At 32.2% G+C, this 1,153,433-nt stretch overlaps 1 protein-coding gene and 2 long non-coding RNA genes across 9 annotated transcripts; 2 read left to right on the top strand and 1 right to left on the bottom strand.

Moving 5' to 3' along the window:
* Positions 1 to 211,436: 211,436 nt before the first annotated feature.
* Positions 211,437 to 244,583, top strand: LOC118184751 (uncharacterized). Its single transcript, XR_004757479.2, has 3 exons — positions 211,437 to 211,552; positions 219,674 to 219,773; positions 244,476 to 244,583. It is a non-coding gene; the product is annotated as an uncharacterized LOC118184751 (long non-coding RNA).
* A 117,661-nt stretch (positions 244,584 to 362,244) lies between these two features.
* On the bottom strand, positions 362,245 to 874,396 carry LOC118184750 (somatostatin receptor type 2-like). Of its 7 annotated transcripts, none has more exons than XM_085810824.1 (5): positions 873,428 to 873,810; positions 796,075 to 796,201; positions 602,608 to 602,699; positions 484,364 to 484,472; positions 362,245 to 365,183 (listed from the first exon to the last, which is right to left on the bottom strand). In XM_085810824.1, the coding sequence occupies exon 5, from the start codon at positions 363,748 to 363,750 to the stop codon at positions 362,485 to 362,487; it is 1,266 nt and encodes a 421-aa protein (XP_085666950.1). In that variant the 5' UTR covers positions 363,751 to 365,183; positions 484,364 to 484,472; positions 602,608 to 602,699; positions 796,075 to 796,201; positions 873,428 to 873,810; the 3' UTR covers positions 362,245 to 362,484. The 7 variants fall into 7 exon arrangements, 6 of the variants coding, with proteins under 6 accessions (XP_085666950.1, XP_085666951.1, XP_085666953.1 ...); XM_085810825.1 differs by lacking the exon at positions 796,075 to 796,201 and adding an exon at positions 637,891 to 637,985; XM_085810827.1 differs by lacking the exon at positions 796,075 to 796,201 and adding an exon at positions 522,709 to 522,758.
* On the top strand, positions 609,808 to 657,941 carry LOC146998499 (uncharacterized). Its single transcript, XR_015039467.1, has 4 exons — positions 609,808 to 610,111; positions 644,203 to 644,312; positions 654,441 to 654,786; positions 657,630 to 657,941. It is a non-coding gene; the product is annotated as an uncharacterized LOC146998499 (long non-coding RNA).
* Positions 874,397 to 1,153,433: the final 279,037 nt, after the last annotated feature.

Here is a 1,153,433-nt window from a genome sequence, read left to right as displayed (position 1 = left end):
CGCGGTTAGGTTAGTTACGTTTAGACAGCCTCTTAGGTAGTCACTTGTTATTATTCATTTTTAGTTTCTTATTTTTATTTTACCGCCGGGTCGGCGTAGTTTGTGAGCGTCAAGAGCACGCATCTCTAATTTCTAAAGTTGAATAAAAAGGGATTTAAACCCTTCTCAAGACTTTGTGTACATTCCAGTTCGTAGCAGTCACCACTATTGTTGCGTGCAGGTTGGGGCCACACAACATTACATTGGCGCCCGAACACTTGTCGAACTGAAATGGCCGAAAACTGGATGGAAGCCTCGGGACAAGTCCAAAAACAAGAAATGGCAAGCCAATTGGAAGGATTTGGATACCTGGTCCAGACGATGAGAGCGTCAATCAAGCCAAACGTCAATTTCGACGGAAAAAATTCGGTGGCGATATTTCTAGAAGGCCTCGAAAATCACTTCCAGCTCTACCCTGTGCCTGAAAGACAAAATGTTGCCATCGCCACATCTGCACTAAGAGGACAGACCTCGCTATGGTGGAAGAATATAGGCAAATTTTTATTAGGGAAATTCGGAGGCCAGACATATACATTTGAAAATTTCAAAAAATCGTTATTAAAGGCCTTCCCCATAGTGAAAGATCCAGCAAAGCTAGAAACCGAACTGTATAGTTTTTATTAACGTGATATCGAAGAGTTGACGGACTTTATTCTGCGAAAAATTAAACTGACGGATATGCTGTATGGGAAGAAACCCCACGCGAAGATTATTGAAATAATCTTACCAAGATTGCTACCTGCTGTTCAAGATTACTTCGAAATTAGAAACCCAAGCACATTGCAGGAACTCTTCGAATTGGCGGTGAAGTTTCAAAATCGCAGAATAGCGGAAAAAGCTAGAGGGGCATCGTATTCTCAAAGTATCCGAAGGCAATCTTCAAATGAGCAGACCAGAAATGCAAACCGCTCTTATGGGGAAAAGAGCTATCAAGCTAACTCATCGAAGCTGGCCCAAAAAGGTGAAGGCCCAAAAAGGAAATTTGAAAACAACCGTCCACGTACCCAGAAGGCAGAAGTTGAAAGGAAAGCTTTAAACGAGTAGAGGGGCTGTAAAAGCGAGGGTCCAGACTCCGGAAGTTTAAAAAAAACTGTCAAGAAGATACTTAAATACGGTGATCGTAAAAAACTCACAATCACCAATTATACAAGTCTTGGTTGGCGAGGTACCAGTAGAAGCCCTCATCGATACAGAAGCAGAAGGTAATTTTATGAGTAATATTTTTTTAAGAAGAATTTTAATAGGTTATGATTATTTAAAAATAAAAACACAGAAATCATAGCAGCGCAAGGACAAACTTGTCAATGTATTGGAAAATTATCTTTAAAAATACAGGTTCAAAACGAAAGCCTTAAAGTATTAATTTTTGTAGTAAAAAACTTGCAAAGTCCACTTATTTTAGGTATGGAGTTTTTAAAAGCCGCGAAAGCCAAACTCAATTTTCAGGAAAGTTCTATTGTGCTGGAGATGGATCGGAGGGTGGTGGAACCAGTGGAACAACCGCAAGTCGACCTTAGCCATTTGAATGACCATGAAAGCCAAGCCATCCAGCAAGTGGTGAGTACTTTTTCAAACTTGTTTTCAGAACGGCCTGGTAGTTATCAAATTATTACGCATGATATTCAGTTAATTGCCGACAAACCTGTAGGACTAAACCTTACCGCTATGATAAACAGAAAGAACAAATCGTGGAAGAACATATTCAGGAAATGTTAAAGAACCAGATAATAACGCCCATAAATAGTGAGTACGCGAGTCCAGTCATACTATGTAGGAAAAAGGACGAGTTTCCTCCTTCGGATAAAAGGGCTTGGAGGTTTGCTATCGATTACACGAAACTTAATAGTGTTACTAAATTCCCAGTTTACCCTTTGCCGGTTATAGAGGAAATTATTAGAAAGATTAAGTCTACGAGATACATGACTACGTTGGACTTAACGCCTGGCTACTATCAAATAGCTGAGACCCGAAGACATACATAAAACCGCGTTTATAACAAAATCGGGCACTTATGCAATTTTACGCATGCTCTTTGGGTTGTGTGGGGCCCCGTCAACATTCTAGAGAGCTATGGACATTGTTCTAAAGCCTGTCCTAGGAAAATCGACTTTAATCTATCTCGATGATATAATTATAACGAGTAGTACGTTGGAACAACATATTAAAGACCTAGAAGAAGTTTTTAAATTATTAAAAGAGGTCGGTCTTACAATTAACGCCTCAAAATGCAAGTTCGCAACTAAAAAACGTAAATATCTGGGTTATAAAATTTCGCAAAAGTGTATAGAAACTCAAGATTCAAAAATAAAAGCCATCAAGGATTTCCCACCTCCCAACACTGCCAAGAAACTTTCTTCTTTCGTTGGGTTATGTTCTTATTATCGGTCATTCATAAAAGATTTTGCTAATATTGTTGAACCCTTGTTAGTAATTAAAAGAAAGAAAAGTAAATTCCCGTGGACTCCAGAAGCAAATACCGCATTTGAAAGGTTAAAAGAAGCGCTCATCAATGCCCCTGTTTTGAAATTCCCAGAGGGGGACGAAAACCTGGAAATTGCAGCAGATGCGTCGGACTATGCTGTGGGTGCGGTTCTTGTGCAAAATAGCCATCTTTTGGCATATTTTAGTAAAACATTGAATCATACACAAAGGAATTATACAGCTACACAGAGAGAAACATTAGCCGTATTAATGGCTGTACACAAATTTCGAGTTTATTTCGGCAAAGCGCCAGTAACAGTCTTTTCGGATCATGCGGCTGTTGGTAGACTTTACTCGGGAAAAAAACCTAACTCCCAGGTTAATAAGATTGGCTTTAAAACTTCAAGAATATAATCTCATAATTAAATATAAACCGGGTAAGGAAAACAACGTAGCTGACGCACTTTCTCGTAGAAAACTGGACGATGAAGGAAATGAACTCAAATGCGCTGCGTTGTCTTCAAAAAATTTTAGGTTCTAGAGAAACAATTATTGCTGAATTCCCACTGATCCTGAATTTGGAAATATCTATGCATATTTGAAAGACCCCGAAAGCTTTGAGCACACAGATATCGATGCGATAAGAAATAGAGCAGAAAACTATGAAATAATAGATAATTTATTATTTTATACGAAAACAACAAACGAAAATCTCGAGTACAAACTAGTCATCCCAGCCTCGCTTCGATTAAGCATTTTGAAGGAATTACACGACGCGGAAACAGCGGGTCATTTAGGGGTCAGAAAGACTTTAAAAAGGGTACGCGAGGCAGTATATTTCCGCAATTATACAAAATAGTAACGGCGTATGTCAGGTCCTGCAATCAATGTCAGTTAATAAATGATATTAATTACAGCCCGGCCGGGTACTTAAATAGCATTCGCGCTACATTTCCGAATGAAATTTTAGGCATAGATCTTCTTGGTCCTTTCCCCCAGAGTGAGTTAAATAAAAATCGTTTTCTTTTAATAATTGTAGATCATTTTTCAAAATGGACAGAAATTGTTCCACTAAAACGCGCATCAGCCAAAACAGTCGCAGATGCATTCTTACACAGATACATTTTAAAATACGGTGCACCGATAAAAGTCATTAGCGATAACGGTATACAATTCGTTAGCTAAATATTTGAAACATTTGCACTGGACTTGGCATACGCCATATCAAAATGGTTCCGTATAGACCACAGGCAAACATCGCAGAAAGAGTTAATAAAAATATTGTAAAAGTAATTCGATGTTATGTTAGCACACATCACAAGCGCTGGGATGGCTACATAAATGAGTTAGCTTATGCTTTAAGAACGGCAAATCACGATACTACGGGAAAAACTTCAGCAGAATTATTTTTAGGACGGAAGTTAATTACGCCATTAGATAAATTATTCTTTGTGCAACAAAGAGAGGAAGAATTTAAACAAAAAGATGTGCAAAAACTCATTGACCAGGTTAGTTACGTTTAGAGAGCCTCTTAGGCAGTCACTTGTTATTATTCTTTTTAGTTTCTTATTGTTATTTTACCGCCGGGTCGGCGTAGTTTGTGAGTGTCAAGAGCACGCATCTGTAATTTCTAAAGTTGAATAAAAAGGGATTTAAACCCTTCTCAAGACTTTGTGTACTTTCCAGTTCATAGCAGTCACCACTATTGTTGCGTGCAGGTTGGGGCCACACAACATTACACATTTGAGGCCTCTAAGGCACCGCCTTTGGACTTGAGGAGTGTTGAAATAATGTCTGTAGATATCTGGGTACTGAGATAGTAGAAAATCAAAAATAGTGTTTCAAAAAAGAAAATAAACGAGTCAAAACTCTAATAGAATTTTAGAATAACTTGTATAAAATTTGTGCTTGCCGGCCTGTGGATCTCTATACTGTCTTCCTTTGGCCTTTCATAACGAGAGTGTAGGACCACTAAGGCTACCAATAGCCAAGAAGGTCAGAAACATTAATAAATGAGAAAATTCTGATGCTTCTATTCAGCTAGAAATTCAGAAGATCATGGAGCAACATGCTAAAATATACGTATTTAAGCTACCATGATTTCACATGTATCAGTGCACTGTATGTTCAGAAGACCTTTGTAGAAAATTGAAAATGTGTGCCCGTTCTGCTTTGTACTGCTTGATATGACTGTACTGAAGCGAAGATTTGATAGTAAAAGATTTCTGTCTCGAATAATCAGATGAAATGTGGATAAAAGACTTTGATCCAGTTCTGAAATCTCCATCAATCAAATGAATAATATATACATGATTCTCACGACCCTAAAATATTTGTAAACACAATCATGGATTAAAAAAAATACTGATTTTTATCTGACATTGTTATGTCACTGCGAAAAATGTAATTGGAGCTACGAAAACGTTTGACTGCAGCATAACATTGACAGCGGTTACAAAGATTGTGCTAAAGATTGCACAAAAACCACTTTTTGTTGAGGGTCGTTTAAAGACGAACATTTTGAGCACTAATGCGAGCCCGTACAGGGGAGAATTATGATAAATCAGCTGACCAGGAACGAATGACATATTTTACTTTGTGTAAAACTTCCGAATAATTCAATATCATTTCAAATACGTTCCAAATTCTATACAGCCCCAGTGCGAACTGCGTCTTTCCTTACGGAAAGAGGTTTCATCAGCGCTTATCGAAGCCATTCCAAAACTGAAACAAAGTTCTACTCTGCAAGCAAGAGCAAATCTCTCAAAACATAAGCCTACATAGGTCTGTGAGGAGACGCACCCTGAAATAAAGGAAAATCAATTAGAAAACTTTATTTTTAATTGGCCTTCGCATTTATTTTTTGTTCTGTCCCTTGACCATTACCTGCAATATGGAATAACATTACTATTAAATTTAATCGCACAAACGTTATTTTCCGTTTTTCATTTCGTGTGTTACTTTGATTATTAACGGTCTGTTTGAAATTGATTAAAATATTACACACTTAATGTAACTTAAGAAATTAAATTGTTGTTTAAAAACAGAAACTGTTTGGGGCATGATTTCTGTTTCAGAATGCAGCCTTATTTTAAAAGTAAAACTACTCTTTGCTGCAAGCGAGTCGCATTTGTTACTGCTCATAAGCCACTGTTTGGCCATACCTGATATATGAAGACGTTTGCTAAAACTGCTATTAACAAATTCACTACTTCAAAAACTATACAATGAATTGCTCAGATTTTAGGAAAATTCGAAGCCACAGTTGGGCTACACCTGTTGTATAAGGACTTTTGCTATTTTTAAAACTGCGAGTAACATATTCAAAACGATCTATTGCTTCAAAAACTATAAAATGGATTTTTCATATTAGAAGGAAACATTCAAAGATATGGCTAAGGAGAGGGAAGGTTTCATGAAGCCATTTATTTCATGAAAACCGGATTTATTTTACTTTACACACAAAGAAAACCACGAAAACACATGGAGTCAGGCTATTCTCCTGGACTTTAATCCTGGTCGAGCTACAAATGTTTAACGACTTCAGCTTTCACTTGCTGTTTGGCTTAAAAAGAAAAAAAAATCTGACAGCTTTCAGATTTTATATTACCCCCAAACGGACGTTATTAAGGTTTTGTGTGTTACCTTTAGTTATTGAATATAATGGTATTCGCACTTAAATCATAAAATTCAATTCAACAGCAGTATCTCATACTATTTAAAAAGAGAGCATATCTTTAGAATTTACGATACCAAGTATCGCGCGCTGCAGCTAAATTTTTTTTTTCTTTTTTTGTACAGCGTTGCCATTACCCGCTTTGAAATAGTTCAGTTTGTTAATCAAAAATTCATCAGAGTTTCACAAAATATGAAATAGATAATAAAATAAATTCCAGATTTGGGCTACCAGATGCTCATATTTAAGTGGAAGACTACGTTATTTAGAATTTGATGTTTCTACGTACCGTTGTTTTTCACAATGCGAGAAACATACATACATTCATGCAGATTCTTCATTATTTAAATTTCTCTAAATATAATGCTGAGCTCTAATATTTGGTGGCAACAATCTGAAATGTGAAACGCTTTTTAAGTGAGCCAACACAAAATGCCAAAACGAAGTTAATAGCCATTTTAGGCAAATAAAGCCCTTTAGGCTAATAATGAGGATTAAATCTTGTACCAATTTACAAATTGTAATCTTAGCATATCTCTCTTTTTTAATTTTACAAAGGTAATATTATTTTTTAATTTTACAAAATTAATAATAGTCAGAAGATAATATTCTTTTTTTAACATATTTCTAAATTTAAGTTAAAATATTCAGTATGATTAATTTAGTTTTAAGGGTTGTTAACAATAATAGACAAACGAAATACTTGAATGACATTTTTAAGTATTTTATAAAATGTCACATATATTTTTTTTAATTAAAGAACATTTAAATTAATTCAGATAAATTTCTTTGATAAAGATAAATTCTCCTTTGATGTGTTAGAGAACAATCTAGATTTTCAGACTGCAAGTTAGTTCTTTTTTTTTTTAAACGAAATTTAGCAGAATTTTCATGCTAAATTAGTGATGCGTTACAGATTGTATTTTATTGAATATTTCAATCATTAAATACTAATTTTGACAGCATAAGCAAGAAATACATTTATATCGCCCGTAAATGGGAAATTAATAATGAGAATTGCTATTACAAAGCAAGCAGTTTCGGAATCAATTTTAAATTTAATTTTAACTAACACAGGCTAAAAGTTCTCTCTTGATAGCAATAATTTTAAACGAAGTACTCTTCTACAACTTCAAGTTTTACCTGAACATGAAATATTAAGATAATTTACATCTGTAAGTAACATATTTTTATAATATTCTTCTGTTATCGTATTTATTTTTTTAGCAGCTGAAAACATGTATTTGCATTATTAGAATACTTGTTAGCTTAATACATATATTTTGTTTACATATATTCCGTATTTGTGTAATTGATTTTTCTCAAATTTGCTTAATTACCAATATATAACCTTTTAGAAATTGTAAACCGTTGTAACATCTGATAAAATATATTATTAGACACTGAATAAAAGTGCGAGAAAGCTTTAGAAATGCACTAATCTTTCCACAAAAAAAGGTTTCAAAAAGCGCCGTGGTAATTTATTGCAGAAATTCAATTTCTCGTTAACTATGAACAGTGCTAAGCTCTGTGAAAATTCCTGAAATTTAATGAGACATTTTGATTCCTATAGCGTGTGTTTCAAATGCGAATTTATGTGACATTTGCTATTCGACAAACGTTTTTTTCTTGTATATTAATAACAACCCTAGTAAAATTTTCCAATTTTCCTTTGAATACACTTGTTTTGCAGCTTTAATAAATGTCATGTTTTCCTTTGAATATTCGGGAGTTAATACACGAAACACTAACAAGCAGAAATATACTTACATCGGAAACGTTTCCGTAATAAGAGTTTGAGCATTAATAACAAAGGAATTATTTTAACTATTTCATTTCATATTTCATTCAGACGAAAAAAAAACATTAACAGAAATGCGAATAAATAATACATAAAAAAAGAACAGTTTAAGAACAAACGGGAATAAGATTGATTTCTTTGGAATGAAAGGTCCATATAAGCATTGTTTATGTGCAATTTTAATGAATATCTGAACTATAATATAAAAATGGGCGGCCTATTTGAATAAAATTAATTGAAAATTTTGAAATTTCGTTAAAAGTAATAATGTATTATAATTACTATAAAACATTTAAAATTAGTTGTACAACGATTTATAAAATTCGTTTTCCATCTATTTAAATATCATTAGCCCAAATCCATTAAGCATACTATTTTTGTATATTTTTCATCATAATCACGTGATCATGGGCAGCCTTGTTTTAAAAAATGATGCAAACTTTTAATAATTAGTATTGCGTTAATTGAATTTGACTATTAAGTCTCTACTTTAAGAGTCCTATACAGTAAATGCACTGAATAATTTAGCTTCGAAATATTTCGTTCCGTCTTTTTTTTTTTTTTCCAGGAAACCGTATAAAAACAGAAAATACTACAAAAAATGATTTAGAGGAACTTTTATAACAAGATCTCTGTCTATCAAATGTTAATGGGTTTTATAACTTTTTTTTTGCAATTAAAATTTCGTACTGGAGTCAATAATATAAGGTTTAAAATAAGAGTTTGAATTAAAGCATTCAATATACTGCCCTTTTGCTCTGTTAAGCTGATATCGGGCTCATTTTAAAACTTTTTCACATCGTTAATGCTTAGTATGAGTGTATTATAAAGATGGTTAAGAAAGGCAAAGACATTAAATGTAATAACTTAGAAGATAAGATGATAGACTCAGCTTAACAAGTAAAGGAAACAAGATCAGCATTCAATATTTATAACTCCGCCGTTTTCCATGCGAATGAAGGAAAATATATATGCTAAATTATGACCTGTTAAGTAATGCTAAATTATGACCTGTTAAGTGCATCATGATGGCGGCTATTAGCAGAAATTACTACAAACCAAACAATCCGTATCTGCAACACCTGCAGTTGCTCGCCTTCTTACTCCAAAGCATTTATCTCCTAAATGGGCATCCCGCACAAGAAAGTAAGAAAAAGATCTTGGTTTAGTGTCACTGGTGTATATGAGGTCTATAAACCAAATCATAAACCTCAGCCTATGCGCTTCATAGTCACCTTGAGGGATGGAGATCATAGTTCACGACACGGAGGAGGAAATGTGGTGCTCGTAAAATGGTATGAGTTATGAATATCATAGAATTCCTTGCGCTTCATGGAGTCCAGGTGAATCTGCAATTAACTAGAGGCGGTAAGATGTTGAGTTATATAGAGTTAAATAAATATTCATTGTAAATTCGTGACTAAGATAGATAAAATAAATTCTAAAATGTCAAATGAAATTTTAATGATGTAAATATATAACATCATCCAGTTAATGATATGCATTGAAAATTTAAAATTTCAGTACAAATCAAAACAAAAAAAAATATGTAATAATATTGTAAGTGATAAATAAAGTTTTATTTTTATTAACTCATTATTTTATATTTTTTATCTTTCTCTCATTTCTACTTTCGCCGACAACTACTGTAGAGCAGATTAGTTAATCTGTATGAGACTAGAGTTCTTGAAGTCAACTTGAAGATCTTTTGCCAGCGACCGCCGAGCTTTCTCCGTAGTATTTAACCTAAGCTCAGATTACTTGGATTGGCTTAGTGTTTAATAAACAGTATTTGCTCGCTTCATTAGACGGCCTGAGCCTTAGACTAGGATTTTACTAGCTGAATTGCATAATTTAAATAACTTAGATTCATTTTTAGCCTAAATTTCGCCAGCAGATGTGACTAACTTTGAAATACAGGAATTATATGGTTTGTTAAGTTCTAATAAAAATATTATTTTAAACATTCTTCTGAGTTATAATAGCTTTTCCAATTGGAAATGAAGAGAAAATAGTTAATCTAATCGTATAAAAACACTTCCAATTATTATCATAACATAATTTAATACTAACTTACAAATGCAGTGGGTTAAATATTGTTGCTTGCATACGGATTCGTAATAGACTGAATGCACACAGAATTGATGATAGCTTGATAAAATTTATTTTATCAAAAGAAACGTTTCATAGTTCTGGAAATTTCCACGACAACACTTCTACACAGTATCAGAGAGTCCAATCAGCAATTGTATTTCAATATACTAAGATTTTTAGACACAATGAAATGGAAAGCGTATCTAAAAGGCGAAACTAAGAAGGAGAAATCTCAATACTTCATAGTCGACAATGAACTAACAACTGATAGCAGACGCTCTCTCCAGTCTTACACAGTTTTTAACCGGCCTCCAAGAAATCTCTAGTGCTTCTAGAAATTTCTGGAAGGCAAGGAGGGCCGGATACGGTTACAGCTACATATAGAATCAATTACAGTAATTCAATTGCAGTACACATTGCGGTGATGCAGTGACTGGATCAAAATAAATGTCGCCAAATAATCTTAGTTTGTGGACTTTTGGCAATATCTCGCCAAATTTGGTGACAAAAGTTTGTCACCAAAACAGTCGCCAGCTTGGCGATATCTACCTAAACTGGCGAGATAGATATATACTCAATGTTAAATAGACTCGCAACAGCATTTCTATATTTCGAAAAATAGCACCTCTTTAGATTTTCATGTCATATTTTTGTCACCAGCTACATGTAGCCTGTTTTGGCAGTATCTTGCCAATCTAGCGAGACAGACGTTTATTCACTGTTCAGTAGACTCGCTCCTGTATTTGTACTTTACCAGCAAAGTATCGCCTCTTTAGATTTTCATTTACATTATACAAAGTACTTTAATTTCACTAAAATTATTTACTTAGCTATACTGAAATAAGTTGTGCTTGTTATATTCCAGTTTTTATGACGGTTGACATAAATTCTTTCTGTATTAACTTGAGGGAGAAAACGAAAAACCGCCTTCTAGTTTCTCTGATTGCCATTCTTCTTCCCATAGTAGCTTTTGTAGATATTTAACATTTAATTTAAAATGAGATTTGGACTAAGGCAGGGCAAACGTTTTGCTTAATCATAAGTGATTGCCGATTTTGCTGTTTAATCCTGTAACAACAGAGCTACAATATAGTGGACTTTGACTTGTAACGAATTAGGTTGTCCCTTAAGAGGAGAAGTATTCAAGATTAAATGGCCTTAAGTGATTATTAACCTCCTCCAGCTAACGAGTGGTATATTAATAGTTCGGATCCCTGCTAAAGCAAGGCTGGATTTTCATATTTCTACTATCGAAGAATCTAATAGCTTCTAGAAAGTTGTGTTAAGTTCTAAATAATATTTTTCTACTAAATGCTTTCGAGGAGAATCATTACAAGCAAATTCTGAGAGATATTATGAAATTACAGTCATTCACATATAAAACAGAATTGAAAACAAATTCGTGTGCATATATTTATTTGATTTATATTTTTTTTCGTAAGAAAGCAAGCATTATAAACTGATACTGTGTTTAACACAGAGCACTGCGATAAAACAGTGTAGTGAATAAAATCTTAAAATTCCGTTGTCACCCTATAAGGTATTTCTACGCCTTCTTGGCGTGCCTCCGTGGTGTAGTGGTATGCATGCTGGGCACGTAATCCAAAGGTCCGTGGTTCGATTGCCGAAGGTGTTGCTATTTTTCATCTTGAATGCTCCCAAAAATACCTAATGTCTCTACAAACCTTCATCTTCAAAATTCTACAGAGGCTGGAAACATATTTTGTAGCAAAGAGATATGAATAGTTTTTTATCTCATTATATATGAAAAACTACCAAATATTAAAATGATTTTCTTCATAAAAATAACACATACCAATATCAGAAACAATTCAAATACATAACATTTTTGGTACTGAAACTACTTTAAAAAATCTATTATTATCGGCTTCAACGAGCATCGGTTGTCAAATATTTTTGCTATGGAACTGCAAATTTTGTTGATAATAAACGGTCAGTTTAAAGAAAAAGCGAATACATAGATTTGGTGCAGCAAATTCATTCTATTATATAAGTAACCGTAGTCACATGATATCAAGGTCAATTTGTACGCATAACTATGCAATTACATGGGGCACTGATTATGTCAAACATTGCTTTATTATGACATAAATTATCAATTTATGTTATGATAAATTAACAATTGTTTGAACGAGGTATGTAATAAAAATGTAATAATATACATAATACTTATCTCCGAAATGCAATTTTCACTTAAACATGGCAAGAATAGAAAATAATGAATTCTTAACTACGCGTCATTGAAAGACAACGTTTACCAGATATGCATATTAAGATATTAATAATCAGTTTAATATTTTATGTAATATAGTTTATTTAAAATGAAATATCATAAGGATTTCATAATTTCATACTTTATGTCTCAGTTGTAGTCAAGCATTGCTCATTCTTATAAACAGAATCAAGTTTTAGAGTGTACTAGCTCAAACAACAGGTAAAATTGTATTATATCAGCCATATGCCTTTTAATATTTATAGGTTTCTATATCTTTTAGCCATTCTCTTTTCATTATGCTTTCGTTTATACTTTGTCATAAAATTTAAAACTTCATGTGTAAACGTAAGATAAGTCTACTAGTCTACACTACATCTTAACTTTGTGTCTTTACTGAATTTTACGGATAAATTCAGCTTTTATTTAGGGTCATACAACATTTTCTGCCTCGTTTTGTTCTTTCCTAGACTAACGGTTTATGTAAAAGTAACGCTTTATTTCAACGGTAAAAGCAATAAATGAAATGCCTTATGATTTAATAATACAACGTATGATTTACGTTGTATTATGAACGTCAGTCAAGTAAATCCTTGACTGTTTTTCAGAGTTACAATGTGCCGTGAAACATGAATTATGTTTCAAATGTCTCGATATTTAAAATTGTTTCTTTTCACCGTTCACTTTGTGAGAATGGAATTTATTTTATGGCGATAAAATGGCCTTTTTTCTTATTTAAATAAAATCTAGCAGAAAGCTGTTATAATGTCAAATATGGCGTATGCATTTTTAGCTAAAGTTTAATAGATGAAACTGTAAATTTTCTTTTAAGTCTTGATCTGTAAATTTTATCTTAAGTCTTGATCAACATTCTATTAGTTTATGCTGAAGTTATTGTATGGGACTGAACTCAAATTTTCTGAAAATTGGAAGCATCTTCCGTACCATTTTGTAAACCGTATGCTTATTTTTGAAAAATGATCTAATAATTTCAGGGCCCACCAGCAGCCGAGCGGTAAAGACGCTGAACACTGGCAGTTGGATCCGTGGTCCGAATCCCACGAATGGGCTGGCTGCATGGGAGGTTTCGTGTTTTTCTTCATGTGTAACGTATATACGAGCCAGTTTCCCTTAGAAAGTTTTCCACGAAGGCCTCCCTCCCTTTAGGCAGATAGCCCTCGTGTGTTTTGCCATAATTGAATATAATCCAATCCATAATTTCAGATCAGTAGCTTTTGAATTGTACATTTCAAATTTTTATAAATTGATTAGAAGTTTCGATTTTTAACGATATAAGATGTAAAAGATTTTAAAATTTTCGATTTTGTACAAAGTTTGGATAAAAAGTAGCAGAAACTCATTTGCAGTTCTAAAACGGACTTTATTTCCATACTTAACACATAACATTTACAGCCCCTCAATATAGCCGTCTACAGTGTCAACCAGCTTCTACCGAGCTACGTACGCCATCAACCGAAATAAAAACGTCTGCTTCTGATACATCTACATCAAACACATCTACTTCTGTTGGTGTTCACAAGGACTGCCGAAAGCACGGATAACTTTGTCTTTACTGTTGTAATGAATGCAGTGGTAGCTCGTTGGTAGTTGTTTTATTTTCGCAAAGCAATCGTAGTCACATGATGTTATATCCTATTAGTATGACGGTTATTATAACAAAACCTGCCATTACAATCCGTCGCAACAAAATTAAGACAACGCTCGCATAAACCTGATTATTGTCATGAAATGTGATGCAATTTGTTATCAACAAATGAGGCGTTTTCGCTTGAATTCTGGACGCAGACGATGTCTCAACTAATGAAACTCCTCCTTCCTCATAACAATATGTGATGTCATAATGCTAACATTGTTTTGCAATTTTATGACAGAATGCTATGACAGAAAGAACGGCGGTTTTTTTAATAATTTTTTTTGCTTTTAATGCAAATAAAGTAATTGAATTTAAATAACAGAGAAAAAAATTAACAATCATCTCACAACCAATTATATTCAAAGATATTAAATTATTTAATGTCTTTTGCAATCCGCTAAAGCAAATAAAAAATATAAGTAATAAAATTTACGTAAGTGTACTAATATTTTACAAAAACGAAAGGCAGAAAGTCTAAAAAATGCAACTGATGCATTTGACTTTAAATTAGTAGTATCATAGATGAGTAGAGTAGAAATTTTGGAAGTTTCAGAGGACCGAAGTAATTTTTGATAAAAGAGGGAAGCAAATTTGCTGAAAAGCTAAATGTAAGTACATGCAACTTTATACGTGCAAAAATATGTGCAAGGCGAAAAGGAGAGCTGCGAGAACCCATCCATCAAAAACAAGTGTTGACAATAGTCTGTCCTCACCTGTACATGATATATTAGGCCTTTCTGAGCAGGAAATATGAATACTTAATGATTTGCCATCTTCAGGATTCGAACCATGTATCTTTTAAGACAAGCTATCTTTTCTAATCATTTCCATCATAAGAGCGCATTTGAGCTAAACAATTCATTACAATATAACACTTTAATTTTTTAATGAAAAAAAATAGGTTAATTGATAGTGAATATGATTGATAGACATTTTGTGACATGGGGGACATTAATATATATTTAAACGCCGCCTTCAATTTAGTGATTGGTTCTTTTAAACTGCTATCATAATTATCAAATTCGAAGTTCATTATTCTTCTTAGAAATTATGGTAATTTTCAGCAATTATCACTTTGGAAGCATTCACTATATACATTTTAACTTTTGCAGTCACTAACCCTAATCCTAAATTAATATTTGCAATTTTCTACAAAAAATGTGACACATACTGCATTGCTTTTATGAGTTATGAAGCATAAAATCATTGCATTGTTCTTAAATAATTGGAATAGCTGAACTATAGTTTAGATAAAGAACTTCAAATGTTTCCTTTCAACTGCCTGTCAGTTCGAACAACGATATTTGCTGCAAACGATTGAGCAGGAAATGTTCGGTGTCATGCTTTATGCCTTGACTTCGCTTCCTTTAATGTAGCGTAACCAAGGCAACAGTGACATTTACTCGAAAAGCGTTTCCTAGTTTCTAAACTGAGACAACGAAAGAGAATTTCTTCTCCTCCGGTCTGCTGGTGAGACGTAGTGTCCTCGTTAGAGACTTGGCATCTGATAAGCTCCAAGTAACTGTTTAACAAACAGCTACAATTTCCTCTGACCTGACAATCACGAATGATATGTATCATTATTATTTGACAGTGATAGGTTCTATATTTAATAAATCCTCTATTGCTTTCAATAGCACAGACCAAGGTTGAAATTATTGACATAAAATCCTTTATTTAATCTGGCTGAATTTTTCATCTAACATTTGACGACTAGAGTTTTAAAAAATGCGTGAAAATGAAAGGTCTTGTAGTTTTTACTAAAAACGATTGCTATGGGTTTTTATTCAATCACAGCGCTTCCGTATTTGTCTGATTAGTTATTTCACAGAAAATTCAACGATATCTGTTTTTAAATAGTAGTCGATTAATTAAATTAGAAAGATTTTCGTTTAGTAAATGATGCTTTGTTTTATTTTTTTAGCTCATAAGTTATTTTCATAGTTATGTTCATGTATTTTCATAGTTATTTTCATGTAAATAGTTTTATTTTTGTAATTATATCTCTGTAAATGTGCTAACCGTAAAATATGTAATGTTTTGTTTCGGATAACCAGTTAATTTTGCTTTAATTATTTTCTACCTCTTTTATATTTCCGTCGATTTTCACCCGAATGCAATTAGGCAGGATTTAATACCATGAGCAAATACTATTTAACTGGCTGCCATCGGCAGCAAGTATTGTTTTACTTTGTATCTTTCGTTCCCAGCAGCTTTCCAGCTTTTGATGTCAGCCATGCTTTTGTCAATGAATTCCTCTCATATTGGCAGACGGACGTCTTGGCTGTCTGAAATTTTTTCAAATTTCTGAAACAAGGCTTCGTCTATTTTTTAAATATAAAAGCTAAAATTATGTAAATTAGTCAATTTTCTTCGTTTCTCTTTACACATATGCATTATTGCGATTTTAAAAAGCAGGATATTTTCTCAATTCAAGAATGAAAATTACGTGAGCTTACGCTAGAATCTCCGTTTCCAGGCTGTGATAAGTTTTATTCGTAATGCGTTTGCTTTCTGTCAATTTTCTTAATCTTATATATAATATATATTCTTTTCTAATTTTGATCTATTCGGTTTATTCAAATTTCATTTTACTAATCTAATTTTGCTAAAATCTTATTTTGGAATTAGGGTATATCAATAAAATTTTATGAGCATAAAAAATATAATTTGAAATAATTATGACGAAATTAACATGCTATTTATTTGTCATTTAAATGTTTGCGTTTAATTATTTTGCAATGAAATCGGAATTAGAAGAATTACAGGTTACTGCAAAAGAAAAGACTAGGTTTAAAATATAATTAAGTTTTTTTATTTTGTATTAATATTGATGTCAAAAATTTTACTTTAATGGACACCAAGTTAAGCTGTACGTTTATTTATATTTTTAAAATTTAAGTGAAAGGATTTGAAACTTATAAGCTGAAATGCATTTCAGAAAAGACATGCTTGTGTATGTAGTATAGCACCACATTATTAGTTGCTGTTATGCAATCATATATATGCACGGTGATTCGCTACCAGACCGACAAACGTGCAGGGTGTGTAGGGGGTACAGAAACGACTCGAAATCGCATAGAAATGGAGGGTCGCAGACAAAAAGAACAGAAGCAGCAACACATTAATCGGACAAAAATATTTTATTGAAACTTTGTACTACAACAGGTGTTCGAAATTACGACTAGGAGACATCAGGCAGGCTTGGAAACGTCGCTGCATGGAATTCCTTACGTTCTGGAAAATTCCTCCCCACAGTCTTGAGGTAGATGGCGCTGAACGGAAAGTTGCGTGAACAGCGTCCTACTGGAAGTCGTCATTTGCTATCCGTTTCCCGAGGTAGTAGGATAAACGTGTATTCAGACAACGAACTGATTCACATGCTGATCATGTATGGAGTGGCGAATTATAAAGGGCAAAACGCCATTCAGCGGTTGTACTAGGAAAGTTACTCGAAGAGGCATGCGGCCCACCAGCGGCCGAGCGGTAAAGACGCTGAACACTGGTAGTTCGGTCCGAGGTTCGAATCCCGCGAACGGGCTGGCTGCATGGGCGTTTTCGTGGTTTTCCCCATGTGTAACGTGTATACGAGCCAGTTTCCCTTAGAAAGTCCTCCACGAAAGGCATCCCTCCCCCTAGGCAGATAGCCCTAGTGTGCTTTGCCATAATTAAAAACACCAAACACCAAACGAAGAGGCATGCTCCACATCACACTACCGTCGCAAGAGTGAACAGAAGGTTACGTAAGACTGGTTGTTTAACAAGAGCTACAATGAATCGACAGCGAACGACGAGGACACCTGACAATGAGGAGGCGGTCTTACGTTTGAAGACAATTAAAGTACATATTCGAGCGATAGCCCAACAAATGAGTTTACCTCAATCCATTGTCTGGAGGGTACTTGCAGGAAGCCTGATGAGCGCATAGCATCTTCATCACGTCTAATTAGAGTCTGAGGATTATCCACTCCGGAGGAAGTTTGCTACATGGTTCCTGCAACAGAGCGCTACAGACAGCGCATTTGCTGATTCCGTATTGTTCACGGATGAAGTATACCTCACACGTGAGGGAGCCTTCAACCAGCATAACGCCCATGTGTGGGCTTCGGAGAACCCTCATCATTTTTGTGTCAATGTTTGGGCCAGCGTTCTGAGACACCACCTCACTGGAACGTAACTTCTGGCCATTTCTTTCAATGGTAGGACATACCTAATATTCTTGCAACAAGTCTGCCTGAACTTCTCGATGCAGCACCTGCTCCTTCATCGTTGCGCCGCTCCATGTGGTACCAGGAACGGTACCACATGGAGTACCGTTCTTTGACGGGTCTTCTCCACATTACACAAATGACGTCCGCCGACACCTCGACGTAACCATAGGACAGCGATGGGTACGTCGTGGTGGCCTTTTTTATTGGCCTCCGAGATGACCGTACCTATCATGCACGGCGTTTTTCATCTGGGTTCATATGAAGAGATTGGTGTACAAGACACCCGTTCTATCAACCTTGTCGCTCGAATATCTGTAATTGTCGGGAGGATACGTGGCATTCCAGAAATCTTCCAGAACGTAAGGAATAAGGCAGACAACTTGTGGTCGCAATTTCGAACACCTGTTTTAGTAAAACCTTTCACTAAAAGGTTTTCTATATCATTAATATGTTTTTGTGCCTGTTCTTTTTCTCTGCTTTTTTGCACCATAGCTTGCAACTACGGCATTTACGACATGTGATTCCGAGTCGTCTGTACCTCCTACATAAACTGCAACTTTTTCGGTCCGTAGCGAATCACCCTGTATATATATATTATATATATATATATATTATATATATATATATATTATATATATATATATATATATATATATATATAAACAAGAGTTTACAAATTTAATTAACATCTCCTGATTTTATGCATATATAATGTTTCATTTTTATCATTCTTACTTCTGCATTTATAAAATGTTATGTTTTTTGTTACGAATGGTAATAACTTTGCTTTTTATTTTTCTCGCATCACGTGCGAAAAACAAGTATATTGTTCCTACATGCGTATAGATATACATGAATACAGTATCGAAATGTAATGGAACAATGAATAAAGGATTTAAGAGTCAACAGAAAAATGTTTATCCTCATAATTCCCTTCATTGGTATTTGCAAGAAGAATACGTTTTATCAGCGAAAATGGAAATTTGTCTTACAAAGCACGAAATAAAATTTATAGCTGAGTGAGATATTGTTTACTGCTGAGAGTTAAAAGCATATTTGCGTTTACGAATTTTGCATAAATGAATTACTTAGAATGGAGAAAAATCGTTTGTACTTCTGCAGCTGATATAATGCTCATTAGACAACCAGTATTGAAATATTAAAAAATGATAAGAAATAATTTGGTATTTTGCTAATAAGCCCTAAAGACTACATGAAAACAGATCATTCATTACCTATAAATTGAAAGTATCGCCAGAAATATAGATATCTAGTTATTAAAAACAAGCATTTATTTTCTTCTCTGAAGTTAAGTGCTAGGACATATGTACACCTTGCACACACACCAAAAAGAAAGGAGGTACTGTTCTATCTCCCATTCTACTGGACGGATTGACGAAATTTAACTAGCGTTTTTCATGTCTCGGAAGCGTTTATATATACCATTGTTCTAACACAGTGTTTTTGATGCAATATCGGACTTTTTCTGAATTAGCATACCGACGTTTTTTCATATTTCGATTCTACTCCTCAAATAACGCCTTAATACTAAATTTTATACTTGGTGAGACACTTTCCGGGAAATTTTAAAATTTTTCTTGGCGCACTTTTTTTAGTTTGCGCTAGGACTAACTCCCTTGGGGTACGTCTTTAGTTTATGCAATCAATTGTCCTTTCCCTGTGCAGGAGAGTAATAAAAAGTGCATCGTTTGTTCTTTCAAATAATTTTAACAAAGTGCTTAAATCATAATTGGCGTTATTATCTCTTGTAACAAATATGACAAATTTCAAAACCCTCCAGTATATAAATACACGTATATCGTTAGAAAATTTGAATACAAAATTCTGCGTTTTGACAGATGTGCCTAGAAATGCATCTACTTTAAGATGATAGCAAAACTTTTATAAGTTATAATTCAAAATTCTTTCGAAAACTTTATAAACATTACTAAAATATCAATTTTTAAAAACAAATCCGAAAATAGCTTCGAACTTTATTTGGACTGAACTTAAATTTCGGATTATGAAAAGAGGAGTGAGTTGAAAAAGAGACATTAATAAATATGTGCAAATTAAAAGAAAGATATTAATAAATATATACCCAATTCAGTCAATATTGACGAGCTAAAACTTTGAGATCTAATTTTTTTCAAAATTGAGATCTAAGTTTTTTTAAGAAAAAGTCCAAATTTATGTTAGAGCAATGTTATATATAAATATAATCTATATCCTAAGTCGCGTTTCTTATGATTTGAGTCGTAAAATCGAAATATAGAAAAAAATTAGACATGCCATTTCAGAAAATGCCAAAATTTGTGTAAATAAAATCTATGTTAGAACAATACTATATGTAAATATAATCTGTATCCTAAGTCGTGCTTTGGAGACATGAAAAACGCACATTAAAGTTCGTCAACCGGCCCAGTAGAACTAGAGCTATAGGAACTGTGCCACTTTTTTTTTGTGCACGTTGTACGGTTGCTTAAATGATAAAATTGCATAATTACGAAAGACGCATATTTCTCTTTTAAATTATAAACACATGCGTTATTATTTGTAAATAAATGCACAGGTCTATTGTTTAAAACTAGAAGATATATCAAATTGTAAAAAATTCAGCATTTACTTCTCTGATATGAAATTTAATTTGCCCGTTTTTGAGATAATAATATTCTTTTTAAAAGAATGCTGATGAAAACCAGTCTTTTAAGAGAAAAGTATTTTCTCTCCTAGAGAAAAAATATTTAATTTCTATCTAAACTCCAATATTCGCTTAAAAAGAGCATAATATATTCCGAACCCACTCTTAAATACGAGTTTTACTTCTGCTGTAAAAAGGCAGTAATCTATTTGCTTTCTTTCATTGCAAGTTTCAGAAATTAGAAAAAAAGGAAATGGAAAACAAGTATTTAAAACTGTAGTCTTTGAGAAAAATTCCAACAATGGAAGTTACTGGACTATGTCCTTAAGCACTGGGCTCTCGAAATTTGTGTTTTACTGCTCAAGTAAACTTTCTTTGTTTTCTACTCTTCTTTGTTTGCTTTCTGGTACTCTAAAACATTCCCTATCCATTGTTTTAAGGTCTTTTAGAGAAAATTTGAGAAGATAGCTTCATGATTTAAATATTAATAATATACTGTTACATGGAGCATTCGTTTGCGTATAATACTTCTAAATTCAACTAGAAATATAATTGTTTAAGTTATGAAGAATAATTGTGGCTATATTGTGCACGTTTTCAGTAGCAAATCACACACCATCATGTAAAGATCAAAGTTCTGTTAAAATTTCGAAATTTATTCTCCCAACATAGTATTGATAACAATGAAGTGAAGGTTTTGTTTCCGATATAGAACATAATTGAGTTTAGCTTTGAGTTTTTATGTCATGGTTATACATATTTAATTGCATAGATAACAATATTACGTTTCTGTAAATTGCCATCTTCTGCAAAGGAGACATTTTGCATTAAATGTAATATCTGTGTGACTTACGTTTTTTAGTGTTAAGCTCTCAAAAAACTGATATGTAGCCAAATTCCTAACCATTCCATTTATTTCATTAATCTGGAACGAATTATTGTAGCCCAATATCTTTCTCAAAACTTTGGAATTTAAAATGTCCTCTTTGAAGTCTCATCGTGATGTCTTATTGTTCAATTAATTTGTTTGCGTCCTTTACTAAGTGTTTCCATGTAGGACTTTTCGTAGGATTTGTTCTTTTCGTAATCCTACATATGCGGTAATGCCCCTATATTTGTTGATTTAGTGTCCGATATTTTACTTATCCGGAGTTCAGAGCAGCAGAGAAAGAAAAGGGTAAGTTTCACACGTTGTAAATTTCGAAATGCAAAAGCAAATAGCATAAATGCTTTATATTTCTAGCATAAACTCGTTTCAAACACTTGAAAGACACAAAGGAAATTATAAATGTGTCTGAAATTGAATACAAAGTCTTAGCAAGGACATAACTTATTTTTATCTAAACACAAAGTTTGAACATAAATGCGCTTCTTGTGCTTAATAAAACAACCACAACTTGTGGCGATTAAACTAAAGTAACTATTAAATTCAAACTTAAAACATTACCTAGTAGTCTGAGACTGCGCAATTTAACTTAAATCTAAGCTGGCTCAGAACATTTTAAACAACGTATCATCATAAATGTCGGCAGCGACAACGCAAAGCTGAAGAATTATGAACTTATCAGAGCTGAGAGTACTCGCGACGTGGCCTCAAGAGGCAGAAGCACACTCCGCCTTACAAGCGGAAAAAAAAAATAAAACAGCTTAAATACTCTCTAACTCATTTAAATTTCTTATAACGAAACGGAAAGTCATAGTAAATGCTTAGATTATAAATAAGTCGATAATTTAAATTAGTTTTACATTATAACCATATTAACTTAAAACGGGAAATAGAAATATTCTCCACAGAAACGTATGCGTGTTTTGGTGCTGCGTGAAAGCCTTTTGCACCTGAGCTCATACCCTAGACTAATATTTATTAAATATGTTAAAAGCTACCTTGTCTATTAGTAGTCGAAGAGTACTTGTTTGATCTTGATTCACGTATAAGAAATTATAAAGTTTCTCATGCGAACTTTCGTTTTGCAATTCGTAAGTCTTCCAACTAACGACTAGAAGGTACCTAATTCGGATCACAGAGAGGGCACTGGCGGATTTCCTGGTTTTGCAAAATCTAATGTTTTTACGATGAAGGTCGAATCCCAATGTCGTGAACGATAATTCGTTAAAAACTGAACGTTTCGCCTGATTCTTGGGCTCTCTCCAGTACCCTTCAAGTGGAGGAGGAAGAGAATAATGAATTATCATATTTTTTCTCATAATGGTGTAAGGGATCCTACGTCCAACTAGCACATAGAAATCCTTAGTTCTAATTCCGTCGAAGACGTTGCTGATCTTCGGGACTTCCAGATTCCGAGATAATTATTGTTTTTATAGCAATAGTCATACTAATTTTTAAACATATTTAAAGTTGATTTTATCTTTCTCATATTCTTGACGGAAGTAAATCTATTTTCTGTTTGCCGCAATAACGGCCCCGACGCATTAGTGATATTTAAAACTACCAGTGTGCTATTGCTCTAAAAAAGCAAATAACTTTTATTTTTATATTCCCTTGAAACAATATTGTATATTGTATCCTATATAGAATTGCAATTATTCCTTTCTCACTCATTGTTCGATGATTAATTTCAAATATTAGAATTCCATATTTTCTTATATACGAGGAAGAATATACCCGAGAGTACATTATATTTCATATTACTTTATGTAGTAGTAAAATACATAATGTATTAAGTTAGCAAAATAACATTGTAATGTTTTCTTGCATAGTTTATCAACTGAACTACAGCTATATGTGTTATACGGAAATTATCCTTCATACAGCGTTCGCTACGATTCAACATACCCAGAATAAATCCTGAAATATATTACTTTCAGAAACAATGCTATTACTTTACGTTTTCTGTAAATAATATGCGGGCGTGATTTTTGTATCCAATAAAACATAGTTATCTATTAAAATTTGTATAAACTTTAATGTCCTTCTTAGTTTCATGCAAACTATAGTAGTAAGAGCAACAACATGTTTTGTGAGTCTACTTACGTATGGGCCTCGTATTTTATACATAACTTGCGATGCTGTGTTATATTTGTCTTCAGGTTGCATCACCCATTCGTTTTAAGCTTGAAGATATTAGCGACGTATTGTTTTACGCTCAGTGAATGAGGAATTCAAAGATCTATTATTTCTGGATGAGAGTTTAAAGTTTTAGGATCATACTTCTGTCCCTATATTTGATTATAGGTTTGGACTTGCGCAGACTGTTAATATTTACGCGGAACAAAATCCTTTTTAATTTTTTTATTCGATGCTTTTTTGCCGTGCGGTGCCTAGTTCAGAACTTCGCGTAATATTCCAAAAATGAAAGTTACATATATGTGTGATAAAATGTAAACGACAATCTTTAAATAATTCATCTTTTCCTCAATCCTGACTTTTATAAATTATTTTCGAAAAAATGTATTCGTATCATAATCAGTGAATATTAATTTTAATAAAAGTATTTTTTGTTTTGTTTATTGTAATATTGTACTACAACTGGTAGGAAGTACTGCATTCGAAAGTTGTATACATCGGATTCCCTAAAAAACTTAAATTAAATTACTGACGAACTACGCTGCCTTCGTACACGACTTTTACAAGTCATGCAATGTTTTAAAAAAAACTTTATTCTCTAAAGCTATGAATTTCTTATGCTCCATAAATTTTATTAAATTTGACATTCAGAAACTAATGTCTTAGAAGTATATGTTAATCTAAGTGATACGTTACTAAACTCAAAATGAAGCGAGTTTTGAATAACAGCGGCGGTGTAGTTTAGTGTTTCAAACAATGGCATACTAACAATACGATTCGACATAATTTAATTGTAAAAAAAGCAAATAGCGTCTTTCTTACATCTAGGGATTTAAGTGATAACGGCGTATTAATATATAGTACCTGTCTTAAACTGCTTTATTTTTTCGTAAAATTAATTTAAGCATAAAATGCGATTAAAATATTTGGCTCTTGGAGTAAATGATGTGAAATCGCTATCTTGCTATTTCAAGTATAAAGTCAAATTTAAAATCATCTCTATTCTACATTCCGCTCAAACTCTTCTTCCTTTGATCTTCCTTTAATCCCCGAGTTTCATTTCTAAGCTCAATGACTTCCCCTCTTAAACGTCCGTGTAGCTGTTCACATTCTGCTGACTAAGATCCATGTGATTGTGTTTGAAGGGTTTATTCCTTCTTTTTACATTTTTTTTATAGGAAGGAAAGACTTAAATCAGAGATCTCCTTACAGTTTGTTATTATAAAATATTTAAGACTCCTTATTGAAGCCAGTAATTTTGTAAATATTTTCGATGATGCATATTTTTTCCTAAGATTATTTTAACGAAATTAAAAGCCTTAGATAACCACATAGGCTGATTAGATCATACTTAGAAAAAATATATTCTATAGAAGAAGAAGAAATATAAGTAAATATTTGAAATATGGTTTAGTAAAATATAAAATCTTTATTAATCATATTTCATTTGCAGAAAAGAAAATTATTTTGTAATAATTTTATTGATTACATAAGTGATCATTTTGATTTAGTTACGTTTAAAATGAAATAGACACAGCTATTCGGGCAAAGGATGATTGAATTATTCACAGAAAAGTGAAATTAATCCAAGAATGATACGTTAGTTTATACCAAGGTCCGTAAGTTCATACTCCAAAGAATTTGAGATAATGCCGCACACGTTCTTGCAAGCAGTAAGGTTCCATTAAATTATTGATATTGGTTTGAGTGGAGCAAATTTACTATTAGTCCTGAGAATTTCTCTTTAGAATTATCGTCATTTTGAGGTTATACAGTATTATTACTACAGCATACGCTAGACACAAAGAATCGGCGAAGCCATGGCGTATCAAAGTTTTTGTTTTTGTGTGAATCTAACTTGGAAAGTCGATGATATTCAAAGGTGTAAATTCCTTTTAGAACCATTTTCATTTCTCAGGAAAAGAAATCTCCCGGTCTAACTTCCGCAGTATTTTAACTGTCGGGAGAACAGTTTCAATGTGCCGGTCTAACTGTTGGTAGAACACTTTCATAGATATGGTTCTTGAAGGAAGAAACGTAGCAAACTAAAATCATAGCTTAGTCAACTGAGCTAGAAAACTTTGCTTAATTATTTTATCTAATTTACTATCTCTTTCAGTTAAAAAATATCCCGTATAGAAACCTAGAGTAGGTCTAAAGCTTTAGAGCACTACTCAGTACTGATTTCCAACTGTATACGTCAGGTGACATCACATAGAATAGTGATAGAAAGTTCGATGAGTTTAAACACCACTTCTTCAAATGAAAGTAGCGGTTACCAAACGTTCTGACTACAGGAGCCGTTTTTAAAATCAATATCTATGGCAAATCACCTTAGAACTAATCTACATCTTTCTAGTTAACAGTGTTTACAAGTCAGCAAGAGGGTAGGAATAGGGGGATAGGTAGTAACGGGATGTAAAGTAAGCAGATACCTAAACAACTGCAGAGCCCATTCAATGCAATTATTTTTAAACTTTCAAATTTACCATGAAATCTGTTTATTCTTAACTACATCCAATGTCCATGATATTTTCAAAACGTTGCTATTCAAAAACGATTATTTCAATGATTATTCCATTATTCATATTCGAAGTTCAATAAAGGAGATTGCTGAGAGCAATGTAAAGAATGTTGAGAGTGTAAAAAATGTAAAAATTGTTGTATAAGATGTAAATTGTATATAAGATGTAAATTGTATATAAGATTATTGTATAAGATGATAAGAATGTAAAGATTGCTGCATTGATTGAGAATGTAAAGATAATAAAAGCAGAAGTCAAAGGGGAAGCATCCATGATTGCTGAAATATAAAGAATTGCTTAGAGCTATGTTGAGAGCAATATGAAGAAGGTTCATATAATAAATACAGTTCATTCAACATATTCACTCCTTGTTTATTATCCGTTACAGAAACAGTTTCAATTTAATATTACTAACCTGTAGTGCAACTATAGCACGCTTCAGTGCATACTAGGTCTAAATTAAAACATAACATTAAATAGCAAACAAACGTTTAATGAGAACATACGTGATTGCATATTTTGGTTTAGTTCCTTATTTTAGGATTAGCTAATATTAATTATAATTGCAGCCGATTGGCTGGTTTAAGAAGAATTCTGCTTCAATAATAATAATAATTTTACAATACTAATTTTACTTTCTCTGAAAAGATTTTGAATTCATCTTGTAAAACCAGCCAAAACTCTCGTAGACTGATCTGAAAACGTGATTTTTAGTTTGTTGTAAGATGTCACGTCTTTAGAAATTTTGTATTCTGCAGAATTTACCCTCAGTGAAAACCACTGAGCACATGAAACCCCTTTTAAGTCATCAAGCATCTTTACTTGAATTGGAGGAAATTTATCCTCAAGAGTTAAAATTATGCTCCAAATTACTCAAAATTACTCATATGCTCATTCATGCTTATGAGTCTTTTAAAGCCTCAAAATGCATTTGATTTCTTTTGTATTTCAGCTTAAATGTTTTACATTAGTTTCATTTAAGAAGCTTTTGGTAAAAACGAAGCATTCGATACCATTCGTTTCCATTGCCTCCAATCAATACGCAAGCCTTTTTCTAGTAGAAAATGTTTTGAAATTTGCATAAAAAACCATGCCATTTTTTTCTTTGCACTCATTTTGCCATTTGACAAAAATGCCGGTTCATTTCGCTCATTTTGTCAAAAATGCCGGCCAAATATCCAAGTTTTATCTCCAATGGCCAAATATCCAAGTTTATTATAACCAAATAGCTTTATCTGGTTGCGGTAAATTCGCAAGTTACTTGTTAATCTAAGATTAAAAATTTATGTGAATGTTCAAAAAGAGTACCTCAGGATGTGGAACATTTTATGTTTTCATTCCCTACATTTGATTGCCCTAGATTACTCTTGTAGAACAATTTGATTGCCCTAGACTACGCTTGTAGAACAATTTGAGTGACTTGGCCAGCGAACTTATCAGTTTTCGTGGAGTTCAGACTACTGTTCTCTGCTTTTGTTCGTTTTATTTATACATGCAACTTTTAACGTTTTAGTTAACTTACTTCCGTAAGACCCGTGTTGTACATCTGTGGTGCACGTGTATGTTTTCAAATAAAAAAATATCCTCGTTTGCACACCCAGGCTTTATCATTTAAAATTATCGTCAGTAGAAAGCTATGGTCAATCTTACCTTTGCCCGCAGTTGTGTTACACATCTAAACGCTTTTTCTGGAGACAATTCCTTACTTCAGGCAGCAGCAGAAACGACTCATGGAGGCTTTTCATATTTTCATGAATTGGTTTCAAGAGACTGCTTTTATCTTTAACAATGCGGAATGCATTTTTACTTATCATTGACTTTGGGGCATCCATGCATACATCTTGTCAGGACTAAGTGCTCTATGCATACTCTTGGCAAACATAAAGGTGACAGTATCAAGGTCCTGATCTCGAACAGTGAGCTAAATGCAGCTATGTTCTTGTAAGTGCTAGAAGAACTACAACGTAAGAAGGGTGTAAAAGACCCTTTTATTTAAATCACTATTTACAGCAACTCTCAGCTCGGGAGTGAAAACAGAAAAATAATGACCCCGCTTGGGTCTAAACTGAACAATCAAACAATTTAAAGTAAAGCTTAAGTAGAATTTCAAATAGTCGCAGTTCTCAGAGCTTAAACGCGAGATTGGCATATCTATGGTGCGTAGCAAGCCTTAGCTAAGTACTAACGCACTTAAATCATTTCAATAAGTATTAGAGTAATAGCTCTATGTCGTAAGAATTTAAATACTAACTAATCTTACGAACGTCCACCGAGCCGAAGTTGTCTAAGACTAAAAGCTCTCTCACCCTTGAGAAGTTTCTTACTAACCTTTAAATACAAAACTTGGCTCCAACACAAATTAGCATAAAGCTGAACCGCGCGCTCATTCTGAAGGGAAGTTGAAATAAGAGTTTACAGGAAAAGGTAACTTAAAATAAAAAGAAATTTGATTAGTTTAAATTAAAACCTTACATACTTCCCGCCAGAATCGACAAAAGGTGAACTATACTGGTTCAAACGGACCTGATTGAAACTTTGCGATTCTAAAAAAAAACTAAAACTTAACTTCTCCTAACCTAGGCCAATCTTTTACAGAAAATAAAATTTCCTACAATTTACAGACGAATGAACTGGACTTTACATACATCTTCATCTGTTTTGAGTTTATCTCTTTCGCACACTCCTTCCAGCAAAATCTGGAAGGAAAGATACTGTAGTAAAACATAATAACAATAAGTGCTGGGTAACAAAGACTTCTTTTCCTACCCTGTAACTTCACACACATAAACATTCAAGCAAAAATGTAATTTTTTTCCAATGCTCTCTACCGGTGTTGGATGAAGAGCGAACCGCAATTGCGAGTGTTTTTGTACGGGGGTGTTCGAATCTACCACTTACGTTCAACTTAACATTAGTTAGAATTTAACATAGCAAGACCTCAGAAGACACCCTATAAACAGCTAAACCTGAACTAGCTTCAAGTCAAACACTTTATGTGTATTTGGTGGAGAGTCTACTATTAACTTGCATACTATTGCTTTTAGCGCACATTTTTTTATGCATACTATTCCTAGTTTACATAAAATTTGCTTCATTCCAAAATTAACTTTGCACCTAACATTCATTGATACAATAAATCTATTTTGTTACAACATTTCATAAAACTTTTAACAATTTCATAAAAAAGTCACAGGATACAATAAATGCGTTAAATTTCTAAGTTTACAGCAAGTGCTTCCATATTCTTTTCAAAGTTCTTTTCTTAACATCGCATTCTACTGTGACAATAGTCCAGACTAAATTGTGTTTAACTTCTACCGACTTTTAATTTTAAAAATAAGTCTTTCGACAAAACATTATAATACAAAAACATTTAGCAAACATTTTCACAGCAATTCATTGTTTTTATAAAACTAATATCTTCGCAATACTTCATAGTCTATCTTAGAAATATTAAGCAATTTTAAATTTGTGAAATATATATATAATTTAAACCAAAACAACTTTCAATATAAGTAATCGTTTATCGCCCACTTGGCGTAAAAGTCAACCTCGCTTGAGGTAAAATGAGATTCTGCAACTTGCAGTAATACCTGGAAATTAACTAAACGTTATCATGAGAAATGCTACCTATCTTTTGTTGTAGTCGTCCATTTGTTTGTTTACCCAGTCACGTAAGGTTGTGAAGAGCTCCGCTTGGTTTAACTTCCCCCTTGACCTTACAATCGGCTGCACCAGAAGTATTACATGCATACCCATCATGTTAATCGACTTCGTGAGCTCAGTTCCTTTTTACATACACATCTTATATGTTAGTAAATTGTGCATTTTTTGCTTTAAAATGATTGAATTATGTTGTGCTTATCGTTCGGTTAAGGTTTTTATGCCTTTTGTTAATCTGCATGCAATAGTTGTAGAATTATCAACAATTTAAAATCTTTGCAAGTGCGGATACCTAATTTTTTTATCATATCAGCCGTATTTGCTTACATATGAAACTTAGCAGGATAGTGAATTAAGACAGTTTCAGCCTGTTCACTCTCTTTTTGCCGAATGGAAACAAAAGTAAATTTTCAGTCTTGTGCAGCGAAAAATATACTTTCTTGCCCGCTGGCCTAATTGCTTGTTTTTTGATCAGAACTCTAATTTTAATTGAAATTTCTTTTAAAAAATTGTTTTTACTGTGTTTAATGTTTCAAACTTTTATATATTTTTAAATTTTTAATAAAGCTATTTTGAAGTTTTATGTATTTTTATCTTGCTGCGAACTGAGAACTGAATTAATTCAATAGAAAATGTATCTCTAGACATCAGATTTAATCTAAATTAAGGAAATAATTTCATGAAATTGAAGAACAATATCCTATTTTAAGCTGCATATAGTTGATATTCGAAATTTTAATGCTGAACACATATTCCTCAGTTTCATGTATACAGATTTTATAAAATAGTTCTATATCCATTATGGGAACAAATTTTTGCCACAAGTATTGCGCAAAACGCTATGTCTCCTGCTCCGCTGAAATTAATTTCAATGGATGCTGAACGCTGAAAGTACGGTGAACTTATTTTGATAAACGAAATCTCTCATTGTAATAAATTTTTTGCAGCATATATAAATTCTTCGAAGGTCAAATAAGTAAAAGAATTACAATGTTTGTAAATGTATATTCATATACAAGAATATTCGGCGAGCCAAAGTTTGTAAATGTACATTCAATATACATTTACAAACTTTGGCTCGCCGCATATTTAGCGTGACCTCATGGCACGCTGAATACACAGAAAGTCCTCTTGAAGGGTTGGTGGTAGGGAAGATGATTGGGAGACCCTATAATCTGTCATCGCCAACAACGTCCCAACAACAAAAGATTAACTATGTACCCGATATTAGTAATTTATCGTTTGGTTATGAAAAGTAAATGCGACAGAAACCAAAACTGCTTCATATAAATGTGGATATAACAATGCACATGCCTCTTTTAGGCTTGAAAAATAAAGCTCAATTACTTTTGGTGAAATACTAAAATAACTGGCTTGGGGAATATTTGTGATTTTTTTAATCGTAATGAGCGATACTGAGAATGTTTTCTTGACACAGTGCTATAATCATTAGAGGTATACACTATTTTGAACTAATCTGCTGAAAGCAATTATATAAATATTTAAAATAATTAAATTTCTGTTTTTATGTTAAATACATGATTGCCGTCATTCTGTTCAAAGATCAAATTCTCTATATGTTAACACATTAACAATTATGACATAACCGAGATGTTTACGTCAAGCTTTGTTTTTCGTACGAGGCTAAAATTTCTAGCTACTGAATTGAAGATTACATTCTTTAAAACAACGGAAAACTTGTCTGCTTGCGAAGTTAATTTTCTCTGAAATGATTCCTCGGATATGTCAAATCCGCGCGAATTTCAGAATTATTTGGATTTCATTTTTCTTTTTTTGCTTCTTTTATTAACACCGTATACTATCTTAGCTATGATGACAGTATACAAAGGTTACAGAATCATTTTAGAATCCGCTTCTAATGATGAGTCGTTTCATCAAGCAATTAAAAATTTTGAATTAAATATATTTTAGTGATCTCGCTTGTTGTAAAGAAAATGACACAGATGCTGAAACAGAAGAGGAACCGTTAGTATCTAAAAAGGAATATTTTAATTGTAAGAAAACAAAAAGACAAGACAAAATGAAAGATAAAACTACCTTATCTTTTCAAAGGATATTTCTTAAACATGTTTCTAAAAACATTCTAATATAAAGCAAAGAGAATAAGAGAAGAAAAGAGAAATGCAACAAAGAAATCGCCAAATGAAAGAACTATGTCTTCCAATTAATGGTGGGAGTCGCCAAGTACCTTGATTTTTATGTAAGAGAGCACTAATGTCTTGAAACCGACTTTGAAAACAGATAACAGAGAACTGTTATAAGCACGCCAGAGTTTTAATAAACGATACATTAAAAGGAGATGAAGAAATAAAATCTTCTGCAACTAAAATGAAGTTTGAGAAATTTAACGATTGAAAAGATATTGATGAAAAACCAAAATTAGCTGTACAATTGCGTCATTTAATTTCTACAACCGTTATGAAGAGTTCAAAGAACGAAATTTTGTGTAAGCATTACAGACAATCAATTATTAATGAGTTTTTATATAAGTAAAATATTGTGAAAATAAGTGTTTGTATCTTTCTAGTTATATTTATATTACATTTGTTAAATTCCATTGATATTTTAAAAAATACTTTTATTAATGCTTAATATGATCAAAATAGTCGTGGACAAACGTGGTCACATAAAGAGGTGCCTAGTGGAATTATAAAATAAAGTTTCTTTTATTTTATTTATAACATACCTTTTTATTTATCTTTATGTTTCAATTAAAGAAAATGGTTTCTGCTGTCTGACACCCAACTTAAGTTGCCGTGTCCATACTTATACGCATGTGCCGCATGTTGCCGTGTCCATACTTATACGCATCAGCGGCACATGCGCATGTGCCGCTGATGGGTTAAAAAATAAGCAATTATATCGACTTAGTAACTTTGAATCAATTATCAGAAACATAATTATAACTCTTATAAAACTAAATAAACTGATTTATAAACTCTTATAAAACTAAATAAACTGATTTATTTAGTTTTATAAGAGTACACAGCAAGCAAAATTCGTACTTAAACTAGAAGATTTCTCTATTGTTTTATGCATAATATAAATATTCTAATATAATTCGCTGCAAAACCACAATGGAATGTACTTTTAAAGAAGTATTTGACAATGACCACCCATTATATGTGAATGCATTTTATACTTTAAACGCATTAGGCCTCAAAATGTAAATAAATTCAATCTAAGGTCGAATTTTACTATTTAAAAAATTTTACAAATGTGCTTGATAAGCATTTTAAAAAATTTCCACCTGAAAATTTATTGTTTCGTTTGTTGCAGAGATGATATAATTACTTTTCTAACATAGTAATAAAAGGTAAATCCATTAATCTTTATTGCTTCGATAAGACCTTAAGAAGGAGGTAATTATAAAGCAGTTCATTTTTATCGATTATTATTTACACATACATGTTATTTCTTTACAGTTACATTTTATACCATACCGTATTTGTTTTAAAATACAACACTTTGGTATACATCAGTTTACATGTTGAAACTATTCCGCAAGAGATGTAGCCGATTTTCCATAGCTTGAGATAAAACTAGTAAATATATTTTTGTTCTGTGCAGATTCAGAAGATAAGTGAAAACTTATTGTAATAAGTTTTAAAGAATTATTAAGCAACGGATATAAGAAGGATGTAATTTTCATAAACTCCATATAAAGAAATAGATATATGTATCATTTTATATTCGAGAGAACTGGGGTATTTAATTTTACACATGAGTTTCAAATGGAAAATATATTATCAACCCTTTGAACTATATTTATTATTCCTGTTTCTAGATAGTGAAAGTCTAGCAGCTGAAAAAAACTCATTTAGCAAATCAAGTAGTTAATTTTAATGAATAATACTTTTCCTTCTGTGCAGATTCAGAAGATAAGTGAAAACATATTGTAATAAGTTTTAAAGAATTATTAAGCAACGGATATAAGAAGGATGTAATTTTCATAAAATCCATATAAAGAAATAGATATATGTATCATTTTATATTCGAGAGAACTGGGGTATTTAATTTTACACATGAGTTTCAAATGGAAAATATATTATCAACCCTTTGAACTATATTTATTATTCCTGTTTCTAGATAGTGAAAGTCTAGTAGCTGAAAAAAACTCATTTAGCAAATCAAGTAGTCAATTTTAATGAATAATACTTTTCCTGTGTTCGCCAGACTCTTTAATTATTTCAGCATCGAAACAACTTAAGAAAGAATCACAATTAATTTCGGCTAAGAGAAGTTTTATATAGAGGCGGATGATACTAAGTTCTTCTTATTTCTCATCTCTTTTTTCAGGAAAAATGTCGGAAGACAAATAGCTGAAGTGAGCACCCTCTTTGCTTATAGCCACGAAGCTTAAGTACGATGACACTGGAAAAGAAAGAACCTCCTTTTATTGTTGTCGTTTTTCTTTGTTTGGCTATCGGGCGATCGTTAAGAAAGTTTCTTTTTTTCTCATCCTCGAGAAAATGGACGCTCGGGTGCAGGGAAGATAAATGACCACTGCCTGAAAAACACCAGAATGACAGATAAGAAAACTCCGTGACTCTCCATGGGCAACAGAAGTGACCGATCATACGGTTTTGGATAAAACTCTTCAATTTAATGATTTGCTTGTTTATTTGAGAAGCACAAGAGTTTACTTACACTGAAAGTTCTGTCTGTAAAATCCCTTACCAGACAGCAGATGCTAAGACAGATGCAGAAATAGAAGCTATTCTTTTAAAGCTCAGAAAATGTTGCAAACATGTGTTATTATGAAAAAATGATAGTATTTATGATTTATCTGGAAGTTCATTCAAAATAATTCGTCTCTTTGGAAAAGTTTCTTATTACTTTTATTTCTTTTAATACAGTATATTTTAAAATCCTTTTCGTTAACGATTTTAATATTTAATATATAAAGAAAGTAGCTATATTTTGTAATAAAATTTAAAACATTTTAACCAGAACAGAATACGAAACATATTAAGCTTTCTACTTAAAATGCCCTCCAAACAACACGTTCGTTGTATAATGTTTATTCTAACACTCAAAATTATTATTTCGATAAATTCCTTCTTTTCTTCAAAGACAAAGGTGTACTTTTCAGTTATATCTTGCGATATGCCATTTATAACATTTAATTATATTTTTTATAAAATTATAAGGTATTTTCTCCCTCCTTCCAGCATCCTTCTTGGTGTAATGGTTAGCACACTCGGCACGTGTTCAAGAGGTCCTGGCCACGGCATTGATCATTTTTCATGTCTCCTGCCTTCAAAATAACCTAATGACTCTATTGTGTAGCCCGAACTAAAGGTGGTGGATGATGATTCGGCAGCACGATGATCTGGCGAATGGGTCCCCTAATCCCCAGTCTCCCTTTAAAAGGGAGGGGGTCATAGTAGCTCCCTCCTTCCAGCATGTCTTCTAGGTGTAACGGTTGGCACATTCGGCGCGTATTCCAGAGGAGTGTCTCGTGCTCGTAGTCGAGTCTCGGAGAGAACATTACTGATTTGTCACGTCTCCAGCTTCAAAAAAACCTAATGTCTCTACAAAATAACTTCACTATAACAAGCTCATAAATGTGTAGCTGCTGTTTAGTAAAACATATGCTGTTTAGTAAAACATATGCTGTTTAGTAAAACGCTTTGAAAAATGCACGCCCATTTCATGTGTAACACCCTCTTAAATTTGCATCGATCCTGTAATCAATAATTTATATTAACTTCAGTAATATTACAAGTGGTCGTTCAATGGTTGTCTTTTTCATATTGTAATACATGCAAGGGTATGTAATGAACTGAATGTACGCAGAATTGATGATAGCTTGATAAAATTTGTTTTCCCAAACATAATAATATACAGTTCTGGAACCTTTCACACACCTTCACCTCTTCTCAATATGGTAGAGCATATTCAGTAGTTACCAGGTCAAACTCTTAAGAATATTAAACACAATGTAATACACAATCTAAGCATGATACCTTGCGCAATGCAAAAGCGCATCTAAAGAGCGAAGCCCTCCCTGACATCTCTCGGTACTCCGAACTCATCTCTGAAATAACATAGAGAACTGATGCTCTGTCCGGTCTTACATAATTTTCCCTTGGTTGCCGAGAAATTCACTCCTTTCTCGAAATTATTGGAAGACATATATAGCTGTAGCTACATATAAGGACCACTTACAATCGTTCAATTACTGTAGCAATTTATGTTTATTCAAGGACAAGACAAAAATGTCTCCGAATGGTTGCTGAGCTTGTTGACATTTAGCGATTTCTCGACAAATTTGGTGACAAAAATTAGTCGCTAAAACCATCACCAGCTTGGCGCTATCTCGCAAACTTGGCGAGAAAACCATTTACTTCAATGTTAAATGAACTTGCCCCTGTATCTTTTTTTTCGGGAAAGCCTAGTTTTTTGAGACAACATGTTACATTATACAGGAGATATTACAATTTTACGTATAATTTCAGTAAATGTACTTACGAAATTCATAAGAATATGAACATTTCATTATAATCGTGTAACAAGGTTTTGAAATTTTTGCCGAAAAACCTATTGTTAGAATATCAAAGTTAACATGTCACAAAAGAAAAAGACATTACTTTTATGATTCGTTTTTGGAGTTTTACGCCACTAATTCGAATAATTATTTCTAACTAAGCTGAAGATTTATGATGAAATTATTGGAATGAATATCTAGAAAATCTGTTTAAAATTAAAAATGTGTTCTCAACCTGTGTAATTAAGATACATTTTGCTTTAAAATTCATTGCTCTTCTAAAAATTCTCTCATGTTATTTTGCCAAACCCTGTGCATAATTATTATTAAAACGATACCTGGGAAGCAGCATAATTAACAATTTTCTACACTCCCTTTAATAACATTGAATGTAATTCTTTTAAACGAAATGAAGTTAAAATCTTCAGCGAAGGTTTAACAGAAACTTTAGAAAATCTAATTTTCTAAAAATATATTAACAGTTTGTGCTTAAATTCTTTACGATTCTAATAGAACGTACTTTGTTTAATGATATTGAAGATAATGTGACGATACGTATCCGCACTGATATTTTTCCTGCTGTTGCAATAGTAGGCTTGCTGGTTCCACACTATTTTATATTTTTGTTATACTAAGCATGGTAGTTTACAATTTTGCATCCAACATTGTTCTATCACTTCCAATCTGGAAATTTAGATTTTGTTATTGTATTAGTTTTGAAATTATTACCTCATTACGTGTGAATAATATGCATTCTCTGTTGATATTATTTGAAGAAAAATCAGATAGTTTCTGTTTGGCTGTAAAAGTACTACGCATTCTGATTTTAGAATTAGTTGCAATGTGAAAATATCTTAATACGAAATCTCAGTTGAACGCAATAAACATCTACGTAAGTTGTATCTTGAACCTGAAAAACCCTTTTATTTGACTGTTAGAATACAACAGCATACATTCTACAAAAGGAATATGTAAAATACTATAATCCGGAGAGGAGTGCTTCGTATAGAACTGGAAGCAGAGTTACATCCAGAACGAATCCTCTGATGTCCATTAAGCTCAAAAATATTTTAAAAGGACTTTATAATGTTTGCCGATTGAATATGTCTTCAGTTTTTGAAAGATCAAATGTTCTGACTTTCAATTAAGACTCACGTGCCCTAATGCAATAAAGACACAGATTACTATAGTCTTCGTTCATGGGATATTCTTGCCATCAATCATATCAATCCCTTTTTCAAATGCAGTAAACATGATATATCTCAATTTATCTTTAAGCAAATCTTCTGTTTTCTTTACTCTCAATATTCTGCATATATTCCAAACTAGTTTTAAAGTACATGGACTTGTTGGTATAGTTGGTATTATTTCTGTTTTAAGTAAAGTTGTAAGTACCACCAAAGACAATACACCATATAGTTATAGGTTTCATGTTCTGTATACACTGCTAAAGCTATAACGCTCTTTTGTGTCCACTAACATATTCGTTCCAGTCCAAATTAAAAATTATGTATCTATATTGACATGAGTGTATAGAAGTAGTTGGCAAATTTTAGTGATAACTGCCATCCTGTCATTTTGTGATATTTTTAACATTCTATGATTACTGAAAAGCAGGGGTTTTAATATTCATTCAGGTTGGGTGATTTGTCATGGGGGCATTATTGGTAATGCACATGTAATGGCATGAGAGGTGCAAATGCACCTCTCATGCCATTACAACTATCAGTTCCGTTCCCATATGTTAAGCTCTTCATTACAGCTTATTCATACTATATAGCAAGACATAACGGAATCAACAAATAAGCAAATTTGTGGCCTACAGATATATCTTCTGTTTCACATATTGGAACTGTTTGTCCAGATTAATGATCAACATTCTAAATTCTTTAAGAATATAAATTTAAAATTAGAAGATTTTTAGAGTAATCACCTTAGATCTCTTTGCGGTTTTACACAGAATGTTTTTATATATAATTTCACTTCTCTCATTATTATTTTAACTTTATGAGATCTATTTAATGTTCCATATGCATGTGTGTTTATATATATGTGATAATTTAATGCGTAGGAGGAATCCGGGTACTTTAACAGCTTGCAGTTTTGTGGTGGTTGGCACTACTAGGAGGTGTTGTAATGTGACAATCCATCCAAATATCTATCTAGAAATCCTTAATTAATCTACATGTTCCCAATATTTACTGGCTTGAATTCTCAGTGATCGTACATTGCGAATTAAACTATAGTAACAAGAATAATTAAATATTTGACTTACCCAATAACCCACATGCATGAGACTTGCGGAGACACATTTGTTTTCTAATCTCACACTTATTTTATCAAAACACATTTTCTGGATTAAATATGGAGCATTTATCACACACACATAAAATATCAAAATATCATAACTTAGAACACAAAATGTGGGAACCTAAAACTGGAACAGTAGGCGAATGCCGAAAACGTGACTATTGAGATAAATCACAATCCTGTCTCATCGAACATATATGCAGTCGAAATCTTCTAATATTAATTTCGTGCAATGTCCTAATCTTTGTTGTATACGTGCACGATCTTTTTTTACACTCACGTTTCATTAACACACTTATCATCACGTGGTGACACATCTCTGGTAATGCACATTCTGGAGTTGAACACCTGTTGATAATCTGCTTGAGATGTTATAGGGCGTTACCGTGGCAGATGGATTTTTAAGCTGAGCATTTTCATCTAAATATATTGCGATCTTTTAGTTCTGCTTCCTTTTATGCAAAAATACGACGACACTTCATGTGAAAATATACAGGAATGATGAAACTCCATTAGCGCGATATGCAGGAACACAAACCCGCACAACGTGCAGCGTCGCTGATTGCCAAGCGACAGCGGGAAGGACACGGGCGAAGAAGGGAAGAAATCTTGAATCTTGAATCGTCAGTTTCATTTTTAGTTCCAATTACTAAAGAGTTTTTACTAATACTTCAGGTAGGCCATTGGCCGCTCATAAACTTTTTATTTAAATCAAGGGTGCACGAGCACCGCACCCGAAGGCGAAAATGATCTAAGTGACAAGTCATCAGGGAATGCAGTACGTTGAGCTAAGTCCAAAATCATCTTTTATGCAGATTAAACTTGAACTAAGTCTATGCAGAAATGCTTGAGTAGGTGCTAGGAGCAATGCATGATTTGACTAACTGAGAGTTCCTAACTGAACAGAAAGTCCAAATCACGTGATTGATCGTCGCAATATCATTGGTCTGAATTTGCATTTGCATAAGATCACATTAATCGAAGATAATAACTAATTTTTTCAAATATTATATACAAAATTGGTAACAGTTCATCTGTAGGAGTAAAGTAAAACTCGAATTAATTAGCACAAGTTGAATTTAGCATGAAGGGAAGAAACTAGTCTGACTAGTGCTTATATACACACATGCAGTTCCGCGATTAAGATTAAAAATGTGATGATGGCAAACTGCGTGGTGTGAGAAATTATTATTCTCACAAGTCATCATGTTCGGGGATGGATATTTTGGTGCGCTTCAGCTTGAAGTTTGCGTAGTTATATGGAGGCATAAGCCCAAACTTTCAAATTTAGCCATTTCATAAAATAATTTTACTCCATTATAAATCACATCAGATGATTTTGCGGGCAAAGAATTTATCCAATCATATTTGAATATGATAATTTTTAAGTACACTGATTTTAAATTTAAGACGTAGGCATCTTGGAATGAAAAACGAAGCAGCGCGAAGACGTCAAAAAGGTAGAAGCTGGGTAAAAAAAAATGACGTAATTAACTTGCGAGCGGTATTTGTAACGAAACAGATGCAATTGTAGAGACAAGCTATGATTGGTTAATTTTAGTTTTAGTTACCTCTTTCAAGCAGTGTTATATAACATGGAAAGAAATCGAATTTGCGAAAATAGATGAATTTAGGAGGAGAGCAAGAAATCTGGAATAGGTAATTTTGAGGTCGCCAGTAATTTTTAAAGCAGTCATCGTATTTTGTTATATCTTACACACACACACAAATATATATATATATATATATATATGTAAGATATAACAGCATATATTTATATATATATATATCCACTGGTATGTAGAATCTTGTGTTCAGTGCAGTGTAGCCAGTCTGCCTAATGAAACCAACCAATCAATCTGAGGGCAGCGTGAATTAACTCTGATATTTTTTCATATTTTATATTTTGCAGTGGTAAGGCACTGTTTTACCCTCTTATCAAAGGCATGATTGACACAAAACATAGTTTAATATTTTTTTCCATTTAAATTTCCAAGGGCGGGTGGGCACTAATCGTTATAGACGTCGGCCACTACAATGGCCAAGGCATTCGCCACTTTATTAGGTGAGCCACCGTTGCGTCCTTGGAAAGACAATTAACATCCATGACTTCTCTGGAATTCGAACACGGACCCTTCGGTACGACAGTTACAGTCACTACCCATTTTTGTGTCTGGGCGGCCGACACAGATAAATATAACACAATTTAATTTAACCCCTACCGATTAGAGGGAAAGTATGTATCTTAAAAATTGTCGATACATTTTGACTTGTGTATTTGTGACAAAAGCATAACTGGTGCTATCTAAAAATCAGAGCATTAGGCGGCCACCATGCTGAAGCCGCTCTACTTGAATGATAGCAGAATCCCTGGATTTAATCGTTCATTATCGAGATATGCAGAGGCTACTTACCAATTTGGATAGCACGATACTGGATGCGGCCTTTAAAACAAAAGTAACTTGCTTGACCAAAAACAACTAAATGGATTTTAGATTTGACCTGCGATGATGGAGCTTTTCAGCAAACATCTTTATTTGCTTTGGATTTTAATTTACATTTAAAGATCTTGCGCATGATTTACATTTGTAAAACATTCTAGATCTAGCGAATATTTATGTCATTAATTTAAAGGAAGATAATATAATATTAAGTTGACTGCCAGTAGAACAAAAGACAGTGTAACAGTGTCAAAAAGAATTACGACTGTACATGAAAACATCTAAATGTAGATAAGATTTATTAAGATTGAAACAAAAGTTGGAAGCGCACTCATAATTCGGAATACAGAAATAAATACTTAAACGGATTACATTTCTAAGTGCATTCATTATTAGAAATTCCGAACACATTAATAACTTAAATTAAAATCATACGCAACAATTTGTTTTGGTAAGTTAAAATTAAGAATTTGTATCTTAACGTTGAAAAAGGAAAAAACATAAATGTAAGATGTTAAACGTTCGTTATTATTCCACACATTTCAATTGATGAATAATATACACATAATTTCCATAATGATTCAGATTATTTTAATAGGGTAATTCATTTTGAGTGTTGTGCACTTTCCCCACTTAATGAAGTAGAGAATTTTACTGTGGAACATGTCATAGAAGTAACATATGAATACATTGAAAATCTAATATGTAGTAGAAGTTCAGAAACTGAAGAAAACTGAGGACGTAAGCATTGTTAGACACTAGTATGTATGTAAAAGAGAAGCATTGCTTGTATTTATTAAGAATTGCATATATATCTCCAACGCTCTGTCGAACGCTAAATTCTACTCCTGTGCCAAAAAATGAGTTCTGTAAGCAGCGCTGGCTGATTTTATGGGATTTAAAGAGACAGCATGTTAAATTTAAGAGACAGGCACATTAACTCTACAGTGTTATGTAAACAAGAAGAACATCCTGCAGATTATTCAGATTTCTTTTACGAATAGATAAAGTTATTAATATATGTGCTCCATAAAACCAATGTCATTGCGTGACCCAAGTTTCAAAAATCGAATCTTAACTTTAATGCATACATATATTTGAACATTTTAGAAGAAATGCTTTTGACAATAGAAAGCAATAATTGCGTAATTGTCTTTAAAATCTTTAATATGTTTCACTTAATGTTGTCATCTTACCTGGGCATACTACAAAAATTGGTGCGTAACCATTAAGTTCATTCGAAATCTTATGAGTCTGTAAAGTACAATATACGAGCATCTCATATAGACGGAGCTTCCTTAAAATAATAATCCTTAGAACTAGAAAAGCAATTTTTATAGTATTTGAAACAAAAAGTGAAATAGAAATAACTCAGCCTGAAAAGTCTTTTAAGTTTATTGGATTATGGGAAACACATGAAGACTATCTGCTTAAGGGAGAGACGCCTGCGTGGGGGACTTTCTAGGGAAATTAGCTTGTATCCACCACACGCATGGGAAAAAGCGCCCACAGAACCAGCTTGCTTCCATGCAGTCGAATTCAGGTTAATCCAACTTTGTTCAGCAACTTTACCGCTCGGCCCACGGTGGGCCTATTTATGAAGTGAATAAAGATAATAAAATACAAGATTTAAGGTAGCAGTTTGTTTTGTACACTTATGTGTTAAAAGTTTGTTTTATTTATTTCAGAGGAGGAGGTAATGGGCATCATAAATATATGTGCTCTGAAGTTCATATTTATAAATAAAAATACATTCATATGTTTTTTGTGTCGTCACTTTTGCTAAAATCAATTACTATGCAAAAACACGTGATCATCTTACACGAAATGGTTTATGGTATGGTACCCAATAAGCACAACTATTTGTGCTGCGCGAAATCATAATGAAACTTTCAACATGCGGACTGAAGTTTATTATTGCTTAGGTTTTGGCTAGGATAACGTACAAGGCTTTGTAATTTTGGTCATAGTCTTCACTATTAGATGGTTTTTAGGGATTATATTAAAACTGGAAAAACAACTTTTTGTATTGCAAATTCGAAAACTAATCTTACATTTTACAATTTCTGCATTCAAAATGACTGTTTACTTTTCTCATTCATTTACACAAAATTTTAAATTGTAATTAGCTTTATTAAAGTTAAATATACTAAATGTTGAATAATGTTTACGAGGTAATTAAAAATGGCTACACATCTGTAAAACTGATTAACTGGAAGAGTTGAATTTAATTAACTAGACTTCGCTTGTTCGTGGACTAAGGTAACATAAATTTCTGATCGAAAATTTATTTTCACATTAATACGTGAAAAGAAAATCAGCGTAGTAAAAGTTATGCTTGTTTAAAGTGAGTTTTAGATAATAATACGATGGATTTCATGTTAAAAGGAAATGAATTTTATGGCCAGATTTTTACAAGTAATTAAGATTTAGTGCCACATCATCTTTTGCTCATAACGTTCCAAATGCGCGAACTCTTTACTTAATATTTCCATTTTATTGCAGTTTCAGAGTTTTGCCCATGCAGCCATAAAATTATATTATCTAAGATATAAGCGAAAAGCCAAAATTTATTTATTGTTTTATAAAGAAAGTATAAGGAAGTATTTAAACTTTTCTTTTACTTTTAATGCTCTCCGTGTATTTAATTGTTCGCAAAATAATAAAATTTGTCTGTTTGTTTTGATGCGTATTTAAGTGACGTTGGTAATCACGATGGAAACAAGTATGGCGGTCTGTCTCGAAGAGGTAAAAATAAAACAATGTGCTTTGGTTTACAAGAGTTAGATGTATTTCTGAATGACCTTTAAACGTTTAATTGAGGTGCCTTACTAAAATTTTCATTTGTGAGACATGCCCATTCTCCATCCAGCACGTAATGTGCAACTTCTAGATAATTTAAATGAGTGATACTTAAAGCATGGATTGCGATCCCCATCAGGGTAGTAAAAATTTATAGTGGGGTCGCAGTGTGTATAAAAGTTCTAAAAATTCGGAACTGTTAGCATATAACTGTGGGTATCCAGCTTTGACTGGAATCATGAAGATATTTTTGGAAGCCGTTTACATTTTTATGGAGTCGCTCTATCATAAATTTTGAATACCATGATCCAGGCGAATCCGAATCTTCAGCAAACTGGATTAGCCTAAAAGAAGAAGAAGTATTTCAAGAGTAAAACATAGTAAAAACTGCTTGCTTTTATTGTGTATTATTATTTTATTATTAGGACATGCGTCTATAATTGCTAGCAACCTTAGTTAGAAATCCATTCATGAAATATACAGTTTGTTACAGGTTTAGCAGTAAATAAACCAAACTTGACCTTTCTTTTTGTTAAAGGAATAAAAAACTTAATATGTGCTTGCTTTCGTGGTGTAAGCGGTCAGCTTTTCTAGCTAGCAAGTAAAAATTCCATGTTTCTCTATCCTGGCATTTATCAATTTTTCTCAAAACCTAATCATCTTCAGAGAGGTATCTGGGGTACAGTCAAATTTGTAAGCAGTTTTTTTCGGAAAGGGGAGATCTATCTATCTATAGTTTGAGTGAAATTCGTCAATGGAAAGTCAGAGCTGTTTTTATGTGCATTCTTTTAAATAATTTAACTAATATTTTTGTTCTCCATACATTTAGTTCGAATTTCGCTATAGCTGTCAGTTTGAAAATTTTACTGAGATACAATATTCATCAGAAGTCGATCTGTCTGTTATTTTATGTGGTGAATGAAATGAGTGATTTTTGTGGTCGTTGTTACAGTCAATGCTTGTATCATAGTATTTAGGCTTTGGCAGCTTATGAAATCAAGGTCTTCTCTACGAAAAGATGCTTTACATTCGAGCCATTTCCAGGAGCTCCACCTATAAACAATTTTCACGGAATGTGACCTTCCGGAATGTTTCTATCTTACTTTGATTGACTCTGCTTGTCAGAACATTTAGCATTACCTCGTTCCCATCCACCCATAGTTTTTCTTATCAAAAACGTATTTTCAACGATGGTTGGTCGCAAATGATATTCGTTTTCTGGCAGAAGAAACTGGAAGAGATTAAATTTACAAATGCATTAATTTTTCCCATCATATGCGAACTGAGAGTGTCACCTCAAATTAATACATTTCTTAAGCAATGCTTATTATGTGAAGAATATTTTGAGTTTAAATTCAGTTCTAAAATATTTCAGTGACAAAAACCTCTAACTAATGATACAATATTCATCAGAAGTCGATCTGTCTGTTATTTGATGTGGTGAATGAAATGAGTGATTTTTGTGGTCGTTGTTACAGTCAATGCTTGTATCATAGGATTTAGGCTTTGGCAGCTTATGAAATCAAGGTCTTCTCTACGAAAAGATGCTTTACATTCGAGCCATTTCCAGGAGCTCCACCTATAAACAATTTTCACGGAATGTGACCTTCCGGAATGTTTCTATCTTACTTTGATTGACTCTGCTTGTCAGAACATTTAGCATTACCTCGTTAACATACACCCATAGTTTTTCTTATCAAAAACGTATTTTCAAGATGGTTGGTCGCAAATGATATTCGTTTTCTGGCAGAAGAAACTGGAAGAGATTAAATTTACAAATGCATTAATTTTTCCCATCATATGCGAACTGAGAGTGTCACCTCAAATTAATACATTTCTTAAGCAATGCTTATTATGTGAAGAATATTTTGAGTTTAAATTCAGTTCTAAAATATTTCAGTGACAAAAACCTCTAACTAATGATATTAACAGAAAACTTTCATAAAATGAGATATACAATTTGGTTTCTTTTTTATCATGCAATTTTCAGCAAGAAAACAATTTTACATTAAAAAACGCATGATACAGTTTTTATATATAATCATATTTTTTTAATATGATTCTGCTTCCTTTATCCCCTGTTGCTTCCGTCCAAGCATTACTTAACTGAAGGCCTCTTAAGAAAGTATCATGAAAAGAACTGTCATGCGGGAGTGCAGATATTAGCTGCTAAGTTAAGAGAGCGTTACTGGATCATTTCGTCGAAACGTAATATAAGATCTTGCGTAAGTCGATGTGTAGTATGTAGGAGATTTACCGATAAGGCTTTATCTACCCCTCCGATATAGTTACCCCTTGACAGAATAAGAGATTCGGCAGTCTTTGAAACAACTGGAGTCGATCTTTGTGGACCTTTACTTCTGAAACCAAATAGTAAAGCTTGGATCGTCTTGTTCACCTGCGCTGTATACCGGGCAATTCACCTGGAGCGTGTCACCTCTCTGAGTACCGAAACGTCTCTACAGACTCTGAGACGGTTCATTGCCAGACGAGGCCGTCCTGCGACAATGTATTCAGATAACGGAACCAATTTTACCGGAGCAGACAATGCTCTGAGATGCCTGGATTGGAGAAAAATCACAGAAAACGAGTGTTTTCCAATAAAATGGAAATTCAACCCCCCTACGGCTGCGTGGTGGGAGGATGGTGGTAGCGCTTAGTTCGTTCCACCAAGACTCTTCTCGTGCGAATTCTAGGGAGATCGTCGGTGAATTTCGAGGAGTTACTGACCGCCCTGTATGATGTTGAATCCACATTAAACAACCGTCCTTTAACATACATCTATGATTATTCGGAAGAGCTCGTACCTCTGACACCTTCCCTGTTTTTGCAAGACTTTAAACAAGTGGGGTACCAGATCTGGATTACATCGATTCCCAGAAACTGAATGTGCGTGTAAATTACTGCAATACTTTGAGACAAGAACTGAGAAGTCGCTTCCGCAAGGAATATCTGGCTCAACTAGTGGAGAAGGCGACCGCTTCATGTCAAAACCTAAAGGTGGGGGATGTTGTCCTCATAGAAGTAGACAATAAAAAACGTGTAATGTGGCCAATGGGCAAAATTGTAAAAATATTCAGTAGCAGAGATAGGGCTACCAGGGTGGTACAGGTAAAAACAAGCAGTGGATATTTGGTAAGACCAATCAAAAAACTGTATCCACTAGAAGTTTCAACTACCAGTGATCCTGTGCTAACTCTGGCAACTGAAAAAAGATCTAGATACGGTAGAGTCTTAAAACCAAGGACATGCTCTTAGGCATAATGTACAATATAGACGTTTTGGACTTATATCCTCTTTTCTTTAGCAATGACTTTAATTAAAAGTTTACTCCTTATTGATCTCATTTTAGTATGATCTGTCATATATATTGTATGTTAACCGAGTTTCTTTTATGTGTTTTCTAAACTAATACATAGTACTGTTTTGTTTTATTCGTAATGTTAGAAAATTTTGTGCAATGTCTGATTTTAAGAAAATCAGGGTGGGAGGATGTTGTACCTCTCATCATACAGCGAGGATAAGTCTGGCAACAGCTGCAGGAAGAAAAACTTGGCAGTGCTGGAATGGCAACAGCGGATGATATTCTATAGATTTTAAATTTTTGATTTTGAGTCGATGTTTCCTCTGCGATACTAATGCGTTAAAACATTTGAGTTTTGGGTGAATGAAATGAATCCGCTGTCCCGCTGCGGATATTAGTAAAATATATTTAGAAAATTAGCTGCGTTGGAAAGGATGAAACCTTGTGTTTGAATTTGCGGTATTTTTCCTCCTAAAGTTGCGTCGAATTCAGAATATTATGCCAGGCTTATTCACGCTGGTGCAGATAAGTTCAAATTTTGTTTATTGTGTTTATAGTATATAACTTGCAAATATATGAATAGAATTCTATAAAATAAACATTTAAAACTCTGGAATGGTGTTTTAAAATTTTAGATGTAGAGTATTCACATTGCTATGTCGGAGCCAGTGGCAGTCAGGTGTAAAGTAAAATTGTTTTATTCCACGACATAACATTCGCTAACGTGTTTACTAATACATATACGTATACGTATTGGCATAGAAATGTGTATTGCTGGCTTTCGGTATTGATTGAAACTGTGGAAGGATCTAGAATATAATTTGGAAATTTCATAACTTCCCCGCCTTTCGTCTCCAAAGGTTTAGTTACTGCTCCCCGATGACCATCCTGACCGTGTACGTTTTGCACAGTGGTTCTGCAAGAAAATGCTCGTGAAGTTAATTTCCCAGCTTATGTGCTGTTCACGAATGAGGCCACATTCAATTGATATGGTGTATTTAATCCCCATAATCAGCATTTGTGGGCTTAAGAAGACCCCCACGGTGTGTAGCACCACGCGGCACAAAAACGTTTCAAAATTAATGTGTGGGCGGGTCTGGTCGGTGACTGTTTAGTCGGGTCGTACCATTGACCATTCAGGTTGAATGTCGCGAATTATCTGATCTTTTTGGAGGAGGTCCTTCCCGGCTTGCCTGACGATCCATCAAATGCGAAGCCCATCTTGGAATGCCTGTCCATTTTGAACTGGATTTTCGTAGACATTTGAACAGATCATTTTCGCATCGAAGGATTGGGCCTGGTGATTCACTTCCCTGGGCCCCACGCTCAACGAATTTATCGAGCCTTGATTTCGTTTTTCTGGGGAGCCATAAAAAGTGTCATGTATCACGATCATGTTGTGTCTGAAATGGATTTCGTGGCAAGACTCGCTTGCGCATTGCTACAATCAAAGAAACTCCCGGTGTGTTTTAACATCCCCGGCAATCAATCGTCTGTCGATGTCAGGCATGTTTGGCGTCTGACGGTGCACACTTCGAGCATCTGTTGTGACATTCAAGCTATCGTACACCATTTGCATCCATGCCCACTAAATGTTTAAAATTAATCACTCTTTTGTTTCCTTTCCCATCTTCTACCTCTGCTGCCACTTACCCGTGACATTTCCGGACATGGGTTCCTATGCAATTCTTAATCCTTATGATTTGCCCCACCTTCCCAAGAAGTCTGTCACGCAATTTACGGGACACCCTGTATATGTGCCATATTCATCGATTTTAGAGTTATTAGGTGCAGAAAAAATATATAATTTAAAAAGGTATTCGATAAGAACGCAAAAAATAAAGAGAAGCACAAATAATTTATACATATAATGCAAAAATGAAAAAAGTCCTGCGATAATGTAATATATTTTTTTTCCCACTGCCGAACAATTAGCCGGCTTAAGCTTGGCCACTGCTACGCTCGGATGTGATGATCACTCTATTGTGGAAGCACCTGATACGTGGCCCACACAGATTCAACATTGTCGTCTGAATCTCTAGTCATCCAACCTAAAGCGCCAGTCTAGGCACCACATTGATAACGTTGCGCGAAATTGCGCAATAATCGCGGGTTACAGCGACACTTGGAACTTGGAAGGTGGGCCACCGTTAACTTTGCTTAACATTAAATTTATGGCTTAATTTGTCTGTAGAGGAAATCTTGGTACAGTGTAAAGCATCTTTAAAAATGAGAGAAATTTCATATTATCATCAGCTTATTGTTATTAAGAATGCCTAATCCAGGTTTTTTTAATCGCGCAAATGTGAGAATGATATTGAAGTATATGTTGATTTTGAAAACTTTTCCTGAGCAGGAGAGCAAAAGTAAGGTAATCGATTACTTTTTGAAAGGCATTTGGGATACTTTATTGAAAAAATAATTTTTGTATTGCTTTGTTAAAACTTTTCCTGTTAAAATCTAATTGTTTTATTAAAGCCTTTTTGATTACTTAAGCTTACCTAAGCTTAGGTAATCAAAAAGCTTAGGTACCTTTGATTACCTAAGCTTTGATACTTTAGATATTACCTAAGCTTTCTTCCTTACAAGAAGTAATACATTTTTGATAAAAATGTTATAAATTTTTATTATTTAGACTGTTGTCAAATATTCTGGTTGAATGTATGATTATTTGGCCAAACTTGGTGTTTAAAAATGCTCTGTTTTGGTGGGATATATGTTGAAACTGAACAATTATCCTTATTGTTCACTATGTTATGATTGCTATAACAAGCTCCTACAAAAATGTCAAAAATTTACAGATTTTGCGCTAAACAATGATTCAGCTTAGCATCAAACAGCTGCAAAAGTTGGGTTTTATGAAATTCTGTGCGCTTTCTCTTCCAAAATGAGAATAAATTTCTATTTCATTTAAAGTATTAACAAATTACTTCAATAGGTGCTTTTGCCAAGATACAGGGCGCGCCAGAAATAATGTACAGTTTGGAAACGGCAATAAATAAAATACAAAGCAAGATTGAGAAAGAAATCTTTTATACCTCAGACGTACATAATATGTCATTTTCATCCAGTAAGTGCTCAAGAGTACATCAGCTAACTGACCACCGTCAATATCGTTGCAGTTTCCAAGAAATTTTGCAATGATCTGCTGACCATGTCTCGTGGAATCGCCGTGAATCCTTGCGCAATTGCTGCCATGAGTGTTGCAAACTCTTGGACGGTAAAAATTATCAAGCAATTCACATTAGCGCTGTGACGTTACTATCACTGTAACATCGCCTTCTTCAAAGAAATAAGGATCCCACACACCGAAATCACCTAAAGCTCATCAAATCATAACTTTCAGACTATGGAGGGTCGCTAGTGCACTTTTCGGTGATTACAGTCAGATCAATATCTAAAGTTCTGTTTGTTGACCATCTCCCATAAATGAAATTGACTTATTGATGATCAGTACCGCTGTTATGGAAATGCTCTGCGGAATATCCTGACACAAAGATTTACGGATTGGATAGTCCCTATGATTTAACTTCTCAATGACTATCATTTTGTACGGACGAATTTGTTAAAATTCTGCGAATACTACGAGCAGACATGTTTAATGCAGCTGCATGTTTGCGTACACATCGCTTGGGAGACTGTTGTATGGAAACTCTGGCAGCTGCCATATCTTCCGGTCTTGTTTAACTTCTAGGACGGCCAGGATTCTTTTCCTTTTAAAGCCAAACTTGTTCGTCTAAAATCTGAAACCCAAAGACGAATTGTTTGTGCAGCCGAAACCGGGTCATGACGCTCGAACTCAAAGCACATTCAGAAGGCTTGTGGTGTGGTTATCACGGATTCGCTGTTCGTGACAAACTCTTCAAAATCAAAAGCACGATGCTCTCCGCCATGACTGTAACTTAAATGACATGCGCAAACAAATCAAAAGAGACGGCTCACTGCTGTACATCTACTATGAGCGAGGGAACGGTTCTGCTACACCAGAACGTTCTTTCTGCTGCACTCTTTACAATGTAAACTAGTTCAATTTTGCGGGATCCCGTAACTTTGCCGAACGTTATTGATCTCTTAACTCCTCTGATATTCCTGCAAATTCATCGGAACTCAGAATGAAATACCCGTTTAATCTTCATCAAAAGCACGTTTGTCTGTTTTTACACCATTTTGTTAGTGATAAATACGGCAGAACATTAGAGTGACTAACGTTTAACTCATTTTTTGTTTGCCATCAGCAATTTGTTCAAGCATTAGTTTCTTTCATAATTGGAAACCGCAATACATATGTTTCAATCGAATAGCTTTTTTTTTTTTTTTTTTTTGTTTTGTTAAACTGTGCAGTATATTTTTATTCGTCTTTAAAGACAACAAATGGTGCCATATATGGTTAATTTGTTTAAAAAACGTGTTATATCAGTGCTTCATAGGAAAGGGCCGCTGCGCAGAAAAAAGGTCAAGATAAATGGGCAAATAAATTAGGGTCTTTAATTTCCTTGACAGTTTTCACCAGCGAAATTGATTTTTGCTTTATGTAATTTTATAATTACTTTTTAGCTTCAAATCTAGCGAACGCGCCCATTTAACAGCGCGCCAAATCTAGCGTATGCGCTGGTTTCAGATTGCGTAAGTTTATATAGTTCTATAATTCTTAAGACGCCTTTGAAATACTAGTTTAATTTTTAAATCATTTTTTGATTTTCAATCCTTTTTTGACATCCTATGGATTTAACAATTTGGGAATCGCACATGATGAAAAGTCGGCAATAGAATTTTGGGTAAAGTGCAGAATTACTCACTGCTTGACGCGTTTTAGGTATCCATGTGCACATCGACCTATTTTCACTTTAAAAAAAATCCCAGAATTGCACAAAAATGGCACTGCGTACCCCCTTGACTTTATGTATGTACACATCGACCTATTTTCATTTAAAAAGTAAAATAAAATTGACAAAAATCCAATTTTTTTCACCCTTGTAAAAAGCGGCAAACAAATAAGAGTGATTCTGCCCTCCTGAATTCCGATTCTGAATATTTTCAAAGAAAAGGCATCATTCATTATAGAAAATTACGTTTGAACAACCAACGAGATGAAATTATGCTTTAGCGATAAGTCGGTAGCGAAATAGCGATGCAGACATCCATTCAGTTATGTTTAGCAATTTTTATATAAATTTTAATAATAATCTGAAATAGTTATTTACTCTTATGCTTCCATTCAGGCATGTTTAGCCTTTTTATATAAATCATAATAATAAAAAAGTATTATATGAAATTAACCTTTCATCTAACTTAAAACATCAATCTTAGATAGTTATTTACTATTATATTTCCTTTCTTGCCGCAATTATTAGGGTTCCCGCAATTATTTTTGGCAGCATTGGCATCAACAATAGTTTGGCGATTTTTTACGGCCCTCGAAACCTAATAGTACCTTTTTTACTTCCTTGTACGAAGTAAAAAGGATGTATTGTAATCGCGAAAAGTTTCAGGCAGCATATTTCAACGAAAATATCCCATTTTGACCTCTTTCAAATGCAATTTAACGATGTATTTCCGTGATAGCTGTATATAAGGACAGAATAAAACACTCTTTTGCTCGAAAAAAATTATAAAACTGCTTTAAAATGAATTCTGAAGAGAATGTTTCGTGGCGTCTGTTCGAACGTATGTACGTATCTCGCATAACTCAAAAACGAGTAGCCTCAGAACCTTGAAATTTTGTATATAGGACTGCTATAACATGTAGATGTGCACCTCGTATTTTGGTTGCAATCGGCAGCTCTAAACGTATATAAATATATATATCCACTCTGTTACCCGGCTCAGTGATCTCAGTTTCTTTACTCTTATATGTTTGTAAATTGTACATTTTTTGCTTTAAATATGATTGAATTATGTTGTTCTTATCTTCCGGTTAAGGTTTTTATGCCTTTAGCAAATCTATATGCAATATTTTTAGAATTATGAACAATTTTAAAATTGTTTAAGTGCCGCTAAGACTAATAATGTTTTTGATGGCGGCCATTGCTCTTGTTTACATTTGAAACAGCAGGATAGCGGATTTGTTGCCAATCTAGAGAAACTTAGCTTCGAAACAACAAAGATAACGCCTTAATTTATTAAATTATTCTTAATCCTTTCTGGAATTTTTTCGAGGAAATAAGCGTTTAAGATTTACTTCGTAATTTTTAATACAGATAATTTGAGTTTTTATGTATTTTGCCTTGTCGCGAAGTGAAAACTGAATTAATTGAATGAGAAATACTCAATCGTCTGTGAAAAACTGTTTCTTTTGTTTTGTTTGCTTAATTTATTTTATACATCGTTCTAGCTTTGTTATAGTATTTGAATAGAACATGTGGCAACGATTAGATAATCCTTTAAATGATATAAATTTTTTGCATTCTGAGTTATAATATGAACGAAATATAATACTGTTAAGTAAACCTAGCGCCAGAGTGTCGCTATGGTAAACAAAGTGAATTTTAAAGAATGCATTTATTCTATTGTGGTTTATGCGCTGTCGGCGAAGTAAGTTTAATTCAATGTAATAAGTTTAAATGAAATGCAAGAAAAAATACGTATAATTTAATATTCCGTACAAGAAAGTCATGTGGTGTACACATCAGATTTTTTAATTCAAATAATATGTAGAGGTTTTTTGTACTTTATCTCTTTTGAAGTTATTAATGTGATCTTTAAGTGCCTCAGCATCGACACAGGAAAAGATTTATTAAATTTGGTTTAGATATTTAATATGTTTATAGTTGTTTCAGTAGAAATGGTAGAAACGATTTCAAGATAACAGTAATATAGCTAGAGAAATTTTTTATTATGACTGTGTATGCATTGTATTAATAACTGTGCTATTAATTGAATTATAACTGTAATTGTAGTAATACCTATAATGGTATTAATAACTGTGCCAGTTTTCTTTTAATTATTTAGAACTGCTGCGTTATTCAAAATATAATTTTCCAAGCTACGTTTTCATGTTGTGAGAAACTATTTTCAATATTTGCTTCTTCAGTTACTTAGCTAATATTGGGTTTTCCAGTCATATCACTCCATATTAAGGATTCCCAATGGAGTTGGTTTTGACGTTCTGAGATCAATAAAGCATCAGTAATGACCTGGGGTGGATAGCCACATATTCAACGGCAGTGAATCAGCATGGTCAAGATCCCATTGATTACAATCCCATTGATTACACGTGTATGCTAAGTTTTGGATTTTGAAAGTCATGCGAGAAAAATATCCCAAAATAAAAATTGTTACCGAACCAGCATCATTGCCTTTTCTCTCTTCAGTCAAGACAATACATTACTAGAAAAACAAGAAAAAGGCTGAACATTTCTGAATGAGGTGATTTAAAACTACAGAATTTTATACCAAATATTAAAACATTGTATCAGGACACCAAGCAGCATCCATCACATTAATTAAATTAAAAATTTAGCGCAAATAAAATCTGCAATTTTGTTTCTGAAGACTTCTTTATATTTGAGAAATTAAAAATAAAAATAATACAAAAATAATAAAATATAAAATATGATAAACCGTTTCTCAAAATGTTTGCTCGTAATTTTAATTTAATTTTTTATCATTGTTTCACTGTAACATTTAATTGTAACACAAAACACTAAAATCTGCATCCTAGATAAGTACTTTTATTAACTGCAGTACAAGTAAAGAGGAATTAAATTTTAAACGACGAAGTTTTATTTCACTAAGCGAAGAATCGGTAAAACTCATAAACATAAGTAGTAAACTAATTTCAATGTTTTCTCCGCGAATTACCGAATAACATAGTTTATTGATAATTAACATAATAACATCTATATGCAAAAGTACACGAAGAATTAATAGCAAGGCCGTTCTCTTCCCTTATACGACGGAAATTTGCTCAGCTAAGCTGAGTAACATAGACGTGTCGGAGAAGTAAATATCTTAATGTTTGATGCTCAGTTTATCGCTGAGGTAATTAAACTACAATATAAAATGGAAAACTTAATTTCCATTTTACATTGTAGACATCATAAATTTATAAACGCAGCCTTGTAGCAGGCACAAAGTGTAAACAACTGATAGTACACATTAGCATTTAGTTGTCATCTGGAGATATTTTGAGTGACACAGTAGTAGAGATATCTAGAGTTTACATCCAGATAGTGGACTGAACGCCGCTTGTATACGAATATTCTCGTAAAGTCTGTGAATTCGATGTCTGTTATCTAATAATGTTGCAATGTAGTGGCTGTACATGTCATGGTGTAAAGGGTAATACTAATCTATTAGTTTTAAGGATATTACTATTAACCAAAAATTTTAAACCAAAAATATCAAGAAATTGCAACTATGTTAGCAGTTTTGTGCCTCTTAGTGGTAATCTATTGATTGGGCTCTACAGAGGCAATATTTTATTCCATGAAATATAGCAATCTGCTGTTTTTCCATAAAAACGAGACGATCATATCCTGCTATAAACGAGAATGTAATAAAACGTTCAGAGACATAAATGATATCTGCTTCAGATACCGAAGCCATTTCTGGTTTAGATAATTTATCTCTGCTTTTACAAAAGAAGCAGTTATTAGGAAAATTTACAATAAATTTTATGTTTAGGAGTTAAAAACAATTAAATAATTTAAAGGATTACTTACTAAACTAAAAATGTATACACATCATAAAAGAGGTAAATAACTTTATAAATGACACCCAAAAAATTAAAATGCATGTAGCCGTACGTTTGTTAATGCGTTAATATGGAACACTGATATTCCTTGTGAACAAGCGGATTTGCATTAAATCATTATTACAGCTCAAAAATTGCATCTTCTTGAGTTGAATTTTGAAACAGATTGTGCTATTGAATAAGTTTTAATGTATTCTACAACATCGAATTACTTTTCTTGAACCATTTTCTTGCAATAATAACATGCTTTAACTATTATTATGTTCTATCTGCGTGTTTTCATGCTATCAACTGCAATTCATTATGAATGTAGATTGACTTTTTTTTCATACACTTGCTTTTATTTACCAATATATTTCAAACCACAAATTAAACTTTTTACTGTACAGTTCTGTTATCGGGACCGGATTCAGAAATGTATGAATGTATGCACATATATGTGTATATGTATACCTACACATACATTCATGCTTACAAATATATACATACTTACATAAACATATAAATCCATCCAAACATGTATACATACATACATTCCTGGATCCGGTCCTGATAACAGAACAGTACCCTTTCAACGTTAAAAAGTAATTAAATGTAAATTCAATAATTTTTAAAGTATTAAACAACTATCTCCATTTTCGTTAGTAGAAATAACAACTTAAACGCAGCCATTCGATATTTTCTCTCTCTTTCCGCATGCCTTCGTGGTGTAACTGGAAGCATACTCCACGCGTATTTGAGAGGTGTAGGGTTCTAGTCCCGGCGAAGCCAGTGCATATTTTTAAAGCCTCTTGCTTCAAACAAACTTCACGACTCATCACAGGTTTAAGAAAACTTCTTTCAGCTGTCATATGTAACTTATGCTAAAATTCTCTAAAAGTGGGACGGATAACTAAGACATACAATTAGCTATTTCAGCACTTATATTTTTATTTAATAACATATTTTAAGTCTTTTATTTTAATTACTAACAGTTATTTCCCACTTATGTTTAAGGGGAAAACTGATTTTAGTAATTAAAGAACTTAAATTAATAAAATAATGACCTTCATTTTTTATTTGTATCATAAAATTATTATTCTATATAAATGGAACTTGCATCATAAATTAATAAACTGAAAAATATGTATCCATGTTTTTAGCAAAATAAAATTTTGAAGAAAACAATTATTGGTTAGTCATAAGTAACTATACTTTAATAATAAAGTTATATTTACTCTGAATAATTTACCCTCGCTTGGCATTGTTTTTAAAACTTCTTTTGTTCTCTAATACATTCTATTCTCCCTGTATTTCGAAGATCTTGCAAATTTTACAAAGTATGTATGTTTGACAAATTCTACGAATATATATGCACAAGTGGAAAACTTTACATTTTCAATTGCTTTTGCATAAGGAATGATATCGGACTTTTAGTTAATTCCAAAAAATTCGCAATGTTCCGACATTCTCTCCAGAATGTCGGAACATTCTGGATAGCTCTGTTTTATTAACACAATTAATGCAATAAAATCTAAATTAAATGTTAAAACTTAATTGAAGGACGGATATTTTAAAATTACACTTCAAATATTGTAAAGACTTGATTCTTATCAATTTCGACCATTTTTTAAATTTGCGCGTGCTGGTAAAAATTTACGAATATATATAGGAACGTAATTCAAAATAATTATGCTCATTCGCACTTACACAAAAAGGAGAAAACGATGCAAAGAATGCAATGCAAAGAATACATCCAGGTTGCTTATATTTTTTGATTTAAACTTTGCAAAGTAATCGTAAAGCAGGCGCATAGACATGTGATGTTAATGCAAAGCATTTATGCAAAACCGTTGCAAAATACTACATGATTTCAATTTCCATAATAATTCCAAACTGGCGTTAGACATGCTAACACAAAACGTTTTTAATGCATGAGAAAAATTTCCTTGAAAACGCATTACATTGCAACACTTATTAACCATCTGACACAGAACAAGTGACTAATATTTATTTAACATATCCTGCAACTGGAATAAACGGAAGAATAAAGTTAGTAGACAATGCCTAACGAGTAAAAATTGCCGTCTGAACCTAATAACTTAAAACACAATTACAACAGCAGGTATTAAAACATTTATTATCGCTGTAAAATTTCTGTGTCACGTGAACTTACATCTATGAATAATTTGTGTTTGCAAATGAAACTGATGGAAATCGTCTTTGAGTTCAGAAATTGAAAGTTTTCATTATTTCCTCGAGAATGAATCAGTCATTGTTTAATACCTCAAAAAGAAGTGTTATTCCTTTCAAAATGCGTTTTTCATGTAGATGGAAACATAGAAATTGATGCCTCTTCATTTGCGAGAACGTGTCTTCTTTAGACACCGATGAAATGCAAACAATAGTGTGAAAGTTGTGTTGAGATATTTGTGGCAATGTCAAATGAAGAGCTTTAAAGAACAGCGCATTTATGTTCCTTTTAATTTTATACTGGAAATTTGGCTACAGAATTTTGCGAAATGTTGAAAACAACATTCGGGGGTCCACTGAGTCATAAAAGACACTGGAGAGGTATTCGAGCTTCAAAAACAATCTAGTTGTGATAAATTATCTTCATTCTGGCTGCTCTTCGGCAGTAGTATTGACGAAAAAAAATTGCTGAACTCAAAGCTTGCGGATAGGGCAGTGACAGATTCAGCTTCCAGGGATCTCTTACATCTTCTATAGGATGCAGTTGGCAGTAAGTGGCCAGAAAAAAGGACTTCTGGAAATTGAAGTCTGCTGTACGACAAAGCTCCGTTTTAAGCCAAGTCCCCCATCCCTATCTACAACATCATGCAGCTTTCTGATGGGAGAACCACGAGAGTTATCATTCCCAGCTCTCGTAATACATGATCTCTGATATTTTAGATTTTTCTCGCTTACCATCTTGAAAACTCCTTCAAAACGGAACATTTTCCTGGACATAAAATACATTAAAATAAACATGATGTTGCTGACGCCATCAGCAGAATGACTACCTTTTGAGTTATTAATTCCTTTAGCTTTCGAATGAATTCAGACATTTCCATGTGACATTTAATTATGATGGAATTACACCATAGCAAGCTTCAGTCCATCATATGGCACCGCTATTTTGAACAGTTTGCTAATATTTTATGCTTTTATTTTGAATTTCTTGGAATTATTATTATATGAAGTCTGTCATAAATTTCGGAAAGATATTAGTTCATGTGTGAAATTGGTATCTGAAATGGATATTACTATGTCATAGTTTTTATGTGTTTGATTTTTTTAATGTTTTTTTTAAAAAAAGATAAGCGTTAGGATTTTAATCTGCAATCCACAGTCTTCTTATTTAGCAGGTTTTTTTTCTCTTTTTCCTCGGAATATTAACTCGTGAAAAATAAATACAATTTATTAAATATATAGACTTACTTCAACTCAAAAACTATGATTTACATAAAAATTGCTTTAAATTGCTTTTTAGCAACAATATAAAAGTATTGTTAAACTACAACGAAAGAGCACACACTTAATTAAAAATATTATTTTTTGAACGGCCTGACATGCCTAAAAGCTTCAGTCCTCCTGACAAGCGCATTTGTCTCTTAGCAAAATAATTGTGAAATAAACTCAAGAACACCATCCCATCTCTGTTCTCTTGATGTGAGACTCGAGATTCACGAGAGTTAATATGCTAGGGTTTAGTTTCAAGGTATCTTTTAGCTTCTAAACTTATTAATTTTAATAAAATTTAGCACAGCTTCGGGTGGACTGTCTGAAACATGCATTGCAGTATTTAGCGTACAAATCTTTTAATGTCACTTATGCGTGTTACTGAAAATTTTTTAAATAAGCATAAACCTTTTAATTACGAAGTTGAAGAAATGGAGTTTGTAATTAAAACACTTTCGATGAGGTTTTATATAAATAAAAAAAAATAATTCTCCTTTAGTATACAACTCTATGTGCCCGTGTAAAGGAATTAATATGATGGTTTAACATGTGAAAGAAACTGTAGCTTAACAGGAAAAATAATTCATTTAATAGAACAATAATTAATATAAATTGCTAGTTTTTAATTTGCTTGCAGAAAACATCTAAACGCATCTCCTGGGGGGGGGGAAAGGAAGAATATATAAGCAAGAAAGAATATCGAATTGCTTATTAAATATTTTAAATCATTATCCAAGAACGTTGCTTTCTGTTGATAAAGGTGAAATAATAATTTAAAATCCAAATTGTATAGAGACGTTTTATTAAAAAACGTGTTAACGTCCAATATCTTTTAATGATTTTTATTAGTGTATTCGTCTTCAATTGAAGGGAATTTCTACGAATGAAAAGAAAGAAAACAAAAAGTATTTGTTAATTTATTTTCAATTTACGAGTTAAATCTATGTATTTTTAAGGAATATCACGGAGTCTAAAATTAGAAATGTAATTTTACCCGAGGCTGACTGCGAATGAAAGAATCTTTTGTAACAAAGAACCCAAACAAATAGAAAATGTTAATTTTTCGCAAGAAGAAAATTACATGTTCATAATTAATACTTTAAAGCTAACATACAAAAGAATTTCAAATGCATTTATTTATCACAGCAAAGCACTGGGGTGTCAGTACAGCATTTATTTATGTTTTCGATTTTAATTATTTAACATAGATATCTCTATTCGTTTTTTAACTTTTATATGTACTGCAGTTTAATTTCATAGAAAAAGTGCATAAGATAGCGAAAAGATGAAAACTTGAAAAGTCAGTTTTTGGGTGGGAAAAATATGTTTTTGGAAACCCTTTCCATTTTTTAGTTCATAAATTATTTCTTCCTTCTTTCCACGTGCCTTCCTGATAAAACTGTGAGCACGTCTAGGTCCGGATCGTGAATTCCGAGACTAGGGCATTCTTTTTCAGGTCTTCTACTTCGAAAACATAAGGACCCTTCAATCCCATTCTTTCAATTAAATAGTAACATAATTCAATAATCAACATTTAATTACAAAATTAAGACATTTTTTTGAAAATATATATCAATTTTCAGGAAATTTTTGTTTATAATGTTTCATATACGTTTTTCACATTGTTCAAGCATTAAACTCAGTTAATGCTTGAACAATGCTTCAGTAGGTCAGTAAAAAGTTAAATGCAACTTTTAGACATCTACCTAACCAGCGGCTGAGCGGTAAAGTCCCTGAACGCTAGTAATTCGGCCCGAGATCGAAAACACGCCGAACGGGCTAGCTGCATAATCATTTTCGAGGTTTTCCTCACGTGTAACGTATTAATTCGAGTCAGTTTTCTTTAGAAAGTTCACCGTGAAGGTATCCCTCCTTTCCGTATACTGCCTTAGAGCGGAGCACGCAAAGAATAATAATAATAATAACTTCTCGTCGTCGAGATGACATTCGGCTTAAGGCTGCGTTGCTTAACGGATTAATTAAAAGAAACAAGCTACCGGCAGACACACATTTTCTGATTCAAGCGAAGCAGGTAACATTATGTTAAATCTTTTAAATATTACACGGTGTACAAGTACATACTTCATTAGATTATTACATTCTTTGTTCGCTGTGATAATTTCTAGCATTGCAGATTACGAAGGTGTTTTAGTATTATAATGCTGAATTAACAGCAGAAATTTTAATAAATACTCGTACATAAAATAACAGAAAAAATACTAACATTATTTGGATTTTTCATTTCATAAGCGTCAATTCATTTGAATGAGAAGAAAGAAGAAAACAAACCATTCTGAATAATATTATAATGGATATCATAATGATAGAAAATTCCATGACAGTATGAATATGGTTTTTCTACTCAGAGTTTTAAAACTGTATTCTTAGTGTGCGTGGATCAGAATGCATTAGTCCCATATTATTAGAAAATAATTTAAGGTGATTTTCCTCTATATTAAGAAATTATATTTTAAGAGAATCCTTAAGCTAACTCAGCAGACATAATTGTAGTGTTTCTGAGTAAAATATTTATCTGGCAATAAATTTTGTTGAAGCGATACTTTCATTACATTCAATATTTTAAGAATTATTATTAATTTCATGACTTTTTTATGATGAGTGGTAATTTTATGTATTCGTTTTAAACTTCAGAATTCCAGTAAGTACGGTTTCTTCATAAATTTGAATTATCTTTTAATATAGACAAATATAGGCACGCATGTTTGGTTTCATTAGATCTGGAAGCAAAATACTGGGATCATGATAAAAAAAATAAATAAGAAATACACCTCTTTTGCAAAAAAATCGAAACACCATGAAGGAAGTATTTGTTTTTGATGAAATTGAATATGTGTATAGCCCCTACAGAGATAATAAAATGATTAAAAAAATCAATGTCATAGTACCTGTTCACGGCTCACAATCACCCATTGAGTGTTCAAATTAGTACTTGGTCGAACCGCCCCTGGCGGCAATGTATGCTTGAATTCATCGAGGCAGTGGTAGAAGTTCCTAATGTCATCCTGCGACACATTATTCCAGGCATTCATCAGGTGTCGCTCCAGATATGCGATATTTTGTGGTGCCTGAATCTGGCGGCCTGCCATGCCCCAGACATGCTCAATTGCTGAAAGGTCTCGTGACCTTGCTATCCAAGGAAGAGTATCAACCGCACGGAGACAGTCCAGAAATATGCGAGAGGTATGTGACTTGGCATTATCTTGTTGGAAAATGGCCCCAGGATGACGTGTCATGCAACCGGCCGCTGATTCGTACGACTGATTTGTTTAATAACTTTTATACGTAATATTTTAAAACTCCAAAAATTTTAACATATTTTAAATTCCAAACAATGAAACCTAATTTTGCGTTTAACTGTTCAGATCAGTCGATTTCGTATACTATCTGGTCGTTAACTACATTTATTTCCTTCATTTCTGGCAGTGGCGTAAAATCGAGAAAATTTAAATTTAAATTTTTCTTTCGTACGTTTGCTATTATTAAAGTTTTTAATTAGGAAAATTAATATGAAATTCGTACAATTACGTTGCGAAACGTAAATCCTCGTGAAAAGTCTCCATTTACTTGCCATATATATTATTAGGAGTCATTTAGTAGAGAAATATATGGCGTTTCTTGGCGCAAAATCTATTTGGAAATTTTTTTGCAAATATTTGTTGTGGATCTTTAGAAATTGGTCTGCATTCATCATATAGAACGTGGGAACTCGATGAAAATGTCGAACTTCATGCATTTATATTATATGAACATGCACAAATGATGGAACGATTCTTGAGGTATCATTTGAAAATATATCTTTCAGAAATTCTTCAGAATCTATGATTGCATACGGCTGAAAACTATGTAGTTGGAGAAGAAAGGATTTCCATTTCATCCCCTCCTTTTTTTCTCCCAACTACTCAAGGTGACATTTTATTCATAGAGGAATGTTTTTTGAAAAGGACAAATTATAAAAATATTTCCAAAATAAACCACGTACTACTACAACGAAAACAAATGAATAAGAAACATTCCAGTCATAGAAGTCTTATTGCAGTTACAGAAGTTCAGTAAATTTAGCAATGAATACAAAAAGCATGCAACAAAATAATTAATTTGTGTTTGTTCTAAAAATAAATTAATCGTTTATTTCCCAGATCTTAAGTTGAGGTGCTTAGTAATTAAAATATTGCTGTAATATTACTTAACTTACTGCACATTTTAATTCTAATTAAGGAATTTTTAGATTAGTTTCAATTTATTTGTTATAGTTTTGGATAACTGTAATAAATACTTTGAAGCTGATAGAGACAATAGAAAAGCCTACTCTTTACAATAGAGATGTCTTCTTTTTGTAAGACAATACTTTTTTTTTTTTTTTTTTTTTTGTAAATTTTGTTTCTCGGATTGCATTTGTTATGCCCTTTATTAGAATGTACGCAAAAGCCTAAGCTGCTCATTGTTTGATTTCTGTAATTTTCCACACTTAATCAAATTACTCTAATCCAATTTCTTCTTACTGACTCCTAATATTTAATTACTTCTTACATAATTTAATTACTTCTTACAGAATTTAATTCAATTACTGTAATTGCTGTTATAAAAAATTTTGCGAAATTATGTTCTAAGCAGTTTGTAAGTTTAATTTATGAATTTATGGTAATAAGAAGCCATATTAAATTTTGATTATTCTCTCTTATGAACAGAAAATAAAGCATGTTTTCGTAAGAAAAATATTTATCTTTTTTTATTTATTTCCATTTTTCCTCTTTAGACCTCTTTCTAAGATACCTGAATTTTTTTTTTTTTTTTTTTTTTCCCAATAGTTATATTTTATTTGGTTCCTGATCCTACCAATATTTTAAGTTATTTCTCTTTTCCTGAAATTTGTAAATTCTACATTTGTATAAGAGAAAAAACAGAACCAAGAAACTAGATCTTGATTTTTCGCTGTTTGTGTGTACTGGGGTTTTTGCTGGTTGATCACTGGCGTTATCTCACCAGTGATTACGTTTAATTGAAATCTGCGAATCATTTAATTTCAGTTCTGAAACGCCAAAACATATAAATGAAATTCAAAGTGATATTTAGATTAGGAGCAGTTTAAGGGAAGAATTAGTTTGAGAATCAGTGTTTTTAAATGGGTGCTATTTATTTAAATATAGCCTTTGCTTTGTTTTATAAAAAAGATATAAAATTCGCAATTTTTAATTTTCTAAATTTTATATATTGTGTATCAAATTGGAAATTAAATAACATTCTAGCTTACGACAGTGTTAATCTTTATTTTACATTTAAACTGCCGCTGAGTAAATATTACAGAAAAGTATCGCGCCAGAGACTGATTAAGATCATAACGATATTTTTAGTTATTTATTACATTAGCTATTTATTACATTATTTAGCCAATATTAATCAGGACAGCTCCAAAGGACAGTCGTCGAAGATCTACTATACACTCGCTGGAACAATCAGCGACACAGCCTATAACGGTGGAGACAGCTTCTCTGCAAAACACCAGAGTACAGCTCCCGACTCTGCTTGGTCGTTCTCGGAACTCCACGTATTCTCGAGACTCTCCACGCTACAATTTGCGATGAAATCGACGACACACAGAGAACAGCTCCCGACTCTTCGGTTCAGTCGTTCCCGGAGTCGTCAGTTCAACACACTCTGCATGCACTAACCGAGATACACGAAGAGACTCTTTCGATGCATTCGACGATCCACTCGGCACCCGCTGCCCAGCTGTCAAACTCGATCGACTCCGTACGGACTGACTAACTCGAGACACTGACACGAGACTAACTATCTTGCCCTCTAGACGAGGCACTAACCCACTGCGGACCAGTAGGGTTTATATAGCTTTCGGCTTGTGTCCGAGAACATTCTGGGCTAAACCGGTAAGAATTCGTTCCAGAAGGTTCTCCATCCGTCCATGGCATATCGCCAATTCTGTTGCCAAATATCGCCAAATGGGCGATTTCTTGCCAAATGTGGCAACCCTACCTTCCTTTCCCATTTTATGGCAACCCTAAACCTGCTTTGGGAAGCTATCGCACGGCACCTGGACATTTCGTAACAGTATTGTTGAAATGCAATGTTAATGCAAAGAACTAGTAGTTCAGGTTTTGTTTGTCAAAATGGTTTGTATAAGAATTTATTTCTTGTAAATTCTATTAGCATTTTATTACTCCTCAGGGTGTAAATAATGCCTTAGTCTAGGAAAGAATTAGTACAAGCAAGCAATGTAACTTTCAAACATGCTATGAGAAAATGTAATGTACTTTATAAAACTGAGACACTTTTTTTTTTTTTTCTGAAGAGGAATGCTGCTGAATAATTGGCTTTCCCTGGATTCAAAGCATTTCTTTCCATCTGATAAATGTTTGCAAGCTGAAACAATATTTACCTTAGAATAATGATTTATTCTCAGTGCATTTAGAAAAAATTCAGAGAGGATAATTGATATTTACGTTAAAATAAATGTGGTTTGCAAAAAAGTTTCTTTTGTTGAACAATTTAGAGATGTTAGGTCTATTCAAAGTGTTAATTTTTTTAGGTTGCCGAATGTGGCAACTCTGCCCTCATTTGCCATTTCATAGTAACCGTAAAACTGCTTTGCGTGGAAGCTATCTTACCGCGCCTGGACATTTCGTAACAATATGTCAAAGTTCTGCTCTGCTAGTGCTTGTTTGCTTTATACTGCCTTGTTGTGTAAAGGTTTGCTCCGTTGGTGACTCCAAGGTTTGTCTTGAATTGTATATTGTAGAACAAAGGCAGTCTTTGTGTGGATAAATTTCTGTCGCAGTCTAAGCGAAGCTTGTAGCCCTTGATAATAATATATTAAATTGTTTAAATTTTTAGCAATTTGAAAAAGTTTGTGTTTAAGCCAGTTCCAGATGACCTTGTATTCTTATGTTGTTTATTTTTATTTACACAAGAGGTGAGGTCAAATGAATTTAAAGTTTCCTTATTTCTGCGTCGGTTTCTTTTCGATAGTTTAGAAGTTCTTGTGGTGATAAAGTACCTCATAAGATCTATGTAACACCTTACATGATAATTGAGCTAGCTAATTTTGTTAAGATTCACAATCGGCGTTACAAATTATTCAGAAGTATTGGTACGCTTGGATTAGCATGTTAATTTATGTAACTACACTATTTCAAATGTTTATATTATTATTAGCTAAATATATTCAAAACGTGTTAGCGTTTTTCACTAGCTAACACGAAAAAGCCTTATATATATATCCTTCTTCCCCGCTCTACATGGTGACGCGGTGTTGCATTTATAAATGTTGAAATAACCTTTAGCCGTAGTAGTGATATTCGCACTGGATATTTGTGATATTTCTGATCACATAGCCAAATATATTCGATAACAGTGTGCATTTATTTAATTCTACAATCGACTTTCATCATGTCATTCACTTAATTTGATTCTTTGCAGATATTTTCCGCAATAAATATGATAGAAATCCAGGTCTGACCAAAATGAGCCACTTTCTCAGAAAACTGGAATAGTAAAACTAGCTGAAATACAAACTGTAGCTTAGGTATACTACGGGTAGGGGGGAGTACTTTCTTGGAAACATTAATATGTGATTTGATGTCGTTAAGAAACATAGCGAGAGTACATAATGAATGGTGCAGTATTCGTATACACTGTGTAGTGCATTGTGAAATCAAAGTCTGGCTTTTTGAAGGGACTGAATGCTACAATATACTAAAATTCAGGAAATGGAATCTAAGTAGTATAATACCTAATGTATTAATCATTCTGAACCTCAGAGTTTTCGAATTTATTTGCTATCTGTACATTTTCGTTTTTTGCATTAACATAAAGGTAAGCAATGCACACCTGCCTTTCTCAGTTGGTCTGTTTATGATCCATATACTTAAAGTCAAACTATTATGATTAATGTTTTAACAAGCATACATTTTACTCCCGAAAGTTTAAGCTCACAAATTCAGCTTGACGTTTATCACAAATATTCGCAATTAAACATTTGCAAGAACTTTCCATTAAATCGAAATAATCCTCTCAGATTTCAAGAAAGTACTAAAGGTGCGTAGCCTATAGAACTATAAAATGCTAAAACCTCTAGTTTTGTTGCTCTCAAATGCTACAAATAATTTGCAGAATTTGATAGAATGTGGAAAGAGTTCTTTAGAAATTAAAAATTCTGTGTTTGTTTCTATAGAAATAAAATATTTATGACAATGGATCAAATACTGAAATAATATTGATCTTTCTCTTTCAGTTTTCTAACCCGCTCATGAAAACTTCCAAGGAATGCAACGAATTTTATGGTATTTATGATATCTTAATTACTTTTTTTGCATATGGAAATTAAATTTATTCAGCTGCTCTCAAACGTAAGTCAAATACGCTAAACCCAGTATTCATTCTTCATCTTCCAGCCAGGTACAAATTTTTATATTTATTTAAAACAAAAGTGTACTTTGAGCTCATTTGTTACCTCTGATAGTGTGACAAACACATTTCGTCTTGAAAGTTTCTCAGCATTTGAATCAAATGATGACTTGCATATATTTAGATACACAGCTTCCTGAAAAGTCAAATATTTAATGTCCTTGCTAAAAAAATCGCATTCTCAATTACGAGTTTTTAAAACCAGGAATAATTCACTTTAGTAGTTCATGTTTCGTGCAGATCACTATTTTGAAAAAGGATCTACTAAGAATTTTGTCATTTTGTCTTAGGAAAGAAATATGTTGTTAGCGTAAATAAATTTATGCATATAGTGTTTTGTGTTATGTCGCGAATTTCAATTATTAATATGTGTTTTAAATTATTGCTATTCTAACATTTTTATTTGTATTCATGTGTATTTTAATTTGGAAAAAAAGTATTCTTAAGCTGTTAAGGTTCTATTTAACTCATTATTCTTGAGTAGGAATTGTAACAAAGGCGAGAGACGGTTGCAATAGCCATCTGGTTTATGGCCTTTTTACTAACAGTGGGGGCAGTAGGGTGTGTGTTGTCGCCTTTTAGCTAATGCGTGTGAAACGCAATCGGCTTCCTTTCGCTTTGTTATAGTTTCAATTTTGTTACTTCAAGACAGTGGGGGTGTAGTAAGCTTAGGTAATTGGATTCTCGTAAAATTTATTTTCCGCTTGTTAGTTGGGGATCTACTTTTTTCTCACGTTATGTGTACAGATGTTTTTCGGATTGCATTGTCAGATTTTCTGGTGTTTGATTCGTCATGGGTGTGTCATTTTCTCAAGTTAGATAACGTAAAATTCCGGGATCCGTAAGATTCGATTTTATGATTTTTTGAAAGATTATGAACTCACTGAGGCGAAGAAACCGAGATTTCCTGGGTGCTTGCACCAGGCTAAAAGTTATTCTGATTCAGATTTTTGAGCGAAAAGGAAAAGGAGAAGCAGAAAGTTTTGCGGGGCTCCCCATTTGCGGGGCGAGCGATTTGTACCAGCGGGCTGCGGTGATGGCTGTAGCGGAGTCTGATTTGAGTGAATTTTGAGCAGCCGCGATGTGAAAGAGAAAGAAAGATCGTGGGGCGCTTTGCTCTGCTGCGGGCTTCCTGAGCAAGAGGGACTGGGTACCGTTTTTCTTTGCTCTAGAGAATGCATTCTTTTCTGCGGGATATTTAAAAGTTTTGTGCGAGATGCAAGGAACATTTTCCTGCGTGCTGTATGGAGGAATGTGCGCGAGCTGCAAAGAGCATTTTTACTGAGAGCTGATTACTTCTTTAGTGCGAGATGTATAGAGAAAAATCTACCAAGAAAATTTAGCACAGATTTTCTCTCTTCACCTGAATCGCCGGTTAATCTCCAAGAGCCTTTTTCCGAAATATTCAGCATAAAATGTTGCCTCGCCGCTTCGATGATGCACGTGATTGTGCTAAAAACTGGTGTATATTCAGCTACCTGTTATTGAATTGAAATAAAGATCCTTCTGAATTGGACTATTGGTTCCCACCTAATGGACAGATAAAAGATCCTTCTAAATGGGACTATTGGTTTCCACCTAATGGACAGATAAAGCGATTCCTAGCTGTTTGAAGAGAGAAGAGTCTGAATAGTGATTCCTAATGATTTTTAGACGCTTCAGAAAGGGTTGTCACAGAAAGAAAAATGGGCTTGGCTCATTTCCCTGTGGACTGGACACTAAGGATCCTGCTATCAGGAAAAACTGTTTTCCATCTGTGAGTGAAATTTTTAAGTATATTTTCTCTCTCTCTCTCTCTTAGTTTTCCCGAATGCAGAACAGTTAATAATGATTTAGCTACCTGTATATTGTTATTGCTTATATAAATTAAATATTGCAGTTAGTAAAAATGAGAAGTTATATATAATTTTAAGTGAATGCCAGTTTTAGGAGGATTAAAATTTATTTCATCTACTGAATTTTGTGAGCTAGAAAAACGTTACTTTCTAATAATTAATGAGAACCTGTTATTTGGAGGATTAAATTTAGATACACCTACTTAATTTGAAAAAAAAAATGTTAACTTTTAATTGTTGAAAGCTGTATTTTTGTGTAACAGATGCGATATTTTCATAGTAAAAATATGTGGTAGGGGATACTGATCAGTTATCCATTATTTAATTAAAATAGTCAAGAATTTAATAAATGTGTGTTTAAAATTTAATTGCATTTGTGTATTTATGTGGTGTATTATTTACTGTGGTCTGTCATGTCCCTCCATTTGTATGAGCCGGGAAGCTTTTAAGAAACATGGAGTTTAAATTGTTATGTCTGAAAATTTTGTTGGTGTTTTAATACCTTATTCCTTTATAACTTAAACTTAACTGACTGACTGTGGTGCGGGATAAATTAACCAAAAAAAACAACTCAAAATCAAATAATTCACATTCAAAATCTAATTCATAATATTCATATATCATATCGACATTCTTATAGACATTCGTATAGTGGTAATACAATTTAACTTTTAGATTTGCGTTGTGAGTAACCTATGCAAAGGAAAAATCAATAACCCCAAATTCAGTTAAACTCCATGTTTCTTAAAAGCCTCCCGGCTCAAACAAATGGAGGGACATGACAGACCACAGTAAAATATACACAACTTAAATACACAAATGCAATTAAATTTTAAACACACATTTATTAAATTCTTGACTATTTTAATTAAATAATGGATAACTGATCAGTATCCCCTACCACATATTTTTACTATGAAAATATCGCATCTGTTACACAAAAATACAGCTTTCAACAATTAAAAGTTAACATTTTTTTTTTCAAATTAAGTAGGTGTATCTAAATTTAATCCTCCAAATAACAGGTTCTCATTAATTATTAGAAAGTAACGTTTTTCTAGCTCACAAAATTCAGTAGATGAAATAAATTTTAATCCTCCTAAAACTGGCATTCACTTAAAATTATATATAACTTCTCATTTTTACTAACTGCAATATTTAATTTATATAAGCGATAACAATATACAGGTAGCTAAATCATTATTAACTGTTCTGCATTCGGGAAAACTAAGAGAGAGAGAGAGAGAAAATATACTTAAAAATTTCACTCACAGATGGAAAACAGTTTTTCCTGATAGCAGGATCCTTAGTGTCCAATCCACATGGAAATGAGCCAAGCCCATTTTTCTTTCTGTGACAACCCTTTCTGAAGCGTCTAAAAATCATTAGGAATCACTATTCAGACTCTTCTCTCTTCAAACAGCTAGGAATCGCTTTATCTGTCCATTAGGTGGAAACCAATAGTCCCATTTAGAAGGATCTTTTATCTGTCCATTAGGTGGGAACCAATAGTCCAATTCAGAAGGATCTTTATTTCAATTCAATAACAGGTAGCTGAATATACACCAGTTTTTAGCACAATCACGTGCATCATCGAAGCGGCGAGGCAACATTTTATGCTGAATATTTCGGAAAAAGGCTCTTGGAGATTAACCGGCGATTCAGGTGAAGAGAGAAAATCTGTGCTAAATTTTCTTGGTAGATTTTTCTCTATACATCTCGCACTAAAGAAGTAATCAGCTCTCAGTAAAAATGCAAAAATGCTCTTTGCAGCTCGCGCACATTCCTCCATACAGCACGCAGGAAAATGTTCCTTGCATCTCGCACAAAACTTTTAAATATCCCGGAGAAAAGAATGCATTCTCTAGAGCAAAGAAAAACGGTACCCAGTCCCTCTTGCTCAGGAAGCCCGCAGCAAAGCAAAGCGCCCCACGATCTTTCTTTCTCCTTCACATCGCGGCTGCCCAAAATTCACTCAAATCAGACTCCGCTACAGCCATTACAGCAGCCCGCTGGTACAAATCGCTGTAGCATATAATTTTTAAGAATTTCTTATTTGATGAATTTGTAGGATATAAATTCATAAAATAAGCAGACATGCAATACCTGCCTTAATGATTTATATTTGACAGATTTAGTTCAAAACAGAAATTTCACGTCCCGTTAATTTACTACTCAAACCTAGCGCCTGAATTCCGTTAGTTTGTTAGAGGAGTAAGGCTAAAACTTCAGTTAGCGATTGCTTTGCATAATAACTTTTAAATTTTCATTAATAAACATCGCCGTTAATTACTGGCATGTTGATTTAACAATTATACATTTCTCAGCTGAGGATTATGCTTTATCTTAAAAGAAAAGTTAAAATGAAATTTTCTAATAAATCGGAAAATGCTGTATAATATTACTGTTAGAATGCATAACTATTTTTCAACTCAGGTTTTCACTAATCCTGTTAAAGTGCTTTCATTTTAAAGTGCCTCTGAAATGCAATTTTGATTTAATATCTTGGCTCCCGCATTTTCGATCTCACTGCATCATTCTAATAAGCCTATCGTTTCTTGTTTATTTTTTCGTAGCTGTGAAGTACATTCATTAAGCGAATTTGTGTTCAAGCATATAGAAATTCCCTACCATATTTTTATCTCTTTTAAACTTTTGAAATATATGCCTTCATTTTATTAATATATGGCATTTAATTTTTTACAAAGAAACAGGCATTCGAAAATTTATCTGCCCGTTCTATGAGTGAAGATGTATGTTTTTTATATATATGTAATTTCCAAAGGTTGGCATTGATTGTTAATGCTTAGTTTTTTGTATTAATGTCATGGCATAAAATACAATACTGTTACGAATTTTATACACAGATAAATTATTTTAGTGCCGTCATTTGTGAAATTGTATTTTGCTGCGAAAAGTAAAAACACTGGGGGCAAGCCCATTTCAAATTGAGTAAATTGATATTTCCGCAATTTGGTGAGATATCGTCAAACTGAAAACGGTTTTCACAACGTATTTTGTCTCCAAATTTGGAAAGAAATCGCCAAAAGTCGCCAAGCAAACTTGGCGATCATTTGAAGACATTTTGGTCCGGTCCCTGTATCACTGTAATAGGTTGTTTAGCTGCTTTTGTTGCGAGTTGTTAGTTCACCATGAACTGAGATATCTCTGGTTAGCTTTCGCTTTAGATGTGCTTTAAATTGCGTTGTGTTTAACGTTATTAGTAGTCTCAAATGTAAATACTGATTATACTCTGTGATACTGTGAACACCTGTATGGCTATTTCTGTGAAAAATTCCAGAACTTTTAAGAGTATCTTTAGAAAAAATAAATTTTATTAATCTAGCATCGGAACCGTGTGCATTCAAGCAGTTATGAGCCCCGTACGACAGCAACAATACATTATCATTACGATTAATGTTATCATCATCATCATCATTATTATTATTATTATTATTATTATTATTATTGTGATCTCTTCTTAATAAAATTCTATTAACTATTCAACGGTGTAGTATCTTTGCTCTTATACAGTCTGCCAATGATGTCCATAGGCAAGCATTTACACATGACAGCATTGGAACTTCTGAAAAATAATTTCTAGTTAGGTCAATGGGGTAATCTATTTAGAGCTAAAGATCGAGAAATAGTTGACTTTTTGAATTTACTTTTAAGATATTATGAGTTCTTGTAACAAGCAGAATAATTCTCTTTATTTAATTTTTTTCATTCGCTTTCATTATTCGATTTACCATTATAAATATAATTTAGATTTATTGGATTTTAGTATTAAATATGGAAAGTTTTTCGCGAACTGAAGTGTATCTTGTAAAGTGAGCAAAATAGATATTTAGTTTATACAACTATATAAGAAAAAGAAATGAAATGATTTATATTCTTATAAACGAACATTTATTTAATTTTTTCTTGGGATGCGCATCTGATTTATTACTTACCTTTAAGTAAAGCTATATATGGTTGGCTCAAAATAGGGTAGTTAGCTCTCATTCGCATACTATACGTAAAATTTAGACGTTTCTCAAGTTCAAACGGTCAGTTAACCGTGAAAAATGTTTTATCCACACTTTAATTGGTGTCCCATCTTTCTCATTCAATCCGTTAGAGAAAAATGTTCCTAAATTGTTCTATATGTTTTCCTCAGTAAATTTTTCTTCAACTTTATTAAGCCTAAATTTATTTCCGGTAGATTCTTCGTCATTTATTGGAACGTCATTCTGTTGATTACTTCATGTAAGGTTTCATCATTACTTCCACTTTAGCTTCCGGTGTACCAATCTATTGTAGAGAATAACAGTGAAGACTATAAAAAATCTTTTGGACTCAGTTCTTGTCTTCACATGAATAAAGTTCTGTTGGAACATCTGATGAATATCTTCATTTAGGAATGAATGTAAATACTGATTATACTCTGTGATACTGTGAACACCTGTATGGCTATTTCTGTGAAAAATTCCAGAACTTTTAAGAGTATCTTTTGAAAAAATAAATTTTATTAATCTAGCATCGGAACCGTGTGCATTCAAGCAGTTATGAGCCCCGTACGACAGCAACAATACATTATCATTACGATTAATGTTATCATCATCATCATCATCATCATCATCATTATTATTATTATTATTATTATTATTATTGTGATCTCTTCTTAATAAAATTCTATTAACTATTCAACGGTGTAGTATCTTTGCTCTTATACAGTCTGCCAATGATGTCCATAGGCAAGCATTTACACATGACAGCATTGGAACTTCTGAAAAATAATTTCTAGTTAGGTCAATGGGGTAATCTATTTAGTATTTCTAATAATATCTCAATATTATTTTTATTTACGTCAAGATGATGTCTGTCTCAGATTTTGCTCCTAGAGAAAGCTAAATAGCTACTTTATTCTTGAAAATTTTTTTCAGCATAAAAAAAAAAAAAAAAAACATTACAATGTCATTCGCTTCTAAATAGTTACATATTTTTATTTGTTTCTCAGCTTTGCATAGAGAATGCCTGTGGCACCATTTTAATTCTCTGGGATTTGCAGGTATAAATGGTTGTTTAAACGAAATATAACTTTCAGGAGAGTTTCTAAGCTCACCTGCTTTGGAGTCCTTATAGGCATATTAGGTAGGTATAGGTGTTTTTCTCTTCTAGCTGATGCAAAATGTTACTACATGATATATGTTCCACTCTTTAGAATGTCAAAATATAATCTTTTCTCTCCTTTGTAAAACACAAAATTAATATTTCTGCATTTCTTTCGTTAGCGATAAAATTACTAATGCAAGTATTTCGTAAAACCGAAATACTATTCTGATATATAAGATGTAACACAAAAAATATCATATACAATTAACTTTAAAATACCGCCAGGCTTTTGCATGTATTCAGTTACAAGTGCACGTTTGCGTTTATCGTGTAGTTACTCGATTATTATCCAAACACTCAGCGTTTATCGTGTAGTTACTCGATTATTATCCAAACACTCAGCGTTTATCGTGTAGTTGCTTGATTATTATCCAAACACCCAGCGATTCCTTGGGGCTGTAAATTGCCAGAGGGATTTAATCACATTTTATACTTGATAGTAGAAAACAGGAAAATTGCAGTCACTATAGTATCTTCAGATATGCGAATCATGAAAATGAAAATAAAATTCACATTAAAGTGAAAGAAAAATGGAACTATTAACTATTTAATTGAAGTTATCTTATATTTTTATACATATATATGTTTATATCATATTTATCAATACATTACTCATACTGTTATTGTATACGTATTTGGCTGAATTTATTATAAAATTCCTTTGACTGAATATTTTTCCAGTTATTTAAATTAAGAGCTTAGATTTTCTCGTACTTCTAAAATATTAAAACTAACTTTTAGATAGTTAAGAAGTATGAATCTCTGTAAAACTTGTTGGTATGTGATCATTATATACGATATTCCTACTCAGGATCTCATGTAAATGGACTAACATGTTAAGTGGGCCAATAAACCAGAATCGACTGTATATAAAATACACAAATGACAGAAATATTGCGTAAAATCGAATGGAAGAAGATATTCTGTAACATTCGGCATATTTGTGGTTCTTGATAACACATTACAGATGTCCACTCATCCATCTCCATGCTAATGGATACTCCAAAACAGCGCATACCGTTCTGCAAATTTATAAGAATAATGAGAAAATTTAGAAGATGGAAAGAATGCTGACTTGTTTAAGGATCAAAAACAACAATGACAGATATTATTTAAAAAACTACATATTTCGTTTCCTTGCAAAATTATATTTATTGGAGCCATCATTATTCATGTTTTCGACGTTCATAAACATTTGTAGTCTTCAAGGGAAGTGAAGTCTAAAATAATATTTTAAGCATCGAAAACACACAAATATAACATATTGTTACGAATTTGGTATTTGAAAAGCTAATATTAGTTCAATTATAAATTAATTGGTTTTATTTCTCGCGCAGTGCAGCGCGTGACGAATATTAAAAGAAAGCTAAGCCGGAAAATTGAAAATACAAGAGCGCGTGCATTAAATAAATAAATATCTCTTTTTGATTTCGAGAAAGTACTGGAAAATTCTAGCGCGTGATTTTAAAATCTTATAAAAGGAGGAAAACATCTCAGTTTGTAGTAGTTGCTTAGTTTGTTGTTATTTAGAAAACTGCTCTTGTTGATTGTAGCGAATTCGCGGATTAGCGTTCTTTAGCTGTTTTGAATTACGTTCTATTGGACATTTGAGTAGTTAAAAGATAACTACTGTGAGATATTGTAATACTGCATGATAATTTAAGAAAATTTAAGCATTTTTGTTGTGATAATAATAAATTTTTGTTCATTTTTCATCGGACTTGTGCATTCATTTCATAACGAACCCGTACGCACGCAACAATTTAATACAATAATAAACAACATGAACAATAAATGCAATACATAAAACAAATTAAATGCTATCAAATTCAAATCAAATACTAAATGCAAATCAAATACTAAATACAAATCAAATCAAAGACACATTTAAAAACAAAATGGACCATGGTCTTATACTATTTACAATTATTTACATTATGTACTATGGCCATAGTAATGTGCTAACCTGTCGTAATGAACGACTTTAGGTTTAGAATCCGAACGACGACGTCATTCATGTTCAGCACTGTATATGGACCATACGAAGGTGACTGTAATTTAGGACTCAGTCCTTTTCGTTGAATTGGGTTCCACAACCACACCTTGTCTCCTTTGTTGGATCTCTGTCTAGTAGCTCTTGTGTCGCATCTGGTCTTCATTTTCTCCGTCGCCAAGTTGACTCGCTTTCGTGCAGAACGGTGCATCCCCTCAAACCGGGCCTGGGCATCTTGGATGTGTTCCTCAGGCGATGAAGGCGCATCCGTAGGGCGACTAAACAGGCGGTCACAAGGCAGACGAAGGTCTCGACCGAAGAGCTTCTGGGATGGAGAATAGCTGGTAGTCTTGAGTTTCTTTTCGACCCTGGTATGATTTCGGCAGCTTCCCGAGCTCGATCTTTCGGACAAGGCGTCGACATTTCCAGGCGAGGATCCCTTTTGAGGATTGATAGTCATGCCATCAGATGCTGAAAGCAGCTTATTGTTTTTGAAATCTAAGGAAAAATTGTATTTCCTTAAAAAGTCCAATCCGAGTATGCATGGATCTGTAATATCCGCCACATATGCCGTGTGATGGTAGAAGGCACTTCCAAACGTGATGTTTACGTTTAACTTCCCAGTTATGTCGATCTTGTCACCAGACGCAGTCTGAAGGGTAACACAGGATGGCGTCCAAATAAGTTTATCTTTAAACTGTTCAGCTAAATCTTTCCTAATGATGGTAACATTAGCTCCTGTGTCAATGATCATATTGCAAGGAACTCCATCGATATTCCCATTGATGGACAGTCCGTTATTGTTGCCACTCACTATAGAGATCTTAAGCGCTTTAAAACAGGGTTTTTCATTATCTGGCAACCTCCGTTCCTTGATATGGTCATTAATTTGTTTCCTGCGTCGTTGCTCAGAAATTGTCTCAATTTTCGTACCCTGGGGTGTTCTGCAATTCTTTCGTACGTGGCCTTCAGCTCCACAGTTCCAGCACTTTGGTTTCTTGTCAGTCCTTTTCCTCCCCGTGGCATTTAATTGTCTGCTTAAATCGTATGCCTTATTTTCCGTGCTCTGGGGAGTTCTGCAGTTCCTTCGTAGGTGGCCTTCAACACCGAAATTCCAGCACTTTAGAGTCGGTTTCGTTTCACCACTATTCCGTCTTAAAGCATTCACTGGTCTTGTCAACTCATCCGTTTTATTATCCGTGCCCTGGGGTGTTCTGCAATGCCGTCGTAGGTGACCTTCAGAACCACATCTCCAACATCTTACAGCCACTTTGTTCTCACTGCTACTCCGTATCAAAGCATCGACTTGTCTGGATAAATCATCTAAACGAGCCATCAATTGGTCCCCTGGGTCGTGGACTCGCACAGCTCTGACTGGGTAGCGATCTCTAAGAGTTGCCTGCTGGGCTGCCTCCAATTTCACGGCGTACAACAGAGCGCTTTTTACATCCTTTACATCTGCCATTCGTAGGGCCTTCTGTATTTCGGGATCCCGGATGCCATCGATGAAATATTGCAGGGACAGGATTTCCCTTGTTTCTGTCGGGCACTCCGAAAAGGCGTGATGTGACAGCCTTTCAACATCCGTGGCGAGCTCCTGAAGTGATTCGGTGGGTTTCTGTTGACGGGATTTTAATTGAAGCCTGCTGTAGTCTTTTAAACATTTCTCGCCAAAGCGCAGCTCCAAGGCGCCGGACAGAGCTTCGAAATCTAACCTTTTGTTTTCGGGAAGAGTATGAAGAATATCCGCTGCGTCGGCTCTTAAAGAAGCGGCGAGATGACAGGCCTTAGCTTGGGAATCCCATCCATTTGCATCCGCAACGATAGAAAACTGGGTCTTGTACACTTGCCAGGATGTCTTCCCATCATATGTGGATTGCTTCAGAAATGGACGAGCAGGCATTGGTAAGAATTTAAAATCATCACTCTTGCTCCCTGCCGTCGCAACGAATTTCTTTAGAGTTTCCATTCCTTTGGCAACTGCAGAAACTCTCTCATCAATTTGTTGTTCGATTTGGTGTTGGACGGCACAAACTCTTCCTTCAATTCGTTCCTCCACAGCCGAAACTCTCCCTTCTATATGTTCTTTTACAGAAGAAACTTTTTTTTCTATTTCTTCTTTCACCGAAGAAACTCTTTCTTCAATTTGATCTTTTACGAAAGAAACTTTTTCTTCAATTTGTCCAACTTTATTTTCAACTGTGTCAATTCTGCCTTCCATAGCTTCAAATTTATTTTCTATTATGCAGGTAATTTCTCTTTTCATTTCTTCTTGACATGCTTCAATCTTTTCTTGACCAGCTTGAACGGCTTTCATTTCGTCCTTAACGGATTCCTGGCCCAATTTCATTTCTTCTTTAAATGAGGCAAAGGCTGATATTAACTGCCTTAATTGCTCTTCCATCGCTCTTGTTATTGGCATTCAAACCCCACTCCTGACACCAAAAATTGTTGCGTGCGTACGGGTTCGTTATGAAATTAATGCACAAGTCCGATGAAAAATGAACAAAAATTTATTATTTTCACAACAAAAATGCTTAAATTTTCTTAAATTATCATGCAGTATTACAATATCTCACAGTAGTTATCTTTTAACTACTCAAATGTCCAATAGAACGTAATTCAAAACAGCTAAAGAACGCTAATCCGCGAATTCGCTACAATCAACAAGAGCAGTTTTCTAAATAACAACAAACTAAGCAACTACTACAAACTGAGATGTTTTCCTCCTTTTATAAGATTTTAAAATCACGCGCTAGAATTTTCCAGTACTTTCTCGAAATCAAAAAGAGATATTTATTTATTTAATGCACGCGCTCTTGTATTTTCAATTTTCCGGCTTAGCTTTCTTTTAATATTCGTCACGCGCTGCACTGCGCGAGAAATAAAACCAATTAATTTATAATTGAACTAATATTACCTTTTAAATACCAAATTCGTAACAATATATATATTTGTCGCCCATTCAGTCAATTAATTCAAATATGGTTTGCAATAAATGATCAGAAACTATTTGATTTTATTCAAAGAAAAAGGCATCAAGAGCTACATTTTCTACTTATTTTCTGTTGGTGTTGTAACTTTTCTCACTTGCTCGAAATCAGAGCAAGCCCACGAAATTCATCGTGGCAGGGATTCAAGATTGAGCCTGACGTTGGCAAGAGCCTTGGGCACCATTACAAGCAACATTATTACGTTGCTCATTTGCACTCCCAATTCAAAAGAACAACACTCCTGAAGGATGCGTCCGAGAGTCTCCCTCCCTCTCTTCGGCTACTACTATCCTCTCGACCGTCGCATATTCAGAGAGCTTCCATGCTGCACAGACACTTTACATTTATAAATATGCATTTAAGGGGTTCAAAGCCGGCCCTTCGGTACGGTAGTCAAAGTCACTAACCACTATCCCGGTTGGACAAACTGGATGGATAGAAATTTTTTATCGTAGTCTGCTTTCTTGACGAGTGTCGTTTCTTCGCTGCTAGTTCATGCCATCTTTGCAGCATCATTATGTCGAATCATTTAGCTTCATCTTGTTATTCAGTCTATTTAATTGCAGTTTCTAGTACTCGGTAGTAATGTACTCGTCCTGCGATAGCTTCGTTTTGGCGCGTCGAAAATGTCATGTGGCGGTTACAGTGAAGGGGACAGAGAACTACCTTAATATCACCATATTGAAGTTTTTCTACATCAGGATTCACTGTAGCATTAACTGACAACAAAACCGGTTTTCTTGGTAAAATATTTGTTTCAAAAGCGTCTCTGTCAAAGGAATGGCTTCCTTATATAACGAATCTGAAAATTTCACTGTTCATCAATGAACTACAGTATCTATGGAATGAAAGTGTTTTAACGGCTGCAGGATTTTTGGAATTTTCTATAACTACAAGGTCCATTTTGAGGTTTCCTGCGGCGTTACTGCATGCTGTAACTGTCAGTAACTGTGTTTCGTCTCTTAAGTTTCTAAGACAAAGGCTGTGGTTTCCACTCTGACTCAAGTCCTTGACTAGGTAAGAATTTGCATTTAAGTTCCTGGATCATCACATCATCACAGTTAAATATCTGATCATCCGTTAGGCTTTCAGTTTCAGGTGATTTCAGAAATGCTTTCTTGAATGTTTCCATTTCTTCACAATTCGATGGCTATTGTTCACCGTAAACACTTAAATGGTGGATGCTGTATTATTTCTTTCGTCGAGCCAATCGACACTTGTTATGAAGTCTGTATCCTCTTCATTGAAATCATTACAAAAAGTCATCTATTTTTCTGTAAAATTGTGCCTGAAATGAGCCCATTTTTAATACCTGAACTATGTAAACCAAACATAAATAGCCAGCACTTACTTTTTCAGAATCACATTTGTTCCGCAGTCTTTCTTTTAATGCGCACTCTGTAACTTTTGATGTATACATTTATTTTATATCTATTCCGCTCCTTTTCCTGCTACGGTTACCCGTATAAGGTTTAAGTCGTCAACTACCTTCTGCATTTTCTCTCCCTTGCCCAGTCTCTTTATGTTCTATGGATGCAACAATTTTCTTTCGTTTTGTCACCATTCTTACTGTACTTTCGTAAATTTAAGTTTAAACACCACAGCGCTTGTCAAATTAGACATGCCACACACAGACACCTGAGATTGAACAGCAACAGATGATAAACCGATCCGCATACACTAATAGACTTCACCGCTCTCAGTGATAAACATGAAAAAAGAACAAAAAAAAAAAAAAAAAAAAAAAAAAAAAAAAAAAAGCGTTCGCAACTTCTAATTTCTTAAATCTTTTTTGTTTCAGCAGTGTGTCGATTAACACGGAATGTAGGATTAACAAGACACGACACTACTGTGCTACAAATTAAAATATTCGAAACTAGAGAAAATGAGTTCAAGCTCAAACCCAAAAATACTTTAAATTTTGAAGAAAATTCGAATAATGATAAAGTAAGACAGAAGAGAAACACTCCTCAAATAAATCATAAAATTGAAGTAACAACCTGTGTTAGGCATAGATTTTTAGCATAGCAACTCTATTGCTTCCGAGGGAGATCAAAGTACATCTTCATCAGAAACAAAGAAATGTGCAACTGAAAAACCAAGTTCCAAACATATTTATAACCTAAGGAAGTCGAAAGACACGAAAGAGTAGCGCCATCTGTTAGAAATATTTATATAGTGTGTTAACTTGTTTTATAGTAACAAGAAGTAGTATAGGTATAGTTAATAGTAGAGGAACTAATGTAGTTAACTTGGTTTTTTTTTCAGTTGCGGATTTTTTTACTCCTGAAATCGATAGAGTTTCTATGCTAAAAATCTACGCCTAGCATAAGTTTTGCTTTACTTTTATGACTAATAAAGTAGTAATCTAGTTCTAAGAGGACATGTAAAAAGTTAATGTTCTATTAAAATATGCAGAGGGTGGTTTACATTTTTAAAGCGATTTAGGGGCCGTTTAATTAATCTTTAAAATGTAAAGAGTGTAAGGATTTAAGACTTTTGATTGTAGAATCACATTATGTTCCCCCCGCTGAAGACTAAGGTACCAGTTGATAGCAACTGGTACCTTAGTCTCTCTCTTGATAGCAGATGCAGTTTATCTTGATCTCTTGATATGATCTCTTGATGTGATATGATCTCTTGATCTTGATATGATCTTGATCTCTTGATGTGATATGATCTCTTGATCTTGATATGATCTTGATCTCTTGATGCAGTTTATCTTGATCTCTTGATAGCAGTTTATCTGTGGCATTGCGTTATTCTTGCTGTTAGGTTTGTCACGCCGATATTAGATGGGAGCCAGTTAGCTCACTTTCTGTCTGTGTAGCCTGTGGGCTTGTAAGGATCCTAAGTTTTACTAACGTTTATTTTATTTTAAAACTTTTCTGTCTTTCTTATTTTCCACTTCCAGCCAGAATTAAATGCTTTAACTTGTTTATGCAAATTGTACTTGCTAACGCCCAAGTATTTAAGTTGGTGCTTTTTGCCAAGAGTTAGAGAGAGAGAGGAAGCGAGCCGCTTGCCACTGCATTCTTACAAGATTTCAATCTGTTGCTGCTTGCCTTTAAGGCCAGAAGTTAAGTCCTTATGATATTTGTAAACGTATTGTAGTTTCAGCAGTTTGGCGTACTACATACGTACCCTATTAAAAAGGTCAGTCTTAGTGTTAGGCATTTGTATATTAATTCAAAGTTAGATTTTAGTTATAGTTAGTAGTTTTGGTCAGTAGTTTTATATTTTTACGTTCAGACAACAAGTGGTTCGTCTCTGTATCCCCAAGTACGGGAGCACCTGTAAAGTAACAAAGAACAAAGGATTCAGTATACCTGTTAAAAATTTTATCAACTTTGTACTATTAAAATTTTTTGATCATTAAATAGATAAGTGAAAGTTCACTTACCTTCTAAATAGGGCTGCCCTGAACTGTCTTCTTTCCTTCTTGTCGGTATCCGTCTCTATAATGAACTTCGATTCACTGCGCAACACAGCTATAAACTTTTTAAGAAATTTTAATTCGTATGAAAGATATCTACAAAATATTTACAAGTTATAATGATTACAAGCATAATTTATACGGAGACGGTCTATCGTTATACATCTGTTAGACGCGTCAGCCGTTCAACTGACTACTTTTTGTCACTTTCGCCAGAGGGCGTTCGTGGAAGTAAAGTTCTAGTAAGCAAACGCGACACTCCCACCTTGAGGTCCAGTATCAGCAGAGGATGGACCTCAACTGACCTGTAGTTCAAGTCTTTTGAGATTTCGTCATACGTCGAATTCTGTACCTCACTAGCATATCCGACTCAGGTGTAAAGTTGAGTTCAAGAGGTATGAGGTTCTTAGTAGGTCTTATAATCTCCCCTTGTGCAGTTTTCAGTTTCACTAATCTAATGTGTCCGTCGTGGGATGGAAAAATTTCCACGATTCTAGCTAAGGGCCAGTTTATCCTTTTTTCGTTGTTGGACACAATTACAAGATCACCAACTTTCACAGAAGATGGTTCGCGGATGAATTTTGAGCTTTGTTTTAGTTGCCCTAAATATTCTGATCGAAATCTTTTTCGTAAATCTTTTCTCAATTTGGCTCTGTAAAGGTATCTTTTATTGATGGATTTAGAATCCAAAAGATCAAATTCAGGAACTCCAGTCTCTGGAATTTCTGTTAGAAACATTGCTGGGGTGAGAGCTCTTAAATCCTTTACGTCTTCTGACAAATACGTGAGAGGACGGTTGTTCATAATGCTCTCGCAGTCACAAATAATTGTCAACAATTCTTCGTAGTTCAGAGAAGATTTTCCTAGTACCTTTCGAAGAATTCTCTTTAGTACTCCAATTAATCTTTCCCACCATCCTCCCCACCATGGCGAGGAAGGGGGTATAAATTTCCATTCAATTTTCTTAACTGTTGCGTTTTCTAAGATAGAATTCCAATTTATGGTCTTAAACAAATTATTTGATCCAACAAAATTGGTTCCATTGTCAGAGTATACAGTGACAGGTCTACCCCTTCGAGCGATGAATCGCCTGAACGCGTGCAGGAAACTTTCAGTTGATAGAGATGAGACTAGCTCTAAGTGAACTGCTCTATATATTGCGCAAGTAAAAATGACGATCCATGTTTTTGGCCTCCTTTTAAAATTAAGGGACCCGTCAGATCAACACCAATAATCTCAAAAATTAAAGCACCTCTTATTCTGTCTTCAGGTAGTGGCGCTTGAGGAATCTTATATGAATCAGAGTCGAACCTTCGACATCGTACACAGTTTTGGATAAACCTTGCGTACGGTCTTCCTACTCTTTATGATCCAATATTTTTCACGCAAAGCGCACATAACGAATTGTACTCCAGCGTGACTTAGCCTTTCATGTTCAGATTTGATCAGTTTTAATACTAATGGATGTGCTGAGGGAAGTAAAACTGGGTAACGAAAGTCAGCATCATCGTCTCTCTGAAAGATACGTGTCTTCACTTTTATAAGGCCATTGCAGTCCATGATAGGTTCTAGAGCACGTATTCTTTTATCTTTCAATCCTTCGAAAGATTCTCGTTGGATGAGTCGGAAAACCACTGTTTCAGCTCCTTTTAGTTCTTCGACTGAAATTCTCCGATGAGTTCTTTCAGATGGTGGTGTTGTAGCATTTTTAATGAATCTAAAGATCCAAGATACGACCTTTATGATCTTTTCGAATTTTGAAATATTGTCAAAAAGTTTAAATTTATCTGTATTCGTGTTATTGCTGGCTGAAACCACAGTTCGTTTTCTCTCTCCATTTACTATATCGAAGTCAGGATGTTCTCCATCTGCAATAGGCCACTCTTCTGGAGGTCGATAAATCCAATCTGGTCCTTTCCACCATTCGGATTTCCTCAATTCTTTTGCAGAGCTACCGCGTGATGGCAAATCCGAAGGATTAAACTTTCCGGGAATGTGATGCCAGTGATCTGGGTTACTCAATTTTCGAATCTCATTTACTCGATTGGCTACAAAAGTGGACCAATTCTCTTTCTGTTTTATCCAAAAGAGGGTATTTTTGGAATCCGTCCAGTAAAAAACTGGAACCTCTTTTAGTTTCAAGTCTTCTCTTATTGTATGAGAGAGCCTAGCTCCAATAGTGCAAGCGAGTACCTCTAGTCGAGGTATGATGTGTGCTTTTAGCGGAGCAGCTCTCGCTTTAGATTGTATCAATTGACAAGTGACTCCACTCTCACCGCTGTGTCTATGAAAAATGCAGGTCGCATACGCGTCCTTGCTTGCGTCCGAAAATACATGCAGAGTGGTACTTTCGTCTATTTTGGGAAGCAATCTAGGAATTTTGATGTCTTTCAAATATTTTAACTGAGATGACCATGTGAAAAATTTCCTTGCTAGATCTTTCGGCAGATTAGTATCCCAGTTAATTTTATGTTTCCAGCACTCTTGCAGAATCAGTTTAGGCATGAGAGTAACTGGACTAGTAAACCCAATTGGGTCAAAGATTTTACTCAATTCGGAAAGAACAGATCTTTTGCTCAATACAGGGTTTTCTTCATATTTTACGTGACAAGACAAAGTATCGTCAACTTCATAATCTTTGTCAGAAAGGTTTAGAATTGAAGTTTCATTTTTAAGTCTATTATGTTTCCAACCTCTTAGGTCAAATTTTGCAGTAGCCATTATTTCTCTAGATCCTTTGATAAATGAGTTTAATTCTTCAATTGATTCCACGCTCGCTACGCAGTTATCCACATACATGGCTTTCTTTAGCTTTGAAGCTATTTCCTGATGTTGTTTTGGTACATTTTCCAAATGGTAGTTAATCGTGGCAGCGAGTAAAAAGGTGCTGGCGTTTACGCCGAATACAACCCTTCGGTGCCGATATGTAGTCATTTTTCAGGCTGTCCTTTCTCCCACCATAGGAAGCGGAGAAAATCTCGATCCGCTGGATTCACACCTATCTGAAGAAATGCTCTTTTTATATCCGAAATTACTCCATACTTCCCCTCTCGAAATTTTGTCAAAATTTTGGGGATCAATTCAAGATAATTAGGACCCTTTTCCAGGCAGTCGTTCAGAGATACCGAATTTTTCTCCTTTGCAGATGCGTCGAACACTGGTCGAATTTTGGTAGTCGAATTTTCCCGAAACACTGCTCTATGTGGCAGATAATGCCCTTTGATCTTTTCTGCCTCCGAAATGTCGACAGGTTCAATTATTCCCTCTTCTACCCAATCCTTTAAAACAGTTTCGTAGGCTTCTAAGGAATTCTTAGTCTGAAGGGTTTTCACGCAAGACTTCAGACGCTTTTCTGCAACGATTCTATTATCTGGCAACTGAGTATGAATTTGAAACCATGGAAGTGACACCTGATATCTTCTAGCGTCATCTCTTTCTAAAGTACGGATAAAATAATTTTCTGTAACCTTTTCTATTTCTTGTTTTGTTTGCGAAAGAGCTGGTTCAGTTATTCCGATAGAATCAAGAGACCACAAGTCACAAATTTTTCTGTCACTAATGTGTAGTGATAAAAGAATTTCATTAAAATTCTTTCCCTTTACCTTCGTTCTCCCTAATATAGTCCAACCAAGGTGTGTATTCATCGCTACTAAACTCTCCGTTACGTGTTTTACTTCCCCTGTAAAAAGTTTTCCGACATAATCTGCTCCTACAAGCACGTGTATTTCGTTAGGGTGTTTTTCAAATAACCAAGAATTCTCATTAGTTACATCACTGGGAAAAATTTTGTAACCTCTTAGTTTCTTTAAGCATTCCCTATCCTCCAATTTTGGAATATGTGAACATATGGTTTTTTGGCTCAAAACTTCCATTTCGCATGTAAATCCTGTTTCTGGATTATTTAACTTAATCAGATACTTGTGATTTTCCCTTTTTTCTATTCCTCCAAAAAGCCCATGAGTCACACTTTCCTGACCTAAAGATTTTAGTTTTAATTTCTCCGCAAGAAATGTGCTGATATATGATCTGCTACTTCCGGTATCCAGAATTATTCGTATAAAATTGCTTTCACCATCTCCGTAAACATTGGCAATTAAAGTTTGCAAGATTACACTTTCATAGGATGAATTATTCGTTAAGGCCTTATTTTCAATTTGTTCTTCCTTAATTTCTCCGTTTTCGTTTTTAAAACACATTATAGTGGCATGTCGTTGTTTACATAATTCACACCTTATTCTAGAAGTGCAATTAAAACTAAGATGCCGTGGGTGTAAACAGCGATAACAGATCCCTTTCGCTTTGCATTTCTCCCTTTTTTTCTCAGTAGACCATAAAGATGCTTGTTTACACGTTATAGACTCGTGATCAGAAGAGTCGCAGAAAACACATGGTGTTTGTCCCCCCCCCGCAAACTTGCGTTCGTCAACTCCGAAGCTGTGTGTTTCACAATAGGTCTGGTTTCACTCAGTTTGTTATGCTTTTGCGCGCCGCCTTTGGCTGGACCGTCTGGAATGTACGTTCCCGCGCAACTAACTGTTCAGAAAGAAATTCCACTAGGTGATTCAAATCGTAATTTGATTTTCGAACTGTTTTATTATACTCCAAAACCAAATCTGCGGGCAATGTTTTAAGCAAAATAGGTGTTAATAAAGCTCCATATGTTTCTGAGGTCATATTTAATGATTCAAGACATCGAATATGTTTCTGTATATAATTGAATAACTTACGGAAATTTTGAATGTCATTACAATCTTTTAGAGGTCTTATTTTCAGTAATTTATCTATATGGGCGTTTATCAGTACATCTTTATTTCCAAATCTTTCTGTGAGGAGTTTAACTGAAGTTTCGTAATTTTCTTCTGTTAAATCGAAACCGTCAATGGTGTTATAAGCAGTACCTCCCAAAAAGGATTTCAAATAATTAAATTTGCTTATAGCGTCAAGAGTTTTATTTTGGTGTATGGCTGATGAAAAAGTGTTCCAAAATGTCAGCCATTCGCAGCTCTCGCCATAAAACTTCGGAATCGTAAGTTTAGGAAGCTTCACATTATGACTTTCGATTTTAACGTTTTCTATAATACTTTCACTTAACTGTTCAGTGCTTCGTAACACATTAAATTTTTGTTGTTCTATACTAATTTCTTTCAATTTTTTGTTAGCTTTGTATTTAAATGTAGTTATTCTTTCACGATATTCGTCAACACCGTTTAATTCCTGGTCAAGATAATTTATGTCTATTAATTTTTCTATATCGGCATCTATTTCTTTTAACTCGTTCGATTTTTCATTTAAGAGTTCTAAGGAAATTTCTAGTTCCTCTGCATTCACTTCTGTTTTTGGTAATTCAGTTTCGATTCGGCCAATTAATTTTGTAACGGCAGCCCTTATGTGGCCGCGTTTCCTTTTCAATGTATCGATGAATTCCGTCATTATTTAATATTCAACAATTCAACAAGTATCAGCAATTCACTAATTATTTATGCTTATGTATTATCTATATAACTGATATCAATTTAGACAGTTTCAATAGTTAGGAAAACAGCAGTTACTGGCAGTCCCTGTTCGGGCGCCATGTTAAAAAATTTTATCAACTTTGTACTATTAAAATTTTTTGATCATTAAATAGATAAGTGAAAGTTCACTTACCTTCTAAATAGGGCTGCCCTGAACTGCCTTCTTTCCTTCTTGTCGGTATCCGTCTCTATAATGAACTTCGATTCACTGCGCAACACAGCTATAAACTTTTTAAGAAATTTTAATTCGTATGAAAGATATCTACAAAATATTTACAAGTTATAATGATTACAAGCATAATTTATACGGAGACGGTCTATCGTTATACATCTGTTAGACGCGTCAGCCGTTCAACTGACTACTTTTTGTCCCTTTCGCCAGAGGACGTTCGTGGAAGTAAAGTTCTAGTAAGCAAACGCGACAATACCCTTCCTGCATGTGTCGTCTATTCCACACAATCTGGAACATAGCTTTAGTAAGCTCTCTGTTCTTATTCAGGATACGTTATATTTCCGAAGCAAGTTAAAAGATATACAAGTCCTGTCTGGTTAACTTACGATTTACATAGTAAAGTTAAATTCATTACTTTTGATTTATGCCAAAAATGCTGGCTGGTTGTGTAAGCATGAGCAGTGTCTTCTGTTAATTTATCCAAGTTAATAATTCGCATAAGTCTTCTAGAGTTCTAACCTAGTGTATGTTACTAAAGGAGTTGAGAATCTATAAGAGTATATTTTTAAGTTTCGATCTGATAGCATATTTTTGGAATATAAGTCTCCATGGTGATTTCCAAGAAAGGAAAGCTTTTCGTAAAACTTCTAGAGATATTGATGTCATTCCACTACCTTTGCTTTCCAGAATTTTTAAGGAATGGAGACATACCTTTCGAGGTATGACGTATTGCTTTGTCCTGACGAAGTTTCAAGTTCTAAAATTCATCGAGATAAAGAAATGGAATTTCTTCTTAAATATGAGACGTAAAACTTTCTCGTAGGGCCGTACTTTGTTTTTCTAATAGTTATTTTTATTTAAGAAATAGCTGTCCTTTACTTCTTCATTTTTCTACCAGAATGTGTTTTCAGTTTTACGCTTTACGCAGATTAAGGCAGAAGCTACTTGTTCAGCTGAGGTCTGAACTAGATCGGTTAGAGAGAGAGAGACAGTATGTTCTGTCTTTCAGTCAAGTTATTGTTACGAGTTAAAGCTTGCTATTTAACGGCCGTGCTTATTACGTGCATGTTAGTATACGTCTTTTTTTAGCATAGAGCCAACTACGCCTTAAACAACTCTGTGTAGCTTAGGTTATTTAATATATATGGGAATAGTTTAATGTTTTACATTTTTTATTTTAAGCTCAAGACAAAAGTGTTAGCTTCTTTTACGTACAAGAACCGTCTGTAAATAACCTGAGTTTAAATAAAAGGGTATTTTAACCCTTCCTTCGGAGTTCCTTGCTTCGAGGACATAGCGAATAATCCCTACTCAGTTCTGCTAGGTTCTAGCAGTTAAAGAACTTTATTTTGGATAGAATGCTGCAGGGACAGGGACAGGGAAAAGTGGACGGAGCACCAGAACTTCGTCAGTGACTTTTACAGGTGTTGCTACGCCGCACTACTGTACCCCTCTGGGCTTTTAGTTGGCCCGCATCGGATGCTAGCCTACCAAGACATTTACATAGTAATTTTACATCAATACTAGACTTACGTATTGAATATACAATTATTAATAAGAGATTGACCTATTAACAAAAGTTGGATTATGGCAGATTAATATAACATAATTACTTCGAACATACATACAAACTTTCATTTTACATTGCACTTCATACAAACAATATATTTACATTAGTATATCTAGTTATATCGAATTACAACAAACATCTTTTTAAGAAACTAATTGGGGAAGAATTTTTTTGTAGAATGCTGCAGCTTATTGAATTCGTAAAACCTGTGTCTCTCGGGAAACATACAATGTAGACTTTAATCCATATTTTACCATTGTCCTATATACAGGCCAATGCATATTTGATGGCTGTACAAAAAAAGTAATAATGTTTAATCTATTTCTTTCACATTGTATTATTGCTAGAAAGCTGCTTGTAATATTAGCTATTTCCTTTTACGTTTTTACTTTTACGAACCTGTTTTTTAAAAACATACAAAAAGGAATAATTTTGGTTTTTTGCACTTTATTTTTTTAACATATTAAAAAAAAGAAAAAAAAAGTAAAATAAAAAAGTGTGGATTTATTTTAAATAAAATAGGTCTCCATTGATAAAAAATCCATTGATAAAAAATCCGAAAGAAAAATATATTATAGATACTTATTTTGATTGCTTTTTTAGAGCTTCCTGTATATAAGACAATAGTAAAATCCACTAATGTAGAGCGTTAAAACACCGCTTTGAACTGAAGTGGTTACGTCCGTCTCATCCCCTCGGTGTAAAATGTAGCGATCAATTATTTCTTGTCCTGCGTCCCCTTTTGTAAAAAGTTATATTTAGCATCTGAAAGGCGTTTCACAGGTTTGATTTGTATAAAAGAAATTTACTTTTGTGAATGATTATTTTGTGAGGTATATTTAATTTACGCATCCAAAATGAGTCGAAAATTTCTAACAGCTGAAGAAATTTTGAAATATTTTATGACATTAGATGATGAAGATACCGAGTCGGAAATGGTAATAATACCACCTGATCCAGATGCAGTAAGTGACAATGAAGAAATAGACGATGACTGCACTTAAGACTAAACACAGCCAAGCTATTTGTGACGAAAACGCAGCAGGAACTATAGAAACAGCAGGAACTATGGAAATTTTAGTAGGAAATAAAGATGATGAAAATGTGTGCCAAAACATGAAAGATTGCGCTCCTAAATATTCACGTGTTTCAGAAATATCTTCTCAAGATTCCAGTCAGTCTCTAACTGATTTTGTTTCTGGAAAATCTCCTACAGAACTCTTTGAGTATGACAGACTGAAGCTGTTATTGAGAGTAACAGATACTCTGGGCAGAAAAATAATCATAATTTTTTACTGACAACATAAAAGAATTCAAGCAATTCTTAGGTATACTTTTTGTAGTGGCTACCACATTTTGCTACGTGAAAAGGTGTACTGGGAAAACGTGCCAGACAGAGGAACTATACTATTTAGTCGACCACTGCCACGAAATAAGGCATTTTGAAGTCAAGAGGTATATTAATTTCATTGACTATAGCACCATTGATTCCGATTGCTATTTACAAAATACGTTCAATTTATGATTTAATGAATGATGCTTTACAACAATTAGGTGTATTTTCCGAACATCTAAGCACTGATGAAAGAAGGCCGAGCTATTTCGGTCGACATGGTTGTAAAATGTGTATGAAAGAAAAAAATCTATAGAAATATCTTGATTTTCTAGAATATCGACAGGCTATAACAGTCTGCTATTTGGGAATATCAATACCTAGGAACATTCAAGTCAGAATAGTAGGTGCGCAGCAGAGATATCCGGACTTCTTGAAAATGCAACATGATCATGTGATTGTCAGAAACCCTGAGGACGTTAACGTTGTTGTCAAATAAAAAATTATATTAGGAAACCGACAACTATTTGTAAAAAATATAATATTGGCTAATGTTCGAGTTCTTTTTTATCATTCCATTCAAAAGAATGTGACCGAAAGAAAATAATGTAACTTCATAGCATTGGATTTGACCGTCGTCTTGTATATAGGACAGCATGTAGACTCAAAGAAAATAAATGTTTTGAATGTTTTTTTTTATTTTATTATCTTTTTTTATCTATTTAGAAAACAAAATTAGAAATTTCAAACAAAAATTTTAATTTCTTCGCTAGTTGGTAAAATATGGGTTAAAAGGACTATTGAAGAATTACCTTCTAGCTTCATGAAATAAAACAGAAATCAGAAAGTATAACATTTCAAGTAATTTAAAGCTCTTCTAATTGGCAGAAGAAGTCTCTACAAAAGAAACAAAATGTATAATTTATCTTTCTGTTCATTTTAATATGAAAGTCATACTTCATTCAAAGTTCAAAATTAATAAAAAGTTGTAGAATTAAAGTAATTTGTTTTAAACAATACTTTGCAAGTATAGAATGAGCAATAAATTTTCAGTAAACTACAGATTTTAGTAATTAACTTTTAATAATTTTAATGGCACACGGAAAGCATTCGGACCTTACTGGAGATTATAAATCACAGATAGTAATATTAGGGTATTTTACTTTTCAGTTGTCATCAATGTTATATTTTTTGAATCACCATATATAAGGGTTTTATCGAAAACGGGCCTTTGAAGTCTTAAAATAATTAAAGTAAGCATTTGTCTAAACGTAATTTAACATCCACGAAATTATTTCAGTTTCTGTTAGCTTTTATTCTTAATACGTTGCATAAGCATAATTATTTACAAAAGTGCTATTTGAAATATTGCAGCATGATTTTGGTATTGCTAATTGTACTGCAAGAGCTGAAGGAAAAGAACATGAAGCTTGCAATTAAATTTCAACACGGCATTCAGTTTTCATTCAAGCTCTTTAATTATGAATCACATACTTTTCTGAGTCAAATTTAAGGCTCATTTAAACAATATGCTTTTTTCCCTGAAGAATCCCTTAAACTTGGAGATTTTCTTCCGCCTTTTGAAAGCGTTGTATGACAATTATATACTTCTTGCAGATTCCTATAGTTTTAATTGAGACATGGAAAGGGGATTTTTATAATGCAAGGCATAAGCCAAAAGGGATTTTAGTTGCCCAATTAAACAACAGGTCGATCTTACTTTAGTCTGTGATTTCAGCTTTTCCCGGGTTACCGAAATTCGTTAATTACGGATATCCCATGGGATGGAAGGCTGTGGAAAGGAAAGATGCTTTTCTTCTGACTTGAGTAGTCCGAATGATTTCCCTGGAGGTGATCAAAAGAACTCGTTACCACGAGCATAGTTTCCGATGAAATAGGAGGAAGAGGAACTGTAATCGACCACCTCTGAAATATAAGATTGTTTCGGAATAATGAGACAACGAAAGGTATCTTGGTTACATTTAATGAGGAAACTTCAATGAAATGCAATTTTTACTACTGATTACACGTCAGTATTCTCTAATCACGAGTTTTGTTGTTTTTAATTTTCATGCAAATTACTGAAGCCTGGGAATTTATCACTTAAATGCCTACATTAACGAATAATTTGTAAACAAGCGCTTCGGCTATATTTCGATTTTGCGATTTGCTTCAAATCTCTGGCCCTTTGCTATTCTGCTGGGTAGAGGTGTATCTTATTACTAGTAAAGTAAGTTAAAAAGAATCCTAAAACGAGATTGTAGGAGTATTTAGGTGCCTAAAAGCGTGATACTTCAACTATGACTTTACGGGGATTCAAAACATGGACCTGCCGATTGCCAAGCGGATGTGTTACTAATTACATCATGACTGCATGTGTGGATGTGTTACCAAGCAGATGTGTTACTACTTACACCAATGGGTGCAATATAGATAGCAAACGTTTATTATAAAATAACAGAAATATCTCTGAAATATTGTTTTAGTTTTAGACACTAGTAGTTTAGAACTTCAATTAACTTCAGCTAGTTCGTAGATAAACTAAGAAATACGACACATTTTCGGGAAGTATATCTCCCAAAAATTTATAATCATATTCAGTTTTCAAAATTTTCATTTATCGTAAATGATTAAACATGATTATTATATAATGAGATACAATTACGTTAAACTGGAAAATGAAAAAAAGGAATAAACATTTTACATTGTAGTAGACCAGTGATTCTCAACCACTGTAACGGGGCACTTTTGTGTGGTGCCGCCAAATTTCAGAAATGTTTATAGTAAAAATTATAATTGGTTTAATCATAGTAAACGGTATACATGAGAATTGGCCAAATTCGGTTTTTAAGACATTAACTGTGCTATCCAAGCCGTTTTGGGTGTCGAAGACTTTTGTACTTGAATTAAAGAAGAGAGAAAGAAGTAATTTCGATTTCTAATAATAGAGAAGTAAATTAAAAATATTCGGAAGAAACAATTAATTCATTTTGGATCAACATTAGATACGATTATCCCATGATGGCAAAAAAAGCTTTAAAAATATGATAACAGTTTTCTACATCTTATTTGTGTGTATAAGGTATTTTTAATGCTTTCCTAGCGTGCTATCGTGGTGTAGTGGCTCTGCACACTGGGCCAGTGTTCCAAAGGTCCGTGGTTTGATTCCCGGCGAAGGCGGTTTCTAATTTTTCAACCTCTCTTGCTTCCAAAATATGCCTAATGTATCTACAGTGGCGCCCGAACTACAAGGGTGTTGGATGAGGATTCTCCACACCCAGGATTTGGCGATCGGGCCCCCTAAAAACCCCAGTCGCCTTTTAAAAAGGAGAGTATATAAGGTATTTCTCCCGCTTTCCTAGTGTGCCTTCGTGATGTAGTGGTCAGCACACTGAGCCGGTATTTCAGAGGTCCGTGGTTCGATTCCCGGCGAAGGCGATTGCTAAATTTTCATCTAGCCTGCTTCCTAAAAAAATCCTTATGTTTCTACATGTGAATTCGGATTTTCAGTATTAACCAACCAAAAAAAGATCGAGACTGTTAAATGTAGAAGACGATTTGAGAGTAGCATTGTCATTTTTACGACCAAATAATAAATGATATTATGAAAAACATCAAGCTTCTCATTAAAAGTATTCTTATTATTAACTTGTAATTAATCCCTTAATAAAAATACTGCTGGTTTTGTAGTATATATTATTTTATTTTACATTCAAAATTATTATCATAAATTATTTTATCAGGTTCAATGTTTCTTCTAACCTTCTTCGGAAACATACAATGACCTGACTAGAACAGAGAGCTTACTAAAGCTATGTTCACTAATTGTAGTAAGTAGACAGGATACAGACGAAGGGTATACAAAACCCTTTATTTTTTTTTCTTTATATACAATGACTTCCGTACTTCGGAATACAATGACCCTCCACTCGGGGTCTAACTTAAAAGATATCAAAATAAAACTAAACTCTAATTTAACTTTAGAATAAGATTGGCCTTATAATAACAGGAAGCGTATGTAGCACAGAGACTGTGAACACTACAATACGTTTAATTTATCAAGAGGATTAAAACCTCTGGCCTGGAAGGCAAAGTAGCAACTGCGTAACTTCTAAGGTAAGCGGCCTGCTTCGAACTCACGGCTTCCTCTCTTCTGCTTGGCAAAAAGGCCACACTTAAATACTTGGCGTTCGCCAGACAACTTTGCATAAACTCCTTCACGCTTATAATTCTGGCCGGAAGTAGAAAATAAGAAGTGATAGTAAAGATTTAAAATAAAATAAACGTTAGTAAAACTTAAGATCCTTACAATTTTACATAGTGTATTATAGGTAAATAAACTACTTCTAAACTTATCTTTTTCTTTGTATACCCCCAAATTTTGAAATCGTTAAAAGTGTGCCGCAACAAAAAAAGTTCGAGAATTACTGCAGTAGACAAATAAGAAAGCAAGAGCAATCAAAGAACGTATCTAAGTTTGGCTAAATGTGGCTTTAAAGAAAAGAAATTCGAAAGCAAATTTATTTAGCAGCAGAGGAAAAAAAACTTTTCAATTTATCTTGTTGCGAAATACTCTTCAATTTCTAATGATCATGAGAATGTAAGTTTAATGCACAATGGAAAGTTAAGAGTTATCCCTGTTTGGACATTCATTCTGCTTATAATTACATAATGGAGCGTATTACACAGAAATTTAATTTCAAGAAATCATTTTACCTTATTAATAATGTTAAAACCTCTCTCGTATATAAATTCTTAAGGAATGCATAGACTTTCTTGAATATATCTTCTAATATACACAGCCAAAACTTAAAGGATTAAAAATCTATCATTAAGTAACACAACACTTGATTTTAGAGGGAAAAACTGATCGTTGAATTGTACAATTTCTTTTGTTTATTTGTAATGATTCCAGTAACTGCTTCGGAAAAACTTTGAAATGATTTTTCTCAGTTAATGAATTAGATATCCGCGAAGCTTTGATCATCCATAACTTGTCCACATTTTGGTCATCAATTCTTTTTATTTCTCTGTACAAAGTGAAGGAAATATTGCAATCGTGAAATTCCCCGATATTATATTTTAACGAAAATATCCCTCTTGACCGCTCTCCAATCTATTTGCACAATGTTTTTGCTTGACATATGTAAGTACGAACAGAATAAAAAACTCTTTTTCCCAAAACGTATTGTAAAATGGATTTAAAACGGTTTCAGAAGAGCTTTTTTTCATGATGCCTGTACGTACGTACGTATCTCGAATAATTCAAAAGCAAGCAGCGTCAGAACGTTAAAATTTTGTATATCTAATTGCTATAACATATAGCTATGAACTTCCTTTAGTGGTAGCAATTTCGGCCGCAGCGAAAGTATAGTATGATAATGCACTAAATAAGTTTCTGCACCAAGTTCACTGTCTTTCTGGCGAGTGGGACCAAAAATAAACTTTTAGTTTGCTGCACCGAAAAATCTGTCATCCTACCCGTTGACTTCTGTTTGCGTAAAAACTCTCATTTTAATTGCCAAAACAAACATTTTGGCTGTTTTTAACTGCATTTGCCGTTTTATGTTTTTCTGCATTTTACAAATTTTAATGAAGATGTTTTGAGTTGTTGCATATATTTACGTACCGTGAAGTGAGAACAGAATTGATTTAATGAGAAATATATCTCTAGTGAAATTCGAAGAAATATGCTTAAATGCAGCATAATATGTTTACAATTTAATAGGCCGTACAAGGAAATCCTGTGGGGCCCACATGAGATTTGTTTAATCAGTGTTTATACAATTACTTCTTTTATTTAAGTCCGATTTGTATTTCTTATAAAATAAGATATCTTGTGCTTCTATTCGTTTCATTGTAATATGTGCCAATGTCTCAAATTTTATTCATTCTTTCTTTCTTATATCAAAAATCTCTAGATCCTTCCTTTCCTGACATTATCGAAGAAAGTGCACTGTGTATTTAAAATACTGATTCTCTCTCGATTAAATTTTACTTTTATTTCACCAATTTTTCTTAAAAGCTTGTTCGTTTTTCAATGTTTGAAAATGATTAATGTGAGAAAATGCTCCAGTTATAATGATATTTAATTGTCGAAGATGCATTTGTTGAAGAATATACTAGGTATGCTAAGAAGTGTCTAGCAAAATCATGAGATGTATAAAAACTTTCCAAGTGAGAATTTGTCAAAAATCCTTGCAAAACAGCAGCTTTTCTTCAAGAAAGGAACTGAATATTGTGTTATCACATAAGAAACTCTCCTTTCGAAATCTGTAAAGAAACGTAACACTAAAAAGAACTGGAAACAAATGTATGAGGAAATGAGAAAAATATTCAAGTGCTCTTGGAAACATACCACTGGAGGTTGCACTTAATCCCTCGGGGAATGATATTCTAAAGTTATCAAATTAGACTGTACACAAGCTATTACGTATTTCTCCTGCCTTCTTAGCATCCCTTCCTAGTGTAGTGGTCAGCACGCTGGTCGCGTATTCGAGAGGTCCGTGGTTCGATTCCCGGAGAAAGTATTGCTTATTTTTCATCTCTCCTGCTTTAAAAAAATACCTAATGTCTCTACAGCAGTGCCCGAACTAAAAGGGTAGTGGATAATGATTCTCCACACCCAGCATTTGGCGATTGGGTTCCTAAAAAAACATCTATGTCGTCCTTTAATAAAGGGGGAATATATAAGGTATTTCTCCCGCCTTCGTAGTGTAGTGGTCAGCACGCTGGAGGCGTATTACAGAGGTCCATGGTTCGATTTCCGGTAAAGGCGTTGCTCATTTTCCATCTCTTCTGCTTTAAAAAATACGTAATGTCTCTACAAAGCATCTGGTTCATAAAATTCAGGTAATGTTTAAAAGTCATTTAATGCTTTAATTGCGCAGTTGAAAAATATTCATCTGAAGATCCTGATTCATTTCTTACGAAAATTAATCTTTTCTACAGTTCAGATGGCAACTAGTAAACTAATAAGAATAGATAAAAAGGATGCCTGTAAATTGATTTCGTTAACAACTATTTATTATAGTTAGATAGAAATGAAAGTTATTAGGTTTAGGAATCATCATCCTAAAAGTGAACAAGATATGCAAAATTAATTTAGAAGTCAAACAACCAAAATCAGAGTTATATTTTCAAATTTTCATAGGACTTGCAGCTTCTCGTATCTTATCTCGTTCATTTGCGCTTTTGTAGCTGAGAATGATGGTTCGTTAAAACCATCGAAATTACTCCTATGAAAATTTGAAAATACATTCTTAGACAAAGAAAAAAAAAAAAAAAAAAACGACGCACCGAGAAGATATGAAGCAAATTGGACACAAATTGATATGCATACAGGTTTCGACGGAAAATGCAAAATTTTACATTTTGGCTGCCAATGAATGAACGGTTGTCGCTACAGCGCATCTGATCTGCGCAACTGGCAGGATATTTAAGAGGAGAAATTACGATTCCAGGTGATAAATTCTTCAGGAATTTCATTCCGTGTACTCTGGTAGACAATAACTATGGCTCGCATACAGGTGCGCGAACGATATGCGCAGATGTTAGAATTTGAGAGAGGTCGTGTAGTTGGACTCAAAGAAGCCGGTTGGTCTTATCGGCGAATAGCTCGACATTTGAGCAGGAGCGATGCTACTATTAAACTATGTTGGCAGAAATGGGTGAACCATGGCCGCACATAGCGTCAAGAAGGAAGCGGTAGGCCTAGAGAAGCGACAGAACGTGAAGACCTAGCAATCGTCAGATCAGTACTCACAGCCCCAGATGCATCATTATCATCGATTGTACGTGCAACTAGTGCTTCAGTGATCGCAAGGATCATTCATAGATAGCTCACAGAAAGGCGGCTGAGGTCACGGCACACTTTGCGCCGACTACCGTTGACCTCTGTACAAAGTCAATCTCGTTTGGACTGGTGTCGGGCTCATTCGCACTGGAATGTCACTGACTGGAGTAGAATAGTCTTCAGTGATGAGTCCCGCTTTGAACTGAGCCCCGATGACCAGCGAAGGACGCCCCGGACGGCGGTGTCATACCAACCTGACTGTCTTCCGGCAGACAGGCCGACAACCAGGAGTGATGGTCTGGGGTGCCATTTCATTTCATACTAGGACCCCTTTGGTTGTCATCCGTCGCAACCTCACAGCACAGCAGTACGTCGACGAAGTTCTAAGGCCCGTTGTGTTGCCCTTCATGTCACGCCACCCTGGGCTTATATTTCAGCAGGATAATGCCGGCCCCCACACCGCACATTTTTCTACTGCTTGCCTTAGTGCTTGCCGAACATTACCTTGGCCAGCAAAGTCGCATCCGCAACCTCTATCAATCCATGCCAAGCCGAATAACTGCTTGCAAAGGGTGAGAGGTGGACAAATGCGTTACTGACCGTTTTTTCATTTTGTGAAGCTCTATCACTTCAATAAATCATCCAATTTTTCTCAAACTGCAATTATTTGTTTTTCTGTACATGTAAATCACTTCTACCGATTTTCGTCCCATTTGGATAAATCCTTCTTGGTGCGTCTTTTTTTTTTTTTTTTTTTTTTTTTTCAAAGTGTGTATATAACTCTGATTTTTGTTCTTTGACTTCTAAACTAATATTTGTTGGGCGTATTATTTTATCTTAATTAAGATATGCAATCATTATATCAATAAATAGGGTAGTTAGATTAAAATTTATATTCTGTAGTCATCTAGTCATCTCTTTAAACAAATCTTGTCACCAGATTGCCACTTTTAAAAAAATATGATACATAAGATATCGGATGACAACACATCAAAACATGTGCATGATTCCTGGTCATACCATTTATTCAAAGCGAAGAAAATGATTGCAGATGATAGAATTAATGAGAAGGAAAAGATTCATATTAGCTGCTCTGCAACTCACTTTGAGTGGAAGAGTTTTGACCGAAAGTTATACTGGAAATTATATTGCAAATTAAAAAAAAATAATAATGACGGAAAGAGAAAACTACCAGTACTAATTCTCCCGTTGGAAATTTTCAACATTTAAGCATGAAATCACAGTAAAGCAATTGAAGATGTTTAACTTTTCCTTTCCGTATAATATTTTATAAAGCATAAAACAATACTTATGAAACAAAATTAGTGAATGCTAATGTTAGTCAGTAATATTTTGTTCCAAGGCAATTAATGTAAAATTATCAAATTTAAACTAAAGCTCAGTTTTCTGAGCTGCATTTGAAACCCTATACAAAAGCAAAAACCTATTAGAATGTTTGCTATTGTACGATAATTCATGATATACCTGTGATAAATCATGACAATTCAAAGTTTACACGGATCGCTACAGTGATTCCCAAATGAATTTAAATACATTTTAGATAAGCAAGCTATCTCACATGCATTCGACTGGGATCAGAAAATCTTTTCAAACAATTTATTTTATTTAATATTTATGAATTTAATTATTCATCTGTTTAAAATGGTATTCGGAGACTTTTGTAAAGGAAACAGTTATTTATTTACGTTACACTCGAGGAAGCAAACTTTTGGCAAAATCTCAAAAATAGGTATTTATTAGATAGTTTTCGTTTTGGTGCTTTCATTTATTGAGTAAAGAACTTTATATGTAAATGTCCCAAAAATGTTTTTACCCCACAGACAAAACTGTTAGATGACATTATATAGATATTAAATGAAATCGTAATCCCAACCACCTAACTTTTATCGTGTAGGAATCCAAATATACTTGAATATTCACTGGGTCATAATTAGTATTTTCTAGTATAAATTCTTTCTATTCATGAATCTGATAGATGTCATAATGGAGTGAGAAATCCTTCGCCTGATTTGCGATCAAGATATTAGCTTCTTAAAATGATTCACTTACATTATCATGCCTTCTTTCCTTTTAAAAGTACACTCTTTAGCAAAAAAAACGAAGCACCATGAAGGAAGTTGTTGTTTTTGCTGAAATTGAATATGTATATAGCTCATATACAGATAATAAAATAATTAAAAAATCAAGGTCCTAGCACCTGTTCACAGCTCACAATCACCCATTGAGTGTTCAAATTAGTAGTTGGTCGACAATTCCCTTGCGGCAATGCATGCTTGAATTCGTCGAGGTAAGGAGTGGTAGAAGTTCCTAATGTCATCCTGCGACATATTCTGCCAGGCATTCATCAGTTGTCGCTCCAGATCTGAGATATTTTGTGGTGCCCGAATCTGGGCCTACCATGTTCCAGACATGCTCTATTGGTGAAAGGTCTGGTGACCTTGCTGGCCAAGAAAGAGTATCAACCGCACGGAGAGAGTCCAGAAATATGCGAGCGGTATGTACCCTGGCATTATCTTGTTGGAAAATGGCCCTAGGATGACGTGCCATGAAGGGTAATGCAATCGGCCGCAGGATTGTATCAACATATCGTTGAGCCTTTAAAGATGTTCGGAGGATGACTAAAGATGACCTGATGTCATAAGAAATATCGCCCACAGCATCACACCAGGAGTTATGGCTGTATGCCTTTGTAAAACAAAAGCTGATTCAGACCGCAGACCTCGTCCTCTCCAGTGGTGGTCATCTGCTTCAAGTGTGAAGTGGGATGCATCGCTGAACACTACTGAGGCCAGTCTGATGGCAGGCATGATGATCGGCTGCGACACCACTCCAGACGACTCAGCCGATGTTGTGGGGTCAAAGGCAAACGTCTTAAAGGCCTCTGTGAGCGTAACTCCGCCTCAGACAAGCGCCGTGAGATGGTGGACGGTACCACGGGAGGTATAGACGTGGCTGAAGTGCGTTGAATAGTCGACAATGATACCGTTGGGACGGTTTGGGCCTGGTGAACAATCATACTATCTTGCCTCGCATTTGTGCTCCTTGGTCTAACAGAGCCTTCATTTCGTCGGCAATTTCTCTGTAGCAAACATTTCTGCCAACATCTATGCACAGCTCTGTCTGTACGCTGCAAGTGGCGGTCTATTGCTTGGTATGACCACCCAGCTTCACGCAACCCTACAACGCGATCACGTTTGAAGTCGTAGTTGTCTGCAAGGTCTTCGATATCGTCATTATGGCGTCTTTAGGTGTTTCTTTACGGAATTACAATGGCAGCAAAAAAAAAAAGGAATATTTTTTCCGCCTCTGTTACCGATTTCATACTTTGCGAATTGCGCACTAGAAATGCGAGCTATGATCGCAATTCCTGATTATTTGCCTTGAAGCTTTCATCATTTGCATGTTCGATCAAAATATTTTCGCATACCAAATTTCGTCTCGATCACAAAAGTTTTTCTTGGTGCTTCGATTTTTTCTGCAAAACAGTGTATATCTCATTCCAGAACTTAAATAATCAATATTACAACTAAAAGGAAAAAAAAAAGAATTAAATTCTAAACACGAAAAACTGAAAATGCTTCTGGAAAAGACATAGAAACTTGATTTATCTTGAGTCCTTGTTAAATTTTAAGAACTTAACGTTTGGTAACTTAGCAATTTGAATTCAAATATTTAAAATGTTTTTTCTTGACGCTGTAGTCTAAAAATGTCCATTATCAAAACGGCATTTAATATTAAAAATTAAATCACACGTACGACAATGTCCCCAAACGGCTGTAAATCTTGCATGGGTAGCAAATGAAAATTACATGTCTTGTCTAGTTGTATATTTAAAAGAAATCCTGCAAAAAATTAAGTAAGCAGATTATTTGTCAAGTATTATTACCTCTGTTTTCTCTTCAAATTTCTTGCAATACTCAAAGAAAGTGAAAAATAATTTTCTCAGAGGAGCCATTTCCGAATTCCCAAGCAGAGCTTAGGAATACTTCCAAAAAACTAATAAGCAAATTAGAGGAAAGAAAATTATGAATGCTGAATTCAGAGAATCACTGTGCTAAAATTTCAATTATTTTTATGCAAATTAGACGAATTCATAAAACGTTTGTGTAGTTTCTAAATTTAAAACAACTGTTACGATTTACATACCGCTATTTTATTAATTAATTACTTTTCATGAAGTAAGTAAATAAGTTTTGTATATTTATGCTTTCTGAAAAAATTCGCTAAGCAAGGATTCCTTTTTTAAATTGAAAATAGTCTAAACAATCAGCTACATTTCAAAAAATGAGTCCTAGAAATATAAGGAGAGTTGGTAATGAAACATTTATTAGAATACTTCTATATTAAAAGCGGGAATATTATCTATAATAAAATAATGAAATTCAAATCATTAAATAATTAGCTAATTAACTACAGAAAAGGCTCTTAATTTTCTATAAATCTATTGTCGAAAAGAGATTAAAATACTTTTCGCAGACTACGTCAGATTAATTCTGAAGAGGGGGATCTACACTAAGTACCCTTAATAATTGCAGCATTCTTCCGTCGCATTTCCCATCAATTATGAGACTGAAATTTCAGCCAAGGAAACATATTGCGCGAACCTTAGTTACTTTCAAGAAAGGCATTTAGAATGCAGTGCTAAACATGCGAAAAGGCTATCAATTGAAAAGATTTGACGCAATCAAAGATTCTGTCCGACTTTAGCTTAGGCGGAAAATACAAATATTCTGATATTTGTCAAAATTGCAATTTGATATATTTTCCTCTTTAATGCAGTTTTATGAAGCAGCTCTTTAATGCAGGAAATAATCAGATTTAAACATATTATTAAAAATGCAATTTATAAATAAAATTCTGGTAGGTACCTTTTTGTCCCTGACATGCGATGAAGTGAACGTGACATATTATTGTTCTTATCTTCCAAACTATGCATAAAGTATCAGAACTGCCTCCCAATTTCCTAGTACCCAGCTTTTTTGTTATTGCTTTTTTTTTTACTTTGCTACTATAATTATTTAAGATATACGAAGCAAACGTGCATGATCAAATTATAAATGGTATTCATCTTTGAAATCACTTGTTCATTATATGTTTATATTTCGATTTTTATAGGTTTGTTTCATCTTTACTTATTGTTTTTTTTCCTTTTTGCATATTTTATTTCACCTGCCTTTAGTAATCTTTGCTTAATATTCAAATATACATATATACATAAATGAATAAATAAAAAGCAAAAGCAAATTCACTTGCGCGCTAAAAGCAGACGCAAGTGATGGTAATAATGAATAATAAAATTAAAATATATTATACATTTGAAATCTAATTCAATTAATTCAAGGTGTTTCCTTTTACAAATTACTCATTTTTACAAACTACTTTTAATGTTATAAGTTTTTTCATTATTTTTAGTCCAAAGGGGCAATTTGTCCAGAAGGACTATTAATGTCGCTTTGGCATTTTTCCTTGAATCTCTGAAAGCGTTATTTCACTTTTCAAATTGTTGCCACCAAATATTATCGCTCTGTATTACATTTGAAGATATTAAATGATGAAGAATCGGCAAAAATATATGTATGTTTCTCGCATTGTGATAAAACGACGGTACGTAGAGCCATAAAATTTTGAATAACATAATTCTCCTGCGAATATAGGCATCTGAAAGCCCAAATTTGGAATTTGGAATTTATTTTATTATTGATTTCATATTTTGTAAAGCATTCAAGAATTTTTTATTAACAAACTCAAGAATTTCAAAGCCAGCATTGGCGACATTGTACAGAAAAACACTTTTGTCTCCAGCGCTGTGGTGTTGTTGGCCGTGATCGTATCAAAGTAACGATACTAAGAGTATCAAATGCGAATTACTTCCGCGTAAAATAGTTAAACTAAAATTTAGTGGTTAGTACATTGCATGATCTTTAATAATAAGAATAAAATGACTTACCCAATAAGGCATGCATGAGTCAGTAGCTCTCTTTTAAATATACATTTATTAAATCACAAAACAAACTTTTCTTGATTAGCCTAGATTATATACGTTACAAAAAAAACTACATTCATGAATGCCTTTCGGCATGTCCTACTCGTTAGTCCTACGGGACTCTCACAGCGTTCATTTCTTACGGTATACTGTAATTCCTAATCCTAAAGCATCGATGGCACATTACTTATCAGCATCTTGCAAGAAGCTTAATTAATAGGCGGTGCAATTATTCGCGAGAGAAGATTTCTTGTAGATAGGCTTGAATTTGGCGCACATGGTCGTCACTTCGAAAAATCCAGTTATCAGGATATACACGTGAATCACAGCACAAGAACCATTTTACCTCGCAGCATAACCAGTAAAGTTTACCTGAGTTCTTATTGCTCATTTATGCAGCTTTCTCCGTACAAGAACATATTTTCTCCTCCATCTTATGCAAAGGAATATCAGCTCAATTACATGATGTTTTACAGTGGACGATGGCGATAGCTGTGTGTGGTCCGAAGGCCCCCACACTCGTTAACACGACGACAGGCAGAAAAAGAAAGACAAAACCAGTCCTTCCAGTTTTTATGCACTGCGACGCACGTGGTAGAGGGTGATAACGATTCAAGAATCGATAATGCCACCGTGTTCACTGTGAGAATTCTGTGTTCTCACATTCCCTGCGACCGAAGAAAAAATTTGTCCGATCACTGGACAAATGAAATCCCTCTCTGCTGGACACACTTGAACTTTCGTCTTCATTACATACACACTTCACACCAATCTTTACATCACTTGTAAAGGCACTGCACTTTATCATTTCGTTGGCACTATATAAACATTCCACATTACATGCACACAGTTGAGCTCTCGTATGCAGTATACACACATAATTCACATTAATTTTTCACATTGCTTGAAAAAAAAACACAGCACTTTAAACACTTTGTGATACACATTTTTTTTTTACATTCCTAAATTAGTATTATTCTTTTACGTACTCATTATTCTTTTACATACCTTCAATTTGATTCAGCAGTAAGACAAGGAGATTTGCACCACACTCTTTCTTTTTTAATCTGCTACCTAGTAATCAATGATACCCTGCATAGTACAATTCAATTCTTCTGGTATCTGGACCAGCCAACTCTACCAAAATTCGTGCAATTAGCGCTTTATTACACTAAATTGACCCGTACCACACATGATTATCATTCATTATCTAGCTTGTACACATGCTACATTCTTATCATAATCACAACTTCTTTACACTTTTTTTTTTTTTAGTCCAAAGGGATTTGAGTCCCGAAGGACTATTACTTTCGTTTTGGCATTTTGCGTCGGACTCCTATAAATGTCGGTTCACTTTTAAAACTGTTGCCACAAAATGTTAGAATCCTGCATTATACTGAAGAAATTAAATAATGAAAAATCTGCATAAATGTCTGTATATTTCTCGTATTGTGATAAAACACCGGTATCTAGAGACATCCAATTTTGAATGACGAAATCCTACTGCGAATATGGGCATCTGAAATCCCAAATTTGGAATTTGTTTTATTATAGATTTTATATTTTGTAAAACTTTAACGAATTTTTGATTTACAAACTCAATGCTTTAAAAGCAAGAAATGGCAACGTTATATAGAAAAAAAAATACTTTTATCTCCAGCTCGCGAGACTGTGTATATCGGAAATTCTAAAGATATGCTTAATTTAACATTATTTTGCGATATTGCTCTTGAACTGAATTTTATGGTTTAAGTGCAAAGAACATGATATTTAATAAATAAAGGTAACACTCAAAACTTTAAAAAAACGCCCCTTTGGACGTAATTTAAAATCTGAAAAATTTCAGATTTTTTTTTTTTTTTTTTTTTTTTTTTTTTTTTTTTTTTTTTTTGATTTGCTGATCTACAATTTACAATTGTGTTACACTCCTAATTCTCATTTTGTGTTGAATCTATTCTTGAAGGCTTTTGTAAAAACAATTTACTTACGTGAACTTTAGTGGTTTTATTCTCTAATTGTATTATATAATTATCATTTCGTAGCTTTTTAATGATCTCATATGGCCCCTTGTATTTTGGATATAGCACCCTTCGATCAGTAAATTCCTGCATAAAAACTTTATCCCCTGATTTCAATTCTAGAATTTTTCTCCCTTTCAAATATTTTTTTGCACAATTAAAGTATTCATCCTCATTTACTTTTACTTGTTGCTTATCTCTACTCAATTGTTCCTTTAGTCTTTTGGAATATTCCTGGAAATCTTCTGCTAATTTAAGAGGATCATTGCTATCTATGGGAGTATTTATTGTTCTACCAAAAAATAGTTCTGCTGGTGAAAATTGAGTTACAGAATGTCTACAGTTTAAACATCAGTATTTTTTGTGGCCATTCAAGTATTTTGTTTGATATTGCTGCAATTGATTCTTTCATTACCCTGTGAACTCTTTCAATCAACCCATTGGACTGTGGATAATAAATTGAACTTTTTCTGTGTTCTATTTTAAGCGATTTTAAAAATTGATTAAATTCTGTGGAACGAAAATAGGAACCGTTATCTGATAACAAAATTTTTGGAATGCCAAATCTAGCAAAATAATCATTTAAAGATTTTATGATGGATTGAGAAGTACAGTTGTTTAACAGAAATGTTTCCAAATATCTTGAATAATGATCAATGATAGTGAGTACATAAAACTTATTATCTATGGATCTTGGCAGTTTACCAACTATGTCTATAGCTATCATCTCTCCAGGAGCAAGATCTTTCTTAGGAATTAGACGTGGCAGAGTATTGTGAGGTCTAAACTTATTTTGTAAGCAATCTGAACAATTTTCTACAAAACTTTTAGTATCGCTGTACATACCTTTCCAATAATACTTTGCCATTATTTTTTTACTTTGCCTTTTGAATACCAAAGTGAGGCGCATGAACTGTCTATAATACATCTTTAATTAATGCCTTAGGAATTAGATTTTTATTCTGGATACTTCTGTCTTTCTTTCTAACATTTACAGGTTTTAATTTTATCATTACTACATCTATATGACTATCAATAAAATATTGTTCTACACTTTCTTTGTGGTTATCCTGTAATTTTTTTTATAATTGATTTTATGTCTGGATCACTTTGCTGTTTACTAAGTATGTTTTGAATAGACAAATTATCATTGGTCCTAAATATATTTACATTGTTTACCACTACATCCTCTGAAACTCTTGACAAGTAATCTGCAAATTTTGTTGCTCTCTAGGTTTTTCAAATTGTTTTTCTTCGACTTTATATACCTTACCAATCTTTTCATCCTTTCTTAGAATAATTGTGGAATTGGAATTGTTTTCAATTATGGTGAATATATATTGCCTGTCACTTATCTCACGAATTGAATCAGTCATACCTATCTTGCCCACTTTTCGCCTATCTGGTGAGAACATTATTTGCTTTTCTTTCTACATATTAATTGGAATGCTTAACTTTACTATCTCTGCTGTATTTGGCGCAATTCTGGTATTTAATACTACTCCTAAATTACCCGACTCCTCTGGTCTACTATTCTTGTCTACATTTTTTTTCATTAATGTTAGTACAATTTTTTCTTTTGTCCAGAAGATCAAAATATGTGTTATCAATGATTAACTGACTTTTATCTGCATCTATAAGTATCTTATTTTTTGAATGAAATCATACCCTAAAGGCATTTGATAATTTGTGTTCCCATTATGTTGTGTAAAAAAAATTGGTTGGCAAGCCATTTATTTCCTAAACGAAATTTTAAGTTTACAGCAGATAAATATGGGATAGTGGCTTTATTTAACGTATGCATTCTTACAGATCTGCTTAAGTAATGAATCTTTGTATAATTTTTTATTACCTGCAAGGTGACTGGCAGTATTAAGCTTAAATTTGCCCCTGTATCGAGTAATGCTTCTACCACAAAGTCGCCAAATATGCTCATTCTAAAGTTATTTTGCGATATTGCTCTTGAACTGAATTTTATGGTTTAAGTGCGAAGAACATGATATTTAATAAATAACGCTAACACACAAAATGTTTTAAAAAAACGCCCTTTTGGACGAAATGTAAAATCTGAAACCTTTCATATTTTTTTTATAATATTTTTTTTTTTTTTTTTATAATTCTTGAACGCGTCGAACATTTTTTTTTCTTTTTTCTCTCTTCCTTACGCTTCAACTCGGCTTCTAGAGCTTTTTCAAATCTCAGGTATGTGCCAAGTATAAGTTCAGAGTTTACACATGGCGAAATAGAAAATGTGTTAAAATAAATACGGCTTTGGATGATTCCTGATGCATCAACTTCTTGTACATAAACTGATGAATTTTGCGAATGACATCTCGACATTTATGATAGAGAATGTTTTATTACGAATTTTGTGTTTCCTGAGATTTTTGAAATTATTGTTTTCTAATACTGTACGGTCTCCCTATTATCGGTCGCACATACATCCCCCTCAAAGAAAAAAAAAACTAATTTACTCTAGAAATTTCTACTACTACTGCTTTTCGGTTTGTTTTCCTTTAAAACACTTTCTGCGTATCGTTACCGAAAGAATCACAGGTTTCAGAACTGCAAATACTGCAAAAATTAAAGCATTCCGTTATTGCGATCTTCAATTGTTACTTAAAACTTCACCTGTTACTCTTACTAATAGGTATTTGTTCCTAGTTGTGTTGAAATAGTTCAATTATTTGCATTCCCATGCAGTGCATATCTTTCTATGGCGCTTTATTAGAAAACTGTCAGGTAAAATATAGAAAATAGCTTTCAGCGTTATTTGAATTTACAGAGCATGTATGTAAAGATGCGAACCACGATCGGGGAGAGCTTTACTAACTTAAAGTACATTTTATTTAACAATGGTATGAGATAATTTAATTTCGAATAACTGATGTGATTCTCTTTGAATGCTCGGGGAGAGCTTTACTAATTTATAGTACTTTTTATTTAACAATGATGAGAGATAATTTAATTTCGAATAACTGATGTGATTCTCTTTAAACGCCGCATATATTATCACTGTTTTTAATACTAATCAAAATGCACTTTTTCTTTTCGTACATTTCGAGTGTAATTTAATTATTAAAAGTTTTTTGTCAGATATTTAGTAAAGATCCATTGTGATTATCATATGAAATCATTTTATTATTTTAGGTATGTAAAGATAAAAATTATGTACGGATTTCGAAGGGCTCTAATAACGGCTATCTTCTACATCGTCAAATTTCTAACCAAATGCTGTTCTTGATAAGAAATTATAATTTAATAATTTATTCTCCGTATTATCCCCCACTCAGTCTTGATAAAGTCGATAAATGGGATTCAGCTATATGTGAAACTAACTTTTTAATTTTTAAAATTTTCACTTATAAATTTTTTATTTGCTTTTTTCTCCTTGAAGTTAATTTAAGGCTGTTCAGAGAAACAAAGCAAATTTAAAGGATTATCATGATCATTAAGATTATATGTGTTATACAAACATATATATATATAACATGATTTGGAATTACAGACATTTACATTATGGGGAGAGATTCTTTCGTGGAGGACTTTTGAAAGGACGCTAAGCTCAGATCCACGTTACATATCTGGAAAACCATTAAATCTCCCATGCAGGCTGTCCGTTTGTTGGAATTCGAAGTCGGGTCGAACTAAAAATGTATAATCAGTTACCGCTTGGCCTCTGATAGGCCATCTGTCTAAAGGGAGGGATGATGGCTTTCTAGGGGGAAATCGCTAGCTTTCATGTTAAACATGATGAAATCTAATACCTAAATACAAGAAAAACGTAAATTAAGCGGCGTTAACCGCTTGCCTCTAGCGGGGACGATTCAGCAGTGGTGCAATCGTAGTGTATAAAAGAAATTTCAGTAAATAAGATCAATATAATTTACTTCACATGTTACAAAGATTAACAACGAGAACACTGCAGAAGGAAAATATGGCAAAGTGAAATTTCAACAGTAATAAGCGCAAAATTAAATGCGTGAATGTTTCATTTCTGTAGCCAGATGCTATCAGTAACAGAAGCATCCTTCCCCATTCTGCCCTCTATAACTACTTAAGAAAATATCATTTTTTACTTGTAAAAAACAAATTGAGTGAAGTACTGTTAATATTACACAAAGAATATGTATACATTAGTCACTGAAAAACATTTCGAGATTTAATTATTTCTATTTTCATTTTCTCACTTGAAATGTTTATTAAATGCCAAGTTATGCAATTAAGATTCGAAAAAAAATATTTGTGATTAAATGGCGAAAATTATTCGAATTTTTAATACGGAGTTTTTTAAGGTGTTTTTGCGTTTGACTTACACTCTGGTTCTGAAATACAAAGAAATAAATCACATTTCTTCGAATAATTCGGGTATGCAAGTCAAACTAATTAGTCAAAAAGTAAATTTAATGGAATTTTTCCCGTCAATTTTACTTTTAATTTATTTCTGCTACATATAAGGAAATTCTTTTTTTCCATTGTAATGTTATTTATTCAATGAATTTTGATTAATATTTTTTTTCTATTATGGACACATTTTGATACACCGGAGGAAAATGTTTTTCCTGGCATTTCATTTAATTAAAGATTTTCGTCATCTAACATTATTATTATATTTTTTTTTTGTACATACTAAACAAGCATCACTTCATTTGGAAGTTTTATTTAATTTTTATCTTAAGAATGAAAAGTTTGAATTATCTCTTCTCTACATATAATAAAAGAAAGAGTCTTTCGTTCGCGCTGCACGAAATTTAATAGACCCACGGCTACGAAATTTGGTACATATGTGCACCTAGACAAAAGCTAGTGCACCTCGAAGCGAGTTTTTCGAAATTCGAATTCGAATTTTTTTTTATTTTATGTTTTGTGACGAAATCGCGTCATTTTGAGACATAATGGGCTATAGGAAAGCGAGATTTTACTCTACACACTCCATTTTTACATCGTCACGAAACGTAGGCACTTAGCTATTTTACGAACTTAAAATAAATTTCGTGTTTTAATAAATCGATTAAATACGAATTTATTTAACAAAGCGAGCTTAACGCCTTTTCAACGGGATTTTTTCTAAAAAAGTTTATTTTTAAAAATGTACAGTTTATTTTTCTTTGATTTTTGGACACGTTAAACTTTCAATACTTGTGACTGCTTTTACAAACAAAAATTTTGTAAAAATGATAATATTTTGTATTTTTAAAAAAATTTAAATGAGTTTCCGAGTACACTTCTCACATCTCACATCTTTAAAAATGTAATTTTGGCAATAATTTTCCTGTCTTATTGTTGTTGACAGATTTTTGATAAAATAGCATCATTTTGAATAGTTTCATTCTTTTAGAAATATGGGTTTGGCAACAATTTTCAATACTATTTCTTTTGTCACTGTTTTTAAGAGATTGGCATATTTTATTGTAATTTATATATATACATATATATATATATATATATATATATAATACAGTTTATTGATTTTTTTTATAAAGTTGTCCTGTTGTTTATCAATTGAAATACTTACAAATATTTGAAACTCTTTTTACGAGAAAAGGAGAACTTCAGCTTTAATTCAGAATTTAAAGAACAAAAGTTGCCGAAGTATTTATTTAAGGACTCTCAAGAACGCAGTCAAACCGTAATCATAGGGAATTTTCCCTGCCTGCATAGAATTTCTTGTCAATCAAATATTGTGTCTTATATTTTGACTCCTCTTTTTACCTTTTCCCATTCCAATGGTATTCCATTTTAAAAATTGATTTCCTTAATTTGATTGTTGTTTATGATGATATATTTTTGAGGCGATTTGAAATTTTAACACCCAAAATGGCATCTATTATAAGAACTTGAAATTCTGAAGAGGTAAAAACCAAACTTTCATTTAAGAGAAGAGTTATTAAAATTATTAATTAGCCAATTTTCTGCGACTTTTTAGTTTAAACTATTCAAAGACTAAAAACTAAAAGAATTTTATTAACTATTTCATGGCGTTTATCACTATGAACAAAACTTTGCAACCGTTTTAAAGCTCGTGATAATCTATGGAGGAGCTCAAATTTTACACATACGTCTATTGTGGGTGACAATATAAATTATCGCAACATTTTGCGGCAAACTGTCTATATCATCACATATAACTGTCTATACCATTTCACATAAAAGTATTATTGGAAGTAAAAGAAAGATTATTCATTGTTCAAGAATGATTTTTTGTTAAGTAATTGAATTGGATAGTGTGTCCTTGAGGACAAAATGTAGTTGTTATATAAATTATTATTTAAAACTTATAAAAATAATTAATAAACCAAAATGAGAAAAATTATTTATCCAAAGTAAATTTATCAAAGCGTCCCACGCTTTTGTTATTCGTGATATGAAAGTGTATCTGAATTTTGTAAGAATGCTGATTTTTGCTGAATTATTTAATCTCTTGTTTCCATTAAATTATATGGTACTTTTTTTGTTCTTTTTTTGTATCATTAATGATTTTGTAAGTTTCAAATAGAAACTTATAAAGCCTACTTTATAAAAATAATATTTATGATATAAAACATATGTATAGTTCACGTTTTCGTCAGGAGATATAAAATGTTGGCTTTAAAAAATAGTTTGATTTTAAAAAGGCTCATGATTTGTGTATATGTGTGCAAGGTTCTGCTATGCATTGATGCTTAAACTCTATGTCCTTCAGATCTTACTAGACCGACAAGGGAGCTATCGCTCTTATCTGAATTAAGGTGATGATGTCTTAGGAATGTTACCATAAGATTTATTTACTCTTTTAACTTTACAGAAGATACTACTTGCGTTACAGAAAATAACTTCGCTACTTCCAACTATTTAAAATAACGTAATATGACGTTAAATTCAAGTAAAACAAGTAACGTTGCCTGAAACTATGCAGAAAATAGTCTTATTAGCCTGGCTCAATAATCAACGGTGCGCTTCTACTAACGGAAATGCATTTGGTAACTTAGGAAAACTTTGAGATCCTTTTTGTGTTTCGCCAAATTGCATACCTGAAATATGGTATCTAACCGACTGATCTTCCGTGTCGGTAAACTGCTTACAGAAAATATTATTGATCACCGTATACGGAACCTAAGATAGAGCATTTCCATAGATAGAGCTTTATCTCAAGCTCCATAAGATCCTTGATCCATAAGATAGAGCTTGGGGAGTTAGCGGTAGTGGGAGAATAATGTCTCCTACTACCGCTAATTCCTCAAGTTTGTAAAGCGAAGACTAGGTGGTGGAATTTCGCGTACCCCGCCGTTACACAGGCCAAGGCGAACTGGCTTTCCATCTGCCAGAACCAGATTTCCGGATTCGCTCTTTAGAAAGAGGAGCCTACATTGCTCAACGTGCCTATTTTCCATTGGCTTGATCCGTGTTGTTGGTTTTCATTTTAAAAAAGAATTCTTGATGATATAATGTCTCTTCAAGCTTCGTTATTCCTCGATGAATTACGATTAACGAATTTCAGTCCACATACGTACTCTGAAACTGGGTCATCAGTTTAGAATTTTATATTATGTCTATATTAGACTAATTGTTAAAATTTAAAAGTAAAATGCAACATTATTAAACATAAATTAAAATGCAGCATTATTCATATTAAAGTCAGAATTTATTTACACAAGTTGCTTATGCCTCCGTGAAAAATGTTACAGCATTTCCAGAAACGAAACAACAGGAGCTGTAAACAGCGTACCTCCAAGCATCAAGTCGAGATTATTAGTGAATCCCAGCGTCACACCGCTTCTCTTCCTCTCCAACTGCTCACAATCTGTCCTCCTTAGTTTTATCCAAGAAGCGCCTTTTCGGAATATAGTGCAGTGATCGCTACAGCTTGAATTTAATAAAATGCACAAATAATGTATGTCAATTAAGCTCTCTCACTTGCGGATATTAGAGAGCAGAAAGTTAATATTAATAAATTAAAGTAATTCTTAACAAGTAGACTACATTATGAATAGTTTAACCGCGCATTCCTTCCAAATCTAAGAGCCCGATTTAACTTCGGCTGGCAAAAGGGTTAATGCTGTAATACTAACATAGCAGAACAGGCTAGAGAAACGTACAACAGTGAGCATCGCTGTCGAACGATCCATCTCAGACTGTCGAGAAGCTTTAAATATGTTTGTTCATTTCCGTCCCGATGAAAGCTACCGAAAAGAAGCATTGATAGTACGAAACCAAATCGTAAGAAAATGGGTTAATTAACATAAATTCCATAATAGAGTTGGGCATAATTCAGTTCGATGTAATTGATTAATAACTGACTTAAAATGTAATTTTAAATAACAGTAAATTAATTATACTGAAATTGCAATTACTTTGTAATATATCTACTTATATTTGCAATTGCAAAGTAACTGCGGCTAAAATTAAATTGTAATTTTAAGAGCAATTAACGTAACTACGACGTAATTGTAATTTGAAATAATTCAGTCAAAATAAATTTGCTATTATGCATCGGGTAAATGTATAATTATAATTATGAATTAATTGCAATGTAATTGGAATTGCAATTAAATCAAATACAATGAAATTGTAGTATAAATCGTATACTACAATGAAATTTTAATTGGAGTTGATTCGGTTACAATGTAATTGCAACCGAATAAACACTTAGATAGTCGGTTTTTTGCTCTCACTCTCCTTCAACTTAAAGTTGTATTGATGGATATACTTGTTGAAGTGGTAGAGTTAGATGCAGATGCAGAATTTGCATTAATAAAAAATTTGGGTCAGCTTCGGTAATTTTATCAGTAGATTTTTTATTTTTCCATCGATTTTTTCAAGTTTCGCTTTCAAAATTTTCATTTGGACTTGTCCCGAATCTGGAATAACTAAAGAAAATACTGAATGTGATATTTTAAAATAGGTACTTACAAATCTTTGTTCTTACCTATAGATTTTCAGTCGGCGATATTATGCTCTGTCAAATTACTCATACAAACGCTAGCCCGCAATAAATATGCGTGACTCACAATCTCACATACATAAGCACAAACCGACTCGACTGTCTGCCGCTTTTCGACTAAATGAGTAATGATGGTATATGGCCGTTGGACTAGTGCTAGACACGGACGACTGACATGACATAATAATGCAGTCGCGCCGCTGTTGCCAATTGGAATTTAGTTGGGAATTCCTATCTTTTTGGAGAAAACGTCCGAGAACAACATTTGCGGATTAAAATTATTCGCATTATGATCTTATTGAAGCCGAGCCAAGAACAAGACCTTCTCTCAGTCCGAGGCCCTGGGCCTAGGTTCATGCCTTAAAATGTCTCTGCGTTTAGGTGCAATGAAACGTAAATAAATATTTCTGTTTATGTATTTTTTTAAGAGTGTGTGCTGTATTGAATAATAAACCGAATCGCAATCAATGCTATCAGAAGAAAATTTTAGTACACATAGCTATTAAGCAGGATTGTAATGGATCAGGGTCGTTTATCTATCAGTTAAAACGAAACAAGGATTCAGTCGGATAATACTATGAAAATTATTTTACCCCTGTTATGGGTTCCTTTGTTGAAATGGGAAGACTAAGCAAAATTTTCGTGATTAATATTCTGCGTAATATAAAAAACAAATGAACAGTACCTTCATCAAATCTTTCACAAAGGCATCTCTATACATAGCTGTAAAACCTGTGTTTGCTTTCACTTAATCAAATAATTCAAACTCATGTGCTGCTCGTGAAGATCATAAACACACATATCTTTTTTTAAAGTTGTAGAGACATTTGGTATTTTTTGGAAGCAGGCAAGATGAAAAATTAACAAAGCCTTCGCCGGGAATCGACCAGCGGACCACTGGAATAGGGGCCCAGTGTGCAGACGACCACACCACGAAGGCACGCCAAGAAGGTGGGAGAAATATCTTATATACTCCCCCTTTTAAAGGGCGACTGGGGTTTTTAGGGGACGCAATCGCCAAATCTGGGTGCGAAGAATCATCATCCAGCACCCTTTTAGTTCGGCAACCACTGTAGAGACATTAGACATTTTATTTGGAAGCAGGGAAGATGAAAAATGAGGAAACGCCTTTCCCTGGAATCGAACAACAGATCTCTGGAATACCGACCCAGAATACAGATCACCACACCACGAAGGCACGCTAGGAAGGCGGGAGAAATACCTTATAAAGTTACGCGCAGTTATTTCAATATAAAGCAGTCGAAATGAATTCTTGTAAATTCCGCTTTAGTAACTATATTACTTTTGGATGTTTATTAAAAATACGTGTAGTATATAGCAAAGGATTGGTTATAATATATGTAGCTATTAGAAAGTACAATACATGCAGAAATCAAGCAGGATGTTTCCGCAGGAAAAATACCAATAATATTTCTTAGCATCGATGAGAACAATCGATAATCATCTCAGTTTTGAAGCCGTTTTCCGGAAATTTGTTCAACAAAAAGAAATGGACACTTGTTAAGTTCCTAATGACGTATTTCGCATTATTTGGAACCTAAATAGATCGAAGGAAATTTTTATACGCACAATTTTGATTAAAAACGAGCATAGTTTAAGAGATATGTCGTCACGTGTTATTTGTTTAATTTAAAATTAAAGAAAACTTTTCTTGTTAGAGCACGGCTGCATCTAACATCCAATACAGCAACTTGCATCTATGAATTTGGCTATATGTGGTTTACAGGCTTCATATTTATCGAACATGTTATATCAATTTACACATAACTGGCCCACAGTCATGGCTAAGTCCGCAATTTAAATCATTTAAAATTTAGAAGACTGTAAAATTTAGAAAATTACAAAAATAAGCAACGATTTCATTCATCTGGACAAAGGTCAAGGCAGCTGGATAATTCTGGGTCTACAATCCTGGATCTGAAATGACTGCATTTGTCCGTTTCTAATCCGTATACGAATAAATTTTTAATAAGTACACAACATCTAAGCGCGCTTAAAGCTCTGTTTTTTTCATGTTTTAGAAATAAATTCAAAAGTTATTCAGAAACTTTTGTTTGCCTGGAAAGTATTACACTCAGAAATAAAAGATTTCCCATGTAGAGAAATGTTCTTAGAATCATAAAAATCAAATCTTACTGAATTCGGAGCAATAGAAGGAGTAATTAATAATGATATGTACTTCATGTTGAAGCAACTTTTAGACAATCAGGCAGAAAAACTATGTCTCCCTCCCACACACATTTAAAGTTAATAAGCTCAAGGCTCAGTGATTTTTCAATCAAGTAGAATATAATTTCTCATAATAATTTTGAAACTAGAGCAAAAGTATAATTCTGCGCTAAACCGGGAGCAGAGAAAATATAACAGAAGCAGTAATAAACGTAATAGTTTCAATGATTATTTTGAAAACACTCGTAATAAATAATAATTTAGTGTTGTGTTATGACAGCAAATAAAATCCTCGATCGAATATTCTGAAGTAAATGTCAACTAATCTAGTAAAACAAAACTTAGAGTTAATAATTTCGAAAGAATTTGTTGTGTAAAACTGTAACATTGTTAAAATTTTAAAAGGCATTTGAAATTAATTTGACAACACGAGAATAAAAGTTTCCATTTTCTATTCTAACAGCTTACACAGTTTGACAAGACTGTTAAAAGAAACATATTCTTACAATTGCAGAAATGTTTTTCAAAAACTCATCATTAAAGAGGATGCAGTATGGAATTACAATATTGCTATAATGTATTATGACCGTAAATTTATTCAGATAAACGCATTTTATTATATTGCAATGCAATCTGCGAATGTATTCAATGCATGCAACAACATTTCTTAATAACAAATAAGCTACAACTTTAACGGGCATATATTTAAAAACTATGATTTGAAAGATTAAATAACTAAAAATTATTTATTGCTGGTTATATATATTTATAATTAAATTTTTAAATCAAAAAGGAAATTAAATTTGTCAGAAAATAATTTTATATTTAAAAACATTAACTTATGTCACTTCTGTGCAGTAATTACATACACTCTTTACTAGTAAATTCTTTTGATTTCTGCCATATTTGAGTAGGGTATTGGAATTTTTTTTTAAATTTTAATTGAATTTAAATTTACATAAATTTCAAATTTTAATTTGCATAAGTTTTCAGCAAATGATTTAGATTCTGGGATTATTTAACTTACTTTTTTTATTATTTTAAATTATATACATACGTTTGCGTGTTCTAAGATATCAATATGTGAATCAGATAACTTCACCATTGGCTCCTCCCATTATCTTTTTTAACTTTGCCATTTCTCGGAAACCTATTTTTATATGCAAATATATGCTTTCATGAAGTGCTGCCGAAAGTTTCTTCCAAGCTGTACATTCTTAGTGTTATGTACTGCAAATAAGTTGTATCTAATACCACTGAAAACAATATTTTCAATACCTCCCTATATTTTGGTTTTAATAATTTTTGATTTAATTCATAGTGCATTTTGTTCTATGTACTCTGAATCATTGTAAAGTTCCTTATAGAATGTACTATGAATGTAATATAATGCATTATGAATCACTGCACAGTTCGTTATACAATGAAATATAGGTAATGGAAGAATTTCATAAAAGACTACACAATAATTAACCCTTTCACCGTCCTCTCCTGTCAGCGAAAATTCTGTTTTTCGTAGCGTGTATTGTTGTTTTCTCTGTACATCATAACTTTCCATACATGACTTTCGTAGTGGCTGAATGTCAACGAATATTAAGTAAAATTAAAAGGAAATAAAGCATAATAAAAAAAATAATAATATCTCTGCTTATTTCTAACGACAGGATAATGTGATAACATCTGATCCAGGCGGTCCACTCCTCCCATTTTGTTGTTGTAATCTTTTACAATTACTGGTTATTTTACAGTTCTTTTCCGTATTCCAACATCAATCATCGAGTTAATATGGACTGAATTCATCAAACGTATATTCTTCTTGTCTTTCGAATTCACAACCTCATTTTTTTTCTCTTTTTCTGCTGAGTAGACGTTGAAGCCATCTCTCACTGTAGAAGAACGCTTGAGATGCATTACGGCCGGACCTTAAATCGTCCACCGCCGCTTTTTCAAATGTCAAAAAATTAAAAATACGTATTTATGTAGTACTAAATTCGAGTTACAAAATATATTAGTTGATGGTATTGCATTTTCCAATTTTCTATTTAAAGAATTCTATTTAAAATTGCCAAATTTATTTCACTTGCGCTAAAGCTTCATCTTTCGAAGCATGAATGGTAAAAGAACTATATGAAATTCTGAATGAGTTTGAATTTATACGCAAGTGTCAGTTTTAGACAGATGATGGTAAATACTAATATTTATTTACGTGGTAAGAAAGAATAGTCATTTTCAGAGTTAGTTGTTTACGGGATGTGGCAGTCATGAAAAGTATCAGGGAATTTACTCTGAACAGAAACTTCTCGTACTTTGACTTCCAAGTAAAAAATTGTCATGCCATTAAATATACAAAATATTACTTAAGTTTTAACAAGTTATAAAATATTTTGTCCAGTTTTGAAAAGGGGCTGTTATAATGAGTGTTTTAGGGTTATGCAGAAAATAAAATTTTATTATGTCTATTATTAATAGGTACTATTTTGCCTAATAGATTTGAAATTAGGACACCTGCAGTAAAATATTTTAATACTATACTGGATAATAAAATACTCAATGTTCTAAAAGTTTCCATTTGTGAAATAAGTTTAAAGAAAGAATAAAAAATGTAAAAAATAAAAATAAAATACAAAAAGGCCTTGACATATTTAAAAAGGTTTTGACATAAGAAAATGCTTATAGCTTCTCAGAAATATATGCTTGGAAATTCGACTTTCGAATTTTGATCACGTTAGAGTTTTATGTCTAAACATTATTACTTCTCATCTTTTTTATGGATACTTAACTAAATATTTTTCAGAAATGTGATGTGCACTTCGAGTTTACTATCATATCGTTGTGAAGGTTAAGGAAGAAAATTCTTAATCGTTATTTTACGATATTTCTTTTCACAAGCATTAGTGTGTACAACATTTCCAAGATTGGTTATAAATGGATATAAATACATAAGGAGATAAATCCGTGGAATGGATTTGGTATTTCTTCTGTTAAGTAATTTCGGAAATAAGCTAATGTTAGACTTTATGTGATTTATTCTTTATGACATTTCTGTCTTCGCGTTTAATTACGGATTCGAAATAAGTACTTGAATTAGCTTTCACATTTATAGGGGTAAAACACATTGAATTTTGGGGATAAATATTTGTGAAACGATATTTTTAATGTAAAAGATATTTTGCAGTTCATCCAGAGTAATTTATTCGTGACACATATAACACGTAAAAATCGACTTTAAAATGTATTAAAAAGCGTATAGCCATGTTAAAAAAACTTCATAATAAATACAGTTCGCATAAAAAGGAGTATATTTCAAGTATGCAGCTTTCATTATTTCTAGTGATGAAATTTGTAAAAAGATTTAAATTATTTATTTCCTAAATGTTTTTGAAGAGGTTGTTTACATTTGTCAAACCATTTGTACCTAACTGATTTCTTACACAACTTTTTTCAATAGGAAGAAAAGTATTATTAATTATCCGTTATTTAAAATAAAGCGATGCCATTTATATTCCTCAATACAAAAAGTAAAAAAGACAATTGCACACTTCCTGTTCATATCAATAAAAATCTGATGTGTACACCACATGACTTTCCTGTACGGAATATTAAATTATACGCATATTTACTTGCATTTCTTTTAAACGTCTTTCCTCGAATTTCATTACAGATATATTTCTCATTCAATAAATTCAGTTCTCACTCAGCGGCAAGGCAAAAGTACATAAAAACTCAAAATAGTTTCATTAAAAATTGAAAGACATAGAAAATCATAAATCATAATTTCCATTAAATTTCTTATCGTAGCCATCCAACTATTACCTCCGATTAAGGTTTAAGTAATAATTATCGTATCACATTAGATCAGAAATTTAAAAAAAGTGGTTAATACCAACTTTCTTCAGAGTTATAGAAATTTTGAATAGAAGTGTTTTATTCTGTACGAGATTTTGACTAACTAATTGATTTCTTCTTGTATTCAACAACAAAGTATTCAACTTTGTTGCAAATATTTTTTATACTAAGGAGCTGAGTTTGTATGGTATTTAGAATTTATCTTTTGGAGATATTGGGAAGTTTCAAACATGAAGGATAAATGTGATCGAATTATATTTTATTGACACTGCAATTATATCATCCATGTATCTCTATATGTTAGAGTAATATGAACATTGTACTTCAGATAACTGTTGTTGAAAATGAAATTCTTTGGTGAAAAGGTATACATTACAGGTCACTGAACTTTAGCTGGTTCCCATCGGGATTCCGTTTATTTGTTTAAAAAAAAGCATTATTTCCCTAAGATAGTAACCGTGAAAAATTTAATATTTTGTGCTTTGCTGAACTATAACACACTTATTTTATTTATTTATTATTATATAATTTATTATTTTATTATTTTAATTTGATCACAGCACACATTTCTCTTAAAGAGCTGAATTTTTATTAAATCAGATACAAATTAATATAATTGAGTTTCCTCGAGTGGCGAGACATTTGTTTTTATAACACCGAGTATTCTGATTAAATATGGGGAAAGGTATATATATTAAGTTTTTGCAGAGATGCAATGCAAAGCTTTCAGATTGCTCAGTTTTTAATCCGAAGTTCGTTAAATTCGCGCAAAATGTATGCATATTGATTTTTTTTTTTTTTTTTTTTTTTTTGTAAAAAAGTTGACGTCGATCTTTTTCAGGACCCAGAAAAGAATTGTACAAAGTTTGGTGACGATATCTATTGTATTGACTGAGTGTATCGTGAACACGTAAACAAATAGACAAACAGACAATTCTTCTTTATATATATTTGCATATCTCTAAAACATATTACTAACTGAGCATTCTTGAAAAAAAAGGTGGGAAAGACAAAAATATTAAAAAAAATAAATACCAATTTGATTAAACCAGTTGAAAAAATTTGAATTTTCTCCGAGAGGTTACAAAAGACAGCCAGGGTTAAAACTATATTAATTATAATTATTCAAAGAGAAAATAAGAGGGAAAGTTTGGTTGATTATGGCAAAGTACACGAGGGCAACCTCGCCTAATGGAAAGGATGTCTTCGTGGAGGACTTTCTGAGGGAACCTGGCTCGTATGCATGTTACACATGGGGAAAACCATGAAAACATCATTGCAGTCAGCTCGTTTGCTAGGATTCGAACCCCGGACCAAACTACCAGTATTCCGCGACTTTACCACTCCGCTGATGAACCTGATAAAGGGAAAGAAAAATATTTTTAGATTTCATTCAATTTTCCTCAAGAACAAAATAATTGGAAATTTATTTACTTTTAACTATACTTTTCGTTGCTGGATTTAATTCTCATAAATGAATACTTGATGTAATGCTAATATTTTATTCACTGATACAGATTTTCAGATTCAGTTCTTTATTTATTATAGTCTAGCAGAGTTTATAGTTCTTCTTCACTGTTTCATACAACATATACAGGTGTAATTTAACTTGCAACCTTTTCAAGAAATACTGAAAATTTTAAAAGGACATTAAAATAACATAATTTATGTGTACACGAATGATTTTACGTTGAATGTTAGTAAATTTAATTTAACACTTGATATTATTCTTTCCTTTAAACACTGTCTGGTAGCTGCATTTTATTGCATAAAATTTTAATGGAAATTCGCGAAAGTTTTTTTCCTTTTATCTGAGCAGCTTATGACCCATGCAGTTTCATTTCATTTTTCCAGTCCGAGACAGACAAAATAAAATTTATTCTAATTTAAAATTCAATTAAACTTTTTCGGCGGGTTTGGAATTAGAATTTTGGGAAATATTTTAAGGCATTTCCACTTTACAGAAATCACTCATCGCAAAATCCTAATTTTTGTTTATATAGCATCTTAAATTGATTTGGTACTAGTTATGAAAGTAAATCTCAAAGTTTCAGGTAACTGAAAATTTAATATAAAGAATAAAAATAAAAGCATAAACTTCAATCGGAAACCACGCAGCATATTATTAAAATATATACAGAATTTAATCTTTCAGAATTGGAACTGGAACTTCAGGCACAAAAAATGACTATGCAAATCACGAAACAGTTGTTTCGTTCCAGAAAAGTTTTATAAATAGTAAATACTTAATATACTTCTCTTGCCTGCCAGTTCTATTTTTAAGTTCAATAAGGTTTACATGTTTCTCTGTATCATAATCATTTTGAAAAGAATCATTTTGATTCTTATATTACTATTTATCATTACCATACTTTACGTTTAATTCTACTCGTATTTCGAAAGCTTGAGAATTTTACTCAACCACTTTAGTTAGAGTTGCACAATTTTTTTAGTCCAAAGGGATTTGAGTCCCGAAGGACTATTACTTTCGTTTTGGCATTTTGCGTCGGACTCCTATAAATGTCGGTTCACTTTTCAAACTGTTGCCACAAAATGTTAGAGTCCTGCATTATATTTGAAGAAATTAAATAATGAAAAACCTGCATAAATGTATGTATATTTCTCGCATTGTGATAAAACAACGGTATCTAGAGCCATATAATTTTGAATGACGTAATCCTACTGAGAATATGGGCATCTGAAATCCCAAATTTGAAATTTGGAATTTGTTTTATTATCGATTTTCTATTTTGTAAAACTTCAACGAATTTTTCAGTAACAAATTGAACGATTTAAAAGCGAGCAATGGCAACACTCTACGGGGGAAAAAAACCTTTTTATCTCTAGCGCGTCGAACAGTGTATAGGAAATTCTAAAGATATACTTATTTTAAAATTATTTTGCGACATTGCTATTGAAATAATTTTTATGGTTTAAGTGCAAACACAAAATGTTGAAAACACGCACCTTTGGACGTAATTTAAAATCTGAAACATTTCAGGTTTTTTTCCTTTCTTTTTTTTTTAATTATTCAATTATTCTGCTAGTGTATTTTATTAGAAAATAATACGCAGATTGTTTCCTTTATTGTTTAATTCAAAAGCGTCTTTTAAAATTTAAGCACAATAAGATAAACTTCACTAATTTTATAATATATTTACAGAATGGGGGACGGTAATAGAGGGGACTTTCAATACTTTATATTGAAAATGGCATACTTCATATTGAATGCAGTAAAAGAGACATACACTAGATTCATATATAAAATACAATTTAATAAAGGGCAGTTTCTACTGAACGAGTATCTAAGACATTAAGAGCAGAAAATAAAAAGATAATCTAGTAAAGAACTATTTCTACTGAATATTTAAGACTTTTCAGCCAGGAAAAGACAGCGGGAGTAATTATCATACAGCTGTATATGTTGTTCAATCTCCTTTATGACACAAAATGTTTGAAAGAAGTTTTGAAATTTCTTGGTAATTTGAAATCATACTTGTTTGTGTGGTGTTGCCACTAACATCGAGATTCCTCCATATAAGAATTTAACATTATAAAGAAACATGTTCTATTCAAAACGACATATTTTTATTTTGTTTGCTTCAAGTATTTACTTCTATAAAGAAGTTCTTAGCTTCTTTGGAGTCTTATTAATGAATTACATTATTCATGAATCTATAGTTAATGAAATCATATGCATTTATAAAAGCAAATAAGGAAGTTATATAGAAAGAGCATTAAGGATTTTTCAAGTTCAGTTATTGTTAATCTTATTTATTTAAATCGGCTTTTCCATACCAATGAGAAATACAGTTAGACTGCTGAATGTCAAGAAATGCTGGAATCTCATTTGTTATAAAATATTTTGCCTTTGCTTTTTGAAAAACTTCAGTAAAGGTTTTTTCAACGGACAGAGCGAAAATAAGAAAGACATTTTAAAACTGGTTACACAATTCACTTCCTTCAGAAGGAAATGCAATGTGATAAAGTTGTTGCCCGAAAGAAATGTTGCAGCTCTTTATACTTCACTTGAACTATACCATATACTGTTGATGGATTGAAAGATATATTGCGATATAGATAACAATAGGTAAAAGCCGAACAAGCGCTCGCTAAGAAATACGAAAGCCCTTCATATACAATCAATCAAAGAAGACCTGAAATCTCTCTAGAAAATTCAGTGTGCGCACACGGAATTTATTTCTCCAATCTTTCTTAAGAAAATCAATTTTAAATATTGAAGCGAATCTACTGCTTTGTCTTTACACATTGCTTGCATGTCATTGCTGCGTAAATTTGCATACTACTGTTAGAATTCCATGTAGAAATCAAATTTAATTTGAAATCTATAAGCACAATTTTCGAATTTTAATGTGCAATCGAAAGATAACTTTAGAAAAACAATCGCAATTAAACGTAAATATTTAATAAGGTATTTCCTTTGCTGCGTTCAAGTATGCATAAATACACCTATAACAATAATATGCAGAGAAAGTAGGTATTTTTGAAGCAGAAGAGATGAAAAATGAGCAATGCGCTAACCGGAAATCGAACCACGGACCTCTCGAACTAGCGGAGAGCGTGCTGACCATTACACCACGAAGGCATGCTAAGAAGGCGGGAGAAATACCTTATAAATAGTTACAGAATAAAACGGTACTCCAATACCTATGTGAGAAAGTTGTAAAAGCAGCATGTTTAATATGTACATAAATTCAGAGATTTCACTTTTTCTAGTTCAGCACATATACCCTTGCAGAAGGGATTACCCTCCGAAATTCCAGAAGGAAATTACCCTGTTGAAAGTCTTTCCGAGTTTGAGACATAAATCATACTTTTGCCTATTTATATCACTGAGTAGCATTAATTTATATAATTTATCTTAATTCAGATAACAAAATGCTAACATGAGCCGTTGATGTTTGCTCTTCCTTGACATAAACGAAAATTTTAAAATGTGAACTTAACTAAAGTTTAATACTTACAACTTTAAAACTATACTTACAACTACTATACTTACAACTTTAAAACAAAAAACGCTGTAATTATAAAGTCATGTTATTAAACATTTCTTTGAAAGAATTTTCGTTAGGATTTCATTAAAATTTTGCAGCTAGTCTTTTCGTGGCAGGCCCTTTTTTATCCTTTTTAAAGTATTTGTGATTTTCCATCGGCTGATGCCCTTTTTTCTTTATAATAATGAAAAGATAAATTTTGATTATTAAAAAGAAAAAACGGCAAAGTTTCTGCTATACAGCTAATAGTGCTTGTTATTGCAGGACGCAAAGAAAAAGGAAACGCTTCAAAATCAACAGGAGACTTCTCGAAAGGTTTTTCTGTTCCTAAATTGTGCTTAAAAACGAAAAAAAAAAAACTGTCTAAAAAGTCTTTACTTAAATATGGAATCTCATTAACTTATTTAGGAAAGAAAATTATACTTTCTTTACTGATTTTCTGGAATATATTACAAATAAAATATTCGTATGTTACTCTTTTTACCTGTGACTCGTAACCTTTGCTGATTCTCTTACATAAAACTTATTAAATATTGAAAGGTTGAAAATGTTTCATTGGTTACAATAAAAAATTGAAAAATCTTAAAACATTGATCTGTTAATTCGAGGTATCCCATTATTATATTCACTTATGTATTTGCTGAATTTTAAAACAGGAATTCTATTCTTATCCTTATTTTCGTACCATTTCTTTTGATTTGCATTATAAAAGCCTTAAAAGTATTACTAATAGTGGTATTGCACAGATATTGCACAGATGCATTGTTACGACTAAAAGGAAATCATTTTAAGGTGTTTATTCTTCAATTCACTAGCTTCGTGTGCTGGCAAATTAAAGAGTATTGCTACTTGAGAGAATAAGTGCACAAATCTTCTTTATTTAGTTACGATGAAATAATTTCACAGCATGTTTTTCTTGCAATTGACTTTTCAGATCTGAAAAACCTTATTTTAGGTATGACATTTTATATTCCTATCTAGAAATTCTGGTGGCCTATCCCAACTGCTTATTTTAAAACTGTCTTACATGTTACACTGAACTTTTCCCCTCGATATCAGATCGCATTTTCCTTTTTCAGTCTGATTTTTTAATATTTTTGAATAATTAAATATTATTTCTCAAGTTTAAAACTTTATGATAAACACTTGAGAGTAAAACAAGGAATTTTGAGATAAAATAAATATATGAATCTAGCCTGCAGGAATACAAAAGTAAATTTAACTAGTGCCTATGTAATGCTATTCATAAAGAAAAAACTGTTAATCTGAAAAATAAAGGTTTATAATTAAATTATATCTTTATGCAGACGAAAATCATAAAATATATACTTCAAGAAATGAAATAATGTTTATCAAATTACGAGCGTATTATTCTTATTATTCTTCCCTTTTCCTTTACTCAACATGCAATATGAAATGCAATGTAGATGAATTAAAGTGTTCTACTGAAATGAAAATTTTTAAAATGTATATAAAAACATTTACCAAACATTGTTTTGAGTAGTGAAAAATCCCTAATAGCATGTTTTGAATAGTGAAAACTCTCTAATAGCATTTAAACTAGCAAAAAATTAGTCATCTTGTTCTTGAAACTCAGCGTACAGTGTTTATTTGTTTGCAAATTAAGTCTCGTTTTGTGCCTTTCAAAGCAAAGCGTTTTCTATAATTATGCGCGTAATCCGATACTTTTGAAAATACTCTATAGGCTGGTTTTAAATTGTGTATTGTGTTATATCAGGGAAATGAGAATGTACAGTTTTAATATTCTATAGATGTGCATTTTACTTTATCTCTTGTGAGATTACTCAGGATAGTTAAATATTTAAAAATAATTATGTTTACTATAATTACTTTTAAATATTTAATTACCACGCGTAGTCTCAATAATATTAATAATCTCACAAATAAATATTACTCAGTAGAAGTCCTTCTACCTCATTTAAACACGAGAGAAACTGCATTCTGTCAGAAAAACGGAAAGTAAGAAGTAACAGTGTAGATTCTGACATAAAATAAATCGTTAATTTAAATAAATGTTGTACGACTACAAAACACTAAAATAAAATTGCCTATAAAGTAATTTTGCTTGATTGGATTAGAGGTTTTACGAAGTTTAAATACAATCATTCCTTGTCCATCACGATGGTAATGTTTCTTCTCACAGCTGCTGGAACCTAATTTTTAAAGTGATTATAGAAAATGTGCTTTATGATGCTTTTAGAATTAACTGTGGTAATACACTCACTTCCAAAAGTTAAGCACGGAGAGGAAAATGCTAATTTCCGGAAGCCGATCAGAATTGAAGAGAATGCAATTCGCTACAGCGGTAGATGGAAGTATGCAAATATCTTAGGTAACAGCCAATCGCGCTTTCATGTCAAGATATAAGCAAAAAGGGCAGTCTTATAAGGAGCCAGCTTTATGAAGGGTTACAGAAGTTTATTGTAAGTGCTGACAGAACTTTCGTACAATTTGTTTTCAAGACATACGTGTTTCTATGACTTCCAGATGACGAATGGAAGATGCTGAGCGGTGGCGTGCTGTAGGGCGCATAGAAGCAGGGCAGTCGATCACACATGTTGCTCTTTTCTTCGGCTTTCATCATTCTGTTATTCCACGTTTATGGAAACAATTCCAAACCACACAGATAGTTGTCCAAAGGCCCGTAGCCGGTCGCCCAAGGGTTAAAACTCCTGCGGAAGATCGATATATTGCTATTGTAGACAAGCGGAATCGCAGAGCGACCTCCACACCTGTGACATCTATGGTTACAACGTCCATTGGTAAGGCTATATCTGCAGCTACTGTACACCGAAGATTACATATGAGTGGACTGTACGCCCGGGTACCTCGAGTTTGTGTTCCTCTATTCGTCCAATCAAGAGGGGCCCGATTACAGAGGTGCCGGGAACATGTCAATTGGAATGTGTCTGACTGGGGCAATGTCATGTTTACTGATGAGTCAAGATTTGCTCTGGAGCCAGATTAAAAGTGTATAAGGACATGGCGTAAACAAAGAACACGCAATCACGCATTCCGAAGCGGAATCATTATGCTGTGGGCAGGGATTTCATTAGGATACCGCACCGACCTGCACATCTTTAAACGGGGTTCTTTGACGGCTGTTCGGTATCCAGATGAAGTCCTAGAACCCATTGTGAGATTATACGCTGCAGCAGTTGGCCCTACTTTTGTTTTAATGGACGATAACGCACGTCCCCATAGAGCTGACATCGTCGATGACTACCTGGAGAGTGAAGGGATTGCGCGTATGGAGTGGCCAGCATATTCGCCCGACCTTATCCTATTGAAAATCTTTGGGATGCTCTCAGCCGTGCTGTATTTTCACGTTTCCCACCGCCAGCCATTCGTATTGAGCTGGAAACTGGTCTACAAGAAGAATGGTGATTGCTTAATTCTGCGGTGGTTGACCACCTAATTGAAAGCATGGTCACAAGGTGTAAACTTTGTATACAGGTGAGGGTGGATCACATACCCTATTAGTATCCTTTTTCTCATTTTATGCTATTTATTTTCACTTTATACATAATTCTGTTTAAGTCTGCAGTATGTCATTATCTGATAACATACAGAAATTTAATATTGTTTTCATTTTTGTATATAATTATTAATTGTGTTTTATGCATACATATATATGCTACTTTCCTGCCGAATTTTGTGTCAATCAAAGCAGTATTTGTTGATTTTTTTTTTTTTTTTTTTTTTTTTTTTTTTTTACATCCTCGTGCTTAACTTTTGGAAGTGAGTGTAAATTCGGGCCTGCAACATGATAAAACCTCTAGCTTTATTAACAACGCTTTTGATGTATTTTTTAAATAGCTTATTTCTAAGATAGGATGGCATTATATATTTTCAAGCCAAATTTCTGTTTAAAATCTGTTAAGTGTTCAAACTACTGGCCAGTTTAAAAGATACAAATTGCTACTAAACGCTGTTATTGGGCACGATATGGCCTATGCACTTCGTTTGTTCGTCAGTATTTAAGCGCATTATCTCTGTTATTTAAAGGAAAATGTCACATGCAGATAGTTCAAGAAAGTATCCGCGACAGGTCTGCAAAGTTCATAAGTCTTCGTATTAAATTAGCTCGTTTCTTTCTCATATTTACGCCCCTAAAAACAATCTGCGTCTTAGAATGTGGCTAATTTTGACTAACCACTAATTATGTCGATGTCATTAATTTTTCCAAAATAACAATTTAAATAGTACATAACATTATTTGTTGATAGTCTATCATTATAATATGTTTGCTAAATATATTTGAATTTTTTATTTTAAATGAAATTTATATGCTTACTATAAGCGAAAATCCGTTTTCCAATGATAGTGGTACTGATACAGAAAGAGGCATTTTAAAATGGATAAGAGCTTTACGATAGAATAAATAGAAATATAAATTTACCCTTTTCTCTACCTAACACGTAATGGAAAAACAGAAATACAGTACTGTTGCAGTTTAAACGACTGAAAATAATAAAGAAGTTTTGAAAATCTCTCCGACCAAAATGTTTGTTTTGCACAATATGTTCGAGATAAATCCCGTTAATATTAATCAGAAATATATTATCTCATATGTATGTGGAATATATATTCTTTTTTGTTATAAAACAAATCTTTTTTGTAAAGGTACAATTTGATTTTATTACGTTTTAATAACAAAATAAAGACTTTCATTCCTCAATGAGGTGAATGTATAAAACGTAGTTGCTTTACAGAAATGAGAAGTATTCATTTGAAATAAGAAAAGAGTGAGTGCCCCTAGAAATATTAGTTTTCATAATTTGTGAATTTATTTATTATCATTTCAGTTTAAATCATTGCGTATTCATGAAGAGAGTTTGGCTGCTTTGATAATTCACATAGACTATAATATTAAAACATTTAGGGTAGGACGTTAGAGAATACTAAATGCAAAAGCAAGGAGTGTTACTAAGATAATTCCTAGATATTTGCTTTTAAAAATAAGAACAAAAAGTGGAAGTACTTTTTTATAATGCGTTTTGAAACAGGTATTTCATTAGTTTAAATCGTGGAAAAGGAAACGAGTACATATATAGCTAATACCTTTGGGTAAGTTTAAGAAAGTAGAGTCTAATTTATATTTTTATTTGGGTTTCTTTGTCTGCGCTTTAAATAATAAGTCATCTTCACCTTCAAGCGTAGTTTTCACAAAGAGGTTCTTCTAGTTTTGAATTTCAAAGATTAGTTTAAAAAGTCACGGTTTATGCTGCGCATTAAAAAATAACTATAGTAGTTGTACTAGATAATTTAGAAAGAATCAGTAAATATGAAGTTTTCGACGGCAGAAGGCGAAATTTATGAAAACGCGTGGCACCAATGAAATCGATGTTATGATGGATTAAAAAAAGAAGACAGCAAGAAGTTGCTAATCTATTTCTAGGGAAAATGCTTTAGAGATGAACTAACTGAAATTCATGATGGAATTGATCACAAATCATTTTCTCTTTCAGAAACGCTTAATTTTAATAGTTTAAAGACTATAATAAACAGAAAGAATCCTTTTTCGTATATGGAAATTTTAACACTTGCGCAAATGTTGAAGTCTAACAGTTTACTATTTAATCCTACCACTTACTTGCGTTCCTTTGGTCCTAAATTTCTTTTATAAGCCAAATTTTAAGGTAAAGAAAAATAAATTTGTCTGATAGAATAAATTAGTGATAGTAGGCAAACAGGCATTTCAAAACCCTATTGATGAAAATATTAATATGTGCTATGAGGATAGGCAAAAGGTTTGCTTGGAAATCACGTTCATAATTTCTTACGGTATCATATTTGTCTGAAAGCATTAAACTGCACCAATGTAGTTTGCCAAATTGCATACACATTAAATTTAAATTAGGCGAATTTAATTAAATTTAATTAAAATTAGGCGAAATTTAATTAATTAACACTTAATTAAAACTAGGTGAAATTTGACCTGAAATGGATATTAATTTAAAAATTCTGATGTGGATATCACTTTATTTTCTTTACAAACAAGTTGATAATCTTTCTATCTTTACCATCACGAAGTGCTTTTGAATCAAAACTTCTTACGATTTCCAAAATTTTTAACTCACCATAGAAAGGAAATGTATATAACTGAAATGTCATCGTCGTCTATTTTGGAAAGAATTAATTTGCATTCTTCTTGAGTGATTAATTATTATAAAAATAAATTACACAAAAGCAAAGCAATTTAAAAGGTATTAAAGGATAAAAATCCAGTATTTTGGAAACTGCTAATTTCGTGAAATTATAAATATTTGGTAAAAATATTAAATGACGATTTAATAATATTTAAACAAACAAATTCCCAATGATTATTGTCACAAATTTCTTTTGAAATAAACTTGTGAATAATTAATAAAGTAATATTAAATGTGTTAGTTAGTCTTGGAAATATAAGATAAAAATAAGAAAAATTTATTTTGAAAAAAATACATTCGAAGTGAAACCTCATGTATTAGTTATTTCCGTGAGAACATTTCTGACCGTGACACACTTGTAAGGAGCATAATTAACGACAGTACTTAGAATCACTGATAGTTTTGTTAAACGACAACAATTGGCAATATCTAGAGTTTGCGGTTAATTGTTTTGAAATAAAATGTCACTGTTTAGCCAGTTGATATACATGTAGTAAATTTTACACAAGTATGAATTTTTCAAAAGTTTGAAAGGTTTTACAAGACAAAATCAGCCAGTAGCTTATCTCCTATCCAAGCTTTCTTATCTAATCCTATATAATCATTATATCTTACCTGTTCATTTGCGCGTTTGTAACTGAGGATGATGGTTCGGTAAAACCATTGAAACTAGTCCTGTGAAGATTTGGAAATAAAACGTGTATTTTTGTTGTTTGACTTCTAAATTAATGAAGGCACTATCAGATAGTTCAAAGATTTTAATTAGATACTATCTTTAGAAGCGAGAACTGCAAACAAAATTACAAAACAAAATTTATGTAAATTTTACAAAACTGTCCTAAACAAAATGTTTTATTTATTAGAATAAGGAAGATTAATTTACAGTAGAACTGCCCACTGTCCACTTGATGACGTTCGAGTGAAGTATTGCTCGAGAATGTTAGTGTGCGATAGGCATTGAGAGGTATGGGAGTTTTTCAGCTTTATTTGAGAAATGACAATCTCTGATGCCCATCGACAATCTCTGATACCGACACGTAGATAAAGACGGATTTTTATGAGTATTTTTTATATCGCATTCGATGTTTCAGACTTGCCCTGAGTGAGTTCATCGTCTAACCACTTATAGAATCTAGACCTTGATTACGTCTCAAAATTTAACTTAATAACCGATTTGTAATTTTTTCACTCCAATTAAGACCATAACAATTTTAAATAAAACCAAGCAAGGACATTTAATTTGCCCAAGGAATCAACAAAAGAATGTTTTTCCTGAACATTTATTATTAGAATTATTTTTAAAAGGCTGTAGCTTAGATATTAACTTTTCTACGTAGTATGCAGTAACTGTATTCGAAAACTTTATTTAGTAAGATGCGTCTGAAATTATTCACTGTATTTAATTAAATGGCTCTAACAGGATACGTTAATTAACTCTGCTTCTAACGTATAGCTTACGCTCTAGAAAATGCAATATTTCCAAGATGTTAGTCCCTTTTAAATCGTAATTACCTTTATATCAGTGCATTTAACTCCTACTATCTTCGAATTCTCATTTCCTTTGAATCATTTTAAAGATATATTTTGCAAAAGCTATAAATACTATAAAATTTGCTACTATTTGCCATTTTGAAACTGTTCACTTAAGGAAAATCGTTATTAATATTAATAAACTGTCTCGCGTTTCCAGAATGGAGATCTTTAGAGATGACAAGGAGAATTCATTACATATGAAGCTAGAAATGCATTATTAATATTCATATTTGGAGAGTATGTCCCACGAAGTGCTCTTAAGGTCAGTAAACGATTTTAAGGTAACGACTATTCGAAACTATCTATCTGGAATTTTCATTGAAGCATTTCTGGAAATGATTGTTAATAAATATTCTCAGAAAGAGAATGACTTTTAGTTATTAAATCTGAAAGTGTATTGAAGTATGGAAGCAACATTTTCTAGCGTAAAAATCGTGCAAATTGGTCTAGAAGCGTACGATTTAATTTGGCAATAGAGGTGAATTTTAGTTATCTGTATTGACTGCGACCCATGAATAATTCGGGTAATCCCAGACTCCGGATAACTGGATTGCTAGTTTTTCACTAAGTGACGTCCTTATTTTTATTACCTTTCAAGTAATTATTGTAATGCAAGTAATAATCATTTGACTGAATAAAACAGAGAATTACATATAATGCTATAAATTTAATCTTATAATAAAATAGAAAATTGAAACGCAATGTGACATAAGCAATAAATCTAAAATATTTCATACAAAAACAAATCTAAAATATCAGAATGAAACTGAGTGCAATTATGTTCATGTTATGCAAACAGACTTGATTTCATGGAGAAGTAAACATAACGTCATAACATTTGTAAAATCTGATTTTTGATAATGATAACTTTTATGATTAAGCAATAGTTTATGACTGACTAAAGAATAACTAGCCTATATGAAACATGTAATTACTTTTACGTCTACATTCATAGACCACATATTCTCTGAGCTTGTTTACTACTATATATAACTTACGTTATGTTTTTAAAATCATAATCTTTTTCCAAATTATACGAAATTATGATTCTTATTGAGAGATTAGGCAGACTCGTGGTAATTACTGTTTCTAAAGATCCTTTCTTGGATAGATGAGTATAATACAAAAAAATGAACCTAACGACAAAATAGTAATTTACCATTCGATTCTTATTTAAAGCAGTTAAAAATATAGAAATAGTAGATGTATTCTTAAATGTCTGTTTACATTATCATAATTTAACAGTAATTTACTATAATAAATTACACAGTAGGAGGAGGTGATGTGTATATAGGAAGTTGTCTTCAAAGTTTCAGCGAAGGTTCGAAGATTCATGTATGGGACATTTCATGATTCCCTTAGATTTAGCAGTTCGGAATATTAGTTTGATGACATATCATACGAACAATTAGGTTCGAAATCTCTTGAGCATGAGACCCGAAATCAGAATGGAAATACTTCAAGAAATATACTCTCTTTTTAATTTGCAGTAGACGGAATCATTTTATCTCAAATAAAGCTTATTATACTTAAATGATAATCCAGCAAGACATCAAGAGAAAGAGTAAGCTCATAATTCTTTAACCCTCCTTCAAATGCATTTTATAACTACTCGAACCACAGTTTCTTCTAGAGTTGCAGTAGATGGGTTCACTTCATTACACACCAAGGTTAACAATCAGGAAATGCAGTACACATTACAAAAAGCTAAGTACTGCTAGTTGTTTAAGTTTCGCTTTCGATATGATTGACTATATACTAAATTCACTGCTTCTTTAGCAACACTCCATCACACACCATGTTTTAACAGTTAGGTAATGTAGTCAGAATATCCATTACATGAACTGAAGAGTTCCTGTTAGTCGAGATCTTTTTTCATATATAAGTCACCTTGCGCAGAACCGTATCAGAGACTGATTCATCTCAATTTGCGGAAGGCTATCATACCATCATATGACAAACTGATATAATTTCATATCCGTCAAGTTATTTGTACCAAGCATCGAAGTTGGTCTGCTGTATCTGGCTTCTGACTTGCCTTTAGTTTCCTTGGACATCTATAACTCCAAGAAATCATTAAGCTCAGTTTTATCATATCAGTACGAAAAGATCAGTCAGACAACCCCGTAACTCTAATTTTTTTTTTCCTAAGCCCATTTTACGTTTTACAATCGGTTTTCAGCAATTTTTTCCCACTTTATGCCATTTCTTACGTAATCACAGACACTGAAAAACTTACTTTCTGTTTTTATGTAGACAGTCATATCACAGACATCTTGCCCATTTTCCTTCTTTTAAACATGTCTCAAAAAGCATGCATTGACTAACTAATGAACTGTCACCTTATCATAGTCTCATTCTAATGAACGTTGTAAAGTCATGATACCTCAAAGACTTTGCAAGCAAATTGGATGAAGCTTGATGATAATACTTATTATACCTCTTGTGACTTTAGAGACACGAAATATTTTACAGAATATTTGATTTTTTGACATCAACATAAAATCTCCTAAATTCGGACACACAAATTAAATGTAAAAAGATTTTTCAGCAGTGAGTTATGTTTGGCCTGTTTGGCCGCCTGTATTGGTTTAACTAATCTTGCTCTCGTCTTCTCAGCTTTCAATATAAAGAATATCTGAATAGGTTGAGAAATGAAAAATGGGAATCAGTAACAATCCCTTTGGTATTATATATTTTAAAAACGAATACAGGGGTACCTTGGTAAACATAATATAGGAATTAGGTGGATTGGTGCAGAGGCAGAATTGAATTTATATATGAACGAAATAATAATTCATATCATGAGGAAAACGGAGAAATTTCTTTCAGCAGAAGAAAAATTAGTTATAAATGTCAAGTTGCCAGTTATAATTATCTGATTAGAAACGTAAAGAAGAGTTTTATGGTTGAAAATGTCTTTAAAAGCGCGAAACGTTACGAGAGGTTCTTTCAAATCGCATTTGGAAAATTTAAAGGGTTAGCGTTTTCAGAGACCTAGTCAATGCAATGGCGTCGATAAATCCGGAATGGCATAATGAAATAATAAAATATATAATATTAGATGTCTTGAAATTGAATATTTCTGATAATGGGGAACTTAAACATGATATAGACTATTCAGGCTGTAGCTTTCTAGATGATGCTTTCCACATAAAATTACTGTTGTAATGAGACATTTAAGGCAGAATATCCCCTTGGTTCTGGATGGCATAAATATTGCGATTGTGAGAAAGATATTTAGTCTATTTCCTACTCTAGTTGAGCGTTTCTGTAATAAATTCCTGGAGCTCAAATTTTTCCGAGGCCTGGAAAATCTCTGAAAATGTACAGAGGTGGAAAACAAATATTGTCCTATCAGTATTTTAAAAGCGCTCAGAAAGGTGTTGGACAAATTGATTATGAACCATTTAATAAAAATAATCCTTTCTCAGGAAGTCGATCCCACTCGATCGATCAACGAAGGATGCTTTCTGCGGTATTATGAAATTTATAGAAGGTAACAGAGAATGTGATCGCAAATAGGGCATCTAATTATTCTGTTTCTGCCTCTCTGCAGTATCCTGCATGGAGTAAATATCACTTTGGATCTCTATGAATTAATTGTAAACTAAATCATAGAAAGCAATATTGCTCTTGGAATGGAGTTTAAAGATAATTATTTAAAGGTACAGAGTTTCTGAATACCCGCAAGGATCCAGCAACGCCACGCTTTTCTGCAATAATATTATTCATAAATTATTGAATTTTATCGGAAAAGTCAAAGTTTATTTGTTACGCGAGTGACTTACTTCTTCTGATCTAGAAAACCATCCGGGAAAAAAATTAGAATGAATGTCACAGCGAATATGAATTACTAGAATTGAGATCAAAGGAACAATTATTTATGAACATTCAAACACTAAGCGCGCAGATGTTCCCAAAGGAGGCAAGGAGATGAGAGTATCAAAATAAAAAACACGGAAATGTGTCTTTACAGTTCAAGTCTTGCCTTTCATTTCCCGAAGTACTTTCCTTCGGTTTCTTAGGTTTCTCGGGGTATTAATCGTACGAGAACAGTCCTGAACACTTTCGAGAAATTCAGATCAAAAGCGACTAATAGTAGTAATACCATATTCCTCGTTTATTAAAGAAATTTCTTGCCAAAATATTTGCTTTTCAAAGCACTACATTTTTATATAATTATAAAGCAGTTATAATATCAGGTTCAGTGTTCCGCCTTACTTGCTTGGGGAACATTCATGAACCTGACTCAGAACAGGGAGCTTACTAAAGCTATGTTCAATAAATGTGGGAAGTAGACAAGATACACAGGAAGGGTATACGAAACCCTTTATTTTTCACTCTTTACAATGATTTCCGTACTTCGGAATACAGAGACCCACCACTTGTGGTCTGAACGTAAAAATATAAAAATATTAACTAAACTTTGGAATAATAAACAAGGGCCTACGTGGAAGATTGGCCGTATATTAACAGGAAGCCGTATGTAGTACAGAGAACTGTTAACACTACAATACGTTTCAAATTATTAAGAAGATTAAACCTCTGGCCTGGAAGGCAACCAGCAACCGAGTAAAGCTGCTAAGGCAAGCGGCCTGCTTCGACTAACTCTTTCCTCTCTCTCGCTTGGCAAAAAGCCACAACTTAAATACTTGGCGTTCGCCAGACAAATTTGCATAAATAAGTTAAAGCTTTTAATTCTGGCCGGAAGTAGAAAATAAGAAGTGATAGTAAAGATTTAAAATAAAAATAAACGTTAGTAAAACTTAAGATCCTTACATACTTCCCGCCAGAGTTAATTAGTTTGAAACTGAGGTCTAAAACGACCTTGTTGAAAACTTTTAGCTCTAGAATCTAACGCGAGGCCAATCTTTTACAAACATTTCTCACTAGAAACTAGAAATTTAAAAAAAAATTGTTTTTACATTATCATCTCCATGGACAATCACTTTTCATCTGTACTGCATCTAAACAGGAGCTTTTAGTTCAAATCTGGTTCCTTCCAGAGATCTGGAAGGAAAACTAGTTTAATGAAATGTTACACAATTAAATGGCAAGTAACATTAATATTTATATTTCTCTTAACATTCTTATTTCACTTTTATTATTATAATTTTCACTTTTATCATAACTTTATTTTAATTATCTCTCCCCGTGCTCTCTGACATGTGTTGTAAAAGAAAACACAAAACACGAATATGTTTATGTTACGTGTTCAACACTGCCTCTTACAATCAAAACACTAACGTGTTAAAATTCAACATAACAAGACCACGTAACACACCCTATCTTCAACTCTAAACCCTGAGGTACTATTCTGAAAGTGGCTAACTCTGAAGTGTAGCGTCAAAGAGCCTAACTACATTCATTCAACCTTTAACACATATTCACAATACTTTTCTCTTTTTTTTTTTTTTTTCAGTCACACGAATAAGTTTAAAATTTTTGGCATTACTTTCACTTTTACCATATCACAGTATTTCTTAACATTTAAAATAACAGTTCACATTGTATATAAGAACATATTAACATGCCGTTAATTTTACGCATTTTAAAACATACATTAGTAGTACATTGTTAAATTCTATTTTTTTTCCAAGCAAGTGCCAATTCTTCTACATTGAAATACTACATTTCAAAAGTCTTTCAGACTAAAACTTCTTTCTTGCCAGAATGTTTTAAATAAAATTTATACAATAACTTTTACAATATTCAAGTATTTACACATTCCTATTATACATCAACTTTAGTTTTACTCGCGAGTAATTGAAAAACATAATTCCAAAATAGGTAACAACTCATTTCTCGCCTTTTTGGCGATAAAGGTAGACCTCACATGAGTCTTGAAATCTGCCACTTCAGTAACAATGAAAGATTAACTTAAGTTTGCAAAGTAACATAAAATTTTACTTATCTTTGTGATATTCAGGCATTCTTTTGTCAGCCCAGTCCTGGAAGGTAGCGAAGATTCTAGTTTGATTTATCCTCCTTCTTGTGCGGGCTCGCCCTTCAGTTTCTTGCTCTAGAAGCTTTCTTTTCCCTCTTCGGTCACCCTTGAATACCTTCTTTTTCGCCTCTGCCTGTGGTCCTGGCCATTGATGGCCGCTGGTCTTGGCGGAACCGGGACACTTCTCTCTCGTTCCTGCTTGGATCTCGTTGCTGGCCGTTCAAATTTTCCTTGTATCTTTTCCTCCGCCGCTGGTGGGCCTTCCGCAGTTCGGCGACATTTGGTGCGTATAGTTCTGTCCGATGAGTAGATCTTCCGTTTGGGAGCCGAGTTATAGTTGCCGTTATTTCTCCTGGCTTTCTTTGCATTCGTCGTACTTCTTCCTTCTTCATTCTGGGGGTGGTCGTGAGCTCTCTTTTCTGGACGGTGGAACGGCTTCTTTTTCTTGTTACCTTCAATTTTCCAACGGGGAAACTTTCTTTTCAATTGCTCCTGCCTCCTAATGGCTTTCTCTTGTACTTGTCGTTGTTCCACCTCTGGAGCTTGTGCCTACCGTACCTGCCGTGCCGGATCCTCCAAAAGATCTTTGAATATTTGCATTTTATTACGATCATAGTATGGTTTTATTTGATCGATGTTTGCGGAGCATGTTTCACTATTCCTGGCTTTTAACACCACTACAGCCTGAGTTATTTTTTCTATGACATATGGTCCTTCAAATCGTCGAAAACATTTGGCGGTTTTATCTTTTGGTGCTGAAGAAAGTGAATGCTTAATTTTTAATACTTCATCTCCTACTTTATAAGTTACTCCCCGTCGTTTCATGTCATAATAGAGCTTCTGTTTTCTTTGTGCTACTTCAGTGTTCTTTTTTGCTTCTTTAATTAATTTTTCTATATCACGCATTTTAAATTCTTGGGCTCTTTGTTGAACATAAAATAATTTATCTAACGGCGTTATAATCCTTCTGCGTAAAAATAACTCAGCAGGAGTTTTGCCCGATGTATCATGTTTTGCGGTCCTAAGGGCAAATTCATTGACATAGTTATCCCAGCTTTTATGAAACTTTTTAACATACCTACGGATAATTTTCACTATATTTCTATTGACCCGTTCCGCTATATTTGATTGCGGCCGATACGGGACCATTTTAAAATGACGTATGCCCAGTTTTTGGCACATGTCTTCAAACATATTACTTACAAATTGAGGACCATTATCCGATATAACTTTTAGGGGCGCCCCGTATTTTAAAATATATTTATTTAAAATAGAATCAGTAACTAATTTCGCGGAGGCTCGTTTTAAGGGAACAATTTCGGTCCACTTACTAAAATGATCAACCATAACAAGGAGATACCGACTTTTATTTAACTGACTTTTTGGGAAAGGGCCCAATAAATCGATGCCAATTATTTCATTTGGAAATTCGGATTTAATACTATTTAGAAACCCGGCCGGGCGGAAATTAATATAATTAACTGCTTGACATGTTGGGCAGGACTGGACATACGCCCTTGTTAACTTTTGCAGTTCAGGAAAATAGACTGCCTCGCGTACGCGTTGGATAGTTTTTCGAATACCAGCATGAGAAGCTAAAGGGCTGTCATTTAACTTATGCAGGATATTTAATCTAAGACTAGCTGGGATAACAGGTCGAAATTCATTGTTCGAATTTGTAGTTTTTGTATAAAATAATAGACCATCTATTAGTTCGTAATGGGCCGCCCTATTTCTTATCGCCACAATATCTTGGTGGCTAAAATTTTGAGGATCCTTTAAATACTCATAAATGCTTCCAAACTCAGGATCCTTACCCAGTTCGGTTATTACAGTTTTCGGGAATTTATTGTACATATTGTGAGCATTGCCACCTTTACAGTATTATATTCTTCATCTATTTTTATTCCGGGTAGGGCATCTGCTACGATATTTTCCTTTCCGGGGGTATGCTTGATTACCAGATTATATTCTTGCAGCTTTAGTGCCCATCTTATTAACCTTGGGGATAAGTTTTTCCCTGAGTACAATCTAGTTACCGCCGCATGATCAGAATACACTGTTATTGGCGCCTTTCCAAAATAGACTCGGAACTTTTGCACTGCTAACAGAACAGCAAGTGCCTCTCTCTCGGTCGCGGAATAATTTCTTTGTGTTTGATTTAAAGTTCGACTAAAAAATGCCACGGGCTGCTGATTTTGCGAAAGTACCGCTCCTACCGCATAATCCGAAGCATTCGCTGAAATTTCTAAATTCTGATCCTTTTCAGGAAATTTCAACACAGGGGCTTACGTTAATGCTTGCTTTAATTTTTCGAAAGCACTATTGACTTCGGCCGTCCACGAGAATCTTGCCTTTTCCCTTCTTAATTTTAACAATGGTTCAGCAATAGCTGCAAAATATTATATAAAGGACCTATAATATTAACAAAGTCCTAGAAAAGAAGAGAGCTTCTTAGCCGTATTTGGAGGCGGATACTTTTGTACAGCGATTATTTTTGATTCGTCTGTCTCTATTCCTTTCTGAGATATTTTGTAACCTAAGTATTTTAATTCAGGGGCTGCAAATTTGCACTTTTCGACATTAACTTTTAGACCGGCCTCATTTAATAAAGAAAACACCTGTCTTAAATCCTGTACATGTTGGTCCAGATTATCACTAGTAATAATGATATCGTCTAAATAGATAAATGTGGACTTTCCAAGAACAGGCCTTAACACAATGTCCATACATCGCTGAAATGTTGCCGGTGTCCCTGAAAGGCCAAACGGCATACGCAGGAATGCATAAGTGCCAGACTTGGTTATAAAAGTAGTCTTAGGCATGTCCTACGGTCTAACCCCTATTTGAAAATAACCAGTCGTTAAGTCTAAACTCGTCATGTATTTGGTCGACGTTATGTTCCTTAGAATTTCTTCAATAATAGGTAACGGACATACCGCATATTTAGTTATGGAGTTTAATTTACGATAGTCAATCGCGAAACGCCACCTTTTTGGATATGTTAATGGGTAGTCATTGTTTTTCGTACATAAAACCACCGGGCTACAATAACTACTTGAGATGGGCGTTATGATCTTTTTACGTAGCATATCGCTAATGTGCCATTCTATAATTTTTTCTTCATTCTTATCATACCGGTATACTTTGTGGCGAACTGGCATTGAATCTCCGGTGTCAATACTATGGTTAGTAACTTGAGTAAATCCTGGAATCTCACTAAATAACGAAGCAAATTCACTTACCACTTGTCGGATTCTTTGTTGCTCTTCCTTAGGCAGCTGATCAAGGTTTAACATTGGCGGTTCCGATTTTTCTTCTCGAACTGGTTTCATCGTCAGCTTAAGGGACGCTTTATTAAAATCCAGCGTTGCTTCTGCCTCTGAAAGAAAATCTATTCCTAAGATGATATGTGCTTGCAGATTCTTTACTATAAAAAACATAACCTTTACTTGTTCGTCCTTGATACGGACGTATAGCGGTAATTTACCTATGCACTTACATCTTTCTCCTTGCGCAGCTAACACTGTCGTATTATCCGAATTATATATGCGATATTTACGAAAATACTTCCTAAAAATCTTCTTCCACACAGGAACACTGCGCGCCTGTATCCAGGAGTGCGGTGGCTGGGATATTATTCACCAACACTTCAATCTTTGGAAGAGTCAAATTCTTCACCATTACTGTATTTAACTTGAAGGAAGAGGGGTTTTCTTTGCCCTCAGATTTCCGCACCCTCCCATCAGCAGAAATCCGTTTTAGTTTAAATCTTTTTTAATTTCCATGCTTTCCTTCTTTTTCCACTGCCCTTGAGACTTTTTTCCTGGATTGCTATTGAACTGTCGACGTTCGCCGGCTGTTTTTGGATGCTCGGGTTTCCTTGCCCACTGATTCGCTTGCTTCCGTAGCCGTGTGCTTGACTTTGCTGTGGTCTTGGCTCACCAAATTGGTTTCGTTTTTCATACTGGCGTCTTCTTTCAATGTCCGCCGTTCTTCTACTTTCAAACGGGATTGCTAGCTCAAATAATTTTTCCAGTGCAGTCGGATTCCTTAATTCAATAAAGTCTTGTACTTGGGGAAGTAACCTCGGCAAAATCACTTGAATTATCTCAGGATCCGGACGGTTTCGATACAAGAGTTTGAAGACATGAATTTTTCTTAAAATAAAGCTTGAGAGATTTTCGATTCTTTGCTGATATATGCTGAAAAGTTCCGTTTCTAATTTAGCACGATCCCTTACGACAGGGAAGGCTTTTACTAGGGCAGTCTTGAAATTTTCGTAAGTATAGGTGGGACTTCCTGCTTGACCCAAGAGACTTCTGCCTGTACATTTGAACCAGTTAAGCGCTTGGCCCCTCAAAGCGCTGGTAGCTAAGGTAACTTTCTGAAACTCGTGCACGGGTAGAGCATGAAGTGGTCATCTAGTTTTTCCAAAAAACTGGTAACCGGTGAGTTTCCATTAAATGTTGCTTCTGGTTTCATCGCTGCGCGCATGGTCTGGACGATGTAACCAAATCCTTCCAGGGCGGCAGCTGGCATTTCTGGATTCTGAGCCGCTTCTGCAGGCAGCACAGGTTCTTCTTGAAACTCGACCATGGTTATTCTTCTTCGTTGGGCGCCACTATCAGGTTCAGTGTTCCGCCTTACTTGCTTGGGGAACATTCATGAACCTGACTCGGAACAGGGAGCTTACTAAAGCTATGTTCAATAAATGTGGGAAGTAGACAAGATACACAGGAAGGGTATACGAAACCCTTTATTTTTCACTCTTTACAATGATTTCCGTACTTCGGAATACAGAGACCCACCACTTGTGGTCTGAACGTAAAAATATAAAAATATTAACTAAACTCTAACTTAACTTTGGAATAATAAACAAGGGCTTACGTGGAAGATTGGCCGTATGTAGTACAGATGTATATAGTATATAGGCCGTATGTAGTACATACGGCTTACAGGAAGCCGTATGTAGTACAGATGTATATAGTATATAGGCCGTATGTAGTACATACGGCTTACAGGAAGCCGTATGTAGTACATACGGCTTACAGGAAGCCGTATGTAGTACAGAGAACTGTTAACACTACAATACGTTTCAAATTATTAAGAGGATTAAACCTCTGGCCTGGAAGGCAACCAGCAACCGAGTAAAATTGCTAAGGCAAGCGGCCTGCTTCGACTAACTGCTTCCTCTCTCTCGCTTGGCAAACAGCCACAACTTAAGTACTTGGCGTTCGCCAGACAAATTTGCATAAATAAATTAAAGCTTTTAATTCTGGCCGGAAGTAGAAAATAAGAAGTGATAGTAAAAATTTAAAATAAAAATAAACGTTAGTAAAACTTAAGATCCTTACAATAAGTCCAAATGTTACATATGGAGTAGGTGCCTAGGGTGAGAAAACACCATAGTTAATTAGAAAGTTGAATACAATCCTAAGATTGAATTGTTTGATAATTGATTGATTAGATTGTTTAATAATTGATTAATTGGATTGTTTGATAATTGATTTATGAACTTGTTTAATAAATAACTTCCAAGACTGAATTGTTTTATCATCCAAGTTTGAATCCAAGATTGGATTGTTTAATATAATTCAATCTTGTTGTTAAAATAAATCCAGATAGCGAACTACCACTAGTTCTTAATTTTTATATATTTTTGAATTTGACCTTCGTATTGCATTTGTTCTCTGTCTTCGTATGCATATTCGTTTTGAAGCAGATCATCATCATCACTCAAATATTTTGATAAAGAATCCAGCAGCTATTACCGGTCTCTTCCGCATTAATGCCCTTCACCAAAGCTTTTCAATAATTTCAAAGAATACTTTAACTCTTTCGCATCGAGAGAGGGCAAAATCTCAATTCCCCAAACATCAAAAACGCCCGTATCTAAGAATTTCTCCTGGAATGCTTTTCCTTTTCCCATGACAAGTTGAATACTACAGCGCTAACAATAGCCTTACTTAAGTAAAGCGAGAACTTCTTTCTTCGACGCTTTGGCACTGTGTGAAGTTTGCCCTTGGGACGGGATTGCAACTTCGGGCATCAAAAGCTAAACACTGACAGTAAACAAAGGAAAGGAAGGAACAAAGGAAACAAGGAAGCTACTTTTAGTAGCTTCAAAAGAATGATTGACATGAGATTTAACAACACCTGGAAGCAATGAGTAATGCAGTAACGTGATGGGGGAAAGCACTGAGTAGGAAATTATTAAGGCGTTTCGGGCGTCCAGACGATGTCTGAATGTTTGGGCGTTTGGGGCGACTTCGATGCGAAAGAGTTAATCACAATGCATACAGAACTTTGAAAATAATTAAAAACATTAGTCTTCATCTCAGCATAAGGTTTTTGCAAAAAGCTTTCATTCTGTTCGTCCTTGAGTCATGAACGTTTTCATTTTATCCATCCTCTGCTTGTTCATAATTGAAACGTTTTAAAAGATTTGTGACCATAATCTCATTTTTGCGTAGTAATTGTAATAATTTTTGCTGCACTTAGTGTGAAATGTAATTGCACGTTTATATCGACATTTAACTGTTTCATTTTCTATTTTCCCTTTCTTTTTGAGCTTCAAAATTAAAACTTTGAAGCTATTCCATCTGCTAGCAGTGATCTTTTAGCTGTATTCTTTATTTAATGTTTAGTTTAATTTCTTGGCCAGATAACATCATCCCGCCTGCTCTCATGGTTTTAATGCAAATTTAAATGCGTAGTAATTTTATTTCTTGTTGCTCATAAAAGAATCGTCATAATTAAATTTGCAGCGTTAAGCAAATTTCTTAAGTATCGAATACATCTGCATTTAAATGTAAAAGCAACTTCAATTCATCCAATCTTATAAAACGATTTTAATAATGGAGAAAATGAATAAAATCCAATTCAATAAAGGAAATAATCACTAAACTATAGCTACTAAAACAATTTTAGAAATATACTAATAGTTTTCATAAAAAAAGCCAAAAATATTAAGTAAATAATAATTACCGTAAATAGAATAAACGAAATTTTAGAAACGTATTGGTAGTCTTAGTATAAAAAAGATAAAAAGTGAAATAAACAATAAGTACCGTAAATATGACAAAAATAGCGTAAATACAAGTTCAGCTGTGAACAAGAAGTTGGAAGCATAACTGAGGAGACGAAACGAGAAGTATTGCAGAAATCTGTGCCAAGTGTTATAAGAGATAATATTAAAATGATAATTCAATTCTTAAATATTTTTAGACAGACTGATTTTTAAAACTTTTTAATGAATCTTCTTTGTCACATTATAAGGATTATGTTTATTTTTCTAACAGTTAAATTTTGAGTTAAAGTTCCTTTCCTATCGCTTCTTAATTTCAACTTATACCTTCCAGAACGTATTTTTAGAATCGCGTGTGAATGCAAATTTAAGCAGTGGTATTTAACCTCGAAGTTCTACTGTCTTAGCTAGAGAGAATTAGTGATTCTGGTTAGCACACGTCTGCCTTTTTAGGCTACTCTTTCAAAAGCTATTGTTACGCTCGGACGACTTTAGGCCCTTGATAGCTTCGCAGTTAATTAGCGTTAAGGGGCCAACTCTGTTAGAAGTTTCATAGCTTCGGCTGTATCCTTTTGGTTAAGATTAGTTAAGTTTAGTTCTTAGTCTCTTAAGTTTAAGCCCGAGTGTCTGCTTTATTGTACAACTCCAAGAAGTTCTGTTTTTCCTTATTGGTATAATAAAGGGTTATTTCACCCTTCTTACTTGCTGTTTTCTATCCCACGAACTCAAGAGATTATTCGCTTACTAGTTCTTCACATAAACTGTAACTTAAAAGTACATAGTACAGAACCTTACAACATTTAATGAAAAAAAAGGAAATATTAATTTAATTCCTGGTAATCATAATTCGGTAAGTTATTTGTATATTTTTAATTATCTAAGAAAAGTATAATTGCCTATAAAATGGCTGTAGGGTACAATGGATGTAATTAGGTGTTTAAAAATTGTTAATTTATTTTCTTTCCAAAAATAACTTTTTTCCATCTATTAAAGAAGGCAAAATAAAGGACAAATGTGTTGTTATCACTATGATGATGCAACAAACTTGAAAAACAAATACGGAAAGGAAAGCAGATTCAATCAGAAGTTTCTTTCAAAGAATAACTTTTTCTTTCTTAAGGTAGAAATATATGATCTATTTATAAAGATAAGTCACTTTCAGATCAAACACAGCTCGTTAGCATTTTTCTGGAGAACCCTAAGGAAGAATGGAATTCTAAGGAGAATGGAAGAATTCTAAGGAGAATGAATGCTTGGGAGGAATATTTTTTACGCTTAACATAAGATTTATGGCTGCATTGATAAAATCTCAGCACACATACAAAAGTATTGTATTTGTAAATGTTCAAGTCACAGCTACTCCTATTTCGATCTGATAACTGAACCTAAAAATCTCGCTTCAAGCAAAACATCCCTTTCTTAAATTGTGTCAGCTGAATGCGAAATGTACTCTTGTTTACCTTTAAAATAAATATATTTTTCTTCAAAAGAGACTATATATGTAGACAGTTGGATATATTTCTCATTTTAAAAGGAAATACAGAACTTATTTACGAAACGCTGGATGTGAAATCGAGTTGGCATTTATTTCTTATTTTGATCGTAATAGAGAGTACATCAGCGGACTTCGAGAATTTGACTGAATGTGATTTTATGGGATTTTTCTCGACGACAGTATTTGAACTTTTTTTGTTTACTGCACCTGAAATTGGTATCTTTGTTGTATTTCAGTAGCATGAGAGTTTGCCTTTTTTAACATTGGTAGGAAATAGAGCCATTTACATATGAATAAAAGTCAGAGAAAATATATTCATTTTATGAGCATTTTAAACGAAGCACAGTTTAGTCAAAAAACTTTATTTAATGTTCTTAAACTTAATATATATATTATTATGGGTTCGTATGAAAACAAAATAGTCCATTTTTGAAAAATACTGAAAGATGTAAGATTCAGTCTTTTTAAATTCGAATAAAATGCAGGAGAAGACAAAAACATTGTGCTCAATACGATTTCCAAAACAAAGCCTTTTAACCAAAAATGAACTTTATTTTTATGGAAAACATATGCTATGTATGTGTATAGTTAGTAAATGTATGAAGACTTTGTAGATTACAACCGACTCAGTGAAAAGGATTAAGCGCAGTCGCAGCAGCTGGAATACGTTTTATACACGATAAAACTATTTTGATAGGCACATCGCTAAATTGGAGCTATACATATATATATATATTAATACATATATACATATATATATAAAGATATAATAATAAACAAAAAACTAATAGAATAAAAAAGACTTGAAAATTCTTTGGTCTTTTTCTAATGAGCAACGGGAAAAAGTTCAACAAAGCAACGTTTCTCCATTATATCTGAATGATTATAAATTCAGAATATAAATAAAAATTAAGAGCAAAATAAAACATTCAATTAATTTAAAATAATGTAAAGACAAAGCTTGTGTAATGTTAATAATGAATGCAATAAAACAAATTATAGCCTACAGAATTTAAACACTGTAAAAGAAGAATTTTCGAAATTAGAAACCAGTTAAGCAACTGGCCAAATCAAAAGGAATTAGCTAAATTAATATTTTTCAAAACTGATGAAGTATTATAACAAATTCAAAGTAATTTTTAAAGTCAAGATGTAAAGAAAAGAAAGTATTTTTTTTTTTAGAATGGTAGGCTATTAATCTAAATTTAAATGTTTCAACACATAATGTGAAACATTTCAACACACAATAAGTTTAAAATTAAGAAAACTAATTAATTTAAAAATAAATTGTAATGAGGATTCTTTTCAGAGGTAAACGACTAGGAAAAACTGTAACAAATATTCAGATTCCATTCACATAGTGTTGATCTATTAAATTATATAAGCTATACTAATATTTTTTCAAACTTGTCTAATTTATGAAATCGCAAAACTGCTGCCACAAAACAAAAGCATTAATTTTTTAGAGTGGAAACCAAAAGAAAAGAAGCTAAGTTACTTTTGCTCAGAATTTAAGGCTGTTAACATAAAATGCAAAATATTTCCTAAGGCAAAAGACCTAAAATTTGAAAAAGAATAAATTTAATTAGTTACGTAATGCACGAAAGGAAATAACATTTAAAACATGTGATAAAGATGTTCATTTGTTGGAGTTCGTGCATTCCATATACTGGAAAAAAAACTTACGAGGGCATTTCGAAAAGTAAAGATACAATGGCTCGCATTCCTTAAAAAAAAACATTTATTTAGAAAACGTCAGTTACATCTTATTAACTGGATTATTTGTTACTTTTCGATATAATCACTCCCGTTATCCAAACATTTGTTAAGTCGGTGACCAAGCTTTTGTATCTCACAGTCATAGCAGGTTGCCGCCTGTTGGAACCCAGCGCGCACACAATTTCCTGTACCCTAACTTGACAGTCACAACTTCATAAAGAGTTGTCTTTGACACTTCCGGTATGATCTGATGCAATTCTTTCAACTTGAAACGTCTATTCGCATGAATTGCTTCCTCTGTTCTCTGAAGAAGGGCATCAGAGATCGCAGATGGCCGACCTCTTCTTTGTTCGTCATGAACATCGGTCCTACCTTCAGAGAAATGACGACACCATTTCGTTGCATTTTATCGATTCATAATGTTCCCATAAACAGAAACAATTTCTCTGGGAATATCCTCTTGTCGCTGACCTGATGAAGAAAACGTATGACGGAGCGCACTTCGCATTTGGCGGGATTCTGAATCGGCGCAGCCATTTTAAACACGACCTACTCCAACCAGAATCAACGTTGAAATGCCGAACGACCGCGAGGAGAAAGCTAACAATTCAAGGTTAACACCTGTATTGCCAACTTGCTCACCAAAACTTTTCTTTTCCTCTGGCGTACGGTTTATCTTTAATTTTCGAAATGCCCATGACGTTTTGAATGAATTGAATAACAATATGGAAGTTTCAGAAATAAAGAATTTTAAGTGTTTGTAAAAATTAAATTAGTCTTAAAATTAACACTTTTAAGCTAAAAGTAATTTGCATGTAATGGGAAGTAAAACTTTAAGAAAACGAAAAAGGCGATTAGCAATGAATTCTATTCATCTATTTAATGTACAGTAGGACTGTAATAGGAATAGCCATTTGTTAGTAACAAAGGTAAAGGGAGTAGTTACATATTTACATGGATATTTATGATTGTTACCCCTTCAGCAAATACTTCCGAATGTAGGTTAAGTATTATCTATCATAAGTAAAAAGAAAAATTAAAATGACATATGAGAAATTTATGGAAGACAGGAATAAAACTGCAGCATTTCCTAATTTTAGTGCAATTACCTATTGAAATAAATCCCAGTTTAAAATAATATACTACAGTGCTTCAAAAAAATGTTTTAGTTTCGTTTCCAAAATCTTGACTTTCAAAACTTAATTAGTTTTAATGATACATTTCCTTAGTAGTTTTGAAAAATATTAATTTAGCTAATTGCTTCTAATTTGATCTAATAAGTTTATGTGGTTCGTAATTTCGAAAGCTTTTTTATACTGATTTATTTTTATAGAGTACTTTTTATTTTCTGTCAGGTCGGACCAGATTCGATGTTGAAAAGGTTTTTTAAAATGCCTTTTTTATTGCTTAAACTTTTATCTTTATTGCGTATTTCAGACGTGTAAGTGAGACACCAGTGGCTGTAGTCACCGTTCATAGCAAACAAGCAAAAGTAAGCTGAAATCACAGAGGGGCGCTGTGCAGAATACCCTCATCATAGGAAAACGCCAAGTACATTTACAGTGATACAGGGTGCATTCGACCTGTGATCTCACATGTAGTAGAATTATTTTCAGTGGAGAGTCACGCAACTGATCGTCGTCCGCCACATAAGCCAAGCCAACAGCCAGGAATTATGGTACAGGGTGCCATTTTACTGATAGCCGGACACACTATGATGTCATTCCTTGACAATCTCACAGCGCAGCAGTACGTCGACGAAATCCTATGCTCCGTAGTGTTGCACATCCTATTACGGACTCCTGCCCTTTTAGTAAGAATTCCATGTGTCTGAATTCAAATAAGAGACGGACCACCGCAGCCGAGCGGTTAAGTCGTAGGTACATGCTAGTAGTGCTGTCCGGGGCTCGAATGCCAGTGATCAGGCTGGCTGAATGGGCATTTGCGCATTTTTCCCCATGTGTAACATAGTATATACGAGCCAGTTTCCCTTAGAAAGTCCTCTCTGAACGGATCCCTTCCCTTAAGCAGATATCTGTCGACCTAATTAAATAAAACAAACCCAAACCAAATAATCGACACTTTTGAAAACAAATACTTCTTTACTCAGGATGAATAATGTTGCTCTTCTACAGTAGAACCGCCTACTTGGCGATGAAAATAAAGCAAAAACAGGATTAAAAACGCTTCAGTAACAGAGCAGTCCGCCATCACTTTTCAATAGCTCCCTGAAACTGAAAGTAAAATATCGTTATTGAAATTTAGGTGAGCGCTGCGCATGCTTGTACTAGGCCAAGTCGGAAATGACATTTACATAACTTCTGTTACATCCTTTCCCCAGGATGAAGAGATTCATCAGAATTAAAAGTTTAACAGAATTAAATAACTTAATAACTAAAATATAATTAACTAAAATATCTTCCTGAACTTCTAAGGGTCTAAGTAGTTACACTTGTCGTCGCTTTAACGTTCTAGTTGTAACCTTCTAAATGCAAGTACGTGCACTACAGTCTCGTCCCGCGCGAGTTTCTACAACATCTCCGAGTCTCCGCATATAGCAAAGTAACCTTTTATCTTCTTGTAGAAACATTAGGTATTTTTGGAAGCAGAAAAGATGAAAAATGAGCAAACGCCTTCGCTGGAATCGCCATCCATAGCTATAACTCGCTTCACAACTGTTAGGCTAATGGAATTAAAATAGCATTACCAGATCAAGTGTAACCCTCTTCATTATTTACGAATTCTGTAGAGTCTTTACCGATTGTGATAGGTATAAGGACACCGCAAGTTCATGAATGCTTACATAAAATGCTACCTCACATCTGCCTTTTCGAAATGGAAAAGCTATGTTCATCTTATTACTTTTGAACTTAATTACCATAAAGGTATTAATTTCTGGGTAATTATCATAAAGATATTAACTTCCTGGCATGTTATTTTTTTGTGCTTACGGATACAGCGGACAAAATTCACTCACACTACTTTAGTTATTTTATCTGGAATGTTTGATCAGCAAAAGGAATAATTTGAATATCATAAGCACGTACGTATTTAATATTTACAAAATATGTAGACTCTAATCAAATTTCCTCCGATACTTTTAATTATTCCCCTCCGTGATAAACTCATTCTCTAAATATTCTTTCTACTTTTGATTTAATAATACGTAAGTAAAGGAAGAAAGAATGCATTGTTATTAGTAGTAACAATCAAAGTTTTAAGAAACATTCACATTATAAAAAAGTGTATATTATACAATTAGCAATATTAACGTATAAATAAGCGTATTTGGAACACTATTGCCCAGGTAAACTCTCGCTTTTGTGTACATATTCATATTCGCATACGTTGCAAATTCACAACATTTCTCTCAATACTTTTTAAATAAATGAATTATTTGATTTCATTTATAACCTGAATTTAATAATTTTGCTAACATAAATTACCTAAATTTGAAATTCCCGCTGACAAATAAGGGATGTAACTGCACAAATTTCAGTTGAAGAAGAAAAGAGAAAAAAAAATGGAACAATTCTGAACTATCGTCTACGCTTCCTGAAATCTCCACTCTTTTCACCCAAAACTTCAAAACAAATTTTCAGTTAAGACACAATAACGCGCCGAACAAATACTAATTCAGAAGTCAAACAATGGTAAAACCATCGAAACTAGTCCTGTGAAAATTTTGAAAATATAAAGCTGATTTTTGTTGTTTGACTTCTGAATTAGTAAATTTTCAGTTGCGGATATCATGCTGGTCATTCAACTTCTCAATTCAATAATTTTCTCTTTCACTTCAAGAAAATCTTTTGATGAGTTTTCAGGAAAAGGACATATTCAGTAAAAAGGCACTGGTAATTAAGTACTTTAGAAAGCTGAGACTAGTTTTACCAAGCTGCTCAAAACAATAATCTGAAGTCGCCATTCGCTATTCTGGTGCAAGTTTTTTTTAAATTTTTATTCGCACTAAATATTGTTGAATTGGTACTTTTAAACTGTAGATAAATTTATTATTAAGTCTTTCTTGATGAATACTTCAGAAGTGGTCTCTACGACGACCAATTCTGAAAATTTGCAGTATTTGGGAACAATTAAATGAGAACATTGTACACCAGTCGCTAGGCGCATTCTCTAAGGCGACAGAATCTCTAACATCCTAGATGATCAAAATTAAATGGAACCCTAACTAGTTGTCTTGAATAAGATTTATTGTCAATATTATAAAAACAATGCATCAAAAGGTCCTAATATTACTTCTTATTAATATCACTTATTCTTGCTTCTGCTCTGTGTACAGCGATTTGAAATTCCCTGCATGCATTACTCAGCAGCTTTGAGTTTATTTATTTATATCATCAAAACCAAATCAATTTCATGCTTACGAATCCCTTATCTTAACTGAAACTTACTGATTATATGTCAATTTCGATACCTTTAATGTTTCCTTTATACACTAAAATTATCTTCAGTTTCATCCATTAACTTGAGAGGGCCATTATTTACAAGTCTCTGACTGATGGCTTTTAATACCCCACTCTAAAAGCTCCACACATCCCTGCAGATTTCATTCAGTCTAAAATAAGATTTTTCACCCTTTATTCTGCAGTGATACATTAGCTGTTATCTTAATTTTTCTTTCACTAAAATGCTTGGTATGAGATGATCTTAGGTAATATTTTTATCTGACATTCATAATTAAAAATCAATTAGCGAATATGGTATATCGGGAACTGAGACCAGAACAAATTACAAGCGTTCTGTGATCATTGTCATTCGGTTTATCTGCGGATGCTTTGTGTTTCAAAATTCAATATTAAGTTCTTGAAAACAAAGAATAAATCACACTGTGACGTATTGTAAATAAAGGTCATTTAAGTATCAAGAAGGAAATTTTTAAGAAAACATTTCCCACTTAAATTAGATTCCATGCGGAATGTTTGCGTACCAAATGCAGTTGACATTCCTCAATTAATTTACTTGGTATGCATAACTATCCCAAAGTTAAATGAGAGTGTTCCAAAGTTAAGTGACAAGAAAATGTGCTTATCAACATTCGCATAAATAGGGGCCCAGTTTTTCGTATGAATGCATATGAATTCGTTTCCGCTGACCATGAAAAACGCTTTGGTTGTCCGTAAAAGTTGTCAGAAATTTGTACAAGAAGCCTAAGCAAATGTCACCGGTGCTAAATCACATTGTTTGGCAGGTATTTTTGATTTGTCGAAATTTTCGACTACAAAATACGAAGTATCATGAGTTTATTTAAAAAGGACTAATACTTAAAGCCACACTTGTTTCGAAGAAATATGTGTAATACATAAAGAATACAGTTTTCATATACATCAATACAAAATGTAATTAAAATAAATGTGCTTCTTGAAAAGGGGTTATTTCGTTGTCGATGGTTTCGTAAAACTTTCCTAATTCTTCTTAACGGCTTAACTGATAATTATACAGCGGAGAAGTAAAAGTAAAATTATCAAACTTCTTTATTCTTTTTCTTGGTTATTAAAGAACAGAATATTGTATCTAAACGTACATAGACTCTGTATCTAAGCGTACATAGCAATCGCATTATCTGCGAACACAAATATAACTTAAATGCAAATTTTGAAGAAAGGTGCGAAGTTTTTGAATAGTTAGCAAAAATGTTTATGCTTTCGCTGAAATTATTTCTATACATCTTATTATAATGGATAGGCAGAGTAGTATTTTTTATCGTGATTTTCTGAATTACTAACAGTTTCAAATCCAAATTTAATTACAATCATAAATATGTAAAATAAGTACGAAGTAAGTAAAAATGAATCAAGGAGCAATTTAACTTCGAGATTGTGTTAGTCGAGGTATTACTGTATTGAATGTTCTTGTTTATTTATTTTCAAATGTTTACTTTTTTATTTCTTTTATTTATTATTTTTATTATTCTTCTTTCTATTTTTAATAAAAAATAAGAAGATATGCTTTTAAACATAAACAAATGCTCCAATTTGCTGTTTCCTAAATTGCTTTAACCATTTATGTCATTTTACGATCATCTCTTTCATTATTTTCCACATCATATTTTTCGCTTATAAACACACATAAAGAATTGTAAATATTGTAACACATATACTGGAGTGAAAAAGAGGCGTAGAATTACTGTGTAAAAGCTAACTATACTGTAACAAACAAACATGCAATGATGAAAGAGCAAGAGCTATAAAGAATCCTGGAATTAATTATCTTTGAGAAAAATCGCGGAGAAAAGAAGTCGGCTTTGCAGTTCAACAGCAGCTTCGGTAGATGAGATTTATGAAGCTTGGCTGTGTATTGTAAACGATTTTGTTGCAAATATGTGTAAATATTTAAATTCATTTTAAATGTAACCTTGTTTTTCTGTATTGTTGTAATATCGTGTATTCGTTTTACTTATTCATTTGTTGAACTTCGAATAATATCTTTAGGGTTTGTTCTCTGATTAATCGGATTTGTGGCCATACGTTTTCTATATAAGTGTATATTTCTGGTGTAAAATAGTAGATCGTTTAATTATGAGTTCTACAATGGTTAAATTGTAAAAACCTTTAAAATATTGAAGGGCTTGACTGAGAATAAATTCATCGTGAGGCTGGGAACAGTTGGCTATTTTTCATTAAATTGGCTACTTTTTGGAGGATCTGGAAAAACAGGTTTGCGAAGCTAAACCACCGATACAGAAACCCGCGTTGCCAGGAACTTATGCTAAGTTATGTAAATAAAGTCTGAGAGTTTCGAGAGAGAGTAGTGAATCAGTTATGGATTTAACGGTCCAAAGAGTGGGGTTAAGGTATTTTCGATTTAGAGTTTGCTCTGTCAGAAATTTTGAAGAAAGGTGCGAAGTTTTTGAATAGTTAGCAAAAATGTTTATGCTTTCGCTGAAATTATTTCTATACATCTTATTATAATGGATAGGCAGAGTAGTATTTTTTATCGTGATTTTCTGAATTACTAACAGTTTCAAATCCAAATTTAATTACAATCATAAATATGTAAAATAAGTACGAAGTAAGTAAAAATGAATCAAGGAGCAATTTAACTTCGAGATTGTGTTAGTCGAGGTATTACTGTATTGAATGTTCTTGTTTATTTATTTTCAAATGTTTACTTTTTTATTTCTTTTATTTATTATTTTTATTATTCTTCTTTCTATTTTTAATAAAAAATAAGAAGATATGCTTTTAAACATAAACAAATGCTCCAATTTGCTGTTTCCTAAATTGCTTTAACCATTTATGTCATTTTACGATCATCTCTTTCATTATTTTCCACATCATATTTTTCGCTTATAAACACACATAAAGAATTGTAAATATTGTAACACATATACTGGAGTGAAAAAGAGGCGTAGAATTACTGTGTAAAAGCTAACTATACTGTAACAAACAAACATGCAATGATGAAAGAGCAAGAGCTATAAAGAATCCTGGAATTAATTATCTTTGAGAAAAATCGCGGAGAAAAGAAGTCGGCTTTGCAGTTCAACAGCAGCTTCGGTAGATGAGATTTATGAAGCTTGGCTGTGTATTGTAAACGATTTTGTTGCAAATATGTGTAAATATTTAAATTCATTTTAAATGTAACCTTGTTTTTCTGTATTGTTGTAATATCGTGTATTCGTTTTACTTATTCATTTGTTGAACTTCGAATAATATCTTTAGGGTTTGTTCTCTGATTAATCGGATTTGTGGCCATACGTTTTCTATATAAGTGTATATTTCTGGTGTAAAATAGTAGATCGTTTAATTATGAGTTCTACAATGGTTAAATTGTAAAAACCTTTAAAATATTGAAGGGCTTGACTGAGAATAAATTCATCGTGAGGCTGGGAACAGTTGGCTATTTTTCATTAAATTGGCTACTTTTTGGAGGATCTGGAAAAACAGGTTTGCGAAGCTAAACCACCGATACAGAAACCCGCGTTGCCAGGAACTTATGCTAAGTTATGTAAATAAAGTCTGAGAGTTTCGAGAGAGAGTAGTGAATCAGTTATGGATTTAACGGTCCAAAGAGTGGGGTTAAGGTATTTTCGATTTAGAGTTTGCTCTGTCAGAAGTTTGAAGAATTTACGATATTTCTGATGCGCTAAGGAAGATTTGCCCAATGTCTGCGTTCTCCTTGAGTTACATATTATGCAATGTGTTGTAGGGTTTATATTTATTTTAACTAACATTTATTTTAAGCTATCTTTCCTGTTAAGACTTTACTTTCCCCTGGAACTGCCAATGCCAGAGTATGTAAATTTTAGTAGAACGCGCAGAGTATTCAAAATTTTAGCAGAAGTATTTTGAGTTAAATAGAAGAGAAGCGAGTTTGTAGGTGTGCTTTCTTGATTCACGAGCGTGAAGGTTGCTAGGTAGAAATTTAAGAACCGCGCGTTTCGGCCTGTGAGCCTACTTCGGCAGTTAGTTGAATCTTTCAACTTCTTATTCAGAAAGTTTGCTGAAATCTCAACTGTATCTTAGAACGCGGTTAAGTTAGTCACGTTTATAGAGCCTCGTAGGTAGTGACCTCTTTATTTATTCATCCTGTTATTTATTTTTAGTTGTACTTTCTGATTTTTATTTAACCGACGGGTCGGCGTAGTTTGTGAGCGTCAAGTGAACGCATCTGTAACTTCTAAAGTGGAATAAAAAGGGAGTTAAACCCTTCTTAAGAGTTTGTGTAATTTCCAGTTCATAGCAATCACTACTAGTGTTGCGGGCAAGTTGGGGCCAAGCAACACCACATTGGCGCCCGAACACTTTTCGAACTGAAATGGCCGAAAACTGGATGGAAGCTCCTGTACAAGTCCAACAACAAGAAATGGGGAACCAATTAGAAGGATTTGGATACCTGGTCCAGACGATGAAAGCATCACTCAAGCCAAACGTCAATTTCGACGGAGAAAATTCGGTGGCGATATTTATAGAAGGCCTAGAAAATCATTTTCAGCTATACCTTGTGCCTGAAAGACAAAAAGTTGCCATTGCCACGTCTGCACTAAGAGGGCAGGCCTCGCTATGGTGGAAGAATATAGCCAAATTTGTATTAGGGGAATTCGGAGGCCAAACATATACCTTTGAAAATTTCAAAAAATCATTATTAAAGGCCTTCCCCATAGTGAAATACCGAGCAAAGAAGCCGAACTGTATAGTTTTTATCAACAAAATATAGAAGAGTTGACGGACTTTATTCTGCGAAAAATTAAACTGACGGATATGCTGTATGGGAAGAAACCCGACGCGGAGATTATTGGAATAATCTTACCAAGATTGCTACCTGCTGTTCAAGATTACTTCGAAATTGGAAACCCAAGCATTTTGCAGGAACTCTTCGAGTTGGCGGTCAAGTTCCAAAATCGCAGAATAGCGGAAAAAGCTAGAGGGGCATCGTATTCTCAAGGTCTCCGAAGGCAAGCCTCAAATGAACAGACCGGAAACACAAATCGCTTTTATGGGAGAAAACGCTATCAAGCTAACTCATCGAAGCTCGAAGTTCAAGGCCCAAAATGGAAGTTTGAAAACAACCGTCCGCGTACCCAGAAGGCAGAAGTTGAAAGGAAAACTTTAAACGAGTAGAGGGTCCAGAAATGCGAGGGCCCAGACCCCGGAAGTTTCGAAAAACCCTCAAGAAGATACGTAAATACGGTCATGGTAAGGAACTCACAATTACCGATTATACAAGTCCTGGTTGGCGATGTACCAGTAGAAGTCCTCCTCATCGATACAGGGGCAGACGGTAACTTTATGAGTGATAAATTTTTTAAGAAGAATTTTAATAGGTTACGATAATTAAAAAAAAAAACACAGAAATCATAGCAGCGCAAGGACAAACTTGTCAATGTATTGGGAAATTATCATTACAAATACAGGTAAAAAATTAAAGCCTTAAAGTATGAATTTTTTGTGGTAAAAAATTTGCAAGTCCACTTATTTTAGGCATGAAGTTTTTAAAGGCCGCGAAGGCCAAACTGAATTTTCAGGAAAATTCTATTATGCTGGAAATGCATCGGAGGGTGGTGGAGCCAGTGGAACAACCACAAGTCGACCTTAGCCATTTGAATGACCATGAAAGCCAAGCCATCCAGCAAGTGCTGAGTACTTTTTCGAACTTGTTTTCAGAACGGCCTGGTAATTGTCAAATTGTTACGCATGATATACAGTTAACTGCCGACAAACCCTGTAGGACTAAACCTTACCGCTATGATAAACAGAAAGAGCAAATCATCGAAGAACACATTCAGGAAATGTTGAAGAACCAGATAATAACGCCCATAAATAGTGAGTACGCGAGTCCAGTCGTACTATGTAGGAAAGAGAATGAGTTCCCTCCTTCGGATAAAAGGGCTTGGAGGTTTGCTATCGATTACAGAAAGCTTAATAGTGTTACTAAGTTCCCAGTTTACCCTTTGCCGGTTATAGAGGAAATTATTATAAAGAATAAGTCTACGAGATACATGACTACGTTGGACTTAACGTCTGGTTACTATCAAATAGCTATGAGACCCGAAGACATACATAAAAGCGCGTTTATCACAAAATCGGGCACTTATGCATTTTTACGCATGACCTTTGTGTTGTGTGGGGCCCCGTCAACATTATAGAGAGCTATGGACATTGTTCCCAAGCCTGTCCTAGAAAAATCGACTTTAATCTATCTAGATGATATAATTATAACGAGTAGTACGTTGGAAGAACATATTAAAGACTTAGAAGAGGTTTTTAAATTATTAAAAGAGGCCGGTCTTACAATTAACGCATCAAAATGCAAGTTCGCGTCTAAAGAACTCTAATGCCTGGGTTATAAAATTTCGCAAAAGGGTATAGAAACTCAGGATTCAAAAATAAAAGCCATCAAGAATTTCCCACCTCCCAACACTGCCAAGAAACTTTCTTCTTTCCTTGGGTTATGTTCTTATTATCGGTCTTTCATAAAAGATTTTGCGAATATTGTTGAACCCTTGTTAGTAATTAAAAGAAAGAAAAGTAAATTTACGTGGACAGCAGAAGCATATACTGCATTTGAAAGGTTAAAAGAAGCACTCATCATTGCCCCTGTTTTGAAATTCCCGGAAGGAGACGAAAACCTGGAAATTGCAGGAGATGCGTCGGACTATGCCTTAGGTGCGGTTCTCATGCAAAATGGCCATCCTTTGGCATTTTTTAGTAAAACTTAAACTCTACCCAAAGGAACTATACAGCTACAAAGAGGGAAACATTAGCCGTATTAATGGCTGTACACAAATTTCGAGTTTATTTCGGCAAAGCGCCAGTAACAGTCTTTTCGGATCATGCGGCTGTTGGTAGACTTTACTCGGGGAAAAACCTAACGCCCAGGTTAATAAGATGGGCTTAAAAACTTCAAGAGTATAACCTAGTAATTAAATATAAACCGGGTAAGGAAAACAATGTTGCTGACGCACTATCTCGTATAAAACTGGACGATGAAGGCAATGATCTCAAATGCGCTGTGTTGACTTCAAAAATTTTAGATTCTAGAGAAACAATTATTGCTGAATTGAAAGCTGATCCTGAATTTGGAAGTATCTATGCGTATTTGAAAGACCCCGAAAGCTTTGAACACACAGATATCGATTCAATAAGAAGTAGAGCAGAAAACTATGAAATAATAGATAATTTATTATTTTATACGAAAACAACAAACGAAAATTTCGAATATAAGCCAGTTATCCCAGCCTCGCTTTGATTAAGCATTTTGAGGGAATTACACGACGCGAAAACAGGGGTTCATTTAGGGGTCAGAAAGACTTTAAAAAGGGTACGCGAGGCGGTATATTTCCCGCAATTATACAAAATAATAACTGCGTATGTCAGGTTCTGCAATCAATGTCAGTTAATAAATGATATTAATTACAGCCCGGCCGGGTACTTAAATAGCATTCGCGCTACATTTCCGAATGAAATTCTAGGCATAGATCTTCTTGGTCCTTTTCCTCAGAGTGAGTTAAATAAAAATCGTTTTCTTTTAGTAATTGTAGGTCATTTTTCAAAATGGACAGAAATTGTTCCACTTAAACGCGCGTCAGCCAAAACAGTCGCAGATGCAATCTTACACAGATACATTTTAAAATACGGTGAACCGATAAAAGTCATTAGCGATAACGGTAAACAATTCGTTAGCCAAATATTTGAAAACATTTGCACTGGACATGGCATACGCCATATCAAAATGGTTCCGTATAGACCACAGGCAAACATCGCAGAAAGAGTTAATAAAATATTGTAAAAATAATTCGAAGTTATGTTAGCACACATCACAAGCGCTGGGATGGCTACATAAATGAGTTAGCTTATGCTTTAAGAACGGCAAATCACAATACTACGGGAAAAACCCCAGCAGAATTATTTTTAGGCAGAAAGTTAATTACGCCTTTAGATAAATTATTCTTTGTGCAACAAAGAGAGCAAGAGTTTAAACAGAAAGATGTGCAAAAACTGATTGATCAGGCGCTTAAAAGCTCGGATACGGCAAGAAATAAGCAAAAAACATATTATGATAGAAAACGCCGTGAAGCAGATTTTAAAGTTGGGGATAAAATATTGAAGCGGAAATTTTCTTAAATTTCTTTCTAAAATAAATTATTCTTTGTGCAACAAAGAGAGCAAGTGTTCAAGCAAAAAGATGTACAGAAACGCATTGACCAGGCGGTTAAAAGTTCGGATACGGCAAGAAATAGACAGAAATTGTACTATGATCGGAACGCCGTGAAGCAGATTTTAAAGTTGGGGATAAAGTGTTAAAGCGGTAATTTTCTTTATCAAGTGCCCCAGACAATTTTACTGCAAAGTTAGCTCCAAAATTTGAAGGCCCCTATGTAATTCAGGAAATCAAGGAAGTCGTATTGTACCTTAAGAACGAGAGAGGGGAAATCTGTAAAGCAAGTCTCGACCAGTTGAAAAAATATTATAATCAAAATGGTTTTGAATTCCTTAAAAGTTTCTTGCAGGACTCAAGCGCAAAAGAAGTGGAAGGTCCAGAAGTAACGTCACCCGCTCCACCACCCAAGAGGCAGAGAACAGAAGAGGAATCTAGCCCTTCTACAAGTTATGCTACTGTCCCGAAAAGAAGAAAGGAAAATGTTCAGACTCCAGCATTTTAGAAATACAAGAAATCAACGCCACCGTGTAAAGAATCTTTGGTAAAGAGGAAAAGACCAGTTACAACGTCCCGCAGTAGAAATTCTGCGTCGAGGAAAACCACTTCTAGGGCCAGATAGTCAGGAGCAAACAAGGCCGCCGTTCACTCGAACAAAAAGACAGCAGGAGGAACGAAAAGACCAACACCAACAGAAGAAATTCAAGCACGATTCCAGACCGGAGGCCGCCAAGACCAGCCGTCCAGGGTCAAACGGAAAAGACAGGAACCCGATGACTACCACTCCAAAAGGCCGGCGTACAGAGGGCGGAAAAGAAAAATCACCATGGACGAAACTCGAAGAACCCAAAGAAGACGATTGACTTCTATGAATTCCATAACGTGGGAGCAGTTCTGCCAAAAGAGGATGTCGGAGTTCCAATCATCGGAAACTTAAAGATAAGTTAAAATCTTCTATTTTTTTCTTTTTTTCCGAAATGTTATGCGTAAATACGAAGTTCTATGTTTTGACGGAAGTCAAATTGTCTCGGTTGAGACTTAGTTTTGTTTTACTTTATTTAGCTAAGGCAAAAGTATTATTTTCTTTAAGTATAAAATCTAAGAACAAGCAGTTTCTGTTGGTCGAAAGACCAACCAAAATTTGGCCAAAGATAAAAATAACTTCGTATTTTTGTATTAATGAGAAATTTAGTTTCAGTGCCGCCAGCTTGGCGATAAAAGCGTAAAGTAAAAATTTTATTTTTATCTTATTCATTTTATGGTAAATTGTAAAAATCATATGTATTAGAATCTTGTAAATATCCGTAAATACTTGAAAGTTATGTAAAAGTAGAATTTAGACTAGAAGCATAAAATTTTAGATGCTAAAAGTAAATACTCGAAAGAAATGAATTCAAATTTAAGCATTAAACTGTAGATAAAATCATGCTTTAGAGCGAAATCCTGCATGTCTAAAGATGAATGAGGGGGAATTTAGAATGAATGTGTTTTGTAGGGTTCTCTACCTACACTTGAATTTTAAGAATGTTAAACATAGCTCATCGAGTTTCAGTATGTCGATCAAGGTGTGTCTATTTGGTCGTTGAATTCTAACAAATCATTGTGGTTAGGGGAAGTGTTGCAATACTAAAACACGAATATTCCCGTTTGACACCACACATGGTGGAGAACCAGGGTAAAGTTAAATTCATGTTTGAATACTTGAATGAATGTGAATTAAGCAGTAAGTAAGGAAAATAAAACGATCAAAAACGAAAACTTTATTCAGTTTAAGAAAGTGTAAATCATAATGTATTTAGAAGATACTGATACTTATTCCTTCCAGATGCTGAAAGGAAGAGAAGAGATCGAGTGCTGAAGACCAGGAAAGGTTCCTGTAAGAAGAGATGGTAAAATTATGTACCTACAGAAATTTATTCTAATTTTTGAGAAACAGTTTGTATTATGTAAACGAGGCTCTTCAGTTTTAGTTCAGAATGTGGAAACTTTTCAACAGGTCGTTTCTAGGACATGCTTCCAAGTTTACCAAAGAGTGGGGTTAAGGTATTTTCCGTTTAGAGTTTGCTCTGTCAGAAGTTTGAAGAATTTACGATATTTCTGATGCGCTAAGGAGGATTTGCCCAATGTCTGCGTTCTCCTTGAGTTGCATATTATGCATTATGCAATGTGTTGTAGGGTTTATATTTATTTTAACTAACATTTATTTTAAGTTTAAGCTATCTTTCCTGTCAAGCCTTTACTTTCCCCTGAAATTGCCAATGCCAGAGTATGTAAATTTTAGTAGAACGCGCAGAGTATTCAAAATTTTAGCAGCAGTATTTTGAGCTAAATAGAAGAGAAACGAGTTTGTAGGTGTGCTTTCTTGATTCACGAGCGTGAAGGTTGCTAGGTAGAAATTTAAGAACTGCGCGTTTCGGCCTGTGAGCCTACTTCGGCAGTTAGTTGAATCTTTCAACTTCTTATTCAGAAAGTTTGCTGAAATCTCAGCTGTATCTTAGAACGCGGTTAAGTTAGTCACGTTTATAGAGCCTCGTAGGTAGTGATCTCTTTATTTATTCAGCCTGTTATTTATTTTCAGTTGTACTTTCTGATTTTTATTCAACCGCCGGGTCGGCGTAGTTTGTGAGCGTCAAGTGAACGCGTCTGTAACTCCTAAAGTGGAATAAAAAGTGAGTTAAACCCTTTTTAAGAGTTTGTGTAATTTCCAGTTCATAGCAGTCACTACTACTGTTGCGGGCAGGTTGGGGGCCACGCAACACCACAGTGTCTTAAAATTTTATTACAAATCATCAATTTCTATTTCATTAAAAGATATATCGAACTTCTTAATAGCAGTAAAATATTTTCTGCTTCATTGTTTCAAACTTCAGGACTAAATTCTTACATTATACAGATTATATAGATTGAATTTTAAATATTTTTAAGAATTTATCTGTCAAATCGGTACTTTTCCGTTTCGGCGACGCAAATCATGCCAAGCAGACTTTATTGGCGACAACATACAGTACACATAAAAAATGTTAACAAATGTTAGTGCTATGGATTTTTTTAAAATTTTTTATTTGAACATTTTAATATCGTTTAAAATTTTGTAAAAAAACAATAAAAAAAGACAATACATTTGTAAAAAGACATTAATTTAAGAATGTACTATGCTTTCATGGTCGACAACCTGATTCGCCGGTTCATATCACGTGACCCTAATGATCTCATTTCGCGTAAACTACGCTACAAAAATCTAATTAAGTTATTATCTACATTAATTTCAAGTTAAATCATAATTCGGAATACAAGTGTAAATGCAAGAATTATTTCAATTCGTACGAATAGCTTATTAAGAAATTATGTAAAACCGCAGTGCTTTACTTCGCTACTGCATTCTTATTAGATACGATGAATTTAACTTTTAACTTTGCTTTTTCTATATTTTCGCTTTCAGGTGAGCGGTGCGATTACATCCTAATTAACTTAATTTCCACGAATGGCCTTAGGGCATAAAAATGATTTATCTGGGTAAAACTTCTGTGTAATTGTATGCCAGTATGAAAGAAACAATCAATGTGATAAGAAATGGTTGCGATTTGTTTTGAAAATGAGGTGTAATACCAGCGAGGATATTCCGTTTGGCATCAGTTGCACCATTATTGGCGACTTTATCGCCTGCGCCGGCAAAACGGAAAAGTGCCGTCAAATCATTTTAAATATATTTCGGTTCTTGTAAGCAGTGTTGCTTTCTGAAATTCTTTTAGCAAAGGAAATATTTATCCCTGCATTTATAAAATAATGAATCTCTGAACAAAGGAAATAATTATTTAATATTTCAAAATCGCGATTTTCTAGAGGTTTTTGTCAATTAGGTTTAGCGACAAAATTGAGCCGTCCTTTAAAATAAAATAGCTTGCTGGAGTTATATAAGAGAAATTACTTTCTCGCCAGCAAAATGTATCAAACATAATATAATTTTAATCAGGTAACAGTAGGTACTTCGGTAAACTTAATGATGCTAACCTAAGCAGCAACATTGACGCTGGCTGTAATATATTAAAAGAAAAATGAGTAGAATACTGGTATTATAAACAAGAAATCGAAAACAAATTTAAGCACAAGAATAGTTTTCCCTTTGTAAAAACTTAAAATATAATATTGTTCGTGAAATATGTACTTTCGAATGTGTCCCTTTATGTGCATTTTAAAAGATGTTTTTTTTTTAAGTACACGTGATGCATTAATCTTCCTATTTAAGTTAATGTAGCAAAATATTTGAAATGTACTTTTCCTAGTCTTAACATTTAAAGATCTTTTCATTTCAAAGGCAACCCTGAAGTTAAGAAAAAACTTGAATCTTGAACTTATTGTTAGGCAAATTGCTGCAACTGTGAGTTAAATATCCCGTCTCAGTATTTGAATACACTGCATTAGTGAATAACTAAAATAAGTAACTTCAGCAGAGCATTCTAATTGGTTACTCGGAAAAAAAAAAAAAGAGATCAATGCAGAAAAGAAAAACTAAAAGCTCTGTAGCAGTTAAAACTAATGGGATGTCTTTTGTTGCAGAATTCTGTTTTGCGCACGGCAGCTGATAAAAAAAATATAGGCTTGTTTTTTCCCTCAGAGCTGTATTTTTTCAGACATATATATATATATATATATATGTGTGTGTGTGTGTGTGTTCGTTCGTATTGTTAATAAATCTGATTTTAACATATTATACTATTTTAACTGTATCCATAATGACGAATGTATAAAATTTAACTCTTGAGTTTATTTTCGAAATCCATTAATTCAGGGAAATTCCTAATGCCTGCCTTCCGTAGATTATAAGGCAAGGCGTATTAGAAGTATTAAAAACAACATACAATATTAAATAATTGTTAGTAATAAGTAGAATTGCATTGTATTTTATAAAACACTCTTTTTAATAATTAAAAATGGGATTATTTTTAGCATTTAAACATACAAATAAATTCATAAAAATTTTAAGTTACTTATATAATTGCTAATCAATTCTAACACTTTACCAACAGCTATAAAGTGCCACCGTTTGATGTGCAGTGCTTATGAATGTAGTCTTTTTACCGAATATTGTATAATTTCTTTTTTATATAATTTAAAAAGATTACTAATTTAATTATAAAAATGTGTTTTCTCTAAAACAATGAAAAAAATTAAATTAAAAAAAAATGCTATTAGTCTCTCTCTTCTGTATCATTTTATGTCCGTATAACGTTTTTGTATTTTCTCCCGGATTTTTTTACTTCTATCAGTTTTGTATTCCGTTTGCGTCTGGATCATTATTCAAATACAATAATGTTGCCACCACATGTTATCGCCATAAATAGTTTTTTAAGAAATAATTTAGCGAATATATATAAAAAAATACGTATGGCAGTGCTTAACACTCTAATTGCAATTCTAAAGATATATTGTTTTTAAAAATACAGTGATTTTGCTGCTGATATTTATGTAAGCGATTAAGTGCGAAAAAAGCGATGTTTAATAAATAATGTTGAAAAAGATAAAAAGTTAATATTAAAAAGACAAATTTTACGCAGATCACTTTACTAAGAAAATTGAACATAGATATGATGAACTGAGAAACGACTAAAGGAAAATTAATGGCAGCAATTAAAGCTGCATTGAGAATACTAAATAAATTCTGTTTAAAAAAAACTATGATTTTTTGTTGAATTTTATGTGGCTTATGTGCAAAGAAAGTAACGTTTCATAATACAGTTTTATAAAAGGAGTTGTGTAGAAAGTTTAGAAAAGTGAACACTGATAGGGTCAGCCAATAATAAACTGAAAATAGGACTGGACACACTTGACACTACGCCGAGAATTCTAAAAATATCTAATTATAAATATTTTGTCATTTTATTGTTGAGCTTTATGTAGCAGGAGTGCGAAGAAAGCAATGTTTGATAATGAATTTAAAAAAAAAAAGTTGTGTTAAGAGGAACGAGTCTAGGAGCAGCATGGTAAACAGCGACCCCAAAGAAAGTATAAAATATCTTTAATATCTCAACAAACCCTCTGGTGCGAAATCAAAATCTGAATCGCTTCAGTGCGACAGTTCTTCTTTTTTTATATATATATACATATTCACCAAATGTTACTTCACATTTTCAGTGTTGAGCGCGGGTTACTGTACAATATTGGGTTAGTATAATATTAATAAAAAGCCGATTGCTATACTTCCTAAACCAAAGGCAAAACAAAAATTAATATACAATAAGGCAAAAGTATTTCATCCAACATCACATATTGGTAATTTGAACTATTTTATTGGACTTCTTTGTATCTTGACCACTAATTATTATCTGAACATTTACGGACTTAAAACACATCTCCCGCTCCTGAGATTTCGTTCTCCATTTATTGTATGATCAAAGTAAATCCATGTCTGTCAGTTACTGGCAGAAGGCTGATGGGTCTGTTATGAAAACGATTTGCTGCATCGTGGACTTTTTGGAGAAAGGAATGTCATTAAATGGATGCCATGCCTTCCTGTTTGAAGACATGTGTTGTTATTATTATCAAGCTGATGCAGATGGCGTTGCTAAGTACAAGCACAATTTAGTTTTATTTATCACGTGTCTGCCGTTTTGGTGACGAGAGAAGATGATTTTCTTTTTCGCTGTTACTCGAACGTATTTTTTTTGACTGAAAACAAAAGACGCTTTTTTATGCAGTTCACTGCTAATTAGTGTTAATTCGCATCGCATCGTCATGATTTCACCCGGAGACCCTATGGTTATGAAACGAATAATAATTATTATTGCAAAATTTTGATTTCGTGTGCTATAACGCTACTGAACGCCTCAAACGCCCTTTTTTTAGTACTTTGGATTGTAAACTGGTTTGCAACCCTTCGCTTGGAATCTTATGATTTGATTCTTGCGACGAACATTTGGATGGACAATATGTGTTTTTAGTAATAATGAAATAATTACATATTTGACCACTAATTATTATTTCTGCTGTTTCAATTAAGGGTAGGTAATTTTTATCTTTTTCATAATGGATATACAATTGTGGAGTCATTAGGATACTTTCAAGCTGGAGACATGAAAAATGATCAATGTCCTGCTCGAGACTCGAACCTAGACGTTTCGAATGCGCGCCGAGTGTGCTACCGTTACACCACGAAGGCATGCAGAGGCAGAAAATACATTACATACTTCTACTTTTAAAGCGCGACTGGGGATTAGAAGACTCAGTCGCTAAATCCTGGTAAAGAATTATCATCCACCACTATTTTAATTCGGGCCACTGTAGATACATTAGGTTAGTTTGATGATGGAGACATGAAAATTGAACAATGCCCTCCCCGGGATTCTAACCTGAATCTATCGAATACGCGCCGATTGGGCTACCGTTACACCCCGAACGTATACAGAAAGGAGAGAGAAGGTAGCTAATAAAATCAATATTAATAAAGAAACAAGCTGCTAAAGGGAATTTAAATAAATTGAAAGATAAATTTAACTCGGACAATGCAACGCAGATGAGACAAAAATCGAAATTGTCAGAAAGAATTTGAATAATTTAAGGGCAAACGTTTCTCGTATATTTGATAATATTTATGTAACCTGTGAGCAAAGTAAAGTTGCTACCTATGTCGAAGAATATCAAACAGTTCAAAACATAAGTGATGATCTCTACTTGGATTTAGAACGAAAGCATTCTCGCCTTGTTAACGTTAGTTCAGGTAGTTTTAAGCCTGATATTTAAGAAGTAAAATTGCGGAACCGTTAGTGAAAATTTAGATCCGTGGCTTACATTTAGCGACACGTTTAAGGCCAGAGTACACAATAATATTAAATTATCAATAATATTAAATAATATTAAATTATCAGATGCTCAAAGGCTTCAGTATCTTAAGAGCTCTTGTAAGGCTGAAGCTCTAAAAATAATTCAAATTCTATTTCAGATTCAAATTACAAACTGCTTGGGATTTGCTCTAAGATAGATTTTCGAATAAGCGAAAACAGCTGAATATATTAATCAAGAAGCTCCTTGCGCAACCAAATATTGCTGATTCAGCGGACGCTATTTTAAATCACTTTGACGTCCTTCTCTAAGTGTTCTAGAACAAAAAGGTTGAAGGTTTTGGTGATACATTGATAACCCATTTTGTAGAAAATCTGGAGAGTACACACATTTGGTATGAGAGACAATTAAATGGCGATCAACTGGGGATATTAAATGAATTACTTACCTTGTTATAAGAACGTGCTAAGAAACTTCACAACAGTAAAACTAATTTTAACGAAAGGAAGATAAATTCGAAAGTCTTATAGTTGGTATTAGAAACTAATATAAACTATCCTTATTGCAAGAAAAATCGTTACTTTTATAAGTGTTATCAATTGGTTAATACGCCTGCTCACAACAGATTTGATTTGATGAAATTTAGTAAACATTGTTTCAACTGTTTATCTATTATGCATAATGTTAAGATTTATAAAAGCTTGAGTAGATGCAAAACATGTCATAATAATCCTCATTCATATTGCATTTTGCGAAACCTCGAGATACTGTTTTACCTGCTATTAGTAATAATTAAAATACTTTTTCTGTTCATGCAAGTGTGTTGACTTCTCGAAGCAAGACAGAAAATACTATCCCAGATAATGTTTCTAATAATTTAAATCAGATAAACTCTAATTTTGTAAATAGTCGAACTATAACCAAACAGGTTTTGTTATGCATTGCTGTAATCAGAATTCGTGACGCAGTAGGTAATTTCGTGGAATGTGGAGCCTTGTTGGATTCTGGGTTTCAGGCAAACTTTATTACTCAGAGTTGTCTATTGAAAGCTCGTCTGGATAAAAAAATGGCAAGGATTCAGATATCTTGCCTAGGATCAGCCGAATCTTAAACATATGGAGAACTAGAGATTATTTTCTCCTCCAGTTTTGATTCAGAAACTGCCTTCACAATTGCTGTTTTTGTTATGGACAAGGTTTGTGGAAACGTACTGCGTGTATCATTATCAGCAAATATCGTCAGCGTTTTCAACCATTTAATCTTAGCAGACACTTTATCAATTTGCTCCAGTAAGTATTCTTCTAAGAGTTCATCTTTTCATGTCAATTATTCTTTTGGTTGAACCAATTAAAAGAAACCAAAAACTTCCAACAGCTTTTCATTCGAAACTAGGTTGAACCATTTCAGGAACAGCATTATTTAATTCTTTTGTGAACTGTTGCAGTTAAGAAATTTTGATTCTCGAAAGTCTCTGAAACAGTCTCTCTGAAATCGTCTTTTGTAATCCAAAGCAAGGTATGAAGAACATTTTAAAAACTCTCATAACAGAGACAGTGCAGTTAGATATGTTGTAAGATTACCATTCAAAACATTGCCATCAGAACTACTGAATCCAATGGAATTGGTGTTGAAGAGGTGTTTACATTTAGAAAATAGGTTGGTTAACAAACCTGAACTGTATAAAGTATACAAGGAATTTCTTGATGAATATTTGCATTTTCGATGCATGGAAATCATATCTGTTTCTAACCTGTCCCTCCAGTGGTTTATTACTTTCAATACCACCAGTTTTTAAAACAATAAATACTAGTACTAAATTAAGAGTTGTGTTTGATGCATCCGCAGAAACATTCAGCGGATACTTACGTAATAACCTGCTGCATGTAGGCCCTAAAATGCAGTATTTCCAACTTCGCTGAAACTGATGATAATTCTTTCCTTTGCAAATTTTTATCTTAATCAAAATTGTGACGTATCATTGCTTATTGTTTAAGATTTAGTAACAATTGTTTGAAAAGCGCTTTTAAGACAACAGGATTTATTTTTAATGCAGAACTTACCAATGCTAGTTGTATGATAGTAAGAATGTTAGAGTATTCTGAACTTCTGACGAAGTATCAAGCGTAAGGTGACGAAGTATCAAGCGTGAAAACGAACAACTGGGGAATTCGATCCTCAAGTCCATTCTTTGATGAGAAAGGAATTATTCGTTTTGGAAGGAATTTAAACATTTTGGAAATCAAAGCACTCCCATGCTTATTCCTAAAAAACATTTTATTCCTAAGTTATCACTAGGCATTATCACGAAACGTATTTGCATACACCTCCTTCATCTTTGTTTTCTATAGTAATTCGCAATTTATGGATTGTCACCGTTCGATCTGAAATAAAAAAATCCTTAAAAATTGTGTTGTTTGCTGTAGACATCATGGCCACGTAGCAATACAAGTAATGACTCATCTTCCATTGTCTAGAATTACAGCTTCGCGAGATTCTTCTCGAGCTGGGATGGATTTTGCCTTCCCATTTATTATAAACATAGAGCAGACAGTGAACATAGAGATTTCAAGTTTTATGTTTGCATCTTTGTTTGCTTTACCACGAAAGCAGTTCATCTTGATGTCGTCGAAGGTCTTTCGTCTAAAGCGCGGTTCACACTTAAAATACTCAGATTCTCTAGCGGAGCTAACCGGTGCACGGAACACGAATCTAACTTAGCTCGTTCACACTTACTGGAAGCGTTCACTAGAGACAGACATTAAGCGGGCAGAAAATCGCGCACGCTTTCATTTTACATTTCGTAGCTGACGATATTTCGCTTTGGATTTTCCAGCGGTACTGCGAATTTTGAGTTAAAATGCTAAGACGAAACGTATTGTGAGCAAAAAGCAACGAAAAAATGTTGTGTTGTGTAATTATTTTTCTTGCAACATATATATTGTAGGAGACATAATTTTATCAATTGTAATAAATGAATATTAAAAGTTCAAAAGCCTTGTCCCAAACTGTTACAAGGCAAAATTATGAAATGCTTTAACTGACATATTTCGTTAACTAGAAAGCAATTAAAAACAATTTCTACGGCTTAGTTCAAAACAATAAATTAAAATTATGAAGATAATTATCATTACTTGATAAATATTAATAAAAATATCAATAATAAATAATAACCTTCATTAATTTTCTGGGTTGAGTAAGTGAGCATGGCAAAAAAGGATTAAAATTTTACACTTTCCAAAATTTGGTAATTTAATATTAAAGTTTCATATCATCAAAAATTACTTAGAAAAATCATATCAAAAATAAAAACATGTTTTATTAACAGTACCTTTATTCCAAAAGATTAGTGAGTGATCTCGAGTATATGAAGTCTATGTGATTCATTTTATTATATGAGTTAATAAACAGTGTCATTCTTTTTATGATGAGAAAAGTTTAGACGAAAAAATACTACATTAATGCATTTATCTATGCCATGCTTTTACCAGTTTTAATTCCGTAGGCAATTTTATTATACAATTAAATATATTAACTGAGATCTTTGATATCAATAATTATAAAACTTTTTTGGGAAAATCATAGTAAAATAAAAACATGTTTTATTATCAAGGTATGCTACCAGTATTTTTATTCCAAAAGATTAGCGAGTGCTTTCCAGTTTATATAGTTGGTGTGATTTATTTTATTATACGAGTTAATAAACAGTATTATCCTCTTTATTATGAGAAACGTTTAGAAGAAAATATTATATTAATGCTTTTATCTATGCTTTGCTTTCAATTCCATAGCAAATTTTATAATACAATTAAATGTATTACTTGAGATCTCTGATATCAGTAATTCAATTAATTCTCCGGATTCAAAATCTGAACACTAAAATGGTACTAAATAGAAAGAAAATTATTTACTATTACGTCATTATGTTGTACTATGAAAAATTCGCATGAATGACAATCTGCAATCATTATTCATGCGCATTCTTTTTGTAATCTTTCAGTCAGCTGTCCCATGTAATGGAATGCTGCTGGATTTCGGCAACCAGATTGCACTCTTCACTCAAATCGTCAGCCATGTTTGTTTATTTTAACTTAGCGTGCCGCTACTGCTGCTGCTGATTTTAAATATTTTCTTTCGTGATTGGTTGGCCCCATGTGCCGACTAGCTGCGTTTTGCGTTTATTTTTCAACTGGGTCTGTAGTCACAAAAACTGATTTTTTCTAGCTTATCGGCTGTGTCGTTTGCGTCGCATGTGTCCGTTAGCTTCGATATGCCCCAGTGTGAACGGCGCTTTGCGTTGAAGCACAAAAAAGATTTAATCCAGGAGAGGAAAACCAAGGGAAATATTTAGTGACTATGGGGCGAACTCCAAGAAAAGAAATACGCAAGGTCTTCTTGTTATGTCAGAAATATGAACATTTCCATTCTTTTTTGTCATCACAAATCGTGAAATGGAATTTTATCCCACCAGCCGCATCATATTTAGGAGAACATTGGAATCTTTAGTAAAATCTAAGAAATATGATCTTCGAAAGTCACTGAGAGCAATGATTTTGACTTATCCTGAATTCACAATCTTGATAACACAGGTTGAGGACTATATGAACTCCAGGCATTTGTATCCACAAGCCATAATTTGTTTTCTCGCTGTTATAATGGAATTTTTTATTGAGAATAAAAAACGCATTTTCAGGTCATGATTTTAATATTGTTTAAGACGGCTAGTTCTGTTATCTTTTTATTTCAAAAGATTTTGGATAATGTTGCATGTTTCTTTGGAAAAAAAGTATTCGTCTTCCTTGGAATTTGGAGTGCTCTAATCTGTCTTGAAAGCGGCTTTTTCGAAGGGATCGTTTTCAGAAAAATCTTCTAAAAAATGAATCTATTAAATCTTTCAAAAACAACAATGTTGCATCAATTGATCTGTTTGTGAAATTTAAGATGCTGTTTGGTATGGTAATTTGAATTGGTTTCAAAGATTTTCCTATAGAAATTTTGTAGGAAATTCCATAGAAATATTAAGTGTTGCTGCAGAATTCTCTCCCACTCTTAAATTAGCTTCTATTACTTTTCGTTCATATATAAACTTTGCTTCGCGCAATCTAAATATGCTCTTGTTCTTTCTTTTTCTCAAGGAGTTTTTTCAGCTTTTTTCTGAGTGCTTTGGTTCTGTTTCTTGAGGAACATCGTTTTGTTGTCTTAAGTTTGGCTATTCAATTGCTTCATTTTAATTATTTCACTGAAGGTCTATTTCTTTAGCGTTTGCACTTCTGATATTTTCATGTATCTTCTGGATGAAGGTGTCGAAGAGCTGAATAAATATTTTGCTGTTATTACCGATAATTCTAAACCACTGAGTATTACTGATATCGATTTCTTAGTTGATTTTAAAGCTAATATATTCATAGTAAGGCAGAGATACTTCCTATGCCTTTTCGAAAACTTTCCAATTAAAGATGCTACTGCTATTATGATAAGACGAAAGAGTGATATCTAGTCATCCTCTGCCTGAAGCTTCGTGTTTGTGTGCGTGTGTGTATATATAGATAGTTAGCAGAAATGAAGTTCTCCAATAGATGACCTTTGTTGTTGCGTTGGTATCAATGTATTCGGTTATGATTATTTAAGTCCCACACTATTATTTTTTGAATCGATGCGAAATTCTATGTTAAGACATATAATTTTGCAAGTTCAAACTGAGGTCTTCTGTTATACAACGTTATCAGAATTTGATAATGTTGAGTAAGCAAATGGTGACTATGTATCTTTTCTCTTTTATTAGGAATTGATTGTTTTTTATTGATGCAAATGACAGCAGGTTTGAAGAATATAATGACGTCTTCTATATACATGACAAACATTTATTTAAACTATGAAGACGTTGAACAGCAGAGTAGAAAAATGATATTACACAGCGCTTTGCACTTCTCGCTTACACGCAATACTCACCATTGACTTTGGCTAACTACGTAGAAAAGTATTACGCAGCAGAGAACTTACTTATCATGCGCATGCGCTAGGGAAATCAACGGCGGTTGCCAACATACCCCCTTTCGACGTTGATTCTCCTATTCCTGAAAAGTAAAACAAAATACATATTAAACAGTATTCAATCCTACAATTGTACAATAGTTTTGTTGTTTAACGGGAGTCAGGGGTTTGGTTAACACATCAGCTCCCATTCCACTGGTATGTACTGCACATCTAATTCACCGAGTTCATATACTTCACGCACAAAATGATGGTGAATGTCTATGTGCTTTGTACGGGAGTGAAACACCGAGTTCTTCGTAATTTTCTGAGCTCCTTGATTGTCGCAATATATTGTTGTTGGGTGTTCTATGTTGTAACCCAGCTCCTTCAGGAAATCACGTAGGTAGACGGTTTCTTTGGCGGCCTCAGACAAAGCCATATATTCCGCCTCCGTTGAAGATAGAGCTACACTGCGTTGTTTTTGCGATTCCCAGGATATGGCTGAACCAGTTAATATATACACAAAACCTGTGTAGGATTTTCTATCATCGACATTTGATGCCCAATATGCATCCACAAAGGCGATGAGTGGTTTTCCTGTTTTCGTATAAATTAGTCCTCGATCTTGTGTTCCCTTTAGATATCGAAGTATTCTTTTCGCAGCATGCCAATGTTCTTTTCCCGGATTGATGTTAAATTGACTTAATAAATTCACGGCGTATGTGATATCTGGCCTAGTAGCCATAGAAAGGTACATTAGTGATCCGATCAGATTTCTAAATGGAACATTTTTCATGTCAGCGATTTCATTTTTGCTTTTAGGACTCATCTCTTTTGATATTTTTTGTTCTTATCTATAGGTGAAGACACGGATTTAGCATTTTGCATATTATACCGACTTAAAATATCATCAACGTATTTCTTTTGAGAAATTTTAATTGAGTTCTCATTTTGGAAAAATTCTATGCCTAAGCAATAAAGTAATTTCCCCAAGTCTTTCATTTTGAAAGCAGTAGCTAAACTATCGCAAGTTGTTTCATACGTTTGCTTAGAATCGGTAAAAACGATAAGATCGTCTACATAAACAATTATAATAGTTTCACTTTTAGGCGTCTTTTTAATATAAACTCAATTATTTGAATTAAGAGATTTAAATTTCATAGATTTTAATTTTTCATCCAACTTTTTGTACCACTGACGTCCTGACTGTTTATGACCGTATAATGTTCTCTTTAAAAGACATACTTTATCTGAATTAGTTTTATCGCGAAAACCTTTGGAAATTTCCTTGTAGATTTCTTCATCTAAATTTCCATTTACATAGGCCATTACAAAATCTAATTGGTAACCTTTGAGATCGTGTTCTACAGCGTAGGCTAAAACTGTTCTTATGGAACTTAATCTAGCAACAGAGGAAAAGTTTTCAGTGAAATCGTGGCCAGGAATTTGAGCGCACCCTTTAGCAACTAGCCTAGCTTTGTATTTTTCAATAGTGCCGTCGTGATTATATTTTAATTTAAGAACTCATTTACTACCAATAACTTTCTTGTTTCAGGTCTTTTTACTAATTCCCAAGCCTTTTCCTGAACAAGCGAGTTATATTCTAACAGCATGGCATTATGCCAATTTTCAGCATATGGTCCATTTAATGCTTCTTGCACCGTAGGATTAATGCTTGCTTCAACAACATTTTGAATTTGTTCATTTTTATTTACAACTGTATAGTGATATTCCTTTTTAGGCTTTCCTGGCAAACCTGTTTTTATTTTCTTGGATCGACCAGGCCCCCTTTTAATCAGGATAGGAAGCATTGATAGCTATCTAAATCACTTACGGTTTCCTTTTCAGATTCAGAGTCAATTGGCGACTCGCTGATGTCCAGAGGTGGTGATTCATCACAACATATTTTATTTATAATTTTTTCCTCCGGAGCGAAAGGCAGATTTATTTCTTACTCTGAGTCATAACTACAGCAGTTTTCAAACTTATTAATAAATTTTACATCTCTGCTTATTATCACTTTACGTGCCTAAGGATCCCAAAGTCTATACGCTTTTCATTCATCAGAATATCCAATAAAAATACATTCTTTAGATCGAATATCAAATTTTCCTATTTCTGGCCTTTTATTTAGCGAAAATGTTTTTTGGCCAAAGGTTCAGAAGTGAGAGACAGCTGGTACTCTGCCAAACATCACTTCGTAAGGTGTTTTTATTTCGTTTTTTAAACCTCGCGTTGGGCAGCGATTTCGGATGTAAGGAGCTGTATTGACGGCTTCGGACCAGAATTTCAGAGGCAGATTGGATTGCAATAACAAACATCGTGCCATTGAAACTAAAGTGCGATTTAATCTTTCGACGACGCCATTCTGAGGTAGCGTGTAAGTAGTGCTCATTTCGTGTTTTATTACCGCATCATTAAGAAATTTATTAAAATCTTTCCCTAAATATTCTAGCCCGTTATCGCTTCGCAGGATTCTGATTTTAGATTTAAGTTATTTTCAAAAGATGCTTTAGAATTTCTGAAAGCTTCATTGACCTCATCCTTAGATTTCAGAAAATAAACACGAACATATCGAGATTTATCATCGATAAATGTTGCGAAATAAAATGATCTACCTATTGATTCTGTTCTCATGGAACCACACAAATCAGAATGAATTAGATACAACAATTCAGTACTTCTATATTCAGATTCTTTGGGAAGGGGTGTTGCGGTTTGTTTTCCCTGAATGCATACCTTGCAAGAAGAAAGAGAGTCATTTTGAGAAAAAGAAAGACCTCTAACCATGTTATTTATTTGAAGCTTTTTAAGATCATTTTCATTTTCTTTAAATCATTTTCATTTAAATGGCCAAATCTTATATGTCACTGATCTGTTTCTTTAGCAATTGATACAGATTCAAATATTGGCATGACAAAATAAAAATCATTTTCGCGTTTAGCTAAAAGTACTGTTTCGTTATTAGAATTGATTATTTTGACACATTTTTCTTTGAAAATTACTGAAAGATTATTTTTCAGTTACTTTAGACACTGAGATTAAATTATTTTTCAAATCAGGTACACACAATACATTTTTGAGTTTGATATTTTCAGTTTTAGAACTTATGCGAACTTTAAATTTCACAGTTCCTTTTCCAAAAGCTTTAACTATTTTATCAGCAGCTAATTTAACATAAGTATCACCTACCTCATGAATTTCTTGAAACTGTTCCTTGCTGTTACACATATGCGATATTGCACCACTATCCATACAAAAATTGTCTTTAGAATTACTATTAGTGCATGCAACGGCTTTTTCTAGCTGGTCCCTTCGATTCGTAAATAGAATGCAATTTACTCCACAGTTCGTGAGATGTTACACAATTCTTTACTTGTGGAAGTTTACTGGGTAAGATGGATAGGATTATATCCGCTCGTGCCTTTTGGTCAGTAGTTTTCCATTTAGCAAATTCTTCATCACCAGGTTCTGGTTTCGGAATTTTCCCAGCTACGCAGTCCCAATGATCATTTTTAATCAGTATTGCTTTCTTTTGCAACTTCCACGTATCAAAGTTGTCCTTGTTTAGCTTTTCAATTGATACTGTATTTGTCGTGGTCATTTTCATTTCAGTCAACGCAGCTTGGCTTGCCGAAAGAATTTAACAATGGTGGTTGGACTGCAGAGTTAAGCACTATCTGGGCCCATAACCTATGAAGAATAAAATGACGTCTTCTGTATACATGACAAACATTTATTTAAACTATGAAGACGTTGAACAGCAGAGTAGAAACATGATATCACACAGCGCTTTGCACTTCTCGCTTACATGCAATACTCACCATTGACTTTGGGTAACTACGTAGAAAAGTATTACGCAGCAGAGAACTTGTTTATCATGCGCATGCTCTAGGGGAATCAATGGCGGTTGCCAACAAGGTTAGACTAAGCTTTTTTATAGTCCATGGTCCAAGGAAAATCTTCTGATTTCTAAAATAATGCCAAGTAAAATATTGTAATAATAGCAAATAAAGCATGGCAAAGTTCTGAAATTTTCAAACATATTCGCAGAAGACATAGCGGAAAGAACTAAATATATCAAAATACTGCAAGATGAATAACACCGCATGCTTGAATTTTCAGATTTAAAAGTTTGAAATGCACATTTTGTACAGCAATGTAAAATGGTTTATGAAAGAGAGGACGTAAAAATATCACAGCAACCAGGACAAAAACTTTTCTTAAATTGAACCTTTTGGATATAATTATACTTCATTTCTTAAATTAGTCCGCTAGCTTCTTTTCGATAAAATGTTGATATTTTCTGCATGTTAGAAGTTTTGCTTTTGTGACTTTATGTTGTTTAATATAGTTTTAGCGGAATCACAATAGAATCAGTTTTTCTATCTATTACACGGATACTGTTTCTGCGAAAATCTTAATGGTGTTTATTTTTAAATCCTAATGTAAATTTTATAAAATCTCCTAAAGCCCATTATAAATAAGAATCAGCTTCCAAATGTTTTACTACAGGTTGTGGACAAAACTACTAGCGAACTAACACCTAAAGAACATAAATAACCTGAATGGAAATAAAACGCAATATTTGATAAGAGAATACCAAACTTCTGCTCATATTAATTGATTCCAAAATTTGGCACTCGATACATATAATTGTTACATAGAAAAATGTCTGAAATTTCATTAAGAAAAGTATAAGCGTAGTTACACTTATTTAGGAAAATTAGAATTATTTTAGTATATATTTTGTTCATTTATTCGTTGAGTTAATAGTTTATTTTATTAATAATTTGTTTACTAAATTATTGATCGGAAAACCAATGCTTCAAAGCTATTTTTGTTTGTTAAATTTAATCGGAAAATTCGTGAAAATAAGGAAATAATTTGTATGTAAAAGAATCAGGAAGGCTAGCGAAGCGAAATATTGCTATGTCATACTATTGTCGAAGTATGGGATGGAAGTGGAAAGTTCTAGAAGCTTCTGCATTATCTTTCGTTTGCCAGGGGGAATGGAGTACATGATGATTTTCAGAGAAGCTTAAGGGTTAATGTGAGGTTACGAAAACAGGTCAAGAGGTTTTGACAGTGGTACCAAAGAATATGTATAGACTTTCTTTGGTGGTACTTGTTCACCTTTGGCTACTGGTTTTGACTGATTGCGCTTGTGCAGAGGGTTGCTTTTGGTCGATTTTGCGGAATAGTGACTTTAGTCGTGTTTGAGGAGGTGCGAAATTCTGGATTATCTGGTATCCTGCTTTTTGTGTGATCGCGCGTAGGATTTTCGTTTGTAAGTCACTTTTTCCTCGACTATCGTTGGTGTTAGACTTTGTGCTCAACTGGTCTTTGAGTAAGATTTTCTACCATGTTTCCAGATTGTGAGTATCATTGGATCTTTAGAAGAGCTACTCTTATCCCCGATTGTTCTGAGTTAATGACTTCAGTTATATTGCGCGTCTACGTTTTTTTTTTCATCGGAAGAATTGAGTCACTTTCTGGGCAGACTTGTTGGAGCAAAGAGGTATTATGATGGCGCTGACGAGACCAATTACCCTTAAGTGATCTCGTGAAGAAAAATAAGTGACATGGATATGAGTGCGTTTTATTAGCTAGGTAAGCTTGTAGGTGAGCTCGTGAAAAATATTTAGTATTCGTTTAATTCCACGTGAAATCCAGTCTTCATTTACCATGAAGTGGCTGTATCTTCATATGAGATTTTCTCTTCTTGCTGCAAGCTGCTGAGTTATATAGTTATACCTCGTCAATTGGGTCTTTGCTTCCACGTGTAAACCAGACTTTGTTAGCAATGGAGAGGTTAGTTCGTCATGTAGGATTTTCATATCTTTCTACATCCTGTGGACATGTGTGGTTACGCCTCGAAAATCTCGGCTATGATTTCAGTGCTGCCTTTAAGGTGAAATACGACAATATGAAGAATGTGAGATCCATGGACTGTCAGCAATCTTTTCGTCTTTTCCGTGTTATCGCTTTTTTCCTGCTTCGAGCAACTGCTGCGAACTGCTTTCTTAGATAAGTCAAAATTATTTTTTTTTCCTTTTCTTGTTCTTATGCTTAGTGTAGTGTTTCTTGAACTGTCTTAATTAGCGCGAAAATCTGAGTAAAGTTAAACTTAATAAACTAAAGTGAAAACAAAAGATAGGGCCTGAATTGTATAAAGCAGTTTGAATTTTCTCTTCGCTGTTTTTTGCTGAAGTGAATAAATAATGAAATAACTTAGTGTATAGTCTTTAATTGAAATATCGGTAAATGATAGATTACTTTTTGGAATTTAAATTTAATTCAAGTGGTAATGACTTATTAAAAATATAATGTTATGTATTATAATGAAACAATATTAAATTTTGGGGTACCCCTGCCTTGGTCATGAATAATAATAAATTTTCCAATATGTGTAAATTTTGCTGAATTTTGCATATCATTAATTAACTCATAAATGCAAATTTTATGGCTAATGTTAATGCTAAAAAGCTAAATGCAAATTTTATGGGAGGTGATTAATTACCAGATTATGTACTAATAACAATGGTATGTAATACATATGCGTATTTCAGATTTTAGTTAATGAATATGTACTTCTACTAAGCCCTAATGTGAATAAATGAGATTTATTAGGAAAATGCTTTATGTACTATTTGTATTTATTTACTCTGATCATTTACGTGCTCGGTCACGGAATAGGATAAGAACACAACGCGACGATTTTCATAGCTACGATCATAAAAAGGTCTAAATTAGAAACTAGAAAATATGTTTCTGTATGGTTAGATAATCTTCTAACATTTGAGTTTATTTTAAAAGGTCAGTATCGTGGAGGTACATTACTTCGATACTATACGCGCTACTGAAGATAATGTACTAAAATTTACACAATATCTGTTCCTAATGTACATTCTTTACTTGATTTCTTCATAAAAAAACTATTAATGTGTGTAAAGACATTAGCTTATTTTGAAGCAGAAAATATAAAAAATGAGCAATGCCCTCGCCGGGACTGGGACCTCTCGAATAAGCTCCGAGTGTGCTAACTATTACACCACGAAGGCATGCTAAGGAGGCGAGAGAAATGCATTATATGTGTTGCAATGTAATAAACATGAACAATGAAATAACGCTTCTTGATATCTAACCACATAGTTTGAAAATAACATCAGCTATTATTCATATTTGTAATTTCTACTAACGTTCATATTTTGCATGCTCATGTTTCAGCTTCATTCAGTATCTTACGGCACAAATTCTGCCAACCCACGTTAGTAAAATGATATGGGTAGCTATTTGATGCCAAAGATGTAGTAATATAATGCATAAATGTGCATATACAGGTCATCTTTATTGCATATCCAAATAATAATCTGTAATGCGATTGGGATCACATCTGGAAAACAGTCTGGAAATGTCGGGAACTTAGCACATATGTATCTTAAGTACTTCGACAAAAAATATTTGTAGGAAAATTGCGTCTAGATAACATACTAAGCATAAATGATATTAAGACATTATTCTTTTCTCATTGATATCTTTTCTTCTAGACTGAGGACTCTAAGATGCATTTTTTTTATGTGGTGTTAATAACGAAAAAGACCGAGATACAAGAGATGAACGAATTATCCAGCGCTCAAAAATACTTTTCCAGCATTTATTTTTAAACCTGTGGACAATTTAAAAACTTTAAGACAGGTTCAAAAAGAGCGAGAAAATAAATAGAAAAAGAGGCAGAAAGAAGTGATTTTGTTTTAACTACATTTAAATAAAAAGTAAATGAAAAAAATATATATATTCAGTTACCTTTCAGGTTGCCTTTACGCAGGGAAAGGTTAATAGTTTCTCAAGACGTTATGCGCAATTTCCTACTATTATTCATTTCAGTCTCTGTTAATAAAGTTTTTGATCTGCTTTTAAGAGTTAATCTTTTGTCTTTTTCATTTGCTGTAAGGAAGACTTCTGACATATATAAAATATGATTATTTTGGGATACATTTCAGATAGCATCTTAAAATAACTTCGCTAGGGGTAAATGGTCTGTCTGTTAACATTCGTAAATTTTGTTTAAATACAATTCTCGATTTAAAAATAGAATCAAAGGAAATAACTTTTCGAATTTTATAAAGAATGAAAATTTTTATTTTTCATTTTATAATTTTAAACTTAATTGATAAAGTTGAAGAGTTCATTGAAAGTAACGAAATATATATTTATCAAAAATCTGAGAAATTAATTTATTTCTGTGCTTAGGTAGGCAGAAAACGTAAAATGCTAAATAATCTGATCACGAAAAGAATGTGAGAATTTATTTAATTTAATTAACAGTTATTTTTATTTTGAAGCAACCTTTAATATTACGCTCGCTGTCAACCCACGCTTTCTTGCCAAAATGTAAATGAATTAGCGCTCATATATCTAAATGAGGTAGAAAAAATTATTATTTAAGGGAAGGTTTTGAAAGGTGAATTCAGAGCGAATCAGCTGCCTGTCTGAAGTTCACGTTGATATCTTTGATTTACTATATATTATATTTCTGTGGCGATGAGCGATTCTAGCCATTAAGCTTGTTTATGCCGAATTTTACGATTCAAAGCCTGCCTGTTAAATAACCTGTGAAAAGCCGTTAGGCTAACTAAAAGCTGTTCTATTTAAAGTTACTAGTTACTTTTTGAGTTAAGCAAAGAATTTTGGCTTTTGTAAGTACAAGTCGTGCTATATTGAGTTAATAAAGGGTTCCTTACACCATTTCTCTAGACTTTGTGGTACTTAAAATTCCATGCACGATCTGTTAACGTCTAGTTATGCTCGCTAAGCATACGTGATCTTATAAGAAAAAAGACTGATTCATTAGCTCTTAGCATATATTATATTAAATGATATTTGCTTAGAATGCAATCAGGGATGAAATCTATTATTTATGTTCTCCATATATGAGATTTCTTTCGCATCTTAATAATCTAAAAAGATTATGCATTGAAGATCTATATTCATTCCATCTTGACTAATGGAAATCTCATCACGCTGTTGAATACTAGGTCAGAAGTAATTTTGAGTGAATGTTATTCACATAAAACTACATTTGGGAATGCTAAAAGTGTTCGAGTTATGTAGAGAAATCAGAATAGATCAAAATTAACAATTCATATGCTAATTTAAGCAACGAATGCATTTATGAGAACTGTTGTAAAAGTAAAAATAATACGATTACCTAAATTAAATTATATTACGATTTCAGGAGAGATTAGCTTGAAATTTTGAATCATTATAAGAATATCATTAACAGAAACGAGAAATAAAATGATACCGAGAAATTCCATTATTTGAAATCTGTTTTAAGGGGAGCTGCATTAAATCTAATTAGGGATTTCTTTTAATGGATGACAACTGTTATAAGAATATAGAATTCCACTTGAAATATTCTGTAGGAATGAAATATTCAGAAATCGGATAATAGATTGTTACACTTTATAAAGGAAAAGAATTCCTTGGACGTTCAGTAATTTAAAGGTATGTTGATGTATCATAAATAAATGCAAGACTGTTTTAGCAGATTTAAATGTAGGCAAAGGAGGCTGCTATTTGTTATTATATCTAGGTTTTATTAAAATAGGAATAAACTATATATGCTTACAGTAGCATCATCAAAGAAATCGTCTACTGAGTATATCCCGGAATGTGTTGTGTTTTTCTAAATATACATTGTAGTGAAAAATATCTAATACTACTCTTTATGAAATATCTAAACATATAGTTTATATAATTTAGAAACATGTCTACAGTGATTTAGATAAAATTCTAAATTATCTAAACTATATACCGTTCTATTGGCCGGTGTTCCTTCAAAACCATTTATCGTCATTTTATGGGCTGGAAATCCCAAACTCCCAATTATTTGCATTTGAAGAGAATATTTATAAGTGAATATATAGTTGGAAATCGAGATTTCAGGGACAAAATATTAGATCTCATGAATATCGCATTTCGAGGAAATCAATATCAACCAGAAAAATCGCTATATAAAAATCGCTATATATATAAATCAACCAGAAAACTTCGCTATGATATAGAATAGGTGGGAAGAGAGTTTTTTTAATGAAAGCAGACTTCGTTTGAAATGTTAATGACAAACAATGTAGTTCTCCTCTGCTGAATCTGTTGATTGATTGAGCTGTATAAAAAAAACATAAGTTGAATAAATTGTTAGACATTGTAGAAAGAAAATACAGATATTCTAACTGAAGAAAATTAATTCCTATCTTTACAATTAGACAGCTTATTTTTTTAAAAAAATAAGTAAGAAATATAAACCCCACATTTACGGAGTGATTGTTTTCTAAATGAATATAGTTCAGGCATGCTCTGCATTAAATTTTTAGAAAAACATACATTTTGAAATAAAGTTGACTACTAAGTGATATACATTTATTTGATGAAGACACATATTCCAAATTTAAACAACGTTGATTTAAAAAAACGCGTAGGTGCACCATAAATTAGCTCTTACGATCACAAATAGCAATACTGAGTTGTTTCAATAGAGAGGAGCAGAAAATAAACAAAAAATGAAAATAAAAGAAGTATGAAGCCAAATTATCTTTTAAGGGAAACTTATTTTTCTCAGATAATTTTTCTAATTCCAAACTATTATTACTACACTTAACTATAACTTTATAATTTGTTTCGAAATCTGGTTTCTTTTATGGTAAAAACATAGGCTTCGACTGTTTACCTTATTGTTTCACCACTGATCGAACTGATTACCACTGATCACCACTGACCATTGACCCACTGATCGAACTACCTTATTTGCCGGCGTATAAGGCACACTTTTTTCTTTGAAAATAGGTCTGAATAACGGAGTGCGTCTGATACGTCGGCACTCAGTATCTCAGTTTTTGATTACATTTATTTCTGTTTGTGAACGGTTCAAAGCTTCATGAGATGCTCTGAAAACAGAGACAGTGGTTAAATCATTTAAGAAGTGTGACATTAGTAATGCACTGGATGGTACAGAGCACAATTTTTTGTGTGAGGACTCAGTTGCTGATTTAGAAGAAGTTTCGAGTTACTCTCAATTTACCTGTGGAGATGAGTGTCTGGATTTTGGCGAAAAGGATTAAAAGGTATTCTTTCCCAGATAGATTTGGTATTTGCAGAAAGTAATTAGTTTGTATTTGTATTACTTTATATTTAATATGCGGTTAATTGATTATAATGATCAGTAATAAAATGTTATCCTTCAAAAATGTGTATGAAGAAGTAGGTGCGTCCTACACCCAGGCAAATACGGTATATGGTAAACCCAAGTGCTTTATTGCTCTTTTATGTCACAATAATTTTTGATAATTCATGCAAGGTTAAGTGGGAATGATTTCTTACGGCCTGAGTCATAGGCTCCACAGAAATGTTTGTTTAGAAGTTTTTTGATATTGACACCAGCTCTCTCCATTTCATAATGTCTTATTTTAAATGCTCTATGAGCCGCTGCAAACTATATCCTTAATGTACACGGATTAATTCTGCCGAAAACTCTGATTGTAATATCCCGTTTTGAGATTTGCCCTGTCCACAACGTTCGATATGGTGTTTATCACTTGATATTTGTAAATAATTAAACACATTAATTGCTCTGATGAACTCACTATTGATACTAATCCCATTGCTGTACACTTCATTGTTCCAAGAGTTTCGTCGTTGCAGCTTCATCTATGATGTAAGAAAAATCAGTTTTGCATTTTAACAGTGGATGCTCTAGCAACAGAAAAGGCGATGAAAAAATGAAAGAGCCTACAGGACAATAGAATAAAAGTTCTTTAAGATGTAGGATCTTCAGTGTTTGACAACATGTCCATGAAATGATCTCTAATTGAAGAAAACTGTGAACCGACCATTCTTCTCAACTAAAGAAACATTAAAACGAACAAAATAATCATTGACTGCGATGACATATTGTAACTAATTATATGTACCATCAAAAATTTTGAGTTATTTATACAAAATTATTTCCAAATATGCTAACAGGAAAAATTATCGTACCCTAGTCTCCTGTCAATTTTACCTACAAGACTTGTAGAGATCACATTCGTCACTTTGTTATGAATTAAAACAGTGTCTCTCCGCAGAGGAAAAAAAAAAAAACTAAAGGATTAGATTTATCTCTAGAATGCTAATAAGATTTACTGGTTATCTCTCCTAGTGGATTTGTAATTTCTTCCATGGTTAGGAATTGAAATGTGGTAGCAGTAGTATTTGTATTTAATAAACAGGAAAAAAAAAGACAGAGTTTTTTTTTTTTTTTTTTTTTTTTTTTTTTTTTTTTTTTTTAGGGGTAAAATGTATTAATGTTTTTTCTAAATATTTCCAAATTCCATTTAAATCTGCTACAAATTTGCTTTTTTCTGAATATGTGTCATCAAGGACAAAATTATTCACATAAGGAAACACGGAAACTTTGATAATACATTTTGTGTCGTGCCATTCGGGAAGAAAAAATGAGTAATATTACACAAATATATTCCAATAGGTGATGTTTAGTGCTTTAAATTATGATAAATGTATTAAACGTAAACATGCAACGCATAGAATATTTCTTATAATAATTATTAAAAGCAAACCGTGTATGAAATAAATAACGCAATGTTAAGAGTAAAAATATTGTGAATAAAAGAAGAGAAAAATATATTCTATTAAGTTAATTATGACTGCAAACTATAAAGAATGGAGCGTAATCGTTTTCCTTAATGTCTAACACCATAATAATGTATATGAAGATATACAGGTATACACATGTAAGGATTTTATTATGGAAATTCTTCTCGCATTTACTAACCATGAAATGGGTTCATTAATAAAGGGTATCTTAAATGAAAACTTGCTAATGTTTACAATATGTTACCCTCGAGAGAAGAAGGAGAAAAAGGGTATGATTCCAAATACTATCCTAAAAGGTTTATTACTATTTATTTTAAATTAAGGCTGTTAGAAAAAGCAAATAATAAGGCTTTTCATTACATTGATCCTACTAGAGACAGTGGTTTTCTAAAGCATTTATTGACAAACATTTTCTAAATATCAGTTTTCTTAATGCCAGTTATAAGCTCATAAATTTTGGAACTCGCATTAATGTAATCTTTGAAATATCTTTCAAAAAGGGTTTTCAGTAAGTAATTCAGTTAGCCAACTTATTTGAAGGTTAAGTTAAGCGTATATTTAAAATTTATAGAATATATAATTAGAATTTATGTTTATGTTACGTTGCTTACAATTTGCATTTTGCTGAATTCTTTGCAGTTATCCGATAACATGCTGCTAAAAGCATATTGAATCCAGCCATTTAATTATGATTCTAAAGACGATGCATGCTGTTCATTTTATGTTGAATATCATTCGCGGTGGGCCTCCACGCTAATTATATGCATAAAGCGCTTCTGTATGGTCTAAATTTCCCAAGAGTATTCATTGTAAGTGCTTACTGGCCTAATTACAGATAGCGAGCTTATTACCATAAACACCCCTGCTTATTATTTTGAAAGGTCATTTTATAAGCAGCAGAATAATATCTGAAAACGCTATTCAACAGGAATAATCACATTCCACTTTAATTAGATGATTGTTTCTCGAAACTCTTACTAATTATGTGAACTTATAATATTAAACTGGTGCTGATGCGTTTTTACTGTGGAAATCAACCTTCTATATACTGTCTGAATATATTACATATAAGGCTGCTGTGTTTTAAAAGCTGGTTTCATAACACCTGTAATTCTGTTAATATTAAGTCGATGAATAAGTTCATTCTGTTAACGTATTTGCAAGAACAAACTAAAAAATACTCAGAATTTCTGTTGGCCTGTTTTTATAAATATCCTAGTATCATCCAGAACGAAAATTAAGCTATATTGGTTTTACTAGAGATAAAACTTTTATTGGTATTAGAATACAAACATAAAGTACAACTTCTGATTCAACAATTTTCATCGTTTACGCTTAAAAAGGCGTTAAGAACTTTTGTCATGTCTGAAACAAAAGAAGAAAATCAAAAAGACTTAGTTAAGTAATAAATCAAGACTCCAATACAAGTCAACAGAAAATAAACGAAGAAAATTCAGTTGTTGAAGCTGTAATAGTAATGGCTATTGCTGAGATAATTTTTCTTGTTAAAATTGTATAAAACATAAGAGATTGTTTACATTAAAAAACACTGAAATTTAAAGGATTTTATCCTACTAGCGAATTTTTTATAATGTGATACAAGACGAGTTTGGAAAAGATTCAGCAGAAAAAAGGTGAAAGAGCAATATGGAGACACTTAGGTTGCATGGTTTGACAAAACATGCAATCTGACAAACTCTTTTCCAGTTTAATTACGATAATTACATAACGCCATTGACTACTAGCATGGTTTGGAATAAAAAACAAATAACATACTTTTTCTAGAAAGAGTGTAGGGACATTAGGTTTGTTTGTTGCTGGGAAACATGAAAAATGAGCAATGCCCACGATTCACGGACCTCTCGAATACGCGTCGAGTCTATACCCCGAAGGCCTGCTAAGGAGGCAGGAGAAATACCCTATATACTCCCCCTTTTAAAGGGTGACTGGGGATTAGAGTGCCTAATCGCCAAAGCCTAGTGGTAGAGAATCATCATCCACCACCCTATTAGAACGGGATAAAGTTCACAGAAGGCGTGTCTTGTGCTTACAGAACCAGGCAAATTTATCTCGTAAATCAAAAAGTAAGAGAATTGGAATTAAAACTAAGTTTGTAAGTTAGTTTTAACTGCAAGTTCGCCTGAAAGGCTACACAGAACAGACAACTCGCAAATTGGCTCAAAACCTAATGTTGATGTGACAAACCTAATGGCGGGAATAAGGCAGCGCTGGAAATAAATTGCTGTCAAGACAATCAAGTAGCAATCGTGGATTTCAGCAGCTAGAACATTTTCTGATTCTACCATCTGAAATCTTTCTTTAAATACTTTTCATACTTTCCCACATTATTTGAATACGCGCGAACTGTAATTTAGCATTGTGCCAGAAAAATTGAACGCAAGAGAAAAGCTAATTAACATAAAATAACTGGCTAGTAAAACTAAATGCATAATCTACAATATACTACAGTCTATTATCGATTCAATACTACTATTTGAAATGTCATACTGTATATCGGCGTTCCATTAAAATCTCAGTAAAATTCATTCGTTAGAGTAAGCAATGCAATTTTTCGATTATCTGTATTTTCTGTATATTAACTAACACAGATGTTCGGAAGTTTATTATGAACTAAATATTTAAATAGTTTTGGGGGGGGATAAATATTTACTAGAGAACAGTTGGAGCAGTACATTGGAGGTGATTTATTGCGATATCTTAACGAGGTAAAATTGCAAGTATAATTTATAACCTGACAAATACAATGACTCTTGCTAGGATTGCTTTATTAAAACTTACGCTTAGTGTGAATGACTTCAGTAATCTTGAAGGAACTCAAATCTTTAAAGTGTATAATGCCTACATAGCTAGTTGACTATGAGAAAGGACAAACGTTAAGTCAGTTGCAGCTTGAAATTAGTTCAAAGTCACAAACGATATAGTTCGCAAAGAATTAAGTAGGCAATGCAAATAGAATTTTGTCAATTTGTTGCTTGCGAGCAGAAGGCGATAATGTATTAAATCGTTTTCTTTATTTAGATAAATATGTGTTCGGTTTAAGTGAAACATTATTTATAAAAATCAATCAACATTTAAATAGACACGAGGAAATACAATAAGGTTTTTAGAAAACAATTATAACGGCTTAGATTCTAATTTTTGTAGAAGAATATAATTTACAAATATATTCTGGTTTTAAAATTTTTGGTGAGACAGCCAACTCTCATTAAAATGTCTTATTTCATGCAAATAACTTTGACTAGTTATATTATCATGCTAATTGTATGAATTAATTTCTCTCAGAATGAATTGACCTTTATTAAAAATTAGCACAATGGATTGTACTATGTAAAAATAAACGATATCGCTTACATATTTAGACGAACAAAAAAGTGAGACAAATGAGAGTGAATTTCTGTTATCTGATCTCTGCTTTGGGAATATTTCACTCTTATTAATTTTTGCTGAAACTTGAAGAAAATATATTGAAACCTTTTGTGTCGAAATGTTTATTTAATGTTGCTGTAGAAAAGGACAGTGAAAAGAAAAAAAAAATCTTTTCCTGTTGTTTTAATGAAGAATGTTATTATTGATGGAGTACAGATTGCGCAGAAGAAAGCTAGAAAATCACTTTCTGATTCAATCACAGAGGACATAACAATACATAAATGCATAAAATTTTAGCAATAATTTTATTGTTTATTTTCTAATACTCTGGCCAAAATATTTTATAAACACTATAACTAAAGAATCTTGTGATTTACTACTAACTATTAATTAAATGTCAGCCATTCCGTATGCATTTTAAGCTTTCCCTCGTATACGAGGGCGATCAAATATTTTATTGAAGGAAAATAATATCTAGACAGATTTAAATGCTTCATACAGCGTTATAAATCTATTTGAGTCATAATGTTATCTTATGTAGCAAAATATGGTATAAGATACTGTTTATCTTATACCATATTTTGCTACATAATAATATAAAGAGCCTACCGCTCTATTCTCTATGTATAGTGTAATAAAACATTTGTTGTGTAGAGTAGTGGTGCTTAAATTATCATGTTCCAAAATTTGATAAAAATACTAATTTTAATCTTACTTTCAAAGCAACACTTTGACAATCAGGTACAGCGGCAAACTCTTTTACTTAGGTTTGATTAGATAACACAATTTAAAATTCTAACTATGCTATCATAGACAAATAACCAAATAGTTATTGTTGCTGTTCTTGCTTTTCCTCCGGATTCTGACAAAATCAGACAAGGTCCAAAAGAAAGTCGAACAAAAGTTGGTTCTAAGAAAGTCGAGTAGAAGGAGGGGATTGGTTTAAATATCCTCCCTAGAGAAATCCAAACAGACCAAAATCATGAGTCAAAAAAGTCATATGGAGGAGGGAATATGCAGCTCCGAAGACAGAAGCACAGAAAGGTACAAGACTGTCTTAGTTTCTTCACTGCCTGGTTTTAGCTGGACATCTTCGAATGGCCTTCACACATGAGAATACATATTTCACAATAACATACGAGTAATGGACTTTGGCAGATGTATGCATAATGTTCGTGAATAATAGAAGTTTACAGTCCCTACCGACGAAAAGTAAGCTTTGATACGAGTATCAAAGCGAGTACATAATACAGTGGTCGCAGCCAAGTCCTTACGTATTATAAGATCGAAAGTTTATACTCTCGCATCAGTCTCTGACATCATACACCAGTTATCAAACTTAAACCATTTTCAATTGATTATTATTCATGGAATCTTAAATTTGATATTTTACTGTTCCCCACAACATGGCGTAGATATTAACAACATACTTCATCATAGCTGGAAGCCAATATTGTACGACGCTAGGTTCAGGTTCTGGATTCTTTGGCAGTTTTGATAAACGGATTAATAGCTAGTCATACATAAACATAGAGCAGCTATATTCCCATATTCGCTGATAGATCGAAAACAACTAGTCATATTGGAAAATTATTTATTACTGAGAAGCGTATGGAACTGAGAAATGATTGAATGAAGCCTACTCTGTATTCACAAGTATATTGTGTTGCCGTGCTGTGCGTTGTGCTCATTATTTTATACCTTATCTTTAGTGAGGAGAAAACTGTTGTTTATGCCGACTTGCAAAATCTCTCGAAAGCTTTAAAAACAATTTCAAATACCCAAAATCCTAAAATTTAGCGAAATATGAGGGTTTTCGAAGCAACGCATATTAAAGAGCGTAATAAACCGTCCATAGCACAACATGTCATACTGAGAGTTTTACACTAGATACTCTATTTCAGTTTTCAAAGCTATATTAGACTCCCAAACTAAAATCCCTCAGGAAATCAATTCTGCATAATAGTAATGCATTTGTTACATTTCATAAGGAAATAAAAATTTGCAACGTGATGATACAACAGCATCAATTTACCACAATCATATTTTTCCTCTTCAGAAGAAAAAAAAAACACGGATCATTAAAATCATATTAGCAAATTCTCTAATCTAAACGTAAGAAAAAAATCTTTCATCTTGTTTTGATGGAGCTGTGACTAATTAAGTATTATACACATTTTTAAAACAGTGATTCAGCCTGTTTCAAAATCAGACTACAGAAAGTACACTGATTCTTTTCCCTATCATTTCCTTGAAAAAATTCACTAATACACTTTTATTAATAATACCAGTGATCAAATTTAATGTGACATTATTCTGTGGAGTTTATTTTAGTCAACTAATTATATTTATGCTTATTGTTTCTGCTAGCTAAGTAATAGAATGTATGCCTTCTTTTACTTAACCTTAACCTTGACATGAATGCAAATTGAGTTTAAACAACGAGTGAATTAGCGTTTTAGAAAAGCACTTGTGGTAATTGCTAGTATAGCTCTTTTATTTGATATACCCATTTAAGCGGCCTGGGTATTTGTTGAATGAGCTTTGATATTAAAGGAGAATTCTCATCCAATGGGATAAGAATTCTCCTTTCCAGAATCGTAGTGATAAGGGAGATTTTTGCTTCGAGATTTCTTGCTTTATATATTAGAATTCCTGAATTTTGCAAGTGGCAGTAGCTGGCAGTAATTATATTTTATTTGAATTGTATAACATTTAGTTTTAAAATTCGCATAATTAAATGTTAGTTTCTGTTAGAATTATCGATATTCAGTTCAAAATACGAAATTTCGTTGTTGCAAGAGATTGCAAAACAATTTTAATCAGGTAATTAATAAAGTTTACGGCGGACTGTTCATTAAGTATATGCTTTGTATGTAGATATTGTGTATGGCTGTTATCAGCATCGAAAAAGCTTTTTTAAGAATCATTTCAGTTATTTTCGGATATATTTTCTGGACCTTCTCTATGCATAATTAATACATTATCTATATGAATAATCATACATGTATACGTCAAGTAAAGGCAGTAACCATTGTGGAAGAGCACTTAAGTGATATTTCTCTTATCAAGCCCATTTAATATGGATATACGGATGAAAGAAGCAAAAGAGTTGGTAAAATAAATAAGAAGGCTAAAATAGGAGCAATAAGGCATATAGGTTACTCTAAGCATATGAAAGAGACCATGGTTTCACATTAAACGAGTCTTGGCTTTTCAGTGCCTACAGTGTTTGTTAGCTGATTTATTAATATTAATTAAACTGATATCTGATTTATTAATATTAAATCCTTTTATGATTGGTTTTTAAGGAAAGAAATTTTCATGTAGAAACTTGAGCTATCTTCTTTCCGACTTGGTTTTTGTTCTTGCCTTTTATCATTTTTATGACCACACTTCTTGGTTTATAAATTTTATTTGATCTCTTGATAAAACTGTAAGTAAACCAGTCATTGGAAAACTGATCTTTTTTAAATTTCAAAGCATAGTTTTAAGACCTTTGCTTAAATGTTGATAAATCTCTTGTTTCGGAGTTTATTTAACTTTTAGCACCATAATTACATTGTGTAGTTATACGATGGCGCAAATGTAAGCAAATTCATAATGTATTTGCATTGATGAAATTAATTTAATGATAATTTTGATGTAAAGCTGTATTATGTCACACAGAAGAAATTATATACAGTAATTCGAAGGGAAAATATACGAAAATCATTTATTGTATTTTTAAAATCAATAACGTTTTGTTAAAATATAGGAAATTTTATGCATTCAATACAATAAAAAAATAAAATGCAAGAACGCAATTTAAAAAATAAGAGAAAAGCAAAAGTAGGAAAATAAGAAACAGGGTGAATATTTTTGAACGAGAGGATATAAAAATTAAATTAAGGAATTTTGGATCTAATAATAAAAGGATTGCATCAACACATGAAGAGCAGCCATCACAATAATTTTAATCGAAATTTAATGTAATAAGAAATAAAATGTAATAAGAATCAGTGTTTTTTTTCCCCTAAAATCTAGGGCACATTTGCAAAATTCAAAGCAACAATACAAAAATTACTTAAACATAAATCTAATAAAGCAATTTTAAAAGCTTTTGTCGGCTAATTTAGACTAAAAATGCTCATTAAATCAGATAAATGAGACGGATCTCTTGAAATTGACAGACAAGAAGATTCTTTTTAGGCATAAACATTTTATTTCAATTATTTGCAACAAACCGCTTCATTACAAATTCATTTCTTTCAAAACATTTTTTAACTACTGTTCTAATCACAGTCTCGCGATAAACCGAGGCGTTGCTACTCTTTTTTAATTAAAGTATTAACTGAGGTAATTTACTTACCATAAGTTGCGCAATAGCTTTTGTTCATATCCTTAAACAAACTTTTATCATTAAATTGTTATCATGTGTAATTTTATCATGTGTAACTATTTGTATTATGATTAAGTTGTAAACTGCATATTATTGAAAAACATGTATGGAATTCGACGTAAAAAAGCATTCCTTGAAAACGGGTCGATGCAGAAAAATGGCTACGAATTCCTGACATATCGTCTTCAAGAAAGTATACTTTCATGTAAAATGAAAGAAATGAAAGAAAATGAAAGTAAAATGAAAGAAATACAATATATTGTTGCGTGCGTACGGGTTCGTTATGAAATGAATACACAAGTCCGATGAAAAATGAACAAAACTTTATTATTATCACAACAAAAATGCTTAAATTTTCTCAAATTATCATGCAGTATTACAATATCTCACAGTAGTTATCTTTTAACTACTCAAATGTCCAATAGAACGTAATTCAAAACAGCTAAAGAACGCTAATCCGCGAATTCGCTACAATCAACAAGAGCAGTTTTCTTAACAACAACAAACTAAGCAACTGAGACGTTTTCCTCCTTTTATAAGATTTTAAAATCACGCGCTAGATTTTTCCAGTACTTTCTCGAAATCAAAAAGAGACATTTATTTATTTAATGCACGCGCTCTTGTATTTTCAATTTACCGGCTTAGCTTTCTTTTAATATTCGTCACGCGCTGCACTGCGCCAGAAATAAAACCATTTAATTTATAATTGAACTAACATTAGCTTTTTAAATACCAAATTCGTAACACTGCCCCCTGCCCAAGGACTGAACGTCCCGGGCAGTACAATCCCTGGACAGGAAGCTAAACTTACAACGGTGGCATAAATGCAACTGAGGCATAAACATTACATTACAATATCAAACAACATGAACAATAAATGCAATAACTAACTTAAATCAGATGCTATCAAATACTAAATATAAAACAAATACTAAATACAAATCAAATACTAAATGCAAATCAAATACTAAATACAAATCAAATACACATTTAAAAATAAAAAGGACCATGGTCTTATACTATTTACAATTATTTACATTACGTACTATGGCCGTAGTAATGAGCTAACCTAACCTGTCGTAGAGAACGACTTTAGGATCAGAGTTCGAAGACTTACGGATCCGAACTACGAGGTCATTCAGCCTGTTTAGGACTGTGTGGTGACCATCCCAAGGTGACTGTGACTTCGGCCTGAGTCCTTTTCGTTGAATCGGGTTCCACAACCACACCTTGTCTCCTTTGTTGGATCTATGTCCAGTAACTCTCGTGTTGTATCTGGTCTTCACTTTCTCCGTGACCAAGTTCACTCGTTTTCGTACGGAACGGTGCATCACTTCAAAACGGCCCTGGACATCTTGGATGTGTTCCTCAGGAGATGAAGGCGCATCCGTTTGGCGATCAAACAGGCGGTAACAAGGCAGACGAAGGTCTCAACCGAAGAGCATCAAGAATGGAGAATAGCTGGTAGTCTTGCGTTTCTTTTCAACCCTAGTATGATTTCGGCAGCTTCCCGAGCTGGATCTTTCGGACAAGGCGTCTACATTTCCATGCGAGGATCCCTTTTGAGGATGGATAGTCATGCCATCAGATGCTGAAAGCAGTTTGTTGTTTTTCAAGTCTAAGGGAAAATTGTATTTCCTTAAAAAGTACAATCCGACTATGCATGGATCTGTGATATCCGCAAAAAGGCGTGTGATGGGAGGCGGCACTTCCAAACGTGATGCTTACGTTTAACTTCCCAATTATGTCGATCTTATCACCAGACGCAGTCTGAAGGGTAACACAGGATGGCGTCCAAATAAGTTTATCTTTAAACTGTTCAGCTAAATCTTTCCTAATGATGGTACCATTAGCTCCTGTGTCAATGGTCATATTGCAAGGAACTCCATCGATATTCCCATTAATGGACATTCCGTTACTGTTGCCACTCACTGTATAAATTTTAAGCGCTTTAAAACAAGGTTTTTCATTATCTGGCAACCTCCGTTCCTCGATATGGTCACTAATTTATTTACTGCGTCGTTGCTGAGAAATGGTCTTATTTTCCGTACCTCGGGGTTTTCTGCAGTTTCTTCGTATGTGACCTTCAACTCCACAGTTCCAGCACTTTAGAATTAGTTTCTTTTCACTTCTCGTCCATCTCAAACCACTGACTTGTCCAGTAAAATCATCTGCTTTATATTCCGTACCCTGGGATGTTCTGCAATTCTGTTTAGATGACCTTCACTACCACATCTCCAACACCTTAAAGCCACTTTCTTCTCGCTCCTATTCCATATCAAAGCGTCGACTTGTCTCGCTAAATCATCTAAACGAGCCATCAGTTGATCTATGTTGTGTAGAGAATTTCTGATCGCGTTATAAAACTAGGTGAATGATTTTCTGATTTATGGAAATCTTAATTTTATTTGATTCTGAATTATTTATTTTTAATGCTTTCATTTTTCATTTATTTTCATGCTTCATTCCCAGATGCTTCTGGGAATATTATTTAGTTTAAAAGAATATTATTTATTTTTCTTTATTTGCAATTTTTGTACAAGCTTTGATTCATTGTGAAAAGAAGCAGGGAAAGGGAGGCAATTTTTGCTAAGTCAGGATTTCGCGCGCTTTGTCCTTTAGAATGTTCTAGAAGGAATTTCATTGTGCAGTTGACCTTAGGACAGGAAGTACGTGACAGAAGGGCGAGAGGTTGCCACTTGACTTTCGATGTAAGTCATTCAGGTTTTGGCGAGTGAGGGTCCGGTTGTTGGCTAAGTGAAGAAGGGCGCGCATGCGCGATCGCCCTTATTTCCGCATTCAGGGGTTGAAAACGCAAATTTTGCCAAAATTAAGGGGGCGATAATTGAAGCCATAGTGGGAGCCCGCGTTTGTGAAGGAGACGAAGAAAATTCGAGTTTGAATCACTTACTTGCTTGTTGAACTTACTTTTGGACGTTACTCTTGAAACTTGCTTGAAAGCGATAGACAAGATGTAATTTACGAAGAGAGATGTTTCCCGGCGGGGAGCGGCAAATATGCTCCCCGGCCGCGTTTTGGCTAAGAGGCGAAATTGATAAGTGTACGAAATCTGCTGAGAGATTTAAAGACTTTTGGACGTTACTTTTTTCCCGACTTTGGACTAGTTTTGTTGAAGGATTTAAGACTTTTTGCCGGACTTCCAAGGCTGAAGGATTTGTTAAGTTTCTGTGGATGAATAAGTGGTGAGTCAGGCGGATCACGGCGGACACTATCCGGCCGTCGCCTTGCTGTCGAAAAGAAAAAAAATGATCCAGCGAGTATTAATTTCCAAAATTATTGGCCAAGTTCCATCCCGGCCAACGTGAGATTTTATACTCGCCATCCTGACTGCGAGCTTGAAGATTCTGCTCGGGTGCTGGTTCGAGGGCTTGTTTTCTGCAAGGCTGTGCGACCTGCGGCCAGTGACACCGAAAAGCGTGAGACTCCTTAGACGCCTGTGTTCCCCTTACGGAATGAATTTCCAGAAATTATGGTGGGACTTATAATCCTTTGAATTTTCTCCCAGAATGCAAGGCCAGCCCAATACCTTTCCGGGTGCGTTTCATGTCGTCAAAATCACAGATCAGTGCCTTATCAATTTTCCTTAGAACTTTTGGAAATTAGAACTTTACCTAAAATTGAATCTTAAATTCAGTCTACTGAAAATGAATTGCTTCCTTTTTCCCCTTCTAAATTACCGAGACAAACCTTAAGGTTTTTATATGAATTAAGGTGCAATAATTTAAGTTGTTTGTGTAATCTTCCTTAGAACAGATGTGAATTGCAAATAATATGTTTTCCTTGCACTGCCTCGAACTTCATGGCGTACAACAGAGCGCTTTTCAGATCTTTAACATCCGCCATTCGCAGTGCTTTCTGTATTTCAGGGTCCTGGATGCCATCGATGAAATATTGCAGGGACAGGATTTCCCTTGTTTCTGTCAGGCACTCCGTAAAGGCGAGGTGGGACAGCCTTTCAACATCTGTGGCGAGTTCCTGGAGTGATTCGGTGGGTTTCTGTTGACGGGATTTTAATTGAAGCCTGCTGTAGTCTTTTAAACATTTCTCCCCGAAGCGCAGCTCCAAGGCGCCGGACAGAGCTTCGAAATCTAACCTTTTGTTTTCGGGAAGAGTCTGAAGGATCGACTCTTAAAGAAGCGGCGAGACGACAGGCCTTAGCTTCGGAATCCCATCCATTCGCATCCGCAACGATAGAAAATTGTGCTTTATACACCTGCCAAGAGGTCTTCCCATAATATGTAGATAACTTCAGAGAGGAACGAGCAGGCATGGGTAGAAATTTAAAGACATCACTATTGTTCCCTGCCGTCGCTACGAATTTCTTTAAAATATCCACTTCTTTGGCTACTGCAGAAACCCTATCATCAATTTGTTGTTCGATTTGATGTTGGACGGCACAAACTCTTCCTTCAATTTGTTCCTCCACAGCAGAAACTCTCCCTTCTATTTGTTCTTTAACGGAGGAGACTCTTTCTTCAATTTCTCCAACCTTACTTTCGACAGAGTCTATTCTATCTTCTATAGCCTCGAATTTGTTTTCTATTACGCAGGTAATTTCTCTTTTCATTTCCTCTTGACCTGCTTTCATCTCGTCTTTAATAGATTTCATCTCGTCTTTAACGGATTCTTGTCCCGCTTTCATTTCTTCCTGTCCCGCTTCAATCATTTCCTGATTAGATTTTATCTCCTCTTTCATTTCTTCTTGACCTGTTTTCATTTCCTCTTTAAATGCAGCAAAGGCTGATATCAGCTGAGCTGTCTTAACTGTGTGCTTATCGCTCTTGTGATTGGCATTCAAATCCCACTTCTGATACCAAAAATTGTTGCGTGCGTACGGGTTCGTCATGAAATGAATGCACGAGTCCGATGAAAAATGAACAAAAATTTATTATTATCACAACAAAAATGCTTAAATTTTCTCGAATTATCATGCAGTATTACAATATCTCACAGTAGTTATCTTTTAACTACTCAAATGTCCAATAGAACGTAATTCAAAACAGCTAAAGAACGCTAATCCGCGAATTCGCTACAATCAACAAGAGCAATTTTCTAAACAACAACAAACTAAGCAACTACTACAAATTGAGATGTTTTCCTCCTTTATTAGATTTTAAAATCACGCGCTAGAATTTTCCAGTACTTTCTCGAAATCAAAAAGAGATATTTATTTATTTATTGCACGCGCTCTTGTATTTTCAATTTTCCGGCTTAGCTTTTACTTTCCTTTAACTGCGCGAGAAATAAAACCATTTAATTTATAATTGAACTAACATTAGCTTTTTAAATACCAACTTCGTAACAATATTATGAATTTTACACTCGGGCATTTGATCTACAACAAGCTTAGCCAAGAAACGAATATTAAAATTTTCTAACTTCTATATACTTTTATGAATAGCAAAATTACATTTACTATAAAGCAAGTAAATCTGCATTACTGAGCAAAAGCAAATTCAAACCTTCTTTATACCCAATTTATTTTACTCACATTATTAGAGTACTCAAAGCACAAGAACTCTAGATGAAAACTAAAACCAACTTAACATACTTAAAAGGCTTATTTTAATTAACAAGTTGTTTTTAGGTTAAATATGTACTATACTCCTACACTTTTTTATCAGGTCTACTAGAAATGTAAATTAGACGGATTTTAAGTAACGAGTGAAAATGCGGTGTGTTGGCTTCGTTAAGTACCTCTTTCTCTTTTATTAATAATTGTGCTTCGAAATCGTGCTTACTACTACTAATTTGCTGCAATTAGTAGTAGTTTGTATTAGTAGTAGATGCTTGTATAATTTTCTTTAGCTTGTTGCGTTTCCAGACACTCAAGGAACAATGTTTAAATTGTTATACTTTTAGTTGTAAACTACAGATTGTAGTACCAATAAACGTTTCGTTTGATTTTATTTTTGTGGCATTAAGTTAGTATTTTGGAAATTATGTTAAAGACTTCTTCTGTATGGAAATCGATTGTAACCTACGAAGCTTAAAAAAGTAAGTATTTTAAAGTGTAGATTAGGTTTGCCTTAACCTAGTGAATACAACATAAGTAATTAAGATTAAATGTGTATCGTGATTTTGAAAAATTCGCTCTACGTTCTTAAAAGAAATAGCTATCGAACAAAGCACACAATTTTCGAAAAATGTTTAAACAAATAAAACTTATTGAAGAAATTATTGGTATATTTTGAACAATAGTTATATATACATATATATCTAAACTAATTCAAACAAAAATATGATATATACTAAAGAATTTGAAAGCATACATTTAGAAAGATAAGAAAACTAACTTCCTAGTAATAAGAAAAATCCTTTTTAATTTAACATGTAGAAATGAATTTTATAAATTCCAGGAGGAAATATTTTTAAAATATTGTTTCTTTCGAATACGAACTTATACCACACATGCATACATAGGTACTAAAGTGAAATTTGTTATCTTTCTTATTAGCGACTCATTCAAGCAGTGCCGCACTAACTTTAATAAATCTGGTTCCCTGAGCCCCGAAGGAGCTTCGTCACCGGATCGAATCTAATTAAAGTGTTGACACTGTTGAATCCTGGCTCTTAGCATGAGAGTAATCTTTGTGTTAGCGTCTATTAATGTCTCTTGAGGATCACAAAGTTCCACGTGCCGCTTCTCTTGACCTGCAAGATTTCTTAATTAGACAATTTGCATAAGACAGTCGTTTTAGATTTGTTCAAATAGTTTGGGATGAGGAAAAGGCGATTTCTAGAGATCCATACAGTTACAAACATTACACCGCAGAATTTTCCTTTAATCTGCGAAGTAATTTCAGGGAGTGAAGGGACATAATTATATCGCTTCTATTATTTCAAGTTAAGGAAATTTTATGAAGTTTAATATAACTAGGTCTAATTTCGAAGATAAATTTCATTTCTATATTTTAGGTGAAGTTCTTTATTGATTATTAAAAATGATATGATAAGTACCGAACCAAATAAAAACTATCATTCAGTGATAAGAATTATGGTGTAAAAATGCATTTTAAACTAATTAAACAAACTAAAATATTCTAAAATATACTTACCTGTAATTCTCTTCACGGGAAGAATCAGCTAATTGTTAATGCTTACTGGGATTTCATCTTAAAATATCATAGTATTATGTGTATATTTAAAGATAATTTCAAGGCAAATTAATACAAAACGATTTTTTCTGCGTGTATTGTTTCTTGAAGAGCGTAGAGAAATTTTTATTAGAATAAATGGCCAAACCAGGTTAATAAGCAATTCTTATCAACATCGCTAGGTTATTTATTCTTATACTATGATATTTTAAGATACCTTTAGATTTTTTCTAAATTTCAAATAATACCGTTACTCATTAATATTTCTGTAATGTTAATTATTTTCTTTAGATCGATGCTTATGAATATACACCTATTAAGCCAAAATTTCTGTATAAAGCCATATAGACCCATCTCTTTGTTGAACAAACCATACAGCAGATTTAATCAGAAAAGAAGTTAATTCTGATGTGGCATCTGTAAAAGCATATGGGATCTTGAAATGGTCACTATTTAAATGAAATAGAAGTGACCTGATCGCATTCTTTTACAACAAATTCTCAAGTTCAGTTTCAGTTTCATGGTTGTAAAACATACTTTGATTAAATAAAGGTTCATTTTAAATTGTATGCATATATTAATGCATGTGTAATCCTGATTTTATAGTTATCGAAAATTAATTATACAGAAGCTAGAACTGCATGTAAAAAAGTATGAAAAAAGTTATTAAACCAAAACTAAAGGTAATGCATTTATTGAAGCAAAAATGGTGACATAACAAGCTCATTCAGTTTTCGTTATTTCTATTTTTATTCTCATAAGTTTAATTGAATGAGTATGCGTGTTTGTGTAATACCAATTAATTTAGTTTCGTGCTTTCTGAGTTACATGTCGGTGCTAGTTTATCGATTTTATCCTTTTCAGAACTTGCTTGAAATGGTAACTAATGCATTTCGGGGGGAGAGAGGGAAAAAGAGGGAGAAATCACTTTAATTTCTAGTAAAAGCCAGTACGTCAATTACTTTACTATAAGCCATTTCCTTAAAAAAGCCCTTTCGTTAAAATAATTTAAATTTTTCTTCAAGTGAACCGGTTATATAAATAAATTAGTCATCGGTAATCAAAGCTCCCTTTTCTGTTTCAAAAAATGTTAAAAAGCTAGAACAAGCGCAATAAAAAGAAAAACCTTCATTTTATTCTTTATTTTTCTCCCTATAAAATTTACTAGTTGATTACATGAGTGATACACTACTAATCAATTACCAGTAGCAAAAACGTAAGCTATATGAAGGCTTAAAATAACTTCCACTGGAATTCACTTCTTCTGTATTGTTTATTCGATGATTTTTAATTCCATTCTAAACTTGTATTCATCAAATTATTATTCTCAGTAAATTACGGACACCGTTAGGTATTGTTTTCGGAGCTGGAGGCGTAAAAATTGAGAAATTCCTTCACCGAGATTCGATCTTCAGACCTTCGGATTGTTGGCTGCATATGTTTCAAATTACATCGCGAAGACACACAGTAAGGAGAAAGAAAATATCTTGCAAAGTTGATTATAACATCAATAGGGAAACAAATATCACTTGAGGGTTTCCAAACGCTTTCAAATACTAAAGAAGAAATGCGTGTTAAAATGAAAATCGAAATCGTAATAGTGGAGAATAAAAGAAAGAAAAGAGGTAGTGAAGAATAAAAATTGTATTTTTCAAATAAATGAGATTATCGTTCTAAGGGAACTTAATGCAGTATTGCAGAACGAGATTTTTTTATGCTTAAAAATATTACGTGTATCTTTCTCTCTTCTTCAACATAATTTTCTTCACCACATGACCAGTCTTCTTTGACAATTGTTGAAATAAAATAATTTTTGACGTCAGGAAACTTAACAAGATCTACATTTAATTTCTGTCGCTAAAACAGATAGCGGAAACAGCATTATTAAATTCCCGTTCCTTGATTTTGCTTTGAGTGAAGGATACTTTTTATTTAATTCTTTTCGTATTTTCAAAGTTTTAAATGAAAATAAAATTTGAAACATCGGAAAACAAACTTAAGTAAAAAAAGCGCTATATTAAATACATCATCAGGTTTTAGGCATTAGGGAGCATAATTAAACTTTCATCATCGGTCTGCTCTTTCAACGAAATAGATCAATAAAAAATATAAAAACAAAACTTTATTAAAGCATTAAATGGCATATATCTACACAGTAGTGATTGAAACTATTTATTCCTAATTTTTCTTACGCATTTGTGGATTTGGAGTTATTAACGACAACACTTGATGAAGAATGGAGACAATTTATTACCCGGTATTACTAAGGGCAGCTCCAAAAGCACGTTTATAGTCGTCTAAAAGCTACGACAAACACGCTGAAACATTCAGCAACACAAGCTTCAGGCTATAACGGTGATGACAGCTTCACGGAAAAGACCCGGGACTACAGCTCCCGACTCAGGTCGGTCATTCTCGGAACGCAACGTACTCTCCACGCTACAACTGGCGATGCACTCGACGATTGGCTCAACGATGCACCAACTCAACAGTAGACTGAAGGTAACTCAACAGACTACGAGACACTCGATAGAATCGCGATCAACTAAGAGACTGACGATCAACTCGCTAGACTAGACAGTGACTTACTCTCGGCGTACTAGCAGGGTTTATATAACTTTTGGCTTGCGTTCGAGAACATTTTGGGCCAAACCAGTAAGAATTCGTTCCAGAAGGTTCTCTATCCGTCTATGGTATATCGCCAAATGGGACATTTCGAGCCAAATATGGCAACTTGCAATCCCTTTCCATTTTCTAGCAAACCTAAAACCGCTTTGCGGGGGTAGCTATGTTACCGCGGCTAGGCATTTCTTAGCAATATTTATAATTTTCTTTATTTCATATTATTCAAAAAAATTTTATTTTTAAAGACAAACTATTAATGTATGAAATTATCAAAAAGGCTGTATGAATTCCAAATTTCGATTAAGGTAGTTATAAATTTTGGTTATATATATACATACTTATAAATCTCTTTAGTTCTTGTTATTGAATTAAAATGTTTTTAAGACAAAATATTTCACAATATGATGAACGTTTATAATATAATGAATAACAAGTTAAGGAATATACTTTTTTTTTTTTTTTTTTTTTTTTTTTTGCGTATTTGTTACGCTTATCAAGAGGCAGCTCTAGAGAAGCCTTGCCATTGTGAAAGAGATGGTTATTATTATATTCATGGTGTTATACTGCGTGAAATTCATAATAAAATACATTCAATAGAAATAAAAACATTATGGCTTTTGTCTAACCATGTAAGTAGGGAAAAAAAAAACGTTTCCTCTAGAAAAGGAAAAACTAAAATACATCTTTAAATTTTCCATGATACGGAAAAATATTTTTAAAGCGAAACATGCTAAAAGTTTATAGAGAAGTTAAATGCGGTAGAAATAAATTAATTTATCAAAATAATTTTTTGAAGATTCAAAATTAGACATATTTAATCTACATATTTTATGTTTCCAATTGAACTAATATAATACTATATTTTCGAAGTCAAATATTTACATTTACTATAACAACTATGTTATTCTTGTAGTGTGTGTGTGTGTATGATTATGGCAAAGCCTCGAGGGCTATCTGCCTAAGGGGAGGGATGCCTTTGTGGAGGATGTACTAAGGGAAACTGGCTCGTATACACGTTACACATGGGGAAAACCACGAAAACGCCCATGCAGCCAGCCCGTTCGCGGGATTCGAACCTCGGGCCGAACTACCAGCGTTCAGCAACGTTACCGCTTGGCCGCTGGTGGGCCGTTATTCTTGTAAAGATTTTATTAAGCAAAATGTTGTTTTAGGAAAATAATAAGCTGAAAAATTTGCTATTTACTTATTGAATCGTTTACTTATTTGGAAACACTATTGAAACATCTAACATTAAAATTCAATTCAGTGTTTAAATTACAATGAAAAATTATGCACAAAAAAAATTAATGAATCTTAATTTCTAAATAGTTATATTCAGTTTTATTGAGCAATTCAGCTGAAGTAAAAAAACCCTTTTAACGATAATTATGCAGTAGCTGTGAACTTATAAAGAAATATACCTGTACTATTATAATAAGAAATTAAAGCTTGTACTAAATGTTTGCAAGTACTTTTATTCTTGACCTATTTCCATGCTGTTACTAACACTGAGAACAGAGATCACTCAATTATTACATTTTGTACCTTTTCTGATAAAAGTAGCCTGCTTTAAAAAAAAAATTAAACATCATTTCAAAGTAATAGACAGCAATTGCAAAATAAAATGATGTACATAAACTCCCAGATAGTATTGACAATCAGAAATATTTTTATTGAATATGGTCTTTTTTATGTATTTGAAAGAGAAATTACAAATTACAATGCTTAATATTAATTTATTTGCTTTCACTTTGTTTCGTTAAATTATCGCAACAAAGGCAGTCGCTATGTACCTAAGAGTATGGATACATTCGCAAAGAGCATGTTAAGAAAAACTGACTCAAAATCACGTTACACACAAAGAAAACTCCAAAAACGATAATGAAACGACAACGTTACCGGAATTGGAATAGTTGAAATACCAATGAATAAATGTTTTACATTTGTTTCCATTTTTGTTTTCTTTGGTGTGTATGTGTGTAGCATAATAATGCTAAATTGAGTCATTTAAAGGGCATATTTAAGAGGAATTAGCAAATCCCGTTCATTTGAGAACTCCATCCATTACAACACTTACCTGCAAAATTTTATCAAAAAAAAAAAAAGTATTTGATGCTCATAAGAGAGAATTACGATCTGCCACTTCACAGCATTTTCCGAAAGAAAACTTCAAAGCCATTCAATAGACGACATTTGTTTGAAAGACAGTTTCTTCGGTGATATGTCGCAACTGAAGTTGTAAATTTTCTCACATGCGTTTAAGTTGGGATTTCAGATAAAATCTCTGTGAATCGTTTCTTTAGCAAACTGTTTATGTAATCATAACATTAAAGAAAAATATAGAAGTTTATATAAAGCTATTAATAAGGCAAATAGACGCTAAGTCAGTACCTTTGTAATATCATAGGTATTTAAAGTATTACTTAGATAACTGTTAAGATTCCGCTCCAGTCGGCAGGTCCGAGACCATCCTGGGCGACTGTCCGGTTACCCCCCCCCACACACTTTTCCCTTACGAACAACTTTTCGACAGAATTTAAGAGTTCCATATATATTGATTGCTTCGTGCCCCAGAGACACTATATCATTATTATTGACGTGCCCGCCCTAAATCACTACACGGAAAGGAGAGATGCCCCTCTATAGGACTAAAGGAAACTGGCTCGTATAACAACGTAAACACATGGGGAAAACTACGAAAATGCCATGCAGCCAGCCCGTTTGCGGGCTCCGAACCTTGGACTGAACTATCAATGTTCAGGGAATTTACCACTCGGCTGCTTGGTAGGCCAGAAACACCATACACTTACAAAACTCAGTTCATTTTCCGGGATTCGAACACGCCACCTTTTTTATTGTAGTCAGTATCAGTATTCAATATGCCGCCTGGGCGGCGCAGTTTATTTATAGTATATTGCTAGCAAAGCAATATACATTATAAAGAATTAAATGGAATACTTCCGGAAAAAAATATTTTCGGGTGAAAGCTTATCTTTATCAAAATTATAATTTCCTTTCTCAATTAATAAACAATATTTGTTACGTAATGCCGTCAATAAACTTCGGAAGATATCCCCGAGATAGTTTTATGAATAACTTTATTGAATGAACACGAGACTATTAATGCTTTAATGACGCGAGTTTTATGTATCCTTTTTTTTTTTTTTTTTTTTTTTTTTTGTGGATGGCATCAGTTTTCGGCGTTGCCATGCACGTTCTGATCCGTGTTTGCTTAGTGATAGAAGTATTCTATGGATTTAATGTTGATATGAATTGAATTGAGTTATATATTGTATTTTTTGTTCTGTTTATTGAATAATATCCTAGTTCCTGCTTTGGAAACTGTAAAAATACTGATGTCAAGTATTAATAAAGTTGTTTATTCGTCAAGAAGCATGTGCAGAATCCAAGTAGATAAGATTTATTTCTTTTTCTATATATATTGAAATTGCAAACAAATATTCTAATAGTAGACTCACTGCGTCTAATTATTATTAAGGTTTATACACGTATATTAAGAACCTGTGCTGAACAACCGTTGACGGGTAGTCTCGGCGTAGTTCTGATATTTTTTGGTATTTTCGTTACAATATTCTTCATTCACAACTTTCGGGCTTTCTCCTATCATTTCTTTTCATGGTTCTTGAAACATCTGAAATCGCTTCGTAATAACCAGAGTTATAAATGGAAAGAAGTAAAAAGATAATAATTATGAAAACAGAATTGATCATCTTTAGTGGCACAGTTGCACAGCAATTCCCATTTTTTTCCAATAAATGTTAAATTAACTTCAAGTTTCGTTTTTGAAATTCCATGTATTAATGATGGAGTAGGTTTTTCAATAAGTTTATGTTATTCTTCTTATCTGCAAGCGAACCTTAAATGATTAAAAAAATGCACATAATAGTTTCTATAAAGGTCGCAAAATTTTTAAATTTACTACATTGCGGTTTTTTCCAACTTGAATAAATTTAATTTTAATCCATATTAAAAATTTGACTCAACAATTGCCGAATTTGTAAGACGTCTTATGGATCATATTTCTACCTGGGTTCCGATCTTGGCAAGCGAAATAGCTACTTCGATGTTTTCGTGTTTTTTGAGATGTGCAGTGCAAATAAAAGCCACGTCTCTTTAAAAATTCTCCATGGAGACACCCTTTCCGTGGACAGCCTTCCTATGCTTTCACATACTCCAATAGGCAATCAGATTAAAATTTAAAGCTGTATATAAATACAGAGCAGTAAAATGAAGCGACTGAAATTTACTTAGCGTTAATTTAGAGTATCAAATTGCGTACTTCTTTTTAATATTAGTTGTCAACAAAGAAGCTAAATCTAATTTTGTAAGCATAGTAAAATATAACCCAGAAAAAAGTAACCACTTAATGTGAAAGACGTACTTTTATTGCTCCTCAGGATTTCCGAAAGATAGCAAATTAAACCTACATTCACTTATGTAAAATAATTATTAATTTAAATTATCTCAGACGTATATAATAATTTAATTCAAAACATGCTAATTATTGAAAAGCTGGAATTTAAGTTCTAAAGTGGCAATAAAAAAGAAAATTAACTGTAAACGCCTGCTTCGAGTTCAAAGACGAATTTTGCTGCGAGTTATAAGGGGTTACCAAACTATTCGTTACAATGCTGTTTTCTCTCTTGCCGGATTTCCACCCTGAATTTGTTTATTCTGACCTTTATAGATTACAAGAATAGTCTTGCAAATTACTCCAATTCTCATTTTGATCGTTTATTGCTCTTGTCTGTTCTACCACATCCTTCTGTAAGACAACCGGTACAGATTCTATAGTAGTATGGACACTGATGTAAATTCATTCTCATTTGTGTTGTATATGGAAGGTAGTAGGATTCATGATAAAGTTGTTTTTGCTTATGTTATTTTTGAGGATGATATTGAAATTTAGTGTCACCAATTTCGCATTAGAAATGAATGTACTGTATGTATTTCTGAGTTTCTGTGTATTAATTTTGCAATCAAGTGGATAATTAGCCAGGATGGACGTGGTTCCAGCTACTTAATCTGTACGGATTCACTCTCTTCCCTGGAATCTCTTAAAAATACCTCTTTATGTAATGATATTATTGTTAATATAAAGCAGTTTATCGGAGAGCTGGAGAAGTAGGGTATTTCAGTGTTTTTTATATTTGTCCGTGGTCATTCAGGTAATTATGGAAACGAGAGAGCTGATTGGCTAGCTAAGAATGCAACTAAAAATGATATTAATGTTGATGTAAATATTCCAAAATCTTATTTAAAAAAAAACATTCAAAGCTAAAATGACTGAAGGGTGGAACTGTGATTATATCTCTTCTGATAAGGGATCTGTTACAAAACATTCTTCCCAACTATTTTTGAAAGACTGAAAAGTAAGAACTTGTTGCTTAAATTTGAAATTACGCTATTTTTGTCTGGACATGGTAAGTTTAATGTTCATCTTGAACGATTTAAGCTGGCATCTTCCAATTTGTGTAATTGCAGTCTTAGCGTTCAGCAAAGTGTTTTCCACCTGCTTTTTGACTGCCCATTGCTTGATAAAGCAAGAAATCTATTGAAATGTAGATTAAAATTCGTTGGAATTCATTGGCCGCCGAAATGTTATGATTTTGTATCTTCGGCCTACCGAGCTTTCAACGATTTTGTTTACTTTTATTTTAAACATAGTTAATGATTTCTTTATACATTTTTATACTTTTGTATTTACTTTTTTTTTAATCTTTGTGTATGATTTCATTGTATTGTCGAAAACTGATGATATTACTTACAATTTTGCCTTTTTTACTTACGATTTGTACGTCTCGTGTGATACTTTGCGGTGCACGAGGATTTCTTTTTCTTTAAATAAAAAAATTAAAAAAACTGGCAATAAGAAAGGTGATATGCCATCAGCTTTCTTTATTTCGCTCCTGCTAATTCACGTTTTCGTCCCCCCCCCCTCATTTCAAGTCTTTCCTCATTCAAGTCTCATTTGAAGTGTCTGAGTGGCATTAAAAGGCAACAAGCAAAAAGTTTCAGATGGTTAGAAAAATAATAAGAAAATTACGAATGAAATCGGAATATCTTGGGAACATTTAGATTTATAAAATTTCGTTAGTACCGTATTTTCTCATGTATTTCTCTCCATCGTCTGAAAACCGAGAGGAGAAAATTATGCGAGTTATATAATTTCCGAGGTTTACGGTTATAGGAAGAACATAACAAACGAGAAGTAGTCACGGATAAATTACTGGTAATATTTACAATATATTTCTCTTTAAAAAACTTACTTTCCACTAAGAATACATAGTAATATTAACATTACAATATCTGAAAAAGATTGAGTCGATATCTAACGGTAGTTCAGCCTAACACGCGCGTGCCCCAGGGACATCTAGGGGTGACTGAGTCAAGACCGCAATTTTGAAGAGAGACACCGGAGGAGCGAAGGGGGTGAACTAAAGACCCGTATTTCGAAGGATCAAACACTTCAGCAGTAGGTAAGGCTAATCAGAGCTCAATTAAAAATAATAAAATTAAGGTCTAATCTACTATTTGGAAAATTTCTTAACCGTGACAATATCTGCCATAGCTGGTTGGTTAAAGAAAAATATGAGTAAAATAATTTTCAGATAATAAATGCAACGAAACATAAAATAATGAAGTGTTAATGCTAATTAAAGTGCAAATAATAATTAAATGCATGAATAAAAATAAAAACAATCAAGAGAATACAATTTACCAGTAAACTAGCCTGTGAGGAAATAAACTATGTGCAAATAATGAAAAAAACAATTACATAAATATTTTTAAAAATTTCAGTACAATAAGATTAGGGGTAAAAGTACGTCAAGGAATATGATAAGTATTGTGGTGTAATGGCCGAAACTGCTACGCAAAATCCCGGTTGTGATACAGGGTTGAAATGAGTTTCTAACTCAAGTTCTAACAATAACACGATTTTAATAAAATAAAAACATTAACAGTTGCGGTTCATGGCGATGTGGGATTTGGATTAAATTTAGTCCCGTAATTTCAGAACTTTGTTAAACGGGGAAGATTATTTAACAGTACGCACTATTAACAGTACGCACGAGGAGTAATAGTTCTAGAGGATCAAAAATGCCCATAGCTCCAGCAGAAAGGTCCTAAAAACCACCTTCCTTTCTCGCTTCCCAAACTTTGGAAATATATATACTTTACAGTACAGTTTACTTACCCTGAGCAAATCCCAAGTTTTTAAAGATTGCTAGAAATGTTTTGCATTCACATATGCGGTTAGATTATGTTACTTGAATATGGAAATCACACGACGAGTATTGGTCTAGGAGAGAGAATCCCTTCATGGAGGACTTTTTAAGGAAGGGGACAAGGAGGAAACCACAAAAAACAGCCATTGAACCCGTGCTCCATTCGTCTGGAGTGTTACTTGGGTCGTACTCCCAGCATTCAGCATTCTTAACCACTCATCCATTGATGAGATTCCTATATTAGAACGTATAGCTGCTGCAAAGGTTTCAGGCATAACCCTGAATGAAATCAGATAGACTTTGTACATTGGGTTGACAGGACGATTTTCCCACCGCCATCGCATATTTTATCATGAGAAACTCCAAGAAGTAAATCCAAAATTTCTTTTAATTTACCATTTGAGGATTTTAGTTTTTTAATGATTTTTGTTAATTTTTAATAAAACGAAAAATATTGTGAAAGTGTAAATTTTCTTGACATCATAGTGTTCAATCTTAGAATACTGTTCAAACAATCTAAAGCAAAATCAAATAGTTTACCACTGTTCTAACGTAACTGTAATGAAATAAATATGTTTATTTCCAGAAATAATCGTAATTATCCAAAATTACAGTAGCAAAAATTCCATAAAATACTTAACGAAAACTACGTTTCAAATCCGTTTTGGTAAATATCGGATGTTATTACTAAGACTCAAACAATTTCTTATTTTATAGAAGGATTAAAAGCAAAATTCCGTTAATGATTAAATGTTGCTTACATTTTCACTTTAATTGCACGAATTAATGTGATAATGTCTACTTCTGGAACTGTAAACAGTTAATCTAATGAGAAAAACAGTCTCGTATTTACGTTATGTGCGAAACCTACAAAACCGTCCACATTGAGAGACGACCCTTCGTAAGCGGTTAGTGCTCAGCAGAATTACCCTCTGAACCTTTGATTGGCACTCAACTGAAATAATGGAAACCTGCAATAGAAATAAAAAAACAAGGTCAAGGGTTTTACGATTGCAAGTACTCAGCAGTATATATATAAATAAAGATTAAATAAAATGTTTCCGAACAGAAATTCTTCCGGCAAAAGCCACAATACATTACTGTTTATTTTAACTCTCATTGCTTTTTGATCAACTTTAAGATATTTTGAATTATTATTGGAAATTTATTCAACTCTGTAAAATAATTAATACTTAATTACAATCAAGAAGAAAGAGAAACTGTACTGTGCAAAAGAGAAATTTTGCTTTATTCAAGAGTACAAATATCCTTCTAGGTTTCCGCTCCATTCTTCATTATAACTTGAAAAGCATAGATGTTTATGTTTAATAAAAGCAATCTCTTTAAACCAGTGATTCAAAGAATATAAAAACAACGCGTTGTACAGCAAAATGAAAAGAGAATGATTTTTGCATTAACGGCAAATCAGATGTCTGTTGCACCGAATTTAGAATGCTCATAAGTTTAATGTATTTTTTACTACATCTATTATTGAGGAAATAAATATGAAACTACTGAGGAAATAAATTTTCTGAAAGAGAAAATTCAAGAGATTTATGATTTCTAAATAGAAATGTGGACAACTAAAAATCTAAGCGTTTTAAAGGCTAAAAATAACAAAGCATTAGAAACTAATTCATCAACTAAAAATTTTAACGGGTATAATAGTACTGTAGAAAATCCAAACCGTCGGGTGAAAATCTTTAATCATGATTCTATAATTAAGATTTTTTTTTACAAGGTCAAGCAATAATACTGTTAGGGTTTTGTATTTATTCAGCTATTTTTAATAGAATCTGTAATTAAAATTGTTTTATTTCCCCATGCAATGCAGCACGAGACTTGTTCGAAAAGGAAGCTACGCCGGAAAAATTAAAATACAACAGCACGCGCATTTAACATTTTAATAAATAGATATCTCATAACTGTACTCTTGCTATCCAGAAAAACCGAGAAAATACGAGAATGTTTTCATGCATTTAAAAAGCTTATAAAAGCTGGAGGAAAACATCTCAATTGCGTTGTTTTAGAAAACTTTTGTTGTTTACTGTATCGAATCAATGGCGAGATCGAATTAACTTTAGGAAATCTCTTTTTCTCTATGTTTCTCAGAGTTTTGAATTCTATTCAATGTTTTAGTAGTTTAAAAATAATACCACTGTGAGATATTATGATATTGTACGAATACCTCTGAGAAAATTTTATTATTTTCATTTATTTGTTCTGATAAGAATAAATTTTATTCACTTTTCATCGTACTTACGCTTCATTTTATTACGAACCCGTAAGCACGCAACAATACTTTACGCATTTCATTTTTCCGCATGTTGATTTTCTCAAGGTAACATTCATCTTTCCAAATTACCTTTTAACTAGAGTCACACTTGAGGCTCCAGTAGTAATTATAATGTTTTGTATGTTCCGTTTTCTTTAATATATGTTACACATAAATTTTATGTCATCATGGAACTAACTAAAGCATTTAATATAAATAACTATTAAGTTTTAGTTTAAGCCTTAAAAACAAGAACATCTATTCACTCAAGTTTTTGAAAAGCCATTTAAGTAAACATTAACATTCATTATACAGTTAAACTTATTGTACAAAATGTCCTTTACTAATTGAGAATAGTTCTGCCAATTATGTTTCCTAAGGAATTTTAACATGAAATGTGGATGAATTTTTAAATGAAACAGGAATTCTATTTAATTGTATTTATTTAGATTATAGAATGTCAATATTTTCTAATCTGTCTAAACTAAAATTACATTAAAAAGTCATGCTTTAAATTTCTCATTATCTAATTTATTAGATAAACAGCAAAAACCCGATTCTTCTTTACTGGAGTATTCCAGATATTGCTTCACTAGGCCTAATGTGATGAGTAATACACTTTTCGTCACTATCAATAAAACGTTAATTAATAGCAACTTGTTTAGCTGATATCATGTGTTTTCTCAAAATCCTTTTCCGCTACATTGACAATTCTTCGGTAGTCTTCCCGAAATGAAAAATGCATAGACATTTTACATGTTAAGATGTCTATGAGAAGTTTGATGCAGATAATAATGTTTATCCTTTTCAAGTCTACACAAAACACTCATTTATGCTTTGATACTTAAGATCGTTTTGCATTAAATATATTGAATGATCTGATATTTGCATACTGATATCGTTATAGTTTGGAACTAAGTCTAATTTACTGTCATTGCATAAATGAGCATATTTTAAACTGAAATTAAAAATATTGTGCTATCTCCCCATTCTGGTTGCTAATATGTTCATGTAATATTTCAGAAACTAAAGATGTCGCGGAAAACCCAATATCATTTCTGAACCAGGCTTTAATATGTATCTAATGATTACAATAAGAAATGGTTTCCACTAATGGAACCAAACACTATTCCAACCACTGGAAAAATATTTATGGCTAGTGCAACAAATTTGCCACATTGACCAGGAATGCTAAGCATAATTCGATAAATAACATTTGGAACAGAATTCTAAATAATCAGCTAAACCTTGCATGAGAAATTTGTGCGAAATATTAAATTTACATAAAATGTATTCATTTTCATAACCTATAAAACGAAAACAAAATATAAAAACCAATGACAAACATAGTTCTCATTCCAAAATTCTGATTATGTCTTAGAATGGGGAAATCTAATATTACGACAATATATTTAGAGAAACTGGATGTTAATGTTTTGCAAAATGCCGAGTTTTAGCAGTGGCAATAATTCAAGTATTATTTTAGACACATTAAAATATGTGACTGTCAAAGAATTTTGTTAAAATATCCTTTGAGGAATTTAGATTTTATGATTAGTCATTCAAATTAGATAACAATAATTAAAGCTTAAGTAGGGGACTAAGAATTCTTGCAATTGCTTTGGGAAAACCGTAATGACACATTAAAATGAGCACAATATTATTTTTAGTATAGAAAAATAGTTAAAACAAAAAAAAAAAAAAAAGAGATTTAGGCACTAATGTAATGTTAGATATGATCCCGAAAGTTTAATCCGCAGTGAACCAAAGAAAATAAACAATGAGTTTCGCAGAAGTAAGATGTCACTGAACAAAGTGTTACTCCAGCCTAGTAAAAATAGCCGCTTGAGGACTGCATTTATGGAATTATTAGTCCTCTCAGAAGAAATACATCTGAGATTCAATTTAAACAGAAACTCGGCATATGACTTAAAAATAAATCGATCCTACATTTTTCTTTAATTGAAATTTGAAGTGATTATAATGTATTGTTTGCTTTGTTTTAGTTAACGAAAAAGCTGCAATAAAAGTCATCTTCCCTGCATCAACTGGAGTATCTGCATCAGCGTACACCGCTTTAAGGACTATCGGAAGAAAGTTGACTAGGTGGGTAAGACTTCTATGTCTTGCTCAGAAATAATTTATCAGACATGGAAAAGTACTGTAATAATAAGCTGAAACTGGTTTTTTTTTTTTTTTTTTTTTTTTTTTTTTGTTTTGTTTTTTATGAAACTCCATCTTAGTAACTGAATTGTTTCAACAGTAAAATAATTCAGGAATGCATATCGAATTCTGGCTGCTGTAGAATAGGACTATGCATGCTCCAAACAGGCTGCTATCCGATTTTCTATTTTGAATAAATATATGTTAGGTACGTAAAAACATTTATTGAAGTAGAAGAGTTTTTGACATACAGTAAATATACACATCTGTCTTTTGGCATGCATTAAATATAGGCGTCTGTCAGTGTCTCTTAGTTTATTTTACTTGCTGAATAAAAACTTAAATTTAATCCGCATGCTTCAAAGAATTAGCAGACTTCAGTGGTTCATTGCACTGGAAACAGGTTTTCATTTTTTTTTTACTTCATTGAAATTTTAAAATCCTGAGTACGGGTCAGTGTCAGGAAAATCTTTGTCTATGTACCACAATAAATTTCGTGCGATTGATCTGACGTTACTGTCAAGAAAGTTAGATAAGTCACAAGAACAAAAATTATGTTATCTAAACAAAATTATTTACTTAAACTGTGATTTTCATAATATCTTTGAGTTTTTTAATTGAACGGAATATTCGAATATTCTAATTTAAATAAATATTTCTTGAAATTTTTAACTAATCTGAGCAATTTTATATCCAAATCTTGTAAACTAACAGTTTAGAACTATTATTCTATGTAAAACATATAGTCATGAGGTATCTTGAAGCAAGAGATGTGAGAAAATGTGCAATGCCTTCTTCGGCAATCGAACCCAGGACCTCTCGTATAATCGTCGAGTATGCTCTGAATTGCACCACGATAGCATGCCAAAAGGAAGAGGAAAATGTGTTATATACTCCTCCTTTTTTAAAGGGCGACTAGAGATTAGGGTACCCATTCGCCAAATTCTAGTGGTGACGAATTATCATCCACCACCCTTTAGTTCAGACGCCATTTGACAACCTATTGCCAACATTCAAATGCTAATAATTTATCTAAGATAGACGAAAAATATTCAGAAGAGAGCAAGACATTCCTTATTTCCGTTTTGAAAATATTTCTAGAAGCCAATATTTTATGCGCCATTGAGTTCTATTCTTTATAGAAATTTAAGTTCTACAGTTTATTCAAGCATTCGGGAGCTTATAATACACTGGTGTGCAAACATTAAGGACGAAGTCGAAAAATTAGCATATCAGCTGAACGAAGAGGCAGAGCGGACAGAAAGACCAATCAGGAGATTAAGTAAGGTGATGTACGGTAGCACATGCGCAGATATGAAGGTAGACGTAATGGGGGAGTGTCTGAGTAGTATAAAGCATGTTGTCGGTGTAAGATCAGTATTTCTGGCAAAGAGATTGCACGCCGTATAGCAGTTAAAATCACACCGAGTTGCTGCCTCAGCGAGAAATGGCGAATAAACAATCTGTTAGACGACATCTGGATGCTTTTACCCGAGGTCGAATCATTGGGAAGTTGGAGGAAGGCCGCAGTGTGACAAGTGTGGCTGCAGAGTTCGGAATTGCTCACAGCATCTTTTCACGACTTTGGAGACAATTTCAAACTACAGGAACAGCTATCCGGGGTTTAGTAGTGGCCGTCCACGAGGAACCACACCCGCAGATGACCGGTATATTGCCTTACAGGCCAGAAGAAACAGACGGCAGACAGCGGGAGAAATCGCGAGACACACGATACAGGCGACTGGACGACCGATATCGCGTTTTACCGTGGCCAGAAGACTGCACGGTGGTGGTCTGTTTGCACGACGCCCTGTACGGTGTGTACCTCTAACGCCTGCCCATCGGAGAAGGCGTTCTCTGTGGTGCCGGGAACACCTGAATTGGAGAGACAATGAATGTGGACGAGTACTCTTTACAGATGAGAGCAGATTCAGTCTGAGTAGCGATTCTCATCGCATACTCATCTGGAGAGAGCGGGGAAGCCGCAATCATCTCTCGAACATCATTGAAAGGGACAGGTATGGAGGTGGCGGTGTTCTCGTTTGGGGAGGCATCATGCTTGGTAGTCGTACAGATCTTCACATCTTTGACGCAGGTTCAGTCAACGGGACCCGTTATTGTAACGAGATTCTTCTTCCATATGTGCGTCTTTTTAGAGGCGCTATGGGTCCGCAGTTCCTTTTCATGGACGACAATGCACCATGTTATCGCACAGTAGCTGCCGAACAGCTCTTAGAGAGTGAGGATATTGAACGTATGGATTGGCCGGCACGATCTCCGGGTCTCAATCCCATCGAGCATGTATAGGATTTTCTAGGCAGACGCTTGGCAGCTCGTACCTTACCACCAGTAACGATTCCGGAGCTTCGATTGGCGCTGCAAGACGAATGGGCAGCAATGCCTCATCAACTCATTGACACCCTCATTCCTAGCATGGGCAGACGCTGTGAAACCTGCCTAGCAGTCAGGGGAGATCATATCCCCTATTAAAGACCGGATGTTTCTTGCTGGACACCCATCACAGGGATGTTTCAGCCTTCAGTCGCATTGCGCTCCATGCTACTTTTTCAATAAAGCTTCTTTTTATCCCTCTGATTTCTCTTTTAGTAAGTGTTGCTTACATTACTCATGTCCTTACGTATTGGGGATCTTACGGTATTAAATGTGTTGATTTGGAAAGCTTTTGTACAAAGTTATATTGAAAAAAACGTCTCGTCCTTAATTTTTGCACACCAGTGTAAATAGCGTCACATTTTATTCTGAGAAAGAGTTTTGCTAGTTTATCTAACAAATTGTTTCTTAGAGGTATATATATATATATATAAAATTAGAAACTATAGAAATATATATATATACATACATACATATATATGTATATGGCAGTGGGCGCATATATATATGTATATATATATGTGCTTACTGCTTTACTTTCTGTGGTAATACTTGATTACTCTTTTCACAGTCTGAATAATAAATCTTAAGTCTCGAAATTGAGCACTTTCATAAAACAGCGTTGAACGATTTCCATTTTCTCGGTCATGTTTCCGATTTTTCTTCATTGAAAAAATAACAAACTTTCCGAGATTTAATGCTACAACTATTTATTTTGTGTAGTTTCCAGTCTATATAGGAGTCTATACATCACCTTAAAGAAAGTCATTTCGTAAAGCGTCTGAAAATTAGCCGTCTGATGTACACACAAAAAAAAAAAAAGGTGCATTCATAAAACAAGGTTTTATTTATTATTTATGATTGTACGCTAATACATAATCCATAAACTGAAGTATAAAAGAGTTTTAAACACTCCTGACATTAACTAAAAATACTTTTAAATAGTGTTTGAAATTTATTAATTATGGATATTTTAATTAAAAACTAAAATTAAAACTGTGTAATTAAAATTAAAAACTTTAAATTTGTGATTCCTTTGATAATTCGTCACCATGCTCTTATCGTAAAAAATGTCAGCAGAAAAACTACGTCATTAAGTGGAATATTAAATTTATTTTTTAACACACTGAATCCTTTAATATATTAAAATTTACAAGAATGTATTTGAAACCGAGGAAAAAACATTTTACTAAAGAAGACAAAAATGAAAGATGGGAATTTAACTCTCCCGTTTAATCATGAAGATGACAAATGATACGACAGTTTCATTACAAATATCATGATAAGTCACCACTTTAGACTTAATTTATTTTACATGCTTTGGGATAATACGGGCCCGCCATAACGTAGACGCTTTAATAACTAAAAATAATGATAACTATTTTTTCATTCAAGAAAGCACTGAATTCTTTTACCTTATAAGATATTTCTACTGCTTTCTTCGCGTGCCTTCGTTGTATATCGGTCAGCACACTCGGGCATATCGAGAGGTCCGTGGATAGAGTCCCGACGAGGACCTTGATCATTTTTCAATAATCATAATATTTTCTATTTTATTAAATGGGGTATTTATTTCACTAAATTTTTATTTTCGTACATAAAAGGTTTGGAAACGAGTACTTCAAAGTTATTGTTCATTCTTAACTGAGAAAAAAGGGTAATGGAATGAAAAATGTTGAAGGAACCATGGACATATTTTTGTAAATTGTAAAGATAAGAGGATCCAAATTACTTTCGTCGCGCCTTTTTTCCCCTTTCCTCCTCCTTCCATTCTCGTTTCTTCTAAAACAGTTATCTTTGCTTTTGACCTTGCTTTCATGGGAGTGTATGTATTTGTCCTTGACGAAATTTTGGGTTTGGCGAAGAGGATACTCTCAGATGTCGCGAGGTTTTGGCGTACTCAAATTCCGTTTTGGCTTTCATTTGATATTGGGTGGGGCGAGTTTTGCTCGGACAGATACATAAGCAAAAAGCGTAATTTGCTTGTGAAAGTGGGGAGCGAAATTTTGGGATTTTGGCAACCAGGCCGTTTATTTCGTGCCGCAGAAAATTTTGAAAAACAAGGTACTTCTGTTTTGGGCTTTGTGCTGGTAGAAACTCATCTACAATGCTGGAACAGCGTTTTCCAAGCAGAAGCATTAGCCATAACATCGATATTGAATAATCTCTAGCTCCACCCTCTCATTTCATCACTATTTACTCAGACAGTATGTCCACTCTTCTGGCAGTCTTAAATCATAACTACGCCTCTCTACTCATTGTCAAGATACAACATCTTCTGCAAAGCAATGACCATAAGCACATACAACTAGTATGGGTCAGAGCATACGCAGGTCTGATAGGCAATGAAACAGCCGACAAACTTGCCAAAGAGGCAAGTATCAACATAAAATCAGAGGAAATCAATATTCCGGCACCTCCCTCTGACTTGAAGAAGGAGCTGCTTCAAAAAGCTAACATAAAATGGCAACAGCAATGGGACTTTAGTAATACCGGGAGACGTAAATACGATTTCTTCCCGAAAGTTAACCTTCAAAGATAGGACAATTCAACGAACTAAACTTTGAACCCTAGACTACATAAACATGCACAATACAAAGCAGCAACCTCATAAACATGTAATCCATTCAATACACTCTTTTTGTATTTTGTATTCTTATACTGTTATTCCGTTAGTATTTAAAATTATGGTTTTTAATTAATTTAATTGCTATGCGTACTTACCAATTCCCTATACCCTGTCAAATTATCTTTCTGTGTACAAGTGCCTTGAGCCTACGAATCTCATGTAACTATTGTCCTATTCCGCAAAATGCAATCTTTTAATAATATCCAATAAAAGGCCTGTGGCCCATGTGGTTTATGTAAAAAATGCTAGCGCGGCAGTGAACTCACTCACTTCGCCCTTAGCTGGAGCATAGGATGTTTGAATTTTAGTTTAGTGGATTTTGTTATTCGTTCTGTTATTTCAGTTGTGTTTAAAGTTATGGTATGTGTGAATAAAGATTATGTTTAAGGATAAGGAGTCATGTCAATTCAAGGATATACACCAAGCACATAACCACCACGCCACCATAAAATGGTGACCCGGCGTCAACGACCATAAAATGGCGATCCGGCTACTCGCATGAATCTTATACTGATTGTTCATTCAAGAGCTTGGTTCCAGATCTTTTGTGTTTTTTCCCTTCAGCCGTTGACATGGAGGAAACAGCAGCCGTCAAGATTCCAATTTACAATTGATTGACCCGGCATACTGGTTTGCTATGTGTGAAGCAACTTTTGCTTTAGCCGCACCCAAGCCTATTACATATTCGAATTTAATTATTTATTAAATTTAACTACTGCTATGCTCATTTGCCGCCGGAAATTGCCTCGTTAATTAGAGATATCATTTTCCGGGAACCTACAGATGCTTCTTACGAAGACCTCAAAGCTGCTATTACGGAACGCCGTGGTGCAAGCAGTATGAGTGAAATACGGAAATTACTCACCGGCGAGCAACTTGGAGATATAAAGCCATCAGAACTTCTACGAGTAATGACTAGGTGGGCTGAAAAATACAATGTGCCTGACTCTTTGTTACTGGTATTATTCATGCACCAGATGCCGCCAAATGTTCAGTCTATTCTAGCGTCGGTTGAGCCGCTCGATTCATCGAAAGCTGCCAGTATTGCAGATAGAATATTGCAGCACTGCAGATATAATTCATATATATGTATTTCTTTTTGTACGTACAATTTTAAAGTATATCTGTTATTTGAATGTGCATATTTTAAATTGGAAATTTACAGCCAGCCCTTTTTGTGTCGTGACTGTGTCACTGGGGGGGGGAATACTCTGTGGCAATCTGACGTTCGACTGCGTGCGCATCCAATCCACGTCATGTGGTTTATGTAAAAACTGCTAGCGCGGCAGTGAACTCACTCACTTCGCTCTTAGCTGGAGCATAGGATGTTTGAATTTTAGTTTAGTGGTTTTTGTTATTCGTTCTGTTATTTCAGTTGTATTTGAAGTTATGGTGTGTGTGAATAAAGGTTATGTAAGGGTAAGGAGTCAAATCAATTCAAGGATATACACCAAGCACATAACCACCATGCCACCGTAGGCCCAAAGCTTGGTACCGGTATTTCCATGGAGGGTGCAGTTCTTCAGTTAGTTAGTATATGGTGGCTGTAAATTGTTGTCGATGACATTGTCATGGTGTCATATGTACTTGTTACTGTAACAGTAACTGCAGTTACTTTTCAGAGGAAATCACTTTTTCTTGGTGTTACCAAGCAGGGAGCGTCCCTAGCGGGAAGTGGGTCTTCATTGGAAACGATGTATCAGGTAGCTAATAGTAGTTTTTTTATTGGCTCCTGTGTCGTAATAAGACAAAACATGTGATAACTTTGTAAAGATTGGATACACGTCGGCAAAGTTTCACAGTTCTGAAATGCTTCATGACTTTTTCTGATGAAGCAGAGTGCGGTGAATTCCGAAATCGAAGGAGAAATAGAGCATGGTCTATAACTGGTTAGCTGCCTGTCTACCTGTTGGATGCTGGCCTGACCATCGAGATTAATTCTAAACGTTAAGTAGCTCTTTGACGCCAATGGATGACTTTCTGGTATTGAGGTTATTCAAAGCTGGGATAAAGTGAGGTTCCTGCTACAATCTTGGAGGACTCTAATTTTTGGCTGAAAAACAAAAAAATGGGTAATTACATTTTTTCCTTTCCTTTTCTTTATTTTGTAGGAAAGACCCTCAAGGACTCTTTTATTAGCTCATATATGGTTATACATTTATTCGAAAACTGATTTTGTCTTTTTTGCTAAAACAAAAGTGTGAGAATAATAGTTAACTAACTAAAATGCGCGAGATAGTTTACACGCTCCTGGTTTACATTTTAAGCATGATTAATTTCTCTACTAATATTAATGTGTTCTGTATTTCGCACTTGTTATAAGTAGTATTTAGAAAAGAGTATGTAAAAAAAATAACTTGCATTCCATTTATTGACCTGAATAAATTTCTATGTAAGGCTAAGAATATCGTTACTAGATTATCCTTTTTTGCCTGCTTCGGCTGGGGTTTTGATCGCCTCTTTCTCCCGGGAGACTAAGATAATGTCTGTGTTTATCTAAAATACGAAAAGTTTATTTGCTTTAGGTTAATTAGTGATATGTTAAAACGCAATTCTTGCTTATTTCTGTAATTCTAGTTTATTTCTGTAAAAGGTAACGGTCGTATGGAAATTGTAAATTTATTTTTCTTTATGTGTAGGCTTAAGATGTTAAAAAAAATATTGTAAACAAGAATTTGTTGTCTATCAGACACTTAACACTCAATTAAGTGCCATTTATCCGGCGGGTTCTGGGTAACAAAAATTTAAACCTAACGCAATCCTAACTATTTGACGGCCTGTCTTAGAGGTATAACTAAGGTAGAATTTCTCTATCATTACGTCATTCTGTAGTGTCCGTAATCAAGCGTCATCACAAGGGATGTTTTTGAATTTGCGCTCTATCTTTTTCAGTGTAGAGTTAGCATTTTGATATGTATCAGTGCTTAAACATAAAGCGCAACGAGAGACTTATAAATAGTACTGAATTTGATATTTGCATATTTGCAATAATGTTTCCATGAATTCAACTTCGGCTCTGCCGATAAAGAATTTGCCTTTTTGCTCTTGCTGCTTCTCTTTTTTCCGGGGGGGGCGATAATAGTGAATGACACTGAGGTCGTGGTAGATCTTAAGTCATCATTTCAAGGCTCTCACTTTACGTTTATCTATGGCTAGTGTACTTGTTCAACATGAGATTTTGCTTACTGCAGTATACATTTTCTTTTTAAGAACATTCTCACAAATCGAACTTATATCATTAGTAACTATACCACGCGCTACATTGAGTTCTGCCATACTCAATGGTTCTTAAGTCACAAGTGATGACCTATTTACATGAGAAGCAATATAATCTCTAAATTTTCTGTAAGTGATTTTAAATTTATTTTTGATAGTATATTGCTGCTCTACTGCTAATGTGAGCACATTAAAGCAGTAGTTGCTTATCAACTTAATGTCACTTACCTTTCGATGTTTCATGATAAAGATTATTCTGTTTGTTGTCAAGATAATATGCGGTAGCCCATAACAATGAAGCCTGCCCTTCTTCTCTACTTTTCTAAGTCTGTGAAGCATTATAAAGGTAGAGGAATTAAACGCACTTTATCATCTGGTAAACACAAGAGTATACGTGCTACATTGCGGTTCCCTTCTTGATGTAAATTTTGTTTCGTACGTGAGGGATCGCTGCAGCCCAAATGTGTCTCCGAGGAATTTCGTGACGAAGAAATATACTTAGTCGTTATGATTACGTTGTTGTTTCCTCTATTCATTTGCATAACAACAGTAAATGTTTCTTTGTAAAGACTGCTGCCAAATTTCGGGTACACTGAAAGATAGTCATGCGATTAAATACAGAAAGTACGAGGCGTATTCGGAAACTAAGTACCGTTATGAAAAAAAAATAGTAAAACAATTTTTTCGAATCCAGTTTTATTTTTACATGAAAATACATGTCTTAAACTATTTTTCAACATAGTTTCCGCCAATGATCAAACACTTGTCATAGCGGGTGACCAGCTTTTGTATACCATCGTCAAAGAAACTTCCCGCCAGTTTTTTTCCTGTCATCGTCAGATCCAAAGCGCTTGCCACCAAGCTCGCGCTTCATGCGCAGGAACAAGTGATAGTCGGACGGCGGCAAGTTCGGGCTGTACGGCGGGTGATCGAACTGCTCCCAATGAAACTGTCGAATTAACGATTGAGTGACACCAGCAGTATGGGCTGAACATTGTCATGGAGCAACACAATTCCTTTACTGAGCATTCCTCTTCGTTTGTTTTAAATGGCACGCCTTAGTTTTGTTAAAGTCTCACAATATCGTGCCGCATTAATGGTTTCACCTCTGGGAAGAAATTCAGTAAGCAAAACGTCTTTCCTATCCTAGAAGACAGTGCACATGATTTTTTTGTGATGACATTGTTACTTTGAACTTTTGTTTTTTCGGAGAATGAGTGTGTCTCCACTCCATCGATTGTTGTTTCGATTCTGATGTGAAATGACACACCCAAGTTTCATCACCTGTCAGAATTTGGTTTACTCGTAAAATGTTTTCTCCCTCATCACTGTACCGCGTGAGAAATGTTGGGGCACTACCAAGTCCCTTTGTTTTGTGAACATCAGTGAACATTTTTGAACCCATCGGGAACACAGTTTCCGATAATTCAAGCGGTCAGACACAATTTCGAACAAAACAGTATGTGAAATTTGTGGAAATGCCTATGAAAGAGTTGTCATTGTGAAGCGTCTGTTCTCATGAATTGCTTCATCAACTTTCCTTACCAAATCATTGGTGACAACAGAAAGCCGGCGTGGACATTTGTTCGACATGCATTAAACATTCTTACCCACTTTCTCAACATTCCATCACTTATCGCGTATTCACCGTAAACTTCTGTCACTTGACGATAAATTTCGGCCGGTTTAACATTCCTCGCGTTCAAAAATTTAATCACGGCACGAATCTCACAGTCAGCGGGAGAACTGATTGTCTTAAACATTTTGAATGTGCACAGCAAACTGAAAACACAACATAGAGCAACCAAAATGGCGACAATTGAAAGTCAGTGAACAAGAAAGACTAGTGCGCATGCACGGGACGCCTACCACAGCGCTGCGACGGCGCTAGAATGAAACGGTACTTAGTTTCCGAATACGCTACGTAATTGCGTAAACCTTATGAAATTAATAAGCAATTGAATAAACCCTATGAAATAAAATGCTTTCTGTGATGAGCTTAATGCGCAACAATGAATGTAAAGCAATTCCTTCCTGTCATAGTCGGTGGTGACTAATGGATACATCGTACAACTTGCAATGAAAAATCCGCAATGCAGTGATGTTTTCTGCAGCTGTGTTTAGTGGATCTTGGGTTGTACATGGCCAACTGTTGCGGAACATCTGGTAACTTACGTGGCCAAATTATGTAATCTGCTTTTCCCACAGTTGGGACAACAAACAAAATTACTGACATACTTTGTGTTAGAATAGTAAATGTGATAAATGCGCCTAATCTTTATGCTTTGCTCAAGGTTTTCAGATGATAGCTTTCATTGCACCTAATGAACAGCTATCTTAGTCGACCTTGTGGCTTTAAAAGTCTCGAGTTTTCTGACATTTATTTCTGATGTTAGGTATATTTTAATTTACTCAGGAGAATGCTAACTATTGCTAGACGTTAATAGCAACAAATGTTCACATAGATTTTACGTAGGGGCTGGCCTCTTCATTATGATTTTCTGTTTGGTAAATATGACGTTCCCTTCTCCAGCCACTGGTTATTCTGCTGCTGGAGACAATTCAGGATAGTACGATAAAAGTTAATGGAGCAACAGCATTTCGCCAAATTATTTACAGGTTTCGTTCTGCTTACTATTATGCTAGAGCCAGACAAATCTCCAGGAGCCTCACCAACGCATACCATGCATCGAGCCAACACAAAACCACCCACATGAATGGACAGTGCAACTATCTAGTATCTGCACGCTGTTCTGCCCTTCCTCGAACCCGAAAACCAACTTTGATTATAGGAGTTTTATTTCAAAGCTTTCGCAATTTTTACATATCAGCCTCAGGTTTATTTAGAAGAACTTCGCTTTTTAAATTTGTGAATAGTTACAATGTGCAGCTTTTATATGAAACGCATCAAAATTATTTTCAGAATGATAACGATGGCCTCGCTACTACTGCTACTTAGTTTTTTTTTTTGTATTATGAATACTTTTTTATGCAATTTCAATTTTATAAGGAAAATATTACATTTAAATCATTGCATATTGGTTAGTATTATATTTTAAAAATAATGCAAAGAAAAATATTATATAGCAATATTTTTTTCCCGAACAGTAGGTATTATTTTGCCTTTTTCTCGACATTGGCAATTCCGAAAGTCGGATGTGGTGGCCGTTTTACTGTGGAGGCACACAATAGGCAGCCACCGTTACCTCCTATGAAGGGACGGGAAGTTACAACCATGTGTTCTCTGGGATTCGAACCCGAACCTTCGGAATCGTAGTCGACTTCCCTAACCACTGTATCATCTGGTCGGCTTATATAGCAATATGCATTCGTTAATGTAGAATTTTAGAGAAAATAATGAAAAATATTATAATTCATTTCTATGGACGACAAATTTTATTTTACACATAGAAAATAATTTTGCATGAATTTTGAAATTTTTTAGACTTACTGTGAAGAAGATTTATGTAGCCACGAGGAACTGATGCTGTATTGCATCAGTTCCTCATCATTGTAGCTCGCTCATCAATTTACATCAAAAGGCAGATGCCTACTGCTCAAATAATCTCTTATTCCACATAAGCAAAAGTCGACTGAGATTAGAATTCTTTTGAGATGATGAGTGGGGAAGGGGTCCTGTCCTTTGATGAACTGATAAATAAAAATGTTGAATAAAATGCATACCAAACACAACCATTTTATGAAAAAAGAAAACTCTGTGTCAATGCAGTTACTTCAGTCCTCTTGCCAGATGTAGATAAAGTATTGCTGGTTCATCCTTTTTGACTGGAAAGTGTGAGACTGGTAACTTAGTACTCAGTTCGTGAAGAGAAATTTCTCGCGCAGTGATGAATTATTCCACAAATTCATTTGCATATTGTCCAATATGTGGTTTTATGCAAGAAAGGAGACAATCAGTTTTACATGGCTTATTATAATTTTCAAGATTTCTTGCGCAGTATTAGAATTGAATATGTTGCTTTAAGGATTTTTGCAGCTGCTTAAATGTCGGAAGAAATGGTTATTTTAGAGAGATTGTTTGAGAAAGACCAAATATTTCACCGCAATTGATTTCGTTTAATATTCTGAGGTTTAGGACAACTCTTCTACATATAAATTTCATTTGATGACTGCAGAGTAACGGAGACGCCTCTAACTTGATTATCCGTTTTTGATCCATTTCAAAATATTTCATAACATTCTGAAGTTTTAATGTTAATGTGAAAATTTTAATATGGATTTCAGATGATCAATAAGTATTGCAGATTAATTAATGTTATATTTTTAAAGCAGTATAAATAAATGATTACATATTAATATACATTAATCAATGCGTTATTTTAGAAAAGATACGGAAAAACTCCTAATTCATTTTTACGAATGAAAATTCATATTTTTTCCATATCAAATAATTTCTAATTTGTTTTTGTTCATCTTCCCATTGATAGAGATTGATGATTTCTTCCTCTTGTCTTTGGAGGGTTCAATATTTTTTGCTTCTTCTGTTATATTAAGTCAAAGAGTTGGAATTTCTAATAAAACACGAATTGCAGCAGTAGATGCTGTACGAAAACTGTCTACTTTTGGAATACAAATGTGTTTACGCTTGAAGTTTTTTATTCTTAAAAGATCCAGATTGTTGTTCCGAAAGAATCTAATCTCTCGATTACAGTTTTACATAAGAATTTTTTAGATTCACATTTTAAATGCCATGCATAACATAATAATCTCTGAGAATACTTGACTATTTATTAGTCCAAAGTTCGTTAGCCCAGAAGGACTATTAATTTCGTTTTATCATTTTGCGTTGGGTTCACTGTAAATATCGGTTCACTATTCAAATTGTTGCCACCAAATATTAGAGTCCTGTTTTATACTTAAAGAAATTAAATAATGAAGAATTTGCATAAATGTACGTCTGTTTCTCGCATTATGATAAAACAACGGTACCTAGAGCCATCATATTTTGAATAATGTAATCTTCCACAGAATATGGGCATCTGAAAGCCCGAATTTGGAATATGAAATGTGTTTTATTATCCATTTCATATTTTGTAACACTTTAACGAATTTTTGATTAAGAAGCTCAACGATTTCAAGGCGAGTAATGGCAATACTGCACGGAAAAAAAAAACATTTCTGTCTCCTACGTGCGAGACTGTGTATCGGAAATTCTAAAGATATGCTCATGCGCCACTGCTTCTGAATTGAATTTTATGGTTTAAATGCGCAGAACATGATATTTAATAAATAAAGGTAACACACAAAACGTTAAAAAATGCCTCTTTGGGCGTAATGTAAAATCTGAAATCTTTCCGATTTTTTTTTTCAACATTGCTGCCTTCTTTTTAGTTGCGAAAACTGAGGAATTCTATTTGGCATTTTATCAAATGCGACGCCAAGAAATCTTTTCGAACATATGAATTCCTTTATCATTGATATTAATAGCAGACCTTCATGTCAGTTTTATATGACTAGAGACGACTCAGAGAACTGAAGATGAGCTCCTAACACGTGTTTACAGCATTAAGAATTTGAGCGCGATAGCTGCTTTTGTTGCGCCAGTATTTGCCTTTCTTACTTGGGGGCAGTAAATCCCTTGTTTACCGATAGCAATGCGGATGGTACTCACAAAAGTAGTAAGCGAGTAAGGAGTAAGCCTTTCAGTGGCGTTTAGTATACGACAGCGGTCTAAACTCGTTGTATAAGGTCCAAATTTCTGATATAAAAGCAGCTGACAGGCCGGAATCTGTATAACAAACTGAAAAGCCTATATTTCAATAAAATATTTTTATTTAAAGTACTTTATTAAATATTATTTCAAACATAAATAAACAGTATTGATAACAATAACGCAAAAGAAACATTCAGATGTATGTTTATTTACTAACGGAAATCTGCCCACCAGCGGACGAGCGGTAAAATCGCTCGAAACCGGTAGTTCCGACCTGGCGTGGGGCCAGTCGGCTGGAAACTGACAGTACGTGTGCTCATGCAATACGATCGCAAGGCTGCCAGCTACAAATTTATACTTAAGCTTTAATATATTACTTTATTATTGTGAATTAATTTTATTAGATAAATTATTTCACCATGCATGAATTTAAGATACACTTATCAGGGTCAATGTTCCTTCTAACCTTCTTCGGGAACATACAAGGACCTGACTCGGAACAGAGAGCTTACTAAAGCTATGTTCACTAATTGTGGTAAGTAGACAGGATACAGACGAAGGGTATACAGAACCCTTTATTTTTGTCTATATACAATAACTTCCGTACTTCGGAATACACTGACCCGCTACTTGGGGTCTAACGTAAAAGTATAAAAATAAAACTAAACTCTAATTTAACTTTAGAATAATAAACGTGGAAGATTGGCCTTATAATAACAGGAAGCGTATGTAGTACAGAGACTGTGAACACTACAATACGTTTAAATTTATCAAGAGGATTAAAACCTCTGGCCTGGAAGGCAAACAGCAACTGCGTAACTTCTAAGGTAAGCGGCCTGCTTTGACTCACTGCTTCCTCTCTCTCGCTTGGCAAAAAGCCACAACTTAAATACTTGGCGTTCGCCAGACAACTTTGCATAAAAACCTTCACGCTTATAATTCTGGCCGGAAGTAGAAAATAAGAAGTGATAGTAAAGATTTAAAATAAAATAAACGTTAGTAAAACTTAAGATCCTTACACACTGAAATATTATAAAATAGACAAATGTAGCACAAATTAATGATGGAGTAGTAGACAATTCCCGAATTCGCATACACATAAATTTCAGTAGCACATGCTTGTAATCTGCACAAATCTGCAAAGCATCGCACGATCTGGTAACACTGCCTTCCACACAAAAAAGTAATTCTAAAGTAAAAATACGCATTCCACTTAACTCAATTTAAGGTTAGCATTCTTGATTTATGTCCGGGGCAGGGTTAGAAATGTGATTGGAAAGAAATGTATTTGTGTCATTCAAAGAGCAGTAGTCTTCGAATAACATTATAATTTTGTCATAGTTTAAATAACAAAAGGGTTTTTGAAGGCAAGACGTAGGAAAAATATTAACAAAAATGCTTTCATAGTAATCTTTTAAGTCTCAGACACTAACGCAGATAAAAGCAGCATGTCCTTTAGAGGGTTAATAAATAAAACGTGAAAGCACGTTTGCTGATTTTCAGACACATGACTACGGAGTCTGAAAAGTTCATCTATAATGCACACTCACTTTTTTGCTTATTTTTGATGCCGTGAATGAAGCTTGAATGACGTTATGTTCAAAATAACAAAGCAAAGCATACTTTTGTGATGCTTGATTCTTTTATTATTATTTCTTATAAATTTTTCTTAAATATAATATGTAACTAAATTAATTTAATTCATTTACTTCAAAATATTGCTCTTTAAACTCTGACCCTTTAAATAAATACTGTTGTTTTACTAATGAGAGCATTATTTGATTTATTCGAATGGAGAAGAGATCTAGTACACTTAAAATTTTTTAAAATGTAGCTTTAACTGTCTTGCTAAAGTTCCAGACTATCGCATTTTAATAGAAAACTCAAGTATCTTATAGTATAATAAATGATTATTCTAGAGCATTTAACAAAATACCACAGATACCAGAAATCACTTTGGGTGGAATGGAGTTAATGGTATCTGAAGTAAAATCCAAACTAGGGCTCATTTTTAATTTCGGATTAAATTTTCAGGATTTTACCATATGAATTTATTCATTTCTAAATTTATTTAATTATCTTAATTGTGAACATGGATCACGATGTAATGCTTTTTCTCGTTGTACCTATAAGGGTCACAGAATATAAGCCACCATCTTCCGTAACATAAATTACTTTTTACAAAGCTTGAGATAAAGCATCTAGCTTCGCTTAAGAACAAACAAAATGATCATTAAAGGAAGAAACAAAATATTAAATAAACAAACAACAAAATTATAAAACTCCATCTTCATTTTAATCCAGCACTCGCAAATGTTGGATCAGCTGTATTAAGGAAAATATTAACTTAGCAAATTTTTTAATTTTATTCTGAACAAATGTTGTCTACTAGAAGTAGACTCTTGATTGCTTAAACATTTTATTAACTCGACCTCTGATACCAATATATCTGTAAGTGGTTTCATGGTATTCATATCTGTGATGATGAGACAGTATTTAGTAGAAAGTGTTTAATAAATATCTCTTTCTTCAAAATGATAGCATTCTCGAATTTTCGATAATAAACTCTGAACGTGTTTTTTTATGACTGCTCTTTTGCAGTCCCTTTCACTGAATTCTTAACCATTTATAGTAAGTTTGATTGAAAAACGAAATCACGGTGTGTTACAAAAGCAGTGATGATTCTCTTTCTAAGATCGAATCTTAATTACCAAAATTAAAGCAGCATTATAGATCCGAAACTGAGATTATCTAGATGAAGGGTTCTATACTTTAAATAGACACAAAGCTTTTAAATAAAAGAACCAGTATTTATATCTTTCATACTTATTTTATGTATATAGGGTGGTCATAAAATACAATCCTGGGCCAAACCATACAAAGAAAACCATCCTTCGGAATTAAAAGAAAAAGAACAAAATTTGTAAACAAATTGAAGTTTCTTCGCATTAAAATAAGTCGAACACTCAACTCACATTCAAGATGTTACGAGAATATTAAAAACTTCAAATATAGCCATCTCCATAATTTGGACTTAAATTCTCTTATCCAGAAGCTACTGTTCAGGACTATGATAGCATAGAAAAAATTGTTAATTATGGAGCTGCAGTGAACATGGCATACAATGAACATTCCAATGACAGAGAAGATGCAAGAGCGCAGTGCGATTTAACTACAATTTCTCTTTAACAGAAAATAATGTATCCGGACTTGTTCTAACGCTGCAATATGCATACTCTTCAGAGTACAACTTTTATACCATGTATTGGGAATAGAAGTGTTTAAAACATTACAGCTTAGGAATTGAGCATTCTTATAGGCATAAAAAACGATCAATATAACTTTGAATTCCCAACTTTCTCCTATTTTCGACAATCTGCAAACTCACATAAATCAGAATTTTCTTTAAATAGCCTATAAATATCAGTACATACTCAATAAAATTTACAAATGGATAAAAAAAAAAAAAAAAAAAGAAAAAAAGAAAAGAAAAGAAAAAAAGAAAGGGGAGGAGAAAAAGGAACCAGATTGTATTTTTCATAAAACCGAAATTTAAAAAATACTTTGGGAAGGACTCCTGTGCCCAGAAAATATAGTTTTTCAAGCAGGAATTTTAGCATTTGAAAGGGCAAAAGACGATTAATAATAGATACAGTCAACTCACATTTCAACAAAATTCTCTTTTTCCGCTAGTAGTGTAATATAGTCGGATTTTAGGTCCAACAATATTGACAGATTGATTCGAAACTGAACAAATATTAAATTAAATTAATCTAGCACGAAAAGTACCAAATGGTAATGGTGGCTTTTCGATACATATGGATAATCAGGCATTTAGCAGAAACAAAATCTAAAGTAAGCATAAAAATAAGTGCTAGCCAATTTAAGTTTTGTCACCGTAATTACAAAGTAGTTGCTTTGTGTTTTAGCTTCCGGGACCGTGCTCATGGAAACGATCGAGTAAATGATAAACACAAGAAAAAATAACGCAGATTAACCATTAATAAGCAAATTTATTAAAGCTCATGACTATTATTGTTAAGTAATAATTTATTTCACAGTTTTATAATTATTTCCGAATTATTTTTCAACTTATAAATTCAATTTCTAATTACTAATCAATCATTTTTCTGCTTACAAATTTAATTCCTAATTATTACTGAATTATTTCCTACTTATAATTTCAATTTCTGGTTAACAAAAATTAAGTTAAACAGTGAATAAATTCCTAATTGAGAGAAACACTTTTTTCATATGTTATAAGATAGGGAAAAACAGTTAAACTAATTCTGCTGTTCAGTAAAGTTCAAGATTTTCTGGAATATTTCAAATCACAATTCATTTGATCGCTAGTAACATGCTACTAGGATATTTTCTTAATTTTCTTTTTGTTACGCAAGAATTAAAAAAAAACACAAGTTTTCTGACTGCAGGCAATTTTGAAGGGAAACTGAGCTCCTGCATTGCAACTGGAAACGTTGATCGTGATAAAGGCAAATTACTGGAACCGAAAGTTCACCTGAAAGTCATGCACGGCAGCAAAGCTCCTGGCCGAAATACTTGATGACCTGTCCATTCAACACGAGGATTCCGTTCACAACACCTGGTACACGCCAAGCCGGAAGAAAAATGTGGATGCTAATTCTCACTGTAAAATATAATTATATTTTATCAAACGGCTGCAGGGAAATCACATATCCAGGATTTACAGTCGAGCCATATATTATTTTACAGGATGAGACAGATCTTACATCAGAGTCCTGGAGCAACCTTTTCCTTCTCACGAAGTCAAGCATGACCAAGCATAAAAATAAGTGCTAGCCAATTTAAGTTTTGTCACACACGACAATAGTCGGCAATAATCTAGAAAGTTGGAAAAATAGGCGACGCAGATATTTGATTTAACAATCTTTCACCAACTCTCCAGAACGAAACTGACATTTCTTTTAGGTAATTAACTTGTGGGGTTTATATTTATTTTAACTAACATTTATTTTAAGTTTAAACTATCTATCCTGTCAAGCCTTACTTTCCCCTGGAACTGCCAATGCCAGAGTATGTAAATTTTAGTAGAACGCGCAAGGATTCAAATTATCAGCGAAAGTATTCTGAGTTAAATAGAAAGGAAACGAGTTCGAGATGTGCTGTTCTTACTTCACGAGCGCGGAGGTAGTTAGCCAGAAATTGAAGAACCCCGCGTTTCGGCCTGTGTGCTTGCCTCGGAGAATTGTTAATCGTTCAACGTGATATTCAAAGTTTGCTGAATTAGCAGCGGTATTGTAAAACGCGGTGAGGTTAGTTACGTTTAGAGAGCCTCGTAGTTAGAGTCTTGTTATTATTTTCTTTTCAGGTTCTTATTTTTATTTTACCGCCGGGTCGGCGTAGTTTGTGAGCGTCAAGAGCACGTAATTGTAATTTCTTAAGTTGAATAAAAAGGGACTTAAAGCCTTAGAAAGACTCTGTCTATTTTCCAGTTTCAACAGTCACCTCTTGGTTGCGTGCAGGGTGGAGGCGCGCAAATACAAACTGAAGACCCTTTCGGCCGATGGCATAGAAGGCTTTCCCATGTCGACTCCGCTAGTGCAACAAGGCAAGAAAAACAAATCAACCTTAGTGGACGAACTCTCAAAGAAAAGTCAAGTGTGCAGTTCCTAACTCTTTTCAAAATCATTCAAAATTCTCGACACCATAATTTTCAAGTATCCTCCCTTTAAGAACTAATCTTCCACCCTTTCGCCAAATTACAAAAAACAGCCTATCTGCGCAAGCGCAGACAGTCAAGAACCGGAACCAGACTGGATCCCCTCTTTCGCCAAACAAGTCGTAAGATAAACATTAAACCTCGAACCCTCGTCACGTACTCTTGTCACCTCCTCGCCGAAGAACGTCTATGTAAAGAGGGAAAGGTTCCTTAGACGTAATGTAAACCAGTTGCTATTACGCCGCTGGAAATCGGAGGGAAGAATCGCGAAGGGATTTAGCGATGGAACGCGACGGAAGAGAATTTCCCCCACCGCGACGTATACAGGAAATTGAGGAACGCGTGTTAAGAAGAAACGCTCTTCGACAAAACGTTTCTTTTTTGATTTTTAGCGATAATTTAAAATCGGATTTCCTTTTTTTTTTTTTTTTTTTTTTCAAAATTACTAATCTATTAATTAATTTACTTGCGTGAGAAAAAAATCTTCTTTTCCTTTAAAGTTTAAAGAAATTTTAAACAATATTCGTTTTATGAACTCTTGATAAATGTTACCTTCGAGCTTTGGCGACAAATATTTTGCGCATTTTGATGTTTCTCTTTACGTTGGGACGGAGCCACTCCTTTTGGGGAGAAGTTTCACTTCTTAACCAAACATATTCTTTGTCCTAGCAATCGAGACCAAGGAATTCTTTCTCGAATGTTCGATTCGAGCTTCAAACCTTTAAAAGAGAATGACAAAGCAGAATTACTGTCTTTTCCTGAATTTTTCACAAAAATTGGAAACTTTTTCGTTTAAATTAAATAAAAAGAAAAACACCATTGAAGCATTCGTTATTCCCAAAACGCAAAATTTAGATAACAAAAGATTAATACCTTAAATTAATAATCCAAGGAATTAAATTAAGCTCTGATTTTTCTTAAATAAAAAATGTAATTAACTGAAAATTTTCTCAATATCATCAACACAACATCAGCGAACTTCAAACGCCTTTCTCCAATAGCATAAATTTCTCATCGCTTCCAAAACACAGCCAAATCAAAATTTCGCTTTCTAGGAATTTATTTTAACTAACAAGTTCAAGATTAATTTTAAACTTTCCTATAAGTCTTCATTCCCCTAATTGTGAATGCCAGAATATTTAAATTTCTGAGCCGGCGTGAAGGAATGTAAATTCCGCTTGGAGGAAAAAATTAAATACCGGGTTCCAGAAGGAAAGTTAGAGAGAGTTATGCTATTACCGTCACCTCTGTAGCATGAGCGTCTACTCCCGGAGTTATTGCTGGTTTACCTGGCATAACAGCATTTTACTGAGCCCTGTAGCTGAATATCTGAGCCCTGTAGCTAAATTTCTAATACTTGTGAACATCTTCGAATTTTTAGTTTAGTTCTGTGATTTCAGTTACCGCTCAAGAGAGGCGTGGTGTGTTTAGCGTCCAGTTGACGAATTGTAAATTTGAATGAGTTTAATAAAGGGTTTTTTTAACCCTTCTCCTGTGTAGTTCCTACAATCACTTGCTACACGTATAGTTGGCACTTAGAAGATAAGCATGTGGACCCTACAACATGACTGCAACGTACAATGCACATCCAGGGCACGTGCAAGATATTGGGGCACATACTGGGAACTAAGGAAACGAAGGTGCTGACGTCCTTGCCAAAGATGCAGCTACTAATCCTTATTCAAAGTTATGAACTTAAAATGGCCAGAGTCATAACTAAAAAAAATTTCATACAAGAAAATGTCAGAAGGAATGGAATTCTGTTCCCCAAGGCAGGACAACATACTAACTAATCAACTTAATAAACAGAAAACTATGTCTCGGCAAACCCCTTTAAATCAATTTATATGCGTTCCCCACATTTCTGCGCTAAAAATAATCCCTTCTCCACTTATTACTAGAACAGTATGTCTTTCTGAGACAAATATGTTTTCAGCAAAAGCGGACTACCTCATACCCATTACGTCATACCCCAAAAGCGAACTCTTACCATAACGGTTAACTCTTTGAAGACAAAACCGGGCCAGACGGGCTTTTAATCAGACGGCCACAATCGCCCCAAAACTCGAAATTCCGATGCTGTTCTCTTCCCTCCCCTTAGGTATGCAGTAGCTGGTGAAATTTCCACAAATGCATTGTAATAGTTTATTGCAAACAGCTTGCCCTGAAGAATTTATTTTTCGTTTCTTACCTTTATCTGTTAAAAATAGAAAGGATTTCCTTTGAAATCTTCACTCTTCTTTGCGTGCTAATGGATGGAGTAGAGAGAAAACTCTCGAAAACCATTTCAAGCGGTTCGGTAGTTTAACAAACAAGTTAGCGAAGGCTTTGGTTTTCAAAGAATTAACATAAGCAAATCCTTAGCGTTAGACCAACTACACACGACTCTTCTATCGAAACTATAAGTAACCCAACATTTGATTACAAAATCAACAATATTGTTCAATGTATTTCGAGCAAAAGCAAGATATTCCTGAGCAATAGTTGTTATGAAAAATTTATATTGTATTTTTCCGCTGCTTCCAGCATGCTTTCGTTGTGTAACGGTAGCGCGTATTTGAGAGGTCCAGGTTCGATTCCGCCGAAGGCATTGCACATTTCTCATGTCTTCTGCTTAAAAAAAATTAACCTAGGAATGGCTCCCGAAATAAAAGGTGGTAAATAATAATTTGCATTACCAAGATTTGACTATTGGGTCCCCTAATCCCCAGTCGTTCTGAAAAGGGTAGTACGTAAGGTTTCATTCAAACTCTTTCTGTGCTTGTATTTTCTCCTTCTTTAGATCATGCGTTCATAGTGTAACGGTAGCACACTTGGCACGCATTAAAGAGGTCCACATCCGAGGCCCGGCGAGGGCATTGCACATTTTTCATGTTCCTTGCTTCATAAAAACCTAGCCTTTTTAGAATGCATATGTTTCCAAATACTCAACGGCTGAAATATTTTTTTAAGTTAGCACGGAGCTTCTGTAGATGAAATTCGAACCTCGGGGTGATACTTGTATTCCCATATGGTAATGTACTTGTGTCTCGTATGGTAATTTCTATCCTCTCCTGTTACAGAATGCATCGAAGATTTATCCGATGAGGCCATACGCAGTTGTGAGAATTTCAGGAAGAATACATCTCCACCTTTCCAGAAGCTGTATTATATCACCGAATCACAAGGCGAAATGTTCGGTGTTACGAAAGAGTGCGCGAATGTTATGAGCTACACAGGACTGGAAATAGGCAGTATACCATAACTTTATCAATGGTTTTACAGATGTATTTTCACCTCACTTCGTGTGCAGCTCTATCCCACGTTTGATGGACAACACCCTGAAGGACGAATTTGAGGGACTGTAATCTCTTACATATCTTATTTAAATCTCAAGGATTCGACTTGCTAGTATTATAAGTGTCCTCTTCCACACAAACACTTACAAAGATAAAAGCGTCCCGCAAATTCGAGCCAAGGTCTAATGATATTGCAGCTGGCTTTACTAAACACTATACGGATCAGGCGGGGGCAATATTTGCAGAAGAGGTTTAAACACGTAGGATGTCAGCGGGTGAAAGGTACCCTCAGGCCAAGGAAGGCCACTCAGTGCACGGACTGTGCTATTCTACACAATCACACAAGCGCTTACACTTTCACCACTCAGCAGAAAATATCGGCTTCTTAGGATATTTTTCTGACTCATTGATGTATTGCATGAGAGCTGACGGAGGACGGACCTATTGACGGCTTCTCTTATTTTGTGAACCATTAAATTTAAGTTGGCTCATTGTTAAGGGTATTTGCTGCAATGTACATTTGAGAGCTTGTGTGAGGCAGAATATGCCAGACTGAACTAGTATTTTTTCTAATAACAGATTGTGAACAGTTACAGTGTAACCCAGTCCATTAATCTATACAAGGTCAGATGTGGTGGTCTCTTTATTGTGGAGGAACCTAATAGGGGGTCACGATGGCCTTCTATGAAGGGACGGACAGTTAAAACCATGCCTTCTCCGGGATTTGAACCCAGGCCCTTCGGTATCGGAGTCAGGCTGCCCTAAACACTATACCGTCTGGGTGTCACTGAACTAGTATTAAGATACTGGAAAGTTACGTCGACGGAATTCTGTAGCCTTTTCTTGTATTCATGCTGCCCTGTCTGTCGGACTGTTTCCTTAGGACGGCTGTTTCTTGAGGTTATAAAATTTTCTAACGCAGCAGCTGTCGCTACGGTTTTCTGCGCTATAAAACAATTCTTTTGTGACCGTCTTTATTGCCTCCTCTTTTTCCTATTGAACACCTTCGGACATGACCAGGCTGATTCCATTCTTTAATAAACGTGTCTGATGTGGTTGCACACTTACACTGAATCTGGTGAGCCAATCCTCCAAAAAATCTTAGACAACTGCATGCGCCCATGACATACCGCATTTTTATGTGCATCGATGCTCGAGCAAACCTTATCCCATTATTAATCTCTACATGTAATAAAAGAAAAAGCATGCGTGTCTTCCGTTCGTAACAGACCCAGGGCTACAAAATGTGGTATATAGGTGCATCTAGACAAGAGCCAGTGCACCTCGAAGCGAGATTTTCAAAGTTCGAATCAGATTTTTTTAAATTTTATCTTTTCGATTTTATCGCATCATTTTGAATAGTTTCATTATTTTAGAAATGTGGTTTGGGCAACAGTTTTTCATTCAATTGTATTTTTGGCTGCTGACTTTTGAAAATCAGCACTTTTGGCACTTAGAAATAGAAATAGAGGGTGATAATTCTGTGCATTTTTTAAATTTAATGTTTCTCTTGAATACTGGACGTTTGTTGAGAGAAGGCAATGATAATTTGGTCAATTCATTTATTAGGATAGTTAATATTTGTATTAAGGGATATTGCTTATTTCATTGTCATTTTGTTATATATATAATATATATATATATATATATATATATATATATATATTTTAAATTTGTAGGGTATTTTTTGATGAAGTTGTTCTGCAGACTAAAATTCTACTCAGTTTTTAAATTTAACGTTTGGTGTCCCTTTCAGGCATTTTCCCGGTACATCTGAAAGCCAGAAGAAGGCTGGCAGAGTAGCTGCTAGTCTGTAATATTTCCAGGTCATTTTTGTGCAAATAAATAATGTTATTGACTCTTTTGTTGTGTGTTTCTCTTGTTGTCTTTTTGTCATTGTTCTTGATAAGTTTTGTCATAATTCCATACGCTTTCTAGGTACATGGTTTTTTTTAATTTTATTGACTGTTTAAATAATTAAAAAATCTCCTTTAGTTATAAAATAATTTAATGAATAACTGCATATCGTTTACAATTACGTCTAATGTTTCTTTTGTTCTAATGCTAATGAAATGTTCTATATATTCACTAAGAATTTGTAAAAAATTTGGAAAACCGAATTTGCGATCCATTTCTCTGGGATCCAACTCGGATCAAATTAATAATCTTCAGCCATCGTGACTACTGGGCTGCTAGTGACGAACGAAAGTAATGTAAAGTTCACTACGGAAATGCTGGATGATTATGTCCTTAAATGCATAAAATCTCTCTCGCTCGCTCTCTCTTTCTCTCTCTCTATAGATATATATATACCGACTTTCAAAAATAAGAAAATGTTTCTATCTAGTCAATTAGCTCCAGAAAAAATGGAGATAATTGAATGAATTTTTTTGGTTGATATAATATTGAAACAAAATTATATATAGCATTCAAGGTACACACGCATTATCATACATAAGGTTCATCGACGCTGGCAATTTCAAAAGGGAGGTTGCAAGATCGAACGAAAGACACGCTAATAGAGGGTATAATCTTTACACATTTCTTGTATAGATGAGAGACCATATATATCCGTTTGGTTTCTTAATGAAACGTCCAGACCATTAGAACTGTCTCCAGTACAGTGGAGATGCTCACTCAATTAAGGTATCCGATCTCGTACAAAAGACGATTTTCGGTCAAAATTTCGATTTTTACTTTATTACATTATCTTAAAGAATGCATTTTTACCTATCAAATGCAAGTTTTTACTTGTTGATAGGTTAATTAGAACTGAAACAGTTGAGGAAACCAAACTTAACTCTACAACATAAAGGAAATGATAACAGTCAAATGATGAATTTTCGTCTACTTATATTTACTCCATACATAAAAATGATTAGCACACAATAATTGTATGTCTTCGAGTGTTTAATTATATGCCTTCGAGTATTCTGTTAGCCAACTGGTACTTGAAAAGAATCAAAAGGCTATACTGATAAAACTAATACTTGAATCTTCGACATAATTATCCCTAAAAAAGAAATGAAAATCCGGCTTTCACGAAGAAAAAAATTACAATATCTGATAAACATAAAAATGATTAGAAATTAATCTCCTTTGTTAATACAGTTTGAGTGGTAGGAAAATTTTTAAAAATAATAATGCTTTAATGAGATTAACGGAAAACTCATTTATATCGAGACTTTAATATAGTATATTTTTGAAAAATAAATTAGTACCTTTGAAAAAAGCAATAATACTTCTTCCAAAATATCAGACAAAAGTAAAATTAATAGAAAAAATAAAACTTGGTACGTTTAGGTAGATAATTTAAATTCATAAGATAAATTAAAATTGAAAGACAAAAAAGGCTGTAATTAAAAAAATCTAATAAAGGGTTTAGACAGAAATTCGAAACTTTCCTTGAAAAGAAATTAATGACAGGATTTATTTCTAAGACTCAAACTTACGAAACTTTTCTTTCATGTAATATAATATTTTTGTCTTGATTTTCTCATTTCATTTGATCATTTATCTGCAATCGTCGGTAGAAACTTTTATCATTATATAACTATTTCTTTTAACTTATTCTAAAACAACTGTGCTTTCTGATTAGGTAGTGGAAACCATTCAACGGCTACTGCATAGAAAAAAGATGCCGTCTCTGAGAATTCATAATTAAAATTTTGTTACGTAACAAAAAATGCTAATTGAGCTCACTCGTTTCATTGCCTAAAAATCGGAATACGACCACAATACTTCCCAGCCAGTGAAAAATGTAAACGAAGGTTCAAACAATTACTTTGCACCATCCTCATGATGCTAAATTCGAGAAACCATTCAAGAGACATTTAATTGATGGAAATCATTTGGATTATTCCTAATTCCACCAGGAGCATTTTCAGGTAAATTACCTTCGATGACGGTTTAGTTGTGAACTCTTTGAATGCACATTTCTGGCAAGCGAATATACCAGAAAACCAATAAACGGAATTCAGAAACTGCAGTCGTTATAAAATGTCTTCTCAGCAGACGGATTCTTCCTGTAAATATATATATATATATATATGAAACTGGAACCCCTGCAATCTGGAGTAAAACACGTTATTAGTACTCTTCAAAACGTTTTAAGAGGAAATTCTCAAATTGCAGAAATTCTTCTTGAAAATGTCCTGTACTAAACAATTGCAATAAATGAATGAATCTGCTGCAAGTCTAGCAAAACTGTACTTATTTCTGTCCATGAGTGAAGAAGAGAAATGTATTTTCTATTTCTTTCCTCTAGCACGCATATAAATACACTGATGTTGAGACGATGGTACTGTGTAGGATGCGGAAATTTTAAGTACACATCCACATTCTTCAAACCACACTATCATCTTGATACACGGTGTATATTTTTAGGATAAAGAGCTGAAAATAGTGGGTGCGCTTGGTCTTTCAAAATCCATCAGTAATACTTGACAGCTATGTAAACTTTAAACGCGTTTTCAGATGGATTTCATCTATCAAAAAGCTCACCCGTGCACTGCTGTGCTTTGTTCAGGCTGCAAGACAGTCTGGAATATTCCGTATTCCTCAGGTAAAAGTTTCAGAAATGAAAAAGTCAGTAGGATGTTACTTTGCACTGCGCAATACCACTCTGACTTGTGTACTGTTCACGTTTTATGCGCTAACATCATTGAAATCAGCGTTTGGAATGGATGTTCGTTAGCAGTTCCAAACTAAATAATAAACCTAAAGATATTTTACATAAATAGTAGAATTAATTGAAATGTTGTGCTTCATTGCAATTTAAGTGAGAGCTGCTTTAGGTTTTTAAACGCAATTTTTTAACACGGTGTAGAGACATTAGGTTAACTGGAAAAGCCGGAGAGATGAAAAATGAGCAAATCGCCTTCACCAGAATAATGAAATGCACTGAAATGCTTATAAAGCGCCTGCAAACAATTATGAGTGTATATTGCCTTTTGTAGATTTTTCAAAATATGTGACAGCGTTAAACTGAACAAAGCGAAAAAAACCTCATTTCAAAAATATATTGAAAAATATTTTCTTTGCGAAAAATACGTATGGATGTAACGTTTTAATACTTAAAAGTAGCTTCCTCAAATGTAAGTATTGTTCGCTGTAAACTACCATTTTAAGTGTAGAGTTGTAAATAATGTTAACATAGACAGCAATAGGAAAACAAATGCAAAACATCATATGAGTTCGTTCTCGGTTGTAGTGCCGCTACTACTTAGTATTATTACGAAATTTGTTTCCACAGAGAAGAATGTGCAAATTTGATGACACAGAATTTATGAGAATTCTTTGTATAAATTTGAAACAGACCGAAATAAAAAGAAATATATTAAGCTGGAGGATATTTTTCATTTATGTGTGCTTTCTTTTATAGAATATAATATATCATTTCATTTAAATTTGCCTTTAATAAAAGACGAAATCATATGGTTTTCAACTATCGCTCACTAAATTTACTAATATATAATCATAACTTAATTGAAGAAACATTTTAGCCAATCCTAAGCGTTAAAAATTTCAAAATATATAATTAAATATATGTTGATCAAGAATTTCGGATGACGTTTTAAATACTAATTTAAAAATAAATATGTTAATTTCAAGAAAATGAATTTCGAATGGTCTTGAGAAATTTAAATAATACTCTTGTATATTTCTATATATAAGAAAGAAAGCAAAATTATCATCTACATAATATGAAGCTACAATCTTTCGCATATAAATTAACAAATTTAAATAGGTTATTTGTTTCAGACTGCAATAGAACATTAATAAAAGTACTGCAAAAATGCGCATACTAGTTGCTCTTGTGTTTAATTGGTACCAAGATTTTCTGACTATTTATAGACTTTCGAGTAATCCAACACAGTGGTGTTTAATACATAAAAATAATTTGTTAGGAAATAGACAAACTCAATTGCAGAAAGAACTTCTAACTATGCTTATGACCTGTAATCCTTGATTGAGGTAAAGTGAAAGCAACTGGGAAATTTATACACATAAAAATAACATTATATTTCAAACAAATTAAACTTCAGCTCATGTTTTATTTTCTGGTAATCCTTCATGCGTTTCTTCAATAATTCATTCCATTTTGGCAAAAATATCATGTTCATCCGAAGGCGTTTTTGCGAATGGTGATCATACTAGTCCTCCTGAATCATTTACTTCTTTGTTCTCGGTCTCTGATCCTCGTCGATTTTTGCTGCCCTTCAGTGTTTTCTCGGTGGAAAGAACTATACTTGGACAAATAAAGAACGACAGCTAGCTTCCACTATCTCGGCAGACATTCTTCTGCTTTTCATGGTTGCAGGATCTTCTTAATTTTCACCTCAATTCGTTTTCAAGCGTTTATTTGCACCATCGATTTCGATATTGCCCCACTTGTTTCAACACGGTTGTGTTCTTTCTGGCATTGTTGTTTCCTGAACCTTTCGCCTTTTATCGTCCTTTTCTTCAAGGTAACTTGGTCTTTTACTCGAATGTTTGTGACATCAGCTAATATTCTGCTGTTTTCGTTGAAGCTTTGTTACCTTCTTTGATCTTTACGGGATCTTTTGAAGATCTCTTTCTGCTCTGTAGCTTGAAAGATCTGTTTTTTCTATTCTATATAGACTAAACTAGATCCTACAATGAACCTGGCGAATTCTCGCACAGACGTGAATGAAATAACAGCACAGAAGAAGGATGAAAATAAAACTTTATTAATTTCAACTAATAATAGAAATACGATCATTGTGTTTTACAATAACACCGTCAACTTGTGAAACTTAAACGTAGAATATAACTTAATTCAAATTCTAATTGGAATAGTGCTGGGTTAGCACACTAAAGTATGGCTGACTTATGTTCACTCAACAAAACCTAACAGACGTGACAATTTTCTGAAATGGCCAAAGGGCTTACTAGCGTAACAGCAAGATAGCAACGAAGCATGCTCTAGCTAGCGAAAACACGCTTTGAATAAACTCAGCGATTCACACGTTTAAATAGTCACTCAATTTTTAAATTTACATCCTGACAAGGAAATGTGATGTTATGTTGAGAGATTCAGCAAAGGTATTAAACTTAAAATAATTTGTTATGCAAAATAACGGAAACCTTACGAGATTTCCTTTCTGAAGTTATTTCCAGTATCAGATTTTCCCTTTCTTTACTTCGCTGAGAAACTTTCTTTTGTTTTGCGTGCTTTTCACATTTTTAGATGTCTAACAGCTGTACCCATCATCCTATCTACTTGCTCTGCAAAATTTGACTGTGGTCGAGAAGGAATCATATTAAAACATTTTATGTTAACACCGGCGCCACTTTCCTTAGAAACGTGACTTACCAAATGCGGACTGTTACTGGAAATTAATTATATTTGTACTCCTAATTTTAATATTAATTTATTCTGAAACGAATATGCAACAATTTTCGCAGATGCCCTTCGGTGAGGTACCAAATTTCTGCTCGCTTTAAGAAAAGAAAAATAGCTTAAGACAAAATGCCCAAAGGAAACAGGCCCCGAACAAAGAGTCCACGACAAAACTGCTCGTGACAACATAGACCACGAAAAAATAGCCTAACCAAAAAAAGCTTCTGAATTCTGACCCGCGAATAGATTTTAAATTGTTTATTATCTAAATATCTGCAGTCAATAGGAAAAGGGCGCCTCGACCTATGCATAAATCAAGAATTATATCTTGAGCGAAAATTCATTAAAAAATCTCATAATGATACCAGACAACTTCCTTGTATGACGTATTAAAATATACACATTCTTTGCTGCACTACATTTTTAACTTATTTCATCGAATTATTCAAGTTTAATTCGAGGTAAATGGGAAATTCCGTCAAGGAAAATATAAAAAAATTGGAAATTTTGAAATTAAATATCTCGGTGAATTTTTCAAGTACACGAGTCAAACTTCTTGTACATTTATTTTTTCATGACGAGCATAAAAGATTTCCTGGAAAAATGCATTAAATGTTAGACATTTAAAGAAACTTTTGTAACACATCAATGAACTTTTATAAGTTTTAAATCAACACTGATTCCCTTCTTAACAAGTTGAAAGATCAAAATTCATGAACTGAGAGATACGTAACTGAAAATCATACTAGTAGAACAATAAGAAGAGAAAAGTTCAGATCATTATGGCATGCATACCTTTAACGCAGTTTTGAGAAGATAAGTAAAGTAATTAAACTAGAAATGCAAGTATAGTAATTAAGCAGATAATTACACAGCCATAGTAATTAAACTGGTACTTACCCATACATTATTACTATAATGTAATGCATTATAGTAATAATGTATGGGTAATTAATTATAGTAATAATGTATGGGTATTACTATAATGTTAAGCATGTAATTACAGAGGGAGTATAGTAATGAAATAGCTAATTACACAGGCAGCATAGTAATTAAACAGGTAATAATAGTCATTACACAGTCAAGTATAGTAATTAAACTGGATAGGCCGTGTTACCATGGCCTATCACAATGTTTGACCGATTAAAGTATACATAAAAGCAGAATAAATCATTGCTACTGAATTGAAAAAAACGAAAACTTGATAGTAACGTGATTACAAGACTTACAAATTACAGGATGATGCTTAAATACATATATAAATATAAAAGACTTATAAAGAACTATACGCTGAACTTCAGACTGCAAACAGACCAGGATTCCATGGTACCTCATCTTAATAAAATTGGAATCCTTTCATCTAGTGCATGCCAGATTTGCAATTCGGACATTATAAATGCAGAGTATCTTCTTATATACCAGAGTTGGCCAAACTTCATGTCAGTAAGAGCTGCACGTTTGAATTCAGGAATGTTTGAGAGCCGCATCTAGATTTTCTAAAAGCCACAAGTTCATATTTACATCAATATAGAAGTAGTGGAGGGGGTTTTAAATAGAAAGAAATCCCTGATAACTTTGTAAAAAGAGTCTTAACTAATTAATTACTTCTTTTTGGACACTGAATAGTTTTAGTTTACCCTATTTCATACATATATTTTATATGCACGAGCCGCACAAATTGCCTGCGAGAGCCATATCAGGCTCTCGAGCCGCAGTTTGGCCACCCCTGTTATATACCCTGAAATAGTCTCAGAAACGGGGTGAGGTAAATAAACTATACTGAAAGGCCAGAGCTTTCATGAACTCCTTGTAAAGACTACATCTCTTATGTTCCTTTCCTTGCTGTTTAATGTTTTGTAACTTTTTACTTTTATTCCTTTGTTTATTCTGTTTCTACTTAATGTTCGTTCTTTTATATTATATATCATTGTTCTTGTGTGATACTTTAGGTGTTTTATATGTTTGGATTGGTCTTCCCAATAAAGCCTTATGTAACAACAGCAATTATGCGCTATTAAAGTGCAGCAAAGTAATAATTATGCAATTAAGATAATACGTTCAATGCTGTCTAGTGCGCGCATTATGATATTACATATGATTCAATGCTGTCTAGTGCGCGCATTATGATATTACAAATTGCCTGCGAGAGCCATATCAGGCTCGCGAGCCGCACTTTGGCCACCCCTGTTATATACGCTGCGCGCATTATGATATTACTCAGGTTAATCGTACTTATATCGCACTGATCGAGATGCATTAACTGGAATTCAGTTCAACACATTAAATGCTAAAATTCTATGATGAATAGAATTCAAGTGCAAACTTGGAGGTCAGAAAACCTATTAACATAGATATTGCTATGTCCAATATTAAATGAATTAAATAAAGCAAATACAATGAAATACGCGTACAAATTGATTTAGGAACATTTTTAACGGAATGTATAAAAATCAACATCTATTTGAATATATATATATGATACGATGTTCAATAAGAAATAAAGATTTAAATACATATTAGCGTCCTAAGTCTAGTGGACTTATTCTGGAAGCATTCCGGAGTTCAAAACTGTTTTGTTGCAAGAGCAAGATCGACTGCCATGGAGACTCCTCAACTGCCTTCTAGTATGGAGACTCCTCAACTGGTTTCTATCCAGTATGTCGTCACGCTTCACGACGTGTCTGACATATTAGACTCATTTTTAATTTGACATCACACACAGATTTTGGAGAACTCTACATTATGAGTTTTACTAACAGTCGTGCTTACACATAATGACTTTAGCGATTGGTACATCTCCTTCTCTTTTCTAAATATACTCATACCAAATTTTAAGAAAATTTATCCATTAAGTTTTCATAAATTCGACATTTTGTGCAAATCCTCTTAAGCTTGCACACGAGTGTATAAGCCATATTGAAGGTTTTAAAATATTGAGATGAAAGCTAATTTGAAATTTATTAGCATTAAGTGTAAAATTTTATCACTGGTGAAAGTAACACCTAGGTGTCTTTCATGATATTTGGTCTCTTTTCAAATCTTAAGACAATCTAAAATACATCTTTAAGAAGCTTGTATATACATCATCAGTACATTGAGTTAAATTAGCAAATCCTATGTAGGTCAACACAAGGCTGGAAGACGTTGCTAAAAGAAAAAGCCGAAAAGGATTTATATCAGTAAAATGAAAAATTATTAATTTATTATTATTGTGTTCTTCAAAATCTTCCTAGACGTAATTATGCCACAAGGAGAGTGTTAATATCATTTATTTCTTTGGCATTAGACGTCGCTTAAGCCAAATGAGAAATGCTGAGGTCATCACTACCGAATGATGATAGGATTAGTGTGATGACATATGTTTACGAAAACGCAACGCTCAGCTAAATGATAATACTGTTGAAAGTGATGCAAAATCCAGAGAATATCATTTCCGGATACAGAAAGAATTAATTAGATTTTGTGAAATAAGCTCGTTTAATCCAAACCAAAAGACTTATATCATAGTGCCTGGATTAAAATATTTCGTAATAAACATGTGGTTATTCAGAGCATGAATAGGTAGGCAAAATCGTTATGGAATTGTTTACACTGGTTATGTATATTGCAGCAAGCTTAAGGAGCTGAATGTTTTCTTTATGGGTGGGTGATTTAAGAAAGTCTTTCTTTCAGTATCCTGACTTTTTTACAATGCTCTGAGTACAAAATTTTCTATGCATAGCCAATTGTTTTCCTCTCTCCCAAGAACTACTTCTGCATGAATTTTAGCAGTTCAAAGAATAACCTTTTTCGATTTCTATCACCTCTGAATTTTCAGAAGTTACCAGAGTTTTCAGAGATTAACTGTTTCAGCTAGTAAATAAATCTATCAAGAATAAAAATGTCTTTAGACATAATATGGATTTTTTGAAGTGTTTTCTGGTTTTTTATTTAATTATATATCATTACGGAATAATATGTTTACTGATCTCTTGAAGGGCACACTGTTTCACCATCGTTTAACATTTTCTATGGCTTCAGGAGATCTTGAATCTTTTGAAAATGTGAAATCAGAGAAGACATCAGAAACATAAGTCCTCGAACATGCCAGTTTTCAATTAGAGTTACTACTAACAAAAGCTTTCTTAGTTTAACTGCAATAGAGCTATTCACACTCTGTAGCTGTAAGCCCCCTTGTTTTTTTTTTTTTTTTTCAAATTTCTTTGGCTTTGCACACAAAGGCTTTTCACTTACAGAGAGTTACATGGAAGGTCCCTATTTAAATATCAAGAAGACAGTTCATGAGAGATATGCGCTTACAGATGTGTATAAAAATGTTTAATATTGATAAAAACAAGAGTTTGAACATGATGCAATTTCCTTAAATTCTTATAATATTTTTATTAACATAATGAAATCATTACGCATTCGTTCTGGATAAGTCATATTACTTAACTTTGGTATTGTTCTTTTTTTTCCTGTCTTCTGAATTTCTTTTCAGAGCAAGGGTACTCCGGTATAAAACTTAAGCTGCATCAATTTAAACTATCGGAATTCATTTTAAAACTAGCCAAGGCACTTGAGTTAAAATGTAGATAGGGAATCAGATTTACTATATACCCTGTCCACTAAAGTTCTTTCCTGCCCTTTATTTTCGCAACCGTAGACATGTAATCTTTGGTCGTAGACTTTGTAATTTGAACTAAATAATGTTTTAGATGATGCAACGAATTCACGTTTTTCTATTTATAATTTAAAAAATTTCATTTTTTACAAAGAGTGAAATTTAACTTTTTTATACGTTCTTTCTGTACCTATACTTATGTTTAGGAAAAATTAAAAAGAAATATGAATAAAACACAAACTACGTGGCTAACAATAAAAATTTACGGATGTATTTGTCATTCATTGAATATCGGATATCACATTGAGAGAGCATTGATCAGCATAGGTTTTTTTTTTTTCTCCTAAAAGGTCTTATTCACTGAATCGTACAGAATTCGTGTCTAGAAAAACACTGTAGGGCGCACAGCTAGCTCGCAATTAAATTTGCTTAATTAGAAATGAAAACTATTTATGGATTAATGCCTTTATTATAGGATTGAAAATTATTATTAGACTAAAATATTATTATTAATTAATAGATTGAAAGATTTTGACTGTAACCCTTAAATACATGAACTTCTATTTTTAAAGTCAAAAATATATTAGAACTGAAATCAAAAAAGCTAGGAAAAAATAATTAAGAAAATCTAAGCTAAAGTTTTATTCCAATTTTTGAAATATATTATTAACTTTTAAAAAAATATGATAGGCAAATGTGTAATAACAATTTTATGTAATAATACATACCTTATAAACTTGTTCAAACAATTTTAAAACTTAAAATACATCAAAATAACAACAAACACAAAATCAAAAATTCGTAAACACAAATAATATCTACACCCTACACATCAACTCACACAATAAATACTGTTACCCCTCAGTTGGCGTCACGACACTGAAACTTTCAAAACTATACGTAAACAGTATGCAACCAATTGGTTACTTTATGAAGTAAGCTAAAATTTGAGTTTTGATTTGGTTTACATGACTAAATATGAGTATGTTGCAAAATGGCACCTACATGCATTTAATGGCTAAAGTATATATCTTCATGAAAATATTAATAACTTACTCTTAGATTTTGAAAGCTTATAAATTATTTATGTAAAAATTCTTTCGACACATCAAATTGTAAATTAAAGATACTTCTCAGTCATGAAAGCAATCTCATTCAATGGCATTTAAAGGGGAAAGATAAATTTCGAATTATTCTAATTTATTTATTAACCCGCCCCTCATGACTAAATATGAGTCATGTAATTTTAGTCATGTAAAATATTCAATGAAATTTGAATATTCTCTATAATGAGTACAAAATTTTCGCAAATATAAATACCGGGATTACAGAGTATAAAAAGGTTACAAAATTGATTTCTTTATCATCAAAAAATGCCGAAACATGAATCCTTACGCAATTTAAAACGATTTTGGAATTTGCAGTTTATGTTTACGACAAAGAGTTACGAAACTAAAAGCTGAATAAGACTTTTATGGACACGGTATATAATCATACACACGCTACTAAATCTTTTTTCTCTTCATTGCTAGACGATCCTTTTGTGTTGTCGTAAGATACTTAAGAAGAATTTCTCAGGGTAGAAAGTACATAAATAAAGAAAATCAGATCTGTGTCCATACATTTATATATCTGATGCTATGACGCTATTGCAGACCTTGGCGTCTATGATGGAGGGTCAACAGCAGTCTTTTTAACAGATACTACGAGTACAAGGCACTAGCCACCAATCAACAGCAAATGGTTCGGGTCGATATGGGAACATCCAAGCTGTACTGCACGTGCTGAAGAGTGGAAGTAGAAGTGGCTTGCGGCTACGCCACTGCTTATCGGCGGATGCGTCCATCCACGCGTGCTGATGTCTCTCTTGCTGCACCGGTACCTCTCAAGCGTGCTATATTTTCTTCTTCCAACCACTGCTGATTCTCTGTGGACTTCCCAGGTGTTTGTTAGCTAAGATTTGTCATAGGGATCAACCATTAGTTTATATATATCACAGGTTGAGAATTATTATGATGCAGTAAATTATGCTTATAGTACTTTTATTAAGGTCTTAAGTTTTACGCTACTAACTGTGATAAATATCACACATCACATTTTTTGCATACTTAAGCATATATGTGCACTTACCTTTTTTTAATAATTACGGAAGAACTGCTTACATACAGATGTCTTCGTTTTGAATTACTAAATATTGCCCTCGGATGTTGTCACACGGCTGAGATCTGGGGAACACAGGGGCAAAGCATGACGGAATTGGCGCCTCAGCATGCGATTCCCACCAAAAGATGTGTGTAAGACATCTTTCACACATGGGATGGAAAACGATTTTGTATGCTTTATCAGCCAGACTAAAGATGAGGCGATACTCTAACATATCAGCGCACAGCGAACCCGTCACACTGACAGTCTGAATAGCAGGATCACGTGTTTCCTCGAAAAAAAGAGTTGATCACAATTGATGTGATAAATCCACATCATATCGTGACAAACACCTGGATGCGAGGATAGAAAAGGCATCAAGTCATGAACGGGCGGATTCCCTCTCTCAATACAGCTCATTTCATACACGATTCTCGTATCACATTTTGCTGCCCACCGCATTATGTTGGACCATTCGTTTTTGCTTTCAATAAAACTTTATGTCACTTCAAGCGTGTGTGTCAATTTTTATCTCTCTACCTACATTATTCTCTGAATTATTGAATTTTTCAAATATTAAAGGACCCTGTGTATAACTATATAAACTTATTGTATACAGGTTTATAAGCTAACATATATATATTCAGTATCTGTAAAACGCAAATTTTTGATTCGCCTTTTCAAAATCAATATAAAATAAATAATTATGTTATGAGCAAGTAAACCCATCCTCGTCCAAATGTGATATGATGCAGATTTTGCAGTCAGAATATGAGAATTATGTGGCATGCAGAAAGCACCACTGACTATTAATATTTTCTCATAAAAATTAATAAAATTAATTTCTTTATAAATAAATTGCAGATGCTGTAATATTGAATTCACAGCAACTGTTAATGCAGAAGTGTGCAAATATCTCATATATATACGAAATGTACCGGCGCAGTGAGATAGCTTCCCCGAAAGTAGTTTTAGGGCAGGGTTGCCTCATTTGGCGAGAAATCGCTCATTTGGCGATATATCATGGACGGATGGAGAACCTTCTGGAGCGAATTCTTACCGGTTTAACCCAGAATATTCTCAAACACAAGCCAAAAGCTATATAAACCCTGCTGGTCCGCAGTCAATTAGTGTGTGTGTGCCTTGTCTAGTGAGCTGAGAGTCAGTCATTGAGTGAGTGTCTCGAAGTCTAGCGCCGAGGTGTCGTCGAGTGCATCGAGAGAGTTTTTTAGTGTATCGCAAATTAGTGCATCGTCAAGTTTTGTCTTAGACTGTGCTGAGTCGAGAGCTATACTCTTGTGTATCGTCGAGTGCATCGCTTGGAGAGTCTTGAGAGTACGTGGAGTTCCGAGAACAACCAAGCAGAGTTGGGAGCTGTACTCGGGTGCTTTGCAGTGAAGCTGTCACCACCGTTATTGTCTGACAGTGTGAAGGCTGTGTCGCTGATCGTGTCAGCGTGTTTATAACAGTTCGACGACTGTAAAAGTGATTTTGGAGCTATCTGATTAATATTGGTAAATAAAGTGTGTTTCGATACTTCATCAAGTGTCGTCGTTATTCACTCCAAATCTACAAACCCCGTACGAACGTGAAGGAAGAAACTTACATAACAACTGGTGTCAGAAGTGAGATTTTCGAGTGAATGTCAGTGACCTGCCTGCAGAGGAAAGCCGTGGCGGAGGAAACGAAGACTTTGATGGACTTTTTAGCCAAGATAAAAGCCGGACAGGAAGAGATCAAAGCCGAAATGAAAGAGATGAAAACCGGAAAGGAAATATTGCGTCACCCGTGAAGAATTGCTTGCTATCGTAAAGGCCATAGAACATTTCCATCTTTATGGCAGAAAATTTTTATTTCGGACCGAAGGACAAATAGCCAGATGGATTCAAAGACTTCAGGAATATGACTTTAAGATAAAACATTGTAAAGGCTCCTCCCACGGAACTGCAGATGCTTTAGTCAGGAAGCCTTGTCCTGCACACTTGCTGCCATTGTTCAAGAGCCGCGGCTAAGTTCGGGTTCGCGAATCCAAATATCCGGCAAGTAACATCTTTAACATCAACTGATCCAGATCCGTGGAGTGATGAAAAAGTTAGAAAAGACCAATCAGCGGATCCTGACATTAGGCCAATAATAGAACTGAAGGAATCATCCAGTACAAAGTACAAGTGGCAGGAGATTTCCATTTTCAGCCCTGCAACTAAAAGGTACTGGGCTCTCTGGGATTCACTCCATTTCCGAAATGGAGTCTTATATCCACTATGGGCAGCGTCGTCGGGACTAATAAGATATGGCAGCTGCTGCTTCCTCGAAACCGAATAACTGATGTCCTGAAGGAAATACACTGCAGCTCAACAGGAGCGCATTTCGGCTGTATGATGACACTAAACAAGGTCCGAAAGCTCTTCTTCTGGAGTTCGGCGAGAAAAGATGTTGAGAAGTGGTGCCGATCTTGTGATGCTTGCGCAGCCAGGAAAGTACCGAAGGGACGTAGCCGAGGAAGGCTGCAGCGATACAATGTAGGAGCGCCTTTCGAATGAATTGCCCTCGACATACTTGGACCTTTTCCTCGGACAACGGAGGGCAAAAAATACATCCTCGTTGTCATGGATTACTTTACGAAGTGGCCCGAAGCTTACCCAGTTCCAGATCAAGAGGCTGTCATAACAGCTGAAGTTCTGTAAAGCTGCTTTCACATGCAACGCTCCTTCGCACAGCTGCCGTTAGCAAGAGGAGAAAAATGAGACATGAAAGAGTTTCGTCTTTCATGTCTCTTTTTTCTCCTCTTCGTTCAGAAGGACCCGTTCAGAAGATTACCGTCTTACTTCCCTTTATACCTAAGCCTCTGTGAACAATCGCGTCTCCGAATTGGCCAATTTCTAATACTCTTTACACATTTTTAACGTTGCTTACTGTTGTTAATTTTTTAATCAGTACTTTCGCAACTGGTACCTGAACTTCCGTAATGGTTCCTGAAAAATATATGCTTTTTAACTATTATTATTATTACTTTATAAGCTGTTATTTACCACTCTTGGTGCTTGTCGCTATGGTTAAAAGATGGTCATGGGTTTTTAAATTGCTTCCCGATAAGATATAGAACTCAAACTTTGTACATACACTACTTGTAGATGTGGTGTCACGCTTTTGATTTTTAGAAGATTAGATTTTTTTCAAATTTAAAGTTGAAACGATTTTTTGAAAATATTAACAAATAAACTGAGAATCTCCGAATATTATAGTTTGCACCATACGACACAGTGAAGGGGGGGAAATGAAATGAAATTTTTAACGTAATGTTTTTTAAAAAATATTCTTGGAGAATTTTTGAAAATCGTTCATATTTTTAGACTTTTTAGACCCATTAATTTTAAAATTTCATATATAAATATATGAATATATCGGTTACAAACTTCCGACATTTTCACAGCTTATAAAACAAACTTTTCGCATTTAAAAATAAAAAGATTAAGGAAATTAATTGGATGATTTTTTTTTTTTACTTTTTTAAAAGATATGCAGTGAAGCAGAATGGGAAATGTTGGTTCTTCTTGGGCATCAATTCGAAACATAGGTTACAAAGTAATAATCTCATTATACCACACTATTTTTACGACATTACTATATAAGTTGTTATTGTTGCTAGTTAGTTCAGCGTGAGATCGAAGATATTTCTGAGTTAACTTCTCTTAAGATGAGCTTTGCATTGCGTTGTGTTTTACATTCTTATTATATTGAAGCATAACTACTGATTATACTTAGTGATATTCTAAACACTTGTACGAGTATTTTTGTGGAAAATTCTAGAACTTTGAAGTGTTTCTATTCATAAAATAAATTTAATTAAGCTATCATCGGATTTGACTACAATGACAATCATTTAAGAATTATTATCAATCTATTACGAACCCGTATACACGCAACAATATTATAATTAATTAATGTATTAAAATTGTTTTGAACGTATTTTACAAAACAAAAACAGGTAAAGAAAAATTCTGCTTCCGTCTTATGATTTTTTTGCAATTTTTCTGGTCAGATAAGGTTTTAAAAAAAAAGTTTTGTAATTTATGTTTATATTTGCCAATTCAATAAATAGCACTAGGTTTGATATATATATATATGTGTGTATTGAAATTCAGTAATAAAATTTTAAAGAAATTTTAAATGATTTAATGTCTATTTAGAGAGTTTGTACTCTATAAACTACAAATGCAAACTGAGAAACCTTTTTCATTTTTTCGATAAATCCTTTTACTTAAAGTCCTAAAACATATACAGGTATGGACTAAATTATTTATTATTTTTACTGCTTATTTAAAATTATATACTTTATAGAAACAAGGATGGGTTTTGCAAAATACTGAAAAGAAAAATTGTTTGAAATGAAAACATGACTGAGATCATATTTGTTGTAAAGATTTTACATAAAAGTGTATATTTATCTTTTTCTCAGAAACTATTTCATTAATTGCAAAATCATTCTTTGAAGTTATTAAGAACACTCTAATAAATACAATAAAAAACTGGGGGAAAACATTGGAAGTTGTAGAAGAAAGACATTTTAATTGTAAAATGTTTCTTCAAAAATTTAAATTAAAAAAAATACTAGCAAAAACCTTTCTTCAGCTTAAAATTATTTTGTCTTACAAAACCATTTAATAATATTCATAAAAAGTAGATGAAAATGCTTAAATAAAAAATAAAAAAAATAATTCAAAAGGTACCGAATCCTTCGTCGCGTTGAAGCCGATATGCACTTGTCTTAACTTTAGATTTAATTTGAACGATATTTCTGGAATGCCCAGCATCAGATAACTTTGTCTGTATTTGTCTATAATTTCCGTATCCTGTACAGTTCTATCTAATTTTGGGGTGGGGGATGCTATCACATCCCCAGACATCTATCAGCGCGATTGTTTCGCTGACAGTTCACCGAGCAGTAACTCAAATTAAGTGAACCGCGCAATCGCGCAGTATAAAACGGGAAATCTCCCCATTTGCCCTTCTCCTGAGAGGTAGGAGCATTCTAGCAAATTCTACCTCCATTCGGGGAAGCAATTAATGCTTGTTTGCCATGTGAATGGGACACGTTGGATAAGCCGGTTTTCCCCACCGGTCAAATCTGCTCTTGGGAACGGGGCTTTACAGAATTCGGTTTCCAGATTTGGAACCCCTCTTCAGATTTATTCCGACCAAGGCAGGAACTTTATTTCGGCTGTGTTCAAGAAACTCTGCGACTTGTTGGAAATCAAGAAAACGCAGACGACCCCGTTACATCCGTAGTCTGATGGCATGGTGGAGATGTTTAACCGTACAATCTTTAACCACCTCTCGCTCATGGTTTTCAAAAACCAAGAAGACTGGGATCGCAATTTGCTTCTGTTCCTGCTTGCTTACCGTAGTGCCGTCCACGAAAGTACCGACTATTCTCCATCACAGATGCTCTTCGGTCGCGATCTCCGTCTGCCAAGTGACCTGCTCTTCGGCCGTCCTTCGGAAGTACATTCCTCGCCTGAGAAGTACGTGCAGGACCTCCAGGCCCGGTTGGAAACAGTACATAGGTTTGCTCGAGAGCGGATCAACATCTCGACGGAGAAGATGAAGAAGAGATACGACGCAAGAGTCACCGAACATCAATTTTAGGAAAACGACAAGGTTTGGCTGTGTAATCCAAGTCTTCATAAGGGCGTTTCTCCCAAACTGCAGTCGCATTGGGAGGGTCCCTATACAGTCATCAACAAATTGAACGACGTTGTGATACGGATCCGTAAAGTCCCCAATTCAAAACCCAAGGTCGTTCATTATGATACATTAGCCCCATACTATGGCCATAGTACTTAGTGCTTCTCAGTCTTGTGCATGGTACCCATAATTCTTGTTCATGAGTTTTCTTACCTAGTTTCTATGTAAAGTTTGTATGTAGTGTAAATGTTTGTTTCTTTAGTTATGTTATTTGTTTGTTTTAATACCTTTTGTTTTTTCCCTCAGGGGAAGTTATTGGCTTATTAAACTGTGGTTGAGTGCGAAAATTAGAAAAGGCAATTTATCTTTGATAAAATTTATTTGCAAAAGCCAATAGAAAAAACTTCCCAGGAGTTTGGTACCTTCTCGTGGTCTGAGGGCTCCTCCTCCTAAGGGCGAAGTCGATATCCAAACTCCAAAAAATTCGATCGGGGAAACCCCAGGATCCGATTGAATCAGATGAAAAATGGATAAAGATGTTCAGACAGTGGCTGTTCCTCAGAATGAACTGATAAAGGAAGCTAGATCACTTATTAGTGATATTGAAACTTGTTTGGAAGAGCCAACTAGAGTAACAGTTCTTCTAAGAAAGAAAGTTTTTAAAGAGCAAGAAGCGCTATTTAATTTTATAGTTTCTCAAGCGTTGGAAATAGAAAATTGAAAAGGAAGATTGGATATGGTTCAAAAACCACAAATAGTTGAAAAGTCATTTGCGGGTATTATTAGAAAACAATAAATAAAGACAAAAATTATATCAAAGAAAGATAAAGTTAAGACGAAAGACGAACATTTTGGTCTGATTTACCCTGAAGTGAGAGGAGTGTCTTCAGAGGAAGTAAGAATGAAAGTAGTTGAAGCTATTGATCCTGTAAAATTGAAAATAGGAATTAAAAATGTCAGAAAAATAAATAATGGGGGAATTGTCATTGAATGTTTAAATCATGAAGAAATTGATAAACTAGAAGAGGAAATCAAAACAAATGTTTTGTTAAAAGAGGATATTGAAGTCAGGGCTCCGATTAAGAAAAATCCTAAAATTATATATAATATTGATGTGGAAGTTGGAAAAGAGGAAGTACAAGAAGCTGTTATTAAAGAGATTTTTATATTTGAAGATGGTGGTTTTAATCCATTATTTCAAATAAAAGAAAATAATAATAAGGTTCATTGGGTAGTTGAAATTCATCCTCAGAAATTAAAAAAAAATGTTATAAATCAAGGAAAGATTCATTTTAATTGATTTCGCATAAATTTTAAAGAATATTTGAATGTAGTAAGATGCTACAAATTTCAGGAATTTGGGCATTTCCACAAAAGATGTACTAAAGATCTAATATGTGCTAACTGTGTACAAAAAGGACATAATCACTGCGACTGTAAAAACAGCCGAGTGTGTATAAATTGTACTAATGCGAATAGTAAGCATAAAATGGGCTTAGACGTGCGGCATTATAGCTTTCATAAAGATTGTTCATATTTGAAGAGACAATTTCATCTACTAATCAGAAGGACAAATTATGGTTTATAGTTCCTCAACAAAAATTAGAGGAGTTCAAATAAATCTTTACCATGCTCGTGCTGCAATGTCACAACTCCAACAAAGAACATTAGAACAAAATTATTCATTTGCTTTGGTACAAGATCCGTATCATATTAAAAATAAAGTTAAGTGTTTTTCATCTCAATGTAGACTTTATTTCACTGATAATGATATTCCGTTAGCAGAAATTGTTATATTTGACAAAAGTTTTGTGATTGAAATTTTAATTTCGAATACATTGGTTGTTTTGAAAATAAATTTCAGAGATCAAGGTTTTTATGTTGATTTCTGCTTATTGTCCTCCTATGGCAGACTTGATTTTCTGTTTGAATGATATTTCAAGAGTTTTGAATAAAGACTTTTGTAATGATTTTGTAATAGGTGCAGATTTTAATGCTAAAAGTGAAGTCTGGGGTGATCAAGAGGAAGATTCTAGAGGAAAACAAGTTCTGAAATTTATTAATTCACACGGGATTTGTATCTTGAACAATCCAGATTCTCCTCCTACTTTTGAAGGAGCAAGTGGTTCTTCTTGGATTGATCTTACTCTTGCGCATACTTCCATTAACATTGATTAGAAAGTTATTACAGATATTTCTTGTAGTGATAATAACTATATTGAAATTGATATTGGTGAGAAGGTCTATTTTCCTATGACAAGAAAGAGGTATTCACTGAATAATTTAAATTGAATTGATTTTAAAAAAGATGCTTTGGCTCTCTTGTTGCAATATAGTAAATTAAAGATTGATGAAAAAATTTTGGAAGAAATAGTTGACAAATTTACTGAAAATATTGTAAGTATTTGTGAAAAGAATAAAATTAAAAAGAAGGTTAAAGTAAAAGTGTCTTCAGTTTGGTGGGCTAAGAAATTGGATCTTTTGAGGTCTAGGTTAAGGATTGCAAGAAGAAAATTCCTTCGTGCCTTTAATTTGGAAGATAGATTGTTTTTGGAGGATAAATATTAGAGGTTAAGAGGAATTTATAAGAGAGAAATTAATATTGCCAAAAATCAATCGTGGGATGATTTTTGTATGAAAACTAATTTGGAACAACCTTATCGTATTCCATATAAAATTACTATGGGAAAGTATAAATCTGCACTTACTTTGAGTCGGTTAAGAAAAGATGCGTTTTAATTGAATAAAAAAATTGTGAAAGTAATCGCAACTGATGACGTTTCGCTGTTTCAGCTGAATCAGGTCTTTATGCATTCAGTAACTAAACATCAGTAGAAAACTAATTCCACGTATAATAGTTTACATAATTTTATGTACTTAACTATTAAAAGTTATTAATTTCTTGTATGCCACTCAACGGGGATAATGGTTAGCCGACGCTGACTGCAGTACCGAATGACACGGGTTTGAATCCTGGAGAAGGCGTAGATATTTGTAAATATATAGTGTCTGTGCGGCATAGAGGAACTCTAAATATGGGACAAGCTAGTCTTCTCGAGATAGTCCTAAAAGTTCTGTCGAGAGATAAATGGCGGGAGAAACAAAAAAAAAAAAAAGGGTATTCGGACCCTTTCCCGCGGAGAGTTCTTCATCAAAATTGGGGGGGGGGGAACTGAGCGAAGTTGTACTGTCAGCTGTATGGGGTTCAAGGCTCTTGCCAATGACAAGCACAATCTTACATGCCTTGCCACGATGGATTTAGTTGGCTCATTTTAATGTTAATATCAGACAAATGAGATAAGTCACAACAACAGAAATCTCTTTTATGAAGTTTTATTGTCAGATTTTCATTAAAATTTATTCTGAAACATTACGAAAGGGAAGATCAGTAAGTGAAAGAAGTCAATTAGTTATTTAATTAAAATCAGTTATTGAATTTTAAAAAAAATAACTTTTTCTAAATAAATATCAAATTAACAAATTTAAAAAAAAATATTTTATAATTTCATAATTAAGTAAATAATTTTAATATAAGTAACACTATGCAGTTACTCATTTTCTCTTTTCTAATTTGTTTAGAATATATATTTTTCATGTAAAATTGCCAGTACAACTTCATAAAAGACATTAATTTAATAAGGACTTCTAATAGTTAAGTACATAAATTTAAAATTCCGTCAACTGTTTTTTATGTTGCATTCATTTTCTAGTTATTTTCAGTTTAGGAAAGTTTAAAATTTCCTTTTTGCTTTTACAGCAAAAAAAATTATTAATTAATTCACAAAATGAAAAACAGAAGTAAAAATATCCTTCACTCCTTCTTGCGCACACAATTCATTTTAGAAGTATATACTTACAATTTTTAAAACTGAAAATGACATATCTGCGAAGTTATCAATATGTGATGATTTTTAGGTGCTTTAATTTTTATCATGATATTTTTATGGCTTTTTGAACCGCTTTATTTCGATGACGATGATTCATGTAACGATGTCTTAGAACTGCCATGTTTTCTCCGTGCTTTATTTTTACTCGCGATTTTTTGCCCAATGATGTTTTAGAACTGCCCTGTTTCTTCCGTGCTTTATTTTCTCTCGCCATGCATTGTATAATACTGTTTTAGTCTTGCGTTTTATTCTCCGTGAGGCTGTCTTTTGCGATGTATATAACGCGGTGTTTTTCCCTGTAACCGTGTGAATGAGACATCTTTACTCGCATGATGATAGCTTTGCAAGTTGGAGGAGATTTCAATTTTGAATTCAGATTTCCAGATAGATTGAATTTAGTTACAAATGTTAAACATTACAGCACACCATTATTGATTACTCAGTATTTGAATGTAATTGCATTGAATCCTCTCAATAAGCGACCGTGTCACTTTGTAGAATTTTGCTGTAATTGCCATAAGTACAGTATTATTTCGTACGTTGGCATTTTTCCAGTTTATTTTTCTTTATACTATATATTTATCTTGTCAGTGCATTGCTTTTGTATACAGTACTACTGATGTTTATATTCATCTTTAATTGAATTGTTGGTGCAACAGTTTCCATATACTGCATTATTTGATTTTTTTTTTTTTTACATATACAACCAGTATGGCTATAAATTATTTATCTTTACGCCACATTATTCTCGACTGCATTACCTACGGTACTGTACTACATCTTGAACCTATAATGGCACATTAGTTGTAGTACTTTCAGTATTACCTCATGTATTGACATTTTTCACTTATACACTGTGACTGGTTACAAATTATTAAACTTAGCATAGTATCACTATTGATTATATTACCATTGATTTATATATATATTTCCCTTGTTACTGACATATAATTCCAATTCATGGAATACTGCTTTTTTGCCATGCCTACCGTATTATTTCGCACATCGTCATTCTTTCCAAATTTAGGTTATGCTTCAAGTTATAAGGTCTTTATTTTATACTAACCATTTATTTCTAGTTTTTCTTTCTTTCAGTTCCTGATTTCAATTTACTGCTAGAATGTAAATTTGTTTTGACATAGATGCTAATCCAAACGTGTTTCTGAAGCAGTATTTAAGCAGAGTTTCAAGAGTTCGAAACGAGTAGTAGCGGGCTTAGTTCCGCGTTTATGCTGCGCGTTTGAAGTTAGCTCTCTAATTCGTGTTAGACACCTTTTCATTTTATACTGGTATTTCTAGGCTCGCCTTTGCTGTGTGCAGCCAGTTTAGCGTTTAGTTAAACTAAGCAGTCAGTCTTTTAATATCTCAACTTATAAGTGATTTGTTACATTCTTATTTTCTGTTAAATTTACGTTAGCCACAAGTGGTGGTGATTTGTGAGCACGAAGTGCGTGCATCTGTTTTAATTTAGTTTAAATAAAAAAGTTATTTAAAACCTTTTTCTGCAGTATTTATTCTTCAAGACATAGCGAGAATTCGCTGCTTCGTCTTCTACGCAGAATCCACTATATATGCTACGAAAGAGAACTCAGAGACTCTATAAACTAATGCTGTTGCGCCACTTATGATAAGTAAATTACCTCAGTTAATACTTTATTTGAAAAAGAGTAGCAACGCCTCAGTTCATCGCGAGACTGTGATTAGAACAGTAGTTTTAAAATGTTTGGAAAGAAATGAATTTGTAATGAAGCGGTTTGTTGCAAATAATTGAAATAAAATGTTTATGCCTAAAAAAAAAAAAAAACTTTTTGTCTGTCGATTTCAACCGAGCCGTCTCATTTATCTGATTTAATGAGTATCTTTAGTCTAAAGTAACCGACAAATGCATTATTATGAGCTTAACGGTCTTCTATCATGCGTCAATTCCTAAATGCAAAATTTCCAGCCGGATTATGGCCTTGATGCTTACTTGCTATTTTATCTCTTGATTTCTTCTTTTGAGGTTATATCAAGGACAGAGTCTTTGAAATGTTGTTTAGGATACTGATAATTTTACAGATGTTGGGTAAAATGCTTCAGAACAAATGGTCAAGAATGAGTGGCGAAAACCGAAATACAAATTTGAGAAATTCCGAGCTACAAGGGAGCCCATGTTAGAATTTCCTGGTTTTAGGCAGGGTAAGAATTTATGCTGTCTTTCTCTCTATATATATATCCATTATCAGCATTTTGGAAATTTTAATTTATCCTTTAAAAGGAAACATTTATGAATAAAGTAAATCCAAAATAAACAAATATTAAATGAAAACAATGAAACTGTAAAATATGCTGCAAGATAGAAATTTTAAAAAAACATAGTTTTCCCAAAAAATGTTCTGAAACGAATTGCTACAATTTCAATCCGATAGCATTTAAGAAGCAAGGATTCGTGGTAATAGAATTTACTCTCAGTCTGCTTTCTGCTTCGATGCAGTTAAGCCGCTTACGCTGAAATATACATATGAGTACGGGTCTGTGATGACGAAACTTCCTTATATTGCATTTATAAAACTTTTAGCTCTTCTTCCTTCCACGCTATCTGGCAGGAATGTTCTCATCGAGCATACATCCAACATCAACCAGCAACACCAGGAGCTACACTGCAGACCAGCTGAATAAGATATGTCCTTATGGTAAAGCTCAATAAGTTACATTCCAGTTTTTATAGGAAATATCCCAAGAGATTCAATCTTTAGAAGTAGAAGGCTACTTACTTAAAGATACTCGAAGCTGGGTCAGTATTTCTAACAGAGCTCCAAAAGCATTATTAAGCTCCATTAAATATAACACAAGGCCGAATAATTACAACTATCCGAGCTGACAGGAACTAAATATAGCGTAACGCGGAGCTAAAAAAGCGCTCAGTTTAAATACTAGCTACCTCATTTCCTTTTGGGTGAAGAAAACGTTAAAAAAATGATTATAGTAAAGATCCGAAACATAATAACTGCTTATTTTAAATAATAACTCTACAAGATTAGATCTCGTATATATATGATAAATAAAAATACTATCATTTCGTATGTAATATGTTTTAGCAATCAACCACTGCAATTTCACTTTTGTGAGTTATATAAGATTTTATGTTCTAAGACGTTAAAGATTTTATGCCCTGTTTTCGAAGCTTAAGGTCATTATAATTTAGTAGCTTATAAATTTAAGATTAGATTCGGATTTGTTTTCACACATGACACTAATCTGAATGCGATCCTTTATATATTGAATTCAGAAATTTTCACGAGCCTTCGTAAAAATATAAGAGGTTTAAGTTAATTACTCATTTATGAAGTTCGCACGTGTGTTGAGGACAGGACTGTTACTGCCTATGCTCACTAGTGTAACTTAGTCAGCCCAAGCCCACGAAATTCCTCGGGGCAGGGAACCCCAGATTACGCCTGTCGTTGGCAACAGCCTTGAGCACCATTCAGGTGAGAGTGCGATTTAGCTAAGTTTCGCCCCCAAATTTTGATGGAGAGCACTTCGGGGGCGGTTACGAAGGTCTCCCCCTTCTCCCCTTGCACCAAACCACACGAAATGACTTTCTCCTCGCCGCATATTTAGAGTACCGTCATGCCGCACCGACACTATAGATTTGCAAACACCCATGCCTTCACCAGGTTTCGAACCAGGGCCCTTTGGCACGGTACTCAGTGACGCTAACCGGATGGCTATACCGGTTGGGCAGCGAGGATAGGACTAGAATAACTAACTGTGGTAAAAAGCTAAATATTCCAATTACTTTAAGCCTACATATTTAAGGGAGTATCAAATTTGTACTGTATTTTTGTTAAACATATGGAACATCACAAAACCCTGATATAAGCAGCCTCTTTACGCAGGAAATGAATCCGTTTCGCTATTCCTTGACTACTGACGAGTCCGTACTTTTATGAGTAAAAATAACTTATAACTAAATATAAAATGTACAATTAATTAAAACCCCTTTCCAGTCTGTCTCTCAGATAACACACCAAAAATGAATAAACCAATTTCTTGTTATTTTCTCATTTATAATGTATGTTTTCATGATTATTTACAGTACTCAAGAAGAAAAGGCAAGGAAAATCTGTGTTCAGAGATCACCAGAGTATGAATATCAGAACATCTAAAGTATATTTCTTTTCAAACAAACTTACAAAGGTTAATTAAATTTCGCTTGAAATTCTTAATTAGACTTTTATTTTTTGATATCGGATGCATTCTATCTTAAGCATATTGACAGATGTGCAAGAACTAAGTCAGCAAAAGTGACTGAATGTGTTTTTTTTTTTAGTGATCAGAAACTGCCAATTAAGTATGTATTTTTTCCTATTAGTTTGTGGCAGAAATTCTCAAGATTATTGGCTCTTACGGTAAATTATAGCTAAAGTAAGATATCTTGTTTATTAAGTATTTGTTTCTTATAACTACACATGAATTCAGTTTTGCAAGCATTTGTGATAGTCGCACATGTGTTGCGAGTATGTTGTGTAGATCATAGACCTACTATATACTAGACGGAGTATCGCCATTCAAAACCGGGTGAAAAAGCGGCACAGGAATGAGCTGCAGGAGTTTGGGCATGAAATGGAGCTGAACCCAGACTTTGGCGTACTATCGCCATGGCTGGAGATTTTTTCCTCTCTTTTCTCTTAGTTCGAAATGCGAACTTGGAAAGATGTCATTTCGCAGAAGCTGTCGTTGAATTTCCAGAAGAGGTTAGATCGATAAACACCAGCCAAAATTATTAATTTCCCTAAAATTGGACACTTTATTTTAAAATTTAACTTTATTTTAAATTTTAATTTTTAAAATTTAAATAATTTTCATGCTGTAGAATAATATTTTGTAATATGTTCCTCGGCGTCTACAAAATTTAAAATAAAATAGAAAAAACTGGAGAGAACAAACTAAATAATAAACTAATAACTAAATAATAAACTAATAAATAATAAACTAAATAATAAATAATAAACTAATAACAAACTAAAAAATAAATAAGTAAAATAAATAAATAAAATAGAAGGTTTTTTAGTACTTAGGACAGAATTAAAAAAAAAAAATAGATAACATAAGACAAATGAGTGAAAACAGAAAATAGTACAAAAAGGAAATTTAATGTTAATACGGTGTATTACAGAGAACTACAGAGTAGGCAAATCAAAGTGAGAAAGATATTAAATTAATTGAACTAAAAATGAATGTCAATATAGCAGATATAAGTTAAAAGGAAGAGAGAGACTGGTAAATAATTAAATTATGAAACTAAAAGGTGGTAAATTAAGACTTCCTTTTACTGGCAAATATATATATATGTATTATGCACGTTGCACAATGTAGTCGCACTTATTTTAAATAATTTTAGAAGGTAAAATTTAAATAATGTTCATTATTTTTAAAAAGAAACTTAAAACTATTAAAGTTTTGAAATTTAACTGCTATATAATTTCTATTTTCTTAATACTTAACAAATTCTTAATATTGGAATAAATGCCAGAAACATGATATAAGAAAGAAAATACGTGATTGAAAGTAAACATATTTGTTATATTTGGATGCAAGAAAAGGGGATAAAATAAAGTCATTCATGTCCCCCCCAAAAAAAACATAATTTTATGCAGTTCTTACACAGTATTACATCAACATTACCAAGTATTAAATACATACATTACTACTTCGCACATGTCCGCATGAGCAAACGCATACAAAGAATATATAAACAAACGCATTCAAAGCAGTCTGTTGGCGTATGAAAAATGTCGCCAAAGCAGAATACTAATTAAAATTATATTGTATTACTAAAATTTTAACATTTTTTTCGGAACACAGTTATTAGAAACATACATATATATTTAAGATACTTTTATTTAAATGTTATTTCAAGTATGCATATATTATATAAAATTAGAAAATCTATTTTTTGTTAGAAAACGGCAAGTAGAGTGGATAAAAAAACCTTTACATTTTATATAATTACGTTTTAAAACATTAGAAAAAGCTCAGCTGTGAAATGTTACTCCTCCACCTTTCACGTATCTGGAATTTCATCTATATGCGGAGCACGAAAGTACTATTTTTGAAGTCCGAAACAATGCGCGTACACGCAAAACATTTACTTCTCACAAATTCTCCATAGAACTGTAATGGGAAGGAAGATCCGCGGGAAATACGATATGGGAAATGTTCCAAATGTCCCGTGGTTCGCATTCCTGTTCCCCTTCAGGGTTGCCGTTTCTCTCTCTAGTATATTACAGCTCTATGGTGTAGATAATTGTCTGATCGCGTTATAAAAAACTAGGTAAATGGTTTTCTGATTTAAGAAAATCTTAATTTTATTTGATTCTGAATTTTTTATTTTAGTGCTTTAATTTTGAAGGAAAACAAATGCTTCTAAGAATATTATTTAGTTTCAAATTATATTATTTATTTTCCTTTTATTTGCAATTTTTGTCCAAGCTTTGATTCATTGTGAAAAGAAGCAGGGAAGGGAGGCGATTTTGCTAAGTCATGATTTCGCGCGTTGTTTTGTCAAAAGAATAGAATTTTAGAATGTTCTAGAAGAAATTTCTTTTGTGCAATTGACTTTAGGACAGGAAATACGTGACAGAAGGGTCAGAGGTTGCCACTTAACTTTCGATGTAAGTCATTCTGGTTTTGGCGATCGGGGTCCGGTTGTTGGCTAAGTGAAGAGGGGCGCGTATGTGTTAGGATACGAGTTCTCCACTTCAAGATGTCTACCTAAGATAAGTTTGATGTATTCCTATGAATTTTAAGTAAAGTTGCAGAAACTTCCTTGGAATTTTAAAACTAAGATTGAATTTTTAAATTAATTCCAAATGGCTGGAAATTGTCTCCACTTCCCCTTCTTTCTTTTTCTGAGACATAAATGACAAAGAGTAATTATGGTATAAAAATATAGTTTGTTTTGTAAAATCATCCTTAGAATAGATGTTTAATTTCAGATAATGTGTTTCTTTTAACATCCTATAAATTACAGCAGTAGTTCATGTTAAATTAAATGAGTCATAAAGTAGATTTGCAAATCCTTGATTTAAATGTGTAATAAATGATATAAATTGAAGAATTCACATGTGTAACTAAAATAAGAAAATTGAGTATCGATTACCTAGGATGTGAAATTTAATTTTAATTGTGGAGGAATTTGAATAAACTTGTATTTTAATCTGGAAACCGATTTCTTATGTTTTCTTTATATCTTTTATGTGTTTTCTTATATGTGTATTGATTTTACATCTTGTTTATATGATCCTCTCACGGCACGGTTCCGGATGCATTTACACAACGCAATGCCTATATTTTCACTAGTACGATCACTAAAAGTGTGGAAATTAGCTAACTCTTAAGAGTTTAGATCTCAGTTTGATTATTTAGTTAGTTAGGGTTTCAGCAGTATCTGTTTTTGCATCAGTTTCCTCCCTAAGAGGAAGTAGAAACAGAACAAGTACACGTACTGATGAGGGTATAATTTAGGTAGTAATTTCTGATACCTTACAAGAGTTCTGAATTATAGTGAAGATTAACCCCATTTTTTTTTTTTTTTTTTTTTTTTTTTTGCTTTTGCATATTAGAGAACAAGTGAAAATTTTTTGACACAAATACCTTACGTAAGTGCCTAAAAACGTAAAGTTATGTCTGAGTAACCTCATATTTAGGTTAATATTGTTCATAATAATTGATTTTATATTATTATACGCTAACAGCTAATGAATGTAGCCACTGCCCTATAAAGGACAATCGAGCATGTAGCTTAAGTGGTTATCCAAAATGTCATGTCATTCTGAACGAGTACAATTCTAGGCAACTAAATGTGCAATATGTATTTCAATAGGTAAGTATATAAATGCAAAGATCTGACATGCAGTTTGTGTTTAAATTGACAAGGTGAAATTTAGTTACACAATTCTCTACATTATGCGTTTTACACTGTATCTGACAAACAGCACTGAAATGCAACAAGTGAAAACATACACCAAAATTGAGAAGTTAAATTAAGTCTTAATAATAATCAATATCAGAATATGAACCGTATAGAAAATTTCCAAATCAAAAAGTTATTTTTTTTTAAACTTTAATAACCTAGTCTGTCTGTGAGCAATTTTATAGATAAATTATCTTAGTGTTATAACAATCAGCTACGACGACATACTGAGTGACAGTTTCTAACATGTACACAAAATGCAGGTTAAAAATATGTGAAACGTATCCGCTAAATCGTAAGTTGTCGTAAGTTTTTAGATGCGAAGAATGTTAGAACTTACAAAGATTTCCAATTTTGTTTAGTCAAATGTGCCCTTGTTTAGCCTGTTTAGTACTAAAGCTATTGTCGCGCAAATCACCGGAACACATTTGTCAATTTTAGATGTTTCATCACTAAGACGTTTTCCCCAGATACACCACAGAAGATATACCGACAGTACGCCTACGATAAGTGGGGCAGGACGCATAAAATGATCCAAGTGTTACAAGGGATTCGAACCACTGCTTTTAATTTCAGATTAGTAATACGGAATAGTAACCATTATATTGTCTAAAGCCGCACGATCTAAGACAATTTTCATTTATTTCTTCAAGGCTATTCCTGCCTAAAACAAACAAATATGTACAGTTTCCGTTTTCATAATTAAAAATTTCGCTTTTTAACTTTTAATGTAAATTTATTTTAGACTTTAAATTATGTTTTCAGGGAAATATCAATACACTCAAAACTCGAAGTTATTTTAATTCGCTTAGAAAATAGATTAAAGTATTTAACTAGATGTAAGAAGTGGTTTCTCGTTGTGATTGAATCATGGAATTATGACATCCGATCGCTTCGATCATTCATTTTAGAACTTCGTTTTGATTTCAGATATATGCTGAATTTTATTGAGAATTTAAGTCTTCTAAAAATGTTAAAAAAAAAAGGACCAAGACTCTTTCGATTAACAACAACTGAGTTGTTAACTAACTAGAGTAAAAATTGACAAATATGAATTATACAATTAATACTATAATTAGAAAAATGTGTTTATAAATCTCTTTTAATTTCGTATCAGCAGTTCTACTAGGCTTTGTCTAAATGACTATAATTAACGCAAGGACGACAGCTTTTCCCACCCTAAAAAATGAAAATATTGTATTTTCTGTTTAAGATGTACATAGGTTTGTCAGTGACAGGCACATGCATATTTACTTACATGGCCTCTATCTCATTAAAAATCGTATTTTTTAAATTATGTGTTTAAAATAAAATTATACAATGTTAATAAGTATTCAATAGGATTTTTATATAAAGTTAAATAAGATTTAAGCAGGCAATAATGTTATGTTTTGTGTTAATACATACTGCAGAAATTTTCATTTACTAAAATATTATATTTCGCGTTATATTTTTATCGCTCTCGGAGACATAAAAATTATGCATTAATTTTCAATTCATAAAATTTGATCCGTTTACTTATATTGTAAAACTAAACATAATGATCTGTCTAATTTTAGAACATTTTACCTTGTAATCGAACTATGTACACTTTTCCTTAAAATGCTCAGACAAATTTTCATCTTTTCGCTAATTGGTAGAAGTTTAATTTTCAAGAAAGCAGTCAAGTGATAAAACGTAATTAAATATATTACTAAAAATTGTATGTTTAGCACATCTAAAGTTTAACAAATACTATCCATCGCGAGATCTAGGGTTTCTGTAATTAAAATATTTAATTAAGTACAACACAGAAGATAACTTTCGAAGATTAAATAACTCGGCTCCAGCTAACGTGGCTTCTAAACTTATGCTACAATAAATACAAAATTCCCTCACCAAAAGTTGGCTACATGTGGGCGTATGAGGTTAAAGAGTTTTCTCTGTTGCCACTTACTTACCTTTTCATAACAAATTCACTTGCTATATAAAGCCAACCTAACTTTCCTTTTGGTAGAAACTTATGTAAGAAAGAAGTTACAAAAAAGAGTTAACGAAAAAATTATGTATTTGTTCAATTAAGATTGTAACTAGCATACATTTAAATTTTATCAAATGTGAGTGTTTCCCAATCAACTCAAAACAAAGTTCTTAATTTCAGCTCCACAATTTTAAGAGATGCAACTACTCCTGAATTCATAAATAAAAAATTAAAGATGAATGGAAATAGAATGATATTCATGGAATTCACAAATAAGAAACCAAAGAACTTCGCTACATGAAACTTTCAGTTACGTAATGAGCCTTAAAATTTTATGAAGTGAAATGTTGCATGCCAAATACTTCCTCAGTGCGCTAGAGCAATATATTTCGAATTTTTCGTTCTAAATTATATTCTAATTAAAGTGAAAGAACGAATAAAATGAAGCTTAGAAATGGGGGTACTTTGAATGAAGTGAACAGACGTTTGGCTAACATAATGCAACTAAACCGTTCATAAGAACTGTAGTGAAATCCTTTAGAAAGGCAAACAATTTGCTTTGCTGCATAACGGCTCCATTAAATATTCTATTTTACAATATTCAGAATTCCTTTCAAATTACCTGTAGTAACTATGCGAGCCTAGTGAAATAAATAATATTCAAAATGAAATATGTATTCAAAATAAATAATATTCAAAATGAAACATATATTCAAAATAAATAATATTCAAAATAAATAATATTCAAAATGAAATATATATTCAAAATAAATAATATTCAAAATGAAAGATATATATTCAAAATAAATAATATTCAAAATAAATAAATCAGGAATGAAATAATAAATGAAACTATGTATTACATTATATTACTGTTACTGAGAGCCCTAGAATAAAACTATTCTAATAAAAAGACTATAATAATAAGCAGACACTATATTTAGAAAATACAGTGCACTATATTATGAATGGCACGATAAAAATGCAAGTGAAAAAATATGAATTAAGTAGTTAATAGCAGCAGAATAGGATATTTTCGTTCATCCTTTTAAGAAAATAAAACACTTAGGAAAGTTACGAAAATTTGTCTTCACTTTCTAAATAAAATAAAAATAAATTCTAAAAAAATTAAAAAGTTCAGAACAAACAAAATCTATAAGCTATGTACAAAATCCAATTTGAGCATAGAATTAATTTTTAAAAGAATGATGCATAAATGGATAAGAAAACAAAACAAAAAATAAAACGAAAAGCAGCTTAATCATATTAATACTAAAACATTTGTTAAAACGCTTACATCCTCATTCTGTTATCTAAATATTTATCTAGGAAAAATCCAAATTAATAGAGAAAATAAAATTTGAAGTATTCATTAAAGTAACATATTCATATTTTTCATTGTTAAAAATAATGCAAAATAGATAACAGAAAATTATGTAAGACAAATACTAAAGAAAATACAAGAAAGTTATGAAGATATATTGAAATACAAGAAGTATATACTGAAAACAAAAAATTATATTAAAAAAAATTTCAAGCAATCAAAATGTGAACCATTAAGAAAAATTAATTCTCAAACAATATATGGAGCAAATGTTTTATAGAGAAAATAGATTATAACTATAATGGTCTTTGGACTATTTTACGCTTTAAAAATTAGTGATAAAAAGATAATTGGAAAATAATTAAAGATAATTGGAAAAATCGTTCATCTGCTCTTAAGTGGAAACCATAATTTGATACTACGATTTGACCAATTGCCTTAGACACTCGATATAGATGATACAGAATTCCATTTCAGTATCATTTATATCTTTAGACAACACTTTCATTTCGCACTACTGTCAAAGCAAATTATTCGGAATAAAACTGAAAATAAATGTGCGTTAAAAAACAACGAAATAAATGAGATTTTGTCTGGTGCTCTTTTGAAACGAGATTTCCACTCAAGCGAAATGTGGTTTCAGAAAATGAAATCGCACAAAGGCATCCTCTTTTTCCATTTATCTTCTTGAGTGACACTCACTTTCAGCATTCTTTATAGGACGTGTAACATTCCACTGTTCTGGAAAAGGAACAAATATTTCCCTTCTCATGGTTTCCATCCAAATGAGAAGGATATAAAATGGCGCAAGGCAAAGTTTAAATGAAAGAAATAGCTTCCAATTCCTTCATAGAACTAAAGTGCTGTATTAAAGTTCGTGGGAAAGTAATTTAAGTCAAAAAGTTACGCTAAACGATCCTAAGTGTGGTAAATGAATCTGTTAGTCCTGAGTGTGGTAAATGAAACTGTTAGAAGCAGTTTCGCTAATTCTTTTTTCATAACAAATTGAAATATTTGTCTTCCATAGCGGCTTTCGCGAAAGAACAGGCCGCTGGTGTAATTTGGGCTCAATAATGGGCTTTGTTGTGAAACGCTATGAACATCCACGAAAATTAATCGATTATTGTAAATTCAAGTCATTCAATGTCTATGCAATACATTTTATTCGATATATACCTATAGAGAAATTCAATATATTTTTATATTTATTATCTCATCTAATACATTGTTGCCAATAATTTATTGGAAATAACAACAATATTTTAACATACCATAAAATTATATTTATTAATAAACGCAGCGAAAAATTATATTCATTATATCATTTATGCAATTTTGTTAGCAATTTAGTGGAAAAATAAACATAAAGGAAAATAAAATTTTTGATTGACTCATTTTGGTGGCCACATTTCAGCAATTGCTGCTGCTAATAATTCAAACATCATCTATATCTTTTTTTTCCGTTGATGGAAGACTGATCATATCATAAGATGATATAGTAACGATAACGAGGATTTTATAGTGACGGACCACTATATTGACACAAGACAATTTCGAGAATCCGATTAGATTGTTAAAACTTTGTCTGTCGCCTATGTGCAGATCGGTATCTGTTCGTTTATAACAAATGCTCAGAATGACAACAATTTGTTTTTCATCAAGGCCTCGACAAGGTCGCTATAGAAGACATGTACCTAAATTTTTCCTAAAATGTTGAAAAATTAAGGTCACTTCTAAAAGAAAGTATATTTTAAAATGGAGCTGCGATATCGCTGTCGTATTTGCTACTGTCAAATCAAATTATTGAAATAAAAGCTGAAGTTTACTTTTAGCTCTCTTTACCATTTAATTTCATAACGATTTATTTTGTTTCATTTTACTTTAGTAAATGGATGAAATTGTACGAATTTCCTTTTAATATTTTACATTTAAGAATATATTTCGATTTTAATATGTAATAGGAAATTAATTATAATAAATATATTAACATATTATAATTAAAATTAAATTAATTATAATAATATTTTAATATATTTATTATAATTAATTTAATAATAATTTCATCGTATGAAGTATTTTGAGACTCAAATATATTCGTAATTATATTTTACTATTTTTCTTCAGCAAATTATATACTTGATATCGAACTTGTGTACCCTTCACATGATCAGTGTTGCCAGAACATTTTAAGCTAAAGTAGTAAGCGAAGAATAAAATATAAATTGATTTAATTAAATATAATAATATCTCAATCTCAGAAATCGCACATCATCCATCGAGTCTCAGAACACACTCAATGACATTATCAGCCCCCTCTAGCGTTAGGCGGGTCTTACCAGTGCTGTTATTCAAAAATCTGGTGCTGTAGTTATTAAGTCATTTAATTTATTTAGTCCTTACTAATATTATAATCAGGAGAATTCATGTCAAATAGATGGCACTTGGACCCTAAAAGGGCATGTGATCATTTATAACCTAGGAGAAAAACTGATTCAAAAACAAAAGCTGTGTTAAAAATGTATTCGCCGATATTAGTATTATCGTGCATAACATTGTTTTGCATTCGTACACTAAATAGCGAAATAGCCATTTACTCAATAGTTAATATCCCTGTCCCTGCATTCTCATTTTTTAGTCAAAGCATCGTTTCTCTCAAGCTTTTCATGTTACATTATACAGAAAAATGCGACAATTTTCTAGTTTCACTAAAATTATCTATCTGTATGTGCAAAATTCGCAACAATATCATTGTTTTATACATATACGTAGTTATTATCACACACTTAAGCACCCTGAATGCAGTTTCAACAATCATGCAAACATATCTTAAACTGTAGTTGAAAAAATAAATTAAGTCTGATATTAATATTGTTACGAATTTTATACATAAGTAAATAATTTTAGTGAAACTGTAATAGTTTTTGTAGATTGCAATATGAAATATTTGAAAGAAAAGACGCTATTTTGGGGAACGTAAGAATACAGGGGCAAATCTATTTAACTTTGTGTAAATAGCTATTTCGCTTAATTGGCGAGATATCGCCAAGCGCCGATGGTTTTGGCTACTAACTTTTGGAGAGAAATTGCCAGCAGTCGCCAAATTTAGTGACATTTTGGTCCATTTCCTGTGTAATTGTAATAAGTAGTGTAACTAAATAACTCTAGGTGATTTTCTATTTAGCTATAACCATATCCCGCCCTCATATGCCTTCGAGTAATTACAAGAAGTAATATAAATTTTTGGCGGCCAGATAAGAATCATATGAGATACGAGAGAGCATCAATTTCTGGGTTATTTAGTTCAGCGTAAGTTTGGAGTATTGATTTTTATGTGAGATTCCTGTTTTAATGCCCTTTGCATTGCGTTGTGTATAACGTTCTTAGAAGTTTCAAGTGTAACTACGGACTGTGTAGATACACTTCAAACTGCGACTGTGTAGTTACACTTCAAACTACTGACTGTATGGTTGCACTTCAAACTTCATTGTCTGCGATAATGTGAAGAACTGTGCGAACGTTTGTGCGGAAAATTCCAGAACTATAAGCTGATTCCTTTGATAAATACTTTGTTTCAAGTTACCAACAATTCTGTGTGGGTTGAGTCTATTATAAACCCGTACGCTCGGAAAAGGAACGAGAAACTATTTATACTATATACACTAACATCATTTATTTTTGAGCTAAACTACGCTTATTTGTTGAAATCCTTTAGTTATTTTATTGTGAACAAGGATGTTTTATCACTTAAGACGATCGTACAATCTTAAACAAACAGTTGCAACAGGCTATTTTTAGTAACGTTTACATATTTTCTAAATCGCAGAAAAATGGTTTTGTTTGTTCTTAAGTCCTTATTTTTTATTCTCTCCTTAAGTTAGAGAAACCTCATTATTGAATCATACTGAACAGAGTTTCTATAAAAAAGAGGTAAGACTGGTAAATACATTTTGGGGGGAAAAATATTAGACACGAATTCTTAGGAGAAAAGAAATTAGGCTGAACGCAATATACATGGAATAGCTTTCTACTCACCCATTAATTTTTAAAAACTCCTAAAGACACAAACTAAATTTCAATCAATTATTAGTTTCGGAGGAACAGGAGGCTTTCCCTGCCAGTTGGCTTGTTCGAATTATTATTATTATTATTATTATTATTATTATTATTATTATTATTATTATTATTATTATTATTGTTGTTGTTGTTGTTGTAATCAAGATATCTCAAGAGAACCCTATGAAAATTCTGTGACAGAACAAAGTTGAAACTTCATCCCGTTTAAAAATCCCTGACATGGGTCTGAATTTTTCAATACCTTAAAAAAAAGAGCTGAACCAAATTCATGACAACAACATTTAAATGAAAGCAAGAAGATACACTAAAAGCAAGAACAAAATAATACGGTGTTTTGAAAAACGATTCAGTAAAAAACAAAAAAATCATCGAGCGGAACCAAGCGAACTTTGGATACAGAAATAATAAAATTAGAATTTGATTAATTTGTACATTTTTTCTACTCCATTAAACCACTAAAATCATCTCATTAAGGATAAAAGACTATTAGATGGCATATCATCCCGCTTGCCTTGTGAGTAAGGTAGTATCATGATTCGAAGTAAGGGTTTAAAATGAAAGTTATTTATTAATACCTTAATCTGGCAACTACATGTTGGTAATTCAGAAAAGATGTTGAAATCAAACTGAATGGGAATTACAAAATGAACTCGTCCAACTAAACCAAACATCGTCCTACTAAATTTATATGTCCGATTATACCATTTAAAAAACTAATTCCATTTCTTTCTGAATTTCAGATAGAAAAATCACTTACATAAAATTAACCGGCAAAAAAAAAAAAAAGAAGCCTTATAAAATAAACATCACTTTGATTGGCACTTTAGATCCCTTAGTGTGTCGCGAGAAATGTAAAGTGTCTTAGAGTAAGCAATGGGCAAACGAAATCGACTAATTTAAAAGAATGATCTGGAGGAAAAAAGTTTGAGGACAGTATGAGAAAAAAAAATTTCAAATGTCTCGTATCACTATAATGCGTCTTTAAAAATATTAAAAAATCATCAAGTGATATACGCAACTTCAGATGAGTAAGTGTCCAACAATAATTTCCTTCATCAAACTGAAGGCATCGAAGCTCTAGATATTGCTATAGTTAGCTTTGAGACTTTCAGTTCCATAACTTGACGTAACTTTAAACTGAAGGCATCGAAGCTCTAGATAGTGCGAGAGTTAGCTTTCAAACTTTCAGTTCAGTAACTTGACGTTAAGTAGCTTACAGTCAAGTAGCTGCAATGTATACAAAATAACTAATTACTTTGCATCTTTTTTGTGATGTTCTCTTGTACGAATTTTTTTTTTCAACTCTGCCAATAAATTTTAGAAATATAGCCTAATTTATCTGAGGTCCTTTTTCTGACTAATCGCGATTTATTCTTCAGAATAATTCCTGGTGATTTGTTTTCGTCCGGAGTGAATTTTATGAACAATACATTTCGCTCATTTTCTACTGTAAAAGATGGGGTATAGTAGAATAGACAGCAATGCAGCGAACGATTTGGAGCTTTATATATATAATCGGATTCCATGGTTATAAATGACTGTACTTATCTTCACAGAAGTCCTAATATAATTCATAAACTCCAGAAGCGTTCAATTTTGTAATACGGAATCGCGAATCCCTTATGGGACAGCATAAATTGAAATATTTCAACAGATACACTGCTTGAACTTCTTGAAGAGCGGTGATTTCTACCGAAACGGGCAATAAAAATATCATTGCAATCATAAGAACTGAATTTAAACTTGCTATTTTCACACACATTATACACGTATTCAAAAATCTATCGCTGTATGAAATTTACTTAATTCAGTTTTACGTTTTTTACTTTTATAAAAAGACCTAAATTGGTACCCTTTTCCGTTAACTCCTCAAGTTCGACGATAATGTTTTAAGTGTGACTTTATATAGAGTAAAGCAGTATGCAGCATTTTTTTGACTACCTGTAAAGAACTTTATGTTAGAACAACGTGTGCCAGTCTTAGAATACGCTCTAACACTAGGCGCATCTCATCATAAAACAACTGCTAAACTTTGACTTTTGGAATCAGAAAAGGTATGAATCCATGGAGGTAGAAAGTAAGAAGGAGTCGCCCTAAACAAGTTTCTCCGTACCCTGGTCTGAAGCACCGGCGATCCCTACGTGGTGACCAAAACATTGGGTCATTTACCATTGAGTTCTATGGGATTTGACGCGTTCGGGTGTAAATATTTTGTAATTACGTCGCAAATATACATATAAATGTATATATTTTCTTTTTCTACAACACTTCAGAGTCCTAAGTATGTGAAAACAACATATTTTTAAACAACATTTCATTCTGAACGGAATTAAATGCTATACTTTTCACAGGACAGTTTTCTCAGAATGGTTAATTTGAATGAAATATTTTCACAAGTTTTCGTTAATTAAATTAGAAAAAAAAATTACGGTAATTTGATTTTATTCGGTTAAGGTACAAAAATTAAGATCAAAGTTTATTGTATTATTAATATTAAAATTATGCATTATTTCTTTTCTATTTATAGAGCTTCTTCCTAAAATACTTTCTTAAATATGACATGATTTTTTGGCTTCTTTTAATCGAAAAATGTAAGTCAATTTATAATTAATGCTCTATTCGGTTCATTTTAAATTAGAGAATTATTAGGAATTAGCGAAATACTTTAAAGAAGTATTTTGCTAATTCCTAATAATTAAATAGGTATTAAATAGTATTTGACTTTCTCTGAACATTTCTGAAAGGGAATAAAATAAGTTTTTTTTTTTTTTTTTTTTTTTTTTTTTTTTTTTTTTTTTAAGTATTATTTAAAACTTGTAACTGAGTTATTATAAAATGTAAAGGGAATAATTCTTTTAATTATTCTTATCAGATTTTTTTTTTTTTACCCTTCATTTCAACAATACATATTCCAAAACTCTTTATTACGTTCTTAAGTGCGCATCTCATAGCATTTGCTTTACAATACCTTTTAACAGATTGCTTTCCAATACGAACAATTCTTGCTTAAATAGTTTTATAACGTATTTGTCAAGAGGATTTCAATTTATGTTTACAATTCAATATTAAGGTTATTATATATTTAGATAACATTTATAATCATTATAAATTAGATACATTTAATCATTAGATTTCTTCACAGTACTTTCACAGTTGTTTATAAGTGAATAAATTCTTCATTTCAAATACATTTATAAATAATTTAATGAATATTTAAGTATTTTGTCAAAGGCAGATACATGCTTTTTGCAAGCACATGCATAAATACCCATACATATTTCCTATTTATCATTTACGGCATGTGCAAATCTTTAATTTCTGTGCATTCACTATATTTTTCGTGTAAAGTAATTTACACTAATTTAGCATACACCCGAAAGTTTTACATAAAAAATATATATGAATATAATTTGAATGAAAATTATAAGTATTATTTTTAATACCCACTCAAAGGTCAGTTTTTCTTCAAAATTCCTCCACGATGGCCTCTCTCTCTTTAGGCAGATAGCCCTTGCATGCGTTACTCTATTTAATAAAAACTTAATCTGACCTATGTGCCTAATTACAAATATTTTAACATACATAATTTTATATTTACATTTAGCCATCAAGTTTCAAAATTTTCAAATCTTCTAGAAAATAAATTTTGGCAGATCTCTTTTAGCAATTTTCTTAAAATCTATATTTTTGTAGTGCAACAGCTTAGAATTTTATAAAACAAATTCATAATCAAAATCGCTGTTGTTAGTTATCGAAAAATAACCAAGATTTTTGCGTAAATGTCAGTAAACTATACAAACTGCTATTATCCATCACACTATGAATGTTTTTTTCATGCGAGAGTGTCCCTTTTTCGATTTCTATGGAACTGTCGTGTGTCGAAATACTATCAGAATCTTGTCAAGCGAGCTTCTGAATGTAAACAAAGAACACCCCGTCTGGTGACCCAAGCGTCAAAGCAGTGCTTCACTTCTAGCGCGGAATGGCCCCTCCTCCCTTTCCTACCTCCATGTATGAATCTGAAAGTCTGTGATTTCTATTATTGTAGACGCAGTGATCGAAACACATGTGGTATTTATATTCACATTATTTCTGCATTGTGTCTCATTCATTCTTTATTTTAGCGCTACTTTAGTTTTACAAGAGATACTAATTTTTTAATTGTTTCTCATATAAATAAATAGCAATTATTTACTATCATTTTATGTTTTCAACTTTCAAAATGTTTCCCAGAAAGTTCTGTTTTAGTAATATGAAAAACTCTTAAACAGAATTAATCGTTTCAGGACTATTTTTGGTTTGGAAAAGGATGAAAGTATAGTGCGAGTTTTTATTATGTGGTCGTTTTAGTTTCTGTGTTACGGATAGTATAAGCATTTTGGTTAAAATTATAAATGAAAAGAACAATTTTCTTATGATTTTAAATATAAAAAGCAGACAAAATTGTTTTAGAAATATGTATTCATATTTTGTACTATTAGTGAGCTTCAGACGATTCAAATAATTACTCATTAGAAAAAGGATACAAAATAAAATATTTAAATTTTCCAAAACATCTCATAAATAATTTAAAAAACTGAATGATATCACGTAATATACATTTATTAGCTACAAAGCATTTAACTTACTGGAGAATAGAAATGGAACACATTGCTTGTGCCAATTCAAGATATTTGTATGAAATTTCATCTTATCTAACTCTGAAAATCGTTGTTACTGAATTAAATAATTTGAAAGCAAAATTACTTCATAAACTTCATCTTTATATTCGGTAGTGATAGCGTTTACTTCAAAATATATTTATGCTCTAAATTCGTTTTTCAATCAGTTTAAGATCTGTTTGCTCACGGAATTTTAAACACTTCCGTAAATGCCTCAAGTGATCCTGCCAGTCAGACCCAGTTCAAACATTGAAAATTCATAAAGAATAAATGAAAAATCGGGAATATAATCAAATAGCAAGCAGACGATAAATTAACTTTTCTTGTTTGCCAGATTTCAGAGAATATACGAATACAGTAATCCCCTTAAAAAAGAAAAAATAAATATCAGATTTAGGTAGTGCTAACGAATGAGGCAAACAATAATACACCAGTGTACAGTTTGCAATAGCTTGTAGCTTGTATCAAGGGGAAACGTTATAATGCGTAAGAAATATCGCATCATAAATTAAGTCTGTTAAACTAATAACAAAACTCGAACGATTCCTGCTATATATTATTTACGTTGCGGTTAATCTCCTTTTTTTAGCTGAACACTGAGAATACTGCCATTGGTTTTCGGGCACGTGGTTAATATTTGCAATTTCATTGGCGGTAGCCAAATATGTCTCCGGCGACAATGTATCCTGTTATGCTCAATAATCACGACTCCGATGCAGGTGCCGCAGACTTGCAGAGAAACTTATTTCTCATGTCTCCTCATGTAGTTGGGCCTAAGAAATATACATTTAAAGTAATTATTCAGGTATCTCTTAAGCATTTTCATAAACTTATCAATTCAGCTAAAAAAAGAAATGTCCACATTTCTGCTTTCTAAGTAATAAATTTTCAAATTTTAATTATGTTCAATTAAAAACGTGTTTTATTTAGACATTTTCCTTGAAATAAAATTAGTGTTAAGGAGTTAATTAAGCCTTTTTCTGGCAAACATTTCAATGAATGCATACTTATTTTTCTCCTTTCTATAAATCGTGTATAATAACTTTTTCTGACCCTGTTTACATACATAATGTATCACTGTGCATACAATAATGTATCATTTGTACTTTCACACTAAGTATCTTTTTAATATGCGATCTACAATTTAGAAAGGATTTAATTAGCTGTAAGTCTCAATCTCTGTAAGGAATCCTTAATAAGTGGAATTTATGCAAGGAATCAAATTTTCAATAACCATTCATTAATTGCTATTGAGGCGCTGCAAAATTTCGTCTTTTTATCCATTGTATCTTAACTGATGATAACCATGGAATTGAATAATTTAGTGAAAGCAGTCCTTCGCTAAACATTTGCAGTAATCCACGAGGCACTTGAACCAGTTTAAATCTTCAAATAAAGTCAACGACATTAAATAATGCAAACAGAAAATGCATTTGAAAAGTTTTATGCTATGCGATATTCTACTCTAAATATTTATTTAATATATGGTATACATATTTAATCGCTTCAGGGAGATTTTCATCTTTAGTTTAGCATATATTCTCTGGTTAGTTAGCTTTGCACAGCAGAACATTTAGTTATTTATTTATTGACTTACAGAATTCAATATCTTTATGGAGCAAAATTTTTGTCAATAACTTTACGATAAAACTTTAATGAAAATCATCAAGGTCTTATCTTTGAAACCATAAATGACACTAAACCCGAAAGTTAATAAAACTGTTTCTGATCGTAATCAGTCTTCATCAAGCGCTATAAAACTATGCTAATTAGTAAAATATAAAGATTAAACAAACAGCTGAGTCGAAATTAGTGCTGCTTCTCGAGCTGCTGAGAATATCCATTTTCACGTTCATTGGGGAAATGAAGGACCTGCCACTTTTTTCAAAACTGAATGCAAGGAATATCGCAACAGATATTTCATTTAGTTCAAGATTATGTTTGAATTCAGGATTTTATATTCTTTTGAGTTGAAGATTATGAGTTTTCGACATTTATGAAATTTAACTGTATCTGAAATAGGCAAACATCAGAGTGATGCAACTCTTGTCAGTCCTTTCCATCAAAAGCACTAGCCAGCCGTAGCTGCTGAAATGCAAATTAATAGCTAATTTTTAGATAGATTTAGCTATGAAACCATTTGATGTATTAAAGATCTCTAGAAATAAATTCATGTTTCCAAAAAGAATTTTCAGTATTTAGTGAGAAATACCTTTTTTCTAAATTCTGAAAGTCCACATTACCTAAGTTATCAAATGCTTGATTTCAAAGAGTTCATATATTCTCATACTGATAAATCAGAAATTCTAAGTTTATAAATAAATCATAAATCAAGACTTATCTGATTTTTAACGCAAACGAGAGGTTTATGTAAACAGGTGTAGCAATATTTTATATACTAAATCAGTTTTTAACTTAAGTGCTAAACATGTAGTAAAATTAATAATCAGAAAAAGTGTCCACGATATCTGATTTTTAAAGAAAATGTATATCAAAATCAGATTTTAGCTATATTTTATACTTATATGATGTACCCCCTTCACACGCATTCTCTGTGAATTGTAAATCCGTAATTATATCACCAGTCATATGTAGTTGGTTATATGATACTAAATTCAAAATGAGATTCGTTTAAGTGCATTCTTATCACTGTTACTATGCTTATTTTGAACAAACACACACGAACCAAATGGACGCAATCAATCTAATTTCAGTAATTAACAAAGCTTTCATTTTCTTATTTTTGAATAAAATTTATGTAGTAGTTATTTTTTGGTTTCTAAGAAATTATTCAAAATAAAGCGCAGATTTTCGTGTATTTTTGTCCAAATTTAATTCAAGAAGGTACAAGAAATTAAAGTAAAAATAAGAGAAATTTCAATTTTCTCTCAATTAAAATATTATTTCAAATTATGAAGTAAAATTTATAATTATCTAAGATTCAGACTGTAGATTTTTTCAGATGTGTACATGTTGTAGATTTTTCTTTTCAATATCTGAAAAGAAACAAACATTTAATTGTAATAAAAATTATATTCTTTAATTTGTTTATGATAGATATATAAAGAGAGTTACCTGCTTCATAACCTTATTTTTCAATATAGTAAAATTGTCATTAATAAGTAACTGAAGCAGTGCATTTTATACATACGTGTTTCAGATGCAGCTTACATATGTATTTACCGCATTTCATGTATGCTTTGTGAAATTTATTGTCTGATTAAGCTGATAGCAACGACCTTTTTTTCTGCTTCGCCGAGCTCTGTATTTCGAAAGTGGAATTTGCATAGTATTTCGATTGCCTTTGTGTAATTTTCAATAATTTACCTGTAGCTTTATGACGTGGAAGTACGTCCCTCCAACAGATATGGTCTTTAATTGACATCATAGCTAGATCTTAAAAACTCGTTTTCTTGATTTCCTTTCAAATTAGGACGTGTTATCAGGAGTAATATGCACGTATTTATCGCTAAATATCAAGTATATTTGAAAATACAACTATTGACAACCTGTAAAGTTTCCTTCTACAAGTGTAGTATGAAATGCTTTTATCTAAGGTGTCTACAGCAGTTGTCTCGAAAGAGGGAAACGCGTATCCGACGGTAAGTAAAGTTATATTTGGTGATACACCGAAGAAGTAGGCTCAAGGTCACTTGCAAGTATAACGATGGTGAATCACGTTAATGGGAGGTTCTTTCATTGGTCGTTGTGTCTCGATCAACTAGCATCTGAGTATTTCGATACCATAAATTCACCTACTTTGAAGCGCATAATGTAACATATAAAAGTAGCGCAAAATACTGTGTTGTGTTATATGGGGTACAACTTATAATTTTTTTCCGTCTTAGGGATACTCGTTCAAAAATGGTTGAAGATCTCTGGTCTGCAGCAGAGTCTGTAGAATTGTAATCAAGAATTACTTGAGATATTTTAAATTCTGGTGTATCAAATGTTTCTTCAGAATGTAGTGTGTTTCGAACAATAATACATATATTTATTTAAGGCATGTGTGAGACAAGCACACTGTCCCGAGACAAGTGTAATCATGACACGAACATGCGGGAACACAAATATTGTTGAATAAACTTCCCTGTCTGGAGCAATTCATGTGAATGGAAAGTTCATTTCTTTTGATTGTTCCAATCATCCATTTTCAATCATGTTATATCCCTTTTCAGTAACATGTGTCTAAGTGTGTCTGGGGAAAAATGTTCTCGCACATTATACTACACCTTTCAGCCCATAAGACCAATCAAGAATATTATCATCCACACTCTATGTCATATTTTCCTGCCTTTTAGGTGCATATAGTCGGAACAGGCCATATCCTCAAAATAAAACCAACTGTTTATCAACTGTAACACATGCACTGAAATTAAAAAATTTTAGCAATATAGCCATCCATATAAAAGTCACGTTAGCTGAAAATATATTATTTTATCTCTTATGGGAATGCTTTTGTCGATCATCGAATCTAAAAACTCTTGATATATGAAAGAGTTTTTGCACATTCATAGATTCCTTGAAAATAGCTCTACATTTCTCTGCATTATACAATCTTTTTGTATATTCATTGGAGGAATCGAATATACGAACAAGTAAAAACAAACTTATATATGCAATGAATACCACACTTTCAATTTCTTTCCACGTATCCCTAAACGTACGTGCACCTTCTATATTTGATCAATTATATCCATTACTATATACCAACATCCCTGCTTTATGGGCAGAATCACTATCCGTACTGATTCTCGACCACAGGTCTTTCTAGTGGTTTGGTGGTCAGGTCTGCAATTATATCAAAGCTTCTGGAGTAGTCTAGGCTTAGGATACTATTTCGCTGAAGTTCAGGCAAGTAATGCTATTTGAGATCAATATGCTTTTTTGTGGAACTACATAAATACATCAACACATAACACAATGATCCTAGTATACTATTTAAGTAATATACATTATAGGGATTACTTTGGCTATAATAAAGGGAGAGCCTGTTGTAACGAATGAATTTAGATTTAGAATCTAATGACTTATATATCCGAGCAATACCGTCGCTTACCCTGTTTAGAACTGCTTAAGACCCGTCTCAGATTGACTGTAATTTCGGGGAAAGTCCTTTCCGTCGAAGAAAAGTACATAACCACACCTCGTCGCCTTCGTTGGATCGATGTCCTCTAGCTCACTTGTCGCATCGGGTGTGCATCTTCTCCGTGGTCAAGTTGACACGCTTTCCTGTAAAACTATGCATCACTTCATATAGTGCCTGGAGACCTTTAATGTACTCTGCAGGCGGTGAACGCGAATGCGGAGGACGATAAAACAACAGATCACAAGGCAGAAGAAGGACATGACCGCAGTGCATATGGGAAGAATTGGTTTGGTTTGGTTTATATAGCTACAGGTCTATCTGCGTAAGCGAAGAGATGCTTTCGTGGAGGACATTCTAGGGGAAAGTAGCTCGTATACACATATGGAAAACCCTGAAAGCACCTATTCAGCCAGCCCAGTCTCGGGATTCAAACTTCAGACCGAACTACCAATGTTCAGCGGCTTTATTGCTCGGCCGCTGGTGGGGCCTCCATATAGGATGGAAAACCGCCGGTATATCCGTGGACAACACTGTGCTAGTCTAATAAGAATAGTGGTAGCTTCTGTTCCCAGTCGTTTTGTTCCTGGAAGCCATTAGCAAGATGTTATTAAGGATGATTCTATTAAACCTCTCAAACATGCCATTTGACTGTGGATGTAAAAATATCGTTTGGATTTCCTCTGTGCCGAGTAGTTTACTGAGTTCTTTAATTACAGCCGAGAGAAAATACACGTTGGTCATTTTTTACAGCAAACAATAACAAAGAGGATGTATTTCTTGCCATCAGCCAATCGTCGAAGAGGTACCAGAATGTCGAAGATGATGCTATAAGGTATTTTCTCCACTCTTTCTTCATGTCTTCATGGTATAACGGTAGCACACTCAGTGCGTATTCGAGAGGTCCAGGTTTGAGTCCCGGTGTGGGCATTAATAATTTTTCATGGCTCTGATTACTAAAATCCTAATGACTCTCTAGCCTCAAGTGAGTGGCTTAGAATTAACTATTCACGTATAAAGCTACTTCAAACACGAGACATAAATTTGGAACTAACTCTCCACTCAAGCTCTTAAACCGTTGTTGAAATATTGATTCCGAACTCATTTAGATTTGCATACGTCAAGATACGTCATAACGTCAGATTCCCTCGGCTGCATTTCTTCAGTCTTTTTAGTCCTGCACAGGCATTGTAACAGTGGTCCACATTTGCACGCTGGCGCTTGGGTTACTCGATCTTGTATTAGAAGTGATTTCGAATGCCATTCAAACTTCCTTATTCCAATGTCGCCTCTTGTTGGACTTCTATGTAGTTCCGTAAAAATGTCTGGGCTACGGTATTTTGGAACTATCACTTACCTTTGGAATGCGTTTCTATGATCCCATGCAAAATTTCAATACAAGAAACCACTTAGTATGGTCCCAGAGAACTCAATATTGTTTTGCCGTAGGATTATAGATCGAAATTCACTGCGAGGTAGGTTCCTTATTTGAAGACTCCATTAGGTTAGTGAAGAGTTTAATGTCGGCGTCTTCAAACTGGTCTTCCCTCATTTCTTCGTCATTCCCTGGGTGTCCATCAACCAGTGTTGCAGATGTGACTTGTCGTGCGACCAGATTAAGCCGTTCGTTTTTCGTTTCGACCCTCGCACAATAACGGCACCTTTCTGCGCAATATCTTCTACGCAGTGCTTCGGAGATTCCATGGGAAGACCTTTTCCAATGGCTACGGTTATTTGATAGTTCTGCAGCCTATATCGATCTGGCTCTTTGATATTCGAGATTTCTGGAACTTAAGAGCCGGAATAAAGATTCATGTTCTATGGGGAACAGAAATTTTCTGCTGTAGAATGGTGGAGATACTGTAAACCTTCAACTATGGCCAGCAGATCTTTCCTGGTGACATATTAAGTTCTCCTTTTATTTTTTCTAGTATCCTAAGAAAAGTTCTTGACCTTTTCTTTCTTAAGACAGTATTGTACCGAAACTCGCATCCATGTCAAGAATAAATGGTTTGTTCATGTGAGGATACCTAAGGACGGCCGCAGATGTTAAATCCTCCTTCAGTTATCAAAATTCATTCTCGCATTCTTTAGTCCGCAAGACGTTATCTTTATCCATCTTGTAATAGATCTTTTTATTCATTTTCTTCATTCTTGAAATAGAAGAAAAGCCCTATAAATCTCTTAGGTTCAAAACTCCAGAAAGCTTCTCAGGTGACGGATATTTTCGAGACTAATGATGACACGTTTTCAGGATCAGTATATACTCATTAGGCCGGAATGACGTACCTGAGGTAAAACACTTGCTGTCTGAAAAATTTACATTTGTCACGACTGAACATTAGATTAGCTTCCTTCAATTTCTGAAGAACTTCCCAAATATTTTCTAAATCCTTTGAAAATTTTTCTCGACGATGATGATATGATTTAGGTATATCAGATCTCTTCGTAGGAAAGACCTCTCAGCAGGGTCTTCACGAAATGTTCGAATGTTGCCAGTTCATTACATAATCCAAACGGCATCACCTTTAACTGCTAATGTTCTTCTCCTGTAGTAAATGGCGTTTCATCTCTGTCATCAGGCTGTATCTCTACCTGCCAATATATTATTCAAGAATTCTTATGTTTAGAATGTTTTCAGTTCTAGAACGATGACAGTTATCTTTCTTCGTGATTTCGTTTAGCTGGTATTATTCAACGCAAAATCTAGTGGAATCATCTTTCTCACTAACCAGGAGGATGGAACAGGCCGAAGAACATTTTGAAGGCTCCCTAATGTCACTTTCTTGCATATCCTTTAGACGTTTTCCTACCTCTTTAGCAGTCGACAGACATCTTCTATGCTACTGATTGGTGGATGATTCCCCTTACCAATTTTATGCTCTGCCAAAATGTTCTTTGAATGCAGGAAAGGCTGTCAGGAGCTGCCTTAATTGCTCTTGTCAGGGCATTCAGTCACATTTCTCACACCCAAAATTGTTACTTATATATATCCGTAATGGGTTGAATGCATTGATAAAACTAAATTTTTCCAAAAGGAACATTTTATAGTTCTGAAACTTTTCACAAAAGTATTCGCGCAGCTCTTCTCATTATGTCAGAGCAGAATCAGTAGCTACGAAGTCAAAGATCTAAAATTGTTAAACACAGGAAAATATAAAATACCTCAATGCATAAGCTCGCACAATGGCTTTTCAGTACTCTGAGTTAAATACTAAACTAAACTGAGAAGAGATGCTCTCTCTCTAATCTCATATAATTTTTCCCTTGCCGCCGAGAAATTTCTATTACGTCCGATTTCTCGAAGTTGCTGGGAGACGTACACAGTTACAGTCACATAGATCAGGGGACAGCTACAGTTTACAGAGATTGTACCAGTTACGGTTACTTAGGGATGAATCCAAATGTCGACAGATAGTCACCAAATTTGGAAACATTTGGCGATTTGGCGGCAAAACAAATTATAAAACTTAGTGCTCCAAACCGTCGACAGCATGACCCTATCTCTTCAAATTTGCGAGATAGCCATTTACTTCATTGTTAAATGGTTTTTCCCCTTTAATCTTATTTTTCACTGCCCACACGATATAGTGTTTAGGCGCGCCTACTGCAGGACAGAAGGGCCCGGGTTCGAATCCCGGAGAAAACATGGATGTTTGCAAATGTACAGTGTCGTGCGGTATGGGCACTCCAAATATGCTGGGAGTTGAAAGTCTTTTCGAGAGGTTGTTGGTAGAAGACCCTCAAACCCATGGTGTGTTTGCCAGACTCTCGGGGGCATCTCTATCAAATTTGTGGGCGGAATTGTGAGAAGTCATACTGTCACATGTACTCAGGGCTATTACCAACGACATGCGCAATCGTCCATTTCTTGTAACAATGAATTCAGTGGACTTCTTTTGATTTTACTGTCAGACCAATGAGATAAGTTCAAACACAACAACAGCACCTCGTTTTTCCAGCAATGCCTAGCATTTCTGAGGCCGTTCATGTTACATACATGAGAGATGTTAGATGCTACATTACAAGAGATACTACGGATTATATATAGTTCCCTAAAATTACTTACGTATATATAAAATTCGAAACAATATTTATAGTATCCGTTAATAATAAATATGCTATTTATTTATACCTAATAATATTCTACGTGGAATAAATAATAGAATTTTTCTGGTGAGCTATTTTTTTAAATATATGTTGTTTATCATAAAGATTTGAAAGAACCCAAATGCAGTGTACACGATTTTTTTAACAGACTTATGTTGCAATTAAAAGAGGAAATTAATGTACTTTTAGAATAGCAAAATGATCAAATTTATGAAGCTACGTGAAAACGTTTTATTTTAAATTTTATTACAATATAAAATAGCTTTTGGATCAAAATAGGCCGGAACACAACAACAGAGTTAGACATGAAAATTAAGCTTTATAGTACGTTAACTTTATTCTAATTACTTTTTTAACGATTTCCTTTTACATTCGAATATATGGTGCCTTTATTCTAGTTATTTTCTATAATGCATTCCAGGAATAATGTTCATGAAATCTGTACGTCAAATTCAAGTTGGGTAATTCCAGTTGTGTTTTTAACTGTCTTCATTTTCCCAATAAACATTTGACGATGTCAACAACTATAAAACGTTTATATAAAACGCTGTGTAAATGAGTTCAAACTTAGCTTCTAATTAATGAGATTACAACATACAGCGAAATTCATTACCATACAGAAACTAATTGTCATACTGATCGCTTATTGTTTTCAGTTTACATTAAAAATACGCTCTCTGTCTCATTTGAACTTTATGAGAGTTACATAAAAGAATATGAATTCGCATTGCACCATATAGATGCGAAGCATGGCTATAAAAAGCAACTTTTCGATTGCGAGAAAAGCTTCGGTTTAAAGAATTACATTGTTAATTTGTTTCAATTGTTGCAATGATTAAAATTCTCCATCTCAGTTTATATCAGAATATTAAAACGCGTAAGTTAAACATATTGGAACAGAATCGTTTTCGCTGTAAATTGTTATAATAAAGATAGATTTGAATCAGAAAGAAAAATAGAAAAAAATTAATTAAACGTGAATTTTATTTTCAAATATTATTTGAACAAGAAAATTACTTCCTTTTGCAAGCTAAAATATTAAAAGAAATTAAAATTATATTTATTACAGTCTCAGGAACTCTTTGTTTCAATAGAGACAAAGAAAAATAAGCTAATGATTCTGAATAAAGAAAATGCTTGAGTGCACTCATTCATGTAATTTTGTGATGCAATTTTACGTCTGTTAAGTATTTTGCATTTCTAACACATTAATTCAGAAGTTCATAACATTTGCAATTTCGAAAATTAAAATATTTTATAGCATTTTTCACGAATTTATATTTTTCGAACTGACAGAAATATCACTAAGAAAATAAATATTAGATAAACATCAAAGATCGTGTTATTCAAATAATAATGGATTGATTTATTTAGCATTTAGGGTTATTATCAGGTAGCACTACGTATATATGCTTCAGACGAGCGATGTCTTTTTGGAAGACGTTCTATGGAAAACGTGCAGAGATTCGTGATGCATATGGAACGACACATGGAGAATCACGAAAACATACTTGCAAGAAATCCGATCACCGACATTTTGAATCCAAGTCAAACTACCTCTGCTTAGAGGTCTTACCCATTCGGCCTCAGGTCTTTTTGAATAGAATGTTTTGTTATACAAAGGCGTTAACTGTATAAGCTATTCTTCCCGCCATCTTAGCATGCCTTAGTGGTGTAATGGTAAGCACACTGCGTATTCGAGAGATCCGAGTTTTAAGTCCCGATAAGGGCACTGCTTATTTTTCATGACTCCTGTTTCAAAAAAAAAAAAAAAAAAAAAATCCTAATGACTCTACAGTGGCGCCCGAACTGAAACAAAAGGTGGTAGATGATGATTTTGCACAACCAGGATTTGGCGATTAGGTCCCCTAATCCCCAGTAGCCCTATAAAGGAGGGAGTATGATATGATATGAGGGACGTAGCCCGATCCTCCTGGCAGACTTTATGTCGCCCTATGGCCTTTTTGCGAGCTCCGCCAGAGCAGGCCAGAACTAGGGAGGAGTATATAAGGTATTTCTCTAGCCTTTTTAGTATACCTTCGTGGTGTAATAGTTAGCGCATTCCAACACTAGAGGTTGGAGGTTCGAGTCCCGGCGATGGCATTACTTATTTTTCATCACTCCTGCTTAAAACATTCCTAATTGCTCTACTACTATATTTCTGAAATTATTAAAAAACTTTGCATATTTGAACAATTTTACATCATCATGATGAAGCATAATACAGAAATAAGTAATAGTTCGTAGCTAGATTACGTTAATTATGCCTAAACTTCAGACATTGTTTTAAATAATGCTAGCATATAAAAGTAATATAAAACAGACAACGAAATTACATGCTGTTTCGATATGTTCTAACTTGCTTTGAATTAAATATAAACAGATAATCAAACTAATATTAAAGCACCACGTATTAAAGTTACGATCACCAGATAAAATGCATATTTCTTAAAAGTAAAATAGAGAAAAATAATTTCTCTATTCTGTTCGCTACAAATGTATTTCAGAAGAGCTTTGCATAGAATTCCGTGTCTATGTCACTATCAGAACCAATTTCGCTAAAGTTTCATTACTCTTTATCTCATTTCCAAGATTAGACTCTTATCTCACTAAACTCACTAATTAGTTTTCTAATGCATTCAGTTTTCTGTTCGAATATTACTACCATCTATTCAAGCGCGCTATGCGAAAGTAAAGAAAACAGCCAAACCCAGGTGCTCTGTAATTGCAAATGAAATATCATCATCCCAAAAGTTGGTTATTACTAGCAAGTAATCAGAAGGAATGATATTTATGGAATCCACATTCTTCAGTTTTAGTGTAATTTGTAATGATAAAGCCAAGTTTCATTATTTATAAATCTACGAAAACTAATAATGATGTAAAATTGGTACACTTCAGAATATTCTGAAGGACTTTCAGAATTCTAAAATCAGCCTATTTTTTATTACGATTGCTTTGCAAAATGAATGTTATTTGCATTTCAATTCAGTTGCTGAGTATTGCGTTAGTTACTTATTGGTATGCTAGCTTAGGGAAACTGATATTTATCAAATAAAACACATTCAAACTATTTTTGAATTTTTGAAACTCACGAAGTTGAAGTAAAAGCACTAAAGTAGAGAATTCTCTGTAATATCATTATTGTTTACTTAACCTTATTCTTTAATGATTAGCATTATTATAATTTATTTGTCTTTTCTCAAGTCATTAACAATACAGAGTGACTAAAAATAAATTTTGAAATTTTAAAATTCAGGTATATAGTAATTCAAAACATAGAAATTTTGAATATTGTAGAACAGGTGTCCGAAAACATTTTCTGCCTAAGAGCACATTCTAGAATATTTGTTGGAAAGCGAGCACCATTTTCTTTTTCAAGATGAATTAATAGTTGGATACAGGTAATAATATATGCACATAAAAAAGAGATCGGTCGCATTTTGCTTTGTGCTGGTATCTGTGTTGGACGCAATTTCTATTTCATTAAAAATGAGAAAATTTTCAGACAGAATTTTATTGAAAATTAAAACATTTTTATTGTGATATCACAGCGGCGGGGACACGTTAAGCGATCGATCGGCGCAATCCCGCGGGCATAGTGTTGATAACCCCTGCTATGGAGCTTCATAGTAGATCTGTGTGGGGAGTAACATGCATCAGTTCAATTTAAAGAGTTTGCTTTGCTCTTATTTTGTAGAACGTTTAGTAACCCGAAATAGGGGAATCAGGAAAAATGCAGTGACTAAATCATTTATTTACCATTTATGAGTAATACTGCTATTTATATTAAAAAAAAAGGAAACATAATTTCGCAGAACTTTTGTACGCATGAGTGACATGTTTCGTAAACGAACGACATTCTGCATACATTCTTAAAGTTTAAAAAAATATTAATAATCTCAGATATATATATATATATATATATATATATATATATATGATTGACTTCTGCACGAGAGTGAAGTAGCAGCATTATGTGATATTTGTTTTGGGAAAATGAATAGTTTCTGGAAATTATTTAGTTGCATTAGCCATTTTAAATAATGCTTTCAGACCCAGATTAAAAATACGATACACTTGATTGTCGTACGTCAAGAAAACCTTATTTAGCGGCATACTACAAAGCTATGTCAAAAGGATGCGCTCTATTTATTTTTACAATAATCTTCAAGTATCTATGCATGTTTGTTTAAGCTGTTAAATAGCTTAACTGTTATGAAGCTTACTTCACGGCACCATTGTTAAATAAGAAACTACTTGCCGTGAAAGGTTTCTACTTCCTCTTAGGGAGGAAACTAAACTCTTAAGAATTTGCTAATTACCAAACTTTTAGTGATCGTATAATGAAACGGTAAAGCACTTTGCGTTGTAAAAATTGCATCCCGGGACCGCGCCGTGAGAGGATCGAAAACATAAGAAAAACATATACACGATATATAGGAAAAAACATATTAAATGTATAAAGAAAACATACTGTAATAGGTTTCCAGATTAAATATCAGTTTATTCAATTTCATCACGATAAAATAAAATCTTATCCTCATCAGAGAGTCTAAGGAGAATTCTTCAATTTGTCATTTACCTTTTTTTTCATTTAAATTCATATAAAAAACTTTAAGGTTTGTCTTGGTAATTTAAAAGGGGAAAGGGAAACAATTGATAGCCTGAGAATTAATTTTAAGATTCGAATTAATTTTTACATTCTAAGGACGTTTTTGAAAAACTTACTTAAAGTTCAAACACAAAAAAAATAAAACTTATCTTGTGTGGACATCTTGAAGTGGAGGACTCGTATCCTAATAAGCGTTGACGTCGACGGGGCTCATCTTTACGGTCACAAAATGAAAGTTTCAGAAGACATCATCCTGTCCTGGCACTATTTGCGAACACACACGCAGGTAACTGGTTTTTCGTAATGACAAAGTTATTTTTAAGTCTGGAAAACAGAAACAGGAGCACTGCTGCCCAGGACGGCTATCCGCTTGGTCTTGAAAGTCTTAAGTCAACACGCAGGTAACAGGTTTTCATAATGACGACGTTATTTTACCTCTGTAAAGCAGAAACAGGAGCACTGCTGCCCAGGACGGCTATCCGCTTGGTCTTGAAAGTCTTAAGTCAACACGCAGGTAACTGGTTTTCATAATGACGACATATTTTACCTCTGTAAAACAGAAACAGGAGCACTGCTGCCCAGGACGGCTATCCGCTTGGTCTTGAAAGTCTTAAGTCAACACGCAGGTAACTGGTTCAAATTTCGCCTTTTTACCAGAACGCGGCAAGGGAGCATGTTTGCAGCTTCCGGCCAGAAACGTTTTTCTAGGCAATTACGGCTCGCCTGTTCTTGCTCATCCCAAGAGCAAGCTTCACGAGTAACGTCCCAAAGTAAGTTCCACAAGCCAGTCAGTAAGTTATTCCAACTCGAATTCCTTCGTCTCCTTCACAAAAGCGGGCTCCCATTATGGCTTCAATTATCGCCCCCTTAATTATGGCAAAATTTGCGTTTTCAACCTCTGAATGCGGAAATAAGGGTGATCGCGCATTCGCGCCCTTCTTCACTTAGCCAACAACCGGAACCTCAATCGCCAAAAACCTGAATGACTTACATTGAAAGACAAGTAGCAACCTTTGACCTTTTTGTCACGTACTTCCTCTCTTAAGGTCAACTACACAATGAAAATCCTTCCAGAACATTCTAAAGGACAAAGCGCGCGAAATCATGACTTGGCAAAAAATTGCTTCCCTTTCCCTGCTTCTTTTCACAATGAATCAAAGCTTGTACAAAATTTGCAAATAAAGGAAAATAAATAATATTCTTTTAAACTAAATAATATTCTCAGAAGCATCTGTTTTTCCCCAAAATTAAAGCATTAAAATAAATAATTCAGAATCAAATAAAATTAAGATTTCCATAAATCAGAAAATCATTCATCTAGTTTTTATAACGCTATCAGACAAATTCTCTACACAACAAAGCATTCAAATATATGTCTCCGATTCATTGTCGATAGAAATCTTCTGACAGATCAACGAGACACAGCAGAACTGATGTTTATATCTGCTCATAATTACAAATTGTTATCCATCTAGACAATAACCACACAATCTGAACAGTTCTTTAGATTGCCATTCTACTACTGCTGTAAATTATTCACTCAAATGGCAGCTCAGCATGTTCTGTTATCGACGTTGATGGTTTTCTTGCTGATTAGCATCAATCATATTTCTACTGCCATGTTCAAACTGCTGATACCATTTAATAATGTGTAGATGTAACAATAATTTTGTTTCACATACCACTGCGATGTCACAAGGAATTTCGGTACTAAGCCTTGGATTAGTTCAGTCAGAATGTGTGGACACAAGTTTTTGTTTTTTTCTGTGGATGCACCACCCCATCTGTTGCGAAATTCTTCTACACAGTGGCAATAGTTGTTATTTGTTTTATTAAACCTTCAAATATCAAACTAAAATAACTAAATATTTCACGTTATTAACTTAAGCTGTGATGGGAATTTATTATGAACACAACCTCAAAGATATATTTCTTCTCTTAGTAGCCATACTTCCTTTCTTTCGCCTGTTCTTTGTCTTAAGACAAACAGGTAAAATACAATATACGTAAAGAGTATGAAACATAGATATACATAATTTAAACTTCAGGTGGATAAAAACGAGATTTCACTGAGTAATAAATCATCACTACTCATGTAAAAGTAACCAATATTTTAGTTTCCTACCACATACATATGCAACTGTTAATAATTTAGTGTGCATTAGGCTCCGTTCAGGCTGTGGTATCAGTGTCATAGGGGTATAATAATAAGGCATGAAACGAGGGAGTTCGTTTACACCTGCGAAGGGTTTAAGCCGTAGACAATTGAAGAAGCTAAATTTCCTCATACGTGGATGCATCTACAGCCTTTCTGCGCAATAGGAACACATTTTCACGTGTTCAAGGTCTGGTTACCTAGCATCGATGCTCAACTTAAACCAGTTATGACATTTATACCACCGTCTGAACGGAGCCTTATGAGCTGATAAAAATAACATAAATAACATTTATTTTTGTCTAAACGATATATGAGGCATAAATTGATAGCACTAGACAAAGTTAATTAACTATATGCTTGTGGTTTACAAAATCATGTTGTAATTTGATTATTCACAAGTATATTTATTTAACTACAACATTTAATGCGTTTCATTCAATATTTAGAAAGATTATTTTAGAATACTTTTAACTGTAATATTAAAAGCTTAATAAATATATCTGCATTATTTAAATCATTAATAATTTCACTTGAAAACATTTAACTATTCATAAAATTTTAACTCTGCAGGTGGCATCGTAAATATATAACCAAGAGGTTGGAGATCATTGAAATATTGATCGAAAGCTCTTAATTATCTGTTGAAAATATAACATGGCTTTTGTTTCCGAAAAACGTCTCTTTAGCAGATTATAAATAAGTTCTTTTATTAATAATTGGCAGTTATTATTCTGCCATACATATGTAAATAAATTTAGATAAACTGCATGTAAATTGTAATAACTCTTGTATACTGTAGTATGAAAAGTCTCAGAAAGCGAACTGACTGGTGCCGGACGAAACTAACAAAAAATTAACATAATAAACGTGAAATAAAATAATAAAGGAATAAATCTCCCCTGGTGCTCGAGCAAAATATATTAACTCTGATATACTAAATATCTTAAATCCACTTAACTACATAATCAAATTATTTCACTAATTAAATTGAGAGCGTCTTGTTCATTTTCATTAAACCAGAACCTCAAAGCACCAGCGAAGAATCGTTCATACCAAACACCAAACAGTCTCTAAGAAAAATCAATCAGAAGTTTTACTTCATTCCTAGCACATAAGTATCAAATATCCTAAAACCAAAACACTTTCAAATCGTTAGTCGTAAGGGGTTAGTACAATAGAGCGCGTTATGAAGCTCACTAGGGAAAAACAATAACACAAATTCAATAAAATCCTGTTTCTTGAAAAAAAAAAAAAAAGCCTCCCAGCTCAAAGAGATGGAGTGTCATGCCAGACCACCAAAAACAATGTACACAAAATAAGTAAACAAATGCAATTAAATTCTAAACAAACACATTTATTGATTTCTGGAATATTACTATATTTCTAAATAATGGATAACTGATCAGTAATCCTTCCACATGTTTAACTATGCAAAATAACAATAACACATACTGTCACACATAATTACAGCTTACAATAATAAAGAAACCTTAAGATGAAAAATAATACTCATTTTCATTCTAAAATTAACATATTCATAATAATTTGTAACTTAGTATTTTTGACATTCAATAGCTCACTAATTAAACTGGTAAACAAATCTTTAAATCTTCATTTACAGACTTTAAATAACAGGTAATTAACTCAAACTTCTCTAATCACCTCTCAGTTTACAATATATTACAAATGATTACTGAGCCCACCAGCGGCCGAGCGGTTAAGTCGCTGAACACTGGTAGTTCGGTCCGAGGTTCGAATCCCGCGAACGGGCTGGCTGCATGGGTGTTTTCGTGGTTTTCCCCATGTGTAACGTGTATACGAGCCAGTTTCCCTTAGAAAGTCCTCCACGAAAGGCATCCCTCCTCTTAGGCAGATAGCCCTAGTGTGCTTTGCCATAATTAAATACACCACCAAATGATTACTACTTAATTTCCTGTATATTAACATATTTTAACATTACTTAATTCGGATATATTTGTAAATAGAATAGACAAGATATAAAAAAATCATCACTCACAGGGTGAAGTTCATGCATCCTACTCCAATGACTCGGTAATGCCATGATCGACTGATTAATACGGAGTTTTAAATAGTTTAACAGATAGTCCAGCTTATTTCGTTGACCTTCGAAGAAATCCTCAAAACATAAATCGTGCTGATTGCCGAATGCAGGTCAATGATTCACACTGCTATCAGGAAAGCCTCAATCAAATCAAGACCCCAGGAAAAATACTGGTATCAAGCAGCTTCTTTTAAATCAGGAACATTCTTTATTAGGAACTATTTAACAAAATCAACACCCAAGGAAAAGACAGGTATCGGGAAGCCTCTTTAAATCAGGAACAGTCTTTATCAGGAACGCTTCAATAAAACCAAGACCCAAGAAAAATACTGGTATTAGGAAGCTTCTTTTAAATCAGGAGCAGTCTTTATCAGGAACGCTTCAACAAAATGAGGAAAATCACCTTCAAAAGACCCAAACTGGAAAGGCACTGGGCAAGATAAAGAACAAAACCCACTGATATCAGCATCACCCTGAGAACATCTATTTACAATTCTCTGAAAATTATAATGGAAAAACGACGATGCTATAAATTTTTGCGATGAGCTCTAGCTCTTTTTTCAATGAAAATTCTCATCTGCTCAAAGCCGGAAATTCATAGCCGCAGCCCGCTGGTTCCCGGCACTCACGAGAGCAAGGCGCACAAGGGCTCAAGCCCCCACTCTTTTTCTCCTTTTCCTTTTAGCTAAAAAATCAGAATAAAGACTCACTTACATGGTGCAACCTCCGAAGTAAACTCGGTCTCTCTGCCTCCGGAGATTTCATAGGCTTACAAAAAAATCATAAAATTAAATCTCCCCAATCCCAGAATTTTGCTCTAACTGAGAAAATTACATCCCCGCAACGAATCAAAAACAAGGCATTCTGACAATAGTCCTGACAATCTGTACTCTGAAACGTGGGAAAGTAAAGTGAACCCCCACAGATAACAAGCGGAAACTAGCGATAAGAAAAATCCAATTACCTAAGCTTACTGAAAGAAACATTGCAAATATAGCAAAGCGAAATCGAGTGAACAAGAAAAATCCGATTTACGATTTTCGTTTTCGCGCCATTAGTAAACAGGCCACCAGCGAAGAAAAGCAACAACACAACACCCTAACTGCTTCCACTGTTAGTAAAAGTTCATAAACTAGGTGTCTCCTCGCAACGTTTCCTGTCTTTTTTTACACTGCAGTTTCAAGAACTACCAGCTAAATAAGGCTTTAAGAATTTAAGAATACTCTTTTTAGCAGATTAAAATATGCATGAGTACAAATAAAAATACTAGAATAATGATAACTTGAACATTAGTTTAATTAAAATTCGCTTCATAACATGACGATATTTTGGTCCAAACCATGTGTAAATCTAACTTACATTAACAAAGTAACCGTAACTGTTGCCGGCACCTTGTTAATGTAACTGCGTATGCGTGGCAACAACTTCGAGAAATCGATGCTACTGCAAATTTCTCTGCAGTAAGTGGGAATACTGTACATAAGACCAGAGAGAGTCTCAATTTTCAGATTCAGTCCGAAAATTCAAAATATTGAGATACCACGAACGGGCTTTTGCTTTGGATGCGCTTTGCATTGTCTTGTGTTCCACGTTATTAGGAGTTCGAAATGGCAACTACTGATTATGCTGAGTCACACTGATGGGAACTAACTGAACGAATACCTTTGTGTCAAATTCCCAATTTTATCACGCTTTCATCAGTTTTGTGTGCATTCAAGCCAAAATGAACTCGTACGGACATAATAATACGTTATCCAAGTAAATTTTTACATGCTTTATTTATTTAAATATATGTAATGAATAAATAGATCTGCTAAGAGGTTAAATACTAGTTATGTGTTTAATAAGCGAATATGAATTATATATTTTAGCTATTATATTTTTAGATCTGAGTTTTCTAAATCATTTTGAGCAAAATATACTGTTATGATTAATCTTCAATTTTTATATATGCACAATTTCATATATCTGTGGCTCAAATGATTGGTACAAGAAATATATTGCGGTAAGAGAAATAGATAATACTTTTCAGTTTCATCAAAAAATATTACAATGGGATAGCAATTTCATTGCATTCTGCTTGGATATGTAGCAGGAAAATCTGGTGAAAAGATGGGATTTCAATGGGAAGTTAACTTTAGCTTTGAATTGATATTTATCTCTTTTTCCCCATTATTCATTTAAGTATGCTTTACCAAGTGCAAATACATATTTTTTTTAGCCTGATCGAGGTTATATCTGTAGGAGTCTGCACGAGTTTCTCCTAGCCACAAAAGTTTCTAATACTTCATATACAGCTTTTTCGAAAGATTGTCGAATTTAGAACTCAGTATTTTTTAAAGCTAGAAGCATTTTCTTTTTATTTACAAGCATTACAATAATCCCATTATAAATTTACTTTTCAGCCCAAAGAACGTTAGCCCAGAAGGGTTATTAATTTCGTTTTGGCATTTTGCGTCGAAACATCTAAATGTCCGTTTCACTTTTCAAATTGTTGCTACCAAATATTATCGCCCTGTGCTATATTTAAAGAAATTAAATAATGAATAATCTGCATAAACGTATCTATGTTTTTTGCATTGTGATAAAACAACGGTACCTAGAGTTATATAGTATTTCTCCAGCCTTCTTAGCATACCTTCGTGGTGTAGTGGTCAACACGCTCGATGCGTATTCGAGAGGTCCGTGGTTCGAGTCCCGGCGAAGGCGTTCTCATGTTTATCTCTCCTGTTCCGAAATAGCCTAATGACTCTACAGAGTCATAAAATTTTGAATAACGTAATCCTCCACCGAATATGGACATCTGGAAGCCCTAGTTTGAAATTTGTTTTATTACCTATGCCATATTTTGTCAGAAATTAAAGAAATTATTATTAAGGAACTAAACAATTTCAAAGCGAGCAATGGCAACACTGTATCAAAAAAAAATTATCTCCAGAGCGCGAGGAAATTCTAAATATAAGCTCACTGTAAAATTATTTTGCGATATTGCTGTTGAGTTAAATTTCATGGTTTAAGTGCGAAGAAAACGATATTTAATAAACTATGGTAACGCACAAAACGTTAAAAAAGCACCCCTTTGGGCATAATGTATAATCTGAAGAGCTTTCAGAATTTTTATTTTTTTTTATTCTATTTTTTTATTTCAGATTTTGTATGAGTGATCAGTATAGAAAACATCATTTCTCAGCTTCAAATTTCAGTAACGAATATTTCTCTACGGTAATAGGTGCTAGACACATTTTATCTTTCAGCAGCGATGTATGGCAATAGACAGCGTCATGCCTTAACCCACCATAATTCATACTAAATATTTTCTGACTTTCATAGCAAAAACAATTAAAAAATTTTAGAAAATTTTCACTTGTTACCCAGAGTGCCCTAATTTTATACGTATGCACATATGTATCATGAGGAATAACTTTAAGTATAAACCACATTCAGCTGTAGTTGATCGTTTCGATTTTATCCTATGAAACCACTGACATACCACCCCTTTTTGTGTCCAAAATATGCTTTTTTATATCACTAATAAGACAGACCAATTAAATTTTCAGAAAAGACTAAAAACGACCGAAATGCGTTTGTATAATCAACAGTTGATGCTTGAAAGCCTGATTAATCAATACTATAGATTTCTTTAAATTAATATGAGAATTAGTTGTGAGTAAATTCGTTTAGATTTTCTTAGAAAAGTTTTACATCTTCTAAAGGGAAAGCTGTATATCTAAGTCTTGTTTTAATACTACATTATGAACCTTAATTCAACCAATTTAAATAAGTTAATAATTTTCAGATCTGTAATATTATTATGTAATTTAGTTATAACATGCTAATTTTTATTAAGAAAGTAAATTCAAAACCTATAAATGTGCTACTTATTATGCAGTATTCAAAACATTCAAAACCTATAAATGTGCTACCATAAATTTAATAATAGAGCATAAAATAAAACGAAATACAAAATAGGAGTTTAAAGAATTCAATCAACAAGTAAGTTTCAAGTGCGCGAACAGTTATTAAAGGTAGTTGATCTGTAATTAATCATGGAAACAAAATATGATATGAACTACGAGAGTATATCCGAACAAGTTTTAAGCAATAATTCTCAGACATAATAACTGAAATCGAAGAAAATTACTAGTTAAATGATCCGATTTTAAGTGCATAATTAAAAAATAAGGAGCGTATTTTATGAACGTTGAAAGAAACGCAATATACGAAATTTTTGACAGTCATTTACTAATGAAAAAGGCATCTAAGCGGCGACTTGTTTCACGATATTAGCAAGAGTTTTGATTAGCGAATGAATCTTCCTTCAAGGCGACAAGTGTTTTGCTATAATTGCAACTTGGGAATTATTATAATTTTAAAATGTAAGGAAAGAAATAGAAACAAGACTTTCTTATTAAGGAAATTAAAATGAATGGTCCTATTTTTTTAATAATATGAAACAAATATTTTTAAAATTCACCATTGTATTTTATGAAAAAGCAATAAAAAATTAAAGTAAAGGTAGCAAGCTTAATAACGATAATTGAAGGTGGTAATGCAACAGGAATGAGCTCAGTTTCCACAACTATTGAGGGCCAGTTCCGAAGGTTTAAATACAGAACGTTCTTCGTCAGTTGCAGGAGTAAACATGATGAAGAAGAGGCCTGTGCTCACACGATATTAGTGATCACAATAGATCAGAAAGAAGCAAAGCTGCTGGTGGGATGCATTGAAATTTTTGAAATCAACAAATGGTGCACATGCTTCTCCTTCGTTATCATCTTCTATAGAAGATGGTCTACAAACCTTCGACACTATAATCTGGCAGCTTATGAAACTTACCGCTGATTTTTGTTCTTTAGCATTTTCAGTAGTAGCCATAATATTCAACAGTTGTCATAGATAATTGTTATGACAAAAATATGATAAGTATTAAAATCTTCAGTGGGAATTAGCAATGAGACCAGTGACTAAAACTTACAAGTAAAGAAGTAGCAAATGTTAGGAAACTTTCCAAATGCTTTATTAAAACAGAATCTAGTGAAAATTAATTTTTGAAGTCAGGATAAATATCGACGTGAACTCTCAATTTTTCATGACACATGGAGACATTTTATCATAAATAAATTATAGGTTCTTAATTCTCTCTCTCTCTCTAAAATGTTAAATACTCCTAGGATTCAATTGTTAAATACTTTTAAAAATTCCTGAAAAGAATAAGTGGATTGAAAAAAGTATGATACTGCGTTTAATATTAATTCCTGACCAAAAACTAAAAACTATTATTCTTATCCGCAAACCTAAAATAGAAATTTAAAGAGCATAATGTTTTCCTTTGATACAAGAATGCATGATTGGAAACATTAATAATGGTTATTTCTTGTGATTCCAATAACTCGCTCTTGCAAGTGACGAGTATATATTTATATAAAGAATTATAATCTTTGCAAAAAATAAGCATACAAATGAAGAGAATTTATTTTAATTAGAATAAAAGAAATGCTTCCTTATATTTTTATGAGTATAAAATTCTCATTTCGTAAAATATTAAAGCCTTACTTAATCACAAAATGAATCTTAAATATTGCAAATATGGATTAAAATCTTGTTGAATGGAAAAAAAAACCTGTACTTAATTTTTCCATTTTTCGCTTATAATTGAAAACACCATCTGATCAGCAGAAGTAATCTTTGTACCCTTCGACTTTTTTAAATAAGGTAGAGTAGTTGTTGAAGTAATTGGACATTTATATAATTACACAGGCATTACGTAAATCGTAAAACACTGTTTAAGGCACAAACGTTACTTTCTACTTCAAAAGTGGATCGAAGGAATATCACAAGTGATATTGGATACACACAAAAGCATGCCTAACATCCAATACTCTGAGTGCCTGGGAATGAATTTAATAATAGATGCTGGGGCAAAGTGCAATCCACATGTCAAAATCATGCTCTGAAAGTATTCTTCTCCGTAAATGGGAGGATGCCTTATGTAATGTGGAACAAGACTTTGCGACATATTCCCCAGGGATCGGGGAGATATTTTCAGAGCTAGATGAAATGTGAAAAGTGAGACATGTCAGCTGAATGAGATTTCCTGCCATCTGAAATAGTCTGGAAATGTATCAGCTAAGTTACGAAAGCAAACTATTTGCAGATAAGGTTTTGAAAAGCTTTTGAAAATCATCTGATGATTTTTTACACTTTAATCTGTATTCTGCTTATTTGGTTTTCTCTAATAGATTTAAACCCAACATGCATTAATCTATTAAAATAAAATTTAAAAAAAAAAAAAACAGAAGAAGGGAGAAAATATTTATTTTCATTTTTAGTGCGACAACATAATGACAAATGAAATAAGTAACGCGGTGTGTGTTTTCTTTTTATGAAAGAAAACAATTAAAACAAGAAAAATACAAATTTTTCAGACAGCATTTTATGAGATACGCTTCCTTAAAGGAATTTTTGGAAGACTTTAACGTGTTCTCCTGTTATGCAAAAATATACCAACATTTTCTTGCGAAGGTAAATCTCGCAAGTTAAAAAATATGTAACTTACCATCTGATACTAGAAACCATTCAGAGTTTAATTTAAACAGCAATCCTTCTCTCCAAAATTAGTTGCTTGCTATTTCTCATTTCAAATAACAATTGATTTTTGATTGTGAAATATACGAGATGTTTAAAAATGTTTGAATAATTTTACGATACATTTATTTAAGTTTTTACATTTTCGTACAAGATTAACTTTTTGAAAGTTTTGGTGGCTCTTCAAAATAACTATATAATAACTAACAAAATAACTAAAAAGAGTCTTTATTGTTCAGAATTACTCACTGTTCAGATTCTTGTGCACTATTTATTTTTGTTCATCCGTTAATAATAGCTGCATGAAAGTTTAGTGCCGGAACGCAAAAGGAATAAGTATATCATTCTATCATCATACATCATTCTATCTTTTCATTGCTTTAAAAATAGTTCATAATCTCATGCTTCTTTATACTTTCCAACGTTTTGGAAAATCCTTTCATATTGGCCATTGCTAGGTTGTGTTAAATTCCGCTTTAGGTACTTCTTTTAGGGTTGATGTGCTCAATCTTTGCAGCTTCTGATTTTTCGAAGAATTTATAAGATGTTGTATCGTAAGCCTTTCTATTCTGTTCTAAACTGGCAAAACTAGAATTATAATGACAGAGAAATTCTACTTTGTTAAACAAAATCTAAGACAGTTAGCTTCTAAGAAATTAGCATCTAAGACAGGACATATAGAAGATAGGATTGTGTTATGGTAACGTTTTGTTTCCGGATTCACGGCGGTTGAATGGCTGAACACGCATTTTGATCAGATATTCAGTTGTATTAGCTAAACATTGTGGCAAGCATGGAAAATAAAGTCATCACAAGTAATAAAATAAAAATAAAAATAATATCTCAGAAAAAATGACAGGCTTAAATTACTATTTACTGTCAGGTTTTATTTCAAACATTTCCCCTTGATCAAGTAAATTACAATATTTACTTTGGGATATAACACATTCATAGTTATGATTAATAGAGTATTTAGACTATCAGATAAAAAAACAAATTCGGGTATAAAATTCTACTAACCCCTTTTTTTTACTTAAACCTAAACTGAAGAAAAATTCCAATTCCTGTACGGCAGTAACCTTTTCCAGAAATAAACAAAAGTAATAGAGTTACAGTTTTTAATAGAGATATCTGATTAACCTGAAGCAAATAAATGTTTCTTAGTTCATAAAATAGCAAATATTACCTTCGTCTCGCGGGTGAAAAATGGAAATACTGTCAAATTCTCAGGCGAAGGAGTATAAACTACTAATATTACACCTACTATTACTACATAGAAATTAATATCCACATCTAAGAATGAAATACAGTTTATTTTTACATACTCTGCTTCAGATACAGCTTATATCAAATACAAAATACATAGTCAGCGCACATTAATGAAAACTTAGTCCTGCTTAGCTTACACTTTGTTTTCCCCACGAAGGGACTAAATTGATTCTAAGTGTATGTCCATTTAGAAGCTAGTAAGAGTCGCTGAGAGTCATTTCTACCAAATAAAGAAAGGAAAGAGTAAAAATAAACTTATCCATATTTTTTGGCCAATAACCAGTTTTTCGAAACTGTAGCAAATACCAAAATATTTCCAATGTGAAGGACATTCATTCCAGGAAAACATCCAATGTCGGAGATGAACTACTGTCGTTCCAGAATCATCTCTAAAGTACAGTCAATATTAACAGATAGTATCGTCCGCTTAGCTGTCATATTCCATACTTCCGTATTCCGTTTCGAACATTTATGATAATTCCATACTGCGAAAATTTTGCAGATGTGTATCCAATCATCCAATCACAACGACGTTAGCACACGTTTAGCCTTATAACTAAGTATTACATTTCGAATCTGCTAACAATCAAACACGACAAGACAAAATATGTTCGTGTACAGCAGTCGGTTAAAATACTACGTGAGACATAAATTCCAAAGACGAGTCACGTCCCATTAGGGGCGCTGTTTTCTGCAGCACCGAAGGAAGGTAATTTTTCACTGAAAATTAATTGCTGCTGCCTCCCAGTCGGTATAGTGGTCAGGCAAGCTGACCTTTCGCACAACGGACCACTGCAAGACGGGCATGAAGAGAGTCAACTAGGTTCTTGGAGGTTTTTTGAGCCATTTCGACTCCAATCCAGTGGCCAGCTGCGCTAGATTTAGCTATCGAGGATCCGCTATTGATTATGGCATGAACAACCTAATTGAGGTGGTCTTACAGGTTCTCGATTGGGCTTAGGTCCGGGAGGTTTTCTGGTCAGGGGAGTTCGGTAAATTCATCTTGGTGCTCTTCGAACGATGCACGTATACTGCGAACTGTATGACACTTCGCATTGTCCTGCTGATAGATGTCATCATTTTGGGGAAAATCAATTCTCATGTAGGGGGGAACATGGTCCGCAAGGACAGATGCGTATTTCTGTTGATTCATCTGCCTTTCACAATGATGAGTGTACCCAGAGAATGCCACGACAACATTCTCCAGACCATAATGCTACGTCCTCCAGCTTGAACACTTCCAGCAGTTGTTGCAGGGTTGCCGCATTTCTGCTTTGTGACGTTTCACTATTCGCCCGAACACATCTTCGTAGCCATTGCTTACCTTTGTCATCTATGGCCCGTGGTGCACCATATTTGCCAAGTCTCTGATTTTGGACAGTGACATTTTGCTATGCACGGTATACTTTTACCATGGAAGCACGCGAAAAGTTTACAAAATTAGCACTTTCGGGATCGCTTCCACCCTTGCCCCGAAAGGCAATGATCATGCCTGTTTGGATGCCACATAAATCGCTCCGTTTCGGCATTACGTCAAAGATTGGAATGTTTTCTCATTCTCTCGGACACCCTTTATGTGCGCTTCAGTGCAATGTGCTGTCAGCTGCCTTCTGTGAGTGGTTATTTCCCGTTGACAACGAAAGTAGGTGGTGGTCGTATTAATGTTACTGGACTGTGTATTTTTCGAATGAACCAGCGCTGTTGCCTATTGGTTTCTTTTTATTGCTTACATCTGAAGACATGTTATCGTCACTGTTGGAAACAATTATGTTTATGCCTTTAAACAATCTAAATTTCGTAATCAGACACTTTGATCTTAACAGTAAGTAACACATTAGAGTGGTTGTTCATTCCATTCTTTATCTGAGTTAATTCATCATAGCCTTGAGCACGTCAGCTTCTCGTTGATGCTGGTCGGGATAGGATTAAGAGTATTGGTCAACTCTACATTTGAATCAAGAAAGCTGAAATGCTATAGAGTCGTGATCGGTAACAAAGGACGCTGAAGTATAAAGCCAAGGAATAAGAAACCCAGAACACACATATGTAGATGGTCATTCGTTAGTCACGCTGCTTCTTCTTATAGAGGAGACCTTCCTGACATCATTTTTCAAAGCCGCGGCAAAAAGGAACGAATTTAGATTTCCAACGTACATATAACCATTCAATAATTACATTAAGCCATTTTTAAAATTTTGAATTTTCATCAGAGAAACAGACATTGCTTTTGTAGGCTCGAAATAGAAATTATTTTCAGAAGGTATGAAAGTATGGAATGTCTAGTGCACATTATTTTTCTTCTTCATTAATAACTTTTTGGTTTATGATATAACAATAACAGTAGAGACATTTCAAGTCATTTGTTACTTCAATTTCAGTGAATGTTTTACTGAATTGTTTTATTTTTCTCTCGCCTTTTCGCATGCCTTCATGGTGTAACTGCAAGCACGCTCGAGATTCGAAGCACGTATTCGAGAGGTCTGGAGTTCGAGTCTCGATGATGGCACTGCGAATTGCTTCGATTTCCTGACTTCCAAAAATTCTAAATGATTCTTCAGGGGCGCCCGAATTAAAAATTTTGTTGGACCGTAATTCATCACCAATAGTGATCCCAGTGATGATAAATTTTCGCCATGGACTTGGCGAAAATTTATCATTACTGGGATTTGGCGAAAGGGTCCCTTCATTCTCCTTTGCCCTTTGAAAGGAGAGTATAAAAGATAATATATTACAGTTTCTTTTAATAGAAGAGCATTTATCCCTCCTTTCCGCATGTCTTCCTGGTGTAACTGAAAGCACGCTTGACTCATATTCGGAAGGTTCGAACTGGTATCCCTGCAAAGGCACTGCCTGTTTCTTCGACATCCTGACTTCGAAAACATTCTAAAGTTTCTACGTGGTCAAAGTGAAAACTGCACTTTTATTAACATTATTAATATTAAACTTGTTTGATTTTTAACACATTTAATGTTTAATTTGTTTTATTTACCTCATAACAAATATTAATTCTTTGGTAATCTTCCCCACAAAAGACGGTTTAATGTTTTGGAACATTACAAAAACTTCCCTAAATATTCGTCATATCCGTCTCAATTAAAAAGAGCATTATGCATTATACACAAAACACTGAAAAAAATTTCAAAATACGTTTGAAAGTTAAAAATTGCTATTGAAATTATATTTGAAAAATTAATGCAGATACATGTACCTCTTAACTGCTTTTTCTATGCCTTCAGGTATTGCGCATATTTTAAACAAGAATGATAATAAATCTGAAATTTGACGTCGAAGTTGATGACAAAAACATTGTCTTTTTTTTTTCACTAACTCAAGCCTGAAGCGATAAGAAAGAAATTGTTACACATTTCCTTAGAACCTAAATTGTAGCTGGAGGCTGAATCAAAGCTCTTACACTTCTTATATTTATGTCATTCAAGTCTTGTTTATTATTTACGACTTTAACCAGGGAATTGATTATATCCTATTTTACTAATTGCATGGACAAAAACTTCAGCTTTCGATATTTTGAAATGTATAACGAAATTTAGTAAATCAGAAAATGCCAAATGAGGTTACTCTGTGTTGTGCAACCGAGTACATAGCTTTGCAGACACAGCTTAAATTGCTCATATCCGTAAACTGGATACATTTTGAATTAAAAAGAATTTTAATCAAACCAATTAAATGCATTGCTAAAAAATCAAGATTTATATTATTAGTTAGACTATTTACTGCTTCTAAATCATCCAGTTTGTTAAGCGAAGCGCAGAGCGTTGAAATTATAAAAAAGACGAAAGATCTTCGAGCAATGGCAATATTTTGATTATTAAATGTGCAAGATATAGGATTGTCTCCTATTTCGATATCTAATGAGCACCTCTTCCCCTTAAATAAGAAAGATAATCTTATGTCTATGATTTTGTTTTTCTGATCGACAAAGTTCAGCTTCCATTTTTCATGTCTCAAATGTGCGATGGAGATATATTTTAGATTTATATTATTCGATTTATATATAGCATTAGTTTAGCACCCGGGAATTGACACAAAATCCGAACGTTCTAAAATGATATGCGAATTTTTTTTCCTATTTTCTAATTCTCCGCCTAAAATTATGTTAAAAAGTGTTTGTTTAAATAAAGGCCTCAAGAGTAGTTTTTCTAAATTAGAACTCCGTCATGTTAATTGAATTTAATTTATGTTTAGTTACACAGTTTTATTCTTTAATAAAAATTATCTTTTTCTTTACTTTTTGTTTCATAAATGTTTCTTAAAATGTTTATTAAATTAATATTTATGGTGTCTTTTTGCATAATCTGTATTTTTAGTTTAATTATAACAAAACTGATATAGTTTATCTAATCTGTTAAAAATAAAATTTACATAAATTTTACAAACTTTTCGAGGAATATTTTAAATAAAATTTTGAATATCACTTTAAAATGGGTATTTTTAACAATTTTAAAGAATTATTTAAAGCTTTTGGTTATAGCTATTTAAATTTAATTATACATTTGAATTTATACTTTGATTTTCTAGCCATGAGGGCTGGCAGACTTATAAGCGCCAGGAATGCCTTGTATTCAACTTAGTGATTTCAAAATAAAAGGGTCATTTACGCCCTTAAAAAATTTCCGTACTTGCTCTCTTAGACACTTAGACTAATTCCTCGAAATGTTTGTAAAATTTATTTAAATTTCATTTTTAACAGGATAGATTCGTTTTACGACTATCTAAGGTTTGGTTACATTTTACAGTACTGAAGGAAGGTAAATCTTATAACGTATTTGCATATTTATATTTATATATTTAATACAAACAATGTAAAATATTGATAATATAAAATCTAATATCATTATGATTGATATATTACCTCGTGTTACCTATTTTTTCTTACTCATATTACTCGTATGTTTCATACAATTGCTTAATTGTTTCTTAGTTTATTTTACGTCTGAGCTCATACCTAACTATGAAGATATTTCGAATGAAAGCAAAATAAGTTTTAGGAAATAAATATTTTCTAATCTTGGATATTAGCTGTTAGTATGTCATTAAAATGGTAGAAAATTTATTGAAAATCATTATGCTAATAAAGAATAGCTGTGAATCTAAGAATGTAGTAATAATTGTCAAAAAAAAAATTTTTTTTTTTTTTTTTATTTCAGAACATGAAGCTTTTTTTTTTTTATTTTGTTTCCAAAAGTTCTTTAAGATTGCTTTCAAATACAAACTATAGTAAAACAAATATTTTTGCGAAAAAATGTCAGTATACATAATCGAAAACTTGCATTTATATGTAATTTATTATCCTAAATTTTAACCTTCGAGCTTCGAACAAATTGCAGAATTTTTCATTATATATATATATATATATATAATAAAATTCCATAGTCAAAAATTCACTTAAATTTCTAACTGCATGTTCTTTTCATTTTTAATCGCGACGGTCTCTTATTTGAAAGTACGTGGAATTAAATCCACAGCCCCGTAGTCAAGTTGTTTTTTCCGTCTTTTCTACACGTACAGTTATAGAATGTTCTGGAGATATTTAAAGCAAACTGGAATAGCTGACGAGGCTGACGTCATTTCTTGGAAGCTCCGCCTTTCCAGAGCCTATAAAAGTACTCGCAAAGGAATATCGGGGTCTTTTCTTTAATGTAACGCAGTAAACTTCATACAAAAAGTTATTAGTAATTCTTTTTTATTTACTCCGGTGATCAGATTTTTGTAATTGCTATTTCTCTCGAATAATAATAAATGGATCCTGTTTTTTTAAACTTATCGTCTGATACTTTTGAGCTACAACTACATCTATTATTCTTCACCAATCTATTTATTATGGACAAAAGCTGGTACATCACAATAAGTCGGCAGGTCGGGTGTACCCAAAGAAGAAAGGTTATAAAATTGTGGTACCAAAATGCTTAAGATTAAAATTATTAACTGAAACTCATGAAAAATTCGGACACCCAGGTATTCATGCTATGTTAAATTTAATCACCCCACAATATTATTGGCCCTACATTAGTAAAGATATTTAAAATTTCTTCAAACATTGCTATGTTTGTCAAGTTAATAAAAAGAAAAAAAAATGCCTTTTGAATGTCTTTCTATTGATACAGTCGGCGGTTTTAATTATTATAATTCTACAAAAAAATATTTACATCTTAAGATCGATCATGCCACAGGATATGTCTGGGCTTTTCCATCTAAAAGTGCAACTAAAGAAACTTATGCTAATATTTTGAAACAAATTTTCCAAATTCAAGTCCTCGAAAAATTCCTTAGTGACCGCAATGCCGCATTCACCTGCAATAGATTCAAAAAATTTCTTAGAAATTATAACGTAAAACAACTTCTAACTACTGCTCATCACTCCCAGAGGAATGGTAAAGTAGAGCGTTTGAACCATTCCCTAGTAACTCGTTTAAGATGTAAATTCTACATCATCCAAAATTCCATGAACGAAAATTTTGAATCAAGTTATTAGTGAATATAATAATTCCCCTCATTCGGTAACTAAATTCACCCCTGCATACCTTTTACTCGGAAAACTTCCTTTCGATTCCCCCCTAGATAAAAATACTTACCCTCCGGTTGACATAGCGAGAAAATTAGCTAAAGAGAGAACTATTGAATATCATAAAAGGAATAAAAGTAGTTTTGACACAAAATTTGCAGATATAGATTTTCAACCTGGTTATCTAGTTTTATTTGAAGATTTTGAATTTTCGAATAGCTCTCTATTCTATTGACAGCTCTCTATTCTGGACTATAATAAATTGTCAAAAAATTATCTGAGGTTAATTATGAAATTGATAAAAAGAATTACCACACAAAGAAACCTACTGATATTGTCCATGTTTCCAGACTACGACACTACCAAGACCCAGAAAATTTTAAACTACATCACCAATAGGTAGACACACCTTCCTTTTGGTAAACGCTCAACTGGGGTTGCTACTAAAGGTAATTATAGCACCTCTAATTATTTAATGTCTAATTTTCTGTGTTGTAAATTTTTGTGTGTTGTTTTGTATCTTTGTATTTATTTTGTATTTATGTGTCAATTTTTTGGCAACGACATTAATGATAATTATAAAATACTACTGAAATTGAAAGTTGTGTTGAACGACAATGCAGTATATGACACAATTGTCATTGTCGATAGTAAAAGCTAAAATACGAGTAAAATTATTGTGTAAAATGATTATTATCAAAATAAGTGTTTAGTATAAGTCAAAATAAGTAGTCAAAATGAAATACTGTAAACAAACTAAAAGTCAAAAGGAAATGATAAAAAATTAGTCAAGTATTGCAATTGTTAATGATATGAACAAAATAATAGAGGAATACCTCACCTCAAATAAAAATGTTTAATATTAAACCCACGGCGAACTAGAAATGAGATTTGTAAAATACGAACTGCTCTGTTTTGCAGCAATTTCTAAAGACTTGGATCCAGAACTGAAACTGTTCTCGAGAAATGTTTTCCCAATCCTGCATGCATAACGTTATTTTTCTTTATTTTCTATAAATGTCAATATATTAAGGTATATTATTTACAATTTTATATATTGATATTACTATTGACTGTGTTATAGTGAGAGTGTCTATTTAAGATTAATAACATTGTAACTCGAATTCTGGATGCGAGTTCTTCAAACAAATAAAGCAATTATTTACAATAATTTTCTGGTTATTGTCGCGTTTTTTTTTTTTTTTTCACTATCTGGAATGTCTTGTGGTCGAGGCGCCCGGCTTCAAGCCTTTTCAGATGGGGGAATATTTTGTAATAATAAAATTCCATAGTCAAAAATACACTTAAATTTCTAACTGTATGTTTTTTATTTTGTTTCCAAAAGTTCTTTAAGATTGCTTTCAAATACAAACTATAGTAAAACAAATATTTTTGCGAAAAAATGTCAGTATACATAATCGAAAACTTGCATTTATATGTAATTTATTATCCTAAATTTTAACCTTCGAGCTTCGAACAAATTGCAGAATTTTTCATTATATATATATATATATATATATAATAAAATTCCATAGTCAAAAATTCACTTAAATTTCTAACTGCATGTTCTTTTCATTTTGAATGGCGACGATCTCTTATTTGAAAGTACGTGGAATTAAATCCACAGCCCCGTAGTCAAGTTGTTTTTCCCGTCTTTTCTACACGTACAGTTATAGAATGTTCTGGAAATATTTAAAGCGAACTGGAATGGCTGACGTCATTTCTTGGAAGCTCCGCCTTTCCAGAGCCTATAAAAGGACTCGCAAAAGAATATCGGGGTCTTTTCTTTAATGTAAAGATGCAGTAAATTTCATACAAAAAGTTATTAGTAATTCTTTTTTATTTACTCCGGAGATCAGATTTTTGTAATTGCTATTTCTACGGAATAATGATAAATGGATTATGTTTTTTAAACTTATCGACTGATACTTTTGAGCTACAACTACATCTATGATTCTTCACCAATCTATTTATTCCAGACTAAAGCTGGTACATCATATATATATACCCCCTAACACCTAACAAATTTTACATTCGGGTTAAAACTGAAGAAAGCAGCAACTGAAAGCAAGCAAAGTAGTTCTATAGCTGGTTTAATTAACTTAAAAACTTATAATTTAAAATAATATACAGTACCGTTAGTTTGTGAGTAAGAAACCAAAAAGTGATCTAGAATTGACAACACTTTATATTTCTGACAACTACACCAAGCAGCTGAAACTTTAACTCCTCTATTTTGAATTCAAAGTATTCCCGAAATCTCTGAATTTCACGCCCATGTAGCCCATACATGAATCTCACAAAGATTAATATTGCACCCGTTACAGGATAGTGATGAAAATATCCGATAAATCACTATAACAGAGTGGAATTCACACCTTTGCTTCGGACTAGCACTGAGCTTGCACTATCCACTATATTATCCACGGCGGTTCAAACAAAAAATTTCCTCATTAAGTATTAACATAAGTGAAAGGGAAGAAATTGCAATATTTATATATTTCATCGGTAACTGAAAATTACATAAAACTACCTAACTAGAAGGAACGTTTATAAACATATCGAGAAAATATAGAGGAATGTAAAACTTAGAATTTAACTAGTAAAAAACCCACGTAATTGCTGTAATTTACAATAAATTTCCTTCTAAGTAAACGAAAATGAGGCCCACATGGACTGCAATTTACCACTGCAAGATTAATGGTCACATCGTATCAATAATAGCTTTGAAAAAAGTTATTTATTTCTCCAGCTTTACAGAAGAAATCACTCAAAGGTAAAAATAATATGCAAAACAATTTATTAGACTGAATTTAGTTGAAAGTGGATTTATGTGTCTAGAACTGGCAGTAAGTGATATATGTGTAAATCATTTAATCAGGAATATTGTCGTGACATTTAAATTTCAGTGGAAAGTATTTAAAAGCCTTCTGCCAGTTTTGGTAAGAGAGCGTGCTGCTGAATCTAATACTCTTGTAAAGTAGAGTGACGTTAAAATCTGATTAGATAGATGGAGATGAAAATAATTACTTGAATTCACATCATGAGTAGATGAAGCTATTTTCGATCGCTGGAAACATCTGATTCTGCATAAAGTGAATTAATTTCAGAACCGTTATCTCCATATGCTCTTTGCTATTATGCCTTGCCGAGCTTTCTATTCTTAAACTCTGTTCTTACTTTTAATTTTATGAATTTGGTATTTCAAGTTGTAAGTAGAATATGCATTCAAATACAACGAAAAGGTACAGTCAGTCTTACGTTTACAAGACAGTAATTTCATTTCAACTGATTATTTGCGCAAACAACTTATTTCAGCTATGGAAAGACAATAAGTTGCAGTTTCCTTGCTCTGATAGCATACTTTTCATAAATCTTTGCTTAATAGCAAAACATATTAATAGAACATACCAATTTTATAGTCCGTATACCTTAACTTTATTTTGATATAGTTACGTATTTATTTTTCTTACTTTTGTTATATGTTTATTTTTATTATTATTGTAGCTACCCCACGCTTCCCACTGAAGTCTCACATTTTTGAAATATGCCCAATTCTTAAAAAAAGTTGCAGAAGCGAAAGTGAGATTACTTGCAGTGCATAGCAATAGGATAACCTTAGGACATCTATATACGTAGTAGACTCATTGGGAAGCTTAAGCAGGGGCGTAGTTTAATATCTGTCGCCCAAGAGCTGTAAATGATAAAATAGTTATTTTACGAGTTTGGAAGCGTTCCAAGTAACAGGTGTAAGAAAGGTTCACGGTAGACGGCCAAGGAAACCAACTTTGGATGATGACCAGGTATATTACATTGCAAGCGAAAAGATATCGAAACCAGACAGAGGACAGCTCAGCAGTTTCGCATGGCAACTGGGCTACAAGTGTCCCAGTTTACTGTAATCAGATGACTTTATAAAAAGCGGCTTATTCGCCAGCTGTCCTAAACGCTGCATACGATTAACAGCAGCCGTCAGCGATACTGTTTAAATTCGTTTAGAGAATACACAGCTTACAACGGTTTTCGGAGATAGTTGATATAGAGAGAGCAAGAGAAAGGCTTTCATCGCATTAAAATTAGGGAATTAGACCGTTGCAGTGGTCCTGCCGTGCTTATTTGGGGAGAGATTATGAAGAACGTACGGACTAAACTCCATATTTTCGACAAAGGTTCACTTAGCTAAGATAGTTACTATGAGGATGTTATCATTCGGCACGTCATGCATATTTTTTGGGGTGCACTTATTCCCGACTTTGTTTAATGGATGGCACTAATGATCCACACAAGACTAATGCTGGTGAGGAGCTGCTGAAATGTGAAGATTTCCACAGAATGTATTGGCCAACGTGTTCAATTATTTAACCCGCCATTCCCCGCGCGTCAAAAACGAACGGTGTTACTCGCGCAGGGCATGTAATACCCAAGGGTGTTTCATTATATTTCCTACCATAAAATCTATGCACGAAAAGTAAAAAAAAAATTAAGAGAGAAGACTACGGTTGTGAAACTAGTTAATCATGCTACTTACATTTATTTTGTACATTTTCTGCAAAAACGTGCCATGTATTCCATACATCTATGTTTGTCACACCTTTCACAAATAAATTTAGTTTTTTTGTCTATTCTATTAGGGCATTCGGAGCAACTTTTAAATATTTCTTTGGCCTTCTTTGTAGGTGGTATGATGACTCTACTATATCCTAGTTTTTCTTTTTTTAAGTTCCATGGAAGCATCGTTTGTTGGCTGCTATTTTTTTTTTTTTTTTTTTTTTTTTTTTTTTTTTTTTTGTATTCGTTTACAAGTGGAAATCCCAGTTATTTCAAAAATGATAACCTCGCTTGATGTTCAGTAGGTGGTTTCTTAGCAGATAACAATATAATTCGAGCATTTTTTGCAGCAAAGTTTAACAGTGAAAAAATTATTGGCATGGGGTCAGCGATAAGATTTCCTAGCAGTTGGGTATGTGGCAGCAGTGTTTTCTACAACGTCAGCTGCTCCTTTAGCTAAATTGTAGAAAGTTACTATTTCAGGTTTTTTCGATTCTCTTGTAGATGAGTCTATTGCATCATCATTATGAATAATTGAAAATAAAAGAATATTCTTATTTTTATTGGGTGCATGTGAGACAATTATTGTGTTTTTTTGGAAACCAAACATGGAAGATTAAATCTCTCTCCTCTTTGAATTCAAAAATATTGAAGGAAACTCTCTTTTACTTTTCCTTATGTTCCAACTATAGTTATTCAACCGAAGATACAATATCCAATAAATTTCTCAAATATTGCATTTCTTCATCATAACTGCGACAACGCGTCATATCGAAAGAAAAATTTGAAAGCTTAATCTCATACTCAGAACTATAACACAAATACTTGCGCAGGGTATAATATAACCGTCGAGAGGATATCCGAAGAACTATTTTCAGAATTTGGCCCCAGGTTTCCTCTCTTTCAAGGCTATGATCTTAGAATCAGCTATATGAACACTCATCCATTTTCCAAAAAATGTTAGGAAGAAACATTAGAAAATTCAAGGAGGTGGGTGTCTCATATCCTGCGCGAGTAATGCCCGCTTAAATCCTATTGAACACATATTAGAAACTTTCTTAAAGTAAATGGCAAAATTCTTTACAAAAAAAAATGGTAAATAATAAAATCGAAGTTAAAAAGACTTTTATAGTTCTTTATTTATAATATTCAGACAAAGCACATTTCTAACTTTTATTTATTTTTTTCTATTCTATGGCTGCCAATCCTGTTACTAAAATCTCAGTCTGAGAAGAATTAACACACTCTTCTATTTTAAAAATCCTACATTAACAAATTTTGCAACTATATTTTATGTGCTTTTTACATACAAAAATATCAATCGATTATTGAAAAGAGCAAAGTAAAATAGAGACAGTTATTTCACTATCTAAGTGCAAATGTTTTGAATTTGCATCTGAGCTGCAAATTCATCAGCAACACCAGAATTTCGAATTCAATTCAATAAAGATTCGAATCTCTGAGATGAATTCTTGATAGATGATATATAATAATGATGGATAATAAATTCTTTGTGTAAGTTGGGCGAGCAGCCTTTCAGACCATTTCAGCTATTTCCTCATTGAATTAAATACGACAAAATAAAGAATGCTGTCGGAGCCTTCACACAAGTAGCGTAGGATGATTTCATAAAAAATGATTTATAACTCTGCAATTGGTATAGATACTTTCTAATTGCCGGCTCTCAGGATACAATAAATAATCACACTGTGTGGAATTCCAAACATTTTCAATGTCCGAATTAATGAAAATCATGTAAAAGCTGTCCATGAAGATAGAGTTTAAAACAGTCCGCAGTTACAGGAAAGCTGATGAAACGATGTTCCATATGGTTTCCATTACTAGTCCAAATGTGAACAGAAAAACACAGACAAGTTATTTAAACAATGAAAAGAGTTATAAATATCGGTCCATCTAAAAAAAAAGTGTGTAAAAAAGGATCTTACATTTTCATTTTTCCAAAGGTTAATATTGGAAAACAAACACATCGTCTTTTACACAAAATGTAAATAAATAAATATATATATATATATATATATATATATATATATATTAGCAAACATGTATACAAAAGCAAACTTTAAGTTAAAATAATTTAAAAAAATAAAGTTAAAATAATTAAAAAAATGTGCAAATATATAAAAGATTTAACTTTTGTCTAAGATATTTTTTTTTAAAAAAATTATCTCCTACTTTTATATATATAAAAACATCATTTCTTAGACAAAACTTTTTTTTTTTTTTCCCCAGAGACTAAAATCAAATTGTTTCTTTAAGAAGAGAGAAATTGTTTTATAAGTTTTATAATACTACTATAATTAGTTTGATTATCAATAATACAATGTTGCTTACATTATGCTACATATAGCACATATATTATTATTTTATTCTCTAATCTTGTATTTTAACGGTGAGTTTTCATTGAGTCATACAATTCTTTTAGTGTTTTGCGGAAAATATAATTTTAATTATTACCACTTTTAACTTCATTTCAGAAGCATAGGTCAGGGGTCATAGGTCTTCTCTTATTTAATAGGTATACGACCCTGAAACCTTTACCTATCTATATCTGTCCTTAGTAGGTATCCTAAAAGTGAAAAGTAAATCCAAATGCTGGAACATACCTGTGCACTTGACGTGCTGAATGGCATCCAATGTGGCAGTATGTAACAGTGGCATAACTTGCGCAAAAGAGCGATTTAACATATCTGAAGCATAACTTTCTTATCGAAAAAGGCATTTAGCCCATCTGTAGCATAAAAACTTTGGCATAACCTTTTCCTCGGAGGTTCTTCGGCTATAGCGCCCTCTTTCCTCTGTGTCTTGAAACTAACAGAATATCGTGGGCGTAGTAGTTGAGGCATATAAGACAAGTGGACGGAGCATAGTTGCAGTGAGAAATCCTTGAAATTTTTAACACAAAATACAACTCAAAAGTGCTGCCCCCGTGGATGCAAAGTCCATATCGCTTTGCCAGCAATAATTAAGTAAAAATATATAAGAGTAAATAATGAAAAGTACAAAAACGCTATATACACTATGTACATCAATCACTATAACTCGTTATGGTGTATCGTTCTTGGTCTTTTGCAGCGTTGAATAACTGTAAAATCATTATCTCCTATGCTACGTTTATTTCATTTTCGTGATTATCGCATTTGGCGTAGAAATTATGTGAGGCATTTCAGATCTCGTTATATAATGGTTGGATTTTTATTCCACGATGTATTCCAGAGTTTCTTGCAAACCACGGTGAGTCTGGAATAGTTGTAAGAAATTTATTTTGCGATTTGAAAAATCTGGGGATATGATCTGACTGTAGCGGCCCATGCTGGTGCTGCGTACAGTAAAATCGGTCTTATTGCTTGAAGATAGAGAATTCTCTTAGTACTTAGTTGTAATTTTGAATGTCTTTCCTTCCTTTTCTTCTCCTGTCATTCACATCTTGTTAGTTAAACTTGCAAAATTTGGGATTAGTGAAATCAACAGTCAGTTTTGTAAAGATATTTTTCCGAGTATTTGTTGAAGAATTTTATTTTAATATTTAGTGGGTGTAAGCATAATCAAACTATAAAGATTTATGTTTATAAATAGCCACCTTTATTTATTTATTTATTTTATAACCTTTTTTCAGTAAATCCTAAAAAATCATTCCTATGCAGTATAAAAATAATTGTCTAAAACATCGTAAAACATTGAATAGAAAATGTTGGTGAATATTTCTTAAAATAATACCTATGGAGCTATCAATTTTAACTATAACTTACTAAGCGACCTTTTATATACGTTTTTCCGTGAGCTTCTGAAAATTTAATTCTATACATTATTTAAAAGAAACGGATCTAAACATTTAACGAAACACGCATATTCAAACCTGAAGCAAATTCACGGAAGACTCAAACGCCTTCCGTGACGTCACTTATAAGGTCCATGGTAGCTAACCGGCCAGCGTATTTCCAAACCCTACCCCATTTTTTGAATTTGTGACGTCACGGAAATATCGACTAGTTTCGTCTGGCAAATAGAAGACGGGATAGCCCACTTTTGACTACTACGGCGCGCTTTGGAAAGAATTGTGGTGCTCAATAGTGTTTAGGTGCTAATTCTAGATTTTCGCAATTTAAATTATGAATGGAAATTTACTCAAAATCATTAGTGAATGGTTATTGTTTATCGGCGTAGGTACTTTAGGAAAGAGGAGAATAATTCACTCCTGACGTATACATTAACAGTATGAAAAATCTGGAAGGTGATACTCAATAGTAAATGCATTCATCGCAAAATACAGCGACGCCAGTAAAACAAACGAGATTGTTCAGAAAACTTATCCAGATCTAAAGTCTCTATACCAAATATTGTATGTGTGCCAATACAACAATTTTAATTAAAAAAACACTTGCAGAAAATTTCAGATCAACGAATAAGAATTGCAGTGCCTCTGTGTGCTTAAAAACTACGAAGCATTCTGCAGACTTTTGTGCCAAAATCAAGGTTGACAAATAGATTAATACATTTTAATGTTTCTTTTAGTGTATATATTTCAAAATTATTAAAATAACTTGCACATTTGTTTAATTGCTTAAAACAGCAATAAAGTTCATCTATAAAGATATACAAGGAACTTCATAATTATCAAAATACTTCACTGCTTTGGTGAAAAACTGAAATTTACTTAATTACCTAACTTTATAACATTAAATATCTTCGTAACTGTAGTATTATGTTCTGTTTGAAAAATGCTTAACTACTTTATTCATTTATTATGCATTAAAATATTTTCTGATTTTTTAACAGAATTATCAGGATTACGAATTGTGTTAATTTCCATATATCTTTGTGTAATGAACTTTTCATGAACGAAAAAGAAATACAATCTCCGAATAGGTACTTTTTTGTTTTCCTTTTTTGTTTTCCAGTTCCCGTGTTTAGCTGCAAAAGTAAATTCATTTCAAGTATGTGCCTGTGCACTTTTGACGATGTAAATACTGAAATGTGTGTACAGTAAAATCTTAACTTAAAAAAATATCCGGAAAGCTCTTGAAATTTTGGAAAGTGGAGCATATAAATAATGAAATACTGTAGAAAAGTAAGTGAATAGAAGAATAAACTACTGGTGTAAAATCATAAAAATAATTCATCTTATTTGTATCAACTTGACTATCAAAAGCCAACATTTAATATTATGCAAAACTTTGAAAACAATGTATGCTGCTGATCTTTGGAATATGATAACGGGTGATTTTTGCAATGGTTATTATATGGATTCAGATTGCAAGTTGAGACTTTAAATATGAACAATAGTAATTTGAAAATTTGAAGTAGTAATCTTATATCAAACAATCTCTGCCAAATAACTTCCATGTTTTAAGTAATTAAAATATATATACTAAACCACTTGTTATTAGTTATATAAAGTACATTCTATAATTTAAATTTTATTTACTTTCATCTATTTTAATGTTTGCAATTATAAATTCCATACTACTTTTTTTAAGATTTCATAGTTGCTAATTAAGCGAACTGAACAGGATACTTTTTATCCTGACTTCCTTCACAATTCATTTAGTTATTTTATACATACATATATATTTTATGTAAGAAAGGAATTTATGTGCAATAGATATATACAGATGTGTTTGGACCAATATACAATTAATTTTTTAACATGAGAATTTATAATCCTTTCAAGAATTTTCCTGCATTATGCTCCTAAAACGTGATCAGTAAATATATAAAGAAAGAAATTTAGAACCAATTTTTCGTAAAGTCTAAAAATTGAAATTCAAATTAACTTGATAAAATCCTGTAAATGTAGAAATTCAAATATCCTTTTAAGACTAGTAAAATCTTTTTAAATTGGATGATTTAATGATTTTACTTTTTTCCCCCATTTTCCTTTGCTACTGGTGTTGGATTAGAGGCTCTAGCAAAGTTTTGTGTTAAGAATATTTTAAACTTTCAAAGATTTTTCACTGCAGGATTTTAATTTTTCTTACATTTTTAGGGCATGTTTGACGATGTTATGTCGAAGTTGGTTGCATTCCTCGCCTTTTTTGTTCTTTTATACTCTTTTTTTTTTTTTTGGTTTTTCTTGCGATGGTCTATTTTAATTTTTGCATTTTAAAATACAGTGAATATCCTTTAACACAAAACTGACGAGACTGAAATATTTTTTCGTCTTAAAGGATATTGCGAAATTCAACAAAATTAAGTTTAGTAGATTACATGTATTTACATAGATATGTATATATGCATGTATTTAACATGTAGCAAGTAAAATTAACATTTATATTGTAGGGTTTATATTTATTTTAACTAACATTTATTTTAAGCTATCTTTCCTGTCAAACCTTTACTTTCCCCTAGAATTGCCAATGCCAGAGTATGTAAATTGTAGTAGAACGCGCAGTATATTTAAATTTTAGCAGAAGTAAGTTGAGTTTAAATAGAAGGTAGATGCTTCTTGAATCGCTAACTTGAAGGTTGCCAGGTAGAAATTTAAGAACCGCGCGTTTCGGCCTGTGAGCCTATCTCGGCAGTTCGTTGAATCTTTCAACTGCTTAATCAGTAAGCTCGCTGAATCTCAGCTGTATTTTAGAACGCGGTTAAGTTAGTTACGATTTCAGAGCCTCGTAGGTAGTGATCTAGTTGTTTATTCATCCTGTCATTAATTTTTAGTTTCACAGTTCTGTTTTTGTTAAACCGCCGGGTCGGCGTAGTTTGTGAGCTTCAAGTGAACGCAGCCGTTATTTCTAAAGTGGAATAAAAAGGGCTTTAAACCCTTCTTACGAGTTTGTGTACTTTATAGTTCATAGCAGTCACTACCATAGTTGCTGACAAGTGGGGCCACGCAACACTACATTGGTGCCGGAACATTTTACGACCTTAGATGGCAGTAAACTGGATGGAAGCTCCTGTACAACTCCAACAGCAAGAAATGGCGAAACAGTTAGAAGGGTTTGGAAACGATGAGAGCATCTATCAAGCAAAACGTTAATTTCGACGGAAAAAAATTCGGTGGCGATATTCTTAGAAGGCCTCGAAAATTACTTCTAGTTATACCCTGTGCCTGAAAGACAAAAAGTTGCCATTGCCACGTCTGCACTAAGAGGACAGGCCTCACTATGGTGGAAGAGTATAGGGAAATTTTTATTAGGAGAAATCGGAGGCCAAACATATACCTTTGAAAATTTTAAAATATCATTATTAAAGGCCTTCCCCATAGTGAAAGACCGAGCAAAGCTAGAAGCCGAACTGTATAGTTTTTATCAACGTAATATGGAAGATTTGACGGACTTTATTCTGCGAAACGTTAAGCTGACAGACATGCTGTATGGAAAGACACCCGTCACGGATATAATTGAAATAATCTTACCAAGATTGCTACCTGCTGATTACTTGGAAATCCGAAATCCAAGCACCTTGCAGGAACTCTTCGAGTTGGCGGTCAAGTTCCAAAACCGAAGAATAGCGGAAAAATCTAGAGGGGCATCGTATTCTCAATGTCCCCGAAGGCAATCCTTAAATGAACAGACCAGAAACACAAATCGCTCTTGTGGGGGAAAGAGCTATCAAGCTAACTCATCGAAGCTCGAAGGTCAAGGCCCAAAAAGGAAATTTGAAAACAACCGTCCGCGTACCCAGAAGACAGGGGTTGAAAGGAAAGCTTTGAACGAGTAGAGGGGCCTGTAAAAGCGAGGGTCCAGATCCCAGAAGTTTCGAAAAAACCCTCAAGAAGATACCTAAATACGGTCGTGGTAAAGAATTCACAATTACCAATTATACAAGTCTTGGTTGGCGATGTACCAGTGGAAGCCCTCATTGATACATGGGCAGAAGGTAATTTTATGAGTGATAAATTTTTCAATAAGAATTTTAATAGATTACGGTTATTTAAAAATAAAAACACAGAAATTATAGCGGCCCAAGGAAAAATCTGTCAATGTATCCGGAAATTATCATTAAAAATACAGATAAAAGATTAGAGCCTTAAAGTATTAATTTTTGTGGTGAAAAATTTACAGAATCCAGTCATCTTAGGCATGGAGTTCTTAAAGGCCGCGAAAGCCAAGCTAAATTTTCAGGAGAATTCGATCATGCTGGAAATGGATCGGAGGGTGGTGAAGCCAGTGAAACAACCACAGGTAGACCTTAGCCATTTGAGTGTCCATGAAAGCCAAGCCATCCAGCAAGTGGTGAGTACTTTTTGAAACTTGTTTTCAGAACGGCCTGGTAACTGTCAAATTGTAACACATGATATACAACTAACTGCCGATAAACCATGTAGGACTAAACCCTACCGGTATGATCAACAGAAAGAGCAAATTATTGAGAAACACATTCAGGAAATGCTGCAGAACCAGATAATAACGCCCATAAATAGTGAGTACGCGAGTCCAGACGTACTATGTAGGAAAAAGAATGATTTCCCTCCTTCGGACAAAAGGGCTTGGAGGTTTGCTATCGATTACAGAAAACTTAATAGTGTTACTAAGTTCCCAGTTTACCCTTTGCCGGTTATAGAGGAAATTATTAGAAAGATTAAGTCTACGAGATTCATGACTACGTTGGACTTAACGTCTGGCTACTATCAAATAGCTATGAGACTGAAGCAAAACATTAGCCGTATTAATGGCTGTACAGAAATTTCGAGTTTATTACCGCAAAGCGCCAGTAACAGTCTTTTCGGATCATGCGACTGTTGGTAGACTTTACTCGGGGAAAACCCTAACGCCCAGGTTAATAAAATAGGCTTTAAAACTTCAAGAATATAATCTAATAATTAAATATAAACCAGGGAAAGGAAATAATGTAGCTGACGCACTATCCCGAATAAAACTGGACGATGAAGGGAATGAACTCAAATGCGCTGCTTTGACTTCTAAAATTTTAGACTCTAGAGAAAAAATTATTGCTGAATTGAAAGCTGATTTTGAATTTAGATGTATTTGTGCTTAGTTAAAAGACCCCGAAATCTTTGAACATGCAGATGTCGCCGCAATAAGAAGTAGAGCAGAAAATTATGAAATAATAGATAATTTATTGTTTTATACGAAATCAACAAACGAAAATTTCGAATATAAACCAGTCATCCCAGCCTCTCTTCGATTGAGCATTTTGAAGGAATTATACGACGCGCCAACATTGGTTCATTTAGGGGTCAGAAAGACTATAAAATGGGTACACGAGGCGGTATATTTCCCGCAATTATACAAAATAGTAACTGCGTTTGTCAGGTCATGCAATCAATGTCAATTAATAAATGATATTAATTACAGCCCGGCTGGGTACTTAAATAGCATTCGCGCTACATTTCCGAATGAAATTTTAAGAATAGATCTTCTTGGTCCTTTTCCCCAGAGTGAGTTAAATAAAAATCGTTTTCTTTTAGTAAATGTAGATCATTTTACAAAGTGGACTGAAATTGTTGCACTTAAACGCGCGTAAGCCAAAACAGTTGCAAATGCATTCTTAGACAGGTACATTTTAAAATACGATGCACCGATAAATGTCATTAGCGATAACGGTAAACAATTCGTTAGCCAAATTTTTGAAATCATTTGCTCTGGACTTGGCATACGCCATATCAAAATGGTCTCGTATAGACCACAGGCAAACATCGGAGAAAGAGTTAATAAAAATATTGTAAAAATAATTCGAAGCTATGTTAGCACTTATCAAAAGCGCTGGGATGGCTACATAAATGAGTTAGCTTATGCTTTAAGAACAGCAAATCATGATACTACAGGATAAACTCCAGCAGAAATATTTTTAGGGCGTAATTTAACAACGCCACTAGATAAATTATTATTTGTGCAACAAAGGGAAGAAGATTTTAAACAAAAAGATATACAGAAACTTACTGATCAGGCGGTTAAAAGTTCGGATACGGCAAGAAATAGACAGAAACTTTACTATGATCGAAAACGTCGTGAAGCAGATTTTAAAGTAGGGGATAAAGTGTTAAAGCGGACACTTTCTTTATCAAGTGCCCCAGATAATTTCACTGCAAAATTGGCTCCAAAGTTTGAAGGCCCCTATGTAATACAGGAAATCAAAGAAGTCATATTGTACCTTAAGAACGAGAGAGGGGAAACCTGTAAAGCAAGTCCCGACCAGGTGAAAAAATATTATAATCAAAATAATTTCGAAATCCTTAAGTGTTTCTTACAGGACTCAAGCGCAAAGAAGTGGAAATTCCAGATTTAACGCCGCCCGCCCCACCACCCAAGAAGCAGAGAACATAAGAGGAACCTAGCCCTTTTACAAGTCATTCTAGGGTCCCGAAAAGAAAGAAGGAAAGTGGTCTTACACGAGCATTCAAGAAGTGCAGGAAATCAACGCCACCTCGTAAAGAATCTTTGGTAAACAGGAAAAGACCAGATACAACTTCCCACAGTAGAAAATCTGCGTCGAGGAAAGCACTTCCAGGGCCAGATAGTCAGGAGCAAACAAGGCCGCTGTTGACGACAAGAAAAAGACAGCAAGAGGAAAGAAAAGATTGGCACCAGCAGAAAAATTTCAAGCAAGAATCCAGACCGGAGGCTTCCAAGACCAGCCGTCCAGAGGCCAAACGGAAAAGACAGAACCCAAAGACTACCACCCCAAGAGGCCGGCGTACAGAGGGCGAAAAAGGAAAGTCACCAATGGAGGAAACTCGAAGAAACCAAAAGCGGAGATTAACTTCCATGAACTCTGTAACTTGGGATCAATTCTGCCAGAAGAGGATGTCGGAGTTCCAAGCATCGAAAAGTGAAAGATAAGTTAAAATCTTCTATAAATTTTTCTTTTGTTCTGAAATGTTATGTGTAAATACGAAGTTCTATGTGTTGACGGAAGTCAATTTGTCTCGGTTGAGACTTAGTTTTGTTTTACTTTATTTAGCTAAGGCAAAAGCATTATTTTCTTTAAGTGTAAAATCTAAGAGCAAGCAGTTCGAGTTGGTCGAAACACTGGTTCTGTTATGTTAAAAGCCAAAATTTGGCCGAAAGTAAAATAACTTCGTATTCTTGTATTAATGTAAAATTTACTTTCAGTGCCGCCAGCTTGGCGAAGAAAGCGTGAAGTAAATTTTTATTTTCTCTTATTCATTTTATGGTAAATTGTAAAAATCATGTCTCAGAATTTCGCAAATATAGGTAAATACTTGAAAGTTACGTAAAAGTAGAATTTTGTCTAGAAGCATAAAATTTTAGATCCTAAAAGTAAATGCTCAAAAGAAACGAGTTCAAATCTAAGTATTAAATAGTAGATAAAATCATGCGTTAGAGCAAAAGCCTGCATGTCTAAAGATGAATGAGGGGGAATTTAGCATGAATGAGTTTTTTAATGCTGTCCACCTTACACTTGAATTTAAGAATGCTAAACATAGCTCATCGAGTTACAGTATGTTGGATTAAGGTGTGTCATATTTGGTCGTTTGAATTCTAACAAATCATTGTGGTTAGGGGAAGTGTTGTAATACAAAAACACGAATATTCCCGGTTGACACCACACATGGTGGAGAACCAGGGTAAAGTTAAATTCATGTTTGAATATTTGAATGAATGTGAATGTAAGCAGTTAATTAAGGAAAAGAAAAGGATTGAAAACGAAAACATTATCGAGTGTTAAGAAAGTGTAAATCATAATGTATTTGGAATATACTTATACTTATTCCTTCCAGATGGAAGGAAGAGAAAAAGATTGATTGATGAAAACCAAATAGCAGAAAGGATCCTGTAAGAATATATTGTATCCTAACCATATACAGAAATGATTGTAAATGTTTTAGGTAAAAGTTTGTCTTATGTAAACGGAGCTCTTGAGTCTTAGGTTAGAATATGGAAACTTTACCACAAGTCGTTTCTAGCACCTGCTTCCAAGTTTAACAAATTCTGGCAGAGGCAAATGTAGGGTTTATATTTATTTTAACTTACATTTATTTTAAGTTTAAACTATCTTTCCTGTTAAGCCTTTACTTTCCCCTAGAATTGCCAATGCCAGAGTATGTAAATTGTAGTAGAACGCGTAGTACATTTAATTTTTAGCAGAAATAAGTTGAGTTTAAATAGAAGGGAAACGAGTTTGTAAGTGTGCTTCTTGAATCGCTAACGTGAAGGTTACAAAGTAGAAATTTAAGAAACGCGCGTTTTGGGCTGTGTGCCTATCTCGGCAGTTCGTTGAATCTTTCAACTGCTTAATCAGTAAGCTCGCTGAATCTCAGCTATATTTTAGAACGCGGTTAAGTTAGTTACGATTTTAGAGCCTCGTAGGTAGTGATCTAGTTGTTTATTTATCCTGTCATTAATTTTTAGTTTCACAGTTCTGTTTTTGTTAAACCGCCGGGTCGGCGTAGTTTGTGAGCGTCAAGTGAACGCAGCTGTTATTTCTAAAGTGGAATAAAAAGGGCTTTAAACCCTTCTTACGAGTTTGTGTTATTTACAGTTCATAGCATCACTACCATAGTTGCTGACAAGTGGGGCCACGCAACACTACAATATTATAAAAAAATGCGTCGAAACTTTTATGTTTTTCTCTTTGTCTGTAATCTTTATCTATTTTCAGATACATTGTGTAAAAATATTTGGTAATTGTAAAATTATTATATTAAGTTAAAAAAATACCAAAACCGCTAAAATGTTTTGCTACCCCCCGCTGTAGATAGGGGTTGCGATACACAGTTTAAGAAACTCTGGTGTAAAATAAGGTTACAATATTTTACTTTGTTAGAACATTGGATAACTGAGACCACAGCCAGTGTGGTTATCGCAGGTGCGCAAAATTTTGGAATTTACAGAAACATCAATAGTAAAATTTTTGGAATTTAGGAGTGGCAAAGGTTTTACAATTTAGGACCCACAGAGACTGCATGGCATAGCAAAATGTACCTGCTGAAGCTAGGACTACAGTGCATGTTTATATTCTTGTAGGGAGTGTATGCCTGAACGCAGAGATGCATTATGAGTCATGATCGCTACGTCACCAGCTTACACAGCATTGTGTGATATGTCGTTCATGTAAATAAGGAATAAAATTGATTGCACATTAGTTAAATAACCTAATTCATTCCTTGTAAGTATTATGCGAGAGTACTGTAATTGCTGAATAAGAATACAACACTTGCTTTCTGTTCATCTGAAATGGGATAGAGTTTCTTGCAGTTATTCCGGCAGAACTTTGAAAGAACGGATCATTCTGTATTTAGTTAGATAATCAAAATACGCAAGCTATGGACATACCATATTAAACTGTAATTCCCTTTTCCCATTGGACAGCTAATGTTTATCTGTTTTCACGTAAATCGTACTTTCCAATAATTTTGAAAATACTCTGTTACATGCTGTTCTGTTGAAGACAAGCCTAAAATCATTTTTTTTTTCAAAATGCAATGGATAACTTGTATTGTTTTCTACAAAATTTAAACCCGGCACAAATTTTTTTTTGGGGGGGGATCAAATTCAAAGAAATTTATTTGACAACAGAAGATATATGGAATTTTAAGAGAATTGTAGATGTTTTTTAACATTTGCTAAGAATTTTAAATTAAACATTTTCATATTTTGATTATATTGTTTTCCACTTGATTTGTGTGTTGTGCTTGATGATTTCCCAACAACTCGAATCGAATTTGAAAGCAATTGCATACGCGCAGCTAAGATGTAGTTTTTTCTGCTATCTTAGTAGTGTCTTGCTTGTAATTGTAATAGGCATCGTTTATAAACTATGTTTCTTATTTCTAATCAAATTTGTTGTCAAGTAAGCACATAAAATTACCTAAGTATTAGAAAATTCAGTAACGTCTCGAAAATAATAAAAACAATTTTGTTTTAGGTGCAATTTTGTTCATGATTGTTAGATGTCCCAAAATAGATACTCAATGTTCACAACAGAAACGGGATGGTTGGACTTAGAGATGTACAATGGACTTAGAGATGGACTCAAATAAACTTAGAGGAAAACTATTAATGAAAATGCAAACAAAAATGAATCCACTGGCTCTCTTTCTGATAAAAAATTGAGTAAATATCAAGAAGAGTTTATTTTATATTGTTTTACATGTTGCATTATCAATAGAAAATGAATATACATTGTGTGTTAAATGCAGTGAAAACGTAGCACATAGAAAGCATGAAAACTGCGTAATTAAAAAAAAAAAAAAAAAAAAAAACTTTTAGAAATTAAACATAAAGATTTAGTAAATAAATCTGAAGAATTTTTTTAAGAAATGAGCTGAGAGCATTAAAAATTCAAAGGTATTTTTGAAAAAATCTACAACAGTTACTGAGAAGACTTTACGGGCATTCTTAAAAGTTTCATATTTAGTTACAAAATATTTAAAACCTCGTACAATTGGAGAATCGCTCATTCTTCCTTCAGTAATTAAAATGACATCATTTATGCATGGAGAAAAATTTCGTAATGATTTTAAAACAACAGCATTATCAAAAAGTACAGTTTCTCGCCAAATTAATGTCATATCAGACACTATAGAGTACAAAATCCTGTCTTTACTATACAACTTGATGAAACTACCGACGTTACTAAAATGTCTCAATTCATTGTTTATCTGAGATACGGTTTTGAAGTCGACGCAGAAGAATATTTTTTTTTTGAAATATTTGGAAAGAAAAAACAACTGGAGAGAAAATATTTGAAATTATTACAGATATTTTGAAACGAATAATCTTACCTAGACACGCTGTGTCACAGTTTGTACTAATGATGCTGCAGCATTAACAGGTGATTATAAAGGACTAAGAGGGTTAATAATGAAAATTGCTCCCCATATAATATTCAACCATTGTATGACACATAGACAAGTTCTTGTTGCAAAAGACATTGATGAAGAATTGCCCAAGATATTGCAATTAATTGCATTAAAAGAAAAGATCCTAAACAATTGTCTCTTTTTAATACGCTGTAATGAGATAAGTTCTGTGTATGAGACATTATTACCAAAGTCAGTTGGCTTTCACACAGAAAAATATTGCGACATATTTTTGATTTGAGAAATACAGTTTATATATTTTAGGAAGGAAAGAAACATACATCAGCAAGTTCATTCATTAATAATGATTGGTTAGGAAAACTCAGTTACAGAAATTTTCTAAAATCCTAAACATTTTAATACTGAGCACCAATATTGAAGCTTTTAAAACTCTAATGCTTTGTTTGGCAAGGAGAATTGAACAAAAACAACAGAAACATGTTTCAGAATTTACTAAAGAAAATAATACAGATTTCTTGTTTAAAACAGCATGTAATAAAACTGACAGAAAACTTTTTATAAAATTTCCGAATAAGGAATTAGGTTGGATCCGTAACTAATTTTCCTTTGGTATTTTCAATTCCAGTGTATCTCTAAATGAAAAAGAACAATTAATTGATATTTTAAATGACGGAATATTGTGCGTTCAAGTTAAGTGTTTAACTTGCCAAAACTTTTAGTTATCTATTGGAAACGAATATGCGGATTTAAAACGAATGAAAGTAAATTATATCTTCCTTACATAAAATTGTATAGTAAACATTTAGCTTATATTTTAAAGCGTCCAAAATGCTTATGTTACATTTCTCTGTTATATAAGCATTAAAAGTGGATTTCTCAATGAAATAGAAATAATTTTGCTATTGGATTAACATAGAGAATTTTTTTATTGAAATATTTTTTCTCTGTGCCATTTAGCTGCATCTACTATAAACTGAATGTTTAGGTTTAAAGATTAAAGCAATGTTTTTAAAACATTTTGAATTCGTTGTCATATTGATCTACGAAGCACTAGATTGGTAAGTTTTTAATACATTATTGACAAATATATTTTTTAAACAAACAAAAAATTTTCAGCGGAGATAATTATTTGTCAAATATGAACGTGTTTTCAGAGCGTAAATAAATAATAAGTGATAAAAAGAACATTCACATTTCTAACAAAGTAATTTGTTTTGATTTAATCTTTATAATACAATATATTTTATAATGATAGGCAAAATCCAATGTGAAAGTTTAGGTGAAGATTACGATAGTACTTACAGTATTCAGCATTTCGTATAATCCTATAACCAGATAATAATATTAAAATTAATTTTATCTGAATGAAGTTTTCTTATTATAGAAACAATCTAATTATGTAATCACATAAACGAATGCACTTTCAGACTATATACTTAATACTGCAAGCCAAAGTACCGTTTATGTTACTTCTCGCCCTTCAGCGCATGCTCAAAAATTACCATCCAGGCGAAACTAGTAGATTTTTTCATGACGTCAAAAATTCGAAAAGGGGCGTATGGTTTGGAAATACGCAACTGGGCCATGTTCTTCCAGTCAAAGCTGTCCAGTTGCCCGTGCCGAGCTCGGGTTGCTGACGAATATTTTGAGGGTCACGGTATGGAGCGGTTGTAATGGTCAGCTCAATCTCTAGAGCTGAATCCGATAGAGCATCTTCGGGACTACCTTGGCAGACATGTTTTGTGCACCATGATAACCAATTATGAAATTTTCCTATTTCTGCTCACTACTTATATATTTTTCTGATGTGGGGGGTACATGGTTTTGAATCATAGACACTCCGTAACTTATAATTATTGGCATTGGCATGTCCTGTAAATTTCTTGTTTCTGTGTTGATTCATTCTCAAACTAGACAGAAAAGCCTTCTGTTATGAAAAACTGTTCCTTAACTTTTGGAGGGCAGTATATATTGAAATATATAGACATATATTATTTCTGAGGTGAATATTTTGCTAGAATTAATGATTTTTTCCACACTTTGTAGTCTTCTTTACTTTTAACAGTTTCATAACTTGCTAAAAATTTATGCCTACTCTGAGTTTCCCTTGTACTTTGTCTATATAAATTTATATAGTAGGGAACATTTACCATATCGTAAGTTAAGAACGATTAGATTAACATTTATTTCAAAATTACTATGCTAATGGAGATTTGGATCTAAAAATGTAATATTAAAAACATATGTAATGTGCAATTGGTATTGTGAAAATTACCATTAAAATTTGATTTAAGTTTTTTAGGGGAGAAATTATATTTTTGTCATCTAAAAATTATAATTGGTTAAATTTACATTTTTAAAATTTAAAAAGCACAAGTAGGACAGATACTTTTTTATACATTTGTTCACTGCTTACAAAACGTAGATTAGCCTTTCTTTAAACACTATGCATTTTGTTTTCTAAAAAAGCGTATTTTGTCTCCAAATAGTTTTGCGATATTTAGAAATGAAGAGATCAGCAAACTGAGAATATTCCTGATTTTTCTCTTTAACGTAATTATACTTATCTTTCTGAAACAAGAGAATTTTCGCTCTTTAATATTGCTTTGCTTTTATGTGTAATAAAAACTACCTTATCCTTATGTACTTAATTATCTAAATAACTCAAATATTCGCCCTGAAATCTTAAGCGCTAACAGAAAATTAATTATCTCTTAGTACAACTAGTAAGGCATTTCTAATCGATTAAAGAGCTGACGCGTAACCAAAATCAAGCTAATTAATTTCTGGTTAATCTTTAATTACGTGACGTATTTTCTGTTCCTTCATCGCTATCTGACCTAAAAATAAGCTATGTTCCCTGTTTTAATTTGGCTTTTGCAAGCTCTTCAAAAGCTTTAAAATCGGGTGATGAAAGCTTTGATGCATATGGCAGAGTTGTCTCTGCTAACTGGATATATGAACACTATTGCGACGCAATTCATGTTTAATCATACAATGTATTTAGTTCTTAAAGAATAATATGGTGTTTTACGTTTGACTAATGTAATGAAGAATGGTGTCATGTGCGCATTTTATCTCCCATTCATATCTTCTTCCAGCTTTCCATTCATATTGCAGTATTAAGATTCAAAGGAAATCTCAGTCTTCTTAAAAATTACATTACTTTATTGTTGGCTGACTGTAATTTTTAGTTACATATTATTTATTTTGATAAATGGTAAAATATTTGCTTTAAATTTTAAGGAACATGGCTATGCAATCACATTATATATTACATATCGTTATCATTTGCTAATGTAACATGTTTGCATAGTACGATAATAATTTATTGTGGTAACCTGTTCTTTAACTAAAATTGGTTCCGCCTTCCAAAGTGCAAACAAAAAATAGATGTTGTATCAAAAAATAAATTTAAATTCATTAATAATCTATAAGGCATATTCAGTCAACTTCCCGTTACTGAATCCTAATGTTCTGTGAAAGTGCACACTTGTGTGCGTTTCTGAAGATAATTAATCTCCCACCCAAATTCTAGCCTTTCTCTCTTGCAATTTATGTAAACGTAGATCTCTCCCACTTCTATAAATAAATTTGCTCAAAGGCTGGCAATTAGAGTTGCAATTATTAACAATTAGAGTTGCAATTAGAGTTGCAATTATTATGAACATAATAAATATGAACATATATATAATAAATATAATAATAAATCTGAACATAATAAAGGAAGTTAAAAAGAAAAAAAAAATGTTTTTGAGTCAAACTTAAAAGATTTGTTTTTCATTTTTATGTCAAAATAGAGAAGTTTTGTTACGAATATCCTTTTATTTCTAAAATTCGATCAAATAAAGAGCGTTTCATTACCTATTTAAGGAGAAAATAACAGTTATGAGTAATTCAGTTAAGAAGAATTGTGATACTCGTTAGGATTTCCGATTAGTTTCACTTGTTTCCGGAGATGTTCAAACCACTACTTTGATGAGAATCTGCTGTTAGGATTTGTAAATGGGTTTTTCCGAGTATTATTAGTTAAACATAGCTAATAAGCGCATCTAAGATAGTTTAAAAATTTCTTTGCGATATACGCGTTACGCTAAAATATTTTTAAGGATTTTGATTTCAACTTTAACTGAACTGAAACCTGGCCTGCTGTCACGATTAATTTGAAGCTAATTGATCTACTAAAATCAGGCAGAAAGTTTTTTTCCATTGCTCTGCTACTACTTATGCCTTTATATTAAATCTTCCCATGATAAGAAAAATCGGTTATTTTACTAACTTTCTATAGATTCTTCTTAATAAATCGCCATTATACAGCTTCGAACTAAACTTGTGATCAAATTAGAGATGGGAAAACGAACCCTTTTTATAGGATCGGATCAGAGCGGTTCGCTCACTGAAATGAAAAGGTTCTTTTTTCATGATATCTATAACAATAACCTATATGAAAAGGATCTAGAATGCCGGGTGTATCTAGAATGATTAGCAAGGATGGAGCGATGAGTGAAAAATACTGGAGTGGTATTCGAAGAATTGAGTGAATCAAAATTTAACCATAATTATACTGTAAATGTGAATTGCTTCCTTCCCCCCTCTGAAATCCAACCACCTTGCAAATATAATGGAAATTTTACAGCAAGGAAACAGCAAGTAAAATATTTAAAGTTAGTCAATTTTAATAAGGAAAACATTCACAGAAAATATACAAAACGTCTAAAATTAATGCATTCTGTATATAATTTTATCTGAGCTGTAAAGAAACAGTATAAATCTTTGGCAAAATTTTGATATTTGCGTTTCAGACCGATATTCCTGCATCTTTAGGGCCAAAGTATTATATATGAAAAACCGTTATTGTTGTTACATTAAATTAGGGGTCCTCAACCCGAGGCCCGCTGAAGGCATTTTGGTGGCCTCATATTATTTGAATTTGAAGAAAAATTGAAGAATTTTAAGAAATTTTGATTTCAAGAAAAATCGCCTTGTCAGCCTTTTTGTCGTAAGAAAAAACTTTTTTCTCTCTTATTCTTTATATTTAAAACATTTTATTGACATGCCTGATATTATTTGAGATAAAATTTTCTGCAAATGACGAATTTTTCAGAAATTTTACTTTATCTTATGTAATTTTAAAAAATAAAAAAAAATTGACTACGCATAAGATGTTAATTCCATAAAAAGGATTGAACATGTGATGAATGTTGTTGTAAAAGTTGTTAATTTCAATCAGTCTAAAGGACTCAATCACAGGCAATTTCAACAGTTAATAATTTGAAAGCTGAATGTGGTGATGCTGCGTATTACGTGGAAGTACGTTGGTTGAGCCGAGGAACGATGCTTCAGCGCCTGTTTTCTTGAAAAATCGAAGTTCAACAATTCATGGAATCTATTCACGAGTTCAGTGATGAGAAATGGTCTTACATTTCTTGTCGATATTGCAGGTCATCTCAATGATTTGAAGTACCGTTTACTGAGAAAAGATCTACTTGTTCATAATCTTTATTACTTTGTGAACGCTTTTGAGACAAAATTAATCATGTGGTCAGTTGCTAAATAAGAATTCCGCTCACTTTCCAAAATAATAATATTTCCAAAATAAGTCAGTTGCTAATTGTGTGAAGAACTCTACAACATGGAATTCAAATAATTATTTCAAATTATTATTCAATTATTATTCAAATTTCAAATTTGAAAAGAGGAATTCAAAAGTAGATTTTCCGATTTTCGTAAAAATGAAATTTTTATGTGAATGTTCTCCTCGCCATTTTCAGTAGACGTTGGAAGTGTTCCACCTAAATTTCAATTAGAATTTATATATTTACACTGTGACTCTGCAGTAAAATGCAAGTTTCTTAAAAAATCCTACATTAATTGATTTTTATTCGAAGTACGAGACCGAAGAATTCGAGACCGAGAAATTCGTAAACATTCACTCTTCATATCTTTTATCTTTCGCAGTACCAACATATGTGAACAGCTTTTTAGTAAAATGAAAATCGTAAAATCAAAAACAAGAACACGGCTGACAGACAGACATTTGGAGGAAACTTAACGAATTCCGGACGTTGAAGATTTAATCAAGCAAAAACAATCTCAAATTTCACATTAAAAACTAAAGTAACTACTATCTCCCGCCAATAATGTAAGTTTTTTTAATGCATTTTGTTGCATCGTTCTGTACAATCAACTTTATACTTTTTTCCATAGTTAGAGAAAGTTGCAAAAGATTTTAATTCCATTTCCATTTCACTTTTTGGAACCAATGTATATGTTACGGTGAAACACCGAAATCTGAAGAATGTCGACTATCACCGGTGAATGTCAACATTCACATAGTCTTTTGGTGTATGTCCGAAATATTTTCCAAATACTCTTATTTCTGACTTACACCGGTCAATGTCGACATTCACCATGTACTAATGGTGAATGTTGAACATATAACAATATTATATTTTCTTCTCCGTAATTCAGTCGCGAATAAACGTACTTGAGACTTGAAAAAAAGAACTTAAGAACATGAGAACCTAAAACACACAATACATTCAAAATGAGAAAGGAAAATAATAGAAGTTAAAAATTTACTTAATTATACAGTACGTTCTAAATGAGAAAATAAAATAACAGTAATAAAAAACTTACTAAATTATGCGCTTCAAATCTTATTTATTGCAACAACTTAAAGTATTATGGAACTTTATGACCTCTCTTTTCGACTTTCACCAGAGCATATCTGTGATTGTTGAGGTACCCCGGTGAGGGTCCGAATATACAAGAATGCAGTACAATATTCGATCTTTCACCGACGTGTTTGGTGAATGTTGATATTCTCCGGTGAAAGTCGACATTCGCCAATTTCGGTTTTTCACGGTAATATATATATATATATTTAAATCAGTAACATTATCTCTTCGTCTAGAATCAATTGTAGTCTTGCAAAACAAACCTCCCTTTTTTATATAAATTTTCTGACTACACTATTTTTGACAGACATGTGGCCCGCGGATCTTGGTTAATTTATTGATGTGGCTCACGCGCCTGAAATGTTGAAGACCCATATATTATGGAATTATATTCTAAAATACCGCGAAAATTAGTTTCCTGGTTGGATATACATTTATCTTAATAAAGAAAAAAAATTCAGTCATCATATACAGCTAAATTTTTACTGTTGTTGAAATTTGTTAAAATCTTTGGTGCTTCAGTTTCAGTGTGTCATTTACTTTCATAAAAATTTTAATGCCAAGATAATTTTAAGCAGCGTAATTTTTAGATGAAAGTAGATATCTGGAGGTCATCTCTGAGCAAATAATTTACAGTGCACTCATGTTTTTCAGAAATATGAATTGAGATATATATTTGTTTTTTGCTTTCTAAACCAAAAATTGATCTAAAGAACGCACTAATGAAAAAAAAAAATTTTTAAAGATGAGAATTCTTCGGACTCACTAATTTATAGTCTCCCCCACACTATTTCAGTCAGCCCGGCGTTTGGTTAGTGAGCTTTTGTCTGTGTCATAAATTCAGACTGACAAAAGTGAGGACATCGCATAATATATCACCCTATTCAGTAAAGAATGGTTTATTTTTATTCTAAATAATTCTTTATTGATTATTTCTATTTTATTATATTATTAATTCAAAGTATATTTTTCAGATACTTAGCTTTAACTGAATTTGTTTTATGAAATCATTTGCCACTGACAGACTATTTTCTGCAATGATGATTTACAACGTTTTTATAATAATTGTCTTGTTCTTATTTTCCATTTAGATATTCCACTCTTAAATATAACCATGATAATCTTCATTTCATTTTATCTTTCTACAGACATTACACTTTCATGCAATTTTCTGAACTGTCAGTAAAATTCGTTGTTGCATTCTTAAACATCGTATCTCTTATTTTAATCCATGGAGAATATACGTAGCGTATTTTTCGGCGCAGTTTAACATTCGTGTATCAAAATAAAAGAACGTTAAAATTTCTTGTCAAGAAAAATGAATCTTAGATTCGAAAAGGAGAAATAAAGAAATCTTAAGTAAATCATCATGGTTACTATCTTAGCCACAATTTTGACTGCAACAATTAGCCAGGAAGCTTTTTCGGATGATGAATTACTAGATTTATTTAAAAGTTTTCACATCCATAAAACTCTATTTGTTTAATTAAAAATACCATGGAGGTAGGAAGTAAGAGGAGATAACCTAAACCGGTTTTCCCCATACACTGCTTTGAGGCAATTGCTATCTCTTCGTGGAGACCAAAACATTGAGTGACTTCTCATTCAGATCAATGGGCTTTGACACGATCGGATATAAACCTTTTGTAATTGCGTCGTAAATATACATATAAATGTATATATTTTCTTTTTCTACAATATTTCAGAGTCCTACATTTGTGAAAATATTACATTTCTAGACAACATTTCATTCTGAACGGAATTAAATACTATATTTTTCACAGAACAGTTTACTCAGACCAGTTTAATTTGAATGAAATATTTTTAACATAAGTTTTCGTTAATTACATTAGAAAAAAAATAAGATAAATTGATTTTATTCGGATAAGGATTACAAAAGTTAAGATCAAAGTTTATTGTATTACTAATATTAAAATTAAATATTATTTCATTTCTATTTACAGAGCTTCTTCCTAAAATACTTTCTCAAATATGACATTATTTTTTAGTTTCTGAGGCATCTTTTAAATAGAAAAATCTAAGTCAGTTTGTAATTAACGCTCTATTCGGCCCATATCAAATTAGAGCATCTTTTATTTTAATAGTGAAATACGTTAAATATTGGTGCTGATTTCCATGTACTTAACTTTCTCTGAATGAAAGGGAATTAAAAATGGTTTTTTAAAAAGTATTATTTAAGACTTGTAGTTGAGTTATTATAAAATGAAAGGGAATAATTCTTTTAATACTTACCAAAATTCTTTCATCCTTAATTTTAACAATACCTTTTCTAAAACCCTTCTTTACTGAATGAATAAATCCTTCATTTTTAAATAATTTAATAAATATTTCTGTATTTTGTTAAAGGCAGATACATACTTTTTGCAAGCATATACATAAATAGCCATACATATTTTATATTTTACATTTTCGGCGTGTGTAAATCTTTAATTTCTGTGCATTCACTATTTTTTCGAGTAAAGTAATTTACAATAATTTGGCAAATGCCAGAAATTTTTACATAAGGAAATATGTATAATTTGAATGAAAATTACATGCATTATTTCTAATACCAATCAGTTTTTCTTCGAAATTCCCCCACGGTGGCATTTCTCCCTTTAGGTAGTTAGCCCTTGCATGCCTTACTCTATTTAATAAAAACTTAACCTGACCTATGTGCCTAATTAGAAATATTTTAACACGCATACTTTTATATTTACATTCAGCTATGAAGTTTTAAACTTCTGACATAAAATACGTTTTAGGATACATTCATTATCAAATTCAAATCTTCTAGTAAATATGTTTTGGCACAGCACTCAATATCTCTTTTATAATATCATCCTCTGAGACAAGAACAAATTTTCTATAATTATTTCCCTCGCAGAAACAACCGCCCGAAAATTGAACATTCTGCGGGTTCCTTCCAGTGGAGTCACGAGCATAACTGGCGCCCGGGGCAAAATACCGTTTTGGCGCCTCCCCCAGAAAAAAACACAGCGATATAATGAAAACATTGTTTGGAAACCATTTGGCGCCCGTCTGCAAGCGACACCCTGGGCATCATACACGCCCTTGCACCCCCCTCGCTACGTCACTGGTTCCTTCCCTTACATCTCCTTCAACGTGCGCTGGAGAGCTGAGGATTTCACATGCGCAAAACTCGATGACGTACGTCTATCCTGAAAATTTGCCTAATTTTCGAGCAACTCCTGCTTGGTGTTGCATTTTCAATGTCGGGGAATGTATACGCCAATCTAAGGTTTTTTAAGACTAAATTTAAATGGTAACTTCCTTTTGTAAAATCTAAACTAATTAAATTAAAATTACTAAATCATCTTCTATTTGAGCCAAAACTAACATAAAACATACAAAGAAATGTGCGTCATATCAAGAGGTTGAATATTTCAAATTATCTAAAAAATGGTTTTAAATTTTTTCTCCTTCTTTTATGCGTTGCCTAAGTAACCAGTCTTGATCTTGCAGTTGCGAAAATACTGTCAAATATTATCAGTTTTTATCAGCGTAACTTTCGTGAAAATTCTCATGCATGTATTCTACAGTTTATTAACTTACATTATACCTTTTTGAACTATAAGAATGTGAATAATAACTTAAAAAGCTATGATTTTAGTGGAAAATTGAAGACAAATTTAAAACTTCTGTTAGATACAAATAAATGTCTCATCTCGCACTTTTAATCACCAGCGACCGAGTGGTAAAGTCGCTAAACACTAGTAGTCCTGACCTAGATTCAGATCCCGCGAACGAGCTGACCGCACGAGCGTTTTCGTGGTTTCCCCATGTGTAACTTGTAGACGAGGTAGATTCCCTTCAAAAGTCCTTCACGAAGGCATTGCTTCCTTTACTCGGTTAGCTCTCTTGTGCTTTGCCATAATCAAATAAACCAAACAGAACCTTGTACTAGATTTAGAAAAATTAGATAGCCCAATTTTAAATCGTGATGCAAATATATCCCAGAGGACAATAGTTGAAGGAAACCATGCGAAAAGAAAAGAACCAGTTCTTTTTTCTCTAACTTTATTTATTTATTTGCAATGAACCTGGGATTTGGTTAACGCCTAAAAAATTTTATTCAAAATGACTCTATCCGCATTAATTCAAATAAACATATTTTATTCCGTAATCTGTGATATGATTAATCGACTGCTCTGATTTATTTCCATTTGCCGTGATTTTTGATTACTATGTCTGTCCAAAGAATATCATTTTCAATAATTGCACTGCTGTGACGAGCAATTAATTACTCACGAAAGACTTTCTTTTGAAAGGTTTCTTGCTTTTCGCTTACAGCCAAAAAAATTTCATTTGACACTCCCATACATAAATCTAGCTACAACAAAATTTATGCTCCTCATAGCTTCAGAAGACATTCTGATGCTTTATTTACAAAATAACAGAATCCTTCGTTTCACAAATAATGCAAGACCAAATTTTTTATAATATCAGGGCTTGGTCGAATAAGGATATCTGTAAGTAATGGAGAGTTCTGTATCTAGAGATAAGATGTAAAATGTGTCTGGGAACAAGAAGAGTGCCTAAGTTTACACTGCATTCTCTGTTGTCTCTAAGCTCGAATCTTCAGTTTCCGCGGATCTGGGGAAAAAAAGGCTAATAACCCATTTAATAAAGCAGCTCAGTTACGTTCCTCAAATAATTTTTAACTATGAAATATTGCGCAGATCAAAATATTTAGTTTTAGAAAGAGTATTAGCTTCCTCCTCCAAGTTATTCACGTTTAAAATCCTTGTCATAGTATAGCAATAAACCACGTCGATGGATAAATTACATTAAAAATACATAACAATAAAAATATTTAAAGTCATGGGATTAACCTCGAAATAATGTACTCCAGAGAGCTTTATTATAAGTAGTTACTACTTTTATCACAGAAAAGGAAAAAAAGCCAAATTAACATTGATTGTTAAAATTAAGTAAAATTTGAATATTCTTTTTTTTATCATACATACATATGAACCTTATTACAAACATGTGAATATAATATATGGTAACCACAAGTAGTTCTTTAGGAAAAGTGAGTTTACTTCTGCGGTGGAGTGAGAAGAGACAAATATAAATGTTAATATAATTAGCCATTTTTGGAAACGGAGTAATTTTTTATTAATTCAAAACAATAGTTCTTTTCAGAGGACTTTTGAAATGAATTCTCCTAGCCCCTAATGCAGTTACGAGTGAAAGAAAAAAAAAAGAAAAAAGAAAAAGAAAATAATAATAATAATAATAAACAAATAAATAAAAAGTGTAATAGATACATTAGTTTAGATTTAAAATATAAAGTGCCTCTAGCCACTTTATATTTTATATATTTACCCTTATTCTTAAAAATTAATTTGATAGAAATTTATAGCACAGGAACTTAATTATACCTATTAGCATGTAAACAATAATTATTTTTGAATGGCTATTGATTCTAAATTACTGAAAATGTACTCGTAGTGTTTAACTGTTCCTAAATCTACTAAAAATGCAAAAGCGTTTTCACATGGTTAACGGTTCAAGTGTATTTATTGATAAAGTAGTAAGCTTAAAATCATAAAAATTACAGCTAAATTTAAAATTCATTATGAATCATTTATCCATTTATAGCAAATAAGTATTAACAGCATGCATATGTTTTAATCAATAGGAAAAAGTAACCTAAGCAATACTGCATAGGATATTCAAGTAGATCATGTAAAAGAAGATTAAAAGCAAATGTAAGTATGTGCTACATAACATATTTCATGTGCACATATGCACATTTATATGTGATTGCGGAGAGATATGTAATATCAGCTACTGCATATATGCATACATATTAATGTATCTCCTATCTACAGTGTCTGATTTCTATTTTCGAGGAAAAATGAATCAACTTGAGAATTTTCTAATTTTTTGCATGTATCTTTTTTCGCCTTTTATAGATTTTCGAAAATATTTTTCCACCTCTTCTTGCAAACATTTAAAAGGTGGGGGCTGAAAGAAGCTGTAAATTTTGAAGTTGCAGTTTGGACAGGTTCATTTTCTAAAGATTGAAAAAACGTACGATCTTTTTCTTAGCAAATAACATTACGTAAGCCAATTTCTATTATAAAGACTTTTGAGGAGGTATCTTTCTTCATAGAAAGAGTTCCATAGCATGTTTTGCTGAAATTAAATAATCCAGTCCTTTCCTAAGAAGCTGAAGAACACATAATAAATTTTCAAAAAATGCATTGTAGATTACTATGAGTTCTCTGTGTCTATATACATTTGAAATTATAAATGATATTTTACCAGTATCAGTATTTTCCTCAATTACATGTTCCATAATTTCGAAACGTTAAAAAAAAGATACAATATTCCTACAATACAACGGATTTAACGTCTGAAAGTAATGGAAATCTAGCGGCTGGAGTTCATTAAAATACTTCATTTTTATTTAAATAATATATTAAAATCAAAATCTTGTGTTTAAGGTTTGAAATTAATATGTCCTACGCTTCCTTATTTAAGCACAAATCTCTGCATCTTCAAGCATTTTATTTAAATTGTTCTTTAATTAAGACTTTCTTTAAGTCTTAAGCATATTCTTTAATCGCCTCCCATTTTCTTCTCATTTAAGTTAATGAAATTCCTGCGAACCGAAACATAAATACGTAATTTGTTTTCCTATTAAAATAAATAAATCTGATCTTAATAAAAATTAAAAACATATGTGGAAACAGAAATATTTTTATGTTTTGCATACATATTAACATGCATCAAAAATATCTATTCCACGTAAATACGTTTAGAAGCTTATAACTTGATTATAATTACAGCATTTAATGTATTGCTTTAGTTTTCAGATAAATTCCGATAATACCCTTTAATTAAATTTAGATAACAAGAAACTTCCGCATTTTTATTCAAATATTAGTTAAACTGATAAGAATTATTACATGTGACTTAAGGATTAAAGTTTCTGCCATAATCAGATTAAAAGCAAAGCCTTAACATGGCTATGTTGTTTATGGTTAAAGTAATTAGCTTGAAATACCAAACAATTTTTTTTCGCTGGATTTAAAATATATGAAAAATAATAATAATAGCAATGTGATTAACGATGTACATTATAAGCATATTTTAAGTTTAAAAATATGAAAGAAATCGTTTGATAAAATCGTTTTGAGTTATGCATAATTTGGTTAAATTTTACTCGAGGCACTTTCTTTAGTTTTTATGTGCCAGCTTATGTCCGAGTATAAAAAAATGACATGATGCAGAGTGATCTAATTTTTGTTTTTCATTACTGTTACCATCATTAGGTCCTATGTTTAAACTTTGAAAAATGTCTTTACTATAATAAATCAAGTCCTAATAGAAAAGTAAAAATAATAAAAAGTAGAACAAATTTTTAAAAATAAAGCTTTCAGATTTTATATTACGCTCAAAGGGGCGATTTCTTAACGTTTTGTGTATTGCCTTTTATTTATTAAATATCATGTTTGCACTTAAACGATAAAATTCAGTTCAACAGAAATATCGCAAATTAATTTAAAAAGAGTGCGTTATTTTCTTCCTTCACGTTCGTACGGGGTTCGTAGATTTGTAGTGAATAATGACGACACTTGATGACGTATCGAAACACACTTTATTTACCAATATTGATCAGATAGCTCCAAAATCACTTTTACAGTCGTCGAACTGTAATAAACACGCTGACACGATCAGCGACACAGGCTTCACACTGTCCGGCAATAACGGTGAAGACAGCTTCACTGCAAAGCACCCGAGTACAGCTTCCAACTCTGCATGGTTGTTCTCGGAACTCCACGTACTCGCGAGATTCTCCAAGAGATGCACTCGACGATACACAAGCGTATAGCTCTCGACTCAGCACAGTCTAAGACAAAACACGACGATGAACTAAAAGACTCTCTCGATGCACTCGACGACCACCTCGGCGCTAGACTTCGGGACACTCGCTCAATGACTGACTGTCAGCTCACTAGACAAGGCACACACACACTAATTGACTGCGGACCAGCAGGGTTTATATAGCTTTTGGCTTGTGTTTGAGAATATTCTGGGCTAAACCGGTAAGAATTCGCTCCAGAAGGTTCTCCATCCGTCCATGGTATATCGCCAAATTTGTCGCCAAATGAGCAATTTCTCGCCAAATGAGGCAATTCTTCTTTCTTTTGCCATTTTATGGCAACCCTAAAACTACTTTCGGAGAAGCCATCTCACTGCGCCGGTACATTTCGTATATATATATATATATATATATATATATGAGATATTTGCACACTTCTGTATTAACAGTTGCTGTGAATTCAATATTACAGCATCTGCAATTTATTTATAAAGAAATTAATTTTATTAATTTTTATGTGGAAAAATTAATAATCAGTGGTGCTTTCTGCATGCCACATAATTCTCATATTCTGACTGCAAAATCTGCATCACATCACATTTGGACGAGGATGGGTTTACTTGCTCATAACATAATCATTTATTTTATATTGATTTTGAAAAGGCGAATCAAAAATTTGCGTCTTACAGTTACTGAATATATATATGTTAGCTTATAAACCTGTATACAATAAGTTTATATAGTTATACACATAGTTATATACTATCAGCTCGCTAGACGAGGCACACACACTATTTAACTGCGGACTAGTAGGGTTTATATAGCTTTTGGCTTGTGTTCGAGAACATTCTGGACTAAACCGCTAAGAATTCGTTTCAGAAGGTTTTCCATCCGTCCATGCTATATCGCCAATTTTGTCACCAAATATCGTCAAATGGGCGATTTCTTGCCCAATGTGGCAACCCTCTTTTCCTTTGCCATTTTATGGCAACCCTAAAACTACTTTGCGGGAAAGCCATCTCACCGCGCCTCTACATTTCGTAGCAATATGTTTAGAATTTCCAATAAACAGTCTCGAAGCTAGAGATAAAAGTTTTATTTTTTTTTCGAACAGTGTTGCATTTCTCGCTTTGAAATCGTTGAGTTTCTTGATCAAAAACTCGTAAATGCTTTATAAAATATGAGAAAGATAATAAAACAAATTCCAAATTTGTGTTTTTGGATGCCCATATTAAATTGTAACGTAAATTATTTACTCTAGGTTGATTCTAGGCGTAATGCGAAAAACATACATGCATTTAGGCAGATGTTTCATTACTTAATTTTCGCAAATATAATACAGGTCGATAATCTTTGGTGGCAGCAATTTGAAAAGTGATTCAGACTTTTAAAGGTTTCGACGCAAACTGCCAAAACGAAATTAATAGCCCTACTGAGAATTGAGGTAAAAATTTTTCTTTACCTTAAAAGGATATAAGAATATTCTTGAATTAACGCAAATAAATATTATCTGATATTTATTTAAGCTGCTGCATAAGCGCACAAATGTTTTTCGGTCGTTTGTGTACTTGTAATCCTTCACGACGATCGCCGTTCATCTCGCAGGAGTTGGGTAAATTTTGAAAGGTATCAAGTAACATGGGTATTTATTGAAGATAGAATCATATGCAGAATTGTCGGTAGATTGGAGGAGGCCAATCAAGGTGGCTACATTGCTCAATGTAACGCCCAAGTTTGTCTGCAGTTTTTGAAAGACACTAGATTCATATCGATAATATTGGAACCATTCGATTAAGATACATGACGGCGAATGAGTATCGTTATTTGACACATTTAGCCCGGCGACTCAGGAGTGCTGTTGCTTTACAGCTCTCACAGATGCTGCCACTGGAGCCTGACCTTCATGCTTGTGACGAGGTCACAATAATTCAAGTCTTTGGAATTATTATAGTCGTCTGAAAACAAATAAAATAGCCTGACTCTGAGTATACTATTGCAGAGATCCATTTATCTAGTATATCAGAAAAAGAAGAGATCTATTTATTTAGTATAGCTATTTCTAGCCTCCAATTTCTTTTGCTAAATAAAAATGCTGTTTTATTATCACAACCTTTTATTTAGAAAAAGCAAAATTTGCTGTATGTATTCATGGTCTGACTTTTGTTTTAATTTTCAAACATCTTCACTCTATTCGTAATGCAGATTGCCCGGCAAATATTTGATCTACATGAAAAAAATACTTTCGTATGCAAAAAATTTCACATTGCAATTAATTAAATAATACATGCTTAGTGTTGTAATGAAGTCTGGTCCAAAGCACATATTGTCTGCATAATACTAAACCCACTATCTTGTATGCTGCTGTGAGTGCGTCGAGAACAGTGGGTCTTCTGGCATGTAGCCCTATCTCATTAAGCCTTCGGGCAATAGTAGACTCGGAGTCAGGCTATTTTATCTGTTTTCAGGCGATTATAATAATTCCAAAGAGTTGAATTAATGTGACCTCGTCACAAGTATGAAAGTTAAGCTCCAGTGGCAGCATGTGTGAGAGCTGTGAAACAGCTGCACTCTTCAGTCCCCGGGCTGAATGTGTCAAATAACGATACTCATTCGTCGTTATGGATCTTAATAGAATGTTTCTAATATTATCGATATGAATCCAGTGTCCTGAAAGTGTTTCACAAACTGCAGACAAACTTGGGCGTTATATTGAGCAATGCATCAACCTTGATTGGTTTGCCTCCAATCTACCGACAATTCTGCATATCATTTTATTTTCAATAAATACTCATGTTATCTTACAAAATTTACTCAACTCCTGCGAGACGAACGGCGATCGTCATGAAGGATTATAAGTACACAAACCACCGAAAAGCATTTGTGCGCTTATATCCCCTCCATAATGACAGCTCCGCAGACGTGCGAGTGTACGCTTACGTATTCGCCTCTGAATATTTACGTAATAATTCTGTGGCATATTTGATATCTTTGGTTCAATACATTTCGCAAAATTAGACATAACTTGAAAATTCCCTTAATTTTATACATACGTGTATATCAAAAAAAAGTAAAGAATTATTCTTATATTTCAGATCATACTTTTACTTATTTATTCCAAATTACAAATACTTTCGAGGTAAATTTTATAAAACTCACACCCTAGTTTCATGACTTATTCATTGTGCGGAGTAAAGTCAGTATTATATTTGTATTACATATAATATCTGCTAACGTTTGCTTTATGATGTAGTTGCTCGAGAATCATGGTTACACTTTACGATACTAGTTGGAAGGATTTTGAAGATTATGAATAATATTTATCATAAGATGGATGGCGTTTCTTTTAGTCCCGCATTCAGGCAATAGCAGCGATCCAAATTCACTGACAAAACATTTTATCGAAATTTGAAAGCATAAAAAGCAGATCTGCCTCATAAAAATATAAACCTGAATTTACTTCTGTACCCTACGCAAAACATATTAAATCTTAATATGCGTTTTACAGCAAAAACAGTTATCTAAAAATGAGAAATAAGTAATCTTCCAATGCTAACAACAATAGTGAGTACATTTAACCAGCTAAAATGCCTCTTAACGATATGAAACAATAGTTTTTAAATAACTATGGGAAATCCATGTGGTACCGATTCCTTTCAAGTATCTTAAATATAGCTAAAATTCACTGAAAGTGCTATTACCTGCTATTTACACTTGTGACAAACATTTGACTTGTGCTCTAGTGATTTCAGTAGTAAACACGTCATGTTATTTCCTTTCTGACGAGTCTATTATTATCATGATTTTAATCCCAAAGCACGTGATTGTTCTTGACTTAACGTATTTTATTTAATATAACTCAATGAAATTACCCAGATTACCTCATATTTTGTAGCTTCAGGCAATAGTTTCAAATCTTCGGCTAATACGAGAAGGAACAGATTGCAAAGGTTTTTCTATGAAGTATCAAATGAGAATAGCAGAACATGATACATTTTATTAGACAAACATAAGACAGCAAGGGCTTTCTCTATTAAAGAATAAAATTCTGCTTGACATTAAAGTGTTTCTTTCCTAATTTTCGACTTATGGTTTTCTGCTCCGCCTTCCAGTGAAATTTATGTTAATTACATTTTATGAATATAATGATTAAAAATATGTCAATTCTTGCTTCCTTGAACGAAGTAAAGGAAATATTGTAATCGCAGAAAATTCCGGGTATCATATTGAAACGAAAATATCCATTTTGACTGCTCCTGAATCTATCTGAATGATTTTTTTAGCGTGACAGATTTACGGACGGATAGAAAAAAAATTATTCTTTTCTAAACGGATTGTAAAATAGATTCAGAAGGTATTTGTTTCGAGGCGTCTGTACGTACGGACGTATGTACGTATCTTACATAACTCAACGATTAGCTGTATTACTCTGATGTTTTGTATATGGGAGTGCTAAACATTCAACTGTGCACCCCATTTTTTGTTGCAATCGGCAGCACCAGACGTGCATGTACACAACCTTTCTCAGAAATATTCCAGGACATTTTTTTTTTTACTTTTAGGTTTTCAGTACTAAAAAGGAACAAATGTTGTTTTTGTGTTGCCTGGTATGTATTCTTACTTCACATGATCTTGGTCATGTTTCCACGCAAACTCACTAAGCAGCAGAGCTGTCATTAGCAACACACTGTTCGAATTGTTTTCGCATTTGTTAAGGTGACACAATGAATGCTGATTGTGAGCAAAGTGTTAAGCTCGGGAAAACCCCTAGTGAAACGTAGAACATAACATAACTAAGCAAGTATTTGCAGGCAATGGTTCTTTCAAGAAGTCGTGTTTTCGAGTTGCATAAAAGGTTTGTGAAGGTGCAAGACGATCCCAGAGCTAGTCACCCAGTTATAGCAAGAAGACTGTTGTGTAAGTGTGCGTATGATATCAGAAGAACTGAGTTTGAGTCGTGATATGTGTCACACGATTTTACGCGAAGATTTAGGGAAAGGAAAAATTATTTAATGCAAGAGTCGTCCCTCTCTAACTAAAAGATGAACAGAAATTGGAAAGACGAAGAATTTCTGCTAAACGATTGAATAGCGCCAGACGTAATCCCACATTTGTGTCAAAGATTATTGTAATTTTTTTTTGTTTCCATGAGTAAAAAGCTAGCTGAAAGCTAAGCTTCATCAAGATTATTGCAGACATTCAACGGACTGTGACAAATGAGCTTGCATGCTTGAAGATTTCCCTGCTTGCTTCCAAGACCTCCAGAAACATTGGCAGTTGTATATAAGATAGCCAAAAGAACAACTTTGTTTGTTTGTTTTGATTATTACTTGGTAAATGCGGTTTCCTATTTTTACGACCTGGAACGTCTCTGACAAAGGATGTATATATGTATATATATATATGCATCACTCTCTCTCTCTCTATATATATATATACACACACCCATCCTCTTACACGGCTAGGTGAGCTCTTATGTGCGGCAAATTTTTCATTTCTTGGCTCAAGAGTTATTGAAATATGTTATTTTTACCTTCGAGTTAATGTTTTTATAACTTTAATTAATCTGCACTCAGTAATTGTAGCATTATCATCAATTTAAAATTTTATGTGGCACAAAGCCTATTCTGGCAGCTATTTGCTTATATTTGAAATACATTAGCAGTATAATCAATTAAGTCAGTTGGTGCAGCAACTTCAGTGTCGTTTTGCACAGTGGGATCGGAAGTTAACTTTAAACCTTTGTGCTCAAAGATTTTGTTTTTCCATCCCTTCACCGAATTGCTTTGTTTCCTATAGAAACTCTAATTTTAATTGCAAAAAAAAATTTTTTTCAACTGTTGAAACAGCAATACAGTTAAAAATTGTAATGCTGTTTTAAGTTTTCTATATTTTACAATATTTAATGAAGATGTTTTGAGTTTTATGTATTTTTGCCTTGCCGCAAAATGATATCTGAATTGATTGAATAAAAAATATATCTTCATTGAAATTCAAGAAATAAGTTGAAATGGAATGCAATAGAAAATGTGTATAATTTAATAGGTCGTATAAGTAAGCCATGTGGGACCCACATCACATTTTTTTATTATTTATATTAATTTGCTTTAGTGCCGCCCATACGTATAGCGTTTAGAGGAGCCTATTGCGGTACCCAAGAGCACGGGTTCGAATATCGGAGAAGCCGTGGCTGTTAGTAAATGTATAGTGTTTCTGCAGCATGGGGGCAATCTAAATATATATCAAGCCGAAAATCCTCTCGTGTGGTTTGGCGGTAGGAGAGAGGGATGGGAGGCTCTTGAACTATCCCCCTGTTGCTCTCCTTCAAAACTGGGGTGGTAGTAGAGGTCCAATCTCCTTGAGGCTCTGACAACCATTCTTTCATGAATTACATGGGCAAGATAACAACAACATCAACATTTGCTTTAGTGTTATATTCAAAACTCTTGCTTGAAAATACAAAAACCATTGCTATAATGGCGTATTTGTAGTAAATTAATAAATATTTAATCCATTGTTGTATAAATTAAATGTGCTGGAAACTCGAGATAATGCCAACTCCCAATCATTTATGAAAAAATTAAATGGAATTTTGAAAACATTATTCACCACATTGCATTTTCATTCAGAAGCAGGGGTGTGTACAAAATTTTAACTGTTTAGCTTATCCAGAAATAGGTTAAAAATCGACGACAAAGTTCCACTTCACAGCGAAACACCATGAGTGAACTAAATAAAAGCTTACAGTAATGGAAACAGGGACGAGTGACGAAAGGTTAGTAAATATTATTTTCTTTAATTGTTTATTGACATATTTACTCCTATAAAGTTACGAAAAATGTTTATTAATCATTTCGATGTTTAAGGAATCATCGAATATGGTATTTAAGGAATTATAATGTAAAATCATTTCTATGCAATTACTGAAATTCCTATACCCCCTCCCCCAAAATCATTGATTGGTACTGATGGGGTTTACTATTAACTTGAAATCAGCGCTTTGTTGGTTCTTTTGCTCAGCGTATATCTGTAGCTACAGATTAATCATCTAAAATTTATTACCATTGCTGCGATCCTATCAGAATAGGCAAAGAAACGCATTTGGCTTTTTATGTGGAGAAGGAGATTTCAAGACTGCGGAATGTAAATAGTATTTCAAATAAAACCTCTAGGAAACTAAGAAACACATTATCAATTCCATTTAATCGTTCTTAATTACAGTACAACATATAACAAAAATACATTATAAAGTTACATTAGTTACAACAGATATACCATTCATTTGAAAAATCAATAAATATTACAAGAGCACCTGAAAGAGTATTTTATATATGTTCAGATTACATGCCATGAATATTGACATTATAAGTGTACAAGTATATACGTAGAGAGAACTTCAAACATTCTTACACAAAATTACTGCACAACATTAATTGTTCTGATTCTCATGTCAGTAAATGCAAAAACCATCATCACATGTTTTATGATACACATTTAACATCGCTTCAGGTTTGTGAATGGAACATTTTGTCCTTATAAATATTTTAACATCTAAAAAATGCAAAATAAAAATTATAATCGCCATTCAAATAGCATTTCACGTTCTGAAGCAAAAATTTTAACCATTGTAAAAGTAATCACTGCTCAGTCTTCCTACTAAAAACGATAAATTAAAAGGAAAGAAAAGATACTGTGGGGAATATTTCTTTGATACTCGTTAATGTTTACCCATTTTTATATGTATTTTAATGTATTTTTAACGCTGTTCGAAATTACATTAAAATACAAATCTCATTTCATGTTTTTGTTCCTTTTCATCCACTTAAGTTATTTTCCCTGAATCATATAAATATATTTTTGAGTAGACAAAACATTTACTTCGTAAAACATGTTACAGTTCTGTACTCAAAATAAAACTTCACATAAAAATTATATGAAAATTGGCACCTGAAGAATTTAAGCTTCAGATATGATTTGCTAACATCAAAGAAAAGATAAATTTAATTACGGAACAAGTAATAATCCGCCACTTGGAAATCTTAATATCATAATAATGTTGGGAATAGCCATCCACAGAACACATCACTAAATGTTATACACAATCTTTTACAACACTGATACATAAACCTTCGTACAGCTAAATTCTGTAAATCTTGTACGAATGAAATACTTGTGTGTTTGCATGTGGTCAAAAGAGAAAGGATAAATTTGCAGCAGACAATCCAACAACTTACAGAGCTAATGCATTAATTCAAAACACCTATCTCACTTAGAGATTTAAGAAATAAATTTTAATCTTAATTCAAAATTTGATTTTTAAATAACGAAAACGTTATATTACAAATTATTGCCTCAATATTTTCATGCTATATTAAGACAATGCATAAATGCATAATAATAATTAGCAACAAATAAATAAAACAGAAAGTAGAATCATTCTTTCACAAAAGTCAATAAATATTTTGCTCCGTTCCGAAAAATTGGAATTCGCTTTAAGCGTAAAAATTTTTCGGTCTTGAGTTTTAACAGTAATACTGATGTTATCTTAAAAATAGTTCCCAATTCTTATTCATGATAATATATTAGTTAAAAGTATTCATATCATAATTGAAATACATTTAAAATGTCATGTGAATGTTCTGCATTAACGTAAAATGTATTCTTTGAGTAATGAACGTGCTGAAATACAAAACCCTAAGTTTATGTCTGCATTTTTCTAACAAAGCGTTTCTTGTAGACTCTTTTACACAGCTTCGACATATAGATTTCTTAAAAGTCTGAAATCATTGTCGAGTTTCGAAATAATTCCACTATTTTAAAAATCTCTCCTCCTTTTTCACATAACAACTGCTTTACATTCTGTTATAGTTCCGTTTATTAGAACTCTTGCTAATAAAATTCTAATGAAAAGTATTAGATTTTCATAATAAGTGTACATGAAGTAATTGAAGCTTTTCAACACAGCTAATTTGACCAGATTATGAAGAAAACAAAGAAATGATGAAAGCTATAATGCACAATAAAGGGAATTATGCATTACTTCATCTTTTCGCACGCAATGCATTTCTTGATTTATATTACAATGATTTAATCTGGTATGATTCGTTGAATATAATGTAAAACATGAATTGTATATGCGATACAAGGTTTCTTTATGTTAAACATTACGAAATATTTGCTGTATATTAAACGAATAAACTTTCCTTATTTACAATCAATAATTTCATTCTTCAAGTTTTGTAGATTTTGCGTTACCATCACATAATCTGCAAAGTAATCTTTGATGAAAATCAAAATTTCCGTTGCTAAGAAGAATATGAAGCCACATGCTGTGCAGTTCACTAAATGGACTTCACCACTATCTTATTTCACTGTGATACATACAATGTAGCTGCTAGTTCGCATCACAGCCCAGCAGAATGCATTTAGCAATAAGATAACGATAAAGCTACTTTTTATATCCACGATATTTTAAAAATTCTAGAATTTGCGCAGATAATTTTAGACAGCATTTTGCAGAAAATCGCTTCAGTTCTTCACCCCATTAGCAACATCTACTCACTGGAATTCCATAATCTATTCTTCAGTTAGTTCAGATGACCAAACATTATATACAAATCGAAATTATTTGGTCCATAGTGACAACAATTTATTTTCCGGTGCAATTTTTTTTTTTTTATTTTTTTTTTTTTTATTTTTTTTTTGTGTGTGTGTGTGTGAAATGCAATCAAACGCAGATCTTCGAAAATATGAAAAATTAGGTTTTATGCAAAATCTGACTTTTCCAAATTACAAGAGGGCAGGTTTTGTTCTAAACTCGTATATCGAATTTTAATAAAAATTAAAGCTACTTTTATTGTTGCTTTCACGCAACTGCTATAACGCCCGCTTCAGTATTTTGAATATTACACTTGAGTAACTTCACTTTCCAATGACTGTTTGTTAAATCCATTGCGAACAAGTTGTCCATCCTTCTCATGTTTCATTACAGTGACAGCAGTGGATTGCTCCATTTCATGACATTTGACTTTTAGACCTTGCATTGACTCTGTCTTGCGTTCTCCTTGACGGCTGGAACCACCACGAGTAGTTTTGGGAAAGAAGCTGTTTTCAACATGCAACTGGGCATTTACTTCTCTGCCAGCAGCGCATGTAAAAGCCTTAGCGAAGCTCTTCTTAAAGTTGTCACTAAGAAAGGCGTACAATATTGGGTTAACAGCTGAGTTGGCGTATGAAAGACAACCAGTCAGCAGCATCATGGTGAAACTAAACGTATTCTGTCCAGAGTCAGGGGGCATGAATGTGAGCCACACTTGTGCACACCAATACGGCAGCCAGCAGATGACGTACACCGTGACGACAGTCAAAACGAGATACGTCACCTTCCGGTGCGTGCGTTTCTTCTCCTTGCTCTTATTTTTAGGCCCTACTCTTTTCAGCTTGCAAATGACGAGAAAATAAAAGACGAGTATTAGCACCAAGGGTAACGCAAAACCCAGAGTAAACGCATAAAGAGTGAAGGCCATTTCGCCATTCATATACGCGTTCTCTGGCCAGTATATATTGCAAGATATGTAAGGTCCAGTCTTGAGGATGCTGGCATACATGTAGATTGGGACCATCAATAAAGCAGATAATGTCCAAGCTGTGAGACAAATGAACTTTGCAATGAAGGGAGTTCGATATCTAGGGGACTGGATAGGATGACATACAGCTACATATCTGTCTGCACTCATGACTGTCAAAAGAAGACTGCTGGTGAACTGATTGATGCTTGTAGTAGTCATATAAACTTTACACATTACTCTACCAAATGGCCATGAGTGATAAATCATCGTTGTTAGAAGAAATGGCAATCCAATAAGAAACATTTCATCCGCAAGAGCCAAGTTTAAAATATACATATTGGTTACTGTTTGCATTTTCGAGAATCGTAGAACAACATAAATTACAAGAGTATTTCCACACAACCCAACTAAGCATACTAAACCATATAAAATTTTCGCAAATTGAACAATCAGCTCAGGCGGCCCGAGGAATCCATTCAAATCGTCCTCTGGCTCTTCAGAAAAGCTGCAGTTTGTATCATTGGGAATAAAAAATGGTAAAAGGCTAGTACAATTTGTCGACATGTTGTACAAGAGCAAAGCTACATCACTTAAACCAGCCATTCTCAAACAAAGAGCACTTAAAGGATAAAGAAGATTTTCACATATATGATCAATTTTTGTTGTTATTTTAACACCCAAAACCACATTTATTGATATTAATAGTTAAATAATAAGAAATATTGAATTTAAGATATGTTCATTTATTTTTCTTAAATATCTCTGTAAATGTCTTCCGCTAAACACATTGGCTATATACCATTGCTAAAACTCCATAATATATAAATCGAATATATATAAGTAGATAGTTCAAAAATACTTGAGAAACATCGGCAATCCACAGCAATACCTTAACGCTAACTGGGATTATAAGTTTAAATGAAATATCTTGCATACACTCAATATCGGGTACCTCTTAAGTAAATATTCCTTTTTTTGAATTAATATAGTTATATTAAGCGTATATTGAATTATAGCAGTCGCTATAATTCAATTTCTTTACCACTTTACTTTCAACTTCTAGAACTAATGTAGTCTGTAACTGAAATCTGATGGCATACGTAATTCCTTTCTAAATAAGGAATGGAAAATGCCTTGCGATTGACTAATAAAAAAAGAATTTCCTCATACAGTAAATTCGATTTGATGTCCAGTAATTTCTTCCTGTACTTTATCGAATCATTTGCTGGAATTCATATTTTCCTTCAAATAGTTCGATGTTCCAATCGACGATATTTCACGACACTTTCGCAATATTTTTTGGCAATCGCATTAGAATTATTTCAGTATTTTGTGAAGGAAACGTTATTGACCTGAATCGTTTCGAACCATCTAGATTATGATTTCCATTCGGAATTTTTTGACGCTTTTACTTTTTTGATTATATATTATCCTTATGATACTGTGAATAAAATACGTTCTCTTATTCAAGTTTTTGCATTTATTCTTTATCTCACCACAGAATAAATTGTGAGCGTGAGAATCTAAAGTTGATTATTCAACTTTCGAAGGTGAAAAGTAAATAGTCAGCAAGAATTCTATAAAAATAAAAGTTCCTGTACTTAATGAATTTATAAAATTATCTGTGTTACACTTAAAACTTTTCTAGGGCTTCAGATTTAAATTTAAGGTACGAGTATTTCTTCGTCAGCATTTATGTGTCTTCTAAGACAGTTAGAAGGAGAGAAGGCAAAAAATGGAATTATTGGAAAGTCTGGATGTTATATATTGATTGCAGTGATGCTGATACATCTCGATATTTTGAATTGGTATCTGCAATTTTCACGATGACATTCAGATTTTGTGAAAAATGTGCGCTTGTTTGCATTTAAAGTTATATTAAATGCTTTATTAGAGATATTTCTGTACTTCTTTCATCTTGAGAGTATAAATGGGGAAAATGCCAGTCGTTCTTGTCGAATAACCATTCATATTCTTCATTTGTACTTTCATTCTATGCCCGTCTTCAGTTTGCAAAATTCTATGAAGCTCCAGTCCTACAAAAGAAAGAAAAATTAAATGTAAACAAATGCGTGTTAGTTATTTATAAAAAAGCCCGATTTTGTAAAAAATAAATCTCATTCTGTTCCTAACAACAAATTTGTTTCTATAGCTATCATAAGAACTTTAACTGCTATAAAACTGTATTCTGCGTGTGTATAGATAACGTGAAAATTTAAAAAGAAAGAAAATGTTTTTAATAAAAAAATTTTTTACATAATTTTTAAAAATGCAAATGATTATCTCTGTGATCTATAATAATAATAATAATAATAATAATTACCAATAGTGTCTTTGTTAATACTTTTTCTGCTATTATTAGACCTTTCTAGTGAGAAAATACACTATGCATTTTATTACATGTCGCGTTCGAATAAGCAATCATTAGTCAAATATCTTCATTCTTCAAAAATCGCCGCAGTTCCTGATGATCGAAATTTGGGGGGAAGGAAGTACATTAAATTTAAGAAAAGAGCTTAGCAACCACGGACCTCTCGAATACTCGAACCACGGACCTCTCGAATACGCGTTGAGCTTGCTGACCACTAAACTACGAAAGTATGCTGATAAGGTGGGAGAAATACCTCATATATTCCCTCTTTTAAAGGGCAAACGGGGGTTTAGGGGATCCAATCGCCAAATCCTGGTGGTAAAGAATCATCATTCACCACCTTTCTGTTCGGGCACCACTGTAGAGACATTAGGTATTTTTGAAAGCAAGAGAGATTGAACAATGAGCAATGCCTTTGCCAGGACTCGAACCACAGTCCTCTCGAATACGCGTCGAGCGTGCTGACCACTACACTATGAAGGCCTGCTAAGAAGGCGGGAGAAATACCTTATAATTGAATGTGTTTCCAGACTGTTAATCAATACTACTGCATTGAAGTGAATTCGTGAAAAAATTAGGAAAAAAAAACGCCACAGTTGTGGAGTGATGGATGACTGTTGCACCAGGACAACGCCCGCTCACACGGCGCTATCTATCATGCAGTTTTGGAGCAGCAAAAACATTACTGTGATAGGGCATCCTCCTTATTTATCTGATTTGGCTTCATGCGATTTTGTTTTTATTTCCTTAATCTTAGTTAAATTAAATCTTACTTAAAGGGAATCCATTTTACCTCAGCTGAAGAGGTTCAGGCAAAATCGGAGAATCTCCTGAAGGGCCTTCCAAAAACTTCGTTACAGAAGTGTTACCAGGAACGGCAGCACCGAATGCAGAAGCGTGTGAATGCTGAAGGAAGATACTTTGAAGGTGATAATGTCCCGGAGAACTGATTCTGTAAGTACAATGATTTATTGGACCACTCTCTTTTTTGCGTCACGCCTTGTAAGGAAGATACTTTGAAGGTGATAATGTCCCGGAGAACTGATTCTGTAAGTACAATGATTTATTGGACCACTCTCTTTTTTGCGTCACGCCTTGTATAATATTATTATTACCAATTAAACCAAAAGCAAAATTCATTATAGAAGTTGTGTTTGTAAACAGATGACCGGTTATGAAATTCGGGGACTGTTGATGGCTAACGGTAAATAGTTATTTGTAATTGCCCCCAGTGTCTGTCTACACTAAACTTGAACAGATATAATGCATTTGGGGAAACTGTACATAAGATTTTTGCGTACGTTAGAGGGAGAGAATGGTTGGGAGTTCTGGAGAGTGATGACGAGTTGTATACTGAATATACTTTGCTTTCAGTAACTTAATACAATATTTTTTCGTAATCAATTGTAATCCAGCAGACTAATGAAAACCAGTCCGGGAACCAAATAATATATACTTTTTTTTCTATTTTCGGGTCACAAAATCGAGGTGCGTACTATACATGGGATACAAGGGATGTATGGGATCTTATTACATGGGAGCATCTTATGCAAGGATGAAACACTTCATAGGGAGTTCATTTCTGATATAAAACTGGTTAGATACCCAACAAATGGTGCTGACTAAATTCCATTTCATATATGGAAGGGCAGCTTTAAAATACTATCATGATATTTGAACAGAAATTGCACATAAATATGCACTAATACTTAAAAATATTGTTACGAATTTGGTATTTAAAAAGCTAATGTTAGTTCAATTATAATTTAAATGGTTTTATTTCTCGCGCAGTGCAGCGCGTGACGAATATTAAAAGAAAGCTAAGCCGGAGAATTGAAAATACAAGAGCGCGTGCATTAAATAAATAAATATCTCTTTTTGATTTCGAGAAAGTACTGGAAAATTCTAGCGCGTGATTTTAAACTCTTATAAAAGGAGGAAAACATCTCAGTTCGTAGGAGTTGCTTAGTTTGTTGTTGTTTAGAAAACTGCTCTTGTTGATTGTAGCGAATTCGCGGATTAGCGTTCTTTAGCTGTTTTGAATTACGTTCTATTGGACATTTGAGTAGTTAAAAGAAAACTACTGTGAGATATTGTAATACTGCATGATAATTTGAGAAAATTTAAGCATTTTTGTTGTGATAATAATAAATTTTTGTTCATTTTTCATCGGACTTGTGCATTCATTTCATAACGAACCCGTACGCACGCAATAATATATAAAGCGCAACACTTACAAATATATAAACCACATGCAAACACAAAAATTACATATAAGCGCATAAAACACATACAAGGAATACAATTACTCTAGCAGTTATAAATACATAAAATACTTATAAACATATAAATCATATATATGCACATAAAACACGTATTAATCAAAAATTCGCGACATAAATACGTATTAAGTATCATGTGTGCATTAATGTCGTATTACATGTATAATACGACATAAAAATTACGTACGTGCTTCCATTTCACATTATTTTTATGTCACTGTGCAGATCTTAAGTCTGAATAATTGAAAATTAATGCTAACGAAAGTTCAAACACGTAGTATAGTTTGAAGAAACACATAAAAACGCATATACTGGCGCTTAAAACATGTCTGATCTAAGTGTAAAAACGTGTCTTCAAATTAAATTGAAATGCAGACAGGTACCGTATGATGCACGTATCCGGAACCAGAGAAGTATCTAATATACAGACAAAATAGTTGCAGGAAGATTAAATAATCGTTGATATCGGATCGCTAAGCGTAAAAATGCGTGCAGTTCTACAATGCTACAGCAGAAAGGTATACAATTACATGAAACTACAGCCGAAAGATACACACAAATGGAGCATGTCATCTAAGGAGACAGACTATCATATCACATAGTGTTAAACATAGAAAATGCCGTGGTTCGGAAAACAAATATTTATTACTGAGATATGTAGAGATACACGCAGAGTTACATGCAAAGAAGTACAAGCAAGCAGAGATGAGCATAAGCAGAGATAAGCTGGTTCATCTGGATCATAAATTTAAAGTCTGGCCTCTACTACAAAGAGTAATCACCAGTAGATATCTTGGCTCTTGGGCTCTTACTTTATTTTGTTTTTCAATCAAAGGCACACTGTCTTGTGTACCGCGTCCTGGGGACGAAAAAACTAAGAAACACTGGTGGCAAGTCAGGAAAATCATTCCTTCGTGAAAGTTCAAGCATTTAAACAAAGATGCTGAAATTAGTCCATTTAAGCAATAATGCCTTCGTAAATACATGAGTAGGTGCGGCTGAAGACTTACACACAGTTAGCAGCTACGTGAGCGTGCATAGAGCAGGAGAGACAAGTACATCGTAAAGTCACAACATAAAGTCAAATTCAGATTGATCCTTGCTTTAAGCAGAGCAGTTATGATAATGAGACGTAAAAAGCTGATATCTAAAATATATGTAATTAAAAAAAATTAGCTGGGATTATTCTAACTGAACTTCAGAGAGTAAGTAATTTCCACGTTCGTAAATATTTAAATTACACAGTTCAGTGGCTTTGCAAATCAAAGTCCGTTGAAGAAACACGAAAAGCACATTTTAAAATAACACCAGACTTGGCTATACACAAAAACAGTGCACAGTTCGCTTTGATAAGATACGAAAAAAAAACGAAATATTTACATTATGTACATCACTACTACCGTGGGTTGTGGTGGATGGAACGTGGGCGTTTTACAACACTCTCCTGAGTGGGATCGTATGTAGTAAGATTTTTTATGGCAGAGTAGGGAGAATTTTGCATACTTGTGAAAAAATCGTGTGCTGTGGTCAGAATCTGTTCCTGAATTGGTAGAATTTTTAACTCTTCATAGAGCTGCGAGTTTCTTATAAACCAGGGTGCATTTGTAATAGATCGAAATATCTTGTTTTGTAACACATTCATCTTCTGTCTGTCTGTTTTCGTTGCTGTAGCCCAGGCCGGCACGGCATACAATAAAACTGGGCGAATTAAGGTGATATAAAGTGTTCTTTTAATTTTTAAATCCAATTTAGAATTTTGTCCTAATAACGGGTAGATGGCCATGAATGCTGTGTTAGCTTTATTGGTCGCGTAAGTCACATGATCATGAAAACAGAGAGTTTTATCAATATGCACTCCAAGTTATTTGTACGAATTTACAACAGGAATTGGGTTATTGTCAATTTTTACGTCAATATTAAGCGGGAACAATTTTTATACCGTCTGTAAATCACTATGTTACATTTAGAAGGGTTCACTTTAATCTTCCATAGCTTGAACCATACATCTATTTCATTAATTTGTACTTCAGCTTGTCTACAGCATTTTGACGGTTCAGGGAGTTAGTTAAAACCACGGTGTCATCAGCATACTTTAAAACAATTGAAGAGAAAGGCTGAGGCATGTAACTGACAAAAATGCAAAATAATTTTGGCAAAAGTACGCTTCCGTGTGGGACGCCTTTGTACATTACTTTCTTGCTGGAGAGAGAATCACCGCATCTAACTTGAAAAGTTCTTCTTTTGAGAAATGAAATAATCAGTTTTAGAAAGCTATTAGGAAGTATGCAGTTTGAAAGTTTGTACACAAGTCCTGCATGCCACACTCGATCGAAAGCTTTTTCGAAATCGAGGTAGCATGCAGCGACTGCGGTCTTTTTCTGGAAATTAAAGCAATATATTCTATTAAGTTTAGGATTTGGTGTGTGGTACAATGGCCTCTCCTAAATCCAAATTGGTTTTCGTCAATAATTTTCAATATTTCAAGGTGAGAGTCAAACGGTCATTTAAAATTCTCTCGAAAACTTTTCCTATTGCCGGGAGTAAACTAATCGGTCTGTAGCTTGTGACTTCATGGGGTTTTTTTTTCCTGGTTTTAGTATCGTAATTATAATTGAATGTTTCCATTGCTGAGGGAAATATGTGAGTCGAATGCATGCGTTAAATATGTTACAAAGTAACACAATACAGTTTCTTGGAAGTGCTTGCAGAGCCTCATTGTTTACGTTGTCGTACTCTCTTGTCTTCCGTTTTTTGAGTTTTTCAATAATGCTTTGAACTTCGTTTGGAGAAGTGAATTTAATGAAGTTAGAATTATGCCGGAATTTTATATTAACTATTTCTTGCTTAACTTCTTCCTCGTGTTCGTAATTTTCTTCTTCGTGTTTATTGAAAACTTTACTTAAGTTACTTGCTAGAATTTCTGCTATGTCGTATTCTGAGTAGATTGTGTGACCCATGTAGTCGATCGGATGCAGATGTTGCGCTCGGATATTTCGGAGAGATCATGCGATTTTCCAAACTACATTTGGTTCTAAATCCATGTTTTCAAGGAGTGTATCCCAACTTTTGGATCTATGGTTAATAATTTCTTGTTTAATCTTTCTTGAAAGATAATTAAAGTGTGTTTTATCTCTTGGGTTTCTTGTCATTTGCCAAATTTTTCTTCTGTTATTTCGCTCCTTTATTAGATTTAAAATGTGCTCCGGAAGGTTTTCGCTATCATTTCTCTTACTGGTGAAGGTAGCGTTTTTAATGGCGGCTTGAATCTTGGTATTAAGATTATGAACTGCGTTTTCTAATTTAGCGCAATTATTTATTGAGATTCTGCAGGGAATGCTAGTCATGTGGTTTTTGAAAATTTCCCAATTAACTTTTTGTTGGGATTTTTGCAGTGGTGGATATACTCCATAAAAGTCAAAAAGAACGGGTCTATGATCAGAAGCTAAATCATCTTTGACTTCCAGATAAGGTGTTGCTGAAATTTTTTTTTTTGATAGTGATATCAAGAACTTCTCCGCTGCCGTTGTGGTGATATCTCGTAGGGATATCCGGAGCAAGTATTCTAATATTGTTCCTTTGGGTGTAATCGCTAAGAATTTGGCCATTTTTGTTAATGTTTCTGCTGTTCCAAATGTAGTGTTTCGCATTTAAGTCGCCCGCTACTAAGGTGGGAAAATTTAAGTTTGTAATTTTATCTAAGTCCTGTGCTCTGAGTGCATTATTTGGAGGGTTGTAAGCAGCAATGATGAGGTAAGGCTCGTTAAATCCTGTGTAAATTACTGCGGCCGTTTTTTCTAAATTTCCAGTATTGGGGATTTTGAATCTGGTGTGCTTGAAATAAATTTTAATGATTAAGGCAGTGCTTCACCTCTATTATGACTTCGGTCGTTACGAAGATCGCTGTATCCAGGAATATTTGTTCTATTGCTTGGTTTTAAATGCGTCTCGTTGATAATCATAACATCAACATTATATTTTCTCAAGTAATGAATTATTTCTTGAAACTGACTGTAAACGCCGTTTGCGTTAAAATACGAGATTCTTAAAAAGCTTGTACTAGCTGAAATCAGGTTCGGGTTATGTGTTGAGGGCCTAAAATTCATAATTCAGGCTTGAAAAGTAATCAAACGCGGAAATGCCGACTTCTAACTTTTCGAATATAGACTTGGCAGTCTTGAATTTAGTAAAAAATTTCTTAACTTGCATAATTTGGATTTTCACCCATTCAAAGAAAGAATGTTCTTTTTGATTGGTGGTTTCTGCGTTATTGTTATTTTGGCAGGTAGCACGGATTTCCTGTGCACTACGGCTGGGTAATTTGGGGAAATCTCCAGGATTAAGTTTAAATTGATCTTTATCAGCTTTTTCTGCACTTCTTTTGCAGTTTTTTCTTCCTCAATGCGTTTTTGGGTATTAATTGGGTATTTTTTACAATCACGGTAGGAAGAAACGTGATTTTCTCCACAAAGAACACAGATGGGAACATGGACACCTTTTTGCGTTTTGCATAAGTGCGTCTCGTGGTTTTCTGCGCATTTTAGGCACCTAGGAGTGTAGTTGCACAGGTTCCGAGCAGAGATAAGCGGTTACAGAGGTCATATATATATATATAAGCTAGAGCAATGATACAGAGGTCATATATATATATATAAGCTAGAGCAATGATACAGAGGTCATATATATAACTTTACAACAGATCATGGTTTAACAAATCATAAACAAGACTCAATAAATAACCAATCAAAAATAACATAAAGAATGAGATTAAGTTTCAGAATAATTCGGACTTGACTGAAAGCTAATGTATGTATCGGACGTGACAGAAAGCTGTACTTCTATTAAAAAATAAGAATGCGATTACAAATATCTCAACGCATAGTAAAAGGGCCGTAGCTAGAGGGGGCAAGGGGGCATCTGTCTCCGGGCGCAGAATCCAAGGGGCGCCAAACTGATGTTACGACATATTAGAATTAAATGTTTTCCATCTTTGGCAAGCAGTAGGGGGCGCGAAATCTTCAGTTGTCCCTGGGCGCTGAAAACCCTAGCTACGACTCTGCATAGTAAGACTATGTTTGTGGTATTTGAATATGTCAAAGCTACGAGGGTTATCTACCAAAGAAAAGGAATTCTTTCGTGGAGAAGTTTTAAAGTAAAACTATCTAATATTCACGTTACACATGGGAAAAACCAAGAAAACCAATCATGCAGCCAACCCATTCACTTGGGTTTTGAACAGAAACCAGGTCGAAATAGCAGTATTCAGTGGTCTTAACCCCTCGGCTACTGATGGGCTCACATAATAAGAACACATGTTTTGTAAACAATGACGAAATGGTTTAGTGATATTTCTAATCGCCCATAGAGACCTATGAAATGTTTAGCCTTGCAGTCTGCCATTTTTAGAGATACCAAAACAATTCGCCAAAAATTTGTCAAAACCCTCAACTGCTCCAAATTACAAAATTTACAAGAAATTTAAAACGATAAGTCAATTCTTTAGTAAGTAGACTATAATACCCTTAAAGGTTAGTTTAATTTACCTTTACACAAGGCTATTTGAACTAATTATTGAGATATTTAATCCACACAAAAACACCTCGAAATAAATTTATGTAAATTTAATAAATAATATCGTCTTCGGTAATAGAAGTTTTGACTGGAGATTAATCTTTTCTTGCAGTTGAAAAATCGCATTACAAATTACAATAGGGTGTTGTTTTGAACATTGGCTAAATAAAATTGAGGTACAGTAAATATACATTCTCAATAGTTAATATAAATTTTAATGGATTACTTATAAAATTTATAAATATTAGATTATATTTGTAGCCTTTCCACAAAATGTTTTTCAGTTACATCAGAAAATATCTTATTTTGTTTAATAATAGCATACAATGCTCTTTTTAAATATAATTGTGTTATTTGGCAGTTTTCTGAATTTTTAATAGTAGAGTTTCGATTTAAACTGAATTCTAATCTAACAACAATGCTCCCGAATGATGCTGAAACGAATGCTTATTGTGGGAATATTATGGGAAGCACAGATTTACTTGAATTAATATTGATGTGGTGTAAAAAATTCTATCACTGAAAACTTTGGAATATGTAATATTCCTTTGTTTTATCCCAGTCTAATAATACTTTTGTTATAAAGACAACAGCAATTGCCAATATAATTAAGTTATTATTTTCAACAGAGGAATATTTTAGAAAATAATGCTTTCCCTGTCAGGAAAATCAAAATGAAATATCCACGGATTTTACAGTTTAGAGATCTATATTTCTACGACTATTCTATTATTAGAAAAATTATTTCTAAATTCCATTTAATAGGAAATCAAAAGTTTATTGCAAATTTAAGAAGCAACTGATATAAACTTTGAATGGTTAACAATCCTTTAACAACTAGCAGTACAGTTGCTACTAGAGCTTCAAATATACATCAAATCTATTCCAGATATTATATATGTATATTATATATTAAACACACTGCCGTTCAAAAGTTAAGAAGCAACATGGTTTTCAAAGGTCACCATTCTAAAAATATCAGTAACGTTTAAATTCACAATTCATATGCATGACAGTAACGAAGTTTAAGAAAATATATGCAAAAACAATAGCTACCACTTTTATTTTATAGAAATGAATACTTGTATAGGAGTTGAAGAAAAAAGGGGACAATTGCAATTTTTTTTTTTTTTTTCATGAGTGTTTGATATTTTGTTGTTATTGCAATTTTGTGAAAATTATCCAGGATGGTCTATCAAAGTCCAGGAGAAATTGTTTGCCTGATTAGTTGAGGTGGCAGGCGATCGGATGGGTGGAAATGGGGATGTCATAAGCTGATGCTGCTAGACGTCTTAATGTCTTTCGTAGTGTGGTCCACCGACTGTGGAATCAGTTTGCACCCGAGGAGTGTCTAGAAGATATATTCCAGGCAGACCTAGAGTTGCAACACCTGCAGGAGACCGTCATTCAGCTCTTTCGATCCGAAGGAGGAGTAACATTACTGTGCCTCAGCTCCGGGCAGATCATTTAGTGGCAACAAAAACAAGAATCTCAGCTACTACAGTGCGCAGACGCTTGCACAATACAGGTCTGTATACAAGAAAACCGGTTGTTTGTATCCCTTTGACCCAAGGACACAGAGGTGCCCGTTTATGGGCAAGAGAACACGTCTAATAGACCAGTCAACATTGGGAGTCTGTTCTCTTCATAGACGTATATAGGTTCACATTGGAGAGTGATTCAGGTCGTCAGCTGATCTGGAGGGAACAACGCTCCAGATAATACCTATCCTACATTGTGGAAAAACACAGTTACAGAGGTGATGTAGGTGGTTTGGGCTGAGGTGGTGGAATAATGGTTTGGGCTGAGATCTCTTTCGGTGGTCACAGTGCTCTTCACGTGCTCCATGGAGAAACTTCGATAAGTGTGAGATATCGAAAGGATATTCTTGATCAATATGTCTGCCCATATGCCGCTGCTATTGGTCCTGGATTTCCTCTGGACGACATTGCGCGACCGCACCGAGCTCGGGTTTCTGAAGAATATCTTGAGGGTCACACTATGGAGCGGATGGAACTGCCAGCTCAATCCCCAGACCTAAATACGATAGAGCATCTTTGGGACTACCTTGTTAGAGCTTCTGATTTAAGGTCCTCATCCTTGGTCGTTACTTGACCTTAGACCAAGCTTGAACATAGATTACTCCGTGTCTGGTCTTTGTTTCCCATTTCACTGACTGACCGCTTAATTAACAGCATGGAACTTACTGCCGCCAATGTATTGCAGCTAGGGTTGGACACACTCCTTATTAGAACCCATTTTTGTCATGATACCACCCCATTTTTTCTTAAAAAAAACTGTGATATACTGTTTCTCAAAGGCTGGATTTCTCTGCAAAGAGCGCAATTCTTTCTTGTAATTCATGTTTGAGTTGAACTTTAGAAACATTCTGTGTTGCATTCATTAAAGAACTGTTTAGTGAACCTGTCTTGCAAATTTCTTTTTCTATGTTGCTTCATTCTAAAATTAGACACAAAAAAAACTTGCTGTTCCTTAACTTTTGGAGGGCAGTGTGAATTGTACATTAGAAAAAATAAATCAAGTAAGTAAGAAATGGATAAAATTTTTATATTAATAATTATAATGAATATAAATCGTTATAAGGCTTCCAAAATATTTATTTTCTAGCTAAAGATAACAAAAGCCTGCAAAAGTACTACTAAAAATATACTCCAACGGTAAGGTATTAGAGTATTTTTCCAAGAAGTAAAATTATTCTTTAAAATATAACAGAGGGTATTTAAAAAAGTATTGATTTTTTAGTCTGCTACATTGAAACTGGAAAGCAAAATCCGCAAAATAAAGCTTTTTTGGGGAGACATTTCCGCATTAATTCCATGAAGACGTAAAAAATATAACAGGAACAAAAGTACAATTCCATAATAAGAGCAAACTTGGTTAAGTTTTTTTTAATACAAAAACATTTGAAAACAAATATTAATTATTAAGTTAAAAATGCAAATTACAAGCATTTTTTCATTGCCTAAACTACAAAAATAAATAAGAAAGTTGAAAGATATTAATTTTCGCAAACTGAGCTCTTTGCTAATTTAAGTTATGAATCTGAATGTAATTAAAATAAGTTCGAAATTAAAGTTTTTTCCCTGTTTTATTTCTGATATTTTTAAGCTTCTTAAAATAATTTTATAGACTACATTATTTCATGTAATGTAAGGTAAAGTACATTAATGACTAATGTAAAATATTAATGATGCTGTCATTAACTAAGTTTTTAAATAAACAGTAGATAGTATTAACAAATATATTCTCAGTTACGGACTATTTTTAAAATAGGCCGTTTCTTGGAAACCTTTCGAAACAAGCATCATCAGAGAGGACGCTAAATTTTATAATTAAAAAATAAATGAATTTTTTGTATTTTGTTTCAAACTTTGCTAAAACGAAACGAACCAAACCAGCAACCACTGTGGCATGCATGTTATTTAAAAAATGCTTCTTTTCTTAGAGTTGGTTGCAGGTTCCGTGCTGTAATTCTTATATCAGTCTAGGTATAAAAGAACATGGTTTACACGTGTTAAAATTTGTGCATTTTACTTTATAGAAAAACTAAAGATATAACACCTTTTAAAACAGGCATTAAAATTTAATATTTTTCCTCATTTTCTTTAAGTAAAAATATTTTGCCTAAACTTTTAATTGCCAAATCCTTAAATAAGAATATTTTGCCTTAAATGCGCACATGGTTTTTTTTATCAAATATTTACTTAGCACTTACATATTTTCAATGTTAATATTTTCTTAGCAATGTCTTCGTCGACTTTAAGTCTCCGTTAGTCATCTTTGTCTATCCATATGAGTTGTGAATAAATATCATGTGGTCTTTGCCAATGTTTATCAAATTTGCAAGATTTCATGTTTGGGGCTTAAATACTCCTGCTTCTAAACATTTACGAAACTGTATTCTGTCTACATGCAAAATATTGTCATCATCGTAACAAATCCAATTTGATTTGCATTAAAAGAATACTCTTCTATCTAGAATACGAATAAGTACATAAAAGTAGTGTTTTGTGTTTCAGTAAAGTAATATTGAAAAACAAAAATAGTATTAGCCAGTAAAGAACGATTCATAATTATCTTCGCAGTTTCAAAAGCTTACAACAAAATAATTATAGTTAACACAACGAAAGATCCATAGCAATACTTAAAGAATATCTTTAAGTTTATATACGAGATAGGTATCACGAGATTATAATTTTAGCCAAGTAGCAATATAATGGAAGCATGGCATTGCATACCGAGCATAAATTATACCGTACCTTACAATTCGCTACAAATTGAGTTATTGCAACGATACAAGCCAGATTTTGTGCTAAATATCAAAAAACGCATATACAAAAAAGATAACTCTCAACAACAAGGCGCATGGCTATCTGAGGAATGCAATACTCATAAAGCCTGTTGGGATTGTGGGCTGAAATCCACTACATCACCAGGGTTTCACCCATACGTTTTTTTCCCTTATTTTTGCTATTGTCAATGCACAATATATTTGAAAACTGCTTCAGGAATTATGAATTATTGCCACAATATATTGCTACCAAGTAGTATCATTAAAAGAATTTCTTACATATCAGATATTTTCACCCGATTTCATCATAGAAGTGTTTCTTTAAGTTTTCTTTCAAAATGCTTAAGCAATCAGACAGCGAGTATTATTTTTAACGAATTACGAGTTAAAAATAGAGGCCGAGGAAAAAAGATCTGTTTGAAAAGTCATGAATGTAACATCCGAAGATTGTATCACCCCGAAATTTTAAAAACCAAACTGCTTTGGATTTAATTAGTGACAGTTAATGTCATTTAATTAACTGTTATTTAATGCCAATTTAAATTAATTAATTAACAACTTAATTAACATTTCACATTACTAACGTCTTCATGATAAGAAGAGAACGAAATGCTTGACAATATCAAGACAGAACTCTTAAATATTTGAGAATTCAAAAAAAGACTCGGAAAAAAATACTTTTCAGCTCGGCTGTATTTTATTTTTTTAGTTCTTTTGAAGAGTTACTATAATGATGAGGTTTCCTTTTTGTTATCCCATATTACCCTCATGTTAGTTTGATATTTGTTTTCTCCCAAGGAACAGTTTAAACATCGTGAAAATGAAATTACACTGCTTAAAATTAACAAATTAAAATTGGGCTAAAAACAATTCGAAATTCTTTACTGATAAATATACTTTTCGAACGTATAAAAATTTTCTGTAAATTCTTATTCACATATTTTTGGACGATAAAAGAAAATATTTATAAGAGATTTAAAATAATTATCAAGTATCAAAGATTAAGCATTGTTAAAATAACGAACATTTTTAAGATTATAAAAGAGACCTCTGAGATCTTACTTTTCTGAACTTTGAGCATATCAAAGCAATTTCTGATATTGTAATGATTTGACAAGAACATCAGCATTATTTACATTAGGAACCACAAACTGATGCTTTACCATTTAATTGATTTTAACGTTCAGTATAAAGCTCTTAGTTTACTACATTTAGATTTTTACCAAATGCTCTAATACTTTTTCAAAATACGAGAGTTATACTTTTATTTTCAAGATACAGTTTAACTTGAATGCTAGACATGCACAGTATTCGTAATAAACATTAAAATATACTCATTTTTAAACGTTACTTAATTTTACAAGTAAAATCCATTGAGACATATATGATACATGTTCGCACGAAAAATATATAAAAGGGCTAAAAATTTGATTCGAAATCCTATTTCATGCAGCACGAACAAGTAATCGCACAGATGATTAGCTTGTGGTAAATACAAGCATATGTGTGCTGTTCTCTAATCTAAATACTTAATCGAAAATCCTAACTTTATAAGTAGAAATTATAAATTATTTTAGTAAATAATTGTTTTGACTAAATTCTCCGTCAAATTTAGTAAGTTAACTATCAAGCGTTGTGGTTCAAACTAACAAAAACATACTGAACACAATATTAATTTAATTTCAAAAATTTGGTTTAAAGAATACTTCGAAGAAACATTGTTAGGCCCACTTTCAAAATATCCCATGATTTACTTTATGCAAATGGAGTTTATTACAATATTTATAGAAAATTAAATTAAACATTTCATGGAATGTTAAATATTATATTATTCTAACAGATTCGCTACTAAATTCAAATTATTATTAACATGATCTTATCTAAAGTAAACATCAATATCATATTGTTTCAATTTGATTTCTACAGTGTCTTTGGATGACTTCCAAGCGTCACGATCATTAACAACCTGACAAAAATGGAAAAGATATTGCTTAACATATTGCAACTTGAGGTGCATTTTGACAATAAAAGAACACAGGGGAAAAATTATTTATTTATTGCATCGATACTCTAAGTATTTATAAAAATTACCAATTAAACAAATTATAAATTATATCTAAGAAGTATTTGTATGAAACTTATTAATAAATATTATATTGTCTTTACACTATTCAGTTTGTTTCATTGATATACAATGTACGTTTGTAATTTGGAAGATAACTAAGGACTTCTGCAGCAAGAGTCACAGCTGATTTCAGATTTAGTAATTCGCTAGGACGTTTTGATAATTAACGCTGTAGCAGTGGTACATAACGTAATGTAAAGCTAAAACGAAAAAAAAGAACCTAACGTGTAGATGTTTCTATAAAACACTCATTCATCTTGAACATAACATAAAGCTATGCATACACCATACATCACCCTACCTATAATGTGTAAACACTTAGACAGATGTTTAATTATATTAACAGATGGTTATTTCAGGTCTGAAAATCTTCTTCGCTATAGCAGTGGTACGTAACGTAATCTAGAGCTAAAACAAAAAAAGGACCTAGCGTGTAGATGCTTCTATAAAACACTCACTCGTCTTGAACATAACATAGCGCTATGCGTACACCATGCATCATCCTACCTACAATTTTAAAGCACTTATACAGATGTTTTATTATATTAAGAGATGGTTATTTGAGGTCTACAAATCCTCTTAACGCTATAGCAGTGGTACGTAACGTAATTTAAAGCTAAAACAAAAAAAACAAAACAAAAAAAAAAAAAAACCTAACATGTAGATGTTTCTATAAAACACTCAATCATCTTGAACATAACATAGCGCTATACATACACCATGCATCATCATACCTATAATGTGTAAGCATTTAGACAGATGTTTAATTACATTAACAGATGATTACTTGAGGTCTACAAATCCTCTTTTTCCTCTAATGACGTGATAATTAAAGATATTATAAAAAACTGCATAAAGGAGTTGGTTATCTTTCAGAAAGTATTTGTTTTTCTCTGCACATCAGCGATATTTTTACAATCGATTTAAAGAAAGAAACAAAGCTACTGATTAAAAAAATGAAGAACAAAAAATGCTGGAAAGTGAAATTTGCTTGCTGTAAAACAGATATAATATACAGTAATTCATAATTTCATCCTGTGGTTTAAAAATTATATAGAGCAAATATAGAAAAAACGTGCATAGCTATAAATAAAGAATATAAATTTGAACTTTTAGCAGACCCTAATACTTAATTGTAGATTTAGGTGTTAATAGGCAATCAGAACGCTACTTCGCAGTATGGTTTACGCTGGTGAATACAATACTTATTGCATCATAAAAATCGCAATCAGTTGTGACGATACAACATTTATTTCCTATGGAAATTTAACGGAAACAGTTTCAAACAAGGGATTTCGTGTATGGTATAAATAATTTGAAGGATACTGGCTGCTTGCTCGCTGCGAAACTGTTAAGTATTACTAAAAGTGTACGTACCACCTTCTAGGGGACCAGTGAGTATATTCAGAACTTTAAGAATTCGTCATGAGCTGATATGCCTCTTTTTGGTGAAATTTTAGCAATAATCATACCAGGCATTTTCGAAATAACAAAGATTATAAACCTCAAGTACAAGGTGGTTACAATTAAAGTGACCCTATTCAGACCTCTGTAGAACCGGTTCTGCCCATAGGATTTTTATGAAAGATGGTATATACATTACATAGACCATGCGGAAAAGATTTCTTCAATAAAAAAATAATTCAAATTTTTGGCCCCCAGGTGGCAATTTTCAAAACTCTCTCATGCAAATTAGTCAAACCTATAAACAGCCTTCCAGTCAGAGCGAGAAAATCATTCTGCGTGCCTTTGTCATTGCTAATCATACTTTTACAGAAGAAAGATCGAGCTTTACTGGCAAAACTGTCTTATGAGAATGGCAGCAATATCTTAGCTGCACTGAGTAAATATCGTCGTTTAAAGGGATTGCGAAAAGGCACCATGTCAAAAAATGGTTTGAAGAAGATGATTATGAAATTCGAAGAAACTGGAGATATGCGTGTGCTGCCAGGAAGAGGGCGGACACTGGTTGCGAACAAAACTGTCGAAGAAGTCTCTACTGGTGTGGTTAAAAGAGGCTCCACTTCCCGCTATTCTTCAGCAACTGCTTGATCGGCGTCAAGTGATCTGGCAATTCCTTGGACGACAGAAACGAAAAATTATGTGATCCACTTTAAAATGATATCCATATAAGATGCTCATAGTGCAAATGCTGCAACCTCAAGACCACCGAACACGCTGTCAATATGCCTGCCAATTTTTGGCGAGAATGGATGTTGACGAGGCGTGGCTTTCTATAGTCAGATGAGGCTCACTTTTCATTAGATGGAGTTATGAATAATAAAAATTGCCGCACAAGGGGTGCTTCACCTCCTAATATCTTTCACCAACAACCCCTGCATTCTGATTACGTCACTGCGTGGTGTAGATTTATTGCCGATTTTATCCTCGGACGGTTTTTCTTTCAAACTCTTGTTCCTCAAAGTCCTAAAACGTGCTCTGCCACGAATGCATGGTACAGTGAACTCCTTCGATAGCAAGTCATGCCTGCTTTACAAGCACTTTCAACACATACTTGATATCAATAGAGCACGCGTTTAACACACTATGTAACCGAATAAATTTGTATGATGTCGACAGACCTTTTTGTTCTTCTTTAAGCGTCACAATTCACCCTGGAGGTTAAAATTTGAACTAATTTGTTATTGCACAAATCTTTTCCCAGTTGTCCATATAACGTATAAAGTTTCATTAAAATTCAGTACGTAGAACGGACTATAGAGGGTTCTGAATAGGGTCACTTAAATTATAACCACCCTGTATAACAATTTCAATAAAATTAAGTAGATATTTTGTGCGTCAAAAGAAAGGACACTATTATTCATATCAGCTTAAAAAAGTAACGCAGGACATAACTGTGAAAATTACAGAGTATATGCCTTAAGAACGAACCTTCTAGATTAGGTTTTACTTAACATGGTAGAGTTTCATTTTAGCATGTGAAAACGTACCTCAAGCAGGCATCATCATTCTATGATGACATGTTCTGAGCATTTGCTCAAGAAACTCACTTATGAAACAAGATTCATAAATTTGTTGACTTCCTCATGGCACATTGGAATAATCTCGAGACATTTCCTTAATATTTTTACTAATAAAATGCTTTTATTATTGGACTGTATTACGGCAAAGCACACTAAGTCATCTGCTTGAATGAGAGGTATGCTTTTTTGGAATACGTTCTAATGGCACAGGAATCTCATGAAAATCTCATTCAACCAGCACATTTGATAGGATTTGAGCCGCAGTCTTATGGCCATTGGTTAGTCTTCCCTCTAATGAAGTTAAGATCAGTTAAACTCAGAGTAAGCCATGGTATAGGTTTAACACAACTTTCTAAATGTCCGTGTTTGAATTCGGTAATAATTATTCGAGAAACATTTCAGATGCAAGTTTCGACGAGGATTAGACATTTTTTAACATTCTGTAGACCGTTTAAAAGACTGTAGAACTTCGTCGGTTTACGTAGCCCTTTAATGGCTTTCATGGCTTAGAACAATGGATTGTGTCAGGACAAGTAAATATTTAATCCAGTTTTAATTTCAGATATTAACAAGTTAAAATTTACAGCAGCATTATGTTTTCGAAAGGAATTAAACAAGTGTAAGTATAGACTTTCTGGAAAGAAGACAACTGAAGATAAGGCTTCTGGGTAACTTCTATTGATTTCCAATTTCTGCAAAAGAAAACTATAATGAAATGTTATCATTTACATTAAAAAGTGGTAACTGACAAATAATTGCACAAACATATTACCAACATTGCTTCTTCTACTTCTAGTACATGGCTAGGCGAATAGAAAGAAATTGTACCAAACTTTTCACCTAACATTTGAAGCAAAACATAAAGTAAAAGTATACTTACAATGTAATGCTTTGCATAATAATGATAATGAATAAAACTTTAAATGTCGTGAGTAACACCCCTAGAGGTATGTGTACTCGTGATAATGCAAAGAAGTTAATATTTTCAAAACACAGAAGAGTACGATTTATTACATAATTGCATGGATATATGCATAACTATATACGGAAGATATATATAATATATATGCATGTGTGTATACACCGTGTCAGACAGTATGTAATATTTCTGTATGTAATATTTCTTTTCATACAAAAGTCCGTTTCCGCCATGTGTAAAGTGTATACGAGTCAGTTCCCTTAAAAAGTCCTCCAAGAAGACATCTCTTCCACAAGGCAGATAGTTCTCGAGTACTTTGCCATAGTCAAGTAAACCAAACCATAAAACTTCTTACCCAGCCTTGGGTTTCACAACCGTTGGTCGTAAACATACACGAAAGTGTTAAAAATATATTTAATCCGACAGAAAGATTCGCGTTTTCCTATTTGTACGCAAAAAAATAACTTTACATAAATTGCGAAATCTAAAATTTCATACGTTCCTCCGGTGCCTATACTTTCATTTAAGAAGATTTTGATTGAATTACAATTAATTATTTTGAAGAATTAATTATTTTAAAGATTTTGATTATTTAGGATTTTAGATACATTTAAAACAAAAAATAAAGATATATAAAGAAAGAAATACTAATATTTTATACTTCTTTCTTAAATTTTATATTCTTTAAATTCTTCTTCATTTAAGAAACAATTGCTTGTGTTTATATATATATAAATTAGTTAATCTAAATTGTTTAACTCTCGTACAAAAAAAAAAAAAAAAAAAAAAAAAAATTAGCCAAGATATTGATACTAAAAATGGGATTAATATTCAGAGGACATATGTTATAAATTGATAGTTTGCGCCGTTAAGTGGTGCTCCGAACATCTTGTCTCTGTTCTAGTTTTGATGGCAGATCGAAGATGTTAAGCCTAATAATGATGAAAGCGTTCGCCTAATAATAATGCTTGTAACTATTGTATTATATTGTAAATATATTTTGCGTGTATTAATAACGAAACGGAATGATCACTTACCTCTGGAATTAATGCTCACTGATAATAACGGGAATTAGTTATTACAACATACACAATAAACGGAACAGCAAAATGCTTACATTTGTATGTAAATAAAATATTATTTAGAAAAAGTTTTCTGGTCTTAAATATTAAGTGACGAGCATTTTGTATAGATTATTGTAAAAAACATCGATCAATATAATTTTTCAAAATGGTCAAATGAAATGGAAGGACCCGCTTCAAAAAAGTTTATTATATGCAATTACTAATTTTAGAAAGAAAGGGAAAATATCCAGATTAAAAAGAAATGTTAAGGTTTACAAATTTAACCTAAAAATTTGATAAATAAATCAATAAATCAATCAAAAAATACATAAATAAATGTATTTTTTATCTTACATGTATCACATATGGATTTGGATAATTTCTAGTTCTAAAATTCTAAGTTTAATTCTAGAATTTCACAAATGCGAAATTTCTAGGTTAATTCCCTATATCCTAGGACATTTATATAACGCTCTCAAGAAATAATTTACATAAGCCAATCATAATTTCAGAGAGTTAATTAGCCAATCAAAATGACACTGAAATCAAAACTAACCTACTCTGAATGAAGATTTCGTCCGGAAGACAACACACTTCTGATCGTTATCCTAGTTTAAAGCAACACGCTTCCTGATTCTTTTTCTTACAGCAAAGACTCAATATAAATATTTTGGAACAGGCATGATTAGTGTGTTATTGGTGGTCGCAAATGTCAATTAAAATAAAAACGATTATTAAATCTGCGTCGGCTGCTAAGTTTGCGCTTCATTTTGGATCGTTTGTGTATACTTCAACATCTATCGACGAAGATGATCTACGAAATCAACTTTTTACACACCTACTTACTATCTAAATTTAAATGATATTGCAAATTAGTTCACAGAAAAATAATCATTTTTTATTTGTTTAAATTAGCTTTATACGAATGAGAGAATATTTTTTTTATATATATATATAGAGAGAGAGATAATTATTGCATTCGTGTATACATATATCATAAATGTAATTTAATTAGAAATATGCTCTTTCAGATACAGATTTCCCACGATAAAATTCCAAATTAATAATGACCATTTTAATTTTCTGCGAGAGCGCCTGTCAACAGGCTACACTGAAACAAAAAGTTATTACAGATTCTTAAAGCATGACATAGAATTTTATTTTTTCCAATTTTTAATGTTCAACAAACATCGAAAGTTTTCTTCAAAACTGCATAAATGTGCGCGCATTTAAATTAAATCATACTCAAGTTTAAATAGTTTATGAAAAACTTTATTTTAATCATGAAGTTCGCGAAAAAAACTCACATTTACTTTCAAAAATAATTTCTAATCTTAAGGAAGGTAACATATTTTGAAATATCTCATGCAAAAATTAATTTTATTCTAAGTATGTAATAATGAAACGGAGATTTAAAATCCGAAAGGAAATTCGAGAATCATTATTTTAATTCACTTTAAATGGGCTTAAAATGCTTAGGCAACCGTAAACAGCTTGAGCCAAAAATAAATTAGTATTCACCGAATCATAATAAATGGCATAAACACTTGTGAATTCAATTTTTGCTTGCGACGTGTTATGAAGTAATGACATCTCGTTATTTCGGCATGACATGATGACCATGTTTTGGTAACTTATGTGAAATATTTTTAATGACGAGTTTGAAGAGAAAGAATGACTGTTGTTAAGTAGTTAATTTAGAAGGCAAATTTATGTGGTGTGTGCGCACTGGTTGGTGTAATGGTTAGCCATGCTAACTACAGTATCGATGAAAACAGAGAAGCGTCTTTAAGAAGGCTTGGATGTTTGTTAAGTGTTTAGTGTCTTTGCTGAGTGGGAACCCTTAAGCAGGGAAGCTGAAAGACCTCTCAGGTGGTTTGGTGGTCGTTCAAACGTAGTTGAAAACCCTCGATTCGGACTCTGTAGGGATTATCTCTCACATTAGGACGCAGATGGGAAAAGCTGTACTGTCATTTACAAAGGGATGCACACGATAAACGCAATCATGTGCTCTTTCCCACCATAAATTATGTTAATAAAGACTTATTTTCGGGCAAGTGAGATCCACAACAACATGAAGTATTGTATTTTTTAAATGCAACGTAATCCAAAATAGACGAAAAAAAGCACACTAGGAAGGGAAGCACACTAGGAAGGAAAGCACTAGGAAGGAAACTAGGAAGGAAAGCAGAAGCACTGCAAGTTTTATTACGTTCTAGAGTAACAATTAATAAATAATAGATAATGAAATTTAAAACCACAAAAAGGCCATGAATTTATTTTATGAATTTATTATTATTATTTTGTTACCATCATCATCAATATCATTATTATCATCTCTATTTTATTTTAATACAGTTTAACTAAGCGTGGACTAACATCGCAATCTGTAACCTACACTAAGAAGAAAGACAGTAAAAAATTAAGGTAAAATTGAATTACTATTTCAAAACATTACTGTAATACTGCTACTTTATCTAGATAAGTAATTTTAGTAGAATTATAATTATATTTGTTGTATTTCCCGTGCGATGCAATGCGAGACAAATTTTAAGAGAAAGTAAGAATGGAAAAGTAAGAATACAGGGCCACGTGCAATTAACATTGGGTAAATGGATATCTGGGTAATTTTTATTTAAATTGAATAAATGTAATTGACCACTGTGTTAGCTGTAACCGTAATTCCACACTCGTTTTGCTTTCCAGAATCCTCGAGAAGCAGAAAGTACTAGAAAGATCTCGCGCGGCCGATTGAAAACTATTTAAGGCCGATTCACACCTGCGCTCAGTTGCTTAGTTACTGTTGTTGCGAGTTGTTTAGTTCCGAGAGTACGAATACCTCTGAGGAAAATTCCAGAGTTCTTTTGATAAGAATAATTTTATTAAACTATTATCGGATTTGTGCATTCAAATTATTATGAACACGCACACAGCAACACTATATAATATGACAGTCTAAGATGAGATTTCATTACTTAAGACCTTAAGCATTTAAGTCAAATAGTTGAATAAATATAAAATGCTTCAATTTATTTCTGCAAGGGTCATGTAATACCGCCCATACGCAATTATAATCATACCTCGTGACAACTTTTGCCCTTAACATTTCTAAAATAATATATAAATATATTTTCAGCCGATAAAGGCAGATATTAGTAATACTTTATATCGAAAAGATAATACATACTTGTGGACGCATTTTGAAGTGAAAACGTTCGATCGCAGTTTAGAATAGCATATTAATATTAAATTTTGTGAAAAAGCTGGAAAAACACTGCACTGTAACCTGATAAGTATTAAAAGTAGCAGGTAGTGTAGTTATTGAAAAGCAATCTCATGTATTGGCATTTCCTTTGTATATCAACCGGAAACAATTTTCTTTACGCTATTCGTCTTAACTTGCAAATTTAACTTTTTTAATATATTTGCATATATTAAGAGAATAATAACTCATTTCACTGATCAATGATTGCAAATACTTATCTTTTCTAGTGACAAAAACTTTAGCAGTTAAAAAAAGCAATTGGAAATAAAGTTATTTATTGGACAATTTTTTTAGTATTTTATATAATGTGTTTGAAGCACTGTAAAGCGTTCAGGAAAAAGTTTTATTTAAATCAATTGTCTTTTACAGAACTCATCGACTAACAATAACCCAGGACAAACTTCGCTTTTGAAAAATCGTCAATAGGGAGGACTCTAAGGCCCCCTCTCTGTACCTCATAGTGGTCAAAGAGCTTTCGTCAAACGCATGCAGGGGTGTGCGGTTGTCCAACATATAAAGTCTACCCAAACATCATACCTCCACCACCAAATGATACTATTGGCCTCATGAGGCAAGCATGATATCATGTTCTAGGTTCTCTCCAAATATAGGGACACCAAGAATCAGTGTCCAAGATTAATTTCGACTAATCTGTAAAAACCACGGTGATCCACTGAAGTCTGGTCCAAGATGAATGTTGTCTGCTCTATGCTAAAAGGTCTTTGTTGCATGCTGTAGTAAGCCGGACGCAAAATAACGTGTCTAGCATACAGCCCTATTTCACGATGCCTTCCGGCAACTACTGATCGTAAAATCGTGTTGGAATGGCAATATGGAGCTCGATGGATATGAAGCTGTAGCAGACCTGTGTCACCTTGCTAAAAGTGCCAAATAACGATCCTCATTCGTTGATGTGAATTTCGGTCGAATTTTGCAGGGCTTCTCAAAATCGATCCAGTGTCCTGAAACTATTTCTACAGATTCTAGAAGACAATGAGTGTTACATTTAGCTGTGTAGCTCCCAGCGCTTGTGATTGGCCTACCTCCAATCTACTGACAATTCCCCATCTCATTTCGTCATCCATACGTTCGTAGCTATTCGTTTTACCAGATATTCTTTTCTAAATTTACCTACATTTTGCGGAAAACACATCGAATATCGTTAAGGAGTACGAGTACCCCTCGTGAGCTTATGCCCTGAACAGTAATAGTTCCGCTGAGATGAACATTGCGCACAAAAAGGGGGGTCAGTTTTATTATATCTCCTGTTCTACTGGGCCAATTCACGAAATTCAACTTACATTTTTCGTGTCTCGAAGGCGCGACTTAGGATATGTATTAGATTTATATACAGCTTTGCTCTAATATAGGTATTTTGAGAAAAATTCACACTTTTTCTGAAATAAGATGCCACGTTTTTCCATATTTCGATTCTACGACTCAAAATATGCCAAACTGCACGAGTAGTTTTTAAAAATTTAGCTCTGAAAGTTTTAGCTTCTCAATCTTAATTGAATTGGATATATATTTATTAATATCTCTTTTTTATTAAACTTACTTCATTCCTTCTTCCAGAATTCGAAATTTAGGTTTAATCCAAATATAATTCGCACATTTTTATGATTTATTTTTAAACTATTTTTTTTTTAATTTTTCGAAAAATTTTTGTATCATAAAAGTTTAAATAAATTTCTATAAAAGTTTTAGCATCATCTTAAAGTAGATGCATTTCTAGGCACACCTCCAAAACATCAGAGTGTTTTATTCAAAATTTTCTACTTTATACATGAAATTACATAATGGCGCGTTTTGAAATTTGGCATCCTTTTTCTAGCGATAATAACGTCAAATGTGGTTTACGCACTTCTTAAAATTATTTGAAAGTACAAAAGATGACCTTTCTCCCCGCTCGTCTGCAATGCAAAATAGGAGACGAAAATTAGGCTGCTATAAATTAAGAAGATCGTCAAGTAAATTTTTCTTGGCGCAAGCTGGAAAAAATACGCCAAGATAAATTTTAGAATTTCTCCGTAAATTTCAAACCAAATTTTACAAGCTTTAATATTTAGGCATAATTTGAGTTATAGAATCGAAATATGGATAAAAATTGGCATGTCATTTTAGAAAAAGTCCGATTTTGTGTCAAAACACCTATGTTATAATAATGATGTATGTAAATCTACCCTAAATCGCGCTTTCGAGATATGAAAAGCGCAATTTGAATTTCGTCAATCGGCTTAGTAGAATGGAAGATGTACAAATGTTTCCCTCTTCTTTTTTTCCCGTATTCCACTCTGAATATTCACATAATCCTTCGGCAGTATAATTAGTACCTTTAATTTTAAACCTTTCATGAAAGCAAACATCATTTGAAAGTTCTCTTAACTTTGCACTTTGGTGTGAGTATATATATATATATACACTCCAGTGCAAAATATATGAATAGATAGATATAGAAGGAGAATTGCTTATATAGACTTTTCCTGGTCTTTGGAAGGCCCACCAGCGGCCGAGCGGTTAAGTCGCTGAACACTGGTAGTTCGGTCCGAGGTTCGAATCCCGCGAACGGGCTGGCTGCATGGGCGTTTTCTTGGTTTTCCCCATGTGTAACGTGTATACGAGCCAGTTTCCCTTAGAAAGTTCTCCACGAAGGCATTCCTCCCCTTAGGCAGATAGCCCTAGTGTGCTTTTCCATAATTAAATAAACCAAACCAAACCTGGTCTTTGAAATATAGGATACTTTATAAGGTATTTCACCCGTCTTCTTAGCATGCATTCGTAGTGTAATGGCCAGCACATTCAGGGCGTATTCGAAAGGTCCGTAATTCGGGTACCGGCGAGGCCACTGCTCGTTTTTAGCCTTTCCTGTGAAACAACCTAATGTCTCTACAACTTTTACAGTAATTATAGGACCTCATGAAAATTTCTACAGCTTTGAAAATCTGTTTTCCAGAAACTTTATAAAAATGGCCATTTTGGTAAGAAGTAGCCGAATTTTGCTATGTTAACGACGGAAATTTTTCAAAGCCTACCTGCAACGTTTTCGCCTGTACTTGCGTTTCTAGGTGAGCTAGGTGCACAATTTAAATGGTGATGTATTTACAATGAGAACGTCTATAACATAACAGGATGTGTAAACACTTAGAAATAAAATACCTGCACGCCAAAAAATTTATGCAAAACTGCATCCTAAATTTATTATGTAAAATGTAGCAAATGAACAAATAAATGAATAAAAGGAATGCATCATAATAAAATCAAGAAAATATATTAAAAAGACCCAATTATTTACATGCAAATTACGTCAAAATTATCTGCTGATTCACATGATCTGCTTAGATAGCTTTTAATCTATTTTCCTCACTGCGTGAAGAATTCACATTTGAAATTACCTGTTCTATGACAAACGTTGTGTACCAATAATTTGTGACTTTGCTTACGGTTGGTCAAACCTCTCTAAGCATTCTTTAAGCAACTTAGAAACCATTTTATGGTTTGTAAAAAATCGAGCTCCGCTGACAATCACTTCTTAATATTTAACATATTTCTACTACAGAGAATTATATGAACTTACTGTTTATAACATGGATAAAATGAAATCATTTTATACTTTAAAATGAAGTATTCGATATTTAACTTCCTTCCCTTTTATTTACTGTTTACGAATTATTTTAAAGGCAATTTAAATTTCTCCGTTGAATGTGTGTGTCAGAATTTTTTTTTTTTTTTAATCAATAGCATCACCTCTGAATTCAAGGTTAACTCAGTTTTGAATGAGATTGATGAGAATTTTATATACTTCTAAAATCTCTAACGTTTGATAGATTGATCAAAAAGTTTGAAGTTCTTCATATAACAAGTTTCAGAAAAATTTTGCATAATGCATATTTTGTTTGAATTAAAATTTAATTTTTCAAGCAAATGTTAAAAAAATATATTTCTAAAACATTACATTTATATCCTATTTAGCATAATTCCGATTGATTTAATAGGATATTAATTATACCGATAAGAGTTGATTAAAATATGAGGTTTTAATTAATTAAAAGTGAACAGTAATGTAATACCAAGTGTGAAAACAGAGTAATAAAATGTACAATTACAAGATTTCTAATTATTGGGAATTGTTTCTTTTACCAGAAGTTTTAAAATTACTAATAGTAAAATTTAAACCTAATCATTCTAATGGTTTTAGCATATTCTTTGCTTGTGCTACGCAGATATGAGTAAACGCCACTAACCTAGAATTTTATGCTAGTATGTAACGCTCTACTCACTACTTTTGTATGTTACTCCAGTGGACAAATATGTATTTAGTTTAAGTATATATATTTAATTAAGTATATAACATTTATGCTTCTCTAGCATCATCCACACATTATATTTCATACCCACAAATTTTAAGAGTCAGCATTCACGTATACGTTGGCAAACACAAACATCTAAGCATTATTCTGATTCTAAGCGAGGCTTAGAAGTACGTGCCTTCACTAATCACTGTAGCGATGAGTAGGTTACAACTTTTGTATAGGAAACTGGATGTCATTCACGTTGCATTTGGGAAAATAATAACTCCAATTGAAACATAATAACAAATCGTTTCAAGTACCAGGCACTGACATCAAAATTAAATAGTAGAATACTTTATATAAGCCCAGTGGTTCTCAAACTTCATTACTCGGTTCTTTTAAGTCTCAAAATTTTATACAAGATTTTAACTTTTATTTTATTCTTCTTTTGAAGCGGTTACATGGAAACAATAACTAAATCTAAAATATTAGTTTTGTACAAATTTATATACAAATTTAGATTATTCAATAAATGCGTACTATTTATATTTTTACTAATATGCAAATTATTGTTATATAATAATAGGCGGAATTAAGGAAACGTTTCGATTGACTTCTTTTATCTCATAATATTCCTAAAATCATCTCCCCCTCTCAACGCTTTTCGGGTAATTTGGGAGATTGCAATTGTGGCTTAGCTATTCTTTCCACGAGCGTTTCGTAGCAATTTGAATAATCGATATATTATACAGAATAATCTTTACCTGAGGCGATGAAATTTGCGCTTTGTACGGGAACACCACATCAGTTGCGAACTTAGACTTGTTGCACTGGTGTTTCAGAGTAAAACCATTTACGTATAAGTCTTGAAGTTCGATGAACGTTTAAATATATAGTGCACTTGTGTTACTTATATAAAAATCGGATGCAATATTTTCGCAAAATATAATAAATTGGAATATATAAAATAGAGGAAAATGGAATACAAAATTTATTATTTATGTAAAGTAAATGTGAAGGAAAATGACAAATATATTAGCTTCATACGACTTTCTCTAACTTAATTTTCTAATTATTTAGCTCAATTAATTTGATAATTAATGTATTAAATAATTATCTTAAACTCTCTCATTTTTGACTAAAAAGATAAAGAAAATAACTTTGATTGTACTAATTAAAATTATTTTTCATAACGAATTTCGAATGTAATTTTTCACAATGATTATAACTTAAAAACATAGAATAAATACATCAGTATATGAATCAGAGACTATTAGGCAGAGTGACACAATGTTTATATGCATATTTATTATTTTGTATTTTTCTTCCATTTTCAATTCAGCGAGCAATTTTTACGACAGATGTTTAATGATGACATGAATTGAATGCAAAAATAATAAAAATACATTTCTAATAAATTTTTCATTCGAATCGTTTTCTGAGTAGCCAAGGCGTTTCTAAGGAAAGGAAATTTTAAGTTTCTTTTAACACCTCAGATATCTTACAGTTTTGGAAATGTTTCTTACCCATTTTCTTTCTTTCCTTTTCTTCCCAGATACATTAAAGAAGGCGGTGTGCTAAGCTTATTTCGAGCACTTCACAGGAGTTGAATAAGAAAAATGAACATAAAAAACCATATTTTTCTTGTTAGCGAAGCAGAAAAAGTTTATGGAAGTCGTCCGCTACGTATGTTTGAGTTATTAAGTCTTCAGACGCCTTTATACATATTTATGAACTATTCACAACGAACTTCGTAAGTACTATCAAAATTCTTTTTCACTCTCAATGCATCTTTAGGCGCAGAAGTTTCCAGTTTTTCTTTCGTTGATATCCAATTTATGCGGGCCTTGATCAAGAAAGTAAAGTGTCTAAGATGACAAGAATAATTCTCTCCAAACGTTCGAATGTTTCCTGTTATTTTTTATGAAGATGGCTCTATTATCATATACACTCATTCCAAAAGCACGTTTTATAACGAACTGCAGTCTTCATCACCATCTTTAACAGAAAGGAATAAGAATGCTGAGAATTTTACAATTTGCGTCTGAAAAAAAAATGATATTTATTTTTACAATGTTTTCCCCTTTTCTTTTTCCAGTTTCTTACATACAACCAGATCGGGAGGAAAAGATGCAACAGCTTAGTTCAAAATTAATTTTTCATAAATTGGAATTCGTCTTCGTATTTTGAAAGTAGAATTCCATTATGAAACTGAAGATACTGGAAAGAGTGCCAAATGGTTAGCTTTATCATTTAGTTTCGTGCACAAGTTCAACGAATAAAAGAATAAAAACGAAGATCTGGGAAAGACTGAAAGCTACTTACGAAAGTACCTTACACTTGCTCTTCCTGGAAATAAACTGAGAGTAAAAATAAAGCTATAAAAGGTGTTTGGTGTATTTAATTATGGCAAAGCATACTAGGGCTATCTCCTTACGAGGAGAGATGATTTCGTGGAGGACGTTCTAAGGGAAACTGGCTCGTATACACGTTACACATAGGGAAAACCACGAAAACGCCCATACAGCCAGCGCGTTCGCGGGATTCGAACCTCGGACCGAGCTACCAGTGTTCAGCGACTTTACAGGCCCACCAGCTCGGCCGCTGGTGGGTCTAAGCTATAAAAGGATTTGAGTTTTTGTTGAGTAACTGAATACGTGTAATACTTGTGAATAAGGCTCAAGATTTTGATTTCCATGCTTTTTCTTTAATTTTGCACTTTCTTAATTTAATTTTAATATTTATTATAAAACCTGAAAATAAAAAACGTAGCCACCCGTTGTAGTTTGGAAAATAACCGCAATATTTTATATTGCAAAAGAAATTAAATTTATCATTATACACAGAAAAGATTAATGCAGCTTGGATCAATCAAATGCTGCTCCTTTATTTAAGTTGTTAACTTAAAGAAAACACATTTGCGTGGAGAGAAAGAATACTTAATTATAATTTTAAATGGATTTTATTTTTCATGGTGATAATAGCTGTTATATATAAATATTTGTATTTAAATTATCTTATAGGTGTTCATCTTTGCGTTGCCTCCTCTGATGAGACAGGGCACGGTAGATAATTTTCATCAATCATTTTTAAGATCAAGCTCATAAACCTGTTAATTTTGAATCATTGCAATTTCTACCGTATTCTCTGTAACAAAACCACTTCAACAACATTACACTCAGATCGAATGAAATTTAAGTCAGTGACCTTTCATGCTTTTTTAGCTAACTCTACATTAAAGTTGGCTTCATTTGTTGAATATTAAAGGGCGCAAAGATAATTTCCTCGGAAAATATTATATTATATAGATTTCTAATTTAAATAGATTAATGCAGTTAAATTTGATTTAGATTCTATATTTTATACCGTGAGTAACGTTTTCAAATTACTACTTATTTGAATGATTACATCAAGTGAAATTATTATTATAAAGAAATTTATTACCAATTACTTCAGAAAAATTCAAAACCGCAATGGGAAAGGGAAATTTTAAATACTCAAAATATATTTTTCCTAATGATACTCTGAAGTGACTTTAGAAACTACAACCTCTAATCCATCAGTATCTAGAAACCTTAATAAATTATGTGAATGTAACTATAATTTGTGTTTTTAATGCTAAAGTGAATAAGCGTTATTTTAATTTTGTATATGTTCATGTCCATTATTCTTCTTGAAAATCACTTAATATAACAACGATTATTACTCTAGCATTAAAGAAAGTTTTAAATGAAGTGCTATGTTTAATGAAAGTTTCAAGCTTAAATATTAAAATCCAAGACTAATAATATTAGTATGCAAGTGTTTTCAAGCTAATAGCATTATTTATCTGATGAAGCAAAGACGGAGGAAATAAACCAGATTTCTAAAAGCAATTTGTGCCAAGAAAATTAGTCATTTAAGGTGTATAAGGATACTTTAGAAAGACCCCTAACATTTAAATGACTGCACACAATTTTAACAAAACCACTAGGGACAAACAAACTAAAAACCTTAAAGCAAAACCTTAGATTAAAGGTATAACTTCATATTTTACATTTTGTGCATCTCGAAGTAAATTATTTTGTTTTATTAAGGACTAAGCATTGAGGAAGGTTTTTGTTATTCTGTTATTTTATACCTCCAACTGTTAAATCAAATAAAATTATCATTATATAGAAGTTATTACCAATTACTTTAGAGAAACTTAAAACGCAACTGAAAAGAACAATTATAAATGCACAACTATATATGTTTTCCTTAACAATAAATACAAAACTGTGCGTAAGTGTTAAATATGATACTATGGAAAGATAAATCAAAAACTAAAGATACTTCACATATAAAAAGATACTTCAGAAACTACAATCCCTAAGCCATTACTATCTAGGGAAGATGATATATATGACCAAGGTACAACATGGTGTGCTCAAAATCTAAGACAATTTACTGTTTTTCCTGATATCTTTAATGAAAATTGCTTCTGAGATTTTCAAAATGAATTTGTGATAATTTGCAATTTGTGTGGCATGCATGACTTTCTATCGATGAAATAAGCGTATCTGTATTTGTAAAATTCCATTTTTCTTTATTTACGGATCTTCACATTAAACTTAAACTAAAACATTACATAAATGTATGTAAAATTATAAGATTTTAATATAAAAAGCTATATTAATGTCGGCTATTAAAAATCATTCAGATTATTAATTCAAAGGGCCAATTTGCCCAGAAGGACTATTAATAAGGCTTTGGCATTTTGCGTTGCTACACTACAAACGTTGTTTCACTTTCAAATTGTTGCCACCAAATATTATCGCCCTGTATTATAAGGAAATTAAATAATGAAGAATCTGCATAAATGTATGTATGTTTCTCTCATTGTGATAAAACAACGGTAACTTGAGCCATCAAATTTTGAATAACGTAATCCTCTTGCGAATATGGGCATCTGGAAGCCCAAATTTTGAAATTTGGAATTTGTTTTATTATCGACTAGCCGCTACGCTGCCAGCCTTCATCTAGCTTCTAAATGTACCGGGAAAATACCTAAAGAGAACATCAAACATTAAATCTAGAAACTGCACAGAATTTTACTCTGCAGAACAACTTTAACAAAAAAAAAAAAAAAAAAAGACACAAATTTCAATAAAAATGAACCTCATATAAAACATTACAATGAAATAACCGATATCCCTTAATATTAATTATCCTAATAAATAAATTTACCAACTTCCCGTTGCCTTCTCTCGAAAAACCTCCAATATCCAAGAGAAACATTAAATTTAAAAACTGTACAGAATTATCGCCCTCATTTTCCTAAGTATCAAAAGTGCTCATTATCAATAGTCAACAGTCCAGTATACAAAGCATTGAATGAAAAACTGTTGCGAAACCCTATTTCTAAAAGAATGAAACTATTCTAAATTATGCGATTGCATCAAAAAGGATAAAATAAAAAACAATCTGATTAGAATTTTGAAAAAATCGCTTCGAGGCACTGGCTCTTGTCTAGATGCACCTATGTACGAATTTCTGAGAATTAAAACTGAGAATTAAACATTAAAAGCATTAATAAATTTCCATGCAAAAGTTACGAAATTATCCATGCGTTTCAAATAGAGGGTTATATTTCTTTTCATTAACAGTTTCACCAATAGAATTAATTTTCGAATTGTGTAGCATCTCGAGTCCATGAACCTTAACATTTAATTAAAAGAAATTACCTTAACTCGATTCACGAGAAGTAAAGAATGGATTAGCTTCGACAGAATCCTCAAGATTTTAAAAATGGAATGCTTATATCAGCGATTAATGTTGGAAGCATTAACCTTACAGTAACCATCGATTAATATATTGATTATCAGCAAACATAAGTTTCCTAGCTACGGTGAACCCCACAGTAATTGTTCACTTTCTCAAGGACATAAAAGCTTTTTGAGGCATGATGTCACAGCAGAAAAGATTCAATTTTTATATCCTAGCCCAAGATCACGAGAGACTGTTCCCTATAATGATATTACAAAAATATGAATGAAAATACGGCTGGCGTTTCTGAAAGTCTGGTTCATGATTAAACCTGGAGTAGCAGAAATTTAACAAAAGTAAAGAATTTTCTGTGAGTGCAACAATCGAAAATTGATACAAATTAAATTTGGCAACTCTAGACGTCGGCGAGTTTACTATAATATACTAACGATGCTCCAATTCGACCACTGCGACTGGCGCTCGTGCTCAAATTAAAATCAAACATTTCAGTTATCCCTTTATACACTGCTGTTTTTTCGTTTTTATTTTGAAACTACTTATATCCATATTCTGTTAACATGCTTTACCTCACAATAGTTTCAGTTATTAGATAATAATAAAATTTAGCTATTCGCATAAGGATACTTTCTATAATAATATAAAATAATTACTTCCTATAATGGGGAATAAGAAACTAGTATCACCCATTTGGAAATATGTTTATTTGTTTCCCTTAAATGGGAAAATGAAGAAGCGAAATTACTTAAACCAGAAATTTTATAGAATTGATTGAATGAATTCATTTTCCCTGATAATATTTATAATTTTTTCACCCTAAAAATAAATTTCGTCATGAGATTCTAATGTTCACACTTCCTTATAATTACGCGTTAATGAACTATGATCCTTTTTTCTACTCTATCATACAGTACAACTAATGCATTTTTAATTAAATGTAAATCCAGAAACAATAATTCCCGCTTTATTTATAAAAACATATTTCGGTCGAATTTTTTAGGTGTGTATTTAATTATGGCAAAGCACACTAGGGCTATCTGCCTAAGGGGAGGGATGCCTTTCGTGGAGGACTTTCTAAGGGAAACTGACTCGTATACACGTTACACATGGGGAAAACCACGAAAACGCCCATGCAGCCAGCCCGTTCGCGGGATTCGAACCTCGGACCGAACTACCAGTGTTCAGCGTCTTTACCGCTCGGCCGCTGGTGGGCCTGAATTTTTTTTTTTTTTTTTTTTTTTTTAGGAGAATGCTGATTAGGACCTCGTCTACACGCCCATAAACTGAATATCTAGATGATACGTCTGTCTGACATAATTAGAGATTCCAGTTTGCTGTATGTGAACTCAGTTTTTTATTCTTATTGATTTTGTTTCATTTGGTTGGAGAAAGAAGGGGGAAGTAATTATTGATTTCATTGTATAGTAACCTCTGATTATTCTGTTTTGTTGTCGGTAGAATGTAATCCTACCATCTGAAGTTATTAGTCTTTTTTTTTTTTTTTGGATAAATGAAATAAACTCAACATTACTTCCCTTTGAATATTATCTCTTCTACTTTTTTGCTTTTCCTTTTTGCGTTAGTAAGCTGATGTAATTTAATTGAAATATTATACATATCCGATGTCTAAGCTTTTAATTTTTATTTCCTTGTAAGAATCAAATAAAGTATTGTAATCACGAAAAATTTTGGGTACCGTATTTCAACGAAAATATATATTTAAACCGCTCTCGAATCCATCTGAACGATATTTTTGGCATATATTTATTACGAACGATATTTTTGGCATGGCATGGTCCGTACTTATTTGGAAATAAGTACGGGCAAAATAGAACACTACATTTTGCAAAACAGATTGTAAAATGGATTTAATACGGAATTAAGAAAAGATTTTTCTTCGTGAAGAAGATTACGTACGCAACGTATGTAGGTATATCGCATAAATAAAAAACGATTAGCCGTAGAAGTTTGAAATTTTGTATATGAAACAACTATAAAATCTAGTTTTGCAATTCACCTTTTCAAACGTGTATATGTAATGATAGCACATATTTTAAGCGCACCATATTGGAAGCACTGAAATGTATATGCGTAGAAGAACTAATGGCGTAGAACGCTGGCTTAGAGCGACCATCCATTTTGATGAAGAATAAACAGTCGAGACGTATATTCCGTATTTATTTAAATACACAATGGTGGCCAAAATTCACTTGGCACTCTACTCGTACCTATTAAGCAACATTTACAATTTTGATACTATAGCTATAAAAGCCTGATTGCAGCAGCGTCTGAAAGCGTAAGCGAAAAGAGTGTCGCAGTAGTAATGCAAATGAAGCAGGGAAGGAGGCATAAGTTTCAGTTTTAAGTTTTGGTTTACAAAACTTATTTGGTGATTGTCGAGAGGCATCTGATTTAAACGTTACGTAAGATTGCATGATTAATTTGAATGACGCAGATTAGACTTATGGCGCTATTTTTAGGACAAAGAAATGAAGTTCCCAAATAAAATAAAAGAGGTTAAAGTGAATTAAATTTAGAAGTTCGCTTTCATATTTTTTATCTTATATATATTCCTACTCTGTTACCCGGTTCGGTGAACTCAGTTCTTTATTCTTATATGATGGTATTTTTTTATTTAAAAGTGATTGAAATATGTTTTTCTTATGTTCCTGTTATGGTTTTCATGATTTTAGTAATCTGCATGCAATAGTTGTACAGTTGTCAACAATGTAAAAGTGACGCTAGGATTAGTGAGGAAGTCATTTGTTTACATTTGAAACTCTTAGCAGCATAGTGGATGGTGCTTCAACTTCAGTTTCTTTTTAACCACTTGCACCAAAGGTTAAATTTCAAGTTTGTGCACCGAAAATATTGCCTTTGAACCCGCTGGCCAAATTGCTAGTTTTGGCCTAGAAATTCTATTAATTGTAAAAATTGTTTTTTGACTGTACTTGGGGTTTTATTTTTCCGAATTTTACAATTTTTAATGAAAATATTTTGATATTGTAGATACATTAGGTATTTGTTTTAAGCAGGTAAGATGAAAAATATGCAACGGCTTCGCCGAGAATCGAAGCACGGTCCTCTCAATTCGCTGAGCGTGCAGACCACCACACCACGAAAGCATGCCAAGAAGGCGGGAGAAATACCTTATAAGTTTTTACTTATTTTTGCCTTGCCGGGAAGTAGCAACTGAATTGATATTGAATGAGAAAAATATCTCTAATGAAGTTCTAGAAAGTAAGATTAAATGAAGTGTAGCAAACGTGTGTATAATTTAAGAGGCCGTACAAGGAAGTCATTTGGTGTCCAAATCAGGTATTTTTATGACAGAACTGGGTGGTGTTCAAATAATAAAACTTATTGTTTCTTTTATTATTTCTTATAAATAATTGCACTTCAACAAAGCTGATTTTTTATTTATGTATATATTTACACACATATCAATAAATACAAAAAGAATAATTAAAAGAAATAAGTTAAAAATGTCTATTAATTACCCGACGCTCTGAAAGGCTGTAACCATTGTAATAGTAATAATTAGAAATAACATATTTTTAAAATCTTTAATTTTATATAGCATCGTTTGTGAGAAAAATCTATTGAAGAAAAGTTTAAAAAAATGGATATCTTACAACATTTCTTCAAGGATTTGGCTATCCTGTACTATTTCAAGGATTTGGCTATACTGTATCTAACGGCACCAACCGTTTGTAAAGTATTTACCACATACGTAGCACCTTGTTTTTTTATTACACTTAATAACAAGGTTTATAAAAGCGATTGCTATATGGGCTTCCAAGATAATTTTTCAGTTCTTTACATAAGATAAGGCAAACAAGAATACTGATTACCAAAAATTTTACATCAATTTAGTAAAATATGAGGTTTTAAATCATATTAATTACACTGCCAAAAAACTAAGTACCAAAGAAATAGAAAACATAATTAGGGTTTAAACATAAATTTAAACTTTAAATGAGGGAAATAAATTTCCTTTTATCTTGACAATTTCAGAATTTAGAGAAGCAAATTAGTTTTAAATCTTTCATTTAAACTTTTTACATTAATTTGGCAAATACATATAAAATAATCAATTTTAATTTTAAGAAATTAATTAATGGAGAAAATAGTGTTTTCGTTTTTTTTTCCCCTTCAGCAGACATATTTGTTGTAAAATAAGAAAGCAGAAATTTATTTCCTTTTTGATTTGTAGAGCTAGATTTCCAAGATTTAGAACTGTAATGATTGAAATACATTAAAGGAAAACAAATTTGTAAAATCTGATGTGGACATCAAATGGCTTCTTTGTACGGCCTATTAAATTATACACTTTTTTTCCCTGCATTTCATTTAAAATTTCCTCGAATTTCATTAAAGATATATTTTTATTCAATCAATTCAGTTTTCATTTCGCGGCAAGGGAAAAATACATAAAAATTAGACATTACAGAAATTAAATAAATACGTTAAATTAATTAATATATTAGCGTTTCTATGTTAAAATAAGAAATTCACCTTACAGGCACAAAGACAAAATGTTCGGTGCTCAAAAATAGAAAGTTAACATCTCTTCCCACTCGGCAAAAAAAAAAAAAAAAAAAAAAAAAAAAAAAAAAAAAAATTAAGTTGGTGTTCCAACTAACTTAATTCATTATTCTACTTCAGTTTCAGATGTAAACAAATAGCCACCATGTTAGGTCTAGTGTTACTTACAATTGTGAAGTGTTGATAATTCTGTAACTATTGCATACAGATTAAAGATATAAAACCCTTAGTCGGAACATAAAAACACAATTCAATCACTTTTAAAACATAAAATGCACAATTTTCTAACATATCAAAATAAAAAAGAGTTCACCGACCCTGTGACAGGGTGGTTGTATATGAATGTGTGACTGTGTGTATATATATATATATGTAGTATATGTAAAATATAAAATTTAACTTTAAAATAATAAGTTAATAGCTCTTTAACTTCCGCTTCATTCTAAAAATAACAGCAATACATTTTTCTCCATGCAGTTCTGATGCGCACTTACCGATGAAATCTGAATCCCAAATCCTGTACATTAAACTGTATTGTGATCTGAAATGGAATTTGTATAAAAGGTCAGTTACGTCAACTGCTTCTCTTCCGTCTTTTCTCTTGCTTCGTGTTGCTGCTTTACATTGGTCATTTACTTTTATAAATTTAGTCCATTCTTTAAAAAATGTGAACTGTAGAAAATTGGGAGGTGCATAGCGCACTCACAGTGATAATGTGCATTATAAAAAAATACAATTTTATGTGGAATTTACCGTTATATGTTTTCTTCGTGTGTCATCTTGCTAACTACGGAGCAAAGACTTCAAGTTATGATGCAGTTCTCTCCAACACCAATCCTTGCGACTTTCCTCTACCAAGTCATCTTATTTCAACAATAAAGCAGTCTTATCATAATAGTGGAGCAGATTTATTACATATATATATTTACATATTCGTTATATACCCTTCTCATAAATTTACTTTTAATTATTTTTTTTTACTTACTGTAGACAATACTAATAAAATATTTTACTACAATAGTTTTAAACTTCCCTTTTTAACAATTTTCCTTATTTCTTTTCTTTTCCTAGGAGATAACTTGCCTTTTCTTATGTATTACACTTTTGCAAAGTGTTTCAGGAAAATGATAGAACGCTTTCAAAAATTTAAGCGGCTTTTGTTAGGTTTTAATTTCTATACTAAATTTTACTTTATATAGATAGATATACGTATATGTATATGTATATACATAGTTAGATAGATAAAAGTGCACAACTACATGTTATATAGAAGTTCCATATACAAAATGTCAGCTTTCTACGGTAATCATCTTCATGCGAGATAGATGCATATATACGTACGTAAAGATGTCACGAAAAATCCCTTCTGAATCCATTTTAAATCAATTTTCCTAACCATTTTGTGGAAAGCAGTCCTTTATTCTGTCTTTATGTACTGATGTTACGAAAATAAAATCATTCAAATGGATCCAAGAGCGGTCAAAATGAATATTTTCTTTGAAATATGATATTTGACATGGTACCTGCAATTTTTCGCGATGACCATACTTCCTTTTCATCGTACAAGGAAGTGAAAAGAAAAAAAATCTGTCATTACAAGGGCGTTTTAAATTTAACCATGCAAGAAAATTACATCAAATCTAATAGGATTGTTTTGAACCATTTAATAATAACATGATGGTTAAAAAGCCTCTTCTGTTTTGATTAACATTCAGATAAACCGAAACAAATCTTCATAAATACAACAGAGCTTAAAAAGTCCTTTAAATTGCTTTATGTAAGGATACTGAGTTCAGCTCTTTAACAGATTTCTCATGAAAACCAAATTAAGATTACCCACGAAATATTAAGAATTACATTAATTTGTATAGAATGTAAAGTTTAGTATTTTTTGGCGGGAGTATCATAATATGTAACCAAAATTTAAACAAACTGGCTATTCCAGCTAAGTACGTTAAAGCAAGCTCTTCGCTAAATAGCACACGATAAAACTTTTAGTTTCTATTTATTATGAATTTCTAGTAACGGTTGAACTTGAGACGCGTGTAACTTGAGACCCTTTATTTGCAACTAAATAAGAACACAAGGCACAATTTTTGCTTACAACTCAGCCAGCCACTAGTGGCGAGATAACGTAAAGTAACAGCATGTCAGATGTAAAATTTAAGTTGAATAAACTAGTAGCCGAAAACTAGATCAATTAACGCGAAGTCTGCTCAAAGCTTAACCAGGTTTGATATTCAGCCATTCGCAATTATAATGCAAGGCCGAAGGCTACAAATTTTATCTTGCCTAGCAACCTAGTAACGTGGCTTCGAGAGGCAGAACACGCTTTGTCTTACAGTCTATAAACCTCGCCTTAAATAAGCACTAGCATTCTGGGAGGAAAATAGATGTTATTGTATTTTAGCTTCAATATATCCAATAAATTTTATTTCTGACATTATAAAAAATATCAAATTTTAACTTGTTTTTAATCTAAATCTAAACTTTTCGCTAAATAATTGCTTTTTCTTATATTCTTACACTTTCATTTTAAATTACATATTTCGTCAGAAACATTTTAGCATATGATTAATTTATTTCAAATTAATTTACTAATGAATTTAGGCTTATTGATTTGCACTTCTTCGAAGGTTTAGCTTTGCATTCTTCTGTTTTAGTTGCATTTAATTACAATTTGATTTGCATTGTTTTCATTTCTACTGATGTTTTGAAAATTGCTATGATTGTTCTATCGCGAATCTCGGAGCGTTTTGCGAACATATGTTAACGGAGATAGAGGCTATACCGCATCCTAAACTTTTATGATTATAAATGATTAATATTTTCAATAGGTACTTCTTGAAGAAACTCTTACGTATTTCTATTACGTATTACGTATGACGCAATAACTATGTATGTCAGAAACAAGATTTGAATGAAATTAGAACAATCAATACTTAAAGTATAACTTCAAAATAAAATCAATGCCACCTTATTTTTTATCGCTTGAAATCGCCATTAATATGTAGAAAAGAAACATACTGCAGTAAATAAATCGAAGGAAGGACCTTAAATAATGGTATATGGAAAATTATGTATTGCGTTAACTTAACATTATTAACGTGCAGTAATTTATGTCTTACAATTTGTATGGCATTTTTTTTCAGATTTAACACATAATAATGATGTTACTACGCCTTGAATTTAAAATGTTTAGTCTGTAAATTGTTCCAGATTAAAAGAATGTTTACATTTGATAGATTATCTCCAGACTGTAGGGCAGATCTTAAGGAAATGGTTTGCTATAATATCAAAATCTAATATACAACAGTCATGATACAGGAGACCACTCTGTGAGCAGCTGTGCCGCCAAGACTTTCAGCTTTATTGCTTACTAAGTGGAACCATGTTTATTTAAATTTTATAACCTATAAAATTTGGATGTATGCATTAAATCATTGCACATAAATATATATATTAAATAGAGTTATGAGAAAAATTTTGATATATATACAAAAAAAATTAATTCTAATTTTAAAGTTCTGTAACAGCTGCTGACATGAAGCATCTTAAAATATCTTTGAAGCTCAGATTTACTTTATGTTCCTTTTAAATGATCACAATTTTCGATGAGATATTTGATTAAGTTACGCAGTTTATTATGAAGAAAATTACTTTTAAGTTGTGTCAACCCGATTTGTGTGTTGATAGCTGTGAAGAGGCGAAAGTGGAGGTTTATTGCACATTCGAACATATAATGATCTATTGTTCCTATTGAGCCACAAATTCATTTTTGAGTATGATAGAAACCAAAACGATGAAGATGTGAAATAAAAGTTCCATGCGAGGTAAGGAAATAGGTTATTGCATTATTTAAAGTTCTTAAATTCCTTGATGGTATTGGTAAGAATAATATATGTTCGTCTGCATGCATTGCCTCTTGACCAATTTGCATTCCACTGTGTTATTAAATCTTTTTCCTGTTTTGATTTTAATAATGAATTATGATTTGCGAATGGGAAAAATGGTTTCCGTCCTAAGATGAAACCAATCGGATTTAATACCTGATCAGCGGAGGTAAAATCTACTTGTACAACCAGCAGCCACCATAACTAGGTGGGCAAGCAGATCAGCGACGCTTATTTTGTATCAGCCAAAGTAAAGTGTTACAAAAATTGAAGAATATGTATCAATGACATCTTTGCACTTTGTGCGATATATGTACAAATGATATATTACATAATAAAACTTTACATACGAGAGCTAAGTAGTTACAACTGCTGCCTTCAACCATATTTATAAAAAAATACAAGTTTGAAAGTTATTAGAAACCTCTTAAAATCATGAAGTCTTGAATTCATATTTTGTATCAAATCTTGTTTTGTTCTTAGTTAGTTGAGAACGGTTACACAATTGAATCCCAGTCAAAGCAATTAGATCATAATTACATGAAAAATGTGGTCACTGTTTAAATTCAGTTTTCATAAATTTTCAAGTCTAAAAACTAAAAAAATAATAAACAATTAACAAATTATCAAATTTCACTATCCATAGTTAATACGAAAAACAGAGCAGTAAAATTTAATTCAATGAACATTATCTATTTATAATGATTCTTATCTATCTAAATCAATTCTTATCTAGGCAATAATTTATCTTAATTATAGAATAAATACCCTTCTAATTAACATATTCCGGTTTGAAATACAGTTATTCTCAAAAACTAAGAAAACAGAAACAAACAAATAATACAGCAATAACATTTAGTTTGCTATTTTAAGACATAGCCTTTAAATAAGAGCGTAACTCTTTTTTAAAAACAGGGCAATCATAAGAATTAGAAGTGTGATAAATGTTGTACTGTGTATTGCTTTTTGGCTAGTCATGATACACAAGTAAGGCCCCTATCAACCCACAAGCTTTGAAATATAGATTGCAAGATTGAATAAAAAGCAGGCTAATAGGGGTCGTAGTCTCCGCTAACAGTCCTAGATCTTTTCCAGCATGATTTAATACTGGAAGTGTAGCAGCTTTTGTCCTTGAATTGGTCAGTCAGACATTACTACAACAACTGTGTTTTGAAACCCTAGATATTTCTGGGAGAAGAAAATCGAGTTGTAATTCCTTCAAAAGTTCCCATGTAAGAAATTAGTTTATTGTGGTTATTTAGGTTTCAAGGTTTACTATGGCACAACAAACTATTAGTTTAACACCCTCATTTTCGAAATATCATCCACTAGATTTGCCATATGTGGACAAGCGTAATTTTCCATAAAATGGAGAAGGGCCAACTGCACCGCTAAAAAAGTGAATATACGGCTCTAAAACATCTTCCTTAGACAATGCAGTTGTCACATGGAACTTTTGTCAAATACATGAATGACTGCTTGATTGTCCAGTATGATGTGTGCCCAGACCATAAAATTTGAACATGATGACTGCGCAGAACATCGACGATGGACAAAGCATCAATGGGGCGCATTTGCTTTACAGATGATCTCCAATTCAGCCTAATGATAAGTCGTGACGTATCTTTATCTGAAGAAAACCAGAAGCCCGCTATCTACATTCTAAAATCTGAGAAAGGGGAAAATATGGCATCGAAAATTTGCTGATTACGGCGGGCACAATGTTGAACCAGCGCACAAACCTCCATGTCTTTGATAGAGGTCCTGTTATTGTTGTGAAAAAAAGTAATAATGAAGAAACTTTAGCGCCTTTATATTCACTTTTTCATTCTTGCAGTTTGCCTTAAATTCATTTTAAAGAAAAACAGCGTTCATCTGTACAGGAGTGACCAGGTAGATTATTTTCTGGAAACTGAAGATATTAACAGAATGGACTGGCCATTTAAGGTTTCAGACCTAAATCTTATAGAATATATCTGGAACGCTCTTAAGAGGGCAACTGAAACTCGCCTTCCCACTTCTAAAATCCTGAATTCCTTAAAAAATATTTTATCGCAAAAGTTGTACAGGCTATCTCAGGGACCCATAACATATTCAAGTATAAAGCATGAAATCTTAATATTGGAATGAGACACTGAAATTGAAGTATTCATTCTTGTAGGAAGACAAATTTTTAGAGCTATATATACCTGTTACAGGGGATTATGTGCTTTACTTTACATTAGCCTCCTTTTTCGTTCTATTCTGCAATGTCCCTTTTAGACCTTCCTGAGCTGATGGGCCTTATTCAGGATCAAGCGTATGTACCATGGCTGTTCTATGATACATTTTACACTATACTGACCTATGTCCATACCAAATTTCATTACAATGGGTCCATCAGTTCTGAAGATAATCAAATAAATGCAAACATTCTCTTAATTTTGAACATTATGGTAGTTGGGAATATGTAGCTGAAAGCGAGAAACAACAGAAATTTGGCACAAAGGCTGATGAGCCATTTTCCAATTGCATGCAAAACCCTCACTTATAAGGTGATTCTCCCGCCTTATTAGCATACCCTCCTGATGTAATGGTCAGCACGCTCGGCTCGAATTCGAGAGGTCTGTGGTCCGAGTCCTGGCGAAGGCATTGCTAATTTTTCATCTCTCCTGCTTTGAAATAGCTTACTGTCTCCACACACTTTCAGAAAATAACACGACATATACTCAAAGCTGCAAAAATCTTAAACTGATTCAAAGCTATGAATTATTCTTTACAGGAAATTAGGGAATGTTACTCGTATTACTATATTCTTTGTGAAACACCATGTGTAAAGAAATAGCTGATTTCTAGCATTTCTGAAAATGATATGGCTCATCGGAATAAAAATTAGATGAGAACTAATCGCAGTAATAGCTACGTACACTTTCTAAATATTTATAAGGAATTTTCTCCCTCGTTTCCATATGTCTTCATGGTGTAATTGAAAACATTTTCAGCGCATTTTTGAGAAGTTCGGTGTTCGAGTCCCACTGAGGGCACTGCACATTTTCCAGGTCTACTGCTTCAAACAAAAGCCTAAAAGTTCCGCAGAAAAGCACATCATTGCGTGTGGCGTTTCTGTAATTCCATGAAGAAAAATTTATTCTTGGAGGGGGCTACAAAATATATTTTGATCCCATAAATGTTTAGGGAAACGTTGGGAGACGATCTATAGTTCCTGTTTTCATAGTTTGCTCTGAACTGAAATCAATAAGAAAAATCTTTTTAGAAGATAACGATTTGCAAAAATAAAGAAGAGTAAAGTTTGAAATCTTTAAAACAGCATCATCAAATTTCTCTTTCGGAAGTACTTCGTACTTCAAAGAAAAGAGACATTAAGGAGAAAAAAATGAAGGTATGTGCAGTGCTTCAATATTTGCGATGTCTCGTTTGAAACAGATTTTTATTTCCTACTGGATACGAAAAGATGTGTCGTAACTCAAATTTCCTAGTCAATATGACGTCAGTATATAATATTATGATTACGAATCACAGCAAGATTATATTTTCTGAATGCACATCATTAGCTATTTCACATTTACATTCTTAGATAATATGATTTCCCGTTTTTTGCTTAAATATTTCATACTTGAAGTTACTATGACGAATTAAATGTACGTACACCTCAGTGTAAAAAATTTCACATTTCAAATGAGAAACCCTCATTGCATTTCGAGACAGATATGGTTTTCCCATTTGAGTAGCATATTAGTAAAGCAAAAGAATAACAGACAGCAGGAAAGGGAAGATTATTTTTCTGTTTATAGATATCTTAATTTTTTCATTTGGATACAAAGGTAACAAAATAAAATTTATCTAATTTATTAGAATTTAAATGGATGTGTGTTTCTGTTTGATAACGTTTTATATTACATTCGTTAGTATATAAAATAATTATGTGACGACCGTTCTTTTCTGTCTCCTGTAAATGCAAAGGACTGTAGTAGTAAAAGAGGTTGACCTATTAGGCAATTTCGTGTAGCACGTCTGTATGAGTAACAATGTAGATAACTCTGTGTTTTGCATATATCATCATAAAATGTATCTTAAAAATTTACTTATTATTCTTCATCATTTCACCTGTGAGTTTTCATTAAACAAAACAGTGTGCTTCGATTTTTTGATACCAGATTTCCGTTTTAAGCATATTTGTATTTTTTTAATTCTACCATTAAGGCTGTCTTTTCCATAGAGTTCAGCAAACAAATTAAAATTTATCGTCAAATCCCTGCCTACATGATGCACTCAAAAAGCTGTTAAGATTAGAACAGGTTTAAAATATTTGCGTCTTCCACTGCTCTAAAAGGGTGTAAATAAAAACATCTGAATATTTCTTCAATAGTTGTAACTCGGACACAGCGGGAAAGGGAATTTCCACAAGTTTCCTTCCAGTTTCGTCTCCCCCAATATGTATATTGTTACTGATCTTATAGCATAGCATCTTATAGCATAGATTTAGAATGACAAATGTATAGCATGACATCTTATAGCATACATTTATAATGGCAAATTCAGTTAAATATAATCGTTTTGCTTTAAAAATAATGTATTTTAACATTATTTTTAAAGCAAAACGATTTTTTAATTGCTTTATGTTTTAGATTAATACTGGAACCTGGATCGTTTAATGAATATATTTGAGAAAATTACGGAAATGCAGATAAACGCCGATTGCGTTGCGATGAAAGATTTCTAGAGCACTTTGAGCTCAGATGTTAGGGAGTGAATTTAGTTTCTTATTTAATACTGTGAGTGTGTCTAAACGTAATTTAATATATATCTGTGTATGATTTTCAGAAATTTATGCATTGAATTATTTATTTCCAATATTTTGGTTTAATATCATATTTTATCTTATAAAATTTCCAAAATGTGAGTGAGGAGATAATCTTTAGTAAATAATATTAAATTTAAATAATTTTGTTTAATATTATTTCAGTTTACGTCATTTTGTTCTTATTAATTTGTAAAAGAATGTTATGAGATCTAAAGTCACTGTCTCACAGATCTTTATTAAATGTCAAATGTGGCAAATTTCTGTTTAATTATTGATATTATGTAGTTATGAAACTTTTATTCAAAATTTCATGTTTTATTAACGTTTATTGAACAGAACAATCTAAAGATGAATAGCCCATATCTTTTGAAAAAAAGGTGAAATATCTTGGTTCAATATTGTTACGAATTTGGTATTTAAAAAGCTAATGTTAGTTCAATTACAAATTAGATGGTTTTATTTCTCGCGCAGTGCAGCGCGTGACGAATATTAAAAGAAAGCTAAGCCGGAAAATTGAAAATACAAAAGCGCGTGCATTAAATAAATAAATATCTCTTTTTGATTTCGAGAAAGTACTGGAAAATTCTAGCGCGTGATTTTAAAATCTTATAAAAAGAGGAAAACATCTCAGTTTGTAGTAGTTGCTTAGTTTGTTGTTGTTTAGAAAACTGCTCTTGTTGATTGTAGCGAATTCGCGAATTAGCGTTCTTTAGCTGTTTTGAATTACGTTCTATTGTACATTTAAGTAGTTAAAATATAACTACTGTGAAATATTGTGATACTGCATGATAATTTGAGAAAATTTAAGCATTTCTGTTGTGATAATAATAAATTTTTGTTCATTTTTCATCGGACTTGTGCATTCATTTCATAACGAACCCGTACGCACGCAACAATTTTTGGTGTCAGGAGTGGGATTTTGAATGCCAATCACAAGAGCGATGGAAGAACAGTTAAAACAATTCATGGTAGCCTTTGCTACATTTAAAGAAGAAATGAAAGACTCTGTTAAAGAAGAAATTAGGTCCGTTAAAGAACAAATGAAGTTGGGCCAGGAATCCGTTAAAGGAGAAATGAAATTGGGCCAGGAATCCGCTAAGGAAGAGATGAAATCTCTTAAAAATGAGATGAAAGCAGGTCAGGACGAAATGAAAAGAGAAATTACCTGCGTAATAGAAAATAAATTTGAGGCTATGGAAGGCAGAATAGACGCGGTTGAAACTAAATTTGGACAAATAGAAGAAAGAGTTTCTTCGGTAAAAGAACAAGTAGAAGAAAGAATTTCTTCTGTAAAAGAACATATAGAAGAGAGAGTTTCTGCCGTCGAACAACAAATTGATGATAGGGTTTCTGCTGCCGTCGCCAAAGAAGTTGACAGCCTAAAGAAGTGCATAGCGACGGTAGGAAACAATTCTGAAGGTTTCAAATTTTTATCGATGCCTGCTCGTTCCGTTCTGAAACTATCTACATATGATGGGAAGACCTCCTGGCAGGTGTATAGGACACAATTTTCTATCGTTGCGGATGCGAATGGATGGGATTCCCAAGCTAAGGCCTGTCATCTCGCCGCTTCTCTGAGAGCAGACGCAGCGGATATCCTGCAGACGCTTCCCGAAAATCAAAGACTAGATTTCGAAGCTCTATCCGGCGCTTTGGAGCTGCGCTTCGGCGAGAATTGTTTAAAAGACTACAGCAGGCTTCAATTAAAATCCCGTCAACAGAAGCCCACCGAATCACTTCAGGAGCTCCCCACGTATGTTGAAAGGCTGTCACATCACGCCTTTTCGGAGTGCCCGACAGAAACAAGGGAAATCCTGTCCCTGCAATATTTCATCGATGGCATCCGGGATCCCGAAATACAGAAGGCTCTACGAATGGCAGATGTAAAGGATGTAAAAAGCGCTCTGTTGTAGGCAGCCGTGAAATTGGAGGCAGCCCAGCAGGCAACTCTTAGAGATCGCTACCCAGTCAGAGCTGTGCGAATCCACGACCCAGGGGACCAATTGATGGCTCGTTTAGATGATTTATCCAGACAAGTCGATGCTTTGATACGGAGTAGCAGTGAGAACAAAGTGGCTGTAAGATGTTGGAGATGTGGTTCTGAAGGTCACCTACGACGGCATTGCAGAACACCCCAGGGCACGGATAATAAAACGGATGATTTGACAAGACCAGTGAATGCTTTAAGACGGAATAGTGGTGAAACGAAACCGACCCTAAAGTGCTGGAATTGCGGTGTTGAAGGCCACCTACGAAGGAACTGCAGAACTCCCCAGAGCACGGAAAATAAGGCATACGATTTAAACAGACAATTAAATGCCACGGGAAGGAAAAGGACTGACAAGAAACCAAAGTGCTGGAACTGTGGAGATGAAGGCCACGTACGAAAGAATTGCAGAACACCCCAGGGTACGAAAATTGAGACAATTTCTGAGCAACGACGCAGGAAACAAATTAATTACCATATCAAGGAACGGAGGTTGCCAGATAATGAAAAACCCTGTTTTAAAGCGCTTAAGATCTCTATAGTGAGTGGCAACAATAACGGACTGTCCATCAATGGGAATATCGATGGAGTTCCTTGCAATATGATCATTGACACAGGAGCTAATGTTACCATCATTAGGAAAGATTTAGCTGAACAATTTAAAGATAAACTTATTTGGACGCCATCCTGTGTTACCCTTCAGACTGCGTCTGGTGACAACATCCACATAACTGGGAAGTTAAACGTAAACATCACGTTTGGAAGTGCCGCCTACCATCACACGGCATATGTGGCGGATATTACAGATCCATGCATACTCGGATTGGACTTTTTAAGGAAATACAATTTTTCCTTAGATTTCAAAAACAATAAGCTGCTTTCAGCATCTGATGGCATGACTATCCATCCTCAAAAGGGATCCTCGCCTGGAAATGTCGACGCCTTGTCCGAAAGATCGAGCTCGGGAAGCTGCCGAAATCATACCAGGGTCGAAAAGAAACTCAAGACTACCAGCTATTCTCCATCCCAGAAGCTCTTCGGTCGAGACCTTCGTCTGCCTTGTGACCGCCTGTTTAGTCGCCCTACGGATGCGCCTTCATCGCCTGAGGAACACATCCAAGATGCCCAGGCCCGGTTTGAGGGGATGCACCGTTCTGCACGAAAGCGAGTCAACTTGGCGACGGAGAAAATGAAGACCAGATGCGACACAAGAGCTACTAGACAGAGATCCAACAAAGGAGACAAGGTGTGGTTGTGGAACCCAATTCAACGAAAAGGACTGAGTCCTAAATTACAGTCACCTTCGGATGGTCCATATACAGTGCTGAACACGAATGACGTCGTGGTTCGGATCCGTGAGTCTTCGAACTCTTACGACAGGTTAGCTTATTACTATGGCCATAGTACATAATGTAAATAATTGTAAATAGTATCAGACCATGGTCCTTTTTGTTTTTGAATGTGTATTTGATTTGTTTTGTATTTAGTATTTGATAGTATTTGATTTGTTTAAGTTAGTTATTGCATTTATTGTTCATGTTGTTTGATATTGTAATGTAATGTTTATGCCTCAGTTGCATTTATGCCACAGTTGTAAGTTTAGCTTCCTGTCCAGGGATTGTACTGCCCGGGACGTGTAGTCCTTGGGAAGGGGGCAGTGTTACGAATTTGATATTTAAAAAGCTAATGTTAGTTCAATTACAAATTAAATGGTTTTATTTCTCGCGCAGTGCAGCGCGTGACGAATATTAAAAGAAAGCTAAGCCGGAAAATTGAAAATACAAAAGCGCGTGCATTAAATAAATAAATATCTCTTTTTGATTTCGAGAAAGTACTGGAAAATTCTAGCGCGTGATTTTAAAATCTTATAAAAAGAGGAAAACATCTCAGTTTGTAGTAGTTGCTTAGTTTGTTGTTGTTTAGAAAACTGCTCTTGTTGATTGTAGCGAATTCGCGAATTAGCGTTCTTTAGCTGTTTTGAATTACGTTCTATTGTACATTTAAGTAGTTAAAATATAACTACTGTGAAATATTGTGATACTGCATGATAATTTGAGAAAATTTAAGCATTTCTGTTGTGATAATAATAAATTTTTGTTCATTTTTCATCGGACTTGTGCATTCATTTCATAACGAACCCGTACGCACGCAACAATATATATAAAATGTTCATATTTTCATATTTATTGAACAAACAATCTAAAGATGAACGGTACATATCTTCTCAAAAAGCTAAAATATCTAATCGTAGCTTCATCGGAATACTTTTCTCACGTAACAAAATTAAGTGCAAATTTTAAAGGATTTGTTCAAGAAATATTATTGTTTACGAAGAGGAATACTGAAAGCTTTAGATTGGCTTAATTGCTTTGGTTCAATTTAATAAACAATATATTTTGGGAACGAGCACGTACCATAATGTAATGAATGCATAAACCGTGACAAAAACAAAAGTATCGTACAGAACATTTGGAACAGCAGACATGTGAATGCGAAGATTTCAATGTCAGCAAAGATGCTTAAATTAGAACTAGTTTTCACATAAACATTCTGTGAAATATAAAATTTATTTTTCCTCTATTTCATATAAAGGATGGCGGTATTAAGCTTTTCTTATCTCCAACAATACGGTTTGGCATTCAGGAAATATCAAAGCATTTCCTTTCCTTTGAATTTCAAAAGCAATTTCCCATTAAATGTCACGAATTCAACATTTCTAAAAAAGTTTCGAATTTTATTCAATGTGTTAAGCAGTCCAAAAAAAACTCGTCTTTGAATGCAAAGAAAGTGGAAAAAAATTTCTTTTCCTCCTGCAGCAAATTCAGGAGGAAGTAAAGAAAGTGCTCAAATTCTGATCACTAATAAAGAGACAGAGTTCAATATCATCTATCAAAGAAATGTAAGAAAATTCATGAATAAAGCATTTTCCTTTCTCATATCAATGTGCTACGCATTCGATACACATACGTGGCCTATACATGACTTAGAGTCCCAGGAGGAAAGGCAAAGTATGTTTCGTCTCTTTACGATTTGAATGATACTCAAAATGAAACCATTGTTGAAATTGCAAATTATGAAAACTTCAGTCAGTTCAAATAAGATGATTCAACTGAAAAAGTGATGTTTTTAGAAATGCTATTCTTAATAATGGGTGAAATCTAAAGCTGTATTTTCTGTTCTTTCATACGTCAAGTATATTTTACAGGTACATATTTCAAAAAGGTAACTCAGGGTTTCGTATCTCTAAATATAGATCATAGATGTATACATCAAATGATATAATTTCTTAAAATTGAACGTAGATCTCTATGACAATAGTGTCATCAATGCGAGTTGAGAGTTCCTGCAATAAAGGATTCCTCTTATTATACAACCCTAGAGATGAAAATTGTCATTCATTATTCAATTATGCTTTAATATATTACACTAAGTATATTCTATAAAAAGGTGGACTTCTAATTTACAAATCATTGTCTTTTACAAGGCTGGGACTTTTCCGCCATATACGTTTATGATATAAAATGTTAGTAATACTTACCTTTATGCATGTCACTTATTTCCTTGGGATAACTTTTATGCCGTTTGCAGAAAATTGTGTTACTAAACGCAGTTTCTTACAATATTTAAGAATTTAATGTTTGTAGTTAGAGATTAAAGCTTCAGTTCAACCTTTTGATTGTAAGATTCTCTTTCGTCTTCTATCAAACAAAATGTTCACGTTTCAGTCGCACAAATGCAAGCTAACAATAGTACAGAACACGTGCTGCGTAGGACTTTAATGTTAAGCAAAAAGCATCCAACTGAGAGAAAAATTAAAAAATATATTCGCATTATGTCAAATCAGTTCTATTGTAATTTAAAACACATTATATTCATTTAAAGCTATTGAAACATCCAAGCAATGTTCTTATGCTTTTTGTGCTGCATTTACGTAACGCCCGCGGTAAAATATGCCTGATCGAGACTGCAGTGTTTATTTGAAGCAGAAACCATTAAACTATGTTCGAAATATGTTAAGCTCGTTATAAAGTACAACTAGGAAAGTGATGTTATTGGTTTAGAAAAATTGAATTTTCCCTGCTTTGAAATTTTATCCAGGAAAATTTCAACCACTGAATTCCACCAGGAACCACTGAATTCTGTCATCGGAATCATAATGCAAATTAACTTTCCTCTATTCAGCGGTTTAATCATTCAACTCTTGCAAGCTGCTTTATTGGTTTATGACTCTGTTTTTATCAATACATGGTGCTACTACGCCTGGGAAATGCCAAGGAATATAGAAAATACCTAGAAAAGAAGATAGTGCAAAAGTACATCAAGAAAAACCAATGAAATGTTGCTAGATTTCTGTTAAGGCTTGAACGCTATACAGTTTTGTCTTCGAATAAAAATCTGATACGTTTTCTGTTTGGATATACGCTTTGTATTGTTATCCAGTACACTGTGTATGTTTGCTTTGGCAGGTGTGGGAGTCGCAGATAAATATAAATAACAAAACACAAACATATATATTTCATGTTGCAGTAATTTGTTCAAAATAACAAATATCTTGTCAGTACCGTTAGTTTCGGAGGTACAGCAATATATACAGTTGCAGCTCCATTGCAAAATTTTAGCTTGATCCAATACCAGTGAAAAATAGTATGTAGTCAGCCAAGTTTTTCAGATTTTCCAATTATTAAATATAATCCATAAAGAATTATCTATTATTATATCGGTATTATTTTCAGAAAAATACAGCTGACCAAGATTGTGATAAGCAGAACACAGCTCACAGCATGAGAAGTCTATATACTTTGGCCAGTGTCACACTTATTTTAGCATGTACTTTTTCCTCGTAAGTTTAAATAAAAAAGATATATTTTAGCAATAAATTATTGTAGGCAAGTTTCTTAATAGTGCATAAATAGATCCTGTATCAGTAATTGCCTCTTGCATTAAAGAAGGAATCTGAACTGCAAGTACTGATGCACTGCATTTCAGATTCCTTCTTTAATGCAAGAGAAATTTCGAGTTCGGATTTACTGCAGTTCTGATCCCTCTTAGTACTATACATACACTAAGATTATTATGTTTATGTACAACTGACTGATTATTTAATTCAAAGATTATGCTTATGTACAGCTCACTGATTATTTAATTCAGAGAACTTCACAACCCTACACCGTAGACCTACGCGACACCGTAGGCGATTACGTATATTTTCTATACACATATATGGAACTACTACTACATTTTTATAGTACGCAAATACTATTTATTTAATATTAAGTAATATTTTTCTAGAACTAAAGCAATGAGAAACATTTCAAGATTTCTCATTAATCTGTTAATAAGTAAGACAGGAATCTTACTGTCTTGCCGCCATCAGAATATCTCCTAGGTTCTTCTAATAGTAAAATCAACATTAATTGAACTATGGCAATGAACTCAAAGGTTCTGCACTTTTGGAAACGAAAGTTAAAGAACTGAAGAATATAGCATAAATTTACGTTATAAGGAAACCCATGAAACACGTTATACGAAGTCAGTAGCAAAAGGAAATCAGGTTTAAGTCCTAGTGAATTCGTATTTAGACTCTTCAAAATAAATATAAGTTGCTCTTTTAGTGAATCTCCGTTTTCCAAAACAGTAGTCCTTTTCATTAATTCACGTAAACGTATGCTGTTTGGTTCAGAAGAGTGATATAAAAGTGAACTCAAAAAAATTTCCTTACTACCACATATTCCATTTTATTTCCTTTTTAAGAGCTTTCTCCGAAATATGCTTGCATTTACTTGCATCTTCACTACGTTTCCCACGGAGCATAACCTCTGCTATTCGTTGAAGAAGTACAAATACTGCCTTCCATTTGCCACAGTACATTCGGAGTTTGATTCTGGCCTGTTGAGTGCTCGCAAAATATCCCGCAAAATAATAAATATATTATTTTTCTTAAAAACTGATGCACTGCATTTAAGAATTTTTAGTGGTGCACTCTTCTGTTGCATAACCGTAATATAAAATCTACGCATTTTATTTCGAAGACAAAAAACGTTGAAACTCAAGCCCGGGCATATGGTATATGATGCATCATTTGAACATGATTGAAGAAATATGCAATGACTGGTCTGTAAAATAAGCCATGTAAAAAGCCTTTTCTAATTAATATTTGTATGTATAGACTCAGATAATTTATTACATATTCCAGCATAAGAATGAAAGATGATACGTTATACCAATATGATATCTTTTAATCTATGAAAATATTGGCTAGAAATAATGGATTTTAATAATAATATACTTGATAATACGTATGAAATATATGCAGATACATAGATGTGAAGACATGTATATTTTGATGTAGACTCTTTAGGCTTTTTTAAAGCCGAGAACATGAAAAATGTGCCGTGCTCTTGCTGAGACCTGAACTCCGTACCTCTCCAATACGCGTCGAATATGCTTCCAATTACACCGTGAACGCATGCGGAGAGAAAGGACAAAATAATTTATAACGTTTTAATCGAAAAAAATATGAAACAAATCCCTGACAAATGCTTTTCATTTGGTTAGTCATAAAACCTCCACCTTTTTACGTTATTTATTACCTTGCAATACACGATACGGAACACGAAATATGTCCCTCCGTTTACTATTTATATTAAATATATTACTTTAAAAATTAAAAAGTATTTTATGATAAATGAATACGATTTCAACAAGTTCCTTAAATATGATTTCAACTGAAATGCAAAATACATCTATTTTTTAAGCTTAAAGAATTAGGTAATTTTTTCAGCCTGCATTAAATATTAGTTAATACTTTATGACTACTGGACCAGAGCCACTATCTTCAATATATTATCTGTAACATGCAAAATAGGTTGTGATTTACTGCTCTTGTAGGAAGACTACAAAGAAGGTAACAAGGGTTAATAAATAAGATTTAGGAGTATCATTCATATGCCACGACCAGATAAGGAAATAAGTATTTGGTGCGAAATATTCCCCAAACAATCCTTATTTTAAATTTTAACGCTTACTGAAATTCCTGCGAAAAGTAGTAAAACTTCTTCAACTAAATACTCTTCAGCGTTGTTTCTTATTTAATGTTGTTTTGGTCGACAAACATATAAGCAAATTAACAGGATTAATGAAAAAACATCCTTAGATTAATGCATACGTTAAGCAACGTTATATATATTAATGCGGAATAATACGCAAAAATATAAGAAAAATAGCTTATTCATTTAGCCAAAGGATGTTGCATAACGCTAGAAAGGGTCGGAGGAATGTTAGTTGGTATCGTGTTATCAGTGACTAGACTACTCTAGAGAAGAATTAATTTTGGGTTGAGTGGTATGTTCTGTATTAGGAAAGACTATTTCTTTATCTCCAGGGGTACACAACTTCGCCATTTTTTTTCACCAGTCACGATGTTCCACACTTTTCAGATAAAGAAATTTTATGTCCGATCACATCCTTTTAAACTTTAGTTGGCATTTTATCTTGAGGAAAATGAAGCAGAAGCAAAAGTTTAGAGTATTCAGAAGAAGGACATTATATAGGACCACATAATTTTTGAAGATTAAATTTAAGAATATACTAAAAAGTAACATTTTACGACAAAGAGTAACATAAACTGCAGTTATGAGGAATTGTCAAAAGTCGTGATTTTAGAAGCCATACTCTTTAGAAAAGGAAGAAAGCCCGTAAATGTACCTACAGATGGCGCTGTACTCGTCAGATATAGGAATGGCGTTAAATGAAGGGAACAAGAATGAGCCATGGAAAATCCCCAATTTCATTAAAAGTACACCATTTCAGAATTAATAGAATGATTCCAAAAAAGAAACGGTAAAAGTTTACAATTGGATGCCCCTTGTTTTTGGCGATTCTTTTTTGACGTCAAGATCGGCGCCAGGAAGGCACAATTTCAAGATGGCCGCTACACAAAACCAAAATAAAAAGTCAAAGAATTGCACAAACTCTGTGTCCATGTGCACATCGATCTGCTTTCACTTAAAAAAAAAAATCCCAGTATTGCAGAAACTAGGCATTGCGCACTTCCTTAAATTTGTCCATGTACACATCGATTTATTTTCATTAAAAAAATCATGAAACTAAATCATAAAGCCATCATGGTAACCAGAAATGAGATTTCATCACAAAAATTTAAAACAAAAATTGTTGCTAATCGAAGGGACACCGAATTCTACACTAGAGCCAAGGAAACCACGAATGAAACCCCTACGACTGATCGAAGAAGTTTTCAATATGTTCTTCCCCGTATTTTGCTTCTAGTTGAAAGTGAAAAACAGCACGCTTCCACAACCGATCAAAATAAATCAGTGGTGATGCTGCGAATGTGGGGTATACAGCATGCCCTCAAATCAGCCAAGTGCGTAAGCTGACCAATGCACACAAGGTTTAGATACCTTTGATGCCAGAATAGCAACGGCTGAGGTCAGGTTAACGTAGCTGTCAGGTTATTAGAAAATGAAGATTGATAATTCTATCATTCCCGATATGGATGCGCAGGAGCTGCTTTATTGGTATTGCAATGTGAGGAGGAGCGTCATTTTGCATAAAGATCGTGTTATCAAAGCTATTGAATTGCCAGAAAGACCTTCCGAAAAAAGATTAATATCGTTGGCCAGTGATGGATATGTCTTCGGAAAAGAATGGACCACCAATGAATAAAGTCGTAAACCTGTACAATGCAGTTTATTCAGTGGGAACAGATTTTCTTTTGCAAGTATTCTGCAACATTGTGTATTGCAATTTGGAGACTGAAATGAGTTTCGCTTATCCATAGCGTGTTTTATAACCGCCCATTATTCAATTCTATCTAAGCAATAAATTGTAGGTTGGAAGATTATCGTTTTGTGAAGGCCGTCAGTAGCACTTTCTGAACTTTGTTGTAATTTTTTATACATGAGTTTCTAGGATGCTTTCTCAGATTTTCTAAATCAAGTAGATGGGTATATCTAATGATCGGGCACTGCATGGACGCGCTCAGATATAGAGTAATGTAAATTTAGAGTCTGAAATGCTAGTTAATTTCGAGGGCAACTTAGCGGTTAATTTTTCCCAATTCGGCAAAAAAGAAAACTGCCCGTATTTGAATGTACAGCGTTATATATCGCTGCATTTTTTTAATATGTTTTTCCCTTTTTCAAGCAAAATTCTATTGCTTCACGAATATTCAGGTCATTTTAACTAATGACTCTTACTTCATAGAGTATGTGAATCAGAATTGTAACTATAATCATCCTAGAACATTTGCCTCTTACAGAACACAAGCACATAAGGAATTAAGACATTTCTCCTGAGTGCTTTTGTGATGTAATAGAGCATTCATGTATGAATTCAATGGTCTTCGCTTACGAGTTTCTTTTCCTCCACACGCATACGTACTGTTTCCATTCACATATGTCTGTAAAACACGATTGAGCAGTAAGGAAATAATGCAATTATTCATTATTTCGTTTCATCCGCCACTTTTTTGAAGCCGATATCTCTTCATATTTAACAACAATATAAAAGTCAAATGAAAACAACCAGATATAAAATCTAAACGCTCATTTTTAGAAAAATGTATTGAAAGGTTTGGACGTATTTAGGAAAGGAGAAAGTAATTACTAGTTATTTTTGTTTAGGTTATATAGCAAACCTATAAAAGGAATTGCCCAGAAAATATACTGTTACTTACTACTTTCAATTCAAAAAGAAAATTTCCCGACAGATGTTCCAAACGCAATTGAAATATTCAGTAAAACGGCATATTTGTGATCTTAGCAGCCATCAACGAATTAATTTTGTAAAACATCCTTTTCTTCAAGAGAACAATATGCCATTAAGTATAATTTAAGTGCTTCTAACGGGAAAATAATTACTTGCGAAATTGATCGGGAGTTAGAAATTTTGTTTTAGAAAAGATAACTATTTTATTTTATTTTAAAAATACATTATATATATATATATATATATATATATATATTTTAAACTTGATTGATTACTTCATTCATTTATAAAATTTTATTATCTTAAAGTGTATAATAGCAGTAATTGTTTTCTTAATAGAAAGTTAGAATGGAAACGAAATTATGTAAGATTGATGTCTTTCCTAGTCGCATAAATTTAGAGAAAGTAATAACGTTAAGAATAATTGCGGGAAGTCTAAAATAATTGCTAAAGATTGTTTTCCAAAATTCTCAATCATTTTGGAAAGAAAGATAAATATTAATGCAGAAAAGTGTAAAAGATGTTTTAATAAAGTATTTCTTTGTTTCATCGTATTTAAGCGTCAGCTTTTACTTAGTAACAACTGATTATGCAAAATATTATAAAATCAATTTAAACTAAAATTCCTTATTTTGCATTCTATGAAAATAATAATTTTTTTTTGTGTGTCGAAATAAAGAATTCACCAAGGCACTGAAAGTAATTTTGATAATTTTATGTAAAGTACATAATATTGTATTATGAAATAAAAATATGTTCCGCACTAGTTATTCATGGATTTCCTTTTTACTTCCTTGTACGAAGTAAAGGATGTACTGTAATCGCGAAATTTCTGGATATCATATTTCAAAGAAAATATCCATTTTGACTATTATCGAATGGAATTTAACAATGTTTTTGCTTTATATCTGTATGTAAAGACAGAATACAGTATGCTTTTTCCACAAATATGTTGCAAAAAGGATTTAAAACGGCTTCAGATGAGATTTCTTTGTGACATCTATGTATGCAAGAAAGATTAAGTACGTACGTACGTATGTATGCATTTATCTCGCATAACGTAAAAACGAGTAGCCTCAAAAAGTTGAAATTTTGTATATAGGACTGCTATAACATGTAGATGTGCACCTCCTTATTTTGGTTGCAATTGACGGCAGCAGAAGTATATACCTATACTCTGTTACGCGGCTCATTTAGCTCAGTTTTTTTATATATTGGTAAATTGTGTATTTTTTTCTTTAAAAATGATTGAATTCTTATCTTTCGGTTAAGGGTTTTATGCCTTTAATTAATCTGATGCAATAGTTGCAGATTTATCAACAATTTAAAAGTTGTTTAAGAGCGGCTTAGCCTGTTTTTTCTTACCATAGCAGCCATATCTGTTTACATTTGAAACTTAAGCATAATAATGAACTAAGTCAGTTTCTGCATCTTCAGTGTCTTTTTGAGAAGTGGGACCAAATGTAAACTTTCAGTTTTGTCACCGAAAAATTTACGTTCTTGCCATCTGACCGAATTGCTTGTTTTTCCGTAGAAACTCGAATTTTAATTGTAAATTTTTTTTTAATTTGTTTTACCTGTATTTGGTGTTTAATAATTTCCTTACATATTTAAATTTTTAGTAAAGATATTTTGAGGTTTTATGTTTTTTTTTGTCTTTTTATGTATTTGTGAGAATGTTTAGAAGACATTCTATCCAAATAAAACTACTTTCCTTCCGCTTTGTCATTATGGCCCACCAGCGACCAGACGTAAACTCCCTACATACTGGCAGCTCTGTCTGAGGTTCGAACGCCGGTTTAAACGCTGTCTGCATGGGCGTTTTCTTAGTTTCGTCCATGTGTAACGTGGCTAGAAACAGTTTTCCTTAGAAAATTATCACGAAGGCTCTCTTTAGATACGCAGTCCTCGAGAGCGTTACCATAAATAAATCAAATCAACCCCTTTCTCAGACGCAAATGTATTCATAGACCGCCCTAACCAGCAAATAACCAGAATGCGGTAATAGTGAATTTTATATTAAAATAACACTTTTATTTCTGTGATAATTTTAACAATTTTTAACAACAATTTTTCAAGAACTATTACAGCACCAATTATATTTTTACGGCTGAAATACTAATCTAATCTATCATATTTTTGCCATTTCGGTACGCTATCATCTCATCATCCATTATCTAGCATTTACTGCATTAATCATCCATATTACCTGACAAACTATCGATTTTTAGAAGTATTGCCAGCTAATATCGCAAAAGGTTCTTTGAATTATGCTTCAGATTATCACAGTAGCTTATTTATCGACATAACAAACGCAGAGATTTAAAACAATGTACATAGTAATCATGGTATAAGTTACCCTGTTTACACCTATGTAGAGCCGGTTCTGGCGGACATATCTCATTGAAATTTGGTATATTTGTTATATGAACCATCAAAAAGAGACAACTGCAATAAAAATTAATAGTTTAATTTTGACGTACAGGTGGCGATTTTCATGCTATGCGGAAAGAACGCTATGCAAATTTGGAGAGTGTTAAAAAGCCAGTAGTCAATGCCGTAAAATCGTTTCTCGCTGTACCTTACAGAAGAATGATTGAACTTCACTGATCAAGTTGTTTTGTCGAGACATTAGGTTGTTTGGCAGCAGGAAAGGTGAAAAATGAGCAACGCCTTCCCAGGGAATCGTACCACGGTCCTCTGGAATACGCGTCCAGCGTGCAGACCACCACACCACAAGGTCACGCTAAGAAGGCGGGAGAAATACCTTACAGTTTTATCAGAACGGCAGTAATTGTTCTACTGCACTGTGAGAATATGGACGCTTGAAATGCTCACGAAAAAGGCCTTCGTCGAGCAGAGTTTGAAAAACATGATTAATAAATTTGAAGAGACTGGCGATTTGTATGTACTGCGAGAAAAACAACGGAAACGGATTTTTATATAAAACTACGGAAGATTTCATATCAAACTATGGAACTTTATGTCTCACTTGTTTGACAGAACAGAAGCTTTGCGATCGATTGAATACTTTGGTAAGAAATAGATATACACACATATTTTGAAAGCTTAAGCAGTTGAACAAACCAATTGGGTACTTGAATCTGTATTTTACACAGACACGAATTATGCGATTATTTAAAAATGAATTAAACAATAATCGTTTTATAATGTGTAATGTATATAGTATTACAATGCTAAAAAATATTAAGATTCTCACTTAAAAATCTCCATATCATTACATTTAAAAATGAATTAAACAATAATCGTTTTATAATGTGTAATGTATATAGTATTACAATGCTAAAAAATATTAAGATTCTCACTTAAAAATCTCCATATCATTACATCAGTTTTTTTCAGACAAATATTATGTTAAGAATTAATGGAATCAAATCCCTTTGAAATTAATTGAATGAATGTTGCGTCACACATGTAACTGTATATGAGATATCCACCTAGAAGATAATATCATTAATTCTGCCTAATTATACTTAAAACAACATAACTGCTGCAAATTAATTTAATTTTTGGTGACTATCAATTCCATGCGTCTGCATAATGTTAAGTTGTATTAATATAAAAGGAAGCGTAAAAGCAATCATTTATAATGATGTTAGAAAATGATATTTTATCTCTACAATTAAAATATTACTAAAATTACTGCAAACAACTATGCGGTATTTTAACAATCTACATACACACACACTGCATATAATAATGAAGCGGTCTTTGTATTTTGCTATTCCGTACAGAAAATGCTAATAACAGCTAGAAGCAAGGCACTTAATTTTGTAAAACTTCATAAAAATCAGAATGATAATGACTGACAATACTTTTAGATCGACTACTAAGTTCCAGACATATTGAAGCTATACGAGTTTTTTTTTTTCGACATAATGGCCTTACCAATACCTGTTTATTGTCATAAAAGTATTCTCGCTTTATGAGAAAGTACTTAGTTATAGGTAATGTGTCTGTATCTGTCTGAAACTACGTTGCTGTTTTTTCCATTATGATGTTGAGACAGATTTGAGGAAACATATTAAATCACGGAGTACTGCTTTTTCTTAGCTGACATATTGATGTATCTATATTTTTCTCTTTTTTCTGGCAGCCATTTGCATTAATCTCAGACATTTACTCCAAACAAAGCATTCGTGTGGTACATATTCTATAGCACCGCGGGATGCTGAAAACAAATACTATAAAGAATTAGCTTTTTCTGTACAGAAGTAAAAAAGGTATCAAACTGAATGGGTAAGTGGTTAATTTTTAAGGTAAAGCACTTGAGAAATATCTGCTTTTGCGTTATTTCGATAGAAATATTTCTGATTAGAATTGTCGCGAATTTACAGTACACATGGAAAAAATAATTGACCTACTTTATTTAACTTAGGCACGCACGTTTTTGTTGCAAAATTAGGCGCGTCGGTGACAGGTATCACCTACTTATTAAAATGCACCTAGAATAAGGAAAATCATTTTTGTGCTACTGCCACCACAACAAACACCAACATTTAACGCTCAGCTACTAAAGACGCGACCTAAAAATCAACACATAATGTTGCAAACTTGCAACAAATAATACCAGTGGACAGCTGTCTCTCACATGTTTAATTTAAGATTAACCCTTTGTTGCATACAAATAATCTAGAGAAGTTAAACGAAAATGTTTGTATTTTTCTACTTAAAATAACCTTAGTAATAATAAAAAAAAATAATGTTATTCAAATTTCGTTTTAAATAATTGCTACAGTTTATTCACTACAGCGGCATATACGTACATGCATACAAATCTCTTCCCAACGATTTGCGGTCATTGCATTTGAAATCATTTCCTGCCTTGTTTGCATGATCATTACCCTCTTCTAAATGGTATATCTACAGCTGAAATGTACATACAGATCCCTCAAAATACCTTCATTTCGTCGATTGTGATTGAATTCATTTTGCTACGGTTTTGTTACCTGTACCTATTGGATTCAAATGTCAAATGTTCTAGAAATTCCGTGCCAAACATAATCATTTCCAGTGGTGTTTTGGCTTGATAAGCAGTACATTTGGGTTTCAATTCACTCTTTTCGGTAGATCTTTATCTACCCACTCCACAATTTTAAATTATAAGAAATTATAAGAAAATGTAATCAATATTATATAATGTTTACTATGAGAAATTGTACTAACTTGGAAACAGAAGTAGCAGCCAGTTTCCAAATAGCAATGCTTTACATAGTGATGCGCTATACAGCCATCTAGGATCGACAGTTGAAAGTTCTAATAATATAGAATGAATAAACACAGGAATGAAATATGTTAAGGCATTTACAGTAGAATAAACGAATTTTAACTTTTGTCCAATAGAGTGGACATGATGTAACAAAGGGTTAAGCTAAAAGTGCAGAAATACTATTATCTTAATCTCAGCTTGAAAATAGAATTCCTCGCCGGATGAAAAATACTAAAAATCTCACTGTGCCCATTTTTTCTGGTCACCAGCCTCTCGAGAAGACTTTCGGATTGGCTTGCATTGAAGAGATTGGCATGCACCTGATTACATGCTTTGTCAGTCATTCATAGAAGGTATTGACATGCACTGAAGAGATTGGCATGCGTTGAAGAATAGATTGACATGCATTGAAGAGATTGACATGAATCGGATGATATGCATTGAAAGAGAAATAAAATACATTGTCAGACAACCTACTACGACAGTCGATTCTGAGACTTACTAAATAACGGTATTTCGTGAGCTCAGTAGTTATTTGCCTTATTTTACGTAGTTAATTTATTTTTAGATATCATACTGCTGAATGCTAACAAAATTAATAATAACTATAGTTTCGTATTGGTCACACTTTATACATTACGTCTTGTTATATTGTACGAATATTGGAACTGAGACTGCTCAGCGTATAAGGTACATGTAATTTTTTTCGACTCCAATTTGAAGATGTCGTACATTTAGGTAACTTACATGTAGAAAATTAAAAGTGTTTTACATTATACACTTCCATTTTTCACACTAATGTTTTGTTAAACAATTTCATTAAAAGTTTTTAATGGGCAAAATTTCTTCCAGATTACATTTGATCAATCATCTGAAATCTTCCCAAATATTTCCACATTACATCAGTCACTCAAAGCTGGCAGAGTAATATTCTACATCTCTCTGCAAAATACGAAGCTTTACAAATTCAAGTTAAATTTTAAAATTTTTGGAAGATTTATATGTCATTTGGGCGCCTGGGTACAGCTAGAGCCAGGCATATTGCGCTTGGTGCTGGACATTGGCACCTGGAAACGCCAATTTGCTTTTAGTAAACCCATCACCAGCGAACTTGTTCTTATTGTATTTACTTCATTTTTTTTATTTGTACGAAATTTGTAAACTACTTGAATGCATCCACCATTATTTTTTATGCTTTGCGTTGCTTATTACGTTATTTTAAAAGCATAACTTATATTATAACTTAAGCACGCATGTTAAGATTTCTTTGTTATCATTTTTATTAAAAAACTTGCGGCGGACCGCACAGGAGATGAGAAAATCGTGTGTGCGGTCAAGCCACTGTTTTCAAGCTTTTACAACACGTCACACGACATGGTCTGACATCTCAGCCGCAATAATTCGTTCCAGTTGAAAGTACAAGAGGCATAACTTCCCGACCAGTGTCAAGAGATTTTAGCATTCTGCACTGTGTCTGTCGTCAGAGCCTCTCGAGGCTGACCAACCAATGATCTTAATTTACCTCTGATACCGTTCCAGATATAAAGAATCAGAGGATGTAAAATACTATTAAAAAATTAAGGAGGCGGGGCTAATTCAGTCTGCGATTGTTTCTATCGGAACAAAGCCCCAGAATGCACTTGAACTCTCGACTACAGAGACCCTCGTTATTAGGAACTTCACGTCATGAGGACTATACTTCACTTCAGTAACTGTTCTATGCTATCAATGAATTATATATGTTTGTAAAGAGCTTCTCGTAATTGTAATAAATATGTTTTGAGTTTAAAATGCAGTAAGTATTACGTAACCTCACAAATGTACTAAACATTATACGGAATTAGAACCGCTAGCTGCCGCCAGTCACCCAACTTTTTTTTTTTTTAAATGTATCTTGAAGGTAACATTTGTTTACTATATTAAATTCATGTGATGAATTTTTGTATTTATTTATTTTCATTTTAAAATCATAGTAGGAAATATGAGAAGGTATCTATTGATTCGAATTGATTCGAATATAAAATTGATTCGAGTATAAAATAATTTATCACAGAATTACGATGGTAAGTACTAAATTAATAATAGATTATTTTTAGATAGGTTATTAAAATTAGTGGAAGATACATTATGTTAAATAATTATACCATGTAATTTAAATTAAGAATGTAAAAATAAAAATAACATTTCGAACTATAAACGTAAACGTTAAATTAAGACAATTATGTACTAGTACTTAATGAATAATGCTAAACTTGAACAGATGTGTTTTGAAAAGCATTGGCTTTTAAAAATGCTATTTATCCATACTTGATTTATACACCCCAAGAACTAAGGAAATATATGTATAGACCACCTCATCTTCAAGGAATCGAACCAAAATGTAATTATTATCCGTTTTCCATTTCTTAACTAATCGTCCTTTGCTTTGCTAGAAGTTATGTTGAGTTCTAACTTGCTAATGCAATGTAGGAAACAGATATTATGAACCTTTTTTTGTGACACTAAAAGAAAAAAAATGCTTTGTATCTTATTTGAATTTGTAACCTCTTTTTCACAATTTCATGACTATCATTATTGTGTGTAAGAAAGATTAAAACATTTCTTAAAATGTTTAACATTAACTGTTGAATATTTTACAGCTAAGAACTTATTCTACTTCACTTCAGTGAATGGGAATTGTAAACTTTTCTTTAATGTTCCGAGAAAACAGTTCCAGTATTTCAATTACTGTTTTCTGATAGCGGCGAAATTATGCGGGTAACATTTTAAAGACTAATATTAGCTAGAAAATAATGGACTTTTAAATTTTATTTCCTAAAAGATCTAAAAGAATTGTTGTAAGGTACTTCAACTCAAACAAAACAAACATGAACTTCAATTCTCAGCTTGCGGCTATTTTTAAAAATTAACAGTCCTCTGGCTTGGTTTTAATAACAATAATTTTGAAATTACTTAACGACATATGGAGCTAACTGAAAATTTATCTCTTCTCATCAATCTACAGCATTTCTATTTCAGTTCCTGGTTTTAATGTCCCCTTTTAAATAACTTGAGAATATTGGTTGCTTCTAATTTACTTGTCTCCTTGTCTAATTTCCTTTGGCCTACGTGATTTTTTTAAATATTTTTTTTCATACTTTCTTAGTACGTTCCTCATTCCAAGAATGTTTAACTTGTAAACCCGAAAGCAAATTTCCTGCATGTTTGTTTCCCTACACGCTTCTTGCATGTACAGCCGCACACTGATTTTTATGTATTGCACAGATGCTTTCTCTAATCTTCTACGTTCACAGCTGCTAAAGGTATCATGTGAATAGAATATTCATGGTCATTCAAATACTTTATCTTGATCTGTTTCTAAATTTAAAATTTAAGGTTTAAAAGACATAAATGTTCGATGTTTAATGAATAAAAGTGTCAAAAATATTGGAAGAAAGGGAAGACCTAGAGTCATCGTTACCCTAGGATTATACAGTTATTTTGTATAGTTAGTGGTATATAAACCACTGCACTGGAAAAATCTTTTATAATTACACTCTCGATAAAAATGTCTGTAAAATTATTTGCATATATTAGTGTCATAGGTATATGCAGTAATATTCAAATTTACATATATTATAAATTGAAAATATAAATTAATTATAAAGTATGTCCATTACGTATGTTATTTAGAAAATAAATTATAAATTATTGAGACGTGTGTTTATTACTTTCATATGTCGTAATTTGTTAAGCAGTGCGCAGTTTTAATTTAAAAGATCAATTATTCTTGAAGTATTTTACATGATGGATTTCTTTCTGGTATGTACATTATACATATGAAAATGCAACCAATACGTTACCTAGATTGGAGCCCAATTCGAGCTACTATTTTTCAGCGATTTATCGCTGCACCAGTAATGGCCTCGAAATCGACAGAGATTTTTAAAAGTCTCAAACTAATTTAAGTTCGATTTTAGAGTATTCATTAGTATGTGTCTCTTCAAAATGCATTTAGCTTCAAATGCATTTTCCGCATATTTCACAGATGCCATCTGATCATAACAGCCGAACACCAGAATTTAAGACAGAAACTTAGCTAAACTTACTCGTATAGTGTATAACTAATTTATAATTTTGTTTCATCTCATAAATCATTTAATCGAATTACTCATAGGTTAATGCCTCCATAATGAGTTTACAGTAATGGGAGTCAAGTTTACAAGTAAGACAGCCATAAAAATTTCGGGCGTGAACTCAAACTTAAGTACCAGAGACTAATGTTAAGACACTTTACCTTATATATACATATACTCAACCTAGCCGCTTTTTTTTAACTAAAAAAAAAAATAATCATACACTAGAGGCCTTTCAGTATTTCTAGAAGGTTGGAAAAAGAATCTTTCATTTTGATTTGCTTCGGAGCATCCAAAGAACTACAATAAAGTTTTATAATGGTTGCTAGGTGTATTAGGAATTTCTTAAAAATGAATTTAACAAAAATAAAATTTCCTATCAAATACGCTTTGGAAAAGTTCTAGAAATATCGATGCAATATCAATTGGATCATGTTCCCAAAAGAATTCCAGTGAACATTAAAGTGTTTTCAGCAACGCTATTGGTAATAAATCAAACCAAATTCTGTAAATATTTGCGCAAATTTTTCGTAAAGCAGTGAAAACATTCATATTTTCGGCCGCAGAAAGGAAAGGTATTACGCGATGAAATGAATATGAATGAAATATTCCAGCAAGTCGCAAGTACTGGAGTCATATATTTCAATACAGCAAACAGTTTTTTATTCTTAAATGAAAATCTATAAAACCTGAAAAACCAAAATGCCGCAAAATAAGTTATTTTTGAAAACGCACATCCATTTTGCTTACGTATATGTGTGTATGCATGTGTCTATATTTATTTTACCATATTTAATCAGTATATTGTTTCCTTAAAACGAACATTTGCTGTGAAAAATTAGATATTTAAATTTGAAAAATAACTGTTAAGAAGAGTTGCGTCAAAAACTCTATAATGACTTTTTAAATACGCACTTTATCATATTCACAATCTTTTATTCGTAGTAGTCACTTTAATATCTTATCATAATCTTAATATCGTATCTGTCATCATTCAGTATCATGAATTATTATGGTAATTGTAATAAGAAAAACTAAATTATAATTTGGAAAACCCCCGATTACCGTTTAACTCATTAAAAAGTTAATTATAATTTTAAAAAAAGAAAATAAACGAATAAGTTATTTTTAAACGTGCAATTAGATATTCGTTCGCTGACTGCAATTTAAAGCCTAAAACAGTTTTAATCTGTACAGCTTCGATTAACTTAATAGTATGAGGTTTAATCCTTCACAATGCAAAATATAAAGCATTAAAGCATGCTTTTGAAATGAACTATATGTTCAAAATATCAATGTCAAAACTGCAGAGAAACACATTTCAGCGTTAATTATCGCTATTTGAACATTTATAATCTTATTTAATAGGGAAATAATTTATATTCAAGACACAGACTTTATCTCCCATTTCACATTACATCGTTTTCGCACAAGTCTCGCATGAAATATTTCTATCAAGTGACAATATGTTTCATACTGCCAAGATACCAAATCTGCTTATTTAAAACAATAACTATCTTCGAAGAAGTTTCCTTTGATATGTTTGAAACAATTTTAAAGCCTAACAAAATGCCCATTGCAAAAAAGAATCGGAAAAATAAGATGGAATTTTATGCATGTGAAGAATATTTTTGAAATAAGGATTTTTAAGAATGATGTCTGAGTGAGGGGTGCAAACTCAAACTAAAGCTACCGCAAACTATCTCAATATTATTCTAAAATAACATATAAACTCAAACTCAATAAAGCGATTACATGATCACATATTGTGGTACATTACAATACATTCTGTACATTGTGGTACATTACAATACATTCTGTATATTGTGGTACATTACAATACACTGTGTACATTGTGTTACATTATCATGTACTATAAAATCGATATTAATTTGCTTTTAAATAGCACGAGATGGGAATATTTAAACCGTTTATAAAAACTAACGTAGATTGCATAATTAAACAATATTCCAAATTATAGAACGATATGTGTATACCAAAAAAAAAATAAAATACACAATATGTGTGATTTCCACTTTACAATTGCGAAAGATGCTCTCGGTTGCATTTTCGACAATCAGTCTATCAGTCTTATGTAAAAACACGCAGAAATGACCATTAGTACTAAATACTAAATTGTAAGGGCATCTCTACAGAAAAGTATAACCAAGGTTAAACGTCAGAAATATTCATTAACACTACCATTGACCCAATTTCATAAAATTGAGCAAAGAGTGAGAAAACCTATTTTTTTCATCAAAGTGTTAATTTTTTCACATGGCTGAGACAGTTTCTTTTTAAAAAATGCAAAGCTGGAAATGGCACAGTCGATAAGCAAACCATCACAGCAGATAATAAGACAAATGAAACCGTGCTCTCATTAATGAATAAAATTTATGCAAATCAATTTCAGGTTCTAGACAGATCATCTGGCAAAAACCAGATTTGAATGGTCTAGGTTCGAACACCAAGCCATTCCAGTTGCTTAATTTCACAGTATTATAAGGTTTATTAGAATACGTATTACAGGGTGATTGAAAACCAGAGGAGCACACTTCTAGGAGAGGTAGTGTACACCAGGACGACTCGAAACCTGATAGCAGTGCAAAGTCGGAAATGCAATCCTGACGAGGTGTGTTTGTGGGGGAAGGGTTGTTAGAGGGTGTCGCAGGAAAACCGTCGACAGCCACTCGCAAATATATTAGGATGGAATATATGAATACATCGTAATCGCAAATTGACATTTAAAGAACTATAAGCCCAATATAATTCATGATTTTCCTGATAAGGAAGTTGCCCGATACTTCGTAAACTGTGTACCGCATGGAATCTCGGACATTTTGAAATATGCCGAGCATCCGTTGGATGTTCGCTTTAGCCACTAAGATGCGCTATTTTAAAACATACGAGATTCCATGCCTTACGCCTAGCTACGAAGTATCGGAACCTTCATCATCTCAAATGTCAGAACTTATTTTATGACTTTAAACGTCAATTTCCAATCGCGATGTATTCATATTTTCCATCTTAGTATTTCTGCAAGTGGCTGTCAACAGTTTTCCTGCGACAGCCCGTAATATCCTCCAACTGTATCGTTAGGATTGCATTACCCACCCTGCATTGCTTTGTGATTCCGAGTCATACACCTCCCAGAATTTGTTCCTCTAGTTTTGAATCACTCTGCATGGATCCTTCCTTGTGGAGTAAGATAGAAGTACCGTACGAATTCAATAAATTAGGTAATAATTTCAGTAAATTAGGTAAATGATTTTATATCTATATGTTAATGATGTCATCAATACGAGAAGCATGCATAATATGAGTATCATAATAGAAAAATAAAATAGCGCAGGTACTTAATTAATTTCGGTTTTTAATAGACGAAATGTATAAATACCTTTAAAGTCCTCACTAATAAATTATGTTTTCTTCATAGGAATTCATATCATGCAATCAAACATTAGAACATTTGCAAGTACTTATGCTGCTGTCATTCTTTCGTCATATCAATAGGGATGTAACTGAGTGAAGGCTACTTTAATGTTTTAAGTCACATAAACAAGTACAAATAAGTTTTTTTCGTGACGTCTGTACTTACTTACGTATGTATGTGTCTCGCATAACTCAAAACAAATTAGAGGTAGAACTTTGAAATTTTGTATATGGGACTGCTATAATATCTAGTTTTATTTGAAAAGTATTTAATTTTAAGCAAAGCTTCAATTCTGGAAATTAGCTGTTTGCATAAATATTTTAGCTATAATCATATTTCCAATAGAAAGATGTGTAAATTCAAGCCAGGCTAATACTCACGGTATATACAATGTCTTACAGAGGTAACGTGGTAAAATTTAGCAAAATTTAAAACGTAAAATATAATGTGATCACCTGAGTTTATGAGAATATACCTAAGAAATATGAAAAACATGTTTTATTTTTGTGAAGAGTTATTGAACTGCTATAATATTGAATTATTTTCTAATCCTTTTGACCAAGTTTTAACTTGAATTAATATTATACGTATAATTCCTGAACGTTGTGGGACCTAGTCGCACAAACAGCTGGGACAGAAATGTTAACCTAAAGATATTTGGCAACATACAAAGCATCCAAAGGAAAAATCAGTCTAACCCTAACAAGAGGAATAGCTCAATAACAAATGCCATCTGGCAGATGTAAGAATGTGCAGGAGAAACAGAGTAAGCATAAAATAAGCTACCAACTGGAAGATTGATTTCTGAGTGATTCATCCAGGCTTGGCTAATGTTCCTAATACTGAATGTGGGCATGTTTTCTTTGCGCTCTCTTATTCGATAAAAGAACATCTTTGTTAATCATGTACTTTTGTTTCCCTTCTTAATTGTTTCGAAAGACCAGTATACGCCGTGATATAAATAAAGACTTAAAAAAAAAAAAAAAAAAAGAATGCAGGGAAAGTTTATAATTTCTCAAACAAAGAGTTAATTCAAGAAGAAGAAAACCTTAATCGTTACATATGATCTTTCCGTAATACGTTTAGACAGAAATTAGAGCAAGATGAACTGTATTTGATTAAAGTATCTCAAATTGCTTTTTTTGATTATATTAACCTTCCTATTCCATGCATTCGTTATGTTTCCTCGGGACTTTTTGATCTACTGATAGAGGGAAAGACTAAAAATTTGCTTGCGGGGTTGCGGGGGGGAAGAGGTGTCTATTATGTGAATTGAATAGTTAAATGTTTTTAAAATTTTTTAAAAAGAAATAAAAAGAACAAGCACACACAAAAAAATAATAATTTCCAAGTCGTTTGCCTTTCGAAGTATTTTAACTTCAGAAATGTTTTATCAGATTCTTTTAAAAAAACGGACGATTAGGATACGCATGTTATGCTACCATGAATTTATCCTCCTCATGACCTGGCCATTAAAGAGAAAATATATTAAATTTATTTCCCATGTGACCTGGTTAATAGCCAATTTTCAGAGTGTTGCAATCCTATAAAATGTGCAATTTACTCTTCAAACTACATGTTGATGCCTCAGAACGTAAGCATAATAGGAAGCCATTAAACGACAAATCAGTAATAAATAAGGTCAAAAGCTTAATAAATCACTAAAGAGAGAATTCAAGAATGTTTGAAATTTTCTTTGTTATCCTTTTTAAAGTTACTAGAATTTCCCAATCATTTTTTAAATAGATGTTGTCTAGATTAATAGACATGTTGGTTGATAAAGGCCAGTATAATATGACTTCATCTCTAATTAGAAAAATATGAATATGAATATTAAACAACTACCTAAGCATAAGACTAAAACGGAACGGATATTTTTTTAATAATCAGAACAATCATGTCTTTCTTTTTTTTTTAAATCCACATTGAAATCCGTTTACTAGAGCAATTACAGCAATGCAGTGTATATTTCCGTAATTAATATTGTAAAATCTCGTCATCCTGATTATCTCTGATATATTTATGATAGAAGTAAATTACCGTTATTCTTTTGATGTTCATCAACGAGCTGAACTTCCATTCCATTTTCTCACCGCATTGGACACAAGCAAACACAGCTCGCATTACAAATGTTTCTGACTAAATGGTCATAAACGAGTCCCGCTCGCGAATTGAGATTTTTGCGCCAATGCTCGTAAACGAAGAGGGCTCGTTCTTCAAAATAATTCTACGCTTTCTAACGTTACGAACAAGCTGACCTCGCAAATCAGTTTATTTTTCTTAGCAAAGACGGAAGAAGGGCCAGACAATGTTCTCCATAATGAAGGTGAATTTGATGGTGTTTTCAGGTATCTTTATTGCTAAAATAATGCGCGTTATAGCTAGAAATAGCTTCAAAGAGAAAGCAGAAAGCTAAGCTAAATCACATTTCTTTTAAGGAGGAATCGAATTCAAAAAACCGAATTTCTTATCAGGTAATGCAAATGATTACCGAACAAACAAATGGAAACAAACACAGATATTTGTTTTGAAAGTTGTGTTTTGTTTTGAAACATGATTGGAGTGGAAAGAACGTTTTAGCAGTGCGAAATGCTGTATTGTATACCGTTCCATGTTTCAATGTCTACCCCACACAAAACTATATTTTAGTTTTAACATTTTAAAATTCGTTGTTGCATTTATATGATTATTTTAAATTTATTAATTATGAATTTCAATTTCTGGTCTTTGTGAAATATTAGTTCTAAATTTCTTAATTTATGTTTTTAATGATAATTTTTCTGCAGCAGATGGCATGTGGCATGTAATACTAAGCATGTTTATATTTTGTTCTCAAAAGAATTGTTTTGTAATTGATAAAGAAATATATATATAAGTTATATATATTTAGTGTAGAAATTAATATATATATATATATATATATATATATATATATATTATAAACAGTTTGTAAGTACAATACTAAAAAGGCCAATTTTGGTCAAAATCTTTTGAGCAATATTCTGCATATATATATATATATATATATACGTAAATTAATTATGTAACATTTTTGTTACGTTTTAAATATTCAGTACTAAATTATTATTATAATATAACATGTAAAAATACAAAGGCAAATAAAAGAGTATATTATTATAACATTTTTCCTCGGAGACAGTGATATTTAACAAGGTATCTAGAGAGAAAACACATACCATCTGTCCCCACCGCAACTGTATTTGGGAAGTAACGCGGGTATTTGGGAGGGAAGACTTGCTTAATCTCGCAACCGCCGAAGGGTTAAAACATTCATGAATCACTACCTTATGTGAAGGTAGTAATATGTGATATGTAACCCATGAAACCGTGATATGTATTTGTCTATATTTGTGCTAGTTAAGATTTGGAAACTGTAACAGATGTCTCTGTTATTCCAGTGGTGTCTTTCGTACTTCTACTAGTACCTTACCTCCCGGGGTTGTTAAATGTGCTGGCTGAGGTCTGTTCTCTGATAATCTCGGTTCTTGGAGGCATAAAACACACAAATTGAGTGCCGCAGTGTTATGGTTCCAGAATTAGCTTGGCGAATCAACCTTTCTATCACCTTCTTTGGATATCTCCATAGTGTGCGTGTTTTTTGAGATGGGCACCTTATGTACAGGTAGAAGAACTTTCCCGGAGGAAGGATAAAGTTGCCCTGATTTCGGGCCAAAATAGTGTTCGCCCTTTGGAGTTAGGTTCCCTTTGGGGTTCTAAGACCGTCTGGCCCTATAAGAAGAGCCCCGCAGTAGATCTACCAGTTCGGAAAGAGACATAGAAATACATTAATATTATTTTTATTATTATTACACATGTAAGTGCAGAGCCGTATTTACGCATATGCTACACAAGCTGAGCTTAGCCCCCTCAGCCAAAAAAAAAAAAATTAAAATATAGTATATATTAATCTTTAACTCTGTGAGCCGTCTGAGATACCGCTGAGGATTTTCTAAGCGTTGTTTCCACCCCTAAAAACGGAAAATGTTCCCCGTACTTCCTGCTACCTTCCCAAAACCGTCCCACAAGGTCACATATCTGGTTTCACCCTTCTAGCTTTATTATGGTTTCAGTTGCCACGTTGTTTTACTTTTTAAGTCATCTGGGAGACCGCTCACAGCAGATGCGTACCAGGTTTAGTGGACGATAGACGTTATTTATCGGAAGCTTGTATTTGAGAAAAGCATATGGATTCAAATTTTACATATGGCTTCAAATTTTAACATTAAATTAAAATTGGCCATATTGAACATATGGCTTCAAATTTTACAAGAAAACGTCCCGCATATTTCACTAAAAAAATTGGATTTCTTGTCAACAATATTTTTGATGTAGACATTCTGAAGAATCATGTAGTATTCACAGCGAAAGTAAACGTGAATCTGAGCCTTCTGTAGATGAATATCATAATTTTTCTAATACTGTGAACGAAATGATAATTTTTATGAAAAATAGCACTTTAGATGGTGTAAAAAGGAACCAAATCGAGGAGTACGAACACCAAAGCATAACATAATAATTCAGTTCCTTCCTCTGAAACATCCTGCAAATATAGGCTCTAGAGCAGAGCCCGACGATATTTGGAATTTATGTCCATATGTATTGTTACAGCCACATCCTGATGCTGCAAAACTGAAAAGAAAATTATGCTTTTATTAGCTAATCAATTTATCAAAGCGCATCTGAAAATTGAGATACTTTCCGCTTTTTTGCCAAGAGAACTGAATATAACAATTAGAAGAATCCTTTGACAGAAGGAAATTAAGAGAATGGATTTATCAAATTAAGAAAAGCTAGAAGAAAGAAAAGCATGTAGTCTGTGCTTACCCTTGTGAGAACACAGAATTCTCACAGTGAACACGGTGGCTGTATCGATTCTTAAATCGTTATCGCGCCCTGCCACGTGCATCGCAGTGGATAAAAACTGGAAGGACTGGTTTTATCTTTCTCTTTCTGCCTGTCGTCGTGTTAACGAGTGTGTGGGCCTTCGGGCCACACACACACACACAGCTCTCGCCATCGTTCACGGTACTCGATCTGATGTCCATTATCAAGGATGGAGGAGAAAATATGTTCTTGTACGAAGAATATAAGAATTCAGGTAAACTTTACTGATTAGGCTGCGAGGTAAAAATTGTTCCTGTGCTGTGACTCAACGTGTATAATCCTGACAATTGGATGTTTCGAAATGACGACCATGTGCGCCAATTTCAAGCCTATCTAACAGAAATTTGATCTCTTCTATCACGAGTAATTGCACTGCATACTAATTAAGCTTCTTGCAAGATGCTGATATGTAATGTGCCTGTGATGCATCAAGATTAGGAATTGCAATATACCGTAAAAAATGAACGCTATGACAGTCCCGTAGGACTAACGAGTAGCACATGCCGAAGGGCATTCATGAATGTGTTTTTTTCTTATAACATATCGAATAAAGCCTAATCAAGAAAAATGTATTTTTGTGATTTATATTGGCTAATCAAGAAAAGTGTGTTTTTGGGATTTATCTAGGCTAATCAAGAAATGTGTGTTTTGGGATTTAATAAATGTATATTTAAAAGAGAATTACTGACTCATGCATGCCTTATTGGGTAAGTCATTTGATTCTTATTATTAATAATCATGCAATGTACTAACCACTAAATTTTTAGTTTAACGATTTAAGCGGAATTAATTCGCATTTGATACTCTTAGTATAATTATTTTAATACGATCACGGCCAACAACACCACAACCCTGTAAACAAAGAGAAAAACAGCACACAAATGTTTGGAATGCAAGGAACGAGTGTGTCTTCAGTGCTCTCAAAAAATGTGTTTTGACTACGTATCCGTACCATATTATGATTCGTCTTTGTAAACAAAGATATACTAATGTATTATTTATTAATAATTAAATTCATTATTACATAATTACGGTTTAATTGACAGTAATACTTAATAAAGTCACATATTTTCATGCATGTTTAATAAAATCTTTGTTTTTTAAAAGCTTTCCCTGCTAAAAATGCCCGGTAGAAAACCATAAAATTTTTTACGGGGAATTGGCCTACGGGTACCCGTACAGCTCTGTGGGTACCCGTAGGCCAAATCCCCGTAAAAACCCACAGACAGAAACCCGTACAACTGTACGGGTACCCGTAGGCCAAATCCCCGTAAAAACCCATAGAAAGAAACCCGTAAGGTTGTACGGGTACCCGTAGGCCAAATCCCCGTAAAAACCCATAGAAAGAAACCCGTACGGTTGTACGGGTACCCGTAGGCCAAATCCCCATAAAAACCCATAGAAAGAAACCCGTACGGTTGTACGGGTACCCGTAGGCCAAATACCCGTAAAAACCCATAAAAAGAAACCTGTACATTTCTATGGGTTTTTACGGGTACCCATAGGCCAAATACCCGTAAAAACCCATAGAAAGAAACCTGCACGGCTGTATAGGTACCTGTAGGTGAAATACCTTTGTACCTGTAAACGGAAACCCATACGACTATGGTTACGAGTAGGCCAAATCTCTGTAGAACTGTAGGCACTATAAACAAAATCCCAGTAAAAACCCATAGCCAAAAATCAAAACTTTATATGCATATCCATTGGCCAAATTTCCATTAAAAAAATGGATATTCCGTAGGGTATGCCTTGTAAAAACCAGTAAACAAAAGCATGTACACCTATACAGGCACCCATACGCCAAATCCTGTAAAAACCACTACACAAAAATCCACAGACCAATAAAGGTACCTCTTGGAAAAATCGCTGCACAAAACCCATAAACAGAACCAATAGCATTATACCATAGTGGAGTATCCATACATAGAATCGTACATAGAATGGGTATCCATATACAGAATCCCTATAAAAAACAATACACAAAAATAGAACTGTAAATCAAATTTCCATAAAAACATAAACCAGCAGAAGTACATAATTAGCACTGATGAAATGTACAGAACTAAATTGCGGAGAAAGCATGTAAAGTAATTTTAAATAAAACTCAATGCGAATAAATAAAAATTTTAAAATATCTAGAAGCCTACGAGCCTGTCCTTCTTAATGCACGTCAATATCTATAAACATATTACAAAATATTTGTATAAATTCTCTTTACAAAATTTTAAACTACCTTTATATTATTCTGAAAATAAAATGAATAGAAAGATAATAACCAAAGTCATCTTTACAAAATTTTAAACTACCTTTATATAATTCTGAAAATAAAATGAATAGAAAGATAATAACCAAAGTCATGATTCACAACCATCGAATGATATATGTACATATATATATATATATGTAAGAAAAATAAGGAATATGCAAAAGATTAAATTAGCAGCGTAAAATTAGTTTTCCTTCTCTATTCTAAAAACAGTAATCTTTCTGCTCTGCATCATTTGGAGATTAATTCATGTCATATGACTCTTAGATAATTTGATGTTGTAAAAGAAACTAAAACTCAAACAGCCAATACAGTATTTTTACAGTATTAACTATCAAAGACGAGTAAAAATGCGTCGAGAACCAAAATTAACTCGGTCTGAATTAAGATTTCACCCTTAACGTAACGCATTTGCTTTTTACGCTTTGTATTAGCTGGATTGCAGTCTGTCTGCTCCTTGTTTCTTACTACACATTTATCAAAAATGTTAATTTTTGGAATAGGCATAAATAATGTGCCAACTTGTTTGTGGCTGCAACATATTTGCTGAAAGAAAAGTTTAATTAAATCTACCTCGACTGCCAAATTTCTTATTCATTGTGGACTGGAATTTCAACATCTCTAAGCCATCAAAATTCTTGCTGTTCATTACGGATTCAGCTGCTTGTATTCGACTACAGAATCTATTACATATATATATAATATCATTTCATTTGATGGTTGCGAATCATTACTTTGACTGTATATATATTATTGATTTCATTATAAATATATACATATAGTACTGTACCTCACTGCATATATTTGTATTTCAGTTCTTTAATTGGGAAATTAAACAATTGTATTTAATCACATCAGCTTGTTTAACAATTTGATACCTAATGAGAAATGTATTGCCAAAGGATGGTACTTTCTAGCATCTGCTTAAATAAGTTACCTACAATGCACTAAACCAAATTAAAAAACAAAACTAGAAGAAACCCAAATTTTCAGGAAGAGAAACATTATTAGCAAGCAAGCAAAAAGAATACGGGACTTGCAAATTAGAAACTTAACATAGAGTTCAAATTTAGCATACTTGCTATCCCCTTAAAGCTCGCTTACCAATGATAGTAACACACTGCAGCTTATTATGACACACATACACATAGATGTTTTGCGTGGAAGAAAGGATGAATCCAAGAATATAATGTAGTAAAGAAATAATAATATACAAACACTGTGTCGACCCCTTATTACAATACTTTGAATGTTACCTGTATCTCTCAAAAGATAAATGAAACATGAAGATAACATATAATAAACTTAATAGTACCCAAAATACAATAAATTATATTGTAACAAAATGAATTTTAAAAAATTTACAAGTTTCAACAAATACCAATTCTCAACGCACAGTTCGGGAATTAAGAAAATATCTCATAGCGTATAATGTTTTATTCCGTATCTCACTTTTAGTGCTATATAATCTTCCACAGATTTTATATAAATAAAATCTATAACATAATGGGTATTTATAGTATATGTAGTTCTTGATGTAAAAAAGATAAACTTTCGTACTGTAAAAATTCCATCTATGTGAATAAGTATGAATATACTCATATACACATAATTATACTAAATAACTAATTTAATGAAACTAAATTCCTATAGAAAAATGGGGAAAGTGTAGAATCGCCCACTGCTTGGCGTGTTTTTAAGAATTGCACATACTCGGTATCCACGTACACATCGACCTATTTTCACTTAAAAAAAATCTCAGAATTGCACAAAAATGCCATTGTGCACTCCTTTGACTTTATTCATGTACACATCAACCTATTTTCACTTTAAAAGTCAAAAGAAAATTGACAAAAATCCAATTCCTTTTACTTTTGTACAAAGTGCCAAATAAATATGTGGGCGATTCTGCACTTTACCCGAAAAAATATATAAAAATACTATTTACCTATATATATTAATAATTTATTATTACACAAGGTTTTTCATATATCATCTCAAGGGAGCATAAATTTAATTAAAGCGATGCATTATTGGAATAAATTTGAGTCAGTGTTTTAGGTGCAAGTTATTTAGATTTCTATTGTAAAAAGAATACTTGAAATAATGTATAGAAATATTATTTTGAACCATAAAAATTCTCAATAGTAAAATTTAAAGTACTGAAAAGGTAGCTATTGTTTTTGACAGTAGATTATATAATATAAAAATACCTCATGCTAAATGAAATTGATATAGTGCAGTATTTAGCAATAATAACTTTTTGTAAACAAATGTGGCTATATTCGCTTAATTGTAATGACAGTAATTTTAACTGCATTTGTATAAGGCTGTACAGATGATTTATTTATATGGGTTTTCATCCGCAGAGAACAACCAGATTCCCTGTGGAAGTGATTTCGAAAATAATGTTTAAATATTACTCTAACTATATTTGAAAGCAATGCTATAACAGTGCCCTTATAAGACTCATGATCCGAAAAGCTTTGGTTTTAAATGTCTCGTAAAAACTTTCAATTACTTCTGCAAAATTCATACCCACGTAAAAATTACTACACCGAAGTCAATTGATTATACAGCAAAACGTTCCTAAAACAATCAACTCCACAATTCGAGATAATGCCAGTTTCCTGTAGCCTGACAAAACTATGAATGGTTTTTTAAGTCCTGTTATTTAATTATTGTCCTGACAAATGTGCCATTGTCAGAGGTGGTCATTTAAGAAAATAACCACTATATGAGGTTTCAACTAAATGTAATTTTTTTCAAATAAATAATTCACTTTTTATACTCCCAAGACTAGTACATTTAATATTACATAAATCTTATTCACAAATCTATTTCTATTTCAAAAGCAATTTATGAAAAACACATTTGAAATTTTCTTCATCAAATAATAATGAAAATTAAAGTATGCATAAAAATGATTATATGTGTTTTAACAAAATAGCACAAAATATTTAATGTAAAAATGTGGTTCTAGTCTCATACTTGTAAAGAAAAATAGACCAAAAAGAAAAAACAATGTAAGCTACTATGATCATCTAAATTTTCTCATAATTTTAGTAGTGGAAAAAAGATTCCTTAAGCTTGTATGTCTTGTCTACCCCATTCAATAAGTAATAAACACATTAAATACTTCAATGTTTATTTCATTAATAAAACTTACCTTTTTTGCTCGCGAAATATAATTAGTACATTTTTTAAAACATAAAAAAAAACATTCTTTTTGCTCGGCAACATCACATTAGTCGAAAAATTCAAAATTGAATCATGCAAGATCACTTTTAAGTAAGGTATGCTCAAATTTATTAGTACATAATATTCAAATGATAAAGCATCTACATGAACAAGCTTTAAAAAAGTATTTCTAAACTGTAATCAAAAAAATAAATTTTCCAAAATACAGTTTCAGTAGAATGCAAAAACTACATTTCTGCATCTGCACACTGAAACAAATTATCAAGTCTGAAATTATCAATTTTCAGTCTTTAAACACATTGTTTTTCAGGATAAAAGTAAAGATGGAAAATCAATTTCACGCTCAGAAACTCCATTTCACAACTAGTCAGTTATCAGCAACGTTCTCTCAAACATTAGACACGATTACACGTGCATGGCTTTAGTGGTATATTCATAGTCAGTGCTGATATTTTATTATTTATTACTAATTTCTAAACAGTAAAACATAGTAGAATTTGTAATACAGTAAATCCTAGTAAATAATATATTGCATTACTACAACCACGAAGAAAATAACACCACCATCACACAACAATAACTAGAGCGGCGCCATATTGCTTGTTTGGGAAACTTCTGAGAGTGGGAGAGGGAGGGAGAATTTTTTTCTCACGTCAGCGTTAACAGGGAGAAAAGTTTTGCGATTGTGAATGAACTTGTTCGCGTGAAAGAGATGTTGGTTGATACCGGTGTTTATTTTTAATATCAGAAATGTAAGTGCTTATGTGTGTGTATTCAGAGAACCAACTCGTAGCAAAAACCACCTCCCTAAGACGACCGCCTCTGAAAGAAACTAGTATTTCTGAAAACATAAGTATACTTTGGTATTGAATATTCCCTCTGTAAGGCGACCATTCACAAAGAAAATTCTGCAAGTGTGTCTGGTCGTCTTAGAGAGATTCATTCCGTAGATGCAATCTCCCTAAGATGACCACCTCTAAAAGATAAACGTATCTCTGAGAACGTGAGTATCTATTGGTATTGAGCATCACCTCTCTAAGGCGACCACTTGCAAAGATGAATTTTTATTTGCGGATGGTCGCCTTGGAGAGACCTCGTTGTGTGTGGTGTATATGATTACTGTTATTGTTTCCGAAAAAAAATAAATAAAAAAAATAGCATATTTAGTAAAAACCCTCTCTAAAACGACCACCTGCGTTTACAGGTTACTGTGGTGGTCTTAAATAGATCATATTTTCATTCTGTTAATTTTATTGTTTACAAGAAGTATATTAACGTCAGATAAAAAAATAGCACAAACCCATATAAACCAACAGGAGATTTATTATTATATTGATACCAGTAAGAAAACCAGCAAGAGTCAATATAAACCTATACAAACCAGTACAAAGTTCTGCCATTGAATGTTGGTTGTATGGGTGTCAATTGATACCAGTAAGAAAAACCCACAGAAATCAACAGAAACCAGTAAAAGTCAATAGAGACCATCAAAAATTCTATAGGTACCAGTAGAAAGTTTTACTGGTTTCTATGGGTCATTTTGAAACCAGTAAAAAAAACCCACAGAGACCAACAGAAACCAGTAAAAGTCAATAAAAACCCATAAAATCTTATGGGTAACCATAAAAAGTTTTACTGGTTTCTATGGGGCATTTTTAGTAGGGTTGTTCTTTAAAAGAAGGACAATAGTCAATTTTTGTATGAATTTAACTGCGTAAAATTAAATGATTTATGTTTAAAATATGTTGATTTAAATGAATTAGAATTCCATAAATATGCATAAAATATCTATAACATTCATTAAAAAAGGCATAAAAGTATGTATTTTTACGCATTTCTCTAAAGCGATCTGTGAGACCGCTCACAGTAATTATGCCGAAAAAATTGTCACGGCAATTAAAGGTTAAAATATATTATAACATTATTAACTGTATTAAAATATATTATAACAGACTTATAAAGGGTCATATATCTCAAATAGCTTAGGACCTTATCAAGTCTAAATCTGGCTCTGTGTAAATGTAAGCGATAAAATGATTTGTTTTTTGAAATAGTTCAACTACAAATTTAAAAAATTCTTTTCCTGCCAAATATATCTCGCTCTACTGGCTCTTAAAAAATCTCTCTCTTTCTAGCTAAGTCATAACACTTTGGATACCTGTTTATGGGATAGTAAAGCGCGGGAGTTAAGGTTATAGTTATTAGAATAAGAGTAGGCCATAAATTTAAACCAGAATTTTCGTAAAACTTCAGTGGTGCATGATTTGTGAGTGAAATACAAAAAATATCCCGTCAGAGAGATGAATGACTTTAGCACCTGTTAGATGAAGATACAGCAACTGCTACAAGATAATGAAAAAGAGTAATGTAACGGTTTGCAGTTAACGAGGTGTAAAATGATCTCTAGGAGAAAAGGAAGAAAATAATGGTGATGACGAGAAGATATAGGATTCCCTTAGGAAAGCAAAACCGACGCAATTTTATATATTGCAAGGAAAATATCATGAAACAAAACAAAGAAAAAGAAACATTTCTGCTTCAAAATGCTACAGAAAAAGCTAGCAGCAAAAATAGTCAGTACTCTAAAATTTAATGTGTAATTACAATTGTTATGACTTAAGTGTTTAATCTCTGAAATGGTTTTCAGCGTTATTTTGACTAAAATTCTAGCAGCAGTGTATTTATCTTTATATATTTTCTTTCTTCATCAGTAATCTATTGCGAAACTTTAAACTCCTTTAATATAGCAACTGCTAGTTTATCCGGACAATAATAATATTAAAAAAATCTGAAAGGTTTCAAATTTTAAATTACGTCCAAAGGGGCGTTTTTTTAACGTTTTCTGTGTTACCTTTACTTAATAATATCACATTCTTTGCACTTAAACCATAAAATTCAGTTCAATAGCAATGTCGCAAAATAATTTTAAAATGAGCATATCTTTAGGATTTCCGATACACAGTTCCGCGCGCTGGAGATAAAAAGGTTTTTTTTCCTCTTAGAGTATTACCATTGCTCGCTTTGAAATCCTTGAATTTGTTAATCAAAAATTCGGTAAAGTTTTGCAAAATATGAAATAGATAAAAAAACAAACTGAAAATTTCTAATTTGGTCTTCCACATTCCAATATTCGTAGGGGGATTCATAGGAGACCAGAACCGGCCGTGATAAGTGAAACCCGGGAAGTAGTGTCACCCTCTCACTTTTAACATACGTATATTTTTTGTGTATGTATAATATCAATTAGTGTATATGAAACCACATAAGTGCGTATGTTATCATTAGAACATTAAGGAATAGTTTTAAACACGTAAATGAAATATTAATAGTGTAAACAACATACATAAAGTAACATATAATATAAACATGATAAACGTAGGTGTAACTAAAGTGCACTATATACTATAAATATGTTTTTAGAACTCTTTTATTCTTATCACAACTTTTCTTTTATAACAAGATACGTAACTCACCTCTGACAATAGCTTCTCTTTGCTTGATCTTTAAAAATGTCGATGAAACACCTGCGCAGTACGATGGAGGTGAAGAAGATGAAGATGATTTACTGCACAGATTAATGAGAGCTTTACTGGTACTCAGATGACACCTCATCGTCAGATGCTATAGACGCTGGATCGTCGCGGCCAGCTTCGGATAGAGCTGGAGTAGCTGCAGGAGGCGGCGTAGAGGCAGCAGGATAAGCTTCTGCAGAAGATTTTCAGCGCACAAGGAATATCGTGATGGGGAGTTGTGACCGTTGATTTTTCTTCTAAGCAAAGATGCCTTTTACAACGTCATTACACCTTCAATACGGTTACTGACTTCTACCGCTCTTACCAAGTTGTCGGCGATTTCGTGAGCCCTTTGTTGCAGAGTCCGTGCTATATTGCAGAGCTCTTGCAGATTTTCCAAAGTAAGGCCACGTTCTTTAGATTCGTTGTTGTCACCGTCATCATCTACCTCCTCTTCTTCCTCACTCACCGCCCTTGTTATTTCGACGAGTTCCTCGTCAGTTAGGGAGTTCAAGTGGCACTGAATCAGTGTGTTCTCTTCTTCCGTCGTCATGTCGGAGAACACTTCAGTGGCTACCAACCGAGCCAGCCTCACAGCCTTATCTACGGCGTAATGGGGAACTTTGTCAGGCGTAGCGTATATCAGGGTGACTTTTTTTGGCCACAATGGGTGACAATAGGCGTAGTCATGGGTGACCTTTTTTGGCCACAATTTCCTAAAACTTGCAATCAATGTCTGCTCTTTCGTCTCACTAAGAGCATTCTGAATGTTGACCAGGCACATTGCAATGTGGTATTCCAGATAATATTTCTTCAGGATGAAGGCCGTTGTCTTCGTCAATGGAGGAGATAAGGACCTCGTGTAAGATGGCCTTGAAGGCCCAAATGACCGTAATGTCGTAATGGAGACTGATTGCACGTCCTCCTGCACAGTCTATGAAGAGGACGACCTTAAAGGGCAGCCCCATTTCAGTGAGCTGCAGCTTCACCTGCGGGATAAAGCAGTTTACAAACCGGTTGAGTGTAAGGGCTTTTGTTATCTATGCCTACTTTTTGTGCATCCAGTACACGGGCAGCAAGGCTTTGTTTTTTGTTTTTCAAAGCCCGAGGATTCAGCAACTTGTGAATTACGCCGGGCTTGAGTTTGAAGCCCGCAACATTCCCACACATGAGGAAAGTCACTCGATATCTGTAGGCCTTAAACACTGGCCTGTTCAATTCGTCCTTATCAAGAAACGTCCGAGACGGTCTCCTCTTCCAGAAGAGGTCAGTTTTCATGTATGTTAAAGACCTCTTCCAGGAGATATCAATTATCTTCAGAAACTCTTCCTCGATGTAACGAAGAACTGCCTCTTGGTCTGCCGAGGAGGCCTCCCCATACAAAGGAATGCTTCGAAGGCCAAATCTCTTGAATTTCTCGAAACAGCCCTTGCTAGCAACATAACCACGTTTTTCTCGTGGTGTAGGTTCCCTTGAGGCGCTGGTACTAGGCTGAGGTTCATTTTCGTCGTTGTCATCACCTCCATCATTTTCGTTCATCTCTCCTTCAGGAACGAGACTATTATACATGGCTTTGACTTAATCCGAATCATATTGGTATCGAGACTAAACTTTTTTTTCGACAATCCGAAATCCACACTGATAAAGTATTCTTCATTTTCAAAATTCGCTTATTACAAGAAGTCACAACTCGCTTATCCTTGGAAAATGATATTGAGGAAGTTTTACGGATATGTACTTCATCTTTTTTTATATAGTGAACCGTCGATTCGTTCAATCCATAATGGCGTGCAACAGACGCATAACTATGGCCTGCCTTAAGCATGCCCAATAAATTAACTTTCTCATTCACTGTCATAATTTTTCTCTTTTCCTTGGGTTTACTAGAGGATTTAGAGTGTGGAGGACGTTTAGGAGCCATTTTCAAAGGCTTCACGTGAACTATTTTGCACAAAAAGACGCAAGAGGATAGCAAAAATTAGCACACCTAAGCATCGAGATTAAGCATAACTCAAACATTGATTTGAATGAGCGCGGTCGTCTTCGCTTGGTATGAAAGTGAGGTGGGGGAAACGTCTACGCCAATCATCAGCTCCGAAGATTCCCGAGTGAGGAGGTATATCAAATGGCGGGATGCTAGCCAGCCAATCAGAGACGTGGATTTTGAATTTTATGGGCACGCCCTGCCTTCTGCTGACGTCCGGGCAACTTTCCTGCCATAATTCCTCAATTTTTAACTTTTGATGAATATTTTTGTACAATCTGCGATGTACTGAGACCGCGATAAATGAACCGCGAAGTAGCGAGGGACGACTGTACTTTGTTATGCAGCAGAAGATCTGCGTATTCACTCTCCATTTCTACTTAAAATTCTTTAAACTATTGATGATTAAGAGCTTCAGCTGTAATGGAGTTGATAATCTTAATCGTCAATTCTATAAGTCTGCAAATTTCTCCTGGAAATGTCTGAAAGATACAAAGGTAAGTAATTGTCTCGTGATTGATAAATGGGCCATTGTATTGAAATCGGTACAATAGCCGATTTATCAATACATCACAGAAAAATCTTACTAGAATCAGTATTATGGCAATTTTAACTCGATACATAAAATAACGCGAACATGAAATTTAGTGTTAAAATATCTGGGTTTTTAGTTTTTAGACATTTCTAATTTGAAGTGTTTTCATATTACATGCAATCCAAACATCGCCTATGCATTTTATGTTGCCCGACTTTATGATAATGACGAAGTTGCTAGGCAACTTTTTCTTTCAGACACTGGAAAAACTTCAAACTTGAAAGGTCTAAGAAGCTGAAATTCTTGATATTTTTAAATTAAACTTTATTTTTACGTTATTTAGTTTCTCATTCAAGTTAAAATTGCCATTGAGTGGTATATTAATTCCAAGTATTTCATTAGTTAAAATTTGACATATGACAATTACTACGACAGCGCAATTTGATGTATAATCAGTACAATCAAATCGAGGAAATCGGTAAAAACAAAATTTCCTGGGAATAACATTGGCGATATGTTTTCAGATGTTTTCATGCTTCTGTAAAATTTGACGGCCCTTGTGCTGTATTTTCAAGATTTTCTTGCTTTTACGTACGCGCGCCCGCATGTGCTATTTTGTAGAAAGTGCTATTCAAGGAGCCAAAGAGGCTTATTTGCCTCCCGAACAACAGTTTACCGATCACTACTGTAGATGAAAATTATAACAGCCTATATTGTTATGCATTAGTCTTTAAACTGAAGAACTGATTGTTCTATGACATCATATACAGTACCTACTATCATAATATTGTCACCATAAAATGCGATCAAACGTAGAGTTTATTTCTGACTCACCTTTCCTATTGATAACTTTTGAATTCAAATAAGCAAATACTAAATATAACTGATAGAAAAATCAAAATAAGCAAGTATTTTTGACAAAAATTGAGCGTTTAACAATGGTTACCAAAAAAGTACAGAATTATCATTTATAGATTAAATTTCAAATTTTTGTGGAAAAAAAGTTTTTAGTTACATTCAAAAATGAATTTAATACGTTTAAAAATGTCTGTACCCCTTTCTGTTTCGTTGGTTTCAAATTTATATGAATCCCTACGTCATTCCATGATGTGACTAAAGGCACGAGAAAAAGGCATGCAAGGTAATCAAGCATCATTTACCAGACTATGTCGACCGAAATTCAAATGGTGTTTGCTAACAACAAACATAGGGCAATATCTGATAAACCAATTATACAGATCGTCTGCCCACACTCTCCTTTCGTTCATTTTCTCCTCTTAGTCATTTCATGTTGAGGTTTGTTAATTCTTAAGACCTCAGACTGCTTTGAGAATAAACACTGATTTAATAATTTGGGTCGTAATCAAATCTCGCTTGAGTGATTGAATAGCTGTCAAAGATGCTGAAGCCAACGCGAGTCTTTAAGAGATTCCGCCATCTACTATATTTATGACATCTACTATATTGTCACGTACTTCCTCTCTTAAGGTCAACTAACAATGAAAATTCTTTCTCGAACATTCTAAAGCGCGCGAAATCATGACTTGGCGAAAATTGCCTCCCTTTCCCTGCTTCTTTCACAATGAATAAAAGTTTGTACAAGATTTACAAATAGAGGAAAATAAATAATACTCTTTTAAACTAAATAATATTTCCAGAAGCATCTGTTTTTCCCCAAAATTAAAGCCTTAAATTAAATAATTCAGAATCAAAATAAAATTTAAATTTCCATAAATCATAAAATCATTAACCTAATTTTTTATAACGCTATCCGGTAATTTCTCTACATAACATTCCTTTCCCCTAAGGAATTAAATTTTGGTTTACCAAAATTTAGCAGACAGAGACTTCTTGAAATACCATGACTCATACTGTGCAATAAGGCTAAAGGATAACATAATGTAACAATATTTCATACGACTCCTTGGTACAGTGACGTTACTGACACATTAAATGTAAAGTCCAAAATGTGCAAGTAAAACAACAAGATTAATCAAGGCAATTACTAATTAAAATACTCAAGGAAGATCATCAAAAATAATTAATCAAAAACATCAATTAAATCACTTAATTAAACCTAGAAATACTCAGAACACATACAAAAATAAAAATAAAATTAAGGCGCTAATCACAAACAAAATATGTCTAAGATCAATCAATAAGATAATTAACGCGCCGCAGATACATAAAATACATTCCTGAGAAAATAAACACACTAATAATTCAAACAATTCCAAATAAAATATGTCACATGAACGTATTCAAATAAGGAGTAAAGATCCCCTTAAGTACTACGAAATTGAATAACTTCCAGGAATGAATCCCAAACAATCACGTCTAAGAACAAAAGCGGCCTGATCAGGGCCAAGCATTAGAAAAGAAAAGAACGTTACAACACAAGGAACCTCGGAACCAGCCGAAAATACCCCACACAAAAATCAGAAAGAAAGAAAACGTGATTGTCCAAAAATTCAATCCAACCAAAATCAATTCCGACAATAGCATCCAGAATACGTTGTGCAAATACCAATTAGAATTTTATCCAAGACACACAAAAATAATAGTAATAATACAACCTAATGCATATACAAAATAACGTTTGGCCAAAAATTTACAAATACTACCAAGATACACATATACACATAAAATGAAAATACAATTAAACTGTAAAAATTTCGTACATAATTCAAATGAGCAATGAGATCAGTGATACTTAAAAAAAATTTAAACTGCAATACCTAAACAAATACACAAATAGTCATTATGTTAAACCATATCAAGTCAAAAAAATATTTCACTGTAATTCAAATCAAGCCAAAAAAAAAAAATCAACCAGCAAGAGTGAAGTGTCGCTAAAAATTTCAAACCTCAAAGTAAACACTAGTGAGTAACAACACCTTATTTTAGTCCCCTTAGTAAGACAACAAAAAAAAACTTCAGTAATTCTAAAAATTCATTAGGTCCACAAAAAAAAATTTCAACTAGTCAAAGAAATCAATCAAAGCTGGACTGAAGCACGTTACTAGAACACTAAATAAAATATCACAAATCAAAAAAGTGTTCAAAACAAACCCCCCAATTTAGGCAAAAACTGAGATCTATTCTGCATCAGACTTCCAAAACGTTGTATAGTAACCTAAGTAACAGCTTTCAACAACACCTCCACCCAAACAAAAGAAACAAAGTAACTCTTTACCGCGTCCATGTAAGCTGAGAAAAGCGCTGTATTATGAATGACAGACCTAAACTTTTACGTATCAAGCAAACCCCCAGACACGTTGAAAGAGAACATAAGATCTCTTATCTCGGAAAGAAAAGTGCGCTGACTGAAACGTTACAATTCTGAACCAACACAATGAAAAAGATACAACAATAGTTTTCTCAGATAACAAGTTCCTGTTTGCCCTGGTGTAAGAGGTCAAGTGCCACCATGAAGTGCAAGTATTTACAAGAAAACGAGCTTTCAGGACATTACAACTTCACGCAAGACCTAACTGCAAGCAACAAATGCAAAGTTCTCAAAAGTGCCAAACTAAAAAAAATACTCATAACTCGTAACTCAAAAATCCCTAAAAATCACACAAATGAAATCCATAACTCAAATTCTACTATTTTCCTATGACCACAGAAATCTCAATTCTTCCACAGAAACTAAACATCAGAGAACTTACATTTTACGGACCTTGGCAGAAACCACCAGAAAACAAAACAAAAACCTGATACAACTATCTTGATACTACCAATTCAAATACAAAACTTAAGCCAAAACAAGAATTAACCCCAAATTCAGCAACAAGTCCAACCAAGAAAGAAAATTCAATAACTCAAAATCTAATCTATTACGATTCACTAGCAAATTCAAGACAAACTACCTGTAATCAACAGAAAATTCCCACAGAGTACAGAGCAAAAGTAACTAATCTTCTCAAACTTATTTCAAAATTTTCACAAAACAAATTCCCGTTGTCACAAAATTCTCATTAAAATTCACTTTCTACAATTCACAAGACTAACTCAATTTCTACTGTTTAAACAATTCTCACATGACAACTTTTCACAAACTTAAAACTCAGAAGATAACTAATCTCAATTACTCTGACTCATTAAACTAATTAGAACCTCACTCAAGCTAATGAATTCAATCCAAAAAAAAAAAAATATGCAAACATCACTATTGCTGATCTCAGGCAAAAATTCAAATCTAACCCATGTTCACTTTAAAACAGAATTTTGCAATTGCAAAACAATCTTCAATTTTTCTAACTCATTCATTTGTATCATTATGCCTTCAGAACTTATAAAATTCATTGCTCAATACTAAATTAAATTTTCTAACACATTACACAATATACTGGAATTATAACAAAACATTGTAAATCAAAACGCAATAATATACTACGCTAGAGAATCATGAAAACATTACATACATTTCACAAAATATTATTCAATTAAGTCAAAAAAATCAAAATTTCTCTAACGTTACCCCTCACAATTATACATTTCACAAGATTCTAGGTTAAATAATTAGCAAAAACACACACACAAAAAAATTTCTAGCTACGCATAGCTATGGCTTGTCTCATTCAGTAAAATAATTAGAGTCTTTAATCTCTTTCTCTTAGAAGTGCTCAAAAAAATGAGTCCAGTTTTTACCGACAAGCACTCGAAACTTTATACAAGGATACACAAATAGCATAGGATTATCGTGAAATAATTCATTTTCCATCTTGTATCAGAAATCAGAAATCAAAAGTATACATCCAGAAAACACTCAAGGATTTTCTACAGTAAAAATATACAGTATCTATTCTCCTACGTTAAAAATATATATTTTTCCTAACTTTAAAGTTCAATTCTGTGTGCCTAACGTTAAAGTCCAAAATTCCTGAAATTCACACACATTTTCAAACTTTATCACTCTCGTATTAAAAAATAAGCAAACACAAATCAAAAACTCTAATTAATCCTAGCACCTAAAATTTAACACCTTCTTAAAACAGTAAGTTATACGAAATAAATAAATTCACAAAATCAGTTACTGATTCGATCCTTCACTAAGCAGAGGTCACGGCACCAAATGTTATGTTAAAAGAATAAAGTTTCGTCGTGAGAGGATCGAATAAACACAAAAAAAAAATATATAACTTATCTGGTTGGTGACATCTTGAAGTGGAGGAGAGCTCATATCTTAGCTCTATCCTTACGTCACTTGGCAAATCCGCAAGACAGAGACTCGAACGGCACGACAATAAATTACATCAGCTATACCGTCAAATCTTACGCCTGCTACTGGTTTCCATAGAAGAAAATTATTCCCACTGGAAGCAAGAGAACAGCTTACACCGCACGGCTGTCTGCCTAGACTCTCAGCTCCACCAAGGAAAACGTAGACAATTAAGCTAGGCATTTTAGAGAACGGCTAACGCAGGCTTCCAGTTGACTAAGGTGACATAATTCCTTCTGTTTTCATGTCGGAGTTCAGAGGACATCGTCCTGACTTTTGCCGATACAGATAGAGACCCAAGTCTCTGTTAATTTTTTTGTTATTCGCTCAACAGTTTTTTTTTTCTTCGCATTTTGAGAAAACCCGCGGCCGGGGAGCATAATTGCCGCTCCCCGCCGGAAGCACTGCTCGATGCCGACTAAATCTTTTCCTTTCTCCGGTCAAGAGTAAGTGTGTCTCGCCTCTTAACCAAACGCGGCCGGGGAGCATATTTGCCGCTCCCCGCCGGAAAACACCTCTCGGAGTCACTTACATTTTGTCCAGCAAGCCCAAAAATCAGCGAGTCAGTCCGAGAGTCAGCCAAAAGTGAGTGTGTATCCAACTCGAATTTCCTTCGTCTCCTTCACAAAACGGGCTTCCACTATGGCTTCACTTATCGCCCCCTTAATTATGGCAAAATCTTCGTTTTCAACTCCAAAATGCGGAAATAAGGGTGATCGCGCATGCGCGCCCTTCTTCACTTAGCCAACAACCGGACCTTCAATCGCCAAAAACCTGAACGACTTACATTGAAAGACAAGTAGCAACCTTTGACCTTTCCGTCACGTACTTTCCTCTCTTAAGGTCAACTAACAATGAAAATTCTTTCTCGAACATTCTAAAGCGCGCGAAATCATGACTTGGCGAAAATTGCCTCCCTTTCCCTGCTTCTTTCACAATGAATAAAAGTTTGTACAAGATTTACAAATAGAGGAAAATAAATAATACTCTTTTAAACTAAATAATATTTCCAGAAGCATCTGTTTTTCCCCAAAATTAAAGCCTTAAATTAAATAATTCAGAATCAAAATAAAATTTAAATTTCCATAAATCATAAAATCATTAACCTAATTTTTTATAACGCTATCCGGTAATTTCTCTACATAACACGTTTTTGCTAGAGGATGAAAAATGAAAACCTACCCAAGTTATATAATGTTGTATAATTTTAATAGATTTAAGTTAACAGTTATAGTATAAAATGGTGTTAGTGATATAATATATATATGAGGTTCTATAGCGACATTTGAATAGATTTTCTTAAGTAGATGCCTGCCAACTGCCAAGCGGTAAATTCTCTAAACTTTGATAGTTCGATTTATTTAGATTCTACATGAACGGGTTGGCTGCACTCCATATTTAACTTAAATATAGGTTGATTTCCCTTAAAGTGTCCTCCACGAATTCAGTCCAAAAGATAAACCTTGTGTGTTTTCAATAACCAAATAAAAAAAAAAAAAAATCTGAAATGTTTCAGATTTTAAATTACGTGCAAAGGGGCGTTCTTTTAACGTTTCGTGTGTTACCTCTATTTATTATATATCATGTTCTTTTCACCTAAACCATAAAATTCAGTTCAATAGCAATGTCGCAAAATAATTTTAAGATGAGCATATCTTTAGAATTTCCGATACACAGTTCCACGCGCTGGAGATAAAAATTGGTCTTCCGTAGAATGTTGCCATTGCTCGTTTTTAAATCGTTGAGTTTTTAATCAAAAATTCGTTGAAGTTTTATAAAATATGAAATTGATAGTAAAACAAATTCCAAATTTTAAATTTGGGTTTCCAGATGCCCATATTCGCAGTAGGATTACGTCATTCAAAATTGGATAGCTGTAGGTACCGTTGTTTTATCACAATGGGAGAAACATACATACATTTTTGCAGATTCTTCATTATTTAATTTATTCAAGTATGATACAGGGCGATACTATTTGGTGGAAACGATTTGACAAGTGATACAGGCTTTTAAAGTTTTCAACGCAAAATGCCAAAACGAAAATAATATTCCTTCAGGGACCAAGCCCCTTTGGACTAATAAATTAGCCCAAATATTATTTTGAAAATGTGACCATTTAGTAAATTGCACCGCGGAAGACATTGTCCTAGCTTTAAGTGATGAATGTGAAACGAGGAAATTTATATTAAATAAGTTTATATTAAATTGCGAATTCCTTAGATGATTATGAAACAATTTTCTGCCCTAATTATATTGCGAAACGTATTAAAAACAAATCATCATATTATATTTAAAAAATTCATCAAGACCTTGACATCGCAACAACCTTCAGTCATCGAGTATAACACCTTCCCACGAGTATAACATCTTATAATGTTAAAGAAGCCTAAACGTTCAAGTTTTTACAAGATAGTGACACTTGATATGTTTTAGAACACGATTATAAAAAAGGAGGAGATAAAAGTCTTTCGAAATTCGTTTTCGAAGAGTTCTGTTACCTTTCTTAGGAGTATTAAGTAGAAGATTATGTGCAGAGCAGTTACTAAAGCTTCTTTTGCTAATTATCAATATAATGTACGAGAAACGATATCTTTTCATCAAGACAGCAGTAAATAGTGATTCATAAACATGCATGGGGGTCTAATTAAATTCTGTGATGCGAAAGGGAATGAAATAATGCTGCTAGAAAATCAAGTCTTCTAAGTATGGAAAAATGTACAGTCAAACTAAATTCCCCTCTCCTCTTCAGTGACAAGGAGTTTCGCTGCTAGACACTAAAAGGGTGGCAAAATCATCGTTCTCTGTAATGCTATTGGCATGACATCACAAAATTCTTATCATTTGACATAAACGACCTGCTGCAAAGATCGCAATAGCTGGATATATTGAGGTTGTTAGTGCACAGTAATGAACAGCTGCACCCGTTGCAGGAATAAAGTTCCAACTTAGTTCATTTTCAGCAAAAGAACTACACGACTGGTAAATATTCATTTTATTCCCTCACATTATTGTCTCTTTTACTCAGAAATCTACTATAAAATATTAATTTTGTGTTGTAAATACTATGTTTAAATTATAACCCATAAGCTACTCATATTTCTCGTTTACGTACATATGCGTGCCGTAGAGTTACCAATCGTCCTTTTTTTAAAAGAGCAGTCCTTTGTCCCCTTGAATGGCAGCTAAACGAAATGAATTTTGTTCTGTAGTGGTAAGTACTCACAGTAAAAACGGTTTGAAAAAAATTGTTGTCCACATCAATTGTAGTTAGTTTCCCTGCTTGATATTGCATTCTTCCTCTTTGCGATGTATGAAGCGTACTGTGTAACCCGCAAGCCTGCGGTATAGATCTAAAGCATCGCAGAATCCGAAGAAGTCAGAGGCAGTCAGAACTCCCTGAATTTGAAACATTTCTCTGTGGTTACTTCTCTTCCAGCTCTGATTGCCAGCAGTCACTCTGGGGAGGGGAAGGAAAATATAATTTGCATTGAAAACTGAGGGTATTTCTTTCTAGCGTTTCGGCTAATCATATATTTAGCGTTTGAGCATACCGAATATACTCAGGAGAATCACTACGTGATAGTTTTCTCAACCCGAGATAATTCACTCGAACCAGGCAAAGGATTACTCAGCTTTCCTGTCTTTGTCCTTTTTTTGAGCGGGAAATGTCCTTTATTTCGAAATTAAAAATCTCTTGCGGCTCACTGATGACATGATAAAACGTTTCTATCACACTTCCTGTGTTTCATTAAGTTCCTGCGTTTTCTTAACTAAATATTCTTATCAAATTTCTTAATATTTATTTAGTATTATATTTAGTGACCTTTCTTCCATTATCAACATTGTTTGTATATGTACCTGCACTGTTCAGTGTTTTATGAGATTTGTATTATTGGCATGTTCGAAACTCAGAATTTTTGGACAGCCTTACTATACATGTTTTGCATCCACATATGCAAGGTACCTCCCCTTTTTCTCCAGTCGCCAGTTCTCATCTTTTTTGAGGACACAGAGCTCACGACTATACAAAGTGAGGCCATCCCACTGAGACGTATATTTAGTTACGGTAAAAAATTCTAATGAAGGCAGTCTAGCGAATAATTTTAGTATTCATGTCCAAAGTCACTGCTTTACAGTCACTTCGTCTTTACACTCAGTCTCCATATGGAATGTGCTTTGTTTGCATACATTTGAATTGTTCCAAAATATTTATTGGTTTTTCTAAAGTATCGCTGGCTGTATTTATGATCTCTCTTTTAATTTGCCACATTTTCGTGAAATCCTTACATACATATATACATTCTGCGTTTATCATAACATCACATTGCATTCTCCCATACATAAATTATGGAGCCGATAAGAAAAAAAGCTATTATGTTCATAAAAGAACTCTAAATTATGTCGAATTTAGTTCCAACATTAAATTTCACCATTTATCGTAGCTCTTTAAGAACTAAGAGAAGAATGAAACTTTTTGGTGCAGATGTTTTAAATGTTTTCACCTACTTAAGAAATAAGCTTAAATGTCGCTACAATAAGGAATATTTTTGCCTACAAGTTTATCAGCATTTGAAAACGTCAGACACTGCACAAGCTGTAAGGATTACGATGGCCGTTAAATTATTTCTTCTTTCAGCAGTTACTTATTTAGAAGAATACTTTGAGGAAAAGTTTACATTTGGCAAAATGTCAAGTGTGCTCAATGACTCATTTCTAAAATTCCAGAAATTCATAAATGTTATTGAGATTGGAAGCAGAAAGTAAAGTTGGACTTGAACATAGATAACATTTTTGATAGTAGCAAATGGTATATGGTTTTAAACATTGCTGATTATAAATGTATGAATATTTAAAAATGTTTCATATATGTTTTCATTTCCTTGACGAGCTGCATTCTACGAAAGAATTTTATTCTTTTCCCAACTAAATAGAGAAATGTGTAAAATAGATCTTCGATTGAACTTATAAAAATTTGAATTATTTTAGTTTGAAAGAAAATAGCTCAGAATTTGTCTAAAAAAGTGATGCCCATTTTCTATCTGCTAAAAGTCAAATACAATTTTAAATATTAAGAGGGTACTTTAATTTTATAATTTCGAGTAGTTTTTTTTTTAAGATTTTCTACATTCTGAATCAACAGTTTCTTAAAAAATTTCTAATGATTATTCTAATAATACATATTTTGTTTTTTATGAATCGATATATTATTACCTCAATTACTAAATAAAATTTCTTTCAGTTGTTTTCGAAGCTTTAAACACTCAAATTTTTATATGAACACTAATTTTGAAATTATTCTAATTTACAATATTAATAAAAAAGCTTTAATATAAATATATTTTAATGCCCTTTCTTGCGACTCGACAGAGTTGTCTACCTTAGCGTGCCTCAGGCTGAGAATATATTCCCATATTACATATTTTTGCATACCATATTTGCATCTAAGTTTTCAGTTCCAGTTGCTATCCCATAATCTCTAAAAACTTGGCTGTAGAATGCAAATTTACGATACAACAGTTAGTTGGTTTCGAAATGCAAAATTTTCAAGCAGTTGATTTTTATACCTCCAAGAAATGCCATTATAAGTCATATTTCATTAATTTTAAATTAATCAAAAGTGAGTCTCAGTACACTATGATCCAAGTAAGCCTTGACACTATAATAAATATAGAGATGCTTTACATATAATTATTAAATTCTTAAACGTTACGTATTTGTGGTTGGATCCATATTTCAGTTTTGCTTTGTATCTATCGTTCAAACAGTATTATTCCAATATATTTCAAAAATTATATAAGCCTCTCTTTTGCCATATTTTGAAACCATTTATTTCTTAGGCACAATCTTTGGCGCTTTGTTAAAAAATTTTGAACACATATATGCTAAACACAGTGTGTTTTGGCGTCCTCGGTAATTGCGGTGATTTGTGCCAGAGGGCGCACCGCACAAAGAGTTAGTTGCGTTACAGAACGTAAGGGAAGCGGACACGCCAAAATGTCGGGCGTATTACCGCTAATTGAGGTAATTGCATCGTATCTGTCAGGTGGCAGAAAACTAGTATGATGTATCAATTCACATGCCAGGTGGCAGAATATGTCTATGATGTACATGCCAGGAGACATAACGCTTGTAAACATGCCACGTGGCGTACGACTTGTAAATAAATTGTAAATAAATGTACAGTAAAATATCTTGGTGCAATAGATCAAGGAACACGCATCAACAACCTTCTGATCATTTGGATACTTACACAGTGAGAGATATTAATATAGATAATTCAAAACAAATGACTTTTAATTTATACAAACTGTTGCGTTCTACGAGTTCGTGGATTTGGAGTAATTCACGCTAACACTTGATGAAGAATAAACACACAATTCATTCGCCAGTATTACACAGGAGAGTTCCAAAGACAGTCGTAAAAAACTACGATTTCACAGTCGTTTCAAAAATACGATAAGCAGGCTAAAACAACCAATAGCACAGCCTTCAGATTACAATGGTAACGACAGCTTCACGGCAAAGAACTAAAGTGCGGTTCTCAACTCGGTTCAGTCGCTCTCAAGCTAATATCTGAACTCAAAACACTACTACTGAACTCAGCATACAACTACGCGTACATTCAGGGTATATGTAGCTTTAACCTACCTTCGAGAACACGCCAGAGGTAAACCGCTAAGAATAGATTCTAGAATGTTCTCGCATATCTACGGTATATCACCAGTTTTGTAGCCAAATATCGCAAAATGGGCGCTTTCGCGTCCGACACTTTCTGGCAGCAATTAGGCTGTTTTGCGGGGAAGCTATCTTGCCCCAGATGGACATTTCGCACCAATACATTTTTGGACGATTAATTTACCAGACTATTTAAAAGATGAAATATCCATATTTAGTGTTAAAAGCTAGTATATAATATGGTTTTATCTTTACGTTAAAATACAGAAAATAGTTTTTAGCAAAAATACGTCAAATAACTACAAGAGTATATGTTTAATAAGTTCAATGAAAGATGAAACAAATAGTTCTTAAACATGATAACTTGTACACCACTAATCAAAGGAAACCATTCTAAATGTAAAGAGAAATAAGTAGCAGAAATAAGAATAGTTTTTCAAACAATTTTTTTGTAATATGTTTCTTCCCGTCAGAAGCAAAGAAAACTCTTCAATGGAATCTTTTCTTTATCCAAGGTCAGAAAAAAATATCTTAAACGATTTCTTCGATGTCCATTCAGTTCCTATTGTAGGAATAAAGATGAATATAAAAACAAAATCAATAAATGAAACTGGAATTTAACCTACACGTAAAAGAAGGAATGTTCTCTTATTTTCAATAGCATAGATTTACTTTCAAACCTTGCCTTTCACTAGAATCCTGTTAAATGGTAAAATCAATAACTATGAATCACGTTACCAACTCTTCAACGAATCGTTACACAAAGTATTTTGAAATAACTTTATTCAAATAGTTCATATATACTAATTCAGAAGTCAAAAAACAAAAATCAGCGTTATATTTTCTGTGGTTCGGTAAAACAATTGAAACTAGTCCTGTGAAAATTTTGAAAATATAACGCTGATTTTTGTTGTTTTACTTCTGAATTAGTATTTATTCGTCGTGTTATTGTGTCTTAATTAGCTCATATATATTATTAGTTTTGTATTTATGTACTAACAAGAATAGAGTTAACTGTAGCAGCATGTTAAATTTCTTCTGTATTAAGATACACGCTGCATAGAATTTATAGGGCAAAAATTCAAAAAAAAAAAAAATAGAGCTAACATCCTTAAGGCTTATGTATAGTGAGTAATATATAGCTACTGATCTACCAATTTATACCTATCAAACAAATTAATGAATGCGTCTATGGAAGATTTTGAATGGTATAGCAGAGACTGTCTATTAGTTCGAAAATAAAGTATGTGAATTTAAGTTCTATGGAAGGCTTGGTTGCATACCAGTGTCTCCCTCCCGCTTCTTCGCGGATGCAAATTTTAAATACTCCCTATTGTGCATTGTGAATAATGTTTTTGACAAAGAGGTGGCTAAATCATCGATGCGTTCGACGAATGTTTTCCAGTAATGAACCGGCTATTTGGAAGGAGTTAGAATTAATGAAATTCCATATATTATAAGAAAATGTCACAATTTCCTATGATTTGGAAGACTCATGAACATATATCGTTATTTGTTTCTCAAGCAGTTTTTCTTGTGTATAATATATGTTTCATAAAGCATTGTTTGTAATTAAAATAATTGTAAAAGGAATTCTCCTCGTTTATTTTTATCAGAATGAAGACTACTAAGTAAATTTGATTGATTCAACTCACTTTCTCCTTCTTTTAAACTGATTTAGGCATTTTTATGAATTTGCTATAATATACATTTTCTGAAATTTAATAGTATTATTTAATAAACAGAAATATAGCGGTATTCTTGGAAACAAATGAAATCAGTATGGTCTTATTCATAGACAATGCACACAAGTAGTTCAAATATTCCATCAGGATCAATTTTATAACTAAATTTTAAGCTAGTACTGGAAGGAAATATTTCCCTTCATTTTAGATAAAAATACGTTTTAAATTCTAAAATTCAGTTAAATTAAGTATGTTCAATTTCAAGCTCCTTTGAAAGAAAATATATTAAGTAAAATTGAATTATGGAAAGAACATTGACATTACGAACTCATACAAAAGATCCTTTGACAGATAGTCATTGAAATAAGAGACAAACGTTTCCACAAAATTTTTTTTCCATCTACTGATATTTTCTAAAAGTCTGAAAGAACTTCATCAAAAAACATGAGTAAAATACTTCTCGTTTTTATGCTCCTACCGAATGAACCTCCAGATTGTGAAATCCACAAACGAGCGACACGAGCCAGTTGCAGGCTTCCACGTGGTCCAGTGTTAAGGACAAATAAAAATGAATATTTTTTATCTCATACTTTCTTTTACAGTATTGTCTGATAAAAACAACTCACGTATTTGCTGCATTTATAAGGTAAAGAAATCTTACAAATACACCCACTATATGACTGGTGTTTAGCAACGATTTTGCTGTTTTAATTCCTAAATATACGTTATTTTTTTTAAAGAATTTTAAGCAATTGGTTTTACAAAGAAGCCACTAAGTTGCTGAATAACTTCTTTCAGTATTTGGATTCCCACAAAGTTCAACTTATATTCATTTAATTTATTAAACGCCTCGAAAGAAATCTCTTTCGTGATGTTTATTTCTATGATGTTTAATTGCTTCCATTTCACGAATTTTCTATGCTTGGAATGTAGAAAATATTACTATTTGAGGGAAGTACTTGTTTCAACACTCGTGTGCAAGCGATAAATAAATGCACAGCTACGTAGTGAACAATTTAATATTTTCTTTATTACATAAACAGAGAAGTCTTTATGAGATATTAATTTATGACGAAATAATAACATGGAAGTTTTTTTTCTACCATTTGGTTTTTGGTATTTAAAACAGATAAATCTGAAAGGGAAGATTAGGTAACACTAATTTTATATTTTTTGTATTTTTGCTTTTAAAATATTTTATTTTAACTTTTTGACACATTAATAATAAACTCTTCGAGGTACTAAATTGTAAGTGGACGATTATATACTGCAAAGTTAATTATTAATTTACTATTATGATTTTACTATATAAATGTTACAGAGAAGGTATGCACCTTCTTTATAACATTTATATAGTAAAATCATAATAATAATAGTGCACTATAGAAGTATATAGTGCTTTAAAATATCTTGCATACAAACGTACTTATTTTTGCAGTTCGAGTGTAATTCGATATAATTTTCTCAGCGCTGATGTGTAACTAATCTAATATTTGCAGTTTCTAATTAATGTGCGCAGCACTATGAGGAATATGGCGTATTGAAATAATAATTTAATATCATGAGGCATATGAGAAAGTTCTGATTGGTTGAATGCTCATCTTGACTTTAATACTTTCAATAATATCATTTATATAAGCTGTATTCCATAGATAAATAGGATTCCATGCAGACGAATGACAAAAGCTGACCATTAATAACATCATAGTAACATTAACTGAAATTTATTGTTTAATAATAGATAGTAAGATACAGCTGCTCATACTTTGAAGGTTATGGGTTCGTCCTTGGAATTCTGTGTAATAAATCTAGTGGATAAAAACGTGTTTAATCTAGATATAGCTTTTCGGAATTCCCAGAAAAACTAGCAAATCATATTAATAAAAAAGAGGACAGGAAGTATACATACCGTTAGGTACAATAAATATTCTTTATCCAGATAAAATGCTATCATGGCATTCACGTCACAGAAGCAGCTTGTCATATTTTGCATTCAACCGTGCAAAATTAGCTGTGACTTACTGTGATAAGTCACGGAGTTGCTATGATCAAAATCTGCTCATAGAACATATCCTTAAAACATAAAAGCTGACGTAAGGATGTTTCTTTATATCATACATCATTTTCTGCCCAGGAGTTACGTAGATAGCCTAAAACTGAGTGAAATATCACGTATATGAATCATAAATAGTGAGTAGGGTGTTTTCTTTCTGAACGTAACAATCAAATGGAATATCTTCGGCGTGCTGTCAGCGAAGTTTTCCAATGTGACATTTTGTGAACTTTGTTTTTGTCAGTTTTAAGAATACGAAAATAGAATGGTGAGAAAATATCAATCTGTTCTTGGAAATACCAAGGTTGTTGAATTGGTTATACATTTATGGCATAGCACGAACGTTCTATGCCTTCGAAAGTAATAATCGTGAAAATTTTTCTTCACATATTTGCATTACGTACGGGGAAAAAGTCAAAACCCACTAATCATATAATCCAGTTTATGGCAAGGAAAATCTACCATTATTTTAAAAGTTAAAAATCATTTGATCCAAGTTCAAAATTTAAGCCTTACGGTATAAAGTATTTATTAATATTATTATTATGCTGAATAACATTTCTGAAAGAGTGCAGAGCTCAGCTTACTGTAAAAAAGAATGAGAAAGCCATGAATCTATTCTGAGATGTTTATTAGAATATTTAATGCAATTTTGAATTAACAAACCTAACGTTAGTTAAACACATTAAAATGTTTTCTAGGAAATATTTGCATGTAATCTTGGGAAACTATTAGGAAGCTTCAAACGAATTAATTTAATTTTATGCATTGTTTAATTTTTTTTTTTTTTTTGGTCAACTTTAGATTTAAGTACAATATTCCTTGTAAACGAGGATAAGAACATTTTTCTCCTCATGACGAATAATTAAGGAGTAAAATGCACATTTGGAAAGAAACAGCTTATAACTATACTGAAACTAAAATTTAGGTATCGAATTTGAAACATTAAATTATTCTCCTAAGTAAAACTAAATCACTTACCCCTAGGTAAAACTAAATTACAAAAATTATTGAAAGCCAAATAGGCTGACACAAATAACGGACGAAATAGAAATTAATGATTAAAAGTAGGTAAACCAAGCTGTACATCGAAAGTCTGTGAAGCCCTCCGATAACTCAGTTCACGAAACTACCATGAAACATCTATTCATTCAGATCTATGGTTACTGAAGGCAAGCTAATCTTTTTCATGAATGAGTGTTGCATAAAGTGGCCTTCTGTGAGTATCTCTAAGCTCCGTCGTCTTAAATCATTTACCCACCGTAGAGTATTAATTGCCTCTGGCACGCCATTTCCCGGGTTAAGAAGAGTATTAAGGACGTTAATACGTCATAAAGCTCAGCCACTAAAAGCCGGCGTCCTTTTTTCTGCCATATGTTCTAATTCGCTGTCTTCCTAACTTATTTTTATTTAGCATATATGGCCTTGGGTTCTAATCAATATTATTTCTGTTACAGCCATCATTTATCATACTCAGCACTCCCTGATTCATTTAAGATGACAGAATGAATCAATAAGCTCAAAATGATTATTGTTTAAATCTCGAAACCTACATTATAGTTATCCTTCATTAAGTTTTATAAGTGTATTAGCATAATTCTCGATAAGAGACACGGTAGAACTTAAACTGGCCGTTTCATTATACCAAATTCATTTATAGGTTAACGGAAAAACTTAATTTAGAGCAAACTTTAGATACAAAGAGTAAGATAAAATAATGTAACATTATCACAAAGAAAATGCTGAACTAAAAACGAAAATACAAGTAATTGGTATGCGTAACGCCAAGTTTCATTCAGAATAGAACTTTTGGTCCTTTTCAGCGTTACCTTAGGAGCTATTCTAGACCTGTTCAGATGAATGATATTGAGATTAATAAGACGTGGTATATAAACGGATAAGAGATAAATTTAAAATCGTTCTTTGGGGGCTTTACAGCGCCTGCTATTATTACTGCTGTCTTTTATGTTAGCTTGATTATCATCTACAAATTTTATTTGCTTTACATTGCAACCCTTTTCAAAATATAGTATTTTGTGTAACAATTGCTTGCTGATTTCTAAGCATTGCCATTACTGTTGCAGCTTTGAAGCTACTGTTATTGCTAACAATAAAGTCAAGCTGCTCCGCATAATTTCATACTTACGTATCGTTATTTCTTCCGCTTTCTTAGATGCCTTCGTGGTGTAATGGTCAGCACGCTCGGTGCGTATTCGTAAGGTCCGAGGTTGGAATCCCGGTGAGAGCATTGCTAAATTTTCTCATCTGCATTAAAAAATACCTAATGCCTCTACATGGTGACTTCATTCTTTACTTTAGACAAATAACATGACGAATTCCTGATATCCTATAAAACTTTGTGAATTTTAATGCAGAAAAAAATTAATGTGCTTCATCCGAAAGGTATATTTTTATAGAAAGAATAATGATGTGCATTATAATTTATTACAGAAATTCTAGAAATTAATGTCTATTACTAAATATTACTTTCAAGTAAGTTTGCAAGGTTTGCAAGGTATATTTTTATAGAAAGAATAATGATGTGCATTATAATTTATTACAGAAATTCTAGAAATTAATGTCTATTACTAAATATTACTTTCAAGTAAGTTTGCAAGGTTTGATATATTTTACTGTTGTAAACTGTCAGTAATATTTTGGCAGACTTTAGTCGATTTATCACTGTGTCTGTAAATAAGTACGAAACCTTAAGAAGGATATAAAAGATCTTTTTATTACAAACACATTAAGATGAACAGAAGGCATTGCTGGTGCTTAAAAATCCACCACCACATGTTTCGAGAAATTGAAAGTAGAAATTCAAATGTACAAATAAATTTAAATAGATAATAGCCAAAGGCTACACAGAATAATTTAATCGCGAAGTTGGAGCGTAATTTACCGGCATGAATTTAAACTATCGGCATACAGCAACACCAAAGGCAGGAACTTTTAGCTAGAACAGCAAAGCTAGTGACGTGGCTTTCAAGCGGCAGAAGACGCTCTGAATTTACAATCTGAAATCCTCACTTCAACAATACACGAGACCTAATTTGCATTTTGGTGGGAAAGAGAACAGTGATAGTAAAGATTTCAAACATATAATAACTGCTATAAAAATTAATTAAACCATACAAACTATTATTTATCTTTCATTCAATTCAGAGTATTGATGATATGTCTTTTCATAAGAAAAGACATATCATCTTATATATCTTTTCTTATGAAAAGACATTTGTGAAAAACAAAGAGAAATAATGAGACGGTTAAATTGTTAAAATATATTGTTAATGGAATTTAAATTGTGTAACAAATATTTAACTGAAAATAAATCCGTTCCTAAGTAAATTTCTATGAAAGAAACTACATTAGTTCATTAAATAAATTAAATGTATTTGTTTAACACTCTTTGCCTCTGAAAGAAAACAAGATGGGTTTAAATGAATAAAAAACATGCATTAGAAGAAAAAGAGTAAATGATATGCACGTAATCTTATTTTCTCTCGATTTAAAAAAATAAAATGGAGCGATTGTGATACAACAAGGGATTTTTACAACTAAAAATAACATAGCATCTTGGTATCTTTAAATCCAAGTATAAATTATTGTTGACGATGATGATGGTACATAAAATATAAAAGCTTAAATGTTATATTTTAGTCTAACTTTCAGATTTTATGGTTTCTTAATGCTGTCGGTAATAGATTGATTTTAATACATTTTGAACTTCATTTCACGAGAAAAAGCTCTAAACATATACACTTCACTGATACTTGTACAATATTTGTTTGGATATCAAAAAGAAATTTAGCTTAGCCTTTTTGACAGCGCATAAAACATTTATGCTGTTCAGAATATTTCGCAGAAAGTTAGCACAACTTGTTTGGCAACTAAACATCATCAGCATTTTTTATACTAAAAAATTATATATTTCACGGGATCAATTTGAAAATATTCCACGCCTTGTGACTCAAACATTTCCATACAAATTGTAAGTTTGTTGAATAAAATCAATGTCATGATTTATGACGTTGCGCGACTGAAAAAAAAATTCAACAGAGATTGCAATCAATTTTAACAGGCGTTACTGCACTGGTGTAACCCTTACCTATCGATAAATACTTTACTTCACTTTACGTGACTGATGGCTTTCCAATGACGGAAAGAGAACAAGTATGGGGCTGAGAAATTCTCATTTAGTTTTATAAAACTTTTAACTTCCAACCGCAAGAAATTGGACTGCATTACAATGGAAACAGAACTTTGGTTAGTAAATAAGGTCTGCATTAACTGGGGGAGGGAATTCATGTTTAACATATCAGAACGTTGAGTAAATTTCTGTAAATTACTTAAGTTTTATTGGATTCTGTCCACACGTTTATGCATACAATGCAAGCCATTCATTAGTACTGAAAGTTAAATTTAGCAAAAGTTATATTAAATCAAGAAATAATTTTAAAAAAATCTAGTGCTTAAAGATATTACATTTTCAGATTGTTTCAAGAAAGCATTATTACATCACAGGATGACTGCACTCTGTACAAAATAAAAATGCAAATACATGTAAAATGCATCAAACTTCACAGAATTACACATCCATATAACGTGTCGCGTATTCATTATTTCATGATTGCCAAGGGCAGGGTTGACACAGAAAGAAATAACAATGTAAAAGTTTCCAAATACATGGCAAATTAGAACAAGTCTTAAAAATGTGCATAACAGCAACTCATATGAGCCCAAAACTATCCCCACATATCATTCTCAATGATGAGCATGAGCACACCACTTCAGACCGATGTAGCTAAATAAGGTGACTGAATATGTTCCACGTAGAATCTTATGTGCATTTTCAAATTACAGGGTTAAATCGATGGTTGGATTAGCAGCGGCAGTGGCCCAGATTAACTGCAGACATACGAGTATTGTTCCGAAATGCCGAGCCGCAGTAAGATAGCTTCCCCGCAACGCGGATTTAAGGCTGCCATAAAATGGCAAAGAGAGACAGGGTTGCCAGATTTAGCGCGAAATCGCTCATTTGGCGACAAAATCTGCGATATGCCATAGACGGATGGAGAACCTACTAGAACGAATTCTTCCCGGTTTTGCCCAGAATGTTCTCGATGGCAGGCCGAAAGCTATATAAACCCTGCTGGTACACGAAGTAGAGAGTGTCTCGTAGTCTAGTGTCGAGTTGGTCGTCGAGTGTATCGCGAGTTGGTGCATCATCGTTGACTCTATCAAGTGCAATGCAAGTTATAGCTTGACGAGTCTCAAGAGTACATTGAGTTCCGAGAACGACCGAACCGAGTCGAAAGCTGTACTCTAGTGCGTTATCGTGAAGCTGTCTTAACCACTATAGCCTGAAGGCTGTGTTGATGATTATTTCTGCGTGTTTATTATAGTTTTTCGACGACTGTAAACGTGTTTTTGAAGCTGCCCTGTGTAATACTGCCTAATATATTGTGTTTTCATTCTTCATTAGAGGCTAATCACTCCAAATCCACGAACCCGTAAGAAACGCAACAATATTTCAGACGTCATGCTCAAGTAACTAACTATTCTGGTCAGACAATATTTCAGTCATCATACTCAAGTAACTATTCTAGTCACACAATATTTTAGTCATGTTTTCTCAAGTAACTTTTCTGTTCAGACAGTATTTCAGTCAACAACTATTCTGATCAGGCGATATTTCAGTCATAATACTCAAGTAATTATTCTTCACATTCATCCCACATTTCTGAGTTAATTTAGCTTTTATTCTATAGCTGCCATTCTCACGAGCTTCAGTAACGTCGTATTATTGCAGCTTTCATGTTCTAAGATACCTTATAAACTTATTTACAGCAATAATCACCATAAGCTTAAGAATGAAAAGCAACTTGAGTTTAAAAAAATAAAAGTACTGGTTTTTAGTAACCGAAAATTGAAAAAAAAAATGTATGCATACGATTTAAGAAGAAAGTATACGCATATAATTATTCTAAATGCGAAGAATGAATCTTCATCTCTTAACTATTGAAGAACAAAGCAAGAATACGGCATTGCATAGCATACTATGCATTTAGCTTTTTATCAGCCCTATGCTGTTTTGAGGACTGGCTCAAAATTTACCAATCCTTCACTTTCATGGATGCAGAAGAGAAAGAATGTAGGTATATAAGTTTGCTTTGCCTTATTTTATTCGGTAACGCATTATGTAATGCATTATACAGTGAATTTTATTATTACTTTATTTTAACTTGGGAAAATATTTGTGTAAATTAGTAATTTATAAGTTATTGTCTCTCTCCTTCCAACATGCCCTCGTGGTGTAACAGTAGCACATTCGGCACTGATTCAAAGAAGTCGAGGTTCATGTCCTGGCGAGGGTACTCCGGATTTCTTCAGCTTTCTGAATCCCAAAAATTCTAAAAAGACTCTACTGTGGCGCCCGAAATAAAAGGTGGCGCACAATAATTCGTCATCACCAGGATTTGGCGACTGGGTCCCCTAATCTCAAGTCAGCCGTTAAAAGGGGGAACATGCCTTCTTTGTGTAACGGTGGCAAAATCGGCTTGTATTCGAAAAGTCCAGGTTCAAGTTCCGACGAGGATAGGGCCCATTTTTCACTTCTGCTTCAAAATATCCTACTGACTCTACAAATAAATCCACATCACATGGTAAGCAAATGCCATGATTTTGGTATTGCCCGCCTTTCCGGCAAACTATCTTTTAAAGTTGGAATTTCAACAAAAAATTGGTGGGCAGTCTAATCAGGCTTAGAGGAGTACACAGGTAAGATTTTGTAAACATAGCTTTAACCGTTTAATGAATCGCGCTCAATGAATGAATAGAGCTTCGAAAAGAGTGCTGAAACGAGCATTGCTGGAAAGCGTGTAATAGAATAAAATATTTTGCCTACGAGTAAAAACACTCGATTCTGATTACCGTAGCTGATTCAGCATTACCCAGGGTGAGCCACGAGGAGGCCTGTTACTCTACAATCCCCAAAAGACGTTCTCTTTGGTTATATGATCATTACATTATTTACATTCCATATTTACACTTTCGTTTATTTCTTTTCATGGTGGTACTTTTCGAAAATAGCGACACTACCTTTAAAAATGCACAGCCCAACATTGCATGTTTTGCTCAAGTACCGAGATCCGTATCAGATTCACTATCTGAAGGCAATTCCTGTAGCGTTTTCAGTGCTTCAGAAATATTCAGCCCTCCCCGATCAATTTGCAAAATATTTAAAAATCAGAAAAAATAAACTTATATCTACAATTAAGAAAATATAAACTATAAAATAAAATTAAATAAACATCTGCAACTAAAAACTATTAAAACGTAGAGCTAACAAAACTTCTTCCAATATAAGCGAAAAAAAGAGAACTGCTCTCGTGAAATTATTTAAGGTAACGAAATAGCCGTTATATTTTTTTTTTCATTCAGAAACAATGCAAACTGTTAGGCATACATATGCATCAGTTTGAATCTAATGGGCTAAGCAAACTTTATTATCCCCATTCTGTAATGCGTCTGCTAACTACGAGTATAATAATAAAATAATGCAAAATCCTCCGTATCTTTATCTATTAAAGTTAACACTGAATGTAAAAATCAGTATAATAAATAATCAGTATAATAAAATAATGCATTGATATACGTTTTACAAATTTCTGGGTATATATAAACGCACAGAAGCCTATGCTTTATAGATTAATATTTATACAAGCGTAAAAAGTAATATAGATAAAAATAGAGTTATTGGATTAAATGACATATATATCCATAAGTTTGGCTTTTTTATGTCTTATGTAATCTTTCAAAATGGTAAACATAAGTTCTACATCAGATCATCAGATATTAGCATCTGCATATTTACCACGGATTTCGGATCTCGGTGATAAAAATTACAGTATTTTCCTCATATGATTGATGCGATTCTGGCTGCATGCTTTATATAAACTATTTAAAGTTAACTTTATGGAAGCTAATCAGGCAGAAGTTCAAAAATGATACCTGAAGAGATTTTATTTTCAATTGGTTAAGTACGACACATAACGGCTGATTCAAATGTAAGAAAAAAAAGAAAAAAAAATACGATAAGTCAAAAAGCATAAACAAGGGGCATCGTGAGAATTTTACGAAAAATGCACACCAAAAACATAGAAATTTTTTGCTAAAATAAAAGACTTTTAGTACCAAAATAGTTACATTTTTCACCGGCAGGTGGTATTTCAGTTGGGTTAGAACTAGGGTTAAAAATGTTCAATGCGGTGGCATCAAACATGACGCGACACGTTACACAGCTCCGATGACACAAAACTTCTGTCATTCAATATGCCCACAACGACAACCGACTTGTTGCACATAACCAAAAGTCACAAGATGTGAGACATGGACACTTTGGTGAACATTCGTGCGGGAAAGAGAGACTGACGACACAGTTTTCGTGAAACGTTGATCACAGCAGATTTTGGACATTATCTGTACGGAGACGATGTATTACTGTTACAATATGGGGCACTTGTTTGCCTTGGAAAAAAAGCAATGAAATTCTTTTAAATGAGCTGAATAGCGCTCGACTGTGATTCAAGATGTACCGCTGTGGAGTTTCCCAAAGAAGAAAAGGGCTATAATGAACAATGCAATTATCACGCCTCGCGCTTTTATCTGGGTTCTTTTGTCCCTCTGTCATTTCGAAAATATCTTCACAAACGCGTATGGACCGATAGTTTGTATACCGATAGTTTGACCAAAGTTCGAAACCTTGCAATCATATTTGTGCATATAGAGTTTCACGGTTTCCCCAGTGTATACTATGAACACGAGCCAACTTCTCTTGAAACCTCATCCATGACTGCATACCATCATTTATACAATCAGCCCTTGGATGCTTTTCCCTTATTCAAAATAATAACAACCATCTTCACAAATCTGTTACCGAAAGGCAATAAACATGGAACTTATTTTCAGATACATACCGATGTTCTTATTTATTTAAAATATAAATAACAAACTTTTGCAATTTATTTCTTGGGCATTAAATCGATTAGCTTCTTCTACTGAGAATTTGCTATTTGATGTTAATGTAAAATGCATTTGAAATGCAAAAAAATATTTTATTTAATAAAAGGGTCTAAAGTTCAGGAAGAATGATTACTACCTTAATTTAAAATAAATTCTTTAATAATCTGCATCGCTTCAAATTTATAGATCTTTGGATTTCATTGCAAATTTTAAAAGTTGCCCTGATTTCTAGCAAAACTTCACTTAGGATGGGAATCAAATATTTCATTTTCAGCAAGACAAAGTTCTGCGGCCCAAAATTAATGCTAAGGATATTAAAGTTAACACTGAATGTAAAAATCAGTATAATAAATAATCAGTATAATAAAATAATTGACATAAGTTTTACAAATTTCTGGGCATATATAAACGCACAGAAGCCTATGCTTTATAGATTAATATTTATACAAGCGTAAAAAGTAATATAGATAAAAATAGAGTTATTGGATTAAATGACATATATATCCATAAGTTTGGCTTTTTTATGTCTTATATAATCTTTCAAAATGGTAAACATAAGTTCTACATCAGATCATCAGATATTAAATGTACAGTAGTACATTCTTTATACTCAAGCGAAATGAGCCCACTAGCGGCCGAGCGGTAAAGTCGCTGAACACTGGTAGTTCGGTCCAAGGTTCGAATCCCGCGAACGGGCTGGCTGCATGGGCGTTTTCGTGGTTTTCCCCATGTGTAACGTGTATACGAGCCAGTTTCCCTTAGAAAGTTCTCCAAGAAGGCATCCCTTCTCTTAGGCAGATATCCCTAGTGTGCTTTGCCATAACTAATAAACCAAACCAAAACCAAACTAAACTCAAGCGAAATGCTACTTGAAATTATATTTATTTAAAACTTAGACATTCATACATTATTAAATTTCTTTAGAGAGCACATTGTTAAAACACCGTTTAAAAATGAAGCATTTCGAATAACCTGCGGAAAACTAAAGTTCCGGTAATCAACATTTGGAAGGCAGGTAGCTGAGTTAACTTTACCCTCGATTCAGTATTTCTAGAAACTGCATGTATAAGATCTATTGGAACGTTGCACTAATATCAATATTTTCGTCCTGCGAAGTTTATATCTTAAATACTATTTAAATCTAGAGAATGGGATTTCCTACTTCCCAATGGGCTATTTGTTACTGAATTGATAATGTGTGTATACTGACACAAGTTCGCAGATTCAAAATATACTGGATATATGTGTTCTCTCTTGTTATTTAGCAAATTTTTCCATGAGAAAGTGCATTTCACATGAAATTATGCCTTTCCATGCTCATGTATATAATCGTTTTATGGTCACAGAAGCACAATGCACAGTTACTTTAAAAATACAGCTTCTTCAGCATAAATTATCAGCCTGCGCCTGGATACGCCTCGTAATGTTTGAACGTTTTGGCCACCACCTACAGGAAACCCAAATTTGGTACTCTGAGCTATTTGTCCATTAAATTGTGAAACTCCATTCACATGAAATTTTAGGTCCCACTTTGTGCTTTTCCATGCGTATACGGAAAGAAAGAAATTTAACACCCAACAGTTTCTGATAACTTGGTGACGTAAAATATTTTAACCGATATGTGCATATATTACATAAAGAATATGAAATCGTTTGCGTTCTTAATTAGAAATATCAAAATTTCGGAATTAGTTTGTTTATTTCGGAATTATTCTAATTTAGGAAGTCTTTTAAAATACAGTTTCATGAATAACATTAAATCGAAAGAAAAACCGAAAAACTATTCATAAGCTGTAAGCTTATATAATAGAGCCTTCTTAGATAGCATACAATTAGACCAAAACTCTAAAAGACAACTTATGAACTTTCACTGTTTTTCCCAAATAGGTGTTTAACAGACGATACCAACTCGTGCTTACAGAAACCAGTAGCTTTGGCTTTAAATCAAAGATAATGGAAGAACTAAATTAACGAAAATTAAATGTAGCCTAACATCTGTACAGCATAACTAGAGCGCAAGCTTTAATCGAAGCTGGTTAAATACGCCTAATGGCAAGAATAACTCAACGCCGTAGAAAGAATACTGATCGCTAGAGAAAATCTTAGCAACGTGGCCTTCAAGCAGCCAGAAAACACTCTGATTTGTCTCTCCAAAGCCTTCCTTTAAATACTTCCTTCTTTCTACCTAATTCGAATATCGAGACTTAACAAAAACGAGGCTTATGAGAAAAGTAAATTAACCTAAAATAACTAGTTAGACACTTAAATTATACTTTATAACTTACATAAATTTTTCTCAGCCAAAACTTTGAATAGCCTTATAAAAAATTGACATCTTCCATATTTCACTAGCTTAATAAAAATATTAAATAACTAATGCCCACAGGAATTAGTTTCCTCTTAATATATATATATATATATATATACTTTGTTGAATAAATATATATACTTTGTTGAATAAACAAGCTGAATTAAACTGTCAAAAATAATCTAACTTTAAATTCAATTCCTTTAATAAAGGAAGAAAAAAAGAAACACAATTTTGCAAGTAAATCAAATATTTATTTCTTTTGAAAGTGTACATATTTTGCATTCCTATTAACAACAAAAAGAATTTTTTCTTTAATACAAGATGATTATCAAGCCTTAAAAATTTAAGAAGGTGGGGAAAGTGATTTGTTAGGACAGGCAAAATTAAAATGCTTGGCAACGATATCATTAAATTATGGAAGACTGAAAATCTATAAATAATACATAAAATACTAAACATACATAAACTCTTAAAAAACTGAGACTTTCCTTTCGACCGTAATTAATTTTTGAGAAAATTGTTCTTTTAAATGTATTTGCATATCTCCTGGATTACCTACCTTAGTTAAAGAAAGGAAAAATGCTGTTACACGGACAAATGATTAATGCTATTTATTATGTACTGTATCTTATTCTTGCATAGTAAATGCCTATATTATAAAAAAAATATCCATATATGTATTTATATCTCCGTATTCAAAACGTGCACATAAAGTGCCTGCAGGCAGTTTAATATAAACTGTCAAATATTATTACTAATTGTCGCCGATGAAACATACATTGAAACATGATGTACACTGGTTATATCTCTTATGACATTCCTGAAAATAATCATAAAGTCCCCCTCTCTGTAGCTGTCACTTAAGTACAATCATATTACTTTCGATAGCTTCAATTGTCTATAAATGTTGACCCTGTACAATCATGTGACAAAAATAGAACAGCGATGTCACAGGGCAATAAAGGTCGCAATTAAGATGGCTGTGCAATTAAGAAGGTTCTATATTACGTTAAAAAAATAAGCTTTTCTTTGAAACGGCATTTTGTCAAAGGAAACGAAAACCGTGCACCGAATGGTCGAAAGATGCTTTAATTCCGTTTGCGTTAGATCACGAATTATATTTGGAAAAGTTTCATTTCTTCCATTGAGAATTCGCTAATGCCCTCTAACAACGAAATTTAAGTATGAAAGCACGTGACATGATTTTCCTGTGAACGTTTGGATCAGAATCCTAACACTCAAATAATTCTATCTTATCCTGTGGGAGGGAATGAAATGGAAATACCCTTGCTAACTTATTTTCTGTATAATTCATACGCATATTCGTTCATTTTCTTTGATCGAAGTTTGAAATTTAAAAAGTATAATTTAATAACATTACAATTCAAAACATTAATTTTTGAAGTAGATTTTCGTTATTTCTAAAAAATGTTTTTCTCAGAAGATACTAAGTACAATTTTTTTAATATCCTTCAGGCAAACAATTTCAAACTTTTGAGACACATTTTGTCAATTCGGAACAAGGCACTGCGATTAGCAGTTTCGGATACATTTGCAAAAATACCTTATCTGAAATAAACGTTAAATTTCATCTTCCAAACAATTGTTTTTACAATGTAACTGCAAATGTATTTGAAATCTTAATTCCTCACTTCACTTTAAGCGCAAACTGAATGCGAAGGTATTTCCCTTTTTCAGGTCTCTGCAATGCATTTTTATTTAAAATATAATTAGAATAGAATTTAAAGTAATGTCTTGTCACAAATAGATAAAAGTTAAACACTAATGTGATAATCACTGCATTTTTCGTAATTCCTTAGCATGTTTGAAAGATCGATTATTATTAAATCTATGCATCTTAAAATGAAAACTGAAGCAGTTAAAAGAACTATAACTGCACGCTTTGTGACCAATACCTTAAGATATTTAACAATATAGAGGAGAACAATTTCAGTCTTCCACATTTTACACGCTACACTTGCAATCTCTTTGAGAAGACTTTGATCTCTTTAGATTTTGACTTCAAATCTATTAAATTTTTTGATGGTCTTTCCAATCACGAACTTTAGACGCATCTTGCGCTTCGCTTGTCTAATGTCCTAAATTGAGGAATTACAGATAAGATCCCCTTAACAGGTTCAAAGGATTTCTAATATTGAGAGAAGACGAAATCGTAGACTGAGACATTTCCGATGCTTTAAAAATGAAATTTTTTTTTCAGTAGTAGCGATACTTATATTAGATTAAATTAGTTGCGCAGAATCTTTCTAACTCATACGTGGAATTTGTAATATATTATTAGCATAATCTAATAATCCAGTATTAAAAAGTAAATAATAAGCAATTTAAATAATATATATTGTTATGCAATTAAATGAATATAGTTCTATCAATACAAAATTAGTTCATAGTTTTCTTCCATTTACTTTGTTAAGATATATTTTTAAACTGCACAATCTATTGCTAGTTGAAATCCACACACTATTAAAAATTAAAAATACATTGCACTACTACAGCTGAAGATTAAGTAATTACGTTTGAAAATTCTTAAAAAATTAAAATATGAAAATGAAATTAGCGAAATGGTTTATAATGCAAAATTTTAGCTCATTTCAATGTTGTTTTGATTCTTTCAGATGTTGTGAGTAACTAAACGGCCTAATAATATCCTTCTTATAGACAGGGTATTTCTTTTAAACATACTTAATTAAAATATCATTGAGACTAACTACTAACTACTATCCAAGAAAAGAGAACATTATAGTAACAAAAAAACACATTAACATTTTCGAATGAAACTCATTATATTTATTACCTTGTAAGACGTAAAAATGAAGTATTGCAATCGCCAAAAATTTGGGGTATCATATTTCAACAGAAACATCCATTTTGACCGTTCCCGAACCCATTCGCAAAATTCCTTTGCGTGACTTTTGTACGTACGAACAAAATAAAAGTTTCTTTTTTTTTTTTTTTCAAAACGGGTTGTAAAATGGATTTAAAGTTGTTTTTTTTTCGTGAAGCCTGTCCGTGCACACGTAAGTAGGTATCTCGTATAACTAAAACATTATTAGTTAATAGCAATACCAAACGACCCTGAAGATCGTTGGAAGGAAAAGATCCTGAAGTTGCGAAAGTTAATTAGAAGTTGCCTATTCGCATAGAGCAAAGCCATCGTATTTTTTATATTATATATATATCTACATATATATAATAATAATAAAATTCCATAGTCAAGAATACACTTGAAGTTCTACACTTAAAGGACGCGCAAAAGAATATCGGGGCTTTTTCTTAAATGTTACGATGCAGCAAACCTCATACAAATGTTGTTAGTAGTTCTTTTTTATTTACTCCGGATATCTGATTTTGTAACTGCTATTTCTCCTGACCAATAATAAATGGATCCTGTTTTTTAAACTTATCGTCTGATAATTTAAGCTACGACTACATTTATGATTCTTCAACAACCTATTTATTCCTGAAAAAAGCTGGTACATCACAGATATATATATATATATATACGTATTTATACACACACCCTTATTTAATGAATCTTCCTCTTTAAAGTAAATAAATTTCATATAAAATCTGTTAGACTTTTGAATTAAAAATGACTTTTCACATTACAGATGCTCTATATGGCATCAGATGTCTACATCCAGTCTGTAGTCTACGGAAGAAATGATAATGTGTTCTTCACACGGATTCTAATTCAGAAGCAAAATATATAGAAATTGTTTATACGCTACTACTAACATCTGATCTTGATCAGCCGAAAATCGCATTTTTAATCCACCGCTTCAATCACATCAGATGTCCTTCAATGTGTCTGGACTCAAATGAACTATTGATTGGACATGAGTCATTTTGCAAAGAGATAGGTAATGAGCAACTATGACGAATATGGCAAGAAGCATGCATGATTAAATTTTAATTTCATGCATCACAAGTAAAAATGCGAGTGGTACCTTGGTACATGTTTTCTGTTATCCAGATTAAAGACGTCTTTGGTTTTCACAATCATAAACATCACTGAACTCGCATACGATATTCAATAGTCACGTCCGGAATAATCATGCTATCCTCATACATTTCAATAATCTCTGTGTCACCTCCCTAGCGATCCTAACAATTTTCTCATTATTTGACAAACAAATGTTAGCCAAAAAGTATTTTCATGTTCAAATTGGACGTATACCAATTGGATGTATACCAAGGTACCACTATATATCCTCATATACCTGCTCCAACTCCTTAATTTTACCTTTCAACACGAAATAAGAACAATTTAAGATTAACTTTTAGGAAGGACAGTATTTGCATGAAATCCACAAAAGCAGATATTTCCATTTAAAAAGTAAATAAAGAGAATTAAATCTTAAAATGCTTCGCTAATTTAGCTATAAAAAGATTGCTTTTTCAATTGTGTCATTGGTCGAAAACTAAATTTAATGCTGGGAGATATTAAATTTAGTTTAATTACCAAATTTGAATTAAAAACCTTGCCTTATTGAATGCCGCATGCTCACAATTTCAAGTGTTTAAATAAATACAATTTAAAGCATTGTATAGTGAAACTGAATGATGTGCCTTAACACTTTATCCTCACAGCATTTACTTCAAAAGCAGTACGCTCATAATATACATTCTTTCATCAAATAATACATAAATGCCACAAATAATTTGCTAAATTTCATCAAGTAATTAATTTCCTCTATTACAAATTCATTACCTTTCATAGATGACGCGGAAAGCAAAATGTTGTTATATGTTATAAAAAAACCTGAGCTACCAGAGAAGTTTTGGAGATTTATTTTAATATAACAAAAGCCTTCGGGCAATTAGTGAAACTGGAGACAAATTAAACAAATTATATTCTCTTTGTAGGCATTGACGTAAATTCTAATGAAATTAAGAATGCCTGCCTAATTATCGTAAGATAGGAATCAGAAAACACTTATTAGCTTTATTATTTCATGAATAACGATAATTATGTCTTTTCCTTTATTATAATTTTTTTAATAACATATGGAAATATTATTGGTTGTTGTCATAAAATATCTAATCCATGTTCTAATAAACCTTTAAATAAATGACATAGACTAAAACAAAGAAAACGTAATTTTGTCTATGTTGGAAGACGTATTTGGTGACATAAAAATATTCTGCACTCACCAAACAAGCTTAATCCTGCAGGTTGAAAAGTCTTCTATTTCATTTAGTTGCTTTTCGCTGATTTTGACAACACTGCTGTTGCTGTCATTCGTTGATGTTGATTACGTTTCTGAAAAACAAAATCATAACATTAGCAAAGGATAATTATATTTTCATTAAAGATATTCATTAATTACTTTCATTTGATCTGTCATATGATAAAAATGGTTGCACTCGTCGCAAAGCAATATATCACTTAAATACATATGCTCGACCGTTATAACTAAAATATTTTTATTTTATTTTACATGAAATAAATTACAATCTTTCAATAGTACATAAACAGCAGTTGTGGTAATTAGACAACGAAAGTTTCGCCCCATATAAATATATGATTTTTTTCGTATCAAAAGAATTGTTTTCCTTTTTTTTTAATTCATTCTTTTTACGTTGTTTGTTTTTTTAGCCAAAAGAGCGTCAGCCCAGAAGGGCTATTAATTTCGTTTTGGCATTTTGCCTTGGTTTTCTATAAATGTTGGTTCACTTTTCAAACTGTTGCCATCAAATATTATCGCCCTGTGTTATATTTAAAGAAATTAAATAATGAAGAATCTGCATAAATGTATGCATGTTTCTCGCATTGTGATAAACAGCGGTACCTAGAGCCGTCAAGTTTTGAAACGTAATCTTCCATCGAATATGAGCATTTGGAAGTGCTAATTTGTAACTTGAAATTTGTTTTATTATCTGTTTCATATATTTTCCATATATTTCCAACTATATTATAGAAATATATTTTTTATATATTTCTTTATATTTTAATTTTTTATTTATATCCACCTAGCTGTTTGACCTTCATGATTCTTGAAATTTGAAAGCTAGGTTAACGATGCATGATCCGTGCGGAAGAGGAATTTTCTGACCCAGAGATAATGATGAAAATGTTCTACGGCTTTAACTATGGCGAGCAACTTTTTCCTGGTGACACATTATTTCCTCTCCGGTTTAGACAGACACTTGCTGCAGTAGGCCACATCACGTTCTTGGCCGTTTATTCATATTCCAAACGGCATCACCTTGAACTGCCAAAATCCTTGTCCGGTAGTAAATGCCGTTTTTTTCTCGGTCATCAGGATGTATCTGTACTTGCCAATATACACTCTTTAGATTTAGCGTCGAAAACTTCTTGCTTCCAGAAAGAGTGTCCAGAATGTCGTCAATCCTAGGAAGAGGGCAGCTGTCTTTTTTTGTAATCTCATTCAACCGGCGAAAGTCAACGCAAAATCTGATTGAACAGTCTTTCTTCCTGACGAGAACGATGGGAGATGCCCATAGACTTGCTGAAAGTTTGATGACATCGCTTTCTTGCATGACCTTTAGAAGTTTTCCTACCTCTTCCTGTTTAGCAATGGGTGAATTGGTAAACGTCTTGGACGTTGCTTGATTGCAGGTTGATCGCCGGTATCATTTCTATGCTGTGTCAAACTAGTTCGAACTACGTCAGAGGATGAGCCGAATCAGGAATGATACGTTCGGTAGCATTCTTCTCTTCATCGCTTAACTGTGCATTATGCAATAACTCTGATATAATGCTCTCTGGAAACGCAGATTCTGGGGTGTTAATCTTCCGTTTAACGCTGGTGACTGGAGTGCATGCTGCAACAGCTTCTCCTTTCTTAATAACTCTCGTCTTGTCAGTTACATTGGAAACTCTCACCGCATAACAATCTACAATAAATCGACGAGTGCTGAGGCTACTAGTGCTCCTTTCGGGATGTTACAGCTCTTGGAATTTTTGGACAGATTTAACTCATCTATCATTAATTCCGAATAAGCCTATGTCCTCAGAAGTAGAATGCAGTTGGTTATTTTTAAGGTCCAAAGAAAAATTGTATTTCCAAATCCAATCCGAGTACACAAGCATCTGTAATCTCTCCCACAAATGCCGTGTGATGGTAGGCGGCAGTTCCAAAAGTGATGTTAACGTTCAGTTTGCTCTCGATGTCAATCTTCTTCACCGATACACTTTGGAGTGTAATGCAAAGCGGAATCCAGCTACGTTTACCTGCAAGTCGTTGAGACAAATCGTTTCGTATGATGGTAATATTGGCTCCTGTATCGATAGTCTTATTGCAGGGAATTTCAGAGATATATCCCATGATGAAGAGTCCATTTCTGCCGCCACTCATACCAAAAATCTGAAGTGCTTAAAAAAGGGGCTTCTCATCATCTGGCAACTTGCAACCCGCGAGATGGAAACTAAATAGTTTCTCTGCCTTTGCTGGAAGAGGTCTTAACTTCCGTGCCGGGGGATGTTCTGAAGCTCCGTCGTATATGGCCTTCAACACCACAATTCCAACACTTTAGGTTTGGTTTCTTGTTACCCCCATTCTTTCTCAAAGCATTGACTTTACTGTTTAAATCATCTAGACGAGCAGACATTTGATCCATTGGCTCGTGGACTTGAGCAGTTCTGATTGGGTGGTGGTCTCTACGAGTTGCTTACACTGCCTCGAATTTCATGGCGTACACCAGAGCTCTTTTTAAATCCTTGATATCCGTAATTTGAAGAGTCTTCTGTATTTCAGAATCAGGGTTTCCCTTATTTTTCTGGGCCACTCGAAAAAGGCGAGATGGCGCAGCCTTTCAACATCTCTGGCGAGCTCCTGGACAGTTTCCGTAATCTTCTGTTGAGGGGATTTTAATTGACGCCTGCTGTAGTCCTTCAAACTTTTTTCCCCAAAGCGTAGCTCCAACCCGCCGGATAGACCTTCGAAGTCTAGTCTCTGGATTTTCTGGAAGAGTTTGAAGAATATCTGTAGCGTCTGCTCTCAGAGAAGCGGCGAGTTGACAGGTCTTAGCTTGGGAATCCCATCAATTCGCATCCGCCACTATAGAAAATTGCATCTTATGTACTTGCTAGGATGTTTTCCCATCATACATAGATAGCTTCAGAAAGGGAGCGGAGCAGGCATGGGTAAAAATTTAAATTCATATGTATTGCTCCTAGCCGTCGCTACGAATTTCTTCAAGGTATCAGCTTCTTTGGCCACAGCGTAAAACCTGTCATCAATTTGTTGTTCCATTTGTTGTGATGCCAGAAGCTCTTCCTTCTATTTGTTCCTTTACAGAAGAAACTCTTTCTTCAGTGTGCCCAACTCTGTTTTCAACACTATTCTGCCTTTTATAGCTTCAAATTTGTTTTCTGTTATGCAGGGAATTTTTCTGTTCATTTCTCCTTGACATTCTTTCATTTCTGCTTTAACAGTTTCGTGTCTTCTTTAACGGAATCTTGGCGAGCTTTCATCTGGCCTGTTTACATTTCTTCTTTAACAGCGTTTATATATTTTTAACGGATGTTTTACCAGCTTCCATCGTTTCTTGAACGGCTATCATTACTCAATTGATTCTTGGCCAGCTTCCATCTTTTCCTGAAACGCAGCAAAGGCTGCCAACAACTGTCTTAATTGCTCATCCATCGCTCTTGTCACTCGCATTCAATCTCACTTCTGACACCAAAACGTGCTGCGTACGTACAACTTCGTAATGTATTGAATGCACAAGATCGTTAATAGGTTGTTAAAATCCATTCTTATCGAAAGAAATATATCCGAACACTGGAAGCTTCCTCAGAGATATTCGTGCGAGTATATACTTACACTAAATACAATGTTGTTTTTACAATTTTGATTCGTGCGAGTGTTCACAATATCATGCAGTTTAATCAGTAGTTATAGTTCAGACTACTAAAAACGTTAAATAAAATGCAATGCAAGCGTATCTAAAGAGAAATCTGACTCAGATATCTCAGTTCACGCGGATCTAAACAACTCGCAACTGCCATAATTAAGCAATTGAACGCAGATGCTCTTTCTTCGGCCTTAAATTGTCTTCAGGCAGCCGCTAGACCTTTCTAGTACTTTCTGCTTCTCGAAATTTCTGGAAAGCAATACGAGGGTGGAATTAATGTTACAACTAACATAGGGGACAATTACTTTTATTCAATTTCAATACAAATTACGGAGATACCCATTAACTCAAAGTTAAATGCTCGTGCTCCTGTAATCTTACTTTTCCGGCATAGCTTTCTCTTAAAATGTGCCTCGCGCTGTATTACTCAGAAAAGTATAGTTTTACTTATGATTAAACTAAAATTACCTATCTAAATACAAAATTGGTAACAATAGTTTTCGTTCGGCACGTGCTTTTATTAATATTTAAATTCTTTGGAGTAATTAAATTATTAAACTTCAAAACGTTCTTAGAAATAGTAAGGAATTAGGTATGGTCCTTTTACGTGCTTGAGGTAATCGTTAGGATGTACGGCTGATATACAAAAATATTCGAATCCGATTCCGGTTGACGGACAGTTTTTTCAAGTATTTCTAGTACCTAATTTCCTTCTGAAGATTTTTTTCAGCTTGAACTATAAGCCATTGGATGGGGCATCAGGGAGTCGTTCACTTTCCAATTGCTCTTTAGGTGGGAAAAGAAGAAAATAATTAATGGCACATGTCATATGTTTTTGTAGTACATCATTTATCACACAAATCTGGAGCACCTAATATCTCATGGCCCAGATTTTCAAGAATTTATCGAATTCGACCAACTTTCGTTCATTATAAATTAGGAATTCCCTCGGCAAGCAACTTTCCGAAGACTTCAAAATTCATTCACAGTTAGGCGATTCTTTTTACTGCAACTTGAAAAGTAAGAAAACTACAAAGCTTTACTGAAAGCTTTCTTGAATAGAAATCTAGGATCCCATGTCTGCACAGACTTTGGTGTTTTTTCTACCAGAATGCGCAGTTTTTGAATCATAATGAATACTGCTTCGAGCTACTATCTGAACAGAAACATTCATACGAGTATCTTGTTTCAACTACCGAGGTAAGCAAAAATAAACAAAAACTTCAAAATTTGCGTTAATAAATCAAGCTCAGTACATTCCCATATAATATATCATTAATTTGATGAAAGAGGAAATGTATTTATTTATAAAGCTACAAGATAGGATGCAGACGTCCGCGAGAAAGGGATGCACAAAGAATTAAATAAGTAAATGTAGATTTTATAGATAATTGATTTTATAGAAATTTTAAATTAAACCAAAGTCATTCTGGAATTGTTATTAGCGCAATTAAAGAAAAGCGTATTTGCATTGCGCAAGAAAGCAACTGCAGTTCCAAACCGCCAGATTTCTTTGTCTTAGAAATTAAAAAACAACCGAAATATATGTAGATGCAGTTATATAATCAAATCACTTGATTAAATCGTGTAATGAAGTGTTTTTAAGTTTGGACAATGGATGGAAAAAATATAAAATGATTATTTTAGAAATTTTTATTTTCAGTAATACCTTTTCCTAAAATTAAGCAGCAATCAGCTCGTACTGAAAGATGCAATCTATTTATTTATTTTTTTAATCCGATTTTCTATTTTTTGTCATGCTGATAACGCGTATGCGCATACAAAAATTTAATTTTTCTAGGTGGTAAAATAAAAAGATAGTTTAAACATAAAAAGCGGACAAACAGATTTCGCTAGTTTAATCAGAAATTTTCAGTTGTTTTGCTAAACAAGTTTAACTAAAAGGTTCTAAATGACTCATTAAGAAAAATTAGCAGGAAACAGGAAGTCGTTAGAATTATGTAAGACGGTTTAACTAAAATATGTAAAAGCGCAGTATGCGTAACGTTAACTACTGTCTTTTTACTTTTACTGCATATATGTAAAAGCAAAATATACGTTCTAAGGGAAATGTTAAAGTAATTTCAAAGACTGTTTTCTTGTTTGGGAACTATTTTGATGAAAATATAAAATGCTTAAAATATCTAAAACTTTCTGAAAGAATCATTTGAAAAAAAGCCTCCCACTTTAAAATTGGTGCCTTTTAACTAGTCTCGAAACGAAGGTTATGATTTACTCTCTTCCGAGAAAAACAAAATTCTTCTCTCTGGCTAAAATATTGTGTAGAATTGCATTTCTAAATGAGAAACAAATACGCTTGTTTAGGCTAAAGGTAAAAACCGGCAAACATATCTTTTACAAAGAGGAAAAAAAAACAAATAAAAACTTCTGAGTAAAGCGTGTGCTTTTCAGGTAGTTAAAAAAAAATTTTACTGTAAGAACAAAAACGTGAATTCAAAATACGGTTGCAGTCTCCTTAAATATTTTTACAACAATAGTAAACAAAATAATAACAAATAGGGAAATCTTTAAAGGTTAGAAAGCATTACCGGGTGTTAATTGTCTTTTGTTTAAACACGTGCTAATTCCAACATACTAGAGAAAAGTTTTATCAAAACCATTTATAGCCAGAGACAAATGCATATCTAATGCGAAAGTTCCGAGACATGCATTTATCTGCAAATGACTGCAGCAATATGTTATCAGTTAAAGCTATACGGCTGTTGCTGCTTTTGCATGAAACCAATATTAAAGAATGAAGAGCTGAGAAAACTTACAAATCACACTTTTGAGATATTAAACTAATGTTTTAGTTCCAATATTTGAAAAACTGCAACAAAAATTCTAGTAGGAAAATTTTTTAAAATGTTTAAAATTACACTTTTGCGTTATCAAACTAATGCATTAATTCCTATATTTTTTTTAAAAATTCTGCATTCCTATATTTGCTAGAGATCCATTACAGGAATGAAATGCACCGCTATATTTCTGGAAAAGTGACAAAACGTTGCAGTTTTTAAATACGCAGTCATTTCTCTACACTCCTGAGAAATAGCCAGGTGGTTTTTCTGCGCGAAGTTAGGGTACAAAAAACATAGCTTTTAAAATTCAAACATGAATTCGTAGATGAACAATAAAAACAACCGAAAAAAGAGATAAAAATACCGTTATTAACTGAAAGGAAATTTCCTGTTAGCTTGGAAATGAAAATGACGATTGAAAGAATTGACTGTTAAATAAAATATTTCAAATGCATAATTTTATTTAAAATAATAATTATAATTCTAATTTTTCGTTTTAAAAATACTTTAGTGGGATGCAGATACATTTAGGGTATTCTAAGAAACTGAGAAAAAAGCAAGCAGTGAATTAAAAAAAATTACATCACTATTCTAGGTGATTAAACACAAATATATGTTGAAATAACTATAATTATTTGCTTGATATGTGCATGTACATACACATATATATGCATACATAACATCTATGCATGAGTACATGCATGCATGCATACATTTCTGAATCCTGTCCTGATGACAGAAGAATAACAATCTCTCCCCCACGCAGCTTAGAGTGGATTAAAAGTGGATCAATCAAAAGTCCTCACATCCAAGGTTTGGCAAACAAGTGTTCCAATATCTGATTTACATTCAGGCCCGGCATAATTTCCAAGGTTACAGAATTTTAAAAACAAAACGAACACTATAGAAGGCACATTGTTTCTTATACTATTCGATTTTTTTCAACATTCAGTATTCTTCGCATGAACATTTATAAAACTGCAAATTTTAATGATTTTTCAGTGGTACTTTCAGAAGATGTTTAGCAAATTCATTGAAAATTTTTAAAAAAGCCAAGTTGTTCAACAATAATTTTATCTCGTGATATTAAATTTACTCAGCATCGCAAAATGGTATAAATAATGTATAATAAGAAAGCCCAAAACGGTTTTGCTCTGAAAGTGCAACAATGATTAAGATTTTAAGAAACATATTAAAAAAGCAACTTTTATTTTTAATTCCCTGTAATTTAATTTGTGTAGTATTTTGGAAATTAGGAAATTAACTTACACCTTTATTGCGTTTTACTCCTTAACCCATTAACAGCCCAAACTACAAATTTCTCATGAAAATAATAACAAATATTAAATTAAGCATTTATAACATAAATTTAGATTGAAAATAAAAACAATGCTCTTAACTAGGGAAAAAGCGGGTGTTGCGTTCGCGCAACGTCAGCGGAATAGGACTACGGATGTTTAGTGAGTAGGATTGTATTCGTGTGATGTTTCTTTTCAGTGGAGCGCAGGATTACTTTTTAGTGGTATAACGTTTTATAAATCTACAGATAACTTTACTTTAATTAATTTAATATTAAAATATACATTGTATTTCTTTTACAAATACAGATTATTTCATTTGAAAGATTCAAGCATGAAAAGCTTGATTACAATCATGATGTAAAGTTACATTACATCCTTTGCACCTACAAATAGTCTGGCTATGGTACTCTTTACAACAAAGTCTTTTGTTATCAACGGACTTTACGATAAAATGTCTACCATCTCCATGCAATAGTTTTTTAATGCTGAATTTACTAGGTCTTCCTGTTGCTGATCTATTTCTGGCTAATTCTACACTCTCAATAGAAGTTTGTAAAAGGAGTAATGCATTCTCGCGTCTGGAATCTAAAAGAGACTTTATATTTTCAGTAGTAAAAAGTGGTGATATTTAGTAAGTTTAGATACGGTCTCATTTCATATAATTTATCAGTATTGTCAAATGCAAATTCTGCTTCATATTCCTGTACTGCAAACGTGATATCAATTATCGTACAACAGGAACAGAAATGTCCTTATCAAAAGACCAAAACATTTTTTCTTGAGGTAAAGAATGATATCCTGTAAGCAATAATATTTCAATAAATCTTCTCATATAGGCTTCAGATGCAATAAATTCTGGGCTTTTTTTATTTTTATTTTTATTAGTCCAAAGGGATTTGAATCCCGAAGGACTATTAGTTTCGTTTTGGCATTTTGCGTCGGACTCATAAATGTCGGTTCACTTTTCAAACTGTTGCCACAAAATGTTAGAGTCCTGCATTATATTTGAAGAAATTAAATAATGAAAAATCTGCATAAATGTATGTATATTTCTCGTATTGTGATAAAACAGCGGTACATAGAGTCATCGAATTTTGAATAACGTAATCCTCCAACGAATATGAGCATGTGGAAGACCAAATTTGAAATTTGAAATTCGTTTTATGATCGGTTTCCTATTTTTTAAAACTTTGACGAATTTTTTATTAACAAACTCAAGGATTTCAAAGCGAGCAATGGCAACGTTGTGCAGAAAAAAACATTTTTATCTCCAGCGCGCGAGTCTCTGTATCGGAAATTCTAAAGATATGCTCGTTTTAAAACTATTTTGCGATATTGCTGTTGCACTGGATCTTATGGTTTAAGTGCGAGGAACATGATATTTAATAAAGAAAGGTAACACACAAAATGTTAAAAAACGCCCCTTTGGACGTAATTTAAAATCTGAAACATTTCAGATTTTTTTTTTTTTTCTTTTTTTTTAAACTGAGCGTATATATTTATCTGTTCAACGAGAAGAGAGTAAATGTCTAAACCAAAAAGAAAATCGAAAATCTGTGCACTAGTTTTACCTTGTGTTTAGCCTTTTATAATTTCTCTTCTATCTCTTTCTTCATGTTCTTCCTGAGAAACTAACAGTTCCTTTTTTATCCACTTCAAGATCTCCGTCCTCTGCTTTTTAAACTTTTTAGTATGACTATAACTGCTTTTAGAAGGCTGATACTTACTTCTTACGTGAATTTCAACTTCCCCAGCAGTATCACTTGGTAAAATATCATTATCATTATTTAAAACATTGCCATTTCTTTCTTCTTCGTCCCTAGACTCTGCAATTTCTCGGGGAGCAACAACATTAACTTCTGGTCATTATTAACATTATCATCATCTGTTTCTTCATCAAAAAATCTTTGAAGGGCTTCTTCTAATGTAAGATACCTCATTCTAGGCATTTTTAAACTACCAGAACATGAATCAGAACATCGAAAAGAATGAGTGAAAAAGAAGATTAACTACCCGTTTCCTGCTGACGTTGCGTCAACGCAACACCTGTTTTCCATTACTTCCCAACACAAATATAAACATCTGACTGATGTAATGTTCTGATAAACGGTGACCTTGACTAAAAATAGATCACTCATAAAGACGGCAATTCTTTCGTTAAATATTTTCAGCAAAAATACCCTGTCGAAAATTTTGCTTAAAGTATGAGATTAATTATTATAAACAAAATGGTTGCTGAAGGCAAATATTTTTTTACAGAAATAATCTTCATGATATTCCCTACACAAAATCATCTGCTGGTATAAAATATCTTAGGTAGTTATATTTATATACGCATTTATTTTGACCGTTGCGTCAACGCAACACCAGCGGCTAATGGGTTAATTTTAATAAATGGGTTAACAACAGGTCCATCTTAAAGTTATAATTTAAACTTTAAAAAACGTATAAATACAGCTAATAGTGTTTGCTCTATGTATGGCTATAAAATGTTTCAGTTACAAAAATTACGTATTAAATATATTATATAAGTTTACATCATTTGCCGAGTGCAAATTCTTCATTCTCTTTATTATATACAAGATATATCTCGGAAATAAAGTTCATGCACTGTACATAATCTTAAGATAAAAAATATTCAAAATGTGCTATGAATAAATTTTATGGCATACATTTAAAAAACAGCCTACAGCCTAAATTCCTTTTAAGCTTTCTGCGTACTGATTTCTGTGATGTTGGTAAGGTGTTTCTGTGATGTGATAGGCAAGGTAATTCATAATATGATGATATAAATACTTTTGTAAGCTATATAACACTAATGAAAATTGCCCGCAGAGATGCCCTATACAGATTTAGAGTGACTTGGAATTTACGTGTGATTGGAAAAAAAAAAAAAAAGATTAGAAAATAATCTTTCAAGAATTAGTACGGCAGTAATTATCAGAACATTTTAATTGGTATTTACTATTTCTATAAAATTAATCTAACGGATTATTGAAAGTGATAGAAACGTTTAAGTTACGAAAATACTACAGATTCAGTGCTGAGTTGAGAATGAATTCCTTCGTCCTTTTGTACATCGTATGTTCCAGCAGAAGAAATATATACTTATATCTACCAGTCTTAAATTAATTAAATTTTTTTAGCATTCCGAAAACTGATGCAGATATCACTGTAGAGTCACACAATAATAAATGAGAATTCGTGCATGGAAAGCTACGAGACTAAACTGGAAGTTGAGGAAATTGCTAATTTATGTTACATTTTTTAAACGATTCATAAGTTAAAATGCATTTAAATTTTTGAATGCTAGTGTTTATTTAGATTTAGTTCAGAAAATTAATTTTTCCTCATATCAGTACCTGATGGAAATAAGAAAGACTGCTTAAGAGACATTAGTTACAAACACTATCAAAGTCTTTATAAACCTTCAGGATTCGTCATTTCGATGTCTTTCTCAATCAAACCAATGTGTATGTTTAAATATATTATCAATTTATTCATTTTCAATGAATTCATGTTTTGGTACGTATCATTCTAAACATACTTTTGTTTTCGATTTATGAACAAATAACTACATTATATACTTCCATAGTCGATAAAGAACTTGATTTGTTTTTAAGTTAGGCAATTCGAAACATGTCAAAGGATTTGATAATTAACTAAGCTTTCTCAACAACGCACTCATTAATTTTAAGGGGAATGTGTTAAAATGCGCCGTATTAGATTATTTTCTTATTATCCACCAGTCTTCTCATAAACAACTACAAGATAGTACTTTGACGCAGTAAAATTAATCATTTAGCCAACCTACAACAAACTGATCTACCTTTATACTTAGACGCTCATTGCGGTTTTTCTGATGTGTTATATTTTATATTTCTGAATAAAATTGGATTGGGAAAGAGAAGTCGAAGATAGCATTGCTAAACATTAGTATCATTAACAAGACGTGAAAATGTGTTGCCGTGGAACGTGGAAAGCATATGATCCTAACATAATTTATTTTGTATTCATGTCTTTAATTGCTTAGTTATATTTAAAGCTACTACAAGTCAACTACTCACAATTTACTTGAATGCCTCATGTATAATTATTTAATACTAATAAAATTACCTCAAATTTATTTTCCAGCTAATCTTTCCCAACTAAGTCTAAGAATATATATTTTAGAATTACATTTTATTCCTTATTAGTCATTCGCTAATGAGCTGCATATATTCATCCTCGTATGCTTACAAGCGAAGCGTAGCTTTGAAATGGAAGTAGATGTCGTTAACTATGATAGTAGTATACACTTGTTTCTAAATTTATATGTTGATGAGCCTAGAAAACACGCTTCGGATTTTCCTTTCGGGATATTGTCCGAAGAATTAAGCACTGAAATTACGATCAGAAATGTTTGCATTTAATTTATAACAGCACTAAAACTACTGTAATGATAATTATTTATGCTTAATAGGATATTTGCCTCCTGCTTCCCTTTAGTTCAGTTTGTCATTTCTAATACGAAAAGTACCATTATTTTTCATTAATCCAAAGCAATGAACACCTGCATTAAACTTTGTGGCTTTTCTTGAAAATTCATGAAGAGTGACTAGATTTCAAGCTACTGTATTTTAGAAATCCCCCCAAAACATATTAGACATATGACTTATTTGTATAAAGATAAACAATATATGCACCATCTTGTATTCTATGAGTATTTCCTTTGTACACCCTATTATAAAACGTAATTAAAGGGGCTAAAGGCATTGATTAAATAAATACTCTATGTTTCTATTTTCAAAGTTCTCAAGAGCTTCTCACTGGAAATGAATGTTTATTTCTCGGAGGGGGGCATTTCTCAGTCATAGCAAGTACGAATTAAAAAATAAATTTTGATATCTGTAAGAGAAGTGCATTTATTTTCGATTCAATATATATTTTCATTGCAGACATTTATAGCATAGCTTTCGTTATATTAGCAGGGTTGCAAAAATTATCACGTTCCCGTGTGTTCTTATTCTAGGGGTAAATGGTTATCATCAAAAGGCAGCAAATGAACGATCCATGGTTAGAATCTCAGCAAGAGCTCTATTGATTTTTCACGTTTCTTACCCAAAAATAACTTTATAGTTTCTGTAGAGGTTTATAAATAACGCGGCTCCTGAAACGCAAATGACATTTTATACATTGTAATTACTTAAATATTACTGCCATCAAGTAACCCTCAAAATTTTGAATTTATTGCCATTCTTGCATATCAGAATTCAAATTCAGCATTTTTAAAATCGTATTTTTTGGCAAACGTAGCCCGGTTCACTATGAGAATAACGTATTTTGTGTAATGAAATACTATATATATATATATATATATATATTTAATGTTTCTGAGTGATTCTGTGCAGGAGCATCTCATTTAAATATCTGATATTTAAAACTTTGCCATTTGATTTGATCTGTGTTTTAAAGTTGAATTAATATTCAGAAGCTTAGGATGTTTTTTGATATAAATATCAGTATGTACAAAAATAAGCATGCAATATTTGAAACAAACGGTGACTAACGTTTCACAGTACCGCAAAAACAGCCTTTTCTTTACATAAAATTAAATATCATTAAACTTTTCATTAAATTTGAATAGAGTTCTATATGACCGTTCATTCAAAGAGTCTGAAAAAAATTACAGAACATATTCATGTTCTATATGGCCACAAACACCATATGGTGCCCTAAGATATGCTTATTGTGTTCTCAGTCTCCTAAAATTAAGTTAACACGTTTCTGACAAAACCTTTGTTTAGAGAACTGATAAGAGTGGGGTGAAGATAAAACGAAAGTAACGTAAAATTGTTTTTCTTTACAGACATAATGTGGATTCTAGTGTCCTAAACGTGAAAGATTTTAAGGGGTAAAATACTTTCCGCTTAAATTTGCATAAACTCCGGACAAAATGCGAAAAAATCAAAACATTTTAATAGAATAGTTCGTGATAATCGATTTTTCATGCTAGTAGAGGTTCGGTCAGCAGCATAAAACAGCATTAACAGAATGAGAAATTTGATGAGACTCCGAGGTTTGTTTGTTATATCTGGGGTTCGTTATAAATTGCGCTCCGTATCACAATGTGCGATTTTATAGCATTCACCATCACACTGCAAATCAAGTGGAAGGTTTGCCTAGAAGAAGTTTACTTCTTTTATACATTTTAAAACTCTTCACGTTTTTAAGTCACTAAGGAAGAATAAAACAATTCATATCATACAGGTAGACTTTACCGTAAGTTACAAAGTAAACAGTATTATTTGCACCACACCAACACCCTAAATCTGCAAAATTATTTCCTTGAAAATTAAGTGTTCCTAGACGCGATATGCGCTGAAAACAAATCCAACTCTAACGTTGACATCATAATTTCTTTTAGGTGCACGTTTATGTCTTTTTTTACATTAACTGTAAACAAAGGAAAACAGGGTAGAACATGCGTGTACGTTTAAACAGCAAAAAGTGCGTTTCTTTCTCAGGCGTACTGACGATGATGCAATTCCAAGTTTTAAGCTTTTCCCTTAAACTTTAGTTCTGTGATAAAATATTAAAGTTTAAATCCTTTATTTAGAATTCTGTAAAATTTCTTGAGGCAAATTTGACATTTACCACCGCAAAACTAAAGCTATAAATGTTTGGTAGTTACTTCGATCATTTTTAATTTAGTGTTACATTTTTAAGAATGACAGTATTGATGTGAAATACCCAACTGTAATGATACAGCTTTCTCGCAAAGCAAATTAGGGTTGCCAGAAAGTGGAAGGAAAGGCAGGGTTGCCAGATTTGGAGCGAAATCTCCTATTTAGCAACATTTGGCGACAAAATTGGCAGTATTCGATATTTGGAGCGAGAACATTCTAGAACGCATTCTTAGCGTTTTTTTCAAGAATATGCTCAGCGGTAGGTTAAAGCTATATATACCCTGCTTTTAGGCCGAGAAAATTGTGTAGCTGAGTGGCTTGAGTTTAGAGATTAGCTTGAGAGTGATCTTCCGAGTCGGAATCTGCACTTGCGGCCGTTAAGCTGTCTACACCGTTATAGCTTGAAGACTATGTTACTGATTGTTCCAGCACAAAAGGGTGTCTTGGGAATTGTCCTGTATAATAGGTGCTTACTGGCCAATAAATTGTGTTTTAATTATTCATCAGTTACTCTAAATTCACGAACCCGTAGAACGCAACAGTATTATTATTTTATCAAAGTAATATTTTATGTTTGTTTAAATGCAAAGATAACTCATTGTCTCATTCTCCACGTTTTTACCTAATTTCATTTAAATACATGCCGCTTTTAAAAGCGTTCCGATGGAATGCTCTGCTTGAAATTACACATGAAATGTTTTGAGAAGATTAACCCACATATTAATATAAAATCCATTATATTTCCAAGCAAGCAAAGTCTCATAACGATGGAATAAATACTTTTAAAATATTGCTAATATTTCAAATCGTTTATAACTTAAACCACGAAGGTTTTCTCGTGCTAGACGCAATTAACTCCCAAACACTAAAACAAGTTTAAAGAAAAAATTAAGCTTAAACTGTAATTCCTTTAATACTTTCACTAAACATTTATCTTTCTACTCAGGTTTCCGTATGAAGCTTTAAAGCCAATTTCTACTCTTGGTAGAGTCAATACTAAGAATTGCTTCATCCAAAATAAACGGTCTTCCTCAGCAACGAGTTCAAATTGGATTTAATTAATGAATTTGCTTCCACATCTGTATTCACATAGAAAAGCTTCTCGGGTTCTTTTCTATCCTATTTGATGGGGCTCAAAGTATATTTATGTGGAATTGTTCACCCTAAATTCATTCTGCACAGCGTTTAAAATCAAAGCACGCTTAAAAGGAAAACAATAGGAAGTGAGGTTTACATTTTCAGCACTCTATTCATCATTTATTTCAATCATTCTCTCCTTCTGTTACTTTCTTTAAAATCTTTCTTTATAGTCTCCAGTCGCTATAATAATATAATAGAAATATTGGGTTGTGAGGAAATTGCAATGATGTGAAAAAATTCCTAGATTTTACATTCAAAGTAAAAAGCCAAATTTCCTGTATATAGAAATCCAAATCTGAGAGCCGTATTACGATTATGGGCATCCACTTGTGGTCTGTTGCACGCTTGCGGCTCATAAGATACTTTTATATAGTTCTTGCTAAACTAACCCATTTTATTACTAGTGAAAACGAATTTCAAAAAAATGCATCCATATTTCATACTATCATAAAACTCAAATATTAACGACTTAAATCTTAGGGATATCACAGAAAAAAGAAGTAGGTAAACTTATTTACAGGTGAACCACAGTGTTTCCGTTTATTTGCATAGTATTTTCAACCTCAAGATACAGTTAAAATTTTAAAGCAAAGTATATTCCAAAAGCGTTTTCAATACCTTTGGGCAAGCTTAACTTTTGTCTCGATGTGGTTCTGCATGCAGGATTACTTATAAAATTAACTTCAATTTCCTACCAAAATAATCCTGAATTAGCATCAGTTGCGCATTCTAAGAAGCATTCCTAAATATTTGTTAGACATAATGTATTAAGCGGGCCGTGAGTTGATAGAAATTTAATTGTCTCTATAATACGAAACTCTAATGCTTCTGTTGATAAATTCCTAAATCATTTTAAACGAAATTTCTGAGATTAACTTACCTAAAAAATCCGAAAACAAAGAATTTTTCTACTTTAATAAAATTCATCATTCTGTTCAGAATTCGTTCAGCTTTGGTTGACCAAGCGATATGATTGTAAGACAATTAGTACATAGAAATAACCTAGCATGAGTAATACTGTTGTTCCTTTTCAAAGCGGTTTTCTTCATGCGAAAGTTAACTCATCTGTGTATTCTTTGATCGATCAATATGACAGAAAATGTTCATCTCTTCACACTTATTTCACTGCTTGCCTTAAAGTTCTCTTTTTTTTTTTTTTTTTTTTTGTTAACTCTAATTTTAACTGCTCGTGTTCCACAAAGTATACCACGAGGCTTACAAAAGTAAGTTATAATAATAACAAAAGAGATAAACAATAGCACTGCAAATGGGGAAAAATTTAAAAGTAATAAAGTAAAAATTGTAATTCAATAATCTACACTGAGAAAGAAATTCTGAAACGTAGATATTGTCTCTTTAGTCTGAAAAATTTCAGAAAAAATTGGTCGCCAAGGTACAGAAAAGTGTATCAAAGGTGCTTGAAATATCTGTCTCTGCTGCATGTGTTGAACGCACTCAAAAAGGTCATACACATCTTCGTCGCTGCAACCGCATCTGCATGAAACACGTGAAGCAAGTCCACTCGCTTGAAATAGGTCTTAAAATTTCCATATTCCGTCCAAAAATTGAGTTACTTTTAAATATTTTTAAAACTGAACAACATTTCTTCTGTAAAATATTGTAGGGAAAAAACACCTTTTCGTGCATTGTGCTTTTGGCGAGGCCTGATATCGATAATGTCATTTCTCTAAAAGCGCTTCTATTGAGAAATAGGAGCGTGGAGATTTAAATTAATGTGATGTTTCGTGGCTGGCTTTATTTGAACATCAGCTCTCTCATTTCCAAAATTTCCGCAGTGTCCACGAACATAAGCAAAATGAATGATCTAATGTTACGTTTGTCCTAAAATCTTTAAAATTACGTTTTGTTTCCTTTCTGGATAGGAATATTATAATAAGGAGACTTCGTCAGTCGAGCAAAATAATTAAGCTCGATGAAGCTATTCATAAAAGCACTTCACTAGAATCCTCTCATTAAAATATTCCCAAAATTTTATCCATCTTAAATCAATTTCTATTTAGACAATATGCTTAAAAGAAATGAATCATGCAATTTTTTATATTGATAGCCGATTAACTTCGTATATGTTTAAAGTTTAAAAAAATTACGCAATAATTTTTGTTAGTCACTTCATTCAAGATATTTCAAAACTTATTTCTACCTTCGTTATAAAAATTTATTATGTCAATTATTACGTTACTTTACACTACTTACATAGTTTTCAACTCTTAATAAAATAAAATTTTTTATATAAATTACTTAAACTGTTTCATGCTAGCAACCTTCCAATGTCCCATTTTGGAAGATTTAAATGTTCAATAATCACACAATGTAGAGATTGTTCAAATGCACAATTGAGTCTGCAGACCTAATTGTAAGAAAATTTTCTTTTAGTTTAATTATATTACTTGTGACAAAATTCAAAACATTAAATCTATATCATTGATTTCAATCTCAGCAACTTCAGACTCTCCAAACGATTTATGATTTAAAACGTAAATTTCTGAGTCATGATACGCTTATACATTTTGTTTAATTACGAGTTGTACTTTCAAATATCAATGGACATTTCTCGAGAGAAAATGGTATGCGACATTATATTTCTTTCGTATTTGTAAACAAAATTTGTGTACTAATAATTTATATTTATTATTATAAAACTATAAACAGTAATGTCTGAAGGCCTACTGTGATATTACGATTTATAAGGTATTAAAAGAATAATGATAGAATAAACCTTCATAACAAAAAATTCAAATTAGTATTTGTTTTGAATTCGTACTTTAAACATGATAGGGAACTGAAAATAACATTTCTTGTCATCACGCAGATTCATTCTTTGAATTCTTGTTGCATTTGTGCATTTGCATTAGAGTCAATAAGCAAAAATAGATTTTTTGTATTATTCATTAATCTAACAGAAAAGTGTTTGATGTTTCATGTAAACACTTAATTTAATTTTTTATTTGAAATATTTGTATTGCAATTATAAATAAAATGAATTCTTAATGCAGGTTATGCGAAAATATTATGATGTGATCAGCAGCTTTCGTCACAGCAATAATGATACATACTGAAAATTTCAATTTCAACTATTCCTTATTTTGAATCATAAAGAAAACTGGACCACAATTTCGTGAATTTAATATAGATAATGCACGAAGTTTTATTTTATACACATTTTATAATATACATGTCGAAGATGCATATGACAGTACATTAAAATGAATACTATATTTGATGTATAAATAAGTCAAATGTGCTTCATTTACGTGATAACAATCAGTGAGGAAAACATATTACGCTACAGATGTATATAAATGACATTATGCAACTATTTTTGATAATTCGTATGTTAATTTGGCATATTTACAATAATGGAATGAACACTTATATTACAATAATTAGATAACTGTATGTAATAATGTATTACACCGGATGAATGCAAATATATGCGTAAGTCAGGCAGTTGTGTCGATGATGACAAAGATTTTAATATAAAAGGAGTTAGATAACTACATAAAAAAATAGGTTCATTAGTTCAGTTGGTTAGTGCGATAATAACGTGAAAGTAGTGGATCCGATCCCCCCGTGGACCAACAAGCGTTTGGAAACGCATTTTCGAACCGCGGATCTCTGGAATACGCGCCCAGCGTGCAGACCACCACACCACTAAGGCATGCCAAGAAGGCGGGAGAAATACCTTATATATTTACCTACAGATGCATCCCTTGAAATCAAACTACTCTTAGTTCAGTCATAACAATAGGGGATAATAAAACTTTCCATGTAAATAAAAATGAAAGAAATATTCACAATTTAGATATTCACAATTTACCTGGATGTTTATACCTGAACGTGATAATTTTCTTCAGATACAAAGTTAATGTGAAAATAGTATTTCTTAAGTACGAATCATCACAGAAATCATCCGTACATCCATTCAGATACAAATTTAATGTGAAAATAATATTTCTTAAGTACGAATCATCACAGAAATCATCCGTATGAGAAACAGAACGCTATAATTAATTGGTGGACAAAAGCCTAATATTCATGACAAAAGCAATATTTTTATAGTTTCATCAAGCTTATTGAAAAAGAAAATATCATGGTATGCATTACTTTATTGAGCCGATATTTTATCTTCGCAGAAACTGCAAAAAAGTTTATTAACAGAATTTAATTTGTGCAATTAGAATTCACATCATATTGATGCTAATTTTCTTCACGTTTTCATTTTGATAAATTAATTTGATAAAAGCGAGTAAAATTTCCCGAATTACGCGAATGAAGAAAAAAATCAGCTATCCTCAAAAGGGGTCTTATTAAATAGCTAAGTTTTCTAAAAAAGTTTAATGAAATGTTTCTTAACTAAACAAATCACTTCATAAGTTAAATATAGTAATTTAGTAAACTATACAAACATATTTTATAACACGATTTTAATTAAATGCACCAAAACAAATCTGCAATCGTAATACTCTGGGTCATATGTGGCTAAAAATAAAATCATCGGGTTGTTAATAATAGCGAGTTTTAAACCAAAATTGTCAGAGTGAATTGAATGTTATTATTGATATTTAGGCTAGTTATATATTATCGCTTTGATCGTTTCACAATATTCTAAAACAATTTGTCTAGTATCATTCAATTCTTACATTTTATTTCATATGCTGAGCAAAATTTTAGGGTAGCTAAATTTATTTTCTATTATCTTATTTTAAAATTATTTTTCATCATTTATGTTATATTTTACTGCATTTAATTCAATCCTGTGATTTTAAGCATGTTTTGCATTTTATTTTACACATTTTAATCTATAAAATGGAAAAAAGTAATAAAGAAGAAACAATCGAGGCCTTTAATATAGGAAAGCCAGGAACAGCCAGGAAAATTATTCCTCTTAATTAAGGCCGCAAAAAAGCACTCGTGTCATGGTCATTTTCCATAGACATCCAATCTATTCTGTGACGTAAACTTACATTAAATTCATTTAAATTTTTGTTTATTTTAGAAATATTATCTCATCATTACATAACATCATCGGACTGCTAACAATGAAAGATCAAATCATTTAATTTAAAATTTCATCATTGTTAGCAAGCTGTAATAACAATAAGGAAAAAATTTAATAAAATATTAAAAGTTACTTAATGAATATTACAAAAAACTCTACTTGCAGAATTTTGATAATCCAAATTATCCCATGATTAGTTTAATCTCCAGCAAGACTGAGTGAAATATAGTCATCTTGGTGATATGCTCATCATTCAGAGATGGATATAAGAAACGATCTATATTAAATATTGCAAATTTTTATGTCGAATATTACTATATCAAATATATATGCCGAAATCATCTTAAAAATTGAATCTGTAATGGAGGGTGAAAGATAAGTTTCAAAATTTAACCTTGACGAGAGAAATCAAATTGCATACAACCGTGTAAAAAAAAAATTATATTTCTTAGAAACACAAATAAGATTTCCCCGTAGCATTTTCCTTAATGCATTTTGTTTTTCCTAAATTCAAACTAAGTTATACTCTCAAAACGTCTAATTTTCAGTTTCAAGAGCATAGGCTTTAACAAAAATCTAAAAATTCTTCTCCGAGTATTTAAAAAATACCAATACAATGAAATTAAATTAAACAACAATAACAATTCCGCTTTCAAAAGAAAATATACTAATAGGAATTGAATACATTTTCCCATTCAACTTTTATCTTCACATTCAAACCCACCGCTGAGAATTCGGTTAGACAGCATCTACAGTAAACAATTATAACTCAATTTACTATTTCTTTTCTCGAGTTATTTTTTTCCCTTCCTTTTTCGCTTCTCAAAGGATGAGGTTTAGAGGCTGAAGATACTGTGAAATTCACAACTTTTTTACTTTTAGCAAATTTTCTATTCATTTAAATAGAGTTAATTGAAAATTCATGTAATTAGGGTAAATTAATAGCATCGCTGAAAGCAAAACAAAATTAATTATTTGATTGTTTACATTAGTAACTGACGGGTTATTTACATGTTCAGTTTTCACTGAAACTCAACAAACACGCATAGGAAGACATGAAGCAACATTTCGAAAAAAAATAAAAATGCTTATGTTATAAGGTAAGGAAAATAGCGAATTGAATGTCATGTTTTCTGAGGAGTACAGCGATAAAAATCTTAGTGTTAAGTTAGATTTAATGTAGTGGAATAATAATTTTCTCACATAATTTCATATGCTGCTTTACCTCAGCACCTTCGCGAAAGTTAACTATTAAATAACACTGTAAGCTAAGTCCTTTATGGTATGCTACCAAATGAAGACGGGATAATACATAAGATTTTCGTTATTGCATTTTTTTTCCAACTTGCAAACGAGATACAGTGTACGACTAAAGTGAACCCTACTAAAGAGAGATACAGTGTACGACTAAAGTGAACCCTACTAAAGAGAGATACAGTGTACGAATAAAGTGAACCCTACTGAAACCTATGTATCGCCCATTCTGGTAGATATATTTCGCCGAAACTTAGAATATATGATTCACGGATAAAGGGGAAAAAAGGAAACTGCAATAAAAACTATAGCTCAAATATAAATTACTAGATGTTGCTTTTCATTAAATGTAGAAACGACGTTATGCAAACTCTTTAAAAGGGCAATAGTGAATGCTTTAAAATAATTAGTGCGTTTCAATTAACTGCGAAAAGACGTCACATGAGGTGATGTGCTAAGATGGTCATCTCACTTCACGCTGATTTACAAGAATTTGGACTTTGTTTTATTTTACCTCATCGTACCTTGAGACGATATACGAGTTGATGCGTTAAAATAGAGTTCTAAATATAAACTAACGCAAATTAGTTTGGGTTTTTAAGCGTGCGCTTGAAGTTTCATGTTACTGGAATTCCAACAACACAGATGTTCTTTTGAGATGCACTTTTAAAGCAAAACGTTTGCCGTGTTCTTGAGTAGCCATTCCTCAGTCATTTTGACGTTTGAAAACGAATAAAGAGATTCGATCTATATTATGAACCTGAGATTTCTTTAGTTCTGCTGAAAGCACAATCGCAAGTCAACCTCACACTCCAATAACCATTATCGACGGATCATACAAACTAATTTATCAGGATTTGAAGTTTGGATTATTTTCGAGGTGCCTGCTTTAGAACTCTTTCTTAATGCTGAAATTCAGGTAACTGGACAGAAGGAAAGTACACTGTTCGACATTGAAAATGCAACACCAAGGAGAGGTCAGAAATTTATGCAAATTTTAGAGTAGACGCACGTCACTGAGTTATGCGAATAATGTGAAATGTGCAGCTCTCCGAAGCACCTGAGGTAAGATATAAGAGAAGGAACGTGCAGAATGGGCAATATTCGTGTCGTTATTTCTGCCAGACGAATTATCGAAGAAAGTTGGTTTTTGTCTCGGAGGATGCGTGTAATTGGAGAGAATGCCAGGCCGCCATCAGCGAAGGCACTTCCGGCAGATAGACGATTTTACGAGGGGTATGGTGATCGGACTGAGAAAGGCGGGTTGGTCCTCACGTCAAATCGCAGCTGATACCCACATGGATGCTAGCACGGTGCATCGGCTATGCCGAACATGGTTAGAACAAGGAATGGTGGGAAGAAGGAGGGGTGCAGGTGCTGCTAGAGTGACGTCAGAAAGGGTGGATCGACGCATACGCCGACAAGCTCTGGCGGTCCCGCAAGTCACCTGTACCGCGATTCTGTGGCATGTGCAAGATATCTCGGATGTTCCCGTATCGACCAGAACCATTTCCCCTCGATTGGATGAACGACGGGATGAAAGACTGTCAGTGACCCCTCAGCATAGACACCAACGTTTAGAGTGGTGCCGGACTGGAGCGATGTGGATGACAGAATGGCGAAACATCGTGTTTTCAGATGAGCCACGCTTCTGTTTATCCAGTTACAGTCGCCGCATACGTGTGTGGCGTCGACATGGAGACATATCTAATCCGACAGTAACTGTGGAACGTCCCACCGCGCGACAACGTGGCATAATGGTTTGGGGCACTATTGCCAACGATTCCACGTCACCTCTAGGTCGTATTCAAGGCACTATGACGGCCCAACGATACTTGGATAATATACTGTGGCCGGTGGCAATCCCCTACCTTCAGGGGCTGCCTAATGCAATTTTTCAGCAGGATAATCCCCGACCACACAGTGTTAGCATCTGCCAACATGCTCTGCAAGGTATACAGATGCTTCCCTGGCCACCGTACTCTCCTCACCTGTCACCAATCGAACATGTGTGGGATGTGATTGACGCCGTTTGCAGAATCTGCGCCTGCCTCGTTCAGAATACGAACTATGGCAAATGTTTGAAAGGGAATGGAGAGCCATCCCTCAGGACACCATCCGCACTCTTATTGACTCTATGTCTGACGTGTTTCTTCGTGCATCGCTATCCACGGTGGTCCTACATCCTAGTGAGCCTCCGCCGTTCTCGATCTGTATTCTGACTATCATTTTGAAATAAAGATCACATATTGCTGCTTGTTGTCTCTGTCTTTTTTCCAAATTTCATCAGTTTCTGACCACTCGTTCTTGGTGTTCTATTTTCAATGTCGAGCAGTGTATATTAAATGAAACTGATGATAACAATTTTGTGGAACTGACATCCATTCCGGAATACTTTGGAAAGAAGCTTCTACACCTGCGAACTCATTGTGTCGCTTGGAAAGCATTCAAGATATGTTTGTATGTTTACCAGCCTTCTGACGATGAACCAGAGGAAAAGAATATGCAATAACAAGAACTTAAATTGGTCAGGCTAACAATTTCATTGTCACTTCAAATAACATATTTGCTGTAAAACCGGACAGCTGTGAGAGAATTCCATTTATTTCCAGTCGCACTTTCCTCTCAATTCAAAATTTCACCCAAAAATGTAAAGAAGAAGGTTCAAGCACCCGAGCATGAACGTAGCAAATCAGGAAAGAAAAGCCAAACCAGCGTTGCCCCTCAGACACAAAAATTTCTTCAGCAGTCAATAAGGAGCTTACACAGACATGAGTATCAAACAGCAACCAATAAGAGATCAGAAAAAATGTCTGCCCCAACAGGTAGATAACACCAGGATTCTCGATGTAATACCAAGCTCCCACCAATTATAATTAAAGACTCTAACTTAAAATGGAAAACTTCGGATATTCTAAAAGAACCACAGCTTCAGGACTATAAAGGAAAAATGGTATCGGACTTTTAATTTCAAATCCAAGGTCATGATGGAACAGTACACTGGAAAATCACTGCATTATTAGATTAATGAGAAATCTCCTCGAAGAGGAGAAAAACTGAACATTTTGTTAAAAAGCCTGCCGAAATATTTGCGGATTAAGAAACATTAATCTAAAAACATGATTTCCTTTGACTCACTGAAAGATATCGAAGATGTTATAAATTTCCTTCTCCGAATAAAGCTCAGGTCAGTGACCGATTAATCAACAGGATGTTAAATAATCTATCTGACAAAAAATCTAGTGACATTGTACTTCTACACACCAAAATTATCTTTACAATGCCCAAAATGATCATTACATGCATGAAATCACGAATTTCTCCTTAAGTGTGAACTATAATTTTATGGAATTTTGTGAAATGATACATAACTTCCTATGACAAAAATAGAGAACACATTTTATAAATGCCTCATAAAATATAAAACTGTAACAGGAAAAAATAAAAATAAGATGTTACAATTAGTGTCCAGAAAAAAAGAGAATAACTTTAAAAAATGCATTTTTATGGATAGAATATGGAATGTGATCTTCCCCGACAAGTATATACATAACAGAACTTGTTTTCATGCTGACAATAAGCCACAGTTCGGGAATTAAGTTCCACTCCTTCACCAATCCTGTCTTCAGGGTACAGACTACTTTAGGAGGAGGAATATGCATACTACGGCTTTCATCAGTCTCATACGTTTTCTATTGGATAAGAATCACGAGATTTTTTGGTCACGTTATTTCTCTCAATGTCTTCACTTTCAGCTAACTCAACAATTAGGTCACAGATCCGCTGTTGAAAATGTATATAGGCGTATATCGATCGATCATTACTCTCCGTACTGTCACATATGCATTACCAAAACGGTCATGTTCTATAATGTTCGAAGGAAGGTCCCATGTTCCTCACTCCCTCCAAATGCAAACATGTTAGAATCGAAAGTAAACTAAACCTTGACTCATCAGTTAATATAACATGGGACCAATCATGTCCACTCCAGTTCTAATGTTCTTTGCACTAATTGTAGAGATCACGCTTTTGTTTTGAAAACAGAAAGCACATATCCTTGGCTTTATTGCGTAAATGCTTCTTTTTTAGTCTTTCTGTATACAGTTTGCCATGATACAACCGTTACAGTCGCGGCTGCGAGCTCTGAACTTAATTGCGGAGCAGTGGACTTCCTGTTACAATAGGCAGTTACTGTCAGATACCAAACTTGGCAAGCAGTTGTTAAGCATTTACGACCTTGCCCAGGTATCCTTGAAATATTTTCATAACGTAAAGAATTATAGAAATTGTAATTGAAATGCATATAAACCTATTGGAATTGAAACATTCTTGCAGTTCACTGCTTTTATGATTAACTTCACTTTGCCCAAAGTGAATTTTTGAAAAATTTTAAATTATAGGAAATATTTAAGTATGATTGAAATATTTTTCCAGCAATTCCAAATCTGCTTAAAAATATTATAATAGTTATTTTATTGAAACAAATAATACTTTTTTTATAAACTGTCAGTGAGTATGAGTAACTGATACCCAAATTTATTCTGAAAATGACTACGTAAGTTTAATCTTAAACCTAGTATCTTCTTTATAAAACGATGAAGCTGACGATTTAACACATAAGATCATTAGAAATTTCGTAATTTCATTTTTTATTTCTTTTATTTTAAATATCAGTAAACATATTTTTAACTACTCAAAATAGTCTGTTGTGTTAAATAAAGGTATTTTGCATTTTACACTCGTTACGACATGCTTAATGCGCCTCACTTTACACTTTTCATTAGAACGTTTTCATTTAAGCATAAAGTCTTATAGTATTCTGCCTTTGAATGTGGTATTTGCACTTCATGATAGAAAATATCATTCAGCAAATGCCGTACTGATTTTTTTTTTCGTTGTTGTTATATTCTGCAAACATCGAATTAAGGAATGCAGCAAACAAGCTGAAGATTTGTAATGCAAATCTCAAATCATTTCAGACATCTTTTAATAATTTCCTGTATTCTATTCGTTTTAGTTTGTTTTTCTTCATATAAAGACATTTTCTGAAACGGCACTCGACTGGATTCATTGATTGAGGCAAAGTATAAAGGTGGGATATGCCTTTGTGAAAGAGTTAAAGGAAATTTATTGGTTTTTACGATGGACGTGGATGAATCATCCGGCCATTTTATTCAACTGTCGGGAAAAAGTAAATTTCTGTTGTTTTTGCTATTCTATATCTAGTAATACGACTGAACGCCCGATAGATATAGTTTTGCTTAAATTGAGAAATGGATTTTAGCGCAAAATATATAATTTGATTTTAAATGTTTATGCTTGTATATCACTTTTTCCTATTTATAAATGCTAAATACACAGAAAAAATGAATGGTTAACGTTTCTTAATAACATCCTATACTATGGAAACGCACCTCTTAACAGGAAAATTATCGGGCTCCTCCAAACCACATTCAGTAAAGGTGTCGCTACAAAGTCCCCGAAAATATAGACCAAAGAAGTCAGTGTACTTAAACAACTAGTCAATGTATTTAAGAAGTAATTTTCTCTCAAGCATATTAAGATTATTTGCTCGCCTCAATAGCACTACACATTTTCTTCAAAATTAAAAGGAAAATTAAATTGTGTGTCTTGTTATTAAAGGTAAAACAAATCTGAGTTAACTAATATACTTTTTAGCTCCCGCCTACCCATATATATATAGGTAAGTGAGGTTGATTTCGGTTCGAAAATTCGATTGTGAATTTTCATTAAGCAAGAATTATAGTCCCGCAACACAATTTTACCATTTTTTTACAATGATATCTGTCTCTATGGGTGTAAGGGTTCTTTTTTTAACGATACTCTTATATCAAACTTCCAAAAATTTCTATTTTCTGTATTTATGTTTCTGCATCATATACAAAGTTGATTAGATTTGGGTTAAAACTGGATAAACGGAAGTTATATCTCAGTTGACGCTCGTAACAGGCTTTAATGGAAAACTGGAGGCGGTATTTTAATTTAAATTCATAAGAGCTTTGCAACCAACAACATTATATATTATCGCACACATAAACCAAAACATATCATTGCAAATGAATGAGCATTGTTTATTGATACCTAAATATCACCGGGAAGTGCCGATCAAAATGAATTTAGATTTATTGATACTAGACAAATAGCATAGAAATGAATTAAATTATGGTGTCCATTTGAAATTATTTGTTTGAAATATATAACAAACATTTAATTTTTTTAATAGCAATTAAATTACATTTTATTCAACTTCCTAATGAAATGCAAATTTAATAAAAGAAATTAAGAAACAAATATTTCATTACGTTGAAATAAACTCAGAACCAGTTTTTACACACTCTTAACTATACCTAATAAAATATAATACAAAATTTAGTATTTTAGATATTTTAATTATTGAAACAAAAAATAAGATTTTGTTCACAAATGATCAATCGAAAATGATACTTTACTTAAAGTTCCTTCGTATTTAAAATATAGAATTGGCAAGAGGTAATATGTCGGGTACATTAAAAAATTTTCTAAATACCTTTGGTTTTAAGATTAATTTATGAATTCATTAAACAAATTGAATTCTTTTACCTAATTCTTTTACCTAAGATTCAAATTTAGTAATTTTGATTTTTTAAAGTAATACTCCCAAAAAAATAATACTTCTTAAAGCAATGCAAGGAAATAACATTTTAAAATATTTCCACTAATGCTGAAACTTTTTCTAAAACAGTTTAGATTCTTATCTGAAAATGAATGTATATTTACAAACATAAAATTACACAGTAGAGATATATAATTGATAACATTGTCTATAATTATTGCTCTCAATACAAATCGGGAAGGAATCTTTTCCAGCTGCTTGTTACGAGTTTAATTCCTATTATAAATCCTCAATATTTCAGGTTTCGGTTAAATTATAGTACATAGATTACATTTTATGGAGGAAAAAAGTATATAACGTAAACATGTACTACAACGTTCAGTAAAATCCAAATCTTTTTGTATCAGAAATACAAACAAAGGGAGGGGGAAAAAGGGCGGTTTAAAGAATTTTATATTACATTTCGCTTGCATAATGGTTACTAGCAGAAGTCATTTTATTTTTACTCATAAATATGTTTCATAGACTTTACTTTAGCTTCCTTCCTTTTTTTGACTTCCTTCTAGATTCAGTAAAATAAGCATTCTTTTGTATATATATATATATACATAAATAAATAAATGTAAGGAAAGCATTTTAAATGTCACACGGCGTTTGTAAACGTTTCTAACATTTTGAATACATTCTCTAAGATAAATCTACAAAGTACATAAATTCCAGTTATAAAAAAATTCGGAATTCAAAACACTAAAATGAAATTGCATCCATTCTTGAATTCGAATTTCGTATATTTGATTTTGCTTAACTTCTAAGATATGTGCATATGTAGGATCGAAGCAATGCCAGGAAATTAGAAAACACGCTGTATTCGTGGGTTTCTTATTTAACTTCGGAATGCCACTTAGTACCAACAAGAATCTTCTTGTGTTAAAAGAAATTTTTCAATTTAAAGTTTCAGTGGATTTCCTTTAGCGAAATTAATTAATTAATTCCGCAAAAAGAATCCGCTAAATTAATCTATATCAATAATATATTAGCATATTTATATTCCACTAGCACAAGTGGTGTAAAAGTAAATACAGAGTGACTGTGAACATATGCGTCACATTTTTGTCAAATTGATTTACTTATATTATCAAAATTATACTTGAAAAAATTCAGTTTGAGGTTTGAAAAAATCGGTTCAGTGCTCAGCGAAGATGAAGATTCTGATACAGTTCCTTAGGAAACTGGAATTTGTTAGTGCTTATTTTTGCATTGAAAACATCATTTGCATAGTCATATAAGGTAATGTACCTAAATGCATGACAGCATACAAAGTTTGAAAAGGTTGCTGGAAGAAAATTAAACTCACTAATCTAAAAAGGAGGACAATAAAAACAATTGACACAACTTCCTTTTTTCATCAGTGACCAAACATAATACTTACCTGCCATGAAGTACTCTCAAAATCTTTTCACCCAGATCACGCGATCTTCCGAATGAGAATTACATGAACAAAATTGAGATTTGAAGCAAATTTGCCATACTAGCGTAAACCCCACTAAATTAAAACTGCCGTATATCCGACGACACAAACGTCACCATATCACTAAAAAAATTCACATTTTGGAAGCAAAGTTCCCATAATCTCTAATGCTTACAGCGGTTATCATCTAAACATTCGTTTAACTTGGACAAAGCATATTAAAATGCAACATGTAAAGCAATAAGAATTTCTTTTTATGTCAGTGATTTACTGAAATTATATCATTCCAAGCTGGCAAAAACAAGGTTGGAATATATTACTTTTATATTAATTAACCCATTTTCATATGAACTAAAAATTCAGTGTATTTTTTCCCTCTTCGCATAGTTAGAAATCCATTCTTCTCGCAAGGATGTAACTGAGTTAAAAGTATTGAAATTTTTAGACAGTGAGGCCACTTAGCAGCGATACATGACATAGTACTTTTCTCTTTCTCAACGCTGCTCCAGAAGTTCTCTGGTATTAGACAGTAAACCGAGTCACGCTTGATTAGGCTGTTTGAGCTATAGAATCCAGCTTCGAGTTAATTTTTTAAAAAAGTTAAATTTTTCTGTTGCTGATATCTCACAAGCTGCGAAGATTTTATTGTAAGCACAAGCCGTGCGTTTGTTCAATTTAAAGCTTTTAATAAAACAGTTGTTTGAATCTTCTTACGGTTCGGTTGTGATTTCATAGGAGCGATAATTCTCTTCTCAGTCTTCATTGGGTTTAAGAACATTTAGTCAGTTAGTCCTAGTTGCCGCCCAACGTTCAAGAAACTGCTAGGATCCGGCTCGACATTCAGTCTGTCCCACGCCAAACTTCAAGATGGTGAAGCACTGGCAAACTCAAGAGTAGGGTTTAGTTGCACATCAGTTATCTTGTCAGCTTCCATGGAGCTAGCCATCAGCTTCAATGGAAGGAACCGGGTTTTGCCAGGCATAGAAAGTAACTCTGTCTATTGTCCACTGCAGTTCACCATATCCACATATCGGACGGAGAGAAACAAAAGTCTTCATAGCAGAGGCACCGCTGAGAGGGCGTGCACTAAGCTTGTTCAAAGAAATCGGGAAGAATATGGTAGGAAAAGCGGAGAGTGAAACTTGAAAATATGATGTTATTAAGACCGCACCTATTAGAAGCTTTCCCCGTAGTTCGAGACCGGCTCCGATCATAGGTAGAAATGTATGTGAAATACCAACTGCGTGGGAAAGGAATAACAACTTTTATCTTAAGAATGGTCAAGAATGTGAAGGCATTGTATGGGAATAACCCGAGGCTGAAATCATAAAGTTGATACTATAAAAATTGCTGGCTCATATTTAGGACATTTTGGAATCAAGAAAGTTTGCTTCAATGGAACAGCTGTTTCAATTTTGTGGTGAAAATTTAAGAGTAGGATATGTCTGAAAGTATGCGTAAGTGAAAATTTGATTAAAAATGCAACGGAAGGTTCAGAAACCTAAGAAATTCACGAGAGGAAACTTTTTGAAGGCAGGCAAAATTTCCCGTTGGGTTGACAGAATGACGATAATAAAATCCTTTCGATATGTAAGCTGAAATAAAAAGTCTCTCCATAAAGGGAAAGCAGATGGTGATAAAACTCGAACAATTTAAACTAGGAAAGAATGCTGAGTCAGGGAGGTAACTTACCCCAGAATAAAGAAAAAGGGCCACTGAAATTTAACTGAATACGTTTTAGGTGGAATTAAACAATATAGAATTAAAAATATGGAATGATTATAGATGCACGTTAAGTTAAACGGCTACATTTTTTGGATGCAGGGGCGTAAAGTAGTTTTTGTTTTTAAGCTGCAGGAATAAAAATTGTAACAGCGCAGAGAAAATATTATGATTGCATGGTACAGCATGTAACATTGATTGGGAAATAAAGGATCAGCAGCGCAAGGTAAGAAATTTGCAAGCAAATGTGGTTTCGTGACAAGAAGATTCGATGAAAGCCGCTGGTGCGCGAACTGATTTTGAGCTAGAGTCTGCACAAATGAAAATGAACCGTGTACAAGAGAAGAAAGTACACCCGCGAATTCTGTCGAGTAAAGAAGCAAAAAAAGTAAAAGATGGAAGCATTGGTAAGAACTTTTTAAGCATTTTAAGGAAAAGACCCGAGGGTTAACGTATGTGGTATATGGTTAGGCATAAATAGACAAGGGGGACAATGTATAATCTTGCAGACATTGCACAGATGGAGATGACATGGGAAACAGTGCAGAGGAAAACCCTAGAGGTCCAACTAGTTGAAAGAGGAAATAATAGAAAAGCAAGCTGAAGAAATAATGAAAAACAAAGTAATAATCGTCACGAGTTGCCCTATACACTAGCGCTATACGTTTGTGTTCAAAAAAAAAAAAAAAAAAAAAAAAAAGACATACTTTTCACAGATTTTAAATCATGGCATTTTGCTATGAGTTACAGAAAATTAAACAGTATCGCAAAATACCACGTTTAGCCATTACCAATAACAGCGGAAGTAATAAGGGAAATGAAGTCCAATTATTACATATACATACGCTGGCGCTCAATTTTGGTTATTTCTAGATGTGTATGAAACTTAAAAGCTCGCTGAAAGCGGCATTTAATATTAAATATGGGATATCTACGTTTCTGATAATACCACTCTGCTTATCTTGTTCTCCCACTACATTCCGGAAGGCCATGGATATAAATTTAATCCCTTATTAAGCAAATTAACAATTATATACTTAAATGACATAATAAGCAAAAAAGATAAAAAAGATGACTGTATTACTATTACTGTATCTATGCGAAGTTTTAACGTTTCTAAAGGGCCGTTTAGACTGGGATTTATCTGAGCTAACGGAGTGAGTTCCATGTGACGACTAGGTCAGCTATACGTGCAAATCCAGATTTTTCAACTCACTGCGTTACGGGGAAAACCGGTTTTAGAGATGGGTCGGCTAAGTCAGTTGTCTCCGTTAGTTCAAATAAACCTCACTATTAACAGCCCTTAAAGGAAATGGGTGAAAGGTGAATGCTGAAAAAGTAAATTCGCGGCAAATGAACTTCGGTACCTGGGATTAAATTTATCTGAGCGTGGAACTGAAACAAAATAAAAAAAACATTTGTGATAATAAAATGTTATACCACAAATGAATTAGCATCAGTTTTCGGTGTGTACTCATATAACATGGGATTTTGAAAAAAATCCGCTCAAGTAGCAGAGCCTTTGTTAAATTTGAACAGAAAATAAACTAGATTTACTTGGCGGAGAATGAGAATACATCTCTTAAAATACTCAAAACGGCGTTGTTTGAAGCCCCGGTCTTGAAATTTCCTGTCTCAGAGTACAATTTATTAATCTTGAACACGCCAAAAAATTTTTATGAGCTCTTATATTACACGAATATAATCTGAAAATTAAACACAGAAAATGTTGCGGGTGATACCCTAAAGTAAATAAATTAATTTACACGACGAGAGAAAAGAAATAAGATGTGCCATATTAACATAAAAATTGTATACTTCCGAAAGACAGCGGTAACAGAGTTGCAAGAGAACCTAAAATTCAAAAATACATTTTTTTTATTTAACGGACCCTGATCACTATCACTTGAAGTAGGATAAAGGCCGCGAGGGACGTATAACCATTTTACAAGATTTGCACGAGGTTCCAATGCTAAGCTGTGGTGGCATCAGGAAAACAATTTTAAGCATCAAGGAAGCAGTGTTTATTTTCCTAAATTATAGAAATCTGTTACGGAATATATCTGGTCCTGTAGCACTTGTGAATTAGTTAAAGATATAAGTCATAGCCCGGATAGTACCTAAATATTAGAAAAAACACCTTATCCTCATAGTGAGGCTATTTTCTTCCTAGTGAGGAAATTAAAAATACTTATTTATTTGCTACGATCAATCATTTTTCGAAGTGGGTAAAGTTAGTTGTTTTCGCAAAAAGTTGTTGCAGATTCGTTTCGCAACATATTTGTTTCAAAATATGAGGACTCGAGAATAAAATCCGATAAGTGCCCGCAGTTAGTAAGACAAAATATTGAGGAATCTTGGCATAAAATATTTTAAGATTGTCCACAAGTAAATAATTGCAAGTCATATAAATAGAAACACAGTTAATATTATCCGCACTTACGTTAAACAAATGATCATCAAAGTTGGAATAACTGCGTAATGAGCTCGGCTTTTCACGGAGATCATTTAAACATGATACCACCGGCAAGATACGCAGCTAATTATTTCTAGGACGAAGTTAATTCCGCCGCTCGATACTTTTTGTCTTATTTATTTATTTATTTATTTTTCTTTTTGAAAATATACCTGAAGAATTTTAAATGGAAGACATTCAGAAACTAGTCGATAATTCAACAAATAGTTTTGAAAGGACCTGTGATAAAAAAATATTATCATAAGAAAAGGTGTAGGGAAGATTTTAAAAGTGGGAAATAAAGTTTTGAAAATAAGACATTCATTCTCTTCTTTGCCGGATAGAAAATTGGCAAGATTTTGCAATACGTTTGACAGCCCTTTTTAGATTCACCGTTTAGGTAATTTTGTATAATATTTAAGAGAAGAATGATAAGGGTAAGAATGATAACAACTAAGGTTGAATAAGGGAAAAGATAAAATTCTTCGCTAAACGCTATCATGGACCTTCTAGCACATACCTTCTAGCAACCAGAGGTTTCGGGCGCATATTGCTAGGCTCTTCCCATTAATTGCCCAGAACAGCGTTATCTCTACTGAAGTCCAAAACCATACTGCTTCCTATGCTTTCTTATACCATCTTTGTAAGGGCATATTCATGCCGTATCGACAGAACGCAACTAAAAAGAGCGGAAAATTGTATTCTGAAACAAATCTCCGACAGTCAGAGCTGCGCTCGGAGCTACAGAATTCATGAAGAACTGGATGTTCTTCAGCTACGCGCACAGCTTTCATAAAAGTCTCAGAGAAAACAGTCACTCCATCATCTAAGTTTGTAATTATGACTACTGATCACTAGAAAATGGCAAACGGTATGACCATATTAAGCAATAATATGTGAAACACTCTCATTTCACGTCATGTTTCTGTGTTTTCTTCTTATTATTTTCTACGATGTATATTACCGTATGTTAGTATGTCTTCTGTATTAACATTGTCTCTAATTATCCCACTTCTACGTGCTTATGTGCTGTGTGGATTTTTATTCTGTGAATATCTCACGCGTTTTCTACTCAAGAACTGTTAGACTGTGGTATCTTACAGTGTCTGAATTATTATCTACATCCATCGCCAGCTCATTCCGTGTTTTTACATCCTATTTTGCGTTCATATTCCTAATTTTCATTACTTGTAGATTAATTCTGCTTATATTACGAATATATTTCGAGCCATTTTATAATTCGATATTCAAATCTGTTTCCCCGAAGGTTGGACGCGGAGTTTGAGTACTCCGGTGTTCGCACCTTTCTGCCTGAGACGTGTCAAGCGAAAAAACGTTTACAAGTACGTTGACATGGTACTCATAAGGGCTGCGTCAGGTGTAGCTCCGGATGTTAATAGTACAGACCCGTCGGGTGTAAGCCAGAACTAGGAAAAGATTGATGGAAAGCGAAGTTGCGCTTAGTTTAAGAAACGCGTGAAGAGAAAAAGGAAGAAGGTTTGTTTATAAACATTATTTTGTGAATGTTAATTATGTGTAACATCATGAATATGTCTCCATGTACTTAAGTAATAACAATACCAACATTACGTTATTTCTTATACTTTTTATTTAAAATATGTTTTGGATCTCATTGCAATGCTCATAAAATATTACAGCCATGTATTATGTTTCAAGTTTGCTCAGAAATGAAACTATATTTAAAGTACTGTAAAAAATGCAATTAGTATATCATATTTTTTATTTTAATTCAACCCGTCAAAATAATGACTGTAGACCAGCGGTTCTCAATCTTTTGACTAACGCGTACCATCTAAACAAAAATGGAAAACCTTTAGTACCACCACTACAAAGTACTACCACCGCCACCGCTCTTGAACAAAGCTCAGATCGCATAAATTTGCAAGTGTTAGAGAAAAAACTCGATCAGGATGTTGGGGTTTTAATTTTTGAATTTAATAGTTAAAAATACTTAGCTTCTTTGCGTATCACTTATTTTTCTCTTGCTAACCACCGCTTGAGAACCCCTGCTGTAGACGTTTAATATGAGCCAAAATGCCGTTTTTTCTAGACGTTCACGACTACTGCTGCAACCCAAATTTAGCTCAAAATGATTAACATCAGTTTTCTGAACTAAACTCTCACCTTCATGAAAATATATTAAGTAATAACGATGGCATAAATGGAGCAGGTATGGGAAATTTGTAATATAAATATATCTTCAGATTACTTTTCAGAGATGTACAGTTGCTGAATTAAATGATGGGATAAATTGAACAAAAACAATGCGATAATATTATAAAAAATTAATATTTTCTGCATTTCTTTTAAGAAGTACATCGGTCTGAAACATTTGGATCTACAAACGTATTCTTCTGATGTGTATGCAGCATAAGAATTAAATTCAAAATTTATAATAAATCGATATCTTTCGATATTTTTACAGTAAGTCGAGGGATGATGAAATTTCTTCTGGTATTTTATCTTGTTTCTGAATATCGATTACGGAAGCAGTGTAGACAAATTACCGTAAATTTGATTTAGTGTCTTTTAACAGCATAACTAAAAATATTAGTACCTGAAACAAAGCAATTGTTACTACGAAAGTACTCTTTGTATTAGTAGTTATAACAAAAGTCTTTACGCTTTTGAATTCTCTTTAGGAGAACCAGCAACTTTAATTTTGCTGCAATAACATAGCTTCTTAATAAAAATATGTTTAGAGAAAATGAGTCATCAAGAGGCAATAATTACCAGAATAGTAGAAAATGTTGCACTTCGATTAGATTGCCTATGCATTGTCAGAATATTCGAACGCATAATGCTTATAACGATGTCTTCAAATAGTTGTGATTTATAGCATTTCTTTGGTCTGTATTGCTTTATGTTCAACAAAATACTTCATAAAAGCTCTTCAGATGGTAGGAACTAAAACGTATTCAGTTACAGTTTTTTAATGCACGCAATTCTTTCATATTTGTTCATGTATGAAAAGAGTGTACCAAATTCATTGCAGACCATCATAGTCGTTTTAAGCATAAGTAGCCAAAATGTGTCAAAGATCAATTTATTAAGGTGATATTAGCAAACTTACGCTTTCCGCCAGTTACTCAATGTTAAATAAACTTGCCCATGTATTCTTATTTTTCCGGCAGAGTATCATCTCTTTAAATTTTAATGTTACATTACACAAAAAATGCAACAATTTTACATAAAATTTCACAAAATTACCCATATATGTCAAAATTCTTAACAATACATATATATGTTTATGATATTTCGAAACTACTTTATAATTAATTATTAACTGTAAAATGATCTTGGATCTTAGTTTTAAAGTAGATTATTTATGCATTTCCTACATTACACATTTTTTTAGTTACTGCGGCATCAGAGCCTCTGTTGCTCCCTACAAAATGGGTCACATTAATGCCTAGTACCATCCGATTCATATCATCTAATAATTTAAAGGAAATTCATTTGGATATTAGCAGATCAAGTCATACTGTTAAGTTATAAGTTGTTGATTTATGCGACAATTTTGTTTGTGATAGTTTTTTATCTATTCTGCCGATACGATAAATCTTAATTTTCAGGTGTATCTAAATAAAGTCTAGCAAATTGCAGTTAATCTTTTACGTTCCGTTTTAGGAGAGCGGTGAAGACAGGTTCTACATTCTTCCAAAAACTCTCATATCATTAATATAAAGGTTATCCGTTTCATATCATTAATATAAAGGTTTATTAATATAAAGGAACAATTTGCTTTGAAATTTTATAAAATGTATTACATATTTAACAATACAGGCTCTGATTTGTTTATTATATTTTAGAGTGATTAGGATTTTTGAAGCAGGAAGATGCAAAAAATGAGAGATGCCCTTGCCGGGACTCGAATCTGGACCTCTCGCATACGCGCCAAGTGTGCTACCGTTACACGACGAAGGCATGCAGAAAGGAGGGAGAAAATACCTCATAATATAATTAATTATTTTTAATATAATTTGAATAACACTCAAAATTAAAAACAGCATAACAAACAATTTATACGGCAGTTTCATCATTTTGAATTTCTATTTATTATACATCGTTTACTTTAATATAGTAACAATACAATAATAAATAAAACATATATTTAATATAATAATGAATAAAAAATTTAATCAGCTAATTATTTGACTAAAGGGTAATATATTAAAATTTAATAACCAGGAAACTGAATGAGGTCTCTTACGAATAGCAAACAAAGTATTCCTCTGTAAAGCACAGCAAAAGACGCCAAATCTGCAATAATTGAAAACTTCATAAAAACAAGTTTTTAATTGAAACTCTGGATTTTACATTAAACGAAAACAAAATACGTACTTTTAAGTTCATCTACCATAGTCTCCGCAACATAACTTAGAATCTAGTAAAGAAATTTGCCGAAGCAAAATATATTCATTGTACCATATTTTAGAATTCGATAATAAATAATTTAATTTTGTTAATTAAGATCGTACCTGCGTTTGATGTTTCGAATATTTGCATTATTTGCATCAACTGTTTTATCGCAAGTTTGAATTACATGAAGATTTTGTTTTCTGCTCTAATGTGTATTTTTCCTGTTAACTAAACAATTTAATGCCAAATGTAGCTAAGAATGTAAAACAAGTCACATTACTATTTGAAAACAACCATATCTCTTTAGTACATTCCTTTTCAAATATTGGTTTATAAATATTTTAATTAAATCTAGCCCTTTCATAATTTCCAAGTAATGTTTTCCTGACATGTTAATTTCTATCTTTCCTATATCTTAAAAGCTTAAACAAATCCGAAAAGCTTAAAATTCTCTGTTTATAAAAGCAATTAAAATAATTCACTATTTTTACTAAAATGAATTTTTTAGTAAAAGATAGAAGCAATTACAACAATTTCTTGCATTTGAGTAGATGTTTTATAAAGTACCATTTTTTTAGCCCATAGGAACAATCTGACCAAAAGGGCTATTAATTTCGTTCTGGCATTAATTATAAATCATGATTCATTATAAACGGCGAATCACTTTTTAAATTGTCGCCAAAAATATTAGAGCCCTGTATTATATTTAAAGAAATTAAATACTGAAGAATCTGCATAAATATATGTATGTTTCTCACATTGTGATAAAACAACGGTACCTAGAGCCATCAAATATTGAATAACATACGCCTCCACCCGAATATGGGCATCTGGAAGCGCAAACTTGGAATTTGTTTTATTATGGATTTCGTATTTTGTAAAGCATTTATGAGTTTTTGATTCAGAAACTCAACGATTTCAAGGTGAGCAATGGCAACAGTGTACGAAAAACAAATCTCCAACGCGCGCGAGACTGTGTATCGGAAATTTTAAAGATATGCTCTTTTACATATTTTGTACTGTTTAATTTAATTTTAAGGTTTAATTGCGAAGAACAGGATATTTAATACATAAAGGTAACACACGAAACGTTAAAAAAAAAAACGCCGCTTTGGGCGTAATATAAAATGTGAAAACTCTCAGATTTTTTTGTTTTTTACTTTTTTATTAAATTAAAGATTTTAATGTTTTTATAAATAACTTTATTCAGAACAGTGCAGTTAAATGATTAAAGCTGACTGAGCATAAATCTCGTTGCCTCTTTAAATATTTAATATAAATAACTCATCATTATATATTAGCAAGACTTCACTACCACAAAAAAAATTCATATAGCCTATAACTTATGCATAAATAGCATTACGACAAAGCAGAAATTAAGTTAAGAAAATTATGATAATAATATTTCATAGATATATTTATTTTATATCCGGAAATATACAGTAATTGAATTTATGCTAGAAAAGTTAATGAAACATTACGCTGGATGTAAATTTTTTTAGTAAATTTATGCAAACCTACCAATTTTTGTCCATAAATTCACATAAAGAGCTTGCATCCCTCTGGAATCCTTTAGTATATTTCTATCCCAGGCATTTCGTTAAGCAAAATATTTGATGCTAAATTGTTCCTTTACCGATGCATTCACAGTAAGCTGATTATGCGCCAAGTACGAAGACCAGAATATATTAGGGAGGGAATGGAAAAGAAATAGAAGAAATCGGTTATTTTCATAGCTCTTCGGAAAAGCCCAATTTATGCCTCATCAGACTTACTACTCGACGTAATAATTTTGTGGGGACAATTCCTTATGCTAGTTGTCTGTGGAAAGTACTCTCTACATTTATTTATGGAGTTTTAAGCCTTCAATACTCATGTATTATATTTTGTTATTTTTTATGCTCTTATAGTTACAGGATATTGAAACTGAGTGTCCCTCTACGTTTTATGCTTTTAAACCTACCCTCAAAATTCTGATATTTATTTATTTTATTATTTACAGCTCCGGATAGAAAGAAAAGTTTTCCAATAGTTATAAATTATGCTAAAAATATTAGTATACACATATTGCTTTCGTGGTAAATTTCCATTTACTACATAATACTCTTGTAACATAATATACTGTTTTCATCTTTAAGGCTTTATATTTCGTTTGCATTGCTTTCGTAGTCTTGGAATAAAAGATTTAAGCAATTTGAACATATGCATTTAATTGAATTTCATATTTAGATGTGTAAAAGAACAACGTCTGTATTTGTTAGTCTTTATTTAGAATCTTTATGTGTTTGGTTAAATGAATTTAATAAATGTTTTCAGAAATTAGAACATTCACTATTTCATGTGAATGCTATGAGTGTTATTCATTCTTGTAGATTTGTTATGAAAAACTCACTTTCTGATGACTTACTAGTTGGAAAATGTTATTTCACTTTTGTATATAATTAAAAGTCGTAAGTCTGCTGTAAAACGATAAGAGAAAAAAATATTCTTTTATTTTGGAGTATCATTTGAATTGTTTTGAAAGTATTTTAAACGTATGAGAACACAATTACAAGATTTCCAAACTGTCATATCTCGCTTCCAGAATAAAAAGGAATAAATGGAAACGCAGTTTAGTGCCATTCCTTTGTGAATAACCATTTAATAATTCTATAAACCTATTTAAAGTAATCAGCATATGCTGAAAATTAGCTTTTTCTTTATTTTTTCGAATATAATTTTTATTTTGCAATTATATTAAGGCAATGTTTATATTCATATTTGGATTTTATTGAAATGTTATTACAATTTTGCCATTGTTTTTGACAGTCATACGTGTTTCCTTCCAAGAATTTATTTTTAGAAAATTTATTTTAAAAATCAAGAAAAACTTTCACACTATGGGTATTTAAATACAATCTTGCGTCCAGAAGTTCCCGCATTAAATCTATAGCGTGTCAAAGGGTTCCAATAGCAGATTTAGTGGCATTCAGTCCTAAGTAACGGTGTGGCCAATAAACAGCTCTGTTGTTAAAATAGGGAGTTACTACAGAAATGATTTTGCAATCATACATATGTAATATTCTGCGATTACATCATGGATGAAATGTAAAAGATCGAGTCAACATGAAATTTTGCATTAGGCTAGATTAATCAGTTACACAGATATTGAACCCATTTCAACAAATTTAAAGCTATGAGGAAATAAATCGTACGCAATATCTTGAGTTTCAAAGACGGAAAGACGCAAAACGCGACGTTTTTGCAGACGAACAGCTATCTAGCGGAACTTCTAGGAGTATCACGTCATTAAATGTGGAATGAATTCCAGAACTTTATGCATGAGGATCGACAGAAAGCAATCAGGGGTATTGCAGGTATTGTTGTCGGTCGTATGGGCCGTAACGTCATGAACTTGTAATATATCGCCATTTAGTTTCCCGACAGCTTATCCTTGAGTAGATGGAACTTTGCATTACAGTTTACCAAGTATGCGCGAGCGTTCCATGGATAAATCACTGTTTTGAGTTCAAGATCATCAACGGTGAAAAATCTTGAGTCTGCGGGTACGACCCGACCACGAGACAAATGGTTTATCATCACCTTTCCGACGAAGAAGATGAAATAAACAATATTGCAACGAAGATAATGCTATTCGTGTTTTTCGGCGTTCGATGCATTCTTTACGAGTGCTTCCTTTAGTCGCAGACCATCATAACATTTACTGAGAATTTATTGTGCTTGACAAAGAATTCGCGCTGAAAGCGACCGAATCTATGGGGTGCGATGAAGTTGATTTTCATCTTTCAGTCTCTCGCACCCAAACTAAATAGCTCCTCCGCGCCTAGCCTGATCGCCATAATTAACTGTTGTTGATTTTTTCTTTTTCGGAAAGTGAAGATGAGACTAAAGGACAGTCATTTTCTGACTGTTGCCGATAACCACCATGGAGTAGTAAAGACTCACGTTCGCAAAATGACTTCGAAGTTGTATTTTGGGAGTGCCAATTACGCTGGAACCGGTGCTTTGCCCCGCAAGGTAACTATTTCAAAAGAGATGACGTTCAAACTTAGATATGTCATATACCTTACTGTCAACAAAAGTATTCTGGAAATTTTACATACTCTGTGTTTGATCATGCAGGTTTGATTGTAAAAATGTTTGAATTAATTATATATCGTGAATTCGTTGAAATTTCCGTATATTTTAATTAAGAATGACACACGCAACAAAATAAGTGGCAAGAGGAGGACAGGGCGACATATAACAAAAATTAGCCTACCGTTTAACTAAAACAAAAGGCGTCCCTTTTTAATCCATATACTAGTTTTCGTTGTTTTCTAGGATTTCAGGATGTAACGTAAGTTCTATTATTTCAGGGGCAGGACTTAAACAAATTTTTGAAATGAAACTTTATTCCTTTATCCCATATAAAATTTAAATTATCAATTGTTAGCTCTTACTAAAGCATGAAAATTTGCGTTATAATTATATAGCATTTGCTTTTATAAGCGATATGTGAATGTCGCACGGCTGTAATATTCTGTTACTATGCGGTAAGCCCCGAATGTAAATGGCCGTCCAATGCTTTGGGTCGCAGATTCCCTAGACAACGTCATCAACTGCTCCTAAGCAAAATTCCGTAATTCAAAGACAAAATAATCTCTTTAAATATATTAGGAATTTCGCTAACGTACTAACACATATTAGTAGTATAATTTATTAGTTGTATGTCTTAGCACTCATACAAAATAAAAGTAGAACCGATGTAGTAGTACTTCCGACTGTTAGTCCAATAGCCAAATAAATATTGTTGTTATATGCAGGATGATTCAGAAATATCTGTCAAAAATATAAAGACAGGTATAACAGCCCGAAATAAGCATATTTCTTAATCGAATGTGTGAGTGGAAATTTTACTTTGTTTGGCAGAGGGAACGGTCGGTGGGTAGGCAGAAGTGTGCTGCTGGTGTAAATCGTTATTTACCATGCAAATTTCGATCGCTAATAAAACGTAGAGCTCTATGCATTTTATGTATGGGGATGCGGCGGAAATGAATTAGCTACTTAAAAGAGACACAAATTTAAGTATAAATGGGGAGGGGCCTCAAAGTTTCACCATTAGGTCGAACAGTTGTAGTTCCGCCGAACTAGCTATTCACCACCATCGTAGTTTTGATACAAGAACATTGCATGACGGTTCGAATGTCTCCCACCACTCTTCTCCTACCACAAAACCAATAGAGAAAACTTTCGGTTAGACATACATTTTGTATGCTCCCATGCAGCACAGGCAGTATGCACTTACAAACATTCAGGCTTTTTCCGAGATTATATCCAGCGCAACGATATACCAGATACAGAAACCAGAAACACTAACGACTATGTCTATCAGCGCGGTTCAAAGTAGACACAGAAAACTTTGCGTGATTCTCGACTATCGTTTTTGAATAGCAGCTCCATTTAAGTCCGCAGCTTTCTAGATAAAACTCACTTTTTCTGCAAACTGCGAACGGATTTAAATTAATTAATTCTTTAAGGGCTTAAATTCTATTCCTTAAGTTCCAGGAATCTGTGTGTTTTTTATTGTGCAATTTCCTAACCTTTATCTCTGTTTTTACTTCATTTTATTTCTTTTTCTTCGATTTTCGCAATAAGTGGCACAAAATGCGGTTAGGTCTATTCTGTTTAAGAGGGCTGATTTATTATGTGTGCGCAGAATACTTTTTACTTCCTTGTAGGACGTGAAATGGAAGTATTGTAATCGCGAAAATTTCAGGCAGCATATTTCAACGAAAATATCCATTTTCAACGATATCGAATGAAATTTAACGCTGTTTTTGCATGGCATCTGTACGTAAGGACAGAATAAAAGGCTCTTTTCCTACAAAAAAATTAGAAAACTGCTTTAAAATGAATTCTGAAGAGAATTTTTCGTGGTGTCTGTACGTACGTACGTACGTAGGTATCTCGCATAATTCAAAAACGAGTAGCCTCAGAATGTTGAAATTTTGTATATAGGACTGCTATAACATTTAGATGTGCGTATTTTGGTTGCAATCGGCCGAACCAATCATATATAAATAGATTTATATATATATCCAATCTGTTACCCGGTTCAGTGATCCCAGTTTCTTTACTCTTATATGTTTGTACATTGTGCATTTTTTTGCTTTAAAAATGATTGAATTATGTTGTTCTTATCTTCCGGTTAAGTCTTTTATGCCTTTAAGAAATCTGCAAGCAATATTTGTAGAATTATCAACAATTTAAAAACTGTTTAAGTGCGGTTAAGCCTAATGTTTAAATAGCAGGGGGGACATGATTGTTTACATTTGAAACAGCAAAATAGTAGATTTGTTGCCGATCTAGAGAGACTAATCTTCGCAACAACAAAGATAACGCCCTCATTTATTATTGCGAATTTTAATTTTTTATACATCGTTCTAGATTTATTATAGTATTTGAATAGAACATGTGGCAACGATTAGATAATTCTTCAAATGATATAAATTTTGGGCATTCTGAGTTATAATATGAACGAAATATAACGCCTTTAAGTGAACCTAGCGCCAGATTGTCGCTATGGTAATTTTAAAGAGTGCATTTATTCTATTGTGGTTTATGTGCTATCGACGAAGTAGATTTAATTCAATCCATTAAGTTTAAATTAAATGCAAGAAAAAATGCGTATAATTTAATATTCCGTGCAAGGAAGTCATGTGGTGTACACTTCAGATTTTTTAAGATCGTGAGAGCACAAGCTTTTGACTTTCATAATGCAGGAAGTCTTTGCAGTTGAATTAAAGAGCAATGTTGTCTTTTTTAACGTTGCTTGTTAAATTTCCAGTATGCGTAAATTAGAAAAATATACTTAGTAAAGCTTCGAACACTTTTTCAGGAAACAAAATCTTTCGAAGTTTAAAGCTTCACTGTTGGTTCCCCAAAACATTTTTGATTCCTGTGAACAATTATTTAAATTTTGAAGCCCTTTCCTTTCAATTCTTGTTTCCATTTATAACTACCTACCAGAATGAGTTTTTAGAATCGCGTTGAATACAAACGAGTTAGAAGAAGGATTTAGGGAAAGTTCAGCTTACTTCGATAGAGAGTGCTAGGAGTCCTTAGAAGCGCGTGTTTGCAAGCCTTTTGGTTAAGCCACTCTTAAAGCTGTTATGCTCAGCCATATCATAGCATGCCTATTGATATTCGCTGGCTGGTTTAATTTAAGGGTCAACTGCGTTGGATATTTGTGTCCAGCTTAGGCTAAGTCTCGTTTACTTATTTGCATTTTAGTTTCTTATTTCTTATTCTGAATTAAAGCTCGAAGGCTTTCCTGTAAGCCCGAGAAGGGGGCCAACTGTTATTCTTATTTGAGTGAAGGAAAGGATATTTCAACCCTCTCGAGTTCACTTCATAATTGTTTTGAACTTAGCAATAAGTCGCTCCTCGACGTTTTATCATAATAAAAGGACAAGGAACACTACATGCCTATAATTCGCCGTTTCATCTTGTGTTTGCATCCCTAATTATAAAATGGCTCACCAGCAGCCGAGCGCTGAACACTGGTTCGAATCCCGCGAACGGGTTGGCTGCATGGGTGTTTTCGTGGTTTTCCGCATGTGTAACGTGTTTATGAGCCAGTTTCCCTTAGAAAGTCCTCCACGAAGCATCCTTCCCCTTAGGCAGATAGTCCTAGTGTGCTTTGCCATAATTAAATACACCACCACCACCCACAACCTAATTATAAAAATAATTAATTTAAGCGTAAATTAACTTGTGAAGACTAATCGCTAAAATATGTCTTCAATAACGCTTATCACAGTGGATAGAGTAACTTTGCTATCCAGATCTTACTGGTGCTATATTAACTACATTTTTCTAATATAAGTTATGGTTTCATGGCTGACTTATTTTTAAAATTAAAATAAATATAGCTATTTAAATGCCGTTCCGGAAAAAAAAGTGAGAATTTTGCAATCAGACCATCAGACAGCAAATAAAAGAAACACTAATATTTATACGGCAAATTCTACATATGATGCTGTAATCCATCATGATCAAGATATGCGATGCTCATTTCCGTCTAGGTCTTCACTCATCTCTGACGTTTTAATTGTTGACTTGTCTCGTTACAACATAAACTAACCAGGAAGGAGGGAAGATAAACCAAAAATCGAAAGATGTCCTCTTCTGTCAGTCTGCATTTCCTTAGAAGATGACTGATGAAATATTAAAATCAAATATTCGGTTTTCACCTCAATGTGTGATCATAAAGTCAGATAAAAACAAGCTCTCTTAATGCAAAAAAAATAATATTCCTCTTTTTTTATTAACTAATAATTGTGATATCTTTCAAAATAATCATTATATGCTGGAATTTCAAATGGCAAGTATTTTTTTTAAGCCCGAAGGGGTGTTAGCCCTAAAGGGCTATTAGACTTGAAACGTCATTTTTCGTCGGTTCACTATAAATGTCCTTTCAAGTTTTCAAATAGTTGCCACCAAATATTATCAATGTGTATTATATTTAAAGAAATTAAATGCTTTAGAATCTGCATGAATGCATGTATGTTTCTGGCACTGTGAAAAAACAACGTTATTTGGAACGATCAAATTTTCAATAACGTAGTTCTCCACCCGTATATGGGCACCTGAATGTTCGAATTGTTTCATTGCCTATTTCATATTTTATAAAACTGCAACGAATTTTTGATTAAAAACTCAACGATTTTGAAGCGATCAATCGCAACAGTTGTGTGGAATAAAACATTTTTATTTTCAGCTGGCGAGACTCTGTATCGCAAATTCTAAAGATATGGTGTTTTCGGATGTTTTATGATATTGCTGTTGAACTAAATTTTGTGTGGTTTAAGTGTAAAGAACATGGTATTTAATAAATAAATGTAGCACACAAAACGTTAAAAAACGGCCTTTCGGGCATAATATAAAATCTGAAAACCATCAGACTTTTTTTGGGGGGGATTACAAATACATATGGATGACTCACCTAAAGAATAAGATGTCTTCGTTGCGATCTTGGTATGAGAAACTAGTTTGTATCCGCAATATATGCGTGGGAGGGGGCAAGCAAAGTCTCATGTAGCCAGTATGTTTTTCCAAAATGGAAAAAGAGTCAAACTACCAGTGTTCAGTAGTCTTAATCATAAAGCCATTGATGAGCCTCCAAATAGCATATGTCAATACAATGGAAATTTAGTTCATTTATTTAATTACTTTATCTTACATGTAGATAATCCTTTATGGTAAAGTTGCGAAAGATTGTTTTTTGAAAGGAAAAAAATCTGCTTTTCTCCTTTTTTCGAGCATGCCTTCGTGGTGTAACGGTTAGCACACTCGACGCGTTCCAGATTCCAGTTCTGGCGAGGACCATGCTCATTTTCATGTCTCATACTTAAAAAATCCTAATGACTCACAACCTATAAGGAAGCAAAATGATTTCAATATTAAAAAAAATCAAAAGTTATTTAAATTTTAATTAACCGACCAGATGCTTTCGTTTTTATATATAACTAATCGTTAAACAGCAGAATGTATTGAAGTGCTTAAATGTAGATCATACTGCTCATACTGCTCATTTTTTGTGTGTGTGTCAGTGTGCTTAATTCTGATAAATGAAAATACGACTTTTATTTTTCTATACACTAAATAGTTATTTTCTAGTCTGTGTGTGACTTGTCTTACAAAGACATAAGAACAAGCCCACGAAGTTCTTCGTGGCAAAGAAAGGAAGACTGCGGCTGTCTTAAGATACATAAAATACAGTTGACATTACGACTTCACTTAGTTCCGCCCCGAATTTTGATTCAGAACACCCTGGGGAGAGATTTCTGGGGTTCTCCCATCCCTCTTCCCCTGTCACCACCCTCTCGAGAGGACTTACTGCTCGCCGGATATTTAGAGTACCCCCCATGCCGCACTGGCACTATACATTTACAAACATCCATACCTTTTCCAGGATTTGAACCCGGACCCTTCGGTACCTCAGTAGTCTCCCTTAATGACTATACCGTCCGGAAGGCATTTCTTAGTCGTACAGTGCTTTCTAGAGTAAACTTATTGCATTTTCATAACCGTAGATATGTGTTTGACAGAATCCGAATGAACTGCAAACCCAGCTAGAGTATTTAAGACTGTACTGCATTATTGCATAGCACCAAAATAAACGATTAATTCTGAAAAGTAATTATTTATTTATTTAACGGGAAATATTACATATATTCATATATTTTTTGCTCAAATTCCTGCAGAAGTATACTCTTCTCTTGCAATGCCTTTAAAAGGTACGATTACAAATTTTCAGCCTTTCGCAAATTTGAAATTAAACCAATAGTTTTATAGTCTGACTATGTTATTTTAGTGACTGGCAAGTTTACTTCTACATCGTCAGCAAATAATTAACACAAACAGAAAATGCAAATTAAAATATAGAGAATACTTTTATGTCGACCATTTTTGAAAGTAATCTGCATAACTGGGAACATAAATAGATATCAGTACTTAATGATACTGATATTGTTTCTAAAACAGCCACACCCTAACATTCATACAACATATTTTGATGTGACGACCAAAATATCTAATTCCTCTCCTAAGTTAAAGTTGCAGTATTTTGTGTAGTGAACCAATTTTACATCTTAACTTCTTTTGGTAAAGAAGAACTATTTTCATGGAAAGCAGCATTCAATTCTTTCTGAATTATCAATCAATTTTATTTTCTCTATCTACTCTACATTTAATTATTTTTTCTCTACATATAGAGTGCTATATACTCTTGATTTGACGATTATCAAATAGCAGTATTGTAAAGATTCACTTACATTTCTAAACTGTTTAAGTTATGTTTTTCTTTTCCTAGCAGCACAGCTGGTAACGCAGAACAAATGAAAGTTAAATGGCACAAAGGCCTTGAAAAATGTGTTTTTTAACGCAGTTGCAATCGGTCGTGTTTATTGCGAAGTAGACAATTAATGCATACATGCGTTTTTTTAATTTAAGGAATTTTAAATGATTATCTAGGATTAAGATGTCTGCGTAGCAAAATAACCAAACCATTATGTTTAGAAACGCGATTAAATCTTATTTTAGTTGCTTTTCGCAGTCTGTTACAAGAAGAATTCAGAACGTGTTCGCAGAAATATACAATAATTAGTTAATAATAACAAAATCATTGATTTATTGAAAGAAATTCAGATTGATTTATAAAAAGAAGCAATTAGCAAATACAGAAAAATATGTAGATAGATTCCGTTATTGAATATATTAATAGCAATTTTGCAATACTAAACAAAGTGTGCAATACACAGTTTCTTCTTTTTTTTATCTAATCTTTATAAGTTTCAAATTCTGTAAACAATTTCAGAGAATTATTCCCTAATTTATGATATAAGATGATGGGTTAATTAAATTGTGAAATCCAAACTCTTTTTAAATGTCGGTGAAGAAGAATTTCGTATAGACATACTTTACTGGGGAAATACATTTAATAATACGCAATTATTTGCGGGAAAATGTGTAAAATCTTTTTCCCACTACGCATACTGTATGTGTCTGTATTTTTGAACATTATTACCCTAGAATATTTCTGAAAATTAAGCATTTTATAAATATTCTCCAAAGCCTCCTTCCCGAGATTACTGACTCGTTATCTCTGTATTAATACAAAATTTCATTCACATATTGTTATAGACTCCGATATATCGGTAATAACAAGTCGATATATGGGACACATTCTTCCATCTTTTCCCAGATTTCAAAATCCTTGATTTAGAGTAAATGATTCTGAAAATTCTCGGCAATCCTCTTGACTGTTAATTTTACAGAAAAACACGTGTAGAAATGACCATAATCATCTGATTCGTTTGGAGAGATAACTTCTGGTGTTCATTGTGCATTGTTTGTATCTTTGGATAGTAGAGTCAGAAATTAAAGCTTACACTTCACTAGTTAGCCAGGAGAAAGGGAGGACCCAGACCTGGCAAGCCTGCCTTAACACAGTTAAACGCTCCCACCTCCCCAGAGGCCCTCCGAGAAGGCCAAACCCATCTGGTTAACCCAGGGGGACGATTTTTGTTTCACAAATTCTGGGTTTAAGTAATAAAAAAAAGCAGCGGACGGTCACGCGTCCATTACAAAAAGAATAAATTACAAAGACCTCCCCAGTGTTTACAAAGGGCAGCCAATTCCCGAAGGACAACCCTTGAAATGAAACTATGTAACATCCTTACAACCAAAGGACAGACAAGACAGTACCATATCATCCCTGTCTAACCTGAACCTACCACCGTATAAACGACGGTTATAGTCACTGTGAAGACTGTTAATTTTACAGCTCGAAGTCCAGCAAATAACCTCTACAGCTAAATTTAAACCATCTTAATATTTATATTATTTCAAAAAGTAACAGCAATAAACTCAAATGTATTATGTCACGGACTGCAGCATTTAAGGCAGAATTCTCTAACAGTTTCGTACCTTAGAGCCCCTTGTAGAAACCTTGTGTGATGGCGGGCACGGGCACATTTAATTTTCAACGTAAATTTATAGGTTGACGTAACTAGTAATTATTAAAAAATGTAATTAATCTTAAGATATTAAAATCATTATTTTCATATATAAAATAAATAATTATAAAATAATATAGAGAAAAGTTTCAAACTCTTGAGGTTACAATTCGTTCGCGTAATTCTTCTTTATAAAAAAATATAATTCTTAAAATCTATGTGATATTTGGCATTGCATTTTATTGGCCATTGCTTCTTAATTAGGAGAGTATGGTGATATTACTTTTTGTAAGCAATCACCCAAGATGTTCATCTGTAAATAAAGATCTGTGTTGTGATTTTGCAATACTCATTGTTGAAAACCATGATACAAGTACCGAATTGTCTTGTAGCTCTTATAAAGCATGGAAATTTTCTTCTATCAAATTGCAGTCATTCGATGCAATAGACGTGAAAAATGTGCACTGTCATCACCAGGATTCGAACTCAGGTCTTACCCATTATATCGTCGGAAGTGATTCCAGTCACACCACAAAGACACATGAAAAAGAGGGTGAAAATAACTTATGCAATGTATGTATGCACGTGCGCATGTATGTGCTTATATGTGTATATGTATATACACACATCCATTCGTACATACACACAATGGCCAATGAATTAGAAACCAAAGATTAATATTTTATTGGACCACCTATTGCATGAATAACTGCTCTGACTTGTTGGGCATCGAGTCTACATGCTTATAGAGTGCCTTTAAACCCAGAGAATACCATGTACTGGCTATGCAGCATTTTAGATCTTGTAAATTAGATGGGAGAAAAGAGTGATGTCGGATATGTCTTTCACCATATCCCACATATTTTCTATGGGGTTAAGATCTGGTAGCCAGAGAAGATGCTGGAAGTCAGACTGATGTTCAGTGAAAAAATTTTGAATGCTTCCGCCACGACGTATAGTTGCATTATTGTCCATGAAGTATCCGTCGCCATCAAGGTAAAAATACAACAATGCAGGATGCACTTGATTTGCCAATATATCTAAGTATCTCATGACTATTTGTTTACCCTCGAGGAACACCAGGGCACCACTTCCATGCCATAAAACATAATATTACATGCCATAAAAAATAACATAATATTTTACTAAAAACTTAAATAATTTTTATTGTGTCGTACAGAAACAATAACACGTAAAACAGTTAGCAAGCGCAATGGTGACAGCGGAAATAAGGTTAGGGACCCCTGGCATAAGGTTCTCTGGAACTCTAATTTCGTTTAAACATAGGAAATTTAATTTTTTCTAAACAAAAAGGAGATGTTGATTTAACATTTGTGATTCTTTCATATCAAAACAGCATGTCACATGCCCTTATTCGAAGATAATTTAAGGCGGGGATATTTCCGTAAATTCAGCTTCCAAACTCTTCTGTTCTATTCTTTTTCGACACGGCTTCTTAAATACTCACCTATTTATATAATCTATAAGGAGCAGAGTTATCTCATGAGGAATGAATTGGAAAGGAAAACCTAATTCCTAAACCCTCAGAAATGAGTAGCATTCAAGCAATGGTAACTGACATTCTTCCTGATGCCAGAGTAAGTGCTGGGCGACTTTAAAATTTGTATTACTAGAATATGCGCCAATGTGTGCTGTTAAGACCTGCTAAATTATTTCATATATTTCCAAGATTTCTAAATTAGTCAAAGCTTTCCATAAAATCTTATTAAGGCTCGTTTATAAATCAAGAAATATTCAAATTTTAAATACTTTCGCGAAAATAGGATTACGCTCGAACTTTTTTTCTCGGTGGGGGGACGGGGTGGAGGAAAGTTTAAAAATTTAAAATGCTAGATAATTCCTCTAAAACCTAATTTATGCTTTAACTGCTAGAAGTTTACATAATCAAACAGCCAATTTTTAAATAAGTATAAAAACACCTTAAGGTCTGCTTTAATTATAATTCTCCAAATGATGAAGGCAACTCACAGCTTTTAAGTTAGTAATGTTTCAGCTCATACGCTTGAACAAACATAAAAATAAAACTTCTTACAAAGATTTATCCACTTACATTTCTTATTTATCTTTAAAATGCTTTTAATTTTAAGATAAAGAGCAGTCTGCAGCTGAAATAAAAATTTATATTTGAAGTGAGCTATGGAAAGTGGGAACGCCAAATGATATAAAACGTGCTATAATATTATTTCATATCGCAAATTAACGAGATGATTAAACGAGATACGCAAATTAACTCCGTATGCGTATCTCGGCGCTTTTTTATAAACACGAGACATAATTACTTAAGGTAAAACTAAGCGCTCGTTTCAATGGATCATTTAAAGTGGGAATATGCAATAAATACTGCCTTCAAATCTCAATACTTTCTTTTCCGCCAGGAGAAGAAATTCGTGAAATGAAAGGAATAAATTCCTTGAAGTGATTTTCTTCAAATTTTAAAACGACAGTGTCCTGATGGTTATGTTACAAATATATTTAGTTGAAATATATATGTTCTTAATATTTAATACGCAGTTTGCTGATATTCTCGATGATTCGTTGCTAGAAGATATGTACGAGCAACTCGTATATATAAAATTCAGATTTCAAATAAATTATATATACTCTACAGTACCAAAATATTTATCCCTAATCGCATTCCTCTAATTCATGAAATCCTTTAAATTATTATTCAAGTTTTATGAACGTCAAAAAGACGGAGGGGAGAGGAATAAATACCAACGCAGAGCTAATTGTATATCTAGATGAAAATGAGTATCATTAGTATTTGCAGAGAAAGAATTAAAACGGTAGCATAATGGATAAAAAATTGCAGCTCTTAATATTTCTTTTTTAGTTCATTTCGTTTATGTTTTTGTTTAAATAATTTTATTTAACATGCATTTTTCTCCCCTACAGTTTACTTTTGTTGCATGTTTCTGCTTTCCGTTTAATTGCAACTGACCTTATGATATCATTTCAGTCTGGTGATGATAATGATGATAATGATGATAATAATAATAATAATAATATCGTCCAAGCGGAATCGTGGTTACCTACGCTGATTGGCATACAGAAGGGCCCGTGTTCGAATTCCGAAGAAGGCATGGATGGTTGTAAATGTGTAATATCTGTGCGGGATGAGGCACGCCAAATATACGGTGAGCTGAAAGTCCTCTCGAGAGGTTGATGATAGTGGAAGAGGGGTGGGAGACCCTCGCACCTGACCCCTGGGGGTGTTCTCCATCAAAATTGGGGGTGGAGCTCAGCTGTCACCTATATGGTAGTCAAGGCTCTTGCCAACGCCAGGCACAATCTTGCATTACTTGCCACGATGAATTTCCTGCGCTTGTACTGATGATACTATCAAACAAGTGAGATAAGTTACAACACTATTACAATAGTAATTATTATTATTATTATTATAAATAAAATAAAATATCCTTTTTGTTATTTCGGGCGAAATCTTTAAGCACTTTAAAAATTTTGTCTTTAAATTTATCTAAATTAAAACACTGCTTAAGATGCACTATATAGCAGAATTTAGCAGAAATTAGACAATTATAGTAGACTTTTATGACCGTTTACCATAAAAATCCACTGTGGTTTTCTACGAAGGCCATGTACAGAGTTATTGATATGCTAACCATTTCATCTCAGTTCGTTGCACTGGGAGTGTAGTGACTTCCTTGCTAAAATTTTTATTGGAAAGAAACATAATATATCCATTGCGAGCGAAATTTGGTTTTCATTGTACAGATAATGGTAAATTGGCTTACCGCTGACGAATTTGCGTGGCACGCAGACTAGTCAGGAATTATTGGTCACCACTTTATAGCTTACTGCTTTAAAATAGGTACTTCGCGGTTATTTCTCAAAGCCCAATTTAACTCGTAGCCATGGGAAATACAGTTGTGGAAAAAACATCGAGTTGTTTCATTTCTTTTTTTCTTATTTGATTCCCATTTAGCGTGTTTTGCTTCAAGTAAGGAGCGTGAATGAAGGCTGACTTGGAACTCCAGTCTCAAATGGGGTAAAGAAAATGAAAGATACGCAGTGATTATGATACAACTTAGGACCGCAAATGGTCAGGTTTGATTTAGTTATGTGTGGCAAAGCCAAAGAGAGCTACACGAATGCCTTCGTTGAGGGCCTTTCTAAGACAAATTGCCTCTTATACATTCACACATGGGGAAAACCACGAAAACGACCATTCAGCCAGCACGTTCGCGGGATTCGAATCTCGGACCGAACTACCAGTGTTTAGCGATTTTACCGCTCGGCCGCTGATGGACGACCGCAAATGGAAGTGGGCTGGCAACGACAATGAAGTGCCTATTAAAATGTAACATATCATACTAAGAAAGCGTTTCGTAGTAGACGACATATGAAAACACGCAGCATTTGAAGAGAAGACAATGGCTGAAGTCAACCCCCCTCGTTCTCTGACAGAAGATATGAATTAGATTATTTTAATGCAAAATACTGCGTAAATAGTTCCGTAAACTAAATTCTCATTTAATCCTGAAATACCATCTCAGATTCCTTTCAGGTTTTTGTTATGCTACAGGAGAAATACTTTTAATTCTTGACTATATTAATATTTTATTTACTGAATAATTGAATAATTATATTAACGCGTATTATATTTTATTCGTACCCAAAATGCAGACGTCGAAAAGAAGATTCGTCAAAGTATTGCTTCTCTTTATGCTGCTCATAACTAACAATTTTCAATAAGAAATGCATGGATGTAATTGATTCAAGAGTAAATAAAAACCGTAGTCTCCTTACATTATGCAGTAGCTGTCAGAAATGACACTGCTTACTACAAAGCAAATTAATTCCTCTTGTTTTTTTTTTTTTTTTTGGTAACATCTTTTGTTTGTGCTATGCTTATATGAATTATTTTCGTCTCTAGATGATATTAAATAACCAAGATAAAATACTACGAATTTATTCAACATACAATGAAAAGCTGTGGTGTATAAAATAAAAATCTGTATAATATTACTGAACTTTTAAAAGAATCAAAAAGTGTATGTTTACATATAATACAAACTTCTTTTGAAATGCATTTCATTGTTGTATTAATAACATTCTCACACACTTCAAACTTACTGCAATAAAACAATAAATTTATGAATTATTAAAGTTATGAGATGAAAATATGAATCTATGAAATAGTGAAAACAGACTAAATTTTTACAAGTGCATTAAAAAGAACAGCAAATCTGGAAAATCCGAAGATTTCAAATAGTCGCAACTCGAAAATGTTCGAATTATTAACGTGGGAAACTATTATAAAATAAGCAAGGTCAAAGGTTTATAAAGAAGAAGCTCATTATATTATGAGGGCAGTACCTCTGAATATTTTCATATTGCTAGTAAAAGCAAATATTTTAGTTACGAACTGTACTATTTCAATTTAAACTTCTTTATAAACACAACTATATTTATATCATTATTGACAATACATCTCAGCTACTATGCTTTTACACTGCATTATTGCACTATGTTACTCTACTACTACTTTACTTCAAACTTCTCTTTTAAAATAGTAGATGGCAGCATATATCACAATGAGACCCAGAATTTTCATTTATGATGTGTTATTAAATTCCACTTATTTTCTACTAATTTTCTTTCTTTTTTTTTTTTTTTTTTTTTTTTTTGTGATACAAAAAACATTAATTTGAAAAAAAAAATTTAGTACAATTTTGAGGACTGTGTATTTTTTGTTATATATCTTTTTTTTTACATTTTTCATACAAAACGAATGCGCATAATCATTAAATAAAACGGGGTGTTCCATTAGCGAGAACACTGCGCCTTTAGCGATCTCATGCTATTACGCATCAGAACATCTGTCTTGGGAGAAAACATCTGTTGTATATGTTTTCTATTTCCGTTGTTTTGGGGGAATGAATTCAAACAAAGAAGTCTTGAGGGGTGAGGTGGGGTTTGTGCAATGAAAGCCCTAATTTGGGCACCTTAAAATTTTTGTGAGTAGTTTTCAGGCGGGAATTTTATCAGTAGCTCGAGTCATCTTTTCGTAGAAGAGCTGCGCGAATTTTTTTGCTGTCGCTTTTTAGTCTCATTCCCGTTTATTTACAATAATTGTGTAGATATTTTTTGTGTATGTATATCTTATAGATCATTTTTCTTTATTATTAATGTTAATTGCATTTAAATTTTTATTATTAATTTTCCATAAATGGCACGGAGTTGTCTAACTCTTTCCGAAGTGCTAAAAGTGCTTCATGAATTACCCTCTGATTCTGAATCAGGGCATGAAGGTAGCAGTGATACTGAGATATACTTTCCTGAAACACTTGTGTAATCCGATGATAATATGTCGAATGAAACTCATTTATTTGATGAGAAGGTTGATAATTCATCTCACCCAGGCCCCTCTACGCAGCCTATAAGCCTATAAGCCTATAAGTTTTTACTTGGAATTCTAAACATATTGTTGCACAGAACAGAAGCCGCACAAAACAAGTTTTTTGTTCAAAACCTGCAAAGTTGGTTTGTGCCTCTATCAAAAAGATGTGACATGCTTTGAAAATTTCACGAAGCTATGAAATCGAAAAATTTGTAAATATTTTTGTATATAGCACTTTTGTATATACATATTTTTATCTCATTTATCCATATATATTCAAGAAAGTTGTGTATAGCCAGAAAACTATGTATACAGCTATGATACAGTGTTCTTTCGTTGCTATACATAAACTTCTACTCATTTCCGTGCTTCACTGCAATGCTCGCTTAGTCGCACTATTAAGAGCTCTGGCGGCGCAGTGTTCCACTTCATGGAACACCCACAGAATTGAAACGGTAAGTTCAATTTTTACAAACTTTTACCTGTATACTCCTTTAGGCGTAGATAGACTGCATACACCTTTTCTTGTTGAAATACCGACTTTAACGTATAGTGCACCACAAAGTCAGTATATCGAGTCGATTATTCAAAGGTTCATTATTGAATGCCCAGTACTGCTTTTTCAAATTTGTTTGCCTTGACACCAATGTCCGCTTTCAAATTTAGAGTCCGATTTTGGAAAAATCAACTGCAAGTGACCTTTCGTTGATGGAAATGTAAGGAATCAGGTCATCTCCAACTGTGCACTTAGTTATATGGCTGATCGATCTAATTATTCAGAAGTCCCGATTCCGGCTGGAGGTAAAGAACGCTGACTATTGTCTTCCAAAAAACTCCCTTCTTTATATATAGGAAATGAAGAAAGTTTGTGGACAATAAATACGTTACCAACATTGATTGGTAAATTGAGGGTTATCACGTGAGGTTCAACGTATCGAACTGATTACTGGGGGGCTCCATGTTTAGCTCTGTACAAGGACACTTTTTTCTCAACTAATACCGTTCACAAATTCATTTTTTCTCTATACATTCGACACTGTCTTTAATCCCATTATATACATATTTTGCTATTGTTTCTACCAACTGCTGTCCAAAGTGTATTTTGAAAGGTTATAGAAAAGTTTCAAAAGAAGGCGCTTATCTTATTCTTAATTTTCTACTGCATCGTATTATAGCGGAGTATCTTGTAAACTTTTGTAAAGGATCATCATGTTTATTTCATTAAAAAATCTCCTTTTACAATGCCAGAATCATGAAAAAGAAAACATAGAGGTCTTTAAATGATATATCTTGAATTTAAATTCCAAAACTATTAATCCAACGTTTCGGTCTTCGGCCATTTAGAAATGTAACTAAAACAGCATGTTTTAGAATCAGAAGGCAACGAAGTGAGGCTTCTGTCGGATGTTTTAGTCAGCAGACTCTTACAAGAACGATTTAGTTTTATATATGTGAGAGCTGCATTAATGTTATATTGTGTATAGAGAATGTATTGGCCATGCAGCGTTTAAAAAAATCTGAAAGTTTTCAGATATTATATTACGCCCAAGGAAGCGTTTTTTTCGCGGGGGATTCAAAACGGGATTTGAAATGTGATACAGACATTGTGATAAGCCATTCGACGCAAAATAACGTTGAACGCTGTAACGGCTTTGCGTTGCTATCCTACCAACTTAATGCCAGTAAGAAATGTAAAGAAACCTCGCGCATAAAATATCCGTGCTTGAAGATGCACGCGATGTTAATGTTAATGGAAAGTTTTGAAATCGTTGAAGTTTGTTAATCAAAAATTTGTTAAAGGTTTACAAAATATGGAATAGATAATACAACAAATTCCAAATTTTGTCCTCCAGATACCCATATTCGAGTGGAGGACTACGTTATTCAAAATTTGATGCCTCTAGGAAGCGCTGTTTTATCACATTGCGAGAAACATACATATATTCATGCAGATTATTCATTATTTTCTTTAGATTTAATGTAGGGCTCTAATAATTGGTGACAACAATTTGAAAAGCTATTCAGACTTTTATAGTGAACCAACGTAAAATGTCAAAACGAAATTAATAGCCCGTCTGGGTTAACGCCCTTTGGCCAAAAAATAAATTCTGTCTCCTGTTATATTTTAACTGGAATTTAATGTAATATTTACCTTACTTTGCATCCAAACCGGTAATTTTCAAGGCCGAAGCATTCTTTGACGAGCGTGGGAGCATTAAATACTACAAAGTTATTGCAAAAACGTATGCAGTTTAATTAATTTATAAAAAAGTAAAATGTATCACGGTGAAACTAGAATGAGTGAATGCGTGTAAGTGTAATGTTTCACTCCAATGTTCTGCACGGTGCCTTTGTTTCAGAAATGAGAGATTTTATTGAAACGTTTCGTTTGCCTGATTCTTAGGTTCTTGCACATTTAGGGAATAAAACCGGTAATTCCAATCTTGTTTTATATACAGGACTATCACAGCGGTACATTTATGTGAACGCGTGTGGAGCATAAGTCACTTAGCCTTAATGCATTTTTGATAAAACCTGAATTACCAGCTATACTGTGTTAACATGGATGCACAGATAATTTTTAAACTGCTGTTATAAACTCACAGAATTTCCTACACTATAAAACAATTAACATGTAGTATCTTACGAGAGAGTTTTGAAGTGAATTTAAACTACAATTTTTTAACTAATTACCTGTATATTTGGGAGTCATAAACATATTTAAACAAGACACGTCAACTTTATTCCAAGTTATAATCTCCATAACACAATATTTCCATGTTATAGTACAATGTTAATGGTTGATAATAACGCAGGAGTAAATAAAAGAGTGGCGAAGCAAGTGAGATTTTTAACCTGGTGCGAAATACAGAAAAAAAACTTGTGTCATTGCTAAAACAGGAACTTCTCTGAAAAGAAAGGAAGATTTGTAGGCACCGCTTTTCACTATCAAACAACTGGCAACAATACGGGCAGAGTAAAAAAAGATTACTTAATACTGGACTAAGTTCTTGATGTATCAAAACACTCTCGGATCATCATCAGCTCCAACTATGACGTAGAATATATCAGTAAAAATAAATTTTATTCTTCCAAACATAATGTATATTGCAAAAGTATCTGAGTTTTCCTAAATATAAATTACTCATGTCGATTGATGTTTCATACAATTTTGTTTAATTCCGCTTATTTAAGCTCCATAACTGGTATTTACAAAATAAGCACACATTATTTAGCTTAATAACAAAGATATACTATGTGGCGTAAACGAACAAATAATATTTTCCATAATTTCAAATTGCCTAAATAATAAAAAAATAGTTATCTATATGATTAATGATTAATGCATTATTTTTGTCAACAGACTGAGAACTTCTGACTAAACTATACGAACTGAAACAAACCGGCAAAAGGAGAATCATTTATTTTTGTATTCTTGGCGTTTTAAAATACTTTCACTTTACTTTGCAATAAAGCTCATTGAAATCTCCCTCTGAGTGAAATAAATTACGCGAAAGCAGACGACTTCGTGGGAAGTAAAGTGCTTAATGCGTTTCAGTTCTATTTATGTTTTTTAAAAATTTCACTCTTGCTTATGACAGCTTTCTTGACGCTTACTAAACACTTTTTTCCTTAAAGCAGTGTTTATTTTTACTTACTTCATTTACGCCTATGATTTCTGCGAAAAACTGTGAGCTTGGATGCTTTAAATATTAATTTTAAAACTGAATTGCAATTTTTAAAATTTTGAACCCCAAACTGAGTTCTATTTTCATTTCGACAAGAAATTTATATTGAAATCAGGCGCATTTGTTTTTTAACATTTACATTACTAAAATTATAAATCCATTTTGAAGAGACTAGAGAATAAGTATAATACGTTAGCAGAAATAAACAAATAACTAAGAAATTATATGATAATATTAATAATACTTGTTTATTCCTGCTAGAATATTAATAATAATCTATCAGAAATAAACAATTAAATAAGTCATTATATGCCTATTTTTCTAAAATAGTTGTTTCACCGATATAATGCAGCATTACGGTTGATTCCGCAGTAATTTTATGAATCAGAATTCTCAAGATTTGTTTTGCAATCGATGTAAAACGTGAAAAATATACAGTGCCCTTGCCGGCATTCGAACTCTAGACCTCCCAAATACGCGTTGACTGTGCTTCCAATTACGCCACGAAGGCATGTGGAAAGGAGGGATAAAATAACTTACAAACTCCTTTTTTTAAAGGGTGACTAATTACTGTCCACTACCTTATTAGTTCGGGCGCCACTGTAGAATCTTTACTTTATATTGATACAGGAACGTGAAAACCGTGCAGTGCTCTCGCCGGGATTCGAACACTTGTCGAGCTTGTTTTCAATTACATCACGAAGGCATGAGGAAAGGAGAGAAAAAATAATATACTTTGATATTTTCATTTGGATACTGAATGTTAATGATAATAATCGGCAGGGATATTTGAAAAGAAATTGTTTTCCTGTTCAATGCATATTACAACGACCACCCTGAATGCGAAATCTTTCCGTGGTTGACCATCGCTGAAAATGACCAGTACTTAAAATAACAAAAAATAAATATTTTTAAGGAAAGCTAAGGATTGTGATTTGATCTGTTTTACCCTTTGAGGAATGACAGTCAAAATATCTACCTTCAAAACTCAAATTCATTGATCATATCGATTTTAATTTATATATATATTTATATAATTTGCTACTCAAGTGATATTGCTTTTTTTATCCGTAATTACGGCAAAGGTTATTTTCAGCACCAGAAGTACTATTGGTCTCAAACCTCACACTTTGGGCTTTTCTGTCGTGTTCTCCGTCGTTTATCACGTGATAGAAACATTTCCCATATATTAGCCGACGTCGTGCATCTCTTTATTTGGAAAATAATACGGACGTCAAATGTGATACGATGCAAAAGTGATTCGACGAAAAAACTAAGGTCCGAGACTAAAAGCTCTTTTGGTCAAGTTATAAAAAGACTATAAATGTTGCGTAAATCATGTCACTAAAAAGCTAAGCATTGATATGATGATCTAAGAGCAAACTGAAACGGAATTAATTTCGGCACTTAATATTTCGGGAATTCTAAACAAATGCTGCGTTTAAGCATTTTGTGGTTTTGTTGTTGAATTTTATTTGGCTTAAGAGTTAAGAAAGGAATGTTTAATTAATAAGATTAAAAAGACAAAAAATTCTGTAGGTGATCTTTCTAAGAAAATTGAACTTTGATATGATGAAGTGAGAAAGACTGAAAAATAATAGAAAAATATATAGCAGCACTTAAAATTACTTAAAATGAATTATAAATGTAAACTGTTTTTTTTTAGAAGTTCTGTGTTTTTTGTGAGTTTATGAATAGTATTAATAATAATAATAATCCAGGTAATAAACGCAGTATAGCTATTATGATGTTGCTATGGTAACCACCAGGCTCATGTGAGGAGTACCAGCAAAGAAATAAAAATTCATTTACTCCAAGAAGTGTGTAAAGGTTAAGAGGATCAAGCAGTCAGAATTCTAGAGACGTGGGAATTAAGTTAGCTTTAAATGAAGCACATTAAATGCAAATTTAATCTTTAATATTTTTCGAAATTTTCAGAAGAAAATGACATACCTTTCTTCGTTCTATAGCAAAAAAAGGTCTTGAAGCATCATTTTGTGCGCATTATAAATAACTGATTTTTTTCGGCTTGAAACTAAGGCTTCTTAAAGAGGAAAAAAAGCTTAGTAAGAATTAATATGCAACTTCATCAGAACAAAAGGTGCGTAAATACTTGCATTAAAATTTTTCTAGGGAATTAAGCTTTTGATTTTTTTAATCCATGATTAGGGTTTTCTCTCATAACGGAAGTAAGTAAACACACAAACAGAAACGACGGAACTGTTGCTGTTTCAAGTTTCTTTAGTTTTTCTCAAAACCAATTGAAGTTTTATGTCAACTATATTTGTGACTAATGTTATTAATGAAGAGAAACAATTTATGGTGAAAACATATAATGGAAATATAGATATTTCAGTGTTATGCAAATTGAAAATTATTTTCTATTTTTTATGTTTCATATTACTACATTCTTTTACCTTTGCAGCAGAGAATTTTCATTATGTCTATTACGAACTCACAGCGGAAATACTGACCATTTTAAAACCACTAGAAGTATAATTGCATAATTTATTTTTGTTGACACTGTACAAATTCTTCTGTAATTTAATGACACAGTTGTGCTGTAATCAGCTATTGAAAGTTCAACTACGTCTTATCAGTAAAGCTTTATTATACAGTTATAGCCTCTCCTATTCTTAGGAAATATAAACTAAGGAGATGCTAGAAGACTGTGTGGGGAATTATCCTCAAATTCTAAGTACGACTAAGTTCAAAGAAGGGTGTAAAGAACCCTTTATTAACTTACTATTTCAGATGGCACCGACTTGTGCTTATAAAAGGCAACCCTTCTGGCTTAACTCAAAAAATAACAATTAAAAATAGAATAGAACTAAATTAGCCTAACGGCTTTTCACAGGTAACTTAACGCGCAGGCAGGCTCTGACCTTTAAAAGTCGGAGGAAACAAGCGTGATGGCTAGAAGTGCTCAACGCCACATAAAACTAATCGTTATTAAATCAAATATATCAACGTGGCCTTCAGGCTGCAGAACACTCTCTCATCCCTTTCCCAAATCACCTTCCAAAACCTTCCATTAAATATTAACTTCTTTCTACCTCATTTGAATTCAGGCGCCCTGACTCATTAACATTCTGGTAAGAAAACGTGGATTGAAGAAAGAGCATAATGAGAAAGGTTGTTTCAAAAATAAAATTAATTTTTAGATAAATTAAATAAATCCCCACACAGCTCACTATTTGTGAAGCAAATTACTATAAGTTAATGTTATATTTATAATTCTATGTGAATTTATACATATGTTTCCTTCATTTGCATTATTTATATTATCGTATACTTATCTTGGATTACATTTAGAATATATCTCTTTTGATTTCAATTTCTTAATTATTTGTGTATAATATTGCACTTTAATATTAATAGTTCAGTACATATTTCACATTATACATTTAATTCCAAAGCTACAATTTTTACGATGTTACAAGTACTAAATCGGAAAATAATTCCCCAGTAAAGCAATGCATAACACGAATCATTTAAAAAATAGTATGTGTAACTAGTTTTATCATTTCATATTAAAATAAATTGCACAATAGCTAGATGTCATTCAATTCCATTCTTTGTTTCAGAAATGGAAGCTTCTTTCAAAATATATGCTTCCTCCTATAGCAGAATTTCCTTCTATTCCAGTTCGCACAAGTAAATGAAGATGACTTACCTTCACTCCTATCAAGACTGCTCTTTAATTGAGCAAATACTTTAAAAGCGAGTGCAACTTGTTTTTTTTCTCCTTTACGTCTAGTTAGAGAATTGACATCATCATCTGTCATTCACATCTCATTATCTTTGACATTTACAGAAGTGTAACCTGGATACATTAAAAAATAAATACTGCATATCTACACGGAAAATACTTTGAATGTGGCATTCATTTTCCAAGCCTATTTGAAAGCACATGTATATTAATGAATTTAGTTTAGATGACGAAAATCTCGTTCGTCCGAATGCATTTACTTACTGGTGTGGTACTGTAATTCCGCTTTTAAGATTTTTTTTTATTCTATATCCATGTAAAGTCACAATAATATTGAAATTTTATCTGTTTTGTTACAGTATTACAAAAATATTCAATTATATTACTGATGAAATTAAAATTATATTAATTCTAAATTATACCACATACGTAAATATTATATTTTATACTACATTTTTCTTAATAATGTCTATATAATTAATTTTCCGTCCTTTTTTCAGTATACCTATATGCATGTGGGTTACTATAAATTAAAAATATAAACTAAATTTTATGTGTCCAAAAATTAATTGTCAAAAAATTATATTTATTTTAACTAACAATGTAATGTTTGAGTTTAGACCTTTCCTGTAAGCCTTCATTCCCCTAATTGTCAGTGCCAGAATAGTTAAATGTTGTAGCGCGCGGAAGGAAATGTAAATTTTCTAATTTGAAGGAAGTAGTTAAAAGCCGAGTTTCGGTAGGAGAAAGAAGGAGTTAGGCTCTAGCCGCCGTTTCTGCCGTAGTTACGTTTGCTTATTGCTGGTTCAAATGGCTTAATTGCATTATCTGCTGCCACTACCTTCGAAAGGGGTTTAAGTTATGGGATCTCGCTGAGCCCTGTAGGCTAGTTTTATCACTTGTTAATATTTCAACTTTTAGTTTCAATTATTTGACTTTCAGTTACTGCCCAAGCAGAGGCGAAGTTTGTTAGCATCAAGTTGACACATTGTAATTTTTCAAAGATTTAATAAAGGGTGCTTTAACCCTTCTTCTGTATAGTTTTCTGCTATTCCAGTATTCAGACAGAAGTTCATTCTCTGGACTCTACAAAATGAATACGAGAAAGCTAGAGAAATATTTCAGCTACTTACGGATTTCTTACGTCACATAATCATCTTATCACTTCACGCAGCTAAATGAAATACAATACACTGAATCATTTTTTCCATCTAGGCAACAAACTGAAACAGTTTCATGACATAAGGACAAAGTATAGGTACAGGCATTCGTGGGAATTCAATAAAAGTGACAACTGATCGCTTGTAATTCGGCGATACATTTTTGGTTTTAAAGAGAATTTCATTAAACGACTTTGTATTAAAAAACAGAACTCCTCTTTTAATAGAAAACTACGAACCGTATTTGTATTATCACATTTAAGCGTAAGTATTTCGTTCATTTTAGCTATCGCAATCATTTAAAAATAATCGTTTCTGATTTTTTCGGCATTCTTCGGGAATAAGAGTAATTTACTCCAGTAAAAATGTTTTTATAAGTGCTTTTAAATGTAAGAAGAATCAAAGCAATTATTAAAATTTCATGCGAATTTACATAACCACTTTTAAAAGAGCATGTTTTCATTTATTAAAACATCTGCAACTTTCAAACTTTGTCTCTACTGTTACTTCTTCTTGTATGCTTAAGTTAGTTTTCTTCTTATGGTATTAAAAATAAAATATTTTTCATCTATTTTTAATCGCGAAACAACATGTAGAAAATTCATTTCTCGGCTAGGCCCACAGGAATATTGTGATTTAGATCTGTAATATGTAATATTGCATCTCTGGAAGAAGATATGAAATTAAAAATATAAGCAAATAAATTCTGAAATTTCTTCAGCATATGACAAGTGAAGCTCAGAATCCCAAAATATTATTGCACATTCGCAATGTCTTTCTTTTATTTCCTATGTAAGTCATACATTTATCATCAAAACGTAGAACATTAGTTTCAGTATTTTATTTACGTCTCCTACGTTGACTTTCAGATGCAGGTCTGCTCTCATGTTTGAAGGATAGATTTCCTTTTCTTCTTACTTATGTCTCTTTTAAGTACACAATTGGTTTAAAATATTCAAGTAGCTGAAAGTATCTCAATAATTTGAACTTTTTCCCTTCAAGCTAATTCTGTTTCTGAAACATATTTTCTTTTAAAACATTTCCATAATTAAAATATCGTTTCATGAAATTCTTATAGTTTGCTATGAAACTTTTGCTGAAAAGCCACTAAATTTTCTAGACAGTTCCTCATTAGACACTGACATTACAACAATTTATACGTGAGAAGGTATGAGAATTTCCTTTATTTTCCGTAAGTACGTTATCTAGCTTTTCCGAACAGAGTATTTGAAATACAAATTCTCCGTAACAAATAGAGACTTAAGTATCCGTAGGAAACCATGAATAAACATTAAAGGGCCCATGCAACTATTCTGTTTCTCGGGCTATTTACATACAAATAACCATTGTTCAACATTCTTATCTATTCGGCCACATAGAGCGTTTAAAAGCACAGTTATGTTCTATTTTTAAACCAAATACACGATTGAATAAAATATTTAAAATATGTGATTATTATATGGCTGAAAAATATGCTTTTTTTTTCTACAGATATATAAATGTGTGTAAAATATAAGTTCCAAATTCCTTTTCTATTGAGATATTATAATGGAAATGTGAGAAACTTTTTGACTGTAAATCAGATTAAGAAAACCATGTATAACTAATAAAGCAGTTTGAACTATGTATTAAGCATTTCGAAGTTCGAGATTAATTAAAATTTTATTTAATGTTTCTTTTAATTATTTAAATCTGAAATTGGTATCTGCATATTAATTATTCATTTATTCATATTTAATGCTTCAAGTAGACTCGTCTTGGATAATTATTTAAAAATTAAAATTGAACAATGAATTAAAAACAAACCAATATTAGAAACAAACCAAAAATTACAAGCAAACCAATATATATATATATATATAATATATATATGCATGTGTGTGTGTGTGTAATAGATTATGTAGCAGAACACACGTGGTTGAATCCGTATTTTTTTATTTATTATTTTTTTAAGAATTTTGTGTCGTAGAATGCTGAAACGCCGACTCACAATGAATAAGAAATTTGCCTGTCAAGCTATATTTAATTCAACTTTTATTTTCAGTAAACATGTTGTGACCACAAATAAGTTGGCACATTAATTGCGCCTATTCCAAGAGGTCTACAGTTTTGAAAACTTTGCAGCAAGAAGGAAGCAGCAGATAGACAGCAGTCGAACTAGGCCAAAGCATAGAAAACAAGTGCGTTATGCTTCGGGTGAAATATGAATTCAGACTGAGTTAGTTTTGGCTTTCATTGCATTTTGATTGGATAGTTAATACTGCTATAAAATTATTACTGGCTGCTTGAGTTTTAGTTCCATTTGCATCATCAGAATTATGCAAGAATCATATGATTTATATTTTTCTCGAAATGACGCAGTGCAAATAGAGGTTACTATTTTTATAATACAGAAGAGATTAATTTTCGCTGCTAATTTAATCTTTTACATAATTTTTATTTTTCTTACATATGAGTATATATTGGTCTCTCGCTCTCTCTATATATAAAGAGAAAGAGAGACATTACATTATATATATATATAATTTAATATATATATATATATATATATGAAAACGCACGTTTTATATATATATATATTATATATATATTATTTATATATATATATATATATGAAAACGCACATTATATATATATATATATATAAATAATGTGCGTTTTCATATAGTATCAGTTACGCGTTTGCGGTTGAGATACTCTAAATAAGCATCCATCTTCGAAATACATAGGGTAATCAGCCACGATACATATAATTAATATTTTATATATTGAAAGATACGACGGAAGTTGGAAAAAAAATAACTTTTAAAAAGTTTACAAAACAAAGTTTACATAATAAACAGCATTTCTAAGACGTGAAATGCGTCTTCATCAGTTGATTTCAAATCAGCTATCTACGGTATTAGGAATTCCTTTATCAGTAAAGCACGCTAAAACTTAAATAAACAAAACATTTATTTTCGGATAAATCTGATTTACTTATAAAATGTTTTTTTAATTTTAGATTACACACCTCGGCAGCGCCTATTCTCCTTTCAAATGTCTGAAAAAATTCACGTACTTCTTCCAGAAGTTCTACTTTCATCTTCCTGAAAAACTATCTCGAGAATGCAAAGAAAAAGACATAACATTTGCCGTTGAATCACATAATGCATTTTCTTTACTTCCCTAACTCCGATTATTTATTACATCTGTCTTCGTTTACAGAATTACATTCATTTCACTTTTCAAAATACTCGGTTAATTTATTTTTAAATTACAGAATATTTTCATCTTTGCTACCTTAAATGACTGAGAGAATTCTCTCTTGTTCGTTGGAACATTCTTTGGAACTCTGTGAAGAAATAAAAAGTGATACTTGTGAATCTAAAATAAATGGAAATTTTGTTCTTATCTTTTTTTTTTCCTTTGTTAACCATTCAGACTACAAATTAAAACTTCAACAAATAAATTCAGTGAATTCCTACGATTGAATTTATTTATCCGTGCTTTTAACACAGAATAAAAATGATAAAATCACCAATTTAAAAATCTCTCTAGTCATGACTTTTTTAAATTTAGAATTTCGTATTCTAAAAATGTGCTCGAAAATGTGCTCTAAAGCACATTTTCTGAAATTCTCTTCACTTGTAATACTGACAAAAATAACAAAAATAAGAAAGCCTTTAAAACTAAATAACAAAACCGTTATCATCGGAACGAATTTTCAAACCATAGCAAAAGCAAAGAAGTACTTTGAATATGAAAATGGTGAATCCCGAGAGATATACTGTCGAAAGGAATTAAAAGAATAAATTTGCATTTTGCACTGTTTCGCTTTAAATGGTTTCTCAAGATTTATCAATATCTCACTGTATTGTTAAATATTTGCATAAGTCGCCTGTAGTAACGGCAACCGCAGGCAATAAAAGGAGGTGCTTTCCTTAGTGGCACCGCAGTTCCTTTTAGTTCGAGCCAGAATAGACCTGCCCGGGGAGAAGCCAGGGGATGAGAGATTCCGGTTTCCGCCCTGTTCCGGTTCCCGTCTTGTTGCGGATCCAGTCTTGTTCCGGTTCCCGTCTTGTTCCAGTCCAGTTCCGGTCCTGATCCAGTCCTATTCCAGTTCCAGCCTGGCCGTTTAAGTCCAAAACACGTAGGAGCGGATGTCTGAATTCAGCGAAATGGAGATATACGCCGAAAGGGCTAGATGGATTCTGTCTTTTAAGGGAAAGTGTTCTTCACCGTGCCGGCATAGCTGTTACTTTAAAGCACTTTGAAGTTTTCCACCCAAGATGTTAAGTTTTTGTTTGTGATGTTAAGTTTTCATCAGTGTTGAAGTTCCAGTTAAATAAACCTTTAAGTTTTAGACAAGGTTTTTGTGTTCTTCAGAAAATTTTAGATTCGAAGTCAGATACAGCACACAGGATTATTATCGGAAAAATCAACATTTGGCATCAAGCGACAGGATATTGTCTGCAAGGTAAGCGACGTTTTTATTTTTGAATTATGGAAGCCTTAAAATTAGCAAGAACTCAATATAGGAGACTATTCAGTAAAGCTTGTAATGAATTTGACAATGAAGAAACTAAATTTAGTCAGGAAGTGAAGAAATAAAGAAGCCTAAATAGATTGTAATATCAATGAACATTTTTAATGACAGAGATTATCTTAAACATAATTGCATACAGCAGAGAAAAAGGCGAAGAAGTAAGAATGGTATACATATACATACATACGTAATAAACAGTTACGTCATCATTCATCACCGCGCGGATAAACGCGAACGGCGCATGCGTCAGGAAAAGCCCTCTTAAGCTAAACGTCGTATTATAATTTATGATACAACAATCCCCCTTTCGACGTTTGGCGGCTGAAAAAAAAATAAACATTAATCATTTATAGTTATTCCAATTAATTTACAGCACTTACAATGTTTCGAAGCAGTCAATGTTTTTGTCAGTACATCTGCAGGCATTTTCTCTGTTGGCACATATTTAATGTCTATTTCATTTCTTTCATAAATTTCACGAATGAAATGATGTCTAATATCTATGTGTTTAGTACGTGAGTGATAAACAGCATTTTTCATAAGCTTCTGTGCACCTTGATTATCACAATATATAATGGTTGGACAATCAGCAGTAAAATTTAATTCTTTAAGAAAACGACGTAAATAAACTGCTTCTTTGGCACTTTCTGAAAGACTGATGTACTCTGATTCAGTACTTGATAATGCAACAGTTTGTTGCTTTCGTGATTCCCATGTTATCGGATTTCCAGCTAGCTTGAATAGGTAACCTGTATACGATTTTCTAGTATTAACATCAGACGCCCAGTCGGCATCGGTATATCCAATAAGTGCTTTTCCAGTCTTTCGAAATTTTAAACAATAATTTTTAGTTTTTTTAAGTATCGAAGAACGCGCTTTGCAGCCAACCAGTGTAATTTTCCAGGATTGTTATTAAATTGGCTCAGGTGACTGACGGCATATGTAATATCCGGCCTAGTAAACACAGAAAGATACATAAGCGAACCAATTAGACGGCGATAAGGTGCATTGTTCATTTCTTCCTTTTCAGTTTCAGAAGGACACATTTCTTTACTTAATTTTACACTAGGATCTAAAGGAGTTGCTACTGGTTTTGCATCTTGCATATTAAACCTTCGTAGAATATTATCAACATATTTCTGCTGAGATAAACTAATAGAATTATTATTTACATCTTGATTAAATTCTATTCCAAGACAATAATGAAGTTTGCCTAAATCTTTAACATGAAATTCTTTAGAAAGATAACCTTTAAGTTCAGCATATAAATCACAGCTATTTGTTGCTATTATTAAGTCATCAACATATAAAATTAGAATTAACTCACCTTGAGATGTTTTCATCCTGTATACACACTTATCTGATGGTAATGGTTGTAATCCAAAGTTTTTGAGTTTTTTGTCTAATTTTTCATACCACTGTCTTCCACTTTGTTTCAAACCATAAAGAGACTTTTGCAAAGCATAAACATAATCAGGATTATTTTGGTCTTCAAAACCTTTAGCTTGTTCCATGAAAATTTCTTCTTTTAAATCTCCGTTAACATAAGCCATAACAAAATCTAGTTGATATAACATAAGGTCTTGTTCAGCACTGTATGCAATCACAGTTCTTATAGAACTTGCTCTGGCTACTGGAGCAAAGGTTTCATTAAAATCAATTCCAGGTTCCTGTGCAAATCCTCTAGCAACCAATCGAGCTTTTCTCCTTTGAACTGTTCCATCTGCATTATATTTCGTTCTAAGAACCCAGCGACATCCTATTACCTTCTTGTTCTGTGGTCGCTTTACCAATTTCCATGCACCATTTTTAACAAGTGCTTCATACTCACTTTGCATAGCCTTATGCCATTCTTCAGCATAACTTCCATTTAATGCTTCTTCTAATGTCGGATTTGTATCTTCTTCAGCAATTTGTGCTTCTTCCTTTTCTATGTTTATATTGTGGTACTCCTTTTTTGGTCTTCCTGGCTTCCCAGTCTTGACTTTCTTTGGACGACCTGCCCCCCTTTTAATCTGCATTTCAGGTAGTGCTTCGGAATCAGAATCTTCATTATCAGATGATTCAGCAGATGCTTCTGCCATATTTGAGGGGTCTTCTGTTATTTCATCAGCCGATATTTGATTTACATTCAGAGGTTCTTCCTTCTTTTTATCAGGAATATTTTCGAGAAATAAATCTTCTAAATCTTTATCATAATTAGTACAGTTTTCAAATTCATCAATGAATCTAACATCTCGGCTTATAACGATTTTTCTGGAATTTTTATTCCACAGCCTATATGCTTTCGATTCATTTGAGTATCCTACAAATATATGTTCTTCTGATCGAGGATCGAATTTCCCTTTAGACCTTTTATTAAGTACAAAACATTTCTGTCCGAATACTTTGAAGTGAGATACAGTTGGCTTGATGCCATAAAATAACTCATAAGGTGTTTTGTTTACTCCCAGGTTTCGATTACGAATATAAACAGCACAGTTCAAGGCTTCAGCCCAAAAGGATTGGGGAAGATTACTTTGTAGTAACAAACATCTGGCCATTTCAGTTAAAGTGCGGTTCATGCGTTCAGCTCTCGAATTCTGTTGAGGAGTCATTGGTGCAGAGAATTCTCGTTTAATCCCGCATTCTTGAATATATTTATTAAATTCTTCTCCGCGATATTCGAGGCCGTTATCAGTCCGAAGGATTTTTATTTTCTTTCCTAGACGATTTTCGACCGCAGCTTTGTATTTAATGAATGCATTTTTGACTTCATCTTTAGTTTTAAGAAAACTGACTTCGACATAACGTGATTTGTCGTCTATGAAAGTAACAAAATAGCGCGAACCAGCATGGGATGGGACTCTCATAGGTCCACACAAATCTGAGTGAATCAAGTACAGTAATTCATCACTTTGAAATTTTGATTCTTTTTGAAAAGGTTGCACAGTTTGTTTACCTCTGATACAGACTTTGCAGTCTTTTAGAGATTCAATGTTATTAAAATTTAAATTTCTAACCATGTTATCAGACTTAAGTCTTTTCAAATCAGACTCATTTAAATGACCTAATTTAAGATGCCACTTTACAAAATCACTTACCTATGCTATTGCAGCTGTTTCAGTGCTTGGATGTATATAATAAAGATCACCATGACGAATAGCCTGCACTAGTATAGATCCATTTGGTTCTATTATTCTAGCATGTCGTTCTGTAAAAATCACTGAACGATTATTTGCAGTAGCTTTAGATGTTGACAGCAAATTACATTTTAATTCCGGAACACATAACACATTTTTGAGCATAAGTTTAATTGTCTTATTTCCGTTAGGTACTGTTATAAGGACAGTTCCAATTCCTGTAATTTTTGCTGTTTTGTTAACTGCTAACTTTATGGTTGAATTCGTTCGAGGGTGAAATTCTGAAAATAACCTTCTGTCATTGCACATGTGAGATGTACAGCCACTATCTAAGCACCATGAGGAGGTCTTCTGATAAGCATTGTTTACTGCTAAACTAATCTGCTCTTCATAATTAGAAGCCATCATAGAACCTTGATTTCCCTTATTTGATTGCGCATATTTTCTATCAGCTATTTTCTTTCTGCATTCAGATGCCTTGTGCCCAATTTTCGAGCAGTAATTACACTTCAAGTTTCGAAAATTTATTTCAGCTGGAAAATTTTTGTTTGAATTCACCTTCCATTTTTCATTTTTCTTCTGTTCTTGATTTCTTCTTTTATAATCAGTATAGTATGCATTCTGTGAATCTTGAGATGTTTTCCCTTTTCTTGCTTCCCATTCTTCTAACATTTTGATTTTCAAAGATTCGGGACTAGGTAACTGATCTCTTGATTCGATGGCACATCTAAAATTTTCAAAATTTTCTGGAATACTATAGAGCAGAAGAATCGATAATAAATCATCAGCTATGTCAATTTCCATTTGTTTAAGCTTATCAACTATTTCGAAGAAATTATTCAAATGTTCAGACATCGTTTCGCTTTCCGCCATTTTTCTAAATAAAAGCTGTTTTAATAATGTAGCCTTCTTCGCAGGTCCTTTCGATTCATATACTGATTTGAGTTTATTCCACACAGCATTTGATGTCACACAATGCTTTATATGACACAGTTCACTAGGATTAATAGCAAGAATTATATCTGCGCGAGCTTTTTGATCAGCTTGGAGCCATTTCTTTTCGTCCTCGGTTCCTTCAGCAGGTTTTAGCACTTTACCGGTTACATAATCCCAATGGTCGTTTTTAATCAATACTGCTTCTATTTGTAATTTCCAACTGTCAAAATTATCTTTTCCGAGCTTTTCTATAGTAGCCAAATGCGACATAATGTAATACAGTCTCTCACAGCCAAAAAAACAAGATTGAGCGCTATAAAAATAGGCTTAACTGAACGCTGATCAGTTCTTACCGTTGATTAGACGTAACAGTTCTTGCACTGAATTAGGCTTAAGAGTTCAATGCTCGAAAACTTCAAAATGTTCATTTTAAACTAAGTATTTTGCTAATTAGGCACAGTTGAAACGTTCCTGGGCCCATAACCATTGAAGAAATAAAGAAGCCTAAATAGATTGTAATATCAATGAACATTTTTAATGACAGAGATTATCTTAAACATAGTTGCATACAGCAGAGAAAAAGGCGAAGAAGTAAGAATGGTATACATATACATACATACGTAATAAACAGTTACGTCATCATTCATCACCGCGCGGATAAACGCGAACGGCGCATGTGTCAGGAGAAGCCCTCTTAAGCTAAACGTCGTATTATAATTTATGATACAACAGGAAGAAAAATTAATTAAAATAAAAGTTATTTCCGAGAAAGCTAAAGTTTTGTTTGATACTGAAATGAAAATACGAGAATTAATGTTTAAAGAAATTACAGATGAGACTTTACTTATTAAGGAAATAGATGAATCTGAATTATATTTTGATAGGTGGAGACTTCTGGAAAGTAAAGTAAAAGATCTTACTTCTGGAACCCCGAATGTAACTTTAATTTATCCGTCCTTTGTTCAGAATAAAATGTTACATTATCCGAAGATTAAATTGCCTATCTTTGACGGCAACGTGAAGAAATGGCTAGGATTTTGGGGGCAATTCCAAAAGATTGATAAAGATCCTACATTAGATAATAATGATAAATTTGCTTATTTAGCGCAGGCTATGGAGAAGAATTCTCCTGCAGAGGAAATAGTTAAAAGCTTTCCGCCAACTGGCGATAGTTACAAGAGCGCAATCGAAACATTGCAGACGCGTTTTGGTAACAAAGAATTACTAACGGAGATTTATATTCGTGATTTGCTAACCCTTGTTATTCAAAAACAAGGTACACACTCTTTGCGGAAACTATACGATGAACTCGAATCTAATCTAAGAGCCTTGGAGATATTGGGAATAAATAGAGGCAAATATTGCGCGATATTATATCCATTGGTAGAATCAGCATTGCCGAATGAAGTCTTAAAAACGTGGGAGATACTTAGGTTTTCGCGTAAAGGATCAGAAAGTTTAACCGGTGAAAACGCCCAGTTAAGAGAAAGGGAATTTAACCTTGAGCGCCTTTTATGTTTCTTGCGCGGTGAAGTTGAAAGTGAGGAAAGAATTTCTTTAGCAGCTATATCTTTCAATGTTTTCGATCGATTGGCTCACGGTAATAAGAAAGGGAATTCGGGTTTAAAGATAAGAGAACCTCGCTTAAAACCTACGGCAGCTGAACTGTTTACTTCTTCTAATGAAGCTAGAAAAGGCTGCATATTTTGTTCCAGTATAAATCATGGTTCTGCGGAATGTTTTCAGGCGCGTAACTTATCGTTGTCGGAAAGAGAAGTTTTGGTCCAAAGGACACGCTCTTGTTATCTGTGTCTGAAATCTGGACATTCTGTCAGGAGGTGTAGATTAAAAACAGTTTGTTTTACATGCGGCAAAAGGCATCATATTTTTCTATGTAAGGGCCATTCACAAATGAGTGAGACAAGGGCAACGGAACAGCCTCCAAATCAGGCTGAAACACTCGCCAACATTTCTTCAAGGTCTCCTAAAGTTTTGCTGCAAACAATAAGAGTAATAATTAAAGGAGATAAAAAATCTCGTTCGGCTCGAGCTATAATTGATACTGGTTCTCAAAGGTCGTATATTCTGCAAAGCGCAGCTCAAGATATGGGTTACAGGTATACGGTAAAGGAATACCTTAGCCACGCATTATTTGGCGGTACGACGACCAGTTTGTGTGAACATAAAGTTTACAAAATTCATTTATCTAATATGTCTGGCTCGTACAGTTGTAATTTTGATGCGTTAAGTCAGCCTGTTATTTTTAATAATATACCTTCTATTGGAAAAGGAATATGGCTTAAAGAGTTTGCTGACTGTGGAATAAGTTTAACAGATCGTTTAGAAGGACCCATAGAAATTTTAATAGGAGCCGATGTTGCAGGACGATTATTAACGGGGAATCGTAAACAAATTTCAAACGGTCTTGTGGCTATTGAGACAAAGTTAGGATGGACGGTTATGGGGAAAAACCGGGGAGTTGAATAGTGAAGGTTCAACATTCTTAGTTACATCAATGTTGAATAAAGCGGCTTGTATTTCTGATTTATGGGCTCTCGACTCGCTTGGTATTACGGACCCATCCGAACAAAAGACTAAATTGGAATTGTATGAGGCCAACAGGCAACATTTTCTTGATACTGTAAAAATAGAAGATGACCGCTTTGTAGTGTCTTTGCCTTGGTTGGAAGGGCACCCTCCCCTGTCGGATAATTTTGAGTTATCGCTTAAAAGGTTGCACGGTACGATTAGGCAACTTGAAATAGATAATCTTCGCCAAGAGTATGAAAATATATTCCAAGAATGGCTCAAAGAGGGCATAATAGAGGAAGTACCTGTAAATGAATTAGATTTACCCCATCATTATTTGCCACATAGACATGTTGTTAAGGAACATAGTACTACGAAGTTACGGCCAGTATTTCACGCTTCGTCTAAAGCAAAGGGTTCTCCGAGTCTCAACGATTGTCTTGAAAAGGGATTAAACCTTATTTCATTTATTCCTACAATCCTAAATAGATTTCGCCAAGAAAAAATAGGGGTGATTTCTGATATTCGTAAGGCCTTTCTACAAATTGGCCTGAATTCTAGTGACAGAAACTTCCTCCGATTTCTTTGGATAAAGGGTGAAGATGGCTTGAAGCATTTTCGTCATTGTCGGGTCGTATTTGGTGTAACTAGTAGTCCATTTTTACTTGGAGCTGTTATTCAATATCACCTAAATTCAATTTTGGAGAAAAATGATGCAGATGAAAAATATCCTTCCAACATTATTGTTAAATTAATGAATAGTTTCTATGTTGATAACTGTGTAACAAGTGTCGGAAGTGAAGATGAATTACAGCGCTTCATGAAAATATCTTCAGATATTATGGCAGAACGAAAATTCGAATTACGGGGTTGGGAATATACCGACTGTAGTTTAGAAACAGAATCTATTGCGAATGTATTAGGTTTGTTATGGGAAAGACAAGACGATACTCTTCAAATAAATGTTGCCAATTTACAAAATCTTTGTTTCGAGAAAGTTACGAAAAGAAGTATTTTGGCAATAGCCCATGAAGTATTTGATCCCATTGGTATAACATGTCCAGTCCTTATATTACCTAAGATGTTATTACAGCGTACATGGGAAACAAAAGTAAAATGGGACGAAGAAGTTAACACCGAAATTAAAAGTAAATTTTTGAAATGGGTAAAAGATATTTTTCTTTTGAAAAACATTAAAATTCCAAGGTGGATACGATATCAGCCAAAACAGTGTTCAATCCATGTTTTTTGTGACGCTAGTCAAGCAGCGTATGCGGCAGTAGTTTTTATTCGTGTAGAAAAACCTGAATCAGTTAAAGTACAGTTGCTTCAGGCTAGGTCTAGAGTTTCCCCTTGTGGTAAAAAGGAAACTACTATTGTAAGATTAGAATTGTTAGCAGCAACTATTGCATCTCGTCTTGCTGCAGACGTTCTAAAAGACTTTGAGACCAGAAGTATATTTTTCTGGACAGATTCAACTACTGTCCTTGCATGGATAAAAAGGGAAGAACAATGGGGGACATTTGTAGAAAATAGAGTACAGGAAATAAGGCTTTTGACACGTGTGGAGGATTGGAGGCATATACCTGGTCACTTTAACCCTGCAGATCTTCCAAGTAGAGGGTGTTCAGTTTGCCAACTCTCCCGGTCAAAATGGTGGGAGGGTCCGAGCTGGCTTTTAAAATCGCAAGAAAATTGGCCGAGTGCCGAATTTATAACTGATGAAGCGGAAATAGCCAGCGAGAAATAAAAGGCAGTGGTTTCATCTCTAGTGTCTACTGAAAGGTTTAGTTTGAGCGAGCGATTTTCTAGCTATCGAAAAACAGTTAGAGTTGTTGGTTGGATTCAACGATTTTTCTTTAATTGCAGAAATAAGAAAAAAAGGAAAGGTGAACTCACTGTTGATGAAATTGATTTTGCAGAAAAGGTTGTTATTCGCTTGATTCAATCAGAATCGTTTCAGGGTATAGAAGACGCACGCTTACAAACTCTTAGTCCATTTTATGATGCGGGAATTGTAAGAATTAAAACTGGTGCGTTTCGAAGAGATGACACGGTAGAGTTCAGAACACCTATAATATTGCCAGGAGAACATCCATTAGTTAGGAATTTAATTATGGAAGAACATAAAAAGAAAGGACATTCAGGTGTACAATATATACTGAATACCTTAAAGGAAAGGTTTTGGTTGTTATCTGGCAGAAGAACGGTGCGTTCTGTTTGGAGTAAATGCATTACTTGCAAGAGATATTCTGCTGCACCTGTTGACCACATATCAGCCCCACCGCCAATAGAGCGAGTAAATGATTCAGCAGTATTTCAAGTAACGGGTATAGACCTTTGTGGTCCTTTATTGTTGAGAAACAAAGAAAAGGCATGGATTTGTGTTTTTACATGCGCCGTTTATAGAGCGGTCCATTTGGAGTTGCTGACTTCTCTATCTACAGAAGTGTTTCTTCAGGCTTTTCATCGGTTCGTGTCACGAAGAGGTAAACCCACAACTGTAACTGTGTACAGTGATAATGGAAGTAATTTTGTAGGAGCTTCAAATGCATTTAAATTAATAGATTTTGAACAAATTAATCGGCAGGCAGCCAATGAGCGGATAACATGGAAATTTATTCCCCCTGGTGCTCCATGGTGGGGTGGTTGGTGGGAACGTCTGATCGGAATGATGAAGCAAGTCCTTAAAAAAGTTCTTAAACATGCTTGTTTAAATTATGAAGAAATGTACACGATACTGTGTGACTGTGAAGCGATTCTTAATGACCGACCGTTGACAGTAATTCCTTCCGATCCTGAATTTAAAGCTTTAACTCCTGCCGACTTTTTAAAAGAAATTAGAATTAGTAGTTTGCGGGATATAAAATACGGTATTAAATCAAGTAATTTACAAAGAAGATTTCAGTATATTCAAACTGTACGAGAAGCATTTAAAAATAGATTTCGTAAAGAATATTTGGGAATTCTCAAGGTTTCGCATAAAAGAGCTGAAAGGAAAGTTACTATTAAATTAGATGATATTGTTTTGATCGGTAGTAGTGACAAAAGACTTTTTTGGCAACTTGGTCGTGTCATAGACCTACTTCCAGGACCTGATGGAATAAATCGACTTGCAAGAGTAAAGACCCGAAATGGAATTTTGCTTAGAGCAATTCGAACTCTGTATCCTTTAGAGGTAGCGCAAAATGATGTACCCGTGAAGCTGCAGAATGAAAAACAAGATTCGTTGTCTGAACTTAAACTCAACATAGATGATAAATCTGTCAGGCCTGTAACACGATCTGGTAGAACTGTAACTCCGCCGGACTGACTGGCATATTAAGGCTCTTTGGCATTGTTTTACTTTGATGTGAAAGTTCACTTCTTCTTTTTTTTTTTTTTTTTTTTTTTTTTTTTTTCCCTTAGGTGGAAGGATGTTAAATATTTGCATAAGTCGCCTGTAGTAACGGCAACCGCCGGCAATAAAAGGAGGTGCTTTCCTTAGTGGCACCGCAGTTCCTTTTAGTTCGAGCCAGAATAGACCTGCCCGGGGAGAAGCCAGGGGATGAGAGATTCCGGTTTCCGCCCTGTTCCGGTTCCCGTCTTGTTGCGGATCCAGTCTTGTTCCGGTTCCCGTCTTGTTCCAGTCCAGTTCCGGTCCTGATCCAGTCCTATTCCAGTTCCAGCCTGGCCGTTTAAGTCCAAAACACGTAGGAGCGGATGTCTGAATTCAGCGAAATGGAGATATACGCCGAAAGGGCTAGATGGATTCATGGATTCTGTCTTTTAAGGGAAAGTGTTCTTCACCGTGCCGGCATAGCTGTTACTTTAAAGCACTTTGAAGTTTTCCACCCAAGATGTTAAGTTTTTGTTTGTGATGTTAAGTTTTCATCAGTGTTGAAGTTCCAGTTAAATAAACCTTTAAGTTTTAGACAAGGTTTTTGTGTTCTTCAGAAAATTTTAGATTCGAAGTCAGATACAGCACATAGGATAATTATCGGAAAAATCAACAGTATATTAAAATTAAAAGATGCAGGAATTTAATATAAAAAAGCACAGCTGAAGTTTTGTTCTTTACGCCAGAGATAATAACGGCTTTCATTAACATTGACTTGTGCGGCTCCATCAGAAAGGCCAAGCCTGGTCAAACTGCAGCTAAAAAGCTGCATGCCGCTCTTTAGTCTCTTACGTTAGACTCACAGAAACAGTAATTTTATTTCGAAGTATAATTTAAAATCTGACGTTTTCATCATCCTTTTTAGCAATAAATTATTTAATAAATTTCATATCATTGTGCAATTTCAATTAGTTTGAAACTGTGCCATTCGTTAATTTTAAATGTAAAAGTCGAAAGGCAAACAATTCTGTTTCCCGGACTTTCTCTAAAATGACATATACCGATTTTTCTATATTTCGATTCTAGGATTCAAGTTATGCCTAAATATTTTATAAAATGTGATGAGAAACTTTTAGAGAGATTTAAAAATTTATCTTGGCACATTTTTTCCAGCTTACCCCAAGGAAGATTCACATGGAAAATTTTTAATTTATGGTAATCTATTTTCCTTTCCCTTTTTTATTGTGCACAAGCGGAAAAATGGCGCATCGCTCATTCTTTCATATAATTTTAACAAAGTGCATAAAGCATATTTGGCGTTATCATCGCTTATATTATATGCGAAATTTCAAAACGCGAATATAGTATATAAATTCACATATATCTTCGGAAATTTTGATTAAAGAATTCTAATTTTTTGCTGGTATACCTACATATATTTGCTTTAAGATGACAGTAAAACATTTATAGGTTAAAATTCAAAAACATATAAGTATTGCTAAAAAATACAAGTTAAAAAAATAATTTAGAAACTATCTGCAAATTTTATGTAGCTTGAATCTAAAGTTCGAATTGTGAAAGAAGGAATTAAGTAAGTTTAATAAAAAGAAATATTAATAAATATATACCAAATTCAATTAATATTGAGGAGCTAAAATTTTGACAGTAAATGTTTTAAAATATATTCGCGCTAATTTTACAACATTTGGCCCTTTGGCATAATTTAAATCGTGCAATCGAAATATGTAAAAAAAAATGAATATGTGATTTCAGAAAAGTCCGATTTTATGTTAGAATAATCTTAAGTGGCGCTTTCGAGACATGAAAAACGTCAAGTTAAATATCGTCAATCACCCAAGTAGAAATGTTTCAATTTTTTGTGCAAGGTGCATATCACAATGTATATGCGAATTGTAAGGTTTGCCTTAAAAATATCTAATTATTCAAATCTCATTTAATGAATGAACTTAATAACTCAAATGTCGTGCGTTCTCCGTATTTTCCTCTCAGATTTATTGAATTGGAAAATATGTATTTCATTTATTTGTTTACGATCATTCCAGAGCTATGGGTGTGGACTAAGTTTTAAAACCAATTCATTACTTCTATATTTTTAAATTACTGTTTTACTCTTTATTGGAATGAAAAGAATATGTTACTGCAAAAATGAATACAATATCATTTGTCTGTTGTGTGCTGCTTTAAAGAACTTTGGAAATTTTAATCAGAAAGAAAATTTAGAAAGGAAAGAAATTGCATGATCTTTCTCTCTAAAAAAAGGCTTTCCGATACGTATACACCCTTTTAAAATTTGTATAACCTAGGAACAAACTTTCCCGAGTGCAAAGGAAAGGAATGTGGATTAATTATTCGAAACTTCTAAAAAAATTGAAAAATTGGTTAAGTGATTTCAGTTCTTTCGATCCAAAAATTTTGTACTGTTTTAAAAGACTTAAACATATACAGTCGCGGGACTTGGAAAATTCGATTATAGCTTTTGAATATTCTCAAAATATAACATGAGTAGTCCACACTCATGAAGTTTGACCACCCCTGTATTGTAGTAATCTAACACCAAAATGATTACGCAAAACTGGTAATCCAGTATCTCCCCAAACGCCAAATAAAGATTACACGAATTACGTATATACGAAATTTTTATCTAGATAATAAACACTATATCTGTGCAATATTCGTCTCTTTTCCGGTACTTCATGTATGGATTTTTTGAAGTATTATAAAAAAAATGCCAATGAATATTCTGAAGAAACCTAGAATTTTAAATATTTAGCCTTATAACACCAGAATTGCATTAAATAATTTGTATACAGCCTATTTTATTTCAAACCCTCTGTTGTATATAAAGTAATTTAAAAGTAATTTTCTGGGATTTTTTTCATTTTCTTGATGTTGGCTGCTTCGTTTTTATTGATAAAATCGATGAATCTCGCAACGAAGTAAGTTTTTCTCCGAGAAAAACAAATGATGAAAGATTAATGATACTTATAGCAAAGTTAATAGCGATGTTTCTTTACGGTTAGGTAATGGAAATTAGGAATAGCTTAAGGCCTCCTACTGACTTCATTTGACAGTCAATGCTCAAAAGCATAGTTGCTGCTCTATCTCGAAGGAAGACTGTCGCTTGTCAATTTATCTGATCGGGCATAGAATACTCAAAGAGTAAAATCATTAGAATTCCAGTCATGCTCATTAGCACCTCCATCGTTATTTCTATAGTATATGTTTAATTCAGAAAGTCTGTTACATGTATATTTATAGTAATCATATAGCTTATTATTTAGTTATACGGGAATAGTCCTAGTAATGATATACTATAGTAATTAAAATTATATTATAATCTATTGTAATGTTTTAAAAATATTCTTGGACATTTATGACAAGGCATACGATCAATGATACAGCCGTTTTAGTGCAGAAAGGCTCCGTTCAGATGGTGGTATAAATGTCATAACTGGTTTAAACCGAGCTCCGTTGCTAGGTAACTAGACCTTGCTACGTCACAAAAACTGGTTTAGGAGTTTTGGTATAAAATTCGAAGTTAAATCTTATGCCGACTTGGTATTAGAGTCGACGAATCAGAGCGAACGCACGGAACCTCTTGGGCAAGAAAACAGAGCGGAAAACTGTAGACACATCTGCACATGTGTAAATTTAGCTCCTCTACTTGGCTATGGCTTAGACCATGTCTCGCTGGTGTGAACAGAACTTCCGCATTTCATGCCTTATTATTACACCTCTATGACATTTATACCACCGTCTGAACGAAGCCTAACTGTTCAGGTTACACGGAGGACAACTACCTACATTACTTCCGCAAGGAAGGGAAAAACAAGACTTGTATGGGAATTCCCCACAGTCGGAATAGAACTGGCCGTCATTCTCTGCACTCCCATACTGTGCAAGACCATAAATTTTAAAGAAGAGTTTTTAATGTACTTCTTTTATCTGAGCTATTAATCAGATATCTTAATTTTTGTTAGTGTAAAAGCTGTATATAGTAATTACACACGTACATTGCAGTACTTTTTTTCAAGCCTTTGCCGATTACACAAATAAGGTAAAAAAGCAATCTTGATATTAGCATAGATTTTTGAATAAATATCGACTGCGACTTATCGTAAGCATCTCTGTTTTAGAAGAAGGGGATGGGAGGTTGCAGCATAAACGGAGCCGCACACACAGACACAAAAGAAAAGTCACAACATCATTTTCCGATTTCGAAGGTAATTTTATTGTTTTTGATGCAAAATTCTAAAGCTTTTTTAAACTAGTGGATACATGACAAACCACACTTGAAGTAAATTCTATACTTTTCCTAGAAATTAAATTAAATTAGGGACAAGAACTTTCAGAACTGAATTTTATTGATAAGCCACTGCGTGAACTTAAAGCTGAACTTGTGAGAATCGGGACAGTTTTGTGACTGACAAAAATTGTAAATATTTCTAACAGGATAATGTCTTTTATACTGACAAGGAAAAATTTCGACTTTGCTTTGCATGGGAAAACCCCTATTGCTGGCAAGATATTTCCTGTAATTTAATTCTTAATGAAAAGCGGGTATGTAAAGAATAAACCTTGAAAAGCCAGTTTTGACTCAATAAGATGATATTATTTTGCGTGTAGAGGCTAACAAACAGGGATAAAAAGGTTTATGATAAACAAGAGCTGTCTGATACAGGTTTAAAAGCGAATCGGATCCTTCAAATTCACAATATAAAATCAGATAAATACAGATTGACACAGATTTTAAATAAAATTCTATTTCTTTCGAGGACGAATTGAAAATTCGATTATAGCTTTTGAATATTCTCAAAATATAACATGAGTAGTCCACATTCATGAAGTTTGACCACCCCTGTATTGTAGTAATCTAACACCAAAATGATTACGCAAAAGTGGTAATCCAGTATCTCCCCAAACGCCAAATAAAGATTACACGAATTACGTATATACGAAATTTTTATCTAGATAATACACACTATATCTGTGCAATATTCGTCTCTTTGCCGGTATTCATGTATGGATTTTTTGAAGTATTATAAAAAAAATGTCAATGAATATTCTGAAGAAACCTAGAATTTTAAATATTTAGCCTTATAACACCAGAAATGCATTAAATAATTTGTATACAGCCTATTTTGTTTCAAATCCTCTGTTGTATATAAAGTAATTTAAAAGTAATTTTCTGGAATTTTTTCATCTTCTTGTTGTGGAGTTCTTTCCTTCAGACGCCAAAAATAATTACTGGAATTTTGCTCTTGCTCCTGATGAAGGAAGAACGTACAGAACTTTATTTAAAATTCACGGTAGCCTAATGCTGCCTTTAGTTCTTTGGTTTAATTTTAAATTTTATATAGATTAGTTTCTCTTTCGTAACTTGATAATTAATTATGATTATAAATGCTTAGTGTATTAAATTAAATAGAGCGTATAGTTAAATTTAGTATATAAAAATAATGCCCAAAAGATATTAAATGTATATATTTTGTACAATGAAGAGAACGAAAAGGATTTATAAAAGCAAAGAAGATCAAAACAAACCTTAATTTTAATAAAGTGCATTTCAAAAAAATAATGCTGCAAATTTGGAAACTTTAAATCATAATTTACGCTTCAAACTCAGTTTACCATTAAAAATTTCAGAAGTTTATTCAAATATCATAAAATTAAAAAAATGTATAAAAATGTTTTAATGTGAAATATAATAGATGTTAAGAAAATCTATGCTATAGAAGTTACGTAATATATAGCGTTAGAAACATATTTTACTAACTAAAATATTTTTATAAATGTTCATAATCGCTACCATTTGGATACTTTTTTAAAATAATATATTTTAATTTATAATAACTAGATGCATTTCTTTGAAAAAATAAAATAAATCTTTAAATAATTAAGAAGCGCATTTATTTTTCTCAAAATTAGGAATATGTTTCATCAGTAACAGTTTGATTAAATTTTAAAGTCAAATATAAAAACCTTATTTGCCGAATAGTGAATAATCTATAAGAGAGACACATTTGAAAGCAAAGTTATAGCTATTATGCTCTAATAATGTATTTCTTCCAGTATTCTAATAATGTATTTTGTGTTGAGTTGTCGCACTCCTGCTACTCACATGGATATGGCAATATGAATACCTATATATTTGTAACTCGAGAATGGTTATGTTCTTAGTCGTGATAATTAGAATTTACTTTTTTCTCCTGTACATTTCTCAAAGTTGTATATAAAGTATAATTCAGTAAATTTTATATTTTTATAACTTCAGATTTATACATGTGTCACGAGGAATTCAACCTGGACTAAAATTAAGATATATATTTTTAATAATCGTAAATTTGGTTTATAATTAAACCAAATTTATGATTATTAAAAATCTGTTTATACTTGATGCCGCTTGATGCAAGTTGGTATGCCATATTTTATGAAAGCTATTTCAATACTGTTTATTCTCTCAATATACTGTTTAGCATATTTAATTCAATGCTGTTCGATGCTTTTCAAGAAAATCCAGTACTACTCAAGAAATTCAGTACTAATACAATATTGTTAGAAAAAGTAATTCCAATATTAAGAAAGCATTAAGATTTTTAAGTGAATGCGAGAAGTGAAAATTGTGTGTAAATAAAAAAAAAAAAAAAAAAAAAAAAAAAAAATAAGGGAAAAACAACGCGATCTACAAAAATACTCAGAATAATCATGAGTAGAATACATTTTCTTCACAAGCTTTCTTGCGGCCGATGTAAATTACGCGGAAGTGTGCTAACATAATTACTCACTAGTATTGAAACCATGTTCTATAACAACTCATTAAAACACTCCTGGAATTTTTTCTATCCAGAACAGACTCAAATAAATGTAGGAATGCATGGATATTCATTAACCTAAAGGTCACACAGCAGAAATTATGAAAATAAACCAACAATTATGTTAAAACTAAAGTAAAAGTGGCAGTTAAGAAAGAAAGCACACAGAAAAAATATTTTATACATTTACAGATCAAAATAATACTGATTAACTTATAATTTAAGGAAATCTATGGCCCTCTCTTTTGACATTTCTCGAAATGTTTCCAAAATCCTGTATTTGTGAGCTAATATTTGCTTCCAAAGTTTATTTATAAATCTGTAGTTAAAGCCTAGTCCCTTCATTATCGCAAGAACTGAGACTACGAAAATTCCACCACCTCATTGCGACCAAACCAGGCTATTAAAGCCTTCTATTAAGACCTCATCATGAGGAGAAAAATAAAAATAATGCGATATTTAAACAGAATTCCGCGAATAAAAGCCAGCTAATGATTGCAAACTAAACGCTGATGCTTTGTTCTTGACATAACAAAGTTACAAAAGAACGTTACACTTATTAAAACTTCATTAACTGTATTAGCTACGTGTCCTTTCAACATTCTAAATCAAATTTAGTTCTGAAGCAGAAAAATTGTGTATGCTCCAGTTTGCTGCCTTAGGGTTTTAAGCGCTTCAGGGTTCTAATTACGCAGGTTATAATGAGCATATTCTTGCAAAGGGAAGAAAAGAGAAAGAACATTTCAATAGAACGAATAGCTGCTATTAATTCGTTGATACGCAGAAATCGCTACAATTGCAAAATACGAATTTATGTACGAAATAGACACTCGTGTGTAAAATTAACATAATATGCACATTCTGCGGAATTCCTGAAAATCTAATGGACAGATTTCAATGGGATTTGGTGCAAATATATGTCTAAAACAGGGAATCCAATGATTCCGTATCACACCCAGACAGGCCATACAATCAGACCGCATAATGGACAGGAGGCAGTTGACAAGTACCTGTGGCAGTCGATCACAGTCCTTCAGCAAGATAATTTTCAAATCCCAGATGGTACTTGGGGAAGAAGGCGTGCTGACCTTCCAAGAAAGCCTCAGACATGCTCTACAGGATTAAGGTCAGGAGATCTGGCTGGCCAATACCTGCTTCGAATATCCTCACATTCCATGTAATCGTTGATCAGCTGAGTCCTACGTCGACTAAGGTCGTCCGTTCATAATAACCCAGGACTAATTGCGCCCCTGAAAAGTTGAATATAGGGCTCTAAGATCTTTTTTTCTATACATCATAGAAATATATATACACAGATTCTTTGGCAAACATACGCAGAGGTGTTGGCCATTTAACATAATGCCTGCCAAAACCGTTATAGTTTTCGTTGATAACGAGGGGAAGGTATCGGGTACAGTCTCTCTCCAGATACTGGTACGCGAAGAATTAGTGCCCAGGCCCAATGTCAACTCATCTGTAAAACGCACGGTGTTCAACTGAAGTCTGGCCCAAGGCGCATTTTGTCTGGATCATGCTAAACCCACTATCTTGTGTGCTGCACTGAGTGGGATGCAAATAACGAGTCTCCGGACATACAGCCCCATTTCGCCACGCTAAAAGTGCCAAATAGTAAGCCACATTTTGCCTTTGTGGATATTGGCAGATCTTACCCAGGTCTTCTCGATATAGATCCAATGTTCTGAAGCTGTTTCCACAAATTGCAAACAGTACTGAGTGATATATTAAGCTTTCTAGCCACCTGCGCTTGTGAGTGGCCTACTTCCAAACTACCGACAATTCTCCATTTTATTCCATCATCCTTACTGTCATGGCTACTCACTTTACTGATACCTTATAAAATTTACCCAACTATTGCGAGAAATACGGCGAATGTCCTGAAGGAGTACGAGCACACAGCTTTCCAAAAAACCACTCGTGCGCTTATCTTCCCATCACAATCACAGCTTTGCAGACACACACCTGTACACTCATGTATTCGACTCTGAATATTTATATAATTTTTCTTCTGTATAAATAGTGCCTTTGGTTCAATAATTTTAGTAAAAAGGGACACAATTTGTAAATTTTCTCAATTAATGCACTCGAGTGTAGAGTAGTCCAACAATCGCATTCATTTTCGAGATGTTTGGTTATGTTGTAATACATAAGAAGGAATTCAAAACTTAGTATTTCTATTATAACTGAATACTACATGTTTTATATTTTGAATTAGTAACTACATATTTAAAAATCTTCAACGTATAAGATAACAAAATAAATAATAAAAAGTAAAAGAAAAAACGTGTAAGCTTTCAGATTTTATATTATGTCCCAAGAGGCGTGTTTAACGTTTTGTGTGTTACTTTTATTTATTAAAAATCATTTTTTTCGCAATTAAACCATAACATTCAATTCGACAGCAATATCGCAAAATAATTTTAAAATGAACATATCTTTAGAATTTCCGATATACAGTCTCGCGCGTTGGAGATAAAAATGTTTTTTTTCGTACAGTGTTGCCTTGCTAGCTTTAAAATCATGCTATTTGAGTTTGCTAGTCAAAAAATTCGTTAAAGTGTTTCAAAATATGAAATCGATAATAAAACAAATTCCAAATTCGGGCTTCCAGATGTCCATATTTGGTGGAGAATTACGTTATTCAAAATTGGATGGCTGTCGATGCCGTTGTTTTATTACAATGCAAGAAACATGCATACATTTATGCAGAATCTTCATTATTTAATTTCTTTAAATATAACGCAGGGCGACAATATTTGATGGCAACAATCTGAAAAGGGAAGCGGACATTTAAAGTTTTAAACTCAAAATGAAAAAAAAAAAATAATAGCCTTTCTGGGTTAACGCCCTTTGGGATAATAAAATAATAGCGAAATATACCTGTATATGCACTCATGTACAAAATTAAGAGAATTTGAAAATTATGCGTATTTTTACGAAAAGTGTTGAAGCAAAGGTATTAACTATGCCGCGGAAGAATTATGCAATTACTCGAATGCGTACACGTTCGTGTACAAGTCGAATGCGTACACGTTCGTGTCTGCGGAGCTGTGACTGCAGAAGGTGTAGAAGTGCATAAGTGTTTTTGTGCGATTTATATATTGGCACTGTTTCATGAAATTTGCCGTGTTACTTGCAAAAGATGGGTAAATTTAGCAGTTTGCTACAGAGCTACATGTAACATTAATGTCGTCTGCAATTTGTAGGAAACGTTTCAGGATACTGAATTCATATCGAAAAGATCTAGAAGAGAAAAGTCGACCAAGATTCAAAACGAAGACTGAGGATCGTTACTTGACACTTTCAGCACGGTGACGCAGAACTGCTATAGCTTCACAGCTCTCCCAAAATCTCTATGCTGCTACAGGAACCTGAGTTTCACAATCCACAGCTGCCTGAAGGCTTCATGAGATAAAGCTGTATACCAGGAGACCTCTAGTATTTGCGTCCCGCTCACTGCAGCATACAAGATTTAGCATGATTTGTGGGTTTAGCATGGCGCAGAAAACAGTGTAACGGTTTTGGCAGGTATTATGTTGAATGGCCGCAAACCTTTGCATGTGTTTGACAAAGGGCTCTCTGACTCCTATGAGGTATACAGAGGAGATCTAAGAGCCCTATATTGAACTTTTTAGCCGTCGCGATTGGTTTTGGATTCTTGTGAATGGAGTAATGTGAATGGAACCTTAGTCAACATAGAACTCAGCTGGTCAATAATTACCTGGAAAGTGAGGATATTCGACGCATGGAATGGCCAGCCATATCTCTGACCTTATTACTATAGAGCATATCTGGTACTCACTTGGGCGGACAATTTCCTCTCGCCATCCAAGAACCATCCCGAATATGATCCTTTTCCGTATCATCGATTGCCGCACTGGCTGTGAGAGTGGACAGTACCCCATATTAGGCTCCTTTTGATTTTGTATAATTTTGTATAAGTTGATTTTAGACATCCTTGAACTGATAATCGCACCCTGAACTGATAATCCCTGAACCGTTACAAACATATATTCATACCGAACTTCATTAAAATCTGTCCATTAGTTTATCATAAATTCGACATATTTTTATAAATGTTGCACATCAGCGTATATAGTATATATACTTAAATATAAATAACCATGCTGGATTATGGTATATTTCCAGTTTCTGATGTTAAAACTGTTTGCTTTTAGTTAGAAATTTGAGATACAGTTAAGTGTAAAATAACTACAATTTATGCGTACAGGACGAAGTTACTGTTTCGGTAGCTTTGTTTTGTAACAATGATTAATGTGACAATATGAGGTGCTCATTTTTCTTTGATATACGTATCTGGTAATGTCCTATGTGACTTAATTCTTTGTTAATACACGTTCGGAGCATCAGACAGGTCGCACTCATAATACATTGCACCAAATTCGGATACGTGATACACAGTGAAGAATAATATAAATAAAATGGATTAAACATCTATGAAAAGCGATATTTTTAACACATTCTGATATGTCATCTGTTAAAATCATATGGAAGTTAAAATAATTTATAAGATGTTTCTTCCCTCCTTCCAGCATGCCTTCGTGGTGTAACTGGAAGCACAATCGGCGCGTATTCGAGAAGTCCAAATTCGAGTCCTGGCGAGGGCACTGCATATTTTTCAAGCCTCCTGCTTCAAAATAACCTAATGAGTCTAAAGTGACGAGCGAACTAAAAGGTGGTAGACGATAATTCGTTACAACCAGGATTGGGCGATTGGGCCCCCTCAGCCTCAGTCGCCCTTTAAAAGGGGGAGTGTAAAAGGTACCAGAAGTGGGCGCTGCTCAACTCACCTAATCAAACAACTTGGTCATATGGTCCATAGGGTTACAGTCCATAGGAGTGTAAAAGATAATTTTCTCCCTCCTTCCAGCGTGCCTACATGGTGTAAGGATAGCACACTCGGCACGTATTCGAGAGGTCCAGGTTCGAATCCCGGAGAGGGCACTGCACATTTTTTACATCTTCTGCTTCAAAATAACCTAATACTTCCCCAACTAAAACCTTTCACAGAAATTTCAAACAAATACTTTAGCAATTGAGTATAATAGTGCGGAATCTACGGAATGGATAAAAGCGCTGAATATGGGTAGTTCATCCAGGATTTAAATCCCAGAAAGCGAGTTAATTCTAAGAAAGTTTCAGGGTTTGGTCAGCATATAACCTAATACGAGCTAATTTTATCTCCGAAACTGTCCGTGATGTCGTGCCGGCCCTTAAGCAGATAGCGCAAATTTGCTTTACTATAATTGAATTATGCAGTTCAATTCTGTAGCAACTTACTGATATAACATTAGCCATATTAAAAAAATGGGTTCATAAAAACTATTATTTTCAAGGCTCGATTTTATCATCACGTCTCCTTGATTAGAAAGCAACTGAAAATTAAGCACCAGTTATTGTTATCAATAAAACCATCAAATTAATAGTTAAAAGTTCATCATCAATAATTAATATCATATTGATCTTAACATAGATCTCAAAATATTGTTCTTCATAGTTGACATAGAGATTTATTTATTATTTCTACTACGTGTTTCTGAATTACATCTAATACGTCAATAGAACAATTCCCTAATAAATTGGCCTCACTAATAATAGTTTCAAAAGATTCATTAGTCTTATTATGATCTAGGGAAAAAAGCAAAGATTAAGCAAAACGCAAGATATTAATACCAGTATTAGAAATAAATATAATAATTGCAGCAAAAATTTACATTAAATTAACCAATCGGATTTTGAATCAACGCAGTGGCAACATACTTGAGGCAAACTATGGATCGTCTAATCCTTGTGACGAACATCTGGAACGAAATTAAGCCTTAAAAACAGTCGAGTGGTAATAATCGATTTCAAATAAATCCATTTTATATTCCTTTTACAACTCTAAGCTTTTACGAAGAGGATAAGGTACAAGGCAAACCTGCATACCTTTCTTAAAGATAAGTCAAGCATTTGTCATAACAAAAGTCAAAGATTTATACTAACCCAAGAAATTCATCAAAACTCACACAGAAAGTTCCGAATAACGCTTATATCCCGAAGGGCAACTGTTTCTAAAAGCAACCAATATTTCCACGGGCGTAGAAGAATTTCCATAGTGAATGTCACCGACTATCTCTATAAAATACCAAAGCTGTCTGGGTATCGTCCTAGACAGGTTTCACATTTTATATCAGTTACATGAATTACAATGAAGTCTCTCGAAGGCGGCAATGCAGGGTTCCATATCTGATACAGGCATTGCTTTTAATTAATGACGATATATGATGTTTTTATGAATTGTTTAGTTATGTTCTCAAGAACATTGGTCGCTTTCGGAAGTAGCGACATGAGAGTGGAGTCGCCTTGACAGAATTTTCTGTAAAATAAATACGCATATATTTTTGAATACAGTTAGGATCGAATTCCTTTATTTCAATTGTAATTTTTTTTCTTTAAGACTATTAATATAACAAAAATAAAAACAGAATTAACACTTTCAGCAAAATATATATAAGGGTAATTTTGAACACAAATTAGTCAGTAAAAATGATTTATTTAAGCTTCTTGAGATGGATTCAGAAATTAACATTATCCAAACAGCTAAATTTTTTAAGACTATCTTGTCCTCTTTCGATGATTCCCATCCAGTCACCTCCAGCTGGATTTGGAAATAAATAAGCTTTTTAAAAACAAAATCCTCCAAAATAGGTAAATTCGCAGATATGTCTGAACTCTGAAATGTTTTTCTCTATTAGAGGAAAATTCAATGTGTTGTATTTCACTAATTTCGGAAGCTTCCTATTTTTCGAAAAAATAAAGGGTATACTTCTGGAAAACAACTTTGTAACCTAAATCTCTTTTAGGTTAATAACCTGGCTTAAGTGTAATGTTTTAATATATCCTTTGCACCCATAATTTTGCATGTTTTCCCGTATCGGCAACTTATTCAAAATAAATTACCTTTGAATTTATTGATATAAGTTATGTCTAATCCCATTTGCAAATATTTAAAAAATTACATTAGTATAACTCTTGTGTATCCCAAAACTTATACAAGAAATATCTTTCAACTTCTTAATTAAAATTTTCTCCTTCATTTTCTTCGGGTAGAAGGGGACAGGCATCATTTTTTTGACAAAGATATTATGATATTCAGCTTCTTAAGATACGGACAAAATACAGCTGCAGAAAACAAGGTAGAACAAATTAAGAACAAGATCTTAAAATACTACAAAGAAATGTCTTATTTGATCTCGAACTGCTAATAACGAACCAAAAATTTAAATTAAGAAATAATATTTAGAAATATGCTTATCTTATACCCAAACTTGTAAGTTTTTGTAATTACCCAAATTTGTAAGAGTTACCCAAATTTGTAAGAGTAATAAGTTTTGCAAGAGAGTAGTGCAATAAAATCTGGAAATAAGATCACATTTGTAAGAGTGAAATATATAAAAAACTTAAATTACAGAGTTCCTTTTCTAATTTCCAAACAGTCTCTAATTTATTCATCGAACTAAATCTGCATTCTTGATTTCTTTGGTTATCCAGTTCCTTTTCAAAAATATTTTGAACGTTTTGCGTAATTTGAACGTAATTAACCATACCATTAAATACTGGATTATTATTCAATTTTTACATAATTTAAAACAGAAATTACGAGTGGGTCGTGAAATTTTAAAGTTGGTAATGAATGATCGAAAGGTCGACAGGCGAATGCGCGTCAACTGATCTGCATAATCAAGATCCCATTGATTGTAAAAACTATTAATAAACTTCATAATTAATTTTCATTGATAAAACGTTATATCATGTAATAAGGAAATAGCCATACATACATACATATATATATATATATATTGGGAGAAAATTCACTAAAATTATTTAATACATTTTTTTAAATGAACGTTATTTTTATTTTTTCGAGCTTGGTTCTAATATTTATTTGTTTATATCGACAATGAATTGTAAAAACTCAATTATTTTGATACCTTAAAGTGATTGTCCGTTCTAGAAAAGGATTGCATTTTCTCAGAAGATATATTTTTATATACAAGTTAAGAATAAAGTTTAATATTCGCTTTCAAGACACTAAAAATTTGAATATGCCAACACAGCTCTTATTAAGACTTAACTGAAAATTGTATTACACTGAAGGATGGTATTTAAGCACAATTCTTATTCGAAACATATGGGGACACCATATTTTGGAATTCAAGTCATCTGGGAGAATTCCAAAACTAGCATTGTTGCCAAATAAATATTATTGATTTTCTTCTCTTCTGATTGAAACTAATGCTAACTAAACTAAAACTAGCCGAAGCTGTACAGAAACAACTAACAGATTTGATCCTTATTGAAACCGCTGTATACTAGCAGTGCACATACCTTACCGGTGCATACTAGCAGGCATGTAACAATACAGCCGATCGTAATAAGTTTTGCCTTCAAGCAACGACGTGGCCAGTAGGCGGAACATGATGTTGTAAGAACTTCTAAGCTCTTCTAATGAAGTGATCTAGGTTCCACTTTATACCGAGCTTAACTTGCGAGAGGTGCAGGTTTTGTGTCGGCGGTCATCAAATATGTGCGCTACTAAAAGGTGAAGAAATGCCTGAGTAGGTCTAGAGGACAAAATATCAGTTCTACTGAAGTGACGAACAATTCAACTTTAATACTAATTCCACCTCATTTACATAAAAAAGGATCCTGAAAACATATTCTGGCAAGGAATTGTAGGTAAGAAAATAAGAATGAAAAGGTAAGTTTATTTAAAAATAAAAATATTTATTAGGAAATTAAAATACACCCCTACAAAATACGTAGGATATATTTGAACGAGTTTGATTTTTATTAAAAGTTAAGTAAAGCAGTTTTGTGCCAAATACACTGGTTATCATAAATTAAGGAAAAATCACAAAAATCACGATTACTGGAAAAGTTACATGTAGAATTTAATGAAACTTACCCACAATATACAACACATAGTAACGTATCAAATAACATAAAAAGAAATTGCCAGACAAATATGGTAGTATAGAAATTAGCACATGCATAAAATGAACAAAAAAGGTGTCAGTTTGCTATACAAAAAGTACCTTCAATATCGAATATGATCGCTTCTAGAAGCAATACAGCACATACAGCGAAGTGTGATGCTTTCAGTTATGCGGTCTATCAGTTCCATAGAAGCGAGAATGGCTCTCGTTTCCCATGGAACTGATATGCAAAGCAGTTTATATGCAAAGCAGTTGTAAGCGCGACAAGGTCTGAGAGGGCGGATCGAAAGCATCTAGGCGACTCCCTAAAGCATCCCAAACGTGCTCGATAGGATTCAAGTCCGGGGATCGAGCTGGCCACTCCATACTCCATGCGCACAATTGTTTCCTGTTGAAGATAATCATCTACGATGCGAGCCCTGTGTGGTCTTGCGTTGTCGTCCTGTAACAGGAACTCATAACTTATTGACCCGGCATGTGGGCGCACATAAACATCAAAGATGTCATCTCTATAAATCTGAGCATTCACGATTCCCATTGGAAAGACATGGAGGTCCGTGCGTCCACCCAAAGAGATGCCACCCCAAACACAGATACTGCCCCTTCCGTATGCATCTCTTTCACGGATGTTTGACGGATGATAACGGGTTCTAGGTTCTCTCCATATTAAATAACGCCTACTATCGCTTTGTAGATTCAACCTGGACTCATCCGTAAAGAGAACTGCCATCCATTGATCAGGCGTCCAGTGGACATGTTGTCGTGCCCAATGAAAGCGGTCCCTCCTATGGCGTGACGTGAGCGGCACACAAATGGCTGGCCGCCTCGCATACAGACCACCTTCGTGAAACCTTCTACGCACAGTTGACGTTGACACAAACCTTCCGGTGGCTGCAACAAGGGAGGATCTAAGAAGAGTCGGAGTAGCGGTTCTATTCCTGTGTGCACAAAATGTCAAATATCGGTCATCGGCGCTCGTCGTAGCAGTTGGCCGTCCTTGGCTGAATCTCCTAGATGCCGAATCTGTGGTTTAAAATTGCCTCCAAAGTCAATTGCAAATGAACTCCACAGACAAAATATTAAAATTAATATAAACAATAATACACGTGTATTGACTGATTTATGATTGGTGCAGTGAAGCTTACATGACTGATGTTCTGCTGAAGAAAAATTATTAATTCAGAAAATATTTAAAAATTACTTTCTCAAAGAATTTCCTTTCAGGGTAAAAATTTTACTTTTTGCAGCTTTTATAGTACATAAAATATTTTGATTTGATAGCGAAATTAGAAATTTCGCGAATGGCCTAAATACATATTTGATACACCCGGTGGTGTTAGGGAAATGCCATCAACAGAATACTATTATGTTTATCGATACATATATTAACCTTTCTAAAATATTTTCCCCTTACCCAGATGATCGTCTATGGGAGGTTGTCGCCACGAAAGGGTTCATTACATTTTGCATAAAAATTTTACTTTCTACGAACTAGAATTATGAACTACATTTATGTATTAGATGTAAAAGACACAGAGGTTTTTGAATCTTTTTTATATTTTCTTCAGTTCAGGATGATTTTACAAAAACGCACTGTCCAGGCAAAATTAAATTTTACTTGAATTTATCAATTATCTACACAGACATATAATTGAAAATCTTATGAAAGTTTACACGAATGAAACAGGATCCTCAGTATGTTGATCTTAAGTTAAAATATGTTTTCAAAATAAATGTAATACTTTTTAGGAAATACCAAAAAATTCAGAGCTTTTTTGAACAGACTTCAGGATTTCGTTCAAAATTTAAATTATTAAAAATCGAATGTGTATATTAAAGCAAAAAAATACCATAAATGTTCAACCTCTTGAAATGGGAAAAACATATATGCCTTTTTTACGCTAATATATTTCGTATATATATATATCCTCTCCTATTTCATATGAAGAAGATATATATAGGATTTTGAATATATATTTTCAAGTAACAGATGACGGCTATCTTGAAGTCAAACGAAAACAGTAAAGAGGAGGAAAGAGGAAATGAAATCTTCAGGTAAGGTTCGTTGTTGGAGATAAGGGGTTCCATCTTAACGGTCATCAAAGCTGACATTTTAGCCCACCTTTTTGCTTTATGAAATAGAGAAAAAGGCTAAGATGGAAATAGTGAGTGATCATACTTGCTCTTTTAAGCTATTAACATCATGACCAAAATAAGAGTCGATATGTTTTATTTCATGAGTAAATTCATCTTTAATTCGTTCGACGCAACAGATTTAAATACTGATAGGATTCTCGAATCTTTATTTATTTATTTAAAGCATAAAGGAAGAAGTGCCAAAAGCTGTATTCATTTCAATGGCTAAAACATCCTCATACGCAAAAGTTTGAATCAACTTCGCTAAGTTCCATTAGTTACTTCTAGAATTCAAAATAATAAAATGGCGTGCACTTAACTTTCAGTTAAGCTTTTTTTACTGTTAAATTTTCTCCTTAATAAATTATTTTGCTACAACCATTTCAAAAAGAACTGCGAATTTTATTAGAATCCTCGAAAAAGGTAGTTCGTAGTTATCTGCAAAAGAAATTCTGCTTTACATTGAAATGCTTTCCTTTTAAATTAGTTAGAGAAATAGCATTTTCTTTCTATTCTCGAAGAGGTGCTAGTTATATAACGTTTGCTTGCTCATCCAAAGAACAGACAAGATGAAATACAACAGTATAGAAAATACCCTATTTTTCTTGATTAGGCTGCGCATCGAAAATCTTTGAGTTGATATAATTGGTATTTCCCAACTCAGATGATGAAATCCAGAAACGGTTTCTTCTTTTCCTTGTGTTTATGTGTGAAATTTCAGCCGCTGAATTTTGTTAATGATTTTCTGTTCTATCTATTCATACTCAATGAATTATACCAAAGACAAATTATGCGTAGGTTTCTTATATTATTAAAACTAAATACTGTACATGTAACTTTATTGAAAAATATTATCACTTATCAACTTTTTGCTCTTACAATTTTAACTGTTAAAAATGTTTCTTTAACCAAGTTGATAATTAAATTTTAACGAAGACACCTTGATACACTTTGCAGTATAAAGTAATTTTATTTTGAAGATAATATTTTCAATTAAGAAAACAAAAACAAAACTCCTCGTGTTTCATGAAATATTCCACGAAGCTTGCAGATATAAGTAAATAACTCATATTACAAGAAGATAACAATTCAGCTATAAAAACATAATAGCTAGTTCTGCGGAGAGCAAAGAAAAAATATAAAATACAAATAAGTACTATAATAAAAATACTAAAATATACCATGAATAATTAAACTATGTTAACACTCCTGTGGAAGAAAATAAACCAACTTGATAGTAATGCAATAATAATAAATTGTAAAACTTAAATATAATTTTGATTTAAAAGGAAAAATGAGACTTCAACAATACAATACATCAGTACATAGCGTAATCATACACAGACAATAGGCAAAATAATACAATGACACATCGCATGCCACCTACAATGCAATAAAATATGTTCTACATCTTCTACAGCATTGCCACAAGCACAAAGTTCGCTAGTCACAATACTGAAACAAAGTAAGTAAATCTCAAAATTCCCATGACCGCTCAAAATCTGAGTAATTTAATTTTTATTCTATTATTTTAAACCAAAGGCGTGCCTTCAGTCGACTTCGGCTTGGCCAGTAGTAAGGCCAGAAGTGGTGGCTACTTCATTATGGAGACATATAATAGACGTGCTACCTTTGCTTCCTATGAAGGGACGACGGACAGTTACAACCCTGCCTTTTCCGGGATTCGAACCCAGGCCCTTGGTATCGCAGTCGGCGACTCTAACCACTATACCGTCTGGGATACGACCGAAAAATACTCCATTAGTATATTTCGATTTTAGTTTTTGTCACATAAAATCAAAATGACCATAAATACGTTTTGTTACATATAATAAATGACCATAAATATTATGACAGCTGAAAAAAATTTTTTTTACTATTTAGTACATTTAGTAAAACAATGCAAATTAAAAAGTTCTTTACATATTTTATTTTACAGCTTATTTCGATGAAAAATTTAATGTGAAAACAATTTCAATTTAGAAAATAAATTACTAATAAGTTAGATTAATGCTGAAGAAGAATCATTTTGAATATTATCATTTAAAAGTATTTCAGGAAGTCGTTTAAATGCGAAAACTGAGTATCTAAATGCCTCCTGGTTCTATTCCATTCTCAGAACCAGGCCTCTGCTATGTAAACTTTATAGCAAATATTTCGCGTTTCTAGTTTTTATACCTGCTTAGGTGATAATGGATTAGAAAAGGAGAATCATCCGTCGTACATATTTTTAGTGGAATTCAGGTTTCGATTAAGATTCAATTTAATTTTATTTTTTTACGGATTAGATATACTAAAAATAGTATTTAAAACATTTAAATTTCGTAACTAATATTTCACTTCTAACAGCTGAAATCTTTTGATATAAGGAACGTTAAGACACAATAACACGCCGAATAAATACTAATTCAGAAGTCAAACAACAAAAATCAGCGTTAATTTACAAAATTTTCACAGGACTAGTTTCGATGGTTTTACCGAACCATCATCTTCAGCTGCAAAACCGCAAATGAACAAGATAGGAAATAATGTTTAGATAAGATAAGAAAGCCTGGACAAGAATAAGCAAGTGCCGCCATCTGTTGGCGAAACCAGAACTAAAACATAATTTCTCTAAAAGCCGAAGGCAGATTTGGATTGGAATTAGGATCGTTAACTAGAACAGAAAGATTTTTATGAATGTGAAATGCCTCTAGAAAATCCAGTTCTCCAATGGAAGATGTTTTTTGGATAATTTTGGCAGCAGAAAAATTGAAAGTGTGATTTTCGGACCAACAATGTTGCGCAACAGAAGACTTCTGTGTTTCCTTTTTTCTAATATATGCCTCATGTTCTTTGACGCGAAATTTTAAGGCTCTCTTAGTTTGGCCAATGTAAATTAAACCGCACTGGCAAGGAATCCTATAAATACCCCAGGAATTCATATCCGGAATGGGGTCCTTGAGTATGGAACTCGGAATATTATTTCAGTCTTCTGTTGCTCAACATTGTTGGTCCGAAAATCACACTTTCAATTTTTCTGCTGCCAAAATTATCCAAAAAACATCTTCCATTGGAGAACTGGATTTTCTAGAGGCATTTCACATTCATAAAAATCTTTCTGTTCTAGTTAACGATCCTAATTCCAATCCAAATCTGCCTTCGGCTTTTAGAGAAATTATGTTTTAGTTCTGGTTTCGCCAACAGATGGCGGCACTTGCTTATTCTTGTCCAGGCTTTCTTATCTTATCTAAACATTATTTCCTATCTTGTTCATTTGCGGTTTTGCAGCTGAAGATGATGGTTCGGTAAAACCATCGAAACTAGTCCTGTGAAAATTTTGTAAATTAACGCTGATTTTTGTTGTTTGACTTCTGAATTAGTATAAGGAACGTTATTTATTATTTATGTGTATATGCATTTCCAAATCATTTTCGGTTTTATGTTTCCTGATATTATTATGCCATTTACCCCTTATGAGGAGCCTAACTGCCTGCTAGTGAAACAGAAGTTTTCAACGTAGCTTTCACATCGCATCGAAGATATTCACTTTGCTAAGCGTGTTGGTTGTTACAAAAGATTCTTATCTTTCAAACTATAATTTACTTAGTTTATACAAAATCATCTAATATATAATTATCAGTGTAATAACTAATTAGTATATGTACCATTATTATAAGTAATAAATTGCTTTCTAATGTCATATATTTTGCATCCAAGTACACATTACTAGCTTTTTATTGATACAATTATCTAAAAATCGTCCCCTGTCAATTTCTACATTATAATGGTACCTAAAATAGTAATAATCAGACAGTTGAATGCAGTAAAGCAGAATTTCATTGGAATGAATATTTTCACTGTTTCTGCCGAATAAGACAGGTGAACGAAAATATGCTATTAGTAGAAAACTTCTTTTGAATTAAACGACTTAAATGAAAATATAAAGCTATTTTTATTCAAAAAATAACTTGCTTTTAATGATACTATTTTCATGTATGAACTACATTCGGACTATATTCAAGGGTTCGAATATAGCAGTAGTTGTAGTTGAAATAATAATAATAACCAAACAACTGAATGGCATTAGTGATGCCTTTAGTAAGACGATTCATCTACTAGCTCATAAAAATGTCCCTACCAATCTTCCATGAGCTTATCTTTTATCCCAACAATAATAGCGTCATTTTTGTCGGCCTTCAAAGATTCTTTATAATGAGCATCAACTGTATCATTTCATTTATAAAATCAATTTGTTTATTTTTCTCTTTCAAATGAAACTAATTAAAGCAAATCAGCTGCAATAAGAATCGTGTTCTATTTTCACTAATTTCATGCAGTGGTTTTTAAAGAATCTATTGTTTTGTCACTGTTTTAAGCTCATCCTTAATTTAAATATGATCCTCCGAACATCGGCGAAATGTATTTTTCTCCAAATGAAACTACCGGAATCTTATTGCAATGTCTGCACTTGACTAAATAAAGACCACAGTAATGTAATTTCTTTCAATCTCATCCATCAAAATCAAATTTTAATTTAATTTTAGCCGTAAAAATTTATCGATCTGTATTGCGTTGAAAATCATGTACGATCCTGAAATTCTATTGCGACTCGAACCTCTAACATTTTTTCGAGCTGAAGAGGTAAACTGCTGCTAAGCTGCTGAAACTTACAATCAAATTCGATTTATCAATTCGGTTGAAATTGCTTACACTTAAGTCGTCGAAAAACAGTTGGAAAAAATCTCTTTGTCGACTGGGTCTTCGAAAAAGCAAGATATTCAGCATTCCAATCAACCACATTTTTATCCCAGGCTACTTGCTTTTTGAAGATAATACTGAAACAAAGTAATGAAATTAAAAAATTTCCTTGACCTGTCAAAATAAGTTTATAATCAGTCTGAAAATGCATACACTTAAGTCGTTAAAAAACACTTGGGAAAAATCTCTTTGTCTGCTGGGCTTTCGAAGAAGCAAGATATTTAGCATTCCAATCAACCACAGTTTTCTCTCAACCCACTTGCTTTTTGAAGATAACTGAAAAGCAATTATATACATATGATTTAGTGGATATTTCCTTAAGTATGCAGCTTTGGGCAAGAGAGAATCTCTCCCTTGTGTGATTTAAATCGTATTTAAATAAAATATTTGTGTTTAAATTAATATTAAGTTTGCAATTATTTCATTTTATCAACTTAACGTTAGATTTAACTACCATCTCATAATGTCAATGACAAAGAGCTTTAATGAATTTGGCAAATTAATTCCATGGCCATAAGACTGCAATGTTAATTCAAAAGTTAAAAAAAAAGTGTCGATAGTCTTAGTCATAGTTGCAACCAATATACGCTGAAACTTTTAACCGTTGTTCGTTCAAAATTTTTGTTTTATTAATTAATTTTTATGTTTATTTCCTTAAGAACCTACCAATGTCCTTGCCACTAGTCCTACCAAGAACCTTGCCAGAATGTATTTCTCCTCCACTTTCCTAGATAGAAGTGGGTATTCATCCATGCTGCCTTGTCTCCTTGCACTTCTCAGTGTGACTCAAAAGTAGGAAAAGGATTTTGGCAAATTCTTTAAACTTTTCTGGAAAAAAACACATTTTGAAATCTTTGGCTAAGCAAGGTCATGACTCTAACAGCACGGCACAAACTCATGTGGGTTTCACGAGTTTTGAAGGGAGATATTCCAGTTGCCTTGTATTCAAGTCAGAATCAAATGAATTTCATTTAGAGACATGTTTTCCTCAAATATTCAAATAACAGTTTAATTTCTTAAATTATATCCTAAAATGTAAGGAGGTTCTTATATCGAATAAGTGCGGCATTATATGATAAAAAACTAATCTTAGTAATTTGCGATATTGCAGTGGTTTAGCTGTCATTCCAGTATGAGGTGTTATGTTTGTATGGTAAAAAATAAATTAATAAAAGTGACGATATCATATTCTTCATTATAATTACCAAGATATAAGAATACTGAACAATACAGGTTTGTCACATTATTTTATAGACAAAACGGCTAGCGGCTTTGGGTTTTCATGGTCGTTCAGATATATATTGTAGAGCTAATCTGCCTAGCTGTTGTCAGAAACGCAGATTAAACGCTCCATACTGCATACTCCATACATTTCCTTACCCATCAGCTCCCAGTACCACGTGTATAATATATACAAAGCTAATCATTAGGTATTATCACACGCAGTCTAAACGTTCCAGGTTTCACATTTTATGCCAATGAGTTCGCAGTACCATCATTATCGTCTTTATCTTCATTTTCATCACTATCATCTAGTGAACAGTTACGTAAACACTAACAGCCAATGTTATATCTGAAAATTTTTGTTTTTAATACTTTTAAATTTAACTTTAAACTTTGATTCACGGTGCCGGACAAAACTAACTAAAATCAAATAATTCAAAACATTCATAAGAACATCGAAATTCTTATAAACATTAAAACAAATCTAATTCATAATAATCAAAAGATGAATCAAATAAACAATCGTATATCATATCTATCAATCAATAGTATAGTGGTAGTACAATTTAACTTTTAGGTTTGCGTTGTGAGTAACCTATGCAAGAGGAAATATCAATAACTCCAAATTCCATTAAACTCCATGTTTCTTAAAAGCCTCCCGGCTCAAACAAATGGAGGGACATGACAGACCACAGTAAATTATGCACTAAATTGAACAAAAGAAACATAGTATATATAACAAACACATTTATTAATTTCTAGAATATTCAAATATATGATAACTAGGTAAACTGATTAGTCCCCTACAATTTAACCTTAAGATGCAAATTAACATATATATCATTTTAAATCTTACACTCATGTTAGGTGTACAGTTTTTTTTTTACATTACATAACTCACTAGCTTAAATAGGAAAGACCAAAAAAGGAAAAATCACTCACAGGGTGAAGTTCATACATTAAACTCCCATGCCATCATCGACTGATTACTATGGAGTGTTAATAGTTCAACAGATTGTCCAACTCATTTTGTTGAATCTGGAATCATCTTCGAAGGAATTCATCTTCGAAGAAATCGGGAATGCCATCATCGACTGATTAATACGGAGTTCTAGATAGTTCAACAGATAGTCCAGCTGCTTTTAAATCAGGAACACTAACGCCTTCAACAAAATCAAGACCCAAGGAAGACACAGGTATCAGGATGCTTCTCTTAAATTAGGAAGCAGTCTTTATCGGGAACGCTAACGCTTCAACAAAATCAAGATTCAAGGAAACCACAGGTATCAGGAAGCTTCCTTTAAATCAGGAACACTTCAATAAATTCAAGACTCCCAGGAAAAAAATACTGGTATTAGGAAAAGGTAGGGAGATCCGGGACGAACACCTGTATTAAGGTAACCTCGAGAATGTCTAATTAAAGTTCTTGGGAAAATATAACGAAGAAGCAGCAAAGCTATATTTTGCATAAGCACTTAGTCTCAACTCGAGCAAAATTCTCATCAGCTGAAAGCCGACAGAAATTCAAGTCCGCAGCCCGCTGGTACACGGCATTCGCGGGAGCAAGACCCGAAGGGTCAAGCCCCCACTTTTTCTCCTCTTACTCTTCTAGAAAATCAGAATCAGAATGATCTCTAGCCTGGTGCAAGCACCAAGGAAATCTCGGTTTCTCCGCCTCTGTGAGTTCATAGGCTCTCAAAAAAATCATAAAATTAAATTTTACCAATGCCGGAATTTTATGTTATCTAAATTGAGAAAATGACACACCCACGACGAATCAAACACCAGAAAATCTGACAATGCAATCCGAAAAACATCTGTACACATGACGTGAGAAAAAAAAATGGACCCCCAACTAACAAGCGAAATCAAGCTTTACGAGAATCCTATTACCTAAACTAGTACACCCTCCACTGTCTTGAAGTAAGCAAACTGCAACCTTAACAAAGTGACAGGAAGGCGATTTCCGTTTCACACGCATTAGCTAAAAGGCGACAACACACACCTACTGCCTGTCTTGTTAGTAAAAAGGCCATAAAAACAATCAACCAGATGTGTTTCCTTGCAACCGTCTCTCGCCTTTGTTACAATTCCTACTCAAGAATAATGAGTTAAATAAAACCTTAAGAGCTTAAGAATACTTTTTTTCAGATTGTAATACACATGATTACAAACAAAAATATTAGAATAATAATGACTTGAAACACACATTAACAATTGAACTTCGCGACACAACACCAATTTCCGTTTGTCTGGTTAACCTGTAGCAATTAAAGCTGTAATATGTAACTGGTTGTCTCAAACATTTGAATGGGATATTAACTACATCTCTGTGAGGGCGGACAGCTTTAGTGCACTTTGCTATAAGCAGTTAATTAAATTTTCCTTCTTCTAACTGCTGTTCAGTACAGATTAATCAACTTGAGACACAAAGAAAGATTTCAAGCATACCAGATAAAAGCCATCCATCTGAAGGTTCTTTAAAAAGGAATGAATTGATTGCATTTAAAACTGAGGACTATTACACATTCATTTATTAACAGAGTTTTAAAGTAAAGAACTATCATAGTATAACGAAACTATGATGTTATAAAGAAATGATCATATGTTGTCTCTCCCTTGCGACCGTTTGTGGTGTATGCCCTTGTAGCTTAAATAGTTAGCACCTCTTTCAACTAGAACATACGTGGTGTGTAATCTGGGAGAGGCACAGTTAATTATTTGAAATTTCTTACTTCGAAAAGCATAATAGTTCTTATAATGGCGATTAAGCAAAAATATAAAAGACGATAATTAGCTACCATCTCGCGCCTTGTCAGTAGAGGCCCACCAGGGCTGAATGGAATAGGCTTGGCTTTACGAATATATTCATAACTTTCTACAAGTGTTACACACATCCAGCTGACAACTGAAAAACCCAATATTTCGATCCATTCCAGGGCGCTGATAGTTTCCGTTTCGAAGAGCGCATACTACACTGTTGGCCATTAAAATTGCAACACCATAAAAGAACGCAAATACAAAAATATATTTCTTGTACGTAAACAGCATAGCATGAAGACAATATCATTGAAGTTGTTTGAATCATTGAAGTTTGAGGGTTTGCAGTGGCACAAAATTAGTAGAAACGGCTGCCAGCCCTGGCAGCTAAAACGGTCCTTACCCGGTTAGGCATGAAGCCGAACTGGGCTTGCATGACAGAAATGATCAACTCATTTTATGCTGCTTCAAGTCTATGCCACACTTCATCAACCGTATTAGCTGGAGAGGAGTGGCGAGCCAGTGTCTCAGCAACCCATGACCAGATGGATGACAGATTTGGGGACCGTGCAGGGCAGGGCAGCAAGTGAGTGCAGGGCAGGGCAGCATAAGTGATACCACAAAGTAGATCCAGAAAGATTAGGACTATTTAGATTATTAGAAAGCACTCGAGAGGTTGATTTTTTGTATAACCTCATAAGAAGTAATCAAATGGAACGAGTTGTAATGATAAAGGCTATTCAACTACGCCACCATACTGACAATCTATTCCCTAAAACTAAAAAACAGTGGTAAAAGAAAAAGAATGGGATATATCTAGATATCTCGTTCCACTTAACCAATCGTTTCACTTTTTATTCCTCTAAATCGGTATTTAATATGTATATTAGATGCGTATATAGCATTATTCTAAAGATGCACAACTTAACGCGAAAATGAAATACTTTTTCTTTTTAATTAATTTTTTCACTTCAAATAAAACTGTATCTTCTGCCTCATTACCATATACAGTACCACAAAACGTTTTTTACAAAATGCTTCGCAAGGAAGTAAAGACCTTAAATGTTAAACTAGAATCAGTTTACAATATATTATATTATTCAGTTTTTCACTTCAAAATGCTGTGGAAGTATTACTCTTGGGCTTTATGTTATTACTGTGGGCCGAAATTTCACTTTTCAAAGTGTCACTTTTTTGACAGCTACCGAAATTGTACCAGATAAATTGTGAAATGTGCGGCACGGCTGTTTCTCTGTGTCCCCGTGCGATGAATTCAGTTACACTAGCGTTAAAATTTCGACATGATTCACAATAGCACATGCATTACGTTATACTGGTCCCGGTATATAAGCAGATTTTTAAGTTATGAGTTACAAACAAAACATCACCAATGCATTTCAGATAGATTAAAAATTATTTTCAAGAATCTGAAAGATATGACTATTTTGAATCATTATTTTTTCCGTAATTCAAAAAAAAATTAATTGTTCTCCGAGAGTTATACGTGAAACATTTTCCCTCTATTACTGTCAAAAAAAGACGAAGAAAAGGAATTACAGTTAACAGTAATAAAAAAGTACAATTTGAAAATCGCACTGAAATAATTCGAGAATATCATTAATATATTTTTAAATAGCTATTTGATTATACAGCAGGTTAAATCTCTTCAATGATTATGTCTTTTCATTTTAGAAAATTTCTAACAGACATTGAAACCATTGGTGCAAAAATATAAAATATTGTTTGTGATATTAATGAAAAATCATTATCTTGATTCACTAAAATTCTGAAAACATTTTGATGAATTGAAAGGTTATCACAAAATGCTACACAATTAAATGTTAGTCGCACTGGCAACAATAATTTGTAGAATGATATCCTTACACTAAGTCTATAGTTTCAAGAAAAATATCGTTTTTCACCGGTTACAGAGTTTTGATTGATTTTTGCCCCATTAGCTCTGAAAAGCTGCGTCACATTTCAGTTCAGAGTTGCATCTCATCAGCTTGGTTTCGACCATTTGCTGGAATTAGAAAACAAATACCTGCTTCGACATAAGATAATATAATAAGAACATATTTTGTACAAGGATTGTTCGTTTTCACGAAGAATAGAATTCCTAGTAAAATCTCAACTTTCTGCTAATCGTTTTGAGGGAATTAGAAATATATATTAACTTCAAGATAAGATACTGTTAAAGTACTAAATACATAGACAATAACTGCTTTCTGCTTTCTTTGTTGCAAAAGCGAGATTACAGTTGCGTTTCATCAGCTTGCTACGCACTATTACGCAAAAATTAAAAGTATATTATATTTGCTTTAGGATAAGAATTATGCCGTAAGAGTACCGTTGATGCCGCCGCCGGTGGCAGTATTTGTAGTGCTCACTGGAGTCACAATTTCCATCACAACTCGAGGAATGATGGCAGAATGTTGTTAGTTTTCTAGTTAGTGCGTGGGGCTAATACCTATTTACTTAGGGTAAATATTAGGTGGCCCCCTCACTTCTAACATAACATAACATAACATATAAGAATTATGCGTAGGCGTTTTACATATCGAGTTAGCATCGGAAAAAACGTGGTTCGAATGCCGACGATTGACTTTTCAATTCGAAAAGTTAATGGAACCAATAATGCTAAAAAGAAAGCTACACGGGTAAAAACTATTCTCAATAACATTTTATGTATGTTTCCCCATTGAAGAGTTTACATATTATAACTCGACTAAGTTAGACAGAGGAAAAATCCTTGTGGATCGGTTAACAGTGTAGCTCTGTAACATCCATAGATGAATCCAGGTACATTCAAAGCAGTTATTCATACAGCATCATGATCCGAAAAGTAGAACAAATTCAGGAAAAGAGCACTTGCAGAGCGAGTTGTATTCTGTTTGTAAAGTAATTTGTTTGGGAACTTGTACTGCTAATTTGTTTGGGAACTTGCATTTGCGTCAGGATGTTTATTTATCTATTTCAGAATGATCCGAGGTTACTCTAGATCCTTTGAAAGCTTCAGTTGCTCATCTACTCAACTTTTCTTGGTAAACTCTCATATAGCTTGCAGTTTCTTTACGTTTAGTTAGTCTTTGAAGACATTATCAGTTCACCCATCGGTACCTCCATACTTTTACTTGCACCTATACCTGTATTAGATGTCTTCCATAAGCATTTGAGACCAATGTTGCCTCCGTAGGATCTTCATTTTTGTTAATGGGTGATAATTTCCAGCCGCAGAGAACAACTGTATATACTGTATCATTTAACGAACACCTGACTTCAGTACAATATAATCTATAAGATATTGCCCGTTATAATAAACTAAGCTTATCTAACAGGCTAGCAGTTGCGTTGTTCTTACATTTAAGAAACAACGAATGAACTACAACGGAAGTTAAGGCGTTTATAGGCGAAATAACTTCTTTATGTGGATTTTGATATAAACTGAACTGTGAGCTAATTTTATTGATAATATGAACACAATATATCATGCTTGCGTTCACATACCGTGTAATAAAATTTATTTATTTCAATCATTTTTGAAAAAAAAAAAAAAAATAGGTACTTCGTGTTAGATTACTTATGCGATTTTTCGAAAAAGTGCTTTGCAATAAATAAAAAAAAACGTCTTCCACTGAGCTAGTTTTATGTTTGCGTATTATATATTGTTAAAATTATGGTCTGGAATATGCTTTCATTGGGAAGCGGCTCTATAGTTGTGAATCATTTCTAGCTTTAATTTCGGAATAAGAACTATAAACTAGTAAAGATATATGTAAATTCATTATTCATTCAGCATTATTATTGGTACGGCAACGAACATTAGCTATATTTATTTTATGTATATTTATTTTGTGCAGTAATGAGAGGCGAAGTACCTCCGCTAATGACAGAAAGATTTTTTTTTCCTTGTGAATAACATTCCGTACCAGTACATAAGACTACCTTGAGAACATTCGGTTCCTCTTTTGATATCTTTCATAAAACTCTCTAAGGAAATATTTATTTAAATTTATCACTGCTATCCCTAGACAACAAGGGATAGCAGTGACAAAACGCATTACCCGAGAAGTTCTATTTTTATAATACAAATTAATGAAAACGCTCTAAATATTTAGCAAGGAATTATATTGTACCCTTAACGACTAACACGCAGAACTATCAAGCAAAAAGAAGTGATTTAATTGATTTTTAGTAAGCCATCAATCTCTGGAGAGAAAGGTCTGTGAGCCAAGAATATGCGCTCTTAAGATTTTTAACTTATTTCATCTCGAGAGAAATCGAGAATATTTTTTAAATTTGTCATATGGAGGAAGAATAAAGCAAACTAAATATACCAATTTACAAAGTGTGCTTCCTATTTATTAATAGACATATGTTCCTTCTATTTCGCTATTCTGAAATTTAAAACTTTTTGCTTTTTTGAAAACGCTGAAGTATTTCAAATGTACCTTGTTTCAATTTTCCAGTTATATTAGTGCACAGAATTAAGTAAGTACAACAGGTATACTAATATATGCTTCTGAAAAATCGATTACAAAAAAGGCATCTATATGCACATCTTTTTTCCTTTGCTTCACAAATTCTAAACTGTATATTGATATACGCATGCCAAAGTCAGCTTGGAGAATAAACACTTGTTATGTTTTATTCCATAAATAGTCATAAATATAGATATTAAAATATGGTATATTTGTAACAGCTGGTAAAGAATACTGGATGTGAATAGAAATTGCTCTTAAACGTTTTTTTGTCTCAAAGTAATACTTTTCATTATTAATTACATTTAAAAAAACATTTAAAGTTTTTTTGTTTTTGTTTTTTGTTTTTCTAGATGTAAAATGTGAAAGGTTGAACTTTCGATTTTTTTCCCGTTTATTCCAGATTCCCCCTTATATTGAAATATTCTTACGGTATTAAGCTCTGTTGCTCGGGCTCTGCATAGGGTAAATATAGTAAATTATAAGCACGCTATAGTATATAGTATTTCTCTGTTTCAATTATTCCCGATAATTTTATTACTGTTAGTCCACCCTTCTTTCACGCCACCTGAATGTTAGCGTCGTTTAACGCTTTAAGATTCAAGCGATGCTTTTGCTATAATACTCAGGATTAAAATTAAAATGCATTATGGTACAACGATATATACAAGTGTTCCCAGACGTTTTTAACCCGACCCTTGTTTTCGCAACCGTTGGTCGTAGACATAAAGTTACAATTCCAAAAATGGCTTAAACAATGCAAATATTAATGTGTTGGCAATTTAAAATTTAAGACATTAATTTTATAAAAACTACAAAATATAACTTTTTAAACGTTCTCCTAATCCTTATACTTACGTTTAGGAGTTTTGTACTCGTTGTAAAAAAATAAAATGCGGAAAATGTTATTCCGTATGGTAAAAATGGATCGAAGTATTTTTAGATTAAATAGATTTAAAGTCGTAGATCATATTAAGAGCCGTATACAAAATGCAGAGAGAAATGTTTGTATTTGTATATAACTAAAAATATCAATAAACTGAAAAGGTTTATGTGGTTAATAGTTTAAGTTACGAGCATTTCTATGCATATTATGTTAAAATGTATTGATCAATGTAATGTTTTCGAAAACGGAGAGATCTTATTCCCAGAATCTTAAAGAACTCGAATCTTAGGAAGAATTGGCAGTATTGCCATATAACCGACTAGTAAAATTATTTGAATTACATAAAAATAGAAATATTTCTGGTTTAATAACTTTTCATGATCATTAAAGTATGAATTGAAAGAAATAAAATGCATGAGAAGATTAATAACGTACTTTTAGCGTTAAAAACTTTATAAATTGTGTGAATATATTAGTTTCGGTAGACCAAAAGTAACAAAATTATAAATTAAAAGCATTAGTAAACTATAAAACATCTCACTGAATTGCATTTAAAGGGAAATTTACTTTTTTACTGATTCCTTAATGCAAATTGAAAAGGACTTTAGAAACTACAAATTTTAAAAATAATTATCTCGATTAAGCCGCACAGACAGTATAGTGGTTAGTGAAGCCTACTGCAAAATCAAAAGGTCTGATTCCGTATCTTGGAGAAGGCTTGGGTGTATTGGTCCGTCCCCCTCATAGGAGGCAGAAGTGACCCACCTATTATGTGCCTCCATAATAAAGTGACTACTTTTGGCCTTTGTAGTGGCCAACGTCTGTGGACAGTTCGGGCCCGCCAATGAAAAAAAAAATCTTGATCAGTGTTTCTTACTGCAGTCAAACCTCCTGTGTTTTATTTTTTAGAACTAGTATAACATATTACAAAGGCCAGAGAAGTGAAAAAAAGATTTATTTCATAATTTTTAAAAAACTGATTTTTTGAAAATTAAAAAATGACGAAATCCAAAATATTTTTGTAACTAGAAGTATGTATCTACGACCGAAATTTGCGAAATGTCTTTGATTGAAAGCTAAGGATTTTGTTGGGCACGGTGTATAAAAAATAATACGTTTATTACGCTTTAATAAATATTATTATTACTGATTAAAAAATAAAATTAAGGAAATATTTCTATAATTTTCTTTGGTCGCATGATGTCTACGCTTAATTTATTCGAGTGCTTCAATCACATACTAGTGAGCCATACTCACATAGGGTGGATATTTGTTCCAGCCTGATTCTAAAAATACGTGCTCAGATTAGTCCCTAATTAAAATTGTGACCCCTCTCTCTTCCGTTTAAGAATCGCTGCTTTCCTTCTAGTAATCTAGATTTCTTTCTTGACAACGAATGCTTTTTTGTTTGTTTGTTTGTTTGTTTTCTAAGTCTGTTGAACGAAACCGTAAAATTCTCATCATTTTCACTGAAAACGACTTCAAAGAATGGTTTGATCAAACAGTTCTTTACGATCTGTTAATAAAAATATTAATTGAATTACATTAAAGGGCAAACAATTAACAATAGGAAGACAAAAGGTAGAGATAGGAACTTCATACCTTTATTCAAAGGTGATCAGGCTAATGAAAAATCAGATAATTTTGCGAACAAAGTGAAGACTAATGGAATAGCTGCTAAATTTCAGAACCCAGTTTTGGAACATCTGTTCTAAATCCCAGTAGGTTTATTTCTTCAAAATTTGCATGTTCCGACTTTTTTGACACAAGATAATTGCAAAATTACAAGATAATGCAAAGGAGAAATGCACCTAGAATTAAACTCTCCATAGTCTTTATTTTTAAATCTAAAATACGATGTCTTGATACAGTTCACTTGCAGTAAAAAAAATACGGAAAACTCTATAGTAACTTACTTCGAGAATATTACGCTCGATGCTTGCGAAACACTTTTTTTAAAAACTTTTATGTGCAACAGATAAAAGTAATTCTGACTGAGATCAAATGCCAGTATTAAACTTTTGCTGAAAATTTACGTTTCCAAGTTGAAAATGTATTAAATCATCCGCAAATTTAATTATTTTTCTTTAATCAGATGAAAGGTGAAATTTTTCAGATGCTATTTTAAAACAGAGTTTTAAGAAAATTATTAACATAAAACTGAATGCAATATTAAAACGAAAATTACAGACAAATAAGACATATTTTTATCACCAAAATGTTTTAATCCAGCTTACAAATAAATTTTAACAAAGAGTTTTTATGCAATTCTAAGATTGTATCATAAAAAGTTTAAAGATAAACTTTCGTGTATCGGACTATTAATACTGCTTGTTCAAAACCTCTATTGTGTTATATTGCAATATTTCCCAAAGAATATATATTTATACTTATTTATTCTACTAATACTATAAATACAAAAACAACGCACGTCTTATGCTGAATTGCAAAATACTTTTTAAATTTTACAGTGAAGAATTTCGTCACGTCTAAAACTAAATTTCGAAACCAGACATCGCAAACTATTTTTACATTTCATGCTGCATTAATTCGACATTATTCTGCTTTGCCTTTAGCTATACTGTTTTCAATAAAGAAATGCAATTTCATACATATTGTGTCTATAGAATGTGACTACTAATTATTAAAAAATTCTCACAAAGGTGCCAAATGATAATTGGTTGCAATTATTATTGTGGTATTTTAACGTACGTTTCTTAAAATATTATCTTTTTATGCAAGGAAATTTCTATGCAATTAATCATATTCATTGAATATTTGCTCTCATGGATTCCAAAACTGAACAAAGAATGCAGTCAAGTTTTACTGTATGGTGGGAATTAATGCTGATTTTTTTTATTGCAACAAAAGATGAATCTTGGACATTGCGTATGATCCTGAGGTGAAATTGAAATCATCAGTTTGAGTATTCGAAAGTTCATACCACAGCTAGAAACTTCGGTTTCAAAAATCTGAACACATTGGTGATCTTCGTTTGGATCGGAAATACATGATTCGTAAAGAGTAATTTTTTCCTAAAATACTGATAGTGAATTCTATATTAAAAAAAATATATATATATAATTAACAGACTTTTAAAAAGAATTCTGTGTGTTGGAGCTGGAAAATGTGAATTATATAACTGATTTTTATTATGCAACAATGTGCCATCACACTATTCATCTCATCAAACAATGTCTAGGGTCTAGGAAGAAAAAAAATGCATTACAGTTCTCAACCGCCTCGCTGATTCCCTTATTCACAGATTTGACACATGCAGACTATGATATCTTTCCTAAAGTGAAATCGCATCTGTAATTAAATTATGTTAGGAACAATGAACAAATTCAGAAAGCCATAACCTGAGACTTAATATTCTAAAGTCAATCCAGCTGTATGGGCGTGCAAAGAGAGCACTAAGTAAATTTTCAAGGATTGTATAATGAAGTTAAAATGCATACAAAAGGTTGACTTCTTGCCTCAGCTGCAAAACGTAAAAATATTGTTTTCATCAGGTTTCGAATTTGTACGAATTTAGTCTTAAAACATTTTAGATGCACTATTGTGCAGTCAAGCCTCCACTTTATTTTTTAGGAGTCATTACTCATAGTATTACTACAACTATGTATTATAAAAGTAACTTAACAGCATTCCAAACAGGCTGACATTTTCCCCGTCTCACGAAAGTAATATTTTCATCTTAAAACCTGTTACTGGTGTTTTGTATTAAACTATTTTAATACGCATTAATTTTTAGCAAACTGTCTAAAAATATGGAATAATTTGAACTGTAAAATTTTTCAAGATCTGTATTTTCCAAATCATTTCGAATTACGCATTCATGTTTCTATTGCTTTAGCATGAAATCGGTGTTCGACCACATCCTTTAATGAACATATTCCTCAGTATTCGAAAACCTAAACATGTTATCTCAGTTATGCAACAAGTTATTAACTACAGCATTTTTAATCTTAAATTTTGATCTGCAAAGATATTTACACTAAAATGCAAACCTTTATCCGAACTGATTTATTAATATTAGTTATGAAAAGCTTTAGATTGTTTGCTTATTGTAATTATTTTAAAACGCTTATTGCCATCTAGCTTTAAGCTGCATTCCATAATTCTCAAGCTGATACTCAAACGACGAATTTACCTCTAACAGCTAATTTAATAATTTTTCAAAATAAAAAAATTGCATTTGACCGTTTTCTAGATAATCATTCACCGAAATCCATGAATCGCCCTATTTAAATTTTCATGGAAATCCTATAGAAATTACAAAATTATAATAGGATGTTTAACTTAAACTACAAGTGGCACAGTAAACGATTATAATTAATATGTAGTATTTCGTTAAATTTTATACGAACTTTAAACAACTTTCATCACTTGTAAGAAATAGTACTGTTAAGCAATACTTCAGGTACAATAACACGCCGACACAAATACTAATTCAGAAGTGAAACAACAAAAATTAGCGTTATATTTTCAAAATTCTCACAGGACTAGTTTCGATGGTTTTACCGAACCTTCCTCAGCTGCAAAATCACACCTGAATCAATACTTCAGGTACTTTGCATTTCTCTTTAGGTATAATTCCCCTTCACTCTCCACATACTAAAGTTTAAAAACTACCTTTGTCTGATCAAAGAAAACAACGCAAATAAATATGTTTTATCACCACCAACAACATAAATCAAGATATTTACCAAATGAAAGTGGGGTCCTATTGCTATACTACATTTATTTTAAGATAATATAAAGCTTAAAATGACCTACAGAGCATAAAACGTACATTTGGGTTTAAGAAAGGGGAAAACAAACCCCTAGTACATCCTCACTTTTCCATCAATGCTGGCCCAAAAGTGACATTTCTTTCCCTCTGTCTATGAAATTATTGAAAAAAGGTCTCCCGTAGCCAAATTAGATTTTGTGGTGGTGTTTCACTTCATAAGCATTTTTCTACTCTGCTTAAAGACCTAGTTCTAATTCCTCTTTATCATAAATTTCCTGATTGCTCTCCACGTATTCTTCGGCCACTAGATGGAGACATTGGTTTTGTGCTTTTAACATTTAGCTGAAGGAAAAATGCCTTTCATTGAACAAATTAGTATAGATGTGATAATTTAGCACTGTTTTTCCCTGCTTAAAAATATTATACTTCGAGTTAAATAGGTGATTAGGATTATAATATTTGTGTAGAACCATTAATTTGTCTCTCTGTTATCAGATGTCGAACAATAATTAATCAAATGATGTTGAAAATGTATTTTAGACTTAAATTATGCTTCTTAGAGTAAGCAACCTTTAGTTTCAGAGCCTATGTTATGAATCAAGATGATTTTGCTAATATTTTAAACCCATTCCATTAATCATTGTTATCTGTTCAGAACGTTTCTAGTTTATTCCCCTGCTGAATAAACAAAGTTTTGAAGATGATCATCTTTTCCCAATTATGTATGCATTTTAAAGTACTTAATGAGATTCTTTCAGAGTGAAATAGCCAAACTATCTTCGAACAATTATGTTTAGCAATCGGAATAGGCGAAGCGAATAACACTCCTCCTATTCCCCGTGCTGTTTCTTTACATTAGCACTATCATCAGATGAATTAACAGAGAATTTCGCATTTGAGAAAAATCATGATAAATGATGCTGGTTTTTCGCCGTGTCATAGATCGCATTTTATTGCATATTATAATATACCGTCACTTTAAGATCGAATTTAAAATTATTGACTAATGACAGAGAGGGCTGTAAAGAAGTAACTTTAACGATACTTACATTTTTGGCAGAGCTTACTATTCATTATCATCATTCATCAAGAGTATGAATAAATGCTCGGGCTTCTCTCAGTTCCTTATAACAGAGATATCCTATAACAAAAAACTAAGCGTTAACTGCACTGATTAAAAAAATATTTTTAGTAAATATTAAATAATATTAGTCTTAGATCGCTTTGATATTTTATTAGAAATCTAACTAAATTAACTACGTTAATACTATAAATTTATTTAACGGCATGCAAATTTTCTTGCAGTGAAAAAATGGTAGTTTTGACTGCAAGGAAACGATCCCTAATCTAGCTTCATTTTGAGGTTCTCTTTCATAAACTTTAACATTAGGTTTGAAACGAGTATCTTTAGATATCGCTTTCATTAATGTCATTTTAATGTTTTCTTTCAGATCGTGGTTAAATCCAAGTTCTGTCAACAAGAAAGATTTAGCAAAAACTATCCACTGGTTTCCGTAGCCAAATATCCTGGTTTCACAACTAACTATAATTTTTTATTAGTAGATGCTTTCAACTATTCAAATACATACCACTGGGAACATTTTAGAAATGATCACTGCGTTTTTTTAATATTTCCAAAACATAAAAATTGTCCTTAGCTTCCTCTTTTATTTTCGAAAGATTACGAACATTATAGTTCAAGAAACAAATAGTTTGATGAAATTCAAATAAGCTTAAATATAAGAAATTCCAATAGTTCTTTTCTGAGAATATATTCCTTTCTATTATATTTAGTTTTGTTTTCTATTATACATATAATAAAAAAATGAAGAGTAGCAGTGTTGCAAACCACTGCCACCAATTTTATTTTCTTACTGCTCTCGCAATGTAGGTTATATGTAGCTCCAAAACAATAACTGCTCGTCGCTAAATTCTGAAAATAGACTATCGATCGCTTTTACTGATTTCTATGTGGGTGATGTTCTCACTAGAGTAACCGATTTATTCAAGGCCAAGCAAATTAAGATTATAACTGATAATTTAGTTGCGCGCGGTAGCATGAAGCTTACAAAAGTGGAATTCTGACATTTTGAGCGATAACTTAATGGAGTTACAAGAACATATATTTCCTAAAAGAAGCAACGCGAACTCTGTCCAAGCACTGGAGAAATTTTGGAAGACATAGTTTCTTTTTCACAGATTAGCATACAGAAAGGAAACACCTATACCAAACAGTTCAGAGCTATCAAATATTTTTCATTCCATTGTAACTGTTCGACGTATAAAGTCAAATCAAAGTATGAGCTCTTCTTCAAGGCAAAGTTATCTACTCACCTCAATATGGCAGTCACCATTCCCTAGTTCAAACTATATGCAACTGTGCTTTTAAGCAAGTTAGTTTTAAATTCTTTAACATTAGGAATCAGTAAATTTAATTTATAGACGGATTCCATCACTGTAATTTGGCCAGAAGTGATGGTCACTTTGTTATGGAGGCACCTAATAATGGGACACCTTTGCCTCGTATGAAGGGACGTACATTTACAACCATGCCTTCTCCGGGATTCGAAACCGGGCCTTTTGGTATCGCACTCGACTCCCCTAACCACAATACCGCCTGGACCTACCGGACAATACCACCGCATTCTAAAATTTCGTTAACATTCGTTTCGCACCCTCTGGATGCTACACTCATGGCCAGATCTTTTGACCCTTGTCATCCCCCCAGCTGTACCACTGAATGACAGTTTGAGAAGAAATATGTAGAATGAGGATCTCTTCCTAATAGTTTTTAAGGAATACATGTCAGTTGCTGGCAAAATAGCTGAAGTTATTTTATGTCCCGATGTAAAAGCACAATCAGTGAATATTTAAACATGAAACGGCATTTTAATTAAAAAATTAAACATGGCACAATGCTGTTTGGGGAACTTTCAATTTAAATGTAATTTTTCTCTAGCTGCCGTTACCAAGAATATTAAAATCTTTTACCAATTTACCTTTCTCTTTCAGATTTAAATCCTTTCGTTATGCATGTTCGACATGTTACGACTGCACACAACAAATTAAGCAAATGCTTCTCTCTTGATCTATTCAAGCTTTAATGATCAACAGAAAGATTGCTCTTCGTCTGTTTATTCGATCTGCTACTTCATGATTAGAGGAATGACCAATTCTTTCCTTGTTTTTTCTTCAGCCTACAATTACCACCTTCTTTCAATTCAAAGATTCTTAATGTACGGTAATGCTAAAAACATTTCATATTTTTTATAATTGTCTATGGATATAAAGTGTCTATAACCATAAGATATGGAATACAAAAACTACAGCTCCACCTCCAATCAGTTATTAGAAAAGTAACCCTCACTCATTTACAATGCCTCTACTTTAGAAAATTGTTTTTGTGAATTATAAAATAAGCAAATTCTATGCTTGTGAAATCACTACGCGTGAAGTATTCTGAAAATAGTGTCTCACAGCCAAAGAGACCAGGGGGCTAAATTAATCAGTCAAACTCTTCTTATTGAAGCACTACATACCTGAAGGATAAAGATATGAACTACGAAAACATTTGATAGGTACAAGTAGTATATTTAGGTATTGAAAGCTCAATCTTCCGTCAATCTGAATTTAATACATTTGGTTTGGATTATTTCATTAAGACAAAGCACTCGAGGGCTATCTGTCTAAGAGAAGTAATGCCTTCGTGGAGGACTTTCTAAGAGAAATTCGCTTTTATGCACGTTACGCATGGGGAAAACCACGAAAGCTCAGACTACTTGCCAGGACTGAACTGCGATTTTACCGCCCAGCGGCTGGTGGGTTCTGAGTACAAAAGCGGCGGAGATGAGTTTAATATGCGATGCATATTGCATGTATTTTGAATCAAACAGGAGGCATGATTCCTTAATATTGCATGCGTAAGTAAATTTCTTATCAAAATTAACTATTGCACTAGTGTTTTCACCATGCTAATTACAATGTGTAATCATTGCTATTATTGTGTAATATAGCTTTCAAATGATACTTACTGAAAGAATAAAGAGCATGCGAAATCATTTACTGTGTTAGACAGGACTTTGTTGGTTAGTTAATTTTTAATTTTCATTATCTTATAATTGCACTTGTTTATTTATAATTGTAATTTTATAAAAAGTATAAGGTATTTCTCCCGCCTTCTTAACATGCCTTCGTAGTGATGTGGTCAGCACGCTGGGTGTGTATTCCAGAGGTCTGTGGTTCGATTCCCGGCGAAGGCGTTGCTCGTTTTTCATCACTCCTGATTTAAAAATAACCGAATGTCTCTACAAACTGAAAGTCAAGAACATCATAAGGCCGGACGGCATCTTACCGCCTAACTGTAGTTGGCGAGGGGGCTAAGGCTGCTTAGCTCACGCTTTCACTTGATCCTAGAATATCGCTACAAGCGGACTGACCGATCTGACCATTAAATAACTAATAAGGTAAGTCAGAAGGTATATACCTAGGTATAGCTGTATCATACATTATAAAAGAAAAAGATTTGAGATAGATGGAACTCATATCGGACGCCCTCATATCGGAGCAAGATCGGATGCTAAGTTCAAGTAAATGGAAGTTTGATATCGGGGGTTTTGGCAACATGTGACTTCGCCAGCTGTCGTTAGGCAGGAACAGTTAAGAAATCTAGCATGTTCTTTAACATGGGAAAAACTCGAAACAAAAATTAACTCCCCTTCGGCTCTTTCCAATGTATTGGAATTCTTAATAAGCATTTTTTATCATAATCTTTAATGGCGTGCTTCTTTTCCATTTTGATGAACGCAAATGTGTTCGGACTGTGCGTATTTGTTAAATTGTCACTCTTCCCATCTATCCATATAAATTGCAAAAAATAAAACATCAAAGACACACGCCAAAGTAAAACATAAACTTAACAGGCTGCGCGTAGATTTTAGCCAAAAATCAAACGACTAAAAATCTACGCTAAACACAATGTTGTTGCTTTGCTAATTTTATGTTACCTATGATAGTTGCATTTAGTTTTTGAAAGATAGCTTAAATAGTCCTTTTGTTAATCATTTGGAATAAATTAATTCATTTAGATAAAAAGTTAAAACCAAATAAATATGAAAATTGATGTGCGCAGTATGTGTCATATGAGTTTAAAGCAAAAATGACAGACACATTTTAACAGATTAGTATACCTTGTGAAAGAATTTTTATACTCTTTTGTAAGGCTACTTTTCCATAACATTTAAGCACCTGATAATAGTATGTTTCAGTTGAGTAACTAAATTTATTTCACGAATTTTTTTGAAGATCTTGTTGGTTTTGATTTAGTATTTAAAAAAATTAAATTGATGAATTTGCATAAAAAATCTTACGCTAAATGTAAAAGTTTGGAAACCAAAAAATATGTTATTATCTTATGAAAGCTTAGTCACCTCAACTTTCCACTTTAATTTTATTTTCAGATAAATTCAATTTTTTCACAGTAACTAAAGTGATTTGCTGAACCATTATTAGGAATTCTTAAATTTTATAGCGAATGCAATTATGGTGAAGCTGGAAGATAATATTATATCGAGTAACAATTCTATTCAATTTCGTTGCCTGCAGCTTTGAGAAATGAAATGAAAATACAAAAAAAAAAAAAAAAAAAAAAAAAAAAAAAGGAGAGAACACTTTCAAAGATCATTTATTCATTTTATCACTTTACACTCTGTACTTTTATAAGATTTTCTTCCCGTTTGCTATCTTATTGATCTCGCAAAAATGGCTGAGGCTTGTATAAACAAAAATAATAAGGTAACCATAATTCACTTTGTAACATTCGCTATGTGATGGGAATTATAATAAAAAGTAATGCTTGCTACGTTATGAGAATCATATAATAAGAGCATAAATATCAAAATTCAGGATTTAATTTTGAACATAGTCTTAATTAATACCCTTAGGTTATTTGACTATATTTACAACTTAGGTTGCCATTTGAAAAGATTAAGGAATGTTCTGAGCTGCAGAGACATATAACGTTTCGTTTATCACCAGATAAATATTTGTATTCAGAAAAGAATTTTTTTGTCTATGTTTAGCAAAAATGAACATATAAAAAATAAATGGAATTTCTACAGCATGAAATTTTCATTGTTATTCAGTTTCAGAGTCACGAAATATATTTTACAGCCCATTTGTAAAAAATATGAACTTTTATTGAGGAAGCAGTAATAAATCTAAACAATTTTAATGAACTATGAAAATAATGTGCCCTAGAGAGTTTATTTTGAAACAAACATTAATAGCAAAATAGGACTCTTTGATGTTAATGACAATATTTTAATCAAAATAAGTCCCTTCTTTTTAATTCCCCCCCCCTAAGATGCTGGAAAAGCTGTAATCGTAGCGTCCTTGATGAAGCAGCGTTTCTTTCACTAAAAAGACAATATCTTTTAAATTTCAATTCGCAGTCTCTAAGATTTAGGAATACAATAGATGTTTCAGATTTTTCATGCGCTATTTAAGCCTGTTAACAACAATTATTGGAAAAGAAGCCAATGAAGTAATATGCATAATTATGTTTTCTTATTATGGGTATTTTAATTTATAAGGTGTTTCTGCTACCATCTCAGCATGCCTTCGTGGTGTAGTGCTCAGTACACTCCGCGCGTGTTCGAAAGGGCCGTGGTTCGAGTCCCGGCGAGGACACTGAACATTTCTTTAGCTTCCTGCTTTAAAAATTATCTGATGTCTCTACAGTTGTGCCCAAACTAAAAAAGGTGGTGGATGATGATTCTCCACCACCAGGATTTGGTGATTGGGTCCCCTAATTCCCAGTTTCCCTTTAAGGGGACTCATACACCTTAAGATCTTCGAGTATGTGACTGTTACAAGAATTGGGATACCTTATTATTTTAAAAGCAATTACTTCCATCTTTTTACAGCTGAATACATGATATAGCTGCTTTCTGAAATAGTAATCAGAAAGTTTGCTTTGCTACAAATGCTTTTATAATTTAATCCGCTTTGTGACAAAGTTTTTTGCCATGTTTCCACCTTGCGCGCACATTTTAAAACATTCTGTTGCATAATGTAATTCCATATTTATTATACAGCTTTCATAACATTTGGGAACTACTGTGAAGCAAAAATTCTAGGAATTTCATGTCAAATTTTATTTCATTTGGAGTTGAGTTTATAAAATGTATTGTGTTAAAAAATCTGTAATGTTTTCGTTCATAAAATTTTTTAATATTAAAATATTCATCAGATTTTTGGGTCAGTTAAAAAATAGTGCCCATAAAAAGAATTCCATCAAATTTCAAGTATGTACCATTAGCCACTATTAAAATATGATGTGCGCAAGGTGGAAACATGACGAAAAATTTTGACACAAAGCGGATTAAATTACAAAAATATTTGTGGCAACACAAACTTTCTGGTTACTAGTTCCCAAAGCAGCTATATTATGTAGTCAGCTGTAAAAAATTGGAAGTAATTGCTTTTAAAATAAATAAAATATCCCAATTATTCTCACATATTCGAAGATCATAAAGGGTTTAAGGTGTAAGAGCCCTCTTAAAAGGGAACGTATATAAGACGTTTCTTCCCGCCTTCTTAGCATGCCTTTGTGGTATAGTGGTCAACACACGCGGCACTTATTCAAGAGGTCCGTGTTTCGAGTCTTTTTTTACAGTGGAAAATTAAAGTTGTATTTGATCAAACTACTAATGAAAGGAAATCTGTTGAGAAAACACATTTGCCCTGAAAGTCGGCGGGAAAAAAAAAAAAAAAAAAAAAAAAAAATCGGAAATCTAGTGCCAGATGTCATATATTGCTGCATATTTAAAATATTGGAAAAATAGTCGATAAAGATTTATTGGAGGGCGTTGCTAACTTATACGATAACGTTAAGTAAATTTACTTTTACATCTGATAAATCTTCCATGTTATCGGGAATCATTACCTATCACAAGGGAATCGAAAATAATTGTAATCAATCTGGAAATAATTCGTCTGAAACAGATTGCAATTATTTCTCTATACATAATCAGCTGACTACTGCGTTTTTAGTACTTAACATTAAGATTCCCAAATGTTACAAGGAAAACAAAATACTTCCGTATTGTTCTGTACTTTCAGTGTTAAGGAATATTCTTTGATATCGCCAAGAGATGGCGTTAGGGTTCCATCTATTGGCTTACTTGACCTTTCCCCTTCTGAACACGTGACTTGAAAAAATATTCTTTTTCTTGAAGGTAGAATTTCGATGCACTACGCAATAGAATTCGATTGAGATTTTAGCTGGAACTATTCAGTTCTTGACTTTTGAGCCTTAAATATTCGATTCAGGCATTTTAGCCTACATTGTATATATGTAAATATTAAGCTTAATTAAAATTTATTGGAAACCCTCCAGGCCATGCATCTCGTCTTTTGGATTATGAGTGATTCGACTTTGATCTAGAACTTTCGTTACATAATGGTGCATCGGCTCCAGAAAAGAATCTGATTAATTTGAAAATATGTGTTTTTTGCCTTTTGGATTAGCTTTGTAAGCGAAGACTTCTCACGGTAAGTCTCCTTTGATAATTTATTAAAATGGAACAGAAGACACTAATTAAGAATCGAGCACATATACGTGCTTCTGTAACTCAAATTATTAAAAATGTAGATGAGTATTTAAAAGAAGAAAATCAAGAAGAGTTAGAAAATTGTTTGGAATTGTTAAATAGTAAAGAAACGGAACTATATGATTTAAATGAAAAAATACAAAATTTGATTGAAGATAAATCAAAATTAGATTCAGATATTAACACTTCTATGGAATATAACGATAAAATAATAATAGCGAAGTCTAAATTCAACCGCTATTTAAGGAAATACAATACTCAAAATATCAACACGAATTTAAATAATTCATCTACAGAAGTTGAAACCAAAAGACAAATTGAAGGCAATGTGAAATTGCCCAAACTCTTAATTCACAAATTTTCCGGAAATTATAACGATTGGATGAATTTTTGGAATTCATTCAAGATCACTATTCATGACAATGTTACACTTTCGAAGATAGAAAAATTTAATTATTTGAGAACTTATTTATGTGGAAACGCAGCATCAGCCATAGAAGGTCTCTCAATCTCAGAGGCTAATTATGACTCTGCTATAGACATTCTTAAAAATAGATTCGGCCAAAGTGACCTTATTATCAATACACACATTTCTAATCTCTTAAATTTAAATCCCGTTCAAAGTTCAAGTGAAGTGACAAAATTGCGAAAACTTTGTAATACAATTAACGTTCAAGTCAGAAGCCTTTTAGCATTCGGCCCACCAGCGGCCGAGCGGTAATGTCGCTGAACACTGGTAGTTCGGTCCGAGGTTCGAATCCCGCGAACGGGCTGGCTGCATGGGTGTTTTCGTGGTTTTCCCCATGTGTAACGTGTATACGAGCCAGTTTCCCTTAGAAAGTTCTCCACGAAAGGCATCCCTCCCCTTAGGCAGATAGCCCTAGTGTGCTTTGCCATAATTAAATACACCAACACACCTTTTAGCATTCGGTGTGAAACCAGAAACATATTCCAACATGTTTATTCCAATTTTGATGAAAATTGTCCCGAACGATATAACTTTAGAATTTCATCGTACAAATACTGAAAATCCTTCAACCTATGATTTAAACAAATTTCTAGACTTTCTCCGATTAGAAATAGAATCACGAGAAAAGATTAATTCGTTATCCTTTCCACGCAAGTCAAACCCGGAAATGAAAGGTATTAACAGATATCCACCGACGCCGAAACATAAACAAACTGTCACCACACATGAATTTATGGCAGCCGCGTCATCAAATCGAAACTGCATTTTTTGTTTTCAAAACCATGACTCAGAGTCCTGTTTATGCCTTACAGTTAATGAGAAGAGAGATATTTTAAAAAAAACAAGCGCGTTGTTTTCTTTGCCTGGCCCCTAAACACAAAATCTCACAGTGCCGGCAACGTCAAACTAAAGTTTGTAAAATTTGCAAAGGTAAACATTCAGAAGCCATATGTTTTAAATCCAGTTCGATAGTTAAAAATACACCAAGTGATAAAAAGGATAGTATATTAATTTCGAAAAATGATACACAAACTAAGGAACAGAAAGAAGAAATTGTTTCGGCCGTTTCACATAATGCAAATAATACAATTCTTTTACAGACTTGCACGATAAAAGTTAAAACAGCTAAGGAAAAGGTGTTTGCCAGACTTCTCTTGGATAGTGGAAGTATGAAAAGTTTTTGTGCTCGCGAGTTAGCGGACAGATTAAACCTCGAAGTCATAAGAAAAGAAAAATTGACTGTCTACACTTTTGGGAATACTTCTCCCATCCAAAAAAAAATTATGACGTAGTTAAATTAACTTTAGAACATAGAAGTTCTCCCGATTCTAGAATAGAAGTTGAATTATTAGTAACTGATCATATATCAGGTGCAGATATTCCACCTCCTAAATCAGAAGAAATTATACAAAACAGACAATTAAAAAATTTGCTGCTCGCAGATTTTCCCGACTGTAAAAAAACCCATTGTCATTCTAATTGGTGCAGATTATTATTACAACATAGTAATAGGACACGTTAAATACTTAAGCAAAAATCCCTTAGGCATCTTGTTGCAGTGGAAACTATTTTCGGCTGGTGCCTACATGGACGAAAAGGTGATGATGATGTCTCTTTAGCTTTCAATGTAGTCGTAGGGAAAGATTTGATTTCCAAACAAATAACAAAATTTTGGGACTTGGAAAACTCAGGAATTATTGATAAGAGGGAAAACTTCGATTCAACTGAAAATGAAGTCGTCGAATATTTCGAATCAAATATAACATATGAAAATTCTCGCAATAAAGTTAGATTGCCTTGGAAACATGACACATCAAATCTAAATAATAATAGGGAAATCGCAGAACAAAGATTTCATCGACTTAGAAAACGATTTAAAAAAGATCCTAATCTTTTTTCTGAATACAGGAACGTATTAAGAGATCAGTTAAATCAAAATATTATCGAACCAGTTTCAGAAATTTCAAATGAAGAGGATGTCGTGTTTTACTTGCCACATAGGGAAGTTATACGCGAGGATCGAGCTACAAGTAAATTACGTATTGTTTATGATGCATCATCGCATGCCCCAGGATCCATTTCTTTAAATGACTGTCTACATGTTGGGCCAAATTTATACCCTGAAATATTCGAAATATTGTTAAGATTTCGGTATAATCTAATAGCCTTCACCGCAGATATAAAACAAGCCTTTTTACAGATTCTCATACACGAAAAAGATCGAGACGCAACCAGGTTTCTGTTTTCCGATTTCCCTAATGATGAAACCATTTCTCCTGACATATATAGGTTCACTAGAGTTTTATTCGGAATAAATAGTAGTCCATTTCTATTAGCCGCTACCATTAAACATCATCTGAAAAAATATAATAAACTTTATCCTACAACGGTTAACTTTTTGAATGAGAACGTATATGTAGATGATGTGATTGGAAGCCTACCAACGATCAATGAAGCATTAACTACGAGTCTAGAATCGGTCCAAATATTTAAGGAAGCAAGCATGCAGCTTCACAAATGGCATAGTAACTCGAGACAATTACATGAATTGTGGGTAAAAAAGGGTATCGTTCCAGATGAAAATCCTGAAGATTTTAATAGAGAAAATTTCCCATTTAAAGTCTTAGGTATGGCATGGGATAATTCAAAGGACTTACTGTATTTTGATGTTCGGAACTTATTGTCTTTCACATCTAAACCAATAGAAACAAAACGATTTCTTCTACAAGTGTTGGGTCGGATATTCGATCCGATTGGAATTTTAGGACCTTTCACTGTTAGAATAAAGTGCTTAATACAGAAGATTTGGTTGTCACAAATAGATTGGGATGAACCGTTACCTGAAGATTTGTCCTCTGAATGGAGAAAGTGGTGTGAAGAGCTACCTCAAATGGCTGAATTCTCCATCTCTCGTTACCTTTTCATGCACTCGAACATTAATGTCGAAAATCTCGAACTACATTGCTTTTCAGATGCAAGTGTCAAAGCCTATGGTACAGTGGCATATTTACGTTTCACGACAGAAAATAAAGAAATCAAAACGACCTTTGTCTCTTCTAAAAATAGGGTAGCCCCACTAAAATCCCTTACTTTACCGAGGTTAGAATTAATGGGGGCATTGTTATCAGTTAAGTTAGTCAGCAATATTCTGAAAGCACTGAAATTGAGAATTCCGTGCTATTTTTGGACAGACTCAACAATTACTTATTTTTGGATCCAGAAACAACCTGAAGCCTTCAAATCCTTTGTCAGGAATCGTGTCGAAGAAATACAAAAATTGAGTTCACCTCAAGATTGGCATTATTGCCCAGGTGTCGACAACCCTGCAGATCTCGTATCTCGGGGAACGAAGATTTGCAAGTTAATAAATGAGACCATTTGGACGCAAGGTCCCCAATGGCTTCAACTCCCTCACGAACTTTGGCCAAGATTAGATATTAAAGAAACAATAGATGAAAACAAGCTGGATTACCGAAAGAGATCCGGTGATATACATCAACTTGAATGTACAATCGAAAAAAGTGCAGATGATCTTTTCGACATATCAAAATATGCAAATTAGAGAAGGCGTTGAGAGTCACTGCTTGGACAACACGTTTCATTAGAAAATTAAGAAAAACTAGCGACATTCAAGGAACTCTCACAGCTGAAGAGTTACAAGAAGCAGAAAATTTCTGGATAAGATCAGAGCAAAAGAAGTTTTTTGCCGAAGAATATGAATCCCTCAAAGAAGGTAATTCGGTTGGAAAAAATTCTCCTTTGTATAATTTTCTTCCTTACATTGATGAAAAGGAAATCATGAGGTTGAGAGGAAGACTGGAATTTTCTGACTTCTCACTAGATAATAAACATCCAATAATCTTACCTAAAAATTCTCGACTAACGATTCTGATTGTATGCAAAGAACATGGGAAGATAATGCATGGAGGAATTGCTGCGACTTTAGCTAAAGTCAGATCACGCTTCTGGATTCCTAAAGGACGACAGTTAGTCAAAAAAGCATTAAAAGGTTGTATAATTTGCCAAAAATATTTAGCTAAACCAGCAGACCAGATGACAGCACCCTTACCAAAGGATAGAATCCAAGAATCGCCTCCATTTGCAGTCTGTGGAATTGATTTCGCCGGACCAGTTTACGTAAAGAGTTCTAAAGACATTCGAAAATCCTATATTGTTTTGTTCGTTTGTGCAGTAACCCGAGCTGTACACATAGAACTTGTATCAGATATGTCAACAGAATCCTTTTTACTTGCATTTCGCAGATTTTTGAGCAGAAGAGGAAACTGCGTAATCATCTACTCTGACAACGCCAAGACCTTTAAGAGGACAAAGAAAGAACTTGAGAATTTTTCAAGTTTTAAAAGATGACAAATTCAAGAATTTCATTGCCAAAGAAAGAATCCATTGGAAATTTATAATCGAACGAGCCCCATGGTGGGGAGGGTTTTATGAGAGACTTGTTAGATCTGTTAAAGAATGTTTAAGAAAAATCGTAGGAAAAGCATTGTTGACTTTCGAAGAAATGTCTACACTACTTGTCGAAGTGGAGTCAGTTCTTAATTCACGACCTCTAAGTTACGTTTACAACGACAATGACGAGCCGCAACCGTTGACTCCAATGCACTTCTTAAACATTGGACAAACTGATTTGAAGTATCCTTTGACCTTTGCTAGAATCATCGGTAGCGAAACGACAAGAGAAACGCTGTTAAAAAGAAAGCGTTATCAAGAATTTCTGTTAAAACAGTTGTGGTGGAAATGGAAGCAACAATATTTATTAGATCTTAGAACTGCCCATTTCTTGAAGAATCCGCAACTTCAACCAGAACTAAAAGTAGGAGATGTTGTTTTAGTCGAAGGAGATAATAAAAACAAACTCTTATGGAAACTTGGTAGAATCATAAAAATTATTCCTGGACGTGATGGTAAAGTCCGATCATTCGAATTAAAAACTGGTAATGGAACTTTAAAACGTACTGTTCAACATCTATATCCTCTTGAACTTTAGATATTTTGAACTTTAACGATTTAGTTATGTTTTTATTTTCTTTTTTTGTCTATTAATGATTAAATTGAATATCGTTAGTTACGTTTGTTCAGCTAAGTGGAAAATATTTTAAAATTTAGTTCATTTATTAGTTATAACATTTATTATTTGATACCTGTATTGGAATTGAAGTGTTTGACTAATTAGTATATTTTAATATTTTTATAGAATAGTGATTTATGTACTTGATTGTATGTATAACTGAGTTAGATGAACTCTTGTCAGAGTTCAGGTGGGGAGTGTGTTAAGGAATATTCTTTGATATCGCCAAGAGATGGTGTTAGGGGTCCATCTATTGGCTTACTTGACCTTTCCCCTTCTGAACACGTGACTTGAAAAAATATTCTTTTTCTTGAAGGTAGAATTTCGATGCACTACGCAATAGAATTCGATTGAGATTTTAGCTGGAACTATTCAGTTCTTGACTTTTGAGCCTTAAATATTCGATTCAGGCATTTTAGCCTACATCGTATATATGTAAATATTAAGCTTAATTAAAATTTATGGAAAACCCTCCAGGCCATGCATCTCGTCTTTTGGATTATGAGTGATTCGACTTTGATCTAGAACTTTCGTTACAGTGGTGTGCATTCGAGTCTTCCTTTTGTTTGTATAATTTAGAAAATTATTTTCAACGATTGTTTGACAATTTTTAAGAAGGAAACTGAAATTTATGGAGTATTTTGTCATATGGGTAAGAATTCCTGAATTTTGGGAGATTGTCTGAAGAGTCTGAAAGATGTTTTCTTGATTTTCTTCTTCGGCTTTATTCTGTAGGATGCTGCTAAAACTAGGTCTTCTATGGTCTTGAGTGACTTTAGGTTTCGGAAAATTTAATTGAGGGAAATTTTCATCGTTTTCTCCGATGCCTGGGTTTCTTGCTTGAATTTTGAAAGGAGGGTTTCGCTGAATCTTTTTCTTATTAATTTCGGCAAGTCTCAGTTGAAATTCTAAACATCCAGTGTACGAACTTACGTAGTTTAATTTGCAGAAAACGCATTTAGGGGGGATCTTCATATTAGATTCGTTCACCCTATGATTAAATTCACATTTACAGCAACGTGCAGGGTGATGGCCTCTATGCTGTGTGTGCCCCGTACCTCTGGCATTTATAGCACTGGCTAGGGCGCTTTCCTGAATTTCGGTGCTTTTCTATCCTGACGTTGAAGCTAAAAAATGTTGTTTACATTGAAAATTTCATTTCCTTCATGGCTGTTGTCTAGTTCAATGAAATATAGGGACAGTTTTACATAGGTTTCTCAGGATTTTCTAGTGAACTGTTTTACTTTTCTGACAGGCAATTTTCTTTGCGTTAGATTATTAAAAATTTCTTCTTCAGGGATAATCTCTGGGATATTTTTAAGTACAGCCTTCGTGGTTCTTTCATGGTCAAATAAGTAGGTATGGTAACTTCTTTTTAATTGGTCATGTTTTAACGTGATATATCGATGGTCTTCAGTATTTTTCGGAAAAATAGAAATTTTGTTTCTTCATAGTCCAAGTTGTGCTTCATATTCAGGTGTGCAAATTTGTCTTAAAATACTATCAAGTTCCAGCCAGTTCAGCTTTTCTTGCGTGATGACTATCGGAGAGATGTTATTACCTTCGCCGCCAGGGGTGATTTCAGTGCGGTTTTCAATCGAGATTTCGGATAGTAAACTGCTAAATCTATTCTACTGTAAAATTTCAGATCTTGCGGTATCATCTTTGGTTATTTTTGCTGTTTTACGGGAGAATATCCAATCTGAGCTGCTTGCGGTGGATTCTGTCCTCTTGCCTGACTGAGCAATTCTTTAGGTTAGAGAACATTTCCTTAAGCTTTTAATTTTTTTTCTTTCTTTTCCTTTTCCCTAGAGCCTTCTTTTAATTTACGTATTTTTTCTTTGTGCCTATGCTTAATATAACTCTCAGTTTCCGCAGCAAGAATTTGCTTAAATATAGGGTCTTTTGTGTTTATCGATCTACTTGATCCATATTCATTGCGATATTCCTCTTCATCCATGTCAAAAATTATTCCCTGATCACGTTTATTCAGCTTTCGGTTAATCGGTAATTCTGTCGTCTCGTTCGTAATTTCCATCAGACTGCTCGTGGTATGCCTATCTGTAGATTCCTTCGTTTCCGACATTTCGAGAGAAATTGCAACAGAATTTAAGGAAAATAACATTTACGGAGCACTTCAGGATGCAACCTTCTCGTACCAAAGCTCACCTGCGAATTGCTCTATTATATAACTCAGAATCCACACAATTTATATCATTTGAAGAATTATCTAATCGTTGCCACATGTTCTATTCAAATACTATAATAAATCTAAAACGATGTATAAAAGAAATTAAGCAAACAAAATAAAAAAGAAACAATTTCCCACAGACGATTCACTATTTCTCAATCAATTAATTCGGTTCTAACTTTCCGCCAAGGTAAAAATACATAAAAACTCAAAATACTTATATTAAAAATTACGAACTAAATCACTATACTTATTTTATCGAAGAAATTCCAGAATGGATTAAGCATGATTTAATTCGTAGTAATAAAAGAAAGCGTTATCTCTGTTGTTACGAAGCTTATTTTTTCTAGACTGGCACCAAATCTACTATTCTGCTGTTTCAAATTTAAACAAATATGTCCGCCATGTTATTTAAAAATTAGGCTTACATTTCACTTAAACAGCTTTAAATTGTTGATAATTGTACAAATATTGCTTGCAGATTTACTAAAGGCACAAAAACTTTAACCGGAAGATAAGAACAACATAATTCAATCATTTTTAAAGCAAAAAATGCACAACTTGCAAGCATATAACAGTAAAGAAACTGAGATCACTGAGCCGGGTAACAGAGTGGATATATACATAAATATATTTATATATGTTTGGTTCGGCCGATTCCAACCAAAATACGAGGTGCACATCTATCTGTTATAGCAGTCCTATACACAAAATTTCAACGTTCTGAGGCTACTAGTTATGCGAGATACGTAAGTACAGACGCCACGAAAATTTCTCTTCAGAATTCATTTTAAAGCAGTTTCATAATTTTTTGCAGGAAAAGAGTATTTTCTTTAGTCCTTACGTACAGATGTAACGCGAAAACATCGTTAAATTGCATTCGATAGCGTTCAAAATGGATATTTTCGTTGAAATAAGCTGCCTGAAAATTTTCGCGATTACAATACTTCCTTTTTACTTCGTACAAGGAAGTAAAAAAGGAAAGAAAAATGGTAAGGTGATCAAATGCCCCGGAATATTCGGGGTCAATCCCGCTTTTCAATGCTATATACTGGCTTTGGATATGTCACGGAAAATGTCTCACATTCCGTAAATATTTTCGAACTTAATAATGAATGCGTAACAGAGTGGTTTTCAGAGGGACATGCGGTCAGCTTTTTATTTATTCATAAACTAAAAATGTAATTTTAGTTTATGAGTGTAAAATCTGCTTTTATTCAAATTTCGGTATTTATCAACACTTTTTATTTTTTTCTTGTGTATATGTATGAAACATATTAAAAAATTGTCTTAATTAAATGCATATGTACTTTTTGATTTTTAGAAAGAAGGGGGGTGAATGATCCGTCTAGCAATGGTGAAAAGGTGCATGGGGCCAAAGAAGGTGAGAACCGCGGTTGTAGCAGGCATGAATGTTGTATCTTAAACAGTAAGTTTGCGAAGAAATGTTTTGGGAACAGAAATGCATTCCATAACCAAGCAATCGTGCAATAACCAAGCAATAGGCATACAATTCAGGGAACTGAAGGCCCAAAGACACTGGTTTGTGAAAGAATTTCTGGATTTCTATTCATAGAAAATGAAAAGTAAAATTAAGTCATCTGAAGAATTTTAAACGGATCACAGTTTGAAAATATTATATAAAACTGTGGAGAGATGCGCAACATTTATAACAAATTATTTTTTCAAACGATAAGCATTAAATTATAAATTATTCAAGGAAATTTTGCATTTAAGAAACTAACAAGGATCTGAAAAGCAAACCAAAGTCCGGTTATAAATCTGAAATGCAGAGAAATGTTTTCCTTTATTCAAAAGAATATATTACTTTTAAGATTATAGCATCAATAATGTGCTGGAAAAAATGAAAGAACACGGCTTACATTTCGATAATAAATGCAGTGAAACCTCTGATATCGACAACCTCTAAAAGCTGATAATATTTATGCGAATATTAATAAATATTGATATTTAAAGATCACTGATAGCACCTGATAACTGATAGTCAGATGGCTACCGTCATATAAGTACACTCAAATCATGGAGTATGTTTAGATGGATTTTTTGCAGTAACCTGTGAGTAATATAAAAACTCAAGAAGACAAATTAATTGTTTGAAATAATAAAACTCTGCTTCACATATTTTTTAAAGTTGCCAAAGTTTTTATTACCCATAGGCTTCGGAAGTGTCTAATAACTGTAAAACGCCTGGTTTCAAATATTCTGGCATAGTATACTGTTGAGGAACTGATGGGCTACTGAAAACATAGTAGTCCATCGTTTACCACAGTGTTGCAAAAATGACAATTTATATACCACGTCAACCAATTTTACAGGACATGGCACGTTCCTTGCTATATTCATAGATTCAAAATACAGGAAAATGAACGCTGTACAATTTGTAAATGCATTGGTGAAGCTAGACATTATGTGGTGGACTGTCCGCTGTTTGCCAGTTTGAGGAAACTTTATAAATTTGATGATTTTAATTTTAATGCTGTAGATAAATTTGATTTAAAAAAATTTTAAATGTATTCGCTCGAAATAATAAGATTTATTAATTTAAATTGTAAATTAATTGGTATTTTGATCTGAAGCTGTTTATTTGTATTTATTGCTATTGTTTTGGTTTATTTGTATTTATTATTATTGTTTATGTTTATTTTTATTTATTATTATTGTTTATGTTTATTTTTATTTATTATTATTGTTTAGGTTTATTTGTATTTATGATTATTGTTTTGGTTTATTTGTATTTATTATTATTGTTTAGTATATTTTATTTATGATTATTGTTTTGATTTATTTATATGTGTTATTATCGTTTATGGTGCGAATGAGGTCACTTCAGTATGATCATAAGGCTACTTCGTAGCCAGGCGGGTCAAAGTGACCTCCGATGTCTTACCACGTCAACCGAAACAATTAAATATCAGACTAGGAAGAACAGAGCAAAACGCATGGTAGAAAACCTTCTACTATAAAAATTAGCATGCATCTATGTATATGCCATTGATTTCAGACTGAAGCTTTATAGTTAGGAAAAAGGTCTAACACAATGATTATTTAAAAATAATATTTTTTATCATGCTAAACATTTTTTTGCATTGAAACTATTCAAAAATTATGCAGAAACCTTCTGCGGAGCACTTATGCAATAAGAAACAGATTTTCAAAGCATTCCTTTTCTTCGATGCATCACTAAATTCTCTATGGTTCTAAATTTCGAAACTTCAGTGATTTGAAAGTGAACGGTTATTTAGAATCAACCTTCATACTATCACACTCATAAACTCATAATCTCATGTTAGAGTTTCTGAAATATCCCATTTTAATATTCCGTGGAAAAGATTTAATTATCTTCATTATCATTTAAAAAACAGTTTCGACTTGAGATTTTTTTTACATATTCTTCATACATTGACCACACTCATTTCCGCCACAAGGTTTCGAGGTTATTGCGTAAAAGATGAGCGATGATCTAACAGACAGTGATGAAGGGCGTCCATTAATTACATGTCTTCACATGAAATTTTTTGCACACATTTCATCATGTTTTCCCCTTGATAACATCCAGTGATTCGTCATATTCCATCACGTCATGCATTATAGGAATCATCAGGGACACTTTAGGAGAGATACTCTCTTTCAGCGGAAAAAATAGATTTCTAAAGTGCTAAAACTTTTATTTTTTCATTTCTGAATATTGTAGCAAAGACAATAATACTGCAAGGTTACGTATTACGTATGTGATGCGAATATATTTTATTTCTACTCTTACGAAATAATTTAGGAGAAAGTATTATTTTAAATATTTAATGCCTTCTTAAATACTATAAACAAAGAACTGTGAAAATTGTAGGGTAGAAAAATTGTAAGGTAGACTTGCAGTATGACTCGAAATTTTTAAATTATGGCTTTTGCAGCATGACTCGGGATTTCGAACATAATACTATAGTATGACATAATAGTACAGAATACCATAACTATTATAATAGTATAGAACATAATAGTATAGAATATTACAATTGTATAGAATGGTATAACTATTTTGTACACAGAAAAATTAAATAAAAGTTTTTTCTCTGCTTGGCAATTTGCGAATAGTGTTATAACGTCATTAACGTTTGTAAAAATTATTGACAGTCGAATGGAAAAACAAATCTTAACATACATGATGTTGAATACTAGACTCGTCAAATGAGCTCAAAGTTGCTAATAAAACTTCGTAAATACTATCCGACATCTACAAGCGTAATCTTGATTATCAACCCAAATACTTAAATTTGTATAACAGGGATACGTATTGACCGCACTGCTAACGGGATTTCGGGATGACTTTGGAATTCAGAGGATGTTATCTAAGTCATTCGTAACTTTTCATTCTAGTTTTAAATTAAATAGGCCCAACTGAGGCATGCGTGCTTGTCTCAGGGTCAAGTTGTCCAAGTTTATTTTTGATGCACTTCCTGGGCTTTTATTTGGCATTAGATGGCCCTGCGTATGAGCCAACTGTAATGTGTTAAAAAATTTCTGGATGATATCGAAGGTAAGGTTATTCTTTATTATTTAAAAAAATGCATGATACAATAATGATTTTTATACACTATTCATTAATTATGCTTTTTATACACTGTTCATTTACAATGCTTTTCATTAACTGTTAATTTATAATGTTTTTATACTCATAACTTTAAAGAATAAATTTATAGTAATTTTCTTATAATTGTGTGCCAAATAATTATGTGTTACTCATAATTATGTTCTTATAATTATATGAAAAATACTTCATCTAGTTGATGGAATTATATAAAATTTAGCGATGTTTGTTATTTAATATTATTTGAGTTTCATAAAATTTAAAACACTTTTCCGGAAACTTTTCTAGAAATATGAAAGCACTACATACAGTACAAAAAGTCTTATTTTAGCATCTTAGTAATTTATTTTTATTAAATTATAAAGTTTTCCTATGAAACGCTTTTCTAAGTAAATGAAAACAATGTACAATTTTATTTTCATTGTATTGCAGGGTTTATATTTATTTTAACTAAAATTTATTTTAAGTTTAAACTATCTTTCCTGTCAAGCCTTACTTTCCCCTGGAACTGTCAATGCCAGAGTATGTAAATTTTAGTAGAACGCGCAAGGATTCAAATTATCAGCAGAAGTATTCTGAGTTAAATAGAAAGGAAACGAGTTCGAGATGTCCTGTTCTTACTTCACGAGGGCGGAGGTAGTTAGCCAGAAATTGAAGAACCCCGCGTTTCGGCCTGTGTGCTTGCCTCGGAGAATTGTTAATCGTTCAACGTGATATTCAAAGTTTGCTGAATTAGCAGCGGTATTGTAAAACGCGGTGAGGTTAGTTACTTTTAGAGAGCCTCGTAGTTAGTCTTGTTATTATTTCTTCTCAGGTTCTTATTTTTATTTTACCGCCGGGTCGGCATAGTTTGTGAGCGTCAAGAGCACGCAATTGTAATTTCTTAAGTTGAATAAAGAGGGACTTAAACCCCTAGCAAGACTCTGTCTATTTTCCAGTTTCAACAGTCACCTCTTGGTTGCGTGCAGGTTGGAGGCGCGCAACTCTACATTGGCGCCCGAACACTTATCGAACTGAAATTGCCGAAAATCGAATGGAAGCCGCTGGACAACACCAAGAAATGGCAAGCCAATTGGAAGGATTTGGATACCTGGTCCAGAATTTGAGAGCGTCAATCAAGCCAAACGTCAATTTCGACGGAAAAAATTCGGTGGCGATATTTCTAGAAGGCCTAGAAAATCACTTTCAGCTCTACCCTGTGCCTGAAAGACAAAACGTTGCCATCGCCACATCTGCACTAAGAGGACAGACTGCGCTATGGTGGAAGAATATAGGAAAATTTTTATTAGGGGAATTTGGAAGCCAGACATATACATTTGAAAATTTCAAAAAATCGTTAGTAAAGGCCTTCCCCATAGTGAAAGATCGAGCAAGGCTGGAAGCCGAACTATATAGTTTCCATCAACGGGATATAGAAGAGTTGACGGACTTTATTCTACGAAAATTAAGCTGACGGATATGCTGTATGGGAAGAAACCCGACGCGGAGATTATTGAAATAATCTTACCAAGATTGTTACCTGCTGTTCAACACTACTTCGAAATTAGAAACCCAAGCACATTGCAGGAGCTCTTCGAATTGGCGATGAAGTTTCAAAATCGCAGAATAGCGGAAAAAGCTAGAGGGGCATCGTATTCTCAAAGTACCCGAAGGAAATCTTCAAATGAGCAAACCAAAAATGCAAACCGCTCTTATGGGAGAAAGAGCTATCAAGCTAACTCATCGAACCTCGAAGGTGAAGACCCAAAAAGGAAATTCGAAAATAAACATCCCCGTACCCAGAAGGCAGAAGTTGAAAGGAAAGAGCCTGTGAAAGCGAGGGTCCAGACCCCGGAAGTTTTAATAAAACCCTCAAAAAGACATTTAAATACGGTCATCGTAAAAAACTCACATCTACCAATTATACAAGTCCTGGCTGGCGATGTACCAGTAGAAGCCCTCATCGATACAGGAGCAGAAGGAAATTTTATGAGCGAAACATTCTTCAAAACGAATTTTTATAGGGTACGATTATTTAGAACCAAAAATACCGAAATTATAGCTGCGCAAGGAAAAACCTGTCACTGCATCGGGAAATTATCATTAAACATACAGGTAAAAGAGGAAAGCCTCAAAGTATTAATTTTTGTAGTGAAGAATCTGCAAAATCCTCTTATTTTAGGTATGGAGATTTTAAGGGCCGCGAGGGCCAAATTGAATTTTCAAGACAGTTCCGTGGTGCTGGAGATGGACCAGAGGGTGGTGGAACCTGTGGAGCAACCGCAAGTTGACCTTAGCCATCTGAATGACCATGAAAGTCAAGCCATCCAGCAAGTGGTGAATAATTTTTCTAACTTGTTTTCAGAAAAGCCTGGTAGTTGTCAAATAGTTACGCATCAGATACAATTAACTGCCGAAAAAACTTGTAGGACTAAACCATATCGTTATGATAAACAAAAAGACGTAATCATCGAAGAACGTATTCAGGAGATTTTAAAGAATAAAATAATAACGCCCATAAATAGTGAGTACGCGAGTCCAGTCGTACTATGTAGGAAAACGAACGAGTTTCCTCCTTCGGATAAAAGGGCTTGGAGGTTTGCTATCGATTACAGAAAACTAAATAGTATTACTAAATTCCCAGTTTACCCTTTGCCGGTTATAGAGGAAATTATTAGAAAGATCAAATCTACAAGATACATGTCTACTTTGGATTAACGTCTGGCTACTATCAAATAGCTATGAGACCCGAAGACATACATAAAACCGCGTTTATAACAAAATCGGGCACTTATGCATTTTTACGCATGCCCTTTGGGTTGTGTGGGGCCCCATCAACATTCCAGAGAGCTATGGACATTGTTCTAAAGCCTGTCCTAGGAAAATCGACTTTAATCTATCTAGATGATATAATTATAACGAGTAGTACGTTGGAACAACACACTAAAGATCTAAAAGAAGTTTTTAAATTATTAAAAGAGGCCGGTCTTACAATTAACTCCTCAAAATGCAAGTTCGCAACTAAAGAACTTAAATATCTCGGTTATAAAATTTCGCAAAAGGGTATAGAAACGCAAGATTCAAAAATAAAAGCAATCAAGAATTTCCCACCGCCCAACACCGCCAAGAAACTTTCTTCTTTCCTTGGGTTATGTTCTTACTATCGGTCTTTTATAAAAGATTTCGCTAATATTGTTGAACCACTCTTAGTAATTAAAAGAAAGAGATGTGAATTTACGTGGACAGCGGAAGCAAATACAGCATTTGAAAGATTAAAAGAAGCGCTCATCAATGCCCCTGTCTTGAAATTCCCGGAGGGGGACGAAAACCTGGAAATTGCAGCAGATGCGTCGGACTATGCGGTGGGTGCGGTTCTTATGCAAAATAGCCATCCTCTGGCATTTTTTAGTAAAACGTTGAATCAGACACAAAGGAATTATACAGCTACAGAGAGAGAAATATTAGCCGTATTAATGGCTGTACACAAATTTCGAGTTTATTTCGGCAAAGCGCCAGTAACAGTCTTTTCGGATCATGCGGCTGTTGGTAGACTTTACTCGGGGAAAAACCTAACGCCCAGGTTAATAAGATGGGCTTTAAAACTCCAAGAATATAATCTCAGAATAAAATATAAACCGGGTAAGGGAAACAATGTAGCTGACGCACTTTCTCGTATAAAACTGGACGATGAAGGAAATGAACTTAACTGCGCTGTGTTGACTTCAAAAATTTTAGATTCTAGAGATACGATTATCTCTGAACTGAAAGCTGATTCTGAATCTGGAAATATCTATACATATTTTAAAGACCCCGAAAGCTTTGAGCACACAGATATCGATGCGATAAGAAATAGAGCAGAAAACTATGAAATAATAGATAATTTATTATTTTATACGAAAACAACAAACGAAACTCTCGAACACAAACCAGTCATCCCAGCCTCGCTTCGATTAAGCATTTTGAAGGAATTACACTACGCGAAATCAGCGGGTCATTTAGGGGTCAGAAACACTTTAAAAAGGGTACGCGAGGCGGTATATTTCCCGCAATTATACAAAATAGTAACTGCGTATGTCAGGTCCTGCAATCAATGTCAGTTAATAAATGATATTAATGACAGCCCGGCCGGGTACTTAAATAGCATTCGCGCTACATTTCCGAATGAAATTTTAGGCATAGATCTTCTTGGTCCCTTTTCCCCAGAGCGAGTTAAATAAAAATCGTTTTCTTTTAGTAATAGCAGATCATTTTTCAAAATGGACAGAAATTGTTCCACTTAAACGCGCGTCAGCCAAAACAGTCGCAGATGCATTCTTACACAGATACATTTTAAAATACGGTGCACCGATAAAAGTCATTAGTGATAACGGAAAACAATTCATTAGTCAAATATTTGAAAACATATGCACTGGACTTGGCATACGCCATATCAAAATGTTTCCGTATAGACCACAGGCAAACATACCAGAAAGAGTGAATAAAAACATCGTAAAAATAATTCGCAGTTACGTTAGCACACATCACAAGCGCTGGGATGGCTACATAAATGAATTAGCTTATGCTTTAAGAACGGCAAATCACGATACTACGGGAAAAACCCCAGCAGAATTATTTTTAGGCCGAAAGTTAATTACGCCTTTAGATAAATTATTCTTTGTGCAACAAAGAGAGCAAGAGTTTAAACAGAAAGATGTGCAAAAACTTATTGATCAGGCGCTTAAAAGCTCGTATACGGCAAAAAATAAGCAAAAAGTGTATTACGATAGAAAACGCCGTGAAGCATATTTTAAAGTTGGGGATAAAGTATTGAAGCGGAAATTTTCTTTATCAAGTGCCCCAGACAATTTTACTGCAAAGTTAGCTCCAAAATTTGAGGCCCCTATGTAATTCAGGAAATCAAAGGAGTCGTATTGTACCTTAAGAACGAGAGAGGGGAGATCTGTAAAGCAAGTCCAGAGCAGGTGAAAAAATACTATAATCCAAATGATTTTGAAATCCTTAAAAGTTTCTTGCAGGACTCAAGCCTAAACGAAGTAGAAGGTCCAGAAATAACGACAACCGTTCCAACACCCAAGAAGCAGAGAACTGAAGGGAGACCTAGCCCTTCTACAACCCAGACGACGGTACCAAAAAGAAAAAATGAAAACTTTCAAACTCCAGCATTTAAGAAAAACAAGAATGAAAATCCACCGCGTAAAGAAACCTTGGTAAAGAGGAAAACACCACCTACAACGCATCGCAGTAGAAATTATACATCAAGGAGAACGCTCCCAGGGCCAGAGAGTCAGGTGCAAGCAAGGCCGCCGTTCCGGAAACTAAAACGACAGCAGAAGGAACGAAAATACCAGGAACAACAGAAGAAATTCAAGAAGGACTCCAGACCAGAGGACGTCAAGACCAGCCGTCCAATGGAAAAACGAAAACGACAACAACCCGACGATTACTCCGCCAAGAGGCCAGCATGCAGAGGACGCAAAAGAAAAACTAATGTGGACGACACTCGGAGGTCAGTAAGGAGAAGATTGACGCCCATGAAACCTATAACGTGGGAACAATTTTGCCAGAAAAGAATGACGGAGTTTCAATCATCGAAAACTCAAAGATAAGTTAAAATCTTCTATAAAATTTTTTTCTTTTGTTCCGAAATGTTATGCATAAGTACGAAGTTCTATGTTTTGACGAAAGTCAATATGTCCCGGTTGAGGCTTAGTTTTGTTTTACTTTATTTAGCTAAGGCAAAAGTATTATTTTCTTTAAGTACAAATCTAAGAACAAGCATTTTCTGTTGGTCGAAAGACTAATTCTGTTATGTTAAAGCCAAAATTTGGCCGAAGATAAAAATAACTTCGTATTCTTGTATTAATAAGAATTTTAGTTTCAGTGCCGCCAGCTTGGCGAAGAATGAGTAAAGTAAAAATTTATTTCCTCTTATTCATTTTATGGTAAATTTTAAAAATCATACGTATTAAAATTTTGTAAATATACGTAAATACTTGAAAGTTATGTAAAAGTAGAATTTAGTCTAGAAGCATAAAATTTTAGATGCTAAAAGTAAATGCTTAAAGCAATGAATTCAAAATTTAAGTATTAAACTGTAGATAAAATCATGCTTTAGAGCGAAAGCCTGCATGTCTAAAGATGAATGAGGGGGAAGTTAGAATGAATGTGTTTTGTAGGGTTCTCCAACTACACTTGAATTTTTAAGAATGTTAAAGTAGCTCATCGAGTTGTAGAATGTCGAGTAAGGTGTGTATATTTGGTCGTTGAATTCTAACAAATCATGGTGGTTAGGGGAAGTGTTGTAAGACTAAAACACGAATATTCCCGTTTGACACCACACATGGTGGAGAGCCAGGGTAAAGTTAAATTAATGCTTGAAAAATTGAATGAATGTGAATTAAGCAGTAACTAAGGAAAACGAATCGTTTAAAAACAAAAATTCATTCAGTGTCAAGAAAGTGTAAATTATAATGTATTTAGAAAGATACTGATATTTATTCCTTCCAGATGCTGGAAGGAAAAGAACAAGATTGATTGATGAAGTCCAGGAAAAGTTGCTGTAAGAAGAGAGATTTATATAAGTATTGACAGAAATTTAGTATACATTTTGTTACATAAGATTTTTTTTTGTGTAAAGGAGGCTCTTACCAGTTAGTTCAGAATTCTAGAAACCTTACAACAGGTCGTTTGTAGGACCCGCTTCCAAGTTTTCCAAATTCTGGCAGCGGCAAATGTAGGGTTTATATTTATTTTAACTAACATTTATTTTAAGTTTAAACTATTTTTCCTGTCAAGCCTTACTTTCCCCTGGATCTGCCAATGCCGGAGTATGTAAATTTTAGTAGAACGCGCAAGGATTCAAATTATCAGCGGAAGTATTCTGAGTTAAATAGAAAGGAAACGAGTTCGAGATGTGCTGTTGTTACTTCACGAGCGCGGAGGAAATTGAAGAACCCCGCGTTTCGGCCTGTGTGCTTGCCTCGGAGAATTGTTAATCGTTCAACGTGATATTCAAAGTTTGCTGAATTAGCAGCGGTATTGTAAAACGCGGTGAGGTTAGTTACTTTTAGAGAGCCTTGTAGTTAGAGTCTTGTTATTATTTCTTTTCAGGTTCTTATTTTTATTTTACCGCCGGGTCGGCGTAGTTTGTGAGCGTCAAGAGCACGCAATTGTAATTGTAGTTGAATAAAGAGGGACTTAAACCCTTAGCAAGACTCTGTCTATTTTCCAGTTTCAACAGTCACCTCTTGGTTGCGTGCAGGTTGGAGGCGCGCAAATCTACAGCATTCAAATGCACTTCATTAAATTCTATGCAGTGTATATTACTGTTGAACTACTTTCATTGCACTTCATTTAACACATACTTTCATTCATACGTGCTAAGTATATATCTTTAAATGATCTACAGTACTTAAAATGGATATACCGTTTGAAGAAAGATTACGAACAGTTTTCATGGTAAATTCAGAATATTTTAATGCTAATTTAATTAAGTTTAATTTAATAAAACTACGCATTTTCAGCTCTCAAAACGTGGCGTCAGATTTAGTCTTGAAATCTCGAAATATTTCTAAACTGCTTCAAGTACCTCTACATTTAATTAACCTTTTGAAATCTTGATAAAATATTTTAAATATAATGAGAGGATTAACAAAACGAAATGGATATGTATATGTATATATATATATATATAACATATTTATATTATTTATGAAAGAAATGACAGTAATATTTGCAGCAGAAACATGCCATTAATGTTCTATGGTCGTAATATCTGTTTAGTCATAGTCTCATGTATGTTCGAAATTTTATCTCTTAAGCAATTTCAAGTGTTGCATTTGTGCATTTGTGCTCAACGTATCCTCAGAACAATGTATCCTCAGCTTCGTATCAAAATCTTACTTGGAACATTCTATCTAGCCCAGGAAAAGCTGAAAATACAAGACATGTTAAGAAAAGACATCGGAAAAAAGTATAATGGAAATAAAACTCTATCATTTTATCTGACACATATATCCGAAGAGTGAACAGGCTTTTATATCGCTTTCTCCTCCCTTTATCAAAGACCTAATATTTTATTTCTTTGAAATCCGCACATACGGTGGGTTTCTTTCTGTTCAATATATATTTCATTTTCGTCTTTTTTGTCAGTTCAAACATGTTTAAATTCCTCATCTGTTTCTTAGTTCATTTCAGTTTTCAGATTTCCAAGCTCCAAAATGCTCCATATCGCATTACAGTATAAAAATTTCAAAATTCCATCAGTATTAATTGGATACAACACAGATACTATATAACATACGGATTCATGGTAAAAATAGGTAACATATTGATATTGGATAATATAGAGATCATTTATGTTTAATCATAAGAAACATTTTATTTTTCTGACAAGAAATTTTATGAAACATTTTTCATTTTCTTGAGACTATATTCCTTTTTCTTAGAGTAAACAGATTATAGGTATACTTAATATTCATCTTATATACTTCTTTCAATTTTGTTTCCTTTTGAATCCCGGAGAAGGCATGGGTGTTTGTAAATGCAGAGTGTCTGTGCTATGGAGGTAAGAAAGGAAGGAGTGGCCAAATCGGCATTAGAAGTGAAGCACTGCTCCGAAGCTTCGGTCACCAGATAGGGTGTTTTTTGTTTACATTCAGAAGATCGCTTGACAGCGCTCTGATAGTATTTTGACACACGACAGTTCCATACAAATAATGCTAACAGTAAAATAAAATTATTGCATTCCTTTCTTGACAACGAAAACTTACTTCTTTTGGGTGGCAGTTTCAAAAACTCAGTCCTAAGCTAAAATAAACAATATTCTTTATCGTTTTCTCTCGAGTCATAAAATAACCCTCTTGAACATCCAACTCTGAAAACCTTTGGAAAATCGTGTCATGTTATTACAAAATTGACTTTCGAACAATTTTTAATCACTATGACTAAGATTGTAAGAATTTTAAATTCATAACTTCTGACAATCGTTTCTTTGAATATTGAGAATTTAGAAAGTTTAACTCATAAGCACCTTTTGAATCACGGACCAGTTAACAAGATATTCGAAGCTGTGACCTAAGATGTTAACGTTAATAGGTTGAAACTATGCCAGAAAATCACACTTGTCAGTAAAATGTATCTTTTAAAATGGAAATTTACCTATGTTTAAGACTCTCACAAAACCGCTGTAAACGCCACGTCGCTGAAAACAATATGAGTGCTGGAGACATGGTCTTAATAAATGATACATTGCCCTAAACGGTCTGTTGGAAGAACGTAGAGATATTTTATGGTAACGAGAAAAACGTCTTGTATGCAATATAAAATTTCAGGCTGCTACATCGAAACGACCAATTACATCTCCATCTTATTATTAATAAAATTCCTATTGCCTTCATTAGCCCAAAGGGACGTCAGCCCATAAGGGATATTAGTCTCGAAACAGCATTTTAGTTGAGTCATTAAAAGCACTGAATCACTTTTCAATTTTTTGCCACCAAATATTATCGCCCTGTATTATATTTAAAAAAATAAATAATAAAAAATCTGCATGGATATATGTATGCTTCTCGCACTGCAAAAAAACAGCGGTACCTAGAGACATCAAATTGTGAATAGCATAGTCCTCCACCCGATTATGGACACCTGAAAGCTCAAATTTATAATTTATAATTTTTTTATTACCTATTTCATATTTTGTAAAACTTTAACGAAATTTTGTTAAAACTAAACGATTTTAAAGCGAGCAGTGGCAACACAGTAGGGAATAAATCCTTTTTATCTCCAGCGGACGAGACTGTCTATCTAGCAAGAAGATGTGTCGCTATGGAAACGAAGCGCTGTTTTGTAAAATTTAAGTTATCCGTTTAGGTTTTGGGATCTGTTCTATACTATTAAAGCTGCGTTACTTTCAAAGCGAAACTGTCCTATGTTTGTGTTACGGGTAAGGAAAATTAAAAACTTCATGTGCATTCAACTATTCCCATTTAACCATTTAACCTAGGCCCACCAGCAGCCGAGCGGTCGGTATGTTGGTCCGGGCTTCAAATTCCGGCAATCAGTCTGGGATAATTCCCGGTTTCGTGGTTTTTTCCAGTGCGTAACGTGTATACGAGCCAGTTTCCCTTTGAAACTCCTCCGCGAAGACATCTCTCCTCTTAGGCATGAAGCCCTTGAGTGCTTTGCCAAACTTAAATAAACGAAACTTCTGCCAACTGAAGCAAAATTCAAGAAGAACTATAAAAAATTCATGGCTTTAACCGCTCGACTGCTGTTTTTTATAGTAACATTAATAAGTAACGACATTTTTAAGACGCAAGAGAAACACGAAGAATATTTTGCTCCTGATGAAGGAGGACTCGTTTTGATCTCGAAATCGATTGGGCTTTTTCAAAATCTACGCCGAATACAAGATTGTCGATTTGCCTGTTTTATTAACGACATTTTTATTTTAATAAGTAATTGCAATATAATTATTCATAATAATTATTGAATTATTAATTAATATTGAATTATTTATAATTATTCAAATTATAAATCCTTGCGTTGCATGATCGCGAGTGCTCTAATAAGAATATTAACATCGAAAAGGATTAGAAATCACAGTGTAACATTAAAGTTATGTAGGTGTGATTCATAAATAATATGTAAAAATGATTATAAACAGAGATCACAGAGTACTGCTTTAATGAGCGTCGAATAGCTGATAAGCAATATTAGAGTTCATTCCATCGTCACGAAAAAATGCATATTTCATCTTTCTTTGATACAGAAGCCAGGATTTTCCTTTTATTTTCCAGAAAATGAAGAAGAAATATTCATTTTATTTTTCTTTTCCAAAAACAGTCATCATCACTGATATCTTAGTCTAAAGAAATTAAATATTCTGTATTTAAACTTAAGAAAAAAATGGTAAAAGGTAAACGTATAATACCTTATTGGAAATTCTGCTCTGACAGAGCCGCATGAAACGGTAAATTGTAGATAAATGGAATTCTTCCAGATATTTTAATAAAAATAACTGTCAGACTAACTAAATAACTGTCATAGAGAATATAGTAAACACAAGATTTTAATTGTATTTTTTGAAGCCATTGGAAATCAGAACAAGCCAGCGTTAATATTTCATCTGAACTACAAGCTTGTCATAATTAAAACAATGTCTTATTCAAGTTATTGCATTATACTTGATATTTGCCTTATATACTAAATAAAGTGTGGGTACAATATGTCTGAAATTTAAGCAATTCGTAGAAATATAAATTGTAAAGATCTCACTACGTCATACTACTACTGTCTCATGTATTCATCAACTAATTGTTATATTAACTGGTATGTATTTTGTATTCCATAGCATTACTCAAACGGTTTTAATCCATCAAACAAAGTTTACTACCGCCCTGACATCTCCTAGTTACACTGCGATATATGCTATCTGACAGAGAACAGTAATTATCTAAGGCAGGAAATGGGCAGACACCTATGCCTAGTAACAGTAATCTGATTACAGTTGCCGCTCCCTGAACTCATTCACATACTCGTACTCATTCGCAGAAAGACATACTCATCCATATTTAGTAAATTTAAGCTCTTACCTATCTGTGCACTTCGCATTTACTTTCTGTTAAGCATAAGGTATCATAATGCAAGGTGTTTGCGTTATTGAATACACTTGTCGGTACGATCAGCTAATTATAGCTATTTTACCGCATGTTGCGCAAATCAAGTTCTGTATAGCACTTAATCTTAGTGAAGACAGATGTTATTGGAAATCTGTGAAGTAGCTCCAAATAACATAAGTGTATTTTGGAGTTTTGGGAGGCATTTTGTCAAACGTCAGAGATGATAACTGATTGAGAAATATTGTAAAATGACACATTTATACAATACAACTATCTACTCGTAATAAAATTATGTAAACGAAGACTTAGTTTACTGCCTTTACACGAAAAAAATCTAAGTTCTCCAAGTACTGGTATTCAAATTTTAATTACTAATCATACGAAAGTTTTCAATACGCTTTTTAAATTTTGTTATTAGCCTGCTTCCGACTTCACAAAATCTCCCTGCTTTATAATTTAATATATTTGAAATTCACCTTTCAAAATGTGAATAAAAAATAAACCTAAAGTATGGTACGAAATCGATTTTTTGAATGAGTGTCATAGATTCGTAAGCTACAATGTTAAATGTATATGGGTAACAATTCAAAACCTTGCGAATGGGTATCAACATGCCATAGAATACTATTGAAATTAAGCTAAAAAAATTAAGATAAAATTTTATTAATTTTATTAATTTAAAATTTTATTAATTTAAGAAAGTAAGTATCAATAAACCATATAATCTGAATCCTAATGTTTTGGAAGAAGAGAAATAAGTAAGAACTGTACTTCTAATACTCACTCAAAATTGTTATAAACCCTCAATTACAGCTTTCAAATACTGCATCATTCAATTCATGGATCTAAAGATCGGCTAATAAAGGTCACATTTAATAATGTTTTAAAGAACATTTCAAACCGAAATTAGAAGATATTTTTACGGGGATAACAGCTAGAAGGTTGAAAGTCGAATTATACGAATTATCTCGAATATAATAAGTTATTATATACGAATAATAAGTTATTATATACGAATTATCTCGAATATAAGAGTCGAATTATCTAAGCTATATGACGAGCTATAGTCGAATTATCTGTGCTATATGCCATCAAAGCTATGTGACTTGTTTTATGAGCGAAATGTAGCTCCATTCTGGAGAAAAGAATTTAACGAAATTGCACAAGGAGAAATCTACACCAAGAGCATTAAAGAGCAACAAGTCGGAAAAGTTGGATTGCTATTACTGGTAGCCTCCAAACACCTCAGGGAGAAAATTCTGTCTAAAACCTTTTTTTTTTTTTTTTTTTTTTTTTTTAACTGCTGGATTTGGATGGATCAATGAAAGTTTTATAGAAAAATAAATAAGAAAGACTACTTTATATGAAAATCAATTATTTGTGTCCCACGAAACTCTTTTTATAGAAGCACCGTTCTGAATTAACGTACAAAACATCAAACTTAAAGCTTGGTATTCTTTCTTTTAAAAGTAGTAATATAAGGAGTGGCTATAAATAAATGATATGGGCTGGCTCTTGATTAATGAATGCATGTTTTTTTCACGTGTTTTCGTGAGGTTCATTAACTACAAACCTTCGATGCAATATTAGACCTCTAGGTGAGAATTTTCGGTATGTAGACCAGGTGTTTTTGTGGAAGATAATGTTTTTTTTTTTTTTTTTTTTTTTTTTTTTTGCATAGGGATGATTTAATCGAATCGAAAGTCAGAATTGTAAAGAAAGTAAAGATTATGATAACAACGTGAAGTAGTTATCCAGGCTTACGAACCTGAATCCAGCAGAAAACACATGGGACATTTTTGAAAGAGCCTTTCCGCACTATCTACCTCATTGCAAAATTCTGCATATAAAGAAATACCATGGAGAAAGTGATATAATTAGCTACTCTTATATGCAGTGTTAGAGGTCGTTGTCAAATGTCCTTGATACGTATTTAAGGGTACCATTTTAAGTATTAAAATGCGCTTCTTCCAGGTTTACTGCCTAAATGCCGATTATTATGGCAAGCTTGAAAAATGATTATGGTTTTTATGCGGTGCTTATTTATTTGTATTTATCACAATTAAGTTGACCACTTAAAAAAAAATAAGTTACAAGTCCGTTTATGCTTTACATAAGAAAATATTTGGCTTTAATGTTTACAAGAACAAAACCGCATTTTTGGTTTTATAGTTTGTAAGATTTATCTTAATTTTCCTTATAATTAATTTTGAGTTACTTTTCTGTCTTTCCTTAATTTCATCTTACAAGCTCCGGCCAGAACGTATTTTCAGAATCGCCATTGAATGCAAATGCGGAGAAGTTATGAGTTATTTGATCCACCTTCCTAGCATGCCTTCGTGGTATGGTGGTCTGCACTCTCGGCCGGTATTCCAGAGGCCGGTGCTTCGATTCCCGGCGAAGGCGCTACTAATTTTTCATCTTGCCTGCTTCCAAAAAATACATAATGTCTCTACAAAGTATTTAACTGTGAAATTCTACTGACTTCGTCAGAGAGCCAGAGAATTCTATGCAGCGCGCTTTATCCTTTTGACTATACTCTGTCTAAAGCTATTTTTACGATCGGCCGTACTTTAGCAACACCTCCTTATAGAAGGAAGCCAGGACACTGAAGCGAGGGGAAGCTCTGACGTCACAGGTAGTCGTCTCTGACTCACCTCGCTCCTTCAAACAAAATCAAAGCCCCGTAGTTGAGCCAAGAGCGACGAACGTGGAGCGGTTATTTGCGTTAGCGACAGAGTTTTTATATTGTCTCGTGCTTTTTTTATATATTGTCTCGTGCTTTTATAATTTCATGCCTCATAAATGTGCTGTAGCCACATGTTGTGGTAATTATAAAAACGGACCAAAAGTGGCTGTATTCAAGTTTCCAAATGAGACTGAACTCCGGATGAAATGGATAAGGAGTCTACGAAGAAAAGATGGCTTTCAACCTACTAAACATACCAGAGTAAGTTCAATTTTACTGCATTTTTTATGTTTTGTATCTTTACATTTTTTTATTACTTTTATTGATAGGTATGTGATGTTTATGCTTACGATATTAGATTTTGATCTGTGGGTAAGAAGTTTTATGTTTGAAAGATTTTAATCTTGCCTGTTTTAATCATTTCAAAAAAATATTTTCCTTCAAAGTTTTATGAATGAAATAAAGTTCCATATAACAGGAATAATTCTAAATTTAGTAGTTACATAAATGCCAATAATTTGTAAATGCTTTCTAGTATACTGTGCAGGCAGATTCTGTAGTTATTCCAAATTTATCATAATTTATATGACAAGGAACTACTAAGTAATCATAATAGGTTTCATTTTAAAATTTTTGTAATGATATATGAAAGTTTGGTATGATGTATTCAAGGTAATTATTTGTATTTGGTAACCAGTGTTTGTTGTAAACAATTATCTCAAATATATAATTTTCTTTAAATGTAAATAAAGCTGTAATCATTATGATGAGCATTCCAGATTTTACAAATTACTTAAATTATACACGTAATTGAAATGATATTACTGGTTTTTTAATTCGTATTTATGTATCAAATTATTTATTTAAATCATAGGGCTTATTGACTTCTGTTACTAAATATTAACATGCATCTAACTTTTGTACTCACAACAAGTTGATTTTTGAATATTTTCTTTTATAGGTATGTGAATTACATTTTCGATCAGATGAAATAATACGAGAAATCGAAATGTATGATGAGAAATCAGCGAAGTTAATTAAAGCCCCAATTTCTAGGCCACGTTTGAAAAAAGAATGCATACCTTTTCAGTTCCCTGATGGCCCATCCTTCATGTCATCAAATTCTGTATCGAGAATGTCACCAGAAAAGAAGAAAGCTCGTTTAGAAGAGAAATACCTGGAGAAAGCGATAGAAAAAAGTTTGAAAATGAAAGAACGGTATGATAATGAACGATCATTTGAAAGTTTAATTGAATTCAATAATTGCCTAGAACATCAGATTTTAGAAACATTTTGGACAACTGTACATACTGAAAATTCAACTATGTTACTTGATATTTTAAAAGACCCAGCTCCAGAAATTCAGAAATCGGTAGTAATAAATGAAGATTTAACAGTATGTGTTTATATTAAAAACATCGCTATAAAATCTATTGGTAAATTTGTTTTCCCTCTAAAAATTAGTAATGTAAATATGTTTCTAGAAGTACTAAAGGAAGTTGAAAGTCTGTCTCATAACTTACAAAATGAAGAATATATTAAGAATTCTATACAAATTGTGGATGATATGCTTTCAGAATTGAAAAGAGTGTTACCTGAAAAAGAAACTGAACTGAACTTCCTTTCAGAGCAAGTAAATAAACTAAATTGATATGGATATTTTGTTGATATGGACAGATACTGACTGTTTAACATTCAGATGACTTGAAATATTGAAGAAGGCATTTCCTTGCCTTTAAATTGTCATTGCGTAAAAAGGTGTCTCGGTTTGTGTTTTAGCGCAGCCACTACTTTTATCATTTGGGTATAAGTTTGGTGTTGACATATGGTAAAATGCTTTCTCCTGATAAAAGTTATGTTTCAGCATGCTTACCGAATGATATGTATATAATAACTGCCACTGTTATACTGGTAATGGGTCATTATAATTTTGTTGATATGAACATATACTGACTGTTTTATATTTAGATGACTTGAAATATTGAAGAAGGCATTTCCTTGCCTTTAAATTGTCATTGCGTAAAAAAGGGTCTCGGTTTGTGTTTTAGCGCAGCCACTACTTTTATCATTTGGGTATAAGTTTGGTGTTGACATATGGTAAAATGCTTTCTCCTGATAAAAGTTATGTTTCAGCATGCTTACCGAATGATATGTATATAATAACTGCCACTGTTATACTGGCAATGGGTCATTATAATTTTGTTGATATGAACATATACTGACTGTTTTATATTTAGATGACTTGAAATATTGAAGAAGGCATGTCCTTTTTACTTCCTTGTACGAAGTAAAAAGGAAGTATTGTAATCGCGAAAAGTTTCAGGCAGCATATTTCACCGAAAATATCCATTTTGACCGCTATCGAATGCAATTTAACGATGTTTTTGCACCATATCTGTACGTAAGGACAGAATAAAATACTCTTTTCCTTCAAAAAAATTATAAAACTGCTTAAAAAAACTGAAACTAAAATTAATTCTGAAGAGAATTTTTCGTGGCTTCTGTACGAACGTATGTACGTACGTTCGTGCGTACGTACATATCTCACATAACTCAAAAACGAGTAGCCTCAGAACGTTGAAATTTTGTATATAGGACTGCTATAACATGTATATGTGCACCTCGTATTTTGGTTGCAATAGGCCACACCAAACGTATATAAATATATTTATATATATATCCACTCTATGACTTGAAATATTGAAGAAGGAATTTCCTTGCCTTTAATTTGTCATCGCATAAAAATGTGTGTGGGTTATGTTTTAAGTGGCCACTACTCTTATCATTTTGATATAATTTTTGTGTTAACATATGGTAAAATGTTTTATCGAGGTAACAGTTATATGTTTCCAGCATGATTAGAAAATTGTATGTTTATAATAGCTGCTGCTATTATACTGGGAATGGGTCATTATAATTTTGTTCATATGGACATGCACTGACTGTTTTATATTCAGAGCACTTGAAAGATGATAATATTGAAAAATTCATTTTCGTGCTGTTGAGTGTTTGCTGCATAAAATGGTATCTGGGTTGTATTTAAATGGCTACCACTTAATGTTTAGTAAGTGGTTATCATTTGGTGTTAACATACTGTAAAATGCTTTGTCATGATAAAAGTTGTGTTTCAGCATGCTTACAAGATGACAAGTTTATGGTAACTGCTGCTTTTATACTGAGAATGGGTCATTATAATTTATATTTTTTATATGGGCATGTACTGACTGTTTTACACTTAAAAATATTGAAAAATTCATTTCCTTGTCTTTAATTTGTTGTTGTGTAAAAAAGGGTCTATGTTGTGTCTTTAAGTGGCCATTACTTATATCATTTGAGTATAATTTTCATGTTACCATATGATAAATTACTTTATCAAGATAACAGTTATGTGTTTCAGCATGGCGACAAAATAACAGGTTTGTAATAACTCCTACTATTATTCTGGGAATTGGCTGAATAAAGGTTGTCTCTGATTAGGAGCACTCATTTCACAAACCTGTGATTTTCATGTGCATTTTGAAATTACCGGTGTCCCATAATTAAGACTGGTGGCTTTCTGGACAAATCATTTTGATATATTCTTTGCTTAAATTAAACAAGCCTGATAGCGAGTAACTTAGAAGATCACGATTTTAGCTTGGAAAAATTACAACAAAATTGTGTTGCATGTAGTGACCAGATACTTTCAAATTGGATACTGGTGCATAGGTAAAACATTTTTATTATTTTCTATATTTGAAACATTAACTGATAATCACTTCCTTTACACAACATCAATAAATGTTTTTACATATACTGGTGATGCTGACATCCATTTGCTGTTGAATGTATCTTTATATGCTTCATAAATAATAATAGCCATCGTATAAAATTTAATATCATTTGTGCACCTGAAGTGTTTTAAATGGTAATGGACGGTCTTCTCAAGTATTTGCCCGATATTTATCCATATTATGGCAGTATCGTAATACATTTTGAAACTATTAATTGGCTGTTGTAAAAAGTTAATAACGGTGTTTGTAATTGCCAGACAAAATGGGTTGAAATTTAACGAATAGAAACTTGAACTTGCAGTATCAAAATTTAAATATTAAGGTCACATAGTCTCATCTTATTGTTTCTGATGAGACCCAATTAATATAGAAGCAGTTTTGAAATTTTCACACCTGTTAATAAATAAGAATTGATGAGATTTCTTAGTATGGCAATATGCTTAATGAGATTTCTGCTTCAATTTTTACAAGAAAGTTTGAATAATTTATTGATAAAAAGAGATCAGCTGGTTTTAACTTATTTGTATGTTATAACTTAGGTGTTGTGTTGTTATGCTGACTGCTTGCATAAAATTGTAAATAAATTTTTTTTATTTTTCACTTGTGAATCTTTATTTTCAAGTTCAGCTATATAACTAACACAATACAGTTAAGTACATATACAACTAATATTATTGGTTCTACATATTTAAGCAATAATTTTAAATTGCACATTGAATTATTTGCTAAGCAAACCTCTGATATACTAATTTATTTGAAACTTGCAAGACACATAGCATATTATAGACAAAATTTAGTGCATTTTTATACCATTTTCTTTTAAAGACAAATTACTGATTGGAAGAAAAATGAAATGATAAGTAATAGTTTGTATGCAGATAATTTGGGTTTTTTTTCATAAATATTAGAAAAATATAAAGCAATATTAAATTATGAGAGAAAAGTCAGAAATTCCTTTTTTGAGTTAGTATGGCTGATTTTTAACTTTTTAAATGCTGCTGTGAAACCTACAAGGAAGTATAATTCATTAAAGTCAAGAAATAAGAAACAAAAAATTCTTAAATTTATGTCAAATTTTATTGTGTTAAATTTTGAAGTAATTAAATTATTCATTATATATAATTGAATCTCTGAATAAAATCCCACCCAAGTATCTATATCAAATAGTGAAATCAACGTTAAGTACGGCACTAGCGCGCAGCCTGTTTTGTTTCGTTGCTGTCTCGGGGTTTCGACATAGACGACTACGCGTGACGTCACAATCCAGTGTCCCGGCTTCCTTCTATAAGGAGGTGTTGACTTTAGGCCCTTGATAGCTCCACCGTCAGTTAGCCTTAAGGGGCCAACTCTGTTAGTATCTTGATAGTTTCGGCTATGTCTTTTTAGTTAAGATTAGTTAAGTTTTATTTCTTAGTTTCCTGAGTTTAAACATGAGTGCAGGCTTTATTGTAACTCCCAGAAAGGAGTCATCTATTAATTATTACTTGGAGTAATAAAGGGTAAGTCTCGAGTTTTTGTTCTCTGCCTACTGAACTAAAGGAGCAGCAACTAGCGTCTGGTCATGCTAAGGAAAACCTAGAATCATGGAATCAGTTGCCAGTTGGATGATGGGAAATAAAGATTAGAACTGGAAGGAATCGTAAAAAAAAATTAACTTTTATCGATATGGAAAGTTTTAAGAATTTTATTTGTTATTATCGTATGTATTGGATTTATATTCAGTACTGGTGTAGGATTAGAAGCAATTTCCATTACGTTCATACATTACAACATGATTAGTTTTTAAAGAGATTAAATTAAAAAGGAGTATAAATTTTGCTTTAAAGTTTATTCAAATATATTTATTTAGTAGTTTGTAGTAAAGTCACCTGAAAAAATAATTTAAATATATTCTACATTTTGCTCATCCAGACGTAATTTACTTCTAATCTCTTGTTTATAATTCGTAAAAAATGAAAATGTTTGATTTACTTATTTTCTTATAATTAGAATACAAATTTGAATATAAAAGAGCCTTTATTTATAATAATACCTTCTTTCTTATGATTAATTTTCTTTATGGCTTCCAACCAAGCCCTAATTCAGCTTTCCGTCGTTCTCCCATTTATTCATTTTAAGTGTATTTGTTCATCAAAAATATATTTGACAGAATATTTTAAATGATTAATGAAGGCGAAGTTTATCGGCATGCGTGAAAAGTTCTTAAAAAACTAAAAGCGCCATATAAGAATTAATGAGACACGAACAGTATGCAAACAAAAATTAATTACGAACATTTAATATCAATATTAAGGCCGTTAGCTGTAGCCAAGATTTTTATGTTTTCATATTCTGTGCTATGTATCTTTCAGAACCTGAATACTTTAAGTAAAAGAAATGTGTGTTGGAACTTCTATTTATTTTATCAACGACATGCTCTTTACAATAATTTTAATTGCATTAACTAAGAATATCTTGAAGCAATCCATTAGTTTCTACGAAAAATGTTTGAGGCATTGAGCTTAGTATTTTTATGTTACGAGACAGTATAAGATTTTAGAAAAAATATATCGATTTATGTCTGCATTAAATTTCATAATATATGTTCAGTATGGAAGAGACCATAAAGCGTTCTACTTTAAAGTTTACGGTTGGAAATATTTCTCATTCCGAAATGTCATCACGTTTTTGCTGGCTACAACATTTTACTGTTCTTCATCTAAAGTGGATTTATGGTCAATAATTTAAACGGGACGAGTATTACTCTTTTAAACTTTTCTTAGAATTTCGTTCAATACATCCTTGTAAACTCAAATATAAAATTTAATTTCAATTGCAAATTAATGTCAAAAGACGATCATTTTTTATTGAAGATTTGTTTTGTATTTCAATCTTCCTTTCGACGCCTTCAAACAAAAGAAAGATTAAGCGAGTTTTTAAAAGAAGTACTAAAATGCGATCATTCTTTGAGGATCTGATTAGTCATTTAAATATTTTTATTTATTTATTTCTTAATTGAGACTAAAAACGAGTCGGTATTTACGTATTAGCGCAACCACCCTGGCGCATTTTGGCGGTATTTTTCAGAAGAAAAGGTGATTCGGCGAATTTTCGGATTGCAACTTGCAATAGATATGGTTAGCTAAAGAGCTGTTATGCACATATTCGCCAGAGTTGGCGAAGACTGAAAATTTGGCGATTTCTATTAAGATGATTACAATAATACATAAGTACCGAAGAGTCCTTTAGAACAGCTATCACCAACCGGTGGTCCTTTGACCTTCCGTGAAAACCTTTTGATGGTCCGCAGAAAAATTGGGGGCATTGTTTATACTTTTATGATTCAGTTTAAAAATTGACGAGTAATAAAACCTATTATAGAATATGGATTATACTTTTTTAATTTTAGCTACTACATTTAGCGAAATTACTTCTGAATTTAGCGACCGCTTAGCTACTTTTGTAGTTGTATCTAATGACATCTGAAAGTGGGAGTTGGCATCCATGGATATGCTGCAGTTATCAATAATAGCACGAAATAGAATTCTCTTTCCTTTTGAATTACAAAAATTTTAGTTACAAATTGAATTACAAAAATTGCTATTGTATTGGTTCATAACACAGTTTTCTCTGTATCAATAGGCAACTTGATGGACGTTTATGAGAACCATCTGCATTCTTGTTTATAATTGCATCACTGGAAGTTTTCGTTTTTGCTTTGTCTACCTGTTGATCGATGGCTACATTGAGAAGTAAGCGATGATTATTATGTGTAGAATAATTAAAAATTCGCAGCATAACACTTTCAGTTTATTGATATTGCTTTGCGTTTGCCGGTTTGTTTTTGCTTTTCGTGAAGTTCCTTTTCAGTGATATGGAAATGTGAAACTTCATGTACAAGAAGGTATGACTTTTGCACTTTTCATATAATTTTTCAATGTGAACGAAATATGTGTATCAGTGAGATGTTAATAGTATTTTAATTGTTACTCATAATCAGGCGCGCAGTCTGAATTTCCATTAAGGCACACTGCTGAACACCAAATGTTTCGAAAATTATATTAGCAAATAAAACTAGAATTAAATAGAAATTTGAATAGTGTTCTTGCGTATTAATATGTTGTTTTTAAGGTTTGATTTAAGGGGTTTTTTAATTCATATTAGTGGTCCGCCAAATATAAAATTATACATGTAGTTGTCCGTGAAGTTGCAAGGGTTTACGACCGTTTCTTTTGAAGCACTAGATAATTTGAAGCGAATGTTCATGAAAACATTTCTTAAGCCTCTTTGAGAACGTAATCTGCTCTTCCGATTACCGGCCATTCATTGTGTGATCGATGCCTACTAAGGCAATTAGTAGTAACAATAAAAAATAGCGCTACCAAATTTCATTGAGAGAACTGTAGGCAAACTGAGAAAACAATTTTCCAACAGTTCTTTATTTAGTGAACATGCTATCGAAGATTTACTGCAAACGATGAATGTGAATGTTACTCAACCTTGTGATCAGTTGTTATTGATATGCGCGGTCTGCAGTTTATATGTGCATTCACACTATGTTCATTCATACGCACATTCACATTATTGCTTACTTGATTTAATATTCATTGTTTAATAACAAACCGTAGTAAGAAATTCCGCATCTAATATTTTACAGGGCAGCGTAACCAAGTTCAAAATATTTTCACACATATGTTTCCAACTTAGGAAGCATGGCTTTTAGTCTTTAAGGATTTCCCTAATTTTTGCGTTCCTTCTGGAGTTAAATCTACTTACGGTATTCATTTTCATAACTGACAAAGTCGCGATCAGATATTTTTTTTGACTCATATCTCAGATTCATATCGTAAAATTAATGGGATGACACTCAGATTGCAACTAAAATTTCTTCTAACTAGTGAAAGATATTCAGTTATACCACTATACTGCATCGTAACAAGATAGGTTCTAACAACTGTCATGGGTTTAAATAAAGTTGGTTTGCTCATTTACTATCAATTAAAGGTACCACATGTAACCTACGCGTGGTATCTCACCACAAGACGTTCTAAATACGAAGATATAGAGTTAAGGTAAATTTATTCTACCTTATCATTTGAGAGGGTTAAATTAAAATATAATACACTTCTTCTCCAGGGGGTGACTGAAAATAATCTTGGCGTTCTGGATAGGTTAAATCTAGACGGACTCAACTTCTGGGGAAAAATTAACAGTCTTTACAGTGACGAGAACCATCCTTTATTCGGTAGTATGTTCTGGTTCGACAGGGACCATATGGTACTCTCTTGGCTACGCCTGGGTTGTGGGGACGCTGCATGGTTTGATTTTGAAGGTTGTCCTTGGCGGTTTGACTACTCTTGGTCAACACTGTGAGACTGTCGATGTCCAACAAGCGTTTTTGATATTTGGGTGGATACGTAGCCGTCCACAGTAGTGGATATGAACCCAAACTTTTTGAAATAAAAATTATCCTCCTGGGTTGAACGGGGGGTTATGCAGCCTTGGATCGCCTCTAAGGTTCGGAGTGTTTAACTGTGTAAAGCGGATATTCGAGATAGCCAGCTCTGGGTACCCTTCCTCCTAGTGCACTGTTTCTGGATTAAGCACGATCTTTTTGCAAACTGATATAAATTCAAATAGTTTAATCTTATCAGAAGCTACAAGCTTCGCCTAGGCCGCAACAGAAATTCTAACGTACAACTCACAAATACAAAGCCATTCTTATTCTATAATATTCAAATCAAGATCATCCCTGTAGTGGCCAATAGACAACCAAACTTCCCACGGCACAGCATTTCTGAAGAGATGGCTAAAATTCTCACATGCAACTATTAGTAATTCCAACTTTATAATAAAAACTATGCACCGTTCAAATGCACATAAATTTTGAAATGAGCGAACTTCATGGCGAAATGAGGCACATAGGAGGAAATGTAAATTATGTAATATTACATTAAAGCGCAAACAAACATATCACAAGGTAATGTTTGGAAAGTCGACCCTTTGAAGTTTTCAATAACGTTTTCTTAGCCTTTATGCTATTTAAAAATCTCGTTATCATGACGACTTCAAAAAAGCTTGCATATGTAACTAAGTTCTTCAATAATATGTTTTAAGTTTGGTCTAGATAGAAGAAATATTTGTTACAAAACTTGCTAAACTGGTTAATTTACAAAAGTTATAGTTTTTGATGTAGTAATATACTATTTAAAATAAAAGATAGCTTGAGAGAGCATTTAAGACACCCTGGTAGAATGCAATATAATGTCTAAAATAATTACAATAATCAAATAGAAAATTTTCCTGAACCCGAAGTCAAACACTATCAATCATTTAAAGAGGTGTTTGATCATAATACGCTTAAAATAGTAATCTTAGATTTTAGATATAATACCAGAACGCTAAATTAAATATTCCACCTCAGAAAAAGAACAGAAAAGCTTCTCAGTAGCGGAATAAGTTTATAAGTTTTATAAGTTTAATTTATAAGTGAAATATGAGAAAATCTAATTTAATAGCTTCGTAAAGAAATTTTATACCTACATGAAAGAGGCAACTATGAATTTCGAAATTTGAAGTTAGCTGCAGCATTACAAAATGACAGAGAGCAAGTAATGTAATTGAAGTGCATATCGCTGTTTGAACGTATACTGCATTTAAGTTTATTGGTGTCAAAATTCATTATCACAAACACACTGAGATTTGAATATGAAATTTGAGATCATCGTCACGAAACATTAATCTGCAAAATAATCCCAACCTCTACAAAATTCTTAAATAAAATATTTCTTTCAAGCAGCAGTTGAGATCAGCAATAAACAATTCAGTTCGATTAGCGATAATAAAAAATCTACCTGAATCCATGCCATAAAGATTAAATCATGCTTATGAAATCTAAACATAATCCAACATTACATTAGACACAATTTAAATAACTTTTTTTAAAATTTTTATTCGATAGAATAATAAGTATTGTGTTAATCTGAAACACGATTTTCCCGCCGAAAAAGAAAATATTAATTCATCAACACAATATTTTTCCCGGTGGGACAGATTTAGTGTAAAAAGAACAATGAGTAAGTATGCAGTTTATAGGAAACCAATTTCTATAATTTTAACTTAATGGATCTAAAATTCTGTTAAATCGCAAAGGTTTTGCCTTTTCATGAGATACTGTATGCATTTTGATATCGGAAGATTGGTGAAAAAGAAACCATGTGGAGATAAGGTTAAACAGTAATGGCATGTTATAATCCACATATAGTATTAAAATTGTAGCCGATATTATGAAGTAAGAATACATAGTCCATGTTTTAAGGAAATATATTCACTTCATTTTTCATTACTGCTGAGTATATTTACTGCCTCTGACCAAGGATTTACATAATTAAGTTTCTGTGGTTTAATAACATAACTTAATTTAGTAACTTAAATTAGTTTCACTTGTGACTTTAACATTTCGTCTAAGCATAATTATTTGAGGTAGATTTTAGATTAAACAACGGCTATTAATAATGTAATAGTGTAAATGCTAGTTTAACATAAAATCTCTTTTAATGCTAATCAATGACTTAAAAATAGTAAAATAAATTTAAACCTTAAATTTGGAATAAATGCTTAGAATATAGGACTTAAGACTTTTGGCGGGCATCATAAAACCAAGAAATCACGACATGAAGTACTTCGTTGATTTAAAAACACGAACAATTCTATACCACCAGGTGTTACGATAAATATATGGCGTTAGAAACGTTATTTGTTAATTAGCAGTAACGTTGCATGTGTTTTAATTTGTATCACTTAAAATTGTTAAAATGAAGACCTAAATTGTTAAGAAATACATTATTTTCTTTTAAATCTCTCGGTTTAATAAGCAGCTACACGGGCTGATTAAAAGAAGAAAACTCAATTAAAAATCTTACGTTTTGCCGAATGGCAAAACTCTGAGAATATCTTATTTTCTTTTCTTTACGCCTTTGGTAGAACAACTGGTTTACTGCTCATCAACCAGTTGAACCCCGTCGATGAAATTACATTCAGAAAATAGAGCCTAGTTTAAATTTCCGGAACGTGACTACGTAAAGTCAGCAAGACCAGAAGAAAGAGGGAAAACTGCTTTTACACTGATATAGTATAAGTTGGGCATACAAATATAATAGGGTAAAGGTGTTGATAAAAGTGCAAATGTATAGATCAAATCAGTACAAATATTTAAACATTACACATCAAGCAAGAAACATTTTCAAAATTACGTTAATAAGAATGTATTATGGATATACATTTAATTGCTTGAAACACCTGAAGTTATTACATGGTGCTCTATTACTTACAAAATAGTACAATATGTATGCTTTGGGGTATTAACTAATCAGTTTTGTCTCTTAGTTATAATGACAGCGTGAGAAGTAAAGGCCTTAATGCAGAGTACTGCACGCTTGTTTTGTAAGTTTTAGCTGCGCATGAATGACAACTCGTAGCTGTGCACTTCTAGAGACGGCAGTTCGAGATAAATGGACAATTAAAAACATAGTAGTCGGAGGTCGCTAATCTTTTCACATATAAAGATCCCTTTCCATTAAATAAAACCAACTGAAGTAATTCATAAATTGTCCATACCCAGTGAAGGATTGTGTAACCTCTGGAAAGCCCTGTTTGAAAATTTCACCGAATTTCGAAATGAAATTGAACACTCTTCTGCTTGTAGCTTCATTGTTCCAATCTAGTTACCGCTTATTGTAGAGGAATTGAGTTATATATTTTGAATGAGATGCTGGAAGGTGTACAATGAACGTAGTAACAATAATATATGTTCTTGCTAATTTTGACAATCTAATCAGCTACGTCAGTGCCAAAGATTCCAGTATGGGTTGGTAGCCCTTGCAGGTTCGGTCTCAAGGACTTGGGCAAAGAAAGCAGAGGTTTTTCTGTTTCACGATTGTATTTCTCCATCGATTTCCTTTAGTTGCTTCATATTTGATGAAGAGTCCGTATAAATTTTGAGCCCGGAACCATCAGGGATGTAGAAGCTTAGTATTGCTCACAAGGCATATCTGACTGAAAGACAGAGTTATTGTGGTCAAGTTTTCGGGTCATGTGCTTGCTATGTTTGTGTCATTCTGGATGCAAAATCCACATCCTGTTCTTACCTTAGCTTTTCGAACCATCGGTGTAGATGGCCCTTAATGTGGATGTAGCAGATGTTGCCCATTCCGTTTGACTATGAAATTCAGCCGAGTGACAAGGCGGCAGGGGAATACTTTAATAACAATATGTATGAAAAATTCATTATTCCAAACCGTACAATTCACCTTCAATCTGAGGATCCGCACAATATTGCATTCTCTCTGGGCTAACAAGGAAGAACACCCGTAAGCACGTTCAGAGTTCTGTTAGGAGAAGCATGGTAGTTCCAGCAGTTGCACAAGAGGAAGGGGAATTGCGCAAATTACAGTTGCTTCTCCATATGAGATGTAATGTTTGTTTTCCATATTGCGGCTCTATGTAATGCATTTCTTTCTACTGCGTCTGATACCAGATTTTCAGCACCTGCAAATGCACACCAACGAAATTCCTGTAGTTTTTATACATGCTGTTAGCCAATTTATGGAGATTTTCTTCATTATGTTTAAGAAGTGGTTGTCAATTTAGACGATCATCTATTATGACACCGCGGTACCTGAGTTGCTTGACAATGTTGATGATTTTAATTTGAGGTTTAATATGCAGAATTATTAATTAATTCAAAAATATTAAATATAGAGGTAAATATGTTCCTCATTCTTTGTTGCGCTTACAAATCATTATCCGAATATACATTTACAATATTTAAAACCTTGTAGCATCATTAAATTATTTTGAAGCGGGAGACGTTAAAAAAAAGAACAAAGCCCTCAACGAGAATATTTTAAAGTTGTGATGTTTTTGAAATGCTTTAATTTCAACGACGATGTTTTATACCACGATGCTTTAGAACTAACATGTGTTTTCCTTTTTGTTTTCTTACACTGTTTTGTTTGACGATGTTTTCGCCTGCTACCAATCCAAGTGCATGTGCATTCATTGCTTTAATGAAGTTCTTAATAAAGCCTAACTTAATGTGTTGAGGGCCCAAACATTCTTTGTTGCTGAGTTTTCTTGTTAGTGATGTTCATTAGGTAAGTGGTTTCGGGTAAGATTATTTTTCGTATCTCTGCCTGCCGTATTCGTATAAGAAAAACACACATCACTTTAGTGCCTGCTAGCTGTGGATCGAGAAGAGCAGAAACGTATCATGACATCTATTCTTTAACTCTGAATATTTGCAGCTGGAGTTTTTCAAATTTCCATATGTTACTTTCATAATTATTATTTCATTATTATTTCAAATTTCCATATGTTACTTTCATATTTATTATTTCATTATTATTTCAAATTTCCATATGTTACTTTCATAATTATTATTTCATTATTATTTCAAATTTCCATATGTTACTTTCATAATTATTATTTCATTGTTATTTCAAATTTCCATATGTTACTTACTTTTAAAACATTTATAACTCTTAAGCATTAATTCACAGCAAACGCAGAGAAAAAATAACAAAATGCAGACTAATGAGTTAAGGTTACTGTCTAATGTATCCAAATGCTATGAAATAATTTCAGAAAATATATAGATAAGTATTTACTTGAAGTCGAAAACTTCGGACCGCAAAAAAGCGTTAATTGTTAAAAATATCAGAAAAACTTTAGAATATTTTTTTAATATTAAACACTGTAAAATTGCAAAGCAAAAGTGGTTCCTTAATATATTACATAACACGACATCAGAAATATTTTTATTGCAACAGAACTACAACTTTCATAAATTTATCAATTGGCTAGATTTTTTATTGAAACAATTTTTATTTATGTCAATTATATATATATATTGCATATTAGTGGAAAAAGTAAAATACAGATTTAAATTATTAAAAAGTTATTATTTTTATTGCTTTTAAACCTTTCCTTTATTAATAAGCAACAGACTGATTAAACTGTGGACTGTACCTGTTACTGAGCGTAGTCTTTCAATATTTTTGCCAACTGAAATAATGAAATGGTTATTCATTGAAACGTTCATGTAAAAACCATAATAGAACAGCAATGAAAAATATTCCAATATGTGTTTGCTTCCATTTCTTCTTCGAATTCCGTTTGTTATTATATTTGACTGAAAACTGGAAGCAGAAGATAAAAAAGAAAAAAAAAATATGAAAACTGATTTTAAAAATATAAATAAAAGTAATTCCCGTAATGTAAGCTTTATTTGTATTTCTTGCGATAGAATTCGCTAATCGAATTCCTTAATACAAATAAAATTATTCTAACAGCATCTGCTTTCAGTGAACGCATTTTATTAAAATGTTATCAGCTTACCTTAAATGTGCGAATAAAAGTCCAGAAGTTAAACTGGGCTTTCATGTTTAATAAATTGTGTTCCAGAAAATTTTTAATATAAAAGAAAAAGCTGGAAAAGCTTGCTGAATATTTTTTATTCAATCTAACGTTTCTAGATAGTATAAAAATACTACTTAAGTAAACAAATAAATAAATTTAATGCATTTATTATTGATGTAAGCAAACTATAGCTCTATAGTTGAGATATAGAACATTACGGTGTGGCAAAAGTTCTTCATTATTTATTCTCATTGCAATCTGATAATTACGTAGGAGTGTAAATATTATTTAACTGATAATTGCATAGCACGCAAAACCTATAAGTATGTAATTGTGAAAACTCTCTTGGTGGACCTTTGTAAGACAAGCTTGTTGTTATTCACGTTGCATACCAGAAAAACACAAAAAACGCACATGCAGCCAGTACGTTGAGTAAATGTTGCAATAAGCTATATTTATAAATACCATATTGCATAATTATCGTATACTCAACAAATAAAATTGCTTAGCAAGTTAACTTGATGCAACAGTTGTACCTTTGAAATTCTTCCTGAATGCATCTCCCTCAGAAATAGCCGTTTCGTTCTTTGTCTTAATCAATTAATATATGCAAACTGATACCTATATTAATGTGAATCAGCTGATTTTAAACAATTCACTTTCTATACTGGTAAGGAATAATGTAGTTTGACTAGGCAAAGTAAAGTCACAAAGCACTTGCGCTGTTACACTGATAAGTACTGAGAAAATCTGAAAAATAATTTTAAAACTTTAAAACGAAAGAATGGCAACAGTTTTTAGAATTTGTAGTTTGTGTGCTTATATGGATGGTTAATGCCACTATGGATTAACGCAAAGTTTATATGAGAGATGCAAAAAGTTAAAATATGCTTCTAATATCCAAACATGGCAAGAAGTTTAAATACTTTATAATAATTTTAAAGATTTAAATTCAAAGGTTACTTTTGTAACATTCATATAAAATATTATATGTATGCATTTGGTTAGCATTATTTAAATTTGTATTATGATTAAAATTCATAATATGTAAAGAGTTGTACGATGATAAAATATTTATTGTGCGGAAATGTTGATAGAGATTGCAAACGGAATTATGAGATCCTTCTAGACATAATAATAGCTTAATAAATGTCAAAAAATAAATGTTCTTTATCTCAGTACTCAAGCCAGAAATTCTGAGAATACCAAATGGCCTTCTTGCACAAATGATACGCATTCAGTACCGTAAGCCATCAGTAGTAGTCTTTTAAACGTCTTACAATGTCTATTTTGTGAAAAGCACTCTGCAAAACATTCTTTTATTAATATTATCCTGAAATATTTCAAGAGATTATGATTTTATTGGAATTCAAAGTCATAAATAATACAATGTAAACGTTATTAATTTTACAAACTGTTGTTCCAGACGTACGGTATACTAATTCTTTGAAATAGTTTGAATTTAGATGCATGTTTTTTTTTTTTTTTTTTTTTCATTAAAACATAAATTATTATCCCTGAAAGTATAATTTACCTAGTTTCGCAATTATTAAATTTTCTTATGAAATATTTAACCTCGGCACTTTAAATTCTATCAGTTGCTATCTTAATTTTTTTCAAATAGTTCCATGGTTTCACTTTTCCCTTCTTCAGTTTCTGAGAAATTTAAGCTTAATATTGTACCATTTTAATTCTGACTGTAGTTATAGTAAAGGACTACGGTTGTAGTTATAGTACTGAACTACGGTGGTAAGGAAGGTTTTAGTCATTGCAGGATATACGAATTTCTTTCCCAGATTACGTTATAAAATACCGTTGCATGTCTTGCACTGAAAACACACGAATGCACCACCAAAATACATAAGAGAAGACATCGTTCTCATTATCTTTGAAATTATATAAAACTATATTTTTCACAAAATGTTTTGCATTTTTATGAAATCAACACAGTTTTCATTTAATAGTTTTATATCAAAAGCAAGGTTACTTAAGAATTATTTAAAGAATAATAAAAAATTGATAATTCCAAAAATTTTTTTTATTAATAACAGTAAGCAAAATGTAAAATGCAAATTGCATTTTTGTAGCTTTGCAAATCAACATTCAAGATATATTTGGAATGATAAAAGTAAATGATACAGATTGTACCTATTTATTTTATAAGCCACGGGCTTCATTTATTTGACTTTCATTCATTTTCCTGACTAAAAAAAAAAAAAAAAAAAAAAAAAAAAGAATATTTCAATAATGATACTGTGCATTTTTTAAAACTTATTTGTAATACATAAGTCAATAGTTTAAATAAACAAATTTTCTGAAGTGATACAGTGCACATCTAAATTTCAAGAACAGAAATTTGATGAAATAAAGATAATGTGAAAATTTTACTTATTTCAGTCCTGCAGTATGCTCAATTTTTTTTTTTTTTTTTTTTTTTTTTTTTTAATTTCTGTTTCCATCAGGTTTTCATGGTATGTGTCTCATGACTTATCTCACTTGTCTGACAATAATATCAGAACAAGCCCAATAAATTCATCGTGGTAAGGGGTGGAAGACTGCGGCTGTCGTTGACAAGAGCCTTGAGCACCATACAGGTACGACTGTGCTCAGTTCCACGCCCAATTTTGATGCAATGCACCGCGAAGGAATGGGTGTGAAGACCTGCCACCCCTCTTTCCCTACATTCAACCTCTCCAGCGGACTTTCCGCTGGTCGCATATTCAGAGTGCAGAGTGCCCCCATGACGCACAGGCACTATACATTTACAAACATCCATGTCTTCTCCGAGATTCCAGCCCGGGTCTGTTGGTAAGTTTGTCAGCGTCACTAACCACTATCCCGGTTGGTCAGCCGGTTTAAGGTTATCTTATCTGTCATGATCAAGGAAATTTTATTTGGGAAAAAGCAATTAAACATTTTCAGTAAAGTTCAACACACTGTTTTTCCATTTAGCTATATGAAGTTGACACTTTTAAATAATATGGTTAATCAACATTTATAATGGGATTGTAATAAAATTATTATTTACGATGCACTGTAATTAAACTTGAAATAATTTTGAAGCTAAGAATAGAAATTTAAAATTTGTATTTTTAGAAAAAAATTGAGTTGATTACAGTTAAATAGAGTAGATACCAGAAAAATAAATTTTAAGGTAGTGCAGAACATTTAAACCATATAAGAAATATAATTTTAGAAAAATATCTAGTCTTGAAAATTCACCCTACCTTTTTGAAGCTATACATAAATAAATAAAAAAGTTTTGAAAATTCTATAAAACTCATATGCCAATGGAACAGAAACAAATATATAATAGAAATTAGAAATGATATTAGATACTCACATAAGCACAAGATATCCAACTTCATGAAACAGAAACAGGTGGGAACTGTATATAATTTACTTGAAATGAAAACGGATCACTAAGTTGCATGAATCCATTTGCACCAAGTAAGGGAACCAGACTCCTAAGCAAGGTTGGATCACTATGCCTCGCCTGCTACTGTTATGCTCCTAGGCGTAAGAGCATACCTGCTTAAGATTCTGTCCTATGCTACCGAATAATTTCAGAGGGAGTAGTTTGAAGGTGACCTGCGCTGTCATAAGAACATGCATCTCTCTTTACCTCTCTTATAGGACAAGTCTCAGCAATTTACTCTTTACAGTACACTGCTCTAACTAGGTATTAAGCTGGTGTTTACATAAGATTAGGTAATGCCCTGAGTTAAAGCATATACATTTCTATTCAATGAATAGTTTCTCTAGCCGACAGTCTGCTTATCAATGGATCTTAACATTTTAGTAGTGCTTTCTCGTGACTTTAATACTACCATGCAAGAATATAAATGAATAAAATGCAAATATATATATATATATGTGTACGAAACATGATAATACAAAATAACATTTAAATGAAAACACGTATTTAGATGCATGAATGCGTAATGCGCATATTTAATTTATTTAATAATATATATGAATAGATGCATTTAAAAATAATATATTTAAAGAAACGATGGAATACGAGATATTTATTTAAAAATATCTACATGAATGAAAATCGTTTATGTGATTTATGAGACAATACATTTTGAAAAATTATATTAAAGAGAAATTAATGCTTTAAAATCATTGTCAGAATTTCAAAAATTTTATTTAGCTATTTCTAAGGAACGAAAATGTTATGGAATGTGAAATGTTGCACTGGCGAATGATATTTCATCCTAAATTTATTTAAATTTTAACTGATTATAATTTTAAATTTATTTAAATTTTAACAAAGCTATCTAAATTTAAAATTGTTGTTTGTTTTCATTTCTACGACTCGGCTTTTTTCTCCCTATCAACTTCGCTGAAAATCGGGTGGGTCTTAAAACAGTAGATGTTTCTATATTACTAATTATTCTAAGGTATGTACTTTTCCCAATCACTAATTTAAATTAATATGATATTGCTTTTAAATATCAAACTGCATATTAAAACCATTTGCGAGTTATATTTTAAAGTTTCATTTCCTCTATTTTGTTTACTTAGAACCAAGTTTGTCTACTGCTGGTGGTATAGGAATAAATATGTTCGTCATAGCATCAGTATCATTTTACAATAAAAACGAAATTGGAAAATATCTGCTGACAATATAATAAGTATAAAATTAATTTGAATGCATACAAGCGATAAAATTATGTTGATTGATACTGCAGCGGCTCATTCTGAAGAGAATATTAATTAAAATAAATAATCTTAATAATTAAGTATTAACGATTTATTCACGAAACTAATTAAAGCGACAAATGCATCAGTAATTAGCACATAAAGAAGATTCGAGGGTTTAAAAATGTTAATTTTTGTACGAAATAAAAATTTTAATTTATAACTGTATTACTATATAGTTATGAATTGCATGCTAAGTTAGCCGAAGAATCCAAGTGAATTTTGAACAGTTTATAATAAATAAAATGAGAGGTAGAAGAACCATTTTGGTTCAGAAATTGTTTTGCGTATGTAATAAAAAATACAAAAATCTGTGATGCCTATGAAATAAATATTCGATACATAATAACTTTTAAAAATGTAAAGGAAATTTCACGACCCAAATATAAATTTTAAGTATGTACAGGATTTCAGAGCATATAATATTCCCGAAAGCATGTAGTTCTTTTCGAAATAATTTCACAACTACCATTCATTAGATATCCATCAGAGTGTAAACACAGATTTCACAACCTTACAATAGAAATTGATTTGAGAATTATTATGTAATACAATGAAGAAAAACATACATTCGTTTAATTTATATTGCACCCGTAATTAAATACAGGCGCTTTTTCAGTTACAAAAAGAAAACTTCAAAAAGCATTTCGTCCATCTATAATAATAAAAGCAAGTGTAATGTGTCTGTCTGTCTGTCTGTCTGTCTGTCTGTCTGACCGAGCTCTCCAGCCAAATCTATCGCACGCAGGGACCTGGAATTTTTTATACGGAAGCACAAAGGGGCTGGCCACCAGACCTCGAAGCCCGATTTTCGATTTTTGAATTAGAAAAATTTAAAAAAAATTATTTATAATTAATTAATCACGGTTTTTTTGACTCACTGATATTATTATTTGTTTTCAAATAACGTTCGATTGTAACAATTGATTTCTTTATTCTAGCGTTAGTTTGCTGTTTTGACGATACATCTATAATAATAAAAGCAAGTGTAATGTGTCTGTCTGTCTGTCTGTCTGACCGAGCTCTCCAGCCAAATCTATCGCACGCAGGGACCTGGAATTTTTTATACGGAAGCACAAAGGGGCTGGCCACCAGACCTCGAAGCCCGATTTTCGATTTTTGAATTAGAAAAATTTTAAAAAAATTATTTATAATTAATTAATCACGGTTTTTTTGACTCACTGATATTATTATTTGTTTTCAAATAACGTTCGATTGTAACAATTGATTTCTTCATTCTAGCATTAGTTTGCTGTTTTGACGATACATTAAATCGATTAATTACAATTCATTTCTTTTTTGTAGCTTATTATTTATAATTAATTAATCACGGTTTTTTTGACTCACTGATATTATTATTTGTTTTCAAATAACGTTCGATTGTAACAATTGATTTCTTTATTCTAGCGTTAGTTTGCTGTTTTGACGATACATTAAATCGATTAATTACAATTCATTTCTTTTTTGTAGCTTGTGGGGGGGGGAAGAGAGAGAGACAGTCTACATGTCCTACACTACTATTCCTGCGCTATTCACTTATCTGCATTTTCTAAATGCACGGGCAACGCCGGGCGGGTACAGCTAGTAGTCAATAAGTGAAATGAAAAAATATAAATGCATATTATTTAAATTTTTCCTTTCTTACTATCCTCGCATTTAAATGAATTTAAAATACATCACTGTACTCTGATTTCGAATCAAATGGTTTTTACTGGTGTTATATATTAAAATAAATTATTACTAACTACACATTGAAGATGTTATTAAAAATACAAAAATAAATCAAATCTCATGTATGAACTAATATGATCACGTGTAGGCTAGTAAGCAATGTTAAGAAGAGTAACCAGCAAAAATAATTGCAGCATATTAAGTGCGCTGTTCGGTTAATGTCTAAAAAATCGTAAAGGAGTAAATCTCTAGGTAATGAATATTCAAACATTTTAATAAAAATGCGTTACATCTTAAACTTTTAGTTACTTAACATTGTATACTAAACAAAGAAAAGTGTCTGGAAAGGATTAAATATAGGAAATGAATTTTCAAACCAGTTAAAAGCATTTAGGAGGAATTAGAATATGAGTTTCTTAATACAAAAAGTGTCTAGGACAGGTTAAAACCAGGAAACATATCTTAAAACAGATAAATGCATTTAGGGAAGAATTCTCAATTTCCTCTTATTCCCAATTGAAATTGCGCATAGAATCGAATATGTTGCTTGCATCGTATTATATTTCTGCTTAATCTAATGTCAAGTACATTACTTACTGGATATTCTTTGCAAGTTAGACTTAACTAAAATATTAGTTAAACGTGAAACATCTGCAATGTAATTCGCATTCTGCCTCACAGAATGAGATAGGCGGTTTATATGAAATTTCACTAAATATTTCCTCAAGTCTTTGGCTGTTTCCTGATATTGATGTCTTTAGATAAAGTTACGTTCATAATCTAAATTTAAAAAAATCAGAAGGAACAATTTAAATTCATTAACAAAGTTATAAAATCAAGGCAAAAATTATATATGCACTTATTTTCATTTGCATATTATCAATACATTAAGTATAGAAATTAAGCAGTTGTTCAATAGAACTTATTAATTTCGAACTCAAATAAAAATGCCTTTTCGGAGAAAATTTCCGTTTGCCTCTTTTGCAAACTAAATGAAAAAAACATAAAAAAATTGAATAATTTTGTTTAGCATTCTAAGTGTCAGTTTGCATAAAGTTAGGAAAAAAAATTATTTTCATAACAGGATTATATGAACTTGCAGTTTTTTGTTTTTCATTTACGTAATATCCATGAAAGTATGGCAGTTTTTAAAACTAAGCAAACGCATTTCTTGGTTAAAACATTGATATATGAGTCTTTCTAAAATGCAAATAAAGCATCATAATCAATTTCCGACATTAAAGTTTTTAAAAATTATCAACATCAGTTTCAAGAAACAAATAGCAAAAAAACTTATTTTCGAGAAGTAATATCATACAATTTTAATAAAGCAAGTATTTTTAACTTTTGCATCACGTTTTACCGATATTTTAAAAATCGATTTTCGAAAAATTATTATATTTTGTGTAAAACAAAAATGTTGTTATACATTCTGCAGCAGCAATTTTAAGAAGTGCATCCCTAAAGTCACTTAAAGACATTAGGTTAATTTGGAAGCATGTAAGAGGAAAAATGTGAAACGCCTTTTCCAAGAATCGAAACGCGGACCTCACGACTACGCGCCCGTCGTGCAGACCACCACACCACGAAGGCATGCTAAGAAGGCGGGAGAAATACATATTATACTCCCCCTTTTAAAGGGTGACTGAGGTTTTTAGGGGACCCAGTAGTCAAATCCTGGGTGTGCAGAATCATCATCCACCACCTTTTTAGTTCGGTCGCCAGTGTAGAGACATTAGGTTAATTTGGAAGCAGGCATGATGAAAAATGAGCAATGCCTTCGACGGGAATCGAACCGCGGACCTCTGGTATACGCTCCGAGCGTGCAGACCACCATACCACGAAGGCATGCTAAGAAGGCGGGAGAAATACCTTATAATAGTACCTTATATATTAATACAATAGTGATTTTCAAGTATTTGAATTTCAGGAATTTTTATCATGGATTGAATGTTTAAAGTCTAGACCAGAGTTTCTTAATCTGTGGGTAGCGATTCCCAGGGAGGTCGTGGGACCTGCAGCAGGGGGTCGCCAAAAATTTAGCAGTTTTGATATTTCTTATTATAATAATTTTACAATTACCATATATTTTTACACAATGTATCTGCAAATAGATAAAGCTAAGACGATACAGGTAAAGGAAAAAGGAAAACGTTTCAACGCATTCTTTTTATAATAGAAACTTTCATTTTGCTTGCTTTGCACGTGACGTCATTTCGTCTGTTACTTATTTAAGATTTTCACATTGTTCTACGTCTTAAAGTTAGAAATTAAAGTTAATGAGCAAAAACTGTAATACCATATTACAGCACAAGTGGAAAAACTGATAGTTTCAATACGCGTGTGTCGGATTTGCGCAATGTTTATGGGGTCTCACAAAATTTTCGTAAATATTATAGGGTCCTGTGGGTTGCGAAAAAATCTGAATGATAAAAAGGGGTCGCGACTGAAAAAAGTTTAAGAAGCCCTGGTCTAGACTGTTAAATGCGTAAGCTTCTTATTAGAATGTCTACCGACTAAATAGATGAATATCGCGGTTTATCGTCTACTATATCGCGATTTATTGCCTTTTAATGATCTTCCTTGGCAAATATAAATCACAGATTTAGGCAGGCAAACTGACAGAATTAGTCTTCTCGGTTTCACCAAGCTCCTTGGAGCAACTCTCATACAAGGCTGCAGTTAATTAGATATGTTTACATTGGCAGATATCGCATCTCATCTTGCGCTAATTATTTTACATTTCCTTCTTAAATGATGTCTTATGTACCTTATATGCTTGTGTGTCAATCAGTCCATAAACAGGAAGTTTCTCAATCGTAAATCTACCTTTCTACGGGCGTTCATAAACATGATACTTAAGCTTATTTTATGATTTAAAATATAAATTACTTGGATTAGTAGTAAACTGTTATTTTTAATACAACTCCTACTTTACTTTCTAAAAACAAATTTTAGACAAGAAGAATAGTATATTTACTAGGAATAACTTTATATTTTAAAATAAGCGGAATATAACCTTTATATTGCTAGTAAAAAATGAAAATGTACTTTACTATAGAAATTAAAGAGAAAAATAGATCTTTTTTAAAAAACAACGAAAAATAAACTTCAAAATTTTATCACATTTATCCTTCCTCATTAAGTGGTTAACTTGCATGCATTTCTTTAGCAAACCTTGGTGAAAATTCAGCTTAAGCTTATTTCTTCGATAACAGACAGGTATAGGTAGAATGAAGAAATATTATAGTAGACAGACAATAATTCGATTATTAGCTTATGTGGTCCGCATATGCGTTATAACGTAGACACTTCGGGGTGCGAGGTTGTTGCATTGAATGGTAAATTAAGCCTTAACATGCTCGCCAAATCATTTACTATACGCAAGTATTGTGCTAGCAAGCCGGCATCTATCATCAGACTATCGCTTCAAGAATCGTCATCGTTTCGTCCAAGCCCTTGGTGGCAGTTGTTGGACCGGTTTTTTTCCTCTTCGCTGCTGGGAGTTCAAGGGTGAAGGACGGGTTTCGGCCTGTCTCTTCACTGACTGTCTCTTCACCTACAACCACGTGTGACGATGCACGTTTAACTTCCCTGAAAAGTCCGATAACTGTAGTTTCTTTATTGAATATATTCATTCTATATGCAGTTGCTGAAAATTCATCCTGGGTGAAATGATGTTTTAAAACAAGAATTTTAAACGATCTCATTGTGCAATTTAAGACTCATCCATTGTCTATCGCCACGTGGTGACTGCTCCAAATTAATTCACTGGTAGAAGCTTCAAAATCAAAAGAAATTTCAAGATGAGTATACTCCTGGTCTACATATATCTTCGATTCCCGTTTAATTTGTGATTTATTGAAAGTGATGCAAATGGATAGTGCTCTGTAGTGTATCGATAAACGAATGGACGCTCTGTATTTATAGTAGGACTATAGTTATGATCTGATATTTAATTTTCTTGTTTATTTGTGTGAGCTCAGCAATAAAATTTTTTGATAGGAAAGATAAATAGTAGATGAATAACTTGTATTTTCTTCTTCAACTATCACGAAGTCTGGGATAAGTACATTATTTTGCTATCCTCTGTGGGTCACATATTTTATCCCTGTCATTCGGGTTATAGCGGAAACAACGTGATGTACTCTTAATCACTGTCATAATTTCATCGCTGTTAAAATTTATATTCAAAATATTGGTTATCACTTATACACCTGAATAATTATATTAAATATTTCTCATAGCTTACAGAAATTAACACATTTTTCATTACATAAGAATTTAAAATATATAAGTGTTTTTACTACATACAAATATTTTCACTACATATAGCTCTTCTTCAATATTATTTTTACTACATATGGTGCCGTGACAAAAGGAATAACTATAAATAATTTAGTTCAGGTTGAGAATTCAAATAAAATGTGTGACCTATAGTATATTTGCTACACATATGATTTATATTGTTGAAAATTTATGATAAATGATAGGTAATATGCCATAAAAGAGTAATTCTATTTTGGATAATTCAAAAATTCAATTTCATATGTATTGTTATATATATGTGCATATTTAAAGAAAGTTTTAAGATATTTGAATCAAAAGCTGATTTCAGTAATTTCATTGGATTGTGGTATGTAATGATAAAATAATGTTCAGCAGTATTAGAATCCAGAAGTGTTAATGATCAATGTACTTATATTGCATCACTAATTTGATATATGCATGGTTAAAGTTACAGGAGATCCTAATTAATTACTAAATAAAAAATAAAAAAAATAATAAAAAAAAATTACCTTAACTTTGCTATCTACTCTTATATGCATGTTTGGTAAATGTATATGTAAATTATCAGAGAGAGTGCTAAGTGTTTGTGTAAAATAATGTAGATCTCAATAACATTAAAATAGAAATAGCAGATTGTAAGGTAATGCAACATAAGTAACTATATTTTTTCATCCATGTCAAAGCTTAAAGGTAGATCTAACACTGGTATGGCAACTTCCCTAGCTTCTGCTCTACCCACATTTAGTGGCAACTTATCTGAAAATGTAAATTTCTTTCTTGATCAAATAAATAGTGTTGCTAAATTAGAAAAATGGTCAGAGGAAAAGAAAATAATCATTCTGAAAATAAACTGTAGGGATAAAGCTCTAGATTTCCTAATTAATGATCCAAGAGTGGCTAAGGAAAATAAATTTGAAAATTTAGAAAAATTATTAAAGAATAAATTTGCACGAGTTGAATCCTTTCAGGACATTATACAGCAATTCTCAAACATTTCTCAAAAGTGTAACCAATCTGTTAGGGAATTAGCTGACGAGATTACTACAACAGCGACAAAATACATAAATGAAGATTCGGTTGAGGATTCTAGTTTACATAAATTAAAAGAGAAAATGAAGCTCACTAAATTTCTTGAGGCCCTCAGAACAGACATTAGGATTGAAGTTAAGAAATTAGGTCCATCTTCCTTTGATAAGGCTGTAGAATTGGCAAGTAATATAGAAAATGCATTGAATGATGAGAAAACATATTTGAACAGTATAAATGTTGAGCAAAATTTAGAGATCAATAATCTTCTCAAAGAAAGACTTGAACAGAATAAAATTATTCAGGAGCTAACAGATAAAGTAAATCAACTTTCTCAAAATAAGCCTATAAACACATCTTATACAAGAATAAATCACAATGCTTCTACATCTCAAAATTCTAGCAACTTTAATGTATCTTGTCATATCAACAGATTGTTGGTATTTTCCTAGGGAAGACCAACATAATTTTAGAAACAACACATTCAGGGGACACAGACAATTTCGAAACACTTGGCGGAGGAACTATCATCCTTACAGAAATAATAGTCAATACAAAAAAGGTCAGTATAAGCATTTAAACTAGCTGGTATTTTCCTAGGGAAGACCAGCATAATTTTAGAAACAACACATTCAGGGGACACAGACAATTTCGAAACACTTGGCGGAGGAACTATCATCCTTACAGAAATAATAGTCAATACAAAAAAGGTCAGTATAAGCATTTAAACTAGCTAAGGATTCTTGCCAGATATATTACAACAAAAATTTTAGACCCCTTGCAGGAATTCGCAGAGACTGGGGTTATAAAGAACACCTGTATAGACATCATAATCCAAAAAAGATCCAAAGTAACAGCAATAATGTCCAACACAAGTTTGCAAAACATAAAAGATGTAATAATAGAAACTCAACCAAATTGTTGATGTCTTGTAACTCAGAAAATTCTAATTATCTGTCAATAATCAAACTTAAAATTGGTTCTCAGACTTCTGAAGCTCTTCTTGATACTGGTGCAAATTTATCTTTAGTCCAACCAGATGTTATTGAGGAAATTAAACAATTCACTAAAGTTGAATTTGTTTCTCGGATGGTAAGAATAAAAACTATTGAAGATTCATGCATTCCTTACATGTCTGCAGTTAATTTAACATTCAAAATTCAAAGTAAATGGTTCACTAATTTATTTTATGTCACCCAAAACAATTAGAATTCTACTTATCAGATAATCCTAGGTTATGACTTCATTCAAAGTAACAAAATTTTGTTAGATTCCATAAATAAGAAACTCATAGTAGATAATACTCATTTGGACTTTGAAGAAAATTATCCCAATAAAAAATTAAGCAACTCAGTTAATGTAAGAAGAAAAAATTGTAATTTAAACTCATTAAGAATGGTTTCTAATATAACTGTCCAGCCAGGTCAATCTCAAATCATTTCTTTAGCTGTTCCTGAAGCTTTAAAACAATTTAAAGAAATTTTGCTTTCTCCAAAGCCATCACAAAATAAGTTCCATATCAATGAATCTTTACATATAGTTGATTGTCACAACCACATTCAAACTATTGTTGAAAACAACACCAATGAGAAATTAATTTTTAGGAAGAATTCTGTTATTGGAACTGCTGTGCCATTTCACTTTGAGGATATTGTTAGTCCCAAAAATCATGAGACTTTACAAATCAACACACTAAATCTGCAAGAAGCAATTAAACTTAGAAAAGAGGAATTAAATGTATTAGACTTTAAACTAGATCATTTAAATGAACAAGAAAAAAATGAAATGATAGAATTGCTAATGAATAACTATGCTGTGTTTTCAAAATCATATAATACTTTAGGATCTACTGATAAAGTTGTACCAGAATTTAAACTTCTTCACAATTTCCCAATTCAAACTAGACCTTACCCTATTCCTAAAATTGGAAAACAGTATGCTCAACAAGAAATTGCAAAATTATTAGAAGCAGGCATAATAGAACCCTCTTCTTCAAGTTATAGTTTTCCTGTAACTGAGATATTTGTTAGGAAAAAGAATTTACCTGGTGAAGATAAAAATGCACCAAAATTTCGTATGGTTGTAGATTATCGTCTATTAAACTGTATCACAGAATCATACAAAATTTGTTTACCAAAAATTTCTGAGATTTTGCATAACATTGCTGGTAGGAAATTGTATTGTGTACTGGATTTGAAGTCAGCCTTTTTCCAGATCAATTTGCAGGACTCTGATAAAGAAAAGTTGGCATTTTGCACCGAACTGGGTAATTTTCATCCTTGTAGACTTCCCTTTGGAGCTCGCAATAGCACTTCTTATTTCCATACATTAATTTCAAAATGTTTAAATGACATTAAAGGTAGTAATGTTCAATTTTTTCTAGACGACATTATTATTGCAGCTGATAGTATGAGTGAGTTAAAAGTAATTCTTCAAAAAATGTTTGACAGATTAAAATCATTTAATTTAACTCTAGATCCAGCTAAAGTGCAGCTCTGTAAATCTGAAGTAACTTATTTGGGTTTCAATATTTCACAAGCAGGTTTTTCTCCTTCTGAAGAAAATATTTCAAAGGTTACAAGATTTCCTATTCCAAAGGATGTAAAACAAGTTCAGGCTTTTCTTGGCATGATGAACTATTTTAGACATTTAATCCATAATTTTGCTGAGATCACTCAGCCAATAGTGATGTTTAATAGCCAATAACTAAAAGACATGTTCCCTTTGTTTGGAATCAAGATTGCCAAGATGCTTTTGATAAATTACAATCAATAATGTTGGACAAACCAACTATAAGGAACATTGATGATAATCATGAGATATTTTTGATCACTGATGCTTCTAAAGTAGCTATGTGTGGTATTCTGTTACAAAAGATTGATGATAAATTCTTTCCTGTAGAATTTTATTCGAAACTTCTCACTCCTGCTGAGTCTAGATACCCATCGATCAGGCGTGAGCTTTATGCTATTTTTTCTTCTGTCAAGCATTTTTATGAACATTTATATGGCAAAAAATTTACTATTTTAACTGATGCTAGACCACTCACTTTTCATATGCAGCTGGATAAGCAGCCTGACATTGCTGCCAGATGGTTGTTGTATTTACAAGATTTTGATTACTCTCTAAAACATATACCTGGTTTTTCCAATCCTGCAGATTTTCTTTCTAGAGTTCCTGAAGCATCTCATAGTGTAAACAATATCAACTTATTTCATTCAGATAATACTCAGTTAAGCATCCAAGATATAGTTAATCACCAAAGAAATGACAAAAATATTAAGGATATCTTAAGCCAAATTAACAATAATAAAGCTGATATTTGTGGAAAATATTTTATTGATAAAAAAATGGTGTAGTAATGATAAAATTAAGACCTAGAGCGCATCATTTAAAGACAAGGCATTTAGAAAATAAAATTCTACTTCCAAATTCTTTAGTAAAACCTTGTTTAGAGATTGCTCATGCTCCGCATTTTGGAACTAGTAAAACTTATGAATTCATTAAGAAAAAGTATTTCTGGAAGGGCATGTTTTTAGATACAAAAAACTTTTGTGAAAAATGTCAACAGTGTTTGGAGAATAAACCAAGGTCATGTAAAACAATTACAAGCAATATAAAAAAATCTGATTTAGCACCTGGAGAAATGTTAGCAATTGACATTGTGGGTAAATTGCCCAGATCACATGATGGCAAATTTTTCATTCTAACTATTATTGATCATTATTCGAGATATTTAGAAGCTATTCCTCTGGCAAATATTACATCTGCTACAATAATAAGGTGTATGAATCTTTATTTTTCAAAATTTGTGTTGGCAACCGACGTCGATTCCCCTAGCGCATGCGCATGATAAGCAAGTTCTCTGCTGCGTAATACTTATACTTAGTAGGCAGTTAGCCAAAGTCAATGGTGAGTAATGCATGTAAGCGAGAAGGGCTAAGCGCTGTGTAATATCATGTTTCTACTCTGCTGTTCAAGGTCTTCGTAGTTTAAATAAATGTTTGTTATGTACATAGAAGACGTCATTTTATTCTTCATAGGCTATGGGCCCAGATAGCGCTTAACTGTGCAGAGCAACTACCATTGTTAAATTCTTTCGGCAAGCCAAGCTGCGTCGACTGAAATGAAAATGGCGACGACTAATACAGTGTCAATTGAAAAGTTAAACAAGGACAACTTTGACACGTCGAAGTTGCAAATGGAAGCAATACTGATTAAAAATGATCATTGGGACTATGTAACTGGGAAAATTCCGAAACCAGAACCTGGTGAGGAAGAATTTGCTAAATGGAAAATTACTGACCAAAAGGCACGAGCGGATATAATCCTATCCATCTTACCCAGTGAACTTCCACAAGTAAAGAATTGTGTAACATCTCACGAACTGTGGCGTAAATTGCATTCTATTTACGAATCGAAGGGACCAGCTAGAAAGGCCACAATTCTAAAAAAATTGCTTTTTACAAAAATGAGTGATTCTAAACAAATGACTGTTCATCTAAATGATTTTTTCATTCTTGTGGACAAACTGAAAGAAATGGAAATAAACATTGCGGATGATTTGCTTACAATATTGCTTTTATATAGCATACCGGACTCTTATGAAAGCTTTCGAATAGCAATCGAATTTCGTGATGAACTGCCTTCTCCAGAAATGCTGAAAATTAAACTGTTGGAAGAAGCTAACGCTCGCAAAAATAAAGATTCAACGTTTTCTGAACCACAACATGCGTGCTATTCAAAAGATCGGAAGTATACTCAACGACCGGTTCCTAAACCGAAACCAGATAAATCTGCAAACCGAAGACAGTATCCAGTTAACTACAGATGCAACTTCTGCCATATCTATGGGCATAGAGCATCGGAATGTATGAAGAAAAATAAAGAAACTAAAAGCAAACGCCTCAGTGAAACTGCGATGTCTGCAGAATATCAGAATTCCTTGGAGCGAGAAAAAGCCGTAGCATGCACTAATAGTAATTCTAAAGACATTTTTTGTCTGGATAGTGGTGCAACATCGCATATGTGTAACAGCAAGGAACTGTTTCAAGAAATTCACGAGGTAGGTGATACTTATGTTAAATTAGCTGCTGATAAAACTGTTAAAGCTATTGGAAAAGGAACTGTTAAATTTAAAGTTCGCATAGGTTCTAAAACTGAAAATATCAAACTCAAAAATGTATTGTGTGTACCTGATTTGAAAAATAATTTAATCTCAGTGTCTAAAGTAACTGAAAATAATCTTTCAGTAATTTTCAAAGAAAAATGTGCTCAAATAATTAATTCTAATAACGAAATAGTAATTTTGGCTAAACGCGAAAATGATCTTTATTTTGTCATGCCAATATTTGAATCTGTATCAATTGCTAAAGAAATAGATCAGTGGCATATAAGATTTGGCCATTTAAATGAAAATGATCTTAAAAAACTTCAAATAAATAACATGGTTTTTCTTTTTCTCAAAATGACTCTTTCTACTTGTAAGGTATGCATTCAGGGTAAACAAACCGCAACCCCTCTTCCCAAAGAATCTGAATATAGAAGTACTGAATTGTTGAATCTAATTCATTCTGATTTGTGTGGTCCCATGAGAACTGAATCAATCGGTGGATCATTTTATTTCGCAACATTTATTGATGATAAATCTCGATATGTTCGTGTTTATTTTCTGAAATCTAAGGATGAGGTTAAAGAAGCTTTCAAAAATTTTAAAGCATCTTTTGAAAATAAACTTAACTCTAAAATCAGAATCCTGCGAACCGATAACGGGCTAGAATATTTAGGGAAAGACTTTAATAAATTTCTTAATGATGCGGGAATAAAACACGAAATGAGCACTCCTTACACGCCAGCCCAGAATGGCGTCGCCGAAAGATTAAATCGCACTTTAGTTTCAATGGCGCGATGTTTGTTATTGCAATCCAATTTGCCTCAGAAATTCTGGGCCGAAGCCGTCAATACGGCTGCTTACATTCGAAATCGCTGCCCAACGCGAGGTTTAAAACACGAAATAAAAACACCTTACGAAGTGATGTTTGGCAGAGTACCTGCTGTCTCTCACTTCAGAACCTTTGGCCAAAAAGCATTTTCGCTAAATAAAAGGCCAGGAATAGGCAAATTTGATATTCGATCTAAAGAATGTATTTTTATTGGCTATTCTGATGAATCAAAAGCTTATAGACTTTGGGATCCCGAGGCATGTAAAGTGATAATAAGCAGAGACGTAAAATTTATTAATGAGTTTAAAAACTGCTGTAGTTATGACTCAGAGCAAGAAATAAATCAGCCTTTCGCTCCGGAGGAAAAAATTATAAATAAAACATGTTGTGATGAATCATCACCTCTGGACGGTAGCGAGTCGCCACTTCACTCTGAAGCTGAAAAGGAAAGCGGAAGTGATTTAGATAGCGAATCAATGCTTCCTATCCTGATTAAAAGGTGGCCTGGTCGACCCAAGAAAATAAAAACAGGTTTGCCAGGAAGGCCTAAAAAGGAATATCATTATACAGTTGTAAATAAAAATGAACAAACTCAAAATGCTGTTGAGGAAAGCATTAATCCTACGGTGCAAGAAGCATTAAATGGACCATATGCTGAAAATTGGCATAATGCCATGCTGTTAGAATATAACTCGCTTGTTCAAGAAAAGGCTTGGGAATTAGTAAAAAGACCTGAAAACAAAAAAGTTATTGGTAGCAAATGGGTTCTTAAATTAAAATATAATCATGACGGCACTATCGAAAAATACAAAGCTAGGCTAGTTGCTAAGGGGTGCGCTCAAATCTCTGGTCTCGATTTCACTGAAAACTTTTCCCCTGTTGCTAGATTAAGTTCCATAAGAACAGTTTTAGCCTACGCAGTAGAACACAATCTCAAAGGTTACCAATTAGATTTTGTAATGGCCTATGTAAATGGGAATTTAGATGAAGAAATCTACATGGAAATTCCCTAAGGTTTTCGCGATGAAACTAATTCAGATAAAGTGTGTCTTTTAAAGAGATCATTATACGGTCTTAAACAGTCAGGACGTCAGTGGTACAAAAAGTTGGATGAAAAATTGAAATCTATCAAATTTAAATCTCTTAATTCAGATAATTGTGTTTATATTAAAAAGACGCCTAACAGTGAAACTATTATAATCGTTTATGTAGACGATCTTATCGTTTTTACCGATTCTCAGCAAACGTATGAAACAATTCGCGATAGTTTAGCTTCTGCTTTCAAAATGAAAGACTTGGGAAAATTACATTATTGCTTAGGAATAGAATTTTACCAAAATGAGAATTCAATTAAAATTTCTCAAAAGAAATACGTTGATGATATTTTAAATCGGTATAACATGCAAAATGCTAAATCTGTGTCTTCACCTATAGATAACAGCAAAAAATTATCAAAAGAAATGAGTCCTAAAAGCGAAAATGAAATCGCTGACATGAAAAATGTTCCATTTAGAAATCTGATCGGATCATTAATGTACCTTTCAGTAGCTACTAGGCCAGATATCACATACGCCGTGAATTTCTCAAGTCAATTTAACAACAATCCGGGAAAAGAACATTGGCATGCTGCGAAAAGAATACTTCGATATCTAAAGGGAACCCAAGATCAAGGACTAATTTCTAATTTATACGAAAACATGAAAACCACTCATCGCCTTTGTGGATGCAGACTGGGCATCAAATGTCGATGATAGAAAATCCTACACCGGTTTTGTATATATATTAAGCGGTTCAGCTATAACCTGGGAATCACGAAAACAACGCAGTGTAGCTCTATCTTCAACGGAGGCGGAATATATGGCTCTGTCTGAGGCCGCCAAAGAAACTGTCTACCTACGTCGTTTCCTGAAGGAGCTGGGTTACAACATAGAACACCCAACAACAATATACTGCGACAATCAAGGAGCTCAGAAAATTACAAAGAACTCTGTGTTTCACTCCCGTACAAAGCACATAGACATTCGCCATCATTTTGTGCGTGAAGTATATGAAAGCGGTGAATTAGATGTGCAGTACATACCTACCAGTGAAATGGGAGCTGATGTGTTAATCAAACCCCTGACTCCTGTTAAACATCAAAACTGTTGTACAATTGTAGGATTGAATACTGTTTAATATGTATTTTGTTTTATTTTTCAGGAATAGGAGAATCAACGTCGAAAGGGGGTATGTTGGCAACCGACGTCGATTCCCCTAGAGCATGCGCATGATAAGCAAGTTCTCTGCTGCGTAATACTTATACTTAGTAGGCAGTTAGCCAAAGTCAATGGTGAGTAATGCATGTAAGCGAGAAGGGCTAAGCGCTGTGTAATATCATGTTTCTACTCTGCTGTTCAACGTCTTCGTAGTTTAAATAAATGTTTGTTATGTACATAGAAGACGTCATTTTATTCTTCAATTTGGTATTCCAAAAGTAATTTTATCTGATAATGCTTCAAATTTTTGTTCAGCTGAATTTGAAAAATTTCTAAAAGATCTCAATATTGAACACCGAAAAAGCTCCATTTATTATCCACAGTCTAATGCAATCATAGAAAGAGTTCATCGAACTATGAAAGAAAGCATAGCTTCTTTATCCAATAAGGTAATCGAATGGTCAGATAGATTAGCTTTTTTCAAACTATATTACAACAATTCTAAACACATAGTGACAGGTTTTACACCCGCACAGTTATTTTTTGGGCGAGAACTCAATACACCTCTAGACACAAATAATGAACCGGCAACGGTAGATAATCCTTCACAATACTTGTTACGTCAGAGAGAACACATTAAAGCAACTAGAGAATTAGTGAAACAAAACGAAGAAAAATATTTTCAGTCTCAAAATAAAGTTGTTAAAGGCAGAGAACCACCAAAATTTAATATTGGAGATGAGGTATTTTTAAAGGCTTTACAACCACCTCATGCTTTTCAGCCAAAATTCAATGGACCTTTCAAAATAATAAAAATTTTTCGAAATAAAAACTACTTAATTCAAAACATCGAAGACCACAAAAAAAAAAAAAAAAAAAAAAAAAAAATCATTGTAGCAAATTATTTAAAAGAGTTGATCCAAGGTTCAATTTGATTAATTAAGAACATTTATTTCATCGAGCTTGATTTTCTTGTTCACTAAGTTAGAAAAAACAAATAAATAGAAGACATACACACATTTGTAAGTGTTAGGAATTTAGTGGATTTATTTCCAACAAAAAAATTTTTTTCTGAGATTTCATGTTTAGTTTGGGTGTCGGTTGGCCACCTTCACTCATACGTTTTGGTTGGCTGCAGGCTGGTCCGGGTTGACTAATGTCATGGAATTAAAAAAAAAATGTATGCTGTACACTTAGTGATCATTACAAGTAACGAGCTAGACATGGAAATTGTGCTACTAAAACAAGCTTGAGTAGTAAAATATATATACATATATAACAATAATAAAAAGAGGAAGAAGAAAATTAATGTGTTCAAAAAAAATGAAATTGTAGAGTAATTGGTCTAGATGTATTTAGTAATTTCAAGGGCTAATTGATGTCATCCAGAAGAATTTATAGAATCTGTATAATTAGAAACATGTCAAAAAATTATCATTAATGCAGAGTTGTGTTTAACAGTGAAAATGTATGAATGTAAAAATAGGTATTAGCTTACAATTTCCATTTACAAAGGGAAAATTGTAACTTGACTACAGCTTATAATGAAAGTGTATGCTGTAACTATATGAGTAACTTGTATGATATGTATTAGTTATTAATTTTTGATTGTACTTCATATGTGTAGCACTTATCCCAGACAGTGAAATTATGATAAAATAATTTTTGACTATTTTTCATTTGATTTAACTATTATATCAGATCATACTTGTAATGAGTGTTGTGCGTCAGTAAATTTATCGTGCAATGAACTGTGTTTCGGTGAAATTTATCATGCAGTGCTCAGCGTCAGTGAAGTGCATTTATCATGCAGTGTTCATGCGGTGATCTGTGCTTTTTCTTTGGCCGGAGGGAATGTGCTAGCAAGCCGGCATCTATCATCAGACTATCGCTTCAAGAATCGTCATCGTTTCGTCCAAGCCCTTGGTGGCAGTTGTTGGACCGGTTTTTTTCCTCTTCGCTGCTGGGAGTTCAAGGGTGAAGGACGGGTTTCGGCCTGTCTCTTCACCTACAACCACGTGTGACGATGCACGTTTAACTTTCCTGAAAAGTCCGATAACTGTAGTTTCTTTATTGAACATATTCATTCTATATGCAGTTGCTGAAAATTCATCCTGGGTGGAATGATGTTTTAAAACAAGAATTTTAAACGATCTCATTGTGCAATTTAAGACTCATCCATTGTCTATCGCCACGTGGTGACTGCTCCAAATTAATTCACTGGTAGAAGCTTCAAAATCAAAAGAAATTTCAAGATGAGTATACTCCTGGTCTACATATATCTTCGATTCCCGTTTAATTTGTGATTTATTGAAAGTGATGCAAATGGATAGTGCTCTGTAGTGTATCGATGAACGAATGGACGCTCTGTATTTATAGTAGGACTATAGTTATCATCTGATATTTAATTTTCTTGTTTATTTGTGTGAGCTCAGCAATAAAATTTTTTGATAGGAAAGATAAATAGTAGATGAATAACTTGTATTTTCTTCTTCAACTATCACGAAGTCTGGGGTAAGTACTTTATTTTGCTATCCTCTGTGGGTGACATATTTTATCCCTGTCATTCGGGTTACAGCGGAAACAACGTGATGTACTCTTAATCACTGTCATAATTTCATCGCTGTTAAAATTGATATTCAAAATATTGGTTATCACTTTTACACCTGAATAATTATATTAAATATTTCTCATAGCTTACAGAAATTAACACATTTTTCATTACATAAGAATTTAAAATATATAAGTGTTTTTACTACATACAAATATTTTCACTACATATAGCTCTTCTTCAAATTATTTTCACTACAAGAATACAGGCTATTTTGAAATCAAAGAGATAAACACAATATAACGTAAAAAAGAAGAAAAAAGACGCTTTATAAAGCTTTTAATTTATACATGCTGTTACAAAATAAATTTAAAAAAAAGGATATAAAATAAAAAAACAGCTTATGAAGTGTCTCAAATATATTGTATCAGTTTTGATTCTATATTATCTTAAATGCTTTGTATTTACATCTATTTATGACTGGTTGAAGTATTTTCATTTCATTAATTATTCAGGAAAGTAAGCCACAAAGTATTAAAGTAGTTACTTATTTTTTATAGAATACTGTTATGAAATGTCAAGGAGCGGTAAGATAGCTTCATCGCAAAACAGTTTTAGGGTTGCCATAAAATGGCAAGGGAATACAGGGTTGCGACATTTGGCGAGAAAATGCCTATTAGGCGACAAAATTGGCGATATACCATGGACGGATGGAGAACCTTCTGGAACGAATTCTTACCGGTTTAGCCCAGAATGTGCTCGAACACCAATTAAAAGCTATATAAACACTGCTGGTACGCAGAGAGTCAGTTAGTATCGAGTTGGTATCTCGTCTAGCGAGTCAATCCCTGCGGAGTCGATCGAGATGACAGCCGGGCAACGAGTGCCGCGTGGGTCGTCGAGTGCACCGAAGGAGTCTCTTAGTGTATCGCGGTTAGTGCATCGTCGAGAGAGTGTGTCGAGCTCCGGCAAAGACTGAACCGAAGAATCGGGAGCTGTGCTCTATGTGTCGTCGAGTGCATCGCGAGTTGTAGCCTAGAGAGTCTCGAGAGTACGTAGAGTTCTGTGAACGACCGAGCAGAGTTGGGAGCTGTACTTTGGTGCTTTGCAGTGAAGCTGTCTCCACCGTTGTTGCCTGACAGTGTAAAGGCTGTGTCGCTGATTGTTCCAACGTGTTTATAGTAGATCTTCGACGACTGTAAAAGTTGTTTTGGAGTTGTCCTGATTGATATTGGTAAATAAAGTGTATTTCGATACTTCATCAAGTGTCGTCGTTATTCACTCCAAATCTACGAATCCGGCTTCTGTTCTGTAGCAAATATTTACTGTGCTAATGACATGTAATTAATTGCTAATAAGGTTTCTATTTAACACTCTGCGGCACAGTGTGCCCGCTTTGGGCACACTTAAAAATTTTCCTTCTGTACGCACAGAAAAATTGAATGAAAAAGTATTTGAAGTTTACTATAGGTTACTCTGAGCTTTCTTTATTTATAGCAGATGGCAGCTTAACACAAACCACTCCATATATTTTAGCCATGTTTAGTTTTTCAAGATTCTCATTTTTCAAAGAAATCTTCCAGATTTTTTGGGGGGTATAAAAGGAATTGTTTGAAAGGAAATTTCTATGTTAAATTTTGGTTGTATGCTAATCTCCTTATTCTATATTAGTTTTAAATTTTTCCCTTGAAATCTTGCCTAAAATCGAACGGCGAAACGAGGTGTTCCCAGACTGGGCTTACTGCGAGTCTAGTTCACTGAGAGGCAGCTGTATCTTTGTTTCTCTGCAGCTCATCGGTCAGCGCAGTAACATAGAAAGGTGGGTCCACATCTATGTTTCATTTCCTGTTTTTCTCTTTCTTCTTCCTCCCCTTTTTTAGGAGGGTAGATTTGGTTATTAAAACTAAGAAATTGTTGGGGTGATTTTCTGAAGGTCAGGGATAGTTCTATCAGTTAGCTGTTTTATCTCTATAGCAGTTCTCTTTTTCTCTTTAGTTTTGGTTCAAAGAAGATTTCTTAGCGCTACGTTTAATAGTTTTGAGTTCTAGACATTTATATTTTTATTTTATAGTTTATAATTTCAAATTTTAGATATAATATTAGTTTTTTACTTTGGATTTTTAATTATTTTACAAACGGCTGACCATTTCTAAAGAGGGCTGACCATTTCTAAAGCGCTGAAAGGGCTACACGAACTGTTTTCAGATAGCGAATCTGATACGGATCCCGGCACATGTGCAAAACATGCAATATTGGGTTGTGCTTTTTTAAAGGTGGTATCACTTTCTTCGAAAAATAACACGATGAGAAAAATAGATTAAAGTGTAAATATCATATACCCAAGTTACCTTTTTTTCCCATTCATATGCATGTCATCATCATATAACCAAAAATGAGCTTTTGAGGGGGGTGTAGAGTAGCAGATTTCACCGTGGCACAACCTGGGTAATGCTAAATCTGTTATGGTATTCAGAATCTAGTGTTACATAATCGTAGGCAAAATCTCTTACACTTTTACGCGCTTCCCAGCAATGCTTGTTTCAACACTCTTTTCGAAGCTCTGTTCAATCAGTGTGCCCGCTTCAGGCACACCCACTGAATTAAAACGATAAGTGTATCTTTACAAACTTTTACTTGTGTACTCCTCTAGGCCTAATTAGACTGCCTTCCTTTTTTTTATCGAAATTTCAACTTTAAAAGGTAGCGTGCCAGAAAGGATAAACTAAAATTGTTTGTGACTAAAAGTGGATATTTATTTTTGGCAGTTGAAAACTTTAGAAAGGAAAAAATGACATAATACCATATTTATAACTAGTTTGCTACTTTCATTTCACAGTTAAAGCTGTAATACTTCAGTAGTTTCCAAAGTGTGTGTCACAATTTTTTTTATTTATTGGTTTTTATATAATTTTACATATTTATTGAAAATTATTGATTAGCATGTATGTATCAGGTTATTGTTAATAATTGCATATATTTATTATTTGTTTGTTCATTGTTGTATTTTTTTCTTCCTGGAGATTTACTTTTCTCCTTCTTTCCTTCAGAAACAGCTATGCGCATGTCGGGATTCACATGTGGAACGTGGAAGTCACAATTATGCGTGCATGGATCCCTATGTTAAAACGTGTGGGAAACACTGGAATAACCACTATCTGTCCTTTGAGATATACCATAGACATAGAATTCAATAAAATGGTTTGATTACGGAGAAAAAAATCTCGAACCTAACCATAGCTAATAATACCACATTATTAAGATAAACTGTTATCAAGAAGTTTTAAAGAATTTTCTTTCAGAACTGAAGTCTGTCCTTGAGCAAAATCAAAGAAAACTGATAATTCATCACACGTCTAATTACTTGCAGATGAATGGGTTTGATGCAAAGGGATTTTTACTTCAAAGTCTTTGATAGCTGAGTTAATGATATAATGGATTTACTGCGTGATTTTAATACGATTTTTCACAAAAATTTGATTGAAAATGAAAAGACACTGAAATGTATTCATTCTAACGTAATTCTTATTGTTAAAGTTATAAGCTTAAACGCTTTATATATCAAAATATTATTAACAATTAAAATGATAAAATTATCTATTGCCACCTTAATATAGCCATAAATCAAAGAACATCATTTTATCTTCCATTCATTTTTCAGAAGAGAGTAGAAAATGAAAGGATGCTATCGCGAATATGTCCATTGAATTGTCATTAAAGATATTCAAAACGTCTTACACTAAGAATTCTCTATTGCCTAGAAAGACAATTAAAACCGTATAGAAAAGATATTGATACATTTGTTTTCAATTTTTCATCACTTTAATATATCAACTGACGTATTAAAACGTTAGCTTAAAACTGGGAGCTAAACCTAATGCTGGTAACTTTTCATTTTTTGTAACGATGGTATCGGTGTAATAATAATAATAATAATAATAATAATAAATATTCACCTTTTCCAGCTAATGAAAGCAATTAGTCGGTCCTGCTATCCACCTGGAAAGATCTTAATTAAAAACAGGTCTCTTGTATATCCCACCCCAGAGCCGTTTCTCCATCAGATCAGACTTCACAGAATAAAAGAAAATATCTTAAAAAATGTAAGAATTCCACGAAAGTTTTACGATGAAATACTTTTTGAAGTTTTAATCTCAGATACCGTGGATCAGAAAGCCCGTGGTTTCAGTTTCAGAAGTAAATTAACGTAAACTGTCAAGGTAGAAACAATTTTCTCAAGTGAGGATTTTTAGTAAAAATGTAAACATTTATTTTTCATATTACGAAGAAATATCTGATGAATTAGTTGTTTTTATCTTATTACGGAAGAAAAAATACCATCCATAGAAGATAATACCAGGCTTGAAAAATTCTTATGTCTGATTTAAACCTCATGGATGAAATGTGCAAAAGCCGATTTCGTACAGAATTTTAAATCTCGAAGCCAGAATTTCAAATTTAAGCATTTTGATCAATAGGAACTTGGAATATATGATATTCTAATGTTTCCCTGAGGCAAATGTTCTTTCAAAAATGTGCTTTCGGAAAACATAAGATAAGTAGCTTTCTTTATTAGCATCTGATACGAAGCACCAATGCCCAATGTTACAGCGAAGGATATCTATTGTATTTTGAATTGTATATGAATAGAACTTATTTTTTTTTGTTAACCATTTTACGAAAAAAAGTGTTTTCTTTGGTAGATATTCTTTCGTAGGAGACACATATAAACATATAAATTTTGCATATTTACATAAAACGTCTCATGTGAAAAAATTGCCGTTTGAAAGATTAGCGTATTTCACATAAACATATTCTTGATACATTTAAATTAAGAAGATGTCTTGTTTGAAAAAGAAAAGTTCTAGCAATTTAAATTATGTTTCATTTAATTTTGAATGATGCTAATTGTTTTAAATATTTATATTAATTAATGCAGTTAAAACGTTTTTTTTTCCTCTAGTTATAACCCCAATGATGGCAGTGGAAGTAAATGAAAACCATGATATTTTTGGTTAAGTACCATAGTAATACGTATACTCACTTTCCCATTAAGCCAGAAACATTTGAACAGTTTTGAACAATATATCTTCGTATTGCGTAGAGTACGAGGGCTTGAATGAATCTCATAAATTATATGCAATAACCTACATCTATAGTTTCAATTTTTTATAAAGTCTGTAATAAAGTTTTAAAACACATTTTCTCATTTATAATTACTATTGTTTAGAATTAAGAATATAAAATAAATTATAATTAAAAGTATAAATAGTAGGTAGAACTGTGTTTTACAATTTTAAATGTAAAAGAAAATAAGTTATGAATTTGTAATAGAGGCAAACAGTAAGTTGTTACTTGAATACCAAAAAAGGTATTTGGTTAAAAAAAAATCACATAAAAAATTTCTTAACGTAAGGGAAGGAAACTTTCGAACGATAATTAAATAAGATAAAATTTGCAAACTAAATTATAAAAGATCTTTCTACAGTTTCATTTTATGATTAAACGCAATTTTATTACGGTTCTAACAAGAGAGTTTTTAGTCTTTTCCGTAATGATTAAAAAAAATCACGATTTGCCGATTTAGGCTTTAAACATTCGTTTGGATGATAACAGTAACTGATAACGTATTTTGCAGAACGTATTTTGTATAACGTATTTTGCAGAACGATAAATTCTTAATATTCATTTCCGAAGAAAAATTCATACCTTATCTACGACAATTATTAAATAAGCAAAGCACATAATATTTTAACAACATTTCGATAATTATACGCTGGAAAATTGATTGAAAAGTTGCTCTGAGCGTTTATTGGGAAAATTAATTTCAAAGTTTCTAAAACTTGAAAACAATTTAAAGTTTTAAGAAAATCAAATAAATTTTAATGCTGTAATGAATTCTTTTTTAATTTTTAGTTAAATGCTTTATTAATATTAATAATTTTGACTTTTAAATTATAGATTAAAAATGGAAAAGCACTCATAATATCTCCTTTCAGGTGAACGTCCGTATTGTCTATCCCTTCAATAAAACAACGTAAGTATTAGTTGTCAATGATTAAAAATGTCTGAATGAAAATTGACATGGAAGTATGCTGAAAAGTTTAGTACAGTACGTTTCGTGATAATAAGCTTATTCTGTGTCTGGCAATTTAACTGAGCTTCAATGGGTATTAAAGATTGTTATTTTTGAAAATGAACGTATATACAAAAATAATGGCAATAATCAGCCTCTATTAAATATTTATTAAGAAGATACGCTAGAAACATTTACACAGAGTTCTCTTATTTAATTGCTGGCTTTCGAACATTTTTGAATTATAACCAAAACATAAGCGTATGACTAGTAGACTGGTCTTTTGATCACGTTACTCAGTATTTTCCTATATTTATGGGATCACACATATTTATGCGATCCGATGCAAATACATCATATTGATAGAAATTAATACTAATAAAGCGTATGGAAAAGAAGCGATGTAAAAATATAAAATTAGGCAAATAAACAGCATAATATTCGACAAAATTTTGTCAAATATAATCCGCAAATTTGAAAAGTAATTTTCCGATTATATTTTCAAAAGTAAATGGCCTGTTTTTCTGTTCCTGAAGAAGGTGGATTTCCACCTTCTTCAGGAACAGAAAACAGGAGGTCTAAACACTCAGTTTTTCTCGAAATCAGCAATTATGTATATAATATATATATATATATATATATATATATATATATATATATGTGTGTGTGTGTGTGTGTGTGTGTGTGTGTGTGTATGCGTGTGCAAGAGATATAAATAAGATATTAAAATATTTATTTCATTTTGAAGTAGCCCTTCAACCTCTCCATCTTAACATTACAAAAAGCTAATGTCGAGGCACTTACATAATGCCAGTAACATTTTTATACTTTTCTAACCGAAAATCAAGCCATCAATCAAAATAAAGCTGAACTAAGACTGATTTATACCAAACCGGGTTTTTGTTTTAGATAGGTTGCCTTCTTCTCTTACTTTCTGGCTTGCAAGTATGCAGATATTCCTGGTTTTAGAATTTTCGCTACTACTTTTGAAGAGAAAAGTCTTTCTTAAATCTGCTCAAAATGTTATTCGTCCTACAAAAAAACTACCGATGTAACTATTAAAGAAAATCGTGCTTTTTGTCCCAAATGATATGTGTCTAATTTACAAATATGATGTCAACAATAAAAGATGTATTCTGTTAACAAATAAACCAAATAAACAAACCATCATAACAAATAAACCATCATATATATATATATATATATATATAAGATATAAGAAAATACGATAGTTTCTTTAAAAATAATTGGTGACCTCAAATTTATCAATTCTACATTTAGTGTTTTCCCTTTAAATTCATCTGGTCTCCCAAATTCGAGATCTTTCTACTTTATATAACGCTGCTGGAAAAGGGCACTATAACTAATATTAACCAATGAGATATTAGCTCTACTTACACCACAGACTTAGCATAAATACTCTCGGCACAGTAAACTACGTCATTCTTCCCTTTTCTAACTGCTGCTCTGTCAACATCGTGTCGCTTTACCTTAACTACTTTCACCATTCCTTTTTAAAAGCCAATGTACATAGAAATTTATCATATTTAATTATGTTTGAATAAGTGTCTGCCCAAGTAATTGGATATGTCTGAAAACAAAAACTGGTGATTTGTCGAAATTCAGGTTTTTTTCCTTCATCTGTAAGGCCCAACAGCGGCCGAGCTGTAAAGACGCTGAACACTGTTAGTTCGGTCCGAGATTCGAATCGCGCAAACGGGCTGGCTGCATGGGCGTTTTCGTGTTTTTTCTCATGTGTAACCTATATACGAGCCAGTTTCTCTTAGAAAGTCCTCCACGAAGGTATCTCTCCCTTTAGGCAGATAACCCTCGTGTGCTTTGCCATAATTGATTAAACACAACCCTTCATCTGTATGCCTTAATCACGGCCATGCCGGACATTGGACGCTGTTAAGAGTTCCAGCATTCGATTGCACATTCAAAATCATTACATATATGATAAACATATGCTAATCTAAGATTTTTTCTCCTTAGTTTTATGTGATTCGGTTAAATAACACATCTGTTGAGGGAGACAAATATTAACAATGCATTCCATCATTATGTAGCTTTGTGAGTTTTAATACAAAATCCAAACCAGTGTGCCTTCATGATTTCTGAATAGCTCTGGATAGTTTCGTCATATAAAGAAGAAATTTCATTTGAATTTTTTTAATTTTCTGAGGGAAAGTTGCATTATTAATATAAACATTATTAGTATAAATTCCAAGTTTCATTAATAGATATGCTGCTTGCCAGTTTGCTTATTTCTCAATCACGTAATCAGAACTGAAAATTACTATTTACAACAAATATTTTGCTTTGAATTTTAAACATACAACTAAATATAAACGAAACTTACCCGGCAACAATGCTTTCCAGGTGCATTCTTCGCGTACAGCATACTTCCTACGTAAAGTTGCGTAATTCTTTACATTTGTCATGTGAGCAACTTTGAAGTTTGTTTCGAAATGCATAAATAAATCAATAAAATTTTAAATTGAGCTAAACTAATTTTTATAGTTTGAGATCAGCATTTGTGTATGGTGGAACATTTTTACGTTAAGGAAATCATCTTTCTTCGAGTACATTTAAAAAAATCTGTTGTGTGCACCACCTGACTTCCTTGTTCGGAATTTTAAATTATACACATTTTTTCTTGCATTTCATTTAAAGTTATTGGATTGAATTAAATCTACTTCGCCGATAGCGCATAAACCACAATAGAATAAATGCATTCTTTGAAACTCACTCTATTTGTTTAGCTAAGCAACACTGTGGCGCTAGGTTCACTTAACAGTATTATATTTCGTTCATATTATAACTCAGAATGCACAAAATTGATACCACTTAAAGAATTATATAATCGTTGCCACATGTTCTATTCATAAAGCTAGAACGATGTATAAAAGAAATTAAACAAACAAAACAGAAAAGAAACAGTTTTTCACAGACGATTGAGTATTTCTCATTCAATTAATTCAGTTCTCACTTCGCGACAAAGCAAAAATATATAAAAACTCAAAATATCTGTATTAAAAATTACGAAGTAAATCTTAAACTCTTATTTCCTCGAAAAAGTTCCAGAAAGGATTAAGCATGATTTAATTCGCAATAATAAATGAAGGCGTTGTCTTTGTTGTTGCGAAGCTAAGTTTCTCTAGATTGGCAACAAATCCACTCTCCTGCTGTTTCAAATGTAAACAAGCAATGGCGCCATCCAAAAAATTATTAGGCTTAGCGGCACTTAAACAACTTTAAAATTGTTGATAATTCTAAAAATATTGCATACAGATTTACTAAAGGCATAAAAACCTTAACCGGAAGATAAGAACAACATAATTCAATCATATTTAAAGCAAAAAATGTACAATTTACAAACATATAAGAGTAAAGAAACTGAGATCACTGAGCGGGGTAACAGAGTGGATATATATATATAAATATATTTATATACTTTTAGTGCGGCCGATTGCAACCAAAATACGAGGTGCACATCTGCATGTTATAGCAGTCCTATATACAAAATTTCAGCGTTCTGACGCTACTCGTTTTTGAGTTATGCGAGGTACGTACGTACATACGTTCGTACAGACGCCACGAAAAATTCTCTTCAGAATTCATTTTAAAGCAATTTTATAATTTTTTTGGAGGAAAAGAATATTTTATTCTGTCCTTACGTACAGATATTACGCAAAAACATCCTTAAATTGCATTCGATAGCGGTCAAAATGGATATTTTCGTTGAAATATGCTGCCTGAAACTTTTCGCGATTACAATACTTCCTTTTTACTACGTACAAGGAAGTAAAAATGTACATTAAAATTTCGGTCCCAAACTGAATAACTTTTAAGTAATCTTTGAAAGAATTGTCTAAATTTGTCTAGGACGAGCTAGGTGAATTATAAAATACTATACAGTATATTTTATTTTTGTGAAATTAATGTTTAAAAAGAAAATACATAAATGAACGATTGAATGTACGTGTTCTCCCGTGAAATGGTGATCTAGTAAAACCAACGCGGTTGAAAACATTACTACCTGGAGACAAACAATAGCCTTTTAAATCTAGTTATTCATGGAAAAATCAGAATTTTGATGAGCAGGTGCCATTAAATATCTATATCCTTTACTGTAAAACGCATGATGTATCATGTTCATCATTTACATTGCATTTGTACATTTCTGCGATTTTGTTGTGAAAAAACAGAAATGAAGAAAGTACTTCTTAAATTTTCTTGCTGCACTTCATAGTGCATAAAGAGCAAGGAGTTGCCAAGTTTCACCAAGTCTCTTTATGCTAAGATGAAAAACATGACTTAATGAAGCAATACTTTAGTATGAGCATTTCAGCAATACAGAAGATCAGATGAATCAACTTGGCGATTCAGGATCAGAATCTAAAGAAATGGCATGCATTTAAAAATACGTAAAGGCACTCTCTTATATCTGCTTCATCTGATAAGACCCAAGAATGCTGTTTTATGCTAATGTCAATTGTCAATGCTATGTCAAGTGTTTTTCTTTCCTTCAGTTCAAATAGAAATTTTTTCAAAGCTTAACATTTTATCATTTTGAGATGCTAAATAAAATTACGTATATTTATTTTCTTTTCGCGACCTCTTGAAAAGCAATAATAATTGTTTCTCTATAAATTTAAAAATTTTCAAAATACACTAAAACTTTGCATAAAAATATATTGTTTCAGTAAATATCGTATTGGTCATTTCTGGACTGTACGTGTATCTATCCATATATCCACCAAACCCTCTATTTTTAACCACTTTTCTACCACCCCTATTTGAAAGTAATATATTCTTTTAAGTTTTCGGTCATAAATACACTCACTATTATACAGTTAAAAATAAACTGGTTTCGTAGTTTGATGGTTTCTAGTTTCAAACAAAACTCTGATTTAACGAGTTAGATCAGTAGATGATGACTGTAATATGTATCTCAAACATCACTTTAATTAAGTATTTCAGTACATAATGCTTTACTGTCATTTATGTATAAGGCAAGACTAGTCTTTTATTTATAACTGCTGAAACTGCAGAACAATTAGTTGAGTTTCTACCATAAGATATTTCTATAATGAGAGTCAAAGAAATGCAAAGTGATTTCCAATTTATCATTCTTTGAGAAATAAATATTTTTTAAACATTGTTATCTCTAAAAATGTGTAAAAATGTGTAATGTGTAAAAAATATAAAACATCCCTATATACCACTAACGTAATTAAAAGAATTTTATGCGTATCGATTTACATGTAAAGCTCTATACTTTACTTGTTGATTATTTTTGCTCAAGAAGTATGTTTTGTAAGCAAAAAGTGAAACAAATAGAAATCTATAGAGTACTGTCATTATGATACTTCAAAAAGAGTCTAAAAAATTGCCCAAATCACCACATTTTAAAATTTTATTCGTAAATGAAGACTTAACTATTTATTTTGTCTTTTTTTTATCCAGTCTTAACTCTCACAAGAAAAATAAGTAACAATTTTTATCGTGTCTAATTAGAGATTAAATAAAGTTTCCCCGAAAACAAATAATTCATGCCTGCTGATGCAAGTCATTGCACAACTTAGCTTATTTCTCTTTTAAGAGTACAATTGCTTCTATATCGAAAGGAAAAGTACATCAAATTATTCCCATTTAAGTAATAGAACTTAAATCATGGTTCTGGAACGTTTGTGCCATCTCTGAAAGCAATTTAATTCCATGCTTTACTCGTTTAGCTCTTTTTTCCCCCAAAGAAACGTATTCATAGAAGATGCCGTCTTCATTACCTTAAAAGTTAACTCCACTTCTTGATTACTTTTATTTATGATTAAATTTTCTTTAACTTGTATTTCATCCTTGATATAAATTAGCTTTTATAGAGTCGCAGTAATTAGGATGTAAAGTGAAAAGCAGGTGCAGTCAATAAAAATTTCCATTTACGAATATGATTACAGTTGTGAAATGGAGTAGTGAAACTGAACTGAAACATGAAACTGTCATATGTCATATGGTGGGATATTTAAACGGAAAAATTAAATCAATAGCAGAATTTGAATGGAAAATTTAGTAAACCAATATCTAATTACTGAAACTTTTGAAGTTAATGCACATAAATGACTAAGGCACTGCAGAATTTATTATGCAGACCAAAAAGCTGAATTAGAATTGAGAAAATGCAGGTGTAACATTTACGTATAACTAAAATATGTGACGTCATCTTTCGTTTTTCCTGAAAGAGAAAAAAATAGATTACAACACTCCCAGTTATCTAAAAAGACTGAAGCATTTCGAGCAGTGGATTTCTTATTGAAACATTGTTATGTTAAAGATAAAGATGTAAAATAAAAAAATAAGCAAAAGGTTATATATTATAGTAATATGTTCTTAAAGTAGTATAAAGACTTCTTATAAAGCAGTCTTGTAGTTATTATGAAAGTGGCGTATGGCAGGAACTGATATCATTTTATCATTTTGTAAAGAAACAATTTATCAATGGTAAAATTTCAGCAAAAATTTTGCTAGACCGATGGCTGATTCCTGAAACGGTTGCAAAAATTAAGCAAGGTGTTGGTGTTGGTGTGTTGGTATATTTAATTATAGCAAAGCACACTAGGGCTATCTGCCTAAGGGGAGGGATGCCTTCGTGGAGGACTTTCTAAGGGAAACTGGCTCGTATACACTAAAAAAGAAACTAAGCAAGGAAAAGCCGCCTAATTGATACAGTGGTTAGCGACTCTGACTGCAGTCCCGAAATTTCGAATCCCGGAGAAAGTATGGATATTTATAAATGTGTAATGTCTGCGTGGGATGTGGTCACTCTAAATATGCAGCGAGCCGAAAGTCCTCCCGAGAGATTGTGGTAGGGGAAGAGAGGTGAGACACCATCGGACTTCTTCTTCCTCCCCCCGGTGTGCTTTCCATCAAAATTGGGGATGGAACTGAGCAATGTCGTACTGTCAACTGTAGGGTGCTCAAGGCTGTTGCAAACGACGGGTGCAATCTTGCACCTCCTTGCCATAATGAATTTCGTCGGCTTGTTCTGAGGTTAATGTCAGATAAGTTACAACAACAAATGAGGAGAGACTGTCTCTCCTTCTGTTTGTGACACTTGCCTTTCATTTAGTTGCAATTGAAGAAGGGACAACTTTCAACTGTAGTGTCAGTTTTACTTAGCATGTTATTTTCCTATGCTATTCTCCTCTATCTTTGCATGTATTAAAGTTAGGGGAGGACGCCCCGTGGATGCTGGTCAAAATTCGAATCTCAGGTAAAGATCAACATACATGATAGCGGTGCGAACAAAGCATCATACATATTACAGTCTGGGGGCTCTTTCGTGTGGCTAATGCTAAAAGGAAAAGTACAGGAGACGTGAAATTAACTAATCATCCTGTGAAGTATCTTGATCGAAATAGGAATGGCGCTCGGTAGAAACGAGTGCTAATTATTTGTAATGAATGACTGGTCTGAGCATGGTTTCTGATGGGCTCGTCGATTCAAACATGGAATACGAGAACAAAAACAAGATTTTACAATAAGAGTTGATAATCCATGATATTGAGGATGTAAATAATACTTTATTATGTAGAATTTAACTGGAAAAGTGTTCGAAAGCGTTACTGACGGTTCTAGGCGATCAGTGGTGAAGACCTCGAAAGTGTTATGACCGCCTTAAAGCGGCCGTGCAGATGTCTCCCGCCCCCCTTATTTTTGGAACCCTGGAGATCTCTAAATAACAATTCTCAGTAGGAGTTTAAGAGGGTTGCTCTTCTTCGTTTTAGACCTCTACGTTTTATCGCCAAGAAAGTGTTTAGACATACGACAAACTGACGCGAACATTCTTCACTAAATAAATAAGCAGCATGTAAAAATTTCCCAATACTATGTTTAAACAGATAACATTTTCATAAAATATCCTTTAGATTTCAAACTAAATGCTCAAAAATATGCAAAATGCTTGTGAATTCAAGTTAAAAACTTTCAATTAATTCGCGCGAACCGAATAGTACTGCATTCAGTTAACCTGAATTACATGCAATTGCATATAAAGAATAACATTATTTAAGCAGTAAGTTAGATAAAAAATTAGAAAATCAGTAGTCTATTTTAATAAGTTATAACAAGCGTATTATTGAGTGATTATATTATTGTTTATAAAACGCAAACTAATTTAATAGTAAATATAATAATAGCGACTTAATTATTCTTTTTGGAACAATACTCGTCGCTTATACTGGTTTGCTGAAGTTTTGTTCTAATGCATTTTAAATCGTCCAATGCTTTTAATGTACATTGATATGAATGTGATTTTTATTAAAAAAATTTAATAAGTTGGATTTTCTTGGGTGCTCATGCTTTACGTAATATATATTACTTTGTTGAACGCAATGAAGCAGCAACGAAGAACTGAGTTAAAATTTCAATATTTTGTTACATAAATTATTAAAATACTATATGGCGTAACATCTGAGTTTCCGAAATGTAATTCGCAACTTTTCTAGGAGTTGCAGGTTTGAATTAAACAAATAGCAGTAATTAAATAAAAAAAACTAAATACTAATAAGAAAAAAAGCACGAAAGTTTTTTTTAATGTTGTTTTAGTTTATTTTATTGTTTTTGGATATATATTGTTGGCGAATGGTGAAGTTGTCGTTGGCAAATGACATAATAAAGATAATAAAGAAGAATAATCTGTATTATTTATTATTTAAAATGCATATAAATTTCCTCTAAAATAGTATCAGTCTTAGACTGAATGTTGTCTAGGCAGTTGCAATGACATTTTAACTTGATTAACATATCAAATACAGTTTCCTTTTCGATAACTTCGTCATCAATCTGAAGAACCTTTTCGACTCATTAGATGATTTTGAATAAAACTTGGATTAGTCCAATTAAAAAAATATTTAGAATTACCGAAATAATAAAAGCTAATCTTATTTTAATTTCTTTATCAAATTACTACATTATTTAGTCAGCGAGAACTGATCATAAAATCTGAGCCTTATGCCCAAGATTCATATGTCTAAACAGTAAAAAAAAGCTTGTCCTTCTAGAGAAAATCGTCACATATTATAGAAAAGATTTTGCAAGACATCATTATTTTAGACAAAACACGACTTTTTAAATTTAATCTCATGTATTAGAGATCAAGTATTTTACCATAACTTTGTTTTCACATATGCAGATGATCGCCGTGTTTTTAACTTCCATAGCTTAAATTAAAGAAATACACATAGCAACTTCAACCATGAACTTACTTAAGAGAAACTTTTTTGACATGCTACTCGAAGAAATGACTAAATATTGATTGATTTTACATTTATGCTAAATGACGTGATTAAAAAAGAATAGCTGTAGATGTGTAAAAAACCTGTACATGTAACATTCTGTATTTCTAAAGGAAAGCTTAAAATGGTTTACAATAACGGATGGCTTTGATCATTCAATAAAGTCATCGTAGGTACATTCCAAAATATTTTAAAGCTTACTTTACAACATATTAGAAAAGTCTACATTTTGGGAAATTCATTTGCTGTTTTTAGTTAGTAGTTTTAATTGAAGTTGTTATGTAAGAAGGCATTTAATCGTTGTTGCTGTGTTACAGTGCTTATTTTATTGTATAAGTACTTGTAAGGCAGCAATAACGCAAATATTGCTTTATTTGGTAATATTATAATGCATAGAGGAACTTGAAAAAAGAACAAAAATAATTTTTCCTTTATAATATGTCCTTAAAGGATTTCCAATGAAAGCATAGATAACTAAGTAGTAACATTAATAACATTATATCAATTAATTTACTAACCGAATATGATAAAAATTTCAAATTCGAAATCGAAATTTTTACTGAGTACTTTTCTCAGAAAGAAAAATATCTTCAAAAAATCTATGCTATTAATACATTTTTGGATAACTTCCTGAGAGGAATTCATTGATAATACTAATATATAGAATCCATTAGGTGCTTAAAGCCATGAAACAGGTACACTTAACCCGCGGGAAAGCGCGTGGGATGTATCATACCCCAACCCTACATAATAGTGGAATATTCCTAACTTGTGAAACTGAAATTCTGTGCTGCTTTCAGTAGCTGAGTTTCTAGTTGTGGTTCACTTTCAGAACCGCTTTTTCTTTTCCTGTGTGTTTCAGAAAAAGATTTATCGGTATTTTGTTGGAACTGGGGTATGACACACCCCACGCGCCTGTCCGTGTAAGTGTTTTTCTGACTGAATATTTAGTTAAGAAATTTATTTCTAGAGTATAACACTAAATATTTCTACTCGCAAGTGATTTTAAAGTACTTGACATTAAAGTCTTAAAAATTTCTAACTGCATTATGGTAAAAAGAATGAGTCCCTATAAACTGGAGATGCAACGCATGTGAGATTTATTAGAAATATTTAAAAGCGATGAAGATTGCGTTTTGGAAACTGAAGTTGAAACTAAGAATATTTTCTACAATGTTTTGGTTTCGAAAAATATAAAACATTAATTCCTGATGTTCCTAAAAAAGGAAAAACTGTTCTTAATGCTTTCAACATTATATAACGATCATACTATAGATGATACTATTGGAGAAAATAAAACGTCAGGAATTATATGTTTTAATAATATGACTAAAGGAGCAGTGGATGTGGGGGATGAAACGTCAGCCAATTATTTATTGCCAGAATAACAAGGAGGTGGCCAATGGTAATTTTCTTTCCTGCACTGAATGTTGCTGTAATAAATGCTTGAATTATATTACATTCAACTGCTAATCCACCAACCAGAAACAGAAGTCTGTTTTTGAAGGACTTAGCATTACAATTAATGAAAACAAGTATTGAACAAAGATCAGAGATTAATACTTTTCCAAGAAATTGACGTACTGCATGCAAAACAAAAGCAGAAGTTTCGACGAAGAATTAAAACGAATACATGAATTCAAAACAACTAAGTATGGAAGATGTGATAAATTTTTTGCCCTCGCGCCAAGGACAGAAGAACGTGAATGCAATGTTTAAAATGTGAAAATATTCTGTACACCAAGAACACATGAATGTATTTCGTTCAAAGTGTGAAGAAATAAAATAAGCATGGTGTATTAGAGATGTAATGAAACTTAGAGGCATGATGTTTATTTTTTTATTATTTTCATTTATCTTAATTTTAACTGTAAGATTATTTCGGAAATTAATTTTTTTAAAACCTAATTATTATTCACTTATTTATAATACACCAGAATGAAAAAAAAAAAGTTTTAAAACTAAATAATACTGTTTTTATTGTATTTTTAAATATTTTAATATTTTACTGTATATGTGATACCCCACGCGCCCACTCTAGTAGCTTTTCTTGGTGCGACTTCCGCCGGGTTAACAACGCACTCGGCAGACTCACAGTCATGGCCGGTTCGGTTTTTTAAATACTGGAAAGCTATGAAGACTATCTACCTAAGAGGAGGGATGCCTTCGTTGAGGATATTCTGAAGAAAGCTAGCATATTACACATTAAGAAAACCACGGAAACCAACCATGCAGTCAGCCCGTTCGCCTGAGATCGAACTCAAATCAAGCCGAACTACCAGTATTCAGACTCAGAGGTCTTAACTGTTCGGCATATTGATGAGGCCTTGAACGCAATCATGAATCTTCAAACTTATTCAGCTGGACGTGCTGTTAATTCCATATATTCTCCTCTCTTAAAGACTGAAATTCGAATCATAGATCTTTCAGTTTACTAATTGGACCTGCTACTACTTGCACCACCAGGGGATGCAAGGCCAAAAAGGCAAAAAGGCAATTATTCTTTATAAATGTACATTACGACAGCATTACATGACAGCATTACATGATTTGTTGGACATCTTAACTTCGAAAATTATATGGAATGTATTTCCAAATGGATATTATGTTCGATTATTTTTTAACTTGTTGATTCTAAACCGATCGTCACCTTTTCAACCCAAAAAAAAATTCGTATTATATCTAGATGCTATATAAATCATTTTATCTGCATGCACTAATTTACGAAATTTAACTTTTACATTAGTCCTACAGCAAGAAATTTGTAAATATAAAGTGTTCTTCAACTGCAAAGCAGTTGTATGAATATAATAAGTTTCAGAAACTGTATTTACTATGATTTAAGGATTTAAAATTTTAATATTTATAACAAAGATTTCAGGAGGCGTCTTAGCATTGAAATAATGGAATACTAATCCTGAATTCTTAAAAAGTCCTCCAACGAAGGCATACCTCTTTTAGGCAGATAGCCCTAGAATGCTTTACATTAGGCAAATAAACCAAAGCATACTGTTGCTGAAAAAAAAAATATTGTATTTTTCTTACATAATTTCGACTGCAAACGTTATATTTGTTACTATGGAAAGATTTTATTTTTGTGCTATATTCTAAATGCTTGAATTTTTATAATACACAGAAACAGAGATAACAAAAAAACTAAAAAAATATTCGTAATTTACTAGGATATATAAACAAAATAATCATTGTTAAATAGATTTTTAATAAGAATATTTTGGAAAAAATAAATGAATTATTTTACGTCGTACTTCTTAAAAAGCTTGTTTGTTTTAATTGAAAAGGATGAAACATTCTTGAATCATCTGACTAAGAAGTGGAATGCTTTCGTGGAAGATTCTGAAAGGAAACTTGGCTCATAATTGTATTTCACACAGAGAAATCCTAAAAAGTTCCTATGTAGCCAGGCTGTACGCCATGATTCGAATCCGTATCGGAGGACCAAGTTTTGTGGTCTTATCCAGTCGGCCATCAGAAAACCCAGTTTCGTAGAAAACTACAAGAATTGAGTGATTAAATAATTCGCTATTACATCGCATCGGCTAAATAATTTGCATGTTACACAGATTTAAAAATTTAACATAGCACGCAAAGTCACATTTTCCTAAATAGATATGGGCTAGCCAATGGTCGAGCGGTAATATCGTTGAACACTGTTAGTTCGACCCGGACTCAAGTTCTGGCAAACAGGTTGACTAACACTTTCTTATTTTGCCGTAATCAAATAAACTAACTAAACCTAAAACTGTCATATATTTTGCCGCCTTTTTAAAGGAAGTTTCACATTCAACATCCCTTACAGTAATGAGATAATTTTACTTGTTCGCATATGCCATATTGACATATTTTACCCGTTCAAATATTCAAGAGGATAATTATAACTCTATTTTAGCTGATCATAGAATAGACAGAAACGTATAATAGAATATATGGAAATAGACGATAGAATTGGATCTTTACGTAGATCTTGTGCAGTTGTTATATTGTGTTTTAACTGACTGTTTATAAATACATTTAGATAACATAACTTTAAGAATATCAAATTTATGTATAGAAATATTGCTTTATATGAACTATAGAATGAATATTACAAATTGTATTTCTCAGAAAGACAATTTAAGACGGAAATTATTGTGCTATATTCATTTTAAAACAATACTTTCCTCCTAAAAGTTATAAGGTATTTTCTCTCTCCTTTCTGCATGCCTTCGTGGTGTAATGTAGTGCATTCGGGGTATATTCGAGACGTCCAAGGTTCGAGTCCCGGCTAGGGCTTTGCTCATTTTTATGTGTCTCCTCCACAAACAACCTAATGTTTTACAGTGCCGCCCGAACTAAAAAAAAAAAGGGGGATGGATGATAGTTCTTCACCACCAGGATTTGGCAGTTGGATCTTCTAATCTCCAGTCGGCCTTTAAAAGGCGGAGTATATAGGATATTTTCTAACTTCTCACTGCATCCTTCGTGGTGTAATGGTAGCACTCTCAGCGCGTATTCGAGAGGTCCAGGTTCGAATCCCGGCGAGGGCATTGCTCATTTTTCACGTCCTTAGTATTAAAAAAACCTAATCACTCTACAAATTGTAATCTGAAAACAATATCTGGTTTCATATGTAATATTTTACAAAAGGTATTTAAAGAAAATTTAATCAGTTATTCTTTAAATTTTGCTTTAAAAAGTATATTTAATGTGTTTCTCTTCAAGATATGCTATTTAGATTACTTCTTATTTTTCCTGTAAAATATTTACAAACAAATAAAGCTCATATATTTGAGATCGCTTGATATTGAAACCATATATTTATTTATTTTGAAACATCTTAAAAATTCTGATGCGGACATCACATGACTTCCTTGTACACCAAATAAATTAAACACATTTTTTTTGCTAAACTTCATATAAACTTGTTTCGTTTGAAAATAAAATAGGCTCTTCCATTTAAAAATGCCCATTTGGAACTACCGATTGCAATAAAAAGGGAGGTGCACAATTAGATGTTATAGCAATCGCATGCAGAAACTTTCAACATTTTACGGTTTACCGTTTCTGAGTTATGCGATATACATGAATACATACGTAAGGACACACGTCGCGCTAAAACTAGTCATAAGTTCCAAATATAAAATTTCAGCATTTTATGGTGAAGTTATGCGACATACGTACGTGTAAGCGTCAGGATGGAACTAATCAAAATGGAAATTTCCTTTGAAACATGAAAATCGAAATTTTTCACGATTACAATACTTTACTTATTTCTCACAAGTCAAAACGATGTCATAAATAACTAACTTCTAATAAACTTATGATGCAATCTAAAGAATTATTTAAATCTAATACTTTAATCTGGAATAAACTTAAAATATTTGAAAACTAAATATAAACATAATATTAAAATAATCTGCGAATAATTTGTATTCGAAAAATTAGAACATGAGGGCAAAAATTCTCAATTCCCTTTGTATATTAAAAAGTATTTTCTAAGAAAATAACTGTAAAGAATGCAAGATAAATTTTTCACCATCATCGAAGCAATTCCTTAAAGAAACTGGAAATTTAAAGCATTTTACGTAGTTTCTATTACTGATGCATATTTACTTTCTTGTTCGGCACATGTCTTGCTTAAGGTACGAGCAATATGCAGCATATGTGTTAGTATGCAAACTATAACGTAGTCAAATAGGAGATAAAATAACATTTTAGCAACCAATCCTGTGAAAGATACCATAGGGAGAAAACCTAATTTCACTCGCTAAATTACGAGAACTAGCTTAATTATATCCACATCGTAAGGGGGGCCCGCTTTTGAAGTAGTTTGAGTCAAAATACTTGCCGTTTTTGCGACAAACCAGATGAGTACACACGATTATTTTTCATGCCGTTTCCTGAAAAAGCCGTAACGCTCGAGTTTTACTAAAGCTATTAGCCATTAGTAATCTTAAACAAAATTTTGAAAAAATTTATTAAAAGAATTAGGTCATATTATTGAACATGTGCAGAAGTTCTACCCGTTATGTAGATGTCAATAGTAATCAGATTATTTACATAAATATATGATATGAAATTACTGGCACCTTTTATCAACAAAAAGTCAAGCATCAGCATATAAAGGGTTTGAGATTATCATACAAGTAATAATAGATGAGTCTAATAATTCAAAATAACAACCCATAACAAACACCTCAAGTATTGTTTACTATAAGAGTTTGAAGGGAATATTGTAGCCACGATCTGCTTTAACAATTATAACGTGTATGAAGAATATGCATTTGATAGCACATATTGCTTTTTGCTTCATTTCTGGTATGGAAACAGATAGCAAACTAAGCAATCATGTATTAATTTAGAAGTCAAACAACAAAAATCTGCGTTATATTTTGGAATTTTCACAGGAATAGTTTCGATGGTTTTACCGAACCATCATCCTCAGCTGCAAAAGCGCAAAATGATTTTGCGCTTTTGTGAAAAATGCCTATTGTGAATCATTTTGCGCGTTTGCAGCTGAGGATGATGGTTCGGTAAAACCATCGAAACTATTCCTGTGAAAATTTTAAAATATAACGCTGATTTTTGTTGTTTGACTTCTAAATTAATATTTTTTCGGCGTGTTATTGTTTCTTAAACAAGCATTCATGTTCTGAATATCTTCAGTGATTCCTGACGAAGTTCGGCAATAAATATACAAAATACGACGTATGCAGCCGTCCGCAAAGTAATCCGAAAGTCCTTTGAATGGGCTGTTGGTAGGGAAAAGTACATGAGAGACCCTCGGACCGTCCCCGGAGTGATCTTTCTCAAAATGGAGGCGCAACTGTACAGTTAGTGCGGCGATCTATACCTGCACGACCAATGGTGAAATGTAGTGCCCGGCGCACTTCTAAAACTGTATGTCCTACTGACGCTGACTACTGTATCGATGGGCCCGGGTTCGAATCACGGAGAAGGCAGGATGTTTGTAAGCTTATAGTATTTGTGAAATAGGGCACTCAAAATACATGGCGAGAGCAAAGTCCTCTCTTAAAGCTGGTGGTAGGGAAAGAAGGATAGAAGAGTTCTGGACTGCTCCCGGGGTATTTCCCAATAAAACTGGAGCGGAACTGCATTAATGAAATTCTGGTATTCGGCTCACTTTTATCTGAAAAATGCCTATTGTGTAGTTTCAAACCTCTCAAGCTCATAGGGCAAGATAATCTCATTTTTCAATTGCCATATTGATAAAGAACATTAATTAGTTCCTTTTAGTTAACAAAGCATATACTGAATCTACTCTACTGTTAAGCAAGAAAATGAATCAAGACTCTAGAAAATTACCTTGATGTTTTCAAAACATATCAAGTATTCGGTTGAATTACACATTCAGGGTTATTTTACGTGTAATTGGACGCAACAATGTTACTACTCGTATTTGAGAGTAGTCAATTAATGTGTTTTAAAGCGAATTATGATTAAAACATTATGATAAAGTTTCATTCCCATTACCGTGTCATTTTTGTGCAAACATAAGGTTATTTTCTTCCGATTATCTTCAACCCTTGAGGTATCTTTCTCAAAAGATGCATTAAGGTCATAATTGAATTCGAGTAACGTATGATAACAGTTATAGCAATAATCCCCATCTGATTACTCATAGAAAAACATTGCTGCCACAGTAGAGTGAGTATCTTTACATACATTTTTCATTATATTTATTATCATATTTTCCTATAGGCAATCAATACAACATTTATTTGAATATGTTATAGATCTGTAATGTTTTTGTAATGTTCTTTCTGCAATGTATGTCTTCCAGTAACGATTTGTAATGTTATACTTAGAGTCTGTTAGTTATTTTATCAAAGGGATGATCTCTATTCATACACGGCTAATAAATATAATATTACAATACACACTGATCTTCGCGTAAGTGTATCCTAACTGAAATGGTTTATATTTTTAAAACTATATGGGTGATATGATACTATATGGGTGACGTTGTTATCATCTGGGATGTCCTTTCTCTTTGTAAAGTCTGTAAAGGTGTCGAGTTATAACGTGAATTTAAATTTTCTTTCTATAAAAGAATTTTTTTCCAGAAGAAGAATTGGACACAATTTTCGTGTTTTTATAAACAATAATCTAGTATCTGAGTGGTAGACCCTTAAACCAGTTTCGTCCGATATATTGTCCATCAAAGAAATAGAACGGAATTGAGCAAAATAGTACTGCCATCTGTATGATGCTCAAAGCTCTTGCAAACTCTTCCATTCCTTACCGAAATGAATTTCGTGGGCTTGTTTTGATGTTACTGTCAGACAAGTGAAATAAGTCACAACAACAAATATACGAAACAAGTTCAAAATTAAAATCTAAAATTAGATAAAGTTTCATATATTAATCAAGTTAAAAAAATTAAGGGAATGTTTGAAATTTGGAAGGTTAAAATGTACGAAAGTAGTTAAAAATGAAATGAAAGTCATGTACATAGTGTGAAAACGTAACAAATTAGTAGTTAAATTTCAGAATATGTTGGAAACTACAAATGTTACTAAGTAGGAAAGAAGTTAAAACTTACGACTAAAATCAGATAAAAGTCAGGTATATCATCTAAAAATAAAGGAATTATGTTAAGATTAAGATTGTGTTGGAAATTACGAAGGTTAAATATGTAAAAAAAAATTTAAAAATTAAATTGAATTATGTAATTCTACAACGTTGTTGTATACCGAGCACTAGTGATGTGGCTCGTGTTCGAACCTTTGGAAGTGACGTCTTCGGAGAAGTGCGGACTGAGTGTAAATGTGCTAGCGATGCTGCACCACATATTCACTCTAGCTTCCTGTAAAGGTGCTAGTGCCGCATCTTCTGGTTTTTCGTCAGCCCAGTGAATGCAGTTCTCGGATTTTACGTTTTCGGTGAATATGCTTGCGATGCTGCACCACATAGTCACTGTTGCTTCCTGTAAAAGTGCTGGTGCCGCTTCGTCAGCCTAGTGAATGCAGTTGTCGGTGAATATTCTTGTGATGCCGCACCACATAGTCACTCTATCTTCCTGTAAAGGTGCTGGTGCCGTTTCTTCAGCCCAGTGAATGCAGTTGTCGGATTTTACGTTCTCGGTGAATATGCTTGCTATGCCGCACCATATAGTCACTGTAGCTTCCTGTAAAGGCGATGGTGCCGCATCGTCAGGATTTTCGTCAGCGCAGTGAACGCAGTTCTCGGATTTTACGTTCTCAGTTAATGCGACTCATCCGTCCATAATATCTGTAGCGGCCACCTGCTATCTTCATCATATCTTATAATGACTGTGATCTCTTCTTTGCAAACATTTACGCCGACAGTTACCATTATACGTATCATTCCATTGCCATTTATGGTTTTTCAGTGCGTTCATCAATTGGCGCAGGAAAAAGATAGATGTTGCCATTAAAAAATTTCGAAATCGTTTCACTCTAACTGTAACCGTAACAGCTCTACTATTTTAAGTCATCACAATTTCGAGTGCATACCTTCAAATAACAAGATTTAAAATTTCATTTCGATTGATTGCGCGGATAAGCCGCTGGGGGTTCATATATCTGAGAGGGTTTTTTTATAACCGCCCTGCACATTGACAAAATTATGATTTCCATAGCGTTACGTTTTCTTCATTCCTGATTTCTACAGGTTGTATGACGATTTGGATTTCAGTTTAACTGCGAACGTTGCTCAGCATCCATATTATAAAAAAATAACTGAGTAAGAAAATAAAATAATAAAAATTTATTTCTGATTCGAAATATTATATTTGCACTCAACAAATGCATATTTACTTGACTTTCAAATATCCAAACTAAGTGGGACTACAGCCCATGAAGATGGTTGAAATAAATAAGAGAAACATTCAAGTATTCTTTGCTTATGTTCGCCAATTACTGAGATGACTGTTTTCATTGTATTTTTATTTCAATAGTTATTTTACAAAGTAGGAATAATTGTATTTTATTTATAAATAGATTTAAAATTGTATTTAATTTTTAAAAGAAATTGTTTTAAAATCAATTAAGTAGTTAAAACTGTATTTAAAGTAATTAATATCATATAGAAAACCTGAAGTTATCATCAAAAATAAAAAATCGCAATTAAGAAGCACACCTAAGTCATGCAGGCGATGTGCACCAAAAGCTGTTCATCATCATCAAACAAGTTACTTTCATGAGAAACGGCTTTTTATAGCTCAGATATGGAATAAAGAATATTTAGCTGGCCTGTACATATTTTTCCAGCAATACTCATTGCTGACATATTTGCCAAATACTGAAGATCAGCTTACATGGTGTATGATTTCCTCTACATCAATGGCCCCTTAGGTTCCCTCTGCAAAAAAGAATAACAAATTAACTGTTTTTACCACATTACAGCTAAAAATCTCAGATTCGGAAACTACAGATAGAAATCGTGCATCAATTTTCCTCCTAAGATTTTATAAAATTTATGGCTTTTTTATAAAATTTTATAAAATTTTTTATAAAATTTATAGCTGGTTACTCTACCAACGAACTTCTCACTCTACCTACAAAAGAAGGATTTAAAGCACTATAACTGTGATGCCTCTTACCAGCATACATTGAACATAGAACAGTAGTGCAAGAATCAGCAGTTTCATCCATCTCGTTAATGTGAGAAATAATATTTATTTAATTTTTGTTAAATAAGACAAAGAATATCCAAACTCTAACAGTCATGGATTATTAAAAGCAATTATTTTTTTCTCTTAACTCATTTACTTAGGACGAATATAAAACCTTTTGAACATTAATTAGTTGTAGTTTTACAATATTAGTACACATTAGTTGTATTTTTACAATATTAGTACACATTAGTTGTATTTTTACAATATTAGTTTTACAATATTAGTACACTGCCAGTAATTTATGCTAAAAAAATTTTCTTTCGAAGGGACGAGAGTAAGGTAGTCCGCAGAATATTCTAATTAATAAAATGATTCCGCTTGAACTAAAGTTTGAGACTGCTGTACATTAATTTAACAGCTTCTTCCCTCTGGTTGACACGACCGCTTTATGCAGTCATGAGATTTGTTATTACTTTGTATACATTATTTCCATATATCAAATGTTTCGCTTTTACATTAATTTTGAGGATATAAATATCGTCCTAATGAAAAAGAGCTATGAAAGGAAAATGGAAAAATTATAGCAATCTAGTTAATAAAGCTGTTTAAATTCAGTTCTTTAAAAGAACATACATCGTCGTACCTCTAAAACAACGTGTATATCCCTATTTTAAAACAATATTTAAATCAATATTGCTTTACCTGAACTAAAACGGTGCGCCAAAACATATTCTGTGCTCTAGAAAATGTTGGAAGAAGGATTGCCATTCCGAATATCTGTTCACATGCTGGTAACTGATTGTACGACTATCTCGTGACTTAATCATTAACTAAAGCAACATTTTGTAACACACCCTGAAATCTCCTCCTATTCCTTGGGGATGCTAGAGTCTAACGCTGGCAAGCTCTGGTATGTAAATTAGAATCAGACGATAGCTTAAGTTCTACAGAATTAGAGTTAAAAATTTAAATTATACTGGATATTTCAAATTATTTTATTTTCAATAATTTTGTCATATATGCTGCATAAATTGTCATTTTTGTGCAGTCAGCATTTTTATTTTAATGTCTCAAGAACTACCTTTACGATGCATTGGGTCTTTCGACGTATTTTTACTGCAAAGTTTTCGCATTTTACGTAAAGATTCTCAAGTATTTCATTTTGACGGGTTCGAATGGATTTGTACGCTGTATCTATGTTTTTATATATTCAGTGCTATAATTCTAACGAGAACATTTTGCTGCCCAAACATTTACCGTAAATTTAATACATTGTTTCTGTGCACATTGTAACACTTATTAACAAAATACTACCAGTGTTCAAGGATAGCAATTAGTTTGGAGAAGCTGCACGAAGAAGAAACTTAAGCCTATAAATTATTTGAAACACGGCCACGGAACAATTTTTAAATAATAAAATTCATTTCCCGCTGTGTTTATCTGAATAATTAAATTTTTCATATTTTAAAGATGAATATAAGCATATGTAGGGGATTTATGAACCTAAGCATTTTGTGAACTCAGCGTGAATAGGAAAGCTCTCCTTTCTTTTTAACTTTTTGAAATATTAAAATAGCAACAGAGAGTGAAACTTCGCAACTTAATTGAAGTAACTTAAAGGAGTTCCGCACGCCAGAACACAATTTGGATTAGCACTCACGGAAGAGTAAATTTAGCATTTTGAATATATATCCACTAATTTCTTTTCTAAAAATCGAATAAGCAAGGTTGTCAATAAATGCATTTGACTGTAACGTAAGAATTCGTTCAGAAAACCTTTAAATTTTTCATGATGCTTTAATTTGCATCATTAAAAATTAAATAATTAGGAATACTTACACACAATTAGGTGCTGTCTCGGTTTAAATTTCGTAATTGATTGAGTTATTGGGAATGACTACAACTACAAGAAATATGAAGAATTGCAAGGTACGTTTTATAAAAGTGCCATGTAAAAAGGTCTGAAATAGATTGCTGATAATGCTTTATGTTTCCAATGGGGAAATCTGAGCTCAGCTGTCTTGACTCGTCGAAGTAAAAGCGCAAAGTTTGCATAACTAGACTTTGAAGACTTTGAAGACAAAAAAAAAAAAAAAATGTTTAGTCTGCGGTTGAATAAAATTTCGCAGCGTGTGTGAGCGACAGGTTCGCTCAACTTTTGTGGCAGAGAAAGCTACATTTTTTTCTTTATTCGTGATACTACAATTTATGAGTTGCTAGAAAAAATGCAAAATAATAGCACATCATAATCAGAAGGTAGGCTAGCCGTGGTAAAAGCAATGTGCGAATTAATGACAACAAAGTTTACGAATGTTTTCATAAACAAACAGTACAGCCATCGTTAAGGAGGCGTCAGGAGTTAGTACTGAATTAAGGAGTCCCGATGCCTACGGACCGAATGTTGTACTTCTTACCCTCCATTTAATTTAATAGCGTATAAATCAGTATTTATGAATTTAAACTAAAATATGTTTTAAATATTTATATCAATCTAATAATGTTCTAACCTACTAGTAATATAGATTTAAATGTTGTATCGAAAATATTGACATAAATATATTTGTGATTTAATACTTAAATTATTTAACCCCAGAAACAAATTATAAACTCGATAAGAAATGACTAATTTATTTACACTTATTGCATACAATAAAAATCCAAATATTACAAAAGCACTATCAGGACTTGCATACTCTATCCAGCATATATCTATTACTTTTAGTTTTAAGGTACTAAAATTGCTTATATAGTGTTTCATTCATTCATCATTGTTTTCACAGCTAAATTCTTCCAAGAAGCTTGAAATAAAATGCCAAACTTGAGAAAGATTGAACTGACATAGCATGAAAGTTTTTAGCTCTGCTCTTTTCATCTATGAACTGTCTTTTGCCCAACATCAGTTGTGCTTTAAACATTTGCTGACTCTATTGACATAGATAGTTTAGCGCGTAAAAATTGGCTTGATAATCTTGCTTAATTTCTATGTATGTTAATCAAAACTTTTTATTACATGGAATATAAACCAAACTTCAGAATTTCGTCTCAGGCGATAGAGATTTAATTATGACAATTAAATGTGAAATCTGATTCTCGATCCTAATTGTACTTGATCATACCTGTAACGAACTAAGGATTACGATTAATGCATTTATCAATCACAATAATAATCATCTGTAAGTGTTAGTTATAATCTATCCCTTTTTATTTTCTTTATTGTTAATCTACCCATTTTTAATTATCATCTACCATAACACCTAGATATTTTTTCGCCTGAAACAAAGAAGTAAATGCGTGCCTCTATATACAATGATATTAAATCTATACAAGTTTATATTCAGTGAAGGTAACTGTACAAAATTGTACCATAACTCGCTTAACATTTCAAAAATAATTATGTATTTAGAATATTAATGCATATAATAATTTATAATTTTTAAATTAAAGCATTAAAAATTACTTTTTCATAAGTAGCAAATACTACTTAACTAATGTAAATATTGCTACAATTAAATTCAATAAATATTACATTAATAAGCGAGCTCTTTTTGTAATTTAATTTTTCTTGCTTTTAATGAAATAAAATTGATAATAATTATTTTCAAAATCTACTTCATTTATGTTCTACGCAGTGTTAAAAATATTCTTAACTCAATGTTCTAATTTCAGATGTAACTGAAATAGAATGCATTCCTAAAGGACCTGGTTTTGCTGTAACTACCAGGATTATTGAAACAGCATGGCTTTTAAAACTAGATATTTCTGATAGAATACCTGAAGCACTTTTGTCATTTGCATAATCTGCTCATTCAAATATATTCAAAACAATTTTATTAATGTTTCATCAGTTAGAAACTAGAAATCGGCATTTATTTCCTGATATCTCTATTTATTTTTGAAATTAAAATCTCTCATTTCTCTCATTTTTTACTATGAAAAAATACTTTATGGTGCTTCATTCTTTTCTCTTACAGCTAAGTGTGTAGAACATCGAGAACTGGTAAGCGAATAATCGCTTTATCTCAGGAAACAGAAAAGTAAACTCAAGAAGGGTTAATTAACCTTTATTTCTCAGAATAAGAATTTACAGTCGGCTCCTGTCTTAAAGCGTACAGAAAAGCCTCCACTTGGGCTTGAACTCCAGAGTACTAAGAAATCAAACTTAACTAATGCTTAACCAAAAGGATATAGCCGAAGTTATCAAAATTCTAAGGAGTTGGCCCTAAATGTTAACTAACTGACGAAGCTATAAAGGATCTGAAATAAGACCGAGCGTAGTAGCTTAGAGCGTAGCCAAATGGCAAACGCCCTCTAGTCAGAATTTCTGGCTCTCTAACAAAGTCAGTGGAACTTCAGCTTAAATACCGTTCTTCCTCATTTGCATTAACTGCGATTCTAAAACCACACTCTGGCAGGAAACTGTAAGCTGAAATTAGGAGAGACAGGAAAAGAGTTTTAACTAAAGATAGCTGTTAAACTGATATACCTTTCAACTTTTCTGATAAAATTAGTTCTTTTATCAATTGATTATTTACAATATGATTTATAAACATCTCGTTTTCATTTCTCATCATATTTTTTGATATATTTACCTTTAAAGATGAATTTTCACTTTTAGAGAATATTTTAAAGAATATTTTCTCTCATTTGTTTTGTAAAGAAAGCGTTATTTATTCTGTTACCTTTGTTTATTTAATAAAACATGCAAAAAATGCAAGGCCTTTTCTCTAAATAGAGACATTTTCACGTGGAGGACTCTCTAACGGAAACTGGCTCGTAAGAATGTTACACACGTTACAACCACGAAATCCTGCATGTAGCTAACACATTTGTCGGGATTCGATATTAGATCAATTCCTCTGTTAAGCGTGGAATTTCTGTGAGTAGGTGCTGAAGAACATAGCGCCATTTTTATTGCTTTAAATATGTGATTCAAAATATTGCTTCTCGATACGTTTCAAAACTGAAAGTTAATAATAATTTATTTTTGAAACGCATTCATAAAATCTCACAGCTAATTTGACTCTCCTAGATATTCACTTAAAGCAAGTGCCTCACCCTTGTCCCAGCTCTGTTTAGTCAAAGCTAGGGTTTAGCCATTTAAAATCTGGGTGAGAAAATGTGGTAGAAACGATTAATTAAACTTAGATGTAAATGGGTAGCCAACTTCAAGAGATTTTAGCTGTCTTTTTATTCGAGAGTTTAAAGTTTATTTTTGCATTTAATAACCTAAAAAGCATGAAAGAAGGGAATTTTTAAAGAAAGCAAGCAGTTTTCCAAATTGAAAATGATACTGTTCAAAAGATAGAATAATGGAGAATATTCATATCAAACTCTTGCTTATTTCCTCTCTTTTGGCTACCCGTTTTGCGCGCCTGATTAGTTTGTTTAATTTATGAAGGGAATACATAGTATGTATCCCGACTCTATTTTGTAGCCTTAATTGAAGAAAGTGCTTAGCGCGATTTGGGAATGCATGAATTTCTGAATTTTTTTCTTAATTTCAGTTAATTTCTCAATGGTTCACGTATAAGAAAAATGAAATATTTTGCACATATTTTAATAAATGATAAAAATAAACAGTAGCTAACTTAAAATGATTACATATGAAAATTCAAAAAGCGCATAAGTTTAGAAAATTTCCGCAATTTTTCTATTTATAAATATAGAATCCTATTTTTTAGAAAGGCTATAACATTGAATCATTAAAAACATAGAGATGAATAAAGCACGATAAAAATGTATGTGAGTTGCTCAGAAGCATACTACATAAACCAAGTAAACAAGAGAGAAAAGTTAATAACCCGGTAGGTTTGTCAAGCTATATTTGTATGCAGCCTAACTTAAGTATTAAATTTAACTAAAATAATATTCCGTAGAAGCAGCCAGGCGATTTCCGCCAGTCCTAAGTCTTCCATTAAAATAATATTAACTCGGACTACTAGTTAAAAGAGCTCCGCTGCGTGTGAAATTATCTCATACAAAATGACTTTGAAACTTAAACATGCAAAAATATGAAATTTACAAGATGAAATCCTGCTACAAGTTTCGGCTCAGGCCCACGACCACATGAGCAAAGATGGCTATCAATCGTTAAAGCCGATTCAAGAAAAAGTAATGAAGAACAGTGGTCGCTTCCAAACATTCTGTCTAAATTAAGGAGCTCCATATATATATACTTTAATAACTCTTTTAGTTTAGCTTGAGTTCGACACTTGAAATGATCTGTTCTTGGCCGCATAGCGGTAATCAACAATTATAATAGTTGTTCTTGATAAACTAATCTTGGCCTTATGATGGGGAAATATATATTATATGTAAATTTTGTGCTTTGAATAATGTAAATAATGTACATAAGCTCTACATTAAATATTTATGTGTTTCAAATGGAAGTTCGTATTTTCAAGTGGAGTCTTTACGTGAAAATGGTATAAAGACTCTTGATTGTACCAGTATATTCTTGATTAATTTGATGCTTTCCCAACTCGTGAAAAATAGAATCGTGAATTCGTGGTCATAACGTTCAAGTTTTTATACATTTTTTGGTGCCGAAACCTGGGACCTTTAGATATTACGAAATAGAAACTGAATATAATTCTTGATATATCCTGTGCTGGAGTAATGGAAGGATACCTGAAAATATCAGGTAAGCCATTTTGTTTCATTCTTGAAGTATTAAACCTCGAAAAATAATGATTGATTTAAATAAAAATATTGAATATTTATATTGATTTATTGAAATATTTCTTGAAAGAATAAAAATTGATTGATGCTTGAAAAATAATTTATATTAATCGAAGGAAATTTGTGGATTAAATATATTGTTTTTAAAGGAAGTGCTTGAAATATTGAAATACTGTACTTAAATGTTTATTACAATTATTTGTTGAATTTTATAAGGTTATATTCCATTACTTGAAATATGTAAAATATAGATAAATTAAAGTCGAAAAGAGCTGCTATCAGATCTGCAATCATTAAACAAATAAATAAAGCAGAAGATTTGCTGGTAGCAGCGATTGAACGAACTGACACAGATTCCTTGTTAGAGTGTCAGGATATTTTGTCAGAAAAAGAAAATTATTTAAATGAAATTGATAAAGAGATAGCTAAATTGATTGAAGATAAAGCTGAATATGAAAAATAATTAAAATCTGTTGAAGAATACTCTCATAAAATTTTGAGTATGAAATCCAAAATTAAGAATAGGTTAAGAAAGTGTAAAGCAGATACTGAAGTTAACGTAGTTCAAAATGTACCTGTAACTCCTGTAATCGAAAATAAATTTGTTGCGGCAGTTAAGTTGCCAAAATTAAATATTGAAAAGTTCTCTGGTGATCCCAACACTTATTTAGAATTTATTAACTGTTTCAAGAATGCTGTGGATAACAATGATTCTTTGTCAAAAATAAGTAAATTTCAATACCTGAAATCTCTTTTGACAGGTACTGCATATAATGTCGTATCAGGGTTTGATCTAACAGATGAAAATTATGACAAATGCCTAAAATTGTTAAATGAAAGATATGGTAGGCGGGATACAATCATAAATTGTCATATAAATAACATTTTGAACTTAGAGCCAGTAAAATCATCAAATAATATAAGGGGGCTTAGAAATCTATATGATAAATGTGAAATACACATCAGAAATCTTAAGTCAATAGGGGTAACAACAGGTTCATAGGGGCTTCTACTTTTGCCTATACTGTTAAAATTGTTTACCAGAAAACATGGTTCTAGAATTTCATAAGAAAAATAATACAGAAAATGAGTATAAGGTCAATGACCTATTGGAATTTATAAGAGAAGATTTACGTGCCCGTGAGGCCACATTATTAGTAAATAGTTCTTCTAGTAATAAAATACATGACACTTACACTAATTTTAATTCCAAACAAAAATATAATCAGAACATTTCTTCTAAGAAACGTGTTCCTTCGGCTGCTGCCTTGAACACTTCTATAAAAATATTTTGTGTATTTTGTGATTCTTCAGATCATAGCTTGGACTGTAAAAGGTATACAGACCAAGAGAAACGTTTTAAGATAAAGAAGGGATGACGCTGTTACAAGTTTTTCTTAAAATCGCACCTGTCTTCTAACTGTAAAAGTAAATTAACCCCATGTTCGAAATGTGGTAATGAATTTCACAATGAGCTGTTCTGTAATAACTCAGAAAAACATGAAGTCCTGAAAATATTAACACAGATAAATCCACAACCTTAGTATCTTGCGTTTCTGAACAGAAAAATAAAACTATTTCTACATTACTCCAAATTTGTATTGTATGTGTCTCTGGTAGTAAAAACAGAATTCATGCAAGGGTTTTGTGTGATAGTGGTTCAGAAAAATGCTTTATAAAAGAAAATTTAGTACGAAAATTGAATTTAAAGCCTATTAGAAAAGAAAATTTATTAGTATATTCATTTGGAGGACGAACACCACAAGAATCATCATTTGACGTAGTTTCTCTTGAATTACAAAATGTTTCGCAATCAAGCAATTCCATAAATATTGAAGCCTTGGTAGTTGAAAAATTAACTGGCGCTACAGTCAAAATTCCAGACAAAGGTTTGATTCAACGCTTAAAAATGAGAGGATTTAATCCTGCTGATACAGGGCATGAACGGGAAATAACTATTTTACTAGGGTCAGACTTTTTATGGAAAATTCAATTAGGTATTGTAGGAAAAATTGGAAAGCATTTATACATTGCAGAAACTATTTTCGGACATACTATTCAGGGGCAGATAGAATCAAAAGATAGAAAAATAAATTGTTGTAATGTATCAGTTGAGAGTGAAAATAATGAACTGAAGAAATTTTGGGATTTAGAAGTCATGGGTATTGTTGAGAATAACGAAAAGAATTCTACTGATTTAGAAATTATAAATGATTTTCAAAATAATTTGAAATTTAAAAATGGTCGTTATGAGGCAAAGTTACTATGGAGCAAATCTCGCGATTTATTGAGAAATAATCTTGAAGTGGCTAAAAGAAGATTCGCTGGTCTAGAAAATAAATTTCAGTGTAATGAAATGTTATTTGAAGAATACAACAATATTCTCAGGGAACAAGTACATTTAAGAATTGTAGCCCTGAGAACAGCTCGACACATAATTCTTATTATATGCCTCACCATCCTGTAATTAGAGATGACAGAACAACAACAAAGGTACGCATCGCTTACGATGCTTCTTCAAAATCAAATAATGCTATTTCTCTCAATGACTGTCTTCACCCAGGGCCAAATATAAATCCAAATGTTTTGGACGTTATTTTGAAATTCCGCGAAAATAGGATCGCCTTTTCGGCAGATATCGAAAAGGCATTCCTTCAAATATCAATCGCAGAAGAAGACAGAGATTATCTGAGATTTCTTCATTTTAAAAACCTTGATAGAAAAGAGAGTGTAATTTCTTACAAAATGACAAGAGCAACCTTTGGTGTAACTTGTAGTCCTTTCATCCTTGCCTGCACAATAAAACATCACATTGATAAGTACAAGAATTCTAACTTTAAGACTTTTGAAATGCTTAACTATAATCTTTACGTGGATGATTTATTTTCTGGTGCGACAACTGTTGAAGAAGCGCTTAATCTATCAAATGAATCTGTTAAAATTCTTGCTGAAGGAGGTCTAAATTTAAGAAAATTCGAAACCAATTCCCTAGAGCTTAAGCAGAAATGGCTTGAGGAAAAGTTAATCTCTCTCAATAGTGACACTCTATGTACATCTTTAAAGGTATTAGGTTTAATATGGAACAATGATGAAGATGTCTTAAGACTAGAATTAACACCCTTAATGTCATCTATAAGCGCAGACTGTACCAAACGTAATGTATTAAAAATAGCAGCCAAAATCTTTGACCCATCTGGATTTATCGCACCCTTTGTAATTCGAATTAAATGTTTATTGCAACAGCTATGGCTTCAAGGGGTAGCTTGGGATTAGGGTTTTTCTGGAGAACTTGAAAATGACTGGAAAATATGGCTCTCTGAAATAAAAGAACTTAAAATGTTGAAAATTCCCAGATATTATTTTCATGTACCAAATTTAGACAGGAACACTGTTCAGTTATACATTTTAGTGAAGCTAAACCGAATACATATGGCTCAGTCGCATACTTGAGATACAGAACTGATGAAGATAAATTTGAAACTACATTTGTTTTGGCAAAATCACGTGTTGCACCATTAAAGAAGTTAACGCTTCCCCGCCTTGAATTGATGGGTGCATTGGTGGGTGCTAGGGTTGCCAACTACCTGCAAAATATTCTACATATTTCAAATGTCATTTTATGGTCAAATTCGGAAATAGTTCTACATTGGATTAAAAGTACAGCTAAAAGATGGAAACCTTTCATTGCTAATAGAATTTCAGAAATACATGAAATTTCAGATCCTTGTTCATGGAGACATTGCAAAGGAAAACTCAACCCTGCAGATCTTATAACAAAGGGTTGTTCTGCAAAAGAACTGATGAATTCTGCGAAATGGTGGCATGACCCTGCATTTCTTTCGTTACCTGAAAGTCAACGGCGAAAACCCAAACTATCAAAACCAAAATTATATGATGTATCAGAAAAATCTCGAAAATCGGAAGCTATCCTAGCGTGTGTGACTAAAACGGACAAAACTGAAAAGGTTCCACTCATGAATTTGACAGAATTTAGTTCCTTGGAAAAACTGTATCGTGTGATTGCTTGGATTTTCAGATTTATATCAAATTTAAAAGTAAAAAGGGGAAATAGAAATTTTACGGATAGAGTTAATGAATCTCCGCCTTTCGCAATTTGTGGACTCGATTTTGCAGGTCCCTTGTATGTAAAAGAAAATGACAACAAATACTACATTTTATTGTTTACTTGCGCCACTACGAGAGTTATTCACCTGGAGCTCGTAAAAGGTATGAGCACTGAAGAATTTTTACTTGCGTTCCGCAGGTTCGTATCCCGAAGAGGATTGTGTTCCACTGTGTACTCGGACAATACTAGAACATTTAAAAGAGCCGAACTTGAATTAAAGCAAATGTGGAAAGTGATTAACCACCCTGAAGTTAAAAAATTTTATGCTTCGCATGGAATCATATGGAAATACATTGTGGAACGTGCTGCCTGGTGGGGCGGTTTTTATGAACGTTTAGTTCGCAGTATAAAAACTAGTTTAAAAAAGAACACTGGGAAATCATCTTTGACTCAAAGTGAGTTAGAAACGCTTTTGCTTGAAATAGAAGCGATGATAAACTCGCGTCCATTAACATATGTCTTTTCTGATCTTGAAGAGTCCTCCGCACTTACTCCAGCCCACCTGTTGATTTGTAAACGACTCTTGAGTTTGCCAGCTGTACGGAGGAATGACTTGAATTTACCAGTTTCCAGAGAAGTAATGTCAAAACGTTTCCGTACGCGAGAAAATCTAATAAATCACTTTTGGAACAGATGGAAAAAAGAATATCTCCTGTGCTTGAGATCTGCTCATTATACCGGTCAGAAGAAACCATCTGCATTCAAAGTAAATGATTTAGTGCTTGTTCATGATGAAAACTTACCTAGAAGCTCGTGGAAATTAGGAAGAATAACCAAAACTTTTATTAATAGAGATGTAATGATCAGATCGTGTGAATAAAAACTGGTAATTCGGTAATCAAACGTCCTGTGCAGCTATTGTATAATTTAGAAATTGATGATATCAATAACTGCAATAATCAGTGACTTATCAAAAATAGACTGAATGACTGATAAACTGATGATAGACAAAACAAAATATTCTTTCCTAATGTTTTCATTTATTCATTTCATTATTTTCCTTGGTTTAATGATTTGTGGTGATCTTGAGAATGTTTAAATGTTTCGTTTTTTCTATAGTTTCAGAAAACATTTTCTTCGTATTAAGAAATTATTGATATGATGTGACCTGTATATGTAAGTAATTTTTATTTGTTGCTTATTGTTATAGTAATATTGTAATGGTTAGTTAAATTTGTGATGAAACTATTGTTCATCGGGGGGGGGGGAGTTTGTTGAAATTATTTCTTTTTCCCTCCGATGGAACCAATTTTTCTTTTATTATTTATCGTCTGTCGCCGACTAGGTCATGTGACTGGCGGCAGAGAAAGAATGTCATAACTCTTTTAGTTTAGCTTGAGTTCGACACTTGAAATGATCTGTTCTTGGCCGCATAGCGGTAATCAACAATTATAATAATTGTTCTTGATAAACTAACCTTGGCCCTATGATGGGGAAATTTATATTATATGTAAATTTTGTGCTTTGAATAATGTAAATAATGTACATCAGCTCTTCATTAAATATTTATGTGTTTCAAATGGAAGTTCGTATTTTCAAGTGGAGTCTTTACGTGAAAATGGTATATTGACTCTTGATTATACTAGTATATTCTTGATTATTTGATGCTATCCCAACTCGTGAAAAATAGAATCGTGAATTCGTGGTCATAACGTTCAAGTTTTTATACAGGCCTTATCAGCTTTTCTTCCTTTTATTTCATACAAGGAAATGTGCTGAATTGTGAGACAGTTTATAAAGATTTTATATTTACGGTTCAATGAAAGATCCTGCATTATCACTGTACAGTTTAATACATCTTTTGCCTTCGGAGTTTGTCTAATTTCAAAAAACAAATTCCTGTCCTTTAATGCTTAGAATTCCTAACTTACAGCTGATATTTTTCTACCGAAATTACAGAATTTGTTTCTGTTCGATGGGATTTCGTAGTAGTATTTTAGACAAAGTGGCAGGTACTTTATGTACTGATTGCTCTGAAAAGAAGGAACAAAATTTCTGTTATTTCCAAACATTTTTTTCAAAATCTTTTCTGGATATCCATAAAGCACGGTAATATAAAATAATTTAAATACGCTTCTTGTGTAGTTTATGTAAGTTTTTAAATGTTGAAATTTATTAAATAAAAAATTGCACATACTACTATTTTCTCCATACCTTCACATTTTGTCAAAACTAAAATTCCTGTATTGTAATAGAAAATAAAAGGAAAAAACCTTTTCTTACAGTCTCCTACTTCAGAGTTTGGCTCTTTTCAAGCAATAAACGATGACAGAAAAGTGTTGCTCGTAACTGAACGAGAAAGTTCTGTAAGACAAATTCAATTTATACCTCACCTTTTATGTCTGCATCCATTAGTGATATATATAAATGCTTTTGCTCCACAACATAACGCAATAAGTCTATGTAATTTTCCCTTCGTTATTGAAACTGTAAAATTTCACAGCTGTTGTCTTCGAAGAAACCGTACACGTGAGAGCAACTCGACAAAACTCTAACTTTTATCAAGCTGTGAGAAGTCAAAATTGAGAAGGATTTCACTCTGGAACTTTTAAACTAAAAGTGGACGAAAGGTTCCCAGTTTTGCATAAGCAATTTACGAATATTTCATACAAAAATATCAGATATCCCTTTATATAAATTAACAATCTTTTAAGTTGCTAATGCAAAATTTTAGATTAAATTTTAATACTTATTATAAGTGGGATAGATATTTGTGTTTTTAAAACCGAGACGATTATTTGCGCGCATTCATTTTGTACTATTTTTCGTCTTAGTTATTAATTTATGTATATATATATATAGAGAGAGAGAGAGAGAGAAAGAGAGAGAGACGAATACTATAAAATTTCGAACACTACATTTATATGTATATGTATAGCTCTTTCCAAATTAAGCCTTATTTCAATACACACACACACACATACTTATATATATATATATATATAGTATGTGCAACGAGAAGAAACTTAAAAATTAGGGAATTTCAAAATTTATTTTACATGGATTTAAAAAGTAAAATTCTGCGCTATCACTGCTTAGATTAAAATTTTATTTAATAGAGAAGATATAATATGCCTTTATATTATAGAGTAAATAAGAAGTCATCTGTGGTCCAAAAATGGATTAATTTATTTCACATTAATTGTTATGAGAAAAATAGTTTCGACCTACGAAAGCCTTCGAGAACGAATTAAATCCTTGAACTCAGTTTTCACTACTCATGAATCATTCAGTAAACATATAAATTATATAGTAGCAAAGTTCTTAAGGATGTGGGTCTTGAAATTATGAACATTTTATCAAAAGAAACAACTTTTTTATGATATATGCTATGCATATGAATTTCATTAATATAAAAAGCATCAGTTAAGGTAATCTAGGCACTAAAATGTTTTTAACTCAAGCAGAAATATTCCTTCTTTCCAACAATTCTAGCGCCTATCTTCAAATTGTTTACTCTAAAAGTGATGTTTAATTTAATTATTTAATTTAGTGTTAATTTATTCAGTATAAATGCTGAATATAGTTGTATGAAACTAAATCGCAAAAATTAGTTTTATAAAAATTTATTTTAATAAAAACTTTAACTTTTAGCTATAAAAAAGGTACAAACTGAAGATCTGTAAGACACGAGTTTCTTTTCACCTCAGCATTTACATTTCATTTTTTTTCCATTTTTTAATTTTATGATTTTTAAATTTACGATAATAATTTATTTTTAAAAATTTTACATTTTATCGGTATTTTTAATCAATGTTATTATCTGCCTCATATTAAGTCATTCGTTGATTATTATTTTTATAATTATTACTACTTATACTTACCTAAATAAATGTATAAAACAGAAGGTTGTGAACAGAAACAATTCAGAAATAAAATGAGGCCATTGAAAACTTTTCAAAATATTGCATTTATTATGAATGTTATGGAGATTTGCTACTGGATAGAAATCACGTCAGTTGTTTTAATTCCATGACTGGCATAGTAGCTCTTGGCGATATAGCTCTAAAATTTTACTGTTGGGATGAATTGTTGTCAAAGGTTTTGTGGAAACCTGTTGCTCCGCAGATCAACTTTGTATCCCTCTGTAGACGAGCAAATATTCTAGTCTTTAAAAACTGAAACTTAACATATTGAAAATTTGTGATTTTAAACTTTTCTAATGCAAAAGAAATTACGAACAATAAATTTTAAGAGATTTGCTAGATTTGGGCAAAGATTAGTATCGCAAAAGAATTATACTTACCGGAAAATACAAATTTATTCACTAGCAATCTATTTCAGGTTATTTGCACAGTTTCTAACTATGAAAAAGAGAAATAGTTCTGGGGAAAAAAAGATATTTCTTGGTGGTTTGGTTTGAAGTAAAGAACTCACATAGCCCCATTTATTTAGAAATGGAAATGAAAACATTACATGTTTTTTTTTCCCTTAAGATTCAGTATAATTTAAAAAAAGGAATTTACCCTTCTTAATGTATTTGCTTTGGAACACAATTCATTACATCGATATAAGAATAAATTTAAAATTCTTTGGAGTAGAGTAAACAAGAACTGTATATTATTAAAGTAACTTCATTTCCCTTTCTTGAAAATCGATTTGTTTTCTCTCCCGTAATATGAAAAGTGTACAGCATTATTATATGATACTTATTTAGTTATTTCATATTTTTTTATTTTCTTATTACTGGCACTATTACAATATTTTTTTCTCAGATTTATAAAATTTTTCCCAAGAAGAACAGTTATTAAGTTTACTGTTCATCATAAGAAATGGCAACAAAGCAAAAAAGGAAAGTTATAGAACATGAAATCGAAAAATAAAATGACGTTTTGAATTTTGGACAAGACGTCAAGAAGGAACAGGAAAAAGTCGATTATCTGAATATTTACGATAAGGAATTCAAATGATTAAAATTTCAGCTACGTTGGTATATGTGTCCACAGAATCAATGTTGAAATCTGAAAGGGAGAGTATAAAGAGGAAGAAAAATGAATTTGCAGTTAATGTTTTCAGTAAAATCAGCCACTGTTGCATTGACAATGCATAGGTATAAATAGGCCCAGAACAAGAAGATAATGAATTGGTAAAATCAATGATAAGATAAGATTAAATGAAGGGAACGGACTTTAAAATAGGAAGAGAAGTAGTTTGAGAGAAGATGGTTTCTCTTGTCGTGAAATCAATGCTCCTTAAATAGATCTCTAGTACAGGTACACATATTATGAGACAGCTGAAGGAACAAGGTCGAAGCCTGAAGTGTGAGGGGTATGATGACCGGCAAACCGACAGGGGTCTAGAAAACGTGAAGGTAAGACGGACCAGGAATATAGATACCTGTAAAATTTGGCAGTGATGAATCGTGAACTAATTTCTACACTATTACTCCAGCAGTGGAGTATAGTACACTTCAGTCGATGCCTGCTAGCACTCTCCGGCGAAGATTATTGCGCATTTGTTCATATGTGGCTAAATACAGTTTTACCACTTTGATTGGCTTCCTACCACCGACATCAGAGAGACTGCAATGTTTGATACCCAAGACATTCAGCTGTGAATAAAGAAATCATCTTCTTCAACAAGTCTTGGATAATTTTAGGCGGCACATAATGGCCCGATTTTCGTCACCGAAAGGATATCTAGAAGGGCGTATTTCATTATATCACAAGTACTCTACCATCAGCGTCATAGGATAGAATGTCATATTTTATTCACATATTTTTTACATTACTTACTTCATCCAATAGGATTTGGACTGATTAAGACAAAAATTATTTTGATTGATTTTCTAGGATTATTTTTTAATTTATATTTTTAACTGTACTTTGTGTCTTTGTTAGTCCAGAAACGAGTTCATTTATTTATTTATTTATTTCGTTACACCAACCCCCTGATGACGTTGCAACGAAAGATGCAGAGTGGTTTGCTCATATTTTTCTTCCCCTCTGTCTTGCAGCTTATCAATGTAATTCTGTTTTTTTGGTTTATGTATGTAGTTTATTGTAGCTGAATAAAGATAAATTTTAAACGCATTTCTTATTTTATTTTATTTTTCTACACATTTTGTATATATATAGCAAAATGAAACTGACAAAATGAAAATAAAATTTCAACTGAAGTGTTAACCACTTCCTTTGGAATATTGTACTGCCTTTTTATTTGGTATTAAATAACTAATATTAAAAAAATTTTCTGCCATCACTGCATGAGTCATTCTCAATCGTGAGCTGAGAGTTATGTGGTGATGAAAGCGAAGTAATAGATAATGATTTGCCAGGTTGCATATGCTATAAGGTATTTCTCCCGCCTTCCTAGAATACCTTCGTATTGAAGTGGTTTGCACGCTGGGCGCGTATTCCAGAGGTCCGTGGTTCGATTCCCGGCGAAGGCGTTGCTCATTTTTTTCTTCTCCTGCTTCCAAAAAATACCTAATGTCTCTGCAATACTGGTACATCGCTGGTGTCCCCCATACTTTTACCTTTACCTTTACCTCTCTACAATACTTTCTGTATTTTGTAGAAGGATACATATTCTTTAAGTTTAGAAGTGCACAGTGAACACAGGTAAGATGTTTCGATGTCTGATATGCCACGCAATGACGGCTATGACCTAAATATTAATTACGAAGATTTATAAAATATAGAAGTGTGTTTTTAAGGTGTAATAATCTTATTTAGTGCCGAAATGAACCCAGAATACTCCATGTGTACCAAAAATTTGAAGAAGTTTGGATATGCAGATGGAAGTCAAAATAAATTTTTCTAAATTTTGCACGAACGAAATTACTAACAGACTGACTATATAATGCAAATTTAGTAATACACCAGAAAAAACAAGCAATTAGAACAAGGTAAATAATACTGTATAACAATAACTAAAAATTAAAGCTTTTCCCTCATTAACTTGAATAAACCTTTAAAAAGCATCTCAAGAATGAAAACATTCTGCCAATATTAAGGAAAAATATAAATATAGCTTTTTCAGAACCGCATCGAGCAAGTCATACAAGAGTAGAATTTTATTTGTCCCATGCCATTGTTTATTTCCTGAAAAACACACAATGCAGGTTGCGTAACATGATACACTTATATCCAAAACGCATTTTAATCCGTAAACGCTTTTAACAGAACTTTTCAAGTGCATAAATAGATGAAAATTGTACTTTTTCTTTCAAAAGAAAAAATAAATATCGTTTCCCATTTTTGATTCAAACAAAAACTTGAAATCTATTAATTTTTATTATGATATAAACCAATTATTTTCGTATACCAGTGACTTAGAATTATGGTAACGATCCAAACTATAAAAAGATGAATAAAGTGTCTGCGGAGTTCAAGGTTCTTTTTCTGAAATTATCTGCATAATAAATTAATAAAAGTGAAAATTTAATAAATTGTTACCTACAAAAAAGATTATATTAATTTATTATTATATTAAATAAACAATAACGCTAAAATAGCAATGTCAATAAATGGATGGTTTGATGGTTATGAAACAAAATGTGGATGTTTCGTTTCTAAAGAGAGAATTAAGATAAAAGATTCATGCTTTCGTTCCTCCCTTAATTTGTCATGACTGGTTAAGGAACAGGCATTCTTGATTATTGCTGCGTTTTATTAATGAAAGAAAAATTGTAGTATAATTTATTCCTTTTTTTTTTTTTTTTTTTTTGTGTGTGTGTGTGTGTGCTTCTGAAATGCACTGTAATGACTCAGTACTTGTTAAAATTTCCTGGGTGCTTCTTGAGTCGTAAATTTATTTCAAGGAAATCGGAAAGTATATAAGTACTTTTGAACGGTAGACAGAAAGAATTAAATTTGACTTGAAGTACTTAATCAAAAAAGTACTGCTTTAAATCAGATAACTAAATGTCTAGCATCAAATATGAATCATTTAAAAAGTAACTGATACATAAGTTAGTATGTAAATAAAAATCATAAATATAAAAAATGAATATTTCTAAATGCATACAACCCTCACTTTATTAAACAAATTCCAAAAATATTAGATATCATCTAAACTTAATGAAATTTTATATTAAATTTAAACCTAAGCCATCATATTTCAAGATAAAAGTTCAACAGCTGCGACAGACTAATTATTGCTGATGTTAATAATTTTTCACTACAGAGAAATTACTTTACCATTAATATATTTATATATTTTAAAATTTAGGTTTCATTACTTGACTAAAGAGTCGCAGCCAACAGATTTCGTACATTCGATTCACTGTTTTAAGAGCATATAAGACATTTTAAAATCCAGTCTTGAAAATCTCAAAATGATTTTGCCGGTATTTTAAATATAATAAAATGAAACAAAAGCAAAGCTCAATTCGGATTTAAACAAGATACATGCATTCAAATTGAATTTTCGAGAATCCTTAAAAAGAAACTAAACATTGATCAGAACAGGAAAAATGAAAGCTTCTTTCGGAAGATTTTTCACCCGCTTTTGAACTTGCGTGTCCTTAAAACCAGTAAAATCTTTCTATTTAAACAATGTATGAGATATTTGTATCTTTTGAATCAAACTATTACATTTTTCCTTTTCCTAAATAAGACTAGCATTATTTACATAAATGCCGTCTGATATATAAAGAACATACGCAGAGAAATGGAAATGTATTTTAAAAACAACTATTTTATATGCACTTATGAACGTACTTTATGCATAGAATATAGAATAATACATTTTGATAGTATGTTGATATAAATAAGTTTTCATTTGCTCGGAAATTCAAAATTATTTAATAATTTTGCATCATACTATGCAATACATTTCCTTAATATGCAGTTACTTATATGTCAATATATAAGAACGTGGATTAATTAATTAAGAATTCAGTTTTCAACATGCATTTTAGACTTAAATAATTAAAACGTCTGTGAATTTATTTCGAATAAGTCTAAATTTATAATTAAAATATATCCAATTAGAATTATTCTTTTGGAAGATGCTCTCAGTAGCTGTCAGGCTAGAGTTTATTTAGCAGTTGCTAGTTAGTAGAGTTGGTTAGTCGATGTCCACTTAAAGTTAATCCTTTAGCAGAAAACTACTGAGTGGTCCTACATCAGACTTTTGAAATTTACGGAAATTTCAAACCGGATATTAATGGCAAGTTGTTCAATGGATGCCACTCTGGTACTGTTACAAGTAATATATCCCACGGAAATTCAGTCACAGTTTATGCTGGTAGCTTTAAAAACTGTTTACTTCGTGCCAGATGAAGATGAGTACTTTCCAGACAGAATGAATTTCTATGATACAGAATTATTCGGATGGACAAATTAGTTTACCGTGCTGTTTTCTCATGTTCGTGTTTGGTTATTGTAACAACCGATTCCTGACCATCCGTTTAATCCGAACACATAACTGACATGGAGCTACTTCATTTCTTATGACTTGGTCTTGCTAAGTTCACAAAAATCTTTAAACGTTTAGTCCGAAATAATGCTCAGTTATAAATCTTCAGTCTGTTTGGGTGGAACACATCTCTATCTTACAACGAAGAAGCGGTTTAACAGTATAAATTGAATCTGAAATTTCAAATGATATATGGCTTGTAATGGTATAGGAAGTTCGTGGCAGAGGTCCATCATCAGTTCGTAGCAGAGGTCTAAACATGTCAAAGGCGATACGTTCAAAAGGCACTCCTACATTGTAACGTTGTATCTTCCCTCGGCTGCGTTTCTTAGTCCTGTTCGACCCGCAAGGGCATCGCACGTTTGGCACCCCTTTTGCATGTCATCTTTGCATTACTCCAGCAAAAGTGCTGTCGAACCCTGTATAACGTCTTCATTATTCCATACTGGCCTCCTGCTGGACTCCTATGTAATTATTTAAGGACGTCCTTGATCTGGGAAATATCAGCTGCCGTCGGATTGTCTTTCACTTATCCAATTCAAAATTCCGGCAAAAGACGTCGTTTCAAACAAGGGATGAGTCTTAGAGAGCCACAGCCTGGCCCACAGCCAGTCTAACAATATGATAGAAAAGACTATAGATCGAAATGTCTTGCCAGGTAGGTTTCCTGTTTGAAGATTCAATTAAGTGAATTATGGGTTTAACGCCTCTGTCTTCCAACTAGTCTTTACAGACTTCTTCGTCATTCAATGGGTTTCGATTAGTCGATATTGAAATAGTAACTTTTTATGCAACCGGATTCAGCAGCTCATGTTTCTCTTCGACCCTGGTACAATATCGTCAGCTTTCTGATCAGCGATCTGTAATATCTGCCACATATGCCATGTGATCGTAGGCAGCACTTCCAAACGTGATGTTAATGTTTAATTTTCCATCAATGTCGATTTTATCACCGGACACAGTCTGGAAGGTAACGCAGGATGGCGCCCAAATGAGTTCGTACTTAAAATGTTGAGCTAAATCTTTCCAAATTATGGTAACATTGGTTCCCGTATCGATGGTTATATTGCAAGAAACTGATATGCTCCATGATGAAGAATCCATTACTGCCATCAATCGCTGCAGAAGTCTGAAGCACTTTAAAATGGAGCTTCACATTATCTTTCAAACTCCACTCCGCGTGAGAGGCACTAATTTGTATCCTGTGTCGTTGCTGGAGTAGTCTTATTTACCGCGGCTTGGAGTGTTCTGAATTTCTTTCATACGTGTTCTTCAGCACGGCGGTCTCTATAATTTGTTTGCTGGGTTGCCTCGAATTTCATGGAGTATACTACAACGTTTTCTAAATCTTTGGCATGCGCCATTCTTAGAGCTTTCTGTATTTCAGGATCGCGGATGCTATCGATGAAGTACTACAAGGACAGGACATCCCTTGTTTCTGTCGGGAACTCCGAAGAGGCGAGGTGAGACAACCTTTCAGTATCTGTGGCAAGTTCCTGGAGTGTTTCCGAGGGCTTCTGGTGACAGGATTTTAACTGAGCCCTGCTGTTACCTTTCAGAATCTCCCCAAAGCGCAGCTTCAGAGCGCTGGATAGAGCTTCGAAAACTAGCCTCTAGTTTTCAGGAAGGATTTGAAGAATATCCGTTGCGCCTGTTCTCATAGAAGAGGCGAGATGACAAGCCTTAGCTTGATAATCCCATCCATTCGCTTCAGCCACTCAGAAAATTGTGTCTTATATACTTTCCAGGAGGTCTTCCCATCATATGGGGAAAGCTTCAGAAAGCGATAACAAGGCATGGGTAAAAATTTAAATCTATCAGAATTGCTTCCTGTTGTCGCTATGAATTTCCTTAAGGTGTCAAAATCTTTGGTAACAGTAGAAACTCTGTAATCGATTTGTTGTTCACCGCAGAAACTCTCTCTTCTACTATTTGTTCTTTGATAGAAGAAACTCTTACTTTAATTTGTCCGACTTTATTTTCAGCCGCATCTATTCTGCCTTTTATAGCTTCCAATCTATTTTCTACTATGCAGATAATTTTTCATTTCCTCTTGATCTGCTCCAATCTTTTCTTGACTAGATTTCATCATTTCCTGACCAGTTAACCTCTTTTTTTGGATGGCTTTCCTCTGTCCTTTAACGGATCCTTGCCCAGCTTCTACAGCTTTTAGCTCTCCTTAACTAAGGGGACTGCCCTTCTATTTTTTCTTGGAATGGAGCAAAGGCAGTTACAAGCTGTCTTAGTTGCTCCTCCACCGCTCTTGTCACTCCATCCCTCATGGCATTCAGTCCCACTTCTGATACGAAAAAGCTTTGCTAGAGTACGGATTCGTAATTGATTTAATGCACATCGGTCCGATCATAAGTTAATAACATTTATTCTTATCAAATAAAAAGACTTTAAAGTTCTGGAATTTTCCACAGAAATACTCGCACAGATATTTACAGAATCACAGAGTACAATTAATAGTTACACTTCAAACTACTGAGAACGTTAAACACAACGAAAAGTAAAGCGCACTAAAGAGAAAGCTAACTTGGAAATATCTCAGTTCACGCTAAACTAACAACTCGCGACAACAATAACTGAACAATTAACTGATATCAGACGCTCTCTGTGGCTTATATACTTTTCAAACAACAGCCGAGGTATTTCTAGTACTTTCTGCTTCTCGAAATTACTGGAAAGATGAGGGTCGAATTACAGTTACAGCTAATGTAGTGATCAATAACATTTATTCAATTACAATACCTATTATGGTGATACAGAGACAGAACCAAAATGTCGCCAAAGCTAGCTACTTTTGGCGATTTCTCGTTGTCAGCTTAGTGATATCACGCCAAATTACCAGGATAACCATTTACTCAATGTTAAATGGACTTGCCCTTGTATTCTTAATTTCCCGGCATAGCTTTTCTCTACAGACTTTTCGCGTTACTTTACACGAAAAAATACAATTCCGCATATAACCCCACTAAAAGCATCTATCTATGTACAAAATTCATAACAATATTCTTCATGATGAACCTTGTTCTGTTGCACAGCACTGACGGGTCAATGTTTCGTAACAATATGATAAAGAAGACTTTTTTAAATGATATTGTGCGGTGGTATTAATAGGGGCTCAACAGCATTTTAAAATTCTGTCGAGAAAAGCACAGCTTGCTGGGCATCCTTCACTGAACTAATGGCCGAAAGGGTGACAGAATCGTTGTAAAGATTTCAATCTATTTAACAATGACATTTTTGGCGCTAAAATGGCCCTTTCATACAACGATCGATGCAGAAAAGCAAGATGACTTAGCTAATATATAATAATCTAAGCTGACGACCACGTTAAACAACAAACAGATAAAAATGGCGATTTAATAATTCCCGTTGTATGTATATGACTTACAAACTTCCTTTTCCAGATAAAACTGCATACTTCCGTAGAAACTCTTATAAATGGATGAAAGAGACAAAACAATAACACAAAAACTGAAAACTGATGATAAACGAAGAGATGGAACTAAAGAAGCTGTTGTTCAGCTCAGATCATCATGGCTGCTGTATAAATTTTGAAACAAGTTAACACTACCAGAATGGAGAATGATGAGGTAAGCCATAAAACAGAAAAGTCTCCAAGAGGGAGGTGTTCATGTTATATCTGCTCCGATGTCTATGTGATGATGAATCACTATCGTTTGATTATTTAAAGAGGTTTTTTTTTTTTTTTTTTTTTTTTTGTGTGTGTGTGTGTATTCTTGAGAAACTGATATATTTCTGATATTTAAAACTCTTAAATTCTGCTTTAAAGTTACGTACTGTTCTAATGAGTAAACGAACATAGAATAATCTAACGATTTTAATGAGAATTGATTGCAGGAAATCAAGAACGTCAAAGTGAATTTGAGGTGGAATTTCAAAATTGATTTCAAAATTGGAACTGGGTAGAAATAGTAAATTTTTTTTCCGATAAAAACAATTATAATTTCTTTGTTTAACATTTCTGTCATCCACTGACAGCGAGAACTCAATAACAACGACATGAATCTATGATGTGTGCCACGAGCACAACGTTCTAATAAAAAGGACCTGAGTGGAAAACACGTGCGGTGGTTATTCGAAATCTTACGTAGGCATTGATCGTTCCCTTGGTTTGAAAGTCAAATGTGAAAATTTTCTCTAGATCAGGATAGAACTTTAGATGTACATGAATTACGCACACACAACCAACAAATCTACAATCTTCTTAATATGCACTGCTGGTATAGCACTTATGATTGCTATACCATGAAGATGGAGGGCAGCAAACACAAAATTTACATGAAAGGTGCTGGCATATGCAAATGATTGGAATTCCAGCCCATGACCTCAGAGGAAGTGTGAGTAATACCCTCTGCTTTGCGTATAAATGAAAGTTAGTTCAGCGGCTTGTTAATTTTGAAAGCCCATTTCAACGATGTTTGTTTTATGCAAAGGTCGTATTTATTATACTGTTAGTTGTTTTGTAAGGATCTTAAGTTTTACTAACGTTTATTTTATTTTAAATCTTTACTATCACTTCTAAAATGGGTGATATAGAAAAACTAATTAAAGAAGCAAAAAAGAATACGGAAGTAGCACAGAGAAAACAAAAGCTGTATTATGACTTGAAACGATGGGGAGTAACTTATAAAGTAGGGGATGAAATGTTAAAAATTAAGCATTCACTTTCTTCAGCACCAGAAGATAAAACTGCCAAATTTTTTCCACGATTTGAAGGACCATATGTCATAGAAAAAATAACTCACGCTGTAGTAGTGTTAAAAGCCAGGAATGGTGAAACCTGCTCCGCAAACATTGATCATATCAAACCCTACTATGATCGTAATAAAATGCAAATATTTACAGATATTTTGCAGGATCCGGCACGGCAGACACGGCAGGCACAAGCTCCAGAGTTGGAACAACGACGACTACAAGGGCAAGCCATTAAGAGGCAGGAGCAAGTGAAAAGAAAGTTTCCCCGCGGGAAAATTGAAGGTAACAAGAAAAAGAAGCCGTTCCACCGTCCAGAAAAGAGAGCTTACGAACACCCCCAGAATGAAGAAGGGAGAAGGACGACGTATGCAAAGAGAACCAGGAGAAATGACGGCAACAATAACCCGGCTCTAAAACGGAAGATCTACTCATCCGACAGGACTCTCCGCAGCAAATGTCGCCGAACTGCGGAAGGGCCACCAGCGGCGGAGGAAAAGTTACAAGGAAAATTTGAACGGCCAGCAACGAGGTCCAAGCAGGAACGCGAAAGAAGTTTCCCTTTTCCGCCAAGACCAGCTGCCATCAAACGGCCAAGACCACAGACAGAGGCGAAAAAGAAGATATTCAAGGGTGACCGAACTGGAGAAAAAAAAGAAAGCTTCTAGAGGAAGGCATTGAAGGGCGAGCCCGCACAGGAAGGAGGATAAATCAAACGAGAATCTACGCTACCTTCCAGGACTGGGCTCAGAAAAGAATGTCCGAATATCACAAAGATAAGTAAAATTTTATGTTACTTTGCAAACTTAAGTTAATCTTTCATTCTTACTGCAAGTGGCAGATTTCAAGAAGTTTTACCTCATGCGAGGTCTACCTTTATCGCCAAAAAGGCGAGAAATGAGTTGTTACCGATTTTGGTATTATGTTTTTCAATTACTCGCGCGTAAAACTAAAGTTGATGTATAATAGGAATATGTAAAGACTTTAATATTGTAAAAGTTATTGTATAAATTTTATTTAAAACATTCTGGCAAGAAAGAAGTTTTAGTCTGAAAGACGTTTTGAAATGTAGTATTTCAATATAGAAGAATTGGCACTTGCTTGGAAAAGAATAGAAGTTAACAATGTACTACTAATGTATGTTTTCAAATGCGTAAAATTAACGGCATGTTAATATGTTCTTATATACAATGTGAACGAACTGTTATTTTAAATGCTAAGAAATACCGTGATATGGTAAAAGTGAAAGTAATGTTAAATTTTTTTTTATTCGTGTGACTGTAAAAAGACCAAATCACGGTGAATATGTGTTAAAGGTTGAATGAATGTAGTTAGGCTCTCTGACGCTACACTTCAGAGTTAGCCACTTTCAAAATAGTACCTCAGGGTTTAGAGTTGAAGTTAGGGTGTGTTACGAGGTCTTGGTATGTTGAATTTTAACACGTTAGTGTTTGGATTGTAGGAGGAAGTGTTGAACACGTATACATAAACACATTCGTGTTTGGTGTTCTTTTACAACACATGTCAGAGAGCACGGGGAGAGATAATTAAAATAGTCATGAATGAAATAAGAATGTTAAGAGAAATATAAATATGCATGTTACTTGCCATTTCATTGTGTAACATTTCATTAAACTAGTTTTCCTTCCAGATCTCTGGAAGGAACCAGATTTGAATAAAAAGCTCCTGTTTAGATGCAGTACAGATGAAAAATTGCGTGTCCTTGGAGCTGCTATTGTAAAAACAAATTTCGTTTTTTTAAATTTCTAGTTTCTAGTGAGAAATGTTTGTAAAAGATTGGCCTCGCGTTAGATTCTAGAGCTAAAAGTTTTTAACAAGGTCGTTTTAGACCTCAGTTTCAAACTAATTAACTCTGGTGGGAAGTATGTAAGGATCTTAAGTTTTACTAACGTTTATTTTATTTTAAATCTTTACTATCACTTCTTATTTTCTACTTCCGGCCAGAATTAAAAGCGTTGGCTTATTTATGTAAAATTTGTCTGGCGAACGCCAAGTACTTAAGTTGTGGCTTCTTGCCAAGCGAGAGAGAGGAAGCAGTTAGTCGAAGCAGGCCGCTTACCTTAGAAGTTTTACTCAGTTGCTGGTTGCCTTCCAGGCCAGAGGTTTAATCCTCTTGATAATTTTAAACGTATTGTAGTGTTAACAGTTCTCTGTACTACATACGGCTAATACGGTTCCTGTTAATATAAGGCCAAACTTCCACGTTTATTATTTCAAAGTCAAGTTAGAGTTTAGTTATATTTTTATATTCTTACGTTTAGACCACAAGTAGTGGGTCTTTGTATTCCGAAGTACGGAAATTATTGTAAAGAGAGAAAAATAAAGGGTTTTGTATACTCTTCTTGTGTATCCTGTCTACTTCCCACAGTTATTGAACATAGCTTTAATAAGCTCTCTGTTCCGAGTCAGGTCCTTGCATGTTCCCAAAGAAAGTAAGACGGAACATTGAACCTGATAGTTTACCCTGTGTTTATCTTTCCAAATACTGTTTAAAACTCTCATCATTGTGGCACATAATTTGGCAGCCTAATTCATACGAACCTTTCGCTCTGAACTGCCTAGAATTAATTACTATAGTATAGTGACTTATTTACTTAAACTGCATCTCGCACATAACGTAACTATTTAACCTTCATTTGACGTTGTATTCTTTTATGCATATTTTTGTTTACAAATCTTTTTAATTGTTCGTAATTGCTATTCTAGTATTCATATGACACTCTCGCCCTCTTATATCATCTCATTAGTTGACCAATATTTTATGACCTACTTTGATACAATTAGTATAGAGCATCTTTCAATAACAAGTTCCATTTCTCGAAATAGACATTTGGTCACTCTTTGCCACTTTTCGCTCCTCTGTTTCTGTTTATTGGAATTAACCTGTCGAACCTTTAACGGATATAGCTGATTGAGGCTAAATTCAAAGGTGTTCACATTCAACGGAATATTCCATAAATATTAGATATGTTTCAGTTGATATTTCTGAGGTTGCGAAGGGTTATTAATCTCTGAACATCTAAAACGTTAAAAAGTTTTTGACGAAGGCGTTCTTGATGAAAGATGGCCTAAAACTTGCAGATTAACGAATGACAGAGCTCTAACAGCGGTATTGCGCCTTCCTACGTCGCTATCAAACGATAGTCTCTCTAATTTGGGCAAGAGAGAAGGTCTCTCGTAAACGAAGTTACACAAGGAAGCAATATGAAGCAGATAATTCCAGAACTGCGTACGAACGTCAAAGAACACTAATAGAAATTTTAACATGCGACAGATTGTGACAAAATGAGCATGAGCGTAGGGTCATTCGAAAACACTTTGCATAAAACTGACTATGCCAAAAATGGATGGTAACTTGAATGCAGACTCCAGCATGGGAAATCAAGTTTAGCCTCCTCGGGATTCGAACGATGGATCCTCCAGTGCTGAAAGGGATATCACTTACACCACGAGAAAATAGGAAATAGAATAATTCCTTATAACGTCATATAATTGTATTATATTTAAAACGTATAGATCGACACTTGGTAATTTAAATATTTTAACTTATATAGATATAAAACATAAAACTTAGTCTTATAAATTTCTTCCGTTCTATTTATTCCACCTTCTGTTTTAGAATTTTGTGAATGCATAGTCTGCATGTTTGCATTTAAAGGGGGGAAAAGTTCACAGTTTGCAATATATTTAGATTCCAGTTTCGCCATGAATAGGAAAGTTGATGTAAATTGCATTTCTTACCCTTTGTCCTTTAACTCAATGTATAGCCACGCGAATAGATTTAGAAATAAATCATTAGCACAGAGAAAACGCGCAATTTATTAATCTAGTCTTACTAATTTACATGATTTTCTTTCTATTTTTATCGAATTATTTCTTTATTCATATTTCAATGTTCCTTATTTTGACGGCTTTATACTTTTATTTTTTATTTTTGACGTCTTTATATTATTCTATAATAAATTCTTTTCCTATCGTTCTTTTATGCTACCAAGGACTTATGTTTATTCCCTGAAAGCGCTCTTCTTTGGAAATTTACATTATATAACATATTATTTATAACCAATAGTTGAGGAAATTGAGTGAGTATATTTTGAGTATAGTTAGTACCTTTTGAGTATGTTTAAAGTAAAAATGCAATACATAGTTTAAAATACAAGAGCCGCCCAATCCAGATAGTGCTTGACGACGCTGACTGCCATACCGAAAGGCTCGGGGCTGAGTGCTAGAGAAAGCGTGGGCGCCCTTTGCATAGGGACCCGTCTTCTCCCCGGATGCTGTCCATCAAAATTGGGGTGGAACTGTGCAAAGTCGTAATGTCATCTTGTATGCTGCTCAAGGCTCTTGCTAACGAGAGGCGCAATCTTGTACTCTTAATCATGATGAATTTCGTGGACTTGTTCTGATGTTACTGTCAGACAAATGAAATAAATCACAAGAATAAAATAAAAAACTAGTAAGAAACATATCATGTAAATCTTCGTAACTTTCATGGTGTGAAAAATAATTTTAGTTAGAAGACTATCCTTAAGATAGACGCACGCACACTTTTTGAAAAACCTGCTCCAACTTTAAAGCATTTGTCCTTTCGAAAAAACAAATTAAACATGTCCTTCTAGAAAAAGGTGTATCTTCGTTTTCATAAAATAGCCAACGCTTCGTTTACCCCTTTATCATCTGATTGGTTAATCGATCTTACGCATTTTTTTGAAATTTACTAAAATGCACACTGTGGGAGATCTAAACTCTAAGGCTGCAGCGTCTGTAATTTTCATGGGCATCTTTTTCCGCTTCATTACACTAACAACACTAGGAAATAACTTGCCGTGCATTGGTAGCTTTAAATGGAAGTTATTTTTTGCAATTAGAGACGGACTTATGAGGACTTTTGAAGCAATTTGCAATCACGAAGAGCCCCACTACAAAAAGACTACACTTTAAGGTACTAAATCATTACGTAATTAATTAACTAGTCCTCCAACAATTCAGACGAAATGGACCCCACTTTTGTAAATCCAGAACGTGCAGCACACTGAAAACATTCATTGGTTCATTTTGACGAACTTCAAAATAACGACGGTAGCAATCCGTGTTTCACTCGTTGCGCATATACCTGAAGTGTAACAGAATCTTTACTAGTCTGATAAGCATTATTCGAGAAGTGATATATGCCGTAAACTTGACGGCTGAGTTATCTACAGAAACACTTCATAAATATACATAATATTTTTACTACATTCAGATTTTAACGACATTACCAAAATATTAAATCAACTTTCTTCCGTTTCTTCCATCATATCAAGACGAATATAACGTCTTCATCTAACGCGCATATCAGCATCTCCAGATTTGGCAAGATTGTATACAAATTTAAATAGGGAAGCAATATTTAGATGAAATACTCTTTACCCACACTGATGAAGTAAAATTAAACGTCCACAATAATGTAGTTTCTAATTAGAAATGTAACATTTTAAGTGCTAACCGGGCATGTAAAGACAGATATTTCAAAATATAAGTCGTTCCTAAATCATTATATGCGTAGTGGAATATGTTCCACTTCTCAGCTTCTGTACGTTCACAAAATGTCGTAACGCAAAAAAAAATGTTTATTTCTGTGAAAGATTGAGTTGACATAAAGAAGCTCGCGATGTAAAAGCATAAAAGGATTTCCCAGAATAAGATTAATTCAAATTTAGCCACCTTTTTAGACGCATTTTGAAATATGGCATTCTGCCAAATTTCTTCTCGAAGCAGTACGACCCACATTTCCACAAAAACATTTCTCAGCGCAGTGCTTTACAGCCTCACTTGACAGAATTTCACTATTTTTAGATCACGATGAATGCATTTGTGGCAGACTCTTTGCATGCACTTGAAATAATATTCACTTGTGATGTTCATAAATGTTATAAACAATTCTCCGCATAATTTGTCCTTTTCTGTGAAATTTGAAAAGGCTACCTGAGACAAAAGAAAGGGAAAAAGAAAAATCTTTTTTTTTCATTACAAGATGTGAAAATTAATAAAACGATTAAAATTTTCTATGTTTCACAATCTTTATGTTATACGCGTAACTATTTCGTCAGACTAAGACCATATGGGATTTTAGCACGACAACAAAGTGCGAAGAGATATATACTAAAAGTGAGAAATGCTCTTAGTTAGGAGGTTTGGTTAAAACTTTTAGAAAGTGCCTCTGTTTATCTTTCTCGATGTTAGTTAAGGCAACTCTGCAGTAGTTATACATTTTAAAAGTTACATATGCTTCAAATTTCAGTTGGATAAGCATGGCCTTCTATAGTTGGCCAAAGCAACTCTAAGTACCTTTTTTTTCTCTTTCCTAACAGTGGGATGACTAATCCACTGGGACATTGACATATCGGCTGAAACCCCCGATGTTGCAACTGTCCATAGCACATTGCTTAGGATACCTACGCCTGGAACAAGCTGAAGTACGAGTACATACGTAATGTAAATGCTAAAAACCATGAAGGCCAGTGAAAGAGATTCTAACATAATCTCTAACTATTAATGGTTGAAAAGAACGGATACACAACAACAGCAAAAGTTACATAAAGTGAATTAGCGTGTGCATACAGCATTATATAAATACAACCTGTTGGCAATTGTAACACACTGCTAGTAGTTAAAAGCAGCCCAGTTCAGCTGACGATGAATGGGACACAGTCTTTACCAAAGGTTAATAGGTAGTGTCCCATATCGATTACTAACTATATTAATTTTGATTTTAAATAATCAAATTTTTGCATTTTTCATTTCATAGCACATAATTTAAATGTATAAATTTTGAAAGATATTTACATGGAAGAGAAATGAAGAAATGCAATTGCATTAAAAATAAAGTTTTAAAAGTCCACTGTTCATGGATTCCATAAAGTTCGATTAAACATTTACGAATTCGATCATACAAAAATCATCATAATATCTTAATTACACTTTTGCACCTTATGCTCATAAAATTAAGTTACTATGTTTGAGCTTATACATAAATTAATCAAATTTTAAAAGGAGAGGTAAGTATGCTACTTTTATATCCTTATTTTGAAGCGTGATGGCAAATACATTTTTCCAATGCAGAAGGTAAAAAAAATTACAAAGAACAAAACACAATTACATAATAAGCAACTCAGTGAAGATTATACTAGGAAAAGGGAAGAGAAAAAAAATGTCATAGACACACTCAGCTGATCATGTTAACGCTTCCAGAGTGTTTAAGTGTTGCCATACTTCTTTTATATTCGCTGTATTATTTATATTGGGGATGTAACGTGATGAAGATATCAGTATTTGCTCCGTACATCTTCAGCTGTATAAAAATTATTACTGCATCGAGGTATACAAATGGCAAAGTATTTTGAACCTCTGCACAAATATGTTTTGCACACACAATAAATACTAACACAGCATTTGAAACTATGAAAATATCAAAATGTTTAATGTAATTATTTTTGCTTGAAAGGTAAGGATGACAACAATTTTTAAAACAACTGAAATTGCAAATTTTTGAAATTCTCAGTCAGTTGTAAGTTTTAAGACTTTATTTGCGAAACCAGATAAGATATTAATTTTACATATATTTAAAATTCTGAATTTTAAGATTCCAATAATATAATCAACACAGTGTAATAAGCATAAACTAAACTCGGTGGCGCATTAGCCCTAGTGGACCACGGACTTCAGTGCCCTTTTTTCTGCTTTCTTGACCTTTTGGGCCCGGAGGTGCATCAGCATATGCCCTGGGCAAGTGGTCAGCTTGTCGCAGGACGCCCGGTGTTTAGTCCCCAAGTGAACTTGGTCAGTAGCGCGACGCGCTAGCCTTAATAATAAGCATAAGCCTTATTTTTAAGTTCCAATTTTATGATTTGCATTCTGGAAGATGATGCTAGTTTTAAGATATGAGATACGAGTAAATGAGTTTTAAGTCATACATTATTTACTGTTTCCAATTACTTTAGTTATTATTTCCAGCGTTAGTAGTAGAATCTTGTGTAATATGATTCAGAAGGACGAAGAGACAATAAAAGGCGAAGGAGGGGGGGGGGGTGAATCGGAAAGTTAAAAATGCGTTGTGGCGTAGACACAGTCAGCTGATAAATGTTTACGTTTACAAGTAGTGCTTTCGAAGATGAGAGGAATCAAAAACAGTTCGTGTGATTTATGTGAGGAATTGTTTAATGATTTAACTTGAAACGGTTTGTTGATTTGCTTATTCAATTCATTAGAGAATTGGTTTGGGAGCTTACTAATATTTATACAAGACTCAAAATGATACGAATTAAATAAGGATTTCCTTGTTCGGTGATAAACACAGAAGGAGGGAATTTAGGAATGTGTATATAACATAATACGATTGTACATGGTGTTCGGAAAATATCTGGAACAAGTAAAAAAAGCAGACAGAGGAGACCAAAACAAGCAGATTTGTGTAACGGAAATGCATTTGCCAAATTGGCACACGTTGAAGTAATTCACGACACCCTTAAGCGGTAGATAAAAGTGTTCAACTGGCTTAAATTCTCATTCCCTAAGCGAAGTCTGAATGCCATACATTGACACGAACATGAAGCTTGCCGTCATGAATTATATTTCTGTGGTTACAGTTAATGTACAGTAGCTGCTAAAAAGTACAATACTTGATTCTCATATTGTATGTACGGCGAGCTATGCATTCGCGTGAGGATATTATACCACTCAAAATCCTCATTGGGAATGACGATTCATGCCAGCAGAATTCTATTATCACCCAGTTAATAGCGCCGTATGCCACCTCGAAAGGTCATTTGAAAGCATAATCATTCAACTAAAAACCTTCATATTTCGGTCTCCTACAGTAAGAAGTAACCCAAAAATGAACATTTTAAAAACTTCACAGATAATGTTTAGGGAATAAAATGATGCAAATATACATTAAATATCATAAAAAATTATAATAATAGAACCTAACAGATATTACTCAGTAAATGAATTAACACGTATGAAATAGTAATAATACATATTTATGACAACAGATTTACAAGTGTGCGGAAAAGCATGAGGATTTCTAAATGTTGTTAATTTTGTATCCATAGATTTACGGAGACGCTTGTCGGCGGTATACGAACGATTGAAGACCTAATGGATCTGGAACCATTCCAAAGACAAGCTTCTCTCAATATCACGAAAGCCGAAGCATTGCAAGTATCTCAAAAATGGGCCATGAATTATTAAATACGGTGTAAAAAGAAGCACTGATTGGCTGTACAAAGAGGCCCTGATTGTCTCTTCCTTATTTTGAACAAATGTTTAAGTACCCTTCTTTCAGTAGTTTTAAACGCCCCAGAAACGTTGCCATTGCTTAACAACTTTATTCAGTATAATCCTTTTGTCCTCGTACTAAAGTGGCACATATTGTGTTAGTACCTGAGGCTCGGTGGCTGCTTTCTTCCCGATCGTATCAGCATTTTCATCTCCATTGATTCCAGCATGAGCTGGAAACTTCTACAGTTTCTCACGCTGATTAAGGTATTAGTGATTTGTTTCTGTTTTTCCTTCTGAGAAAAATTTTACTTCATCGGCCCATGATGGCTTGCCGACAAACGACAAAGTGTGGGTACATTGTATAGTAATGCCTGTTAGTTAATGAGAAATTTAATGCGGCTTTGAAGGCTAAAGTTCAGTCTGAAAGACTGAATTCCTATTGTTGCGTTTCAATAAGTGTATATAAACTACTTCTTCGTGGTTAGTGAGAGAATCACATGTAATTATATAACAAAGGTAGATTGGATTTTGAGATAAACACCAGAGTAGCCGTTATGGGATCCATGAAATGATGTATTGTGAAAATGGAAATGCACCATTTAACCGGATAATAATAAACAAAGTGCTCACTGGCAGGTTATTTCCTGCGGTTATGGATTTCAACACTGCCTATACATGGACATATACTGAACAGTGGTTTTTGTTTATGCGTCTTGAAAACTATTTCTGTTGAGCACTGAGAAATAAAAGACCGTATTTAATCAAGAAACAGTGGTTTTGCTTCAACACAATTCTCGACTGCATATTGCCGCTTTGATATTTGTAGCACTGTTCTGAAATCAATTTGTTAACATTACGATACTCCGTATATAGCTTACGTTTAATATTATGACGGATTCTCAGCAGCAGAAAGGCAATTATGGGAGAAGTGCTTTGCAGATAAGGAAATAAATAATACATCGCTTGCAGTGCGAAAACGAATTTTACAGAACAGCCCATTTGATGTTTTTGAACATTTGCGAAACTCTTTGAAAACTGAAATTCAATATGAAAGTAATTGATATATGGAGAGAGCTAATACAGACACTTGATTTTGAATAAGAAAAATGAATCTGAAGAGCTTCTAAACAACCTACGCAGATTTTCTAAAGTAAGCAGATGCGTAGTTCTGCTGCTAAGAAAGAACACAGTGTTCTTTTTTGTACAATATTTTTCAGCTCTTGAATTGATTTTTGACATCTGTATTTGCATACAGAAGATTTCCATTCCCATATTAAATTTCTGTAGATGCAAGATAGAAAAATGCATTTCACATTTAAGTACGTTCTCTGAAATCCGAAATATAACATCGTAACAAGAATAATGCTAGCTAAGAAAATTTATAATATACAATGCTATGTGTGAAGAGCATTCCAAAATTTTAAAATTCCTCTCTGGCATGTCATTTAATTTTTCATATTTTAAAACCTGTGTTTGCTATTCGAGTCTTATCGTACTTTCAATGACTGAGAAGTTATTGAATTCACTTTTATCGTTTGGAAAATTTATTAGGGATTGTCACATTTAAATCCCGAAAGTTTTGAAAATGTGCTGTGCATTTTAAGTTCCACCTGGTTTCCTAAAAAGTGTTATTTAGACGTGCAAAGTAGTTTATATTTTCTGAACGTACTAAAACATCAAAGTTAATACCATCTAATATGCATGCTATAATATCTGCACCAATTTAAAATTATGTGATAATTCAAGTGGAATGCAACTTCCGTAATTATACAATATTGTGTGAAATGCTGAGCTATGTTTTCATGTTTGACTGTAAACATTATGAATCAAAAATATATAGTTGGACCAGTTTGAATCATTGAAAAATGTAAAAACAACTAATGACTTTACATATTTGTAGCAAAGTGTCATTCATTAAAAGAGGTAATAGCAAAATGAAGTACGAGAACAAGTGAACTGAAACAGTTTGGTGTTATGTATTATCATCAGGCAGAAATAATAAATATATCTTCTATATTTAAGACACAATAAATGTATATCTTCTATACTTTTGCTTCAAATCATCGTTTATTTGTGTCGATACATTTCGTTAACAACTGAAGACTCGTAAAAGCATATAGTTTACTGAATCATAGAATACAAATATTGAGGAGTCTCATGTGTTTTCTAAGATATTACAACTATTTCACTACAACAGCATGATGAATTTGCAGTACCTAAATTTTCACATGCATTATCCGCAGACATAATCGTACTCATGGTATAAGTTCAGCAAAATTTTTGAATGCGTTTCGAAATAAAGATATCAAGGTGATCGCAATTTTTATATTTTCATATTGAAATTTAAAAATATTGAAATCCGAGGAGAAATGAGAAAAACATACTGAAATTCACCTTTTCTTCCTATCTGGTATCGTTTTCGAGATAGAGACACTTTCCACCAAGTGGCGCTCTAAGCTATATCATCTAGTAGCGCATAGCCACTGTACTATATCTACGCACCACTTTTATGACTATAGCTGCGGTCGTTGGAAGTTAAAAGGGTGGTACCGGACTGTATATATATTATTTCGGGCAGTAGAAACATATTTCTTTTAAATCAATGAGTTCGATGATTAAATTATAAAGACGAATATATTGAGTTCTGCCAATTGGCAACCCACTTCTTTTACATTGCTGAGTTCTGTAACTAAATTTAAAACATAAATATTTGCACAGTGGCAACATATTTCTTTTAAATAGTTGAGGTTTTAATCAAAAGTTCACATACATAAAAATTCATATAAAATAATTCGCATAAAAATTTCAAAATAATTATAAAGCAAATTCAAAATCAAATTTCTCTCTTCGAGATGAGCATGTGACTGTGAAAGACTACGTATATTCCAAATTTGGATGTATCTAGATAACGCCGTTTTTCCACAGTACGAGGAACATACGTACATATACATACATAAAGATTTTTTTCCTTCTACTAAGTAAAGAAAGTGTGGTAATCACGAAATATTCTGGGTGTCATATTTCAAGGAAAATATCCATTTTGACCGCTATCAAATACAATTTAAAGATGTTTTTGCGTGACATATGTACGTAAGGACAGAATAAAGGACTCTTTTTCCACAAACGAATTATAAAACTGAGTTAAAATGAATTCAGAAGAGATTTTTTTTTGCGGCGTTTTGTACGTACGTACGTATGTATGTATGTATCTCGCATAACTCAGGGTAGCCACAGAACGTTGAAATTTTGTATAACATGTAGTTGTGCAACTCTCTTTACGGTTGCAGTTGGCCGTACCAAAAGGATATATTTATATATATGCACACTCTCTCTTACGCGGCTCCGTGAGCTCAGTTTTTTTTTTTTAAATTCTTATATGTGCGCATGGCAAATTGCACATTTTTGCTTTAAAACGATTGAATTATGTTGGTCTTATCTTCCGTGTAAAGTTTTTATGCCTTTAATTAATCTGCGTGCAATAGTTGCAGAATTTTACACAATTTAAATGCGGCTAAGCCTAATTTTTCTTACCATAGCAGCAATATTTGTTTACATTTGAAACTTAGCAGAACAGTGAAAATCTTTCTGCACCTTCAGTGTGGTCACTTGGCAAAAAGGTGTTTCTGCACCTTTTTGTCAAGTGGGAGCAAAGAGAAGCATTTAGTTATGTGCACCGAAAAATTTGCTTTATTGCGTGCTGGCCGAATTCCTTGTTTTTGCGCAGAAACTGTAATTTTAATTGAATTTTTTAAAATTGTTTTCACTGTATTTGGTGTTTTATGTTTTTCTATATATTTAAATTTTTAATGAAGATATTTTGAGTTTTTATGTATTTTTGCTTTGCCGCGAAGTGAGAACTGAATTAATTGAATGAAAATTGTATCTCTTACGAAATTCGAAGAAATAAGTGTTTCGTATTAGCAGCAAATATTGTCGCTTTTCTGTCTCGGACAGAGGAGAATGTTTACGAGGAGCGCATGCTCATTAGGTAAGCGATGCTGAATCGTCTGTGAAAAACTGCTTCTTTTTTATTTGTTTTATTGTTTATTTCTTTTATACATCGTTTTCAGTTTAGTACAGCATTTGAACATGTGGCAACGATTAAATAATTCTTCAAATAATATAATTGTTTTGCATTCTGAGTTATAAATAAATAAGATGCAACACTTTTAATTGAACCTCGCGCCAAACTGACGCTATGGTAAATAAATTTTAAGACTGCATTTATTCTATCGTGGTTTATGCGCTCAGATTTAATTCAGTTCAAAAATTTTAAATGAAGTGTAGGAAAAGATAAGTATAGTTTAATACTCCGTACAAGGAAGTCATGTGGTTCATACATCAGAATTTTTTAATAAAAGATTTATTCAAGCTCATTACTCAAAATAATTACTTTCTATGCAGTTGGCAACAAATTATTTGAGATTTTTGACGACATATTTCATTCTTAGCGCTTCTTAACAGGATATTTAACATTTGTTTAAAATTTTCCTTTAAATTTGAGGGATGAAATAATTAACCACATTAATTTTTTCCCTTATAAAATTCGAAAAGCTTAATGCATCTTTAAAAGAAAAGCTTAATTAAATCAATGTCAAACATTTTGTAAGTTTAGACAACTAATTAATTATTCGTTAACATTTTAAATTAAAATGTCAGCATATTGTCTGTCCTCCAGAAAACAAAACAGAACTAATAAACGATAAAATTAAAAGAATATCAAACGTTAATTGAATTTTTAATGCGAAAATTATTAAGAGATATTTCTTTTTCATTATATTTTTCAGGAAATATCTAATTAATAGAAGACAATACATTTTCGCTATCTTATGTACAGCAATGACGGGACAAAAAGCAGAATGACTACACTCTCTGTACGAATATTTCATGCAAATTTTTCACATTATTTTTTATTCCTTATTTTTACATTTCATAGATAAACGTTTAATTATCTGCATATATTAAAAACGCAAAATATTAAGCATGATTAATTTATTGCTTTTCATGAGAAAGTATGCGACACTTGCGATCTCTGCTGTTAATCAAGAGACATTCATTTTGTCATAATTTTCAAAAGAGTACTGATATAAATATGTAAATTACACGTTCTTCCTCTAAAAATGAATATCCACTTTAACAATTCATAAATCATTTGGTATTACTTCATTTCAGTTTCAACCCATTTTCCACAATGGGTGAGGTTACACTAATCTTTGAACAAGGAAAATGTATTTCTGGGGCTGCTGGTAGTTAAACTCTTTTGATGCGCAAATGCAATCTGCCAAGGTTTCAAATATATCTTTGATTAAGAGACAGATTTGAAACACATGTAATTGTTAAAAATATTCTCAAAAAACGTCCCAGAAGATAGGGAACATTGATAAGACGAACAAGGCAGTGATCTCGATGGAAAATTGTCCTATTACAAATTAATAGTTCATCAAGTATAAAATTTAAATACAAATTATGCCGTGTACGGTTGCTTGATCTACGCGAATGAATTAAATCCAAGAACAGAAAAAAGTGGTGGCTAGAGACACTGAAAAATATATTTAATGAGGGGAAGTAGTATATTCAATAAGGGCATACAGCGCTATGCGCAGATGACTTTCGTACTAATGCATGCTCTTAATACTGTCTTCTAACGTCTTATCGTGCCATCTGGTGGATTATAAGAAATTTAAAAATTTACCAGTTTAATAATTATTATACTAATATAAAAAATTTAAAAACAAAATCTGAAAGAATCTGAATTAAAAACAAAATATAACCCCCCCCCCCCCGCGTAGAGTGTTGCCATTGCTCGCTTTTAAATCGTTTAGTTTGTTGCTCAAAAATTTGTTAAAGTTTTACAAAATATGAATTCGTTCATAAAACAAATTCCAAATTTCAAATTTGGTGTTCCACATGCCCATATTCGTAGGAGGAATACGCCATTCAAAATTCGATGGCTCTATGTACCGTTGTTTTATCACAATGCGAGAAATATGCATACACTTATGCAGACTTTTCATTATTTAATTTCTTCAAACATAATGCAGGACTCTAACATTGGGTGGCAACAGTTTGAAAAGTGAAACGGACATTTATAGAGATTCAACGCAAAATCGCAAAACGAAAACAATAGTCCTTCAGGGACAAAGTCCCTTTGGACTAATTATTATACAAAGGTTGAAGAAAACGTGTCGCCAAAATTTAAAAATCATTGCGCAGCAAGTGGGACACGAGATAGATTTTTCAAAAATCAAATTCTTCTTACATTTTTGAAACAATGTCATTGAAAGTTACATTCCAAGAAAAATTCTACCTCTACCGGAGAGTGCAATTTTATAAAAGGTATTTATTTGAAAAGATGAGCAGAGGATGCACTTATTTGGAATAATGATGATATGGTTTTTTGTAAATTAAATAGTTGAGTTAACCCCTAGAATTGTTCCTATTGAGCAACTGAGAATTCACATATTTGAGGTTAACTACTGAATGAGAATATGCACAAATGGAGAAACACCCAAATAAGCTTTTATGTTTGCGATTTCGCTGATTTGTGTAGTTAAGTGTATCTGAGTTAGAACTCTAATTAGTTTGAAAACAAATCCTGACAAAAAAGTATTCCCATTTCTGTATATAATTTTAATTTTAAAGAAGAAACTACAGGTATTAATAAGGTACTTATGTTATTAGCGCAAACACCTTAGTAGAAATCGCGAAACTCTGCCAACCATACACATAATTACCATAATTATCAGTTGAAAAAAATAAAAAAACAAGTAGCGTCAACATTTTCGTATGTGTTGTTTTTGTTTTACTACGAGCTTCAAACGTTTCTAAGGAAAATCGTGTATTTTTTTTATCAGTTTGAATTGTCTTACGGATGAAAGTGTGATACAATTCCAGCAGAAGTACAATATTTGTCCCAAATTTACATTTCATGATATTGTAATTAGAAATACAAACGTGTTCGAAATGCACTGTAAAAAACTGCAAAATGAATACGTTGGGATTCGAGCCGGTAATTAGCTTCATGATAGTCGTCAGCCGTTTGCTACAGAAGACACATTTTATGTAGTGCTGAAGCACTGAATTAACCAAAATGCGAAGGATTTACTTTGCATTATAAACCTAATTCTATATTAAGCATCTACAGTTTAGGCGTCTGCCTCAAAAGCAGACTTCCACAAATTTCAGATAGTACAGAATAAAATTCTGAGAAGAGTTGTGAATTCTCATTACCTGAATAGAAACAAATCGATCGGTGTCGACATGAATATCAACCCTATAGTGGACCATATTGCTAAACTTTAGAGTTTCTTCCAAACTAGACTTAAATGTAACGCTGCAAATGTTTCAGAAGTTCTTTTAATTACCAAATCATTCCACAAGAAAATTGATTAGACCATTTGCTACTCATATACTTAGAGATCACAACTCCGTATCCTAACTTTGACTGCCAATGTTTACTTGTTTTCATGCGCGGCGTTACTTTTGTGTGAAGTCGCTTTCATTAGATTGATACACATACAGAAGGCTACATACAGATCCTTCTGTACAAGAATAGTACAGAAAGCAATAATTTTCCATTTTTACCCCATTTCACCCATTCTTTTACCCCGTTTTCTAGACCGTTTTTGGAGTTTCACCTACTAGCTCACCAAACTCCTCTGCCCTCAGTGGCTTAATGTTTTTAGTTAGCTTATTAAGGCCGCTTCTGGGGCCACATAAGCATCTGCATAATCCGTCTCCTTAAAATTAACATTGTTAAACTCCCCTAAAAATAATTAGAAATGGCCAACCACATTTTAATAGACTGAAATAAATATATGCGAGAAATCGGATTCTTGATAAAGAGGACAAAGAAAAGAAAATAATTAGTGGAAAATGCTAATCTTTGAAATAGACGAAATTCTGTTTACAAAGCGAAAACACAATGCAAGACGTATTTTGTCGACGCAATAGATTTTTGGAAAGAATCTGCTGTGAAATAAAAGAAGTTTTCTTGTTTACGATTCCTAACAGAAATGAAGCTATAATAATGCATAAAATAAACCAAAATGTTAAGCAAACATATATTATCTATTCTCTCTGTTTGAACGAACGCAAAGTAAGTAGTTGTTTGAATCCCTTTATAAAGCGAACACTACGAAATTTCTAAGAGATCAATATAAAGGAAGAGGCTCTTTATTTCTTTTGTTCTCGTTTTTGGACTGTTTTTCCAGATAAATACGTAATTAAAATTATAATATGAATGTAAAACATGTATGTAATAAACAATTTCTTGCATTGGTAAGACCTCTTTCTTTTCTGTTAAAAATCTCCATAATGCTCACAGATGGTTGGATTAATACGTTATTACCGTTAAGAAGCATTGCTTTTACGAACATTTCAAGTGTGTATGCCTTTTTGGACACCCATATGTCAAATTCATTAGTGGAATAACTTAAAATTAATAACTTCATTTGGCTTAAAAACGCATTTACAGATCATTTTACATCACTATTTAATAGCTGTCATCATTATCGGTTTTTCGAAAATCAATTGCGGCCCACCAGCGGTTGAGCGGTAAAGTCGCTGAACGCTGGTAGTTCGGTCCGAGGTTCGAATCCCGCGAACGGGCTGGCTGCATGGGCGTTTTCGTGGTTTTTCCCCATGTGTAACGTGTATACGAGCCAGTTTTCCTTAGAGAGTCCTCCCCTTAGGCAGAGAACCCTAGTGTGATTTGCCGTAATTAAATAAACCAAACCAAACCAAAAATCAACTGCATCTCCTATTAATTTTATATGTAGTTAATTTTTAACTAGCCGAACATGAAATTAAAATTAAATCTTGTTCAATTTTCCAACAGGTAAAAGCTTAGAGCTTTTCTTTTACTATCAATTACCGTCTTTACTTCCGTAAATGAATACAAATTAAAAATTCAACTTTATACATAATTAGTTGATAATGCTAACCTTTCTAATCCTTTATTAAAGGTAGAAATGTGTTAAGAATATACATCTGACAGACCATACTGAAGAATTTGCATATATCTTTCAATTTTAAATCATTGTAATTATGTGAAGCACAAAATTTATTGAAATTTAGACTTCTTGAAAACTTCATGTACTGAAATTTAAACTTAGATATTGATGATTTACTTTTACATTTAAACAAAAATGTATTAATTTTAAATTCAGCAAAAAGAACGGTTAGCTTGGCATAGAGTTTAAATAAAACTCTAATCAATCATACATATTTCTTTGTTCTTCAGAATCAAAATGCTTTATTCTACTGAAAGAAAGAGAATCAAATTACTTTGTGCATCTGGAAGAAAGGTCTGTGTCTGATTTTCTCGAAATTGATAGAGTTTTATTTAAAATCTCCTTCAAAGTAAGAATTGGCTTTGCCTATTTAAATTCCAATTTGGCGTGCTTATCTTATAATTTCATACAATGTTTAATTACGAATGCAACCTCACGAAAACGCTCTATTACCTCAAGCAACTGAGCTCATTTTAAAAAGACTTCTACACCACACATAATTAATAGAACATTCTTTCGCAGAAAATTTAAATCTTTAACTGATTTAAAATATTAGCATTACGTTAAAAGCTGTGGCAAAGAGATTGACTGTTAAGAAACACAAGTGTTGTAGGCTTTTTCGACCGAGCTTTACATAATCCTTTTAGCTAATATTTACTTTGCTCCTCTAGATAAACGAAGCGATCGAAAATTATTAATTTTCTGGAGTGTACGTGTATATCCAATGGAAATTTTTAAGAGCTTGGTTTGCCCTCAATAAAATCTTCTCAACCTGACATCGAAGATTTTGCTGTCTTACCACTACCTTAAGTATTGGCAAAATACCCAATAACTTAGTATTTTTTAAAGGTCGATGTATTTTTACCATATATATATATATCTAAAAGTTTTATGGAAAGTATAAAATTTACAAAATTCGGTATAACGTTTTCCAATGATATCAATGACAGTTTCTTGGAAGTATAGGTTTTAATTTTTTTTTGTGAGCATAGATACATAATCATATATGTAGATTTCCAGTTTAGAAAGTTCAAGGTTTAATAAGTATAATTTAGAAATCTGTACTTATGCCGAATATACGTGCTACACTTACTAATGTAATTTCCAACAAGAGTCGCATATAAGAATACATCTATAAGCGTGTAGACTCATAATTCTCCATAAGGACTTTTTAAAATGAGTTTCTAAAGTAACAAACTGCAAAATACTGTTTCAAACATGTCGATTATAAGTTCTTTAATTTGTTTTCTATACAAATAAATAAAATATTTCGAAAGTCACCCGCTCGCATATGTTCAGGATATTCCTACGGCATTCGTAAGGTGTTAGTTTAATTATCATGCTGTGCCTATATGCTTTTCTTATCATGCTGTGCCTATATGCTTTTCTTATATCCTCTATTTCGGCTCAGCATGATCCCAAAATAGGAATTTATTGCATGTGTAAGAATATGGAGTTATAGTTAAGATTTAAAAATTAACGTACCAACTGCAAAACTAAAGTAAATCATTAGAATCATATTCACAAAGCAAAATCAGAAACGCCATTTTCATGTACTAGTCTACAGAGAAGATCAGAGATGAAAGAGCACCACGTAAGAGAATAAAATGCTTGATATTTAATTATAATACACTTGCTAAATACGCTAAGGTTACAGAAAGTTTTCAAAGCTGCAGTCACGAACAGCATAACAAACTTGATATCCTAGGTGTGTGAAATAACGCGCATTATAAAAAATTCTTGGCTTGCCTTCCGAAGTCTTTCGAAATCTCTACAGAAATGTGCACTACAAGATCATGGTCACTTTTAACAGTCATGCGCCAGAACTTGAATATAAATTCAGATGTAGTTATTAAAATAGGTCAGTCCGGCGAACTTGAGCCCACCAGCTGCCGAACGGTAAAATCGCTGAGTACTGGTAGTTCGGCCCGATATTCGAATCCCGGCCACCGGACTGGCTGCATCGTCGTTTTCGTGGTTTCCTCCATGTGAAACATGTACAGCTTCCCTTTAAAAAGTCCTCCACGAAGGCATCCCTCCTCTTACGCAGATAATCCTCTAGAGCAAGGGTTCTCAACCGGTGGTACGCAAAAAAAAAAGGTATTTTAAGTATTAAATTAAAAAATCTCGTGAAGAAAAAGAAAAATTGATAAAAATTTCCTGTGATCAAACTCGAACTGAAGATTTCAAAAATATAACACTTGTTAACTTTTGTCTGAACCGATAAGTAAGTTTAAAGGCATTTCTAGTAAAGCTATCAAATTTTATTCCCTTTTTGCACAGCCTATTTGTGTGGACAAGTATTTTCTTCCAGGATATATTTAAAAATTAAATACAGAACAAAATTAAAAGTGGATCGTGATTTGCGGTTAAAACTGAGTGAAACAAGACCAGATCAAAGAAATTTGTCTCTCTTAAACAGGCTCAAATTTCGCACTAACTTTTAGAATTCAAGTAGTATAACTTAAATTTTGATAATAAAAAAATGGCAACCCATTTTTAATCTAATATATTTTTTATGTATGCATATTTAATACAAATAGCCAACAGATCGTGCAAATGGCAAAATATATTTATTTTTAATATTTTTATCGAGAAATTGAAAAATAATCATTGTAAAATATAGCGGTGATACATTTTACAAAGTTTTTCAGTTTTTATTTAGATGATACGCGTTAGGCGAAAGGTTGAGAACCACTGCTCTAGTGCTTTGTAAATAGTCAAAGAAACCAAACTAACCAACCGATGAACTTACAGGCCGGGAAAGGAAATAACGAATAATTGATGTTTATGGGGGATGAACACATGAAGATGCCGATTACGAGCTCGATTTTCTGTATGAATGTGATTTATATCGACGTTATTTAGCTTACCTCAAATTCTGTACGTGGAGTTCTGAGATACCAATTAAACTGAGAAAAAGACTGGTTCATCTGAAATCGAGAAATCCTGTAAAGCATATATTCTGTGTTAATGCTTGGCAAAATAATCAGGTAAGAAGCGAGATTCTTCGAGCCTATAAGGGAAATGTTCTACAAATTTCAAAGAAATCCAAAGTTTTGAGAATATTAGTTAAATTAGCCGTCCCAACTACTCTTAACCTAAACCACACTTAACCTAAAGTTAATACAGTCTGAGTTACTGAACCGGATTGTGCAGTTTTGAATTTCCGTCGTATAGGATGTAGATATCCTTAAAGGTTTATATTTTACTTTTTAAATTTAGTTATAGAGCTAAATTTAAAAAAAACTCCATTTTATTTTTTTGCGCATTATTGTTGTTAACAATGAGGATGATAAGCCGCCAATCAGCAAATCATACATCCAGTTAACTGGAAGCTGTAATAAATTCAATAAATGTAACGCACAGTAAGATACAAAGACTGTGTAGCTAAAATGTATACAATATACAGAAGTGAAATGCATATTTTTATTCGTTCATAATTAGCAAATAAGTCCTGCGTCGCATAACAAGCGATATATTGTTATCGAGTAAAACATTTTAGGCAGTATTTTGTCCTTTTTTTAGAAGTTACTAATAAAAAAGTGCTATATATTGTAATTATCTAAAGAAAAACAAATTCGTACATTTGTTGAGTTCCAAAATACATGATATTCTATCCTGTTAGAATACAGTTGGAACAATGGTATTTAATATGTGAGTAAATATCTGATATTTCAATAAAACTGACACATTATATGCTGTTTATAATGCATAAATTTAGCGATAATTTCTATAATGTAAGACCATCTTATCTTGACTGTAAATGCACATTATTCTACAAAAGTATGTTTCATATGCCGAATTATCTAACTTCATGTATGGATATAACACATTTGTTGAATCTGTAAATTATATGACAAACTGATGTTTTTAAAGTTCTGTTCAATTTCTCGAACTGCTTGCTCAAAATCTGAATTACTCTAATACATTTATAAAGCATATTGCTTGTACTACAACCTGATTCACATAGATGTCTAAAAGCTAGCGCTTTCTGACTTGGATGTGTAAATTCTAGAGAGGACACTAAAATAGTTTTAAGAGCCTCTAAGAAGAGGAAAACAACATGTCTGCGACACCTTCTAGAAAAGAAAGAGATAGATGAGAGAAAACGTTTCGTTGATTTATTTAGTCATACATTCATCGCCTGTCTGCACTTCAAGTTATAAATTTAAAAAATAGTTTCGAGAAAGTCGAAAGAAACTATTTTCACACGAATTCTCGCAGCTTTAATAACTGTTTCGGAACGTAAGTGGATGAATGTTAGAATGTTCTAAAATTGCAATTATTTTCGTATTATATTTCCCTTTAATGTGGTCCACGTAAAACAAGCTTACGTGATTGTACAGACAGATTTGCTAACTTATCCCCTTTGCTTTATTATTGCGATTATTGTAGGGTCTAAGAATTTCGTCATCGCTATTTCACCGTGGCCGTTTCGCCGTCGGAACGTTTCGCCATCGGGACATTTCGCCGTCAAGACAAATATTTCTTTACATGACTGTATTTTAGCTTGCCGTATTATACTCGTATTAAATTTATTTAGTTCAATAATTCTGTTTACCTTTTGTGTACTTAATAAAGGTTGCTTTTAATACATATAGTTATTTACAAGTATGCGATATAAAGAAATTACGCATAGTTCGTTAGAAAATTATGTCAGTATCAAAGAGAACTGGGGGTAAACTTTTGATATAACAGAAGTTAGATTATCAATTTTAAAATTATGCGGGTACAATATTTACATGATTTATAAAACTTTCTCGAAATTTTAATCAGCTATTTCAGAGAAATAACTCATACAAGCAGGAAATTCACATTTTTATGAAATCTGAATAGAAAACAGAATTACTTTGGGATCTTGTCAGCACCTTACTCTCTTAAAATTAATATGTCATAACGGTGTATTTGTATGAAATTGGACACAAAAACATTTTATATAAAATGTTAATTAAATTAAATTATTAAACTAAACAGAGTTATTAATTTAAATCAACTTAATATAATACGGAAAGATATTATATAGTTGTGTAAAGAAAAATATATCTTGACGGCCAAACGGCCAAGTCGAAATGGCTACGGCGAATATTCCCATTCCCATTATTGTAATCTACCCCATTGTTATTGCAAACGCTGTGAAAAAGCAAGTATAAAAGCCACGTCAAAGAGCTCAATTTATAAGCACTGTCTTCAACGAAGTATTGCAATAGCAGAGGCTCTTAACAAGCACAGACAGGCTAGTTTTTCGTGCGTCGTCCTACCTCCCCGAGTACGATTTCTGTCCGACTGCACTATAATGCTGCTCACTAGGGGGGGAATCAAGTCCTAAATTTCCCCGAATACATATCCTAAAATGTTCTCGAATCTTTCGTCGAATCCGTCATAAAAGAATAATAAAAGAATGAGAAAAGAAAAACATGCTTTACTTAATCTTGAAACTTTTTAATTAAAGCAAAATTCTCGTTTAAAATCTGCGTTTTGGTGAAAAACAAATTTGAGATTACAATTTATCAAAACACGTCCTTATTAATCGAGGCCCAGCAGCGGCCGAGCGGTAAAGTCGCTGAACACTGGTAGTTCGGTCCGAGGTTCGAATCCCGCGAACGGGCTGGCTGCATGGGCGTTTTCGTGGTTTTCCCCATGTGTAACGTGTATACGAGCCAGTTTCCCTTAGAAAGTCCTCCACGAAGGCAACCCTCGCCTTAGCCAGATAGCCCTCGTGTGCTGCTTTGCCATAATTAAATACACCATACACCTTATTAATCGAGAATATCCAAATTCAATTTAGAGAATGGTGTACTTCATTAAACCTACAGAATCTTAAGTTTCTTCTTATTACAGTTTGACAAAACCTATTTAAGTAATTCGGGAATTTTTTTAATTTTTAAAGAATCTTTTTAAAGCAAAACAACTGTCGAGATGAGAGGTTGTTTTTTTAAGAATTAGCTAAACGTAAAAGATTACTAGTGTGGAACACTTGAAAATTAAAATTCAGGTGCTCACGACCACACCAAGTTGTACTGGTAATCAAGTTCCAACTAGAAATAAAACATTAGAGTTCTTTTTTTAATAAACATTTCTATTGGACACAACTGAAGTAATCTTCTCAAATATATGAGTAAGAATGCTTAATTTTTTAGGCCATCATTTGAAGGATTTGACTGAAATAAAAGTTACAGTTTGAGTTTACGAATCTTGGAAATTATTCCAGGACTCGAATGTCCCATCCTTGCTCTCAATAATCTCTAAAATGTGCATAAAATTTCATACGTAATATATTGGTGATTTTGTCACTAGTATAAGTTTATACAGTGCTGTACTTACATTGTGGAATATTCCCGCTCATATTTGAATACAGTCTTCCATTATTTTAGCTACTGATTGAAATTTCGAAACTTCTTCAATGATCCGCCATTTGTCCTGTGTTTTAATAATATTAGCTAAATGCAAAATTAAATTTGAAAAATAAAAATTGTAGCCTGTTCATAATAAAAAGAAATGTGAGCAATACTTGTATGATATTACTAAGTTTTTAAAGATGCATTCTACATAAACATAAGAAAACAGACTCTTTCAATAAAACCGTGCGAGGAAAAATCGTGCAAATAATTAAAAAGTTAACATAGATATTAGAGATTTGGAAAATCAATATTAAATTTTCTATTTAAAAATATCGCTTGAGATTAAATTCGCAAAAAATCAATAGTGAAAGTAATGATACCTGACAAAATTTCAAATATTTATATGAATTAGTATAACTTAATGTATAAGACCAGCTTTAAATCGAACTTTATGTTAATATTGTTTGAATGGAAGACTTTGGATAAACATTCTTTCTGAAATTATGGCAAACATGGCAAGTTTTCTAATATTTGAGAAACTAATAAAACGGTTTTCAACACAACTGGGTTTGAGGGATACATCCAAAGTATTTTAACCACATAAAATCATTAAATTAATACATTGATCAATATTATATTCAAAATATGATTATTATATAAAATCATTATATTAGTACATTGATCAATATTATTCTTTCTCTGTGATTTAACAATCAGAGAGAATCCATCTAAAGAAGAACCAACCGGTTAAGAATCCGACTGCAATTTTTTTCCGATCAAATTGTATGAAATCCCTGTTATATCCTGCAAATAATCACATTGTTCATAGAACATGAAGCATGCAGCTAACAAGCAGCATAATATAAAATTTAAAAGTATTGCCATTCAAATAAATGTCAGCACATTTCCCAGTTCTCTACCTGGAGCAGTGAAAGAACTGTTTTCACCCATTTACAAAATTAGCATGTGAAAGACCTGATTTGCGGGAAGATATGTGGCTGCTAAATACGTTTTTTAAACACCCGAAAGATATTCGAGGTGTTTTTTATTTTCGATCGCGGATATGGCGTTCTGAAAAACTGTTCTAGAGTTGTCACTTGAGGGAAATGTTTGCCACTGTTTCAGAGCTGTATTACTAATTCATTTGAAGGATTTATATTGGCAATCAGAAGAAGCGCAACTACAACCCACGCAAAATAATATGCAATATCGACAGTACATCTGCTTCAAAATAAATACAAAAATTATGTAAATATTTTCCAATAAAAGTGTTGTCTACATGATTATCAGAAGTGTAATCATTACTGCAATTTCAATATCTGTGAACGTATCCCGCTGTAAACTCATCTTAAATAAAAAATATATGCAAAATGTTGAAGAATCTAGGTAACCTCCTAGCCATTTCTACGAAATTTTAGTATCTCAAATCAAATTTCCCATTCGGTTTAGCGAAAATTCATGTCAGAAAATTTTATATTGGCGTACGTTGAGGGCCACCATTAGCAGATCCAGCTCTTTAGTACCCCAGTCGACTCTTCGTCTTTTCCTTAGAGCCTATGGCTATATAATATACAATGGCTTGTATAACCACAATTCCTTACAGCATATATATTCGTTTAACTATTAGGCGAAAAACGTGTATCATAAAAAAACATACTATTATTTACACGAGGAAAAAAGTATTACATACCACAATTTTCAAATATAAGACCAACCTGAAGCATATAATGACTCAGAAATCTTGCGCATTGGGAAGGCCCATACATATATTGAACAAGTTTTGCAAAAAACATAAACAAATGCTTTAAATATTATAATTTGAGTAAAAAATAAATACATATATATTTTAATTTCAGAAAAAAAGAGGAAAAATTAACAATAAATTACGTTAATACCATTTAAATATCAACTTCTTCACATGAAATAAATATCTGGACTTATCGTCTTCTAAAGGGCATTGCATAGAAAAGAACGTCTTCTTACATTCGGAACGTCGTTCAAGGTTGACCGGGGTCGTTCAAGTATATGACATTAATTTAGTTTTAATCATTTATTCTTTTATGGTTTCTGTTGGGCACGTGGTAAAACAACAGTAGCGTCTCACAGCTTCTAATTTCAGAGACAGACAGAGCTAGCCGAAGTAAATTTCCTTACATCTAACTTAAATATAGAATTTTGTATCATGGGAATTTTTCATGTGACAAGTTTGACGCCGTTCATGTGATAACGGCAAAGCCTCGAGGTCTATTTGTCTAAGGGAAGGGATGCCTTCGTGTAGGACTTTCTGATTCAACTGGTTTCTGAGTTAAACAAAATGTTACACATTAAGAAAACCACGAAAACGCCCATGCAGCCATCCCGTTCACGGGATTCGAACCTCGGACCGAACTACCGGTATTCAGCGACTTTACCACTTGGCCGCTGGTGTGCCCTTTTTCCATGAAGATGCCACTGCCTATTCGAAATTAGATGTGTGTTTTGGATTATGAAAAGAACCCATTCTAGTCTTTTCATGTTCGAGTTATAAGCTTATGGAACCCTTTTCTTTGTTTTTAAGGATTCTTCTAAATAAATGTATGAAATTAAAGTTATAATTCAAGTTAGTATGATACCGAAACCTCACTAAACACAGAAATTTAATTTGAAAGTAACGAAGTACATATTTATGGTATCTGCATTCATTTTATTTCATATGCATGACTATGAAATGTAAATTTACATACAAAACATTTTCGCTTCGATGCTTCCTTTCAACTCCTTTTAAACCTGAATTTCCTTCATCGATCCATATTAACGATTCAAGAAACCAGCATTATCTAAAGAAGTCTTTTGACAACCCATTACAAATTCTAAAGTAATGTTAATGTATGAATGGAAAAACAGTATGCGTCTCATGGTGGCTTCAGGAACGAATAGCTCGTCTTAAACTCCATCAAAAAGTAAACAATATTTTTCTTCTTCTTTTGCATCGATTTCCTTTCCTGAATGGGAAGATTTTCCTTCCATTGTTACCTTAAATGAATCGTCAAACGCGGATTTAGAGAAAAGCCTTGTCAAGACACGAACGCCGAAGACAATTGCGACAAATATGTTGGAAGCTTTCCTTGCGTCAATTTTAATTTAAGGGTAATAAGGATAAGCATTCTTAGAAGGAAACTTTCCAGAATATGGTCCAGAAAATTAAAAATTTCCAGTTATGCTTTTCGTGTGTAGTATTCCCTTTCATGGTTGATTTCATGCATTTGACATTCATTTTATTTTTTTCCTGAAGCGATTTTGTTTCCCGTTTTATTAATGGCTGGAAACGGAATTTAGGATGTTACCTGGCGATGTTTGTTGTCATTTTTAAAGGTTAAAAATATTTTCTTAGGTAGTCCATAACTGTTATAATTAGTTTATTATTTATTAAAATTTGTTTAAGAAATAAACAAATAAATTCAGATATAAGAGGCGTAAAGGATATTGGGCTTTGACAAGAGAAATTTTAATCATTTTTGAAATTTATATTTCTCCCTTGCGAAAGACTTAAATTAAATCTCATTTCAAAGCCAGTTTTCCTTTTTTTTTTTTTTTGAGGGAGGGGTAAGGGGGACTTATTAAAACAAAATAAAAGTTATAATAATTAAGAAAGTGAGATGAATTTTATGAGCTATCGTAACATATGACTAATACTGTCTAATGTGAAATGCAAACGTTTAAGTAAAATTTCCCACATTTTTCAATGTACAACTTTCAAATTTTTCCTTAGTAATAAAAGATAATAATAATAATGTAAGATAATATGTAATAATATATAAGAATACCTAATAGTAATAATAATATGTAAGAATTTATATAAAATGTAATAGGAGGAAAAAGTAATAAATTTTGAACTACAACCACAAAGATAGGAAAGAAATGAAATATAAAACCAGTAATATAATAATATCTAAGAAAATATGATAATATTTAAGAATAATAATATAATATGCAATAACCGGACAAAACATTATTGCAGCCTATTCAATAACGCTTTGCGCAATCTTTGGCCTACCAAACAGCTGTAACTCACCTTGCATAGATGCCACAAGTTTTTGGTAGAAGGCTGGAAAGAAGTTGTACCAAATGGCTAAGCATAAAGTCCAAGAGCTCTGGGTTGTCGCTCTAATGGCATCTCAAATGTGCTCTAGTGGGTTAAGATCTGGTGAGCTATGTGGACAGGAAATTAATTGGAATTTATCTTTATGGTCCTCGAACCACTCCAACACAGTTCGAGCCACGTGACATGGAGCGCTTTCCTGCTGGAAGAATCCATTTCTACTTGGGGAGACAGACGCCATGTAACGGTGCAAATGATCCTCAGTTATGTTCAGATAGTCCGAAGCTTTCGTGGTCTGTTGTACTACACATAAGGATCTTAGAGCCGCCCATGAGAACGTATCTCAAAGCATAATACCACCACAATCAGACTGTCTATGATCTGCTGCACAGGGGGAGCAAATGTTCGCCTGGAAGACAGCGTACCCTAACACGACAATCGACGTGATAAATGAGAAATCGGGATTCAGTCGACTGGGCAACGGTCTTCCACTTATCCAATGTCCAGTTTCGTTCTTTCCGGGCCCACTACAGACGTAGTTGACAACGACACTTGATCAACAGAGGCCCACAGTTGGACGTCTGGCTGTGCAGTCCCATATCCAACAATGTCCGATGAACTGTGTGTTTCGAAACACTTGCACTTGGATCTGCCATGCATTGGGTTGTCAGCTACGCTATTGTCCGGGGCAGATATTACTGTACCAAGGGGGGCAGTTCCCGATGTTTTTTTTTTCTTTGATGACTCGTGTCATCCAATATCTTGGCATCTACTGCTGGTTTACCGTCATTTATTCACTTTGCATAAATACTAACAGCGGCAGATTGTGGACAACCTACTGCTCATGCCATTTCGGAGATACTCGTTCTGAGTCTTCGGGCCACTGCAGTCTGCCCTCTCTCAAATTTACTTAGATCAGTATCCTTTCATCACTCGCAAATCCTACCATCACTCGCAAAAGTAAGTGCAGGAATGATTTCTTACCTTTTCTAGCAGCAGTTAAGTACCATTCCCAATTAATCACGGGTTTTTCACGTCGTACAGAGGAGTTCATTGAAAAATGGGGGATATTTGTAATGTTGTGGCTCATCGATGTACATATATATAGACACAATATTATTGAATTTTTTAACAACAAAAATATCCCAAATCCATTTCAATGCTAAATGCTGCTGAACAATAAACCCATTAGTGAATGAAAAAGTCACAATTCAGGAACAATTCCACAAAGACATGGAAAAAATTAAATTTAAAACAGTCAATCGCAAAAATCTCTGAATAAAAAAATGCAAAAAAAAAACCCCATCAATTCAGTGTTTATTATTATATTTTATTATCAATTCATGTTAGATAATAAAATATAATAAATAAAATAACAATAAAAAAAGAAAAGGAATACATTCAAATTCAACGTTATCAAGCGGAGGTAAATCAGATCTCAACCGAAATCCATTTCCTAGGAAATCCACTGTGTTTCTATTCATGCGAAATTAGCTGATGAAAAATTTTAAATTATTTAATTATTATAGTTCATGCAAAAATTCTAAATGCCTCCTCTACACAGCTGCCTTTCTTTCATATGAAATAATAATACATAATTACACATTTACCTGAAATAAATTCTAATTGTCTAATAAAACAAAATTAATATATACAATTTGCTAATATTAAAATTCAAATTAAAAAGTAATAATTTACAAAATCTAGAGAACGAACTCGAGTTATATATACTAAAAGGGATTATTAACTAAAAACAATTATTTTATGAAGGAAAAACAGGACTTATTTTTATTGGAAGAACGAAAGAATGAAATTCAAAATGGGTGAAAAAAGAATAAAGTAAAGTAATGCAAGTAAGAAAAGGAAAGAAAATACAAATGTTCGAAAAGAATAAAATTTTCCCTCCATGGCCTTATCATGACACTTAGAATATAGTAAGCTATCTGTTATAAAAGTAAAGTCAAGGAACATTGTACAGTAATTAAATAATTACAAATTTTACTATAAAGAATTTTTTTTACCCATTTTGAACTTCATTCCTTTATTCTTCCAACAAAGATAAGTTCAAGCTGTTTTTTTCTTTGATAAAATATTTGTTCTTAGTTAATAATTCCTTTTAGTAAATACGACTTGAGATCTTTCTCTATATTTTGTAAATTATTACGTATTAATTAGAATTTTAATATTAGTAAATTGTATATATTAATTTTGTTTTATCAGAAAATTAGAATGTACTTCATTTTAATGTGTAGTTATATATTATTATTTCATGTGAAAGGAAGGCGGCTGTGTAAAGCAGACATTTAATATTTTCGTATAAACTATAATAATTAAAATGGTCTATCAGCTAATTTTGCACGAACAAAAACACAGTGGTTTTTCTAAGAAATGCATTTCAGTTAAGATCTGATCTTCTCTTGATAACGTTGAATCAGATTTTGAACGTATTCCTTTTCTATTTCTTTTTTTATGTATTTCTGTTGTTTTGGTATTGATTTCTGGTTAAAAACTACGGTGTCGATACAGATTTTACACTTTTAATTGGGAGGTTTCGGGATTGCAGTGGTTTTAAATTTAATTTCTGTCATGTCTTTGTGGAATTATTTCGTCTGTAATATCTTTTTATTTGTCAAAGAATTTAACTTCCAAAAAAATCTACAACCACAAGAGTTAAATTACTACAAACACACCTACAGATATATTGATGACCTTATTACAATTAATAATTTTGGTAAAATTGAAAACTCCGACATTTATCCGAATTGTCTTAAACTTAATAAAACTAATAATTCACAAAATAGCATAGACTTTCTAGATCTTCAAATCATTAACTACAAAAACATTTTACTTTTTGACAAAACAAGAAACTTCAATTTCAATACTAACAAATTAATAAATTGGAACTCCAACATATCCAAAAAAGTAATTAACAATACTATAATTAATCAAATACAACGAATTAAAACTATATGCACAGATACAATAGATTTACAACGCGAAATTTTGATCCTTATCAAAATTCTCAAAAATAATCTAATTCCCTTTCAATTTATCAACCATTGCCTTAAAAGAGCAGGCGTTAAATACTCACTCTAAATCATTTAACTGATAGGGATATGATAATTTATTCCTAAACCTGAGAAGGCGGTATAAGTTGGATGACTGTCAGTTGAAAGATTTGTATATAGTGTAATTACTCAATTGTATATATTGTAAAAAGCTAATTGTCTTCAGACATATACTGTTACTATACTGTTACTAAAAAAATGAGCCTATTTCCTGCCTTTAGACTGTCTATTAGCTCTTGGACAGTGAAAATGCCTTTTTCCTTTCTTAAATTCTTAATCATTGCGACACGACAATTAGCCAGAAATTAATTAATTTCCATTCACTAGTATTTTCAAAAAAATCTTAACAGACGGTCTCTCTCAGATAAGAACTCCACAAAATACATCCCTCAAGAATTTCAAGTCCCACCCACTACCATAAATTACTTCACCCAAGTCTTACCGACTGATATTATTCAAAGCCCCTACTGCCGCTAAGAATTTTCGGACACCCTACACTTCTGAGTCAGACACGAAGAGAACACTTTGCCAACTCCCCCACTAGAAAGAATGTAAGTTACTTAATACCTTTCTGGCCTTTATATCTTCATGTACATTCACTGATCTTATTTATATTATTTTCTATATTATTTTTATGTTTTCTTTGATTTGGTTTTACAAAGTTTGCATTATTTATCTTTTTTATAATCTTCTATGTTTATTTCAACTTTACTTTGAATTCGATTTCATAATGACAATTTCCAATGTTTAATTTCTACAAATAATATAGTACTCAAATACACAGGATTTCTCTACAGTAATTGATTTTTACTCCAAATTGAATTGACTAAAATGCTTCATGAGAATAAGTTCTTTGAGTAGCAACTATTCGCGGAATTATTTGGCCTGACTAGAATTGCCGGTTTGGCTTTAACTTATAACTCGAGTAAAGACGAAACACTTTCATATTTAGGTATTTTTATCAATTATTGTTCATTGAACGGGAGTTGGTTTGTTCCCCTTGAAAAGTCAACTAATTTCCGATCAATGACAATAATTACATGTTTTAATTTTTCCTTTTACAGATGAAATATTATTCTTCGTGATGATTTAACTCCAGTCCCCGTTAAAACATTATTAACATTTTGCTTTCAAATTATCAATACTGTTTAGGAAATAAATTATTATATATATATATATATATATATATATATTAGAATGAAGGAACAAAAATAAGAATAGTGATAATAAAATATAATAAATAAAATAATTCTCCCTAATAATAAGAAAATAAAAACTCATAATTTAAGTTCTTTATTTCCTACACCAAGCAATAATTACCGCAGTATGATCTTAGTATATCCTAGTTCAGCGTGATCCGCTGTATGAAATCTTAGCTGCGTCTAGCATTCTAAAACCGCTTTGAGCTTCGGTATTAATTAATGAACTCGATTTGATGTCAGAAAAGGAGAAATTAATCAATCCTTCCGCCGTTAGTTAGCTTTCCTGACTCAAATCATTCCCACTTTATTTTCTTCTATTATTAAAAAATTATGAATTAAATATCTTGAAATATCATGCCTCAGCCAAGAAAATGTTACGAATTTAATTAATAATTTTAACATGAATTTTTGAGATGCAAAGGTGTTTATATTAGCGTATTTAAAATTAGAGAAAGTTGTAAATATAGAAGGGATGCTCGCTTCCAGACAAAATTGTTTCTCAAAAAGAAAGAAACTTATTTGCCAAACTCACTTGTTTGACCCTCGAAATTTATTCACGTTTTTCAGTTGAAATCAGCAGCAGAGAAGGATACAGTAATTGATGCTATAAAAATTTTCCTTTCAAATTAAATAGCTTGCAATCATCATTCTAATGACAAAACATTAAGAAAGACTTTGATTATTTGATAAAAGTGCCAGCTTACTTTCAAATTCGTTATTCTTTAAGTATGCCTAAAAATTTTAGTACTTTAAAAACTTTTAATTAATTCGTAACTAGTAAAAAAATCAATACCTATTGTCCCTTGTAAATATAAAGGATACATTTACAAATCAGATATGTATTACTTAAAGATCACTTTGAAAGTTGTAACGTATAGTAGCATGTCTCAGAGATAATAAATTTTCACGCTAATAATGACAATTTTAGAAGCGTTTTCCCATGAATATAGAAATTTCAGAAATGACTAATTATTTTATCCCCTCATGTAAAACAACTAAGTATTATTATCTTGTTTATTTAAATTAGAAAACACATGCATATTTAGACCAAAGGACCGATATCTCAAAAGGGTTATTTGTCTCAGAACAGCATTTTGTGGCGTTTCGTTATCAAAGTCGAAACCCTTTTAAATTGTTGCCACCAAATATTATCGCTCTGTATTATATTTAAAGAAATTAAATAATGAAGAATCTGCATGAATGTATGTATGTTCCTTGTAGTGTGAAAAAACAGCAATACCTAGCACCATCAAAGTTTTAATACCCCGAACATGGGCACCTGGATGACCGAATTTAGAATTTCGAATTTGTTTTATTACCTACAAGCAGCTACGCAGCCAACATTCGTCTGGCTTTTAAATGTACCGGAAAAATGCCTGAAGGGAACACAAAACTTTAAATTTAAAAACTTCGCAGAATTTTACTCTGGAGAACAACTTCCTAAAAATAAATTTTAAAAACATATAACAAAATTCAATGAAATAAGCAATATCCCTTAATACAAATATTAATTATCCTAATAAATTAACCAACTTCTCGTTGCCTTCTTTTGGCAAACGTCCAGTATCCAAAAGAAACATTACATTTAAAACCTGCACAGAAATATCGCCCTCATTTTTCCAAGTGGCAACAGTGCTAATTTTCAACAGTCAGCAGTCCAGTTGTAGAGTCATTAGGATTTATTTTGGAAGCAGGCAAGATGAAAAATTAGCAATGCCTTCGGCCGGGAATCGAACCGTTGATCTCTCAGTTACGCGCTAAGCGCGTAGACCACTACACCTAAGAATTTGGGAGAAATACCTTATGCAGTATACAGTTGAATGAAAAACTGTTGCCAAAATCACATTTCTAAAAGAATGAAACTATTCAAAATGTTGCAATAAAATCGAAAAGATAAAATAAAAAATCTGATTCGAATTTTGCAAAAAATCGCTCCGAGGTGCATTGGCTCTTGTTTAGATGCACCTATATGCCAAATTTCGTAGCACTGTGTCTATTAGCTTACTCGCAGAACGAACGAAAGACACGCAGACTCTTTCTTTTATTATATATAGAGATTTCCTATTTTTTAAACCTTGGTGTGCTCTTTTAAATCATATTGCTGTTGAACTGAATTTTATGGTTTACGTGAGAAGAACATGATACTTAAGGTAGCACACAAAACGTTAAAAAAAGTCTGTTTGGCGTAATATAAAATCTGAAATCTTTCAGATATTTTTTGTACCTATTTTTGAAAGAGATTGATCTTAAGAGATATCTGTTTAAAATTTATAAAATAAATTAAAAAACACAATTCGAATATATGAATACACGATTCAGAGCAGAACTATAAAACAGATCGACATAGGTATAAAATTTATTTAAAATGTATTAAATGCTTCGTCCTCGAAAATTTTTTTGTGATATCAAAGGGATATTTTTCAACTCTGTGGTTTTCATGTTGAATAGTTAATAAAATTTTAGTTTATTACATAACATAAATACTATTTTTTGTGAAACCATCACAGTTATTTAACAATAAATAGCTTAATAATAATTAAAATATCTACATACAGTATTCACTTGTTCTATTATTTTCCTATACTTGATTCTTAAATATTTTGCTAAAGAAACTTACACGTTTTAACCTAGAGGAAATCACTAAATGAAAAGTAAATAAAAGTAATACATTCGCCATGAAAGAAGATCAGCGTTGAAAAAAATAAAAAAAACGTTTCGGGAAAAAGATCAACCAAACTCTTGATAAAAAATGATCAATATTAAATTTGCAGAGTAGTCCTGCCATCCTCCATCATATTCAATCATTAAAACATGTTAATCATTTATTAAGAATTAAAAGTTAAGTTCATATACGTAATTTCCATGTATATGCTTCACAAAAGATTTATTACCAAATTATAGTTCTTGTTTTTAAACAGATATTAATCAATAGTTTCCCAAAGTCCTTGAATACTGTAAAATAGCAAATCCCTTAATAAAAAAAATGCTGTTTATTCCCCCGCCTTACAACATTTCAAGCCCTTAGCTTTTATCTATTACATGTTTAATACTTTTTTTAGTAAAAGCATTGTTATTGCGTGAACTTTCAACCAAATTTGCTGTTCTTTCTTGCTATAATGGTTTAAAGTTAATGTATTTCGTATTCGGTTGATGGGAGGATATCCATTAGGTTTTTAGATAGAGTCTTTTTAGTTATATTCTTTAGTTCTAATAAATTCAGCTAAAATATCAAAAGTATAACATCTGCAAGACTTTTATTTCTCATCTAAAGAATAACGGTAATAGCAGTTTCTTGTTTTCCAACCATTACTTTCTTGATCGAATCAATAAAAATATGTCAGCTTGAACTTTAATATTCGACAAAAATTCAGTCTTATTAGTCAACATTGGTTTTGAAAATTTATAGAAAAGCCATATTGAGGTCGTCTGATTCAGGAATAATATTTTTTAAGGAATAAAAGTGTTATGAGGTATTTTAACTAAAGTATATCCTGTAAATAGAAGAAATAAAAATAAATACATAAAAAATAAATCTCTGCATTTTGAATCTATGAATTTTACAGCTGCCTCACTGTTTGTTGAAGGTGATACCAATGAAATAAATTTAAATATATAATACAATATATATTTCTTAAATATTTTAGAAGTACGAAGATTTCAATTAAAATATTTTAGAGGTACGAGGATTGCAAATAAATATTTTAGATGTATGAGGATTGCAATTCAAACCACGAACTAAAGGTGATAAGATTTGCTCATTATAAAGCTTTGTTTTTTGCGAAAGAAATTTCAGAACAAATTTTTCATATTAAAAAATGCATATTGAAAAATAACAAAGACAACTATTATCGTTACCTATGTATTTTGTTTTCCTCAGCTTTTAGAATACTAGGGTAAAATTAAATTGAGTTACTTTGCCGCCTTTGATGGTTCATCAACCAAACTAATATAATTTTAAAGTTTTCATGAAGAATAAAAAGCTCACATCACACAAGTATATATTAATAAACAGTGCAATACCGGTCACTCTTTATCTCTTAATAATGCTTTGAAAAGAATAACAACTTTTCTTAAATAGTGAAAATGATTTCTTTGAAGACTAGCTTATAACGTATTTCTCCCGCCTTCTTAGCCTGCCTTCGTAGTGTAGTGGTCAGCACGCACGACGCGTATTCGAGAGGTCCGTGGTTCGAGTTCCGGCGAGGGAACTGCTCATTGTACATCTCTCCTGCTTCGAAATTACCTAATATCTCTACAATGGCGCCCGAACTAAAAACGGCGTGGATGATGATTCTCCATCACAAGGATTTGGCAATTAGGTCCCCTAAACCACAGTCACCCTTTAAAAAGAGGAGTATATAAGATATTTCTCCCGCCTTCTTAGCATGCCTCCGTGGTGTAGTGGTCAACACGCTCGACGCGTATTCGAGAGGTCCGTGGTTCGAGCCCCGGCGAGGGCATTGCTCATTTTTCATGTCTCGTGCTTCCAAATAATCTACTGTCTCTACAAGTTATTATCAAAATTCTCTTAATGAATGACTATGCAAATGATTTTAATTCATATCCTGATCTTCAGAAAAACGATTTTCATCTGAGCATTTCTTCAGACATTAGTTCCTATTTTGTTGAATATGTGGATCTGCTATGCTTTATTTATTATTTGATCTACTTCACAGAGAAAAGCAAACAATATTTTTCTTCCTGAAGAATATGGACATGTCACGTTCGTTCAAAATGCAAAGATCTTTGAAATTATCGTGAATCTAAGATTGAATTTTCTGTAACATTACGTTAGTTTTATGTTTTTATTCCAGTAAATATTTGCTATAAATGTCAGTTCACTTATTTTCGACGTTACAATATATCGGGTTTTGAAGTTTCTTAAAACTAATCTAAGTTATCATTTGTCGACACATTATTGAAGGTTTAGAGAAGCATTACGTTGACTCATTACCATAAATTGCTCGTAGTGGTTTTAATGGGTTTCTCAACTGCCCTAGTATTTTCACCCATAATTTCCAGTTCAGTGTGAGCTAGAAAATGATAACTAGTTAGCGTTTATACTTGGTCGTATATTTCAACAAATGTTTCTCATCTGATGAGGAAAACAGATGGTCACCATTTATAAATGTTCCGACTTCTATAAAGGTTTCCATCAAATATCTATCCCTATTTATTACATCAGGCGATTGAGTTGAAACGAATCTCTATTAATAGAATTACTTTTGAAGTTTCAAATTAATATTTATTATCTCCACTACATTTCAAGCGTAAATCATTTAAGTCTGATGACATTTTAAAAGTGATACTTTCAGTTTCAATTTCAAGCTAGTTACGCCGTTAAAACTAAAATTTAAACTTGAAATTTTAATTGACAATCAAATTCACACAATTCTAGGAATGTGTAATGTGTTAACATGTGATGTAGCCAGGAAGATGTTTAATTCCGCATGCAGAAAAATCTATATTTTGCCCTTGTATGGCCATGTACTTTGCCCCTGTATTGTTTTCGGAGTGAAGCTTCCGATAGTTGCGGGATCCGGACGACACCCGACTAGTCTATGTAAGCCGTTCGGGTGTCCGGACCTGCTCTCACCTGTCACCTGTTCTTGACATAACTTAGTTTACATGTTAATTTATCAGGTAATTATTAGAAAACAAAACTGAACGAAAAGATTTTTAATCTGAACATGAGCTTTTATTTTCAAATACCAGAGTATTTTTGTCTGTTTTGTAAGATACAGTGGCAATTATTAAAAGAATATACAAGATGTTAATTTGCATCTCTTGTTCTTGTCCTTTATATGTGTTTCATACAGGAATATTAATAGGTTCGGACCCCTATAAATAAAAAATTATGCTTCACATGCAAGTGCCTCAGTTTCGTTGTCCAATATCTAGAGATCACCCTTTAAAAAGAGGAGTATATAAGATATTTCTCCCGCCTTCTTAGCATGCGCCTGCGTATCTAGGTCCGAAAGATATAGATAACGAATAGCTTCCTGCATAATTTTAAGTATCATTAATGAAATTCAAATTTCTGTTACTGGATAGTTCAGGTTTTAGTCTCCTTTGTGAAACATGTTGCACCCGTATAGTGACAATAATAAAGTATTTACTTAGTTGTTGCAATGAAGTATAGCCAATTTCAGTACTTATTTAAAATATTATAATGCGTGACTTAAGTATTTTTATTAGTATTGTTGTATCATACAGGTTTTCAATGTATAGGATGTAAATAAATGGAATGATTTGTAAGATGCTGCATATAATTTACAATAAAAATACCATTAATTAAGTATCATTTTTTATTCTTAAACCTGTTATTACTGCAGAGAAGCTTGTGTCAAAATTATAGGAATTTTAATACCACGTAAAGCTACTGCTTCATATGCTAAATATAGGACTATTGAATCTATTTTGCAAAGCTCTCATTCAAAAATAAATAAATAAATAAGTAATAATTATTTTTTTAAATATGTGTTATTGTCATTATGCTTTCATTATACAATCGCTAGGGCGCATATCTTGCTTTCCGATTCAATGCATTAGACCAAATACAGATTTCATACATTTGTGACCTAGAAATCTTTATTTTGCAAGTAATAAATACATAAACTAGTATCTAAAAATAATAAACATAGCGAAAGTTACTTAACTGCTTCTTTCTCAGATATAGTGATCTGCTTGTGTAGGAATACCCTTGAACAAATACGACCGTAATACAACACAGTATCAAATTTTAATTTGGTAAAATCTCATTTCTGTTAATATTGACTTAAAAGAAATACCAGTCAAATACATGACTCGGATGACATGCAATTAAATATCTCTACAAATTATCCAGGAAATGTAACAATGAATTAAAGTGCATGTAGCTTTCCTTAAAACTGTAGTTCGGAAAGGACAGTTGTTTTTCACAAAGCGTCAAATTTCAATATTACCCCTGTACAATTGTTTTGCTTTATGGCAAGTGGTAATAACCATAAGATTATTCTTTTAAAAGCTGGCAACAGTTTAATATAGATCATCCATTTTGCAAATTATTTTAACACATGTTCCTCAGTGGTGCTGTGCTGTTAGTTGTTGCTAGGTATTTACAAAACACTTCTACATGATTACAACATATTTGCCGATAAATTATTTAAAACGAAAGGTAGTTTATTTTTGAATTTAGTAAAAAGTGTATCTGTAAAATTCCTTTACATTCAAAATCCTTATTAAGTTATTAGTAAACAGCACTTTAGTCAAAATACTTATTTTACATCTTTTGGCATTAACATCTGTTGTTCTGAGGATGTGTAAGAAATTAAAAATACTTTTATGCCAAGTAACCAAATTTGCTGTGGCCGAAAGTTGAACGCAACTATAAACCTCAGATGTTCAAAGTTCCTCGTTGATTTAAGTATCAACACAGATTTTTAATTAAGCAAGTATTTCAGCTCGTTTATGGAATGTTTCTGCAGTTATGTTCTGATGAAAACTATTTGCAGTATCGCCTTATAGGAAAATCACAAACATGTTATCTAAAGCCGGACATAGCTTAGTTTGGGAGGGATACAGTGATAAATTTGGAAACCGTAGAAGTGAATTCTTTTACGACGATATAAAAAAATAACACCAGACTGAATTTTACAGTCTTAGGAATCACATAAAATTCCTCACCCAGAACGTTAACTCCTAAGAGTGAACTTCAAGACATCCGCCTTCCATCTTTTATGGAGATTTATTTTTTTAAAAGCTGAGATACGCTTTTTGATATTTTAGAGAGCTAGCCTGGAAGTTCGGAAAGCATTGAAAGATTTTCACAAATGCTGTCATAACTTGATAATCTTTGATTTATAGTTTCTAGCTAATTCTGATGCACCATCTATACAGTATCTTACGATATTGGGTAAATTTAGATAAACTACGGTTTACTAAATAATGGAAGGTGGGTGATTAAATAACGTTTCATGTACAAAAGATGTCATTTCGTACACTTGTCCAAGGATTCGATAAATATGACCCTCATCTTAATGAAAGGTGTTTCTCTAAAATAAAGAAGCTGACACTTTTAGAAAGCCTAATTTACTAGCCAATCACATAAGATAAGTGTGTATTTGGTTTCTTAGGAAAATGTAAATATATATATATATATGTGTGTGCGTGTGTGTGTAACACAACCGGTACTGGTGCGCAACAGAGCTTATTATACATTATTTAGTAGAGTGCAGAGTCATTAGGATTTTTTAACTAGGAAATGTGAAAAATGTGCAACGCCATCGTCGGAACTCGAACCTGGACCTCTCGAATACACGCTGAGTGTGCTACCGTTACACTAAGAAGCTATGCAGAAAGGAGGGAGAAAATACCTTATATACTCCCCATTTCAAAGGGCGACTGGGTATGAGGCAACACATTCGCCAAATCCTGGTCGTGAAGAATCATCATTCACCACCTTTTAGTTCGGGTGCCACTCTAATGTCATTCGGATTTTTTTAATTAGAAAATGTGAAAAAGGAACAGTGTCCTGGACGAGACTTGAACCTTGACATCTCGAATACGTGCCGAGTGTGCTACCGTTACACCACGAAGGCATGCAGAAAGGAGGGAGAAAATACCTTATAACTGTCTTAATTAACGCATAACTGCTTTCATCAAATGCAACAAATTAATGTATAATTCTTCATCAAATTAAAGGACATACTAATTTAAGGAGCTTTTAAAATTATAAATAAATGTGTACGACATATTAATTGGCCTAAATTTTAAGGAAATATATACCCAATAAACTTTAAAAAAGAAATATTTATAAGTACAGTGCGCTTTTTGTTTCTCAATTTATTCGATGTGTCATCTCTTAGCCGTAACAACTGCTTTTTTCCTCCTAAAACCAGGGTAATTAATCATGGTTGCCTAATTACAGTTCTATAACCTGTAAGGAATTTTTGACTTGCAAATTCAGTGCAACTGTTGTCAGTTTATACGTATATATTTTTATTGCCCATTCCCTTTCTTTCACATAATTTACTATTCTAAAATATTAAATGGCCAATTTCCACCTTTAAAAGTAAAGTGTAATAATTACTTAACTATTCAATCGTTTAAAATTAGCCACAAATAGCTAACATTATTTTGGCGCCGGTTTTTACATAAAGCGCTCTCGATTTCAAGGTCGATCAGCCGTAAGGAGCAAAACCTTTTGCTGTTGATGAAGAGGGTCTTATTCATGCTATAGATATGGAAAACCAAAGTTCCCATGCGTTTTCCTCGTTTCCCGGAATTTGAGCCCCGATCTACTTACTAGTGTTCAGCGGTGGAGCTAAAGTTGAGGAACTGATTTAACGGTGTGTTTATGAAAAAGCATATATAATATTGTGTCTTTAGTTGTCTCGCGGTCACTGTATTTTATATACTTGTGAATTGATCTTAAAATTCCATACATCCTTGAAGATACACCCATTTACCAAAAGGAATGCACACAACAACATTCATTACGGGGGAAAAAGGAAAAGAAAGAAAATAAGAAACTAAAAAGGAAAAGAAAAAAAAAAGCTCCTTTAAAGCTATTTTTAAAAAATGGCTAAAAAGCTAACAAATGTTCAAAGCCTCACAATTAGAAATAAAATTAGTATTAAAATCTTGTTATTGCTTATGTGGTTAATATTGAATCTCTAAATGTCTTTATTAGTTACTTCAAATTGTGCTTTAATTGAAACTAGCAAATTTTAACATACCCGTATGTAGTAGAAAAAGTGAAATTTGGGAAATCAAGGTACGTGATACAGGTTATTAATGTTATTTTTTAATTTGCTTTTTCCAAAAAGATAGTTATAATAGCTAAAATTATCAAAATATTTTGTTCATTATAGGGCTGCATAGTTAAATAAATAAAGTCCATAGTCACCTTTTTTCGAATTCCCTGTGTACCCAAGTTTCAGCCTGTGATGCACTGAAATATTTCATCTGAGGTATCTACTTTTATCCATCTTCACAAATCTGCTATCATAGAGTAATATCTCTTTGAAATTCGTTCTTGTGGAAAAAAAAAAAAAAAAAAAAAGATTCTAAACTTCAACCAAAAAAGACGGAAAAACGCAAAAGGTGAGCGAACAAAATAACTAGCCGTGAAGAAATGAAATCTCTAAGCGTTAGAAGTATGAAATGCCTGTGAAAAAGAAAAAAAGAGACTTTAACAGATAGTTTTGCTACTAATGTAAATACCAAAGGTTGAAAGATATCCGCTTATTTTAACTTTTAATTATTTATTAACCGCCGTTGCGTTATAAACGCTTACTTTTTTTTCTATTTTAAGCGTGGCTGTGTTTCATTCTTTGTAATTAACTGGTTTATTCCTACTTTGTTTCTCGGATGCTTTTTGTGTTATTAACATCTTCCGTTTCAGGCAAATTTAAATATTAAGATCATGAAATGCAAATTGCATCAGCAACTTTTTAAAGCTGTAGATGCAAATGATAGCTCTAAACGCTTCTGGAATTTTTTTTTAAATTGGCATTTAAAAAAAAAAGCTTTTACGACTGTTTATCTGTCTATATAATTCCATCCCATTACATTTGCGTTATGGAGTACGTTAAAGAATATTCTGAATGTTTTTGCAGGTGTCACTTATTACAGAACTCTTTAATTCCTGTCCGAAAGCTACGTAATAACATCTTTAATATTTTCATTCATAGTGTAATTATAATCATAAAATTTGCCTACAATGAAATTTCGTGTCAGTAGACAGTTACCGTACTAAGCCATTTGTTAGTTATCAGGAAATATCCGTTAAATGGAAACACCTTGTTATTTAAAGTGGCTTCAGGGTAGCACGGCGTTGTTGTGCACACTGCAATTTCATATAATCCCGTTTATTCTGTTCTAAGTTCCAATAAGATTACGCAAATCAATACCAATGTTATAGCATAAGATTCAACAAGCTACAATGAACACAGTGCTGCAAAGGTTTTTGTACCCATGATAATTATGTAAGAGATTATTGCAGTTTTTATTGTTCTCGAAAAACGTGGCCGTAATTCCTTTTTACTTCCTTGTACAAAGTGTGTGTGTAAGAATATGTAAAAAGACTAAATTAGCAGCGAAAATTAATTCCCTTCTGTATTTGCAATGCGTCATTTTGAGAATATGTCATATGACTCTTACATAATTCTGATGATGTAAATGAAACTAAAACTCAAACAGCCAATAGTAATTTTACAGCAATATTAACCACCTAATCAAAATGCAGTGAGAAACAAAACTAACTCAGTCTGAATTAAGATTTCACTTTGAACATAAGACACACTTGCTATCACCGCTTTGGCTTAGGTGGACTGCTGTCTGTCTGCTCCTTCATTTTGCTGCTAATCTATCAAGAATGTAAGCTTTTTGGAATGGTTACAATAAATGTGCCAACTTGTTTGTGGCTGCAATATATTTGCTGAAAGAAAAGTTGAATTAAATCTACCTCGACTGCCAAATGTCTTATTCCTTGTGCATCGCCGTTTCAGCATTCTACGGCATCAAAATCCGCTGTTCATTGTGAATACAACCACCTGTGTTCTACTGCATAAACTATTACATATATATATATATATGTATATATAAATACGTCCACTCTGTCACTCTGCTCAATGAGCTCAGTTTTTTTCATTCTTATATGTTAGTAAATTGTGCATTTTTTTGGTTTAAAAATGATTGACTTATGTTATTCTTATCTTCCGGTTAAGGCTTTTATGCCTTTAGTTAATCTGCATTCAATAGTTGTAGAATGATTAACAATTTAAAAGTTTTTTAAATGCGGCTGATTTTTATTTACAATAGCAGAAATATTTGTTTATATTTGAAACTTACCAGAATAGTAAATTAAGTCTTTATGCACCTTCAGTGTCCTTTTGCAGAGTGGAACCAAAGGGAAACTTCTAATTTTGTGCACTAAAAAATCTGGCTTCTTGCCTGCTGGCCGAATTACTTGTTTTTGCGTAGAAACTGTAGTTTTAAGTGTAAAAGTTTCTTAAACTGTTTTAACTATATTTGGTATTTTATATTTTTTCTATATCTTTCAATTTTTGATGAAGATATTTTTGAGTTTCTATGTATTTTTGCTTTGCTGCGAAGTGAGAACTGAATAACTGAATGCGAAATACATCGCTAAATTCGAGGAGATACATTTAAGTTAAATGCAAGAAAAAATGTGTATAATTTAATATTCCGTGCAAGCAAGTCATGTGATTCACACATCAGATTTTTTATGAAAGTGATAATGTGAATTGCCAAGGATCGCAGTGCGTTTTTATTAAACTTATTCTGTGTAATAACCTTGTCAATTACGAAAATAACTAAACTCTTTGACTAGTTAATACTTTCAAGATGCTCACGGGTGCTGTCTGATGTCATTATCACGAGCAATTATACTGTCTTGTTTTTTGTGCGAGCTATGAAATTGTTGTATAAATGGCTACTTCCTACCGATGGGCTTCTAAAGATAAGTCTTCCTCACCATCATTATTAAACATCTCACATTCTGTTATTAGCTGTACTGAAAATAATGCTGATTCTTCGAAATTAAATGATATTCTACGAATTTCTGATAAAATTAAAAATCAGCTGCAAAAATGAAAACCTTAATGCCCAAGAGCATAAAGATACTTCTGGCCATTTAATAGCTCTTCGTCTAACAGTACCAGAAAAGAATGTTAGCGAAACATGAAGGCACAATCTCGGAACTGAGAAAGCAACCATCTCTTCAACACACAAATACTGCTGTTTTTTCTGAAGTGACGAAACATTTGCAGCGAAAACAACAAAAAGTTAAAACGTTTATGGAAACAAACTTCCTAGAACAATCCCCAAATCCGTAATTTACAAAATAGGCTTCGAAAAAATTTGCAGCAATTTACTCATATAAGCCACTTTTACTCGATGAAGAACGTCAAAATTGTAATTCAAATAATACTATTATAACGAAGTTACCTGAATTCAATGTCGTACGCTAATGTTTTTCACAGGTAAACAGTATTTTACAGAATTGGCATTCGGAAGTTTGATATGCGTTTCGTCTGGCTATTTAATGGTTTTTGGCTGAATTTATTAGTCAATTCACGAAACATATTTCTTAGAATTCTCCTAAACGGTATCCTAGTGTAAAATTTAAGTTTTTGTATGCTTTCTGAAAAATGTATCCATCTGAAAGCATACCTTATTTAATTAGTTCCTTTAATTGAAGTCATGTATCTGCTAGCAACGACTCAATAGCTATGAATCGTGTGACCCTAGACGGCATGTAAGTCTTAAATATTTAATGATGCTTATAATCAACTTAGTGAATCGTATTTTATGCTATTTTTACTTTTATGATATAAAAAATTATCTTTCTAAGCATAAGTTTCAAATGTATTACATTTCGTTGCGAAATTTGAAGAAAAATATAATAAGTGTACCATTTTTCTTGAGATAACTAATTCATATTAACCGCTAATCTTCCAATACCAAGAAAAAGGAAAAGAATGTGACATTGTTGAGTTTGAAAATTGTTATATGAGTTACTCATATCTAGACGATTATCGCACGCTATCAAATATTTGACTTGCTGGAATCAATTGCTTTGAGAAATTAGGTCACGTATTTTTATTGTAGTTTCTGCTGTTCTGCTGTGAAATTGGGTATATGTTTACGATTGATTTTTCTTGAGTTAGTTTTATGCGTTAAGTGCCAAGCGGTGAAAATCGTGCAAGATTTCGAATAAAGGATATTTCGAATGAATGATTCATGACATGCTTCCTTAGACTGTTTTTTCTAAAATTGTGATCTTGAAATAAAGATCGAACAATACAAAGTTCTCTAGGAACTGAGGACTAGATATTAATTTATTTAATAAAATCAATTAAAATGGTGTTAATATTACTCAAGTGAAATGCTGCAATATCTCATTGTTTGTTTTTACAGTCATTAACGAAATTATAGCTATCTAATCAGAAGCGTTCTAGGCTCACAACCTGAAAGCAAACAATTACATAAATAAATGTTATTTATTTATTTTTTTTTAATTTTGAACTTTAGAAGTAGATTATAGATTATTTTATTGCATCGGCGCAAAAAAACACAAATTTTACACACACATGTATATAAGTAAGATAATAAAAAGCAGGTAAAAGATCAATTATAATTTAAATTAGCAACAGCCTCCTACTGATTAAATTAAATTTATTTCCTCTCTTTGTTCTAAAAATAGTAATCTCTTTCTCTTTAAAGTCCTTTCGAGAATAATCCCTGTCATATGACTCTTACACACCACTGATTATATAAATGGAACTAAACCAGCCAATAATAATTTTACAGCAGCATTAATTAAATGCATTGAGAACTGAAACTGATTCATTCTGAATTAAGATTTCAGCTTAAACCCAACTGCACATGCTTTGTATACCTCGGCCTAACTGGACTGCTGGCAGCTTCTCTCTTCTTATTCCAAAGCTATCAAAAATGTAAGCATTTTGAAATACGCACGAGTAGTGGCGAAGCGTTTTGTGGTCTCAACATGTTTCTGAAACAAAAATGAAAATTGAATCTGTGCAATGTCTATGAACTTCTTTTCTGCATCTCTTACGAAACGTATTTTGATGCAAGTATGTGTCAATCTTATTTTTAGTATCTACGTTCTTGATCAACATTCTACGTTCTGTACCATCTACGTATCTGTGCAATAAAATTTTCTACAACACCAATACTTCTAAGTTTGCTTTCATCACAGTGAGTGCCTGAGGAGCGCTGGAAAAGTATCTGTGCAAGCGATGAATGTCAACACGAAGCTTATAGAGAATTAAAGATTTTTTGAATCTAGAAACTACAAGGAAATAAATACTTTCTTGCATTTGTATGAACTTTTAGCATCATATATATGGATATAAACATACATATATACCTGTGAAAATAAAAATTGAGTACGAGATGTTTAAATCTAGGCTTCAGCCATTGCATTGAATACATATATACTAGCAGTAGTATGTAAATAGTTAATATTACTTTCAATTCTTAAGAATCCGAGTTATGACTTAAGAAACTCCACCTTTTCTAAACCTTTTAAATCATGTTTTAATGGATAAGTATTATACTTTTAAGTATGAAACATTAAAATACATTAACAATAAACAATGTTGCCTAAATTACAGTATTATACTAGAACAACACACCTCCCACTATCCTATCATTGAAGGAACTGGTGTAAATTAAATAATTACTTTAAGACGTGACCAAGCAATGTGAGACGATCACTCTTAAGTTCTTCAAAGCGAATTAACTAGCCATTTGGATAAATCGATTAGTAAATAATCCAGATTCTGAAAGATCAGGTCCTAATCTGTGCATGGAATGAAATGAAACAGACGAAAAGAGTACTTTTATTTATTTACTTAAATAAGGTATCGTAACTATTCTCCGTTATCACTGACCGAATAAGAAAGGTAATACTATAATCCTCTGAACTATAATATGACTTCGAAATTTATCGCTCTCAGATTTTTCACCTTGTTTATTTGATAATGGATCATTCGCAATAACTAGAATCATATCCGATAATTTAGCAATAGTTATAATAATGTTTTGTCTTTTTATATTATCTGTAATGTGGGTAAAGGTTTTTGGCTTTGAAAATGTCTTTAGTAAAGTCTTTCCTAAGTTTTCGGACTTTTACATTAATCTACCGTGAATATATTACCACAATGGCTTAGAAAGTCTTGCCACTGCCCAAAACATAAAATTTATTATATATCTTCCATGCGATAGCGCACTTAATCATTTCTCAGAAAGCCACCATTTTACAGTAGTAAGATTTCTGATTCATCTTTCGAATGCATTCAGTTTGTATTTATTCAGCAAGTTGAGAAATGCAAATGTAGTAAGTACATTTCTTAATAGTTTGGATACTCATTCTATATTTTAGTCGCATTTGGGGGTAGATTCTGCATTTTAATTATATTTACGTTTTAGAGACACTGGGTTATTTTTGATAAGCAGGAGACATGAAAAATTAGCAATGCCCTCGCCGGGACTTGAACTTCGGATCTGTCGAATACGCGCCGAGTGTGCTAGCCATTACACCACGAGGCTTGCTAAGAAGGCAGGAGAAATACCTTACAACTTAACTGGCATAAGTTAAACCATTTGCAGCGTTATTGCAATCAATAAGAGATGTTTTAATGCCATTCATTTTTATATCACTGATACATAATCTTTTGGTGATATTTGTTGCACGCCATGTTTTGCTTTTACAAGAATCATATAATCAAATGGAAGAGAAATGCGCCAATATAAAGTGCAAAATTAGGGGGGGCGTACTTAAGCCAAATTTTAAATAAACATTTACTGATTTTGAGGTCGAATTCTAGGAGCTCCAGTGCTATAATCCAGCGTTCCGGCCTCTGGAACCTTTCAGTTTCATTTGCAATTATGAAGCAAAATGTTTCCTAAAGAACCCACCATGTAACTCTTAGGCTAGATGGCTTTAGCCAACATCGTCTCAAAGAATAACCATCTAGAAGGTGTTGTCGTGCTATGCGTAACGAACTCTTAGATAGCAGAAAGATCCAAAAGATGGCATTGTCAGCTTTGCCTTCTCGTCCTCTAATGGTGAAGTTGTCACTGGACAGAGCAGTTTCTCTCTGGCGGTCACTGGTGAAGCATCGAAGTGACCTCATTCAACACCTCTTTCAATGCTTAATTGTCATATCGGGGGGCATTGACCCCTGCCCTGACGAGACATCAATTGAAAGAAGCTTTGGTCTCTTTGTGTGGACTCCTTATCGATTTCCTAGACCTTTACACCTTTAACGGTTCTCGTTCTTCACTTTAGCCATGCTTAACTCTTAATTATCCATTATTTCTTAACGAAGTTGTGAAGGTTATTGCTGTTTTCAGCAAAGGTACTCCGGAAACCATCGCCTTGGTCCTTGGTCGAAGTGACCTCGCTCACATCGGGCTGACTTAAGAACTAGCAGATTTGCTACCACTATGGAATTTCACCTATGATTCTTTTTCGATTGTGTTGAATGCCTTGCACGCGACGTTAATTTTTTTATTTTTGCATAGGTATTAAGCTAATGTATTTTCTAATATAAATTGTTTTGCACAGGCACTACACTATAATTCAATAAACTCAGGAACAATGGACTGTATTATATCTCACTTTTATTGTCATTAATTTACATCGTTCATGGCCACTCGAAGCCACGAATTCTCTCCCACTCTCTTCGCTCACAATCTCATATCACAAACTCCAAGAACTCAAGGCGCATGCGCCGACGCTAGTAATGAAATGCGCGCGCAGGCGCAACAATAAAGAGGCATATCAACTTCATCCTTGCATTAACACGTTCCTGTATGGAATGGTGATTCATATCGACTAAAGTAAGACGTGAAATGCGCTTTGCAGCAATCAAATAATCCGTCCTCCTACGCAGCAAAAGAATAGGACTTTATACGATAAAAAGCAAGACTTATAATAACAAAAATTTAATAGATAAATAAAAAAATACTCATTTTCCCCTAAAAAGTAGTTTCTTTATAAATAGTCCCTTTCATAAATATCCTTTTCAGATCTCTATTATAATATTCCATTCTTTTAAGATCCCGGTTATAATAATAAACGTAAAAATAGCTATTGAGTACATTTTGAAGCTTGAAGAAAACACCATTGTGCCAAAATGTATAAGCTAGGTAAGCAAAATGATTCAGTAACTCACTGCATGCGAACACATCTACAAAATTAAATGTTACGAGTCCCCTTCAAATCGGTTTAAGCAAGTTTAATTGCAATCGTTATTAAACTAAAATTGTTTAACGAACTTCAGAAGGTTGGAATCAGCAATTCAATCAGGCCTTGCTATTTTTTTTTTTTTTTTTGAAATCATAAATTCCTTTTTTGATTATTTTACTTCCAAAGACATGGGCAAAATTGAAATAATTCTAAAATTTGGAGTATAAATTCCAGTTGCGATAAATGGAAATTAGTTTTATACTAAATTTCACATTATAAGCAGGTCAAATACATTGGTCATTTTCCATGATTAAATCTTATATGTATGTACTATTTCTCAACGAAATTCATCGAACATCTTTCTTTGTTATATCAATCATCTGGATGTACATAAGAAAAAATAAAAAAATTCTCGTTCTCTATAACGTAATTATTTGTTTCTTAGTTTTTACCGTTTTATTAATATTAACACTATAATATATTCAGCTTTAAAGGTCTATCGACTTTATAGAATTTGAACCTACAGTTGAATTTGAACGCACCATATTCAAAGACCTTCGAGTTATTAGATCAATTTGTTATACAGAACTGTCAGATACAAGTCTACATGCTATGAAATATGTTGCCATAATAAGGCAGTGAACATTTTGAAGCTAACTGTGCTTTAACGTACGAGAATATTTGAATAAGCTGTCACAGAACTACAATTCAACATCCATTTCAAATTATCTTCTCTCCAATTTCATGTTTCTAAATCCATTAAAGTCGTTGCACTCTCTGGTTACTCACTGCTCCCAACAAGAGCGATTTATTCCAAACCACCAATTTTGAAGCAATAATAAACAATCAGATTTTTTTAAGTTACAGTATTGTAATCAAAGGGATAAAAATTAAGAACAATTTTACGTATCTTAGCGGTATGAGATTAAAAATAAAATCTTCAGATAATAACTGCGGTAGAAATTAAAGGAATTCAACAAGATGTTTAAGCGAGTTAAGTGTAATGATTCTTATATACGTCCATTCCTATACTATCTTACATTCTTTGCAGAATCATTAGTGCCCTACTAAAACTGGTACATGGGAGTTCCACTACTTTGTGTTATGTCACATGCGATCAAAAATTTCATAATAGGTAAAAATATATTTGCTTTTTAATGCATTTATGTAAAATCATGTAAATTAAAATGTGGTTCTATTCATTTTATTTTATACCTCTTAGCATACAGAAAAACACGAAAACATAATAAAAGGAGAAAATCTTTGACTTATGATTCAAGAAAGCTGTTCATTTTAAACGGCTTAACAACAAAGTATCTGTGATAGCTTCCCTTTAAAACGGTGTGTGATAGCTTCTTGTTTATTCAAAGGTATAAATTTACAGTTTTCACATTTAAACTTTGTTTAACATTAGAAAATTTTGATCGAATTATTTTTAAAAGTCATGAGACTGCTAACAGAAAAGCTTTAAAATTTTGATTGAAACTTCCAATACTATTAAAAATCGCGTGATAGCTGCCATTTAAAAAAAACATTCAGTAAATTATTTAGAACTTCCGAACGAATGTGATTAGGAAAGATTTTTTACGGAATATTGATGGGCTAAGATCGAAATTCTGGACGATTAGTTTGAGCGGTAAATATAGATATAAGGTAAAATATTAACACTATAAAACGATGAACCCTACCTAGATTTTCGAAATAATTTCCCCGGAATATTGCATTTTCATCTCTAATTCCAAGAATATTGGATGAAGTCAAAATTCTTGAAGTCAGTATTCAAGACAATAGTATAGTCAAAAATTAATTTCAAAATTTATTCTCCCCAAAACAAACAAAAATAGAAAATTTGGATAAAAACCATCAACCATGTAAAATTTAAATTAAAGCATTAACTACCGTTTTTACAAAGACGTAGTATAAAAAAATTTAACGCAATCTTTCTTTTTACGATTAAAAAGTAATTTTGGTTTCTGAAATTAGAACGTATTTGGCAGCTTTTATAACAGCAATCCATCTTTATTTGCATGCAAGTTGACATCCATTGCATAAATTATATAGACATTAAATTTGCCAATTAAAATTCTGAAGTTCTTCTGTCTGTTGACAACGGTTCTTTACTTATTATAAAATTATATTTAGAAAAGCGGATAGACGAAAATGAAATTCCATAAATTAAGATGCGTCTGAGATCTGACCTAACGAACATCATACCTGTTCTTAATCTAACATAATTTAATTATACTTCAAAATCCATTAACATGAGTACAATCCTTTAGCGAAAGATTTTTTTAATAAATTAATAAGCTTATTTTATGCTTCACTGAAAGTGAAAAGCACTGTAGTTTTATATTCATTTACCATTAGCATACATAGCAGAAGGAAACATTGAAGTTTAACTGTAAGAGCTGATTAAACAGTTTTAAAATTGAGTCCGTTCTCTCTGTATATATATCGGTACTGAACGTGTAAAATGAGTTTTGTGAAGGTACATCGCAGTATTTCAATCTACCATAGTTTTCATAACTGGTTACAGCAAATCGAAGCACGTAGTCCAACTTAAGAAAATCTAAGAAAAGCCGCAATTAAATAAATAAAAAATTAAAGTATGCAAATAGTGATAAAAATACTTAGTGATTCCATACTTCAATCAAGATGATATTCCAATACGATCACTAACGAGCGCTCTATTTAACAGATTCTAGCACATTATTCACTGCAGTTAAGGATGTCAACAGTGCACACCCATTTTTCCGCCTGCATATTACTGCTATGGCCTTAGCAGCATTGTCTGAAGTCTATCTATCAATATTAGTATACTCTGAACATAGCACAGTCTTGTGATTTTAGGCATTCGCATAATTGAATATGAATAAGGAAAACACGCGATGTTCGCCCTTTTAAAGAGAGTGTCATAGAATAGTCTCCGTAATGGTTTTGAATCATTTATAAAGCGTTGAGAAAAAATGTAATCAGTGTGAAGGACCCAACTATGAAAAAAGGAAACTACAGGACGGCCCGTATAAGGACCTTATTGTTGATAACAGAATTCGTCTTAAAAACCTATTTGCCAACATGATAAGTTAAATATATCTGTAACAAGAATACCAATTTTTGTTTTCTTATTGATACTAAGAATGGCTGATGCATTGATAAATCGGCTCTTGTTGAAGCAGCACATTTCAAAAAGAGATGAAGTACTGATAACATACAGTTTCTTTCTTTCCGTTACACATTACTCTATAGCAAGAAAGAACTTTTTATCATTGCCTTCACAATATGCTATGTACGTACCTTATCATACCATTTACTGATATCTTGAAATCCCTAGAAAAACATCAAAACTAAGAATATGATATACGGTTTCTCCTGACGACACATTTCTTCCTGAACTGGATACAAAAAATAGAATCCTTGCAAGAAAGCATTGATGTTAGTTCATTTATCATATAGTTATAATGACAAATAATTAATATACATTTAACATGAATGTCATGAGCTTCTTTAGTGCCATTACTTTGGATTATCTACGGTTTGTTCCATCTCCATGCAAACACTTCCACGTGAAAATAAACAAACCACTGAAAAATCATTGTTTGCGTTTGATATCTGATGCGGAAAAGGTAACAGTTGTTATTAAAACTATTTTCACGACTGAAACGCAGTAAGATGTATTTCTTCAAAAATTCTCTTTCAAGAGAATTACCTAAGAAATTTCAAGGAGGGTTTCTTACAAAACGTAAATTTTTCGTGTGCAAGTACAACAGGCTGAATTCATTAGGGTTTGAAAAAGGAAACGTAAAAATCTGGCAAACATAAACTTAATTAAATTTTCATCTTACATATGCCTTTTGAGTGATAACTTCCCAAGCCGTTATAGTTCCTAACGTTATTTTCATTTTAAATAAGAATTCCTCTTATTTTTACTATTTTGAAACATTTCTCCATATTTTATATATGTTATAAACTTTTACTTACTGATAATAATATATTTTTAAGGATTCATATCTCTAAGTACAGTTTCTTAATATTGTACTTCTCAGGTAAGAGAATTAAAAATCAATAATTCTTCAAGCGAATTCAGATAAAAAATTTCTAAATCCGGTGAAGGAATATAAATCCTATAATTATGATTATTGAATGATTCAGTATATTTCCTAAATGTAAGGGAAAATAATGAAGAGACTTTCGAGAGATAGTGTTTAATCTAATAATGACTTTCAACTGAGTCGTGACTGGCGCAAAATGATCAAATTATCTAATTCTGAATACGGTGTATATAACGATAAATTATTATTCAACATGTCATTCGTCACTTTCAAACCAATTGTGCGAACTACATGAAATTATAATCCGGGTTTGACATTAATGTGCAATTTTATGAATTCAGAAGCACTTATAAATTAAATAAATGTATCTATCAGTTGTAACGTTTTAAATTTAAATAAAAGTAATATGATATAAGCGTCTACAACCAATACTTTTTACATAATTAGTTAAAGTGTAACATTTCCCCAGAATTCGTTTGCCTGTCTAAGTGATTAAAAAAATAATGAAATTATTTACTACTCTCGATTATTTAATATGAGTGAAATTAAAGAATTATTAAGAGATCTTCTCTTTTAATGCATTAAATTAAGAAATAAAAAGATACCAATTTTTTCCAAAATAATATGCTACGTAATAAAATTATATTACATGAAAAAAGTGTGAAAAAATAATTGCGATATAAATTAATTTAAATGTTTACACTTTCCATGTAAATATCATTAAAAAAATGTATCATTTTAAAATTATACCCTTTAGGTCAGAAAGGGTAAGAAATGTTATAGCACATTTTAAGAAAATATTTAAGTTCACAATAATAAGATTTAAATTTCTTTAAGAATCTAATCTATTTGAAAGAATCCCTTTATAAATTAAGATTAAATACATATAAATTTAATTACGTTGTAATTTCTCGTTTGACGTTTATAACTTTTTCTACTACTTAAAAGGAAATGTATGAATTCTAAGTTTTAAAATTCTGTAATATAGAAATCGTTTGGGACCAGCAATCGGCTTTTACTATCAAAAATATATTACGTTGCATTTTATTTGCTTGTCTAATCCTAACACACTTTTAGACAGTTCCTATCTCATAATATTTATTAACGCACACTTGGAATGAATATTATTTATTTCAGGGTATCAGTTTTATAGTTAGGTATTTTAATTATTTCATTTTATAGCGTGTTTGGTCTAATTTGATTTTAATTCCTTCCATCTCAGCTTCATCAAAAATTAACTGCAATGTTCACTTGAGTTGGTAACATATATTTACTGAAATCACTTCAGACCTATAATTTAATGCAACAAATTACATAGCAACAATTCTGCAGCCTAAGCGATAGAAATCATATTATGCAATAGCCTGTAAAAGTTATGTAACTTCAAATTTATTACTTCCAATTAAAAAATGTTTTTCAACATCTCTTAATTTTACTGAGTTACTTACAGGCTAACCAGCAAATGAGCAAAACCAGCAAATGAGGAATAAATTAAGTATATTGTTTTCTGACAAACTGTTGTAAGGTTTAATTTTAATTAATCAGTTATTTTATCCTTTTTACTTTTCTGTGCTTCTGCTTTCGTTAAGTTCTCCGAGAATGCAACTTTCAAAGTATATTGGAAAGAGTTTGATAGCTAACGCTTGCTAATACTCTACATTATAATTCTGTTTTCATAATTAGCTTGTCGGTAAGGTTTTGCTTACTGTAATTCTTCGTGACCGATAATTCAAAATAATTATTTTCTATGCCATGATCTGCTAGTATTTCTTGTTATTTTCTTATTACCTTGAATTTATGCTGAAAGCCGTTCGTCAATTTACAAGCTAGCTGAGTTCTATTTATGTAAATTTTCAGTTTGTATAACCGATGGGTCTACATGTTAATAAAGATTTATTATCATTATGATTATTATTGCTATTATTTTGCTTTTGATTATAATACTTCTAGACAGAACCAACTTCATTACGATTATTTAGTAATTAGATAATATTTTAAGTTTAAATCTTAACCGTATAGTGACGCCTAACTTGCTATGCCCAGAAACAACATTGCTCTTAGCGTAACACCTTCAAGAATACAAGCTGACTTCATGTCGACAGGGCCTCCTTGAAGAGTTTGGGCATCTGGTTGATATGAAGAGAATATCTGTGCTACCTGCTGTAAGTTTCCATGGAGAAAACTTGGTGTTTTAAGTTAAAGGTAAAAGCGGTAAAATAATTTTCTATACTTCTTCTAGTTCGTATACAGCTGAATGTCGTGGCGTCCGCAATAAAAGGTAAGGCAGGCTCTGAGTTTGTACAAATACATCGAGAAAATTTATAGGTGAAGTCGGAGGAGAGAGGTAAATATTCAGTGCCGCAACCTGTCAAGATTTCTTCGACGGTTAGAAAAAGAAAGCATTTTAAATCAGAATTATACGGATTTATACTATATTCCGCACAATATGGAATGTACCATATCATACGGAAAAATTAACATAATATCTTTTGCGGAGTGTTGAGAGTTAAAAAACTGTTGAAAGGAAGGCATCCGGATATTAAAATTATACAGTTGGATCATTCTTAGGTTATAGTCGCAAATTCAAGATTTTCTTGAGCTAAAATCAGAATATTTTGAAGGAATGTTTCGAGCCAGCAGTTAAACATGAAAATCGCAGATTCGGCATCAGATATGGTGATATATTTACTAAGATAAGATTCGGTGACAGGAATAATATAAATGTTGAGGGCTGAGTAGCTGATCGGATAAGCAACATGTCGATCATCATGTGTGTATGAACAGAGAGACAAGAATCTATGAAAATGTATGAAGAAATTCAGTCACCAAGGAAGAATAACTGTAAGAGTGTTAGAAAACATAAGACAAGTCAGTTAAGCTAGGAGAGAGTAATCGGATTTACAGACGTTTGTTATCCCGGAATAAAAAAGTGTGATGTGGTTTATTTAATTACCGAAAAGCTCGTGAGGGCTAGCAGTTCACCCAGAATAAAGAGGAAACGTCTCATGTGCAAATAAATACGTTTGAGTAAAGAAAGCTGAGTTATCTCATGTGCAAGTTTTTCTCAAAAGAATTCTCTTAACCGCGTTGTTTGACATTAGGGCGTAGTGAAGCTTTTGGCAGAAAATAGTTCTGTAAATGTGTGCTTCGAAACGTACAGATTATTTAAAAATGTTTAGGGCGAAAGTAATTTATTAGCTAATGTGATCGTGGAGTAAATTTTCTTAAAACGGCGTGACATACTAATCTTTAAACAGGTACTACTCATATGCAAATGTACCACGCATAGATGGTACAACCACGATCACTGAAAAAGAAGAAAGTTCACGAAAAACCATATGTCATGAAAATCTGGAGGATCTACCACAGAGGGAAAAGAAAAAAGGAAGCACCTAGAAAGAACTACGAAGCACGTTTTCGCTTTATATTATCACTGTTTCTAATAATTTACAGTTTATAAAGTTATTAGGGCGACATGACAATAAATATTTTATTTACCTTTTACGTTTAGTTGTGATACTTTTAAACAGAAGGTTGAAGGGTTTTATGTTAATTAACCATATTATTTTATTATTTTAGCTTTACTTCTAATTTCGTCAGCTTCAACCTGAATGCAGATTAGTTAAATTACAAATAAGCTCTGAATTCTTGTGCTTTAGAGACCAATTGGCACCGTAAGCAGACCTTAACTTCTAGGCTAATGAATTTAAACTTAACACTTTGCAGCCACTTTTTCTCCGCAATCAATTAGGGAAAGTGTTGCTAGTGTTAGTTAGGTATGTTGATTCTGTATTTCGTATTCAATTTGATTTGAATATTTGTTTTATTACTCGCAAGTTAGCAGAGTTCTGTTTCTGTTAATGACTTTGTTAACAATCAAGTGTTAATAATTTAGTTTCATTTTCGAGTTATACTTGAGTTGCGATACTTTAAGTTAAAAGCCAGAGGGGGGGAATTCATTTGACAGTCTCTGCAGCTATTTTGATTATTAATTTAAAGTGGTAGTGTAACTGTGCAAATTCAGACAGTAGGAAATGTTTTTTGCGGTTACTAAACAGCAATTAATTAATACTTTAAATCAGCGGTCGTCAAGCCTTAGAACTTCAGGGACCACTACATATGTAATTTTATATTTGGCGGACTACTAATATGAATTTTAAAGTTAAATACATTTATGCAGTAATAATCAGCAAACTACACATATTTCATTATCATTGAAAAATTACAGGAAAAATACAAAAATCTTACATTCTTATACAGAAAGCTTCACATTTCCACATCACTGAAAAGGAACTTCACGAAAAGAAAGAACAAACCGTCAAACGCACAGCAATATTAATAAACAGACAGTATTATGCCGCCAATTTTTAATTATTGTAAACATAATAATCATCGCTTACTCAACAATGGCGTCATCGATTATCAGTTGTCCAAAACAAAAAAGGAAACTTTCAATGATGCAATTATAAATAAGAAGGCAGATGATTGTCATAAAAAATCTATCAAGATGCCTATTTACAAGCAGAAAATCTGTTTTATTAACGACCAAAATAGCATATGTTTGTAATTCAAAAGGAAACAGAATTCCAGTTCGCGCTGTTATTGATAACAGCAGCATATCCATGGATGCCATCTCTCACTTTCAAATGCCGCTAGATACACCTGCAAAAGTAGCTAAAAAAGTCTCTAAATTCAGAAAGCTAAAAGTAGTAGCTAATTTTTTTAAAAAAAGTATAATCCATACTCCACAATAGGTTTTGCTACTCGTCATTTTTTAAACTGAATCTTCATAAAAATATGCATAATGTCCCAATTTTTCTGGGTACCATCAAAAGATTTTTTACGGACTACCAGTGGTCCGTGGACCACCGGTTGGCGACCTCTGCTTTATATTGATAAGGCAACCGTTAAAAAGATTAACACACGCACTGAATTGCTAAAAAATGATGCAGTCGGAAAATTTCAGTTTACAGTGAAACATCTCAAAGAGTTCATCAAGTTAAAAATTATATACAAAATTATTTTTAAAAAATTGAAAAGATTAAAAAAATTGCGATAATATCCCGGTATGCAAATGACACCTGAAAACATTTTGAGGTAAGCAGTTGCAAAAACACCTATGAGTTTACCCACTAGCGGCCGAGCAGTAAAAGCCGCTGAACACTTGTAGTTCGATCCAGGGTCCGAGTCCTGGTGAACAGGCTTGCTGCATGGGCGCTTTCGTGGTTTTCCCCATGTGTAACGTTGATATGAGCTAATTTCCTCCAACGGCATCCCTCCCTTTACATGTAGTGCCTAAGGACGGAGCCGGTAATAACAAAAAATAAATAAATAAATAAATAAAATAAGTAAAAAAGATTTAGTTTGCCAGAAATTAAAAATATAGAGCACAAATTCTTGTATTTAAAATCAGCTGTTGGAAATGGGAAAGGAAAATTTTCGGGGATATATCTGGTAAGATACTGTTTCACAATAAATTATCGTCTTGTGGAGATTTTGTACTAATTTTATAAAGAAAATATTTACTTATTAAATACATATCAATACATATATTTCACTAGATCCCGGGTTCACGAGATTTAGAAACAAGTATTCCACTCATCTGGTAATATCTTATGCTTTGCAATGGGAACAATAAACACCTCAACTAGCTTTCTGTTGAGGCGTTTGAAAACATAAATAACCAAACGAAATTGATTTCTTTTACAGATGAACCTGAAAAATGAGTAATAATATTTGAGAAACCCAAAATTTATTCGGCATGCAACATCTAGAAAAAATTCCGGAACTTATTAAAAATACGATTTATGTACCTAATCAAAAATAAAGAAGAAACTGAAAAACGAGATATTTTCAGATTTGAGGAATATACGACATGGAAAATATTACGAACCCTATTTCACAGAACCCTGGTTTGGAAAGATTTGGTTCTCCAGAAGTTTATTTTCCATTCGAGAAGTGACTGCTGTAACATATATTGATTTCTCCTCTCGTATCCAGAAACATAATATTTCTTGAAGGAAAAGTGTTGACATTTCTCTAGCCCAGAAGCACAATTTATTAGAACAGATTGCGAAACTTGTCAGCACACTTTAAGTACGTAAAATATAGTTCCTCAAATGTATGTGTATTTAAAACTAGACAACAATTATTGGAAAATCATCTAACGGAAAAGTTTTGTGTTTTATTCGCGTATCAAGTCAAACAGACCATTGATTTTTCGAAAGTTTAATTTCAGAAATATATGAAAATTAATATAAGTCCTCCTGAAACCTCAAGAACACTTTGCGCTCAATAGTATTTATCAAAACGTCTAAAGATGCAATTAGGTAACACTAAAAAAATCAACAGAAAAAGAGAACCTTCAGAAAAAAGTTATAAAATAACAAGCCAATTAAAATATGTATACAACACTGCACAAGACTGTAGGTGATATCCATCTATTACTGTTACCCAAAACTTGTATACGCTCTTTATTAATCCTCAGAGCGTTACGGGTTTGGCTCTGAAATTTCAATGTTTCTCATAAATAAGTGCTGTTTTCGTAATTCCAAAATGACTTTCTCAGTTTGTACTCAGTTTATTTTCTTTCAATATACATCCAATCCGAAATCGGATTGATTAGGATTTGACAATTCTCATGCGCAACGAATGGGAAAGCCATGATTCGATGCGGAATTCTACTTCCATAAACCTTGCAGGGATAACGTCCATCTGTTATTCAAAATGTGGCATTACATATATCTGCACACAAGCATTATTTAGTCTAAAATATTGTTCTAATATCTAAAATATATCATCTAAAATATATCACAATTCTAATTAAAACAATTTAAATTACAATAATTTAAAACAATAATAAACAATAATTTAAAACATTGAATTTTAATGACGGCTACAATAAAATCCAATGTCTAAATAAAGCCGATAACTTAAAATAAGAGAAAATGAAGGTAAATTAACGTAGAATTTGAATAAAATTCTATCGTTTCAGTAGGGGATTAGATATAGATCCCTCATCTTCAGAATCAAAACGTTTCTCCACTTGATGATGAGAAGCATATATCTCATTTCCCTCGACATCGATATAATTTTACTTAAAATCTATGTTAAATCTGCTTTTCTTAGAACATTTAATTTTAAACTTAGTATATTTCGATTGCATTTAAAAGCCTGATAACTGTTTAAGATTAATCTGAAATAAATGCTATTGCTTATTTATTCAGGAATACCTAAACTAAATTAATTTACAACGAAGCGGGGAAAAGAATATATATGAGTTGATAATGATGCCTAAAAATTATCTTTCCATTTATTCAAAAATCCAAATATATCAGGATCACAGACTTAAATACATAAAGAACATTTACATGAGATATAAATTTTAAATCAGATAAATTTTTGTTTAATTTTCAGAGTAATTCTACAAATATGAATATAAGTAAATATTGCCGTATCTATATTACGGTATTATCTGTTAAAAAGATTACTTTTTGAATTCTGCATGAAATAAAGTTTAAATTGTCAGCTGCGAGCATAGATATTTTTGAACAACAAGCCAATGATTAACATGGGAAAATATAAGCAAGCACAATAACAATTCTTATTTTAGAGAAATAAAATAAAGATTAGAATTTGGAAAACTAGCCTCAGATAGAAATAAAAGACTGGTATTTACGAATTTAAAGCAATATAAGTATGTAACTGAAACATATTTTCAAACGTACATTTTTGTCAATATATAGAAAAAGCATTGCTTTCAAAATAGTAAATTAATAAATATTAACAAATATTCAAATCTGTGAATATTACCTCAAAGACAAGCAACAGAATAAAGCTTTCGGAAGTCATAAAAAAGGAGAAAAATAAAAAAAGTAAATGCATAAAAAAGAAAACAGGTATTCAACTATGTAATAAAACTGGTAAAATTCACGAAGTGAACTACATGTAAAAGCTTATATTTAACAAATATTTAAATCGCTTTAAAAACAATCGAGGGTAAATAATGTTGCAAAATGGTGATAAATGTAAAAATTCATTCTTTTGGAATTTCGCTTAAAGAATGTAGAGCAAACAATTCTGGAATGATTTTTCTTATCATCCTTCTTTCACGGCTGCGTGTTGTAGTAAGCTTCGCATGCTTTGTAACTGCTAAACTTGGTGCAGAGGTTTCAAGATAAATTAGACATTAGAACACCTGAAGGATAAAGAGTCGTGTGGAGGAAGGGGACAAGTGTCTTCACCACATGACAGACGCACTCAGTCAAACGACGTACTTCGAACGCCCCGCGTGTCTACAAAGAGCAGTTCTTATTTGTTTTCCTCCAAGAATGCTAATCAAGGCGTCCTTCCTGGTATTTGGGGATGCGAATTGCTTGCCCAGAATGCAGGAAACGATACTCTCTTAGCATCTGCGCGAGCAATTCGGAAGATCATAAATTTTCCACGTCAGTTCAGAATACATAGTGGAATTGGCTGATGACTGGTACAGGAGAATGCAAGACATTGTTCTAAAAACTATGCCTGCTAATTAATTTCATGGAAGCATAATGTAGGATTACTACAATATTTGCATTTTATTAGGAATAAGGTTTCCTTAATAAAGAATAAAGGTTCCATCCGAGTATTAAATTAAAAAAATCTTGGCTTGGATCTTGTGCAATAGCAAAAATGAAAACACATATCGGTATGTACAAATTTGTCTTCAAATTATAAAATTCAGGACGAGTATTAAGCAGGGGAATATAGAAATAAACGTGTTGATGAACAATAAACGTGTTGATGAACAATAAACTTGTTGATTAACAAAAAGAAAAAAAAAGTGTATAAAAATTTCAATTAATACTTGCAAGTTTAATAACAATCTTGTATGTATCAAGCGAAAGCCTTCTAATTTCCTTTCCAAGTAATGAAAAATTCCTCGCACCATGCAGATGTAAACAATTTAAGTAATTTACTTTGAAACTCAATAAAAATATTGTTTTCGTTAACAGTTTTTCAGAGATATAAAATTAGTAACACAACAACCTTGAGTTTGGCGTAGGTTTACGTCAAGATCTCAATCGATTTCGAAGACATTTCAAGGGAAGTTAACAAACCTTCTATAGCTAATCATTGTTGGAAATTTAATCACAGTTTTGACTTTGGGTCTGCAAAAATCATTCGAAAAGCTGCTTCAATTGGTGAATTGGGGTTTTCTTGAAGTTTTTCACATTCAAAAACATTTACTTTGTTTAGTTAACGACTTTAAGTTCAATCCTGTCTTTCCTAACGCTTTTAAAATTCTATTAATTTAATTTTTTTTTTAATATCTTTTCAATTTCTGCTGATAAATGGCGCTACCTTCTCGTTCGATTTACTGTGGAGTATAACTACGTCAGCTGCGCCCACTCTTTTCTTTGCTCCTGAAGAAAAAAGACTTATTTGCGCTCTAAATCGACTGAGATCTTGACATAAAGCAACGCAAGGCAACAATTCAAGGTTGTTGTGTTACTAATTTTATATTTCACTCGGAGTGTTTCTCTTCTGTTTTTCAGCTTTTAAGAGTTTAAGAGAACTAATATTTTTTTGTCAATTGAAGCCATGAGAATCTAAATTACTTACTGCAGTATCTTGATTTCGTCACCATTTCAACATCCATCTCTGAAACGTTTACGAGTATGAGAATCATTTGTTTAACAACGAATAAAGACCAGCTTGAATATATTAAGCATTATTATTACATATTTATGCATTAGAGAAATAGCATTAAAGATTTATCTTTTTCCCTAATTTTAACTTTAAGAGCCTAAACACAGCAGAACAATCAGATACTCAAATATCAAAAATGATAGTCACAGCCAACCAGGTCACGAATTATGAATTCTGGAAGTGATGAAATTGGGCTATATAGAAAATCAAGATATCCAACAGAACCTATATAATAAAACACTGCACTTGCAATGTTCATTTCGGTTAGTTCAAGAGAATGCTGAAGTTGAAACAACTGCTGATTTATCACTCAGAGAATTTCACAGCATTTAAGAACAAAATATTATTAATTAAAGCTGCATATCCTGTGAAGACTGAATCAAAACGTTCGCGACTAGATAAATTGTAAAATAACGGATATTAAAAATTTTTGCATATTGTGCCGAAAAATCTAATTCAAAAACACTTGCTTCTCAAAAATATGTTATTATTTTAAACATTTAAATTTCTTATTTAAAATTTATTTTTAACTTCATCTATTTTTCTATTATTTATTTTTTTGTAACTGTCCTCGTCATTATAAATCATCATGTCGTCATTTTATGCGCGTCTTTATTTTTTATTTAATTTTTAGGAACACTTTTAATACTTTTCTATTAAAAAGTTCGAAGCTCCCTCAAAGTGTTCTAGCTTGATTATTAATGTTTTTTAAACGTATAATTTCATCTCGTCATTTTTTCGGGTAGTTCGTCTTTATTAGAAACTTTAAATCTCCGGTTGTGAAGTTTGAGCTGGTAAATAAAAGGAAATTTGAAAAATTACAAAATTATAAATTTATATATTTATTTTTAATTCTTTATTTGTTTTACATACTTTCTTATTAGAAAAATGATAGTTCCATTTTGTTTCTTTCAAGTAGTCCTCGTGCTATTTAATTATTAAATACCGTCTCTTGTACTTGTTTGATTTATTAGGATTAACCAGGGGAAAAAACTCTCTCTGGGCTTGCTCATATTCCTGTTCATAGTTTTGCTCATATTCCTGTAAGGAGAGCCTGCAGTTGCTCGTGACAGGATAATATTAAGAAATATGATTACGTATCTACAACTCATTTCACTGAACGTGTTTAGGCACAGGCAATTATTTTTCAAAGACTAAACTAAAATAATTTTAAATTTAAACTAAAATAACTTTCCCAAAACAGAAACTAAAATAATTTTAAATCAACATCTAATCTTTAATCTGAATTTAGTTTTGAATGGAGACCAAAAATCGAAATAAGTTACATATAACATATCTAATTCCAGTTCTTTCCAGTTTAAAAAAACATATGTTGTAAAGACAGACTTGAAAAATGAGCAACGCTTTCACTGGGAATTGAACCACGGACCTCTGGATACGCGCCCAGGGTTCAGACCACTACACTACGAAGGCATGCTAAGAAGTCGGGAGAAATAACTTATATACTCCTCCTTTTAAAGGGCGACTGTGGTTTTTAGGGGACAAAATCGCCAAATCCTGAATGTGAAGAATCATCATCCACCACGCTTTTAGTTCGGGCACTACTGTAGAATCATTAGGCTAGTTTGGAAGCAGAAGACGTGAAAAATGAGCATTACCCTCGCCGGGACTCGAACCACGGACCTCTGGATACACGCCCAGCGTACAGACCACTATACTACGAAAACATGCTAAGAAGGCGGGAGAAATATCTTATAATGTGATAAGAGCATTGATCAGTCATCCAGCTGACGGTTTAAAGAATGTTTGACTCTATACATATGTAAAATATAGTAATATAAGTATATTAATATGAGATATTTAAGCTGTATACTAATTTAGAAAATAACTAACAGTTTCTAAAATATTTCCTTCGGAACTTTTATGAGTTTATTAGTTAAAAGCTTTACTTTATAACATTTTAGATATAATAAGCATGCAGAAGTTTCTGTTTCTCAGTAAGCCATGATATCCTAATTGGAAATGAACTTGAGATAAACCTGTCGCGTCATGTCCACTCGCATAATATCGCGTATGATGTTCGTAACGGCATTTAATGCTTTTTACCTTCATTTCATTCTATTACTTGTGTTCTTGAACTGTTATAACTATTCCTTTTACTGAGCTTTGAGCTTACCATGCATAACATTCTATGAAATTTAAAAAAATTCACAGGTTATGTTTCATAAATGTTTTCGATTTAATATTTTTATGTCTTTTAACGACAAATATTTCTGCAAATTTACTGCTGCAAAATGTTTTCCGTGAACACATACGTTTTTGAAAAATGAACAAATTATTCATATTTATGGATTTTTTTTTTATTTTCTACGTAACTTTACTTCAATTTACGTCGGTTTTCTAATAAAACGCAAAAGTTATAAATAATCCCACAATGACACAGGAATATCTCAACAATCCGAAAACTTGTTTTCAGAATTATCCCCAAAAGTTGTTGCACATTTAAAGTTACACCGTTAGTTAATTAATGACTTTAATAACAACAGAGAGGAAATGACTCTACTCTCGCGCTTAGATGAACAGTTCTGCGAAAGATAAGGTTTATACTTTAACTTGTAAACCACCTTTGTTTTATAAACCAGAAAATACTAAGGGATTAATATATACATATGTTCTGATTTCATGAACGGCTGAGATTAAATGAAAGATGAATTATTGTCTGTATCTGGCAAAAGTTCCCAAAATTATTCATGATTTTAATACAGATAGTATGTAAGTTTTGTTTCTGATTTTTCATTGTGAAGTTTACAGTCATGTAATTTTGTATTTTTAACACACTATATTTAAATAAAAATTCAATTTGAAAGTAGAATGCTTTCTTTGCGTAGGAATGATTCTATGGGCACATTAGGAAAACAAAGGCAGAAAGAAATGTTTTTCGTTTTAGTACTAAACTATATGTTCAGCTTTGATACCTTGAGATCATAAATATTATTTTTCTCCTTACATTTGCCTTAAATGGAATAGATTTGGTTATTATACCATTTTTAGCAATGTTTTTTTCCGCATTAGGCTATGTTTGTTAGCATTTTAGACTGTAGTAATAATTTCTAAATAAACGTTCCGATTTTTTTAACTTTTAAACTCAATTGTAATGAATCATGCTTGCTTCACATGATGATAAATACGAAATTTTCTATTTTTTCTCTACTTTTTCAATGATTTTTTTTTTCTTTTCTACTTTTATCGAGACACTTCTATATGCGTCATGTTACATCCACCAGTTTTCTCTCTGTAATCTAATACAGTCAACTTCATTAATCTCTTCTTAATTTAAATTGTTCTAACTTTTACTCATTTCCTTTAACAATCTTGTCCAAAAGCATATAAATGTAGGAAATATTGAAGAAGACATAGTGGGCGTCGGGATAAAGATTTACAGCCACTTAGTAGCACGTTTCCACACGTTGACTGATATTTCTAAGGTAAAATCTGCGTTTTGAATTTCCACGAGTAAATAAGACAGTTAATCACGTAGTCTGCCTCCTTTCCTTTAAGGCTTAAGTCTGTTTTCACTACTTACAGAAAACGGACTAGATGAAAGATACACGAATTTCTTAAAATCCTTTTGACAGATTTTGAATGTTTTTACGTTTAAATTTACTATTACAGACCGTAGTTTTGTGTTTCAGCTCTGAAAATTAAAACCGACACTTAAATTGCAGCTTTACTTCTCCATCCTTACTTTTGACGATTTTATACCTACATATATTCAGTTATTACAGAGGTGAAAGAACGCCAGCAGTTGCAGAGAAAAGTCGAGTTGGTGAGATAGTGAACGAAGTAAAATTCAACCATAAGTTGGACGTCAGAGCATTAAAAATTTGTTTTTAAAAGAGATATATGAATTTTTATTGTTTATATATGTCTATATATTCTTCCAGCAATTTACGAATGTTTACAGAAAGAATTTTCTGTTTTACTTTAATTTACTTTACTTTCTGGTTTTACTTTAATTGACTAATAGTTATTTTCATTTTGGCATAAGCCTTTTCTTTACCTTCTAGTTTTATACCTATTTTTCTCTACCAGAATAAATTTTGATTACGATTTATGTAAATAAGGTAGAAACGGGTATTTAAGTTGAAGTCTGGGTTACTTCAGTATGACAACGCGTTCTGGCTTTCGGCCACATTGTTGCTATCAGTCTAAGCTTGCTATTCTATTCTCGTACTATTACACTCCTACTAGTATACGCAGGTGGTCTTTTAATAAGCACCAACTACGCGAACAGATTTTGTTAGCTTCAGCTGATTAATTTTATTTAGTATTAGCTAGTCTGCTGCCCAACCGGAATAGTGGTTAGCGACGCTGACTGCCGGGTTCGAATACCGGCGAAGATATGGATGTTCGTTAATGCATAGTGTCCGTGTGGCATGGGGCACTCTAAATATGCAACGAGCCAAAGTCTTCTCCAGAAGTTTGTGGTAGAGGAAGAGGGGTGGAAGACCTTCACATCCGTCTCTCTGCATTCTCTCCATTAAAACTGGTGGCGGAACTTAGCAACGTCTTGCTGTCATCTGTATGGTGCTCAAGCCTCTTGCCAATGGCAAGCGCAGTCTTCACTTCTTGTCAGCATGAATTTCGTGGGATTGTTCGGATGCGGCTGTCAGACAAGTCCCAACTGCAACAACATTAGTTATTCGCATTTTCTATTTTATTATTATTATTATTATTATTAAAACCCTAGTGGAGGATTCGTGTGCACCCGAGAGGGTCCGTCTGTTATATCTTTGAACTTGTTACTTACGTATAAGTACTGAACATATAGTCGTTACACAGTTATTCAGCATTTTAGCTTCAAAGGAACTCTGTTTTAGCTAGGATATTACAAAATATTTCTTCAATTTTTTTTTACTGAGGAAAGCTACAAAATAATGTCAAAGAGCTATTCTCTGGTTCCCAACGACTTCATTTATGAGCCAATGTGCTATTCTACGAGCAATTCTACTACAATGTGCTAATTTTTCTTCAGAAATTTACGTCAATTGCACAGAAAGCGAGTTTAAAGCTGCCTGAAAATGTATGTTTCCTGCATCTGCCTTAAAATGCAGTATGCCTTCGTTTAAAACTTGCAATAACTATAGTTTTTTGGTTTGGTTTAGAATGAGAGAGATGCGCACTGCGAAATAAAGGGGGGACAGTTCTAGGGGGAATCTCCAGTTCTAGTTGGGCCGATTGACGAAATTCAACTTGCGTTTTTCATGTCTCGAAAGCGCGTCGTAGGATATGTATTAAATTTATATATAACATTGTTCTAATATAGGTATTTTGACACAAAATCGGACTTTTTTCTGAAATGACATGCCAATTTTATTTCCATATTTCAATTCTACAACTCAAATTACGCCAAACTGCCAAGTTTCGTAAAAATCGCCCGAGTAGTTTTTAAAAAATTAGCAGTTAAAATTTTAGCTCCTCAATTCAATTGAGTTTGGTACATATTTGTTAAGATATCTTTTTTATTAAACTTATTTGATGCTTCCTTTCGCATTTCGAAATTTAGGTTCATTCCAAATAAAATTCGCCCCTTTTTATGATTTATTTTTTTAATTTGTATTTTTAAATAATTTTTATAAATTTTTCGAAAAAAAATTGAATTATAATCTACAAAATTCTTACCACTATCTTAAAGTAGTATTTCTAAGCAAGGCTGCAAAAATTAAATTTTTTATTCGAAATTTCCGATGATATATGTGAATTTATATATTGGCGTGTTTTGAAATTTGGCATATTTATTGAAAGCGATAGTAACATCAAATGTGGTTTAAGCGCTTTGTTAAAATTATTGAAAGGAGAACGAAGTTATTTTTTTACGCTCATGCACAATGTAAAAGGGTAGGAAAGAAGTAACCTTTTTTCCGGTCTTTCACAATGAAATTGAAAGGAAAATGGGTTGCCACATATTAAAAAGTTCGCCAAATGAATTATTCTTGGCGCAAACTGAAATAAAGACGCCAAGAAAAATTTGTGAATTTGTCCATAAATTTCGCCCCAAATTTTATAAAATTTAATATTTAGGCATAATTTGAATCGTAGAATCGAAATATGGAAAAACAATTTGTATATTATTCAGAAAAAGTCTCATTGTGTGTCAAAATACCTATGTTAGAACAATGCTACATATAAATCAAATATATATCCTAAATCGCATTTTCGAGACATGAAAAACGCAATTTGAATTTCGTCAGTCGGCTCAGTAAAACGGGAGATATAGAACTGTCTCCTTTTTCTGCGCAGTGTACCTCTGAACTAAAATGAGGAAAGTGACGTAATTCTTACATTATAAAAAGACATTTGCGTATGATTTTTCGTTATTACTTGTTACATTTTACGTTTTTGTTAGTTTATAAAATGTATTTACTTACATAATTTTTCCACTTTCCATTTCGTAAGTTTCATTGGGTACTGTTCCACTTATTCGTGTTCATTATTATTGATTTTGTTCACTTACTTTTTAATTACTTAGTTTTCTCGAAATTTAATCTGTCCAATCTGAAAGAGAAAAATGGAACAATATATTTCGGTAACCTTTGGCTGATTTTCCTTCAATTGTAATAATGTTTTTATTACCTGAAAAATATTATATATAGTATAATATTATTTTAGCAGCAAAAAAAAAAAAAAAAAGAATTTAACTTATAATAGTGAATTTTGCGATTCATTTGTGCTCCCATTGGAAAATAAATTTAGATTAAATAATTCTATTTTGTGAGTATATGTGATTTTCTCATCGAACGTAGCAACTTTTATAGTTACCTTGAACTTTATAGTCAGTCCATTTTCCTTCCATTAGTTATCGTTATCAACTGCACAGCCTTTAGCATTGACCCTAGGCACCGGTTTCAGCTTTTGGTACATATTACTTCGCATTATATCATTTCAAGTGTTTTCTTTAATTCATTGTCATCACCTCTTGAAATTTTATTATAGAAATTAGTGAGAATTTGTTTCAAATCTTAATTTACTCTTACGTGTACAATAATGATAAATATTAACAAGAACATACATATAACGCATACATTTAAGGATTTCTAAGTCTTGTGAGACTTACTGTTTTACTGAATTACTATTTTGATTCTGAGAAAGTTCATCCAAATTTGTGTTAATTTTATTTGCTATTACTTTAACTATCTTTTACCTTGTAAAATGTCTGAAATGCGGCATATTTGGAATGATTATAGCAGGAAAATCGTGACATTTTTTTATTTAACATTTATTATTATAAGCTAAAAGCAGTTAAAAAAACAAAAATATTTTATGCCGAATTTTAAACAAGGCATTGAAGAGGATATTTCCTATTTTGGCTTCTCTATTCAGATTCGAGATATGTAATAAAACAGGCAAATATTTTTGTGCAAAAATCCATGTTAACAGTATTTCTTGTATTCTTGAAAGTTTTCCAGAAGACTTGTTCAAAGGAATTCAGGCTTTCAATCCCCTCCCATTCTATTTGCATGTAGATAGGTTATAAACTTCGGATTCTGCAATTTGTATTCTCCATGCATTCGACTTCGTTCAGACTAAAATTATGTTTTACACGTAAACATTCTTCAGAATGTAAGCTTTGTAAAATATGATACATGAACATATTTCCTTCGGGTAGAATGTTTCGCAATATAAAGTGACAGACGTAGACTAGCCATAAGAATTCCTTCGAGAATTATATTCAGTAATTCATTTTCTTCTAGTTCCTTAGTCGAAATAAACTAAAATTGTCATTATCTTGAATAATGTTATTCTGCAACGTTTAGATATTAACTTCTGTCATCGTAATGCCGTAAAAATTTATATTTCGGAGAAAGAAATTACAAAATATTTATTTTGACATGACTGATCATTGTGTTAGCAATTAATTAGTTCCTTTATTAAAAACACATTCCGTCAAACATTACCGTTCAAACATTAATTGTTAGATACTTGCTTTATTCAGAAACATCCCTGTCAACATTACTGCTCAAAAACATTACAGTTCAAATCATTACCGTTCTAAAAAAACTGTTGTTGCCAATCAGGAAAATACATTTTAAATAAAATTAATACGTTGCGTTTACATTCGGGCATCCTGACTTAGTTACGACCTCGGAACATTAAGTACTTATACTTAAAAAATTAAATCTGTTATATTAATGTTTATAGTTCGAAAGTCTTTAACTGTCATATAGATTCAACGTCGTTTTCTATTCTTTTTCCGTGTCCTAGTTTTAGTAATATGCGGCGTGTTGTTATCGTTATCCCCAGTAACATCGTCTTCCTTCTGATTCCGCTTGACATTGCCATGACTTTAATTGGCTCACATGAGCTGTCGTACTAAAGAAATGTCCTTTCACCTTCTCTTCTAATTGAGTCACTCTATAGGTATCACTTGGTAAAACTTCTGTAACTACCAAAGGTCCTCGATACTTTTGTTGTGTTTTGGTTGATTCTCCAGTTGATTTAGGTACTCTTCTCATAACTACTATTTCTCCTCGTTCGAATGTTAAAGAATTGCTTTTCTTCTTGTCATAATTTGCTTTTATTTTCATCTGCATATCTTCAATTCTCTTTCTAGCTTCATTCTGTAAGATTACTGGATTCTCCCATTCATTTGCGTCTTCATCTGTAATCATCCTCATCAATCCGTCGTTAAATTTTGGTGAATAACCGTAAAGCATTTCGAGAGGAGTTTTATTTGCAGTCTTATTCATCATATTGTTTAGATTTCTTTCGTATTCCTTAATCTTTTTGTCCCAGTCTCTTTGATTCGGATTTTCCATACTCGTTTTAATCGTAGCCAAAAATTTTCGATTTTCTCTTTCCACCATTCCATTACCACTTGGATGTTGAGTTGAATTGAGTGTATGACTGATTCCATTGTTTTAACAGTACTCTCGAAATTCCTTCGCTGTGAAACATGTTCCTCTATCGCTGATAATTTTTTTTCTGGTAACCTAAAATCATCTACAAAACTCTTCAATGCAACTAACACATACTTGGTTGCAGTACGTTTCATAGGATATAAGCCTGTAAATCTTGTAAAATTATCAATTATTACAAATAATTCTGTATTTCGTTTTGAACTTTTTACGAATGGTCCTAAATGATCTATATGTATAATTGCAAAAAGTCTTCTACCAGGTCTAATTGGATGCAGTACTCCTTGCTTCTTATTACTAGGCACTTTATTTACTAGGCATTCGAAACACATCGAAATGTGACGCATAACATATCGTTTCATTCCTTTAACCAGTATGATTCCTTGATTTTGGCAACAGTTCTGTTTGCTGAAAAATGTCCCAAAAGATCGTGAAATTTTACAACAATACCTTTTCTCCTCGATTTAGGTATGACATATAACAATTTCTCTTTTCCCTGATCTTTTACTTTACGAAACAATCGATTATTCTTCAAGACGTAATTTTCGGTTACATATTTCTCTGCATTCGTTCTATCGTTTATCTTTTACTTTAAAATGTCTATTAATTTGCGTAATTCTGAACCATAAAAATTGTTCATCTATCGTGAGCGTTAAACAAACTTCCAAGTTGTTTTCAATTATACAGTCTAAAGTTTCTTCTGGCTGATCAACTGGCGATCGGCTCAATGCATCTATGTAACTCATTTTTTTTACCTTGTCTGTGCTTTATTTCAAGATTGTATTCCTGGATCAGATTACTTCACCTTGCTATCTGAGGATTTGAAGTTTTCTTCGCGTTTAAATAAACTAAAGCTTGGCAGTCTGTAATTAGCGTAAATCGGATTCCAATTAAAAATTGTCGAAGTCGTGTCAAAGTCCAAACTATAGCCATCAATTCTAATTTGCTTGAATGATAATTCTTTTCCGTTTCTGTTGTTCCTTTACTTACACAATAAACTAAATGCCACTTTCTATCTTCACCTTTTTGCAACAGCATTCCTGCCAGCCCTTTGTTGCTCGCGTCTGTGTGCACTTCAGTCTCTGCTTCCGGATTATATAACGCTAGTATTGGTTCATTAGTTAAATGATCCTTTAAAGTACTGAATGCTTCTTGCTGATCTTCGTTCCAACGAAATGTTTCAGACTTCCTCGTCAGTCTCGTTAGCGGCTCAGCTTTCTCTGCATGTTTCGGTACAAACCTTCTAAAGCAACTTGTAAGACCTAAATATTGTTTAACTTCATGTTCATTGGTTTGTTTAGGAAAGTTTAATATGGCTCGTACTTTACTTTGTCCAGGTTGCATACCATTTAATTTTATTAGAAATCCCAAATACTCAACTTCATCTTTTCCAAAATCGCATTTTGTCAGTTTCAATGTCAGCATTGCTTCTCTCAATCTATCAAACACTTTCCTAAGTTTTTCCATCATTTCTACCCAAGATTTAGCCGGAATTAATATGTCGTCCAAATAGCACAGTACTTCTTTATTAAGCAATAGACCTAAAACTTGATTCATAAGTCTCTTAAATTCTGCAGCAGCATTAGCTAACCCAAAGATCATACGTTCAAATTGACCAGTATCATCTGGAGTGATGAAAGCTTTTTTCAGTTTCGCTTCTTCAGTTAAAGAAATCTGCAAATATCCATGAGCTAAGTCCAATGTAGTGAAAACTTTACACTCACTATGACGTTCAAGAAGATCGTCTATCCTAGGGAGTGGAAATTTATCTTTAACAGTTTGCGAATTCAACTTTCTATAATCTATCACTAATCGTAATTCACCTGTTTTTTTCCTTGCGAGTAAAACTGGACTAGCACACGGAGATCTTGTTTCAGTAACATTTCCATATTTCTTCCATTCATTTATTATCTTCTTTATAGAAGCACGCTCTTCGGCATTGGTTTTAGACGACTTCATGCAAATAGGCTTACTCCCTTCAATTTCTTTAATGTTCATTTTTGTTAAGTTTGTACACCCTAATTTCTCAATATTTAATGCAAAACAATCTCGATACTCATTTATCAAATGTAAAACATCCTGTTTTCTCTCTGGCATAATATTGTTATTAACTTTAATTTCTTCTAAAGTAATCGGTCTCTTAAACTTCTTAATTTCATTTATTATCAGCATTTCCTTTTGACTTGAATTTTCAGTTTTCTGATCTGAACTTGGTTCAACTAGTTCTGCTACTTTCGCTCTAGCGATACATTGGTTCTCTTTCAAAATTAGTTTTCGATCGCTGTAGTTAGTGACTGGTATCACTGTTTCTTCCTGTATTACTTCCAATAATGAGCCCAACTCATCTTCCGATCCACTTATTAAAACATAACCGTTATTTATTTCATCAGTTTTAACTTTCACGAAATTAACCGTATTACTTTCGATTTGAGTTTCTTGGGAAGCCTTCAGTTTAATTCGCGGAGTGTTGCTATCATTTAGCAACTGTGAAAATGGGCAGTCATTAGCATAGCGTATGTGCAAGGTATTACCTATCTTGGCGTATGCAATATGTGGTAAATCAATCCATGTTCGACCAACTAATAAGTCGCATGGTTGAGCTTCATGTCCTAAAATTAGAACTGTAATGTCCTTTCCTTCCACATTATCAATCTCTAAGTTAACAGTTACTTTTCCCAATGTTCTAGCGGCTGGTTTACTCTGGTTCCCAAAGCCAAACAATTCCTCCACATCAGGTTTTATTATAAGATTCAGTCTCTTAGCCGCAGACTGTTTCAATAAACACGAACTAGAACCCGTATCTATGATTGCAGTAACTTCTTCTACATTATTGATACGAGCATACTTTAAATATACAGCTGGTGAAACATCTGAATTCTAGTCCACGCATAAATTATTTTTAACATTTGTCAAGTCTGGATTCTTAGACGTACACTTTTTAAAAGTATGACCCTTTTCATTACATTTCCTGCAAATAATATCTTTTTTAGGTCGAGGACAATCCGTCGCTATATGTTCATAATCATTACAATTGAAGCATTTCGGCTCACCCTTTTCATTGCGGATGCCAGAATTATATCCCCTTTTCCTTTCGTCTGTTTTATAAAATTTATCTCTCAGATTGTATTTATTATCAAAACTGTTTTTAAAACCCACTTTGAAATTATCATCTGTCTGCATGGAATCGTTAACATTTCTGTGTCTTGAATACTGATTATAGGATCCTTCATAAAATTTAGAACCAAATTTGGGCTTAGAATTATGCCTAAAAGTTTTATTTTCTACTTGACGTACTTTTATCCCTGCCCGAATATTTTCATATTCATCTAGTTTTTTCGCCAACTCTTCAGGATTAATGAATTTAGACCAATCATCAATGAAATGGTCTCGTATAGCAGCGGGGACGGGCAATTAATTGAGTTATTTCATAAGTTTTTAAATAGACCCAACAGCTGAGAAACCCAGTTTTGTTCTTCTAAACCAATACGTCGTGCCTGTCTCTCAAATAAAACTAAATAAAAACTTATATCACCTTCATTCAAATCATACTTATGCATTAATTTACTCATATCACAAATATTACATCTACTAACATTAGAAGGAACAGAATCATTTACATTACTACTTCTGATTTCCGCTTCTATTTTCAATTTTTCAAGTTCAAAAGTTCTTTGCTTATCTCTTTCTATAATTTTCATTTCAAATGCTCTTTGCTTATCTTTTTCTTTTTCTAAAATTTCTAACTTTTCTCTGTCTAAACGAGCATTTATAATTCTATCTAGCATTTGTTTAGTAAAGTCTTCATTATAATTCTTACTATTCCAAATCATATCTCTTAAGCCTACAATTCTAATATCAGAAGGGACATCTACATCAAATTCCAAAGCAAGTTCTTTTAAGTCACATTTCTTGCCTCTTGATAAATAAGCCATCTTAGACTTCAATTTTCAAATAATAATACAATAATTATACTTAAGTTCTTTCCGTTTGAAACTTAAGCAGGTTGAAATGCGGTTTAGCCCACTGCTTGGCGATTGTTTTTCAATGGGCAATAAATGCGCCAACATGGCTAACCCGATGTTTTGAAGCTTTGTTGTTATTCTGTTGCCACTAGATGTTATCGCCCTGTGTTATATTTAAAGAAATTAAATATTGAAAAATCTGCATAAATGTTTCTCGCATTGTGATAAAACAACTGTACCTAGAGCCATCAAATTTTGAATAACATACGTTTCCAAACTAATATGGGCATCTGGAAGCCCAAACTTGGAATTTGGATTTTTTTTTTATTATCTAATTGATATTTTGTAAAACTTGAACGAATTTTGGATTAACAAACTCAAAGATTTCAAAGAGAACAACGGCAACACAGTACGTGGAAAAAAAAAAAAAAAAAAAAAAAAAAAAACTTTTTTACGTGCCAAGCGCAAAACTGTGTATCTGAAATTCTAAAGATATGCTCATTTTAAAATTATTTTGCTATATTGCTGTTGAACTGAATTTTATGGTTTAAGTGTAAAGAACATTATATTTGATAGAGAAAGGTAACACACAAAACGTTAAACGTTTTGTAAAATCTGAAAGCTTTAATTTTTTTTAAAGTTTTTACTTGATAATTTGAGCAGTTAATTCTGTTGCGGTTTGAATGCTCTTATGTGGTGGTTCTTTTTTTAATCGAGTATTTTTCCCCCTATGGGTTTTTGCCTTTTTTCTGCATATATTACGGAAACGGAGTATAAAATGTTAGTAAATTTATTTAAAGATGAGGGAGGGATCCAAAAGGGTTTCTCCCTGATATAAATTAAATATACATATATAAAACACCTCAAAAAAATTTTATATTTTTCTTGAAAAGGCTAAGTGAATTTTTTTTTTGTATGGTTCCTTTTAAAGTTGCTTATTTTTAACATTTTGTATTTCTTTTTGCCTCGATCCTAGCGGGACGCAGTTTTGTTCCCGCAGACTGGAAAAAGCTGAGGTTGTGCAATTCTCTGATGTTTTTTTAAGGGAAAATAGATCGATAGGTACATGGGAAAAGCCAACGCAGTGCGCAATGCCGAGTTTGTGCAATTCTCTGATTTTTTTCAAGTGAAAATAGATCGATGAGTACATGGGCAAAGCCAATGCAGTGCGCAATGCCGAGGTTGTGCACGATGCCGAGGTTGTGCAATTCTCCGATTTTTTTAAGTGAAAATAGTTCGATGTGCACATGGGCAAAGCCAATGTAGTGCGCAATGCCCAGGTTGTGCGCGAGGCCGAGTTTGTGCAATTCTCTGATGTTTTTTTAAGTAAAAATAGATCGATGTGTACATGGGCAAAGCCAATGCAGTGCGCAATGCCGAGGTTGTGCGCGATGCCGAGTTTGTGCAATTCTGGAATGTGTTTTGAAGTGAAAATAGATCGATGTGCACATGGGCAAAGCCAATGTGGTGCGCAATGCCGTGGTTGTGCGCGATGCCGAGTTTGTGCAATTCTGGGATGTTTTTTGAAGTGAAAATCGATCGATGTGTACATGGGCAAAGCCAATGCAGTGCGCAATGCCGAGTTTGTGCAATTCTCTGATTTTTTTTAAGTGAAAATACATGGATCTGTACATGGGCAAAGCCAATGCAGTGCGCAATGCCGAGGTTGTGCGCGATGCCGAGTTTGTGCAATTCTCTGATGTTTTTTAAGTGAAAATAGATCGATGTATACATGTAGCCAATGTAGCACGCAATGCTCAGTTTGTGCAATTCTCTAATTTTTTTTTCGAAGTAAAAATAGATCGACTTGCACATGGACAAAGCCAAGGCAGTGGGCAATGCCAAGTTTGTGTAATTATCTGATTTTTTTTAGTGAAAATAAATGGATATGTACATGGGAAAAGCCAATATAAGGCGCAATACCGAGTTTGTGGAATTCTCTAATCTTTTCTAAGTAAAAATAGATCAACTTGCACATGGACAAAACCAAGGCTATGCGCAATGCCAAGTTTGTGCAATTCTCTGATTTTTTTAGTGAAAACAGATGGATGTGTACATCGACACCGAGTTTTTGCAATTCTTTGAAGTTTTTCGAGCGAATACAGATCGTTGTGCACATGAACAAAGCGACGTTGTATATTATACCGAGCTGTAATATAACGTATTTTACACTCAAGAGCCAAAACATTATGACCAGCCCTACATTTTGCGATGAACGCGCCTGGATGACGTGGAAGGCACGTGATCAGGTGGAAATGGTATTTAACTGCTGCTGGAGTGTCTGAAGAATCATTCTTTCACTTACTTCTGTGTGTGACTTTGACAGAGGGCAGATTGTAATGTCTCGAAGGCACGGAACAAGTATTTCCGAAACTGCATGACTCGTGGGTGGTTTGCGATTTACAGTTGTTAGTACGTATGAAAAGTGGATGAAAGACGGTGAAACCAGCAGTAGACGACATGGTGTTGGACGTCCACACGCTATCAAAAAAAAAAAAGGTCGTCGGAGACTGTCTTGCATGGTGAAGCAAAACCGGAGCCAGACAGTGGCTCAGCTGACAGCTGAATACAATGCAGGGCCAACTAGAAAAGTTACGGAGCACACTGTTCAGCGGACGCTGTTGGATATGGGGCTACGCTGCAAACGTCCCACTCATGTGCCTTTGCTGACCAAGCGTCATTGCCAACTGCGCCTGCGCTGGGCCCCGGAACATCGCGACTGGTTCATGGATTAGTGGGAGAGAGTTGGCTGGTCAGATGAATTACGGTTTGTCATTCATCACGCCGACGGCCGTGTCAGGATACGCCATCTTCCAGGCGAACAGTTGCTCGCTCAATGCACAGTAGGTCATAAACAGGCCGGTGGTGGCGGTATTATGCTCTGGGGGACGTTCTCTTGAGCATCTCTGGGACCCGTGGTTGTGGTAGAGCAGACCATGAATGCTACAGGGTATCTGAACATCGTTGCGGACCAGTTGCACCTTTACATGGCCTCGGTTTTTCCATCTGGAAAGGGAATGTTCCAACAGGACAACGCCCCGTGTCACAAGGCTACAATTGTGTTGGAGTGGTTCCAGGAACATGATGATGATTTCCAGTTAATGTCCTGGCCGCCTAACTCACCGGATCTCAATCCGATAGAACACATTTGGGATGTCATGGGACGGCAGCTCAGAGGTCAAAGACCACCAATTCGCAATATCTCGGATTTGCGTGACCGTTGCTACAACATATGGTACAATCTGTCTCCGACCATGTATCGAGGACTTGTGGCATCCATGCCAAGGCGGGTTGTAGCTGTGTTGCGCGCCAAAGGTGGCCCAACTCGTTATTGACACGTGGTCATAATGTTTTGGCTTTTGAGTGTATATGCAGTGTTTAATGTGTCGTTTGTGTATTTTAAATTTGCATTGCTGTTTTAATTGCAAGTTATACTTTAGACATCTTTTTTATTGTATTTTTAATTGTTTGGTTTTTGATATGTTGATAATGCTTTTCGAAAAATATCGATAATCCGACGATCTACTCAATAGTAGCAAAATTTGACATTATAAGTAACTTATACATTTTTCATTTTAATACGTAGTATTTGCTATCGCAATTGCACTTGATAACATGAGTTCATTGATAATATATGTGTGTGTGTGTGTGTGAAGCATTGCTTAGTGTTCCAAATTTGTAGTGTGAAATTAGATTTTTTTATTTGTAGAATGTATAGAATTCTTGTAAGACTATAGAATATGACGTGATTTAAGAATTTAAGAAACAGTGATATGAAAGCTGTGCATGATGTTGATCTGCAATAAAAATATTTATTATTTTTTTATTAATGTAAAGTTTAAAATTTTTAGAAAATAATGAAGATAGTCTACTTACCTAAGGGATTGTGTCGTTACGTAGCAACAAGGTAAAAATGATAAATTAAAATGTTCGATAATATGAATTTAAATTTGTTTGCAACTACTCCGGTAAAAGAAAGAAGAAAGAAAAATGAGGGAAATAGTTTCTGATTCGAGCGTATTGGCAACAGAGAGAAACCAGACGAAAACCGCAGAACTAGCACTTTTTTTTAGAACTTGAACTCAAATTTTGGTAGTTTTTGAATCGTCTGTAATCGGATATTGTTCTTTAAATAATTATCCTTTTAAACTAAAAAAATAAATAATATTATTTCAATATAAACCCATCCCCGAAAAAATCAAAATCATGTGTATGATTTATTTTACGTTGAATCATTCACAAAAGAAGAAGTTAGTATTTTTCTAGTAGCTATCCGGAATATAATCCAGCATCAAAAAAATCATCAAAAGGGGTAAGTCTTGAAATTTATTAAGCCCTTATATTAATAGATTTAACGTAAATTGGAGTATATAATATTTTATTTAAAAGACACGCAATAATTTGCAACATTCTGATATAATTGCCGCAATAAATTTAATAATAAAAATCTTTTCTTATTTGTATAAATTCTAAAATCTTTGAAAATTCTGAAGCTGTATGAAATACAAATATGAGGGACTGCGATGTTGTTTACCGTTTTAATAACTGGTACAATTCACTCACTGCATTATTATAACTTAAAATATAAAGAATTTATTATACTTATTTCTATATCTATACAGAATACACTGTGACGTCACAATTTTTGTCCCACCCATTTATGAACGTCACTTAGCTCCGCCTTAGGAACTTTGTTTACGCAACGTATTCTGAGATTTTACTGGCGATTTTCAAAAAATCGCCACTACTGAAAATCGCCAAGCAGTGGGCTAAAGCACATTTTCACCCTTAGATGTAACATAAACAGTTTATAAATTCACGTACTTTTCTACTTTCAGTTTTGGCAAGCTTCCGCATTCAGTTTAGGCTTAACGTACATTAAGGCAATATGTTGTTAAATCCTAGATAATAATTCTAGTTCATCCCACTTCTGAAATGTTAGCAACTAATTAGTTCCTTTATTAAAAACACATTCCGTTCAAACATTAATTGTTAGCTACTTGCTTTATTCAGAAACATTACCGTCAACATTACTGCTCAAAAATATTACAGTTCAAATCATTACCGTTCTAAAAAAAACTGTTGTTGCCAATCAGGAAAGTACATTTTAAATAAAATTAATACGTTGCGTTTACAATTGTGAATCATGATTGAGACTGTTTATAGCAATTTTTTTTTAATTCATACAGAAAAGTTATATTTTATATTACTATATAATATACATTTCATATTACGCCCAAAGAGACGTTTTTTAAAATTTTGTGTGCTACATATATTTATTAAAAATGATGTTATTCGCACTTAAACCATAAAACTAAATTCAACAGCAATATCAGAAAATATTTAAAAAGAGCATATCTTTAGAATTTCCGATACATAGTTTCGCGCGCTGGAAATAAAAATGTTTTTTTCTTCGTACAGTGTTGCCATTGCTTGCTTTGAAATCATTGTGTTAATAAAAAAACTCTTTAAAGCTTTACAAAATATGAAATATAGATAATAAAAAAATTCCAAATTCCAAAGTTAGTCTTCCAGATGCCCATATTCGAGAGGAAGACGATGTTATTCAGAATTCGATGTTTCTAAGTGTCGTTGTTTTTCCAAAGTGCGCGAAACATACTTACTTTCATGTAGATTCTTCATTATTTAAAATCTTTAAATACTACGCAGAGCTCTAATATTTGGTGGCAACAATTTGAAAAGTGATACTCCATTCATAACGAACAAACGCAAAATGCTAAAACGAAATTAATAGCTCTTCTGGGCAAACTCTCCCTTTAGGCTAAAAACTTTTTATTTAAGATTTCAATCATTTATTTCCGTAGATATAAAAGGCTAGTTATCTAATTTCTTAATTAAATTAATAACTGGAAATTAATATATACACATAGACGCAATACTACATAAAAGAGTTCCATTTGGCTTAGATAAAAATGATGGATGGTTACTTTTCCTCATCTGTACTCAAATGATAAATGTAAAAGTACAAATAAAAACTATTTTAGATTAAAGTTCGCCTTGAAATTTGTTCTGAAAATACCGATACATTCAGGAAACTTATCTATTGTAGTATAATCCAGATACGAGCCACAAATGATGTCAGTAAAAATTGTTAAGCGTAAATGATTGTACGCTTAGGTAATTAAATTAATTAAGTAACTTAACAGTCTAAATTAATAAATTAACAGTCAATAATTAAATTAATTAAATAAATTAACAGTCAATAATTAAATTAATTAAATAAATTAACAGTCTATCATAAGTAAGTGATTTACTAACAACGTACACCTTACACACAAAAAAAGGGAACAATTCTTTATCTCTCGTTCTACTAGGCAGATCACCAAAATTTAACTTGCTTTTTTCATGTCTCGAAAACATGACTTAAGGTATATAGTAAATTTATGTATAGCACTGTACTAACATAGGTATTCTGACACAAAAACGGACTTTTTCTGAATTAACATACGAAATTTTTTCCAAATTTCGATTCGACAGTTCAAATTATGCCTAAGTACCAAGTTCTGGAAAAATCGCACGAACAGTTTTTAAGAATTATCTAGCAAAATTTTAGCTCCTAGATGTTAATTGAATTTAGTATATATTTATATATATATTTATTAAATTTGCTTGATTCTTTTTTTCAGAGGTCGAAATGTAGGTTCAATCCAAATAAAATTCGAACTTATTTTTTGATTTATTTTTTAAATTTATACCTTTTAGTCATTTTTATAAATTTCTTGCACATTTTTATCATCATCTTAAAATAGATGTATGCCTAGACACCTGCAATTCGCATATTTGTTATAAGCGATTATAACTCCAAATGTACTTTACGCATTTTGTTAAAATTATTTTTAAAAAATCTGATATGTACACCACATGACTTCCTTGTACGGAATATTAAATTATACGCATTTTTTCTTCCATTTCATTTAAACTTATTAGATTGAATTAAACCTACTTCGCCGACAGCGCATAAACCACAATAGAATAAATGCATTCTTTAAAATCCACTTTGTGTACCATAGCGACACTCTGGCGCTAGGTTTACTTAACAGTATTATATTTCGTCCATATTATAACTCTGAATGCACAAAATTTACATCATTTAAAAAATTATCTAATCGTTGCCACATGTTCAATTCAAATACTATAATAAAGCTAGAACTATGTATAAAAGAAATTAAGCAAACAAAACAAAAAAAATGAAACAGTTTTTCACAGACGATTGAGTATTTCTCATTCAATTACTTCAGTTTTCACTTCGCTACAAGTCAAAAATACATAAAAACTCAAAATATCTGTATTAAAAATTACGAAGTAAATCTTACACGCTTATTTCCTAGAAAAAATTCCAAAAAGGATTAAGCATGATTTAAATAATAAATGAAGGCGTTATCTTTGTTGTTGCGAAGCTAAGTTTCTCTAGATTGGCAACAAATCCGCTACTCAGCAGTTTCAAATGTAAACAAGAGCAATGGCCGCCATCAAATTAGGCTTAGCGGCACTTAAACAATTTTAAAATTGTTGATAATTCTATAACTATTGCATACAGATTTACTAAAGGCATAAAACCCTTAACCGAAAGATAAAAGCAACATAATTCAATCATTTTTAAAGCAAAAAATGTACTATTTACAAACATATAAGAGTAAAGAAACTGAGATCACTGAGCCGGGTAACAGAGTGGATATATTTATAAATATATTTATATACGTTTGGAGCGGCCGATTGAAACCAAAATACGAGGTGCACATCTACATGTTATAGTAGTCTTACATACAAAATTTCAACGTTCTGAGGCTACTCGTTTTTGAGTTATGCGAGATAGGTACGTACGCACGTACGTACATACGTTCGTACAGATGCCATGAAAAATTCTCTTCAGAATTCATTTTAAAGCAGTTTTTTAGTTTTTTTTGGAGAAAAAGAATCTTTTATTCTGTCCTTACGTACAGATATCACGCAAAAACATCGTTAAATTGCATTCGAAAGCGGTCAAAGTGGATTTTTTTGTTGAAATATGCTGTTTGAAGCTTTTCGCGATTACAATACTTCCTTTTTACTTCGTACAAGGAAGTAATATGTACGATTCACCGTTTTTTCTGCTCGCGCACAGTAATTAAAGGGAAAGAAAAATAGGTTGGTATAAATCAAATGTATTATTCCTGCAGGAAGTTGAAAACAGCGCTCCAACATAAATTTTTAAAGTTCTCGGTAAGTTTCTTCTCAAATGTGACAAAATTTAATATCTTGGCATAGTTTGAGCGTAGAAACGAAATATGGAAAAAAACTCGGCATGCCATTTCAGAAAAAGGTCCTATTTTGTGTTAAAATGCCTGCGTTAGAATTATGTCATACATAAAATGTAATATATATATCCTAAATTGCGCTTTCAAGACATGAAAAACATAAGTTAAATTTTGTGAATCGGCTGAGTAGATGGGAAGCTATGCAACCGTCCCATTTGTGCAAGGTGTACGAACGCTTGGATAATATTATTATACTGTTATTCCGGTGCATCGGAACAGAACAACTCAACCTGACTCTGTTTCGCTTTGGCATTATGCCAAAGAACATTAATTCGAAAAACAAACAGTTGAACTGTCGAACTCAGACGATCACATACGCAAAACACCTAGAATGCTCTCTATTTTTCATTATTTTTGTTCTGTTGTCGCATCTACAAGTTTTCTATGTCATTTTCTTGTTTATACTTATATATTGTGCAACTACTTAATATAAGTTTTGTGTTTAAAAAAGAGGATGTCTATCCAATTCATTGACATTACATCTCAATAACTGTAATACGCACATTATGTTACAATAACTAGCAAACTCATCTTATCTTTTGCAATGGCTTGGAATGGGAAGCTCCAATGCGTTTCGAGGCAATAAAAGACCGGTCTTTCTTCTTTGGCCAATTTTTGCTGCATATTCTCATTGATTGTTTTGACTGTATAGAGAAAGCTAAATTTTCTTTTTATTTAGCGCAAGTGAAAGAATCTGTACAAATATATGATTTACTTCTGACGAAGAGACATCGACTTCTTATTTGCTTCTCGAAGTACTGAGAATTTTCATCGAATATATGAATCTGTATAAAAGCTGAATTTTGCCATTTTTTTAACATTTCAAACGGCTTTTCTTATCCAATATATATCTATTTAATAAAGAATAAAGAATATCGATTTTATTTTCTTCCTGTGTTTGTCTTCCATTCGGTGTTAAAAGATTTGCTCAGTCGAACATCCTAATTTCAACTTCAAGCTATCTATTTATTCCTTAAAAAATGAAATAACAAGAAAAATATTTTAATTTGGCTAGTTTCCCTATCTGTATTTCTTCTATCTGTATTTTGTATAAGATTATTTAGACAGTCCTCAAGCAATATATACATTTTAAATTATGTTCGGCTATGCATTTAAAATTAATAATTCTATTCTACGTTCATATTGTTGCATGCGTACGGGTACGTAGCGGATTGAATGCACGTGGAACCGACGACAGCTTGATAAAATTTATTTTTACAAAAGAAACACTTTATAGTTCTAGAACATTCCACAGATATAGTCCTACAGCTCTTCTCAGCATGACAGAATACAGTCAGTAGTTACCACTTTAAGCTACTAAGAACGTTAAACATAACGCAATGCAAAGCGCATGCAGAGAGAGTAAAGCTCGCACGTAGATCTACCATTCAAACTGAAACCCTGATAACTGATTCTCCCTTCAGACTTAAATAGTTTTCCCCCGGCCGCCAAAAAATCTGTAGTACTTTCCATTTCCAGTATTAAAATTATCCGAAAATGTCTAATAAATCCGAAAATTTCAATTCCTTTTGTTTATTTTTTAATCCTTGTAAAAATTGCCAGACTGTTTTCATATTTAAATTACCTTAAAACTACCTTTTATTATAATTCTTTCGAATTATATATAGCAAAGTAATTTTACAGCAAAATCTAAACCAGAACATTGAAACATGAATTACCTTTCCATTTTGTCAGAGTTCAGAAATATGATAATTTGAATTGAAATATGAGAATATTTGGGATGAACCTATATTTCGTATTTTGGAAGAAGGAATCAAGTAAGTTTAATAAAGAAAGATATATTAATATATATATATATATATATATATATATATATATATATATATGTTACCGTGAAAGACCGAAATTGGAGAATGTCGACTTTCACCGGAGAATGTTAACATTCACCAAATACGTTGGTGAATGATCGAATATTGGACTGCATTCTTATATATTCGGACCCTCACCGGTGTATGTCGACAATCACAGATATGCTCTGGTGTAAGTCGAAAAGAGAGGTCATAAAGTGCTATAATAGTTTAAGTTGTTACAATAAATAAGATTTGAACCACATAATTTAGTAAGTTTTTTATTACTGTTATTTTATTTTCTCATTTAGAACATACTGTATAATTAAGTAAGTTTTTAACTTCTATTATTTTCCTTTCTCATTTTGAATGTATTGTGTGTTTTAGGTTCTCATGTTCTTAAGTTCTTTTTTCAAGTCTCAAGTACGTTTATTCGCGACTGCATTAAGGAGAAGAAAATATAATATTGTTATATGTTCAACATTCACCATTAGTACATGGTGAATGTCGACATTGACCGGTTAAGTCAAAAATAAGAGTACTTGGAAAATATTTCGGACATACACCAAGAGACTATGTGAATGTTGACATTCATCGGTGAAAGTCGACATTCTCCAGATTTCGGTCTTTCACCATAACATATATATTACAAATTCAATTAACATTGAGGAGCTAACATTTAATTTTTTAAAAACTATTCTTGCGATTTTTACAAAACTTGGCAGTTTGGCATAACTTAAGTCATACAAACGAAATGTGGAAAAATTTGTCAAAATAACTATATTAGAATAGTACTATATATATAAATCTAATACATATCCTAAGACGCGCTTTCGAGACATGAAACACGCAAGCTGAATTTCATCAATCGGCCCAGTCGAAAGGTAAATATAACTGTGTATAAATATAATTGTGTGTGTGTGTGTGCCGTACATGAGCATATCCGAACTATGTAAAAATTCGCAATTCAATTTTTCTTAAAGCGAAGCTTATGGAAAGGAATTTGTCCCCATTTTTCTCAAAATAATGTTTTTGTAGATTCATGATGTAGACATGAAGCTCATAAGATATAAGTTTCAACTTTTTACAACATGCATTATGATACATTCTAAGCTACGAACAGCTATTTGCTTTAATTATGTGTTCGTACCTTGTAAGGTGTTTTCCGCATTAATTGATAAACTAAATACTACGTCGCAAAGAATTTTACGAAATCAGTATTGTATATCTCAACCAGTGACAGTTTGCGAAATTTCGCGAATTTCACTTTCTCACCATCCTAATTGCTGCCCTAATCATAAACATCGGTAATTATTGGTAGACTATTTTTTATTTAATATTTCAGTTAACAAATTAAACAGCTTAAAAGCAATACAAATATTAATGAATAATTAATATCTTTTATTTTATTTTTCAATAATATCTCGTAAAATTTAATTTGAAATAGATACATGTCATGCCGTGTGGTAAAGTCGCTGAGCACTGGTAGTTCAGTTCGAAGTTCGAATATCGGCAAACGAGCTGGCTGCCCCATACGTATTTTCTTTATTTTCTCCACGTGTAACGAGTATGTGAGGGATATATGTATTAAGGGAGCAGAGAATATCGGAAATGTAGAAAGGCGTATTTAGTATGCTCAGTAATATCATCAATATAAATAATCAACCCATGAATAATGTTATATTGCTTAAATTGCTGCAATTAAATTTTTGCATATAACATTTTAAAAAATATCAGTGGAGAGAATCAGAAAATTTCAGAAGTTCAGGTAGAAGTATTATGATACTCAAGGATAATATCGATATAAAAAATCAGTTAATTAAAAAAAATCGTGCGGAATCCCGAAATTACATAAAATTGCTGCAAAGTACTTTATTTTTAATGTTTTACGTTCTTACATAAAACATCGTATAAAATACCAGTTTAAATGTTCAAGTCCAATTCATGCAATTTTCAAAGATAACATGAGAATGAGTTAGGCAGGAAAATGTCTCGTGTATGTGGAGCGCAATAATATCTAATTTTTAAAAAAATTATAAAATAGTTAGACGGTTACACTTTACCACGTTCAAGGAAAAAAATTATATCTAAACAGGTTTCAGAAAGAATTCTTTCCCATCTTTTACTGAAGAAATAAAATAAAATCAGATTTTAACTAGCAAATTTATTTCTCCTTTTTATTTTAAGAATGTAATAAATGAATTAGAAGAAAAATTTTCATTATTTTCTTAATTTACTTGAAAGACATTTTTGCTTACATTACTTTATATAGCATTTTTACTTGAATAATTCAGGGCAGTAGGAAGTTTAAAGAAACATTTATAATTAAAAGGTGCGCTTGTAGCATTGACGAATACTTGATTCAAAAAAATATCAAAAGTCAAAGTATCAATTAGTATCAAAGTATCAATCAAAGTATTAATTAGTATGCAGTACTTAAAATATTCTTCGCAAGACATGCATAATCAATTCACATTTCAAAACAAAATTTAGTTAATCCTTTTTTAATCAGTTACTAATTCAAAATAAATTCAATGAATTCTTTCACAATAATCCTCTCCCATAGATGACTATACTTAATATTTAAAAATAACCAATATTTCTGAGAACACTAAAAAAAGTTTCGTATTGATAAATGTACCCTGTAAGGGATCAGTGTTTAGCCTTTTCGATACCAACAAGTATGCCAACAACAAGCATTACTAAACATCTAATTATCGATATTAGATTAAGATGTATTGTGTACTAAATAAATCTGTGATGGTACAGCATTCTTCGTCACTTATCTGTAGTACTTACACTAGTTTTGATCATTTCCTGTTTGGGAGGCTCATAAAGTACATACAACAAATCAATCTTCAAATCGTGCTCTGCCATCCGAGGATGCCATTAACTCTGATTCATTGCTTTTTCGTCTGGATGAAAGTAGTAAACTGCATTCAATCAACGTCCTAGAGGGACTTCTAAGACAGAACCTTAAGTAGAGTATATGGATAATTTAGGGAGTGTCAGGGCATGAGAAGTTGTATAAAAAACATAAATGTACCTGCACGGAATAATATGGACAAAATACACTGCCCTCCAGAAGATAAGGACAAGCATGTTTTTTGTGACTAATTTGAGAATGAAGCAACATAGAAACAAGAAATTTACAAGACATGTTCACTAAACAGTTCTTTAATGAATGCGATATAGAATGTTTCTAATGTTCAACACAAACATGAATTAAAGCAAAACTGTGTTTTTGGCAGAGAAATCCAGTCTTGGAGAAACAATATATCACAGTTTTTTTAGGAAAAATGGGGTAGTACAATTACAAAAATGAGTTCTAATAAGGAATGTGTCCATACCTAGCTGTAATACTTTGGCGGCAGCGTCGTTCCATGCTGTTAATTAAGTTGTCAGCCAGTGAAATGGGAAACAACGACCAGACACGGTGTAATCCTTATTCAAGCACATCTAACAACCTCGGAGGGGAACTTAAAGCAGCAACCTTTCTTCTAAGGTAGTCCCAAAAATGCTCTATCGGATTCAGGTCTGGATATTCAGTTGGCCATTCCATCCGCTCCATACCGTAACCTTCAAGATATTCTTCAGCAATCCGAGATCGGTGCAATCGCGCATTGTCGTCCATCAGAAGAAATCCAGGACCAATAGCAGCGGCATATGGGCGGACATACTGATCAAGTGTCTCGTCTCGATGTCTTAAACCGGTCAAATTCCCCCCATGGAACACATGCAGTTCAGTGTGACCAGCGAGAGAGATCTAGGCCAAACCACTATTCCACCACCTCTGGAGCTGTGCCATTCCTCAATGTGTGATTGGTTGTATATGGTGTGTTGTTCCCATCAGATCAGATGACGACCTGACTCTCTCTCTAATATGAATCTGGACTCATCTGTGATTAGAACAGACGCCCATTGTTCACTGGTCTAGGAGACGTGTTCTGTTGCCCAACATAAACGGGCACCTCTGTGTCCTCGGGTCAAAAGAACACAAATAACTGGTCGTCTTACATAGAAACCTGTATTGTTAAGGCGTCTGTGCACTGTAGTAGCTGAGATTCGTGTTCCTGCTGCCACTAAATGATCCTCCTCCGAGCCGATAGAGCTAAATAACGGTCTCCTGGAGTTGTTTCAACTTGAGGTCCGCCTGGAACATGTCTTCTAGATACAAATTACTCGGAGTCAATCTGATTCTATAAATCTGATCATAGTCCGTGCACCACACTACGTAGGACACTGAGACGTCTAGCAGCATCAGCTTGTGACATCTTCATTTCCATTCATCCGATCGCCCGCCACCTCAACGAATCGGGCAAAAGACTTCTGGACATTGATAGACTCTCCTAGATGTTGTCCACGAAACTGTAATAATAACTGAACATCAGCACTCGTGAACAAAAATCACAATTTTTGCATTTTGTCTGAAACTGCTATATTAGTATTTATTTCTATAAAATAAAAGCGGCAGCTATTGCTTTTATTATCTTAAACATCGTTACTGCCATGCATATGAACTGCGAATTTAAACGTTACTGACATTGTTTGATCTTTGTAAAACATGCTGTTAGTCTACTTTTATGGGGCAGTGTAGAAGAAAAAAATTCTTTGAGGAAACTGATTTGGTATTGCGTGTAACAAATATATATAAATAATAACAAGTAAGTATAAATAATAAATTTTAATGATGACAGAAAATGAAGTCGTAGATTTAGATCAACAGGTGTACCATGACATTGACATGACAGCAAATCAAGGAAAAAGGTCTTGAAGCTCAACGGAGAAGCCATTTTGGACATTTTTTTTTCCACTCTAAAGAACGTGAAGAAAATCTAATTGAGATAATACATAAAAGAAATTCTGGCAGCTCCCTTAAGTTGAAGCTTTAAATTTTGCAAACACGTTAAAGGAAATAAATCTTAATCTAGTGTTTATTGATTTAAGTTATTTATCTAGAGATGGTGCGCTGATTTTTAAATAAAATTACTAAGCTGAAGAATAAAAAAACCTGTATTAACATGCATGAAGTAAATTTCATTAAGAAGCGTGGGGTTTCCTTATTAATTAATAGGGAAGCAAAATATGTATATTAACACAATATATATACAAAAGTCTGGTATTTTCTTCCCTTCCGAATATTTGAATCCATTTTTTGTTTACTTTTTTTTTTTACTTTATAAAGCTAATTTCCTCGAAAGATTCATTGAATGAAACGAAAGGTTTTGATATATCTATTATAATATTTTAGTACAATTAAAATAGCCATAAAACCTGATACATTTTAAAATTAGTCAAATTACTTGGATTTGAAAGTTCCAAGTTCTCTCAGTTTTCTTGCAAGCAGTACTAACATTTTAGTATGTAAGGATTATGTTAATTTTATTAACAGTTAAATTTTAAGTTAAAGTTCCTTTCCTGTCAAATTCTTAACTTCAACTTACTACTTCCGGCCAGAACGTAGTTTTGGAATTTGCTGAATATTTAATGAGAAGGAGCGGTATTTAAACCACGAAGTTACTTACCGACCTAGAAAGAGAAACATAGTTTCTGAACTACGCGCGTCTGCCTTTTTGGCCGCTCTCTCTCTCTCAAAGCTGTTATACGCTCGGCCGTACTCAGGCCCTTGCTAAGCTTCGTAGTAAAATAGGTTAAGGGGCCAACTCTCATTGTACCTTGATAGCTTTGGCTATACTTAGTTAGTTAAATCTTAGTTTTAGTTTAATTCTTAGTCTGTTAAGTTCAAGTCCAAAGTGCGGACTTTATTTGTTCACTCCCAGGCGGAGTCTTGTTAATTTTTTTAGAAATAATAAAGGGTTATTTACACTTCTCTCTTGTTGTTTCCTGTCTTCGAACTCTAGCGATTATTCGCTTATCAGTTTCTAGGTTCCTCACTTCCGACATTAACTTAGAATTTCAAGTGAGGGACCTTACAAGTATATTTGCTGTATGAAATCTTGCACATAACGAGGAAGGAAAGATATTCGTTGTCATAGAAGCTTTCTGACAATGTGTCATCAGTCGATCAACTATGCTCACCGATATTAAGGAATATATATTTTTTTTAACTAAAGATACTAAGAAATACTTTAGTAAGTAATGCATTATCGAAGTATGAAAAACAGCTAAACGTCAATAGAATTTTAATGGATACGTGCATCGAAAATCTTTGAAACTTCAATACCCGAATCTAAGGTATAAAAGTGCTTTTATTCACTGATAGTATTCAACGCATTATTAAGTTGGATATAAAGCATACTTTGAAGTAAATTCATTATTTTCACAGTTGTCTTCCTAATGATTTTTCCTTATTAACAACAACAAAGTTTCCTATTTGCTAAAAAAATTTTTAAAAAGAGAAACAAGCGTTTAAAGGAAATCTTAGTTCAAATACCTATTTCTTCAAAATAACAAATAAAGAACAATAACATAAAAAGGTTCAAACACATAGTCAAGCAACTGATTTCATAATCAATCTAATTTTTAAAGAATGCAATATTTACATCAATGAAAATGATTGAGATTTAATTTTATGGAAGTCTTAGAACTCGAATCAATGTGCGTCAAGAACAAAATAAATAAACAAATGTATAAATAAAATAAGTTATCATTTGGAAGTATTTTGTATCGCGATCAAACACTACCCGATACCACCCAGATGGCACCGTGACTAGGGGAAGGTAAGGTAAGGTAAACTGCTGAGTTGGCTTCCGACTCAGGTATAGATATATTTATGCAGAATTGGTTACTGTTATGTATTAATCGTTTATTTTCAAGCTTGAGTTGTTTTGTTTATTATTTAAGTTTTGATCTCTAATTGAAAGTTCTAATTTTTTTGTTGTTGTTTAAAGTTGGTTGTAAGTTTAAATTGTAACTTTTGTAATCTTGTAAATTTTTGGTTAAGGTGCTTTAAAATTTTTTTGAGTTGAAGTTGTTTAATTTTTATTTGAGTTTAGGGACTTAAGATTTTTGGTTTTTGTATCTTGTTGTTTTGACCCTTAAGGTTGTTTAACTTTTAACTTTAATTTTTTAAAGCCTTGCTGTTGCACTTTTGGTGTGTTAATTTTTTTTTCTTTACCTTAAGTAACTTAATTTATATCCCTCTTTCCTTTAAATTTAAACCAATACATATTTTCTGACTGGCGGTAGGATAAATTTTTTTGTATTTGTATTTCAATTTGGATAATATGTGTATATACTTTAATTGTGGCTGAAGAAACAATTACTACAGTGTTGACATTTTTATTATGAATTATAATGTTGTGTAATTAGTAGATTCATTTTCAATTTCCCAAAGTCATTTTTGTATTAACTTGGTTCAGAGATTTTTCCCCCTTGCCCTCAGCTTGGATTTCTTTCTCGGAAACTCTTATCAGCGGTTTTATTGCACCCCAAAATACATTTTCCCAAGCGAAACACCATATGTGGGTGGCGAAGTGCTGAATGGATATACCATATGGTGTTTCACGAAAAGAGGACCCTGTTTTGCTGCACAGGCAAGCATGGAGATGTTCTACAGCATATTTATGGTGGGGGGAAAATATTCGTTGAGTTAGAAGATCCGCATTATCGACTGGGACCCTCGAGCGAGGCTGGTTTCTTCTCCCCTTGTTTTTCGTCTGCAGATCTGATGACACTTTGGTGTGGCCTTGGAAGTTGAATGATGGAATAGCGAGAAGCGGCTCTTCTGGTAGTTGGGAAACCCCTTCCCGTGAAGATTCTTAGCGTTGTTTTGCTGGTTTTGGCTTCCTGCTGATCAACATCTACGCCAAGTTTTCAAAAAACGCGCCAGCTACTAAAGTGGCTGCGCAGTGTTCTCGAGGGAGAGAAGACGAGGAAACCATTTTGAATAACACGTTACCTAGAAGGAAGGGGCCAGGGAAGTCATTTTGCAGATCTCGATGACATCCAAGATGCAGAGTGGGGACCAGCCGACGGCGTGCCATGGCAGACGAAGAAATTAGACAACGTGCCCGACGGACGCAGTGGTAGCTCCTGAATCGCAGAATGGCCAACATCTTGGTGATGACCGGAGTCCTGCCGAACGGCAGCGGCTATGGGGCGGAGAGCCTGGTTTCCGAAGGGGTTGCCTTTTTTTTTTTTTACAGAAGTAATCTACAACGAAAAAATTGTTATTACCTGCTCCGTGAAAGTGCCCATCTGAGTAGTTGTATCAAGTACCCAAAATTTTGTTTGCTGCCTCCCAAACGGAAAAGGTGAATTGTTAAATTTCTAAAGAAGGTATGTAAACTTCAGTTGTTTCTTCAGATATAGGGCTGACTAGTCGCTACCATTTTTAAAATGTAACTATATACATACTATTTACTCCTTAATAAACGTTAGATTGATTTTACCTACCTAGCCTTGTATTTATTGTATTTAATTCCTTACACTGGACCTTAAACTAGAATGGGTTTTTGTTTTTACACAACGCATCTTTGAAATTTAGAATTTTTTGCATATTTTGTCTTTATATTACACTATGATAACTGCTCACATACTTAGTATGTTATTGATACAATATTGGTTGAAATGTTCTGTTATGTTACCTATAACACACAGTTACCTTCCTCATAATCTAGTATGAACATGGAAAAATGTTATTTCACAGATATGATGTTCAGTAGTAAATATCACGTATGCTTTTCTATTATGCTATAATGATATAACATTATTTTGGTTTGATTAATACTTTGAGTTGCTTACTTTTGAGTGTTTTGTTTTACTGTGAGTGTTGGGTGATACTGATTCTCATTAGACTTGGTAGGTTAGTTAATTGTGTTTTCACTTAAATGTTTTGCTAAAGCTTTGTAATTTCTGCCCAGTTTATGAGCTGGTTTTGTTTCCAAGTAATTCTTAAAATTTTGTCACTGTCAGCACTACTGAGCATGTATCTTGCAATATGAGTGTTTGCAAAGTCAGAGACTATGTATTCTTTCGAACGGGGGAGGATTTGTTTTGTATTAATCGTTTATTTTCAAGCTTAAGTTGTTTTGTTTATTATTTAAGTTTTGATCTGTAATTGAAAATTCTAATTTTTTTTTTTTTTTTTTTTTTTTTCTTTCTTGTTGTTTAAAGTTGGTTGTAAGTTTAAATTGTAACTTTTGTAATCTTGTAAATTTTTGGTTAGGTTGCTTTAAAAGTTTTTTTGAGTTGAAGTTGTTTAATTTTTATTTGAGTTTAGGGACTTAAGATTTTTGGTTTTTGTATCTTGTTGTTTTGACCCTTAAGGTTGTTTAACTTTTAACTTTAATTTTTTAAAGCCTTGCTGTTGCACTTTTGGTGTGTTAATTTTTTTTTCTGTACCTTAAGTAACTTAATTTGTATCCCTCTTTCTTTTAAATTTAAACGAATACATATTTTCTGACTGGCGGTAGGATAATTTTTTTTTGTATTTGTATTTCAATTTGGATAATATGTGTGTATACTTTAATTGTGGCTGAAAAAACAATTGGCTGATCTTTACAATATGGTAACTGGTAGTTTGGCGACATGGAGGCGATAAAGGTTACTACCTGGGACTTTGGTAATAATGTGAGCAGTACTCAGTTCCGATTACGCATTATTTTGTGTGAGGGAAATGAGAGATCATGTGATATTAATGGACGAATTACGGTTCTTTAATCGGAAAAGGGGGGAAATCGGGAAAAAACCTGGAAATTTTGTATTTGCCTTTATTCTGTGTTGTGTGAAACAGTGTTCGTTAATTTTTGGATCCCATGGCCCTAACTAAAGTGAATTCGAAATGGGTATTTAGTGGGATTGAAAGGGGTAATAAATGTTTCTTTAAGGTTGTGCGTGATAGAAGTAAAGATGTTTTATTAAGTTATTTATTTTACTTGGTACCTTTTAAAGATCCTGAAATAGAAATAAGAAAAGTTTATCGGACACGTAATCAAGATTCTGAAGAAGAATAGGTAAGTTAGTATTTTTAATTATTTGAGGATATTATTTTTATGCATTGTTCTAAATGTAAGGTGGAAGGAAAGTAATTTGCGTAAAAATGCATGGAAATAATTTAAATATTTGACACTAAGTATTTGTAACCATTTGTAACGAAGTAAAGGTATGAATTAGTTAGTGACGTTTGTAATATAATGGATAATGTAGAGGTAAAAGTTTTTGGATATTTTATTTATTTTATACGGGGAAATGTTCATATTTGGAAAGGGTATGTACTTTTTCGCGATCAGGTAATTTCATATATGTTCTTTTTACCGGGTTTAAAGATTCAGAAAATTGTTATGCATTTTCGTGAAATTTTTCTAATTTATGAGAAAAAAGCAGTGTACATGGATATAGTGAAGAGTGTGCGCAATGCCATTTTTGTGCAATTCTGGGATGTTTTTTTAAGTAAAAATAAGTCGACGTGTACATGGTTTAGTGATATTTTAATTAAATGATAGTTATTTTGTGAATTTTATGTTTCTAGGAATTTGGTATACGTTTAAGTTGAAGTAAACGTGCATGGAAATAATTTAAATATTTGACACTAAGTATTTGTTATGCTTGCGGTATGAATTCGTTGGTGACGTGTATAATATAATAGATGATTTAGAGGTAAAGGTTTTTGGATATTTTATTTATTTTATATGTGGAAATGTTCATATTTGGAAAGGGTATAAACTTTTTCGCGATCAGGTAATTTCATATATGTTCTTTTTACCGGGTTTAAAGATTCAGAAAATTGTCATGTATTTTCGTGAAATTTTTCTAATTTATGAGAAAAAAGCACTGTACATGGATATAGTGAAGAGTGTGCACAATGCCATTTTTGTGTAATTCTGGGATGTTTTTTTAAGTAAAAATAAGTCGGCGTGTACATGGTTTATGTGTATGTGTTATTTTGAAAAACGCGTAAGGAGTATGGTATTGTGCACTTTTTCCCAATTTTGCAGTGAATATTTGTCATGATTAAGCAGTTTTGTTAGATAAAATTTCTAGCATAAGTGTAATTCGGCTAGTAGATTGTTGGAAGAAGTGTTCAGTAGATAAAAAGAAAAGAAACATGTCTTTAATTCGTGAAGACAAAATGGCGGCGTGAAAAAAAATATAGAGGATAGCTGTAGGAGAGTTGGTCGGCAAATTTTCGCCAAAAAAACGCCAAGTTACCATAATGTAAAGATCAACAAAAAATTATTACAGTGTTCACATTTTTATTATGAATTATAATGTTGTGTAATTAGTAGTTTCATTTTCAATTTCCCAAAGTCATTTTTGTATTAACTTAGTTCAGTCAGAGATTTTTCACCCCTTGCCCTCGGCTTGGATTTCTTTCTCGGAAACTCTTATCAGCGGTTTTACTGCACCCCAAAATTCCTTTTCCCAAGTGAAACACCATATGTGGGGAGCGAAGTGCTGAATGGATATACCATACGGTGTTTCACGAAAAGAGGACCCTGTTTTGCTAGACAGGCAAGCATGGAGATGTTCTACAGCATACTTATGGTAGGGGGAAAATATTCGTTGAGTTAGAAGATCTGCATTATCGACTGGGACCCTCGAGCGAGGCTGGTTTCTTCTCCCCTTGTTTTTCGTCTGCAGATCTGATGACACTTTGGTGTGGCCTTGGAAGTTGGATGATGGAATAGCGAGAAGCGGCTCTTCTGGTAGTTGGGAAACCCCTTCCCGTGAAGATTCTTAGCGTTGTTTTGTTGGTTTTGGCTTCCTGCTGATCAACATCTACGCCAAGTTTTCAAAAAACGCGCCAGCTATTAAAGTGGCTGCGCAGTGTTTTCGAGGGAGAGGAGACGAGGAAACCATTTTGAATAACACGTTACCTAGAAGGAAGGGGCCAGGGAAGTCATTTTTGCAGTTCTCGATGACATCCAAGATGCAGAGTGGGGACCAGCCGACGGCGTGCCATGGCAGACGAAGAAATTAGACAACGTGCTCGACGGACGCAGTGGTAGCTCCTGAATCGCAGAATGGCCAACATCTTGGTGATGACCGGAGTGTCCTGCCGGACGGCAGCGGCTGCGAGGCGGAGAGCCTGGTTTCCGAAGGGGTTGCCTATTATTAATTCTCATTTTTTTTTTTTTTTTTTTTTTACAGAAGTAATCTACAACGAAAAAATTGTTATTACCTGCTCCGTGAAAGTGCCCATCTGAGTAGTTGTATCAAGTACCCAAAATTTTGTTTGCTGCCTCCCAAACGGAAAAGGTGAATTGTTAAATTTCTAAAGAAGGTATGTAAACTTCAGTTGTTTCTTCAGATATAGGGCTGACTAGTCGCTACCATTTTTAAAATGTAACTATATACATACTATTTACTCCTTAATAAACGTTAGATTGATTTTACCTACCTAGCCTTGTATTTATTGTATTTAATTCCTTACACTGGACCTTAAACTAGAATGGGTTTTTGTTTTTACACAACGCATCTTTGAAATTTAGAATTTTTTGCATATTTTGTCTTTATATTACACTATGATAACTGCTCACATACTTAGTATGTTATTGATATAATATTGGTTGAAATGGTTTGTTATGTTACCTATAACACACAGTTACCTACCTCATAATCTAGTATGAACATGGACAAATGTTATTTCACAGAAATGATGTTCAGTAGTAAATATCACGTATGCTTTTCTATTATGCTATAATGATATAACATTACCACCTCGGCGGGGAGTCAACCACTAGCTACCAGGCCGCAGCCCTGGGCAGCCCCGGCTGAGCAGACGACATTTATAAAATGCAAAAAAGAGATATACATATGCATAGAAGGCACTTGAAGAAGAGTACAACAATGTACAAAGAAATATATACATGTGCATACAAAGCACTTGAATAAGAGTACAATCAAAATATATGTATATACCTATAAATACAAACTCATATACAGATATATATACACTTACATACATAGATATTCCGAAGCAAATAGAAGTATACATACTCTCACTCATATTGATATATACACCCATACATATACGTTATCATGATAGTTAAAGTTTACAAGAAGCCTGCCATTGAGGTACGCGTGATCCTTAGTATAAATTAGGCATCATAAATAAAAGATATAAACATGTACAGATACATTACAGCATTCAGATACAGTACGAACTTTATGTATGAGAACCTGACACAGCATAAATACAAAATTACATATTGAACATACATATCACATTCTGTGTTGCTGACATATTGAACTAGCTTATATAGACTTTTATGACTACTACCTTCCAGTGTCAGAAGAGTAATTGCTAGTACAGTAGTCAATTATTGTTTTCATTTTCCGCCGGGCAACTCTGTTACTTTGTAGATTCTGGAACCAATTTGGCCAGAATCTGGCTCCTAGTTGCTTGAGGCTGTTAAGTGCTGTATGTGGGCAGGAGAACACAAAATGGTCTGGATGACCCTTCTCCCCACATTCACAATTACCATTCTCTCTCAAGCCAAAGCTGCAGAGGTATTAAGGAAAGGGCCCATAACCAGTGAGGCTATACGTCATGTAATTGCTATTAGTTTGGACTGTTGTCTTGACCTTGGGAGTGAGATTGTAAACACGTCTTCCTGTGGAGGCTTGATCCCTACGTTCTTGGCATATTCTTAGGAGCTGATGGAATGTCCGACTCTTTAGGTCCGAGACTGGCCTAAGGGTCGGGATTTCTCGCAAAGTGGATGAATCCGCTGCTTCCTTTGCGAAAACATCTGCTCTCTCATTTCCTTCTATTCCCGTATGAGCGGGCACCCAGATGAGTGAGGGTCTTTGCGAAGCAGGCATGTGGGTTAGAATGTCTCTAATGCTGCTGACGATAGGAATGCGAGAACGAATTCCAGCTATCGCAGCGAGGCTTGAGGCTGAGTCTGTGTAGATGATATTGGGCACTGTGGAATTATTCTTCAGGTGGAGAAGAGCTGCTCTGATTGCTATGAGCTCCACCTGAAAGACAGAGTTTTCAGAAGCGAGCTTTCTTTTACACTCGTACGTTAAAGCTCCTCCAGAAAGTATACAGAATCCGCTTCCCGTGCCCCCTGGAGTTTTAGAGCCATCAGTGAAACTACCATTTGCAAATCCCGAGTCCTGTGTTCTATTAAAGTAGATAGTGTCCACAAGGTTATTTTTAGCAGGGTGGCAGGGAGCTTGCGGTATGTGATGCTCATAATCACTATGGATACAAATTTGTCCCCAGAGACTCATGGTGTGTCGTAGTCTGCTTACGTTAACCACTGCAGCCTCTCGTTCAATTAACAAGTCCAGAGGCGGCGTGCCTGCGATAATTTGATAATTTGTAAGGCTGCCGTGGACGTGGTACGATAAGCCTTGCAAATGAGAAGAACCTGGTGTCGCTGTATAGAGAGTAGTGAACATCTCATTTGGGAAGAGATGTTAGTTCCCCAAATAGCAGCGGCATCCCGGGTTCGAATCCGGGAGAAGGCATGAATGTTTATAAGTATATAGTGTCTTTGCAGCATGGGGGCACTCTAAATATGTGGTGAGCCGAAAGTTTACTCGTGTGTTTAGGTAGTAGGAGACACTCAGACCACACCCCTAGGTGCTCTTCCTCAAAATTGGGGTGGAATTAAGAAGACCAACATCATGAAACTCTGACAACAATTCTTCCATGAAATACATGGACAAGAAGACAACAACACTATCCGATACTTCTATCGAAGGTAATGACAACTTCTCATATTAGCAAACTAAATGCGTTAATATAACCTGTAATTCAATAAAAAGGTAATTAATTCTTTCTTTAATCATAACATAATGTCAGAAACAAATAGTTCGCGGTTATATTTTTCACCTTTGCTTTAACTCACGAACAGATTCTTAAAACGGAACACGATTACGTTGCTAGCATTATATTTTATAAAATACACTTTTTTAATGCTCCGGTTCATTCATTGTCGGACTTCTAATACTCGCTGCCATGCACCATAAAATTAAGTGGCTATGTTGGAATATGCATTGAAAACGTTTTTAAAAGGAGGGTGATCGTTAAATTTTTTAAAGTTATATAAATGTACGGGTTGTCATTTAGACATGGAAATTAAAATAATAAATAACAGATTATTTCAAAACATGCATTTCAGTTAAAACGCCATTGCAATAATTATTTAAAATATTTTTAAGTTTACTTTTTTTTAATGTAAATAAAGAAGTCAGATGCAACGCATATTTATTATGCAGACGATCAAGCTGTCTTAGCAAAATCGTTCGCCTATCGTTCTGCGGTCACATTGCAAATCTAATGAAATGCGTTCTCCTTTCAAATTCGTGTTCAACATACCAAATTCTTGTTCTTATACATGTTATTATTTTCATATTCTATTTGTAATATCATTTTCGTTAGCCTAAAGGGGCATTAGACCCAAATAGCTACCGGTCTCAAAACGGCATTTTGCGTTGTTTCACGTTCTGTGTCGATGGACGTTTCAAACTGCTTCCAACAAATATTATCGCCATGTATTATATTTAAAGAAACTGAATAATGAAGAATCTGCATGAATGAATAAATGTTTCTAGCATTGTAAAAAAACAACGATCCCTAGAGCCACCAAATTTTTAATAACGCAGTCCTCCAGCCGAAGAAGGGCATCAGAAGCCCGATTTTGAATTTCGAATTTGTTTTATTATCTATTTCAAATTTTATAAAAATTTAAAGAATTTTTTATTAGCAAAATTATTTCAAAGCGAGCAATGGCAACATTGTACTAAAAAAACCCCACTTTTATCTCCAACGCGCGAAACTGTGTATCGATAGACGTAAGTCTCAATACTTAAATTAAAATATGCAGTGTTCTCATTCTTTCGTTTCAAAGTTGCTGACGACATTTTCTAGACCTTCTAAAGAACGTTCTCCAAAAGAATTTTACCAATCAAAAATTTAGCATATGGATACTCTCCACTAGTTACAGAACACCAATAAATAATGCATTTGTCGTGAACATTAGGGCTAAAACACAGGAGCTTTTTTCTTCGGGAATTTGAGGCGAGGAGAATAATTTTCACGTTTTCACTTTGCTCTTTAAAAAGTAGTATTTTGGTACGCTGCGCCAAAACCTCTTTCAGTCTTTTTTTCTAAAGACAGAAGGAGGAAGAAACACCCCATTGCTTGTACTTTACGAATGGCACTTTCCCCACATGGATACTCTGACCAGTAGAGATAAAATTTCATAACTCATTTAATCCTAGAAAACATTCTTGCGGCGCTCTTGCATTCGATGTTCATTTTTTATCAGAAAATCTACTTGTAGATACCGGAGGTATTCCCTTGCTAGAATATTTTCTTCTTCATGATGTCAACATTTTAAAGTCTATCAGTATGTTAGATGTGGAACTAGCTACATCAAGAGAAATTTATTTTTCCTGAACTAGGATAATTTGTGATATTTCTTCGAATTTTACCGCCATGATTCTTAAAGGTTACAATATTACTATCACCGCACATTTTGATATCAACTTGCGTCAAGTAAAATATATATCTGAAGATATTCTAACTGTAATATTGAGGGGATTTATTTAATTTACTTAACAATTATTCTATATTTAAGCAACTTTCCTATCACTCTTGCTTTCAACTCAAACTGGCCAGAATGCAAATCGTCTAGCGCGGGACAGTGTTTAAGGGAATGTTTTGGAAGGTGAAATTAGAGAGTATTCTGCCTGACTGAAGGCCACGTTTCTAGCTTTGATTTATTAGCAATTAAATTTCTGTGGTGTTGAGCTATTCATGCCATTACGCCGACTTTCGAGTCACAGCCAGTTTGTTCGATATTTAACCTGTGAAGCCGTTGGGCTAAAGTAACTTCATTTAATTTTAGGTTATTAATCACCTTTTGGACTAAGTCAAAAGTTTCGGCTTTTGTAAGGACAAACTGGTGCCATCTGTGAGCTTTATTTACGTTAATAAAAGTTTAAAGAAACTTGTTAAAACACCCTTCTCCTGATTTTTTCATACTTAGTGATCATTCTCTGAACAGTCTTCTAACGTCATGCTCAGTTTGTGATAGCAAAGAATACGAGACGTTACAGTATGGTAAATAACCAGTAAAATCCTACCACGCTGTCAATAATTTATTTCTTGGCTTCTCTACAGTAAACATTGGACCTTACAGCCCTCAAAAGATATCTTTGACGTTCCCATACACGTATATTATATCAACTACGAACATTTTATAATATAGTTATAGAGGATTACTCAGCTGCATTGCAAAAACGATATAATGTAACATTGTTTCAGGATCATAGCTTATTATATTTTGTTCCGCATTCGAGATTCCCATAATTCTGTACACAATTTGGTTATACCATTTCACTGGTCAGTTATATAGCTTGATGGAGAGAAATGATTTGGGGGGTTATTATTTGTAAAAACCAGTTTCTTTCTCCTTTGAAGCTCTAAATCTGTGAAATTAAATCTTTACCTATTTAGAACTTGCTTTCCAAGGGAAAGTTTAAATATGTATCTTTAACATTCAACTCTCTGTAAAATTGAACCCAGAAGAGGCAAATGAAAAAGGCATGCAGCTGGAATTCCACATGAGCATGGAAAAGCTGTTTAACTTTTCCAAAATTTTTCGGGTATTACCTTTCTAATACAACTATTCAGATATATTTTCATGTTTTTAAATTTTGGACCAGTATATGAGCAAATAAGTAATATATTTTCATAAAGTAACCTGAGCCATATCGGCCATCTTATTTATTCGATTATTCAAGTGAGATAAAGGACGACTGTTGCGTCTAATGCATGAGTGATATTATTAATGCTGAGTGAGTATGCATGAGTGATACCATTCAATGCTGAGAGAGTATGCATGATTGATACCATTAATGCTGAGTGAGTATGCATGAGTGATACCATTAATGTTGAGTGAGTATGCATGAGTGATAATATTGGTGCGAAATATTGGGATAATATTAATGGTAATTTACACTGTTCCTCTATGGTGCTTTAATATTAAAATCGTACAAAATCATAAGAAAAATAAGCAACATTCTGAATTCTTAGCCTTCAATTTATAAAGCGATTCGGTTCTTTCTTAGAACTCATCTTTTGGAATGCTGGTTAAGTTTCTGATTGAGTTTTGCTGAATTCCTTCAGTATTATTAAAGTAATGAGTTACTTTTGAAGTGTTAGTTTCGAAATGAGTTTCACTTTAGAGAAAATAGAGTACCTACAGGTACAAAATTTGGTGGATAAGGGTTGGTTGAAAATTCAGCACTTTTCTTTGCAAGAATCTGCTTGACACTGACGATGCATTGTCGTTCACGTTTCCAGTTCAACTTCTTCGGCCATAACGCAGGCTGAAACTTCGTCAAAAATCTGGCTATTATATCTTTATAAAACATGGATTTCATCGTTTGTTCTTCAGGTGACATATGTCAGCAAAAGTATGTCTTTCCAGTCAAACGTTACCGATAGTTTCTCTACATCAAAATTCTGAAACCAGATTTTTTTGTGGTCGTAATGAATTTTTCCAGTCCAGGAATATGATTGCTGTTGTGTGTGACGATCATACGTAAAGAATCACGCTTCATTTCCAGTCACGGTTTGTTTAAAACAATGAAGGTAAATGCTTGAAATATAGGTCAATTCATGAAAAGAAGAAATTCAGTCTTTTATTTGCTCTGTAGTCAGTACTAAAGACGAGTACTAAAAAAGTACTGAAAACGAGAATATTTTCTTCTTTTTTTCGATATTATTCTACATAATTTTTTAAGCAGTATCTTTATTCGTGTTAAGATCAACAGATTACATTCTAAGGGACAAATTACGATTTTTCGCCAATAATTTCGAGATTGTGTAGAGTAACTACCTGGGTTCATCTTGAAGATCTCATCTATTACGATATCGCCCTTACCAACAAGAAACATTGGGTTAACATTTTAATACTTGATACCCATTTGTTAATTAAACATTTTAAATGCGCGTTGTTGCTTTTCCCGGCTTATAGAAAAGCTTTACTGCTATTCTTTGGTCACTCTTTAATCCATGACAGCATATGTTTATTGAAACAAAGCAATTGATTAACTGCAATGAAAACTCTGTTCGCAAGTAGACAATATTTTAGGAAACTTAAGATGAGATATCTTAAAAACAAATGCTGTCAATTATCGTTTGCCAGGTTTGCTCAACTTGCTCAAATTGTTAAACGATTAGTTCTAAAAATCAATAGATGCACTATGCACTGCATATGTTTTACGTTAGTAATTAATGGTACGATTTGAGAGTCTTTCAAACTTCGAATATTTCGCTTTGCATAAGGACTGTGTTGTCTTCAACATCCTTAAATTGCTCCGTCCTATTCCTCAATAATGTAAAATTTATGCTTATTACACATGCATTTTAATCCGTTAGATATATTTTAAGCCATAATTTGAATGCTTTAGTATTTAACTTCAGTGTCAATGTTAGATGGCATAAATCATCATAAATTTTCAAATAATATAAATAATTTGCTAATTTAATGAAAGAAAGCAGTCTGATGTTAAATAGAATAAAATTCATTGACTACCTCATGCGATGAAAGGATTTTAATTTAAGTCCAAAAAATAGATTTTTAAATATTATGGTTTTAAATTCTAAAAGGAAAAAAAAGTATCACTGCTTTATCATTTACAATATATCTATCATTAAAAAAATGTTAAGACTTCAACTTTTATCCCCTGAAAGTCGAAAACATGTTTTTGATCTTTAGCTAATGAACTCTTGTTACGAAATGTTGACTGACTCTTTCAATTGAAAATAAAAGTAATGTCTTCTTTGAATAGAAATCAGTCGTTGTAATTCGTTATCTGAATTTGTCATCGTTAGTGAGGACATGAAAGAATTAAGAAATTATAATGCATTATATTTGCAAATTGTATATGTAACAGAATGCATTAGAAGGATTTCAAATTAGCAAACATAACTCATTTTATAAAGTAAAATAAAATATTGCTTGCAAAAACGTGTAAATTATTATTACTGTCATATAAAAATGCAATCCATATTCAAATTCAGATTTCAATCTAGATTTTTTGCAAAAAGACACACCGAAATATCGCAGTATTTTCCATTTCTGAATTTCTTCCTTTTTATTAAAACAATGAAAAGGCAGGATAATATTTGGAATTTAATTGATGATTTCTTTCTATGTTGGAATGACCATCTACGTAATCGCTATAAATCATAAAAATTAAATTAAAAAAAAAGAAAATTTTCTACCTGCAGTCCAATATAAATAGAAAATTTTCTAAATTCCTGGAACTCCTCCCACCAATAAACAAGAGGCTAATGAATGAAATGATGCAAAGATTTTATATCAACAAAAGGTAACCAAAAAATTTTTATGGCAAAATCTTTGGCAAATCAGCTAAAACATGTAGCATAATTCTTATTAAACACTTAAATACGTAGCTTTACAAAAAATCATAGATTATATTTATAATCAAATAATTAAAACAAAACTATCTGCACACCATATCATCTTTCTTTCACCCCAGACACTGTGCATGATTTCCGGTTACAGCATCGGTCGTTGAAATAATTTTACCCGGACAAAACAACCTTCCCGATTTCCTTTGTTTCCTCCCACAATGGACCAGAGTGGACGAAAGCAGCATGTGTCCTATACTACAGGACACGATAAATTCGACATAATTGTGATTTGAATGTAATTAATATCAAAATTATGAAGGATTTGTCGTGTGTCCTGGAGTATGGGATATATGCTGCTCACGCACTTCGCGCATGTGCATGCGGTCGTTTAATTGTATGTAGCTGGAAATTTGTGCTTGTTGTTGTTAGAATAAATTAGTGTCGCTTTTGCTTAATGAAACTGGAATGCGGAAACCGCGGACGGATTTTTGTACCCGAGCCAGAGTGTCAGTCAATTTTTGTTTTCAGCCGCGTTACCGTCCGTCCTGGTACGTAAGCCTGCAATTATTGCCTAATAGCTAAATCTGAATTTATTATTGATAAAAAATAAATCTATTTAAGATCCGACCATTCATTTTGAAATGTCTGTGAAGATTAATAGTCTAAAGGGTAAATTTGTCCTGAAGAACTATTACTTTCGTTTTGGGATTTTGCGTTGGTTCACTATAAATGTCCGATTCACTTTTCAGATTGTTGCCACAAAATATTACCTGTATTATATTGAAAGAAATTAAATAATGAAGAATCTACATAAATGTATGTGTGTTTCTCGCATTGTGATAAAACAAAGGTACATAGAGTCATTCAATTTTGAATAACGTACGTTTCCACCCGAATATGGGCATCTGGAAGTCCAAATTTGGAATTTGGAATTCGTTTTATTATCTATTTCATATTTTGTAAAACTTAAACAAATTTTAGATTAATAAAATCAACGATTTAAAAGCGAGGGATGGCAACACTCTACGGGAGTTATTTTTTTTTTTTTTTTTTTTTTTTTTTAACTCCAGCGCCCGGAACTGTGTATAGGAAATTCTAAATATATGCTTATTTTAAAATTATTTTGAGATATTGCTGTTGAACTAAATTTTAGGGATTAAGTGCGAAGAACATGATACGTAATAAATAAAGGTAATACACAAAACGTTAAACAAACGCCGGACGTCATTTACAATCTGAAAAACCTTCAGATTTTTTAAAATTTTTTTTTTACTTAAGTGAAAAAATTATCTTAGTCTTAAATAAAGATTTCATAGTTGTTTTGTCTTATGATTCTTTAATGAAACAGCGTTAGAGAGAGGATGTGTTGAACTCAAAACGCCTTAGCTGTGTTATTGTATAGCATAGCTGTTGCTTAATACTGAATTTAGTGCGGTTTATTACTATTTTTTAGGTAAGACAAAAATCGATTTTCTACTCAGGGTTTCAGCGTACTGTTAAAGTTGGCTTATTTCTCGATTTTTCTAAATAATAATGCATTAAATCTTAAACTATGTAGAATATCTTTCCAGGAAATTCGAAGCAGGACTGAAAATAAAACAGAAGTCATCTGAAAGGATCTATTCACTAGAAGTTTTCCTTTCCTCTCTGGAAAAAAAATAAAAAAATGATGATGCTTAAACGGCATGAGCAGTAAATATAAAAATAAAAGCACGACACACTTTCCTGCTCTCTAGTGGAAGAAAATTAGCTAAATGATAGTTCCTGATGTTTGAAGAAAGTTTTCTTTTTGTCTGGTCAGTTCTTTGATAATACAAGAATAATTGCATAGATTGAGGATGAATTCAGTTAATTTCTATGCGTTGTTAGTATGTATTTTAAGACATGAAAAGCTCATTAACAATCAGGGTTTAAATCCAGCCGGAACTCGATTTTGATTCACCTCAGCTTTTGAATGAATGCGTAATTCCAGCCAGAGCACACCGTAGCTTCAAATAAGATGAAAATTGGTAATCTGTTCTGAATCTGAATCTCAATCCTAATAGAAATTCCTATTATTAATACAACATTTTATTTAGCATTTAGTAAAATTACACTGATACCAGATATTGAAGCAAAATAAGAAATCTTGAGCAGCTGAGGGAAGAATTCTCAGTTTCTAAATGTAAAGCTTCCAGGAAGAGGAATTTTTATGGGCTGCACTCACCCGGTCAAAATGGCTTTAAACGGATAAAACGCAAAATCTAAGATACAATTTCATCTTAATGGGACGAAGAGTGATAATTCTGTACTTTTCTTTTATTCTCGGTATCATGATTTGTTTACTCATTCATTTCCATTTGTTTTATTATTTCAAATAATTTTCATAACTTTTTTAAATATTATTCATTTTCTCATTTTTAATTAAATTTCATGATACTTTAATTTACTATTTATCTAATAATTATTAATTGAACTTCATCCATTACAGTTTTATGTTTTATTGTTCTGCTTAGTTTTAATTATTTACTAGTATATACTATTCATTTCTTTTTACTCACTCTTTCGAACAATTTCCATAAAACTCCAACCTTTCTAATTTTAGAAATTAAACCCTGGTTCTAATATTAGAACAGGTTTAGAGCTCTTCACATATAAGAGATAAAAAAAGATCTACAATTAAATATGAAAATTTACAAATAAGTAAAACGTTATAAAATGCGGTAAGAAAAGGCAAGAAAATATTTAATTCAATGAAAAATTACAAATATTATTTCCTAAAACAAGAGCTGCCATTTGAGACCTTGATCAGTCTGTTAGTATTACAAACAGATAAAGTTAAATAAAATTGATGAATTTAATTATCAATTTTATTTAACTTTATCTGTTTAACTTTATCTGTTAAGAAAACTTTATCTTTATCTGTTTAACTTTATCTGTTAAGAAAAAAAAATAAATATGATTTTTGCACGGATATTTCTCATTGTTGAGAATGATTTTATAGATTGCCATTAAAAGAACAAAATCTGATGTGGCCCCCACATGACCTCCTTGTATAGCCTATTAAATTATACACAATTTTTGCTGCATTTCACTTAAACTTTTTTCCTCGAATTTCATTAGAGATATATTTCTTATTCAGTTAATTCAGTACTCGCTTATTGGGAAAGAAAAATACATAAAAACTCAAACGATCTTCCTTAAAAATTATATAAAGTACAGAAAAACATAAAACAAAAGATACAACTAAGACAGTTCAGAAAATATTTACAATTGCAGAAACCCACTTAATTCACTATTCCACTGAGTTTCAAATGTAAACAAATGGCGGTTCGTTAGGTTTAGATCACCACTTAAACTTTTAAATAGTTGATAATTTACCAACATATAAGAATAAAAAAACTATGCTCACCGAGCTGGTTAACAGAGTGCGAATACATGTATATTTATTTATATACCATTGTTGCAGCTGATTGCAACGGAAAAGGGGATTTGCACAACTACATGTTATAACAGTCCCGTATACAACGTTTCACCGTCCTACGGTACTCGTTCTTGAGGAATGCGAGATACATACATACGCATATACGTACAGACTTACATGAAAAAAAAATCACTTCTGATTCCATTTTAAGTCCATTTTACAATCCTTTCAGGCAAAAATAGTCCTTTATAGTTTAAAATAGTCCTTTATGCAAAACAGTCGTTCAAATGGTTCCGAAAGCGATTGAAATGGATATTTTCGTTGAAATAAGATGCACGACATTTTTCGAGGTTACCATACTTCGTTTACTTCATACAAGAAAGTAAAATTTTCCAATATTTTCAAATCGAAACGCTCAGCCAGTACACAATAAAAAAAAAGATTTTCTTTTCGAAACGGAATGCGTATTGAAAAATCTGAAGTCTGTTAACTATGCTGTGAAACTGTAGTATATCCAAGCAAATATGCGAAAATCCTGATTCCTGTAATAGGTTTGAATTTACGACAGTTTTGAATTAAAACATATTTGGCTATTCTAATTTTCTCGTAATTTTTTTTAAATAAACTCAACAGTAGTCTTAAAACTTATTTGAGTTGAATGCTCAGTATTTTCTCATTGCGATAGAAAATAAACTTGCACGTGATTTTATACCTTACATAAATCGCTATATAGAAAACTCTAATCGTATAATGCTATCTTAAATTCATGAACATAATTTTATAAAATTATATTTGAAGCAAGCCTTTTATGATAATTCAGCTAACAGCCACTGCTTACTCGTTTACCAGTCTGCGACTTACTATAATTTGCAACTATTGTTTTACCATAAAATTACAGAGCAACTGACATACTTCTTTAGAATATAATTAAAGAAAAATCCTATTATTCTATTAACATACAAGAATTTTATATTACACTGCATAATGTCTGTAACACATTTTGAAATTAATTACTTTTTTTTTACTTTCTTTTAATTTATGTGATATTAATAGTTTCTCATTAATGATTATTCATTCAAAATTTATACTTTATAATGTATTAAGAATCTAGTTCTCGATTGACGAAAACCAAAAATTCAAATAATTAAATTACTAATGTATTTATATATGATAAAATTAAATTACCGAGGAATTTATATACAATTAAATTAAATTACTTAAGAATTTATATGGGATTAAACAGCTGAATTATATGTTTTATTTAGCTTTATAGTAATTCATGTTTTTGGTTTATGTGATTTCAAGAGGTATTTGCCTAAGGGAAACTGGCTTCTAAGGGAAACTGGCTCGTATAGACGTTACACATAGGGAAACCTCAAAAACGCCCATGCAGCCAGCCCATTCCTGGGATTCGAATCTCGGACTGAACTACCCAGTATTCAGCAGCTTTACTACTCGCCCGCTGGTGAACTTATAGTAACTTATGATTTTACTAATTTAGATGACAATAAGTTCAAGTTGTGTTCTCAGTATACAACAAGGCTCTCAACTAATGTGAAATTTCATAATTTCATGGGGAATGTGGTCAGGCTTTTATTTACCTTTTGCCCACCAGCGGCCGAACGGTAAAGTCGCTGAACACTGGTAGTTCGGTCCGAGGTTCGAATCCCGCGAACGGGCTGGCTGCATGGGTGTTTTCGGGGTTTTCCCCATGTGTAACGTGTATACGAGCCAGTTTCCCTTAGAAAGTCCTCCCCGAAGGCATCTCTCCTCTTAGGCAGATAGCCCTCGAGGCTTTGCCATAACACACACACACACACACACACATTTATTTACCTTTTAATTATTTAGTATTAGTTTATGAACATAAAAAACTGCTTTTTCGAAGTTTTGATGTTTATCAAAATTTTCTAACCGTTGTCTTTTAGTTTTATAAAACGTATTAAAAGTAGTATAAATTTAAACGTTTTTTTCGAGTTTTGGAATTTAAGGGAGGATAATGATCTAGCAATGATGACAGGGGTTGCTTGGGGCGAAAATGTTTGAGAAGAACCACTGACACATAAACACTGTAAAATTAAATTTAAAAAAATAGCCTGGTCAAATTTAGTTGTACAGTATTAAAAGCAGCCAGTTTTAGAGCGGAAAAGTAATTGTTAAATGTCCTGCTGCTTAAGAAATTGCTTTCAATAGAATCTATTCCTAAGTAAAATTGCATGTTTTTCTTCAGAGAGAAGAAAAGTATATCCCTTCACTTCAGCGCAGAATTGTTGAGGAATTAATTGCTTTCAAAATAAGTATTTCTTTCACTCATCTGCTGTGGAAATTAGATTCGTTGTGATTGGTCTCTAGTGAGTAATTTCAGGAAAGAGGAATATTTGAAAGATTAAACAGAGACTGTCTGGACATTATTAATAACGAGTCAATATTTTAACTATTTTGAGTAAACTGTCGTCTTCTTCCAGAACTCCTGAGGCCTATTTTATTCTAATTATAATGCATTAAATATAATTATCATTATGTTTCCATTTCTTGAACGTGTGGTTATATGTGTGTAAATGTATTGAAACACGCTAACATAAACTTGACAGTGAATAAACATAGACTTTCAGTATATGCCACAGAATGATGGTTCACAATTTTTCTTTCAAATGAAAGGCAAGTTTTACATTCTTGAAAGGTGAATTTTATTCAAAGCCAAAAATGAAATTGCTTATTTTTGTTTATACTTCTTATCAATCATAAATACTAAAATTATTGTAAAATTAATTCAAATGAAATTTTAAAAAAAGATATTTTTTTACAAAAATATAAGAAGGAATAATATATCTCCCTATCTGTTCATATCTCTTATGGTTTTAATCAAGATGATGAAAAAATAAAATCCTTATAAGTTTCGTCGACATTAGAAGGCAACGTTATCTAAATCTATAGAAGAAGGATTTGCAAGGTCTGTTAGACCTCATGGAGAATAATTGACTGATGAAGACTTAACACATCCTGAAAAACAGCAGAGATGAGAAGGCAAAGCCCAAGTTAAAAAAAATTCTATGCAAAGTTAATGGCAAGAACGTTTTTTCAAATTTGCAGAAGGCCTCGTGTTTTTTGGAAATCCACGATCAAAATACTGAAAAAAATCTGCTTTGCACAATATCATAAAATGACATCGTCTTATTTACGCTAAAAGATCATGAAAAACCTGTTGAGACAAATTTACACACTTATTCTCTTAAAGACACTTCAGAAATCGGTATTACTGGCGTATCTAACTAGCAAACTCTTTCCATCCTTCATACAGCCTTCTCTTCACAAATCTCCCTTTTGCTTGCCGATCCGTCTTTAGGAGGCGAATCAGACTTTAACTCCTCTCCGCTCATGTAAAGCTCTATTAACTTTATTCTGAACCCATCCACATGTGCCTCAAAGACGACAATCCGAAATATGTACGGAATAGTAAAGTAATTCTTTATTCCTTTATATTTTTTATTCATAATGGATTATTCTTAAAATTTAAAATGTATTATTAAAATTTTAGTAAACTGCGCAATAAAAAATGGGACCGTTCTATATCTCCCGTTCTACTGGGCCGATTGACGAAATTCAACTTGCGTTTTTCATGTCTGGAAAGCGCGGCTTAGGATAGGTAATATATATAGGATTGTTCTAATATAGTTATTTTGACACAAAATCAAACTTTGTCTGAAATGACATGCCAATTTTTTTTTCCATATTTCAATTCGAAGACTCAAATTTCGCCAAACTACCAAGTTTTGTAAAAATCGCACGAATAGTTTATAAAAAATTAACTCTTAAAATTTTAGCTCCTCAATGTTAATTGAGTTTGACATATATATTTATTAATCTCACTTTTTTTATTAAACTTATTTGGTTCTTCCTTTGGCATTTCAAAATTCAGGTTCATTCCAAAAACATTCACCCATTTTTGATGATTTATTTTTAAAATTTGTATTTCGAAATAATTTTTAAAAATTTTGAATTATAATCTATAAGATTTTACTATCATCTTAAAGTAGACGCATTTCTAAGCATACATGCAAAAAATTACAGTTTTTTATTCAACATTTCCGAAGATATACGTAAATTTATATATGGTGCGTTTTAAAATTTGGCCTATTTGCTGAAAGCGATAAAACATCAAATGTGTTTTAGGCGCTTTTCTAAAATTATTTGGAAATAGAAACGTTGTGACTTTTTCCCGCTCATGCACAATGTAAAAAGGTAGGAACGAGGTGCCTTTTTTTCCGCTCCAGCATAATGGATGGGAAAGGAAAAGTGGTTGCCACATATTTAGAAGTTTGCCAAGTGAATTATTTTTCGCGAAAACTAAAAAAAATTGTGCCAAGATAAATTTTTGAATTTTTCCGTAAATTTCGCACCAAATTTTATAACATGTAATATCTAACATAATTTGAGTCTTAGAATCGAAATATGGAAAAAAATTGGTATATTATTTCTGAAAAAGTCCCATTCTGTCAAAATACCTATGTTAGAACATTACTATATATTAGATTTATATATAGCAATAGTTTTTCATGTCGCGATTTCGAGACATGAAAAACGCAATTTTGTCAATCGGCCCAGTAGAACGAGAGATATAGAACTGTCCCATTTTTTTTTCGCAGTGTATATTTAACTGTCTATTTGATAGCATTTATAGCTCCTGCCTCACCAACACTGTTAGCAGATAAGCGTAGCGAACGTAGTAGCATTTTACGGACAACGGTCTCTGAGTTATGACAAGGCTATGACTTACGGTCAAGTAACAACGGTGAGATGGATGACATTCTCTAACGGTCGTCTGCGGGAAACATGATATGATAATAAGAAAAAATATGTAAAGCAATCTTCTAATTTTAACTGGCCGTAGCCTCTCTTATTCTTCATTTTAATTTGAGTATTGCTCTTTCTGCTCTAAAACTAGTAACCATTTATAATATATCAATCGAAATTGCTTGACACACTGAACTCTCTGAACGCGTGATCGTTGTCTCGCTTGCCAGCATGAAAATAACACGTCGCTGTTCGCTTTGGTATATCATCCGTTCTATGTCTTAAGATGTAAGTTTCTAAAAACTATGGGGTGCACATAATGATATGTCAATCAGATTATACGTCTAAAGAATCGTGTTATTAAATAATAAAATTACATTGAATCTATGGCTGCGTCTGTCAGCAAGTATCATCATTCTATCTAAGCAAAAAACATTTCCAGTCTATTACACATATATATTACTATAACGAAATGAGCATGATCGAATAAAAAATGAAGAGTCTGACATATAAATGATTGGAAATGTAGAGTGAATGCGTATGCTTGAAGTCAGCAGTGTTCTCTGAAAACTAGTGCCAAGGTCAGTAGACAAACACGTTAGGCTGTACCGAAGAGTCAAGTTCGTTGCTTTCAGGAGTGAGACAATTGGAGACACAGCTTTGGAAAAGACAATGAACCAGGAAAATCACACAAACCAGTGATGTCAGAGATTTCTAGTCGAAACGAAAACTTTGATTAATAGTAACTTTGGTTACTACTAACCAAAGTTATCTACTACTAACCAAAAGTTATCTACTACTAACCAAAGTTAACTTTGTACCTTGTAGTAAACGTTTAGTAACTTTGGTTAGTATAAAGTTTGTAAAGAGTGCTGTTGAGGAGAGGAATTAATATTGTATCATTGTAGATAGCTTGGAATTTCTCTTGCAAAACTCAAAATGATATTCTATCTACAATGATACATTGTACACTATCTACAATGATACATCATTGAATCTACAGAGTTCTAACTGAGATGAATTACATGTTCGCACGAAAGGAAGAGTTCGTCCATTGCATTTCTGACGAACAACAATATTGTTCGTCAGAAATGTAGTTTTATAACAATGATATGAGCATGCAAGCAGCATATTCAAGAGTAACAGACCAATTAATACTCCGTCAGTAGACCGGAAAAATATTGACATCACAAACCGAAAGACATTTTATCAACATGGCAGTAATAAAGCTTGCAGTTTCTTCTCAAGTGTTAACCATGATTGGAAGGGATTTTTTGCTTAAACAAATGCTCAGGCGGGTTTTTGTGGGATTCCTTAGCCATGAACCGTGGATAATTCGTACTATAATGAAAGCATGAATGTACATAACTTCGGGGAGCAGAAAACATGTTTTCTGATGAGTCCTGCAGTAAACCGGATTACCTTAATATCCGCATATGCATTAGACGGCAAATGGACGCAGGCTATCAAACGCCATTTTTATGATGTGATAATTCCTCTGTTATTAAATGTACGCATTATAAAGATTTAACGTACGTATTAAACGTATTTCAAGCTTACATATTGTTATTAAGCGTATCTCAAGCTTACATATTGTTATTAAGCGTATCTCAAGCTTACATATTGTTAGTAAGCGTATCTCAAGCTTACATATTGTTATTAAGCGTATCTCAAGCTTACATATTGTTATTAAGCGTATCTCAAGCTTACATATTGTTATTAAGCGTATCTCAAGCTTACATATTGTTATTAAACGTATCTCAAGCTTACATATTGTTATTAAGCGTTTTGAAATGTTACCTGTCTCTAAATGAAGAAAAGTTGCATTAGTAAACACTTCCTTTGTGCTTTCATAAGCAAACTTAAATCTGTAATAACTAATTTATCTAATTTATCTGCAACATTTATACGTGTTAAAAAGAGTTATATTTTAAATTAAATTTTTATGTTTTGTTTTTCCTGTCTCTATATGTATATAGTATTTGATATATGATACGTGGAGAATCATACGCAAATTTCTAAACGAGGGTTTAAGCGATTAAGAAAGAATAAGAATTTTAATATCCGAACTTGTTTTATTAAAATCTTGATCAACTCCTAACACACATACATGATACACGTCGTTAAATAATGCATCAACTGACTTCCAAGAAACAAGTCAGAAACATCACTTACATATATATATATATGAGGGATCACTTTGGGCTTTTTTTATTAACACTAAAAATACCGTTCAATAATAAATAACCAAGCAATAGTAATTTAAATAATTCAAATGTATACCTATAATTCTGACACTTCATCGATAGCAGGTTTTATTAAAATAATTCAAACATTAAAGAGCGTGTATTGTTTTATCCAGTTTCCTTTTAACGATCTAGATCTAGTTTCCTCTTAATGGAGAAAACATTCTGAATTATCCCTTAAAGAAGTTTCAATTTCTTTAAGCCCACGTGCTTATTTTCACTTCTTGCTGGTGTGATGATTCTAATTCACAGTTTATTAAAATTACTGAGTGCGGACATTTCACAGGAGAAATGTTTTACTCGCATCATTAAACATAAGAGCAGCAGAAGTGAAAAGAAGGAAAAGAAGAAAAAAATCCTTATTTGGATTATACTTTATAATTTTAATGAAAGTGATCCGTTAACTTCAAATACTCTATGCTCTTTAATTCAAACACTATTCGAAATATTTTGAAAAGTATAGATGTAATTGACTTATGAAATGACGTGTAAGAAATAATGATGTAACAATCTTATAAAGCATTTCTATTGCGTAATATGATCATTTAAATTCAACTTGAATTCTATACAGATTAAACATATGCTTAAAAGAAATGACATTGAAAAATAACATTGAATTATTTCATTATAACTGATGTTTGAAACTGTGATCCGTCCCCACACTAATCTTGTCTATACTTTTAAAATGCTTTCTAAAATTTTAAAATTATGATTAATTATATATTATTATGAGTCGCTGACGTTAGGAATGTTTGTAGAGGTTTTCTTTCCTAAATTTTGGGTGGTCTTGTTGCATTACGTCACATTTAACCAACAGTTGTTGCTACTGTGTGATATATAAGAACTTCAATTGTTTCTTGAGAGAGCCAGACAAATAATCAATTCCTAGAGAGTTGCAATTAGATGTTCCCCAAAATCTTTGTTTTTCAAATTTCAACTCTACTTACTTAGCAGACGCAAAAATTTAAAAGCAGTAAATGGAGTTCTTGATAATTTATATCCTTTGAATAATATATTTCTTTGATAATGCTTTTAATTTATAATACATCCTCTTGATCACTTTTATAAACATTTGTAATCTTACTCTAGTTATTAAATGATGTTTCTAACGTCACACATAAAAATTATTTCAAATTTTTAAAAATTTTTAAATGTTATTCAATCATTTATACTACAGCACCCTTTCCCAACGTAACCATTGCATAAATTGTATTCCTGAATTCTTTCCCAACGTAAACCATTACATATTCATTTAATAGTTTGAAAGTGATAATTATAATAAAAATATAAATAATAATATTATTATTATAAATACCTAGATATACATTTTGGAATTACATTTAGATGCTATTTTCTTTCCAAGGTTAAATAAAATAGAAGTTTTGAAGTTTATTTTATGAAATTCATACTTTCAAAAACAGCGTTGTTCTCGAACGAATATGCAAAATCAAAACCATTCCTAAATGGAAATAAACCTGACGTTGCTTTACCTGGAAGGCCATATTATTCAACCTATCTCCGGATAACATTAAATAGGCAGCTTTACAAAATCCTCATGCTTTTTCCAAACAAGCATTTTCCAGTTGCCTCAAACACCTACAAATACCATATTTTTCACAAAACGTGGCTGCGAAGACCTGTTAACAAATTATCTTTACGAATACTTGCAATACTGTCGAACTATAACATCTTCATATAAGTCTGCCAGAAGTTTTTATTGACCTCATGACCTCAAGCGAAGAATGAACAATCTTTTTTTTTTTTTTTTTTTTTTTTTTTTTTGTCTCTAGTCTTTTGTCTTTTACTCTTACGCAAAAACATTCATGGAATTCCCATTTAGGAGACAAGTGAATACCATAGAATATTCATTCTTTCAAAGAAAAGATCAGAAATATGCTCAACTATAAATAGGAGAGTAAAGCCCTATTACTACCAACTAAAATTACTTGAGTGACTTCAAGAGACAATGATATCTTTCCAACAAGTCAAGAAAACACAACGGACAACTGTTTCTATAGACAACACATTTTTGGTAAATCTAAAGCAGTTTTTGTTTTTTGACTTATCGCGATAGGATTGCAATGTATATTAATAATGCATATTAAGCAGAATCTAGAATTATATGGTTGCATATTTCAATACATCAAATTTTACAAATATTACTTGTGATATATATATATATATACATTTTACATTTAACGCACATAATGATAATTTTGCAATTTCAGTAACTTACTGGTCTTTCTAACGTCAACATAAATTATAATAAACATATAACGTTGGTAAATAAATAATCAAAAGCATATATTAATTTAAATATCATACAATACTGCAGAGAACATTTGTAATTTATACGCATTTTAAAATTTAAGTTAAACAAATACGCGACTTTCAAAAGAACTTTGAGAGTATATGTGCTACATTTAATCGTATTCGTTAATAATGTTATTGCGCAATATATATAAATGCAAAAACACAATTATTCCTGATTCTGTTTAGTTTAAACCACCGCAGATTTAAAGCTTACTATGTCTATCATCTTGACATCGACAGTCTTCATTCCGAAAATTATATTTGCCTTCCAAGCTAATTTTGTGGTTATAAAACATTCGATCACTCCGGTTATTTTTACATGATGTTATAATAATGAACAGTGATACGTGAGTGCAGTCTCAATTAACTTAGTATTATGTTCAATATGCATAGTACCACGGATAATAATTCTATGGGGTACTTCGATCCTAAATCTTTATCGATAGTGATCCTATTATAATCAAATTCTTTCTATCTAGATTATAATTAGTTGTTAATTATAAATCTTTCTACGCTGTGCAAATATCTATGATATGCCGGAGTCAGTTCTATGCCATGTCAATAATATACTGGTATCGATTCTACGCAGTGCTGGTCTTATGCTTGTGTCGATAATATGTCTTGTCGATAATACAGCGGTATCAAAACTATGCACTTTCGATCATATGCTTGTCACAATTCTGTGCAAGAGAAAGTGTGCGTTGATACTCTTTCTTATATTGCTACCATTTTTTAATCGTGTTGATCGAATGCCAATAACCAGTGTCGATTCTATAGATCCTACGAATGTGAGCCTAGCTTTTGATATCATTCGTGGTATAATAATAAATAAGAAAATTAAGACGATTAGAAACTCTGTTTATACACTAAGTATAGCGTAGTCCTATTTAAATGATTATCGGAATATTCTACGAAGCTACTTTAATTCAATAAAAAATTATTTATTCAAATAAAACATAATGATAAAATGAAGGTATGCAGGTTATATTGGCATTAAAGGCAAAAAGTCTAACTTTAAATCATATTTTAAGTATTAGAAGATATATCACTCTTATTAGGCACACCTCTTCGAAGATTTTATTTATTTAATTTTTCCTTTAAAGATATTAGTCCTATACGCATTTCTAAAAACGAAGATAAAAATCTGAATTCGGATTTAAAGAGTCGACTGCTTTCCATAAAATCAGAAACAAATATCAAATATGTAAATCCTGAAAACTGCAAAAGATCCAACTCTGAAAAATAAATTCCAAGGAAACCTAATCCTATATTTAGAACCAGAAATGCGAATATAAATATTGTACTCCGACTTATATTTAAGTCGATAGTAATTCGTTCTTGAAGCTAACTTCAAATAAAACATATAAAAAATGAAAGGAAATAAATGTATTTCTTCTTTACTTGGTTTTTAAATAGTCCTTGTCTCTGTTTGATTATTATTTATTAAAAATTATAATTTAAGACAGTTGACTAACACATTCAGTAGATATTTCTAAAATGTGAATTGGAAATGAAACATAAATATTTTTCATTCAATTGGATTACTGATAATATATGCATATGAGAATATGAAGATATGACACATCATCACGGAATTTTTAATCACCTTATAAGTTACTTCTCCCGCTTTCCTAGCGTGCCTTCGTGGTGTAGTGGTTCTGCACGCTGGGCCGTGGTTCGATTCCTGGTGAAGGCGTTGCTAATTTTTCATCTCTCCGGCTTTTCCAATTAACCTAATGGCTCTACAACCTTTTAACGAGAGATCATCTATACGGTTAGAATTACTATAACACGCTTAAATGTAATCATTTTCTAGCATTTTGTTAGAAAGCAATAATTGTATTTTTCTCATTTCGAAGCAAAACAATATTTTCTAAAGAATTCAGAAAAAGTCAATTGCTTCCGTCAGGAAAACTAATGAAGGCAATTTCCTCACGTTGCTGACTAATACAGTTTTGCCTTCAGAATGTTTTCTTGTATTATAATCTTACATAACTAAATTTTAAGAATTTTTAATAAAGACCTATTGCACGTAAAATAATATCTTTGACTGAACTAAGATTCTTTTGAAGTTAGAACTGAAGAAATCAGCAGGAGCGAACCGTCGGAGTCCAAATTCTGGACCTTCCGATTGTTAGCCATATGTGCTTCCTATTACATCACGAAGGCAAGCGATAAATAAGAGGAAAAATCCTTACAATTTCAAAATAAATCTTTAAATGTTTAGGTTATTTTAATATGGCAAAGTACGAAAAACCTAACTTTCTAAGAGAAGAGATGCCTTCGTAGAGAATTTTCTAAGAGAAACCGGCTCGTATTCAAGTTACACATAGGGGAAACGACGAAAATTTAAGTTGAAATCTCGGTCACTTTAGTAGAAGAGCTTAGACGTTCCTAGTAGAGCATATTCTGCCGTTGCTTTAAATCTAATCTTACAACTTTTCGACCGTATTGTTACGAGGCTGCTACTATTCGCCGGTGAGCCTTAATAAGGGCCAACTCTGTTAGTTATTTCCGTGCAGCTTCGGATAGTTTTAGTTTAGTTAGAATTAGATTAGTTTCTTATTTTCTAGTTAGAACTCAATTAGAGGCTTACTGTAAGCCCGAAAAGCGGCCATCTGTGAATCTTCTTGAGTTGGAATAAAGGGTAAATTTAAATCTTCTTTTTTTTAAGAACTTTTCATTTAAGTAGTTCAACTTTGCGATACTTCGCTACGTAGTTCATTAATATTCTAGCTTTCAAGGTCTACGATATCACCTAAAATATTGCACAGTAATGAAAGAAACATTTTACGAGACACTTTCGGTGATATTTAATCATATTTCAAATAGAATTCAAATTTACAGCCAAATGTTGTAGCGCTGCTGTGTCACAAAGTCGCTACTTAAGATAACATAAAAAAAAAATTTCTGTTATGCGCATAAAAGTTAGAAAATACAATAGAAGTTGCTTGCGTGATGACAGCCGCTTCTTCATGATGGTAAAATCTTTATTTCTGTCGTTCATACATTCATTAGATAATATTACGAACTCGAATACAGCAGACGAGTATCATATGAATAAACTACTATTCGTGCATTAGATTCTTTCTATCAAAATCAGCAGATGTACAAGGATATTTTGCACGCAAATTTTTATTATACTTATCCAAAGAAGAAAACAGATAGTCTTCTTTTACTATTTTTCTTGTAAATGCATTTATATGAGTTTATTCTGGAACATCTCATAGGCAATAGCGTTTGAGTTGAAATCCTTTAATTTTAGAAAGATATAAAACTAAATGAGGATTTATATTTCCTGATACGATAAATTCCTGATATCACAAAATATAAGCATTATCTAATTTTACTGCAGACTATCTAACTCCTTTTTAATTTTGTTTTTCAAGCGTAGCAGAAACAAATCTCTATTAATTCGGAATACACAAATAGAAAAAAAAGAAAAAATATATTTATTAAATTTGATGAGTGTCAGAAAACTTTCATGCATGATATCCTGAACGACACTTGTCATTTATGCAAATTTCAAGAACTTTTTCGTCCCAAAAACTTTATTTATTTTTAATATTTTAAAGATCAGATGTTCTGAACAGGTGTTCGTACATTTTTAAAGGGTCCAATATTACCATTGATTTATTTGTATTTTCCAATAATAATTCCTTCTTTCGGCATATATTCATTTTTTACTTTCTTTCCTGAGCTCTTCTTCTGAGAATGAATTATAATTCCTAGTAATAATAATAATGTAATTCTGTACTCGTTTCCGCTTTCAACGATGTTTTTTATATATTGTTGAGCTGCCACTTCAGTCACCCTTTATAATTTTAATTTTTGTTTTACTTTTAACTTTTCCAAAGCATAGATACTGAGAATAAAATTAATACACTTTGACTGACTAAGTGGCTCTAGGCAGAGGCAAATGTTTAAAAAAATTTTTCAATTTTAACTTTCTGAAGACTGTTACAGTCTGCTCCAGAGTCTAGTCACAATAACGTGAACACCTGTCAAAAGCCATACGCGAGACGTGCAGGAAGAGAATCAGTGAGGTTCTGGAAAGTACTTACAGGGATGTGTAGCCATATAAGGTATTTCTCCCGCCTTCTTAAGGAGCCTTCGTGGTGTAGTGGTCTGCACGCTCAGCGCGTAATTGAGAGTTCCGCGGTTCGATTCCCGGCGAAGGCGTAGCTAATTTTACATCTTGCCTGCTTCAAAAAAATACCTAATATCTCTACAGCCATACCGATTCCTTTGCGGATATGACACATCAGCACGGAAATTTTAATCACCTTATAAGGTATTTCTCCCACTTTCGGTGACCAGCTGCGATGACTATCGTCCTTGCGATCGTAGTGTTTGTTCCCAATGATTCTCGATTGTGTTTATGTCCGAGGTGTTTGGCGGTCATGGGGAGTATGGTAAACTCATCGTCGTGCGCTTTATACCACGTGCGTATACTGCGAGCTGTATGACGCTTTGCATTATCTTGCAGGTAGATACCATCGTGCTGAAGAAAAACAATCTGCATGTAAGGGTGGACGTAGTCACAAGGACAGATGTATACTTCTGTTGATCCATCGTGCCTTCCAAAATGATTAGTGGACTCAGAGAATTATGAGAAATCATTTCCCAGACAGTAATGCTCCATCTTTCAAACGTTTGACACAGTATACGCCAAAGTCCATCCGTCCGAGAGACATAAAACATGACATCGGAAATAGCCACCTGTCGCCACAGTATTGGTGTGCAAATTTCAGCCTTCGACTCCCATAACCAGTAGTCAACAGAGATGCATCAGCAGGTGTTTGCTGCGGAGGACAATACTTCTTATCACATATCAAAAATCTTCTTATCACGTAAACCTTCCTTATACTAGCTCACAATTAAATTGGTCTTTACGTTTTGTCCAGAATGCTTTTCTCGTTACAGTGCACGTTCTACGAAATTCGTAACCATTTTTCAATTGAAAGGAGACTTTCTATCAAGCTTGAAATTATGATTATCTTTTCTAGTGCATCTGGATCTGAGGTTTCTGTTTCTTCAATACAATTTTGTTATTAATGACGCATTATGATTATGATATTAATGATATTTATGGTTAGTGATATTTATGGTATTAATGATATTTGTAATATTTATGATTATGATATTAAAGACACAATTAATTAGAAAACATATTTATTTATCAAATCACATAATCTATACAAACCCAGTTTCTGAAATATTTAAAATTTCAAAACTATTTTTGAAGAGTATCATTTAAGTTTCTAACCCGTTATTTTATGTATTTCCTTTTCTATCACTTTTCCATTTTTCTGCCAGAATATAAATTTCTAGCTAGCGCGATATTCAAATTAAGTAGAAAGAAGAATGTATTTAAAGGAAGGTCTTGGAAGAAGAAAGTGCTTTCTGCCTGCTTGAAAGCCATGTTACTGACTTTGACTATCTAGGTGGTGAGCATTCTGTGGCGTTGAGTTATTTTTGCCATCATGCTTGTTTACATTGACTTCGATCAGAGCCACCTTGCGAGCTAGTTATACTGTGAAGCCGTTAGACTATACTTACATTTAATTAGTTTTGGTTCATTCATTATCTTTGATTTCCCTTTTGAAACACGAGTTGGTGCCGTCTGTTAAACTTTATTTGGATTACTAATTGTCCTTTAACCCTTTCCCCTGTCTCTGTGGTACTATAGACATAGTGAACATTAGCTACCTGTCTTTCAGAGCTCTGGCCTACTTTTATGCTACCTAAGAAGGTCAGACTCTATATTTTATTGTTTCATTTGCCCTAAAAATGGTAAGCTATCTTCTTTACTCAAAATGATAAAGCTGGCATTTTTACCTGAGGAGATCTGGATGATTTCGGAATGAAGTTCCATAATTTTGATTTCTGTAACAAAAAGAGATTAATGACAGTCATTTTCATTGAACTAATACAATATTTCTAAACAAGGAAAAGGCTTAGACGTAATCCAAGGGCTTAACTCCATGCGATACCAGTGAAATGTCTCCCCTAGTTTAAATATGTTTTACTAAAATTCGAGAACAGGCTTTCCTGGATGCCATATGTCGAGAATTTCAAGAGGCGAATGAGCATCCTAAGTAACTTTAGTAATTACCTTGAGACACATGGCTTTACTTAGATGGAGTATTTCGTCTAAACGGTTAAAAATTTCGCATAGAACCATTACAGAAGTAGTAATCATATATGGAGTGGCAATCTTGTGTAGTGAACATCTCATATGAGACTTTCCCTGCTCTCAATTCAGAGACAGCAGCTATTTCAAACGTGCAGGGGCTACCACACCACCTCAACACTAGCCCTAAAACAACTAGCAGGAATCCCCCCTAGACCTGATAGTTGGAGCTAAAGCAAATATGGCAAGGGTGCCAAATATGGCAAAGCGGAACCAAACAACAACACTCGGGAGTCATAGTTATCACCTGCTAGACTATGAGGAGCAGAAAACGTTCATCCAGCTGCTTTTAATCTCTATGACAGCATAAAAAGACGGTTCCAAGTAGCAATAATCTCCTTTTCACAGATGGCTCTAAATTGGAGAGCGACACGGATAACGCCTCCTGTAGAGTGGAAAATTATACCGTAACATTTGTATAGAAGAGAAAACTAGGTTTTGAATCACTCGGTATACTAAGAGGAACAACTAACTGCCAGGGCTGCAATTTGGTACACTAACACACAGAGGCAGAAGAAATTCACTTGTCTCAACTTTACGTCTGGTAGCAATCGCAGAAGAAAACACTAGGAATCATTAGTATATAGAATTCAAAAATAGCTTCGGTCTATGCCTATCTCACAAAATACACTCTAAAATGGTTTCGAACTCATACAGGAATTCAGGGTAATGAACCCGAGGACCTCCTGGCCAAGCAGGAAACTAATGGCTCGGAATTACTAAAAATATACTAAACTTCCTTCGTCTCACATTAAAAGAGCACTTTTCATAAGCTTGTTACGAGATCTTCAAAGGACACGAAGAAACAGAGGTAGAACGAAGCACATTCCGCTTATTGTCAAAAAATAACATGGAAATTAAGATCCGCCGTACTCACTTCAGATACTCTTCACAGGTCATGAACATTCCCAAAATAGTACCTCAACAGATTCAGACTTAGAGATACTTCCTTCTGAGAGTTCGGACAGAGGACACGCTCGCACAGCGTATCATCCGCGAAAATGCAAGCACTCCCACCACCCCGTATAATATTCCGTTCAGTAGCAGTGAGATCAGACACGTCTTCAAACTCCTCCCGCGCAAAAAGGCACCAAGCCCAGACAGCCTGAACTATGCTATCATTAAGGTGGCCTACAATGCATGCCCACCATTCTTCAGCACCTTGTTCAATGGACTTCTTCATCTATAAATTTTTCCACAGGCCTTCAAACAAGGGCAAGTAGTTCTCTTCTTAAAGAAAAATAAAAGCGCACAAGATCCGCGCTTTTATCGACCCATCTGACTTTTATCCGTAAGGGATAATATTATAAAAATCTACTTGTCCAACGGCTGTCCTATCACCTGCCCATAACCAACTTCCTCAGCTCAAGACAGCACGGATTCCGACCACGTCTCTCCACCGCACATGCCCTCTGTACTATGCGGGACACTGTACAACTCTACAGAGCTACGGGCTATTATACGGCCTTCATTTTTATTGACCTGCAGAGCGGGTTCGACACCCTCTGGTGGCCTACCATCAAACAAGCTTTCAGAACTTCACGCTGCCCAGAAAATATCTTTAACACTTTTAATGGCTGTCTGGGGAACCGAAGCTTTTTAATTGCCAACGACAACGGCACAATGACCAAACGCCAGGAGCGAGGATGCCCTCAGGACTCCTGCGCCGAAACGGATTTTTGGAACATAACTTTCAATACTGTGCTGGAAGCTGATTGGCCACAGCATACTACAATTGTTGCTTACGCAGACGACGCTGCTCTGCTGGTCAAGGGACGCACACGGAAGGAATTAGAAAGACATGGGACTATCCACTGAGAAATCCATGGCCTTTGGCATCCCTAGGGCAGGTACAAATCCTTTACGCCGCCCTTGTTTCAAACTGCACAATCAAAACATCAAGATAGTCCCAACTCTTAAAACATCTATGCCTGCTCTGGGGCCAAGGACTCACGTGGCTCCAACACATAAAAGACATCAGAAAGAAAACTATCACCATTGCAAGGAAGGCACGCACCTTTCAAGGGCAAAATTGGGGGCAGAACCACCATACACAGAAGATCCTATATCACACGTGGGCAGAGAAGATCGCCACATACGCTGCCTTGGCCCACCCAATTGAGCGCTCGTAAAATCAAATTCCTGACTACCGTCCAATATCCTTTTGCCCTCAACCTCACCAAACACTTTCGCACAACTGCAACAATGTTGCAGGTGAATGTCCTTGCGGGGTTGCTGCCTCTCCACATAAAAGTAGAAATGGAAATGGCATATACAATTCTAATATACTTAAGAAAAGACGTTATATTCTACAACAGCACTTGCAGCCCAGTCCAATTTGAAACACATGGACACCCTCTCCACACACAACCGGCAGTTAAAGGCAAAGGGATCTCTGTCATCATCCCACGCACCCCTACCAACACTGAAATACAAGTACCTTCACAAGGTACCCACATCTTTACAGATGGTTATAAACAGGAGAGAGTTGTAGGCAGTGTCTACATCCATTACCAGGATGGTCTGATAGAACAAGAGTGGAAAGGCCGTTTGCAAAATCACCACAGCATCTTCCAAGCGGAGGTCGTGGCCACCACGGCAGCAATGCAACACATTGTCCATAATGATCTAACTCATGCCACACTTCATACAGACAGCTACTCAACACTTCAAGCCCTCCAGAACCATCAGCACACTTCCTATTAGTCATCGCCCTTCAGCACCTCTTGCAGCAACATTCACATACACATATGCACACGAGGCTGATGTGGATAAAAGCACATGGCAACAACGAAGGTAATGAGTCAGCAGACCGTTTAGCCAATCAGGCAGTAACCGACTCAAATGCACCAGATGATCCACCTTCAAGCCCCACCCTCCTACCTAAAAGGACAGCTGCGGAGTAAAGGGCTCCAGCAATGGCAGAAGGAATAGAACGATAGTACAATTGGCTGCCGCAACCTACGATATCCTCCCAAAAGTCAGCACGGATCGAGACATTGCAATCGCTCCGCTGACTCGATATATCACGGGACACGGCCCACTCCCCAGGTACTTCCAAAAGCACAATATCTCATCAACAGATATATGCGTCTGTGGAGCCCTAGGCAACCCAGACCACTACTCACCTGCCAGCTGAAAAGGACCATCACATCCCACTTCCAACCATGAAAAGTTATGCATTCCACCGCTTTATCATCACCCACAAGCCAGCCATAACCAAAATCTGCAAAGCTGTCACTCAAATCGGGGCAATGGGCCAAGACATCTGCTTACCGCAATAGACCAAGACCCGACTCTTTCAACGTGATCATCTTTTCGTCCTCCCTGCCGACTATCGAACTTTATCAAACGCTTATCACTCAGGGGCCACCCCCACAAGTTTTTAAACACAAGCTTCCTACCACCAAGCCTTTAGTTTATCTGCATACATCAATCTTCTTCTCACCTTACCGGTGTGCTAGCAGAGTACAACTGTGTCAACACACAAAGTACCTTCAAGTGCGTACATCACCTTCCAATCTACACCTATGCATGGTACACCACACGTATACATCGTGCACCAACTCTGACTATGCTTGAGGACTAGTGCACACATCAGTGGCCATCAGTACCTACACTGTAACTTAGATCTCTTAAACTGTGCACTGTCATAGTAACTGGGCAACCATTGTGATGTGTACTCAAATTACTGTGCCTAACAAGCGTCTGCGCTGTATCGACTGTAGCAACCTATACTAATTGTGTTAAAACATAATGACCGTGCCAAACTCGAAATTTAGTGCTTTTAGTACCACAGTGTACAATAAACTTTAGTGTAGCCTCAAATCTCGCAAATTTGAACAATAGTGCAGACTGAACTTTTAGCGAACTCTAACACTTCCTGCCACCATAACTCTACATCCGGTACTAATTGCTTCATCTTTGTGTTTATCAATGCATCTTCATGTTCGTATTTGTTTGCTTTTGTCTGTACATGTATCTATTCTTGTATTTGTTTTGTATATTTTTATGTATATGTGTTATTCCAACGACCATGCACACCCACAAAGCTATTGTCATGTAACCATTGTCAAACAATAATCCTCAGTCACTGTTTGGTCATATATTGATCTTTAGATTCGCATAATATACTCCCGAGGCTGCCTCAACGGCCCCAAGGAGTTGTTGTTTCTAGATAGGGGAGGGCGTGGACACACGCCTGTTTATCTATGTTAAACACCAGGCGTCCCCGTCCTCTGTCACCTGCGAGTGCGGACACCTGGTGTGCAGGTCATGTTTTGTTTGTTATAAAAATGTTGTGTCAATATATATGCCTCCATGGTATGTTCATATGCAAGGCCGTGTAGTCTATATGCCGTGTACTCTATATGACGCTGTGTATTTTATGTTGTAAATCTGTGACGTCAATATCTTATGTCGCAATGGTATGTATGTTATCTCCATGAGATGCTATGGTATGTCGCTATGCTATGTCCACCTTTCATGTAGTCACGTTGTGTATTTAATGCTGTAAATATGTAATCCTTATGCTATGCTATGTCATATCATGTTGCAATACTGTGTCATGTAATGTCTACGCTACGCTATGATATGTCACCATGCAATGTCCACCTGTCGTATAGGCCATGCCACACTGCGAATTGTATGTTGTAAATATGTAACCTCATTATGTTATGTCGCTCTGCTATGCCATATGCCATGCTATGCAATGTTGCAGTACTGTGCTACGTCTTATCTATGCTTAACTCTGTTATTTCGCTATACTATGTCCACTTGCCGTGTAAGTTACATTATGTTTTGTATTTAATGTTGTAAATATGTTATGTCGCTATGCAATGACTATATTCTATACTATGTCACGTCGAAATGCTATGCCATGTCATGTATATGCTGAGCTATGTTATGTCGTCATGCAATGTCCACTTGTCGTGCAGGTAATGCAACGCTAGGTATTTTATGTTATAAACATGTTATGCTCTAGATGGAGTGGGTCCCGGACTATATCCGATTAGTCTTTGAAAGGGTGACAGGTGACAGCACTCGACGATACACTAAAATACAGCTCCCGACTCCTCGATTCAGTCATTGCCGGAGCACAGAACTCTCTCTCGATGATGCACTAACCGCGATACACTAAGAGACTTTTCCGCACGGACTAACAAACTCGAAACACTAACTATCTCGCACTGACTCTCCGCGTACCAGCAGGGTTTATATAGTTTGTGGCTTGTGTTCGAAAACATTCTGGGCTAAGCCGGTAAGAATTCGTTCCAGAAGGTTCTCCATCCGTTCGTGGCATATCGCCAATTTTGTCACCAAAAGGGCGATTTCTCGTCGAACGTGGCAACCCTACCTTCCCTTATATTTTATGGCAACCTAAAACTGCTTTTCGGGGAAGCTATCTTACCGCGCCAGGACATTTCGTAACAATATTGTTACGAATTTGGTATTTAAAAAGCTAATGTTAGTTCAATTATAAATTAAATGGTTTTATTTCTCGCGCAGTGCAGCGCGTGACGAATATTAAAAGAAAGCTAAGCCGGAAAAATTAAAAATACAAGAGCGCGTGCGTTAAATAAATAAATATCTCTTTTTGATTTCGAGAAAGTACTGGAAAATTCTAGCGCGTGATTTTAAAATCTTATAAAAGGAGGAAAACATCTCAGTTTGTAGTAGTTGCTGCTTAGTTTGTTGTTGTTTAGAAAACTGCCGTTGTTGATTATAGCGAATTCGCGGATTAGCGTTCTTTAGCTGTTTTGAATTACGTTCTGTTGTACATTTAAGTAGTTAAAAGATAACTACTGTGAGATATTGTGATACTGCATGATAATTTGAGAAAATTTAAGCATTTCTGTTGTGATAATAATAAATTTTTGTTCATTTTTCATCGGACTTGTGCATTCATTTCATAACGAACCCGTACGCACACAACAATTTTTGGTGTCAGGAGTGGGGTTTGAATGCCAATAACAAGAGCGATAGAAGAGCAATTAAGGCATTTAATATCAGCCTTTGCCTCATTTAAAGAAGAAATGAAATTGGGCCAGGAATCCCTCAAGGAAGAAATGAAAGCGGCACAGGAACAAATGAAGTTGGGCCAGGAATCCGTTAAAGGAGAAATGAAATTGGGCCAGGAATCCGTTAAGGAAGAGATGAAATCTCTTAAAAATGAGATGAAAGCAGGTCAGGACGAAATGAAAAGAGAAATTACCTGCGTAATAGAAAATAAATTTGAGGCTATGGAAGGCAGAATAGACGCGGTTGAAACTAAAGTTGGACAAATAGAAAAAAGAGTTTCTTCGGTAAAAGAACAAGTAGAAGAAAGAATTTCTTCTGTAAAAGAACATATAGAAGAGAGAGTTTCTGCCGTCGAACAACAAATTGATGATAGGGTTTCTGCTGCCGTCGCCAAAGAAGTTGGCAGCCTAAAGAAGTGCATAGCGACGGTAGGAAACAATTCTGAAGGTTTCAAATTTTTATCGATGCCTGCTCGTTCCGTTCTGAAACTATCTACATATGATGGGAAGACCTCCTGGCAGGTGTATAGGACACAATTTTCTATCGTTGCGGATGCGAATGGATGGGATTCCCAAGCTAAGGCCTGTCATCTCGCCGCTTCTCTGAGAGCAGACGCAGCGGATATCCTGCAGACGCTTCCCGAAAATCAAAGGCTAGATTTCGAAGCTCTATCCGGCGCTTTGGAGCTGCGCTTCGGCGAGAAATGTTTAAAAGACTACAGCAGGCTCCAATTAAAATCTCGTCAACAGAAGCTCACCGAAACGCTTCAGGAGCTCGCCACGGATGTTGAAAGGCTGTCACATCACGCCTTTTCGGAGTGCCCGACAGAAACAAGGGAAATCCTGTCCCTGCAATATTTCATCGATGGCATCCGGGACCCTGAAATACAGAAAGCACTGCGAATGGCGGATGTTAAAGATCTGAAAAGCGCTTTAGTGTATGCCATGAAATTTGAGGCAGCCCAGCAAGCCACCCGTCGAGACCGCCATCCAGTCAGAGCTGCTCAAGTCCAGGAGCCAGGGGATCAAGTCACTGCTCGTCTAGACGATTTAACTAGACAACTGAACGCCTTGAGACAGAATATTGGTGACAAGAAACCGACCGTAAAGTGCTGGAACTGCGGTGCTGAAGGACACATCCGACGAAACTGCAGAACACCCCAGGGCACGGATGCTAAGACCGCTCCTAACAAACAGCAGGGAAACTAATTAGTGGCCATCTCGCGGGGCGGAGGTTGCCAGATCATGAAAGGCCCCAGTTTAAAGCGCTTCAGATTTCTGCAGTGAGAGGCGGCTGTAATGGACTTTTCATAATAGGACATATTAATGGAGTTCCCTGCAATATGATCTTTGACACAGGAGCTAATGTTACCATCATTAGGAAAGATTTAGCTGAGCAGTTTAAAGATAAACTTATTTGGACGCCATCCTGTGTTACCCTTCAGACTGCGTCTGGTGACAAGATCGACATAACTGGGAAGTTAAACGTAAACATCACGTTTGGAAGTGCCGCCTACCATCACACGGCATATGTGGCGGATATTACAGATCCATGCATACTCGGATTGGACTTTTTAAGGAAATACAATTTTTCCTTAGATTTCAAAAACAATAAGCTGCTTTCAGCATCTGATGGCATGACTATCCATCCTCAAAAGGGATCCTCGCCTGGAAATGTCGACGCCTTGTCCGAAAGATCGAGCTCGGGAAGCTGCCGAAATCATACCAGGGTCGGAAAGAAACTCAAGACTACCAGCTATTCTCCATCCCAGAAGCTCTTCGGTCGAGACCTTCGTCTGCCTTGTGGCCGCCTGTTTAGTCGCCCTACGGATGCGCCTTCATCGCCTGAGGAACACATCCAAGATGCCTTGCCCGGTTTGAGGGGATGCACCGTTCTGCACGAAAGCGAGTCAACTTGGCAACGGAGAAAATAAAGATCAGATGCGACACAAGAGCTACTAGACAGAGATCCAACAAAGGAAACAAGGTGTGGTTGTGGAACCCAATTCAACGAAAAGGACTGAGTCCTAAATTACAGTCACCTTCGGATGATCCATGTACAGTGCTGAACACGAATGACGTCGTGGTTCGGATCCGTGAGTCTTCGAACTCTTACGACAGGTTAGCTTATTACTATGGCCATAGTACGTAATGTAAATAATTGTAAATAGTATCAGACCATGGTCCTTTTTGTTTATAAATGTGTATTTGATTTGATTTGTATTTAGTATTTGATTTGCATTTAGTATTTGATTTGTATTTAGTATTTGATTTGTATTTAGTATTTGTTTTGTATTTAGTATTTGATAGCATTTGATTTGTTTAAGTTAGTTATTGCATTTATTGTTTATATTGTTTGATATTGTAATGTAATGTTTATGCCTCAGTTGCATTTATGCCACAGTTGTAAGTTTAGCTTCCTGTCCAGGGATTGTACTGCCCGGGACGTGCAGTCCTTGGGAAGGGGGCAGTGTTACTAATTTGGTATTTAAAAAGCTAATGTTAGTTCAATTATAAATTAAATGGTTTTATTTCTCGCGCAGTGCAGCGCGTAACGAATATTAAAAGAAAACTAAGCCGGAAAAATTAAAAATACAAGAGCGCGTACGTTAAATAAATAAATATCTCTTTTTAATTTCGAGAAAGTACTGGAAAATTCTAGCGCGTGATTTTAAAATCTTATAAAAGGAGGAAAACATCTCAGTTTGTAGTAGTTGCTGCTTAGTTTGTTGTTGTTTAGAAAACTGCCGTTGTTGATTATAGCGAATTCGCGGATTAGCGTTCTTTAGCTGTTTTGAATTACGTTGTGTTGTACATTTAAGTAGTTAAAAGATAACTACTGTGAGATATTGTGATACTGCATGATAATTTGAGAAAATTTAAGCATTTCTGTTGTGATAATAATAAATTTTTGTTCATTTTTCATCGGACTTGTGCATTCATTTCATAACGAACCCGTACGCACACAACAATATGAACTAACTTGTTATTATGACTTGTTATTATTGATTAGTATGACTTTGTAAAATATCGGAACAGGCATCTGCACATAATATTCAGCACTGCAACTTAGATAATTCATCATTTAGTAAAACATGTATAGAACTTAAATATTAGTAATAATAACATACTTTAGTATTAATACATAGTCAGCATCGGCATGAGTACATAATATACTAATCTATATAGATCGTTATGGCTTGATTGTTTCAAATTCTACTACAACATTTTGTACTTTTATGTTTTATTAATTTTTTATATAAACGTTTTTTAAATTGATTTATTTACTTCTTATGTTTACTGCAGCGTTGCCTTAACATGTAATTCTCAAATATAATTAACAACTTCAAATGTTTTCCTAGTGCTTTTGGTCTTATACTGGTTAGTAAGTTAGTAATAGTTCCCTGTGCACTGCTAGCATTGTTTATAATCAGTATTATTTTATATTTATTCGATTCCTACTGGACAAGTAAGTTACTGCATTAGGACTGCATTAGAGGAATAGTACGATATTAGATGTGTAAACAACAGCGAACAGTATTATTTTTAGTAATTAAACTTTATTACTCACTCTTAGCGATATGGTGTCCTTTCTCTTCAATATATAACTTGCTCAGTAACTTTTCTCAATGTTCACATTTGTAATCTGTAACAATTAGTATTATTTAGTAATATTTAGTTTCGTTCTGGACAAGATAGCATTGTATTAGAACAGTAAGCAATATAGTATATAGCAGATAAATACACGTAAATCTTTTCTTACGTACCAGTTCTTAACGGATTGATTTCAAGTATATATTACATTAATATTTTGTATTTATCTGCTTATATACGTTTCATTCATTTATATGTTATTGCGTTATTTTTCCATTTTCATATAAACGATACTATACAGGATGTCGGTAATTTAATCCTCGCAAAACAAAATTGAATTGAAACGTAATTTCAAGTAACCGGAAATAATTTATAGCGATATAACCTTTAATTAAAAGAAATTTAATTTGCTCTAATTTTCTAACAGGACAATAGGAAATTAGTTTGTTTACAAAACGAGTTTGTTTAAAATAGTGTCATGCAGTGAAAAAGACAATGTGCATTCTCTATTTATGAGCAACGAAATCCTCCGAAACAGTTTAGAGGTGATTTCGACATGGATTTAATAAACCTCCAACAACGGAACAATCAGTTACAAGATGGTTAAAACATTTTCGAGAAACCGATTATAAAAGGAGTTATATATATGTGTCATTGATGAAAATATTTCCGCCAGTCGAAGATATGTTTGTGCGCAGTCACAATAATTCAGCATGCCAGCCTGCAAACAAGAATTTCCAGGCGACTGTTCATAAAGATGTTCAAGAAGGGTTGAAATAATTATGTATAAATTGCCAATTTGCCAACAAAACAAATATAAGGACCGTGTTGTTCATAAGGTATTTTGTGTAGACATTCGTGTCTGTATCAGTAATGATAAACAATTTCTTCACAAAATCGTACCTCTGCCATTGGGCTACACATGTGAGTGATTTTCTTGATGAGGCATACCTAGATAATGGGACTGGTAGAAGTGGACCACGTTCACAGTCATTGGAAGAACCCAACGGCACAGCACTCGATTTCTTTCTCTGGGGATACCTGAAGTTTATGCTGCAGAGATTCACAGCATGGAAGAATCTAAAAATCAGATCACCACAGAAACAAGTAATGTGACTTCGAAAATGCTTAATAATGTGTCTGGAAGAAAATCGATAACAGAATTTATATGCTACTCATGTTGCTACTCATGTTAATATTGTAGAGATATTAGGTAGTTTTGGAAGCAGGCAAGATGAAAATTTAGCAACGCCTTCGCCGGGAATCGAACCGTGGACCTCTCAATTACGTGCTGAGCGTGCAGACCACTACACCACGAAAGCTCGCTAAGAAGGCGGGAGAAGTACCTAATATAAAATTCTTTAAAGTGCTAAATAAATTTCCACCAGTTTTTCCCGCAGTCTCTTGTTCTGTATTATTGAAAACATGTCTGTATCCGGTCAATAAATTCTGGGCATCCTGTATTAATTTGCAATATGCAATAATATGCAATAATAGTGATTTACTAAGTTTGCTATGGTTTTTGATATTTTGAGATGGAGTTTTGTAGAATCACTAGTACAGATGCCTAATGGTATCAGAGATTCTTATATAACTTATCTTTCAACTTAACTGTTGCATTACAGAATGTGTAAGCAATAATTATGCTGCTCAAAATGTTTGGATCATGTGTATATTACTGAATTATTATTATTATTTTAACCACATTACGACACATAGTGGATTAGTCCACAATTACGTTTGGTTTGTTTCCGTAGTCGGGAGCCATTCCAGTGGCGAACTCGCTGGCTCACTCTTCTACGCGTAAAAATTAAACAAGGTATAAAAAACAAAGAATTAGTACTTTAATAAAAATAAGGAGACTATTTTTGCTCCTAAATAAGCAAAAATAGTATCCTACTTTTAATTTATAATAATATAAAAATAGTATCTTACTACTAATTTCTTAAGTACTAATTCTTTATAAATGGTTTGGAGTAACTGGCAATTTTAATGAAATGGTACTCACTAGAGTACTTTGTGTGCTCGCAGTTTCGTCAGAAATGAACATGACATACTTTGCTATAATATGAAGTGTCACATGTGTTAGAATTTTTAGTGGTAATTTCTTAGAAAAAGGAGATTTTTTTTAATTTTTTATTAGTAGAATATATAAAAGCTCATTAGGGTTATCTGTTTAAGCGTAGGATTGCCTTTAAGAAGGACTTTCAGAAGCAAACTGGCTCGTAGTCTCCATGTATGAATGCAAATCCTCAAAAACGTCCACGCAGTCAACACGTTTGCAGTGATTTGAATAAATATAGAAATATTAGAATTCATCTGTCCTAGCCACACGGACACCAAAGGATCTAGAGTCATAAGCTGCGTTAAACAGTACTGCATTCTTTTTGGGGGGAGCAAAACAGCCGCATACCATTTATGAGAAACTGAAGTCAACTTTGATAGGTTTCTGAAATGCTGCTGTTTCCGGTTATTTATAAACTTTTAGAGTTCGTATTCATCTTCGCTACACAATAGTTCATCCATTAGTCTTATTACTGCTGTAGTTGAACAGATCGAAAGCATTAGTATTGTAACTACTAATGAATACACCAAAACTCTCTCCGGAAAGGTTATGAAAAATTCAAAGTAGTTTCATCAAGGAAAACGCGAGAATAGACGTTTTAAAAACTGTGGACGAATATTTCATGAAAAAGAAATGTACGTGCGTGCTAAGTTCGATTACATACCAGCTGTGTCTTTATGCGAGAGATTCCTTTTGCTTCTATGGAAAAAAAAATAAAATGTTGAAGCTGTGAGACCGAAATAGCAATTGAAAAATTATGTCGAGCCTGTTTTTCAAAAAACAACATGGAACGCATTTCTAATAAAACCGAAGGGATGCGATGTTATGCAGCTTCAAAGAGAACAAGAGAACATATTGAGCATGATTTTAGTGCCAACACTTCAAGATAAATATATAAAATGTTTATGAAACATGTGCTCGAATCCAACGACAAAGTTTTAACAGTTCAGTAAGCATTATATTTTACGTGATTGCTTCAATGGACTTGAATAAAACACGCTGACGCGAATGTTTCTACCGCCGTTTTCATAAAACTTATAAAAATATTCCTTATTCCCAAAAGAGCTGTCGGCCTGAATGATAAATCCACTTCGGCTGGAAGTTCCATTAAGTTTACGAAGAGAATGCTCTGGAAAGCTATGCTTAGCAGTTAAGCAGTTTAATAGCTCCAAACACATGTCTCCGATCTAAATTCCCCAAGCATTTGACAACGCAGAGATTAATGATCAGCGGGAACAAAGTTCATGCAAATATGTTCTCCGAAAATCTGCAAACTATCTACTACAGAAGGGTAATAATACATAAGTAGGCAGTATATAAACTGAATTATAGTTCCATATATTCGCCTGTCTTTTTTTATTTTCATTTACGATTCCATATATTTAATAATTAGCTTCTGAAATATGATCTTCCAGTTCTGACCGATTTTCTATTTTGATAATTTTCCATGACTTTTGATTTAACGTAATCGATCAAACTGATGATATTTCTCAGAAATAACATTTTAGTTTGCATTAGTATAGCATTTTAATTTATTTGTAGTGAAAGATAATTACTCTCTGACAAAAATATTTATTACACAAATTATTTCCTGGAATCTGCATATTCGGTCTTAAAAGCTCCTGGAATCTTTTGAATCTTCAATCTTTCAACTCCTTCGTTTCAGGATAAGAAGAAAGTAAAATAAGATCAACATTTACTTATCACTAAAAGTTTTGAATTAAACAAAAATTTTATATTTCCGTTTATTAACATACAAATTTCACTATAATCTTTTAAAAAGTTCCACTTATTTTTATTAAAAAGACACAAATGAATTTCGAAGAAAGAAATACAGAATTAAAAATCCTCAATCTTTTAGTTAAGTTGTTTTCAGTTCAGAAGTTTAATAACATACAGAAGCGAGACAAATGAAATTTTTAACTTTTCGGAATCTTCTAAATCAAACAAACGTAGAAAATGTACAATTATTTTAAGAGTTAACATAAATCAATTCTAAATATGGAATAGTAAATTAGCTCTTAAAATTGTTAAAGATATTGAATCTCGAGGTTCCTTTATTTAGCATAATTTGATGGACTATACGTGCATAATAGTTAAAATGTTTTAATTTTTTTCCAGAATATTTTTAAATCAAACACGTGTGGAAAGGATAGAATGATTTCATGAGTTAGCATAGATCAGTACTAACCTATTTCGAGACTTATAAAAGAAGCAATACTAAACATGAAACGCTGAATTAGCGTCAGATAATTATTAAAACTCTTGAATCTTGATGATCAGTTCTTTATCATCAATTTTGCAAAAATATAGCTGCGAAATAATTAAAAGCTTTTAGCTTTTTTCAGAATCTTTTTAAATCAAATAAGTATAGAGAAGAGTTTTTTAGCTTCTTCAGAGCAAGTACAGAAAAGGTAGAATTATTTCAAGAGTTATATTATTTCAAGAGAACAATACTAAACACGTAAAGTTAAATAAGATGCAGAAAATTATGAGTGAGACTTTTAGGCCCACCCCGAGGTTAATTAACCGACTGAAACTGCAGCTTTTCTTGCGACTGCAGCTTCAATTGCAAAATTTTTAAATGCGATAATCGCGGTCTTTTTGCTTTCTTGCACGAAGTAAAGGACTTTGTAATCACGAAAAATTCCGGGTATCGTATTTTAACGAAAATAACCAGTTTCAGCTCTACCGAATGCAATTAAACGATGTTTTTACGTGACAGCTGTACGTAAGAACAGAATAAAGACTCTTTTCCTCCAAGCGAATTATAAAATTGATTTAAAATGGATTCAGAAGATTTGTTTTCCTTGGCGTCTGTAAGTACGCATGTAGGTATGTATCTCACATAACTCAAAAACGAGTAGCCTCAAAACGTTGAAATTTTGCATATAGGAGTGCTATAACATGTAGCTGTGCAACTGCCTCCCTTTACAATCGGCTGCACCAAAACTGTATATATATATATATATATATATATATATAAAGAATATGTAAAAGATAAAATTAGCAACGTGAATTTCCCTTCTCATTTCTAAAAATAGTAACCCCTCTTTGCACTGCGTTATTTCTTGACTATTATATGTCATATGATTCTTACGTAATTATGACGACGTAAATGGAACTAAAACTCAACCAGCCAATAGTAAACTTAACCAGCCAATATTAACTGTCCAATCAAAATGCTTTGAAAACCAAAACTAACTCAGTCTGACTTGCGATTTCATCCCGAACATTACGCACTTGCTTTCCACGCTTTGGCACAGCTAGACTGCTGTCTGTCTGCTGCTGGTTTCTTGCTACAAAGTTATCAAACATGTAAGCCTTTTAGAACAGGCACATTTAATGTGTCGACTTGTATGTAACCGCAACATGTTGCTATAAGTAAAACTGAAGATTTAATCTGCCTTCGCCTCCAATTTGCTAGTCATTATGGATCAACACTTCTACGCCATACAAATTCCTGCCCTTGAATATATTACATATATATAATATGTTACTCAGCTTCGTGGGCTCAGTTTTTTTATTCTTATATGTTGGTAAATTGCGCATTTTTTGCTTTAAGAATGATTGAATTATGTTGTTCTTATCTTCCTGTTAAAGTTTTTATGCCTTTAGTTAATCGGCGTGCAATAGTGTCGAATTATGAACTGTTTAAAAGTTGTTTAAGTGCGGTTAAGCCTAATTTTTCTCACCATAGCAACCAGATATGTTTATATTTGAAAATTAGCTGAATAGTGAATAAGTCAGTTTCTGCAACTTCAGTGTCTTTTTGATGAGTAGGATCAAAAGTAAACGTTCAGTTTTGTGCACCGTAAAATCTGCCATCTTGCTCGCTGAATGAATTGCTTGCTTTTGCGTAGAAACTCGAATTTTAATTGTAAAAACTGTTTTTTAATTGTTTTAACTAAATTTGGTGTTTTATATTATTCCATATTTTTTCATTTTTAATAAAGATATTTTGAGATTTTATGTATTTTTGCCTTGTCGTGAAGTTAGAATTGATTACTTGAATTAGAATCTCTAATGAAATTCGAGGAAATAAGTTTAAATGAAATACAGGAAAAAAATGCGTAAAATTTGATATTCCGTACAAGTCATGTGGTGTACACATCATATATTTTTCTTAAAATATGCTTCCAACTGAATAAAGATTTAAGCTATTTATGAGATGACTGCATATTTTTCATGTTGTATATAAAAGTCTGAAAAATTAATCTTAACAATATGTGTAATTTGTCTCGAACTGCCGAACTTTATACGCACAACTATATTCACGTTACACATGCGGAATTACAAATGTATAAATATATATGTCCATGTATTTATATTACATATGGAATAGTACATATCGTCAATTCACCGCTTATATATGCATTTCTGCTGCTCAAAAAATTAAAAAAAAACATCACACGGTTTTAAGAAATACACGTTTCAATCATCACTTTGGGAAAAGTTCTAGCTCTAAGATCATAGTAGCCTAAAGCATACTAAGCCTAGGTCGAAAGCAAGAGAGTTCCATGCATGCTCTATCGGATTATTTTATACTTTTGGTTTTCTGCTCCAGTATTCCAAAAAAAAAGTATATGACAGCGAACACTAGCATTCTTTAAAAGGAACGCATCGTTGATAGATCCAGCATACAGCAAGATCAAATGTTCCAAAATTTCATCCCTGTTCCCATTACAGATTACGTACAAGTACGTGCGTTTGCGCATACTTGTTCCTCTCGAAATCATCAAGTCACCGCTTAAATTTTTGAGGTATAAAATACGTTTTTCTCCATTACGTTCTCTTCATAGAGGTGTAACGATCATTTGGATCCAAAATGTCGTTGCACACATTGTTATTTCCATCCTGGTTGGTGTTCCACTTCCCTCATTGGAGTTTAAATATTTTTATAAGAAATTCTTGTTTTCCAATGCTTATTTAGCTAGTATTCAGTTGATTATACAAAACTAAGGAAATATTTGATAGCATAAAAGAAGATCTCTGCAATCAAGCAAAACGATATGCCACATATTTCGATAAATTATTTCCTAAAACGGTGAAACTAGCATTAACTATTTCCGAGTGTAAAGAGGGTGTTGTCTGTGCATTCCTGTATTTTTTATGTCTTGGAAATTGATGAAACACTTTGTATATTGATAAACATAAACTCTGTATACGAAGCCAAACTAACTGCGACAAAATGTGATCCTTATCGGATCTCGGTTCGTTTCATAATTAAACATAAGGTAAATATAAATATGTAGATCAAAATTATAACTTAAATTAGCAATAACCTCTTAATTCTTCATTTCAATTTGGATATTTCACATCTCTGTTCTAAAAAATACGAATCTTCTTAATAATCTTTTCTAGGCTGCGTCATTTCTAAAGTAATTCATATCATATGACTTTTATATAATATTGATTCGGAAGTTAAAATTATTCATATTGATCTGACTAAGTAGATTCGGGACCTCATCTTAAATCAAATCATTAAAACCCAAATAGAATCTTCACATGTCTGGGAAGAAAATGCGACACAGCTGACTTCTATTCATGATGTAATCTGCACCACTCAGTTTTCCTGCAACATACTATGCTTTATAGCTAAGATAGAACAACTTACAACTCTACATACATACAAACCGTACTGATGAAACTGGTTTCGTACAGTCTCCGTAGATATTTTTTGTCTTGTAGTCTAGAAATCTCCCTTCGCAAGGACGTTATTTTCTTACACCGTTTCGATGGATTGTAATGGATAGAAGACTCTCGTTGAATTCTGATGTTTCACTTGGGTGCACTTGCCCTGACTTTCTACTAACAGTCTGGAAATTTGTAATCAGACACGTCAAAGAAATTAGAAATTCGCCTGTTTCCAAGTGAGTAACTGTTCGCAAAGTTATCCATCTTATACAATGAGACGTTCCTGAAGATCTTTTTATATAAAGACAACCTCTTAGAATAATATTGCTCAACGTAAACTTCATAATACGGAATTTCGGATCAACCACTGTGATTTTGAATTCTGACAATTACGTATTTTAGCGACACTGATGCCGTTTTGGCTAAGAAATATTTTTGAATCATTAAACTCGTATTCATTAGGCTTTTATTATATTTTATACGTTAGGCTGATATACAGCTTGCTTTATTTATTTTTATTCAAATATGTAAAAATCGGATATAATGAACCATTTTGGAGCAGCAGAGAGATGCGACGCCAGCTGTCTTGCACATAGCAACGGGAAGCGATCATCGGGCGTTGTGGTAATTCTCCATCGTTCTAGACCCATGCCTTCTACAGGTTTTTATCCCTTTGGTTGCAATTCTACAGCCTGTCGATGACACTACGATGCATATTCAGCTCTCTCGCAACAGCAGATTGCACCAGCTTGCAGCATTCCGAAAACCTTCGCGCATTTCGTCGTGCAAATGGTATCATCGGCTCATGCTTTCCGCTTTGGCTATCTTTGATTATACGAAACTATTAGTGTGTGCAAATTGATGAATAGGTTCCGCATGCATCTTTTTAGGCGGTGTGGTGTGACTGTGAGATTGCGTTTTATGCTAATTTTAGTTGCCTATTTTCATTCGGAGATGCAACCTGTACCTCATATACAAATTGTATGTTTTATTTCTCCTTTTTGATTTTTATATTTCTCCTTTTACCGTTTGTTTATAATTGTCTTAGCACGAACGTAGATACGAGGCAGTTTCTTTTACTAAGACCTTCTCGGAAGCATGCCTGCGAGGAAGATAGCTTCGTGTGCTTCGTCTCGAAGTAATTAACGCACATGAAACAATTAAGCAAGTTTTGCATTAAGTATTCAAAGAAAGTATCATTTACGCCCTAAAATGTTTTATATCCACATAAAATTAAACATCATATACTATGAAAATAAGTGCAATTTAATCATTCAATTATATCTTTCGACAAAAGATACACAATTTAGAAGCAAGTATAATATCATGCGGTTCTTGGCACATCTTTCTGGGCTACGCAATCCAAGATCGCTGAAATCTAAGAGCACTCTTGCTGTAATTTATCATCGAGTTGTTCATCTTTTGGACATAGGCTAAAATAAAATAGATTGTTGCAAATATTCTATTTCTTTTTGGCAGCGGTCATGTTTTTAATGCTCCAGTTAGCAATAATAAAAATTCAACGCATAAAAGCATAAAAACACCAACTGTTATTTTAAATGTCTATTTAAACATAATTTGAAGTCTGCATGTTTCCCTTGAAAGAAACCGGTATGTCACAACACAAATTAAAGTGCATTGAACCCCTTTGGAGTTAAATTATTTCGAAAGGAGTAGATAATTATGAGTGCATTTTCAACTAACTGGTATACATAGCTTTTATTTATTAATACCACAGTACTCCTTTTCAAATGGTTACTTCATGATGAATAATTAAAAGCAACTTAATGAGATTGCTAGGAATTGACATAATTATGCATTCATTGAAAATAATTAATATTTTTCTTTCAGATAAAATAGTCTGATAATTGCATAGCAGTACGTAAGACAAAAAATAACAAACTTAATTTAAAGTCCAAACCCAAAATTATTATAGAGTAATCGCTATTGTTTTTAATTATATCACTTATCTCTTGTACTTCGAGAAGATCGAAGCAATGTGAATAGTTAAAATTTATGCAATTTAAACAAAAGGATACTTCATCAAGTAGGATGTGTAATAAATAACACCAGTCTGTAACATTATTTTGACATTTTCGTCATTAAGACAAACTTTAACCAAATATTTAACATAATTAAAACAGAAAAATTTAAGAGTACTAAAATTCTCAGAATTCTGAATTATACTGATTTCACTTTAATAACAGAGCAGTTAGATGTTAGTTTGAATAGACAGATAGGATCATATTCTTCTGAGAAATACGTCAGATTTCCTTTATTAAAAATAAGATACCTGTATGGCTGAATTCTACTCTCCGTTGCCTAAAGCATGAGCTCGAAGCTTGAAAGAAAAAACATTTTTTTTTTACAATTAATGCAATTTTAGACGTTTCAAAAACGTCTAAAATTGCGCGTTTAAATGTTTGGTATTTTTAAACCGTCTTCTTTATAAAATTTTAATAGCAACGGTAGTGATGGAAATTATATAATTTCTTGATTTCATATATAATTCCGTTTGCCCCTTTTATTGTAGCATGACGTCTTTTTATCTATTGAAGTTTTTCCCGCTTCTTTAAAAACTAGCGATTGAATAATATAGTTTCAAAGCAATTGGTGATTCCATTGAACGTAGATTGATCACAATTTGGGACTTTGTACCGTTTTGTACAGCATTTAAAGTTTGTCAATATGCAAAGAAATATTTGTACTACTATTTGAAATTTTCCTTCATAGGAATAAGTTCGTTTACAGAATATTAAATTATGAAAATTCATTTTTCGAAACCAAGGTGTTATTGTATATCTTAAAAACTTATTAAATTCCCCTTATGGATATATATTAGAATTCTGTCCAATCAAAATTTTACTTTGATGTAAATTTGAAATGAATTCTACGCAAAAACATCAAAGTTGTTTCTGCGATTATTTTTAACATCATTTTTGTTACTTTCCGTGTACTGTGAAAACTTGCCACATGATTAAAATGCATTGCAGCACGATTCCGAGTGAAGTTATAGAATTCTACTGCTTTTCATATTGTAAGGAGAATGTATTCCCCGAATACCAAACGATTTCTAGTACGAAATCTTATTTTCAGACTAATTTTAAATTAAAACTAATTATTTGATTTTAAGAAGCGATGAAATTTTAACAAATCTGATTTTTTAGATAATTTAGCATCGACGGTGTGAATCTTCCACGGAAATGCTTATTCGAAAACTTAATTTGTAGCTTTTGTAAACTCCAAGCAAAAAAATATATTTAAATGATAGCTGTTAATATAGAGCGCATAATGACTAATGAAATGCTAACTTTTCCACGTGTAATTATGGATACTGAGCTTTATTTTCACACAGTCTGCATGCATAGCTGGTTATGTAAAATATTTTTTAAAGTAGAAATTAATTCCCGTTCTCATTTTGATTCTTAACATGGAAAGAGATAAAAAGGTCTGAATTTCTTATTTAAAAACTAAACAATACATTTTAATTAAAATAATCAGAAAATTCTGATTTTCAAAACAAGATAATTTTCAAAATTAATTACATCCTACAATTGTTATCAGATTCCATAAAAAGTTCCTAATGCCCATAATTTGAAGTCCGTAATTTAAACAACTAATACTGAACTTCATTCGTTAAAAATAAACTAACGACTCCTGAATCCTTCATAAAGACTGTTTTTATAACTGCACATCGGTTTATATTTCTTTATTTTTCATGTTTTTATTTTAAATACCAAATTTACAATTTTAAAGAAAGAAAAAAATGTGAAAGTTGTATCTGTGATGGAAAGGAATTAAATACATTGTTAAGCAATATTTATTACTATTTATTATTGTTAAGCAATATTTATTACTATGAAATTATCCTTAAAACAACTTTTGTACGTATAAAGAAAAGAAGGAATCAGTAAAGCACAAAAACACAAAATAAAGAAGTTTCAAAACACTAAATAAGTGAGAAAGAGCAACAGTCTTTTACAAAGTTTCAGTTCTAAAACGTATCATTTTTTTTTTTTTTCAAATACATAAAAACATTACATTGGCATGATAGGCAGCTTTTAGAAAGCTATATAATAAAGATTTTTATGCTAAAAAGTAAATGAAACCTAAATTTTTTATTTAACTAATCATTACTCTTCTCTTCAATATCCAAAAGTAACTTTAAATATTTTTCCTTAAATCTAGCATCCACTTACCTTTCGATGACCGCAGCTGGCTTTTGCGAAAAGTACCGCTCATATTTGACAGCGCATCGTCGAGAAGACGGGAAAAGTTGTGCCAAAGCTCTTCGGAGTTCTAAGAGCAGAAGTTTCTACTCAGCATCTGTATCCTCCCTCGCCTTCTCATCGATGATATATGATCGAAGAGAGCCATCTATTGGCGAGTTTCTGAATCACCGACAGTTTGCTGCGAAGTGAATTTGCTTTAGACTTTTGAGAAACTGCCGTGCAGCCAATACAGAATAGAGCACTTTCGACGATATTTAGTTTAAAATGTCTGTTACATTGTATTTATAATTAATCTGTAGGTGGACTTTTAAAAATTCTCCTTTTCTTACGTTTATGAAAATTTTTGTTAACGCAGATGCTTGCCTTGCTATAAAATTAAAGCAATTACAAATTTTTCGCCTCTTTCGAGGTGATGCATGATATCTGAAGTGAAATTCCAAAGCTTAGCCGTGCACACTTTTACCGGATTGAAAACACATAAGTATATCTTAAATTACCTATATATTCTGAAATATTCTTCACTAATTTTTGTATTTTACTTTTAAGGTCAACCACTTTCAAGTGCGGCAAAAAGTACTTTATAAAAGAAAAATAAGAAAGAGGAGACATTCAATTACCAGAAGTCAGCCATAAATATGACTGGTTTATCGATTCTATATTTTAAACGAAATTCAAGTCTTTATGAAAAGAGAGTTTAAAAGCTTAACTTAATTCCAGTTTATTGAAAATTTAGCTTACTCTCAGGTATCAGAATTTGTTCATAAATATGTTTTATTTCAAAGAAATCGATAAAGCTGAATGAAAAACGTAGAAACCTTTTTCTATCACACTTTTTGTTTCCATTTGCTGTTCCATATTCTCCGTCAGAATATTTCATTTTAAGAATATTTAGCCACTTTGCATAAATATTCTTTAAAACTTTTCGTAGTTTGCAAAATATTCTAAGTTTCGTCCCTTTTCTTTCTAAATGTATTTCGAAATTTAAATATTAATTGGTTGAAAGTTAGATATTAACTTTAGATTCCCGAAGTTCTCGCAGTGGGGATTTATTTCTATTTCAAAGTATAAATCGAGTTAGCTCAATTTGGTTTTGTCAGATAAACTATTGTTATAATGTAAAACTAACTAAATAAAAAAATAAAATATCTTAAAACTTTCATATTTGATATTACGCCTAAACGGGCGTTTATTTCTTTTCTTTTCATTTTTTTTTTTTTATTTTTTATTTTTTATTTTTTATTTTTCTTTTTTTTTTTTTTTTTATTTTATTTTTGCAGACATATACACATTTCGAGAGCATTTGGACTAACATCACATTGTGATAAAATACTTAAAAACAGCATATCTTTAGAGTTTCCAGCAGACAGTCTCGCGTGCTGGAGATCAAAATGTTTTATCCCCTACAGTGTCGCCACTGCTCCCTTTGAACTTCTTGATTTGTTAATCAAAAATTCGCTTAAGTTTTACAAAATATGAAACATCAATAAACAAATTCCAGATTCCAAATTCGGGCTTCTAGGTGCCCATGTTCGGGTGGAGGGTTATGTTATTCAAAATTCCGTGACTCTAGGTACCGTTGTTTTTTTACAATGAGAGAAACATACGTACATTCATGTAAATTCTTCATTATTTAGTTTCTTTAAATATAATACAGGGGAATAATATTTGGTGGCTACAATTTGAAAGTGATTTGGATATTTAATGTAATTCGACGTAAAAGGCTATTTCGACATTAATAGCCTTTCTGGGCTAACGCCCATTTCGTCTAAATAGAACAAAACAGTGGTTTTATTAATAACTTCAAAAGCGAACTGAAAGGAAAAAAAGTAAGCGGTAAAAATAATTTGCGATTACAGTATTCATTGTTTTGTGCAAGTTGCATGTATAGTAATAAAATACCAAAACAGATCTGTATGTGTGTAATTTAATATATGCCTATTAAAAGGCCTTTTGTGTTTTACATTGTTTGGCATTTTCTGTGTAAAGTTTTAGAGACATTAGGATTTTTGGAAGCCGAAGAAATGAAAAATTAACAACGCCGGGAATCGAACTGCAGACCTCTGGAATACCGGCCCAGCGTGCAGACCACCAACACCACGAAGACACGCTAGGAAGGAGGGAGAAATACCTTATATACTCCTCCTTTTAAAGGGCGACAGGGGTTTTTAGGGGACCCAATCGTGAAATCCTGCGTGCGGTGAATCATCATCCAACACCCTTTTAGTTCGGGCCCCACTTGTAGAGACATTAGGTTAATTGGAGAAGCCGGAGAGATAAAAAATGAGCAATCGCCTTCGCCGAGAATCGAACCACGGACCTGTGGAATACCGGCCCAGTGTGCAGAAACACTACACTACGAAGGCACGCTAGGAAGGCGGGAGAAATACCTTATAAAATGAATACATTTTGAAAGATTACTCTGCTCCGCAAATAAGACAGATTTACTTTTTTAATATTTTAGAATTTTTTTTAATTAAGCTACTGGTTCCTAACGTGGCATTTACACTCATGTCTATAAATTAAGGATAATTCGGAGTCACGCGGAAATCGAACTCTAAAATAAATATATCACCTGTAAAATCACTACACACATCTTCAAGAATCATAAGCAAATTTCAGGAAGTAACCATATGACACCGATGGTACGTCGCAATGACGAGAGTGTAAGAGAGTGATATATAAGGAATACAGACAAAGAAGTAAAATTGTTCGCAGGCGCTTTATAAGCATTCAGTGCAATAACCGAATAGTTATGACACAAAGGACGCATTTGGATGATTTTTTACGTGGTAGAATTATCGGCCATCTGGAATGTGGGCGTACCCAACTGGAAGTATCCGACGAACTTGGAATTGCCCAGAGTGTCATCTCCAGGCTTTGGCAACGATTCCAAGATGATGGTAATGTGAATAGACGTTACAACACGGGTCGCTCCAGAGTTACAACGCCGAATGAGGACCGGTATTTTGCAATTACTGCCAAAAGAAACAGGCGGAGCACAGCCTCAGACCTGTCTCGTCAGCTCTCTTCAGCCACTGGTACGACAATTTCAAGGCAGACCGTGTACAGACGCTTAGGGCATATTGGTCTATATGCTCGTAGACCTGTCAGATGCGTTCCACTTACTGCAACTTACTGTCGCCTGCGGTTAGCCTGGAGTAGAGAGCATTGTGGACACCGCAACAGTGGGCTTGTGTGATGTTTTCCGACGGGTCCAGGTTTAGCTTGCAGTCTGATTCTCGCCTGACTTTCCTATGGAGAATCCAGGTACCCGTTACCACCAAGAAAACATCATTGAACGACACCGTTACGGTGGTGCAGGAGTGCTCGTTTGGGGTGGAATTATTCTGGGTTCCAGAACTGACCTGCATGTTCAGATTGGAACCATGACAAGCCAAATCTATCGGGACGTCATTCTGGAACAACATGTAGGTTTGTCTCGGGGCGCACAATTTGTGTTTATGGATTCCCCAAGATCAGATCGATAATTTGATACTCATCATGCCTAGGCGTTGTACGGACTGTATTGTATCGTCTGGAAGACATACGTACAATGTATTAACAATCATACCAACCATGTAATATTGTTTTTTTGTAAATAGTTTTTTTTTTCAATTTGTTCCAGGGAGAAAAAATCGCTAATTTTTTTAATAATATCAAACATATAGCATCTTTTTTTTTTTTTTTTTTTTTGCTCTTTACCTTTTGTTTAATAAATAAGCTTTACAAATAGGTCAAATTTGTTTTGCTTCTAACTTTTCCTTTGCCTGATTTTGCATTATCCTTAATTTATGGACATGAGTGTACTTTACTCATCCTCAATCCTTTTTGAGGGAGACGTACAAGCATATTAAAACAAAACTATAATTAAAATCCTTTTCCATTGCGAAAATACGTTAGAAAAGGAAATGTGTTTCCAGATCTAGAAATTTAATTTATCATACCTATTAGTATTTTCAATGAATGGAACTCAAAAGCAGATTGGTGTATATTTTGTTTAGAATACATAGTATTATAGGTACCGTTTATTATTTAAAATAATGCTGTAAATGATAATAAAAATTATCCATTTAATATATTATAAATTATATACGTTCAAAAAATCATAATTACAGGTATTTAAAATTACATTATTTGAATTGATTCATTGGATATATTCATCGGTACTTGACATCAACAAATAGGTCCCATCGTACTCAATTTAAAGGGAATTTTGCGTTTAAATTAAACCTGAGGAGCTTCGGCGCCCATCAACGCTGTTAATCGACGAAAATACATAAGCTAATAACCAGTTCATAGATCACTGGCAATCAAACCGTAGTTAATCTTTGCATTATTTTATGCAATAAATTTAAATATCACTATCAATCACTATTTTAAAATTTTAATATTTTATGATACATTTTTTTTGATTTAATTGTCTGCGTTGATTCTGATTTGAATTATATTTAACAAAGTTCTTATTTCGTTATTACGATTGTTTATTTTTTATTTTATTTTATATTATTTTATTTTATTTTTACAAAGTGGAAAGAAATAAGAATTGCCTGAATTTTCAGAGAAATATTCCTTTCCAATTTTCACAGCTTAGCTATTTATTATACTTGGTGCAATTTAACATGAAATATAAATAACTGATAAATTAGTAATTATGATCAACTGTTTCTTAATTTTTCTTTGAATTTTACTGTAATTTCCCTTTTATTTCTCTTTCGTCCTGTCCCACCAACTATCAACTAGTAAAGTCTTTGAACACTAGTATTCGGTCCGGCTTTCGAATTCCGACGAACGGGCCTGCTGCATCCGGGTTTTCCTGGTTTACTCATGTGTAAAGTTTATACCACCAGTTTCCCTTGAAAAGCCTTCCACAAAGGCATCCGTCCCATTAGACAGATAGACTTCAAGTGTTTTGACATAATTATATAAAACAAATCAAACCAATCACTTTGGTTTCGATGCAAATATGTGTTTATGTGAGAAATAAATCTAAATATGACGTTATAAAAAATATATTATTATTTTGCAATATCCTAACATTTTATATTACTTACAGAATTGGTAGGGATAATGTTTCCTTAGGATTTTAGAATTACAGCTTGGAAAGTTTAGAAGGATTTGAAGGCAAGATTTATAGACCCACGATTCTAGAAGATTCGTGAAATATGTGATAAACTGAAAAATGTCTCCATGGTATCGACACGTAATTGGTGTATTTTACAGAAAGTTTGCAATGAATTTCTTAATTTTTGGGAGAGCATCTGGAAGAACAATGAAAACATAATATTTGAATGTATTCCTTCTGATACTACAATCTTAACATGTTTATCTTCTCTTTATTTTCTCTACTTTTCACTAGACAGAAGCATGGAAAATATCAAAAATGCTTCTGATTTTATCACATGGGCAGGCATTATAGAAATGGATTTTTTTATTAATAAAGAAATTGAAAATTTACAATTTAAAAGATTCATCTAATATTTCTTAATGCATCATACACATAGCTGGCACTAGGCATTTTCCCACCTGATGCAATTTCTGTGGAACCTAAATTCTGCTGCCTATTGCCTTTCTAAATTCTGCTTCCAATGCTTGCTCTACATTCTAAAAGTTTTGCCATTTCTAGATTTTGTTGTTCGGTGTGTCACTAAATTCTAGAAATTCTGCCACATCAGCTCTGTAACTGGCCTTTACTATATATATTTCATATTGTTTCTGAATGTTCATATTACTACAGAAATAAAAATAGCCGATTTTTCTGTACATTCTAAATGCATTTAGTGTATTTTAGAATAACAAATCCTTAATTAAATCCAAAAATTCTAAAATGAAAAGGAAACGTGTTGAAAAAAGAAAATGAGTACGTAAAGGAAATTATTCTTCAAAGATATGTGCAGTTACTATTATGTAAATTACCCAATTGTTTATGATTTCAACCTTTACTATAATTTCCCATTTCTATTTCCTCATATGATAGAGTTATTAAGCCAGATTAAATTAAAATTAAATTGTACAATCTTTGACCACTAGACCACATTATTAGTTTGAATTTGACTGTTCTTGTTTAATTACATCACCGTTAGCTGTAATTGATTTTGTTAACATCAGAACATGCCTTTATGTTTTTTCTAAGTTCTTTTTATATAAGAGGCTTATTTAAACCTTTGTCTGATATTGTAGTTAATTTCAGACATAGCGATAATATGCTTCACGTCTGTCGAGGGTTTTGGACTATTTAACTTTTACCTGATCAATTAAACCCTCATAGGTACATTATGGAGAGGTTGACAAGTTAGGAGATAAAGCACGTAGAAACTAGCATTGGTTTGCATAGTGAGACCAATCTCTAATTGTTAGAAAAGTTGCTTAAAAGAAAAGAAAATCGATATAAACGTTACAAAACATAAATGTTTTGTAGCTTTTAATGTGTAATTATCTTAATATCGTTTAAAAATCTGTGTCATAAATTACATGCATTTTAAACTGTGAAATTTTATTAGATTTTGATTTTAATAGAGCTTTTTTACCAAATATTGTTAAAAAATAAAATTTAATAGTGGTCATGTAAATCCATAATGACAGGTTATCAAACTACCTAATTTAATTATTTATAACTAACTGCTTATCCTTAAAAATTATCTCCACATATTAAAGCGAGTTATTGCCTTTCATTAATACTCACTGTGGTCACAAGATAAAATATAAAAATGTAAAAATTCAAGTAAAACATATTCTAATGCATCCACTGAGACTTAAAATATTACAAAACAACATATCACCTCTGGTGCTTTAATGGCTTATTGGAACCTTAAAGTATATTAACTGGGTTACTACCCCTGGAACTCTACACGAAGCTACGACACTAACTGCATCAAACAGATCCTGACTAACTTTCAACACTTGCCAACCTTGCCTACATCAGGCTTTTCATGTTTGTTATAATCAGCAGGTCTCTCTCTAGACAAGCAGCAGCGGTGACAACATTCAGTCTTTTGTTATGAATCATGTTGATTATGATTTTACTTCTTATTTTAACCTATGCAGTTTGACATAAAAATCTACCTCCTTATTTACTAATCCTCTAGACTGACCAGGTATGTGACAAAATAAGACATAAAAAAATCAGCATAATGCTAATTGTTAGTAAAACGTAAATGTCACTTATCTTCTTTCAAATATGACCAACTATCATAAGTGTAAAATATTTAATGCTACTTGATAAATTGCATAAAGTTTATTTTATTCTCAAAATTATTCACAATTATGTTAATTAATTCATGTTCAGCAATAATGCTTACTACTTAGGGATCTATGATATTACAAAGGTGAAATTCAAGCATAGATAATATCTTCAATTGAATTTATTCAGTTTTCATTTGCTTATAGGTCCTTAATTTTTTTCATAATAAAATAACAAATCCTTAATTAAATCCAAAAATTCTAAAATGAAAAGGAAACGTGTTGAAAAAAGAAAATGAGTACGTAAAGGAAATTATTCTTCAAAGATATGTGCAGTTACTATTATGTAAATTACCCAATTGTTTATGATTTCAACCTTTACTATAATTTCCCATTTCTATTTCCTCATATGATAGAGTTATTAAGCCAGATTAAATTAAAATTAAATTGTACAATCTTTGACCACTAGTCCACATTATTAGTTTGAATTTGACTGTTCTTGTTTAATTACATCACCGTTAGCTGTAATTGATTTTGTTAACATCAGAACATGCCTTTATGTTTTTTCTAAGTTCTTTTTATATAAGAGGCTTATTTAAACCTTTGTCTGATATTGTAGTTAATTTCAGACATAGCGATAATATGCTTCACGTCTGTCGAGGGTTTTGGACTATTTAACTTTTACCTGATCAATTAAACCCTCATAGGTACATTATGGAGAGGTTGACAAGTTAGGAGATAAAGCACGTAGAAACTAGCATTGGTTTGCATAGTGAGACCAATCTCTAATTGTTAGAAAAGTTGCTTAAAAGAAAAGAAAATCGATATAAACGTTACAAAACATAAATGTTTTGTAGCTTTTAATGTGTAATTATCTTAATATCGTTTAAAAATCTGTGTCATAAATTACATGCATTTTAAACTGTGAAATTTTATTAGATTTTGATTTTAATAGAGCTTTTTTACCAAATATTGTTAAAAAATAAAATTTAATAGTGGTCATGTAAATCCATAATGACAGGTTATCAAACTACCTAATTTAATTATTTATAACTAACTGCTTATCCTTAAAAATTATCTCCACATATTAAAGCGAGTTATTGCCTTTCATTAATACTCACTGTGGTCACAAGATAAAATATAAAAATGTAAAAATTCAAGTAAAACATATTCTAATGCATCCACTGAGACTTAAAATATTACAAAACAACATATCACCTCTGGTGCTTTAATGGCTTATTGGAACCTTAAAGTATATTAACTGGGTTACTACCCCTGGAACTCTACACGAAGCTACGACACTAACTGCATCAAACAGATCCTGACTAACTTTCAACACTTGCCAACCTTGCCTACATCAGGCTTTTCATGTTTGTTATAATCAGCAGGTCTCTCTCTAGACAAGCAGCAGCGGTGACAACATTCAGTCTTTTGTTATGAATCATGTTGATTATGATTTTACTTCTTATTTTAACCTATGCAGTTTGACATAAAAATCTACCTCCTTATTTACTAATCCTCTAGACTGACCAGGTATGTGACAAAATAAGACATAAAAAAATCAGCATAATGCTAATTGTTAGTAAAACGTAAATGTCACTTATCTTCTTTCAAATATGACCAACTATCATAAGTGTAAAATATTTAATGCTACTTGATAAATTGCATAAAGTTTATTTTATTCTCAAAATTATTCACAATTATGTTAATTAATTCATGTTCAGCAATAATGCTTACTACTTAGGGATCTATGATATTACAAAGGTGAAATTCAAGCATAGATAATATCTTCAATTGAATTTATTCAGTTTTCATTTGCTTATAGGTCCTTAATTTTTTTCATAATAAAATAACAAATCCTTAATTAAATCCAAAAATTCTAAAATGAAAAGGAAACGTGTTGAAAAAAGAAAATGAGTACGTAAAGGAAATTATTCTTCAAAGATATGTGCAGTTACTATTATGTAAATTACCCAATTGTTTATGATTTCAACCTTTACTATAATTTCCCATTTCTATTTCCTCATATGATAGAGTTATTAAGCCAGATTAAATTAAAATTAAATTGTACAATCTTTGACCACTAGTCCACATTATTAGTTTGAATTTGACTGTTCTTGTTTAATTACATCACCGTTAGCTGTAATTGATTTTGTTAACATCAGAACATGCCTTTATGTTTTTTCTAAGTTCTTTTTATATAAGAGGCTTATTTAAACCTTTGTCTGATATTGTAGTTAATTTCAGACATAGCGATAATATGCTTCACGTCTGTCGAGGGTTTTGGACTATTTAACTTTTACCTGATCAATTAAACCCTCATAGGTACATTATGGAGAGGTTGACAAGTTAGGAGATAAAGCACGTAGAAACTAGCATTGGTTTGCATAGTGAGACCAATCTCTAATTGTTAGAAAAGTTGCTTAAAAGAAAAGAAAATCGATATAAACGTTACAAAACATAAATGTTTTGTAGCTTTTAATGTGTAATTATGTTAATATCGTTTAAAAATCTGTGTCATAAATTACATGCATTTTAAACTGTGAAATTTTATTAGATTTTGATTTTAATAGAGCTTTTTTACCAAATATTGTTAAAAAATAAAATTTAATAGTTGTCATGTAAATCCATAATGACAGGTTATCAAACTACCTAATTTAATTATTTATAACTAACTGCTTATCCTTAAAAATTATCTCCACATATTAAAGCGAGTTATTGCCTTTCATTAATACTCACTGTGGTCACAAGATAAAGTATAAAAATGTAAAAATTGAAGTAAAACATATTCTAATGCATCCACTGAGACTTAAAATATTACAAAACAACATATAACCTCTGGTGCTTTAATGGCTTATTGGAACCTTAAAGTATATTAACTGGGTTACTACCCCTGGAACTCTACACGAAGCTACGACACTAACTGCATCAAACAGATCCTGACTAACTTTCAACACTTGCCAACCTTGCCTACATCAGGCTTTTCATGTTTGTTATAATCAGCAGGTCTCTCTCTAGACAAGCAGCAGCGGTGACAACATTCAGTCTTTTGTTATGAATCATGTTGATTATGATTTTACTTCTTATTTTAACCTATGCAGTTTGACATAAAAATCTACCTCCTTATTTACTAATCCTCTAGACTGACCAGGTATGTGACAAAATAAGACATAAAAAAATCAGCATAATGCTAATTGTTAGTAAAACGTAAATGTCACTTATCTTCTTTCAAATATGACCAACTATCATAAGTGTAAAATATTTAATGCTACTTGATAAATTGCATAAAGTTTATTTTATTCTCAAAATTATTCACAATTATGTTAATTAATTCATGTTTAGCAATAATGCTTACTACTTAGGGATCTATGATATTACAAAGGTGAAATTCAAGCATAGATAATATCTTCAATTGAATTTATTCAGTTTTCATTTGCTTATAGGTCCTTAATTTTTTTCATAATAAAATAACAAATCCTTAATTAAATCCAAAAATTCTAAAATGAAAAGGAAACGTGTTGAAAAAAGAAAATGAGTACGTAAAGGAAATTATTCTTCAAAGATATGTGCAGTTATTATTATGTAAATTACCCAATTGTTTATGATTTCAACCTTTACTATAATTTCCCATTTCTATTTCCTCATATGATAGAGTTATTAAGCCAGATTAAATTAAAATTAAATTGTACAATCTTTGACCACTAGTCCACATTATTAGTTTGAATTTGACTGTTCTTGTTTAATTACATCACCGTTAGCTGTAATTGATTTTGTTAACATCAGAACATGCCTTTATGCTTTTTCTAAGTTCTTTTTAAATAAGAGGCTTATTTAAACCTTTGTCTGATATTGTAGTTAATTTCAGACATAGCGATAATATGCTTCACGTCTGTCGAGGGTTTTGGACTATTTAACTTTTACCTGATCAATTAAACCCTCATAGGTACATTATGGAGAGGTTGACAAGTTAGGAGATAAAGCACGTAGAAACTAGCATTGGTTTGCATAGTGAGACCAATCTCTAATTGTTAGAAAAGTTGCTTAAAAGAAAAGAAAATCGATATAAACGTTACAAAACATAAATGTTTTGTAGCTTTTAATGTGTAATTATCTTAATATCGTTTAAAAATCTGTGTCATAAATTACATGCATTTTAAACTGTGAAATTTTATTAGATTTTGATTTTAATAGAGCTTTTTTACCAAATATTGTTAAAAAATAAAATTTAATAGTGGTCATGTAAATTCATAATGACAGGTTATCAAACTACCTAATTTAATTATTTATAACTAACTGCTTATCCTTAAAAATTATCTCCACATATTAAAGCGAGTTATTGCCTTTCATTAATACTCACTGTGGTCACAAGATAAAATATAAAAATGTAAAAATTCAAGTAAAACATATTCTAATGCATCCACTGAGACTTAAAATATTACAAAACAACATATCACCTCTGGTGCTTTAATGGCTTATTGGAACCTTAAAGTATATTAACTGGGTTACTACCCCTGGAACTCTACACGAAGCTACGACACTAACTGCATCAAACAGATCCTGACTAACTTTCAACACTTGCCAACCTTGCCTACATCAGGCTTTTCATGTTTGTTATAATCAGCAGGTCTCTCTCTAGACAAGCAGCAGCGGTGACAACATTCAGTCTTTTGTTATGAATCATGTTGATTATGATTTTACTTCTTATTTTAACCTATGCAGTTTGACATAAAAATCTACCTCCTTATTTACTAATCCTCTAGACTGACCAGGTATGTGACAAAATAAGACATAAAAAAATCAGCATAATGCTAATTGTTAGTAAAACGTAAATGTCACTTATCTTCTTTCAAATATGACCAACTATCATAAGTGTAAAATATTTAATGCTACTTGATAAATTGCATAAAGTTTATTTTATTCTCAAAATTATTCACAATTATGTAAATTAATTCATGTTCAGCAATAATGCTTACTACTTAGGGATCTATGATATTACAAAAGTGAAATTCAAGCATAGATAATATCTTCAATTGAATTTATTCAGTTTTCATTTGCTTATAGGTCCTTAATTTTTTTCATAATAAAATAACAAATCCTTAATTAAATCCAAAAATTCTAAAATGAAAAGGAAACGTGTTGAAAAAAGAAAATGAGTACGTAAAGGAAATTATTCTTCAAAGATATGTGCAGTTACTATTATGTAAATTACCCAATTGTTTATGATTTCAACCTTTACTATAATTTCCCATTTCTATTTCCTCATATGATAGAGTTATTAAGCCAGATTAAATTAAAATTAAATTGTACAATCTTTGACCACTAGTCCACATTATTAGTTTGAATTTGACTGTTCTTGTTTAATTACATCACCGTTAGCTGTAATTGATTTTGTTAACATCAGAACATGCCTTTATGTTTTTTCTAAGTTCTTTTTATATAAGAGGCTTATTTAAACCTTTGTCTGATATTGTAGTTAATTTCAGACATAGCGATAATATGCTTCACGTCTGTCGAGGGTTTTGGACTATTTAACTTTTACCTGATCAATTAAACCCTCATAGGTACATTATGGAGAGGTTGACAAGTTAGGAGATAAAGCACGTAGAAACTAGCATTGGTTTGCATAGTGAGACCAATCTCTAATTGTTAGAAAAGTTGCTTAAAAGAAAAGAAAATCGATATAAACGTTACAAAACATAAATGTTTTGTAGCTTTTAATGTGTAATTATCTTAATATCGTTTAAAAATCTGTGTCATAAATTACATGCATTTTAAACTGTGAAATTTTATTAGATTTTGATTTTAATAGAGCTTTTTTACCAAATATTGTTAAAAAATAAAATTTAATAGTTGTCATGTAAATCCATAATGACAGGTTATCAAACTACCTAATTTAATTATTTATAACTAACTGCTTATCCTTAAAAATTATCTCCACATATTAAAGCGAGTTATTGCCTTTCATTAATACTCACTGTGGTCACAAGATAAAGTATAAAAATGTAAAAATTCAAGTAAAACATATTCTAATGCATCCACTGAGACTTAAAATATTACAAAACAACATATAACCTCTGGTGCTTTAATGGCTTATTGGAACCTTAAAGTATATTAACTGGGTTACTACCCCTGGAACTCTACACGAAGCTACGACACTAACTGCATCAAACAGATCCTGACTAACTTTCAACACTTGCCAACCTTGCCTACATCAGGCTTTTCATGTTTGTTATAATCAGCAGGTCTCTCTCTAGACAAGCAGCAGCGGTGACAACATTCAGTCTTTTGTTATGAATCATGTTGATTATGATTTTACTTCTTATTTTAACCTATGCAGTTTGACATAAAAATCTACCTCCTTATTTACTAATCCTCTAGACTGACCAGGTATGTGACAAAATAAGACATAAAAAAATCAGCATAATGCTAATTGTTAGTAAAACGTAAATGTCACTTATCTTCTTTCAAATATGACCAACTATCATAAGTGTAAAATATTTAATGCTACTTGATAAATTGCATAAAGTTTATTTTATTCTCAAAATTATTCACAATTATGTTAATTAATTCATGTTCAGCAATAATGCTTACTACTTAGGGATCTATGATATTACAAAAGTGAAATTCAAGCATAGATAATATCTTCAATTGAATTTATTCAGTTTTCATTTGCTTATAGGTCCTTAATTTTTTTCATAATAAAATAACAAATCCTTAATTAAATCCAAAAATTCTAAAATGAAAAGGAAACGTGTTGAAAAAAGAAAATGAGTACGTAAAGGAAATTATTCTTCAAAGATATGTGCAGTTACTATTATGTAAATTACCCAATTGTTTATGATTTCAACCTTTACTATAATTTCCCATTTCTATTTCCTCATATGATAGAGTTATTAAGCCAGATTAAATTAAAATTAAATTGTACAATCTTTGACCACTAGTCCACATTATTAGTTTGAATTTGACTGTTCTTGTTTAATTACATCACCGTTAGCTGTAATTGATTTTGTTAACATCAGAACATGCCTTTATGTTTTTTCTAAGTTCTTTTTATATAAGAGGCTTATTTAAACCTTTGTCTGATATTGTAGTTAATTTCAGACATAGCGATAATATGCTTCACGTCTGTCGAGGGTTTTGGACTATTTAACTTTTACCTGATCAATTAAACCCTCATAGGTACATTATGGAGAGGTTGACAAGTTAGGAGATAAAGCACGTAGAAACTAGCATTGGTTTGCATAGTGAGACCAATCTCTAATTTTTAGAAAAGTTGCTTAAAAGAAAGGAAAATCGATATAAACGTTACAAAACATAAATGTTTTGTAGCTTTTAATGTGTAATTATCTTAATATCGTTTAAAAATCTGTGTCATAAATTACATGCATTTTAAACTGTGAAATTTTATTAGATTTTGATTTTAATAGAGCTTTTTTACCAAATATTGTTAAAAAATAAAATTTAATAGTGGTCATGTAAATCCATAATGACAGGTTATCAAACTACCTAATTTAATTATTTATAACTAACTGCTTATCCTTAAAAATTATCTCCACATATTAAAGCGAGTTATTGCCTTTCATTAATACTCACTGTGGTCACAAGATAAAATATAAAAATGTAAAAATTCAAGTAAAACATATTCTAATGCATCCACTGAGACTTAAAATATTACAAAACAACATATCACCTCTGGTGCTTTAATGGCTTATTGGAACCTTAAAGTATATTAACTGGGTTACTACCCCTGGAACTCTACACGAAGCTACGACACTAACTGCATCAAACAGATCCTGACTAACTTTCAACACTTGCCAACCTTGCCTACATCAGGCTTTTCATGTTTGTTATAATCAGCAGGTCTCTCTCTAGACAAGCAGCAGCGGTGACAACATTCAGTCTTTTGTTATGAATCATGTTGATTATGATTTTACTTCTTATTTTAACCTATGCAGTTTGACATAAAAATCTACCTCCTTATTTACTAATCCTCTAGACTGACCAGGTATGTGACAAAATAAGACATAAAAAAATCAGCATAATGCTAATTGTTAGTAAAACGTAAATGTCACTTATCTTCTTTCAAATATGACCAACTATCATAAGTGTAAAATATTTAATGCTACTTGATAAATTGCATAAAGTTTATTTTATTCTCAAAATTATTCACAATTATGTTAATTAATTCATGTTTAGCAATAATGCTTACTATTTAGGGATCTATGGTATTACAAAAGTGAAATTCAAGCATAGATAATATCTTCAATTGAATTTATTCAGTTTTCATTTGCTTATAGGTCCTTAATTTTTTTCATAATAAAATAACAAATCCTTAATTAAATCCAAAAATTCTAAAATGAAAAGGAAACGTGTTGAAAAAAGAAAATGAGTACGTAAAGGAAATTATTCTTCAAAGATATGTGCAGTTATTATTATGTAAATTACCCAATTGTTTATGATTTCAACCTTTACTATAATTTCCCATTTCTATTTCCTCATATGATAGAGTTATTAAGCCAGATTAAATTAAAATTAAATTGTACAATCTTTGACCACTAGTCCACATTATTAGTTTGAATTTGACTGTTCTTGTTTAATTACATCACCGTTAGCTGTAATTGATTTTGTTAACATCAGAACATGCCTTTATGTTTTTTCTAAGTTCTTTTTAAATAAGAGGCTTATTTAAACCTTTGTCTGATATTGTAGTTAATTTCAGACATAGCGATAATATGCTTCACGTCTGTCGAGGGTTTTGGACTATTTAACTTTTACCTGATCAATTAAACCCTCATAGGTACATTATGGAGAGGTTGACAAGTTAGGAGATAAAGCACGTAGAAACTAGCATTGGTTTGCATAGTGAGACCAATCTCTAATTGTTAGAAAAGTTGCTTAAAAGAAAAGAAAATCGATATAAACGTTACAAAACATAAATGTTTTGTAGCTTTTAATGTGTAATTATCTTAATATCGTTTAAAAATCTGTGTCATAAATTACATGCATTTTAAACTGTGAAATTTTATTAGATTTTGATTTTAATAGAGCTTTTTTACCAAATATTGTTAAAAAATAAAATTTAATAGTGGTCATGTAAATCCATAATGACAGGTTATCAAACTACCTAATTTAATTATTTATAACTAACTGCTTATCCTTAAAAATTATCTCCACATATTAAAGCGAGTTATTGCCTTTCATTAATACTCACTGTGGTCACAAGATAAAATATAAAAATGTAAAAATTCAAGTAAAACATATTCTAATGCATCCACTGAGACTTAAAATATTACAAAACAACATATCACCTCTGGTGCTTTAATGGCTTATTGGAACCTTAAAGTATATTAACTGGGTTACTACCCCTGGAACTCTACACGAAGCTACGACACTAACTGCATCAAACAGATCCTGACTAACTTTCAACACTTGCCAACCTTGCCTACATCAGGCTTTTCATGTTTGTTATAATCAGCAGGTCTCTCTCTAGACAAGCAGCAGCGGTGACAACATTCAGTCTTTTGTTATGAATCATGTTGATTATGATTTTACTTCTTATTTTAACCTATGCAGTTTGACATAAAAATCTACCTCCTTATTTACTAATCCTCTAGACTGACCAGGTATGTGACAAAATAAGACATAAAAAAATCAGCATAATGCTAATTGTTAGTAAAACGTAAATGTCACTTATCTTCTTTCAAATATGACCAACTATCATAAGTGTAAAATATTTAATGCTACTTGATAAATTGCATAAAGTTTATTTTATTCTCAAAATTATTCACAATTATGTTAATTAATTCATGTTCAGCAATAATGCTTACTACTTAGGGATCTATGATATTACAAAAGTGAAATTCAAGCATAGATAATATCTTCAATTGAATTTATTCAGTTTTCATTTGCTTATAGGTCCTTAATTTTTTTCATAATAAAATAACAAATCCTTAATTAAATCCAAAAATTCTAAAATGAAAAGGAAACGTGTTCAAAAAAGAAAATGAGTACGTAAAGGAAATTATTCTTCAAAGATATGTGCAGTTATTATTATGTAAATTACCCAATTGTTTATGATTTCAACCTTTACTATAATTTCCCATTTCTATTTCCTCATATGATAGAGTTATTAAGCCAGATTAAATTAAAATTAAATTGTACAATCTTTGACCACTAGTCCACATTATTAGTTTGAATTTGACTGTTCTTGTTTAATTACATCACCGTTAGCTGTAATTGATTTTGTTAACATCAGAACATGCCTTTATGTTTTTTCTAAGTTCTTTTTATATAAGAGGCTTATTTAAACCTTTGTCTGATATTGTAGTTAATTTCAGACATAGCGATAATATGCTTCACGTCTGTCGAGGGTTTTGGACTATTTAACTTTTACCTGATCAATTAAACCCTCATAGGTACATTATGGAGAGGTTGACAAGTTAGGAGATAAAGCACGTAGAAACTAGCATTGGTTTGCATAGTGAGACCAATCTCTAATTGTTAGAAAAGTTGCTTAAAAGAAAAGAAAATCGATATAAACGTTACAAAACATAAATGTTTTGTAGCTTTTAATGTGTAATTATCTTAATATCGTTTAAAAATCTGTGTCATAAATTACATGCATTTTAAACTGTGAAATTTTATTAGATTTTGATTTTAATAGAGCTTTTTTACCAAATATTGTTAAAAAATAAAATTTAATAGTGGTCATGTAAATCCATAATGACAGGTTATCAAACTACCTAATTTAATTATTTATAACTAACTGCTTATCCTTAAAAATTATCTCCACATATTAAAGCGAGTTATTGCCTTTCATTAATACTCACTGTGGTCACAAGATAAAATATAAAAATGTAAAAATTCAAGTAAAACATATTCTAATGCATCCACTGAGACTTAAAATATTACAAAACAACATATCACCTCTGGTGCTTTAATGGCTTATTGGAACCTTAAAGTATATTAACTGGGTTACTACCCCTGGAACTCTACACGAAGCTACGACACTAACTGCATCAAACAGATCCTGACTAACTTTCAACACTTGCCAACCTTGCCTACATCAGGCTTTTCATGTTTGTTATAATCAGCAGGTCTCTCTCTAGACAAGCAGCAGCGGTGACAACATTCAGTCTTTTGTTATGAATCATGTTGATTATGATTTTACTTCTTATTTTAACCTATGCAGTTTGACATAAAAATCTACCTCCTTATTTACTAATCCTCTAGACTGACCAGGTATGTGACAAAATAAGACATAAAAAAATCAGCATAATGCTAATTGTTAGTAAAACGTAAATGTCACTTATCTTCTTTCAAATATGACCAACTATCATAAGTGTAAAATATTTAATGCTACTTGATAAATTGCATAAAGTTTATTTTATTCTCAAAATTATTCACAATTATGTTAATTAATTCATGTTTAGCAATAATGCTTACTATTTAGGGATCTATGGTATTACAAAAGTGAAATTCAAGCATAGATAATATCTTCAATTGAATTTATTCAGTTTTCATTTGCTTATAGGTCCTTAATTTTTTTCATAATAAAATAACAAATCCTTAATTAAATCCAAAAATTCTAAAATGAAAAGGAAACGTGTTCAAAAAAGAAAATGAGTACGTAAAGGAAATTATTCTTCAAAGATATGTGCAGTTATTATTATGTAAATTACCCAATTGTTTATGATTTCAACCTTTACTATAATTTCCCATTTCTATTTCCTCATATGATAGAGTTATTAAGCCAGATTAAATTAAAATTAAATTGTACAATCTTTGACCACTAGTCCACATTATTAGTTTGAATTTGACTGTTCTTGTTTAATTACATCACCGTTAGCTGTAATTGATTTTGTTAACATCAGAACATGCCTTTATGTTTTTTCTAAGTTCTTTTTAAATAAGAGGCTTATTTAAACCTTTGTCTGATATTGTAGTTAATTTCAGACATAGCGATAATATGCTTCACGTCTGTCGAGGGTTTTGGACTATTTAACTTTTACCTGATCAATTAAACCCTCATAGGTACATTATGGAGAGGTTGACAAGTTAGGAGATAAAGCACGTAGAAACTAGCATTGGTTTGCATAGTGAGACCAATCTCTAATTGTTAGAAAAGTTGCTTAAAAGAAAAGAAAATCGATATAAACGTTACAAAACATAAATGTTTTGTAGCTTTTAATGTGTAATTATCTTAATATCGTTTAAAAATCTGTGTCATAAATTACATGCATTTTAAACTGTGAAATTTTATTAGATTTTGATTTTAATAGAGCTTTTTTACCAAATATTGTTAAAAAATAAAATTTAATAGTGGTCATGTAAATCCATAATGACAGGTTATCAAACTACCTAATTTAATTATTTATAACTAACTGCTTATCCTTAAAAATTATCTCCACATATTAAAGCGAGTTATTGCCTTTCATTAATACTCACTGTGGTCACAAGATAAAATATAAAAATGTAAAAATTCAAGTAAAACATATTCTAATGCATCCACTGAGACTTAAAATATTACAAAACAACATATCACCTCTGGTGCTTTAATGGCTTATTGGAACCTTAAAGTATATTAACTGGGTTACTACCCCTGGAACTCTACACGAAGCTACGACACTAACTGCATCAAACAGATCCTGACTAACTTTCAACACTTGCCAACCTTGCCTACATCAGGCTTTTCATGTTTGTTATAATCAGCAGGTCTCTCTCTAGACAAGCAGCAGCGGTGACAACATTCAGTCTTCTGTTATGAATCATGTTGATTATGATTTTACTTCTTATTTTAACCTATGCAGTTTGACATAAAAATCTACCTCCTTATTTACTAATCCTCTAGACTGACCAGCTATGTGACAAAATAAGACATAAAAAAATCAGCATAATGCTAATTGTTAGTAAAACGTAAATGTCACTTATCTTCTTTCAAATATGACCAACTATCATAAGTGTAAAATATTTAATGCTACTTGATAAATTGCATAAAGTTTATTTTATTCTCAAAATTATTCACAATTATGTTAATTAATTCATGTTTAGCAATAATGCTTACTACTTAGGGATCTATGGTATTACAAAAGTGAAATTCAAGCATAGATTATATCTTCAATTGAATTTATTCAGTTTTCATTTGCTTATAGGTCCTTAATTTTTTTTTTATAATAAAATAACAAATCCTTAATTAAATCCAAAAATTCTAAAATGAAAAGGAAACGTGTTGAAAAAAGAAAATGAGTACGTAAAGGAAATTATTCTTCAAAGATATGTGCAGTTATTATTATGTAAATTACCCAATTGTTTATGATTTCAACCTTTACTATAATTTCGCATTTCTATTTCCTCATATGATAGAGTTATTAAGCCAGATTAAATTAAAATTAAATTGTACAATCTTTGACCACTAGTCCACATTATTAGTTTGAATTTGACTGTTCTTGTTTAATTACATCACCGTTAGCTGTAATTGATTTTGTTAACATCAGAACATGCCTTTATGTTTTTTCTAAGTTCTTTTTAAATAAGAGGCTTATTTAAACCTTTGTCTGATATTGTAGTTAATTTCAGACATAGCGATAATATGCTTCACGTCTGTCGAGGGTTTTGGACTATTTAACTTTTACCTGATCAATTAAACCCTCATAGGTACATTATGGAGAGGTTGACAAGTTAGGAGATAAAGCACGTAGAAACTAGCATTGGTTTGCATAGTGAGACCAATCTCTAATTGTTAGAAAAGTTGCTTAAAAGAAAAGAAAATCGATATAAACGTTACAAAACATAAATGTTTTGTAGCTTTTAATGTGTAATTATCTTAATATCGTTTAAAAATCTGTGTCATAAATTACATGCATTTTAAACTGTGAAATTTTATTAGATTTTGATTTTAATAGAGCTTTTTTACCAAATATTGTTAAAAAATAAAATTTAATAGTGGTCATGTAAATCCATAATGACAGGTTATCAAACTACCTAATTTAATTATTTATAACTAACTGCTTATCCTTAAAAATTATCTCCACATATTAAAGCGAGTTATTGCCTTTCATTAATACTCACTGTGGTCACAAGATAAAATATAAAAATGTAAAAATTCAAGTAAAACATATTCTAATGCATCCACTGAGACTTAAAATATTACAAAACAACATATCACCTCTGGTGCTTTAATGGCTTATTGGAACCTTAAAGTATATTAACTGGGTTACTACCCCTGGAACTCTACACGAAGCTACGACACTAACTGCATCAAACAGATCCTGACTAACTTTCAACACTTGCCAACCTTGCCTACATCAGGCTTTTCATGTTTGTTATAATCAGCAGGTCTCTCTCTAGACAAGCAGCAGCGGTGACAACATTCAGTCTTTTGTTATGAATCATGTTGATTATGATTTTACTTCTTATTTTAACCTATGCAGTTTGACATAAAAATCTACCTCCTTATTTACTAATCCTCTAGACTGACCAGGTATGTGACAAAATAAGACATAAAAAAATCAGCATAATGCTAATTGTTAGTAAAACGTAAATGTCACTTATCTTCTTTCAAATATGACCAACTATCATAAGTGTAAAATATTTAATGCTACTTGATAAATTGCATAAAGTTTATTTTATTCTCAAAATTATTCACAATTATGTTAATTAATTCATGTTCAGCAATAATGCTTACTACTTAGGGATCTATGATATTACAAAAGTGAAATTCAAGCATAGATAATATCTTCAATTGAATTTATTCAGTTTTCATTTGCTTATAGGTCCTTAATTTTTTTCATAATAAAATAACAAATCCTTAATTAAATCCAAAAATTCTAAAATGAAAAGGAAACGTGTTCAAAAAAGAAAATGAGTACGTAAAGGAAATTATTCTTCAAAGATATGTGCAGTTATTATTATGTAAATTACCCAATTGTTTATGATTTCAACCTTTACTATAATTTCCCATTTCTATTTCCTCATATGATAGAGTTATTAAGCCAGATTAAATTAAAATTAAATTGTACAATCTTTGACCACTAGTCCACATTATTAGTTTGAATTTGACTGTTCTTGTTTAATTACATCACCGTTAGCTGTAATTGATTTTGTTAACATTAGAACATGCCTTTATGTTTTTTCTAAGTTCTTTTTATATAAGAGGCTTATTTAAACCTTTGTCTGATATTGTAGTTAATTTCAGACATAGCGATAATATGCTTCACGTCTGTCGAGGGTTTTGGACTATTTAACTTTTACCTGATCAATTAAACCCTCATAGGTACATTATGGAGAGGTTGACAAGTTAGGAGATAAAGCACGTAGAAACTAGCATTGGTTTGCATAGTGAGACCAATCTCTAATTTTTAGAAAAGTTGCTTAAAAGAAAGGAAAATCGATATAAACGTTACAAAACATAAATGTTTTGTAGCTTTTAATGTGTAATTATCTTAATATCGTTTAAAAATCTGTGTCATAAATTACATGCATTTTAAACTGTGAAATTTTATTAGATTTTGATTTTAATAGAGCTTTTTTACCAAATATTGTTAAAAAATAAAATTTAATAGTGGTCATGTAAATCCATAATGACAGGTTATCAAACTACCTAATTTAATTATTTATAACTAACTGCTTATCCTTAAAAATTATCTCCACATATTAAAGCGAGTTATTGCCTTTCATTAATACTCACTGTGGTCACAAGATAAAATATAAAAATGTAAAAATTCAAGTAAAACATATTCTAATGCATCCACTGAGACTTAAAATATTACAAAACAACATATCACCTCTGGTGCTTTAATGGCTTATTGGAACCTTAAAGTATATTAACTGGGTTACTACCCCTGGAACTCTACACGAAGCTACGACACTAACTGCATCAAACAGATCCTGACTAACTTTCAACACTTGCCAACCTTGCCTACATCAGGCTTTTCATGTTTGTTATAATCAGCAGGTCTCTCTCTAGACAAGCAGCAGCGGTGACAACATTCAGTCTTTTGTTATGAATCATGTTGATTATGATTTTACTTCTTATTTTAACCTATGCAGTTTGACATAAAAATCTACCTCCTTATTTACTAATCCTCTAGACTGACCAGGTATGTGACAAAATAAGACATAAAAAAATCAGCATAATGCTAATTGTTAGTAAAACGTAAATGTCACTTATCTTCTTTCAAATATGACCAACTATCATAAGTGTAAAATATTTAATGCTACTTGATAAATTGCATAAAGTTTATTTTATTCTCAAAATTATTCACAATTATGTTAATTAATTCATGTTTAGCAATAATGCTTACTATTTAGGGATCTATGGTATTACAAAAGTGAAATTCAAGCATAGATAATATCTTCAATTGAATTTATTCAGTTTTCATTTGCTTATAGGTCCTTAATTTTTTTCATAATAAAATAACAAATCCTTAATTAAATCCAAAAATTCTAAAATGAAAAGGAAACGTGTTGAAAAAAGAAAATGAGTACGTAAAGGAAATTATTCTTCAAAGATATGTGCAGTTATTATTATGTAAATTACCCAATTGTTTATGATTTCAACCTTTACTATAATTTCCCATTTCTATTTCCTCATATGATAGAGTTATTAAGCCAGATTAAATTAAAATTAAATTGTACAATCTTTGACCACTAGTCCACATTATTAGTTTGAATTTGACTGTTCTTGTTTAATTACATCACCGTTAGCTGTAATTGATTTTGTTAACATCAGAACATGCCTTTATGTTTTTTCTAAGTTCTTTTTAAATAAGAGGCTTATTTAAACCTTTGTCTGATATTGTAGTTAATTTCAGACATAGCGATAATATGCTTCACGTCTGTCGAGGGTTTTGGACTATTTAACTTTTACCTGATCAATTAAACCCTCATAGGTACATTATGGAGAGGTTGACAAGTTAGGAGATAAAGCACGTAGAAACTAGCATTGGTTTGCATAGTGAGACCAATCTCTAATTGTTAGAAAAGTTGCTTAAAAGAAAAGAAAATCGATATAAACGTTACAAAACATAAATGTTTTGTAGCTTTTAATGTGTAATTATCTTAATATCGTTTAAAAATCTGTGTCATAAATTACATGCATTTTAAACTGTGAAATTTTATTAGATTTTGATTTTAATAGAGCTTTTTTACCAAATATTGTTAAAAAATAAAATTTAATAGTGGTCATGTAAATCCATAATGACAGGTTATCAAACTACCTAATTTAATTATTTATAACTAACTGCTTATCCTTAAAAATTATCTCCACATATTAAAGCGAGTTATTGCCTTTCATTAATACTCACTGTGGTCACAAGATAAAATATAAAAATGTAAAAATTCAAGTAAAACATATTCTAATGCATCCACTGAGACTTAAAATATTACAAAACAACATATCACCTCTGGTGCTTTAATGGCTTATTGGAACCTTAAAGTATATTAACTGGGTTACTACCCCTGGAACTCTACACGAAGCTACGACACTAACTGCATCAAACAGATCCTGACTAACTTTCAACACTTGCCAACCTTGCCTACATCAGGCTTTTCATGTTTGTTATAATCAGCAGGTCTCTCTCTAGACAAGCAGCAGCGGTGACAACATTCAGTCTTTTGTTATGAATCATGTTGATTATGATTTTACTTCTTATTTTAACCTATGCAGTTTGACATAAAAATCTACCTCCTTATTTACTAATCCTCTAGACTGACCAGGTATGTGACAAAATAAGACATAAAAAAATCAGCATAATGCTAATTGTTAGTAAAACGTAAATGTCACTTATCTTCTTTCAAATATGACCAACTATCATAAGTGTAAAATATTTAATGCTACTTGATAAATTGCATAAAGTTTATTTTATTCTCAAAATTATTCACAATTATGTTAATTAATTCATGTTCAGCAATAATGCTTACTACTTAGGGATCTATGATATTACAAAAGTGAAATTCAAGCATAGATAATATCTTCAATTGAATTTATTCAGTTTTCATTTGCTTATAGGTCCTTAATTTTTTTCATAATAAAATAACAAATCCTTAATTAAATCCAAAAATTCTAAAATGAAAAGGAAACGTGTTGAAAAAAGAAAATGAGTACGTAAAGGAAATTATTCTTCAAAGATATGTGCAGTTATTATTATGTAAATTACCCAATTGTTTATGATTTCAACCTTTACTATAATTTCCCATTTCTATTTCCTCATATGATAGAGTTATTAAGCCAGATTAAATTAAAATTAAATTGTACAATCTTTGACCACTAGTCCACATTATTAGTTTGAATTTGACTGTTCTTGTTTAATTACATCACCGTTAGCTGTAATTGATTTTGTTAACATCAGAACATGCCTTTATGTTTTTTCTAAGTTCTTTTTATATAAGAGGCTTATTTAAACCTTTGTCTGATATTGTAGTTAATTTCAGACATAGCGATAATATGCTTCACGTCTGTCGAGGGTTTTGGACTATTTAACTTTTACCTGATCAATTAAACCCTCATAGGTACATTATGGAGAGGTTGACAAGTTAGGAGATAAAGCACGTAGAAACTAGCATTGGTTTGCATAGTGAGACCAATCTCTAATTGTTAGAAAAGTTGCTTAAAAGAAAAGAAAATCGATATAAACGTTACAAAACATAAATGTTTTGTAGCTTTTAATGTGTATTTATCTTAATATCGTTTAAAAATCTGTGTCATAAATTACATGCATTTTAAACTGTGAAATTTTATTAGATTTTGATTTTAATAGAGCTTTTTTACCAAATATTGTTAAAAAATAAAATTTAGTAGTGGTCATGTAAATCCATAATGACAGGTTATCAAACTACCTAATTTAATTATTTATAACTAACTGCTTATCCTTAAAAATTATCTCCACATATTAAAGCGAGTTATTGCCTTTCATTAATACTCACTGTGGTCACAAGATAAAATATAAAAATGTAAAAATTCAAGTAAAACATATTCTAATGCATCCACTGAGACTTAAAATATTACAAAACAACATATCACCTCTGGTGCTTTAATGGCTTATTGGAACCTTAAAGTATATTAACTGGGTTACTACCCCTGGAACTCTACACGAAGCTACGACACTAACTGCATCAAACAGATCCTGACTAACTTTCAACACTTGCCAACCTTGCCTACATCAGGCTTTTCATGTTTGTTATAATCAGCAGGTCTCTCTCTAGACAAGCAGCAGCGGTGACAACATTCAGTCTTTTGTTATGAATCATGTTGATTATGATTTTACTTCTTATTTTAACCTATGCAGTTTGACATAAAAATCTACCTCCTTATTTACTAATCCTCTAGACTGACCAGGTATGTGACAAAATAAGACATAAAAAAATCAGCATAATGCTAATTGTTAGTAAAACGTAAATGTCACTTATCTTCTTTCAAATATGACCAACTATCATAAGTGTAAAATATTTAATGCTACTTGATAAATTGCATAAAGTTTATTTTATTCTCAAAATTATTCACAATTATGTTAATTAATTCATGTTTAGCAATAATGCTTACTACTTAGGGATCTATGGTATTACAAAAGTGAAATTCAAGCATAGATAATATCTTCAATTGAATTTATTCAGTTTTCATTTGCTTATAGGTCCTTAATTTTTTTCATAATAAAATAACAAATCCTTAATTAAATCCAAAAATTCTAAAATGAAAAGGAAACGTGTTGAAAAAAGAAAATGACTACGTAAAGGAAATTATTCTTCAAAGATATGTGCAGTTATTATTATGTAAATTACCCAATTGTTTATGATTTCAACCTTTACTATAATTTCCCATTTCTATTTCCTCATATGATAGAGTTATTAAGCCAGATTAAATTAAAATTAAATTGTACAATCTTTGACCACTAGTCCACATTATTAGTTTGAATTTGACTGTTCTTGTTTAATTACATCACCGTTAGCTGTAATTGATTTTGTTAACATCAGAACATGCCTTTATGTTTTTTCTAAGTTCTTTTTATATAAGAGGCTTATTTAAACCTTTGTCTGATATTGTAGTTAATTTCAGACATAGCGATAATATGCTTCACGTCTGTCGAGGGTTTTGGACTATAACTTTTACCTGATCAATTAAACCCTCATAGGTACATTATGGAGAGGTTGACAAGTTAGGAGATAAAGCACGTAGAAACTAGCATTGGTTTGCATAGTGAGACCAATCTCTAATTGTTAGAAAAGTTGCTTAAAAGAAAAGAAAATCGATATAAACGTTACAAAACATAAATGTTTTGTAGCTTTTAATGTGTAATTATCTTAATATCGTTTAAAAATCTGTGTCATAAATTACATGCATTTTAAACTGTGAAATTTTATTAGATTTTGATTTTCATAGAGCTTTTTTACCAAATATTGTTAAAAAATAAAATTTAATAGTGGTCATGTAAATCCATAATGACAGGTTATCAAACTACCTAATTTAATTATTTATAACTAACTGCTTATCCTTAAAAATTATCTCCACATATTAAAGCGAGTTATTGCCTTTCATTAATACTCACTGTGGTCAGAAGATAAAATATAAAAATGTAAAAAATCAAGTAAAACATATTCTAATGCATCCACTGAGACTTAAAATATTACAAAACAACATATCACCTCTGGTGCTTTAATGGCTTATTGGAACCTTAAAGTATATTAACTGGGTTACTACCCCTGGAACTCTACACGAAGCTACGACACTAACTGCATCAAACAGATCCTGACTAACTTTCAACACTTGCCAACCTTGCCTACATCAGGCTTTTCATGTTTGTTATAATCAGCAGGTCTCTCTCTAGACAAGCAGCAGCGGTGACAACATTCAGTCTTTTGTTATGAATCATGTTGATTATGATTTTACTTCTTATTTTAACCTATGCAGTTTGACATAAAAATCTACCTCCTTATTTACTAATCCTCTAGACTGACCAGGTATGTGACAAAATAAGACATAAAAAAATCAGCATAATGCTAATTGTTAGTAAAACGTAAATGTCACTTATCTTCTTTCAAATATGACCAACTATCATAAGTGTAAAATATTTAATGCTACTTGATAAATTGCATAAAGTTTATTTTATTCTCAAAATTATTCACAATTATGTTAATTAATTCATGTTTAGCAATAATGCTTACTACTTAGGGATCTATGGTATTACAAAAGTGAAATTCAAGCATAGATAATATCTTCAATTGAATTTATTCAGTTTTCATTTGCTTATAGGTCCTTAATTTTTTTCATAATAAAATAACAAATCCTTAATTAAATCCAAAAATTCTAAAATGAAAAGGAAACGTGTTGAAAAAAGAAAATGAGTACGTAAAGGAAATTATTCTTCAAAGATATGTGCAGTTATTATTATGTAAATTACCCAATTGTTTATGATTTCAACCTTTACTATAATTTCCCATTTCTATTTCCTCATATGATAGAGTTATTAAGCCAGATTAAATTAAAATTAAATTGTACAATCTTTTACCACTAGTCCACATTATTAGTTTGAATTTGACTGTTCTTGTTTAATTACATCACCGTTAGCTGTAATTGATTTTGTTAACATCAGAACATGCCTTTATGTTTTTTCTAAGTTCTTTTTAAATAAGAGGCTTATTTAAACCTTTGTCTGATATTGTAGTTAATTTCAGACATAGCGATAATATGCTTCACGTCTGTCGAGGGTTTTGGACTATTTAACTTTTACCTGATCAATTAAACCCTCATAGGTACATTATGGAGAGGTTGACAAGTTAGGAGATAAAGCACGTAGAAACTAGCATTGGTTTGCATAGTGAGACCAATCTCTAATTGTTAGAAAAGTTGCTTAAAAGAAAAGAAAATCGATATAAACGTTACAAAACATAAATGTTTTGTAGCTTTTAATGTGTAATTATCTTAATATCGTTTAAAAATCTGTGTCATAAATTACATGCATTTTAAACTGTGAAATTTTATTAGATTTTGATTTTAATAGAGCTTTTTTACCAAATATTGTTAAAAAATAAAATTTAATAGTGGTCATGTAAATCCATAATGACAGGTTATCAAACTACCTAATTTAATTATTTATAACTAACTGCTTATCCTTAAAAATTATCTCCACATATTAAAGCGAGTTATTGCCTTTCATTAATACTCACTGTGGTCACAAGATAAAATATAAAAATGTAAAAATTCAAGTAAAACATATTCTAATGCATCCACTGAGACTTAAAATATTACAAAACAACATATCACCTCTGGTACTTTAATGGCTTATTGGAACCTTAAAGTATATTAACTGGGTTACTACCCCTGGAACTCTACACGAAGCTACGACACTAACTGCATCAAACAGATCCTGACTAACTTTCAACACTTGCCAACCTTGCCTACATCAGGCTTTTCATGTTTGTTATAATCAGCAGGTCTCTCTCTAGACAAGCAGCAGCGGTGACAACATTCAGTCTTTTGTTATGAATCATGTTGATTATGATTTTACTTCTTATTTTAACCTATGCAGTTTGACATAAAAATCTACCTCCTTATTTACTAATCCTCTAGACTGACCAGGTATGTGACAAAATAAGACATAAAAAAATCAGCATAATGCTAATTGTTAGTAAAACGTAAATGTCACTTATCTTCTTTCAAATATGACCAACTTTCATAAGTGTAAAATATTTAATGCTACTTGATAAATTGCATAAAGTTTATTTTATTCTCAAAATTATTCACAATTATGTTAATTAATTCATGTTCAGCAATAATGCTTACTACTTAGGGATCTATGATATTACAAAAGTGAAATTCAAGCATAGATAATATCTTCAATTGAATTTATTCAGTTTTCATTTGCTTATAGGTCCTTAATTTTTTTCATAATAAAATAACAAATCCTTAATTAAATCCAAAAATTCTAAAATGAAAAGGAAACGTGTTGAAAAAAGAAAATGAGTACGTAAAGGAAATTATTCTTCAAAGATATGTGCAGTTACTATTATTTAAATTACCCAATTGTTTATGATTTCAACCTTTACTATAATTTCCCATTTCTATTTCCTCATATGATAGAGTTATTAAGCCAGATTAAATTAAAATTAAATTGTACAGTCTTTGACCACTAGTCCACATTATTAGTTTGAATTTGACTGTTCTTGTTTAATTACATCACCGTTAGCTGTAATTGATTTTGTTAACATCAGAACATGCCTTTATGTTTTTTCTAAGTTCTTTTTATATAAGAGGCTTATTTAAACCTTTGTCTGATATTGTAGTTAATTTCAGACATAGCGATAATATGCTTCACGTCTGTCGAGGGTTTTGGACTATTTAACTTTTACCTGATCAATTAAACCCTCATAGGTACATTATGGAGAGGTTGACAAGTTAGGAGATAAAGCACGTAGAAACTAGCATTGGTTTGCATAGTGAGACCAATCTCTAATTGTTAGAAAAGTTGCTTAAAAGAAAAGAAAATCGATATAAACGTTACAAAACATAAATGTTTTGTAGCTTTTAATGTGTAATTATCTTAATATCGTTTAAAAATCTGTGTCATAAATTACATGCATTTTAAACTGTGAAATTTTATTAGATTTTGATTTTAATAGAGCTTTTTTACCAAATATTGTTAAAAAATAAAATTTAATAGTGGTCATGTAAATCCATAATGACAGGTTATCAAACTACCTAATTTAATTATTTATAACTAACTGCTTATCCTTAAAAATTATCTCCACATATTAAAGCGAGTTATTGCCTTTCATTAATACTCACTGTGGTCACAAGATAAAATATAAAAATGTAAAAATTCAAGTAAAACATATTCTAATGCATCCACTGAGACTTAAAATATTACAAAACAACATATCACCTCTGGTGCTTTAATGGCTTATTGGAACCTTAAAGTATATTAACTGGGTTACTACCCCTGGAACTCTACACGAAGCTACGACACTAACTGCATCAAACAGATCCTGACTAACTTTCAACACTTGCCAACCTTGCCTACATCAGGCTTTTCATGTTTGTTATAATCAGCAGGTCTCTCTCTAGACAAGCAGCAGCGGTGACAACATTCAGTCTTTTGTTATGAATCATGTTGATTATGATTTTACTTCTTATTTTAACCTATGCAGTTTGACATAAAAATCTACCTCCTTATTTACTAATCCTCTAGACTGACCAGGTATGTGACAAAATAAGACATAAAAAAATCAGCATAATGCTAATTGTTAGTAAAACGTAAATGTCACTTATCTTCTTTCAAATATGACCAACTATCATAAGTGTAAAATATTTAATGCTACTTGATAAATTGCATAAAGTTTATTTTATTCTCAAAATTATTCACAATTATGTTAATTAATTCATGTTTAGCAATAATGCTTACTATTTAGGGATCTATGGTATTACAAAAGTGAAATTCAAGCATAGATAATATCTTCAATTGAATTTATTCAGTTTTCATTTGCTTATAGGTCCTTAATTTTTTTCATAATAAAATAACAAATCCTTAATTAAATCCAAAAATTCTAAAATGAAAAGGAAACGTGTTGAAAAAAGAAAATGAGTACGTAAAGGAAATTATTCTTCAAAGATATGTGCAGTTATTATTATGTAAATTACCCAATTGTTTATGATTTCAACCTTTACTATAATTTCCCATTTCTATTTCCTCATATGATAGAGTTATTAAGCCAGATTAAATTAAAATTAAATTGTACAATCTTTGACCACTAGTCCACATTATTAGTTTGAATTTGACTGTTCTTGTTTAATTACATCACCGTTAGCTGTAATTGATTTTGTTAACATCAGAACATGCCTTTATGTTTTTTCTAAGTTCTTTTTATATAAGAGGCTTATTTAAACCTTTGTCTGATATTGTAGTTAATTTCAGACATAGCGATAATATGCTTCACGTCTGTCGAGGGTTTTGGACTATTTAACTTTTACCTGATCAATTAAACCCTCATAGGTACATTATGGAGAGGTTGACAAGTTAGGAGATAAAGCACGTAGAAACTAGCATTGGTTTGCATAGTGAGACCAATCTCTAATTGTTAGAAAAGTTGCTTAAAAGAAAAGAAAATCGATATAAACGTTACAAAACATAAATGTTTTGTAGCTTTTAATGTGTATTTATCTTAATATCGTTTAAAAATCTGTGTCATAAATTACATGCATTTTAAACTGTGAAATTTTATTAGATTTTGATTTTAATAGAGCTTTTTTACCAAATATTGTTAAAAAATAAAATTTAGTAGTGGTCATGTAAATCCATAATGACAGGTTATCAAACTACCTAATTTAATTATTTATAACTAACTGCTTATCCTTAAAAATTATCTCCACATATTAAAGCGAGTTATTGCCTTTCATTAATACTCACTGTGGTCACAAGATAAAATATAAAAATGTAAAAATTCAAGTAAAACATATTCTAATGCATCCACTGAGACTTAAAATATTACAAAACAACATATCACCTCTGGTGCTTTAATGGCTTATTGGAACCTTAAAGTATATTAACTGGGTTACTACCCCTGGAACTCTACACGAAGCTACGACACTAACTGCATCAAACAGATCCTGACTAACTTTCAACACTTGCCAACCTTGCCTACATCAGGCTTTTCATGTTTGTTATAATCAGCAGGTCTCTCTCTAGACAAGCAGCAGCGGTGACAACATTCAGTCTTTTGTTATGAATCATGTTGATTATGATTTTACTTCTTATTTTAACCTATGCAGTTTGACATAAAAATCTACCTCCTTATTTACTAATCCTCTAGACTGACCAGGTATGTGACAAAATAAGACAAAAAAATCAGCATAATGCTAATTGTTAGTAAAACGTAAATGTCACTTATCTTCTTTCAAATATGACCAACTTTCATAAGTGTAAAATATTTAATGCTACTTGATAAATTGCATAAAGTTTATTTTATTCTCAAAATTATTCACAATTATGTTAATTAATTCATGTTCAGCAATAATGCTTACTACTTAGGGATCTATGATATTACAAAAGTGAAATTCAAGCATAGATAATATCTTCAATTGAATTTATTCAGTTTTCATTTGCTTATAGGTCCTTAATTTTTTTCATAATAAAATAACAAATCCTTAATTAAATCCAAAAATTCTAAAATGAAAAGGAAACGTGTTGAAAAAAGAAAATGAGTACGTAAAGGAAATTATTCTTCAAAGATATGTGCAGTTACTATTATTTAAATTACCCAATTTTTTATGATTTCAACCTTTACTATAATTTCCCATTTCTATTTCCTCATATGATAGAGTTATTAAGCCAGATTAAATTAAAATTAAATTGTACAATCTTTGACCACTAGTCCACATTATTAGTTTGAATTTGACTGTTCTTGTTTAATTACATCACCGTTAGCTGTAATTGATTTTGTTAACATCAGAACATGCCTTTATGTTTTTTCTAAGTTCTTTTTATATAAGAGGCTTATTTAAACCTTTGTCTGATATTGTAGTTAATTTCAGACATAGCGATAATATGCTTCACGTCTGTCGAGGGTTTTGGACTATTTAACTTTTACCTGATCAATTAAACCCTCATAGGTACATTATGGAGAGGTTGACAAGTTAGGAGATAAAGCACGTAGAAACTAGCATTGGTTTGCATAGTGAGACCAATCTCTAATTGTTAGAAAAGTTGCTTAAAAGAAAAGAAAATCGATATAAACGTTACAAAACATAAATGTTTTGTAGCTTTTAATGTGTAATTATCTTAATATCGTTTAAAAATCTGTGTCATAAATTACATGCATTTTAAACTGTGAAATTTTATTAGATTTTGATTTTAATAGAGCTTTTTTACCAAATATTGTTAAAAAATAAAATTTAATAGTGGTCATGTAAATCCATAATGACAGGTTATCAAACTACCTAATTTAATTATTTATAACTAACTGCTTATCCTTAAAAATTATCTCCACATATTAAAGCGAGTTATTGCCTTTCATTAATACTCACTGTGGTCACAAGATAAAATATAAAAATGTAAAAATTCAAGTAAAACATATTCTAATGCATCCACTGAGACTTAAAATATTACAAAACAACATATCACCTCTGGTGCTTTAATGGCTTATTGGAACCTTAAAGTATATTAACTGGGTTACTACCCCTGGAACTCTACACGAAGCTACGACACTAACTGCATCAAACAGATCCTGACTAACTTTCAACACTTGCCAACCTTGCCTACATCAGGCTTTTCATGTTTGTTATAATCAGCAGGTCTCTCTCTAGACAAGCAGCAGCGGTGACAACATTCAGTCTTTTGTTATGAATCATGTTGATTATGATTTTACTTCTTATTTTAACCTATGCAGTTTGACATAAAAATCTACCTCCTTATTTACTAATCCTCTAGACTGACCAGGTATGTGACAAAATAAGACATAAAAAAATCAGCATAATGCTAATTGTTAGTAAAACGTAAATGTCACTTATCTTCTTTCAAATATGACCAACTATCATAAGTGTAAAATATTTAATGCTACTTGATAAATTGCATAAAGTTTATTTTATTCTCAAAATTATTCACAATTATGTTAATTAATTCATGTTTAGCAATAATGCTTACTATTTAGGGATCTATGGTATTACAAAAGTGAAATTCAAGCATAGATAATATCTTCAATTGAATTTATTCAGTTTTCATTTGCTTATAGGTCCTTAATTTTTTTCATAATAAAATAACAAATCCTTAATTAAATCCAAAAATTCTAAAATGAAAAGGAAACGTGTTGAAAAAAGAAAATGAGTACGTAAAGGAAATTATTCTTCAAAGATATGTGCAGTTATTATTATGTAAATTACCCAATTGTTTATGATTTCAACCTTTACTATAATTTCCCATTTCTATTTCCTCATATGATAGAGTTATTAAGCCAGATTAAATTAAAATTAAATTGTACAATCTTTGACCACTAGTCCACATTATTAGTTTGAATTTGACTGTTCTTGTTTAATTACATCACCGTTAGCTGTAATTGATTTTGTTAACATCAGAACATGCCTTTATGTTTTTTCTAAGTTCTTTTTATATAAGAGGCTTATTTAAACCTTTGTCTGATATTGTAGTTAATTTCAGACATAGCGATAATATGCTTCACGTCTGTCGAGGGTTTTGGACTATTTAACTTTTACCTGATCAATTAAACCCTCATAGGTACATTATGGAGAGGTTGACAAGTTAGGAGATAAAGCACGTAGAAACTAGCATTGGTTTGCATAGTGAGACCAATCTCTAATTGTTAGAAAAGTTGCTTAAAAGAAAAGAAAATCGATATAAACGTTACAAAACATAAATGTTTTGTAGCTTTTAATGTGTAATTATCTTAATATCGTTTAAAAATCTGTGTCATAAATTACATGCATTTTAAACTGTGAAATTTTATTAGATTTTGATTTTAATAGAGCTTTTTTACCAAATATTGTTAAAAAATAAAATTTAATAGTGGTCATGTAAATCCATAATGACAGGTTATCAAACTACCTAATTTAATTATTTATAACTAACTGCTTATCCTTAAAAATTATCTCCACATATTAAAGCGAGTTATTGCCTTTCATTAATACTCACTGTGGTCACAAGATAAAATATAAAAATGTAAAAATTCAAGTAAAACATATTCTAATGCATCCACTGAGACTTAAAATATTACAAAACAACATATCACCTCTGGTGCTTTAATGGCTTATTGGAACCTTAAAGTATATTAACTGGGTTACTACCCCTGGAACTCTACACGAAGCTACGACACTAACTGCATCAAACAGATCCTGACTAACTTTCAACACTTGCCAACCTTGCCTACATCAGGCTTTTCATGTTTGTTATAATCAGCAGGTCTCTCTCTAGACAAGCAGCAGCGGTGACAACATTCAGTCTTTTGTTATGAATCATGTTGATTATGATTTTACTTCTTATTTTAACCTATGCAGTTTGACATAAAAATCTACCTCCTTATTTACTAATCCTCTAGACTGACCAGGTATGTGACAAAATAAGACATAAAAAAATCAGCATAATGCTAATTGTTAGTAAAACGTAAATGTCACTTATCTTCTTTCAAATATGACCAACTATCATAAGTGTAAAATATTTAATGCTACTTGATAAATTGCATAAAGTTTATTTTATTCTCAAAATTATTCACAATTATGTTAATTAATTCATGTTTAGCAATAATGCTTACTATTTAGGGATCTATGGTATTACAAAAGTGAAATTCAAGCATAGATAATATCTTCAATTGAATTTATTCAGTTTTCATTTGCTTATAGGTCCTTAATTTTTTTCATAATAAAATAACAAATCCTTAATTAAATCCAAAAATTCTAAAATGAAAAGGAAACGTGTTGAAAAAAGAAAATGAGTACGTAAAGGAAATTATTCTTCAAAGATATGTGCAGTTATTATTATGTAAATTACCCAATTGTTTATGATTTCAACCTTTACTATAATTTCCCATTTCTATTTCCTCATATGATAGAGTTATTAAGCCAGATTAAATTAAAATTAAATTGTACAATCTTTGACCACTAGTCCACATTATTAGTTTGAATTTGACTGTTCTTGTTTAATTACATCACCGTTAGCTGTAATTGATTTTGTTAACATCAGAACATGCCTTTATGTTTTTTCTAAGTTCTTTTTAAATAAGAGGCTTATTTAAACCTTTGTCTGATATTGTAGTTAATTTCAGACATAGCGATAATATGCTTCACGTCTGTCGAGGGTTTTGGACTATTTAACTTTTACCTGATCAATTAAACCCTCATAGGTACATTATGGAGAGGTTGACAAGTTAGGAGATAAAGCACGTAGAAACTAGCATTGGTTTGCATAGTGAGACCAATCTCTAATTGTTAGAAAAGTTGCTTAAAAGAAAAGAAAATCGATATAAACGTTACAAAACATAAATGTTTTGTAGCTTTTAATGTGTATTTATCTTAATATCGTTTAAAAATCTGTGTCATAAATTACATGCATTTTAAACTGTGAAATTTTATTAGATTTTGATTTTAATAGAGCTTTTTTACCAAATATTGTTAAAAAAAAATTTAGTAGTGGTCATGTAAATCCATAATGACAGGTTATCAAACTACCTAATTTAATTATTTATAACTAACTGCTTATCCTTAAAAATTATCTCCACATATTAAAGCGAGTTATTGCCTTTCATTAATACTCACTGTGGTCACAAGATAAAATATAAAAATGTAAAAATTCAAGTAAAACATATTCTAATGCATCCACTGAGACTTAAAATATTACAAAACAACATATCACCTCTGGTGCTTTAATGGCTTATTGGAACCTTAAAGTATATTAACTGGGTTACTACCCCTGGAACTCTACACGAAGCTACGACACTAACTGCATCAAACAGATCCTGACTAACTTTCAACACTTGCCAACCTTGCCTACATCAGGCTTTTCATGTTTGTTATAATCAGCAGGTCTCTCTCTAGACAAGCAGCAGCGGTGACAACATTCAGTCTTTTGTTATGAATCATGTTGATTATGATTTTACTTCTTATTTTAACCTATGCAGTTTGACATAAAAATCTACCTCCTTATTTACTAATCCTCTAGACTGACCAGGTATGTGACAAAATAAGACATAAAAAAATCAGCATAATGCTAATTGTTAGTAAAACGTAAATGTCACTTATCTTCTTTCAAATATGACCAACTATCATAAGTGTAAAATATTTAATGCTACTTGATAAATTGCATAAAGTTTATTTTATTCTCAAAATTATTCACAATTATGTTAATTAATTCATGTTTAGCAATAATGCTTACTACTTAGGGATCTATGGTATTACAAAAGTGAAATTCAAGCATAGATAATATCTTCAATTGAATTTATTCAGTTTTCATTTGCTTATAGGTCCTTAATTTTTTTCATAATAAAATAACAAATCCTTAATTAAATCCAAAAATTCTAAAATGAAAAGGAAACGTGTTGAAAAAAGAAAATGACTACGTAAAGGAAATTATTCTTCAAAGATATGTGCAGTTATTATTATGTAAATTACCCAATTGTTTATGATTTCAACCTTTACTATAATTTCCCATTTCTATTTCCTCATATGATAGAGTTATTAAGCCAGATTAAATTAAAATTAAATTGTACAATCTTTGACCACTAGTCCACATTATTAGTTTGAATTTGACTGTTCTTGTTTAATTACATCACCGTTAGCTGTAATTGATTTTGTTAACATCAGAACATGCCTTTATGTTTTTTCTAAGTTCTTTTTATATAAGAGGCTTATTTAAACCTTTGTCTGATATTGTAGTTAATTTCAGACATAGCGATAATATGCTTCACGTCTGTCGAGGGTTTTGGACTATTTAACTTTTACCTGATCAATTAAACCCTCATAGGTACATTATGGAGAGGTTGACAAGTTAGGAGATAAAGCACGTAGAAACTAGCATTGGTTTGCATAGTGAGACCAATCTCTAATTGTTAGAAAAGTTGCTTAAAAGAAAAGAAAATCGATATAAACGTTACAAAACATAAATGTTTTGTAGCTTTTAATGTGTAATTATCTTAATATCATTTAAAAATCTGTGTCATAAATTACATGCATTTTAAACTGTGAAATTTTATTAGATTTTGATTTTAATAGAGCTTTTTTACCAAATATTTTAAAAAATAAAATTTAATAGTGGTCATGTAAATCCATAATGACAGGTTATCAAACTACCTAATTTAATTATTTATAACTAACTGCTTATCCTTAAAAATTATCTCCACATATTAAAGCGAGTTATTGCCTTTCATTAATACTCACTGTGGTCAGAAGATAAAATATAAAAATGTAAAAAATCAAGTAAAACATATTCTAATGCATCCACTGAGACTTAAAATATTACAAAACAACATATCACCTCTGGTGCTTTAATGGCTTATTGGAACCTTAAAGTATATTAACTGGGTTACTACCCCTGGAACTCTACACGAAGCTACGACACTAACTGCATCAAACAGATCCTGACTAACTTTCAACACTTGCCAACCTTGCCTACATCAGGCTTTTCATGTTTGTTATAATCAGCAGGTCTCTCTCTAGACAAGCAGCAGCGGTGACAACATTCAGTCTTTTGTTATGAATCATGTTGATTATGATTTTACTTCTTATTTTAACCTATGCAGTTTGACATAAAAATCTACCTCCTTATTTACTAATCCTCTAGACTGACCAGGTATGTGACAAAATAAGACATAAAAAAATCAGCATAATGCTAATTGTTAGTAAAACGTAAATGTCACTTATCTTCTTTCAAATATGACCAACTATCATAAGTGTAAAATATTTAATGCTACTTGATAAATTGCATAAAGTTTATTTTATTCTCAAAATTATTCACAATTATGTTAATTAATTCATGTTCAGCAATAATGCTTACAACTTAGGGATCTATGATATTACAAAAGTGAAATTCAAGCATAGATAATATCTTCAATTGAATTTATTCAGTTTTCATTTGCTTATAGGTCCTTAATTTTTTTCATAATAAAATAACAAATCCTTAATTAAATCCAAAAATTCTAAAATGAAAAGGAAACGTGTTGAAAAAAGAAAATGAGTACGTAAAGGAAATTATTCTTCAAAGATATGTGCAGTTATTATTATGTAAATTACCCAATTGTTTATGATTTCAACCTTTACTATAATTTCCCATTTCTATTTCCTCATATGATAGAGTTATTAAGCCAGATTAAATTAAAATTAAATTGTACAATCTTTTACCACTAGTCCACATTATTAGTTTGAATTTGACTGTTCTTGTTTAATTACATCACCGTTAGCTGTAATTGATTTTGTTAACATCAGAACATGCCTTTATGTTTTTTCTAAGTTCTTTTTAAATAAGAGGCTTATTTAAACCTTTGTCTGATATTGTAGTTAATTTCAGACATAGCGATAATATGCTTCACGTCTGTCGAGGGTTTTGGACTATTTAACTTTTACCTGATCAATTAAACCCTCATAGGTACATTATGGAGAGGTTGACAAGTTAGGAGATAAAGCACGTAGAAACTAGCATTGGTTTGCATAGTGAGACCAATCTCTAATTGTTAGAAAAGTTGCTTAAAAGAAAAGAAAATCGATATAAACGTTACAAAACATAAATGTTTTGTAGCTTTTAATGTGTAATTATCTTAATATCGTTTAAAAATCTGTGTCATAAATTACATGCATTTTAAACTGTGAAATTTTATTAGATTTTGATTTTAATAGAGCTTTTTTACCAAATATTGTTAAAAAATAAAATTTAATAGTGGTCATGTAAATCCATAATGACAGGTTATCAAACTACCTAATTTAATTATTTATAACTAACTGCTTATCCTTAAAAATTATCTCCACATATTAAAGCGAGTTATTGCCTTTCATTAATACTCACTGTGGTCACAAGATAAAATATAAAAATGTAAAAATTCAAGTAAAACATATTCTAATGCATCCACTGAGACTTAAAATATTACAAAACAACATATCACCTCTGGTGCTTTAATGGCTTATTGGAACCTTAAAGTATATTAACTGGGTTACTACCCCTGGAACTCTACACGAAGCTACGACACTAACTGCATCAAACAGATCCTGACTAACTTTCAACACTTGCCAACCTTGCCTACATCAGGCTTTTCATGTTTGTTATAATCAGCAGGTCTCTCTCTAGACAAGCAGCAGCGGTGACAACATTCAGTCTTTTGTTATGAATCATGTTGATTATGATTTTACTTCTTATTTTAACCTATGCAGTTTGACATAAAAATCTACCTCCTTATTTACTAATCCTCTAGACTGACCAGGTATGTGACAAAATAAGACATAAAAAAATCAGCATAATGCTAATTGTTAGTAAAACGTAAATGTCACTTATCTTCTTTCAAATATGACCAACTATCATAAGTGTAAAATATTTAATGCTACTTGATAAATTGCATAAAGTTTATTTTATTCTCAAAATTATTCACAATTATGTTAATTAATTCATGTTTAGCAATAATGCTTACTATTTAGGGATCTATGGTATTACAAAAGTGAAATTCAAGCATAGATAATATCTTCAATTGAATTTATTCAGTTTTCATTTGCTTATAGGTCCTTAATTTTTTTCATAATAAAATAACAAATCCTTAATTAAATCCAAAAATTCTAAAATGAAAAGGAAACGTGTTGAAAAAAGAAAATGAGTACGTAAAGGAAATTATTCTTCAAAGATATGTGCAGTTATTATTATGTAAATTACCCAATTGTTTATGATTTCAACCTTTACTATAATTTCCCATTTCTATTTCCTCATATGATAGAGTTATTAAGCCAGATTAAATTAAAATTAAATTGTACAATCTTTGACCACTAGTCCACATTATTAGTTTGAATTTGACTGTTCTTGTTTAATTACATCACCGTTAGCTGTAATTGATTTTGTTAACATCAGAACATGCCTTTATGTTTTTTCTAAGTTCTTTTTAAATAAGAGGCTTATTTAAACCTTTGTCTGATATTGTAGTTAATTTCAGACATAGCGATAATATGCTTCACGTCTGTCGAGGGTTTTGGACTATTTAACTTTTACCTGATCAATTAAACCCTCATAGGTACATTATGGAGAGGTTGACAAGTTAGGAGATAAAGCACGTAGAAACTAGCATTGGTTTGCATAGTGAGACCAATCTCTAATTGTTAGAAAAGTTGCTTAAAAGAAAAGAAAATCGATATAAACGTTACAAAACATAAATGTTTTGTAGCTTTTAATGTGTATTTATCTTAATATCGTTTAAAATCTGTGTCATAAATTACATGCATTTTAAACTGTGAAATTTTATTAGATTTTGATTTTAATAGAGCTTTTTTACCAAATATTGTTAAAAAAAAAATTTAGTAGTGGTCATGTAAATCCATAATGACAGGTTATCAAACTACCTAATTTAATTATTTATAACTAACTGCTTATCCTTAAAAATTATCTCCACATATTAAAGCGAGTTATTGCCTTTCATTAATACTCACTGTGGTCACAAGATAAAATATAAAAATGTAAAAATTCAAGTAAAACATATTCTAATGCATCCACTGAGACTTAAAATATTACAAAACAACATATCACCTCTGGTGCTTTAATGGCTTATTGGAACCTTAAAGTATATTAACTGGGTTACTACCCCTGGAACTCTACACGAAGCTACGACACTAACTGCATCAAACAGATCCTGACTAACTTTCAACACTTGCCAACCTTGCCTACATCAGGCTTTTCATGTTTGTTATAATCAGCAGGTCTCTCTCTAGACAAGCAGCAGCGGTGACAACATTCAGTCTTTTGTTATGAATCATGTTGATTATGATTTTACTTCTTATTTTAACCTATGCAGTTTGACATAAAAATCTACCTCCTTATTTACTAATCCTCTAGACTGACCAGGTATGTGACAAAATAAGACATAAAAAAATCAGCATAATGCTAATTGTTAGTAAAACGTAAATGTCACTTATCTTCTTTCAAATATGACCAACTATCATAAGTGTAAAATATTTAATGCTACTTGATAAATTGCATAAAGTTTATTTTATTCTCAAAATTATTCACAATTATGTTAATTAATTCATGTTTAGCAATAATGCTTACTACTTAGGGATCTATGGTATTACAAAAGTGAAATTCAAGCATAGATAATATCTTCAATTGAATTTATTCAGTTTTCATTTGCTTATAGGTCCTTAATTTTTTTCATAATAAAATAACAAATCCTTAATTAAATCCAAAAATTCTAAAATGAAAAGGAAACGTGTTGAAAAAAGAAAATGACTACGTAAAGGAAATTATTCTTCAAAGATATGTGCAGTTATTATTATGTAAATTACCCAATTGTTTATGATTTCAACCTTTACTATAATTTCCCATTTCTATTTCCTCATATGATAGAGTTATTAAGCCAGATTAAATTAAAATTAAATTGTACAATCTTTGACCACTAGTCCACATTATTAGTTTGAATTTGACTGTTCTTGTTTAATTACATCACCGTTAGCTGTAATTGATTTTGTTAACATCAGAACATGCCTTTATGTTTTTTCTAAGTTCTTTTTATATAAGAGGCTTATTTAAACCTTTGTCTGATATTGTAGTTAATTTCAGACATAGCGATAATATGCTTCACGTCTGTCGAGGGTTTTGGACTATTTAACTTTTACCTGATCAATTAAACCCTCATAGGTACATTATGGAGAGGTTGACAAGTTAGGAGATAAAGCACGTAGAAACTAGCATTGGTTTGCATAGTGAGACCAATCTCTAATTGTTAGAAAAGTTGCTTAAAAGAAAAGAAAATCGATATAAACGTTACAAAACATAAATGTTTTGTAGCTTTTAATGTGTAATTATCTTAATATCATTTAAAAATCTGTGTCATAAATTACATGCATTTTAAACTGTGAAATTTTATTAGATTTTGATTTTAATAGAGCTTTTTTACCAAATATTTTAAAAAATAAAATTTAATAGTGGTCATGTAAATCCATAATGACAGGTTATCAAACTACCTAATTTAATTATTTATAACTAACTGCTTATCCTTAAAAATTATCTCCACATATTAAAGCGAGTTATTGCCTTTCATTAATACTCACTGTGGTCAGAAGATAAAATATAAAAATGTAAAAAATCAAGTAAAACATATTCTAATGCATCCACTGAGACTTAAAATATTACAAAACAACATATCACCTCTGGTGCTTTAATGGCTTATTGGAACCTTAAAGTATATTAACTGGGTTACTACCCCTGGAACTCTACACGAAGCTACGACACTAACTGCATCAAACAGATCCTGACTAACTTTCAACACTTGCCAACCTTGCCTACATCAGGCTTTTCATGTTTGTTATAATCAGCAGGTCTCTCTCTAGACAAGCAGCAGCGGTGACAACATTCAGTCTTTTGTTATGAATCATGTTGATTATGATTTTACTTCTTATTTTAACCTATGCAGTTTGACATAAAAATCTACCTCCTTATTTACTAATCCTCTAGACTGACCAGGTATGTGACAAAATAAGACATAAAAAAATCAGCATAATGCTAATTGTTAGTAAAACGTAAATGTCACTTATCTTCTTTCAAATATGACCAACTATCATAAGTGTAAAATATTTAATGCTACTTGATAAATTGCATAAAGTTTATTTTATTCTCAAAATTATTCACAATTATGTTAATTAATTCATGTTCAGCAATAATGCTTACAACTTAGGGATCTATGATATTACAAAAGTGAAATTCAAGCATAGATAATATCTTCAATTGAATTTATTCAGTTTTCATTTGCTTATAGGTCCTTAATTTTTTTCATAATAAAATAACAAATCCTTAATTAAATCCAAAAATTCTAAAATGAAAAGGAAACGTGTTGAAAAAAGAAAATGAGTACGTAAAGGAAATTATTCTTCAAAGATATGTGCAGTTATTATTATGTAAATTACCCAATTGTTTATGATTTCAACCTTTACTATAATTTCCCATTTCTATTTCCTCATATGATAGAGTTATTAAGCCAGATTAAATTAAAATTAAATTGTACAATCTTTTACCACTAGTCCACATTATTAGTTTGAATTTGACTGTTCTTGTTTAATTACATCACCGTTAGCTGTAATTGATTTTGTTAACATCAGAACATGCCTTTATGTTTTTTCTAAGTTCTTTTTAAATAAGAGGCTTATTTAAACCTTTGTCTGATATTGTAGTTAATTTCAGACATAGCGATAATATGCTTCACGTCTGTCGAGGGTTTTGGACTATTTAACTTTTACCTGATCAATTAAACCCTCATAGGTACATTATGGAGAGGTTGACAAGTTAGGAGATAAAGCACGTAGAAACTAGCATTGGTTTGCATAGTGAGACCAATCTCTAATTGTTAGAAAAGTTGCTTAAAAGAAAAGAAAATCGATATAAACGTTACAAAACATAAATGTTTTGTAGCTTTTAATGTGTAATTATCTTAATATCGTTTAAAAATCTGTGTCATAAATTACATGCATTTTAAACTGTGAAATTTTATTAGATTTTGATTTTAATAGAGCTTTTTTACCAAATATTGTTAAAAAATAAAATTTAATAGTGGTCATGTAAATCCATAATGACAGGTTATCAAACTACCTAATTTAATTATTTATAACTAACTGCTTATCCTTAAAAATTATCTCCACATATTAAAGCGAGTTATTGCCTTTCATTAATACTCACTGTGGTCACAAGATAAAATATAAAAATGTAAAAATTCAAGTAAAACATATTCTAATGCATCCACTGAGACTTAAAATATTACAAAACAACATATCACCTCTGGTACTTTAATGGCTTATTGGAACCTTAAAGTATATTAACTGGGTTACTACCCCTGGAACTCTACACGAAGCTACGACACTAACTGCATCAAACAGATCCTGACTAACTTTCAACACTTGCCAACCTTGCCTACATCAGGCTTTTCATGTTTGTTATAATCAGCAGGTCTCTCTCTAGACAAGCAGCAGCGGTGACAACATTCAGTCTTTTGTTATGAATCATGTTGATTATGATTTTACTTCTTATTTTAACCTATGCAGTTTGACATAAAAATCTACCTCCTTATTTACTAATCCTCTAGACTGACCAGGTATGTGACAAAATAAGACATAAAAAAATCAGCATAATGCTAATTGTTAGTAAAACGTAAATGTCACTTATCTTCTTTCAAATATGACCAACTTTCATAAGTGTAAAATATTTAATGCTACTTGATAAATTGCATAAAGTTTATTTTATTCTCAAAATTATTCACAATTATGTTAATTAATTCATGTTCAGCAATAATGCTTACTACTTAGGGATCTATGATATTACAAAAGTGAAATTCAAGCATAGATAATATCTTCAATTGAATTTATTCAGTTTTCATTTGCTTATAGGTACTTAATTTTTTTCATAATAAAATAACAAATCCTTAATTAAATCCAAAAATTCTAAAATGAAAAGGAAACGTGTTGAAAAAAGAAAATGAGTACGTAAAGGAAATTATTCTTCAAAGATATGTGCAGTTACTATTATTTAAATTACCCAATTGTTTATGATTTCAACCTTTACTATAATTTCCCATTTCTATTTCCTCATATGATAGAGTTATTAAGCCAGATTAAATTAAAATTAAATTGTACGATCTTTGACCACTAGTCCACATTATTAGTTTGAATTTGACTGTTCTTGTTTAATTACATCACCGTTAGCTGTAATTGATTTTGTTAACATCAGAACATGCCTTTATGTTTTTTCTAAGTTCTTTTTATATAAGAGGCTTATTTAAACCTTTGTCTGATATTGTAGTTAATTTCAGACATAGCGATAATATGCTTCACGTCTGTCGAGGGTTTTGGACTATTTAACTTTTACCTGATCAATTAAACCCTCATAGGTACATTATGGAGAGGTTGACAAGTTAGGAGATAAAGCACGTAGAAACTAGCATTGGTTTGCATAGTGAGACCAATCTCTAATTGTTAGAAAAGTTGCTTAAAAGAAAAGAAAATCGATATAAACGTTACAAAACATAAATGTTTTGTAGCTTTTAATGTGTATTTATCTTAATATCGTTTAAAAATCTGTGTCATAAATTACATGCATTTTAAACTGTGAAATTTTATTAGATTTTGATTTTAATAGAGCTTTTTTACCAAATATTGTTAAAAAATAAAATTTAATAGTGGTCATGTAAATCCATAATGACAGGTTATCAAACTACCTAATTTAATTATTTATAACTAACTGCTTATCCTTAAAAATTATCTCCACATATTAAAGCGAGTTATTGCCTTTCATTAATACTCACTGTGGTCACAAGATAAAATATAAAAATGTAAAAATTCAAGTAAAACATATTCTAATGCATCCACTGAGACTTAAAATATTACAAAACAACATATCACCTCTGGTGCTTTAATGGCTTATTGGAACCTTAAAGTATATTAACTGGGTTACTACCCCTGGAACTCTACACGAAGCTACGACACTAACTGCATCAAACAGATCCTGACTAACTTTCAACACTTGCCAACCTTGCCTACATCAGGCTTTTCATGTTTGTTATAATCAGCAGGTCTCTCTCTAGACAAGCAGCAGCGGTGACAACATTCAGTCTTTTGTTATGAATCATGTTGATTATGATTTTACTTCTTATTTTAACCTATGCAGTTTGACATAAAAATCTACCTCCTTATTTACTAATCCTCTAGACTGACCAGGTATGTGACAAAATAAGACATAAAAAAATCAGCATAATGCTAATTGTTAGTAAAACGTAAATGTCACTTATCTTCTTTCAAATATGACCAACTATCATAAGTGTAAAATATTTAATGCTACTTGATAAATTGCATAAAGTTTATTTTATTCTCAAAATTATTCACAATTATGTTAATTAATTCATGTTTAGCAATAATGCTTACTATTTAGGGATCTATGGTATTACAAAAGTGAAATTCAAGCATAGATAATATCTTCAATTGAATTTATTCAGTTTTCATTTGCTTATAGGTCCTTAATTTTTTTCATAATAAAATAACAAATCCTTAATTAAATCCAAAAATTCTAAAATGAAAAGGAAACGTGTTGAAAAAAGAAAATGAGTACGTAAAGGAAATTATTCTTCAAAGATATGTGCAGTTATTATTATGTAAATTACCCAATTGTTTATGATTTCAACCTTTACTATAATTTCCCATTTCTATTTCCTCATATGATAGAGTTATTAAGCCAGATTAAATTAAAATTAAATTGTACAATCTTTGACCACTAGTCCACATTATTAGTTTGAATTTGACTGTTCTTGTTTAATTACATCACCGTTAGCTGTAATTGATTTTGTTAACATCAGAACATGCCTTTATGTTTTTTCTAAGTTCTTTTTAAATAAGAGGCTTATTTAAACCTTTGTCTGATATTGTAGTTAATTTCAGACATAGCGATAATATGCTTCACGTCTGTCGAGGGTTTTGGACTATTTAACTTTTACCTGATCAATTAAACCCTCATAGGTACATTATGGAGAGGTTGACAAGTTAGGAGATAAAGCACGTAGAAACTAGCATTGGTTTGCATAGTGAGACCAATCTCTAATTGTTAGAAAAGTTGCTTAAAAGAAAAGAAAATCGATATAAACGTTACAAAACATAAATGTTTTGTAGCTTTTAATGTGTAATTATCTTAATATCGTTTAAAAATCTGTGTCATAAATTACATGCATTTTAAACTGTGAAATTTTATTAGATTTTGATTTTAATAGAGCTTTTTTACCAAATATTGTTAAAAAATAAAATTTAATAGTGGTCATGTAAATCCATAATGACAGGTTATCAAACTACCTAATTTAATTATTTATAACTAACTGCTTATCCTTAAAAATTATCTCCACATATTAAAGCGAGTTATTGCCTTTCATTAATACTCACTGTGGTCACAAGATAAAATATAAAAATGTAAAAATTCAAGTAAAACATATTCTAATGCATCCACTGAGACTTAAAATATTACAAAACAACATATCACCTCTGGTGCTTTAATGGCTTATTGGAACCTTAAAGTATATTAACTGGGTTACTACCCCTGGAACTCTACACGAAGCTACGACACTAACTGCATCAAACAGATCCTGACTAACTTTCAACACTTGCCAACCTTGCCTACATCAGGCTTTTCATGTTTGTTATAATCAGCAGGTCTCTCTCTAGACAAGCAGCAGCGGTGACAACATTCAGTCTTTTGTTATGAATCATGTTGATTATGATTTTACTTCTTATTTTAACCTATGCAGTTTGACATAAAAATCTACCTCCTTATTTACTAATCCTCTAGACTGACCAGGTATGTGACAAAATAAGACATAAAAAAATCAGCATAATGCTAATTGTTAGTAAAACGTAAATGTCACTTATCTTCTTTCAAATATGACCAACTATCATAAGTGTAAAATATTTAATGCTACTTGATAAATTGCATAAAGTTTATTTTATTCTCAAAATTATTCACAATTATGTTAATTAATTCATGTTCAGCAATAATGCTTACTACTTAGGGATCTATGATATTACAAAAGTGAAATTCAAGCATAGATAATATCTTCAATTGAATTTATTCAGTTTTCATTTGCTTATAGGTCCTTAATTTTTTTCATAATAAAATAACAAATCCTTAATTAAATCCAAAAATTCTAAAATGAAAAGGAAACGTGTTCAAAAAAGAAAATGAGTACGTAAAGGAAATTATTCTTCAAAGATATGTGCAGTTATTATTATGTAAATTACCCAATTGTTTATGATTTCAACCTTTACTATAATTTCCCATTTCTATTTCCTCATATGATAGAGTTATTAAGCCAGATTAAATTAAAATTAAATTGTACAATCTTTGACCACTAGTCCACATTATTAGTTTGAATTTGACTGTTCTTGTTTAATTACATCACCGTTAGCTGTAATTGATTTTGTTAACATCAGAACATGCCTTTATGTTTTTTCTAAGTTCTTTTTATATAAGAGGCTTATTTAAACCTTTGTCTGATATTGTAGTTAATTTCAGACATAGCGATAATATGCTTCACGTCTGTCGAGGGTTTTGGACTATTTAACTTTTACCTGATCAATTAAACCCTCATAGGTACATTATGGAGAGGTTGACAAGTTAGGAGATAAAGCACGTAGAAACTAGCATTGGTTTGCATAGTGAGACCAATCTCTAATTGTTAGAAAAGTTGCTTAAAAGAAAAGAAAATCGATATAAACGTTACAAAACATAAATGTTTTGTAGCTTTTAATGTGTATTTATCTTAATATCGTTTAAAAATCTGTGTCATAAATTACATGCATTTTAAACTGTGAAATTTTATTAGATTTTGATTTTAATAGAGCTTTTTTACCAAATATTGTTAAAAAATAAAATTTAATAGTGGTCATGTAAATCCATAATGACAGGTTATCAAACTACCTAATTTAATTATTTATAACTAACTGCTTATCCTTAAAAATTATCTCCACATATTAAAGCGAGTTATTGCCTTTCATTAATACTCACTGTGGTCACAAGATAAAATATAAAAATGTAAAAATTCAAGTAAAACATATTCTAATGCATCCACTGAGACTTAAAATATTACAAAACAACATATCACCTCTGGTGCTTTAATGGCTTATTGGAACCTTAAAGTATATTAACTGGGTTACTACCCCTGGAACTCTACACGAAGCTACGACACTAACTGCATCAAACAGATCCTGACTAACTTTCAACACTTGCCAACCTTGCCTACATCAGGCTTTTCATGTTTGTTATAATCAGCAGGTCTCTCTCTAGACAAGCAGCAGCGGTGACAACATTCAGTCTTTTGTTATGAATCATGTTGATTATGATTTTACTTCTTATTTTAACCTATGCAGTTTGACATAAAAATCTACCTCCTTATTTACTAATCCTCTAGACTGACCAGGTATGTGACAAAATAAGACATAAAAAAATCAGCATAATGCTAATTGTTAGTAAAACGTAAATGTCACTTATCTTCTTTCAAATATGACCAACTATCATAAGTGTAAAATATTTAATGCTACTTGATAAATTGCATAAAGTTTATTTTATTCTCAAAATTATTCACAATTATGTTAATTAATTCATGTTTAGCAATAATGCTTACTACTTAGGGATCTATGGTATTAGAAAATGAAATTCAAGCATAGATAATATCTTCAATTGAATTTATTCAGTTTTCATTTGCTTATAGGTCCTTAATTTTTTTCATAATAAAATAACAAATCCTTAATTAAATCCAAAAATTCTAAAATGAAAAGGAAACGTGTTGAAAAAAGAAAATGAGTACGTAAAGGAAATTATTCTTCAAAGATATGTGCAGTTATTATTATGTAAATTACCCAATTGTTTATGATTTCAACCTTTACTATAATTTCCCATTTCTATTTCCTCATATGATAGAGTTATTAAGCCAGATTAAATTAAAATTAAATTGTACAATCTTTGACCACTAGTCCACATTATTAGTTTGAATTTGACTGTTCTTGTTTAATTACATCACCGTTAGCTGTAATTGATTTTGTTAACATCAGAACATGCCTTTATGTTTTTTCTAAGTTCTTTTTATATAAGAGGCTTATTTAAACCTTTGTCTGATATTGTAGTTAATTTCAGACATAGCGATAATATGCTTCACGTCTGTCGAGGGTTTTGGACTATTTAACTTTTACCTGATCAATTAAACCCTCATAGGTACATTATGGAGAGGTTGACAAGTTAGGAGATAAAGCACGTAGAAACTAGCATTGGTTTGCATAGTGAGACCAATCTCTAATTGTTAGAAAAGTTGCTTAAAAGAAAAGAAAATCGATATAAACGTTACAAAACATAAATGTTTTGTAGCTTTTAATGTGTAATTATCTTAATATCGTTTAAAAATCTGTGTCATAAATTACATGCATTTTAAACTGTGAAATTTTATTAGATTTTGATTTTAATAGAGCTTTTTTACCAAATATTGTTAAAAAATAAAATTTAATAGTGGTCATGTAAATCCATAATGACAGGTTATCAAACTACCTAATTTAATTATTTATAACTAACTGCTTATCCTTAAAAATTATCTCCACATATTAAAGCGAATTATTGCCTTTCATTAATACTCACTGTGGTCACAAGATAAAATATAAAAATGTAAAAATTCAAGTAAAACATATTCTAATGCATCCACTGAGACTTAAAATATTACAAAACAACATATCACCTCTGGTGCTTTAATGGCTTATTGGAACCTTAAAGTATATTAACTGGGTTACTACCCCTGGAACTCTACACGAAGCTACGACACTAACTGCATCAAACAGATCCTGACTAACTTTCAACACTTGCCAACCTTGCCTACATCAGGCTTTTCATGTTTGTTATAATCAGCAGGTCTCTCTCTAGACAAGCAGCAGCGGTGACAACATTCAGTCTTTTGTTATGAATCATGTTGATTATGATTTTACTTCTTATTTTAACCTATGCAGTTTGACATAAAAATCTACCTCCTTATTTACTAATCCTCTAGACTGACCAGGTATGTGACAAAATAAGACAAAAAAATCAGCATAATGCTAATTGTTAGTAAAACGTAAATGTCACTTATCTTCTTTCAAATATGACCAACTTTCATAAGTGTAAAATATTTAATGCTACTTGATAAATTGCATAAAGTTTATTTTATTCTCAAAATTATTCACAATTATGTTAATTAATTCATGTTCAGCAATAATGCTTACTACTTAGGGATCTATGATATTACAAAAGTGAAATTCAAGCATAGATAATATCTTCAATTGAATTTATTCAGTTTTCATTTGCTTATAGGTCCTTAATTTTTTTCATAATAAAATAACAAATCCTTAATTAAATCCAAAAATTCTAAAATGAAAAGGAAACGTGTTGAAAAAAGAAAATGAGTACGTAAAGGAAATTATTCTTCAAAGATATGTGCAGTTACTATTATTTAAATTACCCAATTGTTTATGATTTCAACCTTTACTATAATTTCCCATTTCTATTTCCTCATATGATAGAGTTATTAAGCCAGATTAAATTAAAATTAAATTGTACAATCTTTGACCACTAGTCCACATTATTAGTTTGAATTTGACTGTTCTTGTTTAATTACATCACCGTTAGCTGTAATTGATTTTGTTAACATCAGAACATGCCTTTATGTTTTTTCTAAGTTCTTTTTATATAAGAGGCTTATTTAAACCTTTGTCTGATATTGTAGTTAATTTCAGACATAGCGATAATATGCTTCACGTCTGTCGAGGGTTTTGGACTATTTAACTTTTACCTGATCAATTAAACCCTCATAGGTACATTATGGAGAGGTTGACAAGTTAGGAGATAAAGCACGTAGAAACTAGCATTGGTTTGCATAGTGAGACCAATCTCTAATTGTTAGAAAAGTTGCTTAAAAGAAAAGAAAATCGATATAAACGTTACAAAACATAAATGTTTTGTAGCTTTTAATGTGTAATTATCTTAATATCGTTTAAAAATCTGTGTCATAAATTACATGCATTTTAAACTGTGAAATTTTATTAGATTTTGATTTTAATAGAGCTTTTTTACCAAATATTGTTAAAAAATAAAATTTAATAGTGGTCATGTAAATCCATAATGACAGGTTATCAAACTACCTAATTTAATTATTTATAACTAACTGCTTATCCTTAAAAATTATCTCCACATATTAAAGCGAGTTATTGCCTTTCATTAATACTCACTGTGGTCACAAGATAAAATATAAAAATGTAAAAATTCAAGTAAAACATATTCTAATGCATCCACTGAGACTTAAAATATTACAAAACAACATATCACCTCTGGTGCTTTAATGGCTTATTGGAACCTTAAAGTATATTAACTGGGTTACTACCCCTGGAACTCTACACGAAGCTACGACACTAACTGCATCAAACAGATCCTGACTAACTTTCAACACTTGCCAACCTTGCCTACATCAGGCTTTTCATGTTTGTTATAATCAGCAGGTCTCTCTCTAGACAAGCAGCAGCGGTGACAACATTCAGTCTTTTGTTATGAATCATGTTGATTATGATTTTACTTCTTATTTTAACCTATGCAGTTTGACATAAAAATCTACCTCCTTATTTACTAATCCTCTGGACTGACCAGGTATGTGACAAAATAAGACATAAAAAAATCAGCATAATGCTAATTGTTAGTAAAACGTAAATGTCACTTATCTTCTTTCAAATATGACCAACTATCATAAGTGTAAAATATTTAATGCTACTTGATAAATTGCATAAAGTTTATTTTATTCTCAAAATTATTCACAATTATGTTAATTAATTCATGTTCAGCAATAATGCTTACTACTTAGGGATCTATGATATTACAAAAGTGAAATTCAAGCATAGATAATATCTTCAATTGAATTTATTCAGTTTTCATTTGCTTATAGGTCCTTAATTTTTTTCATAATAAAATAACAAATCCTTAATTAAATCCAAAAATTCTAAAATGAAAAGGAAACGTGTTCAAAAAAGAAAATGAGTACGTAAAGGAAATTATTCTTCAAAGATATGTGCAGTTATTATTATGTAAATTACCCAATTGTTTATGATTTCAACCTTTACTATAATTTCCCATTTCTATTTCCTCATATGATAGAGTTATTAAGCCAGATTAAATTAAAATTAAATTGTACAATCTTTGACCACTAGTCCACATTATTAGTTTGAATTTGACTGTTCTTGTTTAATTACATCACCGTTAGCTGTAATTGATTTTGTTAACATCAGAACATGCCTTTATGTTTTTTCTAAGTTCTTTTTATATAAGAGGCTTATTTAAACCTTTGTCTGATATTGTAGTTAATTTCAGACATAGCGATAATATGCTTCACGTCTGTCGAGGGTTTTGGACTATTTAACTTTTACCTGATCAATTAAACCCTCATAGGTACATTATGGAGAGGTTGACAAGTTAGGAGATAAAGCACGTAGAAACTAGCATTGGTTTGCATAGTGAGACCAATCTCTAATTGTTAGAAAAGTTGCTTAAAAGAAAAGAAAATCGATATAAACGTTACAAAACATAAATGTTTTGTAGCTTTTAATGTGTATTTATCTTAATATCGTTTAAAAATCTGTGTCATAAATTACATGCATTTTAAACTGTGAAATTTTATTAGATTTTGATTTTAATAGAGCTTTTTTACCAAATATTGTTAAAAAATAAAATTTAATAGTGGTCATGTAAATCCATAATGACAGGTTATCAAACTACCTAATTTAATTATTTATAACTAACTGCTTATCCTTAAAAATTATCTCCACATATTAAAGCGAGTTATTGCCTTTCATTAATACTCACTGTGGTCACAAGATAAAATATAAAAATGTAAAAATTCAAGTAAAACATATTCTAATGCATCCACTGAGACTTAAAATATTACAAAACAACATATCACCTCTGGTGCTTTAATGGCTTATTGGAACCTTAAAGTATATTAACTGGGTTACTACCCCTGGAACTCTACACGAAGCTACGACACTAACTGCATCAAACAGATCCTGACTAACTTTCAACACTTGCCAACCTTGCCTACATCAGGCTTTTCATGTTTGTTATAATCAGCAGGTCTCTCTCTAGACAAGCAGCAGCGGTGACAACATTCAGTCTTTTGTTATGAATCATGTTGATTATGATTTTACTTCTTATTTTAACCTATGCAGTTTGACATAAAAATCTACCTCCTTATTTACTAATCCTCTAGACTGACCAGGTATGTGACAAAATAAGACATAAAAAAATCAGCATAATGCTAATTGTTAGTAAAACGTAAATGTCACTTATCTTCTTTCAAATATGACCAACTATCATAAGTGTAAAATATTTAATGCTACTTGATAAATTGCATAAAGTTTATTTTATTCTCAAAATTATTCACAATTATGTTAATTAATTCATGTTTAGCAATAATGCTTACTACTTAGGGATCTATGGTATTACAAAAGTGAAATTCAAGCATAGATAATATCTTCAATTGAATTTATTCAGTTTTCATTTGCTTATAGGTCCTTAATTTTTTTCATAATAAAATAACAAATCCTTAATTAAATCCAAAAATTCTAAAATGAAAAGGAAACGTGTTGAAAAAAGAAAATGAGTACGTAAAGGAAATTATTCTTCAAAGATATGTGCAGTTATTATTATGTAAATTACCCAATTGTTTATGATTTCAACCTTTACTATAATTTCCCATTTCTATTTCCTCATATGATAGAGTTATTAAGCCAGATTAAATTAAAATTAAATTGTACAATCTTTGACCACTAGTCCACATTATTAGTTTGAATTTGACTGTTCTTGTTTAATTACATCACCGTTAGCTGTAATTGATTTTGTTAACATCAGAACATGCCTTTATGTTTTTTCTAAGTTCTTTTTATATAAGAGGCTTATTTAAACCTTTGTCTGATATTGTAGTTAATTTCAGACATAGCGATAATATGCTTCACGTCTGTCGAGGGTTTTGGACTATTTAACTTTTACCTGATCAATTAAACCCTCATAGGTACATTATGGAGAGGTTGACAAGTTAGGAGATAAACCACGTAGAAACTAGCATTGGTTTGCATAGTGAGACCAATCTCTAATTGTTAGAAAAGTTGCTTAAAAGAAAAGAAAATCGATATAAACGTTACAAAACATAAATGTTTTGTAGCTTTTAATGTGTAATTATCTTAATATCGTTTAAAAATCTGTGTCATAAATTACATGCATTTTAAACTGTGAAATTTTATTAGATTTTGATTTTAATAGAGCTTTTTTACCAAATATTGTTAAAAAATAAAATTTAATAGTGGTCATGTAAATCCATAATGACAGGTTATCAAACTACCTAATTTAATTATTTATAACTAACTGCTTATCCTTAAAAATTATCTCCACATATTAAAGCGAGTTATTGCCTTTCATTAATACTCACTGTGGTCACAAGATAAAATATAAAAATGTAAAAATTCAAGTAAAACATATTCTAATGCATCCACTGAGACTTAAAATATTACAAAACAACATATCACCTCTGGTGCTTTAATGGCTTATTGGAACCTTAAAGTATATTAACTGGGTTACTACCCCTGGAACTCTACACGAAGCTACGACACTAACTGCATCAAACAGATCCTGACTAACTTTCAACACTTGCCAACCTTGCCTACATCAGGCTTTTCATGTTTGTTATAATCAGCAGGTCTCTCTCTAGACAAGCAGCAGCGGTGACAACATTCAGTCTTTTGTTATGAATCATGTTGATTATGATTTTACTTCTTATTTTAACCTATGCAGTTTGACATAAAAATCTACCTCCTTATTTACTAATCTTCTAGACTGACCAGGTATGTGACAAAATAAGACATAAAAAAATCAGCATAATCCTAATTGTTAGTAAAACGTAAATGTCACTTATCTTCTTTCAAATATGACCAACTATCATAAGTGTAAAATATTTAATGCTACTTGATAAATTGCATAAAGTTTATTTTATTCTCAAAATTATTCACAATTATGTTAATTAATTCATGTTTAGCAATAATGCTTACTACTTAGGGATCTATGGTATTACAAAAGTGAAATTCAAGCATAGATAATATCTTCAATTGAATTTATTCAGTTTTCATTTGCTTATAGGTCCTTAATTTTTTTTTTATAATAAAATAACAAATCCTTAATTAAATCCAAAAATTCTAAAATGAAAAGGAAAGGTGTTGAAAAAAGAAAATGAGTACGTAAAGGAAATTATTCTTCAAAGATATGTGCAGTTATTATTATGTAAATTACCCAATTGTTTATGATTTCAACCTTTACTATAATTTCCCATTTCTATTTCCTCATATGATAGAGTTATTAAGCCAGATTAAATTAAAATTAAATTGTACAATCTTTGACCACTAGTCCACATTATTAGTTTGAATTTGACTGTTCTTGTTTAATTACATCACCGTTAGCTGTAATTGATTTTGTTAACATCAGAACATGCCTTTATGTTTTTTCTAAGTTCTTTTTATATAAGAGGCTTATTTAAACCTTTGTCTGATATTGTAGTTAATTTCAGACATAGCGATAATATGCTTCACGTCTGTCGAGGGTTTTGGACTATTTAACTTTTACTTGATCAATTAAACCCTCATAGGTACATTATGGAGAGGTTGACAAGTTAGGAGATAAAGCACGTAGAAACTAGCATTGGTTTGCATAGTGAGACCAATCTCTAATTGTTAGAAAAGTTGCTTAAAAGAAAAGAAAATCGATATAAACGTTACAAAACATAAATGTTTTGTAGCTTTTAATGTGTAATTATCTTAATATCGTTTAAAAATCTGTGTCATAAATTACATGCATTTTAAACTGTGAAATTTTATTAGATTTTGATTTTAATAGAGCTTTTTTACCAAATATTGTTAAAAAATAAAATTTAATAGTGGTCATGTAAATCCATAATGACAGGTTATCAAACTACCTAATTTAATTATTTATAACTAACTGCTTATCCTTAAAAATTATCTCCACATATTAAAGCGAGTTATTGCCTTTCATTAATACTCACTGTGGTCACAAGATAAAATATAAAAATGTAAAAAATCAAGTAAAACATATTCTAATGCATCCACTGAGACTTAAAATATTACAAAACAACATATCACCTCTGGTGCTTTAATGGCTTATTGGAACCTTAAAGTATATTAACTGGGTTACTACCCCTGGAACTCTACACGAAGCTACGACACTAACTGCATCAAACAGATCCTGACTAACTTTCAACACTTGCCAACCTTGCCTACATCAGGCTTTTCATGTTTGTTATAATCAGCAGGTCTCTCTCTAGACAAGCAGCAGCGGTGACAACATTCAGTCTTTTGTTATGAATCATGTTGATTATGATTTTACTTCTTATTTTAACCTATGCAGTTTGACATAAAAATCTACATCCTTATTTACTAATCCTCTAGACTGACCAGGTATGTGACAAAATAAGACATAAAAAAATCAGCATAATGCTAATTGTTAGTAAAACGTAAATGTCACTTATCTTCTTTCAAATATGACCAACTATCATAAGTGTAAAATATTTAATGCTACTTGATAAATTGCATAAAGTTTATTTTATTCTCAAAATTATTCACAATTATGTTAATTAATTCATGTTCAGCAATAATGCTTACTACTTAGGGATCTATGATATTACAAAAGTGAAATTCAAGCATAGATAATATCTTCAATTGAATTTATTCAGTTTTCATTTGCTTATAGGTCCTTAATTTTTTTCATAATAAAATAACAAATCCTTAATTAAATCCAAAACTTCTAAAATGAAAAGGAAACGTGTTCAAAAAAGAAAATGAGTACGTAAAGGAAATTATTCTTCAAAGATATGTGCAGTTATTATTATGTAAATTACCCAATTGTTTATGATTTCAACCTTTACTATAATTTCCCATTTCTATTTCCTCATATGATAGAGTTATTAAGCCAGATTAAATTAAAATTAAATTGTACAATCTTTGACCACTAGTCCACATTATTAGTTTGAATTTGACTGTTCTTGTTTAATTACATCACCGTTAGCTGTAATTGATTTTGTTAACATCAGAACATGCCTTTATGTTTTTTCTAAGTTCTTTTTATATAAGAGGCTTATTTAAACCTTTGTCTGATATTGTAGTTAATTTCAGACATAGCGATAATATGCTTCACGTCTGTCGAGGGTTTTGGACTATTTAACTTTTACCTGATCAATTAAACCCTCATAGGTACATTATGGAGAGGTTGACAAGTTAGGAGATAAAGCACGTAGAAACTAGCATTGGTTTGCATAGTGAGACCAATCTCTAATTGTTAGAAAAGTTGCTTAAAAGAAAAGAAAATCGATATAAACGTTACAAAACATAAATGTTTTGTAGCTTTTAATGTGTAATTATCTTAATATCGTTTAAAAATCTGTGTCATAAATTACATGCATTTTAAACTGTGAAATTTTATTAGATTTTGATTTTAATAGAGCTTTTTTACCAAATATTGTTAAAAAATAAAATTTAATAGTGGTCATGTAAATTCATAATGACAGGTTATCAAACTACCTAATTTAATTATTTATAACTAACTGCTTATCCTTAAAAATTATCTCCACATATTAAAGCGAGTTATTGCCTTTCATTAATACTCACTGTGGTCACAAGATAAAATATAAAAATGTAAAAATTCAAGTAAAACATATTCTAATGCATCCACTGAGACTTAAAATATTACAAAACAACATATCACCTCTGGTGCTTTAATGGCTTATTGGAACCTTAAAGTATATTAACTGGGTTACTACCCCTGGAACTCTACACGAAGCTACGACACTAACTGCATCAAACAGATCCTGACTAACTTTCAACACTTGCCAACCTTTCCTACATCAGGCTTTTCATGTTTGTTATAATCAGCAGGTCTCTCTCTAGACAAGCAGCAGCGGTGACAACATTCAGTCTTTTGTTATGAATCATGTTGATTATGATTTTACTTCTTATTTTAACCTATGCAGTTTGACATAAAAATCTACCTCCTTATTTACTAATCCTCTAGACTGACCAGGTATGTGACAAAATAAGACATAAAAAAATCAGCATAATGCTAATTGTTAGTAAAACGTAAATGTCACTTATCTTCTTTCAAATATGACCAACTATCATAAGTGTAAAATATTTAATGCTACTTGATAAATTGCATAAAGTTTATTTTATTCTCAAAATTATTCACAATTATGTTAATTAATTCATGTTTAGCAATAATGCTTACTATTTAGGGATCTATGGTATTACAAAAGTGAAATTCAAGCATAGATAATATCTTCAATTGAATTTATTCAGTTTTCATTTGCTTATAGGTCCTTAATTTTTTTCATAATAAAATAACAAATCCTTAATTAAATCCAAAAATTCTAAAATGAAAAGGAAACGTGTTGAAAAAAGAAAATGAGTACGTAAAGGAAATTATTCTTCAAAGATATGTGCAGTTATTATTATGTAAATTACCCAATTGTTTATGATTTCAACCTTTACTATAATTTCCCATTTCTATTTCCTCATATGATAGAGTTATTAAGCCAGATTAAATTAAAATTAAATTGTACAATCTTTGACCACTAGTCCACATTATTAGTTTGAATTTGACTGTTCTTGTTTAATTACATCACCGTTAGCTGTAATTGATTTTGTTAACATCAGAACATGCCTTTATGTTTTTTCTAAGTTCTTTTTAAATAAGAGGCTTATTTAAACCTTTGTCTGATATTGTAGTTAATTTCAGACATAGCGATAATATGCTTCACGTCTGTCGAGGGTTTTGGACTATTTAACTTTTACCTGATCAATTAAACCCTCATAGGTACATTATGGAGAGGTTGACAAGTTAGGAGATAAAGCACGTAGAAACTAGCATTGGTTTGCATAGTGAGACCAATCTCTAATTGTTAGAAAAGTTGCTTAAAAGAAAAGAAAATCGATATAAACGTTACAAAACATAAATGTTTTGTAGCTTTTAATGTGTAATTATCTTAATATCGTTTAAAAATCTGTGTCATAAATTACATGCATTTTAAACTGTGAAATTTTATTAGATTTTGATTTTAATAGAGCTTTTTTACCAAATATTGTTAAAAAATAAAATTTAATAGTGGTAATGTAAATCCATAATGACAGGTTATCAAACTACCTAATTTAATTATTTATAACTAACTGCTTATCCTTAAAAATTATCTCCACATATTAAAGCGAGTTATTGCCTTTCATTAATACTCACTGTGGTCACAAGATAAAATATAAAAATGTAAAAATTCAAGTAAAACATATTCTAATGCATCCACTGAGACTTAAAATATTACAAAACAACATATCACCTCTGGTGCTTTAATGGCTTATTGGAACCTTAAAGTATATTAACTGGGTTACTACCCCTGGAACTCTACACGAAGCTACGACACTAACTGCATCAAACAGATCCTGACTAACTTTCAACACTTGCCAACCTTGCCTACATCAGGCTTTTCATGTTTGTTATAATCAGCAGGTCTCTCTCTAGACAAGCAGCAGCGGTGACAACATTCAGTCTTTTGTTATGAATCATGTTGATTATGATTTTACTTCTTATTTTAACCTATGCAGTTTGACATAAAAATCTACCTCCTTATTTACTAATCCTCTAGACTGACCAGGTATGTGACAAAATAAGACATAAAAAAATCAGCATAATGCTAATTGTTAGTAAAACGTAAATGTCACTTATCTTCTTTCAAATATGACCAACTATCATAAGTGTAAAATATTTAATGCTACTTGATAAATTGCATAAAGTTTATTTTATTCTCAAAATTATTCACAATTATGTTAATTAATTCATGTTCAGCAATAATGCTTACTACTTAGGGATCTATGATATTACAAAAGTGAAATTCAAGCATAGATAATATCTTCAATTGAATTTATTCAGTTTTCATTTGCTTATAGGTCCTTAATTTTTTTCATAATAAAATAACAAATCCTTAATTAAATCCAAAAATTCTAAAATGAAAAGGAAACGTGTTCAAAAAAGAAAATGAGTACGTAAAGGAAATTATTCTTCAAAGATATGTGCAGTTATTATTATGTAAATTACCCAATTGTTTATGATTTCAACCTTTACTATAATTTCCCATTTCTATTTCCTCATATGATAGAGTTATTAAGCCAGATTAAATTAAAATTAAATTGTACAATCTTTGACCACTAGTCCACATTATTAGTTTGAATTTGACTGTTCTTGTTTAATTACATCACCGTTAGCTGTAATTGATTTTGTTAACATCAGAACATGCCTTTATGTTTTTTCTAAGTTCTTTTTATATAAGAGGCTTATTTAAACCTTTGTCTGATATTGTAGTTAATTTCAGACATAGCGATAATATGCTTCACGTCTGTCGAGGGTTTTGGACTATTTAACTTTTACCTGATCAATTAAACCCTCATAGGTACATTATGGAGAGGTTGACAAGTTAGGAGATAAAGCACGTAGAAACTAGCATTGGTTTGCATAGTGAGACCAATCTCTAATTGTTAGAAAAGTTGCTTAAAAGAAAAGAAAATCGATATAAACGTTACAAAACATAAATGTTTTGTAGCTTTTAATGTGTATTTATCTTAATATCGTTTAAAAATCTGTGTCATAAATTACATGCATTTTAAACTGTGAAATTTTATTAGATTTTGATTTTAATAGAGCTTTTTTACCAAATATTGTTAAAAAATAAAATTTAATAGTGGTCATGTAAATCCATAATGACAGGTTATCAAACTACCTAATTTAATTATTTATAACTAACTGCTTATCCTTAAAAATTATCTCCACATATTAAAGCGAGTTATTGCCTTTCATTAATACTCACTGTGGTCACAAGATAAAATATAAAAATGTAAAAATTCAAGTAAAACATATTCTAATGTATCCACTGAGACTTAAAATATTACAAAACAACATATCACCTCTGGTGCTTTAATGGCTTATTGGAACCTTAAAGTATATTAACTGGGTTACTACCCCTGGAACTCTACACGAAGCTACGACACTAACTGCATCAAACAGATCCTGACTAACTTTCAACACTTGCCAACCTTGCCTACATCAGGCTTTTCATGTTTGTTATAATCAGCAGGTCTCTCTCTAGACAAGCAGCAGCGGTGACAACATTCAGTCTTTTGTTATGAATCATGTTGATTATGATTTTACTTCTTATTTTAACCTATGCAGTTTGACATAAAAATCTACCTCCTTATTTACTAATACTCTAGACTGACCAGGTATGTGACAAAATAAGACATAAAAAAATCAGCATAATGCTAATTGTTAGTAAAACGTAAATGTCACTTATCTTCTTTCAAATATGACCAACTATCATAAGTGTAAAATATTTAATGCTACTTGATAAATTGCATAAAGTTTATTTTATTCTCAAAATTATTCACAATTATGTTAATTAATTCATGTTTAGCAATAATGCTTACTACTTAGGGATCTATGGTATTACAAAAGTGAAATTCAAGCATAGATAATATCTTCAATTGAATTTATTCAGTTTTCATTTGCTTATAGGTCCTTAATTTTTTTCATAATAAAATAACAAATCCTTAATTAAATCCAAAAATTCTAAAATGAAAAGGAAACGTGTTGAAAAAAGAAAATGAGTACGTAAAGGAAATTATTCTTCAAAGATATGTGCAGTTATTATTATGTAAATTACCCAATTGTTTATGATTTCAACCTTTACTATAATTTCCCATTTCTATTTCCTCATATGATAGAGTTATTAAGCCAGATTAAATTAAAATTAAATTGTACAATCTTTGACCACTAGTCCACATTATTAGTTTGAATTTGACTGTTCTTGTTTAATTACATCACCGTTAGCTGTAATTGATTTTGTTAACATCAGAACATGCCTTTATGTTTTTTCTAAGTTCTTTTTATATAAGAGGCTTATTTAAACCTTTGTCTGATATTGTAGTTAATTTCAGACATAGCGATAATATGCTTCACGTCTGTCGAGGGTTTTGGACTATTTAACTTTTACCTGATCAATTAAACCCTCATAGGTACATTATGGAGAGGTTGACAAGTTAGGAGATAAAGCACGTAGAAACTAGCATTGGTTTGCATAGTGAGACCAATCTCTAATTGTTAGAAAAGTTGCTTAAAAGAAAAGAAAATCGATATAAACGTTACAAAACATAAATGTTTTGTAGCTTTTAATGTGTAATTATCTTAATATCGTTTAAAAATCTGTGTCATAAATTACATGCATTTTAAACTGTGAAATTTTATTAGATTTTGATTTTAATAGAGCTTTTTTACCAAATATTGTTAAAAAATAAAATTTAATAGTGGTCATGTAAATCCATAATGACAGGTTATCAAACTACCTAATTTAATTATTTATAACTAACTGCTTATCCTTAAAAATTATCTCCACATATTAAAGCGAGTTATTGCCTTTCATTAATACTCACTGTGGTCACAAGATAAAATATAAAAATGTAAAAAATCAAGTAAAACATATTCTAATGCATCCACTGAGACTTAAAATATTACAAAACAACATATCACCTCTGGTGCTTTAATGGCTTATTGGAACCTTAAAGTATATTAACTGGGTTACTACCCCTGGAACTCTACACGAAGCTACGACACTAACTGCATGAAACAGATCCTGACTAACTTTCAACACTTGCCAACCTTGCCTACATCAGGCTTTTCATGTTTGTTATAATCAGCAGGTCTCTCTCTAGACAAGCAGCAGCGGTGACAACATTCAGTCTTTTGTTATGAATCATGTTGATTATGATTTTACTTCTTATTTTAACCTATGCAGTTTGACATAAAAATCTACCTCCTTATTTACTAATCCTCTAAACTGACCAGGTATGTGACAAAATAAGACATAAAAAAATCAGCATAATGCTAATTGTTAGTAAAACGTAAATGTCACTTATCTTCTTTCAAATATGACCAACTATCATAAGTGTAAAATATTTAATGCTACTTGATAAATTGCATAAAGTTTATTTTATTCTCAAAATTATTCACAATTATGTTAATTAATTCATGTTTAGCAATAATGCTTACTACTTAGGGATCTATGGTATTACAAAAGTGAAATTCAAGCATAGATAATATCTTCAATTGAATTTATTCAGTTTTCATTTGCTTATAGGTCCTTAATTTTTTTCATAATAAAATAACAAATCCTTAATTAAATCCAAAAATTCTAAAATGAAAAGGAAACGTGTTGAAAAAAGAAAATGAGTACGTAAAGGAAATTATTCTTCAAAGATATGTGCAGTTATTATTATGTAAATTACCCAATTGTTTATGATTTCAACCTTTACTATAATTTCCCATTTCTATTTCCTCATATGATAGAGTTATTAAGCCAGATTAAATTAAAATTAAATTGTACAATCTTTGACCACTAGTCCACATTATTAGTTTGAATTTGACTGTTCTTGTTTAATTACATCACCGTTAGCTGTAATTGATTTTGTTAACATCAGAACATGCCTTTATGTTTTTTCTAAGTTCTTTTTATATAAGAGGCTTATTTAAACCTTTGTCTGATATTGTAGTTAATTTCAGACATAGCGATAATATGCTTCACGTCTGTCGAGGGTTTTGGACTATTTAACTTTTACTTGATCAATTAAACCCTCATAGGTACATTATGGAGAGGTTGACAAGTTAGGAGATAAAGCACGTAGAAACTAGCATTGGTTTGCATAGTGAGACCAATCTCTAATTGTTAGAAAAGTTGCTTAAAAGAAAAGAAAATCGATATAAACGTTACAAAACATAAATGTTTTGTAGCTTTTAATGTGTAATTATCTTAATATCGTTTAAAAATCTGTGTCATAAATTACATGCATTTTAAACTGTGAAATTTTATTAGATTTTGATTTTAATAGAGCTTTTTTACCAAATATTGTTAAAAAATAAAATTTAATAGTGGTCATGTAAATCCATAATGACAGGTTATCAAACTACCTAATTTAATTATTTATAACTAACTGCTTATCCTTAAAAATTATCTCCACATATTAAAGCGAGTTATTGCCTTTCATTAATACTCACTGTGGTCACAAGATAAAATATAAAAATGTAAAAAATCAAGTAAAACATATTCTAATGCATCCACTGAGACTTAAAATATTACAAAACAACATATCACCTCTGGTGCTTTAATGGCTTATTGGAACCTTAAAGTATATTAACTGGGTTACTACCCCTGGAACTCTACACGAAGCTACGACACTAACTGCATGAAACAGATCCTGACTAACTTTCAACACTTGCCAACCTTGCCTACATCAGGCTTTTCATGTTTGTTATAATCAGCAGGTCTCTCTCTAGACAAGCAGCAGCGGTGACAACATTCAGTCTTTTGTTATGAATCATGTTGATTATGATTTTACTTCTTATTTTAACCTATGCAGTTTGACATAAAAATCTACCTCCTTATTTACTAATCCTCTAAACTGACCAGGTATGTGACAAAATAAGACATAAAAAAATCAGCATAATGCTAATTGTTAGTAAAACGTAAATGTCACTTATCTTCTTTCAAATATGACCAACTATCATAAGTGTAAAATATTTAATGCTACTTGATAAATTGCATAAAGTTTATTTTATTCTCAAAATTATTCACAATTATGTTAATTAATTCATGTTTAGCAATAATGCTTACTACTTAGGGATCTATGGTATTACAAAAGTGAAATTCAAGCATAGATAATATCTTCAATTGAATTTATTCAGTTTTCATTTGCTTATAGGTCCTTAATTTTTTTCATAATAAAATAACAAATCCTTAATTAAATCCAAAAATTCTAAAATGAAAAGGAAACGTGTTGAAAAAAGAAAATGAGTACGTAAAGGAAATTATTCTTCAAAGATATGTGCAGTTATTATTATGTAAATTACCCAATTGTTTATGATTTCAACCTTTACTATAATTTCCCATTTCTATTTCCTCATATGATAGAGTTATTAAGCCAGATTAAATTAAAATTAAATTGTACAATCTTTGACCACTAGTCCACATTATTAGTTTGAATTTGACTGTTCTTGTTTAATTACATCACCGTTAGCTGTAATTGATTTTGTTAACATCAGAACATGCCTTTATGTTTTTTCTAAGTTCTTTTTATATAAGAGGCTTATTTAAACCTTTGTCTGATATTGTAGTTAATTTCAGACATAGCGATAATATGCTTCACGTCTGTCGAGGGTTTTGGACTATTTAACTTTTACTTGATCAATTAAACCCTCATAGGTACATTATGGAGAGGTTGACAAGTTAGGAGATAAAGCACGTAGAAACTAGCATTGGTTTGCATAGTGAGACCAATCTCTAATTGTTAGAAAAGTTGCTTAAAAGAAAAGAAAATCGATATAAACGTTACAAAACATAAATGTTTTGTAGCTTTTAATGTGTAATTATCTTAATATCGTTTAAAAATCTGTGTCATAAATTACATGCATTTTAAACTGTGAAATTTTATTAGATTTTGATTTTAATAGAGCTTTTTTACCAAATATTGTTAAAAAATAAAATTTAATAGTGGTCATGTAAATCCATAATGACAGGTTATCAAACTACCTAATTTAATTATTTATAACTAACTGCTTATCCTTAAAAATTATCTCCACATATTAAAGCGAGTTATTGCCTTTCATTAATACTCACTGTGGTCACAAGATAAAATATAAAAATGTAAAAAATCAAGTAAAACATATTCTAATGCATCCACTGAGACTTAAAATATTACAAAACAACATATCACCTCTGGTGCTTTAATGGCTTATTGGAACCTTAAAGTATATTAACTGGGTTACTACCCCTGGAACTCTACACGAAGCTACGACACTAACTGCATGAAACAGATCCTGACTAACTTTCAACACTTGCCAACCTTGCCTACATCAGGCTTTTCATGTTTGTTATAATCAGCAGGTCTCTCTCTAGACAAGCAGCAGCGGTGACAACATTCAGTCTTTTGTTATGAATCATGTTGATTATGATTTTACTTCTTATTTTAACCTATGCAGTTTGACATAAAAATCTACCTCCTTATTTACTAATCCTCTAGACTGACCAGGTATGTGACAAAATAAGACATAAAAAAATCAGCATAATGCTAATTGTTAGTAAAACGTAAATGTCACTTATCTTCTTTCAAATATGACCAACTATCATAAGTGTAAAATATTTAATGCTACTTGATAAATTGCATAAAGTTTATTTTATTCTCAAAATTATTCACAATTATGTTAATTAATTCATGTTTAGCAATAATGCTTACTACTTAGGGATCTATGGTATTACAAAAGTGAAATTCAAGCATAGATAATATCTTCAATTGAATTTATTCAGTTTTCATTTGCTTATAGGTCCTTAATTTTTTTCATAATAAAATAACAAATCCTTAATTAAATCCAAAAATTCTAAAATGAAAAGGAAACGTGTTGAAAAAAGAAAATGAGTACGTAAAGGAAATTATTCTTCAAAGATATGTGCAGTTATTATTATGTAAATTACCCAATTGTTTATGATTTCAACCTTTACTATAATTTCCCATTTCTATTTCCTCATATGATAGAGTTATTAAGCCAGATTAAATTAAAATTAAATTGTACAATCTTTGACCACTAGTCCACATTATTAGTTTGAATTTGACTGTTCTTGTTTAATTACATCACCGTTAGCTGTAATTGATTTTGTTAACATCAGAACATGCCTTTATGTTTTTTCTAAGTTCTTTTTATATAAGAGGCTTATTTAAACCTTTGTCTGATATTGTAGTTAATTTCAGACATAGCGATAATATGCTTCACGTCTGTCGAGGGTTTTGGACTATTTAACTTTTACTTGATCAATTAAACCCTCATAGGTACATTATGGAGAGGTTGACAAGTTAGGAGATAAAGCACGTAGAAACTAGCATTGGTTTGCATAGTGAGACCAATCTCTAATTATTAGAAAAGTTGCTTAAAAGAAAAGAAAATCGATATAAACGTTACAAAACATAAATGTTTTGTAGCTTTTAATGTGTAATTATCTTAATATCGTTTAAAAATCTGTGTCATAAATTACATGCATTTTAAACTGTGAAATTTTATTAGATTTTGATTTTAATAGAGCTTTTTTACCAAATATTGTTAAAAAATAAAATTTAATAGTGGTCATGTAAATCCATAATGACAGGTTATCAAACTACCTAATTTAATTATTTATAACTAACTGCTTATCCTTAAAAATTATCTCCACATATTAAAGCGAGTTATTGCCTTTCATTAATACTCACTGTGGTCACAAGATAAAATATAAAAATGTAAAAATTCAAGTAAAACATATTCTAATGCATCCACTGAGACTTAAAATATTACAAAACAACATATCACCTCTGGTGCTTTAATGGCTTATTGGAACCTTAAAGTATATTAACTGGGTTACTACCCCTGGAACTCTACACGAAGCTACGACACTAACTGCATCAAACAGATCCTGACTAACTTTCAACACTTGCCAACCTTGCCTACATCAGGCTTTTCATGTTTGTTATAATCAGCAGGTCTCTCTCTAGACAAGCAGCAGCGGTGACAACATTCAGTCTTTTGTTATGAATCATGTTGATTATGATTTTACTTCTTATTTTAACCTATGCAGTTTGACATAAAAATCTACCTCCTTATTTACTAATCCTCTAGACTGACCAGGTATGTGACAAAATAAGACATAAAAAAATCAGCATAATGCTAATTGTTAGTAAAACGTAAATGTCACTTATCTTCTTTCAAATATGACCAACTATCATAAGTGTAAAATATTTAATGCTACTTGATAAATTGCATAAAGTTTATTTTATTCTCAAAATTATTCACAATTATGTTAATTAATTCATGTTTAGCAATAATGCTTACTACTTAGGGATCTATGGTATTACAAAAGTGAAATTCAAGCATAGATAATATCTTCAATTGAATTTATTCAGTTTTCATTTGCTTATAGGTCCTTAATTTTTTTCATAATAAAATAACAAATCCTTAATTAAATCCAAAAATTCTAAAATGAAAAGGAAACGTGTTGAAAAAAGAAAATGAGTACGTAAAGGAAATTATTCTTCAAAGATATGTGCAGTTATTATTATGTAAATTACCCAATTGTTTATGATTTCAACCTTTACTATAATTTCCCATTTCTATTTCCTCATATGATAGAGTTATTAAGCCAGATTAAATTAAAATTAAATTGTACAATCTTTGACCACTAGTCCACATTATTAGTTTGAATTTGACTGTTCTTGTTTAATTACATCACCGTTAGCTGTAATTGATTTTGTTAACATCAGAACATGCCTTTATGTTTTTTCTAAGTTCTTTTTAAATAAGAGGCTTATTTAAACCTTTGTCTGATATTGTAGTTAATTTCAGACATAGCGATAATATGCTTCACGTCTGTCGAGGGTTTTGGACTATTTAACTTTTACCTGATCAATTAAACCCTCATAGGTACATTATGGAGAGGTTGACAAGTTAGGAGATAAAGCACGTAGAAACTAGCATTGGTTTGCATAGTGAGACCAATCTCTAATTGTTAGAAAAGTTGCTTAAAAGAAAAGAAAATCGATATAAACGTTACAAAACATAAATGTTTTGTAGCTTTTAATGTGTAATTATCTTAATATCGTTTAAAAATCTGTGTCATAAATTACATGCATTTTAAACTGTGAAATTTTATTAGATTTTGATTTTAATAGAGCTTTTTTACCAAATATTGTTAAAAAATAAAATTTAATAGTGGTCATGTAAATCCATAATGACAGGTTATCAAACTACCTAATTTAATTATTTATAACTAACTGCTTATCCTTAAAAATTATCTCCACATATTAAAGCGAGTTATTGCCTTTCATTAATACTCACTGTGGTCACAAGATAAAATATAAAAATGTAAAAATTCAAGTAAAACATATTCTAATGCATCCACTGAGACTTAAAATATTACAAAACAACATATCACCTCTGGTGCTTTAATGGCTTATTGGAACCTTAAAGTATATTAACTGGGTTACTACCCCTGGAACTCTACACGAAGCTACGACACTAACTGCATCAAACAGATCCTGACTAACTTTCAACACTTGCCAACCTTGCCTACATCAGGCTTTTCATGTTTGTTATAATCAGCAGGTCTCTCTCTAGACAAGCAGCAGCGGTGACAACATTCAGTCTTTTGTTATGAATCATGTTGATTATGATTTTACTTCTTATTTGAACCTATGCAGTTTGACATAAAAATCTACCTCCTTATTTACTAATCCTCTAGACTGACCAGGTATGTGACAAAATAAGACATAAAAAAATCAGCATAATGCTAATTGTTAGTAAAACGTAAATGTCACTTATCTTCTTTCAAATATGACCAACTATCATAAGTGTAAAATATTTAATGCTACTTGATAAATTGCATAAAGTTTATTTTATTCTCAAAATTATTCACAATTATGTTAATTAATTCATGTTTAGCAATAATGCTTACTACTTAGGGATCTATGGTATTACAAAAGTGAAATTCAAGCATAGATAATATCTTCAATTGAATTTATTCAGTTTTCATTTGCTTATAGGTCCTTAATTTTTTTCATAATAAAATAACAAATCCTTAATTAAATCCAAAAATTCTAAAATGAAAAGGAAACGTGTTGAAAAAAGAAAATGAGTACGTAAAGGAAATTATTCTTCAAAGATATGTGCAGTTATTATTATGTAAATTACCCAATTGTTTATGATTTCAACCTTTACTATAATTTCCCATTTCTATTTCCTCATATGATAGAGTTATTAAGCCAGATTAAATTAAAATTAAATTGTACAATCTTTGACCACTAGTCCACATTATTAGTTTGAATTTGACTGTTCTTGTTTAATTACATCACCGTTAGCTGTAATTGATTTTGTTAACATCAGAACATGCCTTTATGTTTTTTCTAAGTTCTTTTTAAATAAGAGGCTTATTTAAACCTTTGTCTGATATTGTAGTTAATTTCAGACATAGCGATAATATGCTTCACGTCTGTCGAGGGTTTTGGACTATTTAACTTTTACCTGATCAATTAAACCCTCATAGGTACATTATGGAGAGGTTGACAAGTTAGGAGATAAAGCACGTAGAAACTAGCATTGGTTTGCATAGTGAGACCAATCTCTAATTGTTAGAAAAGTTGCTTAAAAGAAAAGAAAATCGATATAAACGTTACAAAACATAAATGTTTTGTAGCTTTTAATGTGTAATTATCTTAATATCGTTTAAAAATCTGTGTCATAAATTACATGCATTTTAAACTGTGAAATTTTATTAGATTTTGATTTTAATAGAGCTTTTTTACCAAATATTGTTAAAAAATAAAATTTAATAGTGGTCATGTAAATCCATAATGACAGGTTATCAAACTACCTAATTTAATTATTTATAACTAACTGCTTATCCTTAAAAATTATCTCCACATATTAAAGCGAGTTATTGCCTTTCATTAATACTCACTGTGGTCACAAGATAAAATATAAAAATGTAAAAATTCAAGTAAAACATATTCTAATGCATCCACTGAGACTTAAAATATTACAAAACAACATATCACCTCTGGTGCTTTAATGGCTTATTGGAACCTTAAAGTATATTAACTGGGTTACTACCCCTGGAACTCTACACGAAGCTACGACACTAACTGCATCAAACAGATCCTGACTAACTTTCAACACTTGCCAACCTTGCCTACATCAGGCTTTTCATGTTTGTTATAATCAGCAGGTCTCTCTCTAGACAAGCAGCAGCGGTGACAACATTCAGTCTTTTGTTATGAATCATGTTGATTATGATTTTACTTCTTATTTTAACCTATGCAGTTTGACATAAAAATCTACCTCCTTATTTACTAATCCTCTAGACTGACCAGGTATGTGACAAAATAAGACATAAAAAAATCAGCATAATGCTAATTGTTAGTAAAACGTAAATGTCACTTATCTTCTTTCAAATATGACCAACTATCATAAGTGTAAAATATTTAATGCTACTTGATAAATTGCATAAAGTTTATTTTATTCTCAAAATTATTCACAATTATGTTAATTAATTCATGTTTAGCAATAATGCTTACTACTTAGGGATCTATGGTATTACAAAAGTGAAATTCAAGCATAGATAATATCTTCAATTGAATTTATTCAGTTTTCATTTGCTTATAGGTCCTTAATTTTTTTCATAATAAAATAACAAATCCTTAATTAAATCCAAAAATTCTAAAATGAAAAGGAAACGTGTTGAAAAAAGAAAATGAGTACGTAAAGGAAATTATTCTTCAAAGATATGTGCAGTTATTATTATGTAAATTACCCAATTGTTTATGATTTCAACCTTTACTATAATTTCCCATTTCTATTTCCTCATATGATAGAGTTATTAAGCCAGATTAAATTAAAATTAAATTGTACAATCTTTGACCACTAGTCCACATTATTAGTTTGAATTTGACTGTTCTTGTTTAATTACATCACCGTTAGCTGTAATTGATTTTGTTAACATCAGAACATGCCTTTATGTTTTTTCTAAGTTCTTTTTATATAAGAGGCTTATTTAAACCTTTGTCTGATATTGTAGTTAATTTCAGACATAGCGATAATATGCTTCACGTCTGTCGAGGGTTTTGGACTATTTAACTTTTACTTGATCAATTAAACCCTCATAGGTACATTATGGAGAGGTTGACAAGTTAGGAGATAAAGCACGTAGAAACTAGCATTGGTTTGCATAGTGAGACCAATCTCTAATTGTTAGAAAAGTTGCTTAAAAGAAAAGAAAATCGATATAAACGTTACAAAACATAAATGTTTTGTAGCTTTTAATGTGTAATTATCTTAATATCGTTTAAAAATCTGTGTCATAAATTACATGCATTTTAAACTGTGAAATTTTATTAGATTTTGATTTTAATAGAGCTTTTTTACCAAATATTGTTAAAAAATAAAATTTAATAGTGGTCATGTAAATCCATAATGACAGGTTATCAAACTACCTAATTTAATTATTTATAACTAACTGCTTATCCTTAAAAATTATCTCCACATATTAAAGCGAGTTATTGCCTTTCATTAATACTCACTGTGGTCACAAGATAAAATATAAAAATGTAAAAAATCAAGTAAAACATATTCTAATGCATCCACTGAGACTTAAAATATTACAAAACAACATATCACCTCTGGTGCTTTAATGGCTTATTGGAACCTTAAAGTATATTAACTGGGTTACTACCCCTGGAACTCTACACGAAGCTACGACACTAACTGCATGAAACAGATCCTGACTAACTTTCAACACTTGCCAACCTTGCCTACATCAGGCTTTTCATGTTTGTTATAATCAGCAGGTCTCTCTCTAGACAAGCAGCAGCGGTGACAACATTCAGTCTTTTGTTATGAATCATGTTGATTATGATTTTACTTCTTATTTTAACCTATGCAGTTTGACATAAAAATCTACCTCCTTATTTACTAAACCTCTAGACTGACCAGGTATGTGACAAAATAAGACATAAAAAAATCAGCATAATGCTAATTGTTAGTAAAACGTAAATGTCACTTATCTTCTTTCAAATATGACCAACTATCATAAGTGTAAAATATTTAATGCTACTTGATAAATTGCATAAAGTTTATTTTATTCTCAAAATTATTCACAATTATGTTAATTAATTCATGTTTAGCAATAATGCTTACTACTTAGGGATCTATGGTATTACAAAAGTGAAATTCAAGCATAGATAATATCTTCAATTGAATTTATTCAGTTTTCATTTGCTTATAGGTCCTTAATTTTTTTCATAATAAAATAACAAATCCTTAATTAAATCCAAAAATTCTAAAATGAAAAGGAAACGTGTTGAAAAAAGAAAATGAGTACGTAAAGGAAATTATTCTTCAAAGATATGTGCAGTTATTATTATGTAAATTACCCAATTGTTTATGATTTCAACCTTTACTATAATTTCCCATTTCTATTTCCTCATATGATAGAGTTATTAAGCCAGATTAAATTAAAATTAAATTGTACAATCTTTGACCACTAGTCCACATTATTAGTTTGAATTTGACTGTTCTTGTTTAATTACATCACCGTTAGCTGTAATTGATTTTGTTAACATCAGAACATGCCTTTATGTTTTTTCTAAGTTCTTTTTATATAAGAGGCTTATTTAAACCTTTGTCTGATATTGTAGTTAATTTCAGACATAGCGATAATATGCTTCACGTCTGTCGAGGGTTTTGGACTATTTAACTTTTACTTGATCAATTAAACCCTCATAGGTACATTATGGAGAGGTTGACAAGTTAGGAGATAAAGCACGTAGAAACTAGCATTGGTTTGCATAGTGAGACCAATCTCTAATTATTAGAAAAGTTGCTTAAAAGAAAAGAAAATCGATATAAACGTTACAAAACATAAATGTTTTGTAGCTTTTAATGTGTAATTATCTTAATATCGTTTAAAAATCTGTGTCATAAATTACATGCATTTTAAACTGTGAAATTTTATTAGATTTTGATTTTAATAGAGCTTTTTTACCAAATATTGTTAAAAAATAAAATTTAATAGTGGTCATGTAAATCCATAATGACAGGTTATCAAACTACCTAATTTAATTATTTATAACTAACTGCTTATCCTTAAAAATTATCTCCACATATTAAAGCGAGTTATTGCCTTTCATTAATACTCACTGTGGTCACAAGATAAAATATAAAAATGTAAAAATTCAAGTAAAACATATTCTAATGCATCCACTGAGACTTAAAATATTACAAAACAACATATCACCTCTGGTGCTTTAATGGCTTATTGGAACCTTAAAGTATATTAACTGGGTTACTACCCCTGGAACTCTACACGAAGCTACGACACTAACTGCATCAAACAGATCCTGACTAACTTTCAACACTTGCCAACCTTGCCTACATCAGGCTTTTCATGTTTGTTATAATCAGCAGGTCTCTCTCTAGACAAGCAGCAGCGGTGACAACATTCAGTCTTTTGTTATGAATCATGTTGATTATGATTTTACTTCTTATTTTAACCTATGCAGTTTGACATAAAAATCTACCTCCTTATTTACTAATCCTCTAGACTGACCAGGTATGTGACAAAATAAGACATAAAAAAATCAGCATAATGCTAATTGTTAGTAAAACGTAAATGTCACTTATCTTCTTTCAAATATGACCAACTATCATAAGTGTAAAATATTTAATGCTACTTGATAAATTGCATAAAGTTTATTTTATTCTCAAAATTATTCACAATTATGTTAATTAATTCATGTTTAGCAATAATGCTTACTACTTAGGGATCTATGGTATTACAAAAGTGAAATTCAAGCATAGATAATATCTTCAATTGAATTTATTCAGTTTTCATTTGCTTATAGGTCCTTAATTTTTTTCATAATAAAATAACAAATCCTTAATTAAATCCAAAAATTCTAAAATGAAAAGGAAACGTGTTGAAAAAAGAAAATGAGTACGTAAAGGAAATTATTCTTCAAAGATATGTGCAGTTATTATTATGTAAATTACCCAATTGTTTATGATTTCAACCTTTACTATAATTTCCCATTTCTATTTCCTCATATGATAGAGTTATTAAGCCAGATTAAATTAAAATTAAATTGTACAATCTTTGACCACTAGTCCACATTATTAGTTTGAATTTGACTGTTCTTGTTTAATTACATCACCGTTAGCTGTAATTGATTTTGTTAACATCAGAACATGCCTTTATGTTTTTTCTAAGTTCTTTTTAAATAAGAGGCTTATTTAAACCTTTGTCTGATATTGTAGTTAATTTCAGACATAGCGATAATATGCTTCACGTCTGTCGAGGGTTTTGGACTATTTAACTTTTACCTGATCAATTAAACCCTCATAGGTACATTATGGAGAGGTTGACAAGTTAGGAGATAAAGCACGTAGAAACTAGCATTGGTTTGCATAGTGAGACCAATCTCTAATTGTTAGAAAAGTTGCTTAAAAGAAAAGAAAATCGATATAAACGTTACAAAACATAAATGTTTTGTAGCTTTTAATGTGTAATTATCTTAATATCGTTTAAAAATCTGTGTCATAAATTACATGCATTTTAAACTGTGAAATTTTATTAGATTTTGATTTTAATAGAGCTTTTTTACCAAATATTGTTAAAAAATAAAATTTAATAGTGGTCATGTAAATCCATAATGACAGGTTATCAAACTACCTAATTTAATTATTTATAACTAACTGCTTATCCTTAAAAATTATCTCCACATATTAAAGCGAGTTATTGCCTTTCATTAATACTCACTGTGGTCACAAGATAAAATATAAAAATGTAAAAATTCAAGTAAAACATATTCTAATGCATCCACTGAGACTTAAAATATTACAAAACAACATATCACCTCTGGTGCTTTAATGGCTTATTGGAACCTTAAAGTATATTAACTGGGTTACTACCCCTGGAACTCTACACGAAGCTACGACACTAACTGCATCAAACAGATCCTGACTAACTTTCAACACTTGCCAACCTTGCCTACATCAGGCTTTTCATGTTTGTTATAATCAGCAGGTCTCTCTCTAGACAAGCAGCAGCGGTGACAACATTCAGTCTTTTGTTATGAATCATGTTGATTATGATTTTACTTCTTATTTTAACCTATGCAGTTTGACATAAAAATCTACCTCCTTATTTACTAATCCTCTAGACTGACCAGGTATGTGACAAAATAAGACATAAAAAAATCAGCATAATGCTAATTGTTAGTAAAACGTAAATGTCACTTATCTTCTTTCAAATATGACCAACTATCATAAGTGTAAAATATTTAATGCTACTTGATAAATTGCATAAAGTTTATTTTATTCTCAAAATTATTCACAATTATGTTAATTAATTCATGTTTAGCAATAATGCTTACTACTTAGGGATCTATGGTATTACAAAAGTGAAATTCAAGCATAGATAATATCTTCAATTGAATTTATTCAGTTTTCATTTGCTTATAGGTCCTTAATTTTTTTCATAATAAAATAACAAATCCTTAATTAAATCCAAAAATTCTAAAATGAAAAGGAAACGTGTTGAAAAAAGAAAATGAGTACGTAAAGGAAATTATTCTTCAAAGATATGTGCAGTTATTATTATGTAAATTACCCAATTGTTTATGATTTCAACCTTTACTATAATTTCCCATTTCTATTTCCTCATATGATAGAGATATTAAGCCAGATTAAATTAAAATTAAATTGTACAATCTTTGACCACTAGTCCACATTATTAGTTTGAATTTGACTGTTCTTGTTTAATTACATCACCGTTAGCTGTAATTGATTTTGTTAACATCAGAACATGCCTTTATGTTTTTTCTAAGTTCTTTTTATATAAGAGGCTTATTTAAACCTTTGTCTGATATTGTAGTTAATTTCAGACATAGCGATAATATGCTTCACGTCTGTCGAGGGTTTTGGACTATTTAACTTTTACCTGATCAATTAAACCCTCATAGGTACATTATGGAGAGGTTGACAAGTTAGGAGATAAAGCACGTAGAAACTAGCATTGGTTTGCATAGTGAGACCAATCTCTAATTGTTAGAAAAGTTGCTTAAAAGAAAAGAAAATCGATATAAACGTTACAAAACATAAATGTTTTGTAGCTTTTAATGTGTAATTATCTTAATATCGTTTAAAAATCTGTGTCATAAATTACATGCATTTTAAACTGTGAAATTTTATTAGATTTTGATTTTAATAGAGCTTTTTTACCAAATATTGTTAAAAAATAAAATTTAATAGTGGTCATGTAAATCCATAATGACAGGTTATCAAACTACCTAATTTAATTATTTATAACTAACTGCTTATCCTTAAAAATTATGTCCACATATTAAAGCGAGTTATTGCCTTTCATTAATACTCACTGTGGTCACAAGATAAAATATAAAAATGTAAAAAATCAAGTAAAACATATTCTAATGCATCCACTGAGACTTAAAATATTACAAAACAACATATCACCTCTGGTGCTTTAATGGCTTATTGGAACCTTAAAGTATATTAACTGGGTTACTACCCCTGGAACTCTACACGAAGCTACGACACTAACTGCATCAAACAGATCCTGACTAACTTTCAACACTTGCCAACCTTGCCTACATCAGGCTTTTCATGTTTGTTATAATCAGCAGGTCTCTCTCTAGACAAGCAGCAGCGGTGACAACATTCAGTCTTTTGTTATGAATCATGTTGATTATGATTTTACTTCTTATTTTAACCTATGCAGTTTGACATAAAAATCTACCTCCTTATTTACTAATCCTCTAGACTGACCAGGTATGTGACAAAATAAGACATAAAAAAATCAGCATAATGCTAATTGTTAGTAAAACGTAAATGTCACTTATCTTCTTTCAAATATGACCAACTATCATAAGTGTAAAATATTTAATGCTACTTGATAAATTGCATAAAGTTTATTTTATTCTCAAAATTATTCACAATTATGTTAATTAATTCATGTTTAGCAATAATGCTTACTACTTAGGGATCTATGGTATTACAAAAGTGAAATTCAAGCATAGATAATATCTTCAATTGAATTTATTCAGTTTTCATTTGCTTATAGGTCCTTAATTTTTTTCATAATAAAATAACAAATCCTTAATTAAATCCAAAAATTCTAAAATGAAAAGGAAACGTGTTGAAAAAAGAAAATGAGTACGTAAAGGAAATTATTCTTCAAAGATATGTGCAGTTATTATTATGTAAATTACCCAATTGTTTATGATTTCAACCTTTACTATAATTTCCCATTTCTATTTCCTCATATGATAGAGTTATTAAGCCAGATTAAATTAAAATTAAATTGTACAATCTTTGACCACTAGTCCACATTATTAGTTTGAATTTGACTGTTCTTGTTTAATTACATCACCGTTAGCTGTAATTGATTTTGTTAACATCAGAACATGCCTTTATGTTTTTTCTAAGTTCTTTTTATATAAGAGGCTTATTTAAACCTTTGTCTGATATTGTAGTTAATTTCAGACATAGCGATAATATGCTTCACGTCTGTCGAGGGTTTTGGACTATTTAACTTTTACCTGATCAATTAAACCCTCATAGGTACATTATGGAGAGGTTGACAAGTTAGGAGATAAAGCACGTAGAAACTAGCATTGGTTTGCATAGTGAGACCAATCTCTAATTGTTAGAAAAGTTGCTTAAAAGAAAAGAAAATCGATATAAACGTTACAAAACATAAATGTTTTGTAGCTTTTAATGTGTAATTATCTTAATATCGTTTAAAAATCTGTGTCATAAATTACATGCATTTTAAACTGTGAAATTTTATTAGATTTTGATTTTAATAGAGCTTTTTTACCAAATATTGTTAAAAAATAAAATTTAATAGTGGTCATGTAAATCCATAATGACAGGTTATCAAACTACCTAATTTAATTATTTATAACTAACTGCTTATCCTTAAAAATTATGTCCACATATTAAAGCGAGTTATTGCCTTTCATTAATACTCACTGTGGTCACAAGATAAAATATAAAAATGTAAAAAATCAAGTAAAACATATTCTAATGCATCCACTGAGACTTAAAATATTACAAAACAACATATCACCTCTGGTGCTTTAATGGCTTATTGGAACCTTAAAGTATATTAACTGGGTTACTACCCCTGGAACTCTACACGAAGCTACGACACTAACTGCATCAAACAGATCCTGACTAACTTTCAACACTTGCCAACCTTGCCTACATCAGGCTTTTCATGTTTGTTATAATCAGCAGGTCTCTCTCTAGACAAGCAGCAGCGGTGACAACATTCAGTCTTTTGTTATGAATCATGTTGATTATGATTTTACTTCTTATTTTAACCTATGCAGTTTGACATAAAAATCTACCTCCTTATTTACTAATCCTCTAGACTGACCAGGTATGTGACAAAATAAGACATAAAAAAATCAGCATAATGCTAATTGTTAGTAAAACGTAAATGTCACTTATCTTCTTTCAAATATGACCAACTATCATAAGTGTAAAATATTTAATGCTACTTGATAAATTGCATAAAGTTTATTTTATTCTCAAAATTATTCACAATTATGTTAATTAATTCATGTTTAGCAATAATGCTTACTACTTAGGGATCTATGGTATTACAAAAGTGAAATTCAAGCATAGATAATATCTTCAATTGAATTTATTCAGTTTTCATTTGCTTATAGGTCCTTAATTTTTTTCATAATAAAATAACAAATCCTTAATTAAATCCAAAAATTCTAAAATGAAAAGGAAACGTGTTGAAAAAAGAAAATGAGTACGTAAAGGAAATTATTCTTCAAAGATATGTGCAGTTATTATTATGTAAATTACCCAATTGTTTATGATTTCAACCTTTACTATAATTTCCCATTTCTATTTCCTCATATGATAGAGTTATTAAGCCAGATTAAATTAAAATTAAATTGTACAATCTTTGACCACTAGTCCACATTATTAGTTTGAATTTGACTGTTCTTGTTTAATTACATCACCGTTAGCTGTAATTGATTTTGTTAACATCAGAACATGCCTTTATGTTTTTTCTAAGTTCTTTTTATATAAGAGGCTTATTTAAACCTTTGTCTGATATTGTAGTTAACTTCAGACATAGCGATAATATGCTTCACGTCTGTCGAGGGTTTTGGACTATTTAACTTTTACCTGATCAATTAAACCCTCATAGGTACATTATGGAGAGGTTGACAAGTTAGGAGATAAAGCACGTAGAAACTAGCATTGGTTTGCATAGTGAGACCAATCTCTAATTGTTAGAAAAGTTGCTTAAAAGAAAAGAAAATCGATATAAACGTTACAAAACATAAATGTTTTGTAGCTTTTAATGTGTAATTATCTTAATATCGTTTAAAAATCTGTGTCATAAATTACATGTATTTTAAACTGTGAAATTTTATTAGATTTTGATTTTAATAGCGCTTTTTTACCAAATATTGTTAAAAAATAAAATTTAATAGTGGTCATGTAAATCCATAATGACAGGTTATCAAACTACCTAATTTAATTATTTATAACTAACTGCTTATCCTTAAAAATTATCTCCACATATTAAAGCGAGTTATTGCCTTTCATTAATACTCACTGTGGTCACAAGATAAAATATAAAAATGTAAAAATTCAAGTAAAACATATTCTAATGCATCCACTGAGACTTAAAATATTACAAAACAACATATCACATCTGGTGCTTTAATGGCTTATTGGAACCTTAAAGTATATTAACTGGGTTACTACCCCTGGAACTCTACACAAAGCTACGACACTAACTGCATCAAACAGATCCTGACTAACTTTCAACACTTGCCAACCTTGCCTACATCAGGCTTTTCATGTTTGTTATAATCAGCAGGTCTCTCTCTAGACAAGCAGCAGCGGTGACAACATTCAGTCTTTTGTTATGAATCATGTTGATTATGATTTTACTTCTTATTTTAACCTATGCAGTTTGACATAAAAATCTACCTCCTTATTTACTAATCCTCTAGACTGACCAGGTATGTGACAAAATAAGACATAAAAAAATCAGCATAATACTAATTGTTAGTAAAACGTAAATGTCACTTATCTTCTTTCAAATATGACCAACTATCATAAGTGTAAAATATTTAATGCTACTTGATAAATTGCATAAAGTTTATTTTATTCTCAAAATTATTCACAATTATGTTAATTAATTCATGTTTAGCAATAATGCTTACTACTTAGGGATCTATGGTATTACAAAAGTGAAATTCAAGCATAGATAATATCTTCAATTGAATTTATTCAGTTTTCATTTGCTTATAGGTCCTTAATTTTTTTCATAATAAAATAACCAATCCTTAATTAAATCCAAAAATTCTAAAATGAAAAGGAAACGTGTTGAAAAAAGAAAATGAGTACGTAAAGGAAATTATTCTTCAAAGATATGTGCAGTTATTATTATGTAAATTACCCAATTGTTTATGATTTCAACCTTTACTATAATTTCCCATTTCTATTTCCTCATATGATAGAGTTATTAAGCCAGATTAAATTAAAATTAAATTGTACAATCTTTGACCACTAGTCCACATTATTAGTTTGAATTTGACTGTTCTTGTTTAATTACATCACCGTTAGCTGTAATTGATTTTGTTAACATCAGAACATGCCTTTATGTTTTTTCTAAGTTCTTTTTAAATAAGAGGCTTATTTAAACCTTTGTCTGATATTGTAGTTAATTTCAGACATAGCGATAATATGCTTCACGTCTGTCGAGGGTTTTGGACTATTTAACTTTTACCTGATCAATTAAACCCTCATAGGTACATTATGGAGAGGTTGACAAGTTAGGAGATTAAGCACGTAGAAACTAGCATTGGTTTGCATAGTGAGACCAATCTCTAATTGTTAGAAAAGTTGCTTAAAAGAAAAGAAAATCGATATAAACGTTACAAAACATAAATGTTTTGTAGCTTTTAATGTGTAATTATCTTAATATCGTTTAAAAATCTGTGTCATAAATTACATGCATTTTAAACTGTGAAATTTTATTAGATTTTGATTTTAATAGAGCTTTTTTACCAAATATTGTTAAAAAATAAAATTTAATAGTGGTCATGTAAATCCATAATGACAGGTTATCAAACTACCTAATTTAATTATTTATAACTAACTGCTTATCCTTAAAAATTATCTCCACATATTAAAGCGAGTTATTGCCTTTCATTAATACTCACTGTGGTCACAAGATAAAATATAAAAATGTAAAAATTCAAGTAAAACATATTCTAATGCATCCACTGAGACTTAAAATATTACAAAACAACATATCACCTCTGGTGCTTTAATGGCTTATTGGAACCTTAAAGTATATTAACTGGGTTACTACCCCTGGAACTCTACACGAAGCTACGACACTAACTGCATCAAACAGATCCTGACTAACTTTCAACACTTGCCAACCTTGCCTACATCAGGCTTTTCATGTTTGTTATAATCAGCAGGTCTCTCTCTAGACAAGCAGCAGCGGTGACAACATTCAGTCTTTTGTTATGAATCATGTTGATTATGATTTTACTTCTTATTTTAACCTATGCAGTTTGACATAAAAATCTACCTCCTTATTTACTAATCCTCTAGACTGACCAGGTATGTGACAAAATAAGACATAAAAAAATCAGCATAATGCTAATTGTTAGTAAAACGTAAATGTCACTTATCTTCTTTCAAATATGACCAACTATCATAAGTGTAAAATATTTAATGCTACTTGATAAATTGCATAAAGTTTATTTTATTCTCAAAATTATTCACAATTATGTTAATTAATTCATGTTTAGCAATAATGCTTACTACTTAGGGATCTATGGTATTACAAAAGTGAAATTCAAGCATAGATAATATCTTCAATTCAATTTATTCAGTTTTCATTTGCTTATAGGTCCTTAATTTTTTTCATAATAAAATAACAAATCCTTAATTATATCCAAAAATTCTAAAATGAAAAGGAAACGTGTTCAAAAAAGAAAATGAGTACGTAAAGGAAATTATTCTTCAAAGATATGTGCAGTTATTATTATGTAAATTACCCAATTGTTTATGATTTCAACCTTTACTATAATTTCCCATTTCTATTTCCTCATATGATAGAGTTATTAAGCCAGATTAAATTAAAATTAAATTGTACAATCTTTGACCACTAGTCCACATTATTAGTTTGAATTTGACTGTTCTTGTTTAATTACATCACCGTTAGCTGTAATTGATTTTGTTAACATCAGAACATGCCTTTATGTTTTTTCTAAGTTCTTTTTAAATAAGAGGCTTATTTAAACCTTTGTCTGATATTGTAGTTAATTTCAGACATAGCGATAATATGCTTCACGTCTGTCGAGGGTTTTGGACTATTTAACTTTTACCTGATCAATTAAACCCTCATAGGTACATTATGGAGAGGTTGACAAGTTAGGAGATAAAGCACGTAGAAACTAGCATTGGTTTGCATAGTGAGACCAATCTCTAATTGTTAGAAAAGTTGCTTAAAAGAAAAGAAAATCGATATAAACGTTACAAAACATAAATGTTTTGTAGCTTTTAATGTGTAATTATCTTAATATCGTTTAAAAATCTGTGTCATAAATTACATGCATTTTAAACTGTGAAATTTTATTAGATTTTGATTTTAATAGAGCTTTTTTACCAAATATTGTTAAAAAATAAAATTTAATAGTGGTCATGTAAATCCATAATGACAGGTTATCAAACTACCTAATTTAATTATTTATAACTAACTGCTTATCCTTAAAAATTATCTCCACATATTAAAGCGAGTTATTGCCTTTCATTAATACTCACTGTGGTCATAAGATAAAATATAAAAATGTAAAAATTCAAGTAAAACATATTCTAATGCATCCACTGAGACTTAAAATATTACAAAACAACATATCACCTCTGGTGCTTTAATGGCTTATTGGAACCTTAAAGTATATTAACTGGGTTACTACCCCTGGAACTCTACACGAAGCTACGACACTAACTGCATCAAACAGATCCTGACTAACTTTCAACACTTGCCAACCTTGCCTACATCAGGCTTTTCATGTTTGTTATAATCAGCAGGTCTCTCTCTAGACAAGCAGCAGCGGTGACAACATTCAGTCTTTTGTTATGAATCATGTTGATTATGATTTTACTTCTTATTTTAACCTATGCAGTTTGACATAAAAATCTACCTCCTTATTTACTAATCCTCTAGACTGACCAGCTATGTGACAAAATAAGACATAAAAAAATCAGCATAATGCTAATTGTTAGTAAAACGTAAATGTCACTTATCTTCTTTCAAATATGACCAACTATCATAAGTGTAAAATATTTAATGCTACTTGATAAATTGCATAAAGTTTATTTTATTCTCAAAATTATTCACAATTATGTTAATTAATTCATGTTTAGCAATAATGCTTACTACTTAGGGATCTATGGTATTACAAAAGTGAAATTCAAGCATAGATAATATCTTCAATTGAATTTATTCAGTTTTCATTTGCTTATAGGTCCTTAATTTTTTTTTTTTAATAAAATAACAAATCCTTAATTAAATCCAAAAATTCTAAAATGAAAAGGAAACGTGTTGAAAAAAGAAAATGAGTACGTAAAGGAAATTATTCTTCAAAGATATGTGCAGTTATTATTATGTAAATTACCCAATTGTTTATGATTTCAACCTTTACTATAATTTCCCATTTCTATTTCCTCATATGATAGAGTTATTAAGCCAGATTAAATTAAAATTAAATTGTACAATCTTTGACCACTAGTCCACATTATTAGTTTGAATTTGACTGTTCTTGTTTAATTACATCACCGTTAGCTGTAATTGATTTTGTTAACATCAGAACATGCCTTTATGTTTTTTCTAAGTTCTTTTTAAATAAGAGGCTTATTTAAACCTTTGTCTGATATTGTAGTTAATTTCAGACATAGCGATAATATGCTTCACGTCTGTCGAGGGTTTTGGACTATTTAACTTTTACCTGATCAATTAAACCCTCATAGGTACATTATGGAGAGGTTGACAAGTTAGGAGATAAAGCACGTAGAAACTAGCATTGGTTTGCATAGTGAGACCAATCTCTAATTGTTAGAAAAGTTGCTTAAAAGAAAAGAAAATCGATATAAACGTTACAAAACATAAATGTTTTGTAGCTTTTAATGTGTAATTATCTTAATATCGTTTAAAAATCTGTGTCATAAATTACATGCATTTTAAACTGTGAAATTTTATTAGATTTTGATTTTAATAGAGCTTTTTTACCAAATATTGTTAAAAAATAAAATTTAATAGTGGTCATGTAAATCCATAATGACAGGTTATCAAACTACCTAATTTAATTATTTATAACTAACTGCTTATCCTTAAAAATTATCTCCACATATTAAAGCGAGTTATTGCCTTTCATTAATACTCACTGTGGTCATAAGATAAAATATAAAAATGTAAAAATTCAAGTAAAACATATTCTAATGCATCCACTGAGACTTAAAATATTACAAAACAACATATCACCTCTGGTGCTTTAATGGCTTATTGGAACCTTAAAGTATATTAACTGGGTTACTACCCCTGGAACTCTACACGAAGCTACGACACTAACTGCATCAAACAGATCCTGACTAACTTTCAACACTTGCCAACCTTGCCTACATCAGGCTTTTCATGTTTGTTATAATCAGCAGGTCTCTCTCTAGACAAGCAGCAGCGGTGACAACATTCAGTCTTTTGTTATGAATCATGTTGATTATGATTTTACTTCTTATTTTAACCTATGCAGTTTGACATAAAAATCTACCTCCTTATTTACTAATCCTCTAGACTGACCAGCTATGTGACAAAATAAGACATAAAAAAATCAGCATAATGCTAATTGTTAGTAAAACGTAAATGTCACTTATCTTCTTTCAAATATGACCAACTATCATAAGTGTAAAATATTTAATGCTACTTGATAAATTGCATAAAGTTTATTTTATTCTCAAAATTATTCACAATTATGTTAATTAATTCATGTTTAGCAATAATGCTTACTACTTAGGGATCTATGGTATTACAAAAGTGAAATTCAAGCATAGATAATATCTTCAATTGAATTTATTCAGTTTTCATTTGCTTATAGGTCCTTAATTTTTTTTTATAATAAAATAACAAATCCTTAATTAAATCCAAAAATTCTAAAATGAAAAGGAAACGTGTTGAAAAAAGAAAATGAGTACGTAAAGGAAATTATTCTTCAAAGATATGTGCAGTTATTATTATGTAAATTACCCAATTGTTTATGATTTCAACCTTTACTATAATTTCCCATTTCTATTTCCTCATATGATAGAGTTATTAAGCCAGATTAAATTAAAATTAAATTGTACAATCTTTGACCACTAGTCCACATTATTAGTTTTAATTTGACTGTTCTTGTTTAATTACATCACCGTTAGCTGTAATTGATTTTGTTAACATCAGAACATGCCTTTATGTTTTTTCTAAGTTCTTTTTAAATAAGAGGCTTACTTAAACCTTTGTCTGATATTGTAGTTAATTTCAGACATAGCGATAATATGCTTCACGTCTGTCGAGGGTTTTGGACTATTTAACTTTTACCTGATCAATTAAACCCTCATAGGTACATTATGGAGAGGTTGACAAGTTAGGAGATAAAGCACGTAGAAACTAGCATTGGTTTGCATAGTGAGACCAATCTCTAATTGTTAGAAAAGTTGCTTAAAAGAAAAGAAAATCGATATAAACGTTACAAAACATAAATGTTTTGTAGCTTTTAATGTGTAATTATCTTAATATCGTTTAAAAATCTGTGTCATAAATTACATGCATTTTAAACTGTGAAATTTTATTAGATTTTGATTTTAATAGAGCTTTTTTACCAAATATTGTTAAAAAATAAAATTTAATAGTGGTCATGTAAATCCATAATGACAGGTTATCAAACTACCTAATTTAATTATTTATAACTAACTGCTTATCCTTAAAAATTATCTCCACATATTAAAGCGAGTTATTGCCTTTCATTAATACTCACTGTGGTCACAAGATAAAATATAAAAATGTAAAAATTCAAGTAAAACATATTCTAATGCATCCACTGAGACTTAAAATATTACAAAACAACATATCACCTCTGGTGCTTTAATGGCTTATTGGAACCTTAAAGTATATTAACTGGGTTACTACCCCTGGAACTCTACACGAAGCTACGACACTAACTGCATCAAACAGATCCTGACTAACTTTCAACACTTGCCAACCTTGCCTACATCAGGCTTTTCATGTTTGTTATAATCAGCAGGTCTCTCTCTAGACAAGCAGCAGCGGTGACAACATTCAGTCTTTTGTTATGAATCATGTTGATTATGATTTTACTTCTTATTTTAACCTATGCAGTTTGACATAAAAATCTACCTCCTTATTTACTAATCCTCTAGACTGACCAGCTATGTGACAAAATAAGACATAAAACAATCAGCATAATGCTAATTGTTAGTAAAACGTAAATGTCACTTATCTTCTTTCAAATATGACCAACTATCATAAGTGTAAAATATTTAATGCTACTTGATAAATTGCATAAAGTTTATTTTATTCTCAAAATTATTCACAATTATGTTAATTAATTCATGTTTAGCAATAATGCTTACTACTTAGGGATCTATGGTATTACAAAAGTGAAATTCAAGCATAGATAATATCTTCAATTGAATTTATTCAGTTTTCATTTGCTTATAGGTCCTTAATTTTTTTTATAATAAAATAACAAATCCTTAATTAAATCCAAAAATTCTAAAATGAAAAGGAAACGTGTTCAAAAAAGAAAATGAGTACGTAAAGGAAATTATTCTTCAAAGATATGTGCAGTTATTATTATGTAAATTACCCAATTGTTTATGATTTCAACCTTTACTATAATTTCCCATTTCTATTTCCTCATATGATAGAGTTATTAAGCCAGATTAAATTAAAATTAAATTGTACAATCTTTGACCACTAGTCCACATTATTAGTTTGAATTTGACTGTTCTTGTTTAATTACATCACCGTTAGCTGTAATTGATTTTGTTAACATCAGAACATGCCTTTATGTTTTTTCTAAGTTCTTTTTAAATAAGAGGCTTACTTAAACCTTTGTCTGATATTGTAGTTAATTTCAGACATAGCGATAATATGCTTCACGTCTGTCGAGGGTTTTGGACTATTTAACTTTTACCTGATCAATTAAACCCTCATAGGTACATTATGGAGAGGTTGACAAGTTAGGAGATAAAGCACGTAGAAACTAGCATTGGTTTGCATAGTGAGACCAATCTCTAATTGTTAGAAAAGTTGCTTAAAAGAAAAGAAAATCGATATAAACGTTACAAAACATAAATGTTTTGTAGCTTTTAATGTGTAATTATCTTAATATCGTTTAAAAATCTGTGTCATAAATTACATGCATTTTAAACTGTGAAATTTTATTAGATTTTGATTTTAATAGAGCTTTTTTACCAAATATTGTTAAAAAATAAAATTTAATAGTGGTCATGTAAATCCATAATGACAGGTTATCAAACTACCTAATTTAATTATTTATAACTAACTGCTTATCCTTAAAAATTATCTCCACATATTAAAGCGAGTTATTGCCTTTCATTAATACTCACTGTGGTCACAAGATAAAATATAAAAATGTAAAAATTCAAGTAAAACATATTCTAATGCATCCACTGAGACTTAAAATATTACAAAACAACATATCACCTCTGGTGCTTTAATGGCTTATTGGAACCTTAAAGTATATTAACTGGGTTACTACCCCTGGAACTCTACACGAAGCTACGACACTAACTGCATCAAACAGATCCTGACTAACTTTCAACACTTGCCAACCTTGCCTACATCAGGCTTTTCATGTTTGTTATAATCAGCAGGTCTCTCTCTAGACAAGCAGCAGCGGTGACAACATTCAGTCTTTTGTTATGAATCATGTTGATTATGATTTTACTTCTTATTTTAACCTATGCAGTTTGACATAAAAATCTACCTCCTTATTTACTAATCCTCTAGACTGACCAGCTATGTGACAAAATAAGACATAAAAAAATCAGCATAATGCTAATTGTTAGTAAAACGTAAATGTCACTTATCTTCTTTCAAATATGACCAACTATCATAAGTGTAAAATATTTAATGCTACTTGATAAATTGCATAAAGTTTATTTTATTCTCAAAATTATTCACAATTATGTTAATTAATTCATGTTTAGCAATAATGCTTACTACTTAGGGATCTATGGTATTACAAAAGTGAAATTCAAGCATAGATAATATCTTCAATTGAATTTATTCAGTTTTCATTTGCTTATAGGTCCTTAATTTTTTTTTATAATAAAATAACAAATCCTTAATTAAATCCAAAAATTCTAAAATGAAAAGGAAACGTGTTGAAAAAAGAAAATGAGTACGTAAAGGAAATTATTCTTCAAAGATATGTGCAGTTATTATTATGTAAATTACCCAATTGTTTATGATTTCAACCTTTACTATAATTTCCCATTTCTATTTCCTCATATGATAGAGTTATTAAGCCAGATTAAATTAAAATTAAATTGTACAATCTTTGACCACTAGTCCACATTATTAGTTTGAATTTGACTGTTCTTGTTTAATTACATCACCGTTAGCTGTAATTGATTTTGTTAACATCAGAACATGCCTTTATGTTTTTTCTAAGTTCTTTTTAAATAAGAGGCTTACTTAAACCTTTGTCTGATATTGTAGTTAATTTCAGACATAGCGATAATATGCTTCACGTCTGTCGAGGGTTTTGGACTATTTAACTTTTACCTGATCAATTAAACCCTCATAGGTACATTATGGAGAGGTTGACAAGTTAGGAGATAAAGCACGTAGAAACTAGCATTGGTTTGCATAGTGAGACCAATCTCTAATTGTTAGAAAAGTTGCTTAAAAGAAAAGAAAATCGATATAAACGTTACAAAACATAAAAGTTTTGTAGCTTTTAATGTGTAATTATCTTAATATCGTTTAAAAATCTGTGTCATAAATTACATGCATTTTAAACTGTGAAATTTTATTAGATTTTGATTTTAATAGAGCTTTTTTACCAAATATTGTTAAAAAATAAAATTTAATAGTGGTCATGTAAATCCATAATGACAGGTTATCAAACTACCTAATTTAATTATTTATAACTAACTGCTTATCCTTAAAAATTATCTCCACATATTAAAGCGAGTTATTGCCTTTCATTAATACTCACTGTGGTCACAAGATAAAATATAAAAATGTAAAAATTCAAGTAAAACATATTCTAATGCATCCACTGAGACTTAAAATATTACAAAACAACATATCACCTCTGGTGCTTTAATGGCTTATTGGAACCTTAAAGTATATTAACTGGGTTACTACCCCTGGAACTCTACACGAAGCTACGACACTAACTGCATCAAACAGATCCTGACTAACTTTCAACACTTGCCAACCTTGCCTACATCAGGCTTTTCATGTTTGTTATAATCAGCAGGTCTCTCTCTAGACAAGCAGCAGCGGTGACAACATTCAGTCTTTTGTTATGAATCATGTTGATTATGATTTTACTTCTTATTTTAACCTATGCAGTTTGACATAAAAATCTACCTCCTTATTTACTAATCCTCTAGACTGACCAGCTATGTGACAAAATAAGACATAAAACAATCAGCATAATGCTAATTGTTAGTAAAACGTAAATGTCACTTATCTTCTTTCAAATATGACCAACTATCATAAGTGTAAAATATTTAATGCTACTTGATAAATTGCATAAAGTTTATTTTATTCTCAAAATTATTCACAATTATGTTAATTAATTCATGTTTAGCAATAATGCTTACTACTTAGGGATCTATGGTATTACAAAAGTGAAATTCAAGCATAGATAATATCTTCAATTGAATTTATTCAGTTTTCATTTGCTTATAGGTCCTTAATTTTTTTTTATAATAAAATAACAAATCCTTAATTAAATCCAAAAATTCTAAAATGAAAAGGAAACGTGTTGAAAAAAGAAAATGAGTACGTAAAGGAAATTATTCTTCAAAGATATGTGCAGTTATTATTATGTAAATTACCCAATTGTTTATGATTTCAACCTTTACTATAATTTCCCATTTCTATTTCCTCATATGATAGAGTTATTAAGCCAGATTAAATTAAAATTAAATTGTACAATCTTTGACCACTAGTCCACATTATTAGTTTGAATTTGACTGTTCTTGTTTAATTACATCACCGTTAGCTGTAATTGATTTTGTTAACATCAGAACATGCCTTTATGTTTTTTCTAAGTTCTTTTTAAATAAGAGGCTTACTTAAACCTTTGTCTGATATTGTAGTTAATTTCAGACATAGCGATAATATGCTTCACGTCTGTCGAGGGTTTTGGACTATTTAACTTTTACCTGATCAATTAAACCCTCATAGGTACATTATGGAGAGGTTGACAAGTTAGGAGATAAAGCACGTAGAAACTAGCATTGGTTTGCATAGTGAGACCAATCTCTAATTGTTAGAAAAGTTGCTTAAAAGGAAAGAAAATCGATATAAACGTTACAAAACATAAATGTTTTGTAGCTTTTAATGTGTAATTATCTTAATATCGTTTAAAAATCTGTGTCATAAATTACATGCATTTTAAACTGTGAAATTTTATTAGATTTTGATTTTAATAGAGCTTTTTTACCAAATATTGTTAAAAAATAAAATTTAATAGTTGTCATGTAAATCCATAATGACAGGTTATCAAACTACCTAATTTAATTATTTATAACTAACTGCTTATCCTTAAAAATTATCTCCACATATTAAAGCGAGTTATTGCCTTTCATTAATACTCACTGTGGTCACAAGATAAAATATAAAAATGTAAAAATTCAAGTAAAACATATTCTAATGCATCCACTGAGACTTAAAATATTACAAAACAACATATCACCTCTGGTGCTTTAATGGCTTATTGGAACCTTAAAGTATATTAACTGGGTTACTACCCCTGGAACTCTACACGAAGCTACGACACTAACTGCATCAAACAGATCCTGACTAACTTTCAACACTTGCCAACCTTGCCTACATCAGGCTTTTCATGTTTGTTATAATCAGCAGGTCTCTCTCTAGACAAGCAGCAGCGGTGACAACATTCAGTCTTTTGTTATGAATCATGTTGATTATGATTTTACTTCTTATTTTAACCTATGCAGTTTGACATAAAAATCTACCTCCTTATTTACTAATCCTCTAGACTGACCAGCTATGTGACAAAATAAGACATAAAAAAATCAGCATAATGCTAATTGTTAGTAAAACGTAAATGTCACTTATCTTCTTTCAAATATGACCAACTATCATAAGTGTAAAATATTTAATGCTACTTGATAAATTGCATAAAGTTTATTTTATTCTCAAAATTATTCACAATTATGTTAATTAATTCATGTTTAGCAATAATGCTTACTACTTAGGGATCTATGGTATTACAAAAGTGAAATTCAAGCATAGATAATATCTTCAATTGAATTTATTCAGTTTTCATTTGCTTATAGGTCCTTAATTTTTTTTTATAATAAAATAACAAATCCTTAATTAAATCCAAAAATTCTAAAATGAAAAGGAAACGTGTTGAAAAAAGAAAATGAGTACGTAAAGGAAATTATTCTTCAAAGATATGTGCAGTTATTATTATGTAAATTACCCAATTGTTTATGATTTCAACCTTTACTATAATTTCCCATTTCTATTTCCTCATATGATAGAGTTATTAAGCCAGATTAAATTAAAATTAAATTGTACAATCTTTGACCACTAGTCCACATTATTAGTTTGAATTTGACTGTTCTTGTTTAATTACATCACCGTTAGCTGTAATTGATTTTGTTAACATCAGAACATGCCTTTATGTTTTTTCTAAGTTCTTTTTAAATAAGAGGCTTACTTAAACCTTTGTCTGATATTGTAGTTAATTTCAGACATAGCGATAATATGCTTCACGTCTGTCGAGGGTTTTGGACTATTTAACTTTTACCTGATCAATTAAACCCTCATAGGTACATTATGGAGAGGTTGACAAGTTAGGAGATAAAGCACGTAGAAACTAGCATTGGTTTGCATAGTGAGACCAATCTCTAATTGTTAGAAAAGTTGCTTAAAAGAAAAGAAAATCGATATAAACGTTACAAAACATAAATGTTTTGTAGCTTTTAATGTGTAATTATCTTAATATCGTTTAAAAATCTGTGTCATAAATTACATGCATTTTAAACTGTGAAATTTTATTAGATTTTGATTTTAATAGAGCTTTTTTACCAAATATTGTTAAAAAATAAAATTTAATAGTGGTCATGTAAATCCATAATGACAGGTTATCAAACTACCTAATTTAATTATTTATAACTAACTGCTTATCCTTAAAAATTATCTCCACATATTAAAGCGAGTTATTGCCTTTCATTAATACTCACTGTGGTCACAAGATAAAATATAAAAATGTAAAAATTCAAGTAAAACATATTCTAATGCATCCACTGAGACTTAAAATATTACAAAACAACATATCACCTCTGGTGCTTTAATGGCTTATTGGAACCTTAAAGTATATTAACTGGGTTACTACCCCTGGAACTCTACACGAAGCTACGACACTAACTGCATCAAACAGATCCTGACTAACTTTCAACACTTGCCAACCTTGCCTACATCAGGCTTTTCATGTTTGTTATAATCAGCAGGTCTCTCTCTAGACAAGCAGCAGCGGTGACAACATTCAGTCTTTTGTTATGAATCATGTTGATTATGATTTTACTTCTTATTTTAACCTATGCAGTTTGACATAAAAATCTACCTCCTTATTTACTAATCCTCTAGACTGACCAGCTATGTGACAAAATAAGACATAAAACAATCAGCATAATGCTAATTGTTAGTAAAACGTAAATGTCACTTATCTTCTTTCAAATATGACCAACTATCATAAGTGTAAAATATTTAATGCTACTTGATAAATTGCATAAAGTTTATTTTATTCTCAAAATTATTCACAATTATGTTAATTAATTCATGTTTAGCAATAATGCTTACTACTTAGGGATCTATGGTATTACAAAAGTGAAATTCAAGCATAGATAATATCTTCAATTGAATTTATTCAGTTTTCATTTGCTTATAGGTCCTTAATTTTTTTTTATAATAAAATAACAAATCCTTAATTAAATCCAAAAATTCTAAAATGAAAAGGAAACGTGTTGAAAAAAGAAAATGAGTACGTAAAGGAAATTATTCTTCAAAGATATGTGCAGTTATTATTATGTAAATTACCCAATTGTTTATGATTTCAACCTTTACTATAATTTCCCATTTCTATTTCCTCATATGATAGAGTTATTAAGCCAGATTAAATTAAAATTAAATTGTACAATCTTTGACCACTAGTCCACATTATTAGTTTGAATTTGACTGTTCTTGTTTAATTACATCACCGTTAGCTGTAATTGATTTTGTTAACATCAGAACATGCCTTTATGTTTTTTCTAAGTTCTTTTTAAATAAGAGGCTTACTTAAACCTTTGTCTGATATTGTAGTTAATTTCAGACATAGCGATAATATGCTTCACGTCTGTCGAGGGTTTTGGACTATTTAACTTTTACCTGATCAATTAAACCCTCATAGGTACATTATGGAGAGGTTGACAAGTTAGGAGATAAAGCACGTAGAAACTAGCATTGGTTTGCATAGTGAGACCAATCTCTAATTGTTAGAAAAGTTGCTTAAAAGAAAAGAAAATCGATATAAACGTTACAAAACATAAATGTTTTGTAGCTTTTAATGTGTAATTATCTTAATATCGTTTAAAAATCTGTGTCATAAATTACATGCATTTTAAACTGTGAAATTTTATTAGATTTTGATTTTAATAGAGCTTTTTTACCAAATATTGTTAAAAAATAAAATTTAATAGTGGTCATGTAAATCCATAATGACAGGTTATCAAACTACCTAATTTAATTATTTATAACTAACTGCTTATCCTTAAAAATTATCTCCACATATTAAAGCGAGTTATTGCCTTTCATTAATACTCACTGTGGTCACAAGATAAAATATAAAAATGTAAAAATTCAAGTAAAACATATTCTAATGCATCCACTGAGACTTAAAATATTACAAAACAACATATCACCTCTGGTGCTTTAATGGCTTATTGGAACCTTAAAGTATATTAACTGGGTTACTACCCCTGGAACTCTACACGAAGCTACGACACTAACTGCATCAAACAGATCCTGACTAACTTTCAACACTTGCCAACCTTGCCTACATCAGGCTTTTCATGTTTGTTATAATCAGCAGGTCTCTCTCTAGACAAGCAGCAGCGGTGACAACATTCAGTCTTTTGTTATGAATCATGTTGATTATGATTTTACTTCTTATTTTAACCTATGCAGTTTGACATAAAAATCTACCTCCTTATTTACTAATCCTCTAGACTGACCAGCTATGTGACAAAATAAGACATAAAAAAATCAGCATAATGCTAATTGTTAGTAAAACGTAAATGTCACTTTTCTTCTTTCAAATATGACCAACTATCATAAGTGTAAAATATTTAATGCTACTTGATAAATTGCATAAAGTTTATTTTATTCTCAAAATTATTCACAATTATGTTAATTAATTCATGTTTAGCAATAATGCTTACTACTTAGGGATCTATGGTATTACAAAAGTGAAATTCAAGCATAGATAATATCTTCAATTGAATTTATTCAGTTTTCATTTGCTTATAGGTCCTTAATTTTTTTTTATAATAAAATAACAAATCCTTAATTAAATCCAAAAATTCTAAAATGAAAAGGAAACATGTTGAAAAAAGAAAATGAGTACGTAAAGGAAATTATTCTTCAAAGATATGTGCAGTTATTATTATGTAAATTACCCAATTGTTTATGATTTCAACCTTTACTATAATTTCCCATTTCTATTTCCTCATATGATAGAGTTATTAAGCCAGATTAAATTAAAATTAAATTGTACAATCTTTGACCACTAGTCCACATTATTAGTTTGAATTTGACTGTTCTTGTTTAATTACATCACCGTTAGCTGTAATTGATTTTGTTAACATCAGAACATGCCTTTATGTTTTTTCTAAGTTCTTTTTAAATAAGAGGCTTACTTAAACCTTTGTCTGATATTGTAGTTAATTTCAGACATAGCGATAATATGCTTCACGTCTGTCGAGGGTTTTGGACTATTTAACTTTTACCTGATCAATTAAACCCTCATAGGTACATTATGGAGAGGTTGACAAGTTAGGAGATAAAGCACGTAGAAACTAGCATTGGTTTGCATAGTGAGACCAATCTCTAATTGTTAGAAAAGTTGCTTAAAAGAAAAGAAAATCGATATAAACGTTACAAAACATAAATGTTTTGTAGCTTTTAATGTGTAATTATCTTAATATCGTTTAAAAATCTGTGTCATAAATTACATGCATTTTAAACTGTGAAATTTTATTAGATTTTGATTTTAATAGAGCTTTTTTACCAAATATTGTTAAAAAATAAAATTTAATAGTGGTCATGTAAATCCATAATGACAGGTTATCAAACTACCTAATTTAATTATTTATAACTAACTGCTTATCCTTAAAAATTATCTCCACATATTAAAGCGAGTTATTGCCTTTCATTAATACTCACTGTGGTCACAAGATAAAATATAAAAATGTAAAAATTCAAGTAAAACATATTCTAATGCATCCACTGAGACTTAAAATATTACAAAACAACATATCACCTCTGGTGCTTTAATGGCTTATTGGAACCTTAAAGTATATTAACTGGGTTACTACCCCTGGAACTCTACACGAAGCTACGACACTAACTGCATCAAACAGATCCTGACTAACTTTCAACACTTGCCAACCTTGCCTACATCAGGCTTTTCATGTTTGTTATAATCAGCAGGTCTCTCTCTAGACAAGCAGCAGCGGTGACAACATTCAGTCTTTTGTTATGAATCATGTTGATTATGATTTTACTTCTTATTTTAACCTATGCAGTTTGACATAAAAATCTACCTCCTTATTTACTAATCCTCTAGACTGACCAGCTATGTGACAAAATAAGACATAAAACAATCAGCATAATGCTAATTGTTAGTAAAACGTAAATGTCACTTTTCTTCTTTCAAATATGACCAACTATCATAAGTGTAAAATATTTAATGCTACTTGATAAATTGCATAAAGTTTATTTTATTCTCAAAATTATTCACAATTATGTTAATTAATTCATGTTTAGCAATAATGCTTACTACTTAGGGATCTATGGTATTACAAAAGTGAAATTCAAGCATAGATAATATCTTCAATTGAATTTATTCAGTTTTCATTTGCTTATAGGTCCTTAATTTTTTTTTATAATAAAATAACAAATCCTTAATTAAATCCAAAAATTCTAAAATGAAAAGGAAACGTGTTGAAAAAAGAAAATGAGTACGTAAAGGAAATTATTCTTCAAAGATATGTGCAGTTATTATTATGTAAATTACCCAATTGTTTATGATTTCAACCTTTACTATAATTTCCCATTTCTATTTCCTCATATGATAGAGTTATTAAGCCAGATTAAATTAAAATTAAATTGTACAATCTTTGACCACTAGTCCACATTATTAGTTTGAATTTGACTGTTCTTGTTTAATTACATCACCGTTAGCTGTAATTGATTTTGTTAACATCAGAACATGCCTTTATGTTTTTTCTAAGTTCTTTTTAAATAAGAGGCTTACTTAAACCTTTGTCTGATATTGTAGTTAATTTCAGACATAGCGATAATATGCTTCACGTCTGTCGAGGGTTTTGGACTATTTAACTTTTACCTGATCAATTAAACCCTCATAGGTACATTATGGAGAGGTTGACAAGTTAGGAGATAAAGCACGTAGAAACTAGCATTGGTTTGCATAGTGAGACCAATCTCTAATTGTTAGAAAAGTTGCTTAAAAGAAAAGAAAATCGATATAAACGTTACAAAACATAAATGTTTTGTAGCTTTTAATGTGTAATTATCTTAATATCGTTTAAAAATCTGTGTCATAAATTACATGCATTTTAAACTGTGAAATTTTATTAGATTTTGATTTTAATAGAGCTTTTTTACCAAATATTGTTAAAAAATAAAATTTAATAGTTGTCATGTAAATCCATAATGACAGGTTATCAAACTACCTAATTTAATTATTTATAACTAACTGCTTATCCTTAAAAATTATCTCCACATATTAAAGCGAGTTATTGCCTTTCATTAATACTCACTGTGGTCACAAGATAAAATATAAAAATGTAAAAATTCAAGTAAAACATATTCTAATGCATCCACTGAGACTTAAAATATTACAAAACAACATATCACCTCTGGTGCTTTAATGGCTTATTGGAACCTTAAAGTATATTAACTGGGTTACTACCCCTGGAACTCTACACGAAGCTACGACACTAACTGCATCAAACAGATCCTGACTAACTTTCAACACTTGCCAACCTTGCCTACATCAGGCTTTTCATGTTTGTTATAATCAGCAGGTCTCTCTCTAGACAAGCAGCAGCGGTGACAACATTCAGTCTTTTGTTATGAATCATGTTGATTATGATTTTACTTCTTATTTTAACCTATGCAGTTTGACATAAAAATCTACCTCCTTATTTACTAATCCTCTAGACTGACCAGCTATGTGACAAAATAAGACATAAAAAAATCAGCATAATGCTAATTGTTAGTAAAACGTAAATGTCACTTATCTTCTTTCAAATATGACCAACTATCATAAGTGTAAAATATTTAATGCTACTTGATAAATTGCATAAAGTTTATTTTATTCTCAAAATTATTCACAATTATGTTAATTAATTCATGTTTAGCAATAATGCTTACTACTTAGGGATCTATGGTATTACAAAAGTGAAATTCAAGCATAGATAATATCTTCAATTGAATTTATTCAGTTTTCATTTGCTTATAGGTCCTTAATTTTTTTTTATAATAAAATAACAAATCCTTAATTAAATCCAAAAATTCTAAAATGAAAAGGAAACGTGTTGAAAAAAGAAAATGAGTACGTAAAGGAAATTCTTCTTCAAAGATATGTGCAGTTATTATTATGTAAACTACCCAATTGTTTATGATTTCAACCTTTACTATAATTTCCCATTTCTATTTCCTCATATGATAGAGTTATTAAGCCAGATTAAATTAAAATTAAATTGTACAATCTTTGACCACTAGTCCACATTATTAGTTTGAATTTGACTGTTCTTGTTTAATTACATCACCGTTAGCTGTAATTGATTTTGTTAACATCAGAACATGCCTTTATGTTTTTTCTAAGTTCTTTTTAAATAAGAGGCTTACTTAAACCTTTGTCTGATATTGTAGTTAATTTCAGACATAGCGATAATATGCTTCACGTCTGTCGAGGGTTTTGGACTATTTAACTTTTACCTGATCAATTAAACCCTCATAGGTACATTATGGAGAGGTTGACAAGTTAGGAGATAAAGCACGTAGAAACTAGCATTGGTTTGCATAGTGAGACCAATCTCTAATTGTTAGAAAAGTTGCTTAAAAGAAAAGAAAATCGATATAAACGTTACAAAACATAAATGTTTTGTAGCTTTTAATGTGTAATTATCTTAATATCGTTTAAAAATCTGTGTCATAAATTACATGCATTTTAAACTGTGAAATTTTATTAGATTTTGATTTTAATAGAGCTTTTTTACCAAATATTGTTAAAAAATAAAATTTAATAGTGGTCATGTAAATCCATAATGACAGGTTATCAAACTACCTAATTTAATTATTTATAACTAACTGCTTATCCTTAAAAATTATCTCCACATATTAAAGCGAGTTATTGCCTTTCATTAATACTCACTGTGGTCACAAGATAAAATATAAAAATGTAAAAATTCAAGTAAAACATATTCTAATGCATCCACTGAGACTTAAAATATTACAAAACAACATATCACCTCTGGTGCTTTAATGGCTTATTGGAACCTTAAAGTATATTAACTGGGTTACTACCCCTGGAACTCTACACGAAGCTACGACACTAACTGCATCAAACAGATCCTGACTAACTTTCAACACTTGCCAACCTTGCCTACATCAGGCTTTTCATGTTTGTTATAATCAGCAGGTCTCTCTCTAGACAAGCAGCAGCGGTGACAACATTCAGTCTTTTGTTATGAATCATGTTGATTATGATTTTACTTCTTATTTTAACCTATGCAGTTTGACATAAAAATCTACCTCCTTATTTACTAATCCTCTAGACTGACCAGCTATGTGACAAAATAAGACATAAAACAATCAGCATAATGCTAATTGTTAGTAAAACGTAAATGTCACTTTTCTTCTTTCAAATATGACCAACTATCATAAGTGTAAAATATTTAATGCTACTTGATAAATTGCATAAAGTTTATTTTATTCTCAAAATTATTCACAATTATGTTAATTAATTCATGTTTAGCAATAATGCTTACTACTTAGGGATCTATGGTATTACAAAAGTGAAATTCAAGCATAGATAATATCTTCAATTGAATTTATTCAGTTTTCATTTGCTTATAGGTCCTTAATTTTTTTTTATAATAAAATAACAAATCCTTAATTAAATCCAAAAATTCTAAAATGAAAAGGAAACGTGTTGAAAAAAGAAAATGAGTACGTAAAGGAAATTATTCTTCAAAGATATGTGCAGTTATTATTATGTAAATTACCCAATTGTTTATGATTTCAACCTTTACTATAATTTCCCATTTCTATTTCCTCATATGATAGAGTTATTAAGCCAGATTAAATTAAAATTAAATTGTACAATCTTTGACCACTAGTCCACATTATTAGTTTGAATTTGACTGTTCTTGTTTAATTACATCACCGTTAGCTGTAATTGATTTTGTTAACATCAGAACATGCCTTTATGTTTTTTCTAAGTTCTTTTTAAATAAGAGGCTTATTTAAACCTTTGTCTGATATTGTAGTTAATTTCAGACATAGCGATAATATGCTTCACGTCTGTCGAGGGTTTTGGACTATTTAACTTTTACCTGATCAATTAAACCCTCATAGGTACATTATGGAGAGGTTGACAAGTTAGGAGATAAAGCACGTAGAAACTAGCATTGGTTTGCATAGTGAGACCAATCTCTAATTGTTAGAAAAGTTGCTTAAAAGAAAAGAAAATCGATATAAACGTTACAAAACATAAATGTTTTGTAGCTTTTAATGTGTAATTATCTTAATATCGTTTAAAAATCTGTGTCATAAATTACATGCATTTTAAACTGTGAAATTTTATTAGATTTTGATTTTAATAGAGCTTTTTTACCAAATATTGTTAAAAAATAAAATTTAATAGTGGTCATGTAAATCCATAATGACAGGTTATCAAACTACCTAATTTAATTATTTATAACTAACTGCTTATCCTTAAAAATTATCTCCACATATTAAAGCGAGTTATTGCCTTTCATTAATACTCACTGTGGTCACAAGATAAAATATAAAAATGTAAAAATTCAAGTAAAACATATTCTAATGCATCCACTGAGACTTAAAATATTACAAAACAACATATCACCTCTGGTGCTTTAATGGCTTATTGGAACCTTAAAGTATATTAACTGGGTTACTACCCCTGGAACTCTACACGAAGCTACGACACTAACTGCATCAAACAGATCCTGACTAACTTTCAACACTTGCCAACCTTGCCTACATCAGGCTTTTCATGTTTGTTATAATCAGCAGGTCTCTCTCTAGACAAGCAGCAGCGGTGACAACATTCAGTCTTTTGTTATGAATCATGTTGATTATGATTTTACTTCTTATTTTAACCTATGCAGTTTGACATAAAAATCTACCTCCTTATTTACTAATCCTCTAGACTGACCAGCTATGTGACAAAATAAGACATAAAAAAATCAGCATAATGCTAATTGTTAGTAAAACGTAAATGTCACTTATCTTCTTTCAAATATGACCAACTATCATAAGTGTAAAATATTTAATGCTACTTGATAAATTGCATAAAGTTTATTTTATTCTCAAAATTATTCACAATTATGTTAATTAATTCATGTTTAGCAATAATGCTTACTACTTAGGGATCTATGGTATTACAAAAGTGAAATTCAAGCATAGATAATATCTTCAATTGAATTTATTCAGTTTTCATTTGCTTATAGGTCCTTAATTTTTTTTTATAATAAAATAACAAATCCTTAATTAAATCCAAAAATTCTAAAATGAAAAGGAAACGTGTTGAAAAAAGAAAATGAGTACGTAAAGGAAATTATTCTTCAAAGATATGTGCAGTTATTATTATGTAAATTACCCAATTGTTTATGATTTCAACCTTTACTATAATTTCCCATTTCTATTTCCTCATATGATAGAGTTATTAAGCCAGATTAAATTAAAATTAAATTGTACAATCTTTGACCACTAGTCCACATTATTAGTTTGAATTTGACTGTTCTTGTTTAATTACATCACCGTTAGCTGTAATTGATTTTGTTAACATCAGAACATGCCTTTATGTTTTTTCTAAGTTCTTTTTAAATAAGAGGCTTACTTAAACCTTTGTCTGATATTGTAGTTAATTTCAGACATAGCGATAATATGCTTCACGTCTGTCGAGGGTTTTGGACTATTTAACTTTTACCTGATCAATTAAACCCTCATAGGTACATTATGGAGAGGTTGACAAGTTAGGAGATAAAGCACGTAGAAACTAGCATTGGTTTGCATAGTGAGACCAATCTCTAATTGTTAGAAAAGTTGCTTAAAAGAAAAGAAAATCGATATAAACGTTACAAAACATAAATGTTTTGTAGCTTTTAATGTGTAATTATCTTAATATCGTTTAAAAATCTGTGTCATAAATTACATGCATTTTAAACTGTGAAATTTTATTCGATTTTGATTTTAATAGAGCTTTTTTACCAAATATTATATTGTTAAAAAATAAAATTTAATAGTGGTCATGTAAATCCATAATGACAGGTTATCAAACTACCTAATTTAATTATTTATAACTAACTGCTTATCCTTAAAAATTATCTCCACATATTAAAGCGAGTTATTGCCTTTCATTAATACTCACTGTGGTCACAAGATAAAATATAAAAATGTAAAAATTCAAGTAAAACATATTCTAATGCATCCACTGAGACTTAAAATATTACAAAACAACATATCACCTCTGGTGCTTTAATGGCTTATTGGAACCTTAAAGTATATTAACTGGGTTACTACCCCTGGAACTCTACACGAAGCTACGACACTAACTGCATCAAACAGATCCTGACTAACTTTCAACACTTGCCAACCTTGCCTACATCAGGCTTTTCATGTTTGTTATAATCAGCAGGTCTCTCTCTAGACAAGCAGCAGCGGTGACAACATTCAGTCTTTTGTTATGAATCATGTTGATTATGATTTTACTTCTTATTTTAACTTATGCAGTTTGACATAAAAATCTACCTCCTTATTTACTAATCCTCTAGACTGACCAGCTATGTGACAAAATAAGACATAAAAAAATCAGCATAATGCTAATTGTTAGTAAAACGTAAATGTCACTTATCTTCTTTCAAATATGACCAACTATCATAAGTGTAAAATATTTAATGCTACTTGATAAATTGCATAAAGTTTATTTTATTCTCAAAATTATTCACAATTATGTTAATTAATTCATGTTTAGCAATAATGCTTACTACTTAGGGATCTATGGTATTACAAAAGTGAAATTCAAGCATAGATAATATCTTCAATTGAATTTATTCAGTTTTCATTTGCTTATAGGTCCTTAATTTTTTTTTATAATAAAATAACAAATCCTTAATTAAATCCAAAAATTCTAAAATGAAAAGGAAACGTGTTGAAAAAAGAAAATGAGTACGTAAAGGAAATTATTCTTCAAAGATATGTGCAGTTATTATTATGTAAATTACCCAATTGTTTATGATTTCAACCTTTACTATAATTTCCCATTTCTATTTCCTCATATGATAGAGTTATTAAGCCAGATTAAATTAAAATTAAATTGTACAATCTTTGACCACTAGTCCACATTATTAGTTTGAATTTGACTGTTCTTGTTTAATTACATCACCGTTAGCTGTAATTGATTTTGTTAACATCAGAACATGCCTTTATGTTTTTTCTAAGTTCTTTTTAAATAAGAGGCTTACTTAAACCTTTGTCTGATATTGTAGTTAATTTCAGACATAGCGATAATATGCTTCACGTCTGTCGAGGGTTTTGGACTATTTAACTTTTACCTGATCAATTAAACCCTCATAGGTACATTATGGAGAGGTTGACAAGTTAGGAGATAAAGCACGTAGAAACTAGCATTGGTTTGCATAGTGAGACCAATCTCTAATTGTTAGAAAAGTTGCTTAAAAGAAAAGAAAATCGATATAAACGTTACAAAACATAAATGTTTTGTAGCTTTTAATGTGTAATTATCTTAATATCGTTTAAAAATCTGTGTCATAAATTACATGCATTTTAAACTGTGAAATTTTATTCGATTTTGATTTTAATAGAGCTTTTTTACCAAATATTATATTGTTAAAAAATAAAATTTAATAGTGGTCATGTAAATCCATAATGACAGGTTATCAAACTACCTAATTTAATTATTTATAACTAACTGCTTATCCTTAAAAATTATCTCCACATATTAAAGCGAGTTATTGCCTTTCATTAATACTCACTGTGGTCACAAGATAAAATATAAAAATGTAAAAATTCAAGTAAAACATATTCTAATGCATCCACTGAGACTTAAAATATTACAAAACAACATATCACCTCTGGTGCTTTAATGGCTTATTGGAACCTTAAAGTATATTAACTGGGTTACTACCCCTGGAACTCTACACGAAGCTACGACACTAACTGCATCAAACAGATCCTGACTAACTTTCAACACTTGCCAACCTTGCCTACATCAGGCTTTTCATGTTTGTTATAATCAGCAGGTCTCTCTCTAGACAAGCAGCAGCGGTGACAACATTCAGTCTTTTGTTATGAATCATGTTGATTATGATTTTACTTCTTATTTTAACTTATGCAGTTTGACATAAAAATCTACCTCCTTATTTACTAATCCTCTAGACTGACCAGCTATGTGACAAAATAAGACATAAAACAATCAGCATAATGCTAATTGTTAGTAAAACGTAAATGTCACTTATCTTCTTTCAAATATGACCAACTATCATAAGTGTAAAATATTTAATGCTACTTGATAAATTGCATAAAGTTTATTTTATTCTCAAAATTATTCACAATTATGTTAATTAATTCATGTTTAGCAATAATGCTTACTACTTAGGGATCTATGGTATTACAAAAGTGAAATTCAAGCATAGATAATATCTTCAATTGAATTTATTCAGTTTTCATTTGCTTATAGGTCCTTAATTTTTTTTTATAATAAAATAACAAATCCTTAATTAAATCCAAAAATTCTAAAATGAAAAGGAAACGTGTTGAAAAAAGAAAATGAGTACGTAAAGGAAATTATTCTTCAAAGATATGTGCAGTTATTATTATGTAAATTACCCAATTGTTTATGATTTCAACCTTTACTATAATTTCCCATTTCTATTTCCTCATATGATAGAGTTATTAAGCCAGATTAAATTAAAATTAAATTGTACAATCTTTGACCACTAGTCCACATTATTAGTTTGAATTTGACTGTTCTTGTTTAATTACATCACCGTTAGCTGTAATTGATTTTGTTAACATCAGAACATGCCTTTATGTTTTTTCTAAGTTCTTTTTAAATAAGAGGCTTACTTAAACCTTTGTCTGATATTGTAGTTAATTTCAGACATAGCGATAATATGCTTCACGTCTGTCGAGGGTTTTGGACTATTTAACTTTTACCTGATCAATTAAACCCTCATAGGTACATTATGGAGAGGTTGACAAGTTAGGAGATAAAGCACGTAGAAACTAGCATTGGTTTGCATAGTGAGACCAATCTCTAATTGTTAGAAAAGTTGCTTAAAAGAAAAGAAAATCGATATAAACGTTACAAAACATAAATGTTTTGTAGCTTTTAATGTGTAATTATCTTAATATCGTTTAAAAATCTGTGTCATAAATTACATGCATTTTAAACTGTGAAATTTTATTCGATTTTGATTTTAATAGAGCTTTTTTACCAAATATTGTTAAAAAATAAAATTTAATAGTGGTCATGTAAATCCATAATGACAGGTTATCAAACTACCTAATTTAATTATTTATAACTAACTGCTTATCCTTAAAAATTATCTCCACATATTAAAGCGAGTTATTGCCTTTCATTAATACTCACTGTGGTCACAAGATAAAATATAAAAATGTAAAAATTCAAGTAAAACATATTCTAATGCATCCACTGAGACTTAAAATATTACAAAACAACATATCACCTCTGGTGCTTTAATGGCTTATTGGAACCTTAAAGTATATTAACTGGGTTACTACCCCTGGAACTCTACACGAAGCTACGACACTAACTGCATCAAACAGATCCTGACTAACTTTCAACACTTGCCAACCTTGCCTACATCAGGCTTTTCATGTTTGTTATAATCAGCAGGTCTCTCTCTAGACAAGCAGCAGCGGTGACAACATTCAGTCTTTTGTTATGAATCATGTTGATTATGATTTTACTTCTTATTTTAACCTATGCAGTTTGACATAAAAATCTACCTCCTTATTTACTAATCCTCTAGACTGACCAGCTATGTGACAAAATAAGACATAAAAAAATCAGCATAATGCTAATTGTTAGTAAAACGTAAATGTCACTTATCTTCTTTCAAATATGACCAACTATCATAAGTGTAAAATATTTAATGCTACTTGATAAATTGCATAAAGTTTATTTTATTCTCAAAATTATTCACAATTATGTTAATTAATTCATGTTTAGCAATAATGCTTACTACTTAGGGATCTATGGTATTACAAAAGTGAAATTCAAGCATAGATAATATCTTCAATTGAATTTATTCAGTTTTCATTTGCTTATAGGTCCTTAATTTTTTTTTATAATAAAATAACAAATCCTTAATTAAATCCAAAAATTCTAAAATGAAAAGGAAACGTGTTGAAAAAAGAAAATGAGTACGTAAAGGAAATTATTCTTCAAAGATATGTGCAGTTATTATTATGTAAATTACCCAATTGTTTATGATTTCAACCTTTACTATAATTTCCCATTTCTATTTCCTCATATGATAGAGTTATTAAGCCAGATTAAATTAAAATTAAATTGTACAATCTTTGACCACTAGTCCACATTATTAGTTTGAATTTGACTGTTCTTGTTTAATTACATCACCGTTAGCTGTAATTGATTTTGTTAACATCAGAACATGCCTTTATGTTTTTTCTAAGTTCTTTTTAAATAAGAGGCTTACTTAAACCTTTGTCTGATATTGTAGTTAATTTCAGACATAGCGATAATATGCTTCACGTCTGTCGAGGGTTTTGGACTATTTAACTTTTACCTGATCAATTAAACCCTCATAGGTACATTATGGAGAGGTTGACAAGTTAGGAGATAAAGCACGTAGAAACTAGCATTGGTTTGCATAGTGAGACCAATCTCTAATTGTTAGAAAAGTTGCTTAAAAGAAAAGAAAATCGATATAAACGTTACAAAACATAAATGTTTTGTAGCTTTTAATGTGTAATTATCTTAATATCGTTTAAAAATCTGTGTCATAAATTACATGCATTTTAAACTGTGAAATTTTATTAGATTTTGATTTTAATAGAGCTTTTTTACCAAATATTGTTAAAAAATAAAATTTAATAGTGGTCATGTAAATCCATAATGACAGGTTATCAAACTACCTAATTTAATTATTTATAACTAACTGCTTATCCTTAAAAATTATCTCCACATATTAAAGCGAGTTATTGCCTTTCATTAATACTCACTGTGGTCACAAGATAAAATATAAAAATGTAAAAATTCAAGTAAAACATATTCTAATGCATCCACTGAGACTTAAAATATTACAAAACAACATATCACCTCTGGTGCTTTAATGGCTTATTGGAACCTTAAAGTATATTAACTGGGTTACTACCCCTGGAACTCTACACGAAGCTACGACACTAACTGCATCAAACAGATCCTGACTAACTTTCAACACTTGCCAACCTTGCCTACATCAGGCTTTTCATGTTTGTTATAATCAGCAGGTCTCTCTCTAGACAAGCAGCAGCGGTGACAACATTCAGTCTTTTGTTATGAATCATGTTGATTATGATTTTACTTCTTATTTTAACCTATGCAGATTGACATAAAAATCTACCTCCTTATTTACTAATCCTCTAGACTGACCAGCTATGTGACAAAATAAGACATAAAAAAATCAGCATAATGCTAATTGTTAGTAAAACGTAAATGTCACTTATCTTCTTTCAAATATGACCAACTATCATAAGTGTAAAATATTTAATGCTACTTGATAAATTGCATAAAGTTTATTTTATTCTCAAAATTATTCACAATTATGTTAATTAATTCATGTTTAGCAATAATGCTTACTACTTAGGGATCTATGGTATTACAAAAGTGAAATTCAAGCATAGATAATATCTTCAATTGAATTTATTCAGTTTTCATTTGCTTATAGGTCCTTAATTTTTTTTTATAATAAAATAACAAATCCTTAATTAAATCCAAAAATTCTAAAATGAAAAGGAAACGTGTTGAAAAAAGAAAATGAGTACGTAAAGGAAATTATTCTTCAAAGATATGTGCAGTTATTATTATGTAAATTACCCAATTGTTTATGATTTCAACCTTTACTATAATTTCCCATTTCTATTTCCTCATATGATAGAGTTATTAAGCCAGATTAAATTAAAATTAAATTGTACAATCTTTGACCACTAGTCCACATTATTAGTTTGAATTTGACTGTTCTTGTTTAATTACATCACCGTTAGCTGTAATTGATTTTGTTAACATCAGAACATGCCTTTATGTTTTTTCTAAGTTCTTTTTAAATAAGAGGCTTACTTAAACCTTTGTCTGATATTGTAGTTAATTTCAGACATAGCGATAATATGCTTCACGTCTGTCGAGGGTTTTGGACTATTTAACTTTTACCTGATCAATTAAACCCTCATAGGTACATTATGGAGAGGTTGACAAGTTAGGAGATAAAGCACGTAGAAACTAGCATTGGTTTGCATAGTGAGACCAATCTCTAATTGTTAGAAAAGTTGCTTAAAAGAAAAGAAAATCGATATAAACGTTACAAAACATAAATGTTTTGTAGCTTTTAATGTGTAATTATCTTAATATCGTTTAAAAATCTGTGTCATAAATTACATGCATTTTAAACTGTGAAATTTTATTAGATTTTGATTTTAATAGAGCTTTTTTACCAAATATTGTTAAAAAATAAAATTTAATAGTGGTCATGTAAATCCATAATGACAGGTTATCAAACTACCTAATTTAATTATTTATAACTAACTGCTTATCCTTAAAAATTATCTCCACATATTAAAGCGAGTTATTGCCTTTCATTAATACTCACTGTGGTCACAAGATAAAATATAAAAATGTAAAAATTCAAGTAAAACATATTCTAATGCATCCACTGAGACTTAAAATATTACAAAACAACATATCACCTCTGGTGCTTTAATGGCTTATTGGAACCTTAAAGTATATTAACTGGGTTACTACCCCTGGAACTCTACACGAAGCTACGACACTAACTGCATCAAACAGATCCTGACTAACTTTCAACACTTGCCAACCTTGCCTACATCAGGCTTTTCATGTTTGTTATAATCAGCAGGTCTCTCTCTAGACAAGCAGCAGCGGTGACAACATTCAGTCTTTTGTTATGAATCATGTTGATTATGATTTTACTTCTTATTTTAACCTATGCAGTTTGACATAAAAATCTACCTCCTTATTTACTAATCCTCTAGACTGACCAGCTATGTGACAAAATAAGACATAAAAAAATCAGCATAATGCTAATTGTTAGTAAAACGTAAATGTCACTTATCTTCTTTCAAATATGACCAACTATCATAAGTGTAAAATATTTAATGCTACTTGATAAATTGCATAAAGTTTATTTTATTCTCAAAATTATTCACAATTATGTTAATTAATCCATGTTTAGCAATAATGCTTACTACTTAGGGATCTATGGTATTACAAAAGTGAAATTCAAGCATAGATAATATCTTCAATTGAATTTATTCAGTTTTCATTTGCTTATAGGTCCTTAATTTTTTTTTATAATAAAATAACAAATCCTTAATTAAATCCAAAAATTCTAAAATGAAAAGGAAACGTGTTGAAAAAAGAAAATGAGTACGTAAAGGAAATTATTCTTCAAAGATATGTGCAGTTATTATTATGTAAATTACCCAATTGTTTATGATTTCAACCTTTACTATAATTTCCCATTTCTATTTCCTCATATGATAGAGTTATTAAGCCAGATTAAATTAAAATTAAATTGTACAATCTTTGACCACTAGTCCACATTATTAGTTTGAATTTGACTGTTCTTGTTTAATTACATCACCGTTAGCTGTAATTGATTTTGTTAACATCAGAACATGCCTTTATGTTTTTTCTAAGTTCTTTTTAAATAAGAGGCTTACTTAAACCTTTGTCTGATATTGTAGTTAATTTCAGACATAGCGATAATATGCTTCACGTCTGTCGAGGGTTTTGGACTATTTAACTTTTACCTGATCAATTAAACCCTCATAGGTACATTATGGAGAGGTTGACAAGTTAGGAGATAAAGCACGTAGAAACTAGCATTGGTTTGCATAGTGAGACCAATCTCTAATTGTTAGAAAAGTTGCTTAAAAGAAAAGAAAATCGATATAAACGTTACAAAACATAAATGTTTTGTAGCTTTTAATGTGTAATTATCTTAATATCGTTTAAAAATCTGTGTCATAAATTACATGCATTTTAAACTGTGAAATTTTATTAGATTTTGATTTTAATAGAGCTTTTTTACCAAATATTGTTAAAAAATAAAATTTAATAGTGGTCATGTAAATCCATAATGACAGGTTATCAAACTACCTAATTTAATTATTTATAACTAACTGCTTATCCTTAAAAATTATCTCCACATATTAAAGCGAGTTATTGCCTTTCATTAATACTCACTGTGGTCACAAGATAAAATATAAAAATGTAAAAATTCAAGTAAAACATATTCTAATGCATCCACTGAGACTTAAAATATTACAAAACAACATATCACCTCTGGTGCTTTAATGGCTTATTGGAACCTTAAAGTATATTAACTGGGTTACTACCCCTGGAACTCTACACGAAGCTACGACACTAACTGCATCAAACAGATCCTGACTAACTTTCAACACTTGCCAACCTTGCCTACATCAGGCTTTTCATGTTTGTTATAATCAGCAGGTCTCTCTCTAGACAAGCAGCAGCGGTGACAACATTCAGTCTTTTGTTATGAATCATGTTGATTATGATTTTACTTCTTATTTTAACCTATGCAGTTTGACATAAAAATCTACCTCCTTATTTACTAATCCTCTAGACTGACCAGCTATGTGACAAAATAAGACATAAAAAAATCAGCATAATGCTAATTGTTAGTAAAACGTAAATGTCACTTATCTTCTTTCAAATATGACCAACTATCATAAGTGTAAAATATTTAATGCTACTTGATAAATTGCATAAAGTTTATTTTATTCTCAAAATTATTCACAATTATGTTAATTAATCCATGTTTAGCAATAATGCTTACTACTTAGGGATCTATGGTATTACAAAAGTGAAATTCAAGCATAGATAATATCTTCAATTGAATTTATTCAGTTTTCATTTGCTTATAGGTCCTTAATTTTTTTTTATAATAAAATAACAAATCCTTAATTAAATCCAAAAATTCTAAAATGAAAAGGAAACGTGTTGAAAAAAGAAAATGAGTACGTAAAGGAAATTATTCTTCAAAGATATGTGCAGTTATTATTATGTAAATTACCCAATTGTTTATGATTTCAACCTTTACTATAATTTCCCATTTCTATTTCCTCATATGATAGAGTTATTAAGCCAGATTAAATTAAAATTAAATTGTACAATCTTTGACCACTAGTCCACATTATTAGTTTGAATTTGACTGTTCTTGTTTAATTACATCACCGTTAGCTGTAATTGATTTTGTTAACATCAGAACATGCCTTTATGTTTTTTCTAAGTTCTTTTTAAATAAGAGGCTTACTTAAACCTTTGTCTGATATTGTAGTTAATTTCAGACATAGCGATAATATGCTTCACGTCTGTCGAGGGTTTTGGACTATTTAACTTTTACCTGATCAATTAAACCCTCATAGGTACATTATGGAGAGGTTGACAAGTTAGGAGATAAAGCACGTAGAAACTAGCATTGGTTTGCATAGTGAGACCAATCTCTAATTGTTAGAAAAGTTGCTTAAAAGAAAAGAAAATCGATATAAACGTTACAAAACATAAATGTTTTGTAGCTTTTAATGTGTAATTATCTTAATATCGTTTAAAAATCTGTGTCATAAATTACATGCATTTTAAACTGTGAAATTTTATTAGATTTTGATTTTAATAGAGCTTTTTTACCAAATATTGTTAAAAAATAAAATTTAATAGTGGTCATGTAAATTCATAATGACAGGTTATCAAACTACCTAATTTAATTATTTATAACTAACTGCTTATCCTTAAAAATTATCTCCACATATTAAAGCGAGTTATTGCCTTTCATTAATACTCACTGTGGTCACAAGATAAAATATAAAAATGTAAAAATTCAAGTAAAACATATTCTAATGCATCCACTGAGACTTAAAATATTACAAAACAACATATCACCTCTGGTGCTTTAATGGCTTATTGGAACCTTAAAGTATATTAACTGGGTTACTACCCCTGGAACTCTACACGAAGCTACGACACTAACTGCATCAAACAGATCCTGACTAACTTTCAACACTTGCCAACCTTGCCTACATCAGGCTTTTCATGTTTGTTATAATCAGCAGGTCTCTCTCTAGACAAGCAGCAGCGGTGACAACATTCAGTCTTTTGTTATGAATCATGTTGATTATGATTTTACTTCTTATTTTAACCTATGCAGTTTGACATAAAAATCTACCTCCTTATTTACTAATCCTCTAGACTGACCAGCTATGTGACAAAATAAGACATAAAAAAATCAGCATAATGCTAATTGTTAGTAAAACGTAAATGTCACTTATCTTCTTTCAAATATGACCAACTATCATAAGTGTAAAATATTTAATGCTACTTGATAAATTGCATAAAGTTTATTTTATTCTCAAAATTATTCACAATTATGTTAATTAATCCATGTTTAGCAATAATGCTTACTACTTAGGGATCTATGGTATTACAAAAGTGAAATTCAAGCATAGATAATATCTTCAATTGAATTTATTCAGTTTTCATTTGCTTATAGGTCCTTAATTTTTTTTTATAATAAAATAACAAATCCTTAATTAAATCCAAAAATTCTAAAATGAAAAGGAAACGTGTTGAAAAAAGAAAATGAGTACGTAAAGGAAATTATTCTTCAAAGATATGTGCAGTTATTATTATGTAAATTACCCAATTGTTTATGATTTCAACCTTTACTATAATTTCCCATTTCTATTTCCTCATATGATAGAGTTATTAAGCCAGATTAAATTAAAATTAAATTGTACAATCTTTGACCACTAGTCCACATTATTAGTTTGAATTTGACTGTTCTTGTTTAATTACATCACCGTTAGCTGTAATTGATTTTGTTAACATCAGAACATGCCTTTATGTTTTTTCTAAGTTCTTTTTAAATAAGAGGCTTACTTAAACCTTTGTCTGATATTGTAGTTAATTTCAGACATAGCGATAATATGCTTCACGTCTGTCGAGGGTTTTGGACTATTTAACTTTTACCTGATCAATTAAACCCTCATAGGTACATTATGGAGAGGTTGACAAGTTAGGAGATAAAGCACGTAGAAACTAGCATTGGTTTGCATAGTGAGACCAATCTCTAATTGTTAGAAAAGTTGCTTAAAAGAAAAGAAAATCGATATAAACGTTACAAAACATAAATGTTTTGTAGCTTTTAATGTGTAATTATCTTAATATCGTTTAAAAATCTGTGTCATAAATTACATGCATTTTAAACTGTGAAATTTTATTAGATTTTGATTTTCATAGAGCTTTTTTACCAAATATTGTTAAAAAATAAAATTTAATAGTGGTCATGTAAATCCATAATGACAGGTTATCAAACTACCTAATTTAATTGTTTATAACTAACTGCTTATCCTTAAAAATTATCTCCACATATTAAAGCGAGTTATTGCCTTTCATTAATACTCACTGTGGTCACAAGATAAAATATAAAAATGTAAAAATTCAAGTAAAACATATTCTAATGCATCCACTGAGACTTAAAATATTACAAAACAACATATCACCTCTGGTGCTTTAATGGCTTATTGGAACCTTAAAGTATATTAACTGGGTTACTACCCCTGGAACTCTACACGAAGCTACGACACTAACTGCATCAAACAGATCCTGACTAACTTTCAACACTTGCCAACCTTGCCTACATCAGGCTTTTCATGTTTGTTATAATCAGCAGGTCTCTCTCTAGACAAGCAGCAGCGGTGACAACATTCAGTCTTTTGTTATGAATCATGTTGATTATGATTTTACTTCTTATTTTAACCTATGCAGTTTGACATAAAAATCTACCTCCTTATTTACTAATCCTCTAGACTGACCAGCTATGTGACAAAATAAGACATAAAACAATCAGCATAATGCTAATTGTTAGTAAAACGTAAATGTCACTTATCTTCTTTCAAATATGACCAACTATCATAAGTGTAAAATATTTAATGCTACTTGATAAATTGCATAAAGTTTATTTTATTCTCAAAATTATTCACAATTATGTTAATTAATTCATGTTTAGCAATAATGCTTACTACTTAGGGATCTATGGTATTACAAAAGTGAAATTCAAGCATAGATAATATCTTCAATTGAATTTATTCAGTTTTCATTTGCTTATAGGTCCTTAATTTTTTTTTATAATAAAATAACAAATCCTTAATTAAATCCAAAAATTCTAAAATGAAAAGGAAGCGTGTTGAAAAAAGAAAATGAGTACGTAAAGGAAATTATTCTTCAAAGATATGTGCAGTTATTATTATGTAAATTACCCAATTGTTTATGATTTCAACCTTTACTATAATTTCCCATTTCTATTTCCTCATATGATAGAGTTATTAAGCCAGATTAAATTAAAATTAAATTGTACAATCTTTGACCAATAGTCCACATTATTAGTTTGAATTTGACTGTTCTTGTTTAATTACATCACCGTTAGCTGTAATTGATTTTGTTAACATCAGAACATGCCTTTATGTTTTTCTAAGTTCTTTTTAAATAAGAGGCTTATTTAAACCTTTGTCTGATATTGTAGTTAATTTCAGACATAGCGATAATATGCTTCACGTCTGTCGAGGGTTTTGGACTATTTAACTTTTACCTGATCAATTAAACCCTCATAGGTACATTATGGAGAGGTTGACAAGTTAGGAGCTAAAGCACGTAGAAACTAGCATTGGTTTCCATAGTGAGACCAATCTCTAATTGTTAGAAAAGTTGCTTAAAAGAAAAGAAAATCGATATAAACGTTACAAAACATAAATGTTTTGTAGCTTTTAATGTGTAATTATCTTAATATCGTTTAAAAATCTGTGTCATAAATTACATGCATTTTAAACTGTGAAATTTTATTAGATTTTGATTTTCATAGAGCTTTTTTACCAAATATTGTTAAAAAATAAAATTTAATAGTGGTCATGTAAATCCATAATGACAGGTTATCAAACTACCTAATTTAATTATTTATAACTAACTGCTTATCCTTAAAAATTATCTCCACATATTAAAGCGAGTTATTGCCTTTCATTAATACTCACTGTGGTCACAAGATAAAATATAAAAATGTAAAAATTCAAGTAAAACATATTCTAATGCATCCACTGAGACTTAAAATATTACAAAACAACATATCACCTCTGGTGCTTTAATGGCTTATTGGAACCTTAAAGTATATTAACTGGGTTACTACCCCTGGAACTCTACACGAAGCTACGACACTAACTGCATCAAACAGATCCTGACTAACTTTCAACACTTGCCAACCTTGCCTACATCAGGCTTTTCATGTTTGTTATAATCAGCAGGTCTCTCTCTAGACAAGCAGCAGCGGTGACAACATTCAGTCTTTTGTTATGAATCATGTTGATTATGATTTTACTTCTTATTTTAACCTATGCAGTTTGACATAAAAATCTACCTCCTTATTTACTAATCCTCTAGACTGACCAGCTATGTGACAAAATAAGACATAAAACAATCAGCATAATGCTAATTGTTAGTAAAACGTAAATGTCACTTATCTTCTTTCAAATATGACCAACTATCATAAGTGTAAAATATTTAATGCTACTTGATAAATTGCATAAAGTTTATTTTATTCTCAAAATTATTCACAATTATGTTAATTAATTCATGTTTAGCAATAATGCTTACTACTTAGGGATCTATGGTATTACAAAAGTGAAATTCAAGCATAGATAATATCTTCAATTGAATTTATTCAGTTTTCATTTGCTTATAGGTCCTTAATTTTTTTTTATAATAAAATAACAAATCCTTAATTAAATCCAAAAATTCTAAAATGAAAAGGAAGCGTGTTGAAAAAAGAAAATGAGTACGTAAAGGAAATTATTCTTCAAAGATATGTGCAGTTATTATTATGTAAATTACCCAATTGTTTATGATTTCAACCTTTACTATAATTTCCCATTTCTATTTCCTCATATGATAGAGTTATTAAGCCAGATTAAATTAAAATTAAATTGTACAATCTTTGACCAATAGTCCACATTATTAGTTTGAATTTGACTGTTCTTGTTTAATTACATCACCGTTAGCTGTAATTGATTTTGTTAACATCAGAACATGCCTTTATGTTTTTCTAAGTTCTTTTTAAATAAGAGGCTTATTTAAACCTTTGTCTGATATTGTAGTTAATTTCAGACATAGCGATAATATGCTTCACGTCTGTCGAGGGTTTTGGACTATTTAACTTTTACCTGATCAATTAAACCCTCATAGGTACATTATGGAGAGGTTGACAAGTTAGGAGCTAAAGCACGTAGAAACTAGCATTGGTTTCCATAGTGAGACCAATCTCTAATTGTTAGAAAAGTTGCTTAAAAGAAAAGAAAATCGATATAAACGTTACAAAACATAAATGTTTTGTAGCTTTTAATGTGTAATTATCTTAATATCGTTTAAAAATCTGTGTCATAAATTACATGCATTTTAAACTGTGAAATTTTATTAGATTTTGATTTTCATAGAGCTTTTTTACCAAATATTGTTAAAAAATAAAATTTAATAGTGGTCATGTAAATCCATAATGACAGGTTATCAAACTACCTAATTTAATTATTTATAACTAACTGCTTATCCTTAAAAATTATCTCCACATATTAAAGCGAGTTATTGCCTTTCATTAATACTCACTGTGGTCACAAGATAAAATATAAAAATGTAAAAATTCAAGTAAAACATATTCTAATGCATCCACTGAGACTTAAAATATTACAAAACAACATATCACCTCTGGTGCTTTAATGGCTTATTGGAACCTTAAAGTATATTAACTGGGTTACTACCCCTGGAACTCTACACGAAGCTACGACACTAACTGCATCAAACAGATCCTGACTAACTTTCAACACTTGCCAACCTTGCCTACATCAGGCTTTTCATGTTTGTTATAATCAGCAGGTCTCTCTCTAGACAAGCAGCAGCGGTGACAACATTCAGTCTTTTGTTATGAATCATGTTGATTATGATTTTACTTCTTATTTTAACCTATGCAGTTTGACATAAAAATCTACCTCCTTATTTACTAATCCTCTAGACTGACCAGCTATGTGACAAAATAAGACATAAAACAATCAGCATAATGCTAATTGTTAGTAAAACGTAAATGTCACTTATCTTCTTTCAAATATGACCAACTATCATAAGTGTAAAATATTTAATGCTACTTGATAAATTGCATAAAGTTTATTTTATTCTCAAAATTATTCACAATTATGTTAATTAATTCATGTTTAGCAATAATGCTTACTACTTAGGGATCTATGGTATTACAAAAGTGAAATTCAAGCATAGATAATATCTTCAATTGAATTTATTCAGTTTTCATTTGCTTATAGGTCCTTAATTTTTTTTTATAATAAAATAACAAATCCTTAATTAAATCCAAAAATTCTAAAATGAAAAGGAAGCGTGTTGAAAAAAGAAAATGAGTACGTAAAGGAAATTATTCTTCAAAGATATGTGCAGTTATTATTATGTAAATTACCCAATTGTTTATGATTTCAACCTTTACTATAATTTCCCATTTCTATTTCCTCATATGATAGAGTTATTAAGCCAGATTAAATTAAAATTAAATTGTACAATCTTTGACCAATAGTCCACATTATTAGTTTGAATTTGACTGTTCTTGTTTAATTACATCACCGTTAGCTGTAATTGATTTTGTTAACATCAGAACATGCCTTTATGTTTTTCTAAGTTCTTTTTAAATAAGAGGCTTATTTAAACCTTTGTCTGATATTGTAGTTAATTTCAGACATAGCGATAATATGCTTCACGTCTGTCGAGGGTTTTGGACTATTTAACTTTTACCTGATCAATTAAACCCTCATAGGTACATTATGGAGAGGTTGACAAGTTAGGAGCTAAAGCACGTAGAAACTAGCATTGGTTTCCATAGTGAGGCCAATCTCTAATTGTTAGAAAAGTTGCTTAAAAGAAAAGAAAATCGATATAAACGTTACAAAACATAAATGTTTTGTAGCTTTTAATGTGTAATTATCTTAATATCGTTTAAAAATCTGTGTCATAAATTACATGCATTTTAAACTGTGAAATTTTATTAGATTTTGATTTTCATAGAGCTTTTTTACCAAATATTGTTAAAAAATAAAATTTAATAGTGGTCATGTAAATCCATAATGACAGGTTATCAAACTACCTAATTTAATTATTTATAACTAACTGCTTATCCTTAAAAATTATCTCCACATATTAAAGCGAGTTATTGCCTTTCATTAATACTCACTGTGGTCACAAGATAAAATATAAAAATGTAAAAATTCAAGTAAAACATATTCTAATGCATCCACTGAGACTTAAAATATTACAAAACAACATATCACCTCTGGTGCTTTAATGGCTTATTGGAACCTTAAAGTATATTAACTGGGTTACTACCCCTGGAACTCTACACGAAGCTACGACACTAACTGCATCAAACAGATCCTGACTAACTTTCAACACTTGCCAACCTTGCCTACATCAGGCTTTTCATGTTTGTTATAATCAGCAGGTCTCTCTCTAGACAAGCAGCAGCGGTGACAACATTCAGTCTTTTGTTATGAATCATGTTGATTATGATTTTACTTCTTATTTTAACCTATGCAGTTTGACATAAAAATCTACCTCCTTATTTACTAATCCTCTAGACTGACCAGCTATGTGACAAAATAAGACATAAAAAAATCAGCATAATGCTAATTGTTAGTAAAACGTAAATGTCACTTATCTTCTTTCAAATATGACCAACTATCATAAGTGTAAAATATTTAATGCTACTTGATAAATTGCATAAAGTTTATTTTATTCTCAAAATTATTCACAATTATGTTAATTAATCCATGTTTAGCAATAATGCTTACTACTTAGGGATCTATGGTATTACAAAAGTGAAATTCAAGCATAGATAATATCTTCAATTGAATTTATTCAGTTTTCATTTGCTTATAGGTCCTTAATTTTTTTTTATAATAAAATAACAAATCCTTAATTAAATCCAAAAATTCTAAAATGAAAAGGAAACGTGTTGAAAAAAGAAAATGAGTACGTAAAGGAAATTATTCTTCAAAGATATGTGCAGTTATTATTATGTAAATTACCCAATTGTTTATGATTTCAACCTTTACTATAATTTCCCATTTCTATTTCCTCATATGATAGAGTTATTAAGCCAGATTAAATTAAAATTAAATTGTACAATCTTTGACCACTAGTCCACATTATTAGTTTGAATTTGACTGTTCTTGTTTAATTACATCACCGTTAGCTGTAATTGATTTTGTTAACATCAGAACATGCCTTTATGTTTTTTCTAAGTTCTTTTTAAATAAGAGGCTTACTTAAACCTTTGTCTGATATTGTAGTTAATTTCAGACATAGCGATAATATGCTTCACGTCTGTCGAGGGTTTTGGACTATTTAACTTTTACCTGATCAATTAAACCCTCATAGGTACATTATGGAGAGGTTGACAAGTTAGGAGATAAAGCACGTAGAAACTAGCATTGGTTTGCATAGTGAGACCAATCTCTAATTGTTAGAAAAGTTGCTTAAAAGAAAAGAAAATCGATATAAACGTTACAAAACATAAATGTTTTGTAGCTTTTAATGTGTAATTATCTTAATATCGTTTAAAAATCTGTGTCATAAATTACATGCATTTTAAACTGTGAAATTTTATTAGATTTTGATTTTAATAGAGCTTTTTTACCAAATATTGTTAAAAAATAAAATTTAATAGTGGTCATGTAAATCCATAATGACAGGTTATCAAACTACCTAATTTAATTATTTATAACTAACTGCTTATCCTTAAAAATTATCTCCACATATTAAAGCGAGTTATTGCCTTTCATTAATACTCACTGTGGTCACAAGATAAAATATAAAAATGTAAAAATTCAAGTAAAACATATTCTAATGCATCCACTGAGACTTAAAATATTACAAAACAACATATCACCTCTGGTGCTTTAATGGCTTATTGGAACCTTAAAGTATATTAACTGGGTTACTACCCCTGGAACTCTACACGAAGCTACGACACTAACTGCATCAAACAGATCCTGACTAACTTTCAACACTTGCCAACCTTGCCTACATCAGGCTTTTCATGTTTGTTATAATCAGCAGGTCTCTCTCTAGACAAGCAGCAGCGGTGACAACATTCAGTCTTTTGTTATGAATCATGTTGATTATGATTTTACTTCTTATTTTAACCTATGCAGTTTGACATAAAAATCTACCTCCTTATTTACTAATCCTCTAGACTGACCAGGTATGTGACAAAATAAGACATAAAAAAATCAGCATAATGCTAATTGTTAGTAAAACGTAAATGTCACTTATCTTCTTTCAAATATGACCAACTATCATAAGTGTAAAATATTTAATGCTACTTGATAAATTGCATAAAGTTTATTTTATTCTCAAAATTATTCACAATTATGTTAATTAATTCATGTTTAGCAATAATGCTTACTACTTAGGGATCTATGGTATTACAAAAGTGAAATTCAAGCATAGATAATATCTTCAATTGAATTTATTCAGTTTTCATTTGCTTATAGGTCCTTAATTTTTTTTTATAATAAAATAACAAATCCTTAATTAAATCCAAAAATTCTAAAATGAAAAGGAAACGTGTTGAAAAAAGAAAATGAGTACGTAAAGGAAATTATTCTCTAAAGATATGTGCAGTTATTATTATGTAAATTACCCAATTGTTTATGATTTCAACCTTTACTATAATTTCCCATTTCTATTTCCTCATATGATAGAGTTATTAAGCCAGATTAAATTAAAATTAAATTGTACAATCTTTGACCACTAGTCCACATTATTAGTTTGAATTTGACTGTTCTTGTTTAATTACATCACCGTTAGCTGTAATTGATTTTGTTAACATCAGAACATGCCTTTATGTTTTTTCTAAGTTCTTTTTAAATAAGAGGCTTACTTAAACCTTTGTCTGATATTGTAGTTAATTTCAGACATAGCGATAATATGCTTCACGTCTGTCGAGGGTTTTGGACTATTTAACTTTTACCTGATCAATTAAACCCTCATAGGTACATTATGGAGAGGTTGACAAGTTAGGAGCTAAAGCACGTAGAAACTAGCATTGGTTTGCATAGTGAGACCAATCTCTAATTGTTAGAAAAGTTGCTTAAAAGAAAAGAAAATCGATATAAACGTTACAAAACATAAATGTTTTGTAGCTTTTAATGTGTAATTATCTTAATATCGTTTAAAAATCTGTGTCATAAATTACATGCATTTTAAACTGTGAAATTTTATTAGATTTTGATTTTCATAGAGCTTTTTTACCAAATATTGTTAAAAAATAAAATTTAATAGTGGTCATGTAAATCCATAATGACAGGTTATCAAACTACCTAATTTAATTATTTATAACTAACTGCTTATCCTTAAAAATTATCTCCACATATTAAAGCGAGTTATTGCCTTTCATTAATACTCACTGTGGTCACAAGATAAAATATAAAAATGTAAAAATTCAAGTAAAACATATTCTAATGCATCCACTGAGACTTAAAATATTACAAAACAACATATCACCTCTGGTGCTTTAATGGCTTATTGGAACCTTAAAGTATATTAACTGGGTTACTACCCCTGGAACTCTACACGAAGCTACGACACTAACTGCATCAAACAGATCCTGACTAACTTTCAACACTTGCCAACCTTGCCTACATCAGGCTTTTCATGTTTGTTATAATCAGCAGGTCTCTCTCTAGACAAGCAGCAGCGGTGACAACATTCAGTCTTTTGTTATGAATCATGTTGATTATGATTTTACTTCTTATTTTAACCTATGCAGTTTGACATAAAAATCTACCTCCTTATTTACTAATCCTCTAGACTGACCAGGTATGTGACAAAATAAGACATAAAAAAATCAGCATAATGCTAATTGTTAGTAAAACGTAAATGTCACTTATCTTCTTTCAAATATGACCAACTATCATAAGTGTAAAATATTTAATGCTACTTGATAAATTGCATAAAGTTTATTTTATTCTCAAAATTATTCACAATTATGTTAATTAATTCATGTTTAGCAATAATGCTTACTACTTAGGGATCTATGGTATTACAAAAGTGAAATTCAAGCATAGATAATATCTTCAATTGAATTTATTCAGTTTTCATTTGCTTATAGGTCCTTAATTTTTTTTTATAATAAAATAACAAATCCTTAATTAAATCCAAAAATTCTAAAATGAAAAGGAAACGTGTTGAAAAAAGAAAATGAGTACGTAAAGGAAATTATTCTTCAAAGATATGTGCAGTTATTATTATGTAAATTACCCAATTGTTTATGATTTCAACCTTTACTATAATTTCCCATTTCTATTTCCTCATATGATAGAGTTATTAAGCCAGATTAAATTAAAATTAAATTGTACAATCTTTGACCACTAGTCCACATTATTAGTTTGAATTTGACTGTTCTTGTTTAATTACATCACCGTTAGCTGTAATTGATTTTGTTAACATCAGAACATGCCTTTATGTTTTTTCTAAGTTCTTTTTAAATAAGAGGCTTACTTAAACCTTTGTCTGATATTGTAGTTAATTTCAGACATAGCGATAATATGCTTCACGTCTGTCGAGGGTTTTGGACTATTTAACTTTTACCTGATCAATTAAACCCTCATAGGTACATTATGGAGAGGTTGACAAGTTAGGAGATAAAGCACGTAGAAACTAGCATTGGTTTGCATAGTGAGACCAATCTCTAATTGTTAGAAAAGTTGCTTAAAAGAAAAGAAAATCGATATAAACGTTACAAAACATAAATGTTTTGTAGCTTTTAATGTGTAATTATCTTAATATCGTTTAAAAATCTGTGTCATAAATTACATGCATTTTAAACTGTGAAATTTTATTAGATTTTGATTTTAATAGAGCTTTTTTACCAAATATTGTTAAAAAATAAAATTTAATAGTGGTCATGTAAATCCATAATGACAGGTTATCAAACTACCTAATTTAATTATTTATAACTAACTGCTTATCCTTAAAAATTATCTCCACATATTAAAGCGAGTTATTGCCTTTCATTAATACTCACTGTGGTCACAAGATAAAATATAAAAATGTAAAAATTCAAGTAAAACATATTCTAATGCATCCACTGAGACTTAAAATATTACAAAACAACATATCACCTCTGGTGCTTTAATGGCTTATTGGAACCTTAAAGTATATTAACTGGGTTACTACCCCTGGAACTCTACACGAAGCTACGACACTAACTGCATCAAACAGATCCTGACTAACTTTCAACACTTGCCAACCTTGCCTACATCAGGCTTTTCATGTTTGTTATAATCAGCAGGTCTCTCTCTAGACAAGCAGCAGCGGTGACAACATTCAGTCTTTTGTTATGAATCATGTTGATTATGATTTTACTTCTTATTTTAACCTATGCAGTTTGACATAAAAATCTACCTCCTTATTTACTAATCCTCTAGACTGACCAGGTATGTGACAAAATAAGACATAAAAAAATCAGCATAATGCTAATTGTTAGTAAAACGTAAATGTCACTTATCTTCTTTCAAATATGACCAACTATCATAAGTGTAAAATATTTAATGCTACTTGATAAATTGCATAAAGTTTATTTTATTCTCAAAATTATTCACAATTATGTTAATTAATTCATGTTTAGCAATAATGCTTACTACTTAGGGATCTATGGTATTACAAAAGTGAAATTCAAGCATAGATAATATCTTCAATTGAATTTATTCAGTTTTCATTTGCTTATAGGTCCTTAATTTTTTTTTATAATAAAATAACAAATCCTTAATTAAATCCAAAAATTCTAAAATGAAAAGGAAACGTGTTGAAAAAAGAAAATGAGTACGTAAAGGAAATTATTCTTCAAAGATATGTGCAGTTATTATTATGTAAATTACCCAATTGTTTATGATTTCAACCTTTACTATAATTTCCCATTTCTATTTCCTCATATGATAGAGTTATTAAGCCAGATTAAATTAAAATTAAATTGTACAATCTTTGACCACTAGTCCACATTATTAGTTTGAATTTGACTGTTCTTGTTTAATTACATCACCGTTAGCTGTAATTGATTTTGTTAACATCAGAACATGCCTTTATGTTTTTTCTAAGTTCTTTTTAAATAAGAGGCTTACTTAAACCTTTGTCTGATATTGTAGTTAATTTCAGACATAGCGATAATATGCTTCACGTCTGTCGAGGGTTTTGGACTATTTAACTTTTACCTGATCAATTAAACCCTCATAGGTACATTATGGAGAGGTTGACAAGTTAGGAGATAAAGCACGTAGAAACTAGCATTGGTTTGCATAGTGAGACCAATCTCTAATTGTTAGAAAAGTTGCTTAAAAGAAAAGAAAATCGATATAAACGTTACAAAACATAAATGTTTTGTAGCTTTTAATGTGTAATTATCTTAATATCGTTTAAAAATCTGTGTCATAAATTACATGCATTTTAAACTGTGAAATTTTATTAGATTTTGATTTTAATAGAGCTTTTTTACCAAATATTGTTAAAAAATAAAATTTAATAGTGGTCATGTAAATCCATAATGACAGGTTATCAAACTACCTAATTTAATTATTTATAACTAACTGCTTATCCTTAAAAATTATCTCCACATATTAAAGCGAGTTATTGCCTTTCATTAATACTCACTGTGGTCACAAGATAAAATATAAAAATGTAAAAATTCAAGTAAAACATATTCTAATGCATCCACTGAGACTTAAAATATTACAAAACAACATATCACCTCTGGTGCTTTAATGGCTTATTGGAACCTTAAAGTATATTAACTGGGTTACTACCCCTGGAACTCTACACGAAGCTACGACACTAACTGCATCAAACAGATCCTGACTAACTTTCAACACTTGCCAACCTTGCCTACATCAGGCTTTTCATGTTTGTTATAATCAGCAGGTCTCTCTCTAGACAAGCAGCAGCGGTGACAACATTCAGTCTTTTGTTATGAATCATGTTGATTATGATTTTACTTCTTATTTTAACCTATGCAGTTTGACATAAAAATCTACCTCCTTATTTACTAATCCTCTAGACTGACCAGGTATGTGACAAAATAAGACATAAAAAAATCAGCATAATGCTAATTGTTAGTAAAACGTAAATGTCACTTATCTTCTTTCAAATATGACCAACTATCATAAGTGTAAAATATTTAATGCTACTTGATAAATTGCATAAAGTTTATTTTATTCTCAAAATTATTCACAATTATGTTAATTAATTCATGTTTAGCAATAATGCTTACTACTTAGGGATCTATGGTATTACAAAAGTGAAATTCAAGCATAGATAATATCTTCAATTGAATTTATTCAGTTTTCATTTGCTTATAGGTCCTTAATTTTTTTTTATAATAAAATAACAAATCCTTAATTAAATCCAAAAATTCTAAAATGAAAAGGAAACGTGTTGAAAAAAGAAAATGAGTACGTAAAGGAAATTATTCTTCAAAGATATGTGCAGTTATTATTATGTAAATTACCCAATTGTTTATGATTTCAACCTTTACTATAATTTCCCATTTCTATTTCCTCATATGATAGAGTTATTAAGCCAGATTAAATTAAAATTAAATTGTACAATCTTTGACCACTAGTCCACATTATTAGTTTGAATTTGACTGTTCTTGTTTAATTACATCACCGTTAGCTGTAATTGATTTTGTTAACATCAGAACATGCCTTTATGTTTTTTCTAAGTTCTTTTTAAATAAGAGGCTTACTTAAACCTTTGTCTGATATTGTAGTTAATTTCAGACATAGCGATAATATGCTTCACGTCTGTCGAGGGTTTTGGACTATTTAACTTTTACCTGATCAATTAAACCCTCATAGGTACATTATGGAGAGGTTGACAAGTTAGGAGATAAAGCACGTAGAAACTAGCATTGGTTTGCATAGTGAGACCAATCTCTAATTGTTAGAAAAGTTGCTTAAAAGAAAAGAAAATCGATATAAACGTTACAAAACATAAATGTTTTGTAGCTTTTAATGTGTAATTATCTTAATATCGTTTAAAAATCTGTGTCATAAATTACATGCATTTTAAACTGTGAAATTTTATTAGATTTTGATTTTAATAGAGCTTTTTTACCAAATATTGTTAAAAAATAAAATTTAATAGTGGTCATGTAAATCCATAATGACAGGTTATCAAACTACCTAATTTAATTATTTATAACTAACTGCTTATCCTTAAAAATTATCTCCACATATTAAAGCGAGTTATTGCCTTTCATTAATACTCACTGTGGTCACAAGATAAAATATAAAAATGTAAAAATTCAAGTAAAACATATTCTAATGCATCCACTGAGACTTAAAATATTACAAAACAACATATCACCTCTGGTGCTTTAATGGCTTATTGGAACCTTAAAGTATATTAACTGGGTTACTACCCCTGGAACTCTACACGAAGCTACGACACTAACTGCATCAAACAGATCCTGACTAACTTTCAACACTTGCCAACCTTGCCTACATCAGGCTTTTCATGTTTGTTATAATCAGCAGGTCTCTCTCTAGACAAGCAGCAGCGGTGACAACATTCAGTCTTTTGTTATGAATCATGTTGATTATGATTTTACTTCTTATTTTAACCTATGCAGTTTGACATAAAAATCTACCTCCTTATTTACTAATCCTCTAGACTGACCAGCTATGTGACAAAATAAGACATAAAACAATCAGCATAATGCTAATTGTTAGTAAAACGTAAATGTCACTTATCTTCTTTCAAATATGACCAACTATCATAAGTGTAAAATATTTAATGCTACTTGATAAATTGCATAAAGTTTATTTTATTCTCAAAATTATTCACAATTATGTTAATTAATTCATGTTTAGCAATAATGCTTACTACTTAGGGATCTATGGTATTACAAAAGTGAAATTCAAGCATAGATAATATCTTCAATTGAATTTATTCAGTTTTCATTTGCTTATAGGTCCTTAATTTTTTTTTATAATAAAATAACAAATCCTTAATTAAATCCAAAAATTCTAAAATGAAAAGGAAACGTGTTGAAAAAAGAAAATGAGTACGTAAAGGAAATTATTCTTCAAAGATATGTGCAGTTATTATTATGTAAATTACCCAATTGTTTATGATTTCAACCTTTACTATAATTTCCCATTTCTATTTCCTCATATGATAGAGTTATTAAGCCAGATTAAATTAAAATTAAATTGTACAATCTTTGACCACTAGTCCACATTATTAGTTTGAATTTGACTGTTCTTGTTTAATTACATCACCGTTAGCTGTAATTGATTTTGTTAACATCAGAACATGCCTTTATGTTTTTCTAAGTTCTTTTTAAATAAGAGGCTTATTTAAACCTTTGTCTGATATTGTAGTTAATTTCAGACATAGCGATAATATGCTTCACGTCTGTCGAGGGTTTTGGACTATTTAACTTTTACCTGATCAATTAAACCCTCATAGGTACATTATGGAGAGGTTGACAAGTTAGGAGATAAAGCACGTAGAAACTAGCATTGGTTTGCATAGTGAGACCAATCTCTAATTGTTAGAAAAGTTGCTTAAAAGAAAAGAAAATCGATATAAACGTTACAAAACATAAATGTTTTGTAGCTTTTAATGTGTAATTATCTTAATATCGTTTAAAAATCTGTGTCATAAATTACATGCATTTTAAACTGTGAAATTTTATTAGATTTTGATTTTCATAGAGCTTTTTTACCAAATATTGTTAAAAAATAAAATTTAATAGTGGTCATGTAAATCCATAATGACAGGTTATCAAACTACCTAATTTAATTATTTATAACTAACTGCTTATCCTTAAAAATTATGTCCACATATTAAAGCGAGTTATTGCCTTTCATTAATACTCACTGTGGTCACAAGATAAAATATAAAAATGTAAAAATTCAAGTAAAACATATTCTAATGCATCCACTGAGACTTAAAATATTACAAAACAACATATCACCTCTGGTGCTTTAATGGCTTATTGGAACCTTAAAGTATATTAACTGGGTTACTACCCCTGGAACTCTACACGAAGCTACGACACTAACTGCATCAAACAGATCCTGACTAACTTTCAACACTTGCCAACCTTGCCTACATCAGGCTTTTCATGTTTGTTATAATCAGCAGGTCTCTCTCTAGACAAGCAGCAGCGGTGACAACATTCAGTCTTTTGTTATGAATCATGTTGATTATGATTTTACTTCTTATTTTAACCTATGCAGTTTGACATAAAAATCTACCTCCTTATTTACTAATCCTCTAGACTGACCAGCTATGTGACAAAATAAGACATAAAAAAATCAGCATAATGCTAATTGTTAGTAAAACGTAAATGTCACTTATCTTCTTTCAAATATGACCAACTATCATAAGTGTAAAATATTTAATGCTACTTGATAAATTGCATAAAGTTTATTTTATTCTCAAAATTATTCACAATTATGTTAATTAATTCATGTTTAGCAATAATGCTTACTACTTAGGGATCTATGGTATTACAAAAGTGAAATTCAAGCATAGATAATATCTTCAATTGAATTTATTCAGTTTTCATTTGCTTATAGGTCCTTAATTTTTTTTTATAATAAAATAACAAATCCTTAATTAAATCCAAAAATTCTAAAATGAAAAGGAAACGTGTTGAAAAAAGAAAATGAGTACGTAAAGGAAATTATTCTTCAAAGATATGTGCAGTTATTATTATGTAAATTACCCAATTGTTTATGATTTCAACCTTTACTATAATTTCCCATTTCTATTTCCTCATATGATAGAGTTATTAAGCCAGATTAAATTAAAATTAAATTGTACAATCTTTGACCACTAGTCCACATTATTAGTTTGAATTTGACTGTTCTTGTTTAATTACATCACCGTTAGCTGTAATTGATTTTGTTAACATCAGAACATGCCTTTATGTTTTTTCTAAGTTCTTTTTAAATAAGAGGCTTACTTAAACCTTTGTCTGATATTGTAGTTAATTTCAGACATAGCGATAATATGCTTCACGTCTGTCGAGGGTTTTGGACTATTTAACTTTTACCTGATCAATTAAACCCTCATAGGTACATTATGGAGAGGTTGACAAGTTAGGAGATAAAGCACGTAGAAACTAGCATTGGTTTGCATAGTGAGACCAATCTCTAATTGTTAGAAAAGTTGCTTAAAAGAAAAGAAAATCGATATAAACGTTACAAAACATAAATGTTTTGTAGCTTTTAATGTGTAATTATCTTAATATCGTTTAAAAATCTGTGTCATAAATTACATGCATTTTAAACTGTGAAATTTTATTAGATTTTGATTTTAATAGAGCTTTTTTACCAAATATTGTTAAAAAATAAAATTTAATAGTGGTCATGTAAATCCATAATGACAGGTTATCAAACTACCTAATTTAATTATTTATAACTAACTGCTTAACCTTAAAAATTATCTCCACATATTAAAGCGAGTTATTGCCTTTCATTAATACTCACTGTGGTCACAAGATAAAATATAAAAATGTAAAAATTCAAGTAAAACATATTCTAATGCATCCACTGAGACTTAAAATATTACAAAACAACATATCACCTCTGGTGCTTTAATGGCTTATTGGAACCTTAAAGTATATTAACTGGGTTACTACCCCTGGAACTCTACACGAAGCTACGACACTAACTGCATCAAACAGATCCTGACTAACTTTCAACACTTGCCAACCTTGCCTACATCAGGCTTTTCATGTTTGTTATAATCAGCAGGTCTCTCTCTAGACAAGCAGCAGCGGTGACAACATTCAGTCTTTTGTTATGAATCATGTTGATTATGATTTTACTTCTTATTTTAACCTATGCAGTTTGACATAAAAATCTACCTCCTTATTTACTAATCCTCTAGACTGACCAGCTATGTGACAAAATAAGACATAAAACAATCAGCATAATGCTAATTGTTAGTAAAACGTAAATGTCACTTATCTTCTTTCAAATATGACCAACTATCATAAGTGTAAAATATTTAATGCTACTTGATAAATTGCATAAAGTTTATTTTATTCTCAAAATTATTCACAATTATGTTAATTAATTCATGTTTAGCAATAATGCTTACTACTTAGGGATCTATGGTATTACAAAAGTGAAATTCAAGCATAGATAATATCTTCAATTGAATTTATTCAGTTTTCATTTGCTTATAGGTCCTTATTTTTTTTTATAATAAAATAACAAATCCTTAATTAAATCCAAAAATTCTAAAATGAAAAGGAAACGTGTTGAAAAAAGAAAATGAGTACGTAAAGGAAATTATTCTTCAAAGATATGTGCAGTTATTATTATGTAAATTACCCAATTGTTTATGATTTCAACCTTTGCTATAATTTCCCATTTCTATTTCCTCATATGATAGAGTTATTAAGCCAGATTAAATTAAAATTAAATTGTACAATCTTTGACCACTAGTCCACATTATTACTTTGAATTTGACTGTTCTTGTTTAATTACATCACCGTTAGCTGTAATTGATTTTGTTAACATCAGAACATGCCTTTATGTTTTTCTAAGTTCTTTTTAAATAAGAGGCTTATTTAAACCTTTGTCTGATATTGTAGTTAATTTCAGACATAGCGATAATATGCTTCACGTCTGTCGAGGGTTTTGGACTATTTAACTTTTACCTGATCAATTAAACCCTCATAGGTACATTATGGAGAGGTTGACAAGTTAGGAGATAAAGCACGTAGAAACTAGCATTGGTTTGCATAGTGAGACCAATCTCTAATTGTTAGAAAAGTTGCTTAAAAGGAAAGAAAATCGATATAAACGTTACAAAACATAAATGTTTTGTAGCTTTTAATGTGTAATTATCTTAATATCGTTTAAAAATCTGTGTCATAAATTACATGCATTTTAAACTGTGAAATTTTATTAGATTTTGATTTTAATAGAGCTTTTTTACCAAATATTGTTAAAAAATAAAATTTAATAGTTGTCATGTAAATCCATAATGACAGGTTATCAAACTACCTAATTTAATTATTTATAACTAACTGCTTATCCTTAAAAATTATCTCCACATATTAAAGCGAGTTATTGCCTTTCATTAATACTCACTGTGGTCACAAGATAAAATATAAAAATGTAAAAATTCAAGTAAAACATATTCTAATGCATCCACTGAGACTTAAAATATTACAAAACAACATATCACCTCTGGTGCTTTAATGGCTTATTGGAACCTTAAAGTATATTAACTGGGTTACTACCCCTGGAACTCTACACGAAGCTACGACACTAACTGCATCAAACAGATCCTGACTAACTTTCAACACTTGCCAACCTTGCCTACATCAGGCTTTTCATGTTTGTTATAATCAGCAGGTCTCTCTCTAGACAAGCAGCAGCGGTGACAACATTCAGTCTTTTGTTATGAATCATGTTGATTATGATTTTACTTCTTATTTTAACCTATGCAGTTTGACATAAAAATCTACGTCCTTATTTACTAATCCTCTAGACTGACCAGCTATGTGACAAAATAAGACATAAAAAAATCAGCATAATGCTAATTGTTAGTAAAACGTAAATGTCACTTATCTTCTTTCAAATATGACCAACTATCATAAGTGTAAAATATTTAATGCTACTTGATAAATTGCATAAAGTTTATTTTATTCTCAAAATTATTCACAATTATGTTAATTAATTCATGTTTAGCAATAATGCTTACTACTTAGGGATCTATGGTATTACAAAAGTGAAATTCAAGCATAGATAATATCTTCAATTGAATTTATTCAGTTTTCATTTGCTTATAGGTCCTTAATTTTTTTTTATAATAAAATAACAAATCCTTAATTAAATCCAAAAATTCTAAAATGAAAAGGAAACGTGTTGAAAAAAGAAAATGAGTACGTAAAGGAAATTATTCTTCAAAGATATGTGCAGTTATTATTATGTAAATTACCCAATTGTTTATGATTTCAACCTTTACTATAATTTCCCATTTCTATTTCCTCATATGATAGAGTTATTAAGCCAGATTAAATTAAAATTAAATTGTACAATCTTTGACCACTAGTCCACATTATTAGTTTGAATTTGACTGTTCTTGTTTAATTACATCACCGTTAGCTGTAATTGATTTTGTTAACATCAGAACATGCCTTTATGTTTTTTCTAAGTTCTTTTTAAATAAGAGGCTTACTTAAACCTTTGTCTGATATTGTAGTTAATTTCAGACATAGCGATAATATGCTTCACGTCTGTCGAGGGTTTTGGACTATTTAACTTTTACCTGATCAATTAAACCCTCATAGGTACATTATGGAGAGGTTGACAAGTTAGGAGATAAAGCACGTAGAAACTAGCATTGGTTTGCATAGTGAGACCAATCTCTAATTGTTAGAAAAGTTGCTTAAAAGAAAAGAAAATCGATATAAACGTTACAAAACATAAATGTTTTGTAGCTTTTAATGTGTAATTATCTTAATATCGTTTAAAAATCTGTGTCATAAACTACATGCATTTTAAACTGTGAAATTTTATTAGATTTTGATTTTCATAGAGCTTTTTTACCAAATATTGTTAAAAAATAAAATTTAATAGTGGTCATGTAAATCCATAATGACAGGTTATCAAACTACCTAATTTAATTATTTATAACTAACTGCTTATCCTTAAAAATTATCTCCACATATTAAAGCGAGTTATTGCCTTTCATTAATACTCACTGTGGTCACAAGATAAAATATAAAAATGTAAAAATTCAAGTAAAACATATTCTAATGCATCCACTGAGACTTAAAATATTACAAAACAACATATCACCTCTGGTGCTTTAATGGCTTATTGGAACCTTAAAGTATATTAACTGGGTTACTACCCCTGGAACTCTACACGAAGCTACGACACTAACTGCATCAAACAGATCCTGACTAACTTTCAACACTTGCCAACCTTGCCTACATCAGGCTTTTCATGTTTGTTATAATCAGCAGGTCTCTCTCTAGACAAGCAGCAGCGGTGACAACATTCAGTCTTTTGTTATGAATCATGTTGATTATGATTTTACTTCTTATTTTAACCTATGCAGTTTGACATAAAAATCTACCTCCTTATTTACTAATCCTCTAGACTGACCAGCTATGTGACAAAATAAGACATAAAAAAATCAGCATAATGCTAATTGTTAGTAAAACGTAAATGTCACTTATCTTCTTTCAAATATGACCAACTATCATAAGTGTAAAATATTTAATGCTACTTGATAAATTGCATAAAGTTTATTTTATTCTCAAAATTATTCACAATTATGTTAATTAATTCATGTTTAGCAATAATGCTTACTACTTAGGGATCTATGGTATTACAAAAGTGAAATTCAAGCATAGATAATATCTTCAATTGAATTTATTCAGTTTTCATTTGCTTATAGGTCCTTAATTTTTTTTTATAATAAAATAACAAATCCTTAATTAAATCCAAAAATTCTAAAATGAAAAGGAAACGTGTTGAAAAAAGAAAATGAGTACGTAAAGGAAATTATTTTTCAAAGATATGTGCAGTTATTATTGTGTAAATTACCCAATTGTTTATGATTTCAACCTTTACTATAATTTCCCATTTCTATTTCTTCATATGATAGAGTTATTAAGCCAGATTAAATTAAAATTAAATTGTACAATCTTTGACCACTAGTCCACATTATTAGTTTGAATTTGACTGTTCTTGTTTAATTACATCACCGTTAGCTGTAATTGATTTTGTTAACATCAGAACATGCCTTTATGTTTTTTCTAAGTTCTTTTTAAATAAGAGGCTTACTTAAACCTGTGTCTGATATTGTAGTTAATTTCAGACATAGCGATAATATGCTTCACGTCTGTCGAGGGTTTTGGACTATTTAACTTTTACCTGATCAATTACACCCTCATAGGTACATTATGGAGAGGTTGACAAGTTAGGAGATAAAGCACGTAGAAACTAGCATTGGTTTGCATAGTGAGACCAATCTCTAATTGTTAGAAAAGTTGCTTAAAAGAAAAGAAAATCGATATAAACGTTACAAAACATAAATGTTTTGTAGCTTTTAATGTGTAATTATCTTAATATCGTTTAAAAATCTGTGTCATAAATTACATGCATTTTAAACTGTGAAATTTTATTAGATTTGGATTTTCATAGAGCTTTTTTAACAAATATTGTTAAAAAATAAAATTTAATAGTGGTCATGTAAATCCATAATGACAGGTTATCAAACTACCTAATTTAATTATTTATAACTAACTGCTTATCCTTAAAAATTATCTCCACATATTAAAGCGAGTTATTGCCTTTCATTAATACTCACTGTGGTCAGAAGATAAAATATAAAAATGTAAAAATTCAAGTAAAACATATTCTAATGCATCCACTGAGACTTAAAATATTACAAAACATATCACCTCTGGTGCTTTAATGGCTTATTGGAACCTTAAAGTATATTAACTGGGTTACTACCCCTGGAACTCTACACGAAGCTACGACACTAACTGCATCAAACAGATCCTGACTAACTTTCAACACTTGCCAACCTTGCCTACATCAGGCTTTTCATGTTTGTTATAATCAGCAGGTCTCTGTCTAGACAAGCAGCAGCGGTGACAACATTCAGTCTTTTGTTATGAATCATGTTGATTATGATTTTACTTCTTATTTTAACCTATGCAGTTTGACATAAAAATCTACCTCCTTATTTACTAATCCTCTAGACTGACCAGCTATGTGACAAAATAAGACATAAAACAATCAGCATAATGCTAATTGTTAGTAAAACGTAAATGTCACTTATCTTCTTTCAAATATGACCAACTATCATAAGTGTAAAATATTTAATGCTACTTGATAAATTGCATAAAGTTTATTTTATTCTCAAAATTATTCACAATTATGTTAATTAATTCATGTTTAGCAATAATGCTTACTACTTAGGGATCTATGGTATTACAAAAGTGAAATTCAAGCATAGATAATATCTTCAATTGAATTTATTCAGTTTTCATTTGCTTATAGGTCCTTAATTTTTTTTTATAATAAAATAACAAATCCTTAATTAAATCCAAAAATTCTAAAATGAAAAGGAAACGTGTTGAAAAAAGAAAATGAGTACGTAAAGGAAATTATTCTTCAAAGATATGTGCAGTTATTATTATGTAAATTACCCAATTGTTTATGATTTCAACCTTTACTATAATTTCCCATTTCTATTTCCTCATATGATAGAGTTATTAAGCCAGATTAAATTAAAATTAAATTGTACAATCTTTGACCACTAGTCCACATTATTAGTTTGAATTTGACTGTTCTTGTTTAATTACATCACCGTTAGCTGTAATTGATTTTGTTAACATCAGAACATGCCTTTATGTTTTTCTAAGTTCTTTTTAAATAAGAGGCTTATTTAAACCTTTGTCTGATATTGTAGTTAATTTCAGACATAGCGATAATATGCTTCACGTCTGTCGAGGGTTTTGGACTATTTAACTTTTACCTGATCAATTAAACCCTCATAGGTACATTATGGAGAGGTTGACAAGTTAGGAGATAAAGCAAGTAGAAACTAGCATTGGTTTGCATAGTGAGACCAATCTCTAATTGTTAGAAAAGTTGCTTAAAAGAAAAGAAAATCGATATAAACGTTACAAAACATAAATGTTTTGTAGCTTTTAATGTGTAATTATCTTAATATCGTTTAAAAATCTGTGTCATAAATTACATGCATTTTAAACTGTGAAATTTTATTAGATTTTGATTTTCATAGAGCTTTTTTACCAAATATTGTTAAAAAATAAAATTTAATAGTGGTCATGTAAATCCATAATGACAGGTTATCAAACTACCTAATTTAATTATTTATAACTAACTGCTTATCCTTAAAAATTATCTCCACATATTAAAGCGAGTTATTGCCTTTCATTAATACTCACTGTGGTCACAAGATAAAATATAAAAATGTAAAAATTCAAGTAAAACATATTCTAATGCATCCACTGAGACTTAAAATATTACAAAACAACATATCACCTCTGGTGCTTTAATGGCTTATTGGAACCTTAAAGTATATTAACTGGGTTACTACCCCTGGAACTCTACACGAAGCTACGACACTAACTGCATCAAACAGATCCTGACTAACTTTCAACACTTGCCAACCTTGCCTACATCAGGCTTTTCATGTTTGTTATAATCAGCAGGTCTCTCTCTAGACAAGCAGCAGCGGTGACAACATTCAGTCTTTTGTTATGAATCATGTTGATTATGATTTTACTTCTTATTTTAACCTATGCAGTTTGACATAAAAATCTACCTCCTTATTTACTAATCCTCTAGACTGACCAGGTATGTGACAAAATAAGACATAAAAAAATCAGCATAATGCTAATTGTTAGTAAAACGTAAATGTCACTTATCTTCTTTCAAATATGACCAACTATCATAAGTGTAAAATATTTAATGCTACTTGATAAATTGCATAAAGTTTATTTTATTCTCAAAATTATTCACAATTATGTTAATTAATTCATGTTTAGCAATAATGCTTACTACTTAGGGATCTATGGTATTACAAAAGTGAAATTCAAGCATAGATAATATCTTCAATTGAATTTATTCAGTTTTCATTTGCTTATAGGTCCTTAATTTTTTTCATAATAAAATAACAAATCCTTAATTAAATCCAAAAATTCTAAAATGAAAAGGAAACGTGTTGAAAAAAGAAAATGAGTACGTAAAGGAAATTATTCTTCAAAGATATGTGCAGTTATTATTATGTAAATTACCCAATTGTTTATGATTTCAACCTTTACTATAATTTCCCATTTCTATTTCCTCATATGATAGAGTTATTAAGCCAGATTAAATTAAAATTAAATTGTACAATCTTTGACCACTAGTCCACATTATTAGTTTTAATTTGACTGTTCTTGTTTAATTACATCACCGTTAGCTGTAATTGATTTTGTTAACATCAGAACATGCCTTTATGTTTTTTCTAAGTTCTTTTTAAATAAGAGGCTTATTTAAACCTTTGTCTGATATTGTAGTTAATTTCAGACATAGCGATAATATGCTTCACGTCTGTCGAGGGTTTTGGACTATTTAACTTTTACCTGATCAATTAAACCCTCATAGGTACATTATGGAGAGGTTGACAAGTTAGGAGATAAAGCACGTAGAAACTAGCATTGGTTTGCATAGTGAGACCAATCTCTAATTGTTAGAAAAGTTGCTTAAAAGAAAAGAAAATCGATATAAACGTTACAAAACATAAATGTTTTGTAGCTTTTAATGTGTAATTATCTTAATATCGTTTAAAAATCTGTGTCATAAATTACATGCATTTTAAACTGTGAAATTTTATTAGATTTTGATTTTAATAGAGCTTTTTTAACAAATATTGTTAAAAAATAAAATTTAATAGTGGTCATGTAAATCCATAATGACAGGTTATCAAACTACCTAATTTAATTATTTATAACTAACTGCTTATCCTTAAAAATTATCTCAACATATTAAAGCGAGTTATTGCCTTTCATTAATACTCACTGTGGTCACAAGATAAAATATAAAAATGTAAAAATTCAAGTAAAACATATTCTAATGCATCCACTGAGACTTAAAATATTACAAAACAACATATCACCTCTGGTGCTTTAATGGCTTATTGGAACCTTAAAGTATATTAACTGGGTTACTACCCCTGGAACTCTACACGAAGCTACGACACTAACTGCATCAAACAGATCCTGACTAACTTTCAACACTTGCCAACCTTGCCTACATCAGGCTTTTCATGTTTGTTATAATCAGCAGGTCTCTCTCTAGACAAGCAGCAGCGGTGACAACATTCAGTCTTTTGTTATGAATCATGTTGATTATGATTTTACTTCTTATTTTAACCTATGCAGTTTGACATAAAAATCTACCTCCTTATTTACTAATCCTCTAGACTGACCAGCTATGTGACAAAATAAGACATAAAAAAATCAGCATAATGCTAATTGTTAGTAAAACGTAAATGTCACTTATCTTCTTTCAAATATGACCAACTATCATAAGTGTAAAATATTTAATGCTACTTGATAAATTGCATAAAGTTTATTTTATTCTCAAAATTATTCACAATTATGTTAATTAATTCATGTTTAGCAATAATGCTTACTACTTAGGGATCTATGGTATTACAAAAGTGAAATTCAAGCATAGATAATATCTTCAATTGAATTTATTCAGTTTTCATTTGCTTATAGGTCCTTAATTTTTTTTATAATAAAATAACAAATCCTTAATTAAATCCAAAAATTCTAAAATGAAAAGGAAACGTGTTGAAAAAAGAAAATGAGTACGTAAAGGAAATTATTCTTCAAAGATATGTGCAGTTATTATTATGTAAATTACCCAATTGTTTATGATTTCAACCTTTGCTATAATTTCCCATTTCTATTTCCTCATATGATAGAGTTATTAAGCCAGATTAAATTAAAATTAAATTGTACAATCTTTGACCACTAGTCCACATTATTACTTTGAATTTGACTGTTCTTGTTTAATTACATCACCGTTAGCTGTAATTGATTTTGTTAACATCAGAACATGCCTTTATGTTTTTTCTAAGTTCTTTTTAAATAAGAGGCTTATTTAAACCTTTGTCTGATATTGTAGTTAATTTCAGACATAGCGATAATATGCTTCACGTCTGTCGAGGGTTTTGGACTATTTAACTTTTACCTGATCAATTAAACCCTCATAGGTACATTATGGAGAGGTTGACAAGTTAGGAGATAAAGCACGTAGAAACTAGCATTGGTTTGCATAGTGAGACCAATCTCTAATTGTTAGAAAAGTTGCTTAAAAGAAAAGAAAATCGATATAAACGTTACAAAACATAAATGTTTTGTAGCTTTTAATGTGTAATTATCTTAATATCGTTTAAAAATCTGTGTCATAAATTACATGCATTTTAAACTGTGAAATTTTATTAGATTTTGATTTTAATAGAGCTTTTTTACCAAATATTGTTAAAAAATAAAATTTAATAGTGGTCATGTAAATCCATAATGACAGGTTATCAAACTACCTAATTTAATTATTTATAACTAACTGCTTATCCTTAAAAATTATCTCCACATATTAAAGCGAGTTATTGCCTTTCATTAATACTCACTGTGGTCACAAGATAAAATATAAAAATGTAAAAATTCAAGTAAAACATATTCTAATGCATCCACTGAGACTTAAAATATTACAAAACAACATATCACCTCTGGTGCTTTAATGGCTTATTGGAACCTTAAAGTATATTAACTGGGTTACTACCCCTGGAACTCTACACGAAGCTACGACACTAACTGCATCAAACAGATCCTGACTAACTTTCAACACTTGCCAACCTTGCCTACATCAGGCTTTTCATGTTTGTTATAATCAGCAGGTCTCTCTCTAGACAAGCAGCAGCGGTGACAACATTCAGTCTTTTGTTATGAATCATGTTGATTATGATTTTACTTCTTATTTTAACCTATGCAGTTTGACATAAAAATCTACCTCCTTATTTACTAATCCTCTAGACTGACCAGGTATGTGACAAAATAAGACATAAAAAAATCAGCATAATGCTAATTGTTAGTAAAACGTAAATGTCACTTATCTTCTTTCAAATATGACCAACTATCATAAGTGTAAAATATTTAATGCTACTTGATAAATTGCATAAAGTTTATTTTATTCTCAAAATTATTCACAATTATGTTAATTAATTCATGTTTAGCAATAATGCTTACTACTTAGGGATCTATGGTATTACAAAAGTGAAATTCAAGCATAGATAATATCTTCAATTGAATTTATTCAGTTTTCATTTGCTTATAGGTCCTTAATTTTTTTCATAATAAAATAACAAATCCTTAATTAAATCCAAAAATTCTAAAATGAAAAGGAAACGTGTTGAAAAAAGAAAATGAGTACGTAAAGGAAATTATTCTTCAAAGATATGTGCAGTTATTATTATGTAAATTACCCAATTGTTTATGATTTCAACCTTTACTATAATTTCCCATTTCTATTTCCTCATATGATAGAGTTATTAAGCCAGATTAAATTAAAATTAAATTGTACAATCTTTGACCACTAGTCCACATTATTAGTTTTAATTTGACTGTTCTTGTTTAATTACATCACCGTTAGCTGTAATTGATTTTGTTAACATCAGAACATGCCTTTATGTTTTTTCTAAGTTCTTTTTAAATAAGAGGCTTATTTAAACCTTTGTCTGATATTGTAGTTAATTTCAGACATAGCGATAATATGCTTCACGTCTGTCGAGGGTTTTGGACTATTTAACTTTTACCTGATCAATTAAACCCTCATAGGTACATTATGGAGAGGTTGACAAGTTAGGAGATAAAGCACGTAGAAACTAGCATTGGTTTGCATAGTGAGACCAATCTCTAATTGTTAGAAAAGTTGCTTAAAAGAAAAGAAAATCGATATAAACGTTACAAAACATAAATGTTTTGTAGCTTTTAATGTGTAATTATCTTAATATCGTTTAAAAATCTGTGTCATAAATTACATGCATTTTAAACTGTGAAATTTTATTAGATTTTGATTTTAATAGAGCTTTTTTACCAAATATTGTTAAAAAATAAAATTTAATAGTGGTCATGTAAATCCATAATGACAGGTTATCAAACTACCTAATTTAATTATTTATAACTAACTGCTTATCCTTAAAAATTATCTCCACATATTAAAGCGAGTTATTGCCTTTCATTAATACTCACTGTGGTCACAAGATAAAATATAAAAATGTAAAAATTCAAGTAAAACATATTCTAATGCATCCACTGAGACTTAAAATATTACAAAACAACATATCACCTCTGGTGCTTTAATGGCTTATTGGAACCTTAAAGTATATTAACTGGGTTACTACCCCTGGAACTCTACACGAAGCTACGACACTAACTGCATCAAACAGATCCTGACTAACTTTCAACACTTGCCAACCTTGCCTACATTAGGCTTTTCATGTTTGTTATAATCAGCAGGTCTCTCTCTAGACAAGCAGCAGCGGTGACAACATTCAGTCTTTTGTTATGAATCATGTTGATTATGATTTTACTTCTTATTTTAACCTATGCAGTTTGACATAAAAATCTACCTCCTTATTTACTAATCCTCTAGACTGACCAGGTATGTGACAAAATAAGACATAAAAAAATCAGCATAATGCTAATTGTTAGTAAAACGTAAATGTCACTTATCTTCTTTCAAATATGACCAACTATCATAAGTGTAAAATATTTAATGCTACTTGATAAATTGCATAAAGTTTATTTTATTCTCAAAATTATTCACAATTATGTTAATTAATTCATGTTTAGCAATAATGCTTACTACTTAGGGATCTATGGTATTACAAAAGTGAAATTCAAGCATAGATAATATCTTCAATTGAATTTATTCAGTTTTCATTTGCTTATAGGTCCTTAATTTTTTTCATAATAAAATAACAAATCCTTAATTAAATCCAAAAATTCTAAAATGAAAAGGAAACGTGTTGAAAAAAGAAAATGAGTACGTAAAGGAAATTATTCTTCAAAGATATGTGCAGTTATTATTATGTAAATTACCCAATTGTTTATGATTTCAACCTTTACTATAATTTCCCATTTCTATTTCCTCATATGATAGAGTTATTAAGCCAGATTAAATTAAAATTAAATTGTACAATCTTTGACCACTAGTCCACATTATTAGTTTTAATTTGACTGTTCTTGTTTAATTACATCACCGTTAGCTGTAATTGATTTTGTTAACATCAGAACATGCCTTTATGTTTTTTCTAAGTTCTTTTTAAATAAGAGGCTTATTTAAACCTTTGTCTGATATTGTAGTTAATTTCAGACATAGCGATAATATGCTTCACGTCTGTCGAGGGTTTTGGACTATTTAACTTTTACCTGATCAATTAAACCCTCATAGGTACATTATGGAGAGGTTGACAAGTTAGGAGATAAAGCACGTAGAAACTAGCATTGGTTTGCATAGTGAGACCAATCTCTAATTGTTAGAAAAGTTGCTTAAAAGAAAAGAAAATCGATATAAACGTTACAAAACATAAATGTTTTGTAGCTTTTAATGTGTAATTATCTTAATATCGTTTAAAAATCTGTGTCATAAATTACATGCATTTTAAACTGTGAAATTTTATTAGATTTTGATTTTAATAGAGCTTTTTTACCAAATATTGTTAAAAAATAAAATTTAATAGTGGTCATGTAAATCCATAATGACAGGTTATCAAACTACCTAATTTAATTATTTATAACTAACTGCTTATCCTTAAAAATTATCTCCACATATTAAAGCGAGTTATTGCCTTTCATTAATACTCACTGTGGTCACAAGATAAAATATAAAAATGTAAAAATTCAAGTAAAACATATTCTAATGCATCCACTGAGACTTAAAATATTACAAAACAACATATCACCTCTGGTGCTTTAATGGCTTATTGGAACCTTAAAGTATATTAACTGGGTTACTACCCCTGGAACTCTACACGAAGCTACGACACTAACTGCATCAAACAGATCCTGACTAACTTTCAACACTTGCCAACCTTGCCTACATTAGGCTTTTCATGTTTGTTATAATCAGCAGGTCTCTCTCTAGACAAGCAGCAGCGGTGACAACATTCAGTCTTTTGTTATGAATCATGTTGATTATGATTTTACTTCTTATTTTAACCTATGCAGTTTGACATAAAAATCTACCTCCTTATTTACTAATCCTCTAGACTGACCAGGTATGTGACAAAATAAGACATAAAAAAATCAGCATAATGCTAATTGTTAGTAAAACGTAAATGTCACTTATCTTCTTTCAAATATGACCAACTATCATAAGTGTAAAATATTTAATGCTACTTGATAAATTGCATAAAGTTTATATTATTCTCAAAATTATTCACAATTATGTTAATTAATTCATGTTTAGCAATAATGCTTACTACTTAGGGATCTATGGTATTACAAAAGTGAAATTCAAGCATAGATAATATCTTCAATTGAATTTATTCAGTTTTCATTTGCTTATAGGTCCTTAATTTTTTTCATAATAAAATAACAAATCCTTAATTAAATCCAAAAATTCTAAAATGAAAAGGAAATGTGTTGAAAAAAGAAAATGAGTACGTAAAGGAAATTATTCTTCAAAGATATGTGCAGTTATTATTATGTAAATTACCCAATTGTTTATGATTTCAACCTTTACTATAATTTCCCATTTCTATTTCCTCATATGATAGAGTTATTAAGCCAGATTAAATTAAAATTAAATTGTACAATCTTTGACCACTAGTCCACATTATTAGTTTAAATTTGACTGTTCTTGTTTAATTACATCACCGTTAGCTGTAATTGATTTTGTTAACATCAGAACATGCCTTTATGTTTTTTCTAAGTTCTTTTTAAATAAGAGGCTTATTTAAACCTTTGTCTGATATTGTAGTTAATTTCAGACATAGCGATAATATGCTTCACGTCTGTCGAGGGTTTTGGACTATTTAACTTTTACCTGATCAATTAAACCCTCATAGGTACATTATGGAGAGGTTGACAAGTTAGGAGATAAAGCACGTAGAAACTAGCATTGGTTTGCATAGTGAGACCAATCTCTAATTGTTAGAAAAGTTGCTTAAAAGAAAAGAAAATCGATATAAACGTTACAAAACATAAATGTTTTGTAGCTTTTAATGTGTAATTATCTTAATATCGTTTAAAAATCTGTGTCATAAATTACATGCATTTTAAACTGTGAAATTTTATTAGATTTTGATTTTAATAGAGCTTTTTTTACCAAATATTGTTAAAAAATAAAATTTAATAGTGGTCATGTAAATCCATAATGACAGGTTATCAAACTACCTAATTTAATTATTTATAACTAACTGCTTATCCTTAAAAATTATCTCCACATATTAAAGCGAGTTATTGCCTTTCATTAATACTCACTGTGGTCACAAGATAAAATATAAAAATGTAAAAATTCAAGTAAAACATATTCTAATGCATCCACTGAGACTTAAAATATTACAAAACAACATATCACCTCTGGTGCTTTAATGGCTTATTGGAACCTTAAAGTATATTAACTGGGTTACTACCCCTGGAACTCTACACGAAGCTACGACACTAACTGCATCAAACAGATCCTGACTAACTTTCAACACTTGCCAACCTTGCCTGCATTAGGCTTTTCATGTTTGTTATAATCAGCAGGTCTCTCTCTAGACAAGCAGCAGCGGTGACAACATTCAGTCTTTTGTTATGAATCATGTTGATTATGATTTTACTTCTTATTTTAACCTATGCAGTTTGACATAAAAATCTACCTCCTTATTTACTAATCCTCTAGACTGACCAGGTATGTGACAAAATAAGACATAAAAAAATCAGCATAATGCTAATTGTTAGTAAAACGTAAATGTCACTTATCTTCTTTCAAATATGACCAACTATCATAAGTGTAAAATATTTAATGCTACTTGATAAATTGCATAAAGTTTATTTTATTCTCAAAATTATTCACAATTATGTTAATTAATTCATGTTTAGCAATAATGCTTACTACTTAGGGATCTATGGTATTACAAAAGTGAAATTCAAGCATAGATAATATCTTCAATTGAATTTATTCAGTTTTCATTTGCTTATAGGTCCTTAATTTTTTTTTATAATAAAATAACCTTACCCAGGAATAAATAATCCTTAATTAAATCCAAAAATTCTAAAATGAAAAGGAAACGTGTTGAAAAAAGAAAATGAGTACGTAAAGGAAATTATTCTTCAAAGATATGTGCAGTTATTATTATGTAAATTACCCAATTGTTTAGGATTTCAACCTTTGCTATAATTTCCCATTTCTATTTCCTCATATGATAGAGTTATTAAGCCAGATTAAATTAAAATTAAATTGTACAATCTTTGACCACTAGTCCACATTATTAATTTGAATTTGACTGTTCTTGTTTAATTACATCACCTTTAGCTGTAATTGATTTTGTTAACATCAGAACATGCCTTTATGTTTTTTCTAAGTTCTTTTTAAATAAGAGGCTTATTTAAACCTTTGTCTGATATTGTAGTTAATTTCAGACATAGCGATAATATGCTTCACGTCTGTCGAGGGTTTTGGACTATTTAACTTTTACCTGATCAATTAAACCCTCATAGGTACATTATGGAGAGGTTGACAAGTTAGGAGATAAAGCACGTAGAAACTAGCATTGGTTTGCATAGTGAGACCAATCTCTAATTGTTAGAAAAGTTGCTTAAAAGAAAAGAAAATCGATATAAACGTTACAAAACATAAATGTTTTGTAGCTTTTAATGTGTAATTATCTTAATATCGTTTAAAAATCTGTGTCATAAATTACATGCATTTTAAACTGTGAAATTTTATTAGATTTTGATTTTAATAGAGCTTTTTTAACAAATATTGTTAAAAAATAAAATTTAATAGTGGTCATGTAAATCCATAATGACAGGTTATCAAACTACCTAATTTAATTATTTATAACTAACTGCTTATCCTTAAAAATTATCTCCACATATTAAAGCGAGTTATTGCCTTTCATTAATACTCACTGTGGTCACAAGATAAAATATAAAAATGTAAAAATTCAAGTAAAACATATTCTAATGCATCCACTGAGACTTAAAATATTACAAAACAACATATCACCTCTGGTGCTTTAATGGCTTATTGGAACCTTAAAGTATATTAACTGGGTTACTACCCCTGGAACTCTACACGAAGCTACGACACTAACTGCATCAAACAGATCCTGACTAACTTTCAACACTTGCCAACCTTGCCTACATCAGGCTTTTCATGTTTGTTATAATCAGCAGGTCTCTCTCTAGACAAGCAGCAGCGGTGACAACATTCAGTCTTTTGTTATGAATCATGTTGATTATGATTTTACTTCTTATTTTAACCTATGCAGTTTGACATAAAAATCTACCTCCTTATTTACTAATCCTCTAGACTGACCAGCTATGTGACAAAATAAGACATAAAAAAATCAGCATAATGCTAATTGTTAGTAAAACGTAAATGTCACTTATCTTCTTTCAAATATGACCAACTATCATAAGTGTAAAATATTTAATGCTACTTGATAAATTGCATAAAGTTTATTTTATTCTCAAAATTATTCACAATTATGTTAATTAATTCATGTTTAGCAATAATGCTTACTACTTAGGGATCTATGGTATTACAAAAGTGAAATTCAAGCATAGATAATATCTTCAATTGAATTTATTCAGTTTTCATTTGCTTATAGGTCCTTAATTTTTTTTATAATAAAATAACAAATCCTTAATTAAATCCAAAAATTCTAAAATGAAAAGGAAACGTGTTGAAAAAAGAAAATGAGTACGTAAAGGAAATTATTCTTCAAAGATATGTGCAGTTATTATTATGTAAATTACCCAATTGTTTATGATTTCAACCTTTGCTATAATTTCCCATTTCTATTTCCTCATATGATAGAGTTATTAAGCCAGATTAAATTAAAATTAAATTGTACAATCTTTGACCACTAGTCCACATTATTACTTTGAATTTGACTGTTCTTGTTTAATTACATCACCGTTAGCTGTAATTGATTTTGTTAACATCAGAACATGCCTTTATGTTTTTTCTAAGTTCTTTTTAAATAAGAGGCTTATTTAAACCTTTGTCTGATATTGTAGTTAATTTCAGACATAGCGATAATATGCTTCACGTCTGTCGAGGGTTTTGGACTATTTAACTTTTACCTGATCAATTAAACCCTCATAGGTACATTATGGAGAGGTTGACAAGTTAGGAGATAAAGCACGTAGAAACTAGCATTGGTTTGCATAGTGAGACCAATCTCTAATTGTTAGAAAAGTTGCTTAAAAGAAAAGAAAATCGATATAAACGTTACAAAACATAAATGTTTTGTAGCTTTTAATGTGTAATTATCTTAATATCGTTTAAAAATCTGTGTCATAAATTACATGCATTTTAAACTGTGAAATTTTATTAGATTTTGATTTTAATAGAGCTTTTTTACCAAATATTGTTAAAAAATAAAATTTAATAGTGGTCATGTAAATCCATAATGACAGGTTATCAAACTACCTAATTTAATTATTTATAACTAACTGCTTATCCTTAAAAATTATCTCCACATATTAAAGCGAGTTATTGCCTTTCATTAATACTCACTGTGGTCACAAGATAAAATATAAAAATGTAAAAATTCAAGTAAAACATATTCTAATGCATCCACTGAGACTTAAAATATTACAAAACAACATATCACCTCTGGTGCTTTAATGGCTTATTGGAACCTTAAAGTATATTAACTGGGTTACTACCCCTGGAACTCTACACGAAGCTACGACACTAACTGCATCAAACAGATCCTGACTAACTTTCAACACTTGCCAACCTTGCCTACATCAGGCTTTTCATGTTTGTTATAATCAGCAGGTCTCTCTCTAGACAAGCAGCAGCGGTGACAACATTCAGTCTTTTGTTATGAATCATGTTGATTATGATTTTACTTCTTATTTTAACCTATGCAGTTTGACATAAAAATCTACCTCCTTATTTACTAATCCTCTAGACTGACCAGGTATGTGACAAAATAAGACATAAAAAAATCAGCATAATGCTAATTGTTAGTAAAACGTAAATGTCACTTATCTTCTTTCAAATATGACCAACTATCATAAGTGTAAAATATTTAATGCTACTTGATAAATTGCATAAAGTTTATTTTATTCTCAAAATTATTCACAATTATGTTAATTAATTCATGTTTAGCAATAATGCTTACTACTTAGGGATCTATGGTATTACAAAAGTGAAATTCAAGCATAGATAATATCTTCAATTGAATTTATTCAGTTTTCATTTGCTTATAGGTCCTTAATTTTTTTCATAATAAAATAACAAATCCTTAATTAAATCCAAAAATTCTAAAATGAAAAGGAAACGTGTTGAAAAAAGAAAATGAGTACGTAAAGGAAATTATTCTTCAAAGATATGTGCAGTTATTATTATGTAAATTACCCAATTGTTTATGATTTCAACCTTTACTATAATTTCCCATTTCTATTTCCTCATATGATAGAGTTATTAAGCCAGATTAAATTAAAATTAAATTGTACAATCTTTGACCACTAGTCCACATTATTAGTTTTAATTTGACTGTTCTTGTTTAATTACATCACCGTTAGCTGTAATTGATTTTGTTAACATCAGAACATGCCTTTATGTTTTTTCTAAGTTCTTTTTAAATAAGAGGCTTATTTAAACCTTTGTCTGATATTGTAGTTAATTTCAGACATAGCGATAATATGCTTCACGTCTGTCGAGGGTTTTGGACTATTTAACTTTTACCTGATCAATTAAACCCTCATAGGTACATTATGGAGAGGTTGACAAGTTAGGAGATAAAGCACGTAGAAACTAGCATTGGTTTGCATAGTGAGACCAATCTCTAATTGTTAGAAAAGTTGCTTAAAAGAAAAGAAAATCGATATAAACGTTACAAAACATAAATGTTTTGTAGCTTTTAATGTGTAATTATCTTAATATCGTTTAAAAATCTGTGTCATAAATTACATGCATTTTAAACTGTGAAATTTTATTAGATTTTGATTTTAATAGAGCTTTTTTACCAAATATTGTTAAAAAATAAAATTTAATAGTGGTCATGTAAATCCATAATGACAGGTTATCAAACTACCTAATTTAATTATTTATAACTAACTGCTTATCCTTAAAAATTATCTCCACATATTAAAGCGAGTTATTGCCTTTCATTAATACTCACTGTGGTCACAAGATAAAATATAAAAATGTAAAAATTCAAGTAAAACATATTCTAATGCATCCACTGAGACTTAAAATATTACAAAACAACATATCACCTCTGGTGCTTTAATGGCTTATTGGAACCTTAAAGTATATTAACTGGGTTACTACCCCTGGAACTCTACACGAAGCTACGACACTAACTGCATCAAACAGATCCTGACTAACTTTCAACACTTGCCAACCTTGCCTACATTAGGCTTTTCATGTTTGTTATAATCAGCAGGTCTCTCTCTAGACAAGCAGCAGCGGTGACAACATTCAGTCTTTTGTTATGAATCATGTTGATTATGATTTTACTTCTTATTTTAACCTATGCAGTTTGACATAAAAATCTACCTCCTTATTTACTAATCCTCTAGACTGACCAGGTATGTGACAAAATAAGACATAAAAAAATCAGCATAATGCTAATTGTTAGTAAAACGTAAATGTCACTTATCTTCTTTCAAATATGACCAACTATCATAAGTGTAAAATATTTAATGCTACTTGATAAATTGCATAAAGTTTATATTATTCTCAAAATTATTCACAATTATGTTAATTAATTCATGTTTAGCAATAATGCTTACTACTTAGGGATCTATGGTATTACAAAAGTGAAATTCAAGCATAGATAATATCTTCAATTGAATTTATTCAGTTTTCATTTGCTTATAGGTCCTTAATTTTTTTCATAATAAAATAACAAATCCTTAATTAAATCCAAAAATTCTAAAATGAAAAGGAAATGTGTTGAAAAAAGAAAATGAGTACGTAAAGGAAATTATTCTTCAAAGATATGTGCAGTTATTATTATGTAAATTACCCAATTGTTTATGATTTCAACCTTTACTATAATTTCCCATTTCTATTTCCTCATATGATAGAGTTATTAAGCCAGATTAAATTAAAATTAAATTGTACAATCTTTGACCACTAGTCCACATTATTAGTTTAAATTTGACTGTTCTTGTTTAATTACATCACCGTTAGCTGTAATTGATTTTGTTAACATCAGAACATGCCTTTATGTTTTTTCTAAGTTCTTTTTAAATAAGAGGCTTATTTAAACCTTTGTCTGATATTGTAGTTAATTTCAGACATAGCGATAATATGCTTCACGTCTGTCGAGGGTTTTGGACTATTTAACTTTTACCTGATCAATTAAACCCTCATAGGTACATTATGGAGAGGTTGACAAGTTAGGAGATAAAGCACGTAGAAACTAGCATTGGTTTGCATAGTGAGACCAATCTCTAATTGTTAGAAAAGTTGCTTAAAAGAAAAGAAAATCGATATAAACGTTACAAAACATAAATGTTTTGTAGCTTTTAATGTGTAATTATCTTAATATCGTTTAAAAATCTGTGTCATAAATTACATGCATTTTAAACTGTGAAATTTTATTAGATTTTGATTTTAATAGAGCTTTTTTTACCAAATATTGTTAAAAAATAAAATTTAATAGTGGTCATGTAAATCCATAATGACAGGTTATCAAACTACCTAATTTAATTATTTATAACTAACTGCTTATCCTTAAAAATTATCTCCACATATTAAAGCGAGTTATTGCCTTTCATTAATACTCACTGTGGTCACAAGATAAAATATAAAAATGTAAAAATTCAAGTAAAACATATTCTAATGCATCCACTGAGACTTAAAATATTACAAAACAACATATCACCTCTGGTGCTTTAATGGCTTATTGGAACCTTAAAGTATATTAACTGGGTTACTACCCCTGGAACTCTACACGAAGCTACGACACTAACTGCATCAAACAGATCCTGACTAACTTTCAACACTTGCCAACCTTGCCTGCATTAGGCTTTTCATGTTTGTTATAATCAGCAGGTCTCTCTCTAGACAAGCAGCAGCGGTGACAACATTCAGTCTTTTGTTATGAATCATGTTGATTATGATTTTACTTCTTATTTTAACCTATGCAGTTTGACATAAAAATCTACCTCCTTATTTACTAATCCTCTAGACTGACCAGGTATGTGACAAAATAAGACATAAAAAAATCAGCATAATGCTAATTGTTAGTAAAACGTAAATGTCACTTATCTTCTTTCAAATATGACCAACTATCATAAGTGTAAAATATTTAATGCTACTTGATAAATTGCATAAAGTTTATTTTATTCTCAAAATTATTCACAATTATGTTAATTAATTCATGTTTAGCAATAATGCTTACTACTTAGGGATCTATGGTATTACAAAAGTGAAATTCAAGCATAGATAATATCTTCAATTGAATTTATTCAGTTTTCATTTGCTTATAGGTCCTTAATTTTTTTTTATAATAAAATAACCTTACCCAGGAATAAATAATCCTTAATTAAATCCAAAAATTCTAAAATGAAAAGGAAACGTGTTGAAAAAAGAAAATGAGTACGTAAAGGAAATTATTCTTCAAAGATATGTGCAGTTATTATTATGTAAATTACCCAATTGTTTAGGATTTCAACCTTTGCTATAATTTCCCATTTCTATTTCCTCATATGATAGAGTTATTAAGCCAGATTAAATTAAAATTAAATTGTACAATCTTTGACCACTAGTCCACATTATTAATTTGAATTTGACTGTTCTTGTTTAATTACATCACCTTTAGCTGTAATTGATTTTGTTAACATCAGAACATGCCTTTATGTTTTTTCTAAGTTCTTTTAAAATAAGAGGCTTATTTAAACCTTTGTCTGATATTGTAGTTAATTTCAGACATAGCGATAATATGCTTCACGTCTGTCGAGGGTTTTGGACTATTTAACTTTTACCTGATCAATTAAACCCTCATAGGTACATTATGGAGAGGTTGACAAGTTAGGAGATAAAGCACGTAGAAACTAGCATTGGTTTGCATAGTGAGACCAATCTCTAATTGTTAGAAAAGTTGCTTAAAAGAAAAGAAAATCGATATAAACGTTACAAAACATAAATGTTTTGTAGCTTTTAATGTGTAATTATCTTAATATCGTTTAAAAATCTGTGTCATAAATTACATGCATTTTAAACTGTGAAATTTTATTAGATTTTGATTTTAATAGAGCTTTTTTACCAAATATTGTTAAAAAATAAAATTTAATAGTGGTCATGTAAATCCATAATGACAGGTTATCAAACTACCTAATTTAATTATTTATAACTAACTGCTTATCCTTAAAAATTATCTCCACATATTAAAGCGAGTTATTGCCTTTCATTAATACTCACTGTGGTCACAAGATAAAATATAAAAATGTAAAAATTCAAGTAAAACATATTCTAATGCATCCACTGAGACTTAAAATATTACAAAACAACATATCACCTCTGGTGCTTTAATGGCTTATTGGAACCTTAAAGTATATTAACTGGGTTACTACCCCTGGAACTCTACACGAAGCTACGACACTAACTGCATCAAACAGATCCTGACTAACTTTCAACACTTGCCAACCTTGCCTACATTAGGCTTTTCATGTTTGTTATAATCAGCAGGTCTCTCTCTAGACAAGCAGCAGCGGTGACAACATTCAGTCTTTTGTTATGAATCATGTTGATTATGATTTTACTTCTTATTTTAACCTATGCAGTTTGACATAAAAATCTACCTCCTTATTTACTAATCCTCTAGACTGACCAGGTATGTGACAAAATAAGACATAAAAAAATCAGCATAATGCTAATTGTTAGTAAAACGTAAATGTCACTTATCTTCTTTCAAATATGACCAACTATCATAAGTGTAAAATATTTAATGCTACTTGATAAATTGCATAAAGTTTATATTATTCTCAAAATTATTCACAATTATGTTAATTAATTCATGTTTAGCAATAATGCTTACTACTTAGGGATCTATGGTATTACAAAAGTGAAATTCAAGCATAGATAATATCTTCAATTGAATTTATTCAGTTTTCATTTGCTTATAGGTCCTTAATTTTTTTCATAATAAAATAACAAATCCTTAATTAAATCCAAAAATTCTAAAATGAAAAGGAAATGTGTTGAAAAAAGAAAATGAGTAAGTAAAGGAAATTATTCTTCAAAGATATGTGCAGTTATTATTATGTAAATTACCCAATTGTTTATGATTTCAACCTTTACTATAATTTCCCATTTCTATTTCCTCATATGATAGAGTTATTAAGCCAGATTAAATTAAAATTAAATTGTACAATCTTTGACCACTAGTCCACATTATTAGTTTGAATTTGACTGTTCTTGTTTAATTACATCACCGTTAGCTGTAATTGATTTTGTTAACATCAGAACATGCCTTTATGTTTTTTCTAAGTTCTTTTTAAATAAGAGGCTTATTTAAACCTTTGTCTGATATTGTAGTTAATTTCAGACATAGCGATAATATGCTTCACGTCTGTCGAGGGTTTTGGACTATTTAACTTTTACCTGATCAATTAAACCCTCATAGGTACATTATGGAGAGGTTGACAAGTTAGGAGATAAAGCACGTAGAAACTAGCATTGGTTTGCATAGTGAGACCAATCTCTAATTGTTAGAAAAGTTGCTTAAAAGAAAAGAAAATCGATATAAACGTTACAAAACATAAATGTTTTGTAGCTTTTAATGTGTAATTATCTTAATATCGTTTAAAAATCTGTGTCATAAATTACATGCATTTTAAACTGTGAAATTTTATTAGATTTTGATTTTAATAGAGCTTTTTTACCAAATATTGTTAAAAAATAAAATTTAATAGTGGTCATGTAAATCCATAATGACAGGTTATCAAACTACCTAATTTAATTATTTATAACTAACTGCTTATCCTTAAAAATTATCTCCACATATTAAAGCGAGTTATTGCCTTTCATTAATACTCACTGTGGTCACAAGATAAAATATAAAAATGTAAAAATTCAAGTAAAACATATTCTAATGCATCCACTGAGACTTAAAATATTACAAAACAACATATCACCTCTGGTGCTTTAATGGCTTATTGGAACCTTAAAGTATATTAACTGGGTTACTACCCCTGGAACTCTACACGAAGCTACGACACTAACTGCATCAAACAGATCCTGACTAACTTTCAACACTTGCCAACCTTGCCTACATTAGGCTTTTCATGTTTGTTATAATCAGCAGGTCTCTCTCTAGACAAGCAGCAGCGGTGACAACATTCAGTCTTTTGTTATGAATCATGTTGATTATGATTTTACTTCTTATTTTAACCTATGCAGTTTGACATAAAAATCTACCTCCTTATTTACTAATCCTCTAGACTGACCAGGTATGTGACAAAATAAGACATAAAAAAATCAGCATAATGCTAATTGTTAGTAAAACGTAAATGTCACTTATCTTCTTTCAAATATGACCAACTATCATAAGTGTAAAATATTTAATGCTACTTGATAAATTGCATAAAGTTTATTTTATTCTCAAAATTATTCACAATTATGTTAATTAATTCATGTTTAGCAATAATGCTTACTACTTAGGGATCTATGGTATTACAAAAGTGAAATTCAAGCATAGATAATATCTTCAATTGAATTTATTCAGTTTTCATTTGCTTATAGGTCCTTAATTTTTTTTTATAATAAAATAACCTTACCCAGGAATAAATAATCCTTAATTAAATCCAAAAATTCTAAAATGAAAAGGAAACGTGTTGAAAAAAGAAAATGAGTACGTAAAGGAAATTATTCTTCAAAGATATGTGCAGTTATTATTATGTAAATTACCCAATTGTTTAGGATTTCAACCTTTGCTATAATTTCCCATTTCTATTTCCTCATATGATAGAGTTATTAAGCCAGATTAAATTAAAATTAAATTGTACAATCTTTGACCACTAGTCCACATTATTAATTTGAATTTGACTGTTCTTGTTTAATTACATCACCTTTAGCTGTAATTGATTTTGTTAACATCAGAACATGCCTTTATGTTTTTTCTAAGTTCTTTTTAAATAAGAGGCTTATTTAAACCTTTGTCTGATATTGTAGTTAATTTCAGACATAGCGATAATATGCTTCACGTCTGTCGAGGGTTTTGGACTATTTAACTTTTACCTGATCAATTAAACCCTCATAGGTACATTATGGAGAGGTTGACAAGTTAGGAGATAAAGCACGTAGAAACTAGCATTGGTTTGCATAGTGAGACCAATCTCTAATTGTTAGAAAAGTTGCTTAAAAGAAAAGAAAATCGATATAAACGTTACAAAACATAAATGTTTTGTAGCTTTTAATGTGTAATTATCTTAATATCGTTTAAAAATCTGTGTCATAAATTACATGCATTTTAAACTGTGAAATTTTATTAGATTTTGATTTTAATAGAGCTTTTTTACCAAATATTGTTAAAAAATAAAATTTAATAGTGGTCATGTAAATCCATAATGACAGGTTATCAAACTACCTAATTTAATTATTTATAACTAACTGCTTATCCTTAAAAATTATCTCCACATATTAAAGCGAGTTATTGCCTTTCATTAATACTCACTGTGGTCACAAGATAAAATATAAAAATGTAAAAATTCAAGTAAAACATATTCTAATGCATCCACTGAGACTTAAAATATTACAAAACAACATATCACCTCTGGTGCTTTAATGGCTTATTGGAACCTTAAAGTATATTAACTGGGTTACTACCCCTGGAACTCTACACGAAGCTACGACACTAACTGCATCAAACAGATCCTGACTAACTTTCAACACTTGCCAACCTTGCCTACATTAGGCTTTTCATGTTTGTTATAATCAGCAGGTCTCTCTCTAGACAAGCAGCAGCGGTGACAACATTCAGTCTTTTGTTATGAATCATGTTGATTATGATTTTACTTCTTATTTTAACCTATGCAGTTTGACATAAAAATCTACCTCCTTATTTACTAATCCTCTAGACTGACCAGGTATGTGACAAAATAAGACATAAAAAAATCAGCATAATGCTAATTGTTAGTAAAACGTAAATGTCACTTATCTTCTTTCAAATATGACCAACTATCATAAGTGTAAAATATTTAATGCTACTTGATAAATTGCATAAAGTTTATATTATTCTCAAAATTATTCACAATTATGTTAATTAATTCATGTTTAGCAATAATGCTTACTACTTAGGGATCTATGGTATTACAAAAGTGAAATTCAAGCATAGATAATATCTTCAGTTGAATTTATTCAGTTTTCATTTGCTTATAGGTCCTTAATTTTTTTCATAATAAAATAACAAATCCTTAATTAAATCCAAAAATTCTAAAATGAAAAGGAAATGTGTTGAAAAAAGAAAATGAGTACGTAAAGGAAATTATTCTTCAAAGATATGTGCAGTTATTATTATGTAAATTACCCAATTGTTTATGATTTCAACCTTTACTATAATTTCCCATTTCTATTTCCTCATATGATAGAGTTATTAAGCCAGATTAAATTAAAATTAAATTGTACAATCTTTGACCACTAGTCCACATTATTAGTTTTAATTTGACTGTTCTTGTTTAATTACATCACCGTTAGCTGTAATTGATTTTGTTAACATCAGAACATGCCTTTATGTTTTTTCTAAGTTCTTTTTAAATAAGAGGCTTATTTAAACCTTTGTCTGATATTGTAGTTAATTTCAGACATAGCGATAATATGCTTCACGTCTGTCGAGGGTTTTGGACTATTTAACTTTTACCTGATCAATTAAACCCTCATAGGTACATTATGGAGAGGTTGACAAGTTAGGAGATAAAGCACGTAGAAACTAGCATTGGTTTGCATAGTGAGACCAATCTCTAATTGTTAGAAAAGTTGCTTAAAAGAAAAGAAAATCGATATAAACGTTACAAAACATAAATGTTTTGTAGCTTTTAATGTGTAATTATCTTAATATCGTTTAAAAATCTGTGTCATAAATTACATGCATTTTAAACTGTGAAATTTTATTAGATTTTGATTTTAATAGAGCTTTTTTACCAAATATTGTTAAAAAATAAAATTTAATAGTGGTCATGTAAATCCATAATGACAGGTTATCAAACTACCTAATTTAATTATTTATAACTAACTGCTTATCCTTAAAAATTATCTGCACATTTTAAAGCGAGTTATTGCCTTTCATTAATACTCACTGTGGTCACAAGATAAAATATAAAAATGTAAAAATTCAAGTAAAACATATTCTAATGCATCCACTGAGACTTAAAATATTACAAAACAACATATCACCTCTGGTGCTTTAATGGCTTATTGGAACCTTAAAGTATATTAACTGGGTTACTACCCCTGGAAATCTACACGAAGCTACGACACTAACTGCATCAAACAGATCCTGACTAACTTTCAACACTTGCCAACCTTGCCTACATCAGGCTTTTCATGTTTGTTATAATCAGCAGGTCTCTCTCTAGACAAGCAGCAGCGGTGACAACATTCAGTCTTTTGTTATGAAACATGTTGATTATGATTTTACTTCTTATTTTAACCTATGCAGTTTGACATAAAAATCTACCTCCTTATTTACTAATCCTCTAGACTGACCAGCTATGTGACAAAATAAGACATAAAAAAATCAGCATAATGCTAATTGTTAGTAAAACGTAAATGTCACTTATCTTCTTTCAAATATGACCAACTATCATAAGTGTAAAATATTTAATGCTACTTGATAAATTGCATAAAGTTTATTTTATTCTCAAAATTATTCACAATTATGTTAATTAATTCATGTTTAGCAATAATGCTTACTACTTAGGGATCTATGGTATTACAAAAGTGAAATTCAAGCATAGATAATATCTTCAATTGAATTTATTCAGTTTTCATTTGCTTATAGGTCCTTAATTTTTTTTTATAATAAAATAACAAATCCTTAATTAAATCCAAAAATTCTAAAATGAAAAGGAAACGTGTAGAAAAAAGAAAATGAGTACGTAAAGGAAATTATTCTTCAAAGATATGTGCAGTTATTATTATGTAAATTACCCAATTGTTTATGATTTCAACCTTTACTATAATTTCCCATTTCTATTTCCTCATATGATAGAGTTATTAAGCCAGATTAAATTAAAATTAAATTGTACAATCTTTGACCACTAGTCCACATTATTAGTTTGAATTTGACTGTTCTTGTTTAATTACATCACCGTTAGCTGTAATTGATTTTGTTAACATCAGAACATGCCTTTATGTTTTTTCTAAGTTCTTTTTAAATAAGAGGCTTACTTAAACCTTTGTCTGATATTGTAGTTAATTTCAGACATAGCGATAATATGCTTCACGTCTGTCGAGGGTTTTGGAATATTTAACTTTTACCTGATCAATTAAACCCTCATAGGTACATTATGGAGAGGTTGACAAGTTAGGAGATAAAGCACGTAGAAACTAGCATTGGTTTGCATAGTGAGACCAATCTCTAATTGTTAGAAAAGTTGCTTAAAAGAAAAGAAAATCGATATAAACGTTACAAAACATAAATGTTTTGTAGCTTTTAATGTGTAATTATCTTAATATCGTTTAAAAATCTGTGTCATAAATTACATGCATTTTAAACTGTGAAATTTTATTAGATTTTGATTTTAATAGAGCTTTTTTACCAAATATTGTTAAAAAATAAAATTTAATAGTGGTCATGTAAATCCATAATGACAGGTTATCAAACTACCTAATTTAATTATTTATAACTAACTGCTTATCCTTAAAAATTATGTCCACATATTAAAGCGAGTTATTGCCTTTCATTAATACTCACTGTGGTCACAAGATAAAATATAAAAATGTAAAAATTCAAGTAAAACATATTCTAATGCATCCACTGAGACTTAAAATATTACAAAACAACATATCACCTCTGGTGCTTTAATGGCTTATTGGAACCTTAAAGTATATTAACTGGGTTACTACCCATGGAAATCTACACGAAGCTACGACACTAACTGCATCAAACAGATCCTGACTAACTTTCAACACTTGCCAACCTTGCCTACATCAGGCTTTTCATGTTTGTTATAATCAGCAGGTCTCTCTCTAGACAAGCAGCAGCGGTGACAACATTCAGTCTTTTGTTATGAAACATGTTGATTATGATTTTACTTCTTATTTTAACCTATGCAGTTTGACATAAAAATCTACCTCCTTATTTACTAATCCTCTAGACTGACCAGCTATGTGACAAAATAAGACATAAAAAAATCAGCATAATGCTAATTGTTAGTAAAACGTAAATGTCACTTATCTTCTTTCAAATATGACCAACTATCATAAGTGTAAAATATTTAATGCTACTTGATAAATTGCATAAAGTTTATTTTATTCTCAAAATTATTCACAATTATGTTAATTAATTCATGTTTAGCAATAATGCTTACTACTTAGGGATCTATGGTATTACAAAAGTGAAATTCAAGCATAGATAATATCTTCAATTGAATTTATTCAGTTTTCATTTGCTTATAGGTCCTTAATTTTTTTTATAATAAAATAACAAATCCTTAATTAAATCCAAAAATTCTAAAATGAAAAGGAAACGTGTTGAAAAAAGAAAATGAGTACGTAAAGAAATTATTCTTCAAAGATATGTGCAGTTATTATTATGTAAATTACCCAATTGTTTATGATTTCAACCTTTACTATAATTTCCCATTTCTATTTCCTCATATGATAGAGTTATTAAGCCAGATTAAATTAAAATTAAATTGTACAATCTTTGACCACTAGTCCACATTATTAGTTTGAATTTGACTGTTCTTGTTTAATTACATCACCGTTAGCTGTAATTGATTTTGTTAACATCAGAACATGCCTTTATGTTTTTTCTAAGTTCTTTTTAAATAAGAGGCTTACTTAAACCTTTGTCTGATATTGTAGTTAATTTCAGACATAGCGATAATATGCTTCACGTCTGTCGAGGGTTTTGGACTATTTAACTTTTACCTGATCAATTAAACCCTCATAGGTACATTATGGAGAGGTTGACAAGTTAGGAGATAAAGCACGTAGAAACTAGCATTGGTTTGCATAGTGAGACCAATCTCTAATTGTTAGAAAAGTTGCTTAAAAGAAAAGAAAATCGATATAAACGTTACAAAACATAAATGTTTTGTAGCTTTTAATGTGTAATTATCTTAATATCGTTTAAAAATCTGTGTCATAAATTACATGCATTTTAAACTGTGAAATTTTATTAGATTTTGATTTTAATAGAGCTTTTTTACCAAATATTGTTAAAAAATAAAATTTAATAGTGGTCATGTAAATCCATAATGACAGGTTATCAAACTACCTAATTTAATTATTTATAACTAACTGCTTATCCTTAAAAATTATGTCCACATTTTAAAGCGAGTTATTGCCTTTCATTAATACTCACTGTGGTCACAAGATAAAATATAAAAATGTAAAAATTCAAGTAAAACATATTCTAATGCATCCACTGAGACTTAAAATATTACAAAACAACATATCACCTCTGGTGCTTTAATGGCTTATTGGAACCTTAAAGTATATTAACTGGGTTACTACCCATGGAAATCTACACGAAGCTACGACACTAACTGCATCAAACAGATCCTGACTAACTTTCAACACTTGCCAACCTTGCCTACATCAGGCTTTTCATGTTTGTTATAATCAGCAGGTCTCTCTCTAGACAAGCAGCAGCGGTGACAACATTCAGTCTTTTGTTATGAAACATGTTGATTATGATTTTACTTCTTATTTTAACCTATGCAGTTTGACATAAAAATCTACCTCCTTATTTACTAATCCTCTAGACTGACCAGCTATGTGACAAAATAAGACATAAAAAAATCAGCATAATGCTAATTGTTAGTAAAACGTAAATGTCACTTATCTTCTTTCAAATATGACCAACTATCATAAGTGTAAAATATTTAATGCTACTTGATAAATTGCATAAAGTTTATTTTATTCTCAAAATTATTCACAATTATGTTAATTAATTCATGTTTAGCAATAATGCTTACTACTTAGGGATCTATGGTATTACAAAAGTGAAATTCAAGCATAGATAATATCTTCAATTGAATTTATTCAGTTTTCATTTGCTTATAGGTCCTTAATTTTTTTTATAATAAAATAACAAATCCTTAATTAAATCCAAAAATTCTAAAATGAAAAGGAAACGTGTTGAAAAAAGAAAATGAGTACGTAAAGGAAATTATTCTTCAAAGATATGTGCAGTTATTATTATGTAAATTACCCAATTGTTTATGATTTCAACCTTTACTATAATTTCCCATTTCTATTTCCTCATATGATAGAGTTATTAAGCCAGATTAAATTAAAATTAAATTGTACAATCTTTGACCACTAGTCCACATTATTAGTTTGAATTTGACTGTTCTTGTTTAATTACATCACCGTTAGCTGTAATTGATTTTGTTAACATCAGAACATGCCTTTATGTTTTTTCTAAGTTCTTTTTAAATAAGAGGCTTACTTAAACCTTTGTCTGATATTGTAGTTAATTTCAGACATAGCGATAATATGCTTCACGTCTGTCGAGGGTTTTGGACTATTTAACTTTTACCTGATCAATTAAACCCTCATAGGTACATTATGGAGAGGTTGACAAGTTAGGAGATAAAGCACGTAGAAACTAGCATTGGTTTGCATAGTGAGACCAATCTCTAATTGTTAGAAAAGTTGCTTAAAAGAAAAGAAAATCGATATAAACGTTACAAAACATAAATGTTTTGTAGCTTTTAATGTGTAATTATCTTAATATCGTTTAAAAATCTGTGTCATAAATTACATGCATTTTAAACTGTGAAATTTTATTAGATTTTGATTTTAATAGAGCTTTTTTACCAAATATTGTTAAAAAATAAAATTTAATAGTGGTCATGTAAATCCATAATGACAGGTTATCAAACTACCTAATTTAATTATTTATAACTAACTGCTTATCCTTAAAAATTATCTCCACATATTAAAGCGAGTTATTGCCTTTTATTAATACTCACTGCGGTCACAAGATAAAATATAAAAATGTAAAAATTCAAGTAAAACATATTCTAATGCATCCACTGAGACTTAAAATATTACAAAACAACATATCACCTCTGGTGCTTTAATGGCTTATTGGAACCTTAAAGTATATTAACTGGGTTACTACCCCTGGAACTCTACACGAAGCTACGACACTAACTGCATCAAACAGATCCTGACTAACTTTCAACACTTGCCAACCTTGCCTACATCAGGCTTTTCATGTTTGTTATAATCAGCAGGTCTCTCTCTAGACAAGCAGCAGCGGTGACAACATTCAGTCTTTTGTTATGAATCATGTTGATTATGATTTTACTTCTTATTTTAACCTATGCAGTTTGACATAAAAATCTACCTCCTTATTTAATAATCCTCTAGACTGACCAGGTATGTGACAAAATAAGACATAAAAAAATCAGCATAATGCTAATTGTTAGTAAAACGTAAATGTCACTTATCTTCTTTCAAATATGACCAACTATCATAAGTGTAAAATATTTAATGCTACTTGATAAATTGCATAAAGTTTATTTTATTCTCAAAATTATTCACAATTATGTTAATTAATTCATGTTTAGCAATAATGCTTACTACTTAGGGATCTATGGTATTACAAAAGTGAAATTCAAGCATAGATAATATCTTCAATTGAATTTATTCAGTTTTCATTTGCTTATAGGTCCTTAATTTTTTTTTATAATAAAATAACAAATCCTTAATTAAATCCAAAAATTCTAAAATGAAAAGGAAACGTGTTGAAAAAAGAAAATGAGTACGTAAAGGAAATTATTCTTCAAAGATATGTGCAGTTATTATTATGTAAATTACCCAATTGTTTAGGATTTCAACCTTTACTATAATTTCCCATTTCTATTTCCTCATATGATAGAGTTATTAAGCCAGATTAAATTAAAATTAAATTGTACAATCTTTGACCACTAGTCCACATTATTAGTTTGAATTTGACTGTTCTTGTTTAATTACATCACCGTTAGCTGTAATTGATTTTGTTAACATCAGAACATGCCTTTATGTTTTTTCTAAGTTCTTTTTAAATAAGAGGCTTACTTAAACCTTTGTCTGATATTGTAGTTAATTTCAGACATAGCGATAATATGCTTCACGTCTGTCGAGGGTTTTGGACTATTTAACTTTTACCTGATCAATTAAACCCTCATAGGTACATGATGGAGAGGTTGACAAGTTAGGAGATAAAGCACGTAGAAACTAGCATTGGTTTGCATAGTGAGACCAATCTCTAATTGTTAGAAAAGTTGCTTAAAAGAAAAGAAAATCGATATAAACGTTACAAAACATAAATGTTTTGTAGCTTTTAATGTGTAATTATCTTAATATCGTTTAAAAATCTGTGTCATAAATTACATGCATTTTAAACTGTGAAATTTTATTAGATTTTGATTTTAATAGAGCTTTTTTACCAAATATTGTTAAAAAATAAAATTTAATAGTGGTCATGTAAATCCATAATGACAGGTTATCAAACTACCTAATTTAATTATTTATAACTAACTGCTTATCCTTAAAAATTATCTCCACATATTAAAGCGAGTTATTGCCTTTCATTAATACTCACTGTGGTCACAAGATAAAATATAAAAATGTAAGAATTCAAGTAAAACATATTCTAATGCATCCACTGAAACTTAAAATATTACAAAACAACATATCACCTCTGGTGCTTTAATGGCTTATTGGAACCTTAAAGTATATTAACTGGGTTACTACCCCTGGAACTCTACACGAAGCTACGACACTAACTGCATCAAACAGATCCTGACTAACTTTCAACACTTGCCAACCTTGCCTACATCAGGCTTTTCATGTTTGTTATAATCAGCAGGTCTCTCTCTAGACAAGCAGCAGCGGTGACAACATTCAGTCTTTTGTTATGAATCATGTTGATTATGATTTTACTTCTTATTTTAACCTATGCAGTTTGACATAAAAATCTACGTCCTTATTTACTAATCCTCTAGACTGACCAGCTATGTGACAAAATAAGACATAAAAAAATCAGCATAATGCTAATTGTTAGTAAAACGTAAATGTCACTTATCTTCTTTCAAATATGACCAACTATCATAAGTGTAAAATATTTAATGCTACTTGATAAATTGCATAAAGTTTATTTTATTCTCAAAATTATTCACAATTATGTTAATTAATTCATGTTTAGCAATAATGCTTACTACTTAGGGATCTATGGTATTACAAAAGTGAAATTCAAGCATAGATAATATCTTCAATTGAATTTATTCAGTTTTCATTTGCTTATAGGTCCTTAATTTTTTTCATAATAAAATAACAAATCCTTAATTAAATCCAAAAATTCTAAAATGAAAAGGAAACGTGTTGAAAAAAGAAAATGAGTACGTAAAGGAAATTATTCTTCAAAGATATGTGCAGTTATTATTATGTAAATTACCCAATTGTTTATGATTTCAACCTTTACTATAATTTCCCATTTCTATTTCCTCATATGATAGAGTTATTAAGCCAGATTAAATTAAAATTAAAGTGTACAATCTTTGACCACTAGTCCACATTATTAGTTTGAATTTGACTGTTCTTGTTTAATTACATCACCGTTAGCTGTAATTGATTTTGTTAACATCAGAACATGCCTTTATGTTTTTTCTAAGTTCTTTTTAAATAAGAGGCTTATTTAAACCTTTGTCTGATATTGTAGTTAATTTCAGACATAGCGATAATATGCTTCACGTCTGTCGAGGGTTTTGGACTATTTAACTTTTACCTGATCAATTAAACCCTCATAGGTACATTATGGAGAGGTTGACAAGTTAGGAGATAAAGCACGTAGAAACTAGCATTGGTTTGCATAGTGAGACCAATCTCTAATTGTTAGAAAAGTTGCTTAAAAGAAAAGAAAATCGATATAAACGTTACAAAACATAAATGTTTTGTAGCTTTTAATGTGTAATTATCTTAATATCGTTTAAAAATCTGTGTCATAAATTACATGCATTTTAAACTGTGAAATTTTATTAGATTTTGATTTTAATAGAGCTTTTTTACCAAATATTGTTAAAAAATAAAATTTAATAGTGGTCATGTAAATCCATAATGACAGGTTATCAAACTACCTAATTTAATTATTTATAACTAACTGCTTATCCTTAAAAATTATCTCCACATATTAAAGCGAGTTATTGCCTTTCATTAATACTCACTGTGGTCACAAGATAAAATATAAAAATGTAAAAATTCAAGTAAAACATATTCTAATGCATCCACTGAGACTTAAAATATTACAAAACAACATATCACCTCTGGTGCTTTAATGGCTTATTGGAACCTTAAAGTATATTAACTGGGTTACTACCCATGGAAATCTACACGAAGCTACGACACTAACTGCATCAAACAGATCCTGACTAACTTTCAACACTTGCCAACCTTGCCTACATCAGGCTTTTCATGTTTGTTATAATCAGCAGGTCTCTCTCTAGACAAGCAGCAGCGGTGACAACATTCAGTCTTTTGTTATGAAACATGTTGATTATGATTTTACTTCTTATTTTAACCTATGCAGTTTGACATAAAAATCTACCTCCTTATTTACTAATCCTCTAGACTGACCAGCTATGTGACAAAATAAGACATAAAAAAATCAGCATAATGCTAATTGTTAGTAAAACGTAAATGTCACTTATCTTCTTTCAAATATGACCAACTATCATAAGTGTAAAATATTTAATGCTACTTGATAAATTGCATAAAGTTTATTTTATTCTCAAAATTATTCACAATTATGTTAATTAATTCATGTTTAGCAATAATGCTTACTACTTAGGGATCTATGGTATTACAAAAGTGAAATTCAAGCATAGATAATATCTTCAATTGAATTTATTCAGTTTTCATTTGCTTATAGGTCCTTAATTTTTTTTATAATAAAATAACAAATCCTTAATTAAATCCAAAAATTCTAAAATGAAAAGGAAACGTGTTGAAAAAAGAAAATGAGTACGTAAAGGAAATTATTCTTCAAAGATATGTGCAGTTATTATTATGTAAATTACCCAATTGTTTATGATTTCAACCTTTACTATAATTTCCCATTTCTATTTCCTCATATGATAGAGTTATTAAGCCAGATTAAATTAAAATTAAATTGTACAATCTTTGACCACTAGTCCACATTATTAGTTTGAATTTGACTGTTCTTGTTTAATTACATCACCGTTAGCTGTAATTGATTTTGTTAACATCAGAACATGCCTTTATGTTTTTTCTAAGTTCTTTTTAAATAAGAGGCTTACTTAAACCTTTGTCTGATATTGTAGTTAATTTCAGACATAGCGATAATATGCTTCACGTCTGTCGAGGGTTTTGGACTATTTAACTTTTACCTGATCAATTAAACCCTCATAGGTACATTATGGAGAGGTTGACAAGTTAGGAGATAAAGCACGTAGAAACTAGCATTGGTTTGCATAGTGAGACCAATCTCTAATTGTTAGAAAAGTTGCTTAAAAGAAAAGAAAATCGATATAAACGTTACAAAACATAAATGTTTTGTAGCTTTTAATGTGTAATTATCTTAATATCGTTTAAAAATCTGTGTCATAAATTACATGCATTTTAAACTGTGAAATTTTATTAGATTTTGATTTTAATAGAGCTTTTTTACCAAATATTGTTAAAAAATAAAATTTAATAGTGGTCATGTAAATCCATAATGACAGGTTATCAAACTACCTAATTTAATTATTTATAACTAACTGCTTATCCTTAAAAATTATCTCCACATATTAAAGCGAGTTATTGCCTTTTATTAATACTCACTGCGGTCACAAGATAAAATATAAAAATGTAAAAATTCAAGTAAAACATATTCTAATGCATCCACTGAGACTTAAAATATTACAAAACAACATATCACCTCTGGTGCTTTAATGGCTTATTGGAACCTTAAAGTATATTAACTGGGTTACTACCCCTGGAACTCTACACGAAGCTACGACACTAACTGCATCAAACAGATCCTGACTAACTTTCAACACTTGCCAACCTTGCCTACATCAGGCTTTTCATGTTTGTTATAATCAGCAGGTCTCTCTCTAGACAAGCAGCAGCGGTGACAACATTCAGTCTTTTGTTATGAATCATGTTGATTATGATTTTACTTCTTATTTTAACCTATGCAGTTTGACATAAAAATCTACCTCCTTATTTAATAATCCTCTAGACTGACCAGGTATGTGACAAAATAAGACATAAAAAAATCAGCATAATGCTAATTGTTAGTAAAACGTAAATGTCACTTATCTTCTTTCAAATATGACCAACTATCATAAGTGTAAAATATTTAATGCTACTTGATAAATTGCATAAAGTTTATTTTATTCTCAAAATTATTCACAATTATGTTAATTAATTCATGTTTAGCAATAATGCTTACTACTTAGGGATCTATGGTATTACAAAAGTGAAATTCAAGCATAGATAATATCTTCAATTGAATTTATTCAGTTTTCATTTGCTTATAGGTCCTTAATTTTTTTTTATAATAAAATAACAAATCCTTAATTAAATCCAAAAATTCTAAAATGAAAAGGAAACGTGTTGAAAAAAGAAAATGAGTACGTAAAGGAAATTATTCTTCAAAGATATGTGCAGTTATTATTATGTAAATTACCCAATTGTTTAGGATTTCAACCTTTACTATAATTTCCCATTTCTATTTCCTCATATGATAGAGTTATTAAGCCAGATTAAATTAAAATTAAATTGTACAATCTTTGACCACTAGTCCACATTATTAGTTTGAATTTGACTGTTCTTGTTTAATTACATCACCGTTAGCTGTAATTGATTTTGTTAACATCAGAACATGCCTTTATGTTTTTTCTAAGTTCTTTTTAAATAAGAGGCTTACTTAAACCTTTGTCTGATATTGTAGTTAATTTCAGACATAGCGATAATATGCTTCACGTCTGTCGAGGGTTTTGGACTATTTAACTTTTACCTGATCAATTAAACCCTCATAGGTACATGATGGAGAGGTTGACAAGTTAGGAGATAAAGCACGTAGAAACTAGCATTGGTTTGCATAGTGAGACCAATCTCTAATTGTTAGAAAAGTTGCTTAAAAGAAAAGAAAATCGATATAAACGTTACAAAACATAAATGTTTTGTAGCTTTTAATGTGTAATTATCTTAATATCGTTTAAAAATCTGTGTCATAAATTACATGCATTTTAAACTGTGAAATTTTATTAGATTTTGATTTTAATAGAGCTTTTTTACCAAATATTGTTAAAAAATAAAATTTAATAGTGGTCATGTAAATCCATAATGACAGGTTATCAAACTACCTAATTTAATTATTTATAACTAACTGCTTATCCTTAAAAATTATCTCCACATATTAAAGCGAGTTATTGCCTTTCATTAATACTCACTGTGGTCACAAGATAAAATATAAAAATGTAAGAATTCAAGTAAAACATATTCTAATGCATCCACTGAAACTTAAAATATTACAAAACAACATATCACCTCTGGTGCTTTAATGGCTTATTGGAACCTTAAAGTATATTAACTGGGTTACTACCCCTGGAACTCTACACGAAGCTACGACACTAACTGCATCAAACAGATCCTGACTAACTTTCAACACTTGCCAACCTTGCCTACATCAGGCTTTTCATGTTTGTTATAATCAGCAGGTCTCTCTCTAGACAAGCAGCAGCGGTGACAACATTCAGTCTTTTGTTATGAATCATGTTGATTATGATTTTACTTCTTATTTTAACCTATGCAGTTTGACATAAAAATCTACGTCCTTATTTACTAATCCTCTAGACTGACCAGCTATGTGACAAAATAAGACATAAAAAAATCAGCATAATGCTAATTGTTAGTAAAACGTAAATGTCACTTATCTTCTTTCAAATATGACCAACTATCATAAGTGTAAAATATTTAATGCTACTTGATAAATTGCATAAAGTTTATTTTATTCTCAAAATTATTCACAATTATGTTAATTAATTCATGTTTAGCAATAATGCTTACTACTTAGGGATCTATGGTATTACAAAAGAGAAATTCAAGCATAGATAATATCTTCAATTGAATTTATTCAGTTTTCATTTGCTTATAGGTCCTTAATTTTTTTCATAATAAAATAACAAATCCTTAATTAAATCCAAAAATTCGAAAATGAAAAGGAAACGTGTTGAAAAAAGAAAATGAGTACGTAAAGGAAATTATTCTTCAAAGATATGTGCAGTTATTATTATGTAAATTACCCAATTGTTTATGATTTCAACCTTTACTATAATTTCCCATTTCTATTTCCTCATATGATAGAGTTATTAAGCCAGATTAAATTAAAATTAAAGTGTACAATCTTTGACCACTAGTCCACATTATTAGTTTGAATTTGACTGTTCTTGTTTAATTACATCACCGTTAGCTGTAATTGATTTTGTTAACATCAGAACATGCCTTTATGTTTTTTCTAAGTTCTTTTTAAATAAGAGGCTTATTTAAACCTTTGTCTGATATTGTAGTTAATTTCAGACATAGCGATAATATGCTTCACGTCTGTCGAGGGTTTTGGACTATTTAACTTTTACCTGATCAATTAAACCCTCATAGGTACATTATGGAGAGGTTGACAAGTTAGGAGATAAAGCACGTAGAAACTAGCATTGGTTTGCATAGTGAGACCAATCTCTAATTGTTAGAAAAGTTGCTTAAAAGAAAAGAAAATCGATATAAACGTTACAAAACATAAATGTTTTGTAGCTTTTAATGTGTAATTATCTTAATATCGTTTAAAAATCTGTGTCATAAATTACATGCATTTTAAACTGTGAAATTTTATTAGATTTTGATTTTAATAGAGCTTTTTTACCAAATATTGTTAAAAAATAAAATTTAATAGTGGTCATGTAAATCCATAATGACAGGTTATCAAACTACCTAATTTAATTATTTATAACTAACTGCTTATCCTTAAAAATTATCTCCACATATTAAAGCGAGTTATTGCCTTTCATTAATACTCACTGTGGTCACAAGATAAAATATAAAAATGTAAAAATTCAAGTAAAACATATTCTAATGCATCCACTGAGACTTAAAATATTACAAAACATCATATCACCTCTGGTGCTTTAATGGCTTATTGGAACCTTAAAGTATATTAACTGGGTTACTACCCCTGGAACTCTACACGAAGCTACGACACTAACTGCATCAAACAGATCCTGACTAACTTTCAACACTTGCCAACCTTGCCTACGTCAGGCTTTTCATGTTTGTTATAATCAGCAGGTCTCTCTCTAGACAAGCAGCAGCGGTGACAACATTCAGTCTTTTGTTATGAATCATGTTGATTATGATTTTACTTCTTATTTTAACCTATGCAGTTTGACATAAAAATCTACCTCCTTATTTACTAATCCTCTAGACTGACCAGGTATGTAACAAAATAAGACATAAAATAATCAGCATAATGCTAATTGTTAGTAAAACGTAAATGTCACTTATCTTCTTTCAAATATGACCAACTATCATAAGTGTAAAATATTTAATGCTACTTGATAAATTGCATAAAGTTTATTTTATTCTCAAAATTATTCACAATTATGTTAATTAATTCATGTTTAGCAATAATGCTTACTACTTAGGGATCTATGGTATTACAAAAGTGAAATTCAAGCATAGATAATATCTTCAGTTGAATTTATTCAGTTTTCATTTGCTTATAGGTCCTTAATTTTTTTCATAATAAAATAACAAATCCTTAATTAAATCCAAAAATTCTAAAATGAAAAGGAAATGTGTTGAAAAAAGAAAATGAGTACGTAAAGGAAATTATTCTTCAAAGATATGTGCAGTTATTATTATGTAAATTACCCAATTGTTTATGATTTCAACCTTTACTATAATTTCCCATTTCTATTTCCTCATATGATAGAGTTATTAAGCCAGATTAAATTAAAATTAAAGTGTACAATCTTTGACCACTAGTCCACATTATTAGTTTGAATTTGACTGTTCTTGTTTAATTACATCACCGTTAGCTGTAATTGATTTTGTTAACATCAGAACATGCCTTTATGTTTTTTCTAAGTTCTTTTTAAATAAGAGGCTTATTTAAACCTTTGTCTGATATTGTAGTTAATTTCAGACATAGCGATAATATGCTTCACGTCTGTCGAGGGTTTTGGACTATTTAACTTTTACCTGATCAATTAAACCCTCATAGGTACATTATGGAGAGGTTGACAAGTTAGGAGATGAAGCACGTAGAAACTAGCATTGGTTTGCATAGTGAGACCAATCTCTAATTGTTAGAAAAGTTGCTTAAAAGAAAAGAAAATCGATATAAACGTTACAAAACATAAATGTTTTGTAGCTTTTAATGTGTAATTATCTTAATATCGTTTAAAAATCTGTGTCATAAATTACATGCATTTTAAACTGTGAAATTTTATTAGATTTTGATGTTAATAGAGCTTTTTTACCAAATATTGTTAAAAAATAAAATTTAATAGTGGTCATGTAAATCCATAATGACAGGTTATCAAACTACCTAATTTAATTATTTATAACTAACTGCTTATTCTTAAAAATTATCTCCACATATTAAAGCGAGTTATTGCCTTTCATTAATACTCACTGTGGTCACAAGATAAAATATAAAAATGTAAAAATTCAAGTAAAACATATTCTAATGCATCCACTGAGACTTAAAATATTACAAAACAACATATCACCTCTGGTGCTTTAATGGCTTATTGGAACCTTAAAGTATATTAACTGGGTTACTACCCCTGGAACTCTACACGAAGCTACGACACTAACTGCATCAAACAGATCCTGACTAACTTTCAACACTTGCCAACCTTGCCTACATCAGGCTTTTCATGTTTGTTATAATCAGCAGGTCTCTCTCTAGACAAGCAGCAGCGGTGACAACATTCAGTCTTTTGTTATGAATCATGTTGATTATGATTTTACTTCTTATTTTAACCTATGCAGTTTGACATAAAAATCTACCTCCTTATTTACTAATCCTCTAAACTGACCACGTATGTGACAAAATAAGACATAAAATAATCAGCATAATGCTAATTGTTAGTAAAACGTAAATGTCACTTATCTTGTTTCAAATATGACCAACTATCATAAGTGTTAAATATTTAATGCTACTTGATAAATTGCATAAAGTTTATTTTATTCTTAAAATTATTCACAATTATGTTAATTAATTCATGTTTAGCAATAATGCTTACTACTTAGGGATCTATGGTATTACAAAAGTGAAATTCAAGCATAGATAATATCTTCAATTGAATTTATTCAGTTTTCATTTGCTTATAGGTTCTTAATTTTTTTCATAATAAAATAACAAATCCTTAATTAAATCCAAAAATTCTAAAATGAAAAGGAAACGTGTTGAAAAAAGAAAATGAGTACGTAAAGGAAATTATTCTTCAAAGATATGTGCAGTTATTATTATGTAAATTACCCAATTGTTTATGATTTCAACCTTTACTATAATTTCCCATTTCTATTTCCTCATATGATAGAGTTATTAAGCCAGATTAAATTAAAATTAAAGTGTACAATCTTTGACCACTAGTCCACATTATTAGTTTGAATTTGACTGTTCTTGGTTAATTACATCACCGTTAGCTGTAATTGATTTTGTTAACATCAGAACATGCCTTTATGTTTTTTCTAAGTTCTTTTTAAATAAGAGGCTTATTTAAACCTTTGTCTGATATTGTAGTTAATTTCAGACATAGCGATAATATGCTTCACGTCTGTCGAGGGTTTTGGACTATTTAACTTTTACCTGATCAATTAAACCCTCATAGGTACATTATGGAGAGGTTGACAAGTTAGGAGATGAAGCACGTAGAAACTAGCATTGGTTTGCATAGTGAGACCAATCTCTAATTGTTAGAAAAGTTGCTTAAAAGAAAAGAAAATCGATATAAACGTTACAAAACATAAATGTTTTGTAGCTTTTAATGTGTAATTATCTTAATATCGTTTAAAAATCTGTGTCATAAATTACATGCATTTTAAACTGTGAAATTTTATTAGATTTTGATGTTAATAGAGCTTTTTTACCAAATATTGTTAAAAAATAAAATTTAATAGTGGTCATGTAAATCCATAATGACAGGTTATCAAACTACCTAATTTAATTATTTATAACTAACTGCTTATTCTTAAAAATTATCTCCACATATTAAAGCGAGTTATTGCCTTTCATTAATACTCACTGTGGTCACAAGATAAAATATAAAAATGTAAAAATTCAAGTAAAACATATTCTAATGCATCCACTGAGACTTAAAATATTACAAAACAACATATCACCTCTGGTGCTTTAATGGCTTATTGGAACCTTAAAGTATATTAACTGGGTTACTACCCCTGGAACTCTACACGAAGCTACGACACTAACTGCATCAAACAGATCCTGACTAACTTTCAACACTTGCCAACCTTGCCTACATCAGGCTTTTCATGTTTGTTATAATCAGCAGGTCTCTCTCTAGACAAGCAGCAGCGGTGACAACATTCAGTCTTTTGTTATGAATCATGTTGATTATGATTTTACTTCTTATTTTAACCTATGCAGTTTGACATAAAAATCTACCTCCTTATTTACTAATCCTCTAAACTGACCACGTATGTGACAAAATAAGACATAAAATAATCAGCATAATGCTAATTGTTAGTAAAACGTAAATGTCACTTATCTTGTTTCAAATATGACCAACTATCATAAGTGTTAAATATTTAATGCTACTTGATAAATTGCATAAAGTTTATTTTATTCTTAAAATTATTCACAATTATGTTAATTAATTCATGTTTAGCAATAATGCTTACTACTTAGGGATCTATGGTATTACAAAAGTGAAATTCAAGCATAGATAATATCTTCAATTGAATTTATTCAGTTTTCATTTGCTTATAGGTTCTTAATTTTTTTCATAATAAAATAACAAATCCTTAATTAAATCCAAAAATTCTAAAATGAAAAGGAAACGTGTTGAAAAAAGAAAATGAGTACGTAAAGGAAATTATTCTTCAAAGATATGTGCAGTTATTATTATGTAAATTACCCAATTGTTTATGATTTCAACCTTTACTATAATTTCCCATTTCTATTTCCTCATATGATAGAGTTATTAAGCCAGATTAAATTAAAATTAAATTGTACAATCTTTGACCACTAGTCCACATTATTAGTTTGAATTTGACTGTTCTTGTTTAATTACATCACCGTTAGCTGTAATTGATTTTGTTAACATCAGAACATGCCTTTATGTTTTTTCTAAGTTCTTTTTAAATAAGAGGCTTATTTAAACCTTTGTCTGATATTGTAGTTAATTTCAGACATAGCGATAATATGCTTCACGTCTGTCGAGGGTTTTGGACTATTTAACTTTTACCTGATCAATTAAACCCTCATAGGTACATTATGGAGAGGTTGACAAGTTAGGAGATAAAGCACGTAGAAACTAGCATTGGTTTGCATAGTGAGACCAATCTCTAATTGTTAGAAAAGTTGCTTAAAAGAAAAGAAAATCGATATAAACGTTACAAAACATAAATGTTTTGTAGCTTTTAATGTGTAATTATCTTAATATCGTTTAAAAATCTGTGTCATAAATTACATGCATTTTAAACTGTGAAATTTTATTAGATTTTGATTTTAATAGAGCTTTTTTACCAAATATTGTTAAAAAATAAAATTTAATAGTGGTCATGTAAATCCATAATGACAGGTTATCAAAATACCTAATTTAATTATTTATAACTAACTGCTTATCCTTAAAAATTATCTCCACATATTAAAGCGACTTATTGCCTTTCATTAATACTCACTGTGGTCACAAGATAAAATATAAAAATGTAAAAATTCAAGTAAAACATATTCTAATGCATCCACTGAGACTTAAAATATTACAAAACAACATATCACCTCTGGTGCTTTAATGGCTTATTGGAACCTTAAAGTATATTAACTGGGTTACTACCCCTGGAACTCTACACGAAGCTACGACACTAACTGCATCAAACAGATCCTGACTAACTTTCAACACTTGCCAACCTTGCCTACATCAGGCTTTTCATGTTTGTTATAATCAGCAGGTCTCTCTCTAGACAAGCAGCAGCGGTGACAACATTCAGTCTTTTGTTATGAATCATGTTGATTATGATTTTACTTCTTATTTTAACCTATGCAGTTTGACATAAAAATCTACCTCCTTATTTACTAATCCTCTAGACTGACCAGGTATGTGACAAAATAAGACATAAAAAAATCAGCATAATGCTAATTGTTAGTAAAACGTAAATGTCACTTATCTTCTTTCAAATATGACCAACTATCATAAGTGTAAAATATTTAATGCTACTTGATAAATTGCATAAAGTTTATTTTATTCTCAAAATTATTCACAATTATGTTAATTAATTCATGTTTAGCAATAATGCTTACTACTTAGGGATCTATGGTATTACAAAAGTGAAATTCAAGCATAGATAATATCTTCAATTGAATTTATTCAGTTTTCATTTGCTTATAGGTCCTTAATTTTTTTTTATAATAAAATAACAAATCCTTAATTAAATCCAAAAATTCTAAAATGAAAAGGAAACGTGTTGAAAAAAGAAAATGAGTACGTAAAGGAAATTATTCTTCAAAGATATGTGCAGTTATTATTATGTAAATTACCCAATTGTTTATGATTTCAACCTTTACTATAATTTCCCATTTCTATTTCCTCATATGATAGAGTTATTAAGCCAGATTAAATTAAAATTAAATTGTACAATCTTTGACCACTAGTCCACATTATTACTTTGAATTTGACTGTTCTTGTTTAATTACATCACCGTTAGCTGTAATTGATTTTGTTAACATCAGAACATGCCTTTATGTTTTTTCTAAGTTCTTTTTAAATAAGAGGCTTATTTAAACCTTTGTCTGATATTGTAGTTAATTTCAGGCATAGCGATAATATGCTTCACGTCTGTCGAGGGTTTTGGACTATTTAACTTTTACCTGATCAATTAAACCCTCATAGGTACATTATGGAGAGGTTGACAAGTTAGGAGATAAAGCACGTAGAAACTAGCATTGGTTTGCATAGTGAGACCAATCTCTAATTGTTAGAAAAGTTGCTTAAAAGAAAAGAAAATCGATATAAACGTTACAAAACATAAATGTTTTGTAGCTTTTAATGTGTAATTATCTTAATATCGTTTAAAAATCTGTGTCATAAATTACATGCATTTTAAACTGTGAAATTTTATTAGATTTTGATTTTAATAGAGCTTTTTTACCAAATATTGTTAAAAAATAAAATTTAATAGTGGTCATGTAAATCCATAATGACAGGTTATCAAACTACCTAATTTAATTATTTATAACTAACTGCTTATCCTTAAAAATTATCTCCACATATTAAAGCGAGTTATTGCCTTTCATTAATACTCACTGTGGTCACAAGATAAAATATAAAAATGTAAAAATTCAAGTAAAACATATTCTAATGCATCCACTGAGACTTAAAATATTACAAAACAACATATCACCTCTGGTGCTTTAATGGCTTATTGGAACCTTAAAGTATATTAACTGGGTTACTACCCCTGGAACTCTACACGAAGCTACGACACTAACTGCATCAAACAGATCCTGACTAACTTTCAACACTTGCCAACCTTGCCTACATCGGGCTTTTCATGTTTGTTATAATCAGCAGGTCTCTCTCTAGACAAGCAGCAGCGGTGACAACATTCAGTCTTTTGTTATGAATCATGTTGATTATGATTTTACTTCTTATTTTAACCTATGCAGTTTGACATAAAAATCTACCTCCTTATTTACTAATTCTCTAGACTGACCAGGTATGTGACAAAATAAGACATAAAAAAATCAGCATAATGCTAATTGTTAGTAAAACGTAAATGTCACTTATCTTCTTTCAAATATGACCAACTATCATAAGTGTAAAATATTTAACGCTACTTGATAAATTGCATAAAGTTTATTTTATTCTCAAAATTATTCACAATTATGTTAATTAATTCATGTTTAGCAATAATGCTTACTACTTAGGGATCTATGGTATTACAAAAGTGAAATTCAAGCATAGATAATATCTTCAATTGAATTTATTCAGTTTTCATTTGCTTATAGGTCCTTAATTTTTTTCATAATAAAATAACAAATCCTTAATTAAATCCAAAAATTCTAAAATGAAAAGGAAATGTGTTGAAAAAAGAAAATGAGTACGTAAAGGAAATTATTCTTCAAAGATATGTGCAGTTATTATTATGTAAATTACCCAATTGTTTATGATTTCAACCTTTACTATAATTTCCCATTTCTATTTCCTCATATGATAGAGTTATTAAGCCAGATTAAATTAAAATTAAATTGTACAATCTTTGACCACTAGTCCACATTATTAGTTTGAATTTGACTGTTCTTGTTTAATTACATCACCGTTAGCTGTAATTGATTTTGTTAACATCAGAACATGCCTTTATGTTTTTTCTAAGTTCTTTTTAAATAAGAGGCTTATTTAAACCTTTGTCTGATATTGTAGTTAATTTCAGACATAGCGATAATATGCTTCACGTCTGTCGAGGGTTTTGGACTATTTAACTTTTACCTGATCAATTAAACCCTCATAGGTACATTATGGAGAGGTTGACAAGTTAGGAGATAAAGCACGTAGAAACTAGCATTGGTTTGCATAGTGAGACCTATCTCTTATTGTTAGAAAAGTTGCTTAAAAGAAAAGAAAATCGATATAAACGTTACAAAACATAAATGTTTTGTAGCTTTTAATGTGTAATTATCTTAATATCGTTTAAAAATCTGTGTCATAAATTACATGCATTTTAAACTGTGAAATTTTATTAGATTTTGATTTTAATAGAGCTTTTTTACCAAATATTGTTAAAAAATAAAATTTAATAGTGGTCATGTAAATCCATAATGACAGGTTATCAAACTACCTAATTTAATTATTTATAACTAACTGCTTATCCTTAAAAATTATCTCCACATATTAAAGCGAGTTATTGCCTTTCATTAATACTCACTGTGGTCACAAGATAAAATATAAAAATGTAAAAATTCAAGTAAAACATATTCTAATGCATCCACTGAGACTTAAAATATTACAAAACAACATATCACCTCTGGTGCTTTAATGACTTATTGGAACCTTAAAGTATATTAACTGGGTTACTACCCCTGGAACTCTACACGAAGCTACGACACTAACTGCATCAAACAGATCCTGACTAACTTTCAACACTTGCCAACCTTGCCTACATCAGGCTTTTCATGTTTGTTATAATCAGCAGGTCTCTCTCTAGACAAGCAGCAGCGGTGACAACATTCAGTCTTTTGTTATGAATCATGTTGATTATGATTTTACTTCTTATTTTAACCTATGCAGTTTGACATAAAAATCTACCTCTATATTTACTAATCCTCTAGACTGACCAGGTATGTGACAAAATAAGACATAAAAAAATCAGCATAATGCTAATTGTTAGTAAAACGTAAATGTCACTTATCTTCTTTCAAATATGACCAACTATCATAAGTGTAAAATATTTAATGCTACTTGATAAATTGCATAAAGCTTATTTTATTCTCAAAATTATTCACAATTATGTTAATTAATTCATGTTTAGCAATAATGCTTACTACTTAGGGATCTATGGTATTACAAAAGTGAAATTCAAGCATAGATAATATCTTCAATTGAATTTATTCAGTTTTCATTTGCTTATAGGTCCTTAATTTTTTTCATAATAAAATAACAAATCCTTAATTAAATCCAAAAATTCTAAAATGAAAAGGAAATGTGTTGAAAAAAGAAAATGAGTACGTAAAGGAAATTATTCTTCAAAGATATGTGCAGTTATTATTATGTAAATTACCCAATTGTTTACGATTTCAACCTTTACTATAATTTCCCATTTCTATTTCCTCATATGATAGAGTTATTAAGCCAGATTAAATTAAAATTAAATTGTACAATCTTTGACCACTAGTTCACATTATTAGTTTGAATTTGACTGTTCTTGTTTAATTACATCGCCGTTAGCTGTAATTGATTTTGTTAACATCAGAACATGCCTTTATGTTTTTTCTAAGTTCTTTTTAAATAAGAGGCTTATTTAAACCTTTGTCTGATATTGTAGTTAATTTCAGACATAGCGATAATATGCTTCACCTCTGTCGAGGGTTTTGGACTATTTAACTTTTACCTGATCAATTAAACCCTCATAGGTACATTATGGAGAGGTTGACAAGTTAGGAGATAAAGCACGTAGAAACTAGCATTGGTTTGCATAGTGAGACCAATCTCTAATTGTTAGAAAAGTTGCTTAAAAGAAAAGAAAATCGATATAAACGTTACAAAACATAAATGTTTTGTAGCTTTTAATGTGTAATTATCTTAATATCGTTTAAAAATCTGTGTCATAAATTACATGCATTTTAAACTGTGAAATTTTATTAGATTTTAATTTTAATAGAGCTTTTTTACCAAATATTGTTAAAAAATAAAATTTAATAGTGGTCATGTAAATCCATAATGACAGGTTATCAAACTACCTAATTTAATTATTTATAACTAACTGCTTATCCTTAAAAATTATCTCCACATGTTAAAGCGAGTTATTGCCTTTCATTAATACTCACTGTGGTAACAAGATAAAATATAAAAATGTAAAAATTCAAGTAAAACATATTCTAATGCATCCACTGAGACTTAAAATATTACAAAACAACATATCACCTCTGGTGCTTTAATGGCTTATTGGAACCTTAAAGTATATTAACTGGGTTACTACCCCCGGAACTCTACACGAAGCTACGACACTAACTGCATCAAACAGATCCTGACTAACTTTCAACACTTGCCAACCTTGCCTACATCAGGCTTTTCATGTTTGTTATAATCAGCAGGTCTCTCTCTAGACAAGCAGCAGCGGTGACAACATTCAGTCTTTTGTTATGAATCATGTTGATTATGATTTTACTTCTTATTTTAACCTATGCAGTTTGACATAAAAATCTACCTCCTTATTTACTAATCCTCTAGACTGACCAGCTATGTGACAAAATAAGACATAAAAAAATCAGCATAATGCTAATTGTTAGTAAAACGTAAATATCACTTATCTTCTTTCAAATATGACCAACTATCATAAGTGTAAAATATTTAATGCTACTTGATAAATTGCATAAAGTTTATTTTATTCTCAAAATTATTCACAATTATGTTAATTAATTCATGTTTAGCAATAATGCTTACTACTTAGGGATCTATGGTATTACAAAAGTGAAATTCAAGCATAGATAATATCTTCAATTGAATTTATTCAGTTTTCATTTGCTTATAGGTCCTTAATTTTTTTTATAATAAAATAACAAATCCTTAATTAAATCCAAAAATTCTAAAATGAAAAGGAAACGTGTTGAAAAAAGAAAATGAGTACGTAAAGGAAATTATTCTTCAAAGATATGTGCAGTTATTATTATGTAAATTACCCAATTGTTTATGATTTCAACCTTTGCTATAATTTCCCATTTCTATTTCCTCATATGATAGAGTTATTAAGCCAGATTAAATTAAAATTAAATTGTACAATCTTTGACCACTAGTCCACATTATTACTTTGAATTTGACTGTTCTTGTTTAATTACATCACCGTTAGCTGTAATTGATTTTGTTAACATCAGAACATGCCTTTATGTTTTTTCTAAGTTCTTTTTAAATAAGAGGCTTATTTAAACCTTTGTCTGATATTGTAGTTAATTTCAGACATAGCGATAATATGCTTCACGTCTGTCGAGGGTTTTGGACTATTTAACTTTTACCTGATCAATTAAACCCTCATAGGTACATTATGGAGAGGTTGACAAGTTAGGAGATAAAGCACGTAGAAACTAGCATTGGTTTGCATAGTGAGACCAATCTCTAATTGTTAGAAAAGTTGCTTAAAAGAAAAGAAAATCGATATAAACGTTACAAAACATAAATGTTTTGTAGCTTTTAATGTGTAATTATCTTAATATCGTTTAAAAATCTGTATCATAAATTACATGCATTTTAAACTGTGAAATTTTATTAGATTTTGATTTTAATAGAGCTTTTTTACCAAATATTGTTAAAAAATAAAATTTAATAGTGGTCATGTAAATCCATAATGACAGGTTATCAAACTACCTAATTTAATTATTTATAACTAACTGCTTATCCTTAAAAATTATCTCCACATATTAAAGCGAGTTATTGCCTTTCATTAATACTCACTGTGGTCACAAGATAAAATATAAAAATGTAAAAATTCAAGTAAAACATATTCTAATGCATCCACTGAGACTTAAAATATTACAAAACAACATATCACCTCTGGTGCTTTAATGGCTTATTGGAACCTTAAAGTATATTAACTGGGTTACTACCCCTGGAACTCTACACGAAGCTACGACACTAACTGCATCAAACAGATCCTGACTAACTTTCAACACTTGCCAACCTTGCCTACATCAGGCTTTTCATGTTTGTTATAATCAGCAGGTCTCTCTCTAGACAAGCAGCAGCGGTGACAACATTCAGTCTTCTGTTATGAATCATGTTGATTATGATTTTACTTCTTATTTTAACCTATGCAGTTTGACATAAAAATCTACCTCCTTATTTACTAATCCTCTAGACTGACCAGCTATGTGACAAAATAAGACATAAAAAAATCAGCATAATGCTAATTGTTAGTAAAACGTAAATGTCACTTATCTTCTTTCAAATATGACCAACTATCATAAGTGTAAAATATTTAATGCTACTTGATAAATTGCATAAAGTTTATTTTATTCTCAAAATTATTCACAATTATGTTAATTAATTCATGTTTAGCAATAATGCTTACTACTTAGGGATCTATGGTATTACAAAAGTGAAATTCAAGCATAGATTATATCTTCAATTGAATTTATTCAGTTTTCATTTGCTTATAGGTCCTTAATTTTTTTTTATAATAAAATAACAAATCCTTAATTAAATCCAAAAATTCTAAAATGAAAAGGAAACGTGTTGAAAAAAGAAAATGAGTACGTAAAGGAAATTATTCTTCAAAGATATGTGCAGTTATTATTATGTAAATTACCCAATTGTTTATGATTTCAACCTTTACTATAATTTCGCATTTCTATTTCCTCATATGATAGAGTTATTAAGCCAGATTAAATTAAAATTAAATTGTACAATCTTTGACCACTAGTCCACATTATTACTTTGAATTTGACTGTTCTTGTTTAATTACATCACCGTTAGCTGTAATTGATTTTGTTAACATCAGAACATGCCTTTATGTTTTTTCTAAGTTCTTTTTAAATAAGAGGCTTATTTAAACCTTTGTCTGATATTGTAGTTAATTTCAGGCATAGCGATAATATGCTTCACGTCTGTCGAGGGTTTTGGACTATTTAACTTTTACCTGATCAATTAAACCCTCATAGGTACATTATGGAGAGGTTGACAAGTTAGGAGATAAAGCACGTAGAAACTAGCATTGGTTTGCATAGTGAGACCAATCTCTAATTGTTAGAAAAGTTGCTTAAAAGAAAAGAAAATCGATATAAACGTTACAAAACATAAATGTTTTGTAGCTTTTAATGTGTAATTATCTTAATATCGTTTAAAAATCTGTGTCATAAATTACATGCATTTTAAACTGTGAAATTTTATTAGATTTTGATTTTAATAGAGCTTTTTTACCAAATATTGTTAAAAAATAAAATTTAATAGTGGTCATGTAAATCCTTAATGACAGGTTATCAAACTACCTAATTTAATTATTTATAACTAACTGCTTATCCTTAAAAATTATCTCCACATATTAAAGCGAGTTATTGCCTTTCATTAATACTCACTGTGGTCACAAGATAAAATATAAAAATGTAAAAATTCAAGTAAAACATATTCTAATGCATCCACTGAGACTTAAAATATTACAAAACAACATATCACCTCTGGTGCTTTAATGGCTTATTGGAACCTTAAAGTATATTAACTGGGTTACTACCCCTGGAACTCTACACGAAGCTACGACACTAACTGCATCAAACAGATCCTGACTAACTTTCAACACTTGCCAACCTTGCCTACATCAGGCTTTTCATGTTTGTTATAATCAGCAGGTCTCTCTCTAGACAAGCAGCAGCGGTGACAACATTCAGTCTTTTGTTATGAATCATGTTGATTATGATTTTACTTCTTATTTTAACCTATGCAGTTTGACATAAAAATCTACCTCCTTATTTACTAATCCTCTAGACTGACCAGGTATGTGACAAAATAAGACATAAAAAAATCAGCATAATGCTAATTGTTAGTAAAACGTAAATGTCACTTATCTTCTTTCAAATATGACCAACTATCATAAGTGTAAAATATTTAATGCTACTTGATAAATTGCATAAAGTTTATTTTATTCTCAAAATTATTCACAATTATGTTAATTAATTCATGTTTAGCAATAATGCTTACTACTTAGGGATCTATGGTATTACAAAAGTGAAATTCAAGCATAGATAATATCTTCAATTGAATTTATTCAGTTTTCATTTGCTTATAGGTCCTTAATTTTTTTTTATAATAAAATAACAAATCCTTAATTAAATCCAAAAATTCTAAAATGAAAAGGAAACGTGTTGAAAAAAGAAAATGAGTACGTAAAGGAAATTATTCTTCAAAGATATGTGCAGTTATTATTATGTAAATTACCCAATTGTTTATGATTTCAACCTTTGCTATAATTTCCCATTTCTATTTCATCATATGATAGAGTTATTAAGCCAGATTAAATTAAAATTAAATTGTACAATCTTTGACCACTAGTCCACATTATTACTTTGAATTTGACTGTTCTTGTTTAATTACATCACCGTTAGCTGTAATTGATTTTGTTAACATCAGAACATGCCTTTATGTTTTTTCTAAGTTCTTTTTAAATAAGAGGCTTATTTAAACCTTTGTCTGATATTGTAGTTAATTTCAGACATAGCGATAATATGCTTCACGTCTGTCGAGGGTTTTGGACTATTTAACTTTTACCTGATCAATTAAACCCTCATAGGTACATTATGGAGAGGTTGACAAGTTAGGAGATAAAGCACGTAGGAACTAGCATTGGTTTGCATAGTGAGACCAATCTCTAATTGTTAGAAAAGTTGCTTAAAAGAAAAGAAAATCGATATAAACGTTACAAAACATAAATGTTTTGTAGCTTTTAATGTGTAATTATCTTAATATCGTTTAAAAATCTGTGTCATAAATTACATGCATTTTAAACTGTGAAATTTTATTAGATTTTGATTTTAATAGAGCTTTTTTACCAAATATTGTTAAAAAATAAAATTTAATAGTGGTCATGTAAATCCTTAATGACAGGTTATCAAACTACCTAATTTAATTATTTATAACTAACTGCTTATCCTTAAAAATTATCTCCACATATTAAAGCGAGTTATTGCCTTTCATTAATACTCACTGTGGTCACAAGATAAAATATAAAAATGTAAAAATTCAAGTAAAACATATTCTAATGCATCCACTGAGACTTAAAATATTACAAAACAACATATCACCTCTGGTGCTTTAATGGCTTATTGGAACCTTAAAGTATATTAACTGGGTTACTACCCCCGGAACTCTACACGAAGCTACGACACTAACTGCATCAAACAGATCCTGACTAACTTTCAACACTTGCCAACCTTGCCTACATCAGGCTTTTCATGTTTGTTATAATCAGCAGGTCTCTCTCTAGACAAGCAGCAGCGGTGACAACATTCAGTCTTTTGTTATGAATCATGTTGATTATGATTTTACTTCTTATTTTAACCTATGCAGTTTGACATAAAAATCTACCTCCTTATTTACTAATCCTCTAGACTGACCAGGTATGTGACAAAATAAGACATAAAAAAATCAGCATAATGCTAATTGTTAGTAAAACGTAAATGTCACTTATCTTCTTTCAAATATGACCAACTATCATAAGTGTAAAATATTTAATGCTACTTGATAAATTGCATAAAGTTTATTTTATTCTCAAAATTATTCACAATTATGTTAATTAATTCATGTTTAGCAATAATGCTTACTACTTAGGGATCTATGGTATTACAAAAGTGAAATTCAAGCATAGATAATATCTTCAATTGAATTTATTCAGTTTTCATTTGCTTATAGGTCCTTAATTTTTTTTTATAATAAAATAACAAATCCTTAATTAAATCCAAAAATTCTAAAATGAAAAGGAAACGTGTTGAAAAAAGAAAATGAGTACGTAAAGGAAATTATTCTTCAAAGATATGTGCAGTTATTATTATGTAAATTACCCAATTGTTTATGATTTCAACCTTTGCTATAATTTCCCATTTCTATTTCATCATATGATAGAGTTATTAAGCCAGATTAAATTAAAATTAAATTGTACAATCTTTGACCACTAGTCCACATTATTACTTTGAATTTGACTGTTCTTGTTTAATTACATCACCGTTAGCTGTAATTGATTTTGTTAACATCAGAACATGCCTTTATGTTTTTTCTAAGTTCTTTTTAAATAAGAGGCTTATTTAAACCTTTGTCTGATATTGTAGTTAATTTCAGACATAGCGATAATATGCTTCACGTCTGTCGAGGGTTTTGGACTATTTAACTTTTACCTGATCAATTAAACCCTCATAGGTACATTATGGAGAGGTTGACTAGTTAGGAGATAAAGCACGTAGAAACTAGCATTGGTTTGCATAGTGAGACCAATCTCTAATTGTTAGAAAAGTTGCTTAAAAGAAAAGAAAATCGATATAAACGTTACAAAACATAAATGTTTTGTAGCTTTTAATGTGTAATTATCTTAATATCGTTTAAAAATCTGTGTCATAAATTACATGCATTTTAAACTGTGAAATTTTATTAGATTTTGATTTTAATAGAGCTTTTTTACCAAATATTGTTAAAAAATAAAATTTAATAGTGGTCATGTAAATCCATAATGACAGGTTATCAAACTACCTAATTTAATTATTTATAACTAACTGCTTATCCTTAAAAATTATCTCCACATGTTAAAGCGACTTATTGCCTTTCATTAATACTCACTGTGGTAACAAGATAAAATATAAAAATGTAAAAATTCAAGTAAAACATATTCTAATGCATCCACTGAGACTTAAAATATTACAAAACAACATATCACCTCTGGTGCTTTAATGGCTTATTGGAACCTTAAAGTATATTAACTGGGTTACTACCCCCGGAACTCTACACGAAGCTACGACACTAACTGCATCAAACAGATCCTGACTAACTTTCAACACTTGCCAACCTTGCCTACATCAGGCTTTTCATGTTTGTTATAATCAGCAGGTCTCTCTCTAGACAAGCAGCAGCGGTGACAACATTCAGTCTTTTGTTATGAATCATGTTGATTATGATTTTACTTCTTATTTTAACCTATGCAGTTTGACATAAAAATCTACCTCCTTATTTACTAATCCTCTAGACTGACCAGCTATGTGACAAAATAAGACATAAAAAAATCAGCATAATGCTAATTGTTAGTAAAACGTAAATGTCACTTATCTTCTTTCAAATATGACCAACTATCATAAGTGTAAAATATTTAATGCTACTTGATAAATTGCATAAAGTTTATTTTATTCTCAAAATTATTCACAATTATGTTAATTAATTCATGTTTAGCAATAATGCTTACTACTTAGGGATCTATGGTATTACAAAAGTGAAATTCAAGCATAGATAATATCTTCAATTGAATTTATTCAGTTTTCATTTGCTTATAGGTCCTTAATTTTTTTTTATAATAAAATAACAAATCCTTAATTAAATCCAAAAATTCTAAAATGAAAAGGAAACGTGTTGAAAAAAGAAAATGAGTACGTAAAGGAAATTATTCTTCAAAGATATGTGCAGTTATTATTATGTAAATTACCCAATTGTTTATGATTTCAACCTTTGCTATAATTTCCCATTTCTATTTCCTCATATGATAGAGTTATTAAGCCAGATTAAATTAAAATTAAATTGTACAATCTTTGACCACTAGTCCACATTATTACTTTGAATTTGACTGTTCTTGTTTAATTACATCACCGTTAGCTGTAATTGATTTTGTTAACATCAGAACATGCCTTTATGTTTTTTCTAAGTTCTTTTTAAATAAGAGGCTTATTTAAACCTTTGTCTGATATTGTAGTTAATTTCAGACATAGCGATAATATGCTTCACGTCTGTCGAGGGTTTTGGACTATTTAACTTTTACCTGATCAATTAAACCCTCATAGGTACATTATGGAGAGGTTGACAAGTTAGGAGATAAAGCACGTAGAAACTAGCATTGGTTTGCATAGTGAGACCAATCTCTAATTGTTAGAAAAGTTGCTTAAAAGAAAAGAAAATCGATATAAACGTTACAAAACATAAATGTTTTGTAGCTTTTAATGTGTAATTATCTTAATATCGTTTAAAAATCTGTGTCATAAATTACATGCATTTTAAACTGTGAAATTTTATTAGATTTTGATTTTAATAGAGCTTTTTTACCAAATATTGTTAAAAAATAAAATTTAATAGTGGTCATGTAAATCCATAATGACAGGTTATCAAACTACCTAATTTAATTATTTATAACTAACTGCTTATCCTTAAAAATTATCTCCACATGTTAAAGCGACTTATTGCCTTTCATTAATACTCACTGTGGTAACAAGATAAAATATAAAAATGTAAAAATTCAAGTAAAACATATTCTAATGCATCCACTGAGACTTAAAATATTACAAAACAACATATCACCTCTGGTGCTTTAATGGCTTATTGGAACCTTAAAGTATATTAACTGGGTTACTACCCCCGGAACTCTACACGAAGCTACGACACTAACTGCATCAAACAGATCCTGACTAACTTTCAACACTTGCCAACCTTGCCTACATCAGGCTTTTCATGTTTGTTATAATCAGCAGGTCTCTCTCTAGACAAGCAGCAGCGGTGACAACATTCAGTCTTTTGTTATGAATCATGTTGATTATGATTTTACTTCTTATTTTAACCTATGCAGTTTGACATAAAAATCTACCTCCTTATTTACTAATCCTCTAGACTGACCAGCTATGTGACAAAATAAGACATAAAAAAATCAGCATAATGCTAATTGTTAGTAAAACGTAAATGTCACTTATCTTCTTTCAAATATGACCAACTATCATAAGTGTAAAATATTTAATGCTACTTGATAAATTGCATAAAGTTTATTTTATTCTCAAAATTATTCACAATTATGTTAATTAATTCATGTTTAGCAATAATGCTTACTACTTAGGGATCTATGGTATTACAAAAGTGAAATTCAAGCATAGATAATATCTTCAATTGAATTTATTCAGTTTTCATTTGCTTATAGGTCCTTAATTTTTTTTTATAATAAAATAACAAATCCTTAATTAAATCCAAAAATTCTAAAATGAAAAGGAAACGTGTTGAAAAAAGAAAATGAGTACGTAAAGGAAATTATTCTTCAAAGATATGTGCAGTTATTATTATGTAAATTACCCAATTGTTTATGATTTCAACCTTTGCTATAATTTCCCATTTCTATTTCCTCATATGATAGAGTTATTAAGCCAGATTAAATTAAAATTAAATTGTACAATCTTTGACCACTAGTCCACATTATTACTTTGAATTTGACTGTTCTTGTTTAATTACATCACCGTTAGCTGTAATTGATTTTGTTAACATCAGAACATGCCTTTATGTTTTTTCTAAGTTCTTTTTAAATAAGAGGCTTATTTAAACCTTTGTCTGATATTGTAGTTAATTTCAGACATAGCGATAATATGCTTCACGTCTGTCGAGGGTTTTGGACTATTTAACTTTTACCTAATCAATTAAACCCTCATAGGTACATTATGGAGAGGTTGACAAGTTAGGAGATAAAGCACGTAGAAACTAGCATTGGTTTGCATAGTGAGACCAATCTCTAATTGTTAGAAAAGTTGCTTAAAAGAAAAGAAAATCGATATAAACGTTACAAAACATAAATGTTTTGTAGCTTTTAATGTGTAATTAACTTAATATCGTTTAAAAATCTGTATCATAAATTACATGCATTTTAAACTGTGAAATTTTATTAGATTTTGATTTTAATAGAGCTTTTTTACCAAATATTGTTAAAAAATAAAATTTAATAGTGGTCATGTAAATCCATAATGACAGGTTATCAAACTACCTAATTTAATTATTTATAACTAACTGCTTATCCTTAAAAATTATCTCCACATATTAAAGCGAGTTATTGCCTTTCATTAATACTCACTGTGGTCACAAGATAAAATATAAAAATGTAAAAATTCAAGTAAAACATATTCTAATGCATCCACTGAGACTTAAAATATTACAAAACAACATATCACCTCTGGTGCTTTAATGGCTTATTGGAACCTTAAAGTATATTAACTGGGTTACTACCCCTGGAACTCTACACGAAGCTACGACACTAACTGCATCAAACAGATCCTGACTAACTTTCAACACTTGCCAACCTTGCCTACATCAGGCTTTTCATGTTTGTTATAATCAGCAGGTCTCTCTCTAGACAAGCAGCAGCGGTGACAACATTCAGTCTTCTGTTATGAATCATGTTGATTATGATTTTACTTCTTATTTTAACCTATGCAGTTTGACATAAAAATCTACCTCCTTATTTACTAATCCTCTAGACTGACCAGGTATGTGACAAAATAAGACATAAAAAAATCAGCATAATGCTAATTGTTAGTAAAACGTAAATGTCACTTATCTTCTTTCAAATATGACCAACTATCATAAGTGTAAAATATTTAATGCTACTTGATAAATTGCATAAAGTTTATTTTATTCTCAAAATTATTCACAATTATGTTAATTAATTCATGTTTAGCAATAATGCTTACTACTTAGGGATCTATGGTATTACAAAAGTGAAATTCAAGCATAGATTATATCTTCAATTGAATTTATTCAGTTTTCATTTGCTTATAGGTCCTTAATTTTTTTTTATAATAAAATAACAAATCCTTAATTAAATCCAAAAATTCTAAAATGAAAAGGAAACGTGTTGAAAAAAGAAAATGAGTACGTAAAGGAAATTATTCTTCAAAGATATGTGCAGTTATTATTATGTAAATTACCCAATTGTTTATGATTTCAACCTTTACTATAATTTCGCATTTCTATTTCCTCATATGATAGAGTTATTAAGCCAGATTAAATTAAAATTAAATTGTACAATCTTTGACCACTAGTCCACATTATTACTTTGAATTTGACTGTTCTTGTTTAATTACATCACCGTTAGCTGTAATTGATTTTGTTAACATCAGAACATGCCTTTATGTTTTTTCTAAGTTCTTCTTAAATAAGAGGCTTATTTAAACCTTTGTCTGATATTGTAGTTAATTTCAGGCATAGCGATAATATGCTTCACGTCTGTCGAGGGTTTTGGACTATTTAACTTTTACCTGATCAATTAAACCCTCATAGGTACATTATGGAGAGGTTGACAAGTTAGGAGATAAAGCACGTAGAAACTAGCATTGGTTTGCATAGTGAGACCAATCTCTAATTGTTAGAAAAGTTGCTTAAAAGAAAAGAAAATCGATATAAACGTTACAAAACATAAATGTTTTGTAGCTTTTAATGTGTAATTATCTTAATATCGTTTAAAAATCTGTGTCATAAATTACATGCATTTTAAACTGTGAAATTTTATTAGATTTTGATTTTAATAGAGCTTTTTTACCAAATATTGTTAAAAAATAAAATTTAATAGTGGTCATGTAAATCCTTAATGACAGGTTATCAAACTACCTAATTTAATTATTTATAACTAACTGCTTATCCTTAAAAATTATCTCCACATATTAAAGCGAGTTATTGCCTTTCATTAATACTCACTGTGGTCACAAGATAAAATATAAAAATGTAAAAATTCAAGTAAAACATATTCTAATGCATCCACTGAGACTTAAAATATTACAAAACAACATATCACCTCTGGTGCTTTAATGGCTTATTGGAACCTTAAAGTATATTAACTGGGTTACTACCCCTGGAACTCTACACGAAGCTACGACACTAACTGCATCAAACAGATCCTGACTAACTTTCAACACTTGCCAACCTTGCCTACATCAGGCTTTTCATGTTTGTTATAATCAGCAGGTCTCTCTCTAGACAAGCAGCAGCGGTGACAACATTCAGTCTTTTGTTATGAATCATGTTGATTATGATTTTACTTCTTATTTTAACCTATGCAGTTTGACATAAAAATCTACCTCCTTATTTACTAATCCTCTAGACTGACCAGGTATGTGACAAAATAAGACATAAAAAAATCAGCATAATGCTAATTGTTAGTAAAACGTAAATGTCACTTATCTTCTTTCAAATATGACCAACTATCATAAGTGTAAAATATTTAATGCTACTTGATAAATTGCATAAAGTTTATTTTATTCTCAAAATTATTCACAATTATGTTAATTAATTCATGTTTAGCAATAATGCTTACTACTTAGGGATCTATGGTATTACAAAAGTGAAATTCAAGCATAGATAATATCTTCAATTGAATTTATTCAGTTTTCATTTGCTTATAGGTCCTTAATTTTTTTTTATAATAAAATAACAAATCCTTAATTAAATCCAAAAATTCTAAAATGAAAAGGAAACGTGTTGAAAAAAGAAAATGAGTACGTAAAGGAAATTATTCTTCAAAGATATGTGCAGTTATTATTATGTAAATTACCCAATTGTTTATGATTTCAACCTTTGCTATAATTTCCCATTTCTATTTCCTCATATGATAGAGTTATTAAGCCAGATTAAATTAAAATTAAATTGTACAATCTTTGACCACTAGTCCACATTATTACTTTGAATTTGACTGTTCTTGTTTAATTACATCACCGTTAGCTGTAATTGATTTTGTTAACATCAGAACATGCCTTTATGTTTTTTCTAAGTTCTTTTTAAATAAGAGGCTTATTTAAACCTTTGTCTGATATTGTAGTTAATTTCAGACATAGCGATAATATGCTTCACGTCTGTCGAGGGTTTTGGACTATTTAACTTTTACCTAATCAATTAAACCCTCATAGGTACATTATGGAGAGGTTGACAAGTTAGGAGATAAAGCACGTAGAAACTAGCATTGGTTTGCATAGTGAGACCAATCTCTAATTGTTAGAAAAGTTGCTTAAAAGAAAAGAAAATCGATATAAACGTTACAAAACATAAATGTTTTGTAGCTTTTAATGTGTAATTAACTTAATATCGTTTAAAAATCTGTATCATAAATTACATGCATTTTAAACTGTGAAATTTTATTAGATTTTGATTTTAATAGAGCTTTTTTACCAAATATTGTTAAAAAATAAAATTTTAATAGTGGTCATGTAAATCCATAATGACAGGTTATCAAACTACCTAATTTAATTATTTATAACTAACTGCTTATCCTTAAAAATTATCTCCACATATTAAAGCGAGTTATTGCCTTTCATTAATACTCACTGTGGTCACAAGATAAAATATAAAAATGTAAAAATTCAAGTAAAACATATTCTAATGCATCCACTGAGACTTAAAATATTACAAAACAACATATCACCTCTGGTGCTTTAATGGCTTATTGGAACCTTAAAGTATATTAACTGGGTTACTACCCCTGGAACTCTACACGAAGCTACGACACTAACTGCATCAAACAGATCCTGACTAACTTTCAACACTTGCCAACCTTGCCTACATCAGGCTTTTCATGTTTGTTATAATCAGCAGGTCTCTCTCTAGACAAGCAGCAGCGGTGACAACATTCAGTCTTCTGTTATGAATCATGTTGATTATGATTTTACTTCTTATTTTAACCTATGCAGTTTGACATAAAAATCTACCTCCTTATTTACTAATCCTCTAGACTGACCAGGTATGTGACAAAATAAGACATAAAAAAATCAGCATAATGCTAATTGTTAGTAAAACGTAAATGTCACTTATCTTCTTTCAAATATGACCAACTATCATAAGTGTAAAATATTTAATGCTACTTGATAAATTGCATAAAGTTTATTTTATTCTCAAAATTATTCACAATTATGTTAATTAATTCATGTTTAGCAATAATGCTTACTACTTAGGGATCTATGGTATTACAAAAGTGAAATTCAAGCATAGATTATATCTTCAATTGAATTTATTCAGTTTTCATTTGCTTATAGGTCCTTAATTTTTTTTTATAATAAAATAACAAATCCTTAATTAAATCCAAAAATTCTAAAATGAAAAGGAAACGTGTTGAAAAAAGAAAATGAGTACGTAAAGGAAATTATTCTTCAAAGATATGTGCAGTTATTATTATGTAAATTACCCAATTGTTTATGATTTCAACCTTTACTATAATTTCGCATTTCTATTTCCTCATATGATAGAGTTATTAAGCCAGATTAAATTAAAATTAAATTGTACAATCTTTGACCACTAGTCCACATTATTACTTTGAATTTGACTGTTCTTGTTTAATTACATCACCGTTAGCTGTAATTGATTTTGTTAACATCAGAACATGCCTTTATGTTTTTTCTAAGTTCTTCTTAAATAAGAGGCTTATTTAAACCTTTGTCTGATATTGTAGTTAATTTCAGGCATAGCGATAATATGCTTCACGTCTGTCGAGGGTTTTGGACTATTTAACTTTTACCTGATCAATTAAACCCTCATAGGTACATTATGGAGAGGTTGACAAGTTAGGAGATAAAGCACGTAGAAACTAGCATTGGTTTGCATAGTGAGACCAATCTCTAATTGTTAGAAAAGTTGCTTAAAAGAAAAGAAAATCGATATAAACGTTACAAAACATAAATGTTTTGTAGCTTTTAATGTGTAATTATCTTAATATCGTTTAAAAATCTGTGTCATAAATTACATGCATTTTAAACTGTGAAATTTTATTAGATTTTGATTTTAATAGAGCTTTTTTACCAAATATTGTTAAAAAATAAAATTTAATAGTGGTCATGTAAATCCTTAATGACAGGTTATCAAACTACCTAATTTAATTATTTATAACTAACTGCTTATCCTTAAAAATTATCTCCACATATTAAAGCGAGTTATTGCCTTTCATTAATACTCACTGTGGTCACAAGATAAAATATAAAAATGTAAAAATTCAAGTAAAACATATTCTAATGCATCCACTGAGACTTAAAATATTACAAAACAACATATCACCTCTGGTGCTTTAATGGCTTATTGGAACCTTAAAGTATATTAACTGGGTTACTACCCCTGGAACTCTACACGAAGCTACGACACTAACTGCATCAAACAGATCCTGACTAACTTTCAACACTTGCCAACCTTGCCTACATCAGGCTTTTCATGTTTGTTATAATCAGCAGGTCTCTCTCTAGACAAGCAGCAGCGGTGACAACATTCAGTCTTTTGTTATGAATCATGTTGATTATGATTTTACTTCTTATTTTAACCTATGCAGTTTGACATAAAAATCTACCTCCTTATTTACTAATCCTCTAGACTGACCAGGTATGTGACAAAATAAGACATAAAAAAATCAGCATAATGCTAATTGTTAGTAAAACGTAAATGTCACTTATCTTCTTTCAAATATGACCAACTATCATAAGTGTAAAATATTTAATGCTACTTGATAAATTGCATAAAGTTTATTTTATTCTCAAAATTATTCACAATTATGTTAATTAATTCATGTTTAGCAATAATGCTTACTACTTAGGGATCTATGGTATTACAAAAGTGAAATTCAAGCATAGATAATATCTTCAATTGAATTTATTCAGTTTTCATTTGCTTATAGGTCCTTAATTTTTTTTATAATAAAATAACAAATCCTTAATTAAATCCAAAAATTCTAAAATGAAAAGGAAACGTGTTGAAAAAAGAAAATGAGTACGTAAAGGAAATTATTCTTCAAAGATATGTGCAGTTATTATTATGTAAATTACCCAATTGTTTATGATTTCAACCTTTGCTATAATTTCCCATTTCTATTTCATCATATGATAGAGTTATTAAGCCAGATTAAATTAAAATTAAATTGTACAATCTTTGACCACTAGTCCACATTATTAGTTTGAATTTGACTGTTCTTGTTTAATTACATCACCGTTAGCTGTAATTGATTTTGTTAACATCAGAACATGCCTTTATGTTTTTTCTAAGTTCTTTTTATATAAGAGGCTTATTTAAACCTTTGTCTGATATTGTAGTTAACTTCAGACATAGCGATAATATGCTTCACGTCTGTCGAGGGTTTTGGACTATTTAACTTTTACCTGATCAATTAAACCCTCATAGGTACATTATGGAGAGGTTGACAAGTTAGGAGATAAAGCACGTAGAAACTAGCATTGGTTTGCATAGTGAGACCAATCTCTAATTGTTAGAAAAGTTGCTTAAAAGAAAAGAAAATCGATATAAACGTTACAAAACATAAATGTTTTGTAGCTTTTAATGTGTAATTATCTTAATATCGTTTAAAAATCTGTATCATAAATTACATGCATTTTAAACTGTGAAATTTTATTAGATTTTGATTTTAATAGAGCTTTTTTACCAAATATTGTTAAAAAATAAAATTTAATAGTGGTCATGTAAATCCATAATGACAGGTTATCAAACTACCTAATTTAATTATTTATAACTAACTGCTTATCCTTAAAAATTATCTCCACATATTAAAGCGAGTTATTGCCTTTCATTAATACTCACTGTGGTCACAAGATAAAATATAAAAATGTAAAAATTCAAGTAAAACATATTCTAATGCATCCACTGAGACTTAAAATATTACAAAACAACATATCACCTCTGGTGCTTTAATGGCTTATTGGAACCTTAAAGTATATTAACTGGGTTACTACCCCTGGAACTCTACACGAAGCTACGACACTAACTGCATCAAACAGATCCTGACTAACTTTCAACACTTGCCAACCTTGCCTACATCGGGCTTTTCATGTTTGTTATAATCAGCAGGTCTCTCTCTAGACAAGCAGCAGCGGTGACAACATTCAGTCTTTTGTTATGAATCATGTTGATTATGATTTTACTTCTTATTTTAACCTATGCAGTTTGACATAAAAATCTACCTCCTTATTTACTAATTCTCTAGACTGACCAGGTATGTGACAAAATAAGACATAAAAAAATCAGCATAATGCTAATTGTTAGTAAAACGTAAATGTCACTTATCTTCTTTCAAATATGACCAACTATCATAAGTGTAAAATATTTAACGCTACTTGATAAATTGCATAAAGTTTATTTTATTCTCAAAATTATTCACAATTATGTTAATTAATTCATGTTTAGCAATAATGCTTACTACTTAGGGATCTATGGTATTACAAAAGTGAAATTCAAGCATAGATAATATCTTCAATTGAATTTATTCAGTTTTCATTTGCTTATAGGTCCTTAATTTTTTTCATAATAAAATAACAAATCCTTAATTAAATCCAAAAATTCTAAAATGAAAAGGAAATGTGTTGAAAAAAGAAAATGAGTCCGTAAAGGAAATTATTCTTCAAAGATATGTGCAGTTATTATTATGTAAATTACCCAATTGTTTATGATTTCAACCTTTACTATAATTTCCCATTTCTATTTCCTCATATGATAGAGTTATTAAGCCAGATTAAATTAAAATTAAATTGTACAATCTTTGACCACTAGTCCACATTATTAGTTTGAATTTGACTGTTCTTGTTTAATTACATCACCGTTAGCTGTAATTGATTTTGTTAACATCAGAACATGCCTTTATGTTTTTTCTAAGTTCTTTTTAAATAAGAGGCTTATTTAAACCTTTGTCTGATATTTTAGTTAATTTCAGACATAGCGATAATATGCTTCACGTCTGTCGAGGGTTTTGGACTATTTAACTTTTACCTGATCAATTAAACCCTCATAGGTACATTATGGAGAGGTTGACAAGTTAGGAGATAAAGCACGTAGAAACTAGCATTGGTTTGCATAGTGAGACCAATCTCTAATTGTTAGAAAAGTTGCTTAAAAGAAAAGAAAATCGATATAAACGTTACAAAACATAAATGTTTTGTAGCTTTTAATGTGTAATTATCTTAATATCGTTTAAAAATCTGTGTCATAAATTACATGCATTTTAAACTGTGAAATTTTATTAGATTTTGATTTTAATAGAGCTTTTTTACCAAATATTGTTAAAAAATAAAATTTAATAGTGGTCATGTAAATCCATAATGACAGGTTATCAAACTACCTAATTTAATTATTTATAACTAACTGCTTATCCTTAAAAATTATCTCCACATATTAAAGCGAGTTATTGCCTTTCATTAATACTCACTGTGGTCACAAGATAAAATATAAAAATGTAAAAATTCAAGTAAAACATATTCTAATGCATCCACTGAGACTTAAAATATTACAAAACAACATATCACCTCTGGTGCTTTAATGGCTTATTGGAACCTTAAAGTATATTAACTGGGTTACTACCCCTGGAACTCTACACGAAGCTACGACACTAACTGCATCAAACAGATCCTGACTAACTTTCAACACTTGCCAACCTTGCCTACATCGGGCTTTTCATGTTTGTTATAATCAGCAGGTCTCTCTCTAGACAAGCAGCAGCGGTGACAACATTCAGTCTTTTGTTATGAATCATGTTGATTATGATTTTACTTCTTATTTTAACCTATGCAGTTTGACATAAAAATCTACCTCCTTATTTACTAATCCTCTAGACTGACCAGGTATGTGACAAAATAAGACATAAAAAAATCAGCATAATGCTAATTGTTAGTAAAACGTAAATGTCACTTATCTTCTTTCAAATATGACCAACTATCATAAGTGTAAAATATTTAATGCTACTTGATAAATTGCATAAAGTTTATTTTATTCTCAAAATTATTCACAATTATGTTAATTAATTCATGTTTAGCAATAATGCTTACTACTTAGGGATCTATGGTATTACAAAAGTGAAATTCAAGCATAGATAATATCTTCAATTGAATTTATTCAGTTTTCATTTGCTTATAGGTCCTTCATTTTTTTCATAAATGGTCCTTAAAAGTTTTTAAAAGTACTTAATTTTCGTGTGCAGAAATGTGTACGAACCCTGAATTCCCATTTAACTCAATAGTGCAAATCTAAAACAAAACCATGAGAATGCTGTAAGCTGTAAAAGTTTAAGTCATGTAAAATTATTTTCTTTCCCAAACCACCAAAAAATAATTCAGAAACTGAAACTGTAATATCTACTTCTTTATTCTCTAAATAATCTATCCCTGCTCTATTGCAGACTGTTGTTGTTAGCACTCAATACAAAAATAAATCAAAATTAGTAGAGTTGTAACCGACTCGGGGAAACGAAAAAATGTTTCATCACTAAGGATTTGGTCCTAGAATTAAAAGTACAATCCATGAGAAAGAAGGCTTAGAAATCTATGCGTTTGGCATAGTTAGTAGTAAAGAAGTAGACTCAGAAATATTTAGAATCAGACTAAAGAATAGGGAAAACACACGTAATAATATAGTATTTAAAGTAATCATTGCAATATAATTCCAACTACTAAATTCTGAATTCTTAGTAGTCCGATCATAAAGAATTTTGGAATCATGAGGAAAATGTTGGGACTTGATTCAAGTACCAGTGAAATGCACTATATTAAAATTCTTATCGGAAAAAATTGCTTCTGGCGTGTACAAATGCCATGAAAAATCAATAATTGCTTATTTGCTAATAATCTTTCAATATACAATTATGCGATAAGTTGAACTGAAACGTACTGCAAGAGTTGGAGCAGTTTCTGTGTCAGTGAACGAGACAAATAATTTGTATTTACAGTCGTTTCGGAAGCTACAGTATATAGGGATACTTGGTTTAAGATTGAGAAGACAATAAGAAACAGTTCGTTATTTCGAAAATATGAGGAAATAACTACCGAACAGCTGAAATCGAAAATAATTGAAGAATGTGCTACGTTAAGAAAAACTGTACCTAATGCATAAGGATAATTCAACTATGAAAGATAGGATTGTTTTCGACGCTTGGTCGAAGTGAAAACTTTTGAACGTCTGTTTACCACCTGGCCCAAATTTAAACCTTAATATCCTGGATATTATCCTTCAGTTCCATAAACATAAAGTTGCATTTTATAGACAGACATAGAAAAGGCGTTTCATCAAATGCAAATTGCAGAAGATAGAAATTTAAAAACTTTTTGTGGTTTCATAATGCATCTTCTCTTCAAATCCATCTTATAAATACTCAAGGACGACTAGAAATACTTTTGATGTTACTTTTAGTACACTTATTCTTTCAGCCACCATAAAATATCGTGGAAGGAAATATTAAAAAAACCATAGCGAAGTTTTAATGAAGTTCGACAAAGCAATATATGTAGATGATCTCTTTAATGTAGCTGATATTATTGCAAAACCATCTACTTACTTACCGAAGCTGTCTAAATATTAAATGAAGCTAAATTGAATATTCAGAAGTTTAACACGCTCCAACTTCAAGAAATCCATGAAAGTATGGCAGAGACTGGAATACAGACTTGCCTCTTACGTTAAAAGAACACTTTAGTCAATGATGCTAGGAAGTTAAAAGCTTAATGAATTTGGGCATTCTGACCAGATACGATGCAGATATGGTTGTTTGCGGATGGGTTCGTAATAGGTTGAATTCACAAGTCCGATAATAGGTTAATAAAATTTATTTTTATCAAAAGAAATATTTCGGAACTCTGAAATTTTCCACAGAAATATTCGTACAGTTGTTCACAGTATCACACAGTATAAAAGTTACACTTCAAACGACTAAGAACATTAAACACAACACAATGCAAAGCGCATCTAAAGAGAAACCTAGCTCGGATTTATCTCATTTCAAGCAGAATTACTACCTCCAAAAACAATAACTAAGCAACTGAGAGCAGAAGCTTTCTCTTTGGCCTTAAATAGTTTTCAACCGGCCACCGAGATATTTCTAGTACTTTCTTCTCCTCGAATTTACCGGAAAGGAATACAAGGGTCGAACTACGGCTGACGTTACAGCTGACGTAGTGTTCAATTACATTTTTTCAATTTCAATACAGTTTAATGTTCCTCCCTTTTATTCTACTAAACTAAGTGTTGAGGAACCTAGTGAACTACTAAGCGAATATTTGCTTACATCCAAGGATAGGAACGTAAACTCAACAAGGGTTAATTACCCTTTATTGCTCAAAATAAAGATTCACAGATGGCTCCTTTCTCAGGGCGTACAACAAATCCTCCATTTGGGCTTAAACTCAAAAATGTAGAAAGTAAGAATTAACTAACGAGTAATAATGACTAACTAAAGAGATTTAGCCGAAGCTAACCAAACTTCTAAGCTAATTGGCCCGTAATAGTAAATTAGCTAGTGAAGCTATCAAAAGGCACGGAATACGGCCGAGCGTAGTCAAAAGGCAAACGCGCGCTATTCAGGAATCCTAACTCTGTCTATCGAAGTCAGTGAACTTAGACTTAAATACTTCCCCCCTCTAACTCGTATTTAACGCGATTCTAAAAACTCATTCTGGTAAGGAATTGTAAGCTAGAAGAGATAGGAAAGTGGTATAGTTTAAAATAACTATTATAAAATTAGGATATACTTTATAACATATTACGGTGATTGATACCCGGACCCGACCAAAATGTCGCTAAATCTTTTTATGATTTATCGCCACATTTGGTAACAAAATAAGTCGCCCAAACTGTTGTCAACTTGGTGATACCTCGCCAAATTCCGGAGTTACCTATTTACTCAATGTTAAATGCACTTGCTCCTGTACTCTTAATTTTTCGGCCTAGCTTTCCTTTAAGTTTTGTCTAGCGCTACATTACACAGAAAAATATAAAAATTTTACTTATAATTTTACTAAAATTACCTATCTAAGTACAAAAATCGTAAAAATATAAATGCTACTAGCAATCAACTTAATGCATTTTTTTATGCCTCTGTCAAAGAGTACGGTGAGGTTGCTTATTTCAGAAACCAAGATTCTGTTTCAGTCAGCTTTTGCTGCTTAGAATATGGTGTTTTCCCTCAAGAAGTTGACTCTGCCTCGCGTAGAATTTATGGTTGTTGTTATAGCAATGAGAATAACAAGTTATCGAAATGAATTATTTCAAATATTTCATATCAGCATATTTTGCTACACTGATTCTCGAACTGCTTTGCAATGGATACGAGGTTCTGCAAATTATTAAAAATCATTTCTTTCCACCCGGAAATGTGAAATTCAAGATAAAATTGCACCATCTCAATAAAAATACTATAAGCGTAAGGAAAGTCCTGCTGGTTTTATTTCACGTTGATGTAAAAAGCAGAACAACTTGCAAGGTCACATCTGTTTGGATACGGTCTCGATTGGCTGAAGTAAAGATATTTATTGCTAGCAGCTTTTGGATCTTCTATAAATATCTAAGAAAACCATAAAACTGTGGTTTGTACGCTTACTTATGAGCTTCTTTTTAAATTATCTTTATGGACTAAGTTCAAGTGCGTACTAGCTTGGTGTTTAAGCTTCAAGAAGAATCTAAGCTATCGACCAAAAACACTACTAGCTTCTTAAATGCTCAAGAGCTGAAAACGGCTGTTTTACCGTTGAGAAATTGGTTCAACAATATGCGTTTTATGAAGAAATAAGGTTACTGATATCTGGTAAAAGCTTGAATTTACGTAGCAAGATTTTATTTTTGAATCCATTTCTTCAGGAAGAAAATGCATTACGACTCCGTCGAAGACTAAAAAATGCTAATCTTCCTAAAAATAAAAAGCATAAAATTATCCTGCTTAACAAGCATTATGTTACAGCCTTCATTAACAAACATTTTCTTGAAGCCAAGCTACAAAATGCAGTTTCATTAACCATCTCTTTTATGCGTCGAAGATTTTCGGTAACTAATGCGCGAAACGCAGTAAGATGAAATACCTAGAATATTTTCTTCCAATGGCAGATTATGAACAGTTACAGTGTAACACAGTCCCTTAATTTAAACAAGGCCAGATGTGGTGGTCTGTTTACTATATAGGCACCTAATAGGTGGGCCACCACCGCCTCCTATGAAGGGTCGGACAGTTACAACCATGCCTTCTCCGGGATTCGAACCCAGGCTCTTCGGTATCGCAGTCAGGCTTCGATAACCACTATGCCGTCTGGGCGGCATATATAAGGAAATAAAGGCAATGGTTTAGGAATAGTGCAGACTTGGCTAATCAGCTAATGGTTAATCTTCTGACTGGTCCCGTAGTGGAAGACAGACTAATTTCAAAAATTGGAATTAATTTCTAGGGCTTGTTTTCTAATACGAATGATAAAAGGAAGACATGTGAAGCTAACTAAGTATTATCTTTGTTTATTTATTTGTGTATTACTTTTAAGGCAATTCACTTAGAAGTTGTGAGGGATTTGAGTTCTAAAGTATTTCTAACAGCATTTAGGAAGTGTGCTACTTGCAAAAGAACACTTGAAGAAATATTTTCTGACAAAGATATGGACTAGGAGCTGATTCAGAATTAAGAAAAAACTGTAAAACCAATTTTCTCAAGCGGAAACCATCAAAATTACCTAATAGAAGGAAATCTTATTTGAAGTTTTTTACTTGCCCTCAGCCCTTCATTTTGGTGAAATTTGGAAGGCTGCCGTGAAGCAAATGAAAGGTCATCTTAACGAACTATTGCCACAAGTTCGTTATTTATGTAGTTTAATAGAATCTTGTTTAAATTCAAGACCTATTGAAGCACTGTCCAGTGATACTAACAATATGGATGCTCTTACTCGTGGTCATCTCATCATATATACAAGCTCCTTTGAATTTCCTGCCTGATTATGTCCAGCAGTTTCTAAAATTTCTCTTACCGAGAGGAGATATAACTCAAGATCCTTTTTCGAAGCTTCTGGAAATGTTATTCAACAGATTACCTTTTACATTTACAGCAAATATAAACAGAACTTAAAAGTGGAAGATTTAGTTAAAGATGAAAATCTACCACTCTTGAAATGGATGCTTGTCAACATTACTGAAATTTTTTCAAGTGCTTATGCAAAGGTTCGGGTCATTAAGCTTAAGACTTTCAGTGGTTGAATTAAAACGCCCTATTACAAAATTGTTTCCATTGCCCGTAGATTATGGCAATTGATTTCTAATATTTATTTTCATATTTAATTTCTGTTAAATTTATTAAACTTATACCATTTTTAAAACTTTATTTTTTACTTTAGCAGTATTTATAGCTATAACGTAATGTATGTAGGGTTTTTCGAGAGGGGCATATAAAACTTTGTATGAATTACTGTTCATTGCAGAGGAGGATGTTCGGTATTCAAAAACTAATATTCAAAAATATTGTGGCATCACTGCCTGAGTCGGCCTCAAGCATGAGTCGATATTAGTTTGATAGTGATGAAAGCAGCAACACTATCAGCATCATGTTTCGTCACTATCGACATCAGTTTTGATAGTGATGAAGGGATACTAATGAACAATGATTCGGCAGGTCAGAGTCTTGAATGCAAGTTTCTGTGGTTGTAGAGGTGCGTAGTGTTTTTTAATATATGTCATGAAATGGCGGCTGTGGAGTAAATGTTAATTCTAAAAATTCGCAATGTTAAGATATGTGTTTTTAACACAGAAATTTTTTATGCAGATAGGAACGGAATTAATAAAACCAGAACCTCCATTTATAATTGTAAATCAGAGACAAAGGGAAAGTATTTTCATAGCCTGAAACCTAAACTGCCACTGAATTTTATCCTCTAAGGTATCTAATATATTTTCTATTTGTGGTTACTACATTTCGCATTTAATGTATAGAGAATTTAGAGCTTTTACTGGGACTAAGGATTTTTAAGAACTATTATCCTGATCATCTACTTGAAATTAATAGTTTACAAAACATAAAGGCTCATTCTAAATTTATAACGAATAAAATTTTAAATAGTCATAAATTAACGCAGTAATCTGGAATAGTAAACGAGATAGAAACTTAATGTCTAAAATATTTAGTAACTAAACACTCTTGAAGTATATTTAATAATTGAACAGTGTTTAGTTGCGTTTTTTTATGATATTTTTAAAACTTTTATTTGCAAAGTAATGATAATAAAATTCAAGAAAGTTTTTGATAACTATGTTATCTCTTTATTCCTTCTTTCAATATCATTTTTAGCAACCATTTGTTTATATGTTTCTCCACTCTAGCATTTTTCTAAAAGGTGACTTCTTTCCTCTGCAATTTGTTTGATCAATAAAAATGCGTATTTCCAAACGAAAACAAATCAAGTTCGGGATTTCGATGGCTTTTGTTACGTAAAAAATAAGTAAATATACCGCGTGGGGAGATTTTAGGATATTTCTTTTCGCTTCAACATTCCCTCCGCTAATACATAGCCTGATATTAGATAGGTAAACGTTATCTTTACATAAAAATTATCTTTTTAGTAATTATTCATATGGTTTTCCTTTTCGCATTAGAAAGGATAAGATTTTTCATCTTTTCATTTAATTTTCCTAGGACGTAAATTTCGATGTTGAGCTAAACAATTCAAAATTTGAGCAAAAAAGATACTTAAAAAGAAGAGAAAATTCCATCAATTTTGCCAGTTGCAAATTTTATAAAATAGAGAAAACCTCTGATGTATTTAAAATGATTCATATATTCTGTTTTGATCTGTGAAAGAAAAATACGCCCAATGCCTGCTTTCAAATTCCATTTAGATATTCCTTCTTCTTTCTTCCATTTAATTATTCCTTCTGTTGTTTTGGAAACGCCGAATATTTTTCTATATATACATTAAACATGAGACTCACTGTTGAAGTCATTAAATTTAAATTACAACTCAGGAATTGAGTGAATATTTGCTTTTATATGCATATTTAATTCCAATGTTAAATTGCTATGCATAAACAGCTACACATGTCATATTTTCTCTCATGCAAATGGTATTTGTGCAACTACAGACATTGCATTTAATAATTTAGCTGCTTTCAAATTGTATAAGAAACTTTGAAATTTAGCTTTCGGTGTACCTTAAGTAGGAAGTACGAGTATGGATTTGGAGAATGTTGGCGACATTTAAACATCACCAGTAAGTTCCGTGTTTGATTATTGAATATAGTTTTTCTGTTTTTAGAGTTTATCGACTTTGCAAATGTAGTCAGTTAACTATTTAATTAAAATGCCTTAACTCTTAGGATGGCTTAGTTATTTAAATTTGAATCAAGATCTGGAATTTTGATTTAATCTGTCTCTTTCATTGTATAAGAGCCTCAATTGGAAACTGATTTCTATTCAGTATTAATAGCAAATGCGAATTAACTGAGAGCCTAATACTTTTAATTTACACTCTAAAACCAGCTCTTGGAACTAAAAATTTTTAACTGTTGATTTATATTTAAAAAGTGTTTATGAGAATGGTTTTCCATTTTCGAACAATACTTTTGAAGTAAAGCTTTATCACTAATTAAAATGTTCTTAGTGTAACCAGCCACAATTTCGTTAATGAGTTTAATAAACCTTTCAACTATGCTATATTTTTGAGATTTTTTAAACATAAATACATCAGATTCTGCTGGGGTCATTCTTAATGATAATCACGAACATAAAGGTACTCACTCTTGTTGAATCAACGTGGTTTTTCATTTTAAACATCTTTTGTAAAAAAAAGAAAGTAAGTAATCTGCTGTTGAATGTTTCCAAACTAGGATTCAGAAATTAGTTTGTAAAGCTCTCCCAAAATTTAAGTATTTATAGCTCGGAAAAAGATTATTCTTCAGATTTTTCAAATCGTTTCAGTTATGCCTTTTCACGTACCCAAAAGATATGTTATATACTGTCATATATAACTCGTATGAAAAAGCATGGGTCTAAAACTTTTAAATGTAAATAAAGAGTTCTTCTTTCTCGACAAAATTTATAGTGGGATAATTTTAAATATTGAAAGCAGAAAAAGTTTGATATTTATTTAGCCGCCTTGCGTTGATTTTCTTCTGCAATATTTGATCACAGATTTCTTATTCTTAGAAAGAGGTTTTAATCAAATAAGATATTTACTTTTCCTTCACTGCTTTGGAAATATAGAAAGTGTGTAATTCTTATTATATTTACATAAATGCCTTGAATTCCAGACATTCCAGAGCAAAATTTGAGAATGATATATTTGGTCACATTTATAGTGGGAAGAAAATATTTGAAATTCTTAGTTAAAATGGTTTCCTTTAAATGCATTGGAAATTTAATTTATAATGGTTTAATATGTTTTCATTATTTAATGAACTAAATGACAAGTTTCTATTTGGTCTATTTACCTCACCAATTACTTTATGGTAAAATTATTGAAATAATTTATTTTCGCTTGTGAAATGCAGTTTATTGAGAAAAATTTACCAAGTCCTCTGGTCAAGGGATTATTGATAATTAGTTACTGTTAGGATTTACATTTTGGAAACAAACCGAGATGCTGCCATTTTGCTATAGGCTAGAGGCTATAACAATGGTTTTCAACCTTTTTTGTCCCAATGCAGCCCCTTCACTATTGATAGATGACCATTCTGTTTCTCTCATTTCTAAAAGTGGAAAAATACATTTACATTTATTTAAATTTAGATTGTAGTTTAATGTGTTTCATGTACTAAACAAAAAATATATACATAAAATGTTGATAAATACTAAAACTTTAACGAAAATACTAAAACTTTATATTCATAAAATAAAATTAAATACTTAACAAGCAGTAAATTGTAACAAAATAATTAATAATACAAAAATAACAAGCAAATAGCAAGTAGTAACATGTAAGTAATAAAGCACATAAATAACAAATAGTAGTAACATGTAAGTAAAAAAACAAGCAAATAAGTTGTGAATAATAACAATAATAATAACTAAATATTTAACAAGTAGTTTTTTAATATGCTTTATGTACTAAACAAGTAAAAGTATAGAAAATGTTGATAAATACTAGAACCTGAATAAAAGTCATTTTTTATATTCACAAACTAAAACTAAATACTTAATAGGTAATAAAAGGCTGACATCATTCATGCCCTAAAACTATGACATGCCCCACCCCCCGATCAAGGATTCCTAGGCTAAAATATTAGTTATCCTGCGGTTACTTAAGGATGATGTGTAGATTAATCTACTACTTAAAGAACTCGAAAGAGTAGACTACAGATTTCATATGTAGTAGACTCTAGAATTGAAAACTTACGAGAGTTACTTTTATAGTAACTTTGTACTCTAACACGTTTTCGATATTGAAAACATCGATTGCTGAGCCTATTCATTTATTCTTGTATCACAATAAGAGGGCATTTATTATCTTTATGGTCAGAAGAGTACTGACATGCTGAAAAATCTGAGGCTTTTTATCTACTATTTATCAGCAAAGTGGCCTGCAGCAAGGTAATTAGTATCAAACAGGGTAATTAGTTGATCAGCAAGTATCGTTTATCAATAAGGTAATTAGTTGAGTGATTTAAGAACAATGTATGTACTTAATAAATTACTTTTTTATGTTATATTTCCGAATATTTATGAATGTTTTAATTTATATTGTTTTTAATTAATGTAATTTATATTTCTAGTTGATAATATTTGCACTAATACTGTAATTAGTAAAATATATCTCTAACGTTTTTATTTTGTACCTCGATACAGAATGATTGTGTGGGTGAAATCTGAGATCTCTTAAGAGCCGTCATTAAACTCTCTTAGAACAATAATTTCAATGAATATCTACCTCTAGAATAATCAAATCATTTTTCTGTTCAACAAGAAAAGTTCAAATCTAATTTTAAACTGAAATCACAGTAGAACTTACGAAAACAAAGTAACCAAAGTCACTCTTAAAATATGACTTAAGACTGCATGCATGTCTTTGAATCTATTGAATACTATTAGATACTAAAATGAGGGAATCGGATATAGTTTATAATGTCTGGTTGAAATTCGATGGAGAAACGAAGAACTATTACAAATTAAAAGCTAATATACATAGCTAAAGTTTCTTTATGCATTAAATCAGCATTCCAACCGTTATAAGTCACATGTAATTTATCATAATATAAAGATCTCTGTGTCTTTGTTTCAAAGAAACTTATCCCTTATGGTATATGATGATAAAAATTTTAAAATACCGTTTCTTGTTTTATTTTTTAACTTGTTATGAATGTACATTTATGTCACAACACTATTCTTCTTTTGGTTTCCTGAAATTTATTATCACTTGGGAGCAATTTCCAGGTTTTAACCCTTAGGTAAAAATAGACGTATTTTTATTTGTTGTTGTCTTTGAAAGTACATGCTTTTAAAAGGTTACTTAGGTAAAGGCATGAGAGAAAGCTATAAGTTAAGTTACTATCTTGATGAAGGCTTGTCAGTTTCTGAAATCTTCCAGCGCTCCAGTCGCAATGGTTGTTTTAAAATATCCCTTTTACATAGTTTTTAAAGAAAGGATTGGAGAATTTTAAACTTAGTATCATTAGTTATTGCAATAATTCATATTTTTACATTTATTTGCTATGTTCGTTACTATTCGTATTAAAGCTGATTTAAAGGTTTTAAGACAGATTCATTTATTAAGAACCAGATGGCTCTGCTAGTCCTATAAGTTTCATCTTTTTGCCCTTGAAGAATTTCCACACTGAATTATACTTTTATTGCATTTATGAATAAAAATATTAAATATACTGTTTTGGTGACATTTTTTAGATACCCCCATACCGTTTATACTTCCTTACTTTGAAGAGTACCCCTTTCTGCGCAGTTATCTCTTCATTATTGAAAACACCCATAAATCTTTTGAAGCTTTTGGGCTTTTGAAGCTTTTTGCCTTATATAGAGAATATTCTAGCTGTGTAACATATCAGACAGAGATGAAAGTTAAATGTATACCCCCGAAAAGGAAAGCAACTTTATTTTAGCGTAAAGTTTGAATACAATTCTATCGATTTCGAGAGCGATTAAGCACAGGTAAATCTTTTTCAGAGATTAACATGCCCCAGAAGCAACAGTAACAGTACAACAAAACCCCCTACTTCTTTAAAAAATCTAAAATTTCATACAAATGAATTTTAGGATTATCCCCATAGTAGTTACTATTGACTATCTGCCTGCACTTGATAATAATGAAATAGGTAACTACGATAAATGGTCTACCAGAATATGTTTATTGATTATCTGCATGTTACCGTGTTTGAAGTTGCGCCATCATAAAATATGGAATCATGTTTTTAAGTGTTTCATTATCACAATGATTAATCATACTACTATCTTATTTGCGCAGAGAGAATCTTGAGTCAAAAGATCTTCAACATACAAAATTTACTAGGACCTTCCATACGTTACGAGCAATCACTTTAGCCTATCGTTGTTTAATTGCGGAAAATCTTAGTATTCTTATCATATTTTCCAATGCTGCAAGCAAAATAATTAGGTTTCCCTCATCCATACGCTGAATAGCTGCAGAGATGCTTATTTAACTGTTCTAAAGTGTTATGAGCACAGTTTATTTTAAATGTATACCACAAAATCTAGTTTAGGGGCGTAAAAGCAGACGACTTCCATGGTCATAGTTTTAGACATGATTCCCCTGCATACTTCGAAAATGGTTGCATGTAATGCCATAACTAAAAGACGTCGTATGCCTATTCTTTCAAACAATCACGGAAGCTGAGACTTATTAAAATGTTGTCTGATTTTATTGCTTTATTTGAAAAGACTATATATATCACTTCTAAACACAGCAAAATTTTGTGAAATGTCATACGCCAGATTCATTCAGAGATTGCAGAGATATTTACATTCTTACGACGTATATTGAGGGTCACAGCTGCCCAGACGATATAGTGGTTAGGTGAGCCTGACTGCGATACCGAAGGTCCTGGGCTTGAATCCCGGAGAAGGCATGTATGTAAAATTGTCTATTCCTTCATAAGAGGTAGCGGTGGTCGCCTATTAGGTGCCTCCACAATAAAATGGCTACCACTTCTGGCCTTAGTAGTGGTCAATGCCGTTATAGGCAAGTGCCGGCCATCGAAAAAAAAAAGAAATATTGAGGGTCACAGTTGAAAGAGACGAAGGAAACAATACAAGGAGAAAACACCAAATAACATTAACCAAATAACAAAAAATAATAGAACATTGTCACCGAAAGTTAGAAAGTATCGTAATTTTAAAATATTGTTCTAGAAAAATATCGAGGCAAAAAATAAAACGCCTGCAAATTATCGCACGACGCTAACATCGCATCACATTTGTTGTTCGTGCTTTAAAAGGTGCACAAGTTTATCCGCGTAATGATTTTTGAACGTAAAGAGAATGTTGAAGAATTTCGTCTCCATATCTCATATTTAATTAAATTAATTAATAATTTGTTTCAGAAAAAGCTAGAAGGAAACTTAAGCATTAAAAAAACTGAAAATGAGTAAAAAATTAATTCTACATATAGCAGTTAATATAATTTCTGTAGTTAACTATTAAACGACATTATTTAATTAACCTCTTTTATAAAACAATACTGATAGATGTTTCTGAAACATAAAGTCTAGAAACGGTAAGGAAACGAAAGATAAGTAATTGTATGAAGTTACCTATATTAAAACTATTTAATTTTTTTGTAAAATTATAAAGGTGTTTTCTTCGTTAATCTGATATTCTTTCGGTAAAAATTAAGTTTTGTTTTATTAAATCTTGTTTAATTGTCCTCTTAAAATGTCATTAACACTTTCATGTACAACATGAAGTTAATCGTGGGCATATTGATCCATTGATTAAGATGAAATATGTCAGAGTGCAGCTACATAACATTTCAGCAGGAGATTAGAATTTATTAGATTATAGCAAAGCACACTAGGACTATCTGCCTAAGAGTAGGGAGGAATTATGGAGCACTTTCTCGGAAACTGGTATGAATCTGTGTTATACAATAGAAAAACCACAAGTACCTGATACAGCCAACTTAGCTGACGGGTCGAACTGCCAGTGTCCAGCAACGTTACCGCTCGAAAACTTGTACTAACGGAAACGAATTCACTTTTATACTCAAATTTAAAATCATCCCTAGAAAATGTAAACATAGATTCTTTTTCAAAAATAATATAAAGTTAATTGTATAAGCTACTATCTCCCTAAGACAATCAGTGTTTCTAAGAACATAAACATTATAAAGTATTAAATATTGCCTTTATTTTTAGATGGTAGCATTCAAAGAAGACTTAATATGTATGGAATCGTGAAAGGTCACTTGGAAATGGAATTTTAATAATAAACGTTGTATGTAGGTATTATTTATAAATACTTTTAAAATATTAATTTTTTTTACATATTTTATTTGATAATTTCTTTATTACTACTTAATCATTTCTAATATATGGTTAATTACCTCGTAGCAATCAACTACTTAAGACGAAATCGCTCAAAATGCTTAATAAATTCTTGAACATCTGCAAACAATGATATTGAACCTCATGTCTCTAAAGTGGCAATCATACTTTGAACATCCGCAAACTGCGGTATTGAACATCATGTCTCTAAGGTGACCATCGTAATAGGAGAGTAAATTATTTATTGTCGAGATGGCCGCATTAGACGGAGTCGATTTTACCTAACTTTTCCATTTAGATATTTTTATCGTACTTTAGGTAACATTATTTCATTTTTGGAATATTTTTTATCTGAGGAGACATCATCTGAAAATTATCAGTATATCTATGAGCCTCCATAAACAGTAATATTAAATGTCACATTTCTTAGATGACCACGTCTACAGATGACCCAAAGCGTCTGTAACTGTGCTTCTGTCTTAGATTTGGTTCACTATGCTTTCTTACTTTAACTATACATTTTATGAAAAAAGTATAATTATAAAGTTTCCAAATCTGGTAGAGCTCATGTCATTGAAATGACTTGTTGCATATCATATTCCTCACGTAAAAATTAATATAAGCCGGCTTCCTTTGAAAATCCTTCAAAGAAACATCCCTCTCTGGGTTGTCTGTGTATGTAGTAATTCTAAATAAATACCATTCCTATGAAAATTTGTTGTAATTTTTTATCTGTTAGCAGCTGGAATTTTGATTTCTCAGTACATAATAATGAGCAAGACCAAAAATATAGATTCTGAATTAGCTGAATTATTATGAGATATATTATCTGTTAACGTAAATGCAGAAATCAGTTTTTTCCAACAACGCCATTGAGAACAATAAATATACCATTCCTTTGTCCCACTAAACCATTTGCATTTCGAAACCTTTTTTTCACCTTATATTCACAGGATGGAAACGGCCTATATTTCCCTTTCCCCCACAATAACAGTTCTGCAGTGTTTGTTATTGTATTTGTGTGTAATAGAAGTAAAAAAATGCTATATATACACTCATGTGTATAAATTAAGGATAATTCGGAGTCACGCGGAAATCGAACTCTAAAATAACTATATCACCTGTAAAATCACTACACACATCTTCAAGAATTATATGCAAACTTCAGGAAGTAACCAGATGACACCGATGGTACGTCACAATGATGAGAGTGTAAGAGAGTGATATATAAAGAATACAGGCAAAGAAGTAAAATTGTTCGCAGGCGCTTTATAAACATTTCAGTGAAATAACTGAAAAGTTATGACACAAAGGACGCATTTGGATGATTTTTTACGTGGTAGAATTATCGGCCGTCTGGAATGTGGGCGTACCCAACTGGAAGTATCCGACGAACTTGGAATTGCCTAGAATTTATCTCCAGGCTTTGGAAACGATTCCAAGATGATGGTAATGTGAGTAGACGTTAGAGCACAGGTCGACCCAGAGTTACAACGCCGAATGAGGACCGGTATTTGGCAGTTACTGCCAAAAGAAACAGGTGGAACACAGCCTCAGACCTGTTTTGTCAGCTCTCTTCAGCCACTGGTACGACAATTTCAAGGCAGACCGTATAGAGACGCTTAGGGCATATTGGTCTATATGCTCGTAGACCTGTCAGATGCGTTCCACTTACTGCAACTCACTGTCGCCTGCGGTTAGCCTGGAGTAGAGAGCATTGTGGACACCGCAACAGTGGGCTTGTGTGATGTTTTCCGACGGGTCCAGGTTTAGCTTGCAGTCTGATTTTCGCCGGACTTTCATATGGAGAGCTCCAGGTACCCGTTACCACTAAGAAAACATCATTGAACGACACCGTTACGGTTGTGCAGGAGTTCTCGTTTGGGGTGGAATTATTCTGGGTTGCAGAACTGACTTACATGTTCAAATTGGAACCATGACAAGCCAAATCTATCGGGACGTCATTTTGGAACAACATGTAGGTTTGTTTCGGGGCGCCTTGGGCGCACAATTTGTGTTTATGGATGACAACGCCCGTCCTCACCGTGCAAACATCGTAAGCGAATGCCTTTAATCGGAGGATATCACCCGTATGGACTGGCCAGCATTCTCACCGGTCTTGAATCCAGTACAACACGTGTGGGACATGCTTGGCCGACGAGTTGCAGCCCGTCAACCTCCTCCTACATATCTACAGGAACTTTGGAGAGCATTGCTTTTTGAGTGGTGTAATATCCCCCAAGATCCGATCGATAATTTGATACTCAACATGCCTAGGCGTTGTACGGACTGTATTGCATCGTCTGGAAGACATACAATGTATTAACAATCATACCAACCGTGTAATATTAGTTTTTTGTAAATAGGTTTTTTTTTTTTTTTTTTTTTTTTTTTTTTTGTAATTTGCTACAGGGAGAAAAAATCGCTAATTTTTTTAATAATATCAAACATATAGAATCTTTTTTTGCTCTTTTGTTTAATAAATAAGCTTTACAAATAAGTCAAATTTGTTTTGTTTCTAACTCTTTCTTTGCCTGATTTTGCATTATCCTTAATTTATGGACATGAGTGTAAATTTATAACTTTATGAAAGATGTCAATTTTCACACTTTGATATGAGTTCTCATAAATATCCGTGCAGGGCTTGATTAATATTTGGTTGTAATTCATAAAATATATTTATATACGCGGATCACATACCTTTTTGGAATACTGGAGGGCTCATATTTCTTCTTTTACTTCATTTTCTTGCTGCAAAATGTTTAGTTTATGTAAAGATTTGTGAGATGATGCCTGTGTGAGAGAAGTTGCATATTCATTTTAATAATATTCATGAATTCGTACTGTATTCACGACACAGTTATTTTAATGCAACTTATATATTATCATTATATACTCTTATATATTTCACCCAGAAAATATGTTGTAAAATTCTATTACTATGCATCATCAACATGTTAAGCAACTTAAAGATGTAAGAAACACAATTAAGTTAAGTTTACTCATGTTCTGTGAAATTTCTTTGTCTGCAAAATTTATAATTTTACGTGCAGTACAAAACCGGTTACGATGAAGCTTTGTTCACGATGAAAATTTAGAAATATGCCTATATTAATTCGGTAAGATGACAAAAAGCCTTTGTATAGGCTAAACAGAATTTGTCAACCTTCAACCTTTGAGCTTTCGCTCATGATGCATTTGTCCAATGATCAGAGTCAGGCTAAGCAGCACTAACAACATAATTACAATACCAACACCAAAAACTTAATAATAATTCCTATATATGCTCTCAAGTCATATACACTTCTATTCTTTCACACTATAAACACTGAACAGCAAGTTGTAGGATGCTTTTAGGTAAAATATAAAAATACTGTAGATTTGTTAATTAAACATAGTTCAGAAGCTATAGTGCTGAACAACATAATTTTTCCTGCTAGACTGAATTGCAGCCCTTAATACCAACTTGAAGTTCTCGTTTTCAATCAACATACTTACTCAACATCATTAAGGACATTTTTCAGAATATTATTAATAACAGAAGAATTGAAAATGGCAAGATATTACTCTTGTTCAGCAACCAAATTCTCATTTGCGAGTTTACATGGTTTCTAATTATTCTGGACAAGGTTACTTATAACAGAACCCTTAAATTAAAAAAGTGTTTCTAATTGTAGTTCCACTCTTTTAAGTTAAAGACATCGTGATGCATAATTTCAGTTACCAATTAATAATAATGAAGCTATTATTGTAATCCTTCTGAAATCAATTCATAGGAAAAATTACATTATAAAATCTAAAAATAAAAGTCTAACGTGACCTTTACGTGGACAGATTTTACTCCAAGAAATAAAATACTTAAAGGGGTTGTCCAATAAAACAAAATTTAGTAACAATTTCTACGGAACGTACTAGTTTCGTTTATACTTTGCAGGAAAGACTTGTCGTACCTTACAGTTAAAAAGAGATGGATGAGATTTCTAATTCCCAAAGAACTTGTTTCGAAGTTTAGTTTTTATTCGCCAACGTGCAATTCCAGGACAAAGAATGTGATAACTAGCCAAGATGTTCAGGAAAAGCAATGCTATTTTATTTCAAAAAGGTTTACTGTATGCTAATTACAGACGCATTTTAGAGATTAACTAAATGATATGAAAGTCTTACTTTTGATTACATTGCAAATGGCTTTGTTTTCATTTTTCTTGAGGCATTTGAAAAGACTTTGTAAGGTTCATCCTAAGTTTTTAACGGTTAATTTTTAATTAAAGCCACTTTCCTGTCGCTTTTAATTTCAGCTTACAAATTTCCTGCCAGAATGCATGTTTCAGAATCGAGGTGAAATTCAAATGAAGGAAGAGCAAGTATTTAAAGTTGAAGTTCTACTGACTTCGTTAGAGAGCCAGAGATTCTGACCAGCGCGCGTTCGCCTTTTTGGCTATTCTCTCTGTAAGCTATTGCTACGCTCAGCCGTATTCCAGGCCCTTAATAGCTTCCCCGTTTAGTTGTCGTTAAGGTGCCAACTCCTGTAGAATTTTGATATCTTTGGCTATATCTGTTTAGTTTAGTTTATTAAAGTTTATTTCTTAGTGTCCTTGAGTTCAAGCTCAAGTAGAGGTTTTTCTGTAGGTCCTGACAGAGGACCGACTGTGAACTGTATTTTGAGCAATAAAGGGTAATTAACCCTTCTTCAGTCTCTGCCTCCTGAACTAAAGCGATTGTTCACTTACCAGTTCTCAAAGTTCCACACATTTAGCTATAAATTCTAGGTTGGAATATTACAACTTTATTCCTGAAGTGCTTTTGTAAATGTAAATAGCTCTATTGTATCTTTATTTCATAAGCGTTTGCTTGTGGCGCAATGTAGAATGTCCCATATATATTAGAATATATTTTGAAAATCGCATAAAACATAAAAATTGGAGTTATCAGTGGTCATTTTGCATTCAAAGGCTTATTATAGCAATATATATTATGGCATAAATTACACTAAAAATTTTACTGAAAATGACATTTTACACTTAATATCGTAAAAATATGTAAATTTATATTTCTTGATAGAAATAGAAAATATAAAAATCAGAGCTGTTTTTATGTGAATATGGATGGTATCCAATGAAACCATTGCAAAAATAACATCATGGATGAAAACGTTGCGGAGAAAACTAAGTAAGAGGAAAACATCTTCGAACAGAACATCCTGGAAGGAAAAAAAAGCGGTTCATAACAAACTATGAAGATTTAAAACTTCGTTGTAGATAACATTGTGGCAAAAATAAAGCATCTAGCAATCATCGCATGCCGATAATATCTCAGACCATGTATTTTCAGACCTTAAAAATTTTACACTTACAATCACACTACTAATCAAACTTCATAAAAAAGATTACTAGTGCTATAACTTTATCTAAAAAAATAATTAAATAATGATCTCTAATAATTAACTACATAAATTCAAAATTCTATTAACTGCTACAGGTAGCATTAATTTTCTGCTTATTTTAAATTTTGAATGGTTTTCTTCTAATTTTTTTCAATAAAAATTTATCACTTATTTCAAAAGCATGAGATATACCAGTAAAAATGTTTCTTATTTATTCTAGCGCTCGCACATTATTATGTGTACATGTATTTAAACCTTTCAAAGTCTGAAAGTGCATGTCTGCAATTTTGTCATCAAAAGATAATTTGTATTCGCTTTATTTTTACCACTATGTTTTCTATGATGTTGTTTTAAAGCTGCGAAGTTTTTGAATTGCTTTTTTTTCTACGACGAAGTTTTATACTGCGATAATTTTAGAACTGGAAATTTTCTTCTTGTCTGTTTCCTCCCACTGAATTTTCCCATTACTCTGTTTTCTCTAAAATCCGTTTACAGAGTTTTCGCAGTTAGACATATGGAGAACTACAACATTAATTAGTAATATTGTAATATGCATTAATATTAAATATGCTAGGCAATGCAAAAGAATAAATATCCCATAATCTAAACTATTATTCTTCCGTCTCATATTCCCATACCAATAGCTTTATATATCACGGAAAATCTCAAATGAAATTATTTTTGAAGAGAAACAGAGTCGTCTGCATGATGACGCATTCCCTGTAAACTGGTCACAATCTGAAATGCCATTTTAATTTTTATGGCTGTCTGAAAAGGTTCTAAATTGCAAAACTTCTCATATTTTTTCAGGTTTATACATAAAAAGTTAATGTGAAACACGTAGACAAAAATATTGTTTGCTTTTATTTAATTTTTTATGGCACATTTTTTAAATCGCATGTTTCTTTATTACTTAAACCCAAATAAATTCTGAAATTGAAAAGGATTTAAGCTAAATTTATAATTCTGCATTAATTGGAACGTTTTTCTATTGAATTATATCTCATATACACCTCTACAATTTTTTAACATTTTTTCTTCATTTGAATGTACAATGGAATTCTTCTACTAAGTATATTAAATGGAAACTGCTTTTATATCAAATAAACAAATCTTTCAGAGTAATCATGATTTCTATTCTTTCGTATTCTTCACTGATATAAACTATTGGAACTGTTACTCACAGAAAAAAAATATCCACTTTGGTCAGAACAAGATTCTTAGATATATCCTGAATGTGCCGTGGTATTTTATTTATGCTCAAATTCACCATGCTTTCAAAATTAATTTTATTGAGTACTAAAACTTTCGAGAGAATACATCAAGCAATCCTTTGCATAAAGAAATTTTTTGTTAGAAAATTATGATTCATCATTCGAGACCAAATCTACAACTGACCTAAAATCTTTTTCTACAATGTTATTTGGTAAACACAGATTTTTTAAAAATTTTACTGAATATCGTCTGGCTTTGTCAACATATTGTAAGACAGCTATCACTGTCATTTTAATCTCTCACTGCCGAGAGTCTTGATTTTTTGGGGGGTTGCCAATCACGTAAAACCTGTTATTACTGTAATGCCTAATTTACTTTTCAACTGCAACAATTGTGTAACTGCTTCAGTAGCTCGACAAGTATCCAGCAAAATAATGATTTCAGTTTTTTCGACAGACTTTTCCCCATTATTCGAATAATGTAGTTCTCCGTTTTGCCATTTTGTTGTGTTGCTTATAAACCTGTTATTACTGTAATGCCTAATGGACTGTTTCAACTGCCACAATTGTGTAACTGCTTCAGTAGCTCGACAAGTATCCAGCAAAACAATGATTTCGGATTTTCGACAGACTTTGCCCCATTATTGAATAATGTAGTTCTCCGTTTTGCCATGTTGTTATGTTGCTTATACTGACGGTTAAATAAATCAGTACATTACGCACATTATTTAAATGTTTTAATTAAACAGTTACTAAGAAAATTTCACGCAATCTCGCTTATTTTAATGAATTCTGATGATGTGTGGAAAATATGATCATCCGTCTGAAGAAACTTATAATAATGCTAGAGATTTTGTATTTAGTTAGCTATTTTTAGTAGAATCGTAATTAAAATTGTTTATTTCCCTGTGCAATGCAGCTCGTGACAAGTTTTAAGAGAAAGCTACGCCGAAAAATTAAATAATACAGGAGCATATTAAATTAATAAATTGACATCTCGTAATTTATACTTAATAAATGTAAACTGTAACCGTAATTCTACGCTTTTTGCTTTCCAGAAACTGCTAGAACTCTCTCGTGTGGCCGATTTAAAAAGATATAAAAGCCAGAGAGAGAACATCTCATTTCAGTTGTTTAAATAACTGTTGTTGTTGAGTGTAGCGAATTCGCGGTGAGATCGGATTAGTTTTTTCTGTGATGTGGATTGCGTTCTATTTTAACGTTTTAGTAGTTTAAAATACAACTACTGCGTGATATCGTGATATTGTACGAATATCTCTGAGTAAATTTTAGCATTTTTTTATTTCTGGGGGTAAGAATAAAGTTTATTAACTTTTTATAGGGCTTGTTCATTCAGTCTATTACGAACCTGAATCAGTTAAAGAAGATATGGAAGCTGTCAAGTGTCTGTTAAAGAAGAAATGGGGGCTATTCAAGAAATATTGAAGCAGGTCAAGAGGAAATGAAAAGAGAAATTACCTGCGTAATAGAAAACAAATTTGAGGCTATGGAAGGCAGGATTGATGCTGCCAAAATAAAGTTGGACACATTAAAGAAAGAGTTTCTTTTATAAAAGAACAAATAGAAGAAAGGGTTTCTTCTGTAAAAAACAAGTAGAAGATAGAGTTTGTAACAACAAATTAGTTAGGTATATAACGAAACTTGTCTCCTTCTACTGTGTTTGGGAATTAAACTGCCAGTGAATAAAAAGTGAAAACCCAAATGTAAATTTGTTTATTAAACTAATTAAAGATTATTGATATATTTTTTATCATTATTATTTTAAATATGGTCTCACAGCTTTAAATAATTAAAAACATAGCTTAATTTTTTGGTCAATGGACAAAAAGAAAATAGCATTGTTCCAGTAATTCATTATATAACCTTCATTTTATGAAGCAATGCAATAAATTGTTGCAAGACTTCAAAATATTTATTTTTTCTATTAAACATAAGGACTTTTATGTCTCTGTGTAAAATGCTGATAATAATCCAAATGTTATACAGTTAACATTCAAAATAAATAACATTTAAGACTTAAACTGAAATCTTCGAGAACAAAGAAACACGTTTGAGAACAATTGGGCTGTTAGAAAAGTGTTAGTAATAGTTCCAGAACCATTTCTGTTTTTGTATCGCTACATGGTATTTTCAGGTTAGAATCTCAAATTTGTTTCCTACGTGACTGAAATAGGAAAATTATTCAATTTTAGTCGCGTCGGAGGCTTCAGCTTTGTAGACAGTTTTTCTGACCAATTCTTTAGAAGTTTTGGAACATAATGCATTCTCAACAACATGAGATGGAAAAAACTTCAGAAGTTTTCATTTAGCTTTTTAAAGTTAATCTTCGCCATTTTACGCAATAACTGATCCTTTTGTTCATTGAACACCGTGTTAAATATATGCCTTTCGAATATCTCAATATAATGTATAATTAAGACAAATGTAGATTATATATTTTTATTTTCTAAATTTATATTATTTCGCCTATTAATTCACGTATGATGAAAACTGTTCAAACATAAAATTAATATATTGTGCATAAGAAGCTCAGAGTTAGCTCCAAATTTATACTTTAAGGCTTCATATTTAATGAACATATTGATGTGTGACAAGTATGCATTTGTTTATGTATAGATAAATATGCCCTGTCATAATCCAATCTTGCACATGTCGCATATTTATGCATATACACGTTTTCTGTACTACTCTCGTATTTGAGTATACAGTTATCAGGTTCAGTGTTCCGCCTTACTTGCTTTGGGAACATGCAAGAACCTGGCTCGGAACAGGGAGCTTACTAAAGCTATGTTCAATAAATGTGGGAAGTAGACAAGATACACAGGAAGGGTATACGAAACCCTTTATTTTTCACTCTTTACAATAATTTTCGGACTTCGGAATACAGAGACCAACCACTTGTGGTCTGCACGTAAGAATATAAAAATATTACTAAACTCTAACTTAACTTTGGAATAATAAACAAGGGCCTACGTGGAAGATTGGCCGTATATTAACAGGAAGCCGTATGTAGTACAGAGAACTGTTAACACTACAATACGTTTAAAATTATTAAGAGGATTAAACCTCTGGCCTGGAAGGCAACCAGCAACCGAGTAAAACTGCTAAGGCAAGCGACCTGCTTCGACTAACTCCTTCCTCTCTCTCGCTTGGCAAAAAGCCACAACTTAAGTACTTGGCGTTCGCCAACAAATTTGCATAAATAAGTTAAAACTTTTAATTCTAGCCGGAAGTAGAAAATAAGAAGTGCTAGTAAAGATTTAAAATAAAATAAACGTTAGTAAAACTTAAGATCCTTACATACTTCCCGCCAAAGTTAATTAGTTTGAAACTGAGGTCTAAAACGACCTTGTTGAAATCTTTTAGCCCTAAAATCTAACGCGAGGCCAATCTTTTACAAACATTTCTCACTAGAAACTAGAAATTTAAAAAAAAATTGTTTTTACATTATCAGCTCCATGGACAATTACTTTTCATCTGTACTGCATCTAAACAGGAGCTTTTAGTTCAAATCTGGTTCCTTCCAGAGATCTGGAAGGAAAACTAGTTTAATGAAATGTTACACAATTAAATGGCAAGTAACATGAATATTTATATTTCTCCTAACATTCTTATTTCATTCATGACTTAATTTTAATTATCTCTCCCCGTGCTCTCTGACATGCGTTGTAAAAGAAAACACCAAACACGAATGTGTTTATGTATATGTGTTCAACACTGCCGCCTACAATCAAAACAGTAACGTGTTAAAATTCAACATAACAAGACCTCGTAACACACCCTATCTTCAACTCTAAACCCTGAGGTACTATTCTGAAAGTGGCTAACTCTGAAGTGTAGCGTCAGAGAGCCTAACTACATTCATTCAACCTTTAACACATATTCACAATACTTTTCTCTCTTTTTTTTTTTTTTTCAGTCACACGAATAAGTTTAAAATTTTTGGCATTACTTTCACTTTTACCATATCACAGTATTTCTTAACATTTAAAATAACAGTTCACATTGTATATAAGAACATATTAACATGCCGTTAATTTTACGCAATTTAAAACATACATTAGTAGTACATTGTTAACTTCTATTCTTTTCCAAGCAAGTGCCAATTCTTCTACATTGAAATACTACATTTCAGAAGTCTTTCAGACTAAAACTTCTTTCTTGCCAGAATGTTTTAAATAAAATTTATACAATAACTTTTACAATATTCAAGTATTTACACATTCCTATCATACATCAACTTTAGTTTTACGCGCGAGTAATTGAAAAACATAATACCAAAATAGGTAACAACTCATTTCTCGCCTTTTTGGCGATAAAGGTAGACCTCACATGAGGTAAACCTTCTTGAAATCTGCCACTTGCAGTAAGAATGAAAGATTAACTTAAGTTTGCAAAGTAACATAAAATTTTACTTATGTTTGTGATATTCGGACATTCTTTTCTGAGCCCAGTCCTGGAAGGTAGCGCAGATTCTCGTTTGATTTATCCTCCTTCTTGTGCGGGCTCGCCCTTCAGTGCCTTCCTCTAGAAGCTTTCTTTTCCCTCCAGTTCGGTCACCCTTGAATACCTTCTTTTTCGCCTCTGCCTGTGGTCCTGGCCGTTTGATGGCCGCTGGTCTTGGCGGAACCGGGACACTTCTCCCTCGTTCCTGCTTGGATCTCATTGCTGGCCGTTCAAATTTTCCTTGTATCTTTTCCTCCGCCGCTGGTGGTCCTTCCGCAATTCGGCGACATTTGCTGCGTAGAGTCCTGTCCGATGAGTAGATCTTCCGTTTGGGAGCCGGGTTATAGTTGCCGTTATTTCTCCTGACTCTCTTTGCATTCGTCGTACTTCTCCCTTCTTCATTCTGAGGGTGGTCGTGCGCTCTCTTTTGTGGTCGGTGGAACGTCTTCTTTTTCTTGTTACCTTCAATTTTGCAACGGGTAAACTTTCTTTTCAATTGCTCCTGCCTCTTAATGGCTTGTCCTTGTGCTTGACGTTGTTCCACCTCTGGAGCTTGTGCCTGCCGTGCCTGCCGTGCCGGATCCTGCAAAAGATCTTTGAATATTTGCATTTTATTACGGTCATAGTATGGTTTTATTTGGTCAATGTTTGCGGAGCATGTTTCACCATTCCTGGCTTTTAACACCACTACAGCGTGAGTTATTTTTTCTATGACATATGGTCCTTCAAATCGTGGAAAAAATTTGGCGGTTTATCTTGTGGTGCTGAAGAAAGTGAATTCTTAATTTTTAATACTTCATCTCCTACTTTATAAGTTACTCCCCGTCGTTTCAAATCATAATATAGCTTCTGTTTTCTTTGTGCTACTTCAGTGTTCTTTTTTGCTTCTTTAATTAATTTTTCTATATCACCTATTTTAAATTCTGGGGGTCTTTGTTGAACATAAAATAATTTATCTAACGGCGTTATAATCTTTCTGCCTAAAAATAACTCAGCAGGAGTTTTGCCCGTTGTATCATGTTTTGCGGTCCTAAGGGCGAAAGCAAATTCATTGACATAGTTATCCCAGCTTTTATGAAAATTTTTAACATAACCACGGATAATTTTCACTATATTTCTATTGACCCGTTCCGCTATATTTGATTGCGGCCGATACGGGACCATTTTTAAATGACGTATGCCCAGTTTTTGGCACATGTCTTCAAATATATTACTTACAAATTGAGGACCATTATCCGATATAACTTTTAGGGGCGCCCCGTATTTTAAAATATATTTATTTAAAATAGAATCAGTAACTAATTTCGCGGAGGCTCGTTTTAAGGGAACAATTTCGGTCCACTTACTAAAATGATCAACCATAACAAGGAGATAGCGACTTTTATTTAACTGACTTTTTGGGAAAGGGCCCAATAAATCGATGCCAATTATTTCATTTGGAAAATCGGATTTAATACTATTTAGAAACCCGGCCGGGCGGAAATTAATATAATTAACTGCTTGGCATGTTCGGCAGGACTGGACATACGCCCTTGTTAACTTTTGCAGTTCAGAAAAATAGACTGCCTCGCGTACGCGTTGGATAGTTTTTCGAATACCAGCATAAGAAGCTAAAGGGCTGTCATGTAACTCCTGCAGGATATTTAATCTAAGACTAGCTGGGATAACAGGTCGAAATTCGTTGTTCGAATTTGTAGTTTTTGTATAAAATAATAGACCATTTATTATTTCGTAATAGGCCGCCCTATTTCTTATCGCCACAATATCTTGGTGGCTAAAATTTTCAGGATCTTTTAAATACTCATTAATGTTTCCAAACTTTCAGGATCCTTACCCAGTTCGGTTATTACAGTTTCTCGGGAATTTATTGTACATGCTGTGAGCATTGCCACCTTTACAGTATTACTTTCTTCATCTATTTTTATTCTGGATAGGGCATCTGCTACGATATTTTCCTTTCCGGGGGTATGCTTGATTACCAGATTATATTTTTGTAGCTTGAGTGCCCATCTTATTAACCTTGGGGATAAGTTTTTCCCTGAGTACAGTCTAGTTACCGCCGCAAGATCAGAATACACTGTTATTGGCGCCTTTCCAAAATAGACTCGGAACTTTTGCACTGCTAACAGAACTGCAAGTGCCTCTCTCTCGGTCGCGGAATAATTTCTTTGTGTTTGATTTAAAGTTCGGCTAAAAAATGCCACGGGCTGCATATTTTGCGAAAGTACCGCTCCTACCGCATAATCCGAAGCATCCGCTGAAATTTCTAAATTCTCATCCTTTTCAGGAAATTTCAACACAGGGGCTTGCGTTAATGCAAGTAATAATAGTGCTTTCGAAAATAATAGTGAAAATAATAGTGCTTTCGAAAATAATAGTTTAATAGTGAAAATTAATAATAATGCTTTCGAAAAATTAAAGCAATTAATTTTTCGAAAGCACTATTGGCTTCGGCCGTCCACGAGAATCTTGCCTTTTTTTCTTTTTAATTTTAACAATGGTTCAGCAATAGCTGCAACATCTTTTATAAAGGACCTATAATATGAACAAAGTCCTAGAAAAGAAGAGAGCTTCTTAGCCGTATTTGGCTGCGGATACTTTTGGACAACGATTATTTTTGATTCGTCTGTCTCGATTCCTTTCTGAGATATTTTGTAACCTAAATATTTTAACTCAGGGGCTGCAAATTTGCACTTTTCGACATTAACTTTTAGACTGGCCTCATTTAATAATGAAAACACCTGTCTTAAATCCTGTACATGTTGGTCGAGATTATCACTAGTAATAATGATATCGTCTAAATAGATAAATGTGGACTTTCCAAGAACAGGCCTTAACACAATGTCCATACATCGCTGAAATGTTGCCGTTGCCCCTGAAAGGCCAAACGGCATACGCAGGAATGCATAAGTGCCAGACTTGGTTATAAAAGCAGTCTTAGGCACGTCCTCCGGTCTAACTCCTATTTGAAATTAACCAGTCGTTAAGTCTAAAGTCGTCATGTATTTGGTCGACGTTATGGTCCTTAGAATTTCTTCAATAATAGGTAACGGATATACCGGATATTTAGTTATGGAGTTTAATTTACGATAGTCAATCGCGAAACGCCACCTTTTTGGATGTGTTAATGGATAGTCATTGTTTTTCTTACATAAAACCACCGGGCTAGAATAACTACTTGAGATGGGCGTTATGATCTTTTTCCGTAACATATCTCTAATGTGCCATTCTATAATTTTTTCTTTATTCTTATCATACCGGTATACTTTGTGGCGAACTGGCATTGAATCTCCGGTGTCAATATTATGGTTAGTAACTTGAGTAAATCCTGGAATATCTCTAAATAACGAAGCGAATTCACTTACCACTTGTCGGATTCTTTGTTGCTCTTCCTTAGGCAGGTGATCAAGGTTTAACATTGGCGGTTCCGTTTTTTCTTCTCGAACTGATTTCATCGTCAGCTTAAGGGACGCTTCATTAAAATCCAGCGTTGCTTCTGCCTCTGAAAGAAAATCTATTCCTAAGATAATATGTGCTTGCAGATTCTTTACTTTAAAAAACATAACCTTTACTTGTTCGTCCTTGATACGAACGTATAGCGGTAATTTACCTATGCACTTACATCTTTCTCCTTGCGCAGCTAACACTGTCGTATTATCCGAATTATATATGCGGTATTTCCGATAATACTTCCTAAAAAAATCTTCTGCCACACAGGAACACTGCGCGCCTGTTTTCAGGAGTGCGGTGGCTGGGATGTTATTCACCAACACTTCAATCTTCCGAAGAGTCAAATTTTTCACAATTACTGTATTTAACTTGAAGGAAAAGGGGTTTTCTTTTCCTTCGGATTTCCGAACCCTCCCGTCAGCAGAAATCCGTTTTAGTTTAAATCTTTTTTTCTTTCCATGCTTTCCTTCTTTTTCCACTGGCCTTGAGACTTTTTTCCTGGATTGCTATTGAAATGTCGACGTTCGCCGGCTGTTTTTGGATGCTCGGGTTTCCTTGCCCACTGATTCGCTTTGCTTCCGTAGCCGTGTGCTTGACTTTGCTGTGGTCTTGGCTCACCAAATTGGTTTCGTTGTTGATATTGGCGTCTTATTTCAATGTCCGCCGTTCTTCTACTTTCAAACTGGATTGCTAGCTCAAATAACTTTTCCAGTGTAGTCGGATTCCTTAATTCAATAATGTCTTGTACTTAGGGAAGTAGCCTCGGCAAAATCACTTGAATTATCTCAGGATCCGGACGGTTTCCATACAAGAGTTTGAAGACGTGAATTTTTCTTAAAATAAAGCTTGAGAGATTTTCGATTCTTTGCTGATATATACTAAAAAGTTCCGTTTCTAATTTCGCACGATCCCTTACAACAGGGAAGGCTTTTACTAGGGCAGTCTTGAAATTCTCGTAAGTATAGGTGGGACTTCCTGCTTGACCCAAGAGACTTCTGCCTATACACTTGAACCAGTTAAGCGCTTGGCCCCTCAAAGCGCTGGTAGCTAAGGTAACTTTTTGAAATTCGTGCACGGGGTAGAGCATGAAGTGGTCATCCAATTTTTCCAAAAAACTGGTTACCGGTGAGTTTCCAGTAAATGTTACTTCTGGTTTCATCGAAGCGCGCATGGTCTGGACGATGTAACCAAATCCTTCCAGGGCGGCAGCTGGCATTTCTGGATTCTGAGCCGCTTGTGCAGGCAGCACAGGTTCTTCTTGAAACTCGGCCATGGTCTTCGGAAGAGTCAAATTTTTCACCATTACTGTATTTAACTTGAAGGAAGAGGGGTTTTCTTGGCCTTCGGATTTCCGCACCCTCCCGTCAGCAGAAATCCGTTTTAGTTTAAATCCTTTTTTCTTTCCATGCTTTCCTTCTTTTTCCACTGGCCTTGAGACTTTTTTCCTGAATTGCTATTGAACTGTAGACGTTCGCCGGCTGTTTATGGATGCTCGGGTTTCCTTGCCCACTGATTCGCTTTGCTTCCGTAGCCGTGTGCTTGACTTTGCTGTGGTCTTGGCTCACCAAATTGGTTTCGTTGTTGATATTGGCGTCTTCTTTCAATGTCCGCCGTTCTTCTACTTTCAAACTGGATTGCTAGCTCAAATAACTTTTCCAGTGTAGTCGGATTCCTTAATTCAATAAAGTCTTGTACTTGGGGAAGTAACCTCGGCAAAATCAGAGTGGATAAGTAAACCTATCACCACATTAATTTACTATCTGAAGAAAACTCAGATAGATAAAATTTTAAAGGGTTTTCCGTTGAACTATGGTTTTTATTTAGTATCTGCTTATTTGATTATCGTATTTAGTACCTTCTAACTACTTTACACTTGTCACTAGAAAAATAATTTCATAAAAAGAGGGATTATTACAATTAACTATGAAACGACCTTTTTTTTTTAAATTGAAAATTGTAAATTCCTTTCGCACCACATAGTATTATACAAGGCTTACAGAGGTAAGTAAAAAAGAAAAATACAACAACACAAAATAAAATTAACCTTCAAACGACCTTACCTGTCATTTTGTCGGGTATCCCTAGAGATAGATGTACATCCATACAGAACCTTTAAATTTAAAGGGCTGATGGGGGAATGTATTTGGGCATGTATTCGTCTCATTACATCAATAATTGCCAGTATAAATTAGAAAACTGTAAAATTAGTGGTTTTTTGTAACCGAAATCCGCCAAAATGATGGCTTCTGTAAATATATTGTTAAAACAGATTAATATATTTGCGGAGTAATATCTTTGTGTTTTTTCTTTGTTTTAACTACCTTGTCTTTGTAAAAGTTTTGTTGTTTAATTACTCTAATGACACTCATCTTTATTATTGCATTGTATGTACTTCGCATTATAATGTATTAGTTACATTGCGTATATAAATATAGTCACCTCCCAATTAAACTGGTTCACACCGGAAAAGATATCTATAGTTAATTTCAAAATCCCAGTCAATCTGAGGGGCAGTTTAAAATTCAGAAAAAATAAGCCATATTGCAATTAATAGAAAAATTTTATTAACAATAGACCTTTACTTTTCAGCAGTTTAATCCGAAGGAAACTTAAGTTCATAAAGTCCACAGTTTATCGAGTCCAAAAATATTCGAATAAACGTTCATAAAATATCATCATACAAAAAATCATAATTTCTTACACTGTTTTTATATTTTATTCTCATGAATAAAGTTCCTATGATGTATTTTGTAAAATATCTCAATTTTCTAAACAATGTGTTGCTTTACTTGAAAGTCAAATTAAACATCTCTCGAAGCGTGACTAGTACATCTTCGTTAATCTTTTAACTACTAGGCATGCGAACTGAATCGTTGCCGAGATTAGTAGTTTATAAATGAAAGATCTTATGCTTTGTATAATAATAGTACTTACAAAGTAAAACATACTCAACAACCAGTTTTCGTCCAATCACCGAAGCCAAACAACATTAAGTGCAGTCAGTAGCGTAATGTAACATAACGGTGATAAAACAAAACTAAGCTATAAACATCTATAATGTCAAGATTGTGCAACACTATTACATTCTTCTGAAGAAATTATCTTTTAGCAAGGTAAATACACCTTTATATTATCCAGTAATACCACGCAGTTACAGTAAACAAAAGCACAAGACAGTGAAATCTTCTTACTTGAAGATAGCAGAAGTATAAGGAATGGAAAAGAAAACTAGTTCGAACTTATTTATAATATCTTCTTTCAGAAAAAAAGAGATTCTGCAGATAAAATGCCGCTAAACGATATCTTGCCTGATTCACAGCAGGTGATATTGCTTTTGAGATCTGCATGTCCAAAGCACTAAGCCCTCTTCGAGAAGATTCTCTCGAAAGTAGTGTGTGGAATTGCTTTGAATCGGCTTATTTACTATACGTGGAATCAGCTTGAGAAGCAAAAATCTGGCAGCAGTTTAGAATATACGGGAAAAGGCTGACATAAAATGCATTAGTTATTTTAAACCAAGGAATGTTTATTTGTTGAATAGAATGGTGAATGTATTTTGTGTTCTTCGACTGCATATGTGCGTGCATATATATGTAATAATGAATTTATACCATGAAAGAATTTAGTAGAACAATTCACTGACAATCATGGTTGGAGTGACAGGAACAATGATAGGAGATGGCTTTGGCATTCTGGTATAGATAACTGGAACTCTTTCGAAGTAGCAAAAAATCACTTGATAATTCAAACACCTCTTTCTTATCTGTCGATTTTCATCAACATATCTTGTTTCATAAGTCTCATTACACGCCACAGAACAATAGGGGCGATCCGCACCCCATAATTTTAAACTACGCAGTTACATTTTACATTTTTTTAAACTGTAAGGTCTCCTTAAGTTTATCAGTCATTTATTGTATTTTAAATCGCTTGCCTGTTATTCTTATTTCCTATTTTCCTGCCAGAATGTAAATTTCTAGCTCGCTTGATATTCAAAAGAGGTAGAAAGGACATATATTTAAAGAAAGGTTTCGGAGGTTAGAATGAGAGCGTGTTCTGCCTGCTGAAAGCCACGTTACTAAATTGATTCCCTTGAGAGTATTATTCTGCAGCATTACGTTTGTTATGGAAAATGGTTATGTATTATTTTGAAGTGTACAATTATTACGTATTATTTTACTGTGCATAAGGTATTCTTGGTAATTATCATTGAGGTAGGAAGTAAGATGGAGTCGCCCTAAACAAGTTTCTCCCGTACCCTGCTCTGAAGCACCGGCGATCCCTACATGGTGACCAAAACATTGGGTCATTTACCATTGAGTTCAATGGGATTTGATGCGTTCGGATGTAAATATTTTGTAATTACGTCGTAAATATACATATAAATGTATATATTTTCTTTTTCTACAACACTTCAGAGTCCTAAGTATGTGAAAACAATATATTTTTAAACAACATTTCATTCTGAACGGAATTAAATGCTATACTTTTCACAGGACAGTTTTCTCAGAATGGTTTAATTTGAATGAAATATTTTCACAAGTTTTCGTTAATTACATTAGAAAAAAAAATTAAGGTAATTCGATTTTATTCGGTTAAGGTAAAAAAATTAAGATCAAAGTTTATTGTATTATTAATATTAAAATTATTGATTATTTCTTTTCTATTTATAGAGCTTCTTCCTAAAATACTTTCTTAAGTATGACATGATTTTTTGGCTTCTGAGGCATCTTTTAAATCGAAAAATGTAAGTCAATTTATAATTAATGCTTTATTCGGTTCATTTTAAATTAGAGAATTATTAGGAATTAGCGAAATACTTTAAATAGTACTTGACTTTCTCTGAACATTTCTGAAAGGGAATAATTTTTTTTTTTTTTTAAGTATTATTTAAAACTTGTAACTCAGTTATTATAAAATGTAAGGAGAATAATTCTTTTAATTATACTTATCAGATTTTTTTTTACCCTACATTTCAACAATACATATTCCAAAACTCTTTATTACGTTCTTAAGTGCGCATCTCATAGCATTTGCTTTACAATACCTTTTAACAGATTGCTTTCCAATACGAACACTTCTTGCTTAAATAGTTTTATAACGTATTTGTCAACAGGATTTCAATTTACGTTTACAATTCAATATTAAGGTTATTATATTTTTAAATATCATTTATAATCATTATAAATTAGATACATTTAATAATTAGATTTCTTCACAGTACTTTCACAGTTGTTTATAAGTGAATAAATTCTTCATTTCAAATACATTTATAAATAATTTAATGAATATTTAAGTATTTTGTCAAAGGCAGATACATGCTTTTTGCAAGCACATGCATAAATACCCATACATATTTCCTATTTTTCATTCCGTACATAATTTTACACAAATGTGTGGTTTCAAATCAAGGGAAAGCTAACTTGTTGGCATATCTGTGTGTATATTTATTAATTTTGACGAGGATTGCAGCATTTGATGGTAATTTTATTTTTAATTAACCCAAATAAGTAAAACGTGTAAGCCCAAAGTGATTATTTTTCAGATATATAAAATTAAAACGATGGTTTTAAAATGAGCAGCAGTAAAGCCTCTCCTCTAAAAAATTTTAAAAGGTACATGTTACAATAATATATGAATGTGAAAATATTTGTTTTATTTAAACATTTTGACGTTTGGAAAATAAAATAAAAGTAGGGAATACTCTATCAAGGGTATCGAAAGACGTATACAATTTTAAATGTACCGTAAGGTATTTTTCATTCTTTAAGCATAACATTTTTCTTAAAATCTATATTTTTGTAGTGCAACAGCTTAGAATTTTATAAAATAAATTCATAATCAAAATCGCTGTTGTTAGTTATCGAAAAATAACCAAGATGTGATTTTTGCGTAAATGTCACTAAACTATACATGAAATGTTTCTTTCATGCGAAAGTGTCCCTTTTTCAATTTCTATGGAACTGTCGTGTGTCGAAATACTATCAGAATCTTGTCAAGCGAGCTTCTGAATGTAAACAAAGAACACATCATCTGGTGACCCAAGTTTCAAAGCAGTGCTTCACTCTTAGCGCGGGTTGGCCCCTCCTCCCTTTCCTACCTCCATGGTAATTATATTATTTTACTGTGAACAATGAATTTGTAATGTTCGTATTTAAGAATTAATGTATAATATTTAGTATTGTTTAAACTATTTGTTCTGTTATGGCAAGCTCTTTTACGTTTGGCTGAAGATGTGTTACAGTTAAAAGGGTGCGGGTGTATTCCCGTTTCTCTCACTAGTGGGCTTCTTATGAGGGTAAGAGGTCGGACTGCCCAGCTGCATTTTCCTCTTTTTGCGGGGTTGATCACATGTTTAGGGTGTGGAGGCGAGAAAGTATTTCAGCCTTTCTGAAGTAAAGAACTGGGTGACGTATTTATTACCTACGGATGTCGCAAGATTAACTGAATTACGATTGAAAATATTCTTCTGTTGCGAGCGAAAGAAAGGGTTTGTCATTTTGTAGAGAGTTCTGAATTTCTTCGAATTTTCGTCTTTGTTTATTGCATCTGTTCTAATTGGCTAGCGGGGGCAAGTTTTGCTTAAGATTGGCTAATTTTTTAATTTTAGTATTATTTGAGCCAATGGTGAATTAAAGGTGTTTCTATGTGAGTGTCAACCGAGTTTTCTTAAGCCGTTGAACGAGAGGCAGAAGTAGATTTTGGCAGATTTTGTTTAGCAGATCTTTCAGAGCTTCAGCGGGTTTGCTTTTTTGACAGCGGCTCCTTGGGGTCTGCCGCGGTCAGTGATGACCAGTTCCCGTGGTTTGCTTGCTGCGGACCGTACGGTGTGCGATGCGGGTTGCGGCGAGATACTGTCCGGCGAGTAATTTCCCCTTACTCCCTTCTTTGCCTTATCTTGGAGTTTTTTTGAGAAAGTTGGCCCAGTTTTGTTCTACTTTTGAGAAGACCTTAGCCCGACGACCCCTTGAAGGACGACCGCAGTTTCGGTTAAAGCTGATTATCTCCGAAGTTCTGGATCCGGAAATTTGTCCGAGCTCGTGCGCGCTCCCGTCGTGAGAGAGTCGGCGAAGTTGGCTTATGATTTGGAGGTAAGTCCCGCTATAACCCTGCCCAACAGCAGATTGGACTTGATTGCATCACAATTTAATTTCGAATTGCTCGCTCTGAAGATCCAGATGGTCATCTTCTGTTGTCTAGTTGCCTGCAGTCTTCGAATTCTTGAAGGCGTAGCTTCCCCCGTCAAGAGCGATCGTTTAGAGGACCATTATGTGTGGCCCGGGAAAAGGCAAGATTCTTTAATGGACACTTGAGTTTCCAAATCTGTGAGTTTTATTATTTTAATTTTTTCTTTTCTTTTAATAATTAATCTTTAGGATTTTGGAAATGTTAAATTCTAAAGCTTGTGCTGTCATGTTATGAAGACGAAAATTTGAATATTTTTTGTTACTCAATTTATAGCTGAGAAAGTGATTTTTATTTTTATTAATGCTTAATTTCAGAAGTTATAATTGAACTAATCTGAGGAAGTGAATTTTTGTTTTAATGTTTAATTGCTATGTTCATTCAATTTCAATATGACCGAAGATAAATAAAATGATGTGTCACAGTTGAAAGAAATATGATTTATTCTAAATTAGCTTTATACATGAGTTTAAATTTCTTGAGTACCTGTTTAAAAAGTATTAATAACTGTGACGCGTTTCAATATGATTTCAGTATGATTTGAATAATGTTAAAATGAGATTGAAATGAAAATGTTTTGTAGAGGTAGTCTGGCCAGCTATCTTAAATTATAATATTGGGAATATTTAATAAATGTGTTTATTATTTTTATTAGTGTATGTTTCTTTTGAGTTTTAATTGTGGTCTACTGTAGGTCACCCATATGTTCCTTGCGGAACATGGTTATTCAATTGAACCTGGATAACCATACTGCGGTAGTAGAAAATCAGTTAAGTGTTTGTGACTATACGATGGGCTTATTTAACTTATTTTGGATTTTGAAGTGTTGACTTCTTAAGGGTGAGATTTATCCTTCCCTGGGGTTTTGAAGAGCTCTGGATTGCATTTTAAATGTAATGTGTTTTAGGGCTATCTCTAGAGTTTGTTGAAGTTTATGTGTTTTTAGGTTGAGATCTAAATTATCTTTATTTTAGTGAGAGATAACGTGTTAATAATTTTGTTGTGGAAATGCCTTTTCGCATTTTGGTTTTGATAAATAATATTTGATTATAATAAAACACCAGGGATGAAACTTTCACATTCTTTGATGTAAAGTGTTAAGATTTTGATTATGAGAGTAGTTTAGTGTTTAGTTTTAGATTGTTAGTTTTAGTTTCTTTATAAATGTTTACTGTTAGTTAGTTTTAGCATTGTTAGTTCTTCGGCACCAAGAAGTATTTAGTTTAAAAGTTAAATGTAAAAGGTAATTTTCCCCCTTTTTTTTTTTTTTTTTTTTTTTTTTTTCTACGTAACACGTTATTCTTTCCATTAGGCTTGTCACGCTATCTTTTAAGTCATTGGCAACCTGTGTGTTACTTTAACTGCGTAGCCGTTAGGCGAACTTAATATTATTTATTTAAGTCAAATTCTTTATATTTGATTTGAGCCATAATTGTTGGCTACAAGTTTTACGTATGAGTGGTGCTTCCTGTTACCTTTAGTCAATTAAAAGAGTCTTTTATACCCTTTTCCCACTCTCTATACTTACAAGACTTAGTGATAATTCATTTCTAAGTCTTCAAACGTTTCGTACATTTTATGCTTCCAAAGAATAAAATGTACGAAACACAGAAAAAAATACGTGACGTTATAAGACAATGCAGAAAGCGAGAAACGCGGCTTATTCACGCACAAAAAAGCAGCAAAAGAATGCGCGCACAAGGCAGTTGGCGAATTTATACTCGGATATTCTTTGTTTGAGTTCAGGATGATGATGATTGGGTCTCATAGCAAGACGAATCTCCACATGGAAAGAAATTCTGCGTCAGTGCATACGGGATAGGAATTGTATTAATATTTAGATAAGAAATTTAAAGAATTTTGCCAATTAAATAACCTTCTGGTTTGTATTTTACATATATACATATGTTAATAAAATAATGTATAATTGGGACTAACATAATAGTGCATAATATTCTGATTGCCGTATAAGGTGTCCTCATTGTATCCGATGTATATCATATTGTAAGCATTGCATGTGTTGCTGTTATATACATCGTGTATTCTTATATTACTTATACAACATCGTTGCAATAATCTTACCTTTGCAACCGTTTGTTTACTTTATATCATGCATCTATGTTATTGTATGGTATGTGTTTTGTATTTTATCAGTCAGACTGCTTATATAAACACAGTTACCTCACGATTAATCTGGTCATACCGAGAACAACTGTTAATCACGCGACAGTTAAAAATTCAGAAAAAAGAATAATCCATATAATACATAATATAAAAATATTATTAATAATTGACCTATGTGTTTCAGCAGATTAATCCGGAGAATAAATTTATTTGTTTAAATAAATTAAATTAATATTCAAAACAGAGAGCACATAACGAAAGACCAGTTTTGTTCTACTTTTGAGAAGACCTTAGCCCAGTTTCATCATTGAAATGAAAAACAGAATGTTATGCTGCTTTATGGTTAAATCATATACTACTTCAGAAGTAATACCAATTTTATTATGGCAAAGATGACAGCATAAGTATTCTTCTAATACAGAAAATAATAAACTTTTATCAATGATTGCATACCCTTCAAATTCTTTGTCACCAGATACTACTAAATGATCTATAAGTTTTTCGGCCTGATGCAGAGACATTTGCATCTTTATTATTACTTCTTGTGCACTGATATCCAAAAAACATTGTTCCTTTTCTTCGGTCATTGACCTGAAGTTCTTTTCCTATTATTATTCATTTTTAAATTTCAAAACAAATAGCCTTACATAAACGTTTACTCAGTAAAACAAACTTGACATGAAAAACCGAATTAGAAACTCAAAAAACAAAGAAACAAAAAGAAGGAGAAAAATTCTTTTTCTCCTTCTTGAAACTTGGCTTTCCTTTGGCGCCTTATGGTCCAACTCAGATATAATTTTATTTACATGTTAAACCACAAGGACGCATTCCCTCCAATTCAAGGGGGAACGTCAGTCCGAAAATCAAACCCTTACACTAATAATACTTTTAGGATGTATTTGATGACAAATCTGCCTATAATATCTCCAAGGTTTCTTATTACAATGATTTAAAAGATCAGCTAAGAGGTCAATATTGCTAAATTTCCTCTTCTTGAGCATAATGTTTCTGGCACTATCGTACTTTTTGCAGTAAATAATTGCATGTTCTGTATTGTCGATCATGTAACATGAGTCACAAAATGGCGAATTCGCTCTACGATATCTGTACAACAGTTGGTTCGTGTCCAACAATTGCAATCTTATTTTACTAATTACTACTTCCACTTTCCTATCGATGTTTAATCCTTTACTCCACTTCTAATGAACATTACAGTAGCTGAATCTGCGGCTGGTCTGAGAAGTCCGCCAGCAGTCGACTTGCTCTTCCTTAATAATATTCTCGATGAAACTACACGCATCCTCTGCTGAAAAATCTCCCGAGTTATTCATATTTCTTCTTTTCGCAACTTTGTCCGCTCTTTCATTGAACCCTATACCCTTATGGCCGGGAACCCAGATGACAGTGAGGTGATGAAAAGCCTTAATCCGCTCGAAGAGCTTAAGGATGAGAGAGTTGAATCTCCTATGAACACAGCTCTACGCGCTAACTACTGACTTAGCAATCCAGAGAATACTATTCCCTTTAACAACGAATTGCATGATTTTATAGAGCAGGCCATCATGCCAAACTGAATCAAATGCAGCTTTGAGATCAAGGGCCACCAGCTGAACAGTTTTCATTTTCTTCCTGTGGTGCAGGAGGCTACTGAATTTATTAAGCAAGACCAGGAAACTTCTATCCGGAATAAAGCCGTAATGCATATATGAGAGCCTTTTACTCTGCTGAATCCTCGGAAGTAATCTATTGAGAATCATCCTTTCCATCACTTTGGCTAGAATTTGCGTTAAAGAAATTGGTCTGTAACTGGAAACCAATGCACTGTCGCCCCCAGGTTTTAAAAAAGTAATAACAATAGCTTCTTTCCAATTCTCGGGGATCAGACCCGAATTCCATGAATTTTTGCAGGCCTCAAGGAGCGTTTTCTTGCAATCATCAGCTAAAACTATAATAGCATATCTTGTGAGATCATCTTGTACTGGAGCAGAGTTTCTGAGACACCTGATAGCTTTATCCAGTTCTGAACCTGAGAAGGGGTTATTAATACGGCTACTCTCTTCGTCACTAAAATCCAGGGGAATGAATTTTTGAATAGTGAATCTTGAATAATACTTGGCAAACACTACGCTCTGCTCTTCTGCAGGCCAGGTGTGGCCGTGCTGGTACTTTAAGATATTATTCGAAAACTGGATCTGACTTTTTATTATTTTGAATATTTTTAACTATCCTAAATAAATTGCCATCCTTTCTGGTATGACTACAAATTTTTTCCCAATAAAACCTTCTCTTGATATTAATGACCCTCTTAAGGTAAGCATTCCATTTCTTGTAAGAGATCCAGTATCCCTTTGAAAGATGAGCTTTAGCGAGTCTAAGACATTTCCTTTTCTGGCCAAGAATGAAGTTACATTCTGTGTCCCACCACGGGCTGTTTTTTGCGTTTAATCGCAATTTTTTTAGGTTCTCCTTTTTCGTGACGCTCAAGATGCGGTTGAAATTTTCCAGGTTCCTTTTTTCTGGGTGCAAAGCCCTGAATCTGTTACTGCTTTCTGTAACGAACTTCTTCCTGTCACAGCGAATGATTATTCTCTGGTTGCCAGCAACAGAGGCGTTGTTATCATTTGCGAACTTAATTTCTATAGGGTAGTGGTCACTGCTAAAGGGATCAGGAGAAACTTCCCATTTCAATTGACCATAAAGCTCGGCAGAGCACAAAGCGATGTCAATGCAGGATTCAATTCCTCCGGGACTTACATGAGTGGGCTTCCCTGTATTTAGAATGCAAAGGTTCTTGTTGTTACACCACTCCAAAAGCACTCTACCCCTGGTGACAGCCTGCTTGACCCCCAAGCCGGGTTGTGACAGTTGAAGTCTCCTAAGATAATAAACTTGCCGGGCAACGTAACCAGAACTTTATCCCACTCTTTCACGCTGAACTGGCCATTAGGAAGGTAGACGTTGATCACTTAACTATCGGAACTATTTCCTCGAAGATCAACTCTCATAATTTCTGCTCCCGCTATATCATAACTGCTATCTTGTACAAATAAGCTTGCCCATTGTTTCTTGATGGCAATCATTAGCCCCCCCCGCCTTGATAAGAGCTTAATCTATCTTTGCGAAAAATAACTTTACCAGGTAAACAAAAATCGTCTAAGTTATAAAGCCAGGTCCCCTGGATAATTAAAACATCGCAGAAAAATTATTTCCTGCTAATCTTAGAGATTATGTTTCTGCTAATGTTTCCTGCTTTTGTTAAAGATGCGTCTTGCATTCCATGAACAAAACGTAGATCCCATCGAACTAAATGAGAAAAGGAAGCAAAAAGAGAAGCAGGAAGGAAAAAAACACTCATTTTACGAATAAAATCACAGTTTCTAACTTTGGCCAGACTTTTTGGGTTTTGACAAGTCATGCTTGCTTTGAATACAGTCTTCTATTGTTATAGACTCGGATTTAATATGGGATTCTTGCCTTTGCTTCTTACTAGTTCTATTTCCGTAATATGCTCATCCAAGCCCGGATCACTGTCGGGTTCAAGAGCTCTTTTCCCAATATGCTTATCCCTTGTGCATTCTGATATCTTACTCTACTTTGTATCGAGCTTCTCTTGCAACTTGTTAAACATGCTTTCATACTTTTGATCCAACCCTGCTAAGATTCTTTCGAAATAATCAGCTTGATGTTTTAAAGCACTTTCAAAAGATCCCTGCAACGCAGCTATTATTGGAGTCATGACTTTCAGGAAATCTTCCTTTGCAGGACTTGATACCTGAGTTCCTGCCACCTTCGCATAAGAAGGTTTATTTGCTACAGCCTGCCTTGCTTCTACTACGGAAACATGATGGTCAGCACTATATTTGAGAATATTGCCCTCTTCGATGTTTTTGGGGCAATTCTTCGACGATGCTTCATGTAAGTTACTGCACAAAGCGCACTTGATCTGCACACTCTGGCACTGTGCCCTGGTATGATTTTCGCTACATTTGCTACATCTTACTAATCCTCTGCAGCTTTTAATCCCGTGACCAAACCTCAAACATTGAGGACATTGCCTTGGATTATCATAGAACCTTGTAATCCTATGTCGTGTCAGCCATACTTTTATATGTTCTGGCAAATGATGTCCTGCAATAGTGACAAGTACTCTTTCCGAGGAGTTCTTGCTACTACTGAGATTTTGACCATAAATCTTCTGAAATTTAATACTTCAATATCGTTATTATGATTCAGCTCATTAGCTAGCTCCGAGAGCTCGACTTCTACTGAAATGGCCGACAGAAGAAATTTGTTTGTCAGTTCAGTCATGGCAAGCATAGGGATACTTTTCACGTTATGCAATTCAGTTATGTTTAATATTTGCTCCGCGCATTCAGCCACTGAGGTATTTATCAGAAGCCTTCCATCCCTTATAATTTTAATGAAGTCAATATTTTTAACTAAAGCCGCTTTGCTGGATATTTCATCTTTTAAAATTTTACGATTGTTTAAGTTAATATTTTTCTTTATACCTTTAAGAAAGACAGTGTAATTTCTTACGCCTTTCTCACTACAAATTTTTAATAGACGTTCTAACGATAAGGGCGGTTTATACTGAAAGTCCGGGCTTGACCCGTTCACTGAGTTCCCCTCCATCATTCTTCATTACAATTTGCGTCTAAGCGCAAAATAAAATGGAAAATTCTCCTACCTGTATGCTTCTCTGTAAACACCAAACCAAGAGAATAAAATAATCTGTATTTAACTTTATTTAAAGCGCAAACTAATCTCCAAAATACAGGAAAAAAATCCGTAAATTAACACGTAGCACTTTGCCAGAGTAAACAAACGCGAGTCGAAGAATTCACCACACAGCTTCGCGTCCTTCGACCAAAGTCCTGGAAATTAATAGCCGGACCTTGTATAAAAAAACTTAACGCCTTCCACCAAAAAAAAAAAAAAATTAAAATTAAAAATTGCTAATAAAACATTTTATAACGGATTTCCCAATCTTTATGCCCTCCCAAAATTTCATTAAACCCCATTAAATTCAAATTTATTGCTCATGTTCATGTAAATTGTAAAAAATATAGACTTTATTTTTCGAAAACCTTTCTGAAAAACATTTTTTGCCTATGATCCCAATTTACCTTTTAAGCATAATAACCTTTTAACTAGATTATTAAAAACAATTATAAACTGTAAAACAATTAAAAATCATTACATATATGATAGAATTAGGTGAGATTTTTGAAATTCGTGCTCTTCTTTTCCATAAAAAGTATTTAATAGTCCTATCTAACTTCACGAATTACACTCATGTCCAAAATTATCTTTACATACCCAAAAATGATGATATTCAATGAAATATCGAATCAATGTGATCCGTATTTGCAGGGAATGTGTGAAAACCAAGCCTAATTAGCATTATCCAATCAAAAGTAATCAAACGGTTTGTGATATGCAAATCTAGGCGTTACGTCATCCAAGGGTGAATCAAGCGCTTTGCGCAAACTGAATATTTGAGTGAATTTCTGCAATATAGTGTTTGATTTCAGTGTGTAGGGACTCAAAGCGGTTTGTTATGGCTTCGAAGTATCATTTGGAAGAATCTGTAAAGTGGCGAATTATCGGCCGTTTAGAAGCAGGGCAGTCAATCATGGAAACAGCCACATGTCTGACTATTTCAAGACAGACAGTCTCTAAGCTATGGAAACAGTTTCAAAATGATGGAAGTGTTGTAAGGAGGCCTGGACAAGGTCGGAAATGAATGACAACTGCTTCTGAAGATCGGTATCTGGCATTAACTGCCCATCGTAACAGAAAGGCTACGTGACCGTTTCGGTTGTGGAGGTGTGATGGTATGGGGTGGAATAATGATCGATGGATGTTTGCCCCTACACGTGTTCAGCAGCGGATCTGTGACAGGCCAGATATATCGGGATGAGGTCTTAGATCCTTATGTAAGACTTTTCAGGGGTGCATATGAACCTGACTTTTTATTTATGGATGATAATGCCCGTCCACATCGAGCAAACCTCGTTGATGAATTCCTTGAAAGTGACGACATTAAGCGAATACCTTGGCCACCAAACTCTCCTGACCTTAACCCGATAGAGAACTTATGGGACTACCTTGGAAGAGCAATTGCATGTATACATCCTCCTCCTAGAGATGTAAATGCTCTGAAGACGGCATTGCTGGAAGAGTGGAGATTAATTCCCCAAACTGTGGTTAACAACGTTATTTCCAGCCTTAAAACACGTTGTGATATGTGTGTACAAGTCAGGGGAGATCATATTTCATATTAAATTCATAAGACTTAATTCTTTTTCTGAATCATTCCTTTTTTTCTTAACTCTCTTTGTCACACTTTATTACCATTTTTATTGTTTCATGCTACAATTTTATATCATATGAGGTGATCTTCAATTTTTTCTTTTGCATTTATGTGTTATCATGTTATGTATGATTCCACGAAAATTCATTAAATTATAAGTCATAGTCTCTGAGAAATCCGTGAATTTATGCATGTAAACATAATTTTGGACATGAGTGTATTTTCAGTACTAAATAAAATACTTAATTTTGATTACCTATCTTAGATGTTCCTTTTTCCATAATTTTATCGAATTTAATAATGTACAAATTAAGGGATTCCCATGGGCATCAGTTTTCGAACTTCTGTTTGCAATCCTTTTCTTTTTGTAGAAGAATTCCACTTCTGAAAACCTGTTATCAAAATTGTAGTTTAATCTTACTTTTAGATACATAGATGACATCACTTTCAATAATTCTGAGTTCATTAAATTAATATTTCTCCTAAATGTTTTAAACCTAAAAAAAAATTCCAATAATAATGAAATTGATTACGTTTACCTTCAAGTTTTGGACAGTAAAATCATTAAACGTTTTGAAAAATATACTTTAAATTTTTCTACCATTAAACTCATACACTGGAATTCCAGCATTTCCAAAAATGTTTGATCTATCACCACTATCAACCAGATTCTAAGAATCAAAAGTGGTTCTCGTCAGTAAAAGGTATTATTCAAGAAATTCAATATCAAAAATGCCATTTATTAATAATGAAATTCCACTCAGTTTTATTAACTTACTTCACCAAAATTACTCATTAGGTCGTTTAAATTTTAATTCATTGTTATTGATGTCATTATGATTAATGATGATTATTATTATTAATAATGACTTTATTTACTTAAACCAAGTTTAGAGGTATTTACCAGCTGCATAACAATTGTAAATATACTTGTAAATTTGTAAATAATTTCTCTACTTCTGTTACTAACAAATAGCCATTTCTGTTCCATTCCTGTTATACTCCAAATAGATGAAGATTTTGTAATGTTAACTCACTTTTTTGCTTTTCAAAATGAATTTAACACAATTAATTAAATTAAATTTTTAATTCTTTCCCAACATTCATATTTTCAAGCAATATTTTAACAAATATTTTTTGAAATTAATAATTTTTTAATTAGTCTACTTTTTTTAATCTAATCTTTCCAATTTTACAATACATTTTTAAAAATTAATAATTGTATGGATTTAATCCCAATTTAATTTCCAAATTCATACTATGATTTCAGGTTTTTTACAAAATTTTTGCACCTTAACTTAGTTTGGGTTTTATAATTTCCTTTACTCCTTATGTTTTAAAATTCCTCACTGGGTTTACAACAACATTGACATGTTGCTTCATTCAGGTTTTGCTTTTTTTATTTCCTTTTTTCAAATAATTTAATTCAATTTTATTGTGTATTTCTTAATTCCAGGGATATTACTTTTTATTTCTCGCAATTTCCAGCATATTACATTTTGCGGTACAAGTTATCCATTTTTATTCCCCAATTCAAAAACCTTTTATTACATTAAATACTTAATATATATTATTTATTTATTTATTTTTAATTTATTCATAATAAATTCACAATTTTGATTTAAACCATTTTCATCTTTGATGTTACACTCTTTGCTTTTGATTTGTAGCAGTTTTGCATTTCCTTTGGTTTAAAATTTAATTAATATTTTTTTTAAGTAAAACTTATTTAGGCATTGCTCTCGATTTTCCCAGTCATAATTCTAGCTCTCTCTCTATATAAGTATATATATGGTTTTTCCGGTTACTAACTTGAGAATTCATTTTTATCGCTTTCTGCATTTTCTGTTAATTTTTTTCTTCCATGTACGAGGTGAAAAGGAAGTATTGTAATCGCGAAAAATTTCGGGTATCATATTTCAACGAAAATATCGATTTTGACCGCTATCCAATGCAATTTAATAATTTTTTGCGTGACATATGCAAGTAAGGACAGAATAAAGGACTCATTTTTTCCTCAAAAACATCATAAAACTGTTATAAAATGAAATCTGAAGAGAATCTTTCATGGCGTCTGTGCGTACCTACGTATCTTGCATAACTCAAAAACGAGTCGCCTCTTTTGTTTGTAGGACTGCTGTAACATGTAGATGTACACCTCGTATTTTGGTTGCGATCCGCCGCACCAAAAGTATATAAATATTATATATATATATATATATCCACTCTGCTACTCGGCTCAGTGAACTCAGTTTCTTTATTCTTATATGTTTGTAAATTGTGCATATTTTGCTTTAAAAATTATTAAATTATGTTGTTCTTATCTTTCGGTTAAAGTTTTTATGCTTTTAGTAAATCTGCACGCAATATTTGTAGAATTATGAACAATTTAAAAGTTGTTTAAGTGCCGCTAAGCCTAATTAGTTTCGCTTTGGTGGCCATGTTCGTTTACATTTGAGAATTGTGAGAATAGTGGATTTGTTGCCACTCTAGAGAAACTAAACTTCCCAACATCAAACATAACGTCGTCTTTTATTATTGCGAATTAAATCATACTTAAACCATTCTGGAATTCATTCGAGGAAATAAGTGTTTAAGATTTACTTCATAATTTTCAATACAGATATTTTGAATTTTTATGTATTTTTCCCTTCTCGCGAAGTGAAAACTGAATTAATTGAATGAGAAATACTGAATCATCTATAAAAAACTGTTTTCTCTTTGTTTTGTTTCCTTAATTTCTGTTATACATCTTTTAGATTTATTTCAGTATTTGAATACAACATGTTGCAACGATTAGATAATTTTTCAGATGATATAAATTTTGTGCATTCTGAGTTACAAAGTGAATGAAATGTAACTCTGTTAAGTGAACATAGAGCCAGAGTGTCGCTATGGTAAACAAATATAGTGAATGTTAAAGAGTTCATTTATTCTATTGTGGTTAATGCGCTATGAACGAAGTAGATTTAATTCAATCCAATAAGTTTAAATGAAATGCAGGAATGAATATATATAATTTAGTATTCCGTACAAGGAAGTCATGTGGTGTGCACATCAGATTTTTTCTTTTGAGTATACAGTGTAAAACCATCTCTAATTCTAAATAAATGTAGTATTTATCATATAAAATTTAATGAGATGATTGATTTATAACTCAGTCATATATTTAATTATTGACAATTGACAACTATTGACAATTTAATTATTTAATTGTTGTGACAAGGCTGTGTCATTTCTTTATTTGACAAATCAGGTGAAGATTTTCTTCATCTGATTTATCAAATAAAGAAAATCTGGGTCATTAAAATATTTATTTACTAATTGCTTCGCCAGGTATATTAATTTTGGGCAGCTGAATACAAAAATAGTGAAAATGTACTTCAATAAGTAAAAATATACTTTCAATATTCAATCAATTTATTTTAGTATTTGATATCTGATTACCGCAATTCTTAAAGATCAACAAAATCTGTAAAAATAATCAAGATAAATAAAAACATTATATTTTTTAACTCAGAAATACGTGTTCATATTTTACCTCTCCTTAAAAATTTATTATCTCAAAATTTACCTTCATCCATTAAAAGCCATTTCCTTATTTACTTTTCAAACCTGTCGCTGAAATCAAATTAATTACTATCCGCACATTTTTCATCACCTTTCTAAGCACTTACTGCCGACACTCACTGTCATCTTTTTATCAGGAACAGAGACAATAGTTTAATAATAATGATGATGACATGCTTATAGCTACATAACCCAAAAAAGTGGCAAATGACAGTACAGGATTACTTTCGCATATTACTTCACTTTGACATGATCTCTAACATAAAGTTTTGCTTTTTATTTCCCCGAATCTTATGAAAGTATTTTGTCTTCTAAAGAAAAAATTTAACACGTATTCTAACCGCATTAAAATAAAGAGTAAAAGTGACTAAGGAAATGAATTCACTTAAAATACAAAAGATGCTAATTAAAGTAAATTGCTAGAAGTTATAATAAGGTCTTAATTTGCTTTGAGAAGAAGTTTTTAAAAAAATATATATATATATTTAATTAATGTACATGTGCTCTTTACTAAGCTTCTTAAATTAAAACTCTTTTATTTAGGCATTTTTCTTTTAGTCATATTTCTCTGGAACCCTATTTGCATTATGCCAAGATCATAAATTAGTATAACATTCATTATGGAAAATAATAAGCAGCAGCAAACAACAAACTGAAATGAAAGACAGATTTCCAACTGGAGTTACTCAAAAAAATATTCTAATCCTTTAATAACTTTTGCATGCAAGCACCGTAACTTTGCATATGTTTAGTACGAAAAATAATAAGCAGCATCAAAAAATAAAATCTGTGAAATGAAAGACAGATTTTTAAACTGGAGTTGTTTCGAAATAATAATCTAATCCTTTAACAAATTTTACATGTAGCAACATATACCTTGCACACACACACATAAACACACACACAAAAAAAGGACAGTTCTCTATCTCCCGTTCTATTGGGCCGATTGACGAAATTCAACTTCCTTTTTTCGGGTTCAGAAAGCGCGAGTTAGGATATATATATATTAGGTTTATAAAGACATTGTTCTAATATAGTTTTGATTAATATTGTTCTAATATATGACACAAAATCGGATACTGACATGGCATACTGATTTTGTTCCCATATTTTGATTATACAAATTTTGCCAAAGTACGAAATTTTGTAAAAAATCATAAAATTTGTTTTTAAGAAATTAGCTCTCAAAGTTTTCTCTCCTCAGTGTTAATTGAATTTGGTACACATTTATTTAATATCGCTTTTTTTACTAAACTTACTTGAATCATTCTTTCACAGTTCGAATTTAGTTTAATCCAAATAAAATTCGCAGTTATTTTCTCATTGGTTTTTTTTTTTACTTATTTTTAGTATTTTTAGTAATCTCTATAATTTTTTCGAAATTTTTTTAATCATATCCTATCAAATTTTTACCATCATCTAAACTAAATGTATTTCTAAGCATACCTGACAATGTTAGAGGTTTTAATTTAAAATTTCTAAATATATACATGAATTTATAAACTGGCGCTTTCTGATATTTGGCATGTTTGCTACAAGCGATAATAACGCCAAATGTGCTTTAAGCACTTTTTTAAAATTTTTTGAAAGAGTGAACGACTCACCATATTTTCTCCTCTTGCACATTGAAAAAATGGAAAGGAAAATAGGTTGCCATAAATTAAGAATTCCGACAAATGAATTATTCTTCGCGCGGCCTGAAAATTGTACACCAAGATACATTTTTATATTTTATATTTTCTATATTCAAAGAGGTTTCATTCAAGATGGCTTTGAGGATTAGAAGGTTAGTTTATTTAACAAGATAAAAGAATCCACAAAAAAATTCATAAACGTTTCATAGATTATTAAATCAATAATAAAACAAATTCCAGATAAAATTTGTGGGCTTCCAGGTGTACATATTCAGGTGGACGGCTACGTTATTCAGAATTTGATGGCCTTAGGTACCGTCGTTTGTCCACAGTGCGTGGGGAATTAATACATACATGCAGATTCTTAATTACTTATTTTCTTTAAAAGTAATACAGGGCGATAGTATTTGATGGCAACAATTTGATAATGAGTACAGCCGTTTAGCGGACGACTCAACGTCCCGTTTCGAAATTAATAGCCCTAAAACACATTTTGCCGAAAAAAGAAAAAAACAGAAAAATATAAGAATGCCCATGATTAAAACTGAATGATGGAAGAACTAGACCACTAGAATCCCCTGATTCTCCACAAATTCAACTTTTAAATCTTTTCCTCACCTGCCAGTAAAACTGGTTGTTTGATTCTTAAGGATACCAACTGTGATTTCAAATTTTAAGAATTAATAAGATATATTAGGTCATATAAAAAGTCTCCGCGTTTTTTTGCCACTAGATGGTGTTGATGCCTATAGATCCGGAAAGGCTCACCCGATTGTCTCCAATAAACATGTGCTTAAAGGGTGACATTCTACTTCCATTGTTTGTAATAATAGTTTTCTAATTCGTTGCTTGTGTAAAAAGTTATATTAATTTGAAAATGAGTGAAATACTTGAAGAAATACGTTATGTGATGCTTTTTTACTATAAAATACGTAAAATGGCTGTAAAAACATGCTTTTTTACTATAAAATAGGTAAAATGGCTGTAAAAACATGCTTTTTTACTATAAAATAGGTAAAATGGCTGTATAAACTGGCGCTTTCTGATATTTGGCATGTTTGCTACAAGCGATAATAACGCCAAATGTGCTTTAAGCACTTTTTTAAATTTTTTTGAAAGAGTGAACGACTCACCATATTTTCTCCTCTTGCACATTGAAATACGTAAAGAAATACGTTATGTGATGCTTTTTTACTATAAAATAGGTAAAATGGCTGTAAAAACATGGCGAAACTTTTGTGAAGTATATGGTGAGAATGCTGTGAGTAAACGAAGGACCCAGGAGTAGTTTGCTCAATTCCGTTCCAGAAATTTCGATATCAAAGATGCACCTCGCTCTGCTCGGCCAGTCACTGGAAAAGTCAATGAAATTTTGCAACTGGTGGAGAAAGCCTGGTATGTAAGCTATCAGGAAATATCAGAGGGACTAAACATCAACCACATGACAGTTTGGAGTCATTTGAAAAGAGCGGGTTACAAAAAGAAGCTCAATGTTTGGGTGCCACATAAATTGCAACCTGGTGCAATCTGGTGAAACCATCAGTTCGGCCCTGTACTGTTAACAACGAAGCACTACAGAAAGAGCGACCAGAATTGGCCTAAAGAAAGGGAGTTGTGTTCCATTATGACAATGCACGGTCACACACATCTTTGATGACTTAGAACAAATTGACGGAACTTGATTGGGAAGTTTTGATGCATCCACCATATAGTAAGAACCTTGCACCGTCTGACTACCATTTTCTTCGATCTCTGCAAAACCTCTCTTGATGGTAAAAAATTGGCCGACCGAAGAAAGCCGCTGCAAATCATTCGCCCAAGTTTTTCGACGATAAACCACAGAAGTTCTACACCGATGGAATTACGAAGCTACCCGAAAAATGACAAAAGGTCATAGATAAATAATCTTCAATATGTACTTGATTAAAATTGATTTTCAATAAAGAATTTTTTTTCCAAAATGTACGAAAAAAGCGCGGAGACTTTTCATATGACCCAATATTATTAAAAGCGGTATTACGTAACTGATTAGGTTAAAACTTCGAGTATCATTTATCCAAATTTATTTTCAGAAAGATGCAATAAACAAATCTTCAGTAGCTAATCCTAACTGAGGACGCAATTGCAATTTTATCTTTGGTTCTGACACAGTTAGCCATAAATTTGTTTTCAGATGGTGAATTGGATTTCCTTGAAGCTTTCTACATTCACAAAAATGTGCTTTTATTTACCGACATTAATTCGGATATATTTTTTCTACACCTTCCCAAATTTTGATACTTTAGCATAGCTTTTCCAGCCTTCGTTACATTTTTCGACACTTTGTGTTTCGTCCCAAAGGGTAATCCTAACTGGACTGTAACTGTCTTTTATTAATGACGCAATATCTCAGACTCGCAATTCTTAATTTAATAACTCTGGCTTTCAACGAGCCGATTCACAAATTCTCTGGTACGCAGCCAACGGCAACTCTCAATCGCATCACAAGTCAGTCTACATTGCAGAGGGGGGGGGCGTGAACAGAAACACGTAGCACTACATGTTTAGTCTAATTTTTCTCGCTCATTGCTTTGTGGATTAAATGGTTGATAAGCAGTGAGCGGGGTTACATTACTAAAGCATTAAGAAAACATTTCCCACTTCAAGAAATGAGTTCTGTATTTGAACACACATAAAATCAATATAACTTTATTCAAAGTCTGTGATAAACCATGGTTGCATTTTCGCCAAATTTTCAATCACTGTTAAATTTTAAAACTAATTTTAATAAAATTTAAATTTGACTTCAAACCGTTATTTTATAAAAGTGGCTTTTTCCTGTAATTCAAATTACATTTTTGAATTAAAGTCGTATGTAATCGGCTTTTAATCGTAAGTAAACGGCCAGGGTGGCCATGCACTAAAGCCAAAGGTTTCTCTACTGCCTGGAAAAGATTTGATGTCGGTGGCGATATCCTAGATTGTGTAATAATAGTAGAAAATAATAATCTTATGTTACTAATCTAGTGTCATACTACTAGTGTAAAACTAATCTTTCAAACGATAATGTTTCAAAATATGGCACAACATAAGCACAGCTAATTATATCAACTTTATCACTTTTCTTGTCATGGTTGTTTTAGTTGCATTGCAGACTGCAGGCAGATTTTTCTGAAATGAAAAGTCCTTAACCCGTATTTCCTCATTGTCCTAAAATAGAACAGCACACATAAATGGTTTATATATTAAATCTTTGAAATATTTTAATTCAAATTAAAAACGATTTATTTTTTCTACACCTTCCCAAATTTTGATACTTTAGCATAGCTTTATTTAAGAGTCCTTTAACTATATTTGTCTTTATCGCAAGTTAGAATTAATTTAGACATTTTTCATTAATTTTTCAAAATTGGGATTCTTGCAGATTTTTTCCTTTATGTTTTTTTCAACGTGCAAGTTTGCTAAAATTTTGAGCTCCAAGAAAAACATTTATATAAATTTTCTGAGATAATATTCCATACCAGTAAAAAAGCAGTTTATACCAGTAAAAAACATTATCATGAAATTTTACCTAAAAGATAAATTTTTCTTGCATTTTTAATGTTAATAACGATGGTAAAATTCACTACTAAGAAATCCCCAGTTTGAATGGAGATAATCAGTTTGTAATGGAGATAATCCTTTATTACTCTGTTAGATTCCGAACATTATTGTTCTACAATTAACCAGGCACTTCAGTCTAGCTGGCAGGTGCACATCACGTGACAGACAGGTGTGTAAAATGTGGGGGACGGGGTTGAATTAAATGTCTCAAATATTGACTCAGGAACTCAGTTTGTATTCTGAAATTCATAGAAGTAAACTAAACTTCTCTAGTTTTTGGATACTTTATTTTTGTAAAAGAATAAAAATTGAACAAAAGAAGAAACCTACTAAAAATAACTTTTGCTTGTGCTTTCTTCTTAGATAGACGCTTTGCTGCAGTCATCTATGTGCTGCTATATTCGTTTCTATGGCAATAGTATCAAAATTGTAAATGTTCTGGAAATAGGCACGATTGGAGTGTCAAGTGAATTGCGACCACAAATAACAATTTAAATAAATATATAATTTAATCCGGCTTCGACTTTTTCTTCTTTAAAATGGATGTACATTCTAAGCATCAAGTATCTTCGCCATGTAAATATAATCGAGCATCATGTGTTGCAAAATGTGTTGTTAAAAGTATCAAATGTGACAAGTATTGTAAAAAGTGACAAAGCTCATAATATGTACCAAGTTTTGTAAAATAGAGTAAATTAACGAGTGTCAATAAGTGACATTTATATGTATTTTGAAATATCTCTAAGTTAGTATGTAGAAAGAATATGGTAACTTTAAGGCAAGTAACACCCTTTACTCATTTGTACTGTGAATTAAACGCTGTTTTGTTTCAATAAAGTATATATCATCAAGCATCATGTGTTGTAAAATGTGTTGTTAAAAGTATCAAATGTGACAAATATTGTAAAAAGTATCAAAGGTCATGCGTAATATATACCAAGTTTTGTAAAATAGAGTAAATTAACGAGTGCCTGTAAGATGCAAGTCCATGTACATTGAAATATCTCAGTGTTAGCGTGTAGAAAGAATACAGTTTCTTTAAGGCATGTAAAACCCTTTACTCATTGTATAGTGAATTATATTCTGTTTGTTTCAATTTAGTATATATTATCAAACATCATGCGTTGTAAAATATGTTGTTAAATGTATCAAATCTGTCAAGTGTTCTAAAAAGTATCAAAGGTTCTAATATGTACCAAGTTTTGTAAAATCGAGTCAAATTAAAGAGTGTCAATCTCCATGTTAGCATGCAGAAAGATTACAGCTATACTTTAAGGCAGGTAAAACCTTTTACTCATTAGCATTGTGAATCATATCCTGTTTGATTCAATTAAGTATATATAATCAAGCATCATGTGTTGTAAAAAGTGTTGTTAAATGTATCAAATGTGTCATGTGCTGTAAAAAGTCTCCAATGTTCTAAAATTTACCAAGTGTTTCTGAAATATTAGCATGTAAAAATATAAATTTATTCTGAAGTGTTATGCATGTCATGTCAAGAAGTATCATTATGACCAAAACAGAACAATGTAACTCATAACTCTGTAAAGAAAAACGGCTCTGTATGCCCATGTAAAACCTTTTTTTGTTTATTTGTTTGTTTTAGTACAAATAAATATCCGGAGGTCTGGGCTTGAATCTGTGTAAGGCAGTCCCACAACTGTCAGGCAACGGAGCCCAGTCACACTGGCCTTCAGTATCTTCGCCATCAGCATTTCTACGCATCTGCATCTCAGTGTTCTTACATCAAATGCTTCCAAAATTGTGCTAATATTATGTACATGTGTGTGTGCGATATTTTAAGGCGTAAGTGAAGGCATGAATGCGACGTTAATAAAACTGATTTCGCCGAATCTTCAATCTTTATTTTTGCACAAGTCAAATCATCTCTTTAGCAGACAAATTTACTTTTTAATCATCGTTGAATACAATAAATTTTTATATACACGGGTAAAATGATACTTCGTTATTTCAGGTAGAAAAGCATAAGCGACGCAGAGTTTTTTGCACGGCAGAAATCAGGAAAAAAGGAATGCAGTTCCTCGAGAAGCAGGATTTATATTAGGTAGGGGCAGAAAATATTCTAAGCTATGATTGGTTAATTCTAGTTTTAGTTACCTTTTTCAAGCAGCGTTACGTAATTTTGAAAGATCTCAAATTTGGGAGAACAGATAAATTTAGAGGGGGGAAAGCCAACTTTAGACGTGTTAATTTTCAGGTTGCCAATTATTTCTTAACTAAGACATGGTATTTTATTATATCTTACATATCCCCCAAGAAGAAAAAGGCATAACGACAGAGAAGCCTTTTTAAAGAAAAGGTGTTAAAGCAGTAGCAAATGAAGAAAATCTTAAATCATAAAATTATAATCAGCATAATCAAGACACAATAACACGCCGAACAAATACTAATTCAGAAGTCAAACAACAAAAATCAGCGTTATAGCAGAAATTTAACTTTCGGGTCGTTTATTCTCCCATCAATAAAATTCCGAGCTCCATACTCAAGGACCCCATTCCGGATATGAATTAATGGGGTATTTATAGGATTTCCTGCCAGTGTGGCTTAATTTACATTGGCCAAACTACGTAAGAGAGCCTTAAACTTTCGTGTCAAGGAACATGAGGCATATGTTAGAAAAAAGGAAACACAGAAGTCTTCTGTTGCTCAATATTGTTGGTCCGAAAATCACACTTTCAATTTTTCTGCTGCCAAAATTATTCAAAAAACATCTTCCATTGGAGAACTGGATTTTCTAGAGGCATTTCACATTGAAAAAATCTTTCTGTTTTAGTTAACGATCCTAATTCCAAACCAACTCTGCCTTCGGCCTTTAAAGAAATTATGTTTTAGTTCTGGTTTCCTCAAAAGATGGCGCCTCTTGCTTATTCTTGTCCAAGCTTTCTTATCTTATCTAATCATTATATCCTATCTCGTTCATTTGCGGTTTTGCAGCTGAGGATGATGGTTCGGTAAAACCATCGAAACTAATCCTGTAAAAATTTTGAAAATATGACGCTGATTTTTGTTGTTTCACTTCTGAATCAGTATAAATTTTGAATACCAGTTTTTAAAAATAAATTTAATTTTTAGAGTTCTTTTAAATTTTTCAACATTTCAGTTCAAAAGTCTTTTTGTTTGAGAGTTCACGTAATCATAATTCTTCATGGCAGGTTCTTGTTAAGACAGAGTATTACAAACAAAAATTTTACAGATCATCATTTATAATTAAATGTAAGACACATAAATATTTATAATACTAATTTCCATATTGATAAATTATATTTCAACACTATAAATATAATAGAAATAATATTTTCAGAATCTTATACATATATAATAATTAAAGAAATATTTTAGCCCAAAGAGGTAATTTTCCCAGAAGCGCTATTAATTTCGTTTTGGCATTTTGGGCCGTTTCACTATAAATTTCGGTTCACTTTACAAATTGTAGCACCAAATATTAGAGCACAGCATTGATGTTAAGGAAATTAAATAATAAAGAATCTGCATGAATGTATGTATGTATGTTTCTCGCACTGAAAAATCGATGGTACCTAGAGACATCAAATGTTGAATAACGTAGTCCTCCATTAGAATAAAGGCATTTGGAAGCCCAAATTTGGAATTTGTTTTGTTATCTATTTAATATTTTCTCAAAAATGTAAGAATTTTTTATTAACAAACTCAACGATTTCAAAACGAGAAATGACAAAACTAACTGTACGGGGGAAAAAAAAATTATCTCCATTACGAGAGACTCTGTATCGGAAATTCTAAAGATATGGTCTTTTAAATATTTTGTTACATTGCTGTTGAATTGAATTTTATAGTTTAAGCGCGAAGAACATGATATTTAATAAGTAAAGGTAACACACAAAACATTAAAAAAAACTCCCCTTTGGATGTAATATGAAATCTAATGCTTTCAGATTTTTAATTATTTTTTTTAAATTTATTTTCAAAGCATATTATTATATTTTCAATTTTAACCTACAGACTCCCTAACAGGTCTCAGAAAACTTACTCACCTAATTTCGATTGGATGAAAGGATTTGAAAATTAGAAAGCTAAGCAGAATTTGTTTTCCTCAGAAAAACAACTTTTCTTATTTCGTTGGAAGCCTTTATATGCTCTTCATTTCCGCAACAAGGAAGACGGGTGGCTTCAAAACCACTTCCTTGTCGTCTGGCACGGAAATGGCTGTAAACATTCATGATTTTATCATCAAATCACTGTAATAAGGTTATTGGGGTTTATTTTTCATCATTAAACTTTTACAAAATTTGTTGCTTACTTTTTCAGAATCACGCAAAAAAACTATGTTTAATTCATTATATCCGCTTCTTTCTTTTATAGCCAAGGATAGATTAATATTTATTGCACGACGAACAGGTGACATCACGGTTTGTTTTTGTTCATTTTATATCGACACTCTATTTTTAACCTGAAATAAAAATTGTGAAATGATTACCATTTATATACTTTAAAATCATATTTAAATGTACATCCATCGCCTTGTTGTGTAATAAAATTATACAGTTAAGCTTTTAGAAATGTTATGAAATTTTTCATTCTATGTATCTATTGCCAGAATTCAAAACCCCATTAAATCTGTAGCTCAAAGGCGTGTTTTATTTTACATTCCCATTTTCAAAAGTCCAGTTTTACTTATAAATGAAACAAATGTTCACTATTCCGTATAGTCTATCAAAGCCTGCTGAAATTCAATGCTGTTATTGCACATCACAGTAGCTTGTATATATATTTTCTTGAAAAGAATAGGACATTTGAAACCTTCCTTATAAGTATTCGGGGTAAATTATGTCTCTGGGAAGATTAATTATGAGAGTAAGAGGTATTAGAAATACATTCATAAAAAAGGCAAAAAGTGAAATAATTCTTTTTTCAAATTATTTACAATTTGATCTTATGTACACTGCGCCCCCCCAAAAAAAATGAAACAGTTCTATATCTCCCGTTCTACTGTGCCGATTGACGAAATTCAAATTGCGTTTTCCCTGTCTTTGAAGCGCGACTTGGGATATATATTAGATTTATATATAGCATTGCTCTAACATAGGTATTTTGACACAAAATCGGCCTTTCTGTGAAATAACATACCATTTTTTTCCGTATTTTGATTCTACGACTCAAGTTATGCTTAAATATTAAATTTTGTAATTTTTGATGAGAAATTTAAAAATTTATCTTGGTGCATTTTTTTTTCAATTTGAGCCAAGAATAATTTATTTGGCGAACTTCTTAATTTATAGCAACCTATCTTCCTTTTCTTTTTTTCATTGTCCACGAGCGGAAAAAAAGGTCCATGTTCATACTTTCAAATAATTTTAACAAAATGGGTAAACCACATTTTCGTTATTATCGCTTATAATAAATACGCCAAATTCCAAAACGTGCCAAAATATAAATTCACGTATATCTTAGGAAATTTTGAATAAAATAATTTTTGCAGGTAATTTTAGAAATACATCTACATTAAGATGATGGCAAAAATTTTATAGGTTATAATTCAAAATTGTTTTCGAAACATTTATAAAATTTATGTAAATATGCAAATTTTAAAAATAAATCTTAAAAAATGGGCGAGTTTTATTTGGAATGAACCTAAGTTTATAAATCTGAAAGGAAGACTCAAATACGTTTAATAAAAAAGAGATATTAATAAATATATATCAAATTTAATTAGCGTTGAGGAGCTTTGAGAGCCAATTTTTTAAAAACTACTCGTGCGATTTTCGCAAAACTTGGCAGTTTGGTATAATTTGAGTCTTAAAATCGAAATATGGAAAACAAATGGCATGTCATTTCAGAAAACGTCCGATTTTGTGCTAAATTATTAGAACAACTCGATATATAAATCTCGTACATATCCTAAGTCGCGCTTTCGAGGCATGAAAAACATAAGTTGAATTTCGTCAATACGCCCAGTAGAACGGAAGATATAGAATTGTCCCATGTTTATTTCCAAGGTGTACATTCCTTCAGATAATTCAGACCTTGTAAAATTTGAATATATTGCCAAGTAAGAGTAGCTGAGTAAAACTGCGATATGCAAATTAGTGGCGCTGCTTTCAGAATACATCATCTGCGAGGAGCATAAAAGTCCATGTTTGAGAGCAAACCCACATATTTCACTGTGACAGTGGCATTAGAAATCTGAGATAGCCAATTCGTAACTATGACCTCCAGACACCATTTGCCTGTAGAACTGCGATGGAAAGCCATTGGGAGACTAGAGCTAAGACAAAGTCAAACAGAAGTAGCCAGATGGCTAAATGTGGGTCCTTCTGTGGTTCATAGACTTTGGAGGCAATTTTAAACTACAGATTCGGGATGTAGGAGGTTCAGCCAAGGACGGCCAACTGCTACGACGAGCGCCGATGACCGATATTTGACATTATGTGCACGCAAGTATAGAACCGCTACTCCGACTCTTCTTAGATCCTCCCTTGCTGCAGCCACCGGAAGGTTCGTGTCAACGTCAACTGTGCATAGAAGGCTTCACGAAGATGGTCTGTATGAGAGGCGACCAGCCATTTGTGTGCCGCTCACGTCACGCCATAGGAGGGACCGTTTTCAGTGGTCACGACAACATGTCCACTGGACGCCTGATCAATGGAGGGCCGTTCTCTTTACAGATGAGTTCAGGTTTAGTCTAGAAGGCGCTAGTAAGCGTTATTTAATATGGAGAAAACCTAGAACCCGTTATTATCCGTCAAACATCTGTGAAAGGGATGAATACGGAAGGGGCAGTGTGTGTGTTTGGGGTGGCATCTCTTTGGGTGGACGTACAGACCTCTATGTCTTTCCAAGCTCATATTTATAGAGATGACATCCTTGATGTTTATGTGCGCCCATATGCCAGGGCAATAGGTGATGCTTTCCTGTTACAGGACGACAACGCAAGACCACACAGGGCTCGCATCGTAGATGATTATCTTCAACAGGTAACAATTATGGGCATGGAGTGGCCAGCTCGATCCCCGGACTTGAATCCTATCGAGCACGTTTGGGGTGCTTTAAAGGGAGACGTCTAGCTGCTCTCAATCCGTCCTCTCAGACCCTTGTCACGCTTGCAACTGCTTTGCAAGAGCAATGGCTCTCGTTTGTTATGGAACTGATAGACCGCATAATTGAAAGCATCACACATCGCTATATGTGCTGTATTGCTTCTAGAGGCGATCAAATTCCATTAAAGCTACTTTTCCTATAGCAAACTGACACCATCGATTTGTTTATTTTATACATGTGCTAATTTCTATACTACCATATTTGTCTTGTAATTTCTTTTTATGTTATTTGGCTCACCAGCGGCAGATCAGTAAAGACGCTGAACACTGGTAGTTCGGACCGAGTTTCGAATCCCGGAACGGGCTGGCTGCATGAGCGTTTTCGTGGTTTTTCCCATGTGTAACGTGTATACGAGCCAGTTTTCCTTAAAAAGTCCACGGCGAAGGCCTCCCTCCCTTAAGGCAGATAGCCCTCGAGTGCTTTGCCGTAATCTAATAAACCAAACCAAACCTTGCAGATAGCAAGTCAGTAGTTAGCGCGTAGAGCTGTGTTCATAGGAGATTCAACTCTCTCATCCTTAAGCTCTTCGAGCGGATTAAGGCTTTTCATCACCTCACTGTCATCTGGGTTCCCGGCCATAAGGGTATAGGGTTCAATGAAAGAGCGGACAAAGTTGCGAAAAGAAGAAATATGAATAACTCGGGAGATTTTTCAGCAGAGGATGCGTGTAGTTTCATCGAGAATATTATTAAGGAAGAGCAAGTCGACTGCTGGCGGACTTCTCAGACCAGCCGCAGATTCAGCTACTGTAATGTTCATTAGAAGTGGAGTAAAGGATTAAACATCGATAGGAAAGTGGAAGTAGTAATTAGTAAAATAAGATTGCAATTGTTGGACACGAACCAACTGTTGTACAGGTATCGTAGATGTGGAGATACAGCAATTTTCCGCTACATTATTAATGATTACGTGAATCAAGGTTTTAAGATCTACGCTACAGACGCTTCCAAGTCTAATACAGGAGTTGGTATTGCGGCTGTATATAGAACCGCGGTGATTGTCAGCCAGTGCATAGACAGCAGAAGCTTCATCTTTCCAGCTGAGGCTTGGGCCCTTTGTAAGTTTCTTAAGAAACTGAATCCTAACGAAAAGGTTGCTATCTTTATAGATAGCGGCCCACCAGCGGCCGAGCGGTAACGTCGCTGAACACTGGTAGTTCGGTCTGAGGTTCGAATCCCGCGAACGGGCTGGCTGCATGGGTGCTTTCGTGGTCTTCTCTGTGTGTAACGTGTATACGAGCCAGTTTTCCTTAAAACGTCCACGGCGAAGGCCTCCCTCCTCTTAGGCAGATAGCCCTAGTGTGCTTTGCCATAATTAAATACACCACACCTTTTTATGTTATTTGATACCTTACTATGTGTTGTATATTGTGGGTAAGTTTCATTAAATTCTACATGCAACTTTTTCAGTAATTGCGATTTTTCCTTAATTTATGATAACCAGTGTATTATACTTAAAATTTTAAAACGTACTTTTATAATGGCCTCGCAGCAAAGTCGCTGAATACTGGCGGTTCGACTTGGGCTAGGTTCCTGGCAAATGGGCTATTTGCATGAGTGCTTTCGTGGTTTTCCCCACTTGTAGAGTGGATAGGAGATAATTTGTCTTAGAACGTCTCCCGTGAAGGCTTCTGTTCTCTAAGGTAGGCAGCTCTCGCGTGCATTTTCATAATCAAATAGAAACCTAACCAACCAATAAACTATGATTTTAAATTATAACATTCCTGGATTTTGATAATTTCCTGTTTCACGGAATTCATCTCCTAAAATACATAATGATAACTGAGTCCAGCAATTGAAATATGTTTGCTATTACGTTAAATTTTGTTGCAAGATCTAGAACACAAGTAAAATTTCCAAACAGATTTACAATACAATATTGGCACTTGGTTAACAGGTAGCGTAATAATATAATTTAGTTCAAGTTCCGGGAGAAGGTATGGTTGTTTGTAAGCGTATAATGTCTAAGCAGCATGGTGGAACGGAAAATATTGACAAACCAAATTTCATCTGGAACGGTTTGGTGGTAGGAACAGAGGTATGGGAGAACCTCGGTTCATCCTCCAGGGTACTCTCCATCAAAATCGGAACGGAGCAGCACAGTTAATATGCTGGGACTATATCTGTCCGGCCCAATGGTGAAATTCCAGTGTCTCGCTTACTTGTATGCGCATTTGCATATGTACTCTCAATATTCCAGCCAATCGAATTGATTAAAATACTGCAATGTTGATGCCAAGTCCACAGTTCAGAGATCGCGTAATGATTTGTTTTGTTTCGCATTTTGATTTCTTTCAATACATAGTAATAGAGTTTAGACAGCTTGATTTCTAGTAATCAAATTGTGTCGCATTCTTGATATACCCAAACGTGTCACAGTATTACTTGTTCGGTCGAAATATTTTTAAATGGAATAGAAGCAAAATAAAGGCAACCAGACGGCATAGTGGTTAGGGAAGCGTGACTGCGATACCGAAGTGCCTGCGTTCGAATCCCGGAGAAGCCATGGTTGTAATTGTCCGTCCCTTCATACGAGACGATGGGGGCTCACATATTAGGTACCTCCATAATAAAGAAACCACAATATCTGGCCTTGTATAGATTAATGAACTGTATTACACTGTAACTGTTCAAAATCTGTCATTGGGGGGAAGCAAAATAAAGATGTAGTTTTATCTCACTGCCAAGAATGTTGCTGTAAATACTCAATATTTCTTTTATCCTCTCCACTAGCCGTGGATTGTATAGCTGTTAGTAAGTCTGATTGCTAGTATAACTCGAAATGGGAAGTTTGGAGTCCCACCCAAAGTTTGGTTGTTTATGTGTGTCCTTCTTCCCTTCTTGCGAATGTAATACCTGATTCCTCCTATGATATACGCTGGGTAAGATTATTGGTAGTAATGAGATAGCTAAATGTCTGACGCACTTACGCATTTCTGACAAATGTACTTTTACAAGTTTTCGTCCATTTTGTCTAGAAAGAAACTATCTTTATCCTCTGTATCATATCTTGTAGTTATAAATTTACTCACCTTTCAATAATTTAATTGATTCACTTAATTTTATGACATGATTTTAAGTTCTTAATTTATTCGTTTTCTTTTAATTTTATCAAATGTAATTATTTACTTATTTATTATGTAAAATTTAATTGATTAATAATTTATTTAATTTTTATTATTAATTCCAGCGCTAATTACTATTTTTTAATAATTTTCCCGCTTTGTGACTGTTTTCTGTACAGCTCTAGGACTTTAAAAATTAAAACCTCATTATAATACTACAATAAATTAGAAATTTTTATTTGAGTGTGGAGAGCAATCTTCGTTTAAACAAAAAATAAAATTGTTTATCAAACTTTATAAAATTATGATAATAAAAGCAATGAATATTTTAATTTTACACTTTTCATCATAAAATAAGACCCGAAATTTAGAGATTTTGATCAGCTAGTCTGCTGATTCCTTAAATAGGTAAAATTACATAAAGTTGATAAATTTAAGTCAGAGAAGAAAACTTAAGAGCAATTGAGGATGGATATTTCTTGTTGCTTAGAATTATTCAACGAATTGCAGTTAAAAAAAATTTATGTAAATACTATGAAAAAATATAGCAATTCCTCAACTTGTTTCAATCACAAGAAAAAATAATCCCCTCCCCAAATGTAATGTTTAACGAAAAATGTGAAACCAGTTGACATGTTTATGGGAATGTTATAGGTCCAAAACATACTTAAGAAGCAAGGTTCTAATAACATGCAATAAATATGAATTAATCTGCTTTCCGAATCCAGAGAAATTTCCTTCTAATTCTAAATTTTCAAAATTTTATAAAATACACTTAGCATTAGCCCCTTGAATTATCTGAGCTAAATTCTCTCTATTTATCTCTTGCTGTGTGCCTTCTTTTCCTGTCAGAGTTCGTCCCCTCATTGAAGAATTCTTCCTGTTTGATATTTTCCCACAGGCAGTACAGCATTTTGAAATTGCACCTTGGGAAAATGCACAAATCCACCTTCTTGACATTTTCCACAATTATGCAAAAACAACTACTAATGAGAGCATCTACAGACAAATTTTTGCTGAGCACAGGCATAGCTACAGGAGTTATGTTCCCATATATACAGATGGCTCTAAGTCAGCTTGCCATGTTGGCATGTCATTTATAACTGGTGACCACATGGAAGGCAGACGTTTACACGACGCTTCCTCTGTCTTAACCTCCGAACTGACTGCCATATATTATGCGCTTTTGTACATCTCAACGCTGCACCATCGAAAATTCATTGTATATACGGACTCCTACAGTGCATTGAAAGCTTTAGAATCCTTTTCTAGCACTGAGAATCCTGTGATAGTGGATGTTCTCAAGTTGAATATTAAATTGACATGTGGTGGATTTGAACTTCTGTACTGCTGGTCCCCGGACATACAGGAATAAAGGGCAATGAGCTGGCGGACATCGCAGCGAAATCTACTGTTGAAATGTCCGGCTGCCTCATCCCTTTTAAAGATATCCGTTGTGTCATAAAAAAGAAGATCCGAAAGAAATGGCAGCAACTTTGGGACGTTCAACTTCATAACAAGTTGAGAAGGGTGAAGCCTAAAATAGAGCATTGGGATACTACTAGCAATCGCAGGGTGGAAGTTCTTTTGACTCGCCTTAGAATTGGTCACAGTAGAGTGACACACAACTACCTTCTGAAAGCTGAGAACGAGCCTATTTGTGCAACTTGTAATGTTTGTCTTTCAGTCTATCACATTTTAATTGAATGCTCATATTTTAATAGTCTTCGTGAGAAGTATTTTAATAGCTGCGACCTGCCTCTCGACCGTTTAATCGGAAGAGAGGTCAATACGAATTTGTTTCACTACCTCAAGGAAACAGGTTTCTATTATTTAATTTGATTTTTGTCCTGAGATTTTATGTTCGAATTTTAATTAATCAGATGTTTTAGGATTTTATATCTATACTGCATATCTCATAATCAAAGTCATAATCAGCATTTTCATCCCATCATTTAAATATCTTTTTACTTGCCTCGATTTTAAAAGTGTGCTGTTGTCTTTATATTTTTTTTTTCCTTTAGTTTATAAGTTAAAAAAGAATACCGTGTTTGGCGCATATGGCCTATTGAGCTTTGCGCCATAAAACTACTACTACTCTATTTATCTCTTGAGGTTAAAATTAAAGTTACACATGAATTTATGCCGTGAATATATTATAGCAGTAATATTATAAGTAAAACTAAAAGGCCTGAATCACTAACTTTAGCAGTATCAGCATTAATTGCAACAATTTCGATTTTTATCAGGCCGTAAGATATGACTCGATTAATATAATTGATTTACTAATTATACATCAAAATATAACGCAATTTGTAGATTAAGCAAATTTTCATAATAATACTCTGTTTCTCTGATTATTTAAATGTATAGTAATAAGCAATGCTATACCCAACCTTTGAATGCATATGATTCTAACTTTCATTCATTAATAAATCTTTTTCTGTTTGATGTTAAGCAATACGTCCTTTATAAAACTTCAGAATATGTCCTTGAACATCTGATATTTTACACATTAGGAAATAGCTTTTCTAATAGTACTTCTCATGTAAATGATTTAATAATATTTCTCTCTCTCAGATTAAGATGTTATACTTGCTGTTCAACTGATATTCTGCATTTAAACATGTAACTGTATGATGTGTTCAGAATACCACTATTGAAGAACGAAAGAAGAGTAAGCTGCTTTCCGCTATATTTTTAATTTTTAACCTAAACAGTATCTTTTTGCCTTTAACAGACAGTAGCCAGTTGATGAAATCTTTTACAATAAGAAACCCTTCTGGCTGAACCAAGCGCCAGAGAATAAATATTTCCTGCTTCTTCTATCTCAATGACCCTCAATTGAATATTTAAAGAAATAAGACCTTTATCTTTTTTTTTTTTTTTAATATATATATAAATATTAGGACCCAACAACATATTCTGACCATTCGCGAAAACTTTGTAATTCGCTCGAACCGCACTGGTGTTTCTGTTCAATTAACAATGGAAATAATTGTTAGCTTTTTTCTCATTTATTCATATAATCTGTCTCCTTATTAGGTCAATCCCCTTTTGTATTCTTATGCAACCCTGGACAATTTTACCACTGATTGTCTGAGAGGTGCTTTAGACTGCATTCTCGCTATAGGCGATCAGTTGGATAGTAAAGTTCAAGGGGCATTAGCTAAAAGGTTAGAATTTGTAAATACGGATGTTTCTCGAACTCGATTTCCTGCAAAAGAATCCCTCGGTTTTTTTCATCTGACTGAAGGAAGTGGTGCATCCTAATCCACACAAAAAAACGAGTAGAGGAATTAGAGAGATTTAAGGCTTCAAAAATGCACATTTTACAACACATTTTTGTTAGGACTTTGCAAAGATTTATATAGAAACAAACCTTAGAATTATATTTTCAAATATGTTCAGTCTGATAGCTTTTTGTTAAACTATGATATTACATCTTGATTTCCAAAATAAAGGTCCTTTTCTTTAAACATCAAGGTTGATTTTTTTAACAGAGCCCATCTAATGTTTTGGGATGTCGATTTTAAACAGCTGTTATGTGTGAAAACCCTCTGTATATTATACATATATGTATATAATCACAAAGCAATTCTTTTGAAAAACAAAACACAAACATGCCTAGTATTTTCGCGCATTAAGCTGCAGAAAAATTATCATTACAGACATAAAGTAAGAAATTTAGAACTAATATTTCACAAAGACCAGAAATTGAAATTCATAATTAATAAATTTCAAATAATCGCATAAATGCAACAAAGAATTTTAAAATTTTAAAACCAAAACATTTCAAACCAACAAAACGCAACTTCAAAAAATTTTTTATTTCATGAAAAACGAACAAAAAACAGAGGAGCAATTCAATCCACCTCAATGTCACTTCATCAGGTAGCCAAATTCTTTGTTGCATTCATATGATTTTTTGAAATTTATTAATTATGAATTTCAATTTCTGGTCTTTGTGAAATATTAGTTCTAAATTTTTTATTGCATGTAGGAATTTCAATTTCTGGTCTTTGTGAAATATTAGTTCTAAATTCTTTATTGCATGTATGTATGTATAATCGAAAAAATAGTATTCAGGAAACATTAGCTTTCAAGAAACTTTGAAATATTGTAATCTATAATTAAGTCATTTTTAATTGTGTAATATTAAAAACACAAAATTTTTTATTGATTGCAAATTGCAGTTTTATTACTTTTCGTTTGGTATCTATTCCTCCAAACACTGTGTAATTCGCGATTTTTAAATACTGCCGTCATGTATGTTTATTAGATTTTCTCGATAAATGAATGTTGGAAATAAGGTTTTATTTTTATTAAATTTAAGTATATTGTACTTTCTTCGCTTACTTTTTATGTGCTTGTGAAAACAAAGAAATTCATAATAAATAGAAACAAAAAGTTTCATCGTGTGCTATTTAACGAAGATCTTACTATCGTATACTATATTATTTAAATTATTTCTGTACAGTATGAAAAGGAAAATTATTGATTATAAAAAGTTCATGAAATGATCATTTCTACCGCTATTTCTAAAATGTAGCAACTAAAAGTAAGTAAATACATTTATATATGATCGAAAGAAATGGTCTTAAGAATCATCAACATTACTAGTAAATTCTGCAATTCATAATTATTACACTTTTAATTGCTTACTATTTAAAAAACACAAATAATTTTTCATTAATTGGAAATTTTACTGTTGCCTTCCTTCTGCTATTTATACTTTTAAACACTGCTAGTTCATGTTTTTTTCTTAAATAGTGTTGTCATGTTAAATAGTGTTGTCATGTTAAATAGTGTTGTCATGTATGTTGTTTGTTAGGTTATTGTTTCATTTTAAGTATGAATATGGGAAGCGTTTTTTGGTTATTAGATTTAGGTATATTTTTAACAAATTTATTAACTAATTTATACAGCCTTTCATTTGCATATCTTGGAGATATAGAAGTTAGTGTTTTGTGTTTTTCCCCCTGCAAATAAATTTATACTTGAGTTCAGGTAAAATATTGGTTATGTTATTTTAAGAACCGCTTCCTAATTTATCATGACAGGGGAAATTTTCAATTAGTATCTCATACAATTAGTAAATACTTTTACAAAGCTGTCTATGAGATTTAACAGAAAAGAATGTGATAATGCTATTGTATTAAGAAATGCTCTTTTTTTAACACACATATATAGCTTTACTTTTATTTATGTCTGATTGAGTTTTATTTACGTAAAACCTACTATAATTATTATATATTTATAATAACCACTTTCATAATTACTCCCAATTACATACTAAAGGATTAAGAAAAAAAATTTTGAAATCTTAAATAATCGTAACTTAGAATTTAAATCATTTAAAGAATATCATTAAGTACTAAAAATAATTAAGGATATTATTAATGCATATTTAGTCTAAAGAGAAAACATTATATTATCTTCTGGTTTTCAGGAAAGGATGAAATATTTAAACTTTAGAAAAATACAAAGAATACAAAATTTTAAAAAGAAACAAAATATATTAATTATTAAGCTTATTTTTCTGCATAAATCAATATGTAACACAAGTACATAATAACGAGGTTTTCACAACTGTTCCAAAATGGTGGAATTCTGCAAACATTTAGACGTCATTAAGACGTCGTGATACGACGATTTCACAATCAAAATATAAACTGAGAAAGACGCAATAACGACGTCTATTCGACAAAAACCTCATTTGCAAAGACGTAATAAAGACATCTTTGCAACGGTTGCAAAACAGTGGAGTTTCGCGGACATCTGGACGTCTTAAAGACGACATATTACAACGTTTTTGCAACATGACCCACGACGAGTTTGCAACGTCTTTACGACGCTGCCATCCTACTTGGGTATGTATGTATGCATGTAGACGTATTTACAACACGTGCATAGTTGAAATGAGTTCGTAGGTCGTGTAAATTTTTCTCGGTGATAGCCAGCTGGCTAGTAGTTTTATACTTATATTAAGGTATCCTGCCTGACATTCCAGTTAGATGCAAGATGGAAAGATTGATCCAAATCTTTCAGTTTGGATTTCTGTCACGAATTCTTTGTAACATAACTAACTATATTGCAGTATATCATTAGGTGGAAACATGCAATACAAGAGAAACGGTAAACTTCTCTTATGTTTATTTAATTTCGAAGGTTGGGTTGACTATGGGATACCTCATTATTTATAAATTACAGACACATGAAAATTTAATATCGCTTTTTCGTTCACTCATTTTTCTGCTCTGATGGTTTCCCGTTTATCACAAAATGCAATAGGAAACAAGCATGTGACGCCAAGTGAAACGAGATCTCTGCCAATTCTCGTTGGAATCTGTTATTCAGATATGTTACTTATGCAAATGAATCATGAGGTAAAAATGTATAAAACAAAGAAGGAAAAAAAGAAACCTTGATTAAGAGGTAACATGAAATAAATTTTATTAAATAGTTTAGGTTTAACACCTTCTGCAATGATAATAAAACACAACCTTTTAAATTACTGTAATTCTAATGTAAATTGTGTCAACTTGGATTCAAAAGCTTCATGAGAGCTGCCTTCGGTAATATTTTTATCTTCATGAGAGCTGCCTTCGTTAATATTTTTATACCGTCTCCAAAAATTTTTGCTAGGCCTATCTTGGATAGTTTTGAGCATATGATTTACATCATAAGATGTAGATGACCACATGTTAGATGTTTCCATCATATTCGACTTCGCGGAAAATAATTTTCTCATTAAACATTTCCCTGCAGATCCCATATAAAAATTTGAATTTCACCGTATGGTTTCACGTTGTCGTGTTCTGAATGCTTGATTCATTTCTTCTTAATTTAGAGCTATGAAATTATAACAACCAACCACTAAAAAGACATTCGGTTATACTACTTTTGAAACACCTTTCACATTATGTTTATTTAAAGAAAGATATAGCTAAAGATATAAATTGGATAGATGGACATCCATCCATATATAGATGCAAAAAATTAATTAAATGATTCAGATATGTTACTTATGCAAATGAATCATGAGGCCATATTTGCTTAATTTAGTTATGATATGAATTAATAAGTAAATTTTAAGTTTTGCATGCACATATCGACGAATATAAACAATATGCGAATCATAATTGGTTTGTAAATTTAAAATGCGGATGAATTTAGGCATTGGACTCAAAACTGAAAACGTCTTTTGTGCTGAATTTTCAAAAGTTCCTCACTAATTTTAAGGAATATCCAAATGATATCCAAACAAAAACAATTTTTTGTCATAACTAACAAATAGTAAGCAATTAATTTTAATGACTCTTTTGAATATTTTGATACAATAAATAATATATATGAACACATGCAATTATTTATTTACCACAGCATATCTTTGTAGTATATTTTTTTAGTTATCTGCATATGACCGAATTATATTTCTAAATATTGAACAAAAGCTATTCCATGCGAGCATAATAACAGGGAATTCGATACAGAATTAAATTAATCTCATTATTTTGAGCTGAAAATGTTAAACTTATATTTACAAATAGAGGAACTCCAAGGTTATTAACTTCATCCAAGATTATTTCGCATAAGTAATAAAACAAATACCTCCTGGAAGGAACCCTCAAATTCTTACATGAAAATTTAAAAAAAAAAAAAACATTGCTAGTAGTGTAAAATCAAATTTGTAAATTTGTGAGAGTCAGCCCCAAACATATCTTTTTGTTTTCTAAAATATTTATTTTAAACACAAATTTTTTTCACTCTTTACTTACTCATTGGAGCAGCAGATTAATATACGAAACTTCTTAGATTTGCAACAAATTTGTCTCGAAAACCGATTTCAGCTCTGATTAAAAATTAATTTGTACACCTTTTAAAAATTACTATATATTCAAAGAGATGAAGATATATCAAGAAAGAATAAAATACTAAGAAATAATGTAAATCTACCTAAGAACTTTAAAATAAACAAAGAGCAAAATATATATTATCATTAATCTACAATAAATTACCGAAAGATTTTTGCAGGGATAACTCATTTTTAATGCAACAGTTTGTGTAACTTTAAGTTATTTTTAACGATAAAGCAGAAGTCAAACATACAGTCTAAAGCTGATGTTTTAGACTGTATGTCTTTTTGTATGTCTATGTAGACGTTTTTGGAAATGTGTATGACGTCTTTGGAAATGTCTCTTGTGTTAACTCCCAAAATGACGTTACTTTTGTCGTTGGCGAAAAATTACAAGTATCGCAAAATTGGTGACGATAATTTTCGCCAATGCTCGGTAGGAGAGTTTTTAACTATGTTTGTGGTTCTAGTTGAGATACACTTACAAATGAAACAGTAGTCATCTCAGAACTAAAAGTTATACAACATCTTACAGGAAGTAAAACATGTCGCTACTATGAACTACCATTAATTCTAATTTAATAAAATAGACAACAAATTAACCTGAAATTATGCAAAAATAAACTAAATAAGTAAGTAAATGAAAGCAATAATAAACACTGTTCCATGAAACGGATTCGTAGAAATCTCCTTAAGAACTAGATCAAACGAATTCGAATCTTTATTTATATAAATAACAGCTAGTACAGAAAGATAAACATTTATAAACAGTAAAAAAAGCAGAAACAAAAGTGAGGATAGAATCTCCTTAACACGCGAGGTAAACCGTAGAAATTCTTGAAAGTAAATAATTAATTCCCAGTGTAAAGTACAACTTTATCAATGACATAACCGCAAACATTTTTGCTCCATAAAATAGCTACTGTTATATGGTATTCAGGCGATACCTAATCAGTCAGTCTTATTTGGTTATATTTATCTCTTCGGTCTTACTGACCTCCATTTCAATTTAAGTCATTGACATGTGACACAGAACCAACCAACCCGTTTACATAGGCAAGCAATGATTTTAATTTGTGATGCTTGCTCCTCTAGTGTTTATAACAATTATTTGTAACGGTTTGAAAGGATTTTAGTCCTGCTGTTATTGAAATAACTTTTAGGGAAATAAGAATCAAAATGGTATACGTAAAAAAACTCTTCCATGAAGTTCTATAAATATATAAGTGAGTTTTATTGTATATAATTATGGAAATAACTTTATACTTCTCTGTTAATATTAAAAGCCCGATTACAAATGAAATGAAATTATAAGAACAACATTTAAGTCACTTACAAATTAAATTATAAGAACGAGTCAAGTCTTTATTTAGAAGATAGTGTCAATAAAATTCAATCAATATTTTCATGCTTAACTAAATCTATTTCTTATAATTCTAAAACGAACTTCATTTACCTCGATATTAGTTTTTTTCAAATGTAATTCATTCATTCAAATTGTCAACGACTAATTTTAATACGAGGGTTTCTTTAAAATAATTTCAATAGGTAACGGATGAGTAAAAGGAGAAAGGCATTTTGGTTTCAAACATAATCAAGTTATTAATCAAAAAGGCATTTAAAGAATATTCATCTCATATTTCTTTGGATTCAGATTATCAGGTTCAATGTTCCGTCTTACTTTCTTTGGGAACATGCAAGGACCTGACTCGGAACAGAGAGTTTACTAAAGCTATGTTCAATAACTGTGGGAAGTAGACAGGATACACAAGAAGGGTATACAAAACCCTTTATTTTTCTCTATTTACAATAATTTCCGTACTTCGGAATACAAAGACCCACTACTTTTGGTCTAAACGTAAGAACATAAAAATATAACTAAACGCTAACTTAACTTTGAAATAGTAAACGTGGAAGATTGGCCTTATATTAACAGGAAGCCGTATGTAGTACAGAGAACTGTGAACACTACAATACGTTTAAAGTTATCAAGAGGATTAATCCTCTGGCCTGGAAGGCAACCAGCAACTGAGTAAAACTTCTAAGGTAAGCGGCCTGCTTCGACTAACTGCTTCCTCTCTCTCGCTTGGCAAAAAGCCACAACTTAAATACTTGGCGTTCGCCAGACAAACTTTGCATAAATACGTTAACGCTTATAATTCTGGCCGGAAGTAGAAAATAAAAAGTGATAGTAAAGATTTAAAATAAAATAAACGTTACTAAAACTTAAGATCCTTACATACTTCCCGCCAGAGTTAATTAGTTTGAAACTGAGGTCTAAAACGACCTTGTTGAAAACTTTTAGCTCTAGAATCTAACGCGAGGCCAATCTTTTACAAACATTTTTCGCTAGAAACTAGAAATTTAAATGAAAGAAATTTGTTTTTGCAATAGCAGCTCCCAGGACACACAATTTTTTCATCTGTATTGCATCTAAACAGGAGCTTTTATTCAAATCTGGTTCCTTCCAGAGATCTGGAAGGAAAACTAGTTTAATGAAATGTTACACAATGAAATGGCAAGTAACATGTATAATTATATTTCTCTTAACATTCTTATTTCATTCATGACTATTTTAATTATCTCTCCCCGTGCTCTCTGACATGTGTTGTAAAAGAACACCAAACACGAATGTGTTTATGTCTACGTGTTCAACGCTTCCTCCTACAATCAAAGCACTAACGTGTTAAAAATTCAACATACCAAGACCTCGTAACACACCCTAACTTCAACTCTAAACCCTGAGGTACTATTCTGAAAGTGGCTAACTCTGAAGTGTAGAGTCAAAGATCCTAACTACATTCATTCAACCTTTAACACATATTCACCATGATTTGGTATTTTTACAGTCACACGAATAACAAATTTTTAACATTACTTTCACTTTTACCATATCACGGTATTTCTTCACATTTGAAATAACAGTTCACATTGTATATAAGAACATATTAACATGCCGTTAATTTTACGCATTTGACAACATACATTAGTAGTACATTGTTAACTTCTATTCTTTTCAAAGCAAGTGCCAATTCTTTCTACATTGAAATACTACATTTCAAAAAGTCTTTCAGACTAAAACTTCTTTCTTGCAAAAAGTTTTAAATAAAATTTATACAATAACTTTTACAATATTTAAGTCTTTACACATCGCTATTATACATCAACTTTAGTTTTACGCGCGAGTAATTGAAAACATAATACCAAAATCGGTAACAACTCATTTCTCGCCCTTTTGGCGATAAAAGTAGACCTCGCATGAGGTAAAACTTCTTGAAATCTGCCACTTGCAGTAAGAATGAAAGATTAACTTAAGTTTGCAAAGTAACATAAAATTTTACTTATCTTTGTGATATTCGGACATTTTTTTCTGAGCCCTTTCCTGGAAAGTAGCGTAGATTCTTGTTTCATTTATCCTCCTTCGTGTGCGGGCTCGCCCTTCAGTGCCTTCCTCTAGAAGCTTTCTTTTTTTTCCAGTTCGGTCACCCTTGAATACCTTCTTTTTCGCCTCTCCCTGTGGTCTTGGCCGTTTGATGGCCGCTGGTCTTCGCGGAACCGGGAAACTTCTTTCGTGTTCCTGCTTGGACCTCGTTGCTGGCCGTTCAAATTTTCCTTGTAACTTTTCCTCCGCCGCTGGTGGCCCTTCCGCAGTTCGGCGACATTTGCTGCGGAGAGTCCTGTCGGATGAGTAGATCTTCCGTTTTAGAGCCGGGTTATAGTTGCCGTCATTTCTCCTGGCTCTCTTTGCATACGTCGTCCTTCTCCCTTCTTCATTCTGGGGGTGTTCGTGAGCTCTCTTTTCTGGACGGTGGAACGGCTTCTTTTTCTTGCTACCTTCAATTTTCCCGCGGGGAAACTTTCTTTTCACTTGCTCCTGCCTCTTAATGGCTTGCCCTTGTACTTGTTTTTGTTCCACCTCTGGAGCTTGTGCCTGCGGTGTCTGCCGTGCCTGATCCTGCAAAAGATCTGTAAATATTTGCATTTTATTACGATCATAGTAGGGTTTGATTTGATCAATGTTTGCGGAGCAGGTTTCACCATTCTTGGCTTTTAACACTACTACAGCGTGAGTTATATTTTCTATGACATATGGTCCTTCAAATCGTGAAAAAATGTGGCAGTTTTATCTTCTGGTGCTGAAGAAAGTGAATGCTTAATTTTTAATACTTCATCCCCTACTTTATAAGTTACTCCCCGTCGTTTCAAGTCGTAATACAGCTTTTGTTTTCTCTGTGCTACTTCCGTATTCTTTTTTGCTTCTTTAATTAGTTTTTCTGTATCACCCATTTTAAATTCTGGGGCTCTTTGTTGCACATAAAATAATTTATCTAACGGCGTTATAATCTTTCTGCCTAAAAATAACTCAGCAGGAGTTTTGCCGGTTGTATCATGTTTTGCGGTCCTAAGGGCGAAAGCAAATTCATTGACATAGTTATCCCAGCTTTTATGAAAATTTTTAACATAACTACGGATAATTTTCACTATATTTCTATTGACCCGTTCCGCTATATTTGATTGCGGCCGATACGGGACCATTTTTAAATGACGTATGCCCAGTTTTTGGCACATGTCTTCAAATATATTACTTACAAATTGAGGACCATTATCCGATATAACTTTTAGGGGCACCCTGTATTTTAAAATATATTTATTTAAAATAGAATCAGTAACTAATTTTGCGGAGGCTCGTTTTAAGGGAACAATTTCGGTCCACTTACTAAAATGATCAACCATAACAAGGAGATAGCGACTTTTATTTAACTGACTTTTTGGGAAAGGGCCCAATAAATCGATGCCAATTATTTCATTTGGAAATTCGGATTTAATACTATTTAGAAACCCGGCCGGGCGGAAATTAATATAATTAACTGCTTGACATGTTGGGCAGGACTGGACATACGCCCTTGTTAACTTTTGCAGTTCCGGAAAATAGACTGCCTCGCGTACGCGTTGGATAGTTTTTCGAATACCAGCATGAGAAGCTAAAGGGCTGTCATGCAGCTCCTGCAGGATATTTAATCTAAGACTAGCTGGGATAGCAGGTCGAAATTCGTTGTTCGAATTCGTAGTTTTTGTATAGAATAATAGACCATCTATTAGTTCGTAATGGGCCGCTCTATTTCTTATCGCCAAAATATCTTGGTGGCTAAAATTTTCAGGATCCTTTAAATACTCATAAATGCTTCCAAACTCAGGATCCTTACCCAGTTCGGTTATTACAGTTTCTCGGGAATTTATTGTACATGCTGTGAGCATTTCCACCTGTACGGTATTACCTTCTTCATCTATTTTAATTCTGGATAGGGCATCTGCTACGATATTTTCCTTTCCGGGGGTATGCTTGATTTCCAGATTATATTCTTGTAACTTGAGTGCCCATCTTATTAACCTTGGGGATAAGTTTTTCCCTGAGTACAATCTAGTTACCGCCGCATGATCAGAGTACACTGTTATTGGCGCCTTTCCAAAATAGACTCGAAACTTTTGCACTGCTAACAGAACTGCAAGTGCCTTTCTCTCGGTCGCGGAATAGTTTCTTTGTGTTTGATTTAAAGTTCGGCTAAAAAATGCCACGGGCTGTTGATTTTGCAAAAGTACCGCTCCTACCGCATAATCCGAAGCATCCGCTGAAATTTCTAAATTCTCATCCTTTTCGGGAAATTTCAACACAGGGGCTTGCGTTAACGCTTGTTTTAATTTTTCGAAAGCACTATTGGCTTTCGGCCGTCCACGAGAATCTTGCCTTTTTCCTTTTTCATTTTAACAATGGCTCAGCAATAGCTGCAAAATCTTTTATAAAGGACCTATAATATGAAAAAAGTCCTAGAAAAGAAGAGAGCTTCTTCGCTGTGTTTGGAGTCGGGTACTTTTGTACAGCGATTATTTTTGATTCGTCGGTCTCGATTCCTTTCTGCGATATTTTGTAACCAAAATATTTTAATTCAGGGGCTGCAAATTTGCACTTTTCGACATTAACTTTTAGACCGGCCTCATTTAATAATGAAAACACCTGTCTTAAATCCTGTACATGTTGGTCGAGATTATCGCTAGTAATAAAGATATCGTCTAAATAGATAAATGTGGACTTTCCAAGAACAGGCCTTAACACAATGTCCATACATCGCTGAAATGTTGCCGGTGCCCCTGAAAGGCCAAAGGGTATACGCAAAAATGCATAAGTGCCAGACTTAGTTATAAAAGCAGTCTTAGGCACGTCCTCAGGCCTAATCCCTATTTGAAAATAACCAGTCGTTATATCTAAAGTCGTCATATATTTGGTGGATGTTATGTTCCTTAGAATTTCTTCAATAATAGGTAACGGATATACCGGATATTTAGTTATGGAGTTTAGTTTACGGTAGTCAATTGCGAATCTCCACCTTTTTGGATGTGTCAAAGGATAGTCATTATTTTTCTTACATAAAACCACCGGGCTAGCATAACTACTTGAGATGGGCATTATGATCTTTTTGCGTAGCATATCGGTGATATGCCATTCTATAATTTTTTCCTTATTCTTATCATACCGGTATGCTTTGTGGCGAACTGGCATTGAATCTCCGGTGTCAATACTATGGTTAGTAACCTGAGTAAATCCTGGAATATCACTAAATAACGAAGCAAATTCACTTATCACTTGTCGGATTCGTCGTTGCTCGTCATTAGGCAGGTGGTCAAGATTTAACATCGGCGGTTCAGCCTTTTCTCCACGAACTGGTTTCATCGTCAGCTTAAGGGACGCTACATTAAAATCCAGCGTTGCTTGTGCCTCTGAAAGAAAATCTATTCCTAAAATAATATGTGCTTGCAGATTCTTTACTATGAAACATATAACCTTTACTTGTTCGTCCTTGATACGGACATACAGCGGTAATTTACCTATACACTTACATTTTTATCCTTGCGCCGCTAACACTGTCGTATTATCCGAATTATATACGATATTTACGAAAATACTTCCTAAAAAAATCTTCTGCCACACAGGAACATTGCGTGCCTGTATCCAGGAGTGCGGTAGCTGGGATATTATTCACCAACACTTCAATCTTCGGAAGAGTCAAATTTTTCACCATTACTGTATTTAACTTGAAGGAAGAGGGGTTTTCGTGGCCTTCGGATTTCCGCACCCTCCCGTCAGCAGAAATCCGTTTTAGTTTAAATTATTTTTCATTTCCGTGCTTTCCTTCTTTTTCCACTGGCCTTGAGACTTTTTTCTTGGATTGCTATTGAACTGTCGACGTTCGCCGGCTGTTTTTGAATGCTCGGGTTTCCTTGCCCATTGATTCGCTTTTTCTCCGTAGCCGTGTTCTTGAATTTGCTGTAATCTTGGCGCACCAAATTGGTTTCGCTATTGATATTGGCGTCTTCTTTCAATGTCGCCGTTCTTCTACTTTCAAACTGGATTGCTAGCTCAAATAACTTTTTCAGTGTAGTCGGATTTCTTAATTCAATAAATTCTTGCACTTGGGGCAGTAACCTCGACAAAATCACTTGAATTGTCTCAGGATCCGGACGGTTCCATACAAGAGTTTGAAGACGTGAATTTTTCTTAAAATAAAGCTTGAGAGATTTTCGATTCTTTGCTGATATATACTAAAAAGTTCCGTTTCTAATTTCGCACGATCCCTTACAACAGGGAAGGCTTTTACTAGGGCAGTCTTGAAATTCTCGTAAGTATAGGTGGGACTTCCTGCTTGACCCAAGAGACTTCTGCCTATACACTTGAACCAGTTAAGCGCTTGGCCCCTCAAAGCGCTGGTAGCTAAGGTAACTTTTTGAAATTCGTGCACGGGGTAGAGCATTAAGTGGTCATCCAATTTTTCCAAAAATCTGGTTACCGGTGAGTTTCCATTAAATGTTGCTTCTGGTTTCATCGAAGCGCGCATGGTCTGGACGATGTAACCAAATCCTTCCAGGGCGGCAGCTGGCATTTCTGGATTCTGAGCCGCTTCTGCAGGCAGCACAGGTTCTTCTTGAAACTCGGCCATGGTTATTCTTCTTCGTTGGGCGCCACTATCAGGTTCAATGTTCCGTCTTACTTTCTTTGGGAACATGCAAGGACCTGACTCGGAACAAAGA

Source organism: Stegodyphus dumicola, chromosome 2 (genome assembly GCF_044657685.1).
Source record: "Stegodyphus dumicola isolate Sdum_Otavi_A_Nest chromosome 2, ASM4465768v1".
Classification (NCBI taxonomy): Eukaryota; Metazoa; Arthropoda; class Arachnida; order Araneae; family Eresidae; genus Stegodyphus; species Stegodyphus dumicola.
Note: the sequence above shows the minus strand (reverse complement) of the source record. Positions and strands in the feature narration are given on the sequence as shown.

What these genes read in the sequence shown, in the direction of transcription:
- LOC118184750 (XM_085810824.1), bottom strand. Translation starts at nt 363,750, where the DNA reads ATGGCTGGTTTAAGTGATGTAGCTTTGCTCTTGTACAACATGTCGACA.